Genomic DNA, 944635 nt, shown 5'->3' with positions numbered 1-944635 from the left:
CCCCATCCCTATACCCCGTTCCACACCCCAAATCCCATCCTCTAGCCCATTTCCCTTTCCATGTCCTCCCTATAGACAATTCCCCATCTTGTACCCAATCCCGCACCCCATTCCCCATCCCATTCCCTCTTAATACCCCATTCCCCATCACACACCCCATTCCCCATCCCACGCCCCCTTTATACCCCATTCCCCATCACACACCCCATTCCCCATCCCATGCCCCCTTTATACCCCATTTTCCATCACACACCCCATTCCCCATCCAATGACACATATTCTATCCCACAGCCCTGCTGTACCCCCCCCCATGGCCCCAGTATTCCCCACTGCACCCCTGCTTTACCTGTCCTGTATCTCCTGCCGTACCCCATGTCCCTCAGCTGCCACACATCACAGCCTCCCCATACCCCACCAGCTGGTGCTGTGCTCCATGCCCAGCTAGGGGATGGGAAAGAGCAGCCGGCAGATGCAGGGTGTTGGTTTTATAAGGGGAAAGGCAGGGGACAGTGGCCAGGAGGGCCGGGAGAGCAGAGGTGGGATGAACCAGCACCATGGTGCATGGCAGCCGGTGCAGCACATGTGGTGCTTGCCTGTGGCCCTGGAGAGACCAGCACGGGCAGGAGGAGAGGCAGCTCCTGCCCGCCTGCCCCTCGCTGTCCCCACCCTGTCCCAGTGCCTGGCCAGCTCTGAGACCCAACCTTGTCACCCGCAGCACCCCTGGGAAGCCCTCGGAGCCCTCCCGGCTGCAGGATGGTGAAGCTGTAGATCCCTGTCCTTCATCCTCCCCATTCCTCGGGCCGGCAGCAGCTTTTGCACAAGCCCCAGGACACAAGGAAAGGGGGACATGCCCTGGAGCCAGCAGCCCGCATCCCACTGCCTGCCTCATCCTGGCCCTTGGGCCAAGCCTTCCTCTCCCTCCTCTCCACCACGAGGAGCGGTGAAACAGTTAAGCAGCTGAGTGTGCTTTTCCCCATCATCTCCTCCATCAGTTCTGAGAACAGTCGATACCTTGGTCCCAAACCTCCTGCCTTTATTCCGCTTCCCGCCTCCCTCTCTCCATCCCAGCCCTGGCAAGGAGCAGGGGGTGCACCAAAGGCAACCGCTCGCTCTGGCCGTATTTGGGTCCCGTTTTGGCTTCGATCCCCTCAGATTTCACACTCCGAAGGACAGGGAAGAATTGACAACCCCTGGGAAGGGTTTTTCTCGTTTTGCTGGGGGCTGGGAAAGGGAAGCAGCAGTGGGGCATCACCTCAGGGGACCTGGGAATGAGGCCACCACAGGGGATGATCCCAGGAGGGATGCCCAGCTGCCTGTGCCAATACGAGGTCCTCACAGTGCCCCTTTCCCTCTCCATCCCGCCCCATCCCAAGCAGCCAGTCCTGCCAGGACACTGCTCCCGTGACCAGACACCGGATCCTCACCGGCTTTTAATGCCGGCAATGGCTTCCAGATCAGGAGAATGCCTCCATCCACATCTCCATCACCCTTATTTTTAGTTACGTTATGTAAGTTCTTCTCAGCGTCAGGGCTGTGGGGGGTTCTTGCATCTCATTGCAGAGTGACAGCCCAGCCACTCCAACAAGCTGTTCCTCTGGTGAGGAGGATAAAAGGATTTGTAATTCCTCTTAATAAAAGAGGCCTTTGGGGACGACCCTCGGAGAATCTCGCACATCCAGGCCTGCTCTCAGGCAGCTGCTCCACTTTCTTCCCAGCCTCTGCTTCTCCTTCTCCCCCAGGAGATGCGAGCACTGAGCAGCTTTCTCCCTCCCACCCGCCTGCTCCCAGAGCGGGTCTTTGCTTGGAAGCAGCGGTGGTTTATCCTCACGTTCAGAGGCACATTTTATAGATTAGCGTTGCTCCTGGCTTCTCCCATGTCACACACTCTCGATTGGTGACAATGGAACAGCCACCTGGAGCTGCCCTTTGTGACAGGGAACAGCTACCTGGGCTGGGCCATGCTTCCTGCGCTGTACCCGCTGTGCCCATTCCACACCCCATCCCTTACCCCATTCCCCATCCCATGCCCTATCCTGTACCCCATCCCTTACCCCATTCCCCATCCCATGCCCTATCCTGTATCCCATTCCCCATCCCATGCCCTATCCTGTACCCCATCCCTTACCCCATTCCCCATCCCATGCCCTATCCTGTACCCCATCCCTTACCCCATTCCCCATCCCATGCCCTATCCTGTACCCCATCCCTTACCCCCTTCCCCATCCCATGCCCTCCCTGCTGCCCAAGGCAGAGCTGCCGCCCCGCAGCGCCCGGAGCTCCCTGGGAATCCGGGGCAGGAAAACCCTGCCCTTGCCTCGTGCCGCAGCCGTGGCTTTGATTGCTCCTTTCCCCCCTTGGTTGCAGCTCCCTTTTGTCGGGGTGATTCAGTCCCTGGGGCTCGCAGCAGCTGGAGCGAGCCCAGGGTAACCATGGAGCGGAGCCCCCTCGGGTGGCCCGGCCTGCTGCTCCTCCTGCTCCCAGCGCCCTTCCACTGCGGAGGAGCAAACCGCGGTGGGCCCAGTGTGGGAGCCGTGACCGGGCTGGGGTAAGCTCACAGCAGCCCTGGCACCAGCCCCATCCCCATCCCCATCCCCGGAGCAAGCCCTCCGCGGGCTGACGGCAGCGCCGGCACCTCCAGCCCCGGCTGCAGCGGAGTTGCTGTGGCAACACCAACTTATGCAAGAGCCGCGGGCTGCAGGTGTGCGGGGGAACCGCTGCTGGGGAGCGGCCATCGGCTCCCACCCCGCGGCCGGGTCACACAGCCCCGCTGCAGCCATGGCCCAGGGAGGGACCGCGATGGGCGACAGCCCCCGGGATGCAGGGGGTTGGCTCCGGGCCCACTGAAAGGCCTTGGCAATGGGTGCGGTGGCTGCCCCTGCAGGGAGGTGGCTGCAGGGCGGCATTGCTGCCCAGGGAGGGGAAAGCACTGCATGGGTCAATGGGAGCTGCCTCCTGTGACACAGGGGAGAGGTGGTGCCGGTGCCCCGTGCCTTCGAATGGGATGTGTCAGCAGTGCGTACAGAGAGGAGCGTCACCGGCACAGAGAGGAGGAAACGGAGGCAGAGCCCCCGCTCCTGCCACCCCCTGCGTGGCACCGGTGGCTGAGCTGGCCCCGGGAACGGCTCCGGCGGTCGCTGCTCGGTCCTTGGCACCTCGGAGGAAGGTGGATGCTGTCAGAGCAGGGAGCAGGGGCTCTCTGTGGGGCCGGGCTCAAGAAGCCGCCTCCATCTGTAACTTGTCCAACACGGGGGGACAAACACCCCCTTCCCTCCCTTCACCTCCGCCTCGGAGCATCCGGAAAGGGAAGGATAAACCCAGCACCTCCCATGACCCTGCGCGGCTCAGGGCTGGTCCTACCTGCAAGTGTCAACTCGTTAATGAGATTAGCAGGACACTTCCGTGCTCTCTGGCTGGGGCAGATGGATTCCCCATGGGAGCCGCACCAGAGCCCTCTCCAGCCTGCACTGCTTCTCAGCTGTGATTTAATCCCATCGTAATGTGATGGTTCTGGTGTCTGGGGGGGTCAGCCTCACAGCCTGGAGCAAAACCCACCCAGCAGCAAGCGCAGGGCATCTCTTCCTCACCACCCTGCTCAGCTCTGACCCCGGCCTCCCCAGCTCCCCTCCCAACACCCGCCTGTCCCTGCTTTTTCCTTGGAGCACCCCATTAACCTCTGTGGGAGCTGGGGCAGCGGAACCCCCACAGCAACACCAACCCTCAGGTCCCGGAGGCACTCACCCAAACACGGCTTCACTCTTCCCTTGGTAGCGCAGTTGTCACTCCTGGGTACCCATCACTGCTGAGAGCTGGTCCCTCCATCACACGGGCACCGCATCCCTCGAGCGTGCGACATCGGTCACTGCTGCATGTGCTGCCTGGAGCCACACACGAGTTTACACCTCCTGCTCTCTAGGGTCAGGACTTCAAAGTTGCGGCTGCAGTGGAGCTTCCCTGTGTGTGCCAGCAGCTCCCAGCCCCTTACCCCCCCCAGCACAAACAGGAAATCAAGCAAAGCCATTTACTGGGCATTAACACGGGATGAGCAATCCAGGCTCTTATCCAGGCTCTTCTTGTGCTGGGGGAGCTGCAGGGCTGGAATCCAGCGCAGGGGCTGGGACATGGGGACGGTGACTTCCAGCCTCTGCCTCACTCTGCTGAGCAGGGCTCACTGCACCTGCAAAGCGGGTCCAGATGGATTCACAGAGCAGGAAGCTGAGGCCCGGTGCAGTCACCGGGGCAGGTTGTCCCTTATCCCAGCTGAACGAGACTCCCAGCAGCACGAGGTATTTGTATACTGGAACTGTTTTGCCCACTGATGTGGCACAGCGGCTCTGTGTCTGTTGTGGTCTGCATCGGAGCACACGGTCCTGCTTATGGTGAGGGAGCACTGGGAAGTGGTTCTGCATCCTGGCCTTCCTGTGTCGGCCACACAGGGCACTAGGACTGGCATCAGGTCTCACAACTGGGGTCATTAACGGCAATAGAAGTGGTGGTGGGAGCATGGGCTGGGGGACGGACCCCAGGACCCCCAACTCCTGCATCCTCGGAAGGAGCGGGATGCAGGAGGTGGTGCTTTGTTGGTTGGTGTCTGGGATGCTCCCACTGCCCAGGTCAAAGCTGGAGCCTACCTCTGTGGGTAAAATAGAGCTGGCAAAGCAGCAGCATTCCCATAGCATGGACCAGGCAGCCCCAGCTCCCATCTCGTGACTGGGGGGACAGGGACCTGCTCCGTGTCCCCTGCAGACCCCGGTGATGGGACACAGCAGAGCCAGCGCGCTCGGGCAGGGTTACAGAGCCCAGGAGAGCCGGGATCCAGCCTGGAGCAGGAGGGGCTCTCCCGGGGGGCTCCCGGGGAGAACGAGCGCAGGGAGGAGCCGGAGTGAGGGCGGAAACGGGAGTGGGTGGGAGAACAAAGAGCTGCGGATGCCGGGAGCTGCGCTGGGGACGGGGAAGATGGAGGGAGCGGAGGCACCGAGTGCAGGGGGGATGCTGCAGGCGGGGATGCGAGGCTGGAGCTGGGTGCAGGAGAGTCCCGGCTCTGCTGCTTTCCTTAGGGAGCAGGGAGAAAGGAAGGGGGGAATCCGGGCTTCAAAGCAAACAGCGAACCCCAAGCCCTGCTCAGCCACACGGGGGTGGGAGAGGACGTGGAGGAGCCCCAAAACACACTGGGCTCGGTGGTTCCTCCATGCAGCCCAGAGCCCCTCTGCCTCCTCATTGCCCCAGCCCCTGCTTGCAGGAGTGAGTAATGCTGAACCACAGCTCGCTCAGGAGCTCTCCGGGGATCCTTCTGAGTAACAGGAATGGTTTATGTGAGCCGCATAATTGGCGTGATGGGATCTGCATCACGTTGCTGAACTCGGGGAAGCACATGGGGCAGTGCCACCGGCTGATGCACTGCACAGGGGCAATGGGCGCTGGAGGACCTTTAGGCGCTGCCTTCCCCTACAGAGGGCTGGTTCACAGAGAGGAGGCAGAGGGGACAGGGTCAGGTGCCTCTTCCTTTCAGAGCCACCCTAGTCCCCAGCCCCACACCACCCTTGGTCACGTTCGCTGGTTCCACGGCCACATCGGGTGGGCCCAGCCAGGCTCTCACGGCCCCATCCAGCTCCCATCGTGCTGCAGAAACCCCGGGGCTCAGGGGGAGCATCACACGATGCTGAATTCCTCATCCAGTCCTTGGCTCCCCAGCTCCCACGGGGGCACCTCCGGCCTTCCCGCAGGGATGGGCTCACGCAGGGGCATCCCCCCGAGGGCAGAGGCAGGGCCCTGCTCTGGTCTCCACTCACTCCCTCCCGGGGCTCATTGACCACGCACCGTTGGCCTCCGGCTCCCTCCAGCCCGGCACCAGCTCCCCCACGCTGCCTGCACCCGGGTGCCACCCAAGGGCCGGGTCCCACGGCTCCCACCGCAGCCCTGCGGGGATGCTCAACGCGTGCCAGGGAAACCGGAGCGCCCTGGGAGAGAGCAGCGGAACGGGGGGGGGGGGGGCAGCAGCGATCCCCCCTTCCCAGGCTCCTTCCAGCCCCCGGGAGCTGGGTTCCGGCTCCCCTCGGTCGGGGCAGGCGCTGCTGCAGCGCTTCAGCCACCACCAAGCACCAGCACGCACCGGAGCTCCCGTCCCACACCCAGCGCAGCGCCAGCAAAGGTCACGGTCACATTCCCGGCCTGAGCTCGGCTCTCACAAACCTGCTTTGTTCCCAGCACTGCTCCAGTCAGGAAACTGCGCCGAGTTCTCTTCCCTTCTCTTCCCCCCCGCAGCTGAGCTGCCAGAACCGGGGCTCGCCTCTGCCGGAGCCTCTTCCATCGGCCCGTTTAAACCGTGACAAGGGGGAAAGGAAGGAGCCGGTGGCTGGTTCCGAGCGTGCAGGCGGGGCAGGGGGGGTGGCATTGCCAAGGCTTTGAGTGCACAAGAAGTCACCCTCAGCAGTGTGAGCCCCAAGGGTGGGCAGCATCCACAGCACCACGGCCCTTGGGTGCAGGGCAGGGTGAGCCTGGGGTGCGGGGTGATGATGAGGAGGAGGGAGATGGAAGAACCCCCTGCAAAGCTCTTTAAAGGAGTGCCTGGCCCTGACTTGGTGTTTGATGGGGAGGGTGGAGGACAAAGGACACGTCCAGGTTGTTCCCAGCAGGGTAGAACTGAGGGTTGCTGCTGGGGGGCACGGAGCAGGGATGCGGGGGCAGCTCTGCCCAGTGATGCTCCTCAGCACTGCAGACCTTGGGGGCCGTGTCGGGGGGCACAGGCAGCCCCCGTCTCCCCAGGCAGCGCCGCCATCCAGCTGTGTTGGCATAGAAACTGGCAGGGCTCTGCCACCGCCTCCCACGTTACACAACCCAATTACACACCAGTGAAAGGGCTGCTGCCACTTAACGGCGAGGGGGGAGAGGCCCCCAGGCTGCCGGGGGGGAGAGGGAGGCCTTGCCCCCAAACCAGCTCCTAGACAACGGCCAGAGCAGCGCCGGGGTGGGCTGCAGGGCAAGAGAGCAGAGCCCCAGCGAGGGAATGAGCCACGGCTCCGCTGCCTCCTGGACACCGGTGAACAGGAGCCTATTAAAGGCAGCGGCGCTTGCATAACACCGGCACTGATTCCCTCTCCCCCACAGCCTCGTGTGTCCGCCCGCTGGCAGCAGGAGGGTCTGTGCAGGCAGAGCCCATGGGCAGGGCCAGCCCTGCTCCCCCCGGCACAGGGACCGTCTCTGCAGGGCAGCAGGGAGCAGGGTCCCTTCCCCAGCCGCTGCCACACAAATCACCTTAAGGGCCACGGTGGCTGGGTCCGGTTGGAGCCACCACAGAGGCCTCGGGAGCCATCACCAGCTCCTGTAAATGCCCAGGGACTGGAACCCATCATCACCTGCCCCGAGCCGTGCCTGTGAGGGGCAGGATTAACGCGGTGTCCCCCCCATGGCACAAACCTCGCAGTGCCTCCAGCACATTCCTGTTTAACCCAACATCTGGCCAAGCACAACAGCTGGAAGGGCTCCAGGCTCAGCTCCCGCTGCCCCAGCTGAGCGGGTACAAGGCAGCGGTCACCAGCACTGCTCAACGCAGGCACCTGCGCTCCCAGGGCACAGGAACCCCAGCCCTGGCAGGGGCTGAGCTGCCACCAAGGGTCCGGGTGGGAGAGACCCGGAGGCCTCCCCTGCCTCCATCAATAGGAGATGGAAACCCAAACCAACGAGGAAGTAGCGGGGGGCAAACCCCAGTGGGTGGCTCAGCACATCCTGGGTGAGGGGCCCTTGTCCTTTGCCCATAGTGGAGCAAGCATGGAGGTGGTGCTGAGCTGTGGCACCCTGCAGACCTGTGTGGGTTTTGAATGGTCCCGACCTGCAGGAAGCTGGAACTGGGTGAGCTTTAAGGGCCCTTTCCCAGCCTGGGATTCTGGGGTGTAACAGACTGAGCCCAGCCCACCCGCACGTGGCTGGGGTTTCACGGGAGCCCCCCTGGGTAAATGGGGCTGTTCCTCTATCACACACGGAGCCTGTCCCGAAATTTCCTGCCCCATCTCCCCCAGGAGCAGGGGTGGGAATGGGGAGGAGGAGGCAGCGCCCCCAAACCCGACACTGAAAACAGGAGCCTGGAAGAGGAATCGGTGCAGCCACCAGAAACCGTTTATTGTTGGAGCAGAGGCAGAGGTCACCCACCCCTCCTGGCTCTTCCTCCCCAGGAGAGCACAGGCTGTGGCTGCTGCAGGGACCGGAGGAGGAAGCCGCTGGCGATCTGCTCCCAACTTCCCTGTTAGCTCTGTAACTGCTGCGTAGCTGCTGCATTAACAAACCCCAGGAGCTGCTTTAACCCCGTCAGCACCAACCCCACTGCCTCTGGACCAGCTTCCTCAGGAACCCCGGCTCCTGCCTGTGCCAGGATGCTCCTGAGGATGCAAACTGGAGCGCACAGGGTGCGTGTGCTCCCTCCTCCTGCACAGTGGCGGTGATGTGCCAGCCCTGTGTACGAGGGTTACACAGGGGGAGCAGCAAGAGCTGTGCCACGGGAAAGGCCCCTTCAGGAGCTCAGGGCTGAGGCCAGCGTTCCCTCCGCTGGTTACAAACGGAACAGGGCACCGGTAAACGCGTCCCCACCAGGCCAGCAGCGACCGAAGGAGCCGCGAAGGGAATCGTTGCACAAGGGCGGCCCAGCCCCAGGGCGCTGTGGGGACACGGCTCCCTCTGGTGGGTAAAGCGCGCATTGCAGGAGAGCCGGGGCGCAGCTCCGAGCAGAGCCAGAGCAGAGCCTTGCCTGGAGGGCGAGAGCCCAGCCCAGCCCTGGAGGGTGCCCAGAGCACTCAGCGCCGGCCCAAGGCTCAGTTTAAACCCACAGGAAGGTGCTGGCTAAAGCTGTCCTGGTCAGTAAACACGGGCCAAGGCTCTGCTGTGACACACTGAGCACTGAAAGCGCTGCAGCTCCAAGGTGCAAACCGCCCCGAAGCCACATGCACGTGGGAGGAGGAGGAGGAGGATGCCCCGGCTGCTCTTTGGAACATAACAGAGATGACACAGAAAGGACGACTCAAGAACAGAGCTGCTGCTGGCCCATCACCACAGAGAGCAGCACAGCCTCTGGGAATACTTATTATTGTCTAGCACCAGATCACATAACCCCAAAAGCAGCCACAAGAAGTCCCCAAGGACCCACTGGTCCTTCTTCTGCTGTCACGGAAACAGGGACTAAGGGCTGTGGCTTTGAGAACATAATAAATAAAGATGTGCAGTGTCCTGAAGAGCAGCTGCAGGCTGGCAAGTACAGCTTGTGTCCAAGAACAGCCACATCCGCCCACCACCGGCCTGGCCACGCAGCGTTCCAAGCCCCTCATCCATGCCGACCCCGTGCCCACTGCACCGCGGGGAGCACCGGCCCATCCACAGCATGGATGGAACTGCTCTGCCCCTGCTCACTGAGCAGTCCTTGGAGGGCTGATCTAAGAGCCTTCATGTCTGCTACAGAACGAGCCTCACGGTTCTCCCAGCCTGACCTTTCCTGTCTCCGACCCTGCAAGGAAATATCAGACATGAGCTGGAGATGGAATCGATCCCAGCCCAGCAGAACGCTGCAAAGGTGAACTCTGGCACTGGTGCAGAGCCAGCCGGGGCTGGCTCCTGGCTCCCAACGCAGGCACAAGACTCCTTGCTGGGGTTTGAAGAGGCTCATCAGGTTCCTGTCACCCCAAGGTGTCACTCAGCACGACGAGTGCAGGCAGATGGAGCAGGATCCCAGTGGGAATGGTTACCAAGCACCCCTGTTCCATGCCCAGCACAGGCAGCTCATCACCTGCACCAAGATCCGGCTTCTCCTCTGTTAGCATCACTGCTGAGCCATCCTCTGACCTTTGCTCAAGTGAAAACACCTCACTCAGGAGCTGGTTTTACACAGAACCGGTTCCAACCCGAGGCATGAAGCATCACTGCCTGCGGGAGCTCAGGCTCGCTGCCTCCTTCCAGGCTGCCCGTGCCCCTCCAGAGCCTCATACACCCCCTCCAGTGGGATCTGCACGAGCACAGGGGACACCGGCAGCTCTTCCACAAACGGAGTCAGAAGCAGGAAAGCGAAGGAGTGAGGGCAGAGAAGACACCAGCGTGGTCTGGAGGGCCCCGACGGCAGCCGTTTGTTGGTGCCCAGCCATTTCAAACACTCCATCGCTCCAAGGGTGGCATCTCCTGGGGATTCAGGCAGAGCACAGGCAGGTTCTTCACTGAGATCACACCTAGAGAAGCAGTTGGCTTCCCAAGCTGAGGAGCTGCTGTTCCATCCCGTGGTGGTGCAGCTGAGTGACTTCGGGGTTTGAGTTACAAAACAGAAAGCGCTAGAAAATAATCTTGATACAAGAGCAATGATGAGCTGGGGTTCCCTCCCTGCATGGGGAATCCTGCTCCACATCTGCCCAGCACAGCTGGGTGCTGCCAAGGCATTGCTTGTGCCCAGCCCACGCTGGGATGGCAAACTGTCCCGAGTGAAAGGTATGTGGGGGAAGCCCCAGCAGCGGGAGTTAGGATGCTGCCACCAGCTCTGGCTTTGGCCTGTTCTTGATGGGCGATGCTTCTGTGGAAGAGAAAGAACTTTGTGACAGAAAGAGGGAATGCAAAGGATCTCCAGGCATCTCCTGGGGAGGAACCAGGACTTGGGAACAGGAGATGTAACAAAAAGGAACTGCTGAAGAGGAATGACCCGATGGCAAGTGAGCAGAGACCAGAGCCTTGGGTGCTCTTAATGTAAAGGGTCGGCTGGCTTTGTCAGAGCCATGTGGGGGAACAGCCCAGATGAACAGGGCTTCAACCAGAGGGTTTATGCTCCTTCAGTCGCTGAGACAATACTTAACAGCGGGAGAGGGTCTCAGGCTATAGCACAGAACTGAGAAGTAAGAGAAGCCAAAGCTGCAGAGCACATAAAGCATACCTGGGATCTTCTCTGGAAGTGGCTCAGAAGGAACTTCTGGAAGCTCCATCTGCTCCTGCAGGAACACAGAAGACAACACATGACACGTATCTGGTGGTGGCACTGACCCCTGCAGTGACTAGCCTGAATTATTGACACAGTAATTGGGCATAAATAGGAATGACTGAGGTGTCTGGGGGAATAAGATAAACCATTGAGAATGGGAAAAGATCCTTTCTCCCCTATTACAATAAGCTTCCTGAAAATGTGGTTGCATCAGTCCTACCTGAGTAATAGCATTTAGTTCTTCTAGAATGGCATCTTCATCCTCCTCTGTCAGGCTGCCAGCCAGTAGCTCATCTATTTGCTGTGAAAGAGAGGATGAGAAAGACTCCAGTGAACAACAGCGCAGCAGAAGCAGCTCTCTGGCTTGCAGCACAGAACCAGGGTGAAGGGGTACCCAGGAAAACTAACAGCTGCATCGCCTGCAGGCAACTGGGGTTTTATGCCTGGTCTGCCTGCCTGCCAGATTAGGCTGGGAACACCTTGCTCCTCAGAGAGGCTCTGTGTGCCAGGGAGCCTGCTCACAGCTACTCACGCACACAGCACGTACCCTCTGGTACTCCACAGCATCCTGGGTTTCACCTATTATTCTTTCTACTTCTTCTATTGACATAACCTGAAGAAAAGAACCAAAATCCAGACGTGAGTGAGGTCTGCAGGGTAACGGCTGCAAACAGGCAGGACTCTGCCAAGTCCGAAGCCTGCTCAGACCAACCTGGTGCATCTTGTGCAGACATTCGTTGCCTATCTTCAGGCCCTCGATGACCTTCATTTCGATCTGGGTGAATTCAATATCCTGGACCTGAAACAGAAAGGAGAAGAGGAAATGCCAGGGGCTGCCGTGTTCCCATTGCTGGCCCAGGAACCCAGAGAAGCTGCAAGGAGAAAGCAGTGAAGAGCCCTTTCCCTGTCAGCAGTGGGGAGCACTCACACAAAGCCTCAGCAGAGGCAGCTGCAAGAGCACACCCAGCACCTGTGCCTCATTTCCAGCTGAGAGCCTAAGCTGAGGCCTCAGCTTGCACAGCCACCCCGAGCAAGCACCCCCCTTTCTGCAGCCCTGGCACTGAGGGAAGTTTCTGCAGCCGCTCCCCACACCCTGAGTAAAGCTTTAGTAATCCACCAACCATGCGCTTCACACATGCCCTGCCCCAGAGAGGCAAAGCACGCTCCCTGCTCCGTGCTTTGGCCAAGAGTCACTGCACACCTATGATTCCAGGGACCTTCAGGGCTATCTGCCCTTTGGACAGAGGACCAGAGCTCCAACAGGGCCTGACAGTCAAACAGTGATCCCATGGATGCAGAAGGAACACCCACCCCAGGACAGAGGCTCCCAGCCCTGGGTCCTCACTCACCATCCGCTCCAAGTTGCTGATTTGGTTTTCTGTTCTATCTAGAAGCTGCTCTTGGTACCGCTTCTTCTTCAGCAAGAGCATGGCTTTCCTGGGGGAAACAGGAGGAAAAGGCACCGATGAAAGCCAAGCAGCCTAAAACAACCCGTCCAAACCGCCTGTGTTAAGTGCTTTATCCCGAAGAGGCTGAACCCAGTTAAACAACAGCTCCAAACTGCTCCTGGAAGAGTCAGAATGAGCAAATTCACCGTCAATTCACCAGTCTGGTGACTGGAATTGCAAGCGTACGCGCTGGGGTAATGGGAAACGACCCCTTGCACAAAGCACTCATGATGCTCATGGCTGTGGCAGCAACGCGGTTAACGCCGTGTGGAACGGGTTAACACCGGGTTACCGCCGGTGTGGACGGGCTGGCTCGCTCGCCTGAAGCACAAGCTTTAAACGTCCCTTCGCAAGGCCAACCCCGACCAGCGCCGCTCCCGTTACCCGCTCCCACCGGGGGGTGTGAACCCTGCGCTCACTCTTTCTTGCCGTCCTTCAGCAGCTGCCGGGCCAGCGCTCGCTCCCGCTCCAGGTTCACGTTTATCCGCTTCTGGTACTGCTTCAGCTTGTCCCGCTGCTGCTTCAGTTGCTGCAGGAGACAGGCCCGGACGGGCGGCCCCGCTCACAAGCCGGGCCCTCACAGCTCCCGCCCCGCTCACACAGGCCCGGCAGCCTCCGCCGTGTCCTCGGGGCCGCCCTCAGCGCGCCGCGACCGCGGCCTCGGCCCCCCCCCGCCCCGAACCCCGTCCCTTCGCCCGCGGGGACCCGCCCGCCGCCGGCTGGGAGCGCCCGGGGCCGGCACCGCTCGGGGCAGGCCTGGCCGGGAACCGCTGCTCTGCTGCCGGAGCCGGAACCGGAGCCTGGGCCGGGCCCGCGCCCCCGCCGCGCTCACCAGCACCGCCTTGTCCTGCTCCGTGACGCGGCTCCGCCGCTTCCGCCCGAAGAGGTTCCCCATGGCCGCGCCGCCGCCGCCGCTCCGCGCCCCGCCCCGGCCCCGCTCCTGCCGCGCCCCGCAACGGCGGCCGCGCAGGGCCCGGCCCGGCAGAACGCGAAGGCGAACGAGAGCGAGGCGCAGGGACGCGCAGGAGCCACTGGGGGGGGCCACGGGAACGGGCAGGAGAGCCGGGGTACGGGGAGGAAAGGGGGGCAGAGGCCGTAGGGAGTGGGGTACAGGGCATGGGGCACAGGGCATGGGGACTATAGGGGATGGGGATACAGGGGCCGCGGCTGCCGCAGGAAATGTGACGGGGCAGAAGCAGCCAAACTGCTCCCAAGTCCAGCACAATTCCCCCTCCCCTTCCCATCATGTTCCAGAGCTCAAGCCACCGTCCCCCCAAGTGTGCCCAGGACCTCCCCCCTACAACCAGCCCCTTGGCTGCAGGGAAACAACCCAGAAACACAGAGCCCATCACCTAAAATCTGAGGCCACATCTCCCCCCCCTCCCCGCCCCAGGAAACGACCCTCAGACCGGGAAGTGTTTCTGCATTTATTTTTTATTAACCATTTATTTGTTGGTAATTGTTTTACTCTCACATTACAATCGTGTGGGGTTCTTTATATATTTTTCATTATTATTTTATTTTTGTAAAATAAATAGAGATAAGTGAACTTTTTAGGTAGGATGCTCTGTGGATCCTTGGTTAAACTTCATGATTGACACCTCTGCGGCAGACCTGTGCCAGAACAGCCCGCAACACGCACACGCTCAGATGAAAGCTCAACAGGCCCAGGCAGTTCAACCCCCCCCTCCTGGCCTCAGCTCCTCTTGGGAGCTCCAGCTTCCACCTTCGCCTGCTGCCAGGGAGTTCCTGTTCCCTTCAGAAGACACTGATATAAGTTAAAAACCTATGGGGTTCTAAGCTGTGCATGTTAATGGGTTACGTGCAGATCCCATGCCCCGGCTCTGCGCTCATCAGCCCCCGGCATGGGCAGGGTGGAGGAGATGCTGGGACAGAGATCGGAGCAGCACGGGAGCGGGTTGGGAAGGGACACAGCTCTGTTAGACCATAATTCACTTTTGGTAACTTAGAAGTGGACTTTTAGGTAGTTTTGCTTATGTTTAAAGCCTTTGATTCATCATCCTGTGAAGGGGCCCCTGGTTTCCTTTCTCCAGGGGGGACAGTGACAGTGCTTAGGACAACAGCACCCAGCCTTCAGCATCGGCTCCTCTGCTGTGGCTCAGGGACCCTCACCAGAGCCAGGCACGCTGTGCAGGCACCATGGCAGAGGTGAAGCCTCCAGTGCACAGGGAGAGAACGTCTCTGGCAGCCTCATCGCTGGCAGAGGCTGCTGGGAGCCTGCAGACCAGCTGGAAGGGAAACTGGGAATGCCTGCACTCCGCAGGTCAACCTTTGTCACCATGGTGAGCTCTGCACCACGCAAGTTCTGTTCTTGGCCAGCTGAATCGCACCTCAGCAGCACCTGGGAGAACCTGGCCTTTGGCTTTGCCCACCCCTTCCCCAGACCCACCTTGGATTTCAAGGGACAGAAACATTCACTATTAGACACGGAAGGTGTGGGAGGTGGCGCAGGCTCTCCGCTGGGGAGCTCGGACAAAGCTGCTCTGCTCAAAGCAGGGTGACCTGCAGTCTTCCCCCGTTAGTGATTCTCTTGTGCTCACATCACCTGTGGTTATGTGCTCAGTTCTGCTGGGACACAGAGGCCACAGGCACCTTCACACGGTGTGTGCAGCTGCGTACCCACAGCAGTGAGTGTGCAAATCCTCCTGAGCATCACCTTGCTGGGTATCAGCCCATCAGAATGAATGGAAGCCCTGGGGCTCCCTCACTGCTGGGCAGAGCTCCCAGGCATCAACGTGTTTGTGGAGTTCATCACGGGCAGAGGACAGTGACCATGGAAGCAACAGTGACCAAGATACCCCAGAGCCCCCACCACTGTGTGACCTGGTGGAGAGTGCTTAAAGAGTGACTTGCTCTACGTGTGTTGGGATGTTAGAGATGCTCAGTCTCTTTCTTCCCTCTTCCTCCTGTATGTGCATGATTACAGCGTGCTGGCGTCCGGCCCTGCTTCTGTCATCTCCTCAAGCCCTTTTCTCAGGTTCTCTGCCTCCTCTTGCCACCAAGGCTCTTTCTGTCTTTGCTTCCACTGGAGAGGACGCTGCAGAGCGGACGAGGCCCATGCAGAGGAGACACTTTCCCACCTCCCTCGCTGACGCTCAGTGCAGGAGCATGTGCGCTGCTCTGCAGACAGACAGCTCAGGCCTCATTGCACTGTCCAAGGAATTCCTGTTTGGCAGAGGGCAGTCAGCAGCTGGAGGGGTCCCATGATCTGGTTGAATGCACAGAGCTGTAGGTGAGTCTTGACTCCAGTCCTTAGAGCAACCTACGCCCCAGCAAAACAAAGAAACGAAGACTAAAGCAGAAAGCCCTTTTCAAGGGTATTGCCTCATCCAAGCTCAGGAGCCGTGTTTCTAACAGAGAAGCCAACCACTGGAAACAAAAATAAAACATTCCTTTTCTGTAGCTTTGAGGATATAGCTGGAAAACAAACAAAAAATGCAACAAAAAAAAAGGAGATTGTCTCTCTTCCCCTTGTCAAAATCATCAGTAGCTGAGTCAGGAAACGTTCAAGTTACGGGTTGCAGCAGCAGCCAACACGAAACATTCAAGTCGATAATTTCACTATGTACATGATGCTGAGCCACGGCCCTGCCCGCTGGGACTCGCTCCAGCGCCGCTGCCACCAGCGCTATCTGATCCGCTTCTCCACCGAGTACACCGAGATGTAGTAGTCATTGCTCCCGACTGCCAGGTGGGGCTGTGGAAAGAGCACACGGGGATGAGCGTCCCGGGGTCCTGCAGCACTGAGGCACATCACAGCTCACATTTCAGCACTGACGCCCAGATGCTCAAAGGCTCTCAAGTGCATCTGCGGACGCAGCGCTGACGGCATTCCTGCCAGCGTTCCTGCCAGCACCTACCTCATCCCAGCGAGTTATAGCCCCATTTCAGCCAGAGGGGAAAATGATGGGGCTATTACTTGCCAACTGCTAACATAATTTTTCTAAATGGCTGCAAATCTGCTTGTTAGGAGCAGGCTGAGAATTAGCATTCGCTGCACTGAGAGCCCTGACACAACCCCAGCACAGAGACCCGGGCTGGGCAGGGCTGCGTGTGCATATGTGAAGAGTAAAACATCACAAATGATTACCCACATCCTTCTCCATCCCTCACACTGTGGGACAGCAAAATCACCCCTTAGCTTCTTGCAAAGCAGCCTTTCAAAGCCAAGGAGAGGAGCTTTCCTTTACCCTTACTGTCCTCAGGATGTAAAACAGATCCCAGGCAGTAAAACACTGTCCCTCTCCCTGCCCAGCTAATACCAAACCATCACAGGACAGCCCAGCTCCTCCCTCCTCCCTCCAGGCCCTTTATCTTTCCCATTACCCATTAAATATTTGTGTTCTGAGCTGCAGCCTTCTAAAGTAACTCTAATTAAGCAGCAACCAGATTTCCCTCTAACAAGGGCTCAGTTGGGCCATATTCTGAATTTTGTTTTTACTCTCACTCATTCTGGACTGATGAGCTTATGCCTTTCATTTCTGCAGTTCATCTCCCTGATGTGCATTTCCCTACCTCACAGCACCTGGTCTTCAGCCTTAGGTAAGGTGGTGTCAAAGCAGCCCCAGAGACCTGTGGCTGAGCCTGTGTCTGTGAGGAAGGAGGCACGGAATAAATCAGCACATCAAGTTCTGAGTGCTGGAAGTGAGAGACTGCACCTCTCCAGGCAGCTCCTGGCAAACTCCCCTTGGAGAACTCCTGTGGCAAGAGCTACGTCCTCAGGAAACCAGGCTGGGCAGCAGCTCTGTGCTGGAGGAGTCTCCTCACCCTTCCCTCTGCCAACATTGACATGAACTGAGAAATGCAAATTCCCAAATCCAAGAAGGAGGCGCACAGACCCAGTGAGGATGGAAAGCCAGGCAGCTGATGGCTCCCACTCTCTGTCCCATAAAGCCATCGTAGTATTTGATGTTGTTGATCAGCTCCCCATTTCCGTTGTAGATTGCAGTGAACTGGTTCATGGAGCCACTGGAAGGGAATCAAGAGAACACGGTGTCACCCAGGACGTGGTAACAACATTACCCGCATGTGACACAGGAGGGTAAGACTGTGCATCACCACTGCAAGGCACCAGTGCAGAGCTTTCACTAGGGACAAAATCCTTGAGCTGCCAACATGGGAAAGAAACTGCACTGTTTTGAACCAAACAACAACCCCAACCAAACCCCATGAGCGATGTCTGCGGAGACAAACTGTCCTCCCCAGGGATGCAAGAGATGGAAGCAGAACTTACCAGGCAAAGAGGTTGGCTTGTGGGTGAATGTCAAGGGCTGTGAGCCCTTTGACGATCTGAAGGACCTTCATGGACTCTGGCATCCGGGGGTCAAAGAACCGCACATCGCCGTTCACACTACAACACAGGAGTGCCACAGTGTCAGGCTGCCCCAACCAGCCCCCAAAGCCCAGAGATGCCTGTCCGTGAGCTGACCACCTCCATTGGGAAGATGAGGATAGAGAAGATGCAGCCTTTGCCTTCTGCATCAGTACGGCTCAGTTCCCACCAATGCCACTTACATTTGGTACCATCCACAAGGCATTAAATGCTTTGCAAGCAGCTCTGCCCTCAGGAGTGAGCTGTTATTACTTTTATCACTTACAGCTCATCGCTGAGTGCAAGTGCCTTTACTGGTATGTCATACTCAATACACCAAACTGCACGTCAGGCCCAAATTCCTTCTCCTTTTCACGGTAGGAAATTGTATTAGAGAACTCTAACCAGATGGGACCTGCCGGTTCCATCCATTACACCAAATGTCTGGTCACAGATGCACAAATCCTCATGTCCAAAGTACTCTGTGGGCCAGATGTAACAAACCGAACACTCGGGCGATAGTTCAATCCTATTAATAACAGCACCAGGGGAAAGCAATGATAGCAGGGACAGGATTCTGTGCTTAGCAGATCAAGCACCTTTCAAACACCCATGATTTCATTTTGCTAAGTCATCTCTCAAATACATCAGCAGAATCACATTTGTTTGATGTGAAGAGGGTGCATCTTTCCTACAGCCCTGGACCAAGGACTGAAGGTTTTTGATGTGGTGCATCTGTTGTGAGCTCCTTGTAAGGGACTGGTCAACGGGTGCACAGAAAGACAAAGAGAAAAGTGTCTGATGGAAAGGAAATATGGAATCCCTAACTTATGGATCTTGCTCTGCTGGCAGCAGCAGTGAGGCTTCTGGCACCATGGCTTTGAAAGGGTTATTTTTCCCAAGCCACTGATGGCCTTACAACTGTGAATCACCCCACAGAGCTCACAACAAAAGCATTACAAAGCACATTGCCTCCAGTTTCTTTACCTCTGGAATACCTAATACTGCTCAAAAGGCTGTTGTACAGAATTACTCACAGCATCACAAGAGCTGCAACTCCAGCTGCCACATAATTAAATTCAAGACAAATTAAACTTGAGGTTGATTTAGATTCTAAAGACTTGATGGAAATACTGTTTGAGGGAGATCAAATAGATGGTAAATTCATTTAAAGCTTGGAGTCTTTATTAAGACTTGAAAATGGATCTGAAGGCATTGGAAAACCATGCAAGAGCTTCCAAATGGAAGTGAAGTTCTGTGACAAGGGGACTATGTAGAAAACAAATCCTGGTTGACTTCTTGCTGCCTGTTACTGTTCAACAGTAGCTGAGCTACAAAACCAGGATATTCTGAAGGTGTTTAAGATCATTTTCTGGCAGCAGGGTTGGCCTGAGGGAAGCAGACCTATTGGTTAATGAGAAGCGCTGTAGTGGCACTAACACATAGATTGAGGTGGTTGAACCCAGTATGACATGGTCAACCAGCACCAGGCAATGGAGAATGTCCTCAGAGCCACCAGTCCCGCATTACTAACTCCTGCCTCTGGTCTGGAGAAAGAGGTTGAGGGAAGCTCAGGTTGAGGCTGAGAGAACTGCTCCACAAGCAACACAACACCTTCAAGTTAGAAGCCCCTCACTACATCCTAACAGTGGTTTTTCTTGGATCTTGCTGCCAACTGAAGAAGAGAGTAAACTGGGAGAAACTGAGAGCAAGGTGCCTTGCTCAACAAACCCAGCTCCTCCGGGATGCGATCTGACCTGTCTTTTGAAGCACACCATTTTCTCATGTCTCTTCAATCCAGAACAAAGCACCACATGCTGAGAAGGGCACTGAGGAGAGGGACAAAATGAGCTCCAGACTGGGCTGGCCACAGATACAGGCCTGACCCTGGGACTGCTGAAGGAGATTACAGAGAGGAAGATTAAAAACTCTCATATGTGAGCTCCACAGAACTGGCAGCTGCATCTCATAATCCTGCGCTCAAAATCTTCATCCATGTGTGCTGGCCCATCCTCCGCCTCAGGAATGTTCTGAATCCCAGAAAATCCCTGTTTATTTTCAGTTTGTCATCAAGAAGGAGCCTTTCTGTGTGCAAACACTGGCTTTGTGACAGTAACTTCTATTCTGCTGTTCTGGAAGGGCCAAGCACGTATATGCTGCTCGTTCCACAGTATTTAGCAGGCAGGAGAAATGAATTTTCATGTAGAAAATTGCTAGACAGAGAGGTGATCCTGCACAGTAATATGTCCAACAGATGCACCTTCCATCTTCCCTCTCATGTTCCCTCTCCAGTGACACCACGGAGATGTTGGCAATGAAGAACAACCACCCCTAAGACATACTATATCTAGCTCAGCTTGCTGGTTCGCTCCATTCCTCCCTCACGCCTCGTGACAGTGATTTCAGCAGACGCCTTCTTGTTTACTCTCAAACCACTCTGAGAGGCTTCCAAGGGAAGCTCCACATTTCATTTTGCCTTCCCTCCACCACGTTTGGAGCAGGAGTTAATTACTGAAGCAAACAGCAACCTGAAGAGCTTTATCCTCTCAGCTTGTGAAGTACCAGAGGTGAAATTGAAACAGAAAAACAAACTGTGTTGAGGAAGAAAAGAGCTCAAACATTCAAATCTGTTACCTGACGCTCATGATGTTGCCTTCAGGATGTTTCTGCAGGTATGCCTTCACCACCCAGGCTGTGTGCTCCCGGTAGGTCATGACGCGGCTGAGGAACAAGCACAGAAACATTGTGAAGGGGAGAAGGAGGAGGGAAGGGGAGGAAGGAGAAGGTGAGGGGTGAGTAGAGAGGAAGGATGGGGGTTACCATTCACTCAGAGCCATCCTCCTGTCGAAGACGCGAATGGAGCCGTCCCCCAGCCCTGCCACGATGAGTGAGCGATGAGAATCACACGAGAGGCTGGTCACACAGCTGTCTGCTCCAGTGGGGATGTCCTGAGGAGAAAGCACAGCCAAGCCACACTCAGACTGGGTCTTCAAGTCACTACAGTCTGATGTACACTGGGCACTCTGGGTACACAGGGTGCCCAGAGAAGCTGTGGATGCCCCATCCCTGGCAGTGCTCAAGGCCAGGTTTGATGCGGCTTGGAGCAACCTGCTCCAGTGGAAGGGGTCCCTGCCCTTAAGGTCTGTTCCAACCCAAATCATTCCGTCACTCCAAGATTCTAAGCAACACAGGGAAGCAAGGTAACAATCCAGAGGCTGGAGCTGCATTAGCTCATTTCACACTTTGGTCCTATTTTTGCTTCCAAGCACATTCACCTTTCCCTGCTGCTGTTCCCAGCTGAGCAATGCAGCTGCTGGTGAGAGGCTCCAGCCTTCAGGGCTGTTCTCAGCAGCTCCTCCACTGCCCAAACCCAGATCCTGCCTTTGAAGACAGAACAATCAGCAGAAGTGAAAATGAAGCACTTGTGCCTTCAGCTACACCTCACATGCTTCCCAAGGAACGCTTCTGGAGTTCAAAGAGTGGGAAGGAGCCTTTACTGGCTTGGATTAGAGCTTCTCTGCTCCTTGTGCTCAGTTTCACTCTTCCAGTGTTACTGAGTCAGGAAGTTTCAATCACCTGAATTTCAACAGAACCCATCTTTGTGATTAGAAAAGAAACAACATGGGTTTAGATACTTTCGGTGCAATCATTAATCATTGTAATTTAAAAGATTTTCACCTCCTGAATTCTGCTGTTCCCTAATTTGCATCGAAAAAGTTATATGTGAAAGTAATTAGGATTAACATAAGCTTAATTATCCTGCATTGCAGGGTCAAATGTTGTAATTAATGTTCATTCAAGGATAATTAATTTCTAGAAGCTTTGAAACCCGGCCTTCCTTCCTTCTGCAGCACAGTGACTCCATCCTCACAGACCAGCTGCTGCTTCTCCTTGGATTTCTGAGGAACTTCCATTTGAGTTGCACTGACAGGACCATTTGCAGCATCTCTGCCCCGCTGCAGTGCATGGTATGACTGAAAGGTGTTTTCTCACTGGGTGCAGCAGTGAGATGTGAGCACCCCAAGGTGCCCCAGTGCTGACACTGAGGGAGGTGCTGGTTCATGGGCACCTCCGTGCTCTGACACCTGGATCAGACAACACGGAGCAAACCCTGACCTCAGTCAGACTGGCCCAAGCTGGCAGCAATTCCATGGGCTGCATGTGACAAGCAGGAACACTCCTGCTTCCATCCTGACTTAGGTGTGGACTAAGCAGGTACATGAGTGCTCTCCTCATGGATGCAGCATTCCTGAAACCAGGCCTTTGGCTGGCAGTGTTGCTCTGCTGTTGGCTCTGTGTGCCTGCAGAGATGGCAGCAGTACATCCAAACACTGCCACCACCCCACCTCACCACTGGATTTCCTCAAGAATCTTTATGCCATTCCACTAACGCACGACCAGGGGCCCCTGTCTGCATCCTGGTGCCTGCCTCTGGCTTTCACCACCTCACCTCTCCAACACTGCTGTGGAGTAAGAGCAGCAGCTCCCAGGAAGGACCCCACATGCTCACCAAGCACGTTTGGGTTTTCATTTCCACGCTCTGAGCAGACCTCTCAGCTCTCCACGGATGGCTCTCAGACCCTGTGGCTGTGCAAAGGGTAAGTCCCCACAAGGGACCTGCTCTGGAAGGGGAAAGGGGAATGGGACAAACAAGCAGGTATTACCTGTACTTTCATTTCCCGGTCTGTGTCCCAGATCCGGATTATCCTCACATCTCCTGACGTCATCAGGAGCCCGGTTTCTTGTTCCCAGTCAACCACCATTCCTGCTCCTAAGATAAAACACAGGCAGAGGGTGCAAGTTACTCTCTGCATCAGCACAGGCAGGGCTGCACTGATCAGAACACCAGCTCTCGGGACCTCATGTACAGAAACCATCACTATTAGAGGAAATATAAAATTACACCCACACACATGCACACGTCCTCCAAATGGGATCAAATCAGATGGTCCTGGATTTGAGTCCAAAATACATCTCCAAGCCCTCGCCCAGCCTCAGGGCTTAGAGAAGCTGTGGTGCAGATGGGGCCCTACAGCAGGTGAAAGCAGCCCTCCATAGACACTGCTGGGGACTGCCACAGGAGTTAATAAATCAGAGAATCATGGAATGGTTTGGGCTGAAGGGACCTTAAGGACCATGTAGTTCCAGCCCCTTGCCTCAGGCAGGGACACCTTTATGCTGCAAAGTCCAACCAACCCCACACCTACGGGTTTTCCAGGGAGGCTCCCACTCATACAGTGAAACCACAAACAAAACCCCAGGAGCACCACGGCAAGGACTCCAGTTTGTGTGCACTCATTGCCTCAGGCAAGGCTCTCCCTCAGCAGAGGCATCCTCCTCCTCCTCACTTCACCCTCTCATCCACACCAAGCAGAGCTGCTGGTGCTGGGCAGTGTTTCATAACCATGTGCAGCCTGGAGTCAGGCAGTGCTCTGCAATGCATCAGCACTGCAGGCTCCTGCTGCGAGCCAGCGCAGCCGCCCTCGGAGGGGCTCCTCTAGTTCCACTGCACAACTTGCTTGTTCAGAAGGTACAAATGTGAATTTGTCTTGATTTAGAGCTAGGAACCAGCCCCAGCGGGAAATTTAAACCTACCTCTACGTGCTCTTTGTCACTAGAGAGCCATAAGTACATTTAACCAGACCAAACACCTTTACAGGGCACGAGTGAGTCCAGCGGCATCCTATGAACATCAAGTTTTCTTCAGAGGTGATGAAATGACCTTGCTTTGCACAGATCCAGATAAAATATTTTGCCCATCTCCCCTTCCTAAGCATCACATCCAAGCCATTTCCCGATCTTTGCTGCACACCCCTGAGAAGATTACTGACGTTTATTGACAGTCCATCATCTTACTGCAGAAATCCAGGGCTCTCAGCTAAGCTGAGCACTTGCACCTTTATTTCATGAGTCAAACTGATTGTTACTTCAGCTTGCCCGGCAGCTCAGGGGCTGCTAGAGCCCAGGCAAAGGAGCAGGCAGTGATTTAGATGATAAACATCACTGAAGCCATTCGATTTGTCACCTTGTTTATGGTCCATGTGACAAGATAAACCTGGCAGGCTGAGACAGATACCGCCATTTCCATCTCCGACGGAGGTACGGAGGCAACACGCTCTTAGGCGGGTTTAAAGCTCCTGACTTTCCAGTTACATTCCCCAGTTTGAAGAGAGTGCTTTTCCTCAGTTTGCTCAGTAGTAAGTCCCCAACCTGCTGTGATTCCCAGTGTCTGCTCTGTGGAGGGGGAGACAGAGAATGTGGAGCGATCACTGGCACTCCTGGTGCTTACCTTGGTGCATGTGTCAGGAATTCCAGCACTGAGGACATTTAGTAATGCCACTGAAGAGGCTGGGCACAGTTTCACTGAGGGAAGAAGCTCCAGAGGGGTTTTGCTTTATGTAAAACAGCACACAGAGCTCCTATGACCTAACCAGAGAGAAAGGACAAGGGATTCACCCTGAACCAGGAGCTGACAGAGAGCCCACGGGTGGGAATAGAGGAGGGAGATGATGCTGGTGTATGGTGAAGATCGTGATGTTCCAAGCAGTCAACACAGCTCCTGCCTTCTGTATAAAACGTCACTAGTCCATGCAAGTGAGAACCTCTGCTCTCTGCAAGAGGGAAGTGCACTGTTCTGATCATCCCTTCAGAAGGGATCTTCCCTTTCTGCCGTCAGCCACCTCATTCTCTCAAGAAAAGATAAAGTTGCATTTTTGGTGCTTCTGCTTCGTGGGTGGACTGGGCAGCCTCAGGGTACAGGATGCTCATTGCACCCCACAATGCAGGCACCAGAAATAACTGAGTATCTGCATAAAGCCACAGCTGAGAAGTCCTGGCACCTTCCCACTGGGATCCATCTGCAGCCTGGAGCAGTGGTGGGTCCTGGCTGCCCTGGCAAAGAAGTGGGGGAAGGAAAGAGGGAAAGGAGACCCCAGGAAGCAACTGGGAATGTTAAACCAGAGCTCAAACGTGGCTGAGAAGAAGAAAAGCCTTTGTACATAAATTTAAGTCGTTCACAAGTGTGCAGCAGGGAGGGAAAGCTTCCGCTGAGTGGGAAATGTCACACTCAAAGATGACACTCACAGTAGGAAATGAGACATAAATAGCTGCACTATTTCTATATAGGAACAAACGTTTCCATAGTGGAAATGATGGAGTATTGGCTCAGGTCTTTATGTTAAATTCCCGGTATTCTGAGATGAGAAGCAAATGTGGGACTAGATACTAATTATCATTTCCTTTTTAATTAACAGAGGTCCTCCTCCAGGATGTTACCACTGAGCCTGCAGCTCACCTGCTGGGTCTTGGCTTGTGTGCTTGGCATCCGAGATGCTGCCCAGCCTCATGCTGACAAAAAGGTAACGTTACCTGCACCCTGCTTCCAGCTCCCTTCTCCCCACAGGAACAGCAATGCCACAGCCCTGGGGCAACCTCCTGGTAAAGGCCAGTGGTGGAACCCTGGTACCCCCAGCAAGCCCCGAGCTGCAGGAGCAGGCACCCCTGCAGCACACCTCTTTGAGTGCGTAGTCCTTAAGGTTAGAATTATCCCATCAGGAATGCTGTGCTCTCCGACACAGAGCAACAAATTTTCCACAGCTGAGGAAAAGAAATTTTTAAAGGTTTGTGGTGGTTGGGTTTTTGAGGGGTTTGGTGGTAGTTTGGAATCTTTTAACAGTTACTTGCAGTTCTGGATGAATCATGGAATCCCAGACTGCTTTGGGTTGAAGGGACCTTAAAGCTTCTCCAGCTCCAACCCCTGCCATGGGCAGGGACCCCTTCCACTGGAGCAGCTTGCTCCAAGCCCCTGTGTCCAACCTGGCCTTGAACACTGCCAGGGATGGGGCAGCCACAGCTTCTCTGGGCACCCTGTGCCAGCGCCTCAGCACCCTCACAGGGAAGAGCTTCTGCCTAAGAGCTCAGCTCAGTCTCCCCTTGGGCAGGTTCAAGCCATTCCCCTTGGCCTGTCCCTACAGGGGCTTTTCCCAAGCCCCTCTCCAGGTTTCCTGCAGCCCCTTTAGGCACTGGAGCTGCTCTAAGCTCTCCCCTTCAGGAGCCTTCTCTTCTCCAGGCTGCCCCAGCCCAGCTCTCTCAGCCTGGCTCCAGAGCAGAGGTGACCCAGCCCTGTGATGCGAGTATGATGTGGGTTTATAACACAAACCAACAGCCATTCTTAGAGCTGTAACTTTCTATGTCTGTTCCTTCAGGACTCCCCCTGAGCACAGATATTTGTCTGGATGAGACAGTTCCTCGTATAAATTTCGGTAACTAACAGTGGTGCTGAAAGCAGCTGCATTCCCAGGGTCTGCACTTATTTTTAACGTCACTGGAACGCGGCCAACCTGTACTTGGCATTTCAATGAAATCAGCAGTATCGACGCAGAACACAATATAAAAGCATCCTGGATTCTAAGTGATGATTTTCTGTAATCATGAGCCCTCCTGGTTGAGCAATGGAGCACATCAGGGTTTTAATTTCCAGGAAGCCGTGGGAGGGTTGGGTGACCTCACTTGTCATTAATTTCTACAACATCCTTCCACAAAGCAGCACTCTCCTCCAGCCAAGGACTATGCACAGGGAGAGGAGCAGCTCTGGTGCTGGGAATCCAGTTAAAAGCACACAAACCCCTGGAGCTGCAATCTCTCCAATTAGCTCCATACCCTAACAAAATCTGACCAGAAATCAGCGTTCTTCTCCCAAACTCCTTACTCCTACAGGGCAAGATACAACCGCTGGGGAGATGCTGGGACACTCAGCCTGCTGCTCTCCCTCCTGCCTGCTCTCTGGTACAAGCTACTCCGTTGCAGGCTGCCCCATGTGTTTCCCCATGGAAATTCCCTTGCAGCAAGCTGCTGAATTCCACTGCTCCCCCCGGATCACTGCTGGAGCAGTCAGCAGTATTCACCACGGAGCACAGCCTCTGAGGGCAAGGTCCTGCTTTTCTGCAGAGCAGGTATTTAACGTCTTTCCCTTTGTTTCAGAGGCCCCAGGAGAGCACTGAAGGAAGCCAGGAACTGCAAGTGCTCATTTTCTCTTGCTTGGCATCAGTGCACATTTCTGGAGGTAACAGGTCGTGGCTGTTTACACATCAGCACCACCAGGCAGTGAGGGATGGAGGTGGGAGAGGGCAGATGGATATTCTCTTGTTCACAGTCTCCTTTGTATCCCCATCCAGTCACGCTGATGGGAGGTGGTGCAGGGCTGAGCTGAGCCCCCCCAGCAGAGCTCTGGTGGAGCAGGAGGTGAAGCAGCCTGGCAGAGGGTCACACTAATGCTTCTCCAGACACCTCTGAGCTCAGCTGCTCCTCGATGCTGAACGTGTCGACTGCAGCTTTGCTCTGCGCTCACTCCAGCCTTAGGGATTCCCAGGCTGACTTGCTCAGTGGCCTGGTGTGACCTGGACCATTAAAGCACTGGTCTGCCTCTGATTTACCACTGATCTGCAATACAGCAGTGCCAGGGATTCCTGCTGAAAACCAGCATGCAGAGATGTGAAAACAGAGTCCCCTGTCCTTTTGGTAAAATCTCCTTATGGAAGCCTAGGCAGTAAGAACAGATTTTCTGTGCTTTGGTGACAAAACTAGTATATTTTATCTAAATATTGCTGATGTATTTTGCTGTCAAGAAAATAGCTCATCTCATCCATTTTTATGACACTTTCAGTGGGAGAACGGAATCCTCTTGCTGCATTTGTCACTAAGAGAACACCCAGTGAATGCTCTGTATTGATCCACAATTACTGGTGTGCCTGGGACACAGGCAATCGCTTGCCATCAGATGTATGGATCCAGCAGAGGACTGGCTGGTATTTCCTTACATGTTGGGATGCCCAGTTTGCCCAGAGGGAATTCCCTGCAGCTGAGTCTTGCTAATTTTGGCCTTCCTGTTTGCCACTGGGTTTTGAGTGGAATGCAGAGCCAGGCAGCCAGCAGCCACACACCAGCTTGGTTCATTTCCAAGCCAGTGCTCTGCCTCTGAACAGCGAGAGAGAGATTAGCAAAGACCTGATGCTAAAGAGCTCCACATATCCCTCCCCCCCCAAGCATCTTCATCCTATTCATCATTACTGAACACTCAACTCTTATCAGTCAGCAAATGTCAGTAATTAGTGAACAACCCAAGATGACTACGTCAACATGAGCGCCCATGGATGTGCAGCAGAGCTGCCCTGGCACATGAGCCATCTGTTTCCTCAGCAGCAGAGGAAGGATCCAGGCTCTGGACCAACATAGGCATTGCCCAGCCCTGGCTGGGGAGCTCATTTACCTTCCTTCCACATGACAGAACAGAACTGGGAAAATATATTAGGCACATCCTTGCCAAAAGTCCACTGTTCTCAACCTCCTGGGAAAGCTTCATCACCTTCTTCTTTTCCCATGGTCTTTAGAGTGAAAATGTATCACAAATAAAGCCCCATAAAACCCATGTTAGATGAATGATGGCTCACAAGTGGGACTGGTCCAGGGATGCTTTGAAATATTCCAGGAAAAGAGAGACTTGTACATGCAACCCCCCAGCTCCTCTCCCTGCAGACAGCTCAGAGTACAACAGGAAGATGCCCTCTTCTCAACACTTGGCTACACTGACCTAGAGAGCCCAGACACCCTCCCTGCATCTCTCACAGCTGGTACAGACATGGACACAAAGCAGGGAATGGGAGAGGTAGAAGCAAAGCTTTCCAGGAACCACATGGACCCAGCAGTCATTCAAACAATGCCAAAAACACCAACCAACCAACCAACCAACCAACCAACCAACCAACCAACCAGTCAACCAGCCCGAAGCCAGACGAGGAGATCCTTCCCACCCCAGCTGATCAAAGGTAACAGGAAAGAAAGCACTCACCTCCCTGCTTACTTCTGTCAAGATAGATTGAAACCCTTCGGGCCAGACCTGTGAGAAGACAGGGATTAAGGGGTTGATGCTAAGGGTAAGTTGGTCAGCCAGAGCAAAAATAAATCTCAAAAAAGGATTAGAAAAAAACCAACTCAAATTAAAGGAAAGAACATAAAAGAGAAGCAGAAGCACCAAGAGCAGCACATGCCTCCATCCAGAGAGCAGGCACCAGTTCAGTCACAGCATTCCCTAGGAAGCCATCAACGGCAGCACTTGGCATGTGTGAAGTGAGTTTTCTGGCTGGCTGACAGCAGCACAGATCTGACATTTCTTCTTGAACAAGGAGCCTATCCTTTGCATGATCTGCTCCCTGCTCTGAAGTAAAAAGCATCGAGAAATGACAGACAGGAATCCAAGTCACTCATGGCATCTGTACAAACCCAACCCAGCCCAGAACAGGAGGGTTCTGCATACGGAAGGGCTGGGATCCCACTGCAGCCAAGGCTCCTCTGCCTCTGCTGCAGCACACAGCTACCTGGAGCCCTGTTTAAACAACCCATAAACAGGAATTAGCCTCAGGCACAGACTGGTTTCCAGGCACTACAAACCTCGGGGCGAGAATAGAGCAGGGCAGCAAACAGGGGAAGTGACAGGCACCTTGGGGCAACCCTAGAAGACCTTGCACAGGAAGAGACCTGGCTGAATCCTTGACTGTTAGAAGCAATGTACTGGTTCTCTTTGCTGGCCTGGAGAAGGGAAAACGACACAGGTATCCGCAGGGAACACAGGGAGAAGAGCTGAGCAGACAGCGTTTGGGAGCTGTGAAGCAGCTGGCTGCAGGTCCGCATTCTTCCCAACCCCAGGATTTGTGCTGTCAAGGACAGAGCCATCCTGAGCGGGGAGTTGTGTCCTGGTCCCCTCTAGCACAAGAAACAGCACAAAACATGGCAGATGTGTGCAGAAGCAGGAGCTCGGCCACTCGTCCTATGAGCCACCAGGTGATGGGTCACTGCGCTGCTCCGCCTGCTCCCACCTCTCAACCTGCGGCCCTCAAACACCCTTTGCTATAGAAACTGCCAGAATTCCCAGTCTCCTGCTGTGAAATGACAGCTTCAGAGCACGTCAGGTTTGGGTTCTTCCTACACTGTCCGAAAACGCTTGGTTTTAACTGCGTCTTTTGGAACACTGGGGTATTAACAGGATGAGCTCTGCCGTCTTCTCAGCCCCCTCCATCTCTCCTGCTGAAGATTCCCAATCACTGCCTTATGCTACAGCCTCCATGCTGCTTTGACCACCTGGATTTTGACTGAAGGAGACCTTCTTGGTGCATCATGAGTGCAGACTGAAACAAGATCCAATCAGAAAACCTCATACAGAAAAGAGAGGGGACCCACACAGAGGTTTGCCAGCGTTCAAATACTTACATACCCCAAGTCTCTAGTCAGCTCTCAAGTGCAATGAACTGGGGCCAGGTTTAACACACTAACTTGGCTGCGTTGGCTCATTTCTCTTACCTGAGGCTGCATACCACAAATTAGTCCTTTACAGTGTACAAGTGTAAGTCCTGTGCCTCCCTCTGGTCTGCTCCTCCTCTCACACAGCCCCTGAGCAAGGTATTGCTGACCTTGGACAACCTGGGGAGGCTTTTCAAGCTTCCAAAGGTTGCACAGAGGTATTGCCTATCCCTCTCTGCTTTTCTAAGTGGGAAAATTGCCTAGAGAAGTCAGTATTCTTGTTGCTGTCAGACAACTATCACATTCAGAGATGAGTATGGCAGAGGGAAAAAGGATGGGAGAGAAGAGAAGGAAATCAATAGTAGGAGCAAACAAACTCCAGTAAAACTCCTGAGCTCTGCAGCTTCAAAGATGCATCTTCAGTTTTATGAGCCAGATCTGGACCACAACTATGGTCTTGTCAGCAAAAGATCACTGTTGAAGAGAGTGACATTTCCCAGGGGACGTGATCCACATAGCTCTTTTGAAGTGACTACACTTATTCTCTCTCCAGAAAGAAGTATGTCCTTCTTTTCTTCTGAATCTACTTGTATTGCTCAGAAGGTGAAAGGCAAAGAAAGCAGGACCCAGACTTCTTAAGGCCATAAGGGAAAGAAAAGGGAAAATAAAACAATCTTAAAGAGAACAGACTCAAAAGTTTCAGAACTCCTGTTCTGGCAAGCATAACCATTCAACTCTTACTGCTGCATCAGCTCTTGCCTCAGCCCTTACCCTATTCTGTCACGTCACATGTCGATGCTAACAATCCTTTCTGTGGTATTAAAGGCCTGGAGGAAGGCACAATCTGCAGATGCTGTGCCTTGGGAAGTAAGCAGGAAAAATGGGATTAGCCCTAAGGAGCTCAGCCTCCAGCTGTCAGCATCCTCGCCAAACCTGACTGATGCTGCAGCACAGAGCTGGTGACCAGGGCAGCCTGGGGGAACTCCAGCTGTTTGGTTGTTAGAGAACCAGGGAAGGAAGATCCTGAATCCAGGGATAGTGAACACTAATAAACATCCTTTGGGAAAGCTGGTGTTGACAAGAAAGAAACGTAAACCAACCCATCGACACTACAAAGGGCAACTTGAGATGATCACCTCCCTCTCCATCTGAGGAGATCCAGGCCCTTCACCATTCAGGGCATTACCACTGGTTTCCTTCTGCTTTTACTGACACCTCCAAGAGAGGTTTCGTGTGCCGTATCATGGCAATTTTCACAGCGGGCTACAAACTCCTAGCAGCTTGTCATCAGTTCTGTGCACATACTGCAGTGAGGCACAGAGCTCACCACAACCCCAAATCCAGTTCCTCTTCCCTGCGACACCATTAAGGGAAACATAACAGAGGAGCACAACAAGGTAGCCCTAGTAAAATCCAATGAATAGCTAAAAGAGCTGTGTCAGGCTCCTGTGATGAACCACAGCAGCTCAGAAATGAGAACTGTCAGATTTTAAGGTCAGGATGAATTATGATGGTCATCTCATCTGACCTTCTGCTTTGCACAAGCCAGGGAGCCTCGCTGAGCAATTCCTGCACCAATCCCACAATGAGACTGAACCACTGCACATGCAGCCTTGATTAGAAACATCCAAGTGACAGAGAATCACTGTTAGAGCCTTAGTACATTACCAGGTCTCAGGACAAAACATCCACTTCCTTTAATGTCCTAATAGAGACTTCAGGGTTACTCAAACCAGTGTTGTGGCTTCTCCCTGTGTACAGCTCAATGCCAGTGTTCTTTTTACATCTTCTTCTATCCAACCTTTCTAACGCTCAGGGTCGAACTGTGCTGTCCTGCACGTGTCACATTTAGAACTGTCTCTCGCCACCCCTTGACCCACAAACAGTACACAGTGAAGAGAAAGTGCCAAAATTCGAGCTCAGGCTCAAGGAGGTCCCAGGTGCAACATGCAAAGCTGTGCAGAGGCCGAGCAGCCCGTCAGAAGGAAAGAGGCAACACGTGAGCTACTGTCCCACCCGAAGGGGAATAATGTCCTGCCACGGCCAGAAGAGCAGGGCAGTGCTCAGCCCACCATTGTTCTACAGCTCTCTCCTTAGGATCATAGCTAAGCGGAATGCTTGAGCAAACCAGCTGCTGTGAAGCCTGTACAGGACAAGGACTTTGTACCCTTCTGCTCCCCAGCAAAAGGCTGCTCTGGTTGCTCTTCAGTGCGTGTGAAGTCGCCGTGTTGGGCTTGCCGTTTTGTTGGTTTTATTTTCCAGTGAGAAATGGAAAAACAATTCCTCCCCAAGAGCTGGGAGAAGGCCATTCCAGAAGGCAGAGACTGTTGAACAAGGATGCTACTGATGGCTGAAGGTGAGAAACCCGTTTTGCTCTCCGCACCCCCAGAGAAAACCCAGCATCGCAAATGATTTTTATCCCCCACCCCAACAGAAGCTGCTGGGGACGCACCTCGTGTGGTTGGCAGCATGTCCGACAGCCCTTGCCAGGCTGTTACCATCTCCGGGTTCTTTTCCAGGTCTGCAAAGTTCTTCCACACTCTGATGGCACCATCATCTTGGGTGGAAAGAGAACACAATGCAGCGTCACTGCTGATGGACCTCTCATCATTGCTTGTGCATGACAAAGGGAGAAGCACTGTAGCCATACAACGTCCAAAACTGAGTGCCACTTGAACTTAATCCTTTTTACTAGAGTTGTTTTTCCTCTCTCATCTTACATCCATGAAACCTAAAGCATTGTTCTACCGGGAACTGTTCTAGAAGAGCTTTTCTCCTTCTCTCAAATAACATCTGACATTAGATGTCGCTCCGTTTCTTTGAGCTATTCATTTTCTCTAGGATTTGTCTCTGTCCTCCTTGCTATTGGTGCAGAGAGCCACAAAAGTACCCTGCTAAATACAAAACACAACCCCGCAGAAGGAGCTGAATCAAAGCCCAGCCCATCAGCAGCAGATCTTTCAAGAACATCCTGTATTTTTTCAATTTGTTCCCCATCTGTGAAACTTTTGTGCAAGGAATCAATCACTTGAAAGGAAAACGTCCGAAAAGCCCTCTCAGCTCCTCTTTCACCTCTCTTAATTACACCCAACCTGTGCATTTCAGCACGGAGTTTGAAGAGCTATTGAAAACACTTAAACTGATGGCTTTAGAATGGTTCCTTGGGAGAGAAGCAGATCTTACTCACAGCTTCACAGAGCAATGAATGGGAAAAAGCCCTTCATGCTACCTTACATGACGCAATAGGGCATTCTGGAGAACTGTTTCCCCTAGATGAGATATACGGACTAGAGAGACACTGAGGACTATGGGAGAAATTCAGTGTGTAGAGTAAGGCAGAAACAACTCTCAGGTGTGACCCTGGAAATGCTCCTCAGGCAGGCAAGCTGCAAGGGAGGGAAGGGTCAGTTCATAGAGGGGAGAGCAGAAGTCCAGAGCAGCTCACACGCACTTGAACTCCATAAAGGCCGCCCCCAGTCATGCCCTCCTATGTGGGAAAATGTGCTCTCTACCTGTGGCAGTCAGCAGCAAGGAGCAGTCCTGTCCATTCAGGTACTCCATTGCTGTGATCCTGGTGTACCGGGGGTTCCCGTTGTGGAAATAGTCCAGCTTTTCCCCTTTCTCCCAATCCCAAAAACTGTGGGAGGAAAAAACACCGAGTCAGTTCCTGGTTCTCTGTGTGAGCTGTAAAGAGATCCACTCACTGCAGCAAAGCTAAAAATTATGTACATCTGATCCCAGTTCCATTTGTTTTTCTCCTTTGGTGTTCAGCAGCATTTTATTAATAATGGATGTGCAGCTTCTGAGAAGGAAACGGGATAAAAGCTCAGGTGTAAAAAACCACTATAAATCTGTCAGGATTCACTCTCAGCCAGCACCCCCTGCAGAAAGGGGCTCGCTGTGACCTTACAGCTCTGGCACTGAGCTCCAGGAGGACTCTGCCCTGATTTAGATTAGCTAAAGGGAAGAAGCTCTTCCCTGTGAGGGTGCTGAGGCGCTGGCACAGGGTGCCCAGAGAAGCTGTGGCTGCCCCATCCCTGGCAGAGCTCAAGGCCAGGTTGGACACAGGGGCTTGGAGCAAGCTGCTCCAGTGGAAGGTGTCCCTGCACGTGGCAGGGGGTTGGAACTGGGTGAGATTTAAGGTCCCTTCCAACCCAAATTGGGCTGGGATTCTATGAAGGACGGCCACAAGATGGAGCAGGGGGAAGAAAAGGAACACACATGGCAATGCCACCCCACACTCCATATGTGCTGCTCTGAACCCTCCACACACGCTGCCGGTGCTTTGGAGACCCACAGAATCACTAACCAGATGCTGTCCTTGTCAGCTACGGCGATGCAGGGTGTGAACGGGTGGAACTTCACCACAGAGGGGACGCCCGGGTTCCTGTTGAGGAAGATCTGATCATCCAGCCGGGAAATACCTGCGGGGGGACAGGAGGCGGCCACGGCTCAGTGCCCGGGAGCATCCCACCCCAGGGACGAGCTTCCCAGCGCCACATCTCACCCCTCTCCCCCAGTTCCCAACAACAGACTCCCAACACTCCCCTCCCTCCAGAAGCTGCTCAGATCCCAGCTACTGACGGCCCTGATTCCTCCGCACCGATTGCCTCACGTCTTAAGGTACAAAGTGAAAACTGGTGACGAATCAGGGGGTGCTGTGCTTTGGGAGCTGCAGGGAACAAGCAAGTGCAGCCGAGCCCAGGGAGACACCAGGTTGTGTTGACAGAAAAAACAATGTTATTTTTGCAAGAGAAATAAAACCCCAAACCCGTTTTTCCCAATGCTGAAGCGTTCCATCTTGTTGTGGATTATTCAGTCCATCTTCCATTCCAGTGGTTTTAAACTATTCTAGCTTAATTTGCCAATGAAAAATACATTTTCCATGGAGACATTCAGAGGGTGGTTAAAGACCTTTCCCTTCTCTTCTTCAGAACACTCTGCTCTTCACAGCCAGTGTTGGTACCCCCGATGCTGCAGTTTTCTGTCACAGAGTGAATTCATCACACAAACCCGTACGCCCAGGAGACATTTACTCAGTCCTAGCTCGTTTCAGAATGCACCCATCTGATCTAATTTTCATTAAGAGCTGGGAACTCTATTTTAGTTCTTTTTAATGTTTCATGTTTTCTCTTTGTTTTAATGGCTGCTGCACTCTGGTCGCTCAGGTCAAGCAACCAAACGTGAACAGCGTCTAGAAAAAAGATTTAACTTCTTCAGGTAAGCACAAAGAATCCCTTCTTTGTATTCAGGAAGCTCTCCCAGGCCGCCTCCTGGGCCCCACTTCCATTTCTCTATTACTCTGGTTCATGATATTCTGCAGTTTCACAACATTAAGCTTCCCATTGCCCTGACTTGAGCCCAGTGACCCTCCACATGAGGAGGTGCAGGCAGGGGGCTGAGCCTTGGGCAGTTCTTCATTCAGCAAATGGTCATGTCCAACTCCATGTGTGCCTGTGAGCATCCCAGGAGAGGAGCAGCCTCCACACTCCCTTGGGAATGCTGCTGGGAGCATGTCAGAAGAGCTCCCACCAATGCTGCTCCCCAGCTCCGCTGTTCCAGGCACAGGGGCAGGAATAATTTAAGCATGCAAATTCCTGGAAAACGTCATTGGGATCCACTCTATCTGAATAAATCCCTGTGCTGAAAGAGTCCCAGCACAAGCGCTGCCTCACAGCGGTGTGGGGAGTCATAAATAGAGCAGCTTTCTGGAGAGTACACACTAATGAAACCCAAACCTGAGGCCGTTAGAGGGAAATGTGTCAGCAGTGCACATAAACCATGCATAAGGGGATTAAAAAATATAAGGGGGTATAAGGAGTAAGCAATCATTTACAGAGTTTAGCAGAGAGAGGAGTGAGAAAGACATCACTGAGGTGGCTTTAACCTGCAGAGGGGAGACTGAGCTGAGCTCTTAGGCAGAAGCTCTTCCCTGTGAGGGTGCTGAGGCGCTGGCACAGGGTGCCCAGAGAAGCTGTGGCTGCCCCATCCCTGGCAGTGCTCAAGGGCAGGTTGGACACAGGGGCTTGGAGCAAGCTGCTCCAGTGGAAGAGGTCCCTTCCTTTTTATCCTACAGCATTCTGCCTTCTATCCCTTTAAAAACACAACCTATGGTACCCATGTGAACATCACAGGGCAGGGAGGAAGAGCCCAAATGGTAAATCAATAGCATCTGCTAAGGGCCTCCGAATTACTGATTCCACGCCAAGCGCTCTGGCTCTTGCGGAGGAGCCGGCTGTACCCGGGTATGTGGCTGAAGAGCTCAGCTGCTGCCCTCAGCCGGGAGCCAGTGCCTGCACTGCAGATCGGATGCTCTGTCAATTCCTGGAAGTGGGGAATGCTGCTTCATGGCTGCTTTCCCTCCTCTAAAGCAGTCGCTGCTCTTAGGCTCCTCTGGACTTGGCATGGTGGCCAGCCTGGTGCTGTGTTCTGGCTGAGTGCTCTGCTTGTGGCCACTGTGCTGATTTCTAACACCGTGGTTAAGTTTTCAAAGGGGACGGCAGTAATTTGACAGTCGAAATGGTCCCTCCCCTCATCTGGAGCTGAGAACGGACAGGTGACTATCAGCAAAACACTGCACAGCATCACCTCGCCTGCACATGGGAGGGAGAACAGGCACTTCTTCCTCTTGAGAGTCACTATTAACTGGGGGCTTACAGGTCAGTGTCCTGCCTAAGCGCAGTGCTCAGAGCTCAAGCAAGCTGCTGGCAGTGTGGGCAAGCAGAAGTCACTCACCCTTCTGGATGATCTTCTGGGCTTGCTTCCTGACCCGGGCATTGCGCAGGAACCGCCACTCTCGCTCCTTGCGGATCTGGCTCTCCAAGTCATGCTCCTCTGGGATCTTTCAGTGTTAGCAGCATATTCACAACACAAAACAACAGTAACCATCAAAACTCCACGAACTGCCTTCGTAACACACACTCCTACACGTGCATGTCAGACTAAGCCATAAATACTTAAGGCTCCAAGCCTCAGGCGGTAAACAGAGGAGCTCACGAGACCTTATGTTATTAAATACTTGAGCATCTTCCTGATCTAAATCTTCCCCACCATCTGTAATCTCTTCTCATTTCCTTTTGCTGTCCTATATTTTGTCTTTAAGTCGTAGGCACTTCTCCAAAGTGAATGACACAGGGTTTCTGAAGAACCAAGCACATTCAAACCACCCGTGGTTGTAACACACAGGAAGCATCTCTGGATCAGTTATGGGGCTGAGCTACGGGACTCTGTCTAGCTTCTGATGATGATGGCTGTTCCAAAAGGAGAAACTCTTGACGAAGGGAGACACAGAAGACAAAGTCATTCCCCATTCCTCACAAACACACACTTTTTTTTCCCCTGAATACAGCCTTAAACCGTCTGTCACTATCACACTGTCCTCAAAATGCACCGCACTTTGGAAAACAGCTACTACTGAGATGGGTTTCTGCTTCTTTAAAAGACATTCAAAAGAAGAAACCCACCCTCCCCCTTCCCTCCTAGCACAACCACCTCGAACCAAACCAGCACTATTTCATTTTGTCTGGACTACAACATCTATTAGAGGCAATGACAAATGACTGATAATGTAAAGCAATAAACAAAGCAAAGATAAAATACATCAAAGGAGATGTGAGAGCGGAGAGGTTACACCTACACCTTAATGAAAATCCCCCTTCTCTGGGAATAAATTAAAGACAGACCTAAAAAGCCAGGGGAGGAGACGGGAAGGAGCAGAACAGTAAATTCTGCTGCAGGCACCAGGGGCTTTCACAGTTTAGGGCTAAGAAATTCGCAGTTCTGCAGTTGAGCAAAGTGCTCCTTATTCCAGCAGATAAAGAGCAGCAGATTAAAGGAGTTTCTGGGCTCTTCAGGTCTGAAGGAAAAGAACTCTTCCAAGGAGGCTGAGCAGGCAGTTGTTTTCATCATCTGGTATCAGTAATAAAGATTCCTCCTCTAACGAGATCTCCCAGGGTACAGTCCCCAGAGGCTGTAGCATCAGCAGACCACATGTGGCAAGACAGCCTCAGACACCAAGTGACTGCAGGATGAAATGCTCTGGCAGGAGGGAGACAGCAGAAGTCCTTTCTTCCGCAGAGCAGCACAGATGATGTCTTTACCTGGCCAGTTCCACTTTTTGTGCCCAGGCATCTTCCTGCAGCACCTGCAACCCACATATGGCCTCTGCTTCCACAGTTGCCTGTTTGCCATCTTTGCCTTCCTCTTCTCCCTCCAAAGATGTGAGCAAAGGGGAGTTAAAGATGCTCACCCCGAGGATCACTGTGCTGGGATGCGGTTACACCCATGCAGCATCTGACATGCAATTCATACCCTTGCAGCAGGAGAACACTAAGGGCATATGTTTAAGTCTTGGCTTTGGTACAGTTGACTCAACTAAGCACATTCTGTGTGCCAAAGGCTCTGCAGACGGGGGATGTCATCACCTTGCAATTCGTAAGGGAGGTTCCTGCAAAGATGCTTCCTCCAGGATCCGTGTGTGTCCAATAGCTTCCTGCAGGCCCAGCTGGGATCACAGCTGAACACACCCAAAATACACTCGCTGAGCAGGAGACACTTATTCCTGGCGCCTCCACTTTGGATACAGACCCTGGGTCTCACCAGTCCTCGTGTTACCCTCAAGCTGATTGATGCTGGCTGGAACGTGGTGAACAGACAGGTTCAAAGGGGAAAGTAAGAGGGCCTGAGCCTGCATAGGAAGAAACCTGGCACGGTTCAGTGATACTGCAGAGGGTCACAGAGCTTTGAGAGAAGAAAACCACCAGGAATAACACAGAAAAATCCCTGTGGGTCCTTCTAAAGTGTTATCAGAGAGTGAACATACAATACCCTTAATGGAATAAACTCTGTTGGACTCAGCAGACCCCTAAAAAGTGTTGCAAGTAACCGCACCCTGGCAGAGATGCTCCACACAAGTTCAGTTAAGTGTGACACAGGCAATTAGTGTACCTGTGCTCAACAGACAAGGCCTGACTGGCCTTAGAGCCTCACTGCAGTGAGAAGAAAGAGCATGAAGCAAAATGCAGCCCCTTCCTCCATGTCCATCTGCCTGTGGGACAGAGCTGTGTGGGAGAACTTGTCAGGAGGGAGCAATGATCTATGAAATGATGAACCCCCCAGAACATGTTGTGAAGGAGCTTCTGGTAACAAACAAGCACAGGAGTATGTTGGGATGTGTGCAGCAGGGAGCTGTGACCTCCTGCCTGGCTGCTGCTGGCTGGAAAACCACAAATTCTTATTCAAAAGAACTCTTTGGGTTCATCATTCATGTCTTTGTCTCCCTCCCAGCCAGCCCCTGGTAAGGGAGATGGGGAGTAGCAAACAGTGCAACATGATGAGGATCCTGACATGCCACCAATTCCCAACGTGTCCGAGCCTCCACTCGGACAGAAACCAGTCCTGATACTGAAACCTCCCCCCAAGCAGTGTCATCTGAAAGCCAGTGAAGCTTTTCTTTAACACTTTGTCTCTCCCCCTTGCTGTGGAGGTCAGTGTTTAAAGCAGGGCAGGGAACTCAGTGAATGGCTCCAGTGGTACATCAGCTCTTCCCTGGTTGAGGTTACTGCAGCAATTGCCTAAGGCTCAGTTCTCTCCCAGGGCTTTGAACACTGGCCAAGACACAGCGCTGGAGTTAAGGCAGGGTTTATCAGGAAGGGTTTCTTATGTAATTCTCACCTTCCAGGATCCTCACCAGCTCCTGCCTGCATGTTCTGCCAGTCCTGGCAATAAGAGATGCTGGCTCCCGCTCTCCTCGGCTCAGGGCTTCCTGACAGCTGGCAACAAGGCTTTCCTGTGCCTCTCCAGCCAGGACCGCCTGTGGTGAGCAGAGCAGCCTTTGCCACAGGAGCTTTCAGGAAGAGGACAGACTGCAGGGAGCAGGGCTGGGGTAGGTATCTGCTCTTCCTGCACACTGAGCATTCACAATGCAGCGTTTCCCTTCGCTGTTTATTTGATTAGATAATAAATAAATCCAATTTGGTAGATGGCTTGAATCCGAGCCAGTGATTTACACTGGAAATTAATCCCTCACTCTTTCCAGTGAAAGCATTCTCAGAGCAAGGTCTATGAAGCAAAACTAAATTAATAAATTAAATATGACTAAGATGCACTCACAGTCATTTTATGTTTATTCATTACAGGGATAGTTGTCTTGTCTTTCCCTGTTTATGATGGTAGGCAGCATCTCCAAATGAAGCGCTGAAATTAAACATCAGTGTAATCTTTTGCCATCAGGACGTGGTAGACTTTACTCCTTGCCTGTTTCCTGGGCTGAAGTTCCCAAATGACAGCAGCCACCAGCCAAGGGCTGTTTGTTCCTTGCTGCTGCAGGAACAGGGATTCTAGGAAAGGAGCACTCTGCAGAAACCCAGCCAAGCCCCATGTTCCTGCCCCGTTACACAAGCAGCAATCAAAGTCCCTCACAGAGGGACTTCTTCCTGCCCCTTGCACACTCACCCACTCCAGTGAGGACGTTACATATAATCCCCTGTTAGGACAGGATAACACACACGTTTTCTCCACTTAGCCTCTCAGAGCTGCTTTACAGAAGTAATAGGGAAATCAATTCTCTTCCCTGTCTTACTAGGAAATATGGATTTCATTTTGCTCAAACCTCACCTAAATCATTGCTGTTGAGGACAGTCCGTGCTCTGAAACCTCAACCCCAGCCAGTGAGCATTTCCAAATGCAACACTTGGGAAAGTATTAATGGAACCATCACTGTCATACAGGCTACTGCTACTCCTGCTATGCTAGCAAATGCTGAAGAGAGAGTCCCTGCACGTGTGGGATGCACACGCAGGATACTCTGCAGTACCTTAACTCTCACAGCGGGACACTGAACACCCTGGCACCCACTGGGGCACAGGGACACCTCGATTTCCATGACTCCCCCTCCCTGGCTTCTGTGAATTAGTATAGGAATGCTCCACATTTTGTCCTTAAAGTAACTTCCTCCATTTCCTGCACATGAAGTAGTAAACCCACACACGGAGCTCCCCACCTACCTCCAACAGAGCCTGAAGCGCTGTCTACCATGATTTACTCCCTTAATAAAACACCCCTCTTCACTGGAAAGAGCTTTCCTTAGAAAGCAAACAAATGTTTTTAATAAGAACTAAGAGACAGAACACCATCCTCCTCCTCCTGTACTCTGCTGGACTTGAATCAAGACACCAAAACCCATCTTGATGAGAGAAGCCTTGGCTGGAAGCCTGACCCAGCACCAAGCCCCACAGGCCAGGCATATGTCCTGGTGAACTCTTCTTATAATGGTATCAGAAGGGAACTGATGCCCCGTGCAGCTCAGGAAGTGCCAGGCAACCTCTTCACCATCTCAGCTTTCCTCCTGGTGATTCTCTAAAGAAATCAAAGCTGCTCAGAACCCGCTGCCATGTAACTGCTTTTCTGATGTTCTTAGGGGCAATTACCCCCCAAACGATCCCACATGCCTGAAGAGTGGAGGAGTGGTGATGGATGGCGCAGTGGCAATTCTGGGATGAGGCAGCACATAAATGTACTATTTCTTCATTAGTAAGATTTAGGTATCAGTGCTTGGATGCAAACATCTGCTGTGGAGTTGCTCAGGTAATGGCATTAATACCAGCTGTGCATTATTATTATTCACAGAAATTGCAATACCTCCAAGAAATTAAGCTGAAAGTTGTGTTACAGTTTGTGCTGCTTGACTCCCAGGGTAGCTGGAGCCTTGCCTTACCCTGCCTGCGTGTAATAAGGGAAGATTTACTGCTTGTTTTGATTTCATACTTAAAACTGAAACCTGATCTTTGGCTAAAAGATTCTGGGAATTCAAGAGTTTCACCTTCCAGTCCCTGATGATCTCTGCCCATCTCTCAAGAGCTCTGGGCTGGTTTTCTTCTAGAACAAGGCTTTGGTGTACCTCCCACTTCAGAGAAAGCCAAGTTAGTTACCAGAACAGCTCACTGAGGATCTGTCATTCCCACCCTCATTCTTCGCCATAGTAGCACTTTAATGTTTAACTTCAAAACCCAACAATGATGCTTCCAAATCTCCCCACAGGCACTCCTGTGGATGCCCCATCATTCCCTCTTTCTCCTTTTTAAGTTGAAGATGTCTTACACAAGGTGCCCATAAGCAGAGCAGGGCTCTGAAGTCACACATGAGAGCACAGAGCCAAGGCTGGCTTCAGGCACAGGGTATGCCCTGAGCCACTGGAATTATGGGGCCTTCAGCCAGGATGTCAGACAGGAACCAGCAGCTCTCCCCCCCCAGCCCTTTCTGGAATAAAGAACCTTCCTCACTCCATTTATCTATATAAAGAATCTATGCATTGTTACTCTAATACAATTTTCACTACGTAGACAAGCACATTTCAAACGAAACAACTCTGCCATGCAACCTGCAACCGTGCAAAACCGGTGGATCTGGGTCAACTACAAAACCCCCTCTCACTGCTACGCTCTTTCTGGAACGTCCCCCATGGGGTTCAGGGCTTTGTTCTGAGCTCTCTCCCTGGAAATACACCTTGCCCCATCTGCTGCTAACCCCTGGTGACCTCTTCCCTCTCACTTCACAAGCACGGCAGTCATGCAGCTCCCCAGAGCAGCATGATGCACCCGAGTCCATTCATTTCCCTCCCCAGACTGAAGGAAAAGGAAGGGAAAAAGACTTAGGGAAAGCCCTAGCCCTCGCTCAGGACAGCAGCACTTCTGAGGAGCTGCAGTGCTGTGACCCCCAGTGTATGCACAGAGGAAACAAAGCGTTACCTTCATGACCGGCTGAGCAAAGTACTTGGCACTCCAGTCGCAAAACCCCGTCTGCACTGTGGCCGAAATGAAACTTTTGTGCCCAACGGTGTCATCGGCGTCGTCAGTGGTCTGCCCAGAGAGAGAACAGGACATCAGCCCCTGCCCCTGCCATGCACACACAGCAATACCCAGCTCGCCTTCAACACGTCAGCAGGCGGGAAAAGCTCAAAGACACTGCCAAGGAGATGTAATTCTGTACATCTAGCATTAAAATCTGTCATTACATTAGCTCTCTGGAAATGTGCAAACTCCCTCAGCTGCACAGCACAAGGCATAACCGGGCCAGCGCATGAATCAGGTCTGAAGCATCAGTGCATCATCAGGTCCCAGGATGAGTTTCCTCACAGTCTCCCAAGCATCTGGCATGAGAAACAGTGGAGTAGTGAAGATGATTCAGGATAAAGCAGAGCCAGACACAGCTTCACAGCAAGGGCAGGTGTGGGATGAGGATGTTACAAAGCACAAGACACCCAAAGAGAAAACAAAGTATGATCCCAGCTGCCATTCCCATGGGAAGTGAAGGTGCTCATGAAAAGGCTTCAACATTTTCTTCTTCACAGACTTGACTCCCCACCTCCAGAGGCTTCCGTGAGAGCACTCATTAAGGAAAGGCAGAAGTGCCAATGTAAGTGAAGGGCAGTTACTGCTCAGGACTCAGAGCACCTAAAAGCTGCACTGTCCGCTTGCCTGGTGGAAATGTGGTGGATGCACCTCAGCCTCCCATGGAAGAGTAACCTCCCATGGAGAGAACCATCCTCATGGAGAATTATCTCCCACAGCAGAAGAGTATTACAGAGTCCTTTCTATTGCACTGGGAGGGAGAAGAGGAAGGTCAATGTCCTCCCTCCACCTGCTTCATGCATTAGCACAGCAGTAGTGCTGACTTGCTGCTTATCTGTTTCCTCTCATCCACAGAGCCAGCACCAGGAAAATCCTGGAAACGTGCTGAACTAGAGAGAGAGGGTGACACAAAACTCCTGCCAGATGCTGAACCCTCAACACCACGGACCACCAACTGGGAACAGCCTCTGTCTTCAAGTGATTGCCACAAGCACGTCCAAGAGTGCTTGGACTCAAGGTGCTCACCTGACATGAGCCATCTGAAGACATCTGAAGGTGACATTCACATCGTTTGTGCATTCTAAACTCTGACTGATTGCTCTACTTGGCACCACATCAGCCCTTCAAGCTTCCCTGAATGGAAAGCTGCCCAGTACCTGATGAATCTTCAGAATGCTAAAAGGTATGCAATAAGTACGCAAAAGCCCTGTTGGCTTGCTCTGCTGGAAGGAGGAGTTGCTGCTCCTCCCAGAGGGGCTCCCAGCTCTTAACCTACCAACTCCTTTCCAGCAGAGCGACCCATGAGGAGCTTATTCTCCATCATCCATAGTGAAAAAGGGCTGCTAAACACAGAGCAGGTACAGGCTGCTGGGAAGAAGGGAATATTCCAGTGCAGAAGCACCTATTAGTCTTGCTTGAGGAATGCTGGCTTGCATTTGCTCAGGTTGGAGGAAAAGCATCTGAGGGTCACAGATCTGACTCTGTGCTATCATTCAGGCAGATAAATGTTTGTGAAAGAAGAAGCAATCAACTGTGATTAAACATTTCTTGGTAGCAGGAGTGAATAATGCCCTATCAGAAGCTATCAAACAACATTTATCCTGAAGAAACAAAATTAATCAATTTTTATTTTACTGGTTAGAAGGAGCTGCTCTGGAGTTAACAGCAGCGCAAAGCAAACAGGAGGGATGTGGAAATAAACCACAAAGAACAGAACATGCCACAAAGCCCACGGAGCGGGGAAGCAGCTGGATGGGAAAGGGAAAAGTCTTTACCTGCTCTGGCCCTTTGTCAAACATCTTCCTTGTCCTGGGGAACTGGTGGGAGTGGGGAGTGTACTGCACCCCCACGCTGCCGACGTTGGCGGGTCTGACAGAGGCCATGTCCCGACTGACCGGCTGCTTTGTCACATCGTTGGTCAGGCTGGAGCTGCTCGTACTAGTGGTTGGAGGTGACCCTCTAAAGGTTAAAGAGAGGGAAAGGATTCAGGTACCCCTGGACCTGAGACTCTTGCAGGCGAATTAAGTCACTTTTACTTTGTTTCTCCTTATAAGATTTATACTTCACTGGGGAGGCTGGAAGTCCTGTGAGCCCACAGAAAAGTGTTTTAATTTATACGAGAATTGGGATTTACCTTGTGGCACAGTTACATTATAAAACCAGAAACCATCACTGTGCAGTTCTGGGCCTTTCACTCCAGCTCTGAATCTTACTGGTGCACGCTGGCTACAGGGCTGCTAGATCCAGTGAGGCGCTGGCACAGGGTGCCCAGAGAAGCTGTGGCTGCCCCATCCCTGGCAGTGTTCAAGGCCAGGTTGGACACAGGGGCTTGGAGCAAGCTGCTCCAGTGGAAGGGGTCCCTGCCCATGGCAGGGGTTGGCACTGGATTAGCTTTAAAGACCCTTCAACCCAAGCCAGACTGGGATGCTATGACCTGAAGTGTGCTGTTTGCTCTTGGAGTAGGTTTTGGGAAATAATCAAACTTTCCAATCCCAGCTTTGCCCATACCATTATCCCAATTTCCCTGCAGTTTAGACATGGCTTATTGATCATCAGATAACCCTGGCTTTCATCAGCTGAAAGGGCAGAAAATACGTATCAGGCTTCAATGGGAACTTTGGGTACCACAGAGGCAGAGTGCACCAGTAAAACCAGCAGGAGTGAGCCCATCCTTTCAGTTCATCTTCAGATAATTAGAGCAGTTTGTTACTCTTGTCCTGAAAAGAAAAACTGGAAGAAACTCTTTGTCTTTCCCTATAGTTTTTGTTTCTGGACACCCTACAGTGCTAAAACAAGAGGTTACCCAGATGTTCAACCAGGATGGTTCCTGGTGACTGGCCAGGAACACTTAAATCCCTATGGCAAAAGCATTCGGAAGCGATGCTGCTGCTTACCCGACTTGGTGGATGTGCATGCCCTTGTTGGTGGGGCTGGCAGGGGCAGACTGAGTCAGCGAGGAGGTGTCGAGGATGCGCTGGGGACGAGCATTTACCGTTGCCTGGAGAGAAAACACAGAGAGTCCTGAGGAGCCCCGCGGGAGCGCCAGGCGCGGTGCGTCACAGCACACGGGCACAGCGGGGGCTAAGCGCAGCTAAAGCATCTCATCGCTGTGTGGGGGTGTTTAAAATGTGTATGAAAAAGCCCCCCTGCAGCTCCCAACACGTACCACGAGTCTTCTTTTTTAGGTAGAAAACACTTACCACAAAGTACCCTTTTGTGACGGGGAAACAGCTCTGAGTAACGCATAAACCTCTTCCTTGCACCAGCTGCGGCCTGCTACCTGTGCCAGCACCTCAAAACAAGGTGCCATGGGGCAGGGAGGAAGCCCAGGGGCTCCCCTTCAGCAACCAGCCCTTCCTCCCACCTCGCAACCCAGTGCTGTGATCCTTGGTGAGGTTATTGGGTCTCTTCTCCCAAGTAAAAAGCAATAGGATGAGAGCAAACAACCTGAAGTTGTGCCAGGGGAGGTTTAAATTGAGTATTAGGGACAGAGTTTTCACTAAAGGGCTGTCAAGCACTGGAACAGGCTGCCTGAGGCAGTGGTGGAGCCACCATCCCTGGAGGGATTTAACTGACTGTAGATGTGGTGCCTGGGGACACGGGTTAGCGGTGGGCTGGGCAGTGCTGGGTTAATGGCTGGACTCAACGATCTTAAAGGTCTTTTCCAACCTGAACTATAGGGTTCTATAATCCAGCCTCAACCTTCCATTAAAGCATCTGGATGAAGCAGCCTGGGAGGAAGCCAACTTCCCTTAACTATTTGTGATTTCAGAAAGTCTCAAAAGGCCACCACTGATTACTGGGTCCTTTCTGTTTGCTTTGGGACACACAAAAAAGCACGGTTTGGATCTTTTCAAAGCTCAGGCTGGGAATGAGAGTTGCACCATCCCAACCTGCACCATAAATACAAACCACAACACAGCCACAATCTGTGTGGGAGCTGGTGGTGGCTGATCAGCCCATGAGATACCACGGTGCCGTTCACATCCAGGAAGCCTCCAGGCCTGTGCAACCTACTCACCGGCTGCTCAGAAAGACATCCTCCTATTTAAAGAGCACGGGAGCTCTCCCACAGATGAAGATCTATATTCACAGCTCCATTAAAGAAACAGAATAGGACTGGTTGCATTTGGAAACAAAACCTGTGCTTGAAATTCATGCTGTGCCTCACAAATAACTATTGCACAGATGCAGACTCATAGCCTGAACACTTGCACAGTCACGGAGCTCACAGCACAGGCCCCACTTTTCACTGCAGGGGATCAAAAAGCGTAGCAGCATTTACTCACACTGCTCTCAATGTGCTGTCTGATCACTCATCGAGGCAGCCCAGCTACATGACAAACACACAGCCTCAAAGTGCTGAGCTCGGCACTGAATGCTCAGTGCACTGCAGTTCACTGACCCCAGCCAGGGCTTGAAGCCCCCAGCTCATGTGTTCAGGGCTGCTGGCTGAGGAGCACAGTGGTAACAGACTGCACCTCGGTTGTGGTACCATCAGAGAACTGTCCAAGCTTCGAAATAAAGCCTCATTCTCTGAATCTTTTAATAGCTAGAACAAAAGGTTTAAACCTCTAAAATATTCATAGAGTGGTTTGGGTTGGAAGGGACCTTAAAGCTCCTCCAGCTCCAACCCTGCCACGGGCAGGGACCCCTTCCACTGGAGCAGCTTGCTCCAAGCCCCTGTGTCCAACCTGGCCTTGAGCACTGCCAGGGATGGGGCAGCCACAGCTTCTCTGGGCACCCTGTGCCAGCGCCTCAGCACCCTCACAGGGAAGAGCTTCTGCCTAAGAGCTCAGCTCAGTCTCCCCTCGGGCAGGTTCAAGCCATTCCCCTTGGCCTGTCCCTACAGGCCCTTGTCCCAAGCCCCTCTCCAGCTTTCTTGTGTGCCCCCTTCAGGTACTGGAACACTGTTATTCAAGTGCTTTACTTCACCTGAAGCAGTATTTGTGTTTTAAGCAAGAAAATCAACTTTTGTTTTTATTCAGTGATAAAATTCAAACAACAGAATGGAAAATTCACTGTTGGCACTGGCTCGGGAGGACCCCAGGGTCCGTGAGCAGCACCCGGGCTGCTCCCTCGTACATCCAGCAAAGCTCCATTAGCACCAAGGAAAGGCCTCAGGATACAGTGAGCAAAGACTCTAATTGTTTGTAATTTGCATTATTATCCTCTGCATCAGAGAAGGATAACGGGTCTGTGCTCACACCAGCACAGCAGGAGCTCCGGCTGGAAACCCTGGCAGCGCTGCTCACCAAAGGAGCTTTGGCCATAACGAAATGAATAAAGGCCAGATCACAACCTGGGATCTGAAGCCTTAACTTCCATTTTGATGGGCTCTTACCAGGTTGGTTTGGTTTGTTGGGGATTTTCAAACAAAAGAAGCCTTTTCAGAAGCCACCTAAGGCAGGTGGCACTGGCAAGAGCAAAGCCCATGGTATCACGAAGCGCACAGCAGTGAACCCACAACACAGTCAGCTGCCCAAACTGCGTGTTGAAATACTTTTCTTATGGATCTTACAGCTAAGGCAGAGAAGAACAAGTAAGTTTTGTTCTCTGAAGCATGCCCAGGTAAGAACCTTTGTAAATGGGAATGCTTCTTTTCTTGTTTTGCAAAACCATTTGAAGAGTTGTTGCCTTAGAAAGCCAGGAACAGAGCAGCTGCCTTGGAAGCAGAGCATGAGATGCAGGATACCCAACACTTAAGCCTTTGGACTCCATCCAATACTGAGATATTTAGGACCACACTTGTCAGAATCAACACAGAATTTACCAAATCAACCATAACATTCACTGTGGGTGCTACAACACAGTGCTCAGGAGTCCTGCTGGTTAAGCAGACCCACACAGTGCTAGTGGAGGCACTGCAGGGCACAGAAGCATCTGTGTTAACACTGAGACATCTCCTTCCACTAGTGAGGAGCTAAGTCCTGGAAAAGTATTTAACACAGCAAAAGCAGATCTGGATCCTTTTTATACCCTTTAATCCCACAGTAGCAGTAACATTTCATTTTGTCAAGAGCCTCAAATATACAAAACTGAGATAATTCCATGCATCTAGAGCAGGGAGGGGAATCCTATCCTTTCCTTATTCACCTTAGACTGGCATCTCCAGCCTGACAGTACTTGGTTGTACACCCGTATCATCGGGGAAGGGCTGACCTCGTTGCCCCACTGCTAATTCTCTGTCCCAAACCCCAGACTTCACCGGTCACTCACAAGCATACTTAAAAACAAAGAGTTCAAATAAATCACTCTTTTCTCAATAGAAAACTAGATTTAAAAGCAAGAATCTCTAAGGCAATTAAATGGTAGTGCACAATGCTGGCATCTCTTACTGCAGCTTCGGCTGAGAAGCCCAAGTGTGAAGATTGAGGATTGCTGACTGGAAATCATCAGTAAGAGAAGTCACCTTGCATTGCAATGGCTCATGGGCTTGATGCTGGAGCAACCAGAAAGCATGTGGGGAGGACTGCGCTCAGCCAGCTTTCCAACACCACCGACTGGGGCGGGAGGAGAGAGGCAGCTGGTGAGAAGATGTTCTGGGGTGGCCTGGTGCTTCCTTTGAGGTGGAAGGTGAGGGTGCTTCTATAGCTCCCAGGCTGGCCATTCTGAATCAGCTGTGACGGCAGCCTCCAGGGACATCTTGTCACCCTCGGAGGATGAAATGTGATGAGGATGGTGGTTTAGGTGGATTAGGCCTGGGTTGAGGAGGTGAGTAGTGGCAGGGGTGTCTGCATGCTGACTCACATGTACTAGTTCACCTGGGTTGGAGAGCCGTTGTGGCTTCAGTCTGCAGGCCAGTCCCACTTGCATAATCTAAATCAGTTTGCAAACGGATAATTGAATGAGGTATATTTAAGGTTTCTCCCAGGGACTGATCTAGATCAGTAGACTTCTAAACAAGACCTCCTGACTAAGCTCTGCACCTGACTCATATCCTAAACCAACCCCAGGCCCTCCCCCATTGATTTCTTTTACTTGATCAAGAGTTCATTGAGGTTTTATCATCTTGAAACATTAAAAGCTTCTGCAACAGATCCAGAGTGAGCTGGGCAGAGCCCTCCACAGCACCCATTCAGCTCAGTCTGCCTACACTTTGCCTAAGCATGAAGAAAATTAACACACAAAACCTCATGGCCACACATGAACACAGAGGACATACCTTATAGGCAATACTGTTGAGAACCTTCATGGCCAGGTCGGAGACGTCGGGGTAGGGGTCAGCAGCCAGGTGAAGGAGCACTCTCCAGATCTGGGTATAGACACTGTTGAAACTCACACCTAAGATAACAAAACACAAAACAAAAAACAAAGCCCCACAGCACATGACAATCCATCGACTCAAACGCTTTGATCTTATGTGAGAAAACTCATTAGAACTGCAAGCATCACAATGACATCTAAGAAAACATCAAGAGAAGAGCTCAAAAACACCCTCCGTGGGTGCTTCATCTCCATGTTGTGTCTCTTTGTGAACTCTGCAAGGGCTTGTAAAATGAAACTGGGTGGCAGCCAAATAAATTAAAGGCTACCTTCAATCAGCTTCCATCAAACTGCTCCTTTTCTGAGCTGGAAAGGACAAATGGATCGTGTCTTTGAGTTTCCTGACCTAAAATACTAACCAGTACAAACCCACAGTTCCTGGCCTGTATTTGTATTGTTAGTTTGATTGCTGTTTCAAGCATTAATACTCACCTCCAACATTCAGGTTTTTATATATTCCACAAGGTTACCACACAGGTAAATGTTAAAACTGAAGCTGCAGCATGAGCACCTTTGTGAAGCCGTAAGTGCAATTCAGTCCTTCCTATTGACATTTGTATCAAGCCCTCAATTTGTCACTGAATGAGAATATCTGGTGCTTGGTATTTCAGCAGAAGGGACTGACAGATTCAAAGTACAGATCAAATTAATGAGCATTTGCCACAACTGACACAATTTGGTGAACATTTTAGTTCGCTGCTTTAGGTGAATCTTTAAGCTGTTCTTTCCTCCAGCCCTCACAGTGCCTAACAGCTGTGACACTGTTGGCGAGGGTTGAGCCATTTGGACAATACTGAAGTGGCCGTGCTAACAAGAAAGGGAACTGAAATAGGGATTTCAGATGAGTCACAATCAATGGCAAATGACAGATCAAGCTGTTACTGCATTTCCTTTCATGTTTCTGGAGGCATCTAAATATAAAGTCTTAAGTTAGGAAGAAAAGGGCTCCTTGGTCAACAAGCAGCTTCTCACCTGGTATAGCTGCTAAACCCAACGCTCAAACCCACAGAAAAGAGACTTGGAGAGCCCAGATTTAACTCTGGCTGAAGAAGGCAGGCAGCAAGGGGTACAGAGGCTGCACTTCACATGCTTGTCCTTGTCAGCTTTGGCTTTGGTCACATCAGACAAAAGTCACTGCCTTTTTCAGAAGCTCTTTATCCATGTTTAAATAAAGACAGTATCAGGACACAATAAAGTAAGTCCCTGCTCGGAAGAGGGGTTAGGCCTCCTAACCCTAAAGGATGGTGATACAAACCTTGTCCCCTCCAGGCTTCTGACCATTTGGGTTTTATTTTTGCAGTTGCCATGCTCATCCTGGAAGTGTCTATTACCAGGGAAAGAAAAAGTGGAGGGGGAAGGATAAAGAACAAGAGAGGGAGAGTGATGAAGTGCTACAAGCTGTGGGAGGAAAAAAACCCACCATCCCTGAAGCAGCAGCTAGGTAATGACATTGGAGGTTTGCTCAGAGCTCTGCCTCCCACATGTGGTCCTGTGCTGAGCTAGATAAGGACCAAAGGGAAATCTGCATGGACTGATTTCTTTTAAAGCCCTTGAAAGACAGTGAAAGGAAAGGGAGGGCAAGAGGGTACCCATTGGATTTTCCAGTGTCTCAGATACCACCTCATTCGTGACGCAGTCATGAAGGGAAAACAAGACCATTTTTTATACATCTGAGCGTCATGGAAAAACCAAGTGAAAGCAGAACTGCGCCAGTGCAATTCCTCATGCACCCGCAGCCTTTGAAAAGAACAGAGGGAATTTCTACAAAGGCATCCCGGGCTCCGAGCCGGGGCTCCAAGGACCGGGCCTTTCTTCTGCCGTGTTCCCCCCACGGTTAGTGCTGCTCATTACATCGATTCCGCCAAGGGACGCATCCAACACAGCTCCTGTGAAAACCTGAGCACACGTCAGTGGGATAATGGAAGGCAGCAGAGGTGGCAGCAGGAACAGCAGCTTGATTTCATGGAATGGACTAGAATGCAAAAAAACACTCACAAGACGCAAACAAAGAGCCAAGCGGGGGGGACGGGGAGTTAATCTAAGCAGACAGCTTTGTAATTAGTCAGGCTGGTTCCAAGCCAGTTAAATGGACCTTGCAGCGCAGATTTACGTTTACAGAACGATTCCTCTCTGCTAAGAATGTCAAAAATAAATTGCCTGCTTTTACCAGTGACTTTGATTTTCTTTGCACATGCAAAGTTCAGTTCAGCAGCAAGCACCATGCAGTGCCCTGAGGATGGGACCTGGCTGAGGTCCTGTGGCCAGCTCACTGAGTAGACTAAGGGTAGAACCACGCTGGATGCAAAAACAAACGAATGCTAATGGTTTTATTTATCCTTCTTACTTTGCCAGGCTTTGGCAGCATTTCTTTCCAATCCCCTGTAAAAAATCACTGCAGTGATTTTAAGCATCCATCTCTAGAAGGTGCAGTCTGTTCCCACCCAGCACAGCAGCAAAACCTGACCAGCTCCTGTGCCTGCAGGGAACAGCAGCTTCAGGCTGGGATGCTGCGAAACACAGTTGAAATCCTTCAGACCAAACGGTACCCAAGGACTCGGGTATCTGCCTCCCATCAACACTAATCCCACCTGCTTTGTAAATGTGTATCCCCCACTTCCCACAAGTGACACAGGAGGTCCTGTGAGAGCTACTCAGATGAGACGTCTGAAATCCTGATTGCTCCCTGAACTCTACTTCAGCAGGAGTGGACACAGGCCGTTCCCAACAGGAACACTACATCAGCATTTCTTGTGCAGCCCCGGCAGTCTGTGAGCTGCTCTCTCTGTGCAGGGCCATGCAAAGGGGCTCCTGCAGGCCCTGACCCCATTCAAGGAGCCAAGCCTGAGCTTCTTCATGTTCCAGCAGAGACCAGAAGAAACTCATGAGGAAAAAGAAGGTTCCCTCCCAGAGCAGCTCCCTCCATGGACCAGGGCTGTCACAGCCAACATGAAAGCAGCCCACCATGAGCAACATCTACATCAAGTTTCCATTTCCAAAACCGACTCAAATCCCTCTATTTAGCTACTATGCAAGTTACTATTTATCGATACTGGTTGACCAGTATCTCATTATGTCTCTGCATTTCAACATATAACCTGGTGATAGAGAAGGAGGCTCTAAGTGTCCCAGCACCCACTCTCTTACTTGCTGCAGCTCACTGTCCACCTACATCTCTTGCTCTCCTCATCCTCACTGCAGTAACTTCTTGGTGTGTTTGAGGCAGCTCTTCAGGATGGATCCTGTGACATGGCAAATAGGTTTCTGCCCTCAGCCTCTGCTGGAAAACAGAGCTATTCCCCGCATTTCATCACTCCCAGATTTATTCTCCTCCTTCTTTGATCATTCCATAATATAATCTTTCCAGCAATGCTCTCTGTAGGACAAAGACTTTAATCATGCAGTCCAGATATGAATAATCAGCCTCAAGGTATGCAAAACCCCCATCTGAATTCCTTCCCTTTTCCTATCCTGAAACTAAACTAAACTGAAAATTTCCAGGACATCAAGATTAATGACTAGCTGTATGGAAAAAGCAGCAAAGCTTAGCTTGGCTTCCCATCGGAACTGATGTCTTTGTTGACTAACCAAAACTGCCTCTTGCCAGCTTGAAAATGTGGGCCAGAAATAAATGTCTCTTCTGGTAATAGGAGTGTCCAGGGAGGGAAGAGCCTGCCAGGAAACAGTGCTCCTGGGCTACAAGGACATGTTGCATTTAGGGGGGTCACTTGGCCTGCGGTTGGCCAAGAACCTGTTTGTAAAGTGATATGAGAAGGAAGGGAGAGGTTTTCCTCAAGTTGATGGGAAGAAGTACATTGAATGATGCCAGAAAAGTGGATAGAACGATCCAGAACAGTCCCTTTAGCACTATGTTCCTAAAATCACCAGAGAGGAAGAAAGCCCTGAACATCAGTGAATCAACCCAGGGAATGCAAACTACAGAACACAGCACAAAACTGCACTTGGAAATGTCTACTTTTATTATTGCAGACCAGATTTCTGTTTTGGTTTGAGTCTGCCCAAAGCCCCCTTTTTACTGCTCTGCCTTTCAACTACTAGGCAGAGTCATTTCTGCAGAGCCAAATCACCATTACTCCTTCCAAAAAACAGAGCAGAGCAAAACAGTACTCCAGGCAAGACAAGGCTATGACCCAGGTGGACCCTCTCCGAGTCACCCAGCTCCTGCTGGCTGTACAGCTCTATTTTAGTGCCCACTAAGGGTTTAAGGAAAGGGGTCAACCTGAGTGCGGGCAGTGCAGCAGTCACAGCACTACTGAGGGTGGCTGGAGCTGTTGGCACCTTACCCTGGGGAGCAGGAGAGAGCAGGCTGGGAGATGGGGATCCTTCAGTACATGAGAAAAGCCTGGCTTTCAGCAGGCAAATGCTGGAGGTAATGGGATTCTGTGCGAGTTATGAATTTTAAACACTTCTATAAGCTCTGTCGTTTCCAGCTGGATGTGAGCTCTTGATTGAATAGGAATGAGGGAGGCTTTGGAGAACTGCTCGTAGTGTTTGCCTAGGGCTCCCTCACTCATCTCCTGCTCAACTCCAGTTCTTTTCCAACCGTGCTGTACAGCTCTTGTGGGACACGTATGAGCCATCAACCAGGCACCAGAGTGCACCAGTGGAAATGACAAGTCAAATTCTAACTTAAGATGGAGAGAAATTTCCCTGAATTCTTGTCATGCTTTGGAACATCAGATTTCATCACCTACAGTCAAAAGCAAATGAACTGATCAAGTTTCTAATGAGCACATGATTTTAAACTGCCACAGGGGCTCAGGAATTACAATCCCAGAATCTTTTAGCTCTGGAGAGCTGAATCATCATCACTTCTTCCAGAAAACACATAGAGGAAATTAACATTTCTACTGCTAGGAGGAATTCTGCTGGAGTAAGAGCTGAGATCCAAACTTTCCACGAAAGCAAGTGTGTGAAGAAAGGCAACGCCAAAGGAAGGGCAGCAGAGTCTGTACTCACCTATTAGTGAGTTCAGAGAAGAGTAAGAGCTGACTCGTCTCATCTTGTCAATGGTCTCAAATGAGAGGATGTATTCTTCGTTCTCAGGGCTGCCCAAGGTGCTGCTGGCGCTGCTGCTGGTGCTCAGATTCCCAGGAGAAAACGCAACAGAGCTCCCAGCTGCCAAAAGGAAAGAGGGAGATGCTGAAATAAGAACTAGTGAGAACAGGTTTCACCTTGGTAGAACAGCGCTTTCCTAAACCCTGAAACATTCAGTGAAGGCGTAGGCAAACCCACAACATCCCCTTTTAAATACTGAATGTTTAAATACAGAGCAAGCATCAAGGGGTCAGAAAAGATTCAGGTAAAAATCCATGTATATTAGTGAGTTGGAAAGCACCTTTTTGGTCCACAAAGACTCTGAAAAATCAATGCTAATGACCAGAAAATTGAACCTAGTTATGAGGTGGCTTCTCCTGTAAGCCCTTGGAGCTGGCAGCGGGACAATCTGGGCTGAAGCGCTGCTTTCAGCTCGTGTTGTCTGGCACATGGAATTGCCTGGCTTGTACGAGGGGTGGGGGAATGAAAGCGTTCTGCAGTGTCTCTTACATTCTTCATTCAAGCTGAGGTTCTGCAAGGACTTGTTCAGGTTGCGAGCGGTGGTAACTGCGCGGATGTTCCCATAGGAGCTGACGGACCTCAGCCTGGGCGTGCACGGGCCGTCCCGCACCGGGGTCAAACTCCCACCCTCTGTGGAGGCAAAATCCAGCACTTGGAGATGGAACCAAAGCACCATAACCTTCTGGTTATTTCCCAGCAAATGTATCACTAAAATACCACCAATATGAACAGAATGTAGTCATCGCCCATTAGGCTAAACCAGACTGAGGGGTGACAAAGGATTCTCTGCACACACCATCAGCACAGAGCGTATGTCTGTGCTGTCCAGGCTGTGATTTTGTCACATCCAATGAAGCCAGGTGAGCTGAGCCCTGCCAGTGCCTGCAGAGAACCACAATGACTCTTCCCTCCAGGTTGCTGCTGGGCCACTGCCCAGACACTGTGCTAGGCCCCGCTGCTGCAGCAGGCACCATTCAGTAGGCAGCATCTGCAGGCTTCTGTCTGCTTCTGCTCATTACATTTTCACATTATAAAAAGTGTTCTGAAAATTCTGGTTTCTTGACCAAATTTCAGGCCTGTTTTCAACCCATATTTTGTCTATGACCTTATAATTTACCAAACTCTTTCATTTTCACTCCCAAATACACAAACAGGTTTCAGAGTAGTGCTTTTATTTCACTGCAGAGGCGACTGCATTATGGTGGTGGGGCTGTTGCTTCCACTGCATCCTACTTATAAATACTTCAGGAATCTTTTGGATAAGGAAAGGCAATATAATAACTGCATGTAATGTTTTTTCCTGCAGCAAAAAGGACAAATGGGGAGAAGCTTACTTTCCAATATGATTCAGTTATTCAGAAATAGGGAGATTAAACCTCTCATTGCAGAAACAGCACACGGTCTTGTCTCCAAGCTTTCATTGCAGCAGTCTTATTATCCCTCAAGATTTCCAATGCACAGAGCAAGGCTGGTTCTTTGCTACGTGGTGAGGCTTCTCACAGGGTCAATGTGACACTCAAGTTTTAGGTAGAATTTGAGGCGAGGGAAAGGCTGGTAAGCCTGTGTGCTGCTTTGACAAACGGGCTTCAACCTTGATCCAAAGGGAATCCCTTCGAATTGACAGGGTGTTCAGTCTCTGCAGCCTGCTGGTGAGCTCTAGCTGTGTTTTAGATGGAGACTCAGCAGAGGATGCATTTCTGCAGTGCAATATATTATAATGCTAAACAGACATTAGAGCTCCCCACTGTGCCACTCACCTTTGTAGCAATGATGCTGTTTGATAAATCACCACCAGCAAGAATTTCATTGTGTTGGGCAAACTCCTTAAGTAAAAGTTCCCAAGCACTTTCAGACTATACATTTTTCTACCCACAGGAACCCAAACCACCTACCTGGGGCAGCTGGAGAAGGGAGAGGGTAATTCTTCTCTTCCTCCATGAACTGCAAGGCAACTGTGCAGAAATTGCTCTCATACTGAACCACCAGGTGACTTAAAGCCACCACCAGCTCCTATGGAAAAAGCAGAAGTGGGTATTTTATGGTTATGTAGGTCAGGAACAACGGAACAAAGGGAAACACAAAGTCATTATTATTGATGTTATTGGGTGGCTATCTAGACTAATCATTCTCACTTCACAGGGATGAAAGCCCTGCTTCAAATCTAATCCTAAGTCTTTTATACCTTAGCAGGCTCCCGCTGCTCTCTGATTTTGCCCAATACTGTCAAAGTGATGCAGTGTCACAGGAAGTATTGAACTGGTGATGAGCACCCAACTCCCTCAGCTCCTGTGATGCCCACACGCAGCGTAGGTCTCTTGCAGAGCAGTGGTGAGCTGAGCTGAGGATCCGTGCCTCAGCCCCTGTGGCACAGCCTGACCCTCTCCCTGTGCTGCACAGGCAGAGCGCTCATCCTGCAGCCTGTCCTGCATCTGCTCTGAGCTGAAGGAAACAGAATGTGACAAGAGGCCCCTGGGGACATGGCTCAGCTCTTCCTCCAAGAGCCCCAGTGTTTGACTCCTGCACTGAACCACGCAGCCTCGCAATGCCCTGCAGCATCAACAGCTACGGTGCTGCCTGCAAGGGATCACCAGCCTCTTCATGTTCATTCTCAGAGCTGCAGCCTAAGAACCTGAATTACCAGGTCAGGGTAGAGAAGGTGAAGCTCAGACCGTCGGTTAAGTACCATGTGCCAGGCTGTTGGAAATAGCAAATGGAAGAGGTGGAGCTGGCTTTGGTTGCTGCTCTCTGTTCAGAGGACTAATCTCCAAAAGGGAGATTTATGACTCTCAAAGAGCACACAGTGACGTGCAGTTCTCCTGAATTAAACTGATTAAATGCTGGAGCGAGACAACAGAAATTAATCCTCACAATGCTGGTGACAACTGTCAGGGTGTCGATGTTCCAGTAAGTAAACACAAGCACTAGGGCACCTAAGTACACCCACAGAACAATCTAGAATGTCAAAAACTACTTAATGCACTATTGATGTACAATGGCAGGCACATCAGAAGGTGTGATTCTCCAGAACCTGGAGCAGTCTGTCACTGTCCTTATGGTCTCTAAAAGCAGCAAGACCTTATTACTGAACAGAGCTCCCAGATTCTCTCCTCAGCACTCTTGCTCCCTCCCGTTTTCTTCTCCCAGCACAGCCAGACTCCATGTTTCTAGCAACACTATTACTGATTCATTTAAAACCTGAGCTCCTGTAATGTCAAATACTGCAATCAGAACAGTAATCAAAAGAAGAGCATTATGAGAAGAGTAGCCCAGCAAGACTTCTCAGAGGTTTCTGCACCTGAAAAAGACTTGAGTGAAACTGCTCTTCTTCCTTACCCCTGTCATCACATTCTCTTTATGTAAAACAACAGGATATTTAAATTCCCACCGAAATCTGAGATTGTTACTCCTATTTCAGGCATTTGCTTAGCAGAATTGAACTAAATCAGAGGTCCACTGTTAAACAGCAGAAACATTTTAATCTCAACAACCATCTTGTCAACACCTGGATACTACAACATGCTCCACTTGTGCTACTCCTGTCACTAGGCTCCTTCTGGGATGTTGTAGTATGTACATTGAGCAAGGGCAAGTGGATAAAGCAGCACCCAGAAGGCTGCTGCTGGTGACCTCCCTGAGCATGAATGAGTACGAGGCTCAGTGCCAAGCAGAGCCACAGCAGGGGCTGATGCTGCTCTTTCTGCTGGTGGCGTCACTTGTGTGTATCGCTTCTCAGCAGGAACGGGAGTTAAAAGACTTCACAACAAAGCAGATACTTCCAAATGAGTCAAGCTCATTGAAAAGTCTATTAAATAACACATGCTCTGATTCCCCTGTGCCACCAGCCCTTCCGTACCTTTCGAACCATGGGGCTCCCATCGTTGATGAGCTGGGCCAACATCATGGCCACGTTGTGGTCAATGGTGGTGGAGTGATCGGTCCGTTCAGCAGAGTTGCCCACAAAAGTTCCCAGTGCAAAGACTGCAGCACAGCGAACCTGAGGGACACAAACACTCATTAGTATTTCCCTCGTTTCCAGCCCAAGGTTTGCCACTGGGATTGCTTTATCCCCACAAAAGGCATCTCTGGAAACCTGGACTACTGTGTCAGGCAAATATTGGTTGTTAAAGGGGAGCCCATGGAGAGTAAAAGCCAAAACAGAGTCAGCAGAGCACTGAGTTTTAACTGTTCACAGAGGCAGGAGTATATTTAATTTCCCAGAATACTCAGTGACCTTCCCACGGGTGCTTTTTCCAGTTGATGTTGCCTAGAATATTAATTAACGGGAATAAGGTAGATGAGGAGTTACTGCTGGGATGTGAATCTTTAATAGGAGTTCTGAACTAGAGTCTTTGGCTAAGGGCTTACAGAAAGGTAGAAGATGATGGAAAAAAGCAAAGGAGAAAAGAACAGCTCAAATCAGGATGAACTTTGCCAGATCAAACAAGGAACAGAGGGATCAGATGGTCTGGTGATCTTACAGCTTGCCTGGGCACAGCCTGCAGACAGTGGGATATGGTGCAATTGGTAACTGCAGGATGTGCTTTGTGAAGTAGAAACACCCACCTGGTGTCCCCGAGTGGGTGTGCTGGAAGGACGGGTTAGCCTGGCCTTCACACAAGTGCTTATAAAATGGAGGAAAGATGGGGCCAGAGAAAGGAGGTGGAGGATCACAGAACCCCAGCCTGGTTTGGGTTGAAAGGACCTTAAAGCTCCACCAGCTCCAACCCCTGACATGGGCAAGGACACCTTCCACTGGAGCAGCTTGCTCCAAGCCCCGTCCAACCTGGCCTTGAACACTGTAAGGGTTGGGGCAGCCACAGCTTCTCTGGGCACCCTGTGCCAGCGCCTCAGCACCCTCACAGGATGCAGGACAGAGCCTGAGTGCAGAGGGGAACCTCATCTTTACTCGCTGCACGTTAGCAGTGGTATTTATCTCCAGGCTGACTTCTCCCACATGCGATGTAATTTCACCAGGGTCTGACAGGCTCTGTCAATCACAGCACATGAACCACTTCTCTCTTGGAGAGTTTGTCACAAAGGTAGAACACATTGAATTAAAGATGTATTTTCACACATACCAGGAGGACAGCTCTCATGCTTGAGCAGAAAGACCAGAGGGGTTTTTGCAACACACAGCGTGTTTTGGGACCACTATTTTAACAAGCTTCTGATATGCAAGTAAGCAAAAACTTTGGAGCCACAATCCCAGGACTCCCAGGCTGTACGAACTCCCCCTGCATTTCTGTGGTTAATTCTCTGGCAGGCCTTTTCTGATTTATATCACCTTGAAGAAACAGCCATGAGATCCTTCTGTGAACCAGATGCAATGGTAAGGCTCTTGAAGCCCTGGTTTTGCAAGGATTTCCATAGCCCTCTACCATGATTCTGGCAATTCCAGTGGTGTTCAGTTGAAAAGTGGGATTTTACCTCAGGAATGGGATCCGAGAGGAGGCTGTAGAGCTTCTCGTGAGCACTGTCCCTCACACCACACCACCTGGCTGAGTCAAAGTTCTGCCAAATGCGGCCCAAACAAATGGCCACCCACTGACGCAGGAGAGGATGTGGATCATTCAGCTGCTCCAGGCAAATAGCAATCAGGTTTCCTTGAAGGCAGGCTTCCTACAACACAAATCAATGCCATTTATTTCGGATGGCAGCTTCCCACCTCATCATCAAAAGAGATTATTTCTGAAGTAGACAGGAAATCGAGAGAAAATAATTATCTGGTGGTTGTATATTGGTTTTGTTATAAAATACCATCTGGAAGCAGCATGAAGGGAAGGTCAACTGCACACTGCTAGAGCTGGTTAACTAGCTGAGTAACAGAAATGCTTCCTGTAACGCATAAAGCCTGTTTTTTCCCTTGTTGGAAATACTCCTTGCACCTGTCAGAGCCCCAGGGTTTATGGCTCACTCCATACCCTTCCCAAGAACTTTACAACAGCCCTCAAGCTCCCACTTGACAGGAACCAGGCACTATTTCTTAGTACGCTGCCTGGAGGAGTACTTGAGTGACTTGTGTCCTTAACCTCCATGTCCAGGTGCCAGGCACATAATGTGTCTGTCACACCTCCAGGTCAATCTTTCTTCTAGTCCACACAAAAAGAACATAAAGCAATCTTCTAGTTCAGTTTTCCAGGGCAGGGTTGTGCTTTAATACCTGTTTATCAAAGCCAAGGCACAATGCAGAGAAGAGACAGGAGAGAATGGAGGAAAAGAGATGCTGGGACTTACCTGTCCTGTATTGTAGTTGTTAACAATTACAGCCAGGATAAACGCTGTCATCGTCCTGTGTTCAGCCTTAAACAACATACAACTCCTTGTTAGCTAGGGAACAGGCCAGAGAACAACTATACCCTGTGCTTTCTGAGATATGAGATTGTTCTAAGTGCAGTCTGTAGCACATTAAAGGAACAGGAGAGGGGGAAGCTTGAATTCTGTTATCACCCAGCCCTGTCAGTAGTTACACCCAAGACACTTCATCAGTGTCTTCCCCAGCCACTAACTTGGTGATGACCCTCCCACAGAGCACAGGGTGCTGTGGGAGGTGGGAGGCAGCCCTGTGGTAGCACCAGCTGCATCAGAGCAGGCCCAGGCAAGCTAAGCAAGTGCTAGGAGAGGCCGAGTGAAGCTGACTTGTCCTTACAGGCATATAGGGGTCTGCCAGAACCGAGAGGAAATACTTGTGTCCGTTGTCCTTCACAAGGTCAGCTTGGCAGGACTGAAAAACGAGACAAAGGAAACACAGTGAGTACTTCAATGCGGGAGTGCTTTCCCTCCAGTGATGGAGGAACATTTCATGTCATCATCATTTTTCTCAAATCCTGTTTTCATTTGAGAAGCAAAATAAGGCACAAGCAACTGAGCCCAGGCAGGAGCAGGGCCGAGAGGGCAGAGCAGCGCAGGAGCCCTCTGCCACCCCAACATAACCACAGCAGCTGAGAATGTGCCTTCCTGCTTCGGAGAAGAGTTAAACTTGACATCACCCTTCATTAAACCTTCACCAGCATTTGAGAGCACCACAAGCAAAATCATGGAGGAATCTGGTTAGTTTGTTTGCTTTTACATTTAACAGAATAAGAATTATTTAATATTACATCTTCTAAAAGCCCCTGCTCTAACTCTCCCCTTGATTTCCAATCCCCAGGACATGGGAGGTGCAGTTCAATAGCACAGACAGTCCATTGGTTCCTTCTGTGTCAGTGTGTTTGTGTCATCGAGCAACCTGCTCTGGTGAAAGGTGTCCCTGCCTGTGGCAGGAGGTTGGAACTGGATAAGCTATAAGATGCCTTCCAACCCAAACCAGTCTGGGATTCCATGACTGCAGCTGATTCTCCAGCTCAGCCAGGCAGCCAGGATGTGAGCGTGTTTTGGGACTGGTCAGTGGACAACTCTTGGACACTGCCACATGCACTAACCCAGCCACACATTTCCCTTACAGCAGCCCACATCACCGAGTGGTTACCACTTAATCCATAAGGAACGGGGGGATGGAGGAGGATATTCATTCTTTAGATATTCATTCCCTATATTCAGCCCAACGCCCTGCTTACACAGGGGTAGATTTTAGCAAGAAGATTTCAACTCATCTACACAAACAAGACCCATCACTGTTTTATTTGGTCCAGTGCTGGCACGTATTACACCGGTACAACAGGAGCAGGTAGCAGCATGACCTCCTACTACACACAAACACTGCAGAGCAACTCCACTGCCTCCAAAAGCCTGTAAGGAGAACAATGCAGGTTTTCCCGGGGCAGTATCAGTTGGGAAGCACGTGGCACACACCATGGTTTTGCTAACACCCAACTCAGCTTTCAGGTTGACATATTAGGGTCAAACTGAGAGAAGACATACTACAGAAGTGGAAATTTAAGGGAGGAAATACCGGCTCGGCAGCCAGCTCCCCAGGGACGGTGGTTCTATTGTATGCTTCACACCAGAGACAGGAGCATGTATTTTTTATCAGATGTAGAAGGTGAAGGAGGAAGCTAATTGTTGAAAGGAGGGGGGGTGGCAAGATAGAGATGCAAGAGAATATCTTATTGCTGAAGGGAACAAAGATGCTGGCTCTGGAAGACCAAAGAGCAGAGAGGATGGACTGATGCCAGCCTGCAGCTCCAAGAGGCTTTCCTGACTTCTGCGTAATGCAGCACAAAATCCAGCTTCCTTTTCCCCCCACTTTTCCCTCTCAGGGTGAACACTTTGTGTTTCTTATGAAACCCAATCTCTTCATGGCAATGCAGACAAACAGAAGGCTGCCCATCTTCCCCCTGCGTTTATTGTGCTGCCACTGGTACCCGAGTACCTGAGGCTCGAGGGTTGGAGGCAGCGTCTATGCAGGCAGCAGACTCGCTCCAGCCCTCCCTGCTGGATCCTGGCAAAGGCAGGGAGAGCCAGCATCAGCAACACCTCCTCCTCAAGGAATAAGCAGCTACACTTGTGAATAATACTACAACGTGACCAAAACAAGCTGCAGCTTGGTTTGAAAGTTCAGAACTTACATAAAATAGGACATTTCCAGCACTGGGGAGGGATGAGAGCACAGATCTCCTCTTTCTCCTTCATGTAACACGTGCTGTGTAACTCATCCCTAAAAACCCCATCAGTTCCTGGAATGCAGCAGCACTGCCACAGCTCAGGGTGGCCTGGGTGACCACGATGACCAGTAACACCTCCAAGGTGGGCACATTATGGGATTACCAGGGAATACTTAACCTGAATATCTGTTTTAACTGCAAGATCAGAAATGGTAGCCACACATCTGGAAAGCAAGGATACTATTTATGTCACTCCATTGCTTTAAAAAGCATGAGAAATGTTTGTTTTCCATTGTCTTCAGCCAATTCTCTGGGGTGGCAAGATCTCTTTTCCACTGTCCCACTTTAGCAATATTCACATTTTCAGTTCTCTTTAAAGTGCAGATTTTTGGGTCTTGCTTAAATTCCTGACTATGATCCTTATTACAGGCAGGGAGATTTTGTTCCCCTCTAAAATCAAGTATTTCAGATTCAGAAGGTGCTGTTTACCAAACATTACCTATGAAACCTACAGAAGACTCTCAAATTTGGGAACTACACAACATGCTCACTGTGATTCTGGCTTCTGTTAAATGTGTTTGAAACTGAATTTGTTTCCAACATACATGGGCAAACCTCGAGTCATCAGAGGGGGAAAAGACACACCTGTATTGATACTGAGCATACAAGAAAGTATTCTTTTTGCTTTTGATATGACAACATACTTGCTCCCTGTATGCTGACAGCTCAAGATGCTGTGTGTCCACTCCCTTGGCAGCACCCATTGCACTGTCCTGGAGCTGCCCTCTTCTCCCTTCCACCACTTGGCTGTGGAGCTAGAGAGTGCAATGGTGGCAGAAAATCCAAATCCAAAGTTTAAGAGGCTAAAAAATGGGGTAGGCATCAGCACAGAGCACAGGAGGGAGCAACACTGATGGTGGCAGGAGGGGAAAGAGCCCTCTTGATCAGCTTCCCCATGGGAAAGGGTGACGGATGGTGTGACATACCATGTACATTATACATGAGCCTACTCAGAAACCTACCTGGGGCTGAAGCATCAGCTGCAGAGAGGCATGCATCAAAAATAAGCTTTTCAAGAGTAGCTCGAAGATGAATAGTTCTCATTTTCTTTGCTTTCCAAAATCCTCTTAGGATGTTAATGAAAATGTATTTATAAAAGTAAACCTGACAATGCCAGATCAACACGGGGGAAAACTCCAACACCGGCAGTATTATTCTCCATACTGAAATATGGAAACATGGGAAGAAAGATAACAAAAATAACCCCTCAAATAGGCAAGATCCAGCTTCTGCAAACAGCTCAGACCCTTTCACATCACTTACAACCATGCCTGCTATTAACCGTGTGCACTGCTCCTCATAATTTTATACTGCTCAACTAATTGCACTCACAAACCACCGAGTCACACATGTAACTGTACAAATTCACCAGCAATCACCTGCTTCATTATGTATTTTAAACCCCAGAGCCAGAGCTCTGGCTAAGGCCATCCTCAAAAATCACCTCTCATCATGAGAGGTACAAAATGTTGTCAGAAGACCAGAATCATGGAGCCATGCTAGAAATAACCTGTGCTCTGGGGGGTGAATACTGCTCTGCCAACCATCTGCAATGCATCAGCACATTCATTCATTTATAAATCCTGTTCCAAGTCCAAAGTCATCAAAAATTACTGCTATTTCTAGAAAAATTCTGTCTGAATCCTGAAGTGATACAGAATCATGGAATCCCAGCCTGGTTTGGGTTGAAGGAACCTTAAAGCTCATCCAGTTCCAACCCCTGCCATGGGCAGGGACCCCTTCCACTGGAGCAGCTTGCTCCAAGCCCCTGTGTCCAACCTGGCCTTGAGCACTGCCAGGGATGGGGCAGCCACAGCTTCTCTGGGCACCCTGTGCCAGCGCCTCAGCACCCTCACAGGGAAGAGCTTCTGCCTAAGAGCTCAGCTCAGTCTCCCCTCGGGCAGGTTCAAGCCATTCCCCTTGGCCTGTCCCTACAGGCCCTTGTCCAAAGCCCTTCTCCAGGTTTCTTGTCAGATCCCTTTAGGTATTGGGAAGCTGTTGTAAGGTCCCCCTTGATCCTGGTCTCCAGCTGCTGCAGTGTGGTTTTGAAGCACCTCAGGAGAAACTCCCAAGTCTAAAGCAACTGGAAAAAAGTGGAGATGGGGAGAGGGGGAAGTTGCTGGAACCCAAAAGAAACAGCCAACTTCAAAATACTTACACTGTCCACTGCCAGAATTTTGGCCCAGATGAAGACCAGGAGAGGCCTCAGCTCACGAGCTGAACTCTGGAGCAGCTTCAGCACATAGGGGAAAATGCCAACAGACAGCGCCTGGGGGGGAAGAGAACAGCGAACGCTGGTTAACCACAGAGGGGAAATGTGGCAGCAAACAATTCCATCCATTGCCAGCAGGGAGGGGATCCCTCTGCATCCCTCTGCCGCTCATTTTCATCTTGGATGTCACCAGATATTTTCAGACTCATTTGCTCCACGGAGGCTCAGAGCTAATCTAGAGCTCGCTTTCGCTGCTTCCAGCCTGGGCTATTTAATGTTCACGATACGTTGCTCTCTCCTCAGACGGGTCCATTTGCTCTCACAAGTAAACATACTGCAAAAGCTCAGTAATTGCAGCCTTCCCACTGGAAATTAAACAGGCTTCTTGCCTTGCACAGACTTTTTACCCTGCTTTTTCTATGGGAGCAGAGGCTCTCGCAGGAGGACGTGCACCACGCCGAGAATCACACTGACTGCTGTCACACTTTGTCAAGTGCAACGTAAAGGACACGCATGGTGGGACTGTGCTCACAGCACTGGGCCTGGGGGGCTACATCTGAGCATCAGTGAGATCTATAGAGCACCTCACAACCAGAGCAAAGGCTGTGGCTGAAGTGCAGCTGCGTTTTGATCCCCAGTGTTTATAATCCAGAGGTCTTAAAATCCTCTTTAACACATATTTTCTTCCTACCACAGAGGGCTAAGCTGTCTGTGAAGCTGTAGAAGGGAGCCTTGGCTGAGATGGAGGAGGAAAGCAAAGAAAACCGCTAAAGTCCCATCATTGAGCTATTCCACGACCAGCTGGTGGTTTGTCTTCATTACTTTTATCAACAAATAGCTCCATTTACAAGTGTTTGAAACCACTCCTCTGTTTAATTCTTATTTATTATCTGCACTGCGCTAGCCACTTTCCCAATGCAGAAGGCAGCTGCTGCCTTCTCAGAAGAGCTTATAAAATCCAAAGACCAAACAGATAAAGGAAGAGATGAAAATGATGCAGGCAGTAAGCTGAGAGAGCAGATGATAAACGTACGTGCTCTCTTTCTGTTATTTATTTGACATGACAAACCTTCTTATTTGTCCCAGATGTTCCCTCCTGTTTTGTCCCTTACAATATTTTACACTAAACTATTCCCAAGGAACAACTCCTTGTTTAATGTAAATGAACAGCTACCCAGCCTCTGATTAATACAAACCACTTTTCCTTTAGTGATGCTCGCTCCATTTCACACACATGAACGCATAAACCACTGGCCATTTGTCAAACCTGTGGAGTATCTTCCCCATCTTCCTCCCATAAATCACTTGTATTTATCCCTTGTCCTGAAATAAACCCAACATTACAAGACAACAAGCAACATCCACGCACCAAGCTAACGGCCCAGGGACCCAGGTCCAAAAACCTTCCCAGCAAATCCAGAGCTCGCAGCCGGTGAACCTGGCTCAGCAGCACCTGCAGAGGACAGGGAGAAGGGTTACTGCAGAACAAACACACATCCTTGTGAGTGCAGAGCAATGTAAAAGGACCTCAGGGCTGCTCCATCCCTTGGAACAAGCACGGCCTGAATGGAAAAGGCCATTGTTCAGACAGGTTGAACCAGCCCAGCTCTCTCAGCCTGTCTCAAGAGCTGCTCCAGCCCTCGCAGCATCTCCATGGCCTCCTCTGGACTTGCTTCAGCCTGCAAACATTTTCCTGGGCACACAGTTATCCTCCATCTCCACATCACTGCTCCACTTGTTCTCTCTGCTAATTCCTCTCTCAAGAGCAGTGGCTCCAACGCCGCAGCCCCTGTGGATCTCAGATACTCACAGTGTTCCACCCGCCTCTCCCCAGCAAAGCAGGAACATGACTCTATCTGCAGGAAGGATCCAGAGGTGAGCAAAAGGCTCAGCCTGCCATTACTCAAAAGAGCTCAGAAGCAGAAAAAGAGGCTTTGCTTTCCTTGGCAATCGATGTAAGAGACTTAAGAGGGAAGCAAAAGGTCACATTAGTCGTTAATAAAAATCTCATTAAACCAGAGTCTGACGACGCTAATGAGGTGGTAGTTTACTGGCTTATACCCACCCCAGTGTGAAATATTAACAGGCAGACTTTCAGTTCTTAATCTCCTTAACAGATGTAAGATATTGGAATGCAACATTTAATCCTCAGTTTAAATTGAGAAACATCCCTCAGCACAGGGCTTGGGTTGAGAGACTCGCTGATTTAGCTCCCCAATTCCATCCCCTTCTCAGTGTTTTTCCACACTGCATATTCAAATTAAATTGTTTTTTCATGTTTGCTATTGAAGAATAACTAAATTACTTAGCTCATGGTTCATACTATCGATGACTGATGCTAAAGATGTGCAGAAAGAGTCCAGAAGAGGACAACAGGAAGATGTGTTAACCACTGCAACAGTTTCACCCTGAATATCAGAGCTCAGGCTCAGGTCATAGGAGAAAGGATTCTGGTCGGCCTGCCCTAGTTGGCACCAGCCTATTCCATCAACTCACTACAGAACTTGGCGTGATTATCAGTGTGCTTTAAAGGTGCCCAGCACAGGAATAACAGAGGCAGCTGGTTGAGATTAAAGCAGCGCTAGAAACCAGGGCACAGGAAGCTGAAAGGACAGAGAGGAGCATGTTGGACACTGGGGGCTTACGCAGGCAACGGGAGGCACGGGGATAACAGTGCTGCTGGCATGACCTTCAGAAACGAGTAAATCCACACATTCTGTCAGAGCTGGGGCAAACCAGATGGAATTGAACAGGATTGCCAGGTGACAATGCAAAGCCACATCTCGACAGTGCCAGCATCCCACAGACCCCTTAACCAAATCGGTTCCTATTTGGAGAGCTCTGTTTTGTTATTTTCAAACCCCCAAAGCCACCAGCCTCTCCCAGGCTTCTGTGTTCCCACCTTCCCAACTGCTCTGCACAATAACTCAAAGCCAAAACTGACACAAGTTCTAGAGACTTGGGTGAGGATGAGGGAGTCTGTGCATGACTTATGAGCCTTTACTGAAATGATGGACTGGACAAAGCACTGCCTCATGTCCCACCCTGATGTTTGTACACCTCTGCTCCTGAACACAGGATAGGGAACCTAATAACATCCACACACACAAGTTAGAGATTAGCCAGGACACAAGAGGGTAGTTTAGAGTAAAAGTCCATGTTTCAGCAGGCATCTCCAAGCCAACACAGGATGGAAGAAGGAGACTGCAGCAGTGCTGTCCCCATGGCTGTCTGTGGGACAAATGGTGTTCTCAGCCACGTGCACTGGAGATGTTGTGGCAGGAGGTTCCTCCATGAGGATGGAGCATCTGCTACTCAGGCTGTGCCTACACCAGCTTCTCTTTGCTGACTCCTCTCTTCTCTGCACCAGGACAGCACCTGAGTGCAGCCTGTCCCATGCACAGCAAGAATTCGACATGGAAAGCAACTTCTGGAACCCAATTAAAAGGCCATTTACGAAGGACCATTTCCCTGTCTGTGACAAATCCCTGCATGGCTGGCAGCAGGGTCCTGGCACTCAAATACTGTCTTTTCCCAGGGGCACATCCAAATGGAAAACAGAATCAGCCTTCATTAGACTACACCAGCATGGTCTAAGTGCACTCCTAAGGGATCAAAGCAAAAAAAGACACCCCAAAGGGTCTGAAATGCCCTTCCTTCCCTCTCCTGATCAGTTGGTCTCTGATTCAAAGTACCTCAGACCTGCCACCAAGCAATCATATTCCACCATACAATTAACATGCTGTAATTATAATAATAATTGCATTGTCCTGCCTCATTTTGCTCCAGGATGAGAAGCAGGTTCCTTTGCCAGCTGACCTCTCAATTCCACTGCAAGGTTAAGCTCCCTGCAGAGCCCTCTAGAGCCATATAGTTCACTGGAAAGCAGCAAAGTTGGTGCTAGTGCAGAAGCCTGCCTTCTCCCATTGCAGCAACAGAGATAAACCCTACATCTCTTTATCCAGCTGATCTCCCAAGGCTTGGGAGGCTCAGGGAAATTAAGATTTGGTTTTACAGAGATTGATGGTGCTGTCAGTCACAAAACAAGCTGGCAGCTAACAGAGGGCAGGCGAGTCTTCACACATTTAGTGAAAGGAATCACATATCCTTGCACAAGAGACTGGAACCACGTTCCTTCAAACAGAAAGACCTTAAATTTTGCTGCCTGGTAGAGGAGAGACCGCAGCTGCCGTAACAAGGGTTTATATTTCTGTCAATACAAACTTGTAGGGAGGAGAGGGCAAGAGCAGATGACAACTGTAATATGTGCCTTGCCATAAAATATTGTTTGAATGAGGGGTTCTGTTTCTAGCAGATTGGCTTCTCCTTTATACTTATGAACTTTGTCTAGTCTGAGCAAATGCCTACCAGAACTCTACATTCCTTCCAGGCATGGTCTTCAGAGACTTGTTTCTGTGTTCTTGCAGCAAAATTTCAGCATCCCATTAAGGGGAACACCTTCGAGGCTGTACCAGAGAGATAAGGGAGCCATTTCCAAACTATTTACAGTGCAGTAGCTTCCACTTTCTGCAAACAGAGAGGAGATAAAAGTCTCTGCCTGATGGAGCTGGCATGCAAGAGGAGGTACTGCAGGAGAGCACAACAAAGACGGGCTACTCTGTGAAGAAGTCCTGCTACTTCAGAGAAAGGAGGAGGCAGCACAGCCCAACACTGATACAGAGTGAAGGTATGGGGGAAGGAAAGCAATCTTTGCCTTCATGTGCACGGGTCTAACAAACACCCAATCAGCTGTAGCTCATCCTGCAGGAGCCTGCATGGCTTCCCTGCCCGCTGGCACCCAGGTTCTCACCTGCAGGACAATGGGGAGCTGCTCCGGGGGGTTGCGGTTCTCCACGCCCATGGTCAGCCAGACCTGGAATGCCGTCAGCTGCTCCGCAAAGAAGGGGCTGTGCTGTTGGAGCAAGGACAGGAATGCAGAGTTGAGTTAAAACCAAAACCAAACACAGTGAAGCAAACAGTCTCAGCACTTACAGACTCACGCAGTTTATGGGTTCCAAAACCGATCCCTTTTAGTGGACACACATTCCATAGAATCCCAGAGTGGTCTGGGTTGGAAGGGGCCTTAAAGCTCATCCAGTTCCACCCCCCTGCCATGTGCAGGGTACACCTTCACTAGGGCAGGTTGCTCCAAGCCCTTGTGTCCAACCTGGCCAGGGATAGGTTACTTGGTGAGATCTGACATCTTGCAGCACATTTAAGTCCTGTGAACCTGCTCAATGCACAGAGCATCTCCTGTCTCCCAACACCAGCAGTGACCTGCCCATCACCTGACATTGCTCCCCAGAACACTCCACTGCGCAGCACACACTCAGATGGTCCCTGGACACAGCAGCATCCCCCACCAGTGCAGTGGTGCCTGAGGAAACGCTCCTTTTGCCATCCATCACCCCAAGTATGTGGTGCAAGCTGGGTATGAGAAATACCGACCAAAGCACACAGCAGCTGCCAGCTGGAAATCCACAGTGGGAAGGAGGCAGGGGGGGAGATGGGAGGAGGGAGAATGAACCAACCCAAACCCGCCAGAGGCCAGTGGCTCCCCAGGCACCCCCGGGCGAGGCCCTCCTCCACCAGGTTATCGGATTTTCCAGGTCTGACTAGGCAAGAGCGCCTAGAGGATACGCAGGAGTCAGACACACGTGGTTTATGATGTGCTGCTGAAACAAACCAGCCCTGAGGAGACTGCTGATTGCTTTCTGCAGGGCCAGGCTGGACTCTCAACCCGCAGCGGGGCTGGGGAATGGATGGCAGCAGGTAAAGGTAATGCTGTGACTCACCCGGCCTCCTGACACCCTGGACACCGAGAGCTGCTTCTGCCAGCCTGGACATGAACCAGGCTGACTAAGCCCCCAGCATCCCTTTCCCTGCCTTGTGCTGGGCAGTTCCTCCCAGGATTACTGCTGGCCAGCAGCAGCTCACCTCCCCTGCCTTACAACAACACATCTTGATGGGCATAAATCAAGAGGTTTGAGGGCAAGATGTTGATTAGAACACAAGAAATCCATCAGAGATGTGTCTGCTCCATCATTTGTCACAGTGCAGAGCTGAGCCTTTTCCATTCCCTCCCAAACCAACAGCCAAACTTCCTATCCCTGTAGGTGTCTCAGAGATGTTCAACAGGTTAATACTTGTCCCCTCTCTGCAGAGCAGGCACCTACATGGTGTTAATCACACTGGATTTTAAATGGAAGCATAAGGAATAGCTCAGAAGAGGACTCGAGCCCAGCCAGCTCACAAAGTCTGAGCTGTGACAGCATGTTGATAGCTCTACCCACTGCAACTTCTAGCCAAAACATGCAAGAAATCACATCTGTTATTGAAAACCTACTTTAACCTGGGCACACAGGATGTCAAGGCATCACCCAACTTACCCTAAAGGCAGTTCCTTCCTCTATAATTGTAGGTAATTGGGAAAGGCAAATATCAACTGCAAGGTCCCAAGCTTGCCTAGAGGAAAAGGTGAGAGAAGGAAGAGAAGTCATCACAGGTTAGTCCTAAGTAATATCAAGGTAAACTTAAATCCTGATCATACAAGTATGTGGACAAAGCAATGTTGTCTGAGTGGTTTAGAAATGCTTAATATTCTCTTCTTCTAAAGACAAGTATACCATACGAGAACTATTCAGATGAACAGTGTCTGGTCCAGCATCAGGCTGATGAACAAAACATGGGCAAGGTAAAGAGATCCCTGGCTGAAGTTCACAGACCCTGTTCCTCTCTGTGATGTAGAGAGAAGCCAGAGTGAACTGAAGTCCTATTATACACCTGACCTCATGCAAAAATAGATGAACTCAACCCTGGATTAGCTCCAACCCACAACCCCTCAGCACAGCTCTCCATCCGGACCCAACCCCTGGCTCGCTCTGTATTCTGGTCACAGCAGAGCAGCTCAGGTAGATGCATTCCTCCTGATGGGCCCTCCAGCCCACAATTCATGGATACACCTACACCAGTACCTTAATTCCCCCTTCCACATCCTCCACACAGCTGCCGTGTCACTGCACACAGCGCTGAGACAAGTGACTCTCTCTCCAGTAATCTCATTCCGAGCTGGGTTTTGCATGGCAGCCTTGTTAGAGATCAGCTCTCCATGAGTCACCCCAGGACGCGCTAAGCTAGGAGAGGAAATACTGAGAGATTTCTGTTTTCACACTTATCCCCTATACGATTTAATGGCTGAAGTCTTGTAACTGGCAATATTTTAGTGCTACAGTTGTCACAGCACTTAAATTACACACAGTGGCCAAGGAACCTGATTCAGTGCAAACAAAATGTGCTGCAGTCTGCTTGAACAGCCTCACAAACTCAAAAAACAAACTAACATCCACACATTTAGTCTCCAACATTCCTAAAACACCCCTAAAAAGTGAAACCGTTACTTTTTACCCCAGAAACAATTAGCCTATCTCTATCCATTGATGTTTCACACACACTTCTTGTTTTAACATATGAATTAGTGCACTCTGAAGGGCTGAGGTAAGCCACCATCAACCAGGTTTCTGACACAGAAGGAACTAATTTGCTCCTCAACCACATTTGCTCTTCCATGGCTCATGGCCATCATGTGGTAACATCAATACACTGAGCAATGTTTCTTCTCCCAGGAACATTTGCACACATGAGGCCATAGGTGATAATCAATACAGTGTGCTTTAGTTACCTGCTCTAATAAGTTCCTAAATCACACTGTTTGGAGTCAAACAAAGGCCTCCATTCGAAGCACCACCACATGAAATCCATCCAATTAGTCTAACTGGAGGCTGTTCTCAACCGAAAACCACCACCCCAATTAGATGGAAGAATAAACTCGAAGGCTCTTGTATTTTTCCTCCGGACTCAGGAGATGCAGCTTGGTTTAGCTGCTCCAGACCTTGTCCCTCTGTTTCTCACCTTCCCCTTGACAATATGCTGCCAATATAATTAAGAGGTAATCAAGAGATAATCGAAGCATGGCAAGAAGTACTCCCCACATGCTCAATAAAGACCCACGCTGCAGAGAAACTGTTTACACAGAGCTGATGAAACAGAGTTATTCCTGGTTGTGGCAGAGGCAAAGTCAATTAGTGCAAATACAAAGATCGTTTCCTTGAGGTAAAGAAGGAGCATTTCTGACTTACAGGTTTCTTGAAGGAATGGGCACCAGCCCCTACAGAAATTCTCTCAAGCACTAAAACCCATCAATACCTTGTGCCTTTGAGAGATGTTTTACTAGACAGGAGAAAAACCGTTTAGAGATCAGGGACAACCAGTTGGATTTTGGCTGTCTATAGAAGGGTTCTGCACGGGTCATTATACTGCAAAGGCACAGTGCTAAGATGCCAAGCTCCTCACTGTAGGTAAGAAGCACTAATGCTGCTATGAAAACATCCAAAGCAGCCCTGCAAGGCCAAACCTCAAAGGTTTTAGTGTTACCAGAACGAAGGAACTAAAATTTAAGAAGATATTTTAGTAGATTAAAACGTTTTTGTGCTTCCAAAACCAACCAATGCAGCCACGTGAGCGTTACTCAACCTTTCCAAAGAGTAACCACCAGCATGAAGTCTTAATGTTACTGCTCACCCAACCTAGTGTTGCTGAGTAACACCAGCTATGAGAGAGACTTGAAGTGATTCTCCAGCCTTTCAAACCAGCCCAGCACATGGCTTGTGAGGCTTTAGGTTGCCCGTGAGCTGGCCCACAGGTAACTCCCTATGTTGGTGATGGCATTAAACAGCATTACAACAATTAAAAGATTCAAAACAAGCCCCAGATGAATGGTAAAGGACTAATGCCATGGAATACGTGAGGGAAACAGAAGGGGAAAACCACTTGTTACAGTCATGGTGAAATAATGGCTGGTGGTGGGGAGGAGGAGCAGTGATTGACTGTTTTAATATGCCAGGGGGAAGCAGAAAGGTGGGTAAACCACAGACATGCTCGCTGAACTAATATTCCACTTCAGCACACAAACAAGAGATAAATTATGGAGCAGCAGTGAACAAGGATGGGCGGTGTTGCACCCTCCCAGTGATTTATGAAAGCCAACCCAAGAGCTCGCTCCTGCTCTCCCTTCCCTGCAGAGACTGCAAAGCGCTGTGGAAGATTTGTTTTCACCACATCAGGTACAAAAAGAGCTCCCATTGTTCTTTCCTCTCTTTACTGTACCCATCCAACAAGCCTGGGCCCCCACCACGACAAGGATGACACTATCCACGGGGCTATGACCTGCTGAAATACTGCAGTGCTCCAGCTGCACTACGTTATGCTACTATAGAAAGTGTAGGGGGTGTGTGTTACACTATGTTATAGTAATTGCTCTGTAGGTACAACAAATAGGTCGAGCACATACATAAGAAGAGAGAACACCTCCCCTTTGCACCCCCATTAAGTCAGAAGCTATCACACACTTAATGTAAGGTTACTCAATGCACAAGACACAAGGGATCACCCTGCACAAGGACACTGTGCTTCAGATTACACGAAAACTAAAAAAGAAAAGTCATTTTCCATAATTCTACAATAAAAATTAAACAGGGAAAGAGCTGCCCCGAAATCCATCACTAACTCCTCCCACGACAGAAATACTCATCTAATTTGTCTCTATATTCTAATTTCAATTTCTCTTACCCTTCGGCACAAAGTCCCTATTCACGCACTCCCAGACTCCATCCATCCCCACTCAGCCCAATCCCAGCTTCATTACAGCAGGAGTGCTGAAACTGTTAATAATTTAACAGAAGCTCATCCCTGCCTTTATTGCTTGCCAGAGGTGCTGCAAAGTTTGGACTTTCAAGCAAGGAACAGACAGCTGAGGATTCCAGCTCTGCTCAGCGGCCACTTGATGGGGCAAACCCAGGAATCAGCTGGTAATCGAAGCCCACAATGACACTCTAACTGCAGCTGGAGAGGTGAGCATGAGTCTTCCTTCAGCCACACATATGGTGGGACCTGCAGACCATGAAAGCACCTTTTCTGACACTCGTTTCTGGGCTGAGTCAGTGTCTGATGCTTTGAATCCTCGTATCACAGGTTTTTATAACGTATTCTTATTAACATCCTCTCTTCTTCTGGGAACAGTTTGTATTACACTGCACCACACAGGAGATTGGTGAAAATGAGTATTTCTTACTGGGACAGTCATGCTGAGGAGCCACCGTAGAGAAGCTGAAGCTCCCCATGGTCCTGGGGCTCAGGTGCCAGGGTACCTGCGTGGCTGGAATGGTGTTTCTGGAACCACTACATGCTTCAGACTGTATCAAACATGAGGGACAAGCTTCTTCATGTTTGTTTTTCCTGCAAGTACAGTTCAGCCACGGCCCCTGCTTGATTGGGTGTCAGACTTCAGCTGATTCTCCTGCTCCTCAGTGACACTGGGAACTCCCAAGGCCCCTCCAGGGGTCCGGCTGGAAGCTGCTCAGACACAGGTGTCTGGGAACAACAGTTATTGCTGTGAATACTTAGTACAACTCTGAAACCCTCCTTTCTTCTACCAATGCATTCCCCTGCTCTAGACGCAACTTAAAGCACATGCTTTGCTATTTTTGCCCGTTGTCTCCATTAAACTATCCATAGTCCATTAATGGGTCTTGGAGATGTTAAGACAAACACACAGAAAAATCTGGTTAAACCAGCAGTGTAATCTGAATTAATCTCATCCTTCAAATGCCAAGCAGTTCCAAATACCCTTTTGAACAATCAATCCCTCCTTGCTGCCATACACAGCCTCTCCTTGTAGCTCAGAGGCTCCTTTCTCTGAGCCAGTCGAGCAGCCCTGCATCCATCCTGCCACACTCCCCCAGCTCCTCTCCCACCTTTCATTGTGTTGCTACATTATGGTTTTCTTTTCAGCCAGAATTCCAAGCTCATTTTATTTGCAGTGTGTTATGACTTACTTCCAACCCCAATCTCATGATCACTGTACACGCTAGTGCAATATTTCTGTAATGGAGAAATCAAAGCTCTTCCAAAACATAATTAAGGTACTTTGTTTTAATATATGACCTGTGTTAGGAGATATTTCCAAATGCATTATTAGGCCTTTTCAAAGGCTGTGAATATAACTTGCTGGCAACAGCAGTAACATATAAACCATAATCCATCACAACAGAGATGAAGCTGCTGACAGAGCATCAGGCCTCCTATTCTTACTGCACAATAGAGGGAACAACTCTGGAAGTCAAATAGTACAGCCAATCAATATATATTAATATTAATATCTGTATTACAGTAGTGCCTGCAGCAGCCAAGAACCTACAGTGTGAGGCACCAGGCAAACACAACCCACAGCCTGTGCCCAGGAGGGTTCATGCCTGAGCAGGGGAACCAGAGAAAGCCAATACAATAAGAAAGACACAACAGGAATATGTCAGAGCCCAACAAAGAGGGCAAGGTCACTGAGATGAGCTCTCCTGCTTCCTAAACACAGCTCTCTTGGTGAAATGAAGACTGGCAGCTTGTGGGTCAGATTTTCCCTTAAAAGTTTTCACTTTTCCTCAACTACTGGGGTAAAGCCGATGATGAACAGGGAGGTGACAGCGGTCTCCCAGGTGAGTTGATAGAACCACAATTTAATAGGTCAAAATCATTAAAAGCTGTTTCCAAAGGGCTAAACCAACAGAACTCCTACCTCCTGCAGCCCCCCTGCTCCTGTACCACCAGGCCAGATCCCCGGATCATGAGACGTTTGAGCATGACTCTGGGGAACCACCCAGTTGCAGTCACTATCCAACAGCTTGTGTCCAACAGCACAACAGACATAGCAGAGTAATCCCACAGTGCCTTTGTGAATGGAGGAGAAAAGCCCAGATGAGTGCCCAGAGGATAATGGAAGAGAAGAGGATATATACACATATGTGGTGGGGAAGCTATAACAACACTCCACCACTTTGTGAGCAATAAGTTAAAACCCAAGTGAGCATCGCTGACAACACAGCAGCCAGGACTCACTCCCCAAAACACTGACATGCTGAGAATGGAAAAGATCAGTGAAGAGCCTCAAATAAACCAGCAGTCAGCAACCCCTTGCTGCATCATCCACCATGTAACGCTGCGGATGTGGATCCAACGCGATCACCAAGTCATGTTGAAAGTCTCCCTTCTTTCCATGCTCCTCTGGCCAACTCTCCTGCCCTCCAGCCACATCACTGAGGTTATCTGAACACCAAAGTGGGTTTGGAGGCTGCAGATCAGGGATCCATTAGAAAATTCTTGAATGAAAGGTGACAGATAAGCGACTATTTTTAGAAAACGTTTAAGCAAGCCTCAAATTAGTTTCTAAATCCGTCCCTGCTGAAAGTTCACACTAATGAACCCAGCCACCCCTGGCAAAAGTGGAATTTTCCCTTTGCCATATTTGCTTCAAACTGCACGTTTTTTTGGAGGATGCTGAATAAAATGTGTCAAAGGATTCTCTGCTCCCTGGCTGCCTGCTTTGTGTATGGATTTCCCAAGGAAAAGAGCCCTGTGGGTGACTTTTCCTGAGAATTTCTTCTTCTGGTAAATCCTAAAAAGTAGTGATGATGCTGTTAACCTGTGGTATGGTCTGGGGAGCTTTACAGAGGTATTGATAGCACCATTCTGCAGCAGGAGAAATACAGCACAAGCAAGGAATGGACATCTAGAATCCATCACGCTACCATGCAGCTCTATAAGACACAGAACGAGGTCCAGGGATTTCTCCTTTCATTCCCGTGGTTCAGCATGTGAACAGCAACACCAACTCCACGTCAAGCCATACTCTCATAGGAAACCAAAATGCAGGCTTTTAATACGCTGGCAATAAGAATGAATTATACTCCCATGAGGAACTGGAAACAGAGGCTTTTAATATGCTGGCAATGAGCTATAAATAACTCCAGAGATTTACTGGTTTAATTTCAACATTTCTGCAGTCGTCTTCCACCTTTCTGCACCATGGTTCTGCTGCTTGAGATGAGCCACATCCAGCAGCAGCATCACCTCAGAGCCACCATCTGAACTCTGGAGGGTTTTCTGCTCCTCACTGACAAACAGCCCAGCCCCTCATGTCACACAAGGTGAAGAACATAATTTGCTGGGTACAAGCTCGCAGCACACTTAGTGAGGCTGCCCAGCTCCAACTCCATCCAAACCTCCCTGTTGCCTCCACTCTCTTCAATAATTAAAGCAGCTTCACAATTGCCAGCAAACGCCTCCGCAGTGATAGCTTCCACCTGCAACTGCTGGGGGGGCTCTGTCGTTAGCTCGGGGAAACCATGCCATGATTGCTGCTATCAGCCCTGCACTGATCACCATCACTCCATACATTCATTTTCCTCCACAGTTTTATGGAGGAAACACATCAAAAGTGCAGGCAGATTAAGCCCACTCAGTTACCTTCACCTGTTGTTTTATTAGCCTTTTAGCATGCTACCCGGCTATCATCGTCTCCTCCAGGAACTATGACAGCTTGGCTGTACCAGCTTCTACTTTGCCAAATCTTGTACTGTTCTATTCAATCATAGTGAATAAATAAAAGCAAACATTTTTGGTATTACTGTTATTTTTATTATTATTGTTCACGGGACATTGGTTTGACACTCAAACCCCCCTTTAAGAGCTTTTCAGTAACGGTGCCACCTCCACTTCCATTAATCATCCTAAAAGCACCACTAAAAGTTGATAAACTCTGCAGCAAAGAACTTCTTCTACTTCAGCATCCCAAGTTAAGAATTCTTCCCTCAAGTCCTCAGCTCTCCCCACCCTTCCCAATCTGTGATCAGCTTTACTTTGGGAAAATAAAGGTAGCAGATGCCCAACTTTTCTATTTGGAGGGAAAGACTGGAGTGACCTGATGCTGCTGTATCACAGAACTACATTATAATTACACATGCACAGAGATGGCTATAATGCTGCCACAGGCTGTTCCAGTTCTGATCCTGGCTCAACCAGCAAAGCACTGTGCAGATTTCAGCAGTAACAATCTTCCATGACATCTCAAGGCACCAGCACATGCCTCTGAAGCCACTGGCTGTCACTTACCACATGGCGTGCATGTAGGTGGGAGGCAGGCGGGGGCTGCTCACCGGGGTGCAGTTGTAGGATCTCATAATCCTTTCTGCCAAGAGGAAGTTCCGAAACAGACTGGCCACAAGCAGGTCCTGCCTGAAGAGCTTCTGGAAAAGGTCTGCCAAGAGAGCACGTGAGTTACTGGGTGTGTGTCTCCATAGCTTCGGTGCCTCAGGTAACATGCACAAATCAGTTAAAACACAAAAGCATGGTAACACCTTATTCCAGTTCAAGGGACTCTACACCAGCTCTGCAGTGACATGCTGTGACAACTGTTAAAAGGAAATCCTGCCTCTGAGTTCCCTTAAAGCAACACAGCGAGGCTCCATTTCACATTAACAGAATCAAATACTTTTCTGTATCAGGTTCTTTTTTTGCCTTTTTTAGGTAAAATTCCCTTGTTGGTGTTTCAGCCTGAGTTTTCAGAAGTTACCGAGGGAGAAGAGGACCTCTGTGCACTATTTAATCAAGAACTACATACGTGGCAGTTGGCTGTGCTTGTAAGAAGCCAAAATGAATCCTAAAAGATAGCAAATGTGCTCTCTTCCATAGAGGCAAAGATGAATTTAGGTAGTGCTGAGCATCAGGAAGAGTGTAGCAGGAAGACTGTTCACACATTTGGCCACCCATGCTCCAGAGTTATCAATTCAAAGCACAACAGGGACAGAGTAATGGGATGAAGTTAGTGGTGGGGATCCCAGGCTGCCTTACCAGCAAAGAGGAAAGAACCCTTTATTTGTGATACTAACAAAGGCTGGAAGAAAACAGATTGCTCTGTACAAGTACAGCAAGAATGAGAATCATTCAAGCTTAAAGCTATCATGTTAGCACTAGAAAAAGCCCTTCTGGTTTCTAATGATCAGGTTGCTGAAATGCTTCTGGTAAAAAGAGTGAATTAAAAAGTTTAACTAGCCTTGAGATCCAGTCTGATCTGTGCTCTCCATAGCAGGCTTTCATTTTCTCCTCCTGTCAGTGCCTCATTTATCTCACTCTTCACCCTTGTGCTGTGAATAAGCGATGCTTGCTCCTGAGCAGACTCGGTTCGCCTGCCCAAGCCTTACCTCTAGGCAAGACGTTCCAGGCGATGGTGTCTGTGATAGCGGTGAAGATCCAGTTCAGCTCTCCCAGGGGGGTTCTCCTGTCATTCAGTCTGCCCGGGATCCTACAATGGGAAAAATGCCACTTCCTATTAAACCCACACGTTTTGCGACACGCACCCATGCGCTCCTCTGAGGCTCAATCAAGGCCCACCAAATAATTCCAGACCTTAATTCTTCACAAATAATTCATGTTGCTGACAGACTTCCCTTATCCAAAGTCTATCACATTTGAATTTGCTTGGGAGATGAACTGCCAGATAAAGGATGATAAAGCAGGAATCATTTACAGGTAACTGAGCTAAAGGAAAATGTCTGGGAAGACATCACAGGGATGATGTGGAGCTCTGAGATGCAATGGAAATGCCTTTTTTCTTCTGAAGTACCACCCAGCTTCATTTTAGCCATTATTCACTTCTTGCTGAAACATTTAATAATAAATACTACAAACCACTTGCTCACCACCTGCAACATCCCTGTGTAAGAACTCCTGAGGCATCATATTCCAGGAAAAGAACAGTTATTGTTCTTTAAACATTTATTATTCCAAGCACCAACACACCATTCAGCAGCGGTGGACAGCACTGTCCCACCAGGAATCTTCTTGTTCCCAGGATCCTGCTTTTATAGGCTGAAACAAGTCATCCAGGAGCAGAATAAAGATCTCATGCTGTATCTGCTCACCAGTGAGGTCCAAAGACACTCCAGGACCAACATGTAATCTGATTTCTGTGATTGCAGAGACTGAAAATCAGGCTGCCCTGACCCAAAATCAATGCACACAACGCTGTTTAAAGGAGGAAAAGCTGTGAGCTGGTCTTCAGCATCTCCTGACCAGCTTTCCTCACCCACTTCCTAACGCTTATTTGCTTCTCCTAAAAACACAGACAAGAAGAAAAAACCCACCCACGACAAACAGACTCAGCCTGGGCTCTCTTATTAACACTCAGACACAGAGCAAACACAACCCAGTGCTCTCAAGCAGAGCCTCTTCCCCTTGAGAAGGTATCAGAGAGGATGGAGAAACTTCGGAAACATGCACCCAACCCAGTAAGACTTCCTATGATTTAATCCCAACACACCCCAGCTTCCCTTCGGGAACAAGTTTCAAATATTAGAAGTATCAAGACAAACTACACGAAGCCCTTTCTCTATAGCAACTTACTCTCCTGCTCTGTACATTAGCACCAGTTCCACACAGGTTCAGATGAAGCATATTCCCTTGTATAAATACAGTTTGTAAACCAGCCTGAAATTAACATCTTATAAAGAATCCCTGTCTGTCTTGATACCAGAGGAAAACCCGCATCTCTGAGCCAGCATTTGTTAACCAAGTCCCAGAGCAAGCAGAGGGAACCCAAGGCCACTGCTCTTGTGAGGATTTCACATCAATATTTGCATTGCAGAACACCCTCTGCAGCATTTCCAAGTCAGAACACGACTGAGTAGATGATGAAAAGATCTTTGCCAAGATTCCCAGCAAACCAAACGCTGAACCTAAACCATCTGATGGCCACTTCCAAGGCAGTTTTCAGCCAGAAAGGCTGCACCATGGCATGACGTTACAGCAACCAACCACAACGTGGGCCAGAGTCAGAAGAGAGACACAAACCAATGCACTGTGTGTTTCTTCACACACTTATAAACATCTATTTGAAATAATTAATTATGCTCTTTTTTAACATCACCTACCCCTTACTTAAAGCACAGGTCATTTGACTTGTTATTTCTGTATGGTTCCACTACACAAACACACTGTCATTTTTCAGGTAAAATACTTTAGATCAGTACATTTCCCTGTACAACCTTCTCTTTCTTCTTTTCCTTTCTGTCTGGGCACGCATCTACAGAACCAGAACGTCACAAGGCTCCAGAAAGTCTTTTTCCCCACGAGGAACATTGCTGTCGTCCTCATACCGCTTCTCCTGATGTCTTTCACATTAACGTCTGACAATCAGCGAGAGCCTTTGACAGTGAGGACAAAGCAGCCCTCATCTGTAAAAACTGTTCCTGAGTGAGGGGAAGAAAAGGGAGAAAGGGCAGCACGTCCCAGCTGCTCGCTGCAACTGCACATCTCCACACTCTCAATTGTTTCTTCCATCAACTTCCCGACAGATGCCTTCACTGAGACCAAAATCCCAGCACTCTGTTGTGCAAAGTGAGGACTACAAAATGCCAGGGTCACGGAGGAGCTCGTGCAAGGGGCAACCATCAATCACCTTGTCAAAAACTCAGCAGCCTCCCATGAATCATTCTCACTACAGGGGAAGCATGTGCCCCAAAGGATGCCAGGTTCTCCCTTCAATGGGCTCCATCGGTATCTCTTCTTTTGGAATGTAATACACACAAGTACTGGGATATGCAGTATCATACTTAGATTTCAGAACACAAGCTGCTTTGGTACTGATGTATCAAATACCTGCCCACATTCACAATGCTTTTAAACAGAAAATAACACAAGAACACTTCCCTTTTCATTCCTCCAGGGGAAAAGAGACACCACAGCAATCAGTACCATGAGCAGGAACACAATAGAGTGCTGTGGACACCTAGAACCGGCAAGAGCTGGTTAGACAGGATCAACACAGTTCATGTGCTCAGAGACAACATGTTCTCATCACAAAAGGAGGGCAGTGAGGCAGGTGGCAAGCCACTGGGCTCCCAAAACCTTGGGAACTACTCAAGAAAGACAAAACCTCTGAGGTTCTTCAGCCACTTGTTTGAGAGTGCTGCAGAGCTCTGTACACCAGTGCTCAGTCTCTCATCTCTCCATACGAAGACACGAATGAAGTGTTGCCATGAAAACCACCCTTTCGAGTGCTACCTTCACGCCGGATTTACAATAGGCTTTGCCTACACGAGAGCCTGATACCCTGTAACAATGGTGAGAAAATGAAACACTCCATTTCGATAAACCTCAGTTTATTACAGAAGAGGAACTTTCCAGAATAGCATCTTCAATAGCAAAGTTTTGCCTCAGCTCAAGTGCTAATGAGGGAGGTATTGGCAACAGGCAGCGTGGCACGGCACCCTCTTAGACCAGGGCTAAAACCACTCAGCACGACACATCCTGAAACATGCTCTAACGCCGTCTACTGAATCTTCTAGGAGAAAATAAAGGGGCTGGAAGGTGCCTGTCTCGCTCAAAAGGCAAACTCAAAATGATGCTTTTCCCACTAGAAATGAAATAATAACTATAAACCCCCAGGCTGCAGCGTTTCAGCATGTGAAATGGTTGAGCAGGTACCTGCAGGGACATCTCACCTTGTGCTACTCGTAACGACAGAGATCAGGGTCCTGTCGACAGCAGAACCATTGCTCTGTCTTCAGCTGCCTTTATGCACTTGCCCAAGAGGCAGCAGGATTTGTCCCTGCCCAGTCCTGCTGAAACAGAGCTCTTTTCTAGTAGCCAAATGCCTTTCCCCATCTAGTTTGAATCCTGATGATTTCTAGCAAGCCTCTGTAGCAGCAGCTCTGGCAGCATCTCCTCTCATCAGGCAGCAGGGTGTTCCAGGGCATTATCAGTATCCTTTTAGAACTCAGTATTGATTCTTGCTGGAAATACCATTTCAGTTTAGCAGCTGGCCTCGTCTCCTTACACAGCAACACCCATTTTGTTTGCTCAGACCCAAGCACAAGCCAGGAAGGTTATTCCATACCTGGGCAGCTTTCGTCCTTCTGACCTTTTCAAACAAACCATTTCCAGTGACTTTCCACACAACAAACTCTACCCAGACTGATGTGAGGAATTCAAATGGTCAGCAGAAAGCTGCTGGTGGTATGAAGCTCTGATGGCCCCAGGCGATGCTAATGGATCCCACCAGCCACAGGGGCAGGACACCAGGCAGGCAGAGGAAATGGCACTGGAAGGGACTGGAGCTGCCAATAGTGTCTACTGGGATCACCCAGGGAAAGAATCCTGATATTCCTCAGCTGCTCTCCTTTGCCTGCCCTGCCATTTCTCATCCTCAAGGCAAGTGCTTAGCCAAGTCCTGAGAGCACACACCAAAGGTGGTTGTTAGAGCACAGCAGCAGTTCTACATTTCCCCCACTTACACTACCTTTGCCATATAACATCGTGGGATTTTATTTTCCTACTTCATCTTTCAAGTGGCTCCTACTGAACCATTACTCATCAATAACCAACAACATTAAAACATTCATAATTTCCAGTCTGTGACATTTGACAATGCTTAAAGTGGAAGCAAACATTAATTTCAGTCTCAGATTTGTTATTTCTCATGGCTTTCAGCAATGGGCTTTGTGCTGGTGAGTGACAGCAGAGATGGGCTCTGCTCTCAGCACAGCAGCAGCTCAGGCTGCAGACGCAGCTCTCCCACGCTGCTCCTGCCTACGTGACGCAGAGCTGACAGTCAGAAAAGGTCCTTTCTCTGTCACCAAACCCTGAGAGCAGGGCCGAGGCTCCCTCCTGCTTGTGAACGTGAGCTCTGGTGCCATGCTCATGTGCTCACCTGAGAAGATGGTTTTCTAAGTGGCCTCCCCAGAAGCACCAACAGCCCCTGGCTCACAGCGAGCTTTGTTCAGAGAATTCCTTCCTCCTGTAACAGGGACCCAGAGGAAAAAAAACCCCAGGAAGCAACATCCCACCCTTGCTCTCTGGAGAATGGGACTTCAGGAGGGAGCCTAATGCAGCCACATGGATCAAAGCGTCATTCTTGTGCATCCCTGGCTCTCAGCACCCAGCTTTGTATTCCCACCCTACACCAAGTGAAACGATTCCTTAGGGTTTTTCCCAAAATGTTTAAAAAGCAGATCACAGCCCCAGTTCATCCCACTCAACAGCCACACAAGTTGTGCCAACAGAGACAGGTGATCCAACAGGACAGGCCAACCAAGGCAGTGGGAACACCCGACATCAATGCTACCACCAAAGGGCTTTAGGAAGTGGCAGCCCAAGGTTCCCAAATTCCCAGTACTTCACCGACATCATTTTCCTGTCTGGCTCCAGCAAAGATCCCTGTTTTTAAACTAGGGATTACTTTGGCTTCATCTCCAAAGATGTGTGATCTAACCGCACATCAGGATACACGCCAGGCCCAGTCATCAGGCCCTGGGTTAGCCCAGACAATCAGCAATCTGAGCTCCTCACAGAAGGCACAGCCTCAGTCAGTCCCCAGTTCTGCAGCTTAATTGCCAAATAAACTCCTTCACCAGTTTAAAGACAACTAAATCATAAATTACAGTGTACACACAGCCAATGCAGGAGGCACTGCAGCCCTATCTCGAGACTGGAATAAAACCCACGTATTTCCTGTAACTGGTACAGATTGAAATAATAATAATATCCCCAGGAACCTACTTCTGGCACACTTTCCATGAAAACAGCCCTTAAAGAATGCACATTTCCTGTAATACTGACCTTTAAGAACTAAGAATACTGAAGAGAGCTTCTTTTGCCTGTAAACCATTATTTAAAGAGCATTTAACGCTCAGCAGCACATCCGAGTGTTCCATGAAGCCAACTCTTAAGCTACCTGGCTCAGACCTTCCCTGACCCTTGCCACATGTTCCTTGATTAGGTACACACTTGCAGCAATGTTAATTGCAATTAACATAACACTGTCATTGCTCTGGAACACATTTAGCCAGTGGCCTGAGGTGACCCCAGCCCATGCTGGTGATGCCCATCACACCCCAAATCCCTGTCAGGCCACCCTGAGCACACAGCAGAGCAAGGCGAAGCCCTGGGGAGGTTTTACATTTCCCTCCTGCTCCTCATCTCCTGAAATCCGAAAGGAAAACAAAGCCCACCATGTTTTACCATGGCTTTCAGAGAAAACAACACCCAGTGGTGGACCCTCTCCTAGGCTGCCACATCTCTGCAACTGCCCTGATGCTGCCTCTGACTGATGGGATCCTCTCTCTATTATTCTAGTTGTAAATTGAAAAACTGTTCTTATTTGGCAAGATTAGTGCCTCTGAAGTACAGCTGTACGAGAATCATTACTCAGCTTCCCCAACTGAGATGAGGTGGGATAATCAGGTTTTCACATATAAAATGAGCATGATTAAATACCTCAAGACTACTGATGAGCCCGACTCTTCTAAAATACATGTTGTGGAAGAGTGAGTAGCACCGAGAAGCATTTTTAACCCCACCTGAATGTAAAACACGCAGGTTAACACGGAGTGATTTACTGAAGCAAAATCTGAACAAGAAACGTTCGCAGAGGCAATCTTAGCCTCATGGCTTCTGCTGTAACAGGTAATTGCGACTGGCAGCAGGAGCAGTGAAGGATTCCTGCACCTCGCCGCACCAGGCAGCGCCTTATTAAAGCACCAGGAAGTATGATAATGTATTTCTATTAAGAATTCACGCTTATTATGCAGATTCCTGTTCTCCTGACCCCTTCCGGGATGCCCTTCAATTCTTCAGTCTCCATCCAACACAAAGGATGCTACCTGGGCTCCGGACATCCGTGTGGCACAAGAGCTCTAATTAATCAACAGCTGCATTTCTAAGTCAACATTTCTCAGAAATCACATGAATGATCCCTAATGAATCACTCCCAGGCAGTTTGTGTGTGTGTGTGTGTCTGTGTGTGTGCATCAGTGTTCCAAGCACAGGGCATTCAAAAGCAACCTGCAGGGAGCACAGAGCTACTGCAGCTCATGGCAGCCAGCATCTGCTGCTGGTACATACTTCCCATGAAAAAAGATAGAAAATCATGAAAATCCTAAAACCCAAGCACACAGTGGACAATTACTATTATTAATAGTTCAAAATCTCCTTTGTTTGTATAAACTGAATCTGACAAACAGTTGTCCTGGTTAATCAGTTTGCCTCAGCTGCCTGACAACCAGTAATGATGCTCAAATATCACCTGGATAAAAGAACATGTTTCGTGGTGTTACATCTGAAACATAAGAGCACCATCAGACAAAGACAACGAGGCCAGCACAGTGATGACGTGCCAAACCATTTTTGGCTGTGTGTTTTCCTGTTTCTGAGCTGGTTTTGGTGTCATGGGGTGCTGTGCAGCTCACAGGGCTGGGAGCATGGCTCTGCTGGGCAAAGCCCACACCAAAACCTGGGCTGGGCTCCAGAACATGGCCATGACCTGTGGCTGTGGTTGCCATCTCCCTGCAGCCCAAGCAGAAAAAACCACAGGACCCAAAGCTCGTGGAGCCAAGCAAAGCCCCACTTGCTTTGACGACCACAGTTTATTTCAGCACACAGGAAGGCAAGGAATGACAAACACCATAGGTGCAGACCTGAAAAGCTTTCCAAAGAAATCTCCTCGCAGACAAACAAGAGAAATGCAAGAAATAACATGGAAATGAAGAGGGACAGGGGATAAAGAATAATCATAAAATTTGGCTTACTTCTCTATTAAATCCAGTGTGACTCCTGGCACCAGCCTGACACTCTTCTGCATACAGAACCTGTGGGGAAGAGAATAAAATAAAACACACTAATTGACTATTTAATGACAGGGTTCTGCGAAAAGAATATGGAAGGAGGTTTCCTTATTACAGTGCTTCTGCTTTTAAAACAGTGTTTGGGTAGCAAACTTGGCTACAGCATAATAAGAATGAAGCAAAGCCCTCAGTGTTTGTCACACTCATGATTATGCGGCGATTTCCATCGTCAGGTGTCAAAACTGGGGTATTGTAACTGTCACAGTGACAAGTTTTCCAGCCCGGAGCAGGGGAAAAGGGCTCGCAGTCATCCCGCACGGTCCCTCGGGAGGAGCAAGACGACACGAGAGCCAAGGAGGTTTATGCCTCTGGAATAATGATCAGCGTTGGCTGGGCTTCCCTGAAGAGCTCTGGCGCTGCAGGCAGGGGAGGGAGTGCAGGAGGGAGCGACAGGGATGCTTCAACTCCAAACGCCTCCGTTGTTCAATTAAAAAAGTGCTGACTCCATTTCCTCAGCACTCCACAAGCACTGCTTCGGGAAGGCCAGCCCTGGAAACACAGGGCCCTGTTGGCACTATGCTCCCTGTGCCTAGAAAATCCCCCAGGTGCCTAAAGCCAAGCGGGTGTGGGAAGACAAGACACTGCCGGCCGCTTCCCAGTGTGTCTCACTCCTCCAGCACTCTGGGATGTGCATTGTGGCCCAGGGGACAGACCTGGGCAACAACAGAGCTGGGAACGAAAACCAGCAAATTCCTCTTGAGAAATGACTTCCTCAGAGGTTTCACTGCATTCCCAGCCCCTTTTCCCTGTACTTCCAAAATCCACTCTCCCAGGAACAGAAGATCCATGGACAGTGCGAAGCAGGAGCCCAGCTGCCCCCACCCCTTGCACAAGCAGGAGCCCTTGAGGTCTCAGGTGATGGTTGGTGTCATCAGCACAAACATCAGGTGAACTATGTTAGAGCTGCACATAAACACACCAGTAAATGCCAGGATGAAAGAAGAAAACAGAAATAAACCTAACAGCCCCACTGGTTCTGCTCAGGTATCCCAGGAGGGTTCTGAAACGCAATTTAGTTTCTCTAGATAAATTTGGGACCAAGGACTGGCTCAGGTAACCCTCAAAAATCTCAAGCAGAAATAAATGGGTTAAACCCCCTCCACTTTAAACACCTGCTTTAATTGATCCAACAGAACATGAGCTGTCGCAGCTGAAGTTTTTGTTCCCATGCACTTACAAGGTTGCTGCACCCCCATCCTGGTGTACAAACTGCACACCTGAGCCTGAGCAGCTCCCAAACCTTTCGCTTCTTTGTAGTTTGGGGGTTTCCAGCACACTTCAGGAGCCCTATTATTGCCCTTTAATGAGTGGGACATCATGGTTCAAAGCCATAGGGTCCTTCAGGCAATTCAGACAAGCACAGCCTTCTCCCTGATGTGTTAAATCCTGAACATACAATTGCAGCTGGTTTATCTCTTCAGGGATTGAAGATAGCACCAGCATATGACGCACCACTGATCCTAGCATCCAGTATAGCTGCTTTTTGCTTTAGACAGCACGAGAGGCATGGATCTGCCTGAACCGGGGCACCAAACACACACTCATTTCTGCCTCTTCTTGCAATAGCTGCATTTATGTCCCGATTAGTGCATGTCAGTCAAGATTAACAATGCAGACAGCTTATCTCTAAGCTTGTCTCACAGCTCTACGTAGTTATAACATATATTTGGAATATGTCAGCTCACAACAGCCGCTACACATGAAGATAATCAGTACCAGAATTCATACACTGGGTTCCCAAACTGTCAGACCATACTGAAGTCTCATGGACCACATTCAGAAGCGCATAACGGACCCGGATTTCTCTCACCAGCGCTGGCTTTTCTGCCCTGCAATCAGACTGAAGCTGCAGGCCCATCTGATGAGGGATTTTTGTCCATCAGTTGTTTACTTACAGCAGAGAGCACAAAATGGGATGTACAGGAATGTATTCATCAAACTTTTATTTGCCCATAAATTCAGTCTATGAAACCTCATTAGCCTGTCAGTCTGGAACGGCAAAGCCAGTGCATTTCCAAAGCAATTCTGCAGGGCTCGGATCAGCCCTGGTAAAAGGGTGAGACTGAAGCAATGAGAAGTTTTAATGACCCAGATTTCCATCTCTATTTCCAGTTAACTGTCTGCTTTAGGACACCAACACAATTTGCATCAAGCAGCTGGAATGCAGGAGGAGGGTCTGGCTGTGCATGGATTCTGTTAACAGCAGTAACAGCGCTCTGCAGGCAGGCACTTCTTATGGATAAAACCACAACTGTAATAATGCCAATCAACAGGGACTATAAAAGGAGCATAATCTTCATCAGAGAATAGATACGTGTAAGCAACACACATAGATTTGATTTGGTTTCCTACTCCATCATTGGATTTGAGGTAGTAGGGAATGCTGTACTATCCAGAGTTCACATGGTGTCTACCAGCACCAGCCCCTTGCAGAGCTGAGGTGAGTTTTACACCCATCCCTAGCTGCATTTCTACAAATGCATTTCCTGCCAGACACTAACAAGACCCAACTCTGAGTATCTCATGCTTACGCCACACGTAGCTCTGCAGGAGAGCCTGCCCTGAACACCCCCTCAGCTACGTTCCCATGGAGATGAGTAACAGAAAATTCCTGAGCAGATCATACCATCAAAACAAACCCCAACCTTCCTCAGTGTGCATGTAAAAAACCCACATCATAAAATCCCCCACAACACCCAACCCCAAAGCCCCTCTCACACAGCCACAGCGTTTTCACTTCAAATATGGCCCAACTGGTGAAACATGCCCCCAGTAACCACAAGGGAAAAACAACACAATGCTTCATTTTTACAACAGAAGGAGAAAGTAAGAGGAAAAGGATTGTAAAACCATGAAAGAAGCACCTACCTGCCTAATGTACTTAGAGGCTTGCCATTCCTCAGCTGAAACTCCAGGCTACCCTCCCATTACTTCAGACTCCTGGTCCATGAAACCTGGGTCAGAAAAACCCTTTCCTCCCCAGCTCTCTCAAGCTTTCCCCTGAAACTATTCCTAATGCCACTGAGGCTCTTAGCCTGGCTTTTGCACATCATCCGAGACATCTGCCTGTGTTGACAAGCTGTGACTCTCTTCTGTGAGAAAACACCCTGCGAGCTCATGAAATCAAACCTGGGATTAAGGAATGAAACAAATCTCGTGCTGCCCCTCACACGAGCAGAAGGGATCAGTCAGAGGCACTGAGCAGCTGAACCAGAACCTGCTCAAGTTAACTCGCTTCATTGGTTGCTTATTTAAGTCAGAAAGTGTGTAAGAACTGCAAATTATTCTGAGTGTCTCCAAAAGACAGCTAATAGCTCCTGAAGCTGCAGTGACGCCACTGCTTACCACTGCTGGTAAGGCTATAGGCATCCCCCTGCTTTAACCCTGCCTAGTGAATGCCCTCAAGTTTTTCATTCTCAATGACACAAAACCTTGAGAGGATGGAGTGAAACGTGCTGGTTAGGAATGAGTCAGTGAGGTACCAGATTCCTCACACCAGCTCCATGATTACTCATGATCCTCTCCATTGCTGGGTAAAAATACTGCTCCTGGAAAGCTCTCATAGCAGCCTTTGAGAACTTTCTGCCTAATTAACTTGGTCTGTCATTCCAGAGCATCTTTCTTTGGTTTATCGCTCAATTTCTTTCACTACAGCATTATTTAGTGCTACTGTATTATTTACAGCAACTGCAATATTTGGAATATGATTTGTACAAAGGACAATTTACCAAAAGTTATATTGCACTATGAACTATTTCTGCTCTCTGAAGAAGTAGATACTTAATTCCCAGAACAGTAAATCCCTTAATCTAAGCAAACCTAGATATTGAGCTGGAAACTAAAACGTAATAAGTAGAAGATCACAATATCTGCACCTTTCTAGTTCTGATTAATAAAATGCTGTCCCAGATGCATAGTTCAAATCCTGTAATTCAATATTGCAGAGAACCTTCAGGTTGGATTAACAAAGCTATCGTTTCAACAGCCAAGCTACCCAAATTACACACTTGCCATCGACACTGAGGAAGATACTCACCATCTCAGAGCGATTTTGATGGGTGTAGTAAGGCATGACGTGAACAGGTCGGCCGGCAGGTCCGGGATCATGGGGAGCAGCTCGTTGGCCTCGCAGGCTGCCAGCTGGATGCAGTTCTTCATTGAGGGAGGCAAAGGCATTTGGGCGAGTGGATGGTTGGGGTTAATTGCAGCCACCTGCAGAGATCAAGGAGATCACCCATGTGGTGAAGCAGGAAGGTGAGGTGCTAGGCCATTCTGAAACTAACCAAGTCAAAGGTTGGTGGATCTCTGGATCCCGAGTTGTTTATGACTGCAGAAGCAGCAACCATCATTTTAACTCACACAGGATTAACAGTACTTAAAGGGCATTGACCACACACCAACCCCAGCAACGTGCAACAGCCTGAACTGTGATCACCACTTCAGAGTCTTCAGTTCACATCTGCCAGCTTGGAGACAAGCACTGTGGAAGCAAGTTAAGCAAAACTCATCCTTCTTGTGGCCCATAACCATTCACCACAGATGGCAGAATAGCTTCAAATGGAAAAATGCAATTCATTTGGCTGAACTAGGCAGGAATTCCTGCCATGAAGCATAAAGACAACTCTTGTCGGTAGCCAGAAGAATACTGAACGCCCCTTGTTTCTCCCCATACAGCGTTCTACTTCACTAGAGCAAAAAGGTCAAGCTGGAGAAGGGAAGAGAGAAAATTACCTTGTGTAAGCACAGAGGCTACCTTCCAACAAAAAGAGAAACGTAAACGTGCACTGCCTCCTGCAATGCAACCATCAAAGTACCAGCAGAAACAAACCTTAATGCTTTAGTAGGAGGGTTCAAGGTCCTTACCCATACTCCTCTGGATGGAAAAATGTGTTAATTTCTGCATTAGGCACTGAATCTTACACTGAAAAATAACTCTAAAGTAAGGTCTGTGCATCTCAACATCTAGAACTGTTCTAACAAGACTTCATTTTCCAAGACTCGATTAGTTCATATTTAATTGAGCATAATCCCCTGCTTAAACTGTGAGGAGTGTCAGTGATTTATGTCAATAAATGTATTAGTAATTATATTTGCAATGTAAAACAACTTTTCATTAGAAACATATTCAACTCGAGCACTCTGTGAGACTGAACCACCAGTGACAACACCTCCATGTATCAGGTTGATTTCAGTTTGTTTCACATTTTCACCTTCACTTCAACAGCACAAAGCTCCAACAGCACCCAAATACATACCCAGATGCAAGACTTGGGAAACTAAAATAAATATGTCTAGCTCACCCCAGCATTTATCCCAGCAGAAAGGACCATTAGGACATGAAGTGAGTCTATTAACATTACCACTTCATTAGTGCTTGCATTAAAAATCATTCCATGTTTAATAGAATAGCAAACTGAACCAGAGAGACTGGAGTGGCAGAATTATTTGCAAATTAATTTGCTTTCCACCACAGTTTTAAACACATTTTTCAGCTGTACATGGCAAAGCAAGCTGAAACTTAGCCCTGCAGCACAAACAGGAGTGAAATCCTTGCAGGAGGCTGTGATCTCACCTCCAGCTCCTGCTCCCTCTGTAGTGCAAATTGCTTGAATGACTTGACAATAAGGCCGGCGTTGGAGCAGTCATAGACGAAAATGGAAGGGCTGCCCATCCAGGTCTGCAGGTCATAGATGGAGAGGGGAATGTACTGAGTGTAGTTCTAGGAAAAGGAAAAACACACTCGAGTTACAGAGAGACAGAGGAGCAACAGACCTTTCATTGGTGAGATATGGAAATACACAAAATTCCAATTTAATTCCAATCACAAAATAAACCCAACATTGAACACTGGGCATATTAATCACCACAAATACCAATCAACATCTACTCCTAATGAGGACCATGAACCCAACTCCAACACAAGCTACAAACAGATTTCCCTGTGGTATTGTTGGAAAGGCTGAACTTTAAAACTCTCAAGCTCAGCGCTTTGAGCTGTGCTACAACTCCAGCAGCAGCTCAGAGTCCCATTTTAGCTCAGATTTCTGCAGGTCTGGCAAAGGCTGTAAAGCAGCTGCCTTGAACAGCAAATGCCTCAGAACTGAGAACTCCATCAATACATCAAGATTGATAATTAAGACTATGGAGCCCATCAGCAGCTCCCCCGTCTCAGCCTAATGAGATGCTTCATAATGTTATTACAGTCTTTAACTTCTGTGCAACTTTCCAAATTAGCCAATAAAATGAAACCCAACAAAAGCTCTTCCACCAACGTGAAGTGCCACCAGCTCTACTGCTCTAAACAGGGAGTATTTTGTTCCTCACCTTCCATCTAACACCCCCAAATCACTGGGGGCAAAAGCTTCTTAAAATACAAGGGGGATCACAAATAAGAATTTAGAATTAGCAGGGCCAGACCCAAGCAACAGAACTGCAAAGGGGCACCACCAGACCCAGTGTGGCTGCTGCAGACCCTTCCACTCAGGCAGAGGACAGCCTGCCTGGGCTGCTGCCACACTGAGCTGGCCAAACCTACAGCAAAAGCTGTGATGTTCCTATTAACATCCACGGGGTGATGGATGGGAACAGAACTCCCATTTCCATGCAAGAGGTTTAAAATAGCTGTAATAAAACTGGTAAACTTTAGCAAAAATCAAATTCTCAAGGACACTTATCAGCATATATAAAGACAGAAGTGCTCGTAAACCATATGTTAGATAAGGGGGGAAACTGTAAGCCATTTCAAAACCCAGTTCTCCCATATATAAAAGTTTTGGTTGTTGCATTAAAATTAATAGGAAAATTTGTTTATAAAAGCCAAAGTTCCAGGTGTCAGGAGCTCTGTGAATTATTGCAGGACAGAAGGATACATGAAGAAATCACCCATGGCCCAGATCTTTTTAAGGGACATCACAGGGGTTAAGCACATTCCAATCATTATAAGTTACGTATAAAACCCTGCTCTGACACGCATAACCAGGGAGATTTTATGGGTGTACATTGTTTTAACTTCATATTTACAGTGCATATGGCTACAGTTAAGAGTGGATTATAGCTCTGATTAATATGGTGGTATTTCCAACCAGAAGGATTTTATGTTCCAGCGTTACTGTGGGGGTCACAAATAACATGAAATTTGCTAATGATATGTAAATGAGACAGTTTGAAGGAAAAACAGTGTTAAATAACAGCTTTCCAGCACGGCGGCTCAGGCTGATCGCTCGCTGCTTGCTCACCTCCCCTCTGCCACACTGGGCTGCGAGCAGGAGGGAGCGTGTCCATGTGGTTTGTTCTCAGGGTTGACACTGGGGTTTAGCAAGTTCCTGCTCTGTCCACAGAGTCCCTCCATGGCTGCTTGAAGGAATGACACAGCAAACAGCGAACCTGGAAGCTGATTTTCAACCAATTGCTTAATGAACAACTCAAAAATGTATTGAAAACAAGTAATGTTATTCAGATTTTGGAGAGAAGCTCCCCAGAACTTCAGCGCTGTCTAAACCCTGCTTTGATTTTTATCCTTTTGAAACTACATTGGGACTTTCCTCAGAGAACAGCAGCCAGCAAAGCTAGAAAAAAATGCACTGCTCCTTATTCATACAAGAGCACTCCCAGACACTATACGAGAAGCATGTTATGGCATGTTATTCACCAGTTTACAGGGACTGTCTCAACTGTCAAGACGTGACATAGCCAAAAAAGGGACATTTTCAACATAATCCTTCCTTTCAAAGCATGGTGCCCTTCCTCTGCCCGTTTCCTACTGGAGATGAAACAGTGCTTGAAGAGAATTCTCTAAAGAGATTTCTCCCCAGAAGGGTTCCATGCTCAGCTTCTGTCCTGGCTCTTCTGAACTCCGTGCAGTCCCTCAGAAACCTCAGCAAGGAGCCTTGTGGCAATGAGCCTACAGGAGTCCATCCCCAGTTCTTTCTATATATTTTACTATCTCTCTAACCAAGAGTTCAGGAACACTTTGTTTGATGAGCTGCAAAGCAGAAATTAACCACCCAAAGCACTATAAACGCCGTCATGCGCTGCCTGGTGAAGCCCTGCACTCGTTGAGCTGCTGGGATTAAAAGCCAGGAAATGAAATACAACTGAAAATACCTTCTGCTCCCCTTCACGCTCTCTGACCCCATGCTACTGAACTGATTTCTGAAGTGTGTTTCCTTCTGAAGAGGAAGGGTGTGAGGAAGAGGAGCAGGCACCTCCCCACACTCCCACTCCATGCAGAGACACTCCTTGCTACCACCTTTTCTACAAAGCATGTATATAGGTCAGGTTTACATTCCAATCAAATGAATGTGGATGAGGATCAGATTATTTATTTACTACCGTCCCCATCACCTGTCAGGAAAGATTAAACATCAAAAGGGAAAACTTGCTTCCTAGGTGAACCCTCAACAGTGGAGGTAACCAAAGGTATTTGTACTACAGCAAGCACAGCCTGTCAAGAGCCATGAAAAATTAAACTCAAGGAAATGCTGTCATGTCTGTCTGAGGAGAGAAGGTTTTGAAAGCCTACATTAGTTTAGCTACTAGCTTGTCAAGTGCCTTACCCAAACCACACCGTATTCCTTCCTCTTTCACAGGCCTCTCCAGCAGCATCAGAACTCTGTGAACTGAACAAAGTGACCAAGACGTGCTGCTGAAGGGAATCTACATGATGCTTCCTGAAGGTTTTCTCCTTTTCAATCTAGGCATCTCCAGAAGTAGAGCTAGCCACACAGTTTATTGTCCTCATGCAGTATCTCTAGGTTGAACAAGGGCGTTCAGAACCCATAGACATTTGAAGTGTAAGCTTTATGGTAAGAACATAATGATCAGTCAGGGATGTCAGGCAGCAAAGCCAAGTCTCACTGTTTGCTCAGACACAACTGAGCTGAGTGCTACCTCTGAAAAGCAGAGGCAGCAAGTAGCAGTAGCTGCTTTTTCAGTGTTTTGCAAATGAGCTTTAGTGCAGCTGAGAGAAGACCCTCCTGCCCTGCTGGGAGCTGAGGACGGCCTGCTTGCTCTCCCAGAACTTCAAGAACAGGAAGAAGCAAACAGCTCTCAGCAGGGAACCAAACAACTGTGAATGCATTTTAAACCCTGAAAACCCAGCTGTTCCCTAACAGAACACTTCAACATCGTCCCTGCAGTGAACAAGACTGGGCTGTCGAGCACTGCTTTGCAAGGACTCACCTTGTTGAAGACCCAGATCTCCCCGTTGACCGTTGGCCTGGGGACGCCATGGCCGTTGTAGTGGAAAAGCACCCGCTCCTCCTTGGCGTTGCGACGCAGAGATGTGCACAGCTTCTTAACCTCATCCACAGTAGGGTCAAGACTCTGCTTGTACCTGGCCTGGTAACAGAAATGGAAGATAAGATTTCAGGTGTAAAACAAAATCTGTTTAAGATGCAGGCACCTAGTTAAGATCATAGATTCACAGAACGGGTTGGAGGGACCTTAAAGCTCCTCCACTTCCAGCCCCCTGCTATGGCCAGGGACACCTTCCACTAGAGCAGGTTGCTCAAGACAGAAGCATATATATAAGTTGGTTACTTTGGAAAAGGAAAACACAAACCATTTACTATTGCAATATAAACATATAAATCTAAAAACATAGCTGAATAAAAGGGTGTGGTGGTTGCACACACACAGTAACAAGAGGTTTGAAGGAGTTCATCCCATCTCTGAACAAAAGCCGATGCTTGCTTCTGGGTAAATTTTATATTCAATGTCATCACAACTTGGGCTTAGGACACTATATTCTCCTTCCTATCTACACAGCTATAAGCACATAAATCAGAGCACAGGTATGTTTGAGGAAGAAAACAAACTGATAAAGAAATCCAATACTTCAAACCCATTCCTACTCATCAGAGTTCAAATGCCAATGGAGCAGCCAGTCTGTCCCACTCCAAAGTGCACTTTTTGAAGCAAGGCCAAATAATAACAAAAAGTCTCTCAAGTGTTCTTTGAAAGACAAAACCCCGTTTCTTCCTCTCCACAACCGCAGCAAGAGGCTGAGAACCCCAAATCAGAAGGGCTTGGAAAAATTCAAGTCATGAGTTGAAATGAAGAGCCAAGTTTAAGAGCAGGACAAGCCATAGGCACTCCTCCTCCAGAACCACCACTGAAAGCCTGTTTATAAACCACACCAAGACCTCAGAAGTTTGGGCTTTTTAGGTTTTCTTCTATGGCAGGCAAAGATCAGAACGTCTTAAATATCACAGTAACAGGGCATGAAGCACTCACCTATGAAGCTTGAAAAACAGATACCACGCTGCTCAATTAACACACAGCATCTCGAGCCAACGGGCAAGATGGATAAAACGAATGGCATCATTCACATGATTACAGCAAGGAAGAAAACCAAGCAAAAGGAGAGAAAATATGAAGAAAGAGCCAGTGATCTGACACACTCATCCTTATGGGAAACTTCCCCACCAAGGAAAGATAAGAGGCTTTATTCATCTTCACACGGGTCCCCCCACTTCTTTATCTCTCCTTTCAGTGCGGTTATGAAGGGGCTGATTTGCAAAACTGTGCGCTTTAAATCCTGACCTGCCTCTGGCACCTTTACAAGGCACCAGCTCTGAGTGCCTGGTCATTTCTCAGCTCTTTTCCAAAGGAGAACATGCTCATTCGAACGCTCCTCACGTCCTCACAGCATAAATATTAAATAGAGCTGCAATTAATGGAGGTGAATTCACACTCTAAACTCAACGCCTGCAGAGATGAAGATCCAGAGTGTAAGCCTATCCTTCCTGTGTGGAGAAACACAAGGCTGAGGGAAGGAAAAGGAGAGGAGGAGAGCAGAGAGGCCAAGTCCTACCTGTCAGCTCAGGGATTTCAGGCTGAGTTTACTACATGTCATTCACACACACATAGGACAGAAACAGGTATTTGAGCAGCACCAGAGCAGGTGGTGTCTTCGCCCCCAAAAAAGAATATCTTCAAGACTTCTTTCATCAGTATGCAAAAAATACCAGTAGAAAAGGAGAACAACTACAGTCGTAACAAGCAATGTCCAGGGCTTGCTCATCTGAGTGGGGACACCAGTTGTGGGGGAGAGGAGAAGCTGTTTCATGAGATGCTCTGGGGGACAGGCTGCTATTTGTAATACCTGTTAAAACAAATGAGGTCTCCTTCCAGAGAGAACTACAGAAACTGAAGGCTTTGAGAAGAACACAGAGAAACAGGATCGAAACCTTCCTAACCCATGGGCTGCCACCCTACCCGGTCCAGAGAGCCCATCCCAAGTGACCAGCCCCGTGGTGTCCTGTCACATTGAACACATGGACACCCACACAAGCTGTGGTCCAGCAGGATTCTCCCATTTGCCAGTTTCACCTCTCCTTTCCCAGCAGGAAGCAGCATTTTTTAAAGAGTTTTAGTTCTCATATGAACATTTTGATTTTAGCATCACTAGCCTTTTGATGAATTGTGTCCTTTCGTCACTCTCCTGTGCTTCCTTCCATCATCATTCATTGTCTTCCCTGGCCATAGTGCTGCATCCTTCCCTTCCACTTCCCAAGAGATGCCTCCAGCAGTAAAGCTCAGCAGCTGCAAAAGGCAACCAAGTGCCTGACCAAACCCTGCAGGGATCTGCTGGGCATAATCTCAGCAACTTCTGTCAAAATCACTGACACACAACAAGGCTTTATGTTTGTTTTCCCTTTGCTTTTATAGGCTACTGACCAGATCCTGGCTGCTGCTGCACCTGCAGACTCTGCTGGCCTCCCCTGCATCCTACAGTGTGTGGGTAACAGATTTGCTGGTGTTTGGCAGGAGCCTTTGCCTCCTGTGGCAATTACCAGACAAGACTGCCCAGACCCTGCAGCTGTGCCCAGCTGTGTCTGCTGCTCCCAGCTGATGCTGCAACAGCAGCATTAGAGCTGTCAAAAGCCCAGCCCAGCGCCGTGATGGGCAAGCATGAAACTGCTGACAGTGATGTCAGCTGCCTTCCTGGTTCAATGTGATTTTCCAATCACCTCAGTGTCTTGCTGAGGAGCTGCTGTCAAAAGCAATAGCTTTGTGGTGGCCCCATCCATGCGATCCTCATTATTCTGCTCACAGAGGCAAAATTAAGGGTTTTGCTTGCTCCTGTAATATTGCCACACTTTTAGGAAACACTCATCATTTTTTCCGACCTTTTTGTTGTACACTCGGTTAAAAACACGCTTGTGATGTTAATTTTTAAGACATTTCAATTTTCAGTATGCCACAAGCTCCTTCCCTGATTGTTACAAATGTTTTTCCCTAACACAGCTTAGTTCTTGCTTATGATGATTTATAATCTTTCCTGCTCTATTCCTCAGAGCAACTCTGCTGCTCAAGGTGAACCTCTGCGTAAATGGGACATCACAGGATGCGCAGCTGCTGCGCTGTGACTCGCATCAGGTCTGAATCCCAGTTTCTAAGCGCAGAAAAGACACTGAATGCGCGACTGCCACGCGCACAGTCAGCCTTCTTAGCGTGATTTAATTACAAGGAATCAAAGCAATCCAATTATTCCAAGAGAGTGTTTTTTGGAACAATGCCTGACTTTGAAAAACAGAAATCTTAAAAGCCCTCTAAAGAAATAAGTTACTAAAAAAACAGGAGTTGTGAAACTGGCAGTTATGAGAGCCAAAGATGTGCAGGTATCGTGCTTCCTCTCCTGGCTGTGTGAGCCCAGAGCCTCCAGCCCAGCACACAAACCCCTTGCTACTGCCCAGGGGATCAAGGTCATAGAGGGGTTTGGTTTGTGTTGAAAGGGACCTTAAAGCTCCTCCAGCTCCAACCCTGCCACGGGCAGGGACCCCTTCCACTGGAGCAGCTTGCTCCAAGCCCCTGTGTCCAACCTGGCCTTGAGCACTGCCAGGGATGGGGCAGCCACAGCTTCTCTGGGCACCCTGTGCCAGCGCCTCAGCACCCTCACAGGGAAGAACCAACATGAGTGTAAAGCCATTCCCTCTTGTCCTATCCCTACATGCCCTCCCTTGACCTGCTGCTCACGCTGTGCAAAGAATAAAATGATAACCCTGCAGCCAGAGACGTTTCTCAGTTGTCTGAAAACCTGTTAATGACAGACATTAAGCCCCTTGGATTTAGTTTTTAAGTGAAAAAGTAAAATTGAATTAATTCCATTTCCACCTTTTATGGGGCAACTGCCAGTTTGATGCAACATGTTCCTCCCAGTGTCTGGAACAAACAGGCTTAGACATATAAAACAGGTGTCTGTGTGTCGGACAGCTTTAAGGTCCCTTCCAACCCAAACCAGGCTGTGATTCTATGAGGAAATCTTTAATTATATCTGTACAATTGTTGTGGAGAATCAGAAAAACCCTGCAAGATACCCAGGGACTGGCAAAAGGACCTCAAGAAAACTCCTGCAGAGCATGAGTGGCTGTTCTGGCTGACCAGGAGCTGGGAATAAGCTTTGGGAAGTCTATGATTGAGGTGTAACTTGCTGGCAGCAGCTACAGGTCAACACAGCCATCACCAACCACAGTCACCACAAGACACAAGGCCACCAGAGCTCCCACAGCCGTACAGCATCCACAGGAGTGGAAGACCACAGAGTGTAAACTAAATTAACTGAGGTATTACATTACTGCACAGGGTAACCTCAGCTGAGGGCTGCCAGGGCATCAGGAAGCGTGGCAGCAGTAAGCACTGATGTAAATGAATCCAGAGGAAATCCAGAGCGTTCCCAGATCTGTGCTGAGCACACTGGTAGGGATAATAAACAAACAGAACCATGAATAACCCCCGCAGGGAAGAGCCCATTTAGCATCTGCAATGAGGATGCCACACTTTTGTTAATTAAACTCTTATCTTCTGGAGGGGCTTTTAAGAAATCAAAGCGCATGGAGATGAGAGAACGTATCTTTTTGATATAAACCAATTCTGATCCCTGAAGACACTTAGCAAGATCTTAACACGAGATTTGGAGGAGTCCATATGTAAAGAGTTGCTTCTAAAACAGGCAAGGGGGAGAAAAGCATGAATTTTGTCCATGGAGGGAAGTCGCTGTGAAGCTCAAGGGGATCAGTTTTGTAGCCCAAATCACCCAACACATTAATAACCACCACTGGAAAGCAGGGAGCAGAAAAACAGCAGGCTGGTGATGCCAGAGGGCTACACAGAGCTACTACTGTGGACAGACCCTGCAGTAGGGAGTGCTTCAGCTGCAGAGAGGAAGAGGAGATCCAACACCATGTTTAAAAGCTGGGTTACAAGGAACAGCTTTCTGATTTCACACAGAGAACAACTGGCCTTGAACTCTGTCCTCACACTCCAAGCAAGATCCTGGGAGCATGGGGAGCTGTTCTGGACACACATCAGCCCGTCACAGTCAGGAAAGCAAGTATAGAGTTAGAAATCGTTAGGGAAGCAAGAAGGAAGCCCCAAAGCACATTGCCACTGCAGAGACCCAGCAAGCACCCACACCTTGCAGGTGGTCAGGTGGGTTTCTCAGGTGTGCAATGGTGTTCACACAAGGAATGATTCAAAGCCCTGGGATGTGCGTCTGCCCGCAGAAATGATGCAGACACTGCATGTGACAGTGGCCTCTAAATGACACCAATCATGGATTATCCATTTTCTCTTGGTTGCTATTATCTCTCCCTACATAGGAACCAGGGAAACTAAAATGAAAACATCCATTGACAACATTTAGAGCAAAAGACCAGACACAGCTTCACTAAGCCCTGCAGACAGACATGTCCTTGCCATAGGAAAGCACCGTTCAGTGTGTGAGGTTCATGCTCAGGCTTCCTCATGTGAGAAGTTTTTGGCTGGGTACCCACCAGGGTCCTGGATGAGACCAGCACAGCTCCTGCTCTCCAGCACAGCCCAGTTCCCTGCCCAGAGAGATCTCAGTCACTGCCTCATCAGTCACCACATCTCACTCACTCTATGGCAGGGGCAGCACTAGGATTAATCTAAGGGAGGGATAAACCTCTACTGAGAGGCTGAGCTTCTCCCAAGACCCCTGTGGGTCTGCCACCACCCTCTCTAAGCCCTTTCTTCCTCAAATCCTTCCTAAACACACCAACAATTCAGGTTCCCATTAACTTTCACTAAGAGCTCCTACCCACTAATTTACTTTCAGTTAACTTCACTACTACAGACTTTTCATGCTGTTGTTCTACCCACTCTTCTTTTTCTTCCCCTAGATATGACACTGCTCTGGCCTGCTCCCAAGCCCTCTGATGTTGAAGCTGTTTTAGCTAGAAACTACACACTTCATTCATAACAAAACCACTTTGTTCTTTGGAGCATCCAAACCTGTTATTAATATCTCAATCCTGTGATTTACCGTGATTTAATTTTAATACTTACTAAACCACATCTTTTTTCTTGCATCAAAGAAAGATTTAGGATCCTGAATTTGCACCGGCTTTGGAAACACGTCAAAGAAGAGACAAATTTAGAACTGTACAAGAACACTTTCAGTTTTGCACAGTTTCACAATAAATGAACAATCTACACAGAAAATTCTTCTCTCCTGAACAGTGGAATCAAGCCAAATTTTCCTCAACTTTACTGCTCATTTTTGTGTTTTCACCTCATCAGATGCAATCTCAGGCTGAGGATTTGGGTGTTAATGGTGTTTTCTCTGCCCTCCCTAACCGGTACGGATTAATGAGCTGTTAATGAGTTGAGTAGGAGTTGGGCTGAGGCTCAGCTGACCAGAGCAGCAGCACAGCCTGTCCCTGCCTCCACCCCGCTCTTCCCACATCAATGTTTAGGACTACATTTAAATCCCACTTTCTCCCCCTCACTTCAAAAGGGCATGTGACGTGTTATGAGCTGGGATGTTGGGTAAGTGCAAGATGCAACCCCACACTGCATGCTTGTAAAAGCCTGGCTTCCTCAGGAAATCAGCCAGGAGTAGATTCAATCTTTGGAATTCATGTAGTGACATGTTCTGCACTTCCCCATCCAAGCGTCTGTTTAGAATAACCCTTGCTACATCAATAGCAAGTATGTCTTGTAATAAATCTGGATCCTTCTCCCTAAAGGAGAGCTGCCATTTTATCCAAAAGCAATGTACTCCAACTGCTGCTGTCTTCCCCATGCATCCCAAACAGAGAAAACAGCAGCAGCACCTCAGGAGGACAGAAACCCTCCACAGCCCCACAGGACCCCACAATCACTCCAGTTTGCTGTCATGCCTGGGAAGGAGAGTGGTTTGTCCCAAGGGACCTAAGCAAACCTGCCCAGCAGGGAGCTGAGGGGGAAGCCTGCACTCACAGGGGGGCTGGAGTACCACCACACTTGCATAGATGTGACTCTGCTGTCAGTGTCCTTCCACCGAGTGCCAGAGCAGGATGGTGCTGTGCTGGGTCCCAGCCTGCAGAACGTGGCAGCGGAGACGTGAGGAGCTGCAGAAGCACGTTAGGTGGTAACTTCAGAGATCGATTCAGCAGTGTGAGAAGTGATTTCAATTTATTCCTACTACCAATCCATCATAAACTCAATTGCCTCTAAGTGCAGGCTGATATGACCACAATAACTCTCAGGTTAGAGACATGCAGGCAAATACAAATGAGGCTGAGCCATATTCACAGGCTGCAAGCTTTCTATTTACTTCTTTTTAATCACCTTTTAGGTGGTTTGATCTTAGGCTGCGGCCATATGAAATGACCCTGATGCAAACTTCCGAGGATTAATCATAGATAATAAAAAAGCTGCATATTTAAATACAAGGGAGCATCTGGAAATCCCAAATGGATGCTGTGAGCAACAGCTTAACCTGGTTAACACAGGCCATAAAAAAATGGTTCTGATAAAATTAATAGTTACTGCTAACTTGAAAAGTATTAATTACAATGACATGCACTGTGACTTACAGACACCTCAGCTCAAACGCTAAACCAAGCCCTAAGGAAGACTCTTGCAAGTCTTTGGCAAGTCCCCAGCAGGTATCTGGTTGCCTTTAAAAATCCATCTCCCTCTCCTCTGTGCCAGGATACTCACAAGCAGCCCAAGATTCCAACAGCTTCATTTGCCAGATGTCTCGGAGCAAATGCATTGTAAGCGTGGAGCATTTATTCACTGGACTGTAGTCAGCAGTGGAGTGACTTTACCTTTCCTCTGCAGAGCCTCTGACCTTGCTTTTAAGTCCAATGTGAAATGAATTCCAAAGAATCTGATCCTCATTATGTGGATTCAGGATTCACCAATGCTTCCAAAAAACTTCCTTTGAGCACTGTGTTCCTGAGAGCTGATGCTGACAGGGAAGACAACAACCAAGACTACTAACCTTGAGTATGCTATAACAGATTCAGGTGACAGGGCTGTTTCTCTGCAATTACCAGCTGCTACACACCAGTTTGCTCCAAGGCATACAGGATCCAACCCCAGCCTAACCAGCACAACCCCTCCCAATCTGATCGAATAAAACAAACGTCCCGAAACGGCTGGTAAGGAATTGGTTCTTTTGAAACAGAAGGCATTGTCAAACAACTTAAAGCTGCTTCTTACACGCCAGATCTTGCCCCTCAACCTGATGCCACTGTGATGGCTGCGATGGGGCACAGCACAAAATGCTCTGACAGGATTTGGAGTACACACCAGGACACATCCTTAAAACCTGCTTAGTCAAATAACAGTGCTCCTAAGCAGCAGCGTCATTTGAGCACTGTTCCTTCTTTGTAACCGCTATTTTAAGAGCTCTTTAAAGTTTCAGGCTCTGCATCTCCTTATTTCTTAAATATAAACTTAGATACCACCTGGAGCCCAGCTTAGGCTGCAGATCCTCAAACTCATCTTTCTGTGCTGGTCAAAGCTCCTCATTTTCACCAGGAGGAACAACTGAGCTGTATTCACACGAGGACAAGAAGTTCATCTTCTCAATGCTAAGTAATTATTTAGTAATTTCAGGTTTTCCTCTGGCTGCAGAGTAATTGTTCAATGAAGCAATGTGCAGATTAACAAAGAGCCTAATGAGTCAGGAGAAGGAAAAACAACCATTTAGAGGTTTAGGCTTTGTTAGGATTCCTATGAAAAGAGTTAAACCCAAAGTATTTCAGGCTTTCCTCCTTCTGCCTTAGGGATATATAAAAATGTAACTCGTTTTCTTTGTTACTGCTTTAAGTTTTACACAAAATCCATGCCTATTCAGAAAGAAGCTTCAGTTGCCTAATGCAGAATCACCCGCATGTCCAAGTTTGCAGTGACTCAATCCCAGTGGATATCCAGTGGTGTTCACCAGGTAAAGAGCACCAGGGTCTATGCAAGCAGCTCACAGAAGACTCCTCCATCTCCCATCCCCAGGATTCACAGCTCGCAGGAACACAAAGACAAGGGATTTTAAATAGGTCACACAGAGGCTGGGTGGTAATTACAGAGAAACGTTAATCAGATTGGAGCCCCAGAGCTGCTTATCTCTTGCAAGAAGCCTTTCTGAGATCAGGTCTTTCTGCCCACCTCAGGACAAACAGCCACGAAGAGTACAATGGTCATGCGGAAATACCCTGGAATACACGAATCTTGCTTGTTGCCAATTCTGGCCTCATTTTGGTGATAAAATACAAAACAAAAAGAGAAGAAATAGAAAACATGAATGGATCTTATTGTCAGAAGACTGGGGAAAGCAAAGCAAGAGCAAGCACGGTCACTGAAAGACTTGTCTTTACATCTTCTCCACATCAGCCCATGCCTGTATCTGTTCCCCTTTTTGTGCCTCAGTTTTCCACCAAAACCTCAGCAAAATCAGTGTAAACTACATTAACTGCTGCAATTTCACAGCTTCCACTTCATTTTTAGTGCTTTGTTAGAGATTTATCATACTTCTTCCACTATCAAAAGAATTAAAACACATTCTACGCAGACCAAGCCCCAGAACTGCAGCAGGCAGACTCCCCACTTGTACCGCGTACTCCCAAATCCTTTGGTTCTCACTGCTTTAGGACAGCTTTATGCACATGTGGCACAGCTACTCCCAGGTGAAGCAGTTACTTCAGCAGCACCTATGGCTACAGTTGAGGCTACAAAACTCCAGGCAGCCCATGCAGTGGGTTCAGATGCTAAACCTTCACAGCTGTTCACTGGGACTTCCTCTGGGTGTTCAGTGCTCTGGTAACAGAAGAAAAGAGGTGGCCCAGTTCAGATTCTTCAGCCCAAAAGAGCTGAAAGCAGCTCTTTGGTGGTGGTTTAAACTGAAGCCTGGGCTTGCGTCCTCCCGGGCCATGCTGTGCTGTGGAGGAGCAGACAGCAAGGCTGCAGAGCACTATCACAGAACTACAAGTCAGAACTCCTGCTTTGTTTGCCCTAATTTTCTCCGTAATCACAAGACACAAAAAAGCGGCTTTCAGCATCCATCACACGTACAACTTGTGCTTTTCTGGCTAAACCACCCCTGCTTCTAGAGGGACATCTTGTAACAACAGCACAGGGTTACAGTCACACCCAGAACAGTACCAGCACAACCTCTCAGGTAGAATGAGAACCTCAATGAGTGGTTTTGCAATTGTACTCGTTGACCCCTCTTTTACAACAGACTTTTTTTTCCCCTCTGGAAAAACTGCTGCTTTCTGCTGAAGACAGTTGATCTCTAACAAGACAGCAAAGGCTTGATACAGCAGCAATTCTGCAGAGCCTCAAAGAGCTGCCAAATTCAAGAGGCTGTCGGGAACTCAGAAACAACAGAGTCCTCTTAGGAAAACCTGCTTTTGTTAAACAAGGTCACAGTGCCTTTTTTTAATTCCTCATCTGCTTTTTTTGTTACTGTTACATGTTCCCACATCTGCAGAGCAGGGAGACCAAGTTTTTCCATTTTCCCCTTTGGAATTCTACAGGATCTTTTGCCGGAGCAATTAGTATTTGCTGTTGTTTTAAAAAGAAAAACCCTACAGAAATGAAGGCAAAGGATGACTCACAGAGACCAATAATTAGGCCACGCGTTCAATTATCTTTCCTGCTTAACTAGTCACTATGTAGGAAATGCTCAACCTTTGATGTGCAGCAGCAACTTACCAATTCATTAGGCAGAAAGAAGCAATGCAAGGAAGGAAACCTCAGGAACTGTATCAAAGCCAGAAATATCTAATGAGGGAAACAACAGCATCAACAACAGAAAACAGGCACCAAAAGGTGGAGGCTTCAAATTATCTGTTTCAACTATCTTGGCTACACTTCCTTTGAAATTAAAACTGTTGGGAAGCAGACAAGAAGAGGGAAAGAGGCAGCCTCGTTTGATCAGAAAAGCATCACTGTTTCCTTGAAAGCTTGCCACAAAGAATACAATCTATCTGTATTGTAGGAGACTCCTCACAGAGCATCCCTCGCGGGTGGATGGGAGCTGCAGGAGGCAGCACTCCACCTACTACATTGGATTAGGGAAAAACTGGAAAATCCTTTATTTAAAAACCTGCATAGTTAAGCACAATGGGCCACATGCTGCTGAGAGTCTCAACCTGGCACCAACAGCTTGGGAGGATCAGGAATACAGTTAACTACCTACCATAGCTATTAATGCCCCACAGAGAAGGAGCAGCCAGGCCTGCCTGGGATGAGTACCGAGGTCCTCAGTTTCCTTAGGCCCACTCCAGTAAGGGATTGCTGCAGTTGCTCCTCCTTGGCTATGTCACCTCTTTGAGATGAGTGAAAAAATGGGTACGACCACGTAAATGAAATGGTCTGGAAAGCCCTCGAACATGCCTCGATCTGCCAGTTCAGATGTGTTACTGCCTGTCTCTCAATAAGTGGCACTAATCCAAGTAACAGAGCATCCAAAAGAGAACTGTGTAAGGACAGAAGCAAAACTGCTGTGTGACAGTGTGCACATTAACACCCCATCCTCACTGACTGGGGATACTGCAGATCTCAAATCCCAGTGTCAGACTCCAAGCCACCCTTTCCAAAGGCTTTTAAAAGTCGATTTAATCTTGCCTTCTACATCTATCCAGCTCTTCCCCTACCTGGGATTTTTATTCCCTTTCATAGGTCATGGTTCTCCTTCACTCCAGGGGTGTCTGTTCAGGAGGAGCTATAATGAAATACAGCTAAATCCATCAATCAAAACAGTGTAAGCGACTGTCTCAGCAAAAAAAGGAGGAAGCAGGAGGAGAACAAGGGGGACAGCAAGGAGTTAAATTTGAATTAGAAAACTCAATACTGCAATTGACCTTGTTTTATTTAGGCAAGTGGGAATAAGGGGAAAAAAATTCTTTGGGGTGGCTCATCGAGTGACATGAGAGAGAGAAAGAAAGGTCTTGAGAATGTTCTGGTCAGTTTGGAGTTAAAGAAAGAAACTGGTCATAGCCATTGCCAACAGAAAGAAAAAATAATCTATAATTTCATGCAAATTTAATCAGTATATGCTCCAGAGCACCTCATGCCATATCTGAATTATGTAACATGTGCATCATGCAACCTACAGCTCTGCTCTGGCTACACAGCCCCATTCTCAAAGGCAAACACACTGCAATGGAAACGAAGGAAACTATTGCCTGGGGAAGGCCAGAAGCCAAGTGATGAAGCGTCCATTATGAGAGAGGGGAGGGAAAAAGAGAAAGTTTGGCACCCTTCTAAGGCAGCAGCAATCAAAGAGCAGCCTCACCTCACAGCATTGTGTGCAGTGCCACACACCAGGATGCTTTTACACAGTGTAAATGATGCTCCCTGTACTACAGCTCAGCCCAGAGAACTCCAGGCAAGAGGATGCAGAAAGCCACACTCCCAAGCTGGTCCACATGGAAAGGACCATGGTGCTGTGCAGAGAGCTGCAGCACCACCTCCACCTCTCCACTCACCCCTTTGTTCCAGCACTGCAGAGTGCTGCAGCAAACAGCCCAGGTCCCAGCTCTGCTGGTAAATGGGTGTAAACTGGGAGCTAAGTAAGAGTAACTTCTGCTCATAAAACCCCCGCTAGTGACTGCACCTCCATAAAGCATCCACTGCAGCAGCACTCGGAATTCATAGTCTATTATTCCTGTTTCAAACAAAGCCTGATGACTTTTAAACTAAGGAAAGTTCCTGCCTTTTGACTGGCACAACGTGCACCGCTGCCAAGAAAACTGAATTTGCATCCAGACAAGGGGAAAATGGTTGCTACTTACTGCCAGCACCAGCAAACTACTGCTCTCCCTGGTCACCTACACAACACTGCACCTAACACAGGCACTGCTCCGCAAAGGGGAAGAGATGAAGATCAGCAGCAGAGAAATATCATTTCAACAGATCTATTCTTATCCAAATATTTGAAATCCAGAGCACATGAATCTCCAGTGGAAATTCAAAGTGGTTTATTCTGGGCAATTAAAGTGATATAAGGTGCAGTCTCTGCTAAAGGCTCTCCTTGTCCATGGGGTTCCCCAGCCATTTCCCACCCCCCAGGATGACCCCCATTGGCCAGAAGAGAATCCCAGGGAAGGTTATTCACCTCCATCAGGCTGCATCTGGGGAGGGAGTGGGATCCTGGGCTCTTTCACTCTCCTCCTCTCATCCTTAGCTGCCTCAGCAACCCCTTTTACCTCCCATAACTGAGCCTGCTTTCCAGATTACTCTCAGGGTTAACCCCTTCCATGCCCAGTGGAACTCAAACCCCACGACCGAAGGTAACTCTAGGTAAGAGCTGTCTTGTTTTCCTTTCCAGTTTCTCCCTAGCATCCAAAGTCTCTTTGCACTGAATTCAAATAACTCTTACTTGTTCCGCCAATTCCTGATGAAGACAGATAAAGGCAACAGCTTTGTCATCTCCCCTCTTCCCCCAGTGAAATTTTCTCCTGAGAATTGCAATGAAATGACAGGATATTGTTTAACTGCAGCATTTTGCAGATGAAACAACGGCTGGAGTGGTTTTTACTCCTGCAGCACACAAATTTATGTTGCTACACAGCAATAAAGCAAAGCCTTAAATTTAATCAGGACAAATACTTCAGGCAATGGCAAGCTGATAGATTATTTAGAAAGGGACTCGATAAGAGCTGGAAGAAAATATGCCTCAGCCTGGGAGTCTCCAGAAACAAAGAATTTTCACGCTTAGCCCTTGTTAAGCTTTTCCATCTAAGCTGTATTTAGTGCATTTGAACAACCTCCAAAGGTTATAAGCAGACAGGGGCTGCACTGGAAGGGGTGTCACAGGGCTTCAACACAGCATTTACTGCTGACATCATCCCCTGAGCAGGCGCTCCCTCCACTTGTGCACTCACAGCCAGCCACGGAGGAGGTGTTTCCTGGTGCAGGACCCTGCTGACAGCCCAGTAACATCAGCTATGTCATGATTTGGTCTCTCTTGCAGAGTGCCTGGCTTTCCCCAAATTGGCCTCCTTCCATCAATTCTTCAACCATCCCAAACCACTGAGAAACAGACAAAACTAGATGCATTAGTATTTATATGAAAGGTCTAGGAAATTCAATAATGTTCCTATTGTTTTATTGCAGATGGCACATCAGCTCTTTATTACTGCAGAAAACTCAAGGGCCCTGTAGAGTGCAATAAAGCGGTGCGTGTTCAGCTTTGCAATGCTCCACAGGGCTCTGATTTACTGGCCAGAACCCGGCACCTTCCACACAAGCAGCTGAGCTCAGTGATTGCCTTGTGCTCCCTGCAAACCCTTCACAATGAGGTGAGATGAGGTCTTCCCACACAGGGCCCCGCTGCTCCCTGGTGCCCACCCTCATTCTCAGTCATATGGGCTCCATTATTAAAGAGCAGAGAAAAAGATTTGTTTTCACCTTTGCATCAAGATGTTTCCCTCTCCTATTGGATTTCAGACACTATCTGAGTTTTCTGCCCAATTCCTAGGAGGCAAGAGACAGTTTAAAGAAAAAAAAGTCAATGTACCAAGAGGAAAACCAGGAAAACCACTGAAGGAAAGCCTCGGTCTCAAATATACACCATCATGCTCCAAGAGAAGACTTTATGTAAATACACTTACAAAACACTTCAGGAAAAAGCATTCCCACGGACAGTTACCCACAGATTTAGTAATGTGGTCAATTCTCCACTAAACCCAGTAACTCTCCTTCAGGACACTAAGCTTTTACTGAATGATAAACCCAGCTCTAGTCAGCCAGCCCTAAATAAGGGAGCAGGGAAATGCCACACAAAGAGCTAAAGAACCAGCATGAACTGCATTTACATTCAAATTGTTCTGAATAGAATATTATTTCCATCAAGTTTGAATTGAAAAGTACAGAAGGGACCTGGAATGCACTCGACAACATTCACCCACAGCCTCTAACCCCACACATGCTAACAAGCCTGTTTCTGGTGACAAACACTCTCAGATCCTCGGTGGGGGCAATCTCTCTGCATTGATTTTATAAATGACAAACAAACAAGTAAATGCCTGGAACCCATCTCTATTTAAATAGAAGGACTGATTACAAATACCTAAGGGCACAGCTAACACAAGGGCCTTCTCCTTCCAGGCATCCTATAGAGAGGACAGGGAAGTACCAGGAACTTTCCCAATTACAGACCACACTCTTACACTAATGTGAACAGACGTTACAGAGACACTCAGTAGATTATTTATACATTAAATAAAGTAGTGAGTAATGATAGAAACAGAAAGTACAGCCCTGGTGCTGACAAAACCCACACATCATTACTGCCAACAATCTAAAAGGAAGAAAAGAAACCACGTCTCCTTAAGAAAATGAAGACCAGATTAGTGTGCATACCACATCATAAGAGAAAATATAAATTACAGCCCCCCTGCAGGTAGGTTAATTCACTGAAGTTACTATTTCTGCTCTGCTTACACATTCCATGCTTTTAATGATAAATTTATGGTTTAGTAGTCAATAGTCCAGGTACTTTGAAGAGGAATATTCTGACCCAAACTGCCTAGAGCATACAGATAAGGACATGAACATGCTGGGGAATGTTAACAGAGAAGAGGACTCTACAGCTCAGGTTTTGAATCTATTTAGAAAATGCTGCAGACTTCAAATGTTATTCTTCAGATCTTTCTGTAGTTTATTTACTGAAACACATGAAACCAGGAACAATGAAAGATGCAGAAGCAAAACACTTCCCTTGTGTGAAATGTGAGATGTTACCAAAGAAGAAACAACGAGCCAGTTGCTTGCATGCTGCTTTAACTCCTGCTCTGATTCCTAAAGTGCTACTACTACCCCAAACATTCATTTTCAGACATCTACACACATCATACTTTAGGCAGAACTGGCAGTTACCAAGCTCTGAAATCATGTTTCAAAACAAACCCAAGAGCCTTCCTCAACCACTAACTGCACAACATCCACAACAAAGTCAGAAGAACCTCAGTTTAAAAGAATCACTGTAAAACTTTAAACAACCTCCAGGCTGTGATCAAAGAGAGTGTGAGCCAAGGGGGGCATCAGCTGAAAAGCCACCAAATCCAACAGTTGCAAGAGCTCATTCACACCAATGGAGGAAGAAAGCAACCAATGCTGCAGGACCACCAGGCCACATAACAGACATGTGTCTTTGTGTGCAGTCTATGCAGAGGGGAAGCCCAAGGACTACTTACTCTTGGCTGCCAGTTCTCATACTGCTTCTGTAGATTTGCACCAATGGTTTCCAGAGCTTTCTGAGGACCCATTGACAGAGGATCTGGGAAAGAGAACACAAATGAGCATTTCTGACCACACCTGAATCACTCAGCTTGACAAGCAGCAGAAATTATATCCAATTTTATGTGCATTTAAAACTTTGTGTTTCTGTAGAATCCAGATGGACACCACCACCCTTTGCAGAAGAAAGAAGCCAAAATCTTCCCATCCTGTCCCTCCCCAGTGGTCTGTTTGCAAGAAAGGTTGTTTCATGATGTTTTAATGCAGGTTCCTGCACTTTCCACTTCAAATTCAGAAACACTGCATTTTTCACAGAAGAATGCATCCCCAGATTCTTCACTCCAGTATAAATTAAACACCATTAAAGAGTGTCACACTTGGAAGATTTCTCTTGCTAAGGCAGTAAATATAATTGGGTTTTAAAAGCCAAGAAAGGCATTGCATTTGTTTCCTTCATAAGAAAAAAAAGGCTTCTATAGTAAATAATGACAAAAATTTAAACTGGTTAAATATTTGATGATAAATATATGGTCTTGATGAATGCAGAATCCTGCCTCATTTGCTTCCATTGCTGACTGCTCCAGAGAGCACGCTTCAGTTGGAGTTTGAGAAGTTAATTGTGTTACTGGGTAATTACCCCATCCATCCATACCAGCACAGCTTCATCTTGTGTGCTTTATTCAAACACCATGGCCATGTAACTGACACTAGTAACAAGCTTCAAAGAAACCAGAAGCTAATATTTTGCTATTTTATATAAATAATTCTATTAACCAAATCGGTGAGTTATTCAAGGCCAAGTTGGATGGGGCTTGCAGCAACCTGGTCTAGTGGAAGGTATCCCTGGAGGCGACTGCTCAGACCTCAGAAGCCTGCTGTGAGTTAATATGCCATTAGCTACTGCCCAAATGAAAAAGGAAACAAAAAAAGAAAGCATAAACGCATCGGATTTCTGTTCTGAGTCCTTCAAAAGGACCAAACTGAACTTCAGAAAAAGAAGTTTCAAACACTTTACATGCGCTTTGCCAGCAGAGGAACGTAGTCTGGAGACCCTGGGGTGCCTCCAGAGCAATTAGTGTTATTAACAACATCCTTTTGTATAAAAAGAAAGTTCCCTGGTGCCATTCCAAGAGCCAAACAGTGGAAATAAATTGTTTTCCTAAATATAGCTTGTGCACCAGCGTCATGACGTGAGCCCTCAGCCTCCCGTGTTGAGCGCACGCTTAAGGACAAAGCCCTGCAGACACCAGCCAGGACACTGTCAGTGCAGTCGCAGCATGAGGCTCCTCCAGTGCCTTCCCTGCGCCAGGCTGACACCGCAGCACACATGTCAGCTCAGGCTTCACTCCGGAGGAAAATAAACCACTTGAGATACTCTAAGGGTGCCTGTGGAAGGGACAGCAAAGTGCAGTGTTCACACAAGGGAGATCTCAGCTTGGCTGTAAAGAGCAGCAATTGCACCAAAACAATCACCACAATTCCTTACCCATCTGGCAAAGATTCTCCCACCATCCTCACCTTTAGCTGCTCTGGAGAGCATTGTACAGAGAAAAACTGCAGATTTTTTGCCATTACCTTTGCCAAAAGTTGGCTAGAAACGGAAACAACTTCTTGGGTAGAGATACACACTGAACATTTCATTACAAAGCTGCATTCAACATGCTCTTCACTGATGACAGTCATTAATAACTTTATTTCATGACTCTGCAACACCCCTCATTCTCATTGCTCTCTTCTCAATGTATCAGTGAGAAACTAGAGCTGTTCTCCCCACTGAATAGGTGTATTTGTTATTGCATGCTCATGGCTTTTTAACTGCTTTAAAGTCATCAGCATTTTTAGGTTAAAACAAATGAGCTGCCATGATTCATAAGCAGGTACAGCAAGGTTAGAAAGGAGATATTCTGCAGGTTTTTTAGGAAATTCAGTTTGGACAATGATTCATTTGCTTCTGCAGCCTGATGTAAGCCCCACAGTTCAGGATTACAGAGCTCTGCACGTTACTTCCTGAAGACTGAACATTTTCAATACCCAGATAAACCCCAAATCTCTCAGAAAGCTTTCTTACACTAGGTATTTCCTTGTAAAATTACTTCAGATAAGTCTCGTCCTCATGAGAAGTGATCTCCAAAAACCAAACCAAGGCAACTTTCCATTTCTTCACAAAACCCTAGAAATTCACTCCAACACTGCAGCAGGGTAGCACGCCCAGGTGCTAGAGCTGCTGGCAAAACATCCTTGGGAATAATTCCAGGACTTCTGAATTCATGATCCCAATTAAATTAGCCTCAGAGCAGTCTCCTCACCATGCAGTAAAATCCATGCATTTTACACAAGCTTATTCCTACCCTGTATGATGCAGGGTAATTGCAAAGCTTTGCAGATCACAGCTCTCTATAAAGACATAACTGCTCTGAGATTTCCTTAGGTATTTATAAATCCACAACAATTAAAAGCAAGCCAAGCACCTCATCACCACCTTGTCTTCTCCACGCTATCCCATTTCAGAACAAATCAGGAAAGATGAGCCAAGGCAGCAGCTACTGCTGGACTCTCAGTTAACTCACAGACAGTGATGTCAGATGCCCCGTTTCCTTTTGTTCACCCCAGTTTTGAGTTCAGGAAACACACCACTTGAACATCCCTGTATGTAGCTGACAACAGTTAGCTGGAGCTTGGAAGTTCTCAGGACTTACCGATCCAACACTCCAGGCGGGCACAGGGAGTCGTTTTCACCACATCAGGAGGGTCCACACCAACGTTTAGGCACAGAACTAAGGCAACACTGACAGTCTTCATCTGCAAAGACAGACAAGAAACCCCTTACTCAGTGTAAAAACAAAATCAATTGTGTTTGTGCTGGATTTTTACCACTGCTGTAACCTGTGAAGGGCTTCGGTGAACCTTTGTTACCTGCTCTTCAACACACCCTGTTCCAAGCAGGGGATGACTGCTGCAATTTTTCATTTTTTTAAATAGATCAGTACTGAGACTTTGAGGTCCTATTTTTTATGATTATTTCCAGAGCCCATTCTTCTTTTCCAGAGCATGGAAATGGCTATCAGCAGACTTCTGCTGCTCACCTTAAAATAGTCACTGTCCAACTGAAACGCATTATTAAAACATGAGGATGTGCTATTCAGGGTCCCTGATCAATATTATAATAGAGGATGTTCTTTCTAATATTAAAACTAAGAGCATTATAAGGGAAAAAACACCCAAGTGAGCCACTAAACCATAACAACACATTCACTCTATTTTTTGCTTATTTTCTTAAGCATAGAATCACAGAACGGTTTGGGTTGGCTCCAGCTGCTGCTTCAGCATCAGCCCCTGGAACCGATGGGCAGCATGTTCCCACTGCTTGTGGAGACACACGAGGCACCACAAACCTACAACATCCAAACTCAGCAATGCCTCACCTCCAACCAATGACACGGTGCTGCAGCCAGTTAAAAACATGGATTTCACATCCTTATGCTCTTTTCTACATTCCCTCATCCCAATACCTAAACCAGAGAAGGAAAACAGAAGGAAGGTGGCTCAAGTTGCTTCCATCACGTGTTCAGCACTCCCTGGCTTGTCGGAAGCAAGGCCACCCACACCTCCATTCCCCCAGGGTGCTCACTGCAATTCCAAGCAGCAGGCAAAACAAGAAAAAACACCCAAACTTCACACTTAGAGAATGAGCCAGAGCCACACAAGTGTGTAATTATACAGAAACTGAAGCAGAGAGATGCTATTCACACCAAGAAGGGAGGACAGGACCAGTGTCTGCTCACTCCCATGTCTATGATGGGGAACCCAGAAAAAAATAGCATGAAATCTGATTATGTTCTTACTGGCAAAACCCTGCAGTCGTGTGGGAGTTACTCATCCCCGAGCTAGCAAGGAGTAAGCAGCACTTCCTAGAATGCATGAAAAGGATGAACAGTTCCGTACTTTTTCAGTTCATCCCCTACAAAATCTGTATCTTATAAAAGAGGCCTGGTTTCCACAAGTGATCCGAGGTGACTGGGAAGCTCCATCCCTCAGCCACCAGCACTCCCTGTCCTGGGCTCTGTGAGCAGCGCAGCTCCTGCACCATGGGCTGCTGCAATGGGTGGCAGTGGATGAAAACAGTTCCCCCTAGTCTTAAACCTGCAGGAACAGGCTTCCTACCAGAACAGCAGAAATCTGGCACCCGATACATCAGTGCCTTATTCTTCCTCAGCAAGAGCCCCTGGCTTCCTTCCTGCTCCCTCGTTTCATGTACTCAGCAGCATAGGAAGATGGGAAAAAAGGAAAGAAAAAAAAAAGGGAAAAAAAATAAAAAAGGGAAAAAAGAAAAGAAAAACATAATAGGAAATAAAAGAAAAAAAAGAAAAAGCTCACCCAGCCTCTGAAACCCAAGGTGCTGCAGGGTGTTAGAGAGCCCCAACACTGGCAAACCCACACTGAAGGAAACTAAGAAAACTGCTGGACAAAATCTCTTCTTAGAATTGAAAACACACAAATGATTCCTTCACTAGAAAGGCTCCTGCTATGGTCTTTTCCTTCTCATTTATTTATTGGTTCCCACTTGTGGTCTAACACTGACTTATTCTCAGTGTTTTACTAGCAAGGTCTGGCTGTGACTTCGCTGATCTTGATTTTCTATTCCTAAGCTCAGTGTTTTGATTCTCCTTGAGCACAGACAGCAACCCAGTAATGAAATGTAACACGCTAACCAGTTCTAGGGACAAATGGGGTTATTTCCCTGCTCCCACCTCCCCACAACAGAGGTCAGGTATTCTACTGCACAACCATTTGCTGTGCTACTATAGAACACATCTTCAGTTGGAATTACAGCACTTTCACACTCCCCAAACTCCTACTCAACAGCCACTGATGATGCTGAATCATTACAGACCAAGGAACCCAATAATGCTTTTCCCATTCCTGAACAACTTTGGAACAAGCCACCAGAAACTCTGTAGCATATTTAAAGCTTCTTAATATGAGAAATACAGGGACATTCTCATCCATCATTAAGACAGTGAATATTTTCTTCTCTACATTTCAAGAACACATCCATCGGAATGCATGCCACTGGGTTGTTGTTAAAACTGAAAAATGAAGCAGAGAATATTTGCCAAGTTTCCAGGAAAGCCAATATCCAAAATGCTTTCTCAGCAAAGCCTCAAGATCAAACCCATAGAAGCTCTAACTGTGGGTTCCTCTGTATAGAGTATGATTTGACTGCTTAAAAAGACAAGTTGGATACAATTCACAACATCATGCTGCATCCAATTGAAAACTGTTTAAGAACGGTGGTTCAGAACCTGCAATACTTAAAGTGCAAAACCCACTGGGTCCAAAAGCTCTTCCTGAGAAGTAACAGTACTGAATTCAACTCCCAGATCAGGAATGGGAGGAAGTGAGCAGAGGTACTTTGGTGTCTGCTAAGGAGAGAAGATGCTTATTAAAGCATTGACATTAAAATTCACACATTATACTGAAGATCAGAGAACTTGCAAAGTATTTTTAATTTGCCTTTGATTTCATTTTGAGACAAAAGAAATTTGCAGATGAGGGAGTAACCTCAGACCAAACCCAGTGCGGCTGCTGGGGGTTCTTACTGTTGCTAACCTGTTCTCACTAGTTAGTAAGGAGAGGTTAGCAACTAAGGAGTCACATCACTGCTTCATCTTCTACCAACAAGAAGTCAGTCAATCAATTTCTGAGGAATTCTGTGGGAAGACCCTCACGTAGCATTCCCAAATGGACACTTTAAAACCCATGAATATTTTATTTCCACACTGCAATTTTCAAGCTGAAAACTTTCTGTTCAACCATGTCACAGCTGAACACTCAACCCTGATCAACCTGCCTGGGTTTATGCCAGGAAGTTAAAAGTGCTTCTGCAAGTTAATACAAACACAGCATTAAACATAAAATATGAGCTGCTACATCACTGTACAGAGCTGAGGGGGAACTTATCAGCATTAAATACAAACACCGGGACAGATTTCCAGCCTGAGAAATCCTCACTGGCCACCCCGCTCAACCCTCCTGCTCCTTCAGGGAATTCATCCCCTTCCTGAAGGCTTTCTTTGACTCTTTTTCTTTATGTACATTTACACAGATTGAATACAAGCCTCTCAAGCAAAAGGCAACACAAGGTAGGTGCTCCTCGGGTGACTGCAAGATGCTGACTGCTCTGGAAACATGCCATTAATACTCCAACAAGGAGTTCTCCAAACACTGAGCAGCAACAGCAATGTTTAGCGACACAAAACACTGTTCTCCCTTTGGTTTCAGTTGCATTCATTCTTCAGCACCACAAAAATCAGGTTTTTTCCTTCCCAAGCCTCATGGAAGCTTTCTCACAAGCCAGTGACCCCTTGCAGTGATCTGCATGCTGGAGGGGGGCTCTTGGGGGTGATGGGATTCATGGCATATCAGCCACAGGAGGAGATGGGCACTCTGAACTCTGGCAACTTCCCATTTCAGGCAGAGAAAACCTTGACCTTCCTGGTGCAGTGGATCATACACCTCCAAAGAAAGGTTTCTGAAGGGAGTGACTCGGAAAGCATCCCATAGGAACATGATCTATCTCTACCTGCCACCAGGCAGAGGAACACAGACCCTCCCTGTAGAAGCGGGTGTTTGATGTCTTGCCCTCCCAGCAGCCTCTTACATCAAGCCCTAACTTGGTGCCCTCCCTTTACCCTTTCCACACCACACTTCCTGTTAATGGATCTTCCCTTTAGCAGGCCAAATAGCAGAAGAAATGTGCCCGTCCTCTTCTGCTTACCTGAAACTTCTGCAGCATAAAACGACTAAAAAGGGAGAGCTGCCAGTTTCAAGGAAGGGGGTATTTTAATACAAAGTTTGAGAGAAATGAATTGTTATGGAAAAAAAACCACCACAACTCGGTGTGCTTCTCCTCAGTGATAAAAATAGCAGCATGCAAAGAAACACTTCCAGTTAACATTAATAATTCAACACCTCTGCAGGTAGTCTCCAGCCATCTGTAGCCCAAAAGGTCAGTTCCCGCTGTGACTGTGGTGACAGCATACACTAGATTCCTAGATCAACTCCTCCTCACTGTTTGTTTTCCTTTTCTAACCTCTCTATTCCACATTAATCCTATGAATCTTCTTCAGAGGTTTATTATGTCCAACATGTTCGTTTACCCAGTGAATGCAGCTGCTACACAAAGTTCAGGAGCAGTCAGGAATGCCCACACAGCTCCCCACAAAGTAGACTCTTAACTGCTGGCTTCACTGTTTACTTTACAAGCACTTCTGACACCTCTAGATGAATTACTGCTGTCAGTCAAGACCCAAGATACGTGTATACACCTTCTATTTACTTGCTCTGAGAACAGGGTGCATCTTCTCTGCCTGATGCGACCTCAGCTTCTGAAGGTCCCTCTGAGATCAAAGGTGATCAGGCACAACAGCATCGCTCTTCAGATTAAAAACTACAAAGCCAAGTAGGCTGATTTGCCCTATCACAGCAAAGCACCAAAATACTGCCTTTAAACTGCTGCTTAATGCATAGAACCAAAATGATGCTCAAATCCCGGCCAATCATTTCTTAAAAATAGGAAGCAAATATTTCATTCTATGATCTTTGTTTTCTTTATATAACACACAAAAAGAATCAATGAGCCATTTTCTAGGTGTTATTCCTCATTTGATCCGTAAGAACGGCTTTCCTTCTCACCTCAGCATAACTCTGTATCTGCTTTGCATTCTGTACAGGCCTCTTTCCATCATTCCACCACATTCTGCTCTTTCTAGCACTACCTTTCAAAACATGCCCATGGCATCATAGAATCAGATAGGTTGGAAAAGACCTGTAAGCTTACAGGAGCAATGAGGAGAAAATGATAAGGAGAAGATCAAGTCTCTTATTTCAACAGAAGTGTGAGGAACACAAAGATGAAGATGTCTGGTTGTGCTGATAGCCACACTGTACTGAACACTGTCACCTACTGCAGAGTGAAGCTATGATGTGGGATAAAGAATGCCATTAACACAAACCTGTGTTAAGTATTTCATGACATCATTTCTTCAGAGAGGCACCCACACTACAGTCTTCACAGAAGAACAGGAGAGCAAGACAAACATCTTGAGTTTATCAAATTTACTTAGAAATGCCAGTTAAAGCTATGACACGCAGAGCGATCAATAGGCTCCCTCGGTTACCCACGGCCATCTACGCTAACAGTCACCTCTGGAAACGTTCAAGGGCAGCAGCTCAGCACAGCAGCATGCCAATTAAATCAGCATTCTTGGAGAGAAACAGAAGAAACGCCCCAAACTTCCCAGAAAGCCTACATAACCCATGGAGATGGAAGTGAAACTCCGTCAGCCTTGAGGAAAATGTAAGGGAAAAGGGAAGAAATGTAAGATCCAGAGAAGCGTTAACAAAGCATGTCTAAACCATTCACTGAAGGTTATCTTCAGCCTCTCAGCCACTGAAACATGCACCATGCCAGAGTAAAGGAGTGGTAGCTGGCAGCAGAACAGATGCTTCACAGTTTGCACCGTGAGAGCTTCGTGCAAAGCAGCCGCTACCATCTGGCCATCCGCCACTGCACGAGGTTCCACCACTGCTTATTAACATCTCCTACATTTGAGAATTAAAGGTAAAACTTCACACAGAGATATAGATTTTAACTAAAGTCTGCAATTTCCAACACCAGCCCAGCACTCAGGTCTGTCTTTCAAGGTGTATGGGGGTTTTTCACTGTCTGTTCACAGTGCCTTGCAAATTCCTACAAGCGTGCTGGGGGCAGGAGGATAACCAGCCCTGCAACACACGTATATGTTGATTTTAAGTAGCAATAATTGCCTAACTCCTCTCCAAACACCATATGCTCAGCAACACCAGTCGCCAAGACAGAAAAAAGTGAAGCACATTATATATGTGTTCTCTTGTTGTATTTTTTTAATGGGGAAACACAGATACAGTTCTTCTCTGTCACTCCCTTTGCTAACAGTGCTCATTTTACATCCCCTGCATGTCAGCTGAAGTGAGAAAATGCACAGGATGAGAAAGAGATTGAGTTGAAGGTTTCGGTGTTTCCTGCTGGTGTATGGAGGTGAGACCTTTTTCTTTCAAAAGATGTGACTAGCTGTCCTTGGCAGAGCTGTTAATTAAAGTCCCCTCTCTGCTCATACATCAAAATGTGTATAGTGTTAGATACAGTACAAGTGTCCCAACTCTATCCAATCAATACACAACCACCTTCATTCAAAATGATCTTTGTTCTAGGTTAGAGAAGATCTAAATCTATAACTTATATGACAGTGCTCATTACTTACAGCAGCAGGCACAGTCTGGGGAGAAGCTGGACTTTCATTTGGCTTTACACATCTGTAAGCCACTGGTGCCCTGTGCTACTGCTCAGTTCACACACCTCACTGGGCAGCAAACGCCACTTTTAGGATCACTTGAACTAAAATGGATTTCAGCCACTGACTTACGAGACAGGAAGAGTCACGCCATTGCCAGCTCTCAGGAGCACGCTACAGCATCAAAGCCAAAGCGCTCCATGCCAGTCCTCCTATCAGTTCATCTTCATACCAGGGGAAGAACGGAAGCTACATACGTACCATCTGCGTTAGATCCTGGGATACTCATTGGGTTACGAGTTCCCTGAAATGTTGCTAGCCTGTGATCATGCATAAGCAAACACAAATCAAATACTGGAAATGGAGTAAGTCAAAGTAAAGAGAAGGCTGCTGCCAAAACACGAACACCCACCCTCTCCCCCCACAAGAGTGCTGCTGCTTCATTTCAGCTCACATGGAACACACCGAGCTAAACTCAGCCAAGGGATGAGCCTCCAGTGCTCAAAGTGCGAGCGGCAGCCAGGCCACAGCGCCTGGAAAACCTCCTTAGATTGACACAACCCTTTCAAGCTGTAATGATGTGTGCAAACTTCCAGTACTGCTATCCTTCATTAACCTCCTCTGACACGTGAAGCATTCACCATGCAGGCAGGTGAATTCTGCTTGTCTGAGTTAAGCCCATTTGCATATGGTTCTGCTTTAATCTGCATTTCCATAGAAACCTCATTGTGTATTCCTCTGCTCATAAAACCAGGATTTAATTCTCACCCAGCAAGTTAGAAGGCAGTAGGGAAAAAATGCTAAAGTACAACTGTTACAACCAGCTTTGTAGCTCTCTGCTCATTTTAGAAATCAATACAAGTACAACAAACCTTAATTTAAATATGCTGAATTTGGTGGGAACTTGTCAGTAAAACTTGGTGTGTTTGAAATACTTTCATTTAAATCAAGTTTCCTGATTCAGTTGCTACTGAGGCTGTGAGATTTAATTCAATACACAAAGCATAATTCCAAGCCTCTTGTGATAAAAATACCCTTTAAATAAATAATAGATCAAAGCAGTGTCACTTTGGTGGCACATGTAGTCTATGAAAGCAGGAGACGAAGGATTAAATGTTTTCAGAGCAGTCCAGGATGAAAGGGGGAAGTCAACGTTCAGTTACTTTACCTAGATATAACACTCATTACTTCTCGTTTGATCCTTCCCTCTTATTGGAATTGTGCCTTCTACAGAACCTTCAAGTTCCTACAAACTCGGGGGTTTTTAGAGCAATGAGGCAAGATGGAAAAGAAAAAAAAAAAGAGTAATTCCATACCCAAACCTTAGTGAATCATTTCCCATTAACTACAGCAAAGGGAGGATCACTCCCAACAACTGCTCAAGACAATGAGTAAGAGCCAAATCTGCCACTGCCTGTGATTTTTCATGATCCACAGGGAAAACCATGCCACAGATTTCCCTGCAACTCAGGCAAAGAGAGACTTGTTCTGGTTAACCTTTGAGAATTCCTTGATTTAGACAGGCTGGGTCATTTAAACACAGGTAACAGTTCCCATCCTGAGCTTTGGCAAGTTAATGGATCAAATTCAAAATAATGGAATGCTTTCCACACTCTCAAGTGACACCCAGAGGTAGGTCCCCTCCAACCCTCAGGGAAACCTCTTTCAGTGGCATCTTGAGGAGAGCACGCTGAAGTCACTCAGACCTGGCTTGTGGGAAAGGGAGGCGAGAGCCAAGGAGAAGAAGCTAAAGGGAACCAGGAGATGCAGCAGATCCACAGTCAGACTGACACTGGAGGGAAGTGACCACGTGTTGCCTTTAATATGATGAGCAAAAAGTAATAAACACAACAGCAAGTTTGTCCCAACAATACCTGATAAAGCTGTCCAGATACAAATGATGTATGAGCAGCACCCCTGATCCTGATACAAAGGAAAGTGATTTAGGCTGATAGTGAAAACAGAAGGACCAAACAGAAAATTACAGATTTGCTTCTATTTTCTTCATTTACAAAAATCAGACTCCATATCTTGAAGAATTATTCAGGGCCCAATTCCACTAAGCTCTTTCTCAGTGAGTAGCACACTACTACATGAAGAGCACACCCTTTCCAGCATAGAGGGCTCTCAGAAGAGACTGCAAGTCCTCAGGAGTAAACAAGGTCAGAACTAGGCCATTGTAACCACTGCTCTCTTCATTGAAATTACTCTGGCTGCAACATGCATGAGATACATTTAACAAGTACACAGAAGACAGCTGATTACTCACACTTTGTTCACACTTAAGCTGTACAACCTATTGATTACCTTGATCAAGTCAATGTCATTCCCAATTTAGAAAAAGACAACTCTGCAGATCAGAAAGCATCACAGGAAGGCAGAGGGATCACTAAAATAGACAAGCAAGCTCATCACACCTCCACAGTCTACTAGAGAAAAACCTCTTCCTTGCCAAAACCCTTCAAAGAGGATGTACCACAAGACTTTGTGTTCTTTGCCTCATTTAAATTACATCCCAAACCCTTCAGTTCAATTCACTAAAGATCTGCCAAGTTAGATTTTCAGTACATGATGCTATTCAAGCAGGTGATTCTAGTTCACCCAGAGCCTTCCCCAGAACTTCACAACCATTCAGTGATGGCCCTGCTAGAAACATTCCGACTCAGGTACGGCATCCTCACACCTGGGCATAATGACTCTGTAAAGAATCACAGGTTTCAGCTGCAGTTCCCAAGTTATTCCACAGTGTTACAAGAGAGATCATAAGCATATCAGAAAACTGGTCACCAAAAGAATTCGAGCATATTCATAAACACAAAGCTATGGGCAAAGCAGCTCTGAGACCTGGAGAATCCCATAACCCAAAGCAGATTCCAAGAACAGAATGAGTGGCGCTCATTATCCATGACATTTCTTGGGTGCTTTGTTTGGTTGCTTTTAACTTAAATATCTAAGTTAGAAACAAGTTCGAGAACCCAGGCAGGGATCCTTCTTTGCCACACTTGGCTTTATCAGTTTAACATGCAACTTACATTCAAACACAAGGGAAGCACCTTGCTTTAGCACAGTAAGTGCTTCATCTTGTAACTCTTTCCTGTCATCAAAATCTCAGTTTCGCACACACACAAGCTGCCTTAATTTCATATGCCACATAACATGCTGGTGGCAAGCTTCAAAACCACAACACTTCCGTGTATCTTCACCACTGCACACAACTGTAATGACTACACTTATTGCACTTTGTGCTTGCACCGTTAACCTGCTGATCCAGAAAACACTTTAATGCCTCATTAATTTTACTGCCTTTCCTGAAAAACACCAAGTGTCCAGATTTCATTTAAAGATCTTAAATGAGGGAACTACTCAAAGAGTGTATTTCCATGAGCTTCAAAATGAGTACTTTTGACCCATCTCCATGTTTGCTTTCCCCAGTGCCACAGGACAAGCACACAAGCTACTGGATCAAACACACACCATTTCATGTGAAAACAGGCTGCTGTGTGAGGTACAGAAGCCCTCTGAGCACCAAATCCTCCCTTCCCATCACCTATGGCCCCACTCCTCCTCCAAAACCCATCCTGCCCTTGAGCATTACCCGGTCCTTCATCCTCCAGCTCTGAGCCAACGACTTGGAGCCTTCGATCTTCTCGCAGTGCCTTTTCTTCATGAAGGCCAGAGGCAAGTTCCAGTCAGTCAGGTCGGACTCATCCTCCTCCCCAAGCCCCAGAAGAGGCGACTGCAGCATCTCAGACTCCATCAGAGAGGAAGTATCAGGCAACAAGTGAGCAGCAACCTTCAGCCCAGCCCGCAGCGGGGGCCCAGGGATGCCTCCGGGAGACGGAGGCGCAGGGTGGCGGGGGGGAGGACGGGGCAAGGGCAGCGGGAGGCTCCTCTCCCAGGTGTGCAGGTAAGGACGAGCCCTGGGAAAGCAGCACGTTCCACCCAGCGACTCCCCTCCTCCGCCGCCGCCCGCAGACAGCAGCCCCGGCCGGGCTCAGAGGAAAGCGGCGCCGCCCGGCCCCGCGGAGGGCCGAGGTGCCGGCGGGGACCGGGCCCCGGGCCTCCACTCGCGCCTCTAGCCCCGCGGGCCCTGCACCCTCTGCGACGGGAGCCGCGCCCGGCCCATCGCGGCTCCCAGCTCCCTCGCACACCGGCGGGCCGAGAGCGGGTCGGCGAGCTGCGGAACGGGAGCGAGCGGGCGCGGGTGGCAGGCTGCGGGAGAAGGGGAGACTCGTCCTGCAGCGCCGGAGAGCCCGACTCCTCTCACCACCACAGCAAGGAGGCGGCCATCTTCCCCCGGCCCATAATGCAGCGCGCTACGGAACGCCGCGTGGGACAAGCCGGGCCGCCGCGGCTCAGCCGCGGTTTCCATGGTTACGGCGCAGCCTGCCCCGGGCTTAGTGCCGGCCCGAGCGTTCCCGGAGCCCCGCTGGGAGCAGCAGGGCTCAAAACCGGCCGCGGTCCTCCGGGCATGCGGGGACCGCCCGGCTGAAGGTCCCCGGCGTGCCCGGCCCTTCCCCGCCGTGCGCGGCGCCAAGATGTCGGCGGTGCTCGGTGCCAGCCTGTCCCGGCGGGCTGGGGGCCGAGTCCTCACCACTGCACACAGGGGTCAAAGGGCAGGACCCGTCCATGCCGCCTGCTCCCCGTGTCAGCGGCCCCACCGAGCTGCGTGTCCCCACGGGAACCAGAGGCTGTGATGTGCTTGTTCCCTCCCTGCAACGCTGCAGGCACAAGTTCATTGTTTAACTGTGAGGTGCCAAGGACTAAATACACCACCAAGACCCACATGCCAGGTTCCCATCACTTCATAAGATGCCATGTCGGGACTTCCAATACCGCCTTGTCCAGCCTTTCTAGGGAAAGCATGACCTTGATGAGATGTCCCAGCATCCCATCCAGCGCTGGGGAATCCACCCCTTCCCTGTGGAGATTATTCCAGTGGATGCGTGTTCCAGTGTGAAAACCCTTGTGTCCAGCCACAGCCTCCTCAGGAGTAACCTGTGCCCATCACCCCTCCTCCTTTCCAGTGGTTCCCTCTAAAAAGGGAGTCTCCATCACCTTTAAACACCGAGCCCTCAAGCAGCGCATGGAGCCTCCCAGACACCCTGCCCTCAACCACGGGGCTGAGGAGCTTCCCCTTAGACAGACATAGAAATAAACCTGGGGCATCAGGGTCCCCGCTTGGAGAAGCACAAACACGGCTCTGGGGTGTCCTGGCTTCCCCGAACACACTGAGCATGGCACCGGCACCGGCACCGGCACCGGTCTCGGACATTGTCTTGGTTGCATCAGTCATTGGCACTGGGGCAGAAGAGGCCGGGAGTGGCGGCAGCGGGCGATGGATCCTGTCTGGGCTGTGCTCATCCGGGAGCAGGCGCAGATGCCGTATTTCAGGAACTGCTACCAAAGACACCGAAGGTTAATGAACATCAAACATCGCTCCTAATGAAGCTCCGCAGGGTGTTTGCTCTTAGCAGTAATCAGTTCCAACTGCATTTGTATTTGTAAGGCTTTAAACGTGTAAAAATGACTTCTAATTACAACTCAAAGAGCGCGTGTGGAATTTGGTTTGTAGAATCATACTGATTTCCAGGGGTATTTCCAGTGTGTTTACATTCATGCAATATTTAAATGCAAACACCTTGCTCTCCAATAGATTAGGAATTAATGTTTCTGGGAGGCTCTGGGGTGGCCAACATTTGCTTTTGCTGGCGCAGCTGGTTCATTGCTTTTCGGGTGCTTTGTGCTGGTAGCTGATCATAGCTTCATGATTGTTATAGGAATGAATTGCCCTGGCATAGAGAGCACTTAGGGTGGTGTTTCTGGGTGGTGTTTCTGCTCACCTTTGATGAACCCCTGGTACCAAGGGCACCTACCCAGGATGGGAGCAGCAATCCCCTCACACCACCTGGAATAGATGCAGGCACTGGAGCTGCAGGGCAGTTAATCCAGCACCACGGCAGCGCAGATGGACCCTTGTGCTGGTGCCGCTAATCCCAGCTCCCACCAGCTTTAGGGAGCATGTGCCAGAGCCTGCCCTGCCAGAACGTGCTGCTCTGCAGCCTCGGAGCCACCAAAGGACCTCTGAAGGACACAGCTGCCCATGGGCCCCACTGCCCATGCGTATGGGTGCCGACCAAGTGCTTTCACAGTCATGCAGGCTGAATGGGCTGTGCATTCCCCCATCCGCTGTGCACCCACATCCTGCCCCATTGTTTCATAGACTTCTCACGCACTGCCCTGCTCCCCTGAGGCTCTCAGTGCTCCCAGTGCTTGCACCCCATCCATGCCAGCATCCCTGCTCCATCCTGCCATATACAGGACAGGGAAGGTGGCAGGAGGAAGGCTTCACAGAGCAGAGCCGAAGTGACGACTTGGCTGTCGGGATGAGAACCAGACGGAAAGCAAGCTGTCAGCACACTTCCCACACAGCTCTGACTGCACCAGCTCCGAGCTGCAGCGCTCCCATTGTCACAGACATACTCCCCAAGAGGGCCTCAGTCTAGACCTGCAGCTCTCCACAGCACTGTTCCCATTACAGATCCACCATGGCTGTTCAATCACATCCTTTCTGGCCACTGCTGCCCAGGATTCCCCGTGCTGCCAGTTTCTCTGTACTGAAGGCAGCATGTGGTGATGCATGCTGCTGCCACAGAACCCCCCTGTTCCAAAATCCAATTCCTCAGACTCTGAGCAGAATAACACTAAACTGACACATTGCAGTTATTCTTGCCTTAGATGTATAGGCTGTTCAAAGGTCCCTGCACACAAGAGGTTCATTATACTTGCAGGATAAAACAGCACAGTGCTGGTTTAGCAGCTGTTTATGCTCAAACTGGGCTGGATCAAGATGTATATGACTTTTCACAGCAGAATAAAAGCAGATATGCTTATGGGGTTGCCTGTGGACAGGGATGCTCACAGGCACACACTACTGCAAGCTATGTGGCCTGTCCTCTGCAGCAGAAAGCCCAGGGCCAGTTCCCACACTGTAATGGGGCTGCACACACAGGCTCTGCTCACAGTTTTCACAACAAATATTCCTCCAGTCCCTGTGCAGTGATTGAGGACGGGGCCCTTGCTACCTCCAGGGATTTGGGTTATGTTTCAGGGCATTGCAGAAGCCTCTCTCAAACGAGAGGAACATCAGAAAGGTCGGCTGGCTGAAAAATAGGGGGACCTCACATGCTCCTTATGATGTTCCTAAGGCTGCTGTGCCATTTGTACAGATGATGGAACACCAAAGAGTCTGCAGGCAGGAAACGGTGCCAGCACAGGCAGCAGCTCAGCCAGGAGCAGGCTGGTGCAGGGCAGCATCAGCACATGCGCATGCAGAGCACCCCTAACCTCAGCAAAGGGGGGGCTGCTCTCACGACAGCTTCTGACACCTGCCTAGGATGAAGTCGGCTCCATGCTATGTAATACATGTTATTTTTTTTAAAGCATAATGAAAAGGGCATAACATTTAGTTTTAGCAAATCTGTGATTGGGAGTTTGCGAACTGTCCAGAGCCAGTAAATACCAAACGAAAGAAAAATTATCTGCACTTTATCAGATCTCTGAATAAGCCTCGCAGATATCCTTTCCTAAAGGCCACGTGCTGCCAGTCCGTGGGATCAGTCTCCATCTGAATCCCTAATTTTGCAGGTTTTGATGGGAATCAGAAGGAATTGATTTGCTCAAAAATAGCTCCGCCAAACACTTGGCCCTGATGGCGTCTGCTCTCTGATAACGCAAATCTTCAGGGTAGTGGTCATGGGGTCCCTGATCCTCTGCAGCTCTGTGCTTTAATCAAAGCAGCTCACACCTTTCTTCAGTGTCCATAGGGCAGGAACCAGAGAGAGGCATAAATAATCTTCCATTTGTATCACCATACAAATTAGCTGTTAAAAGTGATGCTGTTCCCAAGACTTCTTCCACTTCACTCCACAGCCCAGTGTCAGGTCCAGGGTTCCTTCACGCCACAGGAAACTCGGCGGCTTTCACTCAGGTGAGATGCTCCTCAACAGCAGCAGCTCACGGTCAGCCCCAGCCCACCAGGGTACAGAATCTGCACCAAGTGTGTGCTTCTCCTCTGGGCTGTGTGGTCTTTATTAGTGTTCTGATTTTTTCATTTACAATATTTAGTCCACATTCCTACAGCACCACAGGCTCTGAAGACCTCCAGTGATGGAGACTCTATAATTTCTTCAGGCTATGTGCCCTTGACAGCTGATTTCCATCATAAAACTAAAGCAGGCACTTCTTTCCTCCCCTCAGTGGGCAGAGAGAACAGCTTATTTCTCCATATGGAAATGAAACTAAACCTTTTTAGCTCTTCCCAGCTTGTCCAAACCTTTCCTAATTCCAACCCCATCTTGTGATGTGTTCTAGGGATACCCAGCTTCAGTCTGACAACCTCACAACTATGCTTCCTAATGCCACACTCAAGGCAGCAGCAGCAGTTAACCAATGCAGCTCCCAGCCCCAGATGATCTCTATAACTCCTGCTCCTTCCACATTGACAGTGGGTCCTTGATAACTCACATCAAGCATCCAAACTGCTGTGGTTTCATCTGGACTATACTTGCTAGGCCACTGCACTTGTGTGAATTTAGGCATTGGCTGGGTGGGTGTCTGTGCCTAAGCAAGGCTCCTGGGCTTCTCTTATTCCTGATAAAGATCTCGACTAGTCAGTCAATAGAGTTTAGCAGTGTAATTCATGTGAAAAAACACAGGGTGAAGTGGGCTGTGTCCTGAACCTGGTTGGGTATTGACTGGTGCTCTGCCTGCCTGATGAGGAAAACAGGACTCTATTCAAGCCTGGAAAGCCAGTAATGCTTTAGTGCTCTGAGAGTACAACAGGAGCCCCACAGTCAAATGCTTAATGCCTTCTCCCTCCCATTCCCACACCAAGGAAGCCCTTATTGCAAGTGCTGGGAGCTGCTCCCTTTAGAGGTGCTTTAGCTAGTTTGTGTTTATTGCATTCCCACATCTGCTTGCCCCCAGGCCAAAACTCCCCCTTGGAGTTCTTCATGGCACTTACTGCCTAGCTGGCTTTGCAGCCCATGCTTGTAGCAGAACTTCACCTCCTGTGCTTCATGTTGGGAGCTCACTGTTTCAGCTCGCCGTGTTCCAATCCTAGTTTTACCTTTGATAAACCTGAGCCCTGGTTTAGCACGTCTGTCCGTGATTAAAGTGGCATCGGAGAACCCTTGTTCCTATGGAATCTAGGGAATGGAAACACCGTGTCAGGTAAGAGACTGAGCGATGTCCTAAAAGCCAAAACGCAGCGGGATTATCTTCCAGAAACACACTTGGAGAGATTCTTCCACCTGTCACTCTTTTTAATGAAAAATTCTCCTATCTCAGTGTCTGTCGGTGCCTTTGTTTTGCCTCATTCAGCCAGCTAATTCTAATTCCTCTCCGGGCAGGAAGATAGGGAATGGAGAACGTTACTCATAAATATCAAGAGAGATTTTATCTTTCATTTTCTTTAGTCAGATTCACAGGTCATCAAATGAGCCAAGGTCTGATGCAAAGGTCCCTGCCCTTAGCCAAGGGCTACTCTTTCTAAGGCTTTAAGAGTAGGTGATTGCCTTTATGTGTACATACGTGAGCACACACCTTCCCCACACACAGCCTCCCAGCCAAGCACTGTTTGTACAGCCATGGCCGGGGTTGTTTTAAGCGTTTAGAGGCTAACAACAAGGTTTGGTTTAACACTTCAGTCAGCGGAGCTTTATATCCTAAAGACAGTAGGTAAAATATTTATTAGGAAGAATATCTATTTTTAACCACGTATGATTTCAGTTCTATTATTTATGCACATACAGCACAGAGACTCCCTCCTTACAGTAAATGTGAATCGGAGCCTTGAGGCTGGAAATGGGAATTGGTGCCTGGGGAGGAAGGGGTGGGGAGGCAGGTGAGAAGGGGGTGGTTGATGTTATGTGCCAGATCCAATACACTGCAAAACGTGATTCATAAAATTGACTCCCCATCTTGTAGTGACTTGCCTCTACGAGCAAGAGGACTGACGAGTCTATTCCTGGCACTGCCATGCACTTCCTACCTCGCTTCCTTTAAACACACATGGCCAGGGAAGCATGCACTCATACGGGCACTGCTGCAGTGCTGCTGGGAAGCAGCAGCTGGATGGAGCATTAAACCCATCAGATTGGGTTTAGCAGAGCCCCTGCCTGCCAACAGCACTGGAGTACAGACACCGTGAGTAACTGCTGCTGCAACCTCTGCTTTCCAGGCAGTTCACGTACAGCACAGGGACCAGTGCAGTGCCTGGCAGGAACAGAAAGTCTGAGGCCTTCCCCTGCCCAGGCAAGAATTACCTTGAGAAGACCAAGGACAAGAAGATGGCTCAAGCCCGAAGCAGAGAAAACCACCACAGGGCTGCTGAGTCTTACTCCAACTCATCTTGCTTCCAGACACATCTGTATGGGTGCAGTCACACCACCCTGCTCAACACAGGGCCAGGCTATGCCACCCCGCAGGTTCTGCAGAGCTGCCGCCTCTCTGCCCTGTAGGAAGGACACCAGTGTTCCTCTGAAAACCCTTTGCTGTCTGCATTTGAGCATTCTGCAGCTGACACAGAGGAAACCAGCAGCCGCTTTATTCTGGGATCCTAGATGGAAGTTAGAGAGGGCTGACTGTCATGGCCAAAGCACTTCACATGCTGGTTGTTCCCAAGAGCCCCCAGCCACTGATGCTGATGCAATGTGCTGTTACGAACACACTCAGAGCACCTTAAATGGGAGACATCAAATGGGTGCAAAGCTGTGCCTGAGTCAGGAGCACTCTGTTACAAATATGATGGGGATTCTTCTCCTCTTTTTATAGTGAAAAGGCGAATCTAGGTAAAAAATTTCTCCTTGCCCTTTTAGGGTGAGAAATTTTTCATCAAGGAAAAGGAGAGAAAGAGCCAAGTGGTGATGTAGCAGTCTGAAGCAGAAAAATTGGGAATTCTGTCTTTCCTCTTTGCCTCCACTGAACTAGAAAAGGGCAAGTTTCTGGATGAATCAGTAGCTGTAGAGTTCAGTTAATGAGGATATTTGACATCCTTGGATGCAATGCAGTGGTTAGAAGTAATTTAGGCTGTGAAGCAACAGTTGCATTTCACCCCGAAGGTGGCTTTAGCTCACCAATAAATGTAAAGATCTCTGTGCTCCCGCTCGCACAGGGGAGACTTCAATGCCTGCTTCAAAGCCTGACAAAAACTGGTTCCTTAATGGAGATGTTTTTCTCATAAAGCCCGAGTGAAGCTGCTTAATACGTTTGGGGATACAATAGATTAGATAGTTTGGGGAAGCCGTTAATAGAGTTCTCAAACCACTTTGCTATCCATCTCAATGAAAGGCGTTACACAAACCTAAGCTCATTTGTTATCATTATCTCCCTCTGTCGCTTCACAATCTGGATAATTTGCTAGGTTATCAGGCTATGTGTGTTTAAAAACACATGATAGATGTCACCTCAGCAGGTACTCCCTGGGCTTCACATTATTAAGAGCAGAAACATTTCCTTAAACCCTGTAGCTGTTACAGGTCAGCATCAGCTCTGACTTGGTGACAAAAGCACCCCGACACCAGAAAGAGATGCTGGTGAACTCTGCAGCCTCTGCTGAGCCCATCACAAGCACTCAGACCCAATGCCCTGTTTCCTGGTGTTATCTGCTTGCGGTCACCTTGCCAAGCACACCTCCCTTCGGGGGGCAGGCAGCACTCGGCATTCCCTGCACCCGGAGCTGAGCTGGCTGGTAAGAAATAATTCATCCTTCTACAGGAAGTTCTCACACTGTCTGCTCTGGGGCTTGGGAATATGAAAGCTGTTTCCCGGAGCAGCCTTTGGAAATGCCTGTGCAGCAATGCAGAGATTGCTCCGGAATCAGAACCCCTGGCGTTGGTTTTATGATGTGTGATAAAAGAGGTAACAACCAAGAGACTTGGCTCTGACCAAAAGAAACCCTGAATGGAAAAACACAGCCTGGCTTGGCCCATGTAGTGTTAACCACTAACACTGCTTGAGATGGAGAAACCCTAAAATCTCTTCCTACACCTGAGGAATGTGATTACCCACGGAACCAGCACGTTTCTCTAGTCCTCTTTTTACCATTCCCATGAAACACATCAGTCAGAGATTTTTCCTTATGCCTAGGACATTTCAAACTCAGATTCCTGATGCAGAGTGACACAGTGATCAACACCTATTTTCTAAGTCTTGGTGGGTTTCATGGCTGATATATTAGCTGCTGAATTTCAGCAGGTTTCTAAGAAATAATGTGACTAGGCTTATTACAATTAATGGAAGTGAGATGAGCATATATGCGGACTCCTCTTTCTGTCGGTTACACTGGGGAGCATCCATACAGCTGGAAAGTAAATGCTTTTCTACATGGTAAAATAAGCACTACATAAATACAAAGTGAGAATTTATAGTACACTAATGACTTCCCATTAAACTGCTGATTGAATGGTTAGGATGTGGCAAGAATGAGAAGCTCACTCCACTTCCAAAGACCATGCCAAGCGTCTCTGTCCTTGGAAGCAGTGCAGCATAGCCAGCATATCCTGGTCCATGATTTCATTTGTTTTGTATTCCCCCTGCAGAAAAGCCCAAAGAAGTAACAGCACCAGGTGAGCAGCCCCACAGGCCACATGCTGATGACACTGCTATTGTGCACAGGTAAAGCAGTGCTGATGCTCTCACGTTGGGTGGCGTTGCAGTTCTAGAGCTGCAAAAACACCATAACAAATAACAGAACAAACATGCACCACTCCAGATGTGGAGCTGCCCAGGGTTTTGCAAGCCCATCTTCCACCACACAGTGTTTTGGGGTGCCCACCACCACCCCAGCCCTGGGTCACAACAGCTCAGAAGGGCCTCCCTGGGCTCCTGCCATTCTGAGCATCCTCTGCTCCAGAAGAGCCAGCTCCACATGCCAGCCAAAATGTCTCCAGCTTCACTTACTGCCTGGAAGCAGCTTCAGTGCCATTCCAGTTACACTTACTATCTCTGCAGATCTTGAACAGGAATCAATAGCATATCCAGCCCTAATGGCATCCTTGCCAGCAAAGAACCTTCAATGTCCTAAGAGCCCCTTTTCCCCACTAAAAGCTCCATTTTAGGTAAGGGTCAGCCCTCACAGCAGGCAAACGCAATGAATTCCTATTGCTTTACAGCATTTTTTTCCTTCTGTCTTTAAAACCTCGCTGTGTTTTAACTCTGAACCACCATGAGCACAAACACAAATTGACTTTGGCACAGAGAGTCAGACCTCTCACCCAGCACCAAGGAGCAAGCATCCCTCCCTGCCTCTCTGAGACCCCACTGCCTCTGCCTCAGCTCCTCCCTGTTTGGAAGTGGGTGCCAACAGAGTTCCCAGCTCCCAACCTGAATTTGCATCTATACCTGTGCTCACACACGTACCTGCTTGACCCAGCCTAGCCTTGGACAGGCTTGGAACTCCCTCCAGGCTTGTCCTGCTGTGCATCCGTCCTCCCTTCAACTCCATCCCAAGGGCACAGCCTCCATACACATGCACTGGGTTTGCACAGTGAGGTTTTGGTACTGGGGGCTGCAGGGGTGGCTTCTGTGAGAAGCTGCTAGAAGCTTATCCAGTGGTGTGTGAGGGGTTCTTCCGTGAGGAGGAAGGAGCAGCAGGACAACATGTGATGAACTGACCACAAACCCCATTTTCCATTAGACTTCCCTGCTGGGGCCAGGGAGGAAGGTAGAGAAAACCAGGAGTGAAGCTGAGCCTGAGAAGAAGGGAGGAGTGTATGTATGAGGGTGTGCTTTAAAGGTTTGGGTTTATTTCTCATTACCCTCCTCTGTTTTGATTGGCAATAAATTAAACTAATTCCCTAAGATGAGCCCATTTAGCCCATGGTGGTAATTGCTGACTGATCCTCTGGTCCTTATCTCAGCTGTGAACCTTCAGTTGTATTCTCCCTCCCTTGCCCAGCTGCGGAGGGCAGTGACAGATCTGGTGGGCCCCCAGCATCCAGCCAGGGCCAACCCACCACAAAGCAGGGAAACAACAGAGCAGAGAGAAAGAGAGCAAGAGACTGTGGGAATATTAAATAATCACAGGGAAAACTAGGGCAGCAGCGGCGTGGCTGCTTTTGAGGTCTCCTCATCCTGCCCTGCCTTTTCTCCTGTCAGAAGGGAACACTGCAAGGTGGGAAGAAGCCCCAGTGCCACAGGGACACAGGGCTGTTCTGTGCAGGGGTGCCAGCAGGATTACAGATAAATATTGAGGCTATCAAAGAAGCTTAAGGGATTTAGGAACCCACTCCCCACATTATCCTCTCCAGCAGGAGGGGGAGTGATCTTTTAGAGAGACCTACAGCAAACACCAGGATGATGCTGGCTCCTGGAACACCCCACTCTGGCTGCCAATCCCCCCTCCTTTGTTGGAGAGGGGTAAAAATGACAAATGGGGGCTTTATAATAAATAGAGTCCCGGTTTGTCACTTGTGGGTGCTTCAGTGAGAGGCCAGGCTCTGTGCTCCCGGCTGGACCCTCCCTGTGCCAGCCCCAGGTCCAGTCCCACCATCAGGGCAGGATGGGGAGGTCCTGGTCCTGCCCAGGACCCCGGATCCCTTGACCTGCTTCCTCTTAGAGCAGGTGAACCCTGGGAAAGCTGAGAGATGCCTTGGGGATGGTCGGAGAGGGAAAGATGCTGGCTCTTGTGATGAGTGTGTGTGCAGACAGGGCTGGAAGTCACTGCACGAATCAATCCCGAAGCTGCGAGGCGGATGTGGGATGACTTAAACCTGCCTCCATTCAAACCTGCTGCTCCAGCGTCACAACAAGACTTCATTAACAAAACATGATCCCAGCTCCTTTCCCTCCCCGTCCCTGCTGCAGAGCAACCTCACTGGCAGTGAGGGGTTCCCATTTGCACCAGCATCAGGCAGTGGAGGAGGATGTCTGTGATCTCCACAAAGGCATCAGCATCCTCTCCTCCTGGCTGATGGCTCCTGGGGTACAGCCCCAGTTCCACAGCCCCAGGCACTTCACGGGTCTCATCTGTGCTCCTCAGAAGTTCCCCTCTTCTTCCCACATAAACCAACCCCAGCTGGGTGCTTGTGGCTGGAGGGAGGTTCAGGGAGAATGGGATAAGGACGTTTTTGTGCTCGTGTGCGGTTACAAACCAGAAACACTGATTAATCCTTAATTCTATGCCCCACAAAAGCATCTCACAGTAGCAGGAGTCCATCCCGACCCCAAAGAGGCAGAGCTCCCTCCTGCTCCCAGTGTAGCACACTGGATTCCTGTGCAGGGAGCATCCTGCACAGAACTGAGCCCCATCTGCAGCTCTCCCTGCAATTTAGGCTAATGCAAGATCAGTCCTCGAGCAGCCAGAATGGTTTCTCTGCTACACTTTTAACGGAACGCTGCAGTTTTAAACCACAAATTAAATTTTTAATGAAACTTCATAACTGTTGTACCCAAATGTAATGTAATATTGATAGGAACTGTGCATCCAGCTAGCATGAGATTGCCCTAGAAAGCTTTTTAGGATGTTATGCAATATATAGTTAAATTAATTATTTGTAATGAAAGGATCTGTGTCCCTGTAGCATCACGGAGACCTACTAGTGCAAGGAGCACACTACTCCTTCTGAGTGGATGTAAATGTCAGGCAATTTAGAAGGAAAGCAACGTTTGAGATGGGAATGAGGAAAGAAAGGAAAGGAGAAATGGGGAACGTGAGAGAGAAGGAGAGAGGCAGGGAGAGATCTGCAAAGAAAGACTGCAGCAAAATGCAGCAAATTTCCTAACTCCGGTGCAAAGTGTTTGTCTGTTCCAGAAGGGAATAATCCACCTCCCCGGCTGTATTTGTACTAGCGACACACCATGCTCAAGCTGTTCTAATGACAGCTGTAGATTTCAGAAGGCGTTAAAACACCCGTTTTGCATATCCACTGTTCTGCAAACTCCACCACGGAGCAGCCCGGACACGTGTGCGGGTTCCGCGCATCCCGTCTGGCTGCACAAGGCAGAGGGCTCCCGAGAGGAACCGGCTCCCTCCTTGTGTGCTGCACAGGGCCAGTGGGGCTGGGTGCGAGCAGAGATCCTGCCCCTGCTGCACCCCCCTGGGGATTAAAACAGCCTCAGAGCCCTGCCATGTCCTGCCCGAGCGTGTTGGGATGGGGCTGTGCAGGCAGGGACTCGAGCGGATGATCCCTGTGGGAACCCCAGAGCTACCGGCTAGATGCACAAACAGGAGCTGGCTTCCTCACTCGGTGAAGTCTATCCATTACTGTTTCCCATCACAAAGCTGCCTCCATCCCATAATGGATCATATTGTTCCCACTCCACAGAACAGACTTAACTGCAGAATCAGCATTACCCCACAGGAGATGCTTTATGTACAGCAGGCTGCACAAATAGGAGAGAAAGCTTCCACTCCCTGCTCCCCTGAGCTCCAGCTCCCAGGATTAAAGAGATTTGTCCACTGGAAAAAACCCTGTCCTTTATGCGTTTGTAACTCCGCTGTTCCCACTGGAAGGCTGGCGCTGAGCAGATCCAACATCCACACGCTTTCACCACTGCCCTAGGAGCAGGGAGCAGGTCCCAAGGGAGCACCCAGCCTGCCCAAAGCCATACTGGGCTGTCACAAACACAAATGTGCCTGCTTGCTCCTGGGCAGAACGGAATCACCCCCAAGGGTCCCTCATAGCTGTGCTCGGTGCTTTCCACTCCCGAGCCATAACTCAGCCAGCTTTGGAGCGTGCCCCGGGAGAGGCACGGGAAGAGTTAAACCTCATTGGGGCTCCATTATTTCATTATGCCCGTGCAGCTCCTAAATCTGCAAAAGCAGTAACGGATCCTCCTGCATGATTCAGGGGTTCTGGGAAAGCTGAAATCTTGATCATATTTTCCAGCTCTTCCTTTGCATTAGGAGGCACAGAGGGGATTCTGCTTGTCTGCTGGGGTGCAGCTCTGTTGTTTCTCCCTGTCCAGGTATCCATGCGGTGCCCATCACCATAGCATCTGAGTGTTTATTCTATTGCACTTGTCACCTCGGCCCCATCTCAGTCTGATGTTCAGCGGGTGACAAAAGGTTCCCCGTTACATGGGTTCTGTGACAGGAGCAGCTCTGTCAGTCCCATGCAGATGTTCCCAGCAGCAGGCACAGACTCAGTGCCTCGGGCTGGCTCTCGCTGCTGGAGCTGTTGCCTGCAGTAACATTATTTGTGGCTTGTGTCCCTGGCTGTGGCAGAGGAATCAGCCCTGCAGTCCTCAGCCTCTGCCATCGCATCCCCTTTCAAAACCAACCCAACCCAACCCCAACCCCAAACCAGCACAGAGGGAGACTGCTCTGCCCGGTAAAACACACCCTGCCTGCCCCCTCAACTCCTCTCTGCTCCATTGCTGTCGCACTGGGATGCTGCATGGCAGAGTGCAAGCAGCAGCGAAGGTACCCAGGGCAATGAAGCCAAAGGTGTGAAATGCAGATTTTCAGGCAGGGTCTGCTGCTGTGGGGCACAGAGCACAAAGAGGAGCTCCCCTCAGGGCTGCTATGTGAGGCTCAACACTAGGAACCTTGGCAAGGCTCCGAACACCAAGTCTCTGTGTTCCCCATGAGCACTGGGATGGGTTTGGTGGAGGAGAGCAGCGGAAGCGCCACAGAATCCCAGCGGAGGAGCCACGGCTCTGGCACATCTCTGTAATTCTCAGCCACTCCTGTCCCAGTGCTGCGCTGTCTTCCCAGGCTGGGCATCAGTGGCTGTTCCCAGCCATGGCAGAGAACTGGGGGTCGTCACCCTTGTGTCCTGTCTGCTGTGCAGAGGGCAAGCTCACGCCTCAGGGTTTGGCCATGAAATGCTGCTTTAACCATAACCTGCAGAGCACTGATGATGAGGAAAGTGGCTTCCCAACAGCAGCGGAGTGCCTCAATGGCAAGGCAGGGTGCATCAACCTCCTGGGGCTGGAGGAACTCCCACAGCTGAAAACACATCCAACAGAGTCCCAGAGCCCCAGCTCTGATAGGAGAAAGGGGGAAGCGCCTCGGAGCAGTAGTACCACATCTCCTGCGGACCCACGGACCAGAAGCATTTGAACCTTACTGACCCACTTCACTAGCCAAAACTAACTGCTTCCTATTTCACAGGACAACTTGGTATTATATAAGTACTTTGCCCATGTGAACTGCTGCCGTGCAGGCCGGGTAGAGCAGGTAGTGAGCTGAGAGAGGAGCCAATTCCCATGTTTACCGGGCAGTCTGCTGGCTAAACATCCCAGGGACTGTGCATTTCCTAACGGGTGAGAAGACAAGGACAAAACCACCGGCAGGAACTCCTCAAGGAGCAGGGCCGCAGGGCCAGGGAGGTCTCACTTGTGCTCAGGTGCCTTGGCCAAGGGAAGGCTGCAAGGCACAGACACAGGGAGAAGCTACGCACTCACTTCTCCAGGACTGAAGTGGAACCGGCCTTGGAATTGGCCTTGGCTGAAGTGAAGACAAGAAAAGCTGCAGTGCTGGTGGCCATGAATGATTCCCACCAAGAACAGATCCAAATACTACCAGAGGTTGGTTCTGTGTCATTAAAAAGAAAGAAAAGCAGTGGTCACTCTCTGGTGCCCACCGCAGGCCTGGGCACCAACACCTCACCCCTGGGACACAGTGACCCGGGTCCTGGCTGCCCACCCGTGTTCACCCCATGGAGCCCCGGGGGGTCCTGCCGTGGGGCTGCCCTGCTGGGGAATGGGAGAGGACCAGGGGTGGTGCCCAGTGGGGAGAGCAGCACCCCCAGACCCGCACACTGCAGCACCCCCTCCGTGCACCCCTGCACAGGACACCGGCACGCACCCAGTCCCCACTGCACCATCTCTGCTCCGCGCTGCACTCGCGACCTCCCACGGCCCTGTGCACACCCGTGGATGCACGCAGACCCCACACACGCACTCCACACCCCCAACGCACGCACACACGCACACTGGTGCACGCTCCCATGCACACACGCATGCACACCCCCAATGCACGCACACTGGTGCACGCTCCCATGCACACACGCACTGCACACCCCCCCCGCACGCACACTGGTGCACGCTCCCATGCACACACCCACTGCACACTCCCCACGCACGCACACTCCCACGCACACCCACCCGCACCCGCGCTCGCTCCCCTGCACACTCGCTCCCTGCACGCTCCCTGCTCACACGCACTCACACACGCACATCCCCTCCCGCCGCGGGAGCGCTCCCTCCTCCCCGCCGGGCTCCACGCCTCGCTTCGTCACGGCGCGGCCCCGCCCGGGCGCTATAAGAGCGGGGCCCGGTGCCGCAGCGGGCCCGGCGGAGCGGAGCCATGGCCGCGGGGCTGCTCCTGCTCCCGCTGCTGCTGCCGGTGCTGCTTCCGCTCCCGCCGCCCGGCCGCGGGCAGGGCTTCGGCCAGACCCGCTTCGTGTGCACCTCGGTGCCGCTGGACGGGGACATGTGCGCTGCCGCCGCGCTGGGCACCGGCTCGGCCGAGGAGCTCAAGAGCACGGTGCTGCAGCTGCGGGAGACCGTGCTGCAGCAGAAGGAGACCATCATGAACCAGAAGGAGACGATCCGAGAGCTCACGGCCAAGCTGGGCCGGTGCGAGAGCCAGAGCGTGGTCGAGCCGCCGCCAGGCGACGGCAAGGGCAGGAAACCGTCGGTCTCCAAGAACACCATGGGCGATCTGTCACGGACACCCGCGGCCGAGACCCTCAGCCAGCTGGGACAGACGCTGCAGTCCCTCAAGACCAGGCTGGAGAACCTGGAGGTACGCGCTCCCCAGCGGGAGCCGCACCGGGCACCGGAGGAGCCGGGCACCGAGCGCCGCACCGGGCACCGCGAGCGGAGCCGGGAGGCGCCGGTTGGAGCGGAGCCGGGCACTGGTAGCCACACTGGGCACCGGGAATGCCGGGCACCGGGATAGCCGGGTACCGGGAAAGCCGGGCGCAGGGAGCCGCCGGTTGGAGCGGAGCCGGGCACTGGTAGCCACACTGGGCACCGGGATAGCCGGGCACCGGGAAAGCCGGGCGCAGGGAGCCGCACCGGGCGCTGGGAGCCGCCGGTCGGAGCGGATCCGTGCACCGGGAGCGGAGTCGGGAGCCGCGGGTCGGAGAGGAGCCGAGCACCGGGAGCGGAGCCGGGCACCGGGAGTGGAGCCGCCCCGGAGAACCTGGCACCGGGTGTCTCACTGAGCACCGGGAGCTGAGCCGGGCACCAAGAGAAGGGAGCGGAGCCGGGCACCAAGAGCCAGGAGCGGCAGCGGGGGCCGGGAGAGCCGGGCCGGGCAGTAACAGCCCTGTCCTGTGCTCGCCCCTTGCAGCAGTTCAGCAGGATGAACTCCTCCAGCCAGACCAACAACCTGAAGGACATCCTGCAGAACAAAATCGACGACCTGGAGAAGCAGGTTCTGTCCCGGGTGAACAGCCTGGAGGAGGGCAAGTTCAACCCCCGGAACGAGTCCGAGGAGCGCGGCAAGATCGAGAGCACCCTCACCTCGCTGCACCAGCGCATCAGCGACCTGGAGAAAGGTACCCGCTGCTCCGGAGCCCATCCCGGTCCCAGAGCCCCCCCCGGTCCCAAGCGCTGCCGGGTGGGATGCTGAGCTAGCCCATCCCGTTATCCCCCCCTGGAGCGGTCTCTTTCCCCCAGCTCCAGAGAGATGATTCCCACGGGCTCCACAGTGGGAGCCAGGGATGCTCCGGGCTCTGTCCAGTGCTGGGGATTAGGGAGCCGAGCAGCGCCTGAGGGATTTGCTCCTCGCTGCCATCTCAAGGCCATTGCATAACGGGGAGAGGGGTTAGGGAGGGAGTAGGACACCCCCAAAGCGGGCACAGAGGGGGTCCAGCCAGAGCCCACTTGTGCCTCCCTCCCTGCAGGCCAGAAGGACAACCGTCCCCCGGACAGGTTCCAGCTCACCTTCCCGCTGCGCACCAACTACATGTATGCCAAGGTGAAGAAGAGCCTGCCCGAGATGTACGCCTTCAGCGTCTGCATGTGGATAAAGTCCACGGCTTCCCCCGGCATGGGCACCCCCTTCTCCTACGCCGTGCCTGGGCAGGCGAACGAGCTGGTGCTCATTGAGTGGGGCAACAACCCCATGGAGATCCTCATCAACGACAAGGTACAGCCCCGGGGGGGGGGGGGGTGACGGGTGGGGGGCAGCACTGGGGATCCCCATGCACACCACCCTGACCCACCGCCCGCAGGTGGCCAAACTGCCCTTTGTCATCAACGATGGCAAGTGGCACCACATCTGTGTCACCTGGACCACGCGGGACGGCGTGTGGGAAGCCTACCAGGATGGCACGCAGACCGGCAGCGGTGAGAACCTGGCGCCCTACCACCCCATCAAACCCCAGGGGGTCCTGGTGCTGGGCCAGGAGCAGGTAAGGGGTTGGTTGGGGGGTGCCCCTGCTCCGCTGGGTGCACCCGAGGGGATGGACGGGGCGCTGGGTGCTGCCGGGTGATGTCCCCAATGGCGGTGGGTCCTTGCAGGACACGCTGGGCGGCGGGTTCGATGCCACGCAGGCCTTCGTGGGGGAGCTGGCCCACTTCAACGTGTGGGACAGGAAGCTGAGCCCGGGGGAGGTCTACAGCCTGGCCACCTGCAGCACCAAGGCGCAGGCGGGCAATGTCATCGCATGGGCCGAGGCCAACATCGACATCTACGGCGGGGCCACCAAGTGGACTTTTGAGGCCTGTCGCCAGCTCAACTAGAGCCACGGACGGGAGGAGCCTCCTCATCGGGTTCTTCTCTTCCTTTGGGTTTTGTTTGGTTGGGTTTTCCCTCCTCTTTTCGCGCTGAACCACCCGAGAACGAAGCCACCCCCCCCCATCCCTGGGAGCGGGGCTGCCCTGGCAGCAGGGCGCCCGCTCCCCCAGCCCCACGACCCCCGGTTTCTGTCTTGCCAACGTCCTTCAATGCCTGCGTGCCTTGGCCTGGCGCGGCTGCGCCCCCCCCCCCCGGGCCTGGTTCCCGCTTTGCTGCCTCCCCCCTGCACCAGGACACCCCTGCCCCGGGCACCGGCGCCTCCAAAGGCTGTGACCCCCCCACGGGGCTCCTCTCCCTCCCACCTGGAGCCCCCCAGCAGGGTGGTGCCCCCGGAGCCCGGTTCCACCCCCCCCCCCCGCTTGGTTGTGCTCCCTCCATGGAGCGCAGCAGCAGCCAAGGATGGGATGGGATGGGATGGGATGGGATGACCCCCCCCTCCCCAAGGGACACCGGGGTGTGAGCCCCACTGTGCCCCTCTCCCAGCACCACAGCCATAGCCCGGGCTGCGGTGGGCACCGGGACGGGGCCCCCCACACCGGCCCCGCTCCCTGACCTGCTGCACTCAGGTACATCCCCCCCCGGCCCCGCCGCCTGCAGCCCCCCGAGGCCTCCTCGTGCCGTAGCTGGTGACAAAGAGCCTTTACCCTGCCCTCGAGTCTGGCTCCCACTGAGATGTCTGAAGCCTTTCTGCTTTTGATAAACACGATGTTGTTTCTCTTACTGTAAAGGGAAGTTTATTACCAATAATTAAAAAAAAGGGTATTTTTATGAAGATAAAAAAAAATATTCCGGAAGGAAGCGGCTCCCTGAGGAAGCAGCACCTTGAGATTCTGCAGGACACACACACAAAAAGAGATAAAGAAGCCTATTTTGAAATACCAGAAGCGTTTTGTATGGTTTCCTTTTCTAAACCCCCTGTTTGTACTCCAGACCGCAGAAATCCCCCCCAGCCCCCCCTGCCCCCCGAGGGCTGCCCTGGGTGGCGGTGGAGGATGAGGCCGACAATTCCCACAGGGCTCCCACTCCAGAGATGCAGCAGGGAGATGCTGAGGGGCCGCATGGAGCCGGGCAAGGCCAAGGCCCTCCCCCTGGGCAGGAGCACAGAGCTGGGCCAGCCCCATGCCCCAGCTGATGAGCAGCGACCCCCCCACATCGAGAGACCTTCGACCAACTGTGGCTCAGGGCAGCGTGGTTTCAACTGTGCTCTTTTTAAATCCAACCCAAGACAAAGGGAAGAAAACCACCGTGAGTTCCTTTCGGTTCCTCCTCGGAGCCTGCTGGCGCCGGGGAAGCACCGAGCACAACGTGCTGAGAAGAACAAAGCACTGCAACGGTCCCGGCCGCAGCCCCCCGTGCGCTGGCTCTGCCACAACGACAAGGAAAGGGCGCGGCGTCAACGCGGTGTACATAGTGTATAGTAGGGGAGAGGATAAATGTCTCTTGATTTGTCATTATTCTGCTAACCAAAGCTGTACATTCTCCTATTCTGTGCTCTCTGTCCCCGTTGGGTTTTGAGTGGGTTACGACAGACACCTCCAGCCCGCAGCAGCCGTTCTGAAATGCACTGTTTCTACTGAGACTCATGCTTTTGCCATTTTACTGCCGAGATGACATGAATTGTTGACTTTATTTTTACACAATAAAGAGTGAAGAAAGACGCTGGGCTCTCATGTGTCAGCCGCCGCGCGGGAGCCCCTCTTGCACAGCATGGGTTTGCCTGCATGAAGCGGGATTTCTGCCCTTGGATCCCGCTCAGGCACTCCCTGAGCCTCAGCCATCCCTGCCAGGCTCCCTCCATCCCTGCAGCATCCCCCTGCATCCCTCCCTGATTCCCCCCCGCCCAAGCCACAGGCTCAGCTCCCCGGGGGTGTCTCACCAGGCTGGTGGCAGCGGGACAATGACACCCACAGTGCCCGGTGCCCATCACCCCGAAGGCTGTGGCACTGCTGCCACCCCCGGGATGAGCAGCTCCATCCCTGCAGGCAGGAACTGCTTCTCCTGGGCTCCAGCAGCAATTCCTGGAAGGCATCATCGCTCCCAAGGGCAGATCTGAGCGCAGGGGTGACACCGGGGCACTTGGCTCAGTGGCTGTGTGGCTGGAGGCCACCTGTGCCAGGGACATGGCAGCAGCCGCTGCTCCCTCTGTCCCTAAGGAACGTTCCCACTTGTTACACACCCACTGCAGGGCAGGCTTGGAGACAGATTGCTTTCAGCATAAAGACACAAGTAGGAAAACCATTATTGTCTCCTTAAAACCAGCCAGAAGCAATTCCCATCCCACTGCAGCTGGGAATGGGAGCTGTACGGGGCTGGTTCAACACTGCTGCCTTGGGCACCACACAGCCCTTGGTGACACCAACACTGCCATTCCTTCCTCTAAGAGCAGGACATGGTGACACAGCCCGGAGGGGGACAGTTGGCATTAAACAGCAGAGCCTGTGCTCGTTGCCAGCGAGTGTCAGCCCCTGGGGGCTGGCGAGGTCCCCATGGCTGCTTGTGCTGCAGCCTCTGCCAGCAGCATCCCTGACCCGCCGCCTCCTGCACCTCCAGCTGCAGGCAGCAGCCACCCCGACTCCCCTCTCCTTCAGCCAGCGCCTCTTTTCCTTAGGAGGATTTGCTCCTGCCGCTGCTCCAGGTCCTTTCCAGGCTGCCTCAAGCCACAGCCATCACAATGCAGCAAGGGAGGGAGGACGCTTCCAGGCAAGCTGCAGGTCTGGGGACCTGGGGGTCCTCTGCTGCCAGCCACAGGCAGGGGCAGATTCACAAGCGCTGTGCACCCGTGGCAGGGGACAGTCACCAGCAGGAATCCTCCAGGAGCAAGAGGGAAAGTGACAGATCCAGACTGGTTTAGGGCAAGTCACTGAGCGGCACCAGGGGCATGACCCAGGCCCATCAGCCTCCTGCGGGCAGTGGGGTGCAGATGGGCTGCTGGGGGAGGATGAGGAGCAACGCAAGGCAGGAGTCAAACAGGGGCGCGATGCCAGAGGACACAGAAGGGGTGCTGGAGACAATGGGGCAACCAAGAGTTTCCCATCCCCAGCTCGGGGCCACCCCCGGTACCAATACAAAACCATGCTCCCAGGAGAGAGGGGACAGAGCATCAGCTGGGGGCTGGTGCTGCGCGGCCATTTAAACGGCAATAAAACATTACACTAACAGGCTTTTTCCTTTCTGTTATTCCTGGTGGGAGCTGGGAACATCCCTATGAGTGAAGCGAAGCCGTCTCACTCCCCAGGGTGGGCGCAGCAGAGCGGGATGTGGGTGAGCTGGAGCAGCCAAGTCTGCATCAAGAGATGGATGCGAACAAACCTGCTCACCCCCAGACGCAGGGCACGGGACGAGGAGCGCAGGAGCCAGGGCTGGGAGGATTTCCCAGGCTGCGGAGGGGAAGCATCGCCCCCCTGCAGCACCAAGAGCGGGAGCCCCGGCCCTGCTGGATGCGGGGACAAAGCCAAGGCCTGCAGCCCCTTCCGCTCCCAGCGGCTCCCCGCTCGCCCCGAAGGCTGCTCCGGAGCCGTCACTGGCAGAGCATCGGCTCCACGCTCCTCTGCGGCGGTCCCGGGCACCCTTCCCAGCACAGCCAAGGAGGGGGCTTCCTCCAGCCAGCCCTGGCCGGGGCATCCCTGCAGCAGACCCGGAGATGCCGCTGCCGGTGCCCATGGGCAGGCGCAGCCTCTGCCCGAGCTGCGGCTCTGCTCTCGGGGGTCCTGGGAGCATCCCCCCGCCCCTCACATCGCCCTTGGCCGCTCGTGTCACAGCCCACAGGACTGGGATCCCCCTTGGCTGCCGCAGGCGCGGGTACCCCCTGCGAGCAGCGCCTCTGATGGGTGTTTCCTGACCCCGCGGCTCCCTCTGAAGAGGCGGCTCCCGAGGCAGGGATGCACCGGGCACCCCCAGCAGCGGGGAGATCCCGTCCTCTCCTTGCCGGGAGAGGGGCTGGAGCCCCCCTTCCCTTCCCGCCTCCTTCACAGCCTTCTCCCGGCTCCTCCTCCTGCGACTTTCCCAGCTGCCGCCGAGGGCCCCCTGCCAGAGCTGAGCCCGGTCCCTCCCTCCCTTCCCTCCATCCCCCATGGATAACGGCGGAGCAGGGGGCGCAGTGGGAGCCCGGACTCCACCAAGGAGTCGGGGGGCGGGGGATGCTCCCCTGGATGGGGATCCCAGGAGGGACGCCAGCCAGAGGGGAATAGCAAATGGTTTCCCACGGGAGGGTCCCTGCTCTGCCACGGGAGGGGCTGCCGGTGAGCGCGGAGCAAAGGGAAGGATGGATCTTCCAGAGCTGGTTAAAAACAGATGCAGCATCGCACTAATTATGCTGGGTAATTAGCATTTGTTTTCTGCTTAGCACAAATCTGCAGGGAGCCAAGCTGGACCCAAGGTATCTCATTTGGGCACAGGAGCTCATCCCATGGAGGAGGGATGAGCTGCAGCACTCCCAGCCCCGGCTGGCGCAGGGACCCCGCCAGCACAGCCCGGGGTCCCCTGGTTCCCTCTCCCACACTTCGCTCCCTGTCAGCCCATCTGCACCCAGGCTGTGAGCAACAGATGACAAGATCCACAGCGATGCTGGAAATTAGGTCAGCGATAGCCTGCAGCAGATTCCAACGTGTATCATCCTGGCAGGGCTCCGATGGAGACGCCACGGGGCACATTCACCCCCAGCCCGGCTGCAGAGAGGGATGCAAAGGCCTGGACCGCCCCTGCAGCGCTTCCTGCTGCGTTCTCCCTCCCCACATCACCCCCGCGTTGTTGTCATGAGCACACATGAGCTCAGTGGAGGCACCCAGGGTTGGAGCCCCAGCACAGCCCCGCTGGCTCCCACTGATGCCAGGGGTGCCGAGCTGACAGATCCCCTGGGATCAGCCAGGGATGCCCCCAGCAGCAGCAGAGCTCTCTGGAGCCAGAGGTGCCCACAGCTCCTTGCATTGCCCTTGGCCGCCCTGGGTGCAAATCCTCATCCCTAACCATCCCTTAGCCACAGAGCCATTGTACACCAGACATTCAGGACCCTTCCCAAAGGCTGGAATGGGGGCACCATCCCTTACATGCTCCCAACTGCAGCTCTGCCCTCCCTCACCCAACTGCTTGTGCCATGTAGGGAGCAGCTTCAGCCTCCCCAGCTGCTTCCCTTGCTCCAGCCACACGCTCCAACTGGAGCTCAGCAAACCCCAGGGAATGAGGCAGGAGAACAGGAGCAGCTTCACCTGCACCTGACCACAGAGCACCCAGCCCTGGGCTATGGAGTGCGACTGCTCAGTGGGAAGGCTGGGAGAGGCTGCGATGCCACCATCCTCAAGGGACTGGGGTTGGGCTTTCCCTGGCCCTGCTGCTGCTGCACTCCCGTGGTACCCGCGGTGGGGTCAGTCCCAGCAACCAACCGGATTCACTGGGTACCAGTTCACTGCAAACAAAGAGAAACCGGTGGCATTTACCGAGCAAACTAATTGATATCCAAGTAATTTGTTGGAGCAACCTCGTGCTATGGCAGCTGCACCTCCCACCCCCCAGTCCTACTCATCCCAAACAAGGTCTGTGTGTTAATCAGAGCGCTTCAATCACATTGCTGCCCACCCCGGTCTTGAGCGAGTTACACGGATACAGATTTATCACAGCCTTCCAGATCCTGAACGCTCTCTTAAGGGCTTGTTTGATGTTTTATTAGTGGGCAATAACGCTCGTGGTGAAGACGATGGATGCTCCTCTTCCCAGTGATGACACGGGGGCAGAGCATCACATCTTTCCCTTTTCATCTCCCCCCCATGGCTGTCACCGCAGGCAGCAGCCCCCCTCCAGACACGCCACCGGCCTCGTTAATCACATCCTTCTCCTGTAGCACACAAACGGGAGCTGTTTCCACACAGGAGGAAGGGCTCCAGCCGGGAGCTGCGTCAGGACAGAGCCCCTGCATCCCCCAGGACCTCCCGCAACCCCAGAGCTCCATAAACACAACATTAACAGATCGATACATCAGTGCAGGAGCTCAGGAGCACCAGCAGGGCAGTGCGAACAGCTGGGTCTGCAGGCAGAGGCACACCGAGCCGAGGAGCGGGTCCAAGGGAAGCCAGAAAAACCACGTTCCTAAGGAAACATCCTGCATCGAGCCCTGGAACCGGGAACGGAACCAGGAATTAATTACAGGCTGATTTGGCTGCCTTTATGTTGTGTGTTCAGAGCTGATCCAGCCGGAGACAGGGATGGAGACACGCACGGGGGGAAGCCGGCACGTGCAGGGATCTGTGGAGCATCCCTGTGCCCACCTTTGGCTTCACCACCCATCCTCCTCCAGCGCCAGCACTGCAGGAGGTGCTCACTTGGTCTGCTCAGCTCTTTGCCCCCGCAGTAAAAGCAGCCGGTAGCCCCAGAGACAGAGCAGGCACCTTAACACTGCCCCCAGCCCCTGCTGTGCTCTCGTGTGGGTCCATGATCTGTTCAAGCACAGCTTCACCTCTGCCCACATCAACCAGTTCCCCTCCAGGCAGGCAGATGCTGTTATCCTGGGTCTAGAGGAGTGGGTACCACAAAGGAATTGGGTCTTCACTCCCATCACTCCCCCCACGGTGACCTCTCAGGATGCTCCAGCACAGCCCAAACCTCCCCAGGATGCCCATGCATGCACTGTGGATCTGCTGCCTATTCCTGGGCTGAGCCCGTACAGGCTGCTCCAGCACCCTCATGACCCTGCTCATAATGAGCACATCTGCCATTAATTTGGGTGTCAAGAGAAATTCCACTCATTTAATTAATATGGCCATAAAATAAAGCCGGGGCCTTGCAGGAGGTGTGTGCACCAATGTCAGAGGGGAGAACCAGAGCCCAGCAATGGGAAGAGCAGTTGGGGTGGAGAACTGCTTATAGGAGGAGAGGTGGTTATAGGATGAGAGAGGACAGGGAATTGGGGGCGTGGAGGAGGGAAATCCCAGCAGAAGCACTTGTGGCCTCAGCACTGAGCGTCCCAAAATGCAAACCTTGAGTGACCAGAGCTCAGCCCTCCCTCCCAGCACAGACTGCACCCGCAGCATCCAGCCTGCCGCAAGCTCCAGCCAGGGAGGAGGGCGTTCATCAGGCACCTGTGACTGAGTCACTCGGCTCCCTCAGGAACCAGGGGGAGCAGACTTGCACCCGGAAGCCTTTCCTCTCCCTTCTCAAGGGACCCCAGGTAAGCGGTTCACGTGCAGAGATCTTCCTTCCCGATCCCTGCATCCACAGCACACGCGGAGGCAGCAGGGCCGGAGCAGAGCAAATCATCCATTGGGACCGGCACAAATCTTCCATCTCCCTTCCCATCCCCAGCGGCACTGTTTCACCATAGTGAGATGCTAAAGAACCACCCCAACAGCGCTCTCCTTGCAGAGCCCCCACTGCAGCCGCAGGAGGATTCAGTCTCCTTCCTCAACCTCTCCATCTCCCCCCCCTTCGGTTTCACTCCATCCTATTGCTTCTTCCCATCGATATCCCAGAGTTTTACACTGCTGCTGTTACCCCACAGCTCCAGCCCCATGCCCCATTCACCACCAGCACTCAGGAGCAACCAAGCCACGAGACCTGCTCAGAGACTCCTGAGCAGCCATAGAGAAGAGCATCCTTGGTGATAAGGAAAGGCAAAGCTTTCCAACATGGCAGCACTGAGTTGTTGGGAACCAGAGACTGGATACACCCAGAAAAGCTCATTTCCAGCAAGCAGAGGGTTAAAGGAAGAGACGTGCATGGGTTTGCTTGGGAAGGACACTGGAGCTCTAGTCCTGGAGTTTCTATTAGAGGAGGTTTCATGCATTACAAAGCGATTTTCCCTTCCCTCCTTCATAAGCCAATTAGATAAAGACCGAGTTAATCCCTTATTGTGTTCAGAGAGCCACAAGTAGACACCAAACACGGAGATTAGGCCCTTGTTCAACCCCTGCCCGGGCCTGGCAGCCGGGAGCAGGGAGCCCTGAGCCAAACGGAACAGAGCCTGGGCCTGGGGGGGCTGCGAGGCTCCCCCCATCACAGCAACCCCCATCCTGCACTTGAACCCCCCAGGGGTGACTTCAGTCTCAGGGGGTTTCCTGCATTCCGAATGGGACCGGTGCTGGGACGCAGCAGCAGCCCTGGTGGGGTGCAGAGCGGTGCTCAGGGATGCTTTGGGGCTATTTTTCCCTTATAGGGGCTGTTTTCCCCCATTTCGCCCCTCGAGGCGGAGGCATCCCCGGCGTGGGGAGGGTGCAGAGCACAGGCAGCAGCGTGACCAGCGCCAGCTCTGCTGCAGGGGGACTGCACAGGCAAGAGGCAAACCCCAGCTGCAGACCCCCAGTAGTGACACCCCCATATCCTGACTGGGAGCCTGGGTTTGACAGGGCCCAGCCCTCCCCAGCCTGCTCGGGGCAAACACGGACCAGAAGCACCCAAACCACGCTAGAGCCCAGGCTCTCACCCGCTCCAGCAGCAGAGCCAGCTCAGGGGGCCAAACCCCACACACTGAGGAGCCTCCTTCTCCAGCAGAGCATCCCCATCAGCCCCTGTAAGGCACAGCTGACCCCAGGGAGGTGCTCAGCACCCTCAGGTCAATCTGCAGCAGGGGTGCTGTGAGTTTGGGAGGAGCCTGGGCCAGCAAAGCCTGGACCAAGGGAAGCAGCAAAACCAGAGGGATTGCTCTGGTGTTCTGCCCATGAGAGCTAAGAAACAGGAGCCCCCTGCCCACAGGTGCCTTTTGTGCCTCAACCCGTGCGGGCTGCAGCAGACCCTGCGATGTTTCTGCTTCGTGGTGGGGTGGGAATGAGAAGCGGATGAACTGGTTGGTGCTGCCGGTGGTCCCAGGAGCCCTGGGAGGAGCTGGGAAAGGCCCCACACCAGTGCATCCCAGTAAGCACTCACTGGTTCATCCCCTTGCTCTCAGCAGTGCAGGGGGTCCTGCAGGGCTCACCCCAATCCATCAGCTTTGGCAGGAAGGGAATGGAGAGCTGGAGCCCCTCAGTGTGTGCTGAGGGGGGGCACAGGGGGTGCTTTCAGAGGGCGCTGGGCTCCCCCCCCAGCAGAGCTCATGTGCAGACACCCGTGCACAGCAAACCCTGCCTCCTTAAGCCGGACTGAGCTTCCCCTCGCAGGCAGTGCCCAGAGCTGCTCATTACAAGAGTAATTCTCCTCCCTGACAAGGGCATCCCGGCTGCAGCAGCTCCTCCTCCCATTCCCCCAGCCGTGGGTCACTGCCAGCATCCCCTTCCCATCCCACCTGGGCTGGGATGCAGCATCTGGACCTCTCCCACAGCATTCCCCTCTTTCCCTGCTTCCCCACGCTGCCAGGCAGCACAGTTGCCTTTCAGGAGGCTCCATCTCCACGCTGCTCCCTTGGGATGGGAGACTCAGCAGTGTCAGAGGTGCTGCCTCCACGTCCCCTTCCCTGCCAGCTGCCTCCCACACCCCTCTCGCGGTGGCCAGTCAGCCCCTCTGCTCCCCCCATCACCGGGATCAAGGAGCTTCCACTGCAGCGTTTCCTCCCTCCCTGCTCTCTGTCCACCCCAGACCAACCTCCTGCATGAAAAGGGCTCTGAGGCTTCCCAGGAGGCATCAGAGCACATCCCTCAGGAGGGGTTTCTGGGCAGCACCCGCAGCATCCCCAGGGACCGGCCCGGAGCTCCCCATACAGGCCCTGGGGGAGCCTCCTTGGTGCTTCCTCCCTTTGTGCACCCGGACTCCAGGGTGTAGCACTGGAGGAGGATCCAGCTCAGGCTCTGGCTGAGCAGATGCTGCACAGGCACATGGAAGGGGCTGAAGTCCTCACACCCACCACAGCACCGAGACTGAGCAGTGAGAAAAGAGCAACAGAAGCTGCAAGAGAAATGTATGCAAAGTGAAGCACTTGGCAGCACCTAAACCAGCCCCAGGAGCCCTGACCCACAGCACCCCCCTCCTGCCCTGGGAAAGCTGCCTTCTTCCTCCTCAGCCTGGAATCTTACACAGCCATGGCTTTTACATCAACATGCCAGAGATTTGGCTCCTGTCTCTGCTCCTGCTGCTCTTCAGGACCAGTCGGGAACAACCTGCCAAATACAAGCAGGAACCCCAGCACTGCAGGAACACTTGAGCTGTGCACACTGGAGGAGCCTCATTGCATTGATTCAGGGATAGAAGCTCTCTGCTCAGTGCTCTGCTGCTACAGCAAAGCTTCACAAATGGCTTAACTGGTGGGTGCTGGTGTACGTCTGCTGGGCAGTGAAAACCACACACGAGTGCTCCTGGTCCACTCCAGCTGCAGAAACTCCAGTCTGGGACTGGCTGCGCTGACTGACTTGTGTATGGGAAGGACCCTCCTCCCCATTCTCCATGCTGGGAAATTCTCCTCTCTCCTGAGATGCTGTTTCTTCAGGAAGAGCTGGTCTGCACCAAGTGCTCTGCCTCAGCCCTGCAGAGGGTGACAGCACCACCGGGTACCACAGTGCCCCCCCAGCTGAGCCCTGCAATGCAGAGCACGTTCCTACCACCACTGGAGCATCGTGTCCCCAGCACAGACATCACCGAGCGTGGTGGCTGCTGCGTGGCACAGGGCACACAGGAGCCACTGGCACCAGGGACAGGAGCCCTCTGGTACCGGAGCTCAGACCTCGCTGCCTCTTGGCTCCGTTTCTCCCCATGAGTCACTCGCCCACCTCAAAGCCGGCATCCTCGGCCCGTCTGTCGGGACCAGCCGGAGCTTCTGCTCCCCGGAGACGTGCAGAGGGAATAACGTGAGCACAGGCTGCAGGGACCGGGTGGAAGCTGCTCCAAAATGATGAGAAGAGAAGTGTCTGCGCCACAGAGGGGTGGTGGGAGCCAAAGGCCAGCGCTGGAGTTGGTTTAGAACCTCAGCATCTCTCTGTAAGTCACCTCCTGCCATTTCCCCAGTACTCAAGGCCGTTGTTGCAAACTTACAAGGGTATTTACTTACACAAATATTTTTACAATGCTTAAAAATAAACCCTGAGAAATATATTCTAAACATTATCCTTCAGCAGAAGCTGGTGCCTGCCCCATTGAACCATGCACCATGGCCGGCGTTGCCCTGTCTGACATGGCCTTGCACTGCTCTCCCCTGGGATGGCATTTGACAGACCCACAGTCTTGGTGCAGGAGAGGATCCAGCGAAGAGCAGCCCTGCATTTTCTTCTGGCATCATCCTAATCATCCAGTCCGGTCTCCTTTTTTCTGCTAGCAACAAACAAGGAAGACAAGGAAGGGTCAGAAAAGAAAGCAGAAAGCAAGAAGACCCCATCACTAAGTCACTTGGTGAATAAGGGGCTCAGATTCACAGGTTTTGAGATCCATGGCCATAAAAGGGATGAGTTTAGTTTTGTCATTGCACAGACCTCCAAACCAGCTAAACCTTTGTGTGAGCTGCAGCACCTGCCATGGCAGGAAGGTGCTAGAGGCAAAGCTCCAGCACAAACAGGGGACACCCAGCCTGGCTCTGCATGGGGCTACCCCATGGCCTGGCCATGCTATGTGACTGCTATGAGTAGTAGAGCAGAGAAAGCCCCTTCTTTCACCTCTGCCTGCATGACCCAAAGAATAACGGAGCTGAGGAGGGCACGATGACTTGCACCATCCGGCTGTCCTACAGCATCTCTCAGAGCTGCCCCAGTCAGTGTAAGGAATCACTCACTACTGCCACTACAACCTTCACTCCTCCTGGTCCATTGGGCCCCCCGAGCAGGGCAGGCTCTGGGTCCTGACAGGCTTCATTCATCCCCAAGCAGCTCTTGAGGGAGGGCTCTGGTGCCTGGGACTGGTGCAGGTCTGAACCCAACAATGCTCTTGTGAATGGTGCCGAGGAGGCAGCGTAGCCACAACACAGAGGAGCTCCTATACACCTCAATGGACTTGCTACGGATTTACACGAGAGCAGCCACTGGCCTACATTATGTAAGGGGGGGGGGGGCCTGGCCCTCCCCTGCTCTCCGGGGCAGAAGCCAGCTCCTCCCAGGGTATTTCTGTCCCCTCGTGTCACACCTGTAGGCGTTGGTGCTTATTGCAGGCACCGGAAACGCACCAAATCCCCAACGACCTTCCCCAGCAGCGCCCTGCGCAGAGCTGCGTGAGGAGCCATCACCAGAAATCACCCTCCGTGGAGGCAGCAAGTGGCCTGATGTCGCTTGAGCTCACCTTGTTACCCAGCCTGTCCCTTTAATGCCATTACTGAAGATCATTACATGAGCAGATCCCTTTGGGGAGGCAGCTGCCCACACACCCACCTCAGCGCCCCAGAAGCCGCGGCCTCCAGCGGTGAACACAGCTGCTTCCGAATGTACTCCCTCGATCTAATGTCAGCCTGGAATTAAGGAGGAAGAGGAGTGAAAATGGACTGAGCAGCCTGCTCAGGGCCTCCCCTTTCCCATCTCAGTATGCCCCTGCACACCCTATCACAAAGAGCTCCTGTATGACTGTGGTGTGAAGAGGAACCTGCATGTTTCTTTCCTTGTTTGGTTTCTGTGCCTCACTGCAAGCTGCCTGGGAGAATGGAGACTTAAAATGAAGAAACAGAGGGTGCTGGACCTGAAGCCATACTGCAGTTATGGTCCATTCCAGACGCAGAAATGACATCTGCCAAACCCTTGCTGTCTGCTCCTTTACTCCTCACAGGAGTCACGGGGTGGGTGAGCTCCCACCAGCAGCTGTCTGAGCTCTGCTCCCCCATGACCCACCCCAAGCACAGCAGGAACAGCCAAAGCAGGACCCAGCCTGGACGTCCCCAGCAAACCAGCTGCTGCTGGGTGCCATCAGCCTCGCCCAAGGGTCCCTCTGGGACCCAGAGGATGAGCTAGCCCAGGCTTCCAGCACGCACTGCAACGCAGCGAGCCTTCATGCTGTACCTGAGCTGCAGCCCTCTCTGATGAACCCTGGCAGCAGAGCCAGACTGGAGGAGACCTGGGAGTCTGAGACTGCTCCAGTGCTTTCATCCTTTGAACTGACCCAGATGACCCCTTCCACATGTAAGCACCTCCAAGTGCAATGCAGGGAATCATAATGAGCAGCAAAGCTCCTTCACAGGCCTTCCCCAGCAACAGCTCATCAATGCCTGATGAGAGATGGAACAGACTTGTTAGAGACTTGAGGGCAGGGTAAGTCTGCCTTCCCTCAAGAGGAGACATTCCTGAAAGTGAACCAGCTCTCCCACTGAACCCACAGAAGCTGCCCTACCACCCTCACTCCATCAAGGGATCACACGCCCTGATCACTTGGGAAGACAGCAGCCCAGAAGGCGAGTTCTCAAGAGGACATGGGATGAAGAGAGAGAAGCTGGCATCGCCCATTCATGTACCCATCCCTTTCCTTCCTCTGTTCCAGCAGTTGTGTTGTGCAGCAACAGATGGAGGAAGCTCACCCCTCGTCTGCTGCATCTCCTGTTCCTAGGCAAAGCTTGGCTCATCCTGCCTGTGTGCTCGAGGGGCTGGCACTGCATGGGGATTGTGCAGCTAAAGCAGGTAAAACACCCACTGGAAGCCAACAGAGACAAGACACAAGCACAGCCCTGGCAGCAGCTGCAAGGCAAGAGACTGTCACACCTTGCACACTGTCCTACTCAGGAGGCCAAAGGCAAAGCTGCCAAGGAAGACAACGGGAGCAGTTTACATGCAGGCCATACCTGTGCTCTGGGCTCTGTTTTCTCATACCAAAATCAAAAGGAATAATGTTGAGACCCTGCCAAATTGATGTTTACTGCCCCCCTGTTGAAACTGAGCTTGGAGCCACCACCAAACCTCATCAGAACCATCCTTACACAGGCCCAGCTCCTCCCTTCCTCTTCCGACATGCTCTCCTGTGACTCCTGAGCTCACCAGGAAAACTACATGGCTGTGTCTTAGCACTCTGTGTCTCAGCAGCAAGGCAGAGTGGGGCAAGGACAGCACCAACAGAAATCCCAAGAGCTGTAAGAAAGTGCTGCTGGACATTTACAGCATGTTCTTACTCCCAGAGTGCTACCGTGCAGCTTTCCGGTGCTGCACCATGCTAGCAGAGCACTCCAAGATGCTCATAAGCACCTGGATCCTGGGCTCTGGAGGACTTTGGGAAGTGGCAGTTGATTTTTACATTCCCTCAGAGATTTTTGTCTTTTTTATAAACTTCCCTTCTCCAAACCACTGCTGCTCTGTGGCATTCAGAACCGCTGCGGTACCCCTCCTCACAGGCGCAGTGTCTCTCTCCACTCAAAAAGCAGGATGTGACCTTTCCCAGCTGGAAAAGCTGCAGAGCACATGATGATCATGCTAATAAAGTGGGTTAACGCATCCCCCAGTGGCACTGAAGCATTTGCTGCTCCCATCCCTGTGCTACTTCTGAAGAGCTTCTCCCCCCCCCCCAAGAAGCTCCCCAGCACGGCTCCGTCAGGCCCCTAGGGTGGTGGCTCTGTGGGCTCAGGGCTGGAAACACTCATCCACCACTGCTTAACCATCTGCAAGCCTGAGAACGAAACACAGTTACATAAGGGATGGTTTGTTTGGGAGATTTTTTTTCCCTTCTCTCTATAATTGGACAGTTTCATAACTGAACTGACAAATAACTTTGATCACTCTTCAGGATAAGAGATTACGTGATGTATTTTATAACAGGGAAGGAGGTTGTCCAATAAAGCCCCTACTGGGAGATCAAGGTAGCAAGAGTCACATCTACAAACCATTTTTCTAGGGAAGAAAACCTACCACGTTGTGCTGGTCACATAAGCCAGTGCCTGATCAGGTGGCAAGTTGCTGGCCAGTCCTCACTCCTAACGCAGTGCTGAGACACAGCTTAACCCAGCGATTAACCAGGAGGCTCATCAATAAGATGGATAACTGTCCAGAAATAATCCTCACAGGCTGTTTCTATTTTCAGAGGGAACTAGTCCTGCCATTAGGGTCTGGAACTGTTGCTTTGCCTGCTTTGTGAGGGGCAGCAGTGATCCCTGTGCACACAGCAAGCTGGGTGGGGGTACAACTGAAGAGAGTTGGAGTTTCAGGGCATCAGCTACTGATTTCTCTGCTGGGCAGCAGGAGTTCTTCACACAAAGAGGAATGATGGCTCATTCCTTGGTTCCCCTAAGGGCATGGGTTTGGTATTTCACATGCAGTGCCATACCCACAGCTCCAGGCAGTCTCCTGCTCTCCCTGGTGGGCTGGAGCAACCAGGCTGTCCCACCAGCCCCATTCTGAGCCAGCAGAGGCAAGGTGCCAGCTGGAGCTGAAAGGATCAAGTGAGCTGGAGGCTGGTGTGCAGCCAGCCAGGAACCTGGAGCAGGGAGAGCCAGAGTCAGTCCCAGTGCAATCCTCTCAGCTGGAGAGCGTTAAAAGCTGCTGTTGCCCTGCTGTGTGCAGTGATCCTGGCTCTGAGCAGGCCAGGAGCATGGGCAAGCACTGGAGAGGGCCTCTGACCTCTGCCACAAGCAGGCAAGGGCAGCTGCTCTCTGGAGGGCTCTGTATGGCTTCATTGCCACTCACTTTGAGTGCTTTGCTTATTGTCCTGGGATGACAGCTCCTGCCTACCTCAGTCCCTGTCTGCGTGTCTCCATATGACCAACTCTCCACAGAAGAACCTCAACATCTCACAAGAGATCACCCTCATGCAAGCAAAATTCTCCCAGATTGGCCTGGCACTTCCCCAGGGAGTCAGGACTAAGTGGGAGGTAAATACTGACTGTAGGTGATAATGAACTTCCCTCTGCTTTCTCGGAAAGATCACTTCTCTCACCTTTGGCAGCCTGGCCACAGTGTGGGCTGAATGCGAATCAAACCATTCCTGATCACTGCCTGGAGGCTGTTGCATGCACAATACACCCTGAACAGATGGGTCAGCCATACCTCTAGGAAAGCAGAAGGTCTGAGTTCCCACAGAAGCTTCCCAGCACTATACATGCTGCAGCATACAAGCCATAAGCACAGCCTCAAGAAGGTATGGGCAGCACAGCTCTCTTAAGAACACACTTCCAGGACTACCAGAACTTACAAACTAAGAGCTGCTGATTCAGAAGTCTTTCATGAGTGAGAAAGCCATAAGCACCATCACCCATCAGGTCTGCAAGCTTGTGTGGGGGACATACCATAGCAAAAGACCAAGGCAGGATCCCCCCACAGCCATCCACTTCCTAACTCCAGCTTGAGGTGCTCCAAAGCTGAGGCTCTGTGTCAAGATCTGTGAGTTACCATGCAGAGGAACTGCAACAGGGAGAAGCCCCATTTTAAGTGCCCTTTTCTCCTGCCATCCCTCTACCTCTACAGTAAACACACTCCCTTCTGGGTTTTTGATCTCTCTGTAAGGAAAGTGACAATTCATTCCATCACTCCAAATCAAGATTGCAGCTAGAGGCCTGGGAGAGTCTCAGAACACAGACAAATCCTAGAGCTAGCTGGAAACGAAATGAGGGTGATGAAAAGCTTCAAGACACCTTTTTGTTTCCAAAGGGAATGCCTTTCCCCTTCCCTCTGAGCACGCCGCTTTGCAGAGCTGGCTCAGAGCTGGCTCAGAGCTCTGCAGAGGCATCTGTCCCTTGCTGGAGGAGATTACATAAGAAAATCTCTCAGCCTACTCCCGTCTGGCAGGTAGTGGTTTATGGGATTAGAAACCCCCGTTCTGGAATGGACACTTCAAGGTTTGTTTTGCTCTGAGGTGTTAGATTTGTGTCTGGTTTATAACTACAGACTCAAGACTCTGTTGTCAGAAAACACGTTCTGCAGCACCAGCGAGAGGCTCCTGTGTGCAGAGACTGCGTAACAGCCTCAGCAGCATCACCTTAGCACGGCTCTGAGGAGCTGCAGAGCAAAGGTGGCCACACACCTGACAAGTGCGGTGCTGCAGCAACGTGCACAGTGTGTTCCAGGGCACCTGCACCACCACGGACATCCCAACAGGCCCTGCCTGAGCCACTAACAGCGGGGTGACCCTGCGAGAAGGGAAGCACTTGCCAGGCTGGAAGTCCCAGAGGCTCTACACTTCCACAGATCCTTTCCTCAAACCCTGCTGTGATTTAATTAGTCTGAAGCTGAGTCTCGGTGATCGCTGCGGCTCACTGATGGTGATTCAGTGCTGTCACCTACAGGCTGGCTGCTGCCCCAGAGCCTGCAGCTCCTTGTGGAGTGCAGTAGCAGGGAAAGGCCCAGAGAAACAGCCCCGCAGTCTGTGCTAGGCTCAGAGTGCCCAGGAAAAGTGCATTTCCAGCATGTGTATTAACAGCAGCGTCACAGAAGTTGCCTGCACAAAGGAACCAAGAGATCAGTCAGGCTGGGTCTGCAGTAAGGGCTGGATGTGCTTCTGGGCACTGTGTCACCACAGCAGTGGGAGAACAGGCTAGAGCAGAGGGTGCCAGCTCCAGAGGCTCTTAAACACCATGGCAGGCTTGGCAGCCAGAGCCCCTCCGCTGCTCGCTCTTCTGCTCCAGGCTGCTCCTCAGCTCCCTGCTCCCGTACCTGGCGGATGGGCTCCGGGATGCGGTAGCGGCAGCAGGACTGGACCAGGCGCACAGCCGTCCCCAGGCACACCCTGTGCCCCACCGAGACGTAAAGCGGCTTAGAGCTGTTGTTGCAGCTCCGCAGGACCTGTGCATCCAGAAACAAGAAAGATCAAATACTTAAGCAGCTTATTTTAACAGCTAGAGTGGCAGTTGAATTCTAAGGCAGTTGCCAAACAGAGAGCCACCATCCCACCTTCTGAAGGCAACTCCCAGCTTTCTTGAACCTCTTCTGTTAGCCCTTTTGGCCTGCTGGAGCCCTTTCCCAGATGCCTCACGCTGCTCTGGGAAGCAGAGCTGCTAACACAGACTGTGCTGAAATCCCACGAGACACAGGAAGTTTCTTACATCTGCCTGTTCCCTGCACAGAGCTCTCCTGAGGCAGATACTCCCATATTGCACCTTGGTGAGAACTGGCACCTCTCCCTGACCGCAGTTCATGAACAGGGGTGCTGGGGCATGGCACCTCAGACACTGCAGCCATGGATGTGAATGCATCCACCACCTCAACTGGCAACTCTGCAAGCATCTGAGCTCGCAGAAGGAAGGACGCAGTGGTGGCAGTAACCTGTTCACACTGAGACAGAGCACCCTCCTGTGCTCCCAGCTACACAAAGCTGGAAGACTTGATGGCCAAGCAAATAGGAAATTCCACACTGCTTACCATGCCCAGGAGCCTCCCCGAAGCGCCTGTCAGTGGGAATGTATCTCCTTCCCTCTGCAGGGAACGGATCTAGGGATAAACACACACAAACTCAGCTGGTCAGGAAGTGCTTGTATGCTGCTGTCCCAATTCTCTGGGGAAATAAATTCCCAGCCTGGCCTCACCTGCTCTCTGTGCAGCTCATCCTTGGCTAAGCCATCCACCTGCAGGAGGTTCTTGGCCACTCCAATGCATGGTAGATCTGTCAGGACTCCGAGGTGACAGGCCACACCAAACCCTGCCAACAACGAGTCACTGTAACCACAGGATGCCAGAGAACTGGAATGTCAAGCAGCAGCGCAGGGACCCTGCAGAGCGGGGCTCTCCAGTGAAGTCCTACCTCTGGGGTGGAGCAGGCCATTCCCATCTACAAGAAGTACCTGAAAAAGCCACAGCAGAAATGTTATTTCCTGTGCACTGAGCACCACTCTGTCAAGCAAACCGGCCCCGTGAGGAAGAAGGCTCTGTCCTTCATCTCAACTCAGGACAGAGAAATGTGCCACACCTGAGGCTTGAGCTTGGGCTCCTCCTGCTGAAGCCTCTGAACAGCTTCCACCAGGAAAGGGACCTCCCGGAAGGCCAAGAATCCTGCCACGTACGGGGCACTCACAGCCACCATCCGGCAATCCTCGTACAGCACCTGGGAGCAGAGCAGAGGCGGTGACCACCAGGGCCTTGCTGGTCCGTTCCTGGCTGCTTCAGAGGCCTCTCCTCTGGTTTACATCCCTTAGACTCATCTGATTTAAGATATGCTGCTTCTGACTCTCTCCCACAGAGCTGAGGTCACTGGGTTGTGTCAGTGACAGAAGGGGTGGGCAATGGACCGCTGAGAGGAGGGCTGGACATCACCATACCCTGCTTGAGAGCAGGCTCCTTGGGAAAACACGAGGGCAGCTCTTTAAACTGACAGAGGGGAGAGCTCAAAGCTCACCCACTCAGAGCATCATCAAAGGGTGTCTGGCTCCATGCAGGGCAGGCCCAAAGCATCCCTGTCAGCCCACAACACCCACAAGTGTGCAGGGCAAGGCAAGAAGCAAGGCAGGATTTGAACACTTCAGCTCATAAACATCCCAGTGGCCAGCATCAAACTTTATTGGTTAGAGGTTTGATAGTTAAAGATAACTTTGTATCATATTGAAAGCTGGGAAAGAAACCAAAAATCTTTATTAATTCAAGTAAAATGACTGGGGGGTGTGGGATTGACGGTGGTTTTGAAAGGCTTTTACATGTTACATCCCATATTATTAGCTGATTCCCAGCAAGAACTCAAACCCAAGACAGCTGCAGTTTGAGTGCTACAAGTGCTTTAACTCCCTCTCTTGATCAGCCCTGAGTAACAACGGTCCTTTTCATCTCCTCCTGAGTGGTGGCTGAGGCAGATTCTTCCCAGCACACACTTAAACCAGTTAAAGCCTTCCGTGCTGACCATGGAGCCCATCTCATGATGTCACTAAACCACGCAAGCAGTAGCTAACCTGAACGCACGCTGAAGCTCCCTCCCCACCTCGCACGCTCCCACCCCACCCTGCCCCACTGCCCCCAGCAGCACAGCCCGCTCTGGGCTGGAAGGGGCCCTCCGCACATGATGGCCTTTGGGTGAGTCTGCTGGAACCCCCCCTCCCGCTGTTCCACACCCGGACGGAAGCCTTCAGAGCCAGCGTTACCTCCAGAGCCGGGTAGCTGAGCACGACCAGGGAAGCGCAGGCGCTGCTCTCATCTCCTTTCATGTAAGACAAGTCCACGCCTCCCACCCGCTCCAGCCCCGGGAAGCTGGAATCTTTCTGCCACTGCTCCGTGTCCTCCTCCACCACGCTGGCTCTCAACCGGGCCTGCTCCCTGAGAACCAGCACCCAGCCGCCGTGAACGGGTGCCTCCTCCCCCGGCTCCCGGCCCTGCCCATCCGGACCCAAGGCACGGGGCCCAGGCTGTGCCCAACGACCGGCAGGAGCGCACAGGCCCCAGCTCTGGGGCAAAGCTCAAGGGGCCCCAGCGGCTGTAGGGACAGGGGCGGCCCTGTGCTTTGTCCTCAAGGGAGGAGCTGGCCAAGGGAACACCCTTGTGAGAAGCACGGCTGAGCGGGGCAGGGGGTGAAGGGGACCCCAGCCCGGTACCGAGGGGGAGAGAAGGGGATCTCGGCAGGATAGGCCCGGTAGCGAACGCAATCGCGTACGGTTGCCATGGCCACCATCACCACCTCCCCCCGCGCATGCGCAGGCCCTGCCGTTACCGTTCCCAACGGCGGAGCGCAGCGGCCGGTGGCGGCGCCGCCATGGCGCACACCGGAAACCCGCGTCACTCACACCCACACACACACACCCCCCCCGCGGGCGGAGCGCGGCCTGGCCGGAGGAACGGGAGGAGCCGCGGGAGAGAGAAGGAGCTTTATTGGGAAAGGGCTCCGGGGCGCGCCGGCCCCAGGCGGGGTTAAGGCAGCGAAGAGGCAGCTTGGGCCCGCGGGTCTGCTTGGTTCCTCGGCGGAGGTGCAGCCCCATGCGGGCGAAGGGACAGGAGAAAGGAGAGTGCAAAAATCAGCCCCGGCCCCGGGGAATGGCGCTTTGAGAGTCCCTCATCAGGGGATTTGTGATGCCCCAAGGAGGGTCCAGTCAGAGGGGCAGCCTTCGGGTGCCTGCGGCCCCCAGTGCTGTGCGCCAGCCCAGCGGTGCTGAAGCTAGCCAAGCAGCCGTGCTGCTGCCAGGCTTAGCCCTCCCTGCGCTCCCGTTTGAAGACAGCAGCCGCTTTCCAGGTAGCAGTAACCTGAGAGAGAAGAATCTGGTCCGGGAAGAGCTCCTCCAGCTCCGTGGCTAACTCAGAGCGTTTTGCATCAAGATAAGGCAGGAGCGATTCCTTCAGGCTGGAAAACAGCAGAAGTAGTGTTAATAAATGGTGTCTAGGAAACTACAAGTGCCACATGGCAGCATGCACACTAAGTATACAGTGGTTTAATACATGTATTTTGTAGTGAGGAGGATCTAACAGCCTGCCAGAGAACCCAGCAACAAGAGGCTGCAGGTCAGAACCAAGCTGTGTGCATTCATCCAAGTGACTGCAGAAGGGCTTGTGTTTGGTGCCCATAAACAGCAGCGCTCCCAACACACCTTGTGTAAAAGAGAGTTATGCATACCAGAAACAGGCAGCATGGCTCAGAGCTGAATGCTCTTAACGTTGGTGTCAGGCAGGGCGGTCATTTGCCAAGGGAACCATTTCCATCACGTGCGTTTTCAGAGCCAGAGCAGCCTAAGTTAACAACTGTGGTGCATTTGGGCTATGCAGCTCTTACCTCCACTCGGGGCTGAATTCACCTACAGTGTGGATGTGTCTCAGCTGCAAGACTATCATTTCATGGAGTTCCTGCAGGAAGGTTTCCAGCCTTGAGTTTACAAGGAAGGTGGTGAGGAGCTTGGAGGTCTCTGGAGTGAGCTCATCTTTGTAGGCAGCACTGATGTCCACAAAAGGGTCCTAAAAATGCAGTCAGGGAATAAAACCAAACCAAACACACACATTTGAGCAAGTTCAGTTGGAGGACAGGAAAAAGCTGATGAGACAGTTAATGTTATGAGGGTACCTTACCCTTCTGAGGCGCAGAAGCTGCTCAGATTTGTGGGTAGAGAGAAGCTGCCACAGGGCTATGTTGTGCTTTAGATGGCATTGTCTGAGGGCCTGAAAGAAAAAACACATCTATGGAGTGACCCTGGGTGTAAAGGATGTATTTAGGAACCTGACCACATCCTGCCCTGCCCATGCAGCAGAGCTGCAGAAGAGCACAAGGCAGAGGGAGGGAGTTCGCTGAGCCCTTTTCACCCAGGTCTGCAATAGGCTTCTCTCCCTCTTCCCCAGTTTGCCTTCAATAATCCATCTTTTTGGTATCATGAAGGGGAGTGGGAAAGTGATTTGGCTCCGTCACACGTACTTGTCATAACATGGTGCCTTTGGCCCTTATCAGTCAAGGGCCTCTTCACACATCATTAGCGGATAAAACCTTGCCCTGTCACCACAGGTAAAGGGATGTTTTCAGTCCTGCTCAGCAGCAGCAAACCAGTGTTGCTGAAAGCTGACTCATAATTGAGAGTTCTCCCTTCTCAGTTTTAGCATTGCAACTCATTATGCTGACACTCAACTGAGAATTCTCCTTCCTGGTGCTGACAAGAACTTGGATCTGCAGAGAAGTTTGACCTTCTGCACATCCTGCACCTGACCCTTCTGTAGGGTTCCGCAAGAACCAGCTGAGCACCACAAACTATTAGATACTCCCACTGGTTGCAGGGGAAGTGAAAATTGTTTCCTCCCTGATGTTGAATACAGTGGAGAGGGAATTCTATCACCTTTTCAAGCTGAATTTGTGCTGGGCTTGGAGATCAGACTGGCTGGATTTTATCCCATAATAGTAAGAGCTTTGCTCTCAGGACTCACCTGCAGTACATGAGGGTTTGTCTGGTCACCCATGTGCAGAACCTTCTCAATGTAGTCAGTCAAAAGCATTTCTGGATCCTCTCCAGCCATGGCCAGGAATCCCAGGGTAATTTCAGTGACAGACAGAGCATCACAGACATCACTGTAAGACTGTAGTTCCCCACTGATCATGTTCATCACAGAACTGGGGAGAGCACTCTGAAAACCACAAAGTCAAAGCAGTTGCCAGCATTAGTTTGGAGGCAATCCTTATCTGCTGCTCAAGTTGCTAAAGCCATGGAAGATGGCAGAGCCCCTGATTTAGGAAACTGATAGTGCTTAAGTGTATCCCTTTCTTTCTTAAATCCTGACTGACAGAGGGCAGCCATTCAAGGCATGGTGAGAGATTAGTGGACCAGCCTTCAGATGAACAAGGCAAGTGACACAGGACAAACCCGACATTTCTAGGGACATCAGGGATCATGTGCTTGCCCCATTTCCTCCAGTGCAGAAACCCACCTGATCCACCTTATTCCTGACATCATTAAAGAGCTGTTCGTAATTCCGATCACGTCTGTACACGAGGGTGGGTATTCCCTGTCAGGAGAGAAACCCACAGCTGTAAAGCTTTGCTTGCCCCATTACAGCGCATGCCCAGCTGCAGCAAACACTGCAGGGCTCCAGCAGCAGCTGAGAAGCTGTCTGCAGGAAGCATAGCTAAGCTGCCTTGTCCTACCGTTAGGGTGATGAGTGGTTTCCCCTGCAGGAACTTGCTGATGACTTGCTGCTGGATCTTCTCCAAATCAAAGTCCTGCAACGTCTCCCCTCCCTTCTCCATGCTGTACTGGCAGTTGGACAGGATCAGAGGAATCAGGTCTTTCTCAGCCTCGTAACTGATCAAGTGCAGGTCAGACACTTCTGAAGGACTGATCAAGTACCTGCAGAAGAGAAAACAATCTCCATTTAGAGCAAGAAGCCTTTATGAAGCAGGAAAAGCTGGTTGTGCTGTAGCAGGCAATACAACAGAGCCCCCCAAAAATACCTAGCAACGTACCTATCATCTTCCTTGATGTGCTTGTTCACTGAGTAGATGAAGTCATTGTGCAGACTAATGAGGTAACTGGTTAACGCTGTGGAGCAGAGGCCCAGTCCCCGTCGACGTGGCAGAAGGACCTCAAACTGGCTGTCCAGGGTAAGGTCAGCCTCACAGTAGCCATCAGGAAGCTTAATTTCCCCTGAAATAAAAGGCAGAGAAGGCTGCTTGAGGTGGCCCAGAGCCAGCCCACGATGAGCAAGCCTCTCCTGAGCTGACCCATGGCAGGAGAAAGTACAGAACTTGAGCAGAGCAGTGCTCTTTCCTTTACAGATAAGCATGGAAGGGAACAAGTTCAGGAGAGACTTTTACAGGAGGGAAACAAATTTGTCCCTCTGCACCCAGATATTCCCAAATCTTTAGTGGGCAGGGTCAGTTCTGAGCATATGTCTCAACATCTTTGATGGAAGGAAGTTGAACTGGTGAAGAGTAGAGGAGCACTGTTAAACAGCTGGGAAGCCCTTGTTCCTATCACCCTCAGAACAATGCTGGGAAAGAAGGGGACTCACCATTGGTGTCCAGTGAGCTTCTCAGCTTGTTCCAGACAGACAGAAACACATTCACTCTCCTCTGTAACAGTTCCCTCATCACATCTGAGGAGTAACAGAAAGATGTGCTTAAGTACAACCGAAGGAGTTACCACAAAACACCTGCACGCTGCTCATGAATGGATGGACATCTCTTCCACCTTTAGGCAGGCCCTACTCTAGGACAGAGCTTAAAAAGTTAAATAAACACACTGCTGCATTGAGGGATTTATCTTGCCTATCTCTGAGCCGAGTCCCCTCTGTCCCTTGTGAACAATCTGCCTGTGCTTAACTGTCTTTAAAGTCACCTGATGACTTTTCCAAGTTTAACTCGAGGGTTAAGGTCTCCTCTTCATAAAAAAGGAAAATGAGGGGTTAAGATTGCAGCTCAAGAGAACTTTTCACCTTCGTTTTCAACTGGACTATCCAGTGCTTTTTGTTTCCCCAATTACAGGTTTGGCAGAGTCTTCTCACCTGAGAGGGGTTCGCTGAGGAAGTCTCTGATGGAGCCGTGTTTGACCTCAGCAGTGTTCTGAAATCGCCTCACCAAGTCTCTCTGCAGAGCCAGAATCTCTGGTAAGAACTTAACCAGCCTCAGTTCTGCTTCCTGGAAGAGGAAAGGGGGCCTGTGAGGAAGCTTGTTCCCAGATGAACCAGGTTGGAATACTTCCCATGGAATTACTTTTGAAATATTTGTAATAAAAACTATTTTACATGTGCAGTGCTTGAGATTAAAGTTATGAGAATAGAGACTGTATAATCAAATGGTGGCTCAGTCCTGGGTAACTGGCTGTAGGGACAACCAGCCTGAGCAGGGTTGGACCAGACAACCTCCAGAGGTCCCCTCCAGCCACAACCAGTCTGGTTCTGTGAACTGATCTCTGACCATTGCAGCCTCATCCCTGTGTCGCACCCACCTTCTGCAGGAACTTCCAGAGGAGAGGGACACTGTCCTTGGCATTCTTTTGCTGGACTACATGGCCCAGGTTCTCCACTGAAATCCTCTTTCGGCAGCTCCACATCTTGGAGTGATGTATGTGACTGTCCCTTGGCAGCTGGGACAGGAAAGTGGCTGGGTCACCATACACGACTTTCAGTACTGGGTTGGAAGAAATCCTCTCGTCCTCTTGTATTTGTCTGTTTAACTTCAGAAGTTTTTTGTCCAAATCCTGCATTTAAAAAACCCAACCAAAGAATGAGATCAGAGCTGGCAGCGTCCTGCCACACTGAACCACCAGAGTCTGTTTCCCTTGGAGCTTGACGACCAATTGACACAGGTATGTCAGAACAGAAGATGAGCTCCCAGGGATCACACGTAAAACACACTACAAGACAGCATAATAAATAATAATAAATATTATACAATTAATATTAAAAATAAATGTAAGAACTAAATGATAACAATAAAAGAATAATAAAGTTATTCTTTGTTCTCCAGCTCATCCAGCTCACAGGGTTTCCATTCTTGAGATGGTGCATATAAGGGAAGAAAAGGCAGACAGGATACATTTAGGGCAACCACGTGTTCACCTGGACAAGTGCTTTCAACAGCTCTAGTCTCAGATACTCATTTCCACAAGTAAAATAGAGTTGGCTGACACTCACAAATGCAAGCTAACCTGCAGCTGTGTCACAGATGGCTTGGCTTTAGGAATAGCTGGGTGAAAAGTATATAGCACAGATACTGCAGCAGGTCAGATTTCCAGTAAGTGGATTTTGAACTGCACAGCTACTTAAGTCTGATACAGAAGATTTCTCACCTCCAATTCAGGAACAATAATTGTTTTTGCAACAATTTTTTCCCACGTGTTTCTCCTCTCCTTGGTGGAGAGCACATCATCGAACTGAACTGGCCCTGCAACAGGAATATTTCATCTCTTACAACTGCAACACTTTAGTTTAAAGAAAGCACATATTCTCTAAGCTTTCAGATGTGACATCCTTGCAAGTTAGCATCATGAACCCACGAGCAATTATGGAGGTCCTGTGATCTAACTATCTTGGTCTAACTGGATAGTGTCACCCAAAACAGCCCACAGTGATCTCAGGTTTTCAGCAGCTTCAGTCCAGTCCTTCCTTTGAAGGCCAGGGGCATTTACACCAGTCGTTCATAATCCCAGAAAGGTTGAACAAGCTGTCCAAGGTCAGACCATGATCAATGACAGACCAAGGAACAGAGCTCAGAATATGGATTCATGCTGTCACACACTAAAAATATGGCTATTGCATATAAATCCCTGTATGACACAACGAGTCAATGGCTGAGTTGAGTAGCACCTCTGCTGCTGAGCTGAAAGCTCCATCAACACAACATGAGGTTATTTATGCAATAATTCCTTTCCAGAATTATGCACCAAACCTTGCAAGCCCCACATACTCCACTGAAGAAGTGAACAGCCTCCCTACGCTGAGAAACAAGCCTCACATTTCTGGATCTTCCTCATCAGCTCAACTACTGTCCATTGGCAAAGCAGCCAAATGACTGCTGCCCTTCGAGTGCTGACACAGCTTGCAGCTGTCATATGGCACTGGCCTGGGTGCTGATGGGGGTCCTTGAGAAAGCTGCTGAGGACAAGGTGAAAGATGTTGATAGTCTCATCCACACTCTTCCCCAGGATCTTTGTCAGCTGTGCCAGGTCCTCCTGAATGTGCTGCTGCAGGAAACTCACAGAGTTGTGCACTGGTGGCTTGATAATGTTCTGCAGTGACTGAAGAGCCAGAAAAGGCAAGAATGAGCATCACCGATAACATCCAGTTCAAGCACAAGCCATGCAGAACTACAGTGCCACCAGAGAGCCAGCTCTGTCCTATACAAGTCCTACCACTTGAAGGGTGTGTATATGCATTTCCATGCATGGAAGTGCATGAAGGAACCAAAATCACTGCAGGGCAAGGAGGGAACTGACTCTAGGGTCTTGCATCTTGAAAGACTGCCCCAGTTACTTGGCAATACTATGAAAGGGACTTGCATCGTTCAAAGGTTTCATTTCATTTTATGTAGCCCCTTGGCACTAGGATGGGAAGGTACCTGAGGATGTTTCGTGGCTCCCAGGAACATGGCCAGATGCGTGAGCAAACGTGTCAGAACAAAGACAACTGGGGACATGTCCCGGTCAGACACTCCTTTTGTTTTTCTGTCTTTTACATCTCCAAGGACGTGGCCAGTCTGAGTTCTGTCTTCATTACTCCTGTTGGAAAGTGTATGTACAGGGTTTTTTGCCTTGACAAAGCAAGCGTGAGATGTCTTTTATACCCAGCAACGTCTGTTTGACCGGTAGCATCTCTGAATGCCACAAAAGCTGCTAACTGAAAGTGCTACAGGGGAATGAGGACTTGCAGTAAGTTTTGTACAGAAACAAGCCGATTCATTTGGTTTTGCTGGCTCATTACTCTTGCTTGGACATCTCTTCCTAAAGTTTTACATGAAAGAGGCAACATCCAGCCCTGCAGGGCAAGACTGGGCAACTCCATGTTGGGTAGATAAGAAACCACTGCTGCTAGAATTGGTAACTTCAGCATTCTTACACAAGGGCTGTAAGTGCTTCCCCAGAGAATCGAGGAGCAGGGAGCACAAGCCATAGTTACTGGAGCTCTGGAAGGACTTCCTCAGTCATGTTGATCCATTTCAGAAAAGGTTACCTACCCATTACTATATGCTGGGGTAGAACCACAAACTGTATCAGCCTGGACAAGCAGGGAGATGGAAAACTCTAAACCAGCATCTTGACAAGATCTTATGTTAAGGCAGTTTCTGCAAGGTCAGAGTTACACAGCACTCCTAGCAGCTGAGCCTCTTCCCCCTCAGAAGCCAATGTCTGAGCTAAGGGGAATCCCATGTGCCACCTTCCAGAGAGCACCATGAAGTGGTTGGTACCTTTTGCCTTGTAAGCATGAGAGGCAAGTACTGCATCACCTAGCACTGAAAAGGGAAAGGAATCAAAAGCATACTTGAATTCCTGGAAGCCGTGCAGCGGTTTGTGCGCTTCCCCTCCAACTCTGACACCACAGTCCACACAACGGCTGGTTTCCATAGGGAGCCCACACTGGCAAAACAAAAGAAGAACACTCATTTCCAAGGCAGGAGCCCCTCCAGCACAAACAGAACACATACAGGGCACAGGACCTCTGCCTCTCTTGTTTCCTGAAGCTATGGTATAAGCTGTGTTAGAGCCATCGTAAATTTTACAATAGCAAAATGATCAATACTACAGAGCTTGGCAAATGAACCACTGTGCAACAGAACATTAAGCATTAAACCCATAAACAAAATACTCATTTATTGTTGCAAATGATGCCTGCTTAAACCCCACACCCCCCAGTCCCAAATTCTTACCCCTCCTACAACGCAAGGGTGGCCATTTGGACATTCTATCAAGAGAAAGAAACAGACAGGACATTATTGTAAGACAGACACTTATAAAGCCCCCCTTACTCCCTTTTGTAGAGACCATCATTTTGGAGCAATAGATCTGCTTCAAGATCAAACCAAAAGCACTGACTGTTCCAAAGCTCTAAGGAGTGATAGGGCTCCCACGTTAACACAGGGCATTTTTCAGGGCTTCTCCTTGAAAAACAAGGAATGGAAGCCTGAAAGATTCTGCTACCGAGTACCAATGGGCTGGTAAACATGAATACTCCCTTCCCAGATTCCTGGTCTGCAGTAGCATCCTACTGCAGGAAGCAGAGAACTGAAAGCTGGCCAGGAAGGTGGCTGAGAGCTCCTCTTCTGCTCACACCGCTTTACCCCTGCCAGAAGTAACAGGGCAGCTCCTCTGCACTCTCAAACTTTGCAGACAGCTACAAGCTTGAGACTAACAGAAGCTCAGTGCCCTTTGGCTCACTGCCCACATAAACCATAGCTACAAATGGTACTTTACAAGGGATGACTCCTGCCGAGGAGCGTGTCTCTCCTCACGTTTGGAACAGTTGCATTCAAAACCCAAGGATTATCCTTGAATTTCTTTCAGAGCCAGTCAGGAGCACTTACTGTACCAGCGCAGAGATGCCAGGCCTTCCCAGGCCTTCGCCTGAGCCATGATATCTTCTGGCATTGTAGGCAGAAAAGAGTGCTGAAGGAGGAAAAAAGAAACAAGGCGACAACTGAATACACAGATCAGTTGCTTACTGGCTCTTTACTCACAGTAGCTTACTGGCTCTTTACTCACAATGGGGAACAAGAGACATCTGAGAGCAGAGCTCATGCAGATGATACCCATGCGCATTTTCAAGTTCTACCTTTGAAAATCCACTCTTAAGAACCATCAGGGTTGTTCACATCTGAAAGTGCGCTTCTCTAGACATCCTAAACTGGATTCCTCTCCGGGTGGCCTGATGTACCTTGCTGTGTGCCAGCATGTTTCCTTACTCCACGGGTAGCTAGGAGAAGTAGGGGTGGAGGGATCTGCTGCTCTACTAGGGCTGCAGGAGCCATTACAGAGCACACAGGTCTCCCCAATATGACCCACCAGCTGCTTTCAGACTCATTCAAATACCAAAAGTATTTGCCTGACTGCTTAGGATGCAGAGGTACCTTGAAAAGGTACCAGTCCAGAGCTCGTGGCTGTGCTAAATAATGCCAACACCACTGAAACAACCATACATTGGTAATTCACGGCTAAAACAAGTTGGTGCTTTTGATGTTGACAAAGGCTGGGCTATAGAGGGTCCAGCAGATATATGACAGAACTAGGAAGGTGCTGAGCTGCCATTCAAGTGAAATCTCTACCTGCATGGTGTGCGGCTGGAATGCCAGGTTCCTCAGGGGCCCCAGGACAGGGTTCCTCCCGCAGAGCAGGACCGCTGCGGTGTGAACAGCCATCTCAGTCAGGGCCCCGTGGTGGCTGAAGCTCTGAGGGTCCACTCTCAGAGATGGCAGCGCATTCATCACAAGAGAGGATGCAAAGTCCTGCACGTCTGCAGAATTGAGGACTTGGGAGCTCTGGATGAAGTCACTCATAGCAGCTGTTTGCTGAGAGCACATATTTCAAAGAATTAAAACCAGCCTGATACTGCTCACTAAACTATCAGATGCCTCCCAGCTGCATTACCCCTGCTGCTGCCCATTTCCAGTCTGCTCAGATCAGCACAGAACCACATTTGGGGCAGAAGAACAAAAGGCTTTTCTACCAGTTATTCAAATCTCATTCATCCCTATCAATGAAGCAATGCTTGTTGCAAGCCTCCAAAGCGAAGTACCTCACCTGCTGTTTGGGATGAAGACTGGAGTCACTAACTCCATACAGGGCAGTGACCTCTCTGAAAATAGCCAGGAGCAGATGGGCAGATTGTACAGCCGGGGAGCTGCTGGATGCCTAGGAAAGAAGAATGCATGAGATGGCAGAGAACAGGCTATGGCTGTCACAGCTAAAGATACTGGATATGCTCTGGTAAACTCTCCCCACAAACCAAATGGAATAGCACAGGAATGGCTGTTCAGATTGAAATCTGCCAGGAGGGTTTTACATCAGAAACCTCTCAAGTATTTTATTCTTCTAACATCCAGTCAGAACTGCCATCTTAATAGGCAGCAATCAGTACATGCCTTCCTTCAAATCAAATCAAAAGTGAAACATAAATCACAACCAGTGTGCAATACGTGGTACGGAAACATTCATAGTCCTTTGTTTGCAAGCTTCTTTTCTTACACAAAATACCTGTTGGAAAAAGGTTACAGTCACACAGAAATCAATCACTTGGGTTCTGCATGCCAAGACAAAGCTAGGCAGCTACGGGCAGGCAGGGAGGGGGCATAAAGCTTCTCTTACTATCTGCCTACTGTCCTGTCAGTTGCCTGTGTTGCTCCCTGTAAAATAACCCTCTGTGCTAGATCACAAGGAGCTGAAAGCAAGCAATAACCCACAGAAATAACCTCAGTTACACAGAATAACCTTCAGTGCTAGAACACAGGTGAGAAAGAAAAGCAAACGTGTGTGTTTGTGCCAACATAAACCAGAGTAAAGCAAAAGGAACTCTGCTATCTCCACTGGAAGAGACACTGCCAACAGGAACACAAAGTCAAACACTGGCCACCCAGACCCCACAAGGATTGTGGTGAGGAGCATGTGTCCTACCTTCTCTGCCTCTAGAAGCCCCTCAGTCTTACACTCGATCATGGCTTTCCCCACAGCATCACGCAGGACCCTGTAACTCTCGCCACATGCCAGGTAGCGATCGATGTGATTAGACTGGCTGTTCTGCACCTACAAGGGGAAAAACCCACAGACATTACTGTGCACATTAACCACATTAATGGTTAACGTCCACAAAAGCACTGTGGACATCAACCAGCAATTGGAGAAGGAAGAATCCCCTCTTCCTCCCGAGAACTGTGGTGTTTCAGCCTTTGCAAAGAGGCAACAGGCATGGCAACCCAAATGCTGCCCTAAGAAACTCCATTCAACAATGAGCATGTCAACTTCACTCCCACTGTGGTGTGTCCCCCAGGAGCCATGCAATAGTAGAAACACCCCAAAAGCAGCACAAACTGAAGAGCAGGAGATGATCAGAGCCACCTCCAAGGAGACACCTTTATCTGCTGCAGAATTTCCTCTGGGAACATCCACTTATACTGTGCCTCTGTGGCAAGCTTCTGAGCAAATTCCATCCCATAGTGACTAGCAACATTCCGGATGAGGTAAACACGATGCCAGTCATTCCTGGTGAGGCTGCAGAACGTCTTCACGTTTGCCAGGTAACGCTGCTTCTCCTCTACCTGCTCTTGCTCTGTAAAGGGAAGAGAGAAAAAAAGAGGCAAAGCTGCACCCTACCTTGTAAAACCTCAGTCAGCAGCAGTGCAGCACCAAGTCCATCCTACTGGTACTAAGTACACAGGAGAACTTGAGAGCCCTCTCTTCCTCTTATGCTTGTCTAGAGTGTTTTCACAGCTGGATTTCAGTCTTTGACAGAGGGTGACATACTCTGCTTCCATTTCCTTCTCTCAAGGACAAGTTTTCCCATTTACTGGCAGTTCATTCTCAGAACTCTTCTATCTTGCTCAATTATGGCTTTCCATTTTCTCAGCTGCCAAGGTGATGGTGCTCACTAAGAACAATCTCCTGGGATGTATTTTGCTAGCCTGACATCCTCAGTGCAAGGGCTGGACACTGAAGTCCTTGGAACTAGTTATGTTACTGCACTTCAGTGCTTCACAAACTGTGTATCCGAGACTCTCCACACACTGTTCTCCTTTATTGGGTCAGCAAATCAGCTCAAAACTTCTGTTATTTATTGTTAAGTATCTCCTCATCATTTTTAGCTGCCCAGAGCTCTCACTCATATAAACCAATGAGCCTTACAGCAGTCATGTATCTGAGCATCAGTTATGCTTTATTCATTTATTCATTAAAGTTCAGTTGGGTTGGCTCTAAATAAAATTTCACTGTTAGCATCTAGAGGATAAAATAAATCTTCCAAAGGCACAGCTCCTATGTAACTACACCCCAGGGGTCAGCAGCACAGCCTTGCAAGTTCTAGAGCACTCCTAATGCATGGTAGAGAGAACCAATAACGCCTGACACTTTTAATGAAAGAAAAGCAGGAGAAAACTGATGCACTTGCCTTTGGCCATACATCAAAACAAGTTCTAGCACAGCACGGGTGCATTGGCCACATCCAGCCCATCTCCCGTGATGACTTTGCTCTGGATACAGCATTTCTATTTGATAGCAGAATAGACTTACCTCTGGGCTCATGCAAGTCAAAGAGCAGCTCTGCAGCCCTGCTCAGGTACAGGCGAACCTTGGCTACTGCCTGCAGATATTCAACAGATGATTCCTGAGGAGCTCCTTGACTGTTCTCTGGGAGGTAGCTCTCTAGAAAGCCTCCATCTCCAGGCAGAGAGTTTCTGTGCTCATATCCAAGGCTGCCCTCAGACTTCTCACACATGGCATCCTAAAGATGAGCCAGGACATTGCATGAGTAGCAGAACCACTTGAATCTGATGTCCTGTGCATTGGTACTTCACGTCTCCAATGCATCCACACTGCAGTTGTGTAATTGTGCAATTTTAGATTGGATATAAGGAGGAAATTCTTTCCTGTTAGGGTGCTGAGGCACTGGAATGGGCTGCCCAGGGAGGTTGTGAGTGCTTCAACCCTGGCAGTGTTCAAGACCAGGTTGGATGAGGCCTTGGGTGATATGGTTTAGAGCGAGGTGTCCCTGCCCATGGCAGGGGGGTTGGAACTTGATGATCTTAAGATCCTTTCCAACCCGAACTATTCTATGATTCTATGATTCAATAAGCACATTAAACTTATATCTCACAGCACCCTCCAGCCCAATGCCATTAGCTCCTCCCTGTGATCCCCCCAGTGCGTATCCTAAACCTTTGCCACATCAAACACCATTGTCAGCAATGCACCCAAGCTTTCCCATATTTCCTAAGCATGTAGATGAGCAGGAGTTATGAGCATGCTGCCTGGCCACACGCATGCTGAAACACACATCACACGTTCCAAGATGCCAAGCTCTAGCTGACTTACCCTCAGCAAGAATCCAGACTTTGATCTTATCTACAAAGTCACCACTGTAATGCAGACTGCAAGAAATGAAACCTCTGCCCTGCTGTCAAGTTTGCTTATAGTTGTCCATAGCACTAGAAGTTATGCAAGGGAGGAAAGGGAACAATCCAAACAGCATCATAATCTACAGCTCTGCAAACAAACAGCGTCTGTGAAAACAAGTAGCCCAGTAGCAGACTACTGCAACTAGAAATCCCCCTGCTCACTGCACTTCTGTGCTGGAGTTTGACTCTTATCAGGCCTCACTTAACACAAATACCAGCCCAAGGTGTCCAAGAGAAAGAAGGATTGCTGTAATGCTGCAGGCACACAAACCTTCCCTCGAAAAGCAAGGCCGGTTATTGGAGAGCAGGTGATTTGATATAAGCTTACTTTGGGCTTTCTAACTGGGCAGCTGGTTGTGTGCACAAGAAACCTGTCTAAAACTGTGGAAGGATTTCTGTTCTTGGCCTTGCTGCTTCCCCTGCACCAGTTTCACTCCCAGCTCTTACCTCCAAGCAGTTGACAAAAAGCAAGTAGAGTTCTTTTTTATCATTTTTCTCTAGGAGCTCATCGTGCTCTACCCGGGACAAGTAGTGCTGCACATCATTTTTCACTTCATTGAAGCTACAGGAGACAGAAACACTCCCTTACCACAGCTGCAATACTGACAACTACTACTTGTGCTCTAAAGCATGACCAAACTACTGATTGTGTCCATGTGACAAGTGAGGGTGACTCTGGATCCACCTGGAAGCTGGAAAGGCAGTTGTGCCATGTACAGCCAGACGTCATCTCGCTTCACAGCCTGAGCTAGGCTTTTATCCTCAGCAAGACTAAATCAGCATTTCTAGGGCATAACTCATCTGATCTATTTTAAGCATCTGAATCAGGAGATAATCACACTTGAGAAGTCACTTCCTGTGCTCTGACTGCAAAGGGGGGCTGGAAGAGCTAGTGTGAATGGAGAGGTCTGTGTGAGCATACAAAAGATCATTCTTGATTAAGTGTCTGTGGATGAGTATTGCTTTGCTGATCTAGAGCACATCAGTTAGTCAGCTACCTCTACATCACCCAAGCCATCCACATTCAGTATAAGTTTAGGTACACCTTGGCACCGACTGGTCAGATGCTTCAACACAAGCTACATGCAAGCCAGCCAAGCTGCATGATTAATAAAAGGCACAGGATGAACTTCACCTGTAATGATTCAAATTCAACAAACAGTATGGCAGTGAGGGGAACAGTGAGACTGGTTTGATGAGCCCATGAAGAACAAAGCTGAGACACTCCCTAATGTAACAGCCACCAGCTCTGACTGTGCTCACCTGTACTTCAAGAGGAGCTTCAGCATCACTGAGCGGATGATGGGAGTTTCATCCACTTCTTCATTAAATGGGGACAGAAGTTTTGTGTGGACAGTAGGGTGATCTGCAGAGACAGAAAAGGACACGTTTGGCAGGTGAGAGGAAGCAGCAAGAGAATGAGCTCCATGAGGCTGAGCAGCAGGAACAGGGGAGCTCACCTGAACCTCCCAGGACCCTTCTGTGAACAAAAAGCAGATTGAAGAGCTCTTGGATCACCTCTGCCTCAGGGGGTTCATTGTCCCTGAAGCACATGGTAGTGACCACATCGATGAAGAAATCATTGCATCTCTGCCGGAACTCGGCATTTCTTGCTATGGCTTCCCTAGGGGAAGGGGAAAAAGCATTAGGACAATGCTGAAATACAGAACCACTTAAGTAATGGATAAAGCAGAGCAGACAGGCAAAGATCACCAAGGTGAGATGCTTTTCCAGCTTTCCAAAAGGCTGGATTCGTGCAAGACTTCGGCAGTACTGTCTGCAAAGGCTGTCTTTTGACACAGTAAACAGAACCCGGAGCAGGGCTCCCTCACCCATTCTGCTCATGCTGACAGCTTCAGGGTAGCAGATCAGAATTTGTCCACACCACCAGCCCCATTGCAATGCTTCCACCTCAGAGAGGAAGTACCTGAGCTCCTCGGAGACACTTAAATCAACATCCTCCATGGCGACTCTGCAGGATGGACAATGCATCTGTGCCAGTACCAGCCACATCCTGATGCACTTCTGGCAGAACACGTGGTTGCAGGGCAGGCAGACGGGATCCTTCAGCTCTCTGAAGCAGATGAGGCAGGACTTCGGACAGGAACTGTAATCCAGAAACAGCAATGAACACAATTGCTTCAATGCTGTCTTAGCAAAAGCCTTTAATAAGATGTTTATCTGCAACTGAACCACGAGGAGGTAATGTAAGACCAGCTGGTTAACTGCTTAGCCTCAGGGTGCAGAAGGAAAAGGAAGTTATTACTCTTCACTTGGCTTTCATGCCATTGTATGCAGCACTGCTTACACCCAGAAATATGCTGCCACACTGGCAATATTCCTACCGGCTGCTTGACTCGTCTCAATGTCATTACCTGTAAAGCCCATTGCTGACTTCTTCCTTACACTGGCACAGCACTCTCATCACTGCCACAAAAGTTGCATGGGTTTTCATGTCTGAATCGTGCTGAAAACACTGCAGAGGAAAAGGACAAAGCTGAATGAGTCAGCTCTCACACCAGAGACAATTCACATGGTCAGCAGAAGCAAGCAGAGAAGAGGTGAAATCCCATCTTTGCTTACCTCGGCAAGAAGCAAAGTGTGTTTTTTCACTAAACCCTCAAGTTCTGGTATCAGAGTGTTGATGCCAAGCAACACATGTTCCACAAAGAGAGACATGCAGAAAACCCGGTTCCAGCAGACTCTGTGGGAAGGGAAGTGTGATATCAGAAAGTACAGTTATAAGCTATGAACACAAATGGAAGTGCAGTGTGAGGCCACTCTAATGATCTCCCTGCTTTTCATGCTCACCACTACAGCACTTGTGCAATTCTTATGCAACCTCTTGCTTTGCCCTTTGGTTATCAGCCCTGGCTTCTTGTCAAGGACAAAGCACATCACAGCACCCAACACGGTGAGCTGGTGGCACAGGAGCTGGTCCTGTAGTCAGCACTGCAGCAGAACTAGGACCACTGCAAGGACCTTCCCGCTGCTCTAACTTCTACATCAAGGAAGTAGTTTAAAATAATCACAATTAACTAAATTTTCTGAATTTTGGTTAAACTAAACAAGGTTTATGAGAAACTGGGAGAGCTCTCGGGCCTTGTCTTCCAAGAGACAAGGCTCCATCTCTCCGAGTCTTAATGCAGAGAGGATGAAGTGGGGAGACATTACTGGTTACCAGGAACCTAAGGAGAGTTTTAACTAACCCTTGAACCCAGCAGGAATGCACTGGATGGTGCTGCCAGATTTAGAGGGAGAATCTACATGAGATGAGGAAAAAAAGATCTGGTTCTTGATGCTTGCTCTGTAACTGGGCCTAGCAGGAGACTGGAAAGGTTTGCAAAGTCTTTGTGTGAGAAAAGCAGCACCAGAGCAGCTTTCAGCCTGTACTAACAGCAGGGCAAAAGATCAAGACTGTGGGCAGATGTGTGGTACATACTCAAGTTTCTTCAGCAGCTCATGGCACTGACTCCCACTCCGCTGTGAAACCTTCTCTTTACACAGAAACTCAATGGGCATACGAAGATTCTTCACTTTCTGCAGCCAAATCTCAGGGGGGTCTGTCTGCACTTGACTCTGCAGCTCTTCAGCACATACCATCGCAGCAAACACATCCAAAACCTAGACACACACACAGGGGGTTAAGTATAACACAACAGTTGCATTTCAGAATTACTTCAGAGCCTTGGGCTCTCAATCTGGCTTGCTATAGCATGTGTTCTACTGAATAACACCCTATTTGATTATTGCAAGGGCAAACTACTTCAAAATCTGCTCCTAACAGTGATAACATAGATTATTCCTGATACTAAGGACCCTGACTGAGCTTGTGCTCCCCACTTTACTGTTGCAGAAACCAAAAGGAGACTGAACACGAGCTAAAATTCAGTGCATAGAGGTCTCTGCTAGTGCCAAGCATCACAAAATGCTTCAGAGTGACTCTACCATCTCTGAATGTGGTCTTCCATGTCCTTCCTCTCCTTCCTCGATACCAAGGTAGGCAAGCACACAGGGGTGTACAGCCAGGATCCTGGCTAGGTTCTGCAGGCGGCTCTTGAACTGATTGTATCCCAGGTGGACCCAAGGCAAGGACAGCACCGTCTCCTCTCGCACGGGAGATGCTACCTTCAGCTCCTCTACACAGGATAAGAAGGCAATTCGCAGGCACTGCAAAGTTAGAGCAAAGTTAAAATTAAAAGAGAAGCTGTGTCATTCCTTTTGTACTGGAAACCCTGGCAAAGTTCTCTGAAAGACAAGAACCAGTACTTCACACAGCCTGAAATGTGTCCGTTTTTACACGTGCTCCCATGGAAGCGCTTGTCTGAGTAAGGGCTCAGCAATTTCAGCAGCCCTTCATACACTGACCTGCAGCTCCTTTGCAGAGGACACACCGATGGTCAAGGCAATGAAGTCAGTGGTATAGCACTGGAAGAGCATCTCCCTGTCTTCCTCGGGCAGAGCAGAGAGAAATTTTCCCAGTGCAGTTTTCTGGAAGATATCCACGAACTTCTCAGCATGGTCTGGAAAATGGGAATGCAGAGAAAAGCTGAATGTTAGGAGGAGGCTGGGTTTGACACAGCTTCTGTCTGAAGAGCCTGACACCTCATTAATCACTGATGCATGCAGCACTCTCCTCCTTCCCAGCACTAACAGGGACTTGAGGCCAAGCCTCCCCAGTGCAGGCACCAGTGTTGTATTTATGGAATCTCACCTTGTCATTAACTCCTGGCATTTCCGCAAAGGCACACAATAGAGGTGAGAAAGGCCAAGAGTGAGAAGCACGAAGAAAAAACTCTGGCTCGTATGAGCCCAGAGGTATTGAAGGTGACTCCAGTGTCACAGAAAGGTAGAGGCATGGCAGTGACAAACCAGAGGTTACAGGGCAGGTGGATGGAGATGCTCTGTGTCATGAGCTCAAGCCAGGGTCTCACCTTCAGTGTTTTGGATGTACTGAGCTTCCAACCACATCTCATCCAAGTACTCCTTTATCCTCCAGCTGAAGGGCATCTTATTCCCAGCAGCAGCAGACACCACCATGTTGTTCTGCACCAGAATTATCTCTGGCTGAGAGCTAGGAAATTAAAAGGTCATTAATGCTCTGGGCTTTTGCCTGGCAAACACATTCAGACAGCAGAGGCAGGAAGCTGCAGAAAGCAAGAAATTAGCCCTGAAAGGGGACAAAGGAAGGGGAAAGAACCGAAGGACTCATTAATACAGCTCATCCTGCCAACTTTGTAGCATTAGGACTTAGTAGGCTTTCCCTGGCCAAAGGGCTGTAGTGGCAGGACATGGGCACTACAGGGGCTGGGTAAGAAGCATGAGCATGCCACAAGCCAGAGAGCAAAGTCCAGTACTGGGGACAAGGCAGAAAGAGACTTCTGAAGGCACCAAGAACTGCCCTTCAGCACAGCACAGGGGAGCACCAGCACTGGATTTAACACCAGTGTTGGTGTCGGTGCTGCCACCCAGGCCTCCTGCTGCTCTCTCCAGGGGCTCACCTGTTCTTGCCCACCCGGAAAGGGACGGTCAAGAGTTTGGTATCACTGAAGATGAACATCCACAGCTTTGCCACCCACTCAGCAGCCGGCCTGACCAGCAGCTCCAGGTTGCCATTCCTGTCTATGACAGCAATCAGGAGAGCCAGGATGGGAGTGATCACGTTCTGGACTCGCTTCCACAAGGTGTGCCTTTGGGAGCAGAAAGAGACCAAGAAACCCAGAGGGAAGGTGAGCAACGATATCAGCAAATCAGGAGGTGGTTGTTCTGAAAACCTGCTGGTGTTCCCATGTGAGGAAGTCCTAATCCTGCCTTGAAGGGATAAAAATACCACCACCAAAGTACCCTGAGCTTCTCCCACTGGTGGCTGCCCCTAATCCCACTGTTCCACTCAAAGCACTTGTGCATTCCTGTCCCAGCACAGCCAAGTCAGATGCAAGTCACCTTCCCCTCAAGAGCCAGGAGGGGACAGAACTGCCTTCAGGGAGTTGCCAGCACAAACTGGAGCCTGACACTGCACGTATTCAGGTTACTCAAAAGTGCTGTCTCTGCTGCAGAGTTGCCATTTGCAGATTGCTCTTGGAAGCCTGCAGGTTACAAGATGTTGCTGCTGTCCTCACCTGAAGGTGCCTGCCTCCTGGAGAGCACTGAGGTTGGAGGCCTCCCGAAGCACCCAGTTTTTGGGGTAAAGGGAATTTTCTTCTTGCTTCTTCAAAAGGCTGGCGACACGAGCCTTGGTTATCTTCAGGAAAGAGGCTGGAAAACAACAGGGAACTTGCATTTTTCTCTGCTACGGGGTCCTCCCAAACCCAAGGACCACACCAAGCACAGCATTTTACACTCGGTTCAACAATTAGCCAACCAGGAAAAGAAACCAGTCACCAGAGCTAGCACAGCCAGAGAAAACACCACAACCTGTAGTGAAGTAGAGCTCCAGAAGCCATACAGCCAAAGGAGGGATAGACTGGAGCAGACACACACCCGCTTGGGAGATTGCCTGGGAGATCCACCTTGCCTACACTACAGCAAGGACCATCAGCCTCTGGGTCCCCAGAGAATTAACTGGCATGTGTTGGTGGTCCCTGGATAGGACACTACCTGCAGCAGCCAGGGAGCACATACCTTTCAAGTGATCCTCTTTGGACAGAAGGCCAAGGAGGATCTCAATTCGCTTTCTGCTTCGACTAAGATCTTCATTTTGGTCCCGTAGCATCCCCACAGCACTTTGTACACAGGTCCTCAGGAGTACAGTGGTGTCCAGGATTTTCCCCTTCCCAGGAACAGTGTGAAATTAAGTTCATTACTCCAGGTTTACACCCAGCCCTCTTAAAATGATCACAGTGCTCCTATAGAAAGGGCCTGTGCCCCTGGCATCCCTTCTCCCAGTTTTCCTCTCATCTCAGGCTGCAAATTTTAGTTCTTCTTTTGCTATCAAGTACATGAAGAAACTCCCATGGCTTTCCAAACTGGCCAACACAACACAGCACTTGTATTAAGACTGCTATGGGAAAAAATACAGCAGTTTAGGGAAAAAAGTGGAAATGATGTGATATGGGAAGATGTTTGCTCCCTGGGAGATGCTCAGGCAGTAGAAGGGCAAAAGCCCCACTCGTACTGGGCATCCCCCAGGACAGCTCCAAATGACACTCAAAGCACCCACAGCTGGAGTGGCAGCTCAGAACCACAGTTCTCAGCTTCAGGCTGTACAAGGACAACAGAAGCTTTTAAAACTGATGTTTGAAAATGAGAAGTGTGAAATGACTGAGGAATATGAGGGTCCTTGCAATGGTTCATTGTGGCAGCGATGCTCACTGGGAAGTGAGGGGAGGAATTTGTGGCTGACCATTAACATTCACGATACAAATAGTATTCCTGATGGAATTCAAGTGAATGGGGATGCAAAAGGTGCGTTGCACCTATGGATGACAAAGAGCAGAGAGCTGTGTTGAAAGTTGAGAAGCAAACAAATGTATTCTGAACTGACCTCATAGTGCTCTGCTTCTGGCACTGGTGTTTCAACCTCCTCCTCTTTTTCCTCCTGTTCTCCATTCGCATACACAGCTGCAATTAAGATGTAGAGGTCTGGTTAGAAAGCAGCAGCACACTCCTGCATCAGCCAGGTAAGGGTTTATTTAGCAGCACAGAGCAGCAGAACATCTGCAGAGATCCATTATCAGCCACAGGAGCAGCTGAGATCCCCCCTCCAAGCACAGCTGCAGCTGCTGGGCTGCCAAGCCTCACGCACCAAGAGCTGGAGGCAATGTGACACTGAGCTAATGCTCTGAGCTCCACTAGGATCCTGTGGGGCAGTTGGGTGCCTTGTTCCAAGCCTAAGTTCCACCAGCACTGAGTCTGGGACCATATCTCCCCCTCTCCCCCCTGGCACATGGCCACCATGGCTGGTACAGCCAGCCTGCAGCTCACCTCTGGTTTTACTTGAATCCTCACAGAACATCTGGCTGATGGTGAGGTTCTGCAGGGCTCTCATATCAGAGATCATGTCCTTGGATCTGCGGAGATCGTCAATATGCACCGACTGCCACAGTCCTAAAGACAGGGAAGAAAAGAATCATTTCATACCTGCAGCATGCTCTCGTAGAAGAGCTTCCCAAGAACTACCTCCCAGTACCTGTAGGCTAGCAGTTCACAATAAGAGGTTATTTACTCTCAGTTCTTGATGCAGAAAGGGAAAGCAGCAATTCACTTTGAACATGCTAATGTGTGCTGCCCTGACTGACAGAGCATGCATGCTGCTGGGGCTTTGAGGCTTAGAACCCACTGCACACAGCAGGAACCTTGCTGCTGCAAGCAGGACACGTAAGCACACACTCAGAAGCCTCCTGGGGGACAAAATGCCAATGCAGTTTGCATCATGTTCACTTGCTGCTCTCCAGCTGAGTGGGAAGAAGATTCATCCAGCAGTGGGCAAGGCAAGGTGACCAGGACTCCAAGGTACTCATCCCCCCAGGGCAGAGGGTAAGGGAAGCAGCTCTGAGAACCCACAGGACACACTGATTCCTGATGTTAAGCATTAAAAAGGAAGGTAAGCAAGAGATGTTGCTGTGCTGTCCTAGCCTGAAGCCAGCTGAAGAGTGAGGAGTGACGGATGAGCAGACCCACCTCCATGGAATCCCACGTAGGACGTTCCCCCTTCCACTCGGGAAAGCTTCACAATAAAGTAGACAAAGACAGAGACTTCTCCCAGCTCCACCTTGTTGATTTCATTAACAACAGTGTATCTACAACAAAGAGGAAATGCTGTTGACAGGTCAAAGCAGAGAAGTTCAGAGCCACAGGGCTGCTGCAGAGGAGATTAATCTGGTAACTGGACCCAGTTTAGATTACTTTGACTTGGGTTACAAGTTACTCTTTGAAACACAACTCGTGCTTCTAGATCCATCCCACTACAGAACACACAGAAGGATTACACATGTCTGATCCTGCAATTGCCAAACAGCACTAAAAATGGAATGGTGCTGAGGAGCCACCAAGCACAGGAGCTGCCTGGGAACCACCTCACACTTGACTTACCTGGCTGAAGCAATGAGCTGGGCATTTTGAGAGCCATCTTCAAAGTCTGTCTGAATAATAAGGACTTTATTTCCTGGTGCAGCTTCAAGGAAATCTCTGAAGAGTGAAAGGGGATTTAGAAGTAACTGAGCATAAACCCAAACCATTCCTGTAGAAGTCACTCCACGTTAGATGTGGCTGCTGAAGGCATTCTATGGGGATGGTGTAACTTCAAAATGACAGAGCTAACACCCAGTTTGCCTCAGCCACTCTATTCATCCCAGCACAGCCTCTTGCCCCCCTCTGCCATATGTGTTACTCCAGACGTTCTACCCATCCTGCACCCAGTTGACAGCCTAGTTAGAGCAGGATAATGCAAAACCAGACTCACCGGATGCCCTTCCGGAAGGAGTACTCTGTGTCAAACTGCTGCAGGAACAGGATTTGGGGCCTTTGTGCTTTCCCCTGCACTTCTCTCTCCAGACAAGCAGCATCAGCACTGGTGAGAAGCCTTGAGAAGGTGGTGACCTGGGAGTGCAAGATGCAGGTTTGTTCTCTGCTCTGAACGCAGCAGGAAGGCAGTAGAGACTGATTCACCCATGCTCCAAGATGCTGAAGAGCTGGACTGCACCCAAAAAACCCCACTTATTTGCCCTGCCAGTAGGCAAAGGGTCAACACTGCCTGTTACAGCAACCCAGGCTCCTGAGAGGAGGGTTTTGAGAGGTCTCTGCAGGATGCTCACCTCTGTGAAGACCATCTGGTTCCCAGCACCAGCGTGGACATGAGCTCGGAGGAAGTCTGCAAAGGATGTGTGTTGCTGCTGCTTGAAGTAGGTGTTGGCCAGAGACTCTGCCACAAAGAAGAGCACCGAGCTGCAGAGGCGGATGACGGAGTCCGGGGTGGCACAGTTGAGCAGCGCCAGCTGGGCTTCTCTCTTCACACAGGACATGAGCTCACCAGGAGGACACACTGGTTTCAGCCTCTCCATCATCTGCAGCACCACTGAGGCACAGGTATTGGAGTGGTAGCCCACAAACACATCAGAAGGGCTGTATTTCTGGTTGCTTATGAAGTGCTCTTCTGTATTGGCTGCAGTGAACTCATGCACCCACTTCTTCAGCTCTTTTACAGTTTCCCTTTGTCCCTTGTCCAGGACAGTACTGAGATCCAGGTAGTGCTTTTCCAGCCTGTTGATCAGTGGGATGGGAAAGTGCTCATAGACCACATCCTTCTCCTCAATGACTATGAGCCGGAACTTGGGGTGCACTCGGCACTTCACCCGGTGGGTGCCCAGCCCCAGATCAACGTACTTCTGGCCAGCCAGGTACACGTAGTACTGATTGAGGGCATCGTAGAGGCTTTCATAGAGGTTTTGCAAGTTGAGGAGCACAACCATTTGGCCAGTTTCCATGCAGACCTTCACCCGGTTGATGTTCCTGCATATCTGGGTGTACTCCTGGTCCTTGGGGAAACTGGAGCCAAAGATGATTTCTGGCTGTTGTCGGGCAGTAAAGAAAGCTTGCTGGAGGATCTGCAGCGCTGCGTAGTTCTCAGTCAAAATAAGCAGGTACCTGCAGTCCCCATCCTCACCACTGCTGTAAATGTTCTGCCGTATCAGCTCAATTCTGCTGATATCATGAGCATGTATTGCCCCTTTTTCTGGTAACTGTGAAGTGAATATTTCCAAGGCATTGACATCATCTTTGCCACCAAAGTTCCGAAGAACAACTGTGGCTATGTCCTGAAGTGTCGGCTCCCTTCTGGAGCTCTTAGCTAAGGCAAAGAACATCTTTATGAGGCTGTAGTAGTCACGCAGACCAAAGAACTCCCTGTCCTGGGCCTTGCAAATATTTTCATATGCATCTGCAAAGTGGCAGAAGTACTGTTCGACCTTCTGCAGAGCCCCTCGTGCTGAGCAGCAAATCCCCTTGGCGCTCTCTATGAGCTCTTCTCTGCTGGGGTCACCACGTGAGACAAAGATGCCTCGATTCATTTTAGCAGGGTCCAAAGCCCAGTTGGAAATCCCAATGAAACCAACCTTTTTGTGGGGAAGAGGGACATCATCTATGCAGCCATCTTCCAAAAGTGGATGCAAAGTCTTCAGGGGCATTTTGGGAGAGTCTTCGGCCAGCCCAATCTCATCCAAAACCACCACTGAGACATACTCCTCCAAGTTCTTCCCTTCTTGGAATCGAGCACAGTGCTTGAAAGTGCCTATGATTCCCTCTGGGGTAGAGAGAGGGCTGCACTGGAACGACACTAGATGGATCTGCTTCAGGTCCTTGAACAAATCTGAATAGGCTGCCTGGCCCTGCATAGCATCGGCCACAATGGTTTTCGCAAGGGATTTGGAGCTCCCAGGCTTCCCAACAAGAAAAAGAGGGATTTTCAGCTCAATGCAGATGACCATCATGAAGACATTTTCCTTCAAGGCCAGGTTTCTTGCTATGGTATCTTGGAGGTGCACACCACTCAGGAATAAGTCCTGCATCAGAGAGATTTCTTCCAAAATCTTCTTCTGGGTATCATAAGGCTTTGGAAGGACCTGGCTGATAGCACTCCTATACGCCTCCTTCTTCTCCAAGGATGCATGGTAGCAGACCCCAACTGCCAGCACCAAGGACCAGACAATGTTGTTTCTCTCAACAGTGCTCTTTGAGGACCTCTTCTCAGCAAGGTACTTCTCCAGCTCCCCCAGCAGGACATTACTGCGCTTGTAAAACCACCGGAACACTTCCATGCAGCGTTCCACATCCCGCAGGCTGACGAAGCTGCACTCGTCATCCCTCTGCCTCATGTACTGCTGGGAAGTAAAGAGCACCTCTGTAATGAGCTCTGCCTCACTCTGCTCCATGGGGACGTGCTCAGTTACTTTCTGGACAATCTGCTGTATATACATCTTTTCAGTTAGGTTGTTCAGCTGCCCAAAATCCCACACCAATGGGATCATGCTGGGGGGGAGTGCATGGACCCGGTACACGAGCTGTCTCAGCGGAATAGAGCCCAGCTTGTCCTTGGTCTCTTCTGCTTTGACACGGTAACCCAATCCAGCTAATTCCAGGCGCTGAATCATCTCTGGTGTGTGCTTCCGATAAGGGTTGCAGGCTGCTATGATCTGCAGGCCAGAGCCAGAGCTCAAAGGCTTCCCCTGCACTGTGCGGTCACACAGGACTTCCTTGATGCTGCTTATAGCCTCTGTTGTGTTGGCTTCATCAAAAAAGAGGACTGTGTCCAACCCATGCTGCTCCTTGTTGGTTTTAGCAAGGGCTTCTGCTTCTCTGATCCTGGCATAAATCATCTCTGCAGTAGTACCCCCGTGAACCTTTACAAGCTTCATGTTCTCCACCTTCGTGCAGCTCCTGCGTAACTGGCACAGGAACTTGATGAGTCTGGTTTTCCCGCAGCCCGTTTCTCCCATGATCACCACCGGGATGTTGCATCTGAATCGCATCTCAATAGCCAAGATCTTCAGCACGTTGTCTGTTGTGAGTTCGTACGTGTTATCAGGGTCTATTACCCAAGGGATTCCCAAAACCATGCAAAGCCTCTCTAGCTTCTCATGACGGGGCAACTGATCAAACGGGACATTGAAGGGAACTCTCTGGAGTAACAAGCCATTGTAGAGCTGTGAAGTCATGACATTTCTCTTGATAATGTTGCCATTCAAAGGATTAATGGCATCAACACCCTGACTGCTACGAGGCTGAAAGTGGAAACCAATGAATGTCATTGACACACGATCTGCATTGAAAAACAAGTACGGATGAGGCTCAGACTCCCACTTTTTCCGAATGTGGAAAGGAAGAAGATCTTCTTCTGCAACGTTCTCCGGGTTGGAGGACTGCCTTCCTGGGGTCTGATCAGAAATGTTCAGGGAGGGGGTTGCAAAATCCCTTGCCATTAAAATCATGAAGCTGACAACAAAGTTTTTGAAGCCTTGCAAAATGTCCTGGACAAACTCAGGGTTGCAAAAGTCAGAAGCTTCACAATCTCTCAACTGGGTGTTGAGAAACCAGGTGAAGTTTCGCAGTTCTGACCAGGAGGGATCTATGATCCCACAGTGCAGGAGGAAATGCTGTAGGCATTCTGCTGGGCTCCCTTCCACAGAGTTTGCTGTGTAACAGAATGTGTCCAGGTTGCACCCCTGGTCAAATCTTCTCAGATACTGGAAAGGTCTCTGGAAAGCCTCACTGCAAAACTCCTCCTCATCCATTCCTGGGTCTGAAACATCCCCAGACTGGTTCCCAAGTGTCTCCATTTCCAGTACTTCCTTGGGGGACTTGCATGTTACTTTAGGGAACACATCCAAGAAATTATAATTCTGGCTTGCTGACTTCTCAGAAAAAGGAAAACAAAATCCATCATCAGAAAGGTGCAGCCCAAAGCATCTTCATTCTGTTCCTATCAGTATTCTTACTTAAAATCACAGGCCTATCTGAGTAACAGTAGGTAGCCTATGCAACTGGAACACTTTTTCCCCTGTACATCACTTCTGCTTCATCACAATAATTCACCCTATTCCGTCCTACAGGCTCCCTCCTGTAACATCAGTCCTTTGTTACCTCCCACCCCTTCTCAGTGCTACCTCAAAGGAAAAGAAAACTTAACTCCAGGAACTGTTCTTTTATCCTGACACTTCTATACTCCGTTCTTACAGCTGGAATTTACTGGCTGGTTTTAACATCACTTTGTACGACACTGGGGACACAACTTGGTAGTGCAGATGCACAGTACCCCCAGTACAAACAGGGGATTCCTGTGCTGCATTTACAGTTATCTCTATAACTCACATGTAGCTGTGTACAAATATGTGCAAAGTGACTGAGAAAATCAAAGAAATCAGCTACTGCTGTATACATACGTGTCTTGCTGCTTTCGCTGGCACTGGTGATACCTCGAGGATTTCAATGATATACAAATGGCACTTCTGTCGTAGCCACATGTTTCCATTATTATCTGTCAGGTACTGCAAAACCAACAGCTTGAAGAGAAACTCCGGAATTCCACTTCGCACCTATCACAAAAAGACAACACAAAGGCATTCATTCCCTTTGTATTTAGTCAAAAGTTCACAGAATCATAGGGCAGTTGAGGGTGGAAAGGAGCTCTGGAGATCATCTTGTTCAACCCCAAGGACAGGCTCAGCCAGAGCAGGGTGCCCAAGCCCTTGCCCAGTCAGGTTTTTAACACTGCCAAGGTTGAAGACTCTACAGCTTCTCTGGGCAACCTGTTCCAGAGTCGAACCACGCTGATGGTAAAGGGTTCTTTATGTTACTTACACAAGAATTACAAAACAGATCCTAGTGAAATGGCTTACTGAAATGAAAGCTTTAAAGAAACAAATTCTGCAAGGATTCATCCAGAATTTGTAGGGTAAGTCAGTGTGGGAGGGATGTACTTACTGAAGAGGTGATATCGAAGTGGAATATCATGGGCTTTGTCTGATGTTTTCTCTTCAGAAAAGGCAGAAGAGATTTTAGCACTTTGTCTTCATCCACTTCTGGCTCAATGAGTCTGATGGTTTTCAGAAGTTCCGTACAGTCAGGCTGCTCTTCTTGCAGTCTCTCATGTAGCCTCTTCACATACAGAGACTTCCCTGTTATCAAAACCACCACAATTACAGCCCTCAACATTGACTACATCATACTAAGGTCATAACAGAAAAAAGTCAAATGTTTAAGTACCCTACCCTTGAAACCTCCTAACCTTCAAGAAAGACACTGCAGAAAGCCTAAATCCAGTTACAGCAGCTACAGCCTGGAATCAAAGCCGCTCCTGCTTTTGGCTACTGAAGGCTCTCATTACCCACACAGCTTGGTTTTGCTCAGGCTACCTGAGAAAGGCTTCCCTCTTGATTTGGATTGAACCCATCCTATTAAAGTCAAAACATTGGACAGCAACTCAGTGCCTAGGCTGCCTACCACCCACAGCAACAGCAGCAAAGGAACAGGGCAAGAGCACAGCTGACAGCAGCTCTTTCCCAGTGTTTCCTCAGTGATTTGCAGCTCAGGAGCTCCAATGTCAGAGATGCACTTTGTGTTTAATCACCCCGATGGACATATCTCTAGTGACTATACCTAATCACTTTTTAAGCCTATGTAAAGCTTTGGGTTCCACAATTTAGCTAAGCACTGTTTGAAGAACCACATTCTCCTGTTTGCTTTTCATCCTACTGAGTAGTTCTACTTAATGCCCTCTAGTTTCTGCAGTAAGAGACAGCCAAAGATCCGTTCCCATGCAAAAGCAGGCAGGTTTTTTCAGTCCTTGTCCCATCTCACATACATTTTCCCACAGGCTTATTTTTAACCTCAGGAGGTCAGATTAATCTTCCCCAGCATTAGCTCTCTAGTTTGTGTTAATTATGTAAGTCAGTAGTAGGAGATGGAGGTCAGATTAACAAGATGAACCATCTCTAGAGATGCTTATCTCAGGACAAGATGAGCTGTCCTTACAGCTTTCACCTCACTCCACTGACTATGGTCTGAATCACTCTTCTTCACTAGGTGCTTATGACTTGGACACAAAACCTGGCAAGGTGAACACTACTCTGGTTTTCAGCACTCAGCAGACCCCACTTCACAGGTGACACCTTACCCACACCAGCTCTTTTGGAGGACACAATCCCAACACACATGTTGTCCTTGAACACAGAAGCAGCTGAGACCGAGGGCTGAGTGACTCTGTAGTGGTGCTGAAGGTACTGCTGGATTTCAGGCAGTTGCCTCTGGGGTATCAAGGGCACTTTGTACTGGCTGAAGACAGAAGGGATGTAGCTGTGCTCCCTCTCGCAGTTGCACAGAATGATGAGGCGATAGGTACTGTTGTAGTGCTGCAGGCGCTGGAACAGCTCCTCTGCTCTGCAGCTCACGTCATAGCTCAGCTCATCTGCGTACAGCATGGTGTAGATCTTCTCTCCTCCGCGGCAGGGAATGAGGCACCTCCTGAGGAAGAGCCCCACTTGCTCAGCAGTGGTCTGAGGAGTGCACAGGAGAACCTCGTCGAAGGTGGGAAGGGGCTGGCAGGGGCTGTTCATGTAAACAGCCAGAGCAGAGGTGAGCACCTCAGAGCGAGGGCACGTGATGAGGTTGGGCTGACCAAGACGCAGGAGATCCTGGGGGAAGTCTCGTGTGACCTGCTTCCTCTCCCAGCTGGCCAGGTTCTTGAGCCACTCACCCAGCGTGTCGATGTCCAGGCAGTTGGGAAGGAAGGAGCCCATGTTGCTCATGTAGCACTCCCAGAGGTGCTCCAGCTGTGCAGTCAGACCCTTCCCCCCATCCTGCATCACTCGGAAGTCAGAAATAGCCTTCCTTGAGCTGGGAGGCACCTCATTCATGGAGGCTCTAAGGACATCCACCTCAGTGCAGTCATGTTTCAGGAACGAAAGCATCATGAGGGCATTGTGGCTGAGCTTCCCCTGCCCCAGCTCCGTGCACAAATACACCAGCTGCTCTGCGGTGTAGTAGTTCAGGTAGAAATGCTGCAATCGTTTCTCATACATGAAGCTCTTCCAACTCTCCAGGAAGCTCTCCATTGTCTTGCAGAGGCTTGGGAGAACAGCTGCCACATTTCCTTGTGCTTCTAGCACTGGGACTGGTCCCAAAGAGAAGTCCATGAGAACACAGGATTCTCTTTGGGGTGAGCAATACACATGGGCAAGCCAGGAACGGAAGAGCATGTTCCCAGCTGAGTAAAGGTCTATAAAGGCCTGTGCAAGTCTTTGGACATTGAAAAAGATCTGTGTGAGGAGAGATTAAAAACACACTAAGCTGATTTACCAACACAACGCCCAGTCATGACACCACAGAAAGTCTCATGAAACTAAAGGCTTTGTCCCAAGCCAGGTATGTCAGGCTTGTACAGTAACAAGACTCTAAAAGCCAGTAAGGAACCCCCTGCTTGCTACAAAAGCACAGCAACCCTCCCAGCCAGGAGACTTCCCAGAGGATGAGGGTACCAGTCCATTGTCCCGTCTCCAGCTCAGTTTCACCTTCACATGGAACCAGAGAAGCAGGAACATCTCTGCCTGCTCCCACGCATCCCCAGCAACTCGGCTCTAAACGGAAGTCCTAAAAGCTGACATTTATGGCAAAATCCAACCCCAGCCTTAACATCAGCAACCCACTGGGTTTGAAATCTGACCTCAGAGAACTTCTCCACCTCCAAGCCTTGCTCTCCCTTTGCTGACATGAGCATCAGTTTGTTCTGCAGCTCACGAAGTTCTGCCAGGGAGTATTTCCATGATGCCTCATTATCCCCAGAGCTCCCCGGGAGGGTGAAGTGCAGGACGCTGTCCAAAGAGACCTGCAGAGAACAAGCCGTTAGTGCTGCTGTGCACTGAGGCTGTGCTGTGCCCAGCAAGGGGAGTGCTTCTGAGGCAGCAGCTCCCAAGAAGGGCTGTGCGGAATGGAAGAACAGCTCCAGCCCATCTCCCACCATGCCAGCATCACTGCCTGCAGGAGGGGCAGGCCTCACCTTTTCCCCATCAGCTGGTGCTCTGAGAACATATATTCCTCTGCTGTTGATGGCAGCTGCCAGTGACAGTGACGACAGCTCCACAGACCCATGGCTCTCTTTCACTGTTTTCAACCACTCCAAGTATTGAGCTGATGCACGCTGTGGGAAGAGAAGACATGGCACTGCTCTAATTGCTGTCTTGACAGTTCTTTCCAGGATTATATCTGTGTTCAGGATAAACAGCTTGGGCTGGCATAAGAGTTACAGGATGGGGAAGGAAAAAATGAATGACTACAGGCTACAGCTCAGCTTTCTGCATGGCTGCTCTTCACCAACACCATGGGAGACTGAATGAAACCAAGCCCACAGTGCTTCAATGCCTCTAGCTACAGAACACACCCTGCTGCAAAGAGCGGGACACAGTTCTGCACCATCACTCAAACTCTGGAAAGAGCAAAGCTACACCATGTCACGCATGGGAGCCTCAGCAGTGCTCTGCAGCGATCCATGCTATACCAGCTACAGTCACTGCAGGGAGTTTCTGTGCCACAGAAACAAAGATATCTTTCTTCCAATACCAAGAGCTGCTGTGATCCCCCACATGAGTGCCATCTGCCCTGTGCAGTCAATCCTCCAGCCATTCTTGGCAGGCAGAAACAGAAGAGGATGCAGAGAGGACCTGCTCCAGCAGAACTCACCAGTTTCTGGGGAAGGTTCTTATCACTGTCCAGGGCTCGCCACAGCTTCTTCAAGCACTGCATGAAGTCATCAAACCCTGACTCTTGCCTAAGCTCATAGAGCAGTGAAGAGTAGCCATGCACAGTGTCATGGAAGCATGCCACACGGTCCACATCCATGTCATTCTCCCCAGCAGAGATGGATGCCAAGTCCACAAATACCTTCAGCTCGTTTATACCTTAAGTGAGAAAAACACATGGATGAACAACAAATGAGGCAGCTTCAATGCAATTCCACATCACCACCTTCTACAGAACATGCAGGAAGAATGCCTTTGACCAGCATCTCCTGTGCAGCCTCCCCCTGCCCATCCTGCCAGCAGCTTCACAAGGTGATTCGTCTGCATTAGTGATACCCTTGGCCCTGGCTTCTCTCTGCATTGCCACAAGCCACAGGTTCACAACCAGGATGGAAGCAGTGCCAAAGGTGCCTCTGCAATTAAGACAACTGAGCTGGTGACACCCAACTAACCAGAACCCTGTCATCTTGTTAAATGGGTGGCCTCTGTCCTCTCAAATAACTCATGTGAACTATTACAGCTATTACAACCCTTCAGAGCAAGCCAGCTATAGGCCAGGGTAGCTACTGAGTGCTGCATGAGACTCCAGTGGCATGGGCATGTTTAAAGGGACTGCTTCATAGCACATTCCACACCAAAGCCTGTAAGGGATGCTTATAACTATCAATTCCAGAAGCTGTGAAGGCATAAAGCAGATGGGTCAGGGATATGGCATTCCTTCTGCCTGCACACAAACTGGCATCCTTGCTAGTACTATCTGCCCAATTCCTTGGTGAGCAGCACACACCTTTCAGTGCTTCTCTGACCCAGCAGACAAACTCCTTTTGCTGGGCCAGTTCCCCCAGACACCCACGACGGTTCACAGTGATCCCCTGCAGCAGTTCCTTGGCACGCATAAGCTCAGGGCTGATGGAATCCAGCTTTTGTGTCTTGCACGATTCAAGCTCTTCTGTCTAGAAAGCAAGCAGTAAAAACAAACCTTCACTCTAGATACAGGGAACACAGTGTGCTCTCCAGCCAGGAAAGGAAAGCCATGCCCCGAACTAAGGCATACACAAAAGTATTTTGTTTGAATACTTCATTTTTATCTCAAATAAGCACTTTGTGACAGGGAATGGCTGTTGACAGACTGGGACAGACTTGTGGGAACAATCAGATTCACCCAGGCTTTCAGCCAACAGCCTGACAGAACAGAGCCGAAGTGGATACTCACTATGTGCAGCAAGTTCTCCAGGACACTGAAGTCACCAGAAAGGTTTAAACTCTCCTTGACACTGGCAATGACCTTTGCAGCATCAAAAGCTAAATGCATTTCAAAGTATTGCTGGATCTGCTCAAACCGCCGACTGACCCAGCCTCTGTCTTCTCCAGGGCTAAGCTCACACATGATGTTCAGCTCGCTTTCGGTACCTTCAGGATCATTCCTGAATTTCTGAAAGATTTTATCAACTGCAGAAAGCGTGAGACTTCCAGCTCTGAGATCATCACACAGCCTTTGATACCTCTCAAAACAAGGGCTGATGAGGGCACTGAAAACATCATCAAGGTCCAATACATGCTCCTCCTCTTCCAAACTTTCACTCTCCCTTCTTGCCTCCTCGGCTGCTTCCTCCCAGAGCTGCTGGAAGATGAGGCTGCCCCTAAAAGTGTGCATCTTCTGGGCAAATTCTTTCAGCTCTGGGCTCAAGCTGTAGTAGGTCTGGAGGGGTGACTCTCCCACGTTCACAACTGCATTGAGTCTTTTTAAGCGAAGATCTTCCAAATATTGAAATTCCACTTCACCTACATTCACTTTAAAAGAGAGAGAGGTCAGAGATGCATCAGGTGTCCAGCCTGCATCCAGCTTACTCCATCTAATCTGCTGAGATGCTATTGGGCCTGTGGACCCTACAAATATCCTCTGATGCACAAGCACTTGCTCAATCCCTCAAACACTCCAGGCTTACACTTCCCCCACCCCTCCTCATCCCTGCTGTGCTTTAGAATAAAACCTGCTTACACAGCCCAGTCATTGTCAAAGAAAACCATGTTTTCCCAAGTTGCCGCTTCCAAATTGCTCCTCAAACACTACCTTTCACAGATGCCTGCACCTTCCTACACATGCTCAGAAAGGTTCCTAGTGCTTTTTTCTCTCTTCTGACAAGTGCAACTTCTTCTTGCCTCCTCTGCAGGAGCTCTTTCAGCCCTCTCCGAAGGAGTTCTTTGCCTTCAGGTAACGGCTGCTGGTTCTCTGAAAGAAAAACACTCATCTGTAGTCACAAGGCAGAGGCTTCCCACCCCCCTGCACCCAGCATTCAGGTTTGGATTTGCAGAGTCACACACAGTGAAACGCAAACAGCCACAACTGGAGCTGGGAGCTCCGTACAAAGGGCAGCATTTCCAACTGCTGAAGCTCCTAGTTAGGATTACTGCTCACCAAGTAGGCCATCGATCACTACAATGATGCCCTAAGCCAAGATGCCACTATGAATGGTGCTCTTACTTATCTCATAGATGGAGATGAACTGTTGCTCATGCTGCAAAATTTCTTCCAGATGTTTCACAAGGATCCTCCCACTCTGAAGGTCATTGGTGACATTCACAAACACAGAGTCTGCAGTGACCATCACATTCTTTGCCTCATCTGTAAGCTTTTCTAGCACCTTTGTGTTTGTTCCTGTTCCAGAAACAAAGCATGCAGAACCCAGATCAGCCCTGCTCCACAAACACCAGGCAGAACCAACAACTACCCAGGGCCATGATACAGAGTCATAGAATCCTAGAGTTCTTCCACTTCCCATTCAAATCCCTACCCCAAAGCCCATCAACTCATGACACCACCCACCAGCCCCTCATGGCTTCCTGAGCAGAAACAACCAGGACCTCAGGAGAGCAATTCAGGAACCTTCCCGTGCACAGCCCATACCCAAAACCCATGAAGGAAGTACGAGCCATTTTGATCCAGTAAACAACCAACACTTCAGCATTTTTGTGTAGCAATAACGTATTAGAACCTCAGAGGAGGAAGTTATGTTCTACAAATCCACCTGAGCTACGGGCTCAGTGGTCCAGTACAAATCCTGAAGTGATGCAGCGGATTAGCACCAGAGGAATACCAGCTTCCTCTTAGCCTTTCCTCTCCAAAACCAGGCTGAATTCCTTGAGCTTTGAGAAGAGGAATAAAACAAGAACAGGATAATCTTTACATATCTGCTGCTCTGTGAAGTGCGAGCGGTGAGGCCGAGAACAGCTTTTCCTAAGGCTCCCAAAATGTAACTAACACATACCACTAAAGCTGAAGACACGTTTGATGTCAGGCCACACCAGCACATGGTGCAAAATCTCATCACCATCATCCTTAGACTGTCCAGGCCTCACTGGCCACGATTTTACAATGATCGCTGATACAAGCTGGCTGAATCTGTCCAAGTTGTAGGACGAGATCTTCTCAAGGAGATTGCTCTGAGTCTGCACAAGGAATAAAAGGCAGGGGGGGAATGCACCAGCGGCCTGGCTTACACTGGGTCCATCTGTCTCAAGGTCAGACACTGATGCCAAGAAGTCCCACCCCAGTGCTGAGGCATTGCAGAAAAGCCTCAGCTCATGACTGACACCAGAAGCCAGGATGGTGAGAGCATTACAAGTACTTTTCATGGACCCTTTGTAAGTGGACCCTTACTTCCTGTTTTCCTATCAATCCTTTTTTTGTTGGTCTAACAAATTCAAACAATCCACAGCACCTCAAGCCACGACAGCAGCGTACACCTCTCCTTCCACCCCAACATATGTCACTATACTGTGCAACAGGAAATCTCACTTTTCCTACCGTGAGCGAAAATACACTACCTGGCAAGCTGCAGTTACAGCCTCTGTGGCACAGTCACAGAAGCACTGGTCAATAGAAGAGTCAAGCTGTGAAAATCGGTAGTACTGACAGCAGTAGACCAGGATTTGGTTAACTGGAGGCTCCTACAGGGCAAAAGGGAGATTTCAGCTTAAAGCTTCCAAAACATTTCTTCTGAAAGCACAAAGGAGTGCTGCTATAAAGACAATAAAAAGAACTAATATGCACCTCTCTAAGCCAAGCTTCCACCAGGAAATACTTGTTTCCTGATTATACCATGAAAATCAATGGCTTCAAGCATTTTGCAACTGATATAGAAAGGAGATGAGGAGATACAGAAGCTCAGTTTAGAAATGGCCTACACATGTGGGTGTGCATTTGGGAGCCTGGACAGGAACTGTCATTTCTGTAGAATGACTGAAGAGAAACAGGCACCAACTCTGCTCTGTAAGTCCTCAGGTACTTATTTTACACTCACTGTTTCTTAAAACTGTACAGGTGGTAGCTGGACATTTTCACATCCAATTTTTAAGCCTCCAGAACACAGCAATGGCACTTTTATGACCAAAGCTACAGTGTTTTCACGTGCCCATTCAGGCTCTAGAAGCTATTCTCTGTGCACAGCAGAAGACTGTCTATCTGCTCTGGATGTGGCCCACCAGCATGCACTGCCTGGCTGAAGTCCCCCCCTACCTCCTGAATTCTTCTCTTCAGATCCTCAAGTAAAGTTGTCTTCCACTTCCCAGTGAACTGCTCATCTGGAAAGCTGATCTTCACAAATGCATCCCAGGCCTGCAGGTGAGAAGCAGACAAACCCAAACTACTGAGTGCTTAGATTTAGCATTCAAATAAGGAAATGAGAAGAACTGTGCTGAGGAGAGGCCCCATGCTCCTCAGCCTGCCGTCCTTTCAGATGTTTCTATCCAGAAGGAGCAATCCCAAAGCTGCAAGAGGCATCTTTGAAGCCCAGGGTCATAATGCCCAGCTGCTAAAGGAGGCACTTGGGTGAACCATTTCCACCTTGATGCTGGAAACTGTCCCAGGAAGGGCTGGGAACAGAGCAAGCCAGGCCATAAGGATCGGCTCTGTACTTTGCCTGCTGGAAGCCGGTAGGACGTACAGCATGAGCAGGACAACAACTCCAGCTAAACATCCATAAGGGGCAGCTCCTCATCCCAGAATGCCTCTTGGAACAACAGATTCAAAGGAGAAATCAAGTGAGCTCAGCAGCACCAGTAAAGCCCTTTGCTTTTCAACCCAAGAGTGTTTAAAACAACGCAGCCTCACAGCTTGTAGTCCTTACTGCTTGTCCCCATCTCATTCCTTACCCAGCCACAGCAGCCACAGTTCCCACCAGAGCCATTAGACTCTAGACTATATGGTTAAGCTATAGTAAAACACCATACTATAATAAGATGACAAACCTGAAGTTCCCAATAAAAAGAGAACATCATATACTCCAACTGTTCTTTCACTAACTTCTCTTTTAAAACATTTCTGAACCAGGTTCGAGTCTCTTTCAGAGCTTCAGTGAATGTTTTCACCATTGGAGCTTCCTGCACAGCACCTCCTGGAACCTGACACATATACAAAGGAAGGGGCAAGTAAATAAATAAATTACTATAAGAACAGTTCAAGCAGGGAAGGAACATACAAGTGATTTAAGTATTTCTAAAAGAGAAGGCCTAACTGCACCCAAAGCACAAAGACGGCCAGCAGAGACCCACCTCTATTTGAGTAAAAGATAGAGGGAGGCTGGAAAAACACAGTGCTTACAAATAGCTTGTGCTTAAGATCACTTATTCCAGGGAGTAAAACCAACATGTGTTTAAGGGTAAAAAAGCCCAGATAAAATAAAACCCCTGACAGGCAGCTGAGGCATGGGACCTGATTTCAGCAAGAATCAAAATCCTGAAGTGATTTCACATCTACTTGAAAGTACCACAATCTTGGTTCCTTTAGAGTACCAAGGTTTCCAAACTGAAAATGGCTGTGATCTAAACCCAGTCTCTTGTACCACTGCTGTAATACTTCAACCTATCTTGCTCCTATCAAGCCCTGAATGGTTCCTTGGTACTCACTGCTGTGGGTTGAAGTCCAGCAACCTTTGAAAGCACCATAGCAGAAGTGACAGGAAGGGTGAACAACTGCCCCCACTTCATGCACATGCAGATCTTCTTGTGCAGCTTGAGGCAACAGGTCAGGCAGGACTGCCAGGAGTGAGCTTCCAGAGCCCTGCAGCACAGGAATGAAGAGGGACAATTTCTTCTCTGCTCAAAGGAAAAGTAAAAGCCACCTCCAAGTTCAATGCAGTGGGACAAGTAACCCCCTCCTCAGGTGGATTTAAAACATGCTGCTCTATGACAGAGCTGGAAACTCGGGAATCTTCTACTCACACAGAACTCAATGCACATGTTCACACTACAAGAACTCAATGCACATGTTCACACTACAAGAACTCAATGCACATGTTCACACTACAAGAACTCAATGCACATGTTCACACTACAAGCGTACCACCACCCCGCAGGCAGGGTGTAAGTGAAAAGAACACCGCTCTCACAGGCGTGCCCTTCAGTTACCTGGCCTGTTTCTCATCCAACATATGCAGCACTGTCTTCAGAAGGTTCTCTAAAACCTAAGAATAGAAAGATAGGAACGCTCAGCTGTGGAAGGAATTTTAGAGAGCAGTTTCTCATTAGTTATGGGGATGCTGTGAAAGAGGGAATTTCCTATTTTCCTGTGCCTTCTCCAATGCTTTTAGAAGTACACTATGAAATTGCTGAAATTACCTGCTGGCTGCCAGGGTCAATACAGAGGTGTTATTATTTGTACTAACAACACCTGCACTTCTTCCAGTCTAGGGGTTTAAACTGATCATTACGCACAGCGGAGAGTTCTGTCCTCACACAGACACAAGCGGTTTTGCCACAGGCAGGGAAGTCTCTCAAACCAGCAGGACCGTGACCAACCCCAGAGGTTGTGCAAAGGCAGTTTCAAGCAGCCATTGGAGGAGCTCAGGATTAAGACATTTGCCATCAGTGACTAAGAGCAAACCCAGAGAAGCAGATCCTTCTCTCACCAACGCCAACACTCTCTGCTACCGAGACAACCTCCCATCGCCTCTTAGGAGTCTCCTAATAATAATTCAGAGCAACTATTTTTGCTTTCAGCCACGTTTAAGCTCTCTGTGCTCTGACCTGCTACTAAGCACATCCCCTTCAGTGACAGCCAGTTCTACTAAAAAGCACGGTACAGCCCAGTTTCAGCCTTTATCCCTTAGCTGGGGAAAGCTACTGAAAGACAAACCTGAGAAGTGGCCCACCAATGGTCAGTGTTCTCTAGTCTGTAAGAAACACCTTGAAGAATGAATAACAAATCACTGGAGAAGTCTTCTATAAATTCAGCCAGGCTCTCCAGGGGCAGCACACAGATCCAGGATTTGACCAGAGTCTTATCTAATCTCAGCAAGTAGCTCTTTGCTTTCATTAGCTGCAGGAGGGTCGTCCTTAGGGAAAGACAAATCAAAATCTTCAGGTTTTCAAGGTGCAAAAGCCTAAGAGCTCATTCAGCCCCAGAGGACTCAGTCCCACTCCTGTGCTTTTCCAATTTACAGCTGAAGATCAATAGAAGACCCCAAGACCCATGATCACAGAAGCAATGCCAAACCAGCAAGCAGAAGCCCTTGTGTTTGAAAGGTTATATACTGCACAGCTTTGCTATACACCATAACCTCTAAGCAACCAATGCCTGTGTTCATGTACCCCAAATAGCCACCACCACCATGCCACGTTTCTTATTTTTTAAAAGCAAGAAAGAAAAAAAGAGGGATTAAGATGATCACCACCAACTGCAGTGGCAGGACAATGCATGTAGGTAATAATCCCTGAAGACTCACGGATCCTGCCTCTTCCTTGTTTCAGCAAATGGAATCCCTTCCAGCCCTGCCCAGGCATCTTCTTCCATCTGCAAGTGGTCACGCTGCAAAGGGGCACCAAAGAAATGCAGAAGAGGAAGAATCCACACCCAGTGGTCCACTTGCTCCTCGATGCAGCTCTGGCACAAGTCTGTCAGCCGTAACTTCAAACTAAAAGAGAAATACCAAAGCAAACACAGGCAGTGAAAGAACAGCTTTTTACAGCACACAGGGATGCTGCGGGGTGGGAGGGGAAGGCCACATCTCAGTCTCGCTATGTACCTTCTGTAACTTCTAGTAATTATTTTAGCTCAATCTTCTCTTCATTGAAGAGTACACACAGTAAAAGTGTAAGGCTCAAAGCTGTAAACCTACCTGAATCTCTTTGCACAAACTCCACTAACACAGCACTAAGAAGTGCCAGTACTGCATCTAGTTTCTACACGAACCCCCAGCTCACTTGGGGACTGGGTGACACTGATGTGCAGAGCCCAGCATCCAAGGGACAATTCTCAGCTTCCTTGGCTGGGCTGAAGCACCACAAAGCCTCCAAAAGGAAATGTAATACCTGCAGCAGTGCAAGTGAAGAACTACACATCTGAGTGCCAGATAAGCAGTGGGATAACAGGCTAATAAGCAGCATTGAGGAAAAAAGTCAGCTAAGTTCACATGTAATGGTGCACATCAGAGGAGACAAGAACCACCCAAACACTGCCTTCAAATTTAAAGGAGTAAATACATGATGATCCTGCTCACTGGAGTTTGTATGAATAGCAAACAGGTGAGGAGCTAGAAATGGCTTGATAGGAAAGGATTACTTTGATTTTTATATATAAGAAAAGACAACACTTGTAACCCAATGTACTACTCTGACAAGGGTGACAAGTTAAATAAGGGAAATCCCATGTGGGCAAAAGGAAACGTTTTCACATCAGGAAAGGTTTGTGACTGTAAGAAGGCTCCAGAGGCGGGGGTGCAACCTTCACCCCTGGAGCTCTTCAGAACCCACCTGGGACCTTGCCTGCACACTAGCCCTGCTTCGAGCAAGAGGCTGGAACAGAGACCTCCAAAGACACCTTCAAAAACCTGTGGGGTTTTTCTCATTCTCTGACACTGGAGAACTGAATTTCTCATTGCTCTATCACAGGGTGCTCCACCTGCAGCAAAACCAGCCCAGCTGGTTACCTTGTAAGTGCTCCAGTGACATACATACCCAGCAGTCCCTGGAAAAACCTTCCCGATGCTGTGAATCTCATCCTGTATGGCTTGTTGTGGTGCATTATCCAAGCACAGGAGGCTACACAGGTTAGCCAGATCGCTTTTAAATGCTGGAAGCCCAAACATTTTGACTACTATGAGAATGGTGAGCCCCAGAGCTACTTTGCTTTTTATTACTATATCCACCTGCGATGCTTTTGTATCTTCTTCAGGTGCAAGGAAAGGAAGAGCAATTTTCCTCATATATTTTAGCAGCAGCTCATTCACCTAGGATAAAACAAGAAGGGAAGTTACAAACCAACCACAGCATTAGATCCCCAACAAGTCTTTTTTTTCCTGAAGCCATTTTCTTCTGCCAGCTGCAGCGCGGACACTCTAGCCCTGTACTCCCTCTGGCACCGTGGTGGTACCAGGACCTAAGCACACACAGTACTGACCACCACCAGAGCATCAGGCATGGGACTGCAGCACCTGCGAGGGCTTGGTGCCCTTCTCTGTGCTACCAGCTCCCACCACTCAGCTACTGCTGCATCCTCCCATGCCCCCGGGGAGCATCAAGGACTGGGGCAGACCTTGGGAGGGGAACCAGTGAGCTGAGCACTTGGACACCCCACGCTGACTGAAGTTCACAGCAGTCACCCAGAAGGATCCCCACCCGTTCTGTCCCATCTGAACCTTCTGACAGGAAAAGCAAAACTAACCCAGCGAAGTCAACAGCAAAACTGAAATCCTGTGGTTAGAAACCAACCGCCTGTTTTCTGGTACCTGCTAAAAGAAAAGATTACCTGCTCTTCACCAAAGTTTAACTCCATCCATGGCATTTCCTCACCATCAAATACCCATGGTTCACTTGTAACAGTATAAAACTGTCTCAGCTGAAAGACAAAGCTGCTCAGGTTGCTGGAACTCCAGGTTCCAAGAATGCTGAAGATACTTTCTAACATAATATTTGCAGCTATTTTCTTTCCTTCCACCACATCCTTGTATCCATTGCGAGAAAGCATAAGCCAGAGGTTTTTCATTACAGACGGCTTTGCACACACAATATCATCATACTGATGCCATTCTGGAATAAGCAACACAAAGAACACAGGGGAGCAATCATTTGAGGAGCACGCACACATTTGTGCATGCCTCACTCTCAGCTGCCCACAGAGATACCCCCACTGACCCATTAAGTCTCCACCTCCAGCCAGTGCTCTCATAATAATGCTAGCCCATATAAGTTGGAGCTCTTCCCACCACAAAAGGCCCCATGGATCACCCCGAGCTGCAGATGCAGGCAGGGCAGCTCACCTCCACCGCTGAGCAACTCGCTTCTTATCAGCAAGTGGCGATTCACGTGATGGTTTCCTACTGAGCGCTTGTAAATAAACTCGTACTCCCCTTCTCCACAGCCAACCCAGTACTTGTAAGGAATTGATTTGTTCAGATTTTCTTTTGCAAGGGTTACAGTGCCTTCAATGAGGTATCCATGCACTCCGAGATGCCTGCGAAACACGAAACACAGCAAAGGACATGGCAGCTGTCCTACGTAACTTCCTTTCCCATGCTTCTCTCCATTTCTCATAGGAACAGTGATTATTCTTTCATGATGCAAGCTTTAATATAGTTCACTATGAAAACTCTTTGTGGCAAACCCCACCTATGCACATACAGCTATTGTCTTTTGTATTAAAGGAGGTACCACATTGCATCCTGTTCTCCAGAGCCAAAACTCTCCTGCGCCTCTGCGTGACTCAAGAGGGTACTCACTTGGTGCAGTGCAGCTCACAAATGTTGTCGCTCCAGTCTGCATAAGGAGAAATGCCTTCAGCCCTGATGAATACTTTATGGGTGTCAGGGTCTAGTTTGAAGTCTTTGGATAATATTGCATGGAAATACACTGTGACACCATCGCTTCTGCTCACAGAACTGAAAGAACAGATTAGAAGGAAAATAGAAAGTTTTAACATTTACTTTTCTTCTAAATTGCACAAATCATTATAACAGTTAAGATTCGAGCCACAGCTTAACAGATGCAGGACCCAGAAGCTATGTCAGCAATCCACTGCAACTGATGCAATGTGGCAGGCCTAGCACAAAGCCTAGTGCAAAAAGGAAGAAATGAGTCCCATGAAATGCTCTGGCCACGTGTATCTGGGTCCCTGCATTGGTAAGCCAACAGAAATACCTGACCCAGCAGAACGACCTGCAATGACTACACTTTATTCCCTCTTTCAGCTCATACACATTAAGCAAAACAGGTTATACTAATGAAAAGAGGTCCTCACCCCATTAATCCACAGAGTTACAGGTGTGAAGCACATGCTGCTTGTGAGTAAGAAATCAGAGGGCAATCTTGGTTTTACCCATCAGATACTCAAAAAGCTTCAAGTACCAAGTGGATCACACGTCCCAGGACATGACCTACGCCACAACTCCTGATGAAACATCAGGTCCCTTTTGCACGAGCAGTAATTCACCTCAGGTTTAAGGCAATTCTAATTCTACATACCCTAGTACTTTAGTCCCCTGCCTCAGCCTGTGTCCTCTGGTCCTCCTCGCACCAAACCCTCCAAGTGAAGAATACTGGGGAGCAGCAGGGCTGTTCTCACCTTTCTTTAATCTTATCTGCTGGCTGCTGGTGCCTTTGGCGCAGCTTCTCCTTCTGACTCTCCGCTGCAGCCGAAGCATTGCCCTTTCTGGGAGCCTCAGGTCCTTTGCCCTGACTTGCTGCCTTGCTTACTGCATGTGTTTTCTCACTTGTGGCCTTTTTCTCCTTTGCATCTTCATTCTGCGACAGGAAGACAAACAGCACACATTTAAAAAAGGAAACCTTGCCCAGCTCAAGCAAATACTGCCCAGAGCATTCACTCACACCCTTACCCTGGGAGCAGGAGAGCTCGCTTTCTGCCCACTCTCTGCTTTATCCTTCCCAGCCTGTGAGCTGCGAGGTGGAGTCTTTGGGTTTTGACTCTGATGTCCAGCACAAGCAGTTGCAGGCTTGCTTTTAGGAGCTCCCATTCCAGGAGATGGCCCAGAGGAAGCGCTCGCTCTCGCCCCTGTTGAGGTCAGGTTCTTGCTGCTACCTGAGGGCTGGGAATCCGCTCTTGTGGCTGGAAGCTGACCAGCAGCAGGGGCACGACTGCCCCCTCCCACATCACCCCTGACTACTTCTCCACGCCCTGTGGTGCTTCCACCCTCCACCTTTTCCTCTGGGGTCGCAGGACTTGGAGATGGGGCAGCTGCATTGCCCGTGCTGCTCTGCTTCACTGGGGTCATTACATCCACACTCCGGTGACTGCCTTCTGCAACTGCTTCCACGCTTCCAGCTTCCCTTCCCAAGTGACTTGAGGCCCCCTCGCTTCCACGTGGGCCTCCACTGTCCCCAGCAAGAACAGCACCACCCCCTTTGGCTACTTCACTGCTTGTGCTTTGGATTTCTTGGGGAATCACACAGGTATCCAGCAGTTCTGGGCTTTCAGCTGGAGCTGGGCTTAGAGAAGGCAGAGAGTCCTGCGTCTCAGAGCTCGATGGGCCCTTCTTGGATTTACTCCTCTTCTTTTTCTACAGCAAACAGAAAAGAAGGAACACCACAATGTCTGTTTATTCATGGCCAAAGAGAAACTCTTTGGTGGTGCTGGCTGGAGAAGAGGAAGTGACACCTTCCTGCTACACTGGGATAATGAAGAACAACCAGGAACAGAACAGACAAGACCAGCCTCTGCCTTCTATAGCAGCTGGAAATGCAAGTAACTCTTGAGCATTCTCTACTTCTACTACTAAGACCTCCTCAGCAGCAACACAAAGCAGCACCAAGCAGGATGCTCACTAACCAGAGCAGTTACCAAGCCCACTGTGTCCTGCTTCCCCCAGCACAGTGCAGGGGCCCTGCTCTGCACATCGACCGCCTGCATCCTCCACACTGAACCAAGCACAGACATCTCCAGCTTGCCTGGGAACACAGGCAGCAGCAGCCAGTGCAGCCCAGCCTCACTGATTGACCAAAGAGAGCAGCAAGTGACCGGCAGCCCCTGCTCCTCAGCACCACAGAGCCTCACCTTCCTCTGTGACTTCTCCAAAGTATCACCAGCCATGGCCTCAGGGGCAGTCTCTGAGGTATCACTCGGAGCTGTTGCACCCTCCAGCAGTGATGCTCCCTCTTCCTCCTCCTGTGTTTCAGCAGAGGAAGGAGGCTCATGCACGGCACATTCAGGTGTGGTCATTGAGGTATTGATGAGAGCTCTTGCGTTCTCCACCAACAATCCTCCCTCAGCATCACTTGGCTCCATAGCAGAAGGCCCAGCAGCACCTTTTCCTTTCATCTCTACTGCTGTATCAGGGACTTCAGCGAGCTTCACCACTCTTCTTTCTGCAGTGGAGGCAAGGTGTATTGTTAAAGCTCTGGTGGTGAGCAAGCAGGGTCTGCTGCTGACCCGTGTACTAAACTGCTGTGGATTACTCAGGTAGGCAGCTAAACACCCCACGGTGGGACCCTTGAATGGTTTAGATTTGAAGGGACCTTGAAGCTCCTCCAGCTCCAACCCCTGTCACGGGGACAGACACCTTCCACTGGAGCAGCTTGCTCCAAGCCCCTGGGATCAGCTATCCCAGCCCTGTCCCTCCCGGCTCCCTGTGCCCCCCCAGCAGTCGCTTCATTGCAGAGCAGTGAGAAGCTGAAACGTCCTTAACTTAGGGTAAACTCTGCTCCGAACAGCTAAAATACCCGCGTGTTATCTGCACTGCTCTCATCCTGAATCCAAAACAACCCTGGGAAGGAAATTAACTCCATCCCAGATAAAACCAGATTCACAGGAGTTCAGCAGCTACCGCTAGGAACGCCAGCATCCTCCCCAGCACAGCCTCCCTCCCTCTCAAGGCCCCTGCAGTCAGCAGCAGAGTAACTAAGGTAAGAAACCACCGTGCTGAGGTGCTGACCCATCCTCACGCTACCTCCAGCTCCTGTGCTGCCTCCCACCACAGGTTCTGATGTTTTTCCTATAGCGTTTAAGAGCTGGAGGCCCCAGGTTTGCTCTTTGCCATTCTGCATTAGCAGAGGGATTTGCTAAGAACAGATCTTGTCGGGAGGATAACTGCTTTAGGGCACCCTTTAAGGACCCTAACTCTTCCTACCAACAACCCAAACGCAGCCCTGGTGGCCCAGGTCGTTCTCTCTTTTAGCAAATGAAAGGATTAGGAAGCATCTCTTGCAGTGCAACCGTGTTAAACGCGTACTTGATCCTGTTACTGTTCATAGAGAGAATTATGTGTTGTCAAACAGAAACGCAGTGAATTCTAACCCTAACAGTAAGCTGAAGATGGGAAATTTGGGTTCAAGAAAGGGACTTTTTAATACAGCATCCCGCAGAAATGGGCCCTGCTCTGGCAGGGCAGGAACCAGCTCATCCCCGGCCACCGAGCAGCGGCTCCTCTGCTCCCCACCACCACCAGCAAACCTCCCTCTCCAGCCAGAGCACGAGGGAAGCTTGAGATGAGCAGCGCACAGAGCGCGGGGGCAGCACGGGAACCAAGGGACACCCCCAGGCTCTGGTCCCCGTGCAGCCGCAGGGCTGGAGCCCCCCCAGCGCCTCCTCCTACCTGCATCCTCCTGCTCCCCGGTGCCGGGCGCCAGCCGGGCCCCGCACTGGCTGCAAGAAGCGGCAGAACCGTCCCCAGACACAAAGCGGCCCCCGCGGCACTCCATGATCCCCAGGCACCAACCGCGGTGAGCCCCTGGGAGCCAAGAGGGAACGAGGAGGTCGGGGCAGAGAAACCGGAGCCATTAGCGTGAGGTGAGGAACGCTCCGGGGCTCCTCAGGGAGCTGCCTCAGGCCAGAGCCCCACCTGACCCGCCCGGGGCAGAGGCGGGAATGACCCCGGGGCGGAGCCTATATGCAAATGACGCGCTGCTCGCTCCTGCGGATAGGCAGTAACTCCCGCCACTTCCGTGTACATATGCAAATGAATGGCAGACGGACCAATGGCGTGGCGAAGGGCGGAACGCGAACGAGGCCCGTTAGGTGAGGGCAGGAGGCGGAGCTCCCCCCGGCATCGGGGTCCCGGCGGAAGGAGGGGTATGGACGCACCGGAGAGAGGGGGCTCAGCGGGGATCGGGGCTCAGCGGGGATCGGGGCGCACCGGGCAGGTCCCGAGGCTCCCGGCGCGCACCCGGAGGCTGCAGCGGAGCCCGGTAGAGGAGCCCCTTCCCCGCGCCTCCCGCAGAGGCGCCCCCCGCCAGCCCGGTGCCGGTGCCCTCAGCCCTGCCCCGCCGCAGCCCGCGGCCCCCGACAGCGCAACTCACCCGCGGGCCGGGCCGGCGCCCGCAGCGGCCACTCCCGCGGTGCCGACCGGTCAAGTTTCGTTTTCCCGCAGAGCCCCAAGTTTCGGTCTGGGGACGCCACCGCCGCCGCCCGGCCCCGGCCCCGGCCCGGCACCCCCCCCACCCCGGGCATGTCCCGCAGGGGTCCAGCCCCACCGCAGCTGCCGGGGCCGGGAGGGGTTCTCCGTGCTCACCGCCGTGCTCCGAGGCGCCGGTGGAGCCCGTTCTCCCCCCGCCGAGCCCCGGGTCAGCAGCTCCCGGCCCTGCTCCGGGCTGGTGGCCCCGGGACGCGCCTCCCCCACCACCCTCCGGCCGCCGTCGGTCGGTTCTCGTTGCCGTCTGCAACAGCGGCAGCAACCGGCCCCGAGCAGGCTCCCCGGGCCGCAGGAGCGGGGCCGTGGGCTGCTTCACACCAGCGCGAGGGCAAGTGAATGGAGGGGAATTCATCCCACTGGATCCACCAGGCCGAAGTGGGGACGCGGCTGTCAGCCCGTGCCCGGATTGAGCAGCCCTCACACCGCACCTGCACACACGGTTTGAGCACACACGAACCCAACCCCTCTCCTACCCCAGGCTCCATTCTGAGGTTACCTGAGCCCCCTCTGGGCACGCAGCGCAGCTTTCCCCGCACAACCCCAGGCGGCTGCACACGACGTGAAGAGAAACCTGCTCCGTCTGCGCTGGTCACTGCCGGTGCCGGGGGGCGGACGGACGGAGGGACGGAGGGAGGGATGGAGCAGAGGGCGGAGGTGCCCTTCCAGCTCTGCAGGTGCTGCCGCGGGTGCACGGGGCACAGACCGCTCCAGGCTCCGGCGGCAGGATCCGACGGCCCCGCAGCTCTGTGTCCCCCGGGCACCTCTGCTGCTGTGGAGCCTTTGAGAGGAGGGGCTCTGCCTTACGGCACGGAGCACGCCAGCCCCCGGAGCCTGCTTTCAGTTTCATTTCCTTGGTGCGCTCAGCAGTGCCCGGTTTAGCTTTTCGTGCCCACACAAAACCGAAAGGCTTTCCTCAAAGGAATGCAGGGCTCACGCTGACTCGTGCAATCACTGCTTTATTTCAGGGGTGCCAGGAAGGGCAGGCAGGAAAACTGCCCTCCCCGCACCCTGCCCCAGCCCTGCTGCCTGTGCTTTTCACACCCATTTTATAGCAAGGCAAGCACAAGCTGGGGTCAGGCTGCACCCACAGGGGCAGCATTTGGCAGAATGTCCCACGGAACCAGAGGGATCCATGTGATGAGTGAATTCCTGTTTGTCAATCAAATCTTGTTTGCTTAAAAGTTAATTGTTTAAGAGTTACTTGACTTGCTTCAAGGTCACTGGAAATTTCGACACGTTGAAATTTGGCTTATAGACTGGGAGCATCTGTTAAAGTAAACTAGGTATGGAAAAGAAGATAAAGAGCCTTCCTCACCGGACCCACTGGGAGGCCGAATGAGACCCCTTATCAACGGGCCACACGGACACAGAGTATGCCAAGAGTAGCACATACACTGGATAAAGAAGAGTATAAAATCAGTGACTTCGGGGAAATGGGGTGCATGCCGGTGGCGGAGCAGAGACTCCCCGGCCGCCCAGCGCTGTCTTGCTGTCGCTTGCTCAATAAACCGATCTGATTCATTGGCCTGGCTCTGGTCAATTTATTTGAGCCACTCTTTATGACACCAGTAAGGAGCAAAATCAGTGCTGGTTTTCATCTCCCAGCAGTGTGAGGGTGAGAGCTGCAGCACGGCCGTGGGCCCGGAGGGCAGCACCAGCACCCTTGGAGCTCGAGATGCCACGAGCACTCTGTGCATCACCGTTCAGTGTGTGAATCATCGAACCATAGAATACCCCAGAGTAAGAAAAGGCTCCAGAATTAAAAGAGATGATGTAAAAGATGGCAGCTTTGAGGATGGGGAAAGGCCTGGAGGAGGGGTGGCTTTTCCAATGGCTGCGATAGGGAATGGTTTTCCCTCACCGATCCCTTCCATGGACTGTCTGTCCTAGAGGTGCCCGAGCCCCAGCAGCCGGCGTGGGACCCCCGGGACAGTGCAGGATGGTGGCTGGATGTCACCACGGTGTCGGTGTCACCACTCACTGGATGAGCCCCGCGGGCAGCAGTGACCTCTGGCTGGTGCTGGCGCTGGTACTGGCGCTGGTGCTGGGGGCTGCCCTGCTGCCCCCCGGCTCTGCTCCTCCGCACCGCTCTGAGCCAGGGAGATGGGGAGAAACAAGGCAGTTTTAGCTGGGATAGAGTTAATTTCCTTCTCAGTGCTGTGTTTTGGATTCAGGATGGGAGCAGTGCTGATAACACACGGATGTTCTGAGCAGAGTTTACCGTAAGTCAAGGACTTTCCTCTGCCCTGCAGCAAGGGGGAGGGAGCTGCTGTGGGGCACAGGGAGCCAGGAGGGACATGGCCAGGACAGCCGACCCCAGAGGGATGTTCCAGCCTGTCTGGCCTCACGCTGACCAGTAAAACTGGGGCCTGGGCTGGCTGAGGGAGCAGGGGCTGTGCACAGCAGCTCTGGGGCTCGACAAGGGTCACATTCCCCGGTCCATCTTGCAGACCCCCTGCTCAGCAGCAGCCTGGGGTCCCAGCCCCAGGAGCGCACCAGGGGCAGCGAGAGCCTCACCTGCCTCCTCCCGGCTGGGGAAATGCTGGAATCCCTCTAAGTGTGCGGCCAGCAGGACTTGGAGAACAGGGTCCTGAGGGCAGAGGAACCCGGGCTGGGGCAGCCTGCTGCTGGCCACTTCCCTTACAGCAGGGCTGCGAGCCCCCCAGCCAGCCCAGGACACGGGATGCAGCCCTTCCCCACTGCCTCTCCTCCCACAGCTGCGCTCAGGACCTGAAGCCTCCACCTCTTGGGGATGAAGGCTCTGCCAGAGGAGAGGCAGCAGCATCCTCAAGGCAGGTGCCAGGGGCCAGCACAGACCCTGCCCCGGGGAGCAGAGCTGATGCCTGGTGCAGGGAGAGGCAGAAGGACCCAGCGTGGGGCCGGCTGAGGCTGCACCCCAGGTACCTGCAGGCTGCAGAAGGCCAGCGAGAGGCCGTGCTTGCGCAGCTCCTGCAGCAGCTCTGCCAGCCCCGCCACCACCGTGTAATCGATGCTGCTGATGTGACAACAGTCCAGGATGATGGAGCACGGGGGAGATGCTGCTGGACAAAGAGCACAGGGTCATGTTCCTGATGACCAGTCCAGACGTGACCAGCCCAGGGATCAAAGCCCAGAGCTGTGCCTGGGAAGGGTGAGACAGCAGCGGGCAGAAATGATCCAGGAGGGTACCAGGTTACAACCAGGCTCCTGGGAGAGGACCAGTGGGCCCAGGAGCACTGTACCTGTGAGAGCGTGGCTGCACACAGCATCCCGGAGGCACTCAACAGCAGGGAAGTGCAGGCTGCTCCATGGCTGCACAAGGAGCACGTCCCCATCTGACACCTCTGACACCTGAGCAAGACCCCGGTGCAAGGGGATGAGTCACAGGGAGCTCAGGGCTGTGCCCCTGCAACAAAGCAAAGCACCATCCTTCCTGCATCCAAGGGGAGGTTTGAATCTCACCTTTATTGGGGGCCTGGCAATGGAGTAGAGCAGGAGAATCCCTGAGACCAGCATCCCGCCCATGATGCCGTACTGGATCTCCCAGAAGCAGAGCAGGAACGTCACGCAGAGGGGCACAAGGTCCAGCCCTGCAAGGGAGACAGCCTGCACCTTGTCCTCGTGCCGCAGGGCACAGGCAGAGCACCGGGGGATCAACCCTCTGGGACTTGTGCCCTCACTGTTCACGCGCCAGAGGGTCCTGAAGATCCCAGCATCAAACATGGGCACCACAGCCGAGATGATGACAGCGGCCAGCGCCGCTCTGGGGATGTAGTAGAAGAGCGAGGTGAGGTACGCCAGCGAGAGCAGCACCAGGGCGCCTGCGGGACACGGGGAGCCCCTGAGCCGTGGGGCCCGATGCCGCGGTGCTGGGCACGGGGACCTGCAGAGCAGCCCCCGGCAGGGAGGGGGCTCTACCTGTGATGAGCCCTCCCGCGGGGGTGCAGACACCCGACTGCGCGTTCACCGCTGTCCTGAAACGCAGAGCACTCGGTTGGGGCGGGCTGGGCCCAGCACCGCCCATGGGGCAGCAGGAAAACCCCACAGGAGCTGCCAGGCTGCAGCAGCACCACAGGGCACGCAGGAGGGGAGGGAGGGTCCCTGCAGGAGCCTGCACAGCCCAGGTGGGCAGCTGGGGAGCCACACATGGGCTCAGGGATGCATTGGGATCTGCACAACCTTCCCCCCCCCCAGGGTGTCACAGAGCCCCAGCAAGGGGAGGGCTGGGGCTGGGGCTCCTGCTACCCACCGGCCAAAGCTGCCCGTGATGGGATACGATGAGATGAAGGAGCCCAGGATGTTGGCAAAGCCTGCAGTGGGGATGGAGAGGGGCTGGAGATGCAGCAGGGATGGGAGGCACTGCACAGGGCCACGAGATGGGTCTGTGCTGCTGTCATCACCTCCTCCATCCCCAGCTGGTACCCAGGGCCGGATCAGAGCCCATCCAGGTACCCAGGGCCAGATCAGAGCCCATCCAGGTACCCGGGGCTGGACCAGAGCCCATCCAGGTACCCGGGGCCGGACCAGAGCCCATCCAGGTACCCGGGGCCGGACCAGAGCCCATCCAGGTACTCAGGGCCGGACCAGAGCCCATCCAGGTACCCGGGGCTGGACCAGAGCCCATCCAGGTACCCGGGGCCAGACCAGAGCCCATCCAGGTACCCGGGGCTGGACCAGAGCCCATCCAGGTACCCGGGGCCAGACCAGAGCCCATCCAGGTACCCGGGGCTGGACCAGAGCCCATCCAGGTACCCGGGGCTGGACCAGAGCCCATCCAGGTACCCGGGCCTGGACCAGAGCCCATCCAGGTACCCGGGGCTGGACCAGAGCCCATCCAGGTACCCGGGGCTGGACCAGAGCCCATCCAGGTACCCGGGGCCGGACCAGAGCCCATCCAGGTACCCGGGGCTGGACCAGAGCCCATCCAGGTACCCGGGGCTGGACCAGAGCCCATCCAGGTACTCAGGGCCGGACCAGAGCCCATCCAGGTACCCGGGCCTGGACCACAGCGCATCCAGGTACTCGGAGCTGGACCAGAGCCCATCCAGGTACCCGGGGCTGGACCAGAGCCCATCCAGGTACCCGGGGCCGGACCAGAGCCCATCCAGGTACCTGGGGCCAGACCAGAGCCCATCCAGGTACCCGGGGCCGGACCAGAGCCCATCCAGGTACCCGGGCCTGGACCACAGCGCATCCAGCTGTGTGAGCTGTGCTCAGGCTGCTCTGGAAACTGCTAAACGGTGCTTGGGGCTGGGGCTGCAGGCAGGGTGAGAAGGGCAAACCTTGATGCAGAGGTGGGCTGCTGGGATGGGGATCTCTGACAGCCCAGGGGCTCTGGGACACACAGGGGTGCTCAGGCTGCATCCCCAGCCCTGCCCTCCTGCTCCGAGCCGACTCTTACCCATAGCCAGCAGCTCCTGGTTGGGGTCGATCCTGTAATCATTCTGCGAGGCTGAAAGGACAGGAGCGACATTGCCAGAGCTTCCCAAGGGCACATGCGCATGGAGACAGCCACGGGTCTGTTCCCAGCATCCCCAGCACAGGAGCACCCAGCACTCAGATCACACACACAGCACAGGGACCCCCCGGCCCCCTCCCAAGTCAGGGATATGGGAGCTCCCTGGCCAAGGGGAGGGGGTCAGCAGCCCCACACGGACCCCTCCCACCACCCACACTATGAACCCGGCTCAGCACAGGCAGCCCAGTCCGTCCCAGTGCCGCCATGGGACCAGCACCCTCCCTGCTCCCCAAGCCCCTGCAGACACCCTGGTGCCGGTGCAGGCGCGGGAGCCTGGTGCAGCCATACCAAAAGCCTTGGCGATCGCAATGGTCTCCAGCAGGCCCATGAGCGGCACCACGGCCAGCCCGACCCCCATGTCCTGGGGGGGAGGACGTGGTCAGTGTAGCCACAGAGGGATGAGGGTCACCCCACAGCAGCCAGCCTAGCACCCACCTCCACCATGCTCCGGAAGGGGATGGTGCCGTTGGGTGTAGCCATGGAGAAGCGAGGCAGCCGGAACGCCGGGAGGCCCCGGGGGATGCTGCCGGTGAGTGTGAATGGCTGGGAGCCCATCACCTGGAAGGAGTAAGCAACCAGGCCAGCAAACAGGACCACGAGGGCGTTGCGTGCTGCAGTGAGAGAGCAACCATGGAAACCTGCCCAGGGCAGCAGGAGGTGGGTACCGGGCTGCTGGGGTCTTCCAAGCCTCCGGAAGGGGCACGCACACACAGCAGCAGGGCCTTTGCCCGCCCTGACCCACCTCCAGCTCTCAGCTCCTGCTGACCTGGGGCTTTACCAGTTTGGGGCTGTCTCTCCCTTGCCCCAAAGAGACAAGGCCCCAGGAGGGATGGCAGCAGGAGGAGAGAGGCAGGGGGTGGCCGACGCACCCGTGGTAGTGGTCCAGACGAGGAGGTAGCTGACCCTGACAGGCAGCGGCTCCACAGGGGCGGCTCGGGGCAGGCGGCTCTTCATGGCGCGGAGCCCCCCCAGCACGGCCAGGCAGGCCAGCCCCAGCACAGCATCCCCAGCCCTGCAAGAGGCACATCAGTGCTGTGGGGCACAGGCAGAGCTACCCCAGAGCCCCCTGCGAGGAAGAGCGAGGCCCCAGGGAGGGGCAGAGCTTGCAGGGATGGGGGAGGGAAGGGGCGGGACGGAGGGGGGAAGCAGCAGGGATGGAGCAGGGATGGAGCAGGGATGGAGCAGGGATGGAGCAGGGACGGAGCAGGGATGGAGCAGGGATGGAGCAGGGACGGAGCAGGGATGGAGCAGGGATGGAGCAGGGATGGAGCAGGGATGGAGCAGGGACGGAGCAGGGATGGAGCAGGGATGGAGCAGGGATGGAGCAGGGATGGAGCAGGGATGGAGCAGGGATGGAGCAGGGATGGAGCAGGGATGGAGCAGGGATGGAGCAGGGATGGAGCAGGGATGGAGCAGGGATGGAGCAGGGATGGAGCAGGGACGGAGCAGGGATGGAGCAGGGACAGAGCAGGGATGGAGCAGGGACGGAGCAGGGATGGAGCAGGGATGGAGCAGGGACGGAGCAGGGATGGAGCAGGGATGGTGCTGACCTGGTCTCCCCGATCCTCCTCAGCGTCTCAAACACCTGCAGGAAAAACTGCCGAGGGATCCCCCGCAGCCCCAGGATGTTCTATGGGAAAGCAAAGCCTGGTGAGAGCCTGGCACCTCTCAAGCTGCCCCGTGCCATGGAGGCACTGCCAGGAGCACCAGGGCTCAGCCCTGCCCTTACAGCCCAACCACCCCCTGCACCGCGCTGCAGCGGCCGCCCGGGCCCAGCTCTCCCGCAGCAGCCCCACTGCAACCACAGCCATTGGCCAACGCCGGCTGCTGGCTCCTGGCAGAGCCTCCCGGAGGCTCTGATTCTGGTTAACCACAGAGGAAGCATTGCAGCCCGAAGAGCCTCAGGGCCCTGAGAGGGACCAGTGGAGCTGCAAACCCACCCTGAGGGGGGAATCACCAGCACCCCATGCAAGGGACCAGATCGAGCATCCTGGGTTTTCTGGTGTCCTGGATGGCACCAGCGGGCCACAGGCAGAGGGTGCATTGGGCTTGGGCTTGCTCTGCTCAGAGCACAGCACTCGTGGAGCCAGCACAACTGCTGCTGGGGGGAAACCAGGGTCCCTCTGGGGCTCCTTGCTCTTGCACTGAGCACATCACCCAGCCTGATGCTAAACATGAAAGCTCTAGGAGAGGGCAGGGGACGTGGCCAGGCCGGAGCAGCAGGTCCTACCTTGATCTGGTTGAAGCTAATGGTGATGGAAGCAGCTGATGTAAAGCCTTTAATGACCGGGCAGGAAATGAAGTCCAGAAGGAAACCTGCACAGGATGGGCAGCAGTAAGCACGGCGCTGGCCCAGCAGGGTGTTTGCACACACTCAAAGCTGTCACAGGACAACCCCAGTGTCTCAGAGAGCGCAGGGGATGGGGCACAGCTACAGCTGTACAGGGATACCCTTGCACGGCAAGAGCATCTCACCGAGGTGCAGGAGCCCCATGGCCAGCTGGATGCAGCCAGAGAGGAAGGCGAGCAGGATGGCATAGACAGGCTCATGGAACGCGTAAGAGGAGACAAGCAGCGACATGATGGCCGTGGGACCCAGCGTCACGTCCTTGGCGGTGCCCAGGAAGCAGTAGACAAAGCAGCCCATGAAGGCAGAGTAGAGGCCGTACTGCACAGGGCAAAGGGAGCGCTGGCACAACGCGGGGCACCGGGAGATGGTCCCGGCTCCCTCCGCAGCCCAGCGCACCCGCGGGCTCCTGCCCCGGGGCACGGGGGATGGCAGCGGAGCGGCACCCACCTGCGGCGGCAGCCCCGCCACCTCGGCGTAGGCGAGCGCCTGCGGCACCGCCGTGAGCCCCACGCTGAGCCCGGCCACCAGATCGAGCCGCAGCCAGGCCGGGCTGTACCGGGGGAGCCAGCGCAGCACCGGGAGCCGCCGCCGCGCCGCCGCCCACGGCCACGGGCACGGGCAGCCCCCGCCGCGCTGCCGGGGCCCCGGGGCCGCCATGGCCGCGCCGCTGTCCCCTGCCCGGCCCCCGCCAGCGCGCTCCGGACCCGTTCCCAGCCGCGGGGCTCCGCCCGGGCCGGATCTGAGCCTCCGGGACTGCCCCATGTGACCGGGGCAGAGGAGGAGCCGCGGCGGCCGGAGGAGCCGCCGAGCCCCGCCGGTGCCGGTACCGGTGCCGCTGCCGCTGCCGGAGCCATGCGGCCCTGGGCGCTGCTGCTGTTGGTGGTCGCGTTCCGGACCAGCGGGACCCGGCCCCCGGCCCCCGCCCGCAACGTGCTGCTCCTGCTGGGTGAGTGCGGCCGCCGGAGCCACGGAGCCTTCCCCGCTCCGCGGAGGGGAACCTCTGCTCCCGTGGGCAGCGCAGCCCCTCTGTGCCGGGACGGTGACGGCAGCACCGGCCCCTGCAGGGATGCTCCCGCTGTCATCGGTCACCGGCCGGTGCCCAGCGCTCACCGCGCACCCCCCCCGCTGCAGCAGATGACGGTGGCTTCGAGAGCGGTGCCTACAACAACTCGGCCATCCGGACACCCAGCCTGGACGCGCTGGCCCGGCGCAGTGTGGTTTTCCAGAACGCCTTCACCTCCGTCAGCAGCTGCTCCCCGAGCCGGGCCAGCATCCTCACCGGCTTGCCCCAGGTAGGGCACCCGCACGCACTGGGGTCCAGGCACAGCGGGGGTCAGGGCTGACCAGAGCTGGCTCTGTGGCACAGTCAGGACCTGGCCATGCCCCCCTGCCCGCTGACATCCCCTGTTCCCGGCCCCTTGGGACCTGCAGACGCAGTGCACATCTGGGCTTGTGCTGGGGCCAGGCCCCGAGGCATCGCCCAGCTCTGTTGTCTCCCGTGCCCGCAGCACCAGAATGGGATGTACGGGCTGCACCAGGACGTGCACCACTTCAACTCCTTCGACAGCGTGCGCAGCCTGCCCCAGCTGCTCAGCCAAGCAGGCATCCGGACAGGTAGGGACACGGCCAGTGGCAGGCACCAAGGACCTGTGCCCGTGCTCTGTGCTGACCCCTGGCTTTCGCTTCGCTTCGCTTCCCCCCCCCACACTGCTCTGTTGCCACCCTCATCACAGCTCAGCTTTTCTTCCTTTCCTCATCCTTCTCCTTCCTGGTTCTCAGGCCCACACAAGGCTCCTGCTTTACCCAAACTTCCACTAAGCCTGTGACCTGGGGCAGCGTGGTCCCGGTTGGGTCCCATTTTCCAGCCAGATGTGGAAGTGCAGCTGGCAGGGATGATGGGAGACCGGTGGCAGCTTCCACTGTCCCCAGCGCTGGCTGAGCACAGCTGGTGCTGGAGCAGAGGAGCCCCTGTCCTCCCCTGGCTTCTGGCACAGCACATGTTCTTGCAGGCATAATTGGGAAGAAGCACGTTGGGCCCGAGGCCGTCTATCCCTTTGACTTTGCCTACACGGAGGAGAACAGCTCGGTCTTGCAGGTCGGGAGAAACATCACCCGAATCAAAGCGCTGGTGCGGCGGTTCCTGCAGAGCCAGGATGAGAGGTGATGGGCTCCGTGTCCCCGGGCCAGGCTGCTGGGCGGTGCAGGGGAGGAGGGGGAAACGGAAGAGGAAAACCGGCTTTGCTGAAGACGTGTGTCCACGTCCCATTGGAGACCTTGTCTCTGGGTCAGCCCACATCCAGGAGCCCACATCAGGGGGGATCCTCCTGCCGACCCCAGCTGCCCCCTGCACAGCCCAGGGCAGGTCTCTGGGGTGCCTCCACCTCCACCCTTTCCCCTCTAGGCCTTTCTTCCTCTACGTTGCCTTCCACGACCCGCACCGCTGCGGGCACTCCCAGCCCCAGTACGGGCCCTTCTGTGAGAAGTTTGGCAATGGAGAGAGCGGCATGGGCTGGATTCCCGACTGGAAGCCACAGCTTTACAGCCCGGAGCAAGTGCAGGTGAGGGCCTGTGGGGCTGCATGGTGCAATATGGGACTGCACAGGGGCTGCGTGCAACAGCAGCCTGTGATGGAGCCAGTCACTGCCACCAGTGCCATGGGTGAGAGCTGGCGGGGGCCACTGTGCTGTACCCATCACCTTCCTGGGGTGTCTCTTTTAGGTCCCACACTTTGTTCCGGACACACCGGCTGCCCGGGCGGACCTGGCAGCCCAGTACACAACCATCGGGCGCATGGACCAAGGTGGGAGCCGCAGGGCCAGGCTGGTGCTGGGAGCGCTGCCATCCCTCCTGCCCCTCCTCATCCCTGCCCCTCCATCCACCCGCAGGGATCGGGCTGGTCCTGGAGGAGCTGCGCCGAGCCGGCTTCCACAACAGCACGCTGGTGATCTACAGCTCCGACAACGGCATCCCCTTCCCCGGCGGCAGGACCAACCTCTACCGCTCGGGCACTGCCCAGCCCCTGCTGCTCTCCTCCCCGGAGCACAGGGAGCGCTGGGGGCAGCTCAGCCAGGCCTTCGCCAGCCTCCTGGGTAAGGGAGCAGAGGTCCCCATCCTCCCCACACCAAAACCCGGGGTCCTGTGCCATAGGGCAGGCTGCAGCCCCGGGCACTGGCACAGCCCTGGGTAGGGAGAAGAAGGATGAAGCACGGCAGGGTCCCCCGCAAGGACGTTCTCTTAGGGCTCAGCCCTGGGACCACCCACAGCCCATGTGGCAGCAGACCCCAGGGACCTTTCTGCCTCTCTCCAGGGTTGTTTCCTCCTCTCACCCCTCTCTTCTCCTCCAGATCTGACACCGACCATTCTGGACTGGTTCTCCATCCCCTACCCTTCTTACAGCATCTTTGGCACGAGGCAGGTGCATCTCACCGGGAAATCCCTCCTGCCAGCGCTGGAGTCGGAGCAGCCCTGGGACACCACCTTCAGCAGCCAGAGCCACCACGAGGTGACCATGTACTACCCCATGCGAGCCATCCAGCACCAACAGTTCCGCCTCATTCACAACCTCAACTACAAGATGCCCTTTCCCATCGACCAGGACTTCTACGTCTCACCCACTTTCCAAGACCTGCTCAACCGCACCAGGGCCGGGCAGCAGACCCACTGGAACAAGACCCTGCACCAGTACTACTATAGAGACCGCTGGGAGCTCTTTGACTGCAGCACTGACCCCATGGAGAGCCAGAACCTGGCCCTGGATCCCCGCTATGCTCCCATCTTCCAGCTGCTCCGTGCGCAGCTCCTGAAGTGGCAGTGGGACACGGGGGACCCCTGGGTGTGTGCCCCTGATGCTGTCCTGGAGGAGAAGCTGAGCCCCCAGTGCCAGCCGCTGCACAACGAGCTCTGAGCATCCCCGCTGCATTGGGACAGCTGTGAGCAGGGTCCCAGCTGGGCCGGTCCCACATCCCTGGGGACCACCTCTGCTCTGTATCACAAACACTGCCCAGCCCTGGAGCATTCAGGGATCCTTGAATCTCACTCCCATGGAGCCATAGGGATGAGCTGCTCCTCAATAAAGCCTCTGGGGGAGAGGTCTCTGTTTTTACCCAGAGCTGAGTGTGTCCCCATCAGCTCCCAGGCAGGGATGGGGGGTTCCCAGCCAGGGGGTGCTGAGCCAGGGCAGGCAGCAGCAGAGGGGCACAGACACAGCCTGGGCTGCTCCCTGCAAACAGCAGCTTTATTACAGCCCCCTTGCCCCTGTGCAGATCCCACTCCCCCAGAGCACAGCCGGAGCTCCCGGGCAGTTCACCAGTGCCGCACTCAGCAGTGCTGCGGCTCCCAAGGCACTTGGGTCTTTTCCCCTGTTTTGTGGAAGATGAAGGTTCCCCTATCCCCAGGGGGTGTGCAGGGACCCCGGTGCAGGTCCAGTCTATACCCTGGTAACTCCTGTTAGCCAGGAGGGAAGCCAAAGCCCAAGAGCTGCATTGTATGGGATGGATTTGGCCCCAGAGCAGGAGGAAGCAGCTTGGTGCATCCAGCAGGGGCTCAGGACCAACTGATCACAAACTGCTCCCACATGGGCAGCGACACGGGGACTCTCAGCACCTGGGGGAGAAGGAAGGGTCAGCCCAGGGAGAAGCAGGGATGGAGCCCAGGGAGAAGCAGGGATGGAGCCCAGGGCGAAGCAGGGATGGAGCCCAGGGAGAAGCAGGGATGGAGCCCAGGGAGAAGCAGAGATGGAGCCCAGGGAGAAGCAGAGATGGAGCCCAGGGAGAAGCAGGGGTGGAGCCCAGGGAGAAGCAGGGATGGAGCCCAGGGAGAAGCAGGGATGGAGCCCAGGGAGAAGCAGAGATGGAGCCCAGGGCCTCCGGCCGGCAGCACTCACCTGGGTGTCGCTGCGGTAGGAGAAGTCATCCACGAGGGCACCGTTGGCCAGGACTTGCCGGGGAGGGCTGGGGACACCCAGCACGGTCACAGCCTCCAGCAGGACCCCATCGAGGTGGGCACTTGCCTGCAGGAGCTGGCTGAGCACGGCACCCTGTGGGGACAGCAGGGCCGTCACCGTGCTCCCAGGCCCCACAGGCACCCAGGGCTTTTCAATGGGTCCTGCCCACTGCAGGGCACCCATCACAGAGAGTGGCAAAGCCATTTACCAGGCTGCACGGCACTACTGGTGCAGAAAGAGCCACATCCCCGCCACAGCACCTTTCCTTCCCAGAGCTCCCAGAGGGGGCTCCTGGACCCCACCAGGGCTGTAGCCACAGCCTGGCACTTTTGGCACACCCAGCTCAGCTGCACCAGGGCACGGTGCTGCCCGTGGGCACCAGGACCCACACGTGGCAGTGAAGCCCCGTGCCCAGACACCCCCATCGCTCACGTGCGTGGCCAGGAAGAGGAGCTCGGTGTAGTCGCCCCTCTCAAAGCTCTGCCAGCTCTCCCCATCGTCCCAGAACAGGTCTCCCCTGGCGAAGCCGCCCGGTGTCAGCGCCACCACCAAGGCCATGCCCTTCTTGCGGGACTCGGCAGTGTTGAACGCGGGCTCCTGGGGCACAGGACCGGGCTCAGCTCCGGGTGCTCCCGCAGCAGCTCTGCCCCGGCCCAGCCGGACACCGCAGGCGCGTTCGGCAGCACCGGCTCCGGGGTCAGGGTTGTGCCCCACGCCTGTCACCGCAGCGCGGAGAGGACTCACCTGCAGTGGCAGGATGTGCCCTGCGCGGATGTGGACGTTGATGGTGTCCAGGGGAGCGGGCAGCAGGATCCACTGCCCTTTGCTGTGAATGGTGGAGTCCTAAATGACAACAACAAGAGGAAGCAGCAGGTGCAGGGCACTGATGCCCCACGCTGTGGTCCTCGAACGGCCACAAGTGAAGGTGGGTGAGGTCCAAGTCCTCAGCACAGCCCTGGGAACGCCCATGGGGCCCCGCAGCAAAGCCCTGGTGCAGGCACCGGGGATGGCGGGGGAGCACCCACCCCTGCCAGGCTGTACCACGTCCCCGCTGGGAAGTAGCCGCTGACTTTGGTGTGCCCGGCCTCCAGCACGGGTGTGATGAGCAGCCCCGCGCCCCACAGCAGCTGGCGGTCCACAGCCCACGTGTTGCGGTCCTGGGGGAACCTGGGCAGGAGGGGATGGGAGGCGAGGGGAGGGGAGGGCAGTGCAGCGCCGGGAGCCCCTCACCCCATCCCCGAGCCAGGGCCCCGCGCTCACTCGAGGAACAGCGGCCGCGCCACCGTCTCCCCGGCAGAGTGAGCGCGGTGGAAGAGGGTGTAGAGGAAGGGCAGGAGGGAGTAGCGGAGGTGGAGGACGCTCCTCATGGCGGCCTGGGCAGCGGGGCTGAAGGCGTACGGCTCCTGCGGCTGTGGGGGAGAGGACGAAGGGCGATGCTTGGGCCATGCACTGGTGCCTTCTGGGCACTCCGGTGGACTCCCCGCAGCTTCCCGATGGGATGAGGGCTCCCAGTGCTCACCCGCGCCCCGTGGTCGTTGTGGTTCCTCATGAAGGGGTAGAAGGCGCCCAGCTGGGTCCAGCGCACACACAGCTCCTCCGACGTGTCCCCCGCGAAGCCGCAGATGTCAGCACCCACCAGCGGCACCCCAAAGAGGTTGAAGAGCAGCACCTCTGCAGGGCAGGCGCAGAGGATGTCGGGGTGCTGGGGTACGGAGCCTGCCGAGGAGGTGCAGGGGAGATGGAGCCCAGCACCCTGCAGCATACCTGGTATGGAGTAGTAGAGCTGCTCCCAGTCGCTGCCGACGTCCCCGGTCCAGTGCCCCGCGTAGCGCCCGTGCCCAGCGAATGTGGAGCGGGAGATGATGAAGGGGCGCGTGCCCCGGACCCTCAGCAGCGCGCTGCGGGCAGGATGGGCCCCACTCAGCACTGCCCAGCCAGGGAACGGGCTCAGCAGCTCAGCAGCAGCACGAGGCTGGCGTGTGCCAGGGCAGACACCCAGTGCCACCATGGCCATGGGGCAGGTGACACGGACAGCGCACAGGACATGAGCACCCGGCCCATTGATGCGTTACAGACCAAATCCTCACCCACCCATCGAATGCCTTCCCCATATGCAAGCATCCCACTAAGGAGGAGCCTCTCTCCCAGCTCCGGCATCCCGTGGGATGTGCATCAGCTCCTCCTGGACAGCAGGAGGTGCAGCAGGAGCCACAGGCTTACTCGTGGGAGGCAATGGCCTCGGTGAGCCCGTAGAGGCTGTGCAGGTTGTAGTGGGAGGACAGGTACTGCTGGCTGGAAGCACAGATGGTCCCGGCTTGGAGCCGTCCTCCAAACACGCCTGCACGGGATGAGGGTGAGCTCAGAGCCTGCTCAGGGTCAGAGCATCCCCCGGGGTCCTCCTGGTGCTCCCACCCTGGGCAGGGGCTGGTGCTGCTCCCGTACCTGGCACGTAGGGGGGATGCTCCAGGTTGTTGTTGGGGCAGCCGTCCTGGGAGCCCTCCACAAAGTTCGATGGCTCGTTCATGTCCTGGGTTGTGGGGGAAAGGACGGGATGGCCTCGCTGCAGCACCGGGACCCGCAGAGATGCAGGGTGGGATGCAGAGAGCTGCGGGCGGGAGCACTCACAATCCACAGGCCATCGAAGGGCACCTGCTCGTGGAAGTCCTTCACCATGTCGTGCCACCACTCCCGAGTCTCTGGGTTGGTGAAGTCTGGGAAGACCGTCGGGCCCGGCCAGACCTGCGGGAGGGAGGCAGCAACAGGCAAAGCCCCACAGCCCCCATGACCATCACTGGGGCCATCCCCTGCCCTGTGCCCTCCAGCTCCCAGGCCTGCTGCAGTCACCCCACACTATCCCTGCACTCACCTTCCCAACGAGGGGCTGTCCCGTGGCGTTCCGGATGAACACCCCCCGCTTCAGTCCCTCGTCGTAGGGCTTGTAGGTGCCGGGAGGCCCCGAGCTGCTGATCCCAGGGTCCTGGCAGGGCACAGAGCCAGGGCTCCAGCAGCAAGGGCAGGGAACAGCCTCCACTCTCCGGTGAGGGAGCTCCATCACTGCCCTTGGCGCAGCTGGAAGGCCCGGCACAACCGGGGGTCACTCACCACAATCATGATGTACCTCAGCCCGCGGCGGTGGAACTCCCGCACCATCTCCGGGTAGTCCTTAAAGCTTCTCTTGTTGAAGGTGAAATCCCTCTTGGCATCTGCATAATCCAGGTCGTTCCACTGCACATCCTGTGGGTGATGGCACCGGTGACCAGGGAGGAGCAGGGACCCCCACCCCATGGCGCTCCCTATTAGACCCCACGGCTGCTCTGGGGCAGAGGCTCTGGGGCGCAGCCAAGCCGTACCTGGGGGAAGCGGGCTGCTGACATGTTGGCCACAGCCTGCCGGGTGATGTCGGTGGAGGAGTAGCCCCAGCGGCAGAGGTGGAAGCCCAGGCCCCAGTACGGGGGCATGAAGGGGAACCCTGGAAGCCAGGAGGGCAGGTGATGGACAGATGGGATCAGGCATGGCCAGGCACCGTGATCCCTGCAGCCCCCTGCACCACGCTGCTGCCAGCAGAGCCATCCCGGGAGCCCCCGTGCCCCACATCCCCAGCTCAGCCCTACCAACAACATCCAGGTACTGCCGCACCACGCTCTTGGGGTCGGGGCCCAGGAACACGTAGAAGTCCAGGATCCCGCCCGTCGTGCGCCAGGTCAGGGCCGGGCTGGGCTGCAGGAGCACGTCTGGGGAAGCACAAGCACCGGAGGAGCCAGGTGGGGATGGGGACAGGACCGAGCCCGTGCCCAGCGCCCCCGCGGGACTCACCCATTGCATTGCTGTTCAGCAGAAAGACACCGTGGGCAGAGCCATCGTCCTCCATCCCCAGGTAGAACGGGTGGGAGCCGTAGAGGTTGACCTGGGGCTGGAGCAGAGCACGGTGCCGGTGAGGCTCCACCAAGGACCCCAACACAGCACCCACCTGCCCCTTGCCTCCAGCCAGCAGACTTGGGGTACAAACCCCGGCTCTGCGGCCCCAAACACTGCTCGAGTTGGCCCTGAGCAAGAGCCCTGGACTGCAGCTTCAGAGCCTTGCTGAGCCCCAGCAGGACAGAGCCTGGCCCATGGGGTTACCCAGGGCTCAGCTCAGCTGGACACGCTTCCCCAGCCAAGGACAAGACAGAAGAGGCCACGGGACCACCCCTGCAAGTAGAGCTGAGCTGGCTCCCTGCCCCTCGGCTCTGCTCCATACCATGGGTGCCATGTCCCGGTTCCAGAGGGTGACCCTGGTCCACGCTGTGTCAAGAACCAGCGGTGTCAGGTGCTCCCCCAGCCCAGAGATGAAGTGGGAGGGCAGGGAGGTGGAGATCTGCAGGAACTGGTCTGCGAAGAAGAGCGGCGCGACCGTGGTGTTGAGCCTGCCAAGGGAGAGGGAAGCACGGAGCTGGAGGCAGGGATACAGATGCCCATCACCGGGTGAAACCAAACCAGGTTTTGGCTCAGATCTGGGATTTCTGCTTCCCTTCCCAGCCACTGAACCAAAGGGGAGGCAAAGCAAAGCCCCGCTGGCTGCCACCCTTCTGCCTGCACCAGTGTCCCATCACCTCCCTTACCGGAGTCAGGTCCCTCACCAGATCCCTTTGGGAAGCCCAGGGCAGGATGGGCACTTACAGGACCTGCCCACCGCGCTGCCGGTAAACGACGAGGCCGAAGGGGTCCTCGTTGATCTGCACCCCATAGAGCGTGGCGGCCGCTCGCCCGCTCACCCGTGGCGTGTCCAAGGGCACCTCATAGCGCTGCCGGGCCGGGTCCCGCAGCTGCGAGGCAGAGAGGGGGGGATCGGCTGGGGACCGGGACCAGGGGACCAGGACAGCGGGATCAGGAAGCGGGGCACGGGAGCGCACCGTGAAGCGCAGGCGGGCCGGGGTCTCCAGCAGCACGTCCAGCCGCAGGCAGCCCACGTCCCCCGGCAGGAAGCTGGCGGCGACGCGGCGGAGCCGGGCCGTGAACCCGCTGCCGGTGGCCGTCACGTTCTCCGCCCGGTAACTGCGGTAGCCGCGGGGAAAGAAGCACCAGGGCGGGCCGGGGTCGGCGGGGACGTAGCAGCAGCCCCGCGCCTCGCAGCCCTCCCGCGCCAGCAGCCGCTCGGGGCCGCAGTCGAAGCGGCTGCCCGGGGGCACATCGCAGACGGCGGCCCCTGCGCCGAGCCCCGCGGCGGGCACCAGCAGCGCCAGCAGCGCCCCGGCGGCGGCAGCGACCCCCGGCCCCGGCATGGCCCCGGCTCCCAGCAGGCGCGGCGGGCCCGGAGCGCGTCACCGCTGCCCCCGCCTCCGGGGCGGGACCGGCACCGACACCGGCACCGGGCGGGCGGCTTCGCCCTCGCGTTCCCCGCCCCGGAGCCGCCGGTGAGGGAGCGGAGCAGGGCCGGCGCTGGCCCGGGGAGAGGGGAAAGGGGCTACAAGTGAAAGGCAGAGAGCAGCCAGCGGAGCGGGGAATGAGTCAGGTTTTCTTTCGTTACAAACACCAGGAGGCGGTGCTGGGGCCCCTCAGGCTTCCTGCGGGGTCAGCCTGGACTGCACGCACCGGCCGAGCCAGTGCAGAGTCCGCTGGTGCTCAGGATGCTCCTGCTGGACCCGACCGATGATGGCATGAACGGTGCGGAGCCGGGCCTGCAGTTCCTGCTGCTTGCTCCTCCAGGCTTGCTCAGAGCGGCAGAGGGGACTGTACTTCCCTTCCTTCAGTGCCTGCAGGTGCTTCTGGCGGGTCTGATGGGCCACAAGCTCCAGAAGGTTCTGAGGAAAGCAGAAAGGAAATGGTTTTGACAGCAGGCTGCACATAGAACTAAGAGACTGCTGTAACCATTCCACTGTGAACTGGAAGGGCTGCTTAAGGCCAGTGCTGTGAAGTCCCCCTCATTCTGTGGCTTGCAGATGCAGCATCATGTCACAGAACTCCATAAATCGGAGGAACACCCATGCACACAAGGCAATTTGTTAGGACAGGGTTTCACCAACTCAAAACCCCCATGGGAGCTCATTCAAGACCTGGAGCTGCTCTCAGATGTGTCATATCCCTGGGAGCTGGCAGCTGGTGCTCCTACAGGAAAGCTGGTACTAGATATTTTCCAGATAGAAACAATGCCCTTCAGGTGAAGGCTGCCTTGCCAAGAGTACAACTGCAGCATCCGTTCAGGTCCACCATGAGCCCTCAGAATGTGCTCAGTTCACCAAAAGTGTTGCTAAAGCCCACACCAGTGTGCCCAGTTCAGGGTGGTGATGAGACAGGGAGATGGCCAGCAAAGAAAGCAGCAGGTTCTGTTTGGCTCACATGCTGCACATAAGGGGATGTGCTCACCCATCGCTTCTCATTCCGAAGGTGTTCTGAATCTGAATCAAGGATGTCAGACTCTGCCTGCAGCCTGCACACCTCCTCCTGCTTCTGGGAGACAGCAGCACTGAGGGAGGCCTGGGTGCTCTCCAGCTCCAGGATGGTTTTGTCACAGTCCTGAGTACTCTGGTTAATGGAAGATAAGGAAATGGCAGGTTCTGGTTCCATAGCTCAGCTGTGCTCCCAGCCATCTTCCCAGAGCTCCTGTGCTGGTGCTAATGACAAGGCACATACGGGCCATAGCCCACGAGCTCTCGCAGCCCTGCCCTTCTTGCTCACCTTCTGGGTCTCACTGATCTTCTTTCTCAGCTCCTCTTTCTTGCGGTGGAAGTCGCTCTTGGTGAAACGTTTCTTATCTGCAGTCTTCTGCCCCTCTCCACGAGCTGTTACTGCCTCTCTACGAGAAACACACGCCTCCATCTCACGAGTCAGCTTCTCCTGTTGCTTCATCAGCTGGCTGTAGCGGACCTGCCATTTGTCACGATACAAAACAGGCTGAAAATGACTGTGTGCAAATGGCCCCTCACTGAAGTCTCCTGTGCGGCCCATCCCGTCAGCATGAACCAGATACATGTGACACGTGAGTGTTGGCAAGCCAAGTTTGTTCTAAATGCAGACTGATTTGCCCTGTGTGGATCTGGAAGGCAGAAGGCTGGATTATCAACTTGTATAAAGTAACCTCCAAATTGCTTCACTGGAACTCATTAGCAAGAGCTGCAGCAGAAGAGCAGAAGCATCCTAAGAACGAAAGGGAAGAGTTGCTTTGCCAGAAGAGAGACAACTTCCCTAACCCGTGATGAGGATGATGCAATGTTTAGTAATCAGCATTTCTTTGCTTATAAATTGGGGTCACAGAGGAAGGAGGCACATACAGCATTTTAAACACTGCTGCAGCCTGGTATGCAGCACACAGACGCAGCCAGGGCACACGTGCTGGGTGCATTTAATTCAGGTTGGGTGCTTAGATTTCCAGTACTGCTGCGGCCTGGAAGATCCTATCTCCCGCCTGTTTCTCACCTCTTGCCTTGCATGTCAGCACACCAAAGCTGAATATGCTGTGAGCAGCTTCCCCTCCTCAGCCCTCTTTCCCAGAGGCTTACTTGCATCCTGTGAATCTCTATTTTCATGGCTGGGATTTCGCCCCCTCCTGTCCCAGAATCCACTGCCGCTCGCATCTCTCTGGTCAGCTGGATCTTTTTCTCCCATAGCATGATTTGATGCCTTCAAGGACAGGAAAGGGAAAGCGGTGCCTTAGTAAACAACAGGGAGGATGCTCTCTGTGTGCACACTCCTGAAAGCCACTCTGAACACAGCTGAATGGTTCAGCAGAAACTGAGGGTTTGTGTGTGGGACATATAAAAGGGCAGGAGCAGAGCAGTGTGAGAGCACACAGGAAGCTCCACTACTCAGAAAATGGTACGAAGATTGTAAAAACAAGCGTGCCCAGACTGCCAGGGGGCTGCTGGGCCCCAGTTACCTGCCCAGAGCAGCACACTCACTCTGAGCTACTGGCATGGGGGACAGCGTGCAGATTCCCACACAGATCCTGGCAACATCCAGCACAAGCAAGCGTACTGGAATCGTTAAAGCCAACATCTTTCAGCTCTTGCTGGTTCCAGAGTTAACTAAAGCATCCTTCAGTTTCTGTCTTTCAAAAACTAATTAAATCCCTTTCATCCTCCTCAAGGAGGACAGAAGTACATTTGCTGGTGCTGTAACATGGACACAGATACAAAGGTTCAAAGACTGTGGCACAAAGCAGGAACCTCTCTGGTACCTACTCTGCTTCCACCACGCTGTTCAGGAGTCTTTCCTTCTCCTCAGACAATTGACTATGCCTCTCCTGCAGCTCAACTGCTTCTTTTTCTGCTTCCTAGATCGGGGAAGCATAAAACAACAGGGCATTGTCAGACTGAGGAAGTTTGACAGGATCACTGTTTGCCTCCAATCTGCATGGGAGGTTGAGGCCTGGAAACGAGATGTCACCCTCTGTACCTTGAGAGCGCGTATGAACTCGTTCTCTGTTATTGTGTTGCTGCACTGCAGCTCCTCGTAGCTGCTGTTATTCTTGTTGATCAACACATTCAACTTTACCAAGTCCCTGTACATGTTCTTCATGTGATGTTCGATGTCTTTCTGTTCTTTTGTTTCCTGCTGAATTTCATCTGCAGGTGAACAGAGAAATGTCTTTAACTTCCCTCAAGCACTGAGCTGACTACAGCCAAGGGGTGACAGGCTGCCATTAGACCACAGTTGTTCTTGGACAAGGAAAGTGCTATCACTGCGAGAGACATTTACCTACAACTACTTGCAGACTTGATTTAAAGAGGTGTAACTCAGGACATGGTCACTAGGGTGTAACTGTGCCAGTTCAGACAGCAGGATCAATCCTTAGAGGAAATACCACACAAAGCAGCAGAAGGTGCCTGGCCCACAGCCCCAGGATATAGCACTGGAGACACTGGTGTTACTGCTTACACAATGTATAGGAGGACAGAAAGAATTCTTTGGTGAAGGCCTAGCATCACCCATCTGCAGGCCTTCATTCCCTTTTTCCTCCCTTCAAGGATGAACATCTTAAGGGGAATGACTTACTTTCTGTGCGCAGTTTCTTCTGCTGCATTATGGTCAACCGGTTCTTTAACATATCCAAGGAGGCAATTTGCTCCTCCTGTTCACGTGTTAACTTGACCAGCTCTTTTTGCTGATTCAGCCAGTTCTTCTGCAGTGTCATCACCTCAGAGTTACATTCTTCTATCTCCTTATTCAGCCTGTTAATCTCAATTTCCAGTGGTCCCAATTCTTGCCCCTGCACAAGCGCAAGGTTTGGGATAAATCGGGCAGAAGCTGCTGGAGCACTTGTTCATAGCACCATTGCAGAAAGCCCATCCAGCTGCTGAGCTGCCAACTAAACACTTCAGCTATACTGTTAATTTGCCAGTTAGTTACTTTCTGCCTCCATTTCCCATGAGTTGGATGGGACCCAATCATTCCTGACCTTGCAGGAATAAATGCAACAGAAGCCCCAAAGGTTCTCAAAATCTGTGGCAAACTCCTAAGCTCTCCCAACATGTAAATCTGGACACACACAAGTTTGCAGAGTATATGCCATAGCACCCATTTTCACACTCGTATCCATAAAGGGCTCACAGTGCTATGGACAGAGCTGGGTATCACCTGAATGGGGCCACCATCAAGTGACTTAAATCACTCCACCTACTCCATTCCCCCTTGCCAGCCTTTGCAGATTCCATAAGGAGATCCTATTTACTCCCAGAGTATTGATGCCGTTCAGTATTTCCATCAGGCACACCCTCATTGCACAATTCCCTAACACCACCTCCTCTTCCCATGCTTTAAGAACTATCTGACAAGTGTAAACACTTACATTAAGTACTGCAGCTTTTAACTCACAATGGGGATGCCTGCTGGGTGTGAACTACCCACCAGTTACATTTAGCAAGGATCTGTGGTCACCACAAAGAATAAAATCAAGTTTGGCACTGAAACACAAAAGTACACACCCCCAGCTCAAAAAGAATCTCCTCCAGCCTCTTGTTGTATCGGCTGATGGCCCGTCCCTTCTTCTCAGCCAGGAGGTTGCGCTTTGCGATCTCTCTTTGCCTGCAGCTGACCAGATTATGGATACTGTTTATTTCCTTGTCCAGCTCACAAAGTGTTTTCTGGAGCACTGCCAGCCTGCAGGTGGTGTGAGTTGTGTTCAGAACAACCTGGGCCGTATCATTCTCAACCTTGGAGAAATGCAGCTCCTGGGAATATCAACAGACAGAAAACAAATTACTGTCACCACCAGCAACTCAGTGATTTGGAATGCCCACTTATCAAACACAGGTTCTAGATTCTGCTCTACTACAAGCCGTAAGCAAGCTACTTACCCTCTCTGTACCTTTATTTCCTCATCCGTTGACAGGAGATAGCAATATTTACCTCTGCCATAAGGCTGTCGGGAATCATTAGGGAGCCTAAACATCCCACCCTCCTTTAACAGACCACACTCTTCATTTCTGCAAGTATCTTCCTTGCCCATCTCTATCTGGCTAACAGTAGTAGGACATTGCTATATTGTACCTTCTCCACCATACCTGACACACACACCCCACCTAACAATTTCTCACAATGGAAGCCAACCCTGGAAGTCTTCCAGTTACTTAAGATATGCCCTCGATTTAAAAGAGCCAGGGGTAGGCTGAAGTAACACATGGAAATGTAGAAGTGTGAGCGTGTTGCGTTAGTGCCAGCCTACACAGCTCAGTATGATAAATACCACACTGAGGCTTCCAGCTTTTCCTACCTGTACCCGTTGTACACTCCCAAAGAGAGCAACTTGTCATGCCATAAAGAACTGTGGGTCTGGTTTGACTGTTCCCTGGACTCTAATCCTCACCAGGGAACTGAAAGCATGCTCATATCATATTCTGTGATAGAGCACAGAGATTTAAGTTAATTTGATGTGGAGTAGAGAAGTACTGGTAATACCTTATAGTAAATACTTCCAGAATTCATTATTCTGCCCGATTTTTTAAGTAAAGAACAAATAGTAAATTATGTGCCAGGCCCTTTTGGCCAAGCTCTTTCACATACACCAGTATCCTGCAGTAAGACACTGGAAGAACCAAATTGGAGTCACAAACTCAGCAGACTTTCAATTACAGACCTGAAAACCAGAATGAAGACACTGACAAAACATGCTTGAGAAACACTGCTCTGGGCAGTTTCATTTCCCTGCCCTCCCAAATGGGAGAGATACCATACCAGATCTGTTTTTCTCCTCTGAAGTTGTGCAATCAGCTGTGAGAAGTGCTTTGTAGCTTTGTTGGATATCAGCTGGTCCTGAAGCTTTGCCACGATTTCATTCTCCATCTGCTCTTTGACCTTGGTTCCTTTCTCTATATCCTTAATGAGCAACATCAACTCATTCAGATGAGCTGCTTGATCCTAAAAAGCAGGGAAGACAGAGACAGGATCACTACAACTGTTTGGGGAAGGGTATTAAATACCTGTATACAGTTCTAAAAGGTTCTTCTTTCATGGACCCCTCTCACCATCTTAGTCCTATTGATGGCCTGCTCTGTCTCATGCAGAATGCGATCATAGGTGCTAAATTCAATCTTCAGGGCCTCCTGCGCTGAAAGGCACTGGGCAATCAGTTTCTTTGTTGTACTGGCATGGTTCTGTGAGCGGCTCAGGGTGCTGACAAGCGTCTCATTCTTCTCCTCCTCTTTCCTGATCGATTTGCTACAGCCAAGGATGTCCGTTTCTAGGGACTTGAGGTCGTGACTGTATTTGCTGGAGGGGCAAAGAGAATGGAAAATCACCACAGGGGTTGATTTGTGTGCTGAACATACTATTGCAGCAGCAACTCATCAAGACAGGAGATCTTTATAAAGGCTAGTTTGCTGCGACAGTGCAGAATCATCAGAAGATGGATGGAGGCATTAAGATTTAAAAGGAAATGACTGAAAGATGGAATTAATTTTCCTACAGACATGTCCCACCTCCCATTCTTATCAGGATGCCACCATGTAAAAGCATATTGTTTGTTCACAGAGAACCAGTCAAGCTTTAAGACTCCAGACCAAATAAACACTTCCTTTGGCAACAATAGGAAGGTTTTCCTGAAGATTCCTAAAGCCATCACAAGCCCTAACCAAAAGTGGCAGATAGATCCTTCTTGATGTTGAGCTGTCTGGATTGAGAGATGTTGCAAAGGTGATGGAACTCTTTTAAAGGAATAAAATAGAATAGAAAAACTCTAAACAGCTTAAAATGCCCCACACATTTCAAGGGAGAGCTGTGTTTTGAATAAAGAAAATAGTAACAAAGAAGTGTGCTTCTTATCCTTAACCTCATCATGTGCTTTAGAGCAGCAGACTTGTTCTGACTGACATATCCTGCACTTACATTAATGAACTTGACAAAGGCACACTGTCCCTTTTAGAATCCCTCTTGGACAGATTATCTGAGGCTTCTCCTGGGACTGTTTCCAGACACCCTACCTCAACAGCTCCTGTGTGGCAACGTAGGCCTCATCTCTTTGCTTCATTCCAGCCAAGCTGCTATTCCAGTAGTTCATCAGTCGCTTTTTCTCCATGTTAATAGCCTGTACCTCCATACAAGCCTAGGGAAGAGAGAGGTGGTAGATGGGATGAATCTATACTGTGTTGAAAAACCAAATTCTGTTCATAATATCTTGGGCAGGAACAGCTTCAGCTAATGTGTGTCTGGGTTACTGTCACAGCAGACCACAGAGCATAGGTCTGCAGGAAGAAAAATGCTCAGAAGTTGGAGGAGGAAGTGATTTACTGGCAATTCTCAGTGACAAAGGTTGGGGGAGAGGGAAAAACAAGAAGTTTTCATTCCTCCAAGCAGAAACAAAACCATACAACTCTGGCCTACTTTGTATGTACCACATGAGTGTGAGCCAAAGGGGCCAGTCCTTCCAGAGGGAAATACTAACCAGAAGTGAATAAAGCACCCTCCTACCTCATTTACTGCTTGCCGAGTTACTTTTGTGTTTTCTGCCTGGGCCACAAACTGAGCTTCAAGCAGAGCAATCTGTTCTTGGAGTTCATATGCTTTTCTGGTTAAGCGGTCTAGGAGAAAGTCCTAAAGAGTCAGAGCCAAACAGTTCAGGATGAGTAACATAATCCCAGTCTTAATCAACTATATTCTGCAAGAATAACACAGGCTAGAAAAGGAATTATATTGGCAACTGGATTAGACTGTATCCCTGCTAAAACTTTCCCATTCCTATACAAATGGCTCATGGATGCAGCAGTGACAATTTTCAACAGATTGAGACCTTTTTTCCTGTTTTTATTATTCCATCTGCAGTAGTAGTTGATACTTCAGTTCTGAAGCAACATCCATTCCTGTGAGCATACATTATATTGTGCCACCTCCCCAGCAGCCGGGAACCTTAATGATTTCTGGGTTTCAATCCTTTGTTAAAGAAACATCTAAATCCATTGATTTCAACTGTTCTCATGCAATTCTGCATTAGTAACTCTCAGCCTGCGTCGTGCTGCAGGCAGAAGGCAGCAGAGGGAGCTCCAGGCCACCAACCAGCTCTGCTCAGCTTCAGAGTTTGCTTTTCATTGTGAAACTCGTTGTGACTCAGAACAATTCTCGAGACTTGAACATGTGAAACTTCTTCATTAAACATTTCTGTTCTCCCACACCCCCTTTGCTTCAGTGCAGAGTGATTGACTGTTATAAGGCTCGTCAAAAACCTCTGGGCAGCGCCACTGTCTTGGGGTGGGGATTCTCAGTTTTAGAAAAGCCTGTGGGGTTTGGGGTTTTTCTCGATTATTTGGGAAAAAAATCCCCACCGATGTTCCCCGATTGAGTCACTGCAGCCTTCCTCTGGCAGGGCAGCACGTCCTCCACCACCACCACTGGCATCTGGAGTTAGTTATCTACTTTAAAAGACAGTTTTACTCAGTACCTGTTTTCTCTTTTCCACCTCAGCCTGGAGCTTCTCTGCCTCAGCCTTCTTTGTTGACTTTTTCATAAGTAAAATGTTATGATGCATATCCTCATCCATATTCTGCACGTAGATGAGGTGCAAGGCCAGGTTTTCAACCTGGGTCTGCATCGCAGATACTGAGGAGGCAGGAGAAAAAGTATTTAGAGAAACGCATTTGTAGGATAGACTTTAAAGAGTGATAAAAAGGAAAGGAATATAGAAGGACCCAAAACAAAACCACACACATACCAGGTAAATCAGCCCTCCCTGAAATAGCAATTTGCATCAGCTTTGAAGTATAGCTCCACAAGCTAAGATAAAACGATTGGTAAGCAATTCCCTTGACTCCCAGCACATGAATCCCAGGAAATCAAAGAGGGGCCTCAGGAGGCTGGGAGTCCACTCCTCTGCCCCAAACCAGAACTGTCTCCTTCTCAGCCTCTTCAATGCTTCCCTAATTTCTTTCAGTAACCTTCAGAAACTTTCCAGGCAATCATTTGAATGCTTTGCTATCCTTGCCATTGCAATTGTTTTACTGTTTCCTATCCAAATGCCTGCAGCACAAAAAGAATTAGCCAAGTCTGATTGTGGGGCTGGAATGGGCTGCCACATGGATGGTGCTCTCCTATGCCTGGATGCCCCTAATGACATTTGCAATCTCATCGCACCCCTGCAGAGACACAGGTAAACATTACACTGATAGGAATTTTTCCCTGCTAAGTTGCAGAAGAGCCACCTGCCAGGAATGGACTTAGTTTTAGTCCTAAAGACCTTCTGAGAATTACAACATAAAACCATGGTCTCAGAAACAACTGAAATTATATAAGGGAATATAATTAAGCAGGAATAGCTGTGAAACTTTTCAGCAAGTGCATTATTCCTGTTTAATTTACTCTGCTTTTCAACCCAGTGCTTGACTCAGATTCAGATTCATTTCTCCTTATAATACCAGAATTAGGAAATACTGCCTCAGTCACCTTTCCTGCGTTCATCATCTGCATTCTGACACACGGTCTTGTAAGTGAGCCTCAGGCCCTCCAGTTCCTCTTCCAGCTGCTCACGCACTGCGGCCGCCTGTGAGCGGCGGTCTTGGCTCTTCTCCAGCTCCCGCTGCAAATGGGCCAACTGCTGCTGTGCTCCGTACAGAACCACCCCAAGCTCTTCCCGCTGTTCCTTGCCCTTCCTCATATCTGCCCTCTGCCAACACAAGAGGAAATCAGCTCTCTCCCTTCAGCTTGCACAGGGACGGGCTGCTGCAGGAGGGCAAAGAAAGAATGCTGCATACCAGCTCCTGAAGCTCTAGGTTCACTTTTTCCATCTGCTTAGTAAGGTAATTCTTCAGAGCAGCCTGGAATCTTCTCATCAGAGGCTGTAAGGTAGGATGTTGAGAAACTTTAACACACTTGTGTCAATAAATTATGAAGAAACCTTGCTGCTGTTCCCACTATTAAATAAAACATCTTATTTTCTTCCCTAGACACTCACATTCTCAATTTAGCTGCACTCACTTGGCAAGCGAGGAGAGTTACATAGTGGGTATTAGCTGAAATCAGAAAGTGACTACTGAGAATATCTGAAAGTCAGAAACTTATCAGAAGAGCTACATCTGAGAACCCATCCACTCGCTGCAAGTACTGCTCTTTCAAGAGCCATGAAAAGCATCAGGTTTACCCTTTATATTGCTCACTTCTGAGCCTGCAGCTCTGGGGTTAATGCTGAGGGAGCAGACACACTCACTACTTTTGTGAAAGTTATTTTTAAAGACATAGTTTTAGCAGACAGCCAACCCCCTGCTTACAATTTACCACACACATTTTAGACAAATAAAAATCTCAAGCCTGCAAAGGAGTGTGACAAGATTTGAGGACTTCTCACATGTTCTGGATCCAAGACAACCAACTCTGTTTCTTCTGCGGTTTTCTCACTTCTGGGTATTTCACGTTCCTCAGCCCCATGCTGCTGCCATTCCTCTTCCTGTTTTTGGTCACCATGCTCACTTGTAAGTGCTCCAAACTGCTCAAAGGCAGATTCTAAATAGAGAAAACTGGGTTCTCCAGTGTTATGTGAACCCCACACCCCCCAAAATAAGAAGATAAAGAAAAAGGCTTAGATGTCACAGTATTGTGCCTTCAGTTGAGTTAGTAATGATCAGATAAGGAGAAAACCAGGAACTGTGCTTGATAGCTGGTATCAGGTGTTGTGCTGTCAATAAAGAATTGAATGATACCTGACTCTGCGCAGCTGCTCAGCTCCACTGACAAAGCAGATGCCTGCAGAGGAGCTCCTGCAGGAAGGGGAGTGTTTCCTCTGTCTGTCACTGGCTGCTCCATGTCCCTCAGCTCAGAAGGAGAACTGTCACATTCTGCTGTGTCCGAGAATGTCTCAGGAGGTTTTTCCTGAAACATAAAACTCAGCACCTGAAACACCTTTACAATCTACCCCTATTTGCCCCTAAAAGTCTCCTTATTTTTGTCAACATGAGACGTGAACAATGCAGACAAAGGATCAACAAGAGGCCTTGTTCTAAAATCAGTGCACAGAGATACTGGCAAAGCTGTGTTACTCTCAAGAAAAACTTACACATACACAGCACAACAAGGGAACCTCCCCAGGTTTGTCAGAGCTTTTCTATACTTTGTGTTTGACCAATTCACTGCTTCTCTGCCCCAGGTTTCATTGGGTTTGCGTTTGCAGCAATAAAACTGCACCAACAGAATGTGAAGTTACAAACACTGGGCATACACTCTGTGAATAAGGTTATAGATAATATTATAGTGTCTCACTTCTGTAGCTCCAGAGACCTCTCCTTCTGCTGGGGGAAGCACCTTCTCTTTATCCTCCAGAGGAACAGACTCTTCCTCTTCGTTCTCCTTCCCGTTCTCCGGTTCCATGGCCTAGCATACACCACAGGGGAAGAGTAGAACAGCAGCATGTGCACTTTGTTTAACATCATTGTAACAGGAATGTAACAACTGGGCACAGGCGTTCAATTTAGAAGTTTAATTTCATTCACAAAACCAGTCACACAGCAAGGCTGGAGACAGCACAGACCCTGACAGACTCCTGCACACCCCTTGGGATCTCCTGATTTTAGCTCACATCTACTGAAACAAATAAATGCCCTTAGGGGTTTATTAAAGAACCTCTTCTGGCTTGCAACACATATAGCCAAATTGTTCTCTGTTTCCTTTTCGTAGAGACACTTTTTATCCCATATCCTTTTTGCCAAATTCAAGTATTGTGCAACAGAAGAAGAAAACTTATCACCAACGCAGCCCAATGAAAAAAGACCAAGCATATGCATCTATGAAACATGGAAAACCTCCTTTGTAAGGTGTCTGCAGCAGAAACGTGTCAGAGGAAATCACCTCCATAGCGAGATGGGGGGGAACCTGGATTATATCCTGCTCAGCAGAGCCTAATTCCGGTCCAGATCCCCCTGCTGCGGCAGCAGGAGCCTTATCCACGGGGCTGGCCTGTACCTGCAACCAGAGGCAAGAAAGAGAGTGACCCCGAGCCGCGGGCCCCGGTCGGGCCCCGGTGGAGCGGCCCCGGTGGGACCCAGCTCCGCACTCACCCACCACCGGCAGCACCATCTTCCCCGTTGCCCGGCGACGCGTCAACACCTGGTCACGTGCTAGCTGTGGGCCGCACCATCTCAGCCCGCGGAGGGGGAGCTCGGGCCGCACCACCTCAGCCGCTGGGGGGGAGGGGGTGTGCACGGGCCGCACCACCTCAGCCCGCCGGGCCCGGGCCAGACCTGCTGTGTCCCGGCCGCCATGGCCGCGCCGGCCCCGGTGCGGGGCAGCAGGTAACGGCGGGGGACGGGCGGGGCGGGCCGAAGTTGCTCTTTGCCCTTCCTTCCCTGGGGCGGCCCCACCTGAGGCAGCTCCGAGCAGCCCCGGGTCACGCCGGCGGGGAGCGGGAGAGGCGGGGCCGCCGGGCGGGCACACCCCTGCCGGGCTGGGCCGGGTGGAGCGGGGCGGCGGCGGTCCCGGTGCGGGGGCCCGGGTGGGCGCTGGGCCCGGCCGTCCCGTCCCGTTCCTCAGCCAGAAGTTTCCCCGGGGGTCGTCGTTGCCGGTAAAAGCACCGGGGCCGCGGAGGGGGGGGGGTCGCTCTGTGCGGACGCGTTGAGCGGCGGGGTCGTGGCTCTGGGCTGCGGCGCTGGCCCGGGCCGGCCGCTCCTCACGCGTGGAGCTGTCACATGGGGCCGCGGCTCCCGGTGTCCCGCCCGGTGATGCACCATTTCCTTATCCCGTTCTTTGTCTTCCCGAGGGTCGCTGGGGAGGGGCTGTGAAACCGGGATGAGAAGCGGTTCTTAAACTTCATCTGCCGCTCCTATGGAGCGGCTCCGCGCAGCCCCGGGTACCGGCACCTTTCCTTCCCTTTGGGAGGTGGCCCTGCTCCCAAAGCACCCCGCTGTGTTTCTTCCTTAGCCGAGTTCAGCGGAGACATAAAGATGGATGTTGGGATTCTTGGTAATTATTTGATGTGTGGCCTTCAGGCGCTCCGGGGCAGGGATTACGTGTTGATATATTGCTCACTGTGCTGCTGACACTAAAATAACTCTGCTTCTTCTCTGAAGTCTGCCTTTTTGGTTCTCAGACTAGAAGCTTGTCGTGTAAAGGTATTATGTTCTCAGCTGCCACTCTGAATAGGAAGTAATAAAAATGAAATATCTTTTAAGAGAAAATAGTAGAAATATTGAGACCAGGACAGCTCAGGGTGAAGAGCTGGGGCTTGCTGCTTCTTTTGTTCCTTTCCGTCTGTGGGCTTAGAGGAGCTCTTCCTTGTTCTGGTGATAACTTTGCTGGATTGCTGGGATGGGGCAGTGTTGAGTCGTCCGGCAGGCACGGAATGGGGGGTAGGGGGAAAGGCGACTCCTTTCAAAGCATCAGAGACAGCTGTTCCGACTTCTGGTGTATTAAGAAACGACTTTGCAATTAGTTCATCGTCTCAGCTGTGATATCAGGTTCTGGGAATTCTTCACCTGCTGTTACTGGGGGCGTTACCATGCCACGGCTGCAGGGCATTGGGAACGAAAGGCCATAAAAAGTTACCTACTGCACAAGCGCTGCAGTTAAGTGACATGAAACTATGTTTAATCTGGAGATGGAGGGCCATATGGCACAAATAATTTCCTGCACAGAAGCGTGTGTTGTGGTTTGGCTCCTGGTGCTGGAGGGAGAGAAGCTTCTTGTTTGCTTTCTTTCTGCCTCAGCAGGTGTGGCTGGAAGCAGCAGGCAGGCTCCCACCATAGCATTTGGTTTCCCGTTTTGTCTCTGCATCACAATCTTGCAGTATTTAGTCTGCTGTCCCTTTTTTACCTTCTCAGCTGAGACACATCTGAGTGAAGCTGTTCCACTGAAGCGACTGGGATCAGAGCTGAATCCTGTCAGGATCCCAGCCCTGGCTGGTGACTGCTGGTTCTCTGCCTTTCCTCTGTGCTCCACGTGCCACTGCTGCACCAGCGGCTCAGGAATGAAAGACTTTTTGGTGACCTACATAGTTCTCCCCATGCGATGGCTTCAGAATGGTTCCCTATGGTAAACATTTTTACTTGATTTGGCTAGGTCATCTTAAATAGCTCCAGCTAATAGCTGTAGTTCTGGAAGCTTTATTTCCCCCTAATGAAGAGGTATTGCAGTACAAAGGGAAGGTTGTTTCACAGCTCTCATGTACAACTAGAGTAGTAGAGATGAAGGGAGTGACTAGCTGAGAGGTGCACAGATAATCCATTCAGAGGACTAGAAAAAACCTGTGAGTCCTGACCCCAGGCTCCAGTCCCTGCTCTGCCTTCCAGCACGCTGTAACCTGTGCTTGAACCGCCAGAGATACAGAGACACATGTGCTTTTCCCAAGGGGAGAAAGGGGCAGGAGCTTGTGCTGTGTCAGAGACCTCCCTGTTGCAGTGACTCTGTACTCCTTAAATATGTAACATCAAATTAAAGTTGTTAAGGGCAGGAAAGACAAAAGACTGATCCGTTTTTCTTACTTCAGGCATTTCATGCTTCAGTTCAGTGCCGATGTTTGACGGCTCATGTTTCTCCTCTGCGCCCAGACTTGCTGTAGGTCTCATGTTTCGCTCCAAGAGCCCTGTAGCTCGCCTTATTTTGCTTGTAAAGCTATTAAACTCGCACAGCAAGTTTGTCCTTGGAGCCACAAGACCCTCTGCCAGGCACCAAGTGCTCAGCAGTGTGACTCGTTGGCAGCAGCCAACCCCAAAGCGTGGCTGTCATCTGCCTCTATGGGCTAAACTCATTTGTGAGAGGAGCCTTGTTGCCTTGTGTGCTCTGTGTCAGCTTTGTAATGTGCAGGAGCCCTGCATTGCCCTCCTGTGCCGGAATACAGGAATCTTGTGCAACCGGAGGCAGCACCATTTGGTCCAGCAGCGAGTGCCAAGGTGAGGGTGTGATCTGCCAAGGCAAACAGCATTTGTTGGTGGTAGGTTTGGGAGAAGGGCACGTCTGAGGGAGGCGAGCAGCCGGCATTGCTTGAGCTGCTGCTGGCTGGAACTGCTCAGGCTCTTGCGAGCAGGCTCCTGGGGTGATTTCAGGAGCTGGCTCCCAAGCACGTTTGTGAGCTCTGGTGTAGCTGAGAAGTGCTGGCACTGCCTGGGAGAGCAGCCAAGGGCTGCGTGAACAGACTCAGTAGCTGTAGCAAAGAGCTTTAGCGGCGACAGTTGATGTGTGGGAGAAGAAAATGTATGTGTGGTTAATAAATATTGGCACTCAGTAAGAGTTTTTCAGCTAATTCGGTGCCTGAGCTGCTGGGGAGCTGGGTTGTCTCTGCCACGTTGAAAAGGATCCTTCAGATCAGGGCATAAATAGAAAACTAATAGGAGAGAACCTTTTTTTGTGAATGGTGCTAATTCACTGCTGACTGAGCAGCAGGACAGATCTCATTGGCCTTCCCAAGCTCACACAAGAAGCAGCAGCAAATCCTGCTTCTTCTCCAGGCCCATGGCCTGTGTGTGCAGACACTGTTCCACACAAAAAGGGCTGAGAATAGAGCAAACCCTGCAGATCTGGTCTTTTTGTTTGCTGGTTTCTGTTGTATGAGCTCTTGCCTTTTGGGAAAGAGAGGCACCTTCTTCACAAGCTGTTTCAGAGACTTTCGGGTTGTACATATAGACTTGATGACCTTCAAAGGTCCACTCCATCATCTGGTCCTTGCTGGGACCATCTATCTGTTTCTGTGGCCAGCCTTTGAAACCCCTCAGTGATGGAAATGGCCTCTCCAGGTTGCCCTGTTCTTCGCACCTTTATCCCTGCTATTGGAATGAGTAAACTAGATATTCCTTGCCACAGCTTAACAGCTGTGAGAGGATTAATTCCAGTCTTGCTGGTGATGTTGCTATCTCCCAGTATGTTTGACTGCTTGGTTGCAGCACTGTAGTGGTTTCTGATTTCTGATGCGTGGCTCTTTTGCAAGTCAGATGCCACAGGCTGAGTTTCTGTGCTGGCAGGACACCATATTCTTCACCTCCTGTCATTGCTGTTGTTTCCTCTTCCCAGCACACCTATCCGTGTGTGTACCTGCAGCGCCGTCCAACCGCTCATCAGGGCAGTGCTGGAGCAACACGTGTTCTGCAGGATCACAGCAGTGTTTCCCTTTAAATTCCTCCTGCTTTCCAGGGAGCAGCTTTTGATCTTTACCTGTGGCTTTGTTCTTTCTGGGCTAGGTAAAACTAATTAAATGCTGCCTCTGTTAGCAGTGAACCCTGCACCTCTGCTGTGCTCTGAGAGCCCCTGGAGAGCAGCAGGAAAGCATCACACAAGCTCATTTCATACCTGCATCTCCATCTGCTGTCCCTAGCAGGAAAAGCTCACTAGTGTTCCCCGAGGAAGTGGCCGCATACCACCCTCCTCCTTTGCAGGTTTGGTGCTTTCAGAGCTCTCATGAAGTAGCTGGCACAGCTGAAGGTCCGGATATCCGGGCTTGACAGCAATGGGCAGAGCTGCACACACTGCGCTGCCTGGCAGTGGTACCCTCCTCAGCTGTGCTGGAGGCTCAGGGCCTCTTGATGCTGTGCAGGTTGCTCCACATCACTGCTATGGACTCCCTCAGCACTGTGTTGAAATGGTGTGTTGTAACTCGGTGGTGGGAGGCAGGAATTGCAGCAGTTTGCTGTGTGTTCTTGCAGTGCAATGAGAGGAAAGGTGACCTGCTCTTTAAATGTGGTTGAAGCAAATTGCTTTCTCCAAGATGTGACCCAGCGCCTCAAACAGTGCTGTGGTTTTTGATGAACTGAACAAGAATGAGCATATGGCTCCACTGCAGTTTGGTTTTGGGGGTTGAGACATAAAGATGCATGTTGTGTTTGGTGCTAGAAGGCAACCCGAGTGCAAAGGACTTGCAAAGTAATTGTCTTACCCCGAACACTTGCTGGGCACAGGATGTAGGAGGGATGAGGCTTCTCTCTCCAGTTCCAGCAAAGACTGAAATGCAGGAACTGCTTATGCTGTGATTCAAGCTGACAAATGCAGTGATTGCCAGTTAAACCAATGGTTTGTCCTTTAATGAAGGCTCTGTCAACCACTTGGCAGCCTCATCTGCAATCTTCTGTATGTGCAAATCTGTCAGAATCAGGACAGTTACTTTCCTTCCCTGCAGCTTTCATTCTGCTCTTTGAGAAGCGCAGGTTTCCATTGGCTCTTTCTGCCTTCTCGCTTCCTGTTTGCCTGGAGATACCTTTAAAACCATGTTTAGAGAAACCAGAGCTGTTCATTGACGATGCTTTAGGCCCCTACATGTTTCCTGCATATAGTGCCCTGACAGTACAAGTCAGGGCCTGTCTGCTCTTGGTTTTATGTCTGGCTGCCCTTGTTGCATGCCCTGCAGGTCATGGTGTGGGAATTGTCATGAGGGAACACAGTGGGCTGCCCCTGGAGCTGGGACCGTGGTGATGTGTGGTGTGTGCTGGGTCAGACTGGCCTGTTCACGAGCGAGTGAGGCCATGTAAATACAAAGGAACAAAAGTAGATGGGGCCTGTCCTCGTGTACTTTTGACAGAACAGAAGCTGCTGTGCCTCGGACAGTCTGCTTCCCAGCTGGGCACAGCAGGAGCAGGTAGAGCCTGCTCAGTGTTGAGCTGGGCTGGGCTGTCCGTGGGACGCAACACCCATCTGTTGTTTCAACAGCTCAAGTGTTCTCCTTGATCCATCTGCTAGTTTACAGTTTGGGTGGCCCCCCTGGGCTCACTGCAGAGCTCCTCTTCCACAGCCCTGGAGGGGAGAATGTCTCATTTGCATACAGAGCTTCCTCAGTGATGAGCTGGGGATTGGACTCCCCAGTTAACTGGAGTCACCTACCCATAGATGACCTGTCTGCTGGAGGCAGTGTGCCACGCTCTGCTCAACGTGGGCCTCCTGCCACTTATATCTGCAAAGGCTCTATGTAACCACACTGCTCAAACAAACAACAAAACCCCCAAACTCCCAAATCCCAACCCCAAACCCTCAGACACGCAGCAGGAATATGCCAAAAAAATGGTGAGCACAACATGAACTTGCTTTGCTTAATGTTTTCTTTGGAGATCGGTGGTTACTGCGGGCGAAGCAGCAGCCCCTTGTTAAATGTCATGGTCTCAGCAGTTTTTCCATGATGAAGGAATCCTCCAGGGTCTACTCTGACTCTCTTTGGCGTTCCCAGGACAGTGATACATTGGACAGCTCTGCATCGCTGAGCTATTCCCTTAATGGGCAATTTGCAGTGACAAGCATTACTTTTCTCTTTCCCCCACAGTAACTATTGAAACGTGGGGGGTTTGCTGCCTTCATATTTCTTCATTGCAGAGAAAAACATCCTGGGATTCTGTATTTCATCTTTAAAATGTAAAGTTACAGCTCCATAGCACTTGGAGGCTGTTGCTTGGGCTGTAGGATGGATGCAGCAGTTACGAGAGACCTCTTTCTTCCCAGACAGTGGAGGGCGCATGCTGTGGTGTCATGTCTGTTCTAACACTGTTCTTTCCACCTCCTTGGCAGATCTTCCCACTCTGGCTCCTGATTAGAGCTGACGGATAATGGAAACATTTCCTTGGCGATGTCTCTGGGGCGACTCCTCCGACGCGCCTCTTCCAAAGCCTCCGACCTCCTGACCTTGACTCCTGGTGGTGGCAGCAGCTCGCCCTCCGTACTCGATGGGGAGATCATCTACTCCAAGAACAATGTCTGTGTCCACCCACCTGAGCTGCTGCAAGGCATCGGGGAGCATCACCCAGGTGATGGGGGGTTGCAGACTCTGCTCATTCACTCTTTTCTCTCTCCTGGGGGTGTGTTTGTATGGAATTCTACCTCTTGGGCTCTAAAGAATGAAGAGGTGCCAGTGGGGGACAGGGGAAGGCAGTCTTATGGAAGACTAAGGACAGCCATGCTATTTCTCCTTTCTTTTCTTCTTCATTGATTTATCTCTTCTAGTAGGTTCTTTTGAATTGCTAGAAGATGGACAGTTGTCATTTGAGGACAGTAACTCCTGTTTCTCTTTCAAATATGTGTATTGTTCAGGAAAGCCAAGTATCATCCTGTAACTGTCATTGCTGATGGGGCCTCAACAACCATTGGTAGAGGGAAAAGAAAGAAAACATGGAGTAAATGAAGATAAATACAGCTCTATCCCTTTATTCTCATCTGTTCCTTTGCTCTTTCATGTTCTCATCAAAGAGAGCTGTGGCCACTGGCTTAGCTTCACAAAACTAATTATTCTCTGAACATTGACCCACGCTTCCCTTTTTGTGTGTGTGACTCTTTTTTCTATTGGCTTGTCATGAATATTGTAGCCCTTTGGCTCTACCAAGGTAAATAGTCTTGAGAAAGAAGTGTTTAGCTGGCACTTGGAATTGTTTAACTAAGAAACAGCAGAAGTTTTTCTTGTGCCAACATATTTCAGAATGTAATAATCCACGCAGGAAGCTGAAGTATTTGCATGTTGTTTCTCTGTCCACTTAGGCCAGAGGGAATTTAGACTTTTCAAAAGCCATATGGAGACTTGAAATTATTTGTAAATACTGACTAATGCTGAGCATGCCACAGTTCATTTGGCAGAATTCTGTCCTGGTTAATGAAAGGGTTTGTTTTGCCCTTGTGTAATGGTGGTCAAGTGAGGGGAGATGGGGAAGAGCAAATTTCAGGTTTATGGAGTTTCCTTAGACTAAATCTGCATCATAACTGACGGTTTCTGTGCTCTCTTGAAGGCTACTTGTGCTTGTACATGGAGAAGGATGAGCTCCTGGGAACCACCCTGATCCTTGCCTGGGTGCCCAACTCCCGCATCCAGCGGCAGGATGAGGAAGTGCTGCGCTACATCACCCCCGAGAGCTCCCCTGTGCACAAAGCCCCCCGCAAGCGCGGCCGCCACGCTCAGGGCTTCGGCACTGTCCAGCAGCCTTCCCCCACTGAGCAGAGAGGGGCCATGCTCCTGAGAGGAGAAGACATCCTGACTGTGTCACAGCTTGTGAAAGACGTGGCTTACATCAGCTCCCCCTCTTCGGAAGGGGAGAAGCTGCCGCAATGCTGCCCCTCAGGAGACGGCACCCACCGGTCCCCCCAGCCTGCACGCAGTGACTCAGGAATCCTCTTGACAATCAGCTCTCAGGAGGAGCAGAACAGGTCGGAGCTGTCAGTGGAGGGGACAGAGGAAGGTCTGGACTGCAGGCCAGAGCCAGGGGAGGACGAGGGCTCCCTGGAGCTGTCTGCTGATGACGTGAGCAGGGACAGTACTTTTGACTCTGATTCTGATGCCTTCTCTTCCCCCTTTTGCCTCTCTCCCATCAGTGAAGCCCTCGGGAAAAGCAGTAGTTCCGTGTTCCTGGATAATGAAAGCAGGTGAGTGCATCCTTTTCTCTAGTTGCTGGGTGAATAACTGGGGTGCTGGTAGCTGAGCTTGGAGGTGCTGAAGGAAATTGAGAAGCTTCAGAGTGGCACTGAGCTGAATATCCTGTCTCGCTTCAGACACCCGTATAATTCACAAGAAATTGTTTGACAGCCAGTCCTGTTTCTGCTCAGTGAACCCTGGCCCTGAATATTCAGGGCTGTGCATGAATTACAGGTGAACTGTCTTGAGCCCTTTGAGCACCATCACTAAATTAAAAAGGCCCTTTGTTGGCCTAATTGGCTCTCTGAGGAGAGATGCAAGTTACTGCTTGTGGAGAACCACATCAAAGTGTCAACCTGACTGCCTCTGAGCCATGGCTGCCTCACTGCAAGGCACTGTGTTGACATGAAGCCTGCTTGTGGGACCGTTTTTGCTGGTGTTCAGAACATGGTCCCACTTACAACACACAAACACTAATTCTGGCATGTCTACCCTGGACGTTTTAGTCAATGCTGCTATATCTAAATGGCAATGCTTCTCAACAGCATCTGCAGCAACCTTCACCTAGGAGAAAGAGGGCACCCTGCAGAGGAATAATGAGGAGTAGGATGCCTGTATAACTCCCTCTACTGATACACAGTGTTTCTGGCTTTGTGGTCTGTGCTCTGTGCTGTGTATCCCTCATTTCCATCTTGGGGAGGATGCGTGTGCTGCGTTCATGAAGCACCATGGGGCTGATTTTAAGGCTCAACTTTGAAACTGCACCTGAAATTAGGAAAAGCAAGTTCTCCTTTGTGTGTGTCAGCAATGTACAGCTACATGAAGACCTCGGAAAAGGTTTTGCCCCTTTATTTTATGTCTAATTCAAGCCCAGAGAATGCTGGTAAGAACAGGGTTTGTGAAGGAAGTATTCAAATTGGTCCATCTCTCTCTGGGTATTTTAAACCACTTCAGAGCAGTGATGTCAGACTTCGGATCAGCTTTACACTGATACATGTCTTACCAGTATGCTTCTAATTAACCATGAGCCACAGGGGTTTCTGGCTTGAGCTCTGCAGCAGCTGGGTGGGCAGTGGTTTGAGCAGCACCATCCCATTCCAGCCCATCCCATCTTGTCATGTTTTGGTTTCCAAATTGTGTTGAACAAGGTCAATTTGACAGTGTCTCTCTCAGCTTTCTAAATTGTGCCTGACAAGTATTCAATGTAGAAGACTTTGGGAACTACATAAATGTCACAAAACACCCTTGAAAAGAATTTTAGAGAGGCCTTTGAATCTTTAAATACCACTGCTAAGAACTGGCTTGATTTTTCTGGTTTCCAGGCTTTTTGTCCCATTCAGATTGTGTTCTAGCACTGGGCTACTGCTTGGGGCTTGAAACTTCAGTCGCATACACCTTTAGAGAGTGTCATGTTGCGTTAGAAACTTCTTGGCATTGAGCTAAAAACCAGAAAGCCCCCAAATCCTCTGCACCCAAAGCATCTCTTTGGTAATCTTGTTTGACCTGTGTCTGTTATTCAGAAAAAAGTGAAGTTGGGGGACACATTTAAGCATATTTTGGTAGATAAAGTACAATTACAATGCTTCTGAGTTCCAAATAAGACTCTTGAAGGCCAAATGTTCCTGTCCCGCATTGTGAGTGTGGAAGCTATGGCCCTGCTCGCTGCACACCCCAAGGCATTATCCTGGAGTGGGAATAGTGCGGGACACATTTCAAACAACATCCTATTCCTACTGGAAATCAGGAGGTCGAACTGATCCGGGGGAAAGCCAGCCCTTGGCCCATGTGCAGCGCGAGGTGTGAGCGGCTGCGGGCGCAGGGCTCCGGGCAGAGCAGGCAGCTGAGGAGCCTTGCGGTGTAACTTGTGCAGCGCTGATGCTCTGGGCTGCGGCGGTGTCAGGGGGGAAGGAAGCATTGCTCTTGCATCCTCACCCCTGCTCTGAATCCCTGCAGCCTGGCTCAGCCGGGCCCTCTGCCGGCTTTGCTGCCGCCCGGCTGGGAAACAGCTCCTGCTCCTGGGAGATTTTCCCCTTTCCCTTCCCCTCCTTTTCCTATTTTTCTCCATTTTCCTTGTCCCTCCTGTGGCACCAGGCTGGGAGCCTCACACACTGTGTGCAGCACTCATCATTTGCAGCAGATTAATAAAACAGACCTTTCATTGTTTGGGACTTCAGACTTGAACGGCTTTTGTCCAGTGTGGCCATGTTTTATGCCAATCTGTTCTTCCCTACAGAGCCCCCTTGCCTGGCATCTGCAGGATCTTACCAGCTCTCTGAGCAGGAGATTTTGCATACAGTACTTTGCAGAAGTCCCATCAAAAGGCATTCCCTGCGTTCATCCCGGTGTGTTGGGGGTGGGGGAATGCTGGTTCAGAAGTCACTACAGCATGAGAACAGCTTCCTTGTTTCTTAAGGGTGTTTTTCTCCTTCTGCTGGCTGCTTCCCATCTGAGCCAGAACTGGAGTGTGAACAAAGTTTGTGCTGCTGGCAGATGGTTTGAACATTTTTCCCTCCCTACCTCCCAGTCACCATCTCCTCCCTGCAAAGAGGAACAAATGTTTCTGGTTATTCCCCTCTGCTTTGGGGAGTTGATGTGGAGAGAGCTCTGCTTTCCCCTGGATTGCTTCAGGAGCTGAAGCAGAGCATTGCTGGGTGTTTCAGCCCAGTCTTTGTGTGCAACCAGGTAGCATCAGAAACAGAAAAATGTGACATTGTGAAAGAACTAGGATGCACGAGTGGACTTGGATCCGATGAGATCAGGGGCTCAGCAAGCTGCTTACCAAAATATCCATATAACCAGGAGTCACAGGTCCCTTATGCCTCTTGGAGCATCATAAAATCCCAGACAGGCTTGGGTTGGAAGGAACCTTAAAGCTCCTCCAGTTCCAACCCCTGCCACGGGCAGGGACACCTTCCACTGGAGCAGCTTGCTCCAAGCCCCATCCAGCCAGGCCTTGAACACTGCCAGGGGTGCTCTGAGAAGGTGACCTGGCTGTGGGGCAGAAGGGAACCCACAACAGAGTGGTGTGCGTGGTGCGGTGCAGGGGCAGGGAGGTAGGCAGCAGTGTTTGAGTTGTGCAATGGGTCAGTCATTGTGAGTTAACAACTTGTCTGGTAGAACATAAGGAAATAAAAACGTATCCATTGTTTTTTGGGGTTTTTTTTCCCCCTTTGCTTCTCAGCTGACAGCCTGCCAGGGATCCCATGCAGCGACCAATGCTTGCCTCCCATTTACACAATTCCTCAGGCTAGGAGCTATGGGAGTGTCCCATCACCAGCATACACATTCTTGTTTCTCTTTTTAGATGAGCCCAGCACTTCTGCCTGGTGCACTCCTCTCACATGGAGGGATGGCTTTACTCTGTTGGGGTTTGTGGCCTTCTTAACTTTGGGGGTCCCTTTCTGCTTGTGGTACATGGCTCCTGCAGGGGGGTTGCTAATATGTGAAATCCATGGGTTGGTGGTGGCCTTGTTATTGACTGTATTCCTGCAGGAAAGGAGGGATGCTAGAAATAAAATCATTCCTTTCTGTTCCCTTTCTCCCCTGTCACCATTGTTTGCTGACTCTCAGGAAACATTTGCCATGTGGTCTGAAGGGCACTGCTTGAGGAGAGCTGTGTTCTACACCCAGCTTTGGCTTGCTGCCGCCCTGTTCAATTACTCAGCTTCCATTTTCCCCATCAATAAAGTGAAACTAGAAGCCTTTTGTTACATCCTGGCAACCAAATAGTATCTGACACCAATATAATGTCTTTCAACCGATGCCTCTGAAGTTACTTTAACTGACCATGACATCAGATCTATACCAGTCGTTGCAGAAGCACTTAGTGCTCTGTGAGTGGGGTTTGTTTGAAGGTTTGGTGTTTTCTGTGCTGTGCCTGGTTGACAGGATCTTCCCCTGGCAGTGTGTGATCAGGCTGCTAAAGGCTTTTTGCTTCGGTAGTCAACAGTGATTGCTGTTATCTGATGAGCACCATGCAAAACTGCTGAAGAAGACAAATAAATGCTGGCGTTGGTTCCTTCGCTAACATCAGGTTGGGATGTTGGTTGGTACAGTGAGAATTTGGAGTGAGAAGCCTCAGTGGGGCAATCACATGAGCAGAGCTTGGGGCAACAGCCGGCCAGAGGCTGGAGCTCTGCAAAGGGTCCTGCAGGTGGTGGAATAGACACAGCTCACACTCCCACAGCTTTAAAGGACAGGCAGGAGTGATGTGAGTGATGTGGTCATGGGTACCAATGGAGAAGGAGCCTTCTTCCATAAGGAGGTGGTGATTTTAGCTGCCAGTAATAACAATAGTGAAAGGTTTTCACAGTGGAGCTAAACAAAGCCCCGGTTCTGGTGTTCTCCAGCAGAGGTGAATTCACCTGACCCAGCTAGCGCAGGCGGCCCAGGCGAAGCACACAGCGCACGGAGGAGCTGCTCTGGTGCTGCAGTTGATGCAACGTTTACAGCTGTGTTGCACATCCTGTTGTTAAGCCTCTTCCCAGGGAGCTGATGAGTAAATCATCTCCTCGGGAGGGAGCGGAGGCTCAGTGCTGCCGAGGGTGGCAACGCCGGTGGGAGCAGTGGTAACAGTGTGTGGAGTTGCATCATGTTGTTTTGGCAGCTCACCTGAAGGGCTCGGTGCTGCTCAGCCCTCTGCAGGATAAACAGGAGGGAAAATTATAGGGGAAATGAGCTGAAATGAGTGTGAACTGGCAGGAGCTCTGGAGCCACCGGCAGGCTGGGGATTCATCACTGTTGTAATAGGGGTGATTATATTCTCAGAACCAGGGGAACTGGGCACACACTTCTTGCAGCATCTTACTTTTGATGATTCCAGCCTTGGGGATGAGTCCATGGGGTTCTGCTGCTCCTGGGTCAGGCTTCAGTTCCCCAGGGCATGGCCTGAACAAGTTTGATTACAGTATAAGACACCAAAGCACCTCATTCCATTTGCACCCAGATTCATGCCTAGGAAAAAACCATCCCCAAATCTTTCTTCCATCACAAAGATGGTCCCTCTTCCCTTCTGAGCCATAGGGCTGGTGTGAACCTCATCCAAGGCAGCACCCTTGGGTGGTTTGCAGGGAGCTGAGCACCAGGATGACCGTGGGCAATGCTGTGTGATCAGTTAGGAGTTGGTACGGCCGCAGAGCTGAGGAGGATGGCAGACCCGGAGCCTGCCGAGGCGCTCGGCTTGATCTGCCTTTACGTCAATATTTGAACAGCAAGAGCATTAATTACAGCAGGTTTGGGGTTTGCCTCCTTTGGTTCAACGCCAGATTTCTGTGGAAGGAAATAGTGACAGCAAACTCGCGATTGGGAGCTGCCGCTGGCGGGATTTCTGAGGAGGAATAGTGGGAATGAGAGCAGGTGATGCCTGGAAAAGAGACCCTATGGCCACGCAGGCAGGAGCGGAGGGGGCCACGGAGGAACCGCTTTGCCCCCCCCGAGGGTTTTGGGGTGGCTGAGGAGGGGGGGAAGCGCTTGACGCCTGCAGAGAGGAGCGGCCGGGCCGTGCGTGGCCGCCAGGGGGCGGGCTCTGCCCAGCGGCGCAGCCCGGCGCTCCCGGTCCCAGTGGCCGCTCTGAGCCCCCAGCCCCGTACCCGGTACCCCCCGTACCCCCGGGGCTGTGCAGCCTGGAGAAGAGAAGGCTCCTGAAGGGGAGACCGGAGAGCAGCTCCAGGGCCTAAAGGGGCTGCAGGAAACCTGGAGAGGGGATGGAGGGACAGGGCAAGGGGAATGGCTTGAACCTGCCGAGGGGAGACTGAGCTGAGCTCTTAGGCAGAAGCTCTTCCCTGTGAGGGTGCTGAGGCGCTGGCACAGGGTGCCCAGAGAAGCTGTGGCTGCCCCATCCCTGGCAGTGCTCAAGGCCAGGTTGGACACAGGGGCTTGGAGCAAGCTGCTCCAGTGGAAGGGGTCCCTGCCCGTGGCAGGGGTTGAAGCTGGAGGAGCTTTAAGGTCCCTTCCAACCCAAACCAGTCGGGGATTCTGTGATCCCCTGACCCCCATGCGCAGTGAGAGGTCGGCACCATGGGCTGGCTGAGCTGCAGGAGCAGGAATCTGCCACCGTGGCCATTTTCTGCGGGAGGCATTGCAATAAAATGCCTTTTCCCAGGATATTCTTGCATTTCTTCTGTTCCTTATTTATATGATCGCAACGCCCAGCAATCCTAATTGAGAGTGGAGATAAATGGCGCTGGCAGGTATCCACAGCTTTGTGAGGGAAGAATTGCGTTAACTGGAGCAAAATAAAGAGCATGTCCCCTCTAAACTACAACTGTATATGCAAATAAATCTGCATAGTCTTTGTCGTCTTGGCTGGGTCCTCGCAATTATAAGAGCATTAAGCACTTACAATAACTCTGAAACATGCTTTTAGTCAGCTCGCCTTTTTCCTCTCCCTTTTCTGCTACTTGAAGAAAGCTCTTCCCTTGGGAAATCCGCATTGTGTGGGGGAAACAGTGAAACCCTCCCTGGGTGGTGCTGGCGCTGGGGACGGGTCAGCGCCGGGGATGGGTTCACAGCGGCTCGCAGCAGAAGTCCCCCCGCAAGCCCCGGTTCAGTGCTTAGAGCCCGGGATCCAGGAACAAAGGTGATGCTGAGGGCTTCCCGGGCCCGGCTTGAGGCTTCATTGGAATTAGCATAATTAGTGTGGAGTTTTATTTTTGCATGGAGAGAACCGAGAGAGGAAAAGCAAAATAATCCATTGATTTTCCAACTCAAACAAACACCGGCAAGAAAGGTCCCCTCTGCCAGGCAGCAATGGGCTGGAAAGCAAACATTCTTTTGGGGGCTTTGCAGAAATCACTTTTTCCATCGAAGGAGTCGGGGTTTTTAAGTGTTGCCTCTCGACTGATTTATTAATGAGCTGCAGGCAGGCAGGAGGTGCCCCTTCCCTGGCTGGGTTGTGCAAACCCACCATTCAGCAGCGGGAATGCTTTCCTTCCTTAGAGCGAAGGTAACATTCGCATCCTCGAGCAGCATACGCTGGGCTCCAAGGGATTTGTTGTGTTTGGCTTCTTGGGAGCCGAATGTGTATTTTAGTCATGAGCATCAAACTGCTAATTCTGCCCCTGCTACTGCAGCGCAAGAAGAAGTCACAGGGAAAAGCCTCACCTGGGGAGCCTCCACCTGCCTGGAATCTCACCTGCAGAAAACACCTTGAGTGCCTTTTAGCTGGAGGTGTGAATTACATTCCTTTGGTTGGGTAAAAGAGTAAAACACACCTTAATTCAATACAGACTTCTGATGATGTTTCTTCTTTTCCTTCCCATTTACAGTCAAAATCATTAACTCAAGAATTAGTGGTCTGTTTTGTTTTCCTCTGGTTTAACACGCAGCAGCTGGGGGAACCCTTTGGAGGTAAGCAGGGCTGCTTTTCTTAATGCCCCCCTCTTGCTGGCTAAAATCTCTTGGCTTCCCTTTAGGCCACGAGGAGTTGGAGGAAGGAGTTAGGAGCAACAAAGCCCGCAGTGTAGTGAGGCTTCTTGCTCAGCAGCGGGCAGGGAGGCAGCACCCAGCTGCGGAGGTGGCTCACCCGGGCACCACACAGGTTGGCTTTTGTCCCCCGAGCTTTGGGGTGATGAGCTGCCATAGAGGTGGACACGGGGTCCTGCCTGCGCTGGGGGTGGTGTGTGTGCTCTGGGAAGGCAGGCAGGGTGCTGTGAGCGTCGATTGCAATAGCCATGTAAAGCATAACAAATTGTTTTGATCTTTATTTGCCAAGGACAGAGGGATCCCGCCCATCGGAAGGCAGTGCCGGTAATCGGCTTTCCTTGAGTCCCTCCTTTCATCCTGTTCAAATGTTTTCTTTCCCAGGCTCGTGATCGCAGAGCCGATGCTGATTCAAAGCTCTGTCCCTCATCATGAACTTGCTGTTACGGCCCAAGGTCAGAGGGGGATGTAGGAGTTGGTGCTGGCCCCACAGTGTGTGCTTGGCAAGGTGGTAACCACAAACCGCCTCCTGCGCCTCTGCTCACGGGGGGAGGGATTCCAGCGTCTTTAAGATGTAACCAGCGTGTTCTTTGAATAGCATTAATGACATTAACAATGTGAGAGTGACTAACGACAATACGCTGACTTTAGAAGCGCTGCTGAATGTGCTTCCTGGTGCCCGGCATGAAAGGATACAATTATTTTTCATAACCTTTTATTTTCCCTTTACGGTGAGCTAAGCAAAGCAAGTTTGTCAGAGGCAGAGCGCTCCTAATTTGGTCTCCAGTGACCTCTGGAGCTGTGATTGGCAGTCTGGTGTCGGGGAGGAACTTGTGCCTCTGAGATAGAAATGAGCAGAACAAATGCCATAGGACAGCTTGGGTTCCCTGGAGGACACAGGCTAAAAAAGGTGAAAGAAGTGCAATTACAGGAGGTTTTCAGCACAGAAAGTTAATTAGCTACTAAATAGCATTTAGTGCAGTTCAACGTGAGGAAATTTATGTTTTGAAAGCAAACAGATCAATGGGAAGCTGTGGAACGAGCTTCTGGAAAGTCCACGTTGACATTCGTGTACTTTGTACTGTGACGTCCTGGACAGTTTTCCCCAGGTTTCCCCCACAGATAGGGAGAACTGTTGCATGTGTTTCCATGTGTTTGCAGACATATGGACACGCTTCCATGTTAAGATGTTTGACATTCAATTTCAGATATTCTGGTCAGCCTTCTGTCCAGATTATCCAGCACCTTTTTCCCTATTCTTGATGTCAGTGGAGGTGTGTTCTGTTTGGGCTGTTCAATATTTAAACTTCAGGTTCCAAATATTTCCAGCCACAGGGAGAATTTAACACAATTCTTCACCCAGCATGTTTCACAATTCATAATACACGTATATCATCAAGGGCACTGTTTTACCAGGACAACAGATTTGGGTTCCAGCTTCCCCATATCCCCTGACTTTGTACACTCACTGCACTAATTTTTTGGGCATTTCAGGATAGCTTTGAACTTTTATTGATGGATTATTCCTTTGAAGGTACCTGTCTTAGACATTTCAGGCAGCTGATGCAGCCACTACTGTTTTACCTTGCTGGAAAGAAGAGAGACCTGGAAGGTCAGTGCCTGTGGGGAACAGTGGAGAAACAGAGAAATGCTAACCCCTGGGGAGGAAAAGGGGCATGTAATTCCCATTACATGGATGCTCATACATTATGGTGATACTTATTGTCTGTAAATGATGCTTCAGCAGCCAGCATGCAGGAGCAGCTCGGGCTGTAAGCAGAGCTGTTATTAGTGAAGGTGTGCTTGGTGGTATGCATGGTGGTGGAGAGCCAAGGAGGAGGGTTTGGCTCTTGCAAGAGGCTCTCTGGGATTTGGGTGGTGCACACTGACAGCTTAGGTAACTGCCCCATCACAGCTGTAATCTTCAGCCCCTTTCCCTCTTATAATTACATTTGTCACATCGTGTTGTAAAATGAGTTATTAGATCTGTGTTGCTGAAATAGTCTTGCCATGCAGTCGGTGCAGGTCTCTGCCCTGGCTCTGTAGCACAAGTAATAATGGGGTTTGTCTCTCTTTATGTTCTAGGTGTGTGCAAATGCTTTGACCAAACAGTAAGTTGGGTCCCATTGCTGAACATCGGAGGTCTCCCTTGCAGAGTGGCTGACCCCTTGGATCAGCGTGTGGTGGGAGGACAGTGGGTCTTGACACAACACTTGCTTTCTCAGGGGCTATGAAGCTGGAGGGATTCAGATATGGTTGATGGCTGTAGTTGATTGCTGAGTGGTCTTGCTCAGCAGCAGGAATGAGATGGATTTTGAGACAAAAGAGTAATGGGACTTGGGTGAGGGGAAAAGGCTTGAGCGGAATCATAGAATCACAGAATCACTGAAGTTGGGAAAGACCTTTAAGATCAGGACCTTTATTCCCAAGGACCTTTGCACTTGTTCTCTTGTCCTTTGAGCAGTGCTGTATCTTAACTGGTGCTGTTTTTCCTGGGTTCTACAACCCAAATCTCTCCGGAATGTTCCTCCAGCTATTTTCCTTGCAGTGCCAGCTCCCTGCTTCTGCAGGGCACTCTGGTACAAATTCCTCCTCTAACAGATGAATAGTCTGACAAACAGCGAATTCTTCCCTTGCATCTGTGGATCTTGTTCCTGGTTAAAGGACTCCCCACATCACACCGTTAGCATTGATCACACTAGTTCTTCTTACTTACTTACAAAATGATCTCAATATTATTTTAAACAGAAGTCCAGCAGATCATTTTCTTTTTTTTTTTTCCCAATCAATATATACAGGGGAAAGTAATTTCAAGCAGTGAGGTTTTTTCCTTAACTTCCACAGTCTGCACCAGTGCATAAGGTTGGACTCTGCATCTGCACTATGTGTGAATGCACATGTCCATTGGCCTCTCAAAGGGCACAGGGTGCACAGATGTCTCTTTCAGATTTCAGCTTCTACATCACTGAAGGCCCTGGAATTTCCTGGGCTGCACACTCCGAGGCTCTGTGCTTTCACTTGCTGGCTTTCTGCTGTCCAGAAAGGGTAAATGCACTTACACATGTTGCCTCACATCGCTTCCCTGTGTGTTGGGATCATGTGCAAGCTTGTAACCAGTGGCAGGATGTGAGCTGCAAACGTTTGTCTGGAAGAAGCGTTTGCAGGGTATCCCACACTGCACGCTCCAAGCCCCACGTGCCTGGGTAGCTGCTTGTACCTGAAGCAGATTTTGGTTGTGCAGCAGAAGGAACTGCAGCTGGCAATAGCAGCTACACAATTCCCGGGATGAGAGCGAGCCAGCCCAGCTGTACGGGAGCTCTTGTGTCTTGGCAGTCATCTCTCTGCTGCTGGTTGTTCCAGATGATGCTCTTGAAGAACAGGCACATTGGCCTCTGGGATGAGGGAACCGCAGGACAATAATCTTGGAGCCAACCTGGCTTCCAGCCCTTTGTCATCCTGACCAGTTCATCTTTGCAACAGCTTTAGAAAATGTGTTGCCTCTGCTTAGTCTTCAAGCTGGTTTGAGTCACCTCTTCCAGGAAAATCCTGTGGAACCAGCTGTGGCTGTTGTGAAGTGTTGCTCCATAAATACCAGCTGCTTGTAGCGAGCAGCCCAGCACAAGCATCTCGTACCAGGACTCCTGTTACTTTGGCACTAACATGAGGTGCTGAATGTTTTGGAAAGTGTATGCTGCAGCTTTATCAGCAAGTAATGCTTGATTTGCCTAGAAAGGCTGGACTAGATTCAAGGTTGAAGTCCCTTCCAACCCTGTGTTCTGTGGATCTGTGATTCTAGGGTTTTCACAAAGGCCAGTACAATTTTAATGGAAAAATCCCCAGGTGATGGTGTATAGCCATGCTTGAGACTGGAAGCATCCCGATGTCCAACCTAGAAAACCTGCTGTCATTCCTCACTGAGTGATTTGGGGTATGTTGTATGAGCCTGCTCACATGGAGGTTCGGCCATGCCCTATCTAGGACCTCACCCTCCGAATGGCTTGAATGCAAGTTTTGCTTTGATGCTTGCTTTCAGCAACCTGGAGCAGCAAAACTTTATGGACAGAGTAGTGAAGCTGCTCTTTTAGCTGAGGGTAACCCAGGCTTGGTCTCATCTGCATAATGCTGCACAACTAGAGGAGGGGGCCTGGGGATTTATTTCCCCTGCGTGTGGGCACTGAGGTTTTGAGTCACACGTTTGAACAGGGCAGCACACAGGGGCATGGATAAAAATTTAACCCACAACTAACTGGGATGTCCGGAGACCTGTCCATTGGAATGCAGTGACCTGAACCATGGGTGGATGCTACAAATGAGGCTCGTCCCTGTGGAAGAGGCACTGTAGCCAGGCTTGGAGAGCATACTGATGTGGTGTGCTGCAGATGCATGCTGAGTGTGTGATTTTCAGCGTTCAGTGCCTACATTGTTAGATAAGCGGATTAGAAAACATTGCATAAAGTGGCATTGCAGGGGGCTGTCTTTATACCTGCTACTTGCCTTGTTTTGCAAACCCTGATTTCACAGCGGAACCCATTCAGAGCTTGTGCTGAGATTGTTCACATGTATTGGCCTTTTTAAGAATCAAGGGGTCACAGTTTCAGATTCACTTAATTCTCAAAGCAGTGATATTTTTCTTTTGGGATCAGGGTTGGTGGTGGGTTTGTGGGGCTTTAAATCTAAACTCTTTTTAATCTTAAGGATGGATGTATGGGATGCAGTGGGCTCATAGTGTGGTGCGAGCAGTCGGCTTCACTTTCTCTGTGTAATTTCCCACTCCTTCACTCTCCAAAGTTTCACTTTTGCAATGGAAACCATTTGCCTGAAGTTCATACACAGGATTCCAGGTCACTTTGAAGGGATCCTGCAGCTCAGAGCTCTGTGGCGTGGCTGGAAAGCAGGCAAGTGCCGTTGTACCGGCTCCCCAAACTGGTCCTCGTGCTGTGCCAAGGAGCAGGGACAGGCTATTCCTTGGAGGAGCCTGGCTCTTCCCACGCTGGGCTTCTTCATTTTACCTCCTCAAAAGTCAGTTTGGTTTTGGCTCTCCCCGGGTCTGTGTGCAATTTATGAACAGACCCAACATAGGATTGTTTTTAGGGATGGTAGGGAACTAATATACATTAAAATAATATCATCTCTTGTGTGGGCTGGCAGTTCTTGACTCCATAGACCTGCACTGGATTCCAGTTCCAGAGCTCTGACGAAAGATCTCTAACGTGGAGCATCTGCGGTTATTGCATGTAACTGTAGTCCTCTTGGCTGATGTCCTGGGGGGTTTCTCCCTCCATGCTCCTGTCTGCAGGGACACGTGTGACAATCACTTGACCTGCTCCACCAGCTCTGCCTCCAGCCTCGACACCAGTGCCCAGTTCCAGGACAATAACGGGCAAACACAGAGCACCAGATGGGATGAACAGCAGAAAGTATTTGCCCTCGAGCAGGTCTGTGGTGTCTTCAGAGTGGACCTGGGACAAATGAGATCCCTTCGCCTCTTCTTCAGGTGAAGTGTTCCTCTGTGTGGCAGTTCTGTGTGCATGCTGGGCTCTGGGGGCAGATGGCTTCTGCCATCCTCCTTGGAAGACTGCTCCTGGTTGTGTCCAGGAGAGCAGGCGTCAGCCTTCCCAAGGAGAGCCTTTGAATTACAGCTATAGGGCCTAAAGGATTTTTTTGCCTAGTACGGTAAAGGTTGCTCTTGCCTGTCTTACCAAAAACATTTCACATAACGGTAAAAGAATGCTGTTACCAGGAGTGGAGCTTCTTGGGGAAAATAGTCACTATGGCCATGTCATGCAGTCATAGAGTATCTCAAATTGGTAGGGACCCATAAGGATCATCGAGTCCCAGAGTATAAAATCACCTCTGTGCCCTGTTTTAAGGGATAACTTGGGGCTACACTTCCTTGTAATTTGCTTCCCACTCCCTCTCGTCTGATGTTCCCCTTCCCACCAGGCCCCTTGCTGTCCTGGGCAATAAATGCAGGTTGCTCTCCCCGTTGTTTCGTCCCACAGCGACGAGGCGTGTACCTGTGGGCAGCTGGTTGTTGCGAGCAGGGAGAGCCAGTACAAGATCTTCCATTTTCACCATGGTGGCCTGGATAAGCTCTCCGAGGTGTTTCAGCAATGGAAGTACTGCACAGAGACCCACCTCAAGGACCAGGTACCTGAGCAACGTTCACGGCACAACGAGGGTTTCCAGCAGGTGTTTTATGGGTTTTTAAGCATTGAAGCGTGTTGGAGAAGTGGAGCAATGAGTTCATGTCAGCGAGTCAAGCAGATAGATACAATGCATTGCATGTTGTTTAGGATGGAGCTGTGGGTGGGACGTGAGGTCTCTCTTGTACTGCTTTGCCTGTGGAATGGGGGGGAAGATAATCCAGAGACTTGCACAGGTAGGTATTTGCTAGACCCAGCAGGTCAGCTCAGGGCTTCAGGCCTGTGAAGGGGGGGATCTGCAGTGGTAGGTCTGAAATTCTGGCAAGAGTCTTTCATCCATTTTGTGCACCATAGCACACTGCTTGGGAAATGTTTTGACAAGGCATCTGGCCATATTTTGTTCAATCTACATACAAATGTGATAAGAGCTCTTTAATTATCTGTTTAAGATACTGTATGTGCTTATTAGAAACAGTGATTTTTAAATTTCCATCCTTCCCACAGAGCCCCCTGCTGCTTTTCTTATTATGGTCGCATGGGCTCACTTTTTGCATTGAACAACCTTTGATTTTTAAATTAAATGTCAGCTGCAGTCTTGCACTGGGATCATGAGTGCCCTTAGAGAGCCTGGCAGTGCAGTTCCCTGCTTGCCTAACAGCAATCCCTTTGTATATGGCCAATCATATGTAATTTATTGCAGTCATTCCTGGCAGGGTGAAGTTTTGCTGTAAGCAGCATTAATTCAGTTTCAGGTCAGGGATAAGACTGGGGGAGGAATGGAAACGGTTTTTTTTACCAGGATGAAGCTGGTTTGTGGCTCTCAGATTTTTAATTATTCTAATCACTCTCACTATTGTAATGGTCGGAGTCTAAAAACCCCTCCCCAAGCGCGGTGCCTCAGTGCTTAATCCTGCGGGAACCATGCAAAAAGGTTTTCCTGCTCTGAAAATCGCTGGGTTTCACACTCTGCTGCTACCCCTGGCTCCTGCCTCCAGCGTTCTGCTGTCTTTGCCCCCATTCAGCAGCTTACAGATGAGAGGACGTGTATGCAGTTCTCCATCCGCCGCCCCAAGCTGCCCTCCTCGGAAACCCACCCGGAGGAGAACGCCTACAAGCGCCTTGATGTGTCTGCCTGGCTCCATCACCTGAATGAATCCGGACAGGTGGAAGAGGAGTACAAGCTGCAGAAGGTGAGGGGTGGTGCTGCTGCTTTGAGCCTTTTGCTATTGCCATGGAGTGCAAGTCCCCAGGTGGAAGCTGCAAAAGTTGGGGGCAAGAACTGGGTGTTAGAGTCTAAAGACTGGTGTGTAGTGCTCGGCTGGGAGTCTTCTGGTGACTGGAGGTGAGTCTGGATGGTAGAGAATCTCCCTGCCCAGCTTCTGCTGCTGCTTGGAGTGAGTAAACCCAAGTGTCCAGTGCCAGCCGTGTTTGCAAAACGCAGTGTGAACAAATCAAAGAGAGAAAAATGGAGACTGCTGTATGAAATGGTGCAGGTCCTGAGAGAGAAGTTTGCAGTGAAATGCAGTGTCTCTAAGATTGGGGATTAAGCCGTGACATGAGAACGACACGTTAATCATAGAGCCTCTCCAGGGGGGGTTATTGACATTGAAATGAGCCCGATTTGTGTCTGGTCTGGGAATAGAAGGCCAGCACTTTCCCTCTAAACATGTGCAAATTGCAGGAGCTTGAATCAAGGCGTCACTTGTCAGGAAAGAACTGCAAAGCCACCAAAGCATAGTGGCGGGCAGTTTCTTGTTGCTGTTTTGGGGAGTGTTAAAACTGTACCAGCCATAACTTTTGCTCTTTCTTCCAGGCCATTTTCTTTGGTGGGATTGATATTTCTATCCGTGGGGAGGTGTGGCCCTTCCTGCTGCACTACTACAGCTACGAGTCCACCTCTGAAGAGAGGGAGGCACTGAGACTGCAGAAGAGGAAAGAATACTTTGAGATCCAGGAGAAAAGGTAACAGACCAGCTTCATCCTCCCCTGCTCATCTCTGCTCAGGCCTGACGTCGCAGTGAGACTGCTGGTGACGTACAGTCTCTGCCTCCTCCTCCTCAGCAGAAGCTGATTGGAGTAGAGAAGTGAGAGGGGTGGTAAGGGAGGTGTATGGGGCACAGCTGAGCTCTTGAGGGTCTGGAGCTAATACCAGACCCTCAGACTCAAATGTTCTCATCTGTATTATTGAAACAGGCTCATCAGTGCCACGTAGGGAAGTTTATCTCATAGGCAAGACTACGAGCTTAGCATGCACTGAAGGTGGAAATGGAAACTTACAGTCCTTTATAAATATATCTGTATATAAAAATAGGGAAGAAAGAAGGATATCTAATTCAAAGAAGTCATTACTGCAAGAACTGTACGTTGTAACCCAGTTGTGGGTACATTTCAGCTGGAGAGGGACAGCAGTATTATTAATTAGGAGACAATCAAAACAGAGTGGTTAGTTCTGGTGTGCCGACCACGAGGAGCAGTGCAAAGCAGAGTCCAGCTGCTTCTGAAGTGGAGTTTATCACAGAAAACCCATAGTATCATCCCGTTTATAGCCCAAGAGGCTCCTTCTGGTAATCCACTGGACAGACACTGCTGTTCTGGACAGGCCTGCTTGTCTGTTTTCCAGGTGATGAGAAAACTCTGAACAGGAATGGTTCTTCTCTGCAATCTAAAGCTGAAATAAGGCTTTTTGTTCCTTGTTTCAACCATATTCCTCTCTTGGCAACATACTGCTGTTGCTGCTCGATTTCCAGGCTCTCCATGACTGCAGAGGAACAGAAGGACTTCTGGCGTAAAGTACAGTTCACGGTAGATAAAGACGTGGTGAGGACTGACCGCAGCAACCAGTTCTTTCGAGGGGAGAACAACCCAAATGTGGAAACTATGAGGTGAGGTGTCTGATTCCAGTGACCCAAGCAGCCTCTCCTGCTGAGTGCATAGAAATCTCAGTAAGCTTGGCTCTGGTCAACTGCCTTGGGAGGGCTGAAGAACACCACGTGTATGGTGACTGGTACCAAGTGGTGCAAAAACAAGGACTTCTTCTCCAGTGCTTCCACTGCTGCTTTAGCCATGTACTTCTTGATATAATAACCCTGTTCCCATCACCTGGCTTCCCTGCACACACAAGCATGGAAGAGATATGAGCCTTCTCTGGCTATGGGAGGGTCATGGATTCTGCAGCAGGGCTGTGGGCAGTTGCCTGGGTCTGTGGTTCTCCTGATGGGGTGGAGGATGAGCACAACAATCTGCTTCATGGCTGTGTCACTTGTAAATGTGTGTCTATGAAACAGCTGGAATTCATCTGACAGTATGGCTTGGAGCCCCATAGGTGTGTAGGTACCATCTTTCCTTTCCCTTGGGTCTTTCATTTCTGTCCTCTTAGTCTTTTTACGTTCTACTTTTCTTCTTTTTTTGGTGTCTGGGTATGCAAAACCTTCTCCTGACATTTATTTCACTGGAGTGATGTTTGCAGCAGGGTTTATCTCTATGTGTTAAAGTAGGGTTGTGTGTCCTTGTACCTGAGATGTTCTGTGTTGCTTGTTCCTACTGCACCGCTCCCAGTGGGCTGGAAAACAGGACCCTAAAGAGTTCTGTTCAGATCAGTTGTCTTATGCTGCTGTGTGCTGTCCAGAGCTCTTCATGTCCATCCAGGAGTCTCTTTGGATTGATGCAAAATGTTGTAATCCTAAAGCAAGGAGAGTTAGGTATAGTATTAGTGTATCTGTGCTAGTTAGTGCATGCTTCTAGGTACAGTCCTTTAGGGAATGCGGTTCTGTGGGGTGCAGCATGATGCAGAGCTGCTCAGAAGTTCACGAGCCTCCGGGTGCAACTGGAGGTTAATGTTTCAGATGGCAGGAGTGATCTGTTGCTCTTTTGCACCTTGCCTGTCTCAGCCTGTGTGGTAGCAGCTGGCGTAGAAGGGAAGGGGCCCTGTGCTCTCATGTCTCACCTCTCCCTTTGCATCTCTTCTCCAGGAGGATCTTGCTGAACTATGCAGTATTTAACCCAACAATTGGCTACTCCCAGGGGATGTCTGACCTGGTTGCCCCACTCCTGGCAGAGGTTCTAGATGAGTCGGATACTTTCTGGTGCTTTGTGGGACTGATGCAGAACACAATCTTCATCAGCTCACCCCGGGATGAGGACATGGAGAAGCAGCTGGTGAGGCTGAATGCTGAGCTCCCTTCAGCCCTGTCTTTAGCTTCTCCTCTCCCCAGTCAGGTTAGAAGGATGCCATACAGCAGTTGCTGGGCTGTTGGGTTCCAGCATGCTGAATCACACTCCAGAGCACAAAATACCTGATGGATAAAATTGATCCTGGGTGATCAGGGCAGTTACAGCCAATGAACTGTCCGAGAGGTTACCTTGGCTATGCTAGAGGCTGCTGATTCAAGGAATCTTGTATGATCAAATGTGCTCAGGATGCTGCTTGCTTTCTCTTTGTACTGCCTTCAGGCAGTGAAGTCTCACAAGTTCATTTTTGTCCTGATTCTGGGGCGTTTGGTGTGAATGAGGCGGAGGAACTGATTGAGCTGCAGCCCTCTCCTCTGTGGGGTTGGTTTTGCTTGGGGTTTTTTTGAGGTTTTAACATTTTAAATAGATTTTTTTAATTATGTCCAAAAGAAAAGCCTGATATATCTGAGAGAGCTCCTTAAAATAAGGTGATCCTGTTATAAAATAGCAACTTTTTAGATTCTAACATGAATGTCAATTGTTTTCTGGTTAAAATCCTGAAAAAGCTGTTCTAAATCTGAACAATCCTGCCTGGATCATCATGGCACCAATTTAAAGTGGTAAATTTGTGGTGGAACCCCCCTGGGAGGCTGCTGGTGCAGAGCAGTTAGTTATTGCACAGATTTATGCACTGTAGTGGGCCTGTATAGTCAGGCTTTCCAAAATCACTTCCATATTGCTCAGCCTCTATTGAAATGAAATACTGCCAGAGATAGCTGTGTCCTTTCTTTTCTCTGCTTTTTAGCTGCTTTCTCAGCCTGAATCTCTCCCCTTCTTTCTTTCCACAAAGTGGCTGTCAGGGGGTTTTCTTTTTCCCCTCCATCCTTCCTTGTGAAATAGCTGCTGTGCCCTGCAAGCTCTGGCCTTTAAAGATAGATCCAGTAATGCTGCTGGCTGTGCTGTAAGAAAGGGACTGTGAGAGAACTGTTGCCAGCTCTGCAGGAGCCCAGGGCTGGCACACAGAGGGGGGCTCCTTGGGATGGTGCCGGTCCCAGTGCAGGGGCTCACCTCAGAGCATCTATTGCAGATGTACCTGCGAGAGCTGATGCGCCTCATGCACCCGCGCTTCTACCAGCACCTTTGCTCCTTGGGAGAGGATGGGCTGCAGATGCTTTTCTGTCACCGCTGGATCCTGCTCTGCTTCAAACGGGAATTTCCAGATGCGGAGGCGCTGCGCATGTGGGAAGCGTGCTGGGCTCACTACCAGGTAAGATACCTGGTGATGGGCACAGGGCAAACAGAGCAGCAGCAGAGCAAAGCCTTTGCTGAGCCCTCACCAGCTCAGCAAGCACTGCTTGTTTCAGTAAAGGTTCTTAGTAGCAAAGCATCCACAGTAAGTAGGTGCTACAGAGGGTCTGTAATCAGCCAAGAGGTTTATCTGTGTAGCAGGAGGACGGAGCCCTGCCTCTCCTGCTTCAGGATTCTGGGCTTGAAAAGGAGATGGGTTTTTTGTTTTGTTTTGTTTTGTTTTCTCCACATTTGCTTCTGAAGCAGACTTCTCTCACACAGCTGGAAAATGCCTTCCCCATCATCGCTAGTCTGCTTTGAAAGCTGGGGTGTAAACCTTGCTGCTGTGCTGGAAAGGGAAGAGACTTTGACTCAGCTCTGGTTCAGAATTCACCAATAACTCATGTTCTCTGTACCAGCAGGCAAAACTGAAGGAACACAAAGGTGTCACTCAGGACATGCTTGTGGAGAGGGGGGAGGTTAAGCCAGACTCTGCCTCCACCTGCTGTACTCCAGCCCCTGGTTTCTCATTGCAGACAGACTATTTCCACCTCTTTATCTGTGTGGCCATTGTGGTGATTTATGGAGATGATGTGATTGAACAACAGCTGGCCACTGACCAGATGCTGCTGCATTTCAGCAACCTGGCTATGCACATGAATGGAGAACTCGTACTCAGGAAGGTAAATGCCTATGTGCTGATGTGGGCTGAGTCTCGGGTCCAAGAGATGAGTCAGAGCATTGAGAAAATCAGGGACTGATGCTATATCTTTCTCATCTCCGGTCTCCCCTGCTTGCAGCCTGGGAGGGCGGGATGCTGCTGTTTGCTGGGAAACAAGACTGGAGAAGTAAGAGGTAGTTCTGGAGTGCTTGGGTGGTAACAGGATGGCTGGGATGACCCTTGCATGTGCTGAGGGAAACAGCAGACAGAGCTGTTCACCTCTGTGCCATGGTCTCCAGTTATCTCAGGCTGGGAGAGACCACAGGCCATGGGATGTGCTTCTGCTGTGACACGTCAGTGTCCCAGTGACCTTCGGGTTTGTGTTCAGGGGGGATGCTCCTTTCCTGAAGCTTTGAGTCTTCTAAGGTAGCGAAACAAGAGGATGGGATGCGAGGCCACGGGTACCTGTGCTGTCCTTCGTCCCTGGTGAGGACTGACTTTGTCTCTCCCTTCTAGGCAAGGAGTCTGCTCTACCAGTTCCACCTGCTGCCCCGCATCCCCTGCAGCCTGCATGACCTGTGCAAGCTGTGTGGGACAGGAATGTGGGACAGTGGCTTTATCCCTGCTGTGGAGTGCTCTGGCCATCACCCCGAGTCTGAGAGCTGCCCGTATGGGGGACTGGTGGAAGTGTCTTCTCCCAAACCAGGAAGTGAAGGCAAGAGAAGCTTGAAAACACGGGACGTCTTTGCTTTCCGAAAATAGCTGTGGAGGAACAGGGTGTGCAGAGGAAGAGGGAAGGGCAGGAAGGATGTGCATAGGAATGAATATTGAAGACAAAAATGGAGGGGGGTCTTGTCGAGGCTCCTGAGAACACTGAAAGGTGAAGAATGGAAAAGGAATTAAACCCCTCTACAAGAGAAGCAAATTCCAGTGCACTGGCGCTGGAACCTGAACAAGGTGCATCAAACCAGGAAGGGTGTTTGTACGTGTTTGGATTTGTTTTGTTAGAAACATGCTTTTTCTAGCTCTTACCAAGGAGTTTTTATTCTGCCTCTGGGACTGGACTGGTTCACAACCAGAACTTTGCTACTTGCTGATGAGAAATGAGAACACTAAAGAGAGCCAAGTGCAACCAGCAGCGTTCGTGGGTCAGGCAGAAGGAGCAGCCTCTGTGATGTCCCTTCATCCAGAGCACACCACGCACACGTGCTCTGCTTCAACCAAAACGTGCAGCTTTGTGGCTTCTCTCAAAAGCCATAAAGACCATTTTAATTATACTCTGCCAAATATAAAACTGCAGACTGTTGGGATTGCAGGGGAGGTGTCTGCTTTGTTGGCGGGGCAGAACTGATCACCTAAAGGTCTTGTCTCTTGCCTTTTTATTGTTTTATATGGTGTTCTGCTGGCGTGATTGTTTCATCTCCCATTTGTACAGGACATGTACAGCCACACGTCTTACAGCACTGCTTTTCTGTAGTCAGGGTTTTCATGGACACCTTTCAGAGTTTACTTCTTCATGACATTACAGTAAAGCTGTTCCTTTATGCTGATGACTACAGACTTTCAACACTTGCTTATGGAAGTCTGTTGTTTCCAGTGTGTTTCCCATTGTGTTTCCTTTGGCTCTTCCTGATTACTGAGTATTCACTGTCCTTACCTGTCCTTGCCATAGGCTGCAGCACATACACTCCAAGTGGGCTTTGGGCTCTTCACTTGGTGCCACTTACGCACCCGCTTCCCCTGCCCAAAGTGAAAATGAAACTTGGTTTGTTTCTGCTGAGCTCTGTCTCTGGTAAAGGTTTCCCTGAGTGTTCCTGAAAGGACAGAGCGGTCCTCCTCTCGTCTTCTGCAAGTGGAGCTGGGGCCTTGAGCACAGCCATGGTGCCAAACGTCCTCCAGTGACATCGGTGACATCCAAAGCTGTGTCCTGAGCCAGGGAAACGGTCTCCTTGGAAGAATGAAAAGGAGACGAGGTGAGAGCGGGCTGTGCTGCTATGCTGCATCCCTCTGCATGGTGTATGAGGCCTTGCAGCCTTTCCTGGTTGCCTTGCACCCTCACAAGAGGCTGGCAACTGGGATGCTTTCTGTGAAACCAAGAGCAAGCTGTGTTCATAAGGGGAAGATGACCCGGTGAGGCACATCCCAAAGACAGGCTGCTGTGTGGCAGGACAGTTTGGCTTCTGATTTGTGTGCCTTTAATTGAGAGGGTGAAAACCTCCCCTTTGAGGAGAGCAGTGGTGAAACCTGCTGCAGCATGGCACACGTTCAGAATGGCCCAGCTTCGAGAGGTGCCGAGGCTGCAGGATGTGCTGGGGTTGTAGGAGGTGACACCTCATATAAGGGCTGGTGGCTGCTTTGCTGCAAAGGGGGGGGTTCTTTCAGTTTTATGATGTTCCATCATATGAAAATAAAGGTCTGTGTGAGGCGTCTGTGTGGTGCATTGCTGTGCAGGCTGCTCTGTACCTAATAGCAGTTTGATGCTGCTTGAGTTTTTCCTTTTGCAGCTGTACAAGATGTGTTGGGTGCTGGGGCTGTGCTGCTCTCCCTGGGCTCTGATGATTTCATAGAATCCCAGCCTGGTTTGGGTTGGAAGGGCCCTTAAAGCTCCTCCAGCTCCAATCCCTGCCACTGGCAGGGACACCTTCCACTGGAGCAGCTTGCTCCAAGCCCTTCCAGCCTGGCGCTGTGTGGCTCAGTGCATTCATCAAGATCCAAGCTCTTAAGTGGTGGCGGCTGAATTAAGGTCAGAAAAACCACAAGTCAGAAAGCACCAGAAGCATCTTCCCATGGAGCAGCATGGTAGCAGCAGGCAGGCACCAGCTCCCCATGGGGACAGCAGGACCCGGGTACCACTGGCTGTCGCCTCGCCTCCTCATGCCAGATGGACATCTCTAAGAGGCCATCGCACTGCTGTGGCTCATTGGCCAGTGTCCAAGCTGACGGATGCCTCCCTAGGAGAGGCTGGTGTGGGCAGACCCTACCTGGGCTTACTGGACACTTGCAGTGAGCTGGGACACACCAACAAACACCGACCAGGAGATCTGGAGCTGGTTTTGCTGCAGCCGTTGTTCCCAGCCTCTCAGAGACAATAGGAAGAGATGAAGGAGATAATGTTGAGCACTGTTTTTCCACTATTAAAATGCCACTCAGCAATGTGGAAATCACTCAGCATTTGTTTAGTTAAAGATTCTGCACTGCAGTTTCCCAGCACGTGGAAGAAGTTGGGGTTTCTGTTTGAAGTGATGCTCGGCTGTGTGGGAGCACATCACCGGGACCAGCGGGCCACTGGGACCAGCAACCGTGGAATTCCTCTGCATGAAGGAAAGGCAGCAAGTCAAGTGTTGGACAGGAGAGCCCGTTTCTGAGGTCCTTTTGACCTGTCTCCAGGATCCCCTTCTCCTTTGTGACTCTTTGGAGTTGACACAAGGAATAGAAAAGAATCAAAGCTTCTGGCCTTGACAAAGGAGTAAAGTGAATCCTGGGAGCAATGACCCTCACGTGGCTTCTCTCCTCAGTCGCTGCCCTGTTCATTGCATTAGCTGCAGCTGAGCAGCCAAAAATAGACCCTTGCAAAGGTAAATAGTCAGCATAAGCCTCTTTAGACTCAGCTTTGAGCTGACGCATCCTCCTGCCTCCCGCTGCCGGGGGGAAGGGGCGAGCAGGAGGGAGCCAAGCAAGGCTCTGATCCTGCAGTGAAGAGCAGTGCAATGGGGAGCCCAGTGTGTGCAGAGCGATGGGAGCACCGCATCCTGCCCCCCTGAGCCCTGGCACTGGGCATGGGGCAGGGATGCGCCCGTGCTGCTGCACTGGGGAAGATCTGCGGCTGTGCCTGGAGGCCTGGGCCTCGCTGCCCGCTCCGGCTCTGTTTGGACAGGGCTGTTTGGCTGCTGTGTGCCAGGGGCGCTGCCTGGCCGATGAACGATGCCAGCTCACGAGAACAAAGGGACTCACCTGAGTTATTGCAAGCCCCAAAGAATTTAAACCCCAGCTTGGCTTGTCCCTCATTAATCCCCATGGCTCTGCTTGGGTCATGAAAAGGGACCAGTCCGGCCGGCTGCGGTTCATGGTCACATCCTGCTGCAGGGCGCTGCTCCTGCCCTGCTGCTGCTGCTGCTTTGGGGAGGGCTCCGCTCCCCGTTCACTTCTCTCATTTAAGCAGTCAGAACCACAATGGGGGAACAGAAGCAGAGGCCAATAGGAGCTGTGCCAGAGGCACCGGCTTGCACTTGCCCCAGGGCTACCAGCGGCTCCGCAACAAGATCCCATGGGAGCTGGTGCTGCCCGTCCTGGGCATGCTCAGCCCTTCCCCAAAGTGAGTGGCAGCCCAAAAGCTGCTGGGTCTCCCCTTTCCCTGTCCCTGGAGCTGCTCCAGACCCAGGTCACTCCTTAGGTGTTTTTGTGGCCAGTTTTCTTGCAGTCTGTGCCACAGCCAAGAGCTCCAGCATCATCCAGGTACCCCAGAATCACTGCTCTTTGAATGGAGCTCGGTTCTCCTTGTGGTGAAAGGCGACTCTCTCTTAGTTCGAGCTGAAAAGGGGCTTTGAAATGCAGTTCTGCTGTGAAGGTCTGGGATCTCCCACTTCAGAACCTCTCCAGGTCCCATTGCTGAGCTCTGGCCTCCTTCAGGCCATGCCTGCTGCCACGCTGGCCTTTCTACCATGTCCCCCATCCCTCACCGCGGTGCCTGACGTCCTGGTTCATTTCCCTCCTCTGCAAACTGGTGTTTTCTAACAAAAAATCAGGCTCTTTTCCAAGCTTGTCGCCTGCCCCCACCCTCAGCCCCTGCCCATCACCGCTGCTCCTGGCCCCTGCCCCGCTGCTGCATCCCTGCTCCAATAGAGGCCAGAACTTTCAGTCTGAAAGCATTTGACCTGTAACCTGTCTGCAGCGTTTGCCTTGAGGTGCCCACAGGAGCTGGGCACCGTTTTCTATTGCAGGAGCTACCTGAGGGTGCCGTGGTTGGGAGCAGCTTCCCCAGCCCAGTTTTGGGTGAGCACATTCACCTGCCAAGCACAGAGCGCTTTAATAAGGAAATATTTGGGTAATGTTGTCACAAAGCAAGTCCTGGGTGAGGAACCCAACAGACTGGTTTGGGTCTGGGGCGAGATGCTTGAATGCACCCAGCTCCAGGTCACTCACAGGGGCGGCGCTCATGGACCAGCCCCACTGCAGCATCCCTCACCAGTCCTGGGGGCAAATGCCACCCTGGTGCTTCAGCCCAGGGGTAATGAGAACAGATGTTGGCTTGAAACTGATAAAGCAGTGATGGCAAGAGTGCTGGAGTGAGGCTCCAGAGCGGAGTTTGGCTGTGCAAGCCTTTGAGCTCTCTGGCTTGGAGAGGGAAGCAGGGGCTATGCTGGGCGCTCACCCGTGGCACCAGGGCAGGGACTGTCCCCAGCCCCTTTTCCCTCTCTTGGGAAGCTCAGCCCCATGCCTGGGGAACAGGGGGGATCCCCCATCTATGTTGGTTTGTTTCCAAACCCGTCACTGTCTGCAAGCTGCTGCCATTTCAAGTGATGCTCTGCAGCTCACCTTTACAGCAGAGGTCCCCCGTTTCCCCTGGCCACCTCGCTGTCCTGCGCAGCACACGGCCATCCCGTTCCATCCATGGGACAAAGCAGGACACCAAAGTGAAATGCATCCTCCTGTTAAAGCCCCCAGGGCAGGGACGCATGAGTGTGAGCCCTGGCCTGGGATCTGCTTTCACACTGGGACCCGCTCCAGTCCGTTGCCCCATGGGGTGTCCTCCCGTGCTTTGCTGGGTTCGGGGGGTCAGAGGAGCCCCAAGGAGACAACCAGCATCCTGCCACAGGTGCTTTCTTGAAGCAGATTTAACCAAGGGAGTTATTGGCAGGGAAATGGAAGGGATCTGGGTCTCTGCAGCCCGGTGGGACCCATGGAGCCGTCCATGACTGCGGGGGCCCTGGAGTGACCCAGTGGCACCGGGTGCGCCCCAAGGCCCCGCAGTGAGCACAGGGCAGCCCAGGCAATGCAGTGAAAGGGACCTGGTGTCAGCCGGCACTTCCAGGGGTGTTCTTGGTGCCTGGAAGAGGTTCTCCGGCCACCCCTGACCTCTGCGGTGCCAGAGGGAGCCGAAGCCTCTCGCTGGCCCTTCTCTTGCCTTGGGTCTGTCCTTCAGGAGCCACAGAGGAGCTGAGCTGCTCCTCTTGCGGCTGGTGCTTGACCGCCCTTGGCAGTGACAGGGGCAGGGGGGGAGGCTCTGGGCACTGGGAATCCGCCCAAGCCCTCCCTGCTCCGGAGGTTCCCCCCTGTTCCCACAGGTTGGGAGCTCAGCATCCGCAGGGACACACAGGGCGGGGAGGGGGGTGCTGTGCCCTGCCTGCACTGAGCCAAGGTTGGGCCTCCATCCCCTCCCGCGGCTGTGTAAGAACAGGGTCAGGCCTGGTGCCCACAGGAGGGGTCGCAGTCACTGTGATGCGAGCTCGGGAAGGCTCCGTGCGCTGCCGGGAGGAAAGGGTTAAGGAGCTGCCAGAATGAGACCAGGGAATTCAGCTGCTGACGCAGGTGGGAGATCAGCAGGGAAAGCATCCGCACACAGGCACCGCAGCACCACCGGCACCGCTGAGCGGGCTGTGAACGGTGACAAACCCACCCCACGCAGGGAGCAGACCGGGGCCTGGGTGCCACCCACGAGCACCCTGGGGTGCCCACCCTGCTTCTTGCTGCCAAAACATGGCCTGAAGCCCCCCTTCTGCTGCAAATCGCTGCTGGAAGGATGCTCCGTGGTACCTGGATGCTCACAGGCATCACAAGGGGAGGCAGAGCTGGAGCCCTGCAGGGGTTGGGCACTGTGGCAGGCAATGAGGGACACATGTGCTGAGCGCCTGGTCCTGAAAAATCACTTGTCAGTGGTTTGGGTAATAAAAAGTCTTGGAACAAACAAGGCTGAAATCGGTGACACAGGAAGAAATGGCCAACCAAGACCTGGGGCTTTGGGGGCTTTTCCCCTGCACGGGATGGGATTGAACTGGGGATGGGATGAGGGCGCCCATGGGACCACATCACGGCTCCTCCTGAGCTTCACAGGCAACACCCAAAAGGAAGCCATGGCTGCGAGCAGGAAGCAACAAGGGGAGAAGGACCCTGTGGGGAGAACAGCCCCGCAGGAAGTGGGGAGCAAAGAGGACCGGCACATCCCCCCCCCCCCGGCACATGCAGATGGAAGGAGCAAGCCCGGAGCTTGCCAGGGCTGGGATGGCCCCGAGAGCCCTCCGGGATGGGGCGGTTCCCATGGACCTGGGGCCGTTCCCTCGCAGGCTGCGGCAGGGGCAATGGGGCCGCGGCTGCTGCGGGGCTGTGGACCCGGCGTCACCTCGTGTGCGGCTCCTGGTGCTGAGGGCTCGGCGGGGCAGAGCTGGTGCCCGGCCGCGGGTGCTGCCCCTCCAGCAGGCAGCTGTGGAGCCGGGCCCCGAGGCGGTGTAATGGGATAATCGATGGCCCATTGTTGCTGGGCTTCATTTCGTCGTTCCGGCAGGGAGCGAGCAGTGTGACCGTGCGGAAGCACGAGCAGAGGCGAGGGAGGGACCAGCGCCCTGTGCCCTGCAGCCAGGGGCTGAGCGGGCCCCGGAGCCGGTCTCACCGGGGCTGCAGACCCCGACAGCCACGTGTGGGGTGCAGGAGGTGCCATCACCGGGGGCTGCTTTGCTTTGTGTAATGCCAGGTCTAAGATGGCTGCAGCCGGGCTGAGCGTTACTGCGCTGCCAAAGCCCCTTTGCCAGCTCAAGCAGGAGCCTTTGCCAGCGGCCCCAGGCAAAGCCACACGGGAGGGATCCCCCGCGCCGCTGGATGGGATCTCGGCCCCTCGCACGGCCCCAGCTCCGCAGCACCCACACTTTGCCCTGCTGCTGGCGGTGCCCACCCCGATACCTGGGAATCGCCCTTCCTCCTCACTGTTTATCTTCCCCGCATTCCTCCGGGCTGGCTCACACCCACCCGGCAGCGCTGCTCACGGTCGGGCTTTCCTCCCAGTCCCTGCTGTGTGATGGGGCTGTTACCTGCCCCTCTCTGCTGTTCCCTCTGTGCTTTGGTCAGTGCCAGAGCAAGTTCCCAGAGGGAATGAGTCCTGCATCACCCCAAAATTCCACTGCCTCCACTTTGCTCCTCCCTGTTGTCCTCTGGAGCTGGTTGGTTTAACTGCATTTACTGCAGGTACTGCACATCTGCTGGACCTCAGCTCACTGAACACCTCCGAGCTCTGGTCCTCAGCTTGTGTTACTTTGGTTCAGCCAAAACATGCAGACACACCACTGCTGTATCTGCCACCCCATAATAACCTATCGAGGTTACTGCTCCTTCCCCTCTGCCTCAGCTCCTGCCCCATCCTCTCCCCTTCAAGACTCCTCCGAGCCCAAGCATCCCCCGGGATGGGTTCGCAGCGTGATTTCAGCCTGGATTTCACCTCCATGCTCTCAGCCCGTGCCAGTCCCTCCTGGTCCCTCCGATTCCCAAGTCTTGGTCTGTGCCCCCCCTCCTGAGTCAGTCTCGGCTGCAGACACCCTCCCTGATGCAGGGACCGTCCCTGCCCCTCGCCAGGAGCGACATCCAGAGCAGCAGCCCCGACCCCGCAGCCTGCGAAGGGCCCTGGAGGCTGCGGCCAGCGGGATCCCGGCTGCAGCTCGGGCCGCGCTCCTGCAGAGCCGCGCAGACGCGCTCCCAGCTCCCCGCGCACCCATGGGTGCTGGGTGAGGGTTTGCCCATGGCGGCAGCCCCCGGGACTCCCCAGCGCAGCGGCCGATGCGGCAGGAGCAGCCCCAGCGCCCTCCCAACGCTGCCTTTTATGGCCCTGCTGCAGGCACAGCCCAAACATGGGCTGAGGAGCGGCGGAGCTGGAGCAGCCCAGGGCTGAGCTGCACCGTGCCCGTGTCGGCAGCACCCCCCTTACCTGGGGGCTCCCCGAGCGCCCTGCACTGCTGCATCCCCATCCCCCTGCTGCTCACAACTCCCATCCGTGCCCCATACAGCCCCATCCCTGCCTTGGACATCCCCACATCCGTCCCTGGCTCGGACATCCCCACATCCATCCCTGGCTCGGTATCTCCCCATCCATTCCCACCTCGTGCTCCATCCACACTGTGCCCAGTGTGTTCACTGTGTTTTCACACCTCCCTGTCGCCCACAGGGGGGATAAGGCTGCTGCAAGCGGTGGTCCAGGGCTGAACCCCGCTGTCCCCTCCAGTGCAAGGAGGCTGCACGTGTTGTGTATCCTGGCTGCGGGCAGTCAATCCCCAGGGACGAGGACAGTGGCTGTGTTTTAATGACAGAGCTCCATGAATCAGCTCTGCAGTTGTGTGCCCGCTGCAATCCCGCCTGCTGGGCAGACCATCAGCATCACCAAAGCCCTCGGTCCCAGGCTGAAGCCGCAGCTCTGCCCTGGTCTGATGCTCACCTGCATCCTCTGCATTCACATTGGGCCCTGCTGCTCTTTGCTGGTCAAAGCAGCCAAGCTGCTTGGCTTAGCTCATTTCTCACATTGTCCTGACTCTTCCCAGCTGCTGGAAGCCTGAGACTGCCTCAGCCCCCAGAGAGTCCAGTGCCAGGGAGGATCCCCATGAGGGATCAAGCTGGGGATGACCACAGCCCATGCTGCCAACCTGGAGGATGGTTCTCCAGACTGGGACAGCTCCTTAATCTATCGCAGGGAAACCCAACCAAACCCAACAGCTGGAGCACGGAACTGTCCCAAAAAGAGCTCTCAACCTGTTCCATCGAGCTGATGGAGCTCCCACTGCACGGAGCTCCCTGAGAAGGTCCATGGGCAGCCAAAAAGCTGCTCCAGTGTCCAGCAGCAGTGGGGGTCAGGGATGGGCTGTGCCAAGGAGGACAGGATGAGGCACGGTGCTCCCATGAGTGCTCAGCACATGGATCCCCATCAGCAGGGGATGTGGGGTGGCTGCAGGAGGGCAGCAGAGCTGCTGCATGCACTGCGGGTAAAGGGGTGAGCTCAGGAAGCGAAGCATCGCTCATGCTGCCCCTGCGGATGCTGGAGTTCCCAGACCCTGCCCAGCATCCCCAGGGGAAACCAGGCAGTGAGCAGCAGCCTAAGAATAGGTGCCCGGGGCACAGAGAAAAGGGAAATGAGCAGGGTCTGCAGCTCATCAAGGAACAGCCCCGGCCCAGCCGCGACCCTGCTCAGCCTCACAGAGGTTTCCCCTGCCCAGAGAGGTCCTTGATGGGGGGTTTCTCGGGCTGCAGAGCTCTCTGGACAGGAGCATCCTGCTCTCACCGTGATGGTGCTTTGCCACTCTCCTGTGTGTGAAATCCAACACCTTCACCTGACATCCAGCATGGAAAAGCACCCAAAGGTCAGGCACCAGCACCCGCAGAGCCCAGGACAATGTCATTAAGGGCTGGGACCTCTCCCAGGGAGGGGCAGGGCCAACTTGAGTCCTTTAGCAAATACTCAGCTCTGTACACCCAGATGCAGGCAGTCCTGTATATACACCAGTCCAAGGAGGGGCCGAGGTTGGAGGAGCCAGTCTAACCAGTCAGCCACCAGTGTGCCTCCCCAGTAGTGCTCACCCAGCTCCTGCGTGGCTGCTTCACCCTGGTGTGGGCCGGGAGCCCAGCGCCTGCTCTGCCCTGTACAACACACAATGGACTTGCCAGTTATCCCGGAGGTGTAAGGGATGTGTCCACACTGTCCCATCTGCATCCAGCACAGGGCTGAGCTGCCTGCAGCAGCAACCACGCAGGGTGCCTGAGCCCCACGGATTGCCAGGAGCAGGGACACGGAGTGGGGACCCCAGCACTGGGACACACGGTGGTGGCTGCTTTGCCTTGAGGCCCACAGCCCTGTGGGTCTCAGTCTCCAAACACAGATGGGCTCCCTCCCCCGGGCAAACGTCCTTCGAATGGGTTTGATGGAGCTGGGCTTGGGTTGCACCAAGCAGCTCCGTGGCAGGAGCTCTCTGGTGACCCTGCAAGGCACAGGGCGGGCAGCACGGCCGGAAAGCTTGGTGAAAGCCTTGAGAGCAGCAGCACCCGGTGCAACCCGCTGCAGGGAGAGGTGCCCGGGCAGGCGCTGCGGAACCTCCTTGCAGCGGGCACGGGCTGCGGCTGCAGCAGCCGAGGTGATGCTCGAGCAGCAGCAGGAAGGAAGCGGCAGCATCGCAGGGAAGGGCTGTGAGAGCTGCGCCGCTGCCTCGCTCAGGTGCAGGAGGATGGAAACGGCCTCACCACAGAGCCACACGCGCTTCCTCCCTCTGCCCGCCCCGGCGCAGCCTGCACGCAGGCGGCAGCGCCTTCGGAACTGGCGCACGCTGGTCACAGCCATGGATCAGCCAGCGGGGAGAAGCACAGGGGCAGCAGCACCCGGTCCGGTTGTGGGTGCTGGATCCACCACAGCAGCTCCCAGCTCACTCCCAAGGGAACCACGTGCCCGGAGCAAGGATTCCGTGGCCGTTTGTGTGAGAGACCCAAAAGTGCAGCCGCAAACCCGCGGATGGCACGGACACAGCACCAAGCGCCGGGAGCTGCAGCTCACTGTGCCACCGGCCAGGACGCCACAGCCCTGGGGAAGGTGTCTGCCCGTGGCAGGTTGTTTGAACTGGATAGGGTTTAGGGTCCCTTCAACCCAGTTCAGTCTGGGATTCTGTGATCCATGGTTATCCGTGACCACGCACCCTTTGCCATGTGCCAGCCTCGCCATGTGCCATTCCCAGACCGCAGGCCAGGACAAGTGCTGACACAGCCCTCGCCTGCCCTTCTTCCTGCAGCTCTCCCAGCGGTCCCAGCCCAAACCAGTAATTACCACTCTTGTCTGTGGGCAATTACCCATCACTGCCCGGGGAGCGGAGGATGCGGCATCACTTGGGATCAGCGCCATGGGGTGTGATGGCTCTGCCAGAGGAGCCAGTCCCAGCAGCGGGTGGTGCCCGCAGCACTGGTCCTGCCATGGGAGGGCTGCAGCTTTCCCTGCTTCCCTTTCCCTCCTCCCCATGCCCTGTATCCCGGGAGCAGCTCTCCACCACACCAGTCCCCCTGCCCTTCCCAGGCAGCTCATGGCAGCACCCTGGTGCAGGAGCACTCTGCACGGCTGCAATCGCTGCAATCACAGCCAATCAACCTATCAATCAAGCAATCAATCCATCAACCAGTCAATGTCTGCACTTAACTATCTTGGCATGAGCAGCACAGCTCCTTCTATAGATGGAGAAGGCTTCCTGGGTGCTTGTCCCTGCCAGGAGGAGCAGTTGCCTGGGTGGGTGCTAAGGGGGTTTGGGCATGGGATGAGGCCATTGGGTGACCTCTGGGTGTGCTGCCCCCCAGGAAGCGCAGCTGAAGCCCCTTCTCCCTGCTCAGAGGAGCAGCCTGATGTAGGGTGAGCAGAGCCCGGCACTGCCATCCCCATGGGTGTGTGCAGCCCAAGCTGGCTTTGCAGCCGTGTGAGTGGAGGAATCAGGTTCTGCTGCATGTGGCAGCTCCAGTGGTGCGCTGGTGCTGAGGTTCGGGTGGTGTTTATCTCCCATGATGGGTGATTTGGGGACTGGTTTTCCCTGTGTTTAATGCTTTCAAAACAAACTTCAGGTCGAAGTTTCTGATCTTCTTTCAGTTTGCTCATTGAAATGTCACATTCAGGCTTCTGTGCTCCAGAGCCCCGGCCCTCCCACTGAAGCCATCTCCCTGGCCGCCCATGCAGAGTCAGAGCAATCTGAGAAGCTCCTGTAACTGTCCAGCAACTGCAGCTCCATCATCTGCCCTCATCCCACCATCAGACCACACAGGGTGAAACCCGTGCCCAGTGACTCCTGTGCATGGTCAAGGCTTTGTACCAGATCCCAACCTTGGGCTGTTTCCTCGAGAGGGATGGGGACCCTCCTGCAGGTCTGGGCTTTGACTCACTTCACTGGGAGCAGGTTGGTGGCTTTGCTCATTAAGGAGTGTGGAGGCCTGGCTTCTGCTTGCTCTGATGGGGGAAGCATCTGCCTGGAGGCTTCTGTCCTTGCACCTCTGGTGTGAAAGGAGCTGCAGCTTTGCCCCCTGGCTCCCAAGGAGAAGGGGATTTCTTGTTCTCTGGAGCCCGTTGGAGAGTCGGGGGGAAGCCCTGGGAAGCCACAGGGGTAACTCCTTCCCAGAGCCGCTGTTGATGGTACTGGTATTTCCAAACCACCACCTGACCTCTGCTCTCCTCAGCAGAGCCTCCTGCACTCTGCAATGGGTGCACAGCTCCCATGCGCCTGGAGAGGGGAGAGGAGAACCCACGCTCACCCCAGGGCTGTTACGCCAGGGCCAGCCAGAGCCATCCTGGCTCCTGGGCTGTGCGTGGGACTCTGGTGCTCCCTGCGTGGCTCCTGCTGCAGAGGAGCCTTTGTGCAACACGCTTCACTTGGGTTTGTGCCCACAGTTCCACCCGACTCCAGTGGCTTCTTGTCTGGTTTTGTGGAGCGGCCCCGAAGCGGAGCTGTCTGGGGCTTGCAGCCTGCGGGTGCTGCTCGTTATCCCATGGAAGTGCATGGGGCAGACTGGGGAAGCTCAAAACATCTCAGTCCTTTCACAGGGCTGAGCAGCTCCTCTCTGCTGCCACCAGTGACTGCAGCCTCATGGAGGGACATGCGCAGCCCCACTGCTGATGGAGAGAAACCTCAGCACTGCCCTTGGCTGCAAGGAGCAGCATCGGCTTAAGTGGTAAGAGGTGGAAGAGAGCTCGGAGCTCAGCCCTTCGCAGGGCTGCTCATAGGGCAGATGATGCACACCGGGCTCCCTGCAGTGTGCAGGGGAAGGGTCCGATCTCCCTCTGCCCCACAGCCCCTGAGTGGGAATGCTTCCCTGAGTGGGAATGCTGCCCAGTGCTCACCGCCTGTGCTCTTAGGCAGTCTCATGGTTCATGGGGCAGGCAGGTGGGTGCTGAGTCCTGTGCTGTGGAAGGATGCTCATGGCTGGGGACAGAGGGATTCCAGTGCCTCGTTCCTCTGGATTTCTCCTGACTTGCCTGCCTCTAAGAAGATTAAGGCCAGATGGTCTCTGAGGCACCCATGCCCAAGGCTGGGGGTGAAGATACAGCGGAGAAGGGCCCTGGGGAAGGGGGGCTATTCCCATCCAAGTTCCCAAGGGATGGAGTCTCCTGGAACCTGCTGTTGGGTGCTGCCCTCCCTGCAGCTCCGTGGGGCTGGGCAGTCACCTCCTTCCGTCAGGGCTGCCCCACCCACGGGGGATTCCAGGGTGCCCACGCCATGCCCACCCCGGGTACCTGTGCCACGTGTACTCCGTGCCTCAGCCCCCCACGGGAGCAGGCTCCATTGTGCTTTGTGAGCCGCTGTGGCAGCGCCCAGCGCACCGACGCGTGCCTCATCGGGGGCATCCTGCAGGCAGCCTCTCCTCCTCCGGCTGGGGACCAGCTCCACAGGGAAGATTCACCCAGCATGGCCCCGGCAGCGGCTGCAGGGATGCGCTTGTGAAGCCCTTTGCATTTCCACGTGATGACCCAGTTCGGGGTGGGTTTGCCTCTGGGTTTTCCACTGCTGCTGCCTCGGGGTGGGTGGTGGCAGCTCCAGACCCTGCTGCTGTGCTTGGGGTTAAAGCCACCAGCTTGTTCCACACTGACATCCCCAGCCTCGAGTGCTCAGCCTCTGTGAGCGTCACAGTGCCAGGCACCCCGAGCACCCGTTTTCTTCCTGCTGCAGTGTCTGGAAACGCTCGTGTGTGCTCCACGGCCCTGGATGTTTTCCTGAGAGCACTGAAAGTAAACGGTTTGTGGCAAAGGGGGTTCTGCTGCATTAGAAAGCCCGTTACACTGGGGGCAGGGCGGGCGTCACTTCAGCTGCTGGAGTGAAGGTGCTGGGATGCTCCGGGGGTTTTCAGTGCCTGTGCTGGAGTGAATTCCAGCCCAGCTGCCAGCAAAGCTGTCTCTTCCCTCATCACTTGAACCAGCCCTGGCCAGCAGTCACTCAGCACCAGGGGTGGGTTTGAACCGTGAGGCAAAGGGGCAGCTTCTGTTTAGAAGGAGACAATAATTGCAAGTCAGATCTGCTTGTTCAATACTCTATTGACAGATTTGCCTTGGCAACCTGGAGCAGGGTTTCATTGTCTGCATCTTACCTCATGGCATCCTATTGATTGAGTGGTGGGTTTTGTTTTTGTGGGTTTGCTTTTCCCCCCTCCCCAAGCCTACCTACTCGTCCCTTTCTTGTCTCCAGCACGGTGTTGACCTCAGCACAGGCTGTATTATAACCTGATTTCAAACTGGCCACAACTCCAGATGTGAACCAGGGCTCACAAAAGCAGAAAGGCAAACCCAGGAGCCCCATTGGCCGTGGCTGTGGGTGACCAGGTAGGAGGAATGAATGGGACCAGCACTCCCCCCCTCCAAGGACACCCACATACAGGAGTCACCAAATCTGTGCCTGGCCCCAGCAAGAGTGGCCTTGGAGGGAATGCTGTAACTGCTCATGAATAACTTTCTGTTCTTTGGTGCTTTGCCTGGTGTGACCCTGGCCCTTTGGGGCTCCAGAAGGAGCCCTTGGCCCCACCAGGGCACCCAAACTGCAGCCTTGGAGTCATGTGGGTGGCACTGGAGGGTTACAGCTGAGGAAGGATTGCTGGTTTGAATTGCTAATAATGATACAGACTAATGAGCAACATCAGAAATGATGGCGTGTGTAATCAGTGCCGCTGATAGCAGCATCAAGCAGGTCTGCGTACGGGGCAAGGAGAAGCGAGTGCCTCGTGTTTCAGGGGCAGAACCTGGCCCTGGCTCTGGGGTAGGAGCTTGCTAAGTAATGATGGAACCAATGAAGCCGGACAGATCTCGGCTCTGGGCAGGAGGAGGGAACGTGGCCAGCGAGTATCTGAGGGGAAATTGCCTCTGTGGGCTCCCCAGCACCTGCAGGAAGCACATCTGGCTCTGGCTGTTGGAGGTTTTGTCAGCCAGCCACCCCGGGGCTGCCCCGTGCGGAATCAGGGCACACGGAGGGGGTGCTGGAGCCCCTGTGCTTGGTCTGTGCCCACTCCTGGCATCTCCACTGGGCACAGGGCCCTGTGGCTGCTGATGCTCTGTGGGTGTAGAGGAACCTGAGACCTTGCCCGGTGTGTGGCAGCCACAGAACGTGTGTCTGCCCCTCGTGCCTCCCCCAAACAGGCAAATCATAATCCGTGTGGTGTGAAACAACCACTCTCTTGGCTCCAGTAGGCAGCAGATGGTTCTGGTTTCTTTAGGTTGGGAACTTCCTCTCCCTTTTTCATTCCTGTGATATGCCCCAGCCAGTCAAGAAGAGGCAACAGTTGGAAGCGTTGCCGCCTTTCCTCATTTAGGGTATGTTACGTGGTTCAGATAAGGTGTCCTCTTTCGACTCGACAAAGGGGATGTATCAGTTCATGAGCTGCTGTTATCTGAGCAAGGTAAGAGAGAGAAAATCACCACCATTACAGTCATTACTGTGAATCATCTGCAATCAGCCTGCTAACAGAAAGCAGATGAACAACCTGCAGAAGCCTCCAGGATGGGAGCTGGCACTGAGCTGTGGGAGCCACGAAGCATTAAAGGCTTTTAATGTTGGTTTTCGGTGTTGCTTTCACCTTTTTTTAATTTATTTAATATTATATTTCATCGGTGACCTCTCAGCCTGCTCCCGACGCAGGTTCTGCCGTGATGCCAAGGATGTCTGCTCACACGGTTAAAAATATATATGTATTTTATATATACATGCAGGCAGCCAGCCCCTGCCCTCCTTATCTCCTCTTCCTGCCGGGGGCCTGGGAAGAGCCCAGCATTCCCGGCCGGCTGGGCCCGCAGTTGGGGATGAATTGCACCAAATCCTGCTCGTCCCTGGGCATCCAGTTTTATTGCCAGCATTAGTGGTTTGTGCTCGGCTGTCTCCTTTGGCAACAGGAGAAGCTTGAAATGTCAAAGGGGAGGGTTAACAAACTCCGTTGGCATAAATTTCAATGGATGTGTGGTTCTTAGGAAAACGGCTAAGTTAAAAAGTAGATAAAATAAGACTTTAAGCGTGGCCACGTGCGCTGCTTTGGGCTGCGGTTCACAATGGATAATAATTCTTACATTAAGCCCCCTCGGCCCTCCAGGGAAATCAAAATTGTAATATCAGTTTGCTTTTTATTGGCTCGGCTCCGCGATCGCGGCGGCTGCGTCTTTGTTATGGTCCCCGATGCGGTGACATTCAGCTGTGCCCCCGGGTCCAGGAGGGGACGGCCCCGAGGGAACGCGGCGCATTCTCGGGCGGACGGGAGCTACGGCCCGACCCCCGGCAGAGGAGCCGCTCCGGGCCCCGGTGGCGCTCGGGCTCAGCCCCGCCGCTCCCGCACCGCGGCGAAAGTTGCGGGGAGCGGTGGCCCCGTCCGTGAACCGGCAGAGTCCCGACGGAGAGGGGAGGGCGGCAACAGGACCCCGGCCCCGGGGCGGTCTCGGGGCGCACAGGGCGCGGCGGCTCCGGTCCTCTGGCACCTGCGGGGACCGATCCCGGCCAACATCAGGAGCAAAGACCCCCGGGACCTGCGCCACGCTCGCTCTCGTCCTGCCCCGCGGGGGTCGGCAGCAGGGACAGCTCCCGCAGCAGCGGCGCGGAAGGCCCGGAGCGGACCGTGCCCCCGGCGGGGGCTCCGCACCGGGAGGTGCCCGGCCGGCCCCGCTCCACCTGCCCAGGGGTAGGAAGGTCGCTTCCGTTTGGCACCGCCACGTTTCCCGGTGCAGAGCAGGGAACGGCTGAGGCGTCCCCGCTGTCAAGCCGCAGCTCGGCGCGGACACGCGTGGGCCACAGCCCGCTCCCTGTCATCCGCCCGAACGAGAACGAGTGCGCGGAGCCTCCCGCCCAGTGCTCTCCGGTCCCCGCACGCCGCCGCCGTTTGCGGCTTCCGGCACCGGGCGAGGGAAACCCGCCGCCACCTGCCCCGGGCCCGCTTCCCCAGGGCGCTCCGGCCTTGCTGCAGCAGAGGATCCGCGCCGCTGCGTGGCTCGGGCCGTGCTCCCGCGACCACGGGGACCCTCCGAGCAGCGCCCGGCTCGCAGCGGGGCAAAGGAGCCCCCGGGCCGGGGTAGGGCCCGCTGCGAGCCGGGCCCCGGGAGCAGGCAGCGGGCTCGGGCCGTGCAAGGAGTGGGCAGCGCCGTTCCCCGCGCCCACAGCAGCCCGCGACGTGGCGTGGAGCCCTCCCGAGGGCTCATCCCCCGTCACCGGACCCCGTGGGGAGGCCCCCGCCGCTCCCCCCCCCCTCCCGGTGTTGCGGGTTTCGCACCTGCCCCGGGGCTCCACCGCCCCCCCGCGGGGGCCGTGCTGAGTCACGCGTGGGGCGGGGGCCGGGCTGCCCGCACCCCCCCGCCGCCCGCCCCCTCCCCGCCTCGCTCCCCGGCAGGTCTGCGCCAATCCCCCGGCCCCGCCGTTGACGGGCAGCCGGGCCCGGGAGGCGCCGCCTCCCTGACGTCTCGCTCCGGGATTTGCACGGGTTGCGGTGCCGCGGCTCAGTGTCTGTCGGGTCGGCGGCGGGAGCTGCCGGGAGCCGGAGCCCAGCTCGGCTGCAGCGGCGGCCGCGGACGCCCGGCCCGGCCCGGCGCGGCCCCTCCCGGGTGCAGCATGGAGCTGCCGGCGGTGGGGGAGCACGTCTTTGCGGTGGAGAGCATCGAGAAGAAGCGGATCCGAAAGGTGAGGGGTGGAGGGTGGCGGGGGGCGGCCGGGCGGGCGGCGGGTCCAGCTGACGCCGTGTCTTTGCCTCCCGCGCTCCGCAGGGCAGAGTCGAGTACCTGGTGAAATGGAGGGGATGGTCGCCCAAGTGAGTACTGAGCGGGCAGCGGGGCCGGGGCCGGGGCGGCCCGGCGGCGGGGCTGCGCCGCGCTCCGTTGCCCAGGAAGGGCCCCGGCCCGGGCGGCGGGCGGACGGGCAGCGAGACGCGGCCGCGGGGCCCGGTGGTGGCGGCGGCGGGAGCCGAGCGAGGCGGGCAGGCGGCGGCTGATGTGCACCAGAAAATGGCTCCTTCCCCCTTTCCCTCCTCGGGAGCCGGGCTCCATATTGCAGAACCGAGCGGGGGGGGGCGAGCGGGGGGGAAGGGGGAATAACCGCAAAAATAACCCGCAGCCCGGGCGGGCGGGCGGCCCCGGGAGCCCGCCGAGGAGGAGGCACCGGCGGCGGAGCGAGCGCGGCCGCTGCGGGGGCTTCGGGAGCTGCGTGACAGGGCGGGCGGGGGGCGCGGGGGGGCTCGGCCCGGTCCCTCCCCCGCTCCGTGGCCGCTTTCCTGGGCTCGGGAAAGGGGATTTGGAAAATTTCATCATGACATGCCTCGAATTCCTCCGGAATAATAACTGCGCTAAATAAACAGTTCCGTCCCCATGCCGCCCCCCCTCCCCGCCCATCCCCCCCCCACCAGCGGGACCCGCGCCCATCACCCGCTCCCAGGCGGGCCCGGTGCTGCGGGCGGGCTGCCGGGCACCCCCTTGCCCGGGACCCCGGCCCCTCCCGGCGGGGCCCCGCTGCTGACGGCCGCTCTCCTCCCCTCTCGCAAGATACAACACGTGGGAGCCCGAGGAGAACATCCTGGACCCGCGGCTGCTCATCGCCTTCCAGAACAGGTGAGCGGCGGGCGGGGGGCGGCGGCTGCGTCACGGGCACCGGACGGGACGGGCCCGGGCTTGGGCACGGGGGCGCGGCCCCGGCGGGGCGGGCGCCTGGGGACGCGGGTGACGCCTCCAGTTCAAGGTCCTTCCGCGCCGCGCTCCCCCCGCGCCGCGCTTCGCGCTCCCGCCGCCCGGGGACTCGGTGCGGGCGCGGGGAGGAGGCGGCGCTGCCGCCGCTGCGCTTGGACGGGCTGGGCTGGGCTGGGCTGGGCTCTTGCTGCTGCTGCTGCTGCTGCTGGGGTTTTTCGCTTTCCGTGCATTTATTTCCTGTCGTGTTTTGGCGCAAGCTGTAAACTTCAGCCCCGCGCCGCAGCGGCGGGAGGCGGGACAGCGCCTTCATCAGGCGCCGGCTCCCTCCGCGGGTCACCCGTGTCCCCGTGCCGCCGCCTCCTGCGGGACCTCCGGCCTCCCCGCCGCAGCCCGGCTGCACCCGTGCGGGGTCGTTGGGGTGGCACGCGTGGGGTGCCCCCGGGGGTCCGTGTGCCGCCGGTCGGACCTCACCGTGACTCCGTGTTCCCGCAGGGAGCGGCAGGAGCAGCTGATGGGATACCGCAAGCGGGGGCCGAAGCCGAAGCCGCTGGTCGTGCAGGTAAATGCGTGGGAAGCCCAGCCCCACAGCACGGCGCCGTCCCGTCCCCTGGGAGCCGGTTGCAGTGGGTTTCATCATGCTCAGGAGCCGGGCGGGTGCCCCGGGGACCCCCAGGCCCCAGCGCTGAGCTCATCCGGCAGCCCCAGCCCCGCTGCAGCCGGGTGGCATTAGCAGGCTGCTCGGCAGCGGCGTCCCGCTCGGCCCCTGTTCCCAGACAGCTGATTGAAGGGTGCTTTTCTTCTTTTCATTGCTTCATTAATCTGGAGCAATGCACAGCCTCTAAGTTGGAGTGGGTTGGGGCCGCCTGCGCTCTGTGATGCAGCGTCCCGTAACCAGAGCTGCTGGATGGGGGGTTCACCGGAGCCTTTGGCACCTGCCGCAGCACTGGCACTGCGTTCTCTGGGCCCAGCTGACCACAGCCCCTTGCTTTGTGTCGTTGCAGCTTCCCTCCTTCGCCCGCCGCTCCAACATCCTCACCGGGCTGCAGGACCCTGCCGTGGACAACAGGCCAAAACTGGATCTTGGCTCCTCCGGCAAAAGCCAGCAGCATCAGTATGAACTCAACAGCAAGAAGCACCACCAGTACCAACCCAACGGCAAGGAGAGCAGCATGAAGCACCAGTCCCACAGCAAAGGGAAGTATTACTACCAGTTGAACAGCAAGAAGCACCACCACTACCAGCCGGACCCCAAGATGTACGAGCCCCATTACCAGCCCAGCACCAAGGAGCCGCAGAACCAGACCTGCTTGGACAGTAACAAGAGCCCCCTGGTCTCTCACCCAGACAAGTGGGCTCATGGGCCAGCCAAAAACCTGCTGGGCCCGGTCAAGAGCCTTGCTTCAGAGAGCAAGAACGGAGCTGAGAAGAACCTGTCCAGTGGTACTGGGCCTCCCCCCCGGGACAGGGTGACCAGCAACGGCCTGGGAGGCAAGATGAAGATCGTCAAGAACAAGAACAAGAATGGGCGCATCGTGATCGTCATGAGCAAGTACATGGAGAACGGCATGCAGGCAGTGAAGATCAAGTCCGGGGAGCCTCCCCGGAAGCGGGCTGCGGAGGAGAGGACTCCTAAGAAGGGTGGGGAGGAGAAGCTGGAGGCTTGGAGGAAGCCAGGGGAGGAGAGGGTGGTGGGCAGCAACGCCCTGAGCAAAGCAGAGGACGAGGGCCCGCAGCCTGCTGCGGAGCTCGAGGAGAGTCCCCAAAAGACTCCCGTGGCCAAGGAGCTGCCCCTTCCTCCAGCAGAGCAGCCCCTGCAGCTCACCACCAAGCCGGACCTCGTGCCCTGGTCCCTGAATCCTGTCTGTGAGCACAGCCCTTCCTCTATGGGACTGAACCTCTCCAGCCCCGGCTCGCGGAAGCGCTGCCTCTCGGAGCCGCATGCGGAGCGGGAGCCAGGCAAGAAGCGCCTGACCTCGCGGAGCATCAGTGCCCCAACCTGCCTCAGCCCCCCGGCCCCCGAGCGGCCGGAGCTGCCCGCGCAGCCGGAGGTCATCCTGCTGGATTCGGACCTGGATGAGCCCATAGACTTGCGCTGCGTGAAACCGCGGGCGGAGGGTGAGCCGGCCTTGGCGCAGGTGAAGCCGGAGGTGCCACCAGCACCGGCCGAGAAACCGGCCACGGAGCCTTCGCAGCCCCGGGAGGCCACGGAGGAGGAGGAGGAGGAGGAGGAGGCTGAGTCCCTGCAGGAGTTCAAGCCTTTCTTTGGGAATATAATTATCACAGACGTGACCGCAAACTGCCTGACCGTGACCTTCAAGGAGTACGTGACGGTGTGAGGTGGGACGGTGGCTGCTCCCTGTGGGAGCTGCCTGCACGCCCCGGGGGCCACCAGCCCCCCAGCCTCCCCCTAAGGTACTGGTGCCCCTTCCCCGGAGCCCGCGTGCCCCCTGCCCGCGCCGCGGAGGCCAAGCCTGCGGTCCCCGCTGAGGGGATGCCGGGACAGGGTCTGGCACCGCAGCCGTCCCCGCCACGCGGGGTGTCCTCGCCGCTGCTCCCGCCCCGCCATAGGGGCCCGCGAGGATGGGGCCCACCAGTTACTCAGAGTTATAGTATTATATTTTAACAGTGCTAACTTGTCGAGTGATTCTTGCTCCCGTTTGTACGTGGTGTTCTTGAAATGTATTGTTTGAGCTGAAAGCTGGTCGCTCTTGGGCCACGCTAATATATTTATTTGTAGGTATTTATATAATGAAATATAAAGCCTAGATTTATGGAGTCCCTAGATCACCTTATAAACTATATCAAATGAATATTTTCTGTTCTCCTTTTTAACCATTCAGCATTTGTTAGTCTCGTCCCCTCCTTCCCACCCGCAGGACCATCCCTGGTATATATTTTTTGATACTGTACACATGTGGTGTTTCTATGTGCAAAAAAAAAAAATGGTTATCTAAAGCTAAACGAGCTATTATAGAAATTGCTGCTATTAGAAATGTCTAAACTATAAGCTTCCAATTATTAATTGCTTGAATGTAAATATTAAATGGAGATGTTGAAAGTGCATTTGATGTTCTGCAGCTAGTGTAGATCGGATTGCAGAGCCCGGTGGCTGGGAGGTGGAGTGCGAGCTGCCAGCAGCGCTTCCTGGTCCAAGGGCTGTGTCACAGGGGAAGAAATGTATCATGCAGTCACTGCAAAGGACTATAAACCTTTACAAAACCCACTGGGATTCGGAGTGCGTTTGTTACCGCATACGGAAGGTGTCCCTGTGCGGGCAGGAGGTGGCTGGGGAGCCCTGGAGCAGGTACCTGCAGGTTCCAACCAGCTCCGAGGTTCCTCATGTTCCGTATAGCTCCGAGGTCTCCCCAGGAGAGCAGGCAAGGACATGCATCGTAGCACATGGAGGTATCCCATGTTCTCTTGGCAGCAAGGCCAGGAGCAGGGCTGGCAAAAGCACAATGGGCTGCATGAGGTCTGTGATGGGAAACCTGGAACGCTGCAGAGAAGGTGGATCGCCCAATGGATGGGTGGTTGCTCACTGTCAGCCTGACACTGTTATCCCCAGTGCGTATGGGTAGATGAGAAGTGGAACTTCTCTGGGAAAGGAAGATGGTCCAAATTCCACCAAAAAAAAGCCTGTGGATGTCTCAGAACTGGATTAATAATTGCTGGAGTCCACTGGGAATCCAGCACAGGGCTGATTAATTCTTTACAACATGGCTCACGTGAAGGTGGCAACCTAGCAGCATGCCCACAGAGCCCGTCTGTGTGTGCGTGAGATGCAGGGCACGGTCCCCACCGCCCTGTGGATCCCCAGTTTGCATTCCCAAGCGGAGTCGAGTGCTCCCAAGCTTGTGTCTGCCCAACTGCCTCTGCTGCTGGCTCTTCTCATGTTGGGCTTTTGCTTGAAGTGGATTTCTCTTTGGCAAAGATCTTAATTGAATTACTGTAATTGATGGCATGTTGATGTCTATGGACAAGAGCCTCGAGCTTGTAACAATCAGAATTGGTTGGTTTGGGCAAGATGGACCCTGCTGTTACACCAGAGCTGAAGATGTGGGTGAGTTGCAGTATCTAAATCCGTGTGGTTGTGGCCGGTACTGGTTTTGGTCTGGTAGAGCTCAGGTCTGTTGCTTGGTGACTGGAAAGATGGCTCCAGGTATTTGGTTAAACCTGTGTGTGTTGGCAAGGTTGGCAGTGACAGCTTGGCTCGGCTCATGGTTCAGTTGATGCCCCAAACTCAATGGGAACTTGTGCAGTACATTTTGTGCCTGTGATTTTCCCCTGCCTGCATGGAGACCCCAAAACCTGATTGTGTGTGCACAGAGAGCAAGTGGGAACACGTGAACTCTGATTCGAGTCGACATTTCGCCTGCTGGCTGTGCTGAATCTTAAGAGGGTTTTAATCAACTCTGTGTGTCACAGCGGCTGTGTGAGCGCTGGGCAGAGGCAGTGGCAGTGGCTGAGGATGCCGGAGGGTGGGTGCTGGGGCAGGAACCTGGTGGTGCCCAGTGGTGGTTTGGGGGAAGCATTCTCCCGCTGTCCCAGGCATGGCTGGCAGGGCAGAGGATCAGAAGTGATGCATTTCCCTGGATTAATGAAGCTACTGGTTATCTGAAAACCAAAACTGGCATGGCAGAGAGACGCATGCTCAGAATGCGAAATGTGATGTGTGAAAGGGGAAGTGCTGCTCCACAGACAGCGCGGGAGCCGGGCACGGCCACGGCCAAGGGGGAACTTCTCCTTGGGCTGCCAAAGGTGGATGAATCCATGGGGGTTTCTCACGAGCAGCAGGATGTGCCTCTGAACAGAGGGCTTGCAGGTGCCTGGCCAGAGGCTGAGCATCGCTGCTGTGAGCTGGTTTCACAGCTTCCTCCTCGGGTCTGTAGGTGTGTGTGACTCCCGTGTGCCATCCACAGCTCTCTGCAGGGTCATTAACGTTTGGAAATGGGTTGTGTTGCGCTGCAGTTTTCAAGGGAACCCCGTCCCTCTGAGCTTGTGCTTCCCGAGGGTCCCCTCCCAGCATCCACCGCTGCTCCAGGAGCTCCCGAACACTGGCTCTGCTGGCAGGAGCTGTGGCTTGTTGGAGGCACCATTTCCCGGAAACCCCAGAGCCAGAGAGTTCTTCGTTTCATAGTTTGATCGTGTTTATCACAACTCCAGCAGCTTCCTGTGCAGGGAGAGATGTGATAAGTAGTTACTGGGTTAGTAGACCCTCCCCTTGCTTTGTGCCAGTTGGCTGGGAAAGATTAAGTGTGTAGGATATGAATTACTTATTTATACCACTCTCCTTCCGTATTAAGTGCATCAAACCTAAATGCCTGTTACCGAGCAAATTAATGTGAAGTCCACTACGTCTTCCAATGGTTATCAAAGTGATCCAGGATGAGATGGAGTCACCGCGCTCCATTAGGAAGACTGGTGCATGCTACGTTTAATGTATTTCCCAGGAATGCGTTAACCTCTGCTTGGTTTGGATTGATTCCAGGCAAACATTTGCTGATTTCAAAGGAGAATTTGTGTTCGGAGTTTAGCTGTTGTGAAAGGGCCTGATGCATCCGTGGCCATGCTGACAGGAGGGACCGCAGGTCTGTGCTGTATAAAGCTGCTTTCAGGTTCTCCCCTCCCCAGCTGTGGGGTACCAGTGTCTGCACCCATACCAGAGTGGAAGCCAGCCACTGAGCTCCACCACCAGTGACTCCCATGGCCCTGGGTGGTTTCAGCAGCCATTGGTGTGATTCCTGCTCCAGGGGAGGGGATGGAAACACGTTCCCACTGTCAGCATGTGTCCAGGGGCTTGTTAGAGGGGTTGCATCTCTGGGGTGAGGATGCTGTTAAGAAGGATATTAAATAAACACGCAACAATGAGCTGATGTCTTTTAATCAGAATAAACAGCCTCATGGGAACTGTGAGACTTCCAGGTCCAGATCGGGAATGGGAGAGGAGCTCTTCCCTGGTGAAGGGCAGAAGGTGGATAGGAAGCAGTGGGTTTCCCAGGTTGTTGGGGCACTCGCTGCATTTGCCCATGGGTGGCTGGGCGCAGCTCCTCCAGGCAATCCTTCCGTGTGTTTTGGGGGGGTTTCCTTTGTTTTTCCTGTTCTCTCATTTCACTCTGCAATGTCAGGCAGGAGCTGAGTGTGGGACTTTGATGAACGGGGTGGCCTCAGCATCTCATCCTGTTGGAGGAGCCAGCAACAAGGTAAAGCATTCATGGTTATATTTGGCATAGGGGGTGCTCACTGTTCATTTTTCCAGGTCCATCCCCTTACAGTGATCAGTGGTGGGGCTGGTGTCCCTTTGGGAGGGGGAGCCCAGGGTGCAGCCCCCACCCCTGAACCAGGATGGGTGTGTGAGGGGCTCCCCTGGTTCTGCCCCATCCCCTTTTGCCTCCCCCATCCCACCGGGCTGCCTCTGGTTGGAGCAGTGGAAAGCGCCTGGCGGTAGGAAATCCTCCATCTCCTCCACAGATAAAGATCATCTGGACTCAGCCCAGATTCATGTGAGGTCTGTGTCGGGAGGAGACGACCACAAGGACACTGCTCTGTTTATGTTTGCACACAGGATGAAAACGGCTGTGCAGGGCCGGGCACAGCCCAGGCCGTCTCCTGCCTTGTAGGGCAGCTCCAGAGGGTTCCCTGTGCACGGGAAAGCTCTGCCTGCACCCAGAGTGGGGGAGATTCCTGCCAAAGGGAAAATGAAGGAGCTCACGTGCTCATGAGGCAGCTTCATCAGTGAAGTCTGGCCTGAACCCGGCTCCATGCTGGCCTTGGGCAGCGTCAGAGCAGCGAGGAGGAATGGTTGTGTGAGCAGGATGCTGGATGGAGGAGATGGGGCTCAGATCCTGGGGAGGGATCCCCCGATTGCTGTGGGGAAGGATGGGGATGGATGATGTGTGAGAGGGGCTGTGGCGGCTGCAGCAACCTGGAGGAGGGATTGGAAGGAAAGAGGATTCTGGTGGTGCAGCTTCTTGTCGAAGCCATCCCTGGGTCTGTGCTGGTGCATGGAGTCTTGTGGACAGGGGAGGGATGGAGCTTTTGGTGCAAATGGGAGAGAATTGAGGGTCTCTGTGAGGAGGATGGTGTGGGCAGGACCATCAGGGGAGGCCAGGGTGTGCTCCTCCCGGGTGAGACCATCACAGGGTGAGATCCTGGCTCGCCCTGGAGCAGTTCACTGGCACCTACTGAGGCAGTTTCTCAGAGGGAGCCATCAGTTCCTCTGCCACCTTGATGTAGTTCAAAGCAAACTGCAACATTAAGATTTATTTTTACCGAAGGAGCAGGCACATAAAGCATCCCGTGCAGCACAGCGCAGCCTGGCAGGAAGCACCCTGAATCCCAGGAGTCATGGCTTCGGCACGCCGGCCGTGCGCTGTCCCCGCCAAGAGCAGGCCCCTGGGGTTTGTAAGGGTGGGGAGAGGAGGAAACTTAGATTACCAACAAACAGACCCGCTGGGATCTCCTCAAACACCAGGACCCTTCTGCAGGGGTGTCACTGGCACCACTTGGGATGGCAGACCCAGCTCTAACAGAGTGTATTTAATGTTGGACATAAAGACTGGGCTGAGCAACAGATTCTTGTGCCAACGTGAAGCTGCATTTGCCACTCTCCTGGGGAGCCACTGGGTGCTCCATTTTCTTCGGCAGTGGGATGAGCCTGTGATGTACAATGCAAGGACCATGGTGTTTGGTAATAGGTGTGAAACAACCTAGGACCTTGGGTTGAGATCAGGGTTTGCCCAGAGCTGGGCCCTGGCTTCGCCCTCTCCCCTTACCCAGAGCAGTGGCCATATGGCCATTGGTCAGCATGAGTGTGGCAATGACAGGGTGACGTTGGCTCCAGCCATTCCCCCTTGGTTGAAGGTAAGGATAGAAAACCACAGTCCACATTTCAGCAGCATCCAGGCTGGAAATTCAGCCCCAGCACTGTCCTGTGGTGTGAGGGTTGAGCACCAGCCCCAATGGGATGGGATGGGGTGATATTCACGTGTCACACAGTATGGGCTCCGCTGAGCCAGCCCCAGGGCAGGACATGTTCCCAGAGCTTTGGGGATGTCAAGAAGGGACTATGAGGTTGGGGACAGGCAGCGCAGGTGGTGGGAAACCTCCCATTCTGTGGTGGGGGCCATGAAAGGGAATGCACTCCCCAAGTCCCTGTTGCTGGGGCTGTTCAGAGCCCAGACTCACAGGGACCTGAGGAAAGGAATAATTTCTGTTTGTGTGAGGAATTTCTATTTGTGTGTGTGTGAGTATATATAAAAGGAGCATCAATTCTTCTAGGCACCAGGCATAAGCTGAGGAGAGGAGGGTCTGTTTGGCCCTGGCAGGAGGAAAGGTTTGCTCAGCATCACAGAGCCACCGAAGCATCTTGGAGCACAAAATACGCATTATTTTTCACGTACATTAGTGATTCTATACAGTCTGAGAAAGAAGGATGAAGCTTTCCTGCACGTTCCTCCGTTCCCATATGGAGCAGCCAGGCTCCAGTCCCGCTGCCGCCCGGAGCCGCCAGCACTGGTTAAGCCGCAGGGGAGATGTGGTGGTGGTCCCACACCGGAGGGACCGGACTCTCACCACAGGGGCTGGAGGAGTGGAGCCTTATCTTGAGTTTAAGGACTCAACCCGACCCTGAGCCGGTTTTAACCCCAAGAGGGGAGGCTCCGTCCCCGCGGCACCCCACCCGTGGCTCCCGCTCCGCGCCCTGGGACAGACCCGCTTGTCCCGGGTGTGGTGATGCTTCCTGAGGATGCTCTGACCCGCGGGACTCAGCACTGACTCCAGTGCAGCGCAGGGACCCACCCGAAGCCACCTAATCTAACGTGACACGTTTCCATCGTTCGTGCTGCGAGCAGCAGTTTGCGGTTCAGCAGCAACGGCTGAGAGAGAGGAGCTTTATCGCAGGAATTCCTTCCCGCTCCCGCCCGAGCCTGTGACACATCAGCCCTGGCCGTGGCTGTGGCTTTCCCAGGCTCGAGCTAACAGCCGGAATCCGTTCTCCTTTCCCTGGAAAATGGGGTTTGCCTTTGCCTTGTGCTCCTCCGTTCCCTGTAACCGAGGATCTGGCGGAGGGGGATGAAAACTGGACATGAGGGGCGGGGGCTCAGCACCGCGAGCAGCTTCCCGGGGGTACGGGGAGTGTGACCGGGTATGGCCGGTATCACGGGGGGGGGCAATAACCATGGATGCTGTAACCGGAGGGGTGCGGTAACGGAGGGCTGGTGCTGGTGGGGGATTGCGGGGCCAAGCCGTCCATAGGGGCTCCCAAACCTCCACCGCTGCTCGCCTGGAGGGGGGCACGGAACCTGCCGGGGGGTCCCGACCTGGTGTTGTCCCTCCCGGTAGCACCGACGGGGATCGCTCTGCACCGGCATCCCCCCACCTTCGGGGACCTGCCTGCCCGGGGGGCTCGGACCCGGACCTCCGGGACAAGCCGTGGCTTAGAGCGGGTCCCTCCACCCCACAGGGCACCGGTTCCAGCCGTGCCCTCGGCGGAGCCCTCACACAGGGAGGAGCCGGTGCTCGGGATTCCCGGTGTGTGCCGGGGAGGCTCACGGCAGAGCAGGCTGCCGGTACTGCTCGGTGTGTGGCACTGCTGAGCCTTCCCCTGCAGCAGCCTCCGGTAGCTTGAACAAGACACTGAAATACCGGCGAAGAGCTGGAAAAGGGGCGGGAGGGCTTCCCGGAGCCTCCATGGGAAGGTTGAGGCCGTTTTGATCCGCCCGTAAACCTCTGCACGGGGGAGAAACTGGGGGACTGAGGTTTGATGCGGGATGGAAGAGGCGGGCTGCGGGAGCGGAGCGCGGGGCCATTGTCACCGCCTCAGGAAAATAATGGTAATAATAATGATCCAAATTCAAATCCAGGTGGAAGGGCAGCAATGGGGCTGGTGCATGGACCCCAGACCGCTGCTCAGCCCCGGGCTGCTGCGGCGGGATCCAGCAAGGTGAGGGAGGCACCCACGGCAGTGGACGATTATAGACACATACCCCCTCGGTTCTTAATATGCCCCGCAGGATTTTATGTCTCCTGAGCCCCGCTTTGCCCATCTGGGTTTGTATCTTCATCCACTGTGGCTTCTAGAAGATTCATTCCTCTTCCCCGATAGCCTCAAAGGTTTCATGGGCAGCCGTGACTGCACACGGACACCAGTGGTTCTGGGGGGGGGGTGGGGGTGGGGTCTCCAACACTCCCCATCCTTTCTGGGGGCTCCCATACGCGTCTTCTGTGCTGCGTGTCCCCACGGTGCGTGTCCCAGAGTCCCGGTGTCCTCCCGCTCATGGTTTCACGTGGGACACGCGGTGCTGTTTGCAGCGGGACCGTGGGGAGGGGAGAGCGCGGACAGGACGGGGGGAACGGAAACGGGCGACTTTCCCCCGGGAGAAGCTGGAGCAGAGCAGGACCAGGACAGGAGACCCACAGCACCGGGGACTTCACAGCTGTCCAGGGGCCGAGGGGAGCTGCAGGGAGAAGCCAGAGAGGGGGGGACGACCGCGGGGGGCGGCTGTTGTGGCCCGCCGGCCGCAGAGCCACGTCAGGATGAGGCCACGGTTGCCCTCTCCATAGCAAACACCGAGCGAACGGGAGGTCCCGGGGACACCGGGCGGCTGCGTCCTGCCGCGGAAGGGAAGTCCCATGGTCCCGACGGGAGCGGGAGGAAAACGAAACGGGGGCGAGAAAACGGAGGAGCAGCGGAACGCGGCTCGGTTGGGGCAGGTGGCGGCCCGGCGGGGCACGGGATGCCCGGCCCGGTTCGGCCCGGTTTAGCCCCGCGCGGCGGGCGGGGTCTCACACCTGCATTGCAGCACGGCCGGACCGGCGGGCTCGGCTCTCTGCGCGGCGCTGCATTGCAGCACTGCAGGAGCCCCCTCCTTTCCTCCCCACTCCCTTCTCCGCCCTCCGCCTCCGCTCCGCTCCACGAGCCCAACCGGGCCACGGACCGGCCCCGCCGAGCTCTGCTCCCGCGGGTGAGGGCACTGGCCAGGCCCGTCGGGGCGCACACAGTCCTGCCCGCCCGTCCCCGAGCGTCCGTCTCGGTCGCCTCCCGACCCACCCCCCCACCCCCCCCCACGCTGTGGCCGTGCTGTCCCCGACGGTCTGCCCTGAACGTCGGGGCACCTGCGCTGCCCGTGGGGTGGGCAAAAGGAGGCGACCACCGCGTTCCCGGTCCTTCGGGATGGGAGGCTGCAGACTTCGCTCCGGGCTCCATCACCCGCTGCAAGCTGCCCGGCGCCCGGTGCCAGCCCTGAGTGACTGGGTCTTGCGTGGACTCAGACAGCCACGACCACGGCAGCTGCGTGCGCGGGGCGCTAAGGGCAGCGGGGCGATGCCGGTGGGAAGGAGCCGCTGGCGGCTACCGGGCATCCCGGGACCTGTCGCGCCGCCGAGCGCGGCGGGCAGCGGGGCCCTGGTCCGGGCGGGCCGGTAGCCCCAGCACAACGGGGCCCGTTCCCAAGGCTCCCGCTCTGTCTCTGCTTTGGGAAAACGCCAGCACGGTAACAAAATGGCGGGGAAAGGGTGGGATTGTCACGGAGAGCCCTGCAGCGCAGCCCCACCGGCCCCCTGCACCGGCCGAGGTCCGGGCGTCCGGAACCGGCGGCGGGCAACGGGGCAGGGGTGGTTCCCCCCGGGCCGTACCGGCGCCCGGCCCCGCCGCCCGGCAGAGCTCCGGTGGAGACGCAGCTGCAGAAAATGGCTGCTCGGCGGAGCCCGCTGAATCCTGCCATGAAGGGGGGGAACGGGGACGGCAAGAAAACGGCGCATCCTCCCGACACCGGCCGCGGTCCCCACCGGGGAACCTCGTTGCGAGAGGCGCAGGGGGCAGGCGGAGGCGGCGCGGGGCGGAAGGACCCGGCACCGGGTGGAGCCTCCCCGGTGGGTCCTCACCTGCAGCGCAGCGGGAAGGGCACGGGGCAGCCCGCTCGCATCGCGCCCGGTTCCCTGCGGCGCTGGGACAGCAGCCCCTGCCCGGTGCTCGCCGGGGCGGAGGGGCGGGACGGGCACGCGCGGTACCCGCGGCCGCGCCCGGTTCAAGGGAAAAATCATAATAAAAATAAAATGAAAATGAAATAAAAGAAATGGACCCGGGGCGGGAGCGCGGGCGGGGACGCGGCTCGGTCACGGCACCGGCGAAGCCGCAACGAAAACTGAACCCCACGGCCCCCGCGCCGTATCGCTGCTCCCCACCCGCCACTGCGGCGGCTCCCCGGTGCCGGTCCGCGGGGACGGAGCGAACACGCGTGAGTGCGATCTCCCCCCTACGGACTGTCCCTGCCGGGCCGCACTGTGGACACGGGAAGGCGCTTTGCCTCTACCGGGGGTGAGCGTGGCACCGGCGTGCGTCGTACGTGGATACCGCAGGCCCCACGGCGCACGGTGCGAAAGGTGCTGGTGCCTACAGGAGGACCCGGGTCTCCCCGCCGCCGGGTGCCGCGCGGCACAGGGAAACCCCTCGGTCTGTGTGCCCGGTGGGGCGGACACGTTCACCTCCGCGACCCGCGTTACGGAAACAGGGTTGAGACCGGCGGCCCCGCCGCACTACGGGAGCACCGTGAGGTCGCGGCAGCCGTCGGTGTCCAAGGAAGGCTGCGGTCCGGGAGCCCCGGGGCAGGCGGGGCAGTGGGGCCGGGGGTCCCGTTGTGGGGGTGCACACGGGGGGGTCCCGCCGGTGTCATCCGTGGGGGCCGGGGAGGGTCAGTTAGCGGGTGGGGGTTCCCCGCCCCGTGGGGGCGAGCGGGGCCGTTCCAGTCTTGAGAGCCGGTTGCTGCGATACCAACGGGCCAATGAGCGCTCACCAGCTCATCCCGGGCTCTGCCACCGCTTCCTTATATGGTGCGCGCCGTCCGCGGGGCGCCGCGCTCATCGCCATATAAGGGCATGAACCTAAATAAAGCATCTACCTTGTGCGGAGTGGGCGGGGCCGGGCGGACGGGGCGGGACGGGACGGGGCTGGCGGGGACCGGGGCCCGAACCGGAGCTTTCCCCGCCCCGGCCCGGGGGGAAGCCGCCGCCGGTCATCCGGTGGAATGCAAATGGGCCGCGCTTCACCTCTAATTGCTTTTGTTAAAAGCGGAGTCGCGGGGCCGCGGGCGGTCGGGCCGGGCCGTTCCCGTCGTCCCCGCTGTCATAGCCCCATCCCAACCGGGATGTCCCCTGGACACCACGGACCGTCCCGCCCAGCCGGGACTGTCGAGTGGTCGCTGCCCACTCATGGCAGCTCCGTGGCCGTTGAAGCCACAGCCCTGGAGGAGCGGATTCGTCCTTCGTCCGTCCTTGGTGGCCGAGCAGAGCTGGCGGGACGGAGCCGTCCCGGTTGGACGGGAGGGTGAAAGGAGGGGGGGATATCCAGAACCGTTCTCGTTTCCTCCCCCCACGCAGCCCTCGCGGGGGTTCCTCCCCCGGCCCCGCTGCGAACCGCTCGGAATCGTGTTCCTACAAATAACGAGCAAACCCAGAAACCCCGGTAACAAAAGGGCTTTTGTGCCGCGGACTCGCCGCCGGCAGCGGCCCTCCCGAGGCCCGAGAGTGGCGGTGTCCTCCCGCGGGGGTATCGGTGCGACCCGCAGAGCTTCGGGGGACGGCAGCGGTGCTCCCGGTGCCTGTCAGCACGCCGGGACCACGGCGAGCGGGAGCGCTGCCCTCGCGGCTCCCCGTGGGTGTCCCCGCCGAGTTCCCCGGTGAGGGGCTCCGCTCTCAGCCTCCCTGAAGCAAGCGGGCGCTCGGCCCCGCCGCAACCGGCGGAGCTGAGGGTTCGGGGTCGGGGGGAGCTGCGGTGCCCCTCGGGGTGGCGGGATCGCCACCGGCTGCGCCGCGGCCGCCATTTCCAGGAGGACGGTGCCACCTATGGAAAGCACCTGGAATTAATCGGGGCGGCGGGAAGTGTCGCGTGTCCGTGCGGCGCCCTGGGGACGAGCCCGGGTCGTGCCCACCGCTCTCCGCGCCCGTGCTCCGGGCCCGAGCCGGGCCGGACTGAACCGAAGGCGCCAGACGGGGCTCTGCCGCCCCGGTTGGCGGGGTCGCTGCTGCCTCCAGCACCTGATGCCAGTGAGGGGGGATGTCCCGCTCTGTCTCGGGGCTGCTCACCGGTGTCGTTCCTGCACCGTCTGGCAAAGGCCACGATAACCGGTGCATAACGGCCGACGGGGCGGAGAGCAGCGGCTCTGCCCATTACCCACAGCTTCGCGGTGCTTCACGTGCTCCAACTAGCACAGCCTGGAGTGGGCATCCCCCAAATCGGAGGCTCTGCAGAGCCCTTCCCACCGTCTCGGCGGCTCCATCCCGAGCCCCGGAGGAGAGAGAGCAGCACCCTCAATTCGATGTCAATTTTAGTGTGAGGTGTCCCTGCCCGTGGCAGGCGGGTTGGAACTAGATGGTCTTAAGCTCCTTTCCGACCCTAACTATTCTATGTCAAATAAGTGCATACGGAAACTTCCTCGCACGCGAATGTCTGGGTGCGGGAGCGGGAAGGAGCGGCCCCGCGGGGCAGCGCTGCACGGGTACTCCCGGAGACCTCATTTCTGCGGTCCGGGCACCCCCAGGACCCCGCCGGCAGCAGAATCGGTAGCACCGGGGAATGCGGAGCTACAGGCGAGGCGGGAGGCCCGATCCCACCAGCAGCGAGCCCACGCCTGACCGCAGCCCCGTGTATGGCCGCGTCTCCTCTCCTGCTCCAGCGTCGGGGGTAGGTGCCGCAGCCCGGGGTTGGTCGCTGCCTCTCTGCTTCGCCCCAAGTGGCTCGGAAACGAAAAGGCAACGGGGGGGGCGGCCAGGGTGACCCAGACCAGGTGAGGGCGGGGTCCGGCGGGGCGCGGGGTCCCCGAGTCCTCTCCCGCCCCACCGGGACAGCCCGGCACCGGCCCGGGGCAGCGTGGATTTGCCCCGGGGCTCGTCCCTGCTCCGTTCAGCAGCAGGTGGAGAGAATCGTTTTCCCAGCTGGCTCAGGGACGGGACAGGACCGGGAGAAGCCCAGAGCGGAATCGGGGAGCGGGGAGGATCGGGAAGCGGGGACCTGCCGCCCCCAGGGTGCTGGTTGGTGTCCACACACGCAGGGATCTCTCGTGGAATGAGGCTCCGGGGCTTGTTTTGCCCTGTCCGGCGGTACCCGCTGCCCGGCGGGGCTGCAGGGTGCCTCTCCCGGGGCGGGAATTCCTGCCAGGCTGCGGGGTCTGTTCGGGACCGGGCAGGCGGGGGGCTCACTTTGACTCGGTCCCCGCTTTCCCCCGCGGCTGCAGCGCTGGAGCCATCCTCGGTTTGCCAGGAGAATAGGACATGGGGGAGCGCGACCGTGGCGTGAACGTGTCTGCGACCGACACCGGCATCCTCTGCCGCTCAGGGAACCGGGCCGGCCAGAGAGCTGGGCTCGTTGCTGGCAGTTCTGGGTGCGGGTGTCCGTGGGGCGGAGCAGCTTCCAAAGCACGGCCACCGAAGCGGACAGAAGCCGCAGGGATCGATCGCGACGATATTTAGATCGGATCACCCTGTCCCCCGCCTCGCCGCTGCGCTCGGACACGCGTGCTCGCCCCGCTGCCCCACGCGCTGTCCCGGGGGGTGCAGCAGCCCCCGGTTTCGTTGCAAATCCCGCAGCCGTGGCAGCCCCCGCGGTGCAAGAAACGAGGGTGGGAGCCGGACGCTGTGACCCGCGGGGACTCGCTGACAGCCGAGAGGCTCATCGCACGAGTACGGGCCGGGGTAGCGGAGACCCGGCAACAGAGGAGCGGATTTGGGGTCAGGTGGACTGAACACGGGGTTCTCATCGGCGGCACCCGCCCTCGCCGGGCCGGAGTCGCCTCCGAGTCCCCTCTGAGCCCCGGGTCTCCTGGGGCATGATCGGGGCCGGCGGCGTGGGAGGGGTGCAGAGGCGACAGCCCTCCCCTGGCTGAGACTCCTTGGGGCTCCCGGGCAGCTTCTGCCGTTAACCCCGGGAGCGCGGAGGGCCGCCGTTGTCCGGGCTCCGCTCCTGGACCCAGTGACCCAGGAGGGCGGGCGGGGGTCCAGGCATCGCCTCCGACCCCCGGTGAAGGGCATCCCTGAGTCCCCGCCGGCAGCGGGGGGAACTGCCCTGGGGAGCCGGAACCATCGCTCCGCCGCTGTCGCGTCCCCCTGCGCCGGGTCTGCTCCGTCCCGCTTCTCCTTCCGGGCCAAGACTCCCATGCGTGGCCGCAGCCCCGGCCCTGGCTGGCCTGCGGCCCGTGGGCACCCTCCGGACGCCTACGCACCGGCGGTCTCTCCTCGCTGCTTCCACCGCGCCGTTCTCGTTTGCGACACTCCCCCCCCCCCCCGCCCTAAACCGGGGGCCAAGCACAGACCACGCGTGCATCCCGCGCCGGTCACGGCTGGGGACGGAGCTGTTCCCTCGGCTCGTGCACGCACTGGCGGAGGCGAGAAACGGGGCCGCTCCGCTCTGCCTCCCCACGCGTGGATGACGGGCGGCTGCTCAGTCGGGAGCTCCGCTGCTCGCCACGGCTTCAGTGTGGGGACCGTCGGCTCCGGGACTGTGCTTCTCACCGGCACCGGGTCACCGGCAGCGGGTGTGGAGGGCGAACACCCGTTTCCACGGGCTGCGGCACCCCACGGCCACGGGGATGGGCGCTGCCACCTCGGGAGCCCCGAGCAGCGGACGAGGCTGCGGCACGGGCACCGTTCGGCACAGGAAGACCATCAGCGCCCCTCGGGCCGGGCCTCCCTCCCGTTGCCACCGTATCGCTTTTCTGCGTGGCATCATCCCGGTATCGGGACTCGGCCGCCGCATCTCCACCCATTCACGAGGCGCTCCGCGACCGACCTTAATTAATAACGATTAATTCGATATTAACGAAAATCTCCCCCGGGCGTTGCTCGCCAGGGAGTGCCCCCCCCGCACCAGCGCCGCGCCGGCCGAAACGCGGGGGAGGATGGACCCCCTCCTCCGGTGAATGCAGCTTCAGCTCCACCAGCGGCGGCGGGAGGGCAGGCTCTGAGCCCCGCGAGTACCCCGGGGAGGCTCCCACCCGGGTGCCCCCAACGCAAGGGAACCGCGGTTTCCGTGGCTCCGTTGGAGGTGCATGGCCGCTGGTGTGGCGGGACCTTGCAGGAGCTCCAGGACACAATGATCGTCGGGACGGGGACAACGCCGGTGCCTGCCGGTCCCCGATGCCGGTCCCGGTGTACCCCGGTGCCGGTGCTTTCCCCCGGTGGGGTCTCAGGCCGGCGGAAGGCAAGTGCTCTGCAGCCCCTGCACTGGGCAGCCTCACAGGGGACCTGGTCCTGCAGCCACGAGTGATTCGACGTCCCCCCCGCGGCAAAACGCCTCCAAAGCAGAGCTCCGGGTGGGGGAGCCACGGTCTCATTATGGGGAAACAGGAACAATCGGATCCCAGGGGCCACGCTCACCGTGGGATCTTCCACGCGTGAGCACGGCGGCCTCGAGGTGCTTAAAGGAGGAGATACGCGGGGAAGGTGTGTGACCGGCTTAGGAGAGACTTCACCTGGCCTCATCCTGCGTGGACGCGGCGGCTGAAGCCCGCTCTGCACCGGGGCTTGGTACTGCGGGTCCCACGCACGGGACAGCCCCAGGAGCGGGAACTGTGCCCCTCGGCTGGACCGGGGCTCTCCGGAGCATCCCCCAGTTCGGGATCTTGCCCGGCTTCGGGCGGGGAAAAGGTCGCTTGGGGCTTTTGCTCTCCCGGAGGCTGGACCCGTTCCCTGCGGCTCTGACACGCGTGTCTCGGATTCCCGTGGTCTCCTCGGGGACGGACTCGCGGTGGGAGACAGCGACGGCACCCGAGTGGGACGCGGTACGGCGAGGGGAGGAGGAGAAAGGGGGGTAGGCAGGTCCCGGTACCAGCTGCCTGCCCCGCGCTGGCACCCGTTCCCCCATCCCATTTTGCTGAGGGGTAACACGGCGAGGGGGGTGACACCAGATTCCGTGTGGGGCTGTTTTCTCCGTTGGCCCCGGTGCACCTTCGGCTTCCAGGGGAGCGGAACAGGGGCGGAGAAACCGGGGTCGTCTGATCCACGCTCTGCCGGTCCTCTCTGCTGTCGCCGTGGACGGATACCCGCCGCCGCTCCAGGGCAGGGTGGGTTGTGCGGGAGCGTTCCCACCCCTGACACCGTCCCCTTTGTCCGCACACCGCCCGCCGCACCGGGCCGCAGAGCGCAGGGGGGCGGCCCACGGTGTGTGTGTGTGTCCCGGTCCGGTCTACCCCATCCATGTCCCGCCCCGCACCGGGTCTGCGGGGGGCAGCGGCAGCGCCTCCTCGCTCTCGCGGGGGGGGCTGTGTCTTTGTGCTCCACTCCCCCCCCTCATCCCGGATCCTCTTCCCCGCACCGGGTTTGCCCCCCCCCGATCCCCGGGAGCGGCGCGGCGGGGGGGGGCGTGTCCCTCCCGCGCGGGGGAAGGGGGCGTGTCCTCCTTCCCGCCCCGCCCTCCCCGCGCGCCCCCGCCGCCGGCTCCGCCCCGCGCTCATCGGGACGCGGCGCACGTCGGGGGGCGGGGCCGCGGCGCGAGCCAATGCGGCGCGGGCGGAATATTCCACCCGGCTCCGCCAGCAACAAGTGCGGGGGGGACCGGGGGGGCGGGCGGCCGCGGCGCTGACGTCAGCGGGCGGAGTATTATGGTCTGGGCTGCGCTGGCGGCTGCCTGTGTGCTGCGAGCGGCCGCGTAAACATGGAGCTCTCGGCCGTCGGGGAGCGCGTCTTCGCGGCCGAGGCCCTGCTCAAGCGCCGCATCCGCAAAGTAGGTGCCTCCCCCCGCCGCCGCGGGGCACCCCCGCGCCCCGCACCGCGAGCCCCCGGCCCCCGGCCCCGCCGCCGCGGCCCGGTTGCGGCTGGGCGCCCGCTGGGGGCGGCTCTTTCTCCGCGCCGCATGCCCGGGCGGCCCCGCTGCCGCCCTCCGCGCCTTCCTGATTCTCATCAGCCTCGCATCTTTTCGTCGCGCTCCCCCCTTCCCCTCCGCCTCCCGCCCCGCTCCTCCCGTCCCCTCCCTCCCGCCCCACGCGTGGAACCGCGGGCGGGAGCTTTGTTGCGGGCGCCCGTCGCCGTTTTGCCTCCGTGCGGGTTCGTTTCATTCCTCTCTTTGCATCCGCAGGGGCGTATGGAGTATCTGGTCAAATGGAAGGGCTGGTCGCAGAAGTAAGTCCGGGTCCGAGGGCTCCGGGAGCGGGGGGTGGCCCCTTATTTATACCCCGTATTTTCAAACTGATTTATTTACGCCCCTCTCCCTGCACTGCCTGCGCAGGTACAGCACTTGGGAGCCCGAGGAGAACATCTTGGACGCCCGTCTGCTCGCAGCCTTCGAGGAGAGGTACAAGGCCTTTTGCTCGCTGCAGCCCTTGCGCTTGTAAATATGTTGCTGTCTTGTAGCTATGCTGAATTGAAGCTTTGTTTTTTTTAACACCTCTAGGGAGCGAGAAATGGAGCTCTATGGGCCCAAAAAGCGAGGCCCCAAGCCCAAAACCTTCCTGCTGAAGGTAAGGAGGTCGGAGCCCCATGTGTGCTGGCTGCGTGCCGTGATGGGGAGCGGGGTCCCCTCAGCCCCCGTGGAGGGTCCTCCTCACCAAAGGCAGCCTCTTGTCTTGTAAGTTGTAATTACACAGCCGGATGGCAGGATAATAAAGTCACCCGTTGATTTATCTCCTTTGCAGGCCCAGGCGAAAGCAAAAGCCAAAACCTATGAATTCCGCAGCGACTCTTCCAGAGGGATCCGGGTGCCCTATCCCGGCAGGTCCCCCCAGGAGCTGGGCTCCACGTCCCGCGCTAGGGAAGGACTGAGAAACATAGCCTTGGCTCCGCAGGGCAGCTCCAGCACCAGCACCCCTAAGGGAGACAGCATCCGGGACCGGGTGATCCGCGTGGAGGAGAAACCCGGGGAGATCCCCAAAAAGAGAGGCCCGAAGCCCAGGAAGGAGCTTTACAAGGACCTGGCAGAGACTCTGGATGCTTCCAAGAGGAAACTGGGGGATCCGGGGGACAAGGTGGGGGACTACCTGAAGGCCAGGAAGATGGAGGAGGCAGCAGCAGGAGCCAAGTTCAGCTCGGGGCACAGCGTCATCCAGCTGGCCCGGAGGCAGGACCCCGACCTCCCTGGCACCTTGCCCGGCCCCAACCGAGCCGAGGTGGGCACCAAGCTGGGCGCCGGTGAGAGCTACCCCCCACGGCTGGCCAAGCACCGCGCGGACTTTCTGGACCCCAAGGGGCAGGGGGGGCTGGACCCCGGCGGGCCCAAGCTCCTGCACGGCGCGGTGAGTCCGGGTGCCGTGGGCAGCCTGTACCGTGATGGCATGGGGGGCCAGGCGGGGCGGCCCTCCCTCATCGCCAGGATCCCCGTCTCCAGGATCCTGGGGGACCCTGAGGAGGAGTCCTGGAGCCCCTCGCTCAACAACCTGGAGAAGGTGGTGGTAACTGATGTGACCTCTAACTTTTTGACCGTCACCATCAAGGAGAGCAGCACGGACCAAGGATTCTTTAAGGAGAAGCGATGAATTTGTTGGAGGTGGTGCTGGGGTTTTCTTTGGTCAGATCCAAACAAAAGCTTGGGTAGAGCTTGGTGGGCCTTTTTTTTCTTTTTTTTTTTTTTTTTAATTTTAATTTTTTTTTTTTTTTGTCTTGGAGAGGATTTAGAAACTGTCCTAAATTCATCAACTCCTTCTTTATTCTTTTGGGTTTTTTTACGTCTTACATTTCGTTGGAAAGATTATCTCTAGAGTTATATTTTCTATTAGATGTAAATATGTTATTTAAGAAAAAAAATGCTTATATATATATATCTATATATATTTCAACTCTGAGTTGTTTTATTTAAATGGAGACAACGGTGACTGCTCAGTTGCTCTTAGAAAGGACAATAAAACTGAGAACTAACGGAGTTCACGCCTCTCTCGCAGGAGCCCGTGTACATAACCATGTTCATAGCGAATTATATGTCCTGGGTTGGTTTTTTTTAAGCTCTTCTTTTTTCCTGTGATGCTAGGGATGGTGCAGGGGGACGTTGCTCCCTCCGAGGGCGGAGTGCCCTGGTTTCTTGATTGTGATATAAGGTGTTGCTTGTACAATCAAGTGTGTGCTGTGTCCAGAAGTGTTGCCCTGACGGCTGAAGTAAGCACTTGAATTTCCAGTGTTGTTGGGGAGGGGGCGTTTCCAGGCTGATGGAGAGAGAGGAAAAGAAAAAAAAGGGATGTTGCTAAAAGTCTGGGTGGGGAAAAGCAGAAATCCATAAAAAGGCTCAAACTGTTCTCGCAGAGTATTAACTTGAATCACCTTTTCTTGCCAAGGCAGAGGAGGTTCCTGTGTGTGAGGTTCCGGAGCGGGGTGGTACTGAAATGCACTTTAATAGAGTTGTCGTAGCAGTTGTGGGAGATGGGACTGAGCTGAGAATCTGTTTTCATTTTATCTGGTTGCTTGATTCTGTTCCCCCACCCACTTCAAAAAAGAAACCCCAAACCCCCTCTGTTTACATTCCTGGCATGCCGGAGGGGCTGGGGAGGGTAGCATGTCGCTGCCCGTATTTAAATGCTTTATCCCATTATAGAAAGTGGATGATTTTAATGTTTCTTGGTTTTTATTCCCAAACACAGTTCACTGCAGACTGCTGGAAGGCTCCAGTTCAAGTGTGTTATAATACCCACATCTCTGACAAATCCCAGAGCCACCTTTATGCGTTCAGAGACAATAAATATTTCCCTTTTCTTATGCTAGTTAAACAATAGCCGAGAGGCGAAATATTCCCGTGCGTACGCAGCTGATCCGGGCCTGGCTCTGGTTCCTTTGCCTCTGTTTTCTCCAGGCTTTCCAGACCAGGCTGGGGCAGGGTTTGTGGCACTGGGTGCCTGCCTGGCCAGGTTGAGTGGTGGCCATGGGGGGGATCAGGGGGCTGCGTCCCCTGCTCCGCTCCCTCCTGCTCACCTGGCTCGGTTGCAGTCTGGCCTGGATGGGGAGCAGGACCCTGGCCTGTGCTGTGGTTTTGGTTGAGGTGCAGCGGGTGCCCCTGTCCTTGCTCCGAGCATCGCTCAGGTTTGGAAAGCACAAATTGATGTTGGGTCAGGTCACACTATTCCCTCCTCATCACTGCCTCAGCTGAGCTCCAGAAGGTTCTTGGTGCAGAGCTCTATGGGGTGACAGCACAGAGAGCCTGATGGGTGAGGAAAGGGCTGGGAAGAGGAGCAGTTCTTTGCTTTTTGGGCCCATCTTGCTTGGTTGCCTTCTTGTGGGATCTCTGTTGGATGGTCTAGTGGGAGAACGCTGAATTGGCTGTGCAGAGGGAGCATGTCTCTGAGTTCTATGTTGGTTTTTTTATTTTTTAAGGTTTTGTTTTGTTCCTTTTTTTTTAAGGCATATTTTGTAAAAACTGAGATTTTTAAACTGATTGTACTGAGAACCAATGTGCTCGTTTTGGTGCTGGTGCTGGGGCAGCTCACAGGGGACATGTGTCTTGTTGGAGGGATGGTGATGGGACTGAGCTGCCCCTCCTCCCACTGCCATGTCTGAGGTTGGAGGATTCTTCCCCTTGCAGAAGAGCCCAGAGCCGTGCTTCTGCCCGGCCAAGACATGGCTCCATCTTGCCTGTACGTGTGCGTCGCGACACACGTGTATATGGGGCAAAACGTACATGTGGGTGTATATGTGTGTATGTATATAGCAACGTATATACTGAGTGTGTGTGCGTGGGGATGTGTGTGTGTGAACTATTTAAATCTAAGACTTGTATAAAAACCCGATTTGGCTAAATCTCAGTCTCTGAAGTGAAGCTTAACTACGTGTCTTCTGCCAGCTGTGAATGTCCGTATGAGACCTGCTTTTTATGTGAGTTTAAATATATACTTTGTAAATAGAAATGTGTTTGTCTTCCCTTTGTGACCCTGGGCCGAGAGGGGGGCTTGGGACCATTGTGTGCTGGGGCCCGATGGGGCGGGCAGCCCCGGGGCACAGGTGGGGCGGGAGCAGAGCGGGCGGTGATGGGGGTCTGGGTCGGTCCCGCGGGGCTACCGTTGCGCCGCTGGCAAAGGCAGCCGGGTCCCGAGGCCGCTGCTCTGCTCTGCCCTTCCCTTCCGACGGGGCGCGGGCGCGGCAGGCCGGGCCTTTGTATTCGAATAGGCCGCGGAGGGGAGCGGAGCGGGGTCGGGGGGGTTTCAGCCGTGTCCTCATTAACCTCCTTTTTCTGCTCCGCCGGCGCAAGGCGCGGACCCGGCACCGTGGGAGCTGTCAGCGGCGGGGCGCGGAAAATGAGCGTCGCGGAGGAGCGGGAGAAGGGCCGGACAATGGCGCCTTTCTCCCGGCCCCGCGGGAGGGCTTTCACGGGGCCCGGCGGGGAGGGAGGGGGCCGGACGGGGAGGGGGCACCGGCTGGTGGAGCCCCCGCACGCACCCGCAGGAGCAGGCTCCCCCCGTGCCCGGGCACCTCCCCCAGGGCTCCCCTCTTCCCCGACGGCGACCCCCGGAGCCTCCTGTGGCCGCGCAGCGCCCTCACCGGGCCGGCCCCGGGCCCGCGGGTGGGGGGTGACCGGGTGCCCCCCCCCGGCCCGTGCTGAGCGCAGCTCCAGATGCAGCGGAGCCGACGGACCGTTCATCACCGCCCGGTAAGAGCTGGGCTGCGGGGGGGGGGGGGGACCCGGGAATGGGAGCATAGGGGGTGTCCCCGATTCCCGTCAGCCTCGCGGAAAGTGGTTCCCCGGGGGATGCGGGAGGCTCAAGGCAGTGGCAGCCCCGTTGGGGGTCTTTGGCCTGGAGCAGTGACCACAGCAGCCCCACACCCATCCCGCTCCACAGAGCCCTTTCCCTTTCCCAGGGTAATAACATCTCCAACTTTTGTTCTCTGGAAAGAAAAGCAAACAAACAGCTGTAGTTTAAAGCAATTATAGGTGTCATACAGGAGTGATTTGGCTCTCCCTTTAATTAAAACGTACGAATCAGAGCAGTGACTGGCACAAGTTACAAGAACAATTGTTTGTTTTCACCCATTCCTCAATTTCTTTCCATAAAAACCTTCTTGCCGGCTCTGGATCCTTCACACCCAGCCCAGGAGCTCCCCACAAACTGAACCCTCTAAACCATCTCCATCCTTCCACAAGCTCCAGGGCTTTTTTGGTACAAAATATATATATAAAAATAGACTAAGTTTCTAGGGAAGATGGCTGAATTGGCCACCTCTTCCAGTCCAATGGAAAACAACAAGTCTGCTTAACCAGATTATGCCTGGAGAACATATCCATTCAATATACAAATACTGCAGGACTTTCCACATTGGAAAGCCCTTAGAAAATGACAAGTGACAAACCTTTAATTGGCTGTGTGACACACGGCTGAGCGCTCCAACCCATAGCAGCAAACTTAAAAGGGGAGGAGGGGGTTGATGAGGGGAAAGGAAAAATAAGGTAGACCTTGAATACTAATGGTCAGGATGGTGAACAGGGTCTGCAGCAGCTTTCAACCCCTGGCCACAAAAGGTTACAGTAAATCACTCACATAATGTGCCTTTGAGAGGCAAACTCCAGCGTTCAGACACAGCAGCGCCGCTGGGCAAGCCGGGAGCCTGAGACATGAGGCCAGGAGGGGCTGGGGAAGAACATGAGAGGAGGCGAAGGTCGGAAAACCGTCTGGATTATCACGTTCACCATCCTTAGACCTTTGGAATCGAACTGCTGGTGAGTAAAAGGCACAATAGCAAGCGGTGACAGCAGAGTCCTGCTGCTATGGGAGGGGACACGTTGGGGAAGGGTGGGTGACGGAGGAAAGCTGCTCGCTGTCAGGATGTTCCCCTGGGTACAAGCCCAGGACCAGCCACCCTTTGCCCATCCAGGAGGCAGGACCACACCATTTCCCACACCAGGAAATGCAGGTGAGCACCTTGGAGACAGTGTGTAGCCAGCACAGCACCCACTACCACAGCTCCTCCATGGATGCTCGGTGTCTGACCCCTTCATGGAGCATCTACAGATGCTTCTTCACCACTGGGGACATCAGCCCCATGTTCTATTGCTCTTGGTGGGCATGCCCCACCTCTGGGCATCTCACTGGGAGCCAGGCACCACTGTCCCCAGGACCCTGTGAACGTCTCACTTTGCATAGGCACAAACCTGTTGTGGGACCGGTGTCGCAGACCAGGCTGAGATAAGGACGGTCCGAAAGGCACATCATTGTTCAGTTTGGATTTGCAAAGGCCAAGTAGCAAACATTTGGTGTGTGGGTAAGAGCCTCACCCCGTGCTCCCAGATTACTTGATTCTTCTCCAAAAGCACTCGTATCCTGAACACAAAGCCCACCCAGCAGAGACCATGCCGGAGCACCTGGTTCTGCTGATGCAGGTTAACGCTTCCTTGGACTCTTCAAAGCAACGGTAGCTCGTTTGGCAATGTTAAAGACTAGAAGGTCAACAGCACAGACTGTGACATTTGGCATTGTGGAGCTCAATGGGAACTCCATCCTTGGGAGTATCCTCCATGGACAGCTCCATCCTTGGGAGCCTCCTCCATGGACAATGCTCCCTCCTCTCCCCTTGGCCCTTTGCCTTGCAGAGCAACGCATGGCACAGCAACTGCAGACATTCCTGACAGATCCCTTGCACCATAACACAACTTCAAAGCCATAACCAACAGGACATCTGGGGATTGAACACAAAAGCTAAGGGATAGTCTGTGGAGCACTGGAGACTGATCCAGCAAAGGCTGTGGCCACTGCTCGGTACCATTCCTCCGTCCATCCATGCAACCATCCATCTCTTGAAGATCCAGGCAGCACATGCAGCCAGTGCTGGCATTTCCATTTCACCTGAGAACTGCAGTTCCACCAGCAGCAAATGCAACTGCGGTGTGTGTGGGGGCAGGATTACCTGTACGTGCAGTTTGGTCCATTCATCTCTACACTCCTGTATGTGATGACCCTGTGAATGTCCCTGCCTGTGGCAAAGCAAGATACCCCAAGCATGTGGGGAGCCCTTTGGAGGCACCTCCTAACCTTGTTCAGGCTTTCTATCTCCCCTGAGAACAGAGTTCAGCCATAGCAGAACATAAATGACCTCGAGTGCTACTAAACTCTGCCTGAATTACTGCTGCTAATTTTGGCTCATAAGAGGAATCTACGGTAGGGAAAAAAAACCTCCATAAAAAGCCATTATTGGTTGCAATCATGAGCCAAAATTAACACCCAGCTGCTGGGACAGGATGTTAAAACAAAGGTGAATGGCTGCTGCAGGGTCTCCATCTCCTCGGGGACAACGGCCTCAGGTACCCACTGCCTGCTCCCTGCCCCTTCTCCTTTCCTTCCCCTTTCCAAGCCACCCGTGCAGAGCTCCTCAACCAGCTCCTCTGAAATCAAGTCACTGTGAAGAAGTCAGCAGCTCTCCCTGGCTCCCAAGGTAGGACTGCAGGCGGTAAAGAGGTACCTGCTAACAGCATCTCTTGCTCTGAAAGAGGCTCCTTTGACGCCTGCCGCCGGAGGCACCGGGGGTTCAGCCTTCCCTCGATGGGGTTTGTTCCTCTCCCTCAAAGACAAAACCAGGATTTTTCCTTACTAAAAAATGTAAACAATATTTCCCTATGAGCTGGAAACCACAACAGGAACGTCGTGGACTTCATCATTGGAAGTGACCTGGCCCAGGGGGGTGCTGGGCTGAGCGTACCCTGAAAAACCCCCGGATGCAGCTGGCCCCAGGGCTGGGAGCAGCGGCCGCCTCGTTTGGATTGACCTGAGACTCGCCACGGCGCAGGGGCAAATACATGGGGAGCCCAGAGGAAAGAAAGGGATCTCCTCTTGCTCTCCCGAGTAGAAGCCTGGCCTGTCTCCTGCTGCTGGGGAGCTGCAGACCTTGTCAGCAGCTGTGCCAAGGTCTAAAGCAAAGGAACCCACATTCAGTGAAGCCTGGCTCAAAACTTGCCAGCCTGGCAGCCCCGGTAGCACCAGTGCCCCTGCTCCGGGAGAACAGCATCAGCTGCTTCTGCTCCGGATGCTGCTCCAGGTGAGGATGGGGAGAAGGCGGGAGGGATCCATCGACCCGCTGGCAGTTCTGAGCAGGTTTCACTGCGCCTCTCTCAAGCTTCTCTGGACATGAGTCCCAGCAGGTCTCTGCATTCACTCGAAGAAAGAAAAACCCTGATGGAAGAGCCGGGCAAAGCGGAGGGAGAGGCTGAAGGACCTCCTTCCTCCTCTCCTGCTCCTGGGCTCAGTATTGCCGTAGGTTGAAAAACCCAACGCTGGTGGGGGATTCCTTGACCGTCACCGTGATCAGGTTGGCGGTGACATCGGTGACAAAGACGTGCTCGATCAGGCTGCGGGTGGGTTTCCAGTCCTGACTGGTCTGGATGGAGACAGACATGTTCTGACCCCCTCCTGGGAAGGAAGCCGAATCCCGGTCCGAATCTGAGCTGCTCTCATCACCCGTGCTCATTTCGGACAGAGCTGCTGGCTTGCGGCTATCCGCGGCCGCGTGCCCATCCTGCGTGCTGGCTGCACCGCCTTTGGCCAAGTCCCTGTCTCCTGCCCGCTGCGTTTGCTTCTTGCTCTTGCTGCCGTCCCCTCCCGCGCCCGAGCTGGCAGCATTCAACCCAGTACCCACTGTGCTGCCTTTCACACCACCGGCACCCGCAGCTGTGCCACCACCGGCGCCTTTGGACGTGGCAGTGCAGTGGTGACGGGGGACGCTGCTCCCACCGGCCACGTTCGGCCCGTTTTTGACGCTCTGGAGGTTCAGAGCCTGGAGATTCAGCTCCTGGCTGGAGGCCGGCTGGGAGCCGGAGCTGGATGAGCTTGCAGGCATCTTACTGCCATTGTGCAGCGCTTGGCTTCCTGCAGCAAACCCTGACTTCTGGTCCCCTCCAGAGCCGCTGCTCAGAGCCTTAGCACTCTTGGGGCCCTGCGTGCTCAGCCCAAGCTCTCCAGATGCTTTCTGGTTCCTCATTTTTAAGTCCAGCCCTAAGCCGCTTTTACTGGCTGCCTGCGCCTTGAGCGCCAGCCTGCCCAGGGGTGAGCTCTCGGCCGAGTTCTGGCTTTGGGACATCCTGTTCATGTAGTGCACGATGGAGCTCTGCCAGCTGATGGCTCGGTTTGGGCTGGTGGAGCCGCTCTTCATCATGTTGGGCAGGTTCTCTGCTGATGACCCCCCCGAGCTGAGCCCAGCCAAGGTGCCTGGTGGGTCCTTCAGCAGGGCCATGCCCGAGCCCTGTGTGCCATGCTGGGGCTGCAGCTTCCCCATCAGCTTGCTGCTGCTGCCCATCTCCTTCCGGGATGTTTTCAGCACCTTTGTCAGGTTCACGGTCCTTCGGGCTGCTTTCTGCTCCGGGGGAAGAGGTTTGCGTCCGCGCTTCTTCCTGGAGCTGTCCTTCAGTTCGGGCTTTGCCACCAGGATCTGAGCTTTCTTCTGTGGTACCGGATGGGTCTCTCTGCTGCGGGAACCTCTCTTCGCTTCCAGGTCACTTTCATCCTCTTCATCAGAGGAGGAGGAAGAGGAGGATGTGGACGAAGAGGAGCTACTTGACTTTGTTTTTACAGGCATCTCTGGTTCCTGCAGAGCAATGGAGACAGGGAAAGTTAACACAAATCCCTGAAGAGCCGTTACGGACATTGCAAATCCTTTAGTGTTGCCTGTCTGGGTGCCTTGGGCACATACAGGCTCTTCCTCCATGTTGACTGATCTGTTCATCCTCTGTCATGAAAGAGTTGGGGAGCACACAGGGCAAAACCAACCAGGCTTAAATACCAAGTGGGACCCAGGGAACTCTCCTGTCTCCTTCTCCACCATTGCAGGGATGAAGGGATGTCCTCCTTGCAGGCATCCTCATCCCCCTACCCACCACTGCAGTTTCCAAAGCCCCTGCTGGCATTACTGCATCCTCACCACCCTCTGGAGCCCAAGCACCCGCCACACTATGCTGTGGACAGACACGCGTTGGTGCTCTCCAGTACCATCACGGCTGTGGGTTTCCACAAGCACCGAGACTCACCACATGTTTCCTGGGCCTGCCCCTGGGCCGCTTGCCTCTCTTCCTGTTCTGCAGTTCCTTCTCGTGCTCCCTGGAGAAACAACGATTGAGGACAATGTTTGCAGGGAAGAAAAACCATCCCAAACCAGCCTGGTTCCTCTCTTTCTTCTGGCATGAAACCCTCCCTTGCTGGGGATGCTGGAGGTTCAGGTCCCACTCCAGCACCTGGGCAGTGTCCTTAACTCATTCCAACACATGATCCTACAGGCTCCCAGCATATCACTCACTTGAACCCATGCTCTTATAGGCACACCATGCTCAAGTGCAGTCAAAGAGCCCTAAGAACTTGGAAACCCGGGGCCTTGGGAAGTTAAACTTCCCCACGTAGCAGCTGGATCATGCACCCTGTGAGGCTGGCACAGGCCAAGGGAAGAGCTGGAGCATGGATGTGATGCGATGCAAGAGTGTTTTCAGGGCACTAAGCCACTTTGTATCTCTGGTTAAGGATGGTGTTAAGCTGCACTACATACAGCTAGTTAAGCACCATGCTGTCTGCATTATCCACCAGATTCTATTCTTGAAAAATGGACCCAGAAACAAAATATAATTAAATCCTATCATAAACTTGCACAATTTTTTATTAACATGGAGCCAAAATATTTGGCAGCGCGGTGCTTACCACAGCCAGCTGGCTACCTTCCTACCTCCATGCCTGATCCCTGCTGTGCAATTGCTGCAGAACAATTGTGCTTCTGGGCAGAGGACACCATTTTCTCCCACTGTTACCTCCTTTCCCTCTCACAAGTGCCCTCCATGAATGCACTTTGTGCTGTCCAAGCCCCAGTCCTGCAATCCCCACTGAGGTCCCGGTCATTGGACCAGGACCGGGAGCCAAAGGTCTCTGTGGCATCATCGTGTCCCTGTTGCACAGCCAGTGCAAAGCCAGCCCTGGGGCTGTGGATCCGCGGGATCGCCCAGCCCGAGCCGTGCTGGGTAGACCTGGGCTGTGATTTCAGGGGTTGAACAAAAGGGCCGTGCCACAAAAGGCACGGGCCGAGCTCCGGGCTGTTGTTTCCACAACTTCCACTGCACGCGCAGCCAATTAGAAGTTAATTGACTTTATCGTTCCCTTAGAAATATTTAGAGTTCGCTCACTTCTTTTGGAAAGCCAGGAGGAGTCTTGGATCCAGGATGTTCTCCTCGGGCTCCCAGCTGTTGTGCCTGGAACACACGGCCCGGGGCTGAGGGAGAGCAGGGACTGGGGGTCCCCCCCCCGCCCCCAGAACCGGAAAGTTCACCCAAGGACAGCCGGGCCCTCCGTGCGCCCGGTGCTGCCGGGATCGGAGCACCCCCGCACCGGAGACCGGTACCGCGCGGGAGAAGGGGCCGGGGGAAGCGGGTCGGGGAGGGGGCGGCCACGCCGCCGAGGGGATGGGCGAGCCCCGCGAGTCCCAGGGGAGCTCCGGTGGCAGCGGGAGCGCGGGGGGCGCGGGGCTCGCCGGTAGCGGGAGGGGGTTCCCGGCCCGGCCCGGTGTGAGGAGGGGGCTTGGGGGCGATCGGAGCCGCACGCGGCGGCGGGAGGGCCGGGCCGCGGCCGCGCTTATTTGTAAACAAAAGGAGCGGCGCGACCCGAACAAAAGCGGCCGGGCGGGCGGCACCCGCGGCCCCGCACCGACCCGCGCAGCCCCCACCGCGCAGCCCCGCTCACTTGGAGGACCAGCCCCGCCACTTGACCAGGTACTCCAGCTTGCCCTGCGGAGAGAAGAGAGATGGCGAGAGGCGCGTTAGAGGCGGCGGGGGAGGGCGGCGGCGGGGGGGGATGTGCGGCGGGTCCCACCTTGCGGAGCCGCTTGCTGAGGATGCACTCGGCGGCGAAGACCTGCTCTCCCACGCTGCTCAGCTCCTCCATGGCCCCGGCCCCGCACGCACACACACACACAAGGGGAGCCCCCGGGCGCGCCCCCGATGGCGGCCACGCGCGCGCGCTCCCGCCTCGCCGCCCCCCCCCCATCGCCGCGTGCGCGCCCCCCGGCAGCGGGAGGGAGGGGGGCGGGTAGTTTGGGGGGGGCTCCCCAAATTCCCCACCGGCCAATGGGAAGCGGGGGGCGGGGCTTGATGGTGGCGGTGGGGGCAAAAGGGGGGGAGGCATTGTCTGCGCGCGACCCCTCCTCTTCCTGCGCGCGCGGGCGGAGCGGGACAATGGGGCGGGGGGACCGGGGCTTTGTGCCGGGGGGTGACCGGGAGGGACCGGGGGGGTTCCGCTCCCGCAGCCGAGGATCCCTCCCGGGGACCGAGCGGCTGTGGGGAGGTCAGCCCGGGGTCGGGGGCAGCCCCCGCTGGTCCCCGCCGGTCCCCGCCGAGCTGGAGCAGGCGGCTGTGGCGCGGCTCTGGTTCGGGGTCTGAGTCGGTTCTGGTTGTGGGTCTGGTTCGGGATCTGGTTCTGGTTGTGGGTTACAGTACAATAAAGCGTGTTTCCACGGGGGGTGGCCGTACCGATAAACACCAGCTCGCCGGGTCAGCCCCAGGCTTGGAGACAGCGGTGGCTTGACCCATTATCCTTCCCCGCTGCCGAACCGGGCTTAATGAGCCAAGCGGTGCCAGCAAACGGAGCTGTGCTACCGAGCCAAGCCGTGCCGGTGACCCGAGCTATGCTGGCAAACTGAGCCGCGCTACTGAACGTGCCGCGGCTGTGACCCCGCCGCAGCCCCGCACGCCACCGGGGCGTGCGAGGCAGCGTGAGGAGCTGCTACCCGGCGGTTGTGCGCGGTGGGCGTGGAGCGGTGAAATATGGTGCATGGAAGAAGATGAGTCAGCACCTCGGGGAGTTGGCAGCCGCCGGCCCGCAGCCCGCCGTTAACCGTGCCGGAGCCAGCGGGGAGTGAGGGGCCGGTGTGCCGGCAGCGTCGCGGTGGCTGTGGTGGCCCTGGGCTGAGCGGGACCTGGATGGAGATGGGGTGTCCTACGCGCGGGGCCTCACGTGGAACCTGGGCAGCACCGTCTCGGGTAAGCGATGCCGGGTGAGGCAAGTGCTGTGAGCTCCAGGGTGGAGGCAAGGATGTCACTGCTGGGGACTCCCGGCATGATGGAAGGGGAGCAGCAGCTTGGGTACCATAGTGGGGCAGCCTTGGGGTCTGCAGGGCAGTGGGTGCCCCTGGTGTGTCCCTGGGGTGCTGCTCAATGCAAGGTAATTGTCTGAGGTCGGGCACTATGCCTCTTTATTGTTTTCCTTTTGCAATTACTGCGGCTGTTTGCTGACCAGGAAAAATGTTGGAAGCATTTTGTTACCCAAAGGTGACTTGGAAACGTAACCCTGCGCTGCGCTTTCCCTTTGGAGTTAATTCACCTTCCATCAGCCCTGCTCTTTGTGTGCTGTGTGTCTTAATGCCTGTGGAAACCCTCTGCGTGCACAAGCAGCGTGTGGGCACACCACCGTTCATGGCAGCTCCAGGACCAACCATACTGAGTGTGTGGAGCTGGCCGGGGTCTGGATGCCAGGAGATGAGGCCCGATGTGGGTAATGTCGGGTGTGTGCTGGCATTCCTGTGCTCCCATGAGGATACAGGAGTAGAATAGCTCATCCCTTCCTGGAGCAAGGAGGAAGAGGTGGTGTGAGCAGGGGGGCTCTGTTCTCTGTGCCTGACATTGGGATCTCTTTGAGGACGGAGAGTGTGCTCAGGGCTGGTGCCTGGCCCCGGGGCTGTTTCAGCAGCTTCATTCCCACCATTTGTGCCAGCCTGGGTGGTTCCTCTCCATGTTTCTTTCATGCCTCTGTGTCAGCATGGACACAAGTTCCCTTTTAACCCTGTTGTAGAAAAGGACTGTGCTGCTCCATGGGTGGAAATCCCATTACATCGCTGGGGTTCACGGGGACCGGTTGCAGTGGGCACATGGGCCGTGGTGGGCTCCTGCTTCCTGCCGGCTCTCCCCAGCTGGGAGCTGCCCATTACTTTGTGTAGTTTGAAAGCTGGATGTGAGGGCTGAGGCGGAGCGGGTGTTTCCTCTAACACAAAGCACACCGAGCCCAGGCTGTGTCTGTTCTGCTTTCTCAGGCTGATCCCAGGTTTCCTGAGTTCTGACATCTTCAGTGGAGCTGTGTGGTGGAATGAAAAACCTCACTTTTTCTCAGAAAAGGGAAAAGAAAGAAACGGAATCGATGTGAGCTTTACAAAGCCCAAATTTGTGGCTTTGGAGGTTTACACAGACAGGCAGTGAACACAAACCCTGCCTGTGTTTCTGTGTCAGGATCTCGTGAGTTGTTGCACTGTGGCTCAGACCGTTTGCTCTTGGGCTCAGCAGTGAGCAAGTGAGTGCCGCTGCCCCCTCTTCCAACGCCAGGGGTGCCGGTCCCGCTGCTCGGCTTCCTCGGTGCCATTGCAGGGTGTTTTAGTGATGAAAAGATTCGAAGTTTTCCTTGAGTGCTTCCTGCCCAGCTCTGCCTCCTGCTGCTGCTGGGGAGATGCAGGGGGAGATGCGGGGGGAGATGCAGGGGGGAGATGCAGGGGGAGATGCAGGGGGAGATGCCCACTGCTGCTGCTGCTCCACATGTGAGCGATGATGGGCTGAGTTCTGTGCTTCCATCCAGGGAAACGGGAACAGCCAGTAGATAGCTTGGCTGCCACGTTCCCCGCTCCAGCTGAGGCAGGTGACAGGGGAGCCAGTTAACTTGGCAGCTGTGGAGAAAACCTTTGGAGTCCTAAACCCCCCCCAGGCTCAAATCCCTGGGCGAATCCAGTGGAACAAGATTTGTAGCTCTTCCCAGCTATGCCGGACATCCCAGGAATGCTGCATAACCTGGGCTGTGCGCTAGCAGGGGGCTGCCATGCTGTTGGAGGAAGGGGTCCACCTGAGGATCAGACCTTCCTGTTAGGACTCTGGCTTTCATTGCAGGGTTTGGAGTGACCATGTTGAGCAGGGCTGCAGTAGTGAGGGCCCATCCCATTGGGATTTGTGCCAGCACTGGGTGACACAGTTGTTCCCAGGGGTGCCCAGAGCAATGGGCTGTGGCCAGGGAGGCACTGGGGGGCTCAAGAGTGTGGCCATCCCATGGGACCTCTGTCTTTGTGCCTGGTCCCCACAGGAAAAAGGAGCATGTCAGGGGCTTCCCTCCCATGCCACCGGCTTGGGGCTGCTTGGGTAAGGGATTACAGCACTGGGAGGTTCTGAGGGGATGCCAAGCACATGCAATGTGCCCGGCTCCAGAGCATGGAGCAAGGGCCACTGTGGCCATGTAGCTGTGGGTGAATGGTGGTTGTTTTCCTAAGGCAGCAGCCAATTGGAGCACAGGGATCTGTGTGTCATTTGGGCACTGCAGGTGGGATGGAGCTGTGCAGTATGTGGGATGGGATGACCAGAGAGCACATCGTGTGGCAGTGGGGATCATAGGGGCACGTGCTACCCCCAGACCAGGCATTTCAGGATGCAGCAGTTGTCCTGCAGGCTGTGTGTGTGCCATAAATAAATACGTGTGTGTTTGTGGTTACGTTACCATCTTGGAGCAGTTGGGACCCCTGGGCAGCAAGCGTCTTTCCAGTGCAGGAAAAAGAAAGGGAAGCAAATGGTGTGGAAATGCATAGCAAATTGGGCTGCAAGACGCAGCAGGGCTCTCCCCACTGTGTGACCCCCAGCCCCAGGGAGGGGAATGAATTATCTGGGGGCAGGAGGGCGGGGGGAGATGCAGTATTCCATGGAGTGGGAATCTACACAAACCAGCGCTGGGTCTGCCTGAGAGGCAGGCAGGGCTTTGTCGGTTGGGTAAATGTTTGGTGGAAATGTGACACAGTGAAAGTACACGAGGTGTGAGATGCAAAGGGAGGGCTGGGAAAGCCTTTTAAGGCCTTTGTAAGGCTTTAAAGCCTTAAAGGCTTTCCTTAAACTGGACAGTGTCTTCCAGAAACCTGGGGGTTGTGGGGCTGAACATCCTCACCCCCCGGTGAAGGATCTGCATCGAGGGGCTGTTTTGGAGGAAGGGACCAGAAGATGGAAGTGAGTGTGTGATGTGGATCTCCAGGGCATCACTCGGTGCAGTCCCTGAGCTGCAATGGGTGCCGAGCACCGGGAGCACCCTGGGGCTAGCGGCTGCCCGAGGTGGGTCCTGGACTGTGCAGCAGGAGGGACTGGGGTCTCCAGTGGGAGCCACTGGGGCCTTCACACCGGGACTCGGTGGAAGCTGATGGCTCCGGGCGAGCGGCGAGTTAGGGGAGATGCTCACCAACAGCCCCCCCGCTGGTACCGGGCCCTCCGGGGAGAACGCGGCTCGGGAGCCCTCGCTCGCCGGCTGCCGGTACTGCACCGGTATAGCCGGCAATGCACCAGTGCTGCACCGGTACCGACCCGGCATTGCTTCGGCGTAGCCCTAAATACTGTTGGAGTACAGGTCTTGGAGTGCCCTGTTCAAAGCTCCCTTTCTGTCCCTGTCCCCGTCCTCTCCCTGCTCCGAGCAGCAGGAGCTGCTCCAAGGAACATCTGTGATTTCGTGGGCAAGGGGAATCTTCCTGGCAGGGGTACAGCAGGCTCGGTCTTCACCTGAAGCAGTGCCTGCTCCAGAGAGGTTTTCCTGTCAGAGCCCGGTCTCACTGGAACGCTGCCTGCTGAATCCGGAGCTGAATTTCCATCCACAGCTGAGGCAAACCCCAGCTGTCAGGTAGGATTCCTGTTAGGAAGTTGGTTGGTCGCTACAAGCTCCGTGTTAACCTGCCTGGGGCTAGGCGCTAGGATGGGACCAGCCCTATGAGCATCCTGCTCTGTACCAGTTGCATCCGACTCCGGGCACCCAGTGAGCTTTGGCACATGGGGCCTGGCAAAACTGGGTGATGAGCTCTGTGAGGCTGGGACTGCATGAGCTTTAAGGTCCCTTCCAACCCAAACCAGTCTGGGATTCTATAGGGCAGTTGCTGCACTATTATTATTGCTGTATTTGCAATAGCATCTGCAGCGCTGGCCCCTGTGCTCCCCTTTCAGAGCCTCGCCGTGGTTCTGTGCCGGGCTGGGCGCGTGCTGCAGGCCTGACCCCCACTCCCAGCACGGTTTCAAGCCAAACATTTTCTTCCTGTTTTCCCAAGCGCGTCTCCTGTTTCATGGGCTGGTGAAGGCGATGCGGGAAGGCGCAGAGCAAGTCTCTATGGCAACAGATATTTATCGCGCCCATGAGATGAGGCACAGGGCTGGGGAGCTTCAGCCTCTGGGATGGGGTCTGGGGAGCTGCCCCCATAATGCCCTATGGATGAGCCAGGACCAGGGCTGGGATGGCGCATCCTGCAGTTGGGTTTTTCCCGTTCTTCTCCACAGCTGTAAGGGACAGCAAGGCAGGCAGAGGGTGCTGAGGGCACCCAGGGCTCTTGGGGCAGGGGCTGGAAGCGCTGATTGACTTTGGGATCCTTCCGAGGCTCCCAGGCTGGGAGTCTGCTTTGCCCAGTGCCATTTGCAGGAGGCTCCTGGTACTTCCAGTCAAATACATTTAATTGCTTTGAGTGCTCAACATGTTTTATCTGTCCCTGGTCCAGCCCACACTGGTTGGACAGGGCTTGGAGCAAGCTGCTCTAGTGGAAGGTGTCTGCCTGTGGCAGGGGATTGGAACTGAATGAGATTTAATGTCCATTCCAACTCAAACAAACCTGCAATTGTATGATACCTTGAGCTGATAAAGAGGTTGGGGTAACGCAGACCTTGTCAAGGTCAGACTGAGCATCAGCATGTCCCAGTGAGCACCCCAAAGCTTGGGAGAGGCAACTCCCCCGGGATTCAGTCATCTGTGAGGAGCACGAATCACTCATTTGGGGAGGTTTGGGGAACTCTGCAATTATCTGAGACCAGGACTGGTTGTCTTCATGACCCACATCCCTCCTCATCTTCTCTGGTAGAGTTGCCTAGAAGCTGGGGGCCGCCAAGAAAGGAGGGCACAGCACTGTATATGGATTTCAGGTACATGCAGCCTGTGGGTATCACTGGGAATGTGCCATGCTGAAGATGGGATTGGGAATTACTTGTCCTGATGGGTCTCCAGTCACAGTGAAGCCACGGAGCAGACTGAGGGTGTCAAGGCCAACCTGGGCAGTAAAGATCCCTCTGTTGGGTTGCAAAGGGTCTGCTGTGCCCCCGGGAGTGGGGAGCGGTTTCACAGAGGGGCAAACCACAAAGGAGTGGGACAGGGGCATGCCTGGGTAGGAGCACCCAGGGGCTCCTCTGGATGTCCCCTACCTCAGTTACCTCTGATGGGCGTCAGCGCTTTCCTCCCCAGCATCCCAGCACCAGAGCGATTCCCAGCACCACCGGCAGGTCCTGTGCGGGCGGCAGAGGAGCACTGGAACCTGGAGGGGGGGGTCAGCGTTAGCCTGGGGCCAGGGGAGCGGCAGCGCCGTGTCCCGCCCACACCCGGCTTGTGCGGGGAATCGGCGCCCGCAGCCGCCCGCTCTGCGGCGGGAGCGCGGCGGTGGCGGAGACCGCCAGGGGTCGCTGTTCCCGCGGGAATCCCGGTGGAGCGCGACCGGTGCCCGCGCCCCGCTCCAGCGCCACGGGCAGCCCACGGAGCCACGCACACAGCACAGCCCGGGCCGCAGCCCCATTCACGCAGCACAGCCCGGGCCGCAGCCCCACTGCTGCAGCAGGGCCGGTGCTGTGGCCCCATTCACGCAGCATGGGCTTGATGGGCTCCAAGGAGCCGTCGTGAGGCTCAGGGATAATGCCCAGCAGCTGGCAGAGGAGGGCATAGACATTGACGCTTTCAAAGGGCTCCACCACCAGCCCCTGCTTGAAGGCCGGTCCCACGGTGCGGAAAATGGTTTTCATGTTCATGGCCTCGTTGTCAAAACCGTGTTCCCCTTTGTTGAACTGGACCTTGTACCTCTGAAAGGGAGTGGGAAGATGTGAGTGCCCAATCCCCAGCCTCAAGCTGGGTGCTCTCCTCCATGCCGTGTTTCCCAGCCACTGGGTTTAACACTCCAGGTCCTTTAGGTTTGGAAGCCTGAGGAAGTCTGGAAGCTGGAGGATGCTGCCCAGACACAGCTCTTGTGCAATCACATCTTGCAAGTTCCCTCCCTAAATGTCAGGGCACCCGAATTTTGGTGTATTGAGGAGCTTTGCAGGTGGAAGCTGCCTTTGGGCCTTAATGCCAGGTTAGGAGAGGACCCTGCAACTGATATTCTGTGTTCATGCAAGTCCTGCTCCAAGACTTCTGGACCTTTTGTCTTCTGAACAGAGAGGATCTTTACACAGAGCTGGAATTGCCATGTGGTTATAGGGAGATCAATCAATGGAGTGTGAGTACTGGGGTGCTATGAGAAGGACAGGAGGAGAGAGGCAGATCCCCACAAGACAGTAAGATGTGTGCGTGCGTATGTCTTACCCCGTGGATCACATAGCCTGGATCGCTGTACAGCAAGAGCGGGGTGATCCGAGGGTGGTTGGCATAATGGAATCTCCTTGGGAATTCTGCTTTCTTGTACACGTGAAGGTTTGGGTGGGCATTTTTCAGGACTGAGTACACGTGCTCTAGTTTTCCTTCTTTTGGTACCAGCAGTCCATTGGGTCCATAATCCAAGAGCTCGAACTGGATGTCTTTGAAGGTGAAGTTCTCTATGGTCTGGATGTGAATCTCGTTGGTCTTTATGACGGTCTCCATGCCGTGATCAGATGTGATGATAAGGTTGAGGTTTGATTCCAGGCCGCTCTCCCAGATGCGCTGCCTCAAGTAACCGATGGTTCTGTCCACCTGCCTGACCATGTTTTTCCTCTGTGTGGATTCGGGGCCATACTTGTGCCCTGTGGAGTCCGGCTCCCCAAAGTAGAGGGCGATGAAGTCAAGGTTGTTCACTGTGAACCATTCCATCGCAGTGTCGATGTTCTGCCTCCAGTTGGTTTCATTGCTGTAGTTGAACAGGAGGGGCTCCACCAACTTCATATGCACTTCCTCCCCTTGGTACTTTGCTTTTCCTCCAGGGAAATAGATAGAGCCTGTCTTTAAACCCTGTTAGTGGAGACATTGCACAAACTCACTCTGCAGCATCATCTCCATCCATCGGTGCTACCACCTACTAATATGGTTGGTTCATTCAGCCCCCTAATGTCTACCTCTCCCTCTAATGAGGTTTTCTTGCTCATTGCCAATTAAAAGTGATCAATTGGAAGTTCTGCCCTTCCCAGAACTCCTGTCTGTTGGTTTCTCACTGTATTGGTAACACTGGTTATAACTTTGAACACAGTGACCTGTTTGTACCTCTCATGTTGGCCATGAGGACGTTCAGGTGTGTTTTACTCCAGTCAGTAAGTGCTCACCCTGAAACCAGTGGAGCCAATTTGGCAGGCAAATGCAGGCAAAGGGACGTGTCTTGGGCCAAGCCTCAGGTCCTGTCCCAAAGCCAGGTTCAAAGCCTAAGGGGATCTAGGACAGCCTTGCTGCAGTCCTGGCTCCTGGTCCTCCCTAGGGAGTAGGCTGAGGTTTCTTTAACAGCAGAAGAATAACCAGTTTTATTAATGTCTTAATGAAGCTGAAACAAAAATATTACTTTTCACTATTTTTAATAGAATGATCCCAATTATTCCTGTGCTGTCCGGGGCTTCCAGGTCCTGCAGGTCTCAGTACGAGCTGTTTGCAGGAGGTGTCAGCTCGTGACCACTGGAGATGGGGGCTCGCCTGCAGCTTTTACTGCTGGAGGCTCCATCGGAGGCACTCCAGTGGGTGCTGGCCAGGGGCTGCACTTGCCTGTCTCTGTGCTGTGATCCAGATGGGCAGGCTGCCGTTGTCCCACCAGCCGTCCACCCCTTGCGTGCTGTGGTAGGGCAGCTTCTGACCCGTGCTGGTGTTGAACCACATGTTGTGGATCACCCCGTGGTTCTCCAGGTACCTCCCTGTGGCGAGAGATGGGCTGAGTGGGGCTGCAGATGGGGTGGGCTCTTCCCCCTATGCCTCGGACCAGGTGGGGTTCCCAGGGCAGGGAATGATGCTTGGGGGTGCCTGCTCCTCACAGCAGGGGTTGATGCCAAGCAGGTCTCATCTGGACCCCGAGCACTCCTGAGGGTGCTGGTGCTGCCTATAATTCCCCCTGCCCTTCTCAGCATGAAAGGGGCTCCCCATTATCCTGTGTCTCACTAATGGCTTTGGTGTTTTGCTCTCTCTGCTGCTCACAGCCCGTGAGGAGGGCATGCAGTAGAAACTCCCTTTAGAAATGGCAAACTTGCACTCTGTACTATTATATTTCATGCTATTATTATTATTCTGGTCCTGAAGACTGCAGTTACTTGTGCACCGTATCCCATCCTCCCTTATATTGACAGTGCCCCCCTGCCTTTTCCCATCAGCAGATTTCATTAGCATGTTCCACTCTTTTATGCCAAGGTTATTAATTAAAATCTTAAATAAGATTGGCTCTGAAATCGATTCCTCAGGAATTCCCCTGTTGCCCTCCCTGCAGCCTGACAATCTCCTCTCAGCATCACCTGCCCTCCTCTCCCCTGTAGCTCTGTACTTCCCATATTAGAGGTTTTGGATGAATCTTCATCTTCTCCATCTTAACTAATGATTTCCCATGTGCCACTGGATCAAATACATTACTGGAGAGCAGAAAGATTGCATTTAGAGCATCTCCCTTGTCTCAAAAATAATTTATCTTACTGAAGGAGGCTATGGGCTGGGCTGGTGCTCTTTACCCTTGATAAACACAGGTTCAGTCCTAGCCCTTCTGCAGCTATGGCCTTGTCGCACCCTGAGTGGGGAATCTGGGGTAGGACAGTATTATATGGAACGTTATGCCGTGTTGGTGCCTTTGTAATTAGATTTGAGTGTTTGCGATGTTGCAGCGTGTGTTGTACTCAAATATGTACACGGATTAAAGGCTATCGATATTTGGCACCTATATAACATACATAGTGTAGGTGTACTGATAAAAACAAAGGGAGGACATTGCAGGAGAGGCTAATTTGTGCCAGAGCTCAGCACTAGTGCTTAAAGCAAAGGAAGCCTCAGGCTGCTTCAATTGTACTTTAATCTTGTTTGTGGCTCTGGCAGATAGGGAAGTAAACTTTAACTGCAGCTATCATGGAACAAAAGAGAAGGAAATCACAGAACCAAGGAATGGTTTGGGTTGGAAGGGACCTCAAAGCTCCTCCAGTTCCAACCCCTGCCATGGGCAGGGACACCTTCCACTAGAGCAGCTTGCTCCAAGCCCCATCCAACTGGGCCCACCTCTCCACCCTGTCGAGGTCCCTCTGGATGGGACCGAATGGGATGGAGAAACATCTCACATGCAAAAAGGCAGTCTGGAGGGTGCAAGAGAAGACCCCAGGCTGTGAACAGGACTGGATGAGGAGAGGTGCCACTGAGAAATGAAGCAACCTGTAGAGACTATAAATCCAGTAAAAACTGACAGGCGCCCAGCTCGAGCTGCTGATCACACGCATTAGGAGTAAATCTATGCCAAAGAGTTAATCTGATATGGTGTTAAAGCAGGACTTAGGGTGAGCCCTGTTGGGGTGGCCTCTGTAATTCCTACCATGCTCTAGGTGGTGGCTGTGTAGTTCCTGCAGCATCGGGTGCTGTTTGCCTGTGCTCAGTGCAGGTCCAGCTCTACCACTTTCTGCAGTAGCTGTTGCCTGGTCTCCATTCTACAGCTTCTCACACTGCTGATGCTGGGTGGCTGCTTGACTCCATGTCCTGCACTGACACCCAAGCCTCAAACCTGCCCTTCCCCGACCGGCACTGCTGCCGTGTGCTTGGGGCTGGGGCACTCACCCGTCAGTAGTGTGAAGTGGCACGGGCTGGTGATGGTGATGAAGGCAGGAGTCATGTACTGAGCCTTCATCCCCTCTGCAGCCATCGCCTCCAGGTTGGGGGTGTCCACATCCTGGTCGTAGTTCCACCGAAAGCCATCAAAGGACACCAGGAGGACTTTGCTGCGGGTGGGTACCTGCTGCACAGGGACGCATCTTGCTACAGAGAGAGCAGCAAATAGGAGCCCCAGTGAAGGGATCATCTTCATGCCCTTGAGCTGGAACAGCCCAGACAGCCAGAGAGCTCCCATTAATACATGCGGGGTGGGACCAAGTTCAGTTCTTATCTAATCTTGCAGTTGCTGCTCAGGTGCATGGCTTCAGTCAGCACTGCACATCGGAATGAGCCTCTCTAGATTCCATCTAACTCAAGTGCATTAGCTTCCATCTCCTTCTGGGTCCGACACTGAATCTGCTCCTCCATCAGTGGCATTGGGTGCTCTTCAGTGCTGATGGGAAGAGCGGCTCCTGTGGCAGGAGGCTGCTGTGTGAAACCCAGCCCCTGCCACCTCCTTCACCCTGAGCTGGCTCCCTGCAGCCACACTCGCAGGTTCTGGTGCCCTGCTCTTGCATCAGCAGTTCACCTTCAGAAGGGAACTCCCCCCCTCCCAGGGCCGCTCCTCCAGCTCCAGGGGTGCTCAGAGGTTCCAGAGGAGCTTGGATTTCCTGGAGGTTCTCAGTGTGGTTTTGTAGAGCTACACACTGGGGAAAGAGGCTCTTTCCCGATCCTGGCCACACCGTCAGCCCCAGTGATGCTGCAGAGGGTGAGCCCAGCTCCGAAGCCTCTCTGTGCCACCACCCAGCTCCTGCTGTCCTGGCTCTGCTGCTCACCATGGGTGACCCTCATCTGCTCTTTCACTGATGAGCTCTGCGTTATCAGCATCCCATTTTATCAATAGCTGCTGCTTTATGACTTCTCTGGGGTTTAATCATTGCTGACAACCCATTTCTCAGCTGACTTTAAGGCTTTTGTGTACATATGTATCAGAGGATGCCCTCGTTCCCCAGGGCCTGAGCTCACAGCCTTTGTGCCTTTGCTGATCTCCCTCTGCTCAGCTTCCAGATTTATTCCTTGGTGCTTTGCTTCCCAATTGCCCAGCCATCCCCTCCCTCGCCATGCAGAGCCATGGTTTCCCTGCCATTGTCTGGGGTCATTCCTTGGCATTTCTCCCCCGGGGTGAGCTGGCACATGAGTCTCACACACATGCCACCGTTCATCCTTCCTGCTTCTCTGTAGACATGAGCATCCCTGAGTATTCCCGTCTGGACCAGTTCCTCCGGGTGCACCAGCATCTCAGCCGCCTCTCCCCCTGTGCTTGTGTTGCCCAGGGTCGCGCAAGGACACTGTGAGAGGTTTCAGTTCACAGAAGCTGAGCAAGCTCCTCTGCCAGCCCCGGTGCTGCAGTTCACTCAAGGAACTATTTTGTTATCAACGTTTGCTGCCTGGGTCCAATCCTGTCCCCTCAGCGAGCACAGAGGGTCCTGGCAGGCACTGAGGGTTCAAAGGGCTCATATGAGAAAGATGTTATCGTGTTCCAAGCACAGGGAAAGCTCTAAATATTCAGTGTGTTGTTCCGAGGGGTCAATAAGTGTCCGTGCCATTGCTAACAGCACAGGGGAAGGTCCCGATAGGTTATCGTGTTCATCAGCTCGGCTGGCAGGGAAGAGGCTAGAGAGGAGGCAGCACTGCTCTAATCTCAGGGGAATATTCAGTTACAGGAGTGTCTCAAGGCCCCTTTTGATATTTGGTATCTGAGGAGCAATAGGCACAGATAAAGAGCATCACCTTTGCCCACCCTGCCTCGGACGCTGTCATTCTCCAGTTAAAAGGGCTGATGCAGTTTACCCTGCACTAAGGTGCTCATCCCATAGGCAGATGTGCCCGAGGGGCTGTGGTCACTCCAGGTCACATCTGCACTAATAGGGAAGGTGGTCCCTGTGCACGTGTGCTGGGGACTGTCGCCCCCCCCATGCTTGGGTACCAAATAACTCAGAGAAGACAGATGAAGGGGCTGGCAAATAGAAATCAGGAGCCCAGAGAAGCCTCCTGCCACTGGAACTGCCCCCTTTGGCTGGGTCGGGGCTCAGCCCATTTCCAGCCTTTGGAAAAAGGACCCCGTGGGTAAAGCCGCAGCTTCCCTGCAGCTGGTGGGGTCTGTGCAGGGGGAGCAGCTCGGCCACGCAGGACCAGGCCATTTTCCTTCTTCATTTTTTACTTTCAAAGGGAAAATCAACCTGCAGGATTCTCAGCTGTGGCCACAGCTGCTCCCAGTGATGGGACTGGTGGTGCTGGGGCCTCACAGCTGAGCCTGGCTGCAGGGAGGTGCTGGGGCTGCTATAAAAGCCCTGCACACCCTGCAGAGCGCTTCTGGTGTTGCTGTGCCTGAGTGCAGAGGGAGGAAGCCCTGGGAACGGGAAGGATGGCAGAGCCCTGGGTCTGAGCCACGGCGAGAGAGGTAGGATGGGCGATTGGGGGGTCCTTGGGAGGGTGTGTGGCTGCTGTCCCTGGGGAAGGGCTGAGCTGCAGCCCCCTCCCGGGCATTGGGCAGTGGGAAATAGCACACTTGGACATGGAGGATGTGTTGATGAAGAGCAAGTTGGGTTTTTCTTTTCCTTGCCTCTCTGTCCTGCTTGGAGCAACTGCTCTGCAGATTGGTTGCACGGTCCTGGTTGCTAAGGTGTTGCATATGGAGCTTGCTGGAAAAGAGGGTGAAGGGAGGGGAAAGATGTCCAGAGGATGAGGAGAGAATTGAATAAAGCAGCTGGAGGTGCCCTGGGTTGCTCTTTGCAGTGTGGTATAGCTCAGACAAGGGCTGCATGTCTGCAGTGCTTCTCTTGGCCCCCAGCGTGTGACTGCCCCAGAACTGGGGCCTGGGTAAGCTTGTGAGCATCACCGGGATACCTGGAGCTGGGACCTCATGGTTGAAGTCCTAATGGTGCCCAGGCAAGCAGAGCCAGGAGGAGCTCTGCATCTGTGTCTGAGTGATTGTGAGGGGTGTGTGTGAACCTACTGGGTATGTGGGGGAGCTGCGGGAGCTGCTCCAGCAGGCGATAAAAGAACTGGTAATGGCCTCAAAGCCAGGAGCAGAGCAGTAGGGATAGGGTGTTGTTGCTCGTAGCCAAAAGCCAGGAGCAGCCCCAGGCTTGGCTGGAGCCCTGAGGAGAAGGGTGCTCCCGCCGGGCAGCTCGGGAGGACTGGAAAAGGCTTAAGGAGGTTGGGAAAGAGGCTTTGGCTGCTGCCGGGAGCTCTCGAGCAGGGCTTGGGTGTCGGTACCGGAGTTCGGGTCTTATCCCCTCGGACCCCCCCATCCGCGGCAGCGCGGGCGTGCGCCGGACCCGGCCGCCAGGTGGCGCCATTGAGCCGCCTGCGGGGTCTCAGGGGCGGCCCGAGGGCAGCTGCGGGTCCTGCGGTAGCGGGCGGGGGGTCCCGGTGATGCCCCATCACCCCCTCGGTAGTACCCTATCCCCTTGGTAATGCCCTCTTCTCTTCTGCAGTGCCTTAACCCCCGGTAATTCCCCCCCCCATCCCCGAGTGTTGCTTGTTGGGTCCGGAGGGAGCTGGGTTGGGTTTGATGGACACATGGTCAGCGTTTGAGGCTAAGCAGGGGCAGGTGATGCAGCACCATGACCCCCACATCCCGTGCCTGGGTCATCCCCAGTTGGGTCCACCACGGGGCTGTGGGCTCTGGGAAGCGGGATGGTGCGCAGCCTGCAGTGGCAGTTGTAAGGTCTGGTGATACGTGTGGATGAAACACGTGTCCTGTGCTCCGAGAGGGCCAGGAGCAGCCTCCTGGGATCAGGGCTCTAAGTTCAACCCAGGGGAGAAGGGAGCCTGCCATTGAGTTGCTGCTTTGCTCTTCTTCATGGGTGCATACAGAAACTCTGCCTAAAGCACAGCCTAGGGTCAGCAGCACCTCTGTTTACATGGGTTGGTGCAAGACCTTCTTGGGAGGGTGACCTCTTCACCATCTAGCTCGAAGCTCTTCCATAGGATGGTCCTTGGGGAGCAATCTAGCAGAGCTTGAGGTGAAAAGAGGGACAAGAGCAGAGAGGAAAGAGTGGGGTGAGTGAGGCTTTGCTCACGGAAGTCCCATTCCCCTTCTGGGTCTGGTTCCCCCAGCAATGGCCAGTGCCTGAAGTTCACTGGAGCCTTTGGTCCACTGAAGAAAGCCCCTGGCTCTTGCTCTCCATGTCCAAGTGATGTCCCTGGATGATGATGAGGTGCTCTAATCCCTCTTCCTTGCCAGCAGCGGTCCCATTCCCTCTCTTGCCCTCATCACCATGATGAATGGTCCACAGTCTCAGCACCTGGCTTTGGCCTTAGCTCCTCTTCCTGCTCCCTGCTGGGGATCTGAGACCAGAGGAGCAGCGTGGGATCAGGCTCTGTTCCTCACTTGGAACCTTTCCTCTGCTGCTTGGTTAAACCCAGCATTGACTGCTCCATCAGAGCCCCGGGCTCGTTCTCAGCTTTCTTAGCTAATGGCTGTGTCTGCCTCCCATTGATCTCAGCTGCAGAGCTCATTGATTAAGTACATTTCTTATTATACTTAATGGTATTTTACTCCTTTCTGTGCTTGCCTTGTGCCAGATGCTCACCCTGTGCTGCTGCCTGCCTGCAGAAGAATTCCTCTGGTCACAGCCTCCTCTATGCTGGCTCTGCTTGACTCCTCAGTCACCAGCCTTGCCTGTCCTCCCTTTTGCTTTCCCTGCCTGCCCCATCCTCCTGGCCAGGGCAATCTCTCTGCCTTCTGCCTTCCAGTTATTTGCCCCTTGGTCCCTGCTCCCATGCCTCCTCTCAGGTCTGCTTCTCCCTCAAGCAAAGCAAAGAGGCATCCACTGTTCCCAGTGTTCCAGGAGGGCTGTGAGCCTCCTGGGTACCCTGTGCTGTACCCTGCCTCTGCACAGCAAATCCTGCCTCTCACTAGGCTGCCAGGGACTTCACACCGAAATCCTTTCCATCCTGGTGGTGCCTCCCTCACTGCCGCTGCCCCAGCCCTGGTGAGAGGCACTGGCAGGTCACCGTGTTCTCCTCTGCCTTCCCTCAAGCACCTCCATTCTCACCTCACACCACACACGCTGTGCTGCCTCACTCTGTGCCTCACCTCCTTTCAACTCCCTTGCATGCATCATTCAAAAGCCATAACATTATTGGGCATAAAATATTTACTTAACTGAGCTTTTTGCAAATATTCCCCTCCATTATTTTTCCTCCTTTTGGGAGCAGACACCGCTGCTCCTGTGCTCTCAAATGGTTTCTCTTAAATAATATAACAAGAACATATGAACACCCAGTAGCCTTTCCCTTTCTCTTGAAATACCCATAAATATCCTGGTGTCACCGGTCCATTACAGCCCCACCAGGACCGGGGCTTGGGAACACCCAGCAGCACTGGCATGGTCTGCAGGTTCGCTTCCCACTGGAAGAGGGACAGATAGGGAAGGAGCTTGGGGGGGAGGCGGAGCAGAAATGTGTGAGATCTGACACGATGCAGAGTGTTAATATTAATAAAGAAATGTTCTTTTTGGAAGGGGCATGGGAAGCTTAGCAGAGGGAGTGCAGGACTGAATGCTCGCAGTTAGAATGCTGGACCAACTGCTTGGAATGGGATCTCCTGCAGCAGCCAAATGAGTGGTCCCAGGGGGAAAACAGGGGTTCTCTGTGAGATGGGGGTACTGGGAGATGCTTCCCACTGCAGGCAGCCGGATGGGCAGCCCTCAGCACCTCTTAGAGAACAGGATAAGGACCGACGGGTGCTTGAAAGCCAGAGAGGGAGGATGTTTGTCTCGAGTAGAGGGGAGTGCTGGCTGGGGAGTGCGTTTTCCCCATGCATGAAGGTTGGTTGGCTGCTCACAGCGTTCCCGGGCACGGATTCGTGCTTGGGCCCTGGGGGCTCTCCCCACAGCGGTGCCACGGGAGAACGCACCGGGGTCCGGCTCTGGCTGCGCTGGGCCCCGTGTGGGGCTGCAGCTCCCGGCCGCGGGGCTGGCGCTGTCCGTGGTGCTGACGGCGGCGGCGCCCGGGCACTGTGAGGGCTCCCCGGTGCTGGCCACCCTCCGGCGGAGCCTTCGCTCCGTGCTGGTTCCACCAGTGCCCGGAGGAGGGAAACGGCTGCCCAAGGCCTGACTGAGCGCCCCGGTGCTGGCTGAATGTCCACGGGGTGCTTGGGCTTGTTTTCTGTAAGGTGTAAAATCGCACTGAGGAAAAACCGCAAAGGGCAGGTAGACTGAGACTCAGTCTGACTCTTAGGCAGAAGCTCTTCCCTGTGAGGGTGCTGAGGCGCTGGCACAGGGTGCCCAGAGAAGCTGTGGCTGCCCCATCCCTGGCAGTGCTCAAGGCCAGGTTGGACACAGGGGCTTGGAGCAAGCTGCTCCAGTGTTAGGGGTCCCTGCCTGTGGCAGGGGCTGGAGCTGGAGGAGCTTTAAGGTCCTTTCTAACTCAAACCATTCTGCGGTTCTGTGATTCTACGAAAAAACCATCACCACTGCAGTGATAAGAAACAAAATAACTGAAGGACCCTGTTCCCATATACGTGTGTCACCATTCTCACACGATCTGAGCCCCCGGGAACTCACTGCCTCTAAAGAATCAACTAGTTAAATCAGACACACAAGAAGGAGGGCCTGAATTTGTGTCCCACACCTAGGAGAGCTTGCTTGGAAGCTAGTAGTCTGCTATCCCATCTGCCGGCACCAATGCTGATGGCTGGCTTTTATCAGGAATAATGGAAGCAGCTTAAACATCAAGCTGATGGGACAGGGTGGTGGGAGCACCTCACGGTGTAGGTGGTTGGGTGGCAAAATGGCAGATGAATGCCGCCAAATCCAATGATTAGATGAGAACATCCTTCACTCCAAAACACGAAGCAGACCTTTACTGTGATATTCCCTGCTTGGGAAAAGAGACCTCGCAGTCGCTGTGGGTAGCTCCATGAAAATGCCATCTCAGTGCCCAGTGTCAGTCAAATAAGGCAAATTGCTTGTTAGTAGTTCCTGGGAAAGGGACTGAAGCAGAGGCAGCAGCAGCGCTGCCGGGGTGCGATGTGTCGCAGTGCAAATGCTGAGTGTGGCTTTGGTTGCCCAATCATGAAAAGGAGGTAGTTGAACTAGAAAGGTAAAGAAAAGGATGACAAGGCTGATCAAAGGCACAGAACAGCTTCTGTCTGAAACTAATAAATTAGCACTCTCTTGGTTAGAAGGGAGACTGTAAAGGTGGTGCAGGAAGGAGTTCTCTAAATTCAGGAGTGGTATAAGGGAGATGGATAGTCACTATTTCTCATAAATAGGTGGCATCAAATGAAACAACCTGGCAACAGGTTTAAATTGTAAATGAGGGAAAAGGTGCTGCTCTTTTCATGCAGTGCTCAGCACCCCTGGGCGGCTCAGGGACACTTAGCCCCTGATGCAGGAGCAATTAGACACCTCATGGACCGTGGGTGCATCAGCAGGGATTAGGTGCCACGGGCAGCTGCTGCTGCTCTGTCCTTCGCTCTTCTGCAGTAGCTTTATGGCCACCTCGGGAGCTACGGGGTCTCAGTGGTCCATGGTGTCAGCCAGCCCAGGCTTAGGGCATGCACTGGTGTCACTGTGGCTGGTTTCAGTGTTTCCCTGTTACAGCCAAGCGAGCAGACTTGCCCTGTAATGCCGGCAAATCCCTGCTCCTGAGGAGCCGGTAATTGATTTCCCTGTTCTCCATCTCCCCCCGGCCAAGGCTGTGCTGACACCTCCCTGCCCGCGCTCCCGTCACCGGCTGCGACAGGCAGATCCTGGAATTATTGATAAACACTCATTGGGGCTGGAGCCTGGGAAATTGCCAGCAACCCCAGCGGGTTTCTCTCTTGCCAGCATCATTTTTCTTGCTGACAGCGTGTTCCCAAGTTCGCCGGGGAGGGGGCAGGGCCTCCTGCTAACTTCTGGGGGGGTTGAGCATTGGTTCTTTTAAAAGACACCTGTGTAAAAGGGGAGAGGAGAGCCCCGGGAGCCGTTATCTCTGCCCTCCAGTCTGTCCCTAGAGAGCCCTGGACTGGAAACTGCTCTGAGCTTTTCCCAAGCCTATGTTCCCCCTCATGGCTCAGTTCCTCTCCAGGCTCTTGATTTCTTGATCTTGACATGACAGATCCCTGTTTCTTTCTCCAAACCCTCTATTCCCACAGGCTGTTACGTTACAGTCTGAGCCAGGGAAGGAGCCACTGTTAGCACAGGAGCAGGACATCACTGTCCAGAGCTGGGCCCATCCCTGAAGAACCAGGCACTGGGAAGTGCTGGCTCTTCCCTCCCCGGGGGCCAAGGTTCTGCTCCCACACCTCCCATGGGGTCCCTCCCAGTGCAGTGGGGCTGTCCTGTATGCTGTCCGTGCCCGGCCTGTGTTGCGCATACGGATGTGTGCGGGGCACTGGGGCTCTGGCTGTTGCTCTTCCTGGAGCTTGAAGCATTTTTCTCTCTGCCAGGGCTGCTAATTAGTGGGAGGTTGTGGATTGGGAACGGGGAAATGTCCTTCTGTGGTTCTGGCACTAGAAATAATTAAGCCATTTTTCACCTATGGCAAATCAGATTCTGTCCACATCTTCATTTCATTTTATTTTTTACCTTCCTAGCGTGGGGATGCTGTTGGCAGCTATGGATTCACAGCCATGTCCAAAGCTTTTCAGTAATTGCCTGGATTTTGTGCTCTCTTGCTAACTGGTTGCTGGTTTCACCTTAGTTTTTGCTGAAGCTCCTCTGGGGATGGGAAAGGAGCTTGCTTTAGGCAGGCTGTGTTTGCCTCTGATGCTCCTTGGGCAGTGGTGCAGGATGCTGCACCCAGTGAGGCTCTGCTAGAGCCGTGCAGCTCTGGAAACATTGCTCAGGTCTGGTTCCATCCCTTTCTTGCCCCAACAACAGGCAGTGCTGTTGCCTTTCTCTGTCCTGGTACCCCAGGTTCCCCTGGACCCTTCCCTTGAGGCACAGGGCACCTCCCATGGTGGGTGATGATGGGCAGCATCTCCTTGGGCCACCATGGAGCAGGAATCTGCCAGGTCTACCCTCTCTAGGGTCACTTCTGCCTCCTGGGTTGGAAGCCCTGTGGGAGGGGGCTCCTGTCTGCTGGTGTGGGACCAGCAGAGAAGTGCACATGAGGCCTTGCTGCCTGCTTGAGGTGGCTGATCTTGCTCTGTGCCTACCAAGCACATTCCCGCACGCCCTGGTGCTCCCAAACCAGCAAACCCCCTGTTACAGTTGTCATGGAAATCAGAAAGTGTCTGCTGAGTTTCCCTGTTCCCAGTGGCTCATACCCCAAGAGCCTCTTGCTGTGGAGCAGCCCTCACCAGTGGCTGGGCTCTGTGGTGCTGGGGCTTGTGCTATGATCTGATGCATTCATCACTGCCAGCCTGGGAACATGAAGATGTTCCCGGCAATCTGAAAGCTGGGATTTATCAAGGCTGGTCCCGGGATGCTGGGGGGCTGTCAGGAACCAAAGATTTCCATGTATCATGGGGGGGGGGGGGGGGGCGCTGCTGCCTCTGGTTTGGGCTGGTTTTTGCATTTTTGGTTGAGTGCCAGAGTGCTGCAAGGTGAGCAGTGGGGCAGCAGCAGTGGGAGCCAGCCCTGGGCAAGGGCTGATGGGCTGCAGGGATTGATGGATGCAGCTCACATCTTCATGCATTATAGAGCTCTCCCCTCTGCCTGTGCAGCTGGAGGCTGCGGCAGGTGCATGGAGGGTTCTCCAGGCTCTGCACAAAGGAAGGGGCTCGAGCATCTTTGGCAGCTTCACCCTGTCCTCACATTTGTCCCTCTGTCTGTTTGTACATTAGTGCATGTGTCTGGATTGCTTTCTTCTTTATAACGTTTTCTTTTCCCAGTGTTTATGGGCCATGGGATTGGAAGTGAAGCATCTACTTAATTGCTGTCAGGCAAGGAAACGGGTTATAAAGCTGCTGAGGGAAAACACAGATCACTCGGGGGTAAATGCAGGGGAGCAAGGCTGATGTAAGGAGGAAGCAGAGAAAGGCTGGGGGTGGGAAGAGATGAGAAGGAAAGAAGGGGAAGGGATTGGCAGGCAGCAAGGGGAGCTGGCTCCAGGATGGAAAGGCACTTTCCCTGGTGCTGAGGGGTGCAACACTTCCCAGAGGGAAGGCTACACTGGGAACACCCCTGGGTAGACCTGTCCACCCTCTCTCAGGGGCTCTGCGGCATTCACCTCCTTTATGCTGAGCTGCTGGAGCACTTTGTAGAGGGGAAAATGAAGAGAAGGGAGCCCTCTGCCCATCACTGGAGCCTCATGGCTGCTGCCTCTTCAGGTCCAAGCTCTTAGATTGCAACTCTCTTCATCTGCATTGCTTTCTTGTTTCCTTCATTATCTCCCCCACTCTAACCCTTCACCATGTCATCTCCATTGCACGGCTCCTCCCTCTCCCCATTTGCCACATTACTGCAGCAAGGACTCACTTTCCCATCTTTTAGTCTCAGTGCCGTACATAAAAGCGCTCTGATGGCCACGGCGCGATAGCAAAGACAGAACTTAATTTCACAGCATTTTCATATAATACTCCATAAAACCGAACAAATTTGCTGGAGTCCAAATCCATCTCATTATGCAGAATCACTGAAAGGGAGGCTTTTACATGCTGGGACTCGGTGCTCTACCAGGGGATGGTACAGAAGACGAGGAAAATAATTAATTAGGTGCTGCTCTGGATCTTTGATCCTGCTTCGCAAGGCGCATTAAGTAAAATGCCTGGCTCATGAATACATGCACAGAGCCCTGTTTGTCTGACCCCACTCAGATGATTTTCAGTGAGGCTGAGGTGTGGGGGGGGACATCCTGAGCCTGTGCCTCAGGAGGAGGCAGGGAGGAGGGGATGGAGCAGATCAGGACATCTCCCTGGGGCAGGAGCAGGAGGCAGCTGTGCCAACCCCACTGGCATGGTTACAAAAAGCAAAAGGTGGCTGCAATGCAGGGTGATGGGAATCGGGATGGGATGAAGGAGCATCCAGCTCCCCTTGAGCTCTGCTGCTCCCCTGCTATCCCCATTGCTCCCAGAGATGCTGCTGGCACAGCCAAGAGAGCTTAGCCCTGCTTTGCTGGGAGAGGCTTTGAGGCAAGGGCAGCCTGGGGATGGTGCAATGCATGCAGGTCCCTGCAGTGATCCCCATCCTTATCCAGTCACTTTAAGTCTATCCTCTATGTGCACTTGCAGTCTGTCTGGCAGTGTTTGTGAGCTTGAGATTTGGGTCTATATTCTCTGAGATGGAGGCTCAGCTATGCCGGGCAGGGGAGCGGGAAGCCTCAAAGTCTGGCTTCATTCACTGCACCCCCGATGTCCTGGTGTGGGAATGAGCGCTGGCTGGGAGATCCACGGTGCCTGGTGGATCACTGCTGCTCTATGGCAGTGTGGTGCAGTACTGGGCATGTGGATTGAAAATGCACCAGCAAAGCAGCCCTGCGAGGAGAGAGCTCCCTCACCTCGTGCTGCTAATTAATCTCCGAGCACAGAGGATGCTCTCATCTGGTCTTTACTTAATCCATAACCCAGAAATCCTCAAATTATGTCATTTGCTCAATACAGATGAAATTAATTACTCTGGGAAATAGGCAACAGGTTGCATTTCTGATGTTCCTTATCGTGTAATCAAATCAGCACAGTGCTTCCCGTGCAGCGGCGGGTTTCCTGCAGCAGGCATGAGACACTGAGCAGCAGTGCCTGGGGATCTGGCTTAGGGCTGGCCCTTACGAGAAGCCAATGGCCGAGGCTGTGGGAGCACTGGTGGTGCCATAGCCCGGGCAGGATGGCTGCACTTCCCATCCAGCACAGCCACCAAGGAGCATCCATCAAGGGTTTAACCCCCTGTTGCTCCTCCCGTGTCTGCCACCAGCCTCCCTTGTATTTATTACCTCTTTCTGGGGTCCCAGTACCCCTTACAGGGCTTCCTGGGAGATCCAGAGGGATGGATTCCCCCCTGGGTTTCTGTGCTGCAGGATGCGTTCCTTTGCTGGTGACTTTGAGGAGGTGAGGGAAGGTCCTCATCAGGATGGATCAGAAGAGCTGGGTGCAGAATAACAGTGATTTACTCTTTATTGGAGCTATCACAGGGAGAGAGAGCTGGGGCTTGAGACTAAAGCTATGGCTGTGCTGCTGCTGTCCCCATGGGTACTGGCTGTGCTCTACCAGGGGGCACAGGATGGCCCCAAGCGCTTCCTTCCCTACTTGTCCTGAGCATTTCTCCCTGGTGCTGGGAAAACCCTTGGAGGTTTTGGCTGGAGCCTGCTGTGGGGAGCCTGTGTGCTCCAGCGCAGCCACACAGCTCAGAGAGCACTAAAGATGATCCCCAAAGGTATAAAAGCAACATTTGCAGTCCAAGTGTGCTCACCCTGCTCGGCTGCAGGGCGATGCTCTGCCATGGGAGCTGCTGAGTGCATCCCCAAACACGCTCCCACTGCAGCCCCTGGCTGGAACGGGCCTCCCAGCAGGATGGATCCAGGGCTGTGAATCCCCATTTGCGTCAGAATGCGAGCGGGGGGATCCCCAGCCCCTTTCCAATGGGCTGGTTTCAGCGGGTCGGTGTTCCGGAGGGGAAGGTTTCCTGCGAGCAGTGAAGGCAGGTACCAGCTTGCACACAACGTGCATGTTAGGAGCCGTTGTAACAAAAAAATCTATACTGGTTGTTTGCTCAAATAGTGGTAATGAATTGAAAAATAGTACCAGGTGCTCGAGGCAGCTCTTCCAAGGCCCACGAGGGCCCCAGCCCCGCATCCAGCTCGCCCGGGTCACCAGACACACTGCGATCTATTCACAGAAGATAGAAACGCAATTGCTCTGCCCTATCAATTTAAATAAATTATCTATTAGATTAGCTGTACTTAAAACAGAACAAGAAATCAATCCCCCAGCCTCGGTTGCTGTTAAACTGCGTTTTGCACCACTAAAGCCACGATTGCCAAAGGGCCCCACTGAAGGAGAGCAGAAGGGTGCTGCCAATGGGCTCCCAGGATGAGAGGAGGAGTTGCGGCACCAGTTGCTGGGGGTATGGATCAACTGCTTGTCCCGAGCTGTCCTGCCCGAAGTCACCAGTGGGTGAGCTCCATCCTGTGCCTGGGCTGGTGTGGGCAGCCTGGTGCTGAAGTTGGGTCCAGCTGCTGGAGGTGCCCCTGCTGGGATTGCCACCTTGGAAGCACCAGAAGCCCCAGGGTGGTTGGTTGGATGTGTGATCCCACTGCCCCCAGTTTGCTTCTCTGAGTGAGCGAGCAGGGACTGGTCCTGCCCTGTGTGCGGAGCCAGGGTGCAGGCAGAGAGGGCTGGAGGCAGGATGCAGGGCTCCCTGTGGGGAGCTGGGGAGGGCAGGAGGCCCTGGCAACGAGGGTGGGCAGGTTTCTGAAGCAGCGTTTCAGACATGGCTGTTCCCTTTTGTTTTGCTCCTGCTGAAACCGCCGCCTTGTGCAAACCTGCTTGAGCTCCTCAGATAAATTAGCATCCAGAGGATTTTTTTCCTTCTTTATTTTGTGCAGTTGCATAAGAGGGAAGAACAGAGGAGCCCAAGCAGCAGACTGCTTTGTAGAGAAGCATGAAACAGCCGCAGCCAGAGCTGCTGGCTCCGTTCTGCTGACAGATCTGCATCCAGTGGGATGAAGCTCGTGTGTGATCTCAGATCATCCGGGCGAGTGTGGGCATGGCAGACTGGGGGGCATGCGGGCAGCGGGGGCTCTTCCTGGTGTGGCTGGTCCGGTCCTGGTGTCCCAGTCTGCAGGATGGCCAAGCCCAGCATAGCCCCGTCCCTCCCAGGGGAGAAAGCTGCTGCTGGTCTCTGCCTCTCTTCCACCTCTCCGAGGGGATTGAGAAGCCCCTTTGCAAAGAGGCCCAAGGATGCTTAGGATACAGCCGTGCTGGGGCTTCCCACCCGATGCCATTCCCAGGGAGAGGAGGAGGAGGAAGGTATCGGTATCCCCTGAGCTGCCTCTCTCCCTGACCTAACCCCATTGATTGGTACCGATCCGAGTCTGATGAGATGCGAGAAGGGATCGATACACCTGCAGCTCTGTGGGTGGATGCAGGGAGGCCGAGGGTGAGGGGATGGTGTTTAACCCTTCCCGATCCCCTCAGGGGTCCCTTCTCAGGTCCTGCTGGCCAGGATCACTTGAAAGGAGGTTGGGAACCAGAGCCCTGCTCCATCCTGGACCCCCATAAGCTCAGTCTGACAGAGCCCTGCTCAGGCTCAGCTGCATCAGGAGAGGGAACAGTGATAGGAGACCCTCCACTGGGCAGGAGATAAGGAACCAGTCTGTGTCTGTGAGGAACCGAGAGTGAACTTCATGGTGGTGTGTGGACCGAAGGCACAAAGTCCCCCCTGACCTTGTTATGGTGACAGAGATGGAGCCTTCTCTAGCAGGGAAAGGCTTTTCAGCTGCATTAACAGCCTGAGATCTGATGGGGAAGATGAGGAAAATCCATCTCCTCCACATCCCTCACCTGAGGCTCCATCAGACTTGCCACAATTAGGAAAATTCACTTCGAAGGCTTCATTTGTAAGGCACCAACATGTGAGGGAATGTTGGGCCCAGAGGGAAGCAGGGGAGGAATTTCAGCTGCCTCTCATCTTTCATCATTTGCCTTCTCCTGCTCCTATCTTGGCAGCCCCAGTATTTTGCTTTGTCTCCTTCAGGTGACTAATCATTAGACTAATTAGTTGCTAATCAATGTTTAATTAAAACTTAGTTGTTAATTAGTCGTGGTGCTACTGTGGGTTGGATATGAAATGTTCCGAAAGCAGTTTTGGGGGCAGTCTGTGGGAATCTGGCCTCCCTCTCTGTCCTGTGGGATGTGCCAGGGCAGGTCCCCTTCCTGGGTGGCTGCTTTCCTTCCTCAGCAGCTGGGATGGGGCTGCAGGAATATCGCAGCTGACAGCATCACTGCATCCTGCTGTTAAGAGCTGGACCATGGTGCCAGTGGCTCTGGAGCATCCCTGATGCTGTCCCATGGGGATGAAGGTGCCTGGGCAGCTCCAGGCAGCGGGTGATGGCAGGGATGTCCCTCACAGTTCCCTGCAGGGATGGGAAGCAGCCAAAGCAAGATCCTGGTACCCTTCCCAGGGCTGTGGGCCCCAGCTTTGGGAGCACTGAGGATGCTGATAAGCACCCAGCCAAGTGCAGTGGGTTAGCAACTGTGCCTGTTTCCATCTGCTCCCCTAAAGCTTTCAGAGAGCCGAGGCCAGGCAGCAGCACCGGTCTCTGGAGATGGAGGCTCTGTTATGCACCTTTCTCTGTGTGCAGGAGCCCGGAGGTTTTCCATGCACAATCCATTGAGAAGATCCTGTTAAATATTCCATCAGCAGTGGATATGTAGGTCACCCAGGTGTGCTGCTGCCTCCAGGTACCAGCTCAGCCCATGCAGGGGAGCCGGCGTCTGCGCAGTAATTCTGTGCCTGCTTCTCCCTCCCCGTGTCCTTTGCTGGGCTGGGGGCTTTGTGCAAACCTGGAGGGATCTGCAGGGCTGGGGGTACCACCTCTTGTCCAAGGGCCCTGAACCCCTTTTGGCTCCATAGGGTGGGCACCCCTGGCTGGGGCAGGAGCATGCAGAGGAGCTATGACCTCATCTCAGTGGTGTGGGATCTTCCCCTCCTCTGGGGCTGCACTGACCCGATGGGGAACAGGCACTCTGCAAGTGGTGTACATAAGCTAATGCCACCATTTACATTCTCCCTACTCTCTACATCCCTTATTTCACTTTACTTGTCATTTTATGGCTCATTTTAATTTCTTGAGAGAAGACCCACAGCATAATAAGGTCTAGAGCTGCGGAGGGTCCTGAGGCAGACACTGTGTCTCCATCCAGAGGAGACACTGGGAGCACCACTAATGTGCCTGTGTCTGGATCAAGCGATGGCATGTTCCCATCCCCTGTGGGGGAGCAGGGGCTGTCTCTGCTGCACCAGGGGAGTTGGGTGGCTGCACAGGAGCTGATGTGCTGGGGCCTGTGGGAGAACCAGCTCCAGCCTCTCTGCTTGGTGTTTCCTCATCCCTTCTCCAAGCACAGGCACCTCCAGGGCTCTCCTGGCCAAGGCACTGGAGAGCCTCAGCCCTCCTCCGGGTCCTGTTCCTATCCAGGCTGTCCCTGGGTGATGCCTTCAGACACTGGCTTGTGTCACTCCCACTTTGACTTTGCCTGAGGCTATGGGTGCTCTTTGCTTGCCTGATGCCACTGCATATGCTGAAGTATATTTATTCCCCGTTAGACAAAGATGCTAACAACAGAGCAGGGGTTTGGTGATTTGGATGGTGACAATGCAAGGGGAAGAGAGCTATGTTTAGAAATAATTGCTTTGTCTTTTGCAGAGGTATTAGTGCTTCCATGCTGGCAGTTACAGGAATTAGCTCAAGGTATTGGTGGCATAAATACAGAAGAAAATTATTGCTACTTCTGATGGCTTTCATGTGGATGAGAGAAAAAGACATTATCAGGGCATAAAGAGGGAAAGAAACAGGGCCAGAGGAGTTCCTGGTCTTTGGCATCAGGCTGGTACACCCCTGAGCTCTGCTCTGGAGGCTGGGGGGTTGCTGGTGTAGCAGAGCCCCTCGGGGGGCTTCTCTTCTCTGGCTTGTGGAGCTGCTGCTCCATGAGGAGCACCTGGGGATGCACCAGGCTCTAGTGATGCTCTGCTCTCCCGCTGTTTGTTTCTCTCTGACTCAGCAGCACGGTTCCTTGCAGTCAGTGTCCTGCAAGGCTGCAGAGTGCAGTCAGATGTTGGGAAGAAGCAGATCTCTGATGAAACGAGGCCATCCATGCTTTCAGATATTAAATCCCATGCAGAATATTAAATACTTTCCTCTTCAGTGCTCCCAGTAGATTTAATTAGCTCCTGTTCCCCGATAGAGTTGTCTCTGTGACCCTGAAGCGCTGCGTTTGGAGCAAGGGGGAACTCCTCTCCCATCTAAGCGCTGCTGTCCTGCAGCATGTGCACTGAGGGGAGCAGCCCCTCGCGTGTTGCTGCATTTCCGTTCCCACTGCTGCCTCCCTGCTCTGTACTGGGACTTTAGAGCAGGATCTTGGTTCCATCTCCCTTCCTCCCTGGTCCGGTTCCCGGTGGCTTGGCTCTGGGATTATGATGGAGGCAGGTTTTATAGGTGTTGCTGGCACAGCTTTGCTCAGAAGGTGTGAGAGCTTCTCTGCCTGGAGGGTGACGGTCTGGGGAAGGGGAGGAATCTGCTCTGGGCAAGCTGGGAATATCAGCGGGATTTGGGTGACGTGTCCAGGCATTTTCTGTGGCCATTTGAGAGGTGGGTCCCAATGGAAATCACACAGTGCTTGACTTTCAATAGAGATGTTTGTTACTGGTGCTTTTTTGGTGCTTGGTTTGGTTTTTTAACTTTCAGAAGCTCAGAGTAAAGGGTGGGGGGAAGAAAACCCCTTCCTGATGGAAGGGGCTAATAGCAGGTTATAAATGTGTCCCTGGCACGGTTCATTAGCTGCTGTGACACACCGAGAGCTATGAGCAGTCTGATACCAGCAAATCAATTCAGGATTTAACCTGAACAGAGCACGTGGGGAGCTCTGGTCATGCCACACGTTACCAAAGGCTTCACCTCAGCCCAAAGAGCAGCCCCACTCTGGTGCCTCCTCCTGCCTGCGCTGCGCAACCTGCAACGTACCCAAACAAACAGGGACCTGCTTTACTGATGATTAATTTGCATAATTAGTGCTGTGTCAAATCACTCCACCGAGGTGAAGGCACGCTTCGGGTAGGTGTTTGCATGGGCAGCTTTTGCTCCTGCTCACCGTGTTTCCTGTCTCGTAAGGATGTAGCATCAGTGTTGATGGGATTTCCTGGAGGCAAAACGGGAGGTGAGACCCCACCAGGCTTTGTGTGCCCTGTCCTGCTGCTGGAGCAAATGTCCTTCCCCGAAAACACGCTCCAGGAATGAGCTAAGACCCAGTTCTGCCCATGGCACAGAACGATGTTGGCTCCTCAGAGAGCACCATTGATGTGATGGCTGAATCCTGGCTGTTTCATGTCCACTCACTGCTCACCACAGCTCTGCTCCAGAGCTGCTTTGGGAAGGTCCTGCACACTGAGGTGGCTGCAGGCTCTTTGCTGTGTGTCCCCTGGAATAGGGGAAGTGGCTGCAAAACCCCCATCAACAAAGACATCACACCACATGTGATGCTTGAAAGGAGGCCGCGCTGCGGGCAGCCGGGCTGTGTGGCCGCTGCCCTCGCTCTTTCCCCCTAATGGAGATCAGATTGTTCTCTGGGTCCTGGCATTGTTTTGGTAATTGGCTGCTGCGGTGCAGTGCTCCCGGGTTTAATAAGTTTGTCAGTGTAATAGAGGCTCAGGGTTTTGCTGTTGATGCACAGCGACAATTGCATTTTAGATTTGCTCATTATGTTGCATAACCTCGCTATGGAATCTATCGTAAATTCTATTTTAAAAAGCATTATTTCGGGGCACATTAGCGTGGCTCTGCTGCTCCTCTCCCAGCGCTGGAGGGGGCTTTGCAGCCCGAGTGTGTTCAGGACCAGACGTGCATTTAGCTCCTCGCTGGGCATCGCATGCTCTGCTTCAGGTTTTTTGGGTCAGGGTGTCCGACCCATGCCAAAAACCTGGGTCCTGCCCTCTCATCTCACCATCTCCATTGTGGCCAAAGCTGGTGCAGGTACCTGGTGTCCTGGTGGCTCTCTGGGGATGGCTCCAGCTGGCACCATGCCCCAGCACTGGTGGATGTGGGTGAACCACCTGGCAGGGCCAGGTTTGAGCTGGGGCCTTGAGCTTCCCAATATCCAACAGCATCTGGTACCTTACAGAGGTGATTCCTGCAAATCTGGATCTGGCTGCTTGGCCCTGTCCTTGCTGGGGCTGCACAGAGGGAATAACAGGGGCCTTAGGGATGGAGAGGATCCCCAGGTGTGAGGGTTTTGCTGTGTTCCATGTTTAGAGCATCTGTGTGCAGGAAAAACCCAAGTTGGAGCCACCACAGGTCTTGTCATCTCTTTACTCCAGCAGTGGTTATGAAAAGGATAAAAACAAAAAGGCAGCAGTGATTTAAGAGCTCCGACTGCCTCCAAAGGAAGGCCCTAAATGGCAAATAGGCTGTGAAATAAGCTAAGAAGAAAAGAAAAACAGGTATTTTTTCCAGATTAGTACTTGTTCCCTCTGGTCACGTAACAGCTTCGCCAGAAGGCAGTGGTTTGTTGACTTGTGCTTTTTCTGAACTGTTTCTCTTCCCTCCACTGCTGCTCTCCCACATTCTCTGCCATTATCCCCTTCTGCTGCTGTTCCTCCTCTCACAGAGCCGGGTTCAGATGCTTGCCCTCTTGGAGCCCCATGGACAGGCTACGCCTGTGGGTTCCTCTCCCTGCCCTGGTGTAGGTGTGAGCTGCTCAGCTTAGGCCTTTCCTGTGGGGTTGCCGAGCATCCCACTTCTCCCAGTTTGCAAGGCTGCACCTCCTGAGCAGGTCCCAGTTTGCCTTTCTAGGAACGGATGTCAACAGGGCCCCTTTTCAAAGCCTTGAAGTGCAGAGGCAGCTTTGCAGCACTGAGCTCTGCCCTGTTCCTGGTTCCTCGTTCTCCGAATCTGCTGCCTAAAGCATCTCCAGGCTCAGTGAACCGTGAGGAAACAGCCCAGCGGGGCAGCGTGAGGAGCCAGCCCAGCGCTGCCTTTGTCTGCGGCTCTGAGCACAAGAGCTGCTGCGGCTCTGCCAGGGCAGCGGGGCTGGGAGGCTAAAAATACCCTCGTTTGTCATGCACAATGGATGGCGAGATGCAGTTTATGGGCCTCATTCACACTGTGGCTCTGTAGAACCCTGATGGTTTTCTCTAGTGTTCTCAAAGCCCCTGGGGGGAATGTGAAGGGTGTTTGGAGGGGACGTGGGGAGCCTGTGTATGGGCTCTGCGGGAGGCTGATAATGTCTCAGAGATGGACCATGGGCTGAGCTCATAGGAAATAAAAGGTGGCTTAAGCCGGCTGCAGGTATTTCAGGTATTTCTTAGGGAAAACGTGATGGTGCAGGTCATGCACTGTACCCAGCTGCCGAGAAGAGAGAGCCCGGAGCGCTGGAGGCCTGCTCCCGCAGCATGCTCAGGAAGCTTTGGGGCTGCCCAGGCAGGGTGAGGGGCTGGGGGAGGCCCAGAGCTTTTGTGGGTCCGGTGTGCAGTGCGTGCGCGCATCCCGCACGGCCCCGGTTTTCGCAGCGGTTGCAATGAGGGACAGAAACCTCCCTCGCTGCGGGTATGGCGGGGGGTGCCCGGGGGCTGCTCTTCCATGAGCACGGCCTCAACGGCCGAGCGATACGGGGCGGCCCCGGGCTGCTCCTGCTCCGGCCGCTGCGCATTTTCTGGGGGGAAAGGAGGGAAACCGGAGCTTGGTTGGGTCAGGTCCCGGCCCCCCCCCCCCCGGCTCGGGGCTCCCCCCGGGCCCCGCCGACCCCCGCGGCAGGGGGAGGGGATCCCGAGGGGCGGGGCGGGGGCGGTCGCGCTCGTTCGGCGGCTCCGGGGGCGGCGGCGCAGCCGCGTGCGGGGCTGCCCGGTGCGGCGAGCCCAGCCCCGCGCATCCCGGTGCCGCCTCCTGCCGCCGGGCTGCCCCGGACGCCGCTGCTCGGGAGATGCCGCTCGGCGGGAGGGAACCCGCGGCCGCCCTGCGCCTCCTCCGCCGCCGCGGCGGGCACCGCTGAGCGCGTGAGTTACCGGAGGCAGCGGCACCTCCGCGCCGAGCACCGGGGACGGGAGCGGGGAGGCTGAGGGCGGGCTCGCCACGGCGCGGGGAGCGGCCAAGTTCCGCCGCGGCAGCCCTGGGCGGGAGGGATCCACCGGGAGCATCCCGGCGGACGGGGCGGGGGGGGCAGTTCTGGGCGGCGGAACCGGTCCGGTCCGAGATGGAATCTCAGTGCTGCGGCTGCTCGGGACCCTGAGACCGTGTCCGGTAACGGAGCCGGCTCGTTAACAGCATCATCCCGGGCTGGAGCCGGCAGCGGTTCGCTCACCCGCAAACGGATTCCAGCCCCCTCCTCGCTCAGTTGCAGTATCGGCTCTTAGCAGATGTCTTCATTAAGTGCTGCTGTTCCCAGGAACGTTGCGTTAATTGAAATCACACCCTCCAGGTGAAGGTAAATTGTCAAAGTTGGGTGGGATGGAGTCTGGGTTAATGGAGTGAGAGAGGAGGGGAGGAATAAGGAAAAGAAAGGATGCTCCCACCCAGCCTCGGGAGTGAGCAGAGCCAGGCAGCTTCACCTGGGTTTTTCCTTTTCTGAATTCATGCCTGTCTCCAGGAATTCCATCACAGGAGGAGCTCACTGCGAAGCGCTTGGTGCACGGGGAGGGATGGATGGATGGATGGCAGGCAAAGGCCCTTTGGAGTCACCCTCTATTTGTGTTGCTTGTGTTGCAAGGTGCCGTTATCCAATGCCCATGTGCTGTGCTCCCCTATTGCCGTGCGTGCCACCGTGGCCAAGCGCCACACTGCCGGGGTGCTGGGCAGGACGGGCAGTGGGGTGCAGGCAGGAGCTGGGGGCATGGACCCATCCCTCTGGCTGGAGCAGCCTGGGGAGGATTCATGGCACCCGGCTGTGTGCAGGCGGAGATGGGGGAGAGCTGGGAAACTGGGATTTCTCAGCTTCTCACCAGTGAGTGTGACATTAACACCACCGACTATTTTCAGTTGCCTTTCAAGGGGGTTTGCCACCCGCTGCCTCCACGGTGCTGGGGGGCTCTGTGCTGGGGTGGCTGCCAGTCGCTGTGTGCTTTGGTGTCAGGGATCACCTTGCACTGTTTCCCCTGCTAATGCTTCCCGGTGTTTCCTGGGATGTCCGGGGCTCACGGTTGGTCTCTCAGTATGCCGAGGATGTATCCTGCTGCCTGGTGTTGCTGCGTTCCAGTGGTACCCGCAGGCTGGAGGCCGTGCTGGGAGCTGTGCAAATAGAGATGAAGGTGCTGTGCTCCCCACAGAGCTTCCTGCTTTCAGGCTGAAATGGTTGAGGCGTGATGAAGCCTCACAAAGCAGGAAATTAAGGCTATTTTTTTCCTGGATAATAGACAGAGAAAGCGCCTGGAGTTGGTAATTTTTGTGGAGGGCTGATTGCAGTGGGTTGGGGCTGCCCAGATCTGGCCAGTCATTGGGAACGTGTTCTTGGCTCTGAGAGCTGTGGGGAGGCTCTGCTTGTTGTTTCACAGAACATCCAGAAGGTTGGGTTGGTTTTTCCCCTGCCATCCTTTGAAGTGATCCATGGGTTTGTTTGGCACCATGGAAGCCTCAGCATGAGGGTACTGCAGTGTTGAGTGCACCTCTGTCAGGGTTAAGGTGGCTGCTTTTGGGATCCTCTCACAAGGATGTGAATTCCGGGTAGGGAGCTGAAGGGATGGGTTTGGAACACCAAAGAAGGGAGGTGGGAGCCTGCAGGGCAGCTGGCTGGTGAGCACTGTGGCTGTGAGCACTCAGGCACTCAGAGGAGCTCAGGGGCACTGGGATGGGACTGGGAAACCCCAGACTTGTAGTTGTGGCTATTGCTCCTTTCTGGCAGCTTAGGAACTGCATGGGGATGGATGTGGCAGAGCTGGAGGTGCTGAAGGAGCCATCATGGACAGACGTGTGCCCCTGGAGACCACTCGGTGTGGGGCAGCACAGTCAGGAGCCCCAGGCTGGCATCTCCTGGGGGCCTTCTGGTACCCATCCTTTCCCTTCTCATTCTGCTGCTCCTGAATGGGAGGGACCTAGCCAGGCTAGGAGGCTTTAGGATGGTCTAGGATGCTCCATGGGATGCTGCCTTTGGAAAACCAGCTCTTCCAGCTTTCCTTACCCACACACAGTCAGTCGTGCGTACCCCGTATGTTCCCCATTTCCGCAGCCCCTTTGTTCCTGTGTTCCCTGCAAGAGCTGGGAATTTTCTCTCCTTCCCTTTCAAACTAAAGGGCCCCTTTCGCAGTTGCATTTATTTCACCACCTCCCATCACTAGAACATGTCGTCCTTAATCGTTGATGTCCCAGGCGGTGGATGCCGGGGCAGCCTCTCTGCACCCGCTGGTGGTGGAGCACGTCCCTTGTGCTGCTGTTGCTGATTTACCTCCCTGTCCTGCACTGCAGGTTCCTCTTTCCCACCCTGGGTGCAATAGTTTTTGCCTCGATGCCTGAGGGATCCTGGATCACCCTGGTGTGGGAAGGGGGCTGGAGCATGAGCTGGCCAGGGTTGGGTTCTCAGGGGGATGCAGGGGTCCCCATCAGAGCAGCTCACGCAGCACTGGCTGTATTTGCTCCCTCAGTGTATAAATACAGGTTTTTAAGTGTGTGCATTTACTAAATTAGTTTGTCGTCACAATTTTTCAGATGGATCAGCTGACGGCAGATAAATCCCTCTGAAGGTTACTGAGATAATAAAAGGCATGAGGGAAGTTCCGTAATTTATTGGAGTTCTCTTTTAATTTACTGCCTTATGGGGTGAGAGCACACTGAATAATTAGTTCTTATGACTGATTTGCTCCTTTCAAACAAACCTGGACGGGGAAGGGGAGCCGGTGGTGAGGCTTGAGGCTGAGCCTGGTGCAGAGGGGCTGATGGAGGTGGTGCAGTGGCTGAAGCCGTGTGGTGCTGGGAGCCTGCAGCTCCTCGGGCATCACGACGGAGCAGCGCAGAGGAGCCGGTTGGCAACATCTCTCCTTTCTGCACATGGAATAAGAAACAGAGGAGCCCCAGGTGCCTTTCCTGAGGTGGTGGCGAGGGTCAGTGCCTCGGCTGGGTTTAAAGGTGACCTGCAGAGCTGCTCCCTTTCAAACTGCTCTGAACGCCTGCTGCTCCTCGGTGCTGAATACAATGAAGTGGAAAGGTGACGTGTTTCCAGGCATGTGAGCTGACAGGGACAGGCCTGGTGCCAGGGTGACCCTCTGCCCTCCCAGCCCCGTCCTGCCGCTGTGCCCAGGACCCTTGGGGGCACCCACTGGTGTCTCACCAGTGACCAGAGCCGAGCGCTCCGGTGCTGCCTTCCACCGGCAGCAGCCTCTTGTTTCCCCTGTACCCTTTGGCAGTGCAGGCTGGGGCTGCTGTCAGTGCCATTCCATGGCTTCCTCCTGGAATCCTTTGAGGTGTTTTGGGATGCACGTTCTCGCAAATTGACAGGCTGAGACACCAGAGGAGGAAGCAAAATTTTCTCCTCTGTTATTTCATTAGTTACTGAGATTAAAATTCTGTTTTGAAACTTCACTAAACCAATCTGAAGGCAGCTCTCCCCCTTGCTCAGCTCGCACTCAGATGCTCCAGGCATCATTGTGTCTTCCAGGCTAGACAAGATTGAATTTCTAATGGATAGAAATGAGCACACAAGCTTGGAATCCCTTTTCATGTTTCATTATCCACTGCGTGCGTACTCCTTACTCGCTGCCCGGTACCGGTTGTCCTGCCAGTGGCTCCTGCCCACCCTGGTCCTTGATCCCAGTCCCTCCTTGGCATCTCCTGACCTCTCCTCTCAGCCCCATGCTGCAGGATCTGTGCAATGTTAAACTCCTCTGTGTGCTGTTCCCTGCAAGCCGCACCAGGCTGCCTGTGTCTTGCTTTGGGGATGCTCTGTCCCAGTGGGAGGCAGGTGAAAATGGGATTTACATTTAAAGAGGACCTGATGCTTCCTTTGGGAAGTCGGATGGGTTGAGAGTTTCTCGACACTGGGAGTCAAGCAATGTCTAAAATCATCCCAAGCAATGGGTGCGTGGTGTGTGGGTGGGGCGGGTGCTTCTGGAAAATGGGATTCTTGAACCCGGGGAAGTCATTGCAACTGGAATTTATGGAAGTGATAAACCAACTTTTGACAAGAGGCTCCCCTCCTCCGCAGCCGGGAGAGAACATTCCCCTTGTGTCGGATCGATAGACAATTAATGCAGAAGCTGGGAGAGTTCTCCAGATTTCTGGACTCTTCATCAGGCCCTGGGTGAGACACAGATGTGAGAATCCCAGACCTGCTGATAAAATCTTGCCCTTGATAACGGGCTTCTCAATTCCTGGACCACAGATGATGCTTCCTTTGCTGAATGCATCCACTTTTAAATATAGAACTTGTTCCTAGATATTTGTGCTTCCAACATGTTTAATGTAGCTTTACTTAATAATCTGCTTCAAAATGCTGGCTTTCCCCCACATTTTAATTGAATTCTAATTTCCATTCGGAATCAGCTTAAATTAAATGAGTTTAGAAACATAGTAAATAATGCATATAATTCACTTACTCCTACCATAAGCTGTGAAAGCAAAGGATCCAAATAACTATTTGACCCTGCATGTGGGACATCCTTCTTGATAGCACAAGATCTGGCATCCTTTTGCTAAATATGGTGTCTTTGGGATTTGGCCATAGGAAAGGAAATGGAAGGAATAGGAACTGGGGAAGAAAAATGAATGGTAAGCTGGAAACTGGAGTCCAGACAGTGCTGCTCTCCCTGCTCCCCATCCCAGCCATTCCACCCATGTCCTGGTTCTCTGCAGCACCCCAGGGTGATGGTCTGCCTGCCCCACAAGGACTGAGGATGAGGAAGGGAGCAGTGGCTCCAATCCAGCAATGATCAGAATAAACCTGTTCCCTGTGGTGGATGCTCTTGGGTAGTGGCTCAATGTCAGGGTCCTTGGCTTGGGGTTTTCAGCCTGGCTGGGCTCCAGCAGCATTCAGTGCCTTTTTCTTTGGGGCTTAGGTTGTATGATGGCAGGATGGAGACATCGGGTGGTGACGGCACCAGTGTCCCCTGTGTATGGGTTTGGGAGGCTCCAGGTCACTGGGAACACTGACAAGCCTTTGGGCTCTGGCAGATCCTCCATGAGCTGCCTTTGCTACTGCTGTGACTGAGGGAGCTGAGGGTTTTCAAGCAGCTTCCCCAAACAGCATTTGGGTCCGTAACGCCCGATGGGCACAGCACCGTGGGATGGTGGGTGCGATGGAGTGTTGGCTGCCTGCGGGCTGAGAAGGTCTGTTAGCTCAGCAGGAGTTCCTGGGGTCTGGTTTGTAGGCAAAAGGGACTGGAGAGCTTGTGGTTTGGTATCTGGGCAGTGAAGGAATTTCTGCCGTAGTGCTCTAGCAGGTTTGAGCTGGGCAAACCCTGCTCTTGGCTGCGCTCTGGGCCCTGAAGGTGCCCCGAGGCCGGGGTGTCACAGCCCTGGTGTTCGGGGCTGGCGTGTGGTGCAGTTGTGGGTATCAGCATGCACAAGGGGTGGTGGTGCTGGGAGCACCGCTCTGCGCCGAGGGGCTCTGCAGGCAGTCAAGCAATGTGCACGTCAGCGCATCACTGCTGCAGCCGGGCTGCATGCACAGGGTGATCCCGCTGCGGCGGGAGGATGTACCAGCAGCAGCAGCCCTGGGGCTTTCCCCATGCCCCTGTGCAAGAGCAGGGCTTGGGGTGCGGCCACAGCACCCCCGGAGCCGCGAACAGCACGGGAGGGCTCTCGCAGGCAGATCCGGCTTTGCCAGGGAAGGTGCTTCATGGAATATGCAAATCCCAGTACGGAGAGAGGGGCCTGCATCATTATACGCATAGGCAAGGCTTTTTAAATAAAGCTATCTCCAGTATATTGCAGAAGTAATTAGAGAATCCTGAGCTGGCTGCATCTCGATCTTTATAGCAACAGAGCTGATAAAGCATGATTCAGGGACCTCGTTATCTTTTTTTAAAGAAGTTTTTATTTAACTTCCGTGAAGTTGCCATGGTTACCCCTGTGCATGGCTTCCCTGCCTCGAGTGCAGCTGCCAGCACTGAGAATTAAAACATCTACATTTGGAGCAGGCCTGGCCTCCCCCCGCTGCAGTCCTGGCTGTGCTCTCGCGGGGGGAGGCTGCGGATCAGGAGCCTCGTCCCTTGCTGGGCCTGCAGAAGGCATTCCTAGCTCCTGTGCTTGAGCTGTTTTGGCTTAGTAGAGCTCAGCCTTTTCTGTGCTGAGCAAACAACCCAGCGGGGAGGGTTGGAAGGGTAGGTTTGGGTCCCCATCAGCTCAGGAGGGAGGCAGTTGTGCTACCTGACCCGAGCAGTGATGCACATTGCGCGGCCATTGCTCTGCGTACACTGTTGCATGCAAAACAGTGTTAATGGTCCCATCAAGATCTCTGGCCTCCAAGCCTCAGGATAGAGAGAACCTCGCTGCTGGTGGCTTCCGGGGCCGCCTGCCTGGCCCCAGCGGGATGGAGAGGTGGCAGGAGGCACTGGGACCGGGACTGGCATCTGGAGTGCTGGGTCACCCTGTTACCTTGGGGCTGGTGGAGGCTGCGGGTTTAATGAGCCCCAAATGAGCCCTCTCCTGCTCTTGCGCTGGGAAGCCATGGATGCAGGCGCAGGAGCCGAGGTGAGGTATGAGATCAACCCGTTTCCATGGCAATGGCCATGACATAAGACACGAAAAGGAGATGTTTGGTGATAGCACATTCTTGAGCCAGGTGAACCCGAGAAGCTGGAGAGCTGAGGAGGCAGCAGCTGCCCGCAGCCAGCCCAGGGACTGGGATGCAGGAAGGTGTGGAGCTCCAGAAGGGGAAATCGATGCGCGAGCAGTTGTTTGATGGGAAGGAGAAGCCGTGCTGCTGCCTCCTGCCAGCGCAGGGCTTTGATTTCTGCTGGCAGGGGCACTTGGGTCTTGCGGGTGCCTGGCACTGCCGCTCTGATCCGCTGCGCCGCTTCCCGTCCCCGTGGCGCCGGGCAGGTACCGAGGAGCCGGGTGGTGGTAGCGGCCATCTGCCCAGGGCAGGGCTGAGCCCCGTCCTCATTACGTCTGTCAAAGTTTTGTCAAGCTCCCCCCTGCTCCTCTCGCGTTCCGAAGCAGCGCAGGGTGGGAGGCTGCGTGGGAGGTGGAGCGGCACCAGAAATAGCTCATCGCGCTCGGGGGTGCTGCGGGAAGGCACCGCTCCGGCAGCCCCGCTGCTGCCCCGCCGCCGCTTCGCCGGCTTCAGAGTCCCCCGGATGAAGTGAGCAGCTTCTGTTTGTTTGCCTCCCCTGTTTGCCTCCTCCCTCCCGCGATTCCTCTTTTTCCCTGCTCCGTTTTCCTTCCCGATGAAGGATTTTTCTTGCAGTGTCAAGGCAATGTGACCTGGTTCCGTAATAAAGAGGAAGCTTATTAGAATTAAAGCCCAACAGTGTTAAAAAAGCAATCTTTGCAAGATTGAGGCCATGAGGGAACTGTAAATTCTCAGCAAAGACCTCATTTAAAGCCTGGGATGGAAACACATGCGCATGCACGCACGCACCAGCATGCAAGTCTGATGCTGAGGAGAATTTGGGAGAGGATGAGGAAGAGGAGCCGAGTCTGGAACCTCTTGGATTTGCCCAGGATGCTCCCGTTGGACAGGCATGTTCATGGCTATGTTTGCCACACGGCCTGAGTGGCTCCATGACTACCCCTTGGGTTTGGGTTTATTTTCCCTGTTCCCCTGGGATCACCCTCCTGGCACAACCACACACCACCATGGAGGTAGGAGCAATGGCAGCCGGTGCTGAGCCTGCAGCTGCCGTCGGGCTCCCTGGTGACTATAGCCCCATGCAAGCCCCAAGGGATGCTCCCCACAGCAGTTCCCCTTGGGTGCAGTGGGTTCTGGGTCGGTGCTGGAGCTCAGATAGGGTGTCCTTCCCTGGGGGGAGGTGTGTGGCTCTGCAGACTCCCTGCCCCGGTGCTTGTGGCGGTGCTGTCTGCAGGGATGCTTCTGGTGCATCAGTCAGGGCTTGCAGTGCTCCATAGGGCAGACTGGTGCCTGTGGCGTGGCTTTGGTTTCATCCTGCATGGAGCACAGTTCCCTTCCACTGCCTCTTTGGGAGCATGGATGGGACTTCTCATCCATGTCTGGGAACCCGTCAAGCACATCGAAGGGCTGTGATGGGGAGCAGCCAAAGTGACTGGCTGCCTTCTCTTCCTTTCTCCCTCCTCCTCCTCCTGCTGCTGCTGCTGCTGTTTGTTGTGGGGCTGCCGCTGCATCCCCACGCCTGGCTGTGGGCAGCGAGTGAGGAGCAAAGCAGCGGAGCAGCAGCCCCTACCTCTGCCCGCCGTGGGCTGGTGGCATCGTTTGCTGGTTGCTGTCTAATTACAAAGTCAGCTTTCCTGGGGGGAGCTCGGCGGTGTGAAGTGATGCGCACACCTGCGGGGCGGGAGACGTGAGGAGAGATGAGGACATCCAGCAGCAAAGGCAGGGCTGGTGTGCGGGTGCTCGGCAGCTCTCGGGCCCGAAGTCGAGTTGTCGGAGCCCAGCACTGCTGGGAATGCCAGGGCTCCTGTGTGGGGATGCCCCAGGTCAATGGGAGCTTGTGTTAAGGAGGATGCTTAAAGCCGGAGCCAAGTGGCCTGAGCCTGGAGGCTTTTCAGAGGCAGGGAAAGAGCCGCCACCTCCCAGGGGTCTGCGTCCTGGTGCCCATGGCTGAGGGTCCCCCATGGCCTTGCCTGCTGAGTCACCAGTGAGCGCCTCTGCTCCCAGTGGACAATGTACTGGGGGATCCTGCTGAGGGACAGGATGTGAGGGAGTTTTCCCCTGGGTCTCACATGAGCACTGGGAGTTGTGCTGTGTTCTCATGAGATGTGGTGCTCGGTTCAGCTGTAGCCTCTTGTTGTCACTTCTGCTCCTGGTTATTTATAGCCAGGCAGTGCTGGAGTTGTGCTTATCCTGAGTCATGACTTAGAATTTGGGGTGGACGGTGAGGTTTGTGCAGATGGGCTTTGAGGGCATCATGGTCCTCACGGGTCCTCCGGATCTGCTGCAAAGACCCTGAGGAGCAGACTAGGGTTATAGAAGGGTTTTTTCCTGAAGGGCTCTGAGCAGATCCCTGCGCTGCTGCCCTCCTAACACACTGTTCATTTAATATCTCGACTTGGAGCCGTTCACCCCAGGATAAATGGCTTTTCCATCCAGAACCCATGTGAGTTATTCTGATGTTTTGCTACTGAGTAGATGTGGGTAGGGGAGAGCCAGGTGTCGGATTGGGCGATAGGCAAGGGAAGCAATCTCTGGGAGGCCATCAATTTGGATTAAGCTTTGTGGACTGGAATGTAGGGTAATCACCATCCTTCACTTCAGAGAGGTAAGAAAAAAGTCAGCTTCTTTATGGATTGTTATAGTTGCAGTAGGAATTGCTTCCAGCCTGGCCATGGGCACCCATCCCGCTGGGCAGAGGTGGTGGAGGAGGGTGTAAAACCAAAGGAGTGAGCGGCTGCAGCAGAGCACGCTGGGGAAGATGCAGTGGGATTCAGTGGGGGAGCAAACTCCCTGCTCTCCAGGAAAGCTGGGTCTGGACCTGTCTGGGGGTGGGATCCCATGGATCTGTCCTTCCTGGGGTGCCCTCTGTAGAGGCTCCTGGATGGGGGTTGGAGTTGTTCTTTCACCAGAACTTAGTGTCCAGTGGACCTGCTTGAGCAGAAAGATTCTATGGTTCCATCTCCTGGTACAGCATGGGGGGGTACGGGACAGGACCAGCCGCTGCCTCGCTCTGTGTGCACAGCATCCCCCCTTCCCAGCCCTGCAGCGCAGGAGCTGTGGAGCATCTCTTGGTCTGCTCCAGCAGCGCTCTCCAGGCATCCTCCGCTTGTGTGCGCCTACGCTCAGGCAGCAGAAAAGGCTCAGTCCCGTAAACAGGGGAGAGGGGGAGTGATGGAATGGAAATGGGAATGGGGCAGTGCTTGGAGGCGGGGGAGTGCGGGTGCGAAGGGAACCAGCCGAGCGGAGCTGGTGCACTGCTGCCTGCACACTGCCTGCATTGCTGCCTGCACGCTGTGGTGGGGAGATGCTCACAGGGTGGAGAGCTCTGAGCTTTGCACAAGGCCTCTCTTCTTCCCCTTTGTTTGTACTTTTTCCCTTTATATATTTGAGTGCTTCATTTTCCAGGAGCTGTCATTTTACATAAACCTCTCAGCGAGGTACATCCATTCCCACTGCCAAAATCTCCATATCAAACACTTGTAACATGCCGCTGAACTGACAGCCCCGACTCTCCGCGCTCTGTGGCTTTACAAAGGGATGCTGCGTCGGTGAAGGATATAAATACACGCAGTGAAACGACACACAGCTCTCGCTCCCGGCTCGCTCCCCTGCTCTCTTGTTGCCCGGTTTAAATTCATCTGCAGCCTCGGCACAGACGCCTGTGGCCTCCTGCTGCACTGCTGTGTGTGAAGGGATGCGGGGCAAGCAGCTGCAGTGCTGCGTGGGTGCTGCTGCATCACTGCGGGGAGGTGATGCAGCCACTGCGGGGTGAGCAGGCTGCACCCCGGGCACCCCGGGAATCCTTCTCCAGCTTGGGTGCAACCCTGTCAGCACCTTCTTGTGGCTGCCCCATCCCTGGAGTGCTCAAGACCAGGTTGGACAGGGCTTGGAAGAAGCTGCTCTAGTGGAAGGTGTCCCTGCCTGTGGCAGGGGTTGGAGCTGGATGAGCCTTAAGGTCCTTTCAACCCAAACCATTCCATGATTCAGTGGTTCTGCCTCGTGGCAGCTGTGGTTGGAGCTATGGGGTGGGTTTATGGACTCGGGCAGTTCCTCTGGGATGTGCCCCATCTGCTGCCACCATGGTGCTCTTGCCGCTTGTTGCCCTGAGCACCCCATGTTTGGCAAGTGCAGCTCCACTGCAGTCAGGGTCCTCATTCCACTGGGGCATGGAGAGGCCCATCTTTCTTTGCCTCAAATCCCATTTTAATGGGAATATGTGGACAGAGAGAGCTAAGCCATCCAACTGCTTTCTTTCCAAAGAAAATTCTTTTCTTCTGGATGAAATTCAAATCCAACCCAAATCTCTGTTTCTTTGCAAAGGATAAGGAAGGAAATGCAAAATACGCTCCCCACCCTCCAAGTCTATCAGTCTTGCAGCTGATGAGCAGAACCATTCCTGCTCATCCTGGGATTCCCTCCCTCCTCTTTGGGAAGAATTCGCTGTGGTTGCTGATAGTGTCGTAGCCACACGGTGCTGGGGTGGCCACGAGCACCCTGTGGTTCTTCCCAGGGTGAGACATGGCTATCCAGGGAGGCAGTGGGATGCTGGAGCAGGGAAGTGGGTTCTGCTTGAGGGCCGAGTGCCCCTTCCCTGAGCAGGGGCTCTCTCTGTGGGCCCTGCTGCTGTGTTACGTGGCTGTTCTGTTGGTCCTTCCCTGTGGCATGGGACGTTACTGGTGACCCAGCACTGGCAATGCCACGCTTGGAGGTTTCTGCTGCTCCTACAGACAGGAGCCTCGGCTGGGAAGTATGAGAGTTATTTTCTTTGATGTAATGCCATTGAAATGGTTTTTAATTGAGTTCATTTCCACAAGTTCAATGATAAATTTTTAACTGCCTCTACTTGGAGAGGCAGGCCCGTGCCCGGCTCCTCCCTTCTCAGGCAGGAGAAACTCCAGGACCTGGAAGGTTTCTGGGCTGTTGCTGCTTCCATTCACAGAGAACTCCTGAGACCCCTGCCCCAGCTGAGGGGAAGCTTGGCCCGTGAGTGTGGGGTGTGTGTGTCCCCAGAGCTCCCGTCCCCCCAGCCCTGCTGCCCGGGTGGGCACTGCTGCGGGACATGGAGATGCTCTGGGTCAGGTCCCTGGAGACCTGAGCTTGGTGGGGGCCACGGAGGGTGAGGCAGCGCGGCGCAAGCTGTGGCACCATCTGTGCCCTCGCTGGCAGAGCTGCACAGAGCTCGCGGCCGCAAGCGGCTCTTGCTGGAGGAGGGGAGAGCTCCTGCTCCGGCAGGGGGATTGGACTGGATGATCTTTTGAGGTCCCTTCCAATCTCTAACATACTGTGACTGTGCTGATGCTCCTGCGAGCCTGGGCAGCACCCATGCGCTGGGGCTGGCGTGTGCCAGGGTTGTGCCGACCCCGGGGAGTGCTGCACCCACTGGGTGCCCACTGCCAGCTCAGGGCAGTCCTGAGGATTCCCTTTTCCCATGTTGGAGGGCACAATCTGGGCTCGGCTGCTGGCTTTAGAGCATGGCTCAGCACAGAGCCTTATGTTTGCTTCAGGGGAGAGGGGATCGCTCATCCTGGTGCTGGGGCTGGGATGGCGCATGGTTGGTTGAGCTCTCCCCACGCTGATGTGTGATGCTTGGGAAGGGCCAAGCTGCAGAACCCCTCGGGAAGGGGCTCTCCTAGAGGGAGTGGGTCCGGCTCTGTGCTTGCTGAGAGCGGCGGGCTCAGTGCTGCTCCATGGGGAAATTCCCAGTTTCTGGTTTCCCGTGCAGGCTGGCAAATGCGCACCAAGGAGGCAGCATGCTTGTGGCAGGAGCAAACAGTACTTAACACTGCATGGTTTGAGATGGGACCCTTGGGTCCATGGCTACGCTGTGGGGCAGGGTCCCCTCAGCTGGCAGAGCCCTGGGGAGCTGTAGATCAGGGAGGGTTTGGCTCAGAGATGAGCACTGGGCCCCAGAGCTGTCCCTGGCCATTGCTGCCCTTCCCTCAGCCCCCAGCTCCCCCCTTGTCCCTGTGCTGCTGGGATGTGCCATGGGCACACTGGGTTTACCCATCTGGTGCAGGAGGGGAACCTGGAGCAGGGGAAGCAGTGATGGGTTCAGTCGGAGCATCACCCTTGGCTCCGTCCCTCGCAGTGCGGGCAGGCAGTGCCTCTCCCAGCGTTCCCAGTACCTGCTCTTGGTCCCGTGCCCATTGTCCCGCTGGCAGCAGCAGCTGCTGTGGCTGAGCCTGGCCAGGAGCAGCCCCCGGTGCCAGCTGCCTCTGGGCCACCTTCCCTGCTCCTGTCTTTGTTCAGAGGCTTTTCCCTGCCTGCTTGTGCTCCTGCAGGAGCGCTGGTATTGGAGGGAGGGTGCAGACTGTGCAGGGAAGATGGTCTCTGCAGGCAAAGTTCATGGATGTCCATCACTGGCGATGGGAAGTTTTTGTAGGTGCTGATGAACAGCCTCCCTCTGATGTGCCATGGCAGGATAAAATATGAGCAACCGCATTCTTTGACTTAAAACTTAATTAAAACTATACATCAAAAACGTGAGACCCCAGGCTTAATAAAATCTGATAAAATTATACTAATACACTTCAATTTCAATTCAAGGCTCCCTGATGGAAGAGCGTGAGAGGCTGAACCCATAACTGGATTAGAAACACCTCCTATGCAATATTTATGGTGCTGTCCTGCTTGAGATGCATGGCCTCCGAGGAAGACTCTGGCATTGTGATGAAGAGGAGGTGTCAGCACAGCTTACATGTAAATAGAGGGCAGAATCGTACAGGCTCTCCTGGCAGAGGGAAATGCCTCCGGACCCCGGCCTTGCCTGCACCGTGCGGTGCTGCCGCAGTCCCTGTCTGTGGTGCCGGTGGCCCATCACCCACTGGTCAGGGCGAAGGGAGAGGTGCTGAGCTCTGGGGGTGTGCTCTGCCCGTGGGCTCCTGGCAGCTGCTGGTGCTGTGCTTTCACAGGTGATTTATTGAGTGAGATGCTGTTGGATTAGAGGCTTAGAGCCAGAGCCCTACTCTTAGGAGCTGAGTGGAGAAAATGAGCCCGTTCAATCGCTGTGCTAGTGTGGCCATTGCGGTGGGGAATGTGGCGTTGAGCTGCTGGGGGTGATTTCATGGTGGAGATGCCTCTGCTGCAGGCAGGAATCAGCAGCAGCACCCTGTGTCCTGCATGGTTACCTCAGGCAGGTTCCCTCCGTCGCAGCCTGGAGCATCCCCGCTGCTGAAAGTGCTTGCTCAGCCTTTTCCAACTGGCCTTGTCCCCAGATCTCACTTTTGGGCAGAAATGATCTGGGTTTGTATCTGTGGAGGGGTTTATGCTCGGTGGGGTTGGGGATTCCCGGCGTGCTCTGTGGCTGCAATGCCACCGCTCCCTGGTGACACGGGAAGTGGCTCCAGTAGACTGCTAATGTGGAACATAAATCGTGGTGGAGACAGGGGAGGTCAGAGCAGGGAGGCAGGACCAGTAAAGCACTGCGGTCACCAGACGGTGGCCTTAGAGGAGAACCCGGGCTGTAATTACAGAGCAAAGGGAAACAGCAGCGATGTGGCTGCGGGAGCTCAGCCCTGCCCCTGCCCCGCTGCCCATGGGCACCTTGCATCGGCTCACGCTGCCTCTGTGTCCTCGCTGCCAGCCCTGCCCTGCTGCAGTGGGTTCTGGGGAGCAACGGCTTTGCTCACAGCCTGGAGCAAAGTGATCCCGGGGTCTGCTGCCTCTGTTCCTTGGGTTGCCCCTAAACCCATTGGGGCACCGGGTTCTGCCCTGGCTGAGGGTCATGTGCAGCCTGCCCTCGACTGGGATGCTGAGCAGGGACAGGGGAGCAGAGCTGTCTGTTGGGGTCCAACCGCAGGGCTCCATGTCCATCTCCTGCTCACTCCACTCCTCTCCCTTCCAGGTGACTGGTGCGTGGCTCTGGGGAGCGCTGGTGCGTCTTGGTGTGTCTGCAAGGTGGTGGCAGCCCGTGGTCCTGCCACGGCAAGCGGTCAGGCTTGACCCCAGATGCTGTAGAGGGGGCAAGGTGGGTGCTGCGTGCTGGGGAGACCCTTCCTGGGCAGGAAGCGACATGGGGGCAGCAGCTCTGCCCCTCGCAGGGTCCCTGTCCCCTTGCCTCCTGCCCAGGTCCCCTGGTGCTGGCAGTCAGGGCAGAGCTAAAGGAGAAGAGGGATGGTTCGGAGCTGGTGCCTGTCGCTGCCCACCCGCTCTCCTCCTCCCCGGCCTCCCCCCGGCTGCTCCTCGCGCCGTCCCGCTCCAGTGCTGCCTGCACCACGGAGCTGTATTTGCAGAGACTGTGGGGGATGGCATGTGTGTAAAATTAGCACTGCTTTGTTAGTCCTTTTCAGGCTAATTCGGAGTGAAATGCTTTAGCAGCGGTGGGCTGATTCTATCAGCAGAACAAGAACTAATTAAATTCACTCTGACCATCAAGCAGTAAATTATTTATACCCAGACAGATGCAATCTCATCGGTAGCATCCAGCCCCACTGAACTTGCATCCTCCTTGCTTGGGGGCAAGGGGCAGATCCAGAGGGGCAGCAGGAGGGCTTGGGGGCGAAGCAAGGATTGGGCAGGGGATGCAAAGTTGTTTTCCTTTCTGGAACCAGTGCTGTGGCCGGACCCATAGCCCTGCCAGGGCTGCAGGGGTGGCAATGGATCCCCCAGCATCTGCCTGTGTGAGCTTCATCACTCCCCTTCCTACATCTTTTCCAGGCCTGGCAGGGCAGTGCAGGCAGGACAGGCAGCTCAGCTCCAAACTGTTATCATCTCCTTAAGGATGTGATTTTTTGGCTATCTGAGCCTGGTGTCTGATTAGATCATTCTTACATCTCAGTGGTAACCTGAGCTTTGACTGCTTAAAGGCTGCAGTTCACTCTAATTAGTATTGAGCTGAGACCCCTCTTCTCTTGAGTCAAAAGAGTGAAAAACGATTTGCTGGTCCTTCGGGAGAGGTGTAAAGGATTCCAGCAGCCCGGGACACTGCTCTTGTTGGGGTTGGTTAAAATCATGTGTTAAAAGTGATCTGGCCAGCATTTATAATGTAGGGACACAAGGAAGAGGTTGCAGAGCAGCTGCAAGGGCACATTGCAGGGTCCTTGCCTTGCAGGGAAGGAGATCTCCATCCCGTCCTTAGGAGAACAGTGTTGGGAGCACTGGTTTCACTGGTGAGAGCTCGGCTCCATCAGGGCACAGCAGCCAGGACCATGCCTGGGGCAGCATTAGGCCGGGCAGGGCGCACAGGGATGGGTTTGGGTGTTTAATGTCTGGCAGGCGAGAGGCCACAGCAGCGTCTGCACCACTGCGGGGATGGGGACGGCTGCTCTGGAAGGGATGTGGGGCTTTCACCTTTATTAAGGTGTTTAAGCTTAAATTGCTGTGAACCAGCCTGTATGGGCCGAGCATGTCTGCTCTGCAGCGCTGGAGCAGAGCTCCCATCAGGGCTGCCCAGGATTCCCTCCAGATAAGAGGGAGTGCGGGCAGGCTCCCGCACTTGGCCTTGACTGCTCGCAGCGCTCGGCTGCTTTCCACTGATGCCTTCCACATGAGATTTAATTTGCTGTATTACCCGAGGTAAAGGCACATCCATGGGTGCGGGCAGCACCGTGCTCTGCTCCGCTGCCTTTTGGGATGCTGGAGCCCAAATGGTGTTTGCATTTGCACCGGCGATTAATCTCTGTAGCAGGGGAGGGAACTCTTGTTATGAATCAGGCTCACAACTCTGAGCACACATATTTCCAAAGCTCTGTTGAACTATTAATCCTCCCGGCTCCCTGGGGTAGGGAGGATGGAAGGGGAAATGTCACCTTGTGGCAGGAGAGCTGTGATAGGCAGCCAAGGCAGCCAGCGCCGTCTTGGAGATGGCTCCCGGTCTCCAGATCACTCCGCTGGACCATGTGGCCTCACAATTGATTTAAAAAGGGGGAAAAAAAAGAAAAAGGAAAAAGAAGGCAACTGCTTAGCTCTGGGTTTGCTGCTGCTGAGAGGACAGATTTGCCTGCTGGCAGCTATCTGCCATTAAATGGATGAGCTATTCAAGTGTGGGTTATGGGTTTAGGATCAGCCTGACTGTGCTGGAGAAGACACACGATGCTGAGCCCAGATGAATGTGTGGTCCGGGACGAGCTGACATGCTCTTTTCAGTAGTGGCAGAAGGTGGGATGGAGGAGCCTTCTCCAGGAGCAGATAACCTTGCAAAGGGCGAGAAGCTCCTCCAAACTGCTCCATCCAAGCACGGACGGCTTGGCCAGGTTCCTTCCTGGCTGTGAGTGAGGGAGGTTCATGGGGGGGACACAGACAGAAAGGCTGGAAGCAGAGCAGGAGGATCGGGCCTGGGGCTTGGCTCACGGCTGAGCTGGATAACAGGAGGTTGGTTAAACAGGCTCTGCTGAGAGGAAGGAATTGGGAATTTCCCTCTGGGTTTGGTGATATTGACAGGAAGAGACCATGGGCTGCTCTTGTGGCAGTGCTGGAGGAGAGGGGCTTGGATGTATTGGGCAGTGGGGCTGGGACCTCATCCCTGTGTCAAGCTGTGCAGCACTGCCTGCAAGCCTGCCATGGAGCCGAGCTCCTGGTGAGCCCTTGGCTTCCTTGGTGCCCCTTCCCAGTGCAGGAGCAGCTTACCAGGGCCCAGCCAGTGCCATCAGCATCCTTCCCACACTGGGCAGCACCGGGAGATGAACTGTGCTTGGCTTGAGTGTTTCAGAGCCTGGGAGCAACTTCCACGCTGCAAATATCCCTTTCCAGCCCCAAGGCTGTCACAGAGATCCTCCCTGCTCCTGCGGGCAGCAGCACACATAGCCCCGGCACCCACAGGGACAGTGTGGCACCAAGGGAGCGAGTGGGACCCGCCAGCAGGCAGCAAGGTGTTTTGGGTTTGGGTCACTTGTGCACTGAGCAGCCAGGAAATGAAGCAGTTGGAAGGCATCTCCCTGGCGATGCTCCAAGCGGGCAGGATGCTGCGTGCTCCCTGCCCTGGGATGCGCCCGTGGTCCCCGGCTCCATCACGCCGGGCTGCAGGCGCTGCAGTCAGTGCATGGATCCAAGCCGGCAGCACCACCACGGGTCAGGAAACTCTAGCGTTTCGATTTTGTTATTTATTTTTATTTTCCATTTTTGACATTGTTCCTCAACCCTCGATCGCGCTCCTTGTTAAGCTGTTAACTCACTCCATTTATTTAGTACGAGCATTGCTGAGAGCTCATTTTTATCTTGGTGAAAACCAGACTTGCTCATGGGCGCATAATGAAATTGTATAAATATACCCTTAGCTGGGAATCTAATTTATTTTTCCTGTTCATTATGGGGTAGAAGGCCATTATGAGATGTAGAACTTTTTTTTTCCCAGTGCTGGAATTGAAGGGCTGGTGCGGGCGCTTTTTATACTGATGATTTCGTCCTGATTCAATTTAAAGCTGGTTAGAGCTCAAATACTGGAGCATAATTGACAAAGATCAGTGTGGGTTGTAATGCTAATGTCTTGTCTGTGGCTCGGCAGCAGCGCTGGGCGAAGGCAGGTTGGGAACCGCGTCCAGCAGAGAGTGGCTGGGTCCTGCTGTGCCCAGGACGAGTACAAGGAGTAGGATCGAGGTGTCTGGGAGAAGCGCATCCCCAGGGATCACTGCCAAGCAGTGGGAGCATGGAGCCCGGCTCGTCTGTGCCATAGGGAGCAGCACTGCCCGGCGCCAGGGTCAGCAGGACGTGAGTCTGTCCATTTGTCCATCAGCGGGATTGATTTTTGACTGTATTGATATTGCTATAAAGTCGTGTTTATAGAGCTATAATTAAGCGGGGCCATTTAGCAGGCAGTGTTAAGTGCTGAGCAGATTTATGGCACGGTGCAGCCTTCTGCGGTGTTATATTTCACCATGAAGTACACCAGGTTTTTATGCTTTCTACGACTGTGTTCGTTTGACAGTGATTAGTATAATGGGGGGTTCCGGGGTCGTGTTGCCAAGCTAAGGAAACAGCAATTATGGTCCAGCTGCAGTATAAACTTAATTGCATCCATTTGCAAGCGACAGGAGCCCGGGTGTGTGGGAGCAGCTGGTGGGGCAAGCCCTGGCCACCCCGTGCCAGAGGCCCCGGCCGGTGGATGCTGCTCACCGGCTCTGAGGGTCCAGTACTGAGCAGAGCAGAGGACACCTCCTGTGCAGGCACTGGGTGGCTGTGGTGGGGTCTGCTCTGCTCTGGGGAGACCCCCCCTGCAGCCCTGATCCAGCTCTGGGGCAGCAGCACAAGAGGGACGTGGAGCTGTTGGAGTGAACCCAGAGGAGGCCATGGAGCTGCTGCGAGGGCTGGAGCAGCTCTGCTCTGGAGCCAGGCTGAGAGAGCTGGGCTGGGGCAGCCTGGAGAAGAGAAGGCTCCTGAAGGGGAGACCTGAGAGCAGCTCCAGTGCCTAAAGGGGCTGCAGGAAACCTGGAGAGGGGCTTGGGACAAGGGATGTAGGGACAGGCCAAGGGGAACGGCTTGAACCTGCCAGAGGGGAGGCTGAGCTGAGCTCTTAGGCAGAAGTTCTTCCCTGTGAGGGTGCTGAGGCGCTGGCACAGGGTGCCCAGAGAAGCTGTGGCTGCCCCATCCCTGGCAGTGCTCAAGGCCAGGTTGGACACAGGGGCTTGGAGCAAGCTGCTCCAGTGGAAGGGGTCCCTGCCCGTGGCAGGGGGCTGGAATTGGATGAGATTTAAAACCCTTTCCAACCCAGACCACTGTGGGATTCTATGGGCTCCTGTACACACTCAGGTGGACCAAAATAACTGCTGCTGGGTTCCGGTGCCATGGGGGTGGCGTAGGAGAGCCTGTAGAACCCAGCTCCAATTTGGGGGTACCAGCAGCAGCGGCTCTGGGGTTTGTGCTGGCATTGCCAGGGCCGGGCTATCTCCCTGTGCTCGCTTCCATGGGGAGAGCTGAGCTTGCCGCTGGCGAGCATCAGTGGGGCCGAGGTTGCCGTGGCCCTGGCTGGGCTCATGCCTTGCCCTGCACTCCAGGGCTGCTCGGCCGGGGCACGAGCAGGGGCAGTGGGAGAGGGCAGCGAGCGATCGGGGCCAAAGAGCCCCAGTGAATTTGCCGCGGTGCAGTGAGAGCTCAGCTTGGGGCGCCCTTGTCAGCCTTCCCTTCGAGCTCTACGCCCCGGTGCCTTCCTGAGACACCTTTCCTGGCTCAGCCCTTCGCCATCGCCATGAGTTGTGGTGAGGTTCTGCAGGGTTACAGAGACCCAAGGAGGCTCTGAAGGAGCCAGTCCTGAGCATCAGCAGTTTCCATGTCCTTCTGTGGGCACGTCCCATCCTTTAGTGGGGTATGGGGAGCCCCTGGGAGCACGAGGGGCAGGAACTGTCTGTACCCCAAGGTACCTGGCACTGAGCACGGTTGAGGTGTGTGTCTCTGTGTCCTGCTGTGGGACACTGGTCCCTCTCCTGCTGACCTAGAAGCAGTGGAGCATTGTGTGAGGCTCATGGATGAGCTGCCACAAGTGCAGTGATCCCACTTCTCCACAAGCAGGGATGGGGTTGGGAGAGGGCAGTCCTTCTTGCTCTTGCCCTTGCTATGTGCACTTTCCTAACTTGCCGCAGGAATCAGATGGGCTTTTGCCGACTAAGAGGTGTTAAACGGCTCTAAATACTCTTCACACTGCAATATCTCCACCACAGCGTTTAATTGAGTGCCACAGAAAGGCCTATAAATAAATGTAATATGCCTGTGCCAGTACCCTCCTACAGCATCTTGGAGCTTGCAGGGAAGTTGACAAGTGGCTTGTGCTCAGGCTGCAGCTCCTGCCCTCCCTGCTCATGCCCTTTTCTCCCTTTTCCCCCCATCTGAGAGCGAGTGGCTCCAGCCCTGTCTGTGCTGCCCTGCCTGCCCCTCTGCAAGGCCATGGCTTTCTGCCCTGCTTTGTCTGACACTCAGCACGGTGTCTGTACAGCTGCATGTCCCCAGGACCAGGGAACCCTGGGGGTGCTGAGATGCTCTACAGCGATGCCATCCTTCTGGGATGCAGCCCCAGGAGCAGGGATGGGGGTTCTGCAGCAGCAGCCCAGTACCAGGCTGCAGGACCCATTGGATCATGAATGAGAAGCTCCTTGCAGGCATCCCCAGTGTCCCTGAGGGGTGCATCGCAGGCACTGCACCCTCCTGCTCCCCAGGGTCAGCCAGCAACAGCGAGGAACAAATGCAAGTGCAGGAAATCAGAGCAGAGGGAAGGGTGCAGAGCGTTTCCCAGCTGTTTGTGCTGCTCCTGCATCTGTATTTGTGTCTGGATTCCTTTGTGATTGGAGATTCGTATACACCAAAACAGGCGGATTTCCCACCAGGCTGCTTTAAATCTCTGGCGTATCAGATTCTGAGTCCAAGCAAACAAATTGCGCTCTGCTTTATCTGTTGCAAAAGGTACTTTCTGGTTGCTGGCGTGCGGTGCTGCTCCCAAGGAGCACTGCTGGATTCTTCCCATGTTCCTTCCCAGACCCTTTATTGTTAGAGAGAATAAACAGCAAGCTTAAGAAAGGAGGAGGGGGCAGCCGGGTGCTCCCTGGGACCGCTGCTGATGCAGTGCTGAGCGCTGGGTGGCCGCAGGACATGGGATGGAGTTGGCTGCGTGTGTGGGGCTGTTCCCACGGGCACCCCCAGCCAGGCTGCTCCTTGTGATGCTGCGGGGTCCCTGGGACACCCCTGCACCCGGCAGGTCCTCTCCTGGGAAGGGAGTGGTGGGGCCTGGCTCCGGATCCTCAGCCAACTGAGATCCCTCAATAGGATGCTCAGACTCGTCAGTTGACTGCCTCTCCAGGCTGATGAGCCACTCGGCTGTTACTATTTAAAATCCTAATTGCTTTAATCAGCTCGCCTTTAGCCGCAGCTCAGCCAGCACAGGCCTGGGCTGAGAGCCCCCCGCGCTCTCCCGGCACAGCTGCATCCCTGGCACACCGCGGCTCTGCACCAGTATGTGCCTGTGGCGGGGCTTGGCCGCAGTGGTGATGGGCTGGGGGGATGGCTGCAGGGCTGAGTGCAGGTCTCCTGGGGAGCGGGAGCACAAGGACTTTAATGGATGAGGAGAAAAGGAGCTGCTGTCACCATGGGCTTAAAGATGCCAATGCTTTAATGAGCTGGGAATTCCCGGTGTCCTCTCCTGTAGCTCCTTGTGCTTGCCTTTATCAACATTAATTCCCTTCCGGGGTAAAATGACTTCTGTTGGCCAGGACCAAGGGCACTCCTGGTCCTGTTCCCCATTCCCAAGGGAGCAGCTGCTCCCTGGGGAAGGGGGACACATCCAAGCCTTGGCTGCACCTTTGCACTTGCACCTTCTCAGGGCTGAGGTGGAGGCGAGCAAGGTGCAGCCAGCCCTGGACATGGGTTTGGGTGCCCTCCAGCCCTCTCCTGCCTCTGGCTCAGCTCTCCCAGGGGCAGCTGCAGGGGGTTTCTCTACCAGGGCTCAGGGCAGAGTGGGATGAAGGTGATGCTGGCCGATCAGTGCCAGGTGCCGGCTGTGCTGGGCAGGGGCAGCAGGTAAGACCCAAACCTGTGGGTACAGTGCCACCGCTGAGGGACTCCCTCCTGCCGTGCTCTGGTTCTCTGGAGCTGTGCAGATCCCCAGGGCCGGTCCCTTCCTTAGCTTGAGGCTCTGCGGCTGCTAGAAGCCAAGCTGGGCAATAGGGATGCGTTTGCCCCTTGCCAAGAGGGAGCTGGCAGGAGAGGGCTGGGACCGGGGTGCCTGGGCCGGCAGCTGCGGGCAGGAAATGAGCAGGAAGGTGCCTGCTGCGCTGGGATCTCCGCTGCGGCTCCTCTCTTGTCAATGCTGGCAGCGTGGAACGCGTGTTCCAGGGCACGGGGCTGGCACCCCGGGTGCCAGCTCCCAGGGACAGGCTGCCCTCGCCTTCCCTTGTGCTGTAACTTGGCTTCTCTGGGTGCTGCATCCGCCTGCAGTCCCTTGGCCAGCGCCAAACACGCCCCTGTTCCCGTCCCACCGCGCTGGTGACTGCTCCAGCCTCCACACCAGTGCCTATGGTGGGTCTGGGGGCAGAGCAGGGTCCCTGTCCCTCGGGGCTCGGTGCCTGCCCGCTGCTGGTGTGCCGGTGCTGAGCGGAGCAGGGGCTGCCCGGTGCTGTGGCCGCGGCGCTGGGGCTGTGCTGCCCCAGAATACCCCTGCATGAGCAGGGAAGCTCTCGCAGTGCCTTGTACAACTCGCAGCAGACTTCCCGGGGAGCGAGGACATCTCCGCATTTATTCAAGGACGTCCCTCCTCAATTAAATCCCAGCATGGCCTAAACAAATGGGCTGCTGAGATCAAAGGGGTTTTTTTCACTCTTCTTTTCCTAAATCATTGAAAAGACGCACTGGAGGGCGAATGGAGTGTTGGGCTTCCATTCGCCTGGTGGGGAGGAGGAACTTCCATTAAATTCCCATAAAGGCATTTGCTGTGTTAATGTAGAGCTGGTGGAGCGTTGTTAGTGTCGGTCCCGGGGTGATGCCCCAGGAGGCTACAGGTGGGTGCAGCATTGCCCATCACACACCAAGGGATCTGGAGCTACTTGGAGCGATTCCATATCCTAGATCTGGGGCCAGCCCAGACCCCTCACCCTGGCTGTGGGGTTGGGCCCTGCCTGGCTGTGCATCCCCCAGCCCAGCTTGGATTGATGGTGTCGTTAAAGCGTCGGGCTGGCCCGGGGCCGGCCCCGCTCCCTGAAGGATTGATGGTGGAATCTGCCTCTGTGAAGGTTTTATCGCAGCCATTAAACAGCCGAGAGCGTGCTGGTGCGGCGAGAGGCTGCTCCTGCTCTCACCCGCAATGATGGGGTCACTCTGCTGGGGACCCCTCGGATGGGGGCAGTGCTGGGATCCCCCAGGCTACCAGGGGATGGGGTGGATTGGGACGCTGCAGCTGCGCGGGGATGGCCGAGCTTGTGCAGGCTGAAGGGGCTGAAGCACTGCTTGTCTGGGTGTGAATGCCTGGTTGGGTCCATGCAGGAGCAGCCGGGGCAGGGCAGGGGCTTGCAGCCACCCCAGGGTCTGACCTCCTCCCGCTCCCTCTGCCATGGACCCGTCTGTTAGGAATCGATCCCGTTGCCACCAGCCCTGTCTCCTTTTTCCTTTTAAACGGTGTCACTCTGCTATTTCCTGGCCTCTCTAATAGATTTTTATATAATCACTACAGTGCACTTTTAAAGAGTGATAGATCACGTTCATTGCTTTTCCCTGTGATTAATTTCCCATAATAGTCCTCTGTAACACCAAGGCAAAGAGAGGAGAGAGAAGAAAACCCCCACATTATCCACTTTGTGCTCAGAGTATAAATGAATTAGATTTAATTTTTGTTTAATTGTTTCCATAGCTCAGCCTCTGCTAACTTTGCAGGATAATTTATTTTGCAGTCTTGGGGAAAAGAAGGGAAGAAAAGTCAGTGCCGCCGCACGCTCTGCCCGCGGACGGGAGGTAATTACAGCTCAGAGCCTTATCTGCTTCTAATTACTGGAGCCACCCTGGCCACGCTCCATTGGTGGGTCCCCTTTGCATACCCCAGGTCAAGTATGGACCAGAGTGTGGGGCCCAAAGCGATGGGGAGGGGCTGGGAAGAGCTGGGAAGGGACAAGCTGGGACATGGGATGTTCTGATGGGTTTCCATATCCAGAAAGTGCAGGAACCTGGGGGCTGCTGTGGGGCAGAGCTGGGCTCCCTTTCTGCTGCCTTGTGCTGTGGGCACCACAATGCAATGGAGGTGGGGGTCTCATTCCCATGGGATGTCCTGACTCCACGGCTCTGCAGAGTGGGAGCAGGCTGGTGGCTTGCAGCTCGGGCTGACAGGTAGCCATGGCGAGGGGAGCTGACCCTGGCCAGTTGAAGTTTTGGGAATAGCCCATTAAGGGGAAGGTTCTGCAGGGAGTCGGAGCCGCGGGCACTCTCCCGGCTTGGCTGAGCCTCGGGCATTCTGCTCTGGCCAGGTTAGAGCCAGACCCCGGGGGGCTGCTCGGGGGGGTCTCTCAGCTCCATCGGTCTGAGGCGGCGCTGCCCTGTCCATGCACAGGGTCCTTGGCTTCCTGGGAGTCGTGTCTGACTCCCCTGTGCTGCTGCCTGAGCAGGGGTTGTGCCAACACCAGGGGGAGGAGGCTCTGGGAGTTGCTGCTGGCATCCAGCATCCTCCCCTCTAATGGTCCCCAGCCACTGGAGCCTGGTCCCATCCTGCTCCACTGCGGCTGTGGGAAGAACAGTGGGGCCGGAGCCACCGAGTGTCCTCCTCATCCAGCATCCCCATTAATCACCACTGTGGGGGCATTGCGCCCCTGCTTAGAATGCATGGGCAGTGCCGAGGTGAGGCAGGAGCTCGAGAGAGACTCTGCTAATCTGCTCCCTCAGAGACGGGCTACCTTCGGCCTGTTAATCAGTTGCAGTAATTACAATCCCAACTTTACATGTGGAATGTTAATTAAAGGATGGGACACGGGGACCTGCAGCCTGGCAGTGAGCGCTGTGCTGGCGGCGGGGGCTCGCTGGGCTGGAGGCTGGGGGTCACCCCTGAACCCTCTGTCTGAGGTGCTTCTCCTCCCTGCACAGAGCCGTGGTGATGCCAGGCAGGGGCTGGTGGTGGTGCTGGCAGGGGCTGGTGGTGGTGCTGGCAGGGCACCAGCTGGTTCTGGTTGCTGTCAGTGCTGCCTCTGCTCTCTGGCTCCTGGAACGCAGCTGCTGCTTACCTCTAAAATTTCTTTGCTGATGTGAAAGGCAAGATTTGATGGGGAAATAGGATAGTGCAGATGGAACTTCCCTGCCCTCCCTGCTGCCTGCCCTGGCTCTACCCTCCCCATACTCCTGAGCCTCCCCTTCTCTGGGCTGAGCAGCTACCTTCCCCTGCATAGGATCATAGAACAGGTAGGGTTGGAAAGGACTTTAAGATCATCTAGTTCCAACCCCCCTGCCATGGATAGGGACACCTCGCACTACCGTCACTGTGGCCTTCTGCTGGATTCACTCCAGTGCATCAGTGCCTGCACTGGGGGCCAAAGCGGGACATGGCAGGGCTGATGGGGGGGCACGCTGCTGACTCGTCCGCCTGCTCCAGCAGCACGCTCCTGCCAGCTGGCCTTGGCAGCTCTGCTCTGGGGACAGGGCTCGGGGTTTTCCTTCCTGAACTTCACCAGGTCCCCTGGAGTGGCAGCTCCGTTCCATGATGCTTGGCCTTGGTGCTGGAAGATCCTTAATCTCCATCCCACGCTGTTCTTGCTGGTAGCTTTAGCCCTTGGCTGGTGCTTGTGCCAGTGCTGAGAGCTGGCTGATGCTGGTGTGTGGGCAGTCGAAGCCCGGGTGCTGCCTCTGCAGAGCCCTGTGCTGTGATCCTTTGAGAAGCATCCATCTGACCACACTGAGCCGCAGTTGTCCCTTCCCTGTCCCTGAGGAATGCGGGGTGTGCCGGCAACCTGCAGCCCCTCCGCTCTGCTGCATCCATGCCCTTGGTGTGTTCGCTGCTGCCCCGGCTTCAGAGGAGGTCACTCTGAGAGCCCAGGTTTGAGCTGAGACGGAGGTGCTGGGTGCTCCTCGCTGCTCCCCGCAGTGTGCCCAGGTCCTCATTAGGGGCAATGAGCAGAGGAGGGATGCTGGGAGAGCCTCCTGCAGCTGGCGGAGGTGGGCATCAGCCGGGGGAGGCATTAAAACCCTGGTCAGCAGCAGCGGGGAGCGGTGCTGAGTGATCTGCGGGGCGTTAGTGCCCTGGATTAGTGCTGCCAGCAGCTGAAGGAGAGCAGGGAAGAGGCGTGAGCCGAGAGCAATGACAAAGAGGGGAAGGAGAGGAAGAAGCCCTGGAGGAGGAGGAGGAGGAGGAGGGGGAGGCTGGATCAGTGCTGCAGGCAGTGCGGGGTGCTCCAGCAGTGATGCTTTGATCTCTCAGAATCTGCCTGGTCCCTGCTCCCATGTGTGTCCTATTCCTGTACCCTGTCCCATGGCAGCCATCGCCCCTGGTGCTGCCGGGGGCTCCTTTCTTGTGTCTCTTTTGTTTTCCCCAGGGGAGGTGGAGATGCCGGTCACTCCGATCTCTCACTGTCGCTTTCCCATGGGGTCTTGACCAGGTTCACTAAAGCTCTTCTGTCTCTTCATCCATGCTGGTCATAAATCTGGGGCTTGTTTCGCTGGGCTCTGGGCTGTTGCCAGTCTTCCCATGATCCAGCTTCTCAAAATGAGGAATGCTTCTCCTGGCATTTCTAACTCCCTCCCATCACCGGCGGTGTTGGAAAGGGCAGGGGGAAGGATGAGTGCACTGTGGCAGCCAGCTCTGAAGGCAGCACCGGGAGCCACGAGTGGTTGGGAGGGCTGGTGAGGTGCAGAGTGAGGCGCGGGGCCGGCACCGGTGCTCGGGTGGGTCTTGGGGGTGCCCCTGTCCCGCCTGCCCATCCCAGAGCCTTCGTTGCTGAGGAGCCTCGGCAGCATGAGCACTGTGCCAAGGTAAGGGAACAAGGGGCTGGTGTGTCCCGGGGCAGAGCGCGGTGCCGGGCTGGCCTTCCAGTGCCGCAGCAGGGGTGGCACCGGTGCTGGGGATGTGCCCATGTTTGGCCGGTGCAGCTGGCTCGAGCTGTGTTGGGGGTGGGTGAAGCTGGAAAGCTGCTGTAGCTCTGGAGGAGCAGCGCTGGTGGTCGGGGTTGCTCCAGGAGAAGCCGTGCTGTGTACTCGCTCCCCAGGTTTGGGATCAAGGCTGATCCCTCAGGAGCTCGCTGGCTGGGAGCAGCAGGACTGCAGCCTGGAGGATGCGGTGTGAGTGTGGTCAGAGCTGGCAGGGCTGAGCACAGGGGCCGGCCCCTGGGGCAACAGGAGTCCACCTCGAGCTGGGATGAGGGATTCCTGCTCCCTGCTGCAGGGCCCTGAGGGGATTCCAGCAGCTGATCATGGGACAGCTTCTCTAAAACACAGCCAGTGAGTGGCTGATGGCAAGGGACAGGGTTTAAGATCTTTATGGAGAGGAGGAGTGGGATCGATGTGATGAACACGTCCCCAGGTAGCCGAGTGCCCGCTCGAGAGCCCGGGAGGTTGCAGGGGGACCGCTGCTGTCCCGCTGCACTGTACGGATCCATTGTTGCCTCTCTGGCTGACCCTGCCAGCCTCATGACCAGCCCCTTCCCTCTCCGAGCATTCGGGACCTGCTCCAGGATCCTTCAACCCCTCCTTCCCCAGGTGCCGTTTTGCAGCTGTATTTCGGTCACAGGGAGGTGGCTGGTGGGTGTCACAGTGCTGGTCCCAGAGCTCCTCTTGACATCGATCCCACACAGGGAGGTGGCCAGTGGGGGTCGCAGTGCTGGTCCCAGAGCTCCTCTTGACATCGATCCCACTTTAGGATGCCTTCATCCTTCTGTGCTAGAAAGTGCTGGCGTTTCTCCATGCAGCTCCTTCCTCCTGGCAAAGCACCAGCTGCATCACCGGGAGACACAACACGGCTTTCCTGTGCCTTGTGCTCTGCCCTCCTCCCTGCTGCCTACCCCAAGGGCTGCCCATAGTGGCTGACTGTGCACCCTGTGAAATCCCATGGCCCATGAGGTCCCTGCTGCACTGAGCCACTGGTTGGCTGCTGCTATGGGGTGCACGTATGGGCATGACCATGTGCCCTGGGCAGCCCCTTCCTGCACGGTACCAGATGCTTTCCATGCAGTTTGAGTTCTTCCATCTCATTCATTTTAGGATTAATTAAAGCATTTCTCATCCCTCCCTCTTTCTCTTCCTCCCTCCCTCTCCCCCATTGCATACAGCTGCACGTGGATTTTAGGGTTGTGCTTGTTTACATCAGTTATATTTACATTAATGGGGTTTTGTTTTAGGGAAAACAACAGAATTCCCACAAAAACAAAGGTTCTTTGTGTCTCACGTGGGCACTGTGGCCCTGTTGGAGTGGAGGCTCTGAGGAGGGTGCCCTGGACAGCCACTGTCCCTCATCCACAGTGGTGGGTATGGAGAGCTCCCACAGGGACCTCCAGCATCCACTGGGTACAGGCTGCAAGGCAGCTCTGTGGGATGAGTCCCACGCATCGGCTGCAGCAGGAGCAGATGCCAAGCCACCGGCTCAGCTACGTGCACTTGCAGGGATAAATCCCATCCTGGAACGGGGCTGCTGCTACAGCTTGCCTCAGGCGGGGTGGGCAGCGGCTCCATCCCCTTCCATCAGGAAGTGGGGTGGGGGGGAGCGGTTTAGAAGACGAAAGAGGAAGGGGAGGGAGGAAGTGTCATGATTTCCCCAAATGGCTCAGCCTCTGTGTGCCTCTAAAGTTGCCTCTGTGCTCCTGCAGTCAGGCCAGGCAGGGCCTGGCCCCAGTGGCGTGGCGCCAGCCGCCTGTGTCAGTGTGGCTCCGGTCCCAGCTATTAACCGGGATACGGAGACCCAGAACCTCAGATCTCCTGTGTGGCTGGTGGGAGAAATAAGCAGAGCTGCCTTATCACGCTCATTTAACTGGTTAATACATCTTCAGAGCAAATAATGCAGTCTGTGGGTGAATTGCTTAACCAACCTCATTACTATTGTGCATTTAGCAGCTTGGAGGAAGATAATACCTTTCAGGTTTGACCCAATTTTAGTTTTTGTTGTCATAACCATGGAAAATCGACCTTCAGAGACCCTCAGCAGTGAGCCTGAATAGGAAGTGATTTACAGCAAAAGTGCTGTGCAGAATACCTAATGCACTTGTGCAGAGAAGCAGGCTGCAGCACAGCCCTGGCTCTGCCCCGGCTCCCGGCACACGCTGCACATCGTGTGGGATGGGGTCCGTGGTGGCTCAGCCATCGCTGCTGCTTCACCTCACTGCATGGTGCTGTGCTTCACTCCCTCAGTGCTGGGGTGCTCCTTGGTGGGGCTGGCAGGGGCACCCTCTTCCCTGGTCATCACCGCTGGTGCCACTGGCTCTGGTGGTGTGGGACCCCGGTGCTGGTGGCTGTCACCACGGCCCATGGCAGAGGTGCATCTGCAGAGCAGTTCTGCACTCAGTGGGTGCCATGCCCAGCCCCAGGGGTTCCCAGGGGAGCAGCACCCCAGCCCTGCCTTAGCAGCTGCACTGCCTCCGAGCATCAGGGCATGAGTGAAGGCGAAGGAGGGGATGTTCCTCAGTTCAAAACTGGAAACAAGAGGGCTGTAGAGCTGTAAAGCCTGGGGGGTTTGTGCTCCACAGGTTTGTGCCTGCCTGGCAGGCAGGGGGGCCAGGGACTGATGCATTCCCTCTGTCTCCCACCCTGTGGCTCCCATGGCACTTTCTGGGCCCATTTTCTCCATCCTTTAGTTCAAGATTCCATTCCTTGCCTGTCTTTTCCTTTTTTCCCCCAGCTCTTTCATCTAATCGTAATGCACCTTTAGTCCAGCGGGTCCTTGAGGCTGTGATAACTTCCTGCTCTCCAGAGCTGGGCTAGGAAAATGCAAGCGCTCCGACAAGGGATGCATCCAGCCCCCTGAGAGCCTCCGCTTGCCTCCCTGTTTGGCTCCTGATGAGCCTTTTCCTTCTGGCTCGCTCATCCTCTGCCCACTCGCAGCCTTTTGGGGACCGTGATGCGCCCATGGTGAGGGTGCACCCCATGAGCGGGGTGTCAGCCTGGACCTTCCTCTCCCCAGCACCACTGGTGAGCGCCGGGAGCCGCCCGCCTGTGCCTTGCCTGCAAGTGCCCCTCATCCGCCCGGCTTGCGCCGTGGGAAGCGGTGACAGCCCTGACGCCGCGGTGACAGCCCTGCCGCTGCGCTCCCACGGGTGGCATGTCACCCGCGCCGGGCGGGGGTGGTTCCCGTCCCTTCGGCTCTGTCTGTGGCAGGCAGAGACTTCCCCAGCGCCGGCGGCGGGGCTGCGTGGGACCTTCCTGTCGCTGCGGTGGGGAGGAGGGTGGCAGGGAGGTGACAAACCTGCCCTCAGGCAGCTGGGAGCGTGGAGCTGCCACCCAGAGCCTGGATCCTGCTGCTGCTGCGGCGGCGTGTGGGAGGTCCCCGTGGTGCGGGATGCAGCCGACAGCAGAGCGGGTGATGCCCGAGGGGGCTCTGCCTGCTCCCTTGCAGGGCTGTGGTGCTGCGGGTCAGTGTTGCTGTGGGGCTGCTGCCACAGGGATGTGCTTTTCTCCCCAGGACTGTGCTGGAGTTGAGGCACAAAGCAGGCAGCTAATATTAGGTTGCTTTAATTCTGCTGTTTTGCAGCTAGAGGAGAAGCTGCTCCCTCAGCTCAGGAGTTGAAACTCTTTAGCCTTCCTCCATGTCACCTCTATGGACATGGATACCTCCAGCTGTGACGTAAGTGAGACTTGGGGGGGGGAACATCTTCTGTTCAGCATCAAAATCCTATTACCAAGTTCCGTGTTCTGCTGCACAGATAGCAGGCTCGGCACAGATAAGTGGGAAATAGCTCCTGATCCAGGCTGGAGCAGGAGCCGTATCTCTGGCTGCACAGGCTCAGAGTGCTGCTTCAGTGCATTTGCTGCTGAAAGGCAATTCCACTCTCCCCCTCCTCTGCAACCAAGGGAAAAACCACTACGGGAATTCGGCCTAAACCCCCTCTGTCCCATTGAGAGGGGTACCTCCATCACCCCACTGTCACGGTGGGGTCCAATGGACCGTGCTGGGCTGGGGCTGAGCATCCTCCCAGGATTGAGAGGCAATGGCTGGGGCTCAGCTAAAAATGAGTCCTGATCCTGCACCCATTGTCCTGCACCCCTCATCCTGCCCTCCCCGCAGCAGCAGCAGCAGCAACTGCTGGGCTGGCCCTGGGATTGCGGATGCTGAGGGCAGCTGCATCTTCCCATCTCCTCCCTGGGGTGCTGCTGGCTTTGATAAAACCTCTTAGCCTTCCCGGGGCTGGCTTGCAGATGTAATCGCAGTGTTTTATTGTGTGGTAAAAGCCTGGTGGTTCTTGGGGAGATGCCCTGTGGGGCTCCACAATCCGCTTCCGCTCCCCCCGTGGGGCTGGACCGCTCGTGTGCGGGGGGAACGCGCCCCCGCCGCGGTGGGGAATGCGTCAGCTCCATCGGCCCCCTGCACACCCGTGGGTTTGCTTTTGAAAATAGAAGGTGCTGAAAAAACATGAGTGTGTTCAGCTTGGTTGGGGGATGCCGCTGGGCTTTCCCTGTGCTGATCGTGTCCTGCCCTCGCTGCTTGTGCACGGGGGGGTTATTTTGGTCTTGGGTAAACCCTGCAATGGGAGCGTGGAAGCTGCGGCTGAATGAGTTTGTGTTGGAAAGAAGGTGTTGGGGAGGAGCCCCGTGGGATCGGGCTGGGACAGACCAGTGTTGAAGGGGACACCCCAGTGCTGGGGTGGTGGGGCTGGCGAGCTGGAGCTCCCCACTGCTGAGCTGTGCTCAAGCTCTGCATGCTAACCAGGAGCAGAGCCCAATGAGCAGGACTAATGAGGCAGAAGGGGAATTCCAGCAAGTCTGGGGAGCTCCTGTGCTGTTAAACCGTTCTCTGGGGGTTCTATGAGGTCTGCCTCCAAAGCGGTGACAGGCGCCTGCCCCTGTTTGGTGCTGATGGAGCAAGCCCAGCAGTCCTGGCCAAGGCCTCCCCGGGGTCTATGAGGCTGCAGGGGCAGTTCTGTGCTGTATTTGAGATCCCTCTGCCTGTCTTCTCCCTCATCCCCCCCACCAGCCAGCATCCAAGAGCCTGTGGGCTGCCATCAGCTGCTTTCCATCCCTCCTGCCCCTTCGGACTGCCCCCAGTGCTCCTGCTCCTCTGGGAACGGGCATCCCTGTCCAGGCACATGCTGCCGCATTTGTTGGGATGCTGCTGGGATGGGTGATTGGGGAATGCCGGTGCCTGCCTCTGGGGACTGCTGCAGAGCCAGCCCAGGGGATCCCAGCTCCATTTCTGTTTCCCTCTCGGTTTCGGCTCGCTGGGAGGCAGGAGGATGATCCGCGAGCCACACCACTGCGGGCATTTTTCTTTCCTTTCCTCTTCTCCTCGCTTTTTAATGAGCCAACCTTGGAGGACCTTGAGGGACGCTCCTGCAGCTCTGCTGTGACTTATCTGCCGGCCTCTGCCCCCTGTTCTGCTGAGGGGATAAATCTCACTCCCAGCGTGCTGAGCCCTTCCTGCTGCGCAGCGCAGGCACAGGAATCCCCGGCAGGCAGGGGCTGCCTGGCGAGGTTTGTGGGGTGGATGTTGCTGTCGGTGCCATGATGGATGGATGAATGGATGGATGGATGGGCTGCCTGGGGGGACAAGCTGTTAAATTATCTCCTGTTCAACCTGGGTCAGGGAAAACCAACTCAGACCTGCTGAGTGTGATGTGGGACTGCAGGATGCCGAGGAGGAGGCTTTGGTGGCGACAGGGAGGGGTATTTTTCCCTCAGGAAGAAGCCTTTGCATTTCCTCCTATCTGTCCCATGTGCTCTGCTGAGGCTCCCTGGGGAAGCAGAACCAGCCTCAGCATCCTGCATCAGTGCAGAGACTGGGACATGGTCCTGCTGGGGACCCTCCGTGCACCCCTTGCAGCCGTTCCCTGGGGCTGGATGTGGTTCCCCCTCTGTGGGGGCTTTGTGGTGGGCAGGCTCCTGCTGCCAGGCTGCCTTTGTGCATGCTGGGCAATGGGGCCACTCTCCAAAGCTCTCTCCAGTGTGAGATGATTGTGCTGTTAAAGAAGCAGCCCCTGGAAGCCATCCCTGGTGCTCAGAGCATCCTCCTCCGTTAGCAGCAGCGGTGCCCACAGGGCCAGGACTGGAGCCTTTCCCTCTCTCTTTCAGGTTGAGGAGCTGCTGCTCTGAGACCCCCACGGCTCTTCCAGACAGCTCCGAGGGGCAAAGGCGAGTGTGAGCTCCCGCTTGCGACCACAGCACCAGGTTCCTGCTCGTGGCCTCCAGGTACGTGGCTCCCACTGAGGTGGGGGGGGTGTGGAGACGGTTTTTGGTGGAGGATGAATCTGCTGCTTCCCATGGGCTGTGCCTGCTGCAGCAGCCCCCGGTTCACTCTGCACTAGCACTGAGTACAGACCCCATACCCTCCCATAGAGGCACAAGTGCCCAAGGCTCAGGCTCTGTGAGACAACTGGTGAAAGGAGCATCACAGGGAGAAGCCATGGCTGCTCTGCTCCTCATGGGATGGGAATGGGAGCTTCTAGTCCTGCCCTGTGGGCTGCGCTCCTTCTGCTCCATAGGGCTGCCAGTGGGGCAGTGGCAGGGTCCTGGTGCTGGGGAGCCGCACATCCCTGCCTCGCAGAGCTGCTCTCCTCTGCCCTGGTCCCAAGAGCGTGCTCAGGAATCTTCAAATAGGGAGCGAGATTTTGAGCATCCTCATCCCTCGGCAGGGCAGAGGTCGTCCCAAGAGGGGGATTAGAGAAGCCTCTGCAAAGAGGCTGTGCAGATGGATTTCCCCAGCTGCATTAATCAGTTTGAAGGCAGCAAAGGCAGCTGAGCTCTGTGTATCACCTTGAAGCTTTTTTCCCCTTGTCTTTTAGAAAACTTTGGGTGGATGTTATTGCTCATGAAAGCGAGGGGCTGATCATGCTGGGAAGGAGCAGGCGTAGTGTGGGCTGGCACTATTATGCAAGCTTCCCACATGCCGCTGTGCCAGTGCACTCCGTTCCAGAACAACAGCACGAGCCCATGTGCCAGCCCGAGCCCACCCCCGGGTCTGCCGGAGCACCGCGGGCTCGCTCTGCCCACATCGCCCTCGCCACGGGCCCAGCCTGTGCTGCCCTGTGCTGCCCGCATTGCCTGCACAGGGATCTGAGCCCGGCAGTGGGCAGGGGTGGCAGCACCAGGGGGATGCCTGGTCCTGCCTGGCCTCTGCTGGGGGGAGAATCATGGGGCTGTGGGACAAGGGTCCGTGCAGGGCTGCCCACAGCTCCGTGGTGCACCAGAGCTGCTCCATCACGAGTGCCCTGTGCAGAGCCGGAGCCATGGGTGCCTCCCCTGGGACCTTGCAGTGCACTGGTCATGGGGCTGGGGCTGTGCTGCTGTTTGTGGGGGTTTGCAGTCGGTTGTTACCCCAGTTTGCAGTCGGTTGTAACCCCATGTTACCCCATGTGTGTTGTGTCCCTGCACAGGATGTGAGTGCCCGTCCTGTGGGAATTTGCAGCCACTGCAGTCAGGACCTGCTCTGGGAGCCAGAGCAGAGCTGGGTTCACTTGTGCTCAGACCAGAGCCTCTTCCCCAGGCAGATTTCTTCCCTGCTGCTTTCTTCTCTGCCCTGAAACCTCCCTTCCTGAGAGCCACCTTCTTCACGTGGACCATGCACGAAGGCTTTGGGTTGCTGGCCATGAGCTGCAAATGCTGGTGCTGGTGCCATGCATGAGGCTCACTGGGGTGGTGGGAGCAGCCTGGAGGAACACATCAATGCGGAGCCCCTGCAGCCACTCTCCCCATCATCCCCAAACCTGCGGGAGCCTCCCTGGGAGGAGAGCGCTCCATAAAGGGAGGCTTGAAGCTGAGCAATGGAGAAACATCTGACAGGGGAGCCCTCGAGGCGCTTTTGTTCCAGCGAGTGGGAGTGCGAGATCCGCTCAGACATGAAAGGCTCCGCAGCTCCGTCCCCAAAGTCACAGCGAGGAGAAGGAGGACGGGGGGTGTGTGGCTGCCCCGGGAGGTCATCCTGGGAACGGCTGGCACCAGGATCCCCGCTCCCTCCCTCCCTCCTCTCCCCGTGAGTAAATTAGGTCACACTCGAAAGTCAGTTTCTTGGTGTGGATTTAATTTAGCTTTTCCAGGTTAGTTATCATATAATAAATTCCGGGAGATTTATAGAAAACATGCCCGGGGAGGCTCAGCCAGTGTGTAACGAGATTTGTGCCTATTTCCCGCTGCGAAGCAGCTCAGTGGGCACGGGGCTAGCAGCAGAGGCACAGGCAGGTCCAGCAGCTCCAGGAGCCCCCAGGATCGGGACCCCCAGCAGTGGGGGAGTTCCCTGGGGCACGGGTGCATCAATGGGGCAACCCCAGCTCCCCACAGCCACCAAGTTACCGGGAGCGGCTGAGCTGTTCATCGCTTCTCTTGCATTGCGGCCACGAGCAACGGAAGCCGGAGCCCGTCCCGGTGATGCCTGCTGTGGGGAGGACCTTGTGCCTCTTTCCTTGCCCCCTGGCGCAGGCGGCCGTGAGACAGAGCTGGGATGTGCAGCTCTTCACTCTCCCCGCTGCTGGAGCCGGGTTTCCCACCGCGCTGGGCAAGGCCGAGAAGGGAAAAGCGCCGCGATCCGTGGTGCTTGCAGCACGCCGGCAGCAGGGCGGCTGAGAGCGCCGGCTCGGCTCCGAGGGCACTGCCAGCGCCGCTCCCCCCTCGGCTCTCGCTGCTAACGCCGCCCAATTAGTGTCTTATTAGTCACTCCGCGTGTTAAAGCATTAAGCACAATTAAGGGTGAGAAGAGTTTCCAGATGTAGCAGCAAGCGCTGGAGCCGGGAGCTGGCAGCTCTGCTGCCTGCTCCCATATGGAAAGGATCTCATCGCCACGGAGCCTGCTGCGGTACCACCAGGACCGGGCCACGGGGATGCGGGCAGTCGGTGGTGACCCCGGGCAGTGGTGCCCACCTCTGCTGTCAGTGGCCGGGAGCATCTCGGATGTGAGGAGTAGCTGCTGGGATGCTCCCTGCCGAGGGGATTGGCTGGGCACTGCTGCTGCCCCCTCCGTAGAGGCACTCCAAGCACCACTTGAGCACTTTGGATGTGCTCCCCGTTATTAAGCTTGCAAAGGAGCTCCAGTGCAATCCTCACCTGCTGGCTGGGCCGGGGGTGAGTCAGTCCCTCGCTCGGTGCCCAAGCTGGTGCTGGCAGCCCCGTGCCATGGCCGTGCCGTGCTTCCTGGTGAGAAACCGGTGCTGGGAAAGCGCCTGGCTGCGAGCAGCGACCCGAGTGCATCTGGGACACAGTGTGTGTGGGACAACTGCCTCGGTAAAGATAGCGCCCGTGCTGTGACAGTTTGAAGAGCAGGAGAAATAGAACAAGAGATGAATGTGACTTCAGAGCCCGAGTGCAAGTGACTTCAGCTCCCCATAAATAGTCCCTGGGTGGTGCTGGAGGGAGCGAGCTGAGAGCAGGCGGCTCCTGGAGGCTGTCAGGGTGCTCCTGTGGCTGGTCCCTCCTGTGCAAGGTAGGCTGTATCCCCACTATTGCATTGGAGGTAATGGTGGCCTCTGCCCAGCCGCTGTTTGTGTGCTGCTTGCCAGGCGCATTCCTCTTCACTTGCCTTCAGAGCGGTGGTGACCTGCAGCTGGCTCTTGGCTGAGGTGAATGTGCTTTATCCTGGCAGCCCTGCTGTGTTTGCCTGCTGGGGGTGGTTGTATTTATAGCCATGGCCTCCCCACGCTCCTCAGCACCAAAGCCCTCACCTTGCTTTGGGAGGCTTTTCCCTCTGCTCCTGGAGGCTCTGGGGGCTGTGGGGATGTGGAGGCTGCCCCAGTGGGGCTGCCTTGCCAGTGCAAGGGGCAAAGGTCCCCAGGGTGGGGATGCTGTGGTCCCCCCATCCGTAGGCTGCCATGGAGCCGGGGCAGTGGAGAGGGACGGTGGCCTCTGGTGTGTTGCAGTGCTTTCCCTCCTGCTCTCCCCAGGGCGAGGAGCGGTTCTCGGGCAGATGGTGTTCATGAGTGACCTTGTACCTCGGAGTGATTCCCTTGGCTGCTGCCTAACGGTGGGAGCTGAGGGAAGGCAGCAGCGGTGCTGCAACCTGCTCATGCCGGTGGGAGTCTGTCAGGGAACCAGGGCCAGGGAGGGATGTGGGGTGAGCCAGGGAATGGAGCCAAAGCCCCCCGACCATGTGAAATGGCTGCAAGGAAATGGGATGTGCACTGTGGTCCCCCACTCCCCTTGGCCATGGGAAGAGCGCAGTGTACCTGGTGAGGCTCTTCTGGTGCCCCCTCACAGCTTCTCCATCCCATGGCCCTCTCTCCTTCACCTCTGCAGTGATGTCTCTCCTCCTTTCTCCACTTGCTCCTCTTTGGGAAGAGCCTGAGTTCTCTGCAGGAGCCGAGGCAGCGGCACCTGCGGTCAGCACGGCTGGGCCAGGCGTGGGGCAGCCCCGGGTACAGGGTGCGTTGTGGCACCAGCAGGATGGAGCTGGGCCATGGCCATGGGGCTGGAATCGGTGAGTGCACCGGGTACTGGTGGGGTGCAGAGCCCCAAGGGCAGGGATGGATGGTGTGGGTCTGCATGGCCCCCTCCCCACCACTCTTCCAGTCCAATGACCCCCAAAATCATCAGGGATGGTGCTTGAAGGTCTCTGTCCCCTGCATGGGTGCTGCCTCTGTGAGCCAGAAGCCAGAGATGGCTCAGAGGTAGAAAGGTTTCTGCAATAAGAAGTTTGTCTCACAACTATGACCTGGGACTGCAAGCCCAAGGGAAAAGGCTACATGGGGGCAAACCAGCACTTCCAGGGTTGTCTCTGCCACTGGAGTCGCTCTGGGATGAGCCTCAGCATGCTCTTTTGACACCCTTGCAACTACCTCCCGGCTACGGGAATGCTGCAGCACCGAGAGGTGTCCTAAATTGGGGAAGGAACAAGGAGATCTTGGCATCAGCCCGGAGCATCATTTGCATTCATGCACAGCTCTGTGCTGCGCGGGTGGCGGGGGCCCAGCAGTGCTGTGGGGTGAGGAGCACCGGCTGCCAGCGCATCCCCTGGTGCTGCTGCAGAGGGGGCTGCAGCTGGGGTATCACCATGCTCTGGGTTAAGAAACCCAGAGGGTTTGTGCTTCTCTGCTTCAGCTTTGCATTCCAGGCTGCTAGTCCAGATTTGTGCCTCTGCTGCTGCAAAATGGGAATTGCTGTTCAAAACAGGAATTGCATCTCACTTTGGCAGCTGGTGCCCCACTGCCTCCCTTCACCTCCGAGGGAAGATGCTACAAGTGCTGTCACATCTCAGCCTTGGAGCCCACTGGCTGCTGTGGGGCTGGGTGTAGGGGATGCCAGGCTGTGCCCCCCATAGGCTCGCAGTGACATCCATGGGTTCTTCCAAATCTTTCCCTACAATTCTTATAATGGAAACTGATAAACCAAGGTGCGGCTGTTTTGATTCCTGTGTGTCTGGGGATGGAGAGAGTCTCATATTCTTACAGCTGGACCACCAGGACCAGGTGGGGCCAGGCAATTCCCAGTGGATTCAAGTGGTCCATGGTGATGGAGCAAGATGCTGGTGGCCTAGCTGGTGCCTTGCCCAGGCTGAGTGGGGTACGCAGTTGCTGCTCTGCAGCCTCTCCCAATGTGGCAGGCAGAGGAGAGCAGCAGTGGGGATACCTAAGACCCACAGTTGGGGTGTGGGGCCCAAAGGTGCTCTGCAGTCGCCAGAGGGAGTGAGCTGAGGGTAAAGTGCTCTCTGTGGGTCTGGTGTGTTGCGGGTGAGGGGGAAGCAATGCACAGTAACAGATACACGCACCCTGCAGCATCTGCAGCAGGAATGGGGACTGCGCCCCTTGGGTGCCTGCACTCGGGGGGCTCTGACCCAGGGATGGGCTCTGCCGGGTCCTTGGCACTGCTGGGGAAGGCCGGGTGCTGCTGGGCGCTCAGATGCGGTGCATCGCCCACAGCCACCAGTGCCAGGCTGCCTTGCAGCATCTGAGCAGCTCCGGTTACTTAACATGCAGCAAGTGTTGTACTCGGAGAAATTTAGACGTAATTTTTTTGTGCTCGCATGTAAATGTGGGTAGGTGCTGTCCTGATTGATGGCAATTAGCATTTTCTAACGGTAACAGATGTTCGGATTGCCAGGAGGCTGGTACCTAACGCCCACACCGCCATCTGCTCCGCTGGGCACTGCCTGCGGAGGTGACACCGGCGCCGCGGCCCCGCGCGTCCTCGGCAGGGTGTGTGTGTAACAGCCGCGCTGGGGGGGGGGGGCTGGATTTCTGGGGGAAATAATAATAATAAAGACGTTTTCAGGTTTATAAATAGTACGCTCTGTTTATTATGGGATGGAGACTTTCCATCTGATCAGCAGCCTGGAGTTCTGCATGGAGTTAGGGAAGGGATTTGGGTGGTGCATGGAGCAGGGTGCCTGGGCAGCGGTGTTCCAGGGATGCAGTGGGAAAGGGCTCTGGTGTGGTGGTGGTGGGTGTCCGTGGGTGAACCCCCATCTCTTCTTGGTCTCTGCTGCTCTGTAGGGAAGGTGCTGCTCAGATGTGGGCATCGCTTAGCTCCAGTAATTGAAATGGGAAACATCCCCATACAATTTAAAAGCAGTTTAAAGGTGTGATATAGGAAGATATAGGAAGGTGTGGTATAGGAAGATATAGGAAGTTGTGATACAGGAAGAGGCTCAGAACCTGGTCAGAGCCTGGTCCCTGATGTCCACGTCCAAGCCACAGCCCCTTTCCTCATCAAGCACCCAGATGGTGCCTGTCGCTCCCTGTGCACAGAAACCTCCCGATTTCCTTCTGCCTCCCTTTATTTGGAGCCTTTTCCACCCGTTTATACTTGTGCCAACATTGTCCTTTAGCTTGAGCAGATCCCCTCCCTCTCCAATGCCTGCTCCTTGCATATTCATAGAGAAGAAGCCTTGGCTGTGCTTGGACGAGCCCCTCTGTCCTCCTGCTCACTCTGGAGCAGCTCTGTTCCATCCCAGTTCTCCTGCAAGCTCCGGCCCCAGCCGAGCATCGCTGCTGCCTCTTCCTCCTGGAAATGTCTCTGCAGGCAGCCCAGAAACACCCTTGCTTTTTCACAGATGCAGGAGCTGGTGACTCATAGTCAGCTTGTAACTGAGTAATGTACCTCGATGTTTCTCTGTGTGTTTTTCCAGGTTAGAGCAGATATTTGCGCGTAGTCCTTATGTGCAGTGCTTTGAACTCGGGGCAGTTCGGTTGCTGCGGTCTCGGGCTCTGCTGGCCCCCCCCCCAGCCAATGCTCCCGCTGGGGGGATGCTGCTGGCTGAGCCGCTCGCATTCCCCTTGCCTGCAGGAAGGTACCAAGTGACCCTGGCATGAGCTGCATGTGGTAAGGCAATGTCACATCTTTCTGCTCTCACCTCTTTCCACCTTGTTTCTCCCTGAGCTCCTGTTCTGTGTGCTGGGGAGGGCCTGGGGGTGGGTGTCTGCTCTTTCAGTGCCATGGCCCATGGCGGCCTGTGGTTGGGCTGGTTCTGGTGGGTTTCCTTGTTCCTCTGATTTGAGCTCCTTGGATGTTTTGGGATTTGCTTCTGCTTTGGAGCCCGTAGCTCCAGTGCCTGTTCCTGTGCTGCGTAACGCAGCCTGCAGTCGGCAGCGGGTTAATCACATCCCTCCTGAAAGCTGAAGCTAATTGCTCAGTCGGTTTGCAGGCAGCACCTCGGTTACTTTTATCTCTACTCATCCGTGCTGTGGAGCAGCCTCGCTTGGTTTTGTATTATCTTTGTATTTACATAACTAATGAACCTTTCCCTGTTTGCCGCAGCATCTCCTCTGCCCCGTGCTGCCAGCACAGGGCCCTGTGCTGCGGCTGCCTCCCCCCTTCCTCACTCAGGTTATTTGTTCCGCTCTGGGTCTGTTCTCTGGGAGCTTTCTTCCTCTTGCTGAGGACTTTATTTGCTCCTGCTACGTTAAATAAAGCTCTGCTGGCCTCACAGCTGAAGGCTGCAGCCTCTCAGACCCTGATGTGGTTGCCCTTGGAGGCAGCTTTCCTGTGCAGATGTACTGCTCTTTGCTGTTGTGTTATTTAGATGGGCTCAAGATGTGTTCCTCTGAGCCAGGGTGTTCCCTGGGCTGTGTCTGTGCCAGGCCCTTCATGTGGCAGGAGGTTGGTGCCTGGCGATGCTGGGCTGCCGGAGAGGTGCAGGCGATGCCAAGAGCTGTGAGCTCCAAACTGCTGTAAAGCATGGAAGGATTCCTGCTGGAAGTCGTGACCCCATCAGGGGAGAGGCACAAAGTCAAAATGCTGAAGAGCTCAGGGATGTGCTTTGCAAACTATTCCTGTGTCAGTGCTGATTCCTCTCAGCAGTGCCCCAGGGGCAGGCGAGGCCAGGCTGGAGGAATTGGTGATTCTCTTTGCTCCTCTGGGAAAGCTCCCGGTGGCCCAGGGGCTGGGGCAAGATGCTGGGAGCCAGAGTGCACCAGGGGGGTACCCAGGTAGATGGAGTTTGTTCTTCCTAAAGGATGGGTCAGCTCGGAAAGGTACTGGAAGGAAATAGAAATTAGAGGGGTTTTCCCTTAACTTGTGCCCAGTGGCAGGGCTGTTCCTGGCGGATCCAGCTGTACTGGTGCAGTCTGGGGGCATCCTGGGGTGATGTGAGGCTCTGGGGAGCCAGCAGGGCTGGGGTGCTGGGTGCAGGGCTGGGCAGAGACACTGATCACTGGTGCAGGCAGGGAATAGCTCCCACAGCTCTTGCCCATTCCTGGCTCACCAGCGTGTGACATTCCCCACTGCTTCCTCTGGGATTTGTCCTTCCTGGGACAGCTCCCCATCCATAGCATGTCCCAGCTGTTTCTGGCCCCATCCTGCTGCTCTCTTCTGTCTGTTGCAGTTCCATCGTTTGGGTGATGTTCCCAGGGAGGAGGTGGCTGCTGCCTGCCCCTGGCTACGGGAGGAAGCTGGGAGGCTCTTGGGAGCACTCGGTTGTGCCCCCAGTCATGCAGGGCTGGACCAGCCACCCCATCCCCAATGCTCACTGTGTCCCACCAGCTGGGCCAGACTGGTGGTGGATGATGCTCTTGCCTTGGTCTGGTAAGGCCAGGAGGGATCTGTATGGGGCTGGGGATATGGAGCACTTTGCCTGGCACCAGGTTGTTCCCATGACACATGATTAGCTCTTCCCTGGGCATCATTAATGTTCCTCTGAGAAGACCCTGGCATTCCTCCAGCTGCTGTAGCTGCTCTGGAGGGAAAGGACCCGACTTTTGCAAATGGGGCAAGGGGATGGAAGCTTCTGATGCTGCTCATCCAGAACAGATTTCCCCCTGGGTGGCCATTACTGGTCCGTACCACTGGGCTGCTGGCAGCAAGAGGGGTGGTTTAAATGACAAATGGTGACTTACATAAAAAGTCTTTTCCTCCTCTCCAGAGAACTCTCTCGGATGTTCGATTCTGAGGCATTTTTGTGTTCTTTCGTTTCCTGCTCCCGTGTCCCCATTTTCCTTTTAAAACCCCAAGCCAGCTGTAGCGTGCCCAGAGGGAGCACAGGGAGCGCGCCTGGATCTGCACCCAGGGAAAGGTGACCCCCGGTACTGATTGCTTCTGAAGTTATGGCAGAGCTGGGCTCTGGCCCAGCCGGTTCCCCTGGGAGCCAAGCGCTGGCAGGGAGCAGAGCCTGCCATCAGGTGATGGATTGACTCGGGACCAGGCTGGAAAGCTTCATCCGCTGCCATTGCCAGGGGCTGCTCCGCCTGTGCTGGGGGCTGCACCGGGACCCAGCAGCTCCTGCGGCCACATCCGGCAGCCTGGCAAACTGGGGAGCTCCGGTGTGAGTTCAGAGACATGGGATTGGGTTTACTTTGTTTGTCCATGTTCTTGCTTTGTGTGTCCAAGTCAGGTTTGGGACTTGGCAGCATCTCTGAGGCACGGATGCTCATGGGGAAGGCTCTGGGGCAGCAGGACCAGGGGTGAGGATCTGCTGCAGCAGTGAGAAACCTGAAGGAGCTTCTCTCACCCCTCAGATTGGGATTCTGGCTCTGGCCAGAGCCAGGCAGGGTGTGTGGTGAGGTGAGGGTACCGTGGGAGCTACCATGTTGGGCAGAGGAGCCGGCAGAGGGGCTATTGGACATTGGGCACCTTTGAGCATCCCAAAGACTCACCCTGGAGCGAGCGAGTTCAGACCTCGCTGCAGTGAAGGTGTGGGCTGGGGACGGGGAGAGGGGCTTCTCCCTGCTCCTTTGTTGTGCTGGGGAACAGGTCTGCTTTGCTGCCTTTGTCACCTCCCCTCGCTGGCTCTTCAGGTTCACCTGGGGTCCCGACCCCGTGCTCCATCGGAGTCACCAGCGCGCAGCCTGAGCTGCTCTGGTAAAATGGCTCCGTAGCAGAGGGTTTGAGCTATTTTTACGCGAGCTCCGCGCTGTCTCCTCCCGCCCTCCCACTGCCCGAACTCAGCCCGAAGGCTCCTGGGAGCGCGGCAGCGGCAGCGGCGCGGCTCTGAGCCCGAAGCTTCGCTCCCAGCAGCAGCCATGGCCAGGGTCACCGGTCCCGGCTCCGGCTCCCTATGGCCAGGAGATGCTCTGGCACAACGGGAGCGGGAGGTGGCTCCTTCGCGACTTTGTCATGGAAGGAGCGCTGTGATTTTCATCCCCTCGAGCAGTGAATGTGCTGTATAAATGAACTCAGGGAAACTTAGCTCCGCTTGGAAGTTGGGTGTTTTCTCCCCGTTTGATGCCCTGTTATTAAAACTCAATTTTCTGCGAATACTTCCCTTAAATAGAACCCGTCTCCCAGCGATGACTCATGCCGAAGCAGCAGCTCCTCGCGGGAGGAGCAGGCGGGAGGGCAGGTCTGGCACTCCCAGCCTCGGGAATCCCCCCATCTGCTCCCCCCCCGGGCTTTGCCGCACTCCCGGAGCCTGTCCTGGCCTCTCCTGCCTGTCCCGCTGCCTCCGGTGCTCACCGATGCCCAGCGACCGGTGCAGGGGTCACATCCCGCGGTGCAATCGGACATGCCCGTCCCTGCCGCTCTGGGAGCGGTGACCGGTGCCGTGGTGCAGCCCCCCCCGCGCTGTGCTCAGTGCTCCCGGTGCTCCAGGCTGGGGGTGAGATGTGCTCCAGAGCGGGATGGGTCAGACGCGAGGCGTGATAAAACCTGGCGTCCTCCTTCCACCGCATCTGCGTCTGTTCTGGCTCTTTGCCTGTGCCGGTCCCCAGAGCTGCACTGCTGCCATAGCTGCTCCTTGGGCAGATCTGGGCTGTGTGTGCCACGGGCAGATGTGGACGTACATGGAAAGGGATGGTGGTTGCTGACCCAGTCTGTACCCATCGGCAGCTTGTGGGTGCTGGGAGAGCACAGAGATGTTGCAGGGAGGCCCGAGCTCAGGGCAGGCTCTTCTGCAGGAGATGGGGATGTGGTTTGCACATGGCTGCGGTCTGTTGTCAAGCGCCAGACGTTTGGCTTGTCCTGCTGGGGAAAGGATCTCTGCTGCCTCAGTAAGATTGATGAAGGTTCTTAGTTTTTCATTTCCCAAAGGGAAGGAGAAGTCCTCTAAATGCCACGGTGAAGGAGTGCAGGATAGCAGCACGGTGATGCTCCACTCAGCTGGGGCAGCCTCTGAGCCAGCACTCCCAGACGCGGCTGGTGGGTGCCTGCAAGCACAGTAATAATGTATGTGCACCTCCTGTCCCCTGTCCAAAGCTGTGCTTCACCAGCACATCTGCTCGAGGCAGTTTCCCCCCAGGGAGGAAGAGGAGGACACGAGCAAATCTCCCTGTGGGAGTGAGGCTGGGGCAGCTCTGAGCGCTCCAGAGCTCCTGCAGAAATGAGTTTTCTCCCACCTCCTGCCCCCCTCCCTGGGAAGCCGCTCGCTCCGGTTCACAGGCTCTTGCCGGGGTGATTATTCTTCCTGGCCTGGCATCTGTTGAGGTGACAGCAGCCGCGGAGAGCAAAGGCTTGGAACAGATTCCTCATAAGAAGTAGCTAAGTTGATGGAACCATCACGGTGCGCATCCTGCGCCCATCATCCTGGCACACTGAGGAGAGGGTGCTGTATGCCAAGCAGGGCAGCAGGGCCAGCCCCGTGTGCCCCAACCCAGCCCCTCTGCCCCTTCTCCTCTCTGGTGTTCTGTTCCAGTCCTGCAGGATCCATGTGAATCCTGTGATGGATCCTGATCCTACAACCATCCCTCAGGGATTGGTTAAGGAGAATGGAGCAGGCAGCAGTCCCACATCAGTGATCCCATGGGAGCAGGATCTGTGCTGAATCCTCATCTCCAGGGCAGTACCACTGAGTGGAGCAAGATGGGGTGACCATGGAAGAGAAACTGGGGCCGAGTGCTGGGTTCCCAGAGTGTTACCTGCTGTTATTAAAAATCAGTGATGCACTTGAGTGGTCCCACTTTGTCTCCCTGACAGCGAGGCCTCCACATCAGCTGGAATGTGGGATCCGGCACCGCTCACAGCTCTTGTTATCACCCTCTTCTCTCTGCTGCTCACTCCCCTGAAGCCCAGCCAGCCCATCTCCAGTGCCATCAGCACCCAGGCTTAAAGCTGGTTTCTGCCTATGGCTCACCTCACCCCTCTCCTGTTTTATCCCCATGATCTGTCGTGCCCTGCTCCTGCTGTGCAGCCACCAGGACACTTCGTCAGGCAGCCGCCTGCCTCTCGTGCCCCATTCCCATGCAGGAGGGGTGAGAGGGCTCCAGCCATGGCAGCCTGCCTCCAGAGCAGCTCTCAGAAGTGTGTTTAATCCCTTTGCCACCCCCACAGCCTCTTCACGCTAGGCTGGAAGTGGTCACCCCTGTTAAGTGCTTGCTCCTAGGCTGGGCATCGGGCTGATGGGGGAGGCACTGGACGTGAAAGGAAAACCCTTTTTCCTGGAGGCGTTGCGCTGTTCCTTACTGTGACCTAGATGTCGGTTCAATGCTCCAGCAAGCCCCAAGATCACATATGAAGCTGCCCAGGGGAAGATGGTATTTCAGGAACACAGAAGCTTCTCAGCAGTGGTAAAGTGCATGAGCTTTCCCTGGCAGGAGCCTTGCAGAGCATCCTTATGCCGCTGACCATCATGCCAGCCGTGGAGCGGTGCCCCCTCTCCTCAGGGTGTCGGCAGTGCTTCGGCACCAGTGCTTGGCCTTCCTGCCCAGAGCAGGATATTCCTGCGCTCATCCCGTGGATCCGGAGCAGGAGCTGTGGGCAGGATGGGAGCAGGGATGCGATGTCGGGGGGGTGCGTGCTCACTCATCGCTGTGACCGTCTCATCTCTCATGTGGGGCTCCAGCAGCCAGTGCTGAGCATGGGAGCAGCGCTGCTCCCCTCCCCTCTGCCTTGAACTGCTGTAATGAAGGGCACCGTGTGCCTCCTGGCACCCCCAGCCTAACCCTGCTCAACCCAGGCTCTGAAGCATCTTAGCAAGTGCCCAAGTCCTGAGGAGAGCTCACAAGTTGGGGAGCAGTGGGGAGGCACTGGCTCTGTCCCCTGAGTCCTGGTTTTGGAGCTCTCTGAGGGGTCACAGAGCTGCTGTGAAAAATGGGGCCCTTTCATCCTGGTTTTCACATTTCTCTTTATTGTGCTGCAGAGACACGGGGAGGGGAGAGGAGCAGAGAGCCCATGCGGTGCAGCCCTCTAGTAGTCATGCTGCTGGTGGGGACTGTCCCCAGCACACCCCTGCCAGGGACACGTGTGGGAGCCCCCAGCAATGCCCGCTGCAGCAATACCTGCCCCTTCCGAGGGGCCGGGCACCACGGGAGAGCCCCTGAGAGCCCCCGCTGGCAGCGCCGGGATGGGGCTTCCCCCGGTGCCTGCAGGAGGCTTCCCCTTCATCAGGCACATCTGCGGGTGGTCGGAGCAGGGAGGGCTCTGCCCTATAAGAGCCGCGAAGGAGGGGCTGGGGAGCTCAGCCCAGCGAGTGCAGCAGCATGGAGAGGAGCTGGAAAGGTTAGTGGGATCGTGGAGTGAATTCTGTCCTTGTTTTAGTCTCTTAATGGTGTTTTATTTTCCTTCCTGCCTCGTGCTCTGGTTTAGCTGGCTGTGAAGCTGTGGTCATGGTTAAGGTCCTTCTGCAGGTTGTGCAGTGTAGTTGGTGCTTGCTGTTGGGTGTTCTGGTGAGGCTGGAGCCTGTCCCCTGCCCCAAGGCTCTCCCAGCTCCTCCATCAGCCCCTGGTGCTAGTCAGGGACCAAAGGATGTTCTCTGCTCTTGTTGGGGTGCTTGTGCCCCCTCCTTCCTCGCTCCCCATTGCCTCCTCTGTGTCTGATGGGCTTGGGTGAGTTCCCAGGGGCTTGTCCCATTGGGGCCCCCCTTGTTCCCCTCCTGCCTGTCACTGTTGGGTCCTTTGTGGCACAAAGCACAGCCAGAGCTACCAAAAACTTGATGTTTTCATCTTCGGTTCCCCCGCACCTGTGAGTTCCCCTGTGGATGATTTAGAGCTGAAAGCCTGTGCTCTGGCACCGGGAAAGGGTTCCCGAGATAAAATAATCTCTGCCAGCAGCTGAAGTGACAGAAGCCCCATTAACAGCAGCATATGCCTGAAAACACACACGTACTGCGAGGGAGGAGGATGCAGAGTGGGGGGAGCAGCAGCCCACAGGAAGGGGGGACGCAGGAGCTGGTAATTACTCTGCTGCCATTGGGATGCTTCTCGCTAATTTACAGCATTAGTGGGAGCGGGATGTGATTCTTCCTCCTGAGCCCGGGCAGGGCTGTCCCCTGGTGCAGCAGCCGTAATTATCCACATTTAACTGAGGGCTTGTAAAATGTATTTGTCTAGCAGAATGTGAGTGTAATTGCTGGGAATTAAATAAGGATGCAGTTGTGGCTGGAGCAGGACCTTGCCTGAGGAGAGCTCGGGAAGCTGTGCCCCGGGGGTGCTGTGCCGCTGGATGTTGGGGGGTTCTGAGCATCGCCGTGTCCCCAGTGCAGACCCTTCCTCCCTCCCTCGCTGGTGTTGGTCTGACTGGAGCAGATGGATGTGCTGACAGGAGCCTGTGAGTATTCCCGTGATCTGCTGGGTTATCTGCTCTCCCAGCTTCGGGCCAGGGGCTGCGCTGGGTTTGGTTTAGTTGAGGGGTGGGTTTGCAGAAGCTAGTCCCAGTGTGCTGGGCAGTGCAGGTCAGTGAAGGCTTTGCCTCTGTCACTTGTCTTCCCCTGTCAGCATCTCCTGCAGCTGAAGCTGTGCTGCTTTCCACAGTGCTTCCGTGCTGTCAGCCTTGTGCTGTGGGTCCATTCTGCCTTGCCATGGGGCACTGTGGAGCTCTGGGTGGGGAGCAGAGGCTCCTGCTGCTCTGTGGCCTTTTGAGGGGGCACCCAGAGGGCTGGCAGAAAGCCGGGTGCCCCTGGGCTGTTTGGGGCCCTGCTTGGGGTGCCCCTGTTCTGGTTGCTCACCCCACCACAAGCTCTGTCAGGCTCTTGGAGCTTTGCTCCTGCCCGGATCAGTGGTGACAAACCTGTGACTTGGACCCGCTGAGCCTGGAGGAAGCGGCGCTGGGGTGGCACCGGCTTCATCTGTCCCCTTGGCTCAGGCACAGCCTGCGGGCTGGGCAAAGGGGAATGGGGACTGTCCTGCTTGGAAACAAGCTGGCAGGAGCAGAGTGAGGGCAGCTGCTCCCCATGGCTGCCTTCCCTGCTCCCAGCACCGGGGCAGGACGCTGAGCATCCCTTACCCCCATCAGTGTGGCTGCAGCCCACTGATGTCTTGGTTGAGAAGCTTCCCATAGCTGTGCAGTGGGAGTGCTAGCATTGTCACCAGGGTGCTGAGACCATTCCTGGTGTCTGTGCTGGAAAAACACTGGTGGGATGGGACATGCAGGAAAGAGCTACAGAAGTGGTTCAGAGGCTGGAATATGTGCTCTACTGTGGGAGATGCTGCTTAAGTAGGTTGAACTTTTCATCCAAGAGAAGTTTAAGAGGTGGCTTTGCGACGTAGGTCGGTTCTGGGCTGTGATCAAGAGATTTGTGTGGGTACAGAACGCTCTAATTTAGCACAGAAAAGACATAACAAGATCCAGGCACTGAAAGCTCCAGCTAGACAAATTTTGACTAGAACTGAAGCGCATATTTTTATCGGGGAAGGTAATTAACCACTGGAGCAGCTTAAGCCTGTGGGGATTCTCCGTTGCCTGACATCTCTGGATCAAACACGGATATCTGTCTGGTAGGGAGGTGGTAGCTTGAGGGAACATGGGATTAGAGCATGGCCATCGTCAGCCCACTGCGCTCCCAGGGTTTAATGGCCCTCCCAGCCCTGAGCTGTAATAAACTGTAATCTCAGCATGATGTTGGCCTTTTTTCCATGTAGCATATCAGGATCTGCTCCTTCTTGTCATGAGGGGAGGCTCCACAATAAATACTCCTCCCCTCCCCAAAAGGCTGCCCCTCACCTGGATGCTGCAGGGCATCTTCTGCCTTCTCTGCTCCAGCCCAGTTCCAGCCCTGTTCTGGTTTGGGATATGCAGCAAACCCAAGAAAACTTTCTGGTCTCAGTCATGGAAATCAGACACTCCAAAGACAGGCCAGTTTGGGGGACTGGTACCCATTTTTTGTGCCTGTGCTGCCATGCTTCTGGCTACACTGTGCTGTGCTGCTCTGCTTTACTTAGAAGTGCTGCGTTATGGGCTATCCAAACATTCGGTTTTGCTCCTGTATCGAGGCACCTGGTTACCTTAAGGGGAATTAAATTACATGGGGGTGACCTTGGTGCATGGGTGCTGCTTGTGCAATCCCTTACCTTGACCCAGGTCACCATGGATGGGCAGGCAGATGCTCTGTGCTCGGCAGCATCGCGAGGCTGGGCAGCACGTTCTCGGAGCAGGTAGGACATTGGCTCAGCGTGCGTTGGGAGCGTTCCCAGGACCATCCATCTGCTCCTCTGTGGCAATGTGAAACGTGTGCGGAGCCAGGGCTGCCTGCTCGGGAACCTTCCGTGTGCCAGGATGGAGGTGCCCGCTTGCTGGAGGCCGGGGCAGGAGCTGAGGTGCTGCCAGGCCCTCAGCTGGCACCCGGCACGGTGCTGGTGCCTGACCGTGTTCCCGATGGAGGAGCATCCTCTCCTGCTGGCTTGGGCTGCAAATAGCGACTGAGTCAGGTTCTGGAGTGGGACCATCTTCTGAGCTATATACTTTCCCAAATGATCTCAAACCTTGCTCAGAGACCGAATCCTGTGTCAGCAGGGGTGCCATAGGACAGTGGCGTTAAGTGGGACTTCCATCACTTCTTGGTGAGATGGGGACTCATCCCCATGGGGCACTGTTTTTCCTTTCCTTGCTTGTGATGCTCGGTTGATGTTTGAGGGTTGCTCTGTACCAGGGGCTGAGGCAGCAGTGGTTGTGCTGATCCTGTGTTTCGGAGCATTGAGGGCTGCTCCTGTGAAGGTAAAGCAGGTCCCTGCTTCACAAGGTGCTCCACAAGAGCATCTGACACACAGTGACCAAAGACTTGGGCAGGTAGCTTGGCTGTGGCAGGTCTGTGTCAGGAGAGCATCACACCATCACTGGGGATGAGGCTGCACCCTGTTCTGCTGCTCTTTGCCTTCATCCTTGAACCAGGGGCCTGCAGGACCAAGGGCAGCCCAACTATCCTAAGGGAAGGGAAAGAAATGGAAATGTGGCATGGGAAGGGTTAATGCAGAAAGCTTTTTACCCTGTGGCGTAAACAGTACAGAATGCATGTTTGCCTTCATTTGCATATTGAAACATATCCTAAAGGCCCCTTGTTTGGAAAGTTCTGTTTTTTGCTCCATCTTCCTATAGAAGGGAGGAAATTATTCATAATTAAAAAGTAATAATAATGTGGAATGAAGGAACCCAGCTGTATAATACCCAGCACAAAAGGGGGAGCATGGGGAATCTATTTTTAATGGTTTCCACAGCAACAGCAGTTTTGTTTACAGTGATTTTCCTCCTGTGCTGTGAGGCTGTTCCCAATTTACATGTATAAGCAGCTCAGGCATGGGAGCCCATCACTGGAGGGTGCTCTGGGCACTCCAGGAGGATGCTCAGAGATCAGATGTGGTTCTGGAGAGGCTGGTGGGATGGGGTGTGATGGGCAGGACCTCAAGAGCTGGCATCTCTCCCTCACCTGCAGTATCCTCACTGTGCGTGGCTCTGGTGCCTGCGTGGCACAGATAAAGGTCTGTGAAAGCCCAGTGTGAGATGTTCAGGTTACAGCTGCCTTCTGCAGCTGAGTGATGACCCCCATGGCTGGTACATGGACCTGCTGGCACAGAGACCCTGCCTGGGTTGAGCACAGGCTGTGGTGTGGATCCCTTGGGAAGGCTGTGGCTGTGCTGGGAGCAGCCCCATGCCCAGCTGGGGTCTGTAGCTGGTGCTTTCTCACGGCCACAGGCTCTGGAGAGGGCCGCGTATCGCTGCCGCAGTACAAATAACGGAGCATCCTCTGTTACGGAGGAGATGCTGGTTATTAGAGAGCTCTCTCATCAGGCAGGTGCAGGCACAATGAGATCCAGTAGCTGGGAACTGAAACTCTCCTGATAGGTGCAGGGTTTTTACAAGGGCTAATGGAGCAGTGGAGCAATTTGCTGGGAGCTCGCTGCATTCCTTGGTGCTGGGGCTCACCCTCTATGGCTCCTGAGGGCAGATAGGAGGTGCTTTAACTGCTGCAGGAGCAGCATATCTCTCGGCAGGGAGCACTGGACCTGGCTCAGTGAAGGCTGTGGGGCTCATTCATGGTCCCTCCTGCACTCTATGGGGGATGCTCTTCATCTGGGATGATGGGGAGGCAGATAGGAGCTCTCCTGGTACTTGATTTTTAGGTTTCCTCCTCTTTTCCTTCCAGGGAGGATGGTGAAGAGCTCTCTCCCTTTCCCCATACCAGGATTTAGCACAAATTTGTGTCTCAGCACAAATGTGCCATCCTTGAGGACCCTAAGCCAGGTCTGGCTTTGGCTCTGCTCTCACCTGTGTGACCAAATGCATGAGGATGTCCTCGGAGGCAGAGCTCTGCTCCCTCCCCTGGGGTTCTGCCAGCACCTGGGTGGGATTTGCTTTAGTTACAGACTCATTTTCAGTGGTAGAAGGTGAGGTTGTGAGGCAGTGAGTCTGCCTTCCAAGGGGAGGTGAAGCTCAGGGCTGCAGGGATGTGGGGCAGGGTGCTGGCCCCTTCCAGCTGCGTGGTGGGGAGCCGCTGCCTGGAGCCCGGCTCTTTTTATGAACCAATAAAAGGAGGTTTTCATCACCTGTTCCAGCTAATTTTCTGTGGTTTGTAATGGCTTTGGGAAGCAGGTAATTGCAGTGATTGCATTACATGTGTAGGCATTAAAGGGAATTGAGGGGACTGTTTGTTAATTAGCTGTACTTGTGTGGAACCTGAAACATATTAACCTTCATATAATCCCGAACTATTAGGGATGAAGAAGGGATTTAATGATGGGAGAAGCAGAAAAACAAAGAGCAATTAGGGCTCTTTCTTCCAGTGTTGCTGGTGGGGAGGGACTGGCAGGGCAGGATGCGGACAGCAGGGTCCCCATGTGCTGGGGTCCAATGAGTTGCTGCGAGCTCCTCCAGCAGCAGCATCCCTGGGTGGGAGAATGAGCAGGGAGAGCTGGACACCCGTTTAACCTCCTGAAGCTGCTCATCTCCCCTGTATTTAGCTTTGCATCAGCTAAGCTGGGGCTTGGATGCTGCAGAGGCTGGGGAGCAGCGATCTCTGCTGTGGGCTTGGCTGACAGGGTCAGGATAAGCTTTAAGGTCCCTTCCAACCGAAAGCACTCCATGATTCCACAATGGGGGAGCCCTCCAGTGCACCCCCAGGCCGCGGGGATGGTGCTGGCAGTTGCAGAGGGGCTCCAGACCCTGGGGGCCGCAGCACAAGCGGAGGAAGGGGGGGTGATGGAGACCCCGGCCCGAGCGGTGGCCGGGAGAGCCGGGATGCGGAGCTGCAGGGAAGTATAAATAGTGTTTCCATGGCAACCGCTCAACATAAACTCTTTCCTCCCTGATCACAGAGCTCAGGGTATTCGGTCGGTCCTGGGCTGCTCCCCCCCGTGGCAAAACCCTTCAGGTGTTGGATATTTCTCACTGAAGGAATGGGCAGCGTTGGAGGCCGGCGCTGCCGGAGCCGGGCTGGAAAGAGCCGCGGGGGCTCCGCTCCTGCTCCTGGAAGCCTGGGCTGAAGCTGTGCAAACCTGGCACCGACTCCTCCGGTGTTTGACCCGCTCTGGTTGCGGAGGAAGGGGACAGGCGCTCTGCTGCTCTCATCCCCTTTGCGGGTGCTGGCTCTGTAACTGGGTGCTCTGTGGCCCTCAAGGGATGTGCATCCCAGAGGGATTTGGGATCCCTGGTACTGCACATCTGGCTGGCAGTGCAGCACATCGGAGCACTAGGTGCCTTTCCCTCGGTAGAGCCCCGGCTTTCCCTTTCTGTGCAGCACTGGGATGTGTTGTGACTTCCATGATGTCTCTTGCCCAGAATGGTCAAAGCCTGGCTGGGCTCATGGAGCCTCTAAGACACCTCCAGTTCCCTGCTGGGTGCCCTGGTGCCTTCACCAGCAATTGTTAATACCCATCAGCCCCGTGCAAACAAACTCCCCGCTCCATTTATTCCACCCAGCTCCCACTTTAATTAGGTTTTCCAGTTTTGTGCTTGTCCTGGGCCGATCACTCCTTAAAACAGTGGAGAATTAATTTGCACCTGCTGTCAGAAAGCATCTCTCCCCAGTTAGAAAAATAATTAAGCCATCATCACACATCGGGGGTAATGAATCACTGAGCTCCATTCCCTTCACAGGTCGTTTGTTTCCTTCCACACTAGCAAAGAAGGTGCAAACTAAATGTGAGCAGCTGCCAAGTTATCCCTGTTCCCTTCCCTGCATTTGAGCTCCATGGGTTTTTCCAGCTAAGCTGGACCGTGGCCTCTTGGAAGGGTCCTAAGCAGGCAGGGGAGTGAAGCTTCCTGGTACCCTCAGAGATGGAAGAACCTGGGGTTGTTTCATCCTGCTGGGAGCTCAGCCCAGCTCAGGGCATGTGCTGTGCAGACAGGCAATGCCATGGTATCATCCCAAGGGATGCAGGGAGCGTGGTGGGATGCTGTGGGACCACTGTGGTAGCTGAAGTACATCAAGTACCAAGTTAGCACTGATAGGAACACGCAGCTGGAGAGCCATGGAAGTTGGTAGAGGGAAGGGGCTGATATGGCAGGAGCTGTGTCTCTGTGGGGCTGTCACTTGGTAAAATGTGGTCTAGCTGAGTCGGGACGTGCCACAGTGGTTGTGAGAAAGCAATACAATTAATGGGAGAGATTGATGGGAGAGGCATGGTTAATGCCTGTATTTGTGTGACAAGACATAATTACTGGCTGGGGTGTAAAGGTGCCCCTGGGTTTGGGGTCAAGAAGACTTTTCCTCCACACCAGACTGGCTGGGGGTCACTGGAGGATTCGCCCTTTGCTGCAGGGCAGGTGGATTCTGCTTACAGGGACCAAGTGAGGGCTTTAATTAACCATTTCCAGGACCTCTGCCCTTGTCTCCCCTCCTGTGCCATGTTGCACTTGTGCCATTTCCCCTTTTTACTCCATGGCAGGAGCTCACCCACAGGGGAGGCCAGCAGCCTCCTTCCACTGTAACCAGTGCCCCATCTGCTCTCATGCTACCTGCAGTGATCTTCCCTGCTCACTGTGGCTCCCGGATGCTGGGGCCACTCAAGGAGCTTCCCCGGTGGAAGCACTCCTTGGAAGCAGAACAAGTGGTGCCCTTCCACTGGTGCACAGTGCTGGTGGGGCACCGTCCGCTCCTGTTCCGTGGGCTCAGGAGCGGGATGAAAGGCGCCTTTGCTGGTCTGTGCTCACACCTGCACACATGAAAGCCGGTGCCCACTTCAGTGCCAGCTGATTAAATTAAAGTCCTAGGGAGTTGGAATCATTTTCCCTGTGAAACGTGGCAGATGGCCTCCATCAGGCGTCTGCTCCCCGCATCTGCCAGGATGTGATCAACCCCTCTTTGGAAAAGGCACAAAAGGGTTTGGAAGTGCAGAGCCTCGGGAATGGGACCCCGTCCCTTCATCCATGAATGGGAACTCTAATCTTCCCTTTGGAAGCAGTTGATGTTCTGGAGGAGCAGTATACACGCATTTGTCTGTGAACAGGACATGGGGAGCTGCATCCACGTTGGGGTGCCCCATCTCCAGAGGCAATACCCATGGGACTGCAGCTCCCACCGTCCCCTCCAGCACTGCGGGGAGAAGGTAGATCCCTGCTCAGCTGCTGTTTAAATGCAGTGGAAGGTACCAGTAACAATCCATTCCCTGCCCAGGGATCTTGCGGTAGGAAGAGATGCTGTAGTCCATGTTTGGGAGCAGAAACAGTGCTAGGGATGAGGAGGAAGAACTGCCCGAGGCTCCCTGATGCCTGCTGTGGTGGGAGAAGGCTGTGAGTTGGAGGATAATCCAGGATAAGAGTCTTTTGCACTTGCCTGCATGCACTGAGCATCTGAGTTGGATGGGGAGGTGAGATGGGCCCTTGAACCCATCTTCATGCAAGGGGAAGCTCAGCCAGTGCCTCTGCACCCCTCTGCTCTTGCACTTGTGCCCTTGTTATTGGTGAGTGTTCTCCACTTGCTCACTTAGCCATTGCCATGTTCTTTTAATTGAATTAGCATCTTTTAATACCTTTGGTCCTGCCATCACAGCTTAATGTCCCTCCAGCTGCAGGCAGCTCAGAGCAAATCCAGCGCCAGGGCGTGTTCCTGGTCCTGCTGGCACTGCTGGGTGCAGGAGATGCCCCTTCCTGGTGTCCCGGGGCTGGGTCCTGTCTGCTTCTCCTGAAGATCCAGGGGGTCTGTTGGGGGGGAGCACAGGAAGCTCCTTGAGGACAGGAGCTGGTTCACCCCCAGCTGTGGGATCTGGTTTGTGAGCAAGGGGCTGGTGGAGTTATTTAACCCTGTGTGTTTGCTCCCATTGTTCCCTGGTGCAGAGGGACAGGAACAGGCCGGGGAGGCTCTGGGGTTCCCCCCATGTCGCTGAAGCACAAAAAACCCCTCAATTGTCAGTCGGGGCCTGTCAGCTGTATCACAGGAGCACGGATAAAGTGTTCTAGCGAAGAAGATAATTGAAAATCAAAAAAGACTTTGTTAATTTGATTAGGCAGAGCCATAGTTGAATTGTTCTTCATCAAAAGAGATTTAATTTTGACATGCAATTAAATCCTTCTGCTGCGCTGGTGCCCTGCGTGTTCGCAGTAATGGGCAGGCTGGGCCGGGGGTTACGGACCAGTGCGGAGATGAGACGTGCTGGGATGGAGGGATGAGGAACAGGGAGGGGAAGAGCCCGGCAGGCGTGATGGGAGCACAGGGGCAGGGGGATCTGTGCAGCAAAGGGGCTCAGTCAGCGATGACTTTGAGCTGAGGTTTAACTGCTTCATGCATCAGTGCCGGAGGCAGCTCCGTCCCCTTGTCCTGCCAGCCTGGCTCTCCCGGGGGTAAAGCCCTGGCATACAGCGCCGTGGTGGTGTGAGAAGGGTCTTTGCTGGTGCTGGGTTTGGTGCAGGGTTGGCACCCTCTGGCAGGGCAGGAGCATTCTTCCCACTGCTGGGAGCCGGGGTGGGCAGTGCCAGGGTCCCCATGAGCTCCAGCTCCTCACCAGCGGCTCCTTGCACCGATAAGGCAGGGGATTATTGCTGCTGCCAAGCTGAGGTGCTGTAATCCATCCCTGCCTGGGTGGAAATCCCACCGCCGGAGTTGTGGATTTGGAGCTGGTGGTGATAGAGGAGTTCAGTGGGATGTGACAGAGCTGTCAAATGTGCAGAAAATAGCCTGTGTGCCTGCGAGCAGGAGCAGAGAAAGGTCCTCACAGTGAGAAGGAGCTTTAGGAGGAATCACAGGAGGTCTGTGATGAGATTTCGTGTTACAGCCTCACTGCTCCACTTGCCGCCTAGAAGAGCCCTTGCCTTGTGGGGCTGGACAGTGGGGCTGGTGTCAGTCAGGTTTCCTGGTCTGGAGGATGAGGTGGCCCATCCTGCCTGCTGCTCCTCTCCTCTGCCCTTTGCTGTCCCTCTTGCCTTGCTCTTTGTCTCAGTTGCCCCCTCCTGCATTGCCATCTGCCTGGCTCCCCCGGACCTGCTGTGGCTCTTGCTACACATGCCCCTATTTCCTGCTGGCTCCCACACTGACTGGCCTGGCTCCATCCAGTTAACTGTGCACCGGGCTCTCCTGCCCTGTGCCTGCCTGGCTCTCATCCTCCTTCTCCTTTGGGTGCCTCCATCCTGTGCTCCACATGGCAGTGGGAGGACAGGGACCCACTGTAGGATGCTCAGTGCTGGCTGTGGGAGGCAGCTCCAGGGTGCACCAGGGGAGAGCTGTGGGTGCCCCGGGCCGGCAGCGTGCGGGCAGAGCGGGCTCCCAGCGGGCAGCTGCCTGCTGTTTGTGAGCTCAGCGCAGGGCTCACCACTTCCATCCTGGCTTGGTGCCTTATTTGTTCTTCTCTAATTGAGCAAATGTGCCGCAGGCAGCGAGGCTGGGCCGGCTCTGGCTTGGTGAGGGGAGCGCATCCATAGAGCGCTGCGTGCTCGGAGGCTTGGCCCAGTGCTGCCAGGATGCTGGAGTTGTAAAATTGCACTTTATTCGTCAAGTTTTGACTTCTCTTGCTCTGGGGACTCGGGCTTTGCTAGATTGTGATGTGGTCCCAGAGCAATGTGGGGCACTGGAGCCTCCAACAGCGGCATTTGCCAGGAGAGCGCAACGTTTTCTTGAGCTGGTTTGTTTAGAGTGAGGAATGATGGCACAAAGAGATCTCAAGCTTTGTGCAGTTCAGTCATCCAGAATCAGCAACCACAAAGCTGGATTTAGTGCTGATGGTGAGCTCTTAGCGCTGGCTCCGCCAAGCTGATGCCGGGTTCATTTTGCTGCTGCAGCAGTGCTGGTGGGAGCAGTTTGCACTCCAGAAGTTGGAGCTTCTGGCTGCCAGTTGCTGAATTCTTCTGCAAGTGAGCACCCACCCCGCTGCCATGCTGCTGCTGCTGCTGCTGCTGCTGCTGCATCATCTCCTCTTGCTCCCCTGTGTCCCTGGTCCTTGGGCTTGAGTTTTGTAGGCAGGGAGCAGGTAGGAATCACAGATGTAAACCCTGCATGTACCTGCTAATCCCTGGTGTCAGGGCACTGACGAACTCTCTGTCCCTTGGAATCTGGTTCCTGAGGATGTGTTAGCAGATATGCCAGCAGAGCACGTCAGAGGATACATTTGCTGTTAACACATTTCTCATGTGCGACTGTGCCGGAGCTGTCGGGTGCTCGTTGTCTCAGCACAAAGTACAGCCCATTTATCTGCTCTTCATGTGGATGCCATGGGGGCTGCTGTCGGAGCTCCCCTGGAATTAAGTATGAATTAAATGTACCATTAAAGTGTTATCGCAGCCATTTAATGAGCTGGAGTCTCTAACAGCTTCATTTCCCTGTATTTGATGGCCATGCCCCTTAGCCCATGTGATTCTCATAGTTTCCTATTGATGAGCGCTTGTGTTACTGGGGTGCTGCTGGACTGAGGGGGTGCAGAGGGTGATGGGGTCCCTGCTGCAGGATTGGACCCGCTCGCACAGAGAGGCTGGGGAAATGGCCATGGGTTGGGCTGTGTCCCGGCTGCCTCCTGCCCTGCTCTGGGTGAGGAGGCTCTAGAGGTTTCTGAGCGTTGGCTTGTTCAACAGTTTTTAACATGTCAAACAAGCGTTTTCCCACAGCCCTGTTCTTGGAAGTGTTTAAACCATTCTCGCTAGAACTTCCCTCAGAATTCCAGCCTGAGGCAGATGCTCAGTACGGAGGCATCGGAGCGGAATGACTTGCACTGCACAGAGATGCAGGCAAGTGGTAATAGGCCCTTTTGGAGCGCTGAGGAATTGCTGAGCAGCAGCACCGCAATCCATAAAGCCTCACAGCACTCCGGGATGTGCCAGCTGCCTGCAGCCCTGGCATCAGCACTGGCCTGCGGGGGGGCTGGTGTCTGGAAATGCAGCACTGACCCACAGGTCACATCCATGCAGGGTGCAAACCTGTGTGTAGTGAAGCATCCGCAGCATCAGCAGGGCTCCTTCCTGCCCTCATCCAGAGCCTGCAGCACCTTGCAGAGGTGCTTCTGTTGCTTCCCTGGCCCAGGCTGCACGGCTGCCTGTGATGCCGGATGAGGATGCTATGGGCTCAGGGAGTGCTTGTGTTTGGGTTCCCCCATGGGAGTGATGACGCTTCTGAGCATGGCTGTGGGAGCCCTTTGCTGAGCTGGGTCTGGCTGGGCTCAGGTAGTGCGTGAATACAGGGCAGGCACCATGAGCCTGGAGTATTTACAGAGAGGCTCGAGGAGTCTCTGGGGAGAGCAGCACAACTTGCATATTAAACCAGAAACTGCAATTAACAACAAAGGCCATTTTTATAACATTTTTATTAAAGTCTTAATGAACAAATAAAGCAGCAGAGCAATCTGCATGTGCAGTTGTGAGATATAAAACTGCCTGAATCGAGATGAAGCAGCAAGAAGCTTTGGCTTCTCATTTTCTGCTAGATAAGTAAAACTAGACAAGTAAAACTGAACTGCAAAGACGGGAGAGGAGAGGGTCAAGAGAACAGTGTGTGTGATCCAGGAACCCTCAGCTTGTGGTTCCTGTGGGCTGGGACAGGCAGCTGGGGTACATCAGTGGCTGGATGTGGATGCTGGGCTGTGGAATCTCCTCTGGGTGATGTGGTGGTGCAGATCCCCATGCGAGGGTCCATGGCAGGGATGCTGCTGTTGGGGGGGGCTGAACTGGGCCATATGGGCATGGAGGTGGAGTGTGGTGGTGCCAGGGCTGGGGCTGGCCCTGCTGGGGGAAGGTCGGGGGCTTTGGCCATCACTGCAAGAGTGGTGTTTGGACACCAAGCTCTGCCTTTGGCTTCGTGTTGTATTGAGCCCCTGGGCCTGGGGTGTTGAAGGGGGTAGGTGGGGTGCGGGAGGCCAGTGAGGTGGCTGTCGATACCATGGGTTATAGGAGTGTCTGCGTTAGGAGCTTGTCTGTACCGCAGGCGATGGGGTGCATCGATCAGCAGCAGGAAGAGGCATTGACAGACGAGTGGGGGTATGGACTGAGCAGAGGCATGGTGGGTGCCGGAGCACGGTGTGGGATTGCTGCCGCTTGCAGCCAGGAGGCTGGAGCCGTGGCCATCTCCTGTGGTGGATGGAGCCGCTGTGGCTGTCCCGGTGCCTGCTCCTGGCCGGCGGGGAGCAGAGACTCACCTTGCTTTGGAAGATGCTCTGCACTTGTCTGTGTCTGGGGGGCATCGTGTGCAGCCGGGTCCCTCTTCTCCCTTCTGAGCTTCCTGGAGCACCAAAGACCCCCTCTTCCTTTTGGCACAAGCGACACCAGAGGGACTTGTGCAAATGATGCATGATACTCCTTCAGCTAACATTTAACCCTGATTGCTTCTCCTCATCTTCAGTAGAATTCAACTAGTTTGCCTGGAATATTAATAATTAAAGATCAAGGAATTCTATCCCAAGCAGCCTTTTCAGCTGAGCGTCTGGGATTGTTTTAAAGCACACAGCGCCGGGTGTTAGTGGCTCTTTGATAGAATTTTGCCTCTTTTAAAGTGCTGACACCAGTAACCCTGTAAATCAGCAGATGATGGAGGGAAATCTCCTGGCTGCTTCTGTTGGTTTTTATGGTTTGATTTGTTAATAGGAGTTCTGGGTTGCAGCCAGGGGATCCTTCACTGGCGAAATGAAGGGTTTGCCCTGTGGTGTGGTGGCCACCACCACGGGCTGTGCAGGGCTGCATGTGTGCATGGGAGCTGATGGGTGTCAGTGCCAGCATGTGTGCCTGCCCAGGGCTGCATCCCTGCAAGAGGTGTCTGTGGGGACATGGCACTGAGCTGGTAGGGGTGTAAAGGCACCTTGGCTTTGAGGGTACATTGGTGGTTGTCTCTGCACAGTGACACAGCCTTGTTGGGATGCTTTGAACGCCCTTTCCCTGCGGGAGCAGTGCAGCAGGACAGGGCTTGGCAGGAGACGCTGCCACACCGGGGATGCTCAGCAGGTCATGGTGTCTGTAGCCTGTTGCTGGTGTTTGCTGTGAGCAGGGCTCGTTTGTGATGATCTCTGCTGCAAAGGAGGATTCTGCCTCCTTACTTCCTGCTGCAGAGCTACCCACAGCAGCTGGTGCTGGCAGCGTGATGTGATGGCTCCTTGGGTGCAGTTTGTCTCTATCAGCAAAGCAGGTACAAAGCGGTGCCAGCACAGAGTGTGTGTGATGGTGTTCACCGTTCCCGGCACGTGACAGGGGAAGGACCCGATTCTGCTGCTGGTAACCAGAGTGGCTGTGAGCTGGAGGCATTGCTCAGGCACAGGCCATGGCAGCAGCCCGTGTGGATGTGTCTGATTCCAGCACTCAGAGCGTGTGCCTGGCACCCCTGCCTGCAGCAGGAGCGGGCAGGGCAGCTGCCATCCTGGAAGTCATCTGTCCTAATGCCCAACGTGTGTCCCTGGGAGCGGGGCTGCGGCTGGACTTTCCCTGCTGTGTCCTGCTTGTGCTTTAGTGCTGGGGGCTGGAAGGGCAGAAGGGATCCCTATGGGCAAAGGGAACGTGTTTCCAAACTGCAGAGCAGAGGTGCTGTCATGGGACAGGAGCTGATGCTGATGCTCACTGGGAGCCTGAGAGCACCCAGTGCTGGTGCAGAGTTCCTGAGGGATCGGGCTCCCGTCCTGCTCCCACCCTTGCTGTAGAGCTGAAGCTTCATTTATTCTGAAGGGAAAAGAATTCACATCTCACTGACCAACGTGAACCCAAATACAAATAAATTTCTCCCAAAGTGCAGTGGTTGGAGGAAGCTAAAGGCCGTTATTCAGGCTGACAGCAGAGGAGCTGCATTCCCTCTGACAAGCAGCAAAGGCTTATGTTTTATTCACCAGGCCTGAAAAATACCTTCCCGAAGAGGGGGCCCATAAATAAACCAGTGTGATGAATATTACACAGGATAAAAACTGATAAAGCCAGGGCCCTAAACACGAGATGCACAAAGAGGTTAGGAAAGCACATGGTTTGCATTACGGCCCAGTCTGCGGGGCGGGTGGCAGGGAGGGAAGGGGAAGCCGCTGTGGGGATGCTCCTGGTCCCAATGGCCAGGTCAGCTCCTGCCACCCACCCCTGTGGGGGCAGGCGGGGCTGGATGTGCCCCCCAGCCTGGGGCAGAGCAGGGAGGTTGAGGGGCTGCAGGGATGTTCCTCCCCACCGCAGTGGGATCCTGGGCACCATGGTCCATGCCTGCAGTGTGTTTCCTGGCTCTGACTTGTCCTTGGTTCCTTGGGGTCTCCCTTGCAGGGTTTCCTGGAGTGTTTCTGGCCCTAAAAGCCCTGGATTTAGCAGTTCCTGCAAGGTTGTGTCGATGCTGAGCCTCGGGGCTGAGCTGTGGCAGGTCAGGAGGCGGCAGTTGGAGTCCAGGAGCAGCCCAAGTGCGGTGCCCCGGTGCTTTGCCAGCGGGTGTGCAGTGGGGTGAGGCCTGGGCAGAGCTCCCAGAGCTCATCTGCTGTAGCTCTTGGGATCATTTCCTTTTCCTGCTCTCCGCCCGCTTTAAGAAACCCAAGCACAGGGCTCCTGGGGGGACCGTGCGTCCCTTGGGAGGCCGTGGATGTGCGAGAGGCGTTTTGCTGAAGGCAGAGGGAAGCTTGCACAGATTGATGCGCTGTAAGCCCATGTTTGGCAGCTCCTGGGTGAACTGTGTGTAACCTCCTGAGGAGTTCTGCTTCCTTGGGAGAGGTGGAGCCCCGTGGGGAGTGGGAGCAGCCCCTGCCCTGCGCCTCCCCGCCGAGCAAAGGCAGGAACCTTGAAATACGAGCACTTAGCGTTTTATTACACCATTTAATTGCTGCCTGACAGTCAAATCCACCATTAAAAACACCAAAGCTCAGGGGAATCCACCATTGGTATTCAATGTGCAGCTTGCTTCTCGCTGCCTCCTCTCCGAGATCCCATCTGCTGCCTCCTTCCACCCTGCTTGCTCCCTGGACGGGGCTGATGTGTGTTGGTCTTGCTTGCAGAGACCTGGGTGGAACTGGTGGGTGCCAGTAGGGAAAACACGGAGGGAGCTGTAGGGCTGGTGCCAGCCATTCCTGGGAGCACGAGTGTGGAAATGTGTCCCACCGGAACCAGGCACCGGCTCTGGGCTCTCTCCCCTGGGTCTCCGCTCTCTTCCTGGGGTCCCGTGCACAGGGCCCTGCCTCCCTGTGCCATGGGCACCCGCTGTGCTTGCAGGCTGGGTGCTGTCAGATCCTGGTTTTCCATGGAGCAGGGCTGCGGGCAGCTCTCCTCAGCCTCGGTGCTCATCAGATCTTCTGGAATGAGAGGCTGGTCCTTTCTTGCTGTGTCTTGGAACAGGAGCTCAAAGCAGCCTGAACAGTGGGAACCATCCTTGGCCTTGGCTGCTCATGGCTCCTGGTGGGAGCTGCTCTGCAGATGCAAAAACCAATTTGGGAAACTGCTTTTCATGTTGGATACAGGATTTTCAAAGCTTTTTTCTTCTGAGCTGCAGCTTCTTGTGCCCAGCTGGGCGCTGGGGTGTGGAAGAGGCTCCTGTATCGTGTCAGCATCCTCCTCGCTGGGGCTGGATGCTCTAAAGGGCTTCAGGACCTGACCGTGTGCTCCGGACCACGTTGTCCTGGGTCACTGGGAGCTGAGCATCCCTTCTTTGTGTGACCCTGCTGCTCCCTGCCAGCAGTGGAGGGGCTGGGCAGTGATGGGCTGTGCCGAGTGGTTCTCGCTCACACTCCCCCAGGTAATGATTTGTCTCTATGTCTGCTGTGTAAAATACTGGTGCCGGCTGCTGTGGCAGGGTGCCTGAACTGGGCAGCTCTTGGCTGCTGAGAGGATGTGGGGAAAGCACCACCGCTGTGCCCCCAGCCATGGAAGGAGCCCCCCAACAGATGTGTTGTGGGGGAGCCAGACCTGGCAGGGAGAGGGCCACCAGGTCCCTGTGTAATTGAGGTTATCTCAAGTTACCGGTTTGCTCCCTTGAGGCTCCCCCTTCCTCGTGCTGTCCCCAGTTACAGCAGAAGGTGACTGCGGATGTTGCTGCTGGGGGGGAGAGGGATGGTCCAGGCCCTCTTTAAGTCGTAGCTGAGACCCTTCAAGGTGAGGATGTTGCATAGTAGCTGCGTCTCTGGCTCCCCAACCCTGATCCTGCTCATGCTCAACACCACTGTCCTCATCATGGGTGGCCATGAGGAGCCCTGCTCCTTTGCCCATGGCCACTTGAGCAGCACCGGGGCGGTTGGGACCCCCTGCTCCTCAGTGCTCTGCTTGGGGGTCCCCGGCTGCCCCCACCCCCCTGCTTCCAGCACTGTATTAAAAAACCATAATTGATTTTCCTGCCTGCCAACGCTTAACCTGGACTCTCCCGCTGCAGCAGCAGAGCCTAGCTCCAGCAGCTCTGGAGAGCCCAGTGAGTTATAGTAATGGACACTCTTGTGGCTGTCTGTGCCGCTCGTAAATCTCTCCTCTCCTGCAAGTGCAGATGCTCCATACTCGTCCATCATCCCGCGGGCAGCGCCGGGTGGGTTTCTCCTGTGAGGCTGCTTTTTCTGCAGCTGAACGGACCCGCGCCGTGGTGAGAGCTCTCTCATGGAGCGCGAGCGGCCCCGCTTAGGAGGCAGGGACAATAAATATCCCAGGGCTGGGTGGGAGGAGGCAGCGCCGTGGGGTGAGCTGACACAGAACCGTGCTGGCAGCATGGGGTGACCCTGAGCAGGCAGGGGATGGGATGGGATGGGGGGGGTTGCACTGCTCTGATCCCTGCCCCAGGGCACGCGGCTCAGGCATCAGCAGGAATCCCACCTGCATTGTGCGTGTGTTAAAGGTGTATCTGGTCATGTCCTTTCCCATGTGGTTTGATGGGCTGTTGGTGATGCCTTGTCAGCTGTGCCAGTGGGCACTGGTGTGAGCCAACAGAGCTGCAGCTCCTGCCCGGCCATCCTCAGCCCAGCAGCTCTGTCCCGTGGCAATGCTCTGCCTGGGGCGCAGGAATGGCTCCTGAGCCATCTTGGCATGTGCTCTCAAAACTTGATCCCATGAGGACAGGCCCCTGAGCTGCCTGTCCCCAGGTCCCAGGGGCTCTTGTTGGTTGCCTGTTGATGCCAGCCCCATCCCTGCTGCTCTGCCCCCTCCCCACATCAATGCGTCGATGCCAACAGCACAGCGCAGGAGGCAGTGATGCCCGGTCATGGTGCTAAATACATCAGCTCCTCCTGCAGAGTCGATTCCAGCCTGGTTATGGGGATCTTCTTTGGTATTTAACATCTGAAACGTGTCTGTGCCTGCGAGTGCTGGGGGGCGGGCAGGCTGCAGGGTCTGTGCTTGGAGCTGCGCTGTGGTTCCCTGGGCTCAAACTTTGCCCCTTGTGTGGGGACTGCCACCAAGCCCTCTTCCATAGGGAGGTTTGTCCCCACGCCAGTGGTCCTGGGGCGGCCGGAGAGCAGAGCAGGGGGTGCAGCTGCAAGGTGCACACCCAGGGCTTTAGGAAGCAACTCCTGTCCTCGGCTGATGCAGGGCTCAGAGCTGCCTTTGCTCAGTGCTGCCCCGCAGCAGAGCCCGAAGCGGCCCCCCCCTCGTGCCCCTGGGTCCCGGAATCCCCTGACACGGCCCTTAAGCGCTCCCATTAACATCTCTGCATCTTGCCCATTGCAGGGCCGGCCCGAGCGTGGCGGGTGGCAGCACTGGGCTGCCTTTAATTGCTTTGGAGCTCTTGCTGCTGGCAGCGCAGCCGAGGGGTCTCTGTCCTGCAGTAATGGCCTGGAACTGGGTCAGACCGTGAGGCTGGAAGGGCAGTTGCAGGGGGTCAGAGCAGAGCAGGCACCGCTGTGGGGTTGAGGCAGAGGAGCCCTTTGCTGCTGAGGGGCTGGAGCTGGTGATGGAGCTGCTCTCATGGCCGCACATCTCATGATGTGCTCCTGTGCTGAGCTGCCACCAGCCCCTGGGGCCATCCTGCTCCTACCCAGTGCCACCATCTGGCACCTCCAGACCTACTGGAGCTCGGTCAGCTGAGGGGAAAGGTGCTGCTGGCTGCGTGGTGCCTGGGGACAGTGTCCCAGTGTCTCCCCAGGGGCCATGGGGGGGTCCCAGCAGTGCCAGTGCTGGCAGCTGCACGAGTGCCACTGCAGTGATGGGGCAGGGAGAGCAATTGCAGCCGTGATTAATGGCACGTTGGTGGGGCTGACAGCTCGTGGTGCCCGTTGTGGCATTGAGCAGCTGGATCCTGTGCTCCCGACAAGCGAGGGCAGCCCCGTGTGGGCTCCCGGTACCGGCTCTGCCCGCTCACAGCCGGTTTGGGGATTCTAGCAGCATCGCCCAGGTTTATTAAGCCAATAAAGCAACGCTAAGTGTCCGCACGCCAGAGCCCCTGAGGTATCTTTATTGCAGAGAGGAGCGGGGGGATCCCAGTGCCTCTGCGCTGATGATTGCTCTGTCACACTAATAAATAGAGAGGAGCAGGTAGCGCTGCGCCAGGCTGCGGGGTGGCTGCTGTGCCTTGCACCAGGCATTCAGGAAGGTGCATTTGCCTCTCCTGACCCAGGTCCCTGTGAAGCACCTCAGTTCCCTTTGTGCTGGGAACAGGTAGGGAGAGCCCAAGGTGCTGCATGACTCTGGGATGCTGGTGGCATCTCCACCTGCTTTTCCCCCAGTGAGCTGGGCAGGGAGAGAATCATCTCCAACATCCCTCCCTGCGCCTGGGGCTCTGCCTCTGCTCCCAGCCCTGCAGCTGGGAACTGCTGCTTGATAACGCCAAGCAGGGTCTCCCTGGTGCAGAAACACCCAGGCCAGCTTGGACAGGGCTTGGAGCAACCTGTTCTAGCAGAAGGTATCCCTGCCCGTGCCAGGCGGTTGGAACTGGAGGAGCTTTAAGGTCCCTTCCAACCCAAAGCAGGCTGTGACTCTATGATCCTGATGGACCAAGGTGCTCCAGAGCGGTGTGGGGGGCCCGGGAAGTCCTTCAGCACCCCGGAGCGCGGCAGCACTGCCCGCAGCCCTCCCCATGCTGCAGTGCATCCATGAGGGATGCTGGAGGGAGGCGATGCACTGGCAGCATGCAAAGCAGGCCCTGTATAATAGATAATAATTAATAGACTGCTCCAGCGGCTAGCTAGGTAAGTAGATAAATAATTTTAATTATCCTTGGGGAGGCTGTAAATTCACACACAGCCCTTTATTAAACTCTCTGTTTACAACAGTCATTTATATTGTGTGTCATTTTGCATAAAACCCCCTTGGGGCCGAATAGTGCTGTGTAATAACGGCTCCGTTATTGCCAGTGCCTGTGCTCCGGAGCTGCTGGTAGCACGGGCTGGAGCACCGTGGGCAGGGACATGGGAATGTGGGTCTGTGGGAACCTTTGGTGTGCTCCTGAAGGTGCAGAACTGGTGCTGTGGCCCCCTAATGCTGAGCTCTGTTCTCCTGGAGGGTCCTCATGAGTGCCCCCAGAGTCTTGCTCTTTCCCAGTGGAGTTCCTGGCTTTGTGCTGGTGGCAGGTTGGTTTCTTCCCCCTTCTTTGCGCATGTCTCTCAAAAGAACCATAAATTCCAGGCTGTGAAATCCCGCTGCGTCAGCAGTCTGCGAAATGGATTGGTATTAAACGTGACAAAAGTCTCTCTAATTCACCCTGGCCAGCTCCTGCTTCCCTCCCTCAAGACACAACTGAGAAGTGGAAGGATGGAGCTTGCCATCGTCCCTGCCTGGGGTACCACCATCACCTGTTGCTGAGATGCTCATTAGTTATGGGTTATTTGCAGATAACACTGCTGTGCTGCATGCAATGCCCATCCACACGTGCGCTCCCTCCTAGCACACATGTGTGCTCTGTCTCCCGGCCCATTTACACCTGCAGGGCTTTCAGAGGGGTTTTGCTGGGGCAGAGGGGTGCAGGAGCCGCAATGCTCACAGTGATGCTTGCAGCGATGCTCGCTGTGGCAGCAGGGACCCGCTCGCTCGTCGCAGTGACCTCGCTTGCAGAGCATCGTGCTCCATGGACTGATTTGTTTCCAGTGGCAGTTTCTGGCAGAGGCCCCGCCGACATCAGGACAAGAGTCTCTGGGGGTTTAAAATTACCTTTACAGGAACAGTGTGTGTTTCTCCCTTCCTGGATGGGTTTGTGAGAGCATTTTGGTGCCAGGGGGGTCTGTGCTCGCAGTGGCTTGGGTATGTGCACAGGGTAGCTTTGCAGTCAAATAACCATGTAGTTTAATACCCCTGTGATCGGGGCTGATGCTCGTGTCATTGATTTTGAAACGCTGTATTGCTTCTCTATCAAGTTAGCCTCATTTCCAGCAGGTTAAGTAACTCGCTTCCCCTCACTGCAGGAAAGGGTTCTAGCCTTTCCCTCCCTATGTTTTTGTTCCCTTTCTGGAAGCTCAGCAAGTTGGAAGCAGGAGAGGGCTGTGCCAGTGCTACCAGCCCCAGTGATCCTGAGCTATCCCAGTGGTACCTCAGCTCTAGCCTTCTCTGGGGGATGCAGAGATGCATCCCTGTGCCTGTTTGGAAATGCACAAGGGTAGAAAAGAGAGGGACCAGAGAAATGGGACATGGGGACTTTACAAGTCTCCTTTCATCTGTTTCCAGAGCCCGGAGGGATTGTGTGTTGTAGCAGCTTCCCAGGATTTCAAATCCCAAGTGGGCAGAGCAGAACAATAGGCACAACTGCTGGTTCCCAGCTCCCATCGGTCACCACCTCCTGTGGAGCCAGAGCCTGTGGCTTCACCGTGTGTGGTTCGGGCATGGTGGGGGGACCCAGCAGTGCTGGGACCGGACCAGCCCTGAGCCCATGGCTGTGGATGCAGGAGGGGTGTATGAATCTGAAGGGAGTGTCTTGCCTCTTTCCCCATCCATCCCCCCCGGCTCTTCCCTGCTGCTAGCCCAGAGCTCAGGGTTTGTTCATCACCATCTGCTCATCCTTGCCTCTCCAGCAGCACTGGGACCCATCACCCCCTGCACTGGGGGCTGTGCTGGTGCTCATCCTCCCCTTTCCCTGCTGGGGCTCCTGCAGGCCGTTCCAGGCTCACGGGGTGCAATGGGGTGTTGTGGGATGCTGCGCAGGGGGAACGCTCCCCAGCACTGGGCTAGGGTTATTAGTTAGTTTTAGCAATCGATATAATTGATGCTGTGCTCGCTGGAGGAAGCCACTGGAGGGCTGTTCTTCCAACTCATTACATTTAGAGCTGAACTATCCCCCTTTTATATAAATCCTGACAGATAAAGATAAAATACACCATTTCTGTAGAGCTGCATCCCAGAGCCAGGCCTGCCTCTGTCCGGGGCCACCCTGAGCACGTGTCTTGGGAAAGGTCCCCTGGTTCTGCTGAACAGGGCCTGGAATAGACATGCCAGAGACACCAAAACTGCTCCAGAGGCTGTCACCTCAGGGTCCCACCTGTCCCCTCTGCTATGCAGGAGGCACTGGGGTGGTGGAAAGGGAGCCGCTGGTGTGCCCACTGTGGGGCAGCCCTGGAGCACTGCCCACGTGGCTGGAGGACACGAGATGTCCTTAAGGGACAAACCTCTGAGTGTGACCGCTCAGCCCCGAGCAGGAGCAGCCCAAGGTTTGTAGGGAGCATGAGAGTGCCTGGGTTCCCCTTGGGCCTTCCTGCTCCTCCGGGGCTGTGGGAGTGTGTCCATGTGGAGCTGGGCACACAGAGCTGCTCCCCAGAGCCTCACAGGGGGGTTGCAGCAAAGCCAGCCCAGGGGCTGCGGCGCGGCGCCCGGGCTCACTCTGAGGGATCCTTCCATTCACTTGTGTAGTTTTTCATTCCAGATGAAATTAAGCTACAGAGAGCAAACCCAAAGCTTTTATTTTTCAAGCAATGCATCAACGCGTCCCTTGAGGGGAACACACGGAGGTTTTCCTGCACTTTACCGGTCCTCCCTGTCTCAGATCCGCGCTTTCAGAGCGCTCGCCCCCGGCCAGCTCCCGCGCTCCAGGGTTTCGGTGCTTTGGGGTTTTGTTTCTTTCTGGTCTTTGCTATTGTTTCCAATCAATTTTGCAGTAGGTTCGTGTTGAGGATAAAAGCCTCTCCCGTCCTCAGCTCATTCAGCAGCATTCCGTGCCCTTGTGCCACTGCTGCTGCTGCAGGGACAGCAAGGACCAGGCAGAGACCCCGCACTGGAAGGCTGGTCCTCACCCATGGGTCCCCTACTTCTGCTCCTAGTGCCTGCGGCTGAGGACACCCCAATATGGTGGCTCTTCCCCCATGGTCTCACCCCTTTGCAGGGCTGCTCCACATTCCTGCAGGCTCCTCCAACAGCTCTGGTTCCCATCTCCCAGCCTGCTCAGTCCCATAGTGATCCCAGCGGTCAGGGGTCACCCCCCAAGCAGAGCTGTCTCCTTTTGTCGTGTCCCATCACGTTATCACTAAAGAGGTTGAGCCACAGGTTAATTTATGGTGTACGGGGGAGCCAAGGATGGGAATAGCATCTGCCCTCTAAATAAGTCATGAAGCAGGATCCCAACAGCACAATTAGAACCCTCCGTTAATGATTATTTATGGGGCTGGGAATGTTTATTTAACCTGGCTATATTAAATATTAAACCAGATTATGATATTTATAAGTGTATTTACAACAGGAGGGAGTGGTGGGATGGGAGGTGAGGTGAGGGGGGCACTGGTGCTGGAGGGGCCATGGGCAATGCACAGTGGCTTGCGGGGATGGATGCTGCTAGGCATGACCTCTGCAGGGTCTCATCCAGCAAGGGACAAGCCTTGTGTTGGCCCTGCCTTGCCTGTGAGAGGCTTGGGGCTCCTCCTGCCCTGCACGGGGAGAGGGAAAAGCCCTGTTTGTCCTGGCAGGGCCGGTGGGATGTGGTCAACTGTGGCCATCAGCAGGCACTGGGGGGATGCAGGGAAATGCTGTTAGTGGAGTCCTGACTGAGGAAACACCAGGTTGAATTGGTTTCACTTCCAGTTGGGAAGTCTGTTGGCAAAGCAAAGCAAAGCAAAGCAAACAGTGTTATTGGCCCCTGAGGAGCTGAGCATGCTGTACCCCAAAGAGCACACTGGGGGCTGCTCTGACTTGAGGTACTTTTGGTCTCAAACCCAGGGTGGGAAGGAATCATCTGCTGTGTTTGGGATGCAGGTCTGGCTGCCCGGTGATGCGCAGGGAGGATGAGTTCTGCTGGCACTGGGTGTCCTCCTACCCATGCTGCCCATAAGGAGGATGGTTTTGCAGACAGGAGGCATTTGGAGGAGCTAAGGAGCATCCCGAGGGATTTCCAGATGCCAGGGACAGCTGAGAGGGGACCTGTGGCTGGGTTTCTGCAGAGGGTCAGTGCTGCTGTGGCCACTAACTCTATTTTCAGGTACACAATCCAAGATAATGACAGGGCTAATCAAATCTGCAGCATGAGCTGTGGGGTTTGGGGTCAGGAGGGAATGCACCTCACCTACAGCAGCACAGCTTAATGGCTTTTGTCCTGCTCTGGATCAGAGGGGACAGCCAGGGCTCATGTCGGGTCCCACAGCTGTGTGTGGCTGGGTATGGAATTCATACCTGTGGCTGTGTGGGGGATCCAGCTCCTGTCCTGGTCCTAGCGACTGCAGATCAGTGAAAATCCCCCTGTGCTCCCAGTGATGGTGTGATTGCCAGCTCTGCAGCCTGGTGCAGATAAAATGATGATTAAGGGGTCCTACCCTATAAGCAGACAACCATGTTGACCTTATTTAGGCTCCTAATCAATTTGCCCCCGGTGTGATTAATTGAGATGCTTGCCATTGATTTTCTGTGCAGCAGGAGCAGCTGGGTGGGATTCACAGGGATGCCTGCAGGGAGATCTTTGGGTCTGTCTGTGCTGCTGCAGCAGACCAGGATTATCCCGACTACTCCTCATCCGTGGCTCCATGGCCGGCTGCTGCAGGGCTGCAGGAGGCAGCCAGGGCTGGTCATGGAGATCCAGGTGAGATCTGGGCTCCCCAGGAGCCCTCCAGCATCCCACAGATGGGGCAGTGGATGGAGGACCCCAGGAGGGATCGTGCACCCTCCCATGTGCAGCTCAGGGAAGAGCCCACGCAGCCGGTGCCCCTGTGGGTCCCTGTGCCCAGGGTCCCTGCCTGCTGCCTGCCCGGGCACCGTTCTCCTGCCCAGGCACAGGGGTTGCGTCCCCGTTTGCCACTGCCTGCAGCAGGGCTGGAAAGAGGGTCCCTGGAGCATGGCCTTGGCCCAGGTGCACTTTAAGGGTGGTGTGACCCCCTCCCTGAGTGTCCCCACTGGGGGAACTGTGGGATCCCCAAGCAGCAGGAGCCCCTGTGAGGTGCCGGCAGCTGCCGGAGCGGGACCTGCTCTGCCCAGAGCCGCGTGCTGGGGGTGAAGGAGCTCCCACGCTGATGGTTGGGAGGATTTTGGAGCTGAATTGCTGAGCAGATGGATTTACCCTGGGCTGCTCCTTGTGGACTCTGGAACATTTTCTCTTCTGTCACGATCCTGGTTTATGGCTTGCCATTTGCTCCAGCGAGCGCTGAGAGAGCCCTTGGCGTCCAGCGCCCGCTGCCCTTCAGGAACACATCGACACCGCTGCCGGGAGCCGCTTGCTCCTTTTCAGGAATGGGGCTGGGGAGCTGGCAGGACACCCCTGACCCCCTGCCTGTGCTGCCCACACTGCCTGCTGGTGCCGGTGCTGGTGGAGGATGCTGTGGGTTTAGAACGAGCTGTGTATCATTAGTGACCACCTGCAGTGTGAGCAGCAGCCAGCCCATGGTCCAGCCAGGGGGTCCACCGCACTGGGAATGGTGGTGCCCCATCCCGTCTGCTGCTCCATCCCTGCTGCCAGGACACGCAGCAGCAGGGTCTTGCCTAGGGTAGAGCTGAGTCCTGCAGCTGCCAGGACAGGACAGGGCCCCAGATGTGGTATCTCTCTTTGCCTGCTGCCCTCGGCAGCTCTCTGGGGCTCAGCGTTCCCATGTGTATTTCTGCCCCTCTGTTGTATCCCTGGTGCCAGTGACAGCCCTTTGGGGTGTTTCTTGCTGGACCCTTCCACGGTGGCAGCATGTGCAGGGGACAGTGATGGCCCCGGGAGCAGGGCTGTGTGTTCCCCTTGCTCCACTGTCAGCATTCCATGCGGTGATTTGGCCAGCTACTTTGGTTTCTGTCCTTGTTTATGGCTGATACTTCCCTTTCTTAGAAGAAGGGGAAAGATGACACACTATCCCCCATCAAAAGCCCTTCCCCTTCCTCCAGCAGCATTTCTGCCATTTACATTAAAGGCTATAACGGGTCGGAGTAAATGGAGCAGGTTTGCAATTAGTTTTCAAAGTACTTATCTCATTAAAGTAAATGAATTATTGATTTAGTGACACTCATGCTTTTAGTGAGCGGCACAGTGCCATCCCCACTCTGCTGCTGGCTCACGGTGGTGTCCAGCCCGCGCACGCCTGCTCCTCGTGTGTGGCCAGCACCGACCCGTGCTGGATGTGGGGAATGGTGCCTGGGGGAGCTCAGGGACGGCTTTGCAAGGGGCGCCCATCACAGTGCAGGCACTGGGGACTGTGTTACCTGCTGAGCCGAGGGCTGTGCCTGGGATGAGGTTCGGACCTGGTCCCGCACACACTCCTGTGCGCACAGTGGCCGTGCTGGGACACCTCCTGCAAACCCATCCTTGCTGTGCCGAGGTGATGGAGATGGGAGGGAGGCAGCCCACTGGTGCCACGGGTGCTCGGCTCGCTGGGTGCATGGCAGAGGACTGGCATGGGGCTGCTGGGCTGTACAATGGGACTGGGGCTGGTCCCATCATAACCCAGGCTGCCTGTGGCTCCTCCAGAGCAGGGAGAGATGTGTGGGGGGTGCTTGGGGCTGGCTGCTGGCCTCTGTCTGGTAGAGCGCGGCTGTGGGAGGGTGAAGCTCTGACATGCTGCACTGGTGCCAAATGCTTATGGCTAAACCTGCCATCCCCTGGCCAGCTGCTGATTCAGCTCTTTGTGCTTCTCTGTACAGAGACTTCATCTCTCCTGTAAGATAAAATACTCCATTAATGGGAACCTGCCTACTCAGAGCTGCCCCGCTCCGGGTTCCAGGCAGGCAGGGCTGCGCTCTCCCGCTGCCAAGAGCTGAGGCTGCTGCTGCTGGGGCAGCACCGGGAGTGGCCATGGGCACCGGGGCATGCTCAGCTCCGCACGGACACACTGCTCCTTCTCTCCCATGACCCTGTGCTGCTGCGGGATGGGACAAGGGGCTGTGGGAGGGGTGCCAGTGGGATGAGCTGGGAATGCCAGACTCCTGGGTGCTGCCTGGCAGGCAGGCGGGTGCCACTGGCTCTGCAAGTGGGTTCAAGTTGGCAATGGGGAGGCTGAGCTGAGCTCTCAGGCAGAAGCTCTTCCCTGTGAGGGTGCTGAGGCGCTGGCACAGGGTGCCCAGAGAAGCTGTGGCTGCCCCATCCCTGGCAGTGCTCAAGGCCAGGTTGGACACAGGGGCTTGGAGCAAGCTGCTCCAGTGGAAGGGGTCCCTGCCCGTGGCAGGGTTGGGACTGGAGGAGCTTTAAGGCCCCTTCAAGCTATACCGGTCTGGGATTCCATGATTCCCAGATGAGTGTGTGTCTGAAGCACTTTGTCCTTGTGAGTGCAGCACACTGGGAGAGAGGAGGTGGTGATGCTGTGAGAGTCACTGGTTTCAGGCAGGAGGAAGTGTGGAAATGCTGGGAATTGGCAGAAGTTGCAGCAAGGATTTTGGTTGAAAGGCGCACAGCAGCTGCTCAGGCGGGTGGTGTGCTGGTGACCAGCGTCAGGACTGGGATGCTGCAGGGGCATCAATGCTCCCTGTGCGCTGATGGGCTCCCCTTGCCCCTTGCCAAGGCAGAGGGGTCTCCCTGGGTGGGGAGCAAGTTGCTCAGCATCACCACGGCCAACAGTGGTGAAACCCCTCGAGGCTGCCCCAGGGCCCCAGCCCCGCGTGGGACCTGCCACGTACCCCCGGAGCTGCAGGAGCGGGCGCTTGGGCTGTGCTAGTGACAAAACCCCTGCTCCTTTAATTAAAAGTGTTGACTTTGCCCGGCCACAGAACGCGCTTATAAATTAAACACTAAGCCCTTAATGGCCCATAAAGAAATATTCACTGCTGCTTATGCATATAGGGATATAAATAGAGAGGGCTGCCGGGGGAGGGGCAGGATATTATTTTTCCTCAGCCAGATAATCTTTGCTAATGAATTTAATTAAAAGCAAAATTAATTTGGGGTTTTTGGTGGGAGGAGGGGGGTCAAAATGTGCTTGGCAAACTATGGAGAAGTTTCCCAGCAGAGCAGACTGGTGAGCCCGGGCCGCCATGGGGTTTGCCCCGTGATTGTGAGGGGGGATGGCAGTTGTTGGGGTGCAGCTCCAGGGCTCTGGATCCAGGTGGTTTTGGCTGGGTTGGGTTTTGCTGGTGAGCTGCCTCCGTTAGGCTCCCCTGTTCAGGATGTGGGTCCGTGCAAGGCTGCTCAGGGCTCCAGTTAGAGCCAACGAACCTGGAGCTCGGCTGGAAAAGCGGGATCAGGGGCAGGCCCCACCAGGAATGCTGATCCCAACTGCCTGGGGCTGTTCCGAGCCCACCCCATCACTGCTCTGCCAGGGTTTCTCCTCTCCTGCTCGGTGCAGGTGCAGGACAGGGCGGTTTGGAGCGTTCCGGTCCTTGCGGTGCCTGGGGCCACCAGAGATTTGTGCGGGAGCTCCCAGGGCGCGTTCCCGCTGCTGGGGCCCGGCGGTGCTCGGTGGAGGTTCTCAGAAGGCGCCTTCCTTGGGAAGCGTGTTTGGGAAATGAGACTTTGCCCAGCACCGCTCCTCCCCGGGGAGAGCCCGTGCCCTTCAATTATTCATGGCAAAGCGGCTGCCCGGGCTCCCAGCACACCCAAGCCCACCGCAGCACAGCCTGGGGATGCTGCTTCCCCAGCCGGGATCCTGTGAGCGCTTCCTTGGTGAGGAAAACCTCGGGAGCGGGGCTGGGGCAGGGCTGCACCGGGCTGTGCTGGGCTGCACCGGGCTGTGCTGGGCTGCACCGGGCTGCACCGGGCTGTGCTGGGCTGCACCGGGCTGCACCGGGCTGTGTTGGGCTGCACCGGGCTGCACCGGGCTGTGCTGGGCTGCACCGGGCTGTGTTGGGCTGCACCGGGCTGCACCGGGCTGTGCTGGGCTGCACCGGGCTGTGCTGGGCTGCACCGGGCTGCACCGGGCTGTGCTGGGCTGCACCGGGCTGTGTTGGGCTGCACCGGGCTGCACCGGGCTGTGCTGGGCTGCACCGGGCTGCACCGGGCTGCACCGGGCTGTGCAGGGCTGTGCAGGGCTGCACCGGGCTGCACCGGGCTGCACCGCGTCCCCTCGGGTCTGGGGCCAGGCAGTTTCCAACCAACTTCTGTAGGGCTCTCCTGTCCCACAGCCAGGTCCGCCCTGGCGCAGGGGCTGGGAAGGGCGACTCCTGAGGCTGGGAAACGCCGAGTCTGGCTGGGCGAGAGCTTTCTGGAGGGTTTTTATCATAAGAGCACTAATGGAAGTCAGCACCAGCCTAATGAGCTGTGCTCCTCCATGAATCTGCTTCATTGAGGCAGGAATTACCATAATTGATTATCCTGCTGTGCGGCTGAGAGCCCTGTTTGCTAACAGAGGTGCCTGGGAACTGGCTCCGCTATTCCAGAGCCACCACCATGCGTGGCTGGGCCTCTGGACATCCAGATGTTCACAGGGATCTGGACATGGGCTTGGGGCAGCATCTGCTCACCCAGCCCTGGGCACAGGGTACCGACACCCAGAGGTGCCTCATCGGAGGGTGCTGCTTTCCTGGGGTGCTCTAGAGGAGCGCAGCAGCTCCACACTGGACGGCAGAGCCACTGCTGCTGCAGGGCTTGACACCTCCTGATCCCCAAAGAAGCGATTAACAAACAGAAACAGCCCTGGCTTACTCCTTTTAAAGCCCTCCCGTGATGTGTAAGCTGTTCTCATTATTTCTGAGGGTCTGACATGATTTATGAACATTTGTGCTGGCAATGCTGCAAAACCCAATTAGTTCAAGTGCAGCTTTCAGGAAGTTTTCTTTGAAATGTGGCGATGTTCTCCAGGAAGGGCCGGGAGCTGCAGGGCTCGCTCCTGCTGGGACTGCCCTGGGGCGAGGTAGGGGCGGCACTGCCGGGGGCAGGAGCACCGCAGCATCCTTGCTGTGTGCAGGGGGTTTGGGCACACGGAACTTTCTGTGTCCATTACTTTGGCAACAACTGCGTCCAATCCGACCCCGTGTCCTCTGCATGGGGCTGGGCTTGTGCTTGCAGATGCTCGGGGAAGCTGAGGAGGGGGCCTGTGGTCCATAAGAGCTGAGTGAGGTTTGGGGTGTGCTGTCAGAGCTGGAGAAGCTGCTGCTGGTCTGTGTCAGGGCTCAGCCACCCCACAGCTCCTAGCTAGGGCAGGTTTCCCAGCACGCCAGGAGCTCATTCTCACGTTCCTACTTGTATCCGAACGTTTTGCCAGTCAATGAGCAAACAGCATTGACTGTAAGCAGGTTAGTGATGATGATCATTGATTTTAATCCTTCCTCCTCTTTCTTGTCTCTCCTTAGAGAGCCCAGCGTGAGCATCGCAGGAGGAGCTGGGCTGAACAAAAGGTACGAGGCGTTCGGTGCTGCTGCAGAGCCGAGGGCTGCTCTGGGGCTTGGGCAGTGGTTGCACAGCCCCAGCCACTGCGCTCAGGGCCTGGCGTCCCTCTGGGGCCACACTGAGAGCTGCATGCTGAAAGCTGCATGTGAGGGGCTGGGCGCTGCTGTGGGGCCAGGAGGGATGGGGCAGAGCCTGTGCTGGAGGTGGCGGATGCTCCCCTCCACCAGCATCCAGCCCCAGCAGGCGCTGAGCCCCCGTGCAGGCGTGATGTGAGTGGTGCAAGGGCTGCAGTGTCTGTGAGCTGTCCGTGTGTGCTGGCGCTGCTCTCTGTCTGTCTGCGCTCTGGGCAGCTCCTGGGGAAGCCTGGGGAGGGGACTCTGCCCCTACCACAATGGCACCAGCCCCAGGTCCTGCCCTGACCTGGCCGTTGTCTGCTGTGAGTGATGCTTGCCCCAGGGTCCTGCAGCCCATGCTGTGCCACACGAGTTCATGGTGTTACCCAGGCTGAGACCCAGACCAGGCAGGCGATGGCTTGTGCACGTACACAGGGAGCCAGCCCAGTGCCTGCTGGGCAGATGGGGATGGCTCCTTCCCATCATAACCTCACGTTGCTTTGCTTCATGGCAGTAGACTCTAGTCCCACCTCGGGGTGGGGGGACGAGGTCCCTCCAGAGGTCCATCCTCCTGAGTACAGCACAAACCCATGCTCCCCCATGGCCTCAGTGGGTAAAGCAGAGGAGCAAAGATGAGGCAAGGGGCTGGGGATGAAGATGCTGATGGAGGGCACTGGCCCAGCGGTGCCTGTGCAGCAGTGGGAGCAGGGGGTGGCAGCAGGAGCCAGGATTACAGGGATGAAGCCGGGCTGCAGGTCTGAGCCTGGGGGGGGAATGTGCTGGTTGGCAGCAGCGGGGCTGGTGGCACTCGGGTCGGTCCCTGGGGATGGGGGCTGCGGGTGCCTGGAGGCTGTGACTGTGTCTGGAGAGATGCGTGTCCTGCGGTGGGGTCTGCGTCCTGCGGCTCAGCAGCCCCGCTGCTGGTTTGGATGGGAGAGCTGGGACGTGGCTGCAGGTGACAGCACTGTTTGCAAAGGTGCCTTGGTGGCTGTGGATGCTGAAGTGGGAGAAGGTGAAACAGCGCTGGAAAGGGACCCGTGCTGAGGAGCTGAGCTGCTGAGCTGCCCAGTGACCCTCGGTTGTGGCTTGTGTGGTGATGGAGGGGGTTTCTTCTGCTGCATTGGGCTGCTCTGCCCCAGGTCTCTGCATCCGACGCATACTGGGAGCATGTCCCATGCAGTGATATGGGCCTCCAGCAAGCTGTGGGGCTCCAGGGCACGGCTGGGGCTGGTTTTGCAGGTCACAGAGGAGGAGGAGAGGATTTTGATCACCGAGACACAGGAGGGAGTGGGAAGCCCCCATCCCAGCTGCCTGCAGTGGTGGCTCCTCTGCTTTATCACCCTCGCCTGGTGCTGAATTATTGAGAGTGTTGCTTTCTTTTATTGCTGTGCTGGAGGAGAAATGCCTCAGCGCGGCTCTGCTTTGAATATGATGATGGGGCTGGAGGTGTCAGAGCCAGCGGGGCCCCAGGGACCGATCTGCCGCCCCTCTCGCTCCTGTGCCTCCCCTTATTCTTATTTATTCCCTCACTCTCAGTCGAGCGCTCGCAGTTCCGTTACTCCTCCACCGAGCGGGGCCCCAGGGGACAGGGATTTAGTGCCTGAGCAGCAGCGAGCCGAGGGGCCATGGCCAAGCTGGGACCCGGGTGCAATGTTGGGCCATGATGCCCGGGGCCAGTGCCCCAGTGTCGGTGGGGGTCTTGGACTTTGTTCCCATGCACACCACAGTGGTCACATCCCAGGTGGCTGCTCGTGCAGGGACCATCCCCATTGCTCTGCACACGGGGATGGCTTTGGCCACAGCTCGGCTGCATCCAGCAGTGTGGGTGATGCCCCGGTGATGCCCATCCCAGGGGGTCTGCCGGACCCCGGCCGAGCATCCCTGCCTGCCGGGAGCAGGGATGGAGAGTGTGTGCCTGTGCGAACCGGGGCTGCCGGAGCTGGCTGGCACCTCGCAGGTTAACCACAAGAGCCAGGATGGACTCCCTTATTGACAGGGTGCTGAGAAATGCTGAGGCAGGGCACCGGCTGCTCCCAGTGCCAGCGGAGCCCGGGCTGCTGGGCCGGAGCCCACACGCTGCGCTCGCCCCAGCCCTGGCCCCCAGGCTCACCTTGGCCTCAGCCTGCGCTGGGCTCTGAAAGAACAGAGAGGGTTTCATTTCTCTCCATCCTCTCCCAGTTTATTTCCCGGGGGTGGATAAACCCCTGCACCCCCAGGGCTGCCCCGTGTCCATCTCCCATCCCTGCTCTCCAGCCCCCCCCACAGCACCATGCCGGGTGCCAGCAGCTGGCTCTGAAGCTCGCAGCAGCAGCGAGCAACCACACTGTGCAGAAAGTGAGGTGAGAAGACAGGGGGCTTGTCCATGCTGGCCCTTGGTGCTGGAGGTGGACAGTGAGCACCCGAGGGGACAGAGCCCACCGAGGAGCAGCGGTGCTCAGCGCAGCTGGCATCAGGAGCAGCCCTTCACCCGATCCCACGGAGCTGCTCAGCACCCTGCTGCCAACATGATGATGTACTTCTGGGTAGGTAGCAGTGTGAAGGGTGGGCATTTCCCCTCCCTTTCTGACGGGTTTTGCTCAGGGTCAGGGCTGTTTCTTGCTGATGCCAGGCTGGAAGAGCTCTCCTCATGGCTTGCAGGCAGGGATGTGATGTGATGCTGGAGGCAGGCCTGGTGCTGGGCAGGGAGGCAGAGGCTGGCAGCGGTCCCTGCCTGGGCACTGCCTGAGGGCACCCCCATCACCATCCCGCCTCCCCTCTGCGGGTGCTGGCTCCTGCATGGGGTGGTTGAGGCTACCCAGGAACAGCCCCAGCCCCGTCCCTCTCGGCTGTGCCGGGTTGGTGAGCGCGGCGCTCGGTGGGTTCCTGTCCAGGTGGTTTGGAGCCTGCATGGTTCTGTCCGGTTGTTCCCCACCAAGCTGGGGGCATGCAGGGCCGGGCTCTCCAGGGTTCAGGATCTCCCTATGCTAGTGGGTCTGTCCAGCCATCCAGGGGGATGCTGAGATCCCCCCAGGCATCCCAAGGGCTTTGAGCAGGGATGGGGAAGAGTAGGATGTGATGGGGTCTGTCCAGGCGCTCTGGACAGGAATGAGATGCTGGATGTGGGTGCGAGCTGCTCTCCTGGCACGGCTGGGACAGGGAGCAGAGGAGAAGGTGATTTAGGACAGCAGCTTCCTGCAAGTCTGCACCCAAAGGTGCAGGGGCTGGGCTCAGCATCAGGCTCAGCACCATCCGGGGGGGCTCCCTGTGGCATCCCAGCCCACGAACTGGGGTTTAAGCCAGTGCACGAGCTCCTTTCACCACCTGCCTCCTGCTCCCAGTCCCTGGCGCTGGCTGCGGTGCTGGGGGGCTGCGGCGGCCTGCGGGGGATACAGACTTCAGAGAGCTGGATCCCGGAGCAGGGAGCAGAGCGGGTGAAGGGGATGTGGGGAAAGGAGCTTACAGGAAGGAGGAGAATGTGGATTCATTGTTCCTCAGGGACCCAGCTTCCAGGCGTAAGGTGCTTTGTCATGAGAGGTCTCAGTGCAGGCGCTGGGCAGGAGCCTTCTGCTGGGGCCTTAATTCTGCCCACAGGCTTCATGAGCTGCCAATGGCTCTGGAGTGTCCACTTGAGGTTCCGTAGGTGCCGTGTGGCCTCGCTGAGCTCCAGACGGTGCGGGGTGCAGGCTTCCCATGGGAGCTCCTGCAGTGTTTGCTTGTTTGGGCAGTGCAGGATGCTCCTCTGCATCCCCTGCGGTGCATGGGCTGGGTCTCGGTGCAATGGGTCCCAGCAGGGCTGGGAGAGGGCTTTGCTCCCTGCGTGGTGGTTTCTTGGCGTCGTAGGTGCCTCTCCATCATGGGAGCAGGGGTTTGCTTCCCTGTGTGGCAGGAGCACGGCCCTGTGGGAGCACTGCAGTGGCAGGCGGCAGCGGGTGACTCGGGAGTCGGCACTGCAACAGGCTGAGATGCCAAAGCAAAATGTCTTCAAATTAGCAGTAATTGCAGAGGAAATAGAGAGCGTGTGGGGTGAGTGGAAGGAGGGGTCTATAAATATTATGATTCTTAAAGTTTGCCCTGGAGTCCTAGAGCCTGGTTAAACGCTAATATCCTGTCTGTGCATTTAAAAAGCCTTATAATGAGGATTGAGTGTCTACTTGCCGAGTACTGATGCTCCTCTCTGCCCACCTGTATGCTGCTCCTGGTGTCATCCCTGCCTGGCTGCCCTGTGCCCAGCACCGGCAGTGCCCCCTGTGCCCATGCTCGGGGATGCACTGACAACCCTGGCCTTGACCATCCCATCCTGCCCCCCGCACTGGTGCCCCCGGGCTGCTACCAACGCCCCGCTGCAGCCTGCAATGGGGGTGATTTCCTTGGGACCCCCTCATCAGGCAGCAGCTCTGATCCCAGGGAAGGGGCTCTGGGAATGTGGCGTTTCGGGTTCCCAGGTCTGCAGTTGCTCATTCCTCACACCAGCTCCATCCTGCAGTGGCCACTGGTGCTTGGTGCCCTGCCGGTGTGGTGCAGTGTGTTACCTGCTGGTGCTGCCCGCTCAGCCCAGTGCTCAGCAGTGTCTGCGGCAGCCGGCTCTGCTGCCTGCACGGTAATGCTCATTCCATCTGGGGAGCCCGATTGCTGCCTTGTGTAAATACTGTGTCAAGCACAAGGGCTTTTGGCAGGCGCCAGCGCTCTCATGGCTGCGGGGATGGCTCCTGCCTGTGCTGCCCAGCCACAGGTATAAACCGTGTCCCACGGGAGCTGCCATGAGTCCCGCAGGGAGCTCGAACGTGGCCGGCTGCCGGAAGGTGCCTGTGACCGGTTTGCTCCCACTGGATGGTGGCGGGATGGGAACCCCGGCTCCCCTGCTTGTGCATCTCGGGGTGCTGCAACTGAGCACAGTTCACTGTGGTGAGCACCGAGGGTCCCGAGGCACCTGAAGGGCAGCGGGACCCCCCTAGGCACTGGCCCAGCTGCTGTCCCACTCTGCACAGCACTGGCAGCTCTGGCTGGAGGGCAGAGTATCTGCAGGTGCCCATCCCATCCCATCCCTCCCTGCAGCGGGCAAGGGAAGTTCCAGTGAGGTGCCGGTTTTCCCTAGATCCCATTAAACTTTCATGTGCTTTCTCTGCATTTCTGCTCCCCTCCTGGCTGCCACGGCTGCCGTGTGCTGGTCATGGTCCCCTCCTCACCCAGCGATGTGGCGGGCAGGGATGTGGCAGCCGAGGGCAGAGGCGGCAGCAGTGAGGGTGCTGGGATGCTGCGGAGTAAAGGTTTTCACTGGAATCTCCGGCTTCTTTGGGAGTTGAGAGCAGGTGAGGGTTCCAGTAACCCCTCTGGGAGCTGCTGGAGAGGGAAGAGGAGGAAGAAGCAGGAGATGTAGAACAAGTTTAACTGGGTGCAGAAATGGCTGGGCCAGGCATCCCCAGGGAGCCGGGGCATCCTCCTCGACATCCCCCACGCAGTCCTGGGATCCCTGTGCCCTAGCAAGGCTGCTCCCTATCAGCCATACCAGGATCCAGGACACCTGGGGTTGGTTTAAACCATGTCTGTCTTTCAGAGGTGGAGCAAGGCACTGTGAACCTCTGCGTGTCCGGTGGCTGTCTCTGGAGCAGAGGGAGCAGTGGCACTGTGATGGTGTGGATGTGGAGGGGAGGTGGGCAGGGAGCTCCCTGCAGTGGGGCAGGGCCTACTGGCATGTGGGGCTGTTGCCCATCACCTCTGTCAGGCCCTTCTCGCTGTCCTGGGCTGTGCCAGCAGTGTGGGACCTTCCCCTCCCTTCACAGCAGCTCTCATCCACCAGTGCCTTCATCTATTTGCTTTATGTCTGTGATGAACTTCTAATGAGTGACTGCCTGGCTTTGGGACATCCTGTGCTCAGGCAGGCTCAGGGCAGAGCCCTTGCCAGGGCTCCAGGCAGAGCTGGGAGCCCTCTGTTCTGTGGGATGCAGTTTCCAGATGGCAGAGGCGAGTGTTCCTCCTCCTCTGAAGGGAGCTGGGTACCCGCAGCTCTGACATCTTCCAGCCTTGGGCACCTCCAGCAGCTCTGCCTCCAGGCTGGCTCCTGGCTGCATGCGCTAGAGCATCCCTGTGCTCTGGGAGCGCTCCCTCATGGTTCAGGGGCATGTGCCCACCAGCTCTGCCGCTTGGCTCTGGCACCTTGCTGGGCTCTAGAGCAGTGGCCAAGCCACTCCTGTCCCGGTGCCGTGCTGTTCTCCCTCTTCCAGACAACAAAATCCAAGGAGTCCTCAAGGGTTCATTAGAAATAAAAAAAATAATGGGAAAAGTGCTGATTTGAAGGAAAGCCAGCCCCTTCCTGTGCATGGGAGCGCATCGCCAACCCATCCCCGAAGGGCAGAGAGAAAGATGTGCTTAGAACTGCAGCCCTGTGCAACTTGTGCCTTTGATCATATATCTTACATGTGCCCTTTGCTTTCCCTCCTCTGATATTTATTAGGTTTAATTTTACTGGGCCGCGGCTGTAAGTGAGACAGATGGAGCGGGGTCTGTGCGCCTCGTGAGCACATCTTAATTAAACAGATAAATAAACTTTCATTCCAGGAGACTTCAGGTTTGGAGGGACCCCTCTGGGGCTGCGGCTCCGCAGGGCTGGGCACAGCCCTGGTGCGCTGCCGGTGCCATCGGCCTGGCTGCGGCACAGTGGCACTGCCGAGGCAGGTGGGAGCAGCAGGTGAGGGACAGCCACTGGTGGTGGTTGGTGATGTTCCCTGCTTCGGGCTGGCACTGCTGTGCTGGTGTCCCACGGGGGCTCCCCACTGCTGTGAGGGCATCTCCGCAGGCAGGCTGATGCTGGTGATGGCTGAAGGAGGGGGAGAGGAGGCTCAAATGCTCCTCAGCTCCTCGATCCGTGCCCAGTTTCCCTGTTGCATTTGTTCTGGGGAAACGTGGCTGGTTCCTGCTGGTGGTGGTGGTGCAGAGGGTCTGCACCAGCGGGGCTGGGGTCCCTGCCCAGCACATCGCTCCATGCACTCTCCTTGCAGGAGAGCAGCGTCCCTCCTTGCCCTGTGGCTGGAGCCAGTCAGGACCTTCCCATAACACGGCTGCTGGCTCATGGCACTGGCACTGGCCAGGAACACCTTTGAGTCACTCACCCTGCCCGGAGCCAGGCTCTGGTGCGGAGGAGGACAGGCACATTACCTCATCCCAGAGCTGGCTCCCACCTCCCATGGTTTGCTTGGTTGGGCACCACAGCCTGGAGCATTGGGCCATGCCCTTCCCTGGTCACCTCCGCCTGAGCAGCGCAGGAGCTGCAACAGAGCCAGACCCGCCCAAGGGGAAGCTGCCCGTCACCCTGCCCAGGGTGTCTCTCACTGTGCAGTGCTGTGGGGTGCTCAGGTGTACACGGCATCTGGTGGGCTCCTCTCCCCACAATGTTTGTCCTCGAGCCCTACGTCCTGCCCATGCACTAGGGCATGCCAGATTGCATGGTACTGGGGCTGCCGGAGTCCCTAGGGAAGGGGAGCTGGAGGCATGTGGGCAGTGTTGGCTCTGAGCGCCGAGGTGTGCGGGACAGGATGCTCCATTGGGATCTCTGGTGTTCCCATGGGAGCTGAAGGGCAAGCGGTGGTGGTAGAACATGGGAGCTCACTGCAGCCCATGCTCCTCACATGGAGTGGTGGCCAAAGGATGCTGCTGGTAGCAGATGTTGCTGCCAGGCTCCTCTCAGTACCAGGGGGTGGTGGTGATGAACCCCACATCCCCTGCCTGATTTGGCACCCCATGGTCCCTTTGGAGCACGGTCACCCCAGGAGCAGGGCCCTGCCGGGGGCTGGCACCCTCAGCACCCAGACACCGTTCTCGGGGCAGCTCTCCCCAGAGCTGTTTGTTTCAGCAGGTTTGCCCGGTTGCTGCTGCCGGCCGCGCCACTGCTGTGGAGTGTCTGCAGCAGAGCAGAGCCGCTGCGAGTGTACCCGGACACTGCAGCATGTCGCTCTGCCTGGGGATACTGTGGAAAATCCCAGCCTCCGAGCAGGGCTGGTCGTGTGCTGGAGGCTCCAGCGGAGACGGAGCATCAGCAGCTGCTGGCACAGACCTGCCTTTGTGCATCACGTTTGGCCAAGATGGAAACTGAACCAAGCCCACATTTCATTCCCCACGTAGCCAGATACAGTGTCGTCCCGGCTCTCAAGTCGGGTGTGATGTGGTGCCGGCAGTGTGGGGCGCCAGGACAGGAACCCCTGTGACAGAACTGAGCTCTGCAGCACCACAGGGTGCCAGTGCTGCATGAGGTGGGACCAGGGACCCCAACGAGCACAAGTGTGTGCCCATGCTGGCTGTCCCTCCCGGGCACTGGCGTGTAGGCTATTGCTATGGCAGCTGGAACAGAGGTGTGCGCGGCGAGGATGCGTCAGGGCTGCTGGCAGTACCGCAGCCCACTCTGAAATGCCAAAAGCCTCTTGAGCTGTGCCAGGGCCGCCCCCGCCCGTTGCCAGCGTGGGGCAGGGGGTCCTCCCGGCTGCAGGCACGGGGATGCCGGAGCTCCCGGTGCTCCCGGTGCTCCCGGTGCTCCCGGTGCTCCCGCAGCCCTCCCCGCCAGCGGGGCTCGCAGCCTGCCCGGAGCAGGCCCTGCGCTTGGCAGCGCCGAGGCTGCGGCGGCTCCCACGGCGGAGGCCGGGGGCTGCCGGGGCCATGCGTGCTGCAGGCGTGAGCGGGGCGGGGGCTGGGGCTGGGGCTGGGGCTGCTGCATGGCTCCCTGCCCGCCGCCGGCCCCGTCTGCGTGTGTGTCCCGGGGAGAGCGTGGTGCGTGTGCATGAGCCCGGCTGCGTGTGCATGGGGAGCCCCGCGGCTGCGGCGCTGCCATCGCGGGGGCTGGGAGCGCCGGCGGCTTCCCGGGGCGCCCGCGGTGCATCCCCGAAACTCCCGGTAAGCCCCTTCCTCCCCCGGGAGCCGGCGCCGCGATGGGAGGCGGTTCCGCCGCCGGCCCCATCCTGCCCTGCTCCCGCAGCGCGGCGGCGTGCGGGGCGGTGGGAAGCGTCTGCAGGCGGCGGCGGAGGGGTTAAGTGCGGGATCAGCTGTTCTCATGTCATTACGGATTCTCTTCATTTTATACAGAGCTCTGTTTGATGTCTGAATGCACAGGGGACTCCCCCTCCTCCTCCAACTCCCACCCCTTTTATTTCGCTCCCGAGCCCTCTTTCCCTTCCTCCTCCCCTTCCTTTCTCTCTCCCGCTCCCGCTCTGGCTCACGCACACCCTTTGCAGACCGTGCGCTCAGTGCCAGTGTCTAATGGCACCGAAGTGAACCGCGGAGCGCGGCTGCGGGCGCAGCGGCCTGCCGCAGATGAACCCTCCTAACTAGCGCCGAGGGGTCGGGAGGGACGGCGAGGAGGGGAGAGCCCGAGGGGCCGGCCGGGAAGACGAGGATATAGCGCTGTGCGGAAGAGGACGGACCCGCGAGCAGCTTCACGGCTACCTGTCGACACATGCTGTGCTCCATGGCTAACTCGGGCTGCCTCCTTGTCTCCAACTCAGGCATGCTTCCTCACTCTCTCCCCTGCCCTCCAGCCTTCCTCTACCTCCAACAGGTAAGCCGCCCTCTGCGGGGGATTTTTTGCTTTCTCTTCACACGTGTTTCTGGCCGGTGCCTCCTCAGCGGAGGGTCAGAGCTTAACTGCTTCCTCCCCGGGCACGGGGCCCCTCCGGCCCCAGCCCCGCGGCACCGGCCAGTCCCGGCTGTGGTGCCTTTGGGATTCTTGTGATTCCCCCTCCATGGCAGCTGGAAGCATGACCGGGGCTGGGAGCGGGCTTAGGCACGGGCAGTGCGGCAGGCAGAGCTGCCGGTGATGATGGATGCTCTGGTAAAGGAATGAGGCTCCTGCGTGGCTTGAGCAGCCTCTGGGGAGAAGGGAAGGCAGTGAGCTTGTGCATGCACACGCGTGTGCACATGTGTGTGTGCTGTCATGTTACATGTGTCTGCAGCCAGGCTGCAGGGTCCAGTGTGTGTGTGGGTTTGTCTCGCTGTGGACAGGGAGATGCTGCGGAGGCACCAGAGGGACTGTGGGTCTGGGTGAGCTCCATGGCTGGGCAGCCTGGCCAGAGGGTGCCCAGGCCATGGGCTTGGTGCTTAACTCCTGGCCAGAGCGTTCTGTCCCATGGGCTGCCCTGGCTCCCGTGCTGCGCCCAGTGCCCTGGGATTCCAGGCGCGTTGTCCCGGGGGAAGCACAGCTTGGGAGAAGCAGCGTTTCCTCCTCCCGCCGCTCTGCTGCATCGGAAATCCCATCTCCAGCCAGGAGAACTGCTCCATTTGTGCTTTCAGGAGTTTAAAAATTCATGGCATCCTCACAGCGCTCGCTGTGGCCTGCACGGCTTCCCCGGCAGTGAGGACCGGGCACCGGTGCAAACCCTTCAGCCCCAGCAGGGATGGGCAGGGAGCCTTTTGGTCCCTTGGGATGTCTGTACCCTGTGTCCCGGTGGGATGCGGTGGCTGGAGTGTGGCTGTGCTGTCTGTGGGAACAGCAAGGCCCGGGGTTGCTCCATGTGGAGATGGGGCTGGGAAAGCCGCTGCTGGTTGTACAAGTGCAGCAGCAGCCACGGGCTGCATGGGGCCAGGGCTCATGCAGGGGCTGCTGCAGAGGCCGGCCAAGATGGGTGCGTGATTTATTGCACCCTCCTGCAGGCAGAGGCTGGGGAGAGCTGGGGCTGGTCTGGATTTCAGTCTCGGCTCTCTCGGGCAGTGCTGAGGTCCCTGCAGCCGCCAGGCACATCAGACCCTGGGCACCACCCCCGAGTCCTGACCCGTCCCTGGGGGGTTCCATTCCTGTGAGGGGGGTGCACGGTGCTTTGAACCTGCAGTGACGTGGGGCTGCAGCCTCTGCTGCCTGCACCGGAGGTTTCTCCTCTGGGTGGGATCTCCTGTCCCCACAGCGAGGGGCTGGGATGTGCCGTGTGCCCTGCGGCGCCTCCAGCTCCCTGCTGGCTCCTGGGGCTGCGGCTGCAGGCAGCAGGGCAGCAGCCGTGAGGGCAGTGGTAGGGGCTGCGCTGTGCACGGGGGAGCTCGGGGTCCCTATGAAGGAGAAGCTGTTCCCCGCTGCGCAGCAAAGTGCACCCAGCAGCTCCTGGTCCCCCATCACCCTGTTTGTTTTAATTTGGCCATCGTGTTTAGCGTCTCTTCCTCCCCACTCTCCCAGAAGCCTCCTGCTCCTTGGCAGCGGATCTGGACTCATGAGCCAGGAAGGAGGGTTTCAGGAGGAGACTTGGAGTTGGATTTTCACCCAGCTAATGACCGCGATGGAGGCCAATATCTCCATCCTCATCCCCAGGGCTCGGCCTTTGCTGAGGTTCCTCGCCCAGTGCTTGGGGATGGGGTGTTCCTGGTCCGTGTCACAACGAGGTGTCAGGCAGAGGGATGTCACTGACGCTGCCACATGGGGAAGGGGCTTAGGGCTCCTCATCCTGCCCAGCTGAGCAAGGAGCCTGCTGCTCCCTGATGCTTTAGCCCCGAATTTGCTCTGGAGTTGGGATGCGCACACCTTCAGCACGCCTGCGCTACGGGAGCGTGCAGGGAGCCCATGCCCGCCACAGAGCTTGCCTCTACATCTGCCCAGCCAGCTCGACTCGGAGGCATCGTGACTTGGCGCCTGCAGCGGGCTCGGTTTGGACCCTGTGGGTTGGGGTTCCCTGTCCAGTGTGTGTGTGCGCGGGGAGGCAGATGTGTGCGCATCACACCTGGGGATATATGCGGATGGTGCCAAAGGCCTGTGGTGGCCACTGGCTTCTCCTTGCCAGGATGTGTGTCTGGCAGCGCTGGCCTGGGGGACGTCAGCTGGGGGTGATAGGGTCTGCCCTCCCCAGTGCAGTAACTGGCCTTATCCCCTTTGGACACATTCTCCTCCTGCAGGCAGCTTGTTGGTGTTTGCTGTATGTGATCCCCAAGAGGCCGCTTGTGTTTCATAGCTCCTGGGCTCCGGCGTTCGCAGCAGTGCCGGTGTTTGGAGGAATGACCAAGAGATGAAGTTATCTGTGGACTCTGATGAGCTCAGCGCCAGGGCAGATCCGGCTGCCAGCGGGCTCTGGCAGTGCAAAGGGCGCATGCAGGCGGATGCGGGCACCTTGCAGCTTGCTCGGCTCAAGCAGCACCATCCACAGCAGCTGTGGTTCACAGCACCCGCAGGGTGCAGCCGCGCTGCCTGCAGGGATCCGCCGGCCCTGCCAGCCTCCAGCACCGGGGCTCCAGGAGGGAGCTGCAGGGTGGGCACATGGCCATGAGAGAGCAGCCCGCTCAGTGGGACAGGTGGGAATGCTGTGTCCTTTGGGGGGGTTTGGCAGTAACGTTTAGCTCTTGCTCGGTGAGGACCTGGGTGCAGAGCGAGCCGTTGGTTGCTCCATTTCATTAACAGAGGAATCAGTTGCTGCTTGAAAAGTCTCTCTGCTGTAATGATAAGCAAGCAGCTAATTGCTCCAGGACGAGGCACGGTGCTGACCCAAAACAGACCCATGCTCTGAGGCTCAGCATCGGCGTTAAGTGAGGCACAGGCCCTGGTGCAGGCAGTGATGTGTGCAGACCTGGGGGCAGGACCCGGCTGATGCTTAGGTGGGCTGAGCTACCCCCATGGTCGCACTCACCAGGAGCATCTCTGGTGCATCCCTGGTGCCTGCAGTTGCACCGCGCTGCCCAGCCCACAGCACCCAAGGCTCGGCTGAGCAGCCCCCGGCCCGCCGGGAAACAGCTTCTGCAAAAAGCTGCTTGGAAAATTCCTTTGCAAAAGGGCTGCTGCCAAGTTTAGCATATCATATTTTTAGGGAGCACGTCTATTCTGAGCTGTATTGTCGCGCGTTGCAGCAGCGGGCTCGGTTCAAACCTGGTTTCTCCCCTGGCTTGTGCATCGCATGGATGGGAGCCCCGGCACAGCGGCTCCTGGCTCTGGCTGCTCTCCCGCACCACAGCAGCCGCCTTCCACAGCACAGGACGGGCTCGAAAGCTGCAAAAACCCTGCTTTCCTTGTTCTTTAATATACTGAAAACACTGACATTAATTTTAGCTTTGCAAAGCTGCTTTTCCCACAATAGCTGTAATTTGGGCCTACACTGCCTGGTGATGCTCTTTTTATAGGTATATTCCTATTTTAGTACTGTAGTGATGGGTGAATGAGTAGATTAAATTAGATTTAGTATCTATCATTCTTTAAAGCATTACAGGCAGTGGGTGCAGGGTGCAGTTAACGAAGAAAGGCTAATGAGGAGGAAAGGCGCCGGCTCCCGGCCCCGGACCCCACCTGCCCCCCGGCTGAGGGCCCAGCACCCAAATGGGAAAGGGCGTTTGGAACCCGATTTCCCTGCTCTGCCGCAGGACCAGGCTGGCTCCGGAGGCTGGAGCCAGGGCTGGGTGGGATGCTGCGTGCTGGGGCCGATCGCCCTGGGCTCCTCCAGGGATCTGCAGCACTGCGGTGGTGCCTCGGCTCCCAGCTGCCCTCCCCATGGGCGAGACCTGCCGCTGGTCCCAGGCAGGACTCCCATGTGTGGCGGGTGCATCACATCCCTCATTCCAGAGGGACCTCAGCAGCAGAGTGCTGCTGGCATCAACCCCAGCGTGAGCGCGGGGGCTCTGTGGGGAGCAGCAGTGATGCTGCCCTGTTCCCATGGCTTGTGTCTGTAACAACGGGCTTCAGTGGTGAGCAGCACGGGCACCAAGGGCACCACAGCCCTCCAGAATGGGTTTTAGTCCCTTTGGTGATGCTGGTATTGGCAAGCAGGCACCAGGCAGACGTGGGCTGGGCACAGGGAAGCTTGGGGAAGTGCCGGTGTTGGGGATTGCTGGGTCAGTGCCTCAGTACAGGAATGGACCAGGTGTCTGTGTGGAAGGAGCTGAATCTTCCTGGTGCTGGGCTGCCCGGGATGGGGCAGGGGGGCAGAGGCTCCAAGCCCATGGGAAGCTGGGGCTTTGACCTTCCTGGTGGGTAGCAGGGAGCGGGCAGGAGCTGGACTGGTCAGGGAGCACTGCAGGTAAATGGGGGTATAGAGCGAGTGTGGGCATGAGCCCCCGGTGCAGGGGACACACAGGCACATCCCTGCTTGTGCCCACTGAGGATGCTCCCTGCGGCAATGGCCATCGCCTGCTGAGCCCCATTGCGCCGGTGGGAGCCGGGCAGTTTGTGTGAGCAGCAGGTTTTGAGCTCCCGGCTCTCGCAGGGCTTCACCCCTTCCCAAGTGATCGGCGGCTCCAGCGTTGGCCAGGCACAGCATTGCCGGGGCAGAGCCCTCACCCCGGCGGCTCTGGCACCCTGGCTGTGCTGCTCGGCTCTTAGAGATGGGGTTTGCACAGCACCAGCAGGATTCACACCAGCCTCTGTGAACAGCACTGCTGAGGTGTGATCCCTGGCAGCAGTCACCTATTGCACAGTGAGAGCAGCGCAGGGAGGAGATGCAGGTGGAAGAGGCAGTTTGCGGGGATGGTGCCAGCAGCAGCACTTGGGCAGCCCCTGCCCCTGTGCTGGAGCTGCCAGGGTTTTGGTGTGTGGGACAGGCAGGAGGGGACCTGCTGGGTCAGCACCTGCGGAGCCAAGTCCCACTCACACCTCAGGGATCTCATCCGTGCCCTCTCCATCAGAGCCAGGGGCTGCTACCTACTCACCACCATGACACGGGTGCTGGGGCTGGAGCATGTCTGCAGAGCCAGGGGGTGGCACCCAGCCGGGTGACTGGGGCTTGCCGTGGGGTACAGGGTGGTGGCAGTTGGTGGCCCGTGGCAGAGGGACAAGGCAGGTCTGGCTGCTCCCTCTCGCTGAGCTCAGGCTTGCAGCACTTTGTTATGATTTCCCCCTCATCTCCACCCTGTGACCCCTCGCCGCTGGCAGCACCTGAGTAGACAATGACACATAAGCTGACCTGATCCCCACAGGTCCCAGCGCCCCGCTGCAGCGCTGTCCTGGTGGCACAGAGTGGTGGCACATCAGCGGGGCCCCAGTTCCTTACCCTGCGCAGGGGTCGGGATGGGCTGAGCTCTGGCTGCAGGCTGGGGTCCCAGGGAGCACTGGGAGGGGGGGGCTAGAGGAGCTCTGGCAGCAGCTGATGGAGGGAGCAGCCCCAGCCTGGGGGGATCCCACACTGCGCCCCCCCAGCTGCACCTATTTGGCATCTCCCTGCCGCAGCCTTCGGACAGCTCTTGTGTAAAATCAGAACTGGGGAGAGGAGAGCGGGAGCAGGCGACAGTGGCAGCGTATTTGTGATCTGCTTTGTGTGGGGAGCTCTTAATTAGAGGTAATTAGACTAATTAACTTGCAAATGAGAAACTCGGCTTTTTCTGCTTTTCCTTCATGAGAAAACCCAGGGAAGATGAACACAGGGATAAATACTGGGGCTCATCACCCTGTACCTACTCCAGAGCCCCTCCAGCTGCGGGACACCCCTCTCCGGTGCAATGTGCTGTGCCCCTGTCCTGGTGTCCTTGCACTGGCTGTCCCCACCTAGGGATGTCCCACTGCAGGGCATGGCTGCTGGCATCCCTGTGGTCCCCAGTGGCAGAGAGGGACCCGCCAGCCTTTATACACGGTCAAGGATGTGGTGGATGTCTAGGAGCTGGTGGGACCATGGCACTGGCCTTCACGAGGATCTGATGGCCAAGTCCTGGTGATGGCTGGTGCCACTGAGGGCATGGCACTGGCACCATCCCCTGGCACTCTCTCCACCAAACCCATCCCACCCCCTGGGTCCGGAGCTGGGGGTCCCCTCTGCAGCTCCGCGTGCTCCCAGCTGTTTTCCAGCTCTTCCCTCGCATCATCTCTGGTTTCGCCCTCGTGCTGTGCTGGAACACCCTGGGGGCTTTGTTAGCACAACTGGGTTCAAATGTCTGATTAGTCTTTAGGAGATCGAGGGGTCAATTTTCCACAGCTCCTTCCTCTCCATTTAACTAATTTAACTGTGCGATTGTTACAAATTTCATTTTATTATAGCCCTGCTTCTCAGTCCAATTGAATTACCAAAATCTCATTTTCTCAGAAGTGCTGAATATGTAATTAGAGGAAAAATTATGCTCCTGACTGCCTATTAGAGAGGGCTGCGTGCGAGCGCTCGCCCGGGCGCACACACGGGTCCGCGGTGCCCCGCGCTGCCTGGCGTGAGCATGCGCCACGTGCGGCTGTGCCAGAGCCCAGCGTGGTGGCAGTGTGACAGTGACAGGGCCATGGACGGCTCCTGGTGCAAGGGGCTTTGCAGGAGCGGGGCCAGGACCGGGCAGTGGCTGGGCTCCTTGGGGACCCAGTTGTGGAGCAGGATGCACACGTGCGGCTGGAGCCGGTGTCGTGCCCACGGTTGAAGCATGAGGCTGGTGGATGTGCCCCTTGCCAGGGTTCTCCAGTGCCCCCAGCTCCTGCCAGAGGTGAAGTGACAGTGGCTGCCTCCTGGCACCACTGGCAGCAGCAGACAGGCCAGTGTCTGGTGTGGCTTTTGGTCGCCCTGATGCACAGAGCCGTGCAGTGCAGGGCAGTGACTCCGGTGACTGCAGGGCTCAACAGGAGCAGGTAGCTCAGGCAGATGCTGTGAGGATTTGGGTCCTCTCCAGCCTGCCGCCATCCCTGTGCCTTGCAGCTGAGCTTGTGCCTCATGGGTCTGCCCATCCCAAACTGTTTCATGGCCTATGGGATCCAAGCGTTGCTGGGAATCCCGGCCAGCGCTGCTGCGGGGAGGAGAGCTGTGACAGGGGTGGCCTGGCTGTGCCGTCAGCAGCGTGTGCTCGGGGCTGGGAGCTGCGGGTGAGCGCTGGCACCAGTGCCAGTGCTGGGATGGAGCAGTGCTGTGTGTGCTCCCGCTGGCTGTGGGCCTGATCCTTCCCCGTCTCCGTCACAGGTACCTGCGCCGTGTCAGCCGCGAGCCCCCCCAGCACCCCCGTCTCGCCTCGGTTACACAACATTATCATTTCATAATACTCTGAAATATACATGAAGTTGGCTGAATGCAGATGAAATTGCACCATTTACTTCATGAATATTTCATGTGGCCTCAGCTTCGAAGTTTCCAGCTGGTGGAGCCGGAAGCTGGGGCCGGACCCTGCTCCCCCCTGTTCCCATGCGGGAGGTGACAGTGGGACATGGGCTGGCATCTCATCCCTGCTCCTGACGGCCTTTGCATGGCCACCCTGTCCCCCTGGGCTCCTGCAGGTAGAGGGAAGCAGTGTCCAGCCCTGCCAGTGAACTGGCCACTGGGCTCTGCTGGGGGACAGGAGCAGCAAGGAAAAGGGGGCAGAAGGTGCTGGGACAGTGTGTGGCAGCCCAGCAAATGTCTTCCCATGCTAGCAGGCTGCCCTGCCTTGCCCCAGTTCCTCCTCCTCTCGCACCATCAATCCTGCCCCTCGGGTCCTGCCTGTTCTCTCCAGCCCTGCTGCTCTTTGCAGAGCTTCCCACTTGAGCATCCCTGGCAGATGCCATTAGCAAGCTCCCACCCCTCCCTGCCTCCTCCTTAATGAAGACATTAAGCACAGCGGCTGCTACCTCCGGCCTCTGCAGCTCCTCACCTCCCTTTACAGCTCCTTCTCACGGGGGTGATTCCCCCATTGTCCCTCCCCAGCTCCATGGGGCTGCAGTGGCCCCGTTCTGGAGAGGAGGAGAGGAGAAGCAACTGCTGCTGTCCCCTGTGACACACGGGGCTTGTACCCCCTGGAATCCAGAGGTCCCCAGCCTGCGAACCCCGACCCCATGCTGCAGCCTGGGGCTCGGTGGCTGGAGCCTGCTGGGGGCCAGGCACTGCTTTGTATGGATGGCGCAGCATTTTGGGTAATGAAATATTCACAGGTCAGTGATTCCTTGAGAAATGACGGGGATCAGTCAATTCCTTTTCAGGGAGTAATTTTCTTCCCCTTCACGGCCCCTGTTTCATGTTGATAGTCATTAGCATGAGCAGGCGGCTGGATCGAAGCGGGGATGTTGTGCCTGTCACGCGGATGAGCTGTGCTGGGCACGGCCCCGTGGTCCCTGAGTGCCGAGGGGGCATGTGTGCCCATGTGAGGACCCTCCTGCTGCTGCCAGCGCTTTGCCAAGCCCATCTGTGCCACATGGCACTGCTGCATTGCCCTTCTCCAAGGCAGCCAGCACCAGGGTGGATGCTCCCATCAGCCTCCCAGTCACAGCTCTGGGTCCTGCTGCAGGCACAGTGGGTCCCACCACAGCACCGTGCTGCAGACCTGTTGCAGCAGCAAGCAGCCACGCTGCAGGATGTGCTGAGGTGTGCAGCTTGGAGGAGCATCTTGGTGTCCTCCTTGAATGCTGTGATGGGGTCAGGACCCCAGCTCCGTGCTGCACCCCTTGGCACACGGCTGGTTCCCAGTGGGAGGCATTAGGGACCAGAGCGGGGCTGAACCCGTGTTCCTTTGCTGCCCGGACACCCGTGGCTGCAGGCTCCTCGGTGCGCGCTGCTCTCAGGGTCTCTCTTCGCGCTGGCAGTGGGGATGTGTGTGGTGACAGGGCTGTGCCCCCTCCCCACTGCTCCAGGGCTCAGCACAGTGCCTTCCAGCCGGGCTGTGTATGCGCCACACTGAGCGGTGCTGCGCTGGCACCATGCAGTGTCACCCCTGCAACAGCAGCACTGGCTGAGCACAGCGCGGCTCGCTGGCTTGCCTTGGGGGCCATGGGGCCACCACACTGCCTTTCTATGGCCAGAGGTGGGTGCAGGAGGTGACAGGGGCTCATGAGTGGTTGAGAACCCAGGGGAGGTCGCATCCTGCTCCTCTGTCCCATGCCCATGGTGGGTGAGCTGTGCTGGCTCGTGGCCGGGTGCCGGGGCCAGCGGGTGCCCTGTCGTTAGCGCAGGTGCTCTGGGCTTTGCTGGTTGCTCAGACACGGGGCTGCAGGTGCCTTGGTTTCCTAAGAAGGAGCAAACGTTGGCCTGGCGCCGGCAGCCCCAAGCTGACAGGCACAATCACCAAAGTGCGGCGTCGGCAGGAACCGGCCCCACGCGCCAAATGACTTGAAAGGAAATGGCCTGGATTGTGCTGAGGAGGCAGAGTGCAGTGAGGAGAAAGCAAGTGGAGCAAACACAAAAACTTCATTAATTAAAGAAACTCGTTAATGAGGGACGTTTAATCAGCTAGAGATGATCTCCACCCCTTACCTGCTGCGGCAGCCGCTGCTGGTGTGGTGCTGAGCTGTGAGCAGGGGATAGGGGACGCCGTGCAGGGGACCTCAGGGTGCTGGCAGCTCCTCACTCCAGGGCTGGCTCTGGGGAGCGGCTGGATGGATGGGGCTGCCCTGTGCCTGGGCTCCTCAGCAGGAGGGGAGCACCCAGGCAGTGCAGGGTGCAGAGCGAGGCGCAGCCCTTTCCCTGTGGTTTCAATGGGTATTGCACAGCCAGACCTGTCGCCATCCCCCTCCCCATACCTGGCACCCCCCTGCCACCAGCCCAGCAGCCCCAGGGATGGACGGGCAGCACTGGCAGAGGGAGGCAGCAGGAGCCATAGTTGTGCGCCTCTGCAGCACCAGCAGCCCCAGCGACAGCAAGCAGCAGAACAGGGGAACCTAATGGTCCCTGAATGAAATAACACTTGGTCAGACAAGCACTGCGACAGCCCCAATTAATAAGAGATATTGAGCGTGGCTGTCGGGGCAGCATGGCAAGGAGCCAGCAGGGACTAAGGCCTGGGTGGGTGGGAACAGTCCCTGCACAGCACCCGTCTGTGTCCCCCTGCCTGCTGGCTCTTCCTGCTGGGGCATCAGTGCCCATTCCTGCTGCGATGGTGGCTGGTCCTGGCTATGGTGGTAGAGAGGATGAGTGTCCACCTAGAGCAGAGCATGCAGGAGTGCTGCAGGCTGCTCCTGGCTCCATCCGTGCAGGAGGCTAGGGTCAGGCGCTGGGAGTGAGACTGGGAGCCCAGTGTCTGCCCGCTCCCAGGAGCAGGCTCAGGCGCCAGGGCCAGGCTGGGTGCAGGATGGAACCCTCCAGCCTGCAAGGTGGGTTTGCACCGCGGTGCAGGCAGCAGCACTGCCCTGGGTCACGGCGGCACCGGGGATGGGGTTCCTACGGCATCGGCAGCACCAGCATGGGCGGCCCCCCGTGCTGGCAGGAGCAGCTGGCTGGTGCGTCCCCAGCAGCTGAGTCAGCACGGATGGGGCTGGCAGGAGTCTGCCGGTGACTTGCAGATCTCTAGCAGGGTTGTTCACACTGGGTTCACGTGTGGGCCCCAGCATGGCCCCAGGGTGGGCTCCGCTGCCTCCCTTGCAGGTGCGATGGCCCTGCCGGCTGCGCGGTGCCTGGCAGTGCTCCCCCCTCTGCCCCCAGTGTCCTTGTGCTCCATAAATCGGCCAAACACACAATTAAGGAGCTTGTCTGCACAGGCTGAGCCACGGATGTATTTTATGGGTGAGAAGCTGCCATGGAGGCAGTAAAGCATCCGAGGGGCTGCTGCCGTGTTTGTGTGTGGCAGCGGGTGCAGCACACACATGTGCAAGGGAGGGGAGCCCTTGGGTGCCTGCTGTGAGGATGGATGGATGGATGGATGGATGGGTGGATGGGTGGGTGAGTGGATGGATGGATGGATGGATGGAGGGGTGGATGGATGGATGGATGGATGGATGGATGGATGGATGGATGGGTGGATGATGGATGGGTGGATGATGGATGTGAGGCACAGGCTGGCAGCCCCCCACTGTACCCCAGCAGGCAATGGGCAGCCCTCACCCCATGGCATGAGTGCAGCTCACCCTGTTTGACCAGGGCAGCCAAGCCAGCTGTGTTAGAGCAAAGGGCCTAATTAAATAATTAGCAGTTAATTGATCCCTGCCTGTGTTTGCCAAGAGGTCATCGGCATCCTCCCTGCTCCCCTCCCTCCAACCCTACTCCCCTCTGATGCTACCACCAGGATATCGGGTTTGCTGCCGGTGGGTGCTAGTGCTCTGCAGCCTTCCAGAGTGATGCTGCCAGCCTGGCCTGGCTTTGCTTGTCCCCGTGTTGGACTCCAAAGCAAGGACTGTCCTGGTTTCCTTCCCAGAGGAGAGGGTGATGTGTGGGCTCCCCTAGTTAAGCCCCATGGGGGGAGGCTCCATCCTCCTGCTGCCCAAGCCCGGTGCACTGGGCAGGCAGGACCCTGGAGCAGAAGAGGATGGGGGCTCAGCTGTGGCAATGAGACCCAGTAGGTGCTGCGGCACAGAGACAGCCCGGGCTTGGGGAGGACACCAAAGGCTGGGGCACCGTGGGGCTGGGGCCTGGTCTGGCTGCGGGACCAGGACCCCCCCCGGCAGGTGGCACCCCGGGGCCAGCAGCGGGTAAGGGGCCGGTGCCGCTGTCTTGGCAGGGTAACCAGGACGCCACGGCTCCGCCGGACGCAATGGCTCAGCCCTACCCCCCGGCCCAGTACCCCCCGCCCCCCCAGAACGGGATCCCCGCAGAGTACGCGCCACCGCACCCGCACCCCACGCCGGACTACTCGGGGCAAAGCACAGTACCGGAGCACGCCATGACCCTCTACACACCAGCACAGAGCCACGCCGAGCAGCCGGGCACCGACGCCAGCACACAGTCCATAGCCGGGACGCAGCCGGTACCGGTAAGGCAGCGCCGCCGGGGTCCCTCGGGTGCCGGGCTGGGTGCTGTGTCTGCCGGCTCTCTGCCTCGCAGCCCCCCCATCATCTCTAATCACTTGTAATCTACCTGCTTGGCTGCCTGCCCACCAGATAGCGTCAGTTACAGGGCTGTAATGCAGCTCAGCCAGGAAAGCGCTGAGCTGAGCAGTTCTGAACCCGACCACAGCAGCCCCTGGGCGGGTCTGGCACCCGCACCCCGGGAACCCCAAGGTGCCGTGGTCACAGCACCCAGGCACCAGTGCCACTGGGGTGACTGGAGGAGAGGCCAGTGTAAGGCCACTCAATGCTCTCTGTTATGGGTCACCCCCTGCCTTCTCCCAGGGCTCCCTCTCCCCAGGGGTTGCTCCCTGAGCCCCCCCAGCGCTCAGCCCCCCAGGTCTCTGCACTGCTCACAGGTGGGTGATGCCCTGATGCCGCTCACAGCACGGGCTGAGTCGGGGAGGTGCAGGCAGGGCTGGTGGCTGGTTCCCAGGCTGGCATCCCCTGACTCCGCACAGGCAGACCCCACCCGGCATCCCCCCAGCTCAGCGGGCTGCAGGATGACCCATGGGGTGCTCAGAGCTTGGGGACCAGGGTGTCCCTGGGGGCCAAGCACAGGAGAGTTCTGATCCCTGCTTTGGGGACATGGCGCTGATACCCAGCTGTATCCCACAGCAGACAGATGAGGCGGCACAGACAGACAGCCAGCAGCTACACTCCACAGATACCACAGACAAGCAGCAGCCCAAGAGGTTACACGTCTCCAACATCCCCTTTCGATTCCGGGACCCCGACCTGCGGCAAATGTTCGGCGTGAGTCCAGCCTCATCCAGCCACCCCCGTCCCCTGCTCTGCTCAGTGCTGCACCATGCATTTTCCCTGTCCCAAGGGCCCATCCTGCCAGCTCAAGGCGTGCCAAGCACTTTCATGGCGCTGCTGGCTGCTGCTCTGCAGGATTTGCACCCCAGTAAAGAGCTGGGCTTCTGGATCAAGCCTTGTGCATGGAGGTGGGGGGTACAGAGCCCTTGGCCCCCTCCCCTTGTCCGTTTCCCAGCCCTCACTGGGATTCAGAGCGGTGCAGGCTGAGGTTGTGGATGGTAGTCAGGTCCTGGGAAAGTCTTGGGAGGGTTGGGGCTCTCCCCTGCATGGCACCGGGGGTCCGCTGGCCTGGTCTGGTCTGGTCCCCACAGCAGCAGACCCCTGCCCCTGCGGTGCCCGGAGTGCGGGGCCAGGGGCTCTGAGTGCTCACCCTCTGCTCTCTGCTTGCAGCAATTTGGGAAGATTCTGGACGTGGAGATCATTTTCAATGAGCGGGGCTCCAAGGTGGGTGCTGCCCGCGGCCGGCGCTGCCACGGTGAGCCCGGGGAGGGTCCTGGCTCCTGAGCCCGCTCTCCCCTCCTCTCCTGCCCTGTGGGACCCAGGCACAGGGAACCCACCTTGGGGGGACCCAGCTCAAGCAGCCCCATCCCCTGCCCCGTGCCAGCGGGGGGCTGCGTGTGTGCTGCACCCCGGAGCCCGGCGGGAGGGGAGGGGAGGGCTCGGCTCGCTCTACCCCCTCTGTGTGTAGATGTCTCTGTTGTATCTTCCCTGCTTTCTGTGCCCCTCTCCCAGCCTCTTTTCCCAGCTCATGGGTGATGCTGGGGCCTCAGCAGGAGCCCTGCAGGGACCCCAGCCCAGGCTCTCCACCTCTGCACTGCGGCAGCCTCCTCTCCTGCGCCAGCTCTCCTGATTCACCCCCTCTCTCTCTCTGTCCCCGCACCCTCTCTCTGTCTCTCTCTGTCTCTTTCTTTCTCCTTTTCTCCTCTGCTCACAGGGTTTTGGGTTTGTAACTTTTGAAACTAGCACAGATGCCGACCGGGCACGGGAGAAGCTGAATGGCACCATCGTAGAGGGCCGGAAGATTGAGGTGCTCAGATAAGTGTGCTAGTGCCATGCCTGCGTGTGCTTGTGTCCCCTGCACCTGCCTGGGGCAGGGGATGCTTTGGGGTGGCTCTGGGCGTCACCCAGGGGAGGATTGCCCACCGCGTGCATGTGTCCCTGAGCGTGGCACAGGAGCATGTGTGCCCGCTGCAGGGAGGCCCTCACTTGGCACAAAGAGCAATTGGCTAAACCAACCTTCATGTACAGGGAGAGCTGGGGCCAGGGCTCTGGACGGGTTTTGCCAGTTACAGAGGGGTCTGGTGGACCCCAGCTCAGCCCCATGCCCACCATGCAGGGAGGATATGAGCTCTCTGCTCCGTGTGCTGTTCCCATCTCCCTGCACCTGAGAGGGAAGGATGCTGCACGGGAGTTGGGGTACTGCGTCCAGGAGGTGGGAAGCAGGGCAGCACAAACGCATCCTTCCTGTGCTGGGTGCAGGAGGCCTGTGCTGGCTGGGGTCCAGGCAGTGCTGCAGCAGGCAGGGCAGCTGGGGCAGGCTCGCCCCATGTCTCCCGTGCATCCTTCACTCCAGCACCTGAAGCAGCACCATCACATCAAGGGCAGCGGCACAGGCCCTGGACCACGGCCTCGCCAGCCCCGCTGCCCACAGGCGCTGAGCCCCCTCGCTCTCTCTGCAGGTGAACAACGCCACGGCCCGTGTCATGACCAACAAGAAGGTTGCCAACCCCTACACCAATGGTAAGGGCCAGCGCGAGGAGCGCAGGAGCTGAGGCCACAGGGGTGGGAGCTGTGGTCCCCCAGAGCCCCACTGGGGATAGGGGAGCACTGCGGGGAGGGTGCCCCCGGCCTCACCTTCTCTCCCTGCCCACAGGCTGGAAGCTGAACCCTGTGGTGGGAGCAGTCTACGGCCCCGAGTTCTACGCAGGTAATGGTGGGTTGGGGCCAACCCCGCTGCAGATCCACCTGAACACTGGCTCTGTGCTGTGTGCGAGCCCACCACTGCTCTGAGCATCCCCCAGCCCCTCACCCCGACACCCCCATGGGGCCATGTCCCAGGGTAGGAGTCAGGCTGTGGTGAGGGTGGGGGTCCCAGACATGTGCTGTCGGGAGCTGCAGCGAAAGCCCACCTCTGTTCCCTCCCTTTCCCCTGCAGTAACGGGGTTCCCGTACCCCGCCACGGGGACAGCCGTGGCCTATCGAGGGGCACACTTACGGGGGCGAGGACGCGCCGTCTACAACACGTTCCGTGCTGCACCACCACCACCCCCCATCCCCACCTATGGAGCGTGAGTACCAGGCGCCAGCACCTCGGGGTGCGGGGTCCCTTTGCTGCCCCTGCTCTAACCCTGCTGCCATCAGCGTGGGCACTGCTGGGCACTCACTTCAGGAATGGGCAGCAGCTCCATCAGCACCAGCCTGGCCTCAGGCTCTTGTGACCCCCCCAGGCTGCTGCCTCTTGGGGTGCCCCATGTGCTCACCAGCCTCCTGCACCCCAAAGGAGACTGTAACTCCAGCAGTGTCGGTTGGTTTAATGGGATGCTCTCCTGGCACGCACACAGCCACTGTGCTAGGCATAGCCACGGCAGGCTGTGGCTGCTCCCAACACTGATGATGCCCTGGACCCCTCCATCCCTGTGGCCTCTCCCCATGTGCCTGCCTGGGATGTGCCCTCACTGTGCCTGGGTGGGCACTGCTGGAAGCAGCTCCCCCCGTCACCCCGATCCCTGTGTGCCGGTGGCACAGCCCAGGTTCTGACCCCTCTGTGCCGGTGGCACAGCCCAGGTTCTGACCCCTCTGTGCCGGTGGCACAGCCCAGGTTCTGACCCCTCTGTGCCGGTGACACAGCCCAGGTTCTGACCCCTCTGTGCCGGTGACACAGCCCAGGTTCTGACCCCTCTGTGCCGGTGGCACAGCCCAGGTTCTGACCCCTCTGTGCCGGTGGCACAGCCCAGGTTCTGATGCCTCTGTGCCGGTGGCACAGCCCAGGTTCTGACCCCTCTGTGCCGGTGGCACAGCCCAGGTTCTGACCCCTCTGTGCCGGTGGCACAGCCCAGGTTCTGACCCCTCTGTGCCGGTGGCACAGCCCAGGTTCTGACCCCTCTGTGCCGGTGGCACAGCCCAGGTTCTGACCCCTCTGTGCCGGTGGCACAGCCCAGGTTCTGACCCCTCTGTGCCGGTGGCACAGCCCAGGTTCTGACCCCTCTGTGCCGGTGGCACAGCCCAGGTTCTGACCCCTCTGTGCCGGTGGCACAGCCCAGGTTCTGACCCCTCTGTGCCGGTGGCACAGCCCAGGTTCTGACCCCTCTGTGCCGGTGGCACAGCCCAGGTTCTGACCCCTCTGTGCCGGTGGCACAGCCCAGGTTCTGACCCCTCTGTGCCGGTGGCACAGCCCAGGTTCTACCCCTCTGTGCCGGTGGCACAGCCCAGGTTCTGACCCCTCTGTGCCGGTGGCACAGCCCAGGTTCTGACCCCTCTGTGCCGGTGGCACAGCCCAGGTTCTGACCCCTCTGTGCCGGTGGCACAGCCCAGGTTCTGACCCCTCTGTGCCGGTGGCACAGCCCAGGTTCTGACCCCTCTGTGCCGGTGGCACAGCCCAGGTTCTGACCCCTCTGCCTCATTTGCAGGGTCGTTTACCAGGACGGGTTCTATGGAGCTGAGATCTACGTAAGTGCTGCTGGGCCGGGTCTGTGCCAGGGCCAGGGGCAAACAGCACCAGGCGGCTTTGGGGAGGGCTCTGCCCCTGCCAGCCCCTGGGAAGGCAGCAGGAGTCCGGGTGCATGGGGACAGGCCATGGCAGGCAGGGTGGTGCCATGCAGGGTCCTGAGCCCCCTGCCAGCCCAATGCAGGGCCCACACTGAGGGATTTACAGCCCTGGTGCACTGTCTTACACCGGCCTTTAACCTCCGTCTTTACGAAGCCGTTGGCCGTGTTTCCGGCGGGGGGCTGGAGGGTTTCTCGCGCCTGACACCCCATTAAAGCCATCAGGAGGTGACGTTCTCTCCTCTGGAAATTAATGTGTTAAGGTTAATGTTGGGGAAAGGCCCTGGGGAACGGGGATGAGGCCGGCGTGTGCCTGGGGCCACCGGCTCCTCGCGGGGTCCCACCGGGGCAGTGTCAGGGGTGCCCAGCCCCTGATGCGGGCTCTTTCCGCTGCAGGGGGGTTATGCTGCCTACAGATACGCCCAGCCTGCAGCAGCAGCAGCAGCATACAGTGACAGGTAAGCACCGTGCACCGCGGGCATTGCTCCTACGCCAGCACCTTACCCGTGGGCTGAGGATGGAGCCAGGGGTGCTGAGGGTGCCCTGCTCCTGCCCCTGCTCTCCCCTGGGGCTCCGGGGGAAGAAGTGGGGTGACCGCAGGGGTCTCCCAGGCTCAGCAGTGGCCAGGCAGGGGCGGCTGCAGTGGGAACCGGGACCCCGATCCCAGTCGCTAACGCCCGCTGTTGTGTTTGCTCCCAGTTACGGCAGAGTGTATGCAGCGGCAGAACCTTACCACCACACCATTGGCCCCGCCGCCACGTACAGCATCGGCACCATGGTAAGAGCAGCCCTCGTGGCCTTTCTTTGCCTCCCAGCGCGAGCTGCGGCCCAGGGAGCCCGTGGGGAGTGGGTCAGGCACTGAGAGGGTGCAGGGCAGTGCTGCATGTGGGGTGCAGGATGGGGACCCCAGAGCTGGTGGCGGGAGCAGCACAGCCCCTGCCTGGCTCTGTCCACAAGCGAGGATGACCCCAGCCCTGCCCTTCACCCCACGTTTCCCATTACACCCAGCTGGTGGCAGTCCCACACTGTCCTGCCCACAAACATTGCTTCTGGGGGGCCCAGCTCTCCCCAGAGTCTTGCCCAGGGACCAGGACCCCTTTTCTTATCCCTGTGCCAGGGAGCATGCATGTGCACTGGTGCCTGCAGCCCACGGCTCTCAGCCAGCTCCACAACCAGCATCAAAGATGAAAAATCCCACTCATGTGGGATCTCAAAGCCAACCACTCCTTTTCTTCCTCTTTTTTAACCCCATGGCTGGGGCCAGGTTGCCGAGCACCCCTCAGCACCCCTCGGCACTCCTTGGCACCCAAGCAGCTGGCAGCAAGGGGCCGTGGCCCCGCTGGCCCATGGGATGTGCAGAACGGGGATGGGGATGGGGAAGGGCTCCGCAGTTGCTGGAGGTGGGAGCAGCCTGGCCACGGTGCTGCCGTGCTGGGGGCACCCTGCAGCCTCTGCCCCTGCACGGCACCAAGGCAGCACCCAGAGCCGTGCGGGAGCCTGGGCAGCACCGGAGCCCCTCAGCCCTGCCTGCCCCTCACATCCCAAGGACAGAAGTGATTCGGTGTCATTTGGCAAAAAGAAAATGAAATACAATAAAAAGGAAAAGGAGAAGGAAAGGAAAGGAAGAACTGGGCTCTGCCTCTCTCAAATACTGATTGGCTTTTTTTTCATCTTTGATGTTGCAGGCTAGTCTATACCGAGGAGGGTACAGCCGCTTCACTCCCTACTAGCAAGACAGACACAGCCCCTCCCACCACTAACACTGACCGCTCACTAGCACCAAACCCAACCAGGCAGCCAGAGCTGCGGCCGAGGCTCTGGAGGAACCACGGGGTGCCGGGGCTGGGGCTGGGGCACGGCCAGGCTCCCCTGAGCCGCGGTGCCCACAACCCGTAGGGTCACCTCGAGCTGCTCCACCCTGTCGCCTGCCCGGCTCTCCTGCATCATCTGCCTGCAGGGACATGGGGCAGCTCCTGTCCCCGCATCCCTGGGGTTCATGGGGAGCAGGGCCAGCCCTCGGCCCTGGTAGCACCCAGAGCCTGGGGGGTTGTGGGGTCCTCTTGTGGCTTCACCCTGACCTGAGCCCCAGGCAGGCACTGCCCTTGCTGGGGTGCAGAGGGCTCTTCCCCCTGCGAAGCCCAGGGGATGCTCGTGCAGGCACGGCGGGCATAGTGCCTATGGCAGCCCGAGGGGCATAGGCAAGAGAGGAGCCGGCAGGGGCTGCTGCATGTTCGGGGGCTGAGCCAGGCTGGGGCGCAGTGTGGGGCTGGGGGGGCCGGGATGGCATCGGCGTGGCCCCGGCCAGGCTGCCCCACGCGCGGCTCCAGTGAAAGACCTGCCTCTCTGTTTCTGTTGTAGTGAAACCGCGGCTGTTTCCTTCTGGGACCAGGAAGGGCAAAAAATCCACCCAAAACACACCCCAAAAAAATGAAAACTAAAAAAAATCAAAAGCAAAGCAACAAAAATAAAAAATAATAAAAAAAAAAGGCAAAGCGGCAGCAGCCACGTGAGAGCCCCAAATGTCCACACGGCCCGCGCGAGGAGTCCCGGCGGAGCCCGCGGCGAGCACGGTTGGACGCACGGACACACTGGAGGGGCCCCTCGCCCCGAGCCCGTCGCACGCAGGGGGAGCCGGCACTGCCCGAGCCGGGGTGTCCGGAGGGGCCTCGCCGCCCGGGCACGGCGCCTGGCACCACGTCTTCCTTCCAGCCCCGGCTCCGGGACTGTGCCGGGGTGGGAATCCAGCCTCGTGCTTCCTGAGCTGCCGGTCATCAGCGTGTCAAGTGTGCGAGGCCTCGGCTCCTGCGCGGAGCCCTTTGCTGAGGCGTTGCAGGGGACCAGCCCCTGCCTTTTAAAGGGAACTTTTGTTAAGAGGAGCTTCTTGCAACTCGCTTGTGATCCCCTTCCCCCTCCCTCCATCCCCTGGGGCTCCGATAGGAATGCCCCGACCCTGCTCCCGCTCCTGCCTGCTGCGTGGCACGGGACGTGCTCCTGCCTCCCCATCCCTGCCCAGGCCACTGGGACCCTGCCAGCCCTCGGAGCGGGGTCTTGGCCATTGCGTCGCCCAGGGCCAGACTGGCATCGCCTGTGGGGACCAGCCTGAGCCCCGGGGTCGGTCTGCAGCAGCCGGCACACTGGGGCAGAGCCCACCCCGGGGTGCAGCCCCATCCCGCCAGCCTTGCGCTCGGCCCCCCATGGCACCACTACTCCTCAAACCTCACTTTATAGTCTGCAAACACCCCAACGCTCCAGCAACGAGCTCCCCCTTTTCTATTCCCAGTGTACATAGCCCCGGCCGCCCCGGCCCCGTGCCCCTGCCCTGTACAAAGCTCCTTCCATCGCTGTACTGGCTTCTTCCTTACAGCAGCCCCTGTGCCGGCTGCCGGCGCGCAGGCTGGCACTGGCCCATCCTGTATGCTTCAAAGGTGTGACCATTCTAATAAACAGTATTATTATTATTATTATTATTACAAGGATTATTATTATTATTGAAATTATTAATAAAGATTTCTTTCTTCAACCAGGGCGGCTCAGGTTTTGACTGGCGCAGGGCCACGGCTGGCACGGTGGGTCTGGCTGTCCTGGCACACCTCTGGGCAGGCAAACGGGGGAACCCATTGGGGTGGGTTTGCCACAGTGAAGGAGCGGGGAGCGGGATGCAGGCACAGCAGGAGCTCACCCCTGGCCGTGCTGAGCCCTTCATTTTCCAAGCCTCAGCTAATTCACGTCAGAGCGAGCCCCCAGCGCGGGAGCAGCGGCTGAACGCTGACATATCCATTCTCCTGGGCAGGAGCCAGCGCTGTCTGTGGGCCGGGGCCGGTGCTCGGGGGAGCTGGGGATGGGTGACCCCGCTGCATGCGCGCTCCTGCGCCCTGCCTGCTCATCGCTTGCTCGCCAGCCTCTGAGGAAATGATTGCTGCTATAAACCTTGTCTCCTTCTCCGCAGCAGCCGTCAGGGGGGTGCTGCAGGCCGGCCCCAGCGGCGGCGCGGGCACGGCCATGGCGGATGGGGCAGCCCGCAGCGCTGAGCGTGGCAGCACCTGCACCGGGCTGCTCCCGAGGTGAGGAGATGTGGGGCTGAGAGAGATCTCAGGGCTGGTGTCCCCGGGCAGGAGCTGGCGGGCCCTGGGCAGCCCCCAGCAGTGAGGGCTGAGCCCAGCCATGGTGGGGGGAGAAGAGGGAGCCACCGAACCAGCTGGCCTAAAAGGATGCCAGAGAGGGACTCATCCTCAGGGACTGCAGCGATGGGACAAGGGGTGACAGGTTTAAACTGAAACATGGGAAGCTCAGGGTAGGTGTAAGGAAGTTCTTTACTGCAAGGGTGGGGAGGCCCTGGCACAGGTTGCCCAGAGAACTGGGGACTGCTCCATCCCTGGCAGTGTTCAAGGCCAGGCTGGACAGAGCCTCGGGTGACATGGTCTGGTGTGAGGTGTCCCTGCCCATGGCAGGGGGTGGAACTGCATGATCTCAAGGTACCGTCTGACCTAAACCGTCCCACGGTTCTATGAGAGCCCACAGCCGCCCCACCAGCACAGAGGAGACACAGACATGGGGCCGCACCACGTTTGCTTTTAATGCCCGTCTCTGCTGGTGCCCGGCGCTGGTGCAGAGTAGATCAACACCAGCCGCCCCCAGAGCTGCGGGTCCACGGGCAGCTCGCTGTGCAGCACCGGCTCCACCAGCAGCTCCAGGCGGCAGGACTGCCCCGCCGCCGGCCGCGGCACCGCCAGCCCCACGGCACGGTACAGGCAGGCGTGCGCCAGCCCCAGGAGCTGCGGCGCCGTCTGGCCCTGGCGGCAGCGGGCGCCCTGGCTGAAGATGCGGAACCAGCTGGCCTGGCCGGGGGGGAAGGCCCAGCGCAGGGTGAGGCTGAGCGAGAGCTGCTCCGCCGCGGGACCCTCCTGCCACCAGAGCTGCGAGGCCACCAGGCTCTGCACCTGCGGCGGGGCGGCCGCCACGCTGGCTGCATCCAGCACCTGCCGGGGGAACCGCGGCTCCATCAGAGGCAGGGCTGGGGCAGCAGCCGGGAGCCCCGCCAGCAGCAGGGCAGGCACTCACCCGGAGCTCCCCGAGGAGGCAGGAGAAGGGCACCTCCTGCGGGCTGGGCTGCTGGCGGGACACGAGCAGGGAGAGGTCTCGCAGGCTGCAGTCTTGAAGATCCAGCTCGTAGCACCTGAGGGCAAAGGGGCAGAGCAGGCACGGTGCCAGGGGAGCCCTGGGGTGCCTGTGCCTACCCGTGGGTGCCAGAGGCGCGCTCACCGGCTGGTCCAGCCATGGGAGCCACTGTTGCAGGAGGCAAGCAGCTTGGCGAGGCCAGGTGGTGGTGCTGGGAGGAACCGGGGGTGATGACGGCCACTGGGCTCTATTGGAGGGAGTGGGACCAGGGCTTGAGGGTCTGAGCTGGTCCCATGACCCCATGCCACCACCATGCAGTGGGTGCTTGCTACGGAGAGCATAGGAAGAGGTAGGGTCCTCACCAGGCAGGGGGGTGACATTGCCCTCATGGCAGGTCCCCGAGTCCCACGTGGTGAGCTCCAGTGCAACAGTAAACTCGGTGTGTGGCCCCTCGAGCTTGTAGAGCGAGGTCAGGAAGAGCTTGGGGGGCGCCGGCATCTGTAAAGAGAAAAGGCTGATGACCCCAGATCCACCCAGAGAGAGACAGAGAGAGAGAGAGGAGAGAGACAGAGAAGATGCATCTGGTTAGGTCTGCTGGGCAGTGCGGGCAGAGCCCTGCAGCACGCTCCCACGTGCAGCATGCCATGCCAGCCCAGCACTGAGAAGGCGATGAGGGCCTTCACCCGCAGCTCACCGGATGGCCACATGCTCCTCGCCGGCAGGGATGATCCCCTGCAGCCTCAGGGAGCTGCCACCGCACCAGGCATCCTGCAGGCAGCAGCTTGTGCTCAGCCTGCCTTCGTGCTCCGGGTAGAGGGGCTGCACCTCCTGTGCACTCAGGTCATACCAGGGCCCGGCCTCTTCCACCTGCAGGACAGGGCGAGCTGGGCCGGGGGGGGAGCCGGGAGAAGGGACACCCCTGCACCGCCCACCCCTGCCCAGCTGGAGCCAAACGATCACCCTGCACCCACCTTCCCCTCCAGGAACCTGCTGGTGCCCATGCCCAGGCTGAAGGAGGTGGCGAGCGGCAGAGTGCAGACACTGTGTGTGAGCAGGTACTCAGCCAGCAAGGCCCAGAACCTGGAGGGAAAGGCATGGATCAGAGCAGAGACTGCCAGCTACGGCCACTGCCCCAGCACGGCCTCACCAGCACATCCTGGGCAGCAGCCATGGTCTCCTGCAGCCCCACCCCACTGCCCTGCATCCCGGAGTGCTCTGGCCCCATCTCCCCTCTCCTCCCCCCAGCTCTGAGCCTCCCTCACTTGTTCTCATTGTGCAGGAAGTTTTCTTCTCCCAGGTGCTCGTAGACCCAGCCGGGAGCGAAGATGGCAGCGGAGAGGCCGTGCTGGCGGATCAGGCGCAGCGACTGCAGGGACAAGCAGTGAGCAGCGTGGCAGAGGCAGCCCTGCACTGCGGGAGGCAGAGGGTCCCTGCACGCCCACCTTGTTGGTGTCAAAGCCACCACTGATCACATCACCACGGGCAAAGACATCGATGCCAACATAGACATCAGTTTGGCGCAGGCCGGCTAGCGCGCGCGTGCGCTCCAGGTGCTCTTCCTTCCAGTTGTAGTTGGTGAACAGCCCATCACAAGCATCAAAGAACACCCTGTGGACGAGGGTCAGTGCAAGTTCCTGCAGACCGCCCCTCCAGGGGCTGTGCAGGCCATGTGCTGCGCCCTGGGTTTGGGGTGGGCTCAGGCCCCTACCCAGTGTCAGTTCCACTCAGATAAGGTGGTGGGGCAGGGCCCAGCCTCACCTATTGTCCTGGTTGAGCTCATTCTGCCACTTCAATGTGCCGTTCTGCAGGACACTGTCATACCAGATCACCAGGCCCCCAGGCACGGCGCTGTGGACCTGTGCGGTCAGGTGCCGCAGGAAGGGGGGCAGGTTCTTCACCGCTGCTGCCTGCGGGAGAGAGCAGAGCCAGGTCAGCGTGGGGCAGTGAGACCAGCAGGGCGCTGGGGGTGGGCCGGGGACTGCAGCTCACACTCAGCGTGTTCTCCATGTTGACCAGCCAGCCATCGAAGCGGTAGTGCTGGGCAATGCGCGCCAGCTGCTCGCTCACAGCACGGGATGCCTCTTCCCCACCAGCCAGGAACGACTCACACAGCTTCTCCCCGTCCGTCCACTCCGTGATGAACGTGCCTGGGGACATGGTGAGACCAGGGTCAGCCACTGAGGCACCTCAGCAAAGTCACTGCATGCCCGGGCCTCATCCTGCAGCTTCCAGCCCTGCAGCCGGCCCTGCCTCACCCAGCACCAGGACGCCATTCCGGTGCGCCGCATTGGTCCAGCACACGGGTGGGATGGTGACAGTGTGGTGGCTGAAGTAGACGAAGATGTCGATGTACCGCCAGTGGTAGAAGACGTAGGGGTTGCTTGTGGCTGAACCCTGGATGAACCTGCAGGCAGCGAGAGGAGTCTTGGGCATGGTGAGAAGGACGCTGGCAATGGCTGCAGGGCTGGGCAGGAGCCTGACTCCCAGCCCAGGAGCTGCGCAGAGCTGGAGCACTGAGTTACCCCGCAGACCCCAGCTGGGGCTGGCCTGAGCAGGGTCACGGTGCTCCATCCCCAGACCCCTCCGGCCCTGCCCGGGGCAAACAAATCACGCAGAAACAGAGCAGGTTTGCGGTGTTGGGCCTCGCTGCCACATGCCCCGCACCCAGCACGTACCTGTCCTCCAGGTACCCGCCACGCATGTCATGGCACACCAGCGTCCGGGGCCTCTTGCTGTGGAGCGGGGGCTGGCGCTTGGCCAGCTGCACAGTGCACACGTTGAAGTCGTCGTTGCCAGCGGGCTGCCAGGACAGCAGCTCCTCCAGGCCAGACAAGAAGAAGCTGACAGGCTCTGTTGTCTTGGTGTCAAAGTGCCTCGCTGGGGCGGGGGGGCAGAGGACAGGGTCAGCGGGAAGCGCTGCCCGGGCGGCTCGGTACCGGTACCGGCACCGGCAGCGCGGATCAGGGCTGCTCCCTCACCTGGCAGGGGCTGCGGGCGGGTGCTGATGGTATCGTGCAGGACCGTGGTTCCCCGGGACTCCGCCGCCGGCTGGAAGCTGCCCGGGCAGGAGGTGAGGGACGGGCAGCGCCAGAGCCACCGCCGGGCCGGGCCGGGCCGGGCCAGCACCGCGGCCAGCGCCCGCCGAGCCCAGCCCGGAGCTCGGTCCCAGCCCCGAGCCCAGCGCCGAGCCCTGGCCCGACCCCCCCCCGCACCTCCGCCGCCGCCGCCCGGACCGCTCCTCCTCGCCCGGCTCCTCCGCCCCGTCCCCCGGCCTCTTTCCGCGCCGCCCGGGCCCGTCCTGCGCCTCCGCCATAGCCCTGCCGCTGCTGCCGCCGCTGCCGCCCGGCCCCGCTCTGCCGGAGGCGCGGCCGAAGGAGCTCCGCCCGCCCCCGGCCCCAGCGCCCAGCCCTGTCCCGGGGTGGAGCGAGTGGCCCGCGATGGGGCTTGTGTCCGGGTATGGGGGTGTGCGGGCAGGGCTTGTGTCCGGGTACGGGGGTGTGCGGGCAGGGCTTGTGTCCGGGTACGGGGGTGTGCGGGCAGGGCTTGTGTCCGGGTATGGGGGTGTGCGGGCAGGGCTTGTGTCCGGGTATGGGGGTGTGCGGGCAGGGCTTGTGTCCGGGTATGGGGGTGTGCGGGCAGGGCTTGTGTCCGGGTATGGGGGTGTGCGGGCAGGGCTTGTGTCCGGGTATGGGGGTGTGCGGGCAGGGCTTGTGTCCGGGTATGGGGGTGTGCGGGCAGGGCTTGTGTCCGGGTATGGGGGTGTGCGGGCAGGGCTTGTGTCCCGGTACGGGGGTGTGCGGGCAGGGCTTGTGTCCGGGTATGGGGGTGTGCGGGCAGGGCTTGTGTCCCGGTATGGGGGTGTGCGGGCAGGGCTTGTGTCCCGGTATGGGGGTGTGCCGCTTGTCCCGTCGGGGTGTGCGGCGGGCTTTGTGGGGTGGGGGTGTGCGCAGGGCTTGTGTCCGGTACGGGGGTGTGCGGGCAGGGCTTGTGTCCGGGTATGGGGGTGTGCGGGCAGGGCTTGTGTCCGGGTATGGGGGTGTGCGGGCAGGGCTTGTGTCCGGGTATGGGGGTGTGCGGGCAGGGCTTGTGTCCCGGTACGGGGGTGTGCAGGCAGGGCTTGTGTCCGGGTATGGGGGTGTGCGGGCAGGGCTTGTGTCCCAGGGTGCGCCATGCGTGCCGGGCTGGGCTGTTTGTCCTGCGGGCAGGGCCACGCGTCCCAGAACAGAGCGTGTGTGCTGGCAGGGGACATGTGTCCCGATATGGGCTGTGTGTGCTGGAACAGGATCGCGTGTCCGCAGATGTACTGTGTCCTGGGATGAGATACCTATCCCAGGGTGCGACATTTATCCTAGAGCGAGTCCCACTGCACAGGCTGGAACAGGGCTGGTACCTCTGCTGGTGGCCATCCCCTGAGGCAGCCTTTCCCTCCCCTCCTGCCGTGTGCCAGCAGTACCAGCAGCACCAGCCCTGCCGGGGGCCTACTAATGCTGTGGGGCTTTGCCCCCGCCATGGGGCTGGGCCATGAGCAGGGTCTCTGCCAGCCCCACAGGGCCAGCAGCACTGGGGCTGAGGCACCAGCAGCCCTTGATGGAATGACCAGCCTCACCTGGACCCCACTCACCACCCGCCCCGGGGCTGGAGCACTATTTAAGCTCAGCCCTGAGCATTTCTTCTTTCCCCTGCTGTGACAGGAGCATGGTGGTCTTCAGCTGCAGCTCTGCTCTGCCCAACACAGACCCACAGATCCAGCCCCTGGCCCCAGCTTGCCTTCAGACCTGCCTCATCACCAGGTACTTCACAGGTCATTGAGACTCTTGGTAAACCCAACCATCACCCCCAGCTTCCCCTGCTCATGGGTCTGTTACTGTGCTCAGCTCCCAGCCCTCAGAGAGCTGCTGCACTTCGGAGCCTGGCTCAGGCCACCCTGGCTCTCCAGGGATGCTCTGCCCTTCCTGTTCACAGCACCAGGACAGCCCATGACTCTCAGGGTGCCCCTGCACTGTGGGAGCAGGAATTTGCCCTGAGCCGCTTGCAGCCTCCACATGCAAAGCAAGAGGACACACAGAAAGTGTGAGTAGAACTGGAAATGATGGGGTGTTTAATGTTTCAAGCTGTACAGAGGGAGGGGGGCAGGATGCTGCCCTGGGCCCTACTCTGCTCCTGCACCTGCAGCAATACAAAGTCTGGGCAGCAGATAACATAACTGAAGAGGAAGCGGCTCAGGCCAAAGGCCCTGCACCCAGGGCTGCCCGGGGAGCCAGCACCCCCCAGCAGTGCTGGTACCAAGCAGAGGCCGCGGTGGGAGGAGCTGTGATGGGGCTTGTGGAGGGGCACTGCTGCAATCTGCATGGGGGAAGCGTTAGCTCAGAGGGTGCCCAACGTCCACGTGGCTGGGACCCAGCTCTGTGGAAAGGAAGGGGGCCCTTAGTGGTTTTATTGCCTTCCCTGCTGGGTGCTGAGCACCCTCTGCCCTCTTCCAGGATTAGATGCCTGCAGAGCGGGGCACAGTACAAGGGAGCAAGGGAGGAACACGGTGCACGTCTGCCTCACCAGCAGTCAAACCCGTTCTGCTGGTGTCAGCTCAGGCTCTGTCCCAGCAAACCCAGCTCTGGAGCAGGCACAGGAGGGGATGAGCTCCCTGCCTGCACCCAGTGTACAGCTGCCTCCTGACTCTCCAGTGCAGCAGAGGCTGGAAACGGCTCTGCCTCCTCGAGGTTCCTTCGATGGGCCTCAAGGAGCTGCGGTGGGGATGTTCACACGCTGGGGGTAGTGGCACGTGTATGGGCAAACAGCTAACAGCAGTGGCATGCCCAGGGTGAGGGATGGCAGGGGCTCCTCGGACACCTGCCCCAGGGCAGGAGGAGCAGGGGGCCCCCGAGCGCTCAGGGGTCCCCACTGTACTTGATGAGGTGGCCGCTGAAGGTGATGTAGGTGTCGTACTCGTCACTGAAGACTGCGTTCTCACGCTCACCCTTGTAGAGCCGCACCCAGACCTCGTCCTGCTCCTGCAGATCCAGCATGATGCTTTGGCTCTGCATGATGCTGCGGTCGCTCACCTGGGCATAGAGGATCACCACCTCCACCCCGTTGCGCATGATGTGCAGGTACGTCTCCTTCTGGTTCCAGGTGTGCACGTTGAGGCTGAAGTAGTAGATCCCAGGGACGTAGCAGTAAAACTTGCCCGTGAACATGCTGAAGTGGTCATAGAGGTTGACGAACTCCGTGTCGAAGATGAGGGTCTGGTAGTAGTCATTGCTGTGCAGGGGTTTCTTGCGGCCCACCGAGAAGGCAGCGTAGTGGCTCTTGCATCGCTCTCCTGGGGCGCCCATGCTGCCCTTCTGGCCCTTGGGCCCTGCGTGGCCCCTGCTGCCGGCCACCCCTGTCTTGCCAAACTTGCCCTGCACGCCTCGCTCGCCGCGGTCCCCCTTCTCACCTGGCCAAAGCAGGAGGGACGGGTGCGTGTTCAGAGGTTAGCGGCACACCTAAACCCAGAGCCTTTGTGTGACAGAAAGGGACGGGGGCAGCAGGGACCCCCCAACCCCCTCCCTGGGCACCAGAGCAAACTTCTTGCCCCCAGTTTGTGCGAGGCCAGCACTGGGAGCCCAGCTCTGCACTGCGATGGTGCTGCCAGGCCAGGCTGGTGGTACCCCCTAGCATGGAATGCCTGGGTGGCAGATTTGGCTGTGGGCAGTGGTGCAGCAGTGGGGGGGTTGCCAGCAGCCCTCACCTTTCAGGATGGTCACGTTGATCTGAGGCAGGGGCTGGTACTGGGGATGGTAAAAGCGCTGGTTGGGCTGCTCACAGCAGTGAACGCAGCGGCGCTGCAGGGGCATCTCCTGGGCACTGCTGACCTGCTGCTCCTGCATGGCCCTGTGGAGGGCAGAAAGCAAAGAGCAGTGGGGAGCTATGGGGTGCTGAGGCCCTTTGCAGTGCCAGGACTGCCATGGGCCCCACTGCCAAACGCCCTTCCCCTGGGATCCCCTCACCTGGCAGCATGGTGCTGGGACGGTGCCTCTGTGGGGTCCATCTCCAAACGCCGGTCAGGGCTGGGTCTGGTCTGGCTGCCCACAGGGGAGGGCAGCAGCAGGCAGGAAAGCAGCAGGACACCAGGCACCCAGAGCCCCTCCATGGCAGAGCCCTGTGAGGTGCCAAGGCCGGCTCAGGGGCCAGTGAGGGATGCTGCAGGGATGCCTGGCCCTGGCTATGCCCTGCTCTGTCCCAGCACAGAACCCAGAGGATGGTGCAGCCCCAGGCAGGGCACAGCTGCCCTTCCAGCCCCAAAACACTGCTCTCCAGCAGCCTCCTCCCCAGCAGAGCCTGCAGCGCAGTCACTGCATCCCTTGCAGCTGCAGGGACCATCTGTACCTAAATAGCTGCATTAGCTGGGCCGTGTACCTCTGTGATGCTCCAGTGAGCACGTGGGAGACCCATGTTTGGGCAGTGCAGGGGCTCTGGGCTCGCAAACAGGCTGAGACATGAGGCCATGCAGCCCCTGGCATGCACAGAAGAGGGAATTACCTGGGAAGCCAAGGGTGCAGCAGAGCAGCAGCCCCTGTCTGACTGTCCAAGCGCTGCTGCTCCTCCCCAGCCTGGCTTCAGATGCCTCCCATGAATGCCCGAGAGCAGCAACGTGGAGTGTCAGCATCCGAAATAAAAGCTACAGGCAGCTCCAAATGGCATGGGAGACTGTCGGGTGCAGCCCTGACTGTGTGTGGCACCCCAACCCCAGGGAGGGTGCCGCATCCCTCCTGCCCCACAGCGTGCAAGGGTGTCCGCAGCACAGGCTGCACAGACCCTATGAAAGGGGCTCCTGTGCCCCAGGACCTGCCAGCCCTTGCTCTGAGGGCTGCAGAGATAAGACCCACTTCTCTGTAGACGTGGGTGTGGGCTGGGAGCTGGCCCACACGGGGAGAAACCTCCCTGGGAGCCCACATCCTGCATGGGGCCAGAACTAATATTTGTATTTACCAGTAGCCGCTGGCACCGTGGCCCAACCCCGGCAGCTCCCTTGCCCTTCCCTGCCTTATCACAGCCGCATCCGCTCCTAGCACCAGCACCTCACCCTGCAGCCCCAAAGGCGCCAGGACAGCCATGGCCAAGCACCATGGGGCACTGCGCAGCCGGTTGGCATCTGAGGCAGTGGCAGGGTGCAACCGGCCGGGCAGAGGGCCCTGCACAGTACAGCCTGTGCTCTGGGGATGGGCCAGGGCCTTGGGAAGGATCCTGCTGTTTGGGTGAGCACCCGCTCTGTGAGCACCAGGGTCGCCGGTCAGTAATAGCCAGGCTGGCAGCCGCAGGGCAGGGGTTACTGATGTCCCCAGGTGTGTGGGGAGCCGGCACGCTCCAGCAGTGGGTGTGGAGGGCGTCCGAGGCCAGGATGGATGCCAGGCCTATGAGTCACCTGCACTGGGGCTGGGAAGAGGCAGAGGGATGGGGAAAGGCTCCAAAGGGCTTTCCCACTGCTCGCACCCCCTGCGAAGGGCCTGTCCCCTCACATGCTTCCCAGGTGCCTGTGTGCCCACCACCTCTCTCTCATCCTGGCTGGTGTCCTGCTGCTGGGTATGAGGACAGCAGGGCTGTGGGTACCACGCATGGGTGTCCTGGCACCTCGTCTTCCCTGGCCTGGTGCCTGCCCGTGCTCAGCTCTGCGGGCAGGGGAGAAGCAGATCCATGGACAGAAGCACAGAGGGGGCAGTCGGGGGCTTGTGAGCAGATACCATCCTGCACAGCCTGAGCCCTGGCTCTCTTTACCCCGCTTGGCCTCCAGCTGTGCCAGCCACATGCGAGAGACCGTGGCAAGCAGCCTGTGACCCTCCCTCAGCTCTGGGACCATCAAAACACATTCCCCTGGGACCCAAAGCAGGCTCAACCCTGGGGGAAACGCAGCTTTGCAGGGAACTGCTCCACAAGGAGAAATCTGTCACCAGGAAATTCCCGCCAAGAAAAGCAGCTTCCCAGACTGCCACAGGGCTGGAAATGGAGGCAGCCGTGCTGTGTGTGTATGGGACTGGCACAGTGCCATCATGGCCATGGTGCAGTCACCAGAAGCGTGCAGGGGTCCTCTGCACCTCGCAGGCACGTGGGGCAGAAGCTGCCTGCACCGGCATACCCGGTCCTGCGGGAGGGACAGGTTTTCCTGCTGGGGTTGGATGATCTCCAGGGTCAGTTCGGAGGATTTAAATTCAGGGACTGCAAATCAAAACATCCTGAAATACATTGCAGGCAGCCATAAGGACCGGGATGAAACAAGAGCAAACCCGGGAGAGGGATGAAGGGCTCAGCGGGCCCTGGGTGCTCACCTCACCCTCCCCAGGCCCCAGCAGCAGAGCCGGGACACGTCTGGGGTTGTGTTGCTGGGGTTCACCCCCCGCCTTCTGCTGCAGCAGCTGGAATGGTTGCAGAGCCGTTTGCACGTTGCAGCAGTGCAGGCCCAGCAGGCAGGAGGGTGGGAGTGAAGGACCGTGGCGTGGTTGTGACCCTCCAGCACCCACAGCACCTGTGATACGTGCTTGAGTGCACCTTGCACCCACCGTGTCCCCCTTGGCATGCCTGGGGCTGCTCAGCCATGGGTTTGACTGCTCATGGGGATGGGTTTTTGGGGTACATGGTGCTGTGGGTCGGCCTGTGCCCCCACAGGATGGTCCCTGTGGTCCCCACCACCTCTTAGCTCGACTGACCGGACTTGAGGGGTTCTGGACGTGCCCTGGAGCACCCATGGGCCTGGCGAGGCAGAGCCGCCTCCTGCGTGGTACCGCAGATGGGTACAGCGAGGTAGGGCGCTGGTCCCCAGCCTGCAGGGTCCCCCCGAGCCTGCCGCCAACCTACCTCCGGGGCAGGGCTGCTCCTCCCGGCGCTGCCGTCCCTTCCCTAGAGCATCCCCCCGCACCGCCCCGCGGCTCGGCTGCCTCCCGCTCCCGCGGCCCCGTTTCCTCCTTCGGCCCGGGCGGAAATGCACTTTCTGGAGAGCGGAGGCGGCGGCGAGGAGCGGGACGGGACAGGATGGGACAAGATGGGACGGGAGGAGCGGAACGGGGCGCGCAGCCCTCCCTCGCCAGCCGCGTTAACCATGTGCGCTCCTGGCAGCACCGGGCTCGCAGCCACGACCGGCGCTGGTCCGAGGGCAGGGGACGGGGGCGGCATGGGGGCTGCTCTGCGGGGCAGGACCCTGCCCCACTCCGGAACACCCACCTGCCGCTTCCCAGCCCTGGGGGCACGGAGGCTCGCCCAGCCCCAGCCGGGAACCGGCCCTTTGCGGACGGCCGCGGACAACGGGTACACAGGGGTGTCCCGGGCTCGTCCCCGCAGCCCGGCACCGGGAGACACGGGGCGCGGCCGCAGGAACTGCGGGCTGGTGCCCGGGTGCACCGCGGACTGCAGCGGGGTTCCGCCCGCCGGGCACCCGCTTTGGACACACCCGGGGCTGGGCAGCAGGAGCCCCGGCTCGGGCACGGGGCGGACTGCAGCTCCCAGCAGCCCCGCGGCCGGGAGGACGGGGAGGGGGTGGGCAGTGCCGCGCGGGGCCTGCTGGGAGTCGTAGTTCTCGCTCTGCCGCGGGGGTTTGGCAGCTGCCGGCTGCCGTGGCGCGCGGGGCCTGCCGGGAGCTGTAGGCGGTGGCGGGAGCAGTGGCTGCAGCGGCTGTGCGCGGGCGGGTCCGCGGTGAGCTGGGACCGCGGGGGGCGAGGGGCTTGGAGCGGGGCCGGGGCCCCGCCGAGCTGGGCCGCCCTGAGCTCGGGTGGGCGCATCGGTGTCCCCAGGCTGTGCCCTGCGGCGGAGGGGCGCGGTGGCCGGCAAGGCCCCGCTCGGGCCGGGCTCTGCACCGTTCTCCCGGCAGCTCGCCCGGGGAGGTGGCTCAGGGCTCCCGAGTCCATGCCTGTGGGGCCCGGAGGTGCCGGTGTCCGTGGCCGGGGAGGCCTGGGGACCCGTGTCCACGCCCGTGGGGTCGGGGATCCCGTGTCCGTGCCCAGGGCAGGTGCTGGGATGGGGCCAGCGCACCGGGCAGTGGGACCGGGATTGCTCCGTCCCCGCAGGGTTCGTCCCGCTCCCGTCCGGCTCTCCCGCGGCCGGGAGCTCTCCCGCCTGTCCGGGGCTCGGCCCCTGCGCTCAATGCAGCCTCTGTTCGCATCTCGGGCTGCTGAAAGGCGCATTGAGAGCCCCGCGGCACAGCCCGTGCCCAGCGCCAGGCCCGGAGCCCCACCACGGCGGTGACGGGCCCTTGGGGACAGCCCTGGGCTGGCAGCTGTGGGCCCCTCCTTGGGGGTGCTGCCGCGGGCTGGGGGTCCTTGCCCTGGGCTGCATGGCCCAGGTGATGATGGGGTGGCTTCCGGCGCATCTGCAGGAGCTCCGTGAGCTGCCACGTCCCCTGCACTGCACAGAGAGAAAGGGCAGGGAGAGGAGCTGCTGATGCCTGGGCACTGCGGGTGGGCACAGCGGGGTGTGGGCTGAAGGCACCCGCACACGAGTCGTGCCCGAGGTTACGCTGTGACCACGGGCAGGGGGACAGCAGGGGCTGCTGTGACTTTAAGGCTGGGCAGGTCGGGGTATTTGTCCCTTGTACCCGGGTGCTTCGCTTCCTGCTCACGCCCTGGCATCCTGTGTGGGTGGAGCTGCCACGTATCTCCCGGTGTCCCTGTGGGGCTGGTTCCCGGGGGCTGTGGGAGCTGGACCGGGCGGGGTGGCCTCAGTGCCACAGAGGACCCTGCTTCCTGCCGGGGCTGTGCAGGGACATTGCTCAGCAGGGCACCTCAGCACAGGTCTCAGGGCTTGGCGTGGCCTCGGCTCCCTGCCTGGGCTGCGGTGGAGCTGGGGCAGGTGGAGGTGCTGAGCAGGCCATGGGCATCTGCCAACACGCCAGGGCTTGCCCCGCTCCGGAGCTGCAGAGCAGGGCTGAAGTGAGGTGAGAAGGGGTTGAGAGTGGCTCCAGCAGCAAAGCAGCCCCTTGCCGTGCTGGCTCTTCCCTGTGTGAGGTGGCGGCAGCTTCTCATGTTGAGGAGAGGGGATGAGGCCCCTCGCTGCTCCCTCATGGCTGTGCTCTGCTTCCCCCAAGCTCCGTGCAGTGCCAGGCTCCAGCTCTCTGATCTGCTTCTTCCCTTCCTCTCACCAGGTTCTCCTGGCCCGCAGTCTGATGCCCGTCCCGCCCTGCGATGAGTCTATGAGCCCCCTCCGGATCAGCGTTGGTGGTCTGCCTGTCCTCGCGTCCATGACCAAGGCTGCTGACCCCCGCTTCCGACTCCGCTGGAGGGCCATCGTGCTGTCGTCAGCCTGCGTGGGGTTTGTGCTGCTGCTCTTCTGCCTGCACCGGTCCTCCCCAGCACGCCATGGTCCGCCCAATCCTCACAACCGGCAGCTCAGCCTGCAGGCAGGGGACCGCTACAATGACACCTACCCACTGTCCCCCCCCCAGAGGAACCCTGAGGGTGTGCGCTACCGCATCGGAGTCATCGCGGATCTGGACACACAGTCCCGGGGCTCTGAGGAGCACACCTGGTTCAGTTACCTGAAGAAGGGCTACCTGGTGCTGTCAGACAGCGGGGACAGCGTCACAGTGGAGTGGGACAAAGACGAGAGCATGCTGCAGTCCCACCTGGCTGAGAAGGGCAGGGGCATGGAGCTCTCCGAGCTGGTTGTCTTCAACGGGAAGCTGTACGCCGTGGATGACCGGACAGGAGTGGTTTATCAGATTGAGGGCAACAAGGTGGTGCCCTGGGTGATCCTCCCAGATGGGGATGGCACAGTGGGGAAAGGTGAGCTCCTCCATCCCGTCCCATCCTGCAGGCACACAACAGTTTGGCTCTTTGAAGCTTTCTGGGGCGGGTGCGCTTTTTGTGTGCCTCGGGGGCAACTCCTGCCTGGGGACCTGCTGGCTGCATGGGGAAAGGCTCTGCCCAGCACTGAGCTGTCTGATGTGGTGTTCAGGGGGGTGAGCCTCAGTCCCATGTCCATGGGCTGCCTGAGCCCCAGCTCATGCTGTTCTCTCCACTGCAGGCTTCAAGGCAGAGTGGCTGGCAGTGAAGGACGAGCACCTCTACGTGGGGGGACTGGGCAAGGAGTGGACCACGACGACAGGGGAGGTGGTGAACGAGAACCCCGAGTGGGTGAAGGTTGTTGGCTACAAGGGCGATGTGGGCCATGAAAACTGGGTGGCAAACTACAACGCGCTGAGGGCTGCAGCAGGCATCCGACCCCCAGGTACTGAGCAAAGCTCCCTCCTGCCATCCCCTGTCCCACACCCTCCAGGGCTGGGGCCTCCCTCCCCATCAATACTGGGACCGCTGTGAGGTTTGAAGGATGATGGAGGCCAAAGCCCTCCCCTTGTCCTCATGGGAACAGAGGAAAAGCCTGCCCAGGGCTTTTCTTCCCTGTCTGGCACAAGCAGCTGGAGGGTGGCTCAGCAGCACTGTGCCTGGCAGCCAGGCCCCAGGGCAGAGGAGGCCGTTGCTGTGGTGCCCCTGTCCCACTCTGGGAGGGACTGGGGGGACTCCTGCATGGGCAGTGGGCAGGAGGAGGTGGAAATGTTCATGGTGGTTGCGTGCATGGGGTTGTGACGTCCTTCGGAGCCCGGCAGGTGCCCCCCGCCATGAGCCGCTGCTCCCTGCTGCAGGTTACCTGATCCATGAGTCGGTGTCCTGGAGCGACACGCTGCAGCGCTGGTTCTTTCTGCCGCGCCGCGCCAGCCACGAGCGCTACAATGAGAAGGCGGACGAGCGGCGCGGCACCAACCTGCTGCTGAGCTCCACGCAGGACTTCGGGGACGTGACGGTGGGACGCGTGGGGGACGTGGTCCCCACTCACGGCTTCTCCTCCTTCAAGTTCATCCCAGACACGGATGACCAGATCATCGTGGCACTGAAGTCGGAAGAGGACAATGGCAAGATCGCCAGCTACATCATGGCCTTCACGCTGGATGGGCGCTTCCTCCTGCCCGAGACCAGGATCGGGAGCGTGAAATACGAGGGCATCGAATTTATTTAACGACTGATGCACTGGACTGGAGGGGCAAGGGGCCACTGCCGGCCGGAGGCAGCCCTGGGCTCAGCAGAGGGACGCCAGGCTCTGCTCCCGGCTCTGTACTTGGCCGTGGCGTCTCCTGTAAAGCATTGCTCTGCTGCAGCAGGCGTGGTGCGAGTGTTTCGGCAGTGGCACCTGGTGGCAAGGGGCTGCCACCACAGGGAGCTGCTAGCCCCAGCCCAGCAGACACGGCCATGGCCCCATGTGCTGGATCCCAGTCAGGCCATTAGTGCCAGCCCCTAACTGTGACAGAAACCCCCTGTGTCTCTGGTTTGCAGGGAAGGAGAAGGTTGAGCCCCAGCTCTGCTACGTTGTCCCACTGTGTGGTGCTCCCGGGGAGGAGGGGGGTGTCCAGCCAGAGTGCTGGGCCTGTGCTGGTACCTGGGGGAGTGGGTCTGGCCCTGCCTTGCAGCCCAGCCACGCTGGCAACCAGTGCTGTGGCCACCCTGCAGGGGAACCTCTGAGCTTTGCCCTCAGCACCTCACCAGGAATGTACTGGAGACAGGGACAAGCGTCCCTATGGGGAGGAGCACTCCTCAAGTCACATTTGCTGGATCCTGACCCTTGTGGGGTCACAGGGTGACAGAGGGGACAGGGCTATACAGGGTGATACAGCCAGGGCAGGAAATGCCCATCCATAGTGTCATGGCCATGGGGATTTCATCAGGCCTTTCCCCAGAAGCCGTTTCACTTCCCTTTTCCTGTTAGCTGGGGAGGTGAGGGCCAGCCCTGGGCACTGTTGCCTGGGGAAGCTCTCATGTGGGAGGGGGCTGTGGTGTGTTCCTCTGCCCAGCACTGAGGGCAGTCAGCAGTTGCGACACTGCCAGTGGCACTAGGGCTTCTGGTGGCCTCAAGCACCACAAACCGGGGCCACTCCTGGCACTGCTGCTCTGGCACATGGGCTCTGCCTCAGGGCGGGGGGAAGCACCAGTGCAGTGGATTCAAGGGACTGATGGGGCCAGCAGTGGCCGTGTGTGCTGTGGGCACAGCCCTGCTCCTTTGCTCCCCAAGGAGGTGCCTGGGCCTGGCCGTGTGTCCCCTCAGACGTGGCTCAGGCTCCAGAGGTGCCTCCAGAGCTGCCGGCTCCGGGAAGAGCCAGGGCCTCAGAGGAGCCACTGGGAGCTGGCAGCCACAGCCAAGCCTGCTCCAAGGGCTGCTGTGCTCGGCACAGGAGAGAGCCGGGAGCACCAGCGCAGCTTCCCCAGGGCCGGCAGCAGCTGGGCAGTGTTTGCAGCTCACCAGCGGCATTGTGAAATCACGGCGGCAGCCAGCGGCCCCCAGGAGGAACTTGCACGGGTCCCGGGGGCCAGAGTGCGGAACGTGGGCATCTGCAGGCGTGGGGCCCCCTTCCCACCCCAGCACTTGGCCTGGCTGAGCCCCAGCGCTGGTTCCCAGCAGCCACCAGCAATGAGCTGGGTTGGTGTTCGGCTCCACGGTGCTGCCTTGGTTTGGCAGGGGCGAGCTGGTGGGGACGGGGCCCTCCCGAGAGCCCAGGCTGGCTGTGACCCCCCCTGTTTACAGCGTCCAGCACCTCAGAGTGGGGTGAGCAGCGCGGCTGGGGCTGGACACGTGTTTTCCTTTAGCCCTGACTGTGACTCAGCCGCTGGGCTTGAGCGGCTGCGCTCCCTCTGCTGCTGCCCTGGGCACTGCCTGCCCCAGCATCACGGGCAAAGCCGGCCCCAGCCTGGGCACATGGCCTCTGGGGCTGTGTGACGAGCCCAGGGCACCAGGTGCCAACTGGCCATGGGCCACCTTGGCTGCTTCACCTTTGTCTGCACTTCGCTCCTGGCCTCGCTCATCCTCCTGACCTGGGGCTGGCAACTGCAGCACCCATCTGGTTCCCTGGGGCAGCTCCTGTCCTGGGGACTCCTTCTTGTTCCGCCAGGCCAGGACCTCTGCACCTCATGGGAAGTGGGGCCTCCCCACACTGTCCCCCTGTGTCCCCAGACCCTCCCACTTTCTGCCCTGCCTGCCCGTGCTCCCTAGGCCCTCAGAGCAGCACCAGGGCCTGCAGCGGGGCAGGCAGGGCTCCTGGTGACTGGGAGCACCTGCAGACCCTGTGCCCCACAGGGACGCTGGGGACGTGGGGTCCATCCAACATCGCAGTGCCGTGAAGCTGTCGCCTCCCACAGGTTCCCTGCAGGCTCAGGCAGGGCTTGCCCTGGGTTCGGCTGCCCGTGGTTCTGCTGTTTCTGATCCCAGAGGCAAGCAGCTCTGGCACCTCCCTCACACATGAGCACCCATGGCCAGGCAGCTCTGCGGCGAGTGGCTGGCTCAGCAGCAGGGTCTGTGGCCAGGGTGGTGGCTCGCTCTGCTGTGTGTGCCAGCGGCACCCGGCTCCGTGGGGTCAGACGCCGTGTCCTTGCCCAGAGCCAGAGCAGGGCCAAAGGCACCGCTGAAGCGCTGCAGCATCCCCATGCAGTGCTGGGCACAGGTCTGGTGATGCTGGCAGCACCCCGGTGCAGTGACAGGCTCACAGTGCACTGGTTTCGCTGGGGCTGTGTTGATTCTTCCTGCAGTAGTTTGCATGGGGCCATTTTTGAGGTTTGTGCCGGTAATGGTGTCAGTAACACAGGGATGTTTTTATTATCACTGAGCAGCACTTGCACAGCATCAAGGCCTTTTCCACCTCCTGCCATCCCACCACTGGGCAGGCTGGGAGTGCACAGGGATTTGGGGGGACACAGCTGGGACAGCTGACCCCAACTGACCCCAGGGATATCCCAGACCATGGGACATCATCCTCAGCATATGAAGCCTGAGAAGAACGAGGGGGTGATGCTTGGAATGATGGTATTTGTCTTCCCAAGTCACTGACGTACGATGGAGGGATGGGTGGGGGATAGTTGGACACCTGCCCGCGATGGGAAGTGGTGGATGAACCCCCCCGTTTCCTTCGCTTGCGCATGGCTTCTGCTTTATCTATTAAACCACCTTTGTCTCAACCTTTCTCACTTTTACCCTTCTGCTTCTCTCCCCATCGCACCGAGCAGCCCTGGGGGGTTCTGGTGCGGCCGGGGCTGTACCGCGACGTGCAACAGGTTCTGGGATAAGGTGGGGTTGGGGCTGCGGCCCGTGGAGGGGAGGGAGGGCGAGGGGAAGCAGGCGCGGAGAACGCGCTTCGGCACCCCCAGAATCGCTGCCTTCCCCCTGCTCCGCTCGGCGCAGGCCGGGAGCCGGAGCTGCGAACCGGGGCGGGCGGGGGCCGGGCCGGGGGAGGCGATGGCGGAGCCGCAGCGTGCGGAGGGGCGGGAGCAGCCGGGCTGGCCCTGCGCCATGCAGAGGAGGAGCAGCGAATCTCCGGGGCACGTTAAAAAGCGAGGCTGAGCGGCAGCCGGGGAAGGAAGAAAACAGCTCCATAGAAGGCAGCGGAGCAGCGGCCACAGCAGCGCCCGCAACGCCGCGGCTGCCGGCCCCAAACTTTGTGGCGGCGGCTCGGGCGGGCCCGGCGGTGGATGCGGGTTTCTCGGCCGGGTCGCTGAGCCTGCAGCCCCGCCGCACCATGCCCGCCGCGCTGCCCAGCCTGCTGGCCTGGCTGCTCGTGCTGCTGCTCGGCAGGGCCCGCCCGGCCGACGCCTGCAGCTGCTCGCCCATCCACCCGCAACAGGCCTTCTGCAACGCGGACGTAGGTGAGCGCCGCCCGCCGAGCCCCGCGCTTTGTCCCCCTCGGGGCCCCGCAGCCCCGAGCCCCGGCCCGGCCCGCGCCAACTTCGCGGCTGGGGAAGGGAGGGGAAGTTGGCGCGGAGCGGCCGCGCTCGGCGGGCGGGAAGGAGCGGGCGGGAGCGGGCAGAGCCTCCCCGGGCCCGGCACCTGCCCGCAGCCCCGCAGCTGTTGGCGGCGGGAGCCGGGCGCGGGCCTCCCGCTCCTGTGTCCGTTCCCTCCGCGCCGCCCCGCGGGAGCCGTCGCCCCCGCGCCCGGCATCGGGTCCCCGGGCGGTGCGGGAGGCGCCGGGGCTGGGCCGCGCTGCGCGGCTTCGGTGGCCCGGGGAGCCCCGGCCTCCACCAAGTCGGATCGCGCCGCGGTGGGACGTGGCAGCGCGGGGAGCCGCCGGGGCCCGGCACCGGCCCGGCAGAGCCAGCGCCGGGCTCGGTCACCTCCCGTCTGCGCCTTATTTCCAGGCATTTCCTCTCCCCCGTTCCACTTTGTTCGGCTTGGATGCTGCTGAAAGGGAGGGCTTGGCAGCGCCGGGATCTGGATTCCTCCTTCTATGAATAATGCCCTGATTGGATTTTAACGTATTGAACAAACAGAGCAGCCCCAGCTCCCGACGCGCTCCTTTGCGGGGCCGTTCCCAGGCTCAGCTTGAGAGGTAACATTCCCAAGCACTGAGGCAGCCTCAGCCTCTGGACGGCCCTGCCCTGTCCCCTGCTCATCCCGCCAGGATCCTCCTGACAGATTCCCAGGCTGCGCTCGCTCCTTGAGACCCCGTTACTGCTGCTTTCCCTTCACAGCAGCTGCTGCCCCGTGTGCCTGCTTCTGCCTGGCCGTGCTGCCACCACAGAGCCTGTCGGGCGTGGGGAGCTTTCCAGGCAAAATGGAGCACTGGGTTTTAGAGCCGGTGTCTCTGTGCCGGCGGGTCCCTGGGAGCGTGGCTGCAGCTTCCAGTCAGTATCAGTGCTCTGGGCACTTGTGACTCAGGCCTGGCCCTGGGTGCTGGCTCAGCCGTGACTCAGCTGCTGAGTCACCGTCTGTCTTGGTGGCCCTGCGGTGTCTTGCTGTGCCCCGGAAGGGTGTAGTGCCCAGGCTGGTGCCTGGTTGCGTTGTCCCGCTGCCCTGGCTGGTGTCTGTTATGTGGGTGCCCGGAGCTCGTCCCGCTGTGGCAGCTTCGTCCTGGCTCCCAGCTTGAGTCCTGTCTGTGGTTCGTCTGGACCAGCCTTGCCTTGTTTGAGCCCACGAAGGGAAGGGGCTGGGCTTGGGGGAGCAGGGTTCATCCTGGATGAGCTCCCCACCCTCTTCCCCATGCAACAGGGATCCATCTCCTGCAGCCTGTGATCCTTGGCCTTCTTGCTGCTTCTCATCTGGGTGCGCAGCCAGCTCCCTCCCTGAGGGTGTGTGGAGCCCAGGGACAGCCTGGGGTGTCGGACCCCTTCCTGATTGTTACAGATGGAGCAGCCCGTGTCCAGGCTGGCCCCTGTTAGGGATGTGGTGGTGGATGCGACTCTGCATTGGGCTGGGTGTCACTGAAGGGCTCTGGGTTGTGTCACTGGAGCTGGTGCATTGCAACAAGTGACCTGTCCTGCCTGCACTTGTGCTTCCTGGCCCATGGGTTGGGCAGTGGGGCTGCTCCCTGCAGTGCTGGAGATGCTCAGCTGCCAGGTGAGGATGTGGCCAGGCCAGGGCCACAGCACAAGACCCAGCTTCTACCTGGTCTCCTCTGGAGCAGCATGAGGATGAGGGGTTGCAGGAGGTGATGCTCTGGGCATGGCTGTGGCTTTGGCTTTGTGTGGCGGTGGCAGCCCCAGGACAGGTCAATGGGGCAGTGGAGAGCAGGGGCTCCACGGATGCAGCCCTGGCAGCCCTGCACCGATCCCAGTGCTTGATTCTGGGGACGGGGCACAGGGAGAGTGGTGGCAGGGACCATGCAGCAGAGGGGGGTTGGGGGCAGCGGTGGAGCCGGTCCCTGCCGAGGGGCTGCCCCCAGGAGCTGCTGGTGTCAGTGTCGCCCGCGGCATGGAGGGGCCGTGGGCTGACGCCAGGGCCGTCGCTGATTGGGTCCCATCCCACTCCCGTCAGAGGCCGGGATGACGCAGGCGGCCGTGGCAGCGCAGGCTGTGGCTCCCGCGCGGGCTGAGCAGGGCCTGGTCCTGGTGCTGGCATTGCCCTCCCCACGGTGCTGCCGTCGCTCTCCCCTGGCACTGCCATGCACCGGGGCAGCCCCAGCCTCCACCACCCTGCATCGCTCCAGCCCCCTCATCCCCACAGGGTCCCCTGCTCTGCTGGTGGTGGGTGCCCAGTGGGGCCGGGCAATGCTGGGCAGGCAGCGGGCAGTGCTGGCACTGGCAGCCATCCCCTCCACTCAGCTGGCTGCCAGCAGCCCCGGAGAAGGGAGCTTTGTTCCCTGCCCATTCAGCTCAGCAGAGGCCCCTGCAAGAGGGGGATAAATAAACCCATGGGTTTATGGCACTGGGTGATGCTGTTTGCCCCCAGCTTTGCTCCCAGAGCTGCACTGCAGCCCTCGTCTGTCCCTGCTCATCATGCACTCGTTGCCCACCCAGGGGCAGTGTTGTGGGGTCTGCTGGGAACCTTCCCTGTGGCCCATTTCATAGAGGGTCTGAGCACCTGTGGCTGTGCAGGCCAGTGGCAGGTGATGTGGCCAATGACATTGGTTTTCGGTGAGGTCCACTACTGGTTTCTGGGCACTGGGGGTTTCCTCCATCCCTTGGCCCTGCCTCCTGGTCGCAGGGATCCCAGCTGGGCTCTCCTCAGGGGCTCCCATCTGCGAGCCCTGCGGATCGCCCTGCTCATGCTGCGGCTCCTGGCTGGCACAGAGCAGCTTGGCTGAGCTGCTGGGGTCTTGGCGGGGAAAGCGCAGCGCAGGCGTCCCCTCCACAAAGCCGCTCTGTTCAGAACAAATCCGCCCAGAATTGGGCTGCATTTTTGTCAAATGATTCATCAGCACGTGAATGGAACAGGCTGGAGCCCACTGAACCAGTAACCGTTCCCCGCGCCGGGAGCAGCAGGGCTGGAGTTGCTGTGCGGCCTCCCGGCTCCATTGCACCCGGGTCCTGCCGCAGACATGGAGCCGTGGAGGACCGGGGGCTGAGGCAGGCACTGGGTGAGGGCTGAGGTGCAGGCAGAGGAGCAGGCGCAGGTCTGGGGGCAGGCAGTGTGTGCCGAGGGGAGCTGCTCCAGCCTGGGGCAGGGACCGGGGCAGAGATGTGCCCTGCTGCAGGCAGGGATGCAGGGGCTGCCCGTTCGGCTGAGGTATTGCCAGCGTGCCCGAGGCCCATCCGCAGGGATGGGAGCTTGGCTGGCAAAGCCGTCAGTGCAGCACCGGTACCCACAGGCGCTGAGTCTGCCCGTCCCGCACCGAGCCGGTTCTCACATTAACCCAGAGTGGCTGGTTTAGGAGGTGGCTTCTGGGCCCCTGCACATGCTGGTGGCCACCTTCTCCTTTCCACAGCGAGCTCAGTTGGCACTTACAGTGCCCAAGTGGGGCTGTGCCCTCCTGACCTTTAGCTGAAATAGCCCATCCACGTTCCCCTGTGCCCATGGTATTTATAGACCACGGTCAGGTTCCCTCTCCGTGCTGTGCTGCTGGTGCTGCACCCTGCGTGTCCCCAGCTGCTCCCCCCCACCATGGAGTGGGGAACACATCATGGGTCGGCGCTGCTGCCCCGGCCAAAGCGTGGCTCCCCATTCGCTACCCCACCTGCGCATGGAGCAGGGCTGGCAGGGCGCTGGGGTGGCCTGAGGGATGGGGAGATGTCTCCCATGGGATGGTGGAACCCTCAGCAGTGCAGGGAGCCCTGCAGCCGGGCCCCTGAGCAGGAGCTGTGGCCCTGGGGCTGCCGCTGTCCCCTGCACCATCGGTGTGCCCGGTGCTGCCTGGGGCCACCGGGAGCCCCACTTCCCACACTGGTGGAAGGAGCCAGGCAGGGCTGGGAGCCACAGGGCCCAGCGCAGGGGGCCAGGCCACCACATGCAGCACCAAACCAGCTGCTGCGTCCCGAGCCGGTGAGTAAGGGTGAGCTGGCTGCTGCCTGCCCTGCAGGTCACTGCCACGTGCCAAGCACTCACATGCAGGTTCCCATATCCCTGGGCTGTGCTGGCAGCCTGACCGTGGGGACTGGCTCCAGGGTGCCGTGGCCTCACTGCCTCTGGGGCACTTGACCTTGCCCGGTGGCACTGAGCACTGGGACTGCCCCTGGGCCACACAGAGCCAGGAGGGCTCTTGCCTTTGGCCGGGACCTGGCTGCCTGCCCTCACTGGGCTGTATTTTCCCACTGCCTCAGCTCTCAGTGTCCCTGGGTTATCTCTGTAGGCAGACGAGGGCAGGAAGTGGCACTGGCGGATGCAGTTCCTGCACCTGCCCAGTGCGGGGCTGGCACGGAGCTGCAGCCAGAGCATCACCTTGGTGGCTCAGGGACCCCTCTGTGCTGGGGTGGGGACCCCGGGAAGAGTTGCCTGGGCAGTGCTGGTGCCTGTGCTGGCTATGGCAAACAGCCAGGATGGTGCCTTGGGGATGTGGCTCCCACCTCCCTCCACACCCAAAGGTAACTCTCCAAGTAGCTCCCTCAGCCCTTTTCTGCTCCAGTCTGGCCAGGCCATGCAGGCGTTTGGCTGGGGCCCTCATCAGAGACAGGTTTAGTTACTGACTGTGGGACAAATACAGTGGAGCTCCAGGACACTGCTGGCAGGCTTTAGCTGCCCTGGTGCCGTCTGTGTGACAGGCGTGAGCCCGGGCAGGGCCAGCCTGAACCCTTGGGTCCAGCAGCAGCTGAGCAGAGCTCGGGACAGCACCTGCCAAGGGTGACGGGATGACACTGGGGTGACCTTTCCTTATCACCCACTGTGAGGGTGCTGCTGCAGCGCCGCCCAGCACCATCCCCTGTGTGCCAGAGCCCTGGCCGGCTGGGGACAGCACGTGGCAGCAGCTCTGCGGGGGGGCAGCAGCGCTGGCTGCGAGAGTGGGAGCTGTGGCCACCCCTGCTGACCCCAGCACTTCTCCACTGCAGTGATCCGAGCAAAGGCCGTGTCTGCCAAAGAGGTGGATTCAGGGAATGACATATACGGGAATCCGATCAAGCGAATCCAGTATGAGATCAAGCAGATCAAGGTAAGGGGACGCACCGGGGCAGGAGGCGGGGGGACAGGGCAGCCTCCATGGCAGCCATTCACTCCTGCACCTTCTCTGCAGATGTTCAAGGGCCCTGACAAGGACATAGAGTTCATCTACACGGCCCCATCCACCGCCGTGTGCGGCCGGCTGCTGGACACCGGCGGGAAAAAGGAATATCTCATTGCAGGTGGGTGGCCGCAGGGAGGGCTCTGGGGGAAACTGGTGCCAGTGGTGGCCCTGTGGCCTCCTGGGACACCCGTGACATGTGCAAGGCCCCCCCTTCCTTCTGCTGCCACCACCAGCCCTGCCGGGCAAAGCTCCAGCACCCTGAGTCAGCACCAGGGAGCCTGGGGGGACACTGAGCTGCCTCTGGCCTCTCCACAGGCAAGTCAGAGGGCAATGGCAAGATGCACATCACGCTCTGTGACTTGGTCTCCACCTGGGACTCACTGAGCCCAACCCAGAAGAAGAGCCTAAACCAGCGGTACCAGATGGGCTGCGAATGCAAGGTGAGCAGCGGGGCTGCCCCGGGCTGGGCAGGGGCGCAGCCATAGGAGGCTCTCCCTGTCCTTCAAGGATGATGCTGTGCAGGGAGCTGGGGGACACAGGAAGGGCGTTCCAGTCTCTGGCTCTCTCCAGCTGGGAACTGGGGCCCACACTCAGGGGTTCCCTCAGTCCTCGCACATCAGGGTCACATCCCCAACATGCCATGCAGGGAAGGGGCAGCATGGCACCACTGGTCCAGAACTGGGGGCGAGTGAAGCGGAGTCATGCTGCTTCCCCGTGTCCCGTCCCACCCTAGTGTCCCCCCTCGGGTGGTCAGTGGTGGTCTCTGTTCCGCACAGATCTCGCGCTGTCTCTCCATCCCCTGCTTCGTCTCCTCCTCGGACGAGTGTCTCTGGACAGACTGGGCGATGGAGAAGAACAACGTGGATGGGCGGCAGGCGAAGCACTACGCTTGCATCAAGAGGAGTGACGGCTCATGTGCCTGGTACCGCGGCATGGCACCCCCCAAGCAAGAGTTTCTTGACATTGAGGACCCCTAAAGCCAAACAAGCGCATTCCAGTAGCCAGTAGAAAAAACCTGCGAGATATTAGACTGGTCCATGCTGATATCAGTCCCTGGAGACAGCATGAAAACCCACTCGGCCACGGTGGTCCTGGGGCTGCAGTGGCTGCCATGGGCATGCATGGGGGCAGGGACAGGGACCTGCTCTGTGGCAGGGCTGAGCAAGGCATGGGGGGAATCCACAGTGGGGGCTGAATCCCACCAGGCCATGCTCAGCCCTGGCACCCTGGCATCTGTGACGGAACCGAGCCCTTGGGAGTGGCGGGAGCTGCCCCGTCTGTGTAGCAGGTCTACCAGTGCCTCCGCACCAGGGGCTCTCGCCAGGCAGGGCCCCTACTGCAGTGTCCCCTGCCACCTGCCATCAGCAGGGACCCCCAGTCCCCCTCCCCAACCCCTGCCCATCCTTCCCTTTGGAATCCAGGAAGGGTCCAGCCCTCCAGGCAGAACCCCCGGCTGTGTGTAAGGGGCTATAGGCCTTTTGTGGGGCCGGCTGGCTCCTGTGCAGATGCTTGGAGTGGCACGTGCGCATGGCTGGAGGGACCCCCCTGTCACACACACCAGACCCACTGCCTCTCTCCCCATGCTCTTCTCCTCTGGGGAACTGGAGGTGGGCACAGGGTTCACAACCTCCCCCAGCGTCTTGGTGGGGTCATTCCCACCGCAGCCGTCTGCGTGGGGGCAGAGCTGCTGTGGCCCATTCTGCAGCTGCTGCCAGTGCATGGGCTTAGCCGCAGCAGCTGTGCAGGCAGGAGGGCTCAGCAGGGCACAAGGGCAGGGGCTCCATGTGCAGAGTCTTTCCCATCTCCTCGTGCAGCGTTGGCTGAGCCGTAGCCTTCAGCAGCACCCGGGCTACTTGAGCTCCCCAATCCGCAGTGGTGAGGATGGAGCCTTGTACCGGCAGGGCATAGGCCACAAGCAGCTGCAAGAATCCCCGTCCTCCTCTGGTGCACCCCCCATTGCACCTGCTTTCTCTGAGCCATTCCCGTGTTGCAGCGGTGCTGCCGTGTGCCATGGGGCTGCCCGTCCAAGACGGCTCCGTCACATGCGCCCACCGCAGCTCTGGGAGGTGTTTTCATGCTGAGATCCCTGCCAGGTCTAAGATGTCGCACCGGACCAGTCTGGGCAACTTCAACGTATTAAAGAGGAACATTAAAAAGAAAAGAAACCCCCACCTCCAGGGCCCCTCGTCCCGCCCGCGCGCTCTATGGTTGTATCACACGTGCCATTGCTGCTGCTAGTCTGTCCCAGTTTAATATCGCCACTTGTTCTGCCGCCGGCTCTGTGCTCCCTCTCATTGCGACCTCTTGCCGATGCTCGGGCCCCACCGGGCCCCGCCGCCGCTCCTCAGAGGGGAGGGAACGGGAGGACCGGGCAGAGGGTTGACCCCGTCGGGGTTAACCGGAAAACGCCACCGACGGAAGCAGCCCCGGCGGGCGAGGGGGCGTGGCCAGGCCGGGAGGAGGGCGTACAGTACCTACGCCACAAGCTCCGCGAAGCACCGCCCCCAGCGCAGGATCCGTGGCGCAGGCGCAGTCCATAGTCAGCCCAGTCGGCTCGCTCGGCGCTGGGCAGGACGTGGAGCTGGATTGGATGCGGCCGTTTGAGCTACGGGAACTGGGGGGTTCTGATTGGGCTTCGAGGCTTCGGCGTGATCGACGGGGCGGAGCCAAGGGTTGGGCACCGCTCATTGGGTGCGGCGGACGCCGGTTCCGCCCCGGTAAAGGCCAGGCGCGGACCCAGCCATGCTGCCGGGGGAGCGGCGCCGGCTCTGCAGGGCACGTGCGTCCGGCGCGGCCCGCGCGGTGAGTGCAGCGGGGCAGGGGGCGCAGCCGGTGCCCGTGCCCGCAGTGGGGGGGGGACCCGCGGGGTGCGCGGGGGTCGAGGCCGCGCCTTGTCGGGCCGGCCGGGGTCAGGCCAGGCTGCGGCCTGTTGTGCCAGCAGAGCGCGGTCCTGCGATGGGAAAGGAACCGGGCGGTGTCCCCCGTCAGCTGCCCGCCTCTCCCCGCAGCCGGAGCCACAGGGCCTCACTATGCCGGTCACGGAGAGGCTGCGGGAGATGATGAAGCGGGCCCGGCGGGAGGTGAGCGGGAACGGGAGCATGACCCAGCTGCTGGCCGGCTCTGCCAAGAAGGTGCTGCTGCAAAAGATCGAGTTCGAACCGGCCCGCCGGAGCTTCTCCGAGCAGCTGCAGAGGCTCCGCGGCAAGTACGTGCGGCTGAACTCCCCAGCCAAGGCTGCCGGACCCCAGTGCGGCCCTGAGCAGCAGCAGCAGGGCAAGCAGGGTAAGTCCCGGGGGCTGGGTGGACACAACCGCGGCCCGCAGTGCACAGCTCAGCCACCATTCCTCATCCCACAGAGAGCAGAGATGCTCCAATGGGCCCAGGGGACGGGATCCCCGCACCCCAGAAGGTGCTCTTCCCTGTGGAGCGCCTGTCCATGGAGTGGGAGAGGATGTACCGAATCGGTGCAGGACTGCGTAACCTCGGGAACACATGTTTCCTTAACTCCACCGTGCAGTGCCTCACGTACACCCCGCCGCTCGCTAACTACCTGCTCTCCAGGGAGCACCGCTGCACCCGTGAGTAGTGGGGCCCTGCTGGGCGGGCGGCTGTGCTGGCAGGTCCCTGCTCCCCGCGCTGGGCTCAGTATCTCAGCCCGCGGGGCTCTGGCAAGGGCCATGTGGCTGTCAGGGTGAACCTTCTGCTCCCTCCTGCCACTTCTCCACGGAGATGCTGTTCCTTTGTCCCAGCCATAGCAGCATCCCTGAGCTTTGCATCCAAACAAGCGTTTGGGGACACTTGTGTCCATGGTGGGTGTAGCCAGGGCTCAGATGGCTCCAGCGGGATCTGCTGGCTTTGTGGGGGCTGAGCTGGACGTCCCAAACAGCCCCAGCCTGCGTGAGGGCAGAAGGCTGTGTACAGGCATTAGATGGTATTGATGTGTGGCTCTGAAAGGTGACGTGATTGGCATCGCTCTGAGCTGTCAGCAAAGAGAGCAGCAGGGCTTGCAGCCCCGTCATCAGACAGGTGCTGGTACCTGTGTACTCGAGATGCCTCAGAGCTGGACTGTACCATAGACCTCAGGGAGAAAACTGAGTTGTGTTCAGCAAGTGATGCCCTTTCTCCTGTACTGCCTTGATCTCTCCTGTCATCTTCTCCTCTGCCACAGGTGATCAAGGCACTTTCTGCATGATCTGCATCATGCAGAACCACGTGGCTCAGGCTTTTGCCAACAGCGGCAACGCGATAAAGCCGGTGGCCTTCGTCCGAGACCTCAAAAGTAAGAATGATTCCACTGTGCTCCCCTCCCCTCCCATAGCCGTGCTGGAGAGCAGGGAGTGATGTGTGAGCAGAACCTTTGAGAGGAGGCCAGGAGAACTCACGGAGCCTGCAGGGACCTGGTGACCTCATGGGCTGTGTGTGGGGTCCCCCCATGGCCGACACGAGTCTGCCGTCCGCTTCCGTTTGAGGGGGCTCAACCCCAGGGGCCACCGAGGGAGGTGGGGTCTGTGTCTCACAGCACATGCCGGGGCTGATTCCTCCCTGTCCTGCAGAGATCGCTGGGCACATGCGCTTCGGTCAGCAGGAGGATGCGCACGAATTCCTGCGTTACACTATCGACGCTATGCAGCAGTCCTGCCTGAGTGGCTGCACCAGGTACGTGGGGCCTCTCTCTGATGGGCTGTCCCTGCTCTCCTCCGCTGGTCCCTGCCTTGCTGGAGGGGACTGCGGGGTCAGTCGGTTCCCCAGGCAGCACTCGTGTTCCTGGGCCCTGCCCCGGGAGGCTGCATTGCCCCTGCAGTGCCCAGCTCTGAGCTCCAGCCAGGAGTTTGTGCTGAGGACACCGGGGTGGCGGCCATGGTGCAGGAGCGGTGTGAGACCCGCGGCTGCTGTCTCTAGGTTGGATTGCGAGAGCCAGGCGACGACATTGGTCCACCAGATCTTTGGCGGCTACCTGCGATCCCGTGGTGAGCGCTCGGTGCCAGGCCCTGGGCCTGAGGTCATTCGGGGCTGCTGCTTTGCCGGGAGCCCTGTAGTGAAAATGCTTTGGGACAATCACTGCGCACATGGACGTGATCCAGAGCTGCAGCTGGTCAGTCCCGTGGGACCTGTGGGTCAGGAGCCCGGCTGTGGCGACGGCAAGAGCTGTCGGCTGTGGATCCCCAGCTCATCGCCACCAGGAAATGAACCCCCTGGCAACACTTGCTGTGCTAGCACACAGTGGAATTGGCGGCCTTCCTCTGTGCCAGTCTGTGCATCCTGGTGCTCCCCCCCCACAGCTCGAACCCAGAGAGGGGAGGCAGTTCCTTCGTTGTGCTGGGTGGCGATGGGTGCAGGTTGGTGTGCCAGGGTGTGCTCATTGCTCTTTCCTTTGCAGTGAAGTGTTTGGCATGCAAGAGCATCTCGGACACATACGACCCGTTCCTGGACCTGGCACTGGAGATCTGGGTACTGCAGCGGGCTGGGGACCTGATGCTCCTGCTCTCCTAGGGCCGGCATCTCGGCAGGGAGCGGGGCTGTCGCTTGGCTGGGCCACCCGTGCGCTGACCTCTCGTCCATCCTTGCAGCAAGCCAGAGACGTACGGGGGGCGCTGGAGCTGTTTGTTAAGCCAGACCTGCTGGGTGGGGAGAACTCCTACCTGTGCGCAGGGTGAGTGTGGGGCTGTGGGCAGGAATGGGGCTGCAGCTGCACCGGTGGGAGGCAGGTGGAAACCCACATCACGGGAGGGCTTCTCGACCTGTTCCCTGCTGAAGTGTGAGGCCGTGGAAGCCTGTGGTGAAAGCTGCTGCTGATCGGCTCCATCCTCTCGTGAGGAGGACCTGGGCCAGCAGATGTGGCCGTGGGCAGGTGCCTGGTGCCTGCGGGGTCGTTTTCCATGGGGTTTGCCCCTTGGCCAGAGCTGGCATTCATCTGGGTGCTGGAGCAGCTTGAATGACAGAGCTCTTCCTGTGCAGGTGCAACAGCAGAGTGTCGGCAACAAAACGCTTCAGCATCCACCGAGCCTCCAACGTTCTCACGCTCTCACTGAAGCGATTCTTCTGTGGTGGACAGAAAATCACAAAGGTGAGTGCTCGGCAGTGCGGAGCTGGGGCTGTCTCCTGGCCCAGCAGCAGGGGGGGAGGCGGTCCTGCCGCTCTTGGCCAGCCACGCGCCAGGAGCTCGTCCTGGCTCCTCCGGCACGGTGGCCTCTGCCTGGGGAGGGCAGCTCCTGCTCCCTCAGGGGGTGGGCATGCAGCACAGCGGAGCTGCTCCTGCTCTAGCAAGAAACCCCTCTGCTGTGCCGGCTCCTGAGGCATGCTCTCTTTCTCTGCAGGTCGTGACATATCCCGAGTTCCTCAACCTCCGCCCATACATGTCAGAGAGCGAGGGGGATCCTGTAATGTATGGGCTCTATGCGGTGCTGGTGCACTCTGGCTACAGCTGCCACGCGGGGCACTACTACTGCTATGTGAAGGTGAGCCCAGGGCACTCTGGGCTGGGAGCTGCTGGGTCCCTGCGGGGTGTGGGAAGGAGAGCACTCAGCAGATGTGCATGGTGGTGAGCACTGGAGGGATGGGGGGTACAGGCTCTGCTCCCGTCTGGTCTTCGGGCCAGGAGAGGCCCTGAACACAGCCCGACCCCATTCTCTCTGCTCCTTCTGCAGGCGAGCAATGGGCAATGGTATCAGATGAATGATAGTATGGTCCGCTGCAGCAATGTCAAAGTGGTCCTCAACCAGGAAGCCTACCTGCTCTTCTATGTGAGGTGGGAGCGCCTGCAGCTCTCTGTTCAAGAGCCTTCCAATTGCTCAAACACTTGCAGTTAACCCATGCCCTTCTCTTCCAGACTCTCCGGCCCAGAGAAGAGCTTGGACAGGCCCATTGCCAGAGCTGCCCCCAGGCTGACTGGCTTGGAGGGCACCGTCTCCAAAGAGACAAAGAAAATGGTGAGCCACAGGCCCCTGTTCGCATCACTGCTGAGTCCTGAATCTGCTCTTGGGCAGTGCTCACGGGAGCTGGGAGCTGCTGTCCCTTGGGCCGCTCTGCTGCAGCCGGGCAGGGAGCAGGCTGTTTGCAGGGGGGATCCTGCTGAGCCGAGGGTGCCTCTGTGGCCCTGAGGGCAGGATCACTTTGTGCCCCTGGCTCCTCTCTCTCCTTCCTGAACTTCTCCCTCTCTCGTTGTCCAGGCACGCAGCGCGCAGCCAGGGAAGAGGGGGCCAGGGCCGGAGGTCGGGGTGCCCGTGGACCGCAGCACATGGAGGACGGGGCCAGAGCTGTGGAACGGCCCCGCCACGCTGAAGCTGCCCGTTACATCGCTGCCAACCGGAGCGGCCCTCAAAGCTGCCTGTGTGGGCACAGCGCTGCCCCGTGCCGCAGCCCAGAGCCCGGAGCCTCCCAGGTCCAAGTCAGCCCTGGGCTCCAGCACCACAGGCAGAGCAAGCTCAGCTGAAGCACATCATCCCCAGCAGAGCTCCGGGGAGGAAAGGATGCCACCTGCCCCGACCACATCCCCAGTGCTGCTGGGCCTCACCCAGCAGCCCCGGAGCACTGGGCATAGAGCCTGTGACTCGGAGGAGGGCTCGGGGAGCAGCAGTGCTGCCAGCCCAGCACCTGCTGCAGTGGGGAAGCTGGACAGAGCTTCCCAGGAGGCCGGGAGCAGAACCAGCAGCTCCAGCACCTCTCGGGAGCCGGACTGTGGCACCGACGTCCCCAGTGCCGCGCCGCCTGCCCCCACAACCACCAGGCGCAGGAAGGTGAAATCCCCCTGCTCGGCCAGCGCTGCTGTGGGGCAGAGCAGCAGCACATCCCCACCACCGGCCAAGAGGCTGGCGCTCTCTGCCAGAAAGGTGAGCCTGAGCTTCTGCCTGGGGCCTTCAGCAGGTGCCTTGTGCCTTCTGAAGCAGGGCTTGTGCCGGCAGCAAGGGCAGAGCCAGGGCTGGGGATCGTGCCTGGCCAGAGAGGGTGGAGAGAGCCCCAGCCCCGGCTGCACAGGGAGGGCAGAGCTGCTGCAGGAGTGATGGCTCCTGCCTTGCTGAGGACACAGGGCAGCCTCGCCAGCCCTCCGTGGGGCGAGCAGGAGCAGGAGGGCTCAGAGCTGCCCTCTGGGCACAGTGGTGCAGCCAGGGATCAGCACCGTGCCCTGGGGCTTCTGGTCTTGAAACTTCCTCGCTTCCTTTTTTCCTTGGTGCTCCCACCTAAAAGCACTTCTGACTCCTCTTCCACCCCCCCGCTCCCCTCCCCCTGTGGCGTCCCCTTTCCCTGGGCTCCCCTTTGGATTTTCCCCTCTTGGCTGACGGAAACCTCTTTCCTTCAGCTCACCAAGTCTTTATTTGTGCCGGTCCCCGCAGGGCAGGAAGCTGCGCAGGAGTGCCCACCACGCGCGGCCTCGCGCGCCAGCCGCTGGCACCAGCTTCCCACCGAGGAGAAGCTGCCCCGGCTCGGCTCTGCTGCCTTCGGGCACGTGCAGGTGAGCGGTGCCCATCGCTGCCAGGCCACCTGCGGCCTCGGGGGGCTCCTCCAGGCAACTCTGGCCTCGGCGCTGGCTTGGGGGTGATTTTGGCGTCTGGCTCCCCTGCTCTGGACTGCCCCATCCCCAGCCCAGCCCCTCAGCACCCAGCCTCCCCCCTGGACAGTGCTGGTCCAGGAGCACCGCTCACACCACCTTTCTCTCTGCAGCAGGGAGGAGCCCAGCCCGGTCACCACTGGCTCCTTCCAAAAGAAGAGGCGGCCCAAGGCAGGCAGCAGCCTCCGTGCTCCAGCAGTCGAGGAGGAGGTCTCTGTCCCACCCAAGAAGAAGAAGAGACTTCTTACTGCTGAGGCCTTGGAGTCCCTAGAGGGGCCGGAAGCAGCAGGTCCCAGCGGGGACAGGGAGGCACCGGGCTCACAGGCCCTGGAGAGCTGGCTCCTGTCATCCCCCTGTGCCCACCCGGACTGGGAGCCCGCCTCTGCCGCAAGAAGGGAAAAGAAGGGGAGGAGGAGAATGGAGGAGAGGTAATTGCTGTGCTTGGGGCTGCTGCCACGTGAGCCTTGCCGCCCTCTGCTCTGCTTGGAGTCAGGCTCCCTGGCTTGTTGCGGGTGCTGCTTGTCTTCCTGCGGGTGGTACAGCCCACGCTTGGGGCCAGCCCGAGTGCTGCCTTGCTGCGGGTGCTTTCACCTCTCCCCGAGTGCAGCGCTGCGGTGTGGGTGTCCCTGCATCCTGTTAGCCTGTGGGGAAGCTCCCCACAGTGCCAGCTCAACTCTGGCTGGAGAGAGCTGATCCCAGCTGCCCTCCCCAGCTGCAGCGGGGCTGCCCTGAACCCCTGGAAGGCAAAGAAGCAGCGACCAGAGGCTGATGCGCCCAGGCACCGCAAGCACAAGTGCAGGGGAAGTGCCAGCTGTCAGGCCGTGGAGGAGCCGGCTGCCAAAGTCGTCTGTGCTGCAGGTATGACCCTGTGCATCCAGCCCGGTGCGGGGCAGTGGGGAGCTGGCGGCTTGTCTGCCCAGATGGCACTGCTTTCCAGTCTCTGATGCTTGTGGTCCATTTAGCTTCCTGGTGGTGCTCACCTTCTACCTCCTGCCCTTGCTTGGGCTCCTGCAGGCCAGCGTGCTGCTTGTGCAGCAGAGCAGCCTGACGATATCCAGGACGAGGATCGGCTCCTCTGCAGACAGGTGGAGGGGCAAAGATTTACCCCCAGCTCCTCCCTGCCCAGGACAGGCGCCAGTATGCCCAAGTCCCCTGCACCCTCATAGCATTGATATTCCTGACAGTGCCTTTTGGGGCACAAGATCTGCCTTGGAGGATGAGCCTCTGCCTTGTGCTCACCTTGCCTGTTTCCACAGTGGCAGCAGAGAGCCAGGCTGGAGCTGGGTACAGGCACTACCCTGCGGCCCAAAGGCCTGCACATGACCGTGGGGCTGGCACAGCACCAACGACCCAGCTGGAGTCCACAGTGGTGGAGCAGCTGCTTGTGGATTCCTTGGACAAAGCTTACGGCAAACAAGGTAATTCATCCCTTCTTGCCTGGACGGGTGAGCATCAGCACAGCTCCCCTGCCTTGAGCCCTGCCAGGGCCTGAGCTGCTGCACCCAGGGGGGGTCCTGGAGTGAGGGGCTCCAACCCTGGCCCTGTGCTCGTGGGAGCTGTTTAGCACGGCCTGGGGCTGCATGCTGCCAACGCTGCTTTGCAGTCTTGACCTGGAATGGTGGCGTCTCGGCTGTCAGTTGGGATGCCGTTCAGTCTGCAGCCTCAGCGCGCGGGAAGACCATCATCGATGAGTGGGATGAGGAGTTTGACAGAGGCAAGGTGGGCGCTGGCCCCATCCCTGGCTGGGCTGGTGGGAAGAACCTTGGGCTATGGTGTGCTGACCCCAAGAGCCTTCCTGCCTCTGCACAGGTGAAGAAGGTTAAAAAGCGGAGGAGGGAGCAGAGGCACCAGAAGCCCTTCCAGTGGCTGCCCCGCCAGCGCAGCTTCTGGGCAGTGACGCATGCGGCCAAGGCAGCGAGCCTGCGCCACCGGCTCTGAGGTGCGCAGCTCCAGGGGCTCCAGCAGAGCTGCAGGGCAGGTGCTCCCACGGCTCCTTTCCTTCCAGCCCCAATGCCAGCGAGCGGGAGGAGCAGCCCCTGCCATGGACCCTGTCCTGGGAGCTGCTGTGGAGGGAAGAGGACCCCGCTCCCCACATCTGTCCCTGCCTTCTGCTGGGAAGGAGCTCAGGAGGACCGGGCCTTGTCCGGGCTCCTTCAGCAGCTTCCCTGTGCCTGGGGCTGGAGCAGCCTTTTCTCCCACCCAGGCCTGGAGCCCGGCTCGGGGGGCTCCTGCCAAGTGCCTCAGGACCATCGCTGCTGCTCCAGCCCCAGCCCCATGACCCCGGCTGCAGTCCACACCTGGGGCTGCCCTTCCCCCTCCTGCCCCCCCTTTCCCTCCTCACCACCTTGGAGTCACCATTAACAGCATCCCCTCCACCGGCCCTTCCCGTGCTGTGCATGGGGGCTGGCGCCTCGCGGGGACGGGGCGCCCACGGCCGGCAATAAAGATGTGTTGGTGATGTGGCAGCGCTCAGCTCTGGGTTAGGGCCAGCGGGACCCCTCCCGCAGGTGGGGTGGTGGAGGAAGTGCCGGGAGAGAAGCAGGTCCTGGTGCCTGGGGTGAGCACACAGGGTGGGCTCCTGGGACCGGCTCGGCTCTGACTGGGGCCGTATCACCCTGCCCCTGTGCTAGGCCATTGCTCCTTCAGCAGCTTCCCTGCGCCTGGGGCTGGAGCAGCCCCTTTCTCCCGCCCAGGCCTGGAGCAGCCCCTTTCTCCCACCCAGGCCTGGAGCCCGGCTCGGGGGGGCTCCTGCCAAGTGCCTCAGGACCATCGCTGCTGCTCCAGCCCCATGACCCCGGCTGCAGTCCGCACCTGGAGCTGCTCCTCTCGCTCCTTCTCCCCTTTTCCCCCCCTACTACGCTAGAATCACCGTTATCACAGTATCACAGCATCCCAGTATCACAGTATGTTAGAGGTTGGAAGGGACCTCAGAAGGTCATCCAGTCCAATCCCCCTGCCGGAGCAGGAACACCTAGATAAGGTTACACAGGAACGTGTCCAGGTGGGCTTTGAATGTCTCTAGAGAAGGAGACTCCACAACCTCCCTGGGCAGCCTGGTCCAGTGTTCCGTCACCCTCACTGAGAAGAAGTTTCTTCTCAAGTTTAAGTGGAACCTCTTGTGTTCCAGTTGGTACCCATTGCCCCTTGTCCTATCATTGTTTGCCACTGAGAAGAGCCTGGCTCCATCCTCGGGACACTCCCCCTTTATATATTTATATACACTAATAAGGTCACCCCTCAATCTCCTCTTCTCCAAACTATAGAGACCCAGCTCCCTCAGTCTGTTCTCATAAGGGAGATGCTCCACTCCCTTCATCATCTCCGTTGCCCTGCGCTGGACTCTCTCCAGCGGGTCCCACCATTAACTTCACCGGCCCCGCCCGTACTGCGCTTGCGGGGCCCATAATGAAGACGTGGAGAAGATTCGGTAACGCTCGGCAACGCTCGGCTCGGCTCGGCTCGGCTCTGGGGCGGGGCCTGCCTGGCACCGCCTGCCCCTGCGTCATGTGACCCTGTCCGCGGCGGCTTCCGCGCCGTCGTTGACGCGGGCGGGGGCGGATCGGCGGCGGGATGGAGGAGGAGGGCAGTTACGGTCAGTGCGGGCCGGGGCCGCGGAGCGGGATGTGCGGCGGGGGGGGGCGGGCTCGTTCGGACCCGCTCCCGCAGGTGGGGCGGCGGAAGAAGTGCCGAGGGAACAGCGGCTCCCGGTTTGTGCGGGAGAGCGCGGCGTGGGCTCTTTGGTGCTGCTCAGCTCTGCCCGGGCCCGGCCTCATCTGCGGCGGGGCTCTGTCGGTGCTGCCGCCGCTCGTGAGCTGCCCGCGGTGCCGGTGCTGCGGGGACCCTCTGCCCTCCGTGTCGGTGGTGCTGGGCTCAGGAATTCCGCCTTCTTTCTGCTGCTTGCTCTTGGTGTTCAGATGCTGCCTCTGAGCACTGAGTTCAGGCTCTGCAGGCCTCCGGGAGCTTGTGTCCATGGGCTCTGTCGAGTGTCTCACAGTGTTCAGGGTGTGCCCAGGGTCTGGTCCTGGCAGGGCTGAGGCGGCTCAGTTGCTGCAAGTCCTGTCTGTCATGCATGTGCATGTTGCTTCCCTGCTTTCCTGCATTCTCCATGTTCGGAGACTGTTCCCTCCCAGTGCCAGGGAGCAGGAAGGCCCTGCCTGTGCCTCCACCCTCTGAGGCAGGTTCCTGTGGGTCGGCAGGTGGGTTTTCCTTCCGCAAGGACTTTGCTGAGGGGGAGGCTGGGGTCTGTCTGGGTGTGATCTCAAACCAAGGTCTCAATGCCGTCCGTTGTGCTGGTGGCTGCAGTCACCTGGGTGATGCTGGTGCCAATGCAGAGGGTTCATGGGCTGGTTCCCTCCCTGTGACAGTTGTGAAACGCAGCCAGTTCAGAGGCTGTTCTACCCTAGAAGTGACTGTGCTTGGCAACAGGGAGGTTACTGTGTGAGATAAGGTGCAAGCACCCAGCCAACTGGTTGCAGCCCAGCCCAGGCGCTGTCAGATGCAGCCCATTAGTGGGAGAGCTCTGCAGGGAGCAATTCAGAGAGCAGCTTCTCGCTGCTTCCTGGAATTGCCTGGAAGTTGTCCTGGGCCATCCGTCAGCATCAGAAATTGCCTGCTCACCGTGCTGCAGGGCAGCAGTGCTAGTGGCACAGCCACCTCCCGAACCCCACTGCTGTCCCAGTTGTAGGGACATTGCAGCCTCGGTGTGGTGGGAGCCCAGTGGGGAGGCTCTTGCTGGAGGGGTTGTGGTGACGCCAGTGTCTGCTCCTCCACATGCAGCCCCTCTTCCAGCCTCAGCGGAGAGCAAATCCTGGGTGAGCAGCTGGTGGCACAGATGCGGCTCCCCCCGCTCCTGCCCCATTCCCAGCATCTCCTCGCAGGGATCGTGATGAGACCATCCCTAGATGAGCTGGCAGGAGCAGTGTGTGGACAGTGTGGTGCTGGTGTCCTGTTAGGAACCAGCTGTTGCCTCTGTCCCACCAAGCTGGAACACCAGTGAGCAGCCATGGGAGCACAGTTCTGCCTGGCACTGTGTCCTGAGCTGGGATCTGTCTTGCCGCAGCCCAGGGTGAGGAGGATTGGGCAGTGCTGGTAATCCTGCTGCACCCGAGGGATTACTGCTCACTCTGGCCTCAGGAATAAAGGGATTTCTCTAAGTGGGGCTGATGCAGCCTCCTGCAAAGCGGCTTGGGCCCAGGCAGCCTCTCTGTCTGGGGTCGGATGGCTGGTGCCGGGATGCAGGATGGGCTGTGCAAGGTGCAGGAGATGCCCAGAGGAGGGTGGGCTGTCAGGTCCCGCTGCCAGGCTGGGGGATCCTGTCCTCTCCTCGCTGCCAGCTCTGTTTTATTCGCAGGCCCTGGCAGCCCCTTGGCCTCCGGCTTTGCTCTTTTGGAGGCAGCCCAGGAGCCTGGTGTGCACCTCTGCAGCAAGGGGAATGGGGCTGGGGGTGGATGCTGCCAGTGACGCACCAGCCTTATCCCAGTTGTGGTACAGGGTTGAGCCCAGCTTGGGGAGCAGCTCCCCCAGAGCTCTGGGGCTGCCGGGTCAAAGACACAGGGATGGTACTGGGCTTGGAGAACAGAGCCAGGAGCTGGAGCTGTCGGGGCTTCGGCAATGCAGTGCTGGGCACAGGCCATCAGGCACTTCTGCTGAGCTGTTGGGAAGTAGAGGATGATAAACCACAGCACTGACCCGCAGCAGTCACACATCAGGGAAGCACCGGGGCCTATGTGTCCCTGAGTGGATGTTTCAGCCCATCTGGGCTACCACAGCGGGTCCGGGTCTGAGGTTTCTCCTCTAGGGAGGCAGCTCTTCGGGTTGGCAGACAGTGGATCAGGGCCTGGAGCTGTGGTTAACGTGACCCTGGGTACACGCTCTCCTCTCGCCCAGGCAGAGGGTTTCTCCAGATGCTGGCTCAGGCCCTGGCAGCAGTTGCCACAGGATGTACCCAGCTCAGCTGCCCCAGCTCCTCTCACTTGGCCTTTTGCCTCCTGGTGATGTGGCAACCACCACTTCATCCCCTGGGAAAGGGGAAGTGGTACCAAAACCGGGTTGGTCACATCAGCGGCGAGTGCCGGGCTGCCCTCAGCCTTCTTCTCCACCTTTCCTTATGCCTGCAGCCCTGGGTGCTGGGTACCCTCTGGCTCTGCACCCTCCTACCTGCAAGGGCAGCTTGTTCCCAGGGTGCCCTCACCGCTCCTGCCTGGCTCCGGTTTCCTCTGGCTCAGCACGTCTCGGTGCCTGCCGGCTCCTGGCAGCCGGGCTGCCCGCAGGACGCTGCCTCCTGCCCTGACAGGCTCTGGGGTTTCTTACTCATGGCCGTGCCCTGTGTCGGAGATCGCTCCTGCTTTGAGGGGAAGAGCTGTCGGGCCGGTTTGGGTTCGCTTGATGCCTGTGGGCTGGGGGGGGCCGGGGGTGCAGCGGGCAGGAGGGCTGTGCCGTGCCCTCAGCTCCGCAGCTCGCCCTGGGGCCGGGATCCTGGGCAGGACGCCCCCAGTGCTGGCGCTGCTGGGAGCTGAGCCGCTGACCGGCCCCGCACCGGGGCAGGCTGGGCCCGTCGGGGTGCACCGGCCCCGGCCCCCCCCTCCCCACGCCTCGCCACAGCCGCCTTGTCTCTCGGAGCACCTTCCCTCATGCAGTGCTGGTTGCTACGCGACCGCCAGCTCCCGATGCTTAATGCTCTAATACGGAGGGATAAAACCGCTCTAAAAATACCCCGCTGCCGGCCCCCCGCGGGGACAAGGGGCTGCCGGGGCGCAACCAGAGCAGGCCGGGGGCTGCCGGCACTTCCCAAACTCCTCGACCTCTAAGGGGCTTTGAGGCGCCGGCGGCCGGAGCCCGGGAGCAGAGCGGGTGCTGCGCAGGCAGGGTAGCGGGGATTGGCTGGGGCTGGCGCGTGGGCTCCGGAGCTGGAGCTCCCCTGGCACAGGCACCTTCCCCGGCTCCAGCCAGCGGGAGTCCTGCGGCCACCCCGCAGGCACCGGCACCAGCCAGGCCTCTGCCTGCTCCTGCCTGCCCCGGCACCTCCGCAGCATGGGGACGGTCAGCGAGCTCTGTGCCTCCAGTTTCCAGGCCTTCCTCTGCCCGTCGGTGGCTGCCAAGGCAGGTAGGCACTTCACCTCCTCCCTTCTGCTTGCCCTGGGGTCCCCCGCCTCCCGCAGACGTGGCAGTGCCTGTGGCTCCAGCTCCATGTGGCTCTCGGTGACAGCGGCAGCGTCTTGGCTGTTTCACCACCTTCTTCCCCTGCTCACCACCAGCCTGCCCAGGCTTGGGTCTCCAAGTGCTGAGGCCCGGCTACCTCGTGTGGCATCAGGCTGCACCAGTGCCTGCTGGGACCGGGAGTGCTCCGGAGCCGGTGGTGGCTGTGAGGATGCACATCACCTGGTGTGGCAGTGGCCCCTCACCCTGCTGCCCCTGTGGCAATTGTGTGTGGCTGCAAAGGCAGCTTGGGTGGCACTCTCCAAACCAGAATCCATGCAGGAAAGCTCAGTGCCTATTGCACTGGAGGTGCTGCTGAGGGCTGGCTGCCTGCAGGGTCTGCTGCTGCTGAGGCCAAGCAGCAGCGGGTTCTGCTCCTTCTGAGGCCCAGCACGGTGAGCGCTGCAGGGGGCAAGCAATGCGTGGGGGCTGCGCTCCTGGCATCTGCACGGGGCTCAGTGCGTGTGGACATGGCAGAGGCAGTGCTCGCCCGGCTGCACTGCTGGCGGGGTCTGTGCACGGGGAGGGCAGGAGCAAGGAGGCCGCAGTGGTGGATATGGGTTCCTGGTCAGGCTCTGGTGACAGGCAGGGCTGCGTAAGAGCAGGACGAGGGCTTTCCCTGGAGCCACCTGCCCCAAATCCTCCTCCTGCGGCACCTCTGCTGTCGGCGGGGCCGGGTGGGGCTGACACAAGCCAGGATGCGCACATGGTGCAGTGAAAACAGGATGTGGTGTGCTGAGACAGGCAGGAAGTTCGGGGGGCCGTGGGTCTCCCAGCTGCAAGCAGCTTAAACCCAGTGCCCTGCCAGCACGGCCCGGTGCAGGCACAGTGTGAACCCGTGTGCAGCTGGAGCCAAAGGGCCAAGTGAGGCTCCTGAAGCCCTTCCTCCTCTCTCTGCAGCCACTGCTTGGGTGCTGTTTCTCCATCTCACGCTGCTGAGCTGGATTTAGCTGAGTCAAGGTGGCCAAGGCTCGCGCCGCCTCTCCAGGCAGCTGACAGCAGGATGGGATGTGCCAGGGGTTTGCTCCTGTTGCAAGCACCAGACTTTGCTGCACAGTGGTCCTGTACAGGGCGGTGGGGTCTGTACAGGCACCTTGGAGCAAGGGGGAAAGACAGCAGGGAACAACCTCCCAGGGCACAAACATCACTCCTGGCCTTTCTCCTGTTCCTGCTCCTGGTCCCGTTTGAGTTCCCATAGAGTCTGCAGAGGGCTGTAGGCACCCGTGGTCCCCACAGCCCCCTTGGTCCTGCGTGGGGCTCAGTCACTGAAGCCTGGATGGGACCTGGACCTGGAGTGGGCGTTTTGGAGGAGCCAGAAGGGGGGGGCTTGGAGCCTGCTGGGGTGGGGGGCACCCAGCTGGTGGAGGGAACAGCCTCCAGCATTGCTGCAGTGAGCTCAGGATGTGCTGGGTCGAGCGTCTAGGGCTGGGCCAGGTCCAGTGCCTGGCTGGGACCCCAGCACGTTCTGATCCCCAGCCCCAGGGCTGAGGACAGGACAGGGCCCTGGCTGCCCCGTGCCCCCTGGCCGGGAGCAGAGGGGTTAAGGCATTGGCAGCCTTGGCCTGATGGCAGCAGGAACAGGGTGGTGCTGGCGCTGGCTTCTGGTGAGGCCGGATGACGCCAGGCGGCCCCCGTGCTCATTGGCACAGCCTGGCCCTGACTCACCAGGGAAGAACTGGGGCAGGCAGGTGCCTGCGCCCCAGAGCAGCAGCACCTCCACTGAGCCACGGCAGCACCGGCACAGCCGGGGGGGCGTCCTGCCAGGATGGTGCTGAGCGCGCAGGGCAGCGGTGAGCTGGGGTGCAGGGGAGGCTGGAGAGGCTGGGCTCTGCCTGCTTGTCTGGGGGCAGCGGGGTAGGAAAGAGCACCAGGGGTGAGCGTGTGTGATGTCTGGGTGTCCCGGGGGTGCTTTGCTTTGGGCATGGTGGAACTGGGGGGATGTGCAGAGGCTGGAGCCGGAGCCTGGGACAGACGGATGGATCCTGTCAGTCCCCCTCCTGCTGCCACTGGTGTGTGGGGTCCTCGGGCTCACTGTCAGCAGCAGAAGCTGCGGAACCCCCGCCCCTACACTGGGGCCTCGGTGCCTGCATCCTGCAGCCGGGGCAGCAAGCGCTGGCTCCAGCCTCCCGGTCCCTGCAACCCCGCTCTGCCTGCAGTGAGGCTCACCCGCCACCAGCAGGAGTGGGGCTGCGCTCGGTGCTGCAGGCGGGTGCGGAGCAGAGCGTGGGGACGGGTTAACACCCTCTTCCTTCCCCAGAAAAGCTCTTGTGTCTGGGGTTTCTCTTCCTCGGGCTGCTGCTCACATGGCTGGGCTGTGTCACGAGTGCTCACCCTCCTCCTCCACAGCACCCGCACAGGCTCTGGTACAGACCCTGCCGCATCCCACCCTGCGCTGCGCCTGCCCCGGGGCCGGCGGGACCCTGCCTGCTTGCAGGTGGGCAGCAGGAGGCTGCGCTGTTGCCCCTGCTCCCCGTGCTGGCTCCAGTCTTGGGGCAGGTCCTGCCCCAGTGCCGTGGGGGGGCAGGAGGGTTCTGCAGCACCTGCTGCAGCCCTGGGATTTAGAGGCTCTTGTGTCTGGCAACAGGCGCACTGCAGCTCGGGCCTCCCTCCTGCAGCAAGCCTGGGCCTGCCAGGAGCCCTGGGCGCTGGGCAGAGCAGCCAAGCGCCTGCAGGAACGGCGCTGGTGTGCGCAGAAGGTGCTTGCACCCATTGATAACGCGAGGCCTCCGGTGCTTTGAGTTGAAACAACTTTTATCCTGGTCCCACGAGCTGGGTTGTCTGGTTCATAGCTGCTGGCATCAGACTGAGAACACTGGGAGGTGTTGCCGTGGTGTCTGGAGGGCCGGTGCCGCGATGGGGGCGCTGCAGGGGGGGGGTGCGAAGGAGGAAGCTCGTCAGAAAGCCCGAGCGGAGCCAGGGAAGTGCTGAGCTCGGGGATTCTGTTCGCGTGGTCAGGACCGGACGGGGCCGCTCGGGGAGAAGCGATGCGCAGTGCAGGAGGGTGCCGCTCCCGGCCGGGGGCAGGCGGCCGTGCCGGGTGAGCGGAGCTGCTGGAACTCGCTGCAGCCGTGGGAGGCAGGGGCAGCAGGTGAGGGCTGGCAGCGCTGCTGGGGAGTGCGACCTTGGGAACAGGAGGGAACGGGAGTGGGAATGGGATGCCGTGTCATTGCGGAGCGGGAGGTCATGCACCAAGGAGCACTGGGAATGTCCCGGAGCAAGGGGGGCATGTGGCAGCCCCACGGTTGAGCCATGGGGATGGTGCTGGGGAGGGGTGCCAGGCTCCCGCAGGTGACACGGACATGTGGGTGTCACGGTGTGTAGGTGAGTCTGTCCGGAGGGTGTGCCAGCAGAGGCGGCTGCAGGGTGGCCGGGAGCTGGCCCGGTGTGGCAGAGCAGCCCCCAGGGCTCCAGGTCTGTGTGGAGCCCGTGCTGGGTCACAGCAGGGCCTGGGCCTGGGACAGGCACCGCCACGGGCCCGGCTGGGGTGGTGGGAGTTAAACGGGAGGAGGAGCAGCGCTGGAGCAGGTCCAGGGGCCGCTCTGGTCCCCGCTGCCCGCGGGCTGAATCAGCAGGAAGCGGCGGTGCCCAGCTCCCCCCTGCAGCCGCGGCCCGTGGGGCCATCCCTGGCCCTCGCATTCCTCGCGTGCCGTCTGTGGCCCTCGGCCGTGTGCGGGGCCGGGGCCGCCGCTTCCCAGCCCGGCTCCTGAGGGGCCGCAGGAGCCTGGTGGAGGCTCCCCGGGGCTGCGCGCGCTGACCTGGCTGTGTCTGCACGCAGTGCCCAGTGACCTGACCCCGGAGGAGTGCCAGGAGCTGGAGAACATCCGCCGCCGCAAGCAGGAGCTGCTGGCTGACATACAGGTGGGATGATGCTGAGGGACATCCCCGCGCCCGGCGCAGCGGCTGCTTCCCAGGCTCTGTCCCCTGCGAGGCAGGGAGCAATCCGCCCGCCCCAGCCAGGCTCCCTCAGCCCGCTGCTGGGAAAGCAGAAGTGGGGAGGAGAAGCTGCTCTGGCCCGGGCTGTCCATAACAGCCGTGGGACTGGGGTGCTGTGCTCCATGTCTGCACAGCCCGGGCAGGAGCAGGCAAGGCTGTGGGTTCGGTTTGTGCTCCCATCCCCTTTCCTTGCCAGCCCTGGCTCCTCACAGCCCATAGGGGCTCTCATGGACCTTTTAGGGCAGGAGATGGGAGCTCAGGGACTGCAGGGCAGGATGAGCCAGTCCCATGGGTGGGTGCAGGGAGCCTGTGATCTGCTGCCTGCTGCTTGACTGCACTGCTGCTGTGGGGCCCTGGGGCTGGGAGCGGATCCCAGTGGCGGCCAAGGCCAGGCTGGCAAGCGGGTGAGCCCATGGTGCCTGCAGAGCGTTGGGCCCTGTGCTTGTGCTGTTCCCCACGGCACTGGCACCTCTGTGCCAGCCCCTCCTGGCACCGGCAGGGGCTATGTCCCTGGGCCAGGGCACTGCCCTGGCAAGCAGCTGCGAGGTCAGTGCTCATGTGGGACACCCGTCAGTCATGTCCCTGATTAAGGCAGCAGAGGCTAATTACTGCCATATGCTGGGCATGATCTAAAAGGATTAGGGAGTAATTCTGTTAACCTCTCAATCTCTTCCTTCCTGCGCACTTTGAGCATGGCGCTGCTGAGGGGGATTAGCAGTGGGGTGCAGCCAGCCCCACTGCAAGTGCCCCGCGAGCTGGCTCAGCCCCTCGGGCTGGGAAGGAGGGAAGGGAAGGACTGTTCCTGGGGGACTGGGCCCAGGTTGCTGTCAGGGCTGGAGGGCTTGGGAGGGAAGGAGGCACCTCCTGTCTCAGTGCACTCTCTCCCTCAGCGGCTGAAAGATGAGATAGCAGAAGTGACCAATGAGATCGAGAACTTGGGGTCCACAGAGGAGAGGTGAGTGCTTCACTGTCACAGCCCAGGGCTACCCTGAGCCCCCCTGCCATGGCAAGGCCACCCTGGGTGTCCCTTGTGCCGTGGGCAGCTGAGCGGTGCAGCCCCATCCCATGGGTGCTGGTGGCTTTCCCAGGCGCTCTGAACTCCTGGGAGCAGCAGCAGGATCCCAGCCTGAACTGCTGCTCCCAAAGTCTGTTTTCCCAGGCCTCAGCCCCTCTGTCTCGCCACAGCAGCTTTGTTGTTTTGGCTGGCCAGGCAGTGCCAGCCCGGATTAGGGGGTCCTGCAGCCGGCAGGAGCTAACTCCCGGTGTCGTGTCCAATCACACACTGGGGCGTGAAGGCCGTCACCCTCCCACCAGCCCCACTGGAGCCTGAAGGCTGCTCTGCCCAGAACCCCACCTCCCCCGGCTCGCCCTAGTCCTCCCATGCAGAGGTGATGTGTTGGGATGCCATACCCAGCACCCGTCTGCACAGGGCGACCCTGCGATGGGGCATGGCAGCTCCTCTTTGCTCTGGGGCCCACAAGGCCACGAGCAGCCCCATGGAGCAGGGCAGGGACCTGGAGCCGTTTGCCAGCTTTGCCCCCTGCAGGATCAGTGCAGGGGCCTGGCTGGGGCAGAGTCGCTGAGCTCCTGCTGGGTTCAGGCTGACCCTTCTCCTGCAGTGCTCTGCCCAAAGGGGTGTGCAGGAGGCAGCCAGGCTGCTGGGTACTCAAAGCTACTCGTGCCCTGCAGGAAAAACATGCAGAGGAACAAGCAGGTGGCCATGGGCAGGAAGAAGTTCAACATGGATCCCAAGAAGGTACCATGAGGAGCGGGGCTCTTCACCCGCCTGATGGGGCTGTGCTGGGCTCTGCCACCTCGTGGTCCTGCCGGGACAGGGCTGCAGGGGCCAGCAGCAGGGCCCAGAGGAGAGCCTCTTGCACCCCTCCAGGGCATCCAGTTCCTGATCGAAAACGACCTGCTGAAGAACACGTGTGAGGACATCGCTCAGTTCCTCTACAAGGGCGAGGGCCTCAACAAGACCGCCATCGGTGACTACCTGGGCGAGAGGTGCGCTGGCCCGGGCAGCTCGGGGCTCTTGGGACACTGCAGCAGTTCGAGCGAGTGGGGTACAGGGGGTCTGAGCACTGCGCTCGAGCCGAGGGCAGAGCGGGGCAGGGCGGCGCTCGGCGGTCACAGCCCTCGCTGACCATGCAGCCCTCGCTGACCATGCAGCCCTCGCTGACCATGCAGCCCTCGCTGACCATGCAGCCCTCGCTGACCATGCAGCCCTCGCTGACCATGCAGCCCTCGCTGGCCATGCAGCCCTCACTGACCATGCAGCCCTCGCTGGCCATGCAGCCCTCGCTGGCCATGCAGCCCTCGCTGGCCATGCAGCCCTCGCTGACCATGCAGCCCTCGCTGACCATGCAGCCCTCACTGACCATGCAGCCCTCGCTGACCATGCAGCCCTCGCTGGCCATGCAGCCCTCGCTGACCATGCAGCCCTCTCTGACCATGCAGCCCTCTCTGACCATGCAGCCCTCGCTGAGCATGCAGCCCTCGCTGAGCATGCAGCCCTCGCTGACCATGCAGCCCTCGCTGAGCATGCAGCCCTCGCTGACCATGCAGCCCTCGCTGAGCATGCAGCCCTCGCTGACCATGCAGCCCTCGCTGACCATGCAGCCCTCGCTGAGCATGCAGCCCTCGCTGAGCATGCAGCCCTCGCTGAGCATGCAGCCCTCGCTGAGCATGCAGCCCTCGCTGAGCATGCAGCCCTCGCTGAGCATGCAGCCCTCGCTGAGCATGCAGCCCTCGCTGGCCATGCAGCCCTCGCTGACCATGCAGCCCTCGCTGACCATGCAGCCCTCGCTGACCATGCAGCCCTCGCTGACCATGCAGCCCTCGCTGACCATGCTTTGCTCCCACAGGGACGAGTTCAACATCCAGGTCCTGCACGCCTTCGTGGAGCTGCACGAGTTCACTGACCTCAACCTCGTGCAGGCCCTGCGGTGAGCAGAGGGGGCAGAGCGGGGCCCATGGGGCCTGCGGGGGGCCAGGGGGGGTGTGGAGCCCCCAGAGCAGCCGAGCCCTCGCTCTTCCCAGGCAGTTCCTGTGGAGCTTCCGCCTGCCCGGGGAGGCGCAGAAGATCGACCGGATGATGGAGGCCTTCGCGCAGCGGTACTGCCAGTGCAACCCCGGCGTCTTCCAGTCCACAGGTGAGTGCCTGCCTGGCCCCTCTGCCCCAGGCCCTGCCCTCTGGCTGACTCCCCTCTGCCCCTCTAGATACCTGCTACGTGCTCTCCTTCGCTATCATCATGCTGAACACCAGCCTGCACAACCCCAACGTCAAGGACAAACCCACGGCCGAGCGCTTCATTGCCATGAACCGTGGCATCAACGATGGGGGGGACCTACCAGAGGAGCTGCTCCAGGTAAGGGACAGGATGCGGCGGGGCTGGGGATGGGCTGTGGAGCTGGCCTGTCACAGGGCTCCTGGCCAGAGCAGAGCAGAGCCGACACTGTGTGGTATTGTACCAGAATCTGTATGAGAGCATCAAGAACGAACCCTTCAAAATCCCTGAGGATGATGGCAACGACCTCACCCACACCTTCTTCAACCCTGACCGGGAGGGCTGGCTGCTGAAGCTTGGTGAGTGCGGGCAGACGTGGCCCGGGGAGGGCAGGACAGGGCTGTGGGTGTGATGCCTCTGGGCTGCCTGCACATTGTCTGTCGGCCTGGCTCCTCAGAGCGTGGTCCTATTGAGGGGCAAGAGGCAGCAACAAGGGCACAGCCCCCGTGGGGCCAGCGTCCGCACGTCCATCAGTACATCCATCAGCCCTCATCTTCCCTGGGCTGGGTGGCAGGAGCTCACTTACAGCGGTGGGGCTGGGTGGGCATCCGGGAGATGCTGTCTGGAGGCTGGGCGAGCCCAGGGTGCAGAGCTGGTACCAGGGTCTGGTGCTGAGCACAGAGACCATGAGGCCCTTCTGGTCAGCAGTCACAGCAGCGTCCTGCCAGAGCAGGCCCTGCGAGCGAGCGGCGAGCTGCCCCAGGCTGCGCGGGTGCCCCCTCCATGCCACAGACAAGTCCCTGCCTCACCCCCCACAGCATTCTCACTCCTGCATACGGCTCCACATGCAGGCAGCGTGCATGGCATCCCCGCTGCACCGCCCGCCTGCGCCCTGGCTCCTGTGGCTTCTCCTCTCGGCAGCTCTGGGGGATCCTTGCCTGGGTTAAGTGAGGGGGGACGGGTGCTGCAGGGCTGGGGGCTCTCATTGGGATCAGGGCTCTGCCACTCAACCAGGGGGTGTTTCAGCCTTATTGCCACCTCTTGGTGTGGGAGAGGGACCTCACCCTGCTCCATGCCCGGACCAGAGCAGAGCCCAGCCATGGGGCTGAACAAGGGCCGTCTGCTCCCAGCTCTGGCTGGGGGAACACAGGGAGAGCCCAGACGTGCCCCTCCTGTCCTGAGCAAGCCCAAGGGTTGGAGGGCCTCATGCAGGGCAGCACCCGCTGTGGGGACTGTTGGTGTCAGGGGGATGCAGAGGTGGCAGAGCTGCCATGGGGCAGGGAGGGGCCCCGTGGGGTGGCTGGGGGCGAACCAGGCCCTGCCTCTCCCCCGCTGAGGAGCCAGGGCAGGTTGGCCCCTGGCGGTGCTGCCAGTGCGGCCTCACAGCTTCCCCGCTGCAGCCGTGCCCCACTGACCCGCGCAGGGCGGGGGGGGCGGGGCTGCCTCTTTTGGGTCTAGTTTTTTTCCTTTTTTTTTTTTTAATTTTCTTTTCTCCCTCATTTGTATGTTTCCATGATTTTGGCTCTTCCTTCCCTTGCCCCCATCCAGGAGGTACGTACCCCTCTTCCCCGCTCTGCTCACGCCGCTGGGTCCTTTCCTTTCCGTTTTTAATGGCTGGTGATGAGGCTCATTGCTGCTGCTGCTGCTGCTGCTGCTAACCCCCCGCACGGCCCAGGGCCCTCGCCTGCTGCGGGGACACGCTGCCACCGCCACTGCCAGGGCAGGGACGTGGGTACCAGCCTCGCCGATGCCGAGTGCTCCCCAGAGCCTGCCAATCCCCTCCACTGCCCTGTGCACCCTGTGCCAGGGACAGGCGAGGCCACTTGCCCGTCTGTGCCTCGCTGTGCCCACAGGCAGCTCAGCCTGTCCACAGCGGGTCTTCACGTCTCGGTGAAGGGACGGGGACAGATTTGGGATGCCCTCAGGAAGGGCCCCAGCCTGTGTGTGGGGGTCAGGGGGTGCTGAGTGCCTGGAGCTGGATGGGAGCAGCAGGAGCTGTCTGTTTGGTGCCCTGTGCTGCACCAAAGGCTCTCAGTAGTCACCGTGGGTGCTGGTGGTGCCCCTGCTCCACTGCCTGCAGCCCTGGGGTGCAGCCATCGGTGCTGCCCTGGGGCTGCCCTGGCCCTTGGTCCTGTATGGCTCTGCAGAGCCCTGGGCCCTGAACCTCTGGCCTCTTCCCACCCGCAGCCCCAGCAGAGGAGGTGGCCCTTGGTCAAGCCCCAGGTTTTGGGGTGGGTTTGGCTGGACAGAGGCAGAGGGGCTTTTTCTTCAAGGAAGTGCTAGCAGCAGCCTGGCTGTGGGGCAGGGACGGAGGGTTTGGCCAGTTGGGATGGGGCAGGTGTGGGGCTGTCAGCGGGTGGGGGAATGAGCAGGGCCCCAGTGCGTGCGGTGCTGGACCTGGGCAGCATCTCCTGGGTGCTGGGCACACAGTGGCAGCACATCTGGCACCAGTGCAGGTGTGTGGCAGAGGGGGAGCTGGGGCTGGAGGACTCTAAGCCCAAGGAGCAGCTTCTCCCTCTGTGGTGCAGTTTGCAGCTCCCTCCAGGCAGTCCTCAGGTGTGATCCTGGGCTGGTGCCTGCCCTGGCACTGGGACGTAGCAGGACAGCGGGCAGTGTGTCCCCCTGAGAGCTGCGTGGCTGCAGCATCCTCGGCCATGCTGGATCACTGCTCCATGCTGGGGGGCACAGCGGCCTCCACCACTTCCACCTCCATCCTCATCCGTGTGCTTCGCGCTCGTGCCGTGCCGGCATGGTGTGTGCTGCCTGCTGCCCGCCGCGCTGCCTGGCTCTGCTTGCGCCCGGTGCCAGTGCTTGTTCTGTGTGTGTCCGCGCGGGCTCCAGCGCTGCCGCAGCTCCGTGTGCCCCCAGCCCAGCTGGGGCTGCACCCAACCCATCCCTCTCCGCTCCCAGGGGGCAGGGTGAAGACGTGGAAGCGACGCTGGTTCATCCTGACTGACAACTGCCTTTACTACTTCGAGTACACAACGGTTAGTGAGCGGTGCTTGCGGGGCGCTGAGGCGGGCCAGGAAAGGGCACCGGATCCCTGTGGGGTTTGGCGGTGCCCAGCCTGGAGCCAATGCATCTGCTTTGTCCCTCCAGGATAAAGAGCCCCGTGGCATCATCCCGCTGGAAAACCTCAGCATCCGGGAGGTGGAGGACTCCAAGAAGCCGGTGAGTGCCAGGGGTTGGGGCTGGCCCCAGTGCTTCGGTTGCGGCAGGGGAAGCTGGAGGTGTTGCAGGCCTGGGAGTGCCCCGGGGCCAGCTCTGCCTCCACCCATCACAGCGACTGAGTCCGGCCCCCGTGGTGTCCGGGGCTGGTGGCAGGGCCATTGGTGGTGGTCAGAGCAGGTCTGCCCCTCTGGGCTGCCCTGGGGGAGGATGTGCGACAGGAGCCCTGGTGCTCTGCCTCGTCCCTCCCAGCCTGAGGTCCCTGCTGAAGAGGGGCTGCATCTGAACCATCTCCTCCCTCCCAGAACTGCTTTGAGCTCTACATCCCCGACAACAAGGACCAGGTGATCAAGGCCTGCAAGACGGAGGCGGACGGGCGTGTGGTGGAGGGGAACCACACCGTGTACCGCATCTCTGCCCCCACACCTGAGGAGAAGGAGGAGTGGATCAAGTGCATCAAGTGAGTGCTCAGGGGAGCAGGCAGCAGGCGCTGGGCAGGGGCACGGCAGAGCCCTGTCTGCTGTGCCCAGAGGGGACCGTGCTTCCCAGGGCACCCTGCAGGGATGGGTGGAACAAACTCCCAGGGCACAAGGGACCTGCCCGAGGCCCTGCCGCGGTTCCCTCCTGGCTGTGCACTAACCCAAGCCCTCGTTCCCCCGCAGGGCAGCCATCAGCCGGGACCCTTTCTACGAGATGCTGGCTGCCAGGAAGAAGAAGGTCTCCTCCACTAAGAGACATTAGCAGCCTCCTGCAAGACCGAGTGTTGGCAGCCCCAGCAGCTGCCCACCATGCTGTGGGGCTGGGGCCACGCTGCAACTTGGCCCTCAGGGCCCAGGACCCAGCTTCAGCTTCCCAGTTTCTTTACCGTGGGAGGAGGCCCGTGTGCCTCGGTGACTCTGCCCCCCCATCACAGCCTCACCTCCAGATCTCCAGCATCTTCCCAGGCTTGAGCTGATACACGGACACCCACGTGTGCGGGGAGCCCCGTCCTGCTGCAGGATGGAAGTGCAGTGTGTGTGCAGCAGGCAGCACCGCATCACAGCACCTCCAGATCCTGAGTGGAGCCTCACATGCTTCTGGGTGTCCCCAGCACCTTGTCCTAATTCACTTGGGGCCTCCCATCAGGAGGATGAAGGCTGCACTTAGCAGCTGGTGGGTTTGGGGTGCTGCAGGATGGGGAGTCCTGTGGGGGCTCGACTCTGGCCCTCGTTGTAGCGGGTCTGGGTCTGTCCTGAGCTTCCTCATGCTGCTGCCTTGGACCCTCCAGCTGTCCTGTGCCAGGGACAGCCCCTGCGGCACAGGAGCCAGGAACTGTCCCCATTGCGGTGAATGGTGGTACAGGGGGGACACGGGTGTCCTGGCCTGGCTGCAGGGCGCTGGAGCCGGGTGTGGGCCGTGGTCCAGCAGCTCTGCACGGTGCTGCCTGGCAGCCCTGGCGAGGGCAGCGGTGGCTGCTGCAGCCCCACACACAGGCCCTTGCTGCGGAGCAGGCAGGGGGATGTGCTCGAGGGCTGGGACACCCCCCTGCTCTGCACTCGTGCCCCGGGCCGGGGGGAGGCACCTGCATCAGTGTTAGTCTATTTATCGAGGTGTAAATACTCCTGTATAGTTCTCTCCTTTTAGATGGTTTTGTAGGGGGGGGCGGGGCGGAGGCCGGGGGGGCGGGGCGGGGCGGGAGTTTTTATTCTAACCCTCACTCTTCTTTTTCCCTGTTGCCACGGCCGCTGGTGCTGAGGATCCGCAGCAAATAAACTGCACCGCGCTCAGCACCAGCCTCCTGTGCTCTGTGTGCACAGCGCCCCAGTTCACGGCTGGTGCCGGTGGCCGTTGGGCTGCTCTGCTGGCATGGGTCAGGGTGGGGCTGGTGCCGGTGTCCGTTGGGCTGGTGCCGGTGGCCGTTGGGCTGCTCTGCCGGCATTGGTCAGGGTGGGGCTGGTACTGGCTGGGGCTGGGGCTGGTGTCCGTTGGGCTGGTGCCGGTGTCCGTTGGGCTGGTGCCGGTGTCTGTTGGGCTGGTGCCGGTGTCCGTTGGGCTGGGCTGAAGGGAGCAGCTGGAGGCTCCTGGCGAGCCGAGTGCGACGGAGCAGGGGAGCGGTAGGGCCAGGCAGGAGGGGGGGGGATGGAGCCCATCCATGCGGATGGGCCCAGGCAGGGGTGGGGACCAGCAGCTCTCTGTGGCTCTGGAGCTGGGCAAGGGGGCCCTGGTGGCAGGGCTGGGGTTGTAGGGCCTGCCCAGCACGGCACTGAGGGGGCTTTGCCTGGGTCTCCCAGGCACTGGGGTGCCGGCAGGATGGCGGATGCACGGCAGGATTTCCTGGAGAGCTTTGCCCTGCACCTGATGAGCATCCGGCCCGACAAGTGGAACAAGTTCATGGGCAGTGAGGAGACCGTGGCTGTGCTGAACGAGTTCTTTGGGCAGGAGGACGTGCTGGAGCTGGTGCTGGGGCTGCATCCAGCTGGGCAGCTCCAGGCCACCCCCTGCTTCCCCCCAGCCCTCAGGGGCAAGGGTGTCTACTTCGTGAAGGAGAAGAAGGAGAGCATCACCCAGGAGAACTACCGGAGCGGGCTGCTGGTGGGGGACATCGGCCCCTCGCCTGTGGAGCACTTCATCACCGTGGTGGAGGAGGTGGGTTCCCCACACGGGCTGGTGCTTGAGGTGGGCTCAGAAGGGCACTGGATGACACTGATAGAAGAAAAGTTGCTGCAGGCACTGGCGCCCCAGCACCTGGCCACAGAGGTGATGATGGTCACCAGCACGGGTTTCTCCTGTGCCTCAGACTCATCGCTTCCCCCCTGCAGGTTTAAAAACCCAGCAACGTTCCCCCTTCCCTGTCCCTGCAGTGGGGGGTGGCCGAGTGGGTTCCTCTCAAACTCCCCATGAATGTTCCCACAGCACCCAAAAGCCCTGGGAACCCCCATGTTCCTCCTCAGCGCCAGGGTTTTGCTGATGCACTCACTGCTCCCATGAGAGCTGGAAATCCACCATAGGCTGGGGGGCTCCTGATGAGAGATGCATCAGCCAAACCCTCCGTGCTCAGGTGGGCAGCAGGAGGGGAAGCTGCTCCCAGCGCTGCTGCACGGTGCCCTCTGCAATGGGAGACCTGACCCAGCCCCGTCCCCCAGATCGTGGCCCCCCTGCTCCTGAGCGAGGAGAACACGGCCGGCTGGCCCGGGGGGGTGGTGGAGGACGTCACCAGACAAGTTCAGCGGCTGAGGAACGAGAACCTTGTGATGGGCGGGAAGATGCAGGGGAAGCCGCTGCTCCCGCTGCCCAAGCACCTGGATGTTCAGGAGGGCTCCAGCACCGTCCTCGACTGGTGGGTGCTGCTGGGGCCTGAGTGCCTCTGGGAGGGACGGGAGCTGCAGCACCGGCTCGGTCCCTGAGCATCCCTGGGCACAGCATCCCCAGCAGCAGAGCTCAGGGGTGCTCAGGCCAGGCTGCTGGGCTGGCAGGCCCCATGGGGATGGTTCAAGGCTGGTCCCAGTGTGGGGGAGTGACCCCATCCCCTTTCAGCCTGGCAGGGTCCATGGACGTTTCGGTGCTGCATGCCACAGAGACCATCGTCACTGAGTGGTCCCAGCAGATCAGGGACATCCTGAGCAAGGACTCGGCAGAGCCGCTGCTGGAGGGGCTGCACCCCCTGCCCAGGGCCGAGTTTGAGTTCTGGCACACTAGGACAGTGAACCTGCAGTGCATCAATGACCAGGTACTGCCCAGGCAGGCAGTGGCTGCTTCGCCAGTGCCGAGCCCTGGCGCTGAGCCGCCCACCTCTCCCTGCCAGCTGCTCTCTCCACGGGTGACAGTTCTGGCAGAGATGCTGGAAAAGGCCAACAGCTGCTTCTGGCCGGTGCTGCAGAGCATGTTCCAGGACGTCAGTGCTGGTCAGTGCCCTGGGGTGGTGGGCAGCTGCCTCTGTCCCTCCATCGAGGCTACCCCATACCCAGCCCTGGGTTTCTCCCTTGGGCCAGGCCTGGAGGAAGCCAAGGACATCAGCTTCCACCTGCAGCCACTCCGCATCCTGCTGGAAGAGATGGAGCAAGCGGATTACTCCGAGGTGAGTTGTACGCGGCACAGGAACCAGGCACTGCCTTCCCATCCCGGTAGAGCAGCTGTGGTCTGGCTCCAGCCCGGCTCTGCCGACCCTCCTTACACAGCCAGGGCCCTGCCCTAACGGGGCTCTGCTCCCGCAGCTGCAGCCCTGCCTGGACCGGGCGCTGTGCGCCCTCCGCCTGCTCCGGGCCAGCTGCCGGCACTACGGCTCCCCCCCACGCGTGCTCGTGCTCCTGCAGGAGATCTGCAACCTCCTCATCCACCTGGTAGAGCCCCCACCCCGAGCCACCCCCTCCGGCCCTGGGGCAGCAGTGGGAGGGGTGGCATCGGGCAGCTGTGGGGACCCCAGCTCGGGTGATGGAGGCACCCAGTCAAGGGCCCCGTAAAGCCCAGCGTGGGGCTGGAGCGCGGGTCCCCGGCTGTCACCAGAGGCCAGAGAGCGGACAGGGGCAGAAGGAGCCCTTTGTGTTCCCCTCTGCCGACAGCCCCTGACTGTATCCGCCTGTCCTAGACCCGGAACTTCCTGAGCCCCGAGGACGTGATGAAGGGGCTGCAAGGAGAACCTGAAGAGACCTTGAGGGCAATCAAACTGAGCATCTCCACCATAGAGAACCTCTTCCAGTCCTACAACACTTACTGCTCCGACCTGGTGCCCACGTTGTTCCCGGTGGGTGCACGGAATGGTGGGGCTCTGCCCAGCCCCATTGATGCCAGCTCTGGTTGCTGATGGCTCCTGTCCCCTTGCAGGAGGACCCGCACCTCTGGGACTTCCCCCCCAGCATCATCTTCAGGAGGACAGAGTCCTTCCTGCACAGGCTCAGGATGATTGAGGTGAGAGCACAGCACATGGGGCACAATGTGGCTGGTCCCTGAGAGCTGCAGCCCTGGGGTGGGCTGGGGCTGCTGGTGCAGGGGGAGCAGCAGTGATGCGTGGCTGGGAGCACAGCTTGGAGCCCAGCACAGCACCCGTCCCTGGGAAGGATGCTCCAGGGGAGCAGGGAGCTCACAGGACACAGCTGTGCACCGGTGCTGCAGCTCCTGCACCCGCGCCCCAGCACATGGGGGGCCAGGGCTGGCCACCAAGAGAAGCCAGGTGAGATGGTTTGTGCTTGCCAGGACCTGTACCAGACAGCTATGGAGTTCCTGAAGCTGGAGAAGGCAGAGCTGGGAGGAGTGAAAGGAAACATCCTCGGGGCTCAGGTGTTTCAGATCTACACCGAGGTGGCTGAAATCATCAAGGTTTTTTCTGACTGCAGATACGACTCCTTGGATCCCACCGAGGAGGTGGGTGGATGCTGGTACCACGTTTAAACCTCTGCTAAATGAAACAAAATCCCTTGGTCGGCGCACTGCAAGGGCGAAACCTGCCCCATGGCAGCACGTCAGGCAGGCCGTGGGGTCCAGCCCTCCAGGCTCAGCAAACCCTTCAGGAAGGACCTCGGAGGGAAGCGCAGAGGCTGCACCGGGCTCAATCATTTTGCTCTCTCCTGGCAGCAACTGAACACAGACTTTGTGGAGTTCCAGAAGAGGATTGAGGACATCGACAGGCGGCTGGCCACCATCCTCTGCCAAGGCTTCCAGGGCTGCAGCTGCCTGACGTCCGCTGTGAAGGTACCTGTGCCCTCAGCATCTGCACCATGCTGGCCACCGCGGGCTTTCAGTGGCTGCTCTGGGATGCTCTGGAGAGCCGAAGCCAGCGCCTCTCTCCCGCAGCTGGTGCACATGTTTTCCCACCTGCTGGAGCGACCTCTGGTAAAAGCTGCGCTGTCCCCTCACTACTCAGCCCTGCTGGGGATGTTTAAGGCCGAGCTGGAGGATGTGAAGGTGCTCTATGACACCCACATCTCCTCCCCGCTGCCGCGCGGGACGGGCCCAGCCATCAGTAAAAACATGCCACCGGTGGCCGGGCAGCTCAGGTGGGCTCTGGAGCTGCAGGAGCGCCTGCAGGGGCCCTACAAGGACTTGTTCTCCATCAACCACCCGTACGTGTGGGTCACCCATGGGACACGGGGCAGGGTCTGGCCCTGCGTGTGCCTCCTTCCCCTGCAGCAGCTGCTGCTTTATCATGATGTGGGCAGGGTGATGCTCAGCCCTGAAGCCAAACTGCTGGCCGAGAAGTACGAAGAGATGATGGGGCTGCTGCAAGGCTTCCGTGAGGACGTCTACATGGAGTGGGTGCAGGGGCCCGGAAAGGACTGCCGCTTCAGCCTGGAGCAGCCCCTGATCCTGCGGGACCCCAGCTCTTCCCTCCTCAGCGTGAACTTCAGCAAAGAGGTTGGTGCTGCGCGGGCAGTGCCAGCGATGCCTCCCCTGAGCGTCAGTCAATGGGGCTCAGCGTGGGACCTCATGGGTTCCCCTCACAAGTCTTTTCTCTGGCCATGGTGTCTCACAGCTCATGGCTGTGCTGCGGGAGGTGAAGTACCTGAACTTGCAAGGGATGGATGTCCCGAGCAGCGCTGAGGCCCTGTTTGCTCAAAATGAGATGTTCCAACAGTTTGTGGACAACCTGAACCTTATCACTGGCTGGTACAATGAGGCAGGTCGCAAAGGGGGGACGACCCAACTGCTTTCCCATGCACTGAGCACTGGCCGGGGAGCCCCGGGGGGAGACTCATGAAATGGGTCCTGGAAGCCGAGGGCTGTTCGGGTGCAGCAGGCGCGTGACCATCACCCCGCGTCCTGGCTGACCCCAGCGCTGAGCCAAGCTGCTGCTGCCATTCCCCAGCATGGGGGGAGCCCGTTCCTCTGTGAGGCCGGGGCTCACAGGGGCGAGTACAGCCATGCTCAGCGGGGCAGTCCCTGCTCACCCGCGCTGGGTCCGCAGGTGAAGCTGAGGCTGCTGCCAGTGGAGCTGCCGCTGGTGGCGGGGGAGCTGGAGGCCGTGGATGAGCAGCTCGCCTGCGCAGAGAGCACCCTGTTCTGGCACCATGAAGGTACAAACCCCAGGCCAGAGATCCGCTGTGTGTGCTCCGGGGGCCCTGGCACCTTCCCACCTCTGGCCAAGCACCTGCCCTCAGCTCCCCTGAACAGGGCATGGCTGAGGTGGGGGCTGGACCGCGCTGCCCCCCGGTGACCCCATGGCGCATTGCCTCGGAGGGGTCTGTGTAACCCGTCAACCCTGGGTGCGTGTTTCCCTCCCAGGCGTCATGGAGTACATCCAGCAGATGAGAGGTGTCTTGTATGACTTGCAGAGCAGGGTCCAGAAGGCAAAGTTAAACGTGGAACACATCACCCAGCTGATAGAGGTAGCGTTTGCTGGTGCCTTCAGCGAAGCTTCCTGCAGGGATTTACCCCTCCCCAGCACCACGGAGCAGCTCTGCTTTCTTCTCCCTGCAGGTGTGCTCAGCAGATCCCTTGTTCCAAAGGAAGGACAAGAAGGAAACAGCGCTCCTGGACCTGGATGGGCGAGCAAACACCCTGACCAGGTGCTACACTGCCATGAAGGACGCAGGCGTAAAGATCCAAGGGATGCTGGAGGTGAGGCACAGCCCAGGACGCTTCCTGTGGGGCAGTGTGACATGGAGTGTGCTGACGCTGCAGTGCTCTCAGCACAGCACTGTCCCCGCTCTGTAGCTGCCAGCATTGGGCTCAGCCCTGGGGTCTGTGCTGCTGCGTGCTGAGCCGAGGAGCCCGCTGCCTTCCCAGGGGGGTCTGGGCTGCGTTCTGGGGTTGTACAGCAGGGAGAGAGGGAAGGATGTGGGGCCCGTGGGACAGCCAGGCCGGATGGACCCGTGGGGCCACAGGCAGTGCACCGGCAGTGCTTGGAGCTGGGACATTGCTTGGGGTTCAAGGGCAAATACACGGTGTTCATTGACAGACACGAGTTGTTTCACCCCGCTTGCAGGAGAATGCGAACCTGCTGAGGGCTGATGTGACAGCGCAGGCATGGCTGGACTATGTGGATTATGTGGACGGGATTGTGCTGGGCGGGCTCTTCAGATTTGTCCGCAGATCTCTGCAGCTGCTGCTCAACAACATGGCCCCTGATGTAGGTCCAGGTTTGCCCCTGCTCGGGGTGGCCACTGCCCACCGGTGGTGGCTTCAGGCACTTGTTTAGTGGCCAAACATGCTTTGGTGCACGGGGCAGAGAGTGCCAGAGGGGCCCGTGTCCCCCCTCGTCCCCACCGTGGGGCTGGGGCGATACAGGATGCGAAGCACCACACGAGGTGATGACCTGTTTCAGGCCAACGTGGCCCCTTTGTTCGAGGTGCAAATGGAGCTGCGTGATGGCAGAGTGCAGTACCGGCCCTCGCTGGAGCTGGGAGGGGAAAACAGCTTCCTGGAGCTCACGGAGAGCTTGCTGAGTGATCTCTTCGGGGCCGCAGTGTGCATCCCTCGCCTGCTGCCGGGGAAGCTCAGCTACAAGGTTGGTCCCCGGCAGGCGGCACCTCCCGGCTCGGCTGCCGCTGGCTGAGGGTGCCCGGTGCCCGAGAGCTCTGCCCATCCCTGCAGACCACGCTGGAGGAGCACGAGGAGCTCAGCAGCATGCGGGAGGAGGTGGTGATGCTGGTGGTCGATGCCATGTCAGAAGGCGAGGAGTACAGCGCCGCGTTCCAGGAGCAGGCCCACCTGTGGCGGGAGGACCCCCAGCGGTTCCTGCAGCTCTTCCTCGCCTTCGGCGGTGCCCCCGTCCCCGAGGAGGAGGACACGAGGCCGGAGGAGCCCCTGCCCCAAGGGGCCCCATCCCTCAAGCACTTTCAAGAGGAGGTGCGGGGCAGGTGCCCGGGGAGGTGCTGGGTGCCCGGGGAGGTGCTGGGTGCCCGGGGAGGTGCCGGGTGCCTGGGGAGGTGCTGGGTGCCTGGGGAGGTGCTGGGTGCCCGGGGAGGTGCCGGGTGCCCGGGGAGGTGCCGGGTGCCTGGGGAGGTGCTGGGTGCCCGGGGAGGTGCCGGGTGCCCGGGGAGGTGCTGGGTGCCTGGGGAGGTGCTGGGTGCCCGGGGAGGTGCCGGGTGCCCGGGGAGGTGCTGGGTGCCCGGGGAGGTGCCGGGTGCCAGGGGAGGTGCTGGGTGCCCGGGGAGGTGCCGGGTGCCCGGGGAGGTGCCGGGTGCCCGGGGAGGTGCTGGGTGCCACCCGGGGAGGTGCCGGGTGCCCGGGGAGGTGCCAGGTGCCTGGGGAGGTGCTGGATGCCCGGGGAGGTGCCGGGTGCCCGGGGAGGTGCCGGGTGCCCGGGGAGGTGCCGGGTGCCCGGGGAGGTGCCGGGTGCCCGGGGAGGTGCTGGGTGCCCGGGGAGGTGCTGGGTGCCGGGGAGGTGCCGGGTGCCCGGGGAGGTGCTGGGTGCCCGGGGAGGTGCCGGGTGCCCGGGGAGGTGCTGGGTGCCTGGGGAGGTGCTGGGTGCCCGGGGAGGTGCCGGGTGCCCGGGGAGGTGCCGGGTGCCCGGGGAGGTGCCGGGTGCCCGGGGAGGTGCTGGGTGCCAGGGGAGGTGCTGGGTGCCCGGGGAGGTGCTGGGTGCCAGGGGAGGTGCTGGGTGCCCGGGGAGGTGCTGGGTGCCCGGGGAGGTGCCGGGTGCCCGGGGAGGTGCCGGGTGCCCGGGGAGGTGCTGGGTGCCCGGGGAGGTGCCGGGTGCCCGGGGAGGTGCCGGGTGCCCGGGGAGGTGCCGGGTGCCCGGGGAGGTGCTGGGTGCCAGGGGAGGTGCTGGGTGCCTGGGGAGGTGCTGGGTGCCTGGGGAGCTGCCGGGTGCCCGGGGAGCTGCCAGGTGCCCGGGGAGGTGCTGGCCGCTGGCTGTGACCCGCTCTCGTCCCCAGATTGACACATGCGAGGTGCTGTGCACGGAGGTGTCGGGGTTTGCCAACACCAAGGTATTTGGGGGGTGGCTGCAGAGCGACTGCCGCCCCTTCAAGCAGGCGCTGCTGAAAACCATCAAGGAGCGGGGCCTGGTGCTCCGGCAGCACCTCATGGACCACGTCACCAACAGGTAGGGGTTTGGTGAACTCCAGCATAGGGACAGGGTGCTCCCCGTGACCGGAGCCTGCCTGGGCTGTGGCAAAGGCACCGCCATGTGCCAGGGCAGGGCTGGAGCCGTGGAGGGGTGGGTGAAAGCACTGGTGATGGGTAGAGGTGATGGGTGCATCCCCCGGGGCTGTGCCCTGCAGAACAAGCCCATGGCAGGCAGAGGGGCAGCTCTGAGCCCTGTCAGGGACGCCCAGTGAGCACCAGCACCTTCCTCCCAGCCTCATGGACCTGGAGGAGTTCATCAACGACACCAACACCGGCTTGAGTAAACCTCTGGAGGAGGGAGACTATGACGGGCTGGTGGCAGTGATGGGGCACCTGATGAGGGTCAAGGAGAGGCAAGCGACGACCGACACCATGTTTCAGCCCCTGAGGGAGGCGATTGCCCTGCTCAGCATGTACGGAGTGGAGATGCCAGAGAGAGTCCACCTGCAGCTCCAGGTGAGCCCCGTGGGTTGCGGGGGGCTGGGTGCTGGCTGCGGGGGAGCAGGGTGCCCACACTGTGCTGTGCTGGCTGCAGGAGCTCCCCGAGCACTGGGACAGCACCAAGAAGCTCTGCCTGCGGGTGAAGCAGGAGGCAGCACCGCTGCAGGCCAGTGAGGCCAGCACCATCCGCAGGAAGTGCCGGCAGTTCGAGGTGCCCACCCTGGGGCTCGGCAGCCTGGGGAAGCCCCCGCTGCTCTCCCGAGTGCCCCCTGAGCCCCGTCCTCCCGCGCAGGTCCAGCAGCAAATCTTCCAGGAGAGGTTCCGGGAGGGTGCCCCGTTCCTGTTCACGCACCAAGACCCCTACGAGGCCTTGAACACGGTGAGAAAGGGGAGGACACCAAGAATGGTGCTGTCCTCTTTGGCACTGCCCGGCCACCCCCAGCCCCATACACAGGGGCTCTGCTCCAGCTCCATCCCAGTGGGGAGGCTCTGGCTCTGAGGCAGCCTCCCATCCCCACCATGCTGCAGCAGGGACAGAGCCATTGCTGGGGTAGGAGACGTCCCCTTCACGCTGACCCTGGCTGAGCCCTTTCCTCTTTCTCCTCCCAGCAGCGGAAGCTGATCACGGCCATGGAGGGTGACCTGGCTGCCCTGTCCGAGTCAGCCGGGCTCTTCGAAGTGCTGGTCCCAGAGTACAAACAGCTCAAAGCGTGCCGGCGGGAGGCGTGCCTGCTGAAGCAGCTCTGGGACATGATCACCCTGGTAGGTGCCCCAGCCTGTGCCCCAGCACAGGGAGGGCAGGAGGTGGCAGGAGGCGAGGATGTGCAGAGCAGGGTCCTGGGTGTGCTCCTCATGCTTTTGAAGCTCCCGAGGCCATAAAGAGCTGCCCAGTGTGTGCAGATGGTGGCTGTCAGCAGGGAGCGTGGGGACGGGGAGCCCTGGGCTTGATGCTGGTCCCTGCACCAGGGCACCATGCCCAGCGGTGTCTTCAGGCCAAGGGCTTGATGGCAGAGTGCAGCCGGCTCCTCCGAGAGGCTCATGCCATGGGGGGGGGACGAGACACAGAGCAGGCTGTAGTCACAGCATTAGGGCAGCTCTGCTGAGGGGGGCTGTGCACCCAGTACAGGCACTGGGCAGGAACGCTTCTGCTAACTGTGAGCATGTATTCCCAAATTCAGGTTAACACCAATATCGACGACTGGAAGACCACCAGGTGGAAGGATATTGATGTTGAGCAGATGGATAGTGACTGTAAGAAATTTGCTAAAGACATTAGGAGCTTGGATAAGGAGATGAGAAGCTGGGATGCATTCATAGGGCTGGACACCAGTGTGAAGAACATGATAACGTCCCTGCGTGCCGTGAACGAGCTGCAGAATCCTGCCATCAGGGACCGGCACTGGCAGGAGCTCATGCAGGCAACCCAGGTGCTCCGAACCCTCCCACCCCTGGCCTGGGATCTGCATCCATCACAGCAAGCATGCAATCTCTTTTAAGAGCTGCCCATGAGCAAATATTTGTGCAGGGTCTTTAAATGTGTCAGTGACCTCATCTGGGTTAGAACTGGGCTGCCCCTGCCAAGGGGAGTCCATGTCCCAACAGTGCTGGTTCTGCTCCAGGTGAACTTCACCATGTCTGAGGACACGACCCTTGCGGATGTGCTGCAGCTGAACCTGCACAACTTTGAGGATGAGGTTCATGGCATCGTGGACAAAGCCATAAAGGAGCTAGGAATGGAGAAGGTAACTGGGGCTCAGTTCCTCCCCTGCTCTGCTGTGGCTCTGTGCTGTCAGCACTTGTGTTCCTGCTCCCAGGGCTGGAGTCCACACACAGTGCGGTGCCATGGAGCTCATCCCCTGGAGGAGGCTTTCCTGCTGCTGCCTTTCCACAGGACCCGGCACTCGGCACCACAGAGTCCAGCTCCTTTCTCACCCGTCTGCAGGTGCTGAGCAGCCTGGACGCTACCTGGGCGACAATGGAGTTTGAGCATGAGCCTCACGCCAGGACTGGCATCATGCTGCTCAAGTTGGATGAAGAGCTCATTGAGACGCTGGAGGACAACCAAGTGCAGCTGCAGAACCTGATGACCTCCAAGTACCTCACCTTCTTCCTTCAGGAGGTGTCATCCTGGCAGTGCAAGCTGTCGACCGCTGACACCATCATCAGCATCTGGCTTGAGGTACAGAGGACATGGAGTCACCTGGAGAGCATCTTCATTGGCTCCGAAGACATCCGCAGCCAGCTGCCAGAGGACTCGAAGCATTTTGAGGCTATTGATAAGGATTTCAAAGTGCGAAGCCAGTTCCTGGGGCCCGGGAGCTCGTCGCTGCTTCGGGTAGAGCTGAAGCGGTTTTCTTCCTGCAGGAATTAATGGCTGATGCAGTAAGAACTCCCAATGTGATTGAAGCTACAAACAAGAGTGGTCTCTATGAGAAGCTGGAGGAGTTGCAGAAGAGGTGAGGTTTGAGCTGTCCTGCTGAAGCATGGCAGAGAGGCCAAAGGAGGAGTCTGGTTTCTCCCAAGTGGTGTTTACCTCAACATGACAAGTACTTAGCAAACACTACTACATCAGGGCTTAACTGCAGGTTCTTGTCTTGTTTTCTCTTAGATTGGTGGTCTGTGAGAAGGCTTTGGCTGAATACCTCGAGACAAAAAGAATGGTTTTTCCCAGATTCTACTTTATTTCCTCTGCAGACCTGCTTGATATTTTATCTAATGGGAACGAGCCAGTTGAAGTAAGGGCTGTGTGCAAAGCGTGGAGATAAGTCCTGTGTCTCTGTGTGCTCACTTGTTACAGCAGTTTTGAGATGTTTTCAGTCCTAAGGGACAGGACGCCAGCCCTGGTACCCTCCTTCTTGGGGATGCAGCACCCCGAGAGCCACGCAGGGGTTGGTGACTGCAGCTCTGTGCAGGATGGGGGTCCCTGACCAGTGCCTCTGTCCCCAGGTGTCCCGTCACCTCGCGAAGCTGTTTGACAGCCTGGCTAAGCTGAAGTTCAAGAAAGCTGTGGATAACAAGCCCATGAAGGTTGCACTGGGGATGTTCAGTCTGGACGAGGAGTACGTGACTTTTGATGCACACTGCACCTTGTCAGGCCAGGTGAGCTGAGCTGCATGGAGCCCCCGCAGACAGGGGCAGGCGTGCGCAGGGTTGGGATGGGGATGAGCCCTGTGCTTGCTGGGCGCTAACAGCAGTTCAAAATGCAGCTGTGAAGCCTTTCAGATGCAAAGCTCAGGGATGGGATCTGCACTATGGGTTAACAGCGCTGCAGCAGTATCAGAGTCACCTCAGCCCCCTCAGGCGATCACAGTGGGGTTCTCCCCACGCTGTTGGCCACCCTCAGCCCATACCCCATAAACTGCCATGGGAAGCGTCCTGCAGGCCAGTGCCGGTGTCTGTCATAAGGCTGTCGCGATGTGCAGGCACTGTGCGGGGCAGTGGGGTCACACGGACGGGAAGGGAGCTGCTCGCTCAGGGTTTGTTGGATGTGACCAACAGGTGGAGGTTTGGCTGAACCGAGTGCTGGCCACCATGCGCTCCACACTGCGGTCCCTCATCCGTGAGGCCATGGTCACCTACGAGGAGAAGCCACGGGAGCAGTGGGTATTCAACTACCCCGCACAGGTAGGAGCTGCCCCCACAGCCTTCCTGGGACTGGGGTGTTTCCCTTGATGGCCACATTTCCTCCCTGTGCTGTGCCGCAGGTTGCTCTGACATGCACCCAGATCTGGTGGACCACAGAAGTTGGCATGGCCTTTTCCAGGCTGGAGGAAGGCTATGAGAACGCAATGAAGGATTACAACAGAAAGCAGGTTGGCATTCCTGCCAGCCTGAGCTGACCTGTGCTGGAGCTGTCCTGCAGCCCCTCTCTGCTCCGGAGAGGCGAGGTCTGGTCCAGGGGGTCACTGAGAGATGGGCAAATAATGACATCAATTTTCTGTTCATCATCTTCCCTTCCTCAGGTTGCTCAGCTCAATGCTCTGATTTCACTGCTCATTGGACACCTCGCTCCTGGAGACAGGATGAAGATCATGACAATCTGCACCATTGACGTCCACGCCAGGGATGTTGTGGCCAAAATGATCCTTGCAAAGGTATTAATTACAGGAGGGTATTTTTACTGCTTGGTGTCCTGGCATCTCTGAGCACAGATTCCCTGTTATTTTATCACTTCTCAGTATTTTCTCAGTATCCCGACAGCATGAGTAAAGCGCACATGGGGTGTCAGGGTGCATGGGGGAGCTGGGGAGGTGGCAGCACGGCTGGGGCAGACGAGACCAGGCTGGGGCTCACGCAAAGCCAGCTCCAGGAGCAGCTCTGCCAGTTCCCATGGTGACCCTCAGCGCGGGGCTGTGCACAGGCACATGGAGGGATGGTCCTCACCCGCCCCAGCGCTGCACTGGGACCTGCCTGCGCCCTCTCCCCACGCACAGAGGGGGGGAACGGTCCTGGTGTGCTCCTGGTGCGGGAGCTCAGCGGGTCGGGACCGGCTGCCCCGCAGGTGGAGAGCGCGCAGGAGTTCCCGTGGCAGTCGCAGCTCCGGCACCGCTGGGACAGCGGGGTGCAGCACTGCTGCATCAACATCTGCGACGCGCAGCTCCAGTACTCGTACGAGTACCTGGGGAACGCGCCGCGCCTGGTCATCACCCCGCTGACGGACCGGTGCGTGCCCAGCTCCCTGCTCCTGCCACGGCGCCGGGGCCCGGCGCGCTGCCGGCACCGCTCAGCCCTGGTCCTCCTGCCGCAGGTGCTACATCACCCTCACACAGTCCCTGCACCTTTGCATGGGGGGAGCCCCCGCTGGGCCCGCAGGCACCGGGAAGACAGAGACCACCAAGGACCTGGGCCGGGCCGTGGGCATGATGGTCTATGTCTTCAACTGCTCTGAGCAGATGGACTACAAGGTACGGAAAGGGACGGTGGCACTGAGGTGAGAGTCAGGGGGTGCCCACCAAGATGGGGGGGACCCTCTGTCAGGAGGCACCACTGCAGTGTGCAGCCCCTGTGTTTGACTGCAGCATCCATCACCACTGCCCTAAAGCTGCTCCCTCCCTGGCACAACGCATGTGGGTCCAGCCACAGCCCCTGATGCCTTCCTGTATCACTCATCTCCACCACAGCTTCAGCCAGCTCATGTCCATGGAATCCCGGGGGACCCTCGGGAGCTGTAACGCTGTGGGATTTGCACTAGGGCACAGCACTAACCACAGAAGCAAGAGCAGCTCCCGGTACCTGAGCTGTTGTAACAAATCCCCACATTGCAGCCTCTGTGTAAAGCATCTCTGTGCTCTCCCTGCAGTCCTGTGGCAATATCTACAAAGGCCTGGCTCAGACCGGCGCCTGGGGCTGCTTCGATGAGTTCAACCGCATTGCAGTGGAGGTGTTGTCCGTGATCGCTGTGCAGGTATGTGCTCCTGTGCACACCAGCAGCAGGTAGGGACTGGATGAGACATTCCAGCTCACATGCAGAACGTTCTCTCACTTAAACCTGACTTTCAAAGGGATGGTTTGCTGCTGTTATTTCCACTGTGTCGTGTTGGGATGCAGATGGGGGGGTAGTGTAGCAGTATGGGGGGCTTTGGGCACATTTAAGGTCATGCAGCCCCTCTGTGTCCCATCCCAACCCCCCATCACACCCACTGGCACTGCCATCGCCTGGAGCTGTGGCTTTGGAAAGGTATTACTGCTAGCATTGCTCATGGCACGTCAGACCTCCAGGCTCACCTTCCAGGGTGGCTGCTGAGGGTGAGCACAGGGGCCTGCAGTGCTGCCAGCACCAACACCTCTGCTCCTGGCAGGTGAAGTCTATTCAAGATGCACTTCGTGCCAAGAAGAAGACCTTCAGTTTCCTTGGGGAGACGATCAGCCTGGTCCCATCCGTTGGGCTCTTCATCACCATGAACCCTGGCTATGCAGGACGGACAGAACTTCCTCAAAACTTAAAAGCTCTCTTCAGGTAACTGTGGGTGGATGGGTCTGTGCGTGACTGCAGTAACTGCAGCATTTACCTCTGCAGCAACACTTGTGTGCTGCATCCATAACGTGACCTCAGCCCCTGCTAGTGCAAATGAGGGTGTTTGTGTTGGGGACACCTTGTTTCCCAGGACAGCCCCGCTCAGAGCCCTGGGGTGCTCAGGGGCTGCTCAGCCTGGGGACAGGATGCTGGGGGTGTCCAGCTGCCACCTTGAGCTACAGATCCACTTGAGAATAGCTGGAAAAGGTGGTTACACGCTTAAGGGGTGGCCCAGGGGTGCTGTGGGATCTGTGGCCTTGGAGGAACTCAAGCTGTGACTGCAGAAGGCTCAGGGTGACCTGATCCAGTTGTGACACCCTGCTTGGAGCAGAAAGCTGGACAAGAGACCCCCAGGGCCCCAGCTCTCTGATGCCAATAGCAGGGAATGAGTTAGATTGGCAACTCAGGTTGCTGGCTAGGGGAGGATGAGGGCTTGCGGGTGCTCATGCACAGCCCTGCAAACCCCTCCTGCCCTTCACAGGCCCTGCGCCATGGTGGTCCCCGACTTTGAGCTGATATGTGAAATCATGCTTGTTGCAGAAGGCTTTATGGATGCGAAGCTCCTAGCAAGGAAGTTCATTACTCTGTACGCACTCTGTAAGGAGCTTCTGTCTAAACAGGTAATGTCACAGTATTGCACAGCCCTTGAAGGTGAAAGAGCTCGCTTGAATTTCAAGTCTGATGGATCGTAGTGAGACTGTTGGTAGTAATGCGCTGGCTGATGCTCTGCATAGCTCAGGTCTGTGGCTGGGTAAATTCCACTTCCACGCTATGCATCATGTGCCATATTTCTGCCTTCCAGAAGAAATCAAGTATTCCAAAACCAGAATCAAACAGAATACAGTCAGTTAAGATGAGAGCATCCAGATACTGTTCATCTCGGCAGAAGTGATTTACAGAAACACATGCTTCCAGGAATCAAGCCCAGGCTGGGGCTTGTCCTGTCAATAAGCTCACTTTATGGCCTCTTGTCTGGACAGTGTGGATAATCTGGGGCTGGGGTGATGGAGAGGGTGTTCCTCAGGGGTGTTGGTTAAGGCAGTTCTCCCTCCCCCCAGATGAAGTCTAATACTTCGCTGCCTGTCACAGGACCACTATGACTGGGGACTGCGGGCTATCAAGTCCGTGCTGGTGGTAGCAGGCTCCTTGAAGAGAGAGGACCCAAACTCTGCTGAGGACCAAGTTCTGATGAGAGCTTTAAGAGACTTCAACATCCCCAAGATCGTCACAGATGACTTGCCCGTCTTCATGAGGCTGATTGGAGACCTGTTCCCAGCCCTGGATGTTCCCAGGAAGAGGGACCTCCAGCTGGAGAAGGTGGGAACCCGGAGCCCTCCCAGCCCTGGCAGGGTCCAGAGGCTGAAGGTGCATTGGGCACATCGGGGGAAGCCAGGTGGTCTCTGGGGTCTCGCAGAGGCTGTGGCAGCTGCCTGTGGCCAGTGCCCGTAGTCAGCGCCTGCTCTCCCTCCCAGGTCATTAGGCAGTCTGTGCTGGAGCTGAAGCTGCAGGCAGAGGAGAGCTTTGTGCTGAAGGTGGTGCAGCTGGAGGAGCTGCTGCAAGTGAGGCACTCCGTCTTTGTCATCGGCAGCGCCGGCTGTGGCAAGTCCCAGGTAGCCACAGACCATCCCTGCGGACACGAGTCCCCTCCTGCCCCGGTCAAGCACATCCCATGGCCTCTCCCATCCTCTCCGATGCCTGTGCCAGCCGCAGTCAGCAGCTGTGCCTGGGGCAGGGACGGCAGCGCAGCCGGTGCCCGGGGCCACACCAGACCCTTGAGGACCGCAAGGGCCGGGCCCAGCACCACGGCTGCATGGTTCCCGTGCGCAGGTCCTGCGGTCGCTCAATGAGACGTACAGGAACATGCAGCGGAAGCCAGTCACCGTGGACCTCGACCCCAAGGCTGTGACCTGCGACGAGCTCTTCGGCGTTATTCACCCGTCCACGCGGCAGTGGAAGGACGGTGAGACACCGGCGCTGTGAGCGGTCGCTCACCCGCGTGGCAGCCGTCCTGCAGCAGCTTTGTGATTCACTTCATACAGCATGTCTCTGTAAACACCTTGGGATGCGGTGGTGCAATGGGAAGATCTTTTCTAGGGGCATTTTAGTGACGTGTGAGGGAGGGGGACACGGTTCAGGGACGCACCCAGCCCTGTGTGTGTGTCCCCAGCAAACGTTGCTCAAAAGGACAAATTTATGTGTCTTTCTATGGGGCAGGTCTATTTTCTACAGCAATGCGTGACCTGGCCAACATCACACATAAAGGGCCCAAATGGATCATACTCGATGGAGATATTGACCCCATGTGGATTGAGTCCCTGAACACAGTCATGGATGACAATAAGGTCGGTGCCATCATAACCCCTCATTAATTCAAGGTGATTCGATGTGTTCATGCCTGTGCCCCAAGATCAGGGCCTGCCCCCATTATGGGCTCCTCCCCAGGTTCTCACCTTGGCCAGCAATGAGCGCATCCCCCTCAACCCCACCATGCGGCTCCTCTTCGAGACCAGCCACCTGCGGACTGCCACACCGGCCACCGTGTCCCGGGCAGGGATCCTCTACATCAACCCCACTGACCTGGGCTGGAGCCCGTGAGCCCAGGGAGGGGGATGGATGGGATGGGATGGGATGGGATGGGATGGGATGGGATGGGATGGATGGGATGGGATGGGATGGATGGGATGGGATGGGATGGGATGGGATGGGATGGGATGGGATGGGATGGGATGGATGGGATGGGACGGGATGGGATGGGATGGGGGGGCTGCTGGCTCCCGTGCGCTGGCCTGCAGCCCTGCCTGTCCCTCTGGCAGCATTGTGACCAGCTGGATCGAGACGAGGCCAGTGCAGTCCGAGAAGGCCAGTCTGACAATCCTCTTTGACAAGTACCTGCCGGTGTGCCTGGACAAGCACAAGACCGCATTCAAGAAGATCACCCCTATCCCTGAGGTCACGCTGGTTCAGATGGTGCTGTTCCTGCTTGAGTGCCTCCTGACGCCACAGAACGTGCCGCCGGACTCGTCCCGGGACCTCTATGAGCTCTACTTCGTCTTCGCCTGTACCTGGGCCTTTGGTGGGGCCCTGTTCCAGGACCAGGTACAACTGTAGGACCAAGTACCCAGCGCCTGCCCGCGCCTCCCTGCTCACCAGAGCCTCCTGCCCACGGCTGCCTCCCTCCGGACGATCCTAAAGCAGCAGATCCTAAAGCCAGTTTCTGAGCTGCTCTCTGTTTGGTTCCTCCCAGCTCATGGATTACCGCCTCGAGTTCAGCAAGTGGTGGCTGAGCGAATTCAAAACTATCAAGTTCCCTTCTCAGGGGACAATTTTTGACTACTTCATCCATCCGGAATCGAAGAGATTCACTCCCTGGTCTGAAAAAGTGCCAGAATTCAACCTCAGCCCTGATGTCCCTTTGCAGGTAGGTATCCTCCACAGGCTCTCTGTGGTTATGTGCTTTATTTGGCTGCTACTCCATGGGCTTCCCCAGCGTGGCACCAGGCAGACCCCATCCATGGCTCTGCTTCACCCCATGGAAACCTCAGCGGGGCTGCAAGTTCCGAGTCCTCTTTTAAAATTTCAGGTCAGCCTCTGGCTTGGTAGGTTCTCAAATAATTAATAACGGTTGTCTGAAAGCCAAAATGGGCTTTAAAACTTTATTTACATTTGTTTTGCACTGGTGTCCTGAGGGAGGGGGCTTGGGCCAGGGAAAGGGCCAGGGGCCAGGGATTCATTTGATTCCTGCGATGGCCGAGCAAAGCCACTGGAACAGCTTCAGGACCTGGGCTGTGCTCTTTAAGAACTCGTTTTTCTCACAGCTCCTAGTTTGGGTCAGAAAATCTTTAGAATAAGCACACACCTGAGCCTTAGGCTTTAGAAAGGGACCAGGTTTGTGCAGAGCAAGCATCTTCTGTGAGACCAGGGGCATCGCTGGGGGAGCCAGGCGCGGCTCCGGCACCTGCCTGCAAACACCTCCAGCAGCAAGAGGCGAGCTCCGGGGACTGACGGTGCCGTTTCCGCAGGCCTCCCTGGTGCACACCACCGAGACCACGCGCCTGCGCTTCCTCATGGACCTGCTGGTGGAGAAGAAGAAGCCGGTGATGCTGGTGGGCAATGCGGGCACGGGGAAGTCAGTCCTGGTGCGGGACAAGCTCGAGACGCTCAGCACAGATGAATACCTCGTGCAGTTTGTGCCTTTTAACTTCTACACCACCTCAGCCATGCTGCAGGGTAAGGCCAGCCCCAGCCAGCAGCCAGCCCCACTCGGGGCTGTGCCCCATGGCACTGCCCCACTGCTCACCTCCGCCCAATGCAGCTGTCCTCGAGAAGCCCCTGGAGAAGAAATCCGGGAGGAGCTACGGCCCGCCTGGGAGCAAGCGGCTCATCTACTTCATTGACGACATGAACGTGCCGGAGGTGGACGAGTACGGCACCGTGGCACCGCACACGCTCATCCGGCAGCACTTGGACCACGGGCACTGGTGGGTATCTGGCCAGCGGCCCCTGCCGTGGGGCCTTGGTGACCGTCTGCCTGGCAATCCCTGCCATGCTGGCACCGCTCCCAGCTGTGCCTTGCCCGTGCTGCCCCCCCAGCGCACTGCTGCGGAGCTGAGCCTCCCGTTCCCCCGCTGCCTGCTCATTCCCGGAGCTGCGGGGAAGGCTCTGGCAGGGGAATGGGGAAACTCCCTGCTGGGGACTCCAAACCCCACCCAGCGCAAACAGCCGCGCTGCCAGCACCGGCGGGGAAGCCCTGGCGGGGTTCCCGGTGCCTGGCAATGCATCCTGCAGTGCAGAAGGCTCCCCTGAGACGGGGAGGAGGTGGCAAGTGCCAGCTGCCATGGAGAGGCTTGGGGTGCATGAAGGGACCCACGTAGCATTGCCAAGAGCAGTGCTAGGCTTTGCTGAGCACCAGGGAAATGGGGATCCCTGTTCCCACATCCCCCCAAATGGGGCTTCATGGGGCTGGTGGGGCACAGTCTAACTGGAGAAACCCATCCCTGGGGAAAGCATCACAGTGCTGGTCCCTGTGCAGGTACGACAGGACCAAACTGACCCTGAAGGACATTCACAACTGCCAGTATGTGGCCTGCATGAACCCAACAGCAGGATCCTTCACCATCGACTCCAGGCTGCAGGTAAACAGGATACACAGGGATGCAGCGGGTTCACTGTCCTGGGACTGGAGCTAGGTGGGGTGAGGTGGGATGGGACAGGGTGGGACGGGGGCCATCACGCTGCAGGACGCCTGCATCAGCCTATGCAGGGCAAAACTCCTGCCTGAATGTTTGCCCCTGGGCACAGCGCCACTTCTGCGTCTTTGCCGTGAGCTTTCCGGGCCAGGAGGCCCTGCAGAGCGTGTACAGCAGCATCCTCACGCAGCACCTCGCCCTGCAGAAGATGCCTGCGCCTGTGCAGAGGCTGCAGTCACAGCTGGTCACAGCAGCACTGGGTGAGCCCCTGCCGCTCCGGGGGAAGGGGGCAGTGTCCTGGGGTCTGCAGTAGGAGTCATTTCTCTCCTGGGTAGCTGGTGCAGTGCTGTGGTTTTGACTTCCAGCCTGGGAGCAGCACCGATGGGTTTAGTTGCTGCTCAGTAACGTTCACTCTGACCAAGGACTTTGTGGGTCTCATGCTGTGCCAGGGAGGAGGGAAGCCGGGAAGAAGCAGTGACAGCACACCTGACCCAAACTGACCAAAGGGGTTTTCCATAGCACAGCACGTCATGCCCAGTATAGAAACTGGGCAGTCACCTGGAAGGGTTAGATCACTGCCTGCGTCAGGCTGGGTATCGGTCAGCGGGTGGTGAGCGGTTGTATTCTCTCCCCTTGTTATTTCCCTCATCATCATTGTTATCATTGGTGGCAGCAGCAGTGGTTTGTGTTGTACCTTAGGTACTGGGCTGCTCTTATCTCAGCCCGTGGGAATTACATTCTTTTGATTCTCTTCCCCATCCCTCTGGGAGCGGGGGGGGGGGGAAGAAGCAGGGGGGAGGCAGTGAGCAAGTGGCTGCATGGTTCTGAGTTACCGGCTGGGCTTAAACCATGACAGGCGGGCACCAGCACTGGGAGCCCTGTGCCCCCTGCTCACCCCCAGCTCCTGCCCACAGCCCTCCACCAGAAAGTCGCCTCCACCTTCCTGCCAACAGCCATCAAGTTCCACTACCTCTTCAACCTGCGGGACCTCTCCAACATATTCCAGGTAGTGTGAGGGCTGTTCAACACATCTGTGTTCCTTTATCACCCTTACTCCTTCTTTCCCTGCATCATGAGTCCCTGCAGCGCACCATGGCCCTGTACAGCACTAAGTTCCCAAAGCCAACCTTTGAAACTCAGCTCCAAGCAGCCATAAGACACCCCCCAAAGACCGAGGGACTCGTGTGGTTGTCAGGGTTTGCTGTTCTCCACCCCTGAATGCCTGAAGAGCCCCGTGGAGCTGGTGCGCCTCTGGCTGCACGAGGCTGAGCGGGCGTACGGAGACAAGCTCATGGATGGAGAGGATCAAACCACCTTCAGGAAGGTGCTGGGGGACACCTGCAAGAAGTACTTTGGGGTAAGTTGGGCTGGAAGGTGAGGGGGGGCGGGCGCCAGCCTGGTGGGGATGAGCCCCACGGCTGAGCCCCATGGCTGAGCCCCACGGCTGAGCCCCACGGCTGAGCCCCACGGCTGAGCCCCACGGCTGAGCCCCATGGCCGAGCCCCACAGCTGGCACTGCCTTTCCCAGCACCTCGGTGAGGACGTGTTGTTTGCCAAGCCCAACATCTTCTGCCACTTTGCCCAGGGAAGGGGGGATCCCAAGTACCTGCCGGTGCCGAGCTGGCCGGCCCTCAACAAGCTGCTGGGGGAAGCCCTGGACAGCTACAACGAGGTGAACGTGGCCATGAACCTGGTGAGTGCCGAGGCAGCGCTCGCACCCCCCACAGCATCCCCCTGCTTGGGTTCGGTCTCTTCGCGGTGTTCGCTGCTTTCTGGCTGGAATCAGAGCCTGGAGCTTCCCCCTCCCGCTCTCCTCAGGTGCTCTTTGAAGACGCAGCCTCCCATATCTGCAGAATTAGTCGGATCTTAGCGTCTCCCTGGGGCAACGCGCTGCTGGTGGGGGTTGGAGGCAGCGGCAAGCAGAGCCTGGCACGGCTGGCAGCTTACATGAGCAACCTGAAAGTGTTCCAGCCCATGCTGAAGAAAGGCTACAGCATCCAGGACCTCAAGGTGGGCGCAGCTTCCCCCCAGGCCCCCGGGCGGGTGTGCAGGGCTCTGCTCTCCTTGCTGCACCCTACCGTGTGCTCAAGGGTGCTCTCCGAACACCCAGGAGTCTGCCCCGAGGGACAGGCAGGAGCTGCTCTTGAGAGCAGATGTGGTGCAGGCAGCCTCGGCTGATGGCCCTGTGTGAGCAGAGCGGCGGCACCCGGCTCCTTCCCAAGGGCTCCTTCCCACAGGCACCATCCTGGCTCCCCAGGGCAGCCCAAGGGTGCTGAGCTGCACCCGGCTCTGCGGAGGCGCTGAAGGGGGGTGATGGTTTCTCTCCCCTGCCCAGCTGGACCTCGCCGCCCAGTGCATGAAGGCAGCGGTGCAGAACATCCCCACCGTGTTCCTGATGACGGACTCCCAAGTTGCTGAAGAAGCGTTCCTGGTCCTAATCAATGACTTCCTGGCGGCTGGGGAGGTGCCGGGGCTCTTCCAGGGGGATGAACTCGAGGACATTTTCAGTGCCATGAAACCTGAAGTGAAATACCTTGGATTGCAAGAGACGAGGGAAAACTGCTGGAAAGTATTCATAGAGAAAGCCAGGCGTCAGCTGAAGGTGGGTGCTGGCTTGGGAGGGGCTCTCAGGGCTCCCTGTTTGCAGGCAGGGCTCACAGAACCGGGTCAGGACAGGCTGGTGGCTCTGGGTGAAGTGCTCTCAAATGCTCCTCAGACAACACTGCAGCCCCAGCCCCGGGGCAGATCGGGATGAGCAGCGCACAGTGGTGCTCCTGCCAGCCCTATGAGACCCCACTGAGCACCGCTGACACCCCCTGCCCTATGAGACCCCACTCAGCACTGCTGACACCCCCCTGCCAGCCCTATGAGACCCCACTGAGCACTGCTGACACCCCCTGCCCTATGAGACCCCACTGAGCACTGCTGACACCCCCTGCCCTATGAGACCCCACTCAGCACCGCTGATGCTCCTCTCAGCAGCCTTGCTCTGCCCCAGGTCATCCTCTGCTTCTCCCCGGTGGGCTCGGCCCTGCGGGTGCGTGCCCGGCGGTTCCCTGCCCTGCTGACCTGCATGGCCATCGACTGGTTCCACGAGTGGCCCGAGGATGCGCTCGTGTCCGTCAGCAGCCGGTTCCTGGAGGAGACAAAGGACATTGGGGTGAGCCCCATTGGGGACGCTGGCTCAGGGCCCGCCGTGTCTGTGCACAGCCCCGTGTGCTGGCCCTGTGCTGGGGCACGACCTGCCCCTCTGCTGCTCTCCGTGCTGCAGCGTGCCCAGGGGTGGCCCCACGCTGGGCAGGTGGGGATGAAGGGTTCCTCGTTTCCCTTTTGTCCTTAAACACCACCACAAACAGTCTGGAAACAGCAACTTCTCCCCCGGGGAGCCCAAGTTAACCCCAGGGAACAAGAGGCAGGAAACCAGAGCTGAGCTCAAGCACCTGTGTCATCGGTGCTGCGCTCGCCTGTGTTTCTCAAAGACACGCTTCGGGGCGTCCCCATGGGCAGCAGCTCACTGTGCTCCTGGCAGAGCATCTCACTGCCTGTGCTCCCGCTGCAGCCCGAGGTCAAGGTCTCCATCAGCAAGTTCATGGCATACGTCCACATAAGTGTGAAGGAGGTATCCCAGCTGTACCTGGCCGCGGAAAGGCGCTATAATTACACCACGCCAAAGAGCTTCCTGGAGCAGATACAGCTCTACCAGAACCTGCTGGCGAAAAAAAGGGGCGAGCTCAGAGCCAAGATCGAGAGGCTGGAGAAGGGGCTGAGGAAGCTGCAGAGCACAGCGTCCCAGGTGCCTGCCCGCAGCATCGCTTACGCACCGCATCCACTGCGTGTCTGATGCAGGGAGGCGAGAGGAGGCGCATCCCCGCAGGGTGCTCATGCTGGCCATGCGGTCCCTGAGCTCTACCAGGCCACTGCTGTGAGGCTGGCAGGGCTCAGCAGGATCAACCCTCTGATGCGCTCCACCTCTCCCCTATCCAGGTGGAAGCCCTGAAAGCCACTTTGGCAATGCAGGAGGAAGAGCTGAAGGTGAAGAATGAGAACACGGATAAACTGATCCATGTGGTGGGTGTTGAGGCAGAGAAGGTCAGCAAGAAGAAAGCCATCGCTGATGCAGAGGAGCTGAAGGTCCAGGCCATCAACAAGGTGAGCTGGTGCCCACCACGCCGGGGTCCAACAGGGAGCAGGGCAGCATGAGCTCTGTTGGCTCCGGCCTCTCATCCCATCCCATCCCCTCCCCTCGTTTCCCCAGCTCGTGACTGAGAAGCAGCAAGCCTGCGAGACCGACCTGGCAAAGGCAGAGCCGGCGCTCCTGGCTGCCCAGAAGGCCCTCGACACTCTCAACAAGGTGGGTGACCCTGCGCTGGGAAGTGGTTTCCTGGCTGGTGCTGCTGTCCCCGCACCAGGGTGACACCGAGCGGCCCCATGGTCCCTTTCCAGAACAACCTGACAGAGCTGAAGTCCTTCGGGTCGCCACCCCAAGCAGTGGTGAACGTGACAGCAGCTGTGATGGTGCTGACAGCCCCCAAGGGCATCATTCCGAAGGACAGGAGCTGGAAGGCAGCAAAAGTTATGATGGGAAAAGTAGACACTTTCCTTGATGCCTTAAGGAAGTACGACAAGGAGCACATCCCTGAGTCCTGTCTCAAGGCATTTATGTGAGTCCGTGGCTGGCTCCTGCCCCTCTCCCAGCCCTGGGCACAGCATCCAGGAGGGAGACTGGCACCCAGTGAGCTCAGTGGGGTCCGAGGGCCAGGAGGGATCCAGGCACCTGCTCTGCCCGCCCACCGTGGGCAGCCCGGGGGTGCAGGTCGGGGCTGCAGCCTGGTGTGTTCTGCTCCAGGCCCTACCAGTCAGACCCCACTTTTGATCCGGAGTTCATCATGTCCAAGTCAGCGGCTGCCGCGGGCCTGTGCTCCTGGTGCCTCAACACCGTCCGCTTCTACGAGGTGCACTGCGAGGTGGAGCCCAAGAGGCAGGCGCTGCTGGACGCCAACGCCGAGCTGGCGGCGGCGCAGGAGAAGCTCGCTCACATCAAGAGCAAAGTGGCCGTAAGTGCCTGCTCCCCTGGCAAACCCAAGGGTGGAGGCACTGCCCCGGCAGCTCCCCGCGCCGGGTGCAGGAGGTGATGGGGCTGTGCTGTCTCCTGAAGGAGCTGGACGCCAACCTCGCAGCTCTCACCGCCAAATTCGAGCAAGCTACGGCTGAAAAGCTCAGCTGTGAGCAGGAGGCTGAGGCAACCAACAGAGTCATCACGCTGGCAAACAGGTACCGTGCAAGCAGTGCCTGCCCGCTGCTCCCTGGCGACAGGACACGGGGCTCATGGAATCATAAAAGCCCCCTGTGCCCTCCCCAGAGGGAGGAATCCAGAGCATGACCAGGGACAGGAATCTGGGGAGGGGGGGGAACACAGCCAAGGAGCCGTGTGCCTCCCCGTGGGCAGCCTATCGCCAAGTGAGGGGAGTTAATCCCAAGGGCCGTGGGGCATCACGGCTGAGTCTCCCCTGGCACCGCAGCAGCCACCATATCCTCTGACCCCCCCCAGACTTGTCAGAGGCCTGGCATCCGAAAACGTGCGCTGGGCTGAGTCGGTGGAGATGCTCAGGGCGCAGGAGAACACGGTGTGCGGGGACGTGCTGCTCATCTCCGCCTTCGTGTCCTACGTCGGCTACTTCACCAGGAAGTACAGGGGGCAGCTGCTGGACCAGCACTGGATCCCTTTCCTCAGCAGGCTGGAGGTGCGTGGCTCTGGGTCCCATCCCCGTGCCCGCCGGCACCGAGGGGCTCCCTCTGCTCTGCAGGCACCCAACAGCCCCTTCCCGCAGGTGCCCATCCCCATCACGCCGGGGCTGGACCCCCTCAGCCTCCTCACTGACTCTGCTGACGTGGCTACCTGGAGCAACCAGGGGCTGCCGAGCAACCGCACGTCCGCCGAGAATGCCACCATCTTCTGCCACACCGAGCGCTGGCCCCTCGTCGTGGACGCCCAGCTCCAGGGCATCAAGTGGATCAGGAACAAATACGGGGAGGAGCTGCAGGCCATGCGCCTGGGCCAGAGAAAGTGGGTTGGGTGCTGCAGGATGGGCGCAGGCTCCGGGGGGGATGCAGGATGCTGGGGGCATCCACAGCCTGATCAGACCAGGGCACGCGATGGTAGCAGCACTCATGGGGCACTGACACCCCTGCAGGGCCAGGGCTGGGGGTCACCACAGGGATCCCACAGGGCACAGTCACTGCAGGGTGCCCACCCCAGCTCACGCCATGCAGCGCATCCCCCCCATCCCACCCCACATCTCTCCTGTCCCACTGCAGCTACCTGGACATCATCAAGCGGGCGGTTTCTGAGGGACAGACGCTGCTGATCGAAGGCCTGGGTGAGACGGTGGAGCCGGTGCTGGACCATCTGCTGGGCAGGAACACCACCAAGAAGGGCAGGTCAGCACCTCTTCTTTGGGGCCAAGGAGTTTTGCTTGCCCCAAGGAGCCACTGCGGCCCTAAAATGCTGATGTGCACCCCTGTGCAAGAAAGCAGCTGGGGCCTGACCCTTCCCTGCTTCTAGACTGGAGATTAGGAACGGTTTCTTCCCCAGAGGGTCCTCAGGGATGGGAACAGGCTGCCCAGAGCAGGGTGGAGGCACCGTCCCTGCAAGTGTTCACAAGCTGTATAGACGAGGCCCCCAGTGACATGGTTTAGTGGTAGCCTTGGCACTGCTGGGCAATGTTTGACTTGAGGATCTTAAAGGTCTTTTCCAACCCCGTTGATTCTCTGATTCCCCTGGCCCCTGCCCACATCCCCCAGTTTTCTGCGGTGTTTCCTAGCGGGGATATTTGTGGTTGATGTGACTTTGGGACTGTCCTGGCCTGAGCACCCAGTTCATTCAGTGGTTTACACCATGTTCCCTGTGCATCGGCAGGAAGGGCTGGCAAGCAGGGAGGGGTTTCTCCAGGACTGCGGGGATGGTGCCCAGGGGCTCCCCTGTTTTGTGACTCTGAGCCTGCAAGAAGCACCAGCCCCGAAGCCAGGGGAGGCTGTGGCAGGGCCCCTCCAGCTCCTGCTCCTTCAGCCTCCAGCACTCCTGCCCTTGCTGCACCTCCTCCTGGCCACAGAAATGTATCTCGCGTGGCCAGAAACAGCGCTTGGGGTTGAGGGGTTGTCTGTGGTGGGTCACTGCCAGCGCATGGAAATCAGTCTGTGTGATTAACCAAACAGGTACATCAGAATAGGAGACGAGGAAGTGGAATATAACCCGAGCTTCCGCCTGATCCTGCACACCAAGGATCTGAACCCGCACTACAAGCCGGAGGTGCAGGCTCAGTGCACCCTCATCAACTTCCTGGTGACGCGGGAGGGACTGGAGGAGCAGCTGCTGGCTGCTGTGGTGGCCAAGGAGCACCCGGACCTGGAGGCTCTGAAGGTAGGGACCCGGCTGCCGGTGGGGTGCTAGCAGAGGGGCTGAGCTTGCTGCAGGGCTTCGCCGGTAGGGAGAGCTGAGAGCTCCTCTCCAGCAGCTTGCTGCCATTGCCCAAGAGCAGAGCGAGCCCCGCTCAGAGCCCACCACGGGTCCAGCATTGCCCCACGGAGCCTGGTGCTGCCAGCGGCGCTTGTGCTGCTTCACCGTGAGTCGGTGTCTGACCGCTATGTGTGTCTGTGTGCCGGTGCTGCAGGCAAACCTCACCAAGAGCCAGAATGAGTTCAAGATCAAGCTGAAGGAGCTGGAGGACTCGCTGCTCGCCTGGCTCTCTGCTGCCGGGGGGGACTTCCTGGGGGACACGGTGCTGGTGGAGAACCTGGAAACCACAAAGTGCACGGCCATGGACATAGAGGAAAAGGCAAGTGAGGTGCCCCAGTGAGGCAGCAAGACCCAGCCTGGGGCACCCGCCGCTCAGCCGGAGGTTGGGAACTGCCTGGGCCCGTGCCAGGGCGCCGGTAACCCCGCTGGTAACTGGTGTGTGGCCAGGTCAAAGAAGCAAAGGTCACCGAAGCACAAATAAACGTTGCTAGAGAGAACTACCGCCCAGTGGCAGAGCGAGCGTCGCTGCTCTACTTCATCCTGAGCGACCTCAACAAGATCAACCCCATCTACCAGTTCTCTCTCAAGGCAGGCGTGGAGCAAGGGTGGGACTGGGCTGGGGGCTCCGGAGCCCCAGCAGTGCAGGCGCTGAGCTCCCGCTGGATCTTCCCCAGGCGTTCCATGGGATCTTCGCCAAAGCCATGGAGCGCGCGACGCCCAGCGATGACGTCAAGGAGCGGGTGATGAACCTGACGGACGAGATCACCTACTCGGTCTATGTGCACACAGCACAAGGGCTCTTTGAGAGAGACAAGCTCATCTTCCTGGCCCAGGTTGCCTTCCAGGTACTGCGCGCATCGGGGCTGTCCATGGTACCTTCCTGTACACGCGTTTGTGTGGGCTTAGGCAGGCGTTCCCTTACCTGCGCCCTGCTGCTGGATGCTCAGCAGCACCACACCTGAGGCGCAGCCCCCGCGCAGGGCTGTGTGTGCCGGGGCAGTGGCGGAGCTGCGCCCTCCCCTTCAGGTCCTCATCCTCAAGAAAGAAGTGAACCCCGCAGAGCTGCACTTCCTGCTGCGCCTCCCTGCCAGGCCCGGCGCCACCTCCCCCGTGGGCTTCCTGCAGCACCGCTGCTGGGGCGCCATCAAGGTTGGTCGCCCGCTGTGCCGAGGGTGCGGGGTCACCTGCAGCACCTCCTCAGTGGAGGGTCCCCTCCGTCCCCGGGGTCCCCGAGGGCAAGCAGAGCCCAGCAGTGATCCCTCCCTTCTCTGTGGGACCTCAAGGTGCTCTCAGAAATGGAGGAGTTCAGGAGCTTGGACACTGACATTGAGGGCTCAGCAAAGCGATGGAAGAAGTTTGTGGAGTCAGAGGTGCCCGAGAAGGAGGAGTTCCCCAGGGAGTGGAAGAACAAGTCTGCGCTGCAGAAGCTGTGCATGCTGCGGTGCATGCGGCCAGACAGGATGACCTACGCCATCAGGTGCTGCCCTGGCCAGAGCCCCGCAGCATCACCACGCCGGCTGCGCCGTGACCATGCTTGCTCCTAACTCACATCATGGGTTTATTTTTCTGTAGGGACTTTGTGGCAGAGAAGATGGGGAGCAAGTACGTGGAAGGCAGGAGCGTTGAGCTTGCCGAGGTGTACAGGGAGAGCAGCCCCTCCACGCCGCTCTTCTTCATTCTCTCCCCTGGCGTTGACCCCCTGAAAGATGTGGAGGCCCTGGGTGAGCCCCTGCCCCCTCCTCACCAGCGCTGGCCGTCAGTGGCTGCTGCAGTTGCAGCATGAGCCATGAGCAGCCAGCACAGCCCCTCCGGGTACCAATAGCATCAAGAAAGGGTCTCAGACTGTGGTGGTTTCCTCCCCTCCCCAGGCAGAAAACTGAACTTCACCATTGAAAACGGGAGGATCCACAACGTGTCACTGGGGCAGGGCCAGGAACCCGTGGCAGAAAGAGCCCTGGAGGTGGCAGCTGAGCAGGGGCACTGGGTCATCCTGCAGGTGGGTGGTGAGCGCTGCTGCCAGCTACAGCTCAGAGTGTCCCTGGGCTCTCCCATCCCTGGTGTTCCTACTGGCACTAGTGGAGTCCCCAGGATGGCTGAAGCTCAGGCAGTGCCAGCAGAGGCTCTGCTCCCCTGTCCCAGGGCATCAGCCATCATGCGCAGCCGTGGTCTCACCCATGCAGCTGCTGGGTCCAGGCTTGTCTGAGTGGTACAGGAGAGTTTCCGTTGCAGAACATCCACCTGGTGGCCCGGTGGCTGCGCACGCTGGATAAGAGAGTGGAGCAGTACAGCACGGGCAGCCACAGTGACTACCGGCTCTTCCTGAGCGCCGAGCCGGCCCCCACCCTCGAGTCCCACATCATCCCACAGGGGCTGCTGGAGAACTCCATCAAGATCATCAACGAGCCCCCGACGGGCATGTTCGCCAACCTGCACCGAGCCCTCGACCTCTTCACACAGGTACCCCCCACTGCACGCAGCTGCCAGGTCCATACAGGGCTCACCCCAGCCCTGGTGCCATGGGCTGAGCATCGGCACGGCCATCGCTGCAGAGACAGGAGCTGGCCCCCCCCAGCACATCCTCCTGTGTGCCCAGAGCCCCACCTGTGGGGGTGTGATCTGGAAGTAACCAGAGCTGACCCCAGGCTCCCGATCCAGGGAGGGTGCTGGATGTCCTGTGCCTTTGCCAAGGCTGGGTGTCAAGCTGCTGCAGCCTGGTGCCATGAGCGAGCTGCCTGCACTGTCAGCAGGGGCAGGTCTATGTCTGTGTGTGTGTTTGTAGGCCTAAGTCACTTATAAACAAGTGAGGGCAAAAATTAACAAATTAGCAAGTCTTTAAAAGGTAATTTCGTGCTTATTTATTTAATAAACAACCATCAGATTCCTTTATCCCCCTCTCTAGAGGGCTATTCAATCACCTGCCAATCCCCTCTCCCTTTCATTCCACTGCAGGATACCTTGGAGATGTGCACCAAAGAAATCGAGTTCAAACGCATCCTGTTTGCGCTCTGTTACTTCCACGCAGTGGTGGCTGAGCGGCGCAAGTTTGGTGCCCAGGGCTGGAACAGACCTTACCCCTTCAGCAACGGGGACCTGACCATATCCATTAACATCCTGTTCAACTACCTGGAGGCCAACCCCAAGGTAAGAGGCTGACAAAGACACCGTACCCCAGCACAAAACACACCATGACAAGCATCCACCCCTAAACTGTCAGTGGAGAAGGCGCAGAGTCCTCCTGAGCTGGGTTCAGCACCAGACGTGGACAAGAGCTCGCTCTGGCTGGGGCCTCAGTGGCTGGTTGGGTTCATTTCGGTGTTTTTAAATGACATTCCACCCAAAAGGCAAAGCCTGCCCCAAGAATGAAGATGCAATGAGTAGGACTGAGGTCTCACTTTCAGCAGAGTCCTGCCTTCCCTTGGCCTTACAGACATGATCAACACTGATCTGAATAAGGATGGGATAATGGGGTTCAAAGTATGGATGGCCCAGGACAAGGTGAAATCTGTGGTTGAACACAAGAGACAACCAAGACAAGGTCCCCTGTCTTGCCCCCTTCACTTGGTCAATGAGACTCTGTGCTCCAGGGTCCGTAAGTTCCCTGGACACTGGACAGGTCTTTCCAAGAGCTCTGAGGCCCTGCAGCCTGTGTGCAGCCACAAGGACCCGATGGTGAGCTGCTCCCTGTAGGTGCCGTGGGACGATCTCCGGTACCTCTTTGGTGAAATCGTGTACGGGGGCCACATCACGGATGACTGGGACCGCCGGCTGTGCCTCACGTACCTCAGCGAGTACCTCCGCACGGAGATGCTGGACGGGGAAGTGCACTTGGCTCCAGGGTTTCTGGTCCCTCCCAGCTTGGATTACAAGGTAAGGAAGATCAGCACTGCCCTTTGCTGTGGAAACCCACTGCTCAGGCAAGCGGTTACTAGTCAAGAGCTCCCTCATGCTATAACCAAGGGGGAGGGCAGAGGAAAACATAGTGGAAACATGCAAAATAGCTGCAGAACTGATTCCTGTGGCTGGGGGTGGGAAGTGAAAAACTGAGGTAACAGGTGAGTGAAAAACCATCCTGAATAAGAACCGCCAGGAGCTGTGCCCCCAGCACGGCACCGCGGTGCCGCATTCCCAAGGCTGAAGCCAAACTCCTTTGTCCAGATGTGCTAAAGTAACACTGGTGTTGCCCCGTGTGCAGGGCTACCACTCGTACATCGATGAGAACCTGCCCCCCGAGAGCCCCTACCTGTACGGGCTGCACCCCAACGCGGAGATCGGCTTCCTCACCATCACCTCCGACCGGCTCTTCCGCACCCTCCTGGAGATGCAGCCCAAGGAGTCGGACGCAGGAGGTGGTGCGGGCAACTCCCGAGAGGAAAAGGCAAGTGGAGCTTCTGGCACCCCATCACTCCACAGGAAGCGATGGCGATCCCGAGCACAGGTGGGGAGCACACTCACACAATGGACGGGGAATATGCCCTGTGGCAACAACTGATTTCTTACCAGTGCAAGGTGGTACAGAGTGATCCCAGCTCAGCGCCTGTTGCTGCAGAGCCCACAACCAATGCTGCAGTCCTGGCTCAGCAGGGCATTCCTGTCGAGGCTTTATTTAAGGAACCTTGGCTCTCAAAAGAGCTGCAGCTCCTCAGGATCTAAGAGCAGTTAGTAAAGGAACAGAGTCCTAGTAACAGATGGGAAACCACAGAAAACCATGTCAGCAGAACAGAAAAATCTTACTAAGGCCATGGTCTGCTAACTGACAGCATTTCCCCTGCTCTTCCCAGGTGAAGTCAGTCCTCGACGAGATCATGGAGTGGCTGCCAGAGCCCTTCAGCATGGCCGAGCTCATGGCTAAAGCTGAGGAGAAGACCCCATACATGGTGGTCGCCCTCCAGGAATGTGAAAGAATGAACTTCCTGATGCATGAGATCAGGCGCTCGCTGAGGGAGCTGGACCTGGGGCTCAAGGTACGCAGGAGGCCAAGCCCAGGAAGCCGCTCTCTCAGACCAAACATTCCCAGTTTGGGTTGCATTTCAGACTCAGCACGTCCCCCAGCTGCTGCCTTCAGCTAAAGCTGCCCCGTGTGTCTCTTCCGAAGGGTGAGCTAATGATCACGGCCGACATGGAGGACTTGGCAAATGCGCTCTTCTACGACACCGTTCCCGAGTCCTGGGCCCGCTCTGCCTACCCCTCTCTCCTCAACTTAGGAGCCTGGCTTGCAGACATGCTCCTGCGCATCAGGGTGAGCACCTTTCCTGGGGAAGTTCAAGCTCAGAGGGCAAGCAGACTCCACACAGGACCAGGGGTCACCTCCATCGCTGTACAGTGGTTGACTGCTTTATTTTTCAATATTAACTTAAGCCATTGGATTTACCTGCAGGGGCCTCTTACCCAAGAACAAGAGCAGAGGTTTGAGAAGGGTTCACCATTAGGGTATATCACCATTTCCAAAGAAAGAACATCATTAACCCCATCAGAGCTTTATATGCCTCAGAAGAAAACAAATAATTCATAAAACCATCTATTTAAATGTAGCTTTGTTAAAAAGATAACAGCAGCATCTCCTGCGACCCACGTGAAGGGTTCAGCTCCATTGCTGCAGGGGAGGCTGCCCCCGATTCACTACTGCCCACCCCCAGCCCCGTGTCCCTGGCTGGAAGATGCCAGACATTTGTGTAGGGGCCTGTGAAGCATCACCTCGTCTGCCACTGCTCCCAGCACTGTTCTGTCCTCAAAGCACACATTTCACTCTCTGCTAATTCTGTTTTCCAGGAACTGGAAATGTGGACAACAGACTTTGTGCTGCCTGCAACGGTGTGGCTGGCAGGATTCTTCAACCCCCAGTCCTTCCTCACGGCCGTCATGCAGACCACGGCCAGGAAAAACGAGTGGCCACTGGACAAGATGTGCCTCGCAGTGGACGTGACCAAGAAAAACCGTGAGGAGATAACAGCTCCGCCCCGAGAGGGCTCCTACGTGCATGGATTGTTCATGGAAGGTAAAAGACTGCATCCTTTAGGTGGCTGAGACCTGGAGAAAGGCCAGTGCAGCCTTAGCAATCCTTCAGGCTGTTGCTACTCACTGGTTTACTCCCATGTGCACAGCCCTTTGTATGCAGCAGAGCCAGGGACACACCAGCTGAGGGCAGCACCCGCCTGGTCACAAACCAGACACTGGGGGTTTGGAATTTGAGTGTCATAAACCTGAGGACTGGGGTGGCTGAAGCTACATGGCTACTAAAATAAATATATTATATTTGATGTGAGAGCAAGACAAATCAGGAACCTCAGAACCTAAAATAATTACTGCTTAAAAGCAAGGGGGAATGAGAGGGCAGTGGCAGCAGAGCAGCAAAGGGGCCCATTTCACAGACAGCTTAGCATGGCTCCCACCATGGCCAAGTGCCACCTTGGGCCATGCACCGTTCATGCAAACCCATTGAGGGGATAAGTGGGGACAGAATTTATTTGCCCTCCCACAGGCATAAGGCAAAATGCATTCACGAGTCCCAGTGAGATGAGAACATGTTAGTCCCAACCATGGCAGCAACCTGCACGCACGCTCCCTCCCTGACTGCTGCTACAGCAGCTCCTCCCCTCCCAGCAGCAGCTTTGAGAGCAGCCCCGCAGTGTCAGAGGCAGGGCAGAGCCAGGATGCTGCTGATGTGGTGTCATTGCAGGCGCGCGCTGGGACATCCCCTCGGGTACGATCGCAGACTCGCGGCTGAAGGAGCTGACGCCCATGATGCCGGTCATGTTCATCAGAGCCATCCCTGGGGACCGCGTGGACACCAAGGACATCTACGAATGTCCTGTCTATAAGACACGAACACGAGGTCCCACCTACGTCTGGACCTTCAACCTGAAGACAAAAGAGAAAGCTGCTAAGTGGGTCCTGGCCGGTGTGGCTCTGCTCTTACAGAGCTGAAGTGGAATGACCGTGGGAAACAGCAAATCCTTTTACTTGCAAAAATAACTCAGTGTTGTGTAACTTAGGCTAAGGTTGATTGTACCAAAGTATTTTAGCAAAGTATCAATAAAGCCATGCAGGGGCTGCTGTCATGGTGACCCTGCTCCTTCAGGACATGGGGTTTCTCCTGGCGGATGCTGGGTTTCAATTGGTGGTTTCTGATAAAGTGCTGGTCGGGAGCCAGACCACTGGAGGAAACCAAACAGAACAACTGCAAGCAACTACCCCATCCCCTTCCTCCTCACAGCACCCTCTCTTCTGTGCAGGATGTGTTTACAGTTTCAGCCTCCCACTCTCAGCAAGTGGGAGGCTTCCAAAATTCACACTAGCACCAAGGCTCCTCTCAGGCCCCTCCATAATTCGTGAAAGACACTCATAACACATCGTAACTTTACATCAATGGGGGCTCCAGAGATGGAGGGAAATGCATGTAAATAGAATGGAGGTGTGGACACTCAGCAGCAAGGGCACAGACTGAAGTGCCAACTGCATGGCCTGTGCACAGCACAGGGGGAAATCTAGGAGCAGCTCCAGGAAGCTCAGGTGGGCTCCAGTTAATGGGTGGTTGAACAGCCAGGCACATCCAGGGCACTGTATGGAACAGAGAAGGTAAAACAACTGCCCCTGTTCTTAACCAACATCTACAGGGGCAAACAAAGCAGGGATCAGATGAAAAGGTGATAATGCATTTTAAATATTTCAACACTGTTTTCTAGTGAACACAATTCCTCTCCACAGAACCCTGAAAGGGACATTTCAGAACTGGAAGTTTTATTCCTATGCATGGGAAATACCCTTGTAGGCTTCTATTTCACTGACCCTTCCAGAAATTCTAGATGAAACCTGACAGAGACCTTGCACAATGATTCTAGTCAGAGGCAAGTACCTCAGAAAAGATGCCAGGTTTTTCCTCACATCATCCATGTTTCCATCACGTGTACTTCCTAACTGCAGTCAGTGCAATATAAATTCCCTGTAAGAATGGCAGAAAACTCACCCAAGGCAGCAACTTTTCTTCTTTCAAAAGAAATTCTTGATCAGAGGTGTTACCAGCTTCACCCACAGCTTCACATAACGATTTGGCTGCTCAAATGTTGATGATGAGACTACACCTGAGCAGAGGTAAAGCTGCTCCTGCTCCTGTACAGGGAAATAAACATCATCCCAGTGAATCCTAAGTGTTAAATCATGTAATGGCCTTTAGGAGGAAAAGTGAATACTCAGATAAAACTGGCCATGGACCCTGCCAAGAAGATGTATCATTTCTCCTCAAGCCTGCACATAAAGAGCCTCATTCATTCCATGCAGCACAACTACACCACAGAGGGGCCAGCACAGGATCTGCCTTCATAGGTGCTGCCACAGCACCCCCCCAGTAACTCTTAGTGCACTCAGTAATCAAACCTCAAGAATTAGCAATCTGAACTCCACAAAGAGCAAAGGCAGGAGGGTTTGCCTTGCTGTGCCCCACGGCTGCAGGAGAGCTGAGCTGCTGTTTCAGAAAGCTCCTGAGTCCCTCGCTGCAATTGCCAGGAGAGGAAACCTGCCCACAGCCTTGAGAGATGGTTTCACAACTTTCTACACACAGCCCAAACACCATGTTTCAACCGAAGGTGCAGAAGTGATTTCAACTGAATTACCAAAAACACTTTGGCTTCTCCCATGTGTTCACAGTGCTGCTGGAGGAAATGAACTGTCACCATGATAATACACACTCACATCACACGTGAGAGCAGCTCTTTGATCTAAGGTAGAAGCAGTTTTCTTATCAAAAGCAGACAGGCTGAGATGTGCAGGCAAACAAAGAGCAGCCTGTAAATCTGTTCATAATCTGTTTCTCATTAGCTAAGCTGTCACAACCAGCAGAACATGCTCTGTGCTGGGTATAAACTCAGGGTGGAATAGGGAAGCAGGACCCAAGCACTGGAGAGTAATACCAAAAAGATGACCCAACAACAGAAGGAAGACACGTGTGTGCCAAATCAGTCTGACTTCAGAATCCCCAAGTGCTCCAAGAGCTCCAGCCAGTCCTGCTCCCAGGTCGTGCCCCGTGGTCAGCCGATGCAGTGAGGTTGTCTGATCACAGGAAGAGACCAGTTCATTGAGGGAGCACCCAGAGACACCCAAGCCGAGAGCTCAAGCAGCACTTTCCAGTGGAACTGGATGTTACACGGACAAAGTGACTTCATGGCAGCACCCCAGGAATGCATTAAGTCTTCTAAATAAAGATCCCAGTACAGTAAACAAACAGCCAACCTCAAAATCAGCTTCCAGCAAATGGGAATGGTTTAAAGCCCTTTCAATGAGATCACTGCAGCACTGCCTGAGAAAATTCCTTTGTCATATTTTCATTGATTCTTCCCTTCCATTAGAAACAAGCAGAGGCAAGACATGAATTGAAATATTCAAGCAACTCTTCCAGTAATAGAATTGTTTTTGATTAGACAGATTCTGACTCATCCTGTGGAAGAGCCCTGATGCAACAGGGCAATTCCCATTGATCTTGAAGACAACTGTGCCTGCTTACGCCAGGGCTAGGCTTAACACTTTTGAGATCCCTGTCACACACAGAAGAACCACACCAATGTGTTTTGTATCAGAGCTCTACATGAGAGATACTTGGGGCAGTCAGCTCCAGGGGAAGGTTCCGAGTCAAGACAGGCAGGATTTAGAGAACCAGCAAGTGCTGAGCACTCCAAGCTGCCCAGTTAAAAATCATAATACTAAATAAAAAACCCCACACCAAACTGGGATGCTGAGCACTAATCCACTGAAAAATGTTTGTGCCAAGACTGCCATATTATCATTCAAGATTATATTGTGTCATGTGATTTCATGGGCAATCCAACCAGCCCAGAAACCCTTTTCTTGCAGAAGCTACACTAAAAGTCCTGCCTTTGCTCACCTCCACAGAGCCACTCAAAAGCTAAAGGATTGGCTTTCATATTCCTACAAAGCAGTTCCCACGTGCCCAAGAAGCAAAACCCTCCCCAAGTCCAAGATGAGCAATCCCAGGGGCCTGACCTCATACCCTCAAGCACGGTGAGACTTTGGCTGTGCCCAAACACTGGGGCTTAGGCCCAGGAACGTGCTGTGTGAGCAGCAAGGGGCAAGCACATCCTCCCTGCCCACCATGGCTCAGCATCCAGTGCCTGAGCACTCCTGATGCTCGAGCTCACTGGGGACACATGTTCTTTCCCATTATGGTCTCCATTTCCCAGAAACAGGCACTTGCAGCAGGCATCTCATCAACAGTCACTTAACTGACAGCTCCTGAGATTTCCTCTGCTCAAGGAGGTTTACAACTATTGCAGCTGTAGGATTTTATTGCAACTGTGTCATCAGCATTCCCTGTGTGACATCCCCGTCATCCCACCCGGATGAGCCACTCACCTGGTGGAGCTGCTGCTGCAGAGCTTTGTTCTCCGTCACTATCGCGACCTGAGCTTCCAAGTCACGATGAACTGATCGATATCCAAAATTCGGAGAGCCAATGAGGGTGAGGCAGGGAAGATCACTTCCTGCCAGGTACAGCCAGAGGCCTGCAGGGAAAACAGGAGAGGAAAGGAAGCGTGGCAGACAAAGGATGTGATGGGGGCAGCTTCACACATGTGCTTAGAATAAGCCAAGCACATTAGATGGCAGTCACCATAAAAGATCAGGACACAACAGGAACTTCCTGGCACTGATCTTGCAAATCTTCATATGAACCTTGGGGGACCCTGGCACAGCCTGTGCTGTTCAAACGTGGGTGCTCTTAGAGGGCTGCACCACACCCAGGGCCACCCTTGGGACACGTGCTCAGGAATGTACCTATACTGCATGGGAGCCCCAAATAACCCAGAATAAGTCACTATCATCAAGTTAGAGATTGTTTTGCACCACAGCATATCCCAGAAATGCTGAAATGAGACAAACTGGGTTTCACTGAAGCAAAACTGGCACAGAGCATGGGCCAGGTCTGGACCAGCCCAGAGAGCAGCACGGTCGCCCAGTGACTGACCCCCTCCCAAGGCTGCACACGGCAGCACATGAAGAGGCATCTCCTGTTCTGACAGGTGAATTCACATGAAATAAAGACTTGTAAGAGAAGTGCAAACTATCGCACCCACTCGCTTCCTGCGCAGCCACTGAAGAGGAAATCAGACCCTTGCCAGGGTGCAGGACTCCCAAGCCCACTCACCACTGCAGCTCACACACAGATTCACCAGTGCAACAAAGGCAAGTGTGACACAACCTAGGACTCTCTTTTCCAGCACAAGATGCAAACACCACACTGTTCTCAACACCCGCTGCAGCACGGCAGGGATGCCACAGCAGAGCCACGGCTGTTGCCCAGGAGAGCCCATACAGCCATTCCTGGGTATAAATGGACAGAAGGAGTGTTTGCTCTCCACTTAGCACAGCAGAAGCACTTAGAACAGCACTGGGCACATCCCTGATAGATGGCTTATCCCTACTGCAAGTCACACAAAGACTACAACAAAGAAACTGTGGCATAAAAACCACCTAGTCCTTAAAATAGCAGCAGGTTTCCTAACTCAGCCCCAGAGCAGTTCCAAGAATGCCTTGAGTAAGACACTGCCGATTCACTGCTGGTTCCTGTAACCTCCTCCCAGCCCCCACGTTGCAGTCAGCAGCATGGCTGCCACTTTGAGTTACACATCCCAGCACAGTGCTGGCACTGCCCAAACCACGGGTACCAGCGGCTCCTGCACAGAGAGACTGGTGCTGACACGGGGGGGCTTTGGGACACCCCACAAAGCAACTGAGGGGCAGTGAGACCCATCAAGTTCTGCCACCCCACTGCCACCGCCACAGTGCCCAGTGCTGGGCTCAGGGCAGCACAAGGCTCTGCCCCAGTGCAGGAACGCGCTCCTCGCTCCTTTGGAGCAGTCTGGTGGCAGCACCAAGGCTTCAGGGTGTCTCTGGCTTTACGGCCACCTGGCAGGATCTGCTCAAACAGTGACTCACCTTCCCAGAAAGGGGAAGAGCCATTTCCCAGCCACCATTCATGAGCAGTAATACAGGTTTATCTCGTGCAAACAGGCACCTGCCCGGCACTGTCACCCCACTTGCATGGAAGGGATCTAATCCTGAAGGATCCTGCATCACCCCCAGCAGCACGTACAGCCACACAGTACAAGATGGGTGGATGGGCAGGGAGGCTTCAGGTAGCCCCTCTCATTGCAGGGGTTTGTGTTTCCCACTCCCACAGAGCTCTGCACTGAACAAACCCAAGGACAGCCAGAACCCTGTTCATTGTTGTGCCTGAGGACACAAAATGTTTTAAGAGGAGCTGGAGGGGTGTCCTACAGGAGACAAAGGGGCGTCTTGTCTAAGCCCAAAAAGGCAGTACCAACAGGCACTATGTGCTGCTGGAGATCTCATGTCCTCTTCCAGGAGCCAGGCTCCATGTGCAACTACCCTCCATCTATCTCCACGGTTTCCTCCCTTTCCCCCTTCTGCCCTGTACTCTCTTTCACTCACACTGCGTGACTCTTGCAGAATGAATCAAACACGTGCCAAGGGGCAGAGCATGTCAGAGAAAGGAGCCACACGCTGATCCCTGCAGCCCTGCAAGGCAGCACACGCTTCCAACATCCCTCCTGCCAGGCCCAGGACCTGCTGAACTGCCTCTCTAGAGAATACCATACACAGCCAGAGCCCAAAGCACCTCACCGGAAGGCACAGCTGCCCGAGAAGGGACCAGCTACCACAAACACTTTGGGAGCTTGGAAAAGCAGCCCATGCCCGAGCTCAATCCACATCAAACCACAAAATCCCACTTGGAGGCAGCAGTGCCCAGCAAGGGGGGGGACCTGTGAGCCACAGAACACTTCAGCATGTGCTTCCTGGAAGACAGACCACACAGGACTTCCCAGGCAGGCACCTCCTTCAGGCCTGGACTGAGATAAGGGTTTACTGAGCAGTGACTGGTCTCGCTGCAGGAGGGGCACAACGCTCCTTGGGAAGGTTTGTAGTTTCAACACAGAGGCAGCGAGTAACACTTGTGTGTTTGCTTGAGTCAAGAGGAAGCCTGAGCAGGTTTCTCTCCCTGCCACTTCTGAACTGCTCTGGGCAGGGCACACAGAGGCATCCCCACACTCATGAGCACTTGTCTCCTTAAATAAACAGAGGAGAACAACTTCGGAAAAGGAACAGGCCAGAGCCCGGGGGCTGCATCCTCCAGTGCCCAAATCCGACGTGCTGCAAACAATGGGGATGTTCCTCAGCACGATACAGCTGAGGAATGGCTCACGTAAATTACTGCCAAGCTGGGAACTGCTTACAGGAATTGCTCTCCAAGGGGAGCACTGAACCATCACAGGAAGTGACAGCACGACACAGCCCAGAGCTCTGCTTGTAGGCACTCTGAGAAACAGAACATGGCAAAGGTGTCTCAGCTCAGCCAAGGGCTGCCTGAGCCTGAGACCAAGTCATTTTGTGAGGAATTCCACTGGGGCACCTCCACGTGGGAAAACCCTGAGAACCTCGACAGTTATGAAGTGTCCCAGGCATCAGTCTCTAAACCAATAACCCTTCCATCAGACTTCCTAAGTTATTCACGTCGTTAAAATCTATTACTGAGCAATCAAATACCTCCTACTGTGTCTAAAGTAGGAGAACATAAGAGTCAAGGGCTGCATTTCCTGGAAGGAGAATTTGGAGACACAACCAGCAACAACCAGCTGGGGGAAACACTCATGCTCTGGTCAAGGTGGCACTGAGCTTGTGAAGGCTGTACACATCTATCAAGCAGGAAAGAATCTGAGGTGTTGCAGCAGATCCTGCTGGCAGTATTAATTACCTTCGTTTGTTATTAACTACATTTGCTAAGCAACATGCATTTCTCAGCAACTTCCCCTTATGGGTGCAGTTATTCACTGTGCTGCACTTTTCTGTGTGCCCTGAACAGAAGCTGGTACAAATTCCTTAACACCTGCATCACCCCTGTGAACACCTGCTGCCAAGAGAACACAGCACCCAGGACCCCTGGGGAGGCACCAGCAAGTTCTCTTCCTGCTCCTGCTGCAGATCCCACCCTGAGGGCCCCAGCACAGTCACCACTTCTTACTGGTGAAACTGACTGGAGGGATATACAAGAAAATGCATCACAGTTACTGTGATCATAAACACATCCAGATGCTTTCACATCAAGCCTCTCATCCCCCTGTGGTGACAGTACTGTCACCACGAGACAGTTCCTGGATAATCTCTGGGTCTATATTCAAATCAGAAATGCAGACACAAGACCTGACTTTGCACGGTCGTGCCCTGAGTGATCCAAACCTCCCAGGTTTACGCAAGATGTTCAACCCCTGGATGAGTATTTTGGAGGTCAAGTCCAGACCCAGCACTCAGCCATCCCCTCACCAGTTGCACAACCCAAGTATGCACAAGCCTCAAACACCTCTGAACAAATCCTCCTGGGGAAGGACATCTTACCTTTGGCATGGAAAGTCCACCCAGCCCTTGAGTACTCCTGCAGCTGGACCCTGTCCTGTTGGTGGAGGTAGCAGACCTCACTGTAGAACTGGTGTTCAATGTAAACGTAGGCAGCAGGGATGGCACCTGCCACCCCTTTGGCACCAAAAAACCCATTCACCTCCGGTGAGGCCAGGAGGATCCGGTACTCAGCCCTCGTGCCCAAGATGAGGTCCATGTACGCTTGGGTCAGGTTGAAGTAGCCAGTGGTGAGGTATATCCTGGCGTCCCGTTCAGCCTCTGTCAGCAGTGTCTCTGTGACCACCTCATCTATTTGAATCCCAAAAGGTTTCATTTGGATTAAGGGATAGATCCAGGTGTCGGGTTCTGGTTTCAGATCCCTGGATGCTTGAGAGCCCTTCTGGGATAACAAGGAGCTGCCCTGGTGGCTGCTGTGGAAAGTCTTTGCATGAAGGAGCTCTTGTCGGGTCCTGGCAGAGTTGATCACCTCCATGACCCTCCGATTTGCTATCTCACAGTAAGCCGCCTTGTCCCCTGCAGGAAAACCACAGGACCCTGGATTTCACACCTGAAGGTACAGGCCCACGTATCACCTATCATGTAGCAGGGAAAGCTACTGATGGGACACCAACATGAGAACAAAAAGGAGCTAACACAGAGACTGCACAACTTTCCTCCCCAAGTCTCAAAAACAGATGAAAGTTTCACATTATGTACACCCAGAACATCTGGCATTTTACAGCTGTTAGTATCAAAACCAGCAAGAACCTCTCAAGGAATTTAAGTTCTTGTTTAAGGTCATAAGCAGCAGAATTACAAACAAGCAATGAGACAGGTACAGGGTCAGTTCTCTCCTCTGCCAGGTCAGCTGGTGACAGCCACTGTGCTAGGAACACCCCAAAAGACCCAGTCTCAAAACTGGAGCAAACCTGATTCCAATAATGGGTGTCATAGAAATGGGACACCCTTGAGCCTGTTAACAATGGTCAGAGAGCCAGCAACCTGCCAATGGATGGAGTTCAACATCCACCAACTCCAACTGTCACCCCCCTCCTCTGGACCGTATCCTCCAACCAGGTAAGAATCCCCTCCTACCCTGGTAGGGGTGCACCATCCCCTCCATCATCTGCACTGTATCATCTCGCTGCAATTGCAGGGACACGTCTCCAATTGCATCCACCAGCTCCGTGAAGAAGTCTGCGATCTCAGGAGAGTCCTGCAGGAGAACATAGCGGTCCTGGCGATTGGTGAAGTACAAATCACTCAGGTTTGCACTAGGAGAGAAAAAGAAGAGTTGAGTTCCAGAAGTGAGCATAGGCCTGTGATCCTGAACACCCTGGCCCACCAGATTTCACTCTGAACATAACTTAAGTACAAACTGGCCATTTCCTTTTGAATCTTGCGAAACCTTTCTCTTTCCCTTCTGAGAAAGACTCTCTTACACATGAAAATCTCATGTGGCAGAGCTGCAGTTGCTCTTCCATCTCAGAAGAGCATTGCTACAATGACTACGGAACGGCCAGAGGCAGCTATGAAGCTCAGACAGCACTGACAGCATGCACACCTTGCCTCAACACCTCAGCTAAATGAAGCATGGAAGGGCCTGAAGAGGCAGGACTCACCCGCTGAGGATCACATTATCATCAAAGAGATAGACCTTGATGTGCTGCAGTCCAATGGTCTCATTAAAGCGCTCTGGAATCAGGAGCCTGAGCAGCCCACGCAGGTTCGGGGTGTGGAAGAGGGACACACGGACTTGCTCGGGAAATCGCTGTAGCAATGGAATCAGCATTGTCCGGGAATTCTTCCGACCTGGGAGACAAGGGGAGTTTCACAGAGGGGATCTCATCAGCCAGGGGATACCTCATGGCACCACAGCTGGTCACAGCATGAGCACCCAGTTCATCTGCTGGCCCTCAACTTGTCTCCCTTTCTTTCCTTTCCATTTGATTACTTTTTCAGTCGCTTTCACTTGTACTATGTCAGTTCTGAAACCCACACTCAGACCTGCACCTGCACTGAGAAAGGGCCCTGGAAACACCACTGAGCAGGTCTGACACCTTCCAAGTTTCTTGATCAAGCCACACCTTGCAGAAGTAACACTTGCCAGAAAGAGGCACCACAAGGGTGTACAGCTACTGACAATTCCCACTTTCTTTTAGAAATGAAAATACAAGAGAGCATGCTGGATAAGGGCAAATGCACTGACAAGCGAACTAAGCAAAAAAGCACAAGCTTCACAGAGCAGAGTTCACCCATTCTTGCTCCAACCACCTATTTCAGAAGAGAAGCTGCTCAGCTTGAAGATCTTCTGGGCATAAGCAGTTTCTGGTACACAAAAGGCCACTTTTGAGAGGTGTATGATTTAAGCAAGTAGGTTCAACTGGTCAAGACAAACTCTCTCTGAAAAAGCAGTCTACACAGCCTAACTGTACACTAAGCCTCTGAAGAAAGAAAGCCTCATAACACCTACCCCGAGATCCTCTGGTGTAGTCCAGAAGAATGGAAACTCTGAGGTCAGACGATCCCTTTGCTTGGAAGGATTTCTCCAGTGTTTCTTCTAAGCAATCCACCTGCAGAGAGACATTTTTCTGGTTACAGAAAGCAAATAAAGCTTTATAAAGAAAGCACACAGGAGCCAGGAGGCTGGTGGCCATGAGAGCTTCCACACCCTGCTACGAGTCTTTCCCACTCATGCAAATCACTGCTAGTTTAGACTCTGCATCTGTCAGACTGGCACTCTACTCTGTCAGCCTAAAGCAATACATGAAAGGGCATCGATTTTGCATGTGCGCATTCTTGAGCCTCTGAAGAGCAATTAATATTAGCAGAAAAATTCCCACTATCATTCCCAAAACACAGGATTTGCATTACCCAGGAGAAACCCTGGAGGGCCTCACAAACGGTGCAGAGGCAGCTTCATCCCTTAACTGCAAGGCTGTTTGTCACATGCAAACTCACATCTTGTGTACAAGCCCAGACAAAGGCAGGCACAAAGCCCTGGGCAGGCCCTTGTCCACCTTTATCCTGCTGTGGAATCTGCATTCTAGCATGAGAAACCGGCCAAGGTCAGGCTTGTCCCTAACGGGCTCACAAATAACACCTGTGTTTCCAGGGCAAAGAACAGGAAATGCAAAAGGAAAACAACATGAAGCAAAGCTGACCTGTCTTGAATGCAGAGCACTGCTGCTGCAGCTGCTGCTGCACCTGGGGGGCAGAACACAGCACTACACACATCAACTCTGTGTTCAAGAGGAATGCCCAGCAAAACCCTTTACCCCTGATCCCAGTTCCACAAACCCCCTATGGACACTCACAGTAGCTTCTGACAGGCTGGAAAACTTGGGCTAGTTATCCTGTGAGGAAGCTTCATGGCTCTATACTAGGCCTCAAACAGAAACTACATGCAAAAACAACCTCCCTTACAAATTCCTCCCTCTCCACCCCAAATGCAGCCAGGAGCCCCAGGAAATTCTCTGGGAGAGGAGAATCCCTGTACCAAAGTTTTCAGGACATTACAAGCTCACAAACTGCTCCTCACACCCAGCTCTTGCACCACAGGAGCGGGATGCTTGTCACAAAGGCAAACACTTCCCTTCAGTCACTTTCTCCCCTTCCTAAACCCTTTCCACACTCACCAGCTCCTGCTCAAGGAGCCCTGTTCCCAGGTAGAGTGAAGCCATCACCACTCGCTGCTTGGCTGATTTTATCTGTACCTGGGAGTAGCAGAACATAAGTTAAGGTTCATCCTTGGTCTTGCGACCACAAGCTGCTGTGATTCAGGGCACAGGAGAGCTGCAACTTGGAACCTAGAACCTACCTTCAAGAGTTCATAGAATTCAGCTGGGGATGAAAGCACCTTGATATGTGAGCTGGAGATCCCAAACTCTGGAACCAGATTCCCAATCCACTGGAACCTGTGTGCTCCTTCTGGACAGAGGGAACAAGGTGGGGCTGTGATCACAGGAACAGAAGGGGTGAGCAGTGGGGCTAGGAGAAGCCATGATGATCTGTGGAAAGACAGATGAGGAAAGTCTTTACATGGAGCCTCACTTCCCACAATTAGCCTGCACGTAGGGAAAGAGCGAGCTGCAACCAGGGCCAGCACAGGAAGGCAAGAACATCATTCCCCTTCCTTAACCCCAGCTGAACTCTGAAAGCTCCTCAACAAAATGAAAAAATGCCTCAACCCCTCACATGTATCCAAAAAAAAAGATCCTAACACGAGAGGTGTCTGGCACAAGTCCCAGCAAAAGCAATGAAGTCACAGCACCAGAAGGACCAGGTGATCGAGTGTGTTTCAACAGGTACAAGCCAAGAACCACAACTGAGGAACATGGGGCAGCCTGTACAAGGATGCTGCCTGCACTCTGCACAAGCACTAAAAGAGGGTCAAGACTTCCACACACTTCAAAGGAACTGTAAGGGACACAGCAGGAAGCTCATTCTTTAAAAAGGAATTTCAGAACAAATTTGATTCATCTGAAGTCACTTTGGGAAGAAACCAACTTACTGGCAACAGTCATGCTGGCGGGGGTGGGGGGACAGGGAAAGAAGCAAAAGGCATCTTGTCTTCTCTGGAGGCTTTGTGCATGCAAATTCATCAAGTCACACAACAAGCCCTGGCAGGAGGCTGCCCACATGACAAAGCCACATTTCAGCACAATTAGCAGCAGCAACTCCCATGAGATGCGGGAATCAACAAGCAAGGGACTGAACTAGAGACACTCTGCCCTGCAGATCCTACTGGCAGGAGTGAGACAGAACCACACTGTTGGTCTCACCCAGAGGAAGGCTGGATCCTGCAGGCCAACAGGCAGCCACCATCCTGTGACCCATCCCCATGTGCCTGCCCCACCACACACCACAAAAAGACTCAATTATGACCTTTACCAGAATCTGCCACGAGGAACTTTTAGGTTTTACCACAATCCAAAGCCCAAATGACCTCAGATTCCAGGAAGATGATTTCACTCTTTTGCTTCACGATAAAACACTGGATCTTCACAAGGTTTCTGAACACCGTTACACAGAAGCCACAGCTGGCAGTTGTGTTTTCTGGAAAATCCACTACTTTGTCACTGACTATTCATCACACCAGAAATCTGAGTCAATCCCTGCAAGAATTCCTAGGATGGTGGTTTTCAATGGATCGTGTGGACCAGGCTCAGACTCGACACCCACCAGCTGTACAGTTACCAACAGGCTGCTAAAGCAATGGAAATGTTCCATTGAGGAGGTCAAAAAAGAGAGTCAAAGCAGAAAGAAAATACAAGAAAGCCTGGTTTCAGTACATAAATATTTTCCTTATAATCCCACTCGTATCTCCTGGCCACTTGCCTTCCAGAAGCCTGTGGCTGAGAAGCCACTCTCCAGAAACGATTCCAAGAAGCCATTTCCTGGCAGAGAGCATGAAAACCATGAGTCGCAGTGGCCACGTGTGGTCTGTGCTCTGAGCAGCAGCTCCAGGGAGAGCCCCTTCCTGGCTACTGCAGGTACAACCCATCAGTGCCACCAGCACGTTCGTTTTGAGCCTCCAGATTAACATGCAAGATCCCCACTAACTCTGCACTCAGGAGTTTTACTGCCTCTGCAGTCTTTGATCTTTTAATCTAACACTGACATTTCAGACCTTATTCAGTGCTGAAGGCCTGAGGCTTTTATATTTAGCCCAGAAATCAGTATTTTGCTGCAGCCAACAGTAACAATGCCACAGCAACCACCTGCCAAAGAGGCAGCTTCTACCCACCCATCACTGAACTCATGACTACCCAACCACCACAGGATCCTCCCAGCTGAACACACCCCACAGCCAGGAACCCTGCAACACTATGAAGAAATCACCAAAATTCCACACTTCACCAAACCAGTTTTCAGAGAAACAGCAATGGGGGCAGGGGGAGCCCTTCCCACGTACTCCCCACCACTGAGTTAACTGGGAACAGAAAACGGAACTACAAGGAACCACCTCAAATCTTTTCTGTGTCACCGTTGACCCTAAATATAAACGAGGGATTTTTTGTATGTGTTCTATTTTTAAAAGTTGTGGGTTTGGTTCTGAGACTCATGATGGAGCTGAAACACTCCTTCCGTGCAAAACCTCATCTGCAGCGCCAACAGTGAAGTGAAACTGCAGGATTCGGTGCTGTCCTTTCACCACACAGACGTCACTGCACCAGGGAACCTGCAGATCGCGTCTGAGCTCAGATGTCTCATTCCAGGGCTCAGGCCAGGAACCGAGCTACATAAAAAACACTGACGAAACCGAAAGAGAAGCTTGGAAAGAATTTCCTTGGCTAACAAGAACATCTGGCAGGACATGGGCTGAGACAGCAGCGAGGAGCAGAGAGCAGCAGCATGAAGACATGCTGCAATGCAAGAGGCCGCCCCTGCAGACTGGGTTTAAAAACCCAAACAAAACACATAACATCCGTCCAGCACTGCTACCAGTATAGTGCAAAGTGATGCCTGCAGACTGGGTGAAAAGGCTGGTTTCTGAGCTCTAAAGACTCCAAAGCATTTTGTTTGATCACTTCTGAACACAGCATGTAGTCCTACAGAAAAACAATCCCCTCTCGGTATTTAACGTTTTGCTTTCAGCATGACCTGTGCTGAGCCCCACAGAAAGAGGCACAAAACTAAGGCAGTGGGCAACAGAAGGAGAAGAGAAACAGTTCAGGGGAGATCCGTTTGGAATGATGGTGAGAGCACCCCGTGTGCGTGTTTTACAGTCCACCTGCTCCAGCACAACGGTGGCTGCACAGGGAGCGCGGTTCCGGCTCCCCTCACCTCTCTCGCTCAGGCTCAGCCGCAGCGCAGCCGGGCCGAGCCCTGATCCCGCCTCTCTCCCTTAGGGCAGGCTGGGGGATCTCGCCTTCCACGGGCAAACCCCTACCCGGGCGCAGTCAAACCCGGGCAGTCCCGTGGCGGAGGCTGAGCAGGGCTCGTGAGAGCCGCGGGGGAACTGAGGCCGCTGCAATCGAGCGGAGAGCGAAAAACGCAGCTGCAGGAACGGAACGGGCCGCGGCCAGGCCGGGACAGGAGAAGCGCCGGGTGCGGGGCAACGCTCCCGCCAGGGGCTTCCCGGGTAACGCAGAACCGGCCCCGGGGGAGGCCCGGGGTCGCTCAGCACGGTCCTTACCTGCGAGCACGGCGGTCGCGGCCGCGGGACAGGCGATCCGAGAGGCGGCCGAGCAGCGCAGCCAGACCCAGGCGGCCCCGCGGCAGCCAGGCCGAGAACCGCCGCCACAGCGCCGCACCCCCCGCCGCCGCCGCCATCAGCCCCGCGACACTTCCGCTTCCGGCCGCTCCTATGGCGACGTGCGGTCTCGCGCTTCCGCTTCCGGCCGGGGCTACCGCCGCCCGCTGCCGCTTCAACCCCCCCGCCGGTCCCCCTTGCCGCCGTTCAGCGCAGGCCCCGGAGCGGCGGGAGGGGCCGCAGCCGGGGATACCGGGCAAGGCCCGGGCGGGGCTCGCTGTCCGGCCCCTCCCTGCCCTCGCAAGGCGCGTCCCGAGCCCTGCGCCAGCCGTGACCGCTGTCGCGGCAGTGTCAGCCCCTCCGCTCACCCACAGTCACCCGCGGCCACGCGACTCCTTCCCGCGGCCGAGCCCCTCGCCTGGGCCGGGTCCCCTCGGGTCCCCGCACCGCGCGGGTCCGTGCCCGGCGGAGCCCCGCGGTCCCGCTCGCAGCCCTGCTGCGGGGAGCCAGGAGCCGGCGCCCCGGCCGGAGCCTCCCGCCCGTCCCTGCACTCGCGCCCCGCGGCCGCAGGCAGAGCTCCAGAGCTCGTCCGCGTCCCGGCCCCGCTGGTTCACCGCAGCCTCGCTTCCCAGAAGTGCGCGGCTGGTGTTTATCCCTGACTGGCAGCGCCGGCTCCTCCAGGGCAAATTAAACTCTGTAAAAGGAACCCGCGGACAAAGCCGGGGTTGTTTCCCGGGCCCACACTGACAACCGCCAAACGAAAATGCAGCGAAACCAGGTGGGGCTGGGGGCCCTGGTGCCCCCGGTACCCCTCGCTGCTGCCCTGCCAGGCCCGGGCCCGGGGTGCGGAAATCCCTTTGGGACAGAGCCCGCTGCGCCGCGGCACCGGGCAAGGTTCGGGAGGGCCGTGGCTGCTCGGCCCCCGCGGATGAGCGCCTGGGCTCCTGTCCTCTGCCGCGGCGGGTGCCAAAGCACCGGCCGCACGGAGCACCCCAGGGCTCCCGGAGCCAGCACCGTCCCCAGCTGCCGGCCACAGGCACCACTGGGGCTACCTCCACTATCCCACAGCCCTCGTGGGCCACGGCTGCCCGGGAGCAAGTCTTCAGGCCGGTGGCCGTCTCCTGGGAGCCCCTGGCACGGCGTCGGGGGAGGATTTGCCCCTTATTGTCCCCTTGTGTCAGTCGAGGGGGGGGGGGGTTATTTCTCAGTGCTCCCCTAGGAAGCGCAGCGGTGCTGGCAGCAGCCTGGCACCTTCACACCAAGGCCAGCAACGTGCTGATGCCGGCTCCGGTGCAACCCGTCAACCGGGTCCAAACCATCACTGCCTGATCGGGTGCCAAATGGGGGTGCCCCCAAAGATGCGGGGGTGGCTTTGCGGTGCCCTCCCTGGGCCCCGGCAACCCCGGGCCCCAGCTGCAGCTGCCCTGCCCTGGGGGGTCCAGGGCTCGGGGCAGCCCGTCCCGGCCGGCCACGGGAGAGGGGCGCGGAGCGCGGGGGGGCCGCGGCCAGGACTCTTCTTAGAAGGAAAGAGCGTGGAGGAGAGCGGGAGGGGGCGGCCTCGCTGCCCGGAATGGGCCGGCGGTGGCTGGCGGCGCGCCGAGGCGGGCCGGGCCGGGCGGGGCGGCGGGAGGGCGCCGGGGAGCGTTACAAGAAGCCGCGCAGTTCCAGGAACCCGAGGGCGGGCTCTGCGCCCGCTATAAGAGGCCTCCCCGGGCGGCCCCGGCAGCTCCGCCGCCGCCTGCTGCCGCACACGGGCCCCGCCGCCACCGCCGAGACCGGCCCCGGCACCCGAGCCCCAGGTACAGCGCTGCCCGCGGCGGGAGGGACGGGACGGGGACGGGGACGGGGACAAGCACCGGGAGGGGGACGCGGGGCGGGTGTGTCCTGCGGGGAGGGATAGCCCCGTACCGGGAATGCCGGTGCCCCCCCGTCAGGGGCGACAGCCGGGAACTGGTGATGTCGGTGCTCCCCAGAGAGCGGGATAGCCGGGAATGCCGGTGCCCCGGGAGGGTGGGAGCGGAGGACTTGGGGTGCAGTGACCCTGGCGCGGGTGTTAGCCGGGGGTACTGGTGCCCCGGGAAGGCGATAGCCGAGGACCGGTGGCGCGGTGACCCCGGGAGCGGGGGAACCGGGCATGCCCTGGGAGGGCAGTAGCCGGAGGATGGGGATCCGGGTGCCGCCTGGGAGGGTGATAGCCGGGGATACCGGTGCCCCGGGAGGGCGACAGAGAGGGTCCAGAGGTGCCGGTGCGTCCCTGGGAGCGAGGTAGACGGGGGTCGGCAGAAGCGGTGCTCCCCGGCGAGGCGATGCCGGTGCCCTGCGGGGAAGGGGAATACCGGAGCCCGGCGCTGCCGCGAAGGGAGCGGGGGTCCGGGGGTGCCGAGGCTCAGCGCTGTCTCTGCTGCAGGTGATGGTGTAGCAGCGGCTGCTCCCGCCAGCAGCACCCCGAGCACGCAAAGCTGGCTCCCTGCGCCATGGTCACCCACAGCAAGTTCCCCGCCGCCGGGATGAGCCGCCCCCTCGACACCAGCCTGCGCCTCAAGACATTCAGCTCCAAGAGCGAGTACCAGCTGGTGGTGAACGCCGTTCGCAAGCTGCAGGAGAGTGGCTTCTACTGGAGCACGGTGACGGGAGGCGAGGCCAACCTGCTGCTGAGCACTGAGCCTGCCGGCACCTTCCTCATCAGGGACAGCTCGGACCAGAGGCACTTCTTCACCCTCAGCGTCAAGACAGAGTCGGGCACCAAGAACCTGCGCATCCAGTGCGAGGGCGGCAGTTTCTCCTTGCAGAGCGACCCCCGCAGCAGCCAGCCCATGCCCCGCTTCGACTGCGTGCTCAAGCTGGTGCATCACTACATGCCGCCCGTGCCCGAGCAGCCAGGGGGGGCCCTGCACCCCAAGCGCACCTATTACATCTACTCAGGCGGCGAGAAGATCCCTCTGGTGCTGAGCCGCCCGCTCTCCTCCAGCGTCTCCACCCTCCAGCACCTCTGCCGCAAGACTGTCAACGGGCACCTGGACTCCTACGAGAAGATGACTCAGCTGCCGGCTCCCATCAAGGAGTTCCTGGACCAGTACGATGCCCCTCTCTAAGGGGCCGGTGGAGCGAGGTCACACGCTACAAGCACAAGAGCGAAGGACAGGCACAACGCCTCATGGGACACGGCGAGCCTCTCCCTCTGGGGAGGAAAGGAGGGACTGGGGTGAGCCTTGGTGCTGGGGGACACACACGCACCCCCCCCCGAGGAAGTGCGACACCCCCTCTCTCTCCGTGGGGAAGGAGATGGCTCCGGTCAGAGTGTGGATGTTACAGTGCGCCCAGTGTGGAGGCTGACTCCGTCGGCAAAGCCCCCACGGACTTGGGCAGCCAGCACGGCACCTGCGGCATGGAGGGACAGGCGCCCCAGCAGCCACGTCCCCCTTGGGGTGTCCTGGCGAGAGCTCCCCTCTGCCACCAGAGCAGGGAACGCACTGGATCCTGCGAGTGCCTCATCGCTTTTCCTCAGTTTTAAGGGGAAAGTGGTTTTTGCCCATACTGTACTTTACCTCCTGCTGCCTCCTCGTGAGTGGAAGCTCCTTTCACACCAGGCCCCAGACTTGGAGGTCGCTGCCTTTTTTCCCCTCTTTGCCATTTTCCAGGGCACTAAGCCTTAATATTCTCCCTGCCCCATGGGTTACTGCACATCAGTTGGTGATGCTGTGAGATAACGGTCCTGGTGATGTGCCGAAAAAACATAGGGGAAACGGGGAGTCCTGAGGCTGCCGAGTCCCACGGAGCACCCCAGGCCCCAGCGCTGCTGCCAGACCGTTACTGCACCCACCTCTGCCCGGCTGCTCCAGAGGCACCGCTTCCCATGGGAGGAGCCCCTGGAGTGCATCGTCTCACAAGTGCTTTTCTGTGTCCGCCTGGAGAAGTGGTTGGGTTTTTCTGGCTTTTTTTTACTTTATTTTTTGAACCGAAGGGATGTTTACAGGCCACCGTGAATCACTGTCTTTTATAAAGATTCCATCTTCACCTCCAGCCTCGAGGGCTGAGCAAAACCATGCTTGAAAATTCAACCAAAACAAAACTCAGATGAAACTTTGCACATATTTATATTTATATTCAGAAAGGAAACGTTTCCATAATTTATAATAAAGAGCACTATTTTTTAATGAAAATCCTCAGATCTGGCTCGTTTCCTCCCTTGTGCCCTGAGGCCACTGGGGCCCCCCCAGGGTCACCCACCTCCCTGCTGGCCTCTGCCCTGGCTGCCGCCGGGATGGTGTTTACACCACGTCAGCACCGGCTTCCTGGAGCCACTGGTGCAGGGTGATCCTGCGGTGACTCAGGCCCGGTGCATCAGTGCTGCCCAGGTACAGCTCAGCCTCGCGCAGCCGGGTCCTCTCCGGGCTCCAGGCAGGTGGTGCAGCCACAAACTGTCCCTGGACTGTGGGACACGACCCATGGCCCCGGGCGTGGGGGAGCAGAGCTGGTGGCCAAGGCTGGCCACTGGCACAGCCCCAAGTGCAGCGCTGGCTCTGCAGCACATCCCTGCTGCCCCCAGCCCAGTCTGGGAGGGGAAGGTGGAGGCGGTGTTTGAAGGGCTTCAGGAACAGGGCACGGTGGGGGTGAGAAAAGGGGCTCCTGCTGTGAGTGCAGCAGGCTCAGGGCAGGGGCAAGCAGGAAGGCAGAGAGGGTCCTGCCCTCCCCAGCCCCAGTTAACAGCTTCACCCCAGAGCCATCAGGGCTGCCCTGTGCAGAACCCACCTGCCTGGCCCCGGAGCAAGGAGATGAGGAGGAGGGAGAGGATTTCCCCCGGGTGTCTCCTGGCCCCCTACTCCCAGAGGTTGTGAGGGTGTGAACCAGGCATCAGAATAACCCCGCAGCTCTGTGTGTCTGGAGGGGAGCAATGCCTGGCTGCAGACCCGTGCTTGGGGGGCAAGAGGGAAACTCCAGGGAGGGAACCTGCCCCCCCCCAACCCGCAGACCCCTGCAGCAGGGATCAGGCTGTGCCCAGCTCCCGCAGCACCCAGCCCCACACTGGGGGCATCGTGCCAGGCGTTGGGCACCGTGCTCCTGCCCAGGGAACCCCAGCCGCTGGGACAAGGCTTCCCTGCGGAACCACCCCGGGCAGAAGGATGCTGGTGGCCCCTCTCGGGCCGCAGGCACGGCACGGGCCCTGTGACTATTTTGGTGCTGCTGCACGGGGCCGTGGCTGCCAGGAAGCGCCGTGGCCTGCCCGGGCACCCGCCGGAGCTATGTGAGGAATGTCCATGCGTGCGGGTGGCCGCCTGCCAGGCCCTGCCGAGGCACATCCCCGACGTCAGGGCTCCCGGCAGCACCGGTGACTCCCGGCCCCGTGCCAGGGAGCAGGGTGGGAGCAGCCCCCAGCCAGTGCCGAGCATCGCTCCCCCGGCGCTCCCAGCACGTGGGGAGGGACCTGGAGCATGAAGCTCCTGGCAGCAGAAGGCACTGCAGGGAATGGGGAACCCTGGACCCAGCACCCCCGGCACAGCGATGGCTCTGCAGCACCCCACGGCGGGGCAGATGTGGGAAGCAGCCCTGGGGAGGGGTGGTTGAGCTGCCTGTGCCAGCACTGACCAACACCCCTGGCCAGACCCCGACCCCTGCCTTTGGCACTTCCCAGCAGGGCCCCATCCACTGCGCTCAGGGCCTCTCCCCTCCGGCTCTGGCCGTGGCTGCCGCCCGCTGCTGAGCCGAGAATCCGGGCAGCTCCGCCAGCCCCGCCGGTTTCTTGGAAGGAGCCCAGGCTCGCGGCAGCGCTGCCGCAGCGGCCGGCGGCAAATCCGGGCCCCGGGTTTCAGGAACCTCCCGCGTCCCCACAGAGCCCCGTGGACTTGGCCCGGGTTTAGGAGCGCCTGAGGGAGCCTGTCATGGGCTGCCAGCTCCCCTCGGGGGCTCCCGGCCTGGGGAGCGTGTCCTCGGTGCTGATTAAACCCTGTCACTGCGGGGTGCTGGGAACCAGATGGGAACCTGATGCATGAGCACAGGGGCTGGGGCACTGTGGTCCTGCAGCTCCCCCCACCCTGCGTCCCCCGGGGCTGGGCACCAGACGGGTGCAGGAGGCTGCCCACTGAGGGGGACAGAGCAGGGGATGTCCTGCCCTAGGCTTGCCTGCCCAGGGAGACACTGAGCAGCCACCAGTGCTTCCCAGCACACTGCTGGCTTGCTATTGGCATGAGAAGGAAGTGCTGCCGGGATGCAAACCCGAGCCCTGTGGGGTCAGGAGGTGCAGGAAATGTGCTCTGGTGCGTACCAGCATCTGCAGACCCCAAATAGGAAACAACTGCAGCCTGTGATAGCTGCAGGCAGCAGTGTTCGGGGGGGCTCGGCCAGGGTCTGCTGTGGGTGCCCAGCCACATGGCAAAGCACATCTGGACACAGCCAGGGCCATCCCTGGGGAGCAGGACAGACCCAGAGTACCCAAACCCCACCCCGGGACCCGCAGATGCCCCTGGTGTGAGGGAGCAGCCCACTCCCTTCATGGGAGCAGTGGCCACGCCAGAATGGGACCCTCCTGCTTGGAGCCCTTTTGTCCCTGGGCCACGCTGGGTCCTTCCTGGCGGGATGTGCGAGCGGGGCCGGCTGCATTGCAGGCACCATCCCTGTGCAGCATGGGACAGAGCAGCCATGGGGCCAGGCACGACCCGCAGCCCGCAGCAGGGCAGAGGTGGCCCCGCATGGCCACCACCATCTCCTGTCCTGCCAGCCAGGACTTGGTGGCCACCCAAGGATGGTGGCAGCGAGCGGCAGCAGCGGCAGCAGTAGGGGCAGGCAGGGAGCTCGCTGCGAACACCCTGACCCCATGTCACACCCTCACACACTTCCTCCTGCCCCGCTCTGCAGCGCCAGGACGTTCCCACATCCACCGCCGCCTTTCCCAGTCGGATGCAGGAAAGGGCTGTGCAGCAGCCGGGGACTTACTGTAAATGGCACCACCTGCTCCTTACATAGCAACTCCTCTGCGGGCCAGGCCCACAGGGATGGTTGGGAACAGGGACTGAGACATCTGCTCCATGGAATGCTGCTGGGAAGCACGAGCTGGGGCTCTGCGGCACAGCCCAGGGCTGGCGCCAGCTGCCTGGGTGCAGGAAGGGGACGGGGATGGGTCCCTGTTCTGGAAGGGGAGCCGGGATGTGCAGCCCTGCAGATGCGTGTCCCTGGGGCCTGTGGGATCCCTCTGGTCCCACAGCATCCCCTCACCTCACCCTCTGCCCTGGGCAGGTTCACAAGCCCTGCAGTGTGCCACAAGGTCCCCAGCCCCAGCTGGCTGTAACACATCCCATCACTGGTGCAGAGGTGGCAGAGCCTTGGTGGCCGGTGGACCTCTACGTCGTGTGCCTGGCTTGGCCCCTGGCTCTTCCCAGCCCGGGCAGGCAGGGAGCACAGGGCAGCAGCGGGACCCTGTGCCCAGGCCAGGGTGTATTTTGGGATGCAGACGAGCCCAGAGGCCTGTGTACATCCCCATGGAAACCCTGCTCTGTTGCTGCTTCCCCAGCCAGACCGTAGTCATCGCGCAGGGAGCCAGCAGCTGCGGATTCCTCACTCTTTCCGTCAGCAGCTCCGCGGGGCTGCGCTGCCCCGGCTCCCCCGCCCCAGCCACCTCCACCGGCTCCCTGCTCCCGGGGCTCCCGCTGGCTGTGAGGGGCCCGGACCCTTCCCCCGCTCCAGGGACCCTGCGAGGGAGCAGCCGCTGCCCCTGCCCTCAGCTGTGGCACCCTCCGAGCACCGGCGCGGGCAGAGCTCTCCCTGCCCACACAGAGGTGGAAGTTTCAAGGGGAACCCCCCGCACGTTTCCTCAAGCCGGGAGGAAGTTTTCATCCCGGCAGCGCTGCCGCAGCCCAAGGAGAGCCCTGGCATCTCAGGGGAGGGCTGCAAGCGAGGCCGCGCTGCTGCGGCAATGGCAGCCGCAGAGCCCCCCTCGGACCTCAGCTGGGACACAGCCAAGGCGGAGCAGCAGCAGCCCGGTGCCGGTGGTGCCGGTGGTGCCGGTGGTGCCGGTGGTGCCGGTGGTGCCGGTGGCTGTGGGATGCGTCCGGCAGGCCCAGCCCTGCTCCTGCGCCAGGGGCGAGGGACCTGCTGCCAAACTGTGCCTGTGCCATGCCCGGGACAGGCTGTGGGTGCCAGCACATGGGCAGGCCCCATCCTCTGCCCTCCCTGGGTCAGCCCCCTCCTGCTCCCCAGCCAGAGCCCCAGGTCTGGGTCTGGGTCACTCTTGCACCTGCATTCACGGGGAGCACTGAGGCACTGGCCACCACTGTGGTCACCGCTGGCACGGGCACGCCAGTGGCACAACACGGGAGGTCCCCAAGGGTGCTCCAGGCTGCCAGCTGCCTTGGGTGTGTTTGCCCGGCACAGTGCAGAGTCCTCGCATGACCCCAGCTGAGCAGCCGTGGGCAGGTGCCAAACCCCAGCCCTGGAGCATCCCTTGGCCTCGTATCAGCCCTGGCTCAGCAGCAGCAGCAGCAGAAGTGCTGCACATCCAGCTGGAGATGGGGCTTCAGGACCTGCATCTGTGGGGTGGGTGCTGCTGTTCCCAGTGCAGCTATGTTCCCCAGTGCACAGTGCTGGGGACTCAAAGGTGCCCACAAGGGCTGTGTCTGTCCCACGGCTCCTGGGTCCCACCGGCAGGGAACAGCTCCTTGTCCAGGCTGGTGGTGATGGGTGATGGCAGCACCATGATGGGCGAGGATGGGGCATGTGGCTGGCAGAGGGCACAGCTGGAGCAGATGTTCCCTACCCAAGGGCCCTGTCTCAGCATTTAACGAGTGGGAATGGGAGCACTTTACTGTAACTCCAGCAATCACATTGTTCATCCTTGGCAGCCGGCACCAGCTGGTGGCCAGTGCCGTGGGATCAGGATAAGCCACCTGGCAGGGAGGCTTGGCAGCGTGCCGTGCCACCGGGCCGCCAGCCAGGGCAGGGCAGTGGGAGCAGCCGAGCGAGGTGTGAGGTACGGGAAGGGCCCGGCCCAGCCTTCCTGACACTGGCACAGCTCCAGCCACAGGTGCTGGCCGGGAGGGTCCCAGTGTCTGCTGAGCCCAAACAGTGGAATCCCCGTCCCTGGGGCTCCCGTGGGGTCCCAGCAGCCCCTGCACCGCAGCAACCCCTGCACTGCAGCAACCCCTGCACCGCAGCAACCCCTGCACCGCAGCAACCCCTGCACTGCAGCAACCCCTGCACTGCAGCAACCCCTGAACCGCAGCAACCCCTGAACCGCAGCAACCCCTGCACCGCAGCAACCCCTGAACCCCAGCAACCCCTGCACTGCAGCAACCCCTGAACCGCAGCAACCCCTGAACCGCAGCAGCCCCAGCACTGCAGCAACCCCTGCACCGCAGCAACCCCTGAACCGCAGCAACCCCTGCACCGCAGCAACCCCTGAACCGCAGCAACCCCTGCACTGCAGCAACCCCTGAACCGCAGCAGCCCCTGAACCGCAGCAGCCCCAGCACTGCAGCAACCCCTGAACCGCAGCAACCCCTGCACCGCAGCAACCCCTGCACTGCAGCAACCCCTGAAACGCAGCAACCCCTGAACCGCAGCAGCCCCAGCACTGCAGCAACCCCTGCACTGCAGCAACCCCTGCACCGCAGCAACCCCTGCACTGCAGCAACCCCTGCACCGCAGCAACCCCTGCACTGCAGCAACCCCTGAACCCCAGCAACCCCTGCACCGCAGCAACCCCTGCACTGCAGCAACCCCTGAACCGCAGCAACCCCTGCACCGCAGCAACCCCTGAACCGCAGCAACCCCTGCACCGCAGCAACCCCTGCACCGCAGCAACCCCTGCACCGCAGCAACCCCTGAACCCCAGCAACCCCTGCACTGCAGCAACCCCTGCACTGCAGCAACCCCTGCACCGCAGCAACCCCTGCACCGCATCAGCCCCTGCACCGCAGCAACCCCTGCACCTTGTGGCCTCACTGACACTGAGCCAAGCTCCAGCCTTGGGATGCTTCCACGTGGGGCAATGAGGTGCCAGCAGGCTGGAGGGGAGCTGCCACTTGCTGGGTGCAGGATGGGGTTCCAGGACGGGGCAGAGGCTGCATTGCAGGGCCCGTCACCCCCAGGGACCTGGCAAGCCCCACTCAGCCCCTGCTCATCCATTGCTGCTTCCTGGCAAGCACTGCCCCAGGCTCTTTCCCTGCTTCACCAGTCCTGGCCCTGCTGCTGCACCCACTGGTGGGTCCCCATGGATGCCCGGGGCTGTGCAGGAGCAGGGGACAGTTGGCACCCAAGGGACAGGAGTGTGAGCCCTGCTGAGTCATCACTTTGCTGTTCTCGTTTTTCCATGGTGCTGTTGTGCAGTTTGCTGGAAGCCAGCTAAGAGCCATGACTAATCTGTTCTCAAAACAAGCACAAAGAGAGCGGGAGGTTTGTGCAAACCCGCGGGGAAGGGAGGCTGAATCACGGCACAGGCCTGGGGGACCAGATGGGAATGCCTGTCCATGGAGCAGCCCGCGTGGGGTGGGCACGGCCCAGGGCTCGCTGGGGCAGCGGGGCCCCGCGCCCTCCCAGGCGGTGCAGGGGGAAGCAGTGCCCGTGCAGTCGCCAGGGTCGGGGAGCCCACCCTGGTCGGCTCTGCCCTGCAGTGGAGCCAGCGGAGGGGAGGCCGGGGCAGGAAGCGCAGGAGTTTGCTCTGGCCGGAATAGGGCATCCATTGATTTGCTGTTATTAAAACCAGAGCTGCTGTCGGGAACTCTGCAGCCTGCCGGCCCCGCGCACGCTTCCTGGAAGGGGCCGTCCCGTGCGCCCCCGCCGGTGGGGGACGGACCCCCAAAGTACCCGGACGCGGCACCGGGCTCGGGTGGCAGCCGGGGCAGGGGCAGGAGCTGGGGGCACAGTTCTGTGCATGGCACCCCCCTCTCTGCTGCCAGTGGCTCTCAGCACCCTGCACCCCAGCACCCACCATCCCAGCCCCCCCAGCACCCGGCACTGCCCACGGGCCTGAGGGCAGCCCTGGCACCCCAGAGCATGTGCTGGCAATGGCGAGGGCACTGGAGCACTGCTGCCCTGTAGCCTGCTGGGCTGAAGCGGGTTTACTGGAGAGGCGAAGTCATCGCTTCCAGCGGGGAATGAATCACCCCTGTCAGGAATTCTGCCCAGGGGCTTTTCTGTAAGAGCCGGTGGAGTTTCGACACGGGCCAGGGCTGTGCCGGGACCCTCCTCCTTGCACAACCTCCTGCCGGGGTTCCTGTTCCCAGCCCCGGCCTCACCACAGCCACAGCTGCCGAGGATCGGGGCCCTGGGAGTGCCAGGGCTGCTGAGGATCCCAGGACAAGCCCATGTCCCCAGCATGGCGCAGGTGCCCCCTCCCACAGAGCTGTGCATGTCCCATACGGCTGCCCCATAAGTGGGTCCCACCGGTGCCCCCTGCACTCAGCACCGCGTGGCTGCTGCCGCTGATGGGCTGTCCCTGCAGTGCTCAGCTGCAGTTCGGAGCCCCCCAGATGTGGTTCAGCGCCCCCGCTGCAGTTCAGAGCCCCCCACTGTGGTTCAGAGCCCCCCACTGTGCTCACACCCACAGGCAGGTGCCGACAGGTGAAGTAGAACGTCCCAGATGCAGTGCCCACATCATCTGAGCAGTAGCATCTGCCCAGGCACATCCCACCCCCATAGCGCTGGAGACACCCCAGTGTGACCAGAGCAGACACAGGACACTGCCAGGGCAGAGGCAAGTTGCATCCTGGTGCCATCCTGCGTGAGGTCACTGCAGGGGGCTATTGCTGAATGGGGGGACAGCCTCCACATGGGCTGCTGCAGCCTGGGGCCAGGCTGTGGCTGGTGAGGAGGGAGCCAGGGCTTTCCCGTCAGGCAGGGGCAGTGGGGCCATGCCAGGGCCGGGCTTTTCCTCGGTTTCCACAGGCTGCAGAAACTCTCAGAGCGAGAGCAGAGGTTTCTTGATAAGGGGGAAGTGCGCCCGGAGCACAAACAGACGTCACCTTTGGGGCTGGTGGCTCTTCCCAGGCAGCCCCGCTACTCTCCCGCAGCTCTGCGGTAACGCGGCTGCCCCTGTCCCAAGCCCAGCCCAGGACCCAACACAGCCCCTGCACTGGGGGAACAGGCTGTGCCGCTTCCAGCCCATGGGGGAGAGGAGCAAACAGCCCAGCTGCCCGCGGCCCTGCACTGGCAAGGGAGCACAGTGCGGTGGGAAACCGGAGATAACGGGTCCTGCTTCCCAGCAGCTGCTTTCCTGGACACAGGGCTGACCCGACGGCAGCAGCACCTAGGAGAGCCCATTTGCAAGAGCCCTCGATGGGGGTCTCCTCTGTGCCCCACTCCAGTTGTCCCAGTGAGGCTCCCAGCCATGCACAGCACGGCACAGCCAGTGTCCAAGGGACAGCCGCTCCGGGCCAGCCCAGCACGATGTGGGTGCCGTGGGCAGCCCCGGTACAGCAGGCCCGTGTGCTGGCCCTGCCACCGCGTTGCTTCCCGGTAGCCACCAGCCGCAGCTGCAGCAATGCTTCCCGGATCACTGGTGCATTTGCCTGTGCTGCTTTGCATGACCGAGGCTGCTTCAGGGCTGGGGACGCAGTGTGTGTGACACGGGCAAGGCAGGCAGGGGGCAAAGCCGCCCGCTGAGTACCCAACGGGCTCCCTGGGGCTGGGGGGTGTGGGGAGGGATCAGCACAGGACACATGGGGGAGCTGCTTTATTTTGCTTTACACTTTCTGCCATTCCTGGAAGCAGCCAAGGCCGCCCTGACCTTCCTGCTGGGAACTGCGCAGCCCTCGGCCGCATCCCTCTGCACTCACAGGATGCTCTGTGCCCGGGGCTGCCTCCAGCTCCCCTGGGAGCTGCTCCCAGCCCAGAGGGGCTCCCACGGCCCCAAGGGCTGTGGTTACTGGGCCCAGCCCGCCCCGAGCACTGGGCCGCAGAGCACCTGCAGCCCCGCAGGCTGGGACGCTGCTCATCCCCCCCGCTGCGGTCCCACACACAGATGCTGAGCAGCTCCATGGCCACCCTGAGCTGCCTGTGGGCTGTGGTCCTGCGCACCGGGGCCCGGCAGCTCCATCCCTGCAAGCCCCACGCATTAGCACCAGGTTGATTTATAGGAATCCAATGTTTGGGGCTGCCGGTGCCTCCTGCCAAACCTCATTAACGCTGGCCTGGGAGCAAGGCAAACAGCTCGTGCAGCAACAAGGAAATCCTTGTTTAAGCATTTCTGGCCTTGCAGGGCCCTTTGCCTCATGCCCAGGGGAGGAGGAGGAGGAGGAGAAGAAGAAGGAGGAGAAGAGGAAGCACAGGCCACAGCCTCCAAGCTGGCACCATCTCGGCAGCCCCGAGGAAGGAGACACAAGGGGATGTAGCAGGGTCTGCACAAGGCAGGAGCCCCCAGCATGGGCTGTGAGCTGGGAGGGAGCAGAAGCCACAAGGACACGGTGGGGGGCAGAAGGCTCCCATGCCGCAGCACTAGGATCTGTCCTTGCGTGTCCTCATCAGCACTAGTGACTGATGGGGACACAGGTCCACTGGGGTGCTTGCAGTGGGTGACTGAGGGCAGGCTCAGCACTGCTGCCCTTCAAAGCTGACAGCTTTGAGAAGACAAAGGGCTTCGTGGCTCACTCCTGCCTCTCTGCATGGTGCCAGTGCCTCTGTGCTGTGCCATGGCCTGGGGGAGAGCTCTGCCAGAGCTGCCTGGGGCTGTCCAGGATTCACCAGTCCAGAGCAGCCTGGAAGGAGCTCCTTGCATGGGGCAGGAGCAGGATCCTGCCCTTCAGTGCCTCCGCTCTCACCCACAGCGGGGTCCCTGAGCAAAGCACTTGCCACGGGTGCAGGGAGCTCCGGGTACACCGTGCTGCTGGGAGGCAATGGGAGCCAGCGCCTTCCCCATGGTGGTTACGGGGCAGCAGCAGGGCCGGCCCATGGATCTGTCACTGCCAAGCTCCGGAGCAGCCTCAGTGACCTTCATCTGCCTGCCCCACGTGTGGCTCAGGATCTATTTCATCATCTGGAGAAAAGCATTTGCTGCCAATAACAGGGCTAATTAATTCTCCTCAAAGACCTCTCAATTATTCATCTCGGGCCACAGAGAAAACAATTACAGCACTTACCTCAGCCCTGACTCGGCCAGTGCTGCAGCCGCTGTAGGGCTGGGGCTGGCAGCAGGCAGGGCATGGCCGGGGATGCCCACACGGCTCTCAGTGCCCAGTGCCTGCCTCTGCCCCCCTGGCAGCAGCATCCCAGAGGAGCACGGCCCCAGCCAGCCTGGGGGCTCCAGGAGCCGCTCCCAGCCCCAGGGCTCAGGACCGAGGGGGGTACTTGTCACAGGGCACATCCCGTGGGTCCAACCCCGATCTGCCACGTGCAGCAAGAACACGGCAGCCACTTGCTCCCTCCTCACCACCCGCCTGCAGTGGTCCCTTCTCCCCCTCCTCAGCCCAGGGACATACAGCTTGGAGCCATGTCCAGGCCCAGCCGTGGGTGTCCACCCAAGGAGGGGCTCAGGCTGCATGGCCCCAGCTCTGCCCAGCCTCATGCACCATTTGGGACAGTCCCCCTTGGAAAGAGGCCTTTTCCCAGTCAGTTCTCTGGCTCTTTGGACCTCGGGATACTCTTTCTGCCCATGGCAGGGTTGAGTCCTATTCCCTCCACATGAGATGCACCTTGAGAAGGAAAACGAGCTGCACCCCTGGCACTGCGAGCTCAGGGGTCCCCTCCAGTCGGGTGACACTTGGGCAGTCTGCAGGTGCCACGTCCTGCCGGACCAGGGCTCCTTTATGTGCCCAGCTCCCCGAGCATTGCGGGTCTGGGAGCTCCAGCTTTGCCCCCCGGCACCCCGGGGGGGGCATCGCTGAACCGGGGCAGCGCGGCCGGAGCCCCAAGCGCGGCTCCGCGGGGCGCCGGGTCCCGGGGGCTCGGAGGCACCGGGCGGGACAGCGCGGGGGGCGTGAGGCGGCTGCGGGGCCGGGCCGGGAAGGGTTAAAGGCGGCCCGCGCCCCCCCGTCGGCCGAGGGGCGGTCCTGTCGGGAAGCCGGGATTTCTGCGGTGGTTTTACTGGAAAAGTTGATGCCGGCGGAGGGAGGGGTCACCCGAGCGGCCCCGGCAGGTTGGGGACGGGAGAACCGGCCGGCCCCGCACCGCCCGCGGCACCGGGACCGGCAGCACCCAGCGGGCTCCAGGACCGGGGCCGGGACCGGCCGTTCCGCCGGCCCGCGCGGGGCTCGCTGTCCGCACGGTGGGACCTGGTGCTCGGCTCCCGGAGCCCCTGGACCCTCCCAGAGCTGCCCCTGCCCGCGGCCCCACCACTGAGGCCAGGCCAGTCCCGGGACCCGGGCACCCACATCCACCCACAGCAGCTCTGGCCACCGTGTCCCACACCAGTGCCCGGCAGGGAGCAGACGGCCCTGGACCGCAGTGGGGTCAGCCACAGCCGAACCTCGCATGGCACCGGCCACCTTCACCAGCCCTGACCCTGGCAGTGCCACTCCACCAGGCCTGGCAGGTGCATCCCAATGAGCCCATCGAGGGGTTTGTTCTGGGCTCAGGCCTGTTGGGTGTCGTGTGTGAGCAGCCGCCAGCATAGGGGTGCCCAACACAGGAACTTCAGCGCTGCACCAGGACATGGGTGCTGGTGGAGAGGGCAGTACCAGTCCCTCAGTGCCGCCTCCAGCATAGCCTGGCACTGGCCACAGCATGGCACGGCACAGGGGAGGCCTGGCTGTGCCGCCAGCAGCCTGAGCCAAGAGCCCAGCACGTCCCAGCACTTCCAGGCATCGCTCCACAGTTCCCGACAGTAGGAAATCACTTGGCTTCACGGCTCCTTCCCCTCCAGGGATGATTGATGGTGGCTCCCCCCTGCCCAGCTGGGAGCAGGCCCTACAGGGTGGCCAGCCCCAGTGCACGAGGGTGAGCTATGGTGCCCGCCACGCAGGCAGTGCAGGCAGGGCCACCACAGGGCCGAGGAAGCCTGGCAGAAAACTGTCCCCAAGCTCATGGCGAGCGCTTCAGGGTCCTGCCGGGTGTGTGGCCAGCGCGAGGCACTCAGCACAAGACACCCAGGTCACCGCCTGCACCAAGGGCAGTCCTGTGCCCACAGCCCCTACCCGCAGCCCCCCGGCTCTGCTGAGATGCTGGGAGCCAAGCGCCAGCGCTGCTCCCGGGGCAGCCACGTGTGCTCGGGCAGCAGGGCCTGAGCCTCATCCCAGTGATGCCCGAGGCTGCACAGCCACGCTGGTGCTGGACACCGTGCCCCGTCCTGCAGCCCCTCCTGAGGCACTGCAGAGGGGACGCTGCACCCGGGGCCGGGACGTGTCGCGGGTAGGGCCTGGCAGCGGCTGCTCTGGGGCTGCCGGTGGGGCCGGGGCAGGGGGAGCCCGGCCGGCTCCGGGAATCGTCCCTGCGGCTGCCAGCTCTGTGGCAGGGAGGGAGGTGGGGGGGAAACCCGATCCTCGCCCTCCTCGGCTGGGCCTGGGCTGCGCTCCCCGGCCCGGCCTCGGCTCCTGCTCTTAGCCCCGGGGAGGCTCCGCGGGAGCCTGAGCTCGGCCCCGTTCCCGCGGTGGCGCCGGCAGGTGACGGCCACAGCGCGGCCCCGGCCGAGCCCCCGGTGCTGCCCTCGCGCTGCCCGCAAGCCTTGGCTTGGCCAACCCCGGCCGTGGTCCCCAGCGCCGCCCCAGCACAGCCCTGCCGGGGCCTCGCTGGGTCCGCAGTGGGGGCACCCCGAGGCACGCCCCAGCCTGGAGCCCCCGGGAAAGGAGCGGGGCTGCAGGACGTGGGGCTCTGCGGAGGAGGCCGTGCGGCACCCGGGCCCTGCAGAGGATGCAGCTGCTCTCCAGCAGGGAGCCCCTGCCTGGGCTGGAAAGGGGGAGCTGCACAGGCAGAGCCACCCCTCGCAGGTCTCCAGCACCAGCACCTGAGGGGCTCAGGTGAGAGGAATGGCCAAGATGGGAGCTCCCCACACCCATGGGGCACCCCAGGGCCACCCCTGCTGGGAGCAGCAGGAGAGGATGAGTGGGTGAGCAGATGGGGAGGCCTAGGGATGCTCCACCTCCCGACAGTGGCTCCGGAGCCTGCCCCACTCCAGGGCAGCTGCCCCACATAGAGCGGGGTCCCAGGCTCAGGGCCCCAGGGCTGCACTTCCCTCCGCAGGCTGTCACCTGCAGCGTGCCTGGCCGGGCTGCCCAGGGCTTACTGGAAGAGGAAGCTGCTGGGAAGGCAGCGCGTGTGGCGGGGCAGCTTTGGGGAGGCTCGGCTGGGCTCGGCAGCCGGCACAGCTCAGTTGTCCGTGCTTCCAGGTCCAGGGCCAGTAACGGGAAGCGTCTGCTCTCAGTGACGGTAAATGAGATCGGGGAGATTAGAGGCCTTTTTGCCTAATCATGAGCAGCTTGAAGTTGGAGGACAAGTTCCTGGAACAAAGAGGAAATGGAGGCAGTAAATAAAGAAAAACTGCTAACATGTGGCCCTGCGTGTGAAAAACGTCTCTGTGAAGGACTGACTGTTTATGGCTCACTCATCGCAGGGTCTGACAGCAGGGCTGCAGCAGGCAGTGGTGATGAGGCCCTGGGCACAGGGGCGCAGGCAGGGTGCAGGAAGGGTGTAGGGGTACAGGCAGGATGCAGGCAGGACACAGGGGTGCAGGCAGGGTGACAGGCACACAGGCAGGCAGCCAGGGCAGTGGTGGGGGGCTCTCGGATGGGGGGGAGAGTCTGGGGTGCCCTAGGCCATGTGTTTGGCACATGGTGAAGGGAGGAAGAGGCAGAGGCGTAGCAGGGGCTGTGGCATAGGCCCTCCCAGCAGAGCCCCATGGTCATGGGTCAGGTCTGCCCCATGGAGCCTCACCAGCCTCCAGCTGGTCCAGCCCAATGGGTCAAGAGGAGGGGGGAGTCTCGCCGCTGTGCTGGGCACATGCCCCCCTGTTCAGGGATCTGTGCCAGGCGCCGGTGGCCCCCCCGATGCAGGCAGAGTGCCGAGAGCTGCGGAGCTGCTGGACACACTGCCCGCACTGCACAGGATGTCAGCTGCTTCCAGGGCAGACGCAGCCAGGAGCCGGAGCCAATTCCCAGCCGCAAGGTCACCCTGCACTGTCCCTGCCGGCCGTGTGGCAGCAGCCATTGCTGCCCAGCACATGGTGCCACGGGCCTGCAGGAGGACGTGTGGTTCCTCGGGGAGCCAAGGCCAAGGGGGCACAGGTCCCGTCGGCAGGACACCCGGGATGGGTGATCCTGGCAAACAGGGGCCCTCGGGCGAGCCGGGGGCTGCGGCAGCACCCACCCGTGTCCAGCACCCCCGACCGTGTCCCAGGGCTGCGGTGGGCACTGGGCAGAGGCCGGGCAGGAGAGGATGGAAGGATGGGGAGTCCGCAGGGGCCGCGCTGCGGAGCAGCCCCGGGATGTGCCCGGTCCCTGGTGCCCGGTGCCCTGTGCCCCTGCGGGCCGCGCAACCCACGCCGCGGATCCCGATCCCGGGCCCGGCCCCGCCCGCAACGGGTCCCGGCCCCTCCCTCCGCCCGGGAGCCCTTGCGGTGGGGCGGTCCCGGCGATGCTGGCGGCGCGGGGCGCTCTGCGGAGGGGGCGCTTGCCCGTGGCGGGGGCTGGGATCTGGGCGGTGCAGCCGCGGGGTCCCCCCCGCCTCCCGCCGCACGTTGTGGACCTGCGGAGCGACACCGTGACCCAGCCCTGCGCGGCGATGCGCAGCGCCATGGCCCGCGCCGCCGTGGGCGACGACGACTACGGGGAGGACCCGACGGTTAACGGTGGGCGCCCGGGACGAGCCCCCCCGGTGGGGTCCCTGCCTGCAGCCCCCAAAGTCAAGGGCAGCGGGGATGGGGATCCCCAGGGGGCTTCTCCGAGGCCGGGGGCAGCAGCCTGGGCCTGTGGGGTTCCCTATCGCCCCCCTAGGGCCAGCAGACCCCCCCCCCCCAGGATCCCGGTGCTTCTCCCTCCTGCAGAGCTGCAGCGCCTGGCCGCGGGGACCCTGGGGATGGAGGAGGCTTTGTTTCTGCCCACGGCCACAATGGCGAACCTCATTGCCGGTGAGTGCCGGGGCTGTGCCTAGCCCCTGCCTGGCCCCGGGCAGCCAGGTCACAAACCCAGGGGCAGATTTGTGCCCCCAGCCCATGGAGGGTGCAGAAGGCGAGAACAGCCCTGCTGCTCCCCAAGGTCCAAGGAGAGCCCTGCTTCTGCTAGGGAAGTCACTCGGGCAGCCCCAGGACAGAGCTGTGGGCAGCAGGTCCTCCCTGACCTAGGTGCATCTCCTCACTCCTTTCCCAGCTCCCTCCACCTCACATCTGTAGCCCCACATCCCTGTTTGGACCCTGGAGCTGCTCCTGCTGAGCAAACCCCCCCGCCTTGGGTCTGCTCGTACCAGTCCCATGCGTGGCCTCTGCCCTGCTATGTTAACCTTTACCCACTTCGCTTCCTGGCCTTCTTGTGACCGGGGTCCACCATGCGCTGCCTGGGAGCGTGGGACCCGCTCCAGCCCTGGCCTCCTGCGTGCACCAGGATGCGGGAACCGTGCCCCTCCCAGTACATCCCCACCTCCACCGCCTGTCCAACACTCCCAGCACTGGGGGACAGAGCAGGCGGCCGGTGCCCCAGGAGGCTGCGGTGCTGGGACCTTCCCGCTGTGCTGCACCATCAACCTTCGGGTGCCAGCGGGGTGCTGCCCGCTCACGGCCGCTCCCCCTCGCAGTGATGTGCCACTGCCAGCGCCGGGGAGCTCAGGTGATTCTGGGCCGGGACTCCCATCTGCACGTCTACGAGCACGGCGGGGTCGCGCAGGTGGGTGCCTCGGACGGGGCGGGCCCAGCGGCTCCGGCAGCGCGGGCAGGGCAGGCGAGAGGGCGGCTTGATGCTGCCCTCCGCTGGCTGCCGGCGCCGCGCTCGGCGGAGGAGCCCTCGCTGGGCTGCGCGGCGACATCACCGGCATCACCCGGGCCGCGGGTGGGACTGGGCTGGGAGCCGCTGGTGGGACTGGGCTGGGAGCCGCGGGTGAGACTGGGCTGGGAGCCGCGGGCGGGACTGGGCTGGGAGCCGCGGGCGGGACTGGGCTGGGAGCCGCGGGCGGGACTGGGCTGGGAGCCGCGGGCGGGACTGGGCTGGGAGCCGCTGGTGGGACTGGGCTGGGAGCCGCGGGCACCGTCCCCGTCCCCGGTCAGCTCTGCTCTGCCTTGCCCCGGGCGCAGGTCGCTGGTGTCCACTCCCAGGCGCTGCCGGATTTGCCCGATGGCACCTTCGACCTGGAGCTGCTGGAGCTGACGATCCGTGAGGCCCACAGCAGCCGGTACCACCCGCGCCCCGAGCTTGTGTGCCTGGAGAACACGCACAGCTCGGCTGGGGGCCGAGTGCTGCCCCTTGCCTACCTCCAGCAGGTATGAGCCTGCAGCCAGAGCTGGCCGCTGGTGCTGGCAGGGGGCACCACAGGGACACCAGGGCTGTGCCAAGGAGCTCAGAGCGTGGCTCATGTTGGCACCCGCTGCCCCAAAGGTCCCTCCAGCTCAGTGCCTGCCCCCAGGTCCGTGGGCTTGCTGACCGCTACGGGCTGCAGGTGCACATGGACGGAGCGCGGCTGATGAATGCGGCAGTGGCACTGAACGTGGAGCCAGCTCAGATCACCAAGCACTGCGACTCCGTGACTCTCTGCTTCTCCAAGGTGCTCACTGGGACCTTGCCCATGTTCAGGAGCACTGGGCCGAGCACCCGGCTTGCAGGCTGGGGTGTTCCTGGGCACATCCCAGCAGGGGCAGCCCCAGTCACCCCTTGGTGTCTCGGCAGGGCCTGGGTGCCCCGGCCGGTGCGGTGCTGGCTGGGCGCAAGGACTTTGTGGCTGAGGCCTGGCGCATGCGGAAGCTGCTGGGCGGCGGGATGCGGCAGGCGGGAGTGCTGGCGGCTGCGGCTCTTGTTGGCCTTGAGCACATGGGGGTGAGGCTGCGCAGGGACCATGACAATGCCTGGCGGTTTGCTGAAGGTATCTTGGGGCCCTCTGCACGGCGGGAGGTGCAGGCACACGCAGCCTAAAGCTGCTCTCTGTTTCCCCATGCTGCTGCACTGCTGGGTTGGCATGGGCTCGCCACCCATTCCAGCACACCCAGTACTGCTGCAGGACGGCAGCACAGCACCTTCCGTGAGCTGGATCTGCAGCCAGGCCAGGATGATGCTGCGGTCCTGCGCCAAGACAATGCTGTGCCAGTGCCACACAGAGGGGAGGGCAAAGGGCCCCTCCTTCAGCCAGACTCCCCTCCCGGTTATCCAGCCACTGGGCTTGGTGCCTGCCACCCCTACCTCCCACAGGCATTCAGGAGCTGAACTCGCCCCTCTGCTCTGTCAACCTCACGGCGGTGGAGACCAACATTGTGATGGTGAACATCAGCGGGGGCTGCCCATCTCCTGCGGAGCTCTGCGAGCACCTGCGGGCTGTGAGCGAGAAGGAGCTGGCCAAGACTGGCCACGCTGTCAGCGTCCTGCTCTTCCCCTGGTCGGCACGCACTGTGCGCGCTGTCTGGCACCGCGGCGTCTCGGCCCACGACACCGAGCTCGCAAGGAAGAAGCTGGAGTTTGTGGCCAGGAGGTGCCAGGAGGAGCTGACCCTGGGGCTGCACCCAACCCCTCCGAGCGTGAGGGGAGCCTGAGCATCCCCCCAGCCCTGTCCTGGCAGCTGAGGTGCTGGGACCAGCCACAGCATCTGCAGCACAGCATTCACCCGCGTGCAGCCCCCCGAGCCAGCGTGAGCCCAGCCCAGGGGACACCCCAGCCTGCCTGGCACTGGGAGCCCACAGCACACCCAGCCACTTGGGCCCCTCAGAGGCAGGGTCACTGCCTTGTGGGTCACCCAGCAAACACATCCTCAGGGCATCCTTTAGATCCTGCAGCAGCTCAGCTACTGTAACCTGGGTCCCATAGGCACCCAAAGCTGGAGCCAGACACCACCCACACCAAAGGCACATGCTGTGCCTGGCTCACACGCACTGCATGGGTGTGAGGATGCTGCAGTGGAGAGGCAGACCCCGAGGGATGGTCAGGGCATGAAATAAACATGTTCTGGCAGCGCTGGGGCTGCGCAGGGTGTTTCCTCCCAGGTGTGCAGCTCTCCTGCCTGTGCAGCAGGGACATCACCGCAGCCCGGAGATACCTGCTGGCTTAGCACAGCCCCAGCTCCCCAGGAAGCAGTTCCACCCAGGCAACAGCTATTCCTGGTTTATTTTGTGTTGGCAGGAAGCAGTTTAAAGGGAACAAACATCATCACCCCTTTGTCCAGACATAGCCCACCAGATCTGCCAGCTCCATGCACTTCATACGGGCAGAAACACCCCAGCAAAGGAATGCTATCCCTGGTGGTAACTGGTGCTCCCCTGCTCCAGCCCCTGCCTGGCTGCAGGCATCAGCCACAGGGAGGAGGGCAGCAGGGCTGGGTGTGCACAGGGCTGTTTCCCATCTCTGCTCCCGCCATGCCATCAGGCTCTCAAAATCATGTTGAGAATCACCTGAGATGAGGAGTGGAGCCCTGTGAGCAGTGCCTGGCCCCACTCCTCTGCTCCTGAAGCCCGGAGGCTGCAGCCCCACACCCGTATGCAGGGAGCACTCCCCTCAGCACAGCCCCCTGGGCTGCGCAATCTCGGCTGTGCTGGGAGTGAAGGGAGGGCGGGGGCTCTTCCCCTACCTGAGTGAGGACGTAGCTGTCCTCAGCCAGCTTCTCAACGATGTCAAAGTGATCCACGCCGGCGAGATCCAGCATGGAGACGGACCAGCCGGCTGCCCGCAGGGCCTGCCCAGAGAGAGGCACTGCTGGGAGGGGCTCCTCGGGAACCACGGAGGATGCTCAAGGACGAGCATCCCCCCCCCGAGCCGCTGTCATCCTCCACAGCAGCAGGACTGAGCCCGGCGGGTCCGGCTCCTGCCGCTGCTCACCAGGACGTACTCCCGCGACTGCCGGCGGAACTCGGGGGAATCGTGCTGGGCCACGGCCACCAGCACCTTGCAGGCGGCAGCCGCAGGTGCTGCCGGGGCGATGTGCAGCAGGGGGCTGTTCCGCTGGGCCACCTCCCTGAGGAGACACCGCGGTGGCAGTGGCCGCAGCCTCGTGTACCGGGCCACGCGCCCCGGCAGGCAGAGGCCACAGCCCCGCTCACCAGCTCATGTGAAGCGCATCGTTCACGTAGGTGTGCAGGATGGGCTCAAGGTCGTAGACGCCGCTCACCAGCACCGCTCCTGGGCCAGAGGGGGGTGAAGGGTCCTGAGACCACTTTTCTTGTGCCCGTGTCACATCCCAGACCTCAGAGAGTGGCTGGTGGGCACAGGGGCCAAGTCCCACAATCCCAGCATGTCCTGGCTGACATCAGCTTGGGCAACTTGTCTCCTGCAGTTCTACAGCCCCATATAAGCAACAGAGACACCTCGTCCTGGGTGTAGACACCAGCTCCCTTTGAGCCCCTGTGCCTGGACATGCTACTGCTACCTTTGATATCTGGCACCACACCGTATTCCGTCCAGTCCGTGGACAACACCATGGCTGCCAAGTGAGCCCCCGCTGAGTGTCCACACAGGTAAATGCCTCTGCAGAGGGGGAGCCATGGGCCAGTGCGGGGAGCAATAGTGCCTGGGGACACTGCTCTCTCCACAACGGCACAATCCAAACACAGCCCAAACACATTTCTCAGTCCATAGCTGACGCCTCACACAGTGACAAGGGAGCACAGCCACTGATGCTGCCCAGTGCTCAGACTGAGCTATCAAAGCCCCATCACAGCTCAGGGGTTGGCTGCCACCCCCTGCACCAAACCCCATGCAGGGACCCCCACGTGCACAGTTTGTCTTGATGACCGGATGGCAGCCGTGCTGGTGGGACAGGGGGGCCCCGGGGATGGCCTGTGGCCCACCTGATCCTATTGTAGTGCTCCACCAGGAAGGCGATGCTGCGCCGCACCTGCATGACCATGGCGTCCATGTGTCCTGGGCAGAGCTGAGCGTCAGGAGGGCACGGGGCTAGCAGGGGCACCCACAGGCTCTCCCGGCCAGCACCTACCTTTGGGAGCGATGTCATAGCCCACAGCCACCAGCCCCACGCCCTGTGACACCAGCGAGGGGGCTGCAAACCCTGACTCATCTTTACTGCGGGGAAACAGAAGGTGGCCAGGCTGTGGGCACTGGGGTCTCTGGGTCCAGGCCCAGCATACCGAGAACAAGCCCATGTCATGAGAAGGGAAGCAGTAACAGAGGACTGGAGACCCGTTCCCAAGGGATTCCCTCGCCGACAGCCCGCCTCACCTCAGGCACTGCCAGTATCCACCGTGGATATAGACCAGGACAGGGAAGGCTGCGCAGCACAGCCCGGGGTGAGCAGGGGTCACAGCCCCTGCCCGCCACCGCTGCCACCGCCTGCCCGTCACCTACTTCCAGACGGGTCTGTGGGGAGGTAGATGTCCAGCTTCTCGCCGTCCCCGTCGCCGTAAGGGACGTGCAGAGAGGTCTTAGCGCCAGCCCGGGCCCGCTGGGTTCCTGTGGGAGAAGGGACACGGCGCCTGGGTCAGCCCCGCTCCTGCTCCCGGTCCCGGCCCCGCCGGTCCCCCGGGCCGGGCCGCCCGCTCCTCACCTGCCACCGTCGCCGCGAGGTGGGCCTGGATCACTTCGTCGGGGCCCAAGCGGGGAGACCAGCGGCTGGGGGAGTACTGCTGCTCCAGCTCCTGCGGGGCACGGCGGCTGCGGCGCGACGGGGACCGGGCGAGGGGCCCCGACCCCGACCCGTCACCTGGCGGGAGCAGCGCAATGCCACCCCCCGGACCCACCTCCGCGGCCATGTCCCACCACCCGCCCATGCTGCGGCCGGGACCGGCTCCGGCTCCGGCTCCGGCTCCGGCTCCGATTCCGATCCCGATCCCGATACCGGTCCCGATTCCGATCGCGATCGCGACCCCGACCCCGCGCCCAGGTCCGCTCGGGGGCGGGGCGGGGCCGCCCAGCTCCTATTGGCACCCCGGGAGGTGGGGCCGGGGCACGTGGCGGGGGCGGAGCCCCGGGCTGAGCCGCTCCGCTCCCATTGGCAGCCCGGGGGGTGTGGCCGGGGATGCCTGGCGGGCTGGCAGAGCGATGACGTAGCCGCAGGACTCCTCGCGGTGCACGCCGGGAAGGCGCGGGAGCTCAGAGGGGAAAAAAGAATTTTCGCGCCTGTGCCGCCATTGGCCAGACGGGCGGCGCGAGACACTTCCGATTGGCTGGCGCGGCGGCGCCGAGGCGTGGGGCCTCTCTGATTGGCCATGGGGCGGGTCGGTGGAGCGGTGCGCGGGGGTCAGTCCGTCAGTCGGCGAGTGCCGGTGGAGCCATGAGCTGTCTCACGGTGCCCGGAGTCCACCCCGGCTCTCCCGGCCGCCCCCGCGGGCAGATACAGGTACCGGCGGCGGGCACCGGGACTGGGAGGGGGTCTGTGCTGTGGCCGGGTCGCGGGGGGTCCCGGGGCAGCGCCAGGCGGGGCGCGGGAGCTGCCTGTGGGGATCCGTCCCGCTTATTCCAGCCGCTGACATCCGGTTCTGCCGCAGGTGATCTTCGGACCCATGTTCTCCGGGAAGAGGTAGGCCCGGGGCGGGCGGGAGCAGGGGGGGCCCGTGTGGAGCTCACGGACGGCTCCAGTCCCGCTGACCGCCGCCTCTCCCGCAGCACGGAGCTCATGCGGCGGGTGCGGCGGTTCCAGCTTGCTCAGTACCGGTGCCTGCTGGTGAAATACGCCAAGGACACGCGCTACGGGTCCTCCGGTGTCTCCACGCACGACAAGTGAGTCCCTGCGGCAGGCGCACCCCCCGCTGCGGGCCCAGCAGCTCGGCTGCGGGCCTCACCTGCGCTCCCTTCCCAAGGAACACCATGGAGGCCGTGCCAGCCTGTCTCCTCAAGGACGTGTACCAGGAGGCGCTGAACTCCGCAGTCATCGGCATCGATGAGGGCCAGTTTGTAAGTGCCAGGGCAGGTCCTGGGAAGCTCTGCAGGATGGGAGCTCCCCCGTGCAGCCCAGGGTCTAAATCCTCGGGGGGGATCGGAGGAGGAATACCCTGGGGCTATTTGATCCCCCTGTGCTTGTACAGTCAAGCCCTGTCTCTCCTGCAGGCCGAGGACAGGGGGGCTGGAGCCCACTTTATGGGTAGGCAGCATGCCTCCATTTTATTTTGTGCCCTGTGCTGCTGGATCCCGAGCAGAGTACTTCCTCCTTACGCTGTTTCGGTATCCTCTCTAGTTCCCAGACATCGTGGAGTTCTGTGAGATGATGGCCAACACCGGGAAAACCATCATAGTTGCTGCTCTTGATGGCACTTTCCAGAGAAAGGTAAAGCATTTGTTTGAGTACAGCGGCTGCTTTGACCCCCTCATAGAACCATCCAACAGAACCATCCTGCTGTCTTGGCACAGGCCTTTGGGAGCATCCTGAACCTGGTGCCGCTGGCAGAGAGCGTGGTGAAGCTGAACGCTGTGTGCATGGAGTGCTACCGAGAGGCCTCCTACACAAAGAGGTTGGGAGCAGAGAGGGAGGTGAGTTCTAAGGAGCCAGGCTGAGAGAGCTGGGCTGGTTTAGCCTGGAGAAGGGAAGGCTCCTTGAGGGGAGACCTTAGAGCAGCTCCAGTGCCTAAAGGGGCTGCAGGAAACCTGGAGAGGGGCTTGGGACAAGGGCCTGTAGGGACAGGCCAAGGGGAATGGCTTGAACCTGCCCGAGGGGAGACTGAGCTGAGCTCTTAGGCAGAAGCTCTTCCCTGTGAGGGTGCTGAGGCGCTGGCACAGGGTGCCCAGAGAAGCTGTGGCTGCCCCATCCCTGGCAGTGCTCAAGGGCAGGTTGGACACAGGGGCTTGGAGCAAGCTGCTCCAGTGGAAGGGGTCCCTGCCCGTGGCAGAGGAGTGGAGCTGGATGACATTTAAGGTGCAACCCAAAGCAGTCTGGGATTCCCTTGGAAGAGGAAGCCCTGCAGTAGCTTCACCTTGCCAGTCCTGCTGGTCTGGAGGGATCTTCTCAGGGGAGCTGACCTCTGCAGAGTCACTCCCCCCGTTTTCCTGCCAGGTTGAGGTGATTGGAGGAGCAGACAAGTACCACTCCGTCTGCAGAGCCTGCTACTTCCGCCATCAGCCCCCTCAGCCTGGGCTGGAGAACAAGGAGAACGTGCCCCTGATGCTGAAGCAGCTCAATGCGGCTGCCTCCTGCCGCAAGATCTTTGCTTCCTGACTGCCGGGCTCCCGTGTGCAGGAGGCCAAGCAGAATGCAGCTGAAGGCTGCAGCTCCGAGTGCTCCAGCTTCCTCTGCTTCCGCAGAACTGAACTGCCCAGTGCCCCCGGCCAAGCCCCCGCCTCTCCCCTGCTGCAGGCACGGGGAGGAAGAGGATCAGCTGCACCTGACACAGCAGCGGAAGCCTGGCTCACAGGGAGTTCCTGTCTCAGAACATGGAAAGGGATGGGTGTAGCTCCTGATGCTGCCACCAAACCAGCCTTGGAACCCTGTCACAGCGGTCGGGCTGCAGGTTCCCACTGCTCCCGCCGCTCTCCTGGGCTGGGCACAGGCTCAGCCTGGCTCTGCTGGCTGGTTCCCTCACCTGGGAACGCAACTTGTTTGTCTCTGGTGCCCTGTTGCTAAATCCCAGGGTTCTTAAGACACAATGTAACTCAAGTGTTTTTAACCCACTTCCCTTTCCTATGCAGTCCAAGGGGATAACCCATCCCTCAGCCTGGCTTTCAGTGCTCCCTTTGAATGACTGCATGCGGCTCACCCCTTTGCTGTTACACTCTTGATCGAACTGTCCTGTAACTCTTTGCTGAAACAGACGAGGGGGAAAGGCAGGGTGACGGACAGCGTGACAGCAGCTCTTACTTGTGTTAGTCTAGCAGTAGTCTCTATTTAAGGCAGGCTCCTTTCAGAAGGGGGTTTTGCTCAGGGCCAAGCTCAGTGCTGCCCCTTCAGTGCTCAGCTACCTGTGAAGGGGTTGGAGGCTCAGGACTTAACCTGTCAAGGGTTGGGCTGCTGTTCCTTCAAAGACCCAGAGACTTTGAGAAGGGTCTCTGCTTTTGGTGAGTGGTTCTCAGCTTAGTCACGTACATTGCTGCCTTCTGAGCTCTCTAAAACATCTCAAGGCTAATTCCTCTGCCGCAGGTTGGCTGAAGGATCCTCTTCTCCCTTTGTTTGACCTTTGGCTTTCTGGAAGGTTTGGGTTTCCTTCCTTATTCCTCCCAAAAGCACTTTTACCTTTAAGCCAGTGCCCACAAGCTCCAAGCAGCAGCTCCTGGTTCTGGCCAGTTCACATCTCCCTGTGCAATGCAGTGCTTTGTGCCTACACCCCCAGCCAGGCGGAGGGACCTCCCCCGGAGGTTGCACCACCACCTGGTAAGCGTGTCCCCCTCTGCATTACTCAGGTGGTGACAGTTCCAGCACACACCAGTGTGCGAGGGCCAAGCCTGGGCTTTCCCCTTTAATAAACAACTGGATGAATTAAGCTTAATAAATAACTTAATGAGTCTCTGCATGTGTTTTATACCCATCTGCTCTGAGCAGGCTCCCCTGCAGGGACCAGCATGGGCTGACAGCTTACAGCAGCTGCCTGTGCTGGAGCCCAAACCTACCCAACAGGCTAAAAATAGAGCCAGCATGAGTGTGCTGTTTGCAGTGCAGGAGTTGGCTGAGGCTGCTCTGCTGCTCCCTGGCCCTTGGGGTGAGGAGGAAGAGGAGGAATCCTGCTTTGCTTCCCCAGAGAAGAGAGGTGTGGGGGGGCGAGGTGAAAAAGTTTATTCCATTACCTACAGTGACAAAGAACTATCTGAAGGCCAGCCCCAGCAGCACCAGCTCACACCACACTGCTGCTGGGTGCAGCAGCACACACAACCTGAGATCGGCAGCCTGCACCAGCGCCTTGGCATGGGCCGGGAGCTGAGTGGGGTGTGGGATGCAGAGGCAAGGGCAGGGGCTGCAGCAGCAGGAATTACACACGGGGCCGCTGTCAGAGAGCAGGGTCAGCCCTGGGCCCACTGGGAGATCTCGGCACTCACTGCTCCCACAGATCCCAGACAGCATCACCCAGCACTGGCAGCTCTGGTGCAGGCTGCAGGAAGGCACAGCACAGTTTAGAGGTGAGATAAGACAGGGCTTTGGCATGAAGCTCACCCAGCAGCAGCTGAGGGGAAGGCACAGGAGAGGCAGGAGCTGGATGGCCCAGCTATGGCAGCAAAAGCTGGCACTTGAGGGGTCAGCCAGCAGGGCTGGAAAGGCACCAGAACACGGCAGCAGTCATGGGCATGGCCAGGGCAGAGCTGGGGGTGCAAACCACACGCTCACCCCACAGCGGCTTCCCCAAAGGCAGGAGCTTGGCCTCACAGGGCCAGCCCCACACACTCACCCTCCCCACAGCCACGGGCCTGCACTCAGCAGTTGTGCATTGCACACCGGGTCCCACCACCGGGGGATCAACTCCTGCACCCCACACCATGGCCAGTGGCCTTCACACAAAGCAGCAGCCACTTTCCCACCCACCGTCCCCCTTCACGTGGCAGGTCCCTCCCCTGCATCCCACAGCAGAGCATTGCACCGGTGCAGCCATCCCTGCTGGGCCCTGGCCATGGCTCAGTACACTGGTGGCGGCTGGTACCCCTCAGGGCCTTCTGCTGTATGGGTGAAAGGTGGCTGCTGGTAGCTGTCATGGCTGATGTTGGGGTAGCTGGAGTAGGGAGCTGAAACCTCCGGGCTGGGGTCAATGTAGCTCTGAGCAAAGTCCTCCACCCCCATTTTGTACCTCTTGTAAGCAAAGGTGATCAGCAGGCCCTGGAGAGACAAGGGGCCGGTGGCATCAGGGCTGTGTGGCCGGGGAGCCCCTGCACCACCCTCCCGAGCACGGCAGCGCCCAGCTCCCCCGCGGCAGCACTCACCCAGGAGAAGATGGAGAAGAAGCTGAAGGTGATGGCAGCACGGGCAGAGTCAGCCCCGATGGGCACATCCTCGGCCCGTGTCCAGGCCCATTGGTTGGTCAAGAAACAAAAGCCAACAAACCACAGGAACGTCCAGAGACCTGAAGGAGGAAGGCAGGAGCCTGAGGGGCCGGGGCTGCATCCTGCTGCTCCCAGGAGGGTGCCCAGCCCTCACCCTGCTCCCACCGGGCTGCACAGGGCCGGTGGCTGGCGCAGGCACCCGGCACAGCCTCCGTGGCTCCTCAAAGCGCCTTGAGCAGTGAGCGCGTGGCCTGTGGGCAGTGGTCCAGGAGGAAGCGCTCCCTTTGCCAGGCGCCGGCAGCCACGTCATGGGACAAGGGCAGCCATTGTGGCAGCGCAGGAGGCACAGCCCTGCCCACACCTGCTCGCACCTGAGAAGCCGAGGTCTGCCAGGACCAGGTACTTGCGGTCGGTGCTGTTGCTGATCTGCGGGAAGTAGACGTCCACCATGAAGAAGAAGACGCAGGCAAGGAAGGCGATGACGCCGATGCCGATGCCGTAGCGACAGGCATCCTCGTTGTGGTTGAAGATGCAGAACAGCTCCGAGGAGCTGGCGGTGTTGGTGTAGCCCTCCCCGACCAGGCACGAGAAGACGATCAAGGCAAAGACCTGCGGAGATGGGAGCGGGCGTCCGGTGGGCAGCACCGGGGCCGAGGAGTCCTGCCAGGGCTGGGGACACCGGCCGGGCCGGGCTCCACCGAGCGCTCACACCGGGGCTGCGCAGGGCCGGGAGGGGGAAAGGGAAGGGGAAGGGGAAGGCCGTGGCGGGCGGGCTCCGGGGCGGGCAGAAGGGAAGGGAACGCAGGGCCGGGGGGGCCCGGAGGGGGCGGGCGAGAGGGAGAGGAGGGGAAGGTCGGGCCGGGTCGGGCGGGCTCCGGGATGCGGCACCGGCCCTCCCGCAGCCCCTCCGGTTCCCGTCCCGCCAGCCCCGGCTCACCGCGCTGGCGATCCTGGCCACGACCTGCGGCTGCTGCACGAAGCGGCCCAGATCGAAGGCGCCGCCGGCCTTGGCCGCCCCGTAAGCGCCGCCGCCACCGCCCTCCATCGCGCCGGAGCCGCCGCCGCGTCCCAGCCGCTTCTGCGCGGCACCGCCCCGGGGCGGGCAGGACCGGGCCGGGCGGTCCCCGCTGCCAACGGGGCGGGACGGGACGGGGCGGGGCGGGCTCAGGCTGCTGGGATCGGGTCCCCTCCAGCCCGGCCGCTGAACGCAGGCGCCAGCCCCGCGCCCACCCCCGGCACCCCCGGGCCTCGCTGGCGCTCGGTCCTGCGCAGCGGGGAGAGCGGCAGCCGCGCACGGGGAGCCCCGGCCCCACGGCAGCTCCACGCGGTCCGCGGCGGGGGAGCGCTCGGCACCTCCCGACGTACTCTGTGCTGCGGGACAGGCCCGGCCCCGCGGCGGGGAGCGGTGAGCGCGAGCGGCGGGGAGCGGGGTGATTCGCGGAGGGATCGCCCCTCACCGGCACCGGCAGCGCGGGGCTGGCCCGGGGTCAGCTGGAGGGGGGCGGCTTCGCTCTGTCGCCGAGACGTCGGTTCCTGGTACCGGAGCGGGCGGGAGCTGTCGGGGGGGATCCGGGGATCGGGCCGGGAGCTTCGCGGGTGCCACCGCCTGCCCGGAGCAGGCTTCGTCCGCCCTGGGAGGGTACCGGGGCGTGGGGGGGTGCAGGGGGAGGAGGGACGGGAGGAAGGAGAAGGCGCTGGGGCTCCGGCAGGCGGGGGCAGCGGGACGGGAGCGGCGGGGCCCCTGCGGAGCCGCTCTCGGGTCCCGGGAAGGCAGTGGCTGGGGGGGGGGCAGGTTCGGCTCTGTCGGGGGGAGGGAGCAGCTCGAGCTCGCAGGGCCAAGTCGAGCCCCGTGGGCCCGGAGCAGGGGCGTCCTCGCCTCCCCGGGACCGCGGGTGCCGGTCGGAAGCGCAGAGCCCCGGAGGCGGGCGGGCTCCCCCGGCGCAGCCCGCGGCTGGTGCGGGCGCCCCGTGCGGCGGGACCTGCCCGGCGGAACCCGCGCCGCCGCCCGCTGCCCTTCCTGCCCCTCTGCAGGTCCCAGGGCCGGGCTGACCCTGTGCCCCTCACGGGTCTAGATACGGGTTTAGCCCCACAGCCCCGCCTCGCCCCAGCATCCGCTCCATCCCCGTCCCAACGGCCGGCACCCCCCGGGCACCGGAGGAAATGGGGGTGCTGTGGCACGAGGCCTGCTGACCCCTGTCTGCTCACCGTGGCAGGGCACGTACTGGAGGGAGCGCAGTGTCACCGAGACCCCTCGGCCCTGCAGGATGTCCCACCCGCCCTCCTTTACCCTCCACGTCTCTGAGGACACTGGGAGCGATGGGTGTGTACGAGCGGTGCATCCAGCATCCAGCCCCCCCAACAGGCTCTGGGTGCCTGTGCCATGGGGCAGCATGGCTGGGCTGTGGGTTGGCACTGGGGCTTTGCCATGGCTTCAGGCCCTGGAGCCTGCCCCAACCCTAGGAGCACAGGTCTGTGTCCCCACAGCGAGGAGCCGAGCCCAGACAACGAAGGAGCCCTGCACACCTCCTTCCACCAGCTCATCCAGGAGCAGAGCAGCCTGATGGAGGCAGGTCTGGAGCTGGAGATGCAGGATAGGGGCAGAGGTAAAGCCCCATGGCCACAGTCAGGGTGGGACAGGGACAGTGTGTGTGCCTGGACCCTGCCTGGGCCAGCTGCGGCCAAAGCATGTGCAGGAGCGTGTTGACCATTCGCCAGTGCAGGCAGCAGGACAGATCTGCCCTTGGGGACATGGAGAGTGGCCCTGGAGAAGGGGGTGTGCCAGAGGGAGCACACACCAGGGCACGTGCCGGGCTTTAGTGCCAGAGCAGGGCAGCAAAGCCACGGGGACTAGAGCCATAGGTGCTCTGGCTCTCACTGCTCTCTGTCCTGCCCTCCCTCTCCCAGAGCCTTCGGCCTCTCAGGCTACTCCAGACACCGGGGCCACAGCCTGGCCAGAGCCCGGGCAGGGCGAGCAGCACCCCGGGTACTCCTCTGCTTCCCTGCGGATCCTTGCCAGCATGCCCAGCCGCACCATCGGTAGGTGCCACCCTGCAGCCCCAGACCCAGCAGCTCTCCTGTCCCCTTGCTGTCCTGTGGCCACGCACCCTGTGCCCGCTGTCGCTTGCAGGACGCAGCCGCGGGGCCATCATATCCCAGTACTACAACCGCACGGCACGGCTGCGGCGCCGGAGCAGCCGCCCGCCCCTGCAGCAGCTCTGCCGGGCAGCGCGGCCCAGCCTGCGGCTCTACGACCTGGAGACCGACCCCGCCACGGCCACACTGCAGGGTGAGCATCGCCAGGCACTGTCCCCACAGCAGCTCCGGGACAGGCACATCCTGGTGGCTGCATCCTGCTGAGCTCCTTGTGCCCCCAGACAAGCGGAGCCTGCTGGTGAATGAGCTGCTGAGCCTCTCGCCCAGCCACCGCAGCCACGTGCTGCTCACTGTGCCCCTCTGCCTGGCAGAGAAACGCGCCCTCCGGTACGTCCGGTCCTGCCGGCCCCACAGGGCTCCCACAGCCAGAGCCGTCCTGGGTCCCACACCCCCTCTAACCCCTCTCTGCTGGGCAGGCAGGAGCTGAGCGGACAGAGGGGCCCCCCGAGGCACCGTGCCCAGCACCCGGAGCCCTCTCCCTGCGGAGGCTCCAAGGACCACATCATCCTCGTAAGCCCAGGGCACAGCTGTGCGGAGCAGCCTCGGGGGCTCTGCTGCAGGGTCCAACCCCAGTGCCCTCCCTGTGCTGTCCCTGCAGTGCTGCCGCAGGCTCTGGTACAGGCTCCTGTCCCTGCTTCCCACCGTGCAGCCCTGGCACTACGCACTGAAGCAGATTGGTGGCCGCTTCGGCTCCAGCGTCCTCTCCTACTTCCTCTTCCTCAAGATGCTCGTTATGCTCAACATCATCTCATTCCTCATCCTCCTGGTCTTCGTGGTGGCCCTGCAGGCTGCGTACCCCCCTGCCTCAGCCAACCCCCAGCCCTTCACTGTCCTTGAGCTCCTCACAGGAGCGGTAAGTGCTGCACCACTGCCAGTGCATCCCCAGGCCAGGAGCTGCTCCCAGCCCGGGGTTCAGCCATGCATCACCCCCAGCAGTGCCCCATCCTTGTCCTGCATCCCCACCACAGTGATGCCCCAGTCCCTCCCCTTGCACAGCCAGGGCACTGGGACCATCAGTGCTGAGGGTGCGGAAGAGGGCCCTGGTGCTGCCCCAACTGAGGGGCAGCCCCATGGGCTGGCCCAGATGTGCCAGGCCGGGCAGGGAGCCATGGGCCCCATGGTGCCTTTCCTCAGGGCTCCTTCACTCACTCGCTGCTCTACTACGGCTACTACAGCAACACCACCCTCAACAGCCCCTGCGCCTCCAGCCCCAGTACATGCCCCCTCGCAGCCCCCCCGCTCCCGTACAACATGCCCCTGGCCTACATGTCCAGTGTTGGGGTCTCCTTCCTCATCACCTGTGTCCTGCTGGTGTACAGGTGGGTTTGGCAGCACCTCGAGCCCTGCAGCCTTCACCCAGCACTGGTGCTCTGACACCCTCCTCTCGCTGCAGCCTGTCCCGCTCCTTCGGGGAGAGCTACCGGGTCGGCAGCTCCTCGCGGGACCTGCCTGTCAAGGTGTTCTGTGCCTGGGACTTCAAGGTGCTGCAGCGGCGCTCAGTGAGGCTGCAGTGTGAGAGCATCTGCACCCAGCTGAAGGTGAGCCTGGGCTCGGGCCCGCACGCTCTGGCTGCAGCCCGGAGCAGGCTGGGCACCGCTGGCTCTGCCCTACAGGAGCTGCTGGCGGAGCAGCGCTCCCGCTCCCGCTCCCGGAGCCTCGGCCAGCGCCTGGCGCGCGGCGCGGTGCTGCTCCTGGCCTGGCTGCTGTCGCTGAGCACGGTGCTGGCCTGCGCCGTGGCTCTGCACCGCTTCTCGCAGCACATGCACGGGGTGAGTGCTGCCCCTACCCTGCCGCTGGGCTGGATACTGGAGAGGTGCTGAAGCAGCCCTGGAGATGGGGGCAGCCCCACGGCATCGTTCCCTGTGCTGCTCGCCAGGTCCGGCGCGACCACCGGGCACGGGGCGCGGGGCAGTGGCAGCAGGAAAGCCTCCTGCTGGCCCTGCCAGTCGTGGTGTCTGGGCTCAACGTGGTGATGCCCCATCTGTACAACCTGCTGGCGGCGTGGGAGAGGCAGGACTACCCCGGGGCTCAGGTCTATGTGGCCATCTGCAGGTAGGGTGGGCGGGAGCATCCTGCACCCCACCTGCAGTGTGGGGAGGCTTTGGGGCGGGGCACTCTGTCTATGGGGCTCAGCCCCCAACCCAAGGGCTCAGGGGTTCCTGGCCCTGCTCCTGCTCCCCAGGAACCTCATTCTGAAGATGGTCCTGCTTGGTCTGCTCTGCTACCAGTGGCTCAGCCGGAGCGTTGTCTGCTCAATGGAGGAGGTCAGTGCTGCCGTGAAGGGTTGGGCTCTGTGTGGGTCAGTGCAAGGGGCACCCGGCGCCCCTCTGAGCCCCCTGGAACACAGCATCCAGACTGTTCCTTGCCCAGGGAGCACAAAGCGAAGCCAAGGCTGCAGCAGGGCTCTGCACCGCAAGCACCATCTGCTCCTTCGCCAGGGACAGGGGGTTCACAGCCAGACAGGGGCTCTCCGAAGCTGGGGGGGCTGTGAAATAGGTGCAAGGGAGGAAAAGGTCCCAGGGCCCCTCACAGCCATGGGAGGGTCGAGGAGGAGAAGCCTCATTGCCGGCTCGATGTCTTGACATGGTGCAGGGGTGGGCCAGCAGGAGGCTCGTGGGGTTCAGGTGCAAGTCCTGCATGTGTGCTGGGGCGATCCCAAGCAGAGATACAGGCTGGGTGGAGAATGGTTTGAGAGCAGCCCTGAGGAGAAGGGCTTGGGGTGATGAAAGGCTCAGCATGAGCCAACAGTGTGCCCTGCCAGTGGGTCTGTGCCACTCGGTTTGTTTCCCCAGTGCTGGGAGACGTGTGTGGGGCAGGAGCTGTATCGCTTCGTGGTCATGGACTTCGTATTCACGCTGCTGGACACGCTCCTCGGGGAGCTGCTGTGGAGGTAACTGCCCCGGGAGGTGTCCCCCGGCGGTGACAGCCCCGGCTGGCCCTGCCTCTGCTGCCATAGCCCCAGCAGCAGCGTGGGAGCAGAGCTCTGCCCCTGCCCAGGCTCCTCTTGGAGAAGAGGCTGAAGAGGAGCCAGAAACCCGAGTTTGACATCGCACGGAACGTGCTGGCGCTCATCTACGGGCAGACCCTGACCTGGTGAGGGGCAGACCCTGGCCTGGTGAGGGGCAGACCCTGGCCTGGTGAGGGGCAGACCCTGGCCTGGTGAGGGGCAGACCCTGACCTGGTGAGGGGCAGACCCTGGCCTGGTGAGGCGCATCCCGCCTGGCACAGCTCCTGCCTCTGCTGCCCAGTGCCCCGGGGGCCCTGGTCAAGCACTGGGGCTGGCTGGGACCAGGCACTGGGAACTCAGTGGGGTCCTGGGGGACTCCCCAGCCCCGCACGGGTGGGACGAGGGCAACAAAGCAAAGCAGGCGGGGGCGCAGGTGCCAGCCCTCGGCTGTGCGGAAGCCGGAGCAGAGCTGGTGCGGGCACTGCGCCGCTGCCTCCCTGGGGCTCGCCCCTCGCCCAGTGCACGCTCCCCCTCTCCCAGGCTGGGTGTTCTCTTTGCGCCGCTCCTGCCGGCCCTGCAGGTCCTGAAGCTGCTGCTGCTGTTCTACATCAAGAGGGTGAGAGCTGCCCCCTCCCTATGAGTGGCTAGTGCCATGGGCTGCTCGGCAGCCACCAGCGCGGCCTCGGGAGCAAGGGCCCGGTGTCTCCAGGCTTGCTCAGTGGAGCACATGGATGGGACAGCATCTGTGCTGCTCGTGTTCCTGTGGCTGCTTCCCCGAGCCCAGGACTGTGCTCCCTGCCTGCAGACCAGCCTGGTGCACAACTGCCAGTCCCCTAGCAAGCCCTGGCAAGCGTCTCACATGAGCACCGTGTTCATCGCCCTGCTCTGCTTCCCATCTTTCCTGGGTGCAGCCGTCTTCCTCTTGTACACCATCTGGTCGTGAGTATGTGCCGGAGCACGGCTTGGGCACAGAACTGCTGCTGCCTGCTGAAGGACGATGGTGCCTCCAGCCCTGATGGCACACGGAGGACATCAGCCCGGCACAGGGCTGCACATCACTGCCCTGGGAGATGCCGCCCAGCTGCTGCTCACTGCACACAGCACAGCAGCAGTTGGACTGGGAGCACTGCAGGACAAGGGGGATGGTTGGGCAGGCTGGGCCCTGGAGGGTTGGCCTGGCCCATGGGCTGCCCATAGCTCTGACCGGCCCCATCGGTCTGTGTGCTCAGGGTGCAGCCGTCAGAAACGTGTGGCCCCTTCCAGGGGCTGGAAACCATCTACAAGTCCTGGCAGGCCTGGGGGCAAGTGCTGGAGAAGTCCAACCCCAACATCACCTGGTTCACCTGGGCCCACCAGCACCTGCTGGAAAACCCATTCCTCCCATTCTTTGTCTCCGGGGTCCTGCTGTGAGTATGGACCCGAGGCTGCCCCCGGGGGTGTGTTTTGGGGTGCCCTGTCACAGTCCCGAGCGGGGCTGGAGCCGGGCTCGCTCCAGGGCGCAGTGTCCCGGGTGCTGCCATCCCACCTCCCTGTCACTGCAGAGCTGGGATCTACTTCAACATCCAGGTGCTGAGAGGCCAGCGCAGGATCATCCGGCTGCTGAAGGAGCAGATCGCCAACGTGCGTGAGCCTGGCCCCATCGGACTCTTGCCCGGTGCCACCTCAGACACCCCCGAGCTGTCCCGCGGCTGCTCACTGCGGCATCTCCCATTGCAGGAAGGGGAAGATAAAGCGTTTCTCATTCAGAAGCTTCACTCCGTGTACGAGCAGAGGGGGAGACGTGCCTGAGCCCCGGGTGAGCTCTGTACTCGCATTCCTCTGCCCTGTGCTGGAGTGGTGGGAGCAGCATGGCCAGGGCCAGCCCCACTGCTTGCTGGGGAGCAGGGATGTGAGGAGGTGCTGGCCTGAGCCCAGCATTCCATGTCCACTTGCTCTGCTGGCACAGGCAGCCAGGGATGTAGGGCTGAGCCTGCTGGGGAGGTGCCCAGGCTGCTCCGGTACCCAGTGTGTCCCAGGGGATGCTGGATCTGTGGTGCTGCTGCCGCCTGAGAATGGCACCAGCAGAGCCAGGATCAGGATTGGGATAGGACTGGGGCAGAGAACGGGAGGTGGCTGGGGACATTTAGAGTGGGGCAGAACAGGGCAGCAGACAGGGTCTGAGTCTGTATCTGTCCTCTTAGTGTCAGACGCCCCAGGAAGGAGCAGGACGGGACAGGACTCTGCTCGCAGTCAGGGGATGGATCTCTCCGTCTTCCCAAGCCATTGCAGCGCTGGAAGCAGCGGGACCATGGAGTGCTGTGGAGGATCCTCTCCTCTGGGCTGCAGTGGTCAAGGACCGATTGGAGCACACGGACGTGGGTGCTCCACTGCCCAGAGCTGCTGGGGTGCAGCAGGACCATAGGCCACAGCGCTACCTGGGCTGGGGCTGTCTCCGTCTCCATGGCTGGTTACTGTCAGCAGAGAATAATGCTTCCTCTCGTGGGTGCCCAGGACAGTTTTGGGCTGTTTTCAGAAGCCTTCGAGGAGAGTGACACTGCCTGGACAGAACCTGCACCCCATCGCAGTGCCCAGAACAGCCCCAGTGCAGCTCCCTCCCCATGTCCCAGCAGGAGGACAGGAGCCGGACAATACCTTCCCCCCACACAAGGCCGCCTGTGTTTCCCCCAGCCGGTCATCCTGCGCCTGCCCACCACAGGCTCAGCAGCCCACCGTGGTGCTGAGGGCTGGGCAGAGAAGCCAGGGGCCCTGGCTCCCCCGCTTCACACTGAGCTGCCCATTAAACACAGCCGTGTGTGGGGCTCCCGGCCCGTGCCTGGACCTGCTGGGCTGGGAGTGGGTGGGTTTTGGGTGTTGGTGTTCCCCAGCACCGGTGACTCAGGGGCTGGGTGTGCTGGGGCTGCTCAGCATCACCTGCCCATCAGGCTGTGCCCATGCCACAGGGTAAGGATCACAGCAGCAGCCACCCCATCGTGCGTGGCCCCAGGAACCATTCACCATCAGTGTGGTCCCTGCAGCCCCCAGCACTGAGAGCTGTGTCCCACCGCAGCCCTGGCAAGCTGTTTGCCCCCGTGGCCTGACACCAGCAGACCCAGGAGGGTTGTGCCACAGCATGTGCCAGGCCCAGGTGGCCACAACCACTGCCATGATCCAGCACTCATGCTGGGCACGGGGCTGTCAGCATGGCCATGAAGCAGTTGTCAGACACAGGTTATCCCTGTGGGCATAGGCTGGGCTCTCTGCACTCACCTGGCTGTTGTCTGATCCCAAGTGCCAGAGAGCAGCCACAGGCTGGTACTCCCTGCAGCTCAGGGGATATCCCCAGCTGAGGCAGCCCCAGCTCCTGACACCCACCCAGGTCACCCCACTGTGCCCTCTATGGCAAAACCAAAGCTGCTGCCAGAGCCTCACATGCCCTCAGCCTCCAATCTAGGAGCTGCCACCAGCTCCTGCCGGCCCAGCCTGGTCCAGGCACCTCCGCAGCCCCCAGTCCCGCTGCCCACAACCTCCCACATCCTGCAGGTGCCAGCACAGCCCCGTGGCTGCACGGCCTCTGTCCTGCTGGTCCCTTCCCCAGGGGGATTTGCACCGGAGCACAGGGCAGCCACCAGCCTGGTCAATGCAGTGCAAGCTTTACTGTGAAGTCCCGCGGGGTCACCGCGGGTCCCCGAGGGTGGCCCGAAGCCACTGCAGGACCTCGGCCAGGCCGGTGCCGTCACGGGCACTGGTCTCCAGAATCGTGATGGGCTGTGTGGCACAGGACACGATGTCCTGCATGCGGAACAGCGACTTCATCTCCGTCACGGACATGTAGCAGGGCAGGTCACTGCACCGGGAGGAGGCTCTGCATCAGCCCGCAGTGCCGGCTTTGCTGCTAGCCCAGCCCAGCCCAGCCCAGCCCAGCCCCTGGCTCGGGGGTCTCCGCAGCCCAAGCCAGCCTGGGCAGTTCAGCAAAGGGCCGCTGCCACCCCCCAGGACACACCAGGCTTCCTTACGTGTCCACCTCCCGACGGGAGGGACGCAGGAGCCCCCGCAGCCCCTCAGTGCCCTCTGCCCCCACCCTCCGGGTGCCCCCTCCTCACATCTTGTTGAAGAGGATGAGCACGGGCACGGCGGCGAGCGGCGCTGCGGAGAGCACGGCCAGGAGCTGCACGCAGGACGAGGAGACCTGGGTCGGGTCGGCGGCATCGACCACAAACTGGAGGAGACACAGGAAGGTTCTGCTGCGGGCGTGCGGAGGGGGCCGGGGCTACCGCTCCCCTGTGCCCGTGTGCCCCAGCCCAGACCCTCACTCGAGGACGGGGCTCAGGACACGCGCGGCTGCCGCTCACCAGCAGAGCGCTGCACTCTTCGTAGTAGCTCTTCCAGATGGGGCCCATGCAGCCGCCCAGCTCCCGCAGCGTCACGGTCCGCGGCAGCCGTAGGTCGGTCAGGTTGGTGCCCACCTGCGGGGACAGGCGCCTGGGCTGCGTGCACCGGGGCCCCGGGGCCGCGGCCGGCTCCCGCCCCGCCGGGCCGTGCCTACCGTGGGCAGCGTGGCCGGGGGCTCGCCCAGCTCGGCGGGCCCCTCCTCGGCGCTCAGCTGTGCCGCGGGTCAAGGATCGGTACCGGGGAAGGGAAGGGGACGGGACCCGACCCCCGCCCGCGGGACCATCCCGCTGCCCCCCCACCCGTGACACACCCCGGTGGCACCCCCCCCGGTGCCCCGCCCCGCCGGATATGACGCAGTCGCCGCGCCAACAGGCTCTTCCCGCCGCCGGCCACCCCCAGCACCAGGCACGTAGGCACCGGCCGCCCCGCGCCCGCCATCAGACGCGAGGCCCCGCCCCCGGAAGGAGCCCCGCCTCCCCGGAAGCCGGAAGCGGAAGCGCCGCGGAGGGGCGGTGGAACGGAGCTGGCCTGGTCCGGGCCGGGTCGGGTCGGCGGACGCGATGGGGCGCGGCGGCGGCACCTTCGAGCGGCTTCTCGGTACTGGACGCGGCCTCCCCGGTCGGAGCGAGGGACGCGCGTCTTGGTCGGGCCCAGGGAGCCGGGGTGGGCCCGGGGTTGGTGCTCGGTACCGGGCGGGTCCGGCGTTCCGGGGGTCTGGAGGGGAAGCGCCGGCGCGATCCAGGGCAGGCCGGTTGTTCCTGGCCCCGGAGCACCGGCGGCGGGGGAGGAGGGGTGCGCAGAGCGCGGCCAGGGGGAGCAGAACCGCTGGAGCAGCCCCTTGGGTTTGTTCCCTGCAGATAAGGCAACGAGCCAGCTCCTGCTGGAGACGGACTGGGAATCCATCCTGCAGATCTGCGACATGATCCGGCAGGGAGACACCCAGTAAGTGCTGCCGAGCTTCGGCTGCACCGGGAGCCCGGCTCCTGCCTGCGGCCGCGTTACTCCCTCACAGCACAGCACAGCACAGCCACCCTGAGGGGCTGCCATCCCCCCGGCCTCGGGAGGCCCGGGTCATGTCTGGCCTGAAACCCTCAGAGACACTCAGGCTTGAGCGTGCTTTTGCCCTGGGGGAACTGGGTGATGTTAAGGTCTCTTCCAGCCCTAACCATTCTGTGATTCTAAGCGTGTAACGCTGTTGTTTGGGTGGGGGTTGGCAGGTTACCAGCTGCAGGTGGAATCTCCCCTCGGATTCCTCACTCCCTGAGGACGTTTTCTCTCTCCTTACCCAGAGCGAAGTACGCTGTCAACGCCATCAAGAAGAAAGTCAATGACAAGAATCCCCACGTGGCTCTCTATGCGCTGGAGGTAACGTCAGCCCAAACCAAGGCACTGGCCAGGGAACATCCCAGTTTTCCCAAGCCTTCTATGCTGCACAGGCTGCACGCAGCATCGGGTCACAGCTTGGAGCCTCCTTCCAGCTCTGTCACAGGAGTCCTGTGACTGATCAGCAGGAGGATTTCTGTCTTTAATACCATCTCAGCTTTAGGACCAGGCAAAGTGGGATTTAAGATGCCCTCCCTGGGGTCTGCCTGTACACAGCAGCAGTGCAGAGACCCCCGGGAAGGAGAAGGGGAGCTCAGGCTCCAGCATGGCTTTACTGATGCTGCCCCAGTGCAACCCATTGCTCACACAGTGCTGTGTCTCTGTGTGCTGGAATTCCTCACAGGCTGCAGAGAGGCAGGAACGTGTCAGGCTAATGCTGTTCTCTGCCCCTGCAGGTCATGGAGTCAGTGGTTAAAAACTGTGGCCAAACGGTCCATGACGAGGTGGCCAATAAACAGACTATGGAGGAACTGAAGGAAATACTCAAGGTAAATACAGCTTGGTTTACTGTCATTTTGGAGTGAGGTTGGAAAAGCAGCAGCAGCAGCAGGAGCTGTGTGTGTGTCCTCACTTCTGTTCCCTTTGTGTAAGGAGCAGAAGGGAAACTGTCTGGAAATGCATTTGAGGAAAGGCCAAACCATGGTGTGATGTGTAGAGAGCTCAGGAGAGGTGATGTTTTGACAGCAGAGGTGATTTCTGGCTGTAATGTGAGAGGGGAGGAACATGCTGCAAAGGCCTTGACCCTTTAATGGTAGGTGCAATGCTTTGCTTGGCGGGAGGCAGCAAAGGGAACCAGGGGATGTTCTGGCACTTCATCGAGGACTGAACGGTTCCCTTCACCGTACAGCGTGAGGCACACAGGAGGGTAAGGAGCAAGGGGAGAACTGGCAGAAGCTTCCTCTTTACGGGGGCTGTTCCGTTGGCCTGTGGGATCATTTGAGGAGCTTTGCAGGATGTAAACCTGGCTGTTTTCACTGACGGGCTGTTGGCATAAGCTGTCACTTGCCAGTTTGACATAACGTGATACGTGCAGGAGCTCTGTGTGTCCTTGGAGTGGAGACTTCCACAGGTGAAGTGGAACTGGGAACTCCTGTCTCTGGCTCCCCGCCCAGAGTGCAGTGCCCAGGAAAGCATGGCATTTCCTTCCTTACAGCCTCTGTCTTCACCAGAAACAGGTGACCGGATGACCCAGATAACTGGTGAATGAGCTGTGCAGGTCTCATCACCTTGCACATGGTACCAGGGCGTCTCCTGTCACCTTGCTGCTAGGGCAGGCTCAGTCTCTGTGCAGGATCTGCTGAGCCAGGAGCAGTGACGCAATGTCATGGCCCAGGGTAGTAGCACAGCCACTCCTGCTGAGGAGATCAGATCAAGAGGTTCTGGGGTTCTCTCCAGTCCTCCTCTGCCTCTGTAGTTCTGTAACTGCTGCAGACCCGTTCTGTGCTCTGCTGCTTGTGAATGCCCAGTGCTGATAAAATGGTCTCAGCTCTGAGGAGGCTGAGGGCTGTGGCACGTGTGGAATGCAGGAGTTTTGGAATGGTCAGTAGGTCACTGTGTGGGCCAAGCTGAGCTGAAATCAGAGTTGGACAGTGCTCCTCTGCCTCTGGAGCAGGCAGTCATGTGGACTCGTGGTCACTCAGGCAGCTGATGAGAGGCTGCTCTCAAGGCTGGGGCAGGAACAGGCTTGCCAAGTTGAACTGTGACACAACCCCGGCCTCCAAAGGGCACCTGCCCTGCTGATCCTGCCTCGGGCAGCTTCGGGTGTTCCTGGGCAGGAGCACTGGGGCTGGAGGTGCTGACAGCCCAGCACCAGCACCAGCACCCTGCAGTGCCAGTTCCTGGAGCCCTAGCAGCACTGGTTGAGGCGCTTGCTACTGCTCTGCCCAGCTCCATGACTGTAGGTGGCCCCATGTTCTGAGTGCAGGACAAGCAGCTCCTGTGGGAGGTGAGTGGAGCTGGGCAGGGCAGTGCTCACACCAGACTCTGTCAGTGTTTTCTAAAAGCATCCTAACCCATTGTCAGGTTGGTCCATGCTGCTCTGAAGGATGTGTTCATGTTTGTGCTGAAGGAGCAGGCAGTTCTTGCTGTGAATTGTCCTTCCTGTGGCTTTCTGACAGCTCTCCCCTTGCACAAGTGCTCTAAAGTCTCTCTGAAATACCTGACTGGTATTTCTGGCTTCCAGCAGGTTCACACCAGCCTTCAGGTTTCAGGGCTTTTTTCTCAGATATTTTCTCTTCCCTTTCTGTGCAGAGGCAAGTGGAGACCAGTGTCCGCAGTAAGATCCTGTACCTTATCCAGGCCTGGGCTCATGCCTTCCGCAATGAGCCCAAGTACAAGGTGGTGCAGGACACCTATCAGATAATGAAGGTTGAAGGTGAGGACTCTGTGGGCAAAGGTGGGTGGACAATTGGGCAAGCAGCTCTGCTCTGGAGGAGCTTTGCAGGAGAAGAAAGGGCTGTCAGGACCCTGTCTCGTGTTAGCAAAGTCTGGACTTGCAATACTGAGCTTTGTCTTGGTGTCTTGATACCAAATGAACCTCTTGAGGTGACTGAATCCCACTGCAAAGAGAGAACAACCCCGTTGCCCCTGGATCAGCGCAGCTGGCAGCTAAGGGTTGGCAGTGAGGCGCTGCTTCAGGAAACTGGCCTGAAGTCAGGGTGTCCTTTGGGAAGGGCTCTGCAGTTCCATGCTCCCAGGCTTTCCTTAGTGCTTCCAGGACAGGTCCATGCTCCTGCTCTCTTCCCCCCAGGCCACGTATTCCCGGAGTTCAAGGAGAGCGATGCCATGTTCGCGGCAGAACGGGTGAGTTGTGCTGCTGGGGAGGGAGTTGGTGCTGTGGGACAGACCTCACTCTCCTGTCCCCTTCTACTGAACCTCCAGCTCCTGCACTCTTCTGTTCTGTGCAGATTAGAGCCCAGGGTGGGGGCATGATGCCCCTGGTGCCATGCTGGCAGTTTTGGGCTCCTGTACAGAACTACCCAATGGAGGGGAGAGTGAGCAGGACAGGGAGCTGGTTTCATCCTGCCCTGCTTGGTGGCTCCCAGCATCACGGCTGCCCAAAACACCCCAGTCTCTCGGAACATGAGAGGGGATAATGTGGGGATCAGTAGTTCCTGTTGAGCTGCGAATGCTTCCAGTATCCCCGTTCATGAGAGCACCTTGGTCAGCTCCTGAGGAGCTCTGTGGAGGCACTGTCCTTGAGGCTCTCGCCCTCCTTGACTCAATTCTCCTTGTCCTGGACAGGCTCCGGACTGGGTGGATGCTGAGGAGTGCCACCGGTGTCGAGTGCAGTTTGGGGTTGTGACGCGGAAGGTGGGTGCTGCTCCTGGGCCTGCGCAGTCCCCAGGGACTCGCAGGACTCCTTGTACCTGCCGGGAAGTGCTGGGGCTGGGCAGTGCTCCCTGGCTGCTGGCAGGGAAGTGCCAGGAGTGCCTGAGTGGTGGTGTCTAATGGTGAAGGAGCGTGTTGCTGCCACACTGATGCCTCCCATCCTTTGCAGCATCATTGCAGGGCCTGTGGGCAGATCTTCTGTGGGAAGTGCTCTTCCAAGTATTCCACCATCCCAAAGTTTGGGATTGAGAAGGAAGTGAGAGTCTGTGAGCCCTGCTACGAGCATCTCAACAAGTCAGTACCTTTGTGCTGTGTTTCTTTGCCTGCAGCAGCTGGGACTGTGAGGGAGGAGCTTTGAGCAGAGCAGAGCGAGGGTTCCCCACACTGGGCTGGGTTCCCATCCTCTTGGGAACGGGGTTTTCAGCTGCAGTGCTGTGCAGTGCTGGGGCTCTGGTGCGGATGAAGGAGCATTCAGCCTGCAGTGTCACGTCTTTCTGACTACAGGAAAGCTGAGGGTAAAGCTGCTGCCACCTCCGAGCTGCCCCCCGAGTACCTGACCAGTCCCCTCTCTCAGCAGTCCCAGGTGAGTGGCTGCCTATAGGTGCTGTAGTGATCCTGACCTGTTTGGTGCCTGTTTACTGACCAGCTCTTCCTCCCGCTCGCAGCTGCCTCCGAAGCGTGATGAGACAGCGCTGCAAGAGGAAGAGGAGCTGCAGCTCGCTATTGCCTTGTCTCAGTCAGAGGCGGAGGAGAAGGAGAGAATGGTTTGTGCCCTGCTGGGGGTGATGTGCTGGGCATCTCCCAGCTGTGCCATGACAGATCCTGGGCCTGTCCTGGTGTCACAAGACACAGAGCAAGTCACAGGGCCTGTGGAATGAGGGGGTGACAGTGGAGCCAGGCCTGTGCTGTGCTGCAGTCCCAAATCCTGGAAGCAGGCTGTGCCCAGGCTGGGAGCCCAGGGGCACGCTGGCCTGTGGGCACTGCGGAGCGTGAGGCTGGGTCTGCCACGCCTGGCCATCACCAGGAACTCACCCACCCAGTGTGCCCAGTCTGCTGACCGGAGCCTGGGCAGGCCCCGAGCCAACTGTTCTTCCTGTTTTGCAGAGGCAGAAAACAACCTACTCCATGTACCCGAAAGCTGAGCCCACTCCCGTCACGTCCTCAGCTCCCCCGGTCAGCACGCTCTACTCCCCACCCGTGGTACGTTCATGGGAGCCCCTGAGCGCGATTCAGGTGGACGCAGGCCTTGGCCTTGCCTTGAGTCTGCCCTGGTTGTGTCAGGTTGAATCCCTGCTCTGAGAGATTTGCCCTGTTCAGCCCCTCGCTCAGTCACAGCACTGCTGTGTTGTCAGCAAGGTCTGCACTCAGGAGGAGGTGCCTGTCCCCTTCCACACTCCTGCTGGTGCTCAGCACTGGGTTGTCCATGGCCAGGTTCGAGCAGGATGTTTGGTGGGAGCTCAAAGTCTCCTGTTTCTCTGGATCACATTTCCCTCATTGTTTCTTTACAGAATTCCTCTGCTCCCTTGGCTGAGGACGTTGACCCAGAGGTAAGGAGCCAGGCACTGCCGCTCCATGGCACATGCTCACTCCCTGTGGAGCATGATGCTGATCTTCCTTCTCTCCCTGCCAGCTGGCTCGGTACCTGAACCGCAACTACTGGGAGAAGAAGCAAGAGGAGGTTCGCAAGAGCCCCACGCCTTCAGCACCCCTGTCCCTTGCAGAGCCAGCTACCCAGCCTGGGGAGGCCCACCCTGCCCCGCTCAGTGTTGTGGAGGTAAGAGGGGGCCTGGACCTTTGTCAGGCAGCTTCTGAGGGGCAAGGAGCACCCAGCTCCTTGGTGCAGCCTGGCCCCAGAGCACTGCACGCTTGCAGTTGGCTCTTGGCACTGGAGAGCTGAGGGGCTGCCCTGTCCTTCCAGCAGCAGTACCAGAATGGTGAATCTGAGGAGAACCACGAGCAGTTCCTGAAGGCGCTGCAGAACGCGGTCACCACCTTTGTCAACCGCATGAAGAGCAACCACATGCGGGGCCGCAGCATCACCAACGACTCTGCCGTCCTGTCCCTCTTCCAGTCCATCAACAACATGCACCCCCAGCTGCTGGAGCTGCTCAACCAGCTGGATGAGCGCAGGCGTACGTGGGAGCTGTGGAGCCGTGGCCATGGGACCGTGTCTTGGGGTGGCTGCTGGGGTTGGCATTGCTGGGGTGCAACCTCTCCGGAGAGCAGGCAGTGTGGTGCACAAGGTGGTTGCAGTGCTCTGCCCCAGGCAGGTCCCTGAGGTGCCTCTTCCCTCCGCAGTGTACTATGAGGGCCTGCAAGACAAACTGGCCCAGATCCGGGATGCACGTGGAGCCCTGAATGCGCTGCGGGAGGAGCACCAGGAGAAGGTGCGCCGTGCAGCAGAGGAGGCAGAGCGCCAGCGCCAGATCCAGCTGGCCCAGAAACTGGAGATCATGAGGCAGAAGAAGCAGGTGAGGCAGGGGAGTGTTTCCAGGGTATGTGGGGCACATCAGCCCTCAGGCCTGCTGGCTGCTCTGCCCCAGGGCTGCCCTGGCAGGGGGGATGCTGCAGCATCCTGGCTTGCAGCCATCACAGCCCTGTTCCCACAGGAATACCTGGAGATGCAGCGTCAGTTGGCCATCCAGCGACTGCAGGAGCAGGAGAAAGAGAGGCAGATGCGCCTGGAACAGCAGAAGCAGACTATCCAGATGCGAGCCCAAATGCCAGCCTTCTCCCTGCCTTATGCCCAAGTACGTCTGCAGGGCCAGAGACTCTCCTGCCCAGTCCCAGGGGACGTGGCCTAGAGCTGCTTTTCTTCCCTCAACAGCTCCAGGCCATGCCTGCTGCCGGTGGGGTGCTTTACCAGCCCTCTGGGCCCAGCAGCTTCCCTGGCACCTTCAGCCCGGCCAGCTCAGTGGAGGGCTCTCCCATGCATGGCGTGTACATGAACCAGGCAGCGCAGGGGAGCACTGGGCCGTACACAGCTATGCCCGTCGCAGGGACAGGTACGTGCCCAGCTGAGCCCACTGGGGTGGAGGCTGAGAGCGAGGTGGTGTCTTCAGTCTCTGCCTCTCTGCCCCAGATCCCAGCATGGTGAACGCCTACATGTACCAAGCAGGCGCAGGCAGTGGGCAGGCGGTGCAGCAGGGCCCTGCGGTGCCCACCACCACCCCTGCGTACTCTTCCTACCAGCCGACCTCAACACAGGGCTACCAGGCAAGTGAGGGCTGGGGCTTTCTGCAGGGCTCGGGGATCCAGCAATGGGATCGCCGGGAGGGAGGATGTGCTAGTTGGTCCCATCTTGGGATCTGCTTCAGCTCTCACAGTGGGAGTGGGTTGGAGTCAGGCCTGGTTTGGGCTCCCTATGGCACAGAGGGAAGACACTGCACTGTCTCCAGTGGAGTGTGGGGAGCGTTGCTGCTCCTGGGGTGCTGGTTTGAGTCCAGTTGGTACCGCTTCTCACCAGCCTCTCATCCTCAGAGCGCAGCCTCACAGTCACAGAGCATCCCGGCCATCTCCCAAGCCCCCCAGTCGGGTGCCATGGGCTACATGGGCACCCAGTCGGTCTCCATGGGCTACCAGCCCTACAGCATGCAGGTGAGCACCGCTTGTCCCACCGGCTCCTGCTTGGCTGCAGGGTGGGCTCCAGTGCCTGGGACAGTCGTGGGTCTGTGCTGCTGGTGGCCAGGTGGAGATGGGGTCTTTGGCCTCTGCCCCCCTGTGTGTCCCTCAGCCCCTCTGACAGCCGCCCCTCGCTCTCTCAGGGTCTCATGTCTGCCCTGCCGGGCCAGGAAGCGGCGCTGAGCTCCCTGCCAGCCCAGCAGTCCTACCTGCCCGGGCAGCAGCCCCTCTACCAGCAGGTGAGTGCCGTTGTGGGCGCTGGGGTGCGTGCGGCCGGGGCCGCCTCTGACGGAGCCCCCTCGCCTCTTGCAGATCGCACCTGCAGGAGGGACCCCGCAGCAGCAGCCTCCGCAGCAGCCCCCGCCCGGCCCGGCGCAGCCGCCGCAGGGCAGCAGCGAGGCTCAGCTCATCTCCTTCGACTGACCCCGGCGCGGTGCTGCCTGAGACACCGCTCGACCTCCGGATCCGCGTCCCTTCTCCCGCTCCTCGTGCTGCCCTCCCCGCCCCGGGGACGGGGCTCCGCGGGGCCCAGCAGCGGGAGCGCGGCCCCGGTGCCCGAGGAGCAGCTTCACGCTGGCCCGCCGAGCCCCGTTCCCCATCACCACCCCCGCCCCCGGGACCCCTCCCCGTGGGGGAGACCGAGCGCGACCGGCCCTAATAAAGAGTTGGAACGATCCGCGCCCGGTGTGCTGCGGCGGGCGGGGAGGCGGCGGGGCGAGCGAGTGTTGGCGGACTTGGCGGCTAGAGCGTCTGCCCCGCCCCACCACTGAGTGCTGGCGCGGGGGCCGCCGGAACCATCGAGCGCGGGGCAGAGCGCCGCCGTGTCCTCTGCGGCCGCCATGCTGCCCGCCGCCCGCGCGCTGCCGCCGCGCCTGCCCAGCGGCCTGCCGCCCGCCTGGCGCTGCCCCGGGCCGCGGGCGCTGGGCACGGGCCGCGCGCGGCGCTCCGAGGCGCTGGCCGGGGCGCCGCTGGACACGGCCGCCAAGCAGTACTCGCCCAAGGTGCAGCAGCTCGTGCGGGACATCGCGGGGCTGACGCTGCTCGAGGTGGCCGACCTCAACGCGCTGCTCAAGGTGGGTGGCGAGGGCGGCGCGGCGCGGCCCGGCCCGGCTCAGCTCGGCTCGGCCCGGCCCGGCCCGCGTGCGCCTCACCGGTCGCTCTTCCCGCAGGAGACGCTGAAGATCCCGGACGTGGGGGTGATGCCCGCGGCGGCTGCCACCCTCCTGCCCCCCCAGGCGTCTCCTCAGGTACCGGGCTCCCCGGGGAGGGGACGGGAGTTGGGACCCGCGGTTCACCATGCGGAGGGGACGGTGGCCTAGGGGGCACCGGGCTGGGCCCGGACCCCAGGCCTGAGCTTCCCCCCCGCCTCTGCTCACTGCGCCCCGGTGGCTCCAGCAGGAGGAGGAGGAGGTGCCGCTGAAGAAGGCGAAGACCCATTTCACTGTGCGGCTCACAGAGCTGAAGGCAGCCGACAAGGTGAAGCTGATCAAGGAGGTGAAGAACTTCGTGCCAGGAGTGAACCTCGTGCAGGTGAGGAGGGGGCTGTGGTGCCCCAGGGCTGGGGGCTGGATCCCCGGGCCTGGGAGAGCCGTCCCGGTGCAGGGGAGCAGACGAAGCTGGGGCAGGAGTTGGTTGCATCCATGCATCTGGCATATTTAGGGAAGGGTCTTCCCTCCCACCTGTGCTGCGCAGCCAGCATCAGAGCCCCGGCAGGAGCAAGGGGGTGAAGAAGGAGGCTCAGAGCAAACACCTCAAATTCCTCTGTGCCAGCCTCAAATGCAAGAGCTGCTGTGAGCTTTCCTGCAGAGCTGGCAGCAGCCGGGGTCCCAGCTCACGGGATTTGCTGGGTCTCTTTTCTTGGTCAGAGCCATTGTATTTCTGAATTCAGACAAGTTCCTCCAGGTCACACATCTTGCAACCCACATTTCTAGCCCGTTCCGGAACTGCTCTTTTCATACTTGGTGCCTCCTCCTTTTTCCTTGGAGGAGATGGGCTTTTCACGGTCCTGTGAGGGCCTGAGCTCACGCCCTTGAGACACAACATAGACTGGGAAGAAGGAACAGGATAGAACTGTTACTGGGGAAGCATTTGACTGCTTCAGTCCTCTACAGGTGATGCTTTCATGCCTCGGGGTTGACAGTAGCCCTTCCTGTTCACCTGGTGGCAGGGAGGAAAGGTACTGGTAGCCCAGGAGTTGAGAGGATTTCTAGAAACTCTTCTGACCTGTTCATGGTGGTCAGTCCCAAAGCAAACAGTTCAGTAACAGAGGGACTCCAGTGGCAGAGCCGTGTCACTGGCTGCTGGGTTGAGTGAGTGTCAGCTTGGCTGGTCCAGCTGATGGGTCTCATGTGAACGTTAAAACACCAGACCCAGTAATGGATACAACTGGTGGGTAATTGGCAGCTCTCTGGAGAGCTCAAGCTGAACAGCTTGTCTTAGTGCATGGAACCTGCCAAACAAGCTGGTTTCAGCTCCAGTGCAGGTCCAAGGTTGGTAAATGCAGGTTATTGCTGGCAGACTTTGCCAGGTGTGACCTATCTGAGCTGGTGCTTTGGTTCAGGCACATCCAGACACAAAACCATCACTGCTGCTGCTGGTTCTGGCTGTGAGATTGTGTTCAGAGCGTGGCTGGTGCAGCTTTAATGTCAGTGTTGTTTCCATCTGGTTGGAGTGTTCTAGTGAGCCTTGCAGGGATCCCTCCCTGCCTGTAGGGCTGTCCATGACTGGGAAGCCAGAATTGCTGGGAGCACCTGTGGTGTTGGGCACTGATGGGACTCAGGTCAGTCCCCCAGGAACAACTCGACCAGATGGGGGTGTCATCAGCACAAGCTGGGCTCTAGTCTGCACCTCAGGAAATGTATTCTGAGCCAGCTCCACAGGCACACACTCACCTCCTGTCTCCTTGTGCTCTGGCTGGGGCTGGAACAGCCGATCCTGTGCAAGACCAGCTTTGGGCCTGCTGCAGGGCACCAGGAACAGCCACCCTGACCAGGGCTGCTTTAGAGCAGTGGTTATGCATTGGCAAGAAGGGTTTTAATTGGAGATAACCTTGACTATTCCCTGTCCTCATCCCAGCCAGCCACAGTGGGCTCCTGTGCGGATCCTGCTCTGCCAAGCTCTGCCTGTGCCACAACCCCTCCTCATCCCTGGCAAAACCAAGGTTTTTGTGCCACTGTGGGTTCATCATCACTGCCCCCAGCTGGAATCAAACCACAAACCCTTCTTTCTGCTGGTAGTATTCAGGCTGTTGGTGCTCAGAACCTGCAGAGCCACATGGCAGAGAGCTGGCAGCAGCCCTGTGCCACAGGAACCTCACAAGCTCTGTTTTAAGGACCTGAGGAGCCTTTGTTGTACTGCTTGGGGCGAGAGGAAGAGCATCCGACTGTGCCAGGGGTTATTCTCTGGGTTCCTGTCCTTCCTTCACAGCAGCCCTGCAGGAACTCCCTTTAAATGAGCTCAGCAGCTTTTCAGCTTGTCTTAACCACTGAGGAACTGCAGGGTACCGGTGGTTTGGGTAAAAGTCCCACAAACAGGAAGATTGTGTTGGTACTGGAGTTCTTTTACCCAGTCCAGTGTGTTGTGGCACAGCTGAACCCTGCAGCCTCCTCCCCGCTGGCAGAAACGTGAACCGAAACAGTCACACTTGGAAAGGCCAGGAGCTGCCTTGTAGTGCGGCTCAGGCACCAGGGCTGCGTGTCAGGGGCACCATGCATGCGGTGGGAGGAACTGAAGAGCAGTTACTCTGATGAAGGTCTTCCAGAGCTGAAGGGGATGCGCCATCACTTGCAGTCGGATTTAAACAGCCCCTGGTTTGACGTGCTATAGCTCAAGTGAAAGTCTTGGGCTTCGGACCTTGAGTTTATGCTGAGGTCAGTCTCATGGCTCTGAATCTGTTAATCCAGTTACTGAAAGCCAGTCTCCAATCTCACACTTCTCTCCCTCCCGCAGGCAAAGAAGCTGGTGGAGTCCCTTCCACAGGAGATCAAGGCCAACGTCTCCAAGGAGGAAGCGGAGAAGATCAAAGCAGCACTGGAGGCAGCAGGAGGGACTGTGGTTCTGGAGTAGACATCCCTGTCTCACCACGGAGGGACTGGTGTGATGGCAGCCATCCCCACTGCCACCATACCCGGCACCAGGGTCTGGGTGCTTCTCAGTGCAGTGGGAATGCTCTCTGGAAGGGGCCCTGTGCAAGAATGCTCCACAGTTTGGTGGGGCTGCCCTCTGGTCCCGGCACTGCGATGAACTCTACTTCATAAATAGCCGAAACCCCTCAGAAATGGTTCATGTCTCCCTGTTAACCAGGGGGCGGGTGGGAAACGTGGCTCTGGAGCCCGGGACTGTGGCAGCTGCGGCCCAGAGGAGCCTCTGCCACAACCCCGGGCTCCTTATGGCAGCCCCACTGCTGGGCCCCTCCCTTCCCGGTCCCGGGCATCATCGTCCCGGTTCTCCATCCCCGGTACTGCAGGTGGGGGGGGTGGCGTTGCCCCCGAAGGGGGCGTGGTTTAGTTGAGGGGCGTGGCCATGCTGCTGCCGGGGCGTGGTCTAGGCTGGGGGCGTGTGTTCCCCACTGAGAGGCGCCGATGGCGGAGCGGCGCGTATCGCGCTGGTACTTCGGCGGCCTCGCGTCGTGCGGCGCCGCCTGCTGCACGCACCCGCTGGACCTGCTCAAGGTGAGGGGATGGAGACCGGCTCCGGGGGCCGGGGGGGGATCGGAGGGGATGGGGAGCGGCCGCAAGGGGATGGAGAACGGCTCCGGGGGGTCGCTGACCGGCTGCGGAGGAGCGGTGAACGGCTGCAGGAAGCGGGTTCTGAGGGACCGGTTCGCAGCTGTGAGGGCAACGAGCGCGCTGAGACGCGGCCCTGGGCTCGGGGGCGGGGGGACGACAGGGACGCAGGAAGACAGGGACAGGGCTGAGGGGCTGCGGGCCTGGCCCAGCAGCAGCTGTGGGGACGTGATGTGGGAGGTGGGCGCTCCGGGGAGCTCGGGGTGCCGGCCCGGGGGGTGCGGCGCCGTGGAGGACGTCCTGGGCAGCCCTGCCCGGGCACGGCAGCGCGTCCGGGGCTCCCAGCGCTGGACGGGGGCCCATTGGACTCCGTGTCCTCAGGCCAAGGTGTCACCGAGGCGCCCTGGCCGGGCTGGCATCTCTGCTCCCGCACAAAGCGCGCCGCGCACAGCCCTGCACTGCCAGCACCCACGGTGGGGTGAATGCCAGCGCTGACCCGAGCCCTGTGCCAAGCAGCAGGGAGCCCGGGCCGGGCCCGCAGGGGGAGCGGGAGGGCACGGCCTGGGGCAGGCAGCCCCTACCCAACCCGCGCCTGGAGAGAGAGGATGCGGTGGGCACCGGCCCAGGAGAGGAGCCGGCACCGGCAGGGGGATGCCGCTACCCCGGCCCTCGGCCTCTTGCTGTGCCTGGCTGGAGCTGGCCGACAGCCCACGGGGGCTCGGAGGATGCCCTGGTGAGGCGCCAAGAAAGGGAATTTGTCTGGCACATGCCTCCAGGTCTGCCTCTGAGCCAGTGACGGGTGTGACTTTTGGGCTGTGTCCCCACAAGGCAGCCCCTGTGTGCCCTGCAGCCGAGCAGCCCGGGCTGGTTTTGCCAGCAGATTTACACCTGGATATTGACCACGGACCTGCCTTTGGCCCAGAGTTCATCTGCCCTGGGGCTGGTGCAGGCCCGGGGAAGCACGAGGGGCCAAGGGCCTGCAGGGTAGGGGGTGAAGGGTGCTTCACTGAACCTTTGGACCTTAACCTGGTGGGAGCCAGCCTGTGGCACCGCCGGATCACTGGAGCCAGCTGTGGGCAGCCACCGGCCGCCCCCGGCGCTGCCTGTCCCGGCAGTGACCGCAGCGCTGCCCGGCTCCTCCCCTGCCCGCCCGCGGCCCTGGGACCGGAGGCAGCCGCGGGCTTCCTGGTGCGGCGCTGCCCGACCTGCCTGCCCGGTGCCTCTCCCGCGCTGCCGGCAGCCGCCCCGGCACAGCCCCTGCTCCGGCCGCCGGTGCCCGGGCTCCGCCTGCAGCGCCCGGGGGCAGGTCCCTGCCCTGCAGCCCCGCTGCGGCCTCGCACAGAGCGAAGCTGTTCCCAGCGTCCTATGGCGTGTCCCACGCTGCGGCCGTTCTGTAACGGGAGCCAGGCCTGGGCCCCCGCCAGCGGCCCTTTGCTCTTCTGCATTTTATCTGCTGGCCCTCTGACCCACACGTGATGTTTGCGGTGGAGGGCAGCGGGCTGCTCAGGGCGTGCTGCTCCGTCCCCGCCAGCCCCATGTCCCGCTGCTGAGGTTGGGAGCGGAGCACCCTCATTCCCAGGCTGTGCCCGGTCATGGCATGGAGCGCGTGAGCGGGGCTGTGCTCCTGCCTCTGCGGTTCCTGTGCCTGGGAAGGAGGGAAAGGGACTCCTGGAGGCTGTGGCTGCCGCGTGTGGAGGGTGCAGGCAGCAGGAGGTCACGAATCCATGGCCCCAGCAGACGCCTGCCGGTCGCTCACTCGTGTTTCTGGCCCAGCGCCTTTCCCGGTGGGGCTGGTGCCGGTGCCTCATCCTGGGGCACGGAGCAGGGCAGTGCCTGGGAAGGGCTGGCTCAGGTGCCTCAGCACTTCCCCTTCTCCACCAGCCTCCTCTCTCTGAGGCTGCTCGGGCCAGGTTCCAAGTGCTGCTGAGGTGCAGGGAGCCTGGAGCTCTTGCTCCAGTGCTAACAAGTTACCCTGGCAAGACTCGGAGCGGCTCCCCCTGCGCTCCCTGTGCCCAGCGCCAGGCCGGTGCACTGACACTGCCAGCTCTGCCCCAGGTCCACCTGCAGACGCAGCAGGAGGTGAAGATGCGGATGATGGGGATGGCGATGCATGTGATTCGCAACGACGGTTTCCTGGCGCTGTACAATGGGCTCAGCGCCTCCCTGTGCCGGCAGGTGAGTGCCACCGTGCCTCGGTGGCCTCTGGTCCCCCGTGGAGCTCCAGCCGCAGCGCTGCCCAGTGGGACTGGAGCTGAGGCTGCCCAGCGGGACCCAGCGGCTCCTCCTTCTCTCCTCCAGATGACGTATTCCTTGACTCGCTTTGGCATCTACGAGACAGCGCGGGACCGCTTAGGCCAGGGCAGCCAGGGGCCTCCCCCCTTCTACCAGAAAGTGCTGCTGGGTGCACTGGGAGGTGAGTGGGGCAGAGGAACCCTCGCCCTGGGATGCCTGGGGCCGCAGGAGCCCCTGACCCCAGCTCTTTGCCACAGGTTTCACCGGCGGGCTCGTGGGGACACCGGCAGACCTGGTGAACGTCAGGTCGGTGCTGGCACGTTCTGGTGCTGCTGGGGGCAGCTCGTGGCTCGTGTGTGGCAGCAGTCGGGGTGGGGGGTGCGCCCGTGCTCCTCACTGATCTCCTGAGCGGCCGTGCCGCGGCTGGAGGCCGGTGCCAGCGGGAGGCTCTGTGCCAGGGCTGGAGCTGTTGTGTTCGGTGTGACAGCCCCAGCCGCTGGTGCGGCCTCGGGGGGTGTGGGGCTGGGGACACCTTTCCCGTCCTGCTGCTATCGGGCGACACAACGGTCTGCTGGGCCTCTGCCCGCTCCCAGGCGGGGCCCTGGGGCTGGGGGTGGACAGCGGTGCCCGGCCCCGCCTCACCCCGCCGTGCGTTGCCTTCCAGGATGCAGAACGACATGAAGCAGCCGCCCTCCCAACGGCGCAAGTGAGTGAGGGCTCGGGTGGAGCCCGGGGTCCCTGTGGCCGCGGGAGGGCAGCACCGGTTCGTTCACCGGGGACGGCGGGGCTGGGGCTGCGGGACCACAGCCCCGGGAGCTGCAGCCTCCTGCGCGGGGCTGCCGGGAGCCCTCGGGCCCTGACACCTTCCCCTCTCGCTCCTTGCAGCTATTCGCATGCCCTGGACGGCATGTACCGCGTCCTCCGGGAAGGTGAGGCCGTACCAGCCGCGTAGGGTGAGCCCGCCCTGGCTCTCCTCGCTGGCACCGGGAATGCGCGGTTGGATGAATGGGGCCGGGAGCTCTGTCTGGAGCTGCCGCCTGTGCTCGCTCAGCCGGGGCAGGCAGAGGGGATGGGAGGCGGCCTGAGAGCACCTCTGCAGCATCCGGCTGGGGCAGGGCCGGGCAGCCCGGCCGTGCTCCGCTGTGAACGGGAGAGCTGTGGGATAAAGCACGGAGGGTGGAGCGGGTGGGAAGGGGGATGAACGGCAGCAGGAAGGAGGCAGGGCTGTGCCGAAGGCTTCTGCTTTCTGCAGCGTTAATCTGCCGTTGTGCTTCGAGCACTGCTGTGTGAGGAGTCCGGGACACGGGCTGGGCAGGGAAGGGAGTGTGGGTGATGCCCCAGGGCTGTGCTGATCCCAGTGTCTGTCTGCAGAGGGCTTCAAGAAACTCTTCTCTGGAGCCACAATGGCATCCAGCCGAGGGGCCCTGGTCACTGTTGGGCAGGTAGGACAGCTCTGCAGGGCAGGCGGTGTCCGGGTAGGGCAGGGGCTGTCCTGGTGCGGTGAGGGTGGATGTGCCAGTAATGGGCCGTGTCTCCGCAGCTCTCCTGTTATGACCAGGCCAAGCAGCTGGTTCTCTCCACTGGGCTGCTGTCAGACAACATCTTCACTCACTTCCTGGCCAGTTTCATCGCTGTGAGCAGGGCTTGATGAGGGGAGGCAGCACTGGGATGGGGTTTGCTGGCAGGCAGGGCTGCTGGAGCTGCTGAGCTCTGTATCTCTCTGGTGCCCTGGCCATTGCTGGCACCATGAGCTGCTGACCCGCTCACTCTCCCCAGGGTGGATGCGCCACATTCCTGTGCCAGCCCCTGGACGTGCTTAAGACCCGCCTCATGAACTCCCAGGGCGAGTACCGGGTGCGTACAGCCCGTCCTGTCCCCTCTATGCATTGGCCCCTGCCTCCTGCCACCCCCTCATGTCTGTCCCTCTTGGTCCAGGGAGTTACCCACTGTGCCATGGAAACTGCCAAGCTTGGACCCCTCGCCTTCTACAAGGTACCTACCTGGGGCCATGTGGGATGGGTTGGTGGGGTGGAGTGGAGGAGGCTGGGCTGGCTGGTGAGTGCCCAGAGGTGAGTGCCCAGAGCAGCACTGGGACCCTGCTGCTGGAGCCTGGCTGGTTCCTGTGCTGGAGCTTCTGCCACAGCTCTGCTGACACAGCAGTGATGCTGCACTGGTGTGCTCGGGGCAGAGGGGTCAATGCCTGGCACAGACCTGAGTGCACAGCAATGGCTGCGGTGCCTCCCTTACTGCTGTGACCGGCCCTGCCTGTCACCGAGGCCCCAGCTCCCTGGGGCTCACGCTGCCCTGTGCCCACAGCCTTGCGCCACTCACGGTGCTGCGAGGCACCTTGGCCATGACGGGGAGGCCCAGGTCCAGATGCTGACTCTGTCCCCTTCCAGGGCTTCATTCCCGCTGCCGTCCGGCTCATTCCTCACACCATCCTCACCTTTGTCTTCCTGGAACAGCTACGCAAATACTTTGGGATCAAAGTGAGCACCTGAGGAGGAGGGACAGGCCCTGCCTCCCCCCAGGGTGAGCGCGGGGTCACCACTGAGACCCCAGGACCCCTCCACTACCTGAGCCAGTGCCAGTCCCCTGGCCCTCACCCCTGCTCCTGTGCCTTGCCAGTGCTGTGCCTGGCCAGTCCCAGCGTTTCCCTTCCTCTCACCCTGTTCTCAGTATTTCTGTTACCTCTGGGCTATCCTGGGCCCCTTGTCCCCTCTGCACTCTTGGTCTGGGGGTCTTTTGGCAACTTCCCACTGCCCACAAGTCCTGTCCATGCCCCCCTCAGCCCCATCCCTCCTGCCCATGGGGCTAGGGGCTGGAGCCTACCCTTCAGCAAGGCCTCTGCTGGGGCACAGGTGTTGCTGGCAAGCAGCACGGGGAGGTGCGGGTTCAGCACAGCCCCATCATCCCACAGTGCCTGTGGCACCTGTGCTGCTCCCCTGGCCCCAGCACAGCCCCTGTCCCCCCACACTCCCCCGCTGCTCCTGCTTGGCCAAAATTTGCCAGCGCTGGTGGCTGCTGCGTTCTTCAGGGATTGTGCCTCATACCAATGATGGGAGACCGGACCCTGGGGAGGGGGGGAGCACCCCAGCCCCTGCCCGTCTGCTCCCCTGCCAGCGGGAGTCCCTCTCTCCCGGCCCCTCCTCGGCCAGGCCGTGGCCCCAGGCCTGGCAGTGGGTGCTCAAGGACCTGCCACACGTCCCGCACCAGCCCTGGCCCAGGCTAGAGGATCCGGGCTGCCCTGTGCCCCCCTCACCCTGCACCACCCTGCATGGGGGCTGCAGCCCCCGGCCATGTGCACCCCTGCGTGAGGTGCTCCCAACGGATCGAAGAACTGGAATATCTGTGACCTTCATGTGTAATAAAAGGTGGAACAAGCTCAGGGCCTGGAGTCCTGCCTCAGGGGATGAGGAATGCTGTGCTCCCTCCTGCTGGGGGGGTCCGTTTGGGAGCCAAGTGCAGGGAGCGGAGCAGGGCTCCCTCCATGCTGGGGGGGGTCTGTGCCCTGTTACCTGCTCCAGCCCCATGCAGTGGGGAGCTGTGGGCTGAGTGCCCTGGGCCAGCCCTGTGCCGAGTTGTGCCCAGCCTCAGCCATGCCAAGGGCGCCCGCCGGCCTCTGCCTCGCTGCGGGAGCTGCCTCCTGGATGTGTCACTAATTGGGTTGCAGCAGGCGGAACAGAGCCAGCCCGGGCGGGCAGAGCACTGAAAGCTCGTCACCTTAACGAAGCCTAATGATGCTGGCTGGCATGGCCACTTTGTTCCTGCGCCTGGCTCCGGGTGACAGCCATGGTGAGCGTGGGGCGAGCTGAACCCCTGCCTCTAACCCCCAAGCCCCACTGGTGGGTGCTGCTCTGCACCCACACCCAGGCTGGGGTGGAGCAGGAGAGCCATGGAGCTGCTGGGCCCATCCCAACGCCACCGCCCTCCAGCAGCACAGCCCGGTGCCAGCCAGCAGCAGCCATGGTGCTACCATCTGCACCAGCCCTGGGCCACAGCACCCACCTTTCCTCTTCCCATGTCCCTTACAGCAGCCTCACCACAGCCCCACTGGCCCATGGCCAGACACATGCCAGAGTGTGGCGCTTGTAGGAGCACTTTTTACTGACATCGGAGAGTGAGAGCCCTCTGGCCGGGCACCAGCGCCTTGACAGTGGCACCTGAACTTGCTGTTGCTGCCCAGATGCCCCTGGTCCCATCCTGCCCTCTACCAGCCCCCTGTAGCGCCCCAAGCCCTGGCCGCGCTACCGGGGGGGTCCCACAGGGCTCCTCATGCCCGCATGGTGCTGGGGCTGTCTTTGGGGCCGCAGCAGTGGGTCCGCAAGCCCCGGTGTGTGCCCGGTCACCAGCTGTGCTGCGGCGGGATGTGAGCGCAGAGCGGTGAGCGCAGAGCGGCCCCGCCAGCGGCAGCCGCCCGCAGCGGGGCTCAGAGCAGCTCCCGCCGCCCAGCGGAGGTTTGCCCGGGACCCGAGCGGGGCCGGAGACACCTCCCCGGGGGACCCCGCGGCACCCAGCGGGGCTGCACCGGAGCTCGGGACACTCCGGTCCCGCTACCCCCGCCGAGCAGAGCCGGTTCCCGGGAGAGGGGCGGGGGAGCCGGCCGGGGGGACAAGCGCCTGCGCCCCGGCTGCTCTGCAGTGCGGCCGCAGGTGATGCGGGGCGGGGGGCACCGGGCTGCGCCCCACCCGTGCGGGCGGGAGGAGCGGGGCAGCGGGACGCGGCTCCTGGCCCGCGGTCCCTCCCCCCGCGCCGGTCCCTCCCCCCTGGGCCGCCACAGCCGCCGCCGCCGCGGCTCCGGCAAAACTTTTCGCCGGAGCGGACGAGCGCTCCGGTCCCGGTCCCGGTCCCCGGCAGCACAGAGATGCAGCAGGGAGCTGCTGCGAGCCCAGCCCGGACAGGTACGAGGAGTGCGGGTGAGGAGGGAGAGGAGCGCCCGTCCCCGCGGTCTCGGGGGTCCCCGTCCGGCGGGATGCCGCCCGTCCCGGCGGGGGGGATGTGGGCTCGGGTGGTGGCTGCGCATCCCCGGGGCCGCGGTCGAGCCGCAGGAGTCCGGAGCAGCAGCTCCCGGAGCTGCCCCGGTGCTGGGCGCCGGCCCCGGCGGGTCTGAGCGCCTCGGGAAGGGGTGTCCTGGGCCAGGGGGTCCCGGCGGAGCTGCTCCTGCTCCCAGCCCGCGCCGCTGCCGCTGACACACGGGAAGCGGCTCTGCCGCAGGGTCTCAGGGCACCGGCAGCCCGGGCGCTGTCGTGAGCCTCAGCGGGAGCATCTCCCGAGGATACCCCGGGCCGGGGGGCGCCCGCCGGGTCTCCCGCCGTGGGCACCGCGGTGTTTGCCGCTCCCCAGCCGAGGGGGGCAAGCAGGGGACACTTCCACCTTCCCAGCGCCCCAGGCCCCCGGGTGCTGCAGGGGCCCATCGCGAGTGCCCTTTGTGACTCTGTCCCAAGCTCTGCTGTGTCAACACAGCGTTGGTAAATGGCTTTGTTTAATCAGGACATGTTGGGTATGTGACCTTGCCGTCCTCCTGACCGCAAGCCCATCTCCAAAGCAGCCGCTGAGATCCCCCCATGCCCGGCGCTGCGCTTCCCAACGTGCTGCTCCCTCGGAGGGAGCCCAGCCCTGCTGTGGGTGCCCTGACCCATGGCAAATCCAGCGGCTGCCCCCGGGATTTCCTCAGCTTTATCTGTGCATCAGCAGGAAAATCCAGGGCCCACAGGACCCCTTCTCAGCGCGTTAGTGCCGCCCCAGCTGCCAGCCCGGGTCCTTCCCACCAGTCCTGCTCCGCTCCGCCCGCCGCCGTGCAGGGTGTTTTGCGCTTTGTTGCCCGGAGAGGGAAAAAGAGAAAAGGCTGAACGGAGAAGAGGCAAAATGTGCATTCAGAATAGTTAATGAAAAAACGTGGCTGCGAGCCCTGATCGGCAGCACAGAGCTGAGAGCACGCACCCAGCGCGGCTCCGTGCCCTGTGCTGTGCCAGGCAGTGGCAGCCGGCAGCAGGGGAGACAGGGCAGCGGCTCTGCTCCGTGCCCCGGTGCTCCTCCATTGCATCCTGTCTTGTCCTGGTCCCCCCTGGCCGGTGCCCTCTCCCTGTCTGTGTGCTCCAGCACAGTGGGTCTGGGGACCATGGCTGGGCTCGGCCACCCTGCAGCCCCTCCGGCCTCCAGGCTGCTGGTGGCTGGTTTCTGGCCGTGCCCTGGCGCAGTGGGTGACTTGGGACAGGCAGGGACACTGCGAGACCCTTCCAGGATGGCTGCTGTGTGCAGTGCCCACATGGGCAGGCCAGGCTTTGAGCTCACTCTTCAGCGAGGCACTGGGAGCTCATCCCCAGCTCCCCAGTGACCACGGTGTCCATTTGTGACACGAGCTGGTGGGGAGGCGGGTGCTGAGCTCCCAGCACAGGCGTGTGCACATGCAGCTCTGCACTGACCTTTTCCCAGACTTTTCCCAGCCCTTTGCTTCCCCTGTGACATGCCAACCACGTGTGTCACACCATGTCTCTCGCGCCATCCTCCTGTTTCATGGGCTTTCAAGTGATGTGATGAACAAGAAATGCCCCTTTCGCTGAGCCATGACCAGGGTGCTCAGCATCCCATGTGTGGCTCACAGAGAAGTGAAAGCTTTCATCCCCTGAAAAATGGGGTCGGGGGCTCACTGTAAGCCCCTCACACAATGCTGAGGGGCTCAGCATCCCCTCTCCAGAGCCTGGGAGGCAAGGGGTGTTATTCAAGCACTGGCTGGCTGCCCAGCTGTGCTGGCAGAGCACACATGGTACTGGGCAGTGTGGTACTGGTACTTGGTACCAGACAGCTATGGAAGATGCTCTTTTGGTGGCAGGGCTGTCTTGGAGGTGATGCAAAGAGCTTTTGTCCTGTTTGCGTCCTGTGTTGCTGTTGACGAAAAGCTATCAGGGTTGGTTTAGGTTTGCTTGGTCCGAAGTGCCTCAGAATCTGCCATCATGGGTGCCTCTGTGTGCCGCTGCTCAGTGCTTCCACAGCCCTGTAGCTCTGTGCAAGCCAGTTGCTGTCGTGAGAGCTGCTCTGGGCAGCTCAGCTCTGCCTCTGCTGCCACAGTCCATGGTGCTCACTTCACTGGAGAGGACTGGAGCCACTGTGGGTCGCAGGTGGGGAGCGGGTGGCATCCCTGAGCTCAGGGCAGAGACAGGAACAGGGACAGACCCCCGAGACTCTCCACCACCACTGTCTCCCCCATGCCTTGTCCCGCTTTGCCATGGTCCTGGGCAGAAAGTGGAGCAGCATCTGCAGGGCCAGGCTTGTGCTGGCATTGCATCAGCCCTGGCCTTGCACCACTGCTCATCTGCCAAGTGCCGAAGCCCCTGCCGTGCTGACGCGGAGCTCTGAGCTCCCAGCCAAGCCAGCCATGGAAAGCACCGCATTAGCACGCTGGGGGCTAATCCCTGTGTCCGGAGAGCGCAGCCTCCCCCCTCACCCAGCGAGCAAGCAGCTGGGCATGGGGCTGCGCTGTGGGGAGGGCCATGGACAGCTCAGGCTGTGCCGGGCTGTACCAGCCCCTTGGTGCTTGTGCGGGGCCATGGCTGTCCCAGGGAGCTCCCAGGTCACGTTGCAGATGCCCATGAGTGTCCCCGTGGAGGCTGCACCAAGGCACTGATCCATGTGGCAATCGGCTCCAGCGCTCCCAGATGTGGAGCTCGTTCCCTCACACGTGTGGTGACAGCCAGAGCTGAGCAGCAAAACCCCTGCTGGAAGCTGACTGGGGTGTGAGGAGGAGGGAGCTTGACCCCAGGCAGGGCTGCTTGGTGCTCAGCCGGCCATGGGGACCTGCACGGGCACAGAGCTGCTGCAGGGCAGCACCATCCATCCCCTCTTGGTTGCTGCAGTGCCGCAGCAGTGGCAGCAGCCTGGCAGGGCAGCACTCTGGGTGCTGGGCTCTCCCCATTCCCTCCCCTGGCTGGCACACCCTGGGGCCATGAGTTGCAGGTCTGAGGGGACAGGGAAGCCAGTTGAGGGGCTTCAAGGGTCTCTGCTTTGCCCCCAGTGCTGCAGGAGTTGGCACCACCAGCTCAGGAAGGGCTCAGCACATGAACGCAGATGTTGGTGATGGTTCCACTCTCCCCACCACAGTGGTGGATGATGGAGCCAATATCTGACACCTCCAGCCCTCCAGCTCATCACCTTTCCCATGTGGGTGCCACCATCCTGGGGCTGGTTCCTCTTCCCCCCCCTCCTGTCACGGGCAGTGCTAGCTGTATGTAGCCTCTGTGGGGTCAGCAGCCACAGAGCTGCGACATGGGAACACGCCACATTGCCCAGTGCCAGCAGGGGCCAAAAGTCCCTTGTGCTCATCGCAGCCCAATGCACCTGCTGTGTGCTGGGAACCTCCACCAGTGCCCATGGTCAGCACGGCCGGGGGACCCCAAAGCCTGGTCCTGGCCGGGGGTGAAGGGCTGGGAACCGTGGCTCTGGGAGGCAGATGGGCTCAGTGAAGGGACATGGAGCCGGGTCCCTCCTGTGGTGCTGCCTTGCTGAGGGGCTCCCAGCACTGGTGGCCATGGCACATCCTGCCTGCAGTGACCGCTGCCCTGGGTACCAACAGTGGGCAGGTCCGAGCACCCCAGACCTCCGTAGCAGCCACACGGGTCCTCTCTCCCTCCCTGCCCTGCCCCTCTGCACCACGCCAGGGGCAGCTGGTCCAGGGCTGCTCTGCACGTGTCTCAGAGAAGCAGCCCGGGGCTCTGGGAGCGCCCCATGGGGCAGCCGAGCTCCTGGGCCCCTCGCCCCGTGGGGACGCACAGAGCCCGGCTGCGTGGCACCGCGGGCGGCTGGGGCAGAGAGCCTGGGCAGGGCCGCTTGAGGGGGAGCCGGTGCGAGCAGCAGGAGCGTGACCTGCCCCTGCCAGGACCCCTCACCCAGTGCAGTCTGCCCAGCTTGGCCGCGGCTGCGCCCCGGGGCCGGGGGACTCCGGGCCAGAGGCCTCCCCGCCGCTAAATCCCAGTGCAGGAGCTAAAAATAGAGACACCTCTGGCCCAGAGCTGCCTCCCCGGGCCCGGAGAGGGGCTGGCAGCGAGCGCTGCTGCCCCGCGGTGCCGCAGGAGAGCTTCCTCCCAGGGCAGGGATGCTCGGCAGGGGCTGGGCCATGGGCAGTGCTGGGATGGGGCAGTTGGGGATGTGGCATGGGGCTGAGGGGGGCATGAGGACAGGGATGTGACATGGGGCTGGCAAAGAGATGAGGACAGAGAAGCTGGGCTGGGGCTGGCGAGGGGGGTGAGCACGGATATGGTGGTGCGGGGCTGGTGGCCAGTGGGCACCCACCAAAGGTCCCTGTTCCCAGAGCCCACCCAGGAGCACTGTCCCTGGGGACACTTCCTTCTGCCCCGGGACTCTCTAAACACGGCGGCGCCGGCAGGAGCCGCTCCCCGAGCCGCATCTGGAGCCCCGCCGCTGATTAATGAGCTCCTCGAGCAGCCGCGCTTGCGACACCGGGAGCGGGGCTGCACGGACGAGACGCCGCTTTCCCAGGGATAAAAATAGGCTCAGGCAGAGCAGGGAGCCCTGGGAGCGGCGCTGGCCGGGGAGCGCAGCCACTGCCCCACCGTGATGCTGCAGTGTCTGCGGTGGCACCAGCACTGCAGCCCCTCACCCCACAGCGCCGTGGGGCCGCCGCCAGAGCAGCCCCTTGTTGGAGGAGCTAAAATCCACCTCAGGAGCCCCATAACCGGCTTAGGGGGATGGAGGGAATTACAGGGCCGCGTGAGCTGGGCTTTGTGCAGTGGTGCTGGGTGTTGGACGAGGCACGTCTTCTCTTGCCTGAGCTGGGGGCAATGGAGGAGCAGTGGCACGGCAGGGACAAGCTGGCCCCAGGGGCAGGGCAGAGCTGGGATCCCTGCAGGTTACTGGTTAATGCCCTGGAGCTGGTGGCCCTCGGCTCCTGGCCTGTCTCCATCCCACCAGGGACACCTCCAGGGCCGGGGCCGGGGCGTCCCCAGGGTCACCCTGCATGGGTGTCTGGGGGCTTGGCCACCTCCACGGCTGGAAGCGGGTCTGAAGCTGGTGCTGCTGGAACAGTGGCAGCAATGGGGAGGCGAGGAGGAGGGCAAGCAGTGGGGCACCTCCTCTGGGAAGATGCTCAGACATGGAAGAGAGGTCCTGGGCTCTCAGGGCCAGGGTGTGCGGTGGCCCCATCTGTGTCTGTGCACAGGGGGCTCTGTAGGCAGCCACTGGGGAGATGCCAGGGTCTGCCCTGTGCAGGGCTGATGTCTGGTGCTCTGGCTGTGCAGGAGCTGGGGAAGTTGGCTTGGTGGCAGAGGGGTGTCGTAGCCACAGTTCTGCTGCTGTCCTGAGGAGGAGATTGCAGGTGCAGAGCAGCTCTGCAGCCTCGCTGGAGAGCACACACCAACCAGCTGAATGCTACAGCCAGGGGGGCAAGGATGGGGCAGGGGAGTGGGGCCGTGATCGTGGCAGCTCCCCATGACCCAGCATCTCGTGCAGGGTCACCCACGTGCCAGGGGCCTCGTCACCAGGGCAGAGGAGGTGCCGAGGGCCAGTAGGACCAGGGCCCTGCGCTGCTCTCCATGCGGAGGGATGTTCCAGCCACGTGTCCTCAGCCTCCTGCTGCTGCTGCTCTGCTGCCAGGTAAGGACGGGGTAACCCACAACGGTGTGGTGCCTGTGCCAAGCTGCCCCTCATCGCAGCATCACAGTGCCCCCTGCCCTCTCCTGCCGGCCCTGCCAGCCACGTGGCACAGCATGGCACAGTGTGACAGCCTCTGCTCACCCGTGGCTATCCCCCCATGGCTGTGGGTGACAAGGGTGACAAGAGCTCGCCGCTGCCCCCAGGGCCCCTGCGCCCAGATCACGGATTTCCTGCTGGAGAGCTGGAAGGCGTACCGTGAGGAATGCCACCGCAACATGAGCCGCCTGCCCGCGCCCACCGGTGAGAGCTGGGGGGGTCCGGTGGGACGGGCACCAGGGAAAGGGGCCAACAGGGGGCCAGCGCCTGGACCCTGCGCAAGTGAGGCCAAGGCCCTGCCACGTCCGTCCCTCTGCAGAGCTGGTCTGTAACCGCACCTTCGACAAGTTCTCCTGCTGGCCCGACACGCTGCCCAACAGTACCGCCAGCGTCCCCTGCCCCTGGTTCCTGCCCTGGCACCAGAAAGGTAACGGCTGGAGGCTGCACGCGTGCGCACGTGTGCTGTGTGTGCACTTGCATGTGCGTGCTCTGGTCCAGGCAGTCACACGGGGCCCAGCACAGCCCACGGTCCCCTTTGCTGTGTGCAGTGAAGCACGGACACGTGTTCAAGACCTGCGGGGCGGACGGTCAGTGGGTGACGGGCCCCAGGGGACAGTCCCTCCGCGATGCCACGCAGTGCAAGCAGGACGCCGAGGACCTGGCGGCGCAGGTGGGCAGAGGGGGGCAGCGGTGCGGGGAGCCCTCCCTTGCCCCTGCTCACCCCCTGACCCTCCCCATCCTCACCCGCTCCTGCCTGCACCAGGAGAAGTTTGCCAAGACCTACGGCAGCTTCAAGGTGATGTACACAGTGGGGTACTCGGTGTCCCTGTGCGCGCTGCTGCTCGCCCTGGCCCTGCTGCTGGGCTTCAGGTAGGGGCACAGGCATGGCCACCGTGCTGGGGGCTGGGGCAGGATAGGGGTAGGGGGGTAGGCTGGGGCTGTGCCAGTGGCTGGGTGTGGGCACTGACTGCAGCTCCCCACTTCTGCAGCAAACTGCACTGCATGAGGAACTACATCCACATGAACCTCTTCGCCTCCTTCATCCTGAAGGGTGTCTCCGTGCTGGTCATCGACGCCCTGCTCAAGACCCACTACAGCGACAAGATCGACGACTACAACGTGCACGTCTGGCTGAGCGACGAGGTGAGTGTGGGGCTGGGGGCCGGGGGGGTGTGCAGGCAGCGCCACAGCACTGATCCCTGCCCCAGGCGGCTGCAGGCTGCCGTGCGGCCACGGTCTTCATGCAGTACGGCATCGTGGCCAACTACTGCTGGCTGCTGGTGGAGGGCATCTACCTGCACAACCTCCTGGTGGTGGCTGTCTTCTCTGAGCGGAGCTACTTCACCCTCTACCTGTGCATTGGCTGGGGTGAGTGCAGGTGCCTGGTGCCCCAGCCCCATCCCCATCCCTTGCTGTGCCTCACCTGCCTCTGCTGCCCCCCCTCCAGGAGCACCCGTGCTCTTCCTCATCCCCTGGGTCGTTGTGAAGTTCCTCTATGAAAACATCCAGTGAGTACCAGCCCCTGCAGCAGCTTGTGGGTGTGGGGGACACGGGCAGGCATGCATAGGACACACTGAGGGATGGTGGGGATGGTTTGGTGATCCTGGAGAAGCCCCACATCCTCACCCCGTGCAAGGAGAGTGCTTGGCCATGGTGCTTGCTCAGCTGGGGCTGCCGATGCCACACCAGGTTCTAGCAGCTGCCCAGTTCCTGTCCTTGTCCCTCCCCTATTCAGGTGCTGGACCACCAACAACAACATGGGCTTCTGGTGGATCCTTCGCTTCCCCGTGTTCCTTGCCATCCTGGTGAGTGCGAGGCTCTGGCCATTGCAGCCCCATGCTCAGCATCTGTGAGAGGGGGTGCCCTGGGCAGGGGATGGAGCTGCCCTGCCTTTCCCTGCCCCTGCCCCTCACGGTTCACTCTGCTCCTCTGCAGATCAACTTCTTCATCTTCATCCGCATCATCCAGATCCTGGTCTCCAAGCTCCGCGCGCACCAGATGCGCTACACTGACTACAAGTTCAGGTGGGTGCTGGGCAAGGCCCCAGCCCTGTGGAGCCGTGCTGCACACACTGACATGCACGCATGCATGTGCACATATCTGTGCCTGCACCGCCCGTGACCCCCTCTGCACAGACTGGCCAAGTCCACGCTGACGCTGATCCCACTGCTGGGCATCCACGAAGTGGTTTTCGCCTTCGTGACGGACGAGCACGCGCAGGGCACCCTGCGCTACGTCAAGCTCTTCTTCGACCTCTTCCTGAGCTCCTTCCAGGTGAGCCCCAAGCTCTGGGACCCCCCCATCCTGAGAGGGGCCAGCTCAGGGCTGGGGTTGGGTCCCGGCCGTGCTCCTCATGCAGCTCTTCCAGGGGATGCTGGTGGCCATTCTCTACTGCTTCGTCAACAAGGAGGTGAGCGGGATGGGGGGGTGCAGCCGGGGGGGCAGCCGTGGCCACGAGCCCACACTGACGGCGCTGCGCGCAGGTGCAGGCAGAGCTGCTCAAGAGGTGGCAGCGCTGGAAGCTGGGCAAGGACCTGGCCGAGGAGTACAAGCACACGTACAGCCACGCGCCCAGCGCCCGCAACGGCGCCGGCGGCTCCTGCGAGAAGCACCAGCTGGTGAGCGGCTGCGCCAACGGCCTGGGCCGCAGCGCCCAGCGCCCGGAGAGGAGCGGCCGCAGCACCGCCGAGCACCTCGGCCCGGGAGACCGGCACCATTGCTACGAGTTCCCGGAGACCACGGCCGAGAGCCACTTCTGAGCCGCGCCCGGCCCCACGCTCCCTGCAGGACCCTGCCCGTGCTGGGAGCGCAGGACCCAGACCGTGTGGGGAGGGAGGGGTGGGTGGGGGGGATCCGTGTGCGGGGCTGGTGTTCGTCCTGTGGTGCTGCCTGTGTGCGCCTTTGAGACCCTTCATGCGGTGCTGTAATTTATGTGTTGTAACTGTAAATAGGTGTGTGCCCATGCCGGCTGCAGGGCCAGCTCTGCCTGCATCTCTCTGTCCGGGCTGTGGGGACGGGGGATACCATGGGGTGATGCATACAGCCACGGATGGGGAGCTGGGCCACCCAATCATGGGTGGGCTGCACCAGAAGGCAGCCCCACAGCCTGCACCCCAGCCCCACAACCCCATAGCCCCACGCAAGCTGAGAACAGGAGGCAGCAGCCGCTGCTGTCCGGGGCTCCCGCTCCTGCTGCGCGCTGCTCTGGCTGCTGATCAGGGCCGTGCTCCCGCTGCCAGCAGCCCTTAATTAAATCATTTGGCTCTGCCCGCCGGCACCCCGCTCTCCTGGGAGCTGGCCCAGACACACCGGGCAGCAGCCACCTCCAGTGCGGGACCGTGAGCAGCGCCGCGGGGTGCGGGGCTCTGCCGGTGCCTCTGTGCCGGTGGCAGGAAGGGAGCATGGGGGACCAGCACCGTAAGAGGCTTGTGCTGTGCACATGAGCGCTAAACCCGGATGCCGAGGCTTTGGGCACCACAATTGCCTGGTGTGCAGGGATTAGGCAGACGAACCTCTGGCCGGGGCACCCTGCCCCGAGGGGCGATGATGGGATGCACAGCATCCTGGCGTGACCCTGCTGCCCGGGGCACTGCCCATCCCCAGCACTGGGCCCTCAGCATATGCTGGCTCCTGGGGTGCCCCCCTGCGAGCACCCCACACCCAGGGGCCTGGAGCTGAGCCCCGGCTGGCCCGGCCACATCCACCCTGTCCTCGCACCGCCGTAGCCTGCAGAGCGCTGCTGGGGTCCACGCTGGCTGCCCGGGGCGCTGGGTCCAGGCCGAAGGGAGGGAGGGCAGAGCTGCAGCTCCGGCTCCCGGCACCGGGTACTTTTCCTCTGTTTACTTGACAGTTTTCTGTCTGCCGCAGGCGAGCGGGACCCAGCGGCGGGGCCGGCGCAGAGCCAGCAGCGGGGACGTGGGGCAGAGGGGTCTGTGCCGCGGTGCCTGCGGCAGTGCGGGGGGAGCACAGCGGTGCCGTGGGGACGTCACCCGTGATGGAGCCGCGCTGTGGGGCTGAGTGGGCAAAGGGGAGGGGAATGAGGGGCCAGGTCTGTGTGGGCGGGATGCAGGGACAGGGATGGGGTCATGGAGGGGGACAGGACAGACCCTATGCAGAGCTGTGGGGTCGGAGCCGGCAGCCCCTGCAGAGCCACTGGCCCCACGGCCGCTGCGTCACTGCGGCCTCCTGACGCGGTAACGGGCCTAATTGAGGCAAATTGCTGGAGCAGGGAGCTCTTCCTGGGAAGGTAAATATGGGCACTGCAGGCGTGGGGCTGGTGCTCCAGCATTGCCATGGAAACACCCCACTTTCTCCCTGCAATGGCTCCACAGAGCCAACAGCACCCCCAGACCCTGCCCAGCTCCCCATGTCTGCACATCATGACAGGGAGCCCAAGCCAGCACCGGCCCTTGTGGTATCCCTGTGGCAATGTCTATGGCACTGCCCCACAGCCCCTTGTTGTGTGTCCCCCCCCCCCGGCTGTGTCCAGCACCCCAAGGAGCCTATGTCAGGGCAGCTGAGTCCTGACCCCCACTCCTGGGGGCCAAGGCACATGGCAAGGGCTGGCTGGAGCTCAGAGCTGCTGGCACCCTGAGCAGGACGGTACCTGCTGGTGGTGGGGAGCTTCATGCGTGTCCCTACAGCCCGCACCCAGCACAATGGCCTGGCACTGCCATGTGCACCCTGGCAGCACCCCAGGGTGGAGGGCTTGGCAGCACAGCCTGCATCCAGCACCCCACAGTGCATCTCAGGCAGCACAACCTGTACACCACACACAGAAGCACACACAGAGACAGCCCTCGGCTGCCCATCAGGAGCCACCATTCCCAGCGCCTGGTGGAGTGAAGGTGCTGCCATCAGCCTGCACAACCCAGGCAGAGAACCCCAGACTGGTTTGGTTGGACCTTAAAGCTCCTCCAGCTCCAACCCCTGCCACGGGCAGGGACCCCTTCCACTGGAGCAGCTTGCTCCAAGCCCCTGTGTCCAACCTGGCCTTGGGCACTGCCAGGGATGGGGCAGCCACAGCTTCTCTGGGCACCCTGTGCCAGCGCCTCAGCACCCTCAGCATGAACAGTTCTTCCCCAGCGGTGCTGGGGCAGAGCTCAGGCTGCTGCAGTCCCACCTCTGGGAACCAAAGGTGTGGAATGGGGCTGGGGCCGCCAGGGTGACCGGGGCAGCAGCTCCCCCGCGGCTGCAGCAGCTTCTCGCATGAGAACTCCCACTTTATCAAGGGAATTGAGCACCGCAAATTGGTGTTCTAAGTAGATCCTACCTGCTGCCGGCCACTCTTCGCACCGCTAATGCAATGATACAACACATACCTCTCCTCCTCCCACCAGTTAATCTAATGACAAGCACCGCATCCGAGTCAGAGGGAAAATAAACCCTCCCTGGATTAGATTTTTAGAGGTAAACAGCCTCATTTCTGTGCCTGCGGCCTCAGCCACTCACAGGCACCGCCACCTGCCTACCCCCCCGCTGCCCTCCTCACCCCACTGTGGTATTAGTCTTTATAACCATGCCCTGGTGATGGGATGGGGTTTGTACATTGCATTAGGGTTGGAGCCACTTAGCCTCTGGCTGCACAGGGCCCGAGCCAAGACACAAACAAGGCAGGGGCCAGCGGGGCTGGGCTGCAGGACCCCCAGTATTGCCCTGGGACACAGCTGCAGCCCCCGGGCCTGCCCCAGCCACAGGGAGCAGAGCTGGGTGCTGTGGTGGCAGCTGGCCAGGGGAGGAAGAGGAGTGGGCACCGCACAGAGCCTGCTCCGCACCAGCCATGACCCTGGCTGGGCATTGGAGTCAGGCGCTGGCAGCTCACTGCACCAGAGCATGGGGGACAGGCCCCATGGATGAGCTGCTGCACCCCAGCAGCGTCAGCTCCTGGTGTGCTGGGGCAGCCCCATCCTGCTCCCCTCACAGCACCCATGAGGCGCAGGGTCCAGCCCCTTCCCACCACTCAGGACACATGGCTCCAGCCATGCTTCGAGCCAGGGCAGCCACATGTGTCTGCCACGCTCCCAGACACACCCCAGGGCCCATCCTGCTGGAGAAGTCAAAGGAGAAGGGCAGTGACAGCGACAACTCTCACCTCCTGCCTCTGCACCCCACGGGCTGCAGGGTTCCACCCCAGGGTGGCTCCTGCACTGCCCCTCTGTGCCAGAACCAGGCAGTGCACCCTGAGAACGTTCTGGTGATGGGAGTCATGGCTAAGATGCACTTGAGGAGAAATTCTAGCAATGCTAAGTATAGTTTAAATGCCATCGAAGCAGGGGAGGGAAGAGGATCCTGGTGTATTAATAGTCTCAACATTTAGATGCCTCGTCCAGTGACAGTCCTTGGGATGCTGGCTCGCAGGAGGGCTGCCAGTGCCGAAGGGCACTGTGCTACCAGCAGCGCCAGGTCATACACGCCTGTGGTGGAATGAGGAGCCCAGAGCAAGGGCAAGATTCCTTCTGTAAACAAGAAATGAAAGTGTAGAGCAGCTCCTGTGCCCTGGGACTGCTCCCGAGGACTTGGTCAGGCCGTTACAGCCAGTTACAGCCTGAAATGGGAAACACGGGGCTCCTCTAACAGGAATGGTTTGTAAGCCTAAAAAGCAGAAGACCAAAGGCCCTGCCCCAGCGGGGCTGCAGCACCCACAGTGCAGTGGAGGGACTGGGGAATCAAGAGGGAATGGTTCACCGGAATGGCACAGCCACACAGCCCTGCCCCAGGCAGCATCCCACTGCTCCAAAGCACACAACCCCCAGTGAAGGGAAGGGAGCAGCCCTGTGCCCGGCCAAGGCAGCGGGGCTGCAGTGGGCAGCAGCACACCAAGGCAGACCCAAAAGGACACCAGCTTTTATTTACAACATGCCTCAAGTGACAGACAACAGAAAAAATAGAAAACAAAAAAAGAAAGAACAGTCTAGCTCAGTGACTCAAGAGAGGAAAGGGAATGGCAGCCACAGGTCCCCTGCACCCCCCAAACCCACTGGTGCTGGCCAGAGCCCCAGCAGCCCCTGCCCTTAGAACCAATGGTGAGCCTTGCCTGGAGCCCAAGAAAGCCCCCCCTGGTGTGAGTTACACTGACTACAGCTGCCCCCCCAGTGACACTCCTGCCAGCTGTGGAGGCCGGATCTCATCCATGGGTGCACATCTGGAAGTGGTGTTGGTGTAACACAAGCCAGCGCTGCTCTGGAAGGGACAGCAACAGTCATAACCGGCCACCCCCTGCTGCTGCCTGCTCTGGAGCTGCAGAGCTCTGAGGTGGGGGACACAAACCCCCCTCCAGGCACCACAGAGGTGCTCGGGGCAGGGGCCAGGGCTGACACCCCAGTGCTCTCCATCTCCAGCTCCAAGGGACAGGCCCAATCTAAGCACAAAGTAAATCCAGCCTTGGATACACGCCCAACAGCTCTGACAGCGCTGACCAGCCCCAAACACCATCAGCCCCAGTGGAAATTACACTCTATGGAAGCAAGGAAGAATGACCAGGGTGCAACTGGTGCAGCACAAGGGGTGTTGAACTGGGGCTACTGTCCCGAGGCACAAGGGTGGAACTGATGCTCCCTTCTTCTTCCCCAGCAGTGGTAGATCCTCGGTGCACAGAAGGGAGCAGAGAATTAGCGCTGCCTCTGCTAACAACGCAGCTGGTCTGCTCTGCCCTGAGCCCTGCCACGCACCAGAGCCCACACACGCAATACACCAGGGGCAGAGATGGAAGGAGAACAGGAGACCCGTGATCCCAGCATGAAGAGGAGGACAGCTTGAGGCCAGAGAAGGCTATGAGTGGGGGACTGGAACCCTTTGCAACGGGCTCTGGGCATCCTCAGTGAGCACCTTTGATTTCAGGTAGCTTCCGAGCCAGCCCCGGAGCTGACCGGCTCTCCCGCAGGCTTTTGGGAGCACAGACCAGAGGAAGAAATCAACACAAAATCTCAAATGAAATCTGCTTGAGGCCCTTGGAGCACAGCCGATCCGCGGGGACTCGCCTTAGGACTTCTTCGCATCCTGTGTGTTCCTCCTCTTCAGATCGCCCAGGTCGACAGGTTTGAACGCTGCGGGGAGACAGGAGGGGCTTTGGCGGCAGAGGCCGCGGCGCGGTGCCGCCGGGCCGGGGCCGGCAGGAGCCGCGGGGAGCCCCCGGCCCCGCTCACCTTTCAGGCTGGGGTTCGGCATCTTCTCCACGTACTCCTCGACCAGGCCGCGCTCGGAGCCCATCTGGCTGCGCAGGTCGCGCTCCACGCACTGCCAGGCTGCGGGGACACGGGTGAGAGGCCGCTCGCCGCCGCCGCCACCGGGCCCGGCCCCCGCCCCCGCCCCCGCCCCGCTCACCCTCGTAGATGAAGCGCACGTTCTCCTCGTGGGCCGGCGTGAAGATCTCGCTGCCGGCGCCGGGGGAGCGCGGGCCGCCGCTCCGCTTCCCGTTGTAGACCACGCGGGACACGGGGGAGCTGAAAGCGAAGCGCGGGGCTGAGCCGGGCCCGGGGCCGCGGTTGGGCCCGGGGCCGGGCGGGGCTCACCTGGCCATGGCGGCGGTGCGGCGGCGGCGCGGCTCGGCTCGGTGGCTGCGGGGAGAAAGGAGAGGGCGGCCAGGCCGGGGCTAGGCCGCGGGCCGCCCCCCGCCCGTCGCCATGGCAACGCGCGCCCCTCACCTGGGCCCGGCTCCCGCCTCCGCTCGCCCTCGGGCCGCCACGGAAGCGCCGCAGCGCGCACGCGCGGTCCCGCCCCGCTCTGGTTCGGTTCCGCCCCGCCCCGGTCCCGCCCCGCTCGGTCCGGTCCCGGTCCCGCCCCGCTCCCGCCCCGCTCCGCGCACGGACCCGGCGGTGCCGGCACTTGGTTTATTGGAAAAGTACAAAGTGGTTCCCGGGGTCCCGGCGAGCTCCTGCCCGCCCGCCCAGGCCCAGCCCGGGCCCGGCCCCCGGCCCCCGCGCAGCCCCGCTCTGCTCCTCGCTGAGCGCCGCTTCAGCCCATCGTGGTGGCCCCGAAGAGCTCCACCAGGTCCTGGTACTCGGGGTCGATGAGGTCCGAGGGCTTCTCACCGCTGTCGGTGGTGGCCTCCGGGCTGGCCCCGAGAGAGATGAGGTACCTGCAGGACACGGGGGCTGAGCCAGGGGCCACCCCGAGCGCCCGCCGAGGGCCCCGGCAGCCCCCAGGAGGAGGCGCCGGAGCTCGCTGCAGCCCCGCCGCTGTCGGTCCGGTGCTCGGGGCTGGGCCGGGCCCAGCGAGGAGCTCCCTTCTCACCTGGCGATGTCGGCATAGCCGTCGCTGCAGGCCATGTGCAGGGGTGTCCACCCGTTCTCATCTCGCTGGTGGATGTCAGCACCATATTTAACCAGGAGCTCAACACAGGCCAGGTTCCCAGTGAGCACAGCTTCGTGGAGGGCTGCCATGCCTGGAAGGAGAGGGTTTGTTAGCCCTGGACTGGGGCAGGAGGCTTAGTGCTGAGCTCACAAGTGTCCACAGCCTGGGAAGGACTGAGGCAGCAAACCCGTGTTATCAGGGAGAGGACTCTGGGGAAAGAAAGAGACTGAGGAAGCAAGAGGAGCTGCTGCAGGTTTCTGTTCCCCTTCCACAGCGTGAGTGCCCTACCCAAGCTGGGGTAGCACCCACCTCCGCACTGGGGCAGGCAGGACAGATCCAGGGAGGAGGAGATGCCCCTTCCTGCAGAAGTCCCCAGCCAGCAGCCAGTCCCAGGTTCCGGCCGGGACTCTCACTGGACATGGGGAGAGTGTGTGTAGGGTTCTGTGCTGTCCAGGTTTTGGAAGCTCCTCATGGAGCAAGTGCTGAAGCAATCAGCATGGACAGGAGGAAGCTTGAGGTCATTTGAGACCCTGTCTCCATGGCCATGTGACAGCAGCAGCCGAAGCCAAGCACAAGAAAGGGGCAAACCTGCGCTCTGGACCACACGTTGTGGATCACAGCATTCCATGAACAGTTGCTAGTGAGGCTGGATGCAAACACAGCACGATGCCTTCACACAGCCAGGCCTGCTGTGAGGCCACAGACCCAGATGCACAGGGAGGATGGTGTTTGTGAAACAGAGCAGGAGCACATGCTCCAGAGAGGGTGGAAGGCAGGAGCCCCATGGTCCCATGCAGGGCTCTGCAGACCAGCCTGTGCCCACTGCTGCTTGCCTAGGTCCCACCACACTGTAGGTTCCTAGCATGCCTTGAAGGGACGCAGGGGTCGAGCTCCCCCCTTCCCACAGCATACACTGGCCACGCTGCTGGCTGAGATTTTGGGGCACTGGCATGGGCCTCTCTTGGGCTCTGCTTGGCAACGTTGAGGCACTGCTCCTCACTGGGGGGGAAAACGACTCGGTTCCAGCCCATCACCCTGCTGATGGGGGCCACATCCTAGCTTTGGCCACAGCTCCCTGTGTGCTGCTGCACATTCCAGCTCTGCCAGCCCCAGCAGCACTCACCGGAGGGGTAGATGGTGTCCAGTGTCACCTTCCTGGCACGTATGAACCTGCCCACCTGCTCCAGGTCCCCCTGCCTGATGTGGTCCTGAAAGACGATGTCATTGGGGAAGCGCACGGTGCGTGCGGCTCTCAGTCTCTGCCTGTACCGACTGTACCGCGGCACCGAGACCGGGTAATAGTCCTTCATGCTGGCGGCAGCCTTCAGGCACTGCGGGGGCAGAGGAGGCGCACGTTGCTCAGTGCTTGCTCTTGCCGCTCGCTACCCTCCCGGTGCTGCTTTGCCTCTTCTGCCTCGGGTCCCTCCTGGGCAGTGGAGTGATGGCAGCCACACCGCTGCGGCCCCTCACTCCCGTCTCGTGTCCCCAGTGGGTCGGCTCTCCCTCGTCGTGAAGCTCTCCCTGTGCAGGACGCAGGGGACAGCAGTAAGCACACGCACTTCCCGCAGGCCCTTGGCCCAGCACTGATGGTTCTGCCCCAGCGCTGTGTTATAAAGGCTCCCACGGGCTATTTTGAGGACGTGCAGCTCATGCTCTTTGCCACGCCACTTCGTAATCGAGCTGCCCGGGCCAGCAGCCGCTTTCGGGCAGAAGTGGGTGTCTCATCTTACCACCCACCTCTCCATGTCCCCATCCAAGGGGTCAGACCTGCTCTGGCTTTTGCATGGAAAGCTTTTCCAAACAGGCACCAAGGGCCCAAAACCAGAGCTTCCCAGCAGCAAGCCCTCACACACAGACGTGTGCCAGGGAAAAGGCACAAGCACGAGCACCAGTGAGGGGAACCAGTGGACCTGTCAAAGCTGTGGTGCCAAATACATTCAGAGCTAAGTCACTCTCCTGTAGTTGCACCAGACATGTCGAAAGGAGTAGAATGAGCTGTGCTGCCCGGCATGGCAGGGAGGCAGCATACAGCTAAAGAGGATCAGCACCAGCATGCTGGAGCATGGCAGTGCTGCTGGTGCTCCTGATGCAGGTGCAGAACCAGAAGCCCACGATGCCAGTCCGCAGTGTTCAATGTCCTACTTAACACAAGGGCAGGCTGCTGTAGAACTGTCTGAAAATAGCTGAAGAACAGCACCACCACCAGACACTTGTGCATTCGTTACCCTCTGGCTGTAGCTGTCAAACCCATCTACCACAGGGGAATCTTTCAGATCTACCAAGGGTTCAAGCAACTGCTCTCCTGTGCTTTTCCCCATCACAATTTGACCATTTCAGATACAAGCAGCACATGGTGCTCTGGTTTGTGCCAATGGGCCTGTCCAGGCAGGCGTGTCAGGAGTCACAGAGCTCCCATTCTGCCCCTGCAGCAGCTCAGGCGCACACCACAGAACCACCTGCACTTGTTTATCTGCTGGCAAACGCATCGATCTCTGCACTGAGCATCCCTGCTCAAGGTTGCTGCAGACAGAACACCAACAGACTGAGTGAACTGCTTTTAGCCTCCTTTCTTGGAACAGCAATTAGCTGTGTACACAGGGTGACTGACAAAGTCCTGCTTGTCAGAGAGCCCCCTCCTCAGCCCCGGCTCTGCTGCGCCAAAGGCCCGTGCAGACCATGCCAGGGCCCTGCTCCAGGGAGCCATGGAAGAGGCTGCAGCTGCTGACACACATGGAACAAGCTCCTGTTCTACCACCCCAAGCACCCACATTCAGGGGCAGACACCAGCAGCCTCACGTGTTGCCCTCCAGCCTCCCCCTGCCCTCCCCTCTGACATTTATAGCATATTTCCTTACAACATATTTCCATCAGTAAGTGGTTTGGAAATAGCAGCGCAGCTCACGGGTCATGTGAGCCCCAGCACCACTGCTGCACGCAGCCCCAGGTCCCCCGGAGGCAGAGTCCTTGGGTAACTGCTCAAGAGCAGTGAGGGCCAGCTGGCCCAAGCCCCTGTCTGATCACTGCTAATAGAACAGGTCTAACCTGGACAGGCCATGCCCAGCCTGCAGCTCTTTCCCTTTACAGACAACACAAGTGGCTTTAGGTTAAGTCACCAGAAGGAACCTGCAACGCTGCAAGTGCTTGGAAGTGCCCTTTCTCTGAAAACCATGGGTAGAGTTTTGAGAAAGTAAATACCCCCACACTGCTCAGGCAGAGTCCCTCGAGCATCACCCTAGAGTTCTGATCCTCCTCTAGGGCAGGTTCAGGTAACACTCAAAAAAGAGACAGTAGTATTAAAATCTCAACTTTATTTGGCCAACAAATTGAGTTCCAATGTTATTGTAGCAGAATGCTAAGAACCAGCCTGATGCAGCTCAGGCCTCTGAGGCACTCCCCCATTCAAGTTCCTCCCCAAACCCCAATAATTGCAAGTGTCCTGTTTGATCCAGCTCATCAGACCCTCCCGCACCACCCACCTGTCGAACCCCTCCAAATAATGCATGGGAAGTGATTGCAAAGTCTTGCATTTGATCAAAGGATGGCAACAGAGCCAGGTCTCGCCTGCACTGGCGAGCGCTCACCTCCACCCCAGAGCCTGCCACAGCCAGTGCACAGTATTCCACCCTTCCAGGTGATCAGAATAGTCATCTCCAAGTGTCTTAAAGCAGAAGGGAAAGGAAACATCTGGCCAGCATGAAGAGAAGCACCTGCAGATACACCTCTCACCAGGCTGCCAGCCTACTGCCTCTTGCCTACCTACACTGAAGGCCAATTCCAGGGAAGAGCCGCTGAGAGCATTAAGGACCCTGCCAGGTGCAGAAATCAGCTGCAGGCTGTAGGTTTAAAAGAAACAAGGGAAAAGAAAGCTTTCTTGGGAGATGTGAGTGGCAAAGCTCCAGGAGGCTGAGCCAGATCTCGTGCTGCGGCTTCACAATCAGCTTCTACCCACAAGAACAGAATACTTCAAGCAAAAGCTGTGTACAAAAAGTACATCCCGCTAAGGAGGAGCGCAGCGGGGCCAGCTCCCTGGTGACAGATCCCTTCTCAAGAGCCAAACAGAAAAGAGTCGAGTGTACAGACAAGTGAGGGGAAAGTGTTACTTTAAAAGCCAATCCCTGGATTTTCAGTCATTCACCTTCTGCTTTAAATCTCAATGGTTCTGACTCGCTGGGCTGCGGAACAGCAGCCAATTTAGTGTCTGATTTTTTGGGTGATGTCGATCAGTCTTCTGTTTACAATTCATCCTTCTGCATTTTCTGCTCTTCATCATCACCTTCTTCAAGGTCTGTTTCTTCATCCGTCTCCAGGTCCTCCAGATCCTGTAACAGGTTACAGACAGCTGCTGGTTTCTGGTGCACTAGGCAGACCCTAGAACAGTACATCTGATCTGTTCACTGTTCTCTGCTGCCATGTTAAACACCCAGAGACTTCCACAAAGAGCTCTGAATTTGGGACATCGAGTATTAGAAACACCTGGAAGCTGGTACCTCACTTGTAACAGCCTCCACCCTAGATACACAGGACATGTAACGTGCATCATACTACTCAAGTTTCAATTGCTGAGCAGGACTTCTCAGTAAAGAACAAGTGCCCAGAGTACTCCAGCAGTTTGCACAACAGCCAGAGACAGCCTGTGAACATTTACAGCTTCACCAACTGTTTCCACACCTTTGTTTAGGCCTCTGAAAAGCATTTATTTCACACCCAACTGAAGTGCTGCCAGTGAAAGGTGTCATTTACAAGCCTCTGGCAGCCAGGCTGCAACTGAAAATTTGATGCTGGTGAACATGCTGATCACCAGCAATACCTTTCCTGCCACAGAACCACCCAGAATCTTCTCTGGGACAGAGGACAGGAGCCCAGCACCAGGTCTGACCCACGCTCCCTGTTCTGAAGGCCCAGAATTACCACCATGTTCACATTACTCACATCATCAGCTGCTGCCCCATCCTGGCCTCCACTCTCCAAGAATTTCTTGAAGCCTTCCAGCGTCCTCTCCCCATTGTAGTCAATCACCTACACAGGGAAAACCATCAGGATAATGGTTATGGGCACCTACAGAACCACAGGCCTGGGCAGGAGAAATCTCTCTCTGAGCAAAAGTCAACATGCCAAGCAAAAGGGAATTTAAAAATTCACCTTCACCCATATGAGACGAAGGAAAACAGCTCAGGCACTAGACTTCAGAGATCACTGCGAGGAAAGAATAGCCTGCAGATGAGCACACTGTCCTCTATGGTCCCTCTTTTCCCCATTCCCACCCCCACCAAACTCCTTCCTACAGCCCAGCTCCCACACAGGGTCTCTGATGTCCTGTAGACTTGGTGTGTTCTATCCTGACAGAGTGGAGAGGCCCCCAAAGGCTCATCCAAGCCAGCTCCAGCAGGCAGCTAAGCATTCCTGGGGCTCCCTCTTTACACCACCCTGGTCAGCTGCCTGCTTACATTTCTGCCAGAGCCTGCAGGGAAGAACTTGAGTGTGGGGAAGCTGTGGATTTTCACTGCCTCCACTTCATTGGCTGTTGAATCCATCTTGGCAATGACAACGTTCTCATGATCCCTGTAGGTCTCTCCCAGCTTGTCCCAGATCGGAGCCAGCTGCTTACAGTGACCACACCAGGGGGCATCTGTTAATTACAGAAACCCAGTCAGCACCAGCAGCCTAATGAGTGACCACCAGCTCCCCCCCCCCCCCCCAAGTGCCCACACAGACAGTTCACACACGTCTTTTCAGCCAGGGCACTCCCTTTGTGGCTTAGATCCTGTAGGGTGCTTCCTCCCTAATCCTGGTCATGTGGAATTTTGGCACTCCTTTCATGCCAGTTACTTGGAATCAGCTGCTGAAAGATACTCACAGAACTCCACAAAGACATTCTTATTCTCATCAAAAGCAACTTCTTCAAAGTTCTTCCCCACTAGAACTTTGACGGGCTGCTTGTCCCAGTCATCAGGAAGATCCTGACTCATCAGGTGGGGCTGGAATAAGAAGTGAAATTCAGAGATAGCCACACAGCTACTGGAATGCACACACAATCATCCTGGCAACCCGGAGCTGAACCACCCACCTCAGCACCCCGATCACAGCCTGTGAGCAAGCACTGAAGCAGACATCAAGTCTCCTCCCCATCCTGAGCCAGTGGGAATATCAGGTGCTGCTGTGCAGAGAACTGCCACTGAGCTCCACAGGAAGGAAGTCATATTGCTGCCATTCCCATAGGACTGAGTTTCACCAAACAGTCACCTCTGGCATAAACTGCACAGAACCTGCTCCCAAGATGAGAGCTGAAAGCTCTGAACGGGGCTGGCACAAGTTGCCACCTTCCACAGACTGCTGGCAGCTCCGACTGCACTCAGGTGCCAGCTCCCTGTCCTGCACTCTCCATGCCCTGGTAGTTTTGCCAGCAGCGCTTCCCTTCCCTACCTTGATTTTGCCCTCCAGGAACTTATTGCAGAACTCTCTGATCTTGTCAGCTGTGAGGTCATCCGAGTCGGGTTTGTATTTGGTCATCTCCTCCTCCAGGGTGATGAGGCGCACAGCTGGACATTCCTCCTTCTTCAGCCCAAAGAACTCCAAAATCCTCTGGTTGTCGCTGTGGTCACTGTCTATGAAGATGAAGAGGATCTTTGGAGGAAAAAGTCAAAGGCAGTTGGTGAAGACGAGCGCCTCTGGGCTAACAACAGAGTACACACACACTCCCACAGGCAGCAGCTGAACCGGCCACTCTTCCTTCTCCAGTCCCATGAAGAGGGCACCCTGCCAGAGCACAAACACTGGAGCTGCAGCACGGGCACAGCCTGGCCCTCATTTAAGGGCTGGGTCAGATTTACATCCACAAGAAGGGAAGTCTGGAGTCTGCTGTTGCCTCAGCAGTTGTGCAAGCCAGTGACTCAGTCACCTTCACCATGAGGCACAGGTAGAGTGAGAGCTGCCCCAAGTCCTGCTCCACAACAGTGAAATGGATAGCAACAGACAGTGCTGCACTCCTCTGCAGGAGGTGGCCACTTAACTCATAATGCAAGAAACCCATCTCACCTTCCCTTTGAAGTTCCCAGCTGCACTCTTGAAGCTGTCGAGCTTCTCCTGATAATCAGACACACTTTTTGGCAGGAACAGCAGGATGTGAGTCTTGATCTCCCCTCCAAAGATTTTAGGAGCAGTCTGAGGAATAGAAAACAAACTTTATTTCTGGAAGAGGCAAACTGGTAGGAAGTCCAGCTTGGCTCTGCTATTCTGAGCAGGCCATGGGAGCCTCCAGATTAAAGGAGGACTTTGAACAGAAGCTTTGACTCCACTCGTGTTCTCCACGCTCCTCCATAACCCCAGAGTAGTGTCAGCTCCACGATACAATCTGCAATTTAAGCTTTGGTATATTCACGAGGCGGCAATGGGAAGAGGCCTTACCATGTATCTAGAGACCAACCTGCTCAGTGAACTCTATGACCAGAGGCAACGAATTGGACTTGATGAAGTTCAGTAAATTATCTTTTGTGAGATCCCCTTCAAAGTTGTTGCGGCCTTCATCAAACTGCAAGACCAGAAATGCTTGCATTAGGACACGTCAGATCCCACACGGATCCCACCAGTCACCACCTCAGCAGATCTCAGCTGCACTTGCTCAGAGCAGACTTCTGGCTCTTAACAAAGCCCACATGTTCACATAACATCCAGGTCAAGGTATAAATCCTCCTGGCAAGCAAAGCCTTAGCCCACCCCCCAGCAGCAAAAGGTGAGCATCTACAAGACAGCTTAATCTTGGCACTGTTCTGCACAGTCACACAACAACATGTGCAACAGGTCCAAGGACTTGAGCCTCAACTTCGAGGAGGCATCAGGTAGATGCTCCACAGCAAGCAGCTCCCAGGGCACAGGCAGCTTCTGCTGCGGGAATCAGCCACACCAGAGCAGACACATTTGAACCAGTGCTATGGGAAGTGAGACAGCTGAGCCCACAGTCACTGCACAGAGCAGCACTGACTCAGCTCTGCAGGGCTGTTCCCTCTGTTGCTAGAGACAAGGGCACCTCTTTAACACAGGCCAGGAGGTGCCAGGGCCCAGTTTAGAGCAGGACATCACCTGCAGCCCTGGGCAGGGTTCTCGGAAGCTCCCTGGCAGCCTGGGAAGGGAACAGCTGTGCAGGCCCATCAAGGTTAAAGAGGATGTGCAGGGACAGGGTAGTCCCGTGCCTGGGCAGCGCCGAGGCACTGGCACAGCGAGAGCCCGGGCTCAGATAACCTCCTGCTGGAAGAAGCAGAGCAGCATCAGCTGAGGAGCTCAGCAACGGCCTCCACACTGGAGATAAACTCTGTAAACACTTCAGAGTATTCCGAAGGTGCTGAGGCGACGTCCAGCAGCTGTTCAAGGGGCTTTGCGAGTCTGCACAGCTTCCGCAGGGAGCAAGAGGAGAATGCCAAGCCAACAAACCCAACCAGCTGCCGGAGTCCAAACACAGAGCTGCTGGTACAAGAAACTGTTGCTTATGCCCTGGTGTTGTCAGCATTGGTGCTTGTTTCCACCTTGGCCTGGGGTGGAATACCCCTTACTGGGGTAAAGACCCCCTTAATGTGACAGACTTATCAGAGAGTTCTCATGACGTGGCACCAAAACAGGACCAGGGAGGCAGCATCCCCATCTCACCTCCACAGAAGCGCTCCTGCAGTGACCCAGCAGCTCCTGAACTGCCCTTTGGACCACGGCTCCTCCCACTCCCCACGCACCTGACAGAGCTGCTGGGTGCAGAACTGCTTTTCATTCCAAAGGCACCCCCAAGCCGAAGCTGAGAAGCCCCCCAAGCAGCAGCCTCAGCCCAGCACTGGCCGTGAATGGAGCATGCAGGGAGGTCACTTACAGAGCTGCATGTAAGAGCATGATAAAGGCAGTGAGTCAGCCAGGAACAAAATGCTGTTCCCTTCACCCCAACTCTCTGAGCTGCAGAGCCCTGGGGTTCTGAACCCCACAGCAGGAAATTTACTTGCACCCTCAGCCACATTAATCTGAGGGGCCCCTGTTTGAGAGCTGAAGCCTGCAAGCTTCTAGCACCGTAAGTGCTAATTCAGGTGTATTGGAATCAAACTCACTATTTTAGCTGAACAAAGAGTGACAGGAATTTATCCAACTCTTCAGCCTGTCTTACATCAAACTGGTCAGAACAATGACCGATTAGATGACAGATTAAGTCTGAAGCCAAAGCAGCTTTACCCTGCCCCACTGCACCCATGTGTGTGGTACCACAAAGTCTAAGAAACATCTACTTGTCTTCTCCAGGCTAGAAATTCGTGCCGGTGGTTTGCATTTTGACAGTAAAAGGCATGAGTAAGTTTATTTATGACTCTGTAGATGGCCAGATCCCCCCGCATGTAACCCAACCGCCCCAGCCTAAGTCAGCTGGAGCTGCAAATCCTCTTAGGAACTCCACTGGAATCACTCACTTCCCGCAGAACCCACAGCACTGCCAGACATACAGCAACTCCTGGATGCAGCCTCGACTGCCTACAGCAGAGGTCGATCTCGAGTACGAGATAAAGCAGCTTTGCTAAGCCACAAGTGAACATGGAGCAGCTCAGTGCTGTTCTGCTGGAGACCTCACTGCCTACAGCCACCAGTATTTTGAAGACCGTGCTGTTACCGCCCTGCAGCCACAGCCCAGAAACAAGAGCTCGAGTGAAGCAACAACTTGGACCCAGAGCTCAGCAGCTTCAAGAGGGCCAGGAGCTGCTGAGGCTTCTCTCTGCTGACTGAAGCCTCCCCTCCTCTGCCCCTGCCCAGCTCTGAGGCTTGGAAACAGCCAGACTGATACAGATTCATCCAGGACTGCCCCCTTAGAGTCTGAGTGATTAGAAAAGGTAAGAAGAGGCAGGGGACTCAAGTGTGGTGCTCATGCGCTGCACCAGCCAGTACCTTCTTGAAGAGGACCACGCCATCCTTGCTAAGCTCATACTTGGTGAAGACATCAGCGCTGGAGGAAATCCCAAAAGGAATGTCATCCACAGCCTCCGCTGCCAGCAAGAACTCCTTTGCAGCTTCTGATGCTGAATCCTGGAGAACAGAGGAAGGTGTTTCACATGGGACACACCGAAGCGCAGCACAAAGATCTGAGGGCTCACCTGCCAGAGAACTGGAAGATCAAGTAGGGCAGGACAGCACAGGGAGAGCCTCCCCCTGCTCCGGGGCCCAGGCAACAGCTTCCCGGATGGAAGCACAAACCCTACCTTGAAGAAGCCGATCACAACCACGTCACTGGACTCCACCAGCGCCTCCGCTGCAGCGGTGTCGCTCAGTGCGGCCGCAGCCGGGCCCGTGCGTTTCTTCAGCCAACTGACGATGTCCTCGGCTTCCCGGCCAGCTGTGGGGACAGGGGCACCCTCTCACTTCTGCGCCTCCCGGCTCACTCTGACCCCCACCCCGGCACCAGCAGAACCAGGACAGCATTTACACAACTTTCTCCCCTTCCCTCCCCGTGCGATTATGCTGATCCCCAGCAGGCAAGGCAAGGTACAAGGGGCTCCCCGGAACCCATCCTTCCTGCCCAAGCTCCTTCTTAACCTTTGACCAGTATGACCACACTCCAACAGGAGCAGGCTTCCCCTTTCCCTTTCCAAACCAGCACTCGGGTATCAGCTCACTGCCGAGCACAAGGTTTGGTTTAGCTGGATTGTGCTGCTCTTGGTCTTCCTCACACCTCCAGTTTACATCCCACGTTTCCTTTACCCAACCACTTGAGCTTTTGCTGCAGCTCTGGGAGCTTCATTGCTTAAGTAAAGTCAAACTGAGCCACAACACAGGCTGGGATTGCTCCACTTTCCTACACAACCCCCATCCATCTGCTTCACCTCACAGGAGGAATGTCCCCAGCTCCAGCACAGGAGCCTGCAGCAGCAGCCCCGTTCCCACGACCCCAGAACAGCACCTGCCGAGCACGGCCGCTGCTCAGCCCCAGTGGACCTTATCGGGGCACAGCCACGGACCCGGTGCCACGTCGTTGCCCTCTGCTCCCGGCTCACCCGTGTACTCCTTGGGAGCGGCCTTGTCGCCGTTCCTGAAGAACTTGATGGTGGGGTACCCGCGCACTCCGAACTGCTGCGCCAGCTCCGCCTCCTCCGTGGCGTCCACCTTGGCCAGCCGGATCTCCGAGCCCTCCTCCTTCAGCTTCGCCGCCGCCTTCGCGTACTCGGGCGCCAGCGCTTTGCAGTGCCCGCACCACGGCGCGTCTGCGGGACGCGGGGTCAGCACCGGTGGGTCCCGCTCCCGGGAAGGGTCCCCCCGCTCCCCGCGGCCCCCCCAGCCCGGCCCGGCCCCCCCCAACCCGGGAACCGTGGCCCCAGAACCCCCCACCCGGGCGTTACCCCCCCCCCGTCCCGGCGCTCACAGAACTCGACGAGCAGGTACCGGTGCTCCGCCAGCGCCTGCTCGAAGCTGTCCGCGCGCAGCACGAGGACCCCGTCCTCCTCCTCGGGGGCAGCGGCGCGGGCGCACGGCGGCAGCAGGAGGCAGAGCAGGGCCGCGAGCGCGCACAGCCCCGCCATGGCGCTGATGGCGGCAGCGGGATCAGAACGGGCCGCGCCAGGACGTGCGGCCTTGGCACCGCCTCCGCCTTATAAAGCCGCCTCCCCGGCCGCCGCCGCCCGCCATTGGCCCAGCGCGCCAGATCCTGCCGTCGCGCGGCTCCTATTGGTTACCGCGCTGGTCACGCCCCTTGCCCGCCGCCGCGGGTTGGCTGCCGGCCGCCCTCCCCTCCCACGGGCCGCCATTGGCCCCTTCCCGCGCTGCGTCACCCGCGGTTGGTCGGCGCCACCGCCTCGCGCGACCGCATGCCCTCGAACGTGGCACTGGGGCGGCCCCGGCGGCGCGCACTGCGCCTGCGCGCGGCCAGGAGAGCGTGGTGGATTCTGACTGGCCCGCGGGTGCCGCTGTTTGACCCGACCCGGAAGTGAAACCCGCCGCTTCCTGCGCTACCGGAGGGGCAGCTCCGGGGCACGTGCCGCCGCGGGGGACACGTCACAGCGCGCCAGGGGCGGGGCCGGGCGCACCGGGAGCCCTCGGGCACCGCAGCCGCTGCAGCCGGGACGGCGCCGCCGCGGAACTCCCGGGACAGGGGCGCGCTTCGTGCGCGTTATCGGCACATCCGGGCCGCTCCAGCGCTGCATCGGCGCCGGCGCGGTTCCCGGCCCGCCCGGCCCGTTCCCTTCGGCTGCAGCCGCTTTCGCGGGGCCGGCGCTGGGCGGCTCCCCCCGGTCAGAGCCCGAGGCTCGGACAAGCAGCGGCCGCTTCTCCCCCAGCGCTGCAGGGCTCATGAAGAGCTTTTCCTGGCTGCACTTTCCTTATCCCGAACACAAACACCCGCGGGCTTTTATCGCAGCGGCGCCTCCCGCTCCGGCCGCTCCTGCATTCCTCGGAGCGTGCAGGAATGTCCGGGGAGGCCCCGGAGCTGCCGCTGCCCCACGCCCTCCTCGTGCCGCAGCAGGGCCTCCCCCCGGTCCCGTTTCACGCTCCCCAAGCCCAGGGACCATCTCCTGCTTCGGGCATTGGCAGAATTCCAGCCCCAGAGCAGAAGCGGAACGCGGTGGGCAGTCAGTTCAAAGGTTTTATTTAAGTGTCATAAAAGGAGAAGCAGACGATGATTCCAAACCTGTTAACCCGGGTCTAGGACTTACAGACAACTGCACCAAATCAAATGAACAAAAACCTCTCTAGGGGCAGGGCAGGGGGGAGTTAGAGGCAGAGACGTAGCTACGAGAAAGCCACATGTACTTGGTCCCGGTTCTAATACAGCCTCAGTGTGGTTTGATCCCAAGAGGCGTCTGCAACGCGGCAATGGGACTGTCTGGCCCAGGGGTCCCAAAGGGCTCCTCCACCCCAGGCACCGGCAGCGCAGACCCAGGCACCGCTGCAGCATCGGAGTGTGAAGGCAGTAACTGCCGCCAGGCCAGGCACAGGTTGTAAAGGCAGAACAGATACATAAGGCATTAACCGCTTTGGAGCTTGTCCATCACAAACTCTTGTTTGATCGTGTCAGGAGCAGCTGCAGAAACAGCCGAGTCCATCCTCAGCCCAGAGCTGGCAGGAGGGGGGGTGCTAGCCTGGAACCTCAGTGTTCGCAGTCGTTGCGGCTGCCAGGGTGTGAGGGGACAGGAAGGGACGCGAGTGACAGCAGAGCCGGTGCCTCCCGTGCCCTCATCGCCCACCACCCTCCCTCTGGAGATGTCCCGTCTCGAGGGAGGAAGGACCAGCAGCAAAGCGGGAAGTTGTGACTCTTACCTAATAACCCATGAGGGGCGTGACCGAGATGAGCGCCATGCCAAAACCAGGGGACATGATTAAAAAGTGTAACAAGGGCAGGGCCCCCTCCCTAGAGGATCCGTGTTACACATTAAGGCATCATGGTTACAGGGAACATCCACAAATGAAGCTGCCAGAGCTCCCAGCCACTGGTAGGGTGGAGGGGCAGGCTGGGCATGACTTGAGCCAACACACAGGGTCAGGAGCTGCCTGGCATCAAAGTCCTTCAGCTACTGGAGGCAGTAGCTACCCTGAGCTGTGCACAGGAGGCCAAGCACAGGAGCTATGATGGCACAGGTATCTCCCCTCCAGCACCTACTGGGATAAGGGCAGGTGGGAAGCAGGAAGGGGCCCAGCCCTGCACCAGCAGCATGGCCCAGGCCAGGCAGCTGGAGACCAGATGCAGACAGCAGGGTTTGGTCAATGCACTCAGTGATTCTCTGGGGAGGGGGCACAATACAAAACCGAGCTCTGGTCAAATCATAATGGGGTGGGGGGGAAGGGAGGAGGGCTCCAATGTCAGCACTTTGGTACAGGGGGGAATTTCTACGATAGCCACTGTCTGATTCACGCACTCTGGGGTTTGGCCTCAGGAAGGGCTAGTCCTTCCACTCCTTCTTGATGGTCAGGTTCCACTCCCAGGACAGGTGGTCAGTCTTATCATCATCTGTGAACTTGGATTTGACATTGTAGTTGCCCCGGGCCAGCATGCCCTTAGGGGCTTCTTCCATGGGGGTCAGAAACTCGTATTCCTCTGCTCGAGGGCCATAGCTGCCAACCATGTATTCGGTCTTGTCAACTACAGGAAGACAAGAGTGGAGCACAGTGCCTGGTTTAGAGCCTCCCCTGCACCTGGGGCAAGGCTAAAGCAGATGCAAGGCCTGTGACAGCCACCGGCCACAGTGAAGCTGTGAGGACAGAGGAGTCACCCACATCCACAGCTCTGCTCCAGGAACAGCTCCTGCTGAGGGACCTACCCCCTCCGCCAGCACCGAGCTGCTCCCCGGGCAGGAGCATGTCCAGCCGGGTGCTGTGGGTGCTGCGGCCCCGCACAGACCGGGAGCACTCACACATCACCCTGCGGTGCCTGGGACTGGCTGCCCCCCCCAGCAGATGGAGCAGAACCCCTCACGAGCAGCACTTACTCTTCACTCCTTTCCGGAACGTGTGCTGAATGTACTTCAATCCTGACACGATCTCCCTGTTAACCTGCAGGGAGACAAGCAAGGACTGTGCAGACATCCATACAATCCCAGCCTGGTTTGGGTTGGAAGGGACCGTAAAGCTCATCCAGTTCCAATGCCCTGCCTCAAGTAGGGACATCTTCCACGAAGGTGGAGGCTCAAACCTCCTCAGCACATGGCCCACCCCACCACAGCAGGAGACTGCTTCCCCCATCACCCTGGGGGCTCAGGAATCCCTCTGGGACTGCAGCATCCCAAAGTTCATTCTTTCTTCTGTTCTCAGACCTCCGTTCTTACCCGAAAGGAGATTTTTATCCGGTATTCCACACCCTCCTTCAGCACAAATGCTTGCCTCCTGTAGCTCTCCAGGTCACCTACAGAGAAGGAAGAGGGCTGCTCTGTATTGTGGTCTGGGGTGTTGAGGACAGTGTCTGCAGGAGCAGGCGGTGACCCTTGGAGTGGGACGGCTTCTCCGCAAAGGGCTGTGGAGGCCCCAGCCTGGGCTTGTGGGACAAACCCTTCATGCCTGCAGCACAGGCATTCCCGACAGGGAGTGGCTCCCACAGACTCTGCTCCAAGTGGCTCTCCCCTGGGAAGGGCTGGAATTCTTCCCTGGCTCACCTGTCAGGTCCAGCTCCAGAGGGCCCGGGGCAGTCGTGCAGACCAGAGTCAGTTTGGTCACCACCACATTTGGAGCATTGGGATCTAGAAGACAAGTGCAAAGGCTGTTAAACACCCTTCCCGAAAACCAGCCAACACAAACCCTTTTCCTTCCAGGGCTCTTCTAGAAAGAGCAAGAAAACTAGTGAGAAGAATGTCCCCCCTGGCTGAGGTCCCCACTGTGTGGGGTCAGCTCACAGTGTCCCCATGAGCAGCCCCCTCTAAGGGCAGTGTGACACCTGCAGTTCCTGCACCTGATTCCAAGGGCTGGAGAACAGCCCAGGGAGCACAGAAATGTCTTTATGCTCCTGGCTGGGAGCAGGGAGGAGGCAGGAGGTGACTGATGGAGCTGCAGCTTGAGCAAGGCACAGCCATATCCTCAGCTCACCTGCGCTCACGGTGACGGCACCAAGCAGTGCCTCCTTGTACTTGCGCAGGCTCTCATCGTCCTTGTCCAGCTCCTGGATCTCCTGGATGCTCTTCTGGGCAGGGGGCTTGTAGTTGACAGAGTGTTCGTCCTCCTCGTTTTCAGCTGCAATCTGGGCCAGCTGCTCAGCTGTGGGCTCCTGCTCTGCCATCCTCACACACACCACGTACACTGCACTGGGGAGGAGAAGTGAAACTGCATCCACCTCCTCAGCACCGTGAGTGCAGGGACACAGCCCTCCCCAGGGCCTGCGGCACAGCCCCTGCAGGCTCCTCCAGGCCAAGGCTCACGTTCAGCCCATGGAGGCCCACAGAGAAAGGGGAAAATTCAGCCTCGGTGCTTTACTCATAAGCTGGAACAGGTAAACACCCAAAGCCATAGAGCAGATGCGCTGCTCCACAAGATAAGCAGGTAATCTTGTAACAAACCTGAGCCCAGAACAACCCCAGATCAGTTCTGCTCTCTACAACACACACTTCCAGCTGGGAACAGCCCTGCCCCACCACTGGCACAAGTGCCGGGAGCCTCTGCTGCAGCCCGGAGCTCACAGCGCCTGCCTCCGAGCTGGGTGCCGGGGCAGCAGCGCAAGGCTCCTGCTCGGTGCATCCCCCACTTGGCCCTTCCCGAAGCTCCGAGGCTCCAGTGGAGCGGAGAACGGATCAAAACCCAGTGCTTGGCTCGGCTGCAGAGCTCCCGCCGGGAGTCACCGCCTGTAAGGAACTGCACAAGGCAGCAGCACCCACGGGGGTTCTTGGTGCTCCTGCGGGCACTAAGCCCAGTGGCACCAACAGCAAACGTCAGCCTGGACCCTTGGAAGCCTTAAAACACTTCCAGTGACAGCCCTGGAGCCTGTGCAAACAAAACCGCTCACCAGTGACCTGCTGACAGACCCAGGTGTTTCTGCCGTTATTTGGCATTCCCGCACCCGTTCAATATTCAACGTGCCAGCAAACAACTCACAGCAGACCACAGGGCTGCACTTGCTGCTGCAGCATCTGGCCTGCACATGGATCAAGAACTGCAACATCTGGCACGAGCACAACACACGCAACGCACCTGAGCACAGGCTGACGCGTGACTGCACCCGCGGCACAGCCGCCTCTCCCCGCGCCTGCAGTGACCCTCACAGCGGAGCTGCCCCGTGGTCCCCCTCACTTGTTGTGCCATAAATACCCTGCCTGTTTTGCTGGGGATGGCAAAGGAGGGGACGAGCCCCAGGAGGTGAAATTCTGCACATCTCTGCAGAAGAGAAGCCTACAGCTGATGTGTCAGCAAACAGAGGAGAAAGGAAGGGGGGGGCAGAACCGGGACCAGCCCCTCCACCAGGACGAAGGATTGAGGGGCTGAGGGCAACAAGGCTCAGTGCTGGACCCTGTACTTGGGTCACAACAGCCCCACACAATTCCAGGCTTGGGGAACAGCAGCTGGAAAGCTGCTCACTGGGAAGAGCCTGGCGGTGTTGGTCAACAGCACCTGAGTAAGAGCCAGCTTGTGCCTGGGTGGCCAGAATGGCCAAGAGCATCCTGGCCTGTGTCAGCACCAGTGCAGCAGCAGGGCCAGAGAAGGGAATGTTCCCCTGTGCTGGGCACTGGTGAGGCCGCACCTCGAATCCTGTGTTCAGCTCTGGGCTCCTCACTAAAAGAGAGACATTGAGGTGCTCAGGGCGACCTTCTCATTCCTACAACGACCAAAAAGAAGGTTGTAGCGAGGTGGGGTCGGTCTCTTCTCCCAAGTAACAAGTGACAGAACAAGAGGAAATGGCCTCAAGTTGCACCAGGGGAGGTTTAGGGTCGATATTGGGAAATGCTTCTTCCCTAAAAGTGTTATCTACCGCTGAACGGGCTGCCCAGGGAAGTGGTTGAGTCACCGGCCCTGAAAGGATTTGCAAGATGTGTAGATGTGGCACTTCGGGACAAGGTTTAGCAGCGGCCTTGGCACTGCCCGGTTAACGGTTGGACTTCATGGTCTTAAAGGTCTTTTCCAACTGAAAAGATCCAAATTCTCCAATTCTGGGGCGAGGCACATCCCAGCTCCTGGGGCTCCTTTCCTGCCCCTTGCCCACTGCCAAACCTGAGAACAGACTTGTCCTGGGCTGGCAACCTCCTGGTGTGGCTGGGGCCAGGACACTTGCAATGGGTGCAACTGGTATTTCTGGGTATTAAAGCTTGACTAAGGTTTATCACCAAAGGTGGGGGGTGGTGTGACACTCTGGGGTCATCACAAGGGCTTGGCACAAGGTCTGGGTGATGCTCAGACAGGAGCAGCCATGGTGTGAGTGCTGATTTCTGGCAGCTGAAACAGCTCCAGTGTCCTGCAGGCCCTGCAGGGCTGGGAAATGCACTCTTTGGTCTCACCCGGAGCCACCGCTCATCGATAACCAACGTCGGGTGTAACAGCCCGGTAACAGCTTCCTCCCGCACAGCAGCTCCGTTGGGGTAACCCTTCCCACCACAGGTATTTAGCAATAACCGTGCCACAGAGGGCACAGAACAACCCCCAAACCCAACACCCCACAGGCCCAGCTCTTTGGTTCCATTTCTGCACCTCCAGCCTTCACCCTGTGATCCAGAGCTCAAGACACAATCACCCCTTGCATGGGTTCCTCAAGAATGACTCAGGTCCTCATGGGATATCTAAGACAATGGAAACCCACTAGGGACAGAAAACAGCCCTTCAGACCAACACAAAGCCCTGTATCAACAGCAGCTCAGGCCAGACCAGGGTGCAGCTCCCTGGGGAAGCCCTGGAGACGGGAACACCAGTCTGGCTCTTCCATCAGGCTTCCCCGGGAGCAGCAGTGGTGGGAACCAGCTCTGAGGTGGCAGAGAGCTCAGCACATCACAACCATCATCAGGGACTCTGGGACAAAGCTGTTATTACAGCTCAGGTCAGCAAACCAGAGCCTGTGGTGGTGAATGAGCAGCCACTGCACTGCTGGGACAGAACAGAACTGCCCCACGAGGGCACCAACGTGGAGGAGAGGGACGTGCCCCACAGCCCTGCCAAGGGCTCAGATCCTTAGGGAAAGGCCTCCCGCACGCTGCTGACCTGCCCCAGGCCCTGCTGCCTCTCGGAGCTCAGCCTCAGGCCTCAGCGTGGTTGGAAGGATATTCCTCGCCAGCTCCTCCTGACACCAAGGAGATGCTCAGGGGCCCTGCGTGGTGGTTCCCTGGCTCCTGAGGCTCAGCCAAGTGCCTGAACCCTGGAGCTGGTGCCTCTGCTGTTCTGCAAGCAGCACCCTCTGAGCTGTGCCCGGCGCCACAGAAGCCTGCGGAAGACAGCAGGAGGCCGAATCGCTTCCCATTGGGAGATCACTGCCTCTGCCAGGCAAAGCCGTTCTCTCAGCATTACGGGGCAGGAGCCAGGAGCCGGCGGCAGCGAATGCGAGAGCCCCATCTCCTGCCCAAGAGGAAAACTGCGGGGGACCAGCCCTGCCCGTCTGCAGCGGTGAGCAGCGGCTGCCTCTGCCCAGAACCCTAACCCTAACCCGCAGCACCGGTGGGAGCCGGGTCAGCCGGAGCCTCCTCATGAGCCAATGGCTCCGGGTGTCCACAGGCCACGGGGCAGCCTCGGACACAAGAAGGGTCAATCCCGCATCCCAGCCTTCCTCATTCCCGCAGCGCAGGGGAAGCTCAGGCAGCCGCTTGGCTGGAATTCAGGGCAGAGCCGTTTCTGCCATGCTCATTTCCAGTGGACTGCACCGGATCTGTTTCCTTATCCCAGCTGCTGCAGCACTGCATGGTCAAGCAGCCCGAGCTTGAACCCAGCCCAGGCTGCGCTGCCACCCTGCACACAGCAGCACCACCGAGGGGAACCAGGAATAAATGGGGCTTGGATACACCCAAGGCAGCAGCAGGTGAGGGGCTGGGGGGGACCCGCTGATGCTTCCCAAGGTGAGGGCTGCCTCTGACACCACCCGGGAATCTGGGCTCCAAGGGGACACCCAGATAACACCACTGCACCAGCCACTGTGTGGGAGCACCCTGCGGAACTCCCGAATCCCCTCACAGCACTGGGATAAAGGATGCTGGGACCAGCTGCTGCCTCCCGGGCACTCGGCAGCTGGGACATGTAGCACTTTGGTTTAGTTTTCCCTTTTCCTGGTGGCAGAGCCCTGCTCCGCAGCGCACCTGCAAGGCAGGAGCTCTCAAGAGCAAAACCAGAGGAGTGAGCAGAGTTCCGAGTGTGAATCCTCCACCCCTGCCCCAGGGTGCAAACACGCACCGGGGTAACGGCTGCAGCGCAGACACCACCGGCTCCTGGCCCGTCTGTACAACGGAGCACGGCAGCGAAACCATCCCCGCTGAGCGAGAGCAGGAGCACCCGGGCGGGCAGAGCAGCAGCAGCAGCGCGGCCGCGGCCCGAACCCTCAAGGCAACAACAATTCGTGCCCTTCACATGACTGGGAGCTCCTCTCTCAGTGAAAGGAAGTTACAACTTCCAGACCTGCTGCGAAGCGTCCGCGGGGCCGCGGCAGCAGCCGCCGTCCGGCCGGGCTGGGAAGGCCGGAGCGGCCGATTTCCCCCCGGGGGAACTGAGCTGCAGCCTCCGCGCACGGGGGTGCCCCCGCTGCTTTAACGTGCGGCACCGCGGGGACAAACGGGCTCATTGCCCTGATACGGAAGGAACGGAAGGAAATCTTCCGAGCCCTTCATTTTATGACTAGAAACTATTTATGGAAAACCTGTTCAAGGCAAACGGGCGCCCGTGCCCCGGCTCCCTCCGCCCGCCGGGCAGCGGCGGAACCCCTGGGGGAGGCCGGGAGCAGACCCTGCTCCAGCGGGGGCGCGACCCCCCAGCCCGGCCGCGCTTCGCCCTTAACGCGGCCCCGCGCCCCAAGAGCCCCGCCCCGGAGCGGCCCAGCCGGGGACAGCGCCTTCCCGCGGCGCTCGGAAGGTCGCACAAGGGCACTGGGGGCCCCGGGACCGCACCCTGCCGCGCCCCCGGGGCAGCGGGTGCTGCGCGCCAGGCCCTGACCCGCCCGGGCCCACCCTACCGCTCGCGGTGGAAGCCCTGCCCCGCGGCCCGACCCTTCCTCTCCTCCCCGGTGCCCGCCGCCGGTGCCCGCCGCCCCGCCCCGCCCCGTGCCGTCCTACCGGCGCCGCTCGACCGCGCTGCGCTGACACCGCCGCGGGATCCGCCCAGCCGCCCGCGCGCCCCCGCACTTCCGGGACACGCCCGTCACTTCCCGTTATACCAGCCTCTCGCCTCACTTCCGGCCACAGCCCGACGCGTTGATTGGCCGGCGGGGATTTGCGCGCGATGGCGGGGCCGACCATAGAGTTGGGGCGGAGGAGCAGAGTGCCGCAGGGCGGGGCGGGCCCTGGGAAGGCGCGCGGGCCCGAGAGGGCGGGGCCTGCGCGCATGGGGCGGGGCGCGGGAAGGCGGCATCCACAGCTCTAGACACGGTTCTAGTTTATTGCGGCGAAGGTGAAAAAGCCACCTCGGCCCAACAGCAACAGTAAAATTTATCCCAAAAATAACTCGGTACAAAACGGGTCTGCTCGGAATTAAAAAAAACCTTTACAGGAGTTTAAAACCTATCCCAGAACGAAAATAAAACAAATCCCATCCCCAGGCGGCGGCCGCAGCCCCGCCAAGAGCCAGGAGCCACAGCCACGTCCTCCCTGCGCCCGCCGCTTTAGCTGGTGTCCATCTGGAAGAGAGGAGATGAGAGCAGCCGTCACCGCGGGGTGCAACGCAGCTCTCACACCCCTGCCGGCCCTGGAGCTCCCAGCGCTGCTGCACAAGGACACGGCAGCGCCAGGCAGCTCCAGGAAGGGCACAAGTGGGAGCTGCTGCACTGCTCCTCCCCCTCTGAGCCACCCTCTGCAATTCCACTCATCCCACTCTGCACTCTCACCGGGACTTCACCCATTCCCACACCACACACACGACCCCAGTTCTCTGTTGAGATTTTAATCCACCCACAGGGCAGAGACTCCCGGTTTTGCCTTTTGCTTTTCCCTTTTCACAGCCCATTATCCCTGGGGGTTTTGTTTGCAGCTACTACTCACTGCAGCTGTCCTGCAAAGAGCTTCCCAGCTGCCAGCAACAGCAGCTGCCCAAGTGCTGTGGAGAGCAGAGCCAAACACTGCACCGAGGTGCTGCCTGGCTTTAGAGGGAGCTGGTGTTAGTCCCAGGACCTGGAAAATGTTCTCTGCCCAGAGAAGCTGTGGCTGCAATATCCCTGGCAGTGTTCAAGGCCAGGCTGGATGGGGCTTGGAGCAACCTGCTCTAGAGGAAGGTATCCCTGCCCATGGCAGGGGGTTGAAACTGGATAAGCTGTAATGTCACTTCCAACACAAACTAGGCTGGGATTCTATGAAAAACCTCTTCCTGCCAACTCTGGGCTCTCACATTTCCCAGTAGGAGATGCTGTGGGAAGCACTTACCCTGGCATTGTAAGCATCCAGCTGTGCATCTAGTTCCTCTGCGGAGAGCTGCTGTTTGGAAGTTCTTCCAGCTCCTCTGCCTCTCCCTCTGTTTCCACCACGAGTGCCTCGCCTGCTGCCGCCACCACCAAATCCCGAACCCCCGCGGTTCCTGGTCATGCCACCTCTATTTACACTGCCAGTTTTCAAAAGCAGCTGATTTAGTGACTGGTGGTTAACCCACAGAGATTCCACAGGAGAGGGCCCATGCAGGCTCCTGCCCTGCACTGGGTGCTCAACACTCACCTCTGTGCTGGTCTTCTCTGTGTGTCAATCTGTGACGTGACCAGCTGGATGTTCATGGGGCGCCCTGCAGAAACAGCAGCCCAGGCACTAGGTATGAGCAGGATGTGGGGTACAGGAGGGATGCAGGAGGCGTGCAGGAGGGATGCAGGTGCTGGCAGGCACCATGGCTACGCACTCACCGTCCAAGGGGACACCATTGTACTGCTTCATCGCCTTCAGCGCATCCGCCTTCCTCTCGAAATGCACGTCCGCTGTTCCGAGACTGCGGCCAGACCTGTCATAGTGCACAGCTGCCTTTTTCAAGGTTCCAAACTCTGCAAAGAGCTCCTGAGAAAAAGAGGAAGAGCAGAGACATTTGTCAGTGCCACAAACACTGTGCAGCCCAGGGTGGTGCCGGCCCATCCCTACACACACCACCAGAGGTGCCTTTCAGATCATTATGGACAACTCAGACAAAGCACCAGTGAAAGAGGGAGCACAAGCCCAGCAGGGAGGTGCCACAGGTGGCAAAGCCAAGAGAGACTTGAAGTTCACAATGTGTGAGGCACACGTTCACAGCAGCAGAGCAGGCTCAAGGGATGCTGCCTTTTTGAGGCTGACTCAAAAAGTGACTAATAAAAATAATCCAGACCCGTGTCACAGAGCAAGAACAGCCTATGAACACATACAGAGATGGCCGCAGTTTCACTGTGCTGAAGTTCTTCCCCCCTCCCCCATAATCTTTACCAGATCAGGTGCAATTTAGAAGTACAGCCCATAGGAATATACCCCCAAACTTGAGACAAAGAACATCCTCTACTGAACTAAGTCTCATTTTATAAGATCATGCAGTGACAGAATAAGGGGAATGGTTTTAAACTGACAGAAGGGAGATTTAGATGAGCTCTTAGGCAGAAGCTCTTCCCTGTGAGGGTGCTGAGGCGCTGGCACAGAGTGTCAGAGAAGTTGTGGCTGCCCCATCCCTGGCAGTGTTCAAGGCCAGGTTGGACACAGGGGCTTGGAACAACCTGCTCTAGTGGAAGGTGTCCCTGCCCATGGCAGGGGGTTGGAACTGAATGAGCTTTAAGGTCTCTTCCAACGCAAACCAGTCTGTACTTCTATGTCATTTGCTGTCCCAAATGATGGAAATGAAAAGGCAGCAATGGAGCCACCGATTTTGTTTCGCAGGTGCTACATTAAGATGTCAACAGGACATGTCACCTTCGCAAGGTACTGCTGCATCCCATGCCTCAAAAGCTCAGTATCTGCCCCGTTACTGCCCAGACAGAGTGGTCACCTCCTGCGGGACCCATTGTGGAGCCACCACCACAGCACCACACGTCCTTCACCTCCCCAGCACACCATGCTCAGCAGGACTGCGGGCCTACTCCTCCCTGTGCTCATGCACCAGAGGTGAACGTTTCCCAGCACTTGTCAGCAGCTTCCCAGAGCCAGGCTCAGACTGCCCTGCGCAGCTCCGCACATCCAAGGCTCCTTCCAGCCACTCCTACCTGCTGTACACCTGCTGAACCATGTTACTGACGTGACTAACACAGGAACAAAGAAAGCCATCATACACCTGAGGCAGTGCTCCATTACAGGATGAGTAACAACAAATAGGTGCAAAGCCATTAAATCAATTTTACTGCTAAATAACCCCAAGTGGAAATTCATCCACACACCAGCCAGAGCCAGCGGCAGAAAAAGTGAATCTCAACGGCTGCAGGAAGCACAGGAGCTGGTCACACTGAGGTGACTTCACAGAGCAACACACTTATAGAAACCAAATCTGCACTTACAGGGGTAAAGGGCAGGTTTTAAAGTGCATCACCCAGTAATGAGGTGACCTCAAAAAGCTCCCTTCTGATCCCGCAGGCACAGCCAGAGTGGCACACGGAGCAACCGAATGAATTAACCAACAACAAAGGCAGCTGCCTGTAGCAGTTGCTTGCTTTCCCTGGTCAGGATGTGAGGACCAGAAACCATTCCAAAAGAAAGCACTTCACAGCACGATGGAGCCAATACAGCCATACAGCCCCGGTATTTGTGGGTGTTGCTGGTGCCGGTGCCCTCCCCACCGGGGGAGCCCCATGCCATGGTATGGAGACAAAGCACTGCAACATCCAACCAGGAGAACCCAGCAGGTTCTTACCCAAAGCACGGCTGAAACAAGGGACACGAGCACAGCAGGTCACTTGGCTAGAAAATAACACAGTGGGTACCACAGGTACCCCCTCACAGATAACTCCTCCCAGGTACACTCATGGAACACCTCAACATTCAGCAGAGCTACACACCCAGGACCTGTACGCACAGCACAGTTCCGGCATCACTGCAACTACACAGACCTCGAGTTTGAGCTGTTTATAGTCAATTCTCCCATTGTGGCTGGATCCAGCAAAAGAGCAGCACCTTCCCCCCTGCACCATGGCAGAGACCCTCCAACACCATGAGTGCCCTGCAGGCAACAGCGGCTGTTCCCAGCTACAGCCCCTCAGGATCACCAGAGCCGCTGCAGGAGGGAAGCTCGTGGCACAAACCTCACCACTGATGCAGACTTAACTCACCCGGGGGTCTTCTGTCCGCGCAGGGAGGGAGCAGGACCTGCGGCGCTCCCGCGGGTGGCTGGTGTGCCCTACCCCGACGCTATGAATGAAACCCCCCATGAACACCCCCCGCGGGGCCGCTCCCGAGCCCCCACCTGGATGTCTGCATCCGAGACGCCGAAGTCCAGGTTCGAGACGAGCAGCTTCCCGCCGGTCTCCACGCCGGCCCCCGCCCCGAAGCCGCTGTCGAACAGGTCGTGCTGCCACTTCTCGGGGAGCTGCTTCGGCTGCAACGAGACCGGTACCTCGCTGACCGGCGCCAGGGCACCGCAGAGCGCAGGCCCCCGCCGGCCCCGCTGTCCGCCCCGCAGGGAGCGGACAAAGGGCCGTCCGCCCGCCCCATCCCGCCTCGCCGAAGGCCCAGCCCGGCTCCTTGTAACGCGCCGCCGCCGAGCCCCGCAGGCAGCCGCGCTCCCGCCCGCCGCCGCGTCCCATACCCGACTGTAGGGCGCGGGCCGGTTCCTGCCGCCGCCCCGGGCCATCACCGGCCTGTTCCGCACGGGGCCGCCGCCTCCCGCTCGCACGGCTCCCACGCCGCCCCGGCCGGGCCCACCCCCGCGGGTGGCGCCGCCCCGGCCTCGGCCGCCACGACCGCCGCCCCGGCCGGCCCCGCGCTGGCTGCGGTTGAGCTTAATGATATCGTCCAGCGACATGTCCATCTTGTCGGCCATGATGGCGGCTCCGCTCCGGGGCCTGCACTTCCGGCCGCGCTGCGCCGCCGCCGGAAGCGGAAAAGGTGGTGTTTGAGCGGCGGAGGCGCGGTCCTGGCGGCGGCGATGCGGGTGCGAGTGCGGAGCTGGCACGGGGTCGCGTCCTGGCTGTGGGTGGCGAACGACGAGAACTGCGGTATCTGCCGGATGGCGTTCAACGGCTGCTGCCCCGACTGTGAGTGCGCGGCCCGGGGGGTGGGGGGGCCGGGCCTCGCCGTACAGCGCTGACGCGCTCTCCGCGCCGCAGGCAAGGTGCCCGGGGACGACTGCCCGCTGGTGTGGGGACAGTGCTCGCACTGCTTCCACATGCACTGCATCCTCAAGTGGCTCAACTCGCAGCAGGTCCAGCAGCACTGCCCCATGTGCCGCCAGGAGTGGAAGTTCAAGGAGTGACGGTGGCGCCGGTACACCGAGGGGGGCCGTTCCCCGCCCCGGGCCGCGCTCTGCCCTCAATAAACGTGCGGCTGCTTCACTCCTCTCCGGTGTCCGGTGTCCTTCCGGGGATGGGAAGGGGGGAAACGACTGCGCCGCGGAACCCGCCTGCGGGTGGAGAAGCCGCTCTGCTGGGGTCGGGAAGGCCGGGCCCCGCCGCTGCTCGGTTGTTACTGCCGGAACACCCACCCAGTGCAAATGCTGTAGCCTCATTGTCCGGAAAGCCCAGCACAGCCAGGGCCGCTCGCACGGTTTGGTTCCATTTCTAGTGAATTCAGCAAAAAAACTCCCGCAGAGCTGTCCCTGTGCCGGGGCAACCCCATCATGCCCAGCACCCGGACTGTGCTGCCCTAGGGCAAAGAGCTGGGGCTGCTGCAGCGGCCTCGCCCCGGCTCCCAGCACAGCTCCAGAAAAAGCCACTGTAGTAGGGATGCTCCAGCCCAGGACCTGGCCCCTTTCTGCGACCCCACCTGTGATACCAACACAGAACTCTAATGTTTTATTAATGATCAGCAAAAGTTTACACCGGAGAGGACAACAGAACTGGCATGGAAGGACGGTGGGGCCCAGGGCACCCGCTGCTGCACCCTGGAATGTAAGAGGCAGGAAGGGGCTCAGCACCCATCCTCCTCAGGCCCTGCACCGCTGTGCAGGGACTCACATGCTGCATGTTACAAGCAGCCCTGGGTTCAGCCGAAATTCCAGTCCCTCCCGTTGGGAAGCCCTTGGGCACAAGGTGGACTCCAGGCTCTGAGCAGGTCTGTACAGCACCAGGTCTTGGAGGAAGCCCCTAGGGGTGCCTGTGCCCCTGCCCCTTGCGCCGCTGCCTCTTCCTGGGACCTCGGGCACAGCAGATCCAGCTGGAGCTGCAGCACCTCTGGGGCTGGTGTCTGTGCAGGGGCCGTCCCCGGGGTGACTGTTCCCACCAGCCTGTCCCCACCACCACCCCCAGGCTGCTCAGGAGCACAGGCTCCAGCCAGACATGGGGCCTGGGCAGCTGCTCCATTTCCCTCCTACTAAAAGCCAGAACTGGCAGCAGTAAAAGCACATCAAGGGGTTAAAACATGGGTTAGAATTAAAACCTTTAAAACTTTTTTTTTTCTCTGTCGTATCTCCCCTGGGAAGGGGCTGATGGAGGAGAAACCAGGCGGCAGCAGCAAGTTCCGGCCTTACTGGCTGCAGTTACTGGAGGAGGAGCTAGGCCAGGAGAGGGCAGACAGCACACCCTGCGCACCAGCAGCGAGGTCCCTGTCCAGGGGTCCCCTCCAAGAGCTTGTCTGCTCTCAAGAGGTGAGGTTGCGGTGATCTGTGACCCACACACCAGCTCTCTGCTGGCCTAGTGCTTCTCCTCTTCCAGTCTCCTCATGGCCTCCAGCACAGCCAGCTCTTTTGCTTCCTTCTTCTGGTTCCTAGCTTCAAACTCCAGCCTGCATCAATCACAAAATGCCATAAGATTCTCATCCATCCCTATCTCACCTGGAGCAGGGGAGCACCATAGCTCCTGCTACTCTGCTCCAAGAGTGCTTCAGAAACCACCAGTAACCTCCCAACTGCTTTCAAGAGCCCAGACCTTCCCACAGCTGTTCCCACCACTTCACAGGCTCCCACACTGGGAAAACACCACTTGTTTCTGCCCCAGCAGCAGACACTCCTGCTCCATGCTTGGCCTGTCCTGGAACAGACCATTTAATAATACCAAAACCGAATTTACCACTGACTGAGCCAAGGTTACTGAAGGCAAAGGGCTCAGGCCTAAAAAAGCAAAGCTCTGAAAGAAGCAACATGCTCATTCCCCCTGGGAATAGAGCAAGGGAATTTTATCATTGATAGAGAAAGACCAGTAAAACACAGTGACACACACTGACACAGCAGAGTTCAGCTGTTCCTTTCCCTCTGCAGTCCAGTACATCCACATCTAAGCAGCCTCCCCAAGCTATGGCAGATGAAGGACCAGTTACTGACCCTGTGCCTTTAGGTAACCACTCCTCTCCCTGTCTGATCCCATTCATTAGTCCTCACGCAAGCTGGTCAGTACAGTATGTGACAGAAATGGGAGATAAAGAAAACCAACCTGTTCTTGATGATCCTCTGCACAATGAGATCTGTGGTGAGGTTGCTGCCACTGTCCACAAGCTGGAAAATGCCACGTCTCTTCGGTTCCTGTGGACAAACAGCAGACTGAGCTGGGGAGACACACAGGCCCTGGGGGTTACAGCTCAGCAGGGGATGTTGAGCGGAAGCCGTGGCAGGTCCTAGGGCACCCAGCCAGCCACAACACAAAATGATTCCTAGGAGGCAGGATAAATACTTGCTGAAAGCAAAGCTTTATGTCTGTGGGAGCTGCCCAGGACTGGCATAGAGCAAAGGCTACAGGATTTCTCACTCTGCCATGAAGGCACCAGAAACAGGCAAACCAAAGAGAGAGGGCAAGAACAGAGCTGTTTACACCTTTGCTCCAAGCAGCCACCCTCAAGGGTGGATGAAAACCAGGCTCACCTGCACTGCACTCACTTGGGAGCATCCTCTGCAGTACAAGTTCCCAGCTCGGGAACACGAAGCCATGCTGCATCTATCCAGTGCTGACAAAGCAGCACAGCCAACAGCAGCTGGTGCCTTACCTCGTACGGGTCAGAACCATCCTTGTCCGGCACCACCTCCGTCATCCCATGACACACAAGTGTTACCTGGAGAAGGATACAAATTGTTGACAAGACCCAAAAAATGCACAGGGACCTTCCCTGCCACTGCAACTGCTGCAGCACAGCCTGGACACCAGCAAAGTCACCCCTCCTGTACTGGCCCTGCTGGTGCATCTGGCGCTGCCAGTAACCCTGCTGAGCTGGACCTTCTCTCCTCTGCACCCCTGTGTTTTACTGCACCACTTCAGTTCCCCAAGCACATCACACCCAACACCTTCACATCCACCTATAAGCAAAGACTCACCCTGAAGTGATCCAGCAGGTCAGCAGTGACAGCATAGGGGGCTCCAATCACCACTTCTGAGACATACTAGAGGAAAAGCAAGTAAAGAGTCCAGATTTGGGAAAAACAAACACACCCACCCCAAAACCACAAACCAGCACCCCCAAACCAGGGGTCAGCCTGCTTCCTGAACACCCTTAAGCAGGTCAGCATCTTTTAGTTCCACTGCAAAATATGCTTTCTGGTAACGTATATACAGCAAATCTAGAAGTCTGTAGCTCAGGGAACACGCTTCTGGGCCTCCCCATATTTCTTTCCCAGGAATTTCCTTCCCTGCTGCCTTTGCTGCCCAGAGGTGGGGGAGTTCAACAGCTCAGGTTAGCCAGGACAACAGCGGAGCCCAGGGACCTCTCCTGAGAGCACGTCAGCTCCTCTGGCAGCCTGAGGTGACCCGTCTCTGCTTCCCCAGCACACGCTAAAGAACCTGTGTGAGGTTGTTGGCTACAGGAGACCACCACCAAGCTCCGGGCAAGTTCTGAAATGGTGCAGAGACACTGCCAAGAGGCACTTACCCTGCAGGCCAACACGCTGAGTGTTCTCTCATGGATGTTCATGATGGGATAGTTCTTCCCTTTGTAGCGATTTACTTCCTAAACAAAGCACCAGGCACAGTTAAAGAGAGACAGAGCAACCCCTTTCCCTCTTGCTTTCTCCCAACATGAAAACCCTGTTGTGGCAAACACATCCCATTCCCAGCTTCCTGAGCACAGAAAGAACAGGGGCCAAGACGCTCTGTCTTTGGACAACATTATACACTGACCTGATCAAAGTGCAGCCCAGCGATGATGTAGGGTTTCTCTGCCAGCTGGTGAACCTTCTCCAGGAAATCTACGTGCCCAATATCTGTAGAACACTTTAAGGAACTGAAACTAACACAGAAAATAGGGAAAGGGAGACAGGAACAGATGCACTGAAAAACCACAGTGGGAGTCTTATGGATTTGATTTCTGCATTATTCGTTGCCCATATCCAGTCGCCTCCTTCCTCCACAGGTCCTGGGCAAAAACCAGACATCACCAGCTCCACCTCGCATGGCCTCAACTTTGCCTCTGTCCAGAAGTTCTACCTGACTTGGCTGTTCTGGCTCAGTGCCTCTGAGACTGCTCCAAGGTGGCCCGGGCAGTTGCTTGGGCCGTGACGCCAGCCCTCAGAGGGGACTGGAGTGTGATCGCCAGAGCAGGGAGAGCATCCGCCTGTCTCCCTGGCACCCTCCAACAGCCACAAACCTCTCCAGAGAGCACCTACAGCTCCGTTCCAAGTGTCCTGCAACTCAGGCAGTGAGAATCCTGCCTGCCCCCCACTTGCACAGCTACAGAGAGAGAAAGAAAGGAAAAAAGAAAAAAGAGACAAATATCCTGGTCTGGCACCTCAGAACATGAGAACATTAAACTGGAAGACAAGTGCTGCTTTCCTGACAAAACAAAGTCCAGGATACGGAACAGGTCAAAGGCTCCAGCCACATAGATGATGGTGTCTCCGGGCTGTGGTTCCTTCCCTGATGCAAACTGGATGATCTTCTGAGATGTCTGCAGGAACTGCGAGACACCTGTCCAAGGACTGTGACCCTTTGGTCCCTGGAAAAACACACCCCATACACATCTGCTTTCCAGGCTCCAGGAGGGGTTTGGACAACACAGACGCAGCCACAGGCAATGTGCAAGTATCACAGCTCTCAGCAGCTCAGACTTCCCACGCTCCTGGCACCAAAGAGTTCAGCAATCTCAAAGGCCGTTTTTGCTCTGTCAAACACGGCGCAAATCGTCCCCGACAGCCAGCTCAGGAGATGCCAAGAAGAAAGCTCAAGAAGGAGGAAAGCAACAGGGCAGGTTTGGATTGCCAGGAGAGACAAGGCTCAGTAACACACAACCTGCCCTCGCTCCTCTCCAGCCTCCAGCAGCCTCCCCCTGGCTCCAGCAGGAGCCAATACCAGCGCCATGAAACCAAGGATGGAGTTTTAGCCCCCCACACATCAGATCTGGGAACAGACACCGGGTCACCCCCTCGGGCACCTGCCTGACCCCTAAAGCTTGGGCTCTACGAGACTGGCAAGAACAAAGACAACCCCGGCGAGAGTGGGCAAGCCAGGCGCACGCAGCATGCAAAGGGGCTCAGCTGCGGGGCCATGCAGGAACCTGGTGATCCAAGCACCAGGGAACAACCATGCTGCAGCGACGGGCCCCTCACACCGCTCAAACATCCCAGTGTGGTGGGGAACAGAGAGGATAACTCAGCCCAACCAGCAAACCCCCTGCGAGTAAGAGCTTTAAGTACCAGCGCTTGTTAACCAGGCAAGTGCAACACCCAGGGACAGAGGGGGGCTAACAGCTCTTGAGAGGCAGCGCGAGCCTGAGCCAGACCCAGGACGGCTCCACCAGCACACGAGTCCTGCAGTACACTCATGCCAGCCATGTGCCTGCTACAGACACTTCCCAGACCTGATGCACACCACTGCAAGCAGCATCCACAGAGGCTCTCCTTGGGCTGTCCCTGCAGGCACTTGGGACCCAAAAGAACAGTGGTTAAGAACGTTCAAGCAAGCCAGAACAACAGCAAAGGCTCAATGGGTGCAGCAGCTCCACGGCATCGCTGAAGGACACTTCACCCTCCGGCCCTGCACGGCCACACCTATTTCACCAATTACAGCAGTCCTTTATCGACAAGCAAACACTTACTGAGGTTGCTACTAAATATGGGGGGGGAAAACAAGCCTGCAACAGAGGCTGAAAGCACATTTGGAACCCTTCTGGGACAGGACAACAACGAGACATCCATGACCAGAACTCACATTACCTTCCCAAAGTTGTCAGTGTGCTTCCGATAGTCTAGGTCCTCATCCTGAAGGGAGATAAAGAGTCACAATGTTGAAGCACTCAAACAGCTCACATGAGCAGGAACATGGCCGTGGGTGGCTCAGGCTGCACACCAGATCCCTGGCTCTGAACACTGACAAACCAGTTCATCTCCAGAGTCGTGTCCCAGCGTGAGTCAGATGAATCGTGTCCTCATCTGATCCCTGCCTGGCACCACACAGTGACGGTGGCTCTTGCCCAGCCTGCAGACCTGATAGCATTTCAAACCTACGTCCTCCCACAACAACGCAAGCCCCTAAGAGGACGGTGTCCCTCCTCCTTCCAAAGACACTGCACTGGAGATGGGCTCAGATCCCTGCGGCCAGCCAGAGCACGGCGCCATGGCATGGGGTGAGCTTCGGAAGTCCAGCTAAGCCAATCTAACAGCTCAGCACACTGGAAGATCTCCCCTCATCCCTGAACTGGTCCTTTGTCTTGTCCCTGCTGTTATATAGGAGCTTCCACTCATCAACCACCATATGACTACTTCCTTTATTTTCCTTTGGCTACATCAGCTATCTAGCACACAGTGAGCTGAAGAGACTCGAGGAAGGTCTGATCAGACTAGAGACAGCAGGAGGCAGAAGCATGCAGCTCAGTGGGAAGGAAGAAGACTTTCCAGTTCTGGCAGCACTGGGCTGATGGATCGACATGGCTGCAGGGTGCAGCTTCACGCCCGGGGAAGGCACAGGATAGCCTGTAGTGCCCGTAACATTCCCAGATTCCCACGCCTGTCACCAAGGACTGAAGCTTTCACCACCCCTCAACCTCCCCCTTCTCCAAAGCAGCACGGGCTGAGATTGCTGTGATCTCAGGCAGGCTTAAGCAAACATAAGCAGGTTGTTTTGCTGCCACTGCCCATAAGCAGCTTTCCAGTTCTCCCTGCACCCAGGAGCCAGGCCCAGGAGCTCCACTGCCATTTGGGACAGCAAAAGGAAAGAGCTGGCAAATGCCCTGGACTCCGAACTCCCACCCAAAGCCCCGTGACTCACTATGTTGCTGTGGTGAGCTTTAGTCATGAGCAGCATGCGGCCAACGAGGTCAGTGGTGGACACACCTTGGGTGCGTTTGCATTCCCTGCAGGGAGACAAGCAAAGATAGAGCAGAAGCCACAGAAACGGGTTTCTCCTCATTTCCCACCGTTACCACACAACACCTGACAAACCCAAACGAGGGGCTGTGCTTCTGCCTGCTCTTGATATAAAGTACAGCATCCATTCACTGAGCCTCTGCATCTCCACCCCACAGCAACTGCTCACATGAGCAGAGCTTACCTTGCACAGGCTCCCCAGAAGAGCCAACCCCCAATGAAGCCTCGAGGCCAGATCTAGCTTCTGCCAGGACCAGGCAGGCCCCACCAGCTGCCAGGCTGCAACACCTCCCAGAGCCACAGTGGCAGAAGCAACTGAAGCTCTGGCACACATCGCAGCTGAATCCAAGTGTAACCTGGGGACAGCTGTGCTTTATCTGATCCCCTTCAGGGCACAAACTCTCAGAAACTGCCCACAGCAGGGGAGGAAGGGGCGCAGCCGCAGGTTACCTGTATCGCCCCGCAGCCTTCACCTCCTCATAGGTATCCTTGCCATCTATCGTGAGGGTGATGTCATCTGCAGAGAGAGAAAAGCCTCAGAACTGCACCCAAGCCCTGCTGCACAGAAGCTGCTCTGATGGCAGGAGCTGAACAGGTTCAGCACATTGGCCAGACCACAACTCCTGCACTGAACCCCTGTGTGCACACAGGGGATACATCCTGCATCCCAGGGGAACGCCAAGGGGTTGCAAGACCACCCCATCTGTGGAGACAAGCATATTCCTGCATGCTGATCACCATTAGCCATCCAGCCCACTGTTCTGTAGGTAGCCCGGAAGATGAGAGCCAGTTGCCCTTGCACTGACACCAGCAGCAGCCAGGACTGAATTACTGCCTGAATGACAATGAACAGCTCCCATCAGCCTACCAAAAAGCACCTCAACCTTCATATCCCCAGGACTGCTTTTGGCTGTTGGCTCATGTTACCACCTTTCCAGTAAATTTAACAGCCCTCCAACAGCCCGTTCCTTCCCGCAGTGATGCCACTTGTACAGCCACATGGAGCTAACCTTCCTCAGAGTTAACTCTGGTTTGTCTTTGCCAGAGTTCCCAACTCACTCTACAAAAGCACCTCTCACTTACTCCCAGTGACAGTGCAAAGTTTTCACAAGTGAAAACCCATTCTCATTTGGCAGAACAGCCTGTTCACAGCAGGCACTGGCAGCTCACGGGTGACAGAGGAGTCCTAACCCCCCCCCTCACGTCAGGGCACAAGGACACGCTGCACACGGGCACAAACAGTGGGTTTGTGCCTGTCATCCTCCCAGTCCAGCTCAGCTATTGCAGAACTTATCTCTGCATCAACACAACCTGGCAAAGCTGCAGCATAAGGGCATCACCCAGGTGCAAGTACAGAGTGACTTGGCAGAGGGGATAAGCACAGGGCAACCGGAGCAAAGGCCACAAGCGCAGCTCTGCTGCCATAATCCCTCACTGAGCCTAGGAAGGGTCACGCACCCCAGGCGTGTTCAGGACACGTAACTAAGTTAACAAGGAATTTGATAATCAGCCTGTCCACGTGAAAAAGCCCGTCTGTCTCACACAGGATTAATGATTTATGGACACTTAGTGAAACGCTTGGCTCATCGACGGCAGGCGCCGGGCTCAGATGAGGAAGATCCATGACATGAGTGCAAAGACTCCTCCTGATCAAACCAAGAGATCACCTCCTGAGGGCCTGGGGAAGGGCTGAGGCTGCGTGAATCCGAGCAGCAGGCCCAGGAAGGGACAGAGTGCAAGGGCAAGGGTGTTTCCCAGAACACAGGTGCTCTTCAGTGACTGTAAACTGAAAAGTGTTCCCAATAGGAACTGGGTCTCTGATTACATGGTCAGCTAAGCCCCTGAACAGCTTATCAGCTGGATAAAGGGAGAGAAGCTTCCCAGATCTGATCTCATCCCAGGATAAGTAGCTATAAACACAACTGTATTTCTGCACTTACCCTTTAACAGCGTTTTTCACGTTAAGGTCTGCACAGATTTCTGCTAGTGCTAACCTCAGGATAGCTGTCAGACAGCACTTCCCCTCTGTCAGTGAGAGGGCTGCTTATAGCCCAGGGATGTGCCCACCCCTGGGGAGCCCAGCACGCTAAGCCTGGCACACAGCAGTGTTTCCCCACCACAGCAGGTCAGAAGCCAGGAAGCAGATCCCTGCACACGAGGTACCCAGTGGCCAGCACGTTCCTCAGCCTGGAGCACACGAGCCCCACAGGGTCTGTGTTAATGGAACACCTCAGAATATCACTCACCACCGTGCACACAGAAGTCACAGTTGTATTTGTCCAGAGTTTCCAGTGTGGTGACATAGGGAGCTCCTGGAGCAATCTCATCCACCCACTTAATGGCTTGCACCATTTTGTACCTCTCCTCCTGCGTAAAGACAGGGGGGCCCTTGTGCTTGGCAATCTCCTCTGAGCAAGAAACAGAAAAGCCCCATTAGAAGCATGTACCACAGCTATGAAGAAGCTCTCCTACAGGAGCCTCATTCATCTCACGGGTGGGTGAACTGCATCAGGGGCTCATACTCGAGGAGGAACCCTCAGCTAGATCAGAAAAGACTTTAATTCAGTTGCATTTCCTAAGCATGTAACAAGGGCCCTGGAACTCCCTGGAAAGGCAGAAGGACCCGGTGCCTCCCTGCACCCAGATGCTTGCTACTGGGAGGTACCTGGACCGCCTGGCAGCCCCAAGGGAAAATTCCCCTGTTAAACAACAGCTTCATGCTAGAACATACGCATCCATAAACCAATTTAAAATCCATCTTCACACACAAGAACTAGTTCTTAGCACTTAACTTCCCAATGGGCTACAACGAGTCCTCTCCACGCACCGATGTGCCTTGGAGTTATCAGCTCCACAGTCTGCACCAGCAAAACCAGCCAGGTTCTCAGCTGGTGCAGTTGTTCCTACAGCACAGGACACGGGTCACGCCTCACACAAACCCACGAGCTCTGAGCTACCGAGCCCTCGCTCCCGAGTGGGAACGGGGGAGCCCTTCTCCCTTCTCCCCTGCTCTCTGAAGGCTGCCGCTCCTTGCGGAGGTGCCGCTCTGTGCCGGGGGGGGGGGCAGCTCTCGGGGTGACTCCGCTGCGCGGCTCGAGGGGCAGCGCTCTCCGCTGCGCGGCTCGAGGGGCAGCGCTCGGGGGGGGGGCAGCTCTCGGGGTGACTCCGCTGCGCGGCTCGAGGGGCAGCGCTCTTACCGTCCGTGTGCACCCCGACGATCAGGTAATCGCCCATGGTCCGCGCCTGGCGCAGCTGGTTCGAGTGCCCGTAGTGCACCATGTCATAGCTGCAAACACAGCGGCCGGGTCAGCCCGCGGGAGCAGCCGGCCCGCCGGTCGGGTGTCACCGGCTCCGCACGGGGCAGCGCTGCCAGACCGCGCCGGGCTCCCCGGGGCAGCCGCAGCGCCCGCTCTCTCCGCACCCAGCCCCGGGCGAACCAAGGCACGGCCCTGCGGGGGCTCCCCTCCCCCCGCCGCGCAAACCTTGCGGGAGCCCCGTCCCGTTGCGGGCCCGGCCGCGGTCACAGAGGAGCCGGAGGCACCAGCGTCGCCAACACCGTTTATTTCTCCGCGCCCGCCCCACTCACCATCCGTCGCACCAGACGCGCACAGGCCGCGCCGCAGCCCTGCCGCCCGCCGCGGGGCCGCCGCCCGCCGCCCCGTTGCGCAGCATGGCCGCGCTGTCACCGGCAGCGCCGCGCGCCCGCGGAACAGCCACCGGAGCCGCCACCGCCCGCCTCGCCCCGCCCCGCGCCCGCCCCGCCGCCATCTTGGGGCGCGGCCCCGCCCCCGCTCAGCTCTTCCTGCGCCGGGATCCCTTGGCGCAGCCGCGGCCGAGCCACCCCCCGGCCCGGCCCGGCGGCCCCGGCTGCTCCCGCTGCGCCTCCTCGCTCCGCGGCGGCTCCTCGGCGCCCGGCGGCGGCGCCACCGGCTTCCGCGAGTGCGTCCCCTCCTCGCCGGGGAGCAGCGGCTCGGCCAGCGCGAAGATGGGGTCCCGCGCCCTGCGGAGAGAGGGCGAGCGTGGGACAGCTGCCGGGCGGCCCCGGGCGGGCACCGCCGGGTGCGGGGCAGGGCCCCGGCGCTCACCGGTCGTAGCGCGGGATGTCCAGCCCCAGCTCCGCCATCACCAGCCGCATCACGTCGTCGCAGCGGCCGTGCAGCTTCAGGGCGGCCAGGTCGTCCTTGGGGGTCCACTGCAGGAGCGACAGCAGAGCCGCGGCTGCAGCGGCTGCAACACCTCCCGCCCCCCCCCCGGCTGACCACACACCGGCACCGGGCTGTCCCACACCCTCCCAGCCCGTGCCGGGCGCGCTCACCTGCAGGTTCACGATGTAGAGCTTGGGACGCCGGGGCGGCGGCTTGCTCATGCACCAAAGGTGGGGGTATTTTTTCAGGACCTGTCACAAAACAGAGGGGCTGAGCACAGCCAACGGCCGCGGAACAGCGACCCGCATCGGCGAGAGGAAAAGGAATGTATTACCAGGAGGGGAAAGAGGGAGGAAGAGAGACTATCACAGATGGTGGGCGAATCCTGACACCAGAGTTTACAGTTGTCTGTTTGGGAGGAGACTGCTCAGCACCAAGGTGTAGCACCAAGAGGGAATGCTGCTAACAATCTTCACCGAGTCTCTAAAGTTACCTTTAAGCTGGAACCCAGACAAAGAATCACATCTGCTTTGCTTGCAGCTTCTGTTGCTGCTTCCCAGTTCAGGGGCTGCCTCAATGTCCCCTTCTCCCCAAAGTGGACGATTGTATCTCTCAACTGCGCCCCACACTTGTGGCACATCCTGCCAGTGTGATGCCTGTGCAGGGCTGTGCGCTCCGTGACGTCAAATACTCGCACATACTCTCTGTTGGGTGTACACGAAGTGCAGACCTGGCACAGGAAAAAAGCAAAACCCTGTTACACCCCCAGCATCCAAGGCTGTGGGAGGCCAGGAACCAGCCACTGCCCTCAGGAGAAAAGCACTTTATGGGGACAACAAAGTGGAAGTGCTAGGAGGGATCATCAGGGATCAGATGCTAACTAGGGAAAGTCTGGAAAACCTCAGCCAGCAATTGGAATTACAGGGGGCCTGTGAGCTTTGCCACAGGAGGGATTTCAGGGGAGGGCTGAAGAAGAGCAGACAGAAGCAGAAAGCTCTAGCAAGTACAGTGAGAGCTGTACAGAATGCTTCAGTTTGTGCTTCCTAGCTCGTTCATCCCAAACCTGATGGCCTTAACTAAGCAAAGGGTAGCCCTTTTCCTAGTTCTTGAGCTAGTGATAGATAAATAGTTTGTACTATTTTCCTGCAAAGCCCCCAGGCAGTAACTTCACCCTGTTCTGGCCACTCACCTCTATGTACATGTTTCCATGAAGCTCAGATATTGCTGCTCGGGGCAACCCACTCCGCAGGTGCAGCCCATCACAGTTTTGAGACACCACGTGCTGCACCTTGAGGAGAACAACACACTGAGCCAGTTACCACGCACGCGCACACAGCACTGACTGTGTTACTCAAATGAGGTGTCTCAACACATGCCAAATCACCCTGTGCAGGGTGGATGGGAAATAAGGCAGCCTGGAGAACAGAGCTTTATGAGAGCTCCTCCTGTCACACAGCAGTATCAGAGAGCTGCCAGTGCTGCTGACGCTGTGGCCACAAGATGCAAGCACACAGTGTGAAAGACAAGGCACAAGGGGAAAAGCTGCCAGGGCTACAGACTGGAGCAAGCCTGACGGAGACTCAGGTGTATGTGAGCACGTGTGATTTATACACATAGACACGTAGCCACCTGAGTGAAAACAGGAGTTAGGCAGCCTCATGAAAAGCTTTTTTCCCTTGGTGGGCTTTATTTACCATACACAGAGGAACAAAAGTGAGGCGCAGCAAAAGCATCTTACCAGGTTGTGCTTGTGTAGGCAGGCGATGCTCATGTGGGTGAGCGTGGGCTCTGCCTCACTCAGATCTGTGGCCCTGACAAGGCGCAAGGAAAAAAATAAAGTTGAATTGCCATTAAGGTCTCCTTCAGTCTCAGCTTTCTGCCACACAGCTCAGATTGTGTCTCTACCTGATGCTCCTGCCCTTCTGCAGCAACGTCCATATGCCATTAGGGCCTCTGTAGTCTGGGATCGAAGCTGCCTGTGTCATCAGGGGAGAAAAAATGAGGCCTGGCAGGAGGTTCACACCCTTGTCCTCAAACACATCAACCCGATCGCACCCAGGGCCTCCAGACCCTCCTCACTGACAGGGACTTTTTAATTCCCTCCAAGGTTTCTAGAGCAGTGGTTCCCTAATTGCAGTAAAACCTTCTTTTCATGTTCTCTCTCTCTTTAGCATCTCTTCTACCTTAAAGCTCCCATTTTCACCCCCAGTATTTATTTTCTCCAATTTTACCACTATGGAGTCCCTCCAGAACTCTTTTTGACCCTTGGTATTGCCACTCCTTACACATAACTTAATTCTTGAATCTTTCCTTACTTTCATTAGACTGATTTCTGGCAGCTCACACTCAGCAAAAATACTCCTAACATTGTACATCCTGCCCAGAATCGTGCCCCATATCAGTACACACTGTAGAAAAGGGACAGAAAGTAGGGTTCCCATGTCAGGTATCAGTAAAGTGACACATCACGTTAGAAGAAGAAGAGCCACTTCTTTCCCAGATTTCCACTTTCCCAGAAGCCATCACAGCATTTCTTGAAGTGTCATTTCTAAGTTCCAGTAGCACCAGCTACTCCTGCTTGTCCAGGCTGGACGCAGCCTTGGGTGATATGGTTTAGTGTGAGGTGTCCCTGCTCATAGCAGGGGGGTTGGAACTAGATGATCTTAAGGTCCTTTCCAACCCTAACTAGTCTATGATTCTATTAGCACAACGTTAATGAGTCAATTTGGTTTTAGGTTTCAGACCAAAAGCAGTCAAAGACACTCAAGAATGGAGCCAGATTGGCGATCTTCCCGTTTAAGCAGCACGTTCCTCACATGCTCACAGAGGTGATGCAGCCTCAGAATCTCCTGGGCAGGAGGCATGAGCCCAGGATACAAACTAACCATTGCCCTCGTCATGGTGCGTGTGCTCCCGCCACAACCCAGGCTCCTAACATGCACCATGCAGTCATTCGGAAACCACAAAAATAGCCCAAACACTGCAACAGCCCTGCAGAAGCTCCCACAGCTCCAGCCACTCACCCTGAAGAAACCTACCGTACTGATCCCGGCTCCCGTGTAGATGATGAGGTGCTTGGCGCTGCAGATGGCAGCAGCCAGCTCAGTGGCCTTTCTCCTTAACTCCTCTGGTTCGTCACATACCTGGAAAACACAATTGAGCAAGTTCACGTGTTTCTGAGATAGGGTGAGCTGGGGATAGCAGAGCAGTCTCTGCACGCTTGACACCAGCCATCACTGCTACCAGAAGTGGCTTCCGAAGAAAACAACCACAGAATCCCAAAACCTCAGGTTGGAAGTGACTTTATGGATCATCTGGGCCAACCTTCCCAGGCAAAGCATGAGCTAGGCTAGCTGCCCCAGCACCCTGTCCAGACAGATCTTAAGTGTCCAGTGCTGGGGAATCCACCACTTCCCTATGGAGACCATTCCAATGGCTGGCGGTTCTCCTTCCGAGAAACTTCCCTCCTGTGCCCAGCCAGGGACTCCCCAGCAATAACTTGTGCCCATCACCCCCCGTCTTTTCCACGTTAAAAATAACCCGTTGCTGCCCAAGGGGGGTCAAGAGTAGAGGCTCCCGGATCGCAGCACACGCGGATCCATCTCCCGGTCCCGAGGCACGCGCCCGCACGGGTCTGGCAGCCCCGAAACGGAGCGAACCGCGAGCGGAGCAGAGCCGTTCCCGGCCCCGCGGCTGCTCCCGCGGCCCGCCGCAGCTCCAGCGCCCCTGCGCCGGCCCCGACGCGCACCTCCTCCTGCCGCCGGCGCAGCCGCTCTCGCCGCTTGCGGCGCCGCTCCAGCTCGCGGACGATGTCGTCGCTCTCGTCCAGCACTTGGCACTCCTCGGGGCTCCGCTCCGCCGGCGGCTTCCTCCAGATGCGGAACACCTGCGCGGCACGGGAGGTCAGGGTGGCCGCGGGGCGGGGGGCGGCCGGCGCCGGGCAGGGCCGTACCTGTCTCCGCCGGTCCCGCTGCTCCTCCTGCTGCAGGAGCTCGGCGCGGGCCGCCGCCTTTCGCTCCGCGCGGCTCGCGCTGCCGCCGGCCGCCATCTCCCCGGAAGCGCCGCGCTTCCGCCACCGCCCGCCCGGCCGCAGGCCCGCTTCCGCCCGCCCTCAGCCCCGCCCACCTCGAGCGCGACGGCGCCCCCCAGCGGCGCGGCGGACCGCGCCCTAAGGAAGCGCGAGGCGGTGGCTGTTTGAAAGCGGTTTATTGTCACGTACAAAAGGGCGGCGGCGGCCGGGCTCTATGTACAGCAATAAATACCGGCCGGCCGGCCGCCGCCGGGCATAACTTACCAATAAATACCGCCCGCTCCGCCGGGCAGCGGCGCCCGTACACAAGTCACCACACGATACACAACCGCCGGGGCCCGCGGCACCGCCTCCCCCCGGCCCCCGGGGCGGGAGAAAGAAAACACGACACCTTCACAGCAGGGAACCAAACGGACGAGCACCTCGGGACGGAACACTGTACACGAGAGGCCGCGGGACGGCCCCGCCACCGCCTCAGAGACATCCCCGGGGTCCAGCACACCTCCCCGGCCAGAGCACAGCAGAGGCACTCGCGTCCCCCCCCGCACCCACAGAGCGCAGGCACGCACCGGCCCCTCCAGCCGCGGCAGCGCTGCCGCCGGCTCTGCCCTCCTGGCTCCGGGCCTCGCTCCAGAGCAGCACAGTCTCACCAGCAGCAGTGCAGGGCCAGGCCTCCAGATGGGTTCAGAACTCAGCTCTGGACAGGTCTGACCTCAGGCTGGCTCCAGGAGGGACAGGGCTGAGACTGACACCCCAAGCAACTGGAGGTCATCGCGTTTTGGAAGGTCTCGCCTCTTCCAGGCACATCACCAGCTGGAAGACAAGGGTTAGAGCCCACAGCTCCAAGCACTGCTCAGTGCGTAGCCCAGCCAGTCAACAGCTGGGAAGCGACACGCTTCAGCTCCAAGAAGAAGCCCAGGGCTGGGAGAGAGAAACCTGGAGGCAATGTTCTAACCTGTTCCCTGTTCAAGAAGTTCTGGAACCTGGAAAACCTTTCAAAACAGCTCCTCCCTAAACTCCCCATCAGTCAGAGCAAAGCTGATCTCCTCTTCCAGCAGGAAATCCCCACCAACTATCTGCTCCTCTCCTGCCACACTGCAGCTTCCATCAGTTTACCTGCTTCTCGGCCCCGAGGACAACAGTACCAGATCAGCTACAGGAGAAACGCATCAAACCACCAAGTACAGTAAACCGCCCCCCACAAGGCTGCAGCATCACTTGTGCCATCCTGGCCCGTCCCCTCCATTCAGGAGGCTTTGGGCAGCCAGGAGCTCACATGGACTTCACCCCCACGTCCTGCTTCTCTGCAACTACTCAGTAATCAGCTCAAAGCTCTGGGAAGGGCAAGGGGGATCAAAGTGTTTGAGGAAATGGAGCTTGGCCACAAACAGCTCCTCAGCTGTGTCACACAGCTCTGAGTGCTCCTCCAACACCCGCGAGCAGGACCTGCACCAGGCCGGGCAGTGACCAGGCCACAGCTCCATTTCCAGCACTACAAACACTCAGAACCAGCACCGTCCCCTGTCAGATAAGCCCCAAGAGCAACACAAGCTCTGACTGCAGGATCCAATTCCACAGTTAAATTCCATCAGCCTCTTCCTAAACTTGGACAGTTCTCCCTTACGTTACTCCTCTGCCAGCTCTGCTGGAGAGAGGAAAGCACGGTTTCCCCATGCAGGTAACAGTGCTCCAGTGCCAGCTGCTCTCACAGCACACCTCTGCAGAGACATGTTTCTGCACAGGCATCACCAATAGCTGCACCAGCCGTCCCTCAAGAACAGCAGCCCCTTTGCCAGTGTGCCAGAATCCTCCTGGAGAATGCAGAGATGCCAACTTCATCTCTCGGTTGAGCTTGGGGAAAACAACGGCAGCAAGAAAACGACAGCACACGGCGAAGGCAGCCACCGGCACCAGCACAGCACAGCGAGCTCAGAGAACAGAGAGCGCAACACGAGGGGACACGACGGAAGCCAACGAGGTCAAGAATAAGTCACTTTTGGTACAACTGCAAAAAGATATCAAACAGGACTTGCCTCTTTTTTTGTCTTTTTCTAAGTTTTATAAATAAAGTCTGATAACTCTTTATAAAAACTAACCTCAGAGCCACGGCGTGCGGGAGGTTCATGAGAAACTTTAAAATTATTTCTTTATTAACTTTTTACTAGCAAAGTCTCCGAGAATATTTCCCCATTCAGATGGTCAAATATTCTCGCCCTCTCAGATAAAAAAGCTGACTATAAATACGCTCTCTTTTCTGTCTGATTTTAATTTTAAACTTAGATAATTTAATAACTCTTAAAACGATGTTTCTCTCTTTAAATAAAGGGCTATTTAACCACATAAACTGGTTGTGTAAACCATCACACTAGAGACACTTGATACCCTCAAAACACGGGAACAACTAGTGAGTTTGGTCTTGTTCAGTGCAAGACATTAGGCACAAAACCGGCCTGCAGTCGACATGGTACCTTCCCTTCCTCGGGGTGCTCTGGCCCAGCGCTGGGGCAGAGGCAGGGGCACAGCAGCATCTTCCTGTCCACCACTGCTAGTTCACACAGCTAACGCCACGGACATCTGAGGGGAAACCCACTGTCAGGGCACAGAGGCACACCAAGAAAGGAATACAAACCTATTACACAGAACACCCCAACTGCAACTACAGGTACCAAATGAGACAAAAGCAGCAGGTTCAGGCGCCTGGCAGTCAGGCACCGAGATGCACCACCAGGAAGAGTAATGAAATAAAACCTTTGGAAGTGACTGAAAACTAGGGTTCCCAGCCCTGGGAAGAAAGCCTCCCTCCAGACCTTCCCCAGCCCTCCCGTCGCCTGCCCTCAGCCACACTGCACAGACGTTCCTTGGCTACAAACCCAAGATCTCGCAGCTTGTCCCAAGGGCGCCCGAGGGCTGCAGATCACTGGGCGGGAGGCTCTGTCTGCACAGGACAAGGGACGCATCACCACTGCTCATACCAATCTGGACACAACAAAACAAAACTGGAGTGATCAGCAGGCCAGTCCTGGGCCAAGTAGAAGGAACCCGGACCCATCTGGGGAGGGTTTGTGCTTTGGGGGTTCCAGGCTGGTTTTGTGCCTAACTGCCCTGCACAGACAAGCTGAGGCAACTCTCGCTTCACTAAGACCGGGCGTCCGTTTTGGATTTCACTATCGTGATGACACTGGTAGTAGCGACCTTGCCAGGGATGAGGGGACCCACACTGGAGGTGAGAGGCCCCCGTGCAGGGGTCACAGGGCTCCGGGCCACGGTTCTGGCGAAGTTCTGGAGAGCCTCATATTTGGAGCGGAGAGCATCGAGTTCCATTTTCATGCTGGCGTTCTCCGATGCCAGCTTCTCCACTTCTTGCTGCAGCTCTGCCTTCTGCTTCTCCAGTTCCTCCTTCTGGGTAACACGCTTGACTCTGCAGCTGGCCGCGTAGCCCCGGTTCTTCAGCGTGCGCCGGCGCTGCTTCAGCTGGATGATCTCCTCCTTCGACAGGCCCCGCAGATGCTGATTCAGCTCCCGCACAGACATGGTCACCAGCTCCTCATCTGTCAAGCTGGTCCCATTCTCACCTGGCTCCCGCTTCACCTGGAAGAGATGGCAGCACACACCTGTGAAACCTGGAGCAGATGCACCCACCACCTGCAGCCCTTTAGCCACCTGCCTTACCTTCAAGGCCTTGTTTCCTTTGTTGGGGGTCGTCATAACACGACAGCCGTGTCAAGCAGGTGCTGGAAGGGAAGAAGGTCAGGTTAGCCCCCCGGGACACAGTGGAGTCTGTGGCAGGGCAGCCCCCAGCACTGCTGCACATCCCACACCACTCCCCGAAACACCCTCAAAAAGCACCCGCCTGAGCCGGACTCAAAGCGGCAGTTTCTGTCCCTAAGCAGGCGCCGCTGCCCTTCCAACCCCCTCCCACAGAGGCTTTGGGCAATGCCAGTTTCTCCCTTGGGGTGGGGGAAATTAAAACACGAGGAGGAGCCGGAGTACACGGAAGCCATGTGCATCTAAAAATAGCCTGGCAGCAGCGGCTGGTCCGGGCTCGGCTGCTCAGGGCCAGTCACGCTGACTCAGCGTCACCGGCACCACGGCCTCCCGCTCCCAGCCGCAGCCCTGGTGCTCCACTCACCCTTCCAGCTCCAGAACCAGCCCAGAACACGAGTCCCACCAGCCCATAGGTGCCCCCAGGGACGCAGCCAGAGCAGTTCAGCAAGGAGCACAGGGGAAGCCTTTGCCTCCACAACACAGCTCACTGGGCATCCTGCGGGACGGGGGAACACCACTGCTGTGCTCACAGCTCTCCAAATGTCTTTTGCTCCCCAGGAAAGCCAGCACATCCAGGTTCCAGTCAAAGCTCTGCACTCAACCTTTCCCAAGGAACAGAACAACCTGACACTGCAGCACAAAGGAGCGCTTGGGCACACTGGAATCCCATCAGTCTTGGGCCAGTGGCAGCAGCAGCATTCCCCTCTCCCACTCACGCAAAACTGATCCCAGCTCTTGATCTCTTCTGCGAGAAAGCCCCTCTTGGGCCCAGGCAATTCAAGGGCCCAGAACCACCTTCTCCTTCCATTAGCGTCAGCGCCAAGGTACGCTCATCAGGAAGCAAGGACATGGAGCAGCCAAAACCAGAGAGCAGACTCCTTCACTGCCCCAGGACTTCAGAGCCAGTGACAGCAAAACCCCCAGGCCTGTTCCCACAGTAACTCCAAACAAGCTCTGGTTTCTGTCCCTGCATACCTGCTCCCCTCAGGCTGTAGTTCAGAGCTACTGCCCTGCTCAATGAATGAATCCCTCAGACATTGCTCCACCAACATGGCTGTGCCTCAGGCAGCCAGAACCATACAGCTCCTTGAGAGAGGCAAGTGCTCCTGTGCCAGCACAGCCTGCAAACACCTCTGTCCCTTTTGTCTCTTCGGTGCCCAACAGTCAACAACAGTTTAGTTTGCCACCGCTTTGCTAAGTGTAGGAGGCACTGATATACAGTTATAGCCAAAACAACAGATGCACAAGTCAGCAAATATGGAGCTGTGCTCTTCCAGCAGCTGTGGCGCAGACTCCCCCAGTGCATCTACCACCTATTAGAGGTGAATGGGGTCAGCACTCCCCAGGACACTGTCAGAGCTGTTCCCAAAGCCTCCAGCCTTCCTGGAGGCAGGCTATTTATACCCAGAGGACAACTCTCCTTGATATGAGATGTACGCTAGAACCTGGCAGTGCTGGCACAGGAAGGGTCACTCTGCTGCCCAGAGGAGGTAGCTGCAGTGAGGCCGCTAACACAGGGCATAGAGCACACAGCCAGCTGCTTTGTAAACCTGATTCTTCGCTCTTCCCCATTCTGGGGTATTTTCTCTGCTCCTACCGGGCAAATGACACCGCTGCCGGGAAAAGGGGAGAAGGCAGGGGATACCTGGGAGACCAACAATGCCACCGCTGCAGCACCTCTGGCGAGCACAAGGAGCCAAGGCAAACATGGGCAGGGGACCTGCCTTGTGGCACTAAGGAATTTCCAGGTGCTTGGCAAGCACTCAACGCCCTTCGCTACAGCAAAGCTGAAATAAAACAAACAAGGAGACAAAGGTGCTGCACCGGGCAGGGCTGTCCGGCAGCTCGCAGACGGGACACCCAGAGAGCTGGCACCAGGACAAGAGCCTGACTCTTCAGCCTGCGGGCGGGTGAGCTCCTGGGGCTTCCCAGAGGGATCCTACCGAAAGGCGCCGACGGCACCGAAGGAAACGCAGCCTCAACGCGTCTGCCCCGGGCTCCAGCGGCCTGACCTCAGCAGCAGCGCGGCCGCCGCCGCCGGGCTCCGCTCGGAGCTGCTCGCACCGCGCATGAGCCAGCGCCGTTCCCCACATTCCCGGCGTCAGCGCCCCGCCACGAGCCCCGTGTAAACACGGTGACGTCACCGCTCCGGCGCACGGCGCTGGCGGCAGGGAGGGAGGGAGGCCCCGCCGCGGGGACCCGGGCAGGGGCGCGCTCCGAGCGGCCCCGCAGCGCCGTGTGCCCGGGGCTGCCGCGCCGCGGCTCTCCCGGTGCGTTCCCGGCCCTGTTTATGCACGGCAGCTCCCGCAGCTGCCCCGCTAACCCAGGCGTGTTGGGTGACTCCCCCAGTTACACACAGAGCTAGGGTTGGGCCTGCCCCGTGCCCCCCCAGGAGTCCCTGGTGAGCTCACATCCGACCCAGGGCATTTGGACAGCCACTCTTCCATCAAGGAATCTGCCCACCCAGCCGCATTTAACCACTTACAGAGAAAGGGAAGAGCTGGCTCCAGGAGAGCCCTTCCAGCCTTTCCCAGTGCCTTCCTCTAACCTCACAGCTCAAACATCACATACCGTGGTCAGAGACATCCCCAGCTCCGGAGAGCAAGACCCCCAGTGCACACTGACACCCCGTGCCAGTCTGGCGCCACAGCCTGCTCCGCAGTCCCACCAAAGGGGCTTTCCTTCCCGCCACGCAGGGGATCTGCTCAGCTCCAAGGAGGCTGCACCGAGCAGACCCACAGCCCCAGCCCGTTCCCTGCACCCACCGTAGCCCTGGCAGGGCATGAGCCACAGGCCCCTCCAGGATGTGGGCCAGGACCTCGGAACCGCATCACCTCAGCTACCAGCCCTCTCCCAGGCGGCATCAGCTGCACCGTGATGGGCGCTGGAGTGATGGAGATGTCCTGTGACCAAGCCCCCCCGCAGGAAAAGGCGCTGGACACCTCCGTGACTCGCAACCCTCTCCAGACCCTGCTTCTCCTGCCCACCTCGCAGAGGGGCAGCCAACGAGAAGGAAGCCAGCAGCGCGACCTGGGGAGGAAGCCCCGCCCGGGACCCGCCGCCCGGAGCGGGGGAGCTGAGGCTGGAGGAGCAGCGGGAGAGGCGGGCCTGGGCCGCCGGTCCGCAGAGCTCACGGGACCGGGAAGGGCGGGGCAGGACGCGCCCGCGGTGCTCGCTGTCGGCCCCACGCACCTGTTGCTCGGCCGCGGGGCGGGGAACCGGGCGGGGCGGCGGACAGGGGCGGGCAGCACCGGGCGGCCACGGCCCCGGAACCCCTCCTTGAGTCAGCGGCGACGGCCCCGCGGTACACTCGCCAGCCGGCGGCGGCCCGGCCGCCATCCCGGGCCCGCCGCGCCCGCCCCGCCCCGGCCCGCCCGCGGGGACCTGCCCGCCGCCCCACCCGGTGCGAGGGCCGCGCCCGCCGCCCGAGCCGCGCCCGCCGGTCTCACCTCCTCACGGGGCCGCCGGGGCCAGGCCGGGCGGGGAGGCCGCGCTGGGAGGGACCGGGACGCCGCGAGCCGCCGCTGCCGCCGCTCACGGACGCGTCACGTGATATTTGGGTCACGTGGCTCCATTCATGAAGCGCCCGGCGCAACCGCCCCGGGCCTTAAGGGGGCCGCGCCTTAAAGGGGCGGCGGCGGCGGGGACCGGCATGGCATGGCATGGCATGGCATGGCATGGCCGGCCGGTGCCGGCTCACCCCCGCCAAGGCCCCGGTGGACCTCCCGGCCCTTCTGGTGCAGCCTCCGGCCTTCTGCGTCGAAACCGGCTCCTCGCCTGCACCCCCAGCATCCTGGAGCTGCTGAACCTGCCGGAGCAGCAGGCAGGCCCTAGGAGGCACTGACCAAGCAGCGTGCTTTGCAGCAGCCCCCGGCTCCGAGCCAAGCCCGGGCTGCGCAGCGCTAACACCGGGGCTGGCTCCTGCTCCCCGGGGTCCGGACCCGCTGCTCAGGGTGGTCCCAGCTCTGCTCCCGTAACGGTGGGTCCATAACGCAGGAATACTGCTGCCAGCTGAACTAACTGCTGTGCTAGAACAAAGCAGTGGTGACTACTGCAGCAGTGAAGGACAAGCGGAACATCAGCAATGAAACTGGGAGTTAAGGCCACATCAATAGGCCCTGCCCTGGGCATTCAGAGCGGCATCGCTGTTCCCTGCTGTGCTCAGGGGTTGTGAGCTCGAGCCCTGAGGGCTCCTTCCTAGACCCTGACAGGCTGGTGTCCCCTGCTGCTGACCAGCTCACTGTGGCTCTGCAGCATCTAGGAAGTTCATCTATAGCTCTGCCTCGCTGGGGGTACACAAGGGCAGCCCAGAAGCCTCTCTGCAGAGGGGTGGCCATCCCACCTTTTATTCTGCATCACACTTTATCAGCCAAATGGAAACTTTCCGCACTGTTCCTCATTTTCAGCTTCTGAGATGGGAATCGAGGAACATGCAGCACTCACAGCACTCACTCTTGTGTGCAGTGGCACCTCTAGAAAGCCTCAGCGGTTGGGATACTCAGCCTGTCCTCCTTCCCTCCTCTTGAATCCCTGAAAACTGTGAGCACAGGGCCCCAGAGCAGCTGTTGGGCTGTTACTCGGCAAGCACTGGTGACAAGCAATGGGCTGATGTGCTCCCCTGCCCGCCCCTGGACAAACCATCTGCAGTCAGGTTGGCAGCACACCTTGGGCAAGCTCCCTCAGGCAGCAAGGACCCAGTGGGCACTGCCAGAGGCGAGAGATACACCCAGTTCAAACAGCTGGGGTTAGCCAGAGCTCTGCTGGAGCAGCAGTTTATTATTAGAGGGAAGAGGAGCAACCATCTGTCATGCCTACAGGGTCAAACTCTTGCTACCAGCTGAGAGCCTAGCACTAAAACTGCTTTAGCATTACCAGCACCTTTGGCAGCCTCTGCATCGATACCAAAATGCTTTTCCTGCATCACCTGCATGAAGTTTCAGCGACCAAGCGAAAAGGGAGCCCTCACTACCCCTTCCCCTGCCCAACCGCCCAATGCTAGTAGCAAAGTAGGGTCAGTGAGAACAGCTCACAGTTCCCCACACCAGGAGGACAGAGAGCAGTGCCAGACAGAAACAGAGTGTCCAGAGGTTCACACCATCTGTCTCAAAGTGAAGGCAGATGGAAGATGGGCAGAGGCACTTTGGTTCCTTCTGAGAGGCACTTTAGGGCCCAGCCTCCAACATAGTGCACAGCACTGCATCTGCATGGCAGCATCTGCTCTAGCTAGTAAAGACAGTAAGAAGACACAGGCTCAGACAGCAGATGTAAGATAGGGCCTTGGAAACCGCAAGACATTCTGAAACCTCTTTAAAAATCCAATTAGGAGCCACCTCTGCATGGGACACCTCGAACACTGCCTGAGTCCGACAAGTACCCAAGGCTTCTGAACAAACGATGCCCTTGATGAAGCTCTGAAGATGGCATCACCCCTGCCCAACAAAGATCAGCAATGCCAGGGACGGTTTGCACCAACCCCACTACAAGTTAAAGAACCTCTTCTACAGCACTGCACCGTCCCACAGCTGCCAAGAGCCAGGCATGGCGGACACCAGCATTCAGAGCGAGTGTTCTTAGACATAAAGAAAGGGCACAGAGGAGACTGATATTCAGCACAGCCAACTACAGCAGCCTATTCAGTTCTTCTTGCTGCCAGGGTGCTTATTGTTGAACAGACTGACTTTGCTGGCAGATGCCAGTGACACAGAAGGAGACTCCAGCTTAACCTTATCCAGCAAAGTCTTCTTTATGGCTGCTGGGGAGATCTTCTCTTGGTCTGCCAAATGCTGCAGCTCCCTGCAATGGGGTGGTGGGAGAGTTAAGACATAGCAAGAGATGGGGAGCATGCAGGGCAAGGCTCTCTGTAGGAGGCCCTGTAGGACCTCCCTGGTGCTGACCTTGTTCGTATGCAGGAAGCCTCCACAGCATTGATCAGGAGTGAGCGGAAGCCACCACTCTCCAGAAAGTGCAGGGCGTGGATGGTGGCTCCCCCGGGGGAGCAGACGTTGTCCTTCAGCTGCCCAGGATGCTGCTCAGACTCCAACAGCATCTTGGCAGCACCCTGTGGTGAGGAAGAGAAAACGGCTGCCAGAGCTGACCGAGAAACCCACCATCAAATACTCCTGCTCTCCACTGTGGAGAGCAGCACCCAGCACTCACAGGGGCAAACGGAGCTCCCCTGAGAGCCATTAGCAGGCTGCCAAAACACTTTTCAGACCTGAAAAGCCTGCAGACGAGTCAGAGTTCCCCAAGCCCCAGCTCCCACAATACCACACGCCAGCAGAGGGCTGCAGACCCTTCCTATGTCCCCTCACTGGGAACCTGTGTGCAGGCAAACCAAATATGCGGTTTACAGTAGATTCGGTAAGAGGACTGAAACCACTTCAGACCCGTGATGTGCACAATGCTCTGCACAGACTCAAACGTGTTCTGGAGAGGGAATACTGACCAGCAAAGCCTGCGCTCCAAGCCGAACAGCCAGCCTGCGGGGAAGACCCATTTTCACTCCCCCATCCGCCAGAGCATCCAGGGCAGTGAACGCCTGAGACCAGACAGAGGAAGAAGGTGAGCGAACGTCTCTACTTCAAGAGCGCCTCAGGGAGGAGAGAATCCAGGGCTCCAGGATCACACTGTGACTGCTCTTGCTTACAGACTTCACTGTCTTCACTGCCTGGCTGCCACACCAGACCTCCCTCCCACTGCTTCCCACTCTGGAGTGGGGGGAATGGGAGACATTCAGCTCCTGTGTCATACTAACTGCAGGTCCATGTTTTGCAACAGGGACACTGCACACTGGCTGTGGACTTCAGACTTATCCAACTGGTAACAGGCTTCTGTTGTTGACCTGGGCTGGTTATAAACTGGACACCTGGATTACATGTTTCATCACAAACATGAGCGATGAGGAAAACAAGAATGACAAACTGAAGCTGCATGGACCTTCCCCACATGCAAAGCCCACTGCTATCCCCAGGCCTGCCCCAAGTTGAGGAAGGAGCACATACATAGGCAGGGCCACTGCCACTGAGCCCTGTTACAGCATCAATCAGGTCCTCTTCCACCTCGGTGCAGAAGCCTACGCTGGCCATCAGCTGTTCCAAGAGCTTCCCATCCTCCACATCCGCGTGAGTGCCAGTAGCATAGACTGTAGCGCCTTCCCGGACAATGACAGGGGTGTTGGTCATGCACCTGATCACTTTTGGTGTGGGGCAGAAGGTAGAGAGTTTCTTAGGAGAGAAAATCATTAGAGATAGAAGGAAAGAAAGAAGGAAAGAAAAGAAAGGAGAAAAATGAGGTTCAGTCCATATCTGGCACAACAAAGAAGCTATCTAGGGAGGGACTCTCCCCTGGCAAGAACACCACAAGCAAAGAGAAAATAGACACTCCTGTATCCCAAATCCCCTGCTTTAAGCCACAGCCATGACCCACCTCTGCTAGGGGAAAGACCTGATATACCTCGTGTGACAGAGGAGCTGGCACAAAGCTCCTACAGCCTCTTCTGGTGGGGACCCAAAGCAATCACCTGGCTGCAGCACCGGTTTAGCCCTGGGAAGCACTAGCACACACTCCTGGGGGCCGGAGGTCAGTTCCTGAGCACCGGGTGTCTGCTGTGGCTCCTGTCGGGGTACCCCGGGCCTCCCCATGCCCACTCACCTTCTCGATGGAGCTGATGGTGACACCGGCCGCGCAGGAGACCACGATGTGATGGGCCTCGATATCGGGGCCCACTTCCTCCAGGATGAAGGGGATGATAGGGGGCTTCACGGCCAGGAAGAGGACATCGCTGTTCTTCACCGTGTCCTTGTTGCTCACCGTGAAGTTCACGCCCATTTTCTGCAGCGGTTCGGGAGAAACGGGGCCGCTGTCACCGGGGGCCGCTCCCGGGGAGGCTCTCACAGCGCCCGCCGCCGCCGGGCCCCACTCACCCGCAGCCCGCTCACGGTGGGCAGGTCCGTGTCCGGGGAGCTCGCCGTGATCTTGTGCGCGGCCAGGACCCCTGCGAACGGTACCGCGTCAGCCCCAGCGCCGCGCGCGCGCCCGCCCCTCCCCGCGCCACCCCCGCCCGCGCGCACCTGCCGCCGTGAAGCCCCTGGCCAGGGCGAGCGCGAGCTGCCCCGCACCGATGAAACCGACGCTCATGGCAGCGCTGCGGGAGCCGAGCCCCGCCGCCGCACACGTGGCCGCAGACCGGGAGGCTGATGGGCGGGGCCTGGACGAGAAGCGAATCGGCGGGCGGCGGGGCGGGGCTGCGCCACCCCTCCGCCACTCACGAGCGAGGGGCGGGACCTCCGAAGTCGCCCTCGCCAGCAATTGGTGCAACCGGCGCGGGGTGTTGCATCATTCAACGCCTACGGGGGCCGCGCGGGGCCGCGAGCCGAGCAGCGCCGTCAGGGGGCGCTGTCGTCCCGCAGCAGCCGCCGCCGACCGGGGGCGCCCGCGCTTCTGGAAGCTTCGGGCGCCGCCGCCGGCCCTCGGGCCGCCGCCGTGAGGGCCGTGCCGGGAGGGTCCCAGCAGGGCGGTGCCGCGGGCTGCGAGCGGCGGGGGCCGCCTCCCTCCGCCTCCGGCGTGGCGCCAGCGCGGGCCTCGGGCGGGGCGGGCTCGGCCCCTCCCTAGCCACCGCCCCGGACATTCCTGGGATGCTCCGGCCCCGCGCGGCCTGTGCCGGTCCTCACTGCGTGAGGCAGGTGCACGGGCGGCTCTCGGTGTCCCGCCTGCGCGGCCGTCCCTTGGGGGTGCCCCTCGACTCCCCGGTAAAGGGGCCCTGGAGCGCTGCTGCAGTTCCTGCTCGGCAACATCGGTCCCGCTGCCCGCGGATGTTCCGAGGGAGGCGGCTTCCCGGTGACCGCACTCACGCACCGCGGCGGTGCTGCGCCCGCTGTCAGTGCCCGGCTAAGGGGTCTCGGGCACAGCCCTGCCAGAGCCGGGCACCCGCAGCGCTGTTTGCCCCGGCTGTGGCCTGACGGTGCTGCTTCGGTTGGGGCTCTGCTCTACTTTAGCTTTGTTGCTCCTTTATTGACAGAACAAAATCTCAGCGCAGCTCCCGTGGATGAGCGTCCCTGGGCGCAGTGTTCTGGGGACACCGAATCCTAGTCCCCATGAAAACAAGGGGAAAAAACCCCAAACCTCCAACCCACAACCCAGGAAACAGTCAGGTTTAAGTTACACAATCTCTATTTCAGGTTGGGATGCTCTAGGACTCATCTAGATCGGGTGCATAATCCCAAATGAGTGCACGTACACCTGATGTTAGTTTACAAACCAGGCGAGGGGATGGGTGTCTGTGGAGCCCCTTGTGTGGCCGCTTACCTGCTCAGGAGTCGTTAAAGGGGAAGAGAAGCTCTGGAAATAAAGGGTTTTTAAATGAACTGAATCGTGACAAGGTTGCTTGTGAAAATCACATTAAGCAGATAGCGGCTGTCTCTGTCCTGGGTTGGGTAATCTCATAGTTTCCAATGGTTAGTGAGTGTTTTAACCACTGGAGCATGAGGTTTTGATTTTTTTTGTAGGTTTTTTTCTCCTAAGAGAGTGGATTGCTGTCCACACAATTATTTTTTTTTTTGCCACTTTGACCATGCTAACATTTTTTGCTCAGCCTTTGGCTGGCAGATGAGAAAGCTAAATCTGAACACACTGTTCTTGGCAATGACTTGTCTTTCCACTCCTCCAGTCAGTGGTATCATGATTTCCAAGCTAAATTCTATTTCCTCCGTATTGTGAAGACACTGAATTTTACCCCCATCATTCCCCACTTCCCTGTTTCTCTTGGACCTGTAAGTCCTCGGCACTGTGGAATTTGCATCAACCTGTGTCAGTAGTAGACTCTGCCATATTCCTGCTGCTCGTTCCTACTTGGCGCAGAATCTTCACAGCAAAAAGCAAGGGAATCCACAGCTGGAAAAGATGTTGCCGGCTGAGGAGCTCCACTCAGGCTCTGCTGCCCAAGGACTGGCAGTGCCGCAGGAGCCGCGATCACCTGCCTGCTTCCAAGCACTCTGTAGTAATAACAAATAAGTAGTTTAAACCGACTACATCATAACTGCTCCAGGGTCCTGGTGGGGCAGCGGCTCTTTGTGCACTGCCTCCTCCTGTACAGATGGATTCATTTTCCCAAGCTATCATTTCCTAATTGTACAACCCCCCATTTGCTGTTGCGTATCCGTAATACACAGTCTTGGGTCTTGCCCTAGAACAAGCTGGCTAGCCTCTTGTTGGACTATGATGTTCCAGACTTCCTGCCCTTAATGGGGATCACAGAAGAGAAAAACTCCCTTGGAAGGGTGTTCAGTGCGTTCCCTTCATTCTGGATACTGATTCTTGACCCTTTTCAGGGGATCATAATTCCCACTGCTCCAGGCTGGTTCTTACTGGGGGCAGAATTACCAGGACAACCTGTCCAAGCAAATGTTTCCTTTGCTTGTCAAGCCCCATGCAGAGCACTGGTGCGAGGGAAGCTGCCTTCCTTCCTCCTGAGTGACTGCTACAGACAGCAGAGGCAGAGCCCTTGCCTGTCTTGTGTGGGTACTCCTGGGGCTGCGTTCAGGCTCCATACAGCAAAACAAACTGAGCTGTGGTTTCTGCAGGGAGCAGAAGGGGCACCACTAGTGGAAGAAAAGCTGTGTGAGAGCAGGACGACGCACACGGATCTCAGGAGGTGTGGTACCCATCTGCCATCCACCTTTATTTTAGCTTGGTTAAGAACTAAGCCTTGCTCTGACATGCAGCTACATGAGACTTGAACCAGGCCTGCACAGGAACTGGGACCACTCTGGTTCTCTCCCGGTCAGAAATGAAGCTCAAGGCCTGTGCTGTGCAGCGTGGGGCTTAGAGCCATGTCCTGTCAGGGGTGGGTTGGAGAAACGTGTCTCATTGGTAACACGAGGAGCTGAGGAGCCCCAGCACTCCATCAGCCCAGGAGCAACCCCGCTTGCTCCTGCTGTATCCAGGTTCTCTCCCTTCCCAGCCAGCCCCCCCCCGGTTTGCTCTTCCTGCAGCACTGTGAGATCCATTCATCTCTCCCCACCCACCTCCAGATTTCGACTTTAAGCTTCCACAGAAGAAATCGTGATTGTGCCATGGGGACAGAGGGACAGTGGCGGCTGAGCAGAGGGAGCGTGCACCAAGGTACCCCCGGTGCCACCCTTGGGCGGGGATGCGATGTACCCATGGACACTGCAGCCTGGCTCTGCTCTGTGCCAGTTCTTGGCAGTAGAGCCCAAATTTCACAAGCATTCATCTCTCTAATGACTCAGTGTTTGCTAAATAGGAATATCCCGTGTTCCCAATCCCCCCAAGGTGCATGCTTGAAGATATTCTTTTTCTGTGCTGACCAGCAGAGGAGAGCGGAGGAAAGGAAAGGACTGGCAATCTTCAAAACACTATTACAGCTACGATGTTCTCAGAAACATCCTGACTGGAATTTCCCAAACTTGCAATCATTTCATGTCTCACCACACAGCCCAGACTAACCCAAACTCTGAGGGATTGTTTTTCATCTCCAGAACTGGTGTTCCCTGATGCAACTTTTAACTTTCCCACTTCCTGGACAGTCACTTGATTACGGTTAAGTGCTGGTAACAGTTTCAAAATCCTTGGTGCCTTTCCTAATATTTGGCTCTGGGATGCAGCAGGCTGCAGACCCACTGCTGCTGCAGGAAGCAGCTCTGCTGCCTGGAGACAAAAGGCCGTTCCACATACTTTGGGCTGCGCCATTCCTTGCTGTGGCACCAGGCGCTGGGCAGACGCTGGGTGATGGGGAGATGGGCTTTTCCCAGCCCACCCGTGACAGGTCATTCATTTGCTGGCCAGGTCAGTCCTGACCCTGAAGTTCAGTCGGTGGCTCCTGTGCCTGGGCCTGACCAGCGCTTCCTCCCGCACCCCACCTCCTGCTCACCCCCGGCTGCCGCTGCTCCCGGCACCAGCGCCGCGCTTCAGAGGTGCGGGACAAAGCGGATGCGCTGGGAGTACGCCAGGTCCACGACGTAGAGCAGCAGGTTCACGTAGGTGAAGATGGCGATGACCAGCTGGCTGTCCCACGGGCACCGGCCCTTGGCGCAGGAGCCGGGGCGCTGCGCGGAGCCGTACTTGCTGTCGAAGCAGAACACGGGCCAGATGACGGCTGCGCTCACGTACAGCAGCACGGCCCCCAGGGTGTAGATGACCACAGAGCGCTCGAAGGGGAACCACAGCAAGGTGGTCTTACCTGTAACGCTGAAGGCCACGACCACCACTGTCACCACAAAGCAGAAGCTGTAGACAGCCACACACCACTGCGTCGCCACGTACTTGCCATACTGGCTGTCGTTCACCAGTGCCCCAAAGATGATGCAGGCCACAAAGGCCTGCACAATTTTCAGCAGCCCAGAGACCGTGGCCATGTAGCTGGTGACTTGCCCCGGTTTCGCCCGGGTTAAGAACACCTCGGCAGCGTACACAAGGAACAGGAGGCCTGCAAAGACGCTGGCGGCGATGCGGAAGTCTCTCACCTCACAGCTGATGGGGTAACAGTCAAGCTGGACGAAGTAGAGCGGGTAGATCACCGCAGCCGTGGCGGACATGAGCGTGGCGAGCATGGCGAAAGCGGCAGTGAAGTTTCCCCAGGAGATGCTGAGGCAGCTGTGGAGGTGCGTGAACTCACAGGTGATGATGAAGACAGTGACGGCAAAACAGAAGGTCCAGACAAACATGCAGAAAGTGCCATACGCGGCGCTGAAGCCGCCCTGGTGGGCTACCAGGCTGAATGTGGTGCATCCAAACATCATCTGCAGTAAGCGAGCTATTCCCACAGGGGATGTCACTGCAGCAGTGTTCAGATACGGCCCTCCTGTGCTCTCCATCGTGTTTCCAGCCCAGCAGACGGTGCTCTCAAAGCCCTCCCTAAACCTCTCTTTAGGCTTCCGCTCTTTTGTCCTGAGTCACACCAGGTACTGGATCAGTGCAGCGGCAGCTCCAGTCCCCGCCTTGTCTCCACCGGCGCTGTGGGTGCTGTGCTGACGCTGGGCAGTGTTTCTGCTGCGTTTCTGGCAGCCTCAGCACAGACTTGCTGGCTGAAGGGAGGTTTCTGGCCGACTCTGCCGCCAGCTGGGATCTCGGGGTGCCGCGAGCAGCTCTGAAACCTCCCTTGTTCTGTTCTTTCACTGTCTCCTTCCCCTCACGATGGCCGAGAGAATCACTTTCTCCTTGGGGGCTGACATTGATTCCATTTTAGCTCTGCAGCTGTAGCTCTGCTGTGCTGCTTGCAGGGACCCGTGAGTATAAATAGGGGCTATATTAATAGTTCTAGAATGAGTCCTGCCCCCCTCGGCCGCTGCGAGCGGGTGTTAGTTAACACTGGAGCTGCGAGTGCCATCAGGGGCTGGTAATTATCCTGCTGCGATTCCTCCGGCAAGCTGGGGTCACCGGAACGCCGATGTTCCGCAGCTGCTCCGCACCGTGGGGGTCCCTGCGGAAGGGGAATGTGATCCTGCAGACGCAGGAGCTCAGCGCTGCAGCCCCTGAGCAGGGGCTCGAGCCCGGCGGCACCACAAGCCCTGGGAAAGGATTTCAGCCAGAAGCTACAATAAAAGCTGACTCACTTTGGTCCATTTGATCTGGAGCAGTGATAGATTTACCTGCTGTGAATGGCGCTGCTGTGCTCTGAGCATGAGCAAGGGCATGGTGCTGAGGAGGGTCTGAGCACCAATCCTCATGGGCTCCTCAAGCACTTCCCTGTCTGTTTTACTTACATGGGAACCAGTTCTTCTTGTACCTCTGAGTGCCAGAGCTAAAGACAATTCTAAACAACCAACAAAACAACCAAACAAAAAACCCAAGCCAAAGCAATAGCCTTGCTTTGATGTCATGAGCTCAGGTTTGGAGCGCAGGTTTCAATGCACAGTGTCAAACTCTCCCTCCTCATGCATCAAAGTGTTCCCAGGCAGCTGATTTTGGTACGCATTTCCCCAGGCTTGGTCTTTTACCCAAAAGCCTCCTAATTCTAACTGAAAGCGCCAACGAAAATTCCTGATGCAGTCTCTGAATGGGGAAAATGAAAACCACAACACAGTACAAAAATCCTCACTTGCCTGGTGGCAGCATCGCTGACTCCACACCTGCAGCCTGGCTCCCCCTCTGCTGGTCCCTGGGTGGAAGCGGGATCATCCCCAGAGCTCTGCACTGGTGGGGAGATCAGGATAGCCAGGTCAGGCCCAGAGCCTTAAACCCGTTCTGAATGATTCGAGATGCTCATCAGCTGTGCTGCTTCCAGCTCTAACCTCCTAGCTGGGAATTTTAATTGACCCTTGTGCTTGGTAACGGTAATAATGGCTTAATGTCTTCCATACTTGTATGTTAATGTGATGATGTGACATCGCCACACGCACTGCTAGATACTGTAAGGAAGAGCTGACAAAAGAGGGTCTGCTCTGATCCGTGCCCTTCGCTGCAGCTCTGGGGCAGCCGGGGTTTGCCTGCGGGAAGGGCACTGCTCCCTCTTCCCCCAGGACCCTTCAGGGAGCTGTGCTGGGACTCAGAGCTGGAAGCTCTCAGCTCCCCGGGGAGGGTGCCTGCTCTCAGCACCACCCCACGGGACCGTGGCTGCCCCAGCGCCGGTCTCTGCTCGGGCACACCGGGCTCGGGAGGTGATGCAGCGCATCCAGTGTCCAGCTGCTTGTTCCCCCCCTCCTCCCTGGCTCTTGCTCGGCTTTGCCTGCACAGGACTCTGGCCTCGGGTTTACAAACAGAGCAGGAAACCTGAGCCTGGCAGGAATTGCTTTGAACCGGCAGTCGTCACGGGCCTGACTCCTGCTGCAGGTGCACACGGTTGGTCCCACACAGCAGCGGCGTTGACAGAGAGAGCAGCCAGGACAGGGGGGTTGGACAGGAGCTATTTAAGCTGGAATCGCTGCTTTGCAGCATGGCCTGTGATCCAGCTGTGGCTTAAGAGACAATCGGAGACAGACACAGGTTCCAGGATTGCTCGTGGTGAAAAGCAGTGGCTGCGGCACTCCAGCAGCTCACACGCTGGAGAGGCCAGGGATAACTTCACAGAATGACCTGTGTGAGCACAGCACAGATTTTGTGAACGCGAAGGTAAAACGTGCTCCCTCAGCCTGGTCACCACCCTGTAACCTCAGCGTCTCTTTAATGAAAACCCCTCCCATCTTCCTTAAAAGACCTCTGGTGCTAAACGTAGAAAACCTGCATTCACCTGGGGAGGAAGCTGCACAATTAACATCACAACAACCAGGAAATGCAGCGAGGGAGCCCAGGAGCTCTGGGTGAATGGGCTCTCACCCTCAGGTCTTGTCCTTCCTGACTCTCTGTGATGTTAATCCTTCATTCTAGCAGCAGTTGTTACCATCTGTGCTGTGGAATGTCTGTACCACAGAGGAGCTGCGCTTGCAAGGAAAAATTATCCTCCAAAACGTGTTTGCCTTTTAGAAATGAACCCTTGAGTTAATGTGTTGGACATACAGGTGACGGGCTCTGCAGCAAGTATTCCCAGCTGCAGCACCAGTGTTGATACTTTACTGTTCCCTAGCAGGAGTACATCACTGGACACAGCCCACGGCAGGCTCTGTATCTGGGGGGCATCATCTTGTGTAGTCGTCCCGCAAACAACCGGTGCTCACAGCGGCTTCTCTTGGTGCTACCAACCGACAAACCGGTGCCAGCTGAAATCCTGAGCACTTGGCTCTGTGTGGCTCCAGCGCTCAGAGGAATCCCACTTCCCACGTGTCTGTCCTGGCAGCTTCCTGGGTTGCAGTTCAGCTGGGAGCACCATTTATTTTCTCTTTAGCTGCTTTTACCTGATGTGTCGTAACCCCCCTTGCCCAGGAGGACGGCCAATCGCCCACGCGGCGCTGCCCAAGGCTTTGCTGGAGTCCAAGAGAGGTACCTGAATGGCTGCGGTTTTGTTCCTTTTGGGGTTCACTTGCCTGAGCCAAGGGACCTCACAAACAGCACCGCCCCTGTGTCTAGGTTCAGGACACCCTTTCAGCCCTGCAACCTGGCAGGACCCATCTCAGCAGTGCGTGATGTGCCTTGTAAAGCTGGGCCTCAGCTCCCTGCGGCCACACACGGGTGCAGCCGACACCACATTGGTGCCAGGAGCTTCTGCAGAAGGGATGTAACGGATGCTGCTTGTGCAGGTTCATCTGTACCAGCTGCAGCATGCTGCAGGACGGAGCTTTCCTGCTTTCTTGCTTCTGCCGGTGTGCTTTTCCCCTAAGGAATGGTCTCTCCACTTTCCAGCTCCAACACACATTCCTGAGCCCTCCCTTGTTCTCCTCCCATTACCATCAAAGGGGATTCTCTGTGCTCTGAGGTGGGTGTGTTCACAAATGACTAAAATAATAGAAATATGTTGGTGCTTGCCTTGCGTTCTCTGCCTTTTATGTTCCAAATGCTCCCCATTTTAAGACAGGCCAGACGGGCTCATCAGACATGGCTCTCAGTAGAACAGAGGCCTTTGCTGCAAAACCAAATGTCCCTGCATCTTCAAAAGCAATGCCCTGGAATACCTGCCAAATCAGAGCCAAGCTGAAAGTGCTGTGCAAGTATGCAAACATCAGATGCTGGGTGAAAATCTCTGTACTTAGACCCCATATTACAACCTCTTCATAGGAGAAACAATGACAGCATACTGCAAGGGGAACACAGAAGTCTAATTAATACAGAAGACCAACACCACCCTCAGCCCTCTCCCACGTACAAGTGATCATAAGAATAACCCATCCAAACGAGCAGCATATACAACTTTACAAAGACGTATGTACGGTTCTCTGGTCAGCCCTTATAAATAGCGTTTTACATATTAAAATAAATATGTCCACATTGCCCAAGTAGCAAGAGGTTTCTTCGTTATTTAAAAAAAATATGTTACAAAACAATATCATTTATATTTCTTGCTTAGTTTAAAAAAAGTAATAAAAAAGTCATTTTATAAAATAATATGAAAGTAAATTGAGTACAAGAGTGTCCATCCCTAGCACGTGTCCTGGGCTTGTATGTGATGATGCATGGCGAGATGCTGACCTCCAGGCAGTCAGGTTATCGTTCCTTCACTCCTAGTTGGACACAAGAAATCCAGTGCTTGCTTTGTTCACCACTTGTATCCAGTCTATGATGTAAAACTCATGGCAAGGGAAGAAGTCCTAGACCTGGGGAAGATTCTCATTGCTGCTATTTATGGCTTTGCTACTCCCTGTATCAGATTGCCTTGTGTAACACAGGAAAAGGATGTGAATGGCTGAAACTGAGCCCTGGAGTTTGGAGGTAACACGTTCTGGTCAAATGGTGTAAGCAAGAAATTGCCTGTTGTTTTTTGCTGGACACATCCTACGTGTGCACGAGTGTGGGAGCACTGGTGTGTACAAGTCTGAGCATGCATGGGTGTGAGCGTGCGGCTGCCTGCATGAGCATAAGGAAAATTAGGAAGTGTGGGAGAAGGGCTCAGAGTCTCCTCCTGATCTAATCTCTACCCCTCTGCAGAGCCCTTCCTAGTTACCACTGCTGAGCATCCCCAGGAGTTTACTGGGCTCCAGGCCCTGCTGCTGTGCCATCTTCTGAACATCAAAACCCATGTGCATGAGGAACTGGATCACGTTCATCTCCTGCCCTGTGAACTGGTCCCTGATGGTGGGACATGAGGGGTTGCAGTGAGGCCATGGACAGCTGTCGATCAGATGAACTGGGCAGCCTTTCAGAGGGGCCTTCCCGTTTTTGTTGCTCTCGTGTAGGCTCCGATCCCAGCAGTGCAGGGCACGGGGGAGCGACGTCCCCTTCACCTGGATGTCCGTCCAGTGACTGAAACGACAAAGGGCAGAGCCCACATCAGGCTGTGGGAACCAGCACATCCCCCCCGCTGCCCACTCATGGGATCTGCAAAAGCACTCACTTGCGTGTAATGATCTCATGAGACAAACAGGCAGGAGCAAAGCTGGCACTGAGGGAAGAAAGGAAACATGGATTAGGTCTTGGAAGGACAAACTCACTCCTACTAAACAGAACCTTCCGGACTCAGGAGAATGTGGATTTTTTGCTGCCCCTGGCAAGAGTTTTAGGAGCAGCCATGACTGTCTGATATAAACCCTGTCTGGACTGGAAAGTGTTCAGAAGAAAAGGGGCTGCTTCCTGCCTAACAGTGTCCATGTGCAACAGGACTCCTGAGTACCTGCTCTCATGTGAAGCAAGTAAGGCACATTAACAGCTCCTCCTCTGTTGTCTCATCAACTCTTTGGAATGTTTTATGATTTTCAAAACATCCCTGCGAGGTAAATGGCTGCGTGGTGGCAAGGACTCTGACCCTGCCTTGGAGGCAGGAAAGAAAAAGCGTGTTCCTAGTGGTAACAAAGGGCAGCTGGTAGTTGTGAAGCTCGAAGTTACTTTGCACTCACCCAGAAATAAAAAAGGCAAGATCATTGCTATAGACGAACTAACAGTCACCAAATTCCCAACACTCAACTCTGCAGAGATCTGAGAAATGCTGCTAGAACGCTGGATAAAAATGGCTCTTAGAAAGAAATGTGCCAGGTTTTCCTCAATGGAATACTTACGTCACATCCTTCAAGGTGTTTCTCAGCTCCCTACCCAGATTCTGGATGTAGAGCCACTGCCCCTCCTGAACAGGCTGGCCAGTGAGGTGAACATTGTCTACAGTAAGCTGGGCCTCATCAAAGAGCCACTGGACAACGAAGACTGGACCTGGGAAGACAAAAGATTTGGAAGAGGGATTGCTCTAAGTTAGTTGCAGATACAGAGGAAACCCTGGAACCCATTTGATATCTCTCCTCTCATACGTACATCGAAGAGTGGGGTAAATCTTATATCCAAAAAAGCAATTCCATTCCTCTCCCTCTTTAAACTGCAGCTTGCAGCGTTCAGGAACAATCCCATTCCAGTACCTAAAAGACAAAGCAGTAACAGAATGAAAGCCAGAGTGCAATCTTAACAATGGCCTTTCCATTCTATCTTGGCTATATTGTCCCATCAATCACATTTTAGAGCATCCACAATTGCACACAATCTTTTGCATGTCTAGATTTGAAGTGATTGTCTTCTCCAATAAAATCATTGAAAAAATACCAATGTAGATGATAAATACTCTTTAAGTATCAAACTGGAGGAAGATAGAGGAGGAGGACATCTTCTCCACACCCTAATCTCTTACAAAAGCCCTTTAGAGCATCTGATTGTACCTTATGCCTCTTCTGATGGCTTCTGTTGGAGCACATGTGATAGTATCAATGCAGTCAGTTCTGCGATACTGTTTGTTATCCAGGAACCATCCGGAGTCTGCCAAGCCTCGAACCTGAATTCCTGGATAACCCATCTCCTCCAGCTGCTCTGCCACTCTATCCACATTCAGGAGCACTCCTGTCCCTCCAGCACTGCAACAGCAACGTTAACACTGCAGTCATGAAGAGCACACAGCTACAGCCTAGAACACACACCCTCTCACAGCAGTGACACCCTATGGACAACTTCATCTATCTACACAGCAATGCACCACAAACTTGGTAGTCACCAAGTTATTCCTTTGCTTTTCAAACCACTCAGAAATAAAGCCAGTGCTGAATAACAATTGTGATACCTCAGAAACCAAATCTGTTCTTATTCATTCTTCTGGGAGATTTATGTGCTTTGTATCAGTCAGGTTTGGCTGCTCAAGAACTGAAACAATCTGAAGTGAGACAAATTCACCCTTTGCAAATTTCTATATTCCACCCATGTAGCGTATGCCGAGCAGCCCATAGCTCTGTACAGCACAGCACGATTCAGAGCATCCAGTCAGGCAAGTCTGATGGTTCCATTCACATGTCCGGAGTCCATTCCCCAGCAGCACACACCTCATGGTGTGGGCCAACAGGAGCCAGCACACTCGATGCAGGGAAGAACGAAACATTCCCTCCCTCCTGCAAATCTTTCACCTTGATATATATATATATACATATCCCTGGTTTTACCATATAAAGAAGAACACTGAGAAGAGATACAGGGTTTGCTGCTGGGACCTGCCCCCTAACAGCCTTCTGCTGTGGAAATCTCCTGTCTTCACCAAAGGAAATGTAGGTACCTACCTGCTCCCTGCTAGCAGCAACACTTTGGCAGTGCCAAGGCCTTTTCCCACCAGCTCCTTTATAACCTCCTGAATGATCAGTGCTCCCATGAAGGCATATTCATCTGGAAGAGATAGCTCAGTGTCAACAGAACTGTCTCTTGCCCAGGTTAAGACCTTTGATTCCTCCCCGCGAATGCTTAAGAACCTTATGAAGAGATTATCAACCTAAAACCAGGCCCATTTTCTCCACCCATCTCAGGTACATCTAAGGAAGGATACCCCCCCTTGCTTCTCTGCAAGAAAGTGAAGAGCCTACAGGGCAGCACAAGCACACCCTCCAACAGTAGCACATAGGAATCAGTACATGTAGAGAACAAGAAGGGAGGTGCTGGGTGCCTTCCTCTGTACACAAGGATCACAGACACCCTTCTACCACCTGGGATCTCAGTTCCAATGTCCTGCCTCCCTTTCTCCCCAGCTCATAAAGCCACTCCAGTCCAGCAGCATTTCACAAGTGTTACACCTACGTGGGCTGCACCTCCAAGAGGCAACCCTGTCTGCTGGAGAGCAGCTGCTTCACAGGGACACCGAAGAGAATCAGTGGAGCAAAAAGCTCCCTTATGGTGATGAAATGTGTATCCGTGGTATTCAGGAGCAGTCAGCTTCCCAGGGCAAGCATTGGCGACCACAGACATGGAGTGACAGTGTCTGATTTAAGGCCGGAACTCACAGACCAGCTCAAAGAGAAGCGTTAACCTTCTGCCTTTTCAGTGCCACAGCACGACGCAGCTTGGGCCAAATCCTTTTGCTCACAGCATCAACAGCACTGTGTAACATTAATTTCACCCTGGCCAAAGAAAACTCTTCATGAGCAAACAAGAGGAGGACTAAGCCCCTGATGGGTTTATAGGCATCCCTGCACCCAGACACCAGTCCTGCTTCAGTTGGGAAACAGAGAAATACTTGAGGTAGCACAATCCACCTGCAGGAAGCCCAGCTTAATTCAGGACTCCTTTAAGCAGACTCCATCATCATCAGAATGACAGCTGATGGCACTGCATGTATTAAAATGAACTATTCCTGTTCCCCAAAGCAACCTGCACACAGCCTGACACAGGACAGCTCTTCCAAAGGCCAAATATCCTCCTGATACAAGTCTGAAACTAAATTTACTTCACTTGCCTCTCAAATCAGCAAAGCCAAAGTTGCATGCGCTGCATCATGGCTCCTCAGCTACACCATTAATTTTGCTGTGTGCTGGAACCTGGAGATTCATCTAAAAGGAATTCTATTCCTCTAATCCTCACAAACTGCATCGATGCAACATCTCTGAAAGCAGCTCTGAACTGTCAAAACAGCCCAAGCTAAAGAGATCAGGATGTTTTATCTGGAAGTGGCTTGATATCCTTTCCTGCCCTTCAGCAAGAAAAAGCCTGTTATTCATTCATGTAACTTAACAGAAGTCTGGCCATATCCTTTAATGTGTGATGTCTGGGGCAGCAACAGCCCATCAGTAACACTCACTTTTCTCAGACTTGGAAGAGGCTCCACTCCAAACATCACTTGAGCAGTAAGGGATGAATCTGCAAGAGAGCTGTGTGAGCACTGATGTCCCTTTGACATCCCGGGGGGGGGGAGGACAGGGCAGGGGACTGGCAGAGAATTAAGCCCTGGTGAGGGAAAAGGGGGAGTTTCTCTCCCCGTCAGACACCTTACCTTCTGGCACACCAAGTGACAGTCGGAACTGTCTTTCCTACTGAACACTGGTAGTTTTACTGAGTTAAATCAATAATACCTCTTACCAACCTAACTGAAGCACTGAGCTCAGTGGACAGAACAATGACCAAGACTTTGCTCTTAGCTGTCCCACTGATACGATGGATGGCCTGCCACTGGGAAACTCTCTGTGTCAGTTTCTCACACAAAAAATGAGAAGACCTCAGTGCAGTGTAAATGCTGACTGCAACCACTGGAGGGTTTTGCAGGAATTAATTTATCTTCCCTTTTTGTCTCCAGCTTGCAGAATGCCAGATAACAGCCCCCTCCTCTGCTCTTGCTCCCTAAAGAGATGCCTATTTAAACTAGTGTCTTTCTCATTTCTCCCTTCTTTAAGCCCTCAGCCCACCATTCACAGCAGTATTTGGCACTTCAGCTATTTGAGAAGGCTCTCTAAGCTAGCCCCACTTTTTCTTCATTAGATCACCCCACAACTCCAAGGAGCCCGGACTGAGGTCTCTCCAGCCTCTGCCAGCGCTGCTTGTTAGGGAGCTGGACTGAAACAAATGAGGAAACACACAATTTCCTCCCACAAGTGTTGGTCTTAATCTGTCTTTGTAGCATTCTTGCCAGCCTAGAAGGCAGGAGATGCTGTTTAATTATCCCCTGTTGCCCTCCATTGTCTCTCCTTACACCATGTTGGCGTTCCACCAGTGGGGATTCTCTTCCGGCTGTGACGACAGGATCCCGGTTCCTGCAGATGGGCACAAAGAGAAAAGAAAGGCACCGCTGACAGGCTGTGAATTCATGCAGCACCTCTGACCACACAGAAAGCAAACATCCAGGCCAAAACATCGCTAAGGGCAGCGGAAGGGATGTTTCTGAACCTGCCCTTAGGCAGATGTGACTTTCAGAATCTGATTCTCGCTGGGTATGAAGCTGGTCTAGAGGCCTCTTGTAGCACAAAAAAGAACCAGTGACACACACCTAAGATTTAGCCCTTTCCCCAAACCCAAATGATAGCAGGTGAATGCCAGTACATGCAAGTACAGATCTGTGTGATGGGGAAGGTTTTCGTGTTCATATACAGTGAGGATGAAGAGAGCAGTTCATCATTTCAGTGCTCAGCACTTCATTGCTGCCTCAGGAGCCTGCTGGTCCAGAGCAGGGGTATCTGGGTGCTAATTCCTCCCTACGTCTGATAATGGAAGATGTTAAAACGTTTGCTTTCACACAGAGTGCCTGCAGCTGGTTACGTGAACTTACACAGCTGTAAATGGGGAAAGGTGGAACCAGGCAGCTGCAGGTGAAACCCATATGGTAGACCCAGTTCCTTCCCACACTCACAAGCCTGGTCCTGCAGCAGGAAACATGCATGGGAGAAAGTGCCCGTGTCCTGACAAACCCACTGAGGCCCGAGCTCCTCCAATAGGAGAGAGACGAACACGAAGTCTCTTTAAACCCCAGAAAACCGAGCCCGGCTCTGAAGATGCTGTCGGGTCTGTGCGCACGTGCCCGTGTTTAACCTCACACCGTGCACCGAGCGCAGCCGCACCTGTGCGGCGCGAGAGCCTGTCCGAGCCATGGCACGGCGCAGCCACACGCGTGCCTGCACGGCTGCCGGGGCTGCCGGCAGATGCTGTACAATGCCGGCCCGCGCGCGGCTGCCCCGTTCGGTCCCGTTCCTCGGGCACTGCCTCCTCGGGCAGACTCACCCACGCGGGTCGCGGGCCACTCCCGGGAGCTCATGAGCCTCCGCATGGTGTCATAGCGGGTGTCGCAGTTCTCCCGGTTGAAGCAGTACCACCCTCCTGTCAGGGAGAGAGGGGTGAGCCGCCCGCCGGCCGCACCGGGACCGGAACTGCCGAGGCACAGCGGCCCCGCGCCAGGGCACGGAGGGCAGCGGTCGCCGTCGCTCACCTTCCAGGAACAGCAGCCACCGCCGGCTGCCCTTGGACTCCTTGAGGTAGTAGCTGCGGACAGACACGGAGGCGGCGGCGCCGTTACCAGAGGCCGGGGCGGAGCGCGCGCCCGCCGGGACCAGCGCCGCCGCCGCCGCCGCCTCCCGGGAGCGCTGCTGCACCTGTCGCAGCCGCGCCGCGCGCCGCCGCAAGGTGGCGCCACAGCCCTCGGGGCCGGGCGGGGAGCGGCGGGGCCGGGGCGCGCGGCGCGGGCAGCCGCGGCGGGCGGCGGCGGCGCGCGGGGACTCACCCGGCCGGGCTGCCGTCGTTGCAGGTGACCGAGGCGTTGTGCAGGAGGTGCAGGCGGAGATCGTGCGGCAGCGCCTGGGCTGAGCAGGGGTACAGCGACTGCGCCAGGCTCTTGACCTGCGCCATGAAGCTGTCCATGTTGCCCTCCACGGCCGTGAAGTCCAGCGGGAAGCTCTCAGCCGCCGCCGCCGCCTCGCCGCGCTCGCGGGCCGCCGGGCCCCTCCGCCGCCAGCCCTTCCTGCCCTCGCCGCCGGGCCCGGCGTTCAGCAGCCCTAGCAGCAGCAGGAGGTGCACGGCCGCCGTGCCCATCGCCGCCCGCCGCCACCCGCCGCTAGCCGCGGCGGCAGCAGCAGCCAGCCCCCGGCGGCGGGCAGCGCCGCCCGCGCTCCGCCGCGCCCCGCCGCGCCGCCCGCGGGGTCGGGGGTCGGCGGCGGGCGGCGAGCACAGCGCCGCAGGCGCGGGTTTAGCGGCGCGGCTGCCGGCGCAGGAGCCCGCCGCCCGCTCCCAGGCGGCGAGCATGACAGAGGGGCACGGAGTGCGCGGGGAGCGCGCCGGGGGCGCCGCCAGCCCGGGCGCCGCGTGGGGCAGCAGCCGGCCAGCCCCCGCCCTGCCCTGCCCTCCGCCCCCTCGGAGCGAGGCGGAGGGAGTGGGGGGTCTGAGCCGCTCCGCATCGGCACGGCGGCCCGCTCCGTCGGGGCGCACCCCGAGCCCCCCGCCTCCGGCGCCGCCATCGCCGCCCTTGCCGGCGCCGGGACCGCGGCCGCGGCCGGTGGCGCCCGCCAGCCTCGCCCGCAGGGCGGCGGAGGCGGGCGGCGGCCTCTCGGGGGCCGGGGAGGGGGGTCGGGCCGCGCGGGGGCGAGGACCCGCACGTGGCAGCCCCCGCGGCAGCACCCCCGGCCCGCACCGCCCCCCCCCCCCTTGATGCCCCCCTCTGGCGGCCCCGACGGCGGCTCCTCCCCGGCTCCGCGTGGGCGGAGGTGCCCCCCCCCCCCCCCCCGCAGTTCCCCTCCCCTGTCGGTGCGGGAGCCCTCGGTGCGGGGTTAGCTCCAGCCCGCAAGGCGCGGCGGGGAGCCGGAAGCCCGCAGGTGACGGGGAGGTCGGCGGGGCGCTACTGGCCGCGTTTGGGGGAGGCCAGGAGCGTTCCCCGTCGCGGGGGCAGCCTCGGCTGTAGCCCCTGACCAGGGACCGCGCCGCGGGGGCTCAGCCCCCCTCGGGGATTTCCCCCCAGGAGCTCTCCCTGTTTACTCCCCGGGATAGCACATTCCAGGTGGTTGCAAGAAGAACCCCGCAGAAAAAGGCACGTTAAGTGCCAGCTCCCAGGGTTTCATCTGTGAGAACCGGCATGTCAGGGAAGTTATGTCTGTGTCACAGGCCTCGGTGTTAAAAACCGAGGAAAACCAGAGAAAACGCTCCACCCTGAATAATTCCATCTTCGTTTAGATACCATGACGGGCAGCTCACCCCCTCAACAGCCCTCCAGAGAGGAGCAGGAACACGGCTGTCTGTGCTGGGAGATGCAATCTATCTGGGACTAGAAAAGGTGAAAATAGTATCAACTTAAAATAGTAAGTGGAGAGATTTTGCAGAGCAGGAGTTAAGGCTGACCGGCTGCTGCAAGTGTGCTTTTTACCTTTGGAGTTTATTAAGTGCATCCTTAGCTCTGTATTTCCTACATACAGAGCACAGGGGTTTGCGAGTTGCTTGCCATGTTACGTTTTTCTTAATTTTTCAGTTACTCTCACGTAATCTCGATCTCAGCTCTGTCCTCCAGCGGAGTTTTACCTCCAAATGTTTTCTTTTATTTAAGTGCTGATAGTACCAATAGTATCTTTAAGCCAGGAAAAGCCACTGAACTGAACACACTCCACACACACTACATCTCCTCAATACAGTTTTAGTCCCAGCACAAGTCTGTATCATTGTTACCTTTTTCTACACTGGCCTAAACATCCCTTCCTCACTGGCTGTCAGATACCAGCAATCCATCACTAGCACTAGTTATTGCCAGTTAGAGACCATGCGTGGCTGCCTGAGCAGAGGTGCAGCTGGAAACTGGTTAGTTTGCAAAAAGTCTGACCAGATGAACCACTAAGTCCCCAAGAGTCCTTCAGGATCATGGAACAGGCGGTATAAACAACTCCAGAACCTTGTTGCAGCAAGAAAACAGGAGGGACTGGGGGGTTCTGCAGTTACTGAACCTTGTAACACGTTGTACCAGCTGGGGTGTGAAGGGGTAACTGAGTGTGATTCACCACTGAAAAACTGTAGGGCAAAGTTAAAGTTGCAGATCTTTGGGCCTTTGTCCAAAGAGTTGAAGCAAAGACATTTAAATTGTGTCTGTCTTGGCCTTACCTCTTCTGGTGCCGGTAACAGGAGGATTTCTTTCAGAGCACTCTTACCATTTTCGCGTTACCTGTCACAAAGGAGCAGGGGGCTGTTACAGAGTGCAAAGATTACACAGCATGTGAGGTTATGGCATGACAGCCTACTTAGATATTTAAATCTAGTACAGTTTGACATGCTGAACTTGAGAGAACATCCAGGTGCACACGGGTTTCAAAGAATTTTGTTCTTCAGCAGAGGTTTGCTAAGTTTTAATCTTTTAAAAGAAACACCCTACATTGAGTGGTTTGGGCTTGGTATGGAAGGAAGCTCAGAGAAAGCTGTGGAGGAATTGGACTCCTTCTCCAGGCACTGGAGATTGGGCATATTTATGGGTGGGAGTAAGGCTTGCAGGAGGCCAGCAAGAGATTCTTAATGATTGGGAATAATGTTAAGGGAGATGCTGTTACTATTTAATGCCTTTCAAAATTAAATATCCTTTCAGAATTAAATATCCTGTTCCATTATGTCCTCATGTATGTTGAAATGTATTGGACTGTGATATACAATAGCAAATGAGACAGTTCTGAGATTCCCTAGAGTTCTGTCAGGATCAAGGCAGCTGTAGGCCTTGCCTCTCAGAAGCTGAGAGGGTGATGCCCTGAGTCCTGACCAGCACTTATGCCTTGAGTACCTTTCTCCTTTGTAGCCAGCTCTCACACCTGGTGTAGGCAGCTCTGCAGCCCTGACTCAGCTGAACTCCCCTGACTTGTTTTTTGAGTCTTGTGTTGATCAAAAGTGCAACACAATGTGCTGTGCAATGCTGTGGTAGGGAGCCACACTCTTGAACGTCCGCAGGACTCTGGCAATCGTCAGCACATACTGTTGGTACAGATGGGAGGAAATCTTTTTGGAATCATCATTACTGTGGTAACTATTGTTCTGCATTATAGTTTGGAACTGGTGACGATGTATTTCTAGATGTTCATAGTTAAATTCCTATCAATTTAAAAGAAATTAAAAAGCGGGGGTGGGGGAGAGGGGTCTATGCTTTATCATGAAGCAAATCTATGCATGATTCTTTGTGGGGCTGTGGCAATGCCAACTTGCATCGCGCCAGGGGTATGGATCTAATGCAAAGCACTAGCTGCCAGGAAGGGAAGGTGATTTTAGGGAAAGGTCACTGTTCAGCTTGTTCACTGTAACCACAGATGAAATGCAGGTTCTGAGAAGGTCTTGGCATGGCGTACGTTTTGCCCACCTGGCACGCTTGCAGGCATCACTTGGTCCTGACAGTGGCAGAAAACCAAATTAAGGGTGTTTTTAACTATTCCCTAATGAGTTCCTCTTTCTTTGTAGCACTTTAATGAACTCCAGGTTGTAGTTACCTCCCCCTTCTTTCTCTCCCAATGCTTCTAATTTCAGATAAATATTTGAGATTAGAAGTGGCTGTGGGTATGAAATGTGACCCTTAACCTCCATGCGACTTTCTGATTATGACATGTCATTAAAAAACAGATTAATCTCTCCAATCCTGCAACTTGGAAATGTTCAACTCAAATTACATCGGTGTCTTTTTAACAGGAGCAACGTTTCTTTAAGAGATGTGTCACTTCCAAAGCAAAATAGAAAACAGCTGCCTGCTTCAGACATCAAATAGGAGCTACCCCCACACAAACAAGACCAGTTCGGGGGGCTCCATGTAACTCAAAATGTCAAAATGTATCTTTTAGAATGGCATGGCTGCTCCACCTCAGCAGCTGAACAATCACAGGTGTTAACATGGCCATTATAATTGCTTCTTCTTACCTTCTCTTAAGTTATTTATGAGTGGAAGGACAAGATGTCTTCACTCTTTGTGAGATATTTGCAGAGCTTTGGGTCTGAACCCTATTTTAAAGACTAAGATGAATTTGCACACCATAGGTATTTGTTGCACCCTTCATAGGCAAAAACTTTCAGAACAGTCTTGCCCTTAAAGCCTCATGTATGTGAAGGCTTCTTCACATATTTTACAGCAAAGGCAATTAAAAAGCTAGAGAATGATAAGAAGCATGTCTCTAGACTTGTGAGTATTACAGAGATGGAAACAGAGAATGATTAGTGATTGTTTCTTGATAAAAGCTGTGGAACACCAAGGAAGAAATTCTAAATCAAAGTTAGGTACTTCTGTCGTACCACACAATTTGACTGTGGCATCCACTGCCTCAGATTCTGCGGGTGCCAAAAGTGCAGGTGGGCTCAAAACGTGGCTGGGCGGATTCATGTGACGGAAATCCATCAGATTAGATGTAAAGACACACCTCTGATTGGGATGTCTACAAGACGCAGACTGGTGAAAACTGGAAGTTAATCCTGGGGAAAAAATAATGGCAGAGTCCGCTGTTCTGCTGCTGTCCCCAGCTGCTGTCAGAGGTAGTGCTGTGATTACCTTGGTGTGAGCTGTTCTGAGGAAGAAACTCTTCTATAATGTGGGCCTCTCTCCTAGAAAAGAGAATTGTGAGAGGATGGTCAGACCCTCCCTGCACAATACTGACTTTCAGAGTACGAACAAAGTTCTTCACCACATAAGCAGAGAACTGACAAGTGAAAAGAGGATGGTGGCAATACCTCTCTCTACAGCCGTTGTGTTTATATTCAGAAAGTTCCACAGCTGCTTAGCTAAAATAGTAAAACCAAGTGCACACAGACAACTTCAGGGTATTGACAGATGACTGCCGAGTTATTGTGCTGTTCTGTGGTAACTGGCCATACACCCCTTGTCCATCCTAGCTCTGAAAGTAAAATACAACAACTTCAACCATTTTAATGTGTTTAGGATTTACAAACATGGCCTGGGATGCCAATACCCTGAACACCGTAGCTGTGTAGGTAATATGATGATACTTCCCAACAGAATGGAAAGAAAAGTGTAAAGGCATGTTTAGGTGTTATTTTTAAAGAACACATACACCAGGACACCCTTTGTTACTATTAATAAAACTTAATTGAGTAGCTATGGTGTTGGGAGGACTCAGGAATTCACATGCATAAGCAAGGGGATGTCTCTCCATCACTAAAATTCCCACCCTCTCTTTTTCTCCTTTCTCTCACACTGCTGATAAGGTAAAAAACAAGCGTTATCTTTTACTGAAGTGCCTTTCCCTTAAAAGGATATTTTTCCTTTATAAGCCAAACAGAGCAGACATTTTTGTGGGCGCTGGGGGTGGTGATGGGGACTTAAGCTCAACATATATGACAAATATAGAAGAAGTAGAGACAGTATTTGGCATGTGGTAACAACTTAGGCTAAATAAATTCCAGTGGTTACCCAAACTAAGGGTTGGTGTGTTTTGGTTTTTTTTCTTATGATAGCAAACAAAAGAGTTGAATCTCTGAGAGTGCCTTCGATACTGAAAAGGTGGTGCTGAGAGTGAAAGGTTATGAAATGTTGTTGTAAATATAAGATAATCTTAGCTTCCTATAGCTGCAGAGCCGTTGTCTGAACGCTTGGGTTTGTGACACTAATCCTGAGATGCAAAATCAACAGCTTCGGTTGGTTGTTGTTTTGATCGGAAGGAATGCTCTTCGGAGCCGACGGGATGCTGTGGTTGGCCTTAACCCGCGGTGTCTCGACTGCGGCACTGCCTGGACACCTGTGGCAGAGGGAGCGCTCCCTGCAATGTGGCTGTTGCTGTCAGTAGCTTTAGTGCTTTGCCCAGGAACGCTGCCATCGCCGCTTGGTGAAGAGCTGAGAGATCTGAAGCGCCTCGATGTGCCGCGTGCCCGGTTCGGAGCGGGGACCACGCCGTGCGCTGCCGGGAGAAGCCCAGGCACAGCGAAGAAACGTTTTATTTCTTCAGAGCTGTTTGACCGATCCGAACACTGCAAACCCGGCAGGAAACGCGCCGCGAGCCGCAGCCCTGGCTCCGGCTCCTCCCGCTCCACCGGTCGCTCCCTCTGCCGAGCGGACAGCGTGTGCCCGGGGCACGCATCGCACCGGCGCCCGTGTGCCCGGAACCCTGCGCCAGGCTGCCCTGCCCCGGCTCCGAGCGCCGGCAGTACCGCGACCTCCCGCAGCGGCCACCCGGGCACAGGCCCCAGCCCTGACCCTCGACCTCCGGCTCGGCCCCGACCCTTGACCAGGCCCCGGAAGTCCCTGGCCGGCCCCACCAGGCCGGGACTCGCCCGCCGCGGCCCCCTGGCCCGTGCCTCACCTTCGCTCGGCTCCGCGGCGGGGCGGAGCGCGGCCTGCAGCAGGGGCGGCCCGGGGCCCAGCTCCGCCCCAGCCGCGCGGGGCCGGCGCCTCGGAGGGAGGGAAGATGGCGGCGGCGGGCGGGGGGGGCGCCGCGGTGTCGGTGCTGGCCCCCAGCGGGCGGCGGGTCACAGTACGGGTGGGGCCCGGTACGGTGCTGCTTCAGGTGGGTCCGGGGGGCGGTGGCGCGGCGGCGGCAGGGCCGGCCCTGCCCGTAACGCCTCTGTTCTCTCCGCAGATCCTCGAGGAGGTCTGTAGGAAGCAGGGCGGCAGCCCCGGCGAGTACGGCCTCAAGTGAGTCTCAGAGCGGGGCCGGCGGCAGCTCTGGCCGGGCCCTATTGAAGGCTGCTTCGCGCCACCGGTGGCAGAGGCCCAGAGCGGGCCCGCGGCTGCGCAGCCGGACAGGGTCGGGCCCGGCCGTGTCGAGTCGCCCGCCGCGTCCTTGGCAAGGGGCCCAGCAGGTGCCGAAGGCCTGCCCGTGGCCCGGCGCGCTGCCGGGCGGTGGCTGCCACTGGTGGGTGCCCGGCGTTGCGGGCCCCGAGCTCGGGAGGATGCTCATGGTCATGGGCAGAGAGGGTCCGTGGGCTGCTGTTCTCCAGCAAAGGGATTTTGTTCCAATTAACCCCTCCCGATTTCCCCGTGCCAAGTTCCCTTTGCTCCTTGGATAAATACCGAGATCCTGTGTAACTTCCACAGAGGTGTCACCCGCAGTTGTAGCTCACTGAGTGATAGGGCTCCAGTCGCACCCTGTGGCTTGATCATAAGTTTTTATGGTATCATAAGCAAGAGATTGTTTGAGTGGCAGTAAAAGAAGTACCTTTTTATTTAACACTGAGCACCAGGCTTGACTATTCAGTTCTGTTTCTCTCTTAAAGCCTGAGGAGAACATAAATTTGAGTATCTTATCTGTGATCTCTACAAACTGCAGCTTTTTGATATGCAGAATAATTTTTGTGAACTGTTTTCTGAGTTACCAGTTCTGCATTGTTGAGTGCTGCTCTATGGCTCCTAGTCAACCTGCAGGGAATTACCTTGCTCAGTACCTGGACTTTGCATTTTTGTCAGTCCCTGAAGTGATCTGAAGATTACATAGAATGGTTCCTTGGTGTTCTCATGGGCTCTGTTCTTGTTTAGGTTTCAGAGGAGCGTGTTGGATCTCTCTTTACAGTGGAGATTTGCCAGGCTGCCCAACAATGCCAAGCTGGAGATGGTGCCAGTCTTTAATAGAGTGGGAATTGGAAACATGGTACGTTGGTTTTCGGGGTATGTTCGATTAGTTCAGTTATCGCTTTTGCTGAATGCGGTCATCTCGTGAGCAAGAGCATGGTTAGACTTGGCCAGTGCTTGAGTGCGAGACCACCCAAAGACTGGTAGAGGTGTGGTGGAAAGTGGTAATTTAGTAGCTGGAGGTCTTTGCTTACAGTTGGCGTGTTGATGGAGTTCCAGCTGCAAGTGGAGAATAGGGAGATCTTTTGGGGCACATGAAAAACTAGTAGTCATGAATGTGTAGGAAGTTAAACATCATTGATGACTTTGCTTAGCAGTTGAGTTACTAACTCAGTTCCATTTCCTAATTTCTGTTTCTGTTGCTGTTGTCTGCATCTGGATTTTGACTAAATCTCACATTCTTACAAGATTTTCTTATGCGTCTTTCCCAGCACTGCTCTTCACGGTGTGTTCACACAGCTTCAGAATGTTTTGTGACATGCACTGTGCTTAGCAGTTGCCAAATGTCCCTGCTTTGTGTAATTTGCAAACAGCTTACGGATGCTGTGTTCTACAGGAATTACTGTCGCGTGTTTAGGAGGTTTAAAAATCTTTGATGCATGTCGTTCTTACAGCTGGAGACATGATTTTTGAAATGATGCATAGGTGTTAATGAGTATAAACATTGAATGTGGTACAAATGGTGTACGGTCTTACTTAAGTGGCCTAGGAATGAAAATTTGTCTGTCACTAATAGTCATCTCTCTTCTTACAGGCTTCCTCAGGTGGAGTTTCTCATTTTTTGAGAAAGTTTCAGGTCTATTAGTGCTATTCTCTCAATGTCTGTCAAATTGCATTAGTGGTATTTTGTCACAGGCAATTGCTTTACTTGTCACAAAGACAAACTGATGCACACATTGAAAAGTGACCTTTGTAGTGCACAAAGTTTTTGCAGTCTCTGCTGTAGTTCACTGTGGGTGTGCAGTACAGTTTGGGGAGTCACAAATGTCTATGTTTTTCTCTGTAAAACCTCCATGTGCTTTGTTTTGGTGCTAATGTTTTCTTCTGACTTTGTGGTAGAAAGAAGTTTGTGCTCCATATGACGTATTTAGTTAAAAAAATACAACAAGCTGGTAGCATCTGCTTAAAATTTTCAGTTAAAAAAAGTTGTGAAAGGGGCGAGAAGGACTGTGCATTGTAGGAGAAGGTTTATAACATGGAATCACTGCTTTAGATCACAAAGGAGAAGAGCCAATGAAAGTTTAACTTATGGTTTAGTTGTATTTCAACAGAACAGTCTACAGAAGTGACTCCAAGGCTTCCCTTGGAGTGCTTGTTGCTGTTCTGTGGAGCTGAGAAGATACAGTAAATATGCTTGTGAAGAGTACAGTCTAAACAGAGTCGCTGTCCCATAAACTAAGAGCAGAGGTTCCACTTGGAAGGATTTTACAGACAGTATAAGAAAACACTTTGTACAGAACAATTGACCAAAAGAATTTGCTGCCACAGAGAACGAGTGTCAAATACTGTAGGGAGTTAAAAACAGCCAGTTAGCTGTGACGAGAGCTGACTCTGGTGGCATTGGTATTATGCCCTGATACAGTGGCAGCTGAAATGTGGGCTTGATCATGCAGGCTGGCTGCAGTAATATTGGGATGAATTTGGTTCTGTGTCTTTTGTTATTGTCTTTATTGAGATAACTTGCATGGAAGTAGGTGTGCTTTCCTGTGGTCGCTGGCAGCAGTCTTACCCCTAGAGCCCGAACACTGGTTTGGATAAACTGCAAGTTTGTTCAGTAAACCTGGTGTTTTTAAAGTAGATGGATTTCTTTCACATGTAAAAATCATTTAAATCACATAAGACAATTCTTTAGTGACAAGTTGAACAAATTCTCCTTTGTGGTGGCAGGTGATATAGGGGTGCCATCAATACAGTTCTAGTGTTAAAGTTATTAACCTTCTGTTTATGTGTTTGTAAACTTAAAAGATAATTGGCACTGGTCTATTATTTACAGAGCCTGGGGTGTTCAGAAAGTCTTCTAATTGAGTGAATAGGACTTTCGTGACATGCTTAGCTTTGAACTGTTGCCCAGAAACTGATGCAACTGTTAGTCTGAATTTCTGGGCTGGATTCTTATAGGATGGTGATGTCAGCTGTCATCACTCTGCTCTAGCTGAGAATAATGTAATACTTGTCTCCAGCATAGGAGAAACCAGGAGGTTGTGTTAATGGTGAGATGACACAAGTTAGTTCTGTTGGCTAGTTGTTGATGATGTCACTATTCCCTTTATGTAGAAAAACTCCTGTCTCCAGCAGATGACAATTTGCAGTCCTGTAAGGACTGGTAGGAGCTGAGGCAGATGACAAACATATTCCACCAAGGAAATCACAGTTGATTGCTGGAGTGTGTTGTGCCTGTTTTTTCCCATCACACTCTTGGTCTCCCCCTCATGCTTTCCCATGTGTCACTCGCTCTCACAGAGTGAGAGGATGCACTGACACTGTTGGTAGGGACACATGGAAACACTGAATGGGACGTTTGCATTGGCCTATCTCAGAATACGTTTCAGTTCAGAATGTGTCAGGGAAGAAGGGCCCAGGAAAGCTGGTTAATAGTCAAGGATTGCCTCTTCCATGCTCAGGAGCTGTCCATTCCAATGAGAAGTCAGGTAAAAATGCCAGAATCCTAATGTAATCATTTGAATACACCTCTGCATTTTTAATAGTGTAATCCTTTGCAGGAAGTGTTTAGAAGAAAGTCATGGTTTTTTGGATAGGAGGTTCTACAAATCACTGAAATACCTAAACAAGTTGTAAAGACAAGGAAGTTTTCATTCAGATTCCAGATCAATTCAGTGTGTTTTCCCACAGGTTCGGATCGCATTGCAGTTGGATGATGGCTCCCGTTTACAAGACACCTTTCCCTGTGAACAGACTCTGTGGGAACTTCTCAACCATTTTGCAGAGATTAGGTGAGCAATACAGTGAGAAAATACTTATTTAGGTGTAACTCTGCATGACAATATTTAGTTGTAGTTACAGTGATCCAGCTAAGTCCTGCAGATTTGTAGAAATTGCATTTATTTGACTGTGGTTTTTCATGTACCACACAAGATGTTTGCCTTTTCCTTGCTCTTTTAGATTTGACACTCCATAGTTTCATTATTATTTTTTAATCCTGGAGTAGCACTCCTTGTTCAGGGCATGAACTGGTAACAGACTGCTAAGGCCAGGAAGAAACTATACTTACATGTTAATGATGCCCCATCCCTGGCAGTGCTCAATAGACAAGGTTTGGAGCAACCTGCTCTAGTGGAAGGTGTCCCTGTCTGTGGCAGGGGATTGGAGCTGGATGAGCTTTAAGGCCCCTTTGAACCCAAACTGTTCTGTGATTCTATGATTATTCAAGAAAATATGGAGCTTTCAGCAGGCTAATGTGGAATCTTCGGAAGATTGATTATGTCCTGTTTAAATGGAAGCATTTCTGGTCCTACATTTGTTGAATATATGCAGGTGTTATAAATCTTACTACTTGAGGCCAGTCTACATTCAGAACTTTCTTTTGTCTTTAGTTTGACTTAAAAATAATGTTTTGGTTTGAAACGTTGAGCTAATTAACTCTTCTCCAAAGACAGTTCTTTTATTTTTGTCATGGCTTGGCAGATGAAGTCTTCAAGCTGTGATAGCCATTCTATTCTGGACAGAATTTCCAAATTTCATTTTTTTCTATGGTAGTTGGCTTTGCCTTTCTCTTGATAATGTTCTTTCCCCCCACCAGATTTTGTTCCTTTCTTGCTAACTTAGTAGGACTTGCTTGTAACAACATCAAAGGAGTGACTAGTGCTGCTGGCCCAAGGGAGGGAGTTTGGATCAGGGGCATCTTCTGTATAGCGGTAGGGGATTGAAGAGTTAGTGCTCACCTCCTGCCTTCCTGTCTAACTCCCCTGAAATTGTTTCTGCAGCTTTGTGGGGAATTGGCTTAAATAGCTGATGTAGGTGAAAAATAGTGTTGTCCCTACATTATCTTTCAGGTAGCTAAGTTTCCTAACCCAGTTAAGGGTTGTCTCTCATAGGCAGTTATGACAGAAAGTGCAGCATGTCTGGAAACAAGGATCCAAAAGGAGGAAGCAGCGTAGGAGTGGTGCATGTCAGTTTTTGCACTCAGTGTGCTGTTTCATCAAACCATAGTTTGGGGTAATGCTTGAGGCAGCCTACTGACTCTAAAGTGATACAAATGAGCCTTACTTACCATTCGCTTTGTCTTTAATGGTCAGGGACCTGGTCTACCCTGTGACATTTACTCAAGTCAAAAGGGACAGTCTTGGTGTAAATACTAAAGAGAAGATAATGATTTTTCTTTTGATTGAGGAAAGAGGTAGACAAAAAGAGCCAGGTACAATTTTTCTAGGTGTTTAGGGGCCCTCTTGTGCTTTGTGCTCTCTGCTTGTTGCAGTTCAGGAGCTGCTAGACTGGTGGAAGTGGCAGTTATGGACAGTGACAGCCTTTGTGTGGCTTTTTGCTTCTTATTTCTCAATAATAAAATTATAGGCATTTATGTGGAATTATGAAATTAAAAATTTGAGCTTTTTATATAGTTTTGCTCCTTTGGAGGTATTTTTTGTTGATTTTTTACAGGTTATTGTAATACTAATAGCTAATGTACATGGTGCTCTTTTTAAGCTTCTTAGCTGCTCCAGTGTGCTAAGCATTATTAACTTCAGCTCATAAAACACAGCTGTGCTTTCCTGCCCCCTGGAAGCTCAGATGTTTGGATAGACTTAGCAAACTTTTGATTAAGTTCAGAAAGCAGCAAAGATGCTGCCTAAGACAGTCACAAACCAAGCTGGATCTGTAGCCATCCATATAGATTTCATGGGCTGAGCTGATTTTCAGTGTATTGACTCAGTTGACTAACTAGTCAGCTAGTTGCTGACTTTTGCTGAGTCCTTCCTTTGACTTTCCAACTGGAGACCTTTTCCTGGAATACTCAGCTGCTCTAAGTGCGTGAGGGGAAGTATTCTAAATCCACTGGAATTTCCCCTGGGTTTTCAGCGTCCATCTTGGCTAATTGCGTATGGAGAAGGTCTGGAAGCTATTGTAAGGCTGCTCCTCTTCTCAGCGTGCGGCAGTCCTTGCACAAGATGTTTACAGGCCCTGTCAGATCACTACATGAAGGAATCTAATCTGCTTGCCGTTTCCCTTCTGAAGCACATCACATCAAAGAAAGAAATGACAGTGTGTTTGATGTGTGTGCTTGCCTCAGTGAATGCATGTAACGGATTAACAGCAGCTGGAGGAGGAGCCTGCTGGATTCCAAGAGTTATACAAAAATAAGTCTCTGGGGGATCTTTGCTTGGAGTCTGTTCTGCAGAGACCTGTTGAGGGCACAAACATTGTATACCCTTTTAGCATGAGGCCTGGGAGAACTGTTGCTTTTCTGTCTCCCACTCTTGCCTGGCTGGCAGCTTCAGCAGCTCTGAGGCTGTTCTCATATAGAAGCAATTGCAGTTTGGACACTTAAAGACAGTTTTGACAATGACTGTGTCTCTTTGCTGCTTTTGTGGTATCATTCATTAAGGTCAGATATTTTCCATACATTTTTAGATGACTCTTCAATCCAAAGAGTTGCTTGGATTGAAGTAGAAAGCAGTTTTGGAAGGTGAATGGTTTGGTTGTGGAAGTCAAAGTGGTTTCGTCTCTTATGGGTCTGTGTGATGAGCACGTGTGTTCCATTGTGCCTTGGTTCTCTCCTCCTAAATGGTAATCATCCACCTTTCCTGATAGACAGGCAATTTGAGGTTCAAGCTTTCATTTCTTTGATTTGCTTCATTTTGTTCAATTCGCAGTATTTCTTTCTGTTTGTTGTGATTCACACACAGAAAGAAACTGACCTGTCTCAAGACAAGTACAGTCTAAAGTCTGGTAACTATTTAACTTACAGAAGGGATTAAAAAGAGCAAGTATTACTGAATTGTGATCCAAATTGGGTATTACGGCACATGAAGAATGATGTGCTCAAATTTATCTGGTAAGATCAGATAATTTCAGAACTAACTTTAATTATTTCTACTTAGGTTTTAAGCTTTCAGGGCTGCATTTAAGGAACAGTGAACGCATTGGAGCAAGTTCTTTACCTAATGTCTAATACTGATTCTGTGTAATGGTTGTTGCTCGTGGGACATGGAGGAGAGGGTTGCTAGCTAATGGCACTTCTTGCTATTGCTGTACATTGGTTTTGGGAGCAGTAGGCTTGTCTACAGGTGCTGCAGTATTTTGCTTTTTACTGCAGGGAGTTTATGGAACAACATGGTGAATTCTCTCCAGTATGTGTTTACATGCGAGATGAGGTAAGTCAGCAAAGTCGTCTTAACTGTCTCTCCTCCTTCTGTCCCTAAAAAATAAGAAAAACTCAGCTCTGCTTTCCAACCTGGAAAGTGTTTCTTTTGAACTTTCTTGAGAGGGGAAGTAGAAAAATGTTGGTCTTTTCAAAGCATGACGTGTCTGTATGGAAAAAAGCTCTCTTGGAACGTAACACTGGGCTGTTTGGACCTCTGAGCCCATAAAATGAGCTCAATGACCTGTTTCTGTTTTTCTTTCCAACTTCTTTTAAAGCTGGAATCAAAACAGTGGCTTCATTTTAATAAATATTTGCTTTTCTCTGTGTTTTGATCTTTTGCTATTAATGTTTCGTTTAATATTTTGTATGTGTGTATTACGGAATTTGCTCTCCCTAGCTGTCCCTTCACTTCCCGCTGACCTCTGTGAACAGATCATCTTTATTCTGGAACAGGTTGTTACAAACATGGGAGGTGTATGTAATGAAATTGTCTGTCTGTCGGCTCTGAGATGTTGCCAGTGATTTAACTTCTGACACGAAAATGATGCTTTGCTGAGGTTGGATCCGTTTGGGATGGATTATGGGATGAAAGAATATGTAGGTCATCTTCCCTTCACATCATTTAATAAGCAGTTAATTTGGTACAGCAGTACAGGTGAATACAGATGCATTCCGATCTCATTTCCAACTGCAGAGTGTGTTTTATGCTGTTTCTGGTGCTGTGTGATGTTTGTTTGAATACAGGCTTCTTTTTAGAAACAGCACTTTACACGCTCTCCCAGGGAGGCAGCTGCCACAATTACTTCCCTCTGGTTTTGTTGCAGATCTCAGGAAAAAATGCCCTAGAGAAGACAATGCTGAAGTCACTTGGCCTGACTGGAGGCAGCGCCATCATCAGGTTGGGAGGAGCAAAGTTTGGGCTCTGTTTTATCTTTTCACTCTGGGGGTGAATTTGGTTTATTTAAAATAATAATAAAAAAAAAAAAGGCAGGGCGGGACCCCAAGAGAAAGAGTTCAGAGTGAGAAACAGAGAGCTCAGCAGTGACCCCCAAACAGTGCTCAGGAATGGCAACCACACAGCTCTGGGTTGGTGCATTTGCTTTTTATCAGAAACTGCTGCCCACATGTGCTCCCCACAGCTGCAGCTGCTGGCACTGACCCCCATGTGCACATTAAAGGAGCTTGTTTGTCTCTTTCTTCCTCTTTATTTATTTATTTTTCTTCCTTCCTGTGAGTGGAACAGACAATTCAAAGTGAAAAATCTGAGAGGGCAGTTGTCTACCACTTCATTCTTCCCTGCCTCCCAGTCCCTGCAGTGCCTCCTGCTGACTGGGAGGGTGAGGTGGGGGACAATGACAGCCTTCCTGTGATCTTCTAGCCAGTTCTTTGCTTTATATCCTGGAGGCAGGAGCGATTAGAAGCTCTGCGTTAAGACTCACTGCTGCTTTTTCCTGGAAGCCAGAGTTCTTCCTGTGGAGTTGGTAGTTCCTGCTCTGTTGTTTGGTTTTTTTTGCGCAAACCCCTGTCCCTGACCCTTAACTTCAGAGCAACTAGAGCTTGCTCTTTGTGAGTGTCTGGAAGCAGCAGATCATTAAATTAGGGGATATTTCAGTCTAGCTGTCTCTATGCCATGGTCATGTTGGGAACAGGGAGGGCAGTACTGTTAGGATAAATGATTTTGGTTTTCTTCATTTTGATGTCTTCTCTAAGAGTTGTCATGAAGAAATGCAGTTCATCTGGTCAGGAGGAAGCTGTGGATGCCACGGTGCAATGTAGTGAGCTGACAGTGGGGCAAGAACCAACTGAAGGAGCAGTGGATGTTCCCCTACCTCAAGCAAGCACATTCCCAAAGGACCTGGACCATGGGGATGTGGCCATGTCTTTAAACAGCTGCACAGACAAGCAAGACTCAATTAGAGAATCTCATGCCAGCTTGGAAGAGCTGTTGCCTTCTTCAGAGCCTGATTCGACCCAATTTGTCCCTTCTTTTGGAGGTGGACAGCGTCTGGGGGACAGTTCTGTAGCTGCACCATTTCTTGGGTTAGATATGTCATCTTCAGTGTTGCCAACAACAGCTTCTAGCCCTGGAGGCCCTTCTAAGCCAAAGAAGTCTAAGAACAGCCAAGAACTGCAAAAGGAGCAAGAACAGGTAAGGGAAAACTTGTTTGCAATGAGGGCTTTTTTTATCCTGCCTTGCTTGAGACTGAACTCCTACAAGGGAAGAGATATTTCCATGTTTAAGACTTTTTCCCCATAATATGGAGTTAGATGTCTTGGCAGATCTAGATGTCACCAGACTTGTGTTTTGTAATACTCTGAAGATGCTTACTGCTTATTGTGACTGACTGAACTCCCAGATCACATGGAAGGTGCAAGCTTGTTAGTTTTATATCTGGAAAGGGATAACATTTGTAGCTTGTTGTAGGATTGTCCTAGGAGCAGAAGTGGTATAAAAGTCTTTTCTGTCTAGCTCTAAAATATCCTGCTGCTTAAATAAATTCTACCTCTTTCTGACCCTTTTTCCAGCAAGGCAGTTGCACATCCCATTGCATTGTTGGTGTCTCTGAAGTAAAACTGCATTGTTTAAAAATGCTTAAGCCCATGTAGAGATACCAGAACTGATGGCTCAAGAGTGCTGTGATGCCATCACAGGATTGCCTTTGAATGCTGTTAAAGTAGGCTTTCTCTCGGGCAGCCGTATGGAATTGAATGCCTTCAGCAAGGTTGGGGATGTCTGGCAGGCAGCGTAAAATGAGCTACAGGAGGCTTTCAATTCGTACCTTACTCCACATTGTTGTGCATTGGGAATTTCATGTCCTGGTTTCTCTGTGACTAGCTTTTTCTTTTGCCCTTTCACTGCACATATTATCACTATGGTTTGCTTTAACATTCAGAGATCCCCTTCATGTTTTCCCACTCTTTAGGACCTCCTAGAGTCAGAGTTTTGTGTTTATCTCTGGTTCTGATACAGCCGTGGGATTAAACAATGGAAAGCCTTAGGTAGAAAGGAGTGCCTGATGAGGTTCAAAGGGAGCTTGATCCAGGAAGAATTCATCAGGACTGTGTGTATGTTCTCATGTTGGTGTGGAGATTCTACCTTGGTTGACTTCTTCGTGGTGGCAGTTCATTCTTTATGAGTTTCCGAATTGTTCATAAGCAGAAGCCAGGCCCTGGAAGGGCTCTGGAGCAGTTACAAATGTAGCAGGAAGAGGCTTTGCCAACCCAGTGGTGAATATTTTCATGTATTAGAAACATGTTTTGGTCTACCTCATCAGTGTTGTTGAACCTTTGGGAACAGATCCTGCGCATGGAGCACTGAATGGTAGGCTGGGTGATTTGTCCAGTCTAATGTGTTGCTTGCTTCAGTCGCACTCTTGCCTATGGGGGATTTGGAAAGGAGGAGTTTCAGTTGTGTCTGAAAAGAAGCAGTACAAGGGTTTGTGCTGGGATTCTTCACTGGTCCCGTTGTCTGTACTTCTTCGTATGCTGCTGGCAGGAGAGACAGAATTCATTTCATCATTTTACTGGCTACAGCTTGTTGGGCATGGAGCTGTGCAGCGGTGGCCTGAGGGCTGTTACAATCTGGCATCTGCCTGGGGGTTGCAGTCCAGTTCAAACCACTCAAGAGGCACTTCTGGAGCGAGCCTCCCTTCCAGTGCGAGAGCAGCTTTGGAAGCAGCTGTGGATTCTGTTGGGGGGGCTCTGCCCTTGTGTTAAACAGCATGTGATTTTGACGGCTGCTTTCAAGCCCTTTGATCTCTGGTGCTTTTGCTGCTGATTGATTACATTTTGTTCCCTCCTCTGTTCCTGCCATCCTTTGCTCTCCTTGCTCTCAGCAGCTACAGCAGAGCAGGGCTGGCCACATGGCATCTGCTTTTTGTCCCTTTTCAGTCCTGAGGAAAAAACCCAAAACAAAACAAATTATTTTTAAACATCAAAGGTCCATTTTTGTAAAAGAATCTTCCCATTAATGCTTTGCCTGTGTGTGGTTTTTGAAGCTGAAGAGAGAGGCTGGATAAAATCTGTGCTGGCGTCCCTTAGTTTCTTGGGCTAAAGATGGTTTACAGACAGCTGCGTGCTGACTTTGATGTCAGGACATTAATTATTAGAAGGTAACTCTACACCAGATTCCCCATGAGATTAGAGTTCCCTGAGGTGATGGGTAGGAGGTGGGTCTCCAGCGAGAGCTTGCTGCTGTGGAATGCACAGTTGCCACTACTTCACTTAAACTCACTTGAACATTTCCCTCAGCTTCCCTGATTCCCTAGGTATGTGGTGGTGACCATCCAGCGAGCTGCATTCCTCCTGGCACCTGCTTTATCACAGAGGCTGTAGTTATTTAGACTGCCTGGTAGACACTGGTGTGAATAGATGGTTTCAGCCTGCTGGCAGAAAGTGTCTTGCATCCCAACCTTAGTAACAGAGGTAGAGACTTTGAACAATGAAGGACAAACCATTACGCAGTCTTTGGTTCCTGAAAGGTATCTCTGACAGAAACATGCCAGCAAAATGCATAGCTTGCTTTCCTCCGGAGTTAGGTAATGGGAGGTAGAAACTCCTGTTTGTGACAGGAAGTGGTTACCTTTGGCCATGGCTGCAGGAAGCTGGGATGTGGGCTGGAAAGCAAGGTGGTACCCCTAGAGCCTTTTTGTAATTGCCACTGGAAGGTAGTTTTCGGGTTCTGCCTGTGCTTTAAGATTGTTGGTGACACATTAAAAGAAGGCTTAGATTGAGAAAGGCCCAATTGGAATACCTCAGCAGGCAGATGGTAATGGATGAAGAAAAAGGAACAGGGTGATAGCTGGACTCCAGGAAAAGAGAACTGGTAAAGCAGTAGGAATGGATGGATTCCTCTCTCTGAAGAGTGTTTCTTATGTCTGTAAGGATGCAAGATGTAAATTATATGGGGTGCAAATACATGACAGAAGAGATGATGATGATATGATATGGCAGCCTCTGCCTCCTCAGATCAGAGATCTTTTGGCTGCTAAGCAGTGCTTAGTAGACACTGTGCTGCCCTTCTCTGATCAGACCCCATTGTGCAATTTTGGAATTGAGTTGTAGAAACTCTGAAAAACAATCTCAAAATACATGAATTATCTTCCCAAGCCCTCACTCATTAGAGCTGTCTGCAGAGTTCTCACTCTGATATTGGGGGTTAGCTGAACATTTGATGTTAGGAAATTCTTACTCTTAATTGTGATGGTTTGGGTTTTTTGTGGTGTGGTTAGACATGCATAGATCTGCTCCTTCTGTACAGGAAAGTATGTTTCTTCATGTTAAGTAGTAGATGGGTAACGTGTCTTGGTCTGGAAATTATGATTTGGTGTTGGCTGGGAAAGCAGATAAAATAACACACTTGGAGCTCAAGGAGTGTGTGTCTGTGCAGGGCCAGCACAGGTAGGGTGCAGGGGATGCATGGGGACATCTGGCTGGATGTAAGCTGGAGATCAGGAATGGGTGTTTACATCTGGGAAGTAGTGGATTTTGTATCACGTCGCGTAGGTAGTTCTGGTTGGCTGGGGAATGGCTCTAGAGGGGAGGTTCCTGACTGCCCATTTTAGTACCTTGGTGGCAATGGAGACCCATCTGATGAATGACAATGTGTGGAAAGCAAGGCTTGACTGACAGTTGTAATGTGCAGTGGTCTGGAGCAGTAAACCTGCAGCAAGGAAGAGGGGTGAACACTTAGCACTGGAATGTATGTCTACCTTCGGCTATCTCGTGATTTCTGATGTCTTGGCTGAAGTCTTTAGCTACTGCTGTGGTTTGGGCAGCGACTGATGCTTTTCCTGTGGAATCCTGCTGCTGTTAGCGTTAGCTGAAGTTCCTGCTAGAGCCAATACTAAATGTTAAGTTTAGGATTTGCTAATGCAGACATTGAAATTCTCTCCATTGTATCCCAGCACCCTTCACAACATGCCATAGGATCATAGGATATGTCTTGCTCAGTCTGGCTTTTGTCTATTTTCAGTCTGTGTTCAGAATGAAGTGAAACTTCAGCCTATTTGAGGAGATTGAAGTACTCCTGAGTCTCAGGGAGCTCCAACTGATTCTCCTCTGGCCTTACTGGAGCAGCTGCGGGCAGCAGTTGTGACCAGTGTGTGCAACAGCCCCTTTCGCAGGGGGTGGTTCTGCATGTTCAGGATCCCTCCCGCAGTGTTGGGCATCCCCCCGGCCCCAGGAAAGCTGCAATAAGGCTCCTTCACCCGCTGGTTAGAGCTGACCCTGCTCAACTTTCTAAAAGTAGCCCTGGTCCCACCCACACAACCTCCTCTTTTAATTTCTTAAATTACCCTTTAGTGCCCACAGCAGAGTGAACATTGCCTTGTAATTTGTGTTGTCCCTTTGACAACCGAGGGAGACTCCTGTTCCCAAGGGGCCTGTGCCTGGGATGGAACATGTGGGAGACTTGGAAGAATATATGAGGGAATAAAGGGAGAAGAAATGAGCATCAGGTTTGTTCATAGATCCTGGGGTTAGGCTGGCAGCTGACTCCATGGGAGTGCTGTATTAACTGTCAGAGGATTTGTTCTTGTGGGGCTCCTCAGCCATGATCCACTTGCCCTACAGCGTCTGCAGCCCACAGTGCTCCTGGCTGCTTGTTTTTCAAGTGCTGTGTGCTTAAACATTTCTGTGATTTAAAGAGCTTGAATTGTTCAAGAGCCAATAGGTGTAACTGCCTCTTGTGTTCGACTCTGGTAGTGGTTTATATTCACATACTGCCACAGGTGCTGCTTTTGTTGTAAGGGGAGTAGCCAGTCTCAAATCTCTTCTAAATTGGGAGGGACACATAATGTTCTCCCTTCAGAGACTGCAGATGCTGTTTGTCTCATAGGGTGGGAGGGTGGAGCAGGGTTTTGGTTTGGGGTTTTCAGGGGTTGTGGGTCTTGGTGTTGGGTTTTGTTGTTTTTTTTTTAATAAGTGTGACCACGGTCCTAAGCCCAGGACCCTGTTCTCAGGGTTTACCCTCATGATACGCACTGCAACATGCAGGGCTCTGGAAGGGGGAGCTGAGCAGGGCAGTGCTGGTAAGCGGTCTCTTGGCTGGCTGAAGGCTGTGTGCTGCTCCAGTGGCCTTTGCTCAGCAGCTGGGGCATAGGGAAAATTGCTGATAAATGGACTAAGTGCCTTTATTGTAGCTAATACATACAGTGAACTGTTCCTCGCATCTGCCCACTTTGCCTGCACCAAAGGCTGATTTCAGCGCTCAGTACTTTGTAAGTACAAAGCAAAAGGGGTTTCACCATCCAGGGGAGCTTCCTGCAGTCTGGAAGCCTAGTTAAAAATTTGCAACATGTACAATGAAACCCTGCATTGGCTCAATTCAGAGAACTCAGGTCAGAAACTGCCTTAACCAAAACACAGCATTGCTCTCCAGAGTGAGAAGAAATGGATTGAGCCCTGGTTGGGAGCTAGTGCCATTGATTCTGTGGAAAGAGGATGTTTAGCAAAGAGAACAGAAGATACAATGTGAGACAGGAGTGCATGGCAGGTGAAAACTTAAGGGACAGCTTATATTCTGTAGTATGAAGTATGACACCTGTGTAAGTTATAGAATAGTCAGGAACTCATTATGTACTGAGAAAATTTTGGAGTAGAGCAGAGAGAGCTTATGATTTTGGGACAGGGGTGATTCCTGAGTACTTGTAACGAGCTTGTAACTAGGTAGAAACATGGTTCAGCTGCAAAATACTGTATTGTAAGTGAAGGGATTCTACAGGTGCTACCTGGAAGGGAGGTGTCTCTTCTTATGTTAGATGACTGCTGAGGGGACTGCTCTGGGCTTCCTACACCGATGGTGGAGAGCAGCTCACTGCTGGGCTGTAACTCCTCTGACAATAGATTGCTGCTGCCTGCTGAGAGGAGTTGTGCCCCATGCTTTATCAACAATAAAGAATGACAACACTGCCAACCTCTGTATCATTAGTCTGATCCTACTGACATGATTTCCACATCAGTTTGCAAATATCGTCCTTTTCCTTTTTTTCTAGGACCTGTACATCATAAGCACAGCAATGCGTTTGAAACTAATTGAAACTCATTTTTATTTTGTAGCTTGTAGACCGAGAGCCACTTGTATGTCACCTGGACCTTCTGGAACCACTTCCTGCTCCCCCAGAAGAGCTTCCTGATGAGTTTTTTGAAGTCACAGTGGATGATGTGCGGAAACGCTTGGCACAGCTGCAGAGTGAGAGGCAAGTTCCCTTCCTGCTGCCTACTTGAGACTGCTCCATTTGCTTTTGTTGAGCAGAGTAACACTGTGTGCCTATAGCTGGCTGTGATCTCTGGGTAAAGGGTTGTAGATAAGTTACTGGGTGTGGAATTAATGAATTAATGGTCAGCACTGCAAATCTCTGCCTTTTATGCCACTTGAGTTTAAGGGCTATGTCCTGTTGCTGTGATAGGACCTATGTTTTTGTGTGAATCAGCTGAGCACTTGTGCATGGGATGTTTTCATGTGGATGTTGAAATTTCCATCACAAAGTGTCTGTGGGTCTGATGTGGGGATAAGTTTATCTGAGAACCTCAGGCAAATGAGGGTGGGCCTCCAGTGAGAAAGGATTAGAAGAAAAATTCATTCCTGTGTTCTGCATTTCAGGGAGTTACTCAAAGCCACTTAACACCCCACCACATTTTGTTTCTTTCCTTCTCTGTTCTTCTGAAAGAGGAGCCACTGGCTCTGTAATGAGATGTGTTCTTGCTAGAGGCCCAAAGTGGCAGTGAGCTCATGCTATCTGTTTTGAACTGACTTTACGTTAACTTAAGTAGGAATGAAATGAATAGAAATTGTAACCTTTGATGGCCAAATGTATGAATACAATAATCCAGCTTCATAGGAATAACTCTCAGTAACTACAGTAGTAACTAGGAGCATTTTCAGCCATTAAGAAACACCTTATATTTTAACAGAAAAGACCAACTTTGAGATGTTACTTAAATGGAAATAAAGTGAAATCAAATTTAGTAACATGAGAATGTTTGGAACACACACAAAGAAGGGGAAGAAGTATAGGAAGATGGACTAACTATGCATCTCACTGTTCAAGTAGCTTGCTGAGAAATTTTCATGATTTTACACTTATTCCACTTCTGAGCTAAAAACTCAGGTTAAGATAAACTAGCCTCCCCATCACAGCAGCATTTTGCTGTCTGTATTTTCCTGAAGAAATCAATTTTGTGAATGTGTTTAATTTCAAGTGGGTCATAACATTCCTTTAAACATTACAAGCGTTCTCTGAGACTATGGGACAGCCTGCTTCACGCTCTAGCCAAGTCTGAGTTCAGCTTCTTACTTAGAGTTGATTTTTTTCCCCAAAGGCTGTTGAAATCCACATGAAATCACAGATTGGCCTGAAAATTCTGCGATTTTTAGGTCTAGAATATTCAGTAGTACAAAGGTAGGATCATTTGGTTGGGGGTTACTGCAATACAGCACCATCAAAAAAAAAAAAAAAAAGAAAAAAGACCTAATTTCCAGATTTGCTGATGCTTGTAAATGCATTTACCCCTCACAGACATGGGTAAAAATAAAAGCAAGTTACACATGAATCTGATACCAGTTGGCTTCTGATCTCAGCTAGCGAATCTTAACCAAAAACTGGCTGCACAGCGCAGTATTTTAAATGCAATTAGAATTTAATTCTGACTTTGTGAAGAGCTGGGAATTTGCGTGGGTCAGCATTTGGTACACAAAGAGGGAAGGGAGCTGGCACTTCCGAATGATCTTGGGATATGCTGTACCAGCTGACAGTCTGGGCATGCTTGGTTAAGTCTGTACTTGTTTTGTTCAGCAGCTATTCCCAAGATACTTCAAATAGTATAGGTGTAAGAGATTAACTTGCAAATGGTTGTGCAGAATCACACGATAAAATGTTTTGCCACAATCTAGCCTCGTAAATTGATTATTCAGAATTAAGTGTGAACAAGGAAGAAGGTCTAAAGCTGAGCATGGAACCTGTTTGGTCTAAGGTTATTTCTTCACTTACAGGAAAATATATAATTGTTTTCTTGAATTCATTATTTAAATTTTGTTTTCACCCACTACTACTTTCAAGACATCAGTCTGCAGTGCCAGTTTGCGAATGATCTGAAACTTCTCTTCTTGTTTCCCTGTTGCTAACTAATACCCATTAATTTCTTGTGCTAGTATTGTTATACAGCTTCGGTAGCTGTTCTTGCTCCCTGGAGTAATTACATCCAACTTAGGCACTGTTTTACTGGATTAATAATTCCATCTCTTCTTGGGCAGTGTAAACAAACATTCCTGTGCTTTTCTTAACAACTTCTCTGGCATCTGCTCTAGTGAACTTATTTTTAAACTAGTACATCAATGTTATATAGTATTGTTGCTGATGCTCAGTAGTTCCATATATGAGATTCTGGGATAGGAACCATAGAAGGTTGGGAAAATGCTGAGAGGGAGACATGGAACAGTTGAGCATTCTCATCAACTCTGCTGGTTACAGAAGTGACAACTTGTCTTCTTCCCATGTATCTAGGAAACGCCTGGAAGAAGCTCCACTGATGACAAAATCCTTGAGGGAGGCTCAGCTGAAGGAAAAGTTAGAGCGTTACCCAAAGGTAGCCTTTGTTCTTTCCAGTCCCTCTGGCTAGTCCAGGCTAAGGGGTTGAGTAACTTTGGGATTCATTTGTGATAACAGGACCTTGAGCTACTTCCAGGAAGCCACTTCAAATTTCTGTCCCTATTCATTGCTTGTGGGACTTGCACAACAGTTGCACCACATAAAATCAGCTGTCCTGCAGTGATATGGGTGGGGGCAGGCAATCTATCTCCTTTGATTTTGTTCAAGATGTTTCAAACCCCTTATGTTGTGCACACATGAATGAATGACAGGAATATGAACATTTGATGAGAAACTGAACATGAGCCAGCTTCAGTGTGCGCTCGCAGTCCAGAAAGCCAACCGTATCCTGGGCTGCATGAAAAGGAGCATGACCAGCAGGTCGAAGGAGGTGATCCTGCCCCTCTACTCTGCTCTTGTGAGACCTCACTTGGAGTATTGTGTGCAGTTCTGGTGTCCTCAACACAAAAAGGACATGGAACTGTTGGAACAAGTCCAGAGGAGGCCACAAGGATGATCAGGGGACTGGAGCACCTCCCGTATGAAGATGGGCTGAGAAAGTTGGGGCTGTTCAGCCTGAGAAGAGAAGGCTGCGTGGAGACCTCAGAGCAGCCTTCCAGTATCTGAAGGGGGGCTACAGGGATGCTGGGGATGGACTACTCATTAGGGACGGTAGTGATAGGACAAGGGGTAACGGGTTAAAACGTAAACAGCGGAAGTTTAGATTGGATATAAGGAAGAAATCCTTTCCTGTTAGGGTGGTGACACACTGGAATGGGTTGCCCAGGGAGGTTGTGAATGCTCCATCGCTGGCAGTGTTCAAGGCCAGGTTGGACAGAACCTTGGGTGACATGGTTTAGTGTGAGGTGTCCCTGGCCATGGCAGGGGGTTGGAACTAGATGATCTTAAGGTCTTTTCCAGCCCTAACTATTCTATGATTCTATGAATGACTGAGCTTTCTGATTAGCCTCTCCTCTGTAGACTTACATTTTGAAAGTATCTGATTGCAGGCTAAATAATAAGATGTTTCAGATTGGAGATATCTTACTTTCTAAATGCAGTCCTAATGCCATTTTTGTCTTTGGTTACTTACTGCAAAACAGTAAGAGATTAAGTTCCCAAGTTAAGTATTTTTGACCAGTGCTGGAAATAGAATGGTAAGAATTACTTCAGACATATGGCAGGAGGATTCCTGCTGCTATGGACACTAGAGGATACTGATAGCACTGTCTGTACCTGTCCATGTGTAACTTTCTTCTTTGTGCATCAGTTAGCACAGGATGCTCCTGCTCTCTGCGTGAGTTCTGCTGCATTGTACCTCATGCTGTTGCTGTAGATCTACTCTTTTACAGCCTTTGAAAGACAGTCAGCCTATGTTCTCTGAGGAGCTGCCAGTATGCTGTTCTACTCCTGTAATGGAAATATCTCAAATCTCCCAATTTAAAAACAACCAAACAACCTACCAGCCAAAACCCTCAAACCCCACCTTGCTCACAAATTCTAAGCCAAGGAGAGATATTACAGAACAGCCATAATAATTCACCTGATGTACTTTGCTTTTGATTTAGGTGGTGCTGAGAGTCCATTTTCCAGACCGTTATGTTCTACAGGGGTCCTTCCATCCTAGCGAAACTGGTAAGAGCAGTCTCCAGTCTGTGTATCTGCAGCTGACGTCTCATCACCTATCAGTTGCATGATAGAAGAGCATGGCTCTGAACAAATCTTTCTGCTGTCCAGGGAAGTAATACTGCTCTGAAAAAGCAGCAGTAGCTGGTTACACTATTCTTACAGCGCCCCTGAATGGGATGAGGAATCTGGAGGGATTAATTTAGCTAAGGGGAGTTTATTTCCAGGCCTACTTGGCTGAGACTGTCAGCCTACTTGATGGCAAAATACTTGCAGTCAGGAAACTGTCCCCTCTGATATCCCATTGCTTGTGTCCAACTGGTGTGTTACTGAGATGAGTTTGCACACTTCCTCTGTGAAACCAGCGCCACCCCCTTGTCTCAGTCTGAAATAAACCCCAAACCAGGAAAAAGAAGCTTTACCTACTGTAATAATGGGATGAACCTTTCTGCCTCCATCAGTTCAAAAAAGGTGGCCAGACCATACACCGAGTAGCTCTTCCTGTTGCAGTGGAGATCCCCCCATTCTCTGGTGGCACTGATGCTTGCCCACAGTGAAGGGGGCTGTTTTTAGTACTTTTGTATGGAACAAGAACTAATAATTAGTTACCAGAGTCTCACCTGGCTGGGCTCTGCAAATCTTACAGCTGCTGTTGGATTTCCTAGGAGAACTTCACTGGCATCCTTAAATTTTGCCTAGGGAGCAACCAGTCCAGCTTTATTTGGAAGGTTTTCAGGGGTTTTGGTTTTTTGTTTTTTGTTTTTGTTTTTTTTTTTCAAGATTTTTGTAGTAGTAAAAGTGTTCTTTTAAGGAAAAGGCAATCAGCAGCTGTTGTAGAGGCCAGTTTCTGCTGCTACAGGGTATCCTTTTTGCCCTGCACCTGAAGAAGCAACCTAGTTCAGCAAACCTTTCTTTCTTTTTTCCACAGTTGGCATTTTGAGAGCCTTTGTAAGAAGCCATCTTGCAGATGCAGAGTTGCCATTTTACTTGTGTGAGTGTGCTTTTGGTAATATTTGGCCTTACTTGACGAAGCCTATTCCTAGCTGTGGTGCATATGGGATCTTTTAATGCCTTGAGGCACGTGGGGAAGAATTTCTTCCCTAAATACAGCCTCAGAGTGCAAAGGTGTAACTTGTTCACTCAGGCACTTTGTGCTTCTGCCTAGCAAGAATCCTGTGTGGGCAGTGTGAATGCGTCACTGCTTTAATAAGCAGCAATCCCTCCCATAGCTGCTGTATTTATTGTTTTGCTTCTTGGGTGGTCCTGTTTTGTAACTTGTTTTTTAACTTCAGTTATTGCACCTCCCAGAACCGTCTTGAACGATGAAAGTTTGACCCTCTTGGAGGTAAGCGCTCAGCATGCGTGTTTCTCTCTGACTTGCTGCTCCCCTTCACCCTGCCATGTGCTTTAGTTACCTTGAAACGAAGCTGTATCATGTGATTCCTGTAGGCTTCTGCTTAGCCAGGGCTAATGGAACCAGGTGTTTCGGAGCACAAGCTCCTCACCAGAAGAGGTCCACCTTGTGCAACAGTATGCACTGGCATATTGTGTCAGAGTTGGGGGGGTCACATTGTTTCATACAAATGCTATTGCCTTGCGGATTCTGAACTGTATTTAACCTTTAAACATTGTTACAAGGGCTGAGCTAAGGTAAGGTTGCTGTATCTTAGTTGGATAGTATAGTTATAGTGTATATATGCTATATATAGTATTACTTATATAATAACATAGTATACATATATATATAACTTAGTATACTCAGTTGTATCTTAGTATAGTAAGAGATGGGAGACAGGATTTGAATAGGTAACTGCTTTCAATTTCTGTAGCAGGAGTTAGAGGCCGTATTAGACAAAAATCTGACCTTTTTGTTAATTGTTAATCACGTGAGAATTTATTTTAAGCCACTTCGTGCATGGAGGAATACGTACTCTCTGTGTGTAACTTTTCTCCAATGCTGAAATTCTGTTTTAAACGTCCAGATTCTTGAAGGTTTTTTTGCAAATATCCAATAAGGCGGACTTGAAGTCTCTGGCCAGAGACCCTTGGCTGTGTAATCACACATGTGTTAAGAGACTGATAGAGTAATTTTGGCCAATGACTTTGCCCCAGCCTCATCCTTTTCAAATGTGCTGTTGTTCAGAACAACATGGAGTTTGTAAAGAAGCACTGGAGATGGCTGCAGGCGACAGGGCCAGGCAGACAGCAGTGAGATGCTTCCCGAGGAAGCAGAAGGGGTGGGGCAGGAGAGGGACAGAGAAAACACTTGTCAGGCAGCCTGGTGAATCAGGTAGGAATTAGCATGCCTCTGAAGTTGTTTTTAATGGAGCTTTCCAAATTCCACAACTTCCTGACCAGGTCATTTGGAACAGATACACGTGCAGCTCTTTTTTAGGCTGATGAATATTCAGGAAAGCAAAGTGTGGGTCTCTGTGTTTACAGTGGGAAGTGTCTCCCCTTCCTAATACCCTCCTAAGAATTACTTCCTGAAATTTGAAGTTTTGGGAGTGGTTTTGTTGATGCTGGAGTTCCTTGTATTGTCACCATGCCTGTGACAGGCTTAGCTTCCTAGGGAGCCTGGAGCCTCTTGGGGATCTCAGCCCTCTTTGGTTCTGTGGCTCAGGAATTGCTGTGCAGTTGCTTTTGGCCTCCATCCAGCTTCACAGCCCGAGGGCTCTCTGCTTTTACCAGCCTCCCTGTGCTCTACTTGACCAAGGCTTCTGTTTGAATGGGCAGTGTATGGATGTGCTCCCACCAACAGGAATGGGACTATGGTTGTGTTGGTAAGACAATGTCATTGTGGGTGGGGAGAAGCAACGATTTTTCTTTTCAAAGCCGTTTTGTATATTTTAATTAATAATGAAAATGCCAGTGGAAAGCACTTCGTATCTTTGAGCCAGGAGATTTTACCATTCGGACTTGAAGGCAGTTCTCCAGCTTCCTCTGATTTGAGCCATCTCACCCACATCTGCCACCCAAAACACTGTCTCAAGGCACACATGGTAACCGTGATGGGAAAAGCAAAGGACAAATCTTGTGTTCAGATTCTGAGAAATCCCACAAAGGGGAAGCTGCTGTGGCTGCACTGCTAATGATGCATTTGGAAAACTTTCAGAGGAACAGCAGATAATGAAAAATGGTCTGCACTCGTTAGCAGTTCTGAGGCAAAGGAAGCAGCCCGAGAGCTGGGACTAGCACAGACTGCTCTGATACACCACACTGCTCACACCTTCTTCTATCTCAGTCTCTTCTTTTGATCCTAAGCTGTCATGTCTGAGCACATCCCTCACCTAGAGTTCATTTACATGTTTTCTAACATGCTGTTTGGAATGCTTATTTTACCTTTCCAAAGCATGCTCCCTCTGCATCTCTCACCAACAGAGGTTTCCTGCATGAAATGTTTGGGTTTGTTTTCTTTTTCTAAGATTTGGCTGGGATGTGTTTCTGTATTTCCTACCTTGGCCTTAAGACTTGTGCCCCTACAAAATATCCGGTGTTCTTTTCAGTGTCTCTATAGGAAGTGATGTTGTCCCCGACCCAATATGCTATATTTTCCTCTAGAATCTCATGGATTTCAAGTTTTGACACTATTTATTTTTCCTTTAAGATGGGCTTTTCTTTTTGTTTTGTTAAGTACATCCTAGATGCCGAAGACTCGCAATCTGCCTCTGTAATCAACCTTTCTCCTATTCTCAGTTCATTTTCTGTTGGATCTTTTGTTGCTCCTTTGAATTCAAGGTATTACTTTTCTGATGCAGCTTTCTTCCATTGTTTCTGTCACTGGTGGGAAATACCCTGACTGCTCATGTGCCTGTCCTTACTGCCTTGAGATCTCCTGTGACTGTTGTCTTCCTCTTCTTTTTTAGTTAGCTTCTAAATCCTTTGCAAACCATACCCATTCCACAAGGAAAAGTGTGTGTCTCCGCCTTTTCCATGAATTTGAATGCAGCACCTTCTTTGCTGACCTGTATGTGCCTCCTAATCATCCAGCCTCTGATGCTGTCTCCAGTCCTTGTTAGTCCTTAGCTTTGGTCTGTCTTCCAAATAAAGTTCAAAATCTTCTCACCTATATTTACCCCTTGCTCCCAACAGACATCTAATGTTTCTCTGGATGTCTTCTGAAATGTAACTTGTTCAGTGAAACACCACAGAAATGATTACATGTCCCTGTCTTTGAAACCTTATGGCAGGAGTTGTGCTTCATTTGCTGTGTTAAAGCCTTTGTTCTGTACCTGGCACTGTTACTTGTGCCTATTACACTCGTGGCAAGTTCCCAGTTTCCTAGTTGTGACATGTGGTGTGGAATTCATTCCTTGCAGCATCTCACTGGGACATACACGTGTGTTACATTAGTGCTCTGTAGAGACCCGCATTTGTCTTTCAGACTTTCAGTCTTTCAGATTCCTTTAGAAATCACAACCTGATGGAGAACCTGGTCAGTTTTCCTGTCAAGCATCCTCCATGTGTGGTGTCTGTCCTGAGACTGAAGTGTTTGTGGTGTTGCACAGCGGAGGTGCAGAGCTGATGTTAGGACAGAACTGACTGTCCAAGGTACAGTGCTCAAAAGCTGGACATTCTCCTGCAAATTGAGTTGTTTAAGGAATTATTTTTCTCTTTTCCCACTTCCTCTGTGTGAACACAGAACAACAGCATCTGATTAAGACAAAGGGTGGCAAATCCAAACTTGATTTAGGAATTATTTTTTTTCCATGCAACATGTAATCCCAGTGCAGTCTGACTAAACTGTGTGTAAAAAGTGCTTGTGTTGAGAATTTGGGTATGCGTGAAGAGAAGTGGATTTCTTAAACATAATCTAAGAGTACAGGATCATTACAATTATTTGTAAAACGTGCAAAGACAAACCTTGTGCTTCACATTTGTTAGGGATTGTAACGTGACATTTTGAGAGGTTAATACGTTTCCCAACGGTTGCATGACTTGGCATTTTCTTCTTAGCCACCTGGTTCAGTGTATGTAAAAGCAGTGATGCGTGTGCTGGGAAAAATAATTTGAACTTCATATGCATCTCAGTGACCTGTCAGGTTGATTCTCATTGCCATGGAGCAAGATCACTGAATAGTCAAAATTGAAATGACCTCCTTTCCAAACCCAAAGTATTCAGAACAAAGTAGATAACAAAATGAAGAGCATCACTGGATGAAACCAGGGTTTGCTTGCATCTTGAATAATATTTGCAGATCTGGTCTCATCTTAAAAAGGAACTGGGAAGGATGCAGTAGAGGGAAATGGGGGTCATCAGAGGTGTGGAATGGCTCTTGCATAGAGAAAGACTGAGTAGGCTAGGGCTTGTCAGTCTGGAGAAGATGTGATTGGGAAAGAAATGACATATCAAGGAGAAACTGGAAGGGGTTTCTTTCTTGCTCTGTTCAGGACAGGAGTGAGCGGCATCAAGGGGATAGAAGAATGTAGTTGTTCATGCAACAGAAAACCAAGGTGTAGAATTTCTTGTCACAGGGTGCTACATACTACAAGTATATACTGGTTCCAGAGAAATTTGGACAAGTGCAAGGAAGATATGTACTGTGAGTCTCTCTTGAATCTCTCTTGAACCATGTCAGGGAGCTTCTGAACTGAAAATCGTTGCTAGCTAATAGTATTAGGGGAAAGTATCACATAGAATCAAAGAGCAGGGATACTCCTCTGCACATCTGTTTTTTTTGGGTTGTTTTGGTTGCGGTTGGAGACAGGATACTGACTGGAATGAATGAACTTGTGATCTGTGTACACTTGTTCTTAACATCCTTGTGTACTGCTGGAAGTGGGATACTTTGGCATCTTGCCTGACCCAATAGCACTTCCTGTATTGACTCAATTACCCTATAGACTGAATGGTAATGGACTAATACACATGAAATGGCACACCAGATTTCAGCTTTGTGAAAGTAAAGGTTTTCCTCACACACATCGCTTAGCTCTGCAAGAGTTGGCTAGTGCAGTTATGCCAATGGACCCAAGCAAACTTCTCCTCCAGAGGACCTTGCTAAAGTTCATAGTGACTTTAAAGAACTCACTTTATTAATTTTCTTCTCCTTCTCCAGTTAAGTATATGACCTGTGCAAAGTTTCTGCTCGTGGTGCAGCTTGTTGCCTTAGTCCCTTTGGTGCAGAAGCCTCAGATTGTTGGAAATGTGTATGCAGCTATAGGTATTCACCTGTATTCACCTATGCACATTCACTGTGAGATTTCAAAATGCTCTTGATTTTGAAAGCTTATCCTCAGAATTAGGAAAACCCACCCAGTTCATCAGAGCTGACTTGCAAAATAGAGTTCATGGTGCAAGGAGCAGAAGAGCATTGTTGTAATTTAGCTGTTCTTTAAAAATATCAAGTTCTATTCAGGGAGACTTTAGCCTTGGCTGTGGGGCCCTGGGCACTGGAAATGAGTGCGTCATTTGACCCAAATGCTTGAGGCTGGCTACACTGCTCCAATAAGGTGTGCAGAGTAGAGGTTTAGCAGTAAGGGAAGATGTGTCACTGGATTGGCAAGAAACAGCAGGGGAATTATTTTGTTAGAGGAGCAGAGAAATTCACGTATGTTCAGGATGAGGTGGGAGAAGGCTGCAAAGGGCTGAGGCAACTTGGAAGGATAAAATGGGATGAAGAGAGGGAGGGAAAATAAATGCTGTGCCTGGATGGGGTTGGGTTCCACAGTCTGTTTAGAGCTTGAGATTTTGGGGCAGTGGCCCCTGTGCTGCTGGAATGTGTGCTGGGGGCCAGGCAGATGAGCATGTGTGAAAGGAGTTGTTTGATGCAGCTGGGTGTAAAATGGCCATTATGTAAAGTGGGTTTGCAGATTGGAAGAACTACGTTTAGTGCCAGTGGCCATACGGCATTCTGTCCCTTGCCTGGGGCCTTTTGCCCCTTTCAGGCCATGTCCTGTTATGGCAAGAATGATTCTGTGTGTTTATAAGCATTTTACTTGGATGAAGCATCAAACAGGAAAAGAAACAATTCCTGCCGGGAGCTTGTCATACCATTGTGGTTACCCTACTGCTTGTCAGAGACCACAGGGCTCTGACTTGGGAGGATGGTGCCTTATCCCAGTTTAGGTTGGCTGGTTCTGTGTGAAGCTTTGCTCTCTGTTAACGGTGTAAATCCTTTTTCATCTCTAACTTCTGCCAGTGAAGGGCCTGTGCCGTAATGTCTTCTGCTCAGATAGGCTTTCCCTCTGCTGTGGCAGACCTGAGTGCTTGGCAGGGACTGAAGGGGCCTTTCTTCTCAGGGAAGAAACGGGTGCGGAAGTTGCTCTGGCTTTCATGGCCCTGGCAGCTGTGTTATTGTTGGATGCCCTTTTTGTGGGTGGCTCTTGCTAATCAGGCTGCTTTGCCTGAGCTTCAGCACTCCAGGAGAAATCACAGTGGGGCAGAGCAGGAGGAAGAGAGGTGACATTTCTGGTATTGGGCCAGGCAGGGCAGTGCTGGGGCAGGCCCTGCTCACCCTTCTCGCTTGCTCTCTAGTGTTGCCTTCCAACCATGAACTCTTCAGTGTGAGGAGAAGTTCTTGCTGGTTAGCGCCCAACCTCGCTGCAGGGCTGTGGTCCTGGTGCTGTGGTGGGTGGTGTTGGGCTCTGCATGGGTGAGGGCTTCGCCCCTTTCAGACATCCTGTGGTCTGTGTAAGGGAAATCTTTGTACTTTAGTCAGAGCTCCCCTTCTGGTCCGGTTTTACAAAGACAGTCATAGGGCAGATTGCACTGAATGTAATTATGTGAGCGATAACTGTGAGCCATAATTGAAGTTGTATGAACCTTAGAATTCCTGTTCCTGACTTCCAGATGCAGGTTTGTGCCTACCCTGCCCCAGGAATGCTGCTCTTTTTTTTTTTTTTTTTTTTTTTCAATGTGGTTTCTTTTGCTTTTGCTCTTGTGGACTTGTTAAATTCCTCTTCTCCAAATACAGTGCTGAAGCTCTTGAGAGAAATGAGAACTAGTTAAGAAAAGCTAAGAGTAAGGGAATAGAGGTTGACTTGTGGCTTCTGCACGGTCCATCCTTGGTTTTCTGGATTGCTTCTTCTCAAAATACATGACTCTGTCATGTCTAAGCACAAGTGGGCCACTGTTGTTAACTATGTCAGAGAAACATCCAATTATTTATTCCCTTCAGTTTAGTCATAGGCTGATTAACTGCCTTCTGTTTTCTCCTTTGAGAAGTGCCTTGGTACATAGAGATTTCTAATGGCATCCTTCAAAGTTATGGAATTCTCTTGATGAACTTCAGAAGGATCTTCTAGAAACTTACGGTCTTTGCTGAGACAGAGGCAGAGCCGGCTTGAGCCCAGGCACAGTGTCCTGGACACTGATCACTGCCAGCCTGGCTGTTTCAGCAACTTACTGTCAAGGAGCCTGTATGATTCCTGAGGGTATCACTGCTACACTTCTGTGGGCAGAGTTGCTTCTGTGATATGACTGGGACTTGGCTGTTTGGGATTGTTTGTCCAGTGTCAGACATGAATCATGGACTTGTGCCTGGCTTTCCCAGTCCGAAGTTAGCAGTAGGCTGCCCTGCATTCTGCAGACAGCCTTGGTACAGGCTGTGAGAACAAGTGATGGTGTCCGAGGCAGCAGTGTGAGCATGTTTGAGCATTCAGTATTTAGACATGACTGAAGTTTGTGCTGTAGCTAATAGCAGGAGTCACTGCAGATGGTGGAGTACATTATTATCAACACTTCTGCTCTCTCTCCACCCTCTCACTCCATTCAAGCTGGTAAGATTGGAACCACATTCATTAAATTTGATGACTTCCCATGAAGGGAGAACCTTTACACTGCAAGCAAAACGGGGGAAAAAAAGACAAATATTGTCAACTTGTTTGCCAAGATACTTGGGCTGAAAAAGCTGTCTGAAGTGAATTCTCCCAAAATATGTGTGTATTTACAGTATGGTGAGCTCACAGATTGGCAGCAACGTGAAGTTTTTTGAACCCATAAAGACTTCAAGGCATTGCTTTGATTTTTTGTTATTTCTGTTTTTGCTGGCTGCTTTATCCTCATGTCCCTTGAAGTGTTTTATAATGTTCTGCTCTCTAGAACTGATCAACTGCAGGCATCCCTGTTGTAGCACTTGGCATTAGGTTCCATATAACTCTTGTTGCTTGTTTGTGTTTTTCTAGGCTAGCCAAGCTTTTCAGAGTTATTTCTTAGCTTCTTTCTCCTTCCAGAAATACGCTTGTGGAGTGCACATCTGGGGTGGGTTAGTGGAAAAAAATCATTGATTGCTGTGTTAATGCTAGGAAAGAGTTAGTAGAAGGTAAGAATACCAGCCACTGGAAAAGTCAAGGCAGCAAAGAGGGCAGGAGGCCATCATCCATCTTCAGAGGAGCTGAAGGAATCACAGGCTTCCACATAAATATTTAGATCTTCTAATAAGATCTTAGAGCGCATGGAGTGTTTCCTCTGGCGTGTACCATGGGGCAGACATCCAGAGGAGCTGTTTGTTCCTTTTTTTGCCTTTGGTTCTGTTTCCATATCCTGTTTGTTAATGCCAGCTTGGGCTATAAGTCTGGCTTGCTTGTCCAGTGAAGCCGACTACGAACTGAGCAGTGTGAAGCCTTCTCTGCTTTTGGCATGAGCCTGAATGCAACTTCAGAAAAAATTACTTCATCAGAGTTAGTCTGTTGGAGGTATTTCCAGCAGCAGCAAAGAAAGCTGCAATTAATAGTGAAATCCATCCAGGCCAGAGGATGGCATTCACCTTCCTGTGTGCATTCTTGGCTCTTTGCTTACTCGTTCAGGATTTTCTCATCTGGCCAGATTTTGGTAGCTTGTCTGGTGCGGTCTGTTTTGCTCACTGTCCATTCTTGCCCCTGATGCTGGCTTCCAGCAAGGCACTTCCATCCCAATGAGGGCCTTCTGTAGGACCGAGTGTTGGAGCGGTAATTCTGCCCAAATGCCCTCTCCTGCTGTCGGTTGTGAAGGCCAGCTCTCCCTGAGCTCAACTCAAGAGTTCAATTATTGCTCTTTATACCTAGATTCCTTCTGAAAGAGCCTTCTCAGAATAGTGCTTTCAAATCTTATCTTCACCTATGTATGTTGAAGGTCCTTGCTCTAGCTGGATCAGACCTCTTCCATATTGGCTGCAGAATATCCATCTTCTTTGGCAGTTGCAGTCCACATTGAGCAGCTTTGTTCCCAGATTATAAACACCAACCACTTAGTCAGTTTGCCCCTTTCACCATGACCGGAGTGTTTATTTCTGTTTCAGCGATGCTTTGCAGTCTTGCTGGAGAAGCTTTTGATCCACTGGCTTTCCAGTTGAATTTTCCAAGAGCTAGTTTATGTGTTTGGGGTGTGTGTACTATGCAGTATTTCATGTTGGTAGCTTGGGTTTCTCCTTCCATGCGTGTGTTCCTTTGAAGTGCTTATTTTCTTTTAACATCAAACTAACAGCAGACCTGTGGCACTCTAATCTTTTCAGATCATGTTAATGGAAAGAATGCTTCTCACTGGCAGCTGCGAGTTCCCCTTAGACAGCAGTCTCTGCCTGGTCTGAAAGCATCGCTCTGTCAGCAAGCAGAGTAACTGCATGGTAGTGATGGATGTACTTTGCAACTCTGTGTTCTAGGGGTTTTTGAATGTGTATGTGTGGAGGTACCTGGTAAAGGAGGAAGTTTTGAGATGTTATTTGGGGAGGGTCTGCCTGAAATCTTTCCTGTGCCCTAGAGAACAAGTTACCAAGATGTGCAGTAAAACAAAACAGCCATGTTCCTTTTGTGTATTGCAGATGGATTCACAGGGGAATGTTGTTCTAGTGTAGATATTTTTATCACGGAATGCAAGATGCAGTAGCCCCAGTACCACCCTGCAGCCAGGGTGCCCTGCATTCCTAAACCACGCTCACCACTGTGGTGTCTGATCAACTGTGCCTGGCTGGGCTGAAGTAAAGCTCAGAGTTACTTGGCTACATGGTTTTAGACTAAATGTGGCTTTATGAGAAGCAGGCTGGTCTCCAGGTTTCTGAAATGGAAAGCTCTCATTTAAACTTCTGCAACTGTAAGTAATGCAGTGATGCTGTGTTATTCAGACCTTTAAAACCTGAGCAGTTGGTTGTTTAGAATGGTACTTGTTGAATGGGGAGGACAGTAAGCAGGACATTGGCTTCCTCGACTTCTTGTCTTGTCAGTGACTTTCTGATCCCTTCAGAAGGAAGCTGTCCTGGGATTAAAGCCTTGGATAGGACTCTCGAGACTTACACACTTAGTTCTCATTTCTGCTACTTGCCATCCTGTGTGACCTTAAGTTATTTAATGTCTTAGTTTCTCATCTGTACCAAAAAAACCTCAACTAACCAACAAAAACAAAACAAAACAAAACAACCCCAAACCCCCAACAAACCAAAATAAAATCCCAAACCCTCGTGCTTTCTTACATTTTTATGTATACTGCATGTTGCTGCTCATTACATGTATATAATTGCACAAAGAAACACCATTTTCTAGATGCTGTTGCAATCAAATTAATAATCAAACTGCATTTTGTAAATATGCCTTGCGCAGTGTGGTTTGAACATTGTAAGTCAAGAGATTAAGGTAATCTATTTTCCCAGTCAGAATGGCATTGTATCTTTGGCTGGAAATCAAAGCAGAAAAGAAGAGAAATGACGGATATTTGAGTATAGTTAACTAGCTGTTGACTCATTCATACTGTAGTAACTCTTCACATACAACTGAATGGAGATTTTTGAATAGTTGTTTCAAACAGCCTATGATCTCTTGGTCAATCTGACAGGCTCAGGGTGACTCTAAGAGATTTCTATGTATTTATGCACAGGTTTGGATAAGAATCTTGTGTAGGTTAAGAACTGCAGAGTTCTAGAGACATGGATGTATGCATTAGAACAATTGCAAATGAGGGAATACTAGCTCACTTGAGAATATAGTTTTCAGGTAATGGTCTGCCCAGTATTTGATCCTTGCATCCTTAGCAGTGTTAGAGAATACTAAAAGCTTCGGCTTTGGGTTTGTATATTTTCCTGGACTGCAGCTAGCAAAGCCCTTCTCATCTTTATGCCAAAACATTCCTTGGCCAGTGGGCTCATTCCACTGGCTCAAATACTTTTTTGTTACAAACCCCCTCAGACAGCGTTATGTCCTGTCAGGGCCTGGCTGAATCCTGGGGAGATCAGTGAGATGTAGCTACCTGCCTTCTGTGCTGCACCCTCAGGAAGTGCTGGAATGGGGATGGTACCGGAGAATCCTGCCCAAACGAAACTAGGTGTAAAGGGTTGGATGAATGAGCCAATCGTCTGTCTGAAGTGAAGAACTTACTGGATGTAGATTTGGCAAGAGGGGACTCTGTGTTGGCTGACCCCCAGGAGAGGATAGGGATGGAGGGAAATGAGCCATGGGAAGGATTCTGTATAGTTGGGAGCTGTTGTCAGGTTCCTTTAATTTCTTTCAGTTAAAAGATTTTGAACTGAAATGTCTGGACTGATGTGCTTGCCAGCAGTGGGAAATGGTTGTGGACATGGATCCTGAAACTTAGAACTATGGTTATTTGTGAACCTGTGAGTAAATAGGGTACAGGTTTATATTGGGGCACATTCTGTGTGTTTGTGTGGTTGAGTGTGTCTGTCTAGCTCTTGGTCTGTGTTTCTCTCTTTTTCTCTTTGTGCCTTATGCAGGCCCTGCCATGAATTTTCTCTGACCCCTTGGGGCCATTCCTACATGAAGCTTTGATGTGTGTGCCCAGAGCTTGATTGACAAGGAAGTTTTGGTGGCGGCAGCAAGAGAAAAGGGCAGGGCTTTGAACTAAAGGGCTTTGAGCTCTGAGATGCTGTGCTTACTTATCTCCTTCAGAATGTTAATTATTTACCAAGATAATTGGTCAGGAGGGGAAAAAAAGAGAGGGGAGGTTATTAAAAAATTCCAACACTGACACACTACAAAACCCTCATTTTCCAACTTGCAGCTGGCATGAAAAGGATGTTGTGTGTAAAGGGCTTGAGTGTGTGTGTGGGGGGGAGCTTTTTAAGGCACCCATTTCCTAAATAGAGGGATCCCTTCAGACGAATGCAGCGGAAACATCAAAGCTCTTGCAAGAGTTTTCTGTGGGGTTTCTAAACCGTGTCTGGTACTTTTTAATTAAAAAAGTTTATGGTGAGCCGTCTCTGTGGCTGGAGCAGCACTCCCGGCCCTGCTGGCTGAGAAGTGAAATGGTAAAAGACCTAATAAATCATGATTTCTGCTAAGATGGCAGTTCAAGGATGCGGAGATGCCTGACTGCTGTAGCAGGAGCTGAGACTTAGAGTAGACTGATTGGAGACTCGGAGTAGTCTCCTGCTTCAGTTTAACATGATGTAGGCTACGCTGTTTGTGGAAGTCTACAGCCTTTGGTTAATGTCAGAGTTTGTAATACCATGTACTCATTTGAAGGCTGTAGTCAGGAAGAGAGGTGACAATGTTTCATTCTGCCTCTGGTTAACACAGTTTTTTAGTCTAAGTATTAGGTATCAATCCACAGATGAATGCACAGAACCTTTCAGTTCTGGTAATTGCTGCGCTGGATTGGGTCCAAGGACCCTTATTCCAGTATCCTGACTGTGCTGATGGTGGCAACAGAGGCTCAAGAAAACTCAAGAGCAGGCAGCCTGCCCTGCACAATTCCTACATATGCATTAATGATATGAAGAGGGGCAGTTGCTTTTATCTATTTCTTTCTTTATTGGATCAAGGTGAGAAATACAGTGTTATTGTTTTTGTGTATGTTGAACATAATTCAAATTTTGTATTGAATTATTCAGTATATGCAGAGGCAATTGAGTAAAGCTACTGAGCCACGATGTAAGGGACTGAGTGTGGAAAGCAATGAACGTGCAGTCCTGCATTTATCTGGGTCATTCGATGAGCTCAGTGGATGAAAAAAATGTTTGAATATGGCGGAGTTATTCTGACAAGTGGGAACTCGGAATTCAGGCTGGATTTATAAGAGGGTAGACTGTAGCCTGGGAAGCTGTGAAAACTAGACAAATTCCAATTAGAGACAGGGTGTAAATGTAATCGTATCATCTAGAGTAGATTTCTGAGGGCATAGCCTGACTGTCCTTCTCTTACTATCAGTCACTCAGGTCTTGGAAGATTCTTAATCATATTCACGTTGTCTGCTCAGCAGTGGAGAATGTGGGTGAAATATAATGGCCTGAGATATGGGTACTGAGGAGGACAAATGGCAGGTCATCAGTCCCATGAGCACATGCTGTACACATGTGTGTAGAATAGATCATGTCTTGTGATCTCTCCCTGAGCACCTTGTGCTCTACACACATTGAGCCTTTTCCAAATTATAGATGGCTCAGTGCCCTCAGCTTGAACTCTGAATTTGTCTGTATCTGTCTAACCTGTCTCTAATGTTCACAGTGACCTGTGAAAGCGTGTACAGTCAGTGATCTCTTCTCTTCCCTTTTTGCTGCAGGCTAAACTCTTTCCAACTGCTGTCATTCATTTTGGATCTGAGGAGTGCAGGGGTGAGTAAATTTCCTCTCTTGTTCATCTGTGTAGCTCCTGTAGTAGATCCAGAAGAATTACATCCTTATGTTTAGAGTTCTTCTGATAAAAGATAATGCAGTCCTTGTGAGTGCTGGTAAATGTTCCTGTTCAGAATGGCTTAAGGTCTCTGAACTAGCTTGGTCAGTTAGCTTTATCGTACATGTAAACACAGCACCTTTCCTATGAGATTTGTTAGGCTGTGGAGTGGACATTGTCTGCTATGGAGACAAGAATGATAGAGGAAGAAGTCTGTAGAAGGAAATTCTGCTGTTCGAAATATTAACTAGACAGATAACACTGAAAGACTTTTACAGACCTCCTGTTGTAGTGAACTGGCTGTAGATGGGCAAACAGATTTGAATCTTTGATTCTTTGATACCTCCGTGTTATGCTTAGAATCTTTTTCTCCCAGATTAAAGCTCTGGCTTCACAGAAAAGTTTGAGATGCAGTGAGCACTGAAAGAAAATGTCAAAATCTTGAGGTCTGAATGAGGAAATGGGAACCTCAACTTGTGAAAGAAACTGTCACAGTTTACAAGTGTCCTGTGTCAGCTGGGGGAAAGTGATGGAGATTTACTGTAGTATACAGCAGGTATTTGCTGAGCTGAGAGCTATGTGATTCTGTGGTGTTACCAAACAAGTGTTTGGGTTTCATTTTTAAACAGACTGTTACCTGAAGTCAGACCTCCTGAGCTCTGCTGTTTCCCCTTCTGCAGCTGATGTATTAGTAGCCAGGTACGTTGTGACTGAATAGAGTTGTGGGTATTTCGGGAATGGGAAGCATGAAATGAGCCCATCTTAATACAAAGAAATGTGCTCTGAAGATACTAGGACTTCATTTTCTCCTGAAACAGTCATACGGGCATACTTGACTTCATAGCTTTATGAGTCTGTCTTTGCAAAGTAGGATTACAGTGACTACATTAAATAAATCCTTTTATGATGAAAAAGAACCTTTTCAATCTGACTTCAAAAGTTTAAAGGTGGAGGTGGTACAAGGAGCTATTACGAAAAGGTTAAGCTTAATTCTATTTGCTTGGGTTTTTTCCTCAGATGTTTGTCCAAATCATTAGTTTCGTCTGCTTCATCATCTTTACAATCAACAGTTCCATCTTTGTCTGAACCAGAAGTGGGAAGAGACAAAAAGACCAATGAGCAGCCAGAGCCAGCAAGTGCGCGTGAAGCTCCACCGGTGCTGAGGAGGGCCCCTGGGAAAATACCCAAATGGCTGAAGCTGCCAGGTATCATGAAATCAGAGGAGAGTTCTTCTCATTCTTCCTTTGCTGTTACAATCTGGTTTAGTAATTTTCTCTTTATTTTTTGAGTTGGTCTTTCTGTTTTCAATCTTCCCTGCACAACAGTAGTGGTTTTGCATAGTTAAGGTTGCAGCCAAATTTCCGTTAAGAATTTTTATTGCAGAAAACTGCAACCTTGATTTTAGTCCCAGAACCAGTAACTTATATGTGGTTTTTATATGGCAATTTATACAAAATATGAAGGATTCCCAAATTAAACAATGGGCAGTATTCACTTTCTGGTGCAGTGGCAAAGGAGGTGGAAGGAAGACAGTCAATCCTGTTAATGCCAATAAAACTAGGAAGAACTGTATGGAATTCCCTCGCTAGTAGTGCCAAATGTTAACTTCCTGAATGAGAATTTTAGAGTATGATTCTGGAAGATACTGTGGGGCCATCAACTCCAGCAAGCACAGTGTGAGGTGTGAAATGATTGCTGGAAGTCTGCAGACAGTATGTTGGTGTCTTTCCCTGCTGTGGCTTGTCTGGTTTAGACTGGTACTGGGATACTGATGCAGATCATGTGGGAAACCATACCCTTACCATTTCCTACTTTCGGTATACTTGAAGCATTCCACTTAAGAGCATAACTTTCTTTCCTGAGTAAAGATTATCTGGATAAAGTACAAAATAACGTCTCACCTGTGCAGGTTATCTATCAATATCTGATATGAAAGGTTAGTAACATGCTCCAACATGCATGTTAATGACATGTAGAATGAAGTTCCCTGATTTGAACGTTATGATGTATTCACCATTCCATCTCCTGTAGAAGCACTCCTACGTACTATCCAACTGTTTCCCGAGTACAGCAGTGTATAGAACCCTTAACAACCAGATAGCTTCACAGACTGGTTTGGGTTGGAAGGGACATTAAAGCTCGTCCAGTTCAACCCTCTGCCACTGGCAGGGACACCTTCCACTAGAGCAGCTTGCTCCAAGCCCCATCCAACCTGGCCTGATCATGTTACTGAGAAACAATACAGTGAAAATTACCCAGTTAAGTGTTTTAGTGCTCTTATGTTTGTTTTGTAGGTGGAAAGAGATGAAACATTCTGGGCTGCTGGATCAGCGTCAGCTGTGCCCCTTCCCTGAGGAAATCACTGAGAATGTGTAAGAAATTGTTGGTGACCCTGGAGAGGTCTAATCTGTATGAACATTAGTAATAAATAGAAAATTGCTATTTCAGATGGCAGTTTTTGGAGGAGTGGAAGGCCTGTTTGTAGTCTTCATTGCCACAGAAGCAAGGTTGAAGGTTTAAGGCTTCTTTTGCATGCAAATAATATGAATAGAGAATTAAGAGGGAAAGAATTCCTATATAGTTTCTGTGAAGGACTTTGTTTCTATGTGTATTTTTAAATCTTCCCAGTTCTACCGTCAGAGATAACTCGAGTCAAGCTGCCTGAATTCTAGCAGCAAGACACAATCCCATTTGGTTTTACCTATAGTTAAGTGCTGTCTAGAGTAAGACCTCTGCTTCTTGCTGGTTGGTGTTAGTGCTGCTGATAATTCTGGGTATGGATGGCTGGAAAGTGAGCAAACAGGAAGTACTTGGGTGACTTCCAACAGTTCAGATAGGCTTTTCGTGTGAACCTCTTCTGCAGCACTCCTATTGTTTTCAGTTGCCAGAATTTTGACAAAGAACGCAGGTATCTGTTAATGTAATAAAAAGTGACAGGGAAAAAAACATCCAGTAAAAGGGTCTCTTTATGTGACACTCCATCTATGGACTTCCATGGTCCGAGTGTTTCTCAGCAGAGTTTCTGTTCTCTGCAGTGCTATTCAGGTACAGAAGGAAGCACTAGTCCAGATCCTTGCCTCCTGCAGATGTTGTGTGGAGCTTAATACTCTTGGTTAGAATTGCACTTACACTGGAGGCAAACTGTGTAGTGCCACAGTAGCCAGGGTGCTGTATTTTATTTGAAGTCATCTCCGTGGATCGGTGATCCATATTGGGAGGCTGGGGTTCCATGTTATGGTAATATGTTTTCCATTTTCCCTGCCATAGACAATTGTTCCCTGAACTGCGTGTGCATCTGCACAATTTGTAAATGTAATAAAGCAGATTGGCCATAGGAGGCCTTTCTGTCGGTCTCTTTGATAATATGTTTCTTCCCCCAGTACTCGGTTCCTCTGTCAGTTCACAGGAACCTGCTCCGTTTTCAATGGGCCTGTCATGCCTCATTCCCTTCCTCCCCCCCCGTTTTTTTTTCCCCAACAAAGCAAACTGGAGCTTTGTACCATCTGAATGAACTTCAAAGTGGCTAGAAAGGGCACCCAGGGTTCCTGGCACTTGTCATTGTCTCCCAGCTTGGCCAACATTTCCCTTCAGGTCTAATTACTTCCAAATGCCCCCAGATGCTTTGAAGAAACTCAGAGGGAGGGGGAGGCATGAAAGAAAGGTGGAAGATGAAGGAGGCTCAAAGGGGAGGGAGCAAAATGCTTTAGCAAAAAATGTTGATTGATGTCTTCTATGACACCCACACATAAACAGGGAATGTGTGCGGCCGCTAGCAGCAGGGAATGCAAGAGCACCGTGTACAGCTGCTACTCTGAATCCTTCCTGTGGAAAGCAAGACCTTCTGGTGCTCGACAGTCTATAAAAGACATACTGCAGCAAACCAAAAATACTGAAATAGTGCTGAAGGTTTATTACTTTAGTGAATTAAGTGTGGGCTGAGCCTACACTTAAGACTGTCTGTTCAGGTGTTATGTCAGGCTGGAGATAGACTGTAGCTAGAGCTGCTTTGCTGAATTTATGCAGGATATATCAGGGGGCAGCTACTAAAGATAGGTGGAGATACTTGTGCTGGTGGTTTAGATTGATGGGGTTAGAATAAACAGAAGTCTAGTTGGTAGGAAGTTGTATTGTGTTTTCTGATGAACTAGTCTTATTTTTGAAGAGCAAAGACAACACCAGGTAGTACATCACATAGCTACTGATTTGATGTTGCTATTCTGATCCCACCAGTTTTGACAAAGAGGGAGCACCATAACTATCACCTGTGGGAGGACAGAGAAAAAGTTTAGGGACACAAGCAACAATATCATTATTACTGGGTCAGTTTCATAGGTGAAGTACAGGGGTGAGGATTAGGAGGCTTCGTATTGCTAACCACGTGCAATACCTCAGTCAGTTCTGCCCATGCTTGTCCCTGTGTAACTCAGCCATGTATCAAATGGAATTTAATCTATTTCTCTTTCAGGAGGATGAAAAATTGGTACCTTCAACAGCTAGACCAGAAGTCTTATCTTCCTCTTTTCCTAGAGTTAGTTTTAGCTGCTGCTATTAAAATACTGCTTTACTATTAACATCAACATCAGCAATCCTCTTCAGCCAAGAATGCTGTACATGGACTAGGCATGTCAGAGAAGTGAATTCAAGCCTATTTAGGGCAGCAGCTTTTAGAGACCTCCATGTTAGCAGGAGTCAGAACAGGGGGAAAGATTTGAGATCTGGAAGAGGCAGGAAGGTATGAGTTAATTCTGTGTGCGGGACAAGATACCCAGATATTTAAAACTGCAGGCTTTTCAGCGAGGTAGCTGCTATAAGGATTCCTACCCTGCCACAGAACAATACGTGCAGATACCTGATGTGCTGGATTTGCTTCAGTATCACTTCACAGTAGCTGAACTAATCCCTGGCATTTTGGGGCATTCAGAGGTAGCAGTACTTACATTTTTTGCTATTGCTTTTTTTTTTTTTTTTACCATATGGTTGTGGGGCTGAAGGCTGAACTAGGTCAGTTCCTTCATTGGTTTCATTGTACAGCTGCACAAACAGCTGTCTTGGCAAAGAAGCTGCAGCGCTGAGGGATGGGGCACTGCTGAAGCTGGTACTGTCATCAGAAAGAACATGTAAGTGTATTAAATCGTGGGTTTAGTTGAAGCCTCCCAGTGTCTAATGTCCTGAGCAATAACCTTGATAGCTCTTGGCTGAAAGAGTCCAGTGACCTGCGGAGCCTCTCCTGGCTCCAGCTGTCAGTGCATCAACTGCTGGGTGTTGCTAATCGCAGAGCAAGCTGCCAGCACGGTGCACCCACCCTTCAGGCACACTCGTGTCAGCTGCCTTTCCTGCAGCCGCGGTGGATTTCCCAACAAAGGCAGTTCAGTTCCATTGGTCCTGCCTCCATGTGTAAGGTTTCTTATTTCCCAGCTCCTCCCCCCTGCCCGCGGGGCCAGGCTGGCCCACGATGTGGGATTCTCACACATGCTGTTTGTTATTCTGTCCTTTTTCCTTTCGTCCTACAAAGACTGGGGGAAGAGGGTGGGTGAGGGGGAAACTCTGCAAGTCTTTGAAGCAACTTGACTTTCGATGATTAATTGCATCAAAGAAGCCTACACGAGGGAGGGGGACTCAGTTCTAATTTATTGATGTTTCTTTGTGAGAACAAATTTATAGCAGAGGAAGCAGCTTAAGGAGAATATCAAATGGTTAAAAGGTTCCAAGCATTCTTTGATGTCACAGCCCTGCAGAAATACTGGAAAGTAGTGAGGGACAGACACTGTTTATTTATAAAATAAAGATCAGTTACCTGCTTTTGGCAAGAGCCTGTGCCTGAGCTCCTGTTAATGACCTATTCATTAGACAGGCTTGGAGCTGGACCTGAAGTTTCTGCCACAGCTGCCTGCTGAGGTGATGAGAGCCTGAAGTTTGGTTGACATTTCCAGCCATTCTTTCCATGCATCTCTTTGAAGTAACACCTGTTTCTCACGTTAGCTGAGAAAGCAACAGCATCTTCTTGTGCTGTGCAGAGCAGGCTCCTGCTAAAGGCTCAAGATGGAAGCCAGTGCCTCAGCCGACCAAACCAACCGTGCGGCAGCCTCCTTTCAAACTCAGCATCTGACGGCACAGTTGCCTAGGGCTTTGTTGGTAAAGGAGAGAGGAAACAGAAGCGAAATGGCAGGGAAAGAAGAAGTTGAGACTGTTCTTCCTAGATCTGGACTCCAGGGATGAGCCACACATGCAGTCAGACCAAGATCTGCTGGCAGGACAGACGCTAGAAATCCAGAAGCTGTAAGGAAAGAGGAGCAAACCTGCCTGCAGCGCTGCTGGGTCCCCAGAACACCGCCCATAGCAGAGCGCTGAGCTGCGCCCTTCTGCCGGTACGTACCAGCTGCGGCAGCACCTTCTCCACGTGCTCCACATCCACCTTCTCCAGGTCCTCGGCCTGCGCCTGCCGCACAGCTCGCGCCGCCGCTTCTGCGGGAGGGAGAAAGGAGAGCGCCGAGGGCTCGGGGCGTGTGGGACTAGGACAGCTCCAACGGAGCTCGGGGGAAGGAGGTTCCGACACGCGAACTGGTCACGGGCCCCCATCACGGTTCAGGCTGACCGCGGGCCAGGTACCGGCAGCTCACCTCGGACAAAGACGTTCAGCATCTCCACCATCAGCAGCTGCGCGTCGCCGTTAACTGCAACGCCAAAGCGGAGCGTGGGGGTCGGCCCACCACCGCCCGCCGCCGCCCCGGTACTGCCCGCAGCCACCCCGGTACCTCGCGTCCTCCCGTCCCGGAAGTGGAGGTGGAGTAGCCGGTCCACGGTCTCCTGCACGGAGAGGGGAGAAGGTAAGCGTGGATGGGGGAGGGGAAACCCCCGGTACCGACAGCCCGCGCCCGCCGCACCTTCCGGAACCCGCCCGCGTTCACCTCCCGTTCCATGGCCCCGCCGGCCCCGCCCCCGGAAGCGCCTCTCGCCTGCGGGCGGGGCTGCGCCGCGGCCATGGAGGAGTTCCGCCGGGCCTACGCGCGGCTGTGCGTGGCGCCGCAGGAGCCCGTGCTGCGGCGGCTGCGGGAGCGCTGCGCGGCCTCGGGACGCGGCCGCCTGGATTTGGCGGCCCAGAGCCTGTCGCTGGAGACGTGCGGCGCCCTGGGCCGGCTGCTGCCCGGCGCCGCGCCCTTCACCGAGGTGGCGCTCGGCGACTGCGGCCTCAGCGAGGAAGGTGGGGGGGAGCCGCGGGGGGTGCTCCCTGGGCCGGAGCCGGCCTTGGCCTGGCCGCGCAGCGAGCGGCTGTTGGCGGCGGGGCCGCGCGTCCCTTCACGCTGGGCGGGGCGGAGCGGGGGGTGCCCGTCCCTGTGCCCCGCCGGGTCCTTGTGGCGGCGGCGCTGCCGCGGCGGGTCTGGAGCTGGCAGCGGGGCGCGGGGGAAGGAGTGGCTCGCGCTCGTACCGGGCGGGCTCGGCTGGTCCCAACCCCTCGGCTGCCGAGGGTCCTTTCCCTTCGGCTGCACGTCTGCTGCCGTTGGTCGTGGTAAGCACTGGATGGGATCCTGCAGGAGGTGGAATGCGTCTCTGCTGGGTCCCTGCTGGGACCAGCACGGGTTCGGTGAGGCAGCGACTGTCTTGTCTGAACGGCCCATGTGGACATGGGCTACGTTCAGAGCTGCGGGTACCGTAGCGGGACCGGCCGCTCTTCAGTTGGTCACTTCTTTTTTTGAGAATACACAAGAAACCTGCCCTGGACGTTCAGACTTGAGCTTTCCTGCCGCAGTGGCCGTTCACCAGTCCCGTGTTGAATCAGAGCTGTGGCTCCTGAGCCGGCTGTTAGGAAGGATGGTTTCCCTTCGGCTTAGGTGGAGGGTTATGCCTCTGAAATAAACGTTGTCTTTTTCTACTCAGGTGTAACGCTTCTGTTGCGTGGTCTTTGCTCCAACACCACGGTCAAACTGTTGGACTTGAAGGTGAGTCTGTTCAAATAAAATTAAGATCAAAAGGTGGGGAAGGAAACAGGAGTATAAGCTTAATAAGAATTAGAAATAGACAGTCCTGGTGCAGGGTTGTTCTACAAGATATGTATTTCCATACAGTCCTTGTTCTCAAGTGACTCAGTCCTTGCCTCTAACACAATGTCACAACTCTCCCAAGTTACTTTGTACCTCATCTTTGTCTATTTTTATTCAGTTTTGATAGGAAGTTACTGCTGTTTATCTTGTGTGGATTGCTGCTTGGTCAGATGAGGCATATGTAGGCTTTTCTTTGGGCTGCTGTATTAATCAGTGAGTTACTAGTTGTTTGACTTGTGCTTCTGCAGAGTTTATCCAGCTTGCCCGTGTCTTTCAGCTGGCCTGGGCTTGGAAGTTCAGATGTGATTATTACTCTTCTGTGAGACTGACTTTCTGTCTGTAGTCCTTTGGCACAGCTGTTCTCTCGAGTCCACAGTCCTAAACTCCACCATACCTTTCTTCTCCCCTGTGCTGGTGCCAGTCGAGCCCTTTTGAATGAAGTATGTAAAATGTTTTGCTTATCTCAAATCAGCGTTTCCCGCCCCACTGGTCCTGTGTGATCCCAGCAGTGCGTGTGTCTCCCGCTCCTCTCAGGCTCTTTCCTCTTCAGTAACAAATGTTACTCAGACCATCTTTGACAGACTGACATCCCCATTACAGTGCATGTGCCTGGTGGTGTTTATGGGGTACCTGGGTCATAGCCTGCTGATCACCTGGGGCTTCTGTTTCAGGGAAATAACCTGCGAACCATGGGAGCCGAGGCTTTGGGAAAACTTCTTAGGCAGAACAAATCCATCAGGAGGTAAAAACCTGTGTCTACCTCTCTTTTAGTCCTGCTAGATAGCACACAGCATAAGAAAATGAATGGGAGTGCATTTGGTTGAGGTAGGAGGAATGTCAAGTGCAGTTTCTTATGGGGGATGGGACAGGTGAAGGAGTGAGAACTGGAGTAACCCTTTTGGAGGATGCAGGATCCTGCTTTCTGAAACTTGAGTCTGTGAGCAGAGATGGGTGTTTGAATGGGTACTGTGATTCTGGAATAATTCAAGCTCTTGCAACTCTCCTTTTATTTCATGAACTCCAATCCTGCCTGATTTTCCCTAGCCTAATTTTGGAGTGGAACAGCCTTGGCATAGGGGAGGAGGGCTTCTCATGTTTCTGCCAGGGACTGGGAGCAAACGGCTTTCTCCAGCGGCTGGATCTGCGCAGTAACCAGATCAACCATCAGGGTGCTGGAGAACTGGCCATGGCACTGAAACAAAATGCCAGCCTTCAGGAGCTGGGTAAGAGTGATGGTTCTGTGTTTGCCTTTGTATATGCAAGCACACGCACGTATATCTTCAGGTTTCTTGCAGCCTGCCCTGATCTCTGCCAGCTGGTTAAGCATCATTCCTAATCTGCATCAGTCTGTAGTGCTTTGCAGGCTTTGTGCAGGGAGTAGAGCTCATGGTGCCATGGCCTTTGGAGAGTGGGAGCTGTAATTGGAATCTCTGGAACCAAATCTGGAGATGAAGAATTGTGTGCTTGGAGCAGAATAGTCCTTAGTGAAGGTGGGAGTGGGTGCCTTCCCATTTGTGGATGCTGTTGGCATGGCTCATGCCAGACTCTGAGACTTGCTTCACACTTGCTTTGCCCTAAGTAGGAGTTTTGCCAGAATTTCCTTCAAGAACGTGTGGCTATTGGTGCCAGTTATTCCTCATCCACAGATTCTGGTTGTGAAAGGGAGGCTCATGAGATGAAAATTTAAGAGGCACATTTGTATCCCTGTTGAATTGTAAGGGTTTCTTGCACTTCACTGCACTGAAAGTTCATTCTTGCCTTGCCTTCTTTGGCTGTCATTTTCCCTCCCTCTCGTTTGTCTTGAGAAGGGAGACAGTATTCACCTGTGTTTGTGCTGGGACCATCTGGGATTGTTGGCCATGCTTGTAGATGTGTAAGGAGCATTGTTTCTCTTGAGGCCTGTGTTTTTCAGCAGATTTGTGACTACTGGCCTCAAAATTCACTTTCTGTATAGATTTGCGTTGGAATAATATTGGGCTTCTGGGTGGCCGAGCTTTGCTGAACTGCCTGCACACCAATAAGACCCTGAAGAGGTTGGAACTGGCTGGGAACAATGTTCCTAGTGATATCCTAAAAGCTGTGGGTAAGTATTACTTGTTGCACTGGAAGAAAATTACTAAGTCCTTTCCCATTTCAACACTTGAGGGATATAGGGCAGTTGCTGCTTCAGAAGAGAGCTATCCTGACTCCCCTCCCTTTCTCAACAGCACTTACACAGTGCCCTACATTGCTTCCTCGTATCCTCTTGGGAGGGCTGGCCAAGTTGGAGGTGTCACTTACCAGCAAGAGGAAAAAAAAGAATTAGGGTTGAATTGATGGTTATTGTTGTGTGTGAACGCAGGAGAACTTGAGACTCTCTTCACCTCTGAGTAGCCAGGTTTTGATGTAGCCAGCACAGCACGTCCTTTGTCATCACTGGAGTTGAATGACTTCCTGTGGCTGGGCTGTTAATTAGCCCATATACGCTGCTGTCTTTGATGCCACCCCAACCTGTGGGCCAGCATGAGACGTGCTACTATCCTGGTGCTTCTGATAGCCAGGGGGTCATCTGAGTGTTGTCTCTACCAGCAGTGCTTGCTGTGCTGTTGCTTTGGAAACATGTGCATGATCTGCTCTCTCTGCATCAGAACAAGCCATGAATCACAACCAAGACCGTCAGACTATCCTGAGTGAGACACAGAACCGAGCATCCATACTCAGCAAGGAGGTTTTGAGTCTGAAGGATGAGAAGACCAAGCAGGTCAGCAGTCTTACATGTTGGCAGTTCCAGTGGGCAGCTAGAATTCTATGCTTTCCCTTAGTGTCTTTATAAAACACTCAGTGACAGGATTATTGTGCATCTGAAGTTGCATGTGCATCTTTATGGGCAAGCACGCAGCATGGTTTAGCAAATCGGGTCCTTTTTCTGAGCTAGGATACCCAGGGATCAGATCCAGGGCAGTATGGGTGTGGACACATGACCCATGCCCTTCTGAACATATTCATTCTGGATTCTGGAGGAGTTTTGGTGTTCTTTTCACTCATGTTTATGCTTTTGGTAGTTCTTTTGCAACTGGTTTGATATTTTCCAAGTGGCAAACCCCTAGAAATATGAGCCTCTTCCTTCTGACACCTAATGGTGCAGAGTCCCTACGCTTGGTGACCTCAGTCTGATGTGTTAAGGAACCCATCAAACCTCCAATTTGCTTGCTTTCAGTAGAGTGACTTGACCTGTCTTCAGCTGTCACTAGAATGAGAAAGATGAGAAATGGAAATGAAACTGATGCAGTTTCATTTCCTCACTGATGTTTGCCTTGTTCACAGTTCTTGGATTTGATGGACACTATAGATAAGCAGAGAGAAGAAATAGCCAGGAGTGACAGGTGAGTTGTATTTTTGAATGCCTTCTGCTCTTTGATACCAGAATTGGGCCCTCTCCATTTCCTGGCAGGAATCACCAACCTTTTTCTTTTCCTTTTCTTTGCGCCCCCCCCCCCCCCCCATGCAGGATGTCTGCAGCACAAGTCAGCCAGCTGCAGGAAGCATTGAATGAGCAGCACTCTATTATGAATTCACTGAAAGCCAAGTATGGAGGAGGAGAACCTTTGGCTTCCCACTGTTCTGTGCTGTCTGGGCCATCCTGGGCAGAGCTGCTAAGAAGGGGGATAATCTTTCAGAGTGGGTGGCTTACAGTGTCACTTAGTTCTGCAGGAGTATCCAGAAATTACCCAGGCCATTGTGTTTGCCATGCTAGATATTTGGCCTGCTTTTAAGTAAAATTATAGTGCATTTGTGTAAGAGCAAGTGAATTACAGAGGGTGAAAAGAAGAAAAGGATTGTGTGGTTGGGATGGGGGCATGTTGCTTGCATAGTTTGCAGCATGGCAAGAGCCTGTACCTGCTTCCCTGGCATTTGGTAGTGTTCTCTGAGAACTGCTGCAGATAGGGAGGGACATGACCAGCAAGATTGTGTGCTCAGGAGCAATGAGGTGGAGCTGCCTGAAAGCAATGTTAGATTGTGTAGAGCTGTATCCACATGACAGAGGTTAGACTTCAAACTGATAAGCCTGGTTTGTTCAATTCCTCTTAGATAAAGATAATTTCATTTTGCTGTGTGTCAGTGTGGATGTGTCCCTTGTACAGATTTAGCTAGCTAGGTTTCATCTGCTGCCAAAGATGTGTTAACATCTTGTACCATGTAGTATAGAGAGATCACTGGAAGCGTGTCCCTTAGAAAGGACTCTGGAAAGTGTTTCTCTGTGTAGACTGCAGATGACTGAAGCTGCCCTGGCTCTGTCTGAGCAGAAGGTGCACAACTTGGGAGAGCTACTGAGTGCTATGAGGCAGGAACAAACCAGCATGGCTGAGTGCCACTTGAAGGAGCTCCAGCAGCAAAAACAGGTGAGCTGGATAAGTCCTAGTTTCCTAGTTAGGTTTGAGAGCAGGGTTCCAGGTCACATGTGGTTTGTGTAGATTTGGAGGAGCCTGGATGGGGTAGGTGAGCATGATGTTTTAACACTAGTGGTTTAACGACAGCTGCTGTGACAAAAATTGTCAAGTTAGAGAGGTGATGCTGGGTGCGGAGAGGAGCCGTAGTATTCAGGGGGTAGGTTGGATTTGGCAGGTGCAAGAACTATGGTGAGAACAGGTTCATAGTGGACAGAGCCTTGGGTGGCATGGTTTAGTGGGAGGTGTCCCTGCCCGTGGCAGGGGGGTTGGAACTGGATAATCTTAAGGTCCTTTCCAACCCTAACTATTCTATGATTCTATTCTATAATCAGGATTCTGTTTGCAGGAAGGTGCTGATCGGGAAGCGAAGCTTTTTCGTGACTTGTCTGCAGCTGGAGAGAAAAATCTGCTTCTAAGAAACCAGGTAGGAGAGCAAGTACAAGGCTGAGGAGCAGGATCTGGACATTGTTCAGTTCTGCTGTGTATATATGCTTCTACTTGGATCTTTGTTTGTGTCTCTGCTGATTGTTCTGTACAGCCAAATTTCTCTGCTAACAGGAGAAGAAAATCCTTTGTGGTGGTAATTTTCTTTTAGGTGGATGAGTTGGAAAAGAAGTGCAAAATTCAGCAGGATCAGCTATTCCAGGTGAAACAAGACTTGACCAACACAACAGCAGAGCTGAAGCTGCGGACCATGCAGGCTGAGGGTAGGTGGAGGAACAGAAAGAGCTCGTGGACACCTATGGGTTGGGATTACTGTCCATGAGTTAATGGGTAAGGCAACCAAGGAGGAAGGGTGGAAGAGTTTGTGATAGAGTATAAATAATGCCAGAATTGTGATACGCCTGCTTTTGATCTGCAGAACACCTGGAGACAGAGAAGAGAAGATTTAAACAAAGCCTTGAAGACATGGAGTCCCTTCGGGTGAAAGAGGTAAGAATGGGGTTTCTGCAGCATCCTGAGGTTAGTCTCACTTTGCTCCTGACATACAGGCGCCACTGGAGGTCATTGTTTGCTGTCAGCCGCTCTTAAACAAGCTTAAAAATTAGTGGCCTCAGGCTTCCTTGGGAATAACAGGCCATTTCTGCAAGCAAAGCCTGGCTGAAGAGATCACAGCACATTCTACCAGCGAGTAAGATTTTGTAGCTTGCAAGAGTATGGGCCAGAGTGGTATTTGATTCTGCTAGAGCCTTGGAGACTGGTTCTTGTGTCAGTCTTGCACAGAAGTAGTTACGAATAAGCAGTCTCATCATGCTTATTGAAATAAAGATGCCTTGAAGGGGGGTCAGCTTACTAGATCCTTCTCAGTTATGTTTCAGGGGGGTTCTGTCTGAGTGGACAGCACAAGAGGCTGTGACAGGTTCTTTTTGGAGTGTTACTGGGTGTGAAATGTCTCAAAAATAAAATCACACCAATAGATTGAAGATTTTGAAGCCTTGTAAGAAAAGACTCAGGACAGGAAGATTTTAGCCATGTTACAAGTGGAAAATGAATATTTGGCTGTTTGTACCTCTTGAAGATGAGAACCCAGACTCCATCTTTCATCTTGGCCTGGAAGAGATCTCTGTCTAATATTCCCAGTTTGCAGAGGGCAGCTTCTGTCTATATTGCAGTGTCCTAGTGGAGCTCTGGTGGAGATAAATTTTTCTTCGGTGGTGGGTGTGTCACTGAGAGGATGCTCATTCTCGTGCTGAATAGCCGTGCTGCTATGCTTGGAGACAGGAGTGGTTTTCTGGCACTTACTTAAATGGTTTCTTCTGCTTTACAGGTGAATCATTTGACACAGCACATGGAGGCCAGTGAACATTCCATGCAGGAGAGGATCCAGAAGCTGGAAGCCATCAGGATAGCTCTGGAGGAGGTGAGCATAGATGTTCCAGGTGCAATGGAATGCTTAGGTAGTGGTGGCAGCAGAAGGCTGCCAGGGGAGCTCTGTGGAGTCTTCTGTTGCTAACCTATGTAAAAATTGTCATGTGCTTTAGGGAGGAACAGAAAGTGGCAGTTTACCAGCTAAAATTTTACTTCAGTATTTTTACTGCTTTGGACTAAGGAAGGAGAAGGTTCCAAGGGGAAACCTTTAGATTCTGATAAAACAAAAATAAAGATTCTGTTGAAGATGATTAGTTTCTTACCAGGATTTGACTTCTCAAGTTTCCCATCTAGTTCCAAGAAGGGTAGCATATTTCTCCTTACCTGTTCCTCCAGCTAGATCCAGTGCTACCCTCTCCTATTCCACTGTCTTCAGAAAGTTTCACCCATTACATAGCTTCATGTGACTGAAATTCTCATTGAATTTAGATGGCAATCATGGGATGTGAAATTGTATATGTAATCTGGATTTGTTTGTCCTGCCCCTGAGTGAGGGAGACGGCTGTGTTGTGTGTAGCCTGCGATGGGAAGCTGCTCATGTTTTCTGGTGAGTCTTGCAGTGATGCAGCTTCTCTGTCTGTCATGTTTCTGTGCTAGGAGCTGAGCCAGACCAAAGCAGCTGCACTCACTGAGCGAGGCCAGGCAGAGGAGGAGTTAATAAAAGTCCGGAACTGGGCACGGTTGGAGGAGGTAAAGACAAGACCTGTCTGTGGGAGGGAGTGCATTTGGCTGCCTAGTCTGTGTTTTTGTCTTGGGGAACTGCTGAGTAACTTCCTGCCCTTGGTTTCACTGACCTGCAAACAGTGTGATTTCTGAGGAAGGAGTAATGAAAAATCTGCTTTGAACTGTCTGCGGAATGTAACCACTATCCCCACCTGCTCTGTGCTTTTCAGTAGTAACAGAATTGATGTGGATATTGTCATAGCAGATTTCATTTGACATTTGAAGCTAGCAGCCAGATGTCAGTCCGTCTGTTTTACAGCAGCATTCATGGGCTGCTCCTGTTTCTCTGGACTCAGAGAAATTTCTGCAGGTGGCTACTGCCGATGGATAGAAAAAGTCACTGTACAATTGAACTTTGTGTAAATGGCAGTGAAGTCAACACCCCATGAAAGAGAACAAAGGATAAGGAAAATACACCAAAGCTATTAGAATGTGTACTTAGTGTAACAGCACAAAAGAAAAGGCTTTACTGTGTTTACAAACAAATAAAAGCTGCTGTGTGTGTCTGTGGTGGGGCACAGAACTTGCTTAGCTGCCTCCAGAGGTTTTGAGCCATTTAGGATATGGAGGAAATGATGATAAAGCATTAGTTTTGAACGCTGGCACCGGCGTTGGTGCTTTTGCCAAGGACATGCCTCTGTCTCTTGGGGGCGAGCTGGGTGTTGCAGCATTGCCATCAGAATGTTTTCCAGGGCAAGAGAAAGCAGCTTGGATTCACCTCTGAAGGCAGGGGAGAAGTGCTGAGTCTCTTATGGCTTCAGTGCCAGTTGACTCAACCAAGGGTTCACTGTGTTGGGAACAAAAAGGGGAGAATCCCTTTGCAGGAATGGAATGGGACTGATGTATTTTCATTTTGGTTTGTGTCTTACAGCAGCAACGACTAGAACACCTGGAAGAGAAGCTGCGGCTGATGACTGAGTCACGGGATGAAGCTCAGAACTGCTGCCTTAAGCAAAAACAGATGGTTGCTGAGGCCCAAGCCAAAGCCAGTCAGTTGAGCCTGCATGCTGATGGGCTCAGAAGGCGGCTAGAAGAGCTTCAGCAGGTGATTTGGACTGGAGTAGAGAGATTCTTACCACAGGGGCGCAGCATGTTGCCAAAGTTGTTCGTTAGTAATGTATTTGTCTTTCTGTCTCAGAACTTGAACAGTAAGGAAGAAGAGAAAGTGACAGAGGTGAATAAGGTGAAAGTGGAATTACAGGAGCAGATTGGACACCTGCAGGCTGAACGCACAGCACAGGATGGGCTGAGAGAGAAGATTGCAGCCCTGGAGAGACAGCTGAAAGGTGATGAATCCTTTCATGCTTCTCAAGTGGTAGTGCTGAGTTACCCTACAGTGGGCCTAGAACTTAGCTACATTTACAGGTAATGACAGTGGTGCTTCCTGCCTGTGTACACAACCAGGAATTTTACCCTCCATCCTGATGTATTTGCAGGGATTCTTGTCTTCGTTTTATAGGGGCCAGGACTCACATAACTACCCAAAGCCACGCATCAAGCAAAATATTTGGATTTCCTGCACAGTGAATTGTAACATCTTGTCTGTGCAAACCCTCTCGCAGTGTCCCATGCAGCTTTTCTCATTTGCCTGTTGATCATCCTGTTTCCATTGCCTTTGGCTGTGGCTCTAATTTCCTGTAAAACTGTAAAAGTTCCTGTTATTTCTAGGGACACCCTAATTTTCTTTACTAATACTGTTGTTCTTTTGCAGCCCTATCAAGTAGTCACCGTGAGGCAATGCTGGACAAAGAAAGTGAAATCTCTGTGCTCCTGGAGAAGCTGAGAATGAAAGAGGCTGACATCTCCAGGATGAGGGAAGAAGAGGCCCAAAGAGCAAGTTTCTTACAGAATGCCATCATGGCATATGTGCAGGGCTCCCCCTTGGGAACCCACAGTTCTAGGAAATGAGAGCATTGCTTAAGACATCCAGATACCTGCTGTCAGGAAGAAGGTGAGTAACTCAGGTACAGCCTCTTCTTTCTCAGTGAAACAGTTTTGGCAGAGTAGGGTGACACAGAGGCCTGCAAACAGAAAATTTCTCTTGCTCTTCAGAAATGTTGCTCCTGACCACATAAAGGAGAGGAGGAAACAACTGTCTGGGGCTGGGATGGAGGCTCATGGGTCTGAGTTGTTGATGTAGAGCCTTTCCTCTGCACTGCTGCACTGTTTGAAGTAGTTCGTGTCCTTTTGTACATCACGAGTCTGTTGGCACACTCTGTGGTTACCAGGGGCTGTGTTCCCTGGGCAGTGATCCTTCTGAAGCATTTGTTTGGATGCCAGGGCTGTTCACAACGAAACCTGGTAAATGACAGGCAGCGAGCAGCATTCACAGTTCCCTGTAAGTGAAACCTTGCTCATGGGGTCCCAAAGCTGCTGAAATACCAATTCTTGCCCACATGTGCAGTGGCTGGCAGGGCTCATGTTGGCCCCTTCACCCTACTCCTCATGGCCCTGGTGGTAGTGGAGTGCAGAAGGTATTCACTGTACGTAACCAGCTGTGCAGAGGGGGGCTACTGTGCAGTGCTGGCCGTATCCTTATTGGGCAGCTGGGCTTTGGCCTGTTTAAGCCTCTACACACCCTGGTGGGGTGGTCAGGGCCAGCATCTGTGCTTCCTTGCTGTGAGCTGGAGCCCTCACAGCCAAAATGCATCAGGGATTTAATTCCACTATGGCAAATACCAGAACTGTCCTGCTGGCTTCCTGGGATCCTCGAACTGAGAGCTGTTCTCTGTGCCTTGCCCTGCAGAGGAGCGATGCTTCCAATGCACTGGGGTGTTGCTTCTCAGAGCACAACTGTGAGAACGTGCTTCCTTTTCTGTCAACATGACCTCCTGTGGTGTGGAGAAAGACGATGGGGGGCTAGGACCTGAATCGGAGAAAGTGGAGACCTCTGTCAAAGCAGCAGTGTGAGAGCCTTCGCTTTGTTTCTCTAGTGAGTCTGTAGTGGGAGAAGTGAACTTGCTGTATGTGTTTTGAGAGGCAGCGGGAGGGTGAAGCTCTCTGTGGACTGGTTGATTTGTATGATTTTTCATACTGGGGTTTGGTTTTGTTTTGTTTTTAATAAAGAGCTTTGCGTTTTGCTGTAACGCCGGACAGGGGCGAGCTGATGTTTGGCTGATGTGGGTGGAGGACCCTTCTGCTGTTTTACTGTGATGAACCTGCTAGTCTGGCCTGGGGCTAAAAGGCTGTTGCAGGGAGGGATAGGCGAGGTGTGGCTTCAGGTTCAGGTTCTGGTTCTGGTTCTGACCCGAGGTAGACGCTGGGAAGCAGCTCCCAGGGAGGGAGGGAGCCGGTGCGGGGAGGTCTGCGGGTGCCGGGCAGCGCCGCGCGAGCTTCCGGGCTGGTACCGCCACCGGCGGGTGAGGGTAGCCCGGGTCACGCGCGTTGGCTCCCGCGGCTGCGCCGCGTGAGCTCCGCCTTCTGCCCCCAGCGCCGCGGGGCCAGCGGGAGGCCCCGCCCCCGGCGCAGGGCTCGGCTGGGCTCGGCTCGCTCGGCCCCGCCCCGCACGCGTGGGCTGTCACTGCGGCGGAGTCGCGGCGGCGCCGCCATCGCGGGCAGATGCAGGCGATCAAGTGTGTGGTGGTGGGCGACGGGTGAGTGCGCGGCGGCCGCGCCTCGACCCTCCGCAGCCCCGCACAAAGCGGGCCCGGGCCTGGCGGAGCCGAGAGAGGAGGGAGGGAGCGAGGGAGGGAGCGAGGGAGGACCCGGCGCGGCTCCGCCCCGCGGCACGGGGGAACCGGCTCTGCCACCGGGAGGCGCGGCGGCGAGGCCCGGCCCGGTGCTCGGCGGCGAGGCCCGGCCCGCTGCCCGGCGGGGCTGCACCAGCCTGTCCGCGACCGCCTGGCCCCGCCGTAGCCCCTCACCTGGGGAGCAGCGCTGCAGGCGGCTCCTGCGGCCCTGCGCCGCGGTCGCCCACCGGCAGCCGCGGCTGTCGGAGCGGTGAGGCGAGGCCAAGCGGAAGGGAGGCTGGGGCCTTGCTGCCACGGCGGCCGCTGCGGTCCTTCCCCGCGCGTCCCGCTTCCTGTTCAGTTCATAAGCTTGGGCCTTCGTCCCTAGCCGCTGCGCAGCGTCACGGCTCGCGGTTTGCCTGGAGCACAGACACCTTCTTTCCGTGGGGTTTAAATCTGTCTCCTCGTTGTTTTGTTTGGTGCTGTCATTTTGCCTTTTTCATCGTGCAAACTGGATTCATCCCGAAGGCCTCGCTAAAGATGTTCCGAGGTTTCTCTCTTACCTCCTTTTGTTGTTTGTGCTTTAAGGTTAAATATGACGCTGTTTCTGATTTCACCATGTGCCTCACATCATCCTTCTTGCTCTTTAGGCTTTTCTTATAAGCCTTTTTTTGAGAACACACATGTATGCAAGCTGCAGGCACACAATAGATTTATGCTGCTCCGTAACTTTTCTTACTTTGTCCTGCCTATTTTTCCTCACAATTCCTGTTTGCTGATCATCACGCCAAGCACAGAGCTGAGATATGGAGAGCTAAATGGGAACTGGTCTTAGGCAGGGACTGGTCTTTCTACCTTCTCATGCATGTCACCCCCTCGAAGGTACATTTGAGCTTAGTCCTGTGGGGTTCTAGTCTGCAGGGCAAAAGGAGGGGGACAGGAGAGAGAGCGACCGTGCGAAACAGCACAGCCTTGTGGAGGGGAGAGCAGCAGCACAGCGTGATGGAAGTGGACTTCAGCTGAAGGCTTGCAGTCCAGAGTTTTGCTTTAAGAGCACGTTGACAGGGCAGACACTAAATTAACTCAGCAAAACTCTTCAGTCACGGGTATATGTGGGATTTGTGAGTCGTGTGCCTTTCCTGACTGGTGGGAGAGAGGTCAGGGTTGAGGAGGGAAGTCAGTGCAGTTTCCTTATGCAACCTCCCTGTTCTCCAAGAGATGGGACCTGGTCTCAGGGAAAGCCTGGGTGGATTGCTGTGATGGTTCTTGCTGTGCTTTGTGTCATCCTGGTGTGGGACTGTGGGGTTCCACTTACTCCTGGATTCTTTCCTTGTGCCACTTCAGTTACAGAGCTGGGTAGAGGATACCCATCTCTGTTGGCTGTTCAGCTTCACTTGGCCACTGAAGAGACAGCGTTCCCTGTCACTGGCACTATGATTCTGTTTCTCTGGAAGGTTGTCCTCGCTTCACAGCTTTCACAGTAATAAGTAGGTTGTTTATGCTTATGGGATTCCTCTGTTCCTGTAACTAAGCTTTTCACTGATGCTACAGGGCTAAGGAAAGCTCATGTGCTTATCAATCCCACCTGCCTTCAGCAAAGCCCTGTGCTGGTATTTGCAATGATCTACACTGACCTCTTTCCAAACTGACAGTGGTCAATTTTAAAGCCTGTTTTGTTTACAGATACTTATTTCCCCCCTTGTATTTATTGTCATAGGATTCCTATATCTGAGGAGCTTGAATAATTGTGGTGGTGCATGTTTTTTCACCTCATTGTTTACCCATTTTGATAGATTATTATGCATGTGTTGAGCTTAGCACAGAACCCTAATTTATTCCCTCTCTTTTGCATCTTGGAGCAACTTTTGCTTGGTGTTCTGAGGCTGGTGGGAAACAGAGGGGGAGAGCACAGGGCCCAGGCAAGGCGCACAGTTCGCGTTTAGGCCTAGTCCCTGCCAGCTCCAGACTGTTAGGGCTTCGTTTTCTTACATGGTAACTTTGTTTTCTCGGTAACTTTTTATGTACTTCACCTCTTGTTGGGTGGGGGAAGATGAGTTTTGCTGCTGCAGGGCTTCCTGCTGTGCCCTGCTTAATGCTTGTCACTCTTGCCCCCTGCAGAGCTGTAGGGAAGACCTGCTTGCTGATCAGTTACACCACAAATGCCTTTCCTGGGGAATACATCCCTACTGTGTGAGTAATGGCCTTGGGCTTCAGTTGTTTTCTGCTCTGCATGCAGGGGGTGTAGAAGTTGGTTTTGTAGGTGGGGGGAGGCTGTCCCAAATCAGATTGTGAACTTCCAACACGAGAAGGGTGCTGGTAGGATGGCTGTGTATGTGAGGAAGGCAGACAAGCCCCACTGCAACTGTGCTGCAGTGTCCTCTCGATTCACTGCCCCCTTGGATTTTACATAAGGAGATGTGTGAGTGACAACCAGACTGTCACTGATGGGGACTCTTCCTTGGCAGGTTTGATAACTATTCTGCCAATGTCATGGTAGATGGAAAACCAGTGAATCTGGGCCTCTGGGATACAGCAGGGCAAGAGGATTATGACCGACTGAGGCCCCTTTCCTATCCACAGACGGTGAGTGCTGAGCTTGGACTGGCTTTTAACTGCTCTCTTGGAGTCAGGGAGGTTCCCAAGAACCGCCAGGCTTTTTTCCTTTGAGGGAAGTCTGTGTTCCTGCAGCTGGAGCCATCATTCTGGTCGTTTAAGGAGTATCACAACTGAATTTCTCCTAAGAGATTGTCATATTCTAGTCCTTGCTTCATGATGGCATTTGAAGTTATGCATGCCATAGGGAGGCTCATGTGAAAGGAATGGTGTGGGGCTGCTGTGCAGTCAAGCCATGCTCCTATTCTCTCAGTGGCACAGGTAACTGTTGGGCCACAGGTCACTTGTGTTTCCCTGGCTCCTCTACTAGGGGTGAGGCCTGTAGCAGCGTTAAGGTATTTGTGGCCACGGGTGCTTAACATGCAAGGCCCAGTACTGTAAAAGAAGATGAAATCATACACTCAAAAGTCCATTCTCTTCCTCTCTCAATTAGTTTATCACCCTTAATAGGGAAGAATTTCTTACAGCCAAAATCCTTGCTTATGGGAGGAGGTTGTCATCTATTGGGCTTTCTGTCCATCCTCCCTCCATAATCTTTAGCTGTTTCTTTCTACATGGCTGACCATCTTGTTTCCACACAGGATGTTTTCTTGATCTGCTTCTCCCTTGTGAGTCCAGCCTCCTTTGAGAATGTCAGAGCCAAGGTAAAGTATTCCACTTCTGGGTGAAACAGGGGAAGGGAAGGATCAGTGGAGTCCACTGCCCCTCCACATGTACCAGCCCAAAATTTCTAGCAGTCGTGTTTTGGTAAAGAAAGGTCATAGTCTGCAGGCTTTAAGAGAGGTCTACTTCTTATTCATTACTTCTTTGGCTAATTTTTAGCCTTTCTGAATCTGCATCTTAAAGAAGATGCAAGATGTCCTGGAAGCTAAAAAGCAGTCAGGGGAAGAACTCTGTGCAGAGTTGACTGGCAGTCTGTCATGGTGTCATGTCTCAGTGCTTTCATAATTACATCTACACCAGTCTCTTCCTGCAGAGCGTGCTCAGAACTGCAGGCAGAAGTATCCAAGTATCCTGTTCAGGTGTTGCCACTGTGTCAGACAGTAGTAAAAACCTCATTCCTAATCATAAATGCATCCTCATTGTTGCAGCTACCACTACAGCTACTTTTCTTACCATGCCTCTCTTGTTTCAGTGGTACCCTGAGGTCCGACACCATTGCCCAAATACACCTATCATCCTGGTGGGCACCAAGCTGGACTTGAGGGATGATAAAGACACCATTGAAAGGTTACGTGATAAGAAACTGGCTCCCATCACCTACCCCCAAGGTTTGGCCATGGCTCGGGAGATTGGTGAGTTATGCACTGGCAGATCTTTGTGGCATTGAGCTTTACCTTTGGAGTGTCTGAGGGACAGTATGTCCTGGTCGGACTGGAGTGGCTGAGCTGCAGCTCTCGTTCTTCCCCCTAGGGTCAGTAAAGTACCTGGAGTGCTCTGCCCTGACACAGCGGGGCTTGAAGACAGTGTTTGATGAAGCCATCCGGGCTGTGCTCTGCCCACCGCCTGTGAAGAAGCCTGGCAAAAAGTGTACTGTGTTCTGAGGGCTGTGGTGGAGGCGCTGGCTCAGCATGTTGCTGTCCTCTGACAGATTGCATATTAGCTGGATGTTTCTGGAGGGGGCTGGGATGTGTAGGGCCCTTCATCATGTACGAAGTCAGTGTTTTTTAAATGTCTCTTTGATTTAACGTCAGTGTTGATGTGAAGGGGCAGTGGGGGCAGGAGACTAGCTGGGGCTGTACAGCCCCCAGGGGAGGAACAGTGGGGAAGGCAAAGTAGCTTCTTGGGGCAATAGGCTGTTTTGGCTCTCCTGAACCCCCAAGCTAAAAGGCTGAGACATCCATCCTGTCTTGGAAACACCTGGCTACAACCTGCAGGTGAAACAGGTGGTGAGGATCCTTGTGGGAGTGGGGAGGAAGCTGATATGATGGTGCTGTATGATAAGAGCAGCTGGGAGAGTGGTAGGGTCTCTCTTTGCCCAGCCTGCTGTGTCCAGCAGGTAACAAATAGGTGCTCTAGTAGATACGTACCTGAGACTGTTAAAGAAATCACGACCAGCCTGGGAGTCGAAGTAAATGAGATATGAAGCTGAAGAAGTAACTATTAGGTGCTTTATTGGGTACTAGCTAAACTCACTGAATGAAACAGCTCTGTGCAATTGGTGTATTTGCCTTTTTGTGTGTGCACACACTAGGAGAGCGTGGTGCTGCTCCCCCCCATCAGGCTTTAGCAGAGCCTCCCCCCCTCTTAATCCAGTCTCTGCAGAGCAGGGCTGTGGTTGTTGCCTCTGTTTTGTTTTTTTTCTACTAAAGACAACAAAGGAAGCAATGAGGAGTCTGCTAGCTTCTTCCTTCCCTTCCCATTGAAAGTGCAGGCCAGCTCTATGGAGTTGGATGGAATAGGGATCGCTTCTCAAGGGTTGTTTTGGGGGAATAGGGTTGGAAGAAAGACAGGTCCAATTTCTAATCATCATGTAGAGTGACAATATAAAACCTTATTTGGTGCAATAAACATTCTCCATGACGGTGTACGTGAGCTTTATTATATAGCCATCTTCTAAAGGTAGTTTTCTGCCACACTTCTCATAAAGCTTCCAGCCTGCTGCCCCTCTTCTCCAGCAAGACTGGGTCTGTGTCATTGTTTCCTATGCGGTTTACATCTATGAAGTACTAGTATGGAAATTAAGGCCAGGTGTGAAATGCAGGTGTCATCTTAGGAGACAAGAAATCCCCCGTCAACCATCAGTGAGCTGCCAGTTGTCATAGCGCTCTTGTCACTCAGCAGGAAGAGAATGCTGTTTACTACATCATCCACCTCTGGAATCAAACACAGAGAACATCCAGTGCACCTCTCAAATTGTACTAGAGAAACAAACATCCCAAAAAGTATGCTTTGGCCTCTAGGCGTAATGGGAGCAGGCAGATATCTCCACCCCCCCACCTGTGCTTGACACAGCATGCAGGGCAGTGTGGCTGAGAGCTGGACATCAAAAAGTCTTTGTTGTGATCAAGCGATACTTAGTTCAAAGCAAGTGCTTATGCTCCCCTTCCAGTCATAGTGTGCATTTCACTTCTAACATAAGAGGGCTGTAGAGGAGAGGAGATAAGGTTGATTCTCATCCTGTGCTCATCAAATGCTTCAGGAATTTGGCCACAGCCATTCAGCAAAGCTGCAACTTTTCCCACAAAAGCAGCAAGTTGCTTATGGCTGTGATGTCAATTAGAGGGAAGGCTTGGATACAACAAATTATACCACTGACCTGCAAACTTTCCCAGTGGAATTCGATCAATCATGGCAGCAGATTTCTGAGGGTCGCTCCAATTAATTCTCCCCATGTCAGTCATAACCACTGTGGGGTTCACAGTGTTAACCCGAATCTGGGATCAAGCAAGATCTAACCAGGCTGTTCTGAAGTGCTCCGTTCAGCTTTCACACTTCTGTCTCAGAAGATATCCTACCTTGTGGGGTCCTAGTTCCATTGCCATTACCTTGCTCAGCATATCCAAAGCACTTTTTGTGGAACCTTCAAGAGAAGGGAAGAACATGAGGCATTTAAGTGCATAGAGCCTGGTCTGGAACACACACAAGTATTTCACCACCCAGAGCTGGCAGCCAGCAGCTTGGTGGCTGTGGGGCTCCAGCTCAGTCAGAAATATGAGGGGTGCTGCTAAACCACGTGTACATACAGTACACAGCATGATCCCGCAGAGCACGCTGAGATGCTTGGCTCGAGACGTTCACAATAGCACCTGCCACCCCCTGTGCAATCATCTGCCGAGCCACAATCTGGAAGCAGGGGGAGAAAACAAATAGATGCCAGAATTATAACAGGAGAAATTATTATTTCATTCAGAAGGAATCTTGCTGGCTGTTATGGTAGCCAAAAGAGCAAAAACATCTGGAGGAAGTAAGTCCTCCCTGCCTTCCACTTACAAGAGAGAGTCTAAGCAAGAACAAAGGGCAAATTGTAGGGTTAACTTTGGGTTACAGTCCCTTTAGTCCCCACAGAGGACACTTATCCCCACTCTGTAGAACAGCTTAGTCACTGCTATTCATGGAAACACCTGCAGTGACAATTCTTTCTCACCTGGGAGACATGAAGCACAGCCTGAAGATTCACATCAAAAGACCTACAAATAAATCAAATTGAAAAGTTGCAGAGTGGTTGCAGGTCAGAGAGGAGTTGTTTTGGGAGGCAGCAGAGACCAAGTGCTGCTGCTGCTGTCCTGGAAACGCTGGTGGTACTCTAGAACAGGGGCAGGAACGGCAGCTGAGCAGCCAGCAAGAACGGGCACACTCCTAGCAGCAAAGCATTCACTGGATGCAGCGGGAGGGGCACTAGTCCAGCAGGACTCTGGTCTTGAGCAGCCTGATGTAGTTCCTCTATTGAAGTTTAAACTGTGAGTCCTGGTCCTCAGCCAGTGATTCTTCCTAGGTCAATCAAACCCTTCATATGGCATTAAAACAGCACATCTGTAGGATGGGTCACACAGCCCTTCCTTGGTCAGGTTTTTACCTGCTAGCTCTCCAGAACACTCAGTGGAATTCATACGTTTTAGTCTAGTCACAAATGAATCCTTGATTACAGACCTGCAAAAGCCACTCTTAACACAGACCCATCTTCTCAGAAGGAAGCAGACTCACCACATCCTGTATCCTAAAGCTTAGCCCCCTGACTGGAACTATGGATCTTTTGAGAAACAGTTATGTTACTGCAGCAAGCAGATTTAATTTCCCACCATAATAATTTTATACTCCGTTACCTGACTCTGTCTTCTCTATATCTGAATTATCTTAATAACAACTGCCTTTGGATTTAGCAGAGGTTGGGTGGCAGCTAGACCGGAAGCTCTGAGCTTGATTAACAGTGAAAGGTGCTCCTGTGTCCTACGCAGGCTGGATGGTGTCTGCACACCACCTTCTCCGAGATCAAAGTACAGGCTCTGGCTATTCAGTAGCTGGACTAGGCAGTGCTTTACTTGGTTTCCTTTCAGTGCTTACAGGGAGCAAGGTGATTTTGAGAAGTGTGAAATACAGTAAAGAAAAACAGACACAAGCAGTGGCAACCGGACGGCTTCATCAAGGAGGGGAACGCTAGCATTTCTAAACGTGTGCATGTCTGGTGCCGTTGCACAGCTGCTTCCTTTCTAGGAGACACCCGTTTCCGGACAGTGTTGCCATATTCTGGCGCTCGGGTTCGGCTGAGGCTCGGCCGGCAGCGTCCGCTGCGCCGGCCCCCAGCACAGGCCGGGGGGGGCCTGACCCCGCGGCACTCACCGCTCCAGGGCCTGCCGCGTCACCTCCAGGAAGGGCTGCAGCACCGCCACGGCCGCGTTGTTCACCAGCAGCTCGAACGGCCCTGCCGCGCCCACCGCCGCCTCCGTGGCGTCCCAGTCGGCCAGGTCCAGGCACAGGGGCTCGATGCCCGGGCACTGCGGTGAGACCGGCCTCCGTGAGTCGGGCGGCCGCAGGGGAGCGGGAGGCGCGGCGGGGCCCAGCCAGGTTATAGCGGGAGGGGAAGGCGGCCCTGGAGGGGTCCCGGTAGGTCCCGAGGCGGGGGGCGGCCGGTACCTCTTGGGCAAGGCTCTCCAGGTCCGCCGCTGTGCGGCTCAGCGCGGTCACACGGGCCCCGGCTTTGCTCAGCGCCACGGCCACGGCGCGCCCGATTCCTGCGGCGAGACGGCGTCAGCCCGCGCTTCCGCGGGCCCCGGCCCCGGCCCCAGCCCCCCATCACCTTTCCCTGCTCCAGTCACCAGTGCCCGGCGCCCGCGGAAGCCAAGCTGCGGCTCCATGCTGCAGAACGAGAGCAGACTGGGGACGGGGCGGGCCCGTCAGCCCGAGGCGGTGCCAAGGCCGGGCGGGGCCCGAGAGCGTAGAAGCCTGATAGGGCCGGGCGGCAGCGGAACCTGCCCCGCACGGGCCAGGTTTGCCCGGACGGGGAGGCTCGGCTGCGCCGGGCGCTGCTGCGCGTACTGGGAGGGCAGAGCGCAGACCCGCCCTGCTGCAGCTCCCGGAGGAATCAGGAAGAAGCCGTTCCTGGGCCCGCCCAGCAGGAGAGGGGGGTGCGGAGGTCAGTCTTCTAGGCTCTGGCTCCCATTGAAGTATCACCGAGATACCGCAGGAAAACAGGCTGTTTCACCAGAGGATGAAAAGACTCAGGACTTCTCTGTCCACTTCGAGCTGCAGCCCTCACCTAATAGTCACTGCCTAGAAAATAGCTCTAAGTACACTGGCTCTGTGGGCCCGAGGATCTGGGCATGCATGACTTCTCATGCAGCACCCGTGTGACAATAGCAACGTGTTAGGTACAGCAGACAAACAGGCTAGAGCTAGCTAAGAGGTCACAGATGAGCTACTACACCACGGTTTATTTCCAATGATAGCATGGCAGTTGCACCACCTGATGTACAGAGCTGGCATTGTGTAACTGCAGAGGAGCACAATCACACAATGCAATCAGCCAGGTCTGTAATACTACCCAATCCAATAATTGCTTTCTGAGGACTCTTTAAATTTAAGAGCTCCTGCAGCATATTTAGTAAATGCAGAAACAGAATAGGAAAGTGCAGAGACAAATTTATAACAATTAACTTAGTTCTTATTTAAATTCTTTTACTTTACTCTGTTAATCATTAGATTCTGCCAGGATCTTCTCATCCATGTTTGTTCCTGTGCACATCCAAGTGTGCTAACTCACACGATTTTTAGGCATTTGGCATCACAAGAGCCTGGCAGGAGGATGTAGCTTTCTGGATTGCAGGGCTTATGGTCCTCTTTTGGAATAGAGAATATGTAAAAGAAATATCACAAAACAGGCTTTGACATATTTAAATATTTATTTTGCAGAATCACTTTATGTATGAGACAGTAGTTTGATTAAAAAGCTGCATCCAAATGTATCCACACAGCCTAAGGCATTGTCAACACAAGAAACCTTAGAAGTTTGACAGATTGAACAGTTCCCTATTGACATGCAGGAGAATGTAGTCATTTCTCTGTTTAAGAAACACCCTACCAGCTTAGAGTATGGCAGTTCTTTAAACTAGGTATGTCAGGGTGACCAGTGACTACAGTTTGCAACTTGTACTACTCAGTTTTGCTGCCATCCACTTACAGTCATTTTTAAACTTGAGCTTGCTACAATCACTACCCAGTCCATGCTGGCTGTGATACCTTACAAGAGCTGTTATCAAGGGAAGAGAAAGAAAGGCTCCATCAGAAGAGTGCAGAATCAGTGTTTGAAGGCAAAACCTTATCAAGAACTCATGAAGTTTCATGGCTTTCTGCTCCAGGAGACTGAAAACAAGAATTGTTGAAATGTTGAAAACGTTGTTGAAACATTGTTGACAACAAGGCTTAGGAAAAGAAAAGAAAAAAAACTCCTGCAGATACCAGGAATCTCCAGAGCCATTAACAACAAATCATTAAAACCACAGAACAACTCAGTTCTAGTGAGCAGAAGACCTAATAAAGAGGTAGAACATTCCACAACCTGGAATTCCACAAGTCCTCCTCTGAACAGGCTGTTAGAGTTACAGGTGTAACTGTTCTGGAACAGCCACTGTGCTAAGCTGGACTTGGAGCCAATTCCCTGCAGCATTCTTATTCTAGTACCTCATGGTAGGAGAAATTTAAGCATGAGCTGCAGGACTGGAGCAAGTAGCATCATCTTGTTTGCTCCTCAGTGGAATTAACTAAAATCATGCAGAGAGGACACTGTATCCAGGCAGGCACTGACAAGTTTCTGTTAAAAACAGTGTGGGGAGCAGTGTGTGGCAGAGCACTGCCACCACTGCTCAGTTTCATACTTGGATCCACTGCAGGCCTCTGCGTACATGACACCACTTTTCAGATGGCAGCACATAAAGCAATAAGCTGAAGTCCACAGCTCAGCTGGTCAGAAATCTGGAACTGTTGCTAGGTCCACATTCTAGCCCTCAACTACAGTTCCAGGTGGCATAATGTCATTCTATTATTCACCCATTAACTCAGCCTCACACTCTAGCACTAATCTAGCAAGTATTTTCTGAAGAGTTTGTGAGAATAAACAGAGGTTTTGCAGAGTCATTTTTTATACTGTTCTTCATGTCAGGTAGGATTGACATGGCCGAAGTTTGGGCTAACAGCAAAGGAAACAAATGTAGCTCCATTTCTTCCATTTTCTAAACTAAGGTTACTTAACTTAAAAAGCAGCAGCACTGAACTTCCACCTTTGTGCTTGTACAGTCTCCTGTTAGGGATGGCATGAACTGTTTATTGAAACATTGAATAAACACTGATCTAGACCTTAGGGTAATCAACAGATTATCGGAACAAACTGGAGTAGTCACAGTCATACAATTAAAGGTCCTCAAATGATACCATCAGAAACTTCCTTAGGACATTAACTGCTATTGCGCATCCCACCTCCCTCACAGACAGCAGAAGACACTGCACAGCATCAGAAACAAGGCATTTCCTCAGCCAGTGAGCATGCTCTAGCTCATACCACCTGCTGCGGGCAACACAAGAGAGATGATTAACATGTAGTCTGGCAAATGCTTCTTCAGGATCAAACATCAAGGGAATAGGCTTGGATCTGGCAGACCACCACTATAATCAACAACCACTGCAATTCAGCTGGTAAGAGACAAGTCTGACAATCACCTCCATGGGAGGTACACATGGACTACAGGGGAGAACATGCATGCAAGCAACTCTTACCCAGTCCTGAGTAAGCTTACCCTTACACAAGTTTTCCCATGACTAAAGCTTTCAGCCTTTTTTACCCTAATGATTCCAGGATTTCTGGTGTTTACAGACCCTGTTCTGGCCCACAGTTGGGAGTTTTAATATGTCAGACCATAGAAGCTCTTAAATAATTCTGTTCCCAAGAAAGATGAGTGAAAACTTCCCCTCTTGTCACCATGGGGACTACAGTCTGCTATAGCACTCCAGCTTCAAGACAGTGGCCTCTAAAAGCCTATAGCAGCAGTAAGAATGCTAACATTGTAAGTACTGCATTTGCCTAATGTGTGTCCAAGCACAGATTCACATGACATCAGATGAAAGTGTGAAGTGACTCAAACGCATATGCCTGTAGTCATTATGCAAAGACCTGCTAAACAAAAGAACGAGCATTCTTCTTGGAATGTCCCAGGCTGCAGCTGAACACCTTGCGTTTGTAAATAGAGTCTGTCTACCTCCTTTGTAGATACCTCTGGTTGTCTTCCAGAAGAAGAAAAACCACCACAAAAAGTCCACCACAACTCCCATCTTATGCAAACTAGGTAAGATACAAGTGTCAATGACTGGACAAGAATTATGACATCTTCTTAGCAGGGCACCAAATAGTGTCAGGATAGAGCAGACAATGGACAGATTTGAATCTATGAAGAAAGGGAAAAAAAATTAGATTGGAATTCTCCATACAGGGAACATACTAACAATGCATGTGCCGCAGTTTGAGCGGAGAGAGTGGGTCTATCTGCCTTTGGCACAGCAACAAGAGCTGACCTGAGAAAATAACCCCAGAAGTGGGTCTGAACATCTTACAGTTGGTAAACATGAACAAGGTAGGGAGAACTTGTTTTGGAAGTGGACACTCACCGTGTTGGATCTTGTTTAAGGCCAAACACTCCTCCCACACTCACAACATTGTGTTTGTTCTCAGGGTCTCCATAACTTAGGGTTACCTGTAAAAGCAAATAAAATTTCATGATTTTAACACTAGTGCAGAGAACAGTGGGGACAGTAGGATTATTCATAAGGTATAAGGAAAGACTCCAAGGATCCTGTCTAATCTGAACTGTGGATTACATCTGAAAAACAGTGTTTAGTTTTAATATAAGCAATACTGGCACTGAACAGTAGCTATCAAATGGACCACTGCTCACTTAAAGGCAACGTGGAAGAATAAACAAAGGAGCTGAAAGTTGCATTGCTTTGAAGGACAAGATGAGTTACAAGCAGCTTTCTAAGGGCATTAATTCCACTAATACCTGTATCTTCACTAAATAACTTATGTTCATCCTCACTGGCCATTGCCTGAAATCTGCAATAGTAGTGTCTTAGCACAGAGAGAAAACAGAAACATTTGGCTGTTAAATGGCATGCGAAGGACTGCCATGTGACAAACGTGGCAGCAACATTTATAACTCAAACTCCAATTTGCTGCTATTCTACCACAGAAGCCCTGCATTAAGAAATCTTCAGGTGCCAGGTACACAATGAGTTTCTTTCTGATTGCAAATATTCTGGATTTTGGGACAGCTTTTTACTCAGGGAAACAATGATGATCAACACAAGGCTGTACTCAGCCTACAGTTAAATTCACTAGTGTGAAGGAGATTACATGCTGCTGGAATTTGGCCCTAAGTGTATGCTTCTGCTGCCTAATACAATTGCCAGGAAAATGTAGCCAAGCAGTTTGCAGGGGCAAAACCACACTCCCATTTGTTCACGGTGCCAAACAGCAACAGGCAAAACCTCTGACTAGCCTTACAGCTCCATCTACTGCCCACGAGTAAAAAGGTATCCAAGCAATTAAAAATACTTGGGTTTTTTTTCCTAGAAACATTGATTCTGTTTCTTGAGATTCAGACAAATTATTCTTAAAAATGATCAGACATTTAACTATGTCTTAGCTGTTGAAGAGGTACTTGTTACAGCTGCTACACTAGTCTTTTTTAATAGCACGAATTAAGACAGATTTTGTTAGGCAAAGACACAAATACTTTCTTTTATAGCAAGTAAACTAAATACTGCCCCCTTCTACACTTGCTCCTATTGTGACTCACGGAAAGTCAGAGTTTAGAATGAGATGGAAGCATCATATCAGGGCTCAGTGTAGCAGAACATATACCCAAAGGAGGACACTGCGATATGACCTAATTGGATAAGCTGAAAGTGTGCTTTTTACCTAACTGAACGAACTGGATGGGACACAGCTCCCCAGGCACAGAGCAAGTCTGCAGACATCCTTCTTTGCCGAAGAGTGCTAAGTCTATGGAGAGTACTCTTTGTGATCAGATTGAGATGTAATTATAAGAACAGAACATGAGGCTTCCCTACCTGTTGCAGCACAGACTCGCCTTGTAGTCTTTGCAGATTTTCCAGATGGGAATGGAATAATGGACTATGCAGCAGCTTTACCTCCAGCAGCCCTTCAATGATGTAGCCAATAGTGCAGTCGTCAGGAAGACGCACTCTTTCTGCAGTACTGATGAAATTACCCAAGCTGTGAGATGGAGCACAGGAGATGAAATATGCTTTAAAACCTAACACACACACATTGATGGAGGTCAGCTAGGAACAGTGTTTACCTGGCCCAGGGACTCATCTTCAGGGCAAGACCTCTGCTGATACAGAATCCTGCTCCACCTGTGGCAAACCAGAATTTCACGGTTGTCTTCTGAAGAACAATAAGAAAAACACACAGTAGTTACTGATGATCAGCTTTTCCCGTTTGGCTGAACAGGGAAGGAAACCTGAGATTCAATTGGATATCATACTGTTGGAGATCATCAACATACCTGAGTAAAGGAAGAGAAACAGACATCCACCCAGGAAACAAACCTATTGTACATATGCACAGGAGGTCAGACTGAAGATTCATTTAACCCAGCACCCTACCTCTGAAAAACCACCAGGTTTGCTGCTTGCGGATTATATAACTTGTTTTTATCAGGAAATCCTACAAACTCTCAAGGTTTTAAAAGCTTAGAAGGTCAGGATGTCTTTCAGAATAACTGCAAAGTTTGCTTACTGATCCATCACTTTGGACATGATCAGCTGCTTCAATGGGATGGTCCAGGCTTGGTCGTCCCACGTAGACATCCTGGCTGTGTGAGAAGGCAGATAAGAGACGCAGGAGAGTCCGAGGGTTCACATAGTTGTCATCGTCTACATGGCAAAACCATCTTCAAACAAAACAAAAGAAAGTTATGCAGAGCAAAGAAACGAGTTACAGGTTTAACAGCTAAGTCTTAGTCTTCCATGCTTGGAGCAGAAAAGTATTTCCCATTGTCTTGAATGACAAACTTTGCAAGATGAAAGCACCCACAGATTCTAATTCGGGAAAGAGGCTGAAATGAATAACCCTCTTTAGATTATCATCTTTTCCATGTTTCAGATAATGATGGTTTACAAACACGGCTTCATACTGTGCTTCCCTCTGCTCATTACTACATTCTAGCTAACACTGCACTCCTTACTGGACCAGAGAAGGTTATTCAAGTTTCCTGTGAATACAGAACTGGAAGAAACAAAGTCAATCAGAACAATGCGTTTCACCTACTTTTGCCCAGATTCCAGGAATTTATCATATTCCACAGACATCTTGCAGCAGAGAGCTTGCCGGGTATGGACAGCAGAACAGTTGGTGTTGATCATATGATCCCCTAGAAAATCAGAGACCAGCTCTTTCAGTTTGAGAAGCATGTGTAGTCCAGAAAAGACTACAAAGGAAGGGCACATTTGGCACAAATACAGTACATCTGAAGTGCAAATGGAGAGTAAATTGCAGGACAGGTCTTATCGGTTATGCATATGGCATGTGGGCTGTACAGAACACAAAAATGTGAGCAGGGGGTATGTGAATAGTGCCATGAGACCATATGCAAAGGAAATACCTAATATAACCTTGGAACAGATGGACTTAACATTACTAACAAGAGGGAAGTAGATGCAAAGGGGAACCCAGTATTCAGGAAGTTCCAGGCATCTTATCCAGGTGGTAAGAAGGAGCAGCATATTCTCCTGTGAAAGGAGAAGTTTTCTCTATCTTAACTTCCCTAATTGCTTGTACAGCATGAAAGAACAACTTCTAGGGCAAGTACAACAGAGACAACACTCAGCTCTAGCAGACAGCGTGCACCTACACTACACAGCTTACCTGCTTTCAGACGTAGCTCCCGATCCTCCCAGTCCGTGAATATAAATGTCTGTGGAAGACAAAAATGGTTTGTCCACATTCAAGAATTTCAGAAACTAGTTCCAAGCTTTGGTCATCTGCAGTAAGAAGTCTGAAGGTTTCTCTCTTGTTAGTTTACTTCACAGTAGCCATCGGAAGTGGGGTGGGGAGAACCCCAGCAACTTTACCCCCTGCCTTATTTGATAAGCTTTTACACTGCAAACAGAAGAGTCAGTAAAATAATAATTCATTTCAGCATCCAAGATTTTACTTCCCTCAGCTAAGGCTACAGACAGCTCATTTCCATACAGGAATGACTGTCTTTTTGGTAATACCTCCCTCCCTCTGCAACTCCATGCCCTCTCTCTGGCTAAGAGTCATCCTCAGGTGTTAAGCAAGCTAAAAGAAAAGAAAGAAGGGGTGGAAAGGTCCTGGTGGTAACAGTCTTGTTCCAACTGCTGGGCAAAGCATTAACACGCTTGAATGGACTAAAATTCCCAAACAAGAGAACGAATTCCACATTATTCTATGGAAATCCTAAGTCGCTGAACTACTTAGACAAAACTTCGGCTTAGATGTGCCAGCACTCGGGATCTTTCACTATCCTGTAGCATTTTCCAGTCAGCAAACTGCTTCTGCTTGGACCACTGATCCCAGCTTGCACCTAACTACCTCAAACAACGATGAACTGTTTTGGAGGTAGGCTGAGACCTTCCCCGGTCTCCCTAGGAAAGACGTTTTCAACACACGCAAGAAGAAAACGCAGCTGCCGTCCGGGAAAGCCGCGGGGCGAGGGCCCGGCCGCCTGCCCCAGCTCACCTGTCCCCTAGCCTGGGAGATCCAGGTCTGAAGCAGCAAGTCCAGCCGACTCTTGTGGTACTTCCTCGTGGTCTTCACCGCAATGAAGATGTCCTTCAGCTCCAGGCTTTCTCTGCCCGAGTCCCCGGCGGTCCCAAGGCGGCTCTTCCGCACGTGTTGCGAGCTGCCGGCGAGGCCTCCAGCCCCGTCCCCCGGCTGCCCGTGAGAGCTCGTCCGCGTGCCGGACACAGCGCTGCTCCCGGAGACCGGCCGCTGAGGCGGGGGCCTGCTCGACCAGGCGGCGGGCGGTGGGCGGCGGCGGGGCGCGGCGGGGGGCTGCCCCCGCGGCAGCAAGAGCAGGAGGAGGGCGGCAGCGCTAACGGACAGCAGGAAGCAGGCCTTGCGGAGCCCCAGACAGGGGCTCATGCTGCAGCCCCGCGGGCCCGCGCCGCGCTGCGCCGCCGCCTCATGGCCCCGCAGGCAGGCGTCGGGTTCGGGCGGGCCGGCGCCGGGAGCCCGGCCGCGCCTTCCACTCTCCCCAGCAGCGCCCGGTCCCAGCCAGGCTGTCGCCGCGGTCGACAGAAAGCAGCGCCCGGGCACTCCGGGCCACTCTGACCGGCGGGGGAGACCGCTCCGGGCGGCGTGGGCCGCCGAGCGCGGCTGGGCCCCACAGCGACGAGAGCGCCGCTCCCACGCCGCCACCCACTTCTCCGGCGGGAGAGGCGAGACGGGCCGCGGCCCCTTTAAGGGCTTCACCTGTCGGACGCGGTTTGGCGGCGCCGCGCGGACCGGAAGTGGAAGCAGAAGCGGAGGGAGAGGCGGGGAGGTCAACCGGAAGTGGTAGCCGCGAGGGGAAGGATGCCGCTGCCCGTCCAGGTCTTTAACTTGCAGGTACGGGACAGCCGCCGGGACCCCCGCGGCCGTTCCCGCGCTCCTCCCGCGCTCCTCCCGCGCGGTACTTGATGGCGCGGCGCGGCCTGGCCCTGCCGCGGCCTCCGGGTGGCGCGGTGCGGCCTTCCCCTTCGACTGCGCGCCCGTGGCTGTCTCGCGGGAAGGGGAGCCGCTCTCGGCCGGCCTAAGCCCTCGTTCGCCCTTCCGCCGGGTCCATTGTGTCGCTTCCGCTGCCTGTCGTAGTGAACACCGCCCAGCCTAGAGTCTGCCGGCGCCCGCGGCGTTCCTCGCCGCTGCAGCGGCCCCCTTGCTTGATTTCCGCGTTGTATGTGCCGTAGGTAGGGCCTGGGTAGTGGCGCAGGGTATACCGAGGTGGCGATGAAGAGGAACTGAGAGTCGGCAGTACAGGGGGAAAGCCGCAGGAGCCCAGAGAGGGTCGGTGTACAGAGCCTGGACCTTCAGTAACAGCACAGGTGATCCCTTTGCGAGTTAACGGTCTCTCTTTCCTTTAGCAGCTAGCAAGTTCTCTGTCAGGGCACAGGGTTGCAGGAAGTCGGGACAGAATGAGGGATAGTTCAGCATCCAGCTCAGCTTCTTCATCAGTGACAGGTCTGGACTGCACCCCCGCAGTAGGTCACGCCTTTTTGTGAGTACAGTGGGAGACTTCAGGGGAGCACCGGAGAATCGGCCTGTATGAGGCCTTGTGAGGAACTTTCCAATCAGTGCCCTGCTGGGCTCAGGATATCTTGGGGAAGGAGCATTATTTTATTGGCTTGAGTAGTTCTTAACTGAACTTTGCATCTTCCAAAATAAAGAGTTAGCTTGAAAATGTCTGAGTTTGCCTGTCCTAGTGGGACTTCCAGCCCACTTGTGGTTTTCCTTATGAGGGAGTTAAGAGAGAAAGGCGGAGTACAGCCTACCAGTGCAGCAGGACACAAATCATTCTGTTCCACCAGCTGGAGTTACTGTTAATTTCTGTAATGCTGATTTTTTCTAAGGAGCCCATATCAGGTTTTTACTATGGTAGGTAAACACAGCCTAAAAAAAGCAACCCTGACACTTAGTGTTTCTGATATAAGAAAAGAGATAAGGTAGATAAAAATGGAAAAAGTAATGGTCTCAATGTATGATGTCTTAAATATTCATATGCATGGTTTTCCTGGGTGGTGATCTGAACAACCTCTCCTTTGCATCCGTCTCCCTTTCCTTCATGCAGAGAATACCAAGCTAGGAAACAGACATTTATATGCTTTACTTTAGATTTTGGGAGGCCCACATCAGTGTTGAGACACGTGTGTATTTGGTACATACCAGTCTGTGAAAGAATAAGCAGGCTGTGGGGGAATACAGGATGGATCAAATTTTAGAGCTAGGGAATCTGGAGCTGCCCTATTTCTCCTCACACACACCCCACCCCAACCCCCAAATCCCTCTAATAATTTATTTCTTAACAGACAACAAAATCGATTAAACCATGGAAATAATTTGGTGTTGGTGGGGACAAAGTGTTTTTGTCTTTTCTAAGGCCCACTTGTACAATTTGCTTCAAATCAGGTGTTGCTTATGGCAATATCTGCATGTATTCAGCATATTATAAGAAGACATTCAACTTGTTTTTCCTGAGTTAAAATCAGGAAAATAATGTGTGGGGTGAATGTTCAGCACACTTTTGACTAGGAGAAGGAAAAGAATTTCATGCTGGCATTTGTTTGTGGGATTGTATAGTAAATTGGTCTTTGTACTGGTTTAACCCCAGCCAGTATTCCCAGGCGATTTCCCATCCAAGTGCTAACCAGGTTACTTCTTAAATGGGAAGACCTGCAGGCATTGTCTTGATGTAGCTGTACTGATGTCACTGAACTTGTTCAAAGCAGTGCAAGATATACTGGGAGAAAAAAATTGTGCTGTTCTGCAAAAGACAGTCTGCGTGACCAGTTGGACTCAGATGGTGGGATAGTTCAACTGATAATAAGTTTTTCCCCAGTATTTGTTGAGACCTCTGGAATTATCATTCTGCATTCTGTTCTTTACATTTTTTTAATATCCTTAAAAGTGTAACAGTTGTCATTTTTTTTTCTCTCCCTCCCCCCCCCCCCCCCGAAAAATACCCAACAACTACTTTTAAGCATCGAGCAAGACACCTTTGAAAGGTTCTTGTGATTTTGGGGGTATTTCTGGAGCTTGAACTGAATGTTAATGCCTGCACTTTTTCAAGGAAGAGAAATGCAACATCATATGGCATTTAGTGTGCATGCCTGAGATACTTTGTAGAACCAGATTTATTGACCCCTTCACTGTCTTGCCGAATAATCTAACAAACAAAATAAGATGTTCTGGCGGAATGCTGAGCCTTAGTGCTGCTTGTTTGAGACAAAGCATGGTGCTGAGTAGTGGTATTGCTATGGTAAAATCCTAAACATGTCCAAAGACTGAGGAGTGTTTTTTCATTTAAAAAATGAATGTGTATTTAAGCAGGTTCTTAATAGATTGAATCACATAGGGTTTTTTTGTGCCCAAATGTAATAAACTACTTTTCACCTCCTTTTTCAACTCTAGGGTGCAGTAGAGCCCATGCAGATTGACGTAGATCCACAAGAAGATCAGCAAAATGCACCTGATATCAACTATGTGGTGGAGAACCCCACTCTGGTATGTGCTGGTTGAGGGCTAGTGGATTACATTTCTTGCGCATGGACTCCTCCCTTGAGGTTTTGGAAAAACCCTCATTTTACTCTTTATAAAATTGTTATGTAGAGATTAATAGATTCTCTTCAAAGCAAGGTGGGTAAGATAGCCATGATCTCTTCTGCAGTTCTTAGTCACATACTGACCTTTACCGAACTTTCTGAGATGAAGGAGTCACTGCTTTGTGGCTTCCTGCTTGCTGCCTGTTTGAGACAGTTTCCATTCTGAGATAGTTTAGTCCATCTCTGATTACTTAGAGATGTGTAATTCCTGTATTTTGAGGCTTGGTCTTTGAGGAGCAAGGCTCAGGTGCTTTAAGTGTATAAATCAGGATTGAATTATTTCATTGTTTGATCCTCTGGAGACTGACTAAAGCCCACAGAACTATAGAGTTATAAAAGGCTGTATTTGCTCATATCAGTTTCTTCAATTTTTAGTTGATTGTTTGATACTTTGAGCAATTTTTATGTTTTAGCTCTGTAACAGTGAGAGATGGTTGTTGCAGAAGAGAACAAAAATGTTGACTGGAAAAAGTTAAAGCAACATTAAAATTGCAAAATAAAGCATTTAGTTAGGAAGCTTTGGATCTCACATAACTTCTGGAGCTTTAAATGTTTCCTCTTGTCCCTGTGCATTATTAGCAATTGTCACATGGTTACTCGCTGTGTACTGCACAACTCTCTTTCTTAGTGTTTTTTTGTTTGATTTGTTAGTTTGGTCTTTGTTGTTTGGTTTGGTTTTTAGCATATGACCTGATACCTTGTTTGATTTCATTGCATTTCAATTCTGTTCTGAAGCTAGAGTGATGAAGCAATTATGTTGTGACCTTTGTCTTTGCTATTGCTATAGATCTAGTGTGCCACAAAACTTAGCAATTTTCTTTTCACTGTAACTGATGTGAAGGACCATAAATACCCTTTGACATTCAAAGAGCTGAAGAGTAAAGTGAAATTACTTGGGGATTTCAGGAATATTGCACGCCATCAGGCGTGAAATTGTGGAAGAAAGAATGCTTGTGTCATATGTTTGAAGTTATGAGGCAAATAAAGCAGGAAATTTTCAAATTTTCAGTGCACACGGTGGTGTTTAAATCTCAGAGCAAGGTCATTCATGTTAGAAAATGTTACTGTGACATCTGTAATGGTACCTTAATTTAGACATGCAGGGGTGAGGGGGTCAGACATGACACAGGATGTGTATTAGATGTGGGCAGGTAACCTGCATTGGGTGTTTCCTACTGCCTGAATGCTTGACTTCACCCTGAACACTGCTATAGTTGCTCGCATGTGGACTTCTGCCTTCAGGCAATCTCCCTGCCATGCTGTATCATATCTTTACTAGTCATTTTGTGCTTCCCTTCTCCCTTCCACCCCAAGGCTTAAAATCTCTTAAGTGTTCAGAATTTAAAACTCAAATCCTTCCTCAAGAGTAAAAGATCCTATTTGTTCAGAGGAGATATTTTAAGAAATTAGTGGGAAAAAAAGAATGCAAACTGTAATATGGAAACTATTTTTAATTATTTTTCAAGGAAGAACTACATTTGGAATGGTTGTGTGGTTTAGGGAACTTCAGCTCAAATGATGGTAACTTGATAAAGTTATTAGGAGGTGATTCAGCTGATGCTTACAATTCTTGAGCTGACGCCTTATGGACAGCATCACACCTGAAATAAAGAAAGGGACATTGTGATGTACTGCATGTTTCTGAGGAAATTACTAACCTTTGAAGAAAACAGAAATGGAATAAGCTTACCTGATATTTCATTTGTCTGAGTCGTGTTGCCTTCCATAGAGGGGTCAGGGCTGCAGGCAAACCTGTGCAGGTCACAGAGTAGTAGCCTGATTTTGTGTTGCATCTTCACTTTTTAAGAGCAGGTCTTGTTTGCAGGATTTGGAGCAGTATGCCTCGAGCTACAGTGGGCTGATGCGAATCGAGCGACTGCAGTTCATTGCTGATCACTGCCCCCAGCTGCGGGTGGAAGCTCTCAAGATGGCTCTGTCATTTGTCCAGAGAACTTTCAATGTTGATGTGTACGAAGAAATACACAGAAAGTTGTCTGAGGCCACCAGGTACTAAAAGGTCATGGGAACCTGGGGAGCTTTTTTTATTTAAGACCAGTGTGCCACAGTTTGGGACTTTGCATGTAATAATAGCGTGTTCCTTGTGCAAATTGTCTTTACCCTTAGAATTTGATAGCAGTGAAATATCTGTGTTCAGGCCTAAGGTCTCATGCTTTTTAAAAAGATTAACACTAAAGACATAATCTCATTCTGAAGTCTTAGTATTTTAAAAGGCTGCAGGTAGATATTGAGGAGAGTTTAGTCCTTGCAACTGCTTCAAATATTAATTAGCACAGTTGTCTTTTCTTAGTAGATTCTGGAGATGAAGCCTCTTATAGATTCTCTGGTTTTCAGAAATTAAAACCATGTCTGTTTTTCTTCTTTTGGTTGTCCCTCTCCCCCAGCAAGTTTGCTGGTTGAGGGTAGCCTTTGATACATCACTTGGCCATCCACACTCCGTCTTTGCATTATTTTTGTTCCTATGCATATTGATTTCTATTCTGTTTTGCCCTGGGAGTCTTTACCATGGATGTGTGACAGTATGTTCCTTGCAGTCTGTAAAAAGGACTGTTGGCAAAAACACCCAGAGAACCCCACCCAAAAAACTCAGAATGTTTAAAATACTGGCATGTGAGTTCAGTGCCAGTATTGTTGATCTGAGCTGGGTGGGAAAAGAAGTTGGATAGTATCTGTACAGTGTAGGTTTGCTACCGAGCCATTGCAGTATCACTGGGGAGAGAGCTCAGAAACACTTGCACCCTGTGTCCCACATAGAGATGTTTGATTGGATTCAGTGACTCTTTAGAGTCATTAAATATTTCCATTGCAGCTCTGTTACTAACTTGCTTTCAGTTGTTTTATAGAGCAGGTAGTTTCTGAAAAATTAGCGATGACTTGCTTGCCAATAAAATATCTGCAAAAGATCAGTAGGATAACTTTGAGAAGAATTTGTAAACATCTGTGGTGCTTGCATGATCGATGTTACTGTTTTCACTGCAGATCTTGGCATCCTCCCCCTGCCCCTTTGTTTTCTCTTTGGTCTGGTTTATGTGTGGAGAGCTGTTTGTTAGGATAGCAGGGCCACTTAGCAGACCTCTGTTTTGAAAAGTTTGCAACATAATAGCCCCACTCGAACTCTTTCCTTTCAGAGAACTGCAGAATACACCCGATGCTGTCCCTGATAGTGGAATTGAACCCCCTCCTCTTGACTCAGCTTGGGTTGAAGCTACACGCAAAAAGGCTCTTCTTAAACTGGAGAAACTCGACACAGATCTGAAAAATTACAAAGGGAACTCCATCAAGGAGAGTATCAGGTGAGATGCAGAAGGCTCTGCTGGAGCAATTGGAAGAGCATTTTGCTCCTCCAGGCACCTAACACAGGATGTCAGCTGCATTCAGTGCCTTAGGTCAGTGTGTTGAGTTACTTGTTTGGAACAAACTGACTGTGTCCCTTTCTGAGCACACAGTTCATTGGTGTTTTAATTCCTGTGCTCCAGGAGAGGCCATGATGACTTAGGGGATCATTACCTTGACTGTGGGGACCTCAGCAACGCTCTCAAGTGTTACTCACGAGCCCGTGATTACTGCACCAGTGCTAAACATGTTATCAACATGTGCCTCAATGTCATCAAGGTAGGAGGGTTTGCAGGAAGTGGTACTTGGTGTCTTTCTGATACCTGCTGTGAAGTCCACCTATACTTTGCTGTGGTTACACTTCTCATGTCTGTAATGATACTGCCTATCTAAAGTAACACCATTTATCCATGCCTGTTCTGCACTGTTTCTGGCTCTCTACAGGTCAGTGTCTACCTCCAGAATTGGTCTCATGTTCTGAGCTATGTAAGCAAGGCTGAGTCTACACCAGAAATTGCAGAAGTAAGGTCCTGCTTTTTAACTTGCATGAGTATTCCCTTTGTTTTCTGTCTACAAAATTTGTAAAACTATTCATTCCTTTCCCCTTTCATTACTTGCTCTCTAAAGACTCCTTTCATTTTACAGCGTATTCGTTCTCTAATTCAGTCTCCTTAGCTGCTGTACTATTTCTTTTCTGTTGTTGCTTTTCTCCCATGACTTGTTTGTAGGAAATCTGACTCCTGGTAAAACCAGACTTCCTATCCTTATTCTTGTTATATTTCCCAAGACAAGTAAGATGAACTTATCTTGCTGTTGAGATTTGCAAGTTAATTATTAGGATGAATTATCTCAAGGACAGTTGTGATTGAAATGGTTTTCATACTGTTTGCTCACTACGGCTTTTTCTTAACTTTTAGCAAAGAGGAGAAAGAGACAGCCAGACACAAGCAATTCTCACCAAACTGAAATGTGCAGCAGGTGAGTGAATCCTTCAGCTTCCTGTATTGTCTCCCCATCATTCTGCCTGTTAGCTGTCCACAGGGTTCTTTGATGGCAGTATACACTTGGTTTATTTTTTCTCTCAGATTTGTCAGACTTTATTTTCTCACCAGAAATGCAAAATTTGACAGAGCTGATGAGATGTAACTGCTGACTTGTTTTTGCTATTTCTTTCTTCTCCCTAAATTTCTTCAGAGAGGATGCCAGTGTGAGTCAGCGTAGTTCAAAGGACACTAGGTACTGCCTGAGAGTCTCATTTCAGTATTGAAGGCACTAGCAACCATGCCAGGGGCCTGTTGGACTCTCCAGATTTTGCAGTTTCTCATTAATATCCTGTCATAAACTAACTTTTCTTGGTTCCTAGGCTTGGCTGAACTAGCTGCTCGGAAGTACAAACAGGCAGCAAAGTGCTTCTTATTGGCATCATTTGATCACTGTGATTTCCCTGAGGTGAGGAGCAAGAGGGAGGTGTGTGCATGTCTTGAAGGGGTTGTAATTCATCTAAGTATTAGGCTTTAAAATTCAGATGTTGTAGTTATACTCACAGCACTCCTGTATAGTTTGGTGCTGTGAATTGTGTTGGTTTTTTGGGCTTTCAGTTTTGAGTTTCATTTTTCTTTTTTAGTCTCAGTTCTTGGGTTCTCCACCTGTAGGAACTGCCTGTGAGATCTGTGTATCTCACATCTCAGACCTGTGTATTCGTAGCTCAGTCTGTCTGTTGGAATTGGCTTCTGCTCTCCTAACAGTGGACAGTCACTCAGGCTCTGGGTGAATGCCTGAGAGCATGCTGAGTGGTTCCACTGCATTTGACAGGGCCTAATCTTGTCACTATGTGAAGGGGAGGACTGGGGTAGAATACTTAACTCCATCCTTCTGCCATTTTAGTAGTCAGGTGACAGCTTCCTGTCTCTCCCTGCCCTCTTTTCAGCTGTTGTCTCCCAGCAATGTGGCTGTGTATGGTGGTCTCTGTGCCCTTGCTACCTTTGACCGTCAGGAACTGCAACGAAATGTTATCTCCAGCAGGTAAGTGATGCCTTGAGAGGAGTTTGTATGTCCTGGACGTCTTTTGGGACATGGGAGTTGAGAGTGGATTCTGTCAGGAGTAATAGCTTTCTTATATAGGAGAAAAAGAATCACAGAGCCCCGGTTTGGCTGTAACATTAAGTGACATTTCACTATCTAAACCACAGTGGTTAATTTTCATATTACAATGGCAGTTTCCAGCCCAGGTCAAATCCAGCATATGCATAGCCCAGTCTTCTCTCTCCATCACTGGTGCATATCGGATATTAATTCAGAGGTGTAGAACCCTACAGAGGCAGCTGTAAGATAATTTGCTATCATGTTATCGTGTGTTCTGGTGTACATTAGTTGTATTAATACAATTTAATAATTCTTAATGCAACTTGTGGCATAATCTAACTGTGATGTATATGAGGTTAAGAGAATTACAGCTGTGGGAAGAAAATGGGTATTTGTATGTCATAGACTGAATTGCAATGATACTGAATTCCTGTCAGCCAAGTGAATGGAAGCAATAATTTTAAACTGATGTGAGAAAAGGGTTGTTATACTGCTATTTTATTGGCTGATTCATAGGTTGAGATCCCAGGGTTTGAAAATCTGTGATGGAGAATTGGGAGAGCACTGAGAAAGAGCGTGCATCCCAAAGATTTCCCACACTTAGGTTATTTTCCTAAGACAGTTGCATGCTCAACCTGCCTGAGCCATGCTGTCCTTGGTGAAGGCTGTGCTTTGAAAGGGAACAAAAAACCTGTCCAGTGCAGACCACAGTGCATGCACAAACATGGCCTTATTTTTTCTGGTGGTGTGTCCTCATTTTGACCTATTCCCACTAATATTTTTTTGTTTTGTGTTGACAAACACTTCTACTGCTTGGTTTGTCAAAAGTCTCTTGCCTTCCTTCACCATAGCTCTGATACTGCGCTGCATTTCTTTGTGTTCCAGGCTCCCAGCCCTGTTGAAAATGGTTTGTGTGGTCTGTTAGAGTGTAAAATCTTGGCATTTTCAAATCTTAGTGAGCGTTTGTAACCTTGCAACTGGGAGTGATGGGGTTGTGGGGTATTTAAGTGGTGGGTTCCAATGTCTTACCACTGTTATCTTTACCTGTAGCTCCTTCAAATTGTTTTTGGAGCTGGAGCCACAGGTTCGTGACATCATCTTCAAGTTTTATGAATCTAAATATGCTTCATGCCTGAAGATGCTGGATGAGATGAAGGTGAGTTGCAGGGTAAGAGTGCAGAACCAAACCCTTCGCCTGCCTTCAGTGAGAAGCAGAGACTGTTAAGAGTAGCTACTAAGAGTGTTCATCTCTTCTGTGTCTTCTGTCTCGTGATAAGGCAAACAGAAATTGGGAGTAGTTTAGCAAGTTTTTTAAAATAGATTGCTATATTTATTCCTTCTTGTTTTATGGTATTGTCTTGCTGTAGTGTAATACCCTTAATATATAGTTATATTCACATATTTGTTTCAGAACATAAGAATAACATTTGGATGTCTATTTTTCTTTTGTTTGTGTTCGTGTTTGTTTGCACAGGACAACCTGCTGCTGGACATGTACCTTGCACCTCATGTCAGGACACTTTATACCCAGATTCGAAATCGTGCCCTTATTCAGGTAATTGTTCCTGTAATCCTCAGAGTTGGATGAACAGTAAGAAAGGCCATATCTTTGTAATTGCTTTTCCCATGGCTTTCCAGAGGGCAGGGAGTACAGTTGGCAACCGAGTATTTTCTTCTTCCTAGTACTTCAGCCCCTATGTGTCAGCAGATATGCACAAGATGGCCACTGCTTTTAATACTACAGTGGCTGCTCTGGAAGATGAACTTACACAGCTGATCCTGGAGGGACTGATCAATGCCAGAATAGACTCACACAGTAAGGTGAGTGCATCAGAGTCACTGAACAGCTGTACTAAGATTAGAATCTCTCCATTCTGGAACACCTTGAAGTTGAATTCACCTGTTGTGACGGGTATGTTCAGTAGTGCAGAGCTGTGTGTGAACTCAGAGTCCATGATACCTTAGGTTTGTTCCCTTGTGCAGAAAGGACTTCCTGGTGTGGAACCCTGTCATAGCTCTTGTGTACAGTTCTCTGTATTGGTTACAGATTCTTTACGCTCGAGATGTAGATCAGCGTAGCACAACTTTTGAGAAGTCTTTACTAATGGGCAAAGAGTTTCAGCGCCGTGCCAAAGCCATGATCCTGCGTGCTGCGGTCTTGCGCAACCAAATACATGTGAAGGTATGGGCGTGTTAAATGTGGATTTTCAGACAATGTAAAGATGTTACGTTTTTTCCTTTTTTTTAACCAAAACTGTCAAAATTGGTGAATTCAAGATCCTGGGGGGGAAATGGATTTTTCGTGCTTATGATTGGACAGATTCTCACAGTAGTAAATATAAATACGTAAGGAACAGATGTTTCTGGCCAACACATTCACCTGCTTATACAATGCAGAATGTCCTTTGAAGTTTACATGCTTGGGTTGATTCTAACTTATTCATTCTACATATCTTTTATCAAAACAAATATTGGTTTAAGTATTTTTTTTGGCAGAGGAAGTAAAAAAATTCATATTGCTTGCAGTATTCCTTCCAGGATGCAGTTCCAAAAGAACGCCCTCAGGGAAGATAGGCCGTCTGCCACAGAACATGTAAAATTCTATAGTATATTAATCTCTATGATGACTAAATGGCAGATAGGATTCAACTTCTAGGGCCAACAGCAACTTGTACATAGTAAATAAGAGTGGCTTAAAAGTTCTAATTTGACTTTTTTAGGAACAGTTGTTGTGAACTGTAACTGTAGAAGTTGTAAAGACAAAGTTTTTGAAAACCATCGTTGTTTATGAGTTGGGGGTGTGCTCTCCCACTGCTGTTACTCCTGCTGTTCTTCACCTATGCTTCATTTGGTCTCTCAGGAAGCACCCTGCAGGGTATTTACACATCACTAATGAGGGTGTGTTTTGGTCTTGTTGCAGTCTCCTCCGAGAGAAGGTAGCCAAGGGGAACTTACTCCAGCAAACAGCCAGTCCAGGATGAGCACCAACATGTGAAAAACTTCATGTACTACCAAAAGAAATGGTCCCTCCAGAACTGTTCCCATTGTCTCACCCACTAACTGCTGAGCTTCACAAGCTGTCCCTGTCTCCCTCACTTCTTGCTCAGATTGAGAGGGTCAGGGCTGATGGTGGATAATAATGAATATTCCTATAACTTCAGTTCTCTTTGAAAAGAAATTCTTTCTAAAAACAGCATCCCTGCAATGGGTCATCATTTCCGTTTTGGTAGAACATCTTCCTCCATTTTCCTTCTCCACCACTCCATAAAGAGCTGTCAGGTTATTTACACAGATGATGATTTAAGAGTTTTTCAGCTGCTATTAGTTTTCATGTTTCAAAGCTGCAAAAATAGTGTTAAGTTGAATGGACATGTGTGATGAATTTCACTAGCCTGGAAGTTTTGCCTTGATTTTTAGCAGTGCTGAGCTTTCAGTTTATTCCAGATAAACTTCCACTGCTTGCAGTTATGGAGGTAGAGTTCTGGTGGGAGAGGAGACTTCCTCTGAGAAACTCTTAATGACTTTTTCACCTACACTAGAAAACATGGCACCGCTTCCATGCATTCAGTCACAGGCCTTTATTTTAGGGTATTATGTTTACCTGGATACAGGTTTTTTTTTCTCTTTGGACTCTGTTTTCAAAGACCTGTTTGATAATGTTTTTCCCACTTGTGTGTGACCTGGCTTTGGGGTCTAGTGTTATCATAGCAGTAAATTTCTTCCTTCATGCAAATACTGCTGCTTGTCCAGTCTTACAGCCATAGTGTGTGATGGTTTCCTAATGTGCAACACTTGCTTCTGGTAGCATGGATAAATGCCGTAAAATACCATTCAAGTCTTGGGGAAGAGCTGAAAACAGTCAATTTAGGTGCCTGCTCTCCAGGTGCATTTATTCTGCTTTTCCTTTTATAAAGGGATTAAAGGTGGCAGCCCAGGTGTGTGTGTTCTGTGTTAACAAAAGGAGATATGCACTGAATTTTCTGAAGTCACTGCAGCTTTGCATTCAGCTGATCCATAAGGCAAGCTAAGAATTTTGATCTAGCCCTGACTGGTCTGGCAACTGCCTCAGCTGACTCCAGATGTTCCTGTTACTGTCTTCATGCTTTTCCTCTTTTTCTTTTTTTTTTTTTTTTTTTTTTTTAATGGGTTGTTCTATCTCGTGCATTAAAGAGCAGGATTAAAAAGCTTGTGAGTATTTGGAGTTCTGTTTTAAAGTTGGGGTTTGGTCTCAAGCCATTGATTTTTTGCTAAGCTTGATGATGTTTTGTAGGCTATTGTATTGTCATTTCCGATCTGATTTGAGATGTAGTTTGGATGAACTGTGAAGAAAGGACAACTTGAGAGAATGTTATGGTTGCAAAACCCTCGGACTGCATTTGCACAGCTGCTCAATTGCAGCAGTGCTCTCTCCCTCTGGCTTTCTGTGCTTTTCACGACTTAGGTGCTGAAAATGGAAGCAATAGTTTCTGTAAGGTCTTTGGTTAAAAGTCCTCCATTTGTCATGGGAAAACTCTCTCTGAGAGAAATGTTTGAGATTGAGTAGTTAGAAGTGTGGTAAATTCATAATGCGTAATGAATAAATTCATAATTCTTAATGCCTAATGAGTTTCTTGACAGCAAAGAAATAATTTGAGCTTAGGTTTCAGGAGACCTACAAAAAGCTACAGACTGAAGGGTAGCTGCATCAGCAGAAAATGGTCTAATTCAAACAAGAATTCGAGTGGAAAGCTCTGAAAATCTGTAGACCAGGCCAGGTAATCTTCTTGTCCCTGATCTCACAGACATCACTGTTTCAGTTCTTTAATGCTTCTACAGCTATGGCTTTGACTCTTATACTCCATGTGCCTGTGAAGTCTATGTGTATATAAAGTTTGTAGCCTGTAAATCCATGGTGAGATCCAGGGGTTTGTCTCCCTGTGTCCAGTACAGGGGCTGATTCGCCACTTTTTGACCTTTTATTTTCTTTTCTTTTAATCTTGGCTGTCTGCTCTCACAAGTTCTTTGCCAGCAGAGGCATTTGCCTTCCTTTTTGTCAGGTGAACGACTACTACGTTTTTGTGTGCCTCTGAAAATGGATTTAGATACAAGAATCCAACCTCCCTCAAACCCAGACAGGGTCATTTCACCATCATTCTGCATGCAGAGCTTTGCCTTTTCCTCCCGGTATTTCCATTCAAGTTAACTAGTATCTTTTTGAAGGCCTGTGAAACAGTAACAAAATAGGACATGACCTTGCTCACTTGGCAGGCTGATTTTTTTTTTTTTATTATACGGGGTAATGAGTGTATTGCCTGAAATCAATCCCTAGTTAGTGTGGGTGCAGATGTGTCCAGCCTGAATGGGAAATGGCTCAGCTTTATTTATGTTGTAATACTGCCTCCTAATTCACCAGCTTTTTAAATTAAGGAATGACAGAGTGGTCATCTCCACCTCCTCAATAGCAATGTATCAGCTTCTAGAATGTCTTGGAAGTCCAGGTTGAAACTTTTTCCACTAGTGTGGTGATGTAGTTAATGCACAAAGTGAGTTCTGTGTTGCTATGCCTGCCCGAGCAGTTTCCAGCCCGGTGGGAGGAGCACTGCAGTCTTCTGCCACAGCATGGGACAGGAGCCCGCAAGACAAGTGTGCATCTGTCTGCATTGCCTATTCAGAAAGGCCTTGGAAGAGCAGGTAGGGACACATATGCCTTAAACACTAATTCTGTATAGAGATGTCCAAATTGGGATTCCCAAGAATAAGAACCTTCCTTAATTTAGGAGCCTAATGCCAGCTTGATCCTTTCTTCACACTGGTGATTCTGTGATGAGACTGCTTGTGAGAGTTGTGTTCTGAAATCCTACTGTGTGGTTAAGAATGTGACCGGAATGTCTCACATAGCACCAGTCCACTGGTGTGTCAGCACAGCAGATGTTTCTCGTTTCTTTTCTGACTCTGTAAACTCTTCTCTGGCACAGTGAGCAGTGACTGAGCTTTCTGATGGTCTGGGGAAGCTGTAAATAGGAAGGGTTCAGATAAGCAGTTTGAAATTCCATAATAATGAACATTTAGCTTTTTATTATAAGAGGGGTTTTTTAAACAGACCAGGGAACTTGGAATACTTGACAGCTTTAAAGCGTGTGCTTGTGCAAGGGAAGAATTGAACATTTCCACAAGAGGTGGGAGATGTGGTTCCAAGTTCCCAAGTGCCCATAAGGCACAGAAGCATTTTTAAACATGGTTCTCCCACACTACTGGCTGGGCTCTTGGGTGCCTGCCACAAGCTTCCCTCCTCCTTGCTTTCTGTGCTAGTTCCAATTCACAAGGCAAGCTAAGTAACACCTGCCAGCTTAGTAGCTAAACTGGATTTGAATACAAGGGTAGTCAGAAATGATGAAAGCTGCTGAAAGTCATGGTTGATGAGCTGATTAGAGTTGGAAGATGCTATTCCAATAACATAATTGGAAATATTTTGTTCAAGTAACAAGCAAATGAAATGGGAAGACTCAACAGGAGAGTTTGAACTACTTTTATTGTCATAATCTGTAGAAAGCCACAACTAAATGTTAGCCAGCATTTAAGTCCAGCCTCCAAAATGGGTTTGAAGTTCTTGGCTCTTGTGGTCCCTCTAGAGGACTTGGTGCATGGGAACAGCTAGATAAAAGCAAGCTAGATGTAGGCAAGTGTCTGAAGAGATCAAGATGCACGTGCTTGTGTGATAGGGAAGGTGCCTTAAGAAATAGTATGTTTCATGTATGAACACAGCATAGATGCAAGTGAGCATAAGGGTGGTTGACACAAGGGTAGGCCAAGGCCCCTGCTTCACATGTGATCTCAGTTTAGGGATCTGTTAATCTTGCTTATGGGCTCTCTTGTTAATGTTTTGAATGAGAATGTTTCTCCATGGACTGACTAAGCTTACAGCTACTAGAGTTCAGGGTAGTACTGAACTGCTAGTTCAGTTTTCAGCACACTGTCCATGTGTCAACTCATGACTGTAAACTGTAACATAGTTCGTAATGCAGGTTAGGAAATAGAAACTGAGCTTGCAGGGCCCAAGGGGGGATGTACACATGCATGCATGAACACGTACAGACGCATGTGTGCATAAGCAGTGAAGGGTTACTGCAAAGTCAAAAAAACCCCTGTTCAGAATGGGTTTTAGCCCGGTCGGGGCCTTGCTTCAGCTCCTGAGGCCTCCAAGTGTTTCTGTCATTAAAAAAATACTAGGCTTGCCCCCTCTGTTGCAGGGGCAGGGAAGGGCTCGCCTTGGGGTCACAGGGTCCTGGTGCTGCCTTTGGTTCCTGACCTTATGGGCTCTTTGGGGTTTTCGACTATTACTGTTCAGTAATGCAGACCTGGTATTCTGGGCACTAAGTTTCCAGTGCATTTCCTTTCAGATCCAGCATAACTTCCAATGGGGAATATCTGACAGATTCTGACAGGCAGAGGGATAATCTCCGCAGTTGAGTTTCTCGAAAAACAAGTGCCAGGCAGATGAAGCATCGAGGAAGGAAACCATAAAAATTTCCCTTCTGGCTTCTCTCCTTCCACCTGCATTCGAAACAGCTCTACCTCTGCTAAATTACCTATTTTTATTTTGAATTTGTGGAAGGTACACACATAAGTCAGCTCCAACCTGTGGAGGTTCTGTGGTACAGGCTGAACACAAGAATATAAGAACACAAATGGCCCCCTCGCCCAGCCAAACCCTCAAACTGTAGACCAGAAAGTGGTAATACAGAGTATGCACTCAGAGTGCATTACTACATACTGTACAGTGGTCCACTGTGTTGGCCTTTTGCTTGCTATATGTGCTTGCAAGACTGAGAACTCAACCACAGGATAATTTCTTGTCACTGGCCAGTAAAAGCTGCAGGAGCTGTTGGGGAATTGTTACACACCAACCTAGAATAAATTAAAAAAAAAATAAGACCAATTATGACTAAAACCTGCCCCCATGGAGGCGAAGTGAGTGGCTTAAACCAGGCACACTTAGCCTAGCAGTGCTCATGAACATACACCACACCTCTTGGTGGTCTGGCCACGTGACAGAGAGATTTGGGTTGTGGGCAACTACCATCCCCTCAGGGCCTGATGCTCTCAGTTGCAGACAAGCCTTTTGGGATGGGCAGGAACAGTCACTCAGGACCAGGCCAGGCATGTAACCGCCATTGTGCCTCCTGCCCCATGCCTGTTTCTTTCTCCTTCCCTTTCCACTTCCCTCCTTCTCTTCACCACTTGGAGGAACAGTAGTTTAAGACTTACTGATTTTAGAGTTGTGGGCACTATTGCTACAATGGTTTTGTTCATAACATGCCAGCTTTGCCAGACCAGGCAGGGCTAGACTGCAGTTAACAGGCTTCACAATGCATCATTGCTTTGTCCCCTTCAGTAGGCTACAAGCGACAACAAAGCATTAACAGACCTGCTGCTTTTTATGCACTGAGACAGTGCTAGGACCTCTGAAGAAAAGCTGCTCACACTGCAGCAAATGCTGGAGCATGCAGCGACAGAAACAGGATTCAGCAAACAGGCCACGAGGAGATGAATTTCAAAGCTGAGCTAAGCTTTAGTTATTTATTCTAGCTTAAGCAGGGGATGGCCTGACTTCCATTTTTTTCAGTCTATTAAAGAGCTGTGTACCACTGCTGTGGGTTTTTTTGGCTGGTTTGGGTTTTTTTGGCTGCTGACATTCTTTACTGCATCCCAAACACTGTAAGGCTACACAGGCCAAATGCCTAGGGAGATACCAGAGCCCGTGGGGACAAAAGGGTAAAAGCCAGACAGGAGTCTTGCATGTATAGATCTGTGTCTGGTTTTGACACACTTCTCACAGAATTTATCATGTGGGAAGGGGAAGGAATGATCATGTAGTTAAGTTTGAGACCTTGAGCAGGGAAAGGTTCATGAACTTGGTTCTGACTTAGTTTCTGACAACCCTCTCTATTACAGAGATTTCATTTTGCCCCAGCCTTCGGCTCATGGCAGATAGTTAAGCTTTGTACTGTAGAAAACTAGTAATTGTTAATACACAATGTCGTTACAGCAGCATCTTGTACTTTTACATTCACATTTTCAAAGTACAGCTGGATTCTTTTTTGCACTTGAATACGTGGCCTGTGGAAGCTCAGACAAATGTGACACATTTTCTGCTAGTGAAAAAGTCATTGACATTACTGTTTTTAGCACACCAGAAGGCTGGTCTAATACAAGAAATTTATTCCCCAATATTAAAAACAGGAGATGAAGGGTTAATGAACATACAGGAGGCAGATTGTGATGGCAGCTTATATAGGTTACCCCCACCCAAAAAAATGCAGCATTTTCATTCTTTAAAACACAGCATGAGAAATTTAATTGTACCCTTTTTATTTCAAATGCAGGATAATTCCCTGAGTAAGCAGCATTTTACTTAAAACTTTTCAAGAACTTACTTAAAATAAATCTGAGGAACAAGTTTGCACAGCTGACGGTGAGCTGGAGACGGCATGTTCCTTGGCCCAGGGAAACAGAGGTCTGGCAGAGCTCTTTAAGTGGGTACTGTCAAAGCTTCAACACTGTACTGTCACCAGCCTCCTTCAGTACAGCAGTCTCCCCCACATCTACATCTCCTCTCCGACTGGCCTCTGGGTTTTGAATTACTCTTTGACTACTCTGCCATGAAAGGGATTTTTCATATTTGGTCTTAAAAAGTAAGCCATGACCTGAAGAAGCAAGTATGGGGAAAAACAAACAAACAAACCTGAAATGAGATGACTGCACTGGTAAACAGAACAGCTCATTCCTTACAGCTGCACAGAATGGGTTCTTATAGTCTGGACACTATGCATGCCGAGGCTGTAGATTTTAACACCAACAGCTCCTCCCTTCTCTGCCCCGCCCCCCCCACCCCCGAATAAAACCCGAGTTTAAAGCAATGAACATACGTGGGAGATGGGACGTTTGCTCAGTGACTTGAAGGAGGCTGCACTTACCTGGGCAGTCTGCTGTTGCTTTGAATGCACTTTTCTTACAGCAGCCTCGGCACATGTTAAACACACATTTATTGCCCTGGGGTGGGGTGGGGGATAAAGAAGCTAGGATCAGTCACAATAAAATTATAAGTGTTTACTACAGTAAGCAACAACAATACAGCTCTGCTCATTCAGACCTTGGAAAAATATCATGAACTTGTGTATTAGGCAGCCACATCTCAGTCTAATGAAGATGACAGAGCTGATGTCATATGGGGGGGAGCCCCAGCTATCAACTGTACATAGAGAACAAAAACCAAAACAAAAAAAAATACCCCAAACCAAGACAAACAGAAAAATTCCAGATTTAACTTCTGCAGCATCTGTAACGTGCTGGGCAGCCTGAGCTGCACAGCACAAGCAGGTAAGTGCCGTCAGTGCTTTGGAACAGTACTATGACATTTGTTGCATGTGAGCTTGTTGTAGTTCTCTCCAGAAGTAGATGTGAAGCATGGTGCCTGAGATGCTTGCCACCATCTGTAGCTATGCCTGAAGTAAATGTTACCGGAGAATTATTTCCCTACTTGCAGCTTAAAAATGTACCTGAGTATATATTAAAATATAATGTATGACCCTTCAGGGATAGCAGCAGTTGAGTCTTGGAAAGCTCACACTTGCATTTAGCAATCTGGGTGGCTACAGTGCTTTGGTTCACACTTTGTTTTGTTCTCCCCCAGTTCCATGACACAGCTTAGAAACAAATGATCTTGGGGAGAGAAATAGAACAGGCCCAGTCACAAGATTTCAAGGGCTGTCTGTATCATTACAGTGATGTAAGAGCAAAACAAAAATGAGACTAAGCCCAGCTTCAGACAGGCCTGTTGACGCACCAAGCAGTGTCACCTGGATTAGCAATGAAACAGGGTGGCTTATTAAAGCAGGCCAGCTGAGTGCTCAGTGTTCTCCCAACAATGAACACAGCAAGAAATACACTGTCTGCTGTAGCTGCAGCTCCAAATTGTGCCCTAGCTGCTGTTTTTAAGGTGCTACAACTGTTATAAAAAGGGATCAACACCACATGCTGTAATGCTACTTTTTAGAAAGGAAGACAACACATTTTTGGAAAGGAAGACAAATTATCTCAAAGACCCTACATATGGTAGCAGTTTTTGCATAGCACCTTTACCTCTGCTTATGATTAACAGTTAAGAGACTTTTGCCAAAGTATGAACTGACTTACGTGTCAGCAGGACTTGGTACATGTGCATTACTGAACACTGTCATGCACCTACCTCAGGATTCAGAATCACAGAATAGTTTGGGTTGGAAGGGAACTTTAAAAGTCATCTATTCCAACCACCCTGCAGTGAGCAGGGACATCTTTCTCTAGATCAGATTGCCCAGAGCCCCATCCAACCTGACCCTTCCTGGAATGGGCCATATACCACCTCTATGGGCAACCTGTGACAGTGTTTCTCCACTCTCATGGTAAAAAGTTACTTCCATATATCTAGTGTGAACCTGCCCTCTTTTAGTGTAAAACATGACCTCTTGTTCTATTGCAACAGGCCCTACTAAAAAGCCTGTCACCACCTTTCTTACTCCTTTCAGTACTGAAAGGTTACAGTAAGGTCTCCCAAAAGTCTTCTCCAGGCTGAACAAGCCCAACTCTCTCAGGCTTTCTGCATAGAGAGGTGCTTCAATCCTCTGACCACTTTTGTAGACCCCCTCTAGGCTTGCTGCAACAAGTCCATGTCTTTCCTGTGCTGAGGACTCCAAATCTGGATGCAGTACTTCAGGTCACGACTTGCTAGAGCAGAGCAGAGGGGCAGAATCACCTCCCTTGACCTGCTGGCCATGTGCCTCTGGATGCAGCCCAAGATATGATTTGCATTCTGGGCTGCAAGTGCACATGAGTGCCTGCTCACGTCCAGCTTTTCATCAACCAGCACCCCTAAGTCCTTCTCCTCAGGGCTGCTCTTAATCCCCTCAGCCCCAGCTTGTATTGATACCAGGGGTTGCCCCAGCCCAGGTGCAGGAACTTGCATTTGGCCTTGCTGAACTTCATGAGGTTCACATGGGCCCAGTTCTTGAGTTTGTCCAGGTCCCTCTGGAGGGCATTCCTTCCCTCATGAGTGTCAACCGTACCACTCAGCTTCACGTCATCTGCAAACTTGCTGAGGGTGCTCTCTATCCCACAGTCTTATGTCACTGCTGAAGACATTAAACAGTACTGGTCCCAGTGTGGACTCCTGTGGGATGCCACTCATCACCGTTCTCCATTTGGACATCGAGCCATTGACCACTTCATGGTCATTTAATTTCCATTTAACAGAAATGCTCTAATGGACCACTGGCATTGACTTACCTTAGGGTTTCCACATTGATCACATTTTGCGTATTTGGCTAGAAAAAGAGAGAGGATTTCAGCAATGGTATTTTTCTGTGGAAGAAAGTAAATGAACCCAAATAAAGCAGCATTAGCTTGGCACTTCTCTAGCGAGAGAGACTTTTTAAAATTAAAATACAGTACCTCAAAGAACACTGCAAGGGTCAAGGACTTTTTAAGTGCCTCTAAGCTAGATCCAAACATGGAAAATTTTAATTCTCAAATCAAGTGTAAGAGAGGAGGACAACTGGTTGAAATGCACAGGCAATTTCAAATATTAATGATGGCTCAAATTCAGTTTGTAAAAGCATTCTGATCTTAAAAAGATGATTATAGTGGACCAGTGACCTACTTTTTTAATCCTAGTTTTCTTTAGTAATGAACATAAACTGAGTCACATTGCCTACTACCGAAATTTCCCAGTAATCCTCCCTATTTTAAGAAATTTCTACAACTACATGAACAAGGAAAATAAACAGTGGCTATTTATGTCAAATGGGATATCAGCACCTTTCCAAGCATTAATCCAATAAACGGAACTTACGTTTTAAAGATGGATCAAAGCTTTTATTTGGATTTCTCAACTTCTTTTTTTGTTTATTCTTTGACAGAAGCTCAGCATTTCCATCTTCCTCCTCTTCCAAAGCACGTTTTCCTCGCACACCTTTTTCACTGGCTCCATTCTCCTTGCATCTCTCCTTTGGCCTGAAACAGTGAATATCATCGTAAATTGGCTGTAGTGAACAAGCAGGTGATCCCCAGATGCTGTTCTGGTTTACTGAAATCTGGGTAAACTCTCAACTTTTCTATTAGGCGGAGAAAGTTGGGGCTGTTCAGCCTGGAGAAGAGAAGGCTGTGTGGACACCTCATAGCAGCAGGGACTCTTTGTTAGGGACTGTAGTGACAGGACAAGGGGTAACGGGTTAAAACTTAAACAGGGGAAGTTTACATTGGATATAAGGAAGAAATTCTTTCCTGTTAGGGTGGTGAGGCACTGGAATGGGCTGCCCAGGGAAGCTGTGAATGCTCCATCCCTGGTGGTGTTCAAGGCCAGGTTGGACAGAGCCTTGGGTGACATGGTTTAGTGTGAGGTGTTCCAGCCCATGGCAGGAAGGTTGGAACTAGATGTTCTTAAGTTCTTTTCCAACCCTAACTATTCTATGATTCTATGATTATGGTGAAACTACAGGGAAGTGTCACTGCCCATAGAAGTGGAATAGAAAAAGTGAACTTTTTTGTTATCATTGGTATTAGTAACAGACATACTGTCTTCAGCCCAATTTTCACAACAGAAAGGAAATAAGTAATCTGAAAAGTCTGTCCATACAACACAAGCATCCTTTATAGAATACAGTTTAGTTCTCATCTTTGCTACCCTGGCATTTATCAGCAACATCCATGTTACATATAATGATAAAGTACTGTCAGGTAGCGTATTTGTTGCTCATCAGGTTCTCTTTCTGCTCTGCAGAGCAATTACTGGTTTTTACTTTTCAAGAGAGAAATCTGAGAAGGCTCTAAAGGAGAAGATGAATACAATGAGCAATATCCCCATGAACAAAGCAATAATCCAGAAGAGAAGAAATGAGAACAAAACCAATCCAAAGTCTTCACTTATTTTCAAATTAATATAAGCTCCTAGAACAGATGTGGGTGGCCCTGTACTGATAGGATAGGTGGGAAAGGCCTATGGGTCTCTGTCCATGTTAACATAACTAACTTACCCTGGCCTGATGTATGGCTGACAGATCCAGTGGAAGAAAGGCAACCCTTCTTTTGGCTTTTCTCCTTCTTTCTGATTAGCTATTTCTTCCTGCAGTATAAAGTTACAGTCAGTTTTCCTGAAGTTCTCAGGCAACACTCTTAAATAATTGGAATTTCAACATTTTGGAATTTCAACAAACTGGAATTTCAAGTGACAGTTACTGACAGTCAAATATAGGCAAAAATCTTCTACTATGAGAGATTAATTGAAGCAGATTTGTAACTCTTAAATCCTGTGTAAAACTGTTCAGACTTCGGGGGCTGCTACTGTAGTAAACTACCAACATCAAGGTTGGTAAGCCACAAAGTTTCAGTGAAGTGACTAACAGACATCAACTGTATGACATGCATGGTAAGTTCCCACCAAGTGCAGACAGTGTTGTTCTGGGAGATTAGGACCCATCTTAGTACCTGGCATCGTAGTTTCAGCTCCCTGTTGACATCTACAATGCCCTCTAGAGTCTTCACTTTTGCTAATTCTTCACGCAGTTGCTGGTAAACTTGAAGCCTGAGGCAAATCCCAAATATCAAGTAATTTTATTCATTATTTCTACACTGAGATCAACTGAAAATATATTTATAAAAGCTTTTCACAGATTTCTCTTGCTTCACTTGCCTTTGGTAGAAGCTTATCTTGTTTCTTGTAAGTCCAGAGAAAACCACACCTACCCACTTACTCTTTTCCAAATAAATACTTGGCACACAACCAAGGTACTTTCAGATAAGCTAACATGAATACACAGTGCATCAGCTACTCCTCAGTAACTGCCCATGGCCATGTGCTTACTCCACAACAAATGCAAGACAACTTGCCTCACACTGAGCAAGGAGTTAGTTAACTAGTGTTTGCCACAAAGTGCATATGTGCATCTAGGCCATTACCACATGGTAGTTGACATACTGTGAGCTCACACCCTAGTTATCTTGTGGTAACTTGTTCATTCCCCATGCCCTGTTTTCCAGATAGCAGTGAAGAGTAAAGGCCTCAGCCCACATTCTGTCCAGCCGGGTCCAGGAAAGAAAACCTTGCAGCATACTCATTCTGGCCAAACAAATCCTTCTCTAGAAAACCCAGACACTTGCTAAGCAAGATGAGCCCTGAAAACATGAAGAGTTCTCTGGAGATACTCACGTGTGATGCCAGAGCTTGAAGAGATGAGCCCTAACATAAGACAATGGACAAGGGTACTTCTGCACTATCTCCAGATACTCCTCAGCCATCTCCCACACCAATGGGTTTCGGCCCTCAAACAAAGCTGGGTTATGGAGATTACCTTCTAGGGAATGAAAAGAAATACTCAAACTTCCATTTTAGGATTGAAACAGAAAACAAAAACTAGGTTCTGGAGCTTGATCAGCTCTGTTGTGATACCACCAGACAGAGACACATCACCCATGTACTCAAAGAGGGGCACAGGGTACATAAAACTCTAGTCTGACCTCAGGATACTACATTTGACTATACAGTTCGTAATTGAGCAAAATAGCTCATATCTAATTGAAGTACATTTTCCAGAAAGGCATCCGATCTTAACATAAAGACAGTAAAAAAAAATTGACAAATAGAAAAATCACTGCTTTTGTTGCCCAGTTGTTAAATACTTGGGCAGTGGATGTCCTGTCTTAGGTCTGTCTTAACATTCATCTGGCCTAAGTTTAGATACTGCTTCTCACTATGCTTTTCTCTATTAGGTTCAAAAGCTTTTGTATTTTCTAAGAATAAGATTCTAAAACCTCCCAGAAAATGTTTCATTGATTTAACTGTGCAAGTGATTGGAAGCTTTTTCTGATGTCTGTCCTAGCTCTTCCTGTAGGAAGCGATGCCAATCCTTTCTTGTGCCAACCCAACATGAAACATTTACAGGAATATTAATCACCGGTTGCACGTCCTGCATTAAGATCCGTTCAAAAACTGTTGCATTGATTAACAGTTGTCATGAAAATATTCCAGGACAACAGGAGTCCCATACGCCTTTGTCAAATAATTAGATTTGAGCTGTCCACTCAATAGTACTAGAAGTCCAGCATAACAATTCTTACATGTTTTAAGTGATTCCTGGTCCTGGTAAGAGATGGCCAGTCTAAGAAGAAGGAGAATGGCCACTCAGCTTTCAATCAAAGCTATTCACCAAGTCAGTCTGACATAAGCTCTTAATGAATGTTTATGAGGCTGCTAAAAGAGGGTAAGAAATAGTTTGTATTTTCAGCTGAGTAAAAATTCATTTCATTTACCTGCACTCATGACACCATGCACTCCTGTTTTACGGATACATTCTTCAACATCACTGAGACACTGGATGTTTCCATTTGCAAATACAGGAATGCTTACAGCTTTTCTATACCGGTGAATAAAACAGATGCATAAAACTGAGAATTAGAGTCAACCCAGAAATTCTACTGCTGTCACACATAAACTTGTTTGCTCTTTAATCCACTTAAAATCTACCTTCATCATCTGTTAGCAGAATTCCAGCGAGATGAGCACTGCTCACTGACCTGACAGCCTGAATGTGCTCCCAGGACGCCATGCCAGCAAGCGGTCCCTTCTGTTCTTTAGTACGGCCATGCACAGTCAGTAGCTAGAACACAAAGTTACATTTACTTTTCATGTGCATGAACCACTAGACAAACCAACTGACAAAAATTTCCTTTCACACCATACACTTCATGGATGCCACTGAATTCCCACTATTTCAACAGCACAACTTTGATATCACAGAAAGGTGTCAGCAGCTCACCTACCATGGTCTTGGGCTTCTTTTGGATTGCTATTCCACAGCATGACAAGATCATATCTTGGGAGGACCTACAGATTTCCACCTCTATTGGCTCCTATTTGTGATTCACTTTGGAATTTGTGGTATATTGATCTGGCTTGCTCCTCAGCAGAAGGTCTGAATACTGTCAGTACTGGCTCTAACCACAGTATCTCTTCCTATTTAACTGGAGTTAACTCCTAGAAAGCTGCCTATTTCCTCATTAGTGGCAGTCATCTTTGATACTAGGTTTTTATTATAGCTCTGTGGATTTCATGCACTCACACTGCCACCTGAAGCACTACACTAGACTGAGATGCTCAGCCACAGTGAAGGATGCCACCCTGTGCAGTGATTACAAGAGAGACTCTGAAATTATGATGTCTTCTGTATCACACTACTGGCTTGCTGCCTACAACTGCAAATATATAAAGTCTCTCTGCATCCCATTTTTCCTCCTTGTAATATGATGCAGCCTATTCATCTCCACTGTAATCCAAGATCCGGTCACCAGATGCTTTACAAAGAGACGCGTGTCCAATGCAAGAGTACAGGGAGCAGCTGCTGCCTTACCTGGCATCCAGCCTTCTCCAGCATCTGTGCATACTTCACTGTCTTGTCAATTTCTGGGAAAACGCGGATTTTACATGTGATGGGAACAGAGAGCTTCTCATTAGCCAGAAAAACTGGGAAAGATTGAAAAGACACATAAGTGGGCTGCACAATGCTATGAAAAGTGCCTACTCTCCTCAACATCCTAAAGATACTAGGTGTGGTAAGGAAAAAGCCTGAAAAGTTAATGCTAGGCAGTTCTCACAGCTTAAACAATCAGCAGTGTACTCTCCAATCCTTATTGCACAGGTTAACCAAGTAATAGTAAAATGTGAAGCACAAAATCTGCATTATAACAAAAAGGCATAAAATAGTCAACATTTAATAGTCCTAATGCTTCCACCACATCAAACCTTCACTTTCAAGGACCATCCCCTCAAATCTTCATCATTGATACAGGTTTACTGTAATCACAGGCTATGGTACTCCTCCTACTCTGCCAACAACATTAATACTCTCTTGTCCACCTTTCCTACAAGAGATGCTTTGCTTCTTTCCAAATCTTCACACAGTCATGACAAGTAGGGTCTTGTCTATGGCCAATAGAGGCTTATCAACTGAATTTGATGACTGTGGACCCAGTTTAATAGTAAGTGTAGGTTACAGAATCAGAATGAAATCTAGAACGTGTTAAACTCCCATAGCATTTACACAGTGCATGAAATTGGAAAACTACTGAAAAGACTGCTAGTAAAGCCAACAAAAAAACACTGAGCAATGGCATGCTTGAAATTCTCCTTACTTCCAGAGCTTGGATGCATAATATAGCCACCTGCTGTGTTCTAACTCAAATCCTAGGAGCTCTATTGATAGGTACTTTCTATCACCCTTTCAAATGAACAATTAAGGCGTATACAGGCATAAGCAGAAAAGAATACTCCACTGTATTAGAAAAGGATGGGGGAGAAGGAGGAAGAGGAAGCTCTGACCACCTTTTATACAACAGCCTAATAAGACAACTCTCTTACTAGACAGCCTGGATTCTCACCCAACTGGATGACCTGGGTTCTTCTCACCTTGAGGCTGTTCTGATTTGTACCTTTCACTTCTAAGAAAGGTGCCCTAACAATCACTACATGCTGGGCAGAAAAGCACTGTCTAGCCTTCCAGGGTCTCAGCAGTCTCTGTGCCAAACATCATTCAAGATTCGCTGGACCACAGGGAATGCAAACAGAAGTACTCTAATTTCATGGAATTCAGAAACTTGCTCTGAATTGGGGTGAAAGCACATTCTCAGCTATACTCAATAACCCAAACCTTGCTTTTTAAATCAATTCTGATGTATTAAAGAGAACAAAAAAAACCCAATACTGTTCAGAACTGCTACCAGTAGTCTGAAAACAACCTACACAAATTAGAAGACAAGCGTAACTTGCTATGGTGCAGACAGAAAGGTATGCTGAGTTGATCAGAAAAGGGCAGCTGTGTTTTCAAGTAGAAAAACTCCTGGCTCCTGAGAACTTCAAAGTGAAAAAGTAAGGCACTGAGAGTTCTGCTGTTTCACAGAATCCCAGATTGGTTTGGGTTGGAAGGGACCTTAAAGGTCATTTGTTTCCAACCCCCGGCCACAGGCAGGGGCACCTTCCACTCAAGCAAGTTGCTCCAAGACCCATCCAACCTGGCCTTGAACACTGCCAGGGATGGGGCAGCCACAGCTTCCCTGGGCATCCTGTGCCAGTGCCTCAGCACCCTCACAGGGAAGAATTTCTAGACTCTAGAAAAAGTCTATAAAGAATTCCCAACTCTACTTTCTAGAGCTGGAGAGACATTAAGCCATCATCAGACTGGGGCTTTATTCACTAACTTTCACCTAAAGCGTTTCAGGTACTAAAGTCTTTTAGCAGATGTAGAGTAAGTCTGTAGTGGGATACTACCAAGAATTCTGAGGGTGCCACTGGAATACAGTAAGAAAGAAAGAAAGAAAAAAAACCACAAACCAAACCAACAAAACACAAATACAGCCCTCCCCAAAGAAACGTGCTGCACCTCCTTTCCCCCAAATCCATAAACCTCCTCTCAGTAATGAGTTTATCCTATTCCCTCTCAAAGTGAAGTCTCTGTAAAGTGAGGCCTCTTTAAAGACTTACTCATTCTCTGAAGAAGATCCCATTCCTCTTGCAGAAATGCGCCGTAGTGACCTATGATAAAATAACATGACAGACTTGCAGAGAAGACCAAGATTCATAAACATTCACATACAAAGATCCAGACACTCATATGCCTCTGGAAACAGAGTTGCTCTGTCCAGCCCAAACTGGAAGAGGTGAGTCACTCTGTCCCCCATGCCACCCTAGATTTAGAGGACAAACAATGAATCCCCACAACCTACTTCCACTGCTACTCCCTAAGGCTGTTGTGTTGACACTAGCAGCTCAAAGTCCAACTTTCAGGGGTTTATATCAGGTGTATAAAAATTCCCTTCAGGATAAAATCTAATCAGATTGAAAGATCTATTTGCTCTGTACACCACTGATCACTTCCTATTAGTCTTTGAAAGACATTTTAGAAGAGGAATGAACAGTTACTGAACAAATCTCAGCATCCTAACTTATTCAAAATTTTCAAACACTGGTTCTGGTTTTCAAACATAGTTATCTTTGCAATACCTCTTAGGGATCCAGTAGGTGTTACCCTTTTATATGCTAATGTGAACAAACTCCATGCAAGTATTAAGGACACAGGAGATTTTACGTTCCTGCATAACATAATTTTAAATGCAGTGTTGCAAAATTGGTTTCATTTGGTCCTCTTGGTGTTCTACTAGCAGCAATCACATTTGAAACGTACCATTTCTCTATTTATGCAGGTTCAGATTTGCACGTACCTCTCTTTGCAATCATTTGGGGGCAACCCAAATTTAGGTCTATGGCATCGCAATAATCCTGAGCCAACAGTGCTGCTTGGACAAACACTTCAGGGTCATTGGCACAGAACTGAGAGACACAAAAAAAAGAGTGGAATAATTAGGCAATAGCTTTCTTGAAGTACTGACAACACATTATGACATACTTATGAAGCAATCTACTTGCTACAGAAAACAGGCATAATATGCACGTTAATAACAGCAAACACCATTTCCCAAAAAAAGAAAACCCACCACAGACAAAAACTGTGACACTCACTAGCTAAAGATCCTCAGACTTCAAAGGAGAATAGAAAAGGGAGAATATACAAAGCTTTACTGAGACAGAACAAAGGTCCACCTCATCCTGCTCTGATAATGGTCAACAACAGATGACTAGCGAACAGCAGAACCTGGTTCTTTGGAAGAAAACGTCTTCTTTGGAAGCAGAAGTGGTGTTTTCTGCACCTTATGACCCTCAAGAGAGTTTTCTTTCATTTGCTTTCTAAACTCATGTAATCTTCCAGCATCCATTACATCCCACGGTAATAAATTTCAAAGTTTATCACTACCTTTAACATTTGTTTCCTATTTATCTTCAAGCCAGTCTTACTTTCACAGACTTCTCTTATCTCTCCCCTCAGTCAGGAGAGACACATTTCTTCCAGGGCAAAAAGTCCCCATTCATTTAACTGCTCCACATGTGGAAACCACACCATTCCTCTGCTCATGCTGGCTGTCATTGCCTGCATTCAGCTCTGCAGCCCTCTCCTTCTTCGGGATGGAGTGGAGGAACATACCTGAATCTCACAAGGTACTCAAGAAGCAGAAGCAACACAAGCTTTAAAGTGTGTCTTATCTTCCTTGCCTCTTTTTTCTACAGCTATGTACTGAGCTGTTTCAGAGTACTACACAAAAATCTGTGATCCTCCCTGAATGGTATCACATCTGGAACAACCCTTGACTCTAGAAGGCCAGCTACAACTTACGTCTAAAGATGAGGTGTAAAGGACTGAAACCCTGGGAGAACTAGTGCTCCAGGCCTCTGTGGTTAAACCAACTCCCCTTTGCTATACAAGGGATAAACAGAAAACCACACTTACCTTCATGAGCTAAGTACTGTTAGCAGTATTTAGGGGAAGAAAATGAAATTTCTGTCATCCCATATAACCAGATATATATACACACACATACAGGTAACACTGACTGGCGTGAACTCATGCGCATTTGGAAAACGTCTGGATGTGTTAACACAAACCGGGTGGATGACAAGGGTGTATTTGGCAATGCCGACTTGCTTTCGTAGCGCTACCCAAGAGCGCACCGCAAAGAGAACCCCGCGGAGCCCTTCCCGGCAGTGCCTGCCGCCGCTCCGGCGCTGGGGCTGACCGGGCCGGCGCCGCCCCTCGGGGAGCGCAGCGGGCCGCCGGGTCGGACGCCAGTGGCAGCACTCACCTGCACGATGAGCGGACGGTCCTCGGGACAAGCCTCGTCGTACAGGTTCTCGCGGCGGTAGTTAGCGTCCCTGAGAAAGACCTGGGCGTGCAGCATCGGCGTGTAGCAGAGCTGGGCGCCGTGGCGGCGGCTCAGTAGCCTCCAGGCCAGCTCGCTCTGGTCAACCATGGGCGCCACCACGTAGTGGGCGCTCCGCAGCGTCTCCCTCCAGAAGGCCTCCCCACGCAGCTTCGGCATCTCTCGCTCGTCCGCACCCCCGGGCGGCGCTGCGGCAGCTGCCCCCCTCACCGCCGCACCGGGGCTCGCAGCCGCCGCCTGAAGCCCGGAGGCGGGCGCGATCGCGGGACCCTGTCAGAGCACGGCGCCGGCCGGACGGTGCCACCGCCATTTCGCTCCGGTCGGCTCCGCGGTGCAGCTGCGGCGGCGTCCCCTCCGGAAACCGCGACGCTGCAAGGAGGGGCCGCGCGCTGGAGGGTCCAGGCAACGGCAGGGCCGGCGTCTGGGCGGAAAGGCCGCGCTACCATCTTCCATTGCCTTCACTTCCAGAGGCATAAACAGCCCATTCTGATATTTTAAGCACGCAGCCTAATTCTCCTTCACCCGGCCCCATCTCTTAAGCAGCTGCTCCAGGATTTGTTTGGGGTTCGGCTTTATTTTTTTTTCCTTTCTTTTGAGCCGAGTTGCCGGCAGTGGGCCTGATCTTCAGCGACAGTAAAGTAACTAACTGCAGGAGGAAGATGCCTGCTTCCTTTACCACTGGTCTACCTTAAATGTTTCGGGTTTTACTTGACCTCCCCCTCAGCACTGGAAAGCTTCTCTGCTTGAGCAGTCTAGTAGTCACCAGTTCTTGCGTGTTTTAGTTATTGTCTTTGTCAAGACAGGTGTATTTCTTTCTCTTCAGGGAAATGGTAGAATAGAAAACAAAAGAATAGCTTTCTTATTTTTCCTGTTAAGGCTATATTGGAGATTTAAGGTATACTGCCCACGATTTCAGAGTAGCAATGTGTTTGTGAACCTATTAAGTTTACAGGGCCAACAGGGCACTGTGTTTTTCAGTCTCAAGATTAAGACCAGACTGGTGTAGAGAAGCTTATGAGAAGCTAGCTGAAAAGGAGACTGTAAAGTGAGTAGCAGTTGACAACAGAAACTCCCACTTCAATTTCATATAGAAGGGTAGTTGTGAAGGACTTGACTTCTGCCCTCATCTTCTCAAGGCAAGCAACCGTAGTTTTCAATTTTGCAGAATGTATATTACCGTTCACCTATGCCTATCTGATGGACTAGTGAGAAAGAACAAGCAGTACCAGTGCTAGTAAGATTTTTATTTTTGGCACACTGTGTTCAGCAGCCAGTTGCAGAATGGGATACAGGGCAGCAGCTCACAGTTACACAACTGGGGGGGGAAATCAAACCCAAAACAAACTTCTGCTTTTCAAGTAACAACGAAAGCAACATTGAGATTGTATAGACTAAGTCCTTGAGAAACTTCTATTTCTAAACCAGTTATCTTCAAGCTTTGCTTAGATGAGACCATGAACTTTTTATACAGAGCACTCATCCACCTCCTGCCCCACCAGCTGGAACAGCATTAGTCCTTGCTTCCCCTTACTCAAGATTTGTTAAAACATTTTAGCACAGAACTATTGTGGTTTGTCTGCTTGAAGTTTAATCACTCCTTTCTTTTTCCTTCTAGGTTTTCAATTGAACCAAGCCAAGTAGAATTCTTTCAACGTTTTGTTCAGGCTCACTACAACTGCCAGTAGTTAAATTTAAAACAAACCAATCAACCAACCACATTTGTTTTGTTACGTAGTATCCTATGCCAAGATGTGCATGGATAATATGCAGTAGATATAATGAAGTCGCAGAGCATGCACATATGCCCAGTTCACACAGCCACTCTTCAGTATTAGATTCTTCGTGGCTATAAGGCACCTCACCCTCACACATTAGCCACCTCCCCTCCTGTTACTGCCTAACAGCTAGTCATACCTAATAACTTGACAGCATTTATACCCATTACGTAACACTCTCAGTGACCTTGAGGTAGATACCATTAGTCCCATTTTACAAATAGGTAAACTGAGGCAGTAGAATTAATGGCTTGTTCCAAACCACAATAGTGGAGTCAGGATTAGAATGTGGGAGTTTCCACTTCAATCTTGCGGGTGTGTGCAAAATCATGGCAACAAGAAGCCATGCTCCAGAGTAAGTAGTCTTCTTTATTATTGTTATTATTTCTACAGACTCCAACTCAGATATGCCAGAAGCAGGTTTTGCTTTTTACCAAGAAATGAGAGACTGTAGATGAAACACAGGATTAAAAAATGGTGGTAGAGAAGAAGACAAAAAGCCAACCAGTGATCAATTTTGTTTAATACTAGGAAAGCCAAAAAGACACTGTTAAGACCAAAACATATTAAAAAAAAACCCAACAAAACACCAAAAAACCAACAACAAAAAAAAAAGAAAAAAAGAAAAAAAGAACAAGACTTATTTTGGAAATTAAGGTGACATTATATTGGTTTTATTTCAGATTTCACAGAAGAAACACTTTATAAAACTAAAACCAGTTAACCCAGCCACTATCAACAGAGGGTGGCATAAGCAAGACACTAGGTCAGAACATGCAGTGAAGAGCCATCTATTCCTGTCACTGAAATGCTCCTGTACTACCAGGACACTTCGCTTGGGGTTAAGATGGGGAGAACTGGGGATCTATAGCAGTTCTGAGAGGCAGAATAGCTCCTCCTAGTTGGGGCTTTGTTGCTACCCACATCTCCTCTGTATCATAGGTGTACTAAGGATTTACTGATTTCGGAAAGGACAGATTCAGCATAGCAAAGGCAACAAGTTTATTGAATTTTATGCAAGTTTCCTTTAAAAAGGTACTATGTCTTAAAATCATGCCATCAAACTGATTACTTAACTAACTTCTGTGGGATCTCCGGTCTCATTACTGAGAGGAAAATGAATACACAAGGCTTAGGAAGACCCTGTGCTAAATAAAATATACAGGGGCTGTGGGTACATACTTGTATGTTTGCCTGAACTTTGGTTATGGAAGGGCAGGGAGGGGTAAGATGATTTGTTAAGTTATCACTGAAGAACTTTATCCCACCCCTACCCCCACTTCAAACGTCTGGTTGGGTGGCAAGACTGGAGGTGGGAAGGAAAAATGTAAAGCAATAGTCTTAATGCTTTACTAAGGTTCTGACAGAGCAGAGCACAGAACCTTGCACAAATATAAAGTACCTGCCTACGGATAGCTTTGCCTTCTTTTTATCAGACCAAGTGTTAAGACTGTTCCATAGAGTGGCATCCATCCTACACTCCCCCACTCCCTCCGCCCCCCTCCCAAAAAAAGTGGATGATGGCAAGAACCCTGCCTTCCTCACTACTACCTTTTCCTTTCTGAACTGAGAATGGCAGTGGGAGAAAGAGAAAAAAAAAACCCAGAAGAAAAAGAAACCACACTATTCCAAAGATGCACTTTGGTTTAACATATAGGCAACTTCCCCTTGTAGAATAAGCTTTCCCCTCCAAAAAGGGATGTTTCCTTTCTTCTATAACCCACGATAAATTAAAACCAAGTAAGAAGTCTCTGGTTTTGACATAATAAATACTTAGAATATATCAAATGACAAAAAAAAAAGTTACAAAAGCCTCAATGGAATTCTCTTTCTGACACAGCCACAGACAGACTCTTCACAGACAAAAAGGTATCTCAGAAATCAGCTGCAGCTCTTCTCCCTGCTCACTGGGCTTGGTCAACAAGTGCTATCACATATGCTTTGGAATACTGCTAAGACAAAAACAATATAGAGCACAAGAAATCTACTCCTAAATTTGTTTTTCATACTGCCAAGGGTGTAGGAACAACCATCAATGGGCAACCCTCACAGCAGTGCATAGTGACAGAGTTGGAGCACTAGAGTAACACAGACAGGGATACTAGGGGAAAACAAAGCATACGAAGAGAACAAGGAGAGAGAACCCCTGAAAGTTGGGAAAGGAAAAGATGAGCAAGAGAAAGAAATCAAGTTCAGCTGGACTTCCCAGTTCTGGCAGCAGAGCAGATGAGATGTTGAACAACAGGAAGAGTTCCTTGGGGTCTGTCATAACAAAGAATGTTGTTGGCATTTTCTTCACCATTGGTGGTAAGCAAGCAGAAGTTAACCCTCTCTGACACTGACACGTGGCTCTGCCAGTGAGCTGTGGATGATCCCAATAATTGATTCAACGCCATCTCCCTCCAACAAGGTGCGGTGATCCCCTTCAATAACATGGACAGATACTTTCCCATCACATACCTGCATAGATATGGAAAAGAAAAGCTTTACAGTCACACATATAATCAGGTAGTTGGGTTTGGGTTTGGCAGCCTTCTAAATCACTCATAGTTTATAAACACTGTCTCGGTCAAACTCAATTGAAAACAGCACCAGTTTCACTGTGACACATTTCTATAGGTCAGCTGCAGGGCATTGCTTGGAATCAGTTTTAAAGCATGATAATTTGACAGCCTGACAGGTGACCCACTCAAATATAAGCTGGCCAAGAAGCAAACCTGACGCTAACTGAATAATTTACCTACAACATCAAAAAATGATAAAATAGCTACTTCCAAGCCCTTAGGAAAATCAAATAACCACCCCCTCGGCCTAATCTTTCTCCCACCACCATCAAATCTTCCTTTAAGGTCATTATGTAACTCTTAATAACATACGAGTTAACCTAGCATCAATAATGAGTATAACTTAGAAGTATGAATGGACAAGAGATACCAGAAGCAGGTGTTCCAAAACTGTCTCCCTTTTCCCTGGTATTGTACAATAATGTAAGACACTTAACCCTTTTACATGAACAGGGCTAGAGACCAGTGACCTTATTTGGACCATGGGCTGAAAAAGTACGGTTTTCAGGCTCACAAGAAACCCGCATACTAACTTCAAAGTGGTCCCCAAAAGCTAAAAGCTAAAGAGCGACCTCTGTTGTCAAGTCTGACAATTGCTCTTCAGAAGTCTGCCCTCAAGCAGTAGACAAACTTTGGGAGTTTACAGCGACAGAAGACTAAAAGTTACTTCTGTCCAGTTACTCTTAACATCTTTATTATCTGAAGTCTAGACAGAGAGCTGCAAGAACCAGCTATAGAAACACTTATCCAATAGAGAGGGTAGACCTCCTTTTAGCCCTCACTAGCCTGAGAAAATGCCTGGAACCAGTCAACTCATTTGCCTCTAGGGACTTTAAGTTCTTGTTAGAGCACAATAGCTGCAGAATTGTAATTTCTTTCGGTTTCATCCTTTCCTCTGCAGTAAGGATGATTTTCCATGCTTTTCTTTTTCTCCCTCAAGTATCAAGAGAACTTCAACAGTCACCAGCAGGCCTCAGACTGACCTCTGAGAGTCTGTAGTCTCCACCCAGTCCTTCTTCATATTCACTGTGAGACTTTGCACGCATCAGTGTCACATTCCCATGGTACTTAGACTCTGGTATATACTTGTCAGCAGCCTTCAGTTTATGGTAAAAGGAAGCAGCAGCAAAGCTGAGTGCTTCACGATTGATGTTCGCATGCATCTGAGTTATCAGGTCTGCAGCAGCATTCACACGAGCCTCCAGATCTTTCAGGGGTAGAAGAACCTCCAGCAGCTGGAAATATTAATTTTTTTTCCATTAGTCTCAATATCTGATAATCCATCTGTTAAACAGAAAACCACAGCCCTCCTGTGAAACAAAGATACAAAAAGCCCCAAACAAACCAACATCACCTTATTATATTCAATGCCTGTAAACTGCTGAACAAAGGCACACAATGCTTCAGTCTCCAATGCAGCCTCGTTTCCTTGGGCCAGCTTGGCTCTGTAGCTCTGTAGGAGAAGAATAAAATGTGAACATGATAAAAAATAATTACAGAACAAATGGCTTTGAACCAGGAAAAAGTGAGGGAGGAAAAAAAGAAAGAATAAAGATCCCATGAGGACAGATCCACCGGTGGCAATTACCAAGAGCCTAGTATCCTATAGAAAGTACAATGGAAATGCAAGGGTATGCTTAAGCAAGGTTTCCTAGCACCCCTACACAAGGATCTTTCTTGTCTTGCAGGCTCCAGGATCTTCCAGAAACATACTATTACAATTCATCATAGCAAGAGCAACATTTGTGTCCTAGCCCTCACCAGTTAATGAAGACCACCCCCCATATGCTTCCATCCTTCAGCCATTCCTAAGCATCCAGTATCTACAGCCGTCTCCCAATTCCCCTGTCAAGACATCTGTCAGCTTTTCAGATGATTCATATCTAGAGCAGCAGGATCTTAGAATGTGAGCCCTGACACAGGATGATCCCCAGACAATAGATTTTCTTTATGTCTCTTACCTGAGTGTATGCTGCCACAAAGGAATGAGACCCATCAAAGAGGAACAGACTGTTGAGTGCATGGGAAGCATTTTGCTGGTCTTGCAGTTGGGAGCACATTTCAAAGGCTACACAGGCACCGAAGGAATACCCAGCAATGCGGTAAGGTCCTTCAGGTTGTATCTGCTTCATACAGTCAATGTAATAGGCTGCCAGGCTCTGTATGCTGTCCAAGGGAGCAGCTAGAACACAGAAGCAAGTTAGAAACAGACTCCAGTGAAACACACTGCCAGACAGGTGGAAACATCCTCGTTATTTTGTTGAAGGTCAGTTTCCAAATTATGGTTAGCAACTTAACATTTTGGACAAAGAATAGTAATGTTGCTGCTTTCCAAAGACAGGTAGAACACCATGCCTTGTTTTTCTCCTGCATGTTTATCTGCTGGCAGGGACTCTGCAACATCCAATTGTTCCATTTGCCCATACATAATCTAACCCATACATAATCTAACTTCTCTTGTTATTTGGGGAAGTCTAACGTGACCCTGTGCAGGCTATAGGTACCAATACTTTAACCTCAAAGTTTAAGAGTCTAGAAGCAAAGCTATCTCTATAAGGCAACCAAAAAGCAGAATGTTATTTTACAAATTCAAGATGATGAACTGAGATACCTTTTGTGCACTGGAGCCCATAGCAGGGCATATGAAGTCTGGAGGTGAGAGTGTAGAAAACTGCAACAGATCCTTCAATGGGGTGAACAAGGAAAAGAGGGCGCTCTGTGCTCTGAACATCATTGAGGCGGGTGATTGTTGGCCCTTCTGGGTTCACCAACAAGTTGTTCAAATCTAGTTTTGGAGATTTGCCTGGGCCTGTCTTCATCAGTTGGGATGGCTTTAGCTCTTTGAAGGGAAGCACACCAGACAAAATACAACTAGATTCAGGATCAGTCTTGGTTACACACTCATAGTCCTGAAGGAGAATCTTAAGGTTGCTCTGGATTATCCCATTGGCTCACTAAATCATCAGGGCACAGAGATCTTCAGCAACTGCATATGCTTTTAGCTTACAGTAAGCATGACATTACGTTGTTTACTCCTTAGACAGGTAAAAGGTATCAAATTGCATCCTGCACACAGCTGCAGAGGAGTACTCATACAGGCAGATACAAGCCAGGCAAGAAAGTGGCTTTCACACTCTTTTCTTATACCCTGCCCCCAGAACTGATGTGCCTGACCCCAGTGCCCAATTCACTTCAGTGACATGTCTGTCACTTAAAAGCCTTTCAGCTATAACCTTATTTAATTATTTGAGGCTTATGCCACTAGAGACAAAAGAAACTGATTGGAAACTTAATTATTTGCATTCAGGTGACTGTCAGCAACCCCAGGGCAGGCACTATACCCTCTGCTGTCCTGGACTTGGAAGAAAGCTCATGGAGTTTGTTGATTGTAAGAAGTCTGATTTCTCTCATGGTCATAACAATGTCATAGTCTCTCTCCAGCGTCTGGCGCACCTCCACACCCATCAAGGAATCCAAGCCCAAGTCTGCCAAGGTACTCTCAGCATTCAGACTATTCACATCACGGACACCTGAGAAAAAAAGAACACACCAATAAAAGGCCAATTTCTTTTCAGCTGTAGGCCTCTTGCAGTTTTCTTCTCAATCTCCTTCTTTCTCCTGAAACCTGACTAAACTGCAGCTAGAGAATTACATTTTAGGATCATCTAATGCTCTCAACAAGTTACCTCTTCTGCAGTCCACATGTAGGCTACTTATATAGGATCTTGTCTTTAGAGTACATGTTAAATGTGTGCAGCTTTTATGACAGGGGATACATCAGTCCCAGATAAATAGGTGTGAACTTCGCCACTACAGCTCTAGACCAAGCTCAGAACAGTCACCTAGAGGAATTTCACCTACTGCAGGCTCTAACTGAAACTGCAGTTCTAAACCTAACACAACTAACCCTCAGCTAGAGCATGACACAAAACAGTCAACGATGGTTGATTGTAACACTTGACGTGTATCACACTGGAGAAAGCAATTCCTCTAGTCTTCATTCCCTTTTCCTCTTCAATTTTCACACTGTTTGTTTCTTACCCTTTCCTTACCTGTAAAAGTCTTCTCAAAACAACACCCGCATCTATAGCTCTTCCTTCCCACTTCCACCTTCTGGTGCCCCATGTTGCCATGCTCCCACCATTAATCTTCTTACTAGCTTCCCCCTTTTTTCTCTTCACACAGTCTCTCCTTCCGAACTAACCCTACAGCTGGTACAGATGCCTTCCCATGACTTAAATCCATGTCTGTTCTGCGAGGTCAGACTTGTCTGACTGCCCACAGTTCCTTCAGTAATACTCAGGAGACTGGCTTTAATGTCTCAGTATCCCTTTTGGTAGAAAACAAAGAAGCAGTATATGCTTCTGTTCACAAGAGACAACAGAGTTGACAGAGATTATTCACTTTCAGCACAAGAAGAGGGGACAATGGTAAAATTCATGAGGTACAAAACAGCCAGGAGGACATGGCATTTCTTGTAACACAGTAAAGCTATGGTTACTATATGTTCACATAGAATGACAGCTGACGAGAGAATACACTAAGTACATAAAAGCTACTTTTTGCAGCATAAAGACATCCCAAGGTGAATGTTTGAAAGCTGCAACAGTACTCAAAGTTAGTCATGTATTTGCTCTACTATATGCTGTCCCAGAAGTTTGCTCTTCGGAGCTGTTCATGTTGATTCTCCATTTGGAGAAAGGTGCCAGTCCACTCTAAAGAAAACCCAAGACAGTGAGGTATGTGTGTGTTCATGTAAATACACTAAGGTCAAGAAATGAATTGATTATCGGAGAGAAGCATCAGTGTAAGGGAAACAGTCCCCCACCACCCCCACAGCACAGGAAATCAGGAGGAGATGCTGAATAGAGCATCTGCAGCAGCATCACCGATTTCCAAAAGCATTGAGATGGTAGACACTGCACAGCAGTGCTTGTCTGAGAGCACCTACCTAGGATGTGAGCGACAGCTGTTACAAGATCCCGCTGACTGCCTCCTTCAGTTTTCACAGAGACCTTTTCTGCTAGGACAAAACTAGACATGACAGGATGAGGCTGATTCAGGAAGATGTCAAGCACCTCCAGGCATGAACTGATTTGCTGCGGAATGGTTCCTCCAACCACAATCTCTTTGTGTCCCATTGTCTTAAGAAGGATGCCCACATCACCAATGGCTCCCCACTGGATTGCCAGGCCTGGAGAAGAAATCAGAAGAAAGAACACACTAGACAGCTAACTAAAGCAGGAGGCAGCAACAAAAGGGAGTTAAAAACCAGCTAAGTGAAGGCCTGCATTTCCTTAAAATTCTGTTAAACAGTCAGTATTCATTCACACATGAATGACTCAGGGTAACAGCTAGGAGAGGAAACAGCCTTCCACATTCAATATCCAGACAAAGGCACAAATTTCTGGTGACCTGGTTCTCCTCTGTATGTTTCGAGAGGAAGATGATTCTGTGCAATCAGTAAAGTCACCTTACCTGGGAGTCCATCGTGATGCCGCTGCTCACAGATACGCTCCATGGTAGAATTGGCAAAGCCATAATTACTTTGTCCAGCATTTCCTCTTCCACAGCTTACAGAGGAGAACACAACAAAATAGTCCAAGTCTGGACACTTCTTACGAGTCACCCTTGGAGTAGAGCAGGAGAGAGAAACTTCATCAGAAAAGCCTGCTAACGCTGTCACTGTGGAAGACTAGGGCAAGTTTTTAAAACTGCTTTAAGTTTTATCAGCTCTGTGACCACAAAAGCAGTACATATTTGTCCCTTCTACAGACACTTACCAATCCAAATGAAGGGTGCCTGAATACTTGGGCTTGTTGACCTCCCAGAATAATTCTGGGGTCTGGTTTTCAATCATACCATCTCTCAGGACCTGGAGGGAGGGGAGAAAAAAAAAGAAGTGCATTTTTCCATTTAAATTGGCCACGTGGCTTGAGATAGGAGAGGGTATCACTACACAATGCTTTTGTATAACTTTACAGTACGGACATACCCTGAATGCCCCGAAATGACTAGGACAACATGGCTTTTGGTAAGTCTGCTTTTTTCAGTACCGTCACTGCAGCCTTCAGCTGTCAAGTTCTGTGTGGGACTTTTGTCCCCAGGGGTCTCAGGCAACATTTGTCAACTGAAATCACTGGCCACATACAAGTTGCTTCCCAGGTCAAGCGGCCAGACCCTTAAGTCTTTAGTCACCAGGTAAGGCCAAAGCAAAGTGTCCTTTGAAACACAGAGGTGCAATCTAAAACTGCATGAAGCCCGATTGCCCTCAGTAGAAAAACCACTTGAATGGCTGCTCTTTCTCTCTTACAAGTCCTTACAAGTCACTTACCACAGCCAAATTAAAGATGCCTCCAACTGGACCAATCTGCAAAGCTTCTTCTATCAACAGCTGTGCTCCTTCTAGCGTTGCAATATCACTGGTAGACACCAATACCTGGATTCCCAGTGCCTTCCACTGCCTAACTCGTTCAGCCTGATAGCCTATAAAAATAAAGGTGAACAGTGCCTGGGGATGAAGCATTCAAACCATAAGGCTTTGGTTAACCTGCTCCTTACTCTTTTCTGACTAGATAGGAACTGAATAGATAAATAATACCCAATTCAGCTACAAGCAGAAAATCGGACAAAAAAGCTAGAGTAAGGCAACAGATTATAGCATAACTGGAACTTAAGAAATAGAAACAGCTGATCTATGTGTTTGAACAAGTGGTACAATTGTGAACCTATCAATGGAAAGAAATCTGTAGAGACAGAGAATTATGTAGACTGAATTTGTATGAGGAAAGAGTGAAAAGGCTACCGCTACTAAGAAATCTCAATTCTGCAACTGTAATCAAACTAATGGCTTAAAACTGAATAAAAATGCTTACTGATATTATCACATAATAGGGCGCATCTTTATAGATCAGCTATCTGAAGGATCAAGAGTATGCATCCACACAAAACTTGAGCAACAGTTTTGCACGGTCTTTCCTTGTGGCATGTGATCTCCTATGCTACAGCTATGGCACAAGTCAATGAGGTAGCAAGAGACAGATTTCGTAGAGGGGGTAAAAGTGAGGCTGGATAAAAAGTCCTGGTTAAGGAAAAAATGGGCTGATAGAATTGGGAAGCATAAACAAAAAAAAAAAAAAGAGAGGGAAGAAGTAGTTAAAAAAGAAGTTAAAAGATACTTCCTCCTTTGGAACTAAAGGGGCTTGTTTCAAGTGATAGAATACATACATGAGAGGAAAGAAAAAGAGATCAAGATACTATTAGTTACTGATAGGACACTGTAAAAATGGAAAGAAACTACAAACTCAGATCTACTGAAAGGCAGTCATGTTCCCTTTTTGCTTACCAGTTCGTACACCAGAACGAGATGTCAGTATGAGCTTCTGTGCTCCTCTCTCAACTAGCCATTGTGCCAACTCAAGCCCAAATCCTCCTAGGCCCCCTGTGATGATGTAAGACTTGGTAGGTGGACAGGAGGTTCGGGAGATGGCAGAGATTTTAACCGGGTCAGACCTTCTCAGAGGAGATTCCAGTTCCTCCTCCTGGACCTGCCCCCCGTGGAGAAAAAACATAGTTCAGATGAGCTGCCCCCAGATGCCACCCCTGAACCTCCTGCTCCAGGCCTGGCTCCTCCAGCCACCCCAAAACACCTGTTACAATGTCTGCAGTAGAAATAACCACCCTGTGCTGCCCCAGTTATTCAACTTCAGCTGGAACTGGATCAAAAATATCCAATACAGTCACCTACAGAGGATGAGAATCAGAGTCATTATCTCATTACCTTGATCATAACTTTGCCAATATGTTTTCCTTGTGCCATGAACCTGAAGGCAGTTTCTACCTCTTCTTTGTTAAAGACAGTACTCCTCAGGGGTTTTACTACACCATCTTTTATGCCTTTCTTCAACAACTCTGATACTACTTCCCACTGTTGATTTTCCTCAAAGACTGCATCTAGTAGGATCCCATGAAATGCCACATTCTTGAGGAAGAGAGCCATTCCTAGAAAAAGCAACTTGGTTATGACCTGATGCTGGCTGACATTTTAAAAACAGTCTGTCATCTGCTTCAGAAACATTTCTTTACAGGTCAGTAAAGTAAGACTCAGGAGTAAAGCAGTTAGTTGCTAGCATTCTACATTTTTCAAACTCATTCTTGCATATACACTCTAAATGCTGTATTAATTGGGTTGTTCTCTTACAAGCAGACCAGTTTAACACAAACTCTACTCACAAAAATTGTGTATGAAGAGGACAAGCTATAACATAGGCAGTCTGATACTGAAAAGGCCATTTTGTGTCTAGCTGAGTTAATCATAGAGGAGCGGGAACCCCATGTATATCCTTGTCCATCTCCACAGGAAATTCTTTCTCACAGGAAGTTTTCCAAAATGCTAGGATCTCTCAAAATGTAAAGAGACTGTCAACACTTGCTATATGCAATCATTCTACAACAGCAGAACATACTTGTTAATTTTCACTAACACATTTGAATTTGTTTTGCCATCCAGGAGAAATCAAGTTAGATCTTGCCCCTGATGCCATCAAAAACTAGGAGGTGCTATTGACTCTCTTGAGAAACAAGAGGCCTTGCAGAGGGGCCTGAATAGACTGGAACATTGGGCATTCATCAGTGACAGGAAATTTATTGAGAACAAATGCCAGATTCTGTACTTGAGACCAAATAATGCCAGACACAAGTTAGGAGAGGATTGGAGAGGACTACGAGTTAGGAGAGGATTGGCTGGAGAGCAGCTCTGCAGAAAGGGACTGCGAAGAACTGGTTAGCAGCAGGCTCAGTAGGAGCCAGCAGTGTCCCCTGCCAGCTGAGAGGGCAAACCGCATCCTGGGGTTTGCCAGACACAGCAGAACCAGGTGGGCAAGAGGTCACTGTCCTGCTGTATTTACTGTTGGTGAAGCCTCACATGGAGCTCTATGTGCAGTTCTGGGCCCCAAAATTTAAAAACAATAGGAAGGAGCTCAAATGTGCAGGTCCCTTCCAACTGGAACTATCACATTCTATTCAAAATGGCACAGATAGTGAAACAACAAATTAAGGTTCTCTCAAGATCAGGTTCTCTGTAGTTATCTCAACAATTCCATTAACTTTCACTAATTAAGTTTACCCAGAACAGAGGGCAAAACTGCAGCTTGTGGAGCTATGAACTTCATTTGCTGAGTTTTACAGTGCACTCACCTATCACAAATGGGTATGTAACATCCCCAAAAGTTTCTAAGTCAAACAGATCTAGGAAATCTGTAACATAGCAGACACAGTGGTAAACAGTGCCATGTGAAATAAATGCTGTTTCATACTACTTTCCTATTCAAACACTGTGGGCAACATGTCCTACGCTGATTTTAAATGAAGTCTTTGAAGAAGAGAATTATTTTACATGTTTTATGCTCCTCCAAAAGGTATTTGTTGGAAAACTACATAAATCAGTAGTGATAAAAGTATCCCAGCTAATAGCTTCTCTAAATTTGAAGATCGGTTGGTGTTAAGATATAGGTTGTGCTGTCACGTTTGCTTAAACCTAATGAGATCTATTTCCCAACGCCCCACCTTACCAAGCTGACTGTTGTTAGACAGATCAAATTTGCCTATTTCCAAAAAGCGCCCATGTTGAGCAAGACAACGCAAACTGGCTTGGAGCTTCTCTTCTGCCAAGGAATTTAACACGAGGTTCACACCTGCAATGAAAGGAGAAGTAACTATTTAATAAACTCAACTCTAAACTCTGCTGAAAGCCTAACCCTGCTTTCTAGTGACTCATTTTAGCTTAAGAACCTGCAACTGCATAATAAGGCATAGCTGACAAAAGAAGGAAAAAGTATTTTTTGCTCTTACCTTTTCCATTAGTAAGTCTCAGTATATGTTGTTCAAAGGTAGTATTTCGGGAGCTGGCAAAACTATTGGCATCCAGCTGTGGGAATCTTGCTTGGAGATACTCACGTTTCTCAGTGGAGCCTGAAAGTAAAAGAAAGGCTGAATGATGCCAGTACTCTTTTTTTGCATGTGTTTGGTCTTTTAAATGATGAAACAGCCCATTTTTATCTGCATGTCTTTTCCACAGGACTAAGTCTGAGCATCCATCAAGCACTTGTTTCAAAGCTCTCATGCTCTCAAGGTGTCAAACCTTAGGACAAAGGCTGTCTAGTTGTTACTGCTCATTTATGAGCTGGAGCAACGACTCGAAACAGACCAAGCCTTGTAACAGATAAGACACTCTTTTACCATATTACTGAATTTAAAATGAAGTAGCCTTAATATTCTTCCACACTTTCATTACATAGTGTACAAAGTTATAGAGATCATATTGGAGCAAAAAGTACATATGCAAATGCATATTTTTATATATAAACGCACACAATCTCCTCTCTCATGTATTATTATTTCTTATATATATACATTTTATTTTCCCCTGTGACACTGGACCCTCAGTACTCACCTACAGTAGTAAAGACACGGCAGCCCATGCTCAGGGCAATGGCAATGGCTGCTTGGCCAACACCTCCTGATCCAGAGTGAATAAGGATACTCTCACCCTTCTTCATACCACCTCGAACCACCAAAGCATAATAAGCAGTGGCATAAACCACAGGCACTGAAGCTGCTTCTTCCAGAGTCCTAAGCAGCGAAGTGAAAGGGAGAAGGTATCTTTAGCCTTGGAAAAGACTACTAGATTCTTGGATGAAATTCGCTTTTCTTCAATGGAAAGGTTAAACTGTTAAGATAGCTCACACATACACTGGGATTTTGGTGTTGGTTATGTTACTTAGTTACCAAAATATTTTTGCAGAAGGATGAAACTCTCGGCAGCTGTGGCAGCCTGCTGGCATGACTGAGAAACATTTACACTTTTTGATCTAAGGGCCTAAGAAGGAGGTAAGAACCTGTGCAAGCCACTATACAAAAAACTAATGCCCAACTCCGGCAGTGAATCTAAGCCAAATCCTACAGCTGCTCAGGAGACTAACTGTTATAATTTCCGAGTGGTGAATCTACCCACTGTTCATTACTCTGGCCTGATTAGGGCTGTCACCAGCCTCAGGCAGTAAGGCAAATCTAAACCACACACCAGAAGACAGAAGTGGACCTACCAGTTTTTAGGCACCTCCCATAGAAACCTCTTGTCACAGTCTACCACTGTAGCCAGCCCCTTTGCTGGCAGCAATCCCATCACCCTTCTTCCAGCCAGGTCCCGTCCTGAGAACTCCATGCCCAGCATGCACTGCTGCAAAGCCCAGTTACCTGAAAGAACATTATCATCTTTTACAAAGACTATTTCTCTTCTAAAAGTCCCTTGGTCAAGAATTTTTAGGTCAAGAATGTACTACCACTGGGGGCAACAAAAAATAGAACCCCTGACAGAAAAAGTGCTGGGATTTGTCTACTATGCACACAGTTTGTAAGCCACCATAGTTAATTTCTTGCTACAAAAGTAGCAGAAAAGGACGTGGTCTCATTAAATCTTACTTTTTATCCTTGATGATATTGCTTCAGTTTCCAGTTTTCATCTGAGAAATGTCATGGAAACTTCCTGCTTCAGAGGCAATTTTGTTCCTCCAAATAAGAATGATACATAAACTAGACAGCATGATCACAGAAAAAATATTTTGTGATATCTTATTCTTTTGCAAATACTAACTTTTTAGGCAGAGACTAATCTCAAGTCATGAAAGGATATCAGGCCCTAGTAGTCACAGCCGTAAGAATCTCCAAATGCACACATTCAACCCCCTCTCCTTTAAACAGAGCTTTAAATCCATTTAATAGACATTGCATTAATTCTTAACTCACAGTGAGGCAAGATATTATCACCTTCATCTTGCAGACTGGAGATTATTTCACTTTGCATTTTTCTCCCCTAAAACCAAACCATATCCAATAGCATGGCAGCACAAAACTTCAACATTTTCACTGTGGTATGTACCTTGTCCTCCTCTGGAACCTCCACTAAGATTTTTCACATCACACTTGGTATCTATATGCAATGGGGCTAGTAGTGTTTCCTCATAGTAAAGTAGTATTGCTCCATGAAAAAATGGGACTGCAACTGGCGTTAGAACTTAGAGGAGTTTTTGGATGTACTGCAGCAGGGTTATACTTCCTTTTCAAAAGTATGCTTTCCTGCTAAACAAAGCCTGATATACATTTTACACAGTGCATAACTAACATTCAGGAGATTACATGAATAAATGTTAGAAGAGTAATAGAAACACGCATTTTCTTCTAGTGTTTTTTTAACTCACCAGGAATAGCATCTGGAGAAAGCTTTCCTGTGGCCAGCATAATGTCCCGGAAGTTGAGAGATGCATAATAGACTTTGCAAAGTTGAACATCGGGATTTGTTGTGTGGAAGTGTCGAAGCGGGGAGACAATCCAATGAAGAGATGAGAGGTCTCCACGAGTCAATACATTTACATATGCATATTCTGTCAGCTCCAGAGGCTGTGCTGCAGAAGAAGGAACAATTTCAGGTCCAGAAAAGGGCAACAAAGCTGGTGATGGGTCTGGAGAATAAGTATTATTCTTGGGAATAACTCTTATTCTTACGAGGAATGGCTGAGGGAACTGGGGGGGAGGGGGGGGTTAGTCTAGAGAAGAGAAGGCTTGAGGGGACCTTATCGCCCTCTACAACTACCTTAAAGGAGGTTGTAGTGAGGTGGGGTCAGTCTCTGCTCCCAAGTAACAAGTGACAGGACAAAAGGGAACAGCCTCAAGCTGCGCCAGGGGAGGTTTAGATGGAGATTAGGAAAAATTTCTTCCCCAAGGGGGTGTTCAGGCTTTGGAACAGGCTGCTCAGGGCAGGGCTGGAACCGCTGTCCCTGGAAGTGCTCACAAACATGTAGATGAGACCCTGAGAAATATGGTTTAGTGGTGGCCTTGGCAGTCCTGGGGTAATGGTTGGACTTGACCTTAAAGGTCTTTTCCAACCTAGTTGATTCTATGATTCTACAATAAGAACTTTAAACACATTCATACAGGCACACACTTTCCAGAATGAGTAAATTCCTTGTATAATTGCTACCTCCTCTTCCATTTGCTCTCCAGAAGAAAGCCCCTTCTTAGCCTGCAATACTACCCATACTCTAAAGGGCTCATCCCTCTTGCTAGCACCAGAATATGCTACTGTTCACTCTGAGCTGAAGAATTCCAAATTATCCATTAAAAAAAAAATAAAAATAGTTGTAGCAACAGTAGCTACTAATTTTCAATTTTAAGTTCATTCAAACTCAAGGCCCTGCAAGTGATCCTCAGACCTCAAAGGCATTACCTTGCTGCAATGGGAGATGCCGGAAGGAGCCCCACTTTCCATCACGGTACACATTCATCACAAGGTCCCTTTGAACAATCTTCTGCATCTCCAGGGAAGAGATACTTGTGGGTGGAACAGCTGATGAAGGGTTCAAGTTGGAAACAAACACACATCTAGAAGCCAAGAGTTGTCATTTTATTTGTTTTGCTATAGCCTAAAAAGAAGCTAACACAAAGTAGCTCATCTCCAACTAAGACTCAAAGACATGCTTACAGACCTGATTCTGTGGCCTTCTGCTTCAAGGCGGAGACAGTTCACCATTCCCAAGATTCCAGAGTTCCCACAACTGGTGGCAGTCAACCACACAGGCTGCTCTGATGGGTCAGCCAAGACCTCCTACAGGACAAGCCCCAGACTTTTACTAGTAGGAACCACAGAAAGGAAATAGCCCTCATATCTTAAGGCAGAGATGAGTCACTTCTATTTAAGAAAAGTAACTGAACACACAAAAACATTGCTAAATATCTCATTGAGAAAATGTAAAGATTTAGAAATTCAGATACCCAAGACACAAACTCTCACCTTTAAAGATTCAACCCACGTAAAATGGGTCTCATCTACTGGCAGAAAAATGGGTGTTTTGGCAGGAGCTTGCCGGCGACACAGGAAAATAACTGAGCCAAAGAATGATTTCTTCATAGCAACCAGATTCAGTGAGGCTTTGCTGAACAAGCCCTCCCACTGTGCCTGTCAAATCAGGTAAACCAACAATTAACAGGAAAGCCAACTAAAAATACAAGTCACATTTATACACCATGTTGAGTCTCCTCAAAGACGGCTTCATGAGGAACAACAGGCACCGTCCATCTTTCTTGCTTTTGCGTGAAATCTTGGCATCTGTTCTGTATTGTCTCAGTACAAATATATATTTGATTAACACAACAGTATTTTAGTCATGTCTAGACTACTCCTTCCCTAAAATATCCTCAGAATGCAGTAGTACAAGTATCTTGAAGCCCTGGTTAGGGAACTAGTTTTACTACACTACCAGGGTGTGCAAAAAAACCAAGCAGTGACCATGCTGTCAAATCCCATAGGATACTGAACGTGCCAAGAATTTAATTCCAGCAGTAAGGCACACCTCCACAGTCAAACACAATATACAGATTCCAATACAGGAAATAATACAAGTGGAAACACTGAGCTTAGATGTTACCAGTTTATGTCACATAAGCCCTGTCTGCAACAGAAAAACTAAAGCGTAACAGAGAAAACATGAAGCATCTACACAGTTAAATAAAATGATATTTCAGAAAAACAATTATAATGCACATATGGTGTACCTAGAAATACTGAAGCTCCACTTTCTGAATGAAATGCAAACAACTGCAGGCTCCTAGAAAAGCATCTATTTGCTTTTCATATGCCAGACACAAACCAGCAGGTTTTTACAGCACGATCCCTTGTATCAAGGACTAGGGTCTGTGTCGCTATTTAGAAAACTTCAAGAACTATATTAAGTCCTGCTCACTTGCCTGTGTCATATCATTTTCCTTAGGAAGGTGCATTTAACTTGCATGTATTTTATCCAAGGGATTTGATAGTATGAGACTAGTGACACAACAGATCTAGGTTTTAAATTATCAGGTTCAGTAGCATCTCAGGATTTTCTTTTTATCCTTTTACCCTTCACTGGGTAAGACACAAAGCTGAGTAACTTACCCTTTTCTTTTCAAAACCTTTGCAAATAGCGAACAGCTGAAATCCAGGTCATTGCAAAATCAAATCCAACTACCACACTCCGGAATTACAGACAAAAAAAAGTTAAAACTATTAGAAGTGCTACTCTCTTCTTACTCCAAAAGAAGGCTTCAAATTTAAACAGGGGAAGTTTAGATTAGATTAGATTAAATATAAGGAAGATGTTGTTTACTGTGAGAGTGGTGAGGCACTGGAATGGGGTCCCCAAGGAAGTTGTGAATGCTCCGTCCCTGGCGGTGTTCAAGGCCAGGTTGGACAGAGCCCTGGGCAACATGGTTTATTGCGAAGTGTCTCTGCCCATGGCAGAGGGCTGGAACTGGATCTTAAGGTCCTTTCCAACCCTAACTACTCTACAATTCTAAGAGATGAGAGGCTACAGCCTCTCAAACTGGGAAGAATGCAAGTGTCCTGTAGAGGAGCCATTTCCCATTACTGCTTAGTCCAACAGCTGCTAAGAGACGGTGATGTCCCAGTTCCTACCCTTACCCTAGCCATTCAATCTTTCTCTCTTGTGCCAGCACTGGCATTACTTCACCTGCATGATGTACTGGTTCGCAGTTATAAAGTGGACATGCAGCTGCCCCCCATAACCCAAGGGCTTATTTTGCTTTATCTCATTATGGGACCAGATAAAGTGGGGAGAAAGGCAAGGAACGAAGTGAAAAAAGAAAAAAAAAAACACAACCCAGCAAAAAGCCAACAACAAAAAAACCCACAAAAAAAACCCCAAACAAACCCAAAGAAAACCAAACATGAGAAAAACCTTCCTTTGTGGGAGCACTTCAGTGTTAGAACTTTACCAGTTTGTAACATCTCATTCCCAGCAGTAATACCAAAAGGAAGAGAGATATTCTGACACTGAGGATTTTAGGATCCTACAGGGATAAAGCTGTACCCCACCCCAAAATTCAGCACATTATTTTAGCTATAAAGGAATTGTTCTGCCCAGTGTTTTCATACAGATTATACAGATATACAAATGACAAGGAATTATTTTCAAGGCATGAAGAAAAGTTTTCCTGACTAAACTCAGAGTCTACTCTCCCAACCTGGTATGCGGAAATTCACAACTCTATTTTGAAGAAGGGTTTATTACATTTTCCTGCAGAGGACCTCAGTGGAAAGTCATGTAGGTAACGTCTACTCAAGTTTCATCACAAAAGCATCTGCAATCCAGACTATCCAGAGAAATTATCTGTCCTTCCAGGAGGCTTACCTCACTCAGGAAGCTGTGTTTCTGCTGTAGATCTGGACCTGTAAGGAAACTGACAATTTCTCCAAGAGTTTCTCCTTTAAGAAGAGTGTGTAGCAAAAGAAACCCTCCTTCTTTCACTGCAGCTGCCAAGTTAGGGAGAATTTCAGTGGTGTTCCCTATGACAGTTGTTAAGCAATTGTATACCACCAGGTCAGCATTGGCCAGATTTCCAGAGGGAAGGCAAGATGGATCCCACTGGCTAACAGAAACTCCAGCATTTTGTAGCTCTATTTCACTATCCGAAAGACTTTTCAGGATGCGGTCAGTGGCAATGTAGTCCACCTGCAACAGGGGCTGAGCATTCAGAACACTTTTGATGCGAGAGAAGAGACGTCCACTTCCTGCAAGAGCCTGTGAGAAAAGAGAAAGGGGAAACCAAGTTTAAACATGAATGATACCCAGAATTACAACTGGAACAATAGAATTACATGACCCAGACAGAGGAAGGCCTGGAAACACTAGCTATGATTCCATTCCAGGCTTTCAGCTAACCTCTACTATCTTCATTCTGTGACTGGTCATGTTCTCCAATGCCACACCAAGGCAAGTCTTCAACTCTGAAGAATCTAGCAACCCATTGAGAAGAGGGTCATCCTGGAAATGCGTTTTCTCTTGAGTCACAATCTGTTCCAGCTCAGAAGAGAGATTTCCATTCAGTTCCAGATGACATATTTCAGCAAGGATATGCTGAAGGCCCTTCTGTATGGGTGAGGACTCTGCAGCTGCTACTGCAGTTTCTAGTCCAGGGATGACTAATTTGACCCCATGCACTGCCACCTTAGCCTGTACGTTCTGGATAAGATCTATGGAATAGAAGGGGAAATAAAACAAAGAATCAGATTTTCTGAAGATTTTTCTTTCCCTCTTTGCCTCCATTTGCTATACCAGCTGATGAGCACCACAAATCACAGCATCTTCTATTGTTAGCCCAACCACAAAGACAGAGCATGATCCAGAACATTCATATTATTATGTATCATGCAGTAGCTGCAGCCCTAAATAGGAGGCTTTATGGAAAGACAGTATAAAACACCAAAATTACCTGTGGCAAGACTCCTACTCAAAGAAGGCAACTAACAGGAAACTTCTGATTTAGGGAGTTGTAGAATGACATTGTTAAGTTTCCGCAGAAGCAAAAATACTAAAGTGATTTTTTGCTTTATAACTAGATGGAAAAGAACTTATCCTGACTGAGATCAAAACCAGCAATATGAAAAATAAGGATTTCCCCTACAGCATCCCTAAAGAACTTTGGGAGCAGTATTTGGACACTGAAGAAAAAGAGAAATCTTTAAAATTTATTGCCAAATCAAAGGATGAGTGTGAGGACACCTTACCAATACAGAATGACAACATTGCTGTCTCAAGATATAATAAAATTCATCATTAGAGTAAAACTACCAAAATATTACTAACTTCCCTCCCCTCCTTTGATGAAAAGGCCTCCCCATTCAAAGAGCACTGTATTAGGCTACCAGTTTCAAAATAGACTAAGTTCATCCTATTCTCACAGCAAATGCAACTTTTTTTTGGCATGCCTCACTAAACCATTTTATCCTTCCTTGGATATGCTCTTATGCCCACAGCCAAATGAGAACAGACATGCAAGCTTATGCATCTCAGCAGATCGCAGGGGAAAACAAAACAAACAAGCTAAAGCCTTGAGTAAGTAGGCCCTCCTGTCAGTGTTTGAAGCAACTGGGCTGGGCTCCTCCTGAAAGATGATTTGTGTGCCTCTGCTTGCAGAGGGGGTTGTGCCATTTGACACCACACTGACTGTTATAGATGGGTAGATGCCCCTCCCCACAGTTCTAACCTACATTCTGGAGATCATAGAATGGTTTGGGTTGGGGTTGAAAGGGACCTTAAAGATCATCTAGCTCTAACTCCCGTGCCTCAGGCAGAGACACCTTCCACTAGACCAGGTTGCTCAAAGCCCTGTCCTACTTCAGCTAGAAGTAGTTTTTAGCTTCTAGCAAGCATACAGACACAGGACCCCTGCTGAAGTCTTCAGCAGAGACCAACACTTTATTTCTTGGATATTGTGAATTAGTCTAAGAGAAGCTGTTCATATATTTGTCAGGCTGGAAGTCTCCCCTAGCGTGACAAGAAAATAATCCCACTCTACCTTTGCAGTGCTTCAGGTAGGCACGAAGATGGATGCTGGAAGACAAACAGTTACTCTCGATATAGGGCACAAAGCAGTATTTTTCCAGGGTGGGAGGGATCCGTTCCTGCTGTCGCCGTGGTGCAACAGAAGCATGTAGACCATTGATCTGAACACCTCCTGCTTTAAGGCTACCAAGACAGGGGTCCACAACAACATCAAGGGCTGAAAGATAGGAAAGAAATATAAGTTTGCATCAAATACTATAAGCATTTTATTCAACAGTGGTACGTCAGACTTTACAGAAGCTGCAGAATGGCTTGGAAAACAAGAGGTGCCCCTCAAAGTACATCCTGCTTCTTAAGAAGTCATACACTGATCCACACAGCAGTCGAAACAACTAATAACAGCCCAAGCATGAGAAATGTTACCTTCTACATTGTCCTGGTATTGGCACACCTTCTCTTGATGTAGCACTGGATCAATACACACCGAGCGAATCCTGGTGGGTAAGCGCAGACTGCGCCCACTCTCAGCTAAGACCATTATGTGTAGCAGGGTGTCAAGGAAGGTCACCCAGTTCCCATTCCACAGAACTTTCCCTGTGCTTGCTGCAGAAGAGTAAAGGGAAACATCACTGTGATTTTGTTATTCAGCAGATGCCAGAAGTCACTGCTTATCAAACACAAAGTCTGACGTATGTACCCAGCTTCCCCTGTAACCTCAGTCAGTTGTACATTGGAGGTAACAGCTTTCCCAGTGCTCTGCCAGAACTCTTTGTTATTCTCCGTTATCACACAAAGTGTAACTACCACACAAAGCAGTCAGGTGGACTACTGACAGAATTAAAAGATCAAATATTCATCATTACTATAATCATGATCATCATTCTTCTACAGAAAGTAAATTCACCTTCACTATTGCATTCCAGAACACCCTGGAAAGTTGGTCCATAATTATATCCACGCAGATGCAGCTCTTGATAAATGTCTTCTTTCAAGAGGCCAGACTTTGAGCTCATGTCAGCCTGAGTCTGAAAGTCAACTAGCTGGTTATGGAAGTTCTTCAGAGCAGTGTTTTCTAGGAGGAAAATCTTCCCTGATGGGTACAGTGACAAGAGTAAAAATCACCATATGTTCATACATAATGGATTTTAACAGGACAGAGCACTTACAGTTCTTTGACTTACCACTCACAGTCAAATTCTCATTCCCTGAGACCTCAAAATAGTGGGAAGCAGGCATGAGTCTTACTTCCAGCTGTACTGATCCTGCAAGAAACATGGAAAAAAAGACAGGATTATGAGATCATTCATTGCTACCACCCTCAAGCAGAGCCTTCTTTTTCACCATTTCTAGACTCAACACACACAACATGTAATAAATATGACCCTAACATGTGCTACTTGAACAAAGAAGTGAAATAATTCAGTCAGTTACGCCTCATTCTCTGTAGTCGCCTTCCTGGGTTTCTCTTCACTTTCCCCTTGTATTTCTTTCCTCCCCCTGCCATCACCTTCATTACAGTTTGGCATTGTACCAGCATTCCTCACTCACCCTTTTTGGGAAGGATAGTGGCCTGGTGAATTGTGACTTCTTCAAACATAACAGCCATTTGCTCCATAGCCATGCCAACAGACCGGGCAAGAGTTCTCCAAGCCAGTACTAGGTATCCTGTTGCTGGGTACAGGACTCTACCATCAATGCAGTGATCAACCAGGTAGTGGTCAGGAGAGTCAGGACTCACATCTGGCAAAGAATAAAGAGCAGAAAGAAAATAATAAAGACACCTTAATAAAGAGGTGTTTTCCCCTCAATGGCTGTAAGAGGTTCTAATTGTTCCTCTAACTATCCTGCCTGGCAACACTTAGCTCTTAAAGCTACTGAGAGTCTGAATCATAACTGTTTCCTGCTCTATTCACATTCTTTCATACCATTTCAGAAGCACATCCAGTCTTTTTCAATTCGAACAAAACATTAAGAAGATGGCTTCAAAAATGCTGCTTTGAGTTTCCTTTTTCCTAGTTTTACAGAAGAAAGGCAGATGGAAAGTGGGAAAGAGAAAAACAGAGAAAAAAAAAAAAAACCAGACAGGCAAACACACCAATACTGTAGACTGAAGCAGATGCAGAGCCTTTGGAACCTGCTGGAAAGTCTTCAGCTTTTGGAACATCCCAGTCCTGGCTGTGGTCCCATTTGATGCATGGAGAAATAAGAGGTGTCCCCACTGGGACAGGGTATTCCACAGGTGGGAACAAGTTATTTCCAAGAACCTTTATCCTAGGAAGACAAAACGGATCAAGACAATGTGTCTGGGGGAACAGGGGTGTGCAGAAACTGATCATAGTACTTTAGAGGTCAGATAGCAATTGGTCTCAGGCTCCACATCCGAGATTTTGCCAGGAGCACCATGAGCAATTATTGCAGCCAAATTTGTAATTCTAACAGTCTACAAGATGCCAAGCTTATTTGCAAGAGCTAGTTTCAGGTTCCTAGGCCCCTAAGATGGGATTCCTCTTTAAAAGGCATCTTCCCATTCCAAGCAGTCTCTACCCCAAGGCAATACTTCATAAGAGAGAACATTTAACATGTAAAGCACTCCATTTTCCAGGTTTGTGGATGAAGTATTTCAATCTTCGTGAAAACATGCGTGCTAGGAAAGAATTTATGTCTCTTCTCTAACTGATACCCCTCTCACCCTCCTCCCTTAGTCTCCTTACCCAGTTAAATGAATCTTTCCAGTCTGTGTTAGGAAGAACTCCAAATTATTTTTGTGCTCTTTCTTCATCAAAGGCAGAATGGTGCAAGTTGGTTTCAAAGTTCTCCTCAAGATAGCCTGGTCAAGTAGAGTCCATAATCACTGGTGGAAGGCATCACTACTATTTTGTTTCTGATTTTTTCTCTATAATTCTCAAACCACTTCTGTTTCTGTGCCAAGAGTTGGGTGCTAGGTGCTGGAATGTGCACCATTTTAATAGGGAAGAGGAAGGCAGCACAACACCTGTCTAGCACCCCAAAAAGTAGCGCATCTGGTAAGGTGGAACCTATGCAACATTAGTGAAATTCTGCCAAAACACAAATCTCCCTTTCCCAAGCAGACTGTCAAGTGGAATCAAAAGCTGCCCTTCGAGAACTGCAAGATCATCCCCTCAAGCCTCCCACTCACACCCTTCCCCTCCTCCCCAATTTAAGCCCTTAATCCCAGGAGCCCCTTGCAGTCTGGAGCATTCTAGTGCATTGTCTAAGTGACAGCTATCAAAATAAAAAAATGCAGCCCTGAACATCTGACCCAACTTGGAACTTCTCTTCAATTTGATACCATGGTCTTTAAATGAGAGAAGGAAGGGAGGGAAGAGAAAACCAGATCACTCTTAAACCCAGCTGTTGCAGTCTTTAGTTGCTTCCATTAGAGTCCAGACTGTACAATCATTTTAACATGAAGTGTATAACCTTTTTATTGAGAAAAAGTTCTGCCTAATTTAAAAGCTTTGCTTCGATTCTCTGTTTCAAGTCACTTTCAAAGCATAAATAAGACTAACATGACAAAATAAATATACCCTGACTGGAACTCAGAAGCACTGTATAACTATTAAACTTGAGTCACAATTAACTATGATTCTGCTCAAGACTTTTGTTCTCTTGCATGCCACATACCAAATAAAAAAAAAGACCGAAGTCTTAAGTGATAGGCACAAGATCACAGCACTGATCTTGTAGAGCAAGCGCATCCTAACGCACCTTCTGCTCTGCGTCCTTTACTATTAAAGTAATTCCACAAAGATCAGTTCCTACAGTGTGAGGAGAAAGGAATAATGATCTAATCATTAGGGGAAAGCAGTTTATGAAGAAAGCAAGCTCCTGTAATCTCAGGCTAGTTGGCCTGGAGAATAGGAGAAAACACCACTCCCAGTCACCAACTTCTAAGACAAGAATCTCAAACCAATTCAGTGTACAGACTGTGATTATAAATTTTGCATAGAGGTGGCCTGTTAGTCTTTAATCTCTCCCCCACCCCAATTTTTTGCACACATTCTCCATTATATCTAAACAAAGAAGTGCTTTTCTTACTCACTGCACATTTCAGAGAGCTATCAACTATCTGAAATGCATGGCAATGAATAAAGCAACTTTTTTTTTTGTGTTAGTAGTAACATAAACCACTGTCCCACCCCCATACCCCTATCAAGAAAATGTAAGAACTGGGAGACACTCAAAAGTACTAGATGGAAAAAGTGTTCCCAGAACTGGGGAGGGGGGAGGGAAGAGGAAAAGCGGCTTTACCCCTAGTCCTCAGACCCTCAATCTCCTTCCTGCAGCAGCTATCAATACAACATCATACCAACACAATCAAATATAATACCTGTAAAAGAGCATGTGGAGCAATCTCTACTACAACAGCACTCTCTGGAATATGTTTCAGACCATCATGGAACAGCACTGGATTCACTAGGTTGTTCACATGATACTCTGCAGAGCAGCTCCTAGCCAGATCACTCTGCCACTGACATTCGGGGATAGATGTACTGATCCATCGTGCTGAACGAGGTTTAGGGTGTGGAATAACCTACAGACAGACAAGGAAGGGGGACAGGAGGAACACTTACATGTCACAGATAACAATAAGGCAAAAATCAAGCAGCCCCTCCTTTTTGCAGGCCATTTCTCCCAGCTTGATTGCTCAGGATATCCTTCTGCTTGGGGCCACAGGACTTCAAACCTCAGGTTTTGCTGAGGTCTACAAGCTTTTCAAGAGATTTTGTTCTCCTCTCAAAGAATGGAGCCGCTTAAGCTCAGCAACACATATACCCAAAACCAAATGCACTAGCGCAAGCCATGTGAGCCTTAGTTTGGCAACATTACCTTTTTCAGGGCATTGAGCAGCACTGGTGCAATAGATGCCATGTAATAGGAATGATACGCGACTCCAGCACTGCGCACCTCCTTTGCAAACACACCCTTCTTTTTCAGTTTAGCTACAAACTCGTTCACAGACTCCTAAGAAGAAATATATAAGTGTAGTAAAATAAAAGCTCACAACATATTTGACCTCTATGAGTGACTGTACTCTGCTCATGGCCTTCATCACTTGCCACTTAAGGGGAGCCATATCTGGGATGAGATTATTGCCCTTCTCATCCTTACAATAATGTCATCATGCCCATGGCTGTAAGACTATTCAGTGTAAAGAGATCTTCTATTACTAGCTTACTGAGGTACTATTATTTCCTCTCACAGAAGATTTGCATGTTTAAGTTTATAAAAAGCACCATGTCCCCTCCCATCATGTTAATCCAGCTCCCCTTTGCAAGGAGCTGAGCTTTAACTCAGCTTCAACTTTTCTTCAAACCAGAACTTCAGGAGTCCCAGCCACAACTCTAGTGTGTACCACATCAGTTCTTTGCTCACCAGAGGTCCCGAAACAGTAACAGTATCTTCTGAGTTGTGACAGGCTGGTACCACATTTGGAGGACAGCACTGCTTACATTCTTCCCATGTCAGACCTGCAGAAGGAAGACCTCAGGACAACAGAAGTGCTTCTAGCAGTGAGCCTCATATGGGGAGGCAATCTTATCTGCACAATCACTGCACTTAACTCAGCATTTTGCAAAACTGGGAAGGATTCTTAAGATGGACATAGCTTTAACATGACACTTATCAGTGTGATATTGAGCACAACAACAGAAGACTGTAACTTTGTACCATCCCTTCAACGGATAGGGTGGGAACCCACACACTTTTGAAGAAGCTACAGAATTAGTTGTTTTGTGTTGCCCTTAGCAATCCGAGCTAGAACAGGAGAGAGAACATGCAAGTTTGACTCAGAAACAGAGACACAAAATATCCATAGAAATAGATAACTCTGGTGGCTTAAACTAGCATAACCAGATGTGCAGCATCTGGTCCTATAGTACACTGATACAAGCCACAGGAAGAACAACTTGAACTCAACATATTATTAAAAATATGTTAGATGCAGCACTCCGAGATAAGTTCTGTGATAACAGTGTCATGCATTTGATATCAAGGGGGAAAAAGCTAAATTAGGCAGGTAGCCCTTTGTAACACTAATTAAAGTAAGTAGTCTAGAATCATTATAAGTGATCTAGTCAAACATACTGCATTAGACCTGCAACAGCTTTTCTCTTGAAGTGTTTCAGTTTTTTATTTACCACTGTGTCTAATAATAAGAGACAGCACAACATGCTACCAATGAAAATCTGGTTTTAAACATGTAAGTCACCATGAACCCATGCCACAAAATAAAACTGCTGGGCCCAAAGCTCAAAGTTTCACCCAACAGTGGGGCAAAACCACCTGACTTACAGAAACACTGAGCAAAGCTTGTTCAGAAGAAAGCTTCTTCCCAAGTCCTAGTAGGGCCAAGTAAATTCTAACAGCATTAAGTTCCACTAGCCAATTGCCCATGACAGAACGGTAGCTTAATGGTTTCATGTCTCATTGCTCTTGCAGACAGTATCTTTCTTTAAAAAAAATATATTAAGTGTGTGTATATACAGACACACATGTATATAAAAGCCAAAACCCCCAGTGCCTCAGATTTTCACCTCTCTTTACAAAATTATTTATCTAGCTTCTGTCATTGGTCACTTATCAAGAAATCTCTCCATTTCCATTTAAGTTTTGGATGAAATACCAAAATGCTGCTGTATTCCAGGTCAGAGATTACCACCATTACATCAACTTAAATATTTAATAACCTGTTCTACATCAGAAGAAAAAGAGGAGGAAACATCAGCAAAACTTTTACATACATGACTGTCTCCACCAACACATTTCAAAGTTCTGTTTTATACCAATGTCACACAACAGAGAGCAGATGTACTTTCCTGTATCACTCTTTTGGTAAAGGTATACCTACCAACAGCAGCCATTGCTCCTGGGGGCAATTTGGCCTCTTTAACACATCGTCCCCGCCAATAAGCTGCAAGAATGACTTCTTCCTGACTTAAGCAGTTATCTGCATAGCCACAAGCTAGCTCTCCCACCGAGTGGCCCAAAATCCCATCAGGTTGCAGACCTGCAGCCTTCAACAAATCAATCAGGGCAACCTGCAGAGAACAGTAGGATTAGTGATTCCATGCCAGAGTGAGTAGGTATCAGGACTCAAAGGCACACAGCAATAGTGAGTGCATTACAAAATGGCCTTTTGGTACAGATACTCTTCTTGGTCTTGCTGCATTCTTTTTTATTATTTATTTTTTTTCCATAACTGCAGCTCCAGCCTCATTTCAAATGAACCCAAAGAATTGCTGTGTGACTCTAATACCGTTTGGGTGTCTCCACTACATGGCTTTCCACTAAGGAGCTATTTCCAACAACGAGTCTGCCAAAAGCATATCCGTACACAGAGGCAAGACGAGCTTTCCAGATCACTTCAGAAGCTCTGCCTCTAGTTTTTTTTAAAAACAGTTAATCCCACACTGACGTTCAGAATTAAAACAGACTTCATGTAGTATCATTTAGTTCATCAGCAGAATAAACTTCAAAAGGCATTCAATGGAAGCCTGTTCCTTGGCATAAACGCTTACATGCAGCTCAGACATCACAGTCTCTTAAAAGGAGAAACTGCCCCACGCACACACAGATACACATGCAAATCAGTTCAGATCAATATTAGTCCGAGTATCTTGCAAGTGACAGAGCCCTAAACTGTCAAGGGTGCATGACACTCCCTCCTACCAGACAGGGACTTCAAACAGCTACCATTTACTGGAAGCACAAAACAAGCTTCCATTAACCACTATAAGGTGTTATTGGCAAAACACACACTACCACAGTGTGCTTATGCGGCTTGAGTCCCTAAGCCCCTCCACCAGTCATTTGAGTCTTACCTGAATAGCAGCTAGTCCAACAAATGCATGGACAGTCTCGTCAAAAGTGTTTTCATCTGCCTGCAGAAGCAGGTCTGAGACCTTCAGGCCTGTGTTCTTCAAAGCCTCATCCGAGCGCAATATAGACTGGCGAAACAAGTCCAACTTCATAAGACTCAGGCCCATACCTTTCCACTGTGATCCCATGCCTGCAGGACAGGCAAGGAGAAAAGTGAGCTGTAGTAATGCTCCGTAGAAGGAGAAGTAGACAGCACACACTTGCTTTAGCAGCAAAAGAATTCTAAGAGCAAAACATCGTACATCCTCTAAATTAGGCACTGCTTTTTATTTTCCTGGACTTTGCTATCATGCAGGAGACAGCAGAGTTGGAAGGATTAGATAAAATACAGGAAATGTGAGTTTCCTAGATATATTGCAGGGCTGCAAGATACTTCCTCATGCTAGAGTAGAGGACAACATTAGAGCACAGAATCACATTGCTCAAGCCCCAGATGTACAGAGGGATGCAGCACATCAGTGAGCACACCTACCTGAGCAGATGTACCAGAGCGGTCTACCTGATGCCTGGACTTGCTGAACCTCTTTTATGTCACTCTCACTGCCAACCAGCGTGTAGCCCCTGTAGGGCATGGAGGATACAGGAACTGCAGAGATATCAGTGAGCAGGCTTAAAAATGGGCTGCATCCTCCATGTTTCCTGCTTTCCTGAATTAATGTTTCCACAGCTTCCTGGGTTCTGCCACAAATCTGAACCAGTCTTGGCATGTTGCAAGTCTCCAGAGGCTGGCATTTGTTCTCATTTGGCCTCAGAATGACATGAGCATTAGCACCTCCAAAGCCGAAAGAGTTGATACTGACGAGGCCACCTTTCACTGGTGTTGGTTTACAAACAACCTCCAAAGTGCCATCTTGTAAGGCAGGAATATCTGGGTTTGGGGTATTGAAATGAAGATTTGGAGCCCACAGCCCATGTTCCAGAGAAAGAATGACCTGCAAGAAAAAACAGTGTTCTGTGCTCCACATTTTCTTATACAAACATCTACTTCTTGTCACTCACTTAGTACAAATGACCGTGTAGCATACACTAAAGCACTGTGTTTGGATAAAGGGATGCTTCAGAGAACAGCAGCACTGATGTTACTGTGGTAGTACCTACTACACCCAACCAAGAAGCTTTGTTTTCACTTTACAGCAAGTAATTAAACAGGTTGAGTAGTTCAAAGGTGCAGGTGAGTTTTCACCTCCCTTACTAGAATTTTAAGTGGCCCTGGCAAACTCTAGTTTCTTTCCTACCTACCCATGTAATTAATGGATTTTCTTCAAGTCTGAAATCGGATACCTTAAAGGTCCATTTTCCTAACTGACCTCTCAGATATGAGAGTGTTTTCTGGAATTACAAAAGAGCACATTTATGGAAACGGCAGACTTCGAGAAACAGTTACTGTCTAAGAGACAGTAGGCTTGGTGTAGTTTCTTGCCTGGTCCCAAGGATGCCTGATCTGCCATTCTGATTAACTGTCAAACTTTAAACCAGGAAGTGTCATCCAACTTTCAAACAATCAACAAGACAGACAGAGTTTTCAATATCCCTCCAAAGCTTCAGGTGCTTTCAAGATCCCAGATCTGGCAACAAGACCTACCATAACTTCATAAAAAGCATAACTAAAAGATATAGCAGGCATGATGGGTGCCACATGGGCTCTTGCTTGTAGCTGCAAGTTCTGATATAAAATTAAGTGAAAAAACTGATAAAAAAAGAGCGAGAAAACATGGTGTCAGAGAAGTCTTCAAAAAGAAACTGTGGGCCTTGTCTTTCCAGTCCTGCACCCTCTAAGAAACACAGATGGGGAAACAGTACCTCAGGGATATGGTCCTGTCCTGACAGATCACAGCAGAACTGCACTAAACAAACTGTTTATGACATGCAACAGTATGGATGAAGACGTTTATTTACAACTCAGTTGTTCCTACTATGAAGAAGGTTGTCAGTCTGAGAGATAAGAGGTGTTAAAGTAAACTTTCCTCTACAGAGACACAGACACTGCTGTCTCCATGATTTGCATAAAAGTCTATTCACAGCAAGTTTTATGTATTCGCATTACAGTAACCACTTTAAAGAGACTAAAATCTAGCAATGACCATGTACGTGACTTCAATTTGTGTGGTTCTAAGGCTGTTGGTAATAGGCTTACAACCAAGTGTGAACATTAGCTAGCTCTCTGCTAAGCAGTTTAACAGCCAGAGTAAATAGGTTATTGTCTGCCTACAGCAATAGTTAGTAGGCTGGTAGCCACATCCCAGAGACCTCACCTGACTTTTTTCCAGTGTAAGAGAGAAGAGGAAGAGATGATACATGCCTGACAAATGGCCAGAAGAATCAGCTACTCTTTTGGCACCGAAAGGCCACACTGACTGTTATCTCCAACTACTCCAAACATCTAAGTCCCTCTACCTGTACCCTGTACACTGTTCAGACCCAAACAACTTACAGCAGAGTTCTATTGGAAGGTCCAGTATAAGACTAATCAATAAAGTGACTCCAAAGCCTTTATTCTGAGTATAATTATGCTTCTGTAGAATTCAGTAGGAAAGGGGAACTGAAGTGGGGAATGGGGCAGATGCACAGCAGAGAGCCACACAGGCACTTTTGTCGAGCTTGCAGAACAGCCACCTAAGCTTTTAAAAGTATTCAAAGGTGAAGCAAGCAGATTATTAAGGACAATCACCTGAGTTCCTCTCATTACCACTGAATATCCTATCCTGGATCAGTGCAAATTTTCATCAAAACAGACAAACACTAAAACCCCCACTTAATGTTATGTTCCTTCCCTCCCCAAATTTTTCTTCCCAAGCCACCCATTACCTTGGCTAATGCAGCAAGCCCAGAGGCAGGCTCTGGATGACCCATGTTTGACTTGGTTGATCCAATCAACAGTGGCTTTCTCTCACATTGCTGGAAGATACTTACAATGCTATTTACTTCCTGTGGATCTCCAACCTAGTAGGAAGAGAATCAGGACAACTATTAGCTAGCACTTCTGAGACACACCACAAAAGAGAAATCTGGAAGATTAGGATCCAGAAGTGGTGAGGCAGTACATATTCTCATAACTGATAGAAGGGTAACATATGTTCATTTTGGAAAACCAAATAATAATTTGATGGAAAAGTGTGGCAAGTGATGCAAGGGAAGAAAATAAGAGAGAAGAAAGCACCCCAAACCCAAAGGCACCATGCTGACCTTGGTGCCTGTCCCATGTGCTTCAACATACTCCACTTCTTCAAGTCTGATACTGCATTCTCTGTATAAAGAGCTGACCAACTGCTGCTGCATCTCTCCAGATGGGAATGTCACACCTAGGACCAAAATTGCTGTCAATTCCTCTACTATCAGATGTGTCTTGTGCTGATTTTAGCACCTTTTCAACTGCTACCAAGTCCAAAATACCCAAAGAGAAACTTTTTCAGGATTTACACAAATGTCCTTAGTGCCAAACACAGTAAGGCTCTCAGGCTCTTCAGAAGAAGATCAGAGGTGCTGGAAATGGACCTTAACCAATGAATTAAGACTAGTGTTGAAAGATACTGCTTAATAGGACACTAGGAAATGTCTAGATCAAGCAGAACATGTGAAATTTGGTGTCTCCATAAGTGGGACAGCGGTAGAGAAAAGAGTCTTACAGTCACACCTCATCTACACTTCTTATACCAGTGCAGAGGTGTCTTGGGGAAGGCTAAACTAGTAACAGGACATTCCTGTTACTCCTGCCATAGAAATCACCACTTGTCTCCTTCACCTTCTTTACAAGACAGGGTTCTGAACTTTGCATGACCAACAAAAACAAACCAAAACCCAAAACAAACCACAAACAACAAAACACCACCACAAAAAAACACAAAAACCCTTCCAACAGCTAAGACAACAAACCCCACAACAGCCCGTTTTTCATGACAAAGACTCTAGCCTGGACAGTGTGTAGGTATCTGACTTTTCAGAGGCTCAAGGCCTACCTTGCTCCTTAAAGCCATCAGTGTTGCTTCCAGCATTTACTATAGTGGCATAGATCCGTTTAGCCATAGACCTCTTGGTCAAGAGAATGGCAACAACTGCTTCAGAGCGACAATATCCATTTCCTGAGAGCAGAGAACAATAAGTCACTAACTCTGTTGTGCTCTGAGAAACACTGCAAAGCACCATGCAATAAGGTTATTTCATTCCTGAGCTACTGCTTACAACAGACCACTTCGAGAGCATGACATCCATGTCTTAAAAAAAAAAAAAAAAAAGAGGTCCTAGAAAGGCTCATGGGTCATCACTAACAATGATAAGAATTTTCCATCAAGAGACAGTTACTTGCTATCCCCAGTGCCTGAGGAATGAGCCATACAGTTTCTTCCTCACAGTTAAGTTTTCCAGGTTCAAAAACCACACAACCATATCAGGTCCAAGATATGTCCTGAACAGTGTACCTAGGAAAAACTACAAGGCCAGCTCTTTGCTGTACTATGAGAGTATGTGGTCAGAGACTCCACAGCAAGTTCTTTTCACACAGCATGACAAACTTTGATACTAATACCTTACCTGAAGCATCAAAAGCCTTGCAGGCACCATCAGGACTAAGCATACCCAGTTTCATAAACTGCACAGAAGTGTTGGGTTTCAGCAAAAGGTTGACCCCTCCTACTAGGGCTGCACTGCACCATCCATGATGAATTGCTTTATATGCATTTTCCAGAGCAATGAGACTAGAGGAGCAGGCCGTGTCAATAGTTATGCTTGGTCCTTAGGGAACAGAAAGGGAAAACAAAAAAACTGGGGTTTACTATTTCATAGAGTTGCTCTCCAAACGCTACACGATCAGATCACAAGAGAAACACACTCAAAATATGTTAAATAAGTCGTTGCTTCAGAATGCAACAGGTAATGCTAATAAAATGGGAGATGAGAATCATCACCCTCTGCCTGCTTACCAGGTAACGAGGGATAAGAAAGGTGGAAAAAAACTGTAAACAATTTGGCTTTAATGGAATTTTTTAAACTTCCATCTCTGCCTCCATCAAACAGAGATACTGTAGGCTCACAGGGAGGTCTCATCCATTTCCCCATTCCCACCAAGAAAAATCTCTCACCCTGCCTGGTGCTACCCTTGCCATTATCTCTGTTCTCTGCTGCGCTTCAAAGCAATTCCAATCCCTTCACTCTTCAATGCCACACATGACTGAAGTCATGCCTATGCCTTTACTCACTTTATTTTGGTGGCTCCCCCACTTCTTCCACTTTACTCAAGAAGAGTCAACTTTTCCACTGTTTGTCTCTGGGCCAGCTGACTTGTACATAGCTTCACACCAAATAGCAGTCTGAAGGCTGGAAAGAAACTAGGCCTTTTTATGAAGGCCTCCTGACATCATCTTTCAGATTAATGCTAGCTATACCTTTTCAGCAGCAACTGAACTACAAAAGCCTTACGGTGAGTTAGTTACATCTTCTGCTTCTCATATGCCTCCTTACGATAGCTGAATGTTACCTTCTCATCCCAAAAGGGATCTACATCATCATATCCATTCCCCTCTACAAAAACTGTGGTACAATCACACTCAAATCTCAATTGTTGACCAGTATTGAAGGCTTGAGGCACTTACCCGTGAAGTCATAAAAGTAGGAAATCCTGTTGGCTAACATAGCACGCTGGCAGCCAGTCATGCTGTACCCCACAAGCTTTTCTGGATCTTGGCTAAGGGCTTCACCAGCTTCTGACCCACTGGCACCAATCCATACACCTGTGTCTGTGCCACGCAGGGTGGCCGGATTAATGCCTACAGGGATAGAAGGTGGTAGATTACAGCAGACAAACTTACGAGGGGCAAATTGAAGAGATATCAGGTATGCTGGCACCAGTTCATGACCTTCTTAATCCAACTTTCTGACAGTACTCTGCAGCATTGCTCCCTTACCTATAGTTACCTTTTACTTGTTTCAACTTCAGACCTTACAAGTCTCATTGCAGAGTCCACCAGAAGCTTGATGCTGGCTTTTTGCCATACCAGAAGCAGCCTTTCAGCTTAGCTGGACACTGCTAGAGCCTTGTACAAAAAAAGTGTACAGGCTATGAGAGACACAAACACTGATCACATAGCCTAACATCTGACTTACAGTACAGAAAAAAAGAAGCAGGTCAAAGGGGAGAAAAATTAAAGCACTTGGAATGTCATGTGAGCACATGAGTATCTATCTCTCTTCACATATAAAGCCCAGATCTGGAGTACAAGACAAGAAAGGAAAATTCTTAAGCTCAAAAGCCAGCAACCAGAACAAGAAGCAATTCTGCTCTAAAAAAACTGCATAGCAAGCTCAACTTGCAGCAATCGCTGCTGTTTCTTCTCTGTAGTTCAGGAGTCCTGGAGACAAGCAGAATATTCAAGCCTCCAGACAGAGTCAGCAGCAGAGGAGCAAGTACTAATTCCAATATGTCAATATTAGCGAGGTTCCAACTTTTTCCCCATATGCTTATGTTCAGACACGAAACTGATTAACATGAAGAATAACCTTTTCAGCTCTGTGGGCAAGTAACTCAGAAGCTCAAGAAACTAGCAGTGATGGAGATTAAGAGGCTCCTATTTCTGAAGGTAGAATTCCTCAACAAAACTTCTACAGAACAGAATCAAATACCACAAATTTTCTACGAACCTGGCCAATAGACAGGAATACACCAGGCCATCTGCCATTCACTTAGGCCGTGGATGAGATTTCTAACCAAGTCATTTTCCTTTTGCACTACAAATATGTCTTTAACAAAGGGATCTATTAGGGAATATTAGAGTAGACCAGAATATATAAAAGCTTGAGCACCGTTGACTGCTTAAGTGTTTCTGCCATACTGGTTGTACCATATAATGCAGGTACAGATTTACTGGCAGTCAGCATAGACTTCCTAGCTAGAGTTCCAGAGAAAACAGCTTTGTTCTAATCCCCATACCAGTTCTTTGGTCTCATCTCTAATGTGACAGTTTTCTCTTGTTAGAGACCCCATCACAGAGGTGCATGTCTGCACCTGATAATCAGAGACAGTACAGCACAATTCTCCTGGTTCAATCCCTCAGCTGTTTACCTCCATCCAAAATAGCTTCATAAGAAACTTCCAACAGCAAGCGAAGTTGAGGATCCATTGTATGAGCTTGTTTAGGGTGAACCCCAAAAAAGGATGCATCAAATTTGCTTATGTCCTTGAGCTTTCCATTTCTCTTGGGCAGTCCATACATTCCTGAGAAGAAATATTCAACAGTCACAGAACACGGCAGTTTTGAAGCAAATACATTGGGTTTGAAGCAGCTACCAGTTGAGATAAAGTACAGAATAACCACAGCCAATTCTTGACTACTCATGAAACCTCACTTCCCTGTTGCAGTACCCAGAGTGCTGCATGAATATATACCTACCTACCTTTCAATCTCATTTGAAAATGAGAATGCTCCATTAACAAAAACAACTGTAATATTTAAGACTCGCCCGGATATGGCAGCAAAAGACGTTTTTCTGATTTAAGCATTTTTGCTCTGGGAAGTTGTACTGAGCACATAAACAGAGTCAAATCAGTGGTTCCAGTCAGTCACCAGTCAGAAGAAAAACAAAAGCTACCTTTTACTTCTGCAAACTGCTAGCTTGAATTGGATAGACAATGTGCCAAACGCTTCAGAAAGACAATCAAGATAAAACAGAACATTGTAAAAAGCCACAAATGACAGGACTGGAGTGCCTGTGCTACTTCTGAACCCCGAAAAATATCAGAGCTGCCTTGCTGCCACAGCAATCACAACTGGTACAGGATTAAAGCTGCCTAGCTACTCTGTCAGTATCCTTTGATTTGGAAGTAAGCTACATATTATTTATAAGCTGCTACTGCATGGGATGTAACATTCATGGAAGTGTTCTGGTCCTGGATTTCTTGACAAATCAGAATTGAATTCAGCTCTGGGAGGGTTTTGCATCCAATAAATCCTTTCATAGGATAATTCCTCTAAAATGTTCAGAACTCAGAGCTCCAAAAGAAGAGACAATAAGCATTCACCTGGTTTCCACCTCCGATCATCCTCTGTGACCATATCAACTCCATTAAGCAGGTTCTCCCAAAACTCTTGCAAGTTCTCGGATTCTGGCAGTTTTCCTGCTATGCCTGCAATCACCACGTCCTCCATCTCTTAACTTCTCCCTGTTGCTGAGATCCACAAAGCAGAAAGACTAGTAAGATTTCACACAGAGCAGAAGGGTATATGTGTCTCTCCTTTCTGACATGTTGTGACAAACAAGCACATTCGCAGGAGAAACACCCACACAGGACCAGCCCATGGACTCTCTACTGAAAAGAGAAAGGCACCACAACCCTCTCCCCTTCCCCCAAAATCCAAACCAAAAACAAGAAAGAAAAAACAAGACAATCAAACAGACCATAATATCTGTGGGGTCCATGAGAATAGGAAAACTAACCCTGAAGGAGTGTTGGGCTCCAAGAACCACCAGTTTCTACACAACAACTACAAAGCTAACAGGTCTGGCCCTAACTATATGGAGAGCGCTGTGAAGTCAGCAGAGAAGGAAGATTAACATGCTGGAGCAGAGGTGGGTGGAGAAATTATGAAATACATACAGTAAAATACATAATTACAAGGCAAACCTAAGAGGTAGCAAAACAAGTTCTACGCTCATTACAAAGTTAAATGCTAACTTAAGAATCAATAATCAGAAAGCTGTGGGGGGACAGATGGACAGGCAACAACATGACACTAAAACCACACAAACACAAAACCGAACAAGCACGCACCCCACCCCCAAAATCAAACAAATAAAAAACCACCCAAAAAAACCCCACCACACAGAGGAGAAAACCCACACAGAACCACAAAAATTGCAATACAATTTAGCATTATTTTAAATACCTGAAACAAGCAGCAAGTTTTACATATAAAAATGTTCCAACTGCACCCTGCACTGCCATACATTTAGAGGACCAGGAAAAATAAAAGCTGGCAGAACAGCTATAGAGTCCAGATGGGATGAAATACCTTAGCTGTTGTCCCAAGAAAACTGCATTCTAAAACCCCAATTTCAAACACCACAAGAGTCATGCCACATAGCACAGCAAGCCATCTACAGATCACAACACCAAATGATAGCCTCCCATATTACAGTCAACACATTTCTATTACACTTAAAATACATTAACAATAAGCATAGAAAAGGCAAGTCAACCTGATGTTTCAGTTAAGTTCAAACTATAGTTGGTACATCCTAAGTAGGCAAGTTAAGGGGAGGGGGGAAGCCCCATATATGTGGGGGTTCTTTTTATATATATATTTATATATATACATGTTATTGAGATTATATCTATAGACATATAAATAAAAGTGCAGTTGCATGAACAAAAGCAGTAGAAAGCATTTACAGTACTTCCTTAAATAATCCTTCTGGTAAGGATACACAAATTATGTGTTAGAGCTTATGTGTGGGCTGGAACAACTCTCCTATGGAGACAGGCTAAGAGCTGGACTTTCTCAGTCAGGAGAAGGCTCCAGAGAGACCTTAGAGCAATTCCCAGTGCCTGAAGGGGCTACAGGAAACCTGGAGACGGGCTTTGGACAAGGGCCTGTGGGGACAGGCCAAGGGGAATGGCTTGAACCTGCCTGAGGGGAGACCGAGATGAGCTCTTAGGCAGAAGCTCTTCCCTGTGAGGGTGCTGAGGCGCTGGCACAGGGTGCCCAGAGAAGCTGTGGCTGCCCCATCCCTGGCAGTGCTCAAGGCCAGGTTGGACACAGGGGCTTGGAGCAAGCTGCTCTAGTGGAAGGTGTCCCTGACTGTGGCAGGGGTTGGAGCTGGAGGAGCCTTAAGGTCCTTCCAACACAAACCAGGCTGGGATTTTAACAAGTAAAAAACAAAAAGAAAACTGGGTATTCAAATAGCTAAGAGTCTGCCTTAACAACTTTGAAGACAAGATTTTGCTATGGAAGACCTAAAATTTGCCTTTCATCTCATATTGTGCTCCATAGTCCCATACAGGCTCTCTGCTTAAGTGCTGCTGGTGATTGATCATCTTCACAGAACAGTACTAATGTGTACTCTTAAAATAAGCATTGCTGTTTTTCCAACCCAAGACATTTCATTTAGGCATGGTTTTGCAGCCTCTTTCAGGAGTTCCCAATGCTTCTGAGCAAGAAACAGACCTCTCTTCCAGGCACACACTGCTCAGTCATAAAACCTTCTTGTAGCTGGAAGAGGTTGGGGTGTGCTGAGGGAAAGTAAAGTCCTCTAGTTAGCCGAGGGTTAGGGTTAGGACACAATACCACAAAAGTTGCTGCCTGATTTCTTTTACCCTTCCTCTTTCCTTCAGCAGTTATCTTGATTCACATCTGTGGAGTAACTTGAATTATGCAACATGCAACACTGAAGTAGAAGAGATGATTACCTCATCCAGTCCATCCCTTCTGGGAGCAGATAGGCAAGTGATCCCAAAAGGGCATCTTGGACTTCTCAGTCTTATGCTAAAAATCCAGACAAAAGAAGCTCCATTCCACTCTGGTTGTTCGTTTAAAGAGAGAAACACTAGCCAGATGCACAAGGCTCCTGCTGACAAACTAATCCCCAAAACTGAAGTTGGCAGTAATAGGCCCACTTCACTCTGCTCTTAAGAGAAGCCTCTCCAGTTCTCTACTCGGGTAAGTCTAGTAAGTCAGCTTTATTATTGGCATTAACACTGTGCCTGGAAAACACAGTCAAGGGCCACAACTGTTATACTTGCATCAGTTCTGCACTAGGGACAGGGAAATAATGAATCTCAGGGACAAAACTTACAATTTAAGTGTGAGAAGAGAGACATGCAAGATGATAATGTGATTATGATTCTATTTTATGCCTCTGCTCTTTGGGTGATGAGCTCTAGAGAGAGAAATATAATTCGTATGTTAGGGGACTGAAACATTAGAATCATAGAATAGTTAGGGTTGGAAAAGACAAGATCATCCAGTTCCAATCCCCCTGCCATGGGCAGGGACACCCCACACTAACCACACACCCAAGGCTCTGTCCAACCTGGCCTTGAAGACCAACAGGGATGGAGCATTCACAACTTCCCTGGGCAACCTATTCCAGTGTGTCACCACCCTAACAGGAAAGAATTTCCTCCTTATAGCCAATCTAAACTTCCCCTGTTTAAGTTTTAACCCATTACCCCTTGTCCTATCACTACAGTCCCTAATGAGTAGTCCATCCCCAACATCCCTATAGCCCCCCTTCAGATACTGGAAGGCTGCTATGAGGTCTCCACAGAGCCTTCTCTTCTCCAGGCTGAACAGCCCCAACTTTCTCAGCTGATCTTCATATGGGAGGTGCTCCAGTCCCCAGATCATCCCCTGTGGCCTCCTCTGGACTTGTTCCAACAGATCCATGTCCTTTTTATGTTGAGGACACCAGAACTGCACACAATGCTCCAGGTGAGGTCTCACGAGAGCAGAATAAAGGGGCAGGCTGACCTCCTTCGACCTGCTGGTCACGCTCCTTTTGATGCAGCCCAGGATACGGTTGCTTTCTGGGCTGCAAGCACACACTGAAGCTGGCTCATTTCACTTTCTCATCAACCAGCACCCCCAAGACCTTCTCCTCAGACTGCTCTGAATCTCTTCTCTGCCCAACCTGTAGCTGTGCCTGGGATTACTCCACCCAGACAGTTCTTGATCCACCAAGTGGTCCATCTATCAAACTGATGTCTCTCCAATTTAGAGACAAAGATTTAGATTACTTCTGGGATTGTTCCTTCCATCCTGCATCTCTTTCCCTGGAGTATCAGAAAAACTTCATCCAGGTACAGCAAATCTTGAGAAAATGTTCATCTGAGACAGTGAAGTGACTGAATTTATCAGCAAAGCAATTTTTGCCAACATCTCATGAATGTAGTTGAGTAAGACTGTGTCAAAGGTGGAGAAAAAGATGCTGCAGTCATTAAAGTATAGGAGAGCCAAGAAGTTAATTTTAGCTGGGTGAATGGGTAAGAGCAGCCACAAGTTAAGTATTTTTATACACCAAGAACTGGAGAGATTTAGGCTTGACAAAGAGTTCCAAATGCCTACATCTAAAATAATGTATAAATTACAGATTTAGCAGCTGACAGAGATAATTTGCTATGAAAAACAACAGTAGGAAAAGGAAAAATCATTAAGTCCTCCCTGATTAAACAGTGAATCTAGTAGATTTATAAAAGCAACTAGTGATGGGAAAAGGGTGAATGGCTCTAAATTAGAAGAGGGGAGATTGAGATGAGCTCTTAAGCAGAAGCTCTTCCCTGTGAGGGTGCTGAGGCACTGCCACAGGGTGTCCAGAGAAGCTTTGACTGCCCCATCCTTGGCAGTGCTCCAAGGCCAGGTTGGACAGGACTTAGACCTCCTGCACTAGTGGAAGGTGTCCCTGCCCATGGCAGGGGACTGAAACTGATGAGTTTTAAGGTCTCTTCCAACCCAAACCAGTCTAATTTATGGCTACCAACAATGCTTTTGATCTTTCTTCACAGAATAATAAGCCGGAAAACCATTTTAAAGCTGATTGACATTACCCACAAATGGTTTATTGTACTGTTTCACTGTATTAGAGACTGTTTTTCTGTAGTGCATTTTTAGACTATGCACGGCATACCAGCAGATTTTGAAGTAGAGGATCAATAAAATTATTTCTTATCTGTTTTAAAGGAGATTGGACTACAGCAAATATACAGAACAGACTGTTCTTACTGAATTTGATGAGCAGGGCTACTGAAAGCAACAGGTCAAAAAAAGGAGACAAAGAAGAGAGGGGGAAAAAACCCAAGATTCTCTGTTTTCTTATGGCTGTATTTTGCTGGATCCAACCAGACATCTAACACCCTTTTTCCTTTATTTACCCCACAGCTTTGCTTTAATTGAATTCTATGAATTCTTCCCAGATAGCTTGCATTTTTAAGAGTGGGGAGAAGGAAATACCCACCCCAACATATCAGTCCAACAGACATCTCAGTTAAGCATAAACTACCACCTCAGTGGATTTACACAATATTTTTTGGCAATGATAATTGTGTTGCTGACTCGTTTGGTTGGTGGCCAGTAATAACTAACAATTTCTTTATTATTGACTAGTAACAACTTTCATCACTTTATATCTGTGCTCACCTCCCACATTAGCCATTTGACAAGGTTGTTTTGTTTATTGATGCCAATTCCTTTCTCCAATCATGTTACACCTTCTTAACCTTGCTCTCTACATATCGCATACTTATTGGTATCAGGTTAGCTTAATCCTATTACCAATGTTACTCTGAAGTTGAAATACTGTTCTCCGTTGCATTTAAAACATTTTTCAGTATCTCACTAATCCACCACCAAAACTTAATTAAGAAGAAAAGTATTAGTCATCATTCTCCACCATCCCTGGCACCTGCACAACTTTTTCCTTTTTACAGTAACTTTATCTACTGTTTTCCTACAAAAACATCTCTTTGCCCATTAAGATGGTAAGGTTTTAGAGGGGAAAAGAAAAAGGACATGAAAAATATAAAAGTCATCATAAAATTTGATTTCGTCTCCCACTTATAGCTGACTTGACAACTGAATACTTACTTACTCTGTTGTACCAATGTCCACCTAAGGTTCAGTGAAGAAAGGAGAAGAGGGAGGGAAGAAGAAACTGCAGAGTAACAACAAATAAAATCCAAATCTAGTTTGGCCTGATGCACAGTTCTCTTTCCTAGACAGGAGAACAATACTTATGTCACTGTTATTTTGATGGCTCTTAGCAAGGTGGGGCAGAATCCTCAAAGATACTGTTTCCAGGCATCCCGAATTTTGCTCTTTTTTGGAGCTCCCATTACTGTAAAATGAACCATTTGTGACTCCCTCCAAAGCTTCCTTCAGCATAAATATTGACAAATGCATTGCTTTCTTAGTTTTTCAGTATGGTTACATCATAATCCAGGTTTCCTAATTATCATTTCCAAATTTTATAATTAAACCTATCATTAAATAGTAACTTCACCTGTAAAGCGCTAGAATGCTTGCCTCCAAAATAAAAAAAAAACAACCAAAGCCTCTACAAAACAGAGGCAGAAACAATTTGCTTTTCTCGTTTTTGGTTTGTTTTGTTTTTTTAGCATTTGGCTACATCAATGGGTGTGACATAGGTTCGATTTAACTGAAACAGACAAATGAAAAACAGTAGCGAGTTTCACACTGAGAATGCACTACTTAGCACAAAATACAACCTGACCAGGAAGGTAGTATTTGAGAAAAGCAGGTTAGATTTTGCACATGGAATCAGCACAGCTTTGTTGATTCCCAAATTTATTTGTACAAAAATTTTAGTCTCCAGTATCACTGTATCACGTTTGTAAAACATCTGTTCATAACTGCCCTCTGTGTAGGGCATCCTCTGAATTCATCCACTAAATGCAGCCTTTCACAATGTACGAGTTTATTTCAAGAAGCTTAGAGGCTGCAGGAAAAGATAAATCCTTTGCTCATGAGACTTGAGGCTTTTCCTCCCTTTCGTTTTTTAAGACAAGACACGTTCCAAAGGGCCCAACACTGCTCTCTGAAGGCGCAATGCAAGCTAACATACACAGCTTTAACACTGCCTGTTTCAATTTAAGCATCCAAAGACAGCTTTTGGCTACCAAAATATGCATCCAGTATCTGAAAAGGTCGTATGTCAGGGAAGGAAGGTGGAATAAAAACCAAACAGGAATAAAAACAGCTAGGGAGAAATTATAATCACGTTCCTGAAAGCATCGTATCATCAAATCCAGGCTGCTGTTCGATCAATGAGCTATCTCACGTGGCCAGCTGGCTTATACAGAAGTGGAAAAAAGAACTTCAGCAGTATATGCGGCACCTTTACAGAGATGGCTTCTTAGTACCTACTGACCAGCCACCTTTCGCAACAGCGAGCGCCGGGTCTCCTCCCTTACAGGCTTCCTCAGCCCGCCACGCCAGGGCTTTACTCTAACCCGAGAGATCGCGGGAGAGCGCAGCGCCATCGCCCCGCTGCCAGGACAGGGGCCCATTCAGCCGCGCGCTCGCTCCGCACCGGGCGCGGCCTTTCGCAGCCGCTTCGGGGCACGGCACGCTGCAGCTCGGAGGAGCGGCGAGAAGGCTCCTACCTCCGGACGCGAGTGAAGGGGGCAAGCAGCGGCGCCCCGCCTGCGTCCCCCCCGGGGCGCACCGGCCCGCGGTGAGGGGTCGCAGCGGCAGCATGGTCCCGCCCGCCGCCAAGATGGCCGAGGGCCAGTCCCACAATGCAGCAGTTCAGCCTCCCTCCGCGCTGCCTTGCCAGACGGAGCGGCAGGCTGAGGTTCGGTAACCCCCCCACCGAGCTGGCGGGGACTCTCTTCTGCACGGCCGCGCTGGGCCACAGGAAAGCGGCCCGCGGCAACAGGGCGCGGAGACCAAGGCGCCGGGGCGCAGAACCTTCTGGTTGTGCGGGTCGGGCCCACGGTCCCACGGTCCCCGGCCGAGCTCGCGGCCCACCACCACACGCCCCGTGAAGCGCAGCCCCAGCCCCACACAGTGTAGAGGGCAACATGGAGCCACCCCAGCGCGACGGCCCGCGAGGGCTGCCTCTCTCCCGGCCGCACTATATCCGCTGTCCCGCCGGTACCTGCACAGCGGCGGAAGGCTTCGTGCTGGGAAGACTAGCGTCAGCTCCGGAGCGAGCTGCTACCGGGCAGGCTCTGAGGACGTACACGGACGCTGCGCGGTACCCAGCTGCAAACAGCCGATGCGCCGCTCTCCTCACTGTCTCCCTCTACCTCCTGCCGCTATTTAAGCAGTCGCCACCTCCGGCGGCCACGCCACATGGGCTGACAGTTTACTCCTCGCCGCAGTCCAATGAGAGCCGGGGCAGGGCCGCCCCGAGCCGGCCCCGGGGTGATGCCAGCCCCTGCCCGGCAGAACCGCTCTACGGGAGGAGGGCTTCACAAGCCGAGGCGGACCCAGGCGGGCCCCCGTGCCATGGCACCAGGCCAAGCCCTAGCTCCCCGCCCCTTAACGTGGAAGGGTGGGCTTCTTGGGGGGGGGGGGCCTGGCTTTGGGCCAGCGTAGCTGGGGGCGAGGCAGCGCCGACTCACTGCGGGCGCGGCCCTCCTCGTGTCCCTCTCCCACCTCCCCGCGGGTGTTCACACTGGGGATTCAGTGCCGCGCCGGCACCACTGCTCGGCAGGAGCCGCAGCTGAGCGCAGGTGAAGGGGTCGGCGGGCCTGGACTACGCAGCGCCCGCCCGCGCCAGCGACGCACAAAGGGAAGGGGCGCTGGGCTGGGCGCGCCATCCCGGGACGGCGCCCAATCCGGAGGCGGAAGCGTGTGGGCGCGGGCGCGGCCCTGCCAATCGCGGGGCCCGTGGGGTGTTGCTAGGCGATAAGGCGATGTGGTGACGGCTGAGGGGACGGCCGGGGGCGCGCGCAGCACCCGGCGCTCTCCGGAGGCCGCGGTCGTTCACCCCGGCGGAGCACGGTCCCGGGGTTACCACAGGGCAGCCCGCACGCCGGCCGGGGATGCGCTGCCCCGTGCCCTGGCCCGTCGCGGCGCCGTGACTGGCAGCAGCGGAGCAGGTCCGGAGGCTGGGCGCTGGCCGCCACTCGCTCCCGCCGTGCCCCTGGTATGCCCCTTTCCAAAGGGCAGAAAAAGGGATGGTGGCTCTGCGTGAGGGCTCCTTTCATCCACTTTATACCTTACACTGAGTGAATGAAAGCAAAACTAAATACACTTGAGTTTTGTTCTGTATTACCTACGACTGCAACTCCAACCCCAAAAAAGCCATCCCGCCTTTTGGTTGGCAAATGTGGACCCAGATGACGGGATGCAGTCACTCCATGGTGGAGGTTTCGTGGGAGATGTTCGTGCCCATGGCAGGGGGTTTGGAACTAGGTGATCTTAAGGTCCTTTCCAACCCTAACTGTTCTATGATTCTATGCAGCCACCGCCGCCATCTGGGGTTGAATACACTGGGCAAGGCCCCACTGCCATCGGTGTTTTACATTGCTGCCACAAAAGGCAGCTTGACCCTGACATTTTCTGGGCAGAACTTTTGCCTTTGCCTTTATCCATCTATTCCTCAATACTATCATAGTGTTTTAACCCTTTGATAACAACATTCACCAGTTTATTCTGTTTTACCTTTTTAGTACACTCTGATTAGCTGGAATTCCCTTTTTACAGGTTCTTCTTTCTTTGTACAATTCCGTAGCATCTTCAGTACTCCCTTGTCACCACTCTTTTCTCATCTGGTTGCTAAAAATCAATGCCAATTTGTTAAATATTTCGGTCATAAGACAAATACATGAAAATTTCCCCCTTGTATTTAGTACACACTTAGCACAGCCTCCCCAGACAGGATTCATGTAATAGTTCATGTTATTTGTTGTTATTAGGAAGGCTTTGTTAATTTTCAGCATATTTATACACTGTATTGTTACAGTTACTTTGAAACAAATGTACAATGACTGAGCTACTTTTTTTCTATCACAAATAAAACAAAATGAAACAATCAAGAGCTATCATCTTCCCTTACCTACAGTTCCCTTAAGGAAACCTGTTTCTCAGAGAAACTGACTAAATTAAAGTTGCATTTCTGGCAAGATGTCTGCATGACCAGGCATGCCAGCTGATATGCTGGGGGGGGGGGGAAGAAGGCATGTCACACCAACCAACCATAAGAAGAAAACCAAAACCCCTCAAAGAAGCAAACAAAATCCTTAAAAACCTGCAAAGAAACCTGTACAAAGGCATTCTGAAGTCTGCAGCCCATGAGCTTGTATCCATGATGTAAGGAATGAAGAGCAATGTTTTCCAGGATCAGAAGCAGTGTTGCAGAGATTATGGAACAAACCGTTTTATTTTCTAAGGGCACACTGCTTTTAACACCTGTAAATGCACAGAATCTATTAGCACTGAAATATTGTGTATCTCCACACTTCAATATTGAACATGGTATTGGAAAATGAAATTATTGAAAAAAAAAATCAGGATTATCTACAGCTATTCAAAACTTTGGAATTGACGCATTGTGTTCCAGAATAACCAGAGAGAGCTGTAACTGGTGTGATCTGAGCCAAAATTCCTGCACTTGTTAGAAACCACTATGCTTTGAGCTACAGAAAGAGCTCATTCAGGGCCCGGTTCAAGGGAATGCATCATGTTGTTCCGGCTTGTGAACAATGTTAAATGTTGAATTCAGTGACAGGATTTTCAAGTAATTAAATGATTTAGAAAGAAGCTCACAAGGTCTCTCAGGCCTCGTATTTGCTTGGTAATATCTCAATGAAATCCATTGTAGATTTAGCATCTGATTATCATATAATACCTTTGCACTAAATCATTTTCAGCAGGAAGCAGAAAAATAATTATTAAAATTCTCAAAATAATCACTACCACTTTGCCAGATGCCAAAAAGAGCAGCTGTTTACAAAAAGAACGAGGAAAGCCTTTCTAAAAAGAAAAGTACTACAGGTAAAAAAAACCCCAACCCGCTTATGGGTAAGTAGCTCTATTCATTAATCTTGTTTAGATTTTATGTTTTTAGCAGCAACTGAGAAATATTATTCATGTCAGTGATACCACTCACAGAATCACAAAATCACTTAGGTTGGACCTCTTGAGGTCACCTAGTCTAATCCCTCAGCAAAAGGAGGGTCAGCTGGAACAGGCTGTCCAGGACTGTGTCTATTTGGTCCACAGATGGACCAAGAGATGGAGACTCCATAACCTTTCTGGGCAATCTGTTCCAGTGCTTGACCATCTTCACAGTAAATAAGTTTTTTCTTGCATTTTTAACATGTATTTCCTTTACTTTTAGTAAAGTTCATGTGTAATATTCCTAGTGTAATATCACAGTTGAGTATAATAACCCAGGACAGCGCAGTATTACTGGAAATGTTACAAAAATACACCAATTACTTGTTTCAATGTCCTGGCATGTTTATAACTATATAGATAACCCTCATTACCTCAGAACTCATCCAAGTTTTCTTTTAGTTTCATCTGTTGTAAGACGTCTTACAATGCTTCTGTATGATTCTAAGTGTTGCTAATGAACATGTTTTTCACTGCTTTAAACTCTAGACAATCTCTTGTTAAATGAAAATATAATTATTGGTATAACAATAGAAGTTTAATTTTGTACTCTTTCATGCTATCTAAATAAATGGAAAGAGCTGCAGAAGATGAGAGAAAATATAGATTCAGGTGCCATCTTTTCAACCCCCCCTTCTTTCAAGCAGATAGACAGCTGCACAGGATTAACGGTTGCATTGTTAATTATAAGAAAACTAGTAGGTTGAGGCATCCCACTTCTAAGCTTAAATCACATCTATAGTTTCTCAACAAAATATTTGCTAAAGACCTGCGCAAGCCCTGCTCAGAGGCACAAGGCTTTACATATGTACTAACTGGGCATTTCTAAATCCATGATGCAAGCACTATTTAATACATATAATTAAAGTAAATCTGTATTAACCAGTAATATATACAGATTAACCCTTTTTGTTCACAGTATGAAACATGGTATTTGTTCTATCTTCTGGCTGCAAACATCCCAACTCAACATATAGAATTGAAGCTGATATTTAGATTTGATTTACAGATTTCAAAGTAAGTTAATAGCAAGTGCGGACCCAGAACTTGCTGACAACAAAGAAATCAGTCTTTAATATTATAGTTGCGGATTTTTGCCGCCTTAGAAGAGATTTTTGGTTTTACGAGATAAGCATAAGATAAATTCCTGGATTTTAACTTCTGCTGAACTTCCAGCCTGGTTCCTCTGACTGTCAAATCTGCAGCTGGCATTTCAAGTTTATCCTTGGCTTTGATATTTTGCTGCGATTCTTCAGAATGTGTAACTTCAAGCTCTACTCCTCAAAAAAAGAAAGAGAAATACTTTGTAGTTATGTTCTAATTTACTTATGAGACTGGAAAATTGAAGAGTACTGGCTTATTCTTTTTTTCTAAATATACTGCTGCCATAGTGCCACACTGTCAAAGTCTTATAGTGAGTGAGTAACAGACCCATTTCTATATCTAGGGGCACAGAAATGTCCATTAGGGTTTGCTATGATGATGATATCCTGCTCAATCCTTGTTTCATCTGTACCAGTTCATTCTCCTTTAGCATCAAACTGCATAAGAGAGGAGGAGTGAAGACAGCTGGAAGGTTGGCCTAACTACTCAGGTCAAGCACTACCTCTGTGTTGAGATGTTTTTAAACACACCATTTTCACAAGTTTACCCTTCTCTCCATTGTGAGAGAACATCTATATCCCCTAAAACACAGACAGCTACAGGTTGGGCAGAGAAGTGATTCAGAGCAGCCCTGCGGATAAGGACTTGGGGGTGCTGGTCGATGAGAAAATGAACATGAACCAGCAGTGTGCACTTGCAGCCCAGAAAGCCAACTGTATCCTGGGCTGCATCAAAAGGAGTGTGACCAGCAGGTCAAAGGAGGTGATCCTGCCCCTTTATTCTGCTCTTGTGAGACCTCACTTGGAGTATTGTGTACAGTTCTGGTGTCCTCAACATAAAAAGGACATGGATCTGTTGGAAAAAGTCCAGAGGAGGCCACAGGGGATGATCAGGAGACTGCAGCACCTCCCACATGAAGATAGTCTGAGAAAGTTGGGACTGTTCAGCCTGGAGAAGAGAAGGCTGCATGGAGGCCTCACAGCAGCCTTCCAGTATCTGAAGGGGGCATATAGGGATGCTGGGGATAGACTCTTCATTAGGGACTGTAGTGATAGGACAAGGGGTAATGGGTTAAAACTTAAACAGGGGAAGTTTAGATTGGCTATAAGGAGGAAATTCTTTCCTGTTAGGGTGGTGAGGCACTGGAATAGGTTGCTCAAGGAGGTTGTGAATGCTCCATCCCTGGCAGTGTTCAAGTCCAGGTTGCACAAGGCCTTGGGTGATACGGTTTAGAGCAAGGTGTCCCTGCCCATGGCAGTGGGGTTGGAACTTGATGATCTTAAGGTCCTTTCCAACCCTAACCATTCTATGATAATAACAAAACACCAGACAACATGATATAAAGTTAGACCTACCTGTTCCCACATTGTAATATAGTGATAAAGTAGCTGGCTGCAATAGTTTGATCTGTTTCAAGAAATGAGGAGCAGCCATAAAAGCTGTGGCAAACATGTTTGGGTATGCATGATCCAAAGGGCTCAAAGGCAGTTCTGTGGCTTGACAGAGCTGTACTATCATTTTCTCTTTGGGTTTTTTTTTTTTCCTCTCTTCATCTTCTCTCACAGAGGGAGGCATTTACTGTGGAAATTTTAATTTTTGTTGTCTAGAATATCTGTGCACACTACAGAGGACTAAGGCAAAAAGTAACAGTTTTGGTTGTGAAGCAGGGAGACGGGTCTTAATACCAATCAGGAGTCCATTCTGCACCCTCTCGCATAATTCTCTGAAAACCACTATCTCCAACTAACTGATCTTTAGTCTTGTCACAGGTTTTGTTAGGTAAGATCAGTGGAATTGGTCAATCACCATATTTACTGCAAGCTATAGGTAATGTTTACAGGTGCTTGGCTCCAGCCACTTAATCCTTACTTTTCAAGGCACTGAGATTTTAACTTTAGCTTTCCTATGGAGAAACAAAGCAAACAGCAGAAGTTGATATAATAGACTTGCTTAGGATACACTACAGCATACTGTACTAGTTTAATTTCTTTGATCATGACAGGCTTCAGTCCCAGGAGCTATTCAATCACAAAGCAAGAATAAAAAGTGCACAAATTGAGAAAGATACTAGTAGGATAAGGCAAATTTTCATAGTCAGCAGAACATGATAGAAAGTCCAGACAAAACTCTACATAGAACAAAATAAAAAGTATTCTTGAACTATGGAATTAATTAATCTTATTGAGGGTTTATAGCTCTATGCAAAGCTACTATGTTTAATGCTCTAAGCAAAGCACAGCACTGTGGTTACTGTCAAAACATGACACTTTTCAAAGCAATTTTTATGTTGAGGCTTCCCTGGAAATAGCTGTTCACTCAGGTGTCTGCAGCCTCTGCAGTGAGTCAGCTTGATGGCACTTATTATTGCAGGAGCAAAAGCTTAAGGGACTCGTGCTATTGATGTCGAATCATGTTGTTCAGCTTGCCACCTAGTGGATACCTAAAGATGGAGAAGGTATGAAAGGGGATTCTTGAGCCCATGAAGACCTTTGGGTGTGTTTTTCTGCCTGGGAGAAAGGACTTTAATCATTATAATGCATTACCCTAGACCACTACCACATGTGGGATAGCAAAGCAGAATTTCACAACATAACAGTTTAGAACAGTTCAGGCATTAGTGTCTGAAAGGTACTGGATACAGCTTCAAAGATAATTTTGCCTTAACAGGAGCCACAACAGAATAAAAATACTTCTTTTTTGTGGTCTAGCTAACAGCAGTGAGCACATCCATAAACAGCACACAGTCAACACTACTTACAGACAGCCTGGTTTTTAAATTCTCCCTCAGTTTTGAAGAGTCTTTTGTATACAATCAATAGGATGACTTTCAGAAATTACATGGGAGTCCCTCATCCTGTAGATCCAAAGGCAAAGTAACCAAGCACCAGTGAATCACATACATTACTTCCTCTGAAGTCTTCTCTATGCTTGTCTCTTGACATCAGTAGAGACACTGCAGTTATAACTACTAAAGGCTGTTTAGTTAGGTGTTTGGAACAACAACACAGAACACAAGTGTTCTATATGGCTGTTAAGAAGTTTTGGACTGTCAAAAATCAATGTTAACAAAGAAATTTAAAACCATGAAATTGCAAACTTGTGAGATTTAGTCTTTAAAGCAGCAAAAAACAAAGATCCAATACCACAGAGACAGAAATGCTATTTAAAGGGAGATATCCTAAGAGAACACTAAATAAGGACCTCCATGTGTTACTGGTTTTGCTTGAGACTGCTTACATGTGTGAAGGAACCTTGAACAAAATCAGCATGACCATGCACAGTTGTGTGGTTTTCACAAGCAATGAGAAAGCACACCTAATTTACAAGCCTGTAACTTACTTTCAGAAGTGACCTTGGCAACAAGAACTAGTAAGATCATTGTTAAGAGCCTAAACTGCTTTTGAAAGTGGTCCTAAACGTTTAGTGTAACACTGCATGTATCTTCTATTTGATATGTGTTAACTACAATCAGAAATTAGTATTTACAGATTTTTATTTCCCCCCCCCAACTGAAGGGATACAGGTAGAGACCTTGTACAAGTAAAGTAAAATTTCCCCAGATGGAAAATTTCATTTAAAAAACTTGTGACTAGATATTTGCTTATGGCTAACAGTGCTTCTAAAGGAACACCAGCTCAAACAAGTTCCTATTCAGGAGAAGACCATTTAAATGAAGCAAATGTAACTAGGAGATCAGTTAATATTTGTGAAACACTTCAAAGATGAAGTTTTACATAACACAGAAAAGAAATCATGAGTCTGAATCTGATTGGAGCCAGAATGAAGCCAGAGCCAGAGTGCTTTTTCTGTTTGTTAATATTTTACTAGATTCTTTCTCTAGCCAGCTTTTTACCCACATGGATTGCTCTTAGAACTGTCAGTGATGTCAGAGCTGTTGAAATTCTGTCTAGTGTGGAAACACTTAAGATAACTCTTGATCCATACCGTGTAGAATTTCACATCACAGAGCCTTGCAAGTTTCAGTGAGAATTACAGTAAAAGACTCCCTATCCAAGTAGTAAACCAGAAAAGTTACTTTGCTTCAAAACAGCTCAATCTCATCTTTGTTAGTCTACAATGTAAACTCAGATTTATACACCCAGGACTCAGGTGCATCTGTATCTGGGGGTTCTCAAAATGCACAATGGGACCATCCACCACAACTGGAGCCCTCCTCTGGCATGGAAAATACAGAGTTTCATGAGTGAGGACATTCTAAGTGCAGATACAGCTTGCCTTATGCCCTTATTTGTTCTGCACTGACCCCAGCCTCTGTTGACATGAGGAGATACAGCTGATCAGGAGCTTTTCACATGGTACCACAAAGCACACTTCACAATATTGGCTATACTCTAACTGCAGTTTACAGTTGAACTTCAATAGGTGATGTTCACCTTTCCTTCCAGAAAAACTAGCAAGTATCTCCAGTAGTAAGTAAAAACTTGATTAAGCTAAATTATTTGAAGAAAAATAAATTCCAGTTTTCTAAATGTTTTACAAATCTTCCTCTCCTCTTGTCTAACATTCACTTCTAAAATCAAAACAGGTCCTGTAGCTCACATGTGAATAAAGAAACCTTGCAGCATTTACAGAAGCTATCACATGGTTGTACACGTGTCATGATTTTCAGAGGAAAACATATAACTTCTCTGAGAAGCAACTTTCTTTTGAGGATGGCCTGTCATCAGCATTCAAGATGCATGTGATATGGATCACCAACTAAAGTCTCCCACCTGCTCTCAACCTCTGGGATAGGACATATAAAAAGAAAAGATACAGACATGTATTTCTTACTAGTAGAGTCTATGCATGTAACACTGACGCTTTTAGTACCAGTGTGGCTTGTACCTATCTACCTCTGCAGCAGGATCGTTTTCTTTCAACAGCACAGAGCAATAAAAACACCTGAACGAAGAACCTGTGATCCTTGTAAACCCTTTCTTTTTACTTATCTCCAGAATTATCATAGAAATTATTAAATCCATCTCATTCCTAAAATACAAACAAAAAAATCAGCAGGTAGGGCAAGGGAGAGATAACTAATCTTTCATAGCCTTCTGACTGATTAGAAGCTTCCAAAAGTTCTGAATTCTATGGTGAAATGAATGAAGTATGTAACAGTCCACTTCAGTAACTCAGTGCTAACATGCAGTCACAAACACTTCAAAAACCATTGAGTTTCGTCTTATGCTGGAAATACAGCAAACTGCAGGGCTTACTTGACATGCCAACAATTTCAAGTCCCAATAGGCTGTTTTGTACATGAAAAAATTGACGAAGCTGTTTAACAGGTTCAGAAAAATCATTCTCACACTACAATTGTTTGTGTTTCACCAGAAATGCCCATAAACCACAACTACTGGTGTGACAGATTTGTAGAGTTGAACTTGTAAAAAAACGTTTGAATAAGCAAACTAACTTGTTGCAAAGCATTTTTTTGTTACTGAGCTTTCAAGTCTGTGTGTGTCCCTTGTATCTGAAAGTCCAGTACCAATTCACTCCATCTTAATGACAGTTCTACCCACAGTAACCATGGTTTTGATAAATGTATTAAATTCAAGTGAGTGGTTTTAAAAAGGAAATATTTTATTATTTTTCCATAGCTCAGGCATGAAAAATAAGGCAAGCCTTTGATAAAAATCAGAAGCAGAACTCCTTGAAAAAAATCTTATATTCTGAGGTGAGATTCTTCCAAAGAAGATTTTGCTTTCACAATCTTCTTTCTTAAATGCAGAACTCAGTCTAGTAGAATTACGGATACCATTTGGATGGTTTCCTAGAGGAGAAAGCTAAGCAACATAAAAGACTTTTTAAAAGTGCTATTCTTGCAATGCAGTATTTCAGGGCCTGTATGTTTGACCACGAAGCACCACTCTAGTATTCTTAGGGTTAATCTGGATGCAGAGATCAAATACAGGTTGTCCTCAGGAAAATATCCCCCCTTATTGATGTTTCACTTGTTTCATGTTGGCAGTATTATCTTTCCACTTTGCTATTCTCTAGATCCCCAAATATCTACAGTATGTTTTGCAACGGTGGCTGGAAATTTCTAGACATTAAGAAATTGATGTCCTTGTAAGGCTGCCAGTGGTGTTGCATCACGCACCAGCAGCACGAAACTGCATGACACTATCAGTAATGTTTCAGACATCCTTTTGCTTATCCTGTCAATATAGGCCTGACCTGAAATACTCTTCCTATTACAGTCCCACAGAAAATCACATGAATCATGACTGCCAGCACTATGTCCATTCCAGTCCTACAGGTCTGTCAATGCACATTACTTTGCCCCTGCAATGAACTGCTGCTGTGAGTAAATACACTTATAATCCATTCTTCATTTTGAAAGCCCTTTTAAATATTTTTTTTCTTGTGTGCTGCTAATAATACACTGGTTTAAAACTAGATTCAATATAGGTTGGAAAGAACCTCTGGGTGAAATGTCACAGTGCTTATGACTCCCTACTCAGAATGCATCTTGGCACACTTGCGTCCCTTGCCTCTTTTCACTGTGCATCTCAGAGTCTAGCTTTGTTGTCTCCAAAATCCCTCACTGAGTAGTTAAAAAGCAGCAATCAGGCCACCCAGTGTCTCTTTCTTTTTCACACTGAATAACCCAGCTTTTCTCAAGTAACATGTGTTTCAGCACTGTAGCCATCTTAGTCACTCTTGACTAAACCCTAGTTCTTCAGTCCTCTGTGCCAGAGTCCAAAATGGGACACTACTCCAGATGTGGCCTCACAAGTACCAAATAGATGGGAACAAATCACTTCCCTTAACCCACTAGTTGTATCCTTGCTCCTGCACTCTGGTTAATGGAACTTGAATATCTATGTTATGGCAACAGGTCACTATTAATATGAAGCTCATTTGAAAATTATTAAATGGCTGACATATAACCCCACAGGTGCCATCAGATCCCAGGAATAATGATGATGATAAAAAATATCACAACAAAAAATCCCAAACAATTCACACATGTCCCACAGCACTGTAAGAAGTAATTTACTGAATGCTATGTCTCTTATGAAAAAATGAAAGTCACCTTTACTTGGAACATTCTGGAGAAATGTTTATCCATCTGTTTATAAAGACCTTTAATAAGAAAGAGTCCACAATACTTCTCGGAAACACTCTCCATTACTAGCCATCCTTTAAGTTTTTCCAGTATTATAATTTACGGCCACTACTTTTTGTCCCATCCACAGGAGTTTTCCAAAGTTTTGCTGATGATGAATTATTTCATGAACATGCCAACAGTTTGGGAGACATAAGAGTCACCTGCAATACACTGCTTAAGATAATGACTACCATTAAAAAGTTTTCTTTCCATTTGCCTGTGAAAAGGCTACAGTTTACTGCACATATCTTACAAGTGGCACTTCTGCTAAAATTCCCTATTGGACTGTACAATTCTAGTGAATAACAATGCCTAGGTCACTGTATGTCCACAGCATATACCACATTATGCTCATGATCTCACCCTTGGCCTCTGGGTCTTAGCATACTAAGCAGTGTTGTAGCTATTAACATGACACAAAAATAATGATTGAGCAAGGATTTGCCAAATTACAATTTCATCCATCAGTCACTTGGCAACACATAAAGTGTGCAGTTCTCAGAGAGATGCTTTCATATCTGCCCCAGATAAGTTTTAGACTATGTCAAAACAGAAGGATATTTGCATTTTCCAGGAGTATTTAATAAAAGGGGTGAAGTATTTGCAACAATGGCATTAAAACCATTGAGAGATACATATGTGTTCCTTTTAGTTCTTACTTCTGCTTGCAACAGTGAAATTCACTTCAAGTGAATTATATATATATATATATATGTGTGTGTTCCTCTTAATTCTTACTTCTGGTTACAACTGTGAAATTCACTTCAAGTAAACTCATTAGACCTTCGGATTCTGATTACAGGACTATAACAACAGTAGCGGCCATGTAAAAATTTTGTGGAAGGTGGCAGAATCCACTTCCATTATTCTAGAAGAGTCAAGTACTGTTAATTACTTTATAAAACATGCTTAGCTTGGTGACTGTTCTAGGGACTGAGAACAGAGGGGCTCGACCCCTTTTCTAAAGTTTGCCACATACCTTGACAGGAATTATGTGCTCTAAATGAAGAAAGCTGGACCTGCTGGGCTTGACTAGGACTCTGCCTGGGTGGCTGACTTTGAGCAATCTTTAAGAATGTATCTTCCTTTTGTTGCTTTGGCCCATGATTTTCAACGGACAAGTCTAGCTGAACCTGTTCAAATTCAAACACTCTTACAGAGATGCATACTTTTCATGTCAAATATATGCGAAAATTGGCATCTTGGTCTTGGAAAGATAGAAGGTTTCAGCAAGAGGCAAGTCAAAAGAAAATTATTATTTTTAATTTTGAAAGGTTGTACAAGAAGATCATGAAAGTGATTGAGAAACCCAAGTTTAGTAAGTGTTAACAAATACTATTTTCTACAGGAACAATGCATAATGAAAAAGCACATATTTTTAAGTCTTCCAGGAGATGACTGCTGAACAAATGCAACTGAAAATTCCAACTGAAGGCAAATTACACTGATGATAAAACTGCACTGTACCTCAGTGGATGGTAATGCCATCTTTTCCCCACATCCGCTTGGAGCTTCCTCATCCTTTAAGCCAGAGCAGACAACTAGAGAAGACATCCTTGAGGGATGCTGTCGCTTTGCATACTGCAGCTCCTAATAAGAAATATTACATCAAGACAAGTAATCTGTGGTCTCTAAAAATAATACATCCATAGCTCAGTTTACTGTTACACTGCTAGATTTAAAATAATCAGTTATAAATAAAATCAAACAGAATTATTTTCCATTTAGATTAACATGCCCAAACTACCTTCCTAATAAACCTCTTACTAGATCTGTTAAAAATCTACATTTCTTGCTGCTGTCACTGTCATCCTGCTTGTTACTCAAGTTTATATTGTCACTCTTCCTTTTGTGACTCAGGGTCACTTTCCCTTTTTGTCTTTTCCAGTGATTAAAATACAGACGAAAACTCCAAAGGAAGTCCTAAAAAACCCATAAGTAATATAAATCAGCAATGGAAAAGAAACTCGTAAGCAAGCAAAAAACCCTAATTGACCAAATTTCAACATGAAGCAATTAAAGATTTGGAATTTTACAAGAGGTTTAAGACATCCTTCAGCCTTGTCAAGAGGTTTAAGACATCCTTCAGCCTTGTCAAAGGAGATGAAAATAAACATCAGTCTTTTGATATATATTTCAAACTAAAGAAAAGCAAATAAACAGGAGCCCATCATACAAAGTAACTGACACTGAAATTCCTGAAGGTATGACAGTAATAAATTCTGGGTTTGGTAACAATGATGATCTTGAACATAAGAGCGAACATAGCTTGGCTTGTAAGAGTGATTACCTAGAAGGAAAACCACCAAAAACAGTGTTTGGAAGCTCAACCTGGAGCTCAGCTTCAGTGCAGGAGCTGAACCCTCAGCAGGTATCTTGTAGGTAAAGAGCAGCCTGGAATGAGACTATTGAAGATGAACAGCTTGGATATAAAAAGAGCTACCCTTTATAGTCTGGACAAGTTCCAGCAGAAACAGAGATAATCCCAAAGGTTCCAGAGCTGGAAAGATCCTCAATTATAGCCACTTCAACCATGACTTCCAAACAACCCATGAGCTGAAGAGGTTGAAATTCTACTCCTGGAGTTTAGCACACCATCTGGAAACTCAGTCAAATGCTACCTCTCCAAGAGCCAGGGACACATTGTATTTTTACAATCTATTTATTCCTACAAAAGCAAGAACAATCTTCAATGATTTTAAAAAGAACATGAGAGATACATGACGTCAGAAAAACAGCAAACACAGTACTTAGCTCATTAAAAATAAGGCAAGGCAAGAATAGGATGGATGTGCAATGAATATATATTTGTCTCAATTTAAAAGTCATCTAAATTCTAAGATGACTTGTGAAAGAAAGAAAAATTAAAGAGGTGGAAAATGAAACAAAAATTAACACCCCCCAAAACAAACAACAACAACAACAAAAAGAAAACAAACCAAAACCAAAACCAAAAACCACAACAGAAAAACAACCCCCCCCAAAAAAAAGAGGGTTTGGAATTGTGGCAATTTTGCCCACATCTGGAAATCATTTTTACATATGATTTGCATAAGCATTTAGCTAATCGTTTTCAGACTCAATCCAAGCAGTCCACGGATGAAACAAGCAGGCTACAAAAGGTCTACTCAAATGCTTTGCTGGACCCTAATCTCCTTTGAAAAATTTATTCCCAGTGTGAAGAGTTTAACAGCTTAAGAAAGAGTTCAGTGAACTGAAAGTTCAAGTGAACAAGGATACCAAGCTTGTGACTTTAAATTAGTAAAATATTCACAAGCATCCCGAAGAAATTACATATCCACAAGCACACTGAGGCATTCCACAGTAAATTCACCTGTTGGCAGACCACTTTCCAGGCTTCCAGCACACTAACAGCTGTCCCACCTATTTCCTTCTGAATCCCTGCAAAAGGGAGATCAGAATCATATGCTCAGGAATGTCATCTAGGACCAGAGCTGACCTTTTTCACTTTGGAATTTTGCAAGAGGTTTAAGATCTGCTGCTCCAGAAGCAGCCAATACTACTGTCCCATAATATGTACCACTGATCTGCCAGCAAAGGGTATTTGTTTAATGTGCCCTGATCCTTTTCTCTAAGGACCTTCCTCATGCTACAAGATGCTAATACTTCTTGTAACAGTGCTGGTGTGACAGCTTTTGATCAAGTCCTCATGGATGGTCAAAAAAGAGTTGCAAAATAGTGCTGCATTCCCAGATCTGTTCTCACAGAGCTCATATGCTTTGAGCATTCCCAGTCTTGGAACCCAGATGGCTTTGACTATGATATTTCCTAACTAGTATCTTTGATGCCTTCCATAACATCTTTTATTTCAAAAGAATTTGATTAGGTAAATTGGATAAAATACACCAGATTATCCAGCTTGCACTGCACTTATCTGACTGACCTATTACATTTTTTAGTTTGTTACCTTAGACTGTCTGCTATACCTAAGGATGAATAGGTCTCCATTAGCTCTGTAAAGGTACAGTAGATGGCATTCTCAGTTTATCGCTGTCTGCCGGTTTACAATGGTTTACAATGTTTGCTCACACCACAACCTTCAAAACTTCTTCACTGACTAATGGGCAGTAAAGAAGAACAGGGGCTTATTTTCACTCAAGCAATATGTTCAAATTTGGTTCTAACTAGCTCTAACAGCATAGCATTTTGGACTTCAGGCAACCTTTCTCTATCAGACAAGAGTGCCCTTCCTGTTTGGTTGTCTTCTGCCAAGAAGAAGCTAAGAGAAATTCAAGCACCTGTGCTAGGATGTCAAACTCAAGAGTTCTTCCCTGCCAGGTTTCCTTAGAACATATTCCATAATGTTGCCATAGATTCAATCTGATAGATTCACCTTAGCCAAGAAACGTGTACCAGTTTTATTCCCAAATAATATACCTTTCCCGGCTGAAATGCTGCCACATATTTTGGATGCTTGAAGAGCCTTTTCTTTTCATATTCAAAAAAAATCACCTGTTTTTACTACTATTCATTATCCAAGAGAACAGCAATCCTGTGCAGAAGCTGGATAACTGTCTGCCTAAAGACCTGAGAGCAGAACACTGAACTTGACCTTGAGAGCACTTGCTCTCAAATTTAATTGCTGGATGACCTCTGCATTTCAACTTTCTACACTATTTTCCAAAATCTAGAATCTGACCCAGAAGTTTGTGTCATTAGTGCAGCTAAGAGCCCTCAAGGCTAACCTGCAGCACCATGTTTCTCCACAGGAAAAAACACCAAACATTTATTTTCAGCAGAACTGAACTGCAAACTGAAAGTGTGTCATCCCAGACATGCAGCTGGTTAAATTAGTACTATCTGAGTTCCTTAATCTTAATTAATCTAATTTATAGCATTTTTTCTAAGCAACTAGAGAGGTTAATATACTTTTTTTCTTTAACACCATTTTTAACTGTAAGAAAAATCAAATATTCATTAGAACTTACTTCTACTGGCTCTTTTATGAAACCCACTTTTGTCATTCAAACTATCCGGCCAGATGGCTCATATTCTTTGTAATACACTTAAGCCAACCAGATAACATCTACAGAAATTAGTGATAATTTCGGGCTCAAAAAAAGACCAAAACAAACAACAGGATGGCATGCTCAAAACAAGTATGTGGTTATTCTTTCTTATTTTTTTAGAATGTGTCTAGATATAAAAATGCTTAAGATGTTTTTCAAATGGGTTCTGATGGCAAAATCTTCAAGTGACTGACAGTTGTTATTTCTTAGTGCAATCTGACAACATGATAGGATTATCTCCTGTGTAGTTTCATATTATCACTGATATCTTAGTATGTAAAAAGAGAAACATGAAACTTCAATCTCCTATACATTCCTGGATGAGTAATTCACAAAAAGGCTCTCAATCTGTGCTTGATTTCAGTTAAGAGAAATAAGACTGCATAAAGAAAGAATTAAAAACAAACAGGATCCTCCAGAGGAAATAAGCTTTAATTCAGCTGAGTTTTCCCCAAAGGCAGAGGAGATTGCAGCTTCAATCTAATAGGCTGACTTCTTGGAAAGTGGCTCAGCAGAAACAGAAAACCTGATGGACTACAAGTTGAACATGATGCAGCAATGCGTTCGTGAGGCCTCTGGCCAACAGCATCCTGGGCTGCGTCAGGAAAAGCACTGCCAGCAGGCCAAGGGAGGTGATTACTTCCTCCTACCAAGTACTGGTGCAACCACATTTAGAGTACTGTGTCCACTTTTGGGCTCCCCAGTACCAGAAAGACATAGAGATAAAGGAGCAAGTCCAGCAAATTGCCGCAAAGATGAGCAGTGAATTGAAGCATCTGACATACTAGGAGAGGATAGGGAAGCTGGCCGTCTTTAGCCTCCAGAAGAGAGAGGGCAGGAGTGATCTTTTCAACATGTAAAAGCACCTGATGGGGATGGTGGGAGTTAGTAAAGATGACTAAGGCAGACTTTTCTCAGTAATATACAGTGGAAGAACAAGAGGCAACGGGCAGAAGCTCAAGTAGAAGACACTGTTTAAGGATAAGGGAAAAAAACCCCAAACAAACAACAACCAAACCCAAACCAAAAAACCAAACTCTAACCTTCTTTACTGGGAGGGTGATCAAACACTGGAACAAGTTGCCCAGAGAGGTTCCCAGAGGAAGTATTTCCCCAGCTGAACTTGGTTAATAATTCAACTGGAGTTTCATACATTGGAGCAACCACCTCACCTTTTCTGAAAGAACATTGTTTACTGCTCTGAAAACTACAACAACAATCAGCTGCTCTGACTCAATCCTCACAGGAACAAATCAGTTGATCAAGTAAGTAAAGTACATAGTGAAATCCTGATTATTGAAGCTACTGGGAGATCTGCCACTAACTACTAGGGGAGCAAGGATTTAGCCATTTGACCCTCTGATGAAAGCTGCAATTTATCCATTAAAAGTTGTATTCTAATTACAAAAGATGAGAGATGGGTTAATTACATATTCTGCTTTCGTAGATGGAAAATGTGCTATTACAATAATGTGGACAAGGGTGCTTTAAAATCCCACCACTGTGGACATTTAAAAATGTGCTCACTGATTAATCAATTTCAAGTTTATCTTAGAACCCACTACAAATCCTTCAAATGGTTATCTTATTTAAAGCTAAGCTTTATGAAACTAATACTTGTAATTCAGGATTGCATTTATGCTGCACTAACCAAGTGTTTCTGAAATTCCTTGGATGAAAATCACATTTAAAAAAGTTAATTTTGGACTCCCAACTATAACCCTTTAAGTAAATGAGGTAGTACCTGCCTGGTGACCAGTCACCAATGGTGTTTCCCAGGGCTCAATTTTAGAGCCAGTTCTCTTCAATGTTTTTATCAATAACCTGGACACAGGAATTGAGTGCACACTAAGTAAGTTTGCCAGTAGTACTAAACTAGGAGGACTTGCTGATTCTCTTCAAGATAGAGAGACCTTACAGAGAGCTCTTGATAGACTGGAGCACTTGGCAATCACCAGCTATATCAAATTTAAGAAGAGCAAACACTGGATTCTGCATCTGGAATTACCAGCATAATCCTGGATGTCTGTATACACTGGGAGAGAAGAGGCTGGAAAGCAGCCCTGCAGAAAGGGATCTAGGGGTTCTGGTTTATGGTAAACTCAGTATGAGTCAACGGTGTACCCTGGTGGTCAAAAGGGCCAACCATATCTTGGGGTGCATTAGGCACAGTACAGCTAACTGGTCAAAGGAGAGATTGTCCTGCTATACCTGCACCATCAGTGTGGCATCCCTTTGAGTACTGTGTGCAGTTTTGAACTCCACAATATGAGGAGTATATAGAAATATTAGAATGTGTCCAAAAGAGGGGAACAAAGGTGGTGAAAAGACTAGAGGGTAAGATTTATGAGGAGCAGCTAAGGATACTTGGCTTGCTCAGCTTGGAAAAATGGAGACTGAGGAATACCTCATTGCTGTCTACAACCTCATCATGAGGGGGAGCAGAGAGGGAGGTGCTGATCTCTTCCTTCTGGTGTCTGTGATGGGATGCAAGGGAATGGCTTAAAGCTTCATACAGGCTGCATATTAGTCCTAAGTTCTTCCTTGAGAAGTGTGGTCAAGCACTAGAACAAGCTCCACAAGGACTGGTCACAATCCCAAGCCTGTCAGTGCTCAAGAAGCATTTGGACAATCCTCTTCGATACAAGTTTTAATTTTTAGGTTGCCCTGTGTGGAGCCAGGACTAAAAGATCACCATGGGTCCCTTCCAGCTCACGATATTCTATGATTCTATGAAATCTTCCAAGGTACCAAAGGAAAATTTGAGCCAAGGTCAGTAAAAGATATTTAAATGCAGAATTTTAAGGAAAGTTCTAGTCATGGAATTACAACTGGGTTAACTGCTCATTATCACTAGATTTAAAGAGCATATTATTACCTGTGTTGTAAGCCTGTGCTGTAGATGCTTTAAAGCTGATAGCTGACACTGTATTCTTTTGACAAGCTCTCTTGGAAAAAGGCTACCAGACACAACACAAACTGTGCAGCGCTTAGAGCTAACAGGATGCAAAAGTCCTATAAAGGAGAGAAAATACTAAGGAAGACATTCTCTGTTGTTGTAATCAATATTACATTCCCAGCCAATGTTTATAGTGGATATAAGTGAAACAAAATACCCTCCTTCTCATTGCAGACAGATTCAGTGCTATACAGTAACGGGCCTTGTGTTTTTCTCCTTTGCTTCTTTGCCAGAGAAATGGCTGAATGGAACTTAAATGTCCACAGTGAAATCTTCTTACATTATGTATACTCTTGATTGAAGTTTACTCTATAATAAGCTTATTCTGCTTTCTTTTCCACTTTCACGAAGCATTAGTTTTTATTCCAAGGGATAAACTACTTCTTTTCTGCTCTTCAACTTCTATTTCCCACACTGAGATCAGGGAGTCCTTCATCTAAGATGCTCATCAGCAAAAGTTACTGCCTACAGGCTCTTATTGTTCTGTGCTAGTACCTCCTATCACAGAATGGTCCTTGCAACAATTCACACCAGTCTCACACAAATTATACAGATCAAGAATCAGTCAGGTCCAGCACTTTGTCCTCATATTAGAGCTCAAAGGATGAACTGATTCCCAGGTTTTATTCTGAATACATAAGCTTGCACTCTTTTATAGAATAAATTTACCTTCCTTTAATGCCATTCTGAGTTCTGCCCTGAGTCCATTTCCCATTTCAATCAGCTGCTGCTTCTCCTCACTCAGAATAGAAATTTGTCTTGCTGCTTCCTGCAGTTTATTTTGCAGTCCTTGTAGAGTGCTGCTGACACCATACCGAAGACCAACACCAGGACCTATGTCAGGATACTTTTGTCCAAAATCTACTGTCTTTTCTTCAATAACTTTGGCTTTTGGCCCCTGGAAAAAAACAGACAGTGCTTATAATAAATATTTTGATACTGAAGTCTGTAGGTTTAGAGATTTCTACAAACACACATTAGAAGCCAGTTGAAGAAAAAGTGTAAAGTTGAAATCTATAGCCATTTTTGAGGGTCCATTTTTAGAATTTTCTTCACAATAAGGGGCAAATGAAACCTGTTCTTAGGAATATAGGGTGAAACACTGTAACAGCCTGGGATGTTCCCACAAATATTGTTAACTGTAAGTGTAAAATACCATACATAGGATAAACACTGTATAAGTGTAAACTAAAGAGCAGTTAATTTTACAATAAAATGTGGAGAAGACACTTTACTGCAGATAGCAAACTATCGCAAACCCTTCTCTGTATAAGCATTGTATGCATACACACATGAGGTAAATACAACTTAAAACATTTTTTTTAAAGAGAAAGGATGAAGAGTAAAAAGTAAAGATTCTAAAAATAGTTTTGTCTCTGCAAACTTAATTGTTTTTTTTTATGCAGATATACATTATGATAAAATATTTACTCAAAAGACCCAATCACCATTGCCTTAGTGGTTCATGCAACTCCCATTCTCATTTCTTTGGACAGTTTTACGAGAAAAGAGGAAGCCCTTTAGAACACTCATGGAAAGCATACAGGTACACAAACACTATGGGGGAGAAAGGTGGAAACATTACTGCAGGACTAGAATATAAAAACATGAAGGTATCAAGGTGAAAGAAAAGAAGAACACCACTTTGGTGTACATACAGCAATTTACACCAAAGCAGACACAAATTAATCACATTCTACTCTCATCATATGAACTGTTAAATTAAAACACTGAAACTTCACATAAAAAGATGTCAAGGCAGTGAACAATTAACAGTACCACTGGTTGTCACACCATGTACCATCTTCACTTCACCAAGATACAAAAGCACATCACTGAGCTGGGGGAAGAATACCATTTGCTTAAACTTCTATTTTTCCTGAATTTTTCATAAAAACATTCAGCAGCATTACACAGAAGATTTTTTTTTCAGGTGAGAGGTTGTACACTGTAGAGTTAGGAGTTGAATTCAGAAATCTTTCTATGTTTAGCTCCATGCCCAGAGTAAAACTCTACAGTACAAAAGAGACAAAACACAGAAAAGCTGGTACAAAAAAATGGTGAGAGGAAAAACTCTCCTCAGAGCTGATATGAAAGGAAGAGAAGAAAAATCACATGCATGCAATAATCTACATGCCTATTTTACTAGTTTCCACATAAACGTTCCACTTCTTTAGCTACTTTTTAGCTTTATAGTAATTTTGAGATTATGGTCCCAGAACCTCTGTTATATTAAATGGGAAAAAAACCCTATCACTATAAATCTTCATATTGACTTCATATCTGCTCCCCTATTTTTAGCTACCATTATTGCTCAACAGATTCTGAACTCCCCAAGCTAGGGATATTTTTGCATGTAATTAATCATGGCCTTAAGAACATCCTTAGCATGTAATTAATAAATGGTAAATGGAAGCAGCACAGAGACAGTATAAAAAAATGTTAAGAGATAAGCACTCTAATACGCAGTAAGGAATTCTGATTAAGTTTTGCCAATTGTTTGTAACAAGACTGTTTCCAGTTGCCAGTCTATGCCTAAGAAGGCTTGCTATGTAGCAAGGAAGAAGAAATAAAGCAGTCCGCTGCCTGAAAAATGTTCTCATATCTGGCCCTGAGCACTCAATTGCAGTTTAGCAAAGGTTTACTCTCTGGCATACAGAATGTTCCATCCTATCTTACTGTCTCCAACGCAAAGCCACTCCCTACTTTTCTTTTAAAGCTCTATCCCCACTTAAAGAAATTTGAAGAAAATGAGAATGCATCTTCGACAGTCGTTCATAAAATGTTTACTGCAACAGAAAAGAATAGATGGTATAAGATTAAATTTTCACCTAATCCTGGAAGTGGCCAAAAAGAAAATATAAATCTATGTTGTCTACACTGCCACACACTGATTTGCTAACTATAATTTGACAGCAGGAACAGACAGATCTCCTTCTATGTTCAGTAAAAAGATAAAACTAAGGTTAAACACGATTTGTGGCTGGTGGCTTGTGCATGTTTTCACACAAGGTTCCTAAGGCCCCCAAATTTTGTTTGATCATTGGTATTATTTCAGTTCTTAAAGCTCTTAGTTTTAACACTCACAAAATCACTAGGCCTGGAAGGGACCTCTGGAGATTATCCAGTCCAACCTGCCCCTAAGGCAGGGCCACCTAGAGCAGGTCACACAGGAACCATCCCAGTAGGTCTGGAATGCCTCCAGAGAGAGAGGCTCCACCTCTCATCCTTATTTATTAACTGGCTATTATTTCCATTTTCTTGAACTTAGATGGTTACTGCTGAGTCTTAACAGTAAGAGTAAAGCATGCAACTTCTATGGGTAGATCTTACAGGTAACCTCAAAATTAGAAATCCCTTATTTTTTCATTGTGTTTTAACCTATCATACATGAGACTCCATTTACTACACCGTGAAGTCCCTGGGAGACATAAGGGGGGAACATACAGTGACTTCAGCCTTACGTAGTATTCGATGTTTGTCCCAGTCTTCAATTCCAGTTATTACCGTTTCAGAGAGACGCCTGTTGCAAGCTAATGCCGATGTCGGTCCTGCCCTTTACAGCAGCGCGATGGGAATGACATTGCAAGCCCTGGAGCCGTGCGAGGGCGCTCCGGCGCCAGCGAGCCCCTCGCCCGCGCTCGCTGCAGGTGGCTGGCGCCCCTAGCGGGGCCGATAAGAGAGCGTGGCTTCGCAGCTCCTGCCCGCCCGCGGGGACACGGCTCCCGCGCTTCCTCCCTCCTGATCAGAACGCGCATTGAAAGGTTTTTGGCACTTCAAAAAAAGGCTGAAATACGGATTTACAGCGGAAAACTTGAGGAGGCGACACACTGCAGTTTGAGAATTTGCAAGTGGGGAAAAAATATCCAAAAGGGCTTGAAAGATCAGGAGTGATTTGTGACAGGGGACAGCTAGTCAAAATGTATTCCCAGGACAGAATGAGCCTAAGTCTGGCTGAAATAAATCACTGCTGGCTTTCATTTAATTTACACTCATTACTAGCTAACCACATAAGCACATACTGCCCGAGTTTTTAATATTTATTCAAATAAAAATAATATGTATTTAATTACACACACATGCACATATAGGTATTTTCAGGAGTTTAAACCTCTTCATACCTTTTCTGTGCCTGGGTTTACCATACAATCCAAGTTAACTGAGCTAACTTTGGTATTGCTCAAAGTGGTTTCAGTTGAAATTCTGTTTGTGCACAATAAACCTAAAAGAGAAGTATAATATAAATATATATGTATTTATCCAGTTTAGGCTTTCATAGCAACAGCTGCTTTGGCCTTTCGTTCTATTACTATGCATGTATACTACTTAAGGAGATACACTGTGAACAGACCTGAAGAAATAGAAAAATAATAGTAGTCCTAAAATATGCAAACGTAAGTCAGCTACCAAATACAGAAAGTGAATAGAGATGACACATGAGAAAGGTCAATTCATGGGCAAAGGAGCACAAAGAAGTTTTTATTTCTCCCAATACTGCCTCAGGTAATCATTCTTAGGAAACTGGCAACACTGAACATAACAAGAACATGTAAAGTACAGCAGCTTCTTTCAGTCACGGCTGAAAAAAATATCACCAATAAATGGAAGCTAATCTTGAACAATTCTTCTTTTAGTGCCATTAAAAATGTGAGTCCCAACTTACTGATGCACATGGACAAGTTGTGGGAAAGAACAGGTTACTTTCTGGAAATCAGAAGCACCCCTCCAAATTACATTTTCTTAAAAATATCAGATCTAATATTACAATTTCTTCTACTGATTGAATATAATCTCCATAAATTTAAAAAATGGATACAAGAAAAATTAGTTGAATGAAGTATTTCAGCCATAAAGAAAACAGATAACGCATTTCTGAAAACTTATGTTTATTAGCTGACAGAGATTATTGCATCTCTTGGATACTGCCCAACTTTAACTGCCATAATTCTATTATATACTGGATAACATCATCTTCAAAAAACTGGACTGAGTTGCCTGTGACAAAAACTATGCTTGAATTTGTTTTTTATTTAACAGAGGTTTTATTTTAATTGATTATTAATGTCTCATTATTAACAAAGCTAGAGTATGCTTATTGTTTATTAAATAAAGACTACTCTTGTTTGTTAGTGGGCATTTCCTTAGCACTCAGCCATAGTAGCAGGACAAAGAAAGCTTGGTGGATGCAGGTCAAAGAAACTGTGGTAACAAACTGACCTTCCATGAAAACAAGAATCGCAACAACTATACCTGGAACTGATACTCTATGCTCATTTACATACCTACACAAAAAAAAATTACTACCTACCTACCCACCCAAAATGAGCCTCTCTGAAAGAGCTTTCCTGCATGAAGTTTCCCAGACAGACCTGACCCTCACTGGGGGATCTGGTTGACTCAAGATTCAGTGATGTAGAGCATCTTTGAAATGAGACTTTTTTTTCCCCCCATTATCATTCAGCCCCCACTTCTGGGAGTGGTGTGGTGACTGTCACACCAATAGCACCTTATGTAATATATTACAGGCACACGCACAGGAAAGGTTTGTAAGGAAGGCATAGACTTGTTAAAGAGGGTGTCCATTAATATGATCAGAGGGCCTGAATACTTCTCCTGTGAAGAAACTACAATGAAGGTGGTGAGACACTGTGACAGATTGCCCAGGGAAGTTGTGCATGCCTTATCATTGAAAGTGCTCAAGGCCAGGTTGTACAGGAGTTTGAGCAATCTGCTCTAGTGAAAGATGTCCCTGCCCATGGCAGGGAGGCTGGACTAAGTGACCCTTAAAGGTCCCTTCCAACCCAAACCATTCTGTGATTCTATATATTTGCTTCACTATCTGGAATTCTGTAATAACTTGTAATATATGTATACTTGCTTTACTCTTGAAATATATATACACACATTTACTTTCCTCACAGTAATTTTGTAATGACTTATAGTGTGTGTATATTTATTTTTACTAATAATAGTTCTGTAGTAATTTGTAATATAGAAATTCTGAGACTCTTAGACCTCTGTGTGTTGATGTATTGTGGAACCTTGAGAACCCCAGAGTCATGATCTATACACACACCTGGGCTGGATAGCTCTCCTAGGTCATGACCACCACACCTACACTTCATTAACTGAGTTTAGAGTTCTGTGGCAATAGGAGTTACCTTGCTCTGCAAGCTGTCCGTTTTCTGTCAGAGAAGACATCTGCTTATCAAGACTCTCCATTTCTTTCCTCATTTGTGCAACAGCAGCCCGAAGACTGGCATTCTGCTCCTGGAGCCTTTTTATTTCCAAGGTAGGAATATTTTTGCTTAGAGAAATGTTATCATCATACTGAAATACCTGTAAAATAACAATACAACACATTTCATTAATGAGCAACACATTTTCTCCACACCACCACACAGAGATCTTAATACTTTTAATCCATGAACAGACTTGGGAGAAAAGAACCATAGAAAGAGAAAAATGACATCTGGTTATTCTGGGGATTTGTCAGGGAAAAAAGTGCTATGAAGAGAACCTGAGATATAGGAGAAAGCATAAATGGGGAGGAGAATAGCCACAGAGATAGCTCTGTCTTATCACTGTTGTTCTTTGAAGTGTGCTATCTGCTCTTCCATGTGTGGGTAACCCATCTCCTTAAAGAACTTACTGGTTCAACAGCAGTCACTTTTCTGACCTGCCAAATTCTTGAAAGTGTCATTGGAGATAATTTGTTCACAAGAACATGAAGAAGCTGGACATACTTTGCTAAACTGGAAAAGGGGAAGGAGTGCATGGATTACACCTAGACAACCTGAACAACAGAGAACAGCTAGAAAACCTTTCAGCCCTTAAGATTTAAGATAAGTAGCAGTATCTTCTGTTTGTACTTTAGTTACAGATAAGCTAACAATGAGCAATGCAAAAGGAACATCTGTCAGGTAACAACTGAAGCTCTGCCTTCACAAAGGCTTTGAAGCCTGACTTCTGGAATTGTACTTGATACAAATATGAATTGATGAGCAAACGTCATTCTTAGATTTCCAGAACTGAAGAAACTGACAAAGGCGAAGTTGCCAAAGCTGGTTTAACTTCTGTAAAAAGCCTACTTGGTATTAGTAAAATATTAGCAGCTTGCTTATTTCAGAGTAATCCCAGAATCATTCAATTTCTGAAATTTTTGAGTAGGAATTGCTCAGCATTTTCTCCACAGGCTGCATGCAACCTTACAGATTATTCTAGAGATTTAGTTTGGAAAGGTAGTCCTGTGTGAATAAAATGATGGTGTAATCACAACTAGAATGTGAAACATTCTAGACCACAAAGTGTAAGAACTGCTTTACCCTGTTACACCAAAGGTTGCTAGTTCCAGAATCTAATTCTTGTCAATAGTCAGCAACATATGTTTAGAAAAAAAAGGACAGATATGGAAAAGCTTCCTCTCATGTGCCTCTTCAATTTCCAAATTTGCAATTTTGGGGGAGGGAAGGAAAAGGAAAACCAGATGCAACAGCAACAGCAACAACCAACCAAAACCAACCAACCAACAAAAACACACCAAACCAAAAAAAGACCCCCCAAAAAACCACCAACCCAAACACAAGACATTGATTGGAGAACATGTTTCCTGGTGTTTCCACACGGAATTTCCTTGAAATTCCAGTACAATCATCAGGAAAAAGTTTTAGTAGGATCCATGGAATATAAGGACCAGGATACTAGGGTGCTGACATTATTTATTTCTAATCTTTCTTCATTCAGAGTGCGACTGCAAACCAGTTTAAAGAAGTTACATCAGACTGATGACAGTGTATTATAACTGTGCTTTCATCCAAACAGAGAATGCAGAATTTAGATTCTACTTCTGTAAAATCCTCTGTAGCTGATGGAAACATTTGTCATCAGCCATTTAAGAAATGCAGATACTGTTTGGTACAAGAGTACTAGAAAGCCCTGCAATTGTGGATTACACATTCCTATAGTCACTAGATGAATCCTAATTCACAGACAGTCCACATCAGATGTTTCTGAAAAGACCATTTGGAATATTTGTATCAAGTGCTGCTAATTTACGTTTCTGAGCCTCAAAAAATGTTTTGTTGTGTTCAACCCTAACCTTAAATTGTGCAAAGCAGCAGGTCTGCCTCATGAGAGAGAAAGGCAACCCGTAAGACCCTGCACATAAGACACGTCAGAAAAACACTTCAGTATCAGTATTTATGCTTTGCACAGTCTCAAACATTACTCCTTTTTCATCTCCTCCATCATTCTACACTTCCTTCAGTCTCCTTATTTCCCCAGTCATAAGTCTGGTCTGTGAGTGCAATGTGAAAGCATGATCTGAAACATAATAGCCTTCAAATTAAATTTCCTTGTCACAAAGACAACAGCTGCCCTACAGCCTCTTTCTCCTGTGGCTCTTCCTGCCCTAACAGTAGAAGGTATGCATAAGATGAGGCTAATGTCTATTCTGCTTTTACAATTTCTCTGAGGCTGTTAAGGTGAAGAAAAGGGAAAGAGACTGAAAAGGCATGAAGGGAAAGGCACCAGTAGGTATCAAATCACTCAGGGGTTTTCTGGAGCCCAGAACTTCATCTCAACTTGCAACATACAAATTAATTATCACAGTTTCAATCAGAAATACAGGAGTTCCAGACTTTTGCCAGCAGAAAAGGGTCTAGACAGAACACCACATAATCATTCAGAACTACTGCAAGTAATCTTCTATCTGTGCACTTGTATATTATCAGCATGCTCCAGTGAGGCAGACATGGCCTAAGTCATACTCAAAATCATTTACAAGCAAGATTTTCCAGGCTGGTGTGTGTCACATCTCTGTTAATTAAAGTCAAGAATGACTATTGCAATATTTGTAAGCATCCTCATGGCGTCTCAAACCAATCTGAAGAAAGGGCCTGTATGCTGAAGATACGGTACTAGGGTTTATTTAAACTGTTCTTGCCTCAGTCATCTGAACCAGAGGGTAGCTAACAAATGATTCCTTCTTTAAGAAAACTCACTGACACAATTTTTACCAATTTTAAACTTTAAATCACTTTCCCTCTTTGTTTACAATTAATTTTGTACAGAAAATTTAAGATGAAAGGTTCTAGTTCCTAATATTTTTTTTTGGCATTTGTTTTTTAAACAAGAGCCCTTCACATAAAACAGATAAAAATGGTTTTGCTGTGATAGGTACTGCTTATCTTACAGGCTAAAAGTACAAAACAGAGAGTATATTACCAAGAGAAAGAAAAGCATTAAAATGGAAACTAAGTCTTGCCAACAAGAACAGTCAGTTACAGTGGAAGAAATCAATGAACGTGAACAGTAAAAGAACCCCTCCCCAGTCCTGGTTCTCTTGGTATTTGAGCAATCAATCTACAATCAGTCTAGTTTGAAACTGAAGTGGAAAACCAACTTGCTCTATGGTAAGATTTTGCAAGCAGTCTGCTTTTGTCTATTTTATAAAAATATTTACACAAAGTATCCTGAATACATCACTTTCTGCGTTCAGAAACCACTAGGCTTGCGTAACACTGCTTTTTCTTATCAGCAAGCTCTGATAATACACTCTTAACTGCTTGCTGTCGAGTATCTGCAGCTGCCCAGCAGGGCACACCGCAGCACGTTCTACTTTCATTCCTTTACAAAGGACAATTTTCTACTCGCAGTGCCTTATCCTTCAGCATGGTTTCAAACCAGCATTACGACTGCAATTTTTAATGGTTCTCTTTTGATAGATGTATTTTAATAGGTAGCAATCAAAGAAAAACTTTTTTGTGACACCGAAATAAAAGGCATTATTTTAAACAGCTGACAAATTACTGTTTTAAAGCATTGCTTCGAAAGTTTAACTACAATTTTAAAATCTACCCTGAACTGCAACTAACACAGACCCTTGGGAACTTTCCAGAAATTAATTCTTTCCATTCTGATGTGCCATGATGGTATAGTACATTTTTGTTTTGGAGCAACTGTACATACAGCTTGCTCCTTTTGCCATTGAGTAATAGATCAGAGCCATAATGAAGCCTATGACACCTAATCTATGAGTATTCCAGCCTACATATGTCTGTATTTTGAATTAAACATACGAAACAGATGAACTGCTTAAAAAAAAAGTGCAATGGAAAAATGCCCCATAAAGTTGTCAGAATGAATTCACCTAATTCAAGACAGTGTTGACCCTGTTTCCTTCAGGTAAAAATACTGTGATTAAACGATGTTTGCATTGTCTGCTCTCTCTCAACAGTCAAAGCAGAAAGAACAGTCTTCATGCAACTTGTAGTCTTTTTTCTGTAGATCAGCTTCAAACTAGGAGGGAGGGAATGCAGAGGACATCAGTACAAAGTGTATGGAGAGGAGGGAGGGGGAAAAAGGGAGCGAGAGAAAGAAAAAATAGAAGAAAAAATATTTTAAGTCACAGGACAGGGACTTAAAGCACATCCATTTGGTTCTGTCAAAAACTGTCTTCACAGAAAAGTAACTTGGCTTTGTTGTCTCATTTTCTGTATGTGATACATACAACGCTGATTCATCTCTCAGATGTGTTCCCATCCTATACCCATTGATACCTATCAATATTTTTGGGAAGATGATGGTAAAGTAAAACACCAGAGTAAATGCATTCTATACTTTGGAAACAACTGCTTTCTCTGTGCTAAGGAATTTACTAGGCAACTGGTCATTGAGAATAATGGTTAGCCCATTGTATAACAGTCTCTAAGCAATAAACGTGTTTCATTTTTCAGAAACAGAAGCTTGTACACTTCACAAAATAGGATTCCCTGCCCCCCTCCCCCCCCTTACAAAAATACTCTTGAGTTTTCCAGGAGTAATATTGTTCCCTTGATAGAATTCAAGCTGTGCTGTGATCTGAAACTCTTTTTGGCCATGGGCTGCTCTAAAAGAAATATTTCTTCTGCTACAATGCCAAGAGAAAAGCAGTGGCATCTCTCAAGCCAACCTGACTATTACAAGGGCTAAAAGGCCACTATTAGAGACTGTCCATTAAAATTAATCTGGTCTCCCATCAATTATATTTGCTGAATTGCTGTACACAATATAGAATTACCATTTTACAGATTTTTGAAAGAAAATTGAGGTAATGCCTCCCATGAAGAACACCATGGTCAGAAAATCTCCGTATCTCTCCATGCAACAGATGATTCCTAAAAAACATTAATGTGAAATTCTCACCTGCTCTCTTGCTGAAGACAGGCTTTGTGTTAGATCCTCTGATTTCTGATACCAATTACTTTCTGCATTCTTGCAGAGGTGCTGCCAGTCCAGTTCTGCCTGCATTTTATTCTGCTCCAGTATCCATTCTTGCTCAGCTGCCAGAGACATTTGTTTATACCTATGATACATACAGAGAAGCTGTTGATTGCAGCAGCATAAATACTGAGGATGTTTTGAGTTTGATTTTTTGGTTTTGTTTTAAATCTCAGCCTTGTTTACTGTCCTCATCTTCTTTCCTTCTTCTATTTTCCCAATTTATTACATTCTACTCTAAGTATTTTACTGGACAAAAGCATCTTGGTTTTTTAGAGCTCAGCAGTCTTCTAGGGTCCATCTCTGTGGGTATTTAGAATCATCTTTGGAGGTCACCTCAGCAAAGCTGGCGTAAACTGCTCAACACCAATACTGCTCTCAGCAATACCATCCACAGCATGTTTCCCATTAGCTAATAATGGAAATGGGAAACAAAAGAGCTAGGAATTTAAGTTGTTGGATTGTCAGGGTAAAATTCCTAAGCTCAAAGGCTGCTGCACACACATACATTGAAAACACAACTAGGAAAGAGAGATCAGAGGTGCACAAAGTGAGAGAAAACTCATATGCAAAATTTACGAGCTTTCAAGACCAGTTTCAACACAAGCTGAGCTTTCAAAACATGAAGCTGTCAAGACTCCAGGGGGCTCATAAGCTTGATTGCAAATGTCATTTTAGACAAAGCTCTAAACAAAGCTTTAGTCATCTTTACTATTCTTCATCCTTATGGAATTTGGCCAGCTGTGCCCTCAACTTCTCTTCCTGTCCATGCATTGACTGATTTTGGAATTCTTTAGAAGCAGACTCCTAAGAAATCTCAATCGGATGAGAATCATCAGCCCCACAATTTGTTTTTGAAGTCTACATACAAGAACAACCACTCTCCCATGTCAATATATATTTGCTTAAGACAATTAACTAAGTAAGTGATGAAATCTTGAACATAAAACTATCCAATAACCTTTTTTAATTAGGAGCTCAGAGGGACTTTTTCATGAACCAAATGCATACTGTAAACCAGTATTTCCAGTCATACAAAATGCAGAAATTCTTTATTTTCCAGTCGTCTTCTTCAACTGGCAGCTGTCACTTTCCAGGCTGGCTATGAAAGAAGTCCTTCTGGTGTGTTGTTCCCAGATACTTTTCTGCATGATCTCATTTTCTTGTTAAGCCCTGAGGAGAGGTTTCTTGATTACATCAATCATAAAACTAATGCTTATATGCATACATTGAAATTTTACTACAAATTTTGCTGCAATAATATACATAGAACATACAACAGCCTGAGTTGGAAAGATTATCTGGTCCAAACTTTCATGGTAAAGGAACCTAGACGAGATTATCTAGTACCCTGTCCAATCATACCTTGAAAACCTCTAGGGGTGAGGACTTTTTCCTGTCCCTAGGACAATGGTTCCAGCAATAATTGTTCTCATTGTAAAAATCTTTTTTACATTGAGATGAAACCTCTCCCAGTGCAACTTGTACCCCTGGCCCCTTGTGTTCTCCATGGGGCTCCTTGTGAAGGGAGATCCTCCATCCTCTTTGTAGCATACTAGAAAACTGCAACAAGGTCCCCCCAAGCCTTCTCCAGGAAAAGACACAATTCCTTTAGTCTTTCTTCACAGGGCATGTTCTCTAGCCCTTCAGTCACCTCTGTGGCCCTCTCCAGTCTGTCCATGTGTTTTTTTCAGTTGTGGGCACCAGAACTGACACAGTACTTCAGGTATGGTACCTGTTTAACCATGAATTACTGTGAGCTTTTCACATAAATAAACTGGGCACAAAAATGGTATGATGCTCTCAATTTCTTCCATCACAGTTTATGAAACAAGATAAATCAGGTCACTTACATCCTAATGAGAGCGTCTTTCTCTCTTAAGCAAACACTGTGACTCCATTCTCTTCTGCATAGCAAGATTTCCAGACTTTTATGTCTCATCTGCAGCTTCTATTGCCACTATTTAGTTGGACTTATGACCAATGCTGAATCTTTCTTATGCCACTGCAGAGTTTAACTCCAGTTTATCACATAACTGACTTTGTGATTAGCACAAAGAACATCATCATCTCACCTAATTATAGGATCAGGTAATCCTAAAAATAAAGTTGGCTTGTTTTGGGTTAAGATGACTCATAAAGAAGCCATTTTAACAGGCAATCTATTCCATTTAACATATTCTTTTACCATATTGAAAATATTCTTCACAGTAATGGAAGAACTGAAACAGAGCTATGTTAGGTGTCCCAAATAAGAGACTGTAGGAATCCATGGAGCACAAAATATTGACTTGGATACTCAGTTTTCACTTACAGATTAATTTCCTGAGCATGCACTCACACACACAAAAAAAAAGACCAGGTTTAAAATAAGACAGAAGTGTATGTTAAAAGAAGTTAGCAAGTTAGACTGAACAGTCTCCAGCTATAGAAAAAAAATGTAAATAAAAAAAAAATCAGCCTTTTTTGACACAACTTAAAAGTAAAATTTTAAATATAAACCAACAAACATTAACAGAAGTAAGCACTGGAACAGGCTTCCGAGGGCAGTGACTAAGTCACCATCCCTGGAGGTATTTAAAAGATACTCAGATGTGGCACCTGCAGACAATGGTTCAATGGTGGATTTGGCTCTGTTAGGTTTATGGTTGGACTCAATGATATTAAAGGTCTTTTCCAACCTAAATGATTTTAAGCTTCTGTATTTCACTGGAGAAAAAATGACAAGAGTGCTGCTAGGAAACAGGAAGCTATGGGAAAGACTTCCTCACATACACACTCATGTAAACAATTAAAAGTAATTTTAATATCAAATACATTTTTTTCACAAAAGCAAAGGAAAGCAGGCTTCATTATTCTTTAAAGTTTAGAATACAGAGAGGTATAAAGTTCCTCTTAAGGTATCACACTCGGAAGGTCGAATTTCATTCTTAGTAAAATTACCCTTTTTGATGAAAGGACAGCAATGTAAGAGGCAGAAGTGTGTATGGGGAAGCCTTTTAATGAGGAGAATAACAAGAAACGTTTACCCAGCCCACTGAAACTGCCTCCACCCCCTAATGCTGACCTCTCCTGCAGTTCCATGGCTAACAGATTTAGCAATGTGCTGTCTACAGAAAACGATTTTACACAGTATCAGATTACGAAACACGTTCTTAAGAGTTCCTTGCAAGGGGCAGCTGCCAGGCAAACCAACAGCTACTATACAAGCATTGCATAATTTTCTAAATTGTCATTACAAATCTCATCAATTCATGAAAAAAAAAGGACAAAAACTAAAAGCTTATGTAACTACAACAATGTTAAACCAGAATTGCTAGATGGCTCTGCAGCAACACAACAATGCGTGTCCATATTTTTATACCCCTTTCTAACAAGCAAGCTCTCCTTCCAGTTCTTAGATTTTCCTCTCCATCTGATGTTTCAGGTTCACATACTCCTGATGCTGATGATCTATGTGACTATTCCTAGAACAAAACCAGAACACATTAAAGAGCATCTCTGGTGACCTAATGAGGCATCCATATGTAATTTTTTTAACACTAAGACATAACTGTAAATACAAGATGCTGTAATTCCCTACAGAAAGTCACCATCAAAATTTTTCTCATAAGTCATTTGAAACCAATTATAACAATTGTGACTTATCAATAATATATGCAACTTTTGAAGTATTGAGGATCTTTTGAAGAGGACTGCAAGACTTCCACTTAACAGAGTTCCTCCTCCCCCCAAAGTTTCTGTTACATAAGAAATGGCAAAACAAAGGCTGGCCAGCACAAAACTGATCTTTTAGATACATTTAAAAATAGAAGCAGCTCATATCTTTTCCTCTCCTCCTCGTAGTATTTACTACTAACAAAAAATGTTTCTCTGAGATACAGTGGAAGCATACTAGTAAGGCCAATATTTCAAACAAATACAAAAAGCCAATACTGCTACTGTACAAGCACAGTTTACTCATACAACCTAAACAGTAAAGATACCCATTACTGTCCAACCACTTACTTAAAGCCTACCCAAAAAGAGGCAATTCAGTGGAGCTTTTGCAACTGTTACTACTAAAATGCTACTTCAACAAGAAGTTAGATGCCATGTTTTGAGATACTTACTTTTCAACCAAATAAGGAGAACAAGGTGATGTTGAAGCACATTTCAAAGTAACAAGACCTTTCAGACTTCCATACAATCCCTCTTTGTCAGAGGTCTAAAGCTTTAAAACGTTGTTTAAAGAAGCTGTACTTGCTTCTCTCTTCCTTGCTATCTTTGTAACATACCCTTATTGTACCAAGAGTAAGACGAGTAATACATGCATGACAAACTAGCAGAGCTAATAAACCAAGACTGCTTCCTTTCAAAACTACAGAAAATGCCACATAGCCAGTATCAGTTAAGTATCTCTAGCTACAACTGTCTTCCTTAGTGATTCCTGTTTCACTGTGCTGCATGTCAAGCAATCAGCATAGACACACTAGTTGTGCCAATCTTGTCAACATAGTTCAAACAAGAAACATCAAATTCCAAGTTTGCATCACTTATGTGGTATCTCCTTCTCGACTGCTAGTAGCTGGTTTGTTATTTACAAGTAAAGTTAGCCATATAGACAGCGAATATACACTATTACATAGCCCAACCGTAATAGATAAAATATAGTAGAAGCTGGGGGATAGGATAATGAGTAATAACAAGAGAGAAACCTGGGATGTCAGATACTGAGCACTGACATACCTCTGGCAAAGTACGGGGCAAGCTATGCTGTGGGGTACATGATGGCTTATCGTTATGCAGGACAGTCAGAAGAGAAGGAGGCATAAGTTACTGCATAGGTAAAATACAGGGTATGGTAGGAAGAAACAATTGCTCCTGGGACTGAGAAATGGGTACATATTCTACACAGGGGTCAGGACTGTAAAATTAGGGCAATGCATCATGAGAAACACTGACATTGAGTCCTTGGAGCAAGTGTCCTCAGGGAGGACAGGAAGAGACAGACAAATGGATGAAGGCAATGCTCCCAGAAAGCTAGTGATCAAGTATCCTGCAAGACTAGAGGCTTGTACACTTGGAGGGCAGAGAGGAACATAAAGAAGTAATCAAGTGGGAGTGAAAGAAAACACTGCCAGTGGCAGCCAGCAGATCCCAGGAGGAGGGTGGGAAGTCACACTGAGGGCCCAGAGGGTCAGATGCTCTGAGGCAGAAGAGCAGACGGCAGGCAGGCTGTCAAGGTCAAGTCTCTTAGTTCTCAGTAGAGAGGAGCACACAGTAGCATAAGGTAAAGCCTGGAACTTAGAGGCAGCACACAGAGGGCACTCTGTAGGAGGAAGGATGCAGCTAAAAAGCTGGTCCCCAGAGAGAGAAAAGGGAGGAAGATGCACGGGTGCCGCATCGGGAGCTCTGAAGGACAAGCTGCGGCACAACAGGCCGCTGCGCCTTCTGATGGCGCCCGCGCATGACTCAGGTCGCGGCTCGGCTCCTCCTGGCACCAACCTGCACGTCCTTCCGCTCACCTCCATAGGCCGCGTCTCACGGGAGCCGCGGCGGCAAACATGCGGTCAAGAGGCGGGCCCGTCTCCACGGGAACCGCGACCCTCGTACCCCGGCCCCCGTTCGCTCCAGGCGGGGCTCGTGGCGAGCACCGCTTAAGCCCTATTGGCGCTGTGCCGTCCCCGCCCCGGCCCGCGAACAGGCCCGCTCAACCCCGGCTCCCTCAGCCCCCGCAGCTCTGCTGGGGATCCCCGCCCCCTTCACTACCCCTCTTCTTGCTCAACAAACCAGCGCTTCTCGACTTCTCTCACTCCTTTTATCTTCTGCACTCTCTCCATTGTAACACAGCAGCACCTCCGCGTTGTGTGAGCATGTGCACACTCCTTTGCGGCCCTGGTCTCCCAATACCAGCCCCTTTTCCCAAAACACAGCTATAAATTATTTAATACTCTCAAATAGCGTTTTCCTGTTCACTTGTCTCCCTACACGTGTTCAGTATAAAACAATTTCTCCCTCAAGCAGATCAGGAAGGAGAGTCCTGGCCCGTTTCAGATACAGCTGTTAAGAAATGGCCCAAACGGAACAAACTACCCATTCCCTGCAAATCCACTGCATCACGTGAAAAACTCTTAAAAGCTTGTAAAACAAGCTCAGGCCAGCGACAACATGAATCCATGCAGCACAGATAAGCAAGTTCTGATACCAAGGTATTTAATTATTAAAAAATGTATCTGCCAACTAAACCAGACTATACCGTCTGTATGAGACAGGAAGGAGTGACACATGAACTAGATGTACAGCATGATTTTCCCTTAGTCACTCGATGACTTGCTTTGCAGGAAGAAGTCATGGGGCAAAATTCCTGTAACGCTCTCACTTTATCATGTTTCTGGATGATATAAACAGCTTTGCCAGATGGAAGACCTTTCAGAAACCTGAATGTTGTCTGAATTATGCCTGAATTACACTCATTTAAAGAAAACAGGATATTATCAGTAGTTCTTTTATATATGTGTGTGTATATATATATGTGTCTTTCCTCAGGTCCTCAAAAGAGTATTTCCTAACCCTGTTATCTAAAGAGAGCAGGTGTTTACTTCTATCCGTAACTATTACTGAAAATCAGAATAAGAACTAATAATTTGACTTTAAAAATAAATCAAGTTTCATTTAGCTACATGAAGTGTATCTACATATAATTTCAGAACACTACAAATATTAAAGTGGTTCAGTTTATTTGTGTATGAATCACCTCTGGTTTAAAATACAGCAGTGAAATCTGACTTCAAGTGATTTTCCAAATTTGAGCACACAAAAGTTATAGTGCAAATCCCAGTATAATTTATACTCTGCAGTGAGCCTCTAAAAGCACTCATCAAAATCAGTACATAATAGGCAAATATCTAAATCCATATACCATGCTGGTGGCATACTCCTTTTTCTTATGTCTTACCCCAGAGTTGCCCAATCTCTCAACCACATTATCTTCTGCAACCCTTCCTCACACACCCCCCCTTTCCAAATTAGCTGGAATTTCCTCCAAGGTACCTTCAGCCAGTCCCTAGTCACATAGTTAAACACATCAGTTGCCCAAATGATTAATTTCTAGTAATTCAATACTGTCCAAAATGAGTAAACTTTTATCTTAATTGTGAGTCAAAAAGATTACAGTCTACACAACATGGATTTTGGTATCAATGTAGAAACCTGTATACTCCCAAAATAAATGCAGGAAATGTCCTGGTTTCATAGACAAAAGTTAAAAGAAAATTTTTGCTAAAAGGTAAAAAGGTAACAAGAATTTAGAAGAGATATTTTCTGTTTTTATAAAACACTAGTGAATTCATTAAGATTTAGGCTAAAGGTAAATTTCAGGCACCTTCAGAACCACCTTCAGAGTCACTTCTGAACACAAGTCTTTGGACCCATCAACGTACTGTGAAATATCAATACTTACAAATAGCTCCACAAAAGAAAGAAAATGGATTCACCTTCTAAAAAGGCTGTGTTTCAGAGGAAAAGCAGGGTAAATCCCAGCTACAAATACACTACTAAGCTCAAAAGCACTCTTAAGTTTCCCTTCAAAAGGCCACGTAAAACTTACTATGGCCCAACTCCCTAACAAGACAAGACCCAGGATTATGCAAACTATGTATCTTGCCAAATTCATCCTTGCTTCTATGGAAAAGTAGTCCCAAGACACAGGCCACATGAAACCCACTGCACATTCCAAAGATACGTACCTGGCCAATCAGAGGAACAGGCTTGAGAAACATCATGCAGGGACTTAGTGAATATGGATGTAGCCTACCTTGATGAAACATAAAAATGAAAATGCGATTCAGAAAAGTCTTTCAAGTGCAGCCTTCCTTCAAATGAATACTTATTACCACAGAACCCCAAGGAATGTATTTGGTATACAGTATACAAACAATAAATATAAAAAATTCAGTACTAGCATTTAAAGATCATCTTCCAAATAAAAGTGCCCTACTTTTTAGCTTGCAAAGGACTCCAGAGGAAGTTTTGGTCCCCTCTGAAATTTGAGTGATTATTTAGGAACTAAATGACACCTTTAAGTTCAAGTTTTATCCAGGCTAGATGAATTTGATTTTCATCTCTCTCTCTCTCGATGCCTACCTGTACAACTGTGGGTTATTTTTGAAAACTATATAAATTTTTGTAGGTACAGTTCATGTTCTTCAACTGAATCTTGAGAGCTATATAAGAAGACCTTATTTTCATACTTTAGAAACAAACTAAAAATTACCAAAACTTCAACTCTAAATATTACAGACCTTTCTACAATACAGACCTTACAAGGACTCTTTGTGCAACATGATCCACTACATTTACATTTTGAATCAAAGGCATAGGTGTATGCACTGCACAGTTAGCCATGTATGAAACCATTTGAAATATTCAGTGTTTCTGTGAACATTATTAAAAATGCTGCAGTGAAAACCCATAATTAATACAACAGACTCCAAGTGCAAACAAGGAAACACAGCCTCAAAAAAAGAAAAAAATTAATCTATAAAAGCTTAGTAAGAATAAGCATTTACAGGCACTTTTGAGGTAGTATTTGGGATTAACCTACAAACTTCAGGAACAGCAAAGAGTACAGCTAGAATTTGGAACAGGAAGCAGCAACCACCCAAAACTGCTATGATATTCAGAAGCAATTCTACAGTTCAGGAAGTGCTAGGGAAGACATTTACCATCAGATGCCCTATGTCCCAAAGTGATCAAGCTTTGTCCTCATGTTAGCTACCCTCTTCCTATTTATACTCTGTAACAACAATGTTCCAGTCACTTCTGCCATTCTGGAAACCTGATCAAGCAAACATTTCCAGCATTTTCTGACCATCTCTACTGATGTGAATGGCAAACAGTTATTGGATTCACTACCTCACTCTGTTTTTAAAGAAAACAATCTAGGAATCTCATGAAGCTTAACAGGAAAATGGAAAGTCCTGCACCTGGGTAGCAATAATCCCATACATGTGTACAGCCTGGGGCCAGCCAGCTGAAAAGCTATGGGTCCTAATGGATATTGAATTGACCATGAGCCAGCAATGTGCCCTTCTGCTCAGTACCCACCTTTCCTTGCTGTAAAGGTGCAAAAGAAAAAATAATAAAGCCAAATTAAATATGTGAAAAAAGAACATACCAGGATCCTTACCTATTTGGAAACTAGTAAGAAATTACAGAGTGAAGGACTTTAGTGGAGGTTTGGTGGAATCCAGCATCTGTTAAGTATAGCCCAACTACATTATACTTTCCTAATAAGAATTCCCTTTAGCAAGAAACTGAGACTTTCAGAGTCTACTGTAGACATAGAATTTGCCTATTAATGATTCCTCATGAGCTCAACAACACTTTGAGAGTACACGTAATAAGTGACATACTAAAATGCAGTGGTTTGTTTTTCATTTAGTTAGAACTATAAGGAAGAATTTTTCAAAGCTCCTTTTGTAGTTAGATGCCTTAAGTTACAGTCTCTCTGCTGCACTTTTAATATTGCCTCTACTCATAAGTGTACTGCATCATATTTAATGCTTAAACATGTACAACATAACCCTACCTAACAGATAGGGGGTTTGTGCCTTCACCTCAGTTCCAAATGTTTATGAAGTTATCCCAACTCTGCAGGCTTCTGCAAGCACAGCAACCCTGTGTTCTGCTCACTTACACTACTGCCTTATTGAATAGTGAATCAAATCCAGTGATCTAGATGCTGATGTTGGGATTATCATTTACCCTGGCATGCCATCCTCTTATGAACATATCTTTTTCAGAAAAATGCATTCTTCAAAAACAACAGAAGCTGTCCACTACAAAAGTGAGACCACAGACCACCAGCCAGATTTTTCAGCAGCTGTTCTATGTGTATGGACATCCACTTCTGAAAAACAAATGAACTGATGTGACTCTCCTCTGCCTCAAACACACTGACCTCTTAAACGGTGTGAATATTCTACAACTGAACTCTAACTAGAAAGCACATGGCTGCAGAGAGTTGCAGGCTTTAGTAGGGGCAATGTTGATATATGAAGAACACAACAATCCTCTTTTTGCCTTTTTAACATGTGTAGCTAACAAACAACCTCTTTCCTTATCTAGCCTCTTATATAATTTGAGTAGCTATGAGAGATACTGATGGTTTGAGTATTTTGCCAACTTCACTTCCACTGTTACATGTCTCCACTCCTAGACACCTCTGTCCCTCCTGATAACATCTTCACAAAGTACAAACCTCTAAGCTTTGCATTAAAAATTCCACTGGTTCTAAATTTCCATGGTGTCGTTATTCAAGTAAAGTGCAATAACAAAGCAGAAGATTCTGCAAGATGGAACTGTTCTCGAGAAATTAAAGTCAAGAGGGTGGGGTCATGACAAATAAAACTGCTTCCCTCAAAAACTGTAGGAGTTTTTCCAATCCTTTGGGACGGGCAATGTAGATCCTACTTCCTTTTCCTAGAGAAACAAGATTACCTGTAAAGGCACATAAGAATGTCTTCTTCAGCCACTAGACTCCAGCAATTTTGCTGGGCCTCAGCCACTGCAATGCTTGCTTCAGAAGCTCCACAAGAATCCATGGTTTTTGCTCTTCTGCACTTATCTTCATTTAGCCAGTAAGTGAATGGCCTAAATCCAGGTAATGCTAAACAGTCAAAACCTCATTTTACTCTTTAAGATTAGCAATGTATGTCTCACTGGCTGTATGCTATTGACCCAAAACAAAGGACCTAGCCTTGCTCATCTTTGCATATTATTGCAATGAATCCCTAAGCAGGTACAAATGGGTACTACAGCAAAACTGAATCAGAAGCCAAGGCAAACACACCCCTGTGTGTCTTCACACAAGTGATAGGAATCACAGAATCATTTAGGTTGGAAAAGACCTTGTCCAACCATAAATCTAACACAGCCAAATCCACCATCAACCATCCCCAAGTGCCACACCTACAAATCTTTTAAATACTTCCAGGGATGGTGACTCAACCACTTCCCTGGGCAGCCTGTTCCAGTGCTTGATAACACTTTCAGGGAAGAAATTTGTTTTAATACCCAACCGACCTCCCCCCCGCACCCCCAGTGTACTTGAGGCCGTTTCCTCTTGTCCTGTTGCTTGCTTCTTGGGAGAAGAGACCGACCCCACCTCACTATACCCTCTTTTAGTAGTTGCGAGGAAGCGAGGTGCTCTCTGAATCTTCTTTTCTCCAAGCTGAACAACCCCAGTTCTCTCAGCTGCTCCTGACAAGACTTGTGCTCCAGGCTCTTTGAAAATGCTCCAGCACAACGTCTTATAGCAAGGGACACAAAACTAAACGCAGTATTAAAGGTGTGGTTTTAACAGCACCGAGTAGAAGTGGATGACACTATACACTGACTTGTGTTCTGTAAGCACACAAAGGAGTGGAGCACCTACTCCCGAATTTCTTAAGTGCTGAGTAGCTTAAGGAGCCCTGCTTTCTGCAGTGCACTTTAGAAGCTCATCACAACCTATATCGATGCCAAATAACAGCAATATCAACACACATTCAGTTTTACGATTCAACATTTGCGTGACTAGCAGGAGAGCCATTGCAGAAAGCTTACCCCGTCTGGATGCAAAATGAGGTAACTCAAGCAGGCATATTTGCAGGTGGTGCTTCCTTGGTAAAAGATGAGGAGGGGGGCCTGTATGTTGCCTGCAGAATGTACAATATCACGATCAAAATGACCAAGAAGAATGAAAAACTTCCAAAACGAACGAACACCCACCCCCCAGCCCCCAAACCAAAACCAACCAACCAACCAAAAAACCTCACAAGGAAGTTCGAAAAAGCCGTTCTTATCCGAGGAGACAACAAAGAAACCGCGGTCGCTCCCTGGAACAGAGATGTCAGGACAGCACCACCCGCGCCGCAGCCGCCTCATACCTGCAGGCGCTCTGCCGGGGCCGGGGACCCAAGGCGCCCGCGGGACTCCGCTTCGGCCGGGGCCGGGGCCGGGGCCGGGGCCGGGGCCGGGGCCGGGGCCGGGGCCGGGGCCGGGGCCGGGGCCTAAGGCGCCCGCGGAGACTCCGCTTCGGCCAGGCCCGCCCGCGGCTGATGTGCCTGTGCGCAGGCAAACCTGTAACAGTGGAAGTGAGTCACATGATCAGACCGAGACACACCCGCTCAGTCCGAGGGTGCTCCGCAGCTGGCGGGACGGGACGGGACGGGGCGGGGCTGGGCTGAGCGGGGCTGAGCTGAGCTGAGCGGGCGCACGGGGAAGGCGGGCAGAGCTCCGGCACGAGCACCGGCATCTTCATGCTGAGGCGTGGGACGTGACTCAGGTATTGAGGGGGAGCCGTTGTGAGTGATGCTGTGGGGTGCTTGGCTGACGCACGGGAGGGAGCGCCACGGGGAGCGTGGGGAGGTCAGGAGCTGGGTGACCCGACTCCGGAGCTCCGGGCAGGTCGGGTACGCATCTCTGCGTGGGGCTGCCCAGGCCGGCGGATGCGCTCGAGCGCGGCTGAAGCTTTAGGAGAGCGCGGCGCGGCTTCGTCTCTCGGCCAGAGGCTGCGCAGGGCACCGGAGAGTCGGTGGAGACGGCGGGGACTGTCGTTAACCCGTTCGCGCCACCTCACGGGTGCCGGGGGGCGCCCTCGTTCTGGGTCCTCCCCGCGCAGAGGGGTCCGGGGTGTTTTTCTTTTTCGGTAAACCCGCGCTGCGATGCGGGGCGCCTGGCGTCCTCGCCGCCATCGGCCGGGCAGCGCTGCCGGGCTCTGAGCGACCGAGCCCCGCTTCGGCTGCTGCGGGAGAGCGCTGCCTCCCGCTTCCTCCTCAAGCGGCCGGGTCACGCCCAGGCGCGCGGTGCCGCGGCCTCAGTGCACGTAGTGCTACACCGATGGCTCGTGAAGCACCCGCGATCTCGGGCTTTGTTCCCGCCATCGGCAGCTTCGGACCGGCGTCGGGCGATGAGGTTCTCTGCGCTCAGCGCCGTCCCTACGATCCCTTCGCTGCTGCTCCGCTTCCTTTCAGCCACAGGGGATTAAATTCTGGACTTCCCTTTGTCACAGCGGGGACAATTCAGACCCGCTAAAGGGAGTGGAGCGCAGTCTGAGAGATTGTCCCCTCATAAGGACATCGGGGAGTCCAGGGCGTGAACTCCGTTACTCGGTTCTGCGAGCGCCCTGAGAACGGTGAGGCGCTCGCATGCGGAATCGCGCGGCCGCCTCCAGGCTCCGTGAGCACCGGCGGCGGCCACCCGAGCGCTACGTGCCCGACCCGGAGCGCCGCGCGGGCCGCCGTGGCCGCTCGCGGCGCCGCGACCGTCACCATTGTTCTCCCGATCCCGCTCCTCTCCCACGCGGCGGCCGCCGCAGCCCCCCTCCATCCGCCGGGAGAGAGCCCTTGTGTGCTACTGCTCGTTCTCACATCCTTATTCTAAGCAGTTCTGTGGAGAAAGAAAAAGCTCACAGAGGTGAGGTTGAGCTGTGGCAATGCAACTTCCTCACCGGCTCAGAGAGTTAGCATCGGTTGTGGAAACGCACACACGCTTCATCATCTGGGTAAAGCAGTTGAAAATCCGTTTAAAGATGTCACAGAGTGAAGTCATATACAGTTTTGCAATTTTTATTTCGGAGTGAGCAGTAATTTGCTAAGACGTGGCAGTTGGCAGTTTAAAAATGTGAGACAGACTCTATTAGCACAGCATACCTGTTGTGACTCAGTCGGAAGACTAACTCAAGGTAAATTATAAAAATATTAGGGTGACTTTCTAAATTGTCACTGAAGTGGGAATTCACATATCTTACTGTATGGCATCATGTTACGATATGCACTATCTAAAGTCATTGTGTAAAATGACACCGCTTTGCCAGATGACCTTTTCATGCTATATTCAGCTACATATACAAACCTAGCTTGAAACACAGTGCACGTGCACACCAGCACTTTGTGTTAGGGTAAGTCCATGGTATTCTGCAAAAATAAGCACATAGGTCCAGCCGGTGACAGGACTGTACCCTTAATTACTATATGGCTGTCACTTTTTGGCTTTATACTAGATAAAATAAGGACACTACTGCTATAAAAAAAATTGACAAAATTTTCTATTTTTCTAAAGCTCTGGCACATTGCAAGGCCACCATAGCTATAAGGCTGAAGTTAATTTTCATGATATAAGAAAAATAAATTGCAAGTATCAAACTAAAGCTGGGAATCTACAGCTTCTGTTTTTGAAAGTATATGGAAAGCAGCCAGATAATTAAAGTGCAACTTGAAGGCATGTTTTTCACTTCTTCTGTGCATACAGGAAAGACAGATACTGTCTGGTCTTCATGTGCCACTGTGATGCTGACATTAATGCACTTATGGTAGTGGATGTAGTGTAAAAAAACTCATAGGCTTTAGAAATATAAGTCCACTTCTTCAGAAACTGGGCATTTGATATAGAGACAGTAACTAGGGAATTTGACAATGCTGTTGTTATAAAACTAGTATATTTGTCTCAGAGCTGGGACCTGAGAAGGTTGAACTGTTAGTTAGTGTTGTATTTGTAACTAAATTTAATACTTATGTAGGTGTTTATCTCAAAAGATCTGTTTCTTTTTGTTAAAAAAGCCAAATTAATACTTCACCTTTAAACATCAGGCTAGTGTGCGGATCTGTGCCTTATTCTTTTGCTTATGGCCCAGTGTAAGTTAGGGGTACTGCTCATTACAGAAAAAAAAATAACTATATAATCTGATTTTGCCAGATAATGTAAAGAACAGGGTTCTAACATTTTTATTACAAAAACAAATAAATAAACAAGCTCAACTTCCCCTGTAGAGCACTTTATCCAGATAATAGAATCTATAGTGGTTAGTATTATTTGCTACACATAAATTGCAGTGTGCATTTACTGTGTCATTGCAGTCTGATAGTAGCCTGTGATGTACATTACTTACTGTGCTGTAGCAGTGCACGCTAAAATGGTTTGAGGCTAAGTGGGGACTGGGGATTAATAGTAAAGTGTTGGTATGGAACATCACCTTCAGCTACAGACAGCACAGAATTATTATATAGTATATCCTAGAGGTTTTGAGGGAGAGATGGGGGAATGATGAAAGCTGGCAAACCCTTAAAAAAGGAGTGGAACAGGAAAACAAAGGAAGCCAAAATGGGAAAGTCACTGCAGAGCTTTTACATATAAGTATCTCAAAGATGGGTGCCAGGAGGATGATGCCCAGCAACAGGATGAGGAGCAACACTACTTTTCTTTAATAAGCTAAAACGCAAGAACTTCCACCTCAACATGAAGGAGAACTTGACGTTGTGTGTGTCAGCACTGGAACAGGCAGCCTGGGGGGGTTGTGGAGTCTCCCTCTCTGGAGACATTCCAAACTCACCTGTAGGCAAGTGATCTCCAAAGTAGTTTTAAACCCTAATGATTCTGTGAGGACAGGAGGTCAGGGCAGGCATCAGTAAATATGGTAATGATTTTGTAGGGAACGGGAGCTTGCAGCAGCCCTTGGAAATGAGCATATATTTAATCTGGCTGATATTTAGCTAAGCCACAAGAAATGCACCACTGTGTCATACCAGTGGCCCATCAACATTTTTGCAGGGGTTACTTCCTGCAAAATTTCAGTAGAGCTGGTTAGTGTCATATTTATTCACTCAGAACCAAGTATGACACCTATACAAGTATACATCTTACATCTTTTATTTAGTCTGCTTGGATTTTAATATCCCTTGGCAAATATAGGCTTATGACTCTATTAACGCAATATTGAACAGTCTACACTTTTCAGCGTATCCACACTCCCAACATGCTGTGAAGAGAGAATCACTATTCTCTTAATTCCACAGATAAAAAACTGAAGCAGGATCGCTGTATTGCTCAGCTTAGACCATCTTCCTCATTTGGTAATTGTACAGTTCTCAACCTAGTGCGGTTCCAGACTGAATTCCAGTCTAAAGTAGGTTTCCTGCATGGAATTTCATGTTTTATTTTTGATAACAGTTGTTTAGTTCTATTTCAGGAATCCAAAGTTGGGTATATTGCTGACATATTTAAATTAATTCAGGGGAAGTTCTTAAGCTACATAGGTTAGCCTACATACTCACAAATGGCCCCCTACCCATGCTGCTGACCATAAAGTACTGCCACATAGGCAATAAGGGTATTTGCTAAACACTGATGATAGGTTCTTGTCATTTCTAGCTGGCCTTTTTCATAACACTAATGCTCTCCTTTTATATATGCTGTGCCATCACAGCAAACACAGCACCCGCAGCGCTGCCTACAATCACCTAGTATTTCCTCCTAACAGATCCTGTATTAAGTTTCCATGGCAACAGGAAGATAGTCTCAGGAGCATGAAGCTGCACAGATCTAACTACGTTTAATCCCTTTGTTTTACACATTACCAAAGAAAGAATGCACTTATAATAGGAGGACTCTGCAATAAATACAATTCTATCATGCCTGTTGTGGAGATACTGAAACTCAGCTGCAGCCAGTTACATGTAACCCTTTGCCTCTAAAAAGAGCTGAGAAAGCAAAAGCAGGAAACGAAACAGTTGCAACAGTTCTGTAGCAGCCTTCTGTCACAGTATCATACACTTCGGCAGTATCCCAGTGCTGAAGTGAAATTACAAGTGAAAATGTCAGCTCAAATCAACCACGAGCCCACCTCTCCCAGCGCTAACCCTGGTTTGCAGGTTTCACATGGGAACCTCCCCACTATTTCCTTTAGTTCTAACAGAAGCAGAGTGTAGCCTGGAAAAGCACACTACGACAGGATGAAGGGAACGGGGTGAAGTGCGTCTCAAGACGCTCAGAGGCAGGGTTCCTTCAGTTCTGGTTAACGGTGTTTTAATTTGGTGTGTTAACATGAACCACGGATGGACTAAACCAGATGAACAAGACGGGGGTGTGTGCGGGCACATGTAGACCAATCCTAAAAATGATGGGGTGTGAAAGTGGGGTACGTTGGTTTGTGGAAACGTTTAGCTGAACGCGCTGACATGATGTCAACGTCCGTAAACGGACCTTTCCTCACAGCCGTCTCCCATCAGGCCGTTTCCGAGATCGGTCCCCTTGGGGCGCGCGGGGCTGGTAGGTCCCACCGGCCGGTTGGGGCCAGCGGCGCCCCGCGCAGGTTGGCCCGCCCCGCCCTCCTCCCTGCCCGCTCTAGCGCCCAGTCACGTCCTGCACGTCTCAGTGCGGCGGCCGCCAGCGCGCGCGTCCTGACGGAGTGGCTCGCGCCGCCGCACGTCCCAGCGGCGGGGTCACGAGGGCCTCAGGCCCTTGCCCGTCGGCGCGAGGGTACCCGATGCTGGGCCCGGGCCGCGCTTTGTTCCCTCCCTCCCCCATGGAGCGGTCGCTTCTGTAAGGAGCAGGAATGCGGCCAAGCAGTTGTCTAGGACGGCTCCTCTCAAAAGCCGCCTGCCGCTTAGAACAGCTTGGACGCACTTCACTGTCAGGGCTCAGCACTGCGGGTCTGCAGAGCCCGCCCTTAGAACATCTCAGCTGTAAGTTCAGTAAAGGAGAGCGCCCCTGCCTGTGTACAGGAAGAATCACAGAGGTGGATGCCACGAGCCATTTCTTCTAGGGCTGGATATTGCTATCCAGCACTGTGTGAGCAGTCTGCAGAAACTGCTGTTTTTTAACAGAACGCTCACGTAACATTACTTTGTGTTGCTACCAAGACGGTTAATACAAAAGACTAAAAATTACACAACTCTTCCCCCACCATTTTAAAAATTCACTCCAAATGAAATGTTCCGTCTTAAAATTTGGAAGTAGTGGGATGGTTGCTCCCGTCTCCCAGACTCCTTCAGTTTTACATCTTATTCCTGATCTTCTACACTTGTGCTGAGATGTTTGAATCCCCATTTTCCGTTATCATTACTATTACAGAGCTACCAGCATCATGAAGGATTACACCTACTTTTGTGCATGCACTCTGTGCTGTCTGTATATTTAAAAAAAAATTTTTTTTGAAGCATGCTTTGTATCTTGTATGATACAGAAGTCACTGTGAAAAACAGTTCTGAAGGGTGGACAGATCCCAGTGTTAGGATGATTGGCAGAGATGCACCTTAAGACTTTCATTTAGCAACCCAAAGCCTGGTGCAGAAATTGCCGAACAAGCTGTGCGTTTTTACAAACTCTCACAGCAGTCAGCAAATCAGCCATCTGTAGTAGCAGGCACCTAGACCTCTAGTTGTATTGGGGTGTTCTGATTTGCTCCTTGTTTAACCATTTTAGGTTCTAGTGCCGATTTTTTTCCTGTTTATACCTGATTTCCAGAAAAGAGGAGGTGAAGCCAGTAGTAAGATATCCAGTGATAGGACAAGGGGCAATGGGTGTAAACTGGAGCATAGAAGGTTCCATGTTAACATCAGGAAGATGCTTACTGTCCTTCTGATACAGCCCAGGGCAATAGAACAGCTATAGTTATGGCCAGGTTTCTTTATACATCATGTATATAAAGTTTCTTCCAAGAAGTGGGGATGCTGGTGTAAATGCCTTAGTAAGTACACCCATACAGTCCTACTGACAACCACGCATTCGGTGCTCAGTTGTCTAGACAAGGCTGCATTAACTAGGCTGTTGTGCTATATGTAGTCTGGTTCTGAAATGGAGCTTTATGAACTGTATAATTCCCAATGCACAACACTATGCAGACTTCTCAAAGTTGAAGCATTCTTTAGTGACGAACGTCTCTGATGTGCAACTGTACGTGCACTCCTCTTAGGCGCTACTCTAAGAAACCTTGACCCAATAAAAGTAATGAATTGCATTTTAAAGAAATAGTCATGTTTTGTACATGTAAGATTTAATGTACAACTTGTCTGAAGCTCCCTTTAACATTTTAGACTTCTGTAATACGCAGACCCAATAAAAACCTAATTGCTCTGATGCAATACCTCCCTCCACTCCTCACACGCAGGTTCACTTTATCTGCCTTTCAGTGTCTTCCCCCATCTGTTTTAAAGCTTCGAAGCATCACTGCCTACATAACATTCTCATGAGAAAAGACGGGGGTTTTTTTAGATGCAAAGGCACTTGTGGCTGCACACAAAATATGTGAAAGATTCATCAAATAAAATGTAAAAAAAAAAAAAGAAGTTACTGATAATGTAATAACCAACACAGTGGAAAGTATTTGCTTCGGGCAGACAGTGATACTGAGCACTGCTGCAGTTACTAGCTCTCATCATCCACAAAAAACTGCCTGTGCAGATTTTCATTGTAGTTCAGCTTAAATGCTTACATGATGTATGAAAACTATTAGTTTATCAGAAGTTCAAAGAGATCTATCTTTTCAAGATTTCAGTGCATCAGGACTGTATTTCTGTCTTCAGTAGGGAACAAAACACCTGGGTGATTTGTCCACTGTTGCACAGAATACTTGCGATGCACTAAGATTCTGCTTCCCGGTCTCCCAAGTGAATATTTCAAGAGCTTGATATAGAAGGCTCTTATAGCAAAAAATCCTGCAGGCTTTAATGCAGAAGTTATTACATGTTTGTGAAAGTAAAATACAACCCTGAACTGCTATAATGGCTTTTTTCCTATGAAGTACTGATTTGGTGGAAGTCCAGTTTTGACACAGAGATCTCTGAGGCAACACTCATTTACAACTCAGCTGCATGTATCTCATTGTTATGTATTTTACACAAGCTTTTTAAGGACTAAACCCAAGCAAGGAGAAGTTTAAATTTCACTGCATCTTCAAGATTTATATTTCAAATAGTCCTGTATCTTATTTCTAACTTTAACTGTAGTGCAATTTATGCCTATTTTGTCTAGATGATTTTGGTTAGATAATTGTCCCAATGTCTATATACCATAGTTGCTGTTTTTCAGGGAACACCCTTGAGCTTCGTCATGGGAGCTGTGGTAGCTGACGATGGTCCATCTGGTGTTAAAGCCCCTGATGGAGGCTGGGGCTGGGCTGTCCTTTTTGGCTGTTTTATCATCACAGGATTCTCCTATGCCTTTCCTAAGGCAGTTAGTGTCTTCTTCAAAGAACTTATCCGGGAATTTGGCATCGGATATAGTGACACCGCATGGATTTCCTCTATTCTGTTGGCCATGCTTTATGGAACAGGTAGGTCGTTTTCTCTTTTTGAAACCATATTGCATCATACAGTTATGTTTGTAAATCATACAGCCATTTACAGCATGAATGATGACTGCATATCATTATTTGTGTGCAAGTAAGGCATTCAAAAGAATTCCTATTTATCACATAAATTGCATGGCACTCTGAAGACAAAAAAAGACTAAGTATTTGACTACAGAGGAAAGAACACTCTTCCAGACTGGCCGACAGTAGGGACAAATTATCCGAAGAACCACAGAATCATTAAGGTTGGAAAAGACCTTTAAGATCATTGACTCCAACCGTAAACCTAACACTGTTAAGTCCACCAAGGAAGAAATGCAAACTGAGATAAAATCAATTGCAAAAATTGATTTATCGTTGCAACTGTGACTTGCTTTTCTTGCCTAGGTCCACTCTGTAGTGTATGTGTCAACCGCTTTGGCTGTCGCCCTGTCATGCTGGTGGGTGGCCTTTTTGCCTCGATGGGAATGGTGATTGCCTCCTTCTGCACAAGCATTGTTCAGATCTATCTAACCGCAGGTGTGATTACTGGTAAGTAGTGTGCATGGTTGAAAATGAGTTAACTGATGTCCTGGCTTCAGGCTGAGATTTTGTGTGACAGCTATCTAAATCATCAGTATCATCCAAATCAGCTTTTCTAAAGATGGCAGATAAATGTGGAATAAATCTGTCATTATTTTTAAATCAATATTATTTTTCTGGTATGTTTAATATCCTGTGCTGTAATCAGTGAAGTGTAGAAGATACAGAAGTGTTGTTGAGTACAAGAATATCAGGAAGTAAAATGCATTTGAAAATATTCTCTTAGAATCCTTTTGTCCATTTGAAATAAAACCTTTAAGTCAGGAATCAGAAAAACTGCAATTACAATTTGTTAAATACTGATATTGTGGGCCAGTATTATTTTTTTTACGTACCCTCTGTTACAGGTTTGGGACTGGCACTAAACTTTCAGCCTTCACTCATCATGTTAAACCGTTACTTTGACAAACGCCGTCCCTTAGCCAATGGGCTATCTGCTGCGGGGAGTCCAGTGTTTCTTTGTGCTCTCTCACCATTGGGGCAGATACTACAACATGAATATGGTTGGAGAGGAGGATTCCTTATACTGGGTGGGATGCTGCTCAACTGCTGTGTATGTGGCGCATTAATGAGACCTTTGGAGCCACCAAAAAAGCCTGAAGCTACCAAAGACCCAGCTGAGAAGAAAGCAAAGAAAAAACTTCTGGATTTCAGTGTTTTTAAAGATGGTGGTTTTGTAATCTACACACTAGCAGCCTCTGTCATGGTGCTTGGCCTCTTTGTTCCCCCGGTCTTCGTTGTGAGTTACGCCAAGGATTTAGGATATCAAGACACCAAAGCAGCTTTTCTTCTAACTATTCTGGGATTCATTGATATCTTTGCTCGGCCTATTTGTGGAATGGTAGCTGGTCTTAAATGGGTTAGACCACGCTGTGTCTACCTCTTCAGTTTTGCTATGATTTTCAATGGCTTTACAGATCTCATGGGTTCTATGTCTGTTGATTATGGTGGCCTGGTGGTGTTCTGTATTTTCTTTGGCATTTCTTATGGAATGGTAGGTGCTCTTCAGTTTGAAGTTCTCATGGCTATTGTGGGTACCCAGAAGTTTTCCAGTGCTATTGGCTTAGTGCTCCTGGCAGAAGCTATGGCTGTTCTAATTGGTCCACCATCAGCAGGTAAGTATTCCGTTGAGTTCAGAATTCAAAATAATTTGCATTGTATCCATTTACATAAATTGCATTATAAGGGAGCAGAGAAAAAGACAACATGAGTCGCTCAAATGCATATTGTGCTAGTGTTGCATATGCTTCAATGACTTTCCACAGTTACAACCTATTTCAGTCCAAGACAGGCTGGGATGAAATCTTTTCCTTCTGTTTCAGGATTGGTTGAATTACCATCTGGAGATGCTGCTAATTCTCCACTGAAAGTCTACACTGAACCTCTTACTAGTAGATGGCTAATATTGTATGAGTTTTACACACACACTGATTAACTTTTGTAAGTTCAGATCTCTTTGGAGTTGGGATTCAGAATAAGAAACCTGTCAATTATCTTTGGAAAGCACTAAGATAAATTTTCTATATCCATGGTTGATTTGAAGGAAGAAAGAAAATGTAAGGAGGGGAATCCCCCCTTCCCCCCCCCAAAAAAAAAACAACCCCAAAACCCCAGCAAAAAACACAACCCTTACATGGAAAACTATAAAATGGGACTGTTTTAAGGAAGGTAGACTGCTTCCGTTTCATGTCCCACACCCCAAGAATAAGGGAACATTTCAAGAGACTCAAATTCATTAATTTAAGCTCAAAACTGCAAATTAATTACTAATCAAAGAACATAATTTTACACACCCTGAACTGAAAAAAAAAAAAAAACAAACCAAAAAACCAACCCCACCCAAACCCCACCAGTTCACTGTCAAAATGTTTACTGTTTATGCCAGACACTAAAAAGTATTGGGTGTCTTTATTGTGACAAAACACCTAATGGAAGAGAACAGTACTACACATTACGTTCTCTGATGTTCAGGTTTGGAGATGCACATCCTTTGTATCTTCCCTCCTGTTCTTTCATATCCACTTTCATAAGTCCTATGAAAGTTAAACATGCGTAAAGCATCAGAACCAGTAATTTACTCCACACTGACTATTAAATAAGATTTATATTTTAAGCAGACAGTACACTGCCTGCGTATGAAGGGAAATGAGACTGGAAGCAAGAGGAAGCTGCTGATATGGACTGCAGCCATGGAAGCACAAGTTCTGATCTGGAATACATGGCATTTCTCATTTCTTGCATATGAAGGCCAGGCTTGTTTTATTCCAGTTGAACTGCATGACTGTGTGTGCAGGGGATTGTATTTTGGGATGTAACAATATCAGTGAATGTTAAACTGATAATTGAGAAACATTTCGTTATAAACTTGTTAAAATGCTACTTCAAAAAATTTGCTTAGATAGCAAGTTTAGATGACTGCTATTGCTTAACCAAAGACATCATGGTACTTCTAGACAGTCATTTAAATGTTTAAAAAAGCATAAAAATATTTGTTGCAGGATAATCACTTCTGTTAATTACCTGGAATGTTGTTTTTATTTTTTTCAGGAAAACTCCTGGATGCAACAGGGAGGTACATGTTTGTTTTTATTATTGCTGGAATTGAAGTTACCACCTCAGCACTTGTATTGGCCTTGGGAAATTTCTTCTGCATTAAGAAAAAATCAGAAGAACCACACACAAAGGAAGCAGCAGCAGAAAGAGAGGAATTAAACAAATCTGAAGACAAAACTCCTGAAGATGCCAACAAGGTGGACTCTATTGAAGTGGAACAGTTTCTGAAAGATGAGCCTGAAAAAAATGGTGAAGTTGTAACTAACCCAGAAACGTGTGTGTAAACATGACAGGAAACCAACAAAGCTTCTAGAAACAAAAGATTTTCAACACTATTTATTTTAGAAATAGAACTAGTTTAGGGCTGGGCCACCTGCTTTATTAACTGGAAACTGTTCAGCTCCTCAGGGCTCTGGAAGCTGATTAGCTAGATAACCTTTTATTGGAAGATTGGCTTGATCAGTAAAAGGTGGAACACTGTGGTTATACTTTTAATGCAAATTAAAAAGCTTTTATAAACACAGGTATAGTCTTGCTATGCATCACCAGAAACTGCTCAGTTGGTAGAGATATAGAAAGAATATCTTTTAAGAAAAGTGGAATTACATGTACATTTTCAGACAATATTAGTGAATTTGCTGTGTTGTGCAGTTAAATGTAATTTCCCTTCCTGTGTTCTTTGTGAAGGGGAAAGAGTTTGAGACAAAGAAAAATCTCAGGAACTTAAAAGGTCTTCATTAGGTTTTTTAATATGTTACATTTTCAGATTTTTAGATTGATTGGCTCAGCCCTAATTTAATTTGGTAATATCTATTACTTGATGTAAATGTATTTCTGAGTTCTGTCTATACCTATGATCTTTGTAATTATCATCTAGAAATACTGTATGTGGAGAGGCACATTATAGATACTGTCCTCAGCAGATCACAAAAGTGGTATTCTGAAGTAGTACTGAAAGAAAATAGAATGAGCAAATTGATCCTGGCAGACAGAAAGTAAACAGTTAGCCTACATTTATATACACTGTTTTCAGTACAGTTTCCCTGCAGCATTGAAAGTATTACATGTAACATGGAGAAGACAGGTACTGGGTTTAGTAGAATCTTCCCAGAGTGTCCATTTTGCATATAAAAGGAACAGTTCAAGTTTCCAGATGACCTATAAATTAACAGTGGGTAGACCTGAGGAAGGGACTAGACTGTTTAGAAACTTTAGCCATCTTTAAAGTGCAATGCTAGCAACATAGAAAATCTTTAACATGGTGGCAGTGTTTTTTTGGTAGTCGACCCTAGCCCACTTACCCCACTTCCCTGTCCTTTTGCTTAATCTATGGAAGTTGAAGGGGCTATTCTTGCTGGTCAAGGAAACTTCATAGAACTGCTGATCATATGACATGGCATAAAGACCAATCAAGAACAGGGTCAGCTCTGCTACTCATTGCACAAACAGAATGGGAGTTTCTGGTCAGTCTTTCAATCTCTGACGCTGGTATGTGGGAAAAAGAAACACCTCAGACAAGGTCGTGACAGCATATTTGAAGGAAAGCAGAAAGGAAAGATTCATTGTGACAACACTGAATTCTAAAGGAAGGTAAAAGGAAGGCATTCTACATGCTCTCCCCCTTTTCAAAAAATTTAATCTTTTCTATAAAACCATGCTACTGCAACACACCTTTCAGATATGTTTATGAAAAGCTCTCTAGGCTTTGTGACTGCAGTAATAATCTTTGAAACAGACTAACTGTAACAGTCAGTCTTCTCATTGGTAGCAAAGGAATATTGGCTTTCAGGTGTCAAAATTGTTCAACTTAGTAACTGAAAACCAGAAGCCCTTAATCCCTTAAAAGCCTGTATCCCTTTTAAAATGAACATTATTAGTTGTTTCATCGTTTACCATTTTAACAGAAATATACAGTAAATTCAACAAATTGCCAAAACCACAAAGCTTTCCCTAATGGAACTATCTCAGATTCCAGCTTCCATTCTGGCAGTTGCTTTAAAGTGGTTTTGCATTGTTAGGACAACATTGCACAGAAATTCAAAAGTTAGGATTATGATGTGTTGGTGGTTTTTGTGTGATTTTAAAAAGAAATGGATGCCGCACTTAATAAACTGTTTATTTTTATATACAATACATATAATACATTACTTCAAACCCCTTTATTAATTTAGTGGCAGGAACTACTCTGCCATGTCATAGTTATAAGAACTTAGTTACTGAACTTATCTCCAGTTTGCGAAAGACTAATTCAGTACTTGGAACACAACACTGCTAGCTCCAGAAGGCCACCATACAAAAGGGCAAGAGGAAAACTGAATCCACAGATCAGTTTATATCCCTGGAGGCTGCTTCCAATGATAATGTGAAGGCCCTGTTCTGTTTCAAAAAGCAAGAAGTAGAAACCTCCCCCAAAAGTGAATTTAGATTTTCAAATAGCCATTTTTGTCTTACTGTGGTTTTTAGTCACTGAATTTCTTTGCTAGATAATGCTATCCTGTTATCACAGAACTAAATGGTTGACTTTTTGCTGTTAGCTTTTAGCACAATTTTAAGTTTATGTACGGTCTGCAAATTGGCTAGATTTGAGATATTACTCAAAAATCTGTGCTTAACATACTGGCTTTTCAGACTATGCGTCATTTTCCATACATAATACCTTTATGGTGAAGCTGAAAACAAGAAGTGTTACATCACAATTTTATGTGGTTGGAGCAGAAGAGGAAGTTACTGAGACAAGCAAAACACATTTCAACGAGATGCCATAAATAATTTCTGAAGTAAATCTAGTGTTCACAGAAAGTACCTCATTGGCCTCTGCAACTTCATCAACTCAAACATGAACTATTCTGAGTAGTACTGCCAGTGCTCTTGCACAGAGCACAGACCTACCAGTGGATTGCAGTATTTGTGGGAGCAGGAGATGCTTACTGCATGAAAGAGTCAAATCAGAGGACTCTTTCAACTGTGAGAAATAAGGGTGAGTTTAATTTGCTAGGCAGTTTCACAGAGGCTACAAAATCTTTTGCTGTTTTCGGCATTTACAAGAAGCATCAACATGCAGGTATGTATATAACTGCCTGTAACACACAGAGAATATATAAAAAGGTGTATATGTGTGTGCACATATATATATGTATCTATATCTATCAAACACGCAAAATACCCAGTAGAGTAGAACAGACAGTTTGCCTGTTTACTAGACAATGAGCAAGGCAAACTTAAAATTTCTTCTTCCTCCTATACAAAAATAAGCGTGCTTTTTAAAAATTTCCATATAAAACAGCCTGTAGCTATTTGGAACCTGGAAGATCTCAGCAGAACTAAAAGTGATTGAGCTCTCTTTAGAATCACAATCTCTAGACTTTGTTTTTCTCCAGTCCTTTAATACATTACAGCAAGTCTTCAGCAGTTACCAGCTGCAAAAGCAGCCAGTTCCCTCAAGCTGAAACTTGAGATGCTATGAAGGTATGGTATGAAGGACTGGACAGATCTCGTGCTCGCTAATATTAAATTCCATCCAAATGCGTGTTAGACAATGTAAAATCATTATCTGAAAATAAATGAAAACATTCCCCTAACAAAACAATCAAATTCCAAAATGTATACATGTATGCACCTCTATTATGTCCCAAAGAAAAGCACTGGTTCTATCGGCAATCATAGAATAGTTAGGGTTAAGATCATCTAGTTCCAACCCCACTGCCATGGGCAGGGACACCTCACACTAAACCATGCCACCCAAGGCTCTGTCCAACCTTGCCTTGAACACCATCAGGGATGGAACATTCACAGCTTCCTTGGGCAACCCATTCCAGTGCCTCACCACCCTTATAGTAAAGGACTTCTTCCACATATTCAATCTAAACTTCCCCTGTTTAAGTTTGCACCCATTACCCCATGTCCTATCACTACAGTCCCTAATGAAAACATAAGGCTTTCAGGAGAATGCAAACTCTTACAAGTTACAACAGTAAGTACCGACTTGTGTATGTGTGTCTGTCTCTCTACCACAGTTGTCTTTAGGATTAAGAGTACAATTCAGTTTGTCAAGTGAGATGACTTTTTGTTTCCTGTTAACGTGCTTCAGTGTAATGTGTACATTTGTATTTAATTTTTTTAATGCCTTTCTAGTAAACTGTTGCAAATACAGTGAATAAATATGTTTTTGGTTGTAAAAAACTGTGGGTGTGAGAAAATAAGCTTAGAAAAAGTAACACCCAGATTTGGAAATTTGGCTTCCTCTGCACATGCTCAAATAGCTACACAGAGCTCATAGAGAAAAAATAAAGTGGTGACACTGAGCTGACAGGCAGTCAGAATTTAATGTGAGCAAGGGGACTGCTTTTGCCATGACTCACAGTTTGGCCAATTCCAAAATGGAAATGGGCTCCTCCTGTAAATGATCCTGAAGATTGTTTTAAAGGATCATCAAATTTTAAAATAATAACTATTAATGTTGCAATGCTCCATGTAGAAATTACTCTTCTTGTCCTCTGAAAAACACTCCAGATTTTGTTTTGCAGGTTAAGTGTTACGAACTGCAATGACAAATCCCTGAATATTTTGCGTATTGACCTGCCAGCAAGCTGTCTTTATCATCAAGTGATGCTCTTTAGAACTTGAAAGCTCCTAAGGAAACACTTTAGTAATACATTAATGGTGGTGTATTTTGGGTCCTATGGTACCCCAGCTAAGACTGAGCTACACCCAAGTGAATCAAAATTACAATCTTTTCAATTGAACAGGAGCTACATTTTGCTGTCTAGAAGCTATCTAGACAGCTCACACCTCTTTGTGCCTAATTCTAAGTAGCTCTCGTGAGAAATTCTGAAGAAATCTCTCTAAGGTTTTTTCAGAAGTTTCTCTGTGCATTTACATGGGAAATATCATAGATCTATTTACATAAAATCCAACATTTGAATAAATATGATTTTGTTATGCAAATTGGCAAAACTCAAGGTGTAATCAGATTCTTTGCTATCCCACTGGCCAGATCAAGCCATATGCTGCTACAGGAATGTCTGTTAAGAGTGGACTGAAATGACAGAATTTATTAGCATGCAGTTAACATCCTTGTGACAGAAAACCCAAATACTTTATCTTTGCCTTTGGTACTGTTTGAGTGTGAAAGAAGGGAGTCAGGCCATTTGGCTTTGGAGGAAAATGAGCATGACCCAAGTTGCACAGCTCTTCGCTACTGCTGGACTTGTTAAAGGAAGGTTACACACCAGTATTTGAGAAGCAAACAATTCTAACAATAGCAGAGGCTCTGCATATAAGAAGCAACAGCTTTGGAATATATTATTTCACCAGCCTTCTCAATGCTGCTGCAATAGAGCCCATCTTTGTTACAGCAAGAAAAAGGGAGTATTTACTGTAAAAGTCAGGGCTCTTAAAAGTGTCTTGCAAGTGACAGTCTGTGAGATCAGCTGTACTGCATCTGTCCAAGAAAGTACGGAAAGTTAAAGGCAGACAGAGTAAAAAGCTACTTACCTCCAGTTATATGTTTGTTCCTTGACTGATCTCAGTACCTGCCGCATCATCTGCAACATTCCAGCTGCCAACTTTTCTCACTATCCCTAGATGAATGCTTCGAACAGTAAGAAATGAGAGTAGTAGCTCTTGCTCTTCTGACTCTTCATCTACTACTGCTTCAGCAATATAAGGCCTTTCAGTGGGAAACTGAATCCAATGAAGATGATCTAGATTTTAGCATTTAAAATTCTTAAATATAGCAAAAGACTTTTCAGTCCTGCTGGAAAATGTTGTATATGAGTCAGGGGCTGACATTAGATAAAATACAAATTGTTAGCAGTGAGTGCAAAGAAGCACTTGCTGTTTGGGGACTTTCTTTTAAGAAAAAAATCTGTACATGGCCCTGAAATGCTGTGAATCACTGGTTTATCCTTTCCTTAAGGATAATGGGAAATGCCAGCAGCTCTGCATTGCCTTTGTGCTTGTAAGGCTTGCAGCTTTGAAACAACTGTAATTAAACCAAATGTTTCATCTGGCTGTGATACAGCAGGGAAAAAAAACACTAACATCAATGTCTGAGCAAAAGTCATGGTACTCCTGTGCAAATATGCCCTGATAAAAGTTAGTAAGATTTTGCTGTGAAACAGATTCTCACTGAAGATCAGGCTTCTGAGCACTCTGCTGGTACAAAACTACTGAACAATGCAAATAGTCCACACAATTCAGGTTCATACAATCACTTAAATGTAGACATACACATGTAATACTAGTAACTGTCACCTGAATGAACCAGAGGGAAGTGTACTGTTAACGACAAAACCTTTTTTTTATTATTAACTTTTCTCACCCAGTGAGTTTTAGAAGCTACTTTAAGTACATAGTGTATTACATTTCCTTCCAATTGGATTAAATCTAGATATCTGACCAGATGGCTCAGCACTATTAGAAAACCCTTGAACAGCAGTGTTGTTTTCACTTAGTATTTTACACACATGAACTGCTGCACTTGTAAAGCAAAAGATAAAGAACAAAATAATTACCTTCTATTTCATTCTTTTACAAAGAAAAAGATATTCTTGCAATGAACATGTATGCTTTAGCTGATGATCTACTTAAATCTGTAAATACATTGTAAAGATTCTTGTTGGGAAATTCAGTTTCCTAAAGTGCTGCCTTTGACAGATTTTATGGAGGAGCTGCCACTCAAGAGGTCTGGAACATGGGGAAAAGAAGACAACAAATAGTTGCGCCTATGCTATTTTTCCTCACTGGAGAAGGAAGAATGAGATGCCTCTGAGTTATACATGCCTTCCTCCAAGGGAGATTACGAGTCTTTTCATTAAGTTAACATGGCATATACGGACTCCTTAAATACTTTTACTTAGTATCTCTCTCATTGTAGGTTTTATTTTCATTTGTTTTCAAGGTACTTGTATCACAAAGAGTTCAGGGACTCTGTAACCATCAAGATTATGTAAAACAGCAGCACGGGAAGAGTTTTCCACATAAAAGCACACAGCCAGTTCTAAATGAAAACTGTGAGAATAAATTAAATATCCTTCCAACTTCTAAAGGCATGCTTATCAAATACAGAGAATTCCTGAAGGTACATTTTCCCTCAGATTATGAATAGACTTTTGAGAATTACATGGCAAAAGCTAGGACTATTATAGAGGGCACTGTGGGTAAAGCTCACTGTTTTTCTTGGTTTTACCCTAGCTCCCGTAATTGATCAAGTCTCGATAACAATTCTCGTCCCTTACGTCCTGGGCTTAAACCACGAGACCATACTTCCTATCAATAAAGTGTATTACTTTGTAAGAAAGTGTTTGTGAAAAAGACTTCTGGAAAGGAAGCAATAGCCAAACAAAAACATTTACCTTTAAAGAGACAAAAGACATCCTTTCTGTAAGCAAAGCAATGAATCCCTTCTCTTTCTTCCTGTATACCCTAACTGCTGTGTTCTGACCACGACTACCAAAATCCTTCGGTGAAAGGTTTAGTACCACAACTATGTCTTCAAAAGTTTGCAACCGACAGTGCTCTCAGTAGCTACAGAAACCCCTTAAAAAAAAAGGAAAAAAGAAGTTACACCAAGCAAAGAGTAAGGATTCATTGTAAGGTTATACACAGGAAGAACAGAAGTTGTTACGAATGTATTTACACAACTGTTAAAGTACACAAATACAGTGGTAGAACAAATGAAGTATTCCCAGATACTGGTTTCCAATACACAGGTTTATATAGACAGTCTATTTTCTTCATGATGAAATTTAACTATTACGAAGGACAAAAAACTGCCCACAAGTGAGTACAGTTCTAGAAGTCTGCAGTCAACTTTTAAGTATAGTACAGCAATCTAATGTTCTAGATACAGAGAGAATAAAGAGGCTGTATTTGTAAGTCCCTCTAACGGTACATTATAGACCACAGATATTTACAAAGAAAGCACAGTGAAGTGTAAAACTGTCCAAATGGTACTGCACATGCCTAGAATATTGAAGTTTGTAAAAACTGAGGAAATATCTTACGCAAACTTATCATGGATCAAACTTTTAAGCTTTTCCATTATACCCTCCCCAAACAGGTTTCCTGAGTCACACTCGGAATACACGAGTAGCTGATGTTACTAATACTTAACGTGGACTTTTGAGAGGGGCAGAAAAGAATTTGTAAACACCAAAACAATGAAAACTAGTAGTCATAAAATTTGAAGACCAACAGGCCTTACAAAAAAATATTTTCATTTGCTTTGGTTTTATTTGGTTTTGGGGTTTGTTTCCCCCTTCCTGCTCCCCTTCAAAATACCTTAGCTGTTCAAACAAAAGCTCCATATATACTTTCATTTCCAACCTGGAACTTCTCATTACTTCAGTCGCAGTCATATAAACAGTACTTCTGATACTGTTTCAAGTTCTTTGAGGACAGAATACCTACTTTCATGAGACGGTTTCAGGTGTATTTTATGAGACCATTTACAGCAACGAACAGTATGAATAATCTCCCACATTCCATACGCAACAGGCGCTAACAACACCTGCAACAGTTTTATTACCTAAGCATCTTGAATCATTCATTCCTAGCTAATGATTCGGCGTATACTCAGGCTGAATACAGTTGATAATTAAATATGGCATGCATCTGAATTACAAAAATTCTCAGGATTTCACAGCAAGAATGGTTTGCTTTGTTCGTTTGCTTTTTGAAACTAATTTATCTTGAGTCTTAGCATGAAACAGAAGGCCTGAAACTATTTATTTATTTTTAAAGATGTAGATGAAGAATGAAAAGTGCAAGTTTACTGAAGACTCAGTATCAACATTTATTTTTGACTTGCAATACCCTCCAAGCTAACCAGCCTGAGTGTAGGAAGCAAAATTCACAAGTAAAACCAAGTCTGAAACTATCCATTTACCCTAAATAAGCAGAGACACTGGACAAGCTTTCAAATTCTAAATCCCTCAAATGCCAGTTTTTCACTTAGCCCTTCATATACTGTAAAAAAACCCAACCAACCAACCAAAAACCCAACAAAACAACCCCCAACGCTCCCCCCCCCCCAAAAAAAAACCCTGCCATTATTACTATCTCTACTATATTTAGACTCTTCTGCAGGGTACTTAGTTCTCTTTTATGAAAAGGAAAGAATACTTAAAAATTCCTTTGGGTAACATGAAAGTTAAATGTTAAGTGTGAATGAAGACAGCAAATTGCAAAGTAAAATTCTAACAGTTTTTAAGTTTTCATGAGATAACTTTCTTAGTCAGAATGGGACCACAGAAACAAGCAAACAGTTTAAATAAAGTCACATAGTTCTGATTCATCTACAAGTTCCCTGCCAGACTAATTTTTTTTTTAAACAAATTTCAAGTCATCTTTAATTTAGGTTTGTTTATATTCTACATCTTTAAATCAGACAAAAGCAAGGAGTTCTTTACAGAGAATTAAGCCAATAATTTTAGCAAAATCATACAAAAAACCCTTTTAAACCAAGCAAAAGATTTATAGTTACAGTAGAATAATACAAAGGGGATAAAGTCTGCCGCCTGTGGAGGGAAAACTGAAATGGCCATCTGATAACAGGCAGTCAACTTTGTAAACCATCTTTCTTTTCCAGCCCTGTTACCACAGGGTTCTCTTAAGGTCATTGGGTTTCTGGCAAAAGCGTCCTGCAATGACAGCTGCTGGAGCCTGTCTATGTTCCTCCAAGTGCCTTTTAAATCACATGGAGAACTCCAATTGTAATGTTTCCACTCTAGTTTAGGGTATTTTTGTTAGTAAAGCCATTGGTAACATAGGAGATCAGCCATGCATTGTCTGCCCTCCATGGCAAAATTAATTTTCATCGGTGCACAGCAGACTGGAGAACACTGGTAGTTACCCGAGCAGGAATCTACCAAAGCCAAAAAACAAGACAACATCAGCACATATCCTCCCAGTTAACAAATAAGTGGTTCTCAGTGTACTTTAAAATAATTAATTGCCAAAAGTAAGCACATAAATTTAAAATACAATGAGCTACACAATGTTTCACACCCACCACAGCTACATGAAGTTCCCTGCACTTCCATCCTTTATTGGAAGTTAACATGGAAAATTCATCTTTCCAGACAGAAGGTACATTTTGAAGAAACGTAAACAGCATAAATGTGCACAGAAGAAAGAACAAACCATATGAAAACACTACCAATGAGTAAAACAGACTCAGTGAATAACTCAGTTTTAGGAGGAAAAAATTCCAGTAAAACAAAACAAAAATCAAAAACCCAACAAAACAAAACAAAAAAATCTCCACCATAAAACCCAAAACACACAAAACCCCCAACTTCAAAGATTTTCAATGGCTTTTCTTTTTTCATGGGACATTGTGTTAAAAGACACTTCATTAATTTCCATAATTTGACCTATTTTAGCAACAGTGTAACATTACTGGAAAGATACTTTCACTGCGAAAGTGAAAACCAACCATACATTGCTGCAATTTAAGAAGCCAAAAACATCTCAGTAGCCAAACCAGTATTCAGCATTAATTTCAGTTACAAACAGCTGCAAACAGTAAGACATACAGTAAAGGACAACTAGTGCAGACACAACCCTGAGCAGACTGGAATCCACACACAAGTTTTCCAACGCAAAGCTTTAGATTTGCCTTTTTTATTTTTTCCCTTTTAATTTTTGACTAAGGTCTGATAATGTGACTTTCAATTGTGAAGCTGCCATTTACAGTTGGATCTTTTTAATGTTACAAACTGTTTACGAAGCAGCTTGTCCACAGTCAGCCAAGCACACAAAGCAGGAGGAAAAATACTGAAGACGAATAGCAGGATTCTTCACCAGCTAGAGATACAGGATTAGTGCAAGCTTTATAGAGAAAGTGAGGCAGCAGACAGTTATAAAACAGAATTTATTAAGAAACAGAAAAATCTCAGCCTTTTAATGAGAAGCAAAGCAACATAGCTCCTGAAATACTTAAGAAAGCATCCTTCAACCATTAAGGTTCAGATTCCAACTGAAACTTGCTATTTCCTTGATGAAACCTGTTATAGCCAAAAGCAGAGCAGACTAAAAAGCCAAAGGCTGCACAGAGAAAGGCAGAAACTTCTACTGCACTGACAAGTGGAAAGGAGTTTTAAATATCCAAATACAAGTCTGTCTACCTTTGAGATGTTCATGTTCAAACCACTCTTACTAGTATGTGAACGTTTTAAAAATACAAATCTGAGTATTTTTTAAATGACAGCTCATAAGGAATAGAGAATATAAAACAGTGAAAAGTGGGTATGTCTGCAGTAGAACATTTTATTCCTGACAAAACAGAGCCTCATTTGGGTAACAGAGTTACTTAAGTCTTCATGTAAGTATTTTGGTTTTATTGTTTTGAAGCAGATCTGTTTTTGAATAGATGAAATATTGCTGCATGAACATTCCTGGAAAGACGTAATTTTCAAACAGCAAAACTTTAGACCCAGTTAATTTATTTTATTGTTCCTGCTTGAACAATTTTAGGGACTTTGTAAGTCACTATTTTTGTCAATTCTGCCAAAAAGTCCAAGTGGAACAGCAGCAATAATTCAACTTTTGGAAAGACATTTACTTTTAAGTTAGAGAAAAACCAGTGCTCCATCAAGCATCTGACCAGAAGGCACACGTTCAACTATGAGAAAATGTGAGGAGAAGAAGAGGCAAAGTTGGATGTTTCCAACTTTTTTTTTTTCTCCCCCACCCATCCAAAATTTTGGTGTCTAATGAGAAGCACTCACCCAGTGCTGCCTTCCAACGAAAGGAGACGAGCAGCTACTTGCCATGGTGTTCGAAAGCAATGCTATTCTGAGGTAGGGGAAAAGACAGCAATTTGTAACAGTTCCACTGCTCCAATATATAAAGATGTCTAACAAATAACCAACCTGAACTTGCAGTAGCAAATGTAATGTTTTTAGAAGCTCTGATTTCAGACTTCTGTAAGTGATTTCTATCATATTAAGAGACAAACAAAAGGAACAAATTATTATTCTTCAAAGAAAGCTGACAGAAGAACAACAGAGAGTAAGATGCCTATTAAGATGGATATATGGAGAAAGATTTGCTCATGAGGAGATGGAAGATGCAGAGGCCTTAGAAGCGTGCTGCTTCTTCCCCAGGGAAGCAGCACAACACTTAAGTTGTTCTATGCCAGTGTTGGCTACAGTCTTCTAAAAACTTCTCCTGTCAAGAAGACTTAATCAAATACTTCTTCGTGCAGCATCCCCATCTTTTCTTCTAACTATGGACAGAATACTTCTATTACCAGTAGGAACTATGCACAGATTTTATCAGTGCTTTTGAGATGCAGTCTATGCAATATGGACCAACAGAACTGATACAAAGCAGTGTTTACTGGAATACTCATGACCTCCTTTACCACATTTCTTAATGCTTAAAGACTTACTATGTAAAAGAGAATTAGTGAACAATCCACTCGAACAGCTTAAGAGCAGAAGGATCTTTTAGCAGCAGGTATGATTTTCAGATCAGCACAGATGACAACTCTTCACTACACAGAAACTTGTTATTTGGGCTCGCTTTAGACCTGAATATGACACCTAGAAATGAATCCAGTTTTAATGCAAAGACAGAGATGATCTCCTTTTAGAAGCTGTTTCTGTGGCAACGGTCTTCAACTGGACCTCTGATTCATCTTTCTTTAAATATGAGTGGTTTTAATTTTAAGCAATAGGTTCTTCATGTTTACTGCATAAATGTCAGCTCACATTAAAATCATTCTCTAAAATACTACACCAACTAACTCAAGATTATCTCTTACCTTTCAGACAAACTGAAGACGCTGACTTGAAACTCTGTTCTTTACAATCTGTTTTCCTAAGCTCAATTTTTATTGCTCTTCCTTGTGTTACTTACGGTTTCCCAACAATTTAAGATAATGAGGACTGAACTAAGTATAATTTTCCAGAACCTGTCTCATTAATGACAAAATAACCTCCCAATTTCTGTTCATTACTGTATCATACATAGATTTAAAGATGAAATTATTCCCTGTCATCATGACATCACATTAACCTCTCCAACATTACACCTAAAGCCTCCTCAGTCACTGGTTACCACAGACACAGTTTACATGTATAAGACAAGGGGCTCCACTCCATCCTAATTAGGTTTTGGAGTAATGTGAACCAGAATGTATTTTATTTGAAGAGGCTTTACCTGACTGCTCAACTCTCACTAATGTTTCTCACTGTCAAACATCTCACAACTTGCAGGCTTTCAGATACTGCATCTGCTTCCACATCATCAAGAAAAATACTGAATAACGTGTGACAGAATTTCTGTAATTTCATTAAAAAAACGTAACACATTGACAAATCATTTTGTAGACATGCTAGCTGTTACTCCAATAAACATTTGTTACTTAGTGTTACAATGTGCTAGTCCTTCTAATGAGAATAATTTAGCTACTATGTGAACAATACCTTGGAAGTAGGGAATATACATGACACCTACTGTGCTGTCTTTACCAACCACTGTTTTTATGCAAGTGTTAAGTTCCTCTAAGAAGACGTATTTTCCGTAAGAGAGATTTTTTATATTGACTACATCCCCCACCTTAGTCTTCAGTTTCAGTCCGAACTGATGAGAACTCATTTTGTTAAAAATAAAGATAAGAATGTGGAGTAATCTTTAAGAACTCTACTTAGAGGTAAGCAGCTTCCATTATTTTGAGCAACCTCTGCACATTCCATTGCCTGGAGTTTAACAAGCAGTAGCCCTTCCTCTATATAACAAGAGGTGGACATTACAGATGCAGTGTTGCCTTATCAAACCAAGGCATTCAAATAAAACTAAATAAATAAAAAAAAAGAAACCGTGGTAGCATATTTATTTAAGAATTACAAAGGAAACTAACACACTTGGAATGGGCATGGATAGTTGTTCTTTACAGTTCCCCTCATCAGAAGTGTCATAGATGACTTTCTATATTCTTATACCTCACCAATCAAAATTTTCCTTAATAACCTTGCCATGCAAATTGGATATTTTAGGTTTTCCTGACTAAGAATAAGGTATAATCAGAAACCCACAGCTTTAATTGGTAACTTGGTTAATATCTACGGATATATTTAGATCATCGAAGAAATACTTTAATGTTATGAAGACAGTATTAGTGTAAACTACAAAAATTTGTAATTTGAGCCATCTTACCTACTACAGGTTAAGCAAGAACTGAGAAAATGAAAAGTGAATTATCTCCAGTGAGCTCAAGAGTAAGCGTTAAAAAGTCTAAGTAAATCTCCCTTGCTTTCCAAATCCAAGAAGCTCATGGAAAGCTGTTTAAATTATACTACAGTTGTACATTGTTACTCAGTCACCATGAGCGGAGACCAGCAGTGGATCACCACCTTGGTAAGAACTAAAGGAAGACAACACACGAGGAATAATTAGTTTTAACAAACTCAAAGAAGATCCCAACTAGGCTGCTACTGCCATTGCAGAGGAGTCAACAGAGTGATCCCATACTTGGAGCAGTGTTAAAAAGGGCAGGTATGGAAATATGCCAGTCTGTACTGGCTACCATTACCACTACTTTGTAGAAAGTATAGTAGTATATATGGTAGTATAATACATAGTAGTATAGAAATTATACTACTAAAAAAATATAGTCTAAAAGTAGTCTTTGAATATCTTGATAATCAAGATACAGATCTTGGATATGAGCATACCCATAATGATATATTATATCCACAGTAACCTATATATGATATGGATTGTAAGTAGTCTTTGAATATCTTGGATATCAAGATACATATCTTGATAAATATATGAAAATATATATCAAGATATATATCTAGATATCAAAGATATATCATATATTTATCAAGATATGTATCTTGATATCCAAGATATTCAAAGACTACTCACAATCCTACAGTTTCAGGATATTCCCATTTTACAAGTTAGGCAGAACCAAAACATATCTGCAAATTCACCTGGATTCCTCATACCTTATAATGTTTAGAGAAGTGTTACATGCACAATGGGCTGCATGTGAGTAATAAAGCAAAAAAAAGAAAGGTATACTCTCTCTTTACATAGTCAAGTAACATAACTGCACTTGTTATTCCCCCCGTTAATTATCTCACTGGCAAGAGACAAAAAGCATATGAGATTTGTTCAGAGAGCAAGTCAAACTCTGAGTGTACATACTTTACCATGAAGCCATCATTGTATTTGAGTAAATGTTCAGGGGGACCCCAGTACCACAAGAGAACAGATGAGGTCAGAAGGGACCCCTGGAGATCATCTAGCCCAATTCCACTACTCAAAGTACCGAAAACTAGAGCAGGCCACTCAGGACAATGTCCAATTGGGTTCCAAGTATTTCAGAAGACGGAGACTCTGCAGCCTCCTAGGGCAACCTGTTCCAGTCTCACAGTAAAGAAGTTCTTCTTATGCCTAAATGGAATTTCTTCTATTTCAATTTGTGCCCATTGTCCATTCACCAGATACGGGTGAGTCTGGCTGTACCTTCTTTACACCCTTCTATCAAGTATATACGCACATTGACAAGATCCGTAACTACGTGCAGTTCTACCCTTTTTGTTTTCATACTACTTACAAAATTCAGCCATAAAATATTTCTACATGAGAATTCTCGTTGGCAAGAATTCTAGTTCAGTGAACAATTTAAGCTGATAAAAATCACCACCAAAGCCAACACAGAAAACTTCACCTGTCTCCTATTCTCATCCAGTTATTTGTGTTCCTGAACTGCTAATCCTTTGTGCAAGCACAAACATTTGTTCAGCCACACAGTGAAACAACTCATTCAGCTGAAAAAAAATCCACTTTTGTTATAGCACAATTATTTCTCCGACCCAGTTCACTCTTGGTCTTCATGAGGGATACCCACCTGGCCTTCCTCTAAAAACCATTCCCTCTAGCAGTAAGATTTTATAAGCATACGTACTATCCAAAATAATTAATTTTGCCAATCACATGATGAAGCCAAAAGGAACTGAGTTAATTTTTATAAGTACACTCCATCAGTGAGGAATAAAATAAATCCACAGCAAAAATTATGCAGTCAGAATTCCAGCAGAGCATTGAGGCGTGATGTAAAAGCTCTTAGGCAACTGCACTAGTCCTCATAACAGAACGCTTTTCTAATAATGTCGCAGTACAGGCAATTTCCCATTCTGTAGGCAAGACTGAGGATAAGCTGTACAAATCCAGACCGCACACTACACAGGACAAGTCTGAGTGAATATCCTCAAAAATGAATGTTTTCTATAGCTATCAATGTTTATATAACCATACCAATAAAGAGTTAAAAATGCATGTAAAAATTTTTTTGGCAATGTCAACTCAAAAAGTATTCCTGAAATCTTTTTGCTAAGTCACCATGACCAATGAGGATGATTTTAGCACTGCATATCACAGTATCACAGTATGCTAGAGATTGGAAGGGGCCTCAAAAGATTATCTAGTCCAATCCCCCTGCTGGAGCAGGAATGCCTAGATAAGTTTACACAGGAACGTGTCCAGGTGGTTTTGAATGTCTCCAGAGAATGGCTATGAATCACTATCATTCATCCTCCTGCATCCTCAAATGAGCCTTCTGCAATCTATTCATCATCCAATGTATGTGGCTTCTCACCTGCTCTGAATTACAGTGCTGCACTACAACATTTATTCACTTTTGCACTTTCCTGCTCTTCACCAACTACTTCTTGTCTATTCTGCATCAATATTCTCTGCTCTGTTGATTTAGAAACATGACTCACGACTGCCTTCAACTTATCTCATCAGTGGTGAAACAGAGTAAGAAGTTCAGTGAGCAAAGGAGCTAAACACCTTAATTGAAGGTAAAAATGCTGCATCACTAGGATTGTACACCACCTCATATACCAGTTACTCTGTATTAGAGTATTTTATCCTTAATCCTGCAAAGGTTAAGAAAAAAAAGTAAAATCTTATTTTCTTCATAGTAGTCTACAGCCACAAACAGTTAAAATCTCAAGTATTTGTAAGAGTCAAATCCTACCTGCAAAATCAGTGTGAAAACACTTATTAGCTGGTATATTCTTTTGGCAAGTTAATTCTATCAAATTACCCTCATTCTTCCATTACACGGAAATCTTTTTTACCTGGGAGGTTGACATGCGAGAGGTATCTTGTCTGCCTGTCAAGTCAGATGACGAGATATTGACTGGGGCACCGCGATGCAATCTCATACTCACTTTCCTTTCTCGTTCCATACCAGATACTGGCCGAGGAGAGGTGTTGGCTATGAGAAAAGCTGTATTACATTTTTGCAACACAAAAGGGGATGATAACATGAACACTGGAAAAGTTAGGCTTTCCCTGTTTGCATACAAAGCTTCCACAGAGTCAAACAAGAGAAATCAAGGCTTTTGTTTTACATTCACAGAAATACAAGTAACAATTGGCAGGTAATGAATGCCTACACAATTAAAATGAAAAGCAAGCTGAAGGAAAAACAAATAAAAACCCCAAACCTTGACCAAATACAAATACCACTCAGGTATTGTAACTCTAATTTTGAATTTCCAGTGATCAGGAACAAACTGCAAATTACAATAGTCTACAAGATGCATCTATCCAGGTATTTGCTTACTTACCAGCATGTGAAGTTGGGGTAAGAGGAGTTGGAGGAGCTACATCTTGCGCTCCTCTCAGCCTGCCAGAAGCAGTGGAGGGTATTCCACGCACAGCTGGATTTCGTGTATGTCTCAATCTTTCCTCTCGTTCTCGCCTTTCACGTTCAGAATCTTCAGCCGCTCTGCTTGCCCCCTACGGGTTGACACTAGTGAACAACTTGGGGAATTACTGAACTTACAACTATATATTCAGACAAAAAACACTGAAAATAAAGAACTGCACAATCCATTAAGTTTATTAAGTTAGGTCATTAATTATTTTGGTAAAATTTCTTAAGACCTGCCATAAATTCTAAATTTTGTTCACACATCTGCTGACATAGTCTTCAAAATGCTAATGTACATGCATACTTACAGTATCTAATCACAGCTGGATACCTCCTCAGCAGTTGCAAATGACCCATGCTCAAGATCAAGGGGAGAGAAAATAGTAATTCTGCAACCTAGCCTGGTGACTGCCCCCAAGGAAGTATCTCAGAAGCCTTACACATTTAAATCCCTGTAACTCCAACTTAGTTGTCATTCAACCCCCATCTCATGGCTCTTGTATCTCCTGCCTTTCCTCATTTCCTGATCTTTTTTCCTAGACAACAGAGCTTCTGGGAGGAAAAAGGCAAGACAATCTTACAGTATCAGTTAAGACACTCAGAATTGACAGTGTAGTAGAAAAAATAAATATATATATTACAAAAAAAAAAGAGATAAATTTAGAAAGTTATGTTAGCTACTCACAAATTTCAGCATGTTCCAGTCAAACACATAGTCATAGGAGAACCCCTGTCGGTGGAAGAGGTTTCTGAATAATTGTCTTAGATAGGAATAGTCCGGTTTGTCATCAAAACGCAAAGAACGGCAGAAATTCAAGTATGTGGCAAATTCAGCTGTAATAAAAGAAAGTCTGGGTTTTTCCTTCAGCTCCACGTTTGCTTTTTTAAATTCTGAATCACAAAACAAAACCCATCACAAACCCAGCAAATAGGGAATCTCCTAAACATAAGAAAAATAATAATGACATAAGACTAGAAATCTCTTGAAGGTAACACTATAACCCATCTATTAAATCAACCCTGTAAAGGAAATTATTTGTCTATCACAGATCAGGCAAAGATGTCAGAGGACAGCAGAGAGGACCCAGTATCAGAGTTCTTTAACTGACAGTTGGCGGGGGGGAAGGGGACACACAGACAGGTTTTAAAGTACAGTTGAACAAAGAGGTTTTTTTGCCTTTCTTTGAATATATCTGAATGCCATTTATTGTGTGACATGGAAGAGCATCTCTGTTATTAAATCACATACACATTCATATCTTCTAGCTCACAAAACTCACAGAAACTAGTGGACCCATACAAATTTCCCATATGTGCCAGGCTACAATTTTAGATTTGCAACACCTGTTTTTATATGGCATACTAAATATTAGTTACACAGCAAAAACATTAATAGTCAATTCAATGGACCAAATATGATAGCAGTATCAAAATACTGGTTTTTGATTTCAAGTCTTTCCAGCTGAAATAACATATTAACGATTTACGTTAAGAAAGAAATTCTAATAAACCAACCAAGAAAAGTTGATTAGTCTTGTCTTGCTTGTTAAGCCCAGTGGAAAAACATAGTTGATGAATGTAAGGGAACATATATGAAGCAACATTTGCAACAGACTGAAGACTGTAAGTTTTCATACAACCCTAGTAAGACTCATAGTTCTTGTTATTGTACAGAAAGAGGAGAGATGTGTGAGGTGTGCTCAGCTCGCTCCCTGAAATGTCTGTACACCAATGCGCGCAGCATGGGAAATAAGCAGGAGGAGCTAGAAACCTGTGTTAAGTCAGGAGATTATGACCTGGTGGCAATTACAGAGACGCGGTGGGACAGCTCACATGACTGGAATATAGTCATGGAGGGCTATGTCCTTTTCAGGAAAGACAGGCCAGCCAGGCGGGGTGGTGGGGTTGCTCTTTATGTGCGAGAGCAGCTACAATGCATTGAGTTCTGTCCGGGGACAGATGATGAGCGAGTCGAGAGTCTGTGGGTGAGAATTAAGGGGCAGGCTGGCAGGGGCGATACTGTTGTGGGGGTCTGTTACAGGCCACCGGATCAGGGTGAGGAAGTTGACAAGGCCTTCTACAGGCAGCTGAGAGCAGCCTCACAGTCACAGGCCATGGTTGTCGTGGGGGATTTTAACTTCCCTGATGTTTGCTGGAAGGACTACTCGGCAACCCAGCCGCAGTCCAGGAGGTTCCTCCAGTGTATGGGTGATAACTTCCTCATGCAAATGGTGGATGAGCCAACCAGGAGAGGTGTGCTGCTCGATCTTATCCTCACTAACAAGGAGGGTCTGGTCAAAGGAGTGAAGTTTGAGGGCTGCTTTGGTTGCAGCGACCACGAGATGGTGGAATTCAGGATCTTGTGTGGTAGGGCCAGTAGAATAGCAAGTAGAATTGCAACCCTGGACTTTAGCAGGGCAAACTTTGGCCTCTTCAAGCAATTGCTAGGGGAAATTCCATGGGCTAGGCTGCTTGAAGGTAAAGGGGTCCAAGATAGTTGGTTGATGTTCAAGGACTGCTTTTTCCGAGCTCAAGATCAGAGCATCCCGACACGTAGGAAGTCAAGGAAGAGGGTCAGGAGACCTGCGTGGCCAAATAGGGAATTGCTGGGTATGCTAAAGTGGAAGAGGAGAGTTTACAGGTCATGAAAGGAAGGGCTGGCCACTTGGGAGGAATATAAGGCTGCTGCTAGAGGATGTAGGAAAGCCGCTAGGATGACTAAGGCCTCCTTAGAATTGAAGCTGGCAAGAAGGGTCAAGGACAACAGAAAGAGCTTTTTCAAATACATGGCAGATAAAACTAACACCAGAGGCAATGTAGGCCCACTGATGAACGGGGCGGGTGCCCTGGTGACAGAAGATACAGAGATGGCAGAGTTACTGAATGCCTTCTTTGTCTCTGTCTACTCTGCCGGAGGCAGTCCTGAAGAGCCCTGTACCGCTGAGACCTCAGATGAAGACAGGTCAACGGAGCGGTTTGCCTTAGTCGATGAGGAATGGGTTAGAGACCAGTTGAGCAATCTGGACATCCATAAATCCATGGGTCCAGATGGGATGCACCCGTGGGTGCTGAGGGAACTGGCAGAGGTCATTGCTAGACCGCTCTCCATCATCTTTACCAAGTCTTGGGAAATGGGAGAGGTGCCTGAGGACTGGAGGAAAGCAAATGTCACTCCCGTCTTCAAGAAGAGCAAGAAGGAGGACCCGGGTAACTATAGACCAGTCAGCCTCACCTCCATCCCTGGTAAAGTAATGGAACACCTTGTCCTTGGTGCCATCTTAAGGCATATCAAGGATAAGAGGATTATGAGGGGCAGTCAACATGGCTTCACCAAGGGGAAGTCATGCTTGACCAATCTTGTAGCCGTTTATGAGGAAATAACACAGTGGATGGAAGATGGCAGAGCGGTGAATGTGGTCTACCTTGACTTCAGCAAAGCATTTGACACAGTCTCCCACAGCATCCTCGCAGCTAAATTGAGGAAGTGTGGTCTGGATGATCGGGTAGTGAGGTGGACTGTGAACTGGCTGAAGGAGAGAAGCCAGAGAGTTGTAGTCTATGGGGCAGAGTCTAGCTGGAGGCCTGTATCTAGTGGAGTGCCTCGAGGGTCGGTACTGGGACCAGTATTATTTAATATATTAATCAATGATTTAGATGAGGGAATTGAGTGTACTATCAGCAAGTTTGCTGATGACACTAAGCTGGGAGGGGTGGCCGACACGCCAGAAGGCTGTGCTGCCATTCAGCAAGACCTGGACAGGCTGGAGAGTTGGGCAGGGAATAACTTGATGAAATATAACAAGGGAAAGTGTAGAGTCCTGCATCTGGGCAGGAACAACCCCAGGTTCCAGTATAGGTTGGGGAACGACCTGTTAGAGAGCAGTGTAGGGGAGAGGGACCTGGGGGTCCTAGTGGACGACAGGGTGACCATGAGCCGACACTGTGCCCTTGTGACCAAGAAGGCCAATGGCATCCTGGGGTGTATTAGAAGGGGGGTGGTCAGTAGGTCGAGAGAGGTCCTCCTTCCCCTCTACTCTGCCCTGGTGAGACCTCATCTGGAATACTGTGTCCAGTTCTGGGCCCCTCAGTTTAAGGACAGGGACCTGCTGGAGAGAGTCCAGCGCAGGGCAACTAGGATGATTAAGGGAGTGGAGCATCTCCCTTATGAGGAAAGACTGAGGGAGCTGGGTCTCTATAGTTTGGAGAAGAGGAGATTGAGGGGTGACCTTATTAGTGTATATAAATATATAAAGGGGGAGTGTCATGAGGATGGAGCCAGGCTCTTCTCAGTGGCAAACAATGATAGGACAAGGGGCAATGGGTACAAACTGGAACACAAGAGGTTCCACTTAAACTTGAGAAGAAACTTCTTCTCAGTGAGGGTGACGGAACACTGGAACAGGCTGCCCAGTGAGGTTGTGAAGTCTCCTTCTCTGGAGACATTCAAAACCCGCCTGGACACGTTCCTGTGTAACCTTATCTAGGTGTTCCTGCTCCAGCAGGGGGATTGGACTAGATGATCTTTTGAGGTCCCTTCCAATCTCTAACATACTGTGATACTGTGAGATGGAACTCTCATTAAAGATGAACAATATTTTCTGATGGCAGATAATGTTACAAAGTTTTAAAACAGATTCAAGTACTGTTTTGCAGGGCTCAAAATTCATACTCATTATTACCAAATCTGAGAAACAGAACAGCTTTTAGTTATGATACTAGGATATAGGAGGGTTTCTTATGTCTCTTTCAGATGCTCACCATCAACAGGTCAACCTGGATGAACCTTCCCAAGTGCAACAACTGAAACAGGTAAGAGGTGTATCTGACTCTACAATCTGATTCACCCAAAAAACAGTACCCTTGCATATGAAGAAATAAAGTTATTTATCAGAGTTACCCAGTCAGCCCAGACACGTGCACACAACACAGCACAACTCAGATGCATCAAGCACCCTTTCACTTGAGGGCACTACAATGATTGTTTACTAATCATTCAGACAATGGATAATTAGAAATGGTACAGGAACACAAAGATCAAAGTCTCAAAACCAAAGTCTTTATCCCAGATGTGCCCAATCATGAAGGGAGGGGAACAAAAAAAAGTGTGGGGGAGAAGAGAGAAGTAAAAAGATAGGTAGAATTCAATATAAAGAAGAAATACTGCTAAAACATAAACATGTAGGCCTAATGCCACAAAAGAGTAACTTACAAGGATATCCTTTACACAAAACCTCAATGGGTGTAGACATTTTCTTTTCACTGATACGTTCGTATTTCTGCCTCTTTGTTGCTGCTTTCAGTCCCTGCCAGGGGAGGGAGCCCAGGTTAAAATACATCAGTACATAGCCCAAGGACTCCAAGTCATCTCTGCGAGATTGCTCTACAACAGCATAAAAAAGTGGACTCATTAGGTTTCATTTTCTACTGGAAATGCAAGACTATGCAACAAGACTGTCATAAAAACTCTTAGAAAAAACTATGCCCATGATAAACTCATCCAGTAGAAGAAAAAGCCTATTAGTACAAGAAAAACCCTCAGAGTTATTAAAAAAAAGACTATCAGTACAAGATAGGCTTGTATTAAAAAGTCTATCAGCATTAAAAAGCCTATCAGTACATGAAAAACCCTCAGAGTTATTAAAAAAAATGTGTGCATTCCTGTGGATTACAAACTGACCAAATCCCACCCAACCAAGAGATACAAGGCCAAGCATGCTACACTGCTAGTGCCAGAAATAGGGACTTTCTTCTATGCCTCCATTAAACAACTTTTTTTTTTTATTTGCAGTAAAATTATGTGCATTAACATTTTTAAAGTTTCTATTTATTGCTTTCCCCAGCTCACCAATTCCAAGATGAGTGTTGATGGATGCATAACGAGCAGTTCCTGTTAAGTTTTTATTTTCACGATATGGAATATGTTGGTGAGTTCGTGCATCTCGATACTTCTTTGCTAGTCCAAAGTCTATTATGTAGACAAGATTGCCTTTCTTCCCCAGGCCCATCAAGAAGTTATCTGGCTTCACATCTCGGTGGATGAAGTTCTTAGAGTGAATATATTCAATTCGACTAATCTGGGGGGGGGGGAAATAAAAAAAAATCGTTGTTAAGAGACCAGGCATATACTTTTTTCTCATAAAAACACTAGAAACTGTCTAAATGATAAGAGGTAAATAAACTTTTTATTGTAAACTGTAAGAGCATTAAAGAGAATGTAATTTAGAAAACAACAGATAAATTTTCTCACTGTGTCTGTTTCACATTTGTTTCCAAAAATTTGTTTTGGGAATTTGTGGTTGAGCAATGAAAACACCTGGTGGTCATTTTTTAAAAAGCAATTAAGACTTGTAATTACATTTGAGGGGGCATTTTATATTTACAGAAACAAAACTAATTTTGAGTCTCTTCTCTAATTATACAGCCTATTTGCCTGTAAATTACAAAATAAAACACAGTTGGTTGTGATCTGAAGAAATTCTAATATCCCACCACAGTGTAGTACCAAGATCAACAAAGCAGCTTCTTACCATTTGGTCAGCAAGTAATAGAACTGTCTTGAGACTAAATTTTCTTGAACAAAAATTGAAGAGATCTTCAAGACTCGGTCCCAACAGCTCCATCACCATTACATTGTAGTCCCCTTCAGCTCCACACCACTTAATTGTGGGAATGCCCACTAGAAAAAAGGAAACTGTGTAACAATTTGATTCATACAATCCATGCACACATCTTCAAGGCTCTTAAGATGAATTCTAGGAGGGTCACAGCTGTGAATGTTTGTATTTACAGGGAGGCTTAACATTTTATGCTACCTTCAGCCATTACAAAATGAATGGTTTAATAATTTCACAGCAAAACCAATAAAAAATTACAGAAACAGAGGTCTAAAATTAGCCTTTTTCCCCTTCCCTGGAAAGTCCTCAGTCTTTGTGCTTAGCTTGTAAATTGAAAGTACTTAAGTGTTTTCTCTGGATTTGAACCATAAGCATTTTACAAGTATTACTACTCACATAGTCTCAAAAATGGCAATAAAAAGCAAATTAGAAATCTGAAAAAAACCCACACTGACAAAACACTAAATATTATCACTGAAGAAGGCCTCATAAATTAACCGCTTAGTTTCAAAGCTCACAAGATCACCATAAAATACCTTTCCCTTCCATTTCAGTTTGCAATGAATTTTCACCTTTGCTCCATACTCTTTGACTTTCCTCCAGTTCCAGTGTATTTGCTGTTTGGTGAATCTCTACCAAAGCAGCATTGTTTGAGATGTCTTCTACGTTCAGCTTGAGAGGGGCAAAATTAGCCCTGCTTTATGGGCTAACTGCATTTATGGGCTAACGTTACTGCTAATTGCAAAACTGCAGAATTGGTCAAACATTCCGAATTAAACCTGCATGTAGGCAGCCTTATTCAGAATTTGAAATCCACTCACCTTGAGTTAATTTTATGTATTTTGGAAGTGAAATGGTACAATTCACTCATGTGAAACTCTGTTTACTTGATATGAATTATTTTTTCCCAAATTCCCTTCACAGAGAAATCCTTAGTCAGATGGAAACTTAACCTTTTGCTACCTGTCTTCACAGCATCCATCCTCAGAAAGAACCCACCACCATGGCTTTAGTAAGTCCATAAAAGAAGCATTTTACTCTGTGAAAGCTATTCGGATTACAAGCAGGTGGCAACTGCATGAAGCAGGAATTAAAAAGTAACTAAATGCAAACACACATTATCATCCATTTCTACAAGTATGATTACTGTACTTTGCATCTGAGAAATATAGTGTGGAATGTAGTCTTTATGCAAAATATGGCCTCATTTAGGAAGAATTCAAGTAACTACAAAATAAAAGCAAAACTTCACTACACCAAGTTTATATGCCAGAACTACATTTGCAGAACTTCAAAATATACCAGTGAGTTATCCTAGTGGAGTATCATGCAGTAGTTAAGAAACTGCTTCACTCTTATTCTCTACTAATGCTATTTTGTCTTACAATTCCTGCAACAAGGAAGTTATTTTTAACTCATAAGAAAGAATACTAACATATATAACAAAAATTAATCTGAACTTGCTCAGTTTATCATTCAGCTGCTATAATATGCAAGTCAGGTTAAACACTCCAGAGCAGTGGTTACTATCTTTTACTGACCCATGAGAAACAAAAACCAACTAGTGTACTGCCAAACAGGACCAAACTTTGTTCCACATTGCTCGAGGTTTTCACTTTTTAAAATATTCAGGGACCATGAGCAACAGTGAAGGATTTTAACAGTTATAAAATTTGACAGCCATGGATTTGGAACTGCTACCCCACACTGCTTGCAAAATAGCTGAGGTACTGCTTCACCCACCTTGCAACCTATCCTACCTTCTCCTTGTGCGTTAAAAGAGATCTTAATTATTAAATACTTCCAGGTGGCAGATAAATCAAAGCTATAAAATCAGTTAAAGCTCTGAAGAAGGAAAATAACTTGCTTGCCTCCACCCTGCATCATTTTGTAGATTTTACTCTCGATGTGAAGCTGAGGATGTTTAGTTTTCACACATTCCAACTTAATGGCAACCTCCTCTCCAGCAGCAATATCAGTTCCTAAAACCAGAAGAATTTAAAACATAAGTCAAAATACTTTTAAAATTGATTTCCTTTGTCAAGACTGAAACAAAACAAATACTAGGAAACTACTACTCAATGGCAAACATCCAGAGATTAAGTACTTTCAATCATGATTATCTAAAAGTGCTTCTGAAGTCTTACAGATTCTCTCCAACAGATTAGCATCTGAAAAGACAATTAACCACTAGCACAGGAAGCCAAAACTGCTGCTATTCCATCAAAAACAAAAAACCCACCCCCCAAAAAAAAAACCAAAAATAACCAACCCCAAACAAGCAATACCAAACAAAACCCCACCAAAAAAAACAACAAAATAATAATTTTTAGAAATAAAAAAAACAAACACCAAACCACAAAACCAAACCAAACCAACAAATAAGTGCATCTTTTGAGAGGTGTCTTTCCACTTCTAGTTTGTGGTGTAAGTGCTCAGAATTAATGTTTACAGGTGTGGCATGTAACCCTGCCAACCTAAGGAATGCTAGGAATTCAGATCACCTCCTCTTACATCTTGGAAACAGAGACTACAACTTCTCTAAATCTCAATATACTCCAGATGTATTCTGTCACCTTATGATTTCATCCTTGGAGGCAGGTTATCTAGAACCAATAATGTGTCCTCTCAAAAAAACCCCACTTTTTTACATCTCATTAAACTCTTAAGGAATCAAGTTACTGAAAAATCGGCTAACCTGTTCACTTTCAAAGTTTAAGTGTATGCAGGGAAAAACTGTCATTCTTAAGGAGAAACACTGAGTCAAGAAAATATGTACTCTCACAGCCAAGCAACTTAGGAACTACAAGAAAACAGGAATTTGTAAAAGGTGATGCAAGACACTTTTCAGACATATTGCCAAGTCTCTACTTTCAGAATTTGACTTTCTCTTTTCTGCATTACCTCATAATTTAGGATGACATGAAGTACAACAAACCTGCTCTTTGTTCTGATCCACACTCTTATAAGCTTAACTTGAGGTCTACTAGTTTTTGTTTGGGAAGAAACAGCAAATAATCATTTTGTACTCACTGTCTCCATTATGTTCAGGGTTTCAGAGACTTCTACCCTACCTCACTTTCCCCTACCTCTTCAGAGTTCAACAACTCTGGTCATTCTTCGTACAGAAGTAATTTTTTATTACCCCTAACTGTTCCCATTTCACTTATCCATACCTTTTAAAGTTCTATAATGCCCTTTAAGTCACAAAATGCAATTAAGACAGCGCTACACATTTTTTCTGCCTGTTTACCTGCTTTTTTCTGCATATGCTTTTCTTTGACCATTACAGAGTAGTGAGCTAACATATTCATCAGCTGAAACAAGGACACTTATTATAACTGCAAAATACTGTTCCCCAGATTAAGGAGCTACTTCAGTGCTTTATAGCCTTTGTCAGGCTAAAAAAGACTGGCTCAGAATCGGTGTGATTTCACTTTGCAAGGAACTGACCATGCATAGATTACCTACTGAGTTCACACAAGACTTCACTTTTCTTAGGTAAATAAAGTACCTTTCTGTGTGTGCACACAGGCGAGTATGAAGGTGGTGTTGCTGGTACAGTTGCGCTGTTCTGACAACACCAAGGTCAATATTTGTTAGACATTTCCCAAGACACCTTACCAAATGAACCAAACCAACAAACCAAATGAAACTCACTCTGGGTACAATAAACACAACTCAAGGTGAACACATATGGAAGACAAAAAGAAAAATAAGGCTGTACATATATATATATCTGTCTTGTATGACTCTTTTGCAACTGGCATAATAACTGGCAGGATCCCCCACTGCTACTTTGGTTATATATAGCACAGTAGCAGCCAACTGGAAGCTCTTCAATCTGTAATTTAAGGTTTTCATATTTTATAAATATATTATTTTGGTGAACTTTAAATGAGCTATGGTGCACATCAATCCAGAAAACATGAAAGGGCAGATCAACAATACGAGGGGGAAGGCATTTATCTTCTGATCTAATACTGACTTTGCCACCCCAAACAAAGATCTTCATTTTGAACCCCAGAACTCTGGACCTCTCTTGCTTATCCCTACATTCAGTACCTATTCTCCCAAATCCCACAGTAGACAAGATCAGGGAAAGCATGGACCAAAGACATTATTATCTGATAGGTGAGCAGCAGAAAACATGGTCTTTTGGGGGTTTTAGTTTGTTCTTTTGTTTTTCAAAAACTTTTCTGATCCAAAACCAACACAAACTGTTGCCCAAGTATACTAAAAGACGTATTTCTTTATAAACCGCTGCACACTTCTGTGTTTGATTAGGGCAAAAACTGCACAGAGGATCAAGACCTGTATCAAGTCTATATTGGTACACCCGTATTGGTATCCAATCTGCTCAACATAGTATTAAACCATTACATGACAAACCATGGTCTTGACCTAGTAGGTAATTTCATAGGATAGTTCCTCTTCCCAAGTCTTTACCACTCAAGTTGGCCAAGAACCCTTACCCTGAACTCTGCTTCTGTATAAATCCTCTCCTTCAAGACAAGAGACTTCATATTAAAATAGTGAAATTAAAATATTTGAGTCAAGCAAAAGTGATGAGACAAAAATACAAATAATTTTTCCAAGCAATCCATTACTTGCCACCAAGTAAGGACTTCTGCCCCACTTAAACCCTGGGACAAAATTTCTGAAGTAACTCTGTAGCCACCAAAAGCTTAGCTTCCTTTAAGGAAAACATAGTAGTATCTGTGAAGGAGCAGGAAGCATTACTGCAACAATGACCACAATGAAAAAGTAGTAACAAGGAGTGTAATTAGAGCTCACCATCTGTAAATGTAAAAAGAAGTATAGAGTTGTGACAGTATTTTCTTTTAAACTGCAAAATTCCAATTTACTTGGAATTGTGAAATCCTCTACCATAAGGAAAGCCTTGGAAATTATTTTAATGAGCTTACAACCCAAAACTAATTCTTAAGAAAAATACATACACAATGCAAAGTACATGAAAACACAGCAACTGCAATGTCCTTAATGACCCATATCTATTTGACCTGACAGACTTATCAACAAATGCTTACTCTGATCCCATCGCCCATTTTTCATCATACTGTTTAGAGTATCTGGGAATCCATTTCCTTCATATCTTTTCTGCAGGGTAACTTCAGAAGATGCAGGTACACTAAATTCCTAAATTTTATTTTAAGTTGTCCATGCTCCTTTATTTACAATAGTGCCTTACCTTTCAAATTCCTGTCCCACAGACCCTGCCATTATAAGTGAACAAAGCTGGGGCCATTCAGAATTCCAGAAGATGTATTTTGAGGTTTGAAGAAGAATATAAGAGAATATGAAAAAAATGTGACAACAACAACGGAGTCATCAGCTCCATAGGGATAAAGAAGTAAAAAAGGGAAAAGTCTGTCCCCTCTACTCTGGAATGTCTTCTACATCCTTGTAGCTGCATAAAACCCCCAAACATATGGGACCAAAACCAGGCAAAAATAATAAATTCTTTCTTTTTAAAGCATAAAGCCAAGGTAGAGATCTACACTGAAGTAATCTGTTAAAATAGCAAGGCCTATCAGAAGACATGTACTTAGAAAAACCTCATGACATCTAAAAGAATTTTTGTGAGTTATTTTAAAGCACTTATGCCCTACCATCTGAACAACCAAACAGAAAATTTTAATAAATCCCAACATTTCATTATGACAAAAAGCACAGATTTTAAAGACCTCTGTTTTACAAGATAATGGCAGGAAAACCAAATCGCCTCTTCAAAAGACTTCAGTTATTGAGGCATGGTCATTTCCCCTGGAAAAAGAAACCCAGACCAACTGCTGGATCTTCAAAGCATGTAACTCTCTGCTAACTTCTGACTCGGGAATGACATCTGCAGCAAGCCCTAAATGTAAACCCATACCAGCTACTTCGAGATAAAAAGATGTCATAAACTGCAAAATGCAGCATGGCAATAGTACTAATGCACAGAGAATATTTATTTCCTGTGCAACTTTACTGGTGTGGGCTGTAAGCAATGAAGTGACCCAAAAAATATTTTTTTTTACTTGCATTTTAAATTTATACTATAATGTAATCTGACTTACCTGAGCAGTAGTAAAATACTAAAGGAAGGTTCTCAAATCATTTTAAGATTTTTCTAATTCTAACTGCTGTCTTAATCTCCACTCAAAATCCCAATGACAGCTAATGAGGATTTCTGCATAAGTATTATCACTGTATTTCTCACAAAAGTCTTCAATCTTTTATGCATGCATTGCAGAGAGAAAGATTAATGTTCTCTGCCTCTATACAACACACCTTCAGCTAAAACCGTGGATTTTTTTAGCAGGTATATGATCTGTATTACAGATAACCAGTATTTCATTATCCGTAGACAAGCACCTTTACCTAACAAACTAGTTTGGAATGTGAGCTGTGCACTGCAACGTGAAGCATTGCTGTCTAGGAAGCAGAAACACCTGTCATACTGTCAAACATACCACATGTTAGCTAAAGACATGTTTTTACCCTCCAGATGTGTGCAGTTAACATAACCTTAGCCCCTGCAAGTTCCTTCCCTGCCTTTTTGACTTGCTTTTTAAAGTTGGCACAGTTTTCAAAAGCGTAGTACTGGTTTCTATGTACAGGAATTAAAATGCATTTCTCTGGATTTAACCCATTTCTTGTGGTTTAAGACTTTGCAGAATATATTATTTTATAAATACTTGCTTTCAAAACTTGTTCCCACCACTGCTTGTCATAATCACAATCAGGGAGCCATTATGATAGAGGGCCACACAAATGGTCAGGCAAAGACAATGCCAACCCTGAAAAATTTACAATTGCATAGAAATCACAGTACCAGAAGGTACTTGCAATAAGGTATCAGGGCAACATTAAAGCAACAGGATAGCCAACCTGATGATTCTTGGAAGGATTTGAAGATTTGACTGAAGGTTTCTTTAACTTCAACCTCGTCATCTACAGTTGTGTAATTGTTTTTTTTTTTTTTTTTTTTTTTTTTTTGTTAGGCCTCACAGGAGAAAAGAACATTCCTGTAACAGCAGTTCTTCCTAGACCACTGCAGTGATGGTTAACACCAGTGCATGTTCCTTTCCCAAGCTATTTTTCTGAACGTGGTGGGTTTGGGGTTTTGAGGGGTTTGCTTTGTGTTGGGTTGTTTGGTTTGCTTGCTTGTTTGTTTTCCAAACGAAGGGATTTATACCCTTAGCCCGATTTTACAGATGAGAAGATTAATGATACCCAAGGTCACAAGACAACAACGGGAAGTGGTGGCTAAATAAGCTAGAATTCCCGATTTCCACATTATCCAAACTAGGACATGATGCCAACGAAACATTAAACTGTTACTACTGTACAAACAGAAAGGTACTTCATATCAAAGGGCATTTTTTGGTCAGTAGTGCGGCCCGAACTCCAGCCGGAGTGAAATGAGGGCCTGGAGGTTGCCCCCAGCCCAGCCGCGCCGGGGCTGGCAGCGGGTACAGCAGTGAGCAGCACCCATCACAGCCCGACCCCTGACGTTCTCCACAAACCTGCCAGATACATCCCCAGCAAGCCAGCCTCCTTACCCAAGTAGATGTCCCCAAAGGAGCCACTCCCGATCTTCCGGCCCAGACGGTAGCGGTTCCCAACCCTCAGCTCCATGGCGGCAACCTGGTTTGTCCGCGACCTGCTTCTGTTGCCCTGCCCGGCCTGCCGGCTCGCGCTCTGCTGCCTTACAGCCCTGCGGTTCCTGATGCCATCGTGGCTTTGGGTTTTCCGCTTGAGCTAGCGAGAAACGCAGTCGCCGCCGCCACAGCTCCCGGGGTGGATGGCCTCGGATTCCACTCAGCACTAACTACTCACTCCCCTCGGCTCCAAACCGCCATATTGCGTGACCTCACTTCCTTAGCAACGGGGGCGTGATCGCGGGCTGATGGGGGCGGGAGGGATGCCTCGCTCGGCTCAGGGATGTGCCGGAGAGTGGTTCCGCCTCACCTCTCCTCCCTTGTCGCGCTCAGGCGTCTCTGTGGGACGCTCGGCTCCAATACGACGGGGTTTTCGCGGCGGAACCGGCTGCGGCACTGACTGCTACCCGGCCACCCGTCACCCATGGGAAAAATGGGTGAGAAACAGCCAAAAATGGCTTAAAAGAGCTAGAAATAGGGAAAAATGGGTTGCAAATCGGAAAAACGGGTCCCTCTGGGTCCCTACTGGGCTCTATAGGGCACTCACCCGTCGGTGGCCTCTGCCACCGCCGCCACTTTCCCCGCAAGCGCCATTGAGAGCGCTTGGAGCCTC

At 53.4% G+C, this 944635-nt stretch overlaps 57 protein-coding genes and 2 long non-coding RNA genes across 118 annotated transcripts; 26 read left to right on the top strand and 33 right to left on the bottom strand.

Annotated features, from left to right (window-relative positions):
• Nucleotides 1-9849: 9849 nt before the first annotated feature.
• CHMP6 (charged multivesicular body protein 6) lies at nt 9850-13335 on the bottom strand. Its single transcript, XM_061376985.1, has 8 exons — nt 13208-13335; nt 12795-12904; nt 12277-12364; nt 11640-11726; nt 11475-11540; nt 11148-11228; nt 10883-10937; nt 9850-10528 (listed from the first exon to the last, which is right to left on the bottom strand). The coding sequence occupies exons 1-8, from the start codon at nt 13268-13270 to the stop codon at nt 10476-10478; spliced, it is 603 nt and encodes a 200-aa protein (XP_061232969.1). The 5' UTR covers nt 13271-13335; the 3' UTR covers nt 9850-10475.
• A 456-nt stretch (nt 13336-13791) lies between these two features.
• On the bottom strand, nt 13792-127585 carry RPTOR (regulatory associated protein of MTOR complex 1). 4 transcript variants are annotated; one of them, XM_061377191.1, is made up of 36 exons: nt 126969-127585; nt 116738-116840; nt 113999-114081; nt 97737-97895; nt 94129-94275; nt 92593-92768; nt 88461-88520; nt 81078-81178; nt 79990-80134; nt 72384-72459; nt 70805-70906; nt 67364-67447; nt 65941-66051; nt 61829-61903; nt 61417-61482; nt 60610-60801; nt 59036-59176; nt 57075-57192; nt 55672-55812; nt 55084-55242; nt 50006-50124; nt 49591-49659; nt 45735-45838; nt 44616-44799; nt 42739-42849; nt 36731-36836; nt 34305-34419; nt 33508-33632; nt 32448-32552; nt 28551-28598; nt 22372-22478; nt 20528-20655; nt 20342-20428; nt 17630-17746; nt 17235-17364; nt 13792-16093 (listed from the first exon to the last, which is right to left on the bottom strand). In XM_061377191.1, exons 1-36 carry the CDS (start codon nt 127128-127130, stop codon nt 16025-16027), a joined length of 4125 nt encoding a protein of 1374 aa, XP_061233175.1. In that variant the 5' UTR covers nt 127131-127585; the 3' UTR covers nt 13792-16024. The 4 variants fall into 4 exon arrangements, with proteins under 4 accessions (XP_061233175.1, XP_061233176.1, XP_061233177.1 ...); XM_061377192.1 differs by lacking the exon at nt 28551-28598; XM_061377193.1 differs by lacking the exon at nt 49591-49659 and having other exon boundaries at nt 126969-127584.
• A 15075-nt stretch (nt 127586-142660) lies between these two features.
• NPTX1 (neuronal pentraxin 1) lies at nt 142661-145279 on the top strand. The gene is made up of 5 exons (XM_061377017.1): nt 142661-143132; nt 143685-143892; nt 144241-144485; nt 144571-144750; nt 144860-145279. The coding sequence occupies exons 1-5, from the start codon at nt 142692-142694 to the stop codon at nt 145079-145081; spliced, it is 1296 nt and encodes a 431-aa protein (XP_061233001.1). The 5' UTR covers nt 142661-142691; the 3' UTR covers nt 145082-145279.
• Nucleotides 145280-155996: 10717 nt separating this feature from the next.
• Nucleotides 155997-165559, bottom strand: ENDOV (endonuclease V). The gene is made up of 9 exons (XM_061377434.1): nt 165483-165559; nt 164920-165091; nt 163761-163895; nt 163596-163635; nt 163381-163493; nt 163217-163285; nt 162512-162640; nt 157331-157407; nt 155997-156287 (listed from the first exon to the last, which is right to left on the bottom strand). The coding sequence occupies exons 1-9, from the start codon at nt 165524-165526 to the stop codon at nt 156257-156259; spliced, it is 810 nt and encodes a 269-aa protein (XP_061233418.1). The 5' UTR covers nt 165527-165559; the 3' UTR covers nt 155997-156256.
• A 387-nt stretch (nt 165560-165946) lies between these two features.
• Nucleotides 165947-213019, bottom strand: RNF213 (ring finger protein 213). 4 transcript variants are annotated; one of them, XM_061376992.1, is made up of 66 exons: nt 211582-211745; nt 210045-210355; nt 208870-209550; nt 208599-208777; nt 207757-207915; nt 207298-207491; nt 206787-207067; nt 205997-206268; nt 204766-204954; nt 204177-204375; nt 203450-203505; nt 202949-203102; nt 202292-202444; nt 201561-201659; nt 200870-200992; nt 200311-200491; nt 199527-199700; nt 199116-199274; nt 198258-198835; nt 197832-197997; nt 196986-197203; nt 196306-196446; nt 195973-196134; nt 194428-195568; nt 193236-193429; nt 192695-192847; nt 188576-192169; nt 188224-188360; nt 187854-187949; nt 187443-187561; nt 186747-186869; nt 186307-186383; nt 185445-185592; nt 184943-185078; nt 184325-184513; nt 183758-183897; nt 183192-183346; nt 182772-182993; nt 182266-182447; nt 181407-181527; nt 181199-181299; nt 180751-180930; nt 180284-180447; nt 180087-180189; nt 179271-179385; nt 177940-178150; nt 176787-176983; nt 176332-176454; nt 175462-175572; nt 174987-175229; nt 174249-174330; nt 173595-173629; nt 173210-173304; nt 172290-172449; nt 171789-171969; nt 171022-171116; nt 170179-170430; nt 169736-169868; nt 169244-169327; nt 168696-168876; nt 168378-168579; nt 168161-168238; nt 167663-167860; nt 166823-166912; nt 166533-166711; nt 165947-166106 (listed from the first exon to the last, which is right to left on the bottom strand). In XM_061376992.1, exons 1-66 carry the CDS (start codon nt 211685-211687, stop codon nt 165953-165955), a joined length of 15609 nt encoding a protein of 5202 aa, XP_061232976.1. In that variant the 5' UTR covers nt 211688-211745; the 3' UTR covers nt 165947-165952. The 4 variants fall into 4 exon arrangements, 3 of the variants coding, with proteins under 3 accessions (XP_061232976.1, XP_061232974.1, XP_061232975.1); XM_061376990.1 differs by lacking the exons at nt 165947-166106; nt 166533-166711; nt 166823-166912; ... (6 more) ...; nt 170179-170430; nt 211582-211745 and adding an exon at nt 212894-213019 and having other exon boundaries at nt 171027-171969; XR_009728994.1 differs by lacking the exons at nt 165947-166106; nt 166533-166711; nt 166823-166912; ... (8 more) ...; nt 171789-171969; nt 174249-174330 and having other exon boundaries at nt 172422-172449.
• Nucleotides 213020-213969: 950 nt separating this feature from the next.
• Nucleotides 213970-221006, bottom strand: SLC26A11 (solute carrier family 26 member 11). Its single transcript, XM_061376993.1, has 16 exons — nt 220692-221006; nt 220370-220562; nt 220125-220210; nt 219445-219524; nt 218764-218906; nt 218330-218505; nt 218183-218255; nt 217778-217828; nt 216626-216686; nt 216295-216350; nt 216057-216197; nt 215839-215966; nt 215619-215727; nt 215302-215435; nt 214915-214987; nt 213970-214487 (listed from the first exon to the last, which is right to left on the bottom strand). Exons 1-16 carry the CDS (start codon nt 221004-221006, stop codon nt 214375-214377), a joined length of 1932 nt encoding a protein of 643 aa, XP_061232977.1. The 3' UTR covers nt 213970-214374.
• On the top strand, nt 216699-217642 carry LOC133225013 (uncharacterized). The gene is made up of 3 exons (XR_009728995.1): nt 216699-216824; nt 217515-217544; nt 217575-217642. It is a non-coding gene; the product is annotated as an uncharacterized LOC133225013 (long non-coding RNA).
• Nucleotides 221000-224299, top strand: SGSH (N-sulfoglucosamine sulfohydrolase). The gene is made up of 8 exons (XM_061376994.1): nt 221000-221190; nt 221376-221536; nt 221753-221858; nt 222254-222404; nt 222646-222802; nt 222963-223044; nt 223130-223333; nt 223589-224299. Exons 1-8 carry the CDS (start codon nt 221097-221099, stop codon nt 224146-224148), a joined length of 1515 nt encoding a protein of 504 aa, XP_061232978.1. The 5' UTR covers nt 221000-221096; the 3' UTR covers nt 224149-224299.
• Nucleotides 224300-224636: 337 nt separating this feature from the next.
• Nucleotides 224637-230460, bottom strand: GAA (alpha glucosidase). The gene is made up of 19 exons (XM_061376988.1): nt 230076-230460; nt 229843-229988; nt 229424-229589; nt 229000-229096; nt 228798-228917; nt 228537-228655; nt 228289-228420; nt 228053-228163; nt 227812-227925; nt 227629-227713; nt 227407-227524; nt 226951-227084; nt 226706-226857; nt 226447-226595; nt 226212-226353; nt 225931-226029; nt 225619-225783; nt 225127-225279; nt 224637-224846 (listed from the first exon to the last, which is right to left on the bottom strand). Exons 1-19 carry the CDS (start codon nt 230442-230444, stop codon nt 224787-224789), a joined length of 2631 nt encoding a protein of 876 aa, XP_061232972.1. The 5' UTR covers nt 230445-230460; the 3' UTR covers nt 224637-224786.
• A 206-nt stretch (nt 230461-230666) lies between these two features.
• Nucleotides 230667-242522, bottom strand: CCDC40 (coiled-coil domain containing 40). Of its 3 annotated transcripts, none has more exons than XM_061376940.1 (19): nt 242416-242516; nt 241831-241941; nt 241274-241443; nt 240923-241109; nt 240333-240416; nt 240025-240244; nt 239027-239184; nt 238063-238185; nt 237576-237697; nt 236622-236865; nt 236332-236514; nt 235083-235328; nt 234154-234367; nt 233554-233723; nt 233340-233431; nt 232659-232779; nt 231838-232026; nt 231526-231684; nt 230667-230963 (listed from the first exon to the last, which is right to left on the bottom strand). In XM_061376940.1, exons 1-19 carry the CDS (start codon nt 242419-242421, stop codon nt 230718-230720), a joined length of 3045 nt encoding a protein of 1014 aa, XP_061232924.1. In that variant the 5' UTR covers nt 242422-242516; the 3' UTR covers nt 230667-230717. The 3 variants fall into 3 exon arrangements, with proteins under 3 accessions (XP_061232924.1, XP_061232922.1, XP_061232923.1); XM_061376938.1 differs by having other exon boundaries at nt 240923-241021; nt 241275-241443; XM_061376939.1 differs by lacking the exon at nt 241831-241941 and having other exon boundaries at nt 240923-241021; nt 241275-241443; nt 242416-242522.
• A 192-nt stretch (nt 242523-242714) lies between these two features.
• TBC1D16 (TBC1 domain family member 16) lies at nt 242715-271701 on the top strand. Of its 7 annotated transcripts, XM_061377451.1 has the most exons (13): nt 242715-242858; nt 249037-249272; nt 250242-250656; nt 250822-250872; nt 263577-263774; nt 264283-264430; nt 265449-265616; nt 266240-266388; nt 267174-267308; nt 268395-268581; nt 269681-269860; nt 270417-270563; nt 271058-271701. In XM_061377451.1, exons 2-13 carry the CDS (start codon nt 249095-249097, stop codon nt 271301-271303), a joined length of 2202 nt encoding a protein of 733 aa, XP_061233435.1. In that variant the 5' UTR covers nt 242715-242858; nt 249037-249094; the 3' UTR covers nt 271304-271701. The 7 variants fall into 7 exon arrangements, with proteins under 7 accessions (XP_061233435.1, XP_061233434.1, XP_061233430.1 ...); XM_061377450.1 differs by having other exon boundaries at nt 250242-250872; nt 265452-265616; XM_061377446.1 differs by having other exon boundaries at nt 250242-250872.
• A 17229-nt stretch (nt 271702-288930) lies between these two features.
• Nucleotides 288931-293364, top strand: CBX4 (chromobox 4). Its single transcript, XM_061377453.1, has 5 exons — nt 288931-289146; nt 289230-289273; nt 290001-290066; nt 290634-290700; nt 291143-293364. The coding sequence occupies exons 1-5, from the start codon at nt 289078-289080 to the stop codon at nt 292475-292477; spliced, it is 1581 nt and encodes a 526-aa protein (XP_061233437.1). The 5' UTR covers nt 288931-289077; the 3' UTR covers nt 292478-293364.
• A 15323-nt stretch (nt 293365-308687) lies between these two features.
• Nucleotides 308688-311263, top strand: CBX8 (chromobox 8). Of its 2 annotated transcripts, none has more exons than XM_061377460.1 (5): nt 308688-308847; nt 309199-309242; nt 309349-309414; nt 309514-309580; nt 309755-311263. In XM_061377460.1, the coding sequence occupies exons 1-5, from the start codon at nt 308779-308781 to the stop codon at nt 310589-310591; spliced, it is 1083 nt and encodes a 360-aa protein (XP_061233444.1). In that variant the 5' UTR covers nt 308688-308778; the 3' UTR covers nt 310592-311263. The 2 variants fall into 2 exon arrangements, with proteins under 2 accessions (XP_061233444.1, XP_061233443.1); XM_061377459.1 differs by having other exon boundaries at nt 309490-309580.
• Nucleotides 311264-316373: 5110 nt separating this feature from the next.
• CBX2 (chromobox 2) lies at nt 316374-320993 on the bottom strand. Its single transcript, XM_061376987.1, has 5 exons — nt 320852-320993; nt 320723-320766; nt 320170-320235; nt 319036-319105; nt 316374-318596 (listed from the first exon to the last, which is right to left on the bottom strand). The coding sequence occupies exons 1-5, from the start codon at nt 320921-320923 to the stop codon at nt 317259-317261; spliced, it is 1590 nt and encodes a 529-aa protein (XP_061232971.1). The 5' UTR covers nt 320924-320993; the 3' UTR covers nt 316374-317258.
• A 799-nt stretch (nt 320994-321792) lies between these two features.
• On the top strand, nt 321793-459733 carry RBFOX3 (RNA binding fox-1 homolog 3). 16 transcript variants are annotated; one of them, XM_061377359.1, is made up of 16 exons: nt 352236-352404; nt 385701-385817; nt 429957-430001; nt 432360-432628; nt 439298-439620; nt 451305-451556; nt 452248-452385; nt 452842-452895; nt 453386-453478; nt 454131-454191; nt 454325-454378; nt 454607-454739; nt 456078-456117; nt 456610-456671; nt 456913-456991; nt 457899-458563. In XM_061377359.1, exons 5-16 carry the CDS (start codon nt 439519-439521, stop codon nt 457941-457943), a joined length of 1113 nt encoding a protein of 370 aa, XP_061233343.1. In that variant the 5' UTR covers nt 352236-352404; nt 385701-385817; nt 429957-430001; nt 432360-432628; nt 439298-439518; the 3' UTR covers nt 457944-458563. The 16 variants fall into 16 exon arrangements, with proteins under 16 accessions (XP_061233342.1, XP_061233344.1, XP_061233346.1 ...); XM_061377357.1 differs by having other exon boundaries at nt 432323-432628; XM_061377358.1 differs by lacking the exons at nt 352236-352404; nt 432360-432628 and adding an exon at nt 321793-322017.
• Nucleotides 326943-335212, bottom strand: ENPP7 (ectonucleotide pyrophosphatase/phosphodiesterase 7). The gene is made up of 6 exons (XM_061377023.1): nt 335045-335212; nt 331733-331988; nt 329708-329853; nt 328352-328972; nt 327639-327852; nt 326943-327317 (listed from the first exon to the last, which is right to left on the bottom strand). Exons 1-6 carry the CDS (start codon nt 335210-335212, stop codon nt 327229-327231), a joined length of 1494 nt encoding a protein of 497 aa, XP_061233007.1. The 3' UTR covers nt 326943-327228.
• A 994-nt stretch (nt 459734-460727) lies between the features above and the next one.
• Nucleotides 460728-464646, bottom strand: ENGASE (endo-beta-N-acetylglucosaminidase). Its single transcript, XM_061376904.1, has 14 exons — nt 464541-464646; nt 464307-464383; nt 464004-464205; nt 463584-463732; nt 463318-463475; nt 463087-463235; nt 462771-462936; nt 462591-462694; nt 462300-462408; nt 462023-462195; nt 461691-461842; nt 461473-461575; nt 461272-461386; nt 460728-461189 (listed from the first exon to the last, which is right to left on the bottom strand). The coding sequence occupies exons 1-14, from the start codon at nt 464639-464641 to the stop codon at nt 460785-460787; spliced, it is 2163 nt and encodes a 720-aa protein (XP_061232888.1). The 5' UTR covers nt 464642-464646; the 3' UTR covers nt 460728-460784.
• Nucleotides 464647-466881: 2235 nt separating this feature from the next.
• On the bottom strand, nt 466882-471327 carry C1QTNF1 (C1q and TNF related 1). Of its 2 annotated transcripts, XM_061376906.1 has the most exons (5): nt 471154-471327; nt 468847-468985; nt 468315-468466; nt 468056-468198; nt 466882-467761 (listed from the first exon to the last, which is right to left on the bottom strand). In XM_061376906.1, the coding sequence occupies exons 3-5, from the start codon at nt 468455-468457 to the stop codon at nt 467211-467213; spliced, it is 837 nt and encodes a 278-aa protein (XP_061232890.1). In that variant the 5' UTR covers nt 468458-468466; nt 468847-468985; nt 471154-471327; the 3' UTR covers nt 466882-467210. The 2 variants fall into 2 exon arrangements, with proteins under 2 accessions (XP_061232890.1, XP_061232889.1); XM_061376905.1 differs by lacking the exon at nt 468847-468985.
• A 557-nt stretch (nt 471328-471884) lies between these two features.
• On the top strand, nt 471885-475598 carry CANT1 (calcium activated nucleotidase 1). Of its 2 annotated transcripts, XM_061376902.1 has the most exons (4): nt 471885-471984; nt 473429-474068; nt 474310-474513; nt 474926-475598. In XM_061376902.1, the coding sequence occupies exons 2-4, from the start codon at nt 473450-473452 to the stop codon at nt 475294-475296; spliced, it is 1194 nt and encodes a 397-aa protein (XP_061232886.1). In that variant the 5' UTR covers nt 471885-471984; nt 473429-473449; the 3' UTR covers nt 475297-475598. The 2 variants fall into 2 exon arrangements, with proteins under 2 accessions (XP_061232886.1, XP_061232885.1); XM_061376901.1 differs by lacking the exon at nt 471885-471984 and having other exon boundaries at nt 473022-474068.
• A 2993-nt stretch (nt 475599-478591) lies between these two features.
• On the top strand, nt 478592-485211 carry TIMP2 (TIMP metallopeptidase inhibitor 2). Its single transcript, XM_061377461.1, has 5 exons — nt 478592-478961; nt 484011-484111; nt 484193-484301; nt 484499-484623; nt 484960-485211. Exons 1-5 carry the CDS (start codon nt 478835-478837, stop codon nt 485158-485160), a joined length of 663 nt encoding a protein of 220 aa, XP_061233445.1. The 5' UTR covers nt 478592-478834; the 3' UTR covers nt 485161-485211.
• A 1706-nt stretch (nt 485212-486917) lies between these two features.
• On the top strand, nt 486918-494822 carry USP36 (ubiquitin specific peptidase 36). Its single transcript, XM_061376916.1, has 20 exons — nt 486918-486985; nt 487204-487469; nt 487547-487761; nt 488352-488462; nt 488737-488839; nt 489083-489150; nt 489561-489631; nt 489751-489833; nt 490139-490247; nt 490498-490638; nt 490828-490928; nt 491010-491138; nt 491349-492009; nt 492502-492629; nt 492839-493153; nt 493438-493583; nt 493982-494143; nt 494329-494444; nt 494535-494664; nt 494731-494822. The coding sequence occupies exons 1-19, from the start codon at nt 486926-486928 to the stop codon at nt 494661-494663; spliced, it is 3114 nt and encodes a 1037-aa protein (XP_061232900.1). The 5' UTR covers nt 486918-486925; the 3' UTR covers nt 494664; nt 494731-494822.
• A 1371-nt stretch (nt 494823-496193) lies between these two features.
• Nucleotides 496194-511247, top strand: CYTH1 (cytohesin 1). 2 transcript variants are annotated; one of them, XM_061377458.1, is made up of 13 exons: nt 496194-496317; nt 503695-503777; nt 504743-504807; nt 505542-505608; nt 505741-505859; nt 506720-506800; nt 506895-507007; nt 507075-507223; nt 507330-507441; nt 509993-510069; nt 510182-510253; nt 510556-510710; nt 510913-511247. In XM_061377458.1, exons 1-13 carry the CDS (start codon nt 496296-496298, stop codon nt 510989-510991), a joined length of 1194 nt encoding a protein of 397 aa, XP_061233442.1. In that variant the 5' UTR covers nt 496194-496295; the 3' UTR covers nt 510992-511247. The 2 variants fall into 2 exon arrangements, with proteins under 2 accessions (XP_061233442.1, XP_061233441.1); XM_061377457.1 differs by lacking the exon at nt 496194-496317 and adding an exon at nt 499335-499827.
• A 1202-nt stretch (nt 511248-512449) lies between these two features.
• DNAH17 (dynein axonemal heavy chain 17) lies at nt 512450-546435 on the top strand. Of its 2 annotated transcripts, XM_061377444.1 has the most exons (80): nt 512468-512875; nt 513373-513566; nt 513764-513956; nt 514032-514131; nt 514219-514304; nt 514441-514566; nt 514812-514967; nt 515048-515131; nt 515417-515584; nt 515795-515911; nt 516014-516282; nt 516379-516574; nt 516693-516836; nt 517125-517233; nt 517442-517545; nt 517637-517777; nt 518145-518288; nt 518484-518666; nt 518753-519007; nt 520039-520208; nt 520465-520687; nt 520767-520883; nt 520965-521051; nt 521282-521434; nt 521851-522099; nt 522292-522414; nt 522615-522962; nt 523037-523128; nt 523281-523407; nt 523619-523771; nt 524171-524296; nt 524377-524484; nt 524635-524766; nt 525174-525334; nt 525420-525576; nt 525972-526076; nt 526471-526628; nt 527167-527305; nt 527775-528002; nt 528158-528295; nt 528513-528645; nt 528900-529027; nt 529128-529276; nt 529499-529781; nt 529930-530103; nt 530705-530912; nt 530998-531163; nt 531715-531817; nt 531984-532131; nt 532786-532877; nt 533067-533228; nt 533400-533564; nt 533690-533881; nt 534207-534473; nt 534870-535031; nt 535431-535664; nt 535856-536020; nt 536127-536222; nt 536315-536532; nt 536718-536925; nt 537027-537142; nt 537420-537612; nt 537700-537935; nt 538187-538309; nt 539084-539288; nt 539539-539703; nt 539832-539972; nt 540059-540229; nt 540411-540533; nt 540668-540861; nt 540957-541105; nt 541253-541380; nt 541614-541841; nt 542334-542525; nt 543072-543251; nt 543577-543759; nt 544163-544345; nt 544477-544620; nt 545151-545376; nt 546058-546435. In XM_061377444.1, exons 1-80 carry the CDS (start codon nt 512540-512542, stop codon nt 546303-546305), a joined length of 13380 nt encoding a protein of 4459 aa, XP_061233428.1. In that variant the 5' UTR covers nt 512468-512539; the 3' UTR covers nt 546306-546435. The 2 variants fall into 2 exon arrangements, with proteins under 2 accessions (XP_061233427.1, XP_061233428.1); XM_061377443.1 differs by lacking the exons at nt 539832-539972; nt 540059-540229; nt 540411-540533; ... (9 more) ...; nt 545151-545376; nt 546058-546435 and having other exon boundaries at nt 512450-512875; nt 537555-537612; nt 539539-539802.
• PGS1 (phosphatidylglycerophosphate synthase 1) lies at nt 545817-561074 on the bottom strand. Of its 2 annotated transcripts, none has more exons than XM_061377455.1 (10): nt 560938-561074; nt 557617-557806; nt 557435-557512; nt 556270-556369; nt 555419-555608; nt 554892-555070; nt 553797-554330; nt 549741-549889; nt 547345-547487; nt 545817-546239 (listed from the first exon to the last, which is right to left on the bottom strand). In XM_061377455.1, exons 1-9 carry the CDS (start codon nt 561072-561074, stop codon nt 547368-547370), a joined length of 1677 nt encoding a protein of 558 aa, XP_061233439.1. In that variant the 3' UTR covers nt 545817-546239; nt 547345-547367. The 2 variants fall into 2 exon arrangements, with proteins under 2 accessions (XP_061233439.1, XP_061233440.1); XM_061377456.1 differs by lacking the exon at nt 545817-546239 and adding an exon at nt 546359-546938.
• A 1577-nt stretch (nt 561075-562651) lies between these two features.
• Nucleotides 562652-564411, top strand: SOCS3 (suppressor of cytokine signaling 3). Its single transcript, XM_061376955.1, has 2 exons — nt 562652-562793; nt 563402-564411. The coding sequence occupies exon 2, from the start codon at nt 563469-563471 to the stop codon at nt 564084-564086; it is 618 nt and encodes a 205-aa protein (XP_061232939.1). The 5' UTR covers nt 562652-562793; nt 563402-563468; the 3' UTR covers nt 564087-564411.
• A 15036-nt stretch (nt 564412-579447) lies between these two features.
• LOC133225137 (uncharacterized) lies at nt 579448-582700 on the top strand. 3 transcript variants are annotated; one of them, XM_061377253.1, is made up of 7 exons: nt 579448-579691; nt 579887-579970; nt 580630-580718; nt 581123-581308; nt 581452-581589; nt 581712-581904; nt 582228-582697. In XM_061377253.1, exons 1-7 carry the CDS (start codon nt 579478-579480, stop codon nt 582563-582565), a joined length of 1242 nt encoding a protein of 413 aa, XP_061233237.1. In that variant the 5' UTR covers nt 579448-579477; the 3' UTR covers nt 582566-582697. The 3 variants fall into 3 exon arrangements, with proteins under 3 accessions (XP_061233237.1, XP_061233239.1, XP_061233238.1); XM_061377255.1 differs by lacking the exon at nt 581123-581308 and having other exon boundaries at nt 582228-582700; XM_061377254.1 differs by lacking the exon at nt 579887-579970 and having other exon boundaries at nt 582228-582699.
• Nucleotides 582701-583117: 417 nt separating this feature from the next.
• On the bottom strand, nt 583118-585817 carry AFMID (arylformamidase). 3 transcript variants are annotated; one of them, XM_061377256.1, is made up of 11 exons: nt 585716-585817; nt 585523-585613; nt 585324-585428; nt 585198-585246; nt 584956-585041; nt 584810-584882; nt 584389-584486; nt 584063-584141; nt 583842-583977; nt 583594-583698; nt 583118-583417 (listed from the first exon to the last, which is right to left on the bottom strand). In XM_061377256.1, exons 1-11 carry the CDS (start codon nt 585743-585745, stop codon nt 583388-583390), a joined length of 882 nt encoding a protein of 293 aa, XP_061233240.1. In that variant the 5' UTR covers nt 585746-585817; the 3' UTR covers nt 583118-583387. The 3 variants fall into 3 exon arrangements, with proteins under 3 accessions (XP_061233240.1, XP_061233243.1, XP_061233242.1); XM_061377259.1 differs by lacking the exons at nt 584389-584486; nt 584810-584882; XM_061377258.1 differs by lacking the exons at nt 584810-584882; nt 584956-585041.
• Nucleotides 585818-586219: 402 nt separating this feature from the next.
• TK1 (thymidine kinase 1) lies at nt 586220-588551 on the top strand. Its single transcript, XM_061376986.1, has 7 exons — nt 586220-586314; nt 586463-586494; nt 586581-586694; nt 586775-586868; nt 587149-587238; nt 587322-587441; nt 587962-588551. The coding sequence occupies exons 1-7, from the start codon at nt 586249-586251 to the stop codon at nt 588121-588123; spliced, it is 678 nt and encodes a 225-aa protein (XP_061232970.1). The 5' UTR covers nt 586220-586248; the 3' UTR covers nt 588124-588551.
• A 1103-nt stretch (nt 588552-589654) lies between these two features.
• On the bottom strand, nt 589655-591967 carry SYNGR2 (synaptogyrin 2). Its single transcript, XM_061377260.1, has 4 exons — nt 591802-591967; nt 591236-591473; nt 590805-590944; nt 589655-590700 (listed from the first exon to the last, which is right to left on the bottom strand). The coding sequence occupies exons 1-4, from the start codon at nt 591907-591909 to the stop codon at nt 590503-590505; spliced, it is 684 nt and encodes a 227-aa protein (XP_061233244.1). The 5' UTR covers nt 591910-591967; the 3' UTR covers nt 589655-590502.
• A 1058-nt stretch (nt 591968-593025) lies between these two features.
• On the top strand, nt 593026-599391 carry TMC6 (transmembrane channel like 6). Of its 3 annotated transcripts, XM_061377251.1 has the most exons (20): nt 593026-593184; nt 593349-593467; nt 593769-593900; nt 593992-594150; nt 594239-594344; nt 594434-594527; nt 594616-594870; nt 595152-595336; nt 595411-595555; nt 595631-595786; nt 595894-596069; nt 596200-596281; nt 596810-596907; nt 597015-597110; nt 597505-597580; nt 597770-597903; nt 598194-598370; nt 598506-598584; nt 598681-598759; nt 599145-599391. In XM_061377251.1, exons 1-19 carry the CDS (start codon nt 593129-593131, stop codon nt 598750-598752), a joined length of 2397 nt encoding a protein of 798 aa, XP_061233235.1. In that variant the 5' UTR covers nt 593026-593128; the 3' UTR covers nt 598753-598759; nt 599145-599391. The 3 variants fall into 3 exon arrangements, with proteins under 3 accessions (XP_061233235.1, XP_061233236.1, XP_061233234.1); XM_061377252.1 differs by lacking the exon at nt 599145-599391 and having other exon boundaries at nt 598531-598584; nt 598681-598760; XM_061377250.1 differs by lacking the exon at nt 593026-593184 and having other exon boundaries at nt 593220-593467.
• Nucleotides 599392-600615: 1224 nt separating this feature from the next.
• ARL16 (ADP ribosylation factor like GTPase 16) lies at nt 600616-601780 on the bottom strand. The gene is given in 5 exon segments (XM_061377261.1): nt 600616-600787; nt 601044-601159; nt 601293-601406; nt 601487-601601; nt 601640-601780. Coding segments are annotated over 5 exon segments (648 nt in total). The 5' UTR covers nt 601771-601780.
• A 41-nt stretch (nt 601781-601821) lies between these two features.
• HGS (hepatocyte growth factor-regulated tyrosine kinase substrate) lies at nt 601822-610215 on the top strand. Of its 2 annotated transcripts, none has more exons than XM_061377425.1 (21): nt 601822-601929; nt 602190-602274; nt 602622-602697; nt 603111-603203; nt 604966-605089; nt 605465-605517; nt 605959-606027; nt 606215-606339; nt 606550-606628; nt 606711-606809; nt 607150-607245; nt 607554-607592; nt 607676-607819; nt 607967-608177; nt 608344-608516; nt 608655-608795; nt 608873-609050; nt 609128-609261; nt 609526-609642; nt 609810-609905; nt 609979-610215. In XM_061377425.1, the coding sequence occupies exons 1-21, from the start codon at nt 601893-601895 to the stop codon at nt 610087-610089; spliced, it is 2280 nt and encodes a 759-aa protein (XP_061233409.1). In that variant the 5' UTR covers nt 601822-601892; the 3' UTR covers nt 610090-610215. The 2 variants fall into 2 exon arrangements, with proteins under 2 accessions (XP_061233409.1, XP_061233407.1); XM_061377423.1 differs by having other exon boundaries at nt 607964-608177.
• Nucleotides 610216-610490: 275 nt separating this feature from the next.
• Nucleotides 610491-613943, top strand: MRPL12 (mitochondrial ribosomal protein L12). Of its 2 annotated transcripts, none has more exons than XM_061376968.1 (4): nt 610491-610739; nt 610836-610913; nt 611065-611196; nt 613615-613943. In XM_061376968.1, exons 1-4 carry the CDS (start codon nt 610506-610508, stop codon nt 613729-613731), a joined length of 561 nt encoding a protein of 186 aa, XP_061232952.1. In that variant the 5' UTR covers nt 610491-610505; the 3' UTR covers nt 613732-613943. The 2 variants fall into 2 exon arrangements, with proteins under 2 accessions (XP_061232952.1, XP_061232950.1); XM_061376966.1 differs by having other exon boundaries at nt 611062-611196.
• Nucleotides 613944-614206: 263 nt separating this feature from the next.
• On the top strand, nt 614207-620007 carry SLC25A10 (solute carrier family 25 member 10). The gene is made up of 11 exons (XM_061376950.1): nt 614207-614336; nt 616446-616565; nt 616689-616803; nt 616880-616928; nt 617287-617328; nt 617508-617551; nt 617994-618064; nt 618163-618255; nt 618399-618476; nt 618558-618614; nt 619022-620007. Exons 1-11 carry the CDS (start codon nt 614247-614249, stop codon nt 619121-619123), a joined length of 861 nt encoding a protein of 286 aa, XP_061232934.1. The 5' UTR covers nt 614207-614246; the 3' UTR covers nt 619124-620007.
• A 1354-nt stretch (nt 620008-621361) lies between these two features.
• GCGR (glucagon receptor) lies at nt 621362-630120 on the top strand. The gene is made up of 14 exons (XM_061376963.1): nt 621362-621523; nt 627081-627224; nt 627428-627524; nt 627640-627747; nt 627869-627990; nt 628084-628190; nt 628310-628463; nt 628529-628688; nt 628768-628828; nt 629056-629125; nt 629256-629344; nt 629456-629594; nt 629689-629730; nt 629804-630120. Exons 2-14 carry the CDS (start codon nt 627174-627176, stop codon nt 630077-630079), a joined length of 1476 nt encoding a protein of 491 aa, XP_061232947.1. The 5' UTR covers nt 621362-621523; nt 627081-627173; the 3' UTR covers nt 630080-630120.
• A 4023-nt stretch (nt 630121-634143) lies between these two features.
• On the bottom strand, nt 634144-636045 carry MCRIP1 (MAPK regulated corepressor interacting protein 1). The gene is made up of 5 exons (XM_061376915.1): nt 635960-636045; nt 635828-635872; nt 635640-635758; nt 635462-635560; nt 634144-635362 (listed from the first exon to the last, which is right to left on the bottom strand). Exons 2-5 carry the CDS (start codon nt 635833-635835, stop codon nt 635298-635300), a joined length of 291 nt encoding a protein of 96 aa, XP_061232899.1. The 5' UTR covers nt 635836-635872; nt 635960-636045; the 3' UTR covers nt 634144-635297.
• Nucleotides 636046-636230: 185 nt separating this feature from the next.
• Nucleotides 636231-638088, bottom strand: PPP1R27 (protein phosphatase 1 regulatory subunit 27). The gene is made up of 3 exons (XM_061377464.1): nt 637732-638088; nt 636549-636699; nt 636231-636393 (listed from the first exon to the last, which is right to left on the bottom strand). Exons 1-3 carry the CDS (start codon nt 637916-637918, stop codon nt 636270-636272), a joined length of 462 nt encoding a protein of 153 aa, XP_061233448.1. The 5' UTR covers nt 637919-638088; the 3' UTR covers nt 636231-636269.
• A 1808-nt stretch (nt 638089-639896) lies between these two features.
• P4HB (prolyl 4-hydroxylase subunit beta) lies at nt 639897-648177 on the bottom strand. The gene is made up of 11 exons (XM_061377283.1): nt 647971-648177; nt 647606-647812; nt 646814-646947; nt 646503-646640; nt 644029-644133; nt 643641-643766; nt 643029-643229; nt 642463-642583; nt 642053-642234; nt 641538-641624; nt 639897-640927 (listed from the first exon to the last, which is right to left on the bottom strand). The coding sequence occupies exons 1-11, from the start codon at nt 648125-648127 to the stop codon at nt 640841-640843; spliced, it is 1545 nt and encodes a 514-aa protein (XP_061233267.1). The 5' UTR covers nt 648128-648177; the 3' UTR covers nt 639897-640840.
• A 994-nt stretch (nt 648178-649171) lies between these two features.
• ARHGDIA (Rho GDP dissociation inhibitor alpha) lies at nt 649172-657342 on the bottom strand. The gene is made up of 6 exons (XM_061376841.1): nt 657248-657342; nt 652113-652322; nt 651686-651769; nt 651362-651438; nt 651026-651089; nt 649172-650679 (listed from the first exon to the last, which is right to left on the bottom strand). The coding sequence occupies exons 2-6, from the start codon at nt 652300-652302 to the stop codon at nt 650480-650482; spliced, it is 615 nt and encodes a 204-aa protein (XP_061232825.1). The 5' UTR covers nt 652303-652322; nt 657248-657342; the 3' UTR covers nt 649172-650479.
• A 209-nt stretch (nt 657343-657551) lies between these two features.
• On the bottom strand, nt 657552-662087 carry ALYREF (Aly/REF export factor). The gene is made up of 6 exons (XM_061377417.1): nt 661854-662087; nt 661512-661643; nt 659011-659158; nt 658832-658895; nt 658547-658721; nt 657552-657807 (listed from the first exon to the last, which is right to left on the bottom strand). Exons 1-6 carry the CDS (start codon nt 662085-662087, stop codon nt 657793-657795), a joined length of 768 nt encoding a protein of 255 aa, XP_061233401.1. The 3' UTR covers nt 657552-657792.
• Nucleotides 662088-662167: 80 nt separating this feature from the next.
• ANAPC11 (anaphase promoting complex subunit 11) lies at nt 662168-662604 on the top strand. The gene is made up of 2 exons (XM_061377418.1): nt 662168-662301; nt 662374-662604. Exons 1-2 carry the CDS (start codon nt 662193-662195, stop codon nt 662517-662519), a joined length of 255 nt encoding a protein of 84 aa, XP_061233402.1. The 5' UTR covers nt 662168-662192; the 3' UTR covers nt 662520-662604.
• A 1023-nt stretch (nt 662605-663627) lies between these two features.
• On the bottom strand, nt 663628-673215 carry PCYT2 (phosphate cytidylyltransferase 2, ethanolamine). Of its 3 annotated transcripts, XM_061377231.1 has the most exons (13): nt 673066-673215; nt 672677-672765; nt 671726-671887; nt 669930-669996; nt 669382-669466; nt 668331-668375; nt 666976-667114; nt 666301-666383; nt 666053-666130; nt 665502-665567; nt 665177-665242; nt 664630-664718; nt 663628-663985 (listed from the first exon to the last, which is right to left on the bottom strand). In XM_061377231.1, exons 1-13 carry the CDS (start codon nt 673149-673151, stop codon nt 663895-663897), a joined length of 1146 nt encoding a protein of 381 aa, XP_061233215.1. In that variant the 5' UTR covers nt 673152-673215; the 3' UTR covers nt 663628-663894. The 3 variants fall into 3 exon arrangements, with proteins under 3 accessions (XP_061233215.1, XP_061233216.1, XP_061233217.1); XM_061377232.1 differs by lacking the exon at nt 668331-668375; XM_061377233.1 differs by lacking the exon at nt 671726-671887.
• A 14-nt stretch (nt 673216-673229) lies between these two features.
• Nucleotides 673230-677707, bottom strand: SIRT7 (sirtuin 7). Its single transcript, XM_061377234.1, has 10 exons — nt 677577-677707; nt 677373-677510; nt 676663-676767; nt 675530-675600; nt 675363-675435; nt 674814-674912; nt 674118-674354; nt 673795-673875; nt 673565-673671; nt 673230-673479 (listed from the first exon to the last, which is right to left on the bottom strand). Exons 1-10 carry the CDS (start codon nt 677670-677672, stop codon nt 673272-673274), a joined length of 1215 nt encoding a protein of 404 aa, XP_061233218.1. The 5' UTR covers nt 677673-677707; the 3' UTR covers nt 673230-673271.
• Nucleotides 677708-679774: 2067 nt separating this feature from the next.
• MAFG (MAF bZIP transcription factor G) lies at nt 679775-685022 on the bottom strand. 2 transcript variants are annotated; one of them, XM_061377419.1, is made up of 3 exons: nt 684869-685022; nt 681324-681385; nt 679775-681242 (listed from the first exon to the last, which is right to left on the bottom strand). In XM_061377419.1, the coding sequence occupies exons 2-3, from the start codon at nt 681357-681359 to the stop codon at nt 680790-680792; spliced, it is 489 nt and encodes a 162-aa protein (XP_061233403.1). In that variant the 5' UTR covers nt 681360-681385; nt 684869-685022; the 3' UTR covers nt 679775-680789. The 2 variants fall into 2 exon arrangements, with proteins under 2 accessions (XP_061233403.1, XP_061233404.1); XM_061377420.1 differs by lacking the exon at nt 684869-685022 and adding an exon at nt 684612-684636.
• A 1137-nt stretch (nt 685023-686159) lies between these two features.
• Nucleotides 686160-689594, bottom strand: PYCR1 (pyrroline-5-carboxylate reductase 1). Its single transcript, XM_061376873.1, has 7 exons — nt 689489-689594; nt 689342-689412; nt 689070-689249; nt 688421-688642; nt 687865-687957; nt 687314-687477; nt 686160-687212 (listed from the first exon to the last, which is right to left on the bottom strand). Exons 1-7 carry the CDS (start codon nt 689553-689555, stop codon nt 687053-687055), a joined length of 957 nt encoding a protein of 318 aa, XP_061232857.1. The 5' UTR covers nt 689556-689594; the 3' UTR covers nt 686160-687052.
• Nucleotides 689595-692068: 2474 nt separating this feature from the next.
• Nucleotides 692069-694696, bottom strand: MYADML2 (myeloid associated differentiation marker like 2). Of its 2 annotated transcripts, XM_061376937.1 has the most exons (2): nt 693616-694696; nt 693297-693500 (listed from the first exon to the last, which is right to left on the bottom strand). In XM_061376937.1, exons 1-2 carry the CDS (start codon nt 694247-694249, stop codon nt 693409-693411), a joined length of 726 nt encoding a protein of 241 aa, XP_061232921.1. In that variant the 5' UTR covers nt 694250-694696; the 3' UTR covers nt 693297-693408. The 2 variants fall into 2 exon arrangements, with proteins under 2 accessions (XP_061232920.1, XP_061232921.1); XM_061376936.1 differs by having other exon boundaries at nt 692069-694694.
• A 3342-nt stretch (nt 694697-698038) lies between these two features.
• Nucleotides 698039-705704, bottom strand: NOTUM (notum, palmitoleoyl-protein carboxylesterase). The gene is made up of 11 exons (XM_061377415.1): nt 705382-705704; nt 705091-705143; nt 704886-704981; nt 703864-703924; nt 702979-703037; nt 701474-701576; nt 700592-700783; nt 700197-700297; nt 699950-700097; nt 699292-699339; nt 698039-699200 (listed from the first exon to the last, which is right to left on the bottom strand). The coding sequence occupies exons 1-11, from the start codon at nt 705687-705689 to the stop codon at nt 698894-698896; spliced, it is 1476 nt and encodes a 491-aa protein (XP_061233399.1). The 5' UTR covers nt 705690-705704; the 3' UTR covers nt 698039-698893.
• Nucleotides 705705-707958: 2254 nt separating this feature from the next.
• Nucleotides 707959-711280, bottom strand: LOC133225007 (uncharacterized). Of its 2 annotated transcripts, XR_009728993.1 has the most exons (3): nt 710686-711280; nt 710134-710181; nt 707959-708701 (listed from the first exon to the last, which is right to left on the bottom strand). It is a non-coding gene; the product is annotated as an uncharacterized LOC133225007 (long non-coding RNA). The 2 variants fall into 2 exon arrangements; XR_009728992.1 differs by lacking the exon at nt 710686-711280 and having other exon boundaries at nt 710134-710188.
• A 679-nt stretch (nt 711281-711959) lies between these two features.
• ASPSCR1 (ASPSCR1 tether for SLC2A4, UBX domain containing) lies at nt 711960-749586 on the top strand. 4 transcript variants are annotated; one of them, XM_061376865.1, is made up of 16 exons: nt 711964-712102; nt 712175-712230; nt 713071-713182; nt 716014-716114; nt 719432-719489; nt 720304-720377; nt 721190-721628; nt 727538-727677; nt 729982-730063; nt 731634-731700; nt 732620-732682; nt 732984-733036; nt 746114-746165; nt 746853-746922; nt 747241-747428; nt 748518-749586. In XM_061376865.1, exons 1-16 carry the CDS (start codon nt 712004-712006, stop codon nt 748529-748531), a joined length of 1668 nt encoding a protein of 555 aa, XP_061232849.1. In that variant the 5' UTR covers nt 711964-712003; the 3' UTR covers nt 748532-749586. The 4 variants fall into 4 exon arrangements, with proteins under 4 accessions (XP_061232853.1, XP_061232849.1, XP_061232851.1 ...); XM_061376867.1 differs by having other exon boundaries at nt 711989-712069; XM_061376868.1 differs by lacking the exon at nt 711964-712102 and having other exon boundaries at nt 713105-713182; nt 748518-748801.
• A 3600-nt stretch (nt 749587-753186) lies between these two features.
• Nucleotides 753187-763199, top strand: LRRC45 (leucine rich repeat containing 45). 2 transcript variants are annotated; one of them, XM_061376864.1, is made up of 17 exons: nt 753187-753421; nt 754096-754157; nt 754931-755001; nt 755304-755482; nt 756214-756342; nt 756887-756999; nt 757563-757621; nt 757747-757824; nt 758503-758638; nt 759033-759110; nt 759282-759393; nt 759549-759619; nt 760455-760547; nt 761153-761245; nt 762153-762323; nt 762417-762564; nt 762990-763199. In XM_061376864.1, exons 1-17 carry the CDS (start codon nt 753202-753204, stop codon nt 763184-763186), a joined length of 2010 nt encoding a protein of 669 aa, XP_061232848.1. In that variant the 5' UTR covers nt 753187-753201; the 3' UTR covers nt 763187-763199. The 2 variants fall into 2 exon arrangements, with proteins under 2 accessions (XP_061232848.1, XP_061232847.1); XM_061376863.1 differs by having other exon boundaries at nt 762150-762323.
• Nucleotides 763200-764737: 1538 nt separating this feature from the next.
• On the top strand, nt 764738-770089 carry RAC3 (Rac family small GTPase 3). The gene is made up of 6 exons (XM_061376872.1): nt 764738-764871; nt 767065-767136; nt 767412-767529; nt 768141-768203; nt 768695-768854; nt 768973-770089. Exons 1-6 carry the CDS (start codon nt 764837-764839, stop codon nt 769101-769103), a joined length of 579 nt encoding a protein of 192 aa, XP_061232856.1. The 5' UTR covers nt 764738-764836; the 3' UTR covers nt 769104-770089.
• Nucleotides 770080-773443, bottom strand: DCXR (dicarbonyl and L-xylulose reductase). 2 transcript variants are annotated; one of them, XM_061376871.1, is made up of 8 exons: nt 773294-773443; nt 773131-773228; nt 772837-772991; nt 771647-771689; nt 771246-771345; nt 771018-771082; nt 770819-770936; nt 770080-770375 (listed from the first exon to the last, which is right to left on the bottom strand). In XM_061376871.1, exons 1-8 carry the CDS (start codon nt 773349-773351, stop codon nt 770272-770274), a joined length of 741 nt encoding a protein of 246 aa, XP_061232855.1. In that variant the 5' UTR covers nt 773352-773443; the 3' UTR covers nt 770080-770271. The 2 variants fall into 2 exon arrangements, with proteins under 2 accessions (XP_061232855.1, XP_061232854.1); XM_061376870.1 differs by lacking the exon at nt 770080-770375 and adding an exon at nt 770393-770734.
• A 933-nt stretch (nt 773444-774376) lies between these two features.
• On the bottom strand, nt 774377-781763 carry RFNG (RFNG O-fucosylpeptide 3-beta-N-acetylglucosaminyltransferase). The gene is made up of 8 exons (XM_061377375.1): nt 781271-781763; nt 780434-780482; nt 779837-779939; nt 779306-779459; nt 778863-778951; nt 778612-778777; nt 777148-777233; nt 774377-776927 (listed from the first exon to the last, which is right to left on the bottom strand). The coding sequence occupies exons 1-8, from the start codon at nt 781673-781675 to the stop codon at nt 776861-776863; spliced, it is 1119 nt and encodes a 372-aa protein (XP_061233359.1). The 5' UTR covers nt 781676-781763; the 3' UTR covers nt 774377-776860.
• Nucleotides 781764-781998: 235 nt separating this feature from the next.
• GPS1 (G protein pathway suppressor 1) lies at nt 781999-793513 on the top strand. 2 transcript variants are annotated; one of them, XM_061376909.1, is made up of 15 exons: nt 781999-782140; nt 782479-782613; nt 784697-784789; nt 786713-786894; nt 788034-788198; nt 788382-788517; nt 788683-788760; nt 789156-789216; nt 789602-789687; nt 790166-790260; nt 791371-791476; nt 791795-791875; nt 792004-792141; nt 792368-792502; nt 793241-793513. In XM_061376909.1, the coding sequence occupies exons 3-15, from the start codon at nt 784712-784714 to the stop codon at nt 793313-793315; spliced, it is 1416 nt and encodes a 471-aa protein (XP_061232893.1). In that variant the 5' UTR covers nt 781999-782140; nt 782479-782613; nt 784697-784711; the 3' UTR covers nt 793316-793513. The 2 variants fall into 2 exon arrangements, with proteins under 2 accessions (XP_061232893.1, XP_061232892.1); XM_061376908.1 differs by lacking the exon at nt 782479-782613 and having other exon boundaries at nt 782000-782140.
• A 1770-nt stretch (nt 793514-795283) lies between these two features.
• Nucleotides 795284-812455, bottom strand: DUS1L (dihydrouridine synthase 1 like). Of its 2 annotated transcripts, XR_009728978.1 has the most exons (15): nt 812071-812455; nt 810598-810706; nt 809861-809911; nt 807735-807847; nt 806902-806984; nt 806638-806741; nt 805538-805682; nt 804817-804913; nt 804366-804454; nt 803186-803346; nt 802621-802658; nt 800274-800349; nt 799734-800003; nt 798071-798204; nt 795284-796310 (listed from the first exon to the last, which is right to left on the bottom strand). XR_009728978.1 is itself a non-coding variant. In XM_061376910.1 (13 exons), exons 1-13 carry the CDS (start codon nt 812305-812307, stop codon nt 799843-799845), a joined length of 1464 nt encoding a protein of 487 aa, XP_061232894.1. In that variant the 5' UTR covers nt 812308-812455; the 3' UTR covers nt 799499-799842. The 2 variants fall into 2 exon arrangements, 1 of the variants encoding a protein (XP_061232894.1); XM_061376910.1 differs by lacking the exons at nt 795284-796310; nt 798071-798204 and having other exon boundaries at nt 799499-800003.
• Nucleotides 812456-814575: 2120 nt separating this feature from the next.
• On the bottom strand, nt 814576-858728 carry FASN (fatty acid synthase). The gene is made up of 43 exons (XM_061376907.1): nt 858382-858728; nt 850787-850933; nt 849830-849982; nt 848364-848537; nt 847306-847506; nt 846735-846857; nt 845965-846080; nt 845587-845721; nt 843254-843713; nt 842724-842911; nt 841751-841940; nt 840277-840371; nt 839731-839865; nt 839231-839434; nt 837591-837706; nt 836975-837150; nt 836428-836619; nt 836061-836141; nt 835784-835969; nt 835303-835482; nt 834893-835096; nt 833257-833567; nt 832726-833115; nt 830331-830495; nt 830026-830144; nt 829767-829921; nt 828742-828945; nt 827590-827740; nt 826938-827116; nt 826337-826456; nt 826057-826179; nt 824268-824488; nt 823833-824034; nt 822822-822973; nt 822271-822362; nt 821966-822117; nt 821439-821681; nt 819829-820017; nt 819099-819326; nt 818449-818669; nt 817842-817940; nt 817471-817722; nt 814576-816383 (listed from the first exon to the last, which is right to left on the bottom strand). Exons 2-43 carry the CDS (start codon nt 850911-850913, stop codon nt 816246-816248), a joined length of 7542 nt encoding a protein of 2513 aa, XP_061232891.1. The 5' UTR covers nt 850914-850933; nt 858382-858728; the 3' UTR covers nt 814576-816245.
• Nucleotides 858729-860114: 1386 nt separating this feature from the next.
• Nucleotides 860115-894463, bottom strand: CCDC57 (coiled-coil domain containing 57). Its single transcript, XM_061377277.1, has 9 exons — nt 894330-894463; nt 888748-888907; nt 883725-883902; nt 881685-881785; nt 878233-878461; nt 877483-877619; nt 871042-871164; nt 870554-870707; nt 860115-862630 (listed from the first exon to the last, which is right to left on the bottom strand). Exons 1-9 carry the CDS (start codon nt 894368-894370, stop codon nt 862416-862418), a joined length of 1338 nt encoding a protein of 445 aa, XP_061233261.1. The 5' UTR covers nt 894371-894463; the 3' UTR covers nt 860115-862415.
• Nucleotides 894464-901044: 6581 nt separating this feature from the next.
• On the top strand, nt 901045-913030 carry SLC16A3 (solute carrier family 16 member 3). The gene is made up of 5 exons (XM_061377373.1): nt 901045-901132; nt 908650-908893; nt 909299-909442; nt 909841-910608; nt 912041-913030. The coding sequence occupies exons 2-5, from the start codon at nt 908671-908673 to the stop codon at nt 912328-912330; spliced, it is 1425 nt and encodes a 474-aa protein (XP_061233357.1). The 5' UTR covers nt 901045-901132; nt 908650-908670; the 3' UTR covers nt 912331-913030.
• A 5112-nt stretch (nt 913031-918142) lies between these two features.
• On the bottom strand, nt 918143-944176 carry CSNK1D (casein kinase 1 delta). 5 transcript variants are annotated; one of them, XR_009729030.1, is made up of 10 exons: nt 943924-944176; nt 938227-938337; nt 936269-936417; nt 935587-935815; nt 934951-935121; nt 930427-930575; nt 929656-929827; nt 929161-929300; nt 919402-919585; nt 918149-918733 (listed from the first exon to the last, which is right to left on the bottom strand). XR_009729030.1 is itself a non-coding variant. In XM_061377206.1 (10 exons), the coding sequence occupies exons 1-9, from the start codon at nt 943997-943999 to the stop codon at nt 923816-923818; spliced, it is 1230 nt and encodes a 409-aa protein (XP_061233190.1). In that variant the 5' UTR covers nt 944000-944176; the 3' UTR covers nt 921240-921914; nt 923782-923815. The 5 variants fall into 5 exon arrangements, 4 of the variants coding, with proteins under 4 accessions (XP_061233193.1, XP_061233190.1, XP_061233189.1 ...); XM_061377206.1 differs by lacking the exons at nt 918149-918733; nt 919402-919585 and adding exons at nt 921240-921914; nt 923782-923848; XM_061377207.1 differs by lacking the exons at nt 918149-918733; nt 919402-919585 and adding exons at nt 922677-923448; nt 923782-923848.
• Nucleotides 944177-944635: the final 459 nt, after the last annotated feature.

This window comes from Neopsephotus bourkii, unplaced genomic scaffold (genome assembly GCF_033783945.1).
Source record: "Neopsephotus bourkii isolate Nb327-2 ecotype Australia unplaced genomic scaffold, CSIRO-AGI_Nbou_v1 NB_1749, whole genome shotgun sequence".
Lineage (NCBI taxonomy): Eukaryota > Metazoa > Chordata > Aves > Psittaciformes > Psittacidae > Neopsephotus > Neopsephotus bourkii.
Note: the sequence above shows the minus strand (reverse complement) of the source record. Positions and strands in the feature narration are given on the sequence as shown.

What these genes read in the sequence shown, in the direction of transcription:
- CHMP6 (XM_061376985.1), bottom strand. Translation starts at nt 13,270, where the DNA reads ATGGGGAACCTCTTCGGGCGGAAGCGGCGGAGCCGCGTCACGGAGCAG. An exon ending in ATGCTGTGGAGTACCAGAGG is followed by an intron (nt 11,229 to 11,474) that starts GTACGTGCTGTG and finishes TCTCTTTCACAG; the next exon opens with CAAATAGATGAGCTACTGGC. An exon ending in ACTTCCAGAGAAGATCCCAG is followed by an intron (nt 10,529 to 10,882) that starts GTATGCTTTATG and finishes TCTCTTCCACAG; the next exon opens with AAGCATCGCCCATCAAGAAC.
- RPTOR (XM_061377191.1), bottom strand. Translation starts at nt 127,130, where the DNA reads ATGGAGTCTGAGATGCTGCAGTCGCCTCTTCTGGGGCTTGGGGAGGAG. An exon ending in ACCTACATGCACGCCATGTG is followed by an intron (nt 72,460 to 79,989) that starts GTAAGTGACAGC and finishes CTTTTCCTCTAG; the next exon opens with GCAAGCTTGGGACCTTGCAG. An exon ending in CCCTTCTCCAGCTGCCCCAG is followed by an intron (nt 55,813 to 57,074) that starts GTAGGTGGTTTG and finishes TTGCCTCCACAG; the next exon opens with AGGGTGGGAGTTTGACCCCG.
- NPTX1 (XM_061377017.1), top strand. Translation starts at nt 142,692, where the DNA reads ATGGCCGCGGGGCTGCTCCTGCTCCCGCTGCTGCTGCCGGTGCTGCTT. An exon ending in CCAGGCTGGAGAACCTGGAG is followed by an intron (nt 143,133 to 143,684) that starts GTACGCGCTCCC and finishes CGCCCCTTGCAG; the next exon opens with CAGTTCAGCAGGATGAACTC. An exon ending in CATCAGCGACCTGGAGAAAG is followed by an intron (nt 143,893 to 144,240) that starts GTACCCGCTGCT and finishes CCCTCCCTGCAG; the next exon opens with GCCAGAAGGACAACCGTCCC.
- ENDOV (XM_061377434.1), bottom strand. Translation starts at nt 165,526, where the DNA reads ATGGCGGCGCCGCCACCGGCCGCTGCGCTCCGCCGTTGGGAACG. An exon ending in TCCCGGAGCCCATCCGCCAG is followed by an intron (nt 157,408 to 162,511) that starts GTACGGGAGCAG and finishes CCTTAATTCCAG; the next exon opens with GCTGACATTAGATCGAGGGA. An exon ending in GCGGCTTCTGGGGCGCTGAG is followed by an intron (nt 156,288 to 157,330) that starts GTGGGTGTGTGG and finishes GTTTGTTGCTAG; the next exon opens with CAGAAAAAAGGAGACCGGAC.
- RNF213 (XM_061376992.1), bottom strand. Translation starts at nt 211,687, where the DNA reads ATGGAGTGCCGCGGGGGCCGCTTTGTGTCTGGGGACGGTTCTGCCGCT. An exon ending in GTCAGCAATGGGCTTTACAG is followed by an intron (nt 180,931 to 181,198) that starts GTAATGACATTG and finishes TCTGGATTACAG; the next exon opens with TTCCTGTCCGAAGTCCTGCC. An exon ending in ACCCTTGCGTTGTAGGAGGG is followed by an intron (nt 173,305 to 173,594) that starts GTAAGAATTTGG and finishes TTGTTTTGCCAG; the next exon opens with TGTGGGCTCCCTATGGAAAC.
- SLC26A11 (XM_061376993.1), bottom strand. Translation starts at nt 221,006, where the DNA reads ATGGGGCAGTCCCGGAGGCTCAGATCCGGCCCGGGCGGAGCCCCGCGG. An exon ending in CATGGGGCTCCTGCACCTCG is followed by an intron (nt 220,211 to 220,369) that starts GTGAGATGCTCT and finishes CATCCTGTGCAG; the next exon opens with GTTTCCTTCTGGACTTCATT. An exon ending in TGCGATCGCCAAGGCTTTTG is followed by an intron (nt 217,829 to 218,182) that starts GTATGGCTGCAC and finishes CTGTCCTTTCAG; the next exon opens with CCTCGCAGAATGATTACAGG.
- SGSH (XM_061376994.1), top strand. Translation starts at nt 221,097, where the DNA reads ATGCGGCCCTGGGCGCTGCTGCTGTTGGTGGTCGCGTTCCGGACCAGC. An exon ending in ACAGCCCGGAGCAAGTGCAG is followed by an intron (nt 222,803 to 222,962) that starts GTGAGGGCCTGT and finishes TGTCTCTTTTAG; the next exon opens with GTCCCACACTTTGTTCCGGA. An exon ending in CATCGGGCGCATGGACCAAG is followed by an intron (nt 223,045 to 223,129) that starts GTGGGAGCCGCA and finishes ATCCACCCGCAG; the next exon opens with GGATCGGGCTGGTCCTGGAG.
- GAA (XM_061376988.1), bottom strand. Translation starts at nt 230,444, where the DNA reads ATGCCGGGGCCGGGGGTCGCTGCCGCCGCCGGGGCGCTGCTGGCGCTG. An exon ending in ACCGGGACATGGCACCCATG is followed by an intron (nt 229,097 to 229,423) that starts GTATGGAGCAGA and finishes GCTCTGCTCCAG; the next exon opens with CCCCAGGTCAACCTCTACGG. An exon ending in GGCACATCCTGCCACTGCAG is followed by an intron (nt 225,784 to 225,930) that starts GTGAGTCCTCTC and finishes CCTGTGCCCCAG; the next exon opens with GAGCCCGCGTTCAACACTGC.
- CCDC40 (XM_061376940.1), bottom strand. An exon ending in CCATCAATAGGACTAAGATG is followed by an intron (nt 236,515 to 236,621) that starts GTGAGAGGGGTC and finishes CCTGCTTTTTAG; the next exon opens with GATCAAGCAGCTCATCTGAA. An exon ending in AGATTCTTTTTGAGCTGGGG is followed by an intron (nt 234,368 to 235,082) that starts GTGTGTACTTTT and finishes GCGCTTGTGCAG; the next exon opens with GGGCAAGAATTGGGACCACT.
- TBC1D16 (XM_061377446.1), top strand. Translation starts at nt 249,095, where the DNA reads ATGTCTCTGGGGCGACTCCTCCGACGCGCCTCTTCCAAAGCCTCCGAC. An exon ending in CATCGGGGAGCATCACCCAG is followed by an intron (nt 249,273 to 250,241) that starts GTGATGGGGGGT and finishes GCTCTCTTGAAG; the next exon opens with GCTACTTGTGCTTGTACATG. An exon ending in CGTGCTGGGCTCACTACCAG is followed by an intron (nt 269,861 to 270,416) that starts GTAAGATACCTG and finishes TTCTCATTGCAG; the next exon opens with ACAGACTATTTCCACCTCTT.
- CBX4 (XM_061377453.1), top strand. Translation starts at nt 289,078, where the DNA reads ATGGAGCTGCCGGCGGTGGGGGAGCACGTCTTTGCGGTGGAGAGCATC. An exon ending in AGAAGAAGCGGATCCGAAAG is followed by an intron (nt 289,147 to 289,229) that starts GTGAGGGGTGGA and finishes CGCGCTCCGCAG; the next exon opens with GGCAGAGTCGAGTACCTGGT. An exon ending in TGGAGGGGATGGTCGCCCAA is followed by an intron (nt 289,274 to 290,000) that starts GTGAGTACTGAG and finishes CCCTCTCGCAAG; the next exon opens with ATACAACACGTGGGAGCCCG.
- CBX8 (XM_061377459.1), top strand. Translation starts at nt 308,779, where the DNA reads ATGGAGCTCTCGGCCGTCGGGGAGCGCGTCTTCGCGGCCGAGGCCCTG. An exon ending in TGGAAGGGCTGGTCGCAGAA is followed by an intron (nt 309,243 to 309,348) that starts GTAAGTCCGGGT and finishes CTGCCTGCGCAG; the next exon opens with GTACAGCACTTGGGAGCCCG. An exon ending in CCAAAACCTTCCTGCTGAAG is followed by an intron (nt 309,581 to 309,754) that starts GTAAGGAGGTCG and finishes TCTCCTTTGCAG; the next exon opens with GCCCAGGCGAAAGCAAAAGC.
- CBX2 (XM_061376987.1), bottom strand. Translation starts at nt 320,923, where the DNA reads ATGGAGGAGCTGAGCAGCGTGGGAGAGCAGGTCTTCGCCGCCGAGTGC. An exon ending in TCAGCAAGCGGCTCCGCAAG is followed by an intron (nt 320,767 to 320,851) that starts GTGGGACCCGCC and finishes TTCTCTCCGCAG; the next exon opens with GGCAAGCTGGAGTACCTGGT. An exon ending in CTCCTGGCTTTCCAAAAGAA is followed by an intron (nt 319,106 to 320,169) that starts GTGAGCGAACTC and finishes TTGTTTCTCCAG; the next exon opens with GGAGCACGAGAAGGAACTGC.
- ENPP7 (XM_061377023.1), bottom strand. Translation starts at nt 335,212, where the DNA reads ATGGGGCATCACCGGGACCCCCCGCCCGCTACCGCAGGACCCGCAGCT. An exon ending in GGGATAAGACCCGAACTCCG is followed by an intron (nt 331,989 to 335,044) that starts GTACCGACACCC and finishes GGGCTGTTCCAG; the next exon opens with CTCAAGGGCATGAAGATGAT. An exon ending in GGATCACAGCACAGAGACAG is followed by an intron (nt 328,973 to 329,707) that starts GCAAGTGCAGCC and finishes CTCCACTAACAG; the next exon opens with GGTTTAAAGACAGGCTCTAT.
- RBFOX3 (XM_061377358.1), top strand. Translation starts at nt 439,519, where the DNA reads ATGCTGTGCTCCATGGCTAACTCGGGCTGCCTCCTTGTCTCCAACTCA. An exon ending in CCGGGACGCAGCCGGTACCG is followed by an intron (nt 451,557 to 452,247) that starts GTAAGGCAGCGC and finishes TGTATCCCACAG; the next exon opens with CAGACAGATGAGGCGGCACA. An exon ending in TAGAGGGCCGGAAGATTGAG is followed by an intron (nt 453,479 to 454,130) that starts GTGCTCAGATAA and finishes CTCTCTCTGCAG; the next exon opens with GTGAACAACGCCACGGCCCG.
- ENGASE (XM_061376904.1), bottom strand. Translation starts at nt 464,641, where the DNA reads ATGGCGGAGGCGCAGGACGGGCCCGGGCGGCGCGGAAAGAGGCCGGGG. An exon ending in GAATGGCGTCCTGGTGCTGG is followed by an intron (nt 463,476 to 463,583) that starts GTGAGGCAGGGC and finishes CCATGTCCCCAG; the next exon opens with GCACGTTCATCACGGAGTGG. An exon ending in TCCCATGGCTGGACCAGCCG is followed by an intron (nt 461,387 to 461,472) that starts GTGAGCGCGCCT and finishes CTTTGCCCTCAG; the next exon opens with GTGCTACGAGCTGGATCTTC.
- C1QTNF1 (XM_061376906.1), bottom strand. Translation starts at nt 468,457, where the DNA reads ATGGAGGGGCTCTGGGTGCCTGGTGTCCTGCTGCTTTCCTGCCTGCTG. An exon ending in TCCCAGCACCATGCTGCCAG is followed by an intron (nt 468,199 to 468,314) that starts GTGAGGGGATCC and finishes TGCCCTCCACAG; the next exon opens with GGCCATGCAGGAGCAGCAGG. An exon ending in CAACGTGACCATCCTGAAAG is followed by an intron (nt 467,762 to 468,055) that starts GTGAGGGCTGCT and finishes TGCTTTGGCCAG; the next exon opens with GTGAGAAGGGGGACCGCGGC.
- CANT1 (XM_061376901.1), top strand. Translation starts at nt 473,324, where the DNA reads ATGAGGCCCCTCGCTGCTCCCTCATGGCTGTGCTCTGCTTCCCCCAAG. An exon ending in GGATGGCACAGTGGGGAAAG is followed by an intron (nt 474,069 to 474,309) that starts GTGAGCTCCTCC and finishes TCTCCACTGCAG; the next exon opens with GCTTCAAGGCAGAGTGGCTG. An exon ending in AGCAGGCATCCGACCCCCAG is followed by an intron (nt 474,514 to 474,925) that starts GTACTGAGCAAA and finishes TCCCTGCTGCAG; the next exon opens with GTTACCTGATCCATGAGTCG.
- TIMP2 (XM_061377461.1), top strand. Translation starts at nt 478,835, where the DNA reads ATGCCCGCCGCGCTGCCCAGCCTGCTGGCCTGGCTGCTCGTGCTGCTG. An exon ending in CTTCTGCAACGCGGACGTAG is followed by an intron (nt 478,962 to 484,010) that starts GTGAGCGCCGCC and finishes TCTCCACTGCAG; the next exon opens with TGATCCGAGCAAAGGCCGTG. An exon ending in AGATGGGCTGCGAATGCAAG is followed by an intron (nt 484,624 to 484,959) that starts GTGAGCAGCGGG and finishes TGTTCCGCACAG; the next exon opens with ATCTCGCGCTGTCTCTCCAT.
- USP36 (XM_061376916.1), top strand. Translation starts at nt 486,926, where the DNA reads ATGCTGCCGGGGGAGCGGCGCCGGCTCTGCAGGGCACGTGCGTCCGGC. An exon ending in CGTCCGGCGCGGCCCGCGCG is followed by an intron (nt 486,986 to 487,203) that starts GTGAGTGCAGCG and finishes CCGGAGCCACAG; the next exon opens with GGCCTCACTATGCCGGTCAC. An exon ending in ACTACTACTGCTATGTGAAG is followed by an intron (nt 490,639 to 490,827) that starts GTGAGCCCAGGG and finishes CTCCTTCTGCAG; the next exon opens with GCGAGCAATGGGCAATGGTA.
- CYTH1 (XM_061377457.1), top strand. Translation starts at nt 499,755, where the DNA reads ATGGGGACGGTCAGCGAGCTCTGTGCCTCCAGTTTCCAGGCCTTCCTC. An exon ending in AGCTGCTGGCTGACATACAG is followed by an intron (nt 503,778 to 504,742) that starts GTGGGATGATGC and finishes TCTCTCCCTCAG; the next exon opens with CGGCTGAAAGATGAGATAGC. An exon ending in ACTACTTCGAGTACACAACG is followed by an intron (nt 510,070 to 510,181) that starts GTTAGTGAGCGG and finishes TTGTCCCTCCAG; the next exon opens with GATAAAGAGCCCCGTGGCAT.
- DNAH17 (XM_061377444.1), top strand. Translation starts at nt 512,540, where the DNA reads ATGGCGGATGCACGGCAGGATTTCCTGGAGAGCTTTGCCCTGCACCTG. An exon ending in GGGACCTCCAGCTGGAGAAG is followed by an intron (nt 528,003 to 528,157) that starts GTGGGAACCCGG and finishes TCTCCCTCCCAG; the next exon opens with GTCATTAGGCAGTCTGTGCT. An exon ending in AGGATGACCTACGCCATCAG is followed by an intron (nt 540,862 to 540,956) that starts GTGCTGCCCTGG and finishes ATTTTTCTGTAG; the next exon opens with GGACTTTGTGGCAGAGAAGA.
- PGS1 (XM_061377455.1), bottom strand. Translation starts at nt 561,074, where the DNA reads ATGGCGGCGGCGGCGGGGGGTGCGGCGCTGTGGCGGCGGTTCTCGGCC. An exon ending in CTACACCAGAGGATCTCGGG is followed by an intron (nt 555,609 to 556,269) that starts GTAGGTGTTATG and finishes CTTGTCTCCCAG; the next exon opens with GTCGGAAGAATTCCCGGACA. An exon ending in GATAATGTGATCCTCAGCGG is followed by an intron (nt 555,071 to 555,418) that starts GTGAGTCCTGCC and finishes TTTCTCTCCTAG; the next exon opens with TGCAAACCTGAGTGATTTGT.
- SOCS3 (XM_061376955.1), top strand. Translation starts at nt 563,469, where the DNA reads ATGGTCACCCACAGCAAGTTCCCCGCCGCCGGGATGAGCCGCCCCCTC.
- LOC133225137 (XM_061377253.1), top strand. Translation starts at nt 579,478, where the DNA reads ATGCTGGCGGCGCGGGGCGCTCTGCGGAGGGGGCGCTTGCCCGTGGCG. An exon ending in AATGGCGAACCTCATTGCCG is followed by an intron (nt 579,971 to 580,629) that starts GTGAGTGCCGGG and finishes TCCCCCTCGCAG; the next exon opens with TGATGTGCCACTGCCAGCGC. An exon ending in TGACTCTCTGCTTCTCCAAG is followed by an intron (nt 581,590 to 581,711) that starts GTGCTCACTGGG and finishes GTGTCTCGGCAG; the next exon opens with GGCCTGGGTGCCCCGGCCGG.
- AFMID (XM_061377256.1), bottom strand. Translation starts at nt 585,745, where the DNA reads ATGGGCGGGTGGTGGGACATGGCCGCGGAG. An exon ending in GGATACTGGCAGTGCCTGAG is followed by an intron (nt 585,042 to 585,197) that starts GTGAGGCGGGCT and finishes GTTTCCCCGCAG; the next exon opens with TAAAGATGAGTCAGGGTTTG. An exon ending in TGTGGTGCCAGATATCAAAG is followed by an intron (nt 584,142 to 584,388) that starts GTAGCAGTAGCA and finishes CCTCTGGCCCAG; the next exon opens with GAGCGGTGCTGGTGAGCGGC.
- TK1 (XM_061376986.1), top strand. Translation starts at nt 586,249, where the DNA reads ATGAGCTGTCTCACGGTGCCCGGAGTCCACCCCGGCTCTCCCGGCCGC. An exon ending in GCCCCCGCGGGCAGATACAG is followed by an intron (nt 586,315 to 586,462) that starts GTACCGGCGGCG and finishes GTTCTGCCGCAG; the next exon opens with GTGATCTTCGGACCCATGTT. An exon ending in GCATCGATGAGGGCCAGTTT is followed by an intron (nt 586,869 to 587,148) that starts GTAAGTGCCAGG and finishes TATCCTCTCTAG; the next exon opens with TTCCCAGACATCGTGGAGTT.
- SYNGR2 (XM_061377260.1), bottom strand. Translation starts at nt 591,909, where the DNA reads ATGGAGGGCGGTGGCGGCGGCGCTTACGGGGCGGCCAAGGCCGGCGGC. An exon ending in GGCAGACCTCGGCTTCTCAG is followed by an intron (nt 590,945 to 591,235) that starts GTGCGAGCAGGT and finishes TTCCTCCTTCAG; the next exon opens with GTCTCTGGACGTTCCTGTGG. An exon ending in TCTTCTCCATCTTCTCCTGG is followed by an intron (nt 590,701 to 590,804) that starts GTGAGTGCTGCC and finishes TTGTCTCTCCAG; the next exon opens with GGCCTGCTGATCACCTTTGC.
- TMC6 (XM_061377250.1), top strand. Translation starts at nt 593,245, where the DNA reads ATGGGGCAGCATGGCTGGGCTGTGGGTTGGCACTGGGGCTTTGCCATG. An exon ending in TACGGGCAGACCCTGACCTG is followed by an intron (nt 597,111 to 597,504) that starts GTGAGGGGCAGA and finishes CCCCTCTCCCAG; the next exon opens with GCTGGGTGTTCTCTTTGCGC. An exon ending in TGAAGGAGCAGATCGCCAAC is followed by an intron (nt 598,585 to 598,680) that starts GTGCGTGAGCCT and finishes CTCCCATTGCAG; the next exon opens with GAAGGGGAAGATAAAGCGTT.
- HGS (XM_061377423.1), top strand. Translation starts at nt 601,893, where the DNA reads ATGGGGCGCGGCGGCGGCACCTTCGAGCGGCTTCTCG. An exon ending in TTGGGGTTGTGACGCGGAAG is followed by an intron (nt 606,028 to 606,214) that starts GTGGGTGCTGCT and finishes CATCCTTTGCAG; the next exon opens with CATCATTGCAGGGCCTGTGG. An exon ending in TCTCCCTGCCTTATGCCCAA is followed by an intron (nt 608,796 to 608,872) that starts GTACGTCTGCAG and finishes TTCCCTCAACAG; the next exon opens with CTCCAGGCCATGCCTGCTGC.
- MRPL12 (XM_061376966.1), top strand. Translation starts at nt 610,506, where the DNA reads ATGCTGCCCGCCGCCCGCGCGCTGCCGCCGCGCCTGCCCAGCGGCCTG. An exon ending in ACCTCAACGCGCTGCTCAAG is followed by an intron (nt 610,740 to 610,835) that starts GTGGGTGGCGAG and finishes CTCTTCCCGCAG; the next exon opens with GAGACGCTGAAGATCCCGGA. An exon ending in CCCCCCAGGCGTCTCCTCAG is followed by an intron (nt 610,914 to 611,061) that starts GTACCGGGCTCC and finishes CGGTGGCTCCAG; the next exon opens with CAGGAGGAGGAGGAGGTGCC.
- SLC25A10 (XM_061376950.1), top strand. Translation starts at nt 614,247, where the DNA reads ATGGCGGAGCGGCGCGTATCGCGCTGGTACTTCGGCGGCCTCGCGTCG. An exon ending in TCCTGGCCAGTTTCATCGCT is followed by an intron (nt 618,256 to 618,398) that starts GTGAGCAGGGCT and finishes CACTCTCCCCAG; the next exon opens with GGTGGATGCGCCACATTCCT. An exon ending in GACCCCTCGCCTTCTACAAG is followed by an intron (nt 618,615 to 619,021) that starts GTACCTACCTGG and finishes GTCCCCTTCCAG; the next exon opens with GGCTTCATTCCCGCTGCCGT.
- GCGR (XM_061376963.1), top strand. Translation starts at nt 627,174, where the DNA reads ATGTTCCAGCCACGTGTCCTCAGCCTCCTGCTGCTGCTGCTCTGCTGC. An exon ending in CCTGCCCTGGCACCAGAAAG is followed by an intron (nt 627,748 to 627,868) that starts GTAACGGCTGGA and finishes TGCTGTGTGCAG; the next exon opens with TGAAGCACGGACACGTGTTC. An exon ending in CCGAGGACCTGGCGGCGCAG is followed by an intron (nt 627,991 to 628,083) that starts GTGGGCAGAGGG and finishes TGCCTGCACCAG; the next exon opens with GAGAAGTTTGCCAAGACCTA.
- MCRIP1 (XM_061376915.1), bottom strand. An exon ending in CGTGCGCTTCATCTACGAGG is followed by an intron (nt 635,561 to 635,639) that starts GTGAGCGGGGCG and finishes GTGTCCCCGCAG; the next exon opens with CCTGGCAGTGCGTGGAGCGC. An exon ending in GCCGAACCCCAGCCTGAAAG is followed by an intron (nt 635,363 to 635,461) that starts GTGAGCGGGGCC and finishes GTCTCCCCGCAG; the next exon opens with CGTTCAAACCTGTCGACCTG.
- PPP1R27 (XM_061377464.1), bottom strand. Translation starts at nt 637,918, where the DNA reads ATGAAGGACTATTACCCGGTCTCGGTGCCGCGGTACAGTCGGTACAGG. An exon ending in GGACACCATCTACCCCTCCG is followed by an intron (nt 636,700 to 637,731) that starts GTGAGTGCTGCT and finishes CTCTCCTTCCAG; the next exon opens with GCATGGCAGCCCTCCACGAA. An exon ending in GGCTATGCCGACATCGCCAG is followed by an intron (nt 636,394 to 636,548) that starts GTGAGAAGGGAG and finishes CGTGTCCTGCAG; the next exon opens with GTACCTCATCTCTCTCGGGG.
- P4HB (XM_061377283.1), bottom strand. Translation starts at nt 648,127, where the DNA reads ATGGCGGGGCTGTGCGCGCTCGCGGCCCTGCTCTGCCTCCTGCTGCCG. An exon ending in CGCTCCCAAGGAGTACACGG is followed by an intron (nt 646,948 to 647,605) that starts GTGAGCCGGGAG and finishes CTGTCCCCACAG; the next exon opens with CTGGCCGGGAAGCCGAGGAC. An exon ending in CTGGGAACTTCAAAGGGAAG is followed by an intron (nt 643,230 to 643,640) that starts GTGAGATGGGTT and finishes TTTCCTCCAAAG; the next exon opens with ATCCTCTTCATCTTCATAGA.
- ARHGDIA (XM_061376841.1), bottom strand. Translation starts at nt 652,302, where the DNA reads ATGGCAGAGCAGGAGCCCACAGCTGAGCAGCTGGCCCAGATTGCAGCT. An exon ending in TCTGGAGCTGGACCTGACAG is followed by an intron (nt 651,439 to 651,685) that starts GTGAGCCAGGGA and finishes CCTTCTCTGTAG; the next exon opens with GTGACCTGGAGAGCTACAGG. An exon ending in GTTCCGGAAAGGAGTGAAGA is followed by an intron (nt 650,680 to 651,025) that starts GTAAGTGCTGCT and finishes GTCTTCCTGTAG; the next exon opens with TTGACAAGACCGAATACATG.
- ALYREF (XM_061377417.1), bottom strand. Translation starts at nt 662,087, where the DNA reads ATGGCCGACAAGATGGACATGTCGCTGGACGATATCATTAAGCTCAAC. An exon ending in TCTCGGATGCAGACATCCAG is followed by an intron (nt 659,159 to 661,511) that starts GTGGGGGCTCGG and finishes TCTTTTTCTCAG; the next exon opens with GAGCTCTTTGCAGAGTTTGG. An exon ending in CAATGGTGTCCCCTTGGACG is followed by an intron (nt 658,896 to 659,010) that starts GTGAGTGCGTAG and finishes CTGTTTCTGCAG; the next exon opens with GGCGCCCCATGAACATCCAG.
- ANAPC11 (XM_061377418.1), top strand. Translation starts at nt 662,193, where the DNA reads ATGCGGGTGCGAGTGCGGAGCTGGCACGGGGTCGCGTCCTGGCTGTGG. An exon ending in CAACGGCTGCTGCCCCGACT is followed by an intron (nt 662,302 to 662,373) that starts GTGAGTGCGCGG and finishes TCCGCGCCGCAG; the next exon opens with GCAAGGTGCCCGGGGACGAC.
- PCYT2 (XM_061377231.1), bottom strand. Translation starts at nt 673,151, where the DNA reads ATGCTGCGCAACGGGGCGGCGGGCGGCGGCCCCGCGGCGGGCGGCAGG. An exon ending in CGTCGGGGTGCACACGGACG is followed by an intron (nt 671,888 to 672,676) that starts GTAAGAGCGCTG and finishes TTTCTTGCTCAG; the next exon opens with AGGAGATTGCCAAGCACAAG. An exon ending in AAGCTCACCACAGCAACATA is followed by an intron (nt 668,376 to 669,381) that starts GTGAGTCACGGG and finishes ATCTCCCTTCAG; the next exon opens with GATGAGGACCTAGACTATCG.
- SIRT7 (XM_061377234.1), bottom strand. Translation starts at nt 677,672, where the DNA reads ATGGCGGCCGGCGGCAGCGCGAGCCGCGCGGAGCGAAAGGCGGCGGCC. An exon ending in AGCGGGACCGGCGGAGACAG is followed by an intron (nt 677,511 to 677,576) that starts GTACGGCCCTGC and finishes CGTGCCGCGCAG; the next exon opens with GTGTTCCGCATCTGGAGGAA. An exon ending in TCTACATCGTGAACCTGCAG is followed by an intron (nt 673,672 to 673,794) that starts GTGAGCGCGCCC and finishes TCGCTCCTGCAG; the next exon opens with TGGACCCCCAAGGACGACCT.
- MAFG (XM_061377419.1), bottom strand. Translation starts at nt 681,359, where the DNA reads ATGACGACCCCCAACAAAGGAAACAAGGCCTTGAAG. An exon ending in AAGGAAACAAGGCCTTGAAG is followed by an intron (nt 681,243 to 681,323) that starts GTAAGGCAGGTG and finishes CATCTCTTCCAG; the next exon opens with GTGAAGCGGGAGCCAGGTGA.
- PYCR1 (XM_061376873.1), bottom strand. Translation starts at nt 689,555, where the DNA reads ATGAGCGTCGGTTTCATCGGTGCGGGGCAGCTCGCGCTCGCCCTGGCC. An exon ending in CCACCGTGAGCGGGCTGCGG is followed by an intron (nt 689,250 to 689,341) that starts GTGAGTGGGGCC and finishes GAACCGCTGCAG; the next exon opens with AAAATGGGCGTGAACTTCAC. An exon ending in GCTTCCTGCATACGAACAAG is followed by an intron (nt 687,213 to 687,313) that starts GTCAGCACCAGG and finishes ACCCCATTGCAG; the next exon opens with GGAGCTGCAGCATTTGGCAG.
- MYADML2 (XM_061376936.1), bottom strand. Translation starts at nt 694,249, where the DNA reads ATGGAGAGCACAGGAGGGCCGTATCTGAACACTGCTGCAGTGACATCC.
- NOTUM (XM_061377415.1), bottom strand. Translation starts at nt 705,689, where the DNA reads ATGGGCACGGCGGCCGTGCACCTCCTGCTGCTGCTAGGGCTGCTGAAC. An exon ending in AACGACGGCAGCCCGGCCGG is followed by an intron (nt 705,144 to 705,381) that starts GTGAGTCCCCGC and finishes GTCTGTCCGCAG; the next exon opens with CTACTACCTCAAGGAGTCCA. An exon ending in CATGAGATCATTACACGCAA is followed by an intron (nt 699,201 to 699,291) that starts GTGAGTGCTTTT and finishes TTGTCGTTTCAG; the next exon opens with TCACTGGACGGACATCCAGG.
- ASPSCR1 (XM_061376865.1), top strand. Translation starts at nt 712,004, where the DNA reads ATGGCGGCGGCGGGCGGGGGGGGCGCCGCGGTGTCGGTGCTGGCCCCC. An exon ending in AAAGTTTGACCCTCTTGGAG is followed by an intron (nt 733,037 to 746,113) that starts GTAAGCGCTCAG and finishes TTTTTGCTGCAG; the next exon opens with GCTAAACTCTTTCCAACTGC. An exon ending in GCTGATGTATTAGTAGCCAG is followed by an intron (nt 746,923 to 747,240) that starts GTACGTTGTGAC and finishes TTTTTTCCTCAG; the next exon opens with ATGTTTGTCCAAATCATTAG.
- LRRC45 (XM_061376863.1), top strand. Translation starts at nt 753,202, where the DNA reads ATGGAGGAGTTCCGCCGGGCCTACGCGCGGCTGTGCGTGGCGCCGCAG. An exon ending in TCAAACTGTTGGACTTGAAG is followed by an intron (nt 754,158 to 754,930) that starts GTGAGTCTGTTC and finishes CTTCTGTTTCAG; the next exon opens with GGAAATAACCTGCGAACCAT. An exon ending in TGATATCCTAAAAGCTGTGG is followed by an intron (nt 756,343 to 756,886) that starts GTAAGTATTACT and finishes TCTCTGCATCAG; the next exon opens with AACAAGCCATGAATCACAAC.
- RAC3 (XM_061376872.1), top strand. Translation starts at nt 764,837, where the DNA reads ATGCAGGCGATCAAGTGTGTGGTGGTGGGCGACGG. An exon ending in TGTGTGGTGGTGGGCGACGG is followed by an intron (nt 764,872 to 767,064) that starts GTGAGTGCGCGG and finishes TGCCCCCTGCAG; the next exon opens with AGCTGTAGGGAAGACCTGCT. An exon ending in TTGAGAATGTCAGAGCCAAG is followed by an intron (nt 768,204 to 768,694) that starts GTAAAGTATTCC and finishes CTCTTGTTTCAG; the next exon opens with TGGTACCCTGAGGTCCGACA.
- DCXR (XM_061376870.1), bottom strand. Translation starts at nt 773,351, where the DNA reads ATGGAGCCGCAGCTTGGCTTCCGCGGGCGCCGGGCACTGGTGACTGGA. An exon ending in GCGGGATCATGCTGTGTACT is followed by an intron (nt 771,083 to 771,245) that starts GTATGTACACGT and finishes CTTCTCTTGAAG; the next exon opens with GTTCCACAAAAAGTGCTTTG. An exon ending in TCCACTGGGAAAGTTTGCAG is followed by an intron (nt 770,735 to 770,818) that starts GTCAGTGGTATA and finishes TTGTGGGAAAAG; the next exon opens with TTGCAGCTTTGCTGAATGGC.
- RFNG (XM_061377375.1), bottom strand. Translation starts at nt 781,675, where the DNA reads ATGAGCCCCTGTCTGGGGCTCCGCAAGGCCTGCTTCCTGCTGTCCGTT. An exon ending in TTCCTGGAATCTGGGCAAAA is followed by an intron (nt 779,460 to 779,836) that starts GTAGGTGAAACG and finishes TTTTGTTTGAAG; the next exon opens with ATGGTTTTGCCATGTAGACG. An exon ending in ATGTCCAAAGTGATGGATCA is followed by an intron (nt 778,952 to 779,305) that starts GTAAGCAAACTT and finishes ATTGTTCTTCAG; the next exon opens with AAGACAACCGTGAAATTCTG.
- GPS1 (XM_061376908.1), top strand. Translation starts at nt 782,108, where the DNA reads ATGCCGCTGCCCGTCCAGGTCTTTAACTTGCAG. An exon ending in TCCATCAAGGAGAGTATCAG is followed by an intron (nt 788,199 to 788,381) that starts GTGAGATGCAGA and finishes CCTGTGCTCCAG; the next exon opens with GAGAGGCCATGATGACTTAG. An exon ending in CTACACCAGAAATTGCAGAA is followed by an intron (nt 788,761 to 789,155) that starts GTAAGGTCCTGC and finishes CTTAACTTTTAG; the next exon opens with CAAAGAGGAGAAAGAGACAG.
- DUS1L (XM_061376910.1), bottom strand. Translation starts at nt 812,307, where the DNA reads ATGCCGAAGCTGCGTGGGGAGGCCTTCTGGAGGGAGACGCTGCGGAGC. An exon ending in GCATGGTGTCATGAGTGCAG is followed by an intron (nt 805,683 to 806,637) that starts GTAAATGAAATG and finishes TTCATTCCCTAG; the next exon opens with AAGGTAATCTCCATAACCCA. An exon ending in ATCAATGTGGAAACCCTAAG is followed by an intron (nt 800,350 to 802,620) that starts GTAAGTCAATGC and finishes ACCCCACCCCAG; the next exon opens with GGCAATAAATGTGTGTTTAA.
- FASN (XM_061376907.1), bottom strand. Translation starts at nt 850,913, where the DNA reads ATGGAGGACGTGGTGATTGCAGGCATAGCAGGAAAACTGCCAGAATCC. An exon ending in TTGGACTAGCTGCTATTCAG is followed by an intron (nt 841,941 to 842,723) that starts GTAAGACTCAAA and finishes TGTTCTCTGCAG; the next exon opens with GTTGCCCTGATTGATTTGTT. An exon ending in GGCACCCTTCATTTGGATTG is followed by an intron (nt 822,118 to 822,270) that starts GTAAGTGTCTGT and finishes CTCTACTCCAAG; the next exon opens with GGTGACTCGTAAGAAGTGTC.
- CCDC57 (XM_061377277.1), bottom strand. Translation starts at nt 894,370, where the DNA reads ATGTTTGCCGCCGCGGCTCCCGTGAGACGCGGCCTATGGAG. An exon ending in CGGACAGCTTGCAGAGCAAG is followed by an intron (nt 881,786 to 883,724) that starts GTAACTCCTATT and finishes CTTCTCTTTTAG; the next exon opens with GTTTATTGTGCACAAACAGA. An exon ending in TGGCATTACCATCCACTGAG is followed by an intron (nt 870,708 to 871,041) that starts GTACAGTGCAGT and finishes GAATTTGAACAG; the next exon opens with GTTCAGCTAGACTTGTCCGT.
- SLC16A3 (XM_061377373.1), top strand. Translation starts at nt 908,671, where the DNA reads ATGGGAGCTGTGGTAGCTGACGATGGTCCATCTGGTGTTAAAGCCCCT. An exon ending in GGCCATGCTTTATGGAACAG is followed by an intron (nt 908,894 to 909,298) that starts GTAGGTCGTTTT and finishes TTTCTTGCCTAG; the next exon opens with GTCCACTCTGTAGTGTATGT. An exon ending in AACCGCAGGTGTGATTACTG is followed by an intron (nt 909,443 to 909,840) that starts GTAAGTAGTGTG and finishes CCTCTGTTACAG; the next exon opens with GTTTGGGACTGGCACTAAAC.
- CSNK1D (XM_061377205.1), bottom strand. Translation starts at nt 943,999, where the DNA reads ATGGAGCTGAGGGTTGGGAACCGCTACCGTCTGGGCCGGAAGATCGGG. An exon ending in CTTTGGGGACATCTACTTGG is followed by an intron (nt 938,338 to 943,923) that starts GTAAGGAGGCTG and finishes TTCTGGTTTTAG; the next exon opens with GAACTGATATTGCTGCTGGA. An exon ending in CTCGCATGTCAACCTCCCAG is followed by an intron (nt 921,915 to 929,160) that starts GTAAAAAAGATT and finishes TGGCTTTGGTAG; the next exon opens with ATTCCTGCTCGGGTAACTAC.